This window comes from Typopeltis vanoorti, chromosome 4 (assembly GCF_054136105.1).
Source record: "Typopeltis vanoorti isolate ZY-2024b chromosome 4, IOZ_Tvanoo_1.0, whole genome shotgun sequence".
Lineage (NCBI taxonomy): Eukaryota > Metazoa > Arthropoda > Arachnida > Uropygi > Thelyphonidae > Typopeltis > Typopeltis vanoorti.
Genome location: NC_143552.1, coordinates 127,175,001 through 128,260,000, shown reverse-complemented (window position 1 = coordinate 128,260,000; position 1,085,000 = coordinate 127,175,001). Strand labels below are relative to the sequence as shown.

The window sequence follows — 1,085,000 nt, the reverse complement described above, 5'->3', positions numbered from 1 at the left end:
CAGTGAATCAAAACATCCTTACTTCTACATGCCAGTGTTTTCCACATCATTCCCATAATCCGCTGTGTCGTCCTCACAATTTTGGCAAAATGTCCACGAAATTTCAAGTCTATATCCACCACAAGCGCCAAATATTTCATCTCCTCCACCTCCTCCAAATATCGCCACCAGTTCTATACTCTGCATCCCATCTAATATACTTGGCGAAATAATGGAAAGACCCGAAGTTAGCCTTTCCCCGGGCTCATAACATCCTTCATTATTTGCGTATAGAACTTTTTCTCCTTATCATTGATAAGGAGAATTATTTTCATACAATTATATGAAAAATTTGCTTGCTTTGTAATATATTCGGATTCCGAAGATAGCTTTCTAGGGCGCTATCGGTTCTTCAAACACGTACTATCAAGTAGAGAAAGGAGGACCTATGAGAGAGAGAGAGAGAGAGAGAGAGAGAGAGAGAGAGAGAGAGAGAGATCCTGGAATCGGAAAGCATGTCACAAAAAAAAATTTTTTTTGGCAATATCCTTTAATATATTTTACATCTTCGCGTTCCACGTTAAAAAAAAAGTTGGACACACGACAGTTAAAAAATAGTCTAAAAGCAGTCACGCATATGATTTAAAATATGTCAGACGATTATTTTATTACTTTAATTTTATTTCATTTTTGGAAGTATTTCATTCGTCGTTATGCTTATTAAAAGCTCTACGTGAACAATGTAACGCAGTAAACTGGAAGATAATCAGCGCAATCTATCTTGATCTGTATATTAAAATCAGCGGTGCTCTGGAGCCGACTCTTGAGAGCCGGTTGTTAAACCGACAATGGCTATAAACTAGAGCTGGCACTTCAAACCACAATGGCTAGCGGAACTTGGACGATAGGCTTGTATATAAGGTGACATGGTAAAGCCAACAAAGCACGGGCTTATTTTGGCACCCTTTGTGCTTCTTTCCTCTACCCCTTCCCTACGTGGCAGTTGGTGTAGAGATTATCTCCTCTAGCAATTTTACAGGAATATTATTTTTCAACGAAAACGGCTTAATTTTGCCTGGGCCGCTTCTTCTTGAGGTAAAAATTTTCAGAATTGTCGTGAACCTAATAAGGTCAATACCCTAAGAAGAAGCGGCTCAGGTAAAATTAAGGCGTTAATATTGATAATAAAATTCATTTATACATTCAGGAGCTTGTAATTCTCACAAGGGGAAAACCCGCCGTGTTTAAAAAAAAAAAAAAAAAAAAAAAAAAGAAATAGCGAGCCTCTTGTTAAAAATTTACTAGCACACCCCCCTGGTTATAGGAGACGCGTTTCAGCTACACCTTGCAACACAGAAGATGACAGCGTTTACGAGGGTGGTCTGAAAAGTTCTCGGCTAACAATGAAAAAACGAATTCATAATTTCAAAATTATTTTTATTTTTCCATATAATCTCCCTTAAGACTAATCAAGAGGTGCTCCACGCCATTATCCCGTCCTATGCACTGGTTCTCAGTAAGATCTGCAAAATACCCCTCTGCATCTGCAATCACCTCTTGATTCGAAGAAAAACGCTGACCAGCGAGAAAGAGTTTTAGTTTTGGGAAGAGATAAAAGTCAGAGGGAGCTAAATCTCGAGAATAAGGTGGATGTTCCAACAATTCATAGTGCAGATCCCTTAATTTTCCCATTGCTAAAACACTTTTGTGAGCAGGTGCATTGTCCTGATGAAAGATAATTTTTTTCTTCTGCAAACCGAGTCTTTTCTCAAATTTTTTGGTCTAGTCTGGTTAAAAGATCGGAATAATATTCCGCGGTTATTATTTTTACCCAGAAGAGAAAATGCCTTTAGCATACCAAAACATCGATTCCATGACCTTTCCTGCTTATGGAACCGACTTTGTCTTTTTTGGCGCTGAACAACGGCTAGAGGAACTTGGACGATAGGCTTGTATATGGTGACATGGTAAAGACATTGTATTTGACATGAGTCAAATGTCCATTCATTTGACTGCTGTTTCGATTCTGGTGTCGATTCTGAATCCAAGTCTCATCCATAGTAATAAATCGACGCCAAACTCAGTTTTATTCTTGTTAAAACGCTCCAAGCACTGTTCAGGGATTTTCATGCGAGTGCGTTTTTGATCTGCTGTGAGCAAGACCAGCACCCATCTTGCGCAAAGCTTTTTCGTATGCAATTCTTCATGCAAAATATATCCAGTACACTCTTTTGAAATGCCTATAGTCAGCAATTTCACGAACTTTGACCTGCTGGTCATCCAATACCATATCGTGCACCTGATCAATGATTTGTGGTTTTGTTACACTTTTTGGACGTCCTTCACGTGGATTATCTTCAAGGCTGGTATGGTCACATTTGAACTCGGGAGCCCATTTCTTAATTGTCGAAAACGAAGGAGAAAAGTGCCCATAAACTTTTATGAACTTCGAATGAAGTACTTTTGACGTTAAACCTTCTTTTACAAAGAATTTTGTAAAATACTTAATTTTATCCATTTCAAGGGATACAGACAACATTTTGCTTCAGACAGCTGTATAAAACAAACTACTTGATAGAATGATTTGCAATTTCACATGTATGCTTACGACAGATGTACCAACTTTAGAAAAAAAAAAATCTTGCTGATAGTGCCACCATCTATGGTGGAGGTCGAGAACTTTTCAGACCGCCCTCGTACTGAATCCTAAGCATTGGCGGCTCGTGGCTTGAAATCGTGGGGGTGCTGCAGCTTTCGAAATATACATACACACTGTAAGTACAGTGTATACGTGTTTGGATAAAATATCAAAATTATGGTAAAAATTAAAAAAAAAATTAAACATGAAAAAATATTGTCTATTATCTATAAAATTATACAGTTTGGTATAATTCAAAATTACTTAAAAATAAAATATATTCTTGTTTTGCTTCATGAAAAAAATATTGTTTATTATCGATAAAATTATACAGTTTAGTATAATTCAAAATTATTTAAAATAAAATCCATTCCTTGAATTGTAATTAAAGGAATGGATTTACAATTTTTAGACATTACAATTAAATCCTTTAATTATAATGTCCAAATATTTGAAGAGACGGAGTAAACACGATAAGCACTACGAACACTCTACTACTGGAGCAAACTGGATATAAACAACAGTGGAACTTCGCGACGGACAGTGCCGCATTACGCTAATAACTCGCATCTCACTATGCCGTCATATGCTTGCGCGCGTAGCAATATGACACTGTGGTAAATACAGTGCTGCTAGCGTCCTTCGCCCTCCTAAGTGCTACAAGATGGATTTTTACTATTTTTTATATAAAATAAGAGAATTGTATAGGATTGTTGATGATAAAATTAAATATTACCAGCAAATATAAATAAATTAATAAATAGATTTATATATCGAGAAAAATTGTGGGTGCTGCAGTTCCGTAGTTCCTATGCACGAGTCGCCCCTGATCCTAAGAATCTCCTTGAAAAAAGCTTGTTGTTGATAGAGTTTCCACGCCACCTTTTTTGATAATAATATCATCAGTGAGCTTCGGTAGGAATACTCGAGTTATGTTTTATTTGTTACCAATTATTCAGTTACGAGGTCATGATCTAATTTATTATTTCGGACCAGAGATTATGCTGAAATATTTGGCTTCGACATGACTTATTGTCTCATAATTTTACGCAGGCTTCTGTAGCTCAGCAGGCAACGACAACGCTCCTTCATTGAAAAGATGTGGAATACTGGGAAGAATCTTTATAAAGGCCTTTCAACTGAAAGTTATTTAATCCCTGCAACAGGCGCAAGTTTTTTTGTTTTTTTTCTCTCTTCTCCTCTCTACCAGAAACAGTTTTTTTTTTTTTCATCTCCCAAAATAGACAACCGGGCTGAAAGCATACGCAGTGAACAGATATAATACAATGACAATGTTTCACACGAAACAACCTTACATTTTTTTTTTAGCACTCGTTCTGTAGTCTCTAATAACTGTTCAAATCTGCTTTGTAAATAGCAATTAATTGAGTCTAATATGTTCATATTATTTTTTCTCATATCATTATCAAGAGTCGTCGAGACATTGAAATTTTAGATAGATAGATAGAGAGAGAGAGAGAGAGAGAGAGAGAGAGAGAGAGAGAGAGAGAGAGAGAGAGAGAGAGAGAGAGAGAGTCTAGGAGGGGGGGGGGGGGATGATTACACATACGACGCGTAGTGGCCCGAAAATCTGTCTCCAGCGCTCTATCCTACCTCAGATCGACTCGTGTATCAAGAAGAATAAATGTCCATGCTTTGGACCCAAGCAAATAGAAGAGGATGTGTTCAGCATGGACTTTAGCAAAACTTGTTTATTTACAAAGCGCTATACAGTAATGTAATAGAGAGAAGATTAGACCTTAGTCAAAATATTTACATTTACTTCTTTGATTTAGAGAAAGCGTTTGATACAGTAAACCAGCAAATACTCCTAAATTGTCTAACTAATATCGCATAGATTTGAGGGATAGGAAAATAATTTATCAAATTTATCAAAATAATTTATCAAAATGGACGGATTAAAATCAATGATAAGGAGAAAATAATAAATATCAGGAGTGGAGTAAGACAAGGATGTATACTTTCACCACTTTTATTTAATTTATATATTGAAAAGGCCATTCAGGAAACTAAAGATAAAATAAATAGTGCAATAAAGATAAATGGTGAGCAAATCATGTGTATAATATTTGCTGATGACATAGCCCTTGTAGCAGAAAACAGAAGAACGTTAAAAACAATGCTAGAATTACTAAATAATAACCTTGAAAAATATAAAATGAAAGTCAACACAGATAAGACTCAAATAATTGTTACAGGCAAAATCCCTATCAATATAGAGCATATAGACATCAGCGGGGAACAAATAAAACAAGTGATAAGCTTTAAATATTTAGGAAGCCTAATAACAGAAGATGGCAGAACAAGAGAAGACATAAGATCAAGAATAAACAACGCAAAAGCCCAATTCTCTAAGATGAAAAGCATTTTAACAGGAAATCTCAACTTACAATTGAAAAAAAAAAATTAGTAAAGACATTGATATGGAGCATTGTACTGTATGGATGTGAAACCTGGATTCTAGACAGAGAAGATGTAAGAAGATTGGAGGCTTTTGAAATGTGGTGCTGGCGCCGCATGAGCAAAATAAAATGGACAGAAAAAAATCAAACGAACAAGTCCTGAGAGAGATAAACGAAAGAAGAACTCTAATAAAATCGATCAAAATGAGAAGGGATAGGTGGTTTGGACATATACTTCGACATGATGGACTTGTGAAAAGAATAACTGAAGGCAAAATAGAGGGGAAAAGAAGAAGAGGCGGACCAGGGAAAAGCTTTCTCGACCAAGTCAAAGACAGCACGGGCTTGAGGAGTTACCAGGAGAAGAAAGCCAATGATAGAGCGGAATAGAGGAAATTGCTGCTGAGCTACCAGTCCCAAGACTGATGCAACTGATGATGATGATGATGATGATGATACAGTAATGCATGCAATGGTCAAGTTACTGGAAATCTGTATACTTTTAGTGACTATTATTAACTGTGTTGCTAATAAACAGTATTGGTGTGTGTGTGTGTGTGTGTGTGTGTGTGTGTGTGTGTGTGTGTGTGTGTGTGTGTGTGTGTGTGTGTGTGTGTGTGTGTGTGTGTGTGTGTGTGTGTGTGTGTGTGTGTGTGTGTAAAAAACATCTCATCTGATACCCCCCCCCTTCTGTGTGTGTGTGTGTGTGTGTGTGTGTGTGTGTGTGTGTGTGTGTGTGTGTGTAAAAAACATCTCATCTGATACCCCCCCCCTTCTCCTGTCCTTACAGCTCGCTATGTTCCAAATATAGGGCAAATCTGCGAAGAACGCGAATTCTCCTCCGTTTTTGTCCGGTAAGGATGAAATTCTCATAGAAGCATAAGGGTGTAAGAAATAATTCTAATCCAAATTTGAACGAAATTGGTTGAACAAATAGAGGAACAGAAGAGGGAAAACTTCTTATTGTGCTATCTTCTATCAAAGGTCAGCGACCATCTTGGCGAACAAACTGCGCTCTTGTGCTAATCTGAGCAGTTGTGCACTGCTCTTTCCTGTCCATGTCTTGATGTTGTCAAACCATAATATTCTTTTTCTTCCTCTAGTTCCTTTGCCACCAATTCTTCCTACCAAAATAGTTTGTAGAAGTTGGTATTTGCTGTTTCTCATGATGTGGCCAAGATATGATGTTTTTCGTTTCTTGATTATTTGTACAAGATGTTTAGCTTTGCCAATGGATTTTAAGACATCTTCATTGGTAATTTTTTCTGTCCATGATATCTTTAGCATTCTTCTGTATAGCCACATCTCAAAGGCTTCGATTTTCTTGATGGTTGTCGCCTTCAATGTCCATGTTTCAACTCCATAGAGCAGAATAGACCATACGTAGCATTTCAGCATTCGGCATCTGACTTCCATGTTTAGGTCTTTATTGCAGAATAGTGTTCTCATTTTCATGAAGGACTGCCGTGCAACTTCAATCCTTGTTTTTATATCTATTTCTGGATCCCACCGTTCATTAAGCCAGCAACCAAGATATTTATATCTTGACACTTGATCAATATTTTTCCCATTGAGTATCAGTTTCATTGATGAAGCTGGATGTTTGCTGATGATCATGTATTTTGTCTTGTTGATGTTTATATTTATTCCCATTGAGGGAAAACTATGTTTTCAAAATTTCAAAGTGCTTTTTAATTTATTTTATTTTATTTATTTTTATGAATTGGATATTCCAAATTTGGTAAGTTGTGTCATGTTCAATATCTCTGTCTTGTTGTGAGCAATTCAGCTCACTCTCTGGGGACAGTTGTATTGGGAGTAGAATAGCCTTCGGTATTTTATATTCGTAGTAATCTGTTTCATTGTAATTGACAGCTTGTGCGATCAGTAGGTTTGAATGTGAACTTGACTTGAGGAAGAATTTTTCTGCGAGATCTTGGAGAAGGGAGGAAATGTATGGAATGCCGGTTTCGCGATGAATCTGTGAATTTCTGATAAACAATGGACGTCCAGGATCATCCTCAGGCATTTATTTTGGATTCTTTGTAGTTTTGAAATGTTTGATCATGAGGTGTGACTATGCTGGTGAGGCGTAGGCAATGGCTGGGCGTATGGCCATATGGTAAAGTAGTAATTTATTTTGTAAGTTCAGTTTACTCTTGCGGTTGATCTTTGGGTAGAGCTGAGCAATGACTTTAAAAATCTTGGAGCAAATGAGATTGATGTGTTCAGTAGCGGATTACCCATTAAGGCAATGAGTCACGTGCCTAGGGGCCCCAGGCTTTGGGTAACCCCCAAGACAAGACATTTCCCTAAAATAGATTAATGTTTTCAGTAAACATCATAAAAACCTTGATTATTTTAAGCGAAAAATTTTTTCAAAACAATTATTATTTTAATACGTATTTTGAACAGCACGCACTATCTACGCTTTAAATAATGCTGCAATACCAATGTCGGCGCTAGTTGACAAGCTTCGTATTTTGTATTTTGAACAGTGCGCGCTATCTACGCTTTAAATTAAACCGCATTACCAATGTCGGCACATGGCGCTGTTGACGGCTTCGAGGTCACGAAAACTGATTGCATTGCCGAGATAGGAAATTTCGCCTGGTTGCTCCTTAACTTTATTTGTTATTGAATCATGTAAGAGTGAGGTGTTTGTTTCAAAAATAACTTTTTAGTGTGACTTTTCGTGTTTTCATTATTTGAGTGTAGTGCAAATAAAAAAAAACTTTGTAAACTTGTAAAAGAAACTGATAAACAATCAGGTTAAAGATTTTTTTGGGCCCCAAATATAATTTGCCTAGGGGCCTCCCCAACTATCCTTAATCTGCCACTGGATGTGTTTGCTAAAAAGGAGTTTCTTGTCCAGTAATACCCCAAGGTATTTGGTCTCTGATTGCCATGGAATATTTTTACCAGAAAGCAAGGTGTCTTCTTTAATGCGGGCCTTTCTTCTAGAGAACATCATAGCTGAGCTTTTGATGGGGTTACCCTGAATCCTCCAGTTGGTGAACCAGCTTTCTAGCGCATTGATACTTCCTTGGGGTCCAGCGATTGCTAGGCGAGGGCTGAACGACCTTGCTAGAATAGCGGTGTCGTCGGCATAAAGGGCCGTAATGGTTGTTTTTGAGTTAATAAGGATGTCTGATAGGTAAGTTGTGAAAAGTATTGTGGCTAGGAGAGAACCCTGGGGTACTCCAGCTAGGATTTTTTGCCCTGAATTTAAAATTGAATATTTTAAAATGTTAACGTTTTAAAATATTTATCTTAACTGAATTTTAAATAGCGGTAAGTTCAAATCATTTAGGTAAGGAACAAAAAAGAACCAAGAGTTAAATAGTAAAATAGTGTGATGTGTGAGGGATAAATCAAAAGAATCGATACCTAAATCATATATCACTATTTCATTTTGATATTTTGGTAAAGTATGAATAGAGTATTGAAGTTTTGCGCCCCTTCATGGCTTACACTCTAGGCGGTTGCCTAATTTGCCTAACTGGTAGCTCAAGCCCTGGTTGCACAATAATACAATACAATACCCAGAAATTGAAATGTAGATAGTGTTTATTTGAATTCTTTCACTTTTAAATCGCTAGATGGCAGCATCATCTGCAACATCTGATATAGGATCAATGAATGTTCGCGGTGGCAATTTAAGTTTTATGTTTGCTGTCTGGTGTGATGTTTTTGGACTTCTGGTTTTAAAGAGAAATATCAGGTGTTGTCTGTCACTCAAAATTAGTAATTTGTTCTTGCATTCGACAAAATTTCGAGTCCCTTCCAAAGTAAATGCATTTTAATGATAAGCTACTCATTAAACCTTTCTCCTTCTGTTTATTATTAAATACGACAAATGTATGGAGACACCACACCAATTATTATTATTCGACACCTCCAGTCCAAAGACTCATCGAGGGAGAGTGTGCCAACAGCATAACGATAAAATCTCTTCCAACTACTAACCGCGCTCAAACTTGCTTAACTTTTTTGCCTGAGCCATTATTAGCAAAGGCTCTACCAATCGTATATTTTATTTTCTCAAAAGCATCTATGTACATTCTGACGAACTATTTACACATATACAATAAATACATAGCATGCTTACTTCAGTTAACAGTTTTCATTTACAACATGATAATATATATAATAAAATAATACAATATACAATAACATATATACAATAAGTACATGGCATGGTTATTTCAGTTAACAATTTTTATTTACAACATGATAACATGCCCAATATCTATTTTCACCTAGAATCCTATGCAATCTTTTGGGCAGTTATTTTCCATTTAACATCCATTGAAATTTTACAATATTTTTACCTTATCTGAATATTATAAGACATATACTTCCTCTTATGCAAATAGATATATTCATTACTATACAATATTTCTACACTTATATATACATGTTTATATTATGTGTTTAGTTTTCTATTCCATTATTTTTCCCTTCAGAGTGAATTGTATTGCCTTGTTTTCATGTTTTTTCTTTATGGTTGGTCTTTTATTTCCATTATTTGTACATTTTCTTCATATTCTTCAGAGATAAGGCCTATCTTCTGCCATTGGTGTTTTGTTATCTTTTTTCTGTTTATTGTGTCTGTTATGATTTCATTTAGTTGTTTGTTGAGTTTTTGCATTATATCTGGGCCTGTATCTCTTCCATAAATTCTGACACATCTGTATGTCCAGATGAAGTACATTGTTGTTGTTATAATTGCTTCGGTTATTGTTATGTTTCCGTCCTTTAGCCAGAATAGTGTGTGTTCTGTGACCGGTTCTTTGTGTTTTATGAATTTCTGAACAGTGTTCCATATTTGAGAGGTATGGGGGCAGTATAACATTATGTGATATAGTGTTTCTGGTTCTGGGCAGAAGTAGCATTTGGCTGGGGCTTGGAGTGGAATACCTTTGTATGTGCACCATAATCTGGTGGGTAAGCAAGTGTGGTGAACCTTGTAATAAAATGTTTTTAATTTAGGGTGTATAGGTAATCCGAATGTCTTTTTAAGTACATTGGATAATTTACATTGATTTTATTTTGAGTAAATCTTTTATTGCTATATGATTATTAATGAGTTTGTACCCCTCTGCAACCTCAATGAAAATTTTTGGTATTTTGCCATTCGATTGCAGAAGGGAACAGATTATTTGGTGGGGCATCATTCTTTGCATGTAGTGTATGATATATGCACTCCATGCTTTGTGTTCTGAGTAAGCTCTCTCTCTATGATTTTTGCTCTTGCACTTAGAGTTTTTAAATGTACATTTATTAAACCAAGTCCTCCAGCTTCTATATCATGAAATATTGTACACCTTCATCAACCAACCTTTGCTGGCAATACTACCTAATTCACCCACTTTTATTCCATCTATTAAGAATATTTTCGCCTATGTTATTGTGTTTTCTACTGCCACTTTGCTTGATTTAAAAAAAAAAAAAAAAAAAAAAAAAATTGGTAACAGATTTGGTAGACACAGGCTACCAACATTTTGCTTCTACACAATATCACTTATTGTTTTATCTGTTTAACCCATAGGTAAACTGTTATAATGAACAAATGCTGTTTTTTAATGCAATATGCACAATTTAAGACAATACATTATTTAAGAAAAAAAGAACAGCGACTTTTTTGTCCAGTTTTTAAATTTGTCTTTAAATCAAGGCATTAGTGGCATGTTGTATATAATAAATTATACAAAGTCATTATACAGTAAAGTTATATAATCAAATCAAATAAGTGGTTCAAATCAAAATGAAGTGGTTAAACCCATTATTCCAATTCATTTGAATCTGTGACCTTATTATTATTTGACACTTTTGAGGAATCCAATCATTTTACAGTTATTCAACATTTACTTACAATTTCTTAAAAGTCATGTTCACAGATGTTTGTTATCCTCCAGTTCAGTGGCTTAGAATGATATTCATTATGTTTAAAAATTATGTGATGCCTCCAAGGATTCATCAAGGGCAGGCTTTCAGCATTGCATAATTCACTACCTGCATTATGTCGTTTACAGTCCACTAATTTACCACTAACCATGCCATTTATGTAAATGTTTACATTTATAGTCCACTAATTCACTACCTGCACTATGCCATTTACAGTCCATTAAATAACCAGGCCCTTGACCTGGTTATTTAATGAAAGTCTTGCAGTGGGTAGGGTTCCTAAGGAGTGGAAAGAAGGCAAAATAGTACCACTCCACAAGTATGGTTCTAAGACAGAAGTCTCCAACTATAGGCCAGTCTCTATAGCTGCAGTTGTGGTCAAGGTTTTGGAGAGATTGGTAAGGAATAGAATACAGAATTTCATTGATGAATATAGCATTCTTTATGATGGTCAGAATGGATTTGTAAAGGGTATGTCATATTTTAGTAATTTACTTGCATTCTATGATAAGGTGACAAGTGTGGATAAGGGAGGATCATATGCAGTGATATTCTTGCTTTGCGAAAGCATTTGATTGATTACCACATGATAAGTTGATGAACAAGCTGCAGAGGATGGAAATAGATAGAATATTGGTTAGATGGATCAGAGCTTGGCTCTCTGAACGATACCAACAGGTTGTATATGATGGAGCAGTGTCTCAAAAAGAAGGGTAACCACTGGTTTGCCTCAGGGTTCTGTTCTTGGGTCCTTGCTATTTAACTTGTTTGTAAATGATATATCCTGTGGACTGAATGGGGATCTTCATTTATTTGCTGATGATGCAAAGTTGGGAAGAATTATAAGTAGCACTGCTGATGTCGAATTCCTTCAGGAAGATTTGAATAGGCTTTTTATTTGAACAAAAGAGTGGGATTGTAGTTTTAATATCAATAAGTGCAAGATGGTGCATTTTGGAATGCAGAATTATAAGACTGTGTACTATATCGATAGTGCCATGCTGCAGGAAGTGGATGAGATTAGAGATTTAGTAGTGATGGTTGACAGTAGACTGAAGTTTAGAGGGCATATTGCTAGGATTGCAGGTTGCACATCATAGTGCTGCCATGATAAGAAGTACTCTAATATGCAAGGATAAAGAAGTGGTTGTGCCACTGTATAAGGCACTGGTTAGATTGTGCTCAGATCTGGTCACCTGGATTTCAGTGTGATGTGGAGACATTGGAGAGGGTCAGAGACGAGTGACTAAGACAATGTCAGGACTTTGGAATGCTGGCTATGGAAAGAGGTTGAGGAAATGTGGATTGCAGAGTTTGGTGGATAGTAGGAGAGATGATATGATAGAGACATTTAAGCGAGTGAGAGGATTTTATCAGATTAATCCAGAGGGATTATAAAAAAAAGTAGAAGGTGAGAGGGGAAGAACCAGAGGTCATTCCTGGAGGTTATGTAAAAGTGTGGTGAAGAAGGATGTGGGGAGTAGATTTTTTTCATGCAGAATTGTCAATGAATGGAATGCATTGCCAGGATGTGTTGTTAATGCAAGGAGTGTTAAGGATTTTAAGATTGTATATGATAAATATGTTGTCAGTTGAATGAACCTCCCATGATGAGTCTGTCAACTCCATGGAGAGTGTAATAATAATAATAATATATTACATAAACCACAAAACAGTATACTGTCAACTGTCTGCAAATGCACTACATAATTCACACACATTATGCCATCCGTTGTCCACTGATGCACTACGTAATCCATGATTCACAACACCATGCCATCTCTATAATAAATTTAGTTTAGTTTGCTTACACTTGGACAAAGGATTAAACTAAATTTATTATAGTCTAACCAAGAGGGGAAATAAAACAAAAAAACTTCAAACATCTTTCTCTAAATCCAAAGTAATTTAATAATAAAGTGAGACACCTTTTGGCAACTCGTATAAGTAAATATGACTTCTCCATTACTTCCACCTTAGTATCACCACCTCTGGGTCTGGCTCCCCACTGATGAGACCTCAATAAAGGTCGAAACCAGTCAGGGTAGTGGTCCCTCCCTTAATGCACAGCATTATACATGTCTGCAAGGAGATGTGCTTTGCATTATGGGAGATACTGAAACAAGTGATGAGAGCATAGTCCACCTTTACCACGAGTTGCCTCAGTCCTGATGATTCTTCAGGTGCAAACTTTGTTTACTTACACTTGGATAAAGGATTAAACTAAATTTATTATAGTCTAACCAAGTGGGGGGGAGGAACTTCGACCATGCCATCTCCTTCCCACTAATAGGGTTTTTGTCTGTTAATTGTGTGTATGTTCTCTGGCAGATTTGCCTGTATGCAGGATGAAATATGGCAAATATCTCACAGAAATCATTCAAAAGAAACATGTTAACATAGACTACTCATCTGTGAGATGGCATACTAAATTCTTTGATTGTTGATTCTAAGCTAAATTGTAATGAGATATCACAAGTGATCATAAACAGTATGGTCTGACATCATTTGAGGTATTCAGAAATAGCTCCTCTGGAATAAACAGTAAGGAGAGGTAGCATAAACATGTCAGTTTTATAGAAATTGATTCCACAAGGCATAAATATATGATTAGGTTTTAGAACATCTGAATATTCGATAATGGTTAAAAGATTTCCATGTTATGTACATTTTGTTGTTTATTTTTTGCAAAATACATGAAAATAATCTTTATCTTATATTTATTGTGAAATTATTTTCTATTAAATTTTCTGTTTGCTTTCATTGATGTAGTCTATATAACCTTGATCTTAGAGAGTTCCTGTTTCTGGGATAGGCACTCTTAAAGTTCAAGGGAGGAGTAAACTTAGGCACGTATACTGTACTTTTTGGGTAATATGGAAAAATGTTATCAGCATTGTACAGCCAAACTTCGGATTTGTAAGTGTTCATTGTAGAAATTAGGTAGATGATTTTTCATTTGAATGTGTTCATTGTAAAAATTAGATTGTAGAGATATGGCCTTACATTGAGGAGTCTTGTATGTACGTATTTATGCGCTGCAATTCAGTTTGTTTTACACCTTTTCTAGTCCTGTTCATTGCAGAGATATGGGAGTGTACAATTATGACCTAATTCTTGGACACTTTGTATTTTTAAAGTGTCCTTCAAGTACTTTGAAAAAAATAAAAATTAAGGTTCTGAGGTTCTTGAATATAGGATATTTAAGAACCTCAGGAATATAGGTTCTTAAATAGTGAATATTTAGTCAAAACTAAATAAAAATATAGTTTTGAATATAGAACTATTTGCACCATTGCAGAATGGTACTTTTGGGAAGATTTTTTTGAATAGCTCTAATTTGATGATGGTGAAATGATAACCCATTTTTATGCACTAAGAAGGGTTGGGCCTAATATAATTTATTTATTTTTTAGCTCGCAGTGAAAAATGTTCATGTGAAGTAATTGTAGGTTTTCTTGATTAGGTGCAGATTTTTAAAGATGTCGAAAAGGTCTTTTTCTCACGATAAAGGTAAGGCAGCACTTTATTTCACTAAAAACTATCTTTATAAAATTCACCATATTCATTAGTTTTAATAAATTCATAAAAATAATCTGAACATGATTTAAATCAGATATGGCAATAAATCAAGTTATATGCATTTCCTAGTTGCAAATTTCAGAAGTTTCAGTATATTATTATTATGGGCAACTCCAAGGAGTCCTTAGACTCATTGAGCGAGACCCAAAACATCATGTCCATCACAACTATTCGACATTCACACAGTATCTATCATACTTTGCCTTGAACTCATTCACCGTCATAGCACCCACAACAGACTCTGGCGGCTTATTCCACTCATTCACCACTCTAAAAGTAAAAAACCCAGCTCTAACACCCTTACTAACCACACTCTTGTCCAGCTTCCTTGGATGTCCCCTAGTCCTTCCATGACCAGTACTGTTCTCAAAAATATCCTCTGAATTAATCCTATAGAAACCCTTCAGCAATTTGAATGGCTCAATCATAGCTACCCTTTTCTGCCTATCAACCAATTTCTGCAATCCGCAAATCCTCAACCTGTTTTCATAAGGTTCATTCCATAGACCTGCTATCATCTTGGTAACTCGCCTATGGATCCTCTCAATCTCCTCCCCATCAAGAAGAAACCAAATCTGGGCACAGTAGTCAAGATGGGGGTCTTATCAAGGCTCGATACAGAGGAACAATAATTTGCTTATCTCTGCTCGTCAAAGTATTCTTCAGTATCCAAGTGATTTGATGAGCTGATTTAGCCAATTTTTGCAATGTGCCCCCCTAAACTTGAACTCCCTATCCACCAACACTCCCAAATCCCTGGCCTCATCAATCTCCTGGAGTACAGTTCCACCAATGTGATATACTGCTGCTAATCTTTTCATCCCAAAATGCATAACCTTACATTTTGCTACATTAAATTGACATCCATTCTCCTTAGCCCTGACCTCCATCTATCCAAAAATCTATCCAAATCATCCTGCAAAATTTTGACATTTTCTGCATTCACTATTTCCCTACCTAACTTTGCATCATCAGTGAATAAATGAACCGTTCCTCTCAGATCCTTCCCTATATCGTTAATGAACAAATTAAACAGCAATGGTCCAAGAACAGAACCCTGCGGCATATCACTAGTCACAGGCCATCTTTTGCACTCTATTCCTGAGTAAACTATTCTCTGGTATCTCACCATCAGCCACCCTCCTATCCATCTCAACAACCCTATATCTATTCCCATATATTGCAGGAATGGATTGATGAAAATGAGATACTGTATAGGGGACATGAAGGGCAGATCATGCCTCAGTAACTTGCTCACGTTTCATAACATAGTGACGGCTGAGCTGGATAAGGGTGAAGGGTTTACAGTGATACTGCTGGACCTAGCTAAGGCCTTTGACAGGATACTACATGGAATTCTAATCCGTAAACTATTTTCCCCTCTTTCCACCCCTTTGGGACTAAACTAGACTCGAGACTTAGATTAAACAATATGGTCAAGGGCACTGACAATTCTTTAGCCGTTTCACGTAAGACCCCTTGCTGGTATACCATCCAATCCCATAGATGTATTCACATTATGGTTCTGTTATAGACTATTCACCTCCACTTCATTCACCACAATTCCCATAGAAACTAATGGTTCCTTCATTCTTTCAATGTCACCATCTGGATGATATACTCTTGCAAAGTGCTCACTCAGTAATTCTGCTGTATCGACTGATTCAGTGACCTCCCTACCATCAGCATTCTTTAAAATCATTCTGCCATATACAGTTTTTCTGTTAATTGCAGCATATTGAAAGAACTGTTTGGGATTCTCTTTAGCTTGCATGGCTAATTTCCTTTCATAATCTGCTTTTGCTTTTCCTACCACACTCATTACCCTTCTAACTTGCGCTTTATACTGTTAGTGTGCCTGCAGGTCACCATTCTCCTTAAATTCCCTCCACAGTTGTTTCTTTTTTTGCAACTCAAGTTTAATGGTGTTATTCATCCATTTAACCCCTACTTGATTTACTATTTGGACTCTAGGTATACAGTCAGCCATAACCTTCAGCAAATGCTCCTTGACCACTTCCCATGCCCTATCAACATCCAACTGTTGCAGTTTTACATGCCATGGCAACTGAACCAAGCAATCTCCTAAGCTTGTCATACTTGCCAGCATGGTAATTCCACATGTACTCTGTTTTAATCGAAAATTTCACACATTTAGCCACCTCCCAGGTCAAGATCCTGTGATCACTCTCACCAATATGGGGCAACATGGTCATATTCATTACAGTCAAATTCTCAGATGCTATTACTAGGGCAAGCACTCTTGAACCCCTAGTATTTTCCATTACATGTTTTCTCACATAATTAGTAACTGAATAAAATCCAGTTCCTTCCTCACATGTGGCCTCTCCCCCTTCCAATCAGTGTTACCATAGTTGAAATCCCCCATAATAATTACCCTCGTTCCACTCATTTCATCTATTTGCTTATGCATACTATCTCCACCATCTATTCAATCACCTGGTCTATGGCAGCACCCAACTGTAGATTTTGTTCCATTAGTCTCAATCTCACACCAAATAGCCTTAAATGAGCTCTTTTCACTATTCTGCAATACAACTTCTATTCTACTTGGCTGCAGTTCATCAGCTATCATCAATAACACTCCTTCCTCCATTTTATTCTCTCTGTCCCTCCTTTTTTACACTTTTCAGGGGACTGATGGAAAAAAGTGTAAATAGCAGGAAATGTAAAAAAAAAAAAACATTTAAAAAAAGGCTAAAAGATGACTTACTGCTAGTATGTGAGTCTACATACTCAATTACAAAATTTAATAACTGAAAATAAATGAATTTAGAATTACTTACATTTATCTATTTAAAAAAATCTTTAATTGTTGATTGTTTTTGCTGTTCGTTTTTTTTTTTTTTTTTTTGACATAGCGCCAGATTGCTTTGCATTGAGTTCAATGCTTGACATGTTTTCTACTATCGTGTTCAAAGTGGACATGGAAAGTCCAAGATCTTTTGCTAAATGCGCATGTGTTCTGGCATGCCAATCTACATGTCACAGAATTGCCATCTTTTCTTCTACCAAAATACATTTTCTGTCTTTTTTCTCCATGTTACTAACATGGATAAAAAACCACAACTTGAAAGCAACTTTCACATGCTAAATTACGTAGCAGAAATTCTGCAATATCAGTTCGTACTGTGATTGAAAAATCACAGTATCGCTCATCACTACATTACTGCTTCAAGCGTGCAAGTCACTGTGATAGTGGAAATGAAACTTACAGCCAAAAGCAACACCATCTGGGAACAGAAATGCGCATATTTCTGCAGAAATTGATTCAAAAATCAGTATTGCCGCCCGAGAAAAAAAATGCAAATCACGGGAAACAACGTCCACATCAAGTTGTTAATGGCGGGAAAACAATATATCATAAGAATAGGCCTTACGACGGGACCAACGGAAAATGACATATATGGCAAGAAAATGTAAATTGCGGGAATATAAAAATGGGGGTTTTACTGTATATCATCTTCTGTCAGCCGTGTTTCGCTTATGCCAATAACCTGTGGCCAGGAAGAGCCAACCAAGGCCAAACATCCTTCCTTCTTATTCCTAATACTCCTCGCATTAGTATACATGAAATGCAGAGGTCCATTTGTTCCACTCCTATCTTGATGCATTATACTAACTATCCCATTCTGATTTCTTATCCTTCATACTGGCTTGGGCACATTATATACATTCTTACACTCAACTGCCTCACTGATGTCTGCATATCCACTTTCTACCCTCCATTCTCATTCTCACTTCCCTCAGCAACACTTTTTCAAGTCTTCGCACACCAAATCTATTCAAATGTAAGCCATCCGTCTTGTATAAATCCTTTCGCCCATCAAACTCACTCCATACGTCCACAAACTCCACACCACACCATCTGCATAACTTGCGCATAAAGTCATTTGCGATTATGCAAATTCTAAACTCTTCTCTAAACTTCTTCTAAACTCTTCTCTGTCATACCATGGCAACACACTCACTATCCTAACTCTGTCACTCTTTTTTTTCGCTACCTCTAATAATTTCTTCAAGTCCTCTCTCATATCAAATTTATCTCCTATCATTCGTTCCTGCTATGACCATCATTTCTTTCACCCTCTGCTTTTGCACTCTAATACTCTCACTTACATTCTTAATTTTCGCACCTGGTAAGTATGATTCAGTCAAACTCTCATCTATCACACCTCTTACTAATGAGTAGTCACCATACAACACTCTCTTTCCTTTATTTCAGTGTAAAATATGTGTAAAACATATTGCTGTTATGACACACAGTCTTCAAAATGTTCTATAATTTGAAATTACCATAGGTTAAGCAAGACCTAGTGGACAGATTCTAGGAAATATCTTTCTACTGGTTTTGAAAACTGGTTCTTGGAAAATTTTCCTTAAATCCACTGTGTACTAAAATCTACTTTGATGGATATAAGCTTCTAATGCACGGTCATTAAAGCTGTTTTTATGGTATTTACTATTGCATATTATATAATCTTTATATTCTTTTTTTTTTTTTATTATTGTTAGATTTTCTTAATTAGACACTGATACAAAATTTTGTAATTTTTAGGAGGAATTTGAGTGGTTATAGCATATCTTTTTTTTTATTATTATTACTTTATTACTATTATCAGATTTCTGCACTCACCACACACCTTTCAGGCAATGCATTCCACTCACCATCCACTCTCTCTCTCTCTCTCTCTCTCTCTCCATGCCAAGAATCTACTCTTCATTCCCTTGCTCACATCTCTCCTTATACAGCTTCTAAGGAAGGCCTCTTATGAAAAATCTCCTTCATAGGTGCAAATTTCAGAAGTTTCAGTAAATGTGTAAAACATATTGCTGGTTCACATTAATCTGGTAGCAATCCCTCACGAATTTATATGTCTCATCTCTGTGTACAGTAGTTCATTTATGGTCTGACCAAGGGAACCATAGCCTCTCTGTTTCTATGTCAAGGTTCTTCTCATCGTTGCCATAATCCATGGTGATATTCTTATAATTCTAGAAGTGGGATCCGTAAATTTCAAGTCTTAAATTCCTGGACATGTACCCTCAGGGGGGTATACAGCATATTATGTTCATACCACATGAAAAAGTTGCATCATCACTAATTTCCTATCAACAATTTTCCTCCAACGTAATCTGTTATATGCCAATATTATCATATCTTATATTTCTGTCTTCTAACACACTTCTTATAGAATCAGTTTACCTAGCTCTTCCTCTAGGTATTTTTCAGCCATCCTGGAAAAGAAAAGAAAACTTGTTTTTGCTAGCCCACCCTCTTCCATTCTGTTTAAGTGACCATATCACCTGAGATTAGCTCTGCTGACACATTTCTGAATGCTGACAATGTCAAGTTCTTTTCTAATGTCCTCATTTTTAATATGATGTCTTCTCTTCACTCCCTTAGTTTATCTCAGAACTCTCATATTTGTGGTCTCAAGTCTTTGATCAAGTGTTTTATTCTTAACCCAGCTCTCAGATTCATAAGTTAAAATTGGTTTGAACATTGTCTTGTATACAGCTAGTTTAGTGTTTTGACTAATTTCTTTCTTATTCAATATAAATTTATTCACTTGACTGCCTATCATATCAGTTTTGCTAATTCTGTTGTCTATTTGCCATCTTCATTAAAAATTGTGCCTAAGTAGTTGAATCTTTAATTTTTGTGATTTAATTCACAATACAAACACAAATAAGAAAATAAATATGTATTTAATTATTTCACTGGTTCTAGCTTCTTCAGAATGCAAACAGTTTGTCACAACATGCAAACAGCAGCAATTAGTGAATAACAGTGGGAATGGTTTAAAATTGCAGCACACAATGCTATCACCTATTGTTGGATAAAGAGAAGTTTACAAGTACTCAGTCCAGTTTAAATTGACTGTCTCCCAGATTTTTGGCAAATTGAAGTAGCCATATTTGTTGAGATTTGGGTGACTGTTTCATAGCTTCAGCTGATTCCAAAAAGCAGAAGTTTCTTCAACTTCTAATGATGTGCAGCACTTTTTTTTTTTCCCTTCATCTAATCCTGTGTGGAGGGATGTCAAAAAATGTTGTATCACCATATTATTAAAATACTTTGGATCAGAGAAAGTTGTAGGAAGTTTTTTTATTTGGTTATCCGTTGTTTTCACCAGGGAACCAAATACTTAACATTTGGCTATTATATTTGACAGGAAATTATATTCTTGTTTTAATCTTAATAATATGGCAACACAACATTCTTCTATTTGTATATGGAAAATATATGACTTCTGCATTGATTCAACTTTTAGTATCTTCCTGTTTGGTTCCCAATGGTGAGACTTCAATAAAGGTCAAAATTGGTCTGAGTTAATACATATCCAGTAATGCACAGCCATATACATGTGTGAAAGGAAGTGTGCTTTGCATTATGGAAAACTGAGGTAATTGATTCAAAGTCAGCAACTTCTACTTATATGTAGAGGGGTGCTTAAGGGTCAAAGTTGTATTACAGAGAGGAGACCTCCACTTAGCCTTTAAAGGAATGCAGAGAACCGACCAGGGCTTCTGACCTAATGTCCAATCCTCACCTTCTCATGGTGCACCCTGTTGGGTATCTACTTGGATACTGAACGGACGAGGATGGGCTGGCAATTTGGGATTTAGCCAACCAAATTGTATTCTTATTGGTTAAACCAAAATATAGAATGATGGTACAACATGACAAAATTTCATACCGGCTGGAGCGTCGCCCGGTTAAACAAGGCCCCCGTTGTTTTCACCAGGGAACCAGGCCGAGCAGCAAAAAGTCAGCTACTGGAACAAATCTGAAAATAAACCCCAACTCAACATCACCAGTGTTAAAGATCAGTAGGATCAACGTAAACTAGTATGGTGAGGAAGGGAAAACTGGAATATGAGAAGAGATTGGCAGTAGGATCCAAAGAAAATCCTAGGGAATTTTTTAGTTATGTGGCCAGTAGGAAGAGAAATGATTGTGGAAGAATGACATTGCGGGATAAAAATGGGAATAGAGTGACTGATGCAGAAAATAATTATGGAGTTATTCAATGAGCAAGTATTTCGTCCTGGAGAAGGTTTTAATACTAGAGGGATAGGGCAGGGTTCATGGTTTAGAGGTGCAAGAGGAGAGAGTTCCAGATACTGAGTACTCTGGATGTCTTTATCCAGTCCCAGACTGGATAGTTTTTCACCACGGGTTTTGAGAGAATGTGCTAAAGAACTATCAGCTCCACTGACCACATCAATAACAGTTTGTCTATGGGAAAGGTACTCGAGGAATGGAAGGAAGGTAAGATAGTTCCATTGCATAAGGATGGTAGCAGACTGGAAGTGTATAATTATAGGCCAATTTGTGTGTCATCAGTAGTTGTTAAGGCCTTGGAAAAATTAGTGAGGGACTATATACAGTATTGGGAAGACAAGGGTAATGTTATCTGTGAGAATCAACATGGATTTGTTAAGGGGCACTCTTGCTTTAGTAATATGATCGCCTTTTATAATAAGGTAACAAGAGCGGTTGATGAGGGAAAGGCATATACTGCCATTTTTTTTTAGATTTTGCAAAGGCATTTGACAGGGTGCCACATCATAAGCTGATATTTAAGTTGCAGCACATGGGTTTAAATGTCAGGTTGGTCAACTGGATTCAGGATTGGCTGTCTGATAGGTATCTGAGAGTTGTGTATGGTGGGGCAATATCAACGAAGTAGAAGGTGACACTGGGGAATTCTTTTGCTTGGTTGAACAGCAGGAAGGAGTCATGACAATTGGCCATCCTTGGAAGTTATGAAAAGAGTCTGTGAGCAGGAGGGTGAGGAGTGGTTTCTCTGCATGGAGGGTGGTTGAACCATGGAATGCACTGCCTAATAGAGTGGTGAGAGAGCGAGAATGGTCAACGAGTTTAAGGAGTGGTATCATAGACATTGTGTTTCCTAGGAGGGACCTCCCACGATGAGTCTTGATAGACTTTGTGTTTCTTAGGAAGGACCTTCCATGATGAGTCTTTTGACTCCATGGAGGTCTGAATAATAATAATAATCTAATTTTCTCACAAATTTGTGTACCATAGCTTTTTTAGCCCTAATTAGGTGGAAACCTTTGGAGTACACCCTCTGTCCAAAAAGAAACTGAACTTTTGATAGAAAATAAAACACAGGCCAATTATAATTATTCAAATCATTTATTTCAATCAATATACTCTCACTCAGCTTCGATACAGCATTTGGCACAGTCAATTAATTCGTTAAATGAGTTTTTATATTGGTTTTTTTGGATACTGCTGAGGGTCATAGTTACTGCCGCTTGAACATTTTCAATGATGTCGTTACCACTTTCCTTTAATTGGCAAATGAAGTTGGGGGGAAGAGAAAGAAGTCACAGGGTGCTAAATCAGATGAATATGGCGAATGATCCAACACACAAACTTCGTTTTTGCTCAAAAACTGTCTCACAATGTTCGAACGATGAGATGGTGCATTATCGTGCAAAAGTGACCAGCTGCCTGCATCACAATATTCGTGCTGTATGTGACAAATTCTCACTATCAATTGCTTCAAAACTTCTAGATAAAACTCTGCATTGACCATTTGGCCAGGCGAAATGAATTCTTTGTGGATAATGCCTTTGGAATCGTAGAAATAAATCAGATTGTCTTTACTTTTGACTTCTCCAAGCGACTTTTTCCGATGCCCCTCTTCTGGTGGTCTCCACTCAGCACTCTGGCATTTTGGGCTCATACTCAAAACACCACGTTTCATCACCATTAACGATTTTCAAGGAAGTTTGAGTCCTTACAAGCAGTTTTAATGAGGTCCTTGCAGTGTTCAATTCAATACATTTTTTAGTCGTCAGTCCACTTGTGGGGAACAAATTGCAAATTCAATTTACGAAGGCCCAAACTCTCGGTCAAAATGTTGTGCACGGTTGATTTTGGAATCCCCAATCATCTTCAATCAATCGCATGGACGATTTCGGGTTGTCTTTGATAAAATCACGCACTTTTTTGATGTTAACTTCTCTCAGTCCAGTTTTTGGACGGCCCGGCTTTTCGGCGTCCTCAAGCATGTCACGACTACTTTGAAATCACTTAAACCACTCATAAACTTGAGTATGGGATAAGCATTCATCATTGTATGCTTTTTGAAGCATTTGATGCATTTCGGTAAAAGTTTTATGAAGTTTAACACAAAGTCAATCATAGCTCTCTGTTTGAAACTCATTTTTCGACCGTTCGTCAAAACACACCGTCACTCTTGGTACTATAAGTCGGCTTCTAATGAAACAGATGTCATAAACAGTTGACGTAAAACTCATGAAGGTTGCTGCTTTCAAAAACAAAAGGATACAACAGGTGGCACCACTGGTTTCTTCTATTTTGAAAAGGTCAGTTTCTTTTTGGACAGAGGGTGTATGTGCCAGAATGGATGATGATGACGATAATATTAGTTGTAGTCTTAATCCAAGTTGTCCTATTTTGATCTCACACTATTGCATCCGTGGTTTTCTACTCCTCTCTTCATTTATTTTATATTTCTATAGTAATTTTGGTAGATTGTTATTGTTAATTTCATTCAGATATTTTGTTTATCCATTTTTGTTTATATTTACATTATTGTCATAATCAAATTTCTGATATGTTCCCTTGGAAGTATACAGAATATTATTTTTGATAGTACTACATGACATTTTTACATAATTACCAATCGACAATTTTCCTACAAATTAATCTGTTATATTTGAGTTTTTTGTAATGGTTGCTAATATTTCACATTAGGATTAGTCTTGGATTAGTCTGCAAATAAAATTGTAATAGACAACACAGAACTAAAGTTCTTTGTGATAGAGAGGGAGAGAGAGAGAATAACAAGTATCAATTTGATCTTAAAATATCTTCCAAATTTTTGGTAAATCGCTACAGCTGTACTTGTTGAGGTTCAGGGAATTTTTAAAGCTCCTGTCAATTCCAATATCACATTCTCTTTAATATTTGTAATGACTTTTGTGTAGCACTTTGGTTTTCGTCCATGTAATCCTATGTGAAAGGTATTCAAGGTATGGTCTGCTGGTCTTGACTTTCAGACCATACTTTCTTTCTCTTTCATATTATGAAGAGAAATATTAAAATTCATGAAAACAACAAAAAAGTTGGTAGCACTCTCTGTGGAACCAGACTCACTTTTGATACACATGTTGACTTGTCTTTGCAAGATGATTTTTTTTTTTTAAATAACAGTATTAAAAAGCCTTTTCATTTTGTAAAATGTTTAAGTATTTAATTACACTAAGCTAATTCTTGTTATGAGTTGTGAAAATAATCTTTGAATAATACTATAATTTAATTGTGAACCTACTTAAATGTACTAAATGAATAACATGTATAGTTGTACTACAGCATTTAATCAAATCATGCCAATTTTAAATTTTGTGTTTATAATTACCAGCTTCTTTTGTTAATGAAATTATATTGTGAGAAAGGCATAATTATTATTATTAGTTTAAAATAAGAGATTGTTTGTTATTACATATGTCAGCATACTGTGTATAAATTTGTAAGTTAATATTGAACTGAATGTGAATGGATTGATTTGATTATAAATTTTATAATCAAATAAAATTTGGAAATTTCCAATAAATCAAATTTATTGGAAATGATCACTGTGATTTAATTTAAATGTATTAATGATATGAAAACCATACTTGTTTTGCTTGGTGTTTGCGATTTACTATTTCCAAGTAAAGCGCTGTAATGATAACACATAATAGTGTCTCATATTTCTTGTTTCGTGACTGAAATGAAAACTGAAAGTATGACGTGTAGTGGAGCCTGTGTGAAGTGAGAAGAACACTGTATAATACTTTATTTATTTATTTATTTGGGGTTTTCCACCATCCCTTAGGACTGCTTGAGTCCTCCTAATGAGGAATTAAGTATGTATTTCATGACACTGTAGATCCGTGTGTGTTCACAGGCCAGCTTGCCTATTCTGAGGGATGAAAAACCTGAGTTTCTGGATGTAAAAACTCTCTGCCTCCGTATAAGACAAGCTAACTCATATTTACTCGAAAGAGACCAGGTAAAGGTTCCTCATGTCATGGACTAGAATCGAACCCAGGTCTTTCTGACCAAAGGGCTTCATCTATACTGAGTGAGCTACAGAGGCTCTGTATAGTACTGATGTTATAAAAATGAGGAGGATTTTTGGAACTCGATTGCAGATATTTATGAAGTTTTTCATATAGAAAGAAAAACATTTAAAAGTGTTATATTACGACAGTCAAGATTTGGACAGCTTAAACGTTTGGGAAAGAAAATATGGCTGGTTGAGTTTTTAATGACTGCTTATTTTTTGTAATCTTTCATGTAGTAAGAAAAATAGAGTTCGGAATCTTAAAGGAGCTATAAGGACAGAAAAAAGTGAAGATGATTGGTCTTTATTATGGCTTTTAGAGAAAACTGACAACTAAAATTGCAAGCGTTTTTGTGATTCTTTATAATCTATGCTGTTTAGTAATACTGAAAGAAAGGTTTGAACTTTTTAGATTAAAAAGATAAAAAAAAAGTTTTTTTATTGCAGTACCTCAATTTGCCTTTACACGTGATAGCATAACATATAAAATGCAACAGAGTCAGATTTAGCTTTCAAAAATTGAGCCTTGTTTAAAGTGTGGTCATTTTCCAATTTGACATTGTGAATTTTTCTTTTTATCATGTTTTTGCTTGTTTTAATATTGCTAGGAGAAAGGACATTTGAAGTGATACTATAGGAAGTGATGTAGGCTGTTCAAGCATCAATGAATGAAAAGGTGGCTGGCCCTGGTGGAATGGTAATAGATTTTCAAGTATGAGTGTAGTAAAGTATTACAGATTCTAACAGTGATATTCAACAAAGTAATTGTGGGTGAGGTTATCTCTTATGAGTGGAACTTGTCATATATATAATCTATCTATAAGAAGGACATTCAGAAAGACCCTAAGAATTATAGGAAAAATATCCCAAAAAACTTGAATTTCATATTGAAAAGAAGAGTGTGTAAGAAAGTTTTATTATTATTATTTTGGTAATCTTCATGGAGTCAACAGCAACATGTCTATTTTTTCTGTATTAATCTGACAGAATCCCTTAAAGTAATTTGAGGGTCTCTGTTATATCTCTTCTTTTCCTCATATCCGCCAACCTCTGTAATCCACATTGTCTCAAATGCTCTTCATAACCACAGTCCTGATATCACTTTGGTTATTTGTCTTTGGACTCTCTAGTGTTTCCACGTCACAGTGAAAACTAGGTGACCAAATCTGAACACAATGGTCTATAGTCTGATAAATGACTTATATAGAGACACCAACACCTCCTTATCTCTACATGTTAATGTACTTTTTCTCATAGCAGTAATACGATGTGCATTCTTTAAAACTCTTGTGATGTGCCCCCGGATATTCAGTATACTGTCTGCCATACTCCAAGATCCTGAAACTCACCACTTCCTGAAGTACAGCTCCACCAGTACAGTATGTAACCTTATATCTTTGTATCCCAAAGTGTAACACCTTGAATGCATTTATTATTAAAACTTCAACCCCCACTCATTTCCAAGCTAAGAGTCTATTCAAATCTTCTTGTAGAGAATTAACACCAGCACTATTCCTGATAATTCTACCAAACTTTGCATCATCAGCTAACATTTGAAGATCTCCAGTCAATCCACATGAAATATCATTAACAAATAAGTTAAACAGTTTGTCCAAAGTCCAAGAATATCACTTTATATGATTCTCCCCCCTCCCCTTATCTAACACATTCATCAACTTATCATAAAACATAAGTGGATTGCTAAAGCAAGACCTGCCCATCACAAACCCATGCCATCCATCATAGAGAATCTTATGTCCATCAACTCAATCCTGTATTCCATTTCTAACCAATTTTTCCAAACACTTTGATCACAACTGCAGATATACAGACTGGTTTATAATTGAAACTTCTGTTCTCAAAAACCATGCTTGTGAAGAGTTATTATTTTGCCTTCTTTCCACTCCTTAGGAAACTTTCCCACTGCAAGACTTTCATTAAATAACCAGAACAAGGGTATGCTGATTAACTCTTTTGCACATTCTTTAAAAATATGTGGTGATATGTCATCCATTTCCACAGCCTTATTAACATCTAACCCAAGCAACACTTGATACACCTCTGATTCTTTCACCTTTAATTCTCCTAATTCTTGTCTTCCTTTTACATGTTGCACAGCATCATTCCCACTACTGTGATACACAGTGATGAAGTGTTCATTAAATAATTCCACTATATCATTTGCTATAGTTACTCTGCTACCATAACTATCTATCAGTATTAACCAGTCATAGTTATTTTTGCTCTTGCTTGCCACATAGCAGAAAAATTCCCTTGGATTAGATTTGACCTGACTGGCCAATCTCCTCTCATATTTGACTTTTTCTTTTTTAACCATGTTTGTCACTTTTCTGGCCTTCATCTTATATTCTTCATGCATCTGTTCACTTCAAGCTGTCTTGTACTTCCTCCATAACTTCTTTTTAACCATGCTTGCTTGATTTCACCATTCATCCATCCATGTCATTCCTACTCTATTTATTCACCTAACTCTTGGTATGCAGTTATGCATTAAATACTGCCTTATAATTTCCCATGCACTGTCAACATCTTTTCGACACAATTCATCAACCCAAAGTAGCTAGTTGACTATGGAGCTTCTCATAATCACCCAACTTATAGTTCCACATATAGAGTTTCTTGATAACAACTTTTTCCTGTTTTGACTACCTTCCAAACCAATACCTCATGATCACTTTCACCAACAGGTGGAAGTGTTGAGACCCCATTCAATACCACATCCTGTGAGGATATCAACAAATCTAACACTGACAAACCTCATGTTGTTTCCATCACATGCTGCTTTAGATAGTTATCTCATAGAAACTCAACAATTTCCCTCTCCTTGTTACTATATGCTATCTCTTCTTTCTAATCCACGTTCCTATAATTAAAATCTCTCATTAGGATAATCTTTCTTTTACTTGCTCAACTAATTTGTCTAAATATTTAACAATCAATATTCTTCACATTCTCTGGCCTATAACAGCCGGCCTGGTTGGTCGAGTGCTTAGCATATCCATAACTGTAGAGTTCGAATTCTGCCATGGACATGGATGTTTGTGATTGTGAAAATACTAGTAGTAGTGGTGGGCAATAGATGGTATTGGTGTAGATGATGATGGTAGTTGCAGTTTGCTGTAGTTGGTGGATGGAGTGGTGGAGACAGAGAATTGTAGAGGGTGTCCTCCCTCGATGAGTCTTTGGATTCCTTGGAGTTGTCACGTAATAATAGTAATAACACCATCCTATTAGATATACTATTCTATTCTATTGATCTCAACTTCATACCAAACAGCTTTAAAATCTTTACATGTACTACTATTTTCCATTTCGACTCTTGAAGGACACAATTCCTATGCTTCCATTAACAGTACTCTCCCTTCCTCACTTCGTCTTCCTATCCTTTCGGAAAATTCTATAACCTACCATTTCAAGTCCTGATAGTATATCATCTTTAGTCAACCAAGTTTCACTTACACCAATTATCTTTGGACGTACTGATTCAATCAGTGCTGCAAACTCAGCCCCTTTATTTCTGATATTCTGTGCGTTAGTGTACAAGCATAACAATTATCCACTCTTTGAGGCCATTCCATCAACACAATCACTCTATTCTCTCTGCTATAGTGCACTTTTCTATTCATCCTGACCATTCCCATTTCCCTGATCCTGACTCTGATTTTCATTCATATTCTTATCACCCCCACCATTTTGCACTGCATCATTTTGTTCTGCTACAATCACTTCCTCACCTTTGTATCCATCCTCTTCCTGTCCTTCCACAACTTCAACCTCTCTCTGACTCTTAGTGATACTAATTTCATTGGAAGTTTTTTTTTTTTTTCACTTGGTTAGACTATAATTATATATTTAGTTTAATCCTTTATCCAAGTGTAAGCAAACAAAGTTAGCGCTTGAAGTATCTTCAGGCCTGGGGCAACTCATGGCAAAGATGGACCGAGTTCTCATCACTTTCCTTGGTATCCCATAATGCAAAGCACATCTGCTTGTAGACATGTATAAATCTATGTATTACGGGAAGGGGTCACTACCTAAACCAGTTTCGACCTTTGTTGACGTCTCTTCAGTGGGAGTCAGACCCAGAGGTGACACCAACGTTGAAGCAATGCAGAAGTCATATTTCCATATGCCAGTTGCCAAAAGGATACCAAGGAAAGTGAGAGAACTCAGTCCACCTTTGCTACAAGTTGCTCCAGTCCTGAAGATACTTCAGGTGCAAACTTTGTTTTCTTACACTTGGATATAGGATTAAACTAAATATTTAATTTATACTAATTTCGTATGGACCCTGTGTACTCTTAGTAAACAACAATCCATGCAAATGACCAACACCAAACCACATTCAAATACATTCCATCACCTTTGAACTATTCTAACTTCTCTTTGAATTCATTCCATACATTCACAAATTGAACACGCTCACTATCCCCCTGACACAATTCAGCCATCTTGTCATTCAGTATCATTGCTCTCTTTCCAGTTCACTATTGTCATAACATAAATATTCCTAACCACTTTCCCAACAACACTACTATCCATCACTTGCAAATCCCTTTCTACATTCTTTGCCTCACTATCCAAGTAGTTTGTGCCCACTACTACCACTAATTATGGCACCTGTTCCTTCTATGCAAAGCATCTGATATTGTACCATCTGTGAAACGTATCTTGTGTACTTTATTTTTTACCACACCTTTAACGATTGAGTCACCATATAAAGCAACTCTATCATTTTTAGATACTTGCTTCTTCTTATTAACCTCCTTGTCATTTACATTAGTTATTCTCTTTTTCTTCTTCTTCTTCTTCCTTTCCAGTAATAGGCTTAGTGGCCTGTTATGGTCTCTCTTCCCATCTTTTCAAAGGCCGTCTTCTATTCCTTCTCCCTTGAGGTCGATATCTCTGTATCTCTCTGGGGAATCTTCTTTCACTCATTCTTTCTGTATGTTGTCTCCATCTCTCTTTCTCTATAAAGATCGATGTAATCTAAGAGATATCACCTCAAGTTCCTTTAAGATATTGCTATTTCTTTTGAAGTCTATTACATCTCATTATATCTATTTGAAGTCTATACAGGAATCTCATTTCAGAGCTTAGCAGTCTTTTTCTATCAGCTTGAGTTATGGTCTAGGTCTGAACCATATGTTAGGATAGGATAGATATTGAGCTATGGATTCTTATTCCTGTTTATCAAATTTGGATTGAATATCTGATTAATAGTTTTTGTTATTTATTTTATGTTGCATGTCTTTCTTTCATAAGATAAGTGGTAGTCTAGATGTATTATCCTGTTCTATAATATCATCATAGATGCAAATTTTGCTTCTAATTGGGTCTTGATCTTGACCTTTAAATGCCATGACTTTGGTTTTTTGAAGTGGAGATTTCTGTATTGTATGTTTTTTGTTATTTCATAATGAAAAGGCTGCTTGCTGTAGTGAATCTTGGTTATCTTCAATTAGAACCCGATCATCGGCAAATAATATTGTATCAGTGTTGGTGAAAATTTATTTGAATGCCAAAACTGGTTGTTTCCCTCCACTCTCTTATAATATTGTTAATGTAGAAATTAAAGAGGAGTGACGATAGACTACATTCTTGTTGGACACCTGCATTTATGTTCTGTAATTCAGATTTTTGTGTAGCTATTTTTATTTTAATTTGGTTATTGTTATATATATTGAAAATTGCTGTGATCTCTTAAAATTTCAATAGCTCTTCTTTCCAGTGGCTCCTCTTATTCTCTTCTTTAAATGTTCAGTTTCCTCCTCCATACATTTAACCTGACTCTTCATTTTCATTAACTCTTGCCTATGCTCTTCCACGTCACTTCTGTTATTACATTTTTCTATTCATTTTCTGATCATTCCTGGTAACATCATTCTCATTTTTGGAACGTCCTAACCTTTCATCGCAATTCTCACATACTATAATATGTTCCTTTCTATTGTTCAATCTAATACTACATAAATCTTTAATGTTTCTGGATGCATACATAAAGCAATTGTTGCATCCTATTCACTGCAAAAAGCCCAGAGAAAAACTTGATCTCCAAGTTGAGACCTTCGGCACTGCTGGTGTATGCTTTTTTTGCTGCCACTGCAGCGATTTTTATAATGTTAACTAGCACTTCCATGTTAATCAAATTAACAGCTGAAGCAAACAAGCACTTTTAGAACCACAGTAGCACAGTACAGTAATTATATCCAGTCTGGCTATCACACAAAAGCACTATTATAAAAATGTATAGGATATAATTAAGGAGAAAACAACAACAAAAAAAAACATTTTTTATAACACCGTTCAAATACACTGCTATGTCCCTAAGTTTTAAAACAAATCATAGTTGAGTAGCTTTCGGATGTGAACTAAAATACACAACCCTCATTGAAGAAAAAATGAAAAGGTTTGAAAACAAGAACCAAACTTTGGAGATTTAGTGGCAAACCTTGGAGAAAACATTGATTCAGCTAGAGAGGCATGTGGTGAGATTGTCTGTAAGGATAGAAAAATCAGAATATCATGGTGGACTCAGGAAGTTAAAGAGGAGTCAAGGAAAAGAAGAAAGCATATGGAAAGTTCTTAGCAAGTAAGTCATCTTGTGCTCTTACTCTTAGAATACAGAGAAAAATGTAAGAAAGCGAAGCACCGTGTAAAACTAGCTAAACAAATGTCATGGGAAGACTTTGGTAAGAACATAGAAAATAAATCTCAGTAAGGTGACAAAATATTCTGGACGCTATTGAAAAAGTTTAGAAATGGAGGAAAAAGTACTGTAAAAGAAATCAGAGATAATAAAGGTGACATGAAAAACCGAAGATAAAGATATTCTAGATGTTTGGAGTAATTAATTTGAAAGACTGCTAAATGAAACAAGCAGTGTCAGCACAGTGGTAGAAAACTCCTAACAGGAATGCAGTGAGGAATACAAATCCATATGTAAAGTAGGAAAAACTCATCACAAACATGAATGTGGAAAGATAGCTGGTAAGATTTATACAAGTATATTTGAGAAACAAGAAATAGTTAAGAACAATTGTGGAAGGGAAGCTTAAGCTTGGTGAAGAACAAGCTGGATTCAATCCAATAGAGGTTGTCAGAATCAGATTTTCTCTTTAAGACAAATAGTTGAGAAATCTTGGGAATATAACAAGGATTTGTATTTAAGTTTCGTACATATGGAAAACGAATATGACAAGGTGCCAAGAGGAAATTCTTCAAAATGGTCTGGTTATATGGTGTAAATGGGATATTACATTGGATAATACATAGTCTCTATTTAATCTGTAAGTCAGCAGTTAGAATTCAAGGAATTACAGGAAGATGATTTGATGTTAATCAGACGTGACGTTCATGAAATCAGAGACTCATCCTGGGGATACACACTATTTCACACAATGATCATCCAACTGTCCCTTAAAATGATTCAATGAGTCTAAATTCACAACACACGTAGTCAATGCATTTCACTTACCAACCACTTTCCATACATAGAACCTTCTCCTCACACCCTCTTTATACAGTTTCCAGCGATGGTCTCTTGTTCTACTTCCCCTCTCCTATTTTATGAAAAATCTCATCCATGTCAACCTGATAACCCCGGACTAGCTTATATGTCTCAATGATATCCTCCGCCCCTTCCTCCTGTTCATGAGGCTTTGTGATTTACATTCTCTCAATCTGTCCTCATACGCCACATTCCAGAGACTACTGACAACTTTTGTGAATCTTCTCTGGACCCTTTCCAGTGTCCTCATCACCATGAAAACCCAGTGCACAATAATACACAATAATACAATCTTGAACCTGATCAAGGCCTTATACAATGTCATTATTTTATGACAGGATCCTCCACATCATTGCCATTATCCAATGTGATGTCTTCACAACTTGTGCAATATGGCCCCTGAATTTCAGCTTCTTGTCCACCACCACCAATCAAAGATCTCTCATTGAGAAAATAAGAAATCTGGGAGTGGTGTACCTCCTTTAAAGTTTCCCCCACCAAGTGTATACTTTACATCCCATTGTTGCTTACCAAATTTCAAAACCTTATAATTTGCAACATTGAACTGATAGTTCCACTTACCTGCCCATTCATGAGTCTATTCAAGTCCTTCTGCAAAGCCATAATTTCTGCTTGATTCTGCATTTCTCCTCCCAATTTTGCATAGTCTGCAAACAGCTGCATATCACTAATTAACCCATCCCAATATAATTAATATACAAATTGAACAACAATGGTCCCAAAACTCACACCTGCATTACACCACTAGTGACCTTCCTTTTATAGGATACTGCACTTCCATATACATTCACACATTGATGCTGTTATGTATTTCTTTGTCAGTTCCCAAAGCAGCATTTATTTCCTTACCGCTCAACTCCTCATTCCATGCTATAGCTTCAAGCTGTCTCCTAAGCTTTTCATATAAGTCAGCAGCCTTATAATTCCACATATATCCTTTCCTCACAGAAATCAGCATATGGCTAGCCACAACATAGGTGATCATTTCATGTTCATTCTCACCAACTGGAGGAAAGTGTGAAACCCCACTCACAATTACATCCCCTGATGATATCACCAGATCTAAAACTCTTGATCCTCACATGCCCTTCCTCCTTTATATGCTGACTGCGATAGTTTTCTCTCAAGAAATTCATTTTCCTTATTCCCAAATGCTGTTTTTTCATTCCAATCTATACTGCCATAATTAAAATTGCCCATAACAATTACCCTTCTTTGGTTCATTAATCCAAGTTGTTTATTCATTTCATCACCACCACCCTCCACATTCCCTGGTCTGTAATTTGCAACATCCAACTAAATATGTCTTCCTGTCAACTTCCATGTTACACCACACTGCCTGATAACCAGTGCCACTATTTTTCTCTTTCATGTCTACATTATGTGAACTTATTCTCTTGCTATCATCAGCAGCACACTTCCACTGCCTTTCTATCCTCTCAAAAAATACTGTATCCTTCCATTTCTATTCCTGTTAGAACATCATCTTCAATTCATTCATCCATGTTTCACTTATTCCAAAAGATTCTTGGACAAATAAACTCAGTCACTGAAAGCATTTCATCCACCTGATACTTCTGGTGTTTGTAAATAAATACAGCAGTTCACTTTTAGGTTTATAACCAGTGCTATCCAAGCCACTTGTTGGTTATGATTTCCCCACCATACCTGCTCTTGCCCAATCACCTTTTTCACCGTTTACCACATATATCTGCTCAGTCTCAACTTTCCCACCCACATTGCGATATATTCCATTTCTATATACACATTCTGTGCTACTTTCAGCATCCACTCTTCCTATGCCATGTCTCCCTGTTTCTCTTGCATTCCTGTTCTCTTTTCATCTCTCATACTATGACTGTTTCCACTTCCAAGCACTTCTGTCTCTTCACTACCACTCTCCTTTTCTTTCACTTCCTCTATTACTTTTGATCTCTTGCATGCAGCATATACCTCCATCTAGCAACACTTTCTCCAGTATATTCTCACTCTATAGCCATTTAAATGCAACCCATCACACCAGTATAATTCTATAATTCTCTCAAACGCATGCCATACATCCACAAACTGTACTCCTTTCTCTTCACACAGCTCTGCTAGTCAAATGCGAAGGCATTTGACAGAGTGCCACATGGTAAGCTGATATTTAAGTTGCAGCACATGGGTCTGGATGTCAGATTGGTCAACTGGATTCAGGATTGGCTGTCCAATAGGTATCAGAGAGTTCTGTATGGTGGGGCAGAGGATTACAAGTGGGGTCCCACAGGGCTCAGTACTGGGACCTATATTGTTTAACCTTTATATCAGTGACTTTGTCAGTGGATTGCAAGGGGATATTCAGTTGTTTGTGGATGATGTGAAGCTGGGAAGGATTATTAGTAATAGTGCAGATGTGGTAGCCTTGCAAGAGGATTTGAATAAGCTAGATAGATGGGCAAATGAATGGGGTTTTCAGTTTAATGCAGCAAAATGTAAGGTCTTGAGGTTTGGGACACATCGATGGGACACTGCATACTCTATGGGAGGAGTTAAACTGGAGGAAGTAGGGGGAGACAAGAGATCTGGGGTTGATGATTGATAGAAACCTGAAATTTAGGGGACATATTGCAAAGGTTGTGAAGGTAACACAGAGGATTGCTGTAATAATGAGAAGGACACTGACCTGCAGAGATAAAAGGGTTATCATTCCATTGTATAAGACTCTGATCAGACCACACTTAGACTATTGTTCTCAGATTTGGTCCCCAGGATTTGAAGGGGATAAATTAACTGTGGAAAGTGTGCAAAGGCGGGATAACAAAGATGGTGTCGGTACTATACAATGTTAGTTATGAGGATCGGTTGAGGGAATGTGGACTGCAGAGTTTGGTGGATAGAAGAAGGAGAGGTGATATGATTGAGACTTTTAAACTGTTGAAAGGTGGTTACAGGGTTGACACTGGGGAGTTCTTTCATTTGGTTGAACATCGGGAAGGAGTGATGACAAGGGGCCATCCCTGGAAGTTACGAAAGGAATCTGTGAGCAAGAGGTGAGGAGTGGTTTTTTTGCATGGAGGGTGGTTGAACCATGGAATGCATTGCCTGATGGAGTGGTAAGAGCGAAAACGGTCAATGGTTTAAGGAGTGGTATGATAGACTTTGTATTTCTTAGGAAGGACCTCCCATGATGAGTCTTTTGACTCCATGGAGGCCTGAATAATAATAATAATAATATTATTATTATTCCTCATTTCACTTTTCGTTTTCAATAACTGTTTCATCATATTTTGCATTCTGACAATTTCACTCTGTCACTCCTGTAGCCTTATTCCCAAATGCTATTTCTTCATTTCAGTCTATACCACCATAATTAAAATTGCCCATAATAATTACCCTTCCTTTGTTCATTCATTTCCTCATTCAGGCTTTCTTTCACTCCCTTATCACTAACTTTTCTCTTCTACATTCTTACATTCACTAACTTTTGCTATTCTTACTTTTGCTTCTACATTCTTGCTTTTGCTAACTTTCTCTTCTACATTCTTGCATTCTTTTAGTCATCAGTTTCAGTAGCTTTTGTTTCATTTCCGTTTCTTTCATTTATTCCATCTTTTATCTTTCATTTTGTTTCGCATTGATGTGCCTTGTCTCTTGTCCATTCTCTCCACAAAAACATTCCTTATACTCTGCCATGCATACATATTACACTCACAACATCGATCAATTTTAAAAAGTGTATGTCGTTAATGTCACTTGATTTTCGCGGCCCTCACCTAGTCGCACCAGTCAATACCCGTGTGATTGACCTTTTAAGTACTGCCATTGTGTTCTGTTTAATAAATAATAAATCTAACAATTTAATAAATCATGCAGACACACTTCGTTCTCAAAAATAAATAGTACAACACTGAAAAATTCAAGAAATATTGCAGATTATTACTCAAATTACACTTATCTTTTTCGGAGCTCCTTTCCAACACTACACATCTTGCCTAAGGATAGCAAATTAAATATGGAAATAGACAACAACATAAGTACAGCTGGTCTAGTAGGAAGTCTGCTGAATAAATTTATAAGAAATAATAATGAAATTAGTCAAAACACTAATTATACAAGACAGTGTTCGAACCAATTTTCACTTATGAATCTGAGAGCTGGGTTAGAAATAAAGCACTTGATAGAGGTCTCCAATCTCTGATATCAAAGATTGGAGACCTCTGATATGAGACTTCCGAGAAAGATTAGTTGAATGAACAGATGCCATCAATAGCAGTATCACATTAAAAATGAGGATATTAGGAAAGAACCTGCCATTGTTAGCATTCCGGAATGTGTTAGTAGGGATAATCTCAGATGGTATGGGCACTTAAACAGAAAGAGATGAAAGATTAAAAAACAAGTGTTCTTTGCCAGGTTGTAAGGAAAAAGACCCAGAGGAAGTTGTAGATAGATTGAAACAGTAAAAAGTGCCTTAAAAGACATTAATATAACATCTGATTATTATTATTATTATTATTCAGGTCTTCATGGAGTCAAAAGACTCATCGTGGGAGGTCCTTTCTAAGAAACACAAGTCTATCAAGACTAATCGAGGGAGGTCCTCCTAGGAAACACAAAGTCTATCATACCACTCCTTAAACGCATTGACCGTTCTTGCTCTCACCACTCCATCAGGCAATGCATTCCATGGTTCAACCACCCTCCATGCAAAGAAACTACTCCTCACTCTCTTTCGCACAGGTTCCTTTCGTAACTTGCAGGGATGGCCCTTTGTCATGACTCCTTTCCGCTGTTCAACCAAGCGAAAGAACTCCCCAGTGTTAACCCTGTAACCACCTCTCAACAGTTTAAAAGTCTCAATCATATCACCTCTCCTTCTTCTATCCACCAAACTCTGCAGTCCACATTCCCTCAGCCGATCCTCATAACTAACATTGTACAGTACCTACACCATCTTTGTTATCCGCCTTTGTACACTTTCCACAGTTAATTTATCCCTTTCAAATCCTGGGGACTAAATCTGAGAACAATAGTTTAAGTGTGGTCTGATCAGAGTCTTATACAACGGAATGATAACCCTTTTATCTCTGCAGGTCAGTGTCCTTCTCATTATTACAGCAATCCTCTGTGTTACCTTCACAACCTTTGCAATATGTCCCCTAAATTTCAGGTTTCTATCAATCATCAACCCCAGATCTCTTGTCTCCCCTACTTCCTCCAGTTTAACTCCTCCCATAGAGTATGCAGTGTCTCATCGATGTGTCCCAAACCTCAAGACCTTACATTTTGCTGCATTAAACTGAAAACCCCATTCATTTGCCCATCTATCTAGCTTATTCAAATCCTCTTGCAAGGCTACCACATCTGCACTATTACTAATAATCCTTCCCAGCTTCGCATCATCCGCAAACAACTGAATATCCCCTTGCAATCCACTGACAAAGTCACTGATATAAAGGTTAAACAATATAGGTCCCAGTACTGAGCCCTGTGGGAACCCACTTCTAACCCTCTGCTTCCTTGAAACTGCCCCACCACACAGAACTCTCTGATACCTATTGGACAGCCAATCCTGAATCCAATTGACCAATCTGACATCCAGACCCATGTGCTGCAACTTGAATATCAGCTTATCATGTGGTATTTGACAGGGTACCACATTGTAAGGGAAAAGCATATACTGCCATTTTCCTAGACTTAGCACAGGCATTGGCTGAATATGTCTTTCCCTCATCTAATGCTCTTGTAACTTTATCATAAAAGGCTAACATATTGCTAAAACAAGAGCACCCCTTCACAAATCCATGTTGACTCTCAATGATAACATTACCCTCATCTGCCCAATGCTCTATATGATCCCTCACTACTTTCTCCAAGATCTTACTAACTACTGATAACACACAAACTGGCCTATAATTAGAAACTTCCAGTCTGCTACTGCCCTTATGCAATGGCACTATCTTACCTTTCTTCCATTCCATGGGCACCTTTCCCACAGCAAGACTTTCATTGAAAAGTCAGGTCAAGGGCACTGTCAGTTCCTTAGCACATTCTCTCAAAACTCGTGGTGAAATACCATCCAGTCCCACAGCTTTACTGACATCCAGAGTAGTCAGTGTGTGGAACACATTCTCCTCCTGCACCTCTGAATCTCTAACCTGGTCTATCCCTCTGGTATTCAAATTGACTCCTCCAAGATGAAATACTCCAATAAAGTGTTCATTGAACAAGTCCAGTATGTCCTCTACATCAGTCACTCTATTCCCATTTTTATCCCACAATGTCATTCTTCCACAGTCATTTCTCCTCCTACTGGCCACATAGCTAAAAAATTCCCTAGGATTTTCCTTGGCTCTAAGGGCCAATCTTTTCTCATATTCCAGTTTTGCCTTCTTTACATACTAGTCACTCTTTTGGCCTGTGTCTTATATTCTTCATGCATCTTCTCTTCACCTGTCTCCTTATATCTCTTCCATAGCCTCTTTTTTGCATGTAACTCCTGTTTAATATTGTTTGTCATCCACTTTACTCCAAATTGTGTCCTCCTCTTCACTCTTGGAATACAGCTTACCATTGCTGCTAATATTCCTTCACAATTTCCCAAGCACTAATGATATCCTGGCCTTCCAATTCCTCCCTCCATGAAACTTCCCCAAGTTGACATCTAAGACTATTATAATCACCTGCTTTATAATTCCACATACGTTCTCGTCTCTTTGATACTCCCGCATGTCTATTCATATTCCAAGTCAAAACCATATGGCCACTCTCTCCAACTAGTGGGAGAGATGTCATCCCAGTTATTATGAGCTCTTCTTATGCTATAACCAAATCCAAAGCTCTTGAATCTCTTGTTCCCTCTGTTGCATGTTGCCTAAGACATTTGTCCCTCAAGAATTCTAGAAATTCCATTTCCTTATTGCTACATGCATCTTCCTTTCCCCGATCTATACTGCTGTAGTTAAAATCTCCCATAACAATCTTTCTTCTTACACTTGCCATGCTCAACTGTCTCAACATCTCCTGGGCCCCACCCTCTGTGCTCCTTGGTCTGTAGCAACACCCCACTAAATATCCTGTCTTGCCCACCTCCACCTGAACCATATGCTTTCAAAATCATTAGTGTCACAGCCTTCCAAAGCCTTGACTCTTAGAGGACATAGGTCGTCACTTATCATAAGCAGTACTCCACCACCACGCTTTCCCTTCCTATCCTGCCGAAAAATGCTGTACCCAGCAACTTCTATTCCTGTTATTATATCCTCTTCTGTCAACCACGTCTCTGTGATCCCAATAATCTTTGGCCAGGCTGATGCTATCAGTGCCACCAATTCCTCTCCCTTATTCTGAATACTCCTGGCATTGGTATAAAGCATAAAAATGCCATTGTTTCTATACCCAGCATTATCCCCTCTAGACTCCACTGGGGTCAGCATTACCTGATGTCATTCCCCTTCTCCCAAGTACCCATTCCCACAAGAGGCCACCCCTGCTACCATCCACACTGGGACACACTGACTTATTCAGAACAGCAATCTCTCCAGATGCCTACATCCTTCCTCATTCAAATGCAGGCGTCTCTTGCATACAATTCCTCTCTGCTCTCAAACGCACTCCAAGCATCCACATATTCATGTTGCAGTTTTGACAGATAATGGATTAATTTGGAGGAAAATTGTTGATTGGAAGTAATGGTGTAGTACTATCATAATTATCCTGTACATCCCCTGAGGGTCATATCAGATATTTGATAATGATGATTATGATGATATTGGAAAAAAATGGTTGCTAAGAATAAAGAATTTTATTTGATTTTCATGGATCTGGAGAAAGCTTATGATACTATCCCAAGAAAGACAAATTGGCAAGCATTTGAAGAGAGCAAGAAGGAACAGTCAGTTGCAGTAGATGTACCAGGGATCTTGGTCTGATATAAAGATAACCTTTCAGAGGAATTTAATACTAGCAAGTGGCTCAAGCTAGATGCTGGATTTCACCAACATTAAGATGTACTTAGATGCAGCTTTGAAGGATTGGAATAGGCAATGCCTTGGAATGGCTGCATCCATAGTAGTACAAATCTTACATTCTATTCTTTTTTTGCTTATGATCAGGACAAGAAGGATATGAGAAACCAGTTGGATACATGTAAGTTAATCTGTTAAAAACCAATCTCTTAATAGTTCACGGTGTAGTACATCAGATTCGGAGTTAGAGGATTTTATCCTCTAACTCCGTAAAATCTGTGGGTGCCTTCAAGTATCTGGGCTTCTTGATGGATAAGTCTGGCCGATGTGAAGTGGACATAGTATTTTGACCTGAACAGGCATGAACATTTATTAGAACCATGAATGATATTTTATGGAAGAGCTCAACAAATGTTTGTCTACTTGCACAGATCAAGTAGATTTTGACAGCTGGTAAGAAACTGCCGACTGGACAAAATAGAACATTTTTTATTTAATAAAAAATAACTTTTAAACAAAATATTTTTAATTTAAGGAATCACAGATGCAGGACTACTAATCACTTGGTGTCCTGTTGCCATATTGGGATGTATCATTAAAAAAAAAATGCAGGTTCTTGGGCAAGTACATTTTTTACATGGCAAGTAGTGTTTCACATAATTAGTTGAACCATGTTTTATGGAGTTATACGATTTCAAGGAAATCTAAGAAGCTGAATCATGAGAGGATTATGATGACCTGTGTATGTGAGTGTTCAACTCCCCACAGCATCTATTTGCTTGCTTTGACTGTTAGTAAGGGTATATCACTCACATCAAGGGAATATAATAACTTATGGATGTATGTGTTAGACCCTCGTTAACAGCCAAATGAAGCAAGTAGAAGTTGCAGGGATGGATTACTTCAGATAAAGTATGAGAGTCACCCATATGGATTTTCTGAGGATTGTATATATTTGAACAGCGATGGAAGTTGAATGGCTTGTCATAGAGAGGATGAATGCACATGCTTAGAAATGGTATGCACACATCCAGAGAATGATGGCCATTGAGAATTATAAACTGGTCACCTTCCCTGGAAGGAGGAAAAGAGAAAGACCAAGGCTACATGGAGAGGAATAATTGTGAGAGCTATGGAGAAAAGAGGTTTACAGGATGAGGAATGGAAAAATCGTTGAGAATGAAATCTGAAAACAGGCAGCTGTTGCGGTACAAGTGTTAAAGCTTATGAAAAGTAAGCAAGCCTGTTTTAATTAATATTAATTTTTTTTTTTTTTTGGCTTGATAAAAGTAATCATATTTGACTTTCAAAACATAGGAGTCGTAAAAAGTTATCAGTATAGACAAATCCCTTTGGTCAGAAAGACCTGGGTTTGATTCCCATCTGTGATGTGAGGAACCTTTATCTGGTCTCTTTCGACAACAGGTGAGTTAGCCAGTCTCATATGGAGGTAGGTTTTTTTTTTTTTTTTCACCTAGAAACTAGCTTTTTTGTCACCTAGAACAGGCAAACTGGCCCTGTAAACCATACATGGATTACAGTCAGGAATACACAAGACCCAGCCATGGTGCTGATTCATCAGCCATGCTGATCCTGAGCTTGGATAAAATTAGACGGGATTGGGATGTGCCTTACCTCCCCGTAAAATGGGAGGCTCACAGCTTCTAAATATTTCTGATCTCATTTAGAAGCGAACAGTTTGTGCACAAAAGTGAAGACCTAATTATTCATGATCTAATTATTATTATTATTGCTTTTTTTACCTTGTGTATTAGACTTATTTTTAAATGCATAATAAATGAGCTTTTAGAGACACTTGTAACATAGCCAAACGTATCTTGAAACATACATACACAAGAAGTTTATTAATTATAAAATCCGATATTTTGATCCGAAATTTACAGATCATATTCAATGAACTAACAATTCCAAAAGGTAGAATAATAACAATGGATTTCAGAAGATATGAGCTGCATGCAAGAATAAAACAGTGCAGTAGATAAATAATAATAATTAAAAAAAGAAGTTTAATGTTTTTGGGTTGGTAAGGATCTGACTTTCCTAAATTTTAGCTGAATAAACAGTCATTCTAGTTTAAATTAGGGTAATGTAATAGCACTTGAGTGCTTTCTTTGAATAATTTGAAACAATAATAATGTAAAGATGAGTCCTAGAAGAAAAATTTTTAATTATTATTATTATTATCTGAGACCTCCAGGGAGTCAAGGACTCATTAAATTCATTCACACTAGATGCACTCACTACCCCTAAAGGCAAACTATTCCACTCACTCACTCACTGCTTTGTAAGAGAAAAACCTAGCTCTTATCCCTTTCTTGACTGTGAACAAACTTAACTTCCATAGATGCCCCATGTTCTCTCCCCACCTTCTATATAATGAAAAATTTCATTATGTCACCCCTCTTTCTCCTGTTAACCAGAGTCTGTAATCCATATACTTGCAATCTGTCCTCATAATATAAATCCCATAATCGGGATATAATCTTTGTTACTTTTCTTTGCACCCTTTCCACAGCTTCTTTATTCCCTTGGAATCTGGAAGACTGAATCTGCACACAATAATCAAGGTGTGATCTTATCAAAGCCTTATAAAGAGGCAAAAATGACTTCCTTATCTTACATGTCAAGGTTCACTTCAACATCACAGTTATCCTCTGAGCTGTATTTACAAATTTTGCCCTGTGATCTTTGAATTTCAAATTCCTATTCACCAATATGCCAAGATCCCTTGCCGTCTCAGTTTCTTGTGTATAGACATAATAAATTACCAACTAGCCTAATTCTTATAATTAGATATGCAGTCTCTTTGGCCTTGTTGTAGAACTTTCTCTTTTCCCTTTCCAAACATATTTAAAAGGTCTAAACCCAAAGTATATTTTTCCACCCCTTTGCCACATACATAACCATGTTCGAAGACATTCATATCTTTATCACATTTGCTTACCATAGCTGAACTTTCACACACAATTTTTCGATTCCTCCCTTGATGATTTAGTTTACCTGACTCTCTGCAATAGGTCTCATACCAATAAGTAATTTTTCCAGGCTCCTGATGCCAAAGGAATTCAATTGCAGGCCATCCCTCTTATACAAGTCTTTTCTGCGATCAAACTCACTCCGCACATCTAAAAACTCGCCCCCATTTCTTCTACACAGCCATTCTACCATATATCTACCATTACTTTTCACTCTGGCATATGGTTTGCATCTTTTGAAATCCATTGTTGTTATTCTATTTTTTATTTTTTTTTTGAATTGTCATTTCACTGAAAATAATCTTTAAATTTTGCATCAAAATATCTGAATTTATAAATAAACTTCTTGTGTCTATATGTTCAAAGATATTTTTTAAATAAATACATGAGTATCGTAATACTCTGTTTTTATAATAGCATAAAGAATTACAAAAATTTTGCTAAAAACATGCATCGAGATTAAAAAAAAATCATAATTAAAATTTTTTAATAATAAAAAAGAATATTACTTGTTAAATTAGGTCAAAGGCAGCAGGAGGAACATTCAAAGATAAAGTCACGCCATCCTCCCCATTTAAAAGGTAGAGAAATTGGGTTGTTTTATGCTCAGCGGAGTAAAGCACGTGCCAAAAGAGAGGAACAGGCTCCCATTGGAATGCCTTTTGTAGGTTTGAATTATATGTTTCTGATGACTTACTTATTGAAGAAAAATTATCCTATTTTAGTTAAATGTTTATTTTCATTTTGATTCAGAAAATCCACCTGATTTATTTTTATTATTCCTAGTATATGATTTAATTTGGTGATATTCACAGGAGAGTCATGAAATTTTTATGAATAAAATAGAAGAATGAAAAACTCATCTTCTGCAGATGTTTATTTGTAAAATTTTTGTCTCTGTTATAGTTAAACGATAAGAAAATTCTAAAAAAAGCACCACTTTATTAGCTAATGTAAGATAACAAAAAACAGTCAATATTTTCCTAACTAAAAAATCAAATTCCTGACATATACCTTCAAGGGGGTTCTACAGGATATAATGATAGTACTACATGAAAAACTTAAAATAAAAAATAAAAATGTAATTATATATAATTAAAAGTTACAAAAGATTATCAGATTGAAGAAGGTACTTGCTACCATAAAGTAGATAAATTCATAGAGGAAGTAGATAGACTTAAAGTAACATCTATATTAATCTAAACACTTACATTTTAAAGAAAAATTTAAGAAAATAAGTACAAAAATTAAACTCAAACTTTACCTAATAATTTATATGTGCTCCTTTGTTCCTAATAAATTCATTAATTCACTTAGGCATTGACTCTACCAATGTAGAACACATTTTTCTTATTTCTACATCTCAAAACCATATTTTTATAATGGATCGTATTAAGTTATTCTTTGTATCACAGTTTAATTTTCCAAGTCTATTTTTCATGGCCCACAAATTTTTTATTGGGTGAATGTCAGAAGAGTTACCTGGCCACTGAAAGTAATTGGATGTGATTTTTGAGAAACTTTTTCACTTTTTTTGAAGTGTGGCATGGAGCAAGATCCTGTTGGAAGATGAGCTCTTTGTCTTTCTTGATCTGTGAGACCACTCTTTTCTCTAATTTTTTTATGTATTGGTCACTTTTCATCATACCATCAACAAGTACAAGTGACGCTGGACCATCTTGTGTAAAACAACCCCAGAACATCATTTTAACTGGGTGTTTAGGAGCTTGTTGAAGGTGGGTGGGAGAGGTCTTCTCAGCTGCTTTGTGAACACAGGGTACTATTTCTCCTTGAACAAAGAAATGGCTCCCACCTGAGAATATGAACTTCTCGACAGTCCCATTTTTGTACACTTTTGCCCACTAGCCTCTTTTTCTGCATAGCCTTCATCTTTTTTCGTCTGTGAGCAGTTCTCCCTACTTCCAACAATATTTGATGGACTGTCATGTCAGAAACATTAATCCCACTAGCTGCCAAGTTTCTATTTAAGCCTACAGCAGACAATCTTGGATACATTTTTCTTTTCCTAACTAGTAAATGATCTTGAGTAAGTGTAGTTTTTTCTTTTTTGCCCAAAATTACCTTTTCTGGCAGGAGAAAAGGTACCTGTCTACCTAAAGCCGTTTAAAATTATATTAACAGTACCCAAATCAACACAAGGTACAGAACAGTGTTAGAAGAGAAACTTAAAAGTGTGTAGAAAGAAAAAAAACTTGAATTTAAGAGTGAAAAGAGTAATGAAGGCAATAGAAGATGCAGTTGAAGAAACAGTACCAGAAGAAGAGAAGATCAAGAAGAAATGGATTACACAAGAAACACTGAAGTTAGTACAGGAGAAAAAAATGTTGAAGATAAGAAGGGATACATCAGAACAAATAGAAGAGCAACATAGAAGAAAGTGTAATGAGGTGAAAAAAGCAGTCAGAATGGATAAGATGAAATGGTTAGAAGCCCAATGCAACAATATAGACCAGCACTATGGAGAGCACAAAACAAGGGAGGTATACAAAATGATCAGAACCGTTAATAGAAAGTGGCAACCAAAACAGACCACTAATTAATTAAAGATGAAAAAGGCAAAGTATTGATGAATAAAGAAAAAATTGTACAGCGGTAGACAAGATACTGTAGTGAGTTATATGAAGAAAAACTAGATTCAGATAGCATTGGGAAACTGACTGAAGAATTGAAGCAAATATCACCACCAGGTAATGAGCATGATATGGACTTTTTAAGAGGAGAGGTAGAGAAAGCAATAGGACAGCTAAAACACAACAAGAGTCCTGGTAACGATAACATTACTGGAGAAATGATTAAATATGGTGGTGAAAGTATGGTTACAGAAATGCACCAACTATGTAATATGGTATGGAAAGAAGGGAAAATGCCAGAGGAGTGGGTGAAATCAATATTAGTAACATTATACAAGAAAGGAAATAAGCTAGAATGTAAAAATTATAGAACAATTGCCTTGATAAGTCTACTTGGTAACGTGATGATGATCATATTGACAGAAAGATACCCTGCAGACGAGCAAGTAGGATTTAGGAAGGATAGAACTACAATTCAACAGATTTTGACAGTGAGGTTAATAGCAGAGAAAGCTAAGAGAAAAAACAAAAACATATTGACAGTATTGACCAGAAAGTGACATTAGCAGTTCTGGAATCCTATGGAATTGATAAAAAAAACTAATAGCTATATTAAAAGATGTTTATCAGAATGCAGTTGCAGTAGTTAGAATAGGTGATGATTTGGGGAAATGGTTTAAAACAAGCAGAGGTACTAGACAGGGAGACCCAATATCACCAAGCATTTTCATTGCACATTTAGAAAGAGCAATGGACAAACTGAAGGAAGATGGCAAAGAAATATCTGTACACAGAATGAGAATTAACAATCTGAGATTTGCAGATGACATTGTTATTATTGAAGAAGATGAAAGAGAACTACAAAAAACACTGAAACTGTTAAATGAGGAAGGGAAGAGATTTGGACTTGTTATGAACTTGGAAAAAACAAAGACAATGGTATTTGGTGAGAAGAACATGAAACAAAAGATACAAGTGGATGGAACTGATATAGAAAATGTAGAACAATTCACATATTTGGGAAGTAAACTGACATATGACTTGGATTGTAAAAAAAAAAAAGAAAGATCAGGATTGCAAAGGGAAGAACAAATCTGAAGGCCATGGATAACATCTGGAAAAGTAAAGTGATCAGCCTGCAAACAAAACTAAGAGTACTGGAAACATGCATCTTCAGCAGTGTACTGTATGGATCTGAAACGTGGGTAAGAAATAAGGAATCAAGAAAAAAATTTTGGCATTTGAAAGAACTTACAGGAAGATTCTAAGAATAGGATGGGTACAGAAAATCACCAATGAAGAGCTCTATCGGAAGATACAACCAAAACAGAATCTAATGCAGAAGGTTATAAAACAGAAGCTGCAATTATTTGGACACATCTGTAGAATGAGTGAGGACTGAAAGATAAAGATATTTATGTTTGGTATTTTGGATGGTTTAAACAGAAGAGGTAAACCATACAGAGAATGGATAGACGATATAAAAGACTGGTGTGGAATGGGTGTACAAAAACTGCGACACTCTGCACTGGACAAAGAAAGGTGGAAGAAGATAGTGAAGCAGGCATTGGACATCAACGGGCAATGAGCCTATGGTTCGTTATGATGATGAAATTAACACCACACTCATTGGCAGTTTGTCTTGGATTCATAGATGTGTTAAGAAAGACTTCATATTTTTGAACGCTTTCTTGGAGATGTAACAATTTTATAGCCACACAAAATGAATAAAACACTACGAATATCATCTTGTTTGCACCATTAAAAAATGCACAACCCTATTAACAAACATCGTGGAGACAGTTAAACCACACAGAACTCAATCAAAATATTGAATGGAAACCAGAACCAAAATTATTGTGAACTGAAACAAACACTAAACCAAAACCAATAACTTGAAGAATATTTGGCTTGTTCGAATTATTTTGTTCAGTACTGTATATTACAGTAGTACTGTATATAGCAGAAAACAGAGAAGAAAGAGGAAGCTTGATAATATTAGAAAAGTCTGTAGATTGTATGTTTAGGAACTGTATATTAAAGGTGAGGGAGTGTTTCAAAAGTCAGCAGTAGAAGGAATAAATGAAGACTAAGAAAGATTGTCCTCTGAGCTTGAAGAAACTGAATAAACAGCTAAATAAAATCGACAAAGGATGGATGAACATTTCAAAAGATCACTCTATGCATGAGAGATGGCTTGTTACTGTAAATCTTAACTGGTGATTTAGAGGAGAATAGGAAAATTAGTGATGCATTTCTGATAAATAGTAACCATGGAAAAAATCTAAAAAAATGTATGCATCCGGAACTGAATTGTTGTTTGAAAGAGATTGAATCAGTCACTAAAAGAATCATTATTGATGGAAATAATTTCTTTCTTCTGCTGTATCAAAGATATGGGAATTATGTGCCGTGAGTGGATAGATTTGTATAAAGTAAATAATTATCTAGATGTAAATGTGCATGTTTGGTCGCCTGGTTTTCAAGAAGGAGATAAGTTAGAGATGGTGTACTAAGTCGGTGTCAGGTGAGGACATTGAGGGAATGCAGCTTACAGAGTCTTGTGAATAGGAGGAGAGGAGATATTATTAAGATGTATAAGTTTGTGAAGGGTTGTTACCAAATTAATGTGGAGAAGATTTTTCCATAGGGAAGAGGGGAAACAAGGATAGAACATGAGGCCATCCCCTAAAAACTATATAAGGATGGGTGTGAGCAGTGGAATGAGAAGAAAACTGTTTGCATAAAGAGTGGAATACATTGCTTGAAAGTGTGACAAGTGCAGTTTGATGATTTTTTGCATGATAGTATGTGGACCTTCTCTGATGAAACTTTTGTCCATGGAGGTCTAATTTTAATAATGATAATAAAGTGGACTTGAACTGAAAGAGAAAGTGGTTTCTGGAGAAAATATAAGGAGGGTGTGAGCAAGTGCGTGATGACAAGGTTTTTGTGTGAAGAGTGGTTGGTGAGTGGAATGTATTATCTGAAAGTGTGGTAAGTACAGATACTGTGAATGAATTTAAGACACAGTTTGATATTTTTCAGACCTCCATGGAGTCAAAAGACTCATCACAGGAGGTGCAATGTTAATAATATTGATGATGATAATAATAAAGTGGACTTGAACTGGAAAAGAAAGTAGTTTCTTAGAAAGGAAGACATTCAAAACCTAGAAATTTTGTTCATTTTGTGAAATGCAAGATTTGTTAAATAAAAAAGAGGAATTTATTGTGCCATCATTGCTAACACTTTGAAATGGTGATCCCATCTAACTTGAGAGAGAAAGCTGCTTGCTCAGGTGACAAAACAAGCAAGTTATTGATTGACAATAGCAGAATCAGATTTTTTTCCCCCCAAAAGAACTTTTTTAGCAGTGTGCTATTACTGTAATACAAACTTGGATTTTTAATGTCAGTGAGTGTGCTGTTTTTAATTTTTTTGTAGTATATTTTTAATGAAATTAAAATCCCAGTTTTTATTATTAACATTAATACTAGTGATTATTTCGTTAGTTGACTTTAATGTTCATTACCTTAGAATAGTGCTTCCTAATGATATACTGGGGTACATCAAAAGTCTTTAGGGAGTATGTGGCACAGCTCTTTTTTTTTTAAATTTTAATTACCATTTTTTTTTTTTTTTTTTTTTTTTTTTTTACTTTTATATTTTTATTACTAATGTGTATTGTCACATGTAAGTAAGTGCAGGTCAATTCTATAATTAATTTACAATAACTAAAAAAAACTAAAGGAATTTTAAAACTAAATATGTCTCTTGGCATGCATTGACTGACCTGTTTTAGTGCACATCTGGTTAACAGCTTGATCTCATTCCAACTGTATGGTTCAAAATCTCTCTGCTGTATGTATGTATGTATGTATGTTCAATTTGTATAACTTAATATGTATTTAATAAATAAAAAATGTTTCACATGATTGTCATTTATTGTAATGCAAATGTTTAAAAATAAATACCTTTATAATTATTTATGTATGAATGAAATGTTATTTTAACTTCTCCCAAATGGCCTTTACCTGAGAGATAATATGCAGTACTTGCATATCCCTTTTAAAATTTTAAGAGGGGGGGGTATGCAGGTACTGCAAATTTGGGATACATTGCCTTCAAGTTAAAGTGACATTAATAAACTTTAATTTGATGGCACAGTGTGCTGATGGAAAAATATGACATGCCTTCCTAACTGTTGATGTAATAATAAAAATAGTATTTCATCGTTGAATTTTTAGGTATTGTGGCAGTATGAGTAGATTTAAAAACTGCAGCTCTGGTGGTTGCATCCCCATGGTAAACACATGATAAACATTACCCAGAAGTTTTACATAACTCAGCCAGGTGAATTGTCATGTGCTGTAGTCAGTATTAAGAATTATGATACATATGTATGTACTGCAGTGATAGGTATCATGCATGAATAAATATCCCATTGTTGAAATGAGATATTCATGTATACTACTGCAAATTGTAAGAGTCATCATTGATTGTGTTTATTAAAACACAGTTGATGCTGTCAGAAAATTGAATAATATATGCAAAACATCCAAATATTATAATACAACTAAAATAAAGATCTTCAATATCAATGTTAAGGTCATATTATATGGATCAGAGACATGGAAACTGACCAAAAAACAGGAAGCTAAATTAAATAGTTTTCAAACAAAATGTCTGCATAAAATATTAAAAATAATTTGGCCCCAACATTTAACACAGCTGAATTCTGCACAGCTGACTGTGCAAAAAAAAAGTATCACTGATGAAATAAAAAAATGCAGATGGAAATGGATTGGAGATGTACTGTAATTAGACAGCAGTGAGATTTCAAGAATAGCTTTGATACGGATCCTAGAAGGAAAAGGGGAAGGCCTAAATTATCTTGGCAGAGAATGACAAAAAGAATGGCTAGCAGCGAGAGAAGCTGAATTGGCTCAAGATAGGTATCTGGAAGAAATGGATCTCAGCCTTATGTGTCATGTGGCACAAAGATGATAAGATGACTAAGATGTGGAATGCTTATTCCCACAATTATTTAAGAGAAGTAAGGACACTGGTTTCATGTTTTTAGTTACCTTAAAAAAATGGGTGTTGGGCTGTATACATAATAGTTTACTTGGTTGAGTTACACATAACTAATATTGTTGGCCATGTGCTTACCATAAGGTAAGCACGTGGAACAGCAATTTCCAAACTGTTTTGTGCTCCCTTTATTCTACACAAGTGGCATCAGGCACTCTTTTCTTCTTATACTGCTTTAAAGTGTTTATAGCGGTTCTCTTCTAGAAAAATGAATAACAGAAAGCATGAGGCCTCGTGGTGCTGTATACTCGTGTTTCTTTTGGCCATCAGTTCTTGCTGAACTGTCCATCAAATCAGTTCAGGAAGTAACAAAGGCATTTAAAAAATATTCTTATGGGCATGTATAATGCCATGCATTATGGAAAGGCTACTATCCAAATCAGTTTGACCTTTACTGAGATCTCATCAGTAGAAGCCAGACCCAGAATATGTGCTTTGCATTATGGGATACTAAGGCAATTGATGAGAAGTCATTAGCTTCTATATCCAAGTAGTGAAAGTCGTGAAAGTTTTTTTTCACTTGGTTATACTATAAATTGTCAAAACACTAAATTAACTGTATACAACACGGTGTTCAAGCCAATTTTAACTTATGGATCTGAGAGCTGGGTTAGAAATAAGACACTTGACCGAAGACTAGACTTAGAGACCACAGATATGAGAGTTCTGAGAAAGACTAGGGGTGTGAACAGATGGTCAATGGCAATATCATATTAAAAACAAGGATATTAGGAAAGAACTTGACACTGTTAGCATCCAGGAATGTGTTAGCAGAGCTAATCTCAGGTGGTATGGTCACTTGAACAGAATGGAAGAGGAAAGATTAGCAAAACAAGTGTTCACTGCCAGGTTGGCAGGAAAATGACCCAGAGGAAGACCAGGATATAGGTGGATTGATAAAAAGTGCCTTAGAAGACAGAAAAATAAGATCTGATAATGTCGGAGTCTTGACAGGTAACAGATTGTTTTGGAGGAAAATTGTAGAGAGGAAGTTAGTAATGATGTAAGTTTTTCATGTAGTACTATCATATCCTGTACACCCCTTGAGGATACATGTTAGCAATTTGATGATGATGATGATGATGATTTGATAATAAAGATTTCACTCTTCTTAAGACTAGGTATCAACTAATTTTGAAGCTGTAGTAGAATAGGAGAATATAAAAGTGGGATTAAACAGTTATCAATAGTAAAAACCTCCAGAACAGTTAGAGAAATTCCATCAATAATAGAAAACCTTTTGGTATGCAGACTGGACAAGATTCTTCTGAATCCATACTGCACTGGAAGATTTGGCTTTCTCTGCACCAACTGCATCACTGCACACAGTGATGTTGAACCATCCAGACTATCAAAAAAAAAAAAAAAAGTAGACAGAGGTTTGGACCAGTGTTATGTTCTGCACCCTTGAAGGACTGCGATTTTCATTTTTCATATGGTCATAATTCATATTTATTGTTTTTTAATCGTTTCAAAATTAGTTTTCAGTGTGTTGATGATTTGTTTGCAGCTGTTGAGTTTTACTGCAACCCAGAAAAGAAAGATAAAAAGTTGAATAAAAGCAGAGTGTGATGTGCTTTATTTTTATCTTGGAGAACCTTTCACATTTCATTGAAAACCAAGTTTTGATGGTTTAGGAAGGGATGGGAAATAAATGTTTGGATCATAAGACTGTAAGCCATAGTTCAACACCAAGTATATGGCAAATTAAAACCACAAAATGCATCAAGATAATTTTTATAATACCAGATAATGTGAGGTCAAGTATGGAATTGGCTATATGAGTAATACTTTGTGTGAGAGGAATACTTGATTATAATATTAGATCTATCTTCTTTCACTATGCCTTATCCCATGTTAAACGGGGTCGGCACACCGATCTTTAACCTTCCTCTTCCAAGTTCTCTGGTCCAGGACGTCCTTCGGACTCCATCCTTTCTCCTTAAGATCCTCTGTCACCTTATCCCTCCACCTGAGCTTGGGCCTGCCTTTTTTCCTCCTTCCCTCCAACTCCATATACTCCACTCGTTTACCAACATACTCCTCACCCTTCCTCTCTACATGTCCGAACCACCTCAGCCTACTTTCCTGTATCTTCTTGCCAATTGGTCCCACCTTAACCGTCCCTGTGATGTAGTCATTCCTTATCCTGTCCTTCTTTGTCACACCACTCATCCATCTCAACATCCGCATCTCTGCTACCTCCATCTTCCTCTCCTGTGCCTTTGTTATAGGCCACGTCTCCGCACCATGGAGCATCGCCGGCCTCACCACCATCTTATACAGCTTTCCTCTTACAACTCATGCCCTTGTCGCACAGGACCCCTGCTCATCTTCCTCCAATTCATCCAACCACATGTTATTCGGTGCTGTATTTCCTCATCCAAGTCACCGTTCCTCTCGACAACTGACCCAAGGTACTTGAATTTCTTCCCTGAAATTAGCCTTTCACCCTGGAGTCGTATGGCCATATCCTTGTCACTCCCCGTTGACATATATTCAGTCTTCACCCGGTTAATTCTCATTCCTCTCTCCTCTGCCTTTCTCCACTCTTCTAGGGTATTTCAAGCTTCTCTCGGGATGATTCGCATAGAACAATGTCGTCGGCAAACAGCATGCTCCATGGTGCCTCCTTCTTGACATCCTCCACTAGTACATCCATGACCAGGTCAAAGAGGTAGGGGCTCAGAGCTGACCCTTGGTGGAGCCCTACGACAATGGGGACCCCTTCTGTCATGCCGACACCGGACCTGACCTGAGTTTCTGTTCCCTCATACATCTCCTTCACCAACCTCACGTACTTCTCTGACACCCCACCCCCTTCTTCCTCATACACCTCCAAACCTCCTGCCTGGCCACTCTGTTATATGCCTTCTCCAGGTCTATAAACTCCATGTGCAGATCCACTTGCATCTCTCTATATTTCTCCATCAATCGCCTTAGCGCAAATATCGCATCCATTGTCCCTCTTCCTGGCATAAATCCAAACTGCTCCTCACCAATTTTCGTTTCCTGCCGTATCCTTCCTTCAATTACTCTTTCCCATATCTTCAATGTGTGTGACATCAGCTTGATCCCTCTATAGTTGCCACAGTCTTGAACATCTCCTCTTCCTTTGTAGATTGGGACGAGAATACTTTTCCTCCATTCCTCTGGTATCTTTTCCTGTTGGGCTATTTTCCTCATCAGATCCCATAACATATCCACGCCCTCACTGCCCAAACTTTTCCACACTTCCCCAGGTATCTGGTCTGCCCCCACACCTTTTCCATTCTTCATTTTTCTTAGTACCCAATCCACTTCCTCTCTACTTATGTTTTGCACTGGTCTCTCGTTTGCCTCTGCATCCTCACACCTCTCTCTCTCTCTCTCGGATTCTCCTCATTTAGTAGTTTACAGAAATATTCTTTCCATCTTCTTCTAATTTTGTTGTCCTCTTGTAATACTACTCCTGAGGCATCCTTTATCTGCTTGACTGATGTTATGTCTTTTGAGGCCTTATCTCTGGCTTTCGCTATTCTCAACAACTGAGCTTCACCAGTTCTCTCCAGTTCTTCATAAACCTCATCATTGATGAGGTTTATGAATGCCCTCGCTTTCACCCTTGCCACAGCTCTCTTTGCATTTTTCTTCGCTAATCTATATGCCTCCTTGTCGGCTCTAGTTCCAGTCATGTCCCATTTTTTCTTTGCTTCTTTCTTTTCCTTGATCTCCAACTGCACCTCCTCATTCCACCACCATGCCTCCTTATCCTCAGGCGGTCCCTTTCCTGATGTTATACCAAGCACCTCTTCTCCAATTTTTCTAATATTCCGACTATTAATGTCCCACCATTCTTCCACATCCTCTGGTAACTTCATTTCTTTCAATACCTTTTTAAACTTATTCCTTGGGCCTTCCTCTTCCAATTTCCACCACTTTATTTTCCTCTGTATCTGCCACTTCTGTCTATTTTTCTTTTCCCCTTTTATATCACAGTCTACCACAACCAACCTGTGCTGTGCCGCTACACTTTCTCCATTAATCACTTTACAGTTTTTCACCTCCTTCAGATGTTTCCTATGGCACATAATATAGTCAATCTGACTCATTCTATCTCTGCTCTTATAGGTTATCAGATGCCCAACTCTCTTCTTGAACCACATGTTAGCTATAGCCAGATCAAAGGCCACAGCATATTCTATGATTCTTTTACCTTCTTCATTTCTTTCACCACTACTCCAACCCCCATGTACCCTTTCTTCACCGCTTTGTCACCTTCCTCCATGCCCATTCAGATCTGCTCCGATGATCGCTCTCTCACCATCAGGGATTCCCATTACTACTTGGTCAAGTTCTCTCCTGAATGTCTCTTTCTCCTCTTCATCACAACCTACTTGTGGGGCGTAGCCACACACTATAGTAGCCACACTTCCTCCCATCTCAAGCTTAACGCTCATAATCCGATCATTCTTCTGGCACACCTCACAGACTCCACCTTCAGCTCCTTATCGATGATAATTCCAACTCCGTTTCTTCCCTTCTCATTCACACCACTATAAAACAGTTTATTTATATCCCTCCGCCAGCTCCTTTGCTTTATTGCCCTTCCACCTTGTCTCCTGCATGCACAAGATCTTCAGCTTCCTTCTTCTCATCATGTCCACTATCTCCCTGCTCTTCTCATTCATCGTACCCACATCATTCAGTGACCCGATTCTTACTTTACACACACTCTCTTTCTGTTGGACTCGCTTCTTTAGCCAAACCTGTCCTTGGTTCAGTAGCCCTATCCCACTTCTCACAGTCCTCGGGTGCCAGAACTGTGCGCTTACGGGGGACGCCGTAGCCGTGATCCTTTCTCTGTTATTCAACATTTCATCCTTGGTTTTGGCATGGTTTTTTTTATGGCCGGATGTCCTTCCTGATGCCAGCACTCCATTTATCTGGACTTAGGACCGCACTGAGAAGACTAATTTGCCCTCCCCAGTGGCTAGGTTACAATATTAGATCTATATGTTTAGTTAATTCATTGGGAATTCTTAAATATATTATATACTTAAAAAAAAAATGATTTAAATACACCTTTAATAACAGTGAAATCAGACTAAGTATGTGTAAAGTGCAGCAGTTATAAAATATAATTGCCTACTTGATTAACTTTCAGAGAAGTTTGAAATTATTGTTATTCCAAGAAAGGAAAATCTATTTTTAATGCAAACCAGGATGGTATTAAAAGTAAGAACAAATGGAAGGAATTCTTTATGTGAATTATTATTATTTTTTTTTAAGTTTTTAATTTTTTATTTTTTATATTTTGTGATTATGTAGCTCCCACTCATGAAACGTTTTTTCTAAACCTCTAGTACATTCATATTTGGGGTGAACAAAGGGTTTTTTTCCCCTAGTTTTTAAAATTAATTTTATACTTTTTTATTTTATTTATATTTATTTTTTACATAGTCTAGAAACTCTGCTATAGAGAAAACCTGGAACTTTTTCAAGCCACTTTAGGCCTCCAGTAAGCAGGGCTATGGTCCTACACTGAGTGATGAAATTCATCTCCCACTTAAAGACAATCACAAACATAGAGAGTGGATATGCTAACCATTTGGCCAACTAGGCTGGCCAAAAGAATAAGAAGAATGACAAGAGTTTTGGAAGTTATTCAACTAGATTATCATTATTTTTCTTCATCAGAAAAAATAGGACCTAACTGAGAGTTTAGATTTTAGATATTCTTGAGATATTGTATCTTTGTACATTACAGAATTTTTGAAATGAGTAGTGAAATGTGTTATATAATTTTGCATATTTCGTATATAGTTAAGTATATAATTTCTTGGTATCTTTAATTTATAGTATAGCAAGTGGAAAAACTTCCAACAATTATCTCTAAGGTAATCATCTAGAGCAGGGCTGCCCAATCTTAGGTAATCCAAGGGCTGCATTAAAAAAAAAACATTTATCCAAGGGCCGCATCCAGAATAATAAATGCAGTACATATATTACATACGTTGGAACAAAACAGTGCAAGAACACTTTTTGACATACCTAATATTTGTAAAACACGTGGGTATATAGTGATGTAAAAACAGCAAATAAAATTACCAACATCGAGATTATTGATTAGTGATAGAATTAAAATATCTAATATAGATTCATTTCAAATTGTTATTTTATTTTTTTGCCTGTGAAAATCAAAACCCACAGGCTGGCTGCACAAAATAGCACCATGGGCTGCATCCGGCCTGCAGGCTGTGGTTTGGAGAGCACTGATCTAGAGTACACACACAAAGAGACAAGTTGTTGCATTACAATACATATGATATGCTGAAGGGCTTAACAAATACACTTCTCTATTTGTATGTGATTAGCAGATTTTACATGTTCTAAAGACTGAATGAAAGAGAATTTTTCTTATTTAATAATAAAAAAAAAAATCCTGAACAAAATAATTTTAACTTTCTTAATTATTTTAATTACATGTCCCTTACTTGGACATTATTTTAAAAGAAGGGTATGTGAGGGATGGATCTTGTGCAAGTATTTACATGCTGAATAGAGTTTTGCATAATTTGTCAAGCCCTGCCAAAGTATCACTAATTGGGTTTCTGTGTTTCAAGATTGGAATCCCGTGAATAGGAATATGAAGAATAAACTTTAAAAGACAGAAAAATTCACCTGGGAAAAAACTTGATGTTTATTAGTAAAACGTTTGCCTATGTTTTACAGCGGGGGTGTTGAACCCGTCGATCGCGAAGCGATTTTTGGTCGATCTCTTGTGTTTCTTGAGATTCCTCTTTACTTACAAATTTAATTAAAACTGAAAACATAATATTTTATTTATCATTATTTTGTATTATTTTTAATTCGCTTTAAGTGTATTGCTATTGTTTATTTATTTTCGTTAAAATTGTCAAATCAGTAATTTTCTTATAAATCTGAGTATGAATTAATTTGGATCAGTGGAAGTCAAACAGCGAGCCGAGTGAATACAATTATAAGCAAAGTGTAAAAACTCGATTGTAGATTAAACATTAATTCCAAAGCACATTACATCGATTTTTTACTTTGGTTAAGTCCCATGTGAATATTGTAAAAAAATAAACTTTGTTAGTCTCGGTATAGTTTGTATTAGATGTTTTTGTAAATAACTCTTTTGAAGCTAACTGTATGTACTGCTTTAATAAGAATATGTTAGAGTGTTAAAAACAAAGGCAATGTTTTTGTCGCCGAAGCTGTACATGGCGGCATTAGAAAGATTGTTATTGAAACTTGTATGTATGAGAAAGGCTTGCAGGCTCTAAGTGTAAACATCTCCGAAGTCAGTCAGAAAGAGTTCAAACAACTTTCCGATGGCTGGCAGCTTACAATCAAAAGAAAGCGGAGGAGAACAAAAGGTGTACAGAACTTGAAACTTAAGATGAAAGACTCATACCGATTCTTTGGGGAGTTGCCAAACTTCATGCGAGGTCTCAGAGGAGGCCTAATAAAAAGAGTCTGAAGCAAGCAGAAGGGGTCTCAGTTCCAGAATTGTTGTCAGAGAGGAGGCCGCCCAGTCCAGAGTCGCAGTTAGAGAGACTGTCTGGATCCACGTTGCTTGAGAGAGGAGTTTCCCGCTTCCAGAAAGGAGCTTCTCGGTTCGAGATGTCGCTATAGAGAGACTACTTTTAGGCCGCAGACAAGGTTTCAAATTGCCGAAAGGAAGAGTCCCTTGCTGGAGAAAAGTTTCCAGTCCAGGTTAATGTCAGACATTCACCAGTGTGTTGCGTTTTCATTACAATTTGATGAATCAAACGACTTCACTGAGATTGTTCAGTTAATGGTATTTATTCGCATGGTATTTCAAGATTATTCAAGTAAAGAAGAACTTTTGAAAATTATAGCATTATTGGGAAGGACTAGGGGAGAAGACATTTTTTCACCATTTGATGAATTTGTGAAACAACACAAACTTCCGCTTTTTAAACTTGTGTCTATTACTACTGATGGTGCTACTGCAGTGATAGGTAATAAATCAGGCTTCATTTCATCGTGTAAAAACGATGACAAATATCCAGATTTTTTAACGTACCACTGTATTATTCACCAACAAGTACTGTGTAGTAAAAGATTAAACACAAAAGATGTTTTGGATATTACATTTAAAATTGTAAATTCTGTTCGAGGAAAAGCCCTGTAATAGCGGTTATTTAAATTACAGGCAGATGATGATATGGAACTTTGTTGTACAATAAAGTTTGATGGCTCAGCAGAAGTCAATTTTTAGAAAGATTTCTTGTATTAATTAACAATATAATTCACAATTGAGTGATAAAAGATAGTTGTTACACTTATAATTTTTAGTAGATTTCTGTATGAAATTAAGCAATTTAAATTTAGAGTTACAAGGTAGAGATAAAAATTTAATTGACATGTTAAGTTCAATAAAAAATTTCCAACAATACTTATTTTTATTAAAGAAAAATATAAATGACTGCCAATTTAGACATCTCCTATATTTATTAAAATTTGAACAAAATCAAGAAATGCTTCGCTATGATTTAAAATAATTTATTCCTGAAATAAAATAAGTTGAGGAAGAAATAAATTTAAGATTTAAAGATTTTAATAAAACTGAAATGATTGCATCTTTTATGAATAATCCATTTCAAGAAAACTTGAACATCACAGAAATTTGAAATAAAATTAGTGGGCTGTTTGATATAAACCAAGCTGAAGTAGAACTTGAGATAATAAACATTCAGAATAGTTTACATTTAAAATCAATAAACAATGAAGTAATATGGAAGTATACACATGACAAAATCCCAATATTAACTGATATTGCGTGAAAAATTCTATCGTGTTTCGGATCGACATACTTGTCAGAATTCACTTTTTCAAATATGACCGTCATAATAAATTAATTAAGAAACCAAATTACAAATGATCATTTGGATGATTGTCTGCGATTTGCCACTTCTTCATATCAACTTGACTATGAAAATATTGCGAGGTCCAAACAATGCCAAATTTCACGTTAACTTTTTTTTTTTTTTTTTAATCAACCAGCATTTCCTGTAACTTGTGAGTTTCTAATCAATATATTTTCTATTGTTTTTTCTAACTTTGGTTTTCCAAAATAGAGAAATAAATATTTTATTCCAATATATATATATTTTTTCTTGTTTTACAATATTTGTCGTATTAAAATAATTAAAAGTGATAAATAAATTTTTCAATACACAAATAAAGTATTTAGTTGTGTATTTTTTTTAGTTGTTTATTTTTAGTTGTTTATTTGTGCATAATCAGATATCAGGTTGGGGGAACGTTATCTATATAAGAGAGTAGATCGACAAATGACTTTTTATAGAAAAGTAGCTCACGTAGTAAAAAAAAATCGAACACCACTGTTTTACAGGCATCTTATTATTATTATTACCCAAGACCCCATGGAGTCAAAGACTCATCTAGGAGGTCCTTCTATCATACACAGCTCATCATACCATGCTTTAAACACACTCGAATTCTCTGCAGACACCACACTCTCAGGCAAGGCATTCCAATCATTCACAACTCTGCATGAAAAAAAACTTGCTTCTCACTGCCCTACTCACACCCTCTTTATGCACTTTCCAGGGATGACCTCTGGTTCTCCCCTGATCTCACACTATTTTCTGTAGAACCTCTCCAGCATTGATCCTATAACAATGCCTTAATGACTTTATCATATCTCCCCTCTTCCTCCTGTCCACCAGACTCTGCAAGTTGCATCTTCTCAATCTTTTCTCATACTCGACATTCCAGAGGTTAGAAACTACCTTAGTCAGTCGCCTCTGGACTCTTTCCAACATCTCTTCATCCTTCTGAAAACTAGGTGACCAAATCTGGGAACAATAGTCGATGTGGCTTAATTAAAGTCTTATATAATGGAACAAGAATCTCCCTACTTCTACAAGTCAGTGTCCTCTGCATCATTCCCAGAAGCCTTTGTGTTATCTTCACAATTTTGGCTATGTGTCCCCTAAATTTCAGATCCTTATCCGCTATCACCCCTAGATTCTCTTATTTCTTCCACCTCCGACAATATATCTTCACCAAGCATAAATTCTGCATCCCATTTTTGTTTTCCAAATTTGAAAACCTTACATTTGCAACTCACATTCCCATTCCGTGCCCAATTACTCAATTTATTCAAGTCTTCTTGTAAGGCCACAACATCTTCTCCACTCTTCATCTGTAAAGAACTGAATATCCAAATCTTCACCAATATCATTAATATACAAGTTAAACAGCAATGGCCCTAAAACAGACCTCTGAGGCACACCACTAGTAACTTTCCTTTTCCTGGATATCGCTCCCCCCATACACAACTTGTTGATACCTATCAGATAGCCAGTCTCCAATCCAATGCACCAATCTAATATCCAATCCCATCCACTCTAGTTTGACTATCAATGCGGTAATCTATCAAAAGCCTTTGTGAAATCTAAGTATATTACTGTGTATCCTTCTCCTCTGTCCATGGAAGCAGTCACCTTATTGTAATAAGTAAGTAGATTACTAAAACATGACCTCCCTTTAGTAAATCCATGCTATCTCCATCAAAGATAATACCATTGTTGTCAACCCATTTCTGGATCCTAGTTCCCACAAGCTTCTCCAACAACTTAACTACAACACCTGACACACAAATAGGCCTATAGTGTGATGCTTGAGTTCTATCACCTCCTTTATGTAGTGGCACAATCTTGCCCTCCTTCCACTCCTTAGGAATTTGACCCAGTGCAAGACTTGTATTAAAAAAAATATGTCAAGGCCGGTGTCAACTCCCTGCCACATTCCTTCAGAATACGTGGTGATATATTATCAAGTCCCACAGCCTTATTAACATCTAGTTTTGTCAACTCCCCATACACCTCTTGCTCACTTACAGTCAGTCTCTCTTCCCCCATCATCAACTGCTCTCAATCTCTCCATGAAGTCACATTCACAAGATTGAAAGACCTTTATGAACCTCATTAAGTATCTCAACCACACCTTCTGCAACAGCTGTCTTTATACCATTTTATCCAATCAAAGTGATCCTTCCATAATCTTTTTTTTGCTGGCTACATATCGAAAGAACTCCTTAGGATTCTTTTTGGTTTCATTAGCTAAATGCTGCTCATGCTTCTCTTTAGCTACCCTTCACCAACCAAGTCACCCACCTTGCCTGTTCTTTGTAGTTCTCATAGAATTGGTTATTTCCACTTCTCTTATGCTACCTCCATAATGCCCCTTTTCTCTGTATCGCATGCTTAATCTCTTTATTCATCCATTTCAAACCTACTTTATTTAACCTTCTCACCTTTGGAATACGTTTAGACATTGCATCTACTAGATTGTTTTTGAAAATACCCCAAGCTGTATTGATCTCTTTTCCAGCTAACTCCTCATAACAGCTAATTCCAGCTAGCTACTCCTGAGTGCTTCATAATCCCCCCCCCCCATCTTTGTACTTCCACATATACCCTTTTCTTACAGAGGTCCTCACACTGCTGGCAACCACCCAGGTAATCACCTCATGGTCACTCTCACCAATTGGTGAGTGATTTGACACTTCATCTTCTGATGAGATGACCAAATCCAACACATCTTCAGTACAAAAATGGAATAGCAATTAAACAATAACAAAAATTCAATAAAGTGCCACTTACTAGTGTAAGATAAGAAAAAATGGTCAGTATTTTCCTAACAAAAAAAAAAAAATTAATTTTCTTCTTCTTCTGATTTACAACCCTTTTATAGGTTTTGGCTTGCTTCACAATATTTTTCCATTCTACTCTGTTCAATGAAGTACTTTTCCAATTCTTAGTTTAAGAATTCCTCATCTAACCATCTCATTTTAGGTCTTTCTCTTCTTCTTTGTCCAATTATTTTCCATTTATATATATATTTTTAACTCCTCTACTTTTTTCCATCCTTTTTAAGTGGCCTATCCATGCTATTCTTTGTGCCTTAATAAATCTAACAATATCTTTTCCATTAATTCATTAATTTCACTATTTGTTCTTATTCTCGAATTGTCATTCTTTTCTTTAATTGGTCCATAAATTTTTCTCATTATTTTCCTTTCAAAAATCCTTAACCTATTCTCTTCTTTTTGGGGTCCATGATTCACATCCATATGTTATTACTGGTCTAATAATCAATTTTTAAATTTTTAGTTTAAAATTCTTATTTACAACTTTACTACCCAATAATCCTTTATTTTCAAGTGCATGTGGTAAATTTCAAATAAATGCATGTGATAGCATTTATTTCCAGCTATTATTTATTTCTTCTGCTGTGTTATTTGTTATTGTTATTAGGGATCTTAAATATTTAAATTGATTTACTGATTTAAAATTATAGCCATCTATACTATATTTAGAGGATATTCTATTTCCATTTTTTCCATATTGCATATATTTAGTTTTTGTTCATTAATATGTTAAACCAACTTCTTCGAAATCAACATAATCTAACACTTTTTTGGTATGACTAATTATTGCAATATCATCTGCAAATGGACAAATCTGTACAGATTTATTATTAATATAGTCTCTTATATTGAGTCTTCTTATTATATATTCAAGTGTCAGCAGTGGCGGCCGGTGGAAATTTTAAGTGGGGGTGCTGCATATACAAAATAAAAAAAAATATATTATTTTTCCAATCAGTAACCAATTTATTAATAAATAAATTTACATATTAAAAAATTGCTTTATTAAAAATATTTCACCTTCACCACGAACACACACTAATAATAAAAGTTTTATATCTCACAGAAATAACGCGCACATGCATACAATTTATCTGTAGTGACACTGCTCAAACGAGCAGTGTCAGATTCACTTGTTGCGTGCAATGACAAGTGCAAATGAATATCGGCAAGTCTAGCTGCAATTGGCCGAACCCGATAATTCTGACACTGCGTGAGATCGCAGTGCATTTGTTTCGTGTAACAATAATTGAAAAAATATAATTCTTTTCATATTTTCAACAGTGACACTCATCATAATTCAGCCTTGTATCTTTAATAAATAAATCATATATTATTTTAACAGAATAAAATAACATTTACAAAAAATAGTTCACTCTCACCACGAATACACACCAATAATAAAAGTTTCATGTCTCACAGAAATAACGCACGCAAGCATACACTTTATCTGTAGCGACACTGCTCAAACGAGCAGTGTCAGATTCACTTGGTACTTGCAATGACAAGTGCAAATGAATATCGGTGAGTTGAGCTGCAATTGGCCGAACATGATAATTCCAACACTACGTTAGATCGCAGTGCATTTGTTTCATAATCTAACATGTTAACCGAACAATTCCAATTATTAACTATTCAATCAATGTTGAAACATAAGTTGTAACCTTTAACATGTATTGCATTTATATAATGTTGTAAGCATTGTCATTATTTATAAATGCAAACAAAATTTAATTTTTACATTTTTTCCTTGGGAGGGGGGGGGGGTTTGCTGCAGTGTTGCAGTGCTTATGTACAAGCTGCTACTGAGTGTCAGATTAAACAAACTTGCAGACAGCGCATCTCTTTGTCTCACTCCAGAACTTATTTTGAATGCTTCTGTTAACTCACCTTGTATTTTAACCCTTGCATTAGATCCTTCTAGTGTTATTTCAATCATTCTAAACCAATTTTTGTGGGATATCCACAACAATCTTTTAAGACTATTAATAATTTTTTGTCTGTTTATTTTATCAGAAGCCTGTTTAAAATCAATGTATGAATTACATAATTCTATATTATATTCCATACATTTTTCATGTATATTCCTTAACATAAATATATTATCGGTGGTAGATTTCTTTGGTTTAAAACCAAATTGTTAATCCCCTAAAATTTCTTCAGTATATGGTTCTAATCCACTATTCATTAAACTTGATAAAATTTTATATCTTACATTTAGCAATGTGACTCCTGTATAATTACTACAACTTCTTCATTCCATATTTCAATTATTAATTGTCAAATTTTTCCCCATAATGGTTTCCCAGCATTCTTGATAAGATCCTCTGTTATTCCATCTATACTCGGTGCTTTAAAGTTTCTTATTTGTTTTATAATTTTATAAAACAAATAATTTTATAAAACACTAATCCAAATGAATTCATTTACCTGGACTTATAGGAAAATTACTGATTTGACAATTTTAACAAAAAATAAATAAACAATAGCAATACACTTAAAGCGAATTAAAAATAATACAAAATAATGATAAATAAAATATTATGTTTTCAGTTTTAATTAAATTTGTAAGGAGGAGTATACAAGAGATCGACCAAAAATCGCTCCGTGATCGACAGGTTGAACACCCCTGACCTATGTCCTCTAAGAGTGGAGGCTTTGGAAGGCTGTGACACTAATGATTTTGAAAGCGTGTGGGGTGGAGGTGGGCCAGACAGGATGTTTAGTGGGGTGTTGCTGCAGACTTAAGAACACAGAGAGTGGGGACCAGGAGATGTTGAGACAGTTGAGCTTGGCAAGTGCAAGAAGAATGATTGTTATGGGAGATTTTAACTACAGCTGTATAAATTGGGGAGACAAAGATGCATGTAGCAATAAGGGAATGGAATTTCAAGAATTCTTGAGGAACAAATGTCTTCGGCAACATGTAACAGAGGGAGCAAGAGGTTCAAGAGTTTTGGATTTGTTTATAGCATAAGAAGAGCTGATAATAACTGAGATAACATCTCTCACACCAGTTGGAGAGAGTGACCATATGGTTTTGACTTGGAAAATGAATAGACATGCAGGAGTATCTAAGAGAAGGGAACGTATGTGGAATTATATAATTTAATAGTCTCTTTATTTATGAAAGTTTCAGTATTCCATTTCTTCTCAATTCTCTGTGATTTCCCTCTATTTATTATTGATATTGCCTGATAGAGTGGTGAGAGCGAGAACGGTTAATGAGTTTAAGTGGTATGATAGACTTTGTGTTTCCTAGGACGGACCTCCCTTGAAGTGTTCCTCTAGTACCTTGCACAATTGACTGCTCTTTCTGTGCAAGATGTAAGAAGGTCCTCTTTGGTGCAAGGTGATTGAAGTGGGGGACAGGAAAGGTGTTCCATGGACTGGGTTGTCCCACACTCACAGTTATCAGGTCCATTGAAGAAGCTCCATTTGATGATTGATTGTGACATTCTATCATTCGTAGTCTGTTGAGGCTTTTCCTGGTGTTCCAGTCCAAGTGGGCACTAGGTGGAAGATGTTTGGCTATTGGAATACCAGTTTTATTCTCAGGGTACAGTGTATAACCATTGTTGAAGCCTTGTGTCTTGAGGGTTTTTGGGTGGTTCAACAATTGCTAGAAAGCTATGTCGAGATCTTAGTCTTTGGGGCACTGGAATCTGGCCAAATAGTGGGTGGTGTACATCATTCTTCTTCTTCTTTCGTCAACTAATAAAGCAATAGGACTTGATGACATATCATTTTTGTCTTAAGGGAATGTATATCTGGCTTTGCAGTCAAGGTATTGGAGGGTTGGTGAGAGACCGGATACAAAAGTGTTGATAAGAATGATATTCTTTGTGCTTGTCAGCATGGGTTTGTTAAATGGAGTAGTGTTTTAAACTTGCTTATATACTATAATAAGGTGACAAATGTATTGGACAAAGGAGATGCATATACAGTAGTATAACTTAGATTTTGCAAAGGCTTCTGATAGATTGCCACATCACAAGTTGGTAACTTTAAATAAATTATAATACCGGAATGAAACTCACATAATATATTCTTTTATTAACGTAAAATTTTTGTCTAAGTGTCAAAGGCATCTTCTGTACAAGAATGCTTAATGGTAATCAAACATTAACAGATAATTCCAAAAAGATGCCACCTAAGTAGCTAATGTAAGATAACTAAAAAAAGATCATTAAATTTCCTAACTTATTAACAAAATTATACAATTAGTTAAAATAAAGTTAGGAAAGATTAGCTGATTTAAAAAGTACTATCTCCCACAAAGGGGATAGATGTAGACCGACCATTGGATCTGTTTAAGTTAGGAGAGTGAAGTAAAGTTTCACACCTTTTTTTATAAAGCCATTCATGAGGAACCAACTTTTGAAGGACTCATTTTTTTCCAATGAACTGTATCTAGTGGTGATAGCATGCTCTGCGAGTTCAGCCTCAAGGTATTGAATATAAGATTTATTCTTCTAGCCGAATAAAAGCAGATCTCCCTGTTTGTCTGAAATAAGATAACCCACTAGAGCAAGGAATCTGGATAATTGAGATGTAGAAGCTTGTCATTCTGTTCATTCTTTAAAAGAGAATCAATAGAATACAGCTTATGCACATGTTGAACTAAAGTTTGAATCTCATCATATTTTTGACAAGGGTGATGATGAGAAGCAGCATTAATATATTTACCAGTATGAGTTGGTTTCCTGTGTACTGAGAACTGTAGACTACCATTAGGTTGATACTGAATAAGAACGTCCAGAAAGTGGAGACAATTGTTATCTTCTTCAAGTGTAAATTCAATTCTTGAGTTTACTGAATTAATTTTCTTAAGAAATTCATGAATTGTGGACAAGGAAGAGTTCCATACAACAAAAGCATCATCAACATATACCAAATAGATGACTTAGGAGAAAAAAATGTTAAGAATATATTGTTCAAATCATCCCATTTGGTAATTTATGTGTTTTTTTATAAAGTTTGCTTTATGACAACAAAAGAAACTTGAAGTTTGACAGTTGTTTGAGAGTTCATAGGTCAGACAGCCTATGCAATTCATAATAGGTCTTAACAGAACTTATATTCTTGGTTTCATCCTTTATTCAAGTGTAAGCAAACAAAGTTTGCATATGAAGTCACTTCACAACTGGGCTACTTATATATAGAGGCAAATGATTTCACATCAATTCTGATGTAAAACAAAAGTCCTGATGGTGCTCCCAAGCAGGCACCATCAGGACTTTTAGGAGAACAATAGCTTCCTCACTTCATTCTCAGTTACTGTGTTGTAGTGCCTACATGCACGTGTCTTTTTTGTAAGTTCCTTTTGAAGATGGCAACGTGAGGTTGCCGAAATATCGGAAATATTTATTAAAGTGTAATTTTATTTATATTCTTATATACGTTGTCAATTCCTTAAGTGACTTAGTAATGAATAACCTATTAGTATGGAACAGTTGCTGTTACACTATGTTGAAGGGACATGCTAACCACTTGGCCAGCCAGCCTGGCTGGTCGAGTGGTTAGCGTGTCCGCTCTCCAGTCAAGAGGCTGCGAGTTTGAATCCTGCCATGGGCATGGATGTTTGTGATTGTCTGTGGAAATACTACTGGTGGTGGCCGGTGGTAGATGGCGTTGGTGTAGTTGTGGTCTGTTGGTGGATTGTGAGTGGTGGAAGCAGAGTTGTGGATGCCCTCCCTCGATGAGTCTTTGGACTCCCTGCAGGTGACAAATAATAATAATAATATTATGTACAACTTAAGTAATCAGTATTGTAATGTGTGACAATGATGTATTTTCTGAGAGAAAAAATAACTGATGTACATCGGTTATTTTTTCTCTTGGAAACTCGGGTTTTTCATCCCGCATACAGACAAATCGGCCCTTTAGAACACGCGCAATTTACAGACAAAAATACTAGCTGTGGTGGTGGTTGTGGGAAGTAGATGGCGTTGATGTAGGTGATTAGTAGTAGAGGTTTGGTGTAGTAGTGAAGACGGAATGCTGTATAGGTAAGTGTCCTCCCGTGATGGGTCTTCGGACTCTTTGGAGGTGTCACGAATAATAATAATAATAATAACAGGATGACAGAAATCATGTTATATGATCAGTGAGAAAGGCCATATAAATTTAGTAACAGATCAGTGGCAATCATAAAATGTGTATTTTGCATAATGTAATTGGATGCCATTCATTGGATTCACATGGATGCTATTCATTATTGCAACGTGAACCTAGAGCCATTTGCAGTTTACTGTAACATATAATTTTTATCATTTTGAAATATTTTGCTCTTAAAAATGGCAGATTTAAACCAAAATCTAACCTTATGGCCAGATGTTTGTTTAAATCACCCAAATAACTTGACAAATTTTAGTAGAGATCCTAATTTAATTTAAGTTTTATCCAGATAAATCATTAAAAAAGATGTCAAGAAATTATTTTCTTGGTTTAATCACTTCTTCTTGGTGAAGTCACTTCACTTCACGACTGTGCTACTTGTATATAGAAGCCAAAGATTTCAAATCAGTTGTCTTGTTTCCCATAATGGAATGTACATATCCTTATGGACATGTATAATGCTATACATTATGGGCAGGGCCACTACCTAGACTGCTTTCAACCTTTATTGAGGTCTCAACAGCAGGATCTGGACCCAGAAGTGATAACAAGGTTGAAGTAATATAATACAGAAGTTATAAAGTCAGAAGGATTAAACTATGAATATAATTTCTTAGCATCTTTAATATATTGTATAACCAAGTGAAAAAACATTCAACATCTATCTTTCATCCAGAGTATTTTAGTAATAAGGTGTGACACCTTTTGACTACTTATATATAGAAATATGACTTGCATTACTTCAACCTTGGTGTCACTTCTGGGTCTGGCTGCCACTAATGAGACCTCAATAAAGGCCAAAATTGGTCTGGTAGTGGCCCTTCCCATAAAGCATAGTATTATACATGTCTGTAAGAATATGTGCATTGCATTATGGGATACTGAGGCAATTGATGTGAAGTTATTAGCCTCTATATAAAAGTAGCTCAGTTTTGAAGTGACTTCACATGCATACTTTCTTTGCTTTCATGTGGATAAAGGGTTATGCCAATAATATAATTTCTTGGCATCTTTAATTTATAGTATAACCAAGTGAAAAAACTTTCAACTTTTAAATCATTGTTATTACTTTGTATTGTTTTGCCCTTTTTTTGTCCCTGCAGGTGATCTGATTTGAAAAAAGGGAAATTAGTAGCATTTCTCAATATCAAATTTTATTAAATTCCATTCAGTTAGTATGGAGTTATTACTTTCTGTAATTTTAAAACATTTTGGCTCTTGCCAGTGGTCCAGCTTAAATCCAAATTACAATGGTTTGACAAACTTTGTAAATCCTGAATATCAAATTTATATTACATTCAATAAAATCTATGCATTCAGATTGGTGTTATTCTGTGTACAGACAAAATACACAAAAACGAATCTAATAAAGTGCTTGAATTATGTGAAGTATTCCTAAAACCCAGTAATATGAGTTTGCTATCTGTTGTTTCGATCACAAACATTTTCATTTGTTTGGCATGTCATTGGTCAAACTTTATGACCAATCCACAGCATGAACCTGTTTTTGTTCAAAGTGTGGTCAGTTTCTCACCAAATGAATTTCAGGTAGTTGTGCATTATTTCAGGATCCATAAAGAACATCCATGATTACTCATTTTTAGACTTACCTGCCTTCACATAGATTTGTGCAATATCTTTCTCTTACTGCTTCAACAGTAAGTAGTCTTCACTTTACAAAAAACGCTAACTAGCTCTAGTATAAATTAAGGTTGCAGTGCAGATGCCATACTAAAATGTTGTCTTCTAATATTGGTATACATTTTAATATTCTACATGGTTTGCTGCCGACAATGAAACATAAACTGTGACTACTCTGCCACATGATTATATTCAAGAAGACTTGCAGTGTAGATGTGGGAACATCCATCACATCTGTCTTAATTAAAACTGTTTTTCATATAGCACGCCATGTAGACATCATGGAATATTTATTACAAAAATCAAATATGCCATTTTTCTCATTGGTTATAAAAAATGTTTTGAAATCAGAAAAACTTGAAAGTTTTGTTTCGTAATTGATTTTCTTTGATATTGTTCTTTTTAGACACGTGTAGTTATGGATGATAATAAGGAACACGAAATCAAAAATCTTCTTCAGAGAATAAAAAACGGTTCATTCGAATCTTTTGTACAATTGAAAGATCATTCAGAAATGGAATATAATCAATCAAGTATTACTGGAACCAGTTTTTCAAAAGAATATATGTTTCATTTAAATGAAAGTTTTCTGTTAGAGAAAGGTTGCATGAACTATGATTATAAAGATCATAATTTAAAACAGATACCTGAATTAGATGCTGAGCTACAAAAAGAACAACAAATGAAAATTAGTAATCCAGAATATGAAAAAATGCTCGAATTCAGAAAAAAGTTACCAATTTTTTCTATGCAAAAGGTAGGACTTATTTGAAGTTTTCATTTTCTTAGTACTCTTAAAATTTGATATGATAGTAGTTTATCATAGTAATTCTTAATAGCTACTGTTAATTTTGATAGGAATAATACTATTGCTATCATTATAATTTTAAAGTTCTCATTATAATGAACATTATAACGAGAATTTAATTATTGTTATAACTATAGAAATAATTAAATATTTTGTCAAATAAGGCTCAGCTACCCTTTGTGGAGGAGTAGATAATTTTTCTGCATTTTCCCATTTCAAAGTCTAATTTATATTGCCCGATGATCTTTTTGCAGCTGTCGTGAGTGTGAATCTGGAGTTTTGGTCTCTTCCCCCCCCCCCCCCCCCGAAAATTTTTTCTTGTTTACTTTGCATGCGTCTTAAAAGAAAAATCTACGTCACTTTAAACTCTATGGTTTAAAGTGACATAGAGTTTTCAAAGGAATAGGGAATGAAGGCTTTCATTCAAGTTAGAATTGTTTTTGTTCAGAGCAGGTGTTTTTGGATCAGAAGAGCAAAAATCAGAATCAGTCCAAGGAAAGGAGGAGCAGAAGCATGGTTCATCCAGTGATATTGCATTATCTTCTTTCAAGATGTAGGCTAAAACCTGTTTTGGCATCCTAAGGACTATGTTTTCATTCTCTTTCTAGGTCTTCCTATGTCTCTTTTTCCCTTTGGTATATATTCTATTACATTTTTGGTAGCCTTCTCTCCATTCTTTGTATATGTTCTCTCTAATTTGTTTGGTGTTCTTTTATTTTATAATTTATTGCTTGTATTTGAAATTCCTTCCTGATTTTATCATTTCATATTATATTCATTCTTGTACAGCTTTTAACTGTTCTAAGAAATATCATTTCAGCTGCTTGTATTCTACTTTCATCTTTTTTTCTCTCTATCCAACTTTCTGACCCATATAGTATTGTTGGTACTGCTGTGATTTTATAAAATTTCGTGTTTCCTTCCTTGTTTTGCCTTTTGTTGTTCATCTTATAGATTGCTTGAAAATGGTGTAACTTATTGTCTATATTATCTATATCAAATGTTGTTATGTCACATCCAAATATTGAAAATGTGCTACTTGTTCTGGTGAGTTTGGTTTTCAGTTACTGTTTTAGTTCATATGGAATATTTACCCTAGAGTGCCATAATTTTAGTTTTCTTTAACGAGATTTTTGTAAATTGTATTCACTAGTTAATTGCTATAAATAGTGAATGAATCTCTGTAGATTGTTTTCTGATTTTTTGTATAATTACTTGATGATCTGCAAAAAATGTATTGTGTTTACTATTGCATGTTGATTGATGTTTATTCCTGAGTATACTACAGATTCCACTTTCTTATTTAATCATCTATATTTATCTATATCTATACACAGGATGTCCCAGAATTAACTATTTCACTGAAATGGGATGAATTTTTTAAAAACTCTTGTTTATTGATGTTTATCATGTTTAATATGTGTTATAAATGAAAAAAAATTTTAATTATTTCATAATTTTATTTTCAGCTCCTTTCAGAACCCTAATAATGAATACACAAGAATGCATCTTTGTTATAACATCCCGTATCAAAGGAGTGTGATGTAATGAACTTGGAGAAAGATTTACAAGCAAATTTCAAAGAAATGGTCCTACACACAAAGTGATTCGTGAACTTGTGAACAAATTTAAAAGAACTGGATCCATACATGATGAGGTGGGAAGAGGATGCTCAAGGACAGCACATAACAGTATCAAAGGATTACGACAATTGTTCGAGGATGAACCAACAACATTGGCTAGGGAAGCCAGTTGAAGACTCAACATATCCAAGACAATGTTCATAGAATCTTGCATTCGACACTGATGAAAAAAAGGCTTATCACATTCAGGTACTGCATACCCTAAATGAAGAGGATTATCCAAATCAAGCAGCAAGATGTTATCCAATATGTTATCCAATCAGTGTCAGTGATGGGGCAACTTTCCACACATGTGGAAAACTTCCGTTTTTCAATTTTGGATAATCCTCTTCATTTAGGGCATGCAGTACCTGAATGTTATAAGCCTTTTTCATCGGTGTCGAACACAAGATTCTATGGTCTTGGATATGTTGAGTCTTTGACTGGCTTCCCTAGCCGACGTTGTTTGTTCATCCTTGAACAATTGTCGTACACCTTCAATACTGTTGCATGCTGTTCTTGAGTGTCTTCTTCCCACCTCATTGTACGGATCCAGTTCTTTTAAATTTGTTCACAAGTTCACAGATCACTTTATCTGTGGGACCGGTTCTGTGAAATTTCCTTGTAAATCTTTCTCTGATTTTCATTACATCACACTCCTTTGATATGGGATGTTACAACAAAGATGCATTCTTGTGTATTCGTTATTAAAGTTAGGGTTCTGAAAGGAGATGAAAATAAAATTATGAATTAGTTTAGAAATTTTTTCATTTATAACACATATTAAACATGCTAAACATCAATAAACATGAGGTTTTAAAAAATTCATCCCATTTTACTGAAATAGATAGTTAATTCTGGGACACCCTGTGTATATATATATATATATGTATACTAGGAGGCTCTTACCCCCCCCCCCCCTCCCCGGCACCTACGGCGTCAAAATTCCCGAGTTCTGGGCTGGTAAGCCAGTTCTCCATCATTTTGAAATGTCCAACAAATTGTTGTCTCATGTGGGGGGGGGGGGGGTGGGGGGGGGGGGGGGTGGGGGGGGGGGGGGGTGGGGGGGGGGGGGGGTGGGGGGGGGGGGGGGTGGGGGGGGGGGGGGGTGGGGGGGGGGGGGGGTGGGGGGGGGGGGGGGTGGGGGGGGGGGGGGGTGGGGGGGGGGGGGGGTGGGGGGGGGGGGGGGTGGGGGGGGGGGGGGGTGGGGGGGGGGGGGGGTGGGGGGGGGGGGGGGTGGGGGGGGGGGGGGGTGGGGGGGGGGGGGGGTGGGGGGGGGGGGGGGTGGGGGGGGGGGGGGGTGGGGGGGGGGGGGGGTGGGGGGGGGGGGGGGTGGGGGGGGGGGGGGGTGGGGGGGGGGGGGGGTGGGGGGGGGGGGGGGTGGGGGGGGGGGGGGGTGGGGGGGGGGGGGGGTGGGGGGGGGGGGGGGTGGGGGGGGGGGGGGGTGGGGGGGGGGGGGGGTGGGGGGGGGGGGGGGTGGGGGGGGGGGGGGGTGGGGGGGGGGGGGGGTGGGGGAAAGTCTTTCCGATCAACTGGCACACTAAAAATATCCTATCACATACCGTATTTCAGATGCTGAGGATTTGTCTACTTATCGCTAATCCGCCAATAAATAGGTGAAAGTATATTTTCGAAATCTTTTATAGCTCCGGGAATAGTCAACTATTTATTGGCATGATTTCGATCAATGTATAGGTTCCAATAAAGTGACAAGTCGGTGTATGATAAAATGTGATTTTTATGCCTTCTCGGAGATTCCTTCTTTAACAATATGCAGTCACGGATACCGTGGAGATTCTCCAGGAAAAAATTTGTACGTTCTGCCTTCCGGAGAGCTTTTTTACACAGTCACAAATGTGGCGGTTTTATATAATCGACAAGAGAATCACCAGCGGCACTATCTGGGACACACGGAGGAAATTTCCTGGTAAGCTTATAGCACTCACGCGTGTGCGATTTTTTGAATGCTAACACCCGTGGTAAATGATTTTAATTATGGCTGTAACCTTCATGAGTGTAAATGACAAAATACATGTATCATTGTAATAGTTTAAAAAATACGAGAAATTAATTAAACTTTCGAAGCAAGAAATTTTATTTCTCAAAGCGTTTTTTTTTTTTACATTAATTATTTTTGTTTTATCTTTGCTAAGGTTTAATAGCAGCAGACGATGTAAAACCAAATTGACAATTTAATAACGGTTTTCTCAGATATTTCATTTCTCAGATAGTTCTTGGAAGTAAAATATCGCCTGCAGCTAGAAATCTAAAATTATCATTTGTAACTAGAAATTTAGAAATGTCTTGAGTTTTCTTAAACTTAAACGCAAATTAATTATCGGAACGAATAATTTTTCATATTCTTGCTTTTCTATTTCATAATGGTTTTTATAACTTTTCTTACTAATAGTAACACAATTTTTAAATATTTAAAAAAAATTTTTTATTAGTAATTCATTTTAAAAAAGTATTTGCATTTTATCCTCTAAATGCAACAAGAGTTTTTAGTTGTTTAGTAATAAAATATAAGAAGAATTGTCTTTCTTCTTATATTTGATGGTTTCATACCCACATATGTTTTCTTAACACTGAATTTTATGGATAAAAAGAAAAAAGTATGAAAAATGAGTTATTAAGAAATTTATACGAAAATTGGCTCACGTTTAGCACTAAAATAATATTCATCTAATAAATGTAGAGGAAATTAAAAATATGAACAAAAATAAACAATTTAATTGAATGTAAAAATTGTATAAACTAATAAGGAAACTTAAATATAAATTAATTGTATGCAGTTTCGTAATGAACTTTGCTGTATCTTTTTTTTTTTTTTTGAGCCAAAAGATCATGCGATGAAGAGCCAAAAGATCATGTTTTATGCATGTCTAGAATTTAAATAATACAGAAGATCGTTTTTCCTCTTGCTAAAACCGAATAAAATCTTTTTAAAGTATATAATAGGCCTGGAAACCTTGATTTGTATCTTACCTAATTTTAATCATGCATATTTCTAATTAAATGATTTTTATTTTTCATGCTAGCGTTAGTTTCCATCCGAAAGAATTAATTGTGGCCACAGGACAAGAGGCTGGACCCTCTGAGAAATCCCAGGTAAGTGCTAATTTTTTCAATAAACTGAAAACCTCAGCAGATTTCCTTTGGGAAAGGGCCTTCGTTCTAAAGTTTATGAGGAATAGTAGAACATCACTTTTATACACATAAAAATAACCAAATACAATAAAATAAATTAAAATCGTACAGGTATGCTTCTTGTATACTCTCTGAAAAAAAAAACATGCGGAGTCAATGAACATCTAAGACATGGTAAAATTCTTGAGAATTCCGTTATATTGATCTCATAAATGAAGTTTGTTGTATTTATTTATTTTTGTCTCAGAATTAATTACGTGTTGTCAATATACGGGATCTCTCAAGAATACCCACTCAATACATTCTAAAACAATATAATCCGCGACTTTGCTGAAATACGTCAGCAACGACCGACTATATAAAAAATAATAATCAATCTGGCTTATTTTCAAATTCGCATTGTGTTCATCGTCATAATCGCAAAAATTTATTAGAAATATCCAATAAATAGCGTCTTGATTTTTTTTTTTTTATAAAGAAAAATATTTTGTACTAAGGATTGTATTATTTAATAAATTCCAAGGGATTTAATCTAAGGAATGTATTATTTAATAAATTCAGTTATTAAAATGAATTAATATTTTTTGAGTTTTATGAAAATCATTTCGCAGTTTAATGTAAATTTATGACAGTATCAGTTAATAACACGAAATGGCACTCAAAAATTAAAAACAAATCAAATTTTAAACATTGCCCATTAGCAATGTTTAAAATATTATCTATCCAAGGTAAGAAAATATAGTCATTTTGGATAAGTTGGAAATATTCACTTTTTAGTCCAAGACTTTTCTAGAAATTTAGACAAACTAGATGACAACACACACACACACACACACACACATAAAACACCATTTCCAGATTAACAGAGTATATATTTCGTATATATACTCTGTTAAAACACTTACATTATGCTCATTCATTCAAAATGATTTTATTTGATCTTAATATAAGATTACTGTTTCGGTGATCGAACAAAAGTCCTGTATAAAGAAACAAAGAAAGTGTTTAAATTAATAAAAACTCGTTAATAAAAGTAATGATTTACTTTATTGTCGATACACCGTTTGTATGCAGTATATTCAACGTAGGTATTAATTACCTTCTTAAAGAATTACGCAAACAATATATCTTCTAAAAGCAATTATAAGTACTTATTTTTCTGCACTTTGTCCTAAAAGGCAGCAGCGAATCTCAATTCTTCGTTGTTTAAACATTTGCCATAAGGGCGTGTTACGTCTGTCCATCACATGTGTACTAAGCGGGAGTAAAAACCCGAGTTTCCGGGGGAAAAACCCTGCACTAGCACAATGTGAGGATGACTAACGATCGGTTGAAACAACGTAGAAAGAGTTCTCGTTATTCATATTCTTGATGGAACTTGAACTAAGATCTTCTAACCAAGGGATGCTAGGGATATCAGCTGTTCCGCAGAGGTTCTCTTTGTCGTAGAACATCTTTAGGCACTTTTGGTGAAACTTCTTCAGATCGGCCGATGACATCAGTAATGTGGTACCAACAAGCTTCTTCCATCCTTTCTTCTTCTGAATCTCCAGTCTTCTTTAAGTATCCTTTCCTTGCTGCGGGCCAACCTAAGGGGAGAAAAGAAATTCCGGTTATTCAACCGGATCCCTTAGATGGAGATTACCCATCCGGAAGGACATCAGTACGACACAGTCAGTGCACCGTTTCCTCCCCCTCCTAACGGGCAAATATCTGCTGCACTCATGTCCCCATCTCACATCCTCGGGATCCAGTTATTCTGCCTCATTTTGCCCGCCCGCCCGCCATGAAATTTCTTACATCATCACTCCACCCGTGATGAGCTTCCTTTTCTTAAATCACAACACCTTTGATGAGCTTCCTGTGTGATGGATGCGTCAGGTTTCAACTACGCAACCACCCTGTGTAAGAATAATGGCGTACTTCCTCCAAATCCTCCTCGCATCCATTACCCTGTACGTCAGTGTGCCGCTCAGTTAAAATCCAACGCGTGCATCTCTCATCGCTCTTTCTAAAATACTTACGTGACCAACACTGATGAAAAAAAAAAAAAATCATCTCTCATCGCTCTTTCTAAAATACTTACGTGACCAACACTCATGAAAAAAAAAAAAAAATTCATCCTGGCTTAGTTAAATCAAAATTCTCTTTATTCCGTGTTGTCCTTTTCCAATGCAGTCACCTTGGCAATCGTAGATGGATATTCGACTATGATTAAAAATTAATTTTAGTGAACAAACATTTCTGTAGCTAGTAGAATTCGATGAGTGTGCTTGTATTAAGAGTCACTCTTGTATTGCAGTTTCACTTGGAGGAGATTAAACTGAATAAAGCAACAATCAGGAAGATACGAACAGTGAATAGTGATTCAACTGTAGCAACAATCGGTTGACAACTTCAGTAATTTTGCATTCAACAATACAACAATATGCTTTGTTTACGGAAACATTCTCGAAGCAGGCTATGGAGATCTTTATTGGGTATATATTAGTCTTAACTGGAGACGAGGTTTCCTTCTGTTCTTTTTCATACCACATGAAGTTAGCTCACTTTAGTACCCTACACTTTGTTTTGTGACTTTTTTTCATACGTACATAACAGACAAGCGCGTCTTTGATCAATTCTGTGTTTTAGTAGACTGTTTCCGTGTGCTTCTGAATGAAAAAGCTAGTTGAATTTGGTACCTGTCTTATCCCTGGTTTAGTGTTCTTTTTAATAGTGACTAAGCTACTCCCACCCTCTCATAATCCTGAAAAATGTGTAACTGATTTTATGCTGTATCTCTCTCTCCCGAATACGATCTAATGAGATTGTATCGATTGTTCAGCCACCCTCTTAACTAACAATAGCCCTGTGAGCAAAGTATAGTTGCTGTAGCAATGGGCAGCAGTCACCACCACCGCAGCAAGGTGATCAGACAGATCGCATACAGTTGTCTCTATAGACTTTCTTATAATTAGCAAATCCCACAAAAACTTATTTTTGAAGCTGACTGTAGACGATATTTATGGAAATGGATATGAATAATGCAATCGATACAATACTTTTGCAGAACGAACTCATTGCGTGGATGCAATGAATACACAAAAACGTATTCATTCATTCATGTATCGTCCCTAATCCACAGATTGGTACCTCCCTCGATTTTCCAATTATATTTGTGATGTGCATTCTCTAAAAATGTAGATGGTTACTTTTGCCTATTCGAATGTTCCATGTCCTTCAGTTGGTGATGTCTTGTTCACCTTCTTCATCTTTTCCTTGTAGTTTTCCTATGATGAACATTTATTTATTTCTTCTACATGAGATACTTGCTTGTTGATCCTATGGACAATAATCTTGAAAACTGATGCTAAAAACCCTTGGAAAATTTGTCAGTGCACTGACTACGATATTATTTTGAGATGTTTTGATTATAATAAGTTTTACCACCGTGTCACATGATTTGCAAGATCCAAACTAGTTCATCAAAAAGAGTCTATTGTGAATTGGAGTCCTGGCGCAATCCTAACGAATATACCAAAGCGGAAAATGAAGTCGAATGAAAGCACTTGACTTTAAAAAAAAATAAAAAAATGAACTATAAATCTTTAACTCAATAAAGACAGTAATTAATTTAATAGAAATCATAAACAGGAGAAAGGCCTGTGGAGCTCAGTGGAAGTGGCGCTCGCATCCTCTGCGTCAAACCGCCCGAAGGTAGACTTAAGTTGAAGTCTAATCGCCGATCTTCGACCGGTTCCCGAGTTAGTCGATCTCTGTCGCGTTCAAGCGGGTTTTTTCTCCTGGAAAGGAACTTTGAGGACTCGGTACTTATTAAAGTTACTTTATTTATTTTTAATATATGTAGCTTCCACTCGCTAAAGTTTATGTGAAAAATTACAGCGCATTTGTACCGTGAATGGGCTAAGGGATTTTTCTATCTTCCTAAAGTTTATATTTTTTTAAGTTTTTTTTTTTTACATAGTTCAGAATCCTGCTCGAGAGATCCAATATGATACTACTTCATGGCACTTCAAGCATCGAATAAATGGGGAGGTGGTTTCATACCAGCTAATGGAATCCATTTCCCACCTAAGAACAATGACAAGCATTGATGCCCAAGGCGGGATTCAAACCAACAGTTTGTTGCTAGGAGAACGGATACGCTAACTACCTCGGCCAACAAGGCACACAGTTGTGAAATCAAAATTTTGCTACCACCGTGTATCTAGTTCAACAAAGCGCCATAAGTACCAGTTGGTAAAATTGGGCACCATCATGGCTTGACTCTATTTGGTTGCTTCTAATACATGCATCATCGTCATCACTTCAGAAGACGAGTGGCCAGTATGAAAACAAAGATTTATCTAAAAGTATTATTAAAAAAATTATTTCAGTTTGTCATAAGGATTGATTTCCAATCGATGGTAACATATACTAAATGAAATAAAGCACGAAATTTTAAACGTATAAGCAGTCGAGTAACATAGTTAATAAAGTCAATCATCCATACGTGTAAACCATAAAAATAATAAAATAAAATACATATAAATGGTAATTAAATTCATGCACTGCTGCATGCAGATAATGAAGTCACCTCTTACTATTGGAAAGCAAACAGAAACACAGATATTTGTCTGAAGAAAAGTTCGGCAAGTCATTACTGTTGATTTAATGTATTTTTTATGACGTCAAAGCAAGAAATTTACTTAACTGTTCAATCTGTGCTTAAAATAAAACCAATACAAGAAATGAACAGCAAAGTTCTTGCGACGACTGGGAATCGAACCCGGGTCAACTGCTTGCAAGGTAGCTACTATACCACCGTGGCACACACATCCCAACTCGTATTAAACCAACTTTTTTTTAGTGGCACACTACCTTTCGGTGACATAAAGTTGAATGATCTTTGCCGTCATACCTACTAGAATTTGATAATAAGAAGTGATTGGAGTGATTCAACGAAATACATCCGGGTGACAATTCCGGATTTTTGAAATACATCAAGCTTAGAGATTCATGATTAAGACTTTGAAACAAAACTAACCAGTCACAGAATGAAAAAATATATATTAATTAATTAATTAATAATCTACGTAATCATTCGAACATTAAGAATAAATTATCGGTTTTATTATTGCAGAGAAGAAATGCGAGAAAAAGATGATTGAAAGAGGAATTTATTATAAGAATAACATACTTCACGCCAAACGAATTTTAACCACAAAATTTTTGAAATCAAACAACTGTTTGATAGAATTTTGCAGAAGAACTTAAGGTGAAATTTGTCAGTCCTGTATTGATTTATTATTTATTATTTTTATTTATACTGGATGTCAATATCGCAATGAAAGAAAGAAAGAAGATTTTAGCATATTTATGTTAATACGATGAAGTTGACTTTATGGGAATACTTAAATCTCAATTTACGAGATATGATGATGTTTTTATGCTGAAATAAAATATCGTCTATTTTTTTCTTCGTCACCCTTTTTTTTTTCAATTCAAAGTACAACTCGACTTTGTCATATAAAACATTCGAAAGTAATATCTCGAATCACAGGGCTGACAACGCTCATTGACAATGAAACATACAGTATGTTGACTGCTGTACCAGATAAGCAGAGCCTTTCGTTGCCATGGAAACATTGCATAAAGGCGATGTATGAAACTATTACAGAGCAGGTGCTCTCCAACATTTTTTTTTTTTTTTAATCACTGTACAGTATTCTTTTTGGGAAGTCTCACGACACACTGAACGTTTAAATTGGCAATACTACAGAAGAGTCGGGAGACTCACGTATGTTCAGGTCCCTTTCAATAAACGCAGACGTATTTTTGTTGCATTCATTGTGGGTTCAAATCTGACTTGTTTGGAGGTTAGTCCGTACGTACAATAAGCAACTTTTGTTTAGTTTTCTTTGTTCAATAAAATTTTAACTTTAACTTATTTAATTTAATAAATTTTAATTATGAATACGTTTTTTTAATAAACTCAAAAAGGTGAATGATGAGTCCTAACAAAAGTCAGAACAAATCGATCGCAAGTATAAATGACACACAATCCTGTAGATACTTCATATGGTATGTAGTCTATGGGTCGTATTTCGCGCAGACCTACACATTTTACCTCGTAAGCTTCCGTAAGCGATAATCCTGCGGAATAGGTTGGTTGCTCCTTATTCCCGGTAGTATCCCATGTCTGTCGAAGCGTGTGTTCACGGGGAGAGGGGGGGGGGCTTGCGGGATGAAAACCCCCCCAGATAAACTAGGGGGAAACCCTGCTGTCCACGCCCAAGACCGGCTAACTTGGCTATGGCCGAGGTCTTTAGCTCCTTTACTTAGACAGGAATCTAATCTAAGACACTCCTTCCCAGGCATATGGTTGCAAAGCCACTAGGTTAACTGCGTGGACAGTCCATGAGTACTGTAAAATGATATAAGAAAATATATTTTATTATTTTATCATAAAATTTTTTATGAAGTGCTGGAAATGTTCGACAGAGACTCTTGATCGCAATCTGCACTATTACCTGAGACTAAACTGCGATGGATCCCTATTGCTAGCAGCTTGCTCCACTTTATTTCATAGAAGCTTAGTTGAATTGACATACGATGAGTGAGCTTGGTAAGTCACTCTCATTAATCCATGATCCTCTAGTAGTTGAAATTAAAAATAAAAATAAATAAAAACTGCAAGCGAATTTATCCCCCCTCCTACATAAGGACAAGACAATAAGTAGTTGATACACCCATTGATTAAATCGACAGGTGTCAACGTAAACTGTTGTCACTATTACACGCACACTCACACACTCACACTATCAGAAGTCTCAATATCTTCCATAAGCAATGTCTTAAGCTGTGATTTCTTTGCTATTCATGAGTGAAGGGGACAGAATTGTGCAATTTAATGCTATCAAACGCAGTGCTATTTATTCCTTGAAAGAAATATATCACTTCACCTCTCCTTACTCGATCATATGAAGACCTTCAAACAGGGTCAGATTTCTCTTCTGATTTATGCTTTTATCTTTTCCTAAAACATCTCAACCACAGCTTCTTTAGCCTCCAAAATCTAGGTGCACTTTTCTGCAACTAGATTTTGGAGGTGCAGAAAAGGTGCTTTTCACCTCAACCATTGTTAATAAATTCCAAATCCGCTGAACATTACTCACACAATTGTTACGTTACACCCAATACTTCACGAACGTGATGCTAGTAAAGGGAACAAGAAAGAATTAAGATCATCTTCAACAAGGAAAGAAATGAAGAAAAATGATCTTGCGCCGTAAAATAAAATGAATTGAATGGCCGGGAATCGAACCTGGGTTAACTGTGTGGAAGGAGGTTAACCACTATACCACCCTCGCGTGATACTATATTTTCCTCTGATCTAATTTCGTTAAGAAATCTCCAACATTTGACAGAATAAGAATGATTTAGAAAATTTTGTAGGAAACAAGCTGAACAGACCTAGCACGAAGAACAGCGATACTTGAGTAACTTTATTAGCAGGTTAGTTTTGAAGAGGACCAATAAGGAAGGTGAATTCCCATTTTTGAGGTGATGATCTCAAGGATTTGCATTGGGCAATGGAAAGAAATATTTGGCCTTACTGTAATATTTAATGGCGTTCGTTTGCCATTTGTAGCTCATCCCTTAAATGATGTCACACATGATTCAGGAGCACCTGAAATGTGTGTGCGAGGGGAGAAAGAGATCTACAACAATGTCAAGCCACAAAGTTATAGAATTTCGTCAGAAAAGTTTGAATTATTTCAGATTACAAACAAAGCGGCTTACGTATGTTAAATATCTTTAAATATCATTTAAAATGTCTTAAGCAGATGCTTGAATGCGGGGAAAAAAAAAAGCTGCAAATGAAAATGAAATGATTTCAAAATATATTAGTGTACAATTATTATTATTATGATTACGTAATTATAATAGTTATAATAGTGCAGTTAAAAATTAATCAGAAAATTTTAAACACAGCAATGTATGCATATATGTGCGTGCGTGTGTGTGTGTTTCTTGCATTTGTGACGTGTACAAAGTAGTTTGAAGGAAATATCAACTTGGTGCTTATGCAATACTTTGTACTACGATTAAAACGATAACTAAAATCAACCGTATTATTTCAAACATTGATTATATTACATAAATTAACATAGGCGTTTTATTTTGAATAATATTGCATGTTTCGCTACACTTAACTAAATACCCACACCCACACAATAAATTAGCACGCCAAATACTCTGCTTAAAAACTCAATTTGCTATTCTCGACACGGTAAGGTAATGTATATGTCACCATATCGAGCATTCGCCTAATTGCATTAGCACCGAACAACTTGTTATTGTAAGTATTTATATAAGTACCATTTCGAAAGTAATATTTATGTCGGAAGAAGTCAATATTTTTAGAATGCCCTTAGGAGCATCATCTCCGCGATATTTGAAAGGTAAAGGTAAAGCACTTTAAGCGAAAGAGGAAAAGTTTTTTTTTTTTTTTTTTTTTGGATACTGAGAAAGGAATATTTGTTGCATATTTATGCCAAGAGAGTTAATACCAAGATGAGAAATCTCTTGTCAAGAAATTTTGGGTGTTATGAAATGTAGAGCTGGAAGAAAACAGTTTAATTTTTTGTTAGAAATAAAGCAGGATTGAGTTTTATAGCCATTGAAATAGAGCACCTGATTTATCATTTTGACCATAATCTACTGTCGGTTTCTTCTCCATGGGAACAGAAATCTCTAGATTGTGGTCTAAATTGCAAATTCAGATGAAAGTTAGAAGAGTCAGACAATTAGGAGTACTTATAAAGAGGATCAAAATGTTTGAAGAATGGTTAGGGTGATTTACTATTCTGGTAAGCATGTCAACGATTTATGTAAAATCATTCGTGATAATGTTTCAGAATCTTTAATTGTTTGATCTGTGTAATTAGAAAAGGAAAAACAGATGGAGTTACAATAAAATCTCCAAAAAAAGATGATGTCACTATTAGGACAGTTCGATAGGAGAAACTCAACATTTAAAGAAGCAAATAAAAGTTTCAAAAGGCTTGGTAGAAGTAGGAGAGCAATAGAGACAACCAATGGATCTGATAGGACTAGATGTTTAGACAAAGGAGATCAAGAAGAGGACATTCTAAGTTGGTAACCGTCTGACATTGCATATCCGAGCGAATATTTGCATAGATGCCCCTTTGAGATGAACACAATCAAAGAGAGAGAAATATAATTGAGAAACGTAAGGTGAGTGTGTCCGAGTGGTTATGCGATTCGCAACCATATGCCTGGGGAAGGAGTGTCCTGGGTTCGATTCCCGCCAACGGTTAGGGTTAGGGTGAGGAGCTTAAGGATCTTCCTCAGCCATAGCCAAGTTAGTTGGTCTTGGGCGTGGACAGTAGGGTTCCCTCCCACCCACACTTTATCTGGGGGTTTTCATCCCACAAGCAGGCAAATTAGCCCCCTGAGCACACACAGGCTACAATCATAGGATATCTCCAGGAATAAGGAGTAACCAACCTATTCCATAGGATTTCGGTTGCGAATGTCTACACGGTAAAAAGTGTAGGTCTACGCGTGAACGTAAATTGGGACAGGAAGGTGAGTGTACATATGAGGGAAGTAATCCTGTAACAACTAAAACTTTTTATTGATTTCCATAATCAATATTTTGAAATTTGAGCTATCTGTAGCAAGTAAATATTGGGAAAGCTTTTTTCTTAGTGTCACGTGCTTGCAGTTTACTTAAGTGCAAGCACTGCGGAGGTTCGTCAAGATTGTAGCAGTTTGGACACATCATATCGGACTCGATCCGTGCACTCGTTTTAACTTTGGATTCCTTAGAACAATTAGTGGTTTCCTTTACAATATCACGTGGGTTGAGAAAGCAATGGCAAATTCTCCAAGGGAATTTAACATCTCTTTTCATGAGTTTTGCCCTTAAAGTTGAATAAACTTCAATAATTAAGTTTCTCCTGCAAATTTTTTGCTTATTTTGTCATCATCAATTTTTGTGTAATCTTTGAATCCCGAGCAACGAGATCTTCGTTTTGCTTTGTCCATATAGATTTCTAGGAATATCGAAAAAAAAAAGTAAATAAAATTGCAAATCGATTCGCTTTTCATGGAAACGGTGTGTGTGTGTGTGTGTCTGTGAGGGTGGGGGATAATTTGTCTGCTGACCGTTTAATAGTAATCCTTTGCCGAAAGAGTATTGCTAGATAAGAGGGGGAGGGGTGGCTGAACAACCTCTACAATCTTACTGGATCGTATTCGTGCCAGGAAAACGGCATAAAATCACTTCTGCATTTTTAGAATTATGAGAACGAGAAGTAAATAACTTAGTGCTAGAAAGAACACTAAACACCAATCAGTTGATAATATTAAGATTATCTAGATTTCTCACCCCCCCTACTAAAAATGGGACCACATCAGAGATTGTGTGCATGTGCATGCGTGTGTTTGAAAGTCACTTGTTTTTGACTTTGCAAAAGTCACAAAACAGAGCACAGCGACTCAGCTAACTTCACAATGTGGAACGAAAAGAGTATACAAATGAAAATCTCGTTCACAGTTAAGACTAATGTATGCTCAATAAAGATCTCCATAGCCTGCTTCGAGAATGTTTCCGTAAACAAAGTATATTGTTGTATTTTTGAATGCAAAATTACTGAAGTTGTCAACCGATTGTTGCTACAGTTGAATCACTATTCACTGTTCGTATCTTCCTGATTGTTGCTTTATTCAGTTTAATCTCCTCCAAGTGAAACTGCAATACAAGAGTGGCTCTTAATACAAGCACACTCATCGAATTCTACTAGCTACAGAAATGTTTGATCACTAAAATTAATTTTTAATCATAGTCGAATATCCATCTACGATTGCCAAGGTGACTGCATTGGAAAAGGACAACACGGAATAAAGAGAATTTTGATTTAACTAAGCCAGGATGAATTTTTTTTTTTCCCCATGAGTGTTGGTCACGTAAGTATTTTAGAAAGAGTGATGAGAGATGATTTTTTTTTTTTTTCATCAGTGTTGGTCACATAAGTATTTTAGAAAGAGCGATGAGAGATGCACGCGTTGGATTTTAACTGAGCGGCACACTGAGGTAGAGGGTAATGGATGCGAGGAGGATTTGGAGGAAGTACGCCATTATTCCTACACAGGGTGGTTGCGTAGTTGAAACCTGACGCATCCATCACACAGGAAGCTCATCAAAGGTGTTGTGATTTAAGAAAAGGAAGCTCATCACGGGTGGAGTGATGATGTAAGAAAATTCATGGCGGGTGGGCGGGCAAAATGAGGCAGAATAACTGGATCCCGAGGATGTGAGATGGGGACATGAGTGCAGCAGATATTTGCCCGTTAGGAGGGGGAGGAAACGGTGCACTGACTGTGTCGTACTGATGTCCTTCCGGATGGGTAATCTCCATCTAAGGGATCCGGTTGAATAACCGGAATTTCTTTTCTCCCCTTAGGTTGGCCCGTAGCAAGGAAAGGATACTTAAAGAAGACTGGAGATTCAGAAGAAGAAAGGATGGAAGAAGCTTGTTGGTACCCTAAAAGTGCCTAAAGATGTTCTACGACAAAGAGAACCTCTGCGGAACAGCTGATATCCCTAGCATCCCTTGGTTAGAAGATCTTAGTTCAAGTTCCATCAAGAATGGGAATAACGAGAACTCTTTCTACGTTGTTTCAACTGATCGTTAGTCATCCTCACATTGTGCTAGTGCAGGGTTTTTCCCCCGGAAACTCGGGTTTTTACTCCCGCTTAGTACACATGTGATGGACAGACGTAACACGCCCTTATGGGGAATGGTTAAACAACGAAGAACTGAGATTCGTTGCTGCCTTTTAGGACAAAGTGCAGAAAAAGAAGTACTTATAATTGCTTTTAGAAGATATATTGATTGCTTGATTCTTTCAGATGGATAATAGACAGCTATGTAGATGTTCATCATTGAATATACTGCACACAAATGGTGTGTTGACAATAAAGTAAATCATTACTATTTTAACGAGTTTTTATTAATTAAAAATAAATATATTTCAGTGTGTTTTATATTCGCGAAGTTGGGTGTGAAAGGAGAATGGACGAATGATAGGAGAGGTGTGGTGTGATGCTAATTATATTGGATAATTTGAAACAGGTTGGGTATAAATCCTGCTTACAATATTTATAACAATTTTGCATGTGGCAGTGAGCTTGAAGCTATCGGGAGCAACGTAGATTCTAACAAGATCAAATACATAACGGAGTACTGCTCCTGCGGGAGTAATTGCTGGTGAAGATGAAATGCATCGCTAGATTAGCCTGATGGGTGTCAAACGAGTAATTATTATGGTACACTTTAATTATCCGAACATTGATCGTGTAGTGTTGACATGTTATGATAAGAAAGAAGTCGGATTTAATACGATGTGGTGAGACATCTTCCTCGAGCAGTGTGTGTGTGTGTGTATGTGGCAAAGGGAACGTGAGGTTTGGACACCTGATTACAGTGTCAGATGGTTTTTCAGTCAAAGACATCACTGTTCTGCCACCAGGTGGTAGCAGTGATGATGCCGTGTTATAATTCTACAGAAGCTGGGAAGTTACTAAGTGTATGGATGTGGTTAGAAAAGGTTACACAGAGAAAGTTAAATATACGTAACCAGGGATAAATTTATTGTCATAAGAAAAATATAATTTAAGTATAAGGATGGTGTTCTATAGATAATATTGGTTAAGGTAATGGTGACGTGGTTGTTAATTGTGATAATAGTATTACGGTATGGGTTTATAATCCTTCCATCTTTGAAACTACTTCAAGAGCTTGTGAAATATTATTATTACCGCTACTATTTTTATAATATTTACAATACAATACAATAAGTTTATTATCGTTCGCATATACAGTGTATTTATAAATATACAGTTCAGATTCAACACAAAATGCTAAGTAACTATTTTTGTAAATGATATTAATCATGCTGCATTTTGCAATTTTTACGAATGTATTTACAATATCGTATTTATAGTAGGTAAAATCTTTTTTTATGTTAATTGAAACATATGTAGATCCGATTATTAAAAATTTTAAAAATATCACTTATTGTAAAAATATTTACAATATATTTTACAATAAGTGATATCTTTTTAATAATGTTCGTTCTACAGATGAGGTGTAATGCAACTGTGAACATCCTCGAAGCTTGTGTAAGCTTATCTGAGGATGACATTCATTAACTATTGGATATTAATTTGTTGCATTACTGACACTAGTTCAGATATATACCCACACACACGATACCCAGGAATTTGATGGTGCATCAGTGAACTGGAGGCCAGTTAGTACGAATATAATGCTTTACTGTAGTTGTCAAGGTTTCTCTTTTCAAATAGCACTTTGTTTAGCATATCTGGAATATAACAATTTTCTGAGTGCTTTTGTTGTATTTATATGTAGTTAGTTGTCTGAGACCTTATTATACGGTATGCGGTTCCATTATATTATTCTATAGTTAGCATCAAAGTAATGCTTTAGCATGAGTGCATCGTGGAGTAGGTATTTAGCTGTTCATTATTTTATGTGATGTCATTGTCATTGCAGTGCACATAAAGTTGATATCATGTCTTTGCTCCCAGAAGATCAGCTTTATCATTTTGTACTGCAGAGATATTAATCTGTTTATTTTATATGGCACAGAATGCATATGTTATTATTGTATATCTTAAAACATTTTCACATAATAGCATGCATATAAGTGCTTTTATGTACGTCAGAGCTCAATCTTTCAGTATGTAGCTTGCCTGCTATTATCTGGAGTTTACTTTGTAGGTGTTCCATGTGGCTCTTCCAGTTCAACTGTGCATCGAGGTAACTGCCAAGGTATCGTATTGTTTCGACCTATATAACGGTGGTTGCTTTACTTATGCATTACTCCTACTTTGTATGTAGGAGGGAGAATATTGGATTGCTATGTATTTATTGTCAAATGGCCAGTGGAATGGATTTCTGAAAATTATAGATTTTATCTTGCCAGAATTTAGGTGAGTGGAGTTTATGGTGCGCCATCTGGTGACTAGACTGATGTCGTATTGATGAATGATCTTGCTTTTGAGAGAGAGAGAGAGAGAGAGAGAGAGATGATTGATATCGTGCATATACATAGAGAAAAGGAGAGCGAACAATTCTCTGTTATTGATAACTCTCTCCTTTCTTCTTCAACTTCTCTATGCACGTTAGCAAGTAAAATTCTCTCCACAATTTGTTGATAACTAGCATAATAATAATAATAATAATAATAATAATAATAATAATAATAACTCGAGATACCCAAGCTAGACCTGATCTTACTTCGTACAATATACACATGGTATATCATATCTGGAGACTGGTCTTCTACTATTCTTTCCCTCTACTCTCTTACTTCTTATTCCCCCCCCCCAGTGCTATTAAAGCAATTCGAGGGCGAGAGAGCGACTCTTTCCTCTCAAACTGTAGTTTCCACTATCTACTAAAAAAGTCAAGCCTAGTTGTCTTAAGGTAGCAGCCCCACCACTAGGATACCTATCGTCATGTCAGTCACTTGACATAGGGAAACACATAATACTTTCAAGTCTCAACGAAAACCAAACCGGACAGAAAACATGGGAAACGACTGCAAACTGAAAAAGGTTAAGAAACTTTGGAAAAAGAAAAACATGGTGAAATATGCTACGTGGAACATTAGAAGCTTAGCACATAAAGAAGAAGAATTAGATAAAATTTTATCTATTTTCGTCATTAAGAAAATATAGAAATTGCAATTCTTACAGAAAAAAAATAGAAACTTAAAGGAACAAAAGAAACACTAACTACAATAACATATATATTGTAATATATTAATTACAATACAATATATATGATATTGTAATGTGATATCATATACAGTATATTGTTTGTCCACTCCACATACGTACATATATAGTGGAGTGGACAAAAACAAATACATGCAAAAGCTGGTGTAATGATTTAAATCCGTAAATTAATTAAAGCAAAAATAACTCATTATACATACTGGAATGAAAGAATAATAGAAGTGCGATTAAAATTAAATAAAGAAAATTTAACAGTTGTTGGAGTGTATGCCCTGAAGAAGGAAAAGAAGAAAATTGATTACTTTTACAAAGAGTTACAAGGAATATATGAAAAAGTAAATAAAACAGACCATATAATTATAGCCGGAGATCTTAATGCCAGAATAGGAATGAAAAAAATTAACAATAATATACAAAAAAATTCGGAGAACTAACAGTAAACAAAAATGGAAAGATTATACAATATATAATAATTTAAAAATAAACATAAAAATATACATAAATATACGTGGTGTGCAAGAGGACAAAAATCAATAATAGACTACTTGATAGCAAATGAAAAAGCAGCAAGCCTCTTCCTAGACGTTAAAGTTAGAAGAGGGCTAGAAATTGACACACATCACTATTTAGTACAGGCAAAACTAAGATTTCCATCAAACTTGCTACAAAAAGTACAAAAAATAAATAAAATAAAATAAAAATAAACAAAATAGAGAAACAAAATCTAATTACAAAGTAAGACTACTAAATGATTCAAGTATAAGAAATTTATACCAACAGAGGATTAATAACTACTTACAAAATATACAAGAAAATGAAGACATTGAGAAAGAATGGAATAATATAAAAGAAATTATCGCATCGGCAGCATATGAAAGTCTTAGGAACACACAAAAAATATCATAAAAATAAAAAATTACATATATGGAACAATGAAATAAAAACAATAATTGAAAATAAAAAGCTGGCTTTTAAAAGATGGTTAAGTAGCAAAAAACAAGAAGATGAAATTGAATATAAAAAAAGACAAGCAATAGCCAAAAGAGAAATCAGAAAGAGACACAGAGAAAGCTGAGAAAAATTTGTATCATATCTAGAAAATGACATACAAAATAAGACCCAGTGTGTGGAAAATACTAAAACACGTGAATGCAGATATAAAAGAAACTGCAAATATAATTTGTGAAATAGATGTAAAAGAATTCTTGGATTACTTTACGTATCTTTGGACGGATAATACTGGCATCAAAAATAATTACACCAGAAACTTACAAAATACCTTAAATGATATGATAACAATGAAAGAATTAAAGGACAACCTAAATAAAATAAAAAATGGCAAATCAGCAGGAGAAGATGGGATAAACTCCGAACCGTATAAATTTGATGGAAAAAATTTCATCAAAGATTACTAAACTTTTTAAATAAAATATATGCAAATGGACAAATACCAATATAATGGAATACAAGCATAGTAATACGTATATTTAAAAAAGGGGATAAAACAAAACCTGCTAACTACAGAGGTATTAGTTTATTGAATACGTGCTACAAAATATATAGCAGAATACTTAATCAAAAACTAAAAATATGCAGTGAAAAAATATTATTAGAATGTCAAAATGAATTTAGAAAAGGACGCTCTACAATGGATGCAGCTTTCTGTTTAAAACTATTTATAGAAAAAGGAACAGAATTTAATTTGAAAACTCATCTTTTTTTATAGATTACGAAAAAGCATTTTACAAAGTAAAAAAATATACACTGTTTGATATATTACAAAGAATAAATATACCTAATATTTTACTACATGCAATATTGAATATATATAATGATAATGAAATAAAAATAAATGAAAAGTGTCTGAAAAACAATCTATAAACCAAGGAGTAAGACTGGGATGCCCTCTATATCCAACACTTTTCAATATTTACATTAATGAAATATTTATACAGTGGAACACCTTAAACAATCAAGGTATAGAAATTTCCCGGAATAACAAAATAAATACGCTATTATTTGCAGATGATCAGGTAATAATATCAGATAAGGAAGACAATTTACAAAGAGCAATATATAATTTAAACATTATTAGAACACTCAATCCAAATGTAGTACAAAAAGAAACACGCTTTAAAATATACAATACTTTAGGAGTGCCAACATTATTATATGGCAGTGAATTTTGGGCAGTAAACAAACAAAATAAACAAAGAATAAAAACAGGTGAAATGAGATTTCTGAGAAGAACTGCAAAATACAATTATTAGATCAAAAAAGGAATGATGACATTTTAAAAGAACTAAAAACAAAATCAATAGAAGAAAAACTAAACAATTATGAACAAAAATGGATTGCACATGTCCGAATGGCGAACACCCGACATCCTAAACAAATAATAAAATATAAGAGTAATCCAATATCCTCAAAAAAGGATATTGGATTACTAATTATATGAAGAGCCAAAGGCTTCAATTCGGCGACGTGAAATTATTTAAGTTAAGGAATATTACATCCCACATTGTTTCATAGCCGAATAAGAAACTCAAAGAGTTTCATGCCGAATATAGAAACTATATAAAGTTCGGCGAGTCCAAGCGTAAGCAAATACCTGGTATATTGCAACACATAGTTCCTCTGGTAGTGCAACACTGAGGCAACTCGTAGCAAGGGTGGAGCAAGCTTCGATCACTGTTCTTCGTATTTACCCATAATATGTAACCATAACATTACCAACACAAGTTACCATAAGGTAAGGTCAAAGCACCTTATGGTAACTTGTGTTGGTAAAATATTTATACGCTCTGTATTACTTAAAACTTAGTATTTCTTAGCCTGGCTCCCACTGATGAAACTTCAATAAAGGTCTAAACCGGTCTGGGTAGTGGCCCCTTGCCTTTAATACATAGCATCACACATCTCCTCCAGGAGATGTGCTTTGCATTAAGGGTAAATAAATATTAAGAATAGTGATCAGAGCTTATACTCTCTTTACCACGAGTTGCCTTGGACTTGCACTACGTGCAGGGTCAGCTAGACTTGCAACACTTGCAGGCGCAAACTTGACTGACTTGTCTGTTTGCTTACTTGGGAAATGGAGTAAAAAACCAGGTTTATATTTAAAATAACTTGGTATCTTTAACATATATATATATATATATATATATATGATCTCGCAGTTAGCATATTTTCAGTGAGTGTGGTGTTATTTAATTATGGATTTCTTGTGTGAAAAAAAATTTATAAGAACTGGTAAACTTGGAATTTAATATGTAATTCCGTTTTTGGTATGATGGCTTTAAATGCATTCTTGGAGTTTGGATGCGCATTGGAATACATCGATGTGATTTAATTTCAGTTTCAATCGGTTTCCCCCATCTCGAAAAATAATTCGAATTGATTTAACAATTATGCGGTTCACTTGATACGCCCATTGAATTCAAAATCCATATTAAAATTTGGTTCGACTATTTGACTACAAGTAGTTCGACTATTTGTAGTCAAAAAATTAGGGAAAATGAAATTATATACTCACCGTACGCAAACTAGAAATGAAAAACTCATGGAGTTTTTACAAAAGTACCATGATTAGTTAGTTCTCGCTATTATCCACGATGAAGATGTCGATAATCTAAAACGGACTTGTGAATAGTTTCAAATATTATATATCAAAGCATATGCCAAATGAGCTATCCCTAATGCTCATTTAGCATATTCTGTAGGATGGTGCTTTTCTATTGTTTTCAAAATTGCATCATTAAATTTTTTTTTCATTATAATTAGCTTTTTTTTTAAAGCAAAATGATGATAATAACACTTATAATAACATTACGACTTCCCATAAAATGTGTAGTGAGGTAACAAAAACAATCGGAATGAAATGTTTATCAAAACGGTCAACGGAGTGAAATTAAAAAAAATTCTTATGATGGCTGGGAATCGAACCCCACTCAACTGCTTGGAAGGCAAATATTGATCCAAAGCATCTATATACATTCAGATAAAATATATATACAACTATTTACAGATATTATACAATATATACATAGCATGTTATATCAATGTAAAACGTTTCATTTGAAAATGAAACGTTTTACATTGATATTTCATTTTCATGTTCAACACTATAACATGCTCAGAGAATATTTCCGCCTAAAGTCCTTTACAATACTTTGAGCAGTCATTTCTATTTATACAAGATAAGTTACATATTGATTTGATAGAATGCTATTATTTATTTTTAGAAATAAGTTGCTATATATATATATATATATATATATATATATATATACACTTTTTCATTAAGCTGTATAACCAATTGTACATTGATTGCTTTATACTATAATTAGTTGATTTTTGTGCAGAATATTGGTCAACTATAGAAGTTGTAGTTTAGTTTTATGTATCAAAAATATCAATGACAGTCTATATGGTGGAAGAGTGTGACGACACTCTACTAATCCGCTGGGTAATCTCAACTCTCTCCCAAAATGTAACCCTCTCTTTTATGTTAAAGCAACACTGCATATGTATGTACAGAGTTGCAATCCAAGATAGATAATAATGGCGGAATAAACCATGTAATGATGTACTGCAAAAAACAAACTTTAAGTAATTATATGTAAAGAATATGTATGATATGTAAAGTAATTACCCAAAGAATGGTGAAGTAGGCTAGATGGAAATAGACACTGAGCCTGTTATAGTGTTGTATATGAAAATAAAATATCAATATAAAACCATTGTATATAGAAACAAACATCATATGTATGTAAATAGCAATTTATTTCCTTAGATAAGATAATGGTATTGTATCAAATCAATATGTAACTTATGCTGTATAAAGAGAAAGCTCAGAGTCTATTTCCACCTAAATTCCTTTTCATTTCTTTGAGCAGTCATTTCTCTTTATACAGCATAAGTTACATATTGATTTGATACAATACCATTATCTTATCTAAGGAAATAAATTGCTATTTACATACATATGATGTTTGTTTCTGTATACAATGGTTTTATATTGATATTTTATTTTCATATACAACACTATAACATGCTCAGTGTCTATTTCCATCTAGCCTACTTCACCATTCTTTGGGTAATTACTTTACATATCATACATATTCTTTACATATAATTACTTAAAGTTTGTTTTTTGCAGTACATCATTACATGGTTTATTCCGCCATTATTATCTATCTTGGATTGCAACTCTGTACATACATATGCAGTGTTGCTTTAACATAAAAGAGAGGGTTACATTTTGGGAGAGAGTTGAGATTACCCAGCGGATTAGTAGAGTGTCGTCACACTCTTCCACTATATAGACTGTCACTGATATTTTTGATACATAAAACTAAACTACAACTTCTATAGTTGACCAATATTCTGCACAAAAATACAACTAATTATAGTATAAAGCAATCAATGTACAATTGGTTATACAGCTTAATGAAAAAGTGTACAATATGTTTTTTATTCGTTTATGTATATTATTTTATCCTTTCGCATTCTACAAAAGGTTGTGTATGGGTTTGTTTATGTATTTACTCGTATTTATGGTGGGTCTTTTATTTCTATGATTTGCAGTTGTTCTTCGAATTCTGAAATGAGACCTATTTTCTTTTCCGCCATTGGTGTTTTGTTATTTTGTTTCTGTTTATGGTATCTGTGATTGTTTCTTTTAATATGTTGTTTATTTTACTGAGTATGTCTGGTCCTGTTTCCCTTCCGTAGATTTTTGTCGCATCTGTATGTCCAAATCGAGTACATTGTTGTTGTGATAATGATTGCTTTAGTTGTGCTAATGTTACCTTCGTTTAACCAGTATAATGTGTGTTCTGTTAAGGGTTCTTTGTGTTTTATGAATGTTTGAACCGTGTTCCATATTTGGGAGGTGTGAGAGCAGTACATCATTAAGTGGTAAAGTGTTTCTGGTTGGGGGAAAAAATGACATCTGGCGGTGCCTTGAAGTGTCCCTTGAAAGGGACGCTTCAAGATTATAGAGTTGCAATCCACTTTTTTTGAGGTCCCTTTCGCTGTGCACCATATTTTTGTGAGCAAACAAGCGTGGTGTACTTTGTAGTAGAAGGTTTTTAATTTGGGGTTTATGGGCAGATTGAAAGCTTTTTTAAGTACGTTTGATAGTCTTAATATTCCTCTTTTAATCTCCCGGTGTTGTGGTGGGGGTATAACTGTGCGCGTGAGTTTGATGTGCGCAGCTTTAGGTCTCATCTTCAAAAATTCGTTTATTCCTATGTATTTATTAATAAAGTTGTAACCTTCCGCGATCTCGTGGAACATTTTTGGTGTTTTACCACTCGAATGCGGAATGGAACATATTACTTTGTCGGGCATTATCTTCTGCATATAGTATAGTATATATGCGCTCCACGCTTTTTCCTCTGTGTAAACTCTCTCCATGATTTTCGGTCTCGCACTTGAGTTTTTAGGTGGACGTTTATTAAGCCGAGTCCTCCAGCCTCAATGTCGTGGAATATTGTGGATCTTCTGATGGGCTCGTATCGGGATTCCCAGATGAATTTTGCGCACTCTCTGTGTATTCTGTCTACTTCTTTACCGTTGTAGTTGATGCTGTTTATGAGGTACCATATTTTTGAGAGTAAGTATTGATTGCAAATTTTAGCTTTCCTTCGTAGTGATACTTGTTTATGTCTCATCTGTTTTTATTGGTTATTTTTGTATTTGCAAGCTCCCATTTGTGTGCTGTGTTGGATTTGTTCCCCTATGATGATCCCCAGAAGTGGTAAGTGGTCGTTTATTTTTATGCCGTTCGGCAAGGGTGGCGTGTTTGCCCACCTGCCGACGAACATCGCATGGCATTTTTGCAAGTTTACTTTAAGTGCTGGCGCTGTTCAAATTTTTTAAGTATGTTGTAAGCGAGTGTGAAGGACTCGGAGGTAGTTACGGTTAGTGTCACATCGTCGGCGTAAGCGAGCACTTTTGTTTTTCCTTCACCTCCTATGTGAGCGCCCGCTATGCCAGGATGTTTTGAAATTTCTTGTAAAACCGGTTCTAAGACGAGGCCAAAGAAAATTATGGAGAGGCTGTCTCCTTGTCTGACCGAGCATTTATGTTTGACCAGTGCAGACAGTTTCTTGTTTATGATCAGGCGTGACTCTGCTGTGGTATAGATATTTGAGATCAGATTTTGAAATTTTTTTTCCCAAACCCTGCGGCTTTGATGACTTCATTTAAGTACTGATGATTTACTGAGTCAAAGGCCTTTTCAATGTCGAGACCTACCAGTAGGCCTGGCTGTTGTGTTGCCTGGTAGTGCTCGTATGTACATCGAATTTGTAGGATAGTATCCTCTATTTTTCGGTCTTTTATTCCGCAGGTTTGGGATTTGGATATGATCTTGTGTATGTGTCTCTGTACTCTTTCAGAAATAAGTTTAGTTAAACTTTTTTGGTCCGTATTGAGGAGTGTGATTCCTCTCCATTGTGTCTCTTCGTTGCTTGTTGTGTTTTTCTTTTTTGGTATTAATGCTATGTAGCCGAGGTTGAAATATCCTGGGATGCTCTCTACACAGGTTCCTAAAATGAGATTCATAAATAATGACGATGGAACTGAATATTTGAAAGTAGAAACAAAAATAAAAAGGAAAATGACCATTTTACGATTGATGACCTGAAATTTAAAAATGCCACTTCATTCAACTATCTTGAAACACTGATTGGTATATTTATCAAAATTAGAAGTTAAAATTGGAACAGACTCTAAGCTAGAATGAATGTGTCCAATAAATATTATCATGCACTACATTTAGGTATGTACCAAAATTCTTTTAAGCAGAATAAACAAATTCACAAGATCATTTGTAGATTTTTGAAAATAAAACATTATTTTATTTTCAAGTATATGTGGATATTTGTAGATGTGTAGAACTTTATAGTTATTTACAAAATCCTGAAATCTTTTGGATTAGAGATGGTGAAGTGAATGGAGAAGATATAATCATAAAATTTACTAACTTTCTAGAGATCCTCGTTATTAAGTGATGAAATTGGAGATTGCAGATTGAGATGGTCTGGACACGTGAGAAGAATCGGTGCGGAGAGAATTGTAAATCGTACGGAATGAGACCTAAAATAAATCGGCCCGGAGGACGACCAGAGTAACGTTTCACACATAACGCTCAAAAACTTTCTAGAGATGGTAATCCTGGACTGGACTGGAAAGCTCAGAACCCAAAAGATTAGAAGTTGGTACAGTCAGCAAAGGACCTTACAGTTTCAATAAACTAGAGCAGAAGGCATTAATGACAAAATGATAATATGTGGGTTCTTATTGTGTGTCCTGAATGATCTGAGAGAGCAGTAAGTTAGTTGTTTACGTATTATGCCAATTAGTGAATAGTCAAAAGGAAGAATTGAAATAATTCATGTGATTTGATAAAATAAGACATTTAAAAAGAATTTTTATTAACCATGGATAAAAATTCGCCGTGTTAATATTTTGCACCAACTGTTGTCAAAATATTCCACAAATCACAAAAAACAAAAAAAAACAAAAATGGTATACTGCAAAAACGTGGCCGGTAGAATGATTATAGAAGGATACCGTTGAATGAAAGAAAATGAGATATAATTGCTGCTGAAGATATAGTTCAGGTCTTTATTGATCATTTCATAAAGATATTTTATTCTTACGAATGTTACATCATACAGAACTAGAATTCAGTGAGAATGAGATGAACAACTGTTCGTAAACGAGCAGGAGGTACATGTGGAATTCAATAAAGCCAATCATGATTTGAGGGAATTATAGGACAATGTGTGTGTGTGTGTGTGTGTGTGTGTGTGTGTGTGTGTGTGTGTGTGTGTGTGTGTGTGTGTGTGTGTGTGTGTGTGTGTGTGTGTGTGTGTGTGTGTGTGTGTGTGTGTGTCTAGAGTTGTGGTTAAACTACCATAGAGGTTAGTAAGGAACAATATTCACATTGAGTTGACAACAGCAATATACTCATTGATGGTCAGCTAGAGTTTGTTAAATGAAGATCGTGTTTTTGAAGTGTGTTTACTTATTATAACAGGGTAAGAAATGCATTGGATAAGGGTGATGCATACACAGTGGTATATTTATATTTTGCAAAGGTATTTGATAAATTGCCACATGGCAAGCTAGTAATTACACTGGATGGATGGATTTAGATAGTTGCTTAGTACAGTGGATTAGAGATTGACTGTCTGATAGATATCAGCGAATTTGCTTTTTTGGGGCGATATCGAAGAAGAGGAAAGCCACTAATAGTATATTGCAAATAACCCAAGAGCCTGTTTTGCAACCGTTGTTGTTAAACTTATATGCGAATGATATTAGGAGAGGTCTGAATGTGATATGCAGTTGTTTGAATATGACACAAAGTTGGAATCAACTGTGAGAGTAAAGCGGACGCTGTGACTTTGCAACAGGACTTGAATTCATGGGAAATGGGCAGGGGTTATCAGTTCAATGTTGCAAGTGTTTGCAACTTGGGAAGCAAAGATGGAATGTAGAGCACACAATTAGTGGAATTTTCTTGGAGGAAGTAGAGCGGGGGAGGGGGGGGTCTTCGAAGCATGTCCCGCAGAGCTCTTTGCCGTGGCCAGCCGGCCATTTTGAAAAAAAAAATAACTACTTAACATTAAAACGTGATTAAATAAAAAAATACTTTCAATGAAGTCCATAGGCCGCTAAGCTATACTGCAGTATTTAGAATTGTAAGATGCTTTCCAGATTCACAAGGAACGCTGTGCATTTGATCCTTTACATAAAATTCTATAAAAATAAATATTAAATAGACATGCTTCTTCAGCCATCTACCAGTGCCAAGTGGTACTTAAGTACTAGTACTAACGTCTCAGGTAGATGGCTGAAGCAGTAGTTCGTTCGAGTGCGCTGTCTAGTGCTTTCCAGATACATCTCGAAGGCTCTCGATACTTCATTATTTTTATTTTCAATACAAGAGGATCAGAGCCTGTAGCTCAGTGGATGTGGCGTTTGCACACCATGGCGTTTAACCGCACGAAGAAAGACTTCTTGGTTTCGGATCTAGTCTCGACTACAGGAAATTTTTCTAAACCTTTTTTCGGCCGATTCCCGAGTTAGTCGATCTCTGGCATGGGCAAGCGGGTTTTTTCTCACTGAAACTCGGGTTTTTCGTCCCGTAAACTCAAGAAAATCTACCGTAGAACCCACATTAGGGACCACGAGATGGTGGCACTTGTTGAGCCGTCTCTCTTCGCTGCCTGTTAATTAGTGATAGCCTTGGGCAAGCTATCTCTGATTGGGTACCAGTGGAGATTGAACTGCCCACTCAGTCTCCAAAAGTTAGATAGGGCTAAACGACCTCGCCTACTCCCTATATACGGGAATAAAAAAAAGGCTTTAGCTAAGCTGATTACAAGAGGATCTCATGCCCAGTCAGTCAGTCAGTCAGTCGTGAACAGTGTGATATTCGTGTATAAGCGCACTCAGGTTCGTCGTGTTTGCCTAAGCCTATTGTGGTTTTATATTGCCAGACTTTTTTAATTAGTGTGATGCATATTCAGTGGATAATTACCGTTACACAGCCATTTTGGATCATTTTTTGGGTTCACCTCCATCACTATGGCGCAGTTGCGTAGCTAGGGGGGTGCAGAGGGGGAGGTCCCCCCCAGGCTGCACTTCGAACCTTTTAGAACTTTTACAGTTAATTCTAAAATACAGTCTCGAGAACTCATTTCCAAATATTGTAATACTAATGTGAATTTCCTCACAATTGCTGTAAATGTTGCTAGTTGTGAGAGGAGTTTTTCTAAATAAAATTTGATTAAGAATTACCTACATTACTATGAAATAGATTTCGCCAATGTCATCCACGATTTTGCTAACAGAAAAGCAAGAAAAATAACATTTTAGAATGTTGAAATTAAAGTTTTACTTCAAAACTAAACATACTGTTTTAATTTATTTCCTATGCGTCGTTTTGACTTTTGTAATATTTTTGGTGTGTATGTATTGAGAGGGGCGGCAAACTCAGGAACCGCCCCGGGCGGCAACAGCTCTAGCTACGCCACTGCTATGGCATCTACGAGTAAAAAGCGTAAATCAAGTTATTCTTCGGGTTTTTAATGAAAAGTGCACCAATTTGTACTTTTTTGTGCCGATCGACGATAAGCCAGTGTGTTTAATTTGTCGTGAGTCAGTGTCAGTATCAGGAACAGCTCGTGCATAGGCACTGCGTAACTGCACCAACCCCAATTTTTCTCGATATAGAAATATATTTATTAATTTATTTATATTTGCTTGTAATATTTAATTTTATCATCAACAATCCTATACCATTCTCTTATTTTGTATAAAAAATAATAAAACTCCATCTTGTAGCACTTAGGAGGGCTATGGACGCTAGCAGCACTGTGTTTACCACAATGTAATATTTCTACGCGCTCAAGCATATTCACGTCGTAGTGAGATACGAGCTATTAGCATAATGCGGCACTGTTCGTCGTGCAGTTCCACTGTTATTTATATGCAGTTTGTGGCAGTAGTAGTACAGTGTCATAGTGCTTATTGTGTTTACTTCGTCTCTTTAAATATTTGGACATTACAATTAAAGACAATAATATTTGTTATAGTTTTTATTTTAGAGCATTATTGGGGTTATTGATAATTATGACTCAGAATTTTTAAGTAATTTTGAATTATACCAAACTGTATAATTTTATCGATAATAAACAATATTTTTTCATGTTTAATTTTTTTTTTAATTTTTACCATAATTTTGATATTTTATCCAAACACGAATACACTGTGTATGTGTATGTATATTTCGAAAGTTGCAGCACCCCCACGATTTCAAGTCATGAGCCGCCACAGGTCAATATCAAAAGAATACAATATAAAACGACACTATGAGACAAAGCATGCGTCCAATTTCGATCACCTTCAAGGGCCGCTTCGTGTGGACAAAGTGAACCGTCTCCAAATTGATTTTAAATGTCTCCAGGGTACGTTTAAAAGGTAGAGGGAAGAGAGCGAATCCTGCGTCAAAGTAAGTTATGTAATAGCTGAAAAAAATGCTAAAAAAAGTCAAAAGCCTTCTTGGACGACGAATTTGTGAAAGAGTGTCTCATCGCTGTTGTGGATATTCTGTGCCCAAATAATAAGGAAGTGTTTAATAAACCGAGTTTGTCAGGGGTAACTGTAGCACGACGTGTCGAAGAACTTGCCAATGACATTGAAGGAACTTTAAAAAAACGGTCGTCCGAATTTACGTCATATTCATTTGCTATAGATGAGAGCACAGATGTGAAGGATACAGCACAACTGGCTATTTTTGTCCGTGGTAATGATCAACAATTCAATGTGACAGAAGAACTGCTAGCTCTCGTGCCTATGAAGCGAACGACGAAAGGCACTGATATACTTGAAGACGCCAAGAAAACTCTCCAGCGTTTCGACCTCAGTTTAACCAACCTCAAGGGTGTGGTAACTGATGGTACCCCTGCTATGGTGGGAAAGAACGAAGGGTTGCGCTGCTACGGAAAGAACCGGAACTAGAAGGAAAAGATTTTGTCCATTACCGCTGTTTAATCCACCAGGAGAATTTGTGCGCGAACACTATTGGATTTGAGAATGTCATGAAAGTTATTGTGACTGTCGTCAACATTATTAGGGTAAGAGGATTGAATCATGGTCAATTCCAAGAGTTTTTGACGCAAGAGTGAGAAGAAGCAGATCAAGGCAATGTTGTTTATTATAGTGATGTGTGTTGGTTGATCAGAGGGAAGGTTCTTAAAAGAGTCTTTGCCTTAAGGGGGCGAAATACAGCAGTTCATGCAAACCAAGGGGAATTTAACAATCCGAAGTGGATGACAGACTTCGCCTTTGCGACCGATTTCGTTGCCGGTCACAAAGGCAAACAGAGTGTGCACCAGATCAAACTGGTGCACACTCTGTTTGATCACATCAAAGCTTTTGTGGCCAAGCTCAAACTTTGGGAGACACAACTCGCACAAAAAGACAACTCATTTTCAGTTCTCTCTGAGTCCAACTGTTCGTCTCTTGATGAATACGCCACAAAAGTGAGTTCTAAGAGAGATTTAGTGATTTTCGTAACCAACAGCCTTCTTTAGATTTGTTTTCAATGCCATTCAGTGTCACTGCTGCCGAAATGCCAGGCTCAGTACAAATGGAGCTGCTTGAACTCCAAAACAACTCTTCAATGAGAGAAAAATTATTCAATGTGCCCTTACAAAGACTACATTTTAGAGGACACATTCCCTAATCTTCGCCTGCATGCTTTGAAGATGTGCGCTTTGTTAGGAAGCACATACTTATGTGAGCAGTTCTTCTCCAGAATGAAGCATGTGAAGTCCAAGACAAGAAATCAGATTTCGGACCAACATCCCGAGAATACTCTGCGCATAGCGACTTCCAACATTGATGCCAACATCGACAAGCCTGTCAAGGAAACACATTGCCAAGTTGCCCATTGACATTGTAAAAAATTAATGTTTTCTTCATTAAATTATATTTTTTCAAATATTAATTGTATTTACTTGTCATAAACCCGACTCCTACATAAGCTCTTAAAGCTGAGTTTGTTTATTTTTATAGGATTTTATGTAAAGTATCAAATGCATAGCGTTCCTTGTGAATCTGGAAAGCATCTTCCAATTCTAAATACCGCAGTATAGCCTAATGGCCCGCGGGCTTCATTAAAATTTTTAATGCAGCCCGCACTGAAAGGTTGAAGACCTCTGAAGTAGAGAATATGACAGATATGGAAGTGATTATGGACAACTACCTAAAAGTTTGGGGACGTATTACTAAAATTGTGAGAAAAACACAGTGGATAATGGGAATGATGCGGAGGGCACTGACTTGTAGAAATAAGAATATTATGTGGATTATTGTGCACATATTTCGTCACCTGGTTTTCAAGAACATGAATATGTATTGAAAAGGGTCCAGAGACGACTGAGTAAGGTGGTTTCTGGAAAGTTCGGTATGATGACAGATTGAGGAAATGCAATTTGAAGAATGTGGTATATATAGGAGGAGGGAAATACGATTGATACATATAAGTTGATAAGGGATTATTACCAGATTCATGTGGAGTACGTTTTGCATAGAATGGGGAAAGACGGGTGAGAACACCAGGTCATCCCTAAAAGCTGTATAAGGAGGGCAAGAGGCAGGATTTTTTTATAAAGAACTTTTATTAATTTCGATCCCAAAACTTGTTATGACAGTACTAGGTATGTTGCAGAGCTTTTCAATTTTTAAAATTTTTAAAAGATCTGATAGATTTGACATCAAATATGAGTCTTACTGACAATGAACTTGAATTACTTTCTCATACCACATTAGCATTACAACCACAAAAATTACTATATAAGCATTACTGTATTATTGTTGCAAAAATGCAAATTTATATATACAATGCACTGCACACACATGTGCTAGGTGTGCGGTGCACATATATGGAATATCAATATCACCGATATTATATTTTTGCATTTATTCAGTTTAAATACCCCCCTAATTGTTTCCTGGCTTCGCGTGATTCTTTCCTAATATTAAACACCATATACTAATGCTTCATGAAGAGGTCGACGCGTAAATATTTCATCACATTCCGGTGTGCGTTTAAAATACATATCCCTTTGAGCTTTTTGATCAGACGTATAGATGGCGCAGTGGGTCAAATTCTTAGCGTTCCACTGATTTTAAACTGCCAACAAAGCGGGACAAGGTGAGCGTTGAGACAATAGCACCTAGAAATCAGTGGCTGTTGATTGGTTATTGTGTAGGCTAACCATACGTACCGTTTTGATTGGGACATTACATTTTTTTTTTCATATTCCCAACCGGCTTGTTTTAATAAAAATGTCAATTTTGTCCCGTTTTTAATAGAACCCATAAATATACTTTAATATTGGTCAATCATAAATTATTATTCCTAATCGTATATTAATATCATGGATACCAGTAATTTGTATAACCATGGAGTCGCATTATTCGATACTAAATATCGATATCAGTGATTTATTCAGAGAAAATAAAAACATGCATGTTGACAACACTTGCGGATCTCAGACGCGGCGTCTGTTCTGCTGTAGCGTTAGTTTTTGTTTTGCCTGTATGCTAGCCGGTGGCTTTGTTATTCAATTCTGGTGGTTTAAATTTCATATTTTTTATCGTTTTAAGTCTTATTTTTAAAGCTTTAAGTCTATTCTTGCAATGTCAAAGGAACAAAAATGCAAGTTTTAATGACGATATCCAGAAAGAATTCAAATTTATTAAACAACAAGCTGTGTAGTGATGGAACAAAATGGTATGCCAACATTGTGATGTTCATTTTTCTGTTGTTCATGGGAACACGAGTGACATCAACCAACATCTATTTAGCCAGAAACATAAGGATCCTGAAAAGACTCTGGCTTCAGTTAAAAACATCAGCTCGTTTATGGTGAGACGTGATGGTAATAGTGAAAGCGATAAAATTGCAGCAAGTGAAATTCTTGTTGCTTATCATACTATGCATCGCGGCCAAAGTTTTCACGCAAATGACTGCTTGTTGACATTGATAAATACAATTCATGAACCATAATTTTCTTCAGCAGGCACCAAATCAAAAGCAGTAATTACCAACGTTTTATCGGTATGCATATTAGGCAAAGTAAAACTTTTTATCATCTTGCTTTTTCATGAATACAGACTATTACATAAGCCCATCTTGTTTTTGCCATCCCAATGTCCTATTTTTGTCTCAAGGAAATATGGTTAGCATATTATTGTGTTGACCAATTCAACTGAACATTGTCATGAATTTCTGTTTTTGTTATCTGAGTTTAATCTGATTTGTGAGTTGACATGGTAGGCAAGTTTTATCAGCTAAAAAAATCACCTAACGCCTTTTTTTTTATTCCCGTATAGGGAGTGGCGAGGCCGTTTAGCCCTATCTAACTTTTGGAGACTGAGTGGGCATTTCAATTTCCAGTGGTACCCAATCAAAGACAGCTGGCCCCTGGCTATCACTAATTAAGTGGCATGCAGTGAAGAGAGACGGTTCAACAAGTGGCGCTATCTCGTGGTCCCTAATCCTAACACAATATATTTAATCTCTGAAATATTGTGGGTTCTACGATCGAATTTCTTGAGTTTATGGGACGAAAAACCCGAATTTCCGGGAGAAAAAAACCGTTTGTCCGTACCAGAGATCGACTAACTCGGGAACCAAGTCGAAAAAAGGCTTAGAAAAATTGCGGTCAAGCGCCGTGGTGTGCAAACGCCACATCCACTGAGCTACACAGGCTCTGGTAAGTTTTATGTATGAAATATACAAGTTTTCTTCTTATTATTATTATTCCTTCCCTCCTCTTTTACCTTGTGGTGTTGTGGATTTTGTTTTCTATATTTAACCACTACTGTATCGAGAATAAGGTGGTACGCCCTATACCTCCCACTGCAGCCTATGTCTGTAGATGCGTGTGTTCACGGGCCGATTTGCCTGTTCTAAGGGAAGAAAAACCCGAGTTTCCGGGTGAATAAACCCGCTACCTCCGTATGAGACCGGCTAACCCACCTTTAGTCAAAAGAGACGAGATACAGGTTCCTTACGTCAGTGACCGGAATCGAACCAGATCTTTCCGACCAAAGGGCTTCGTCTATGCTGACTGAGGCTCCAGACAAGTTTTTAATATATAATTTTCCATAAATTTATACTTTTTTTTGCCCTTATTTATAGTGGGAAACAATGATGACAATGTAATGAATGTCCCGTTTTCTGCCAGAACCTTTGGCAATTGTACGATTGTAGTCGAAGAAGGTAAGCCTCGTTCTCCTCTTCCAAATTTACTGAGCAAGAGCACGAAGATGCAAAAACTGAGTACATGAGACACTTCTCTATTTCACAATGCAATGCACTAGAATGGTTAACTGGATGTGAAGTACGGTCAAGACTTTTTTTTTTTTTTGCCTATTATTCGTCTATTATTTGCCTAAATTCCGTCTATTATTCTCCAGAGAGAAAGGCTTTTGGAATAAGCATGGATATTCCGAGTTTAATCTTTTAACAGCAGTAATGCAAAAATGTGAGTGCTCCCAATCACATGTTCAATCATTTTTAAATCTCAAGACGTTTGGAAAACAAATAAGTAACATTGTCATTGACAAACAAAGAATAAATGAAGTTACCTGTCTATAAAGAACAGGTAAAGAAAAATAGAGACATTAAAAAAAAAAAGATTAATTAATGCTATTTGACTAAGCAAAAGCTTCCTTTGAGAGGTTATGATGAGTTTGAAGATTCAGCGAATCGAGGAAATTATATAGAATTTTTAAATGTGCTCCATGAGTATGATCCTCTTTTAGACAGCAATTTAATTAAAGGATTCGACGGTATTTCGAGGAACTTCTTCCGCATTTCAAAATGATATCATTAGCACTAATTATGGTCAGCGATGTTATACGGCATGTCAGTACATCCCTTCGATAGAATTGTGCTTTTTAATAAATTGAGAGCATTCTGTGTCCAATGCCTGTGTTACAAACAGCTATTAACACATATTTTCTGGAACTGAAAATTTGAAAGTGGACGTTAGGACAAATGTGTTTATTTAGCTGCTTTGTTGCTACAATAAATCTGTTCTCTTTGCATGCACAGCATAGTCTGCAGGTGTGGTGGTTTTCCATTAAATGTGTCGTTTCGAGTTGTCTCTAATTACACTAATTGTTCCTAAATATAGTGCACAGATGTTAAATGTCTGTTTACTGTATTTAGTGACAAAGCAAGTTGACTCCTTTTCTTGCTTATTCATCATGTGTTGAGGTTGAAAATTTTTTTTAACAGTATAGGGACATTTTTATTCTAGTCTTTGGAAACAACAGACGTAGTAAAATTTATCTCTTCTTGAATAAAAATGAATACTTCTCTATATTATAAGAAGTTGCTGATCTACAACAAAATGGCTTGTGTGAGATATCTGTTATTGATAAGAGAGAAGAGCCGCTCACACTAAATAAATATTATAAATAAATAACACTAATGAATGTAGGAATTGTTCTACAATCCCGAAAGTGTGGATAATTCCGAAAATAATGGTATTATTGTGTAAAATGTATACTGAGTCTCAGTAAATAAAAGAAAATTCTTAGAAAACGAAGCGAAATATACCTGAACCAGAGAACTACACATAACATGCGCAACAAATTTATGAGATGATTTGCTGCTAAATCAAACCACGTGTATATCCTGCCACGCCTAAATGAATCACCTGATCAACATTATTCGTTCATTGGATTAGCCTCTCCCGATAGTTTTCAAATAAACTACTAAATGTATATAGTGGCACTTTGCTATTGGTTAATTATTCTTTGCAAACAAATATCTTTCCCTCTCCTCGCAAGTTTTTATTTATTTATTTATGCCATCATAAGTTCACTTATTCATGTCCAGCTTTACAGGATCGCATGCTATTCGCTCTACCCAGAAACTTATAGAACACACATATCACAAATGTTAATTATTTATAGCTCTTTTGTTATTAATGAAGGTATTTCTATTCACACTTCTTCTTTCCTTGACATTTCCCATTCTCACAAGGCTTATAAATTATGGTTCACATACAAGGGTGGTCTGAAAAGTTCTCGGCCTAACAATAAATAAAACGAATTCATAATTTCATAATAATTTTTATTTTTCAACATAATCTCCCTTAAGACTAATACATTTATTCCAGCGATGCTCCAACGCCATTTTCCCGATCCTGTAGTGGTTCTCAGTAAGATCTGCGAAATACCCCCCACCCCTCTCTACAGCTGCAATCACCTCTTGATTCGAAAAAAACGTTGACCAGTGAGGAAGAGATAGAAGTCAGAGGGGGCCAAATCTGGGGAATAGGGTGGATGTTCCAACAATTCATAGTGCAGATCCCTTAATTTTCCCATTGCCAAAACACCTTTGTGGGCAGGTGCATTGTCCTGATGAAAGATGATTTCTTTTTATTCTTCAAACCGGGTCTTTTCTCTGTCCACAACAATATTCCAGGATCTGATCATATGCCTGCAAGAAGAATGGCCCAAAATTACGATTGATCGGTATCGTTCGTATCGATCAATGGGAATTTTGACGCAGCAATCCTACATAGCATAAGGAGGTCCTACATCTCATTACGGAGGGTGGGATAGCTATTTGTTCCGCACATTGTCCATTGACTTCTTTCCAGGGGCTGCTTGTGCATAGGCACTGCAGAACTGCAGCACCTCCCAATTTTTCTAGCTATATAAATATATTTATTAATTTATTTATATTTGCTTGTAATATTTAATTTTATCATCAACAATCCTATACAATTCTCTTATTTTGTATAAAAAATAATAAAAATCCATCTTGTAGCACTTAGGAGGGCGAAGGACGCTATCAGTACTGTGTTTACCACAGTGTCATATTGCTAAGCGAGCTAGCATATTCACGTCATAGTGAGATGCGAGCTATTAGTGTAATGCGGCACTATCCGTCGCGCAGATCCACTGTGTTGCAGTTTGCGCCAGTAGTAGAGTGTTCGTAGTGCTTATCGTGTTTACTCCGCCCCCTTTAAATATTTGGACATTACAATTAAAGGATTTAATTGTAATGTCCAAAAATTGTAAATCCATTCCTTCAATTACAATTAAAGGAATGGATTTTATATTTAAGTAATTTTAAATTTTACTAAACTGTATAATTTTATCGATAATAAACAATATTTTTTCATAAAACAAAACAAGAGGAATATATTTTATTTTTAAGTAATTTTGAATTATGCCAAACTGTATAATTTTATCGATAAAAAAAAATATTTTTTCATGTTTAATTTTTACCATAATTTTGATGTTTTATCCAAACACGTGTCCTCACGGTTAGCCGAGTGGTTGTGCGCTTCGCAACCATATGCTCGGGAAATGAGTGTCCTGTGTTTTGATTCCCGTCGCTGACGTGAGGAACTAAGAATCTTTCTCAGACATAGCCAAGTTAACCGGTGTTGGGCGTGGACCGCAAGGTTTTTCTCCCCAGTTTATCTGTTTTTTTTTCTCCCGCACACAGGCAAACCGGCCCCTTGAACACACACACATCTTCAGACATTGAATACCTCCAGGAATAAGGAGTAACCAACCTATTCCGTAGAATTCAGTTCCGCATGCCTACACGGTAAAAAGTGTAGGTCTAAGCGTGAGCGTAAATCAGGAAGATCCAAACACGTATACTACAGTGTGTATGCATATTTCGAAAGTTGTAGCACCCTCCCCTCACGATTTCAAGCCACGAGCCGCCATCAAGCAGTGTATTGTTCTGAAATATGGACTAGTAAAAAGAGGAAGAGATAAAAGTAAAATACGGTCACCAGAAAGGAAATTTTAAAAATCTGTTAAAACATGCTCCATATTAGGCCATATAAAAAGAAGAGACTAGAAGGAAGCTAGTTATTTACAGAAGAAATGAACAGATCGAATATACAGTGAAATAGAAAGAACATGTATTTCGGAGAGAAAGATATTGGCTACGAAATTATTATTAAGAGACACCCTCCAGGGTAGTCAGAGACTGATCGAGGGAGCCCACATACATACTATACATACTACACGGACCAGCTATCATACTTACTCTTGAATTCATTCATACCAGATCCAATGGCAATCCAGACCAATCATGCACCACACTATGAGAGAAAAATCTAATCTTCACGAATCTTCTTCTGAATTCATTCTCAGATTCCAAGGATTCCCTCTTGTTCTTTACCTATCCTCCATAAAATAAAAAATTCTATCAATTGAAATCCTGTATGATCCTATCAGAAGTTTGTATTCTCAGTCTTATCACCCCTATTTCTCCTGTTTGCTACTATCTGGAGGGTACAAATTCTCAATCTGTGTTCATAATCAGTATTCCACAATCGTGATATCATTTTATTTTTCTCCTTTGCACTCTCTCTGCACTGTATCAGAATCATATCTGGACACAGTAATCCAAGTGAGGTCTTATCTAAGCCTTCTGAAGAGGTAACATAACATCCTTAACTTTACCTGTTAAGTTCGTTTCAGCATTGCAATTATCTTTTAAGTTGTATTCGCAATTTTTGCTACATAGATCCTAAATTTCAACTTGCTATCTACAAGACGCTAGACTCCAAGACCCTAGCCTCATCAGTTTCTCCTAGCATACTCCCAGAAATATAATACGATATTGCAGGGGTGGCCAACTATGCGGGGTGGCCAAATGATTCCTGTAAGACTTAGAAGAGCAGCAACCTCGGACCGATGCGAATTTATGGGAGTGAGTATGCGAATGGTGAGGTTGTAACGAACTTGTAAGAACTGCTTTGACCAATTACACACCTAATTTTAAGGAGCTTTACTAAGAAGAGGGATACAATGAAGGCCTCTACTAGTAAATAAGCAAATAAAATTATTGTGTTTCGACTTTATTCTAATTTTTCAAATTAGAATTATTCTAAATGTGGAAAGTAAACTTCATTTAATGTGTTTTGAATTAAACGTTTGTATTGCAAATATTTTTATTAACTCTGGTTTTCTCTCTCTCCCTCTCTCTCTCTCTCTCTCTCTCTCTCTTCCTTCTCTCTCTTCTCTCTTTTTTGTTGTCTCCTTCTCTCTTTTTTTTTATGTTTTCCTGGTAGATCGTGAAGAGCCGCGTGGACGCGAGCCACATTGTGGCCACCCGTCCGATATTAGATATCTAATCAAGCCAAAGATTAGATATCCAAATTTGATAAGATATTGGATTACATTTATTGACATTGAAGAGAAATCCATTTTCTTGTGCCCACAATTACATCATATTCAAATCATTCTGCAAATACTGCATATCGGTAGCATTTCTGATTACCCCAGCTATCTCTGCATCATCAGCAAATAGCTGTATGCCGCTTGTCAAATCCTTTCCAATATCATTAATGTACAGATTGAGTAACAGTGGACGAAGGACTGATCCTTGTTGAATACCACTGGTTACCTTAAATCTTGAAAACTCGAATATACCGCATACTACTTTTTGATATCTGTCAATTAGCCATCCTCTTAACCACGCTAATATTTTATAATCCAATCCAATATTCTCCAATTTATGCAACAGTTTTCTGTGCTGTATTCTTTCAAAAGCCTTAGTAAAATCTAAAAAGTGTGATGATGTATCCATTGACTAGTTCAATGGTAACATTATTATAGAATGTGAACAAGTTGCTAAAACATGATCTTTCTTTCCATGCTGTTCATTGCAAAGTAGAATTTCACTGTCAACTCATTTCTGAATGCGAGCTCTAACCCATTTTCCCAAAATCTTCACCAACACTCCTGAGATACTAATTGGTCAATCCCTGGATACATTGGTCTTTGCACCACCATTGTGCAATAGAATTACCGTACATTCTTTCTATTCTTGCAGAATCTTCACTGTTCTGAGACTCAAATTATATAGCCTGGGCAAAGGAATAGGCAGTTTAGCTGAACATTCCTTCAGCACACGTGCTGATATCTCATCTGTCCTTACTGCTGAATTCTTATTCCGTTTGTGCAACAGCTCTAACACACACTTGAGTTTCTTCAAAAGGTGGTAGATGTGAAATGAATGTTTCATACACCAGTTTCATAATTTTTAACATAATGGGCACTCATTAGTTGAACAACCTCTTCTGCAACTGTCACCCATCACATCATCTGAATTCAGAAGAGTTATTCTTTCATATTCATTCTTTCTTTTATTTGCAGCATATCGATAGAATTCTTTGGGATTATGATTAGCTTCCAGAGCCAGTTACTTTTCATACTGAGACTTCGGTTTCCGTACAACAGTTATGACTCTTCTGGCCTGTGCTTTAAATTTTCATAACGGACATCATCCTTATGCAGGCGGTATTCCTTCCACATCATCCGTTTCTTACGCATCTCTTTCTTTATAAGATTACACATCCATTTGACTCTTACCCTATTTGTTCTTCGAATTATCAGGATATATTTTGACATTGCATGCTTTAAGTATTTTTTAAAAGATTCCCATACACTGTCGTTATTCTTCCAGTTCATTCCACTGAACTCAGTATACTCATCACTTGGTCATAATTACCTGCTTTGTAGTTCAGCATGTAACCTTTTCTGAATAGAACATTCATAGACTTAGTCACTTCCCAAGCGCGTACTTCATGATTACTGTCACCAACAGGAGGCAAAATAGTTATGTCTTTAAGTGAAACACCTTTTGACACTATAATCAAGTCTAACAGTCTTTTACCTCGAGTTCCTTCTGTCACATGCTGCTTGAGGAAGTTGTCCAGCAACAGCTCAATAAATTCAGTTTCATTTCATCAAATTTTATTTCTACCCAATCAATATTTGGATCATTAAAGTCTCCCATTATGATTACTCTTTTCGGGCCCATTGTCTCTATTTGATGATGCATTTCTTCATCGCTAGCAACCGATCCACTGGTCTGTAACAACACCCCACTATGTAATTGATCTTGTTTGATTCCGCTTCTCATCAGATAGCTTCAAACTACTGCCACTTGAAATACTATTATTAGTACTACAATCATAGATTTCACTACTAACTGGATTCAAGTCTCTGATATCAGCAGAGCTCCCGCCCATACGCATATCCTGTCTATCCTTCCTAAAATATTGTGTCCTTTACATTCGAACAAGATGTCGCTAATGCCTATAATCTGAGGTTTCAAAATAGTGACCAAGGCAGCACTGTACACCTTTGTTTCTGATCCTCCTAGCATTCTTATATAGACATAGCAAGCTACTTGCGCGTTCTTTTGTATGCTCTTGTCTTCAGTCTGCATGACACAGTTGGACAACTTGTAGATTTCTATTCTTCTGTAGTGCCTTATACATGTGGACATCGTTGCAAATATTGGTTGGGTCCGAATCAGACGAACACAAAGTCGAAATTATTCTCTCCTCATAATCATTTCAATGTTAATCCCTATTCCGGTCATTAACACAATTATACAGCATTGTCACTGTTACACTCAACCTCTTGTTTTCATGTTCTCACCATCCCTCCCATTATAGTTTAGTTTCCCTGACTTTCTGTGTTATGTCTCATATTAGTTATTAGTTTTTCAAGACTTCTGATCCCAAACGCATTCAGTTATAGATTGCCCTTCTTATACAAATAAAATCTTCCCTCCAAATCACTCCACAGATTCAAAAACTCGCATCCATTCCTACTACACAGCCTACTCATGGAACCGTTTGCCATCATAGCCCTTCGTATTAATTCATTTTTATCATATAGAGGTAATATACTAACTATTTTCACTTTCTCACTCTTCGCTCTCTCGGCTCTTTCAACAAACTTTTCGCTTCATCTCTCGTACTGCACGAACGTTCTGGTTTGCTTTTATTATTATTATTACGGGACAGCTTCAGAAGTTCTGCGACGAGTCCAAGGGTTCATCGCGGAAGGGAAATATACTCTACTTCGCTACATACATCTCACCGTCTCTACTACTATTTAATCCTCCTACTACTACCATCGATGCCATCTACCGCACATCATCATCACCAACAAAAGTAATTTTTGTCTGTAAATTGCGTGTATTCTGGAGACTGATTTTTTCTTTCCGCTGGATGAAAATACGAGTTTCCGGGAGAACCCCCCCCCCCCTTGCTATCCCGGTATGAGATGGACTAAGTCCCCTGCAGCTGATAAAGCTCATACGAGTATAAGGATTTCTCTCGTCACGACGAGAATCGAACCAAGGTCTTTTCCAATCCAACGGCGCAGTGCTCCGCTGCTCATGAAACCGGTTTTATGATAGGATAAGAGAGGAAGGCAGCTGCAAGATGGAAAGATCAGTGAAACCAGAACAGAGAAATGCCTAATCCTTGATGAAAAGAAGAGAGTTTAATTTGTGCGAAATCAATCGTAATTATTACTGCTATATGTATATACGATTTGGACTTACTAGTGTGAATATATGTATGAAGGAAAGGTGTGTGAATTTTTTGAAAAAGTTCCACTAACACCTTTAAGACGAATGAAGAGTTCTGTCTGTCAGAAAAAGATGAAAGGAAAGGAATGAGAATTTACAGGAGTTTACTTCAATTCAAACTGCCCAAGTCGATCATCTATTATTATTATTATTATTATTATTATTACCACGGGCTACTCCAGGAGTCCTTAGACTCATCGAGGGAGGCCCTAAACATCATGTTCACACAGCTGTTCAACATTCTCACAGTATCTATCATACCTTGCCTTGAACTCGCTCACTGTCATAGCACCCACAACAGACTCTGGCAGCTTATTCCACTCATTTACCACTCTAAAAGTAAAGAACCCAGCTCTAACACCCCTGCTAACCACGCTCTTGCCCAGCTTCCATGGGTGTCCCCTAGTTCTCCCACCACCAGTCCTGATCTCAAAAATATCATCTGAATTAATCCTATAGAATCCTTTTAGCAATTTGAATGTCTCAATCATATCTCCCCTTTTTCGCCTATCAACTAGTTTCTGCAACCCACAAATCTTCAACCTGTTCTCATATGGTGCATTCCATAGACCTGCTATCATCTTAGTCACTCGCCTCTGGATCCTCTCAACCTCCTCCCCATCAAGAAGGAACCGAGGTGACCAAATCTGGGCACAGTAGTCGAGATGAGGTCTTATCAGGGCTCGGTACAGAGGTACAATAACTTGTTTTTCTCTGCTCGTCAAGGTATTTTTCAACAACCAAGTGAGTTGATGAGCTGATTTAGCTACTTTCGCAATGTGCCCCCTAAACTTCATCTCCCTATCCACCAACACTCCCAAGTCCCTGGCCTCATCAATCTCTTGGAGTACAGTTCCACCAATGTGGTATACTGCTGCTAATCTTTTCACTCCGAAATGCATAACCTTACATTTTGTCACATTAAATTGACATCCATTCTCCTTAGTCCAGAACTCTAATCTATCTAAGTCATCTTGCAAGACTTTGACATCTTCTGCATTCACTATCGCCCTACCCAACTTTGCATCATCAGCGAACAAATGAACTGTCCCACTTAGACCATTCCCTATATCGTTAATGAACAGATTGAACAGCAGCGGTCCAAGAACAGAACCCTGTGGCACACCACTAGTCACAGGCCGTTTTTTGGACTCTACTCCTGAATAAACTACTCTTTGATATCTCTCCATCAACCACCCAGCTATCCATCTCACCAACCCTATATCCATTCCCATATGTTGTAGTTTACGGATTAGAATTCCATGTGGTATCCTGTCAAATGCCTTTGCCAGGTCCAGCAGTATCACTGTAAACCCATTTCCCTTATCCAGTTCAGCCGTCACCCTGTTATAAAACTTGAGCAAGTTACTGAGGCATGATCTACCCTTCACAAAGCCATGCTGTGAAGGGTCTAGATCAGGACTGTCCATTCTTAGGTAATCCGAGGCGCCACATTAAAAAAAAAAAGATTTATCCGAGGGCCGCATCACAATGAGTATCTAGTAATTTGGTGAGCAGCAGCGACACAACCTCGATAGCTGAATAAACGAACACCAGTAATTGCGCGCTAACGTTCCCTGGGAGCGCCAGGAGCATGCGCGTTGGAACAAAACAGTGTAAGAACGCTTCTTTGACACATCTAATATTTGAAAAACGCGTGGGTACATAGTGATGTAAAAACACCAAATAAAATTACCAACATTGAGATTATCGATTAGTGATAGAATTAAAATATCTAATACGCATTCGATTCAAACTGTTATTTTATTTTTTCGCTCGTGAAAATCAATACTCACTGGCGGGCTGCACAAAATCTCCCCACCAGCCCCACCGGATGTCGAAAACACTGCCCGCGGGCAGTGTTTTGGACAGCCCTGATCTAGATTGCTAAGCTGGAAGAATGTTTTTATTTGTTAAAATAAAGAGCCAAAAGGTTTCATTTCGCCGATGCAAAATTATATAAATTAGAAGGATATTAAATCCAACATCACTTCAAAGCCGAATACTGAAACTATAAAAGTTTCGTGCGAAAATTTACCAGAGATTTCGCGGGAATGCACTGCCGCCATATTACTAGTTGCCTTAGCCGAACCTTATAGGACGTGACGAACGTTCAAAGCGCCCATATATTCGCCTGCTATTGGTTCATTTTGATAAGGTTTCACTAGTTTGACAGCTGTTTCAAACTCATTGGTTTTCGCCAGAGACACCGTTTAAGAAAGGTCTCTCTAAAAATTAGGCGATCTCCCGGACCACTCCCTACAAGTGACCGAAAGATCGTCCAACTCAGCGTTGGTTTCACTGAGTGACAGGCTCACCTTACAGCCGAGCAGAACCACTCACATTCCAGGGAAAAGCATCCACCGACAAAGTCCAACACGAGCCATAGGGGAAAACACTCTCCCCAGAGACTCAAAATGCTCTCTCAGGAAGAAACCTAAGAGAGCAAGAACTCTCAATATTAAGGAACGGGTGAAGCAAAATGCTTTTCATACTCCCCGCTATCTGATAGGGAAACAGTGAATGGAAAAATTTGTGAGCCAATTGTTCGCCCTGAGTGGGCTTGAATATTAAACATTAGAATTGTAGTTTAAGATGATTTTGGTCTTTTATGTTTGAAGTAATCTGTTGCTTCGTAATTTGCAGCTAGTTCAACCAATATGTTGGGGTGTACAGATACTTTTGAAAAGAACTTTGTTGCTATAGTTTGCAGGAAAGTGTAAATATAGGGGACATCTGTGTCTCGACGGAGTTGCACATTTCTTATGAACCATGCTGCGTTTAGGATCATTCGTAGACACTTATTTTGCCCTCGTTGTGACTTGAGAATATTAGTATCAGCGGTATGGCTCCAAGTGAGTATAGGACGAACCATCAGTTTGTAGATACGTAGTTTGATTCTGGTGTTCAGTTTATTGTTCCTGTGATTAGAGAATAGAGTTGAGCAATGGCTTTCGATGCCTTTACACAGAGAGCCTTGATATGGCAGCTGAAAGTTAACCTTTTGTCCAGTAGTATACTAAGGTATTTGACTTGTGTTTGCCACGGGATTTTTGTGTTAAACGGGAAGATAAGATGTCCCTTTAGGAAGCAACAGTCTTCTGGTGAATAGCATGGCTACGCTTTTCTGGGGACTCAGCTGCAGTCTTCACTTGGAGAACCATTTTCAATCAGTAGTAGGTTTTCCTGTAGTTTTTTGATGCTAATATGCGGCTGTAGAGATCTGGCTAATATTGCTGTATCATCTGTGTAGAGGGCCATGATAGATGACATTGTGATATCCCACACAATGGATTGTGTGAGATATCACACATGTATATGAACAACAGAATCGGTGCCAGTAAGGATCCTTGTGGGACTCCAGCCAAGATATGATTCTGTGCCGAAACCGCACCGTTGATCTTCATTTGCATGCACCTGTCAAAAAGGTATGATTTAATTAGGTGAACCATTTGCAATGGTATTCACGTTGAGATCAGTTTATGCAACAATCCGAAATGCCAAATTTTTTCAAATGCACTGGCTATGTCAAGAAAAACAGCCTCAGTGCATTGATGCCAATTGTATCCAATTGAGATGTATTCGACTAGTCTATGTATCTGTTGGGTGGTACTATGGAATTGACGGAACCCAAACTGCTCTTTATGAAGAATATTTAACTCGTGTACGGAGGCTTGGAGCCTGATAAGAATAACTTTCTCTGCAATTTTACCCAAATTTGGGATGAGGTTGATTGGCCGATAATTTTGAGGTAAGTGCTGATCTTTTCTGGTCTTACGGATTGGAATTATATCCGCCACCTTCCAACAGGAGGGGAAATGTTTTAAACGGTGGATGGAATTAATTATATTGGTCAGATGTACAATGGCTATGCGAGGCAGCAGCTTTATCAACTTGTTGGTGATGCAGTCAGGCCCAGGAGCCTTTTTGTTTCTTAATTTCTTGATTATCATATATTTCTGCTGGTGATGTGGGTGCAGTTTGATAGGAGCAGGTTACAGAAGATTTTATTGAACATCTGACATGTCGATGGATATTGTAGATGTGATTGAAGTCTAGTTGTTCATATGAGGGTTTACATTGCTTGTCTAAATTTTCTGCTATTGCTTTGGCCTTATCTGCATCAGTGTGGATGAGGCCTAGATCTATTTGGAGAGGGGGGAAGAGATTTTTTTTTGTTTTTGATCTTTCTAATTAGATTCCAAATGAGTGATTATCAGGAGAGATAGAAGACAATCTTTCTTCCCAAAGTTGACTTCTATGTGTTTTAAGGGCATCTCTCTCTCTCTCTCTCTCTCTCTCTCTCTGCAGACTTGAGCCTATTCAGGATTCATTTGTCTTGCGGTGCAAAAGTATTGTGAATCCTTTTTCTAGCCTTATTTTCTCATTAATCAGGCTCATGATATCTTCTGGCAAGTGATTTGGCCTGAGGGCAGTTGTGGAAGTAGTGACTGCTGTAAGGGCGGTGTTAATTCGTTGGGTCAGGTCTTTAACAGCTGTTTCAATTTTTTCTTTGGATTTTATTTGCAAAACAGGACCAATATATTTTGGTCCTGTTTCGCAAATTGGTCAACCTTTTTCATATCATGGGGGGGGGACAGTTTTTCTAGGTTCCCGAACTGAAGCAGTATTGGATTGTGATCACATGAAAGATCATTTAGTGTCATTAAACTGTACTGGAGTCTCACATTCTGTAGTATGACTATGTCCAAGGCATCAGCCGTGTCATACGTATTATGATGGGTAGGTTCAGTGGGACCTGCCACAACTACGTTGTTGGATCCTGCATGGTTAGCAAGCATGCAGTTCGACTGTTCCAGGCGGGATGCTTGGCATTTAAGTCACCAACAATGATGACAGGCTCTCTAATGCCCAAGATGGCGTCCAAATCCGAGGACAGTAATGACTTTAATGGGGGATTATATGCTGAATAGATTTTTAGTCTACCAGCCGAGCTAATGAGAAGCTCTACACCTGTATCGTCTAGATTAGCAGTAGGTGGGACATTTACAGAGTGATGACTAATGTAATTCTTGATTAAAATGGCAGTGCCGCCGCCTCTGTGAGTCACCCTGTCAGTTCTGTACAGATGATATTCCCTAATTTTGGGGTTGTCCGATAGTATCATATGCGTTTCAATTATCAAAAATACATCTAGCTGATGTCTTCGGGTGAACTCTTTGAGCTTCAAGACCTTATTTCTGAGACCGTTTGCGTTCCACGCGATAATCTGTAGTGAGTCTGGATTTAGTTTATTCCTGTTCATGAGTGAGGGCTGTGAGGATGGTCTGTGTATCCTTTAGGAATCTTTTAGCAGAGGATGACGTTGCGGTGCATCTGCTGAAGTCTAGCAGCATATTTGCTAGGAAGAGGTGATGATAGCTGTCAGGCTTGTGTGTGGTACTAGCTGATCCTGTTCCTGAGTTATCTGTTTAGAATGGACTAATTCCGCATATGTTCTTGTCTGTCGTTGCTGAGTTGTTCTTTTAAAGGCTCTAACTGCGGCAGATTGGCTTCTGCTGACAAATTTTGCTGGTCTTTGAGAGGCTGTGAAGCTGAGGCCGCTGATGTGGATCTTCTGGAGGAGGAAGAGTGTCTGTCACCGAGTTTCTGTTTTTTGGGTTTTTTAATGCATCCCCTGTAGTTGGCTGTGTGTGAGCCACCACATTTGGCACATTTAACCGGGGTGGTTTTCGGCTTCTGGACAGCCACCCAACCAATATGTTCCCATATTGGTTGGGTGGCTGTCCCCACATTTTAGACATTTAAACTCAGCTTTACATATTTTCTGGCAGTGGCCAAATTTTTGACATCTGTGGCACTGACTTGTTGAAGTCCCTTTCCTTAAGGATTCTGGGATGATTCTCAGTCCACAGATGAACGTCAGGTCAAATATATATTTGAGATATTGGTTGATCTCAACTAATACTAGCGGCATCGGAGTCTTGTCTTTTTATTGGTTATTCTGCTGACCTTGATGGGTAGTAGATCCTGATGGTGTAGATCAGCAGCCACTTCTTCTGTCGGTACGTCTTCAGACACTCCTCTGAGCACTACCTGCAGATTTTTCTCTAAACCAAGTGAGAAGGTGTGATACTGAATGCCTCTGGCATTAATTTCTCCTGTGAGTATTCGGTAATCCATCACTGTGATGGACTGAATATTGATGCCGTCAGTGACATTTTTTGCGTACTTATAACAGATCTGTAGATTGGACATGGTAGCCCTTAGAAACATCCATATTTGTTTTTCGCGCAGTATAATCGGAGGTATCTTTTCTTTAGTGGAGGCAGAGGAGTCCGAAACCGGACCGTCTTCTTCCATTCCATCCTCTTTTGGTGTTTCGGAGGGCGTGGTTTTGCGCTTCATGTGCGCGCGGACCTCCTTGAAGTCTGACGGGGCAGAGATCACCAAGATCCGCTCATCTGCTGGAGCATTGTCGTCGTTCTCGTCGCCATCCCACGACACAGAGTACAAATTAAGTTCGAATTTTTTTAGAATCTTTTTCAGTATATTTATGGCTAGTCCTCTGTCCAAAGACTCTACAGGGCGTCAGTGTCAATCCCACTCATACCGAGAGAACAAGATGGAAGATCACTGTTTAAGATTCTGGGTCCTTCAGTCCACGTAGATGTCCCGTAGAGCCAATTAGTAGTCTATCCTCAAAGAGAATCCCGCAGCTGCAAAAGACTGCTAACAAAACCAAGCGTTGCAAAAACGCGTAAAGTAACGGCAATTTTTAGTTTTATAGTACCCTAGAAAATGGGGAAAGGAGTGTCAAGAACTCACTTGGCCACAGAGTGAAAATCTACCTCTCTAAAATACCATAAATCCACCACCGGTCCTCGTTTCGGATGGGACCTACACGGCCATCAAACCTCGTGCATTTTTCATGCAGAGGGGGGAAGACAGCATGAATCATACTGTGTTAGAGCCAGTGCAATGTGAGATTCCTGTAAAATCTTGTAAGAAATCTAATCAGGCTCAGTCTAAAATAATACGTCCGTTCTTGTCAAAATTCAAAAGCAAAATCCTTTGTCAATCCAGTACTAAGGAAATTGAAGCGTCGGAGAGGTGCATTTTCCGTAAGCGAAATCTCAGTCGGTGCGTAAAGTATTTACTAAAATAAAGAGACAAAAAGGCTTGATTTCGGCGATGCAAAATTATAAAAATTAGATGGATATTAAATCCAATATCATTTCAAAGCCAAATACAGAAACTATAAAAGTATTCAGGGCTTGGAAAGAGAGATGAAGGAAGCAATAGTGGTAAATATTCTTACCTGCCGTTATAGCCGATGTGTTCTTTTGGGAGTGCTTTTTATTATTATGTTTATTTTATGTTATTTTATTATTATGTTTATTTTATGTTATTTTATTATTATGTTTATTTTATGTTATTTTATTATTATGTTTATTTTATGTAATTTTATTATTATGTTTATTTTGTTATTTTATTTTTATTTTTTATTTTTTTATTTTTGAGAGAGAGAGAGAGAGAGAGAGAGAGAGAGAGTCAAAATCATTTAACAAGATAATTTTTGGAACACTATGGATTATGAATGAAATTTAAAAACTCAAAAAGTGTAATCAAAATGGTGTGCAAAAACGATTAAACATTTATATTATTACAAATATTAAAAAAAATGGAATAAGTGTGAAAGCTGAATGTAACGAAGCATGTACTTATTGTTATGTAACTGTTTCAGGAATAAGCATGCACAAAACTAAAGTGCGTCACATACTGTATGTAATTAATATCACTCTTAAATATAAATTAATGTAAAGAATTCACAAACGATAGAGAACTGAAATTAGGAGTGAACTCACATATAAACCAAGACGGTTATTAAGACTATAGAATTAGAGAGGCTGTATGGAAAACACCCCATACTCCCATTGTTAATGGCCATGACAAGTAATTTCATAAAATTAAATAGTTGCAACCAGGCGGAAGCGTCTGTATATAGGCTAAACATCACTTACTACGATCTGTATACTAATTGTTCGTTTAACTTAATATCGTTTAACAAAATACTTTCTGATTCAATATCGTTTAACAAAATACTTTCTGAGGAAATAGCATTAGTATCCATAGTGCAAGGCAGGCAAGAACGTTGGGTCATGGTTCAACACTAGTAGGTTATTGTTGGATATTTCCAAAGCCTTTATGCAGCCTGTTTCCGAGTTAATCGATCTCTGTTTTTCCTCCAAGAAACTCTGTTTTTACTCGGTCAACTTACGAAGAAAATGGACCCTAGACCACGAAATGGCGGTACTTGTCTGCAATACTCCTGCAGGATGCCAATTTAAATGATTATATTCTTGGACCAGATTCTATGATTGGTTAAGGGTGGATTTATTTGCCCACTTTATTCAAAAGTTAGAACAAAATAATCTCGCCTGCTCCCTTTGGGGAATAAAAGGACTTAGCGGATTTATTTAATCTATTTAGTTTTATTGTTTATATTAGATTTTATGGTCAGCAAGAGGATCGAAATTTATTATAGACTATGCAATAGCAAATAATCAAATTGGTTGATTCATTCTTGATGTTAGAGTCTTCCGAGGTTTTGAAATTGAATTAGATCATTATTTATATATGACATCAATATGGTTCCCCCCCCCCCCCAAGATGGATAATGTACCAGAATCCATTAGAAAACAGAGAACTTAGGTTCAAACTGAGCTCATTATCTGACTCTGATAAAAGAAAACAATATCACCAATAAATAAATGAAAAATCATAGCAACTACCTTCAGATGATTCTATTAGTGAAGAGTGGAATCATCTCTGCAATACTTTAGGGGATTCAACCCAATAAATCTTGGGAATGAAAAAACAATGGGAAATAAAAATAGGACTTCGTAACTGCGACCCAGAAATCAAGAAAATCATAGACAAAAAAAAAAAGGAAGGCCTATAAAAATGGTTAAGCTCAAATAAAATAGAGAATGAAATTGAATATAAACACAAAAGAGCAATAGCAAAAAGAGAAACACGTAAAAGAGATAAAGTTCAATGAAACAATTTCGTTACCAATTTAGAAAACAATATTGATAAACCTCAAATACAAAACCATTAAAGTTTTAAACATTAAACCTCAAACATTTATAAGGCATATGAATAGTAACTTTACAGAATCGATTTAGAGTCAACACTTAAATAATGCAAGAACCATAGCCCAGGAGAAGATGGTATGGATTCTAGAGACAACCTCCGATACAGGCTACTAGAATGTAAGAATAAAATCCTAAATGGCCAATTACTGCTAGAAAACTGGCAAAATGCAATGATCGCCCATCTTCAGAAAAGGAAATATAATAATAATAATAATAATAATAATAATAATAATAATAATAATAATAATAATAATAATAATAATAATAATAATCGTTTTTATTGATTTCTGAAATATATACAATAATTTACACAATTACAATAATCATCTTGAGTGACATTCCAACTTATAATTTTACAAAATTCAGCATTCAGTGCTGCATATTATGGTTCATTTTCTACACTGGATTTCAATTAAAAATATTAATAATACTGTTTTGCCTCTATATTATGTATTTACAACATATGTTCTTCTAATATTACCAATAAAGATTATACTGAATTTTTGGTATAATGAATAATTAATAATAATTTTAATAATAATAATAATAATAATAATAATAATAATAATAATAATAATAATAATAATAATAATAATAATAATAATAATTTTTTTTACTGTAATAACATTTTATTTATCATCATTATTTACACATATAAAATAAAGTATACTATTTCTGTTCAGTACAAAATGTAGAGTACAGTGATTTTTTTAAATATAAATGTACATAATTTTTTTTTAATATCAAACATCATAGCCTCCCCCTCCATATGTAAATACAGCCTATTTACATATACACAATTTTTTTTTTTTAAATATCAGTACAGTGGTACCTTGGTTTGCGAGCATAATTCGTTCCGGAAACGTGCTCGTAATCCAAAGCACTTGTATATCAAAGCGAATTTCCCCATAAGAAATAATAGAAAATCAGATGATTCGTTCCAAAACTCAGAAATATTCATATAAAAATGATTAATACAAAATACATAAAGTAATCGAATTTATTACTTACATTACAATTACATATTACAGTAATTGTATTGGGTAGGACGACTTTCATTGTCACTAACGCAATCACTGCTATCTGTTGACTCTTTTTCTTTTTGTGCGACTTTAACGAGGAACCTATCCAATGACACTTGCGGCGGCCACTTGCATACCTTGTTCGTGTTTCTCGATGATTTCCTTCTTAACTTCTACCGTAATCATCTCCTTCTTACCGCCTTCCTTTTCAACCCTTTTCTTCATTGGGGCTATTGTCGTAGTACAGTTAATAAAGAACAGTCACTACATTTGGACACAAAATAAAAAAAATGCTTTACGCGCACGCACGCACGCACGCACACACACACGCACACACACACACACACACACACACACACACACACACACACACACACACACACACACACCCGTGGTCACAACGCTAGCACGAATGTTGACTATACGAATGAGGTATGCCGACTGAGACCGCGCATGCGAGACGATTACCCACAATCCCGAGCTGCTTGTGATCACGTGACGCTCGGCAGACAAAGCCTATAGGTAATACAGTACTCGTATTGCAAGACGTCGCTCGTTTATCAAGTTAAAATTTATTAAAAAATTTTGCTCGTCTTGCGAAACACTCGCAGACCAAGTTACTCGCAGTCCAAGGTACCACTGTATCTTCATTATTGTTATACACCTTACTGACTGTTTTGTTACATGATCTGCATTCTTTGATTATGAGGATCATTGGCGCACCCAGGGAGGGGGACAAGGGGTCTTTCCCCTCCCCCAAAAAAGGGAAAAAAGACTAGAAAAATTTTCAACAAGTCATTTCCTAATTAATTTTTATTTATTTTTTTAATTTATGTTGTGTCTTCTATTTCTATACTATTTATGACTGCTAATTCATAAGGTGTGAATACCCTCTGGCTCTCGGGAAGCACAGCCATTGTGAACGCAAAGCGAACGAAGTAGTGCTCGGGCGATACTTTGTTTGCCCTAGCCAGGTCAGAGATCACAGGTATCATGTATTGGCGATCACTGCAGATGCTCAGTCACAGGTCATATGCAATGCATAGTGTGTATTCTCAAACCGTCTACTCAACCAAGATTAAAACATGAGTGCTCGTCCCCCCCCCCCGCCCAAGATTAAATCTTCAGTACGGTCAATTAATCCCACCTACTTCGAAGCTTGGGTTAGCTTTATGAAGAGAGTGGGATTAGAATTGACTATTTATGTCGTTGTTAATGTTTATGTATGGGATGTTGGCATCGGATGCTGGTGATTTGTGATGTGTATATTAGTGTTAATGGTATATTAACTTTGTTGGTATATTTTCCAGAGTTCGTGTTTTAATGTTCTGTAGTTATCTATGTGTTTTAAATTTCTTGGTAGGTTGTTGAGTAGGGTGGGTATCTGATGTGATCTCACAAAAGAACCGTATGAATTGTTGAAGGGTGTAGAGATGTAGAGAGTTGTTGTAGGTTGTGTTTTACGATATGTGTCTCTGTTGTTTCGATAGGTGATGTTGAAGTAATTCCTTATTAATGTTATGTAGTGTTTCAGGGTTTTAATGTTCAGGATTCTGTGTGTCACCATGTGCTTGTTGGATATTGGTTATTGCGTGTAAGGTGTCCAAATCACTGTTGACACAATTTTCCTATGCAATATTTCTAATTTTGTTAGGTGGCTGTTTGATGTGTTTGCATATATCGTATCTGAGTAGGGATTCGCAGATACCCTGATATAGAAGTTTTTTTTATGTTGGATGGAATAATATCTTTTACTTGGAAGAGTTTTGCTGCGATGATCCGGAGTTTGGTATGTAGGTATTCTATACGTTTTGTCGATTATGTCATGTTCAAGTGTATCAAATGCTTTGGTTAAGTCAAGCAGTATAAGGACGGCGTAGTTGCTTTTGTCGAGAGTTTTGTTTCTTGCGTCGGCGATGTCTTCTAATAAAGTGATGCTGCTTTTTGTTTTCTGAAAGCCGTATTGGTTTTGAGAGATGATGTCGTACTTCTGTAAATAGTTGTGTACTGTGGGTTATTTTTTCTAGAATTTTTGAAATGACTGGTAGGATAGCTATTGGTCTTTAGTTCTGAGTATCGTTTCTTTTACAATGTTTGTAAATTGGCATAATTAGTGCAGTTTTTAGCTGTTGTGGAATAATGCCAGAATCGAATATTATGTTCACGAGTCTCAAAAGTATTGGATTTATTTGTTCGAAGTGTGTTATAAGGTCTGTGAGTCTTATTTTGTCTATTCCTGAAGTGGACTTTGGTTTTAGTTGTTAGAGTGATTCGTTCAGTTCCTGTTTTGTTATGGTGGAAAATACATGATTTGTTGTTGACTTTGTGTAGGTTTTTGTTGATCGTTGGTAAAAAAAAAAAAATCATCTAACGCCATTTTATTCCCGTATACGGGAGTAGGCAAGGCCATCGTTGGTAGATTGTCTTTTTTGAGTTGTGTGATATTGTTTGTGAAGGCGTGGTTGAATGAGTTTGCTAGTTCCTCTTGTTTTGTGTCCTGACCAAAGCTTTTGGCAATAAAATCTTGTGCTGAAGTTTTCTTTTTTCGAGTTACCAGTTCATTTAGTGCAGCCCATATTAGCTTCATGTTGTCGTTATATTCCATGAATTTTTGGAAGTAGTAGTGTCTTTTTGCCCTACGAATTTTTGTTAGTTAATTTCTTGTGTTTTTGTATAAGGTTTCTAAATGTGTTTACTGGGTGACTTTTTGAGTTTTTTCCATAGAGTTTCTTTTACAATAATATTATTTAGTATATCGCCATTTATCCATGGATTATTGTCTGTTTGTCGCCTTGTTTGTGTAGGCTTTGTTGCATTTTTGTATATTTCTGTGAAGTTTAGTTGAAAATTGTCACATAATGTTACAGGATCATTTATTTTAAGTAGGCAATTCCAGTTTGTATTTTTTATATGGTTATAGACAATACTGTTTACTTATACGATTGAGTTTTGTTGACTTTTGTGGTGGTGGCAGGGGGGAGGTAGCTAACGTAATAAAACGAAGTTGAGACAAAGTAGTGATCGGCAATTTTCACATTAATTACTGATGATGTATATGTATGCATGGGAGCTCGTATGTTGATATGATCAATGCATGATTGTATTAATGAATTGTTGAGTAATTCTTCTCTTGTTGGTGAGTTAATGGTAAGCCTTGATATGCGCCGTTGCTTTTGTTTTGTGTCTGTTCTTTGTTCTTCATTTTATCACGGCATTGTAGACAGCGCCACTCGGTTCGTTTCGCAGCTCCTTTTGCTTTCCACGTGCTTTCTGAGATCTCTGAACATTGGAAGTGTTGTCTTTAGTCACATCCAGAACAATGCGGCCCCTCACTTGTTACAGCTCATTGTGCTTGACCTTCACTGTCTCGGTGACCTTTAGACTTTCTTCCCGTTAGTAACTGTATTGCGACTTTTAAAATGGCGATGTCCTTTGTTCTTTGTTAGTTGGTGACAGTAGTTCACTCTGTTACTTTCAGCACCGAAAATTTGGACATTATTTAGCCAATTTTGATGATTTAAACGTCCCTGTGTTCAGCGTGACTAGAGGAATTAAGTAGCAGCTCCTTCAATTAAACACATGAGTTAAAAACACTTTAAACCTATAAAAATAATCATAATAATAATTCCCCGAAGGAACATGGCATTTGTCGTGGTTGTGGGGATTATGTGCTTCAGTGATGCCGAGAGCTATTCTGGAGGTAGCATAGCTGCCAGCAGGGCCACCCTTCTCAGACAGGTCTCAACTGTGGAGCCAGACTAACAGTGTTCCATCCCCCATCTTAATGGTGAAAAGTAAAAAGAGATCCATACAGGATCAGTCGACGCCGAGTTCATCAAGGACTGCATCAGATGTTTGGGGATCCTGGGCATCAGGGGGCTACAGGACCCAGCTCTCCTTGCTGGGCAAACAGGGCAGTAGACTGAAAAGTGAATGGAAGAAACCAAACGTAAAAAATGGACTGTAAAAGAAAACAGAGAAGTAATGAAATGTTTTTACAGTAGAAAAACAGCACCAGAAAACGAGTTTCGGAAAGCATATGCATTTAATTTGGAAACAAAAATTCCCAGAATCTGTAATGACAGAATAAAGACTTATGGACCAAAAGAATTTCATTTTCCGCAACAAAATATTTACTGAACTTGAGTTGCAAGAGTTACATAACAAACCAACAACTCCAGTAACAGCAAATAGGTAGCTATATTAAACTTTGGAATTTAACTCAATAAACATCAAGCTGACGACATACCTCAGAAAGTTTTGACAGAAGGGCAGTGTAAAATGAAGTCAGGGATATTGAAACATATAAACTCCATAAACGACCGTATAAGACTACCACCATTAAAAGCTTTACAACAATCTAAGCTAAAACAGCTCTTCTTAGACGCAAATGCTGTAATTGAAACCATCACAACCAACAGTATAAAGGAAACAAATCAGCTCCTATACAGTACAGCCTATATCATTTCAGTGAAGCTTGGTTGCAAACCGAAAGAGCAAAAACCGAGGATGAAACCATCTGCACCATGGAAAATCCGGTTAGAACGAAAGGTCAACAGTCGTCGAGCTGATCTAAGCAACTTAAAGAGTTTTAAAGGACAGTTGAAAAATAATAACATCAAAAACAAACTGATTAACACGTATAATTTGGCCAACAAAACAATTGCTGAAGTTACCGAAGAGCTAAAACAAAGAATTACAGCGACTGCACAGAAAATTAAAAGATATGAAGCAAGAATAAACCAATATGTGCAAAATATGCAATTTCAACAGAACCAATTCAGTTCTTTCAGTCTCTCCAGAGAAATACAAATGCAAACAACTTCACCAGAAAAAGAAGAAACACTCAAATTTTGGAAGTCAATCTGGGATAATACTATTGAACACAATAAAGATGTCTCATGGATTAAGGAAATAGAATCAGAAATGAAAGAAAATCAAATAGAAAATGTCATTATCATTAAAGAAATGGTCAGTGCACAAGCTAGAAATAAAAAAAAACTGGAGTGCACCTGGCAAAGACGAACTACATGGATTTTGGTTAAAGCATCTAATCAGTCTACATGATTGAATGGCAGAACAATTTAATTATTTGTTGCACTTAGGCTCAGTGGAAGATTGGATGATATCAGGCCGCAGTTTTGTCCTCATGAAAGATAAGAATAAGGGTGCAGACCCGAGAAATAACAGAATAACTATAGTCCAATAGCATGCTTAAGCTGTTCTCTGCAATCATAGCGAACTCTATATAACATTACTAATCAGATAATCAGATTTATCCGATTGAACAAAAAGTCAATTTTCAAAAATCTAGAGGAACAAAAGATCAGATCCTTATTAATAAAATGCTTCTCAGAAATTCAAAAAGAAGAAAAACTAATTTAAACATGGCATGGATAGACTACAAGAAAGCATTCGGTTCCCTCCAGTAAAATTAGGACTTGTGATGAGTGGTAAAGCTGGTGAAAGTCTTGATCATTACGCAGAATGAATGCTCGCTTATACGTATACTTTTAGAACACATTCATACGCATTTCACTGATGTAACTCTAGTGATGTTATTTATTTCTGAAAAACTTGACACAAACTTGCTTTACAAGATTCTTGAAACTACAAAAACATTATAATTTGCCTTCAAACACTAATGTTGTACTTATTCTTTCACTTCGGGCACATTTAAAAAAAATGGATACCACACACAGCGGAAACTTTGCTAATCAAGTCCTAAGCGTCGTCTGCTTCTGTCACGACTGCAGCGCCTCCTCGCCAAAGTACACAGTTTTAAAGAGAATTCGCAAGTCTTTGTGACAAAAATCTTTACAGCTCCCTTTGGGGGAAGCACATCCGTCACAGGAGTGTCGATGTTGCATCTAAAAAAAAAACTCAGGCGAGTAATTGACTCTAAAATACAAGAAATGAGGTGAGAGCTTTATGGTGCGATGCAGCTCCCACACACACAAAAAAAAAACTATATAATTATCATTAACTAAACATCAAGAAAATATATAATCATTATTAAGAAACAAGCCAATAGCATTAATTAATTATATCAGTTTTTAATCTGGAAAGGGCATCAGCGTTACCGTGACGACTACCCTTTCTATATGTAACAGTCAGATTATAACGTTGTAGGGCTAAAGCCCATCGGGACAACTTGGCACCATGAGGGGCACTTTTAGTTAGATAGGTCAGAGGGTTATGATCTGAAATTACCTGTATTTCAGCACCAAATACCCATGTGTCAAACTTTTTCAACGCCTCCAAGACGCAAAAAGCTTCCCTTTCAATGGTTGACCATTTCATTTGACAGGAATTTAGTTTCTTACTGAAGAAAGCAATGGGCAATTCTTTTCCTTGTTCGTTGTTTTGAGCTAAACATGCGCCAATTGCTGTTGCTGATGCATCCGTATACAACTGGAACGGCTTGTCGAGATCTGGAGTATGCAAAGAAGGCATTTTTATAAGCTCTTCCTTGAGTTTCGTAAAAGCTTCATCAGCATCAGTAGTCCAAGGAATGTTGTTTGGGACACTTTTCTTAGTCAGATTTGTCAGTGGTAATACAATTTGGGAGAATCGTGGTATGTAGTCACGGTAGTAGCTAGCCAGTCCAAGTAGACTTCTTACTTCCTTCTTTGTTGCTGGTGTCGCTAAACCTTTTATAACCTCGACCTTCTCTGGGTCTGGAGAATGTTGACCGGATCCAATCAAATGACCTAGGAACTTCACTTGATTTTTCCCGAATTCGCATTTTTCTAGGTTTACTGTTAAACCCACCTCTCTTAATGTTTTGAAGACTTCATCTATGTGGGTGAGATGTTCAGACCATGTTTTAGAAAATATAGCCAAATCGTCGATATAAGATCGGCAGTATGCCTTATGAGGAGCTAGTGCTTTATCTAATGATTTCTGGAATGTGCTTCCAGCGTTCTTCATTCCAAACGGTAAGACATTCCATTGATAGTGACCAGAATGCGTCACGAATGCGGTGAAGGGCTTTGCTTCCTTTTCCATAGGGATTTGCCAATATCCCTTGGTGAGGTCAACTACAGTGATAAATCTTGCTTGTCCTACCTCAAATAATAAATCTCTAGCTATTTTCATTGGATAAGCATCTGGAATAGTAAAACTATTCAGCAATCTAAAGTCAATGCATAGTCTGACACTTCCATTTTTCTTAGCCACACAAACAACGGGATGAGCCCATTCACTGACACTTGGCTCAATGAGACCCATATCTAACAGTTCTTTGACTTGTCGATCTACTTCCTTTTGTAGAGTGATTGGCACCCTATAGGGTTTGAGTCTCTTAGGGGAACAGTTCTCTGTAACTTTGATGGAGTGTCCATCAACTTTGGCATGACCAGGTTTGGAACTAAAAACATCTGCATATTTCCGGAGGATGTCAAAAAGTTCTTGTTTTTGTTCTTCCGTCAAGAGAGCTTTCATATCCTCAAGGTGTTTCCTAATATCTTCAACTGATTTATTCATCTTGTCAGCAGGTGCATAGTGGAGTGTTCCGAAATCTTCATCTAGTTCGAAAACTAGACCGACATGATTAATTCTTTGAATATATGGTCGAAGCTTATTTATGTGGAGCTCCCTGATACTTCCATCCTTCATCTCAACCTTCGCAGAATGTGGTCTAGTAAGTTGGACGACTGTAGCAGGTCCTGTCCAAGTATTTAGAAGCTTATGAGAGGATGAAGGTAACAATACTAAAACCTTTTCACCAACCATGAAGGATTTTTCTTTGGAACGAAGATTATATCTGGAGGAGTATTGTTCTTGAGACCCTTTGGCATTCTCGGATGCAATTTCATGAGCTTTTCTTAGATTTTCAAGAAGCTCTTGTAAATAATTTTCAACCGAGCGAGAGGCAGCAGTTGGGATGACTCGTCCACCAGTCCAAATTTCTTTTAACAAAGATAAGGGGCCTGGAGGTAATCATCCATATACCAACTGGAAAGGTGATAACCCAGTAGTGCTATGTGGTACTTCTCGGTATGCGAATAGAAGATAGGGAAGATGTAAATCCCAGTTTCTTCCATGTTCCTGTATATTCTTATTCATCATCTCTTTTAAAGTTCTGTTCCAACGTTCAACAGCGCCCATACTCTCAGGATGTCCTGGAGTGGAAAAACGTGGAGCTATGCCTAGCAGATCTTCAAAAGCTTGAGTGACTTTAGATGTGAAATTCGTACCTTGGTCGGTACAGACCATTTTAGGAAATCCAGTCTGAGTAAATATCCTCATTAGAACGTTACATGTAGTTTTAGCACTTATTTCCTTGACAGGTATGGCTTCGGCCCATCTAGTGCATAAATCAACAGCACATATTATGAATCGATGTCCTCTTCCCGATGGGGGTTCTAACGGTCCGATACAATCCACGCTCCATACCTCAAACGGAGCTTCTGGTCTGACGATAGGTCGTATGGGGATTCTATCTCTATATGTAGCAGTCCTTCTCATTTGACATTCCTTGCAGCTTTCGCAATATTTTTTCACGTCTTGTTTAATGGTAGGCCAAAAGAATGAGTACTTGATTCGCTGACGGGTTTTCTTTTCGCCGAGATGGCCAGCAAGAGGGATTTCATGTGCCATCTTTAAGACATTCTCTCGTTTCACACGCGGTAGCACTACTTGTCTAATATTCTCGCCACAAATATGTTCATTATGAAGCAGAACCCCATTGTCAAACGCATAGGAATTTTTCTGTCTTTTTGCCCATTCAAAACACCTTCGAAGCGTCTCATCATCCTTTTGAAGTTTGCCGAATTCGAATTTTGTTTTTTCTGGTATACACTCATTTTCTTCACCTGGTGGGGACTCTATCGTACTTACTGCCAATGCTGTACTGGTTATTTTCGAAGGCATGTCTTCATCTTCATCATCTTCTGACCGTTTATCGCTTAAATCTTTTGATTTCAGAACCGGTGTCTCCCAATGATGACTACTCTCATGTAGCTCGACGCTTTCGACCAGCATTTCATAGGCAGAGGAGCTCAGTAGCAGATCGGTAACCAGTTTTCTTGAGACAGCACATGTGACTGGAACATTACCATGTAAATTATCATCAATTTTCATTTCAAAAATCCTTAAGGGTGTTATTTCATTTTCTCCGAAAGCAGAAGATATTTCTATCTTACTTTCTCCATCATGGGGCGTATCTGCCACTAAATCTTCGCGCACTACCGATATTTGCGCTCCCGTATCTATTATTCCATTTAAAACCCTACTTCCACATTTGATTTTGACCACCTTCAAATCATCTACATTTCGATCAATGTCCACTGATTTGGATACTGGAATGGAAATTTTGGCAGTCAACACACCTGATTTATCGTCATTCCCAGTGGTAGACGTTTGAACTAGGTTACTGTGTGCTGTAGTAGGAGTACCTTTTGATTGACTATTTTTCATACAAAACTTGGCAATATGACCTTCCCTTCTACAAGTAAAACAAGTTGGTTTGTAGTGAGGCTTGTATGAATCATCATTTCGCCACGGCTGGTACCATCTCGGTGGACTTTGAGAGGGAGATAACTTATTTTTGAATGTTCGCTCAGCAGGTGGAGTATAAGGTCTAAACTTTTCAGTAACCTTGTCCTTCGGAATAGCTCCGATGGGCTTCCTTGATGTACTACGAACACTGTCGTATTCGTCCAATCTGTCAGCTAACTTGGTTGGAGAAACGAATTTTGTCCAGTCGTCTAAGAGATGTTCTCTCACTTCATGTGGTACTTTCTTCTTCAGTTGATCCGTAATAATTAGATCTTTTAACCCTTCAAAATCCTTGATATCAAGGCCACCAATCCACTCTTCGAAATAATTAGTTATTTCATAACAGAAATCCCTCCAAGATTTTTCAGCAACCTTTTGGTGCATCACAAACTTTTTTCTGAAACTTTCAGGATTCAGTCTAAATCTCTTTAGTAGAATTGTTTTAATATATTCATAATCTTCGCAATTTTCTTCTGACTCTCTACCAATTAATTGGACAATCTCAAATGGTAACAAAGTCAAGAGACATGATATCCAGTCTTTAACATCTATTTTTGTTCTCTTAGCTTTTCTTTCAAACAGGGATAGGTATATCACAATGTCATCCTCTTGTAATCTAAACCTAGGCATTAGCTTAATTAGTTCAAGACAATATGGTTTATTGTCACTGGATACTGGAGTTGAGGTTGGTTGAACACGCGCTTCAATTTCCAGTTTCTTCAACTCGAACTCCATTTGTTCTCTTTTCTGTTGGGCCCCCAATTCATCTTTCCGGCATTGGGCTTCTAGTTCTTCCTTCCGCCGTTGAGCTTCTAATTCTTTCTTCATCAGTTCTTCCTCGAGTCTGGTACTAATAATCGTCTCCAACATCCCTTTAACAAATTCTTCTTCATAAAATTTACTTCCCGTAATAATCATTTTAAGATCTATCACTTTCATTTCAACAGTTGGCTTCTCTCCCAATTCTTCAGCCAATTTACGTAAATCTTCCTTTCTACCTTTGGTTAAATAAGTCATGGTGCTAAACAATAACTCTCTTTACTGATAAAAAAAAAATCACCCTTAAAAAAAGAATCAATTGCACTTTTTTTTTTTCTTTTTTTTTTTTTTTTAAAAGCCCAAAAAGAGATGTATACATTTGGCGATTATGGGACTCATAATTAAATTCAACATATCATTTGTAAACATAGATAAATCTTACAATATTATCAGATAAAAACTTCAACTACACAATTTACTACACTTTCAAATACACAAATATATATATATATATATATATATATGTGGATATATAAAAACAAAACAAAAAAAAAGTTCCGATTTTACACCTCTACTATATAATAACTGAAATCTCGAAACAGAACTATCAAAACAGTATGCAAAAATTAACTATGATAACACTGTCGTGTTCTTTCTCTGGCGAGAAATCACAAGTTCTGACTGTTCCAAGATGGAACTAACATGCAAAACAGGACAAATCGGTAACTGCAGAACAAAATAAATTTAAAATGAAAAAAAAAAAACAACTATTCTGAACTATCTGGGACGAAAATATAGCTTGAACACTGGCGTGTTTTTCATTTATCCAAACTGTTGTACTACTGTTCCAGGATGGAACAAAATTTGAATACTGACGTATTCTTTCTCTGGCGAGAAATCAAAACTACTACTGTTCCAGGATGGAACAAACTACGAACACTATTTTTTTTTTTTTTTTTTGTATTAAAACAGACTTTCGCCCAAATAATCAAAATAGAACTCTAAAACATGGGAGCATGCATTTACATAACGAATTGCTCTCACCTTGTAGGTCCTATCGACTGCGCCAGTAAAATTCGGACTTGTGATGAGTGGTAAAGCTGGTGAAAGTCTTGATCATTACGCAGAATGAATGCTCGCTTATACGTATACTTTTAGAACACATTCATACGCATTTCACTGATGTAACTCTAGTGATGTTATTTATTTCTGAAAAACTTGACACAAACTTGCTTTACAAGATTCTTGAAACTACAAAAACATTATAATTTGCCTTCAAACACTAATGTTGTACTTATTCTTTCACTTCGGGCACATTTAAAAAAAATGGATACCACACACAGCGGAAACTTTGCTAATCAAGTCCTAAGCGTCGTCTGCTTCTGTCACGACTGCAGCGCCTCCTCGCCAAAGTACACAGTTTTAAAGAGAATTCGCAAGTCTTTGTGACAAAAATCTTTACACCTCCCACATTCCTGGATCCTAAAATCACTACAAATATTTGGAATTAGCAAAAACATATGTTCGTTTCTGGCTGCTGCTACGATATCATGGAAAACAACTTTAATAGTGAATAATCAATGATTCGGAGATATTAGCATTAAACGTTGAATTTTCCAAGGTGATTCTGAAGAAAACAAAACTTGGATATGAAATTCCTAAATGTAATATTAAAATTTCCCATCTGTTGTATATAGACGACTTGAAGTTATATGGAAAATCGACCCAGCAAATAGACTCTTTATTGAACAGTTCGTATTTTAAGTAAGGACATCAAAATGGAATATAAATGTCCTTACTGAAAGATGTCCTTAGTTTAGATAAATGCGCAATTTTATCTATTAAACGAGGAAAAATTAATGACACTAGCAATTTTAATTTTGATCAAGTGAAATATATAAAAGCAATTTCAACTGACGAACACTATAAATACCTAGGTATATTAGAAGTCAATGATATTCTCCACTCGAGAGTTAAACAACAGGGAGTATCAGAATACATCAAAAGAATTAGAAATGTTCTTAAAAAAAAACACTAAATGGAGTAAACACAATTAGAGCAATGAATTACTGGGCAATTCCAATGATCCGATAACAGCTGACATAATAGACTGGAAAAAGAAGACCTGGACAAACTGGACCGGAAACCTAGAAGAGTAATGAATATATACAATTGATTACATCCACGAAGTGATGTTGATCGGTTGTACCTACCAAGGGGAATAGGTGGACGGGGTCTCCTGCAAGTGTGACAGACTGTGGAAGAAGAAGAATTAAGTTTAAGAAGTTACATCGACAATAACACTGAGCCAGTACCTCAAGCAATTACACAGAAGGTCTTTAAGAAGGCCTTCTAAAAGCAACAGGAAACAAATCCGATTACAAAAAGGAACAACAAAATAACCTATATGTACTGGAAAAATAAACTCTTGCATGAGCAATTTCTTCGAGATACTGAGGACAAAATTGACGTGAACATGACATTGCAATGGCTACAATATGGATATATTAAAAGAGAAACAGAAGGATTTATTCTAGCAGCTGAAGAACAGGCATTACAAACTGATGCAATGAAAGCAAAAATTTTGAACATGAATAATAACAGAAATGCTGCTTATGCGATCAGAAAGATGAGACTGTAGAACATCTAATCAGTGCCTGCAGCAAAATAACTCAAACTGACTATAAATACTGCCATGATCAAGTGGCCAAAATTTATTCTAGCAGCTGAAGAACAGGCATTACAAACTAATGCAATGAAAGCAAAAATTTTAAACATCAATAACAGAAATGCAGATTATGCGATCAGAAAGATGAGACTGTAAAACATCTAATCAGTGCCTGCAGCAAAATAACTCAAACTGACTATAAATACCGCCATGATCAGTGCCCAAAATAATTCATTGGCATGTATGCAAAAAATATGGCTTTCCTACTTCTGATAACGAGTGGCAGCGTAAAGTAGAGATAGCGCTGGAAAACGAAACAGTAAAATTTCTCTGGGACTTTAGAATACAAACTGATCGGCATTTGGAACATAATAGACCTGACATCACAATTATCGAACATCGACAGGTTTGGATTATTGATCAAGTAATAACAACATTAACAACAAAGAACTGAAAAAAAAATTTAATATCGAGATCTGGCAATCGAAGTTGGCCGGCTGTGGCTAAAAAACACACCAAATTCATCCCAATAGTTTTCGGCATTAGGTGCAACTTCAAAGAAGCTCTCCAACTATTTACAGCAATGAAACATCAGCGAACTGACCCTGTAAACGGTGGGGGGAAGGGTCTATTTATTTATTTATCTTATGTCTCTATTTTATCTCTGCGTCCACTCTCTATATATACTTTAATGCAATAATTATTATGTACTTCTAATTATTCTTCCTTATCACTCTTTGGTATCTCTTTATCTCTTTAATATCTCTTTATGGATCTCTTTATGCTATACTGCTTTCCACACTTGCCTTCTTATTCTTTGAACACCAGAAAATTTATTTAAAAAAAAAAGCTGCGCCACTGATGTCCGTTTACTAGTAAAAAGAAGTGTTAAATGCGTCCAGTAGTTTTCCCATTACATTCAAATTATCCCTGATTAATTAATATCTGCAGTCGTGATCTACTATCCTTTGCTATCCCCTTTCCTAGGTTACCGCTAATAGGCTCTAATTTTTTAGGAACAGTGCAACAAAGAATTAAATATCAGGCAACACTCTATTAAATTTAAACAACACATTTAATTACCATAAAACAATTTACACTATTTTTGCATAAGGAAAAAATTTGCTTAATTCAACTCTACATAAAACAATTAGTTTAAAATGCCCTTTCAATTCATGAAAATTATGTCACATAAATAACCACTCTCTTCCAAATACAAGTTACTACCCTAAACAATGGTATCTATTAATAAACTGTTACTTCTTGATTGTTATGCACATAAAAAATATATCATTACACACAAAAGCTCTTTCCTTCTGATACTAAGAATAATTCTATAGGCAAAATGCACCATTGACAAACATTTACTCTCTGAATGTTACACATATAAATTTCTATTAATTATTAAACATCTAGTTTTCAACCATTAACTGTTAATGGTGAAAAGGAAGAAGAGATCCATACCGGATCAGTCGACGCCTGGGTCATCAGGGACTGCGTTAGATGTTGGAGATCCTGGGTATCAGGCGACAAGTGGGCTACAGGACCCAGCTCTCCTTGCTGGGCAATCAGGGCTGGACGCTGAAAAGCGACTGGAAGAAACCAGATATAAAATATGGACTGTAGAAGAAAACAGAGAAATTATGAAATCTTTTTACAGATCAACACCAGAAAAACGAGGTTTCATAAAGCGTATGCATTTAATTTGGAAATAAAAATTCCCAGCATCTGCAATAACAGAACAAAGACTTATGGACCAAAAGAATTTCATTTTCCACAACAAAATATTTACTGAACTTGAGCTGCTAGAGTTACGTAAGAAACCAACAACTCCAGTAACAGAAAATCATCAGGAGGTAGTTATATCAAACTTTGGAATTCAACTCAGTAAACATCAAGCTGACGACATACCTCAGAATGTTTTGACAGAAAGCAGTATAAAATGAAGTCAGGGATATTGGAACATATAAATTCCATAAATCACCGTATAAGACTACCACCATTAAAAGCTTTACAACAATCTAAGCTAAACCAGCTCTTCTTAGACGCAAATGCTGTAATTGAAACCATCACAACCAATAGTATAAAGGAAACACATCAGCTCCTATACAGCACAGCCTATATCATATCATTGCAAACCGAAAGAGCAAAAGCCGAGGATGAAACAATCTGCACCGTGGAAAATCCGGTTTGAACGAAAGGTCAACAGTTGTCGAGCTACCTAAGCAACTTAAAGAGTTTTAAAGAAGGACAGTTGAAAAATAATAACATCAAAAACAAACTGATTAACACATATAATTTGGCCAACAAAACAATTGCTGAAGTTACCGAAGAGCTAAAACAAAGAATTACAGCGACTGCACAGAAAATTAAAAGATATGAAGAAAGAATAAAGAGACTGGAAGAACAGAACAAACGTCAGTTCTTCCAGTCTCTCCAGAGAAATACAAATGCAAACCATCATTCACCCGGAAAAGAAGAAACACTCAAATTTTGGAAGTCAATCTAGGATAATCCTATTTAACACAATAAAGATGCTTCATGGATTAATGAAATAGAATCAGAAATGAAACAAAAACAAATGCAAAATGTCATTATCACTAAAGAAATGGTCAGTTCTCAAGCTTGAAATCTAAAAAAACTGGAGTTCACCTGGCAAAGACGATCTACATGGATTTTGGTTAAAACATCTAACCAGTCTACATGATCGAATGGCAGAACACTTTAATTATTTGTTGCAGTCTGGCTCAGTAGAAGACTGGATGATATCTGTGTGCAGTTTTGTCTTCATGAAAAATAAGAATAAGGACGCAGACTCAAGTAACTATCGTCCAATAACATGCCTACCAACTATGCTTAAGCTGTTCACTGCAATCATAACAAATTCCACATACCACTACTTATCAGATAATCAGATTTATCCGATTGAACGAAAAGGCAATTTTCAAAAATCTAAAGGAACAAAAGACCAGATCCTTATTAATAAAATGATTCTCAGAAACTCAAAAAGATGAAAAACTAATTTAAACATGGCATGGATAGATTACAAGAAAGCATTCGATTCCTTCCCACACTTGTGGATCCTAAATTCACTAAAAATATTTGGAATTAGCAAAAACATATGTTCGTTTCTGGCTACTGCTATGAAATCATGGAAAACAACATTAATAGTGAATAATGAAGGATTTGGAGATATCACCATTAAATGTGGAATTTTCCAAGGTGATTCCTTGTCACCATTGCTCTTCAACATTTCTTTGATACCTTTGTATACGATTCTGAAGAAAACAAAACTTGGATATGAAATTCCTAAATGTAATATTAAAATTTACTAAATTTCCTAAAAAATCTGTTGTGTATGAATGATTTGAAGTTATATGGAAAATCCTCCCAGCAAATAGATTCTTTGTTGATTATAGTTCGTATTTTCAGTCAGGACATCAAAATGGAATTTCGTTTAGATAAATGCGCAATTTTATCAATCAAACGAGGAAAAATTATTGACACTAGCAATTTTAATTTTGATCAAGAGAAATATATAAAAGCAATTTCAGCTGATGAACACTATAAATACCTAGGAATATTAGAAGCCAATGATATTCTCCACTCGAAAGTTAAACAACAGGCAGCATCAGAATACATCAAAAGAGTTAGAAATATTCTGAAAACAAAACTAAATGGATTAAACACAGTTAGAGCAATGAATTCTTGGGCTATACCAGTGATCCGATACACAACTGGAATAATAAATTGGAAAAAAGATGACCTGGACAAAGTAGTCAGCAAAACTAGAAAACTAATGACTATGCATCATGCATTACACCCACGAAGTGATGTTGACCGGTTGTACCTACCGAGGAGATTAGGTGGACGGGGTCTGCTGCAAATGAGACATACTGTGGAAGAAGAAGAAATTGGTTTAAAAATTACATCGACAATAGCTCTGAGCCAATGTTTCAAGCAATTACAGAAGAGGGCCTTCTAAAAGCAACAGGAAACAAATCCGATTACAAAAAGAAATAACAAAATATCCGATATGTGCGCTGGAAAAATAAACCCTTGCATAGCCAATTTCTTCGAGATACTGAGGACTAAATTGACGTGAACAAGACATGGCAATGGCTTTAACATGGATACATTAAAAAAGAAACAGAAGGATTTATTCTAGCAGCTCAAGAACAGGCATTACAAACTAATGCAATGAAAGCAAAAATTTTGAACATGAATAATAACAGCAAATGCAGATTATGCGATTATAAAGATGAGACTGTAGAACATTTAATCAGTGCCTACAGCACAATAGCTCAAACTGACTATAAATACCGTCGTTATCAATTGGCCAAAATAGTTCATTGGCATATATGCAAAAAATATGGCTTTCCTACTTCTGATAACTGGTGGCAGCATAAAATAGAGAGTGTACTGGAAAACGAAACAGCAAAAATTTTCTGGGACTTTGGAATACATACTGATTGGCATTTGGAACACAATAGATCTGACATCACAATTATCGAACTTCGACAGGTTTGGATTATCGATATTGCTGTACCCAGTGATAACAACATCAACAACAAAGAACTGGAAAAAATTACTAAATATCAAGATCTGGCAATCGAAGTTGGCCGGCTGTGGCTTAAACACATCAAAGTCATCCCAGTATTTATCAGTGCACTTGGTGAAACTAAAGAAGCTATCCTACTATCTACAGCAATTAAACATCAACGAAGTGACCCCATATAACCTACAAAAAACAGCATTACTTGGAAGAGTCTAATTTACGACGCTACCTGACGGACTATTCTTAGATGCTTGGGTAGAATTTGAATTATTCTGAATCACCATTCATATTTTTATTTATATTATATCTTCTTTTGACTGTGTATCAATTATGTGAATAAAATAATAATAATAAGCTAACGCCTTTTATTCCATTATAGGTAGTTAGTGAGGCATTTAAACCCTATGTAGCTTTTGGAAACTGAGTGGGCAGTTCAATTTCCACATGTAGCCAATCAGAGATAGCTGGCCTATTAAAAAAAACAGTTAACATTTTTTATTGCGTTATAGACAGTTGGCGAATACTTTACATTCTATCTTGCTTTTGGAGACTGACTGGGCAGTTCAATCTCCACCTGTAGCCAATCAAAGATAGCTCGTCCATGTCTCACTAATTTTTGGCGGCTACTGATGAAGAGACTAACCAACAAGTGCTGCCGTCTCTACCTAACCCTAGCAATATACTGTATGTTACTGTTTCAGACAGTAACATACAGTAAAATTTTAAATTTTACTGTATGTTACCGGTGAAAAGTGAAACGTCTGGGATGCTGCCTATACAAAGAAATAAAAAATAAATACATTAAATACAAAAATAAAAATAAGAATAAAAATAAAAATAAGAATAAAAATAAAAATAAAAATTCTAATCAGTAACGAATTTTTTAATAAATAGATTTACATATTAAAAATTGCTTCTCACCACGAACCAACGCCAATAATAAAAGTTTCGTATCAATGGCAATGGCAAGCGCAAACTAATATCGGCATTAGATCGCAGTGCATTTGTTTCGAACGATAATTGAAAAAATATAATTATTTTCATATTTTCAACAGTGACATTCATCATAATTCAGCCTTGTATCTATAATAAATAATTATATGTTATTTTACCAAAATAAAATAATATTGACAAAAAATAGTTCACCACGCACATGCACCAATAATAAATGTTCCATATCTCTTTAATACTATTATATACTTCATATTACTATTTTATATTATTTTGAAATTTTATATAACTTGAAAAAAATTGTATAAGCAGGACTAATCCGTAGGTATCATTATACTGTAAAGCGATTTTAATTTGTTTTTAATTTCCTGTTAATTTTATTCATACTTCATTCAAAAAAAACTTTTTTGGAAAGGCGCCCACCATTAATCGCACACACACACAAGAAAAATACTATGCGCTGGTCCTGGTCATGGCCAGCTATCTCTGATTGTCTACAGGAGGAGATAGAACTACACACACACACATATATGTGTGTGTGTGTGTGTGTGTGTGTGTGTGTGTGTGTGTGTGTGTGTGTGTGTGTGTGTGTGTGTGTGTGTGTGTGTGTGTGTGTGTGTGTGTGTGTGTGTGTGTGTGTGTGTGAAGATTGAATGACTAGAACTGAGAGAGAGAGAGAAAAATGAAAATAAAATTTATTAGTACTACAGAACTAGTTTCAACTTGTATCAGCCTTCGTCAGGTGCACATTAAATAAGAAGAAATAACCAGTGAAAACACATGGAGAAAATAACTGCAATCAACACGGAAAATTAATGTATACTGTAGACTCTCGACTATCCGGCCTAATGTGGGGGAAAGGCAGGCCGGATAACACAAAAGTCAGCTAGGCCGAAGTTCTAGGCCTACCTTTTCACACAAATGTGAAAAGGTAGGCCTAAGATGAAAGAGTCAAAACAGTTTTTAGTTGAAAAAGTTCTTGATAGATGACTGCTTCACCCTTTTAGCCCTCTTCCGCGACGCAATGTTCCTCCACTTACGCAAGCAGATGATATCAGCTGGCGTCGCTTCCTCCTGCTCACTCACATACTGCAGCGCTGCCTCAATCGTCTTGAACCCTTCCGAATGTGGGATGAGATTTTTCCTGTCATCTAAGGATGCCGCTTCCTCCACCTCTTCTTCTTCCCCCTGTGTTACCATTTCCACAATATCGTTGTCAGTTATTTCATCAACTTCGTCGTTTGACATCCATTTTGTAATGTCCTCTGCATTGACATCGTCACAGCTCGGTACATGTTTGAGCAACGAAACAAGTTTATCATTTTCATCTTCCACTTCGGTTTCACACACGGGTTCAAGGTTGAAATGTCCACCTTAATGGTCCAAAAGAATTTTCCAAGACTTTACAAGTGATATGTTTCGAATCTCTTTACTAACAATTTACTAACGTAACCAGGAACAGTGGCAAATGTATTCCTCACTCGTGGACATCCGATACACAACTGACGAAGCGGGGAAATCCGCACTTTGCATGTCTCAACTTGTGTTATGCACACGGCACGTAGGAGGATTGTAGCAGAAACCCGCTTGCAACGCCTTGGCAAAGTAAATTACATTACGTATTCCTCATTTCATCACGGAGAATTACTGTATTATTATAATTCTCCGTGATAAAATCCGGGCTCCGGATAGTAGGGAGGCCGGATAGTCGCGAGCCGGATAGTCGAGTCTACTGTATATATTTCACAGTTGTGAAATATATACAGTAGACTCTCGTAAAACCTAGGATATTTAAGATTATGATGTCTAGGTTTCGGATGGCTCACAAGGGAGCGAATTTTAGGAACAGGAATGAATAAAGTTCTTATGTTGTAATTTCTAAGAGCCTTGGCTAATTTGGGTGAGACAAAGCTTATGTATGGAATAGAAATATTACCTTTTTCACTAATGGTTTCTTCATTACGGCGACCGGGAGGATTAAATAGAAATTTATCAGTAGTTTTTTGAAAATAACCATTTAGTTGAAAAGTAGATTTGAGAAAATTGAGTTCTTCATTAAGTTCTATCTCATCATCAAGAAGAGAGCGAGCACAATGTCCTGGAGTAGAAATGGTTCCAACCTTCTGAGGAGGATAATGATGGGAATGACCGCGGCGATATCTGTTAGTGTGTGTGGGTTTTCTGTAAATCGAGATTTTAAGTTTTTCTGAGGATTGGGTCAAATTGACATTCAAAAAAGGAAGAGAACCATTAGCTTCAAACTCAGCTGTAAATTTTATGTTTTGGTGTTGACTATTTAGATGTTCAAGGAAGGTCAGGAGAGAATCCCAGCCATGGCTCCAAATAATATTATTAGTACTACACAACTAGTTTCAGCTTGTATCAGCCTTCGTCTAAACATGACTAAAAAAGCCAGTGCTTTGTCTAGTGATGGCCAGTCTATTCTCGGCCAATTCTAATGAAGAAAACCCTAGCCATACAGTCCTATGGGACAAGTCTAATAACATTTTCCGTTGCCATGATGAAGTAGAAAGGAAGATAATAGAATCAAATGAAATCATTCTCAACCCCCTACATCTCAACAACAACAACCGGAGTTAGAAGCTTTCAGACTGTCACTGTGCTGTGATCAAATACTGGCGTTCACGAGATGCTATACGCATGCATAGGCCCAACAATGAAGCCAACGAGGGAACAATTTTGAATCCGCAGACTTCAACGTTTCAACGTTGAAATATATATATACACCAATTTTTCGTGTTGTTTAGAGTTATTTCCTCCATGTGTTTGTACTGGTTATATCTTCTTTTTTAATGTGCACCTGACGAAGGCTGATACACAGCTGAAACTAGTTGTGCAGAACTAATAAAACTAATAAACTTTGTTTTCATTTCTCTCGGTTCTAGTCATTCAATCATTTTATGAAAATGTACAACAACCGAGTAATTCAAGCTTCATATATATATATATATATATATATATATATATATATATATATATATATATATATATATATATATATATATATATATATATATATATATATATATATATATATATATATATATATATATATATATATATGAAGCTTGAACTGGCTGGTACTTTTCGCTGACATGGTGAGGCTCTTCTGCTGAATATGTTCATCACATTCAGGATAGGCTGACCATACGTACCGTTTTTTTTATATATTTTCCGGCCGTCCCATCGTTGTAATGAAAATGTCAGTTTTCATTAAAACGTTTTAATAAAAACTATAAATATGCTTTAATATTGGTCAATCATAAATTATTTTTCCAAACCGATAATTGTATATAAGTATTATGGATACTAGTAATTTGTATAACCATGGAATCGCATTGTTTCATACTAAATATCGATATCTGCAGTGGCTTATTCAGAGAAAATAAAAAATACATGTTGGCAACGCCTAAGCGTCTCAGACGCGGCGTCTGTTCTGCTGTAGCGTTAGTTTTTGTTTTGCTCGTATGCTAACCGGTGGCATTGTTATTCAATGCCGGTGGTTTAAATTTCGTATTTTTTTAAACTTTTAAGTGTTATTTTTTAAAGCTTTAAGTCTATGCTTGCAATGACAAAGAGGCGAAACTGCTGTTTTAATGATGATCTCCAGAAAGAATTGAAATTTATTAAAACTGGACAAGCTGTGTAGTGATATGCCACGAAAGTGGTATGCCAAAATTGTATTATCCATTTTTCCGTTGATCATGGAGGCAGAAGCGACATCAACCAACATCTACATAGCCAGAAACATAACGATGCGGAAAAGACTCAGGCTTCAGTTAAAAACATCAACTCGTTTAGGGTGAGATGTGATGGTGATAGCAAAAGGGATAAAATTGTAGCAAGTGGAGCTCTTGTTGCTTATCATACTCTGGGTCACTGCCAAATTTTTCGTGCAAATGATTGCTTGTCGACATTGATCAATAAAATTCATGAACCAAAATTTTCTTCAGTATGTACCAATTATCACGATAGATATTGGGCAAAGTAAAACTTTTTTTTTTATAATCTTACTTTTTCATGAATACAGAATATTACATAACCCATCCCGTTTTTGTCTCATGGAAATATGGTCAGCCTAATTCAGGAGCAATAATAAACATGAAAGAATTACAGTTAATAGGCATTAATGTTCAAAGTTGATCACGTAATTTAACCCTTGCTTTATGAAAATGTAACTCAGACTATTTTCTTGTCACAGTAGCCTCACCATGTTTGCTAAGCATGAAAGGTTTTGATTTTATATCGTTTGTCGTACATGTGTCCTCCATCTGCACAAAATAATACAATAAAATTGACGATGGATAATGTTTTATCTTCAGCTAACGCCTATGTTGTTCCCGTATAGGGAGTAGGCGGGGCCGTTTACCCTATCTAACTTATGGAGACTGAGTGGGCAGTTCCATCTCCACTAGTAGCCAATCAGAGAGATAGCTGGCCCAATGCTATCACTGATTCATCGGTACCCAGTGAAGAAGGCGGCAAGCTAATGCCACCATCTCGTGGTCTCTAACCCTAACACAATATTTTTAATGTCTGAAAATAGTGTGGGTTCTACGGTCGATTTTCTTGAGTTTACGAGACGAAAACCCCGAGTTTCCGGGAGAAAAAACCCGCTAGCCCGTGCCAGAGATCGACTAACTCAGGAATCGGCCGAAAAAAGGCTTAGAAAAATTTCCTCTAGTCGGCGACTAGATTTGAACCACCAAATCCTTTCTTCGTGCGGTCAAACGCTGTCTTGTGATGTCTAATACTGATATATTTTCTACGATGTCAGTCATAATTACTTTAATCGCATAACAGCTAGAATCTCCGTGGCTCAGTCAATATAGATGAAGCCTTTTAGTGGGAAAGACTCGGGTTCGATTCCCATCTATGACGTGAGAAACCTTTATCTGGTCTCTTTCGTCTAAAGGTGAGTTAGTCGGTCTTACATGGGGAAGAGGGTTTTTTCATCTGGAAACTCGAGTTTTTCGTTTCTCAGAACAGGTATACCGGCCTCGTGAACACACACGGATTTACAGTAATAAAATATATATTTACCTAATCCCACATTCGGAGGGCTCACCCAATCTCCCAAAGGGGTGGGGAGATTGGGGGGAACCTCATACGAATAAAGAAATTGTATAACAGCAGGTGACTATTCAGAATATTATGCCAGTTCTACAGTACCTATGTCTGATGGATAAAGAATTATCAAGATTGGAGCAAAAAGGAAGTTTAAGCCAGCCTAGCGTCTTCTTTTTTTATTTATGATGCACCTGTAGAATACGCGAGATAGTGGTGTATATAGTAGGACAGCGGTCTCAATGATACTTTTACTGCTTCTGGCTTGCACAATAATCTCCTATTCAAATTCACCCATTTCACGAATTAGAGCACTGCATACCCTAAGGTAACTCCTGCCTATTTTATACTACATTCCTGATATTAGTTGCGTGTTGTAGTAGATTACATTTAGCATGAATGTTTCTAATATTTTGGCCATTGATTGTACAATGTAGGATGTACTAATATATAGTGTTCAAAATCCTCGCTGAAATCGTCACCTGTTATTCTGTTTTTGCTACAATACACTGCTCAAAACAATTAAGGGATATTTTAGTTTCTCTCGATAATTATAAATTTCTGCAGATAATTATAACTATTGGGTACTTTATAAATGAATAAATATTTCTTACTTATGGATGGGGTGTAATTGATGAGATTTTTTTAAATAATCGATATTTATGACAAATTTAACAAACTATACATTTTAGCATGAAATAATTTTAACAAGAATAACAACAAGAATAGCCAAAAACGCTTTTGTTAATTTTTAATAGGGTGTATGGTCTGCATGAACAGCCAAAACAATGGTACATCTTGATTGCATGGACCAGATAAGATGATCAAAAGTTCTTGTAGGATATTGCAGGTTAGAATCCCACCTTGGACATGGGTGTTTGTGAGTGTCTGGAAAATACCAGTGGCGGTGATGATGGGCGGAAGATGGCGTTGGTGTAGATGATGATGGTAGTTGCGGTTCGTTGTAGTTGGTGGATTGAGTGGTGGACACAGATTTGTAGAGTAGGCACCCTCCCTCGATGAGTCTTTGGACTCCCTGGAGGTGTTACATAATAATAATAATAATAATAACAATAATAATATTTCCCCAGTCTTCTGTGAGAGCAATTTCGAACTCTTGAAGCGATCATGGCGGCACCAGTCGAGCAGAAACGCACCTTACCTAAAGCATCCCAGGTATGTTCGATTGGATTACAATCCGGTGAACAGGTAGGCCATTCCACTCGTTCAATATTTTTCCTCAAACCTCTCTTGAACCAAATTTGCGCGGTTTGGACGAGTATTGTCGTTCATAAATATGAATTCTTGGCCAATTTCAGCACCATATGGTAGAAACTATAGGTTCCAAAATCTCATCGCAATACCTTTGGGCTGTTAAGGAACCGTTTCTGATAAAATAGAGACCAATATGGCCACCTATACTTATTCTAGCCCATACCATCAATCTCCCATCTTGATGTTGGGGTCATTCACGAACAAACAGTAGATTATTTCTTGTTCCACTTTCACGCCTTATCAAGATACGTCGGTCATCTGGTTGCAGACTGTACCCGAACTCTTCACTAAAGAGTACAAATCCAATCTTCATTTGTCCAATTGCGGTGTTCCTGTGCCCAAATTCTTCGGGCCGTTTTGTGATTTGCAGTACGTGGAATGTAAACTATTGGTCATCGAGCATATAAACCTATGACATGAAGACAATTTCGAACATTTTCCGTCTCCAAAAAGCGATTCCAAAGTCTTGAAATTACGCTTTGAGATACACGACACGCTTGAGCGAAAAATTGCTGCGCTTGTCCAGCTTCTAATCGACCAATGGCTCTCCAAGCCATGGATTCCGGATATCAGGTTTCTCGCCATTTTTAACAAAATAATGGGTGGTAGGTGGGACAAGTTTACAACTGAAGTGATAATTATGTACTGTGGAAGTGAGCGCAACAAGCCACATGCTAATATGGCTATGACAGATATTAAACTATTATCTACTTGACTAGCATTCAGAATTAAGTCTTTAATTTATTAATACTAGTTTATTAATACAAGAAATAATTTAATTTATTAATACAAGAAAAAGGTCATAAAATGACTAAGACACGTTTCGACAAGTGTTAACATGATTTTGTACGCAGTTGAGTGTTCTATACTGTTGTATATTAAGAATATTTTAAAATAAATGTGTTACATTTGTAAATTAATTTTATAACTTTATAATTTATAAGAAAACCAAAATATCCCTTATATGTTGTCTTACACTTCGGACAAATTCTCTTTTTACTCATTAAACACATCTAAATCTTTCTCATTTCTCTCGAGTAATTTTTACATGTTTTGTATATACCATGTAGATATACCTAGTGCTATCGAGTGTTTCCTTTCTCTGATCGTATAGCTAGTTACTGCAACTATTGTGCCCTTTTTTCTTTCTTTTTTTTAAATTTTTGTCGGAATGCTTGAAACTAGTAATCGTTAAATTGTTGTCTCGATATTTCATATATAATATTTTTATTTATTATCGTCATTATCATCATTTTATTTATTTATTTTATTTTTTGAATGTTGTGATTGGTTTAAAAAATTAATTCTTTTGTGGTTTAAGAGAGAGAAAGTATGAAAAACGCTAATTGGTTTGGAAAATTTTACTAGCTCATGGTCGTTTTATTTCCTAAATACAACTTTAAAGAATCTTAGTTAAAAAAAGAATAAAAAAAAAAAGAGAGAGATAATTTGCAGGAGAATTTTTCTACTGTGGGCACTAGCTGCTGCTTACTGGGTGATTGCATCATTTTGTTGATACTCAGTTATCTTCTTGAGGTGTTTCAGTAACGCTCTGTATAATTAATAGATGAAATATGCATTGTTAACCATACGATTTTTTTTTTTTAAGAAATGAAATCTTATACAGCAGATAAATTAAACACAGTATAAGTAGTTTTATTTTTTTTAAAATAAACTTTCCTAAATGTTGTGTTTCTGAGTAAATGTGATTGGCCTCGGAACGTATAGTACCTTCTGGACAACAGAAAATGCCGGGACTTTTAATTATTCTTACTCGTATTTTGGAAACTTCAACGTTAAATGGCCATTTAATTGGTATTTGGAAAGCTCTAAAACGTGTTATGTGATGAAAGTATATATTTATTTTTATGAAAAACACTATATCTTTGCGGTCACAAGAAACGTCATATATTCTACATAAATATCCTCATCCACTGTTCATATAAACTGAAGTAATTTATGCTATTGCATTTTTAATTAATTTGTTAACAATGATTTGGAGTGGCGCTTCCTTGCGTTTACTGATTAGAACGATTTTAAGGTTAGTCCTCTTATTTCTTAGGAAAATGTTTGTAAAATATGTAGACTATGAGTGTATTTTTCAGGTTTTAAAAATGCTCCGAAGTTATTCATAATATATGTGTATGTTCTACGGCATTACTGCTCTTGGTTATGTCACATTATGTTCAACGTATGATTTTGAGTTTAATGTACATAGTTATTCTAGTATTAGTTTTAGTCACTTCCCCCCTTTTCCCCTTGGAACTGGCATATATGTGTGGTCATTTCCTGGGTCTTTTTTTAACCCGACTTTTAGATTTAAATATTGAAATTAGTTTGAACACTGTTGTGTACTGTCATGTTCCATATGGATTTCCCTACTGATTTTTTATCATACAAACCTACCTATTCAGTAATCTATTTCTATTCTTTCTATACTATTCTGTTATTGAGCAGTATGCATTATTTATGCTGTAGCTGTATACTAATGCCAGAAAGAAATTATATTTTGCAAGAATTATACACTTACCTTAATCCTTAAGCCAAATGTGAATAAAGAAAAAAGTTTACACATGAAGTATCTTCAGGACTAGACTATTTCTACATAGAGGATATTGACCTCACATCAGTTTCCTCATTATCTCATAATGTACAAAGAAATACACAATCTTTTGGAATGTGTATTTGCTGCCTATTATGTGAAGGGGTCACTATCCATAATAAATTTAGTTTAATCCTTTATCCAAGTGTAAGCAAACAAAGTTTGTGCCTGAAATATCTTCAGAACTGAGGCAACTCGTGGTAAAGATGGACCAAGTTCTCATCACTCCTTGGCTTAGTATCTCCCATAATGCAAAGCACATCTCCTTGCAGACATGTATAATGCTATGCATTATGGGAAGGGCCACTACCCACACCAGTTTCGACCTTTATCGAGGTCTTGTCAGTGGGAGCCAGACCCAGAGGTGGTAATACTAAGGTGGAAGCAATGGAGAAGTCATACACTAGTGGCCAAAAGTGTGGAAACCTTTTGGAAAAAGTGTATTTCTGAGGTTTGATGGCTCATAACACCACTTTTTTTTTTGAGTAATACCATAAAATTATATATCAATGGAAAGATTTAATCAAGAATGTAATGCAATAACTTTTATGAAGGATTTTTTTTATTAGAATAGCAGTTATAAAGAAGAAAAGTGAAACACAGAAAAAATGAGATATACAAAAATTCTCACAATGTGAGTTAATACTTAGTTGGGTGACCTTGAGTATTAATTACAGCCTTACAATGCCTTCCCATGAAATGAACCAAGTTTTTTAGTTCTGCAGCTGTTATAATGTGAAACCAAGATTGAATTATTGCTTCTATTAATTGGGTTTTATTGGTGGGTTGCTTCTGACTAACAAGTTTCTTTAGTCGGTTCCATAGATTTTCGATTGGGTTAAGGTCTGGGCTATTCCCAGGACATTCCAGCAGTGGAATATGATTATCCTGAAACCACTTTTTGCACACAGCAGCAACATGACATGGAACTGAATTCTGTTGAAATATAAGTGCTTCATTACCTTGGAAAAGATCATGTGCAGAAGGCTTCAGTTTGGGCTCAAGTATTTCATTTATGTATTTTTGGACATTTATATTCCCATTAATCACGCAAATTCTGCCCACACCTTTTGATGTCATACTACCCCAGATCATAACACTAAGTGGGTGTTTCATGGTAGGTGTAATGTAATCAGGATGCAAATCTCCAATTCTTCTCCTTACATATTTTATGCCATCACTACTAAACAGGGAGATTTTGGTCTCATCACTCCAAATAACACTGTCCCATTGTTCTGCTGTCCAGTTAACATTGGTTTTAGCCCAGTTTAATCTTTTCCACCTTTGTTTAAGAAATAAAAATGGATTTTTTCGTGGAATTCTAGCATTTAGACCAAATTCCTGCAGTCTGCACCGAACAGTCCTTGCACTCAACTTCACATTGTATTGCACCATTTCATCTTGTATGCACCCAGATGATTTTCTTCTGTCACGTAGGCACAGTCTCTCAATTCTTCTATCATCACTTGCTGTTGTGCACCCTTTCCTGCTTTTACCAGTCTGGTTTTGTGGTGACTGAGTCTCCTTATACCTCTTCAAAAATTTAGAAATGCCACCTTTGGTTAAGTTTCCACCAATTTTTCTTCTAATTTCTTCATAACTGTAGCCTTGTTCACTTAATAGTACTATTTTACATCACTTTCTGGGTGACCGGTCAACTCTTTGCACCATTTCTTTAATTTTATTATGTTTTACAAGCTCACTAAATGAAAGAACACAAAAAAAACCAACCAACTTGATAGCAGTCAAATAATACACTGACAAATGTCCTCCTCTCAGCTCCAATACATGACATCAATACTGTGACCTTATTGGTTCATTGCCAAAACAAGATGACATCTGATTGGCTCTCTAAACACTCATGCTCATTGGCTTCATTCAAATGAAGGAAAGCTACTTCATGTCAACCTAAGCAAGTTGTGCTTCTTTTTTCTGGTTATTTGAGTATAACCAGAAACCAAAGGTTTCTGGTTATACCCAAATGTTTGTTCCAATGAAAAATATCAAATGAAATTCTTTGTTCACATAACTGAACAAACTTTGTTGCATTACATTCTTGATTAAATTTCTTTCCATTGATATATAATTTTATGGTATTACACGAAAGAAAGTGGTGTTATGAGCCATCAAACCTCAAAAATACACTTTTTCCATAATTTTGGCCACTAGTGTATTTGAATGAAGAAAATACAAGGACTCACAGAGAAGATGGGGAGCCTAATGAGGGGATGGTGCAGAACATTAGTAGAGTGGAAGTGAAGGAAGCTGTAAAGAGGATGAAGAATGGAAAATCGGTAGGCCCTGACAGGATCCCAGTGGAGGCATGGAAGGCACTAGGGGAAGAGGGAATTGACCTGCTGTGGGACCTGTTAATAAATATTTGTCAACAGGATAATATACCTGAGGAATGGAAGGAAAGTACTCTTGTCCCCATCTACAAGATTAAAGAGGATGCCCAAGACTGTAAGAATTACAGAGGAATAAAGTTGATGTCCCACACAATGAAGATCCTAGAGAGGGTTCTTGATGGAAGACTGAGGAAGCAGGTGGAGATTGCAAAGGAGCAATTTGGCTTCATGCCTGGTCGATCGACGACAGATGCTATCTTTGGGTTACGACAGATAATGGAAAAGTTTCGAGAGAAGCAATAGGAGCTACATCTGGTTTTTATTGATCTGGAAAAAGCTTATGATAGAGTGCCAAGGCAAGAAGTCTGGAGGTATTTAAGGGAGAAGAAGTTACCGGAGAAATATGTCAGATTGGTGCAGGAGATGTACAGAAATGTGAAAACAAGCATTTGAACCTGCCTGGGAGAGACAGAAAGTTTTCCAGTGACAGTTGGCTTGCATCAAGGGTCAGCATTAAGTCTGTTCCTGTTTAATATTGTGATGGAGGAGGTGAGAGAAGATGCATCTTGGACTATGTTGTGTGCAGATGACATTATGCTGTGTGCAGAATCAAGAGAAGAAGTGGCTGCTAAACTGGAAAGTTGGAGGAAAGTACTGGTAAAGAGAGGTATGAGACTGAGCAGAGGTAAGACTGAGTATATGTGTTGCAAAGTGGATGGCAGCCAGGAGACAGATCTAGAGCTGGAAGGAAATGTCATCAGAAAGGTCAGTGACTTTAGATACTTAGGTTCAACAATGAAAGAGGATGGTGAGGATGAGAAGGAAGTGGGATGCAGGATGGAGGAACTGGAGAGAGAGAGAGAGAGAGAGATGGCTGGAGTGCTATGTGATAAGAGACTACAGATCAATCTCAAAGGCAAAATCTACAGGACAGTAGTGAGACCAGCTATGACGTATTCTATGGAAACTGTGGCCCTGAGGAAAAATAACATCAGCAGGATGGAGGTAGCAGAGATGAGAATGCTTAGGTGAATGTGTAGTGTGACCAGAAAGGATCGTCTGAGAAATGATTATGTAAGAGGAACGGTAAAAGTTACGAACTTAGGAGCAAAGATACAGGAGGCAAGGTTGAGATGGTTTGGTCATGTGATGAGGAGGGAAGAAGAGTATGTGGGAAGAAAGGTCATGCAGATGGATGTGTAGGGGAAGAGGAAGCACGGACGGTCAAAGGAGAGATGGAGGGAGATGGTGGAGGAGGACTTGAGGATGAAGAACTTGGATGTGGCTGCAGCCCAAGACAGGAGGTTGTGGAGGAGACTCATCACAAACAGCAAACAGCGATCCTGCTTAAGTGGGAATAGCTGCAGAAGAAGAAGTGTATTTACCTATATGAGTTGCCAAAAGGTGTTTCACCTTATTATTAAATTACTCTGGATTTAGAGAAAGATGTTGGAAGTTTCTTTCCACTTAGTTAGACTAATACATTTAGTTTAATCCTTTATCCAAGTGTGAGCAAACAAAGTTTGCACCTGCTTTATTGCAGTCTCACCAGTAGGAGCTAGACCTATGGCAATACTGATTTTTATTTTTTTTATAATGTGATCCTCACTGAAAAGTCATATAATGCATTAGTACCTTGGTAAAGTAAGGATTTTTTAAAATTATTTATTTATTTACTTAAACTCTAACCCATGACTGAATGAGTTCAAAGCAAAGTATGTTAGATACTGCACAAATGTTGGATAGTTCTTGACATGATGCTTAGGGCCTCCCTTGATGGGTCTAAGGACTCCTAGGAGTTGCTGTAATAATAATAAGAATAAAATGGATGAATTGCATCATTAAGCAGGACCTGTAAAAAAAGAAACAGTACTGGTGGAAATATAAGAAGTGATCAACACATTTATGAAAAGCACAGGCAAGAATAGTGAATATCATGGTAAGGAAGTCAAAATCAGATTATGAGAGGGAATGGCCTCTCATAATCTGATTTGAGATTATTGAGAGGTCACATAGTGAAAAAAATTTTTCACTATGTGACAAATAAAAGAAGAAATGTTTATGGAAGGATAATGAATACAGATTGTAAGAACATGATAGAAGCAGTAGTACTGAGAGATCATATTGTGAGTGTACATATTATTATTATTATTGACTACTCAGTATTGTTCAGTTTTGGGAACCCGAGCATCGATCCGCAATGCGAGACGACTGGGTGCCAGGTGGAGCTTGAGAGCCTGTGTAATTCAGTGGTTGTGGCATTTGCACATCACAGCGCTTGTCTGCACGAAGGAAGACTTGCTTTCGAATCTAGTCGGCAACCAGAAGAAATTTTTCTAATCCTTTTTTCGACTGGTTCCTGAGTTAGTCAATCTCTGGCACGGGTAAGCTTTTTTTTTTTTTTTTTCTCCTAGAAACTCGGGTTTTCGTTCCATAAAATGAAGAAAATTGACCATAGAACCCATATTATTTCAGACATTAAATATATTGTGTTAGGGACGATGAGATGGCGGCACTTGTTGAGCCATCTCTCTTCACTGCATGCCGCTTAATCAGAGATAGTTGGCCTAGGGCCAACTATCTCTGATTGTGTACCAGTGGAGATTGAATTCCCCACTCAGTCTCCAAAAGTTAGATAGGGCTAAAACGGTCTCGCCTACTCCCTATATGGGAATAAAAAGGCATTAGCTGATATATTTTTGACTGACTCCACGGAGTCTGTAGACCCATCAATGGAGGTCCAAAACATCATGCCAAGCACTATCCAACATTCATGCAGTATCTATCATACTTTGCTTTGAATTCATTCACAGTCAAGACACCTACAACAGATTCTGGTAGCCTCTTCCACTTATTTACCACTCTTCAAGCAAAACATCTGGTCCTGACATCCCTACTAACTACACTATTGCTCAATTTCTAAGGATGGTCTCTAGTTCTCCTACCACCAAACCTGTTCTAAAATATTGTATATAATTTTTCAGAACAGGTGTATAACGAGAATTACCAAGGGAATTATCATCTCCTCTGACCAAGCTGTTTAATTTATTATTATTATTCGTGACACCTCCAAGGTGTCTGAAGACTCATCGCAGGACACCTACTGTACTGTACAACTTGCACTACTACACAGAACCTCTACTACCAGTTGCCTACAGCAATGCCATCTACTGCCCACAACGACCACCGCTAGTATTTTTTGCCTGTAAATTGCGTGTGTTCTGAAGGGCCGATTTGTCTGTATGCGGGATGAAAAACCAAAGTTTCCGGGAGAAAAAACCCTGCTACCTCCGTATGAGATTGGCTAACTCACCTTTAATTGAAAAAGTCCATATAAAGATTCCTTCCGGCATGATGAGAATCAAACTTAGATCTTTTCTAATTGAAAGGCACAACGTACCGTCGTTCTTCCAATTGCGCTACAGAGGCGCTTAAGCCTCATTATGGGAAAGTTGTATCTCAGGAGTAGTAGTTAAGGTATTGGAGAAATCGTTGAAAGACAGAATATAGTAGGTGAATAGGAATATGATACTCTACATGGTACAACAAGGTTTTGTGAAGGTAGGTCTGGCTTTAGTAATGTAGTTAATTTTCATAGTAAAGTGACAATGGAGATGCATAAGTGAAATGGGTACTCAGTAGTATTGCTACACTTTGCAAAAAAATTTGACAAGATTCCACATAGACTTCTATTGCATAAATTGGAGAAAATGGCAATCGAGATATGAATCTGAGGATCTGGATTAGAGAGTTGCTGATGGACAGTTATTATTATTAAGAGAGACCTACAGAGAGTCAAGGACTTATCAAGGGAGGCCATATGCTATGCACACCAGCTATCATACTTATTCTTGAATTCATTCACACTGTTTGCACTCACAACATCCAATGGCAATCCATTCCAATCATACACCACCCTATGAGAGAAAAATCTAGTACCCACCCTCTTCTTAGCAGCATTCATTCTCAACTTCCAAGGATGCCCTCTTGTCCTTCTGCCACCCTCCATAAATTGAAAAATTCCATCAGTTGAAATCCTGTATGACTTTCAGAAGTTTGTAAGTCTGAATCATATCACCTCTCTTTCTACTGTTTGCTAGTGTCTGCAGTCTACAAATTCTCAATCTGCCTTCATAATCAATATTCTGCAATCCTGATATCATTTTTAATACTCTCCTTTGCACTCTCTCTCTCTCTCTCTCTCTCCACTATATCAGAATCACATCAGAAACCAGGAGACTAGACCTGTGTACAATAGTCCAAATGAGGTCTTATCAAGGCCTTGTAAAGAGGCAAAATGACATGTGAAGGTTCATTTCAGCATTACAATTATCTTTTGAGTTGTATTTGCAATCTTTGCTATATGGCCCCTGAACTTCCTGTCTACTAACACTCCAAGATCCCTAGCCTCATCAGTTTCTTCTAGCATAATTCCACGAGTATAATACGACACTGGATATCTAATCATGCTGAAGTGAATGACTTTACATTTACTGATATTGAACTGACATTCATTTTACCATGCCCACAGTTCTAGCCCATTCCGATAATTTTGCAAGTACTGCATATCAGCAGAATTCCTGATTACCCTACCTATCTTTACATCATCAGCAAATAGCTGTATCTCACTTGTCAAATCCTTCCCAGTATTAATGTACAGATTAAACAGCACTGATCCTTTAGTACACCACTGGTTACCTTAAATTTTCCAGACTTGCATCCGCCATATACCACTTTTTTATATCTGTCAGTTAGCCATCCTCTTAACTATGCTAATATTTTATAATCCAATCCCATATTCTCCAATTTATGCAATAATCTACCATGCTGCATTCTGTCAAAAGCCTTAGCAAAATCCAAACTGTTTCGCTTGTCTTGTTCAATGGTTTATAGAATGTGAGCAACTTGCTAAAATATGACCTTCACCCTTAGTAAATCCGTGTTGCTCATTGCAAAGTAGAGATTCACTGTCAACCCATTTCTAAATGCAGCTGTAACCCATTTTTCCAACATCTTCACAACCACTCATGATACTGATTGGTCAGTCCCTGGATATGTTGGTCTTTGCACAACCCTTGTGCAAAGGAATTACTATGCATTCTTTCCATTCCTGCAGAATTTTCCCTGTTCCAACTTGCATTAAACAGCCTGAGCAAAATAATAGCCAGTTAGCTGAACACTCTTCTAGGACACGTACTGATATCCCATCAGTCCCTGTTGTTTGTGCAATAGGCTCTAATACCTCATCCTCATACACCTGAGTTTCTTCATCCAGTGAAGAGGTAGCAGTGAGCTCAGTGTTGCATACTCCAGGTTGATAGCTTTAACAAAATGGGCACTCATTAGTTGAACAGTCTCTTCTGCATCTGCAACCCTCATGCCGTCTGCATTTAGAAGAGTTATTCTTTCATATTCATTCTTTCTTTCTTTTTTACTTGCAGCATATTGATAGGATTCTTGTAGGTTGTTGTTAGCATGCAGAGGAAATTTCTTTTCATACTCTTACTTTGCTTTCCGTACAACAGTTTTGACTATTCTAGCCAGCTTCTTATAATTTTTATAACCAACATCATCCTTATTCAAGCTGTATTCCTCCCACATCATCCTTTTCCTACAAATCTCTTGCTTAATAAGATTACACATCCATATGATTCCTATCCTATTTATTCTTCGAGCTCTCGGGACACATTCTGATATTACATCATTTAAGTATTGTTTAAATGCTTCCTATGCACTGTCAATATTCTTCCCATCCAGCAACTGATTCCATTCCACTGAACTCAGTATACTCCTCAGTTTTTCATAATTTCTTGCTTTGTAGTTCAGTATGTAACATTTTCTGAATGAAACATTTATGAACTTAGTCACATCCCAAGTGAGTACCTCATGATCACTGTCGCCAACTGGAGGTAGAATAGTTATGTCTAAACGTTTGACCTTGAGTTCCTTCTGTCGCATGCTGCTTGAGGAAATTGCCTTGCAACAGCTCAGTAAATGCATTTTCATTCTTCTCCTGAGATTCTACTGCTACCCAATCAATATTTGGATAATTCAAGTCTCCTGTTATGATTACTCTTTTCATACTCATCTTTTCTATTTGGTGATGCATTTCTTCATCACTAGCAACTAATCCTCCAGGTATCTAACAACACCACACTGTTTTCCACCTCACACCAGATAGCTTCAAACTCATTGCCACTTGAGTTAGTAGTAGTATTACAATCATAAGTCTGAACTCTAAATGTATTCAAGCCATCCCATATCATTAGCAGCATGCCCCCTCCTCTCCTATTCTCTCTATCTCTATTCCTCCTAAAAATACTGTACCCTTATACTCAATAAAAGTTAGTATGTCTGATTCTGATAGCTAAGTCTCACCAATGCCTACTATCTGAGGTCCAAACATATTGACTAAGGCATCAAACTGTACCCCTTTGTTTCTGATACTCCTAGCATTCGTGTACAGACATAACAATCCACCTGCATTTTCTTTTGTATACTCGTGTCTGCAGTCTGCATGACACAGTTGGACAACTTGTAGATCTCTATTCTTCTCTAGTGCCTTATGCAAGTAGACATCTTTGCACACATTTGATTGGTCCGAACCAGATGAACACAAAGTCTAAATTGTTCTTTCCTTGTCCTCATTTCCATGACAAAGCTCATTCCCTTCATTAACAGAGTTATACAACATTGTCGCTCTCACACTCACATTGTCACCATTTCTCTCTTTATAATTTAATTTCCCTGATTTTCTGTGTTAGAGATCTCATACCAGTTATTAGTTTTTCTAGGCTCCTGATACCAAACACATTCAAGTGTAGGCCATCCCTCTTATACAAATTAATCTTCCCTCAAACTCACTCCACACATCCAAAAACTCACAACCATTCCTTCTATGCAGTCTACGTATCGAATCATTGTCCTTCTTAATTTATTTTTATCATATCGAGGTTGATGATTCTCACTTTCTTCCCTCTTCACTCTCACCTCTTCCAACAACCCTTTCATGTCCTCGCTCATACTGAACTTATCGCTAGTTAAGTTTAGTACCTGTTACAATTACAATCTCATTTACTTTTCTTTTCTGTTTTTGAATTGCTTTCTCTATATTGTTAATTTAATTATTATTATTGTTGTTGGCTACTTCATGGAGTCCTTAGACTCATCAAGAGAGGTCCTAAACATCATGTTAAACACTGTCCAACATTCAAGCAGTATCTATCATATTTTGCTTTGAACTTATTCACAGTCATGGCACCCACCACAGACTCTTGCAACCTATCCACTTATTTATCACTCTCCAAGCAAAAAATCTAGTCCTGACAATAATAATATGCACACTCACACCCTGTTAGCTACCTCTTGGTCAGTTTCCAAGGATGACTTCTAGTTCTTCCACAACCAAACGTTTTCTGAAAAATTATGTCTGTATTATTCTTGTAAAAACCTTTCAGTCATTTGTTTGTCTCAATTATATCACCTCTTTTTTTGCCATATCATCCAAGTTGAGATAATGTAACGAGACTGGTGAATATGACACGGGTGTATGCTTCAAGAGTCTGGTGTGACATTGACTGATGTGGGAGTAATAATACGTGAACCAGAGGTGCTTAACATGTTGCAAAATTTTGATGACGATATAATTTTTGGATTACATTCAAGAGACCATTAAATTAAATGGCCAGTATTGAAATTTAAATGAACTGGTTCTAAGATAGGAGAAAGAAGGCAAAATAGTTCCTCTACAATTCGAAGATAGCAGTAGCAATGGGCTTACTATTCATTCTTTCTACTCCTGTGAAATCTTCCATGTTCTCAGACTCTAATTATATGTCCTAATCAAACAATAGCCAGTTCAGCTGAACACACTTTTAGCATCAATGCTGATATTTCATCAGTCTGTATTGCTGAATTCTTATTAAGTATGTAGCTCTAATAACTCCTCCTCACACTTGAGTTTCTTCATTCAGCAAAGAGGTAGCAGTGAGTGCAATGTAGCATACATCAGGTTGATAGCTTTTAGCAAAATGAGCACTCAGTTGTTGAACAACCTCTTCTGTATCTGTCACCCTCACACCATATGAATATAAAAGAATAACTAATAATAGTTATTCTTTTATATTCATTGTTTTTTTTACTTGCAGCATAACGATAGAATACTTTGGGGTTGTTCCTTAGCTTGCAGAGCCAGTGTGTTTTCATACTCAGATTTAGCTTTTCATACAACAGTTGTGACTCTTCTCGCTTGCTGCTTTTACTTTTCATAATGAACATCATCCTTATGCTCATGGTATTTCTTCCACATCATTTTGTGGAAGAAATACCATGATATTGCATCATTTAAGTATTATTAAACACTGCCCATGCACTATTAATATCCTTCCCATCCAACAACTTTACCATATTGCAGAATCCAGCACACTCCTCAGTCATAATTTCTTGCTATGTAGATATTTCTTGCATGTAATCATTTCTAAATGGAATATCCATAAACTTAGCTGCTTCCCAAGTGAGTATTGCACAATCACTGTTACCAACTAATGGCAGAATAGTCATGCCTTTAACTGAAGACCCCTCTGACCTATAATCAAATCTAACACTGTTTGACCTTGAGTTCCTTCTGTCACTTGCTGATTGAGGAAGTTATCTTGCAACAATTCAAATTCATTCTTCTCATGAGATTTTACTGCTACCCAATCATTGTTTGGATAATTAAAGTCCTCCATTACAAGTACTCTTTTTGCACCCATTATCTTTATTTGGTGAAGCATTTCTTCGTTACTAGCAACCATTCCACCACTAAGTCTGCAACTACAGTCTACTACGTATTTGACCTTGTTAACCTCCACCTCACACCAGATGGCTTTAAACTCACTGTCAGATGAAAAACTGTTACTAGTATTACAGTCATAGGTCTCAACAATAACTGGATTCAAGTCATTCAGTATCATTAATAACATGTGCCTTCTCTCCTATCCTGTTTATTCTTCCTAAAAATGCGCTACCCTTTACCTTTTATACAAGTTATTATGGCTACTTCTGATAGGCAGGTTTTGCAAATGCATATTGACCAAGGCATCATCTCTACCCCTTTGTTTCTGATACTCCTAACATTTGTGTACATATATAATAAGGTAAATGCATGCTTTTTTTTGTATACTCTTGTCTGTAGTCTGTGTGATACCACTGGACAACTTGCAGATCTCTGTTCTTATCTAGTATCTCATTTATGCAGACATCTTTGCACATGCTTGATGGTTCCAAACAGGCTAACACAAAATTGAATTTGTTTTCTCCTCGTAATCTTTTCCATGATAATGCACATTTCCATTATTAACACACACAGAATCTCACCATTCCTCCCATTATAATTTAGTTTTCATGACGCATTTTGTTAGGTCTCATACCAGTTATTAGTTTTTCAAGACTCCTGATAGTGTATTCAAGTGTAGGCTGTGTGAAGAAGGGCTATGATGGCAAATTGTTTGCCATCATAGCCCTTCTTCTTAATTCATTTTTGTCATATTTATCATGATGTTTAGGGCCTCCCTCGATGAGTCTAAGGACTCCTTGGAGTTGCCTGTAATAATAATAATATTTAGGTAATAAGCTTACGATTTTCATTTTCTCACTCTTACTCCTTCCAACAACTCTTTCATAATCCTCTCTCATATTGAACTTATTCTCTCTCATATTGAACTGGTTTTGATCGCTTTTACTTTTCATTTCTGTTTTTCAATTGCATCTGCCTAATTTTTAATTTTTGCTCCAGGAAACCTTGAAGTTATAACCCGTTCAGCAATAGCATATTTTATGGTGGAGTCCACGTACCAAATAATATCTATTTTTAAAATCAATGCTACTTACTTCCCTGATTCTGAGCTTTGTTGTTTCTTATTTTGCAGCTTAATTTTTTTATCCTCCCTATGTTCATTTAAATGCTGCTTGACTTTCTATAATTTTGGCATTGTCTGCTTTAAGTTCACAATTTTGGAAGTTAACCCATTTTCAGTATCCTCCTCAGTATCGTCAATAACTTATTTAGTGGTTCAAGTGTTCTTGTTCTTGATTTCACTTTTCTTAGCGTTATGTTTCTTGTGCATTTTTGGTGCCATTTAAAAGTATATTTAATATTGCAATATCTCAATACTCTAAAAACATGGAAGTCTACACTAATATACTATAAAACACAAATTTTCTAAGGGAAAAACTCAATGCAACAAATAAAAATCACCAATTTACAAGAGCGCGAAGTACACTGATCACTCGCAATGTAGTCTTAAACCCATATGCTCATGCATTTTATATAAAAATGCTTTTTCATTATTAACAAGATAACAATCTTCTGTTTGGCCAGCTTCTAAGTGGATCAGTCTTTCCCAACAGTACTAGGTCTAAAGAGGGTTATCTTGCTTATGCATTTTGGGGAGACCATGTGTGTTTGGGAAGACAGTTGGAGAGAATGATGTGGTTTAATTTTTTTTTTACACTGATGTGTGTAACTTTCTCAAGGATTAAGTCTTATTTCATTGGATATTCGAATACAAAGATTTCATATGCAAATGAATGAGATTATTGATGTAGGATAGAGATTTCTTGGGGAGGGGGGGTAGAGAGAAAAGAATGAGGCAGGAGTGTTATTGATGATAGCTGATGAACTGCAATCAAAGAGAGTAGAAGTTCAGCAGGCCACTGAAAATAGCATATTTGAGGCTATCTGGTGTGAGATAGAGGACAGCATAACAAAATATCCAGTTGGATGCTTCTATAGACCAAGGGATGCAAAAGATGATGAGAATAGTATGTATCGGCAAATAGCTATTTGCCGATACAAATACTAAATTAGCTGTATACAAGACAGTTTTCAAACCAGTTTTACTTATGGATCTGAGAGCTGGGTCAGAAGTAAAACACTTGACCAAAGACTAGAGACTACAGATATGAGCGTCCTGAGAAAGATTATAGGCATGAACAGATGGCATCAATGGCAATATCATATTAAAAACGAGGATATTAGGAAAGAACTTGACATTGTCAGCATCCAGGAATGCGTTAGCAGAGCTAATCTCAGGTGGTATGGTCACTTAAGCAGAATGGGCGAGGAAAGATTAGCAAAACAAGTGTTCTGCCAGGTTGGCAGCAAAACGACCCAGAGGAAGACCAAGATATAGGTGGATTGATAGGGTACAAAGTACCTTAGACGATAGAAATATAAGATCTGATAATGTTTGAGTCTTGACAAGTAACAGACTGATTTGGAGGAAAATTGTAGATAGGAAATTAATAATGATGTAATTTTTTTCATGTAGTACTATCATATCCTGTACACCCCTTGAGGGTACATGGCAGGTATTTGATGATGATGAGTCTTCATTTACATCTTTACTATAATATTTTACAAAATCCCTTGAGCAGTTTTCTAGTTCATTTTTTTCTAATGTTTTCATATCAGTGATTAATTTAAAATAAGAAATAACATTGGGTATATTTTTAAATCTCTCATCTATTTGTACAATAACAGTAGCAATCAACGTTGAAAAAGTGACATCTAAATTCCTCTACCATGTTTAGTAAAAACTTCATCTTCTGCTAGTTTGGAAAATAATCCTTTTCTTTTTCGAATTCTTTTTTCAGTGAAGTCTTCGGAAATATTCAAGTTTCGTGCCATCATTTTTGTGTTGTCTAAAAATGTGTTAAATTTTGATCTTAAATTTTGGATTTCGTTTTTAATTTTATTCACTAAATTAAAAGCAGAGTCATGAACAATTGTTTTTGCTTGAAATAGTTTGTTGATACTATTAATTTTTGACAATATTGTAAGCCACACCGATAAGCTTAAAATAAATGGCATTTCTTGTAATGAATCTAGTAGACTTTTAGCTTTGGATATTGCTGTTATCGTTAATTGCACCAATAAATTCTTCTAAGGCATTATAAGTTTGTTCAAACTGTGTATACATTGCTTTGACTGTGTCTACTTTGGCTTCCCATCGAGTATCACACAATGGTTTAAGCGTAATATTTAAATGCTTTTGTATAATTTCCCACCTTTTTGTAGATGCAGAAACTACGCAATATAAACGTTGCAATATTCCAAACATTTTTTTATAATATATACTACTGGAAGCAGCATCACAAATTATCAAATTAAAAGAATGTGATAAGCAAGGTACATAAATTGCATGAGGGTTTAAACTAATTATTCTAGATTTTACGCCTTTATATGTTCCCTTCATATTGCTACCGCTATCGTATGCTTGCTCTCTACAGTTCACAATATCTAAATCAAGCTCACCTATTCTTTTTAAAAGCGAATTTGCTAGTCCTTCACCAGTCACATTAGTTACTTCAATAAATCCTATAAATGACTCATTTATAATTAATTTTTTGTCTACAAAATTTACATATCTAATAATTATTAAAGTTTGTTCCTTGTGAGAAATATCAGAAGTACAATCCATTTGGATGCTGTAATATATGGCTGCTTTTATATCGTCTTTAATTTTATTAAGGACTTCATTACCTAATGCAGCAATAATTTCCTCTTGAAATCTATGCGCCAAATGATACACAATTCTTTTTTTCGTATTTTTAATTCTGTTTACATGATCCATTAGCACAGAATCATATTTACTTAATAATTCTATTAAACTTAAAAAATTTCCGTTGTTCGGCGTTCCTATTGTTTCATGGGATCCTCGAAATGACAGATTATTACTTGCTAAAAATAGAATTACATCTACAATTCTTTGGAATAGTAATTTTAGATGTTCCATTTCTTTATTTATATTAATTTGATTTGTTCTGTCAGCAGTCGAACATAAATTAAGCCTTTTTTAATAATTCTTGCTAAGCAATAAAAGAATTAAAGTGACCAACAGAAAGCTCATGATCTCGAATTACAGATGACAGTTTTCACCATTTAATAAAACCATATAAAATCGTGTTGATTGATATTTTCCTCTTCTTTTGGAAAATAATACACAACAAAAGCAAAATACTGACTCTTGAGCTTTTGAGTAAACTAACTAGCTGCGAAGCTGAGTTTCACGATTTGGCATTTTTTTTTTTAAATAGTACGATGTGGAAAATGACCTACCTTCAACATTCTTATCGAATGCATCTTGATGATGTTGTTTAGGTCCGGTTTTAACACAAAATAATCTAAAATTATCAGTTATAATATTTGGCCACAAACCTGGATCATTTATATTCACTTGATCACCATCATTATTATAGTTTTCATCATTATTTGCTGTATCCAAAACGTTTGTATAATCAGACGCATCTTTTTCGATGAATTCCGCAGTTTCTACGTTTTCGTTGAAAAGTTGTGTAGCTTGCTTGGAGTTTTCTTCTTCATTGAAGTTTGAATCGCAATTGCTGAAGTTGTAGCAATTTCATTGTCAGATTTATTTTGTAGCCATGAAAAAAATCTACTTGTGATTTTTTGAGATTTTGCTTTTCTTCTTTTTTCTTTTCTACTGATTTCCTTTTTTGACACCCAGAGGGATTCTTTCTTGGCATGGACATTATTGGGTTAGGCTTTGCCTGTCAAATAAGTAAATAATATTAAATATTTTTATCCCATGAATTAACAAAAAGTTAAATATGTACATACTTTTTACAATATTACAAAATTTTAGAAACACTCAAGGAATGTCTTTATTTTTTTCGTTTGTTTACTTCAGTACATCAGTTTCACCCTTATCTATCACTATTAACTGAGTTGAAATGAATGTAGTTGAGATCTAATCGCATGCAGACAACACTTCATAATCCTGAATATTGATCATACATTTCACATAGCTTTAAAAATAACTTACCGTATTTACTGGAATATAACTGATCCTTGCGTATAACTCGCATCCCTGATTTTACTTTGCAAAAAAAAAAGAAATCGAAAAGTTTCGCGTAACCTCGCACAGAAAAAAAAAAGCTTAATCACGTTCACCTCATGGCAATAGTGACTTGCTTCCTGTGGCAAACCACGCGCCCTCCATACTAGCCAGAACGTCTGCAGACGCAAATAAAAGCAGGTCGTTTTATTGTATCACTGAATAAGGTACAAACATTTGCAGTCTGTGTAATATATTTCTCAACAAATAGTGCAATTAGAGACAGCTGGGATAAAAATGGCACTAACTAATGAATCGCATGTCCCTTTCCCAAAAAACTATGCTATTTAGCCGCAAGCAAAACCATATGCTGCCCTGGCAAACACTAAAAACTAGATGGAAGGCGCCCCCTCCCCCCAGCTCAAATGCAGAGCAACAATAAAAATCAACAGAAAACGTTAAAATTCGTAAACGTGTTAAAGCTAGGAAATATATAGTGAATATTGTTATGGCACTTTCAGATATTGAATTTGGTTGAAGGGAATTAGCATTTCAATTCAAAAATTGTCTGCTGACTTTTATCTTTGACTCGTACGATCTTTTGTTAATACCGCACCAATCATATGCACATATCTTTACTAGCCTAGTAACATGGCTGTCTGTTCATTAGTCATTCGTGAAGGATTGTTCATTAAGTAACTCAAGTCTTGTAAATTACTGCTAATTTTTGCTTGAAATAATGGGAAAGCAGATGGTGCTGTTGGATAGGATGCACACAAGGAAACTGCTCTCTAGGCAGGAAATAGCAATTGCAATATATGCAGGGATTTTATGAAAAAAACAGAAAACTTTAGTTTCCGAAAATCAATGTAAAGGAAATTTGCTTTTATATCTAATAAGTTAAACATATTAATTGACATTAAATACTTCCAATCCATCTTTTAATGACTTACGATGTAATAAAATCCAAATCCAAATACACTTTAGAAAACAGATACGTTCTTTACGAAACATGAAAAGATATATCAAATGATGGTAAAGGAGTCATGCCACGTCTGAATGCCTGACGAATAATGCAACACCTGAACTGGACAAAACTTGTACATCAGTATATCGCGGAGATATATCAGTGGCTTGGAAATAGGATGTTTGCTTCTAATTTTCTTATTACTTATTATTATGAAACAGTTGGTAGAGAGTTTAATTAATTATTGCATTTTTATTTGGTATAGCTGTACTTAATAAAATTGTATTATATTAAGTTAAACTATGTGTCAGCGAAGATGTTTGAAATGTATTTTTTTTATTTAATTATTTTTTAAGATGAGCCCTGGGTTGCGTGCCAGAATAAAGTCATTGGCGTGTTACGTTTGGCAGGCATGTTAAGGGTTGTCCACCCCTACTCTAGACTAACGATATATAAAGAATATAATAAATATTTTTTCAACGGTTTCGATAACAAGCTAAATGATATAAATGTGTAACAGATTAGAAAAAACTTATGATGAATCAGACATTTTAGGGTAAAAACAAAATCATGTTTGTTAATTTTTATACACTGCATATGCGCATCAAAAGGGTTAAGCCAAAACCCTAACATAATACAGAAACACAGAGATATTATTATTATTACCGGGGACCCTAAAATCCTGTCGATGAAATCCCTTTAGTTATAAGCAAAATTAGAAGAAGAAAAAAAAAAACGTTTCCACAAATGTGTACCGACTGTGCCCACTCGATTGTGGGGCCTGGGTGCATTGCACCCATCGCATCCCCAAGATGGCCGGCCCTATGTCCCAGCATAAGGAATAGCAATGGAGGATTTGTATGTGTTTCCTCAGATTATTGTGGGGGTCACAGAAAAGTATCTTATGGATCAGATTTTTTGGATAACCATTGTATCAAGGTTTTTGATATATGAGATAATTAATCTTTGAGATCTTTTTTTTTTTGTGATGCGAGTAGTCCTATTTTTGAGCATGTGTACGATGCTCAGTTTTTTAGAAATGTGGTGCGAAGATGTAAAGTGCAAATATCAACTTGTGTTGATTGTTTTGTGATAAACTGCAAGGCTGATATGTCCATCCATTTGGTTTTTAATTAAGGCATCTAGAAATGACAATTGTTTATACTTCTCAAGTTCCAAGGTGAACTTTGTTTTGTGATGGAAGGAGTTTATCTTGGTTAAAAAATCTCAAAGATCTTTTTTTGTGTTTTTCCATATAATGAAAATGTCATTCACGTACCTCCACCACACTGTGGGTTTAGGGTCTAATTGAGACAATGTAATTTCCCAGTTTCTCCATAAAGAGATCTGCACAAGGCGGGGGGGAGAGGCTGTTCATTGTTAATTGTTCATAAAGCGTCCCATTCCATAAGAAAAAATTAAATTTTAGGCAATGAATGATGAGAGAAGCAATATCTTTAGGGAATAGGTTGTTCAAAATGCTGATTACTTCTTTTACTGGAATGTTAGTAAACAAGAATACCACATCCAGGCTGCAAGAATGTCTGAGATCGAGATGTGCTTCAATTTATCAATGAAATATTATGAATTCCTTATCCGAATTACGGATGTGTGCCTTTAGGAGACTGGCAAGGTGTTTCGACAATAAGTGGGAGAATCAATTCTGTCCACTATGGGTCATAGACGTATTCCATTTTTGTGCACTTTAGGAGAGCCATATAGTCGTGGCGTTAGTAGATGTAACGACTTTAATCTCTGTTTTAGGTCTGTTGGCCAGCTGTCCATATTACGTAACAAGTTGTTGGCTTAATTATGTTTTTTTCCCTGTGAGTTTGAATATAATGCACGATAGGTAGATGTGTCAGAGAGTAAGTCTGTGATCTTTTTCTTATAATCTTTGGTGTTAAGGATAATTGTAGAGTTACCTTTATCAGCTTTTAAGATAATAATTTCCATGTTTTTCTTCAAACTAGACATAGCTCTTGTTTCTAAAGATGTGATATTTTTGTTTGGAGCTCTGGAAGATGAGAGAATAATGGTGCATTTCAATCTGAGATCATTGGCAATGGATTCAGGTAATGACAAAACTGTCTTTTCTATGTTACATATGATGTCCACTTTAGGAATGTGGTCTGGAGCAATAGAAAAATTAAAGCCTTTTTTTAGTATACTGACTTCTGGTTTAGATAAAATGTGGTCAGAGAAGTTAAACTATCTTGTTATCTGGCAGTTAGGGCTTGACTTATAACTGTTTTCATAAAGAGTGTTGAATTTTTTGATTTGACTTTTTTTGCTGATTGAAAAGGCCTTATTAAAACTATTATTTATCATTTTGTCTAAAAGAGACCATAGGTTTGGGTCTATATTGTTGGAGATATCTTCATATATTCGATAGCATGTCATATCTACCTTACTTAATTCAAACCTAACATGTTGTATTTTCTCATGCAATAGTGCCAAGGATGTTTTGAAATATATTCGTTTAGCCCTTCTTGAGTGGAACTGTTCTTTCATAATTAGAAACTTAGGAATGATGTTTTAGTTCATGCACCTTTTTAAGAACGTAAGTTAGTTAATAAGTCTCGCATTTTTACATTTAAGTTGCTTGAATCTACGTACCTGGTGTCTCATTTCCCCCATGCAGTCTATTCATAGCAATTCTATATTATTTCCAACCATCAATTGAATGCAAGAAATGTTGTTTACTAACGTTCCAGTAGAAGAAGTAATCAGCATTTTGAACAACCTATTCCCTAAAGATATTGCTTCTCTTTTCATTCATTTCCTAAAATTTAATTTTTTCTTATGGAATGGGACAATTTATGAATAATTAATAATGAGCAGCCTCTTCCCCCCCCCCCCTTGTGCAGATCTCTTTATGGAGAAACTGGAAAATGACATTGTCTCAATTAGACCCTAAATCCACAATGTGGTGGAGGTATGTGAATGACATCTTCATTGTATGGAAAAACACAAAAAAAGATCTTTGAGCTTTTTTAACCAAGATAAACTCCTTTCATCACAAAACAAAGTTCACCTTGGAACTTGAGAAGTATAAACAATTGTCATTTCTAGATACTTTAATTAAAAACCAAATGGATGGACATATCAGCCTTGCAGTTTATCACAAAACAACCAACACAGGTTGATATTTGCACTTCACATCTTCGCACCACATTTCTAAAAAACTGAGCATCGTACACATGCTCAAAAATAGGACTACTCGCATCACAACAGAAGAAAAAGATCTCAAAGATTAATTATCTCATATATCAAAAACCTTGATAGACAATGGTTATCCAAAAAATCTGATCCATAAGATACTTTTCTGGGACTCCCCACAACAATCTGAGGAAACACATACAAATCCTCCATTGCTATTCCTTATGCTGGGACAGTTTCAAAAAAACATTGTTACACTCCTCAAACCATATGAAATACAAGTGACTTTCAAACCTATAAAGACTATCCGCCACTTTTTAAGATCTCCGAAAGACAGTAATGCCTTCTTCAAATACGTTGGTGTCTATAACATCCCATGTTCGTGTGGATTAAACTACATTGGTCAGACCTCAAGAAGTTTGGAAATAAGGAAAAGAGAACACGTCGGAGATGTAAACAACAACAGAGAAGACAGCTCTTGGTTAGCCCTTCATTTCTCAAATGTATGAACCATACCATCGAATGGGACAAAATCTCCATGCCCCTATCTAGAGGAAGACTTCCACTCCCGAAACATCAAAGAAGCTATAGTAGTCATCCGTTCTAAACACAGCCTCAATAGAAATCAAGGATTAAACTGATATTTGGAAGATCTACGTAAGATCACTAAGTACACCAGAGTTTAATTTCGCTGCTAATTACAGAACGTTCCTGTATAACAACAGTTGATATCATACACGCTCCATGCGTTTGATCTATGCGTTCTTTTGAGTTTGTAAAAAAATACATTTGTATTCGGTTTATTCCATCACAAACAGTTTAAGTTGTTTTGTATTACTTTTATACGTCCTGATGAAGCCAAACAGCCAAGTTGGCGAAACCTGTTGGTGTTTTTTACTTTATTTCCGTTATTAAAATTCTTCAGTTAATATACAACCCAGGTTATGTTCATTTCTTGCACATACTAGGGGTTTGATAGTGCTTGATCTGATAATTGCATCTGAGAATTTGCCTATAAACAATATGACCATGTTGCTGCAAACTGGTGTGAGAGACCATATAGTCTTGACCTGGGAGGTGACTAAATGTGTGGAATTTTCATTTAAGAAGTGAAGCCATCCTGCTGGCCAAGTGGCTAGCATATCCGCTATCTAGCCAAAAGGCTGTGGGTTCGAATCCCGCCGTGGGCATGGATATTTGTGATTGTCTTTGGAAATACTAGTGGTGGTGGTTGGTGGTAGATGGCGTTGGTGTGGTTGCAGTCAGTTGGTGGATTGAGCAGCGGAGGCAGAGTTGTGGATCAGGTGCCCTCCCTCGATGAGGCTTTGGACTCCCTCGAGGTGTCTAATAATAATAATGATAATAATAATATATGTGGAATTACAGGGCTGGTAAGTATGACAAGCTTAGGACATTGCTTGGATCTGTGCCATGGCATGTGAAATTGCAAGGGTTAAATGTTGATAGCTCATTAGAAGTAGTAAAGGAATGTTTGAGGGGAGTAATGGCAGACTGCATACCTAGAGTGAGGATAATAAATTTAGTGGGAGTTAAATAGATGAATACCATTATTAAGTTGGAGCTATAAAAAAGAAAAAACTGTAGAAGGAATTTGCCTTTTTCTTGAATTCCTTCTACAATTTTACTACCAGTGTAGTAGAAAAGGTAAAAGCAGAGTATGGAAGAAAGTTAGCAGTACAGATCAAAGATAATCCACAAAGTGTTTTTTTCAGTATATTGCAAGTAAAAGAAATGGCAGAATGATTTTAATGAATGCTGACGGTAGAGAAGTAACTGAATCAGGTGAAATAGAATTACTAAGTGAACGCTTTGCAACAGTATATCATCTAGGTGGAGATATTGCAGTAACAACAGAGTCAAAGGCTTATTATGAAAACTGAGGTAGATGAACTGGAGGTGCATAGCATATTACAGAATGTTGATGTGAATATAGGTATGGGATTAGATGGTATACCAGCTTGTGTTTTACATGAAGGTGCTAGGGAATTATCAGTGACTTTGACCACATTGTTTAATCTAAGTTTGAGCTCTGGGTCAGTCCCAAGTGGGGCAGCAGAAGGAGAATAAAAATAGTTCAGTTGCATAAAGGAGGCTCTAAGACTGATATAGCAAATTACTGACCGATCAGCATATCAGGAGTTGTTATCAAGGTACTGGAGAAGTTGGTCATAAATACAGGAGATAGACGGAAATGGGATACTGTATGGGGGGAGAGCAACATGGTTTTGTGAAGGGTAGGTTGTGCTGTTGAATTTTGAATGAATAAAATTCATTAGGAATTTATTCAATCACAATTTAACAAGTTAAACCCTGAAAGGATATGCTTGCATCCTAGTATATATTATATATATATCTTGACAGATATAGGATACAGTGATTAAGAAGAAAAATTGTGAATATTTCAGTGTTAAAAAATTTCTACTAGATAGTATATTTGATAGTAAAGTTTGGTAAATTTTATATTACTTGTTAAGATTGATACACAATGAATTGCTGTATAAATTACATGCAACAAAGTGAGAACACAAGGCCATAGTACACGGGCAAACCATCGGATTAAGAAGTTTCCCCAAGTGGTCTCGCGCGCATACGGCATGTGGAGACCTAAGCTGTTCGGAGAAGACACTACGGAAGCGAGACCCAAGTGTACAAATAAAAACGTGACGGGTGAACAACTTAGTTTACAGAGAGTACCGGTAGGGGGTTAGTATAAAAGAGTAATGTGGTTTTCTCTTCTCGATCATCTGGAAGCATAGTTCATGGGAAGTTCTGCTCTCACTCCCGGTAGTAGCAGTCAGAGATGCTGCATAGTAGTTGGAACAGTTGCAGGTCTCAAGCCCTATGATGAATGGATAGACATTTTACACAGATAGTAGGCAACTCATGGGAAAGATCAGCGACTCGGTAGTGTGCTATGCGAATGCAGAATCACCTTTTGCCAAGAATGTTCTTGACATAGGCTCGATATACTAGCAACGTGTGGACCAGCCAACGATCGCAGGAATCCCAGCCATAAAACCGACGGAAAGGAAATAGTTTGGAAGAAAAGAATCAAGAATCGAAGGGACAAGTATAAAGGATCATCGAGTACGGTATTGTAACCTTTTTGTCAAGTAATGTGTGTGAGGAAGAGAAATTAACTGTAATTTAAGAATTAAGGACTCTGATTAGAATAAGACAGGACTATAGTGCTTTGATAACAGTTATGCTAAAGGAAAAGGAATGTTCTTTACATGTGCTGATTGACAATTATGTCTTAAGAGGTATTGAAGTGTCTTTATTTGAGTATTTAGTCAAATTCTGAAGTCTCAATTTTGTTTTATGATCTAAGAATGCTAGATTATGATTATTTTAGAGAAGTGTTTCTATGATATTCATATTTGTTTAAAATGTATGTAAGTTCTTTTGTTTAACATTCTAATAGTAATGATTTATTATTCTTTACACTGTATGACAACAAATATGATAAATAAACCTTTTGCTATTTTTAATTTGATTGCCTGTGTCTAAGAATCCGATGCACCACTCATAAATTATTCGAATCTAGGCGGGAGGGAAGAAACGATAGTTAAGGTCACGACTGCAAACAAAGGTTGATAGTGGGTACATCTGCAAGTTCGCTTCTTGATTGAGAAACTCTTTTCTTAATCTAAGGATTCTGGGTGGCGCAGCAATAAAAAAACAAATTTTCCCAGAACTTTAAGAGAGGCAAATTTCAGAGGCTTTGTCACCTAGGAATTGGCTTGACCGTGAGGTAATTCTTTTGTGTTCTCAATAGTACCATGTGACATCCAAGGAGAGGTATAATATACAACATATAGATATATAATAAGAAAATTAGGACATAACATTGTCATGTTTTATAATACGATGACAGCTGACTTGTATAAAGGTAATGGGCTGACACCGATACTGCTGGACTTTGAAAATTTGATAGTGCCGGATGTATTTTTTATGTTCACATAAAATTTGATAGTGCCGGATGTCACATGGTACTATTGAGAACACAAAGGAATTGCCTCAGGGTCAAGGCAATTCCTAGGTGACAAAGCCTCTGAAATTTGCCTCTCTTAAAGTTCTGGGGAAATTTGTTTTTTATTGCTGCACCACCCAGAATCCTTAACATAAAAGATACATCTGGCACTATCGCTATGGCAAGTCGGGCCTAGCAGACCATGCTTTGGATACCCCTGCACACAGGATCAACTGGAAGAAAACAAAAGTACTGCACAGAAGTTTTTACAAGTCAGAGAGATTATTCTTAGAAGCAACAGAAGCCATGAAACATGCCCAAAATCTTAACATATATTATGACTGTATAAATTTGCCTAAGATTTGGGAGACTGTCATCTTAAGACATAAGTAGTACCTGCTTTCTCTCTGTTTTTTTTTTTTTTTTAAACATAGAGGGCTCCTAATTAGGACTTTAGTCTTTGTGTTGTTGCTACAATTTTCCAAACTAGTCCCATTATTACACGATGTAATAATGGGACTAGTTTATGTCACGTACTGTGACAAATTTGTTTTGTGCACTGAAAATGCTGGTTATAACACCAGTGAAATATCAGCAATAAGTCAATAAATAATTATTTACTTATCTTTCTATGTTCTGATATATTATCATCAAAATTAGTCAACATGTGCTACGAACACATAAGCTTTTCTACATGTTTGTGTTTTATTAATTAGTACAAATAGGTTTTAACAAAATTTAATTAATTTAGAATGTGGGCAATTTTCACCCAATTCGATAATTTTTGTTCACCTAAGGATTCGCTTCATCTAGAATCAAAAATACTATGACCCTGAGTGCTAGTTCCTTGTATGCAAAGTGCTTTAGGACTCCCTGCATTTAAAAAAAATCTGTTGAACCATTTATACCTTTTAGCAAAATTGGCCATATATTTCTCAAAGGTAAGCTAACTCCTAAGCAAGGCTGTGTCATGTCTGGAATGCTTTTCATCATTGTCATAATCATTGTTATTGGATTATGCAGCACACCCTGAAAAATCTGAAAACCGGAATAAGATGGAACATTGACACCACATTAGAAGATTTGGACTATGCTGATGACATTGTACTAATATCATCTAGATTTCAAGACATGAAAATTAAGACAGCAAAGCTGTAGTAAACTGCTAAACAAATAGGCTTATACATCAATGAGAAGAAAACCAAATTATTAAAAATCAACAGAAAAAGAATGACCCAATCTTTATAAATGGAAATCAAGTAGAAATGAAAAATGCTTTTAATTACCTCAGAGCAGCTGTCAGCACAGAAGGTGGTACCAATGAAGACATTACAATAAGAATAAAGGGAAAAAAATCTTTCTATGCATTTAAAACTTTACAGAAAATTTGGAAATCATCAAATATAAAAATAAACTTAAGGTGCAAATTTTTAATTCAACTGTTAAATCTGTACTACTTTATGGAAGAGAATCATGGAAATTAACCAAACAACAAGAAAATAAAATTGATGCCTTCCAAACAAAATTTCTTTGCAGCATTCTCAAAAGTTACTGGCCAAATAAAATTTCAAATATTGAAATATACAACAAAACAAAAACCAAACCCATCACAATAGAGTTAAAGAAATGCAGATGGACATGGATAGGCCATGTATTGAGAATGCCAAATCAGAACACACAAGAACAGCACTAACATGGACACCTGATGGTAAAAGGAAGAGGGGAAGACCAAGAATGACATAGTACCAGATGGTAATTGAAGAACGAAACAAACTAGGATGGTCGAACTGGGGAGAGCAAGAGAAGCAGCACTGGACCAAAGAGGATGCCATGCTAAACTCTTGGCCTCATGCACCTCATAGGTGTAAAGAGCAATTCGTAAGCAAGCTAACACCACCAGAGGAATCCCTCTAGTGAAATATCAAGTTGCTACACAGAATTCATTACAAACCTTTATTATACAGCTAAATCTTAACTACTCTGACAGTGGCTTCCAATACCCAAAATCTAGGAAAGCTGCAATATTAAATTGTATGATGCAGATGTACTGGTGCTTCAGAGCAATTTGAATAAAGTTGCTATGTGAGCAGACAAGTGGGATGTTAATTTAACACCAGTAAATGTAGGGTTTTGCCCTTTGGATCTCAAGAAAGTAAAGCTGCATATCATATTGGAGGTCTATTACAAGAGGTTGAAGGAGTGTGTTATTTCAGGATATTTGTGGATAAAGAATTGAAGTTCAAGGTTACATATTGCAAAAATAATAAAAACAGCAAAAAGAAATGCCAGTATAGTAAGAAGAATACTGACAAGTAGAGATAAGGATGTGTGGTTATTCCGCTGTACAAGGCTTTGATTAGACCACATCTGGACCGATTTGGCCATCTGTGTTCCTAAGTGAGAAGCAAGCTCTGGAAAAAGTTCAGAGGCAAATAACAAAAGCAATATTGGGATTGTGGAATACTGACTATGAAGACAGGTTGAGAGAATGTAAATTACAGATGCTAGTCAATAGGTGGAAGAGGGGGGGGCAACATGATTGAGACATAAAAATTGATAAGGGGTACTTATCAAATAGATATATGGATATTTTTCAAAGGTTGAAGGAGGGAAGGGTTAGAGACAAGAGGTCATTCTTGAAAGTTGTATAAAGGTGTGGTGTGTAAGAGAGTGCGGCATGACATTTTTGCATGGAGAGTAGTTGGCGAGTGGAATTTATTTCCAAATGAGATGGTGAGTGTGCAAACATTGAACCAACTTAAGATGAAGTGTGATAAACATTATCTCTGTTACAATTCATCTTACTATTGCCTTCCCTAATGAGTCTTTCTTGACTCCAGGAGGTGTTTGTACAATGATGATAATAATATATAATTTTTATAAGTATTTCTAAGTCTCTCTCTCTGTCACTTTTCAAATCAAGCTAAGTTACTCTCAAAAACAAAGTTTACAGGCAGAAAAACCTTGCTACAAGGTTTTTCTGCCTGTAAACTTTGTTTTTTTTTTCATCCCATAAAAACAGGCAAACCAATCAGATAGCACATGAATGTAACGGACAGAATATATATTGGCCTAATTGCTTTGGCAGTAATTCTAAACAGTGTTTTTTGTTTTCTTTTTCTCTCTCTCTCTCTGTGTGTGTGTGTGTGTGTGTGTGTGTGTGTGTGTGTGTGTGTGTGTGTGTGTGTGTGTGTGTGTGTGTGTGCATGTGCGCATGCATGATTTGTGTGTGTGTACATGTAAACTACAAAAGGTGTCATGAGTTAGTCTGGACCAACAAGACAAAATAACATTCTGGAGGTCAGCAGCCAAGCGAGGCACCAGCATTGACCTGCAGATGCTATATTTCACATGATCCCCAAAATGTTTAATGGGATTCAAATCAGTAGGATTAGGGAGCACATGGAATGCTTGGATATGCTCTTTGAACCATGCTTGCACAATGCAAGCCTTGTGATATTGAGTGTTGTTACATGTAGAGTAATACCTGGTTTGAAACAATCCCCAGGTAAGAATTAGTGGTCAAGGTGTGTGTTCAGTGGGAATGAGAGGACTTATACTCTTTTTCAGGTTATCTTGGAAGTAACAAAATAAGCTACATTTCCAGGCTTTTCTTACTATTCGTACTATAGGTTTACTCTGTATAAAATAGTTCCTTAAATATTTTACGTTATCACATCATGTGGTACTTTGTATATAATTATTTTTCTGCTTCCTTACTAGCCAATGCTGGAATTATGTTTCATACCATTAAATTGTTACAGGGAACTTATTTTTGGAAAATGTAATTATCTATCACGTGGTCTCCGATATGGTTGCCATAATAACAGCAAACTAATATCCCTCCATCTTTGGAAGCAGTGTGGCCCGTAGTATATTTCTTTACTTCCAAGATAACCTGAAAAAGAGTATAGTGATATTCATGAGAACAATCCCTGTATTAAGGTACTACCTCCACCAGTCTGTTTCCAGTCAGGTTGGTCAGAAACAGACTGAATAGTCACAATGTTTTGGCTCTCTCTCTCTCTCTCTCTCTCTCTCTCTCTCTCTGTGTGTGTGTGTGTGTGTGTGTGTGTGTGTGTGTGTGTGTGTGTGTGTGTGTGTGTGTGTGTGTGTGTGTGTGTGTGTGTGTGTGCTTGAAATAAAATTTTGTTAATTGTTTGAGTGAAATGCACACCTTTTGGCAACTCCTATAGGTAAAGATGACCTAGCTATTGCTTCTGCCTGGTATCTCCACCTCTGGGCCTGGCTCCCACTGAAGAGACCACAATAAAGGTCGAAACAAGTCTGGGTAGTGGCCAATCCCTTAATGCATAATATTATACATACCCACAAGGAGATGTGTTTTGCATTATGGGAGATACTGGGATAGGAGTGTTGTTAGCTTGGTCCACCTTTGCTACGAGTTGCCCAGTGTTGTACTACCGTACTGCAGTAAGGTAGTACAACACCAGGTACTACCGGTGTACAACCGGGTTGTACTGCCTTACCACAGTAAGGTAGTACAACACCGTATTCAGTCCTGAAGATATTTTCAGGCGCAAACTTTGTTTGCTCACACTTGGATAAAGGATTAAACTAAATTTATTATGTTTGAGTGAATGGTGCAGTTGTTCTATGATATCATTTCCAGTACATTCTAGACTATTTTTTTTTTCAACATTTGATATAAACTAAAATAAATAAACAGTTAAGTGTATGTTTATATCTTTTAAACATACATAGCATGTGCCCTTACCTGTGTTAAGTTAATTATCTAATAGTGTGTTGTTTTAGCTCCTAGATGATTGCTGTTGTTTGCATGCTGTTCTATTCAGTAATTTTTCAGTATTTACTTCCTGGGTTTTATTTACACACTAGTGAGGATAAATTAGACACATAATGCAGAATTGTTCATTTTTGCTATTATACTAATTTACCTTTAAATGTCACTATCACACACAGAAGCTTGTAAACCAGTAGTGTATTTTAGACTGTCATTGGACTTAAGGATTGGATAATTTCCAGAAACTCTGCTCTTGACTTCAAACATGGAGCCTTTCAATATTTCAGGCCTTTAGTAAGTAGCATACTAGTATCATATTGACCAATGAGAAAATCTATATGTATATAAAAATAAAGTTTTAGTACTTTTGTGTTTTCTTCTTGAGTATAATGCTTGCTGACAGATCTGTGAACATTTTTGTCATTATTTAAAATCATTATTTACTTCCTGGGTTTTTATATATATATATATATATATATATATATATATATATATATTAGTGCATTGGATTGAAGGCTGGCTGGCTGATAGGTATAAGCAGGCTATGTATGGGAGAGCAATATTCTACAAGAGGAAAGTCACTAGTGATGTGCCCCTGGGATATGTTTTGGAACCATTGTGGTTTAATTTATATGTAAATGACATTGGAAGGGACTTAAATGGTTATATACAGTTGTTTGTAGATGATTTGAATGGGCGAGTGTTTGGGGATGTAAGTTCAACATAGCAAAGTCTAAGGTTTTAAAATTTGGGAAGCAAAATATGATGCAGAGAATAAAATTGGTGGAATATCTTAGAGGAGGAGGGAATGAAAGATCTTATAGTAATGGTAGATTGGGACTTGAAATTTCAGGGACATTTTACTAAAATTTTGAGGACAGCCAGTGCATTATGGCAAAGATGCTGAGAATATTCACATATAGAAGTAAGGATGTTATGATTCCATTCTACAAGGCTTTGATATGGATTACTGTGCATAGATTTGGTTGTCTAGTTTTCAAAAGAATGATGTGTTGTTGGAGAGGGTTCAAAGACAATTGACTGAGTTGGTCTCTGGATGTGAAGTATGAAGACAGATTGAGAGAATGCAAATTGCAGAACCTTGCAAGCCAGTTGGATTCCTGGCAGTGGAATCCAACTGGTACCCTGTTTTTGATTGCTGATAACGATACACTTGATCTGAAAGATAAGTAAAAGTGATACCGAATTGTAATGTTCTTTTACTAAAAAGACAAATCCTGTCTATCACACAAATTCTGTCTAGCACACTTTATTCCCAGAATACTGTGCCCCTTTCTGGGAATGAAGTGTGCACGCTAACATCATAGATACCTAGCTAAACTCTACCAAGCACACAATTAGTGGAACATTAAGAAGCACACCCCCTCTCCCCTGGCTGCCTGTCCTATCCAACATTGCTCTGCCAAATATACCGAGAAGACAAGCCTCAATTAAGGAATTTAATAATGTAATGAGCTAGCCCCCCCCTGCACCAGACTCTTAAAAATCCATCTAGTCTTTGCCTAAAATCAAGAAACCACTTTCTAGTCTACGGACAAACTCTCTTCAGCTGCCTTACCATCAACATCTGACACATGGCGAGAACACTGGTCCAATCTCCCAACAAATAGCTTCCTGTTTGAAGATCCCTATGCTCTGCAGCCTGGTTTTGCTCTTCTTAGGAAGATTTGGTAATCTCTCAACATGATCAGAATTAACCAGGGCAGATGTTGCTACCTACTACACAAATGGAATCTGTCTGGCCACCCTTATTGTGACTGTTCCCCCATAGCTCAGACAATCACTCAGATTGTGAACAACTGCCCAAGGTGGCAATTTCATGGTAACCTTCAAGACACCACAAGGTGATGGATGAGGCCCTGGATTGGCTTTCTGGACTAGACATTGACCTATAGCTGCATTGTATTCTTTTTGCCATTAGAATAAATAAATAAATTAATAAACCAGATTAATGTGGATGAGATTTTTTATAGAATGATGGGGGAGAACAAAAGACCATCCCTGGAAGCTCTGTAAAGAGAGTGGGGGAGTAAATTTTATACATAGAGAGTGGTGGGTGATCAGAATGCATTGCCTGAAAGTGGCAAGTGCAGAGACAATGGATGCATTTAAATCATGGTGTGTGTGTGTGTGTGTGTGTGTGTGCGCGTGTGTGTGTGTGTGTGTGTGTGTGTGTGTGTGTGCGTGTGTGTGTGTGTGTGAGAGAGAGAGAGAGAGAGAGAGAGGGAACTTCTGATCATAATAATATATTTTATTATATGACTTCATCTAAATATATAAAAAAACACTCATTACTTATCCTTTGGCTTATGGAATTAACTGTATTTAAATTTTAATGTTTTAAGTTTATTGTTTTGTTTACTAAATTAGGACAAGACATCTTTGTAATGGCTATGCTTTGTAATGTTTTTATATATTTGTGTTTTGAGTGATTTATAAATCATAAACTCAACATTTCCTGTTGATCCCAACTGTTCAGCTTAGGATCATTTAGAATATTAACTTAATCATTACTTTTTATTATTATTATTAATAGATCTGGATGTCCAGAGTTAGTTTGGAAAAGAGTTTCTCTTGAAGGTATAGTTTATTTTAAATTAAATAATCAAAATACAATAATGTTTGTTGTGTTTTTGTGAGTGGCTTAAATTCATTTCTTTTTTTACATCCTTTTTACCCAGTTGCATCAAATTCCTGCCGTGTACTACTCAAGAGTTGTACATACAGGATACCGTTTTAGTACTAAATAAGTAAATTTACACTATTGATTAAAAAGATGGATGCATCTTCCAAATTAATCTTTTATTTGTCACAACTGAAATGCTGTCAAATACCTTAACTGCAGGATTAAAATATCTCACACCAATAACTATCAATTTATCCTGGTTTTGACTTTCTCTGACTCTTTTTTTTTTTTTTTTTGCCAACTTGGCATAATACCAGTTTTGCTAAACTATTTTTCTTCTCCCATTCTGTTCCCACACCATCTTAGATTATCTCCACTCATTGGGCTACTAATGGGCAGGAATGCACAATATACAGCCTCTCCCTGATAAGTCAACCGTACCTTCCCATGGTGTGGCTTGTTTCTACAAAAGGGACTTGGGGTCCTGCTGCAAAAGGATATCTTCTCAGTTGGTGGGAATGTAAACTAGACCACTAGGTGGTAGATGACCTTCATTGCCTGGTGAAACATCACCCTGCTCATTGAGAGCGTGAAGTAGTGAATTCTAACTTTGCCTTCCAGAGCATGGTTTCCTCCCCATCCCTTCTCTATGCAGTTTGTGATACCTTTCAAGGGCATGACTAACATACATTAGAGAACTAGACCCTCCTCTTTTTTGAGGGTGCAGCAGTTAAAATGGTGGTAACACAGGCTGGCTGCCAGATAGTATATGGGCCCGAAATGGTCAGTAACAAGTCAGGGAGGCTTTCCGGTCAACTGGTGCATAATCCTGTTGCTTTCCCAAGTCATGCTTGGTAAGCGAATCCGAGTTAGTGGTATGTGTGGGAGTCACTGTCAAGGCCACGGAATGCCAAGGACACTGGTTGCTCTCTGTATAGGTGTAATGTTCATGAGTCTCAAGGGTTGGAAAGAGGACAAAATAATTCCTTAGTAGAAAGGATATTCTAAGACTGCAGTAGCAAATTATAGACCAATCAGTATCTCAGCAGTGGTGGTAAAAATACTGGAAAAATTGTCAAAAAAGAGAATTCAAGAATGGGTGGATAAGAATATGATACTCAATTAGGGGCAACATGGTTTTTTGGAGGATCAGTCTTGACTTAGCAATTAACTAACTTTTTATAATAGAGTGACAGTTGAGTTAGATAAAAGGAAATGGCTACAAAATGATTCTGCTAGATTTTGCAAAGGCATTTGACTGAATACCACATTGAACACTGTTACACAAATTAGAACAAATAGGGATGGATATGATACTAGTTATGTGGATAAGAGGGTTGCTGCTGTACAGATATCAAAGTGGTATATGGAGGAGCAAAATCCAGGAGAAAGCAGGTGACTAGTGGTGTGTGATGCTAGGACCACTTGGTACATAAATGATATAGGAAATAATCGGAAAGGAAAATATTCTGTTGTTTGCTGATGATGCAAAATTTGGTAGAGTAATAGTTAATGAAGACAGTGTGGATAGTTTGAAGTATGATTTAAATTTATTATTTAAATATAAATATACCACTTCTTCATGTCAGTGAATCCAATTTCACCCTTGGTATGTTCATCCTTATCCCTCTCATCTACAAAGCTGCACATGCCACCCAGTTTTAAGTGGGATCTTCCATATAAATCGAAGTGTGTCAAACCAGATTCCGACATAGAGTGGTGGCTATGGCATAACATATTGCCAACGCCTACTAAGCTCTACAAATTTCAGCTTAGAGAATCGGATCTGTGTCTCTTTTGCGAAGTTTCAGGTACCTTGGAACACACACACACATATAACCTGTCCTGCAAACAAAGTGATGTTTGTTTGCAGGACAAACATTTCAATTCACCCTATGCTCTGAATACTGCCTCTGGCACTTGTAATTGCACACACAGCCAAGAAGACTACTGGAATTTAGTCCATACAGAAGATAACAGACACAGAATATGCAATTTCCTCTTCATCTGTGCTAAGGCCGTCATCTACAGCTTCTACCTTAAGCACACAAGAGATAAACAGCACCTATCCATTGCCGAATTGGAACAAACTCTCATGTGTGGCCTACATCAGAAACTACAAAGCAAGCTTTCACCTGAACTTAATTATTACAAAGAAACAAGAGCTATCGCAAAATTCATAGAGGAGTGAAATCCAACTGGTACTCTGTTCTGGATGGCCAACTACGATACACTTGAGCTGAAAGATAACTAAAAGTTTACTTAACTGTAATTTTGACGCTTACTAAATAGATGAATCCTGTCTACCACTCATATATCTTTTGCCTCCTTTCTATTGTATATCCAAAAGGAAAATCTTTTTTCCCCCCCCTCTGTAATATATATATTCTTATAATGTGTATATAGTCCTTTTTGTTGTCTATCTTCCAATGTATATTTTTTCCCTTTGGAAAAGAAATACCAGGTAGAAAACTGCATCTCTGCTATTAGACTTCAAGATAGCAGCATCACAGAAGATCCAAATAAAATCACTTTTGAAATCCTATAATACTACAAGAATGCATATAGCTCTACAGCATAGGTTGCCAAACTTTTTCGGGCCACTGCTCACTTTGCAAGACATAAATTTTGTAATCCCCCCCCGCATTATAACAGTTTGAATAAAACCATATTTCAAATATTTGAGACTGAATAAAACCATATTTCAAATATTTGAGACTGAATAAAACCATATTTCAAATATTTGAGACTGAATAAAACCATATTTCAAATACTCAATACTGTACTGTCGACATTTCTTCTTATATTCAGACATAATGAAGTAATAAAATTTGCAAAAATATTCACAAAATAAAAGATTTAATTTACACTTTGTATTACTCCACTTATCTATCACACTTTCGACTGATGATTGTTGGCAAAGCACACAAAAAATAATGAAACTTATTCCTAAACCACTGGTATTTATAGATTTGAAATCTAGCCCGAATTGACTTGAATAAATTGACTTATTTGCAATACCGTCGTACTCGTGCTTTGAACAAGTCACTGCAAGTACCCATATTCCTGTCAAAACATGCTGAATTGAGTGAATTACCTACTTAATAGTTGACCGACACACTACTAGTTAAGACTCGTCTGCTGCATGGATAGACTAAAGCCTGTATGGCACAATCAATTTTTACAATACCAAAAAATGAATACATTTTTTAAGTATATAAAAAATAGAAGTTAAAATATCCTGTATGACACGTTCAATTTTCTCATTGACATAGAAAATTGACATCTATTTCTATCTGACATGGTAAATTTTCAAATGATTAAATAATTGAAATAGAAAATTGATTAAAAAAATTGATCGTGTAAGATGGGCATAAGATGAATTAAAATTCAATATTTAAATTTTAAATGATTATCTAATCGCAAAATCACGAAAATAATTAATTTTTAAATATATATTATTAATTTCTTCTATAAAGAGCAACCGACCCCTAGACCGCCTGAACGTCCCCAAATGCTTCTGATCCCACTATAGCTCCCCTAGAAGGCTTCACTGCCCACTTTGGGAACCTATGCTCTACAGGAACATCCCTTCATGCCATTCATGAAATACTGTAAGATACTAAAAGAATCTCTGCAACATATCAGAACCACTTAGAAAACCCAATCACTCTAGATGAACTGAAAACTGCATACATATCCTTGGCAAAAAAACAAATCTCCCTTCCTTGATGGTCTCACAACAGAGTTTTTCCAAGCCTTCTGGAATCAACTCAGACCACTTCTTCCTAAAACACTGCACGAAGTCTACATTAATGGACTTCCACAATCTGTCATGACCTCAGCAGCACGATTGATACCAAAGAAGAGAGACCACACAGACAAGCAAAACTGGCAGCCAATCTCCCTAATCAATACAGATTGCAAAATTATTTCCAAAGTTATTGCAAACCAACTAAAGCCAACACTGCCTGAAGTTATTTGCCAACATCAAACTTATTATGTTCCAGGAAGATCAATAATCTCCATTTCATAGGAGATCTCATCCACATCACAAACAGCCAAAATGAAAACCTAGCACTCATCAGCCTTGATTAGGAGAAGGCTTTTGACAGAGTAGAGCATGAGTACTTTTATAAAGTCCTAAAGGCATTCAGCTGTGGTCCTCTCATTATTGAAACAGTCCAATTACTATACAGAGATGCACTCTTCTGTTTAAAAATCAACAACGGACTCACCGGCACTTTGCCATACTCTCGAGGGATTAAGCAAGGATGTCCTCTCTCCAAGGATGGACAATTATACATGCTGGCCATAGAACCTTTCTTAAAAAGAGTACACGATACCATGATGTTCAAACTAACTAGCAGAACAGAATCACATCTAAAAATAAGCCTATCAGTATATGCTGATGACATCACCATAATAATCCATAATGATGAAGAAATGACAGTAACTGATATGAAACACATAGATTATATGCACAAGCCTCAGGGGCCAAATTAAACTCCGTGAAAACCACTGGCTCATGGTCAGGCAGATGGAAGGCTAGAACTGATTCTTCGATTGAATGTACCTGGTCAAATGAAGGACAAGCATACTTTGCAACACAAAAATATATAATACACTGAACTGGACAGAGCTGCACAACCTATTTAAACAGGTGCTAGGAAAGTTTCACTTAGAGGAAGAGTCCTAATAATCAACCAGATAGCCATGAGTGTGCTGTGGCATATCCTCAAAGTACTGCCCCCCCCCCCCCCCCCCAAAGACTTTCTTTATCACATTCAAAAGGTAGGCAAACATTTCCTCAAACAATACAAACTGGACAACATACTCTGAACTCTGAAAGAACTAATTTCCCTTGAAAACAAGATTAGATCTTTCAGGATAATCTTTCTCCTAAAGACACTTCGGTCCAATCATACTTATACAGCCACCTTCGATTACATCATGAAATCATCCACCAGAGGACTTACACTTTCCACAATTCTCTAAATGGCCAGTTCTGTGCATTACTACCTAAACTACCCCATTTTTACAGATGCTCTACAGCGGTGGAAAATTACAGAACTTCATTATACACTGACCGGATCAACAGAGTCAGCTGTACTTACAGAACCACTGTTTTTGAACTGAAACATAACAAATCTCACAACTGGCTAGCCCTTTCTTTTCCTTGCATGGAACTGGGCAGGAATAAGAATCCTAGGGGATCTCATGACCCAGACCCTAAAATCAGTTCTTTTGCTTTATGTGGACAATGTTATACTTCTAACATCGTCCGCAACAAATAAATCCGCTACAAGTCTGCAAGATTCCCTGACTAAGTTGAATAACTGTTGTAATAGATATGGTATGAATGTCAGCAATAAAAAGACAAGAACAATGAAAATAGGCAGAATTGTGAACAGAGTACCTGTGGAACAAGTAAAACATTTCAGCTACTTAGGCACGGTTTTTAGTGAAGATGGTAAATTAAATATGGAAATAGACAACAGAATCAACAAAGCTGGTATGGTAGGAAGTCAATTGGATAAATTAATATGGAATAAGGGAGAAATTAGTCTGAACACTAAATTAGCTGTATACAAGACAGTGTTGTAACCAGTTTTAACTTATGGATCTGAGAGCTGGGTCAGAATTAAAGCACCTAACCAAAGACTAGAGACTGCAGATATGAGAATCCTGAGAAAGATTAGAGGCGTGAACAGATGGCATCAATGGGAATATCATATTAAAAACGAGGATATTAGGAAAGAACTTGACATTGTCAGCATCCAGGAATGCGTTAGCAGAGCTAATCTCAGGTGGTATGGTCACTTAAACAGAATGGGCGAGGAAAGATTAGCAAAACAAGTGTTCTCCACCAGGTTGGCAGGTAAACGACCCAGAGGAAGACCAATATATAGATGAATTCATACGGTACAAAGTACCTCAGACGATTGAAATATAAGATCTGATAATGTTGGAGTCTTGACAAGTAACAGACTGATTCAGAGGAAAATTGTAGATAGGAAGTTAGTAATGATGTAAATTTTTCATGTAGTAGTATCATATCCTGTACACACCTCTTGAGGGGTACATGGCAGGAATTTGATGATGATGATTATACTTTTTTTACACATTGCGTTTTTGATATGCTTGAACTTAAAAGTTCTTGAATTAGGTGAATTTGGTCATTTATTAAAACAGATCATTTAAGCATTAAATATAAATGTTTTATATCATAGGGGGGGCTACCCCTTTGATATAAAATTAAAACTTTGATACAAATTAAAACCATTTAACTCCATACCCCCCCCCCCCTGTATTTATGGACTCCCAATAATACATAAAGAAAATGTGCCATTACGTCCCACAGTGGATGGCATTGATTCCCCCACATACAAACTAGCCTAAACATTTGACCAAAGCTCTCTCATACTATACTGGCAACACACCTTCCACATAAAAAAACTCCACCCACTTCAAAGCCAGCATAGAAAACCTCCCACTCAAACACTAACATAATGGTCAGTTTTGATGTCTCCTCCTTATTCACAAATGTCCTACTCAAAGAATCTTTAGAGCTAATCCAAGCCAAATTTCCTCCCAATATCACAGCCCTATTTCAGTTCACAATGAACTCAGGCTATTTTGTTTGGTAAGGAAAATTCTACAAACAAAGAGATGGGACAGCCATGGGTTCTCCACTCTCCCCACCCTTGGCCAACTTTTATATGAAGACTTTTGAAGAGAAAGCCTTAAACTCTGACAAAAACCAACCATTTGGCTTTGCTATGTTGATGATGTGTTTGCTATTTGGCCACATGGCTCCGATGCACTCCTCTCCTTCCTAACACACTTAAACAACTACCACCCCAGAATCAAATTCACCCCGGAAGAAGAAAAAAACAACTGCCTTCCTTTCTTAGACACACTAGTCACCCGCCAGCCTGATGGAACCTTGGTTTTCTCAGTCTATAGAAAACCCACCCATACAGGCAGACACTTTCACCAACAATCCCACCATCCCTCCTTGCAACAATATGGAGTCATTAAGACACTACACAATAGGGCTAAACTTATCTGTTCAAATGACAATGCCCTAACCACAGAACTAAACCACATTCTCAACACTTTCTCAGCTAATGGCTCCCCCCCCCCAAAAAAAAAAAAACAATCCAAAAAATATTGAAACCAGTAAACCAACTCCCCCCCTCACAACAAGGATTACTCTAAATCCATCACCATACCCTATATCCCAGGCACCTTGGAAAAAATTACAAAAATCCTAAATAAATGACTTAACTTCTTGTTACAGACCATATAAAAAATTGGCATCCCTTATCCGCTCTACTAAAGACCAACCTCCCCCCACCCCGACCTACCTGGTGTATACCAGGTCCCTTGCAGCTGTAAGCTCTCCTACTTTGGCCAAACAGGCAGGACAGCAAATATCAGAATTTCAGAACACAAGGACTACATCCAGTTTCACCAATACAGCCACTCTGGTCTTGCTGACCATGCGCTGGATACCTGCCATAGAATACGGTGGAAGAAAGCCACGATAATACACCATAGTAAATACAAATATGAAAGGCTTTTCATGAAATCAGCTTCAGCCCTAAGGAACAATCCAAGCCTCAACAAATTTGGCTGCATGAGACTGCCTCAAATTTGGGAAACCTACATCAGAAGACCTTCAGTCCAATTGCCCAAGAATACCAACGTTGCCCGCTAGGGGGGAACCATCAGGACTTTAGGAAAAATAATAGCTTCCTGCTTTTTCCTCACTTACTCTTTGTTGTGCCTGCTTGCACGTGTCTTGTTCTTAAGTTTCTTGAAAATGGCAACGTGACGTTGCCGAAATATTGAAGTATATTAAAATTTATTTTAATGTATATCCTAGTTGACGTTGTAATTTCCTTAAATTATTTAGTAAAAAATGAATAAACATTCTTTCTTATAGATAGTTTTCTTTCAGTAACAATGATGTCCTATTTTTAGCATTACAGTTGTTATTTTTGATTTATGATCCTGAATTATCTACAGTCCTGTTTATAATTACTCTTGGAGAGGATGGTTCTGTGGGTCGAATATGTGCCTTCCATATGTTTGGGATTTTTAGACCATCATTATTGTTCAGATTGGGGTGGTTGATAATAATCTCACAGGCTTCCTTCAATTTGCATTCATACCATGTTTTGGTGTAATGTAGACAACTAGTGCTTTTCTAGTCAATTCTATGTAAGGTGTTCAGGGCACGATCAGAAAGGCCAGCTTCACCATAATTATTATATTTAATATGTCGTTTATGTTCTTTTTGTCTGATAGGAATTGTGCATCCTGTTTCCCTTATATATGGTATGTTACAGGTGCAATAAATATGGTATACTCTTTAATTTTAATGTACATGACAGTGTGATATATCATATCATACAGTAAAAATTAAATTATAGATGTAAATTCTTAAAACTTTCCTTCAGCCGTGTCCAAAACTTTACTTCACCAGTTTGGACATTAGTAATATGATGTTGATATTATGATGATATGATGTAATATAAATATCTGTATGTGTTTAATTATTTTTTTTTGTAATTTAATTTTTTTTATTAGGCTATCTTCAGCATGGGATACTTTTGGAGTTGAAAATATTTTTGGGAAATGTATGTGACAAGAATATTAGGCTCTTAAGTAGGGCAACACGTTCTAAGGGGGAGAAGCATCAGGTATTTTATTAAAAAAAAAAAAAAAACCTTAAGCCAAACAGTGCATCATGAATTTTATTTATCGTGAAATCTTGAAATGTTTGCTTAAGCATTGCAATATGTTCAGTAATATATTTTTCTGTATAAGTTGATTTTCGCATAAAGAATATTACTAACATCATTATTATTATAATTACGGCTATTTTGCCTGCTTCAGTTTAGGAGTGTCCCCGTTTAAATGTCATTGGCTATTTACTGATGGATTCTTAGGGCATTGTAGATGTAAGTTTACCAAAACATATATGTAACATAAGGAAGAGAAATTTACACATACCTTTTTCTGGGCGTTGCGGCTTTTCTTCTTTATGCGATGTCCGAAAACTATTGAGTGTGTGGAGAGGGGGTAGGCAATTTGGGAGAATTAAATTAGAAAAACCTGGGTTTTTTCCGTAATATATATATAAACATATATATTATATTATGTAAGGTGGGGGAAAGGTGAAAGGGTTGATTATTTATATAGGGGAAAGGGGGTTGACGGGGTGCGGTCCGTTTCGACTATTCTCGGTCGTCATCTGAACACATTGGGAAAAGTCTGTGAGTAAATAGCCAATGACATTTAAATGGGAGCACTCCTAAACTGAAGCAGGCAAAATAGCCGTAATTATAATAGTTTATTAAGAGGAGTAACATGGGAGTTTTCCCAGAAATAATATACATAATTTACTAACATCATTTTAAAAAGAAAGATAAATTTTAAATCAAGCCATTGTTTAGTTGAGCTGTTTGTTTTGAAATCATATTTTTATGTTTTTTTTTCAGGTGATCACCAGATTTGTCCTACAAAATTTATGTATGTATTCGATGTTAATTTCAGCACTCATGATAAAGTTTTTGACCTTATACTACTGCTTTTATCTGAGATAGAATTTTTACTGTTGATATAAATTGTTATCTATTAGTGGCTATTTTCTTGTGAATTCCCATTGTGTTATTTGCCTGGGAATGCCATTTGTGTTCAGTCCTGCCTGCAGTAGGGGAAATTTTGTAGACCATTTTCAGGATAGGCTAGGCTTATCCATCTTAGACAGAGATGGAAGATTTTTGCCTCTCATAAACTTGAATTTTACTTCTATTGTAGTGGTAAATACTACTAGAACCATTCTTTTAATAATGATAAACTTTTGAGGCCAACTGCCTTTTTCAAAGTTAGGCTTCAGAATTTTCTCGGCTGTTATAACAGACTACTAGCCCTGAATATGGTGGAGGGGTACTTAAGGGTCAAAGCTGTATAACTGAGAGGAGACCTCCACATAGCCTTTAAAGGAATGTGGAGAACCGAGCAGGGTTTCTGACCTAATGTCTAATCCTCACCTTCTCGTGGTGCAGCCTGTTGGGTATCTACCTGGATACTGAATGAATGAGGATGGGCTGACAATTTGGGATTTAGCCGACCAAATTGTATTCTTATTGGCTTAAACCAAAATACAAAATGATGGTACAACATGACAAAATTTCATGCCAGCTGGGGTGTCGCCAGTTAAACAAGGCCCTCGTTGTTTTCGCCAGGGAACCAGGGTGAACAGCAAAAGTCAGCTACTGGAATAAACCTTAAAACACACCCCCAACTCAATATCACCAGAGTTGAAGATCGGTACTACCAACATAAGAAACCTGAATAGCAAAGAAATGAAGCTAACTGTGGAATTAGATAAGTACTAGATCAATATAATAGGGGTGACTGAAACAAAAAAAGACAAATATTGGTGAGATCTTTCTGAGCAATAAATAGAAAATGTTATATTCAGGCAATGACAATCAAGGAAAAGTAGGAGTAGCCATAATATTCAACACTAAATACGAGGCTAATCTTCTTGAATGGTAGACAGTCTCAAGTAGAGTGATGTGGGCAAGTATCAGAATGGGGAACTGGACAATGAGACTTATTTGAGCCTATGGTCCCACAAAAGGTTCTACTAAGGTAGAAGTGAAAGAATTTTTTGTGGCTCTAGAGCAGGGGTCAGGAACTTTTTTGAACCAAAGAGCCATTCCACCAAAAAAATTAATTAAAACAAAATTTTGGGAGCCGCAACTTCAGTTTGATTTTTCCTGGTGACTCAAAGTTGCAGCTAGTTTAATCTTAGGTAAATTTCTTTTTAATTCAGTACTTCTAGATATCGAATACCACTTTTATGTTTGCATATAAATTTTTATATGTTCAATAAATAAAACAACATTATGTTTGATTAAGTTTTTAATCACAAAACATGTTTAAGTTCAGTGAATATTGCAAAAAAAGTCAGAATTTGTATTGCAAAAAGAATTAGTCCGAACAAAAATACAATATTATGGATTTTAATAGATGGTAATACTGTTATTTTTGACCACATGAACTATAGGATAGTGAAACTATTGGTGAAACTAGTTGGTATAACTTTGTTTTAAAATAAATTTGACCAAAAAAAACCCCCCAAATAGTAGTCATTCATTCTCTCCTATATTATAATAGATATTTGATTGTTGTAATTTAAAATTCACTAATGAGACTTTTGATTTTGCATCTTCTCAGCCAATTTTACTTAAATCTGGATTGTATGTTGTGCACTTTAATAGTAATTTGGCTTTCAAACTTTCATCAATCAATTTGTTTCTATACTTATTTTTAATGTAATTCATTGAAGAGAAAAATTGTTCGTAATTGTACGTTGAACCGAAAAGAGTCAAAACCCCAAAAGCAAGTTGCCTGGCATTTAAATAATTAGTTGGAAAAGAATTCCAACATTTAAATATAATTTCCTGTGGTGTTTCTTCCATAGTTTCCTCATTTTCTTCAATTTGTGCTACCATTTCCTGAAGTTTTTGTATCCAGATGCTTTTATTCTGAATTTCCAAAAGCTCCATCTGTAGTTCTGCAATTGATATTCCGGGAAAAGCTTTAATATCTATTAATTTAAAATTGCAATTTAACGGATGTAATATAAATTTCATCATCTCCTTTTTTTTGTGTTTTTTAAAATCCTGAAATCTGCTTGTAAATGAATCTAAAATTACAGTAATCATTTCAGCGAATATTTTGCAATCAACTTTTTCTTGATTTAAATTCAATCTATAATTTTTTAGATTTTCAAAATATATAAATTTTTCTTCAGTATCATTTTCGAAAAACACTCTTATTTTCTGTTTAAAGGTAAGGACTTCCTCTAGTAATTGTAAGGCTGTGTTTCCCTTCCCTTGCAACTTCAAATTTAGCTTATTAAAATGTTCTGTCATATCAAGCAAAAAACAAAACATTTGTATCCATTCGGGATTACTGAGAAGTTCCACATGATTTACGTTATAATTTTTAGTGGTGAAGAAAACTATTACTTCTTTTAAGCACTGAAAAAAACGTTTTAATGCTTTTCCTCTTGATAACCATTGTACAGATATAAATGATCTGTACTAGTTCCTCTAAAAATGTGTCAAAAAGTCTGTGATTCAACGTCTGAAATCGGATGAAATTGATCACTTGCACAACAACATCTATCACTCTTTTTAGTTGTGGTAATAATCCCAAAGAATTTGCAACCAAAGCGTCTTGATGCAAAATGAAATGAAATAACTCCATGTGGAATATGAATGGAGAATAATTTAACAAAACCGCTTATTTTTCGCAGTCATAGAAGGTGCGCCATCAGTTGCAATGCATACTATATTATTAATATTTATATTTTTATTCTTTAAACTTCTTAGAAGGTTTTCTGAAATATCTTGACTTGTAGTGTATCCTTTAAGTGTTAGCAGATCAAGAAGTTCTTCTCGAATACCAGAAGATGTGATATATTTAACCATCACACAGCATTGTGCCATATCGGAAATATCATTTGATTCATCAACCGCAATAGATATAAAATTCGCAGAGTTAATATCCATAATTTGCATATTTGAACTTCTGCAGAAATTGTTACGATCCGTTCCTTGACAGTTCTAGCCGAAAGAGGTAAATCTTTAATTTTTTTACGTATCTCATCCTTATTTTTCATATCCTCCTTAAATAGAATTTCAGAGACATTATACATACAATTTTTTAGAAATTCACCAACGGTAAAAGGTTTTCCCGCTTATTTCAAGGGATAACAAAAAACTTGCTTCAGTAGTATTCAACGAAGATTGCGCCCAAGTTGACAAATTTCTTTGCTGAAGCAATGTTTTCTTTTGTAATTCTTCAATAGCTTTTTTCTATTATCACCCTCAGGATATTTTTTACTGAAGTCTAAATGTTTTCCACGAAAATATCATTCGACATTACTTGATTTGTTATTTTGAAGTCGTAGATGGCAAATTAAACATTGCAGATTTTCATTTACTTCTATAAATGCAAATTTCTTTATCCACATTTTATTGAATCCTCTGTTTTCTTCGATTATTTTTCTTTTTCTTGAACTCATATTAGGAGGGTTATTATCACAAATTTACCTACAAGTAAAAACACAAATTCAACATAATAACATAATAAAATTAATTTGTGCATAACATTACCTGATACTAAATTAAACACCAGTTTAGTACCACAATAATAAGTTTTAACTAACAGAATATTTATTTTGACAGTTAAAATCCGTATGTATCTTAAAAACAGTGGTATTTGACAGGATAGCTGATCAATTAGTTCAAATTTTCGGTGTTCCGCTACTTACCTTAGGTAACTAGCGCAATTTAAATTTCATGCGTAACACATGTCACATGCATAGTATCTAGCACCACAAATAGGCCGTATCAAAAAACAATATTTATTTTTTTGTATTAATTATGTATCTTTTAATTCTATATAAAAGAGACGCCGGTTCCTGATCCCTGCTCTAGAGAAAGCTACTGATACAATGAAAACGGAAAAGTTGATCCTTGTTGGGGATCTAAATAGCTGAGTAGGAATTGATTGTAAGACATACAAAAATATTTTGGGAAAATTTGGAGAAAAGAGCAAAGCTAATAATAATGGCAAATGCCTGTTGGATTTCTGCTCAGGACATGAACTGGTTATTACTAACACCATGTTACAACATAAAAATGTGCACAAATTCACATTGAAAGAAGAGGCAAGAAATAAGAAAAGTCTCATTGACTATGTTATTGTTGATAGTGATGTTTTCTCCCTGGTGCAGGACACCAGAGTGTACAGAGGATTTGAAATTGGAAGTGATCACTATTTAGTCCTGAACAGGATAAAATTGAGTTTCATATTGAAAAGAATAACATGTAAGAAAGATTTAAAGCGAATGAAAGTTGAACAGCTCTCAGATGTGAACTGTAGACTAAAATACACAAAGATTATTGAAGAAAAAGTGAATGAGTTTGATAACAGGACCAAAACTTGGAGATTCATTGGCAAACCTTGAAGGAAAACACTGATTGATTCAGTCAGAGAGGCATGTGGTGAGGTTGTCTGCAAGGATAGAAAAATCAGAACTAAATGGTGGACACAGGAAGTAAAAGAAGCAGTGAAGGAAAAGAAGAAAGAATATCAAAAGTTTCTGGCAAATAAGTCAGCCTGTGCTCTTAGAGAATACAGAAACAAATGTAAGAAAGCTAAACACTGTGTAAAACTAGCTAAACAAAAGTCATGGGAGGACTTTGGCAAGGACAAGAAAATAAATATCAAGAAGGTGGCAAAATATTCTGGAGGTTGTTGAAGAAGTTCAGAAATGGAGGAAAGAGTACTGTAAAAGGAGTTAGAGATGATAAAGGTGACATGAAAACAGGAGAAAAAGATATCCTTGAAGTATGGAGTAATTACTTCGAAAAATTGCTAAATGAAACAAGCAGTGATAGCACAGTGGTAAAAAACACTCAACAGGCATACAGTCAGGAATACATATCCACACTTGAAGTAGAAAAAGTCATCAAAGGCTTGAAATGCGGAAAAACAGCAGGAGTAGATGATATTCGACCAGAAATGCTTAAGTATGGTGGTATAAAAGTTTACAGTGGCTGCACTGCATAGTTCAGAAGGCGTGAACGGAGGGACAAATTCTCGATGATTGGAGTAGAGCTCTCATAGTATCCATTTATAAAAAGGGAAATAAAACTGAATGTGAGAATTACAGAGGTATTTCCCTACTGAATGTTCTGGGCAAGATTTATGCCAGTATACTTGAGAAACGGTTGAGAAGAATTGTGGAAGAAAAGCTTGGTGAAGAATAAGCTGGATTCAGGTCAAATAGATGCTGCCTGGATCAGATCTTCACTTTATGACAAATAATTGTGAAACATGGGAATACAACAAAGATCTGTATTTAAGTTTTGTCGATCTGGAAAAGGCATATGAGAAGGTGCTAAGAGAGAAGCTATTCAAAACACTACAGTTATATGGTATCAATGAGGTATTATATCAAGCAATACTTAGTCTTTATTTGAGTTGTAAGTCAGCAGTTAGAATTGAAGGAAGTACAGGAAGATGGTTTAACGTTAAATCTGGTGTGAGACAAGGATGTACATTATCCCATCTGTTATTCATTATCTAAATGGATCATATTATGAAGGAAAGTGGTATTAAACCTGATATCAAAATTGGAGATGTTAATGTCAGCTCTTTGCTTTATGCAGATGATGTTATGCTTCTAAATAAATCTGTTACAAGTCTGCAAGATTCCCTGACTAAATTGAATAACTGTTGTAATAGATATCATATGAAGGTCAGCATTAAAATGACAAAGACAATGAAAATAGGTAGAATCGTTGAAAATGTCAACTGTGTTGTGAACGGGAAACCTGTTTAACAAGTAAAACATTTCAGCTACTTAGGCACAGTTTTTAGTGAAGATGGTAAATTAAATATGGAAATAAACAACATAATCAATAAAGCTGGTATGGTAGGAAGTCAGTTGAATAAATTCGTATGGAATAAGAGAGAAATTAGTCAGAACACTAAATTAGCTGTATACAAGATGGTGTTCAAACCAGTTTTAACTTATGGATCTGAGAGCTGGGTCAGAATTAAAGCACTTAACCAAAGAATAGAAACTGCAGATATGAGAGTCCTGAGAAAGATTAGAGGCGTGAACAGATGGCATCAATGGGAATATCATATTAAAAACGAAGATATTAGGAAAGAACTTGGCATTGTCAGCATCCAGGAATTCATTAGTAGAGCTAATCTCAGGTGGTATGGTCACTTAAACAGAATGGGCAAGGAAAGATTAGCAAAACAAATGTTCTCCACCAGGTTGGCAGGAAAACAACCCAGAGGAAGACCAATATATAGATGGATTGATACGGTACGAAATACCTTAGACGATTGAAATATAAGATCTGATAATGTTGGAGTCTTGACAAGTAACAGACTGATTTGGAGAAAAATTGTAGATAGGAAGTTAGTAATGATGTAAATTTTTTATGTAGTACTGTCATTTCCAGTACACCCCTTGAGGTACATGTCAGGAATTTGATGATGATGATGAATATGGTGGATAGGAGGAAAATAGTTGATATTATAGAGAACATTTAAGTTATTGAGGGAATTTTATCGGATTAATCCAGAGGGGATTATAAAAAGAGTAGAAGGCGAGATTGGAAGAACCAGAGATCATCCTTGGAAGTTGTATAAGAGTGTGGTGAAGAGGAAAGTTTGGAGTAGATTTTTTACATGGAGAATTTTCAGTGAATGGAATTCATTACTGTAATATGTTGTTAATGCCGGGAGTGATAAGGACTTTAAGATTCAGTATGATAGATATGTTGGTAGTTGAATAAACCTTCCATGGTGAGTTTGCTGACTCCATGGAAAGATGCAATAATAATGTTGTTCAGATATCACTCTGGAGATGATGATGATGTCTATTTGAAAAATTAGATATTATTTAATATATATTTATAGGAAATGTTAAGGCAGCTGAGCTTTGCAAGCTCAAAAAATATGATCATTATGGAAGATTTTAACCACAGCAGTGTAAATTGGGAAAAGGAAACTGCATGTAGTAAGTAAGGAAATGGAATTCTTGAGGGGAAAAATGCTTTAGGCAACATGCAGTGGGAGGAACACAAGGTTCAAGAATTCAGGATTTGGTCATAGCATGAGAGAAACTGATAGCAACTGAGATGATATCTCTCTTCCTAGTTGAAGAGAGAGAGAGAGAGGGAGTGACCATGTGGTTTTGACTTGGAGGATGAATAGACATGCAGGAGTATCAAAGAGAAAGGAATGTATGTGGAATTATAAGGCAGGTGATTATAATCTTAGAAATATAGCTTGGGAAAGTTCCATGGATGGAGGAATTGGAAGGGCAATATATCAGAAGTGCATGGGAACTGGTGAAATAATATTTATTAGTAGCAATGGCAAGTTGTATACCATGAGTGAAAGAGAGAACATAATTTGATGTAAGGTGGATGACAAACAATATTAAACCGGAACTGCAGGTGAAAAAGAAGTTATGAAGAAATATAAGGAGAGGGATGGAGAGTAGATGCAGGAAGAATTTAAGCCTCAGGCCAGGAGAGTGACTAGTGTGGTAAGGAAGGTAAAACTGTAATATGAGAAGAGATTGACCCCCAAGCTTCAAAGAAAATCCTAAGGAATTCTTTTGTTATGTGGCCAGTATGAGGAGGAATGATTGTGGAAGAATGACACTGTTAGATAAAAATGGGAGTAGACTGACTGATGCGAAAGACAGTGGTATTGTTCAATGAAAGCTTTATTGGGATATTCCATCCTGGAGAAGTAAGTTTTTATACTATAGGGATGGGACAGGTTCGAGATTTAGAATTACAAAAAAGAGAGTGTTTCAAATACTGAATACTGTGTATGTCAATAAGGTAATGAGACTGTGTATGAATTTGAGAGAATGCAATGAGAGAGAGAGAGAGAGAGAGAGAAAGATATGCTTTCTAGTTATAGTGTAACATGGTACAACTAGTCATGAAACAGAATACAGGTAACCCTCGCATAACATGGTAGTAATGTTCCTATAAAATGTCTTATAGTGCAAAACTGTGTTATTTGGGACTAAGATTTTTAGAGCGAGGAAAGTGAGCATCATGTGAATGAGAATATAAAAGTAGGGAGTGTTTGAAAGATAGTGTAGTCTTGGAAGATGGTTGATTGGGAGGAGGAATGTCAAGCACAAGTAGGTAGCTTGCAGAGGGAAAGATGTGTTGAACGAAGAAGTGGAATGCATCAGGAACAAGTTGAGAAATGTGAAAGAAGAGATTTGGAAACTGGAAACAACGAATGCAAACCAAATCTGAGTAGAAGTGAGAGAGAGTTATGGGAATGATAGAAGGGGAGAGAATATGAGAACCAGTGAAATAGAGGGAATGAGAGAAAAGTAAGACAGTGTAGGAACCAGGGATGAAGAGATGACAGGATGGCTGGTAAATGGAAAATGTCAGAGGAGAGAGAGAGAATGAGGGATGCAGGTGAGCAAGTAAGAAACAGAGTGGTAAGAGAGGTGTGATGTATGGAGACTTGATCCATGGTGTGCAAGATAGCATGCCAGAGTAGTGTCTGCCTAGAGGAACAATTGATAGTGTGACCATGGCCATTGAGTGAAGTGGATGAGATGATTCTGATGGCAAGTATGAATGACTTGAGAGGCAGTGTGAATTGGGTGGCGAAAGATCTGAGGTTCATGTTTGAGGTTGTATGGAAGGACAGTGAGTGTATTGCCCAGTTATGCAGAGCATGTTGCCTAGGTATGATTATTCAGAGCTGTGGAAAAGAGTGTCAATAATGAATAGCATGATAGCCAGAATGTGTCGAAAGAGAGATTGATGATTTGATTTTGATTTTTTTTATGGTGCAAAGACATCAATGGTCATTCTGTGCCAGGACAAGGTCACAGCAGTACATGTGGTAATTGGTTAGGTAGGACAATCACAAACATCCATGTTTGTGATTGGCAGGATTCAAACCCACAGCCTCTTGGCTGGAGAGAGGAGACACTAACCACTCGGCCAACCTCAAATGCCCTCCATGAATCCTTGGATTACATGGATTCATAGAGGGCATTTGAGGATAGAAAGGAAATGTATGTGAGTGATGGTTTACATTTGAACAAGGAGGGATGTAGGCATCTGGAGAAATGTTGTTCTCCAGACCAGTCAGTGTTAGTGCAGGGAAACGAATTATCAGGGTATAGTATTACACTGTGTGTTCCCCCCCCCTTCTCCCAAGCAACTGGGTATAGTTGCTTGGGAGAAGGGGGGGGGGGAACACACAGTGTAATACTAAATCCAGTGGAGACTGGAGGGGGTAATGATAGTTATAAATTAATTATAGATAATTTATTTATAATTTACATCCATATATCTGCTATTTATGGATATAAATAGCAGATATATGGATGTAATGATTATAGATAAATTAAATAATTGAATTTTTAATACCCAAATTAAATACCACCTGATTTAGGTGATAGATTTCACTGCACAGTGTGAGATCATCACTCTTCATACTGTAGGTCTGAAGTAGCATAATAAAATTTCATATTTGGTCTCTAGAACAAAGTTCCTAGATCATCTAAATCATATTTCATCCATTTCAGTTTTTATTTATATTTATTTATATTTATATTTTATTAATATTTATAAAGTGATATCCAACCCTCATGAGTAGGATATAACTGACCTTATAACAGTTTCTACAGATGCTGTTGATTGGCTGTTTAATTACATTCAATTTTAATTTTATGTTTATTTGTATATTTTTATATGTATATATGACTATAGTGTCACCTTAAAATTAATAACTTAACACGTATAAAACCAACAGTAATAACTTTAATGAATTAAAGGTACAAATATTTCATACGGAAAGTAACAGTACATGATTAGTGTAGAACAAACAGTTAAAGGAATGGAATACAAAGTACAGAACAGTCGGTGGATTACCCATTAAATTGTTGCCGTGTGCCAGAAGATTAATATTAATAAAATATTATTAAATAATTCTTAAAAACTATTTCATTGATGGTTGCATAAGATGAGAATCTCTCAAACTTTTGGGAGAGAGAGAGAGACAGTCATTTCAATTCAAATTCGGCTGATGTAAAAGGGCTTCGCAAAGGCGTTCATATTTAAACCTGCATCTGTGGAGAAGACAAGCTTTATCCCACTGGATATTATGTTTAGTGTCAATGCTATGTTGTGCTAGACCAGACTTATGAGGTTTCATGTATTCGATATAATACTGATGTTCCTTTTCTTTTTTCTTTCTTTTTTTCCACAGAACGGCCTGTTTGTCCAAAGTATGATAAATTACATTCACATGGTATCTGGTAAACACTAGCTAATGACAGAGGTGCCAGTTTGTCTTTTGTAGATGGCAACAAGTGAGAAATTTTGTTGATAGAAAAATATGTAGAAATAAGATACTTCTTTAAAATTTTGCCAATAGGTTCTGAGATGCCTGAAATATAAGGGATTGGAATCTGCGGTCTGTTGAAGAATCCTGAGGTGTTGGAACATAGGAGTCAATTATCTGCTGGATTTGATTAGGGTTGTAACCATTAGATTCTATTAACTTTTTTTTTATAGTGAAAAGTTCTTGTTGTAAGCTTAATGGGGAGGAGCACACTTTATGTGCTCTATTAATTAAAGATTTGATAATGCTGATCTTTTGAGAAGTGTGATGAGCAGATGTTTGATGAATGTATCTGCTAGTAAAGGTAGGTTTTTGATAGACACTTGATGACAAAGTACCAGAAGATGCAGTTTTACATGGATGCTTATGACAGATGTACCAATTTAGAAAAACAAATTTTGCCGATAGTGTTGCCATCTACGGTCGAGGCCGAGAACTTTTCAGACCACCCTCATATTCTTCTTAGCCAAACAGTATCATATGCATAAAAAATATATGAAGAAATGATACTATCAAAAAGTGATGTTAAAACATCACTGTTTTGATAGTATCATTAACTTATCATTATTAGAAAAAATATTATTATTATTATTATTATTATTATTATTATTGTTCCGGGAAACTCCAAGGAGTCGACAGACTCATCGAGGGAGGCCCTAACATCATGTCAAGAACAACTATTCAACATTCACACAGTATCTATCATACCTTGCCTTGAACTCATTCACGGTCGTAGCACCCACAACAGACTCTGGAAGCTTATTCCACTCATTCACCACTCTCCAAGTAAAGAACCTAGCTCTAACACCCTTGTCAACCACGCTCTTGCCCAGCTTCCATGCATGGCCCCTAGTCCTCCCACCACCAGTCATATTTTCAAAAATATCTTCTGGATCAATCTTATAAAAACCCTTCAGTAATTTGAATGTCTCAATCATATCACCCCTCCTTCGCCTATCGTCCAATTTCTGCAACCCACAAATCTTTAACCTATTCTCATAAGGTTCATTCCACAGACCTGCTAGTAACTCTTAATAATAATAATAATCCATGGAATAATCCACTTACACACCTTAAGGCCCACAGCCTACCTTGATTGACTTTTATTAGCATGATTTTAGGATAAGATTGGTTAGGCTTATTCCTAAATATGTATTCTTGTGTATATATTGCACGTGTTCTCCTGTCTGGTTTCCTAGTTGTGGGATGAAAAACACTGCAACCTCTTTATGAGACTGGTTAACTCGCTTTTAGTTGAAAATAATAATCAATTCTGAGAGGTAATTTTTTTCTTTCCTCTTATGGTGGTTTGTAGCCAACATAGTGTCAAGTACTAGCCACATTACTACTGTTCATCATTATTTTATTGTTTTGGTTAATTCCACTTATGTTCAATTTAAGTTTGTACAACTGGCACCTGCCACTTTACCAGCCTTTCTAATTCTGTTATCTATTTCCAGTTTTATTTATCCTTTTCCCCCAAAAATTGTGTCTAAATAATTAAAATGCTTTACATGCTTTGATATGAAGATGCAGTTGATATGTAATTTCATAGCTTTCGAAAGTTTTTTTTTTTCAATTTAGTGTTTCGAAAACTTGCAGATTTTTATTTAAGAGTGAACACAAATAAGCTTATTATCTGAAATTGAGATTAATATCTCTAATTTCAATGTCAGATCATTATCACTTTCATTCATAATTTGATCTATGTACAGTAGATTTCTGTTTAATTTGAAACTCAAGTGACCAAAAAGTATCAGTTTTCAATTAAACACATTCAAATTATATGAATGTTTCCCTACAGTTTGCACATGCCATCATCTCTTTCCTAAGGTAGTTATGCTGAGGTGTCCCATATACATTAAACTGAAGTTAACTACTAAATAATTATGTATAATGAACAAACCACTTTTATTCTTAGTGCCACTGGAATAAGGGGCTGATTATTTTACTTGTTGTGTTTATATATCATAATGTATATCTGATGTCCACTATTGATTATATATCACATTCCATGGAATGGTTGTAAAAATATCTCAGGGTGAAAGAAATACATTACATCATCATCATCATCATCATCAAATTTCTGCCATGTACCCTCAAGGGGTGTACAGGATATGACAGTACTACATGAAAAAATTACATCATTACTAACTTCCTATTTACAATTTTCCTCAAAATCAGTCTGTTACTTGTCAAGACTCCAACATTATCAGATCTTATATTTCTATCGTCTAAGGCACTTTGTACCGTATCAATCCACCTATATCTTGGTCTTCCTCTGGGTCGTTTTCCTGCATACTTGGCAGAGAACACTTGTTTTGCTAATCTTTCCTCTCCCATTCTATTTAAGTGACCATACCACCTGAGATTAGCTCTGCTAATGCATTCCTGGATGCTGACAATGTCAAGTTCTTTCCTAATATCCTCATTTTTAATATGATATTGCCATTGATGCCATCTGTTCACGCCTTGAATCTTTCTCAGGGCTCTCATATCTGTAGTCTCTAGTCTTTGGTCAAGTGTTTTACTTCTGACCCAGCTCTCAGATCCATAAGTTAAAACTGGTTTGAACACTGTCTTGTATACAGCTAATTTAGTGTTCCGACTAATTTCTCTCTTATTCCATATGAATTTATTCAATTGACTTCCCACCATACCAGCTTTGCTGATTCTGTTGTCATCATCATCATCATCATCATCAAATTCCTGCCATGTACCCTCAAGGGGTGTACAGGATATGATAGTACTACATGAAAAAAATTACATCATTATTAATTTCCTATCTACAATTTTCCTCCAAATCAGTCTGTTACTTGTCAACACTCCAATATTATCAGATCTTATATTTCTATCGTCTAAAACACTTTGTACCGTATCAATCCACCTATATCTTGGTCTTCCTCTCGGTCGTTTTCCCGCCAACCTGGCAGAGAACACTTGTTTTGCTAATCTTTCCTCGCCCATTCTGTTTAAGTGACCATACCACCTGAGATTAGCTCTGCTAACGCATTCCTGGATGCTGACAATGTCAAGTTCTTTCCTAATATCCTCGTTTTTAATATGATATTGCCATTGATGCCATCTGTTCACGCCTTGAATCTTTCTCAGGGCTCTCATATCTGCGGTCTCTAGTCTTTGGTCAAGTGTTTTACTTCTGACCCAGCTCTCAGATCCATAAGTTAAAACTGGTTTGAACACTGTCTTGTATACAGCTAATTTAGTGTTCCGACTAATTTCTCTCTTATTCCATATGAATTTATTCAATTGACTTCCCACCATACCAGCTTTGCTGATTCTGTTGTCTATTTCTATATTTAATTTACCATCTTCAGTAAAAATCGTGCCTAAATAGCTGAAATGTTTTACTTGTTCCACAGGTTCTCCATTCACAACACAGTTGACATTTTCAATGATTCTGCCTATTTTCATTGTCTTTGTCTTTTTATTGCTGACCTTCATACCATATCTATTACAAGAGCAATTCAATTTAGTCAGAGAATCTTGCAGACTTGTAGCGGATTTATTTAGAAGTATAACATCATCCGCATAAAGCAAAGAGCTGACATTAACATCTCCAATTTTGATATCATGTTTAATACCACTTTCCTTCATAATGTGATCCATATAGATAATGAATAACAGAGGGGATAATGTACATCCTTGTCTCACACCAGATTTAACATTAAACCATCTTCCTGTACTTCCTTCAATTCTAACTGCTGACTTACAACTCAAATAAAGACTCAAATAAAGTATTGCTTGATATAATGTCCCATTGACACCATATAACTGCAGCGTATTGAATAGCTTGGCACCTTGTCATATGCCTTTTCCAGATCGACAAAACTTAAATACAGATCTTTGTTATATTCCCATGCTTTCTCGACTATTTGTCGTAAAGTGAAGATCTGATCCTGACAGCCTCTATTTGTCCTGAATCCAGCTTGTTCTTCACCAAGCTTTTCTTCCACTATTTTTCTCAACCGTTTCTCAAGTATACTTGCATAGATCTTGCCAGGAACACTCAGTAGGGAAATACCTGTGTAATTCTCACATGCAGTTTTATTTCCCTTTTTATATATGGGTACTATGAGAGCTCTACTCCAATCATCGGGAATTCGTCCCTCTGTCCAAGCTTTCTGAACTATGCAGTGCAGCCACTGTAAGACTCTTATACCACCATACTTCAGCATTTCTGGTCGAATATCATCTACTCCTGCTGCCTTTCCACATTTCAAGCCTTTGATGGCTTTTTCTACTTCAAGTATGGATATGTATTCCTGACTGCATGCCTGGTCAGTGTTTTTTACCACTGTGCTGTCATCACTGCTTGTTTCATTTAGCAGTTTTTCCAAGTAATTACTCCATACTTCAAGGATATCTTTTTCTCCCGTTTTCATGTCACCTTTATCATCTCTAATTCCTTTTATAGCACTCTTTCCTGCATTCCTAAGCTTCTTCAACAACCTCCAGAATATTTTGCCACCTTCTTGATATTTATTTTCTATGTTCTTGCCAAAATGCTCCCATGACTTTTGTTTAGCTAGTTTCACACACTGTTTAGCTGTCTGACATTTGTCTCTGTTACATGTTCTGTATTCTCTAAGAGCACAAGCTGACTTATTTGACAGGAACTTTTGGTATGCTTTCTTCTTTTCCTTCACTGCCTCTTTAACCTCCTGTGTCCACCAGGGAGTTCTGATTTTTTGTATCCTTACAAACAACCTCACCACATGCCTCTCTGGCAGAATCAATCAATGTTTTCTTCAGAGTTTGCCACTGAATCTCCAAGGTTTGATTCCTGTTCTCAAACTCTTTCATTTTTTCTTCAATAATCTTTGTGTATTTTAGTCTACAGCTCACATCTGAGAGCAGCTCAACTTTTATTCGCTTTAAAACTTTCTTACATGTTATTCTTTTCAATATGAAATTCAATTTTATCCTGCTCAAGACTAAATAGTGATCACTTCCAATTTTAAATCCTCTGTACACTCTGGTGTCCTGCACCAGGGAGAAAACATCACTATCAACAATAACATAGTCAATGAGACTTTTCTTATTCCTAGCCTCTTCTCTCCATGTGAATTTGTGCACATTTTTATGTTGGAACATGGTGTTAGTAATAACCAGTCCATGTCCTGAGCAGAAATCCAACAGATATTTGCCATTATTATTAGCTTTGCTCTTTTCTCCAAATTTTCCCAAAATATTTTTGTATGTCTCACAATCATTTCCTACTCTGCTGTTTAGATCCCCAACAAGGACAAACTTTTCATTTTTCATTGTGTCAGTTGCTGTTTCTAAAGCCTCAAAAAATTCCTCCACTTCTACCTTAGTAGAACCTTCTGTGGGACCATAGGCACAAATAAGTCTCATTGTCCAGTTCCCCATTCTCATATTTGCCCACATTACTCTACTTGAGACTGACTGCCATTCAAGAAGATTAGCCTCGTATTTTGTGTTGAATACTATGGCTACTCCTTCTTTTCCTTGATTGTCATTGCCTGAATATAACATTTTGTATTTATTGCTCAGAAAGATCTCACCAGTTTTGGTCTTTTTTTGTTTCAGTCACCCCTATTATGTCGATCTGGTACTTATCTAATTCTTCAGCTAGCTCCATTTCTTTGCCATTCAGGCTTCTTACGTTGATAGTACCGATCTTTAACTCTGGTGATGTTGAGTTGGGGTTTATTTTCAGATTTGTTCCAGTAGCTGACTTTTCGCTGTTCGCCCTGGTTTCCTGGCGAAAACAACGGGGGCCTTGTTTAACCGGGCGACGCCCCAGCCGGCATGAAATTTTGTCATGTTGTACCATCATTCTATATTTTGGTTTAACCAATAAGAATACAATTTGGTAGGCTAAATCCCAGATTGCCAGCCCATCCTCGTCCGTTCAGTATCCAAGTAGATACCCAACAGGGTGCACCACGAGAAGGTGAGGATTGGACATTAGGTCAGAAGCCCTGGTCGGTTCTCCGCATTCCTCTAAAGGCTATGTGGAGGTCTCCTCTCAGTTATACAGCTTTGACCCTTAAGCACCCCTGACCCTTACATTACTAATATTAAAAATTGAAAACAAGTTGAAACAAGCTCCATGCTTGTTCTGTGGAGATAGCGAGATGTATTTAGCAAAGTAGAGCAGAGTGCCCTCCCCCAACGAGCCCTTGAACTCCCTGTAGGTTGTCGCGTAGTAATAATAATAATATTTCCATGGATGATAACAGTACATAATGTAAACAGTTCTTTGTACATTCCTTAATTAAATGATTAAAGTGTTAATTTAATTTTTAAGAATCCAACCAAAAGTCTACATTCTTAAAATTTCAAATTGAATTTAGAGCATTCATGTTGATAATGTATTTTTCTTTCCCTCTTTCTCTCTCTCATAGCCTAGTAATGTGGGTTAGATACCAAAGCTGACAGGTTTAAAATATTGTTTACATGTTTCTTTTATGATGGAAAGGTCTTTTGCAACATTCTTCTTAATATTTTTACAGTTTCTGTTGACTGCACACTGTTCACATTTCTGTGTCTATTAGATTTCATAGACTACCATAAATGAATAAATAATCACAATAATGATTTATTCTCTATAATAAGTAGGTGAGGCCATTTTATTCCTAAGTGATCATTGATAGCTTTCAGATGATCCAAAAGCATCTGGGAAGGAGAGAACAACAATGCTGCCATCTCATGTTCCCAAACACTATATATATGCGTCATTATCTGAAATACCAGGAAATCTACACTTGATATTCTTAAGTTATGAAATTAAAAACCCAAGTTTCCATGAGGGCTAAACCCTGCTTCCTGTGCTTGACTAACTTGGGATCTGGCTAAAAGCAGACATAGAAACCTCTAGTCAGTAACTAGAGAAATTTTAAGCATCTCCGTAGCACAATTGGAAGAACGACAGTACATTGCGCCTTCGATTGGAATGGGCCTAAGTTCGATTCTCGTCACGAAGGGAGGAATCTTTATGTGGATGATTTTCAATCGAAGGTGAGTTAGCCGATCTCATACGGAGGTAGCAGGGTTTTTTCTTATAGAAACTCGGGTTTTTCATCCCACATACAGACAAATCGGCCCTTCAGAACACATGAAATTTACAGAAAAAATACTAGTTGTGCTGGTGGTGGAGGTGGGTGGTAGATGGCGTTGATTGATAATAGAGGTTCGGTGTAATGGGAGTAAAGGAGAGAACAACAATGCTGCCATCTCATGTTCCCAGACACTATATATATATGTCATTGTCTGAAATACCAGGAATTCTACACTTGATATTCTTAAGTTATGAAATTAAAAACCCAAGTTTCCATGAGGGCTAAACCCTGCTTCCTGTGCTTGACTAACTTGGGATCTGGCTAAAAGCAGACATAGAAACATTCCTCTAGTCAGTAACTAGAGAAATTTTAAGCATCTCCATAGCACAATTGGAAGAACGACAGTACATTGCGCCCTTCGATTGGAATAGGCCTAAGTTCGATTCTCGTCACGAAGGGAGGAATCTTTATGTGGATGATTTTCAATCGAAGGTGAGTTAGCCGATCTCATACGGAGGTAGCAGGGTTTTTTCTTACAGAAACTCGGGTTTTTCATCCCACATACAGACAAATCGGCCCTTCAGAACACATGCAATTTACAGAAAAAATACTAGTTGTGCTGGTGGTGGAGGTGGGTGGTAGATGGCGTTGATTGATAATAGAGGTTCGGTGTAATGGTGGAGACAGTTGTATAGTGGGTGTCCTCCCGCGATGAGTCTTCGGACTCCTTGGAGGTGTCACGAATAATAATAATAATAATAATTGAAGTTAACATTCTTTAAGTTTTCATGGTGTGAGTTATCCATTATGGCTTATCTGATGGGAACCACGAATAAAACACATTAAGAAAAAAAAAGTGTGATAAAAATTGTTTAATCAACCAGTTTCCTCTGACTTATCATGTACAACTTCAGGATAAAATTTTAAATGAAAAAAAAAAGCTTGTATTAACATTGATTTCTAAAGTAACAACTATCATACATAGAATGAATTTGAAATAGATGGTGAACATGGCATCGAGATGTCAGATGTGTAGCTCATTGTGGTGTTGTGCCGTATAATTACCATCATAACCTAATTCAGAGCTATACAAGTTTTTGATGTATGCTAATCAGAGTTAATTTAAAATGAGACATTGCTTTTTGTTACAATGGGTTAGACAACATAGCATTTTATGGTATCTTTGAATCTGTGCACATAGTTGTTGAATTTAATATATATCATTCTTGTGATCTGCCAGAGTACCTGATACTTTTTTGTGCTAGCATGAAATGCTAATTTTGTATGCCAAATGTTTTTCCACATTTCTGACATGTTCTTTTATACAGATATCTCCTGATCATATCTGTCTGATCTAGCAGATACTGCATGTATACAGAAAATTTTAATTTATTCATGGAGATTTTTTTGCTTAGGTTTGAAGGCAGCTTTTAAGTCATACTGTTTAAGCACTTCCACTTTGCTGAAACTGCACTTTCGTAGCTATCTTTTTCTTATATATTCATTGGATTAACATATGGCCTTTGTAAAATATGATGGATTAGGATTGTAGCTGTTCTTTAGGAGCACCTCCCTGAGATTTTTTTTTTTCCCCTTTTGTAGTTATAATTGGATATTGTGATAACAGTATTCATTGAATAAACACGGGATATTGCTTTTTTTGAGTGTTTAATGATACTTGCTTTTTGGCCAGATGAAGGTGTATATATACACCTTCATCTGGCATGCAAGCATCTTCCAGTGTGGAAGATACTTGCATACTATTGTCCACTACTGAAAGAACATACAAAAAAAAAGCAGTGTTCTATTTCCGTCAACTTCCACTGTGAATTGGATTGTGTGGTTTAAGCTATTGAAAAAGTCAGAGAAATTGTAAAGGGATTCTTTAGAGTCTGGCCAGATGATTATATTGTTTACATACCTAAGCCAAATTCTGGGTTCTGTATGGAATCTATTGAGGACTGTCTTTTCAAATGATTTCAGCATTCCAAGAAGAGATACTGTACTGTTATTTAGAAGGTCGAGATAATTCTTAAACATTCTTTAAGTTTGAATATCTTTACTATGACCAGCAGAAGGCCTAGCCACGAAGTGTTCACTGTCCCTGCTTTTAGTGAATGTGTTTATGGAATCATTTGAAAAGGCAGCCATCAGTAGATATCATACAAAAACCCAGAATTTGGCTTGGGTACATAGATGGTATAATTGTCATCTGGCTAGACTGTGAAGATTCCCTGTACAATTTCACCACCTTTCTCAATAGCTTAAACCACAAAATCCAATTCACAGTAAAAGTTGAAAGAATTGGAAGTTGAAAGAATCACTAAAAATCGTGCCTAATAATTCATCAGTGGAAGGTGATGAATTATTAAAGGTTCAGCTTGCTAAATTTTTTTAACATTTTGTATTATGTAAAATAAATAAAAAAATATTTCAAATGAAAAAAGATGCTATATCAGTAAAATTTATACAATTCTTTAATTTATATTTTATAGGTACCATTCCTGATAATGGATGAAAGGAAGGAACAAGAGATCAGTGATCTTCTTTGTAAAATAAGAAACAGTTCCTTAGATCCTTTTGGGAAATCAGAAGAACACTCAGGGTCAGAGCCTTTACCCGAAGTTGCCAATGTTTCAGAGGAATATATAACTCATTTAGAGGAAAGCATTCAAAAAGAAAAAGGCTGTGTGAACTATTATGATCCTGATGAGCAAGGTTTAAGGCAGATATCATCGCTAGATGCTCGACTGAAGAGAGAGTTAAATTCAAAAATTCATAACACAGCATATAAAAAAATGCTGAATTTTAGATATCGGTTGCCTGCATTTTCTATGCAAAAGGTTAATTTATATAATTTTACTGTTTTGAAATTTAAAAAAATGCCATATTTAATGTAACATGACACCCCATGAATGTTGTTTGCATGTCTTTCACAGATTGTTTAAATGCAAAAATTAATTTTAAATGATAATCATGTCATGTACTTACACTATATCTAGGCAAGCTATCACATAAATACTAGTGTGTTTTTTTAATGTAAATCACATCCATGAATGGATATAAACCTAAAATCAGTACCATGGGTGAGCTGAGGATTGGAAAATCTGGAAACTTGGTTCTAGAAAATAAACATGGTACTTTTTAAAGCCACTTCAGGCTTCTAACATGTAGTGATGGTCTCACATAGGGTTTCCAAATTCCTGACATTTTTTAATCTTTGGGAATCCAGAACAGGAAATGGTGATTCCTGAAAATTCCTCAAAATTTCATTTATCTAATATTTAATTAAATCACAGTTTCTCTTAAATAAGATTTTTTTTTTTTCATTCTGCTGATAAAACACTAATAATGAAATGTACATTTTAGTATATAGGAAAAAGTAAATTTTTATTAATATTAGATAATTAGAGGGGAAAAAATCCATTAAAAAATTGGTACAGGGTACAGACATAACAGTGCACACCCGAGAGGCCTCCCAAAGAAAAAAGAAAAAAAAAAACACTAGAAAAATTTTCAAAAATCTTTTCCTAATTAAAATTAATTTTTTTATTTATGTTGTGTTGTGTCTTCTCTTTCTATATGAGTTACGAATTAGCGGTCACATAAGGTGAAAATATCCTATAGCACTCGGGAATCATGGCTGCTGTGAACACAAGGCGAACGAAGTAGTTCTTGGGCGGACCAAGTGCTACTTTGTTTGTTTGAGCTGGACCAGAGGAGATCACAGGTATCATGTATTGGCGATCATTGCAGATGCTCAGTCATAGGTCATGTGCGATGTGTAGTGTGTATTCTCAAATCATCTATTCAACCCCCCTCCCCAACAAAATTAAATCCTGAGTGCACCACTGAGACATAATATATATTTGTTGAAAAACACTGAGTTTGAGATTAATGTAAAAAAAATTTTAAGTATATTCTAATGCTGGGAGAAAGATTAATATCGACATTTACATTTATTAAGTTTTAAAAGAGGTAAACCGTGAGTAGACATAACTATACATAATAAATAACGGAAAAACTCACGTAGAAATATTATTTAATAGTATAATTTTCGCCTGTGTGTCACAGGCATCTTCAGTACAATTAGGCACAAAAATTAAACACTAACTGACAATTCCAAAAATTATGTTATTTCGGACAAACGGGAAGATCTGCCTCCATTCGGCTAGAAGAACACCAATCTTATATTGAATACTTTAAACCTGAAAAGTCTGGACTTTCAGAACATGCCATTTTCACTAGACACAGAGTTCATTGGAGAAAGACAAGAGTTCTTCACAAAAGTCAGTTTCTCATGGAACGCCTTTATAAAGAAGCATGTGAAACTCTACTTCATTCTCCTAACTTAACCTTTTTAGTTATCTTACACCTTAGGTGGCGCTTTTTGGAATTGTCAGTTAGTGTTTAATTTTTGTGCCTAATTGTACTGAAGATGCCTGTGACACACAGGCGAAAATTATACTATTAAATAATATTTCTACGTGAGTTTTTCCGTTATTTATTATGTATATTTACATTTATTGTTAAAATAGAATTTTTAAAAATACAAAGCCTTAGTTACTCTGTTGAAAACTTTGGATTTTTGGTTAGTTAGAAATCAGCCTGAAGTAGAAATTTCTTTCATTTTAGGTTAATATAAGCAATTGTTAATAGTGCATCTAAGAGAATTTTTCAGATCACTGTCAGTATATATGTTGCTTTATATAAATTCATTTCACTTTTTAATGATGACGATACTTTGATTGAACTGGATTTGATTTTGTCTTCAAAATTAATATTTCCCTCCCTATCTCTCTTTTTAAATCCATTTCTAATTCTCCAAGATCATAATTTTCCATTCCTTTATATTATTTTCTGTTTCACACTTCTACTGAAATACACTTTTCTTTGAAAATTTTGTTTCGTTATATGCCATAATAGAAAATAATCATTAACCTCGTTTAAACAATAAGTGTTACTGAAACTTTACATTTAAAAAAGCTGCTGTTTAGTTTCTTTTTAAAGCTTCTTACTCAAAACAGAATTTTGTTTTTCAAAATTACAAAAGAGAAATCTAAAAATTCTTTTACCTGTTATAGATTTGAATTATGATTGCAACAAATGTCTTACAGGTTTTAAACAAGCAAATATATTTTCAGCAATTTTTAATACTTGTCCTTCCATAAATAAGAGAGTTTTCTTTAAAAAATAAATCAGTCATACTTTCTAATGTATTACAACGTGTTTTGCAGTCCAAAATAACTATTTTTTTTTCACTCTTTATTTTTTCTTGTTAGAGAATATTTAAACAGTTGAACAATTTTTCTCATACTTATCATCATCATCAAATTACTGACATGTACTATCAAGTGGTATACAGGATGTCACATTACTACATGAAACTTACATCATTATTAACTTCCTGTCTACAATTTTCCTCCAAATTAATCTGTTACCTGTCAAGAACTCTAACATTATCAGATCTTATATTTCTATCTTCTGAGGCACTTTTTACACTATCAATCCAGCTATATCTTGGTCTTTCTCTGGATCTTTATCCTGTCAACCTGGCAGAGAACACTTGCTTTGCTAATCTTTCCTCTCCCATTCTGTTTAAGTGACCATATCACCTGAGATTACTTCTGCTAACACATTCCTGTATGCTAACAATGTCAAGTTCTTTCCTAATATCCTTGTTTTTAATATGATATTGCCATTAATGTCATCTGTTCATGCCGCTAATCTTTCTCAGGACTCTCATATCTGTGGTCTCTAGTCTTTAGTCAAGTGTTTTATTTTTAACATAGCTCTCAGATCCAGAAGTTAAAATTGGTTTCAACACTGTCTTGTATACAACTAATTTAGTGTTCCGACTAATTTCTTTCTTATTCTTATAAATTTATTCAGTTGACTTCCTACCATACCAGTTTTGTTGATTCTGTTGTCTATTTCCATATTTAATATACCATCTTCACTAAAAATCGTCCTAAGTAGCTGAAATGTTTTACTTGTTCCACAGGTTCTCCATTCATCATGTGCAGTTGATATTTTCAGTGCTTCTGCCTATTTTCATTGTCATTGTCTTGTTATTGCTGACCTTTATATCATATTTATTACAACAGTTATTCAATTTACTCAGAGAATCTTGCAGACTTGTGGGGGATTTATTTAAAAGTATAACATCATCCACATAAAGCAAAGAGTATTATACCACATAAAGTGGTATAAAACCTGATATCAAAATTGGAGATTAACATCTCCAATTTTGATATCAGGTTTAATACCACTTTCCTTCATAATGTGATCCATATAGATAATGAATAACAGAAGGATAATGCACCAGATTTAATATTAAACCATCTTCCTGTACTTTCTTTAAGTATTGCTCGATATAATGTCCTATTGAAACTATACAACTGTAGCGTCTTGAACAGGCTCTCTCTCTTGGCACATTGTTATATGCCCTTTCCAGATCTAGAAAACTTAGATACAGATCTTTGTTATATTCCCATGATTTCTCAACTATTTGTTGTAAAGTGAAAATCTGATCCTGACAGCCTCTATTTGGCCTGAATCCAGCCTGTTCTTCACCAAGCATCCCTTCCACAATCCTTCTCAACCATTTCTCAACTATACTTGCATAAATCTTACCAGGAACATTCAGTAGAGAAATACCTCTAATTCTCACATTCAGTTTTATTTCCCCTTTTTATATGTGGGTACTATGAGAGTTCTACTCCAATCATCTGGAATTCGTACCTCTCCAGGTCTTCTGAACTATGCAGTGTAGCCACTGTAAGACTTTTATACATCCATGCTTGAGCATTTCTGGTTGAATATCATCTACTCCAGCTCTCTTTCAACATTTCAGGATTTTGTTGGCTTTTTTACTTCAAGGATGGATATGCATTCTTGATTGTATTTCTAATCAGTGTTTTTATCACTGTGCTTTCACTGATTGTTTCATTTAGCAATTTTTTGAAGTAATTACTGCATACATCAAGGATATCTTTTTCTCCTATTTTCATGTCATCTTTATCATCTCTGATTCCTTTTACATCACTCTTTCCTCTATTTCTGAGCTTCTTCAACAACCTCCAGAATATCTTGCCACCTTCTTGATATTTATTTTCTATGTTCTTACCAAAGTCTTCCCATGAATTTTGTTTAGCTAGTTGCTGTTCGGCTTTCTTACATTTGTCTCTGTATTGTCTAAGAGCACAAGCAGACTTGTTTGTCAGGAACTTTTGATATGCTTTGTTCTTTTCCTTCATTGCCTCTTTAACCTTCCTGTCCACCATGGAGTTCTGATTTTTCTATCCTTGCAGACAACCTCACAACATGCCTCTCTTTCTGAATCAATCAATATTTTCTTCAGAGCTTACCACTGAATCTCCAAGGTTTGCTTCCTCTCACTGAACTCTCATTTTTTCTTGAATAATATTTGTGTATTTTAGTCTACAGTTCACATCTGAGAGCTGCTCAACTTTTATTCGCTTTAAAACTTTTTTACATGTTCTTCTTTTCAGTAAGAAATTCAATTTTATCCTGCTTAAGACTAAATGGTGATCACTTCCAATTTCAAATCATCTATACACTCCAGTGTCATCGACCAGAGAAGAAACATCACTATCAACAATAACATAGTCAATTTGACTTTCCTTATTTCTTGCTTCTTGTCTTCATGTGAATTTGTGCATTTTTATTTTGGAACATGGGGTTAGTAATAACCTGTCTATGACCTGAGCAGAAATCCAACAATTCTAATCTAATATCCAACCCCATCCTCTCTAGTTATTATTAGCTTTGCTCTTTTCTTCAAATTTTTCCAAAATAATTTTGTATGTTTGATCCCCAACAGGGACCAACTTTTCATTTTTCATTATGTCAGTTGCTTTCTCTTAAGCCTCAAAAAATTCCTCCACTTCTACCTTAGTAGAACCTTCTGTGTGACCATAGGTACAAATAAGTCTCATTGTCTAGGTCCTCATTCTGATATTTGCCCACATCACTACTTGATATGGCCTGCCATTATACTACATAATTAAATGAAACATCATCCTGTAAAGCTTATTCTACATTATCTGAATCATTCATTGTCTTATTTTGTGATTTTCTATACAACATCGCCACCATTTTGCTTTTGTTGCTATTATTACTATTGCTATGTTTAAATTTTTTTTTTGTCATAAAATACTTCTTTCACAGCACGAAGAAATATGTGATTTGCAACATAAATGTTGAAAGACTGGTGATAAAGTTCTGAATAATTTTATAACTACAGTGGCATCACTAGCAGTTGCAATTATCATCATCACCAACAAATTCCTGACATATACTCTCAAGGGGTGTACAGGATATGATACTACTACATGAAAAATTTACATCATTACTAACTTCCTATCTACAGTTTTCCTCCAAATCAGTCTGTTACTTATGAGGACCCCAACATTATCAGATCTTATATTTCTATCGTCTAAGGCACTTTGCATTATATCTTGGTCTTCCTCTGGATCGTTTTCCTGCTAACCTGGCAGAGAACACTTCTTTTGCTAATCTTTCCACTCCCATTCTGTTTAAGTGACCATACCACCTCAGATTAGCTCTGCTAACACATTCCTGGATGCTGACAATGTCAAGTTCTTTCCTAATATCCTCGTTTTTGATATGATATTGCCATTGATGCCATCTGTTCACGCCTCTAATCTTTCTCAGGACTCTCATATCTGTGGTGTCTAGTCTTTGGTCAAGTGTTTTACTTCTGATCCGCTCTCAGATGCATAAGTTAAAACTGGTTTGAACACTGTCTTGTATACAGCTAATTTAGTGTTCCGACTAATATCTCTCTTATTTTATATGAATTTATTCAATTGATTTCCTACCATACCAGCTTTGTTGATATCTGTTGTCTATTTTCATATTTAATTTACCATCTTCACTAAAAATCGTGCCTAAGTAGCTGAAATGTTTTACTTGTTCCACAGGTTCTCCATTCACAACGCAGTTGAAATTTTCAACGATTCTACCTATTTTCATTGTCTTTGTCTTTTTATTGCTGACCTTCATACCATATCTATTACAACAGTTATTCAAATTAGTCAGGGAATCTTGCAAACTTGCAGCATATTTATTCAGAAGTATAACATAGTCTGCATAAAGCAATGAGCTGACATTAACATCACCACTTTTGATATCATGTTTAATACCACTTTCCTTCATAATGTGATCCATATAGATAATGAATAACAGAGGCGATAATGCATATCCTTGTCTCACACTAGATTTAACATTAAACCCTCTTCCTGTACATCCTTCAATTCTAACTGCTGACTTACAACTCAAATACAGACTAAGTATTGCTTGATATAATGCCCCATTGACACCATATAACTGCAGCGTATTGAATAGCTTCTCTCTTGGTACCTTGTCATATGCCTTTTCCAGATCGTCAAAACTTAAATACAGATCTTTGTTATATTGCTATGATTTCTCAACTATTTGTCATAAAGTGAATATCTGATTCTGACAGCCTCTATTTGTCCTGAATCCAGCTTGTTCTTCACCAAGCTTTTCTTCCACAATTCTTCTCAAACGTTTCTCAAGTATCTTGCCAGGAGCATTCAGTAGGGAAATACCTCTGTAATTCTCAGATTTAGTTTTATTTCTCTTTTTATATATAGGTACTTTGAGAGCTCTACTCCAATCATCAGGAATTCATCCCCCTGTCCAGGCCTTCTGAACTATGCAGTGCAGCCACTGTAAGACTTTTATGCCACCATGCTTCAGCATTTCTGGTCGAATATCATCTACTCCTGCCTGTTACCTTTCCACATTTCAAGCCTTTGATGGCTTTTTCTACTTCAAATATGGATCTGTATTCCTGACTGTAAGCCTGTTGAGTGTTTTTTACCACTGTGCTATCACTGCTTGTTTCATTTAGCAATTTTTCGAAGTAATTACTCCATACTTCCAGGATATCTTTTTCTCCCGTTTTATGTCACTTTATCATCTCTAACTCCTGTTATAGCCCTCTTTCCTCCATTTCTAAGCTTCTTCAACAACCTCCAGAATATCTTGCCACTTGATATTTATGTCTTTGCCAAAGTCCTTGACTTTTGTTTAGCTAGTTTTACACAGTGTTTAGCTTTCTTACATTTCTTTGTGTATTCTCTAAGAGCACAAGCTGACTTATTTGTCAAGAACTTTTGGTATGCTTTCTTCTTTTCCTTCACTGCTTTAACTTCTTGTGTCCACCATGGAGTTCTGATTTTTCTATCCTTGCAGCCATCCTCACCACATGCCTCTCTCTTGCTGAATCAATCTGGGTTTTCTTCAAGGCTTGCTACTGAATCTCCAAGGTTTGGTTCCTGCTCTCAAACTCTTTCATTTTTTCTTCGATGATCTTTGTGTATTTTAGTCTACAGTTCACATTTTAAAGTGCTCGACTTTTATTTGCTTTAAAACTTTCTTACATGTTATGAAATTCAATTTTATCCTGCTCAAGACTAAATAGTGATCACTTCCAATTTCAAATCCTCTGTACACTCTGGTGTCCTGCACCAGGGAGAAAACATCACTATCAACAATAACATAATCAATGAGACTTTTCTTATTCCTTGCCTCTTCTCTCCATGTGAATTTGTGCACATTTTTAATTGAGGAACATGGTGTTAGTAATAACCAGTCGATGTCCTGAACAGAAATCCATCAGGTATTTGCCATTATTATTGACTTTGCATTTTTCTCCAAATTTTCACAATATATTTTTGCATGTCTGATAATCATTTTCTACCCTGCTATTTAGATCTCCAACTTTTCCTTTTTCATTGTGTCAGTTGCTTTCTCTAAAGCAACTGACACAATTACGCAAACGAGGATGGGCAAAATTGCAGGCCCATCCTCATTTGTTCAGTATCCAGGTAGATACCCAACAGGGTGCACCATCAGAAGGTGAGGATTGGACATTAGGTCAGAAGCCCTGGGCAGTTCTCTGCATTTCTTTAAAGGCTATTTGGAGGTCTCCTCTCAGCATATCCCCTATCCTTCCCACATGACACACACACACAAGATCATAACATAACTATAGCCTTTAAAGGAATGCGGAGAACTGACCAAGGCTTCTGACCTAATGTCCAATCCTCACCTTCTCATGGTGCACCATGTTGGGTATCTGCCTGGATACTGAACGAACGAGGATGGGCTGGCAATTTGGGATTTAGCCGACCAAATTGTATTCTTATTGGTTAAAGCAAAATAAAAAATGATGGTACAACATGATAAAATTTCATGCTGGCATGAGCGTCGCCTGGTTAAACAAGGCCCCGTTGTTTTCGCCAGTGAACCAGGACAAGCAGCGAAAGCATACCCCAACTCAGCATCACCAGAGTTAAATATTGGTACTATCACCATAAGAAGACTGAATGGCAAAGAAATGGAGCTAGCTGAGGAATTAGATAAGTACCAAATCGACATAATAGGGGTGATTGAAACAAAAAAGACAAAAACTGGTGAGATCTTTCTGAGCAATAAATACAAAATGTTATATTCAGGCAATGACAATCAAGGAAAAGAAGGAGTAGCCATAGTATTCAACACAAAATATGAAGCTAATCTTGAATGGCAGACAGTCTCAAGTAGAGTGATATGGGCAAATATCAGAATGGGGAATTGGACAATGAGACTTATTTGTGCCTATGGTCCCACAGAAAGTTCTACTAAGGTAGAAGTGGAGGAATTTTTTGATGCTTTAGAGAAAGCAACTGATACAATGAAAAAGGAAAAGTTGGTCCTTGTTGGGGATCTAAATAGCAGAGTATAAAATGATTGTCAGACATACAAAAATATTTTGGGAAAATTTGGAGAAAAGAGCAAAGCAAATAATAATGGCAAATACCTGTTGGATTTCTTCTCAGGAGATGGATTGGTTATTACTAACACCATGTTCCAACATAAAAATGTGCACAAATTCACATGGAGAGAAGAGGCAAGGAATAAGAAAAGTCTCATTGACTATGTTATTGTTGATAGTGATGTTTTCTCCCTGGTGCAGGACACCACAGTGTACAGAGGATTTGAAATTGGAAGTGATCACTATTTAGTCCTGCACAGGATAAAATTGAATTTCATATTGAAAAGAATAACATGTAAGAAAATTATAAAGCGAATAAAAGTTGAGCAGCTCTCAGATGTGAACTGTAGACTAAAATACACAAAGATTATTCAAGAAAAAATGAAAGAGTTTGAGAACAGGAACCAAATCTTGGAGATGCAGTGGCAAATCCTGAAGAAAACATTGATTGATTCAGCCAGATGAAGCATTCTGGTGAGGTTGTCTGCAAGGATAGAAAGATCAGGACTCCATGGTTGACATCGGAAGTTAAAGAGGCAGTGAAGGAAAAGAAGAAAGCATATCAAAAGTTCCTGGCAAATAAGCCAGCTTGTGCTCTTAGAAGAAAATATGTCCTTACAGTTTACAGAGACAAATGTAAGAAATCTAAACACTGTGTATCAAACATATCTTGATGGTCATTATTGCTTTAACTAAATAATAGACCTTTGTTGCTGAACAAAGGTCTCTTCTCGTTATTCTTAATGGGGAACTGCAGCCTCTTTTAGAGAAACTTTCTGTAATAAAATCACTCTTTACAATAGTATTGATAAAAATTGCATCTACCGTTTTAAGTTTAACAACTAATTGATCTACTTCTGGCATCAATCATCCTTATGGCTTTTCTATCTTTTCATTTTCATGCCATTAATATGTTTGATGATGACAATGAAGTCTACTTTTTGATGATGTAGGTGGAATGTTTTAGCATACATTTGATAACAGCCATCTGATTTTTTCCATTTTTTTTTTTTTTACCTCAACCATTCCTAGCACATTTTACTCAATGTTAGTGGTAATAAAGTAGGTGAAATGAGTGTTTATTCAATAATAATAATTATTATTATTATTACCTAATATTCCATGGAGTCAAAGACTCATCTAGTAGGTTCTTATGTCATACACACAGCTCACCACACCATGCCTTAAACACACATAAATTCTCTGAAGACACTACCCTCTCAGGCAACAAGGCATTCCAATCATTCACAACTCTGCATGCAAAAAAACCTGCTTCTCACTTTCCTGCTCACACCCTCATTATATAGCTTCCAGGGATGGCGTCTGGGTCTTCCCCTGATCTCCCACTATTTTCTGTAAAACCTATTCAACATTGATCCTCTAACAACCCCTTACTAACATGTAGGTCTCTATCATATCACCCCTCTTCCTCCTTTCCACTAGATAGACTCTGTAAGTTGCATCTTCTCAACCTTTTCTCATATTTGACATTCCAGAGATCAGAAACTACCTTAGTCAGTTGCCTCTGGACCATTTCCAACATCTCTTCATCCTTTTGAAAATCAGGTGACCAAATCCGTACACAGTAGTCCATGTGAAGAATCTCGTTATTTCTACAAGTCAGTGTCTTTCACATCATTCCCAGAATTCCTAAAACTGTGAGGATAACACAATAAGATAGGTGTGAAATGGTGTTATAGGTGTGAATTATTGTGTTTTCCTCACAGTTTTCGCAATGTGGCCCCTAAATTTCAGATCCTTATCCACCATCACCCCAAGATCTCTTATTTTCTCTGCTTCCTACAATATATCACCACCAAAATAAATTCTACATCCCATCTTTGTTTCCCAACTTTTAAAACCTTACATTTTGCAACATTGAACTGGCATCCCTATTCCCATGTGCATTCACTCAGTTTATTCAATTCTTGTAAGGTCACAACGTCTTGTCTACTCTTCATAGTTCATCCTAACTTTGCATCATCTGCAAACAACTGAATATTCCCATCCATATCTTTGCCAATATCATTAACATACAGGGTTAAACAGTAGTGGCTCTAAAACAGACCCCTTAGGATGTCACTAGTGGCTTTCCTCTTCTGGAATATTGTCCCCCCCCCCCCTTCCCATACACAACTTGCTGATACCTATCAGATAGCCATTCTCTGATCCAATGCACTAATCTAATATCCAACCCCATCCTCTCTAGTTTGATTATCAACTTATCATGTGGTAATCTATCAAAAGAAAAGCCTTTGCAAAATCTAAGTATACTACTTAGATTTTACTCATTTTAGCTTATATTACTTGGATTATACTACTTAGTATTATCTAGGTATACTACTTAGATAATACTTACTTATTGTAATAAATAAGTAGATTACTAAAACATGACCTCCCTTTAGCAAATCCATACTCTCCATCAAAAATAATACCATTGTTGTCAACCCACTTTCAAATTCTAGTTCTCACCAGCTTCTCTTACACCTTAAACACAACATCTGACACTCAGATAGGCCTATAATTTGATGCTTGAATTCTATTTATTAAGCAGCACAATCTTGTCTTCCTTCCATTCCTTTGGAACTTGACCCATTCCAAGACTCATATTAAAAAAAATATGTCAAGGCAGATGCCAACTCCCTGGTACATTATTTCAAAATACGTGGTGCTATATTATCAAGTCCCACAGCCTTATTAATTGAGCAAACTTGATGTTAATCAAGTTTGCTCAATTCTCCATATAACTCTTGCTCACTTATAGTCAGCCTCTTCTCCTCGTCATCATCAACTGCTCTCAAACTCTGCATGATATCACATTCACAAGAATGAAAGCTCTTTATGAACTGTTCATTAATTATCTCCACTATATCTTCCACAGCAGTTGTTCTTAGACCCTTTTCTCCAATCAGCGTGATCCTTCCATAATCATTAACTGCATGGAGAGGCTTATGTGTTCATCGCTCAAGCTCCCACTAACTCTCAAAAGAATAAGGTGTGCAAATTACTGAACAAAGTCACTTCCTGGCCAAAAGAAACAGTCAGAAAACTCAAGCCCTTCCACATTAAAACACCCAGGATATATGGAGCTCCAAAAATTCACAAACAAGTACACCTTTATGCCCTATTGTAGATAGTATAAACAGTCCCACATAAACTTGCTAAACATTTAGCCAAACTACTGGCCACTTGCACTAACAATTCTCCCTCTTTTGTTAAAAATTCTACCCACCTAAAAAGTCTTAGAAAACCACACCTTAAAAAGTTCAGACTTAATGGTAAGTTTTGATATCACCTCATTATTCACTAGTGTACCATTAACTGAAACCCTTAACTTACTAAATTCACAATTTCCCCCTGATATATTTCAACTATTTAAATTCACAGTACAGGCCAGTTATCTTACATGGAAAGGGAAAATATACAAACAATTAAATGGGACAGCTATGGGATCCTCCCCTTTCTTCCCCCCTTAGCCAACGTCTACATAGAACATCTGGAAAAGCTAGCTATCAACACAGCCACTCTCAAACCTAGTCTCTGCTACGCTATGTTGATGATGTTTTTACTATTTGGCCACATGGCCCAGACACATTGAATACATTTCAGTGCATCTAAATAGCCAACACCTTAAAATCCACTTTACAATGGAACTAGAAGCCAATAACTGTCTGCCCTTCCTGGACACACTAATCACACATCTTCCAGAAGGTTCCTTATCGTTCTCGGTTTATAGAAAACCTACACATAAAGGGAGATATTTACACAGACAATCACACCATCACCCCTTCTCAACAATATGGTATCTTAAAAACACTAACCCATAGAGCTACAGCAATCTGTTCCAATGACATTGCTCTCACTGCTCACCTGCATCACATCTTCCTAACCAATGGCTATAATCCCCATAAGATAAATAAAACACTAAATGCTCCCCAAAAATCCCCCCCCCCCCCCTGCACTGTGTACCACAGAAGACTACAACAAAACTATCGCCATCCAATACATTAAAGGCACATCGAAAAGATATCTAGGATGCTTAACAAACACCACTATACACCTTATTTAAACATTATGTGAAATTGGCAACTTTCATCTGTTTACCTAAGGACAGATTCTCTCCTTTATCACATCCAGGAGTCTATGAAGTGCCCTGTTCATGTCATTGAGCCTACTGTGGACATCCGCCTCAGTGAACACAAAAAATATATCTGGCACTTTCGCTATGGCCAGACCCAACTTGCCATAGCGAAAGTGCCAGACTTTCGCTATGGCAAGTTGTAAATATCTCCCAGTCTCCCAGATTTGGGAGACAGTCATCCTAAGACCAAATTAATATCTGTTTTCTCTCTCTCTTTTTTTTTTTTAAACTTAGATGACACCTAATTAGGACTTTAGTCTTTGTGTTGCACGCTACAATTACTCATACTAGTCCCACTGTTACACCGGATTGCGGTTGTCTTGCTACTGTACAAACTTTAACTGGTAATTAGTTTACGGAATTAACAACGCATATAAAGTATATTAATTAAAGGTAACTTTAATGAATAACTTCTATATTTCGGCAATGTCACATTGCCATCTTCAGGAACATAAAGATATGGTATGTGCACTCAGGAACTAACACAAAGCAAATGAGGAAAAAAGCAAGAAACTAATATTGTTCCTAAAGTCCTAATGGTGCCCTCTTGCGGGCTAATTTGATAGTCTTGGCAGTTGGGCTGAAGTTCTCATAATGAAAGTCTCCCAAATTTGGGGCAGTTTCATGCACCCAAATTTGTTGAGGTTAGGAATGTTTTTTAGAGCTGCTGAAGATTCTTTGAATAATCTTTCGTATTTAAACTTGCTGCGATGGATTATTTTTGTTTTCTTCCAACGAATTTTATGGTGGGTATCTAAGGCATGGTCTGCCAGCCCAGAGCGACTGTACTGGTGAAACCGGATGTAGTCTTGGTGTTCTGAAATCCTGATATTTGTTGTTCTGCCTGTTTGGCCAAAGTAGGACAATTTGCAGCTGCAAGGGACCTGGTATACACCAGGTAGGTCTAGGGGAAGTGGTTGGTCTTTGGTAGAGCGGATAAGGGATGCCAACTTTTTATATGGTCTGTAACAGGAAGTAAGGTCATATTTTTTGAGGATATTGGTTATTTTTTCAGAGGTTTCAGAGGTATTAATAAATAGTTATTTTCTTATCAATCTGTGTTCGCATCTATACTGTTAAAATCCAGTCAACATGTTCTATAATCATTATTTTTTTTTGCTGGCTACATATTGAAAGAACTCCCAAGGATTCTTTCTGGCTTCAAGCCAGAAATCTTCAGCAGCTCTAAAAAACATTCCTAACCTCAACAAATTTGGGTGCATGAAACTGCCCCAAATTTGGGAGACTTTCATTATGAGAACTTCAGCCCAACTGCCAAGACTACCAAATTAGCCCTCAAGAGGGCACCATTAGGACTTTAGGAACAATATTAGTTTCTTGCGTTCTTCCTCATTTGCTTTGTGTTAGTTCCTGAGTGCACATACCATATCTTTATGTTCCTGAAGATGGCAATGTGACATTGCCGAAATATAGAAGTTATTCATTAAAGTTACCTTTAATTAATATACTTTATATGGTTGTTAATTCCGTAAACTAATTATCAGTTATGTCTAACCAACGTATAAGTCTTACTACTAGAATTATGTACAAACTTTGTTTATGTGCTCTGAAGATGCTGGATATAATACCAGCGAAATACTAGCAATTAAGTTAATAAATAGTTATTTTCTTATCAATCTGTGTTCACATCTATACTGTTAAAATCCAGTCAACATGTTCTATAATCATTATTTTTTTTGCTGGCTACATATTGAAAGAACTCCCAAGGATTCTTTCTGGCTTCAAGCCAGAAAGCCAAGTCACCCTCCTTGCCTGGTCTTTGTAATCCTCATGGAATTGGTTATTACCACTTCTCTTATGCTGCCTCCATAATGCTTTTTTCCTCTGTGTTGCATGCTTAATCTCTTCATTCATCCATTTCACACCTACCTTATTTAGCCTTCTGATCCTTGAAATATATTTAGACATAGGTATTATTTCTGGGAAAACTCTCAAGTTACTCCTCTTAAAAACTATTATTTTTACAGCTATTTTGCATGCTTTTGTTTAGGAGTGCCCCTGTTTTAATGTCATTGGCTTTTTACTCAAGAATTCTTAGGGCATTGCAGATGTATTTTAGAGACAAATATGTAGCATAATAGAAGAAAATTCGCATATACCTTTTCTTGGATGTTGTTGCCTGTCTTCTTTCTGTGGTGTGCATACTTTTGCTGTTGTGGTGTTGAAAGGGGAGTGGGGGGGGGGCTTAGGCAATGTGGGAGAATTAATTTGAAAAAATTGAAAAAAAGCTGTTTTTTTTTTTGTATAATATATACATATTATTTTTAAGGGTGGGCAGAGCGTTTTTTGTAGGGTGGGAAAAAGATGAAAAAGGGGGCTGAAAATAGCAACTGTTCTTTTTTAGAGGAAGGGGAAGGGTTTATGGGGAGAGGGGTTGATGGGGTGCGAGCCGTTTCGACCGTGTGGGTCATCATCCTGAACCATGGAGAAAGTGGATGCTATGGCATGTTGGCTTGGTGTTTCTGCCTTAGAAGCGTTTGTGTTATCTCCTATTGGTCGGAGTTGTGACCTAATTTTTATGTTGTGAAGCGTCCAACACTCGGAGATTATGTAGGATCGGTGGATGTTGATCGAGTTCTGATCACATTTTATGGCTATCGTTTCTGATATTCTAAGCATTGTTTCGTTGTCTTGTCTGTCTATTACGATGCCTTGTCGATTTGCGGAGTATGTTCAAGGGCATGAACTGCTATTTCTGCTTTCCCTGTACTTTGTATTCTATTTTTATTTTTAATGTTGCGTTTTTTTAGTGTTTAAATGTTCTGGAATAGGAATGTTGCGGAAGTGTTCTTGTAGTCTTGCCCATAAAGACCTGATGGTAGAACCTGTGTAGGTGATATCGCAATCTTTTTGGCAGGGAAATTTGTAGACTACGTTGTGGTGTTCTAATGTTTCTTTGTGTGTGAAAGATTTAGTGGGTTTTAGAAGATTTGCCAGTTTTTGGTTTGTGGTGAATACCAGTTTGCAGTCAGTATGTTTGAAGATGTATTTGTAGGCTTTGTGTGTGTGTGTTTCTGGATATATGGCAGTTTGATAACTTTTTGAGTTGGGAAGTTTGTTTTGGTTGTTGGGTTGTTTTGATGGGTTTTTGCTGTCCTATTTGCATAATTTATTAGTTGTGTGGGATAGTTGCGATTTTTGAAAATCTGTGTTAGTTTTTTTATTTCTGTGTTGAGATAATTATGATTAGTTGAAAACTTGTAAGCATTTATGAATTGTGATAGGATGACTGATTTTTTAACAGAATATGGATAGTATGAGTAGAAATAGATTTCCAATATGCGTGGGTTTGTGGTATATTTTCGTGGCTATTTTGTTGTTTTTTCTGATTAATGTCAAGTTTAAGAAATTGATTATTATCAATTTGATCAATCAATTTGAAAAATGAAATTGATAACAGAACAAATCCATCAACAGACTAAAATTCACCATAGAAACCGAACAGAACAAATCCATCAATTTCTTAAACTTGACATTAATCAGAAAAAACAACAAAATAGCCACGAAAATATACCACAAACCCATGCATATCGGAAACTACCTCCATTCGAAATCTATTATTTTTCCAGATTTCAAAAGGATACAACAATTCATGATACATATAAATATATATATATATATATATATATATATATATATATATATGCATTTATTTGTCTATATTTATATATATTATTATATATATCCTGTTCTCTGTAGCCTATATTTATATTTTATATCTATCTATATATATTTAATTATTTTTAAAAAATATCTTGTGGCTTCAAATATCTGAAAAATGTCCTATGTGGCTCTTGGGCCTAGGAAACTTTGCCACCCCTGATATATTGCATTTGACAAGAAATTATTCCTTTTTGTTCTTGTCCATATTTTATCGAAGCATAGTATATACCCACGCTGGCCAAACTGCGGCTCGGAGCCACATGTGGCTCTTCTTAAGTTTTATTGCAGCTCAACTAACAAATAAAAAATATTTATAATTTTTCTTAATTTTCTAGCAGACATGGGGCAATCACCTAATAAAGTTTTTCTGAATGCTGAATGATGATAATAATTTAAAAAAACTCGAGGCAAAGCCAAAAAAAAGGGAAAAAAATCGATGGTTTCTCTAAAAATCAGAAATAAAAATTTCAGAAATAAACGTGGATTTATTATCAAAATTAGAAAACGATATAAAAGATTGTGTAGCATTTAGTTTGGTGCTTGACGAATCAACTGACATTACAGACAACCACATATTTTTAGCAATTTTTATTCGTTTCATTCTTGAGGACGGAGTGACGCGAGAATAATTATTAGATTTCATCATCAACAACCATGGGCCCAGTGCCCGTAGGTGTCTGCTGCCATCTTGATATGATTCTTCCATTGCATTCTATTTTGTGCACGATGACTCAGTTTGTCTATAGAGTTTCTGCATTTGACGATGTCGTCGTCCCATTCTCTGTTTGGTCTTCCTCTTTTGTTCTTTCCTTCAATCATTCAATCATTCCAAACAGCAACGTTTTTAATTTTCTCTCATCATTCATTCTACATATATGGTCAAATAGACGTAGTTTCCTTTTGATTATTTTCTGGATCAGGTTTTCTTTTGGTTGTATTCATCTGTAGATTTCCTCATTGTTCACTTTCTGTATCCAGCTTATTCTCAAGATCTTTCTATAGCACTTCCTCTCAAATGCCAATATCCTCCTTTCAGATTCTCTTAGGAGTACCCAGGCTTCACATCCATAGAGCATGCTGCTGGAGATACAGGTTTCTACAATGCGCAGTTTAGTTTGCATCTTTATAGCTCAGCTCTTCCATATTTTGTCCATGGCTTTTAAAATAGTTGTTGCGCTGACTATTCTAATTTTTATCTCTTTTTTGGGGTCCAAGTCATGCGTCATGTGGCATCCAAGATATGTGAAGTGTTCCACATTTTCCAGTTGAAATCTGTCTATCGTAACTCTGTTCAGTAACTCCTGTTGTCCAAATATCATTGTTTTAGTTTTTTCAAAGTTGACATTTAGTCCATATCTTTTTCCTTCTGTGTATAGTGTTTGCAATGTCTGTCCAGCCTTGCTGCGTCTTCTTCAATCAGGATGATGTCATCTGCAAAGCAGAGGTAGTTTATTCTTTTGTCATTTATTGAAATGCCTCCACCTTCTTCTTTAATCTTATCTAGTGTTCTTCCCAGATGTGTGATGATGATGATTGGTGATATTGGGTTCACTTGTCTTGTGCTTTGACTTGTGGCAAACCAATCTCCAGTCTCAAATTATAAAGATATAAACAGCCAAGCACAAGCAAAAATCAGAATAGCAGGTGCTTGGCTCTTTATATCTTTCAGCAGGCAGATCAATTTATTATCCACACCATAGGATTCCGAGACAGCCCATGTTATATTTTGGTCAATATTATCAAATGCTTTTTGGAAGTCCACGAAACAGCAATATATCTTTTTGTTCTTTCTTCGAGCTTTCTCTGCTATTAGTCTTAGTGCGAGTATTTGTTGCACTGCATTTAATAAAAAGGTGTGCCACCTTTTTATTAAATTACTCTTCCCACTGAAGAGACCTCAATAAAGGTCGAAACTAGTCTGGGTAGTGGCCCTTCCCTTAATGCATAACATTATACATATCCGCAAAGAAATATGTTTTGCATTATGGGAGATACTGAGATAGGAGTGTTGGTAGCTTCCTCCACCTTTGCAAGGAGTCGCCCGGTGTTGTACCACTTTACCCCAGTCCTGAAGATACTTTCAGGTGCAAACTTTGTTTGCATGCACTTGGATAAAGGATTAAACTAAATTTATTAAAGTATGATCATATAATTTATTTAGGAAGAGTGTCAGTTAAGTGCATGTTGAATGGGCTCTTATTAACCAGTATGTGTAAGATGTTGTTGGTGACTACCAGTCACTCCTTTTCCTTTTTATTTTCTAAATGTAGAATGATTAATTTTTATTTGCAGTTTCACAGTGCAATAAAACTCCCCCCCCCCCATACATATGATGTGAATTAATTCCCTTCCACACACACACACACTACCACTGCACTCCACACGTGCAATCAAAACTGTGAAATGCAGCGTTTCTCAACCTTTCTAAGCCCAGGGACCAGTAAAATGCCTGAAACAATTCTTCGGACCACTAAGTTATGTAATTAAAAAAAAAAAAGAAACCTATGTGGAGATTTTTACCAACATTTGGAAAAAACTGTGCCATTTATAACATAATAAATGTAAAAGCATGTTTTGAATACATAATAGAATAATAATTAATTAAATCGGAAGTAAACGATTAAAAGTGTATAATCATTGAACAGAGTTTTAATTTTTATTAAACAAATAAATAATATGATATAATTATGTTACTACTTAATTTTAATGAGATGATTGAGGAGAGTTGCTGGATATCTGGCTCAATATTGGCCAACTTCAACTTCAGTCGAAGATCAGCACACGCATTAAGACGATGTCTGTATTTTGTTTTTATTTGAAGGAGTGATGAAAATCCTTTCTCACAAAGATCGGTTGTAGATTTTCAGTGCTTCTTCTGACTGAAGTCAAGATCCAGAATCGAGCCGAATCCAGATCACGGAATTGCATTTTAAGCCCACTGTCACTTCAAAGCTCAGTTAACTGTTCTTTTTTCAATAATGAACGGTCGTTCTCATGACTAAGCCTGAAATAGATAGCAAACTCACAGAAATTTCTTATAAAAGTTATTCAGAAAATGTTTCAAAATTCTGTTTCAGAGTTTTGAGGTGGTCACAAACCCTTTCCAGAAACTCAGAAATATCATTTTCCACTAAAAAGGATTCCAATGTTGGAAAAGGTGCAAATTGTCTATCTTTTGCATAACTAATCCATAACACCACTTTTTTCTCGAATGCCTTTATTTTGTCGTAAGCATCAAGAACGGTTGAAGAATTTCCCTGAAGGGAGAGATTTAGATAATCTAATTTCGAAAAAATGTCTGAAGGATAGGATAGTATTGATAACCATGCTTCTTCAACAAGGAGTGATGCAAAATCAGAATTATGTTCATTTACAAATAATTAAACTTTGTGCCTTAATTGAAATAACCTTCTTAGTACTTTGCCCATGGAAAGCCAGCGAGTTTCAGAATGAAGCAAAATTTGTATATATTCACTGTCCATTTCATCGCAGAGTACTAAAAATAACCTGTTATTTAATGGTTGACCCTTAATAAAATTAACTAGTTTTACAGCGTTGTATATCACAGTTTTAAATTCTGGTGGCATTCCTTTGGAAGATAACGCCTCCCTATGTATGAAACAATGTACCCAATTCATATCCAGAGCTACTTCCTTGATCTTAGAAACAACCCCACTATGCCTGCCTGTAAAGATGCAAGCTCCATCTGAACAGAAGCGCATACATTTTTCACACTGGATCCCTTCGTGTATTATGTAATTATTGAGAGTGTAAAATATTTCTTCTCCAGTTGTTCGGGATGACAAAATTCTACAAAACAGAATATTGTCATGAATGTTTATGCATTCATGCGCATATCTTATGTAGCATATTAATTGCTCATCTTTTGTAACATCAGTAATCTCGTCTATTTGTAACTCATAATAAGGGCTCTTCTTAACTCTTTCAATTAACTGAGATTCTTCACCACCTGCCATATCATTAATTCTGCCAATCCGACAATGTTATTTGAAAGAGGAATCAAATCAACATCTTTTAGTAACTTGTTGCCAAACATAGTTTTTATCACATCTTTTATAGTTGGAGTAGTAAATTTTCCCCAATAGAATGAGGTTTGTCTGTTTTCGCTATGCGCAAATTTAACAATAGGACTTCCAATGCCTTGCTATTAATGGAATCCATGGCCGAAACTATATCTTTCCCATGATTTAATGTCCCTAAGTGTTGCTGAAAAAATTCAATTGGCTTATTTTTCATATTGCAATCTTTAGTTTCTAAATGTCGTCAGTGTTTCGCAGGTTTCATTCACTCGTTCGACAACACAAAACACATTGAAGTTTCTGTTCGTTTTCATCTCCACAACAAGTAAACCGAATTCCAAATAGGAACTGTTATATTTCCTACTGTATTTTTTCTTTGAACTGCTTGTTTCTTCTACTTGAATACTATCAGATTTACTCACAGATTTACAACACATGTATCATAATTAGGGTTAGCATCACCTGCTTCATTTGCTTTTCTTTTCAAAGTCGTGGTTCTGAACTACTTTTTCATTATTAAAAAACATTTCCAAAAAATATATAAATACTGGGGGGTTAATTCACAATACACTTTGTCCAAGTATCACTTAACACTTCTGAAGATATACTGAGCCTTGGTTGAAGGAGGGAAACCTTTAATAATAAAAATCAATAAACAACAAGTAATTGGTTGAAATGTGGATAACACACATTTACTTCAAATCTGACAAAATAGCAAGGGAAGGCAGAAGCAATAAAACATTTTGTTATTCACTTCAACTCTCTTTTATTACTCATTATTCTGCTGCTATTTGTTGGTTTTTTTTAAAGTATCCATTTTATTTCAATCATTTTTTACTTATTCAATTTTAATTTCTTTTGTTTGGATAATTAAAAAATATATATTTATTTACTTAATTTAAGTCTACCTGTGGACCACCTGTCTCATCATCACAGACAACAGGTTGAGAAACACTGGTATAATGCATTACTTAGCAGGGAATACAGCAAAATAACTTAAAAACCTGTTTTGGAGTGATAGATAATCGAAATTTGAATTTCTATAATCTATCTGAATTTGAATTTGCTTTGAATTTTTCATGATCTCACATCTTTTCCTTCTGTTCTTTAACCCCAAGAAAGAAAAAGTCTTTAGTTTATGGAGTTTATTTCCAAGAAAAAAAGCCTGGCTAATTTTTAAAGATTAGCAAAGCTTACCTTGTTTTTGGAAATCACCTGAGGAATAAAGAATTCTGAAGCATCATGCGAAATCTACATTTCCAAACTTGAAGTATCAGAGATTTGACTTGAGACTGAAATAAGAAAAATAGCATATCGGATGATTTTTTTAAATTTTATTTTCAAAATTATACAAAATGGTAAGTAGCTTACTATATATTATTATATATATTATTACTATAGTAAGGGCTTATTACATATTATTATTATTATTACAGGCAACTCCAAAGAGTCCTTAGACTCATCGAGGGAGGCCCTAAACATCATGGCAAGAACTATTCAGCATTTGCACAGTATCTATCATACTTTGCTTTGAACTCATTCACAGTCATGACACCCACAACAGACTCTGGTAGTTTATTCACTCATTCATCACTCTCCAAGTAAAAAACCTAGTTCTAACACCCTTGCTAACTACACTCTTGCTCAGTTTCCATGGATGGCCCTTAGTTCTCCCACCACCAGACCTGTTCTGAAAAATTTCTTCTAAATTAATCTTGAAAAACCGCTCAGTAATTTGAATGTCTCAGTCATATCACCCTTTTTCCGCCTATCAACCAATTTCTGTAACCCACAAATCCTCAACCTGTTCTCGTAAGGTTCATTCCATAACCCAGCTACCATCTTGGTCACTTTCCTTTGGATCCTCCCCATCAAGAAGAAAACCAGGGGCCCAAATCTGGGTACAGTAGTCAAGATGGTCTTTCAAGGCTCGATAAAGAGGAACAATAACCTGCTTGTCTCTGCTCGTCAAAGTATTCTTCGGTAACCAAGTGATCCGATGAGCTGATTTAGCTACTTTTGCTATGTGTTCCCCTATACTTTTGCTATGTGTTCCCCTAAACTTCAACTCCCTATCCGCCAACACTCTCAAATCTCTGGCTTCGTCAATTTCCTGGAATACAGTTCCACCAATGTGGCATACTACTGCTAATCTTTTCACCCCAAAATGCATAACCTTACACTTTGCCACATTAAACTGACATCCATTTTCCTTAGTTCAGTCTGCCAGTCTATCCAAATCATCCTGCAAAATTTTGACATCATGTGCATTCACTATTGCTCTATCCAACTTTGCATCATCGGCAAATAAATGAACAGCTCTTCTCAGATCCTTTCCTATATCATTAATGAAACAAATTAAATAGCAGTGGTCCAAGAACAGAACCTCGTAGCACACCACTAGTCACAGGCCTTCTTTTGGACTCTACTCCTGAATAAACTATCTCTGATATCTCTCCATCAACCACCCTTCTATCCATCCCCATGTGTGCTGCAATTTACTGATTAGAATTCGATGTGGTATCCTGTCAAAGGCCTTAGCAAAGTCCAGCAGTATCACTGTAAACCCATTACTCTTATCCAGTTCATCCGTCACTGTATTATAAAATGTGAGCAAGTTATTGAGGCATGATCTACTCTTCATCAAACCATGCTGTCCCCCTCTATACGTATCCCATTTCCATCTATCCATTCTTGTATTTTGCTCTTGACTAATTTCTCCAGTACCTTGACAACTCCTGATATGCTGATCGGTTGGAAATTTGCAACAGCAGTCTTGGAGCCACCTTTATGCAATGGAACTATTTTCCCCTCTTTCCATCCCCCTCAGGACTAACCCAGAAGCTGAGACTTAAATTAAACAATATGATCAATGGCAATGACAATTCCTTTGCCTCTTCACGTAAGACTTGAGCAGGTATACCATCCAGCTTGTGCCTCTTCTGTGGATACTTTCATGGACAGTGCTCTAATATATAACAGGATTTTATTCCTTTTCTTTATTCTCAGTTCTTTCAGGTCCAAAATTTGTGTAAGTCATCTTTTTTTGATGTTTATTTAATTTTATTTATTTATTTATTTATTTTTTTTTGCCATTGGTTTTATGTTTATCATTTATCCGAATATATTTTCTTCACTCAGTTGTTGGTATCTTGTGCTCATCACTTTTAATTGTATACCATATCGGATCTCATTGTCTTGTTTCTGGCAAATTTTTACTATCTTTACCTTCAAATTTTTACACAGGCATGTAAATTAATATCCTTAAAACTTCATTTGGAAGAAAAAGCTAAGCTATTTTTTGACAGTGGAGCAGATATGTAAACAACTAGATATGTAAATTAATATTCTTTAATTAAAACCTCATTTAATTTTAACATTTTTAGCCTAGTCATTACAAAGGTACTGCTCCATTGCCAAAAAAATTGCTTAGCTTTTTCTTTCCTACTTGGAACAATTTTAGCAGCATCGATACTTTTTCAGAAATTTTACAGTTTCTAATATTTTTATTAGAAAGGGTGTGCTTAAGGGTCAAAGCTGTATAACTGAGAGGAGACCTCCACATAGCCTTTAAAGGAATGTGGAGAACTGACTTAATGTCCAATCCTCACCTTCTAGTGGTGCACCCTGTTGGGTATCTACCTGGATACTGAACAAATGAGGATGGGCTGGCAATTTGGGATTTAGCTGACCAAATTGTATTCTTATTGGCTTAAACCAATATACAAAATAATGGTACAACATGACAAACTTTCATGCCGGCTGGGGCTTCGCCTTGTTACACAAGGCCCCCGTTGTTTTTGCCAGGGAACCAGGGCAAACAGCGAAAAGTCAGCTACTGGAACAAATCTAAAAGCACATCCCAACTCAACATCACCAGAGTTAAAGATTGGTACCATCAACATAAGAAGCCTGATAACAATTTTAGGAGCATCGTTACTTTTGGCAAAGAAATGGAGCTAGCTGAGGAATTAGATAAGTACCAGATCGACATAATAGGAGTGACTGAAACAAAAAAAGACAAAAACTGGTGTGATCTTTCTGAGCAATAAATACAAAATGTTATATTCAGGCAATAACAATCAAGGAAAAGAAGGAGTAGCCATAGTATTCAACACAAAATACGAGGCTAATCTTCTTGAATGGCAAGCAATCGCAAGTAGAGTGATGTGGGCAAATATCAGAATGGGGAATTGGACAATGAGACTTAATACTTGTTGGATTTCTGCTCAGGACATGAACTGGTTATTACTAACGCTATGTTCCAACATAAAAATGTGCACAAATTCACATGGAGAGAAGAGACAAGGAATAAGAAAAGTCTCATTGACTATGTTATTGTTGATAGTGATGTTTTCTCCCTGGTTCAGGTCACCAGAGTGTACAGAGGATTTGAAATTGGAAGTGGTCACTATTTAGTCTTGAGCAGGATAAAACTGAATTTCATATTGAAAAGAATAACATGTAAGAAAGTTTTATAGCGAATAAAAGTTGAGCAGATCTCAGATGTGAACTGTACACTAAAATACACAAAGTTATTGAAGAAAAAATGAAAGAGTTTGAGAATAGGAACCGAACCTTGGATATTCATTAGCAAGCCTTGAAGAAAACCCTGATTGATTCAGCCAGAGAGGCATGTGGTGAGCTTGTCTACAAGGTTAGAAAAATCAGAACTCCATTGTGGACACAGGAAGTTAAAGAGGCAGTGAAGGAAAAAAAGAAAGCATATCAAAAGTTCCTGGCAGGTAAGTCAGCTTGTGCTCTTAGAGAATACAGAGACAAATCTAAGAAAGCTAAACACTGTGCAAAACTAGCTAAAAAAAGTCATGGGAGTATTTTGGCAAGAACATAGAAAATAAATATCAAGAAGCTGGCAAAATATTCTGGACGTTGTTGAAGAAGTTTAGAAATGGAGGAAAGAGTAAAAGGAGTTAGAGATGATAAAGGTGACATGAAAATGTTAGAAAAAGATATCCTTGAAGTGTGGAATAATTACTTTGAAAAATTGCTAAATGAAACAAGCAGTGATAGCACAGTGGTAAAAAACACTCAACAGACATACAGTCAGGAATACATATCCATACTTGAAATAGAAAAAGCCATCAAATGCTTGAAATGTGGAAAGGCAGCAGGAGTAGATGATATTCGACCAGAAATGCTGAAGTATGGTAGTATAAAAGTCTTACAGTGGCTGCATTGCATAATTCAAAAGGCCTGGACAAAGGGACGAATTCCCGATGATTGAAGTAGAGCTCTAATAGTGCCCATATATAAAAAGGGAAATAAAACTGAATGTGAGAGTTACAGAGGTATTTCCCTACTGAGTGTTCCTGGCAAGATTTATGCAAGTATACTTGAGAAACGGTTGAGAATAATTGTGGAAGAAAAGCTTGGTGAAGAATAAGCTGGATTCAGGCCAAATAGATGCTGTCAGGATCAGATCTTCACTTTATGACAAATAATTGTGAAACATGGGAATATAACAAAGATCTGTATTTAAGTTTTTCGATCTGGAAAAGGCATATGAGAAGGTGGCAAAAGAGAAAGTATTCAATATGCTACAGTTATATGGTGTCAGTGAATAATTATATCAAGCAATACCAAGTTTTTATTTGAGTTGAAAGTCAACAGTTAGAATTGAAGTACAGGAAGATGGTTTAATGTTAAATCTGGTGTGAGATAAGCATGTATGTTATCCCCTCTGTTATTCATTATCTATATGGATCACATTATGAAGGACAGTGGTATTAAACATGATATCAGATTTGGAGATGTTAATGTCAGCTGTTTGCTTTATGCAGACGATGTTATACTTCTAAATAAATCCACTACAAGTTTGCAAGATTTCCTGACTAAATTGAATAACTGTTGTAATAGATATGGTATGAAGGTCAGCAATAAAAAGACAAAGACAATGAAAATAAGTAGAATTGTTGAAAATGTCAACTGCGTTGTGAACAGAGAACCTGTGATCAAGTAAAAGATTTCAGCTACTTAGGCACTATTTTTAGTGAAGATGGTAAATTAAATATGGAAATAGACAACAGAATCAACAAAGCTGGTATGGTAGGAAGTCAATTGGATAAATTAATATGGAATAAGGGAGAAATTAGTCTGAACACTAAATTAGTTGTATACAAGACAGTGTTGTAACCAGCATTAACTTATGGATCGGAGAGCTGCCTCAGAAGTAAAACACTTGACCAAAGACTAGAGACCGGAAATATGAGAGTCCTGAGAAAGATTAGAGGCATGAACAGATGACATCAATCGCAATATCATATTAAAAATGAGGATATTAGGAAAGAACTTGACATTGTCAGCATCCAGGAATGTGTTAGCAGAGCTAATCTGAGGTGGTATGGTCACTTAAACAGAATGGGTGAGGAAAGATTAGCAAAACAAGTCTTCTCTGCCAGAGAAGACTTGTTTTGCAGGAAAATGACCCAGAGGAATACCAAGATATAGGTGGATTGATATGGTACAAAGTGCCTTACACGATAGAAATATGAGATCTGGTAATGTTGAAGTCTTGACAAGTAACAGACTGATTTGGAGGAAAATTGTAGATACGAAATTAGTAATGATGTAAATTTTTCATGTAGTACTCTCATATCCTGTACACCCATTGAGGGTACATGTCAGGAATTTGATGATGATGATATTTTTATGAAAGGAACAGTTACTGTGGTTTTATAAAATTTTCAGTTTATTTCTAATGACTATGTCATTAGGAAATAAGAATAAGAACTATGTTTAATAAACAGTAATATTGAGCACTAGAATGTAAATTAAATTGAAGTGCAACTCTATATTTCTATAGATGAGGAAGTGGGGAAAATACTGGTTGCAATGATTATCTTTCATTTCTCTCTTTCTTTTTTTTTTTCTATTTTTGCAGATAACTACCCTGCTGGCAAGTATGACAGGATTAGGGCATTGCTTGGATCAGTTCCATGGCATGTACATCTGCAAGGGCTGGATGTCGATAGAGCATGGGAAGTGGTCAAGGAGCATTTACAGGAGATTATGGCCGATTGTATACCTAACGTCTGAATAGTAAAACAAGTAGGGATTAAATGGATGAATAACACCATTAAGCTTGAGCTGCAAAAAAAGAAACAACTGTAGAGGGAATTTAAAGAAAGAAGTTACCTGCAGGCACACACGAACAGTATAAAGTGCAGGCCAGAAGGGTAATGCAAGCTATAGAGAATCCCAAACAGTTCTTTCAATATGCTGCAAGCAAGGAAAAAACTGTACACCGCAAAATGATTTTAAGGAATGACTATGGTAAGGAGGTCACTGAATCAGTCGAAATAATGGAGTTACTGAGTGAGCACTTTGCAAAAGTATATCATCCAGGTGGTGACATTGAAAAAAATGAAGGAACCATTAGTTTATACGGGAATTGTGATGAATGAAGTGGAGGTGGATAGTCTATTACAGAATCTTAATGTGAATACATCTGTGGGATTGGATGGTATACCGGCACGGGTCTTGAGTGAAGCGGCTAAAGAATTATCAGTGCCCTTGACCATGTTGTTTATTCTGAGTCTTGGGTCTGGTTTAGTCCCGAAGGTGTGGGAAGAGGGGAAAATAGTTCCACTGCATAAAGGAGGATCCAAGACTACGGTTGCAAATTACCGACCGATCAGCATATCAGGAGTCGTCAAGGTCTTGGAGAAAGTAGTCAAGGGAAAAATACAGGAATGGATTGATGAAAATGAGATACCTTACGGGGGACAGCATGGCTTTGTGAAGGGTAGATCATGCCTCAGTAACTTGCTCAAGTTTTATAACACAGTGACGGCTCAACTGGATAAGGGTAATGGGTTTACAGTGATATCGCTGGACCTGGCTAAGGGCATATGACAGGATACCACATGGAATTCTAATCTGTAAACTACAACATATGGGAATGAATATAGGGTTGGTGAGATGGATGGGTGGGTGGTTGATTGAGAGATATCAAAGAGTAGTTTATTCAGGAGTAGAGTCCAAAAGACGGCCTGTGACTAGTGGTGTGCCGCAGGGTTCTGTTCTTGGACCACTGCTGTTTAATTTGTTCATTAATGATATAGGGAAGGATCTAAGAGGAACAGTTCATTTGTTTGCTGATGATGCAAAGTTGGGTAGGGCAGTTGTGAATGCAGAAGATGTCAAAATCTTGCAGGACGACTTGGATAGATTGGAGTTCTTGGCTAAGGAGAATGGATGTCAATTTAATGTGACAAAATGTAAGATTATGCATTTTGGGGTGAAAAGATTAGCAGCAGTATACCACATTGGTGGAACTGTACTCCAGGAGATTGATGAGGCCAGGGACTTGGGAGTGTTGGTAGATAGGGAGATGAAGTTTAGGGGGCAGATTGCAAAAGTAGCTAAATCAGCTCATTAACTCACTTGGTTGTTGAAAAATACTTTGATGAGTAGAGACAAGCAAGTTATTGTACATCTGTACCGAGCCTTGATAATCCCTCATCTCGACTACTGTGCCCATATTTGGTCACCTAGGTTCCTTCTTGATGGGGAGGAGGTGGAGAGGATCCAGAGGCGAGTAACTAAGATGATAGCAGGTCTATGGAGTGAACCATATGAGAACAGGTTGAAGATTTGTGGTTGCAGAAATTAGTTGATAGGCAGAAAAGGGGAGATATGATTGAGACATTCAAATTGCCAAAGGGTTTCTATAGGATTAATTCAGAGGATATTTTTGAGATCAGGACTGGTGGTGGGAGAATTAGGTGACACCTATGGAAGCTGGGCAAGAGTGTGGTTAGCAGAGATGTTAGAGCTGGGTTCTTTACTTTTAGAGTGGTAAATGAGTGGAATAAGCTGCCAGAGTCTGTTGTGGGTGCTAGACAGTGAGTGAGTTCGAATGTCATATAGTTGTGTGGACATGATGTTTAGAGCCTCCCTCGATGAATCTTAGGACTTTGTGGAGTCGCCTGTAATAATAGTAATAACTATAAACTAGAAATATCACTACACACACACACACACACACACACATATACATGCATACTTGTTGCAAAAACTGATCCATTTATATCATGCATAATTTTTTTGAAATAAATCTTATCTCTAAACTCGAAATAAGAAGACATCATGTTTGAGATATTTTCTGTACTATGAAGAAAGTTCAGGAATATAAAGGAAAATCTATCTGAAAGTTTACCAAAAAAACAAACAAAAAAAACTTGAAATTGGCTTGTCATATATGGGTGTGGGGGGAATGAAAAGGTCTGATAAACACCTAAACAAAAATGACTGGTTTGTGCAACAAGGGAAAGACTTTTTTCTCAGAGATTTGCAAATGATGCAGCAATCAGTGTTGTAACAAGTGTATAACATTCTTAAGGAATATGTAGAATAATGTGTAAGTTACATTGTTCTACCTCGATTCTTTCATAGTGATTATGACAACTCTCCAGCCTCTCTCCTTCCCTGCATGTTGCCGAATGTATAAAAATGTGCTTGCTCTCCCAGAGTGGAATGCATATGTTACAATTAACCTGTCGCCAGGTGCACAATAAATACAAAGCATAGTCCAGCATGAAGATATGTTAAACATCCCAAACAAGATCTTCACCAATTCCCTAAACACTGATATCCAATACATCTTCCAATAGTGTTATCTTCAGTGCTTCTAAAATGCAGTTTTATCTTCTTTTTTTTTCTTGCAAAAAAAGACCTAAATGATTCTTTCTTTACCTCTAATGATCCTTAGCCAACATTAATATATCACTTCTAATAACATTCTAAGAATCTGAAAAACTTGGTATCATTTAGCACTTAAGATGATAATTTTCATCTTTCAGCTGCTTAATCCATATAAATCCTTTAGGATCTCTCTTGCAGACTCTTTACAGCCTATGTCTTACAGTCAGCTTCTGCATTATGTGTTTTTTTTTACAGATGCTACCACAAGTGCTGTTTATCATTCATCACCTTCTCCCCCCCCCAATTTCTGTTAAATCTACAGTAACACAAGCAACAGTTGCCCATCATGCATGTTTTCAGTTCAGCTACTAACACACCGAAACTGCTACTTGCACTCATCTTTCATGCTATTTACTTCTATTCTCTGGAAGAGCCTTCCTGATTCATTATTCCCCAAAGACCACAATCTCTAGCTCATCAAAAAGAATTGGAACCGATTCCTTCTCTCTTAACCTCACACAACATCAATTTGTTATAAGTTCTGCAAGCAAGACAACAGATTTGAACAGGCTTATAGCTGGAGGCTGTGTTGCATTTAAAGAAAATAAAGGCCTATCATTAACTAATCCTCATACTGTATGGCCTTTCTAGGACTTATAAGCCAGACTTTCTGTTAAGGCCAACAGCTCACTGCATTGTTATTCCAGCTACAAATACTAGTAACTTGCTTTTCATCTGTCTGCCTATTTGCCGTTTTGACAAAGCCATAAACAACTACAGGATTTCTTCATCTTCTAAAAAATGAATTCATGCATATACGCATTCCTGATAAAGATATATCTAAATGTATTGCAAATATACTACTTAGTATTTAGGTAGCTTTTGGTTCTGTCATAAGATTTCATTCTTAGTTTACTGAAGAGCAGACTTTTCAAGATCTGCATGAGGCATTTTACTTAGAATACAACAGAGTAAGTAGGCATAATTCTAGAAATTAAAGAATGGACATGTTATGTTAAATAAACTAATTGTAAATTTTTTCACCTAAGTATAAAAAGTATCTCCTGTACAAGGTAAAAAATGGAATAGCATGTTCAATTAAATAGAATGATTCTAAAAAGTATCCCAACAGCATTAACAAGGTAATAGGCATTTACACTGTTAAAGAGGGGGAGGGGATGAATTTCAATGCCCAATGTGAGATCATTCCTTCACTTGTTGGAAGACTGGAGTGACTTGAAAAAGTTCAGTGTTTGGTCTCTAGAGTAGGGTTTCTGGATTATGTAATAAATATATGAAAGTACAAAAAAATTTTCATGGGTGATAGTTATATAAAAAAAAAGTCAACAAATTCCTAATTAAAAAAAATAGGCACGATTAGAACACAGTTAAAAAAAATACTAATACTATCTCCCAGAAATGAACATAGGCCATCAGATCTGTTTAAGTTTGTACAGTGTTGATGGCTTTTCATAAGTTCCTTTATAAAGACATTCCATGAGGAATCTGATCTTATATGAACTTTTAGTCTTATTCTGCAGGACTCTATCTTATCATAGATGGCATGTTCAGCAAGGCCAGATTGTTCAGGTTCAAGAAACTTGATTCTTGGAACTTGTTCAAGGATCTGGTAGATGCCTGGAAAACTAAGTAGAGGAAGCTTGTATTTTGGTGAAGAAAGAAAAAAAAAAAGATTTTCTTGACAGGACAAAAAATGCCATATAAATGTTGATACTTCTCAATATCTAGAGTGCCAGAAAAATCCTTTCAGATTTACCAAATTTTTCATTACTTAGGCTTTTGTTGTTGTTGTAGCAAATTCTGTGGTTGGTGTCCAGATATGATTGTTTAGGTGTGACTGATAACTGGTGACATATACATTGTATTTTCTATGATCATGATGGATTGTAGTTTGTTCATAGTAGGTGTAAATTTCACAGAATGAAGATAACCCGTAGAAGTTCAAGAATTTATGTAGCATATAGTTAATGTTTATTTGAATGTTGCTTGGCTAAGCATTGAACAGAAAAATTCTTACCCAAGTTGTTGAACAGAACATAAAGTTTAAACATTCTTGAGATCAAATATAACTCAAGTAGTACTTGTTGGAAGTTTTTCCAATTGGTTATACTATAAATTAAAGATACCAATAAATTATATACTTGGTTTCATCATTTATCCAAGTGTACCCATATCCCATAGTGCAAAGCACATATCCTTGCAGACATGTATAATGCTGTGCATTATGGGAAGGGTCACTGCACAGACCGATTTTGACCTTCATTGAGGTCTCATCAGTGGAAGCCAGACCCAGAGTGATACTAAGGTTGAAGTAATGCAGAAGTAATATTTTCATATAAAGTAGCTAAAAAGTGTCACACCTTATTATTAAAATACTCTGCATTAGAGATTAGAGATAGTTATTGGAAGTTTTTCCAACAACTATCTCTTAGTTATACTATAAATTAAAGACACCAACAAATTATATACTTGGTTTTATCCTTTATCCAAGTGTAAGAATTTCTTATAATTTCTTGGTATCTTTAATTTATAGTATAATTAAGTGGAAAACTTCCAACAACCATCTGTTATCCAGAGTATTTTAATAAGATACCTTTTTGGCTACTCGTATATGAAAATATGACTTCTGCATTATTTCAACCTTAGTATCATATCTGGGTTTGACTCCCACTGAAGAGACCTCAATAAAGGTTGAAACCGGTCTGGGCAGTGACCCTTCCCATAATGCATAGCATTATACATGTCCACAAGGATATGTGCTTTGCATTATGGGATACTAAGGATGTGATGGGATACAAGTGATGTGAAGTCATTAGCTTCTATATACAAGTTGCCTCAGTCCTGAAAATATTTCAGGTGCAAATTTTGTTTGTTTACACTTGGATAAAGGATTAAACCAAGTATATAATTTATTGGTATCTTTAATACAAGTAGTTGTTATATTCATGCTTTCAATCTATGTTCATTATCCCTGATAAGTACAAGAAAGAACATTAAAATTGGTAAATTATCTCCTAGTCATGAAATGATCTCTTGTGACTTCATTCAGTATGCTAGTTCATAGTATGGTAGATAGCCAGTTCAACATATTTTTAAATATTAGCCTTCAATTTATATGAAGTCTGCTCAGTTTTTTTTTTTCTTTTTTTTTTTTCACTGTAGAAATTATTAGAGGAAATAAACAGCAGACAGATCACAGTTATTAGTGGAGAGACTGGGTGTGGCAAAACAACCCAAGTAAGTGAAAATAAATTTTAACCACGTACCTGGCTTTAATTTAAATGCTAGCAGTTCTTATTTTTATTTGTTTAATTAAAATAAGATAAAAATAAAGATAAAAAAATAAAATAAGATTAAAATAAAGTAATTTTGATATATATTTAAAGTGCAACATAGTTTTATTATGCTCACTTGGCTGACAGAGCAAGGGTCTCTGACTTGTTCATAAGTGAGCCTAGTAGTCAATTTCTTTGATTAATTTTAAATAAATTAATATTAATAAATTTAAATAACCCCTGAAATTTATATCAACACAGAATATTACTAAAAATAGTATAAAATATATAGTACATATTTTAGTATTCAGTACAAAATTTTATTTCTGTTTTCATTCATATCATACTCTAATGAAAACAGATGAGTTTTTAATTGCATTTATGACATTATTATTATTAAGAGAGACCTCCAGGGAATCAGAGACTCATCGGAGGAGGCCACATACTACAGGTACCAGCTATCATACTTATTCTTGAATTCATTCAAACTGCTTGCACTCACAACATTCCAATCATGCACCATATGTGGTGCATGATTGGAATGAAACAGTGGCATTCATTCATAGCTTCCAAGGATGCCCTCTTGTCATTTCCCCACCCTCCAGTACTGAAATATCATCACACACAAACATCCCTGAAATTGATGAAGTTACGATCATTATTGATTTCCAAGTAAATGAAACTAAATTACTTTGCTCCAGTCTCTATCAGTTAGAACCAATCAGGATACTATAAACATAAAAAAGCCTTATCTAATTTCTCTCCCTCTTGGCAATTAAATGGAATAAATTACTCCCCCTTTATCTCAAAACCAAATAAATTCTTAATACCTAATCATAAACCATTAGGCAACTCAGTCCATTTTGTGCTGTTCATCATCTGACAATGATTCTTACAAAATGTTCAGCACTACTATCACATTGTGGTCTTGTAGATATTTATCTAATTTTTGTTCCCTTTTGGTGTGAAAATTTTTCAGTTTTTATTTTTATTTTCAAAATTTTTAGTTTTTATATTTTTCTTTTTTAGTTTTTTTCTGTAGTCCATTTGATTCATCATTTTCCTTGTTTATTCATTGTACTTGCACTTCATTAAAAACACCATCCTCTTTTTGCATGTTCTTATTAGGTAATGGAGCTATCCTGTATCTCCAACCTCTGGTTGGAGATACGGGATAGCTCCATTACCTAATAAGCTTTGCTATTTTTTTTTAATCTACATTTAATTATATTTCTAGTCTAGTCAGTCAGTGACTTTAAACATGATTTATGTAAACAGTGTGTAATTTTCCACTTATGTTCAAGTATAAGATTACTGTCTCTTGTATATTTTAGGTACCTCAGTTTATCTTGGATGATTATATTGAAGCTAATAATGGGTCTATCTGTAGAATCATTTGCACACAACCAAGAAGAATTAGTGCAATCACTGTAAGTAATTAAGATGGTATATTTTAAGTTTAAATGTCAAACATTTTAATGGTGTGTGTGTGTGTGTGTGTGTGTGTGTTGCCAACTGTATGAATTTCATTTCCTTCTTTCCTGTGACCATTACTCCCAGTCTGTTTCCATACTTAAAATCCCCCATAATTATTACTCAGCCTGCACTCATTGTGCTAATTTGCCAATACATACCATCTATATTCTCCCTTATACCCAATGGGCAATAGCAGAAACCAACTATATTATTATTATCATCACCATTTGACCTCCATGGAGTCAGAGACTCATCATGGGGGAGGTACTCACTATTACATACAATGCATCATATATAGTTAGCCTCTATCTCACGCCAGATGGCTTCAAATGAAACTCTTGGCATCCTTGTCCTCCTGATGTACTTCTACTCTTTGTGGCTTTGGTTCTTCTTCTTCTGTCATTAGCAAAACTCCTCCTCCAATTCTCTTCCCTCTATCCTCTCTGAAAATCCATGGCATTATATTCCTGTATTTTCCTTGATAAACCAAGTCCCACTAATGCCTATAATCTTTGGCCAAGTTGAGCTAATCAATACCAAACACTCCTCTCCCTTATTCCAAATACTTCTAGCATTAGCCTACATAAACTACAATATCCTTCATCACACTAAAGCTACATTTAGCATCATGTGATTACTTGCTCCCCTTTGAACATTGTAGTTTCACTGAATCTATCCTTTCACTGATTTTGTCCTGTAGATGACATGAAGAGTTATACACATTTTTAATAGACTATTTAAGACATTTTATATTGCTTGTGCTGTGCACTTGTTAAACCTGGTAATGAGCAATGCAGTAAAAATCTTTTAATACCACTGAATTTTTTTTTATATCGTTCAAGAACTTTACAGCTTTGGACCTCAAAGAAACACTGAAGTGTATTTAAAGTATGTTTACCAAACAAATTTCAAACCTACAACTCAGTTTTCCTATCATATATTTTATATCCTGTACTAAAAACTCAGTTAAAAATGGTGTGTAATGCTCTTTTAGAAACTGTTGATTTTATTAATAAAGATACAGATTTCAGAATACAAGCCAAAGGATCCACTTTAAATTTATTAGCTCAATACAAGTTTGGCATAATGTTTTAAATAAAATAAATGTGACAAATTTTGCCCTTGAAACAATAAAGGGAATGAAGAATATGAAGAGATAATGTATACAAGAAATATATTATTGATGCTAAACAAATTGCAGAGTTTCTTAATATTGACACGAACTTCTCTGATGTAGAAAATTTTAGGAAAATGGAGAGGTTGACTGCAAATCCCATGATCAGCCTAAGTGATGATCCAAAATGAAATTCCAAAATCAGTTTTTTTTTAAATTAAAATTTTTGAATTTATTTTATTTTTATGTTGATTACAACTTCATCTTTAAAAGAAAGATATACAACACTGAAAGATGTTGAAAGTTTATTTTTCACTTGGTTAGAGTATCATAAATTTAGTTTAATCCTTTATCCAAGTGTGAGCAAACAAAGTTTGCGCCTGAAAGTATCTTCAGGACTGGGGTAAGGTGATACAACACCAGGGCAACTCGTTGCAAAGGTGTAGCAAGCTACCAACACTCCTGTCTCAGTATCTCCTTTAATGCAAAACACATCTCCTTGCGGATATGTCTAATGTTATGTATTAAGGGAAGGGCCACTACCCAGACTAGTTTCGATCTTTATTGAGGTCTCTTCAGTGGGAGCCAGGCCCAAGCTGAGATACCAGGCAGAAGCATTCGCAAGTCATCTCTACCTATAGGAGTTGCCAAATGGTGTGCCACCCTTTTTTAATAAATTACTCTGGATTTAGAGAAAGATGTTGAAAGTTTATTTTTCACTTGGTTAGAGTATCATAAATTTAGTTTAATCCTTTATCCAAGTGTGAGCAAACAAAGTTTGCGCCTGAAAGTATCTTCAGGACTTGGATAAAGGATTAAACTAAATTTATGATATAACACTGAAAGAATATCAAGGCTTTTTCAATCTTCTAGAAGACACATGTCATTTGAGGAATTATGACGAATGTGAACTATTGCAACTTTGTGAAAATTTACAGTTGCCTTTGATGGCAATTGTAAATTTTACAATGATATCTACAGAGACGTAGATATCAGCTACATCTCTGTTGGTTTTAATCTTACACCTAACAGCTGCGTTATGAATTAATTAATCCATAAAGTGTTTTGTTGGTTTATTTTATTTTTATGTTGCTCCCACCCACAAATGGTTATTTGCAGAAATATAGTACATTTTGTACTATGGATGGGCTAAGAATTTTTTTTTATATCTTTATCAACTTTATACATATACATGTTATGGTTAAAGTGATAAATTCGATTATTATTAATAATTACCAGTTAAAGTGAATAATTTACGAGAATTAATCACTTTAACTGGTTAAAGTGAATAATTCCTAGAGGAGTGTGGTAAATGTAATAAATATGTAATATAGTAAATGTAATATATGTTTTATATATAGGTTTCCATTCTCAGTAGAAATTATAACAGCTTAGGTTAGATTAGGTTAGTTTATAATGAAAAAAGTAAGGAAAGTACTTCTTTTGCACACAATGAAATCAGAAATCATTATAAACTAACCTAACCTAACCTTTATCAGTTGGAAATCATTATAAACTAACCTAACCTAAATTAACCTACCCTTTATTGGTTAGGTTAGTTTATAATGAAAAAAGTAAGGAAATTATTCTTTTGCACTCAATGAAAGCAGAAGTCATTATAAACTAACCTAACCTAAACTAACCTGGAAGTCCCATGTCGAACCAGAGTGGAGTCGTAGTTTGTTGTGGGCAGATTAATGGGATGAAAGATAAACGTTGTTGTGGGTCGAGCTTAATAATTGCGGACAGAATAAATGGGGATAACAAATAAAAGTTGTGGGTAGATGAATGGGGATAATAGATAAATCAGAGAGGAACTGATCAGTGGTTTTCTCTATTGATGAGGAAAGAGATACAGCAACGACGTTTATCTATTATCCCCATTCATCTGCCCACAAGAACTTTTATTTGTAATCCCCATTTATCCGCCCACAATCATTAAGCTTGGCCCACAACAATGTTTATCTTTCATCCCCATTAATCTGTTCACGACAAACTACGACTACGCTCTGGTTCGACATGTGACATCCAGGTTAGTTTATAATGATTTCTGATTTCATTGTTGCAAAAGAAGTACTTTCCTTATAAACTAACCTAAACCTAACCTAAGCTGTTATAATTTCTGTTGAGAATGAAAACCTATAAACATGTTTTTATTACATTTACCAGACTCCACTAGGAATTATTCATTTTAACCGGTTAAAGTGATTAATTCTAATTATTCACTTTAACTGGTAATTATTAATAATAACCGGATTTATCACTTTAACTGTAACATATATATATATATATATATATATGAGGGTGGTCTGAAAAGTTCTCGGCCAAACAATAAAAAAACGAATTTATAACTTCAAAATTATTTTATTTTTCAACATAATCTGCCTTAAGACTAATACATTTATTCCAGCGATGCTCCAGCACCATTATCCCATTCCTGTAGTTGGTTCTCAGTAAGATCTGCAAAATGCCCCTCTACAGCTGCAATCACCTCTTGATTCAAAGAAAAACGCTGACCAGCGAGGAAGAGTTTTAGTTTTGGGAAGAGATAGAAGTCAGAGGAAGCCAGATCTCAGGAACAGGGTGAATGTTCCAACAATTTATATTGCAGATCCCTTAATTTTCCCATTGCCAAAACATCTTTGTGGGCAAGTGCATTGTCCTCATGAAAGATGATTTTTTTTTCTTCTGCAAACTGGGTCTTTTCTCAAGAATTTTTTTTGTCTACTCTGATTAAAAGATCGGAATAATATTCTCCAGTTATTGTTTTACCCTTTTCAAGATAATTAATAAACAAAATGCCTTTAGCATCCCAAAACACTGATGCCATGACCTTTCCTGCTGATGAAACGAACTTTGTCTTCTTTGGTGTCGAACAACTGGCTTCTGTCCACTGTTTTGACTACTGTTTGGATTCTGGTGTGTAATGGTGAATCCAAGTCTCATCCATAGTAATAAATCAACGCATAAAATCAGTTTTGTTCTTGTTAAAATGCTCCAAGCACTGTTCAGAGATTTTCATGCAAGTGCGTTTTTGATCTGCTTTGAGCAAGCACGGCCCATCTTGCGCAGAGCTTTTTCGTATACAATTATCATGCAAAATATATCCTACATGTTCTTTTGAAATGCTTACTTTCAGCAATTTCATGCACTTTGACTCGCTGGTCATCCATTATCATATTGTGCACTTGATCAATGATTTTTGGTGTTGTTACACTTTTTGGATGTCCTTCACGTGGATCATCTTGAAGGATCACCATCTTAATGTACTTCCTCCAGTTCTAACTGCTGACTTACAACACAAATAAAGACTAAATATTGCTTGATAAAATGCTCCATTGACACCATATAACTGTAGCATTTTGAATAGCTTTTCTCTTGGCACCTTGTCATATGCCTTTTCTAGAGCCACAAAAACTTAAATACAGTAATATCTCGCTATCCGAACTGCTTTAGTCCGAACCCTCCAGTAATCCGAACTGCGGTTTGAAAGAAAAAAAAAGTTTTATTTATTACGTATTATTATTTTGTGTGCTATTATTTTTAGATTTAATAATTATTATTTTAACTATTATTATTTATTTTATTATTATTACAGTACAGTATATATATTTTTTCATACTGTCGATTGTATGGTTACACTGTAGGCCTATTTTGATTTATTGTGTGTTCACGTTTGCTTTTTCATACTGTACAGTACATACTGTATTGTCGGCATGAATCACCGCTGTCGAGCATCATGGAAAAAACTGTGGCCTTCTAGAATTTACGAAGATAACTAGAGTGATATACAAAAAACGGAAAAAAACTGTGGCCTTCTAGAATTTACGAAGATAACTAGAGTGATATACAAAAAACGGAAAAAAACTGTGGCCTTCTAGAATTTACGAAGATAACTAGAGTGATAGACAAAAAGCAGATATTCAAAACGGGCATAATTTGGTTAAAAATATAAATCCAGATGTTGAAATTTCACAAACAGATTGTACGGAATGGATTACAGGCAGAACCGAAAGTGAATTCGAAATCAAATCAGATGCTTAAATTATAAATATGACGCTACAGAATGAATTAGCAGATGATGATGATGATAAAGAACTCTAAGAAAAAAAAGTAAAACACGAAGAAGCAGTTGACAGTTTTAATATGTGTATAGAATGGGCTAAGCAGAATGATACGCCATTCCACAAAATTTTATTGCTAATGCAGCTCCGAGAAGAAGCATTCGAAAAAAGTTTAGCTTCCAAGAAGCAAAAGAAAATCAGTAACTTTTTTAAAAAGAAATTAAAAAAAAAAACTTCTTTCTGTTATTTTGTGAAACTTTTTTTGTGTGTTGTGTACAAGAAAGTGATATTTTTTACACAAATTAAGTTATTACTGAACTATGCAATTTTATTAAATCAGAATCCTCAACAATACAGGTAAATACAAACTAAATATTTTACTAAAATTAACTTGCGTACTGTATTATTTTTTTAAGTTTTATATTACAGTACAGTAGCATTTTTTCTATCAGTTAATTCATTTATTTACAGAATTAAATTGATGTACCATTAGAATCTGATTATTTTTGTCTTAAATGCTAGTTATTGTTGCCTCTTGGGGGGAAAATTTGCTAATCCAAACTTTTCGCTAATCTGAACGAGTGCAGTTTTTATTAGCTCGGATTAACGAGATACCACTGTACAGATCTTTATATTCCCACGACTTCTCAACTAATTGGTGTAAAGTGAAAATCTGACCCTGACAGCTCTATTTTGCCTGAATCCAGCTTGTTCTTCACCAAGCTTCCCTACAATCCTTCTCCAACATTTCTCAAGTATACTTGCATATATCTTACCAGGAACACTCAGTAGAGAAATATCGCTGTAATTCTCACATTCAGTTTTCTTTCCCTTTTTAATTTATGGGTACTATGAGAGCTCTGCTAGAATCATCTGGAATTTGCCCCTCTGTCCAGGCCTTCTGAACTATGCAGTGCAGCCACTGCAAGACTTTTATACCTCCATACTTGAGCATTTTTGGTCGAATATCATCTACTTCAGCTGTCTTTCCACATTTCAGGCTTTTAATGGCTTTTTCTACTTCAAGTATGGATATGCATTCCTGGTCAGTGGTTTCTACCACTGTGCTGTCACTGATTGTTTCGTTTAGCAATTTTTTGAAGTAATTACTCCATGCTTCAAGAATAACTTTTTCTCCTATTTTCATGTCACTTTATCATCTCTAATTCCTTTTACTGTACTCTTTCCTCCATTTCTGAGATTTTTCAACAGAGTATTTTGGCACCTTCTTGATATTTATTTTCTATGTTCTTACCCAAGTCTTCCTATGACTTTTGTTTGGCTAGTTTAGCTTTCTTACATTTATCTCTGTGCTCTCTAAGAGCACAAGCTGACTTATTTACCAGGAAATTTTGATATGTTTTTTTTTTTTTCCTTCACTGCCTCTTCAACTTCCCATGTCAACCATGGAGTCCTGATCTTTCTATCCTTGCAGACAATCTCACCAGAATGCTTCTCTGGCTGAATCAATCAATGTTTTCTTCAGGATTTGCCACTGAATCTCCAAGGTTTGGTTTCTGTTCTCAAACTCTTTCATTTTTTCTTGAATAATGTATGTGTATTTTAGTCTACAGTTTACACCTGAGAGCTACTCAACTTTTATTTGCTTTAAAACTTTCTTACATGTTCTTCTTTTCAGTTGTAAGTTCAATTTTATCCTGCTGAAGACTAAATGGTGATCAGTTTCAATTTCAATTCCTCTGTACACTCTAGTGTCCTGTGCCAGTGAAAAAACATCAGTATCAGCAATAACATAGTCAATGAATCTTTTCTTATTTTTTGCCTCTTCTCTCCATGTGAATTTGTTTGCATTTTTATGTTGAAACATTGTGTTGATAATAACTAGTCCATGTCCTGAGCAGAAATCCAACAGGTATTTGCTGTTATTATTAGCTTTTGGTCTTTTCTCCAAATTTTCACAAAATATTTTTGTATGTCTGACAATCAATTCCTACTCTGCTATTTAGATCCCTAACAAGGACCAACTTTTCATTTTTCATTGTGTCAGTTACTTTCTCTAAAGCCTCAAAAAATTCCTCCACTTCTACCTTAGTAGAACCTTCTTTGGAACATAGGCACAAATAAGTCTCATTGTCCGGTTTCCCATTCTTATATTTGTCCATATCACTCTACATGATATTGCTTGCCATTCAAGAAGATTAGCCTCGTATTTTGTGTTCAATACTATAGCTGCACCTTCTTTTCCCTGATTGTCATTGCCTGAATATAACATTTTGTATTTATTTTCTCAGAAAAATCTCATCAGATTTTGTCTTTTTATGTTTCCATCTCATCTATTATGTCAATCTGGTACTTATCCAATTACTCAGGTAGCTCCATTTCTTTGCCATTCATTCTTCTTATGTCGATAGTACCGATCTCGAACTCTGACGATGTTGAGTTAGGGTGTGTTTCAGGATTTGTTCCAAAAACTGACTTTCCTCTGTTCACGCTGTTTCCCTGGCGAAAACAATGGGGGCCCTGTTTAACCAGGCAACATCCCAGATGGCATGAACTTCTGTCATGTTATACCATAATTTTATATTTTGGTTTTAGTCAATAAGTTCATTCAGTATCTAGGTAGATACCTAACAGGGTGCACCACGAGAAGGTAAGGATTGGACATTGGACCAGAACCCCTGGTCGGTTCTCTGCATTCCTTTAAAGGCTATGTGGAGGTCTCCTCTCATGATACAGCTTTGACCCTTAAGCACCCCCCCCCCCCCCTTCTTTTCATTGCATTAATCTTACCTGGAACACTCAGAGAAATACCTCTTAATTCTCACATTCAGTTTTATTCTTTTTTTTTTTTATAGTTGGGTGCTATGAGAGCTCTACTCCAATCATTAGGAATTTGACCATCTTACCAGTTCTCTAAATTATGCAGTGTAGATACTCCAGAACTTTCATACTTGCATACTTCAGCATTTCTGGTAGAATATCATCTACTCCAGCTGCCTTTCCACATTTGAAGTTTTTGATTGCTTTTTCTACCACAAGTATTGATGTCTATTCCTCTTTGCAATACCCTTGAAAATTTTCTAGTACGGTTTTCTGTCACTGTTTGTTTCATTTAACAAACAGTGACAGTCTTTCAAAGTAATTACTCCAGACATCTAGGATATTCTTATCTTTAGTTTTCATGTCATCTTTATTATCTTTGATTCCTTTTCCTCTTACTCTTTCCTCCATTTCTAAGCTTCTTCAATAGCCTCCAGAATAGTTTGCCAAACCTTACTGATATTTATTTTCCATACTTTTACCAAAGTCTTCCCATGACTTTTGTTTAGCTGCTTTTACACACGTCTTACACTTGCTTACATTTTTCTCTGTGTTCTTTGTGTCTGCTGACTTATTTGCTAGAAACACTTCTTATTCTTTCTTTTTTTTTTCTTGGATTGCTTTTTTAACTTCTTCTGTCTGCCATGGTGTTCTTACTGTTCTATCCGTGCATAAAATTTCACCACTTATCTCCCTAGCTGAATTGATCAGTGCCTTCTTCAGAGTTTGTCGCTGAGACTCCAAGGTTTGGTTCTTGTTTTCAAACTGCTTCAAATTTTCTTTAATAATGTTTGCGTAGTTGAGTCTACAATTTTCCTGTAAAATCTGCTCAACTTTAATTCTTTTTAAAACTTTCTTATATACTGTTCTTTTCAATGTGATATTCATTTTTATTCTGCGTACTAAGTAATGGTCACTTCCGATTTCAAATCCTCTTCAATTCACTATCAACAATTACACAGTCAATCATGGTTTTCTTATTTCTTGTGTCTTCTCTCCATGTGAACTTGTGCTCATCTTTATGTTGAAACACGTTATTAGTGATGACTAGTCAGTGTCCTGAGAAGAAGTCGTCCAGCTAATACCTACCATTATATTTGCTTTGTCCTTTTTCTCCGAATTTTTCAAAAATGCCCCTATGCCTTGTGAGATTCATTTCCTACTCTGCTGTTCAGGTTTCCAACAAGAACTGCTTTTTTCCATTTTTCTTTGTCAGCTGCTGTTCCAATGACTCAAAAAACTTCTCCACATCTTCCTTAGAAGAACCTTCTGTGGGACCATGGGCACAAATAAGTTCATTGTCCATTTCCCCATTTTGAAGTTTGCCTACTTGAAACTGCTTTCCCATCAAAAAGTTTATCTTCATGTTCGGTGTTGAATTCTCTCACTACTTGTTCCTTTCCTTGATCATTATTCCCTGAAAATAGCATCCTATACTTATTATTTAGTACTGTCTCATCTGTTTTTTTGTCTTCTTTGTCTCAGTAATTTTAATTATGTCCATGTGTCGCACATGGACATCACTGGATGGTGCCCCAGCTGGCATGAAATTTCATCATGTTGTACCATCATTTGTTGTTTAAGCCGATAAAAGTGCAATTTGGTCCTGTCCCAAATTGCCAGCCCATCCTTGTTCGTTCAGTACCCAGTAGATACCTACTAATGGGGCACACCATGTGAAGGTGACAATTGGTCATTAGGTCAGATGCCTCAGTCAGAGTGCGTGTGTATGAGATCTTGAGCATGCCAGTATTGAATAGTAGAGCTGTGAGAAAGTCTGGTAGGCTATAGCTTAGATTGTTGTTAATATGGATGGGGTTAAGTATTATTTCCTTAGATTCTATAATTTTTTTCTCTATCTCGTCACAACTGCACTGAATATTGTCAGTTCTATCTCAGAGTATCTGATGTTGAATATTTTCTTCATTTGAATTAGCTGAAAATAGAACATGGTTGGACAAGGCACTGGCACAAGTTCTGCTGCAGTTGATGCCTCATTGATGTTCTTCTAAATGTAGTTCTACCGATTTCTCTGTCTGTCTGAAGTACGGTTTACTGCAGTCACAGAGAATCTTATAAACACCAGGATATCCTGGTGTTTATAGAATCTAAGGAAATAATACTCAACCCCATCCATATTAACAACAATCTAAGCTATAGCCTACTGGACTCTCACAACTCTACTATTCAATACTGGCATTCTCAAGATCTCATACTCATGCATGCGCAAAACAATATAACCAGAGTTTGTTCTTCTTTTTGAAACTGTAAGCTGTAATCTCTACAGTTTGTTTGTTATGTCTCTAAGCTTGGTTTTTTAAAATGCTGTTTCCTTTCCAGTTTTGGATGGTATTTATCAGTTGTGCACCTGAAGAAGTCTAGTCTTAGATGAAACTAATTGTGCAGATTTTTATTTTAACCTCGGTTCAGGTCATTCAATATTATAGAATATGTTATCAAACCGAGTAAATCTCCAAATGAACATATATATACACAGGTATCCCTTGCTTAATGCGGGATTTGATTAACGCGGCGAAATTAATTGCTGCAATCTCTTGATATACGCATCAAGAGTTTTGATTAATGCATCTTTAAATTTACCAAAATTCCATCAAATACGACTTCAACACAACGTCATCAGTGCTACAAACCATGGACATGGGCATCATTGCAACTTTCAAAGCCTATTTTAGAAGACATTCTCAAAGGCAGTAGAAACAACAATGGGAGAAAATGCGATTAGGCTCCAAGAAGTTTGTAAATATTTTAACATTAAACACGCAATTGAAAACATTCATGATTCGTGGAGCAAGTGTCTTCTAGCTACATGAGAGCTGTTTGGAAAAACCTTTTGCAGAATGCGTTAATGACTTAGGTGGTTTTCAAAATCCTGTGAACAACGTGGTTGAAGAAATCGTTGCAGTTGGAGACCTTGTTTTGATATGTTGATGCAGAAGATGTTAAAGAATTATTGGATTCAAATTCAAAAGATTTCAGTGACAATGACCTTCTTGAAACTGAACAACAATGTGCATATGAAGACAACGAACAAATGGAATGTGAAGATGAGGTTCCAAAGGAGATAACAATCGAAGAGCTGGATGGAATATTTTGCAGTTTAGAATCGCTTAAGCAACAAGTAATGGATATGGATCCAGATGTTAATGAAAGAATGCTTGTTTGCCAAGGTCTAGAGAGTCATTTTGCTTGTTATCGTAGAATTTATGCTGATAAGAAAAAAAATTAAAACTGTTCAAACGACTCTTGGTAACTATTTTTTTGATAAAAATTGCTGTAACTGATGTAGGTACAAGCATTTATTAAACATTTATTTTGCATTCATTTTTTTATCTTTTCTAAAGGAATACCATATAAAACTAATCATTAATACAGTAATTGATCATGGACGAATGAATTATAATTTTTGCCATTGATTATTATATTTGAATGATGCAATTTTGATATATGCGGTAACATCGAGGGATTAATTAATTGCGTTAATCAAGGGATACTTGCACGCTCTCATGTGTGTGTATAGTTCCAGAAATATCACTTAGAGTTACTGGTCACAAAAAAGATTTACTTGCTGATAGTATGAATTGGTAAAAGGAATATACATGCCTTGGTATATTTGTACACACACACACACACACACACACACACACATAAACACCACAGTTTCAGTTTTGGCAAAAAGTGGAACATAAGAACATAAGTTACATGCTACTTTTGTTCCACTTGCCTGTTAACTAACTACTAGTCTTCCATAACAAGAACTTGTTCATTTTACTCTCTCATCTATCAAAGCAGTTGAGTTTGTGAGGGATTATGTAAAAAAAAATGCTTATTCCAATTTTTATGCATGCTTCTATAATGTATGACTTTCTCTTCATTTGAAATATCTAAATAATAAGCATTTGAAATAATAAGCATCCACGAGAAGTTTCACTAATGGAGGCTTTGATTTCCTTAAATAAGTTTTGTTTATCTACATCAGCAGTAATTGACACAAATTCTGTACATTTCGTGTCTTTTTTTGATACTGTTCTGCTACTGGATGTATTAAGTTTTTGGGAATTCAGTAAATGGATGGTTTATTGAATTTAGCATACTAATATAGCATTGAATATAACATGCTACCAGTTTAGTAGTATGTTACCCAGGAAATTTCTGACCAAGTTTATATCATAGCACTTTTTTGTGTAAATTGAAGTCACATGAAACCTAAACATCTCCACTTTAAGAAAGGCCTTGAAAACTTTGTAGTAACATGAGTTTCTGCCAACAGATGTTTTTTTATACATTACAGAATGAAACTTCGTCTTCATAGCCTAAGCACTTAAATTCCTTGAATTACTATTATTACGGGCAACTCCAGGGAGTCATTGGACTCATCGAGGGAGGCCCCAAATCATATTCATCACAACTATTTGACATTCATACAGTATCTATCATACCTCGCCTTAAACTCATTCACTGTCACAGCATCCACCACAGACTCAGGGAGCGCATTCCACTCATTCACTACTCTAAAAGTAAAGAACCCAGCTCTAACACCTTTACTAACCACACTTTTGCCCAGTTTCCATGGATGTCCCCTAGTCCTCCCACAACCAGCCCTGTTCTCAAAAATATCTTCTGAATCAATTTTATAGAAACCCTTCAGTAATTTGAATGTCTCAATCATATCTCCCCTCCTCCGCCTATCAACCAATTTTTGCAACCCACAAATCCTCAACCTGTTCTCATACGGTTCATTCCACAGACCTGCTATCATCTTGGTCACTCGCCTCTGGATCCTCTCCACCTCCTCCCCATCAAGAAGAAACCTAGGTGACCAAATCTGAGCACAGTAGTCTAGATGGGGTCTTATCAAGGCTCGATACAGAGGAACAATAACCTGCTTGTCTCTGCTTGTCATCGTATTCTTCAGCAACCAAGTGAATGCATTCTAATCAGTGGTGTGTTGGTAAATTTTTAACAACCGGCTTGCTTTATGTGACCCAGGGCCGGTGCAGAGGTAGAGGGGCCACATACTGGCAAAGCAAGTTGAGGGGCATCGCTATTCTATTTTACACAGGGCCCTGCAAAGTATAGAACCAAGGCTGATGTGACCAGAGAAAAAATGTGGGGAAAGAGGGACAAGTCGGTGTAGAATATTTTGCAATCATGTTTTTAAGTTTTTTCACATACTTATCTGTAAGCCTCTTATAGACCAGGGCAATATTCATGAGAAATGACACTATAACGGCAAATTACAATGAAAATTTAAAGCTATTTAATTAATGACTATTTCGCGTCGGTCTGTGGATACATAGGAATGTTTTCAAATCCTTTCATGAAACAAATTGTGATAATAACAAAACTAAACAATAATTCAATATTTATTTTTATTGAAAATATTTTTCCAAAATTTTTATAATAATTTCCAAACAGACATTTGATTTTCACTAAAATTTTTCTCTTTTTCTGTTGTGTCTGTGGTCAATCTGTGAATTTTATTTATCCATGAATTTACGAAAGGTGTAGTGTCCCATTCTTTTAATTCTTTGCCCAGTAAATTAATCGTCATGAAATCAGAAATATGTTCAACTATTAAACTGTTTCTAAGTTTTGAACATATCACGTTCGTTAAACTAAAACCCTCTTTCTGCTTCTGTGCTACTGACTGCTATAGTGTTAATTATTTTTCTAGCTGTTTTAATTGTTGTAGGAACTGATTCATTTCCCTTTATGTTGTCATCCACAAAATCTCGAAAATCATTTTTATTTATCTGATATTTCAAAACTTCGATTAATTGATCTAATTTTCTTTCACCTTCCATCCAAGGTGAAGTTAATTTTTCATAGGACCATGTGGATTCATCTAGTAAATCGAATAGTTCTAAGATAGCTTTATCCTTTGCTGAGTAAAAGTCACAAATTCATAAAATAAATAATTTTGTCAAGCAATTTTTCTTTGGGAAGTGACATTATTTTTGTGTAGTTATAAAATGGAATATCTTTATATTTGTCAGATTCCATTAACTCATTAATTTGTTGCTCATGCTTTACGTGATTGTTTTTAAGAAGTTCAAAAGCACGTATTGTATGCTTTATTAATGTTTGAGCTTTGGTTAAATTTGTTTTTCGGGATTGAAGGCCGATTGAAAGTACAGAAAATTCTTCGAGAATATCTATCATTAGAGCCAGATCTTTAAAAAAATTTATATTTGTTAATCTTTTTGCCATACCAGTATAAACTGCAGACTGAGCAAAATGCTGATACAAAGTAGGATTATGCTCGCCATACTGCTTTAGCAGATCGCAAACTACATGCGGCCCAAGAACTCGCCCATTTTAATAATCTCTATATAAAGTTCTTTTGCTATAGCTGCAAGTTCTATTTGATTTTTATTTGATTGGTGATAAATTGAATAAATTTTATCTGAAAATATTTTAAAATGATTTGTTTATTTTATATCAGTAAATACTTGACAATTCAATATTTTTATTCAATTGTCAAGTGCTAGCTGAAGCCTATGATTTAAACAATGGCAAACAATTATTTTTGGAAATTTTTCCATTAATTTGGTAGCCACTCCAGACTTCTTCCCTAGCATTGTACTGGCACTGTCAGAACAAAAAGCTATTAATCCTTTCTTTTAGGCTTACACGGTGATCCGAATGCATTTTTGAAAATTATGGAGACAACTACCATGTTTGAATAAAAACTTTAGTTTAATATAACTAAAATCTACATTCGACGTTTTGTCCTTTATGTCAAGGTCATCTTCTGGAGCATACAACTATACACAGGAAACAAGCTATACTAAACAAGAGGACACCTCACAGGTGTCCTCTTCTCTTCCAATAAATGTTACCATAGTTGAAATCCCCCATAATAATTACCCTCCGTCCACTCATTTCATAAATTTGTTTATGCATATTATTTCCACCATCTATTCCATCACCTGGTCTATAGCAACACCCAACTGTATATTTTGTTCTGCCAGTCTCAATCTCACACCAAATACCCCCAAATGAGCTCTTTTCACTATCCTGCGATACAACTTCAATTCTTCTTGGCTCCAGTTCATCAGCTATCATCAGTAACACTCCTCCCCTCCATTTTATTCTCACTGTCCCTCCTAAACACACCATAACCTACACATTATATCTCACTAACTATATCATCTTCTGTCTGTCATGTTTCACTAATGCCAATAACCTGTGGCCAGGAAGAGTCAATGAAGGCCAAAAATTCTTCCTTCTTGTTCCTAATACTCCTGGTATTAGTATACATGAAATACAGAGGTCCCTTTGTCCCACCCGTATCTTGATGTGTTATTCTAACTATCCCATTCTGATTGCTCGTCCTTAGAATAGCTCGGGTACATTATATACATTCTTACACTCAACTGTCTCACTGATGTCCACATATCAACCCCCCCCCCCCCCTCCTTGGTAGTTCTAGTTTCCCCTGGTTCTGCACATCCATTTTCACTTCATTCAGCAAGATTTTTTCCAGTCTCTGCACACCAAATCCATTCAAATGCAGGCCATCCATCTTGTATAAATCCTTTCACCTGTCAAACTCATTCCACACGTCCACGAATTCCCCACCACACCGTCTTCATAACCTGTGCATAATGTCATTTGCGATAATGGCCCTCCTTCTAAACTCCTCTCTGTCATACCGAGGCAACAAACTCACCATTCTAACTCTGTTACTCTTTTCTTTCGCTACCTTCAACAATACTTTCAAGTCCTCTCTCATAAAAAATTTATCACCTTTCAATTCATTCCCGCCACAACTAACAATTCTTTCACCCTCTGTTTTTGCACTCTAATACTCTCACTTACATCCTTAAACTTCACACCCGGTAAGTACGATTTATTTAAACTCCCATCTATCACTCCTCTTAATAACGAGTCACCATACAACACTCTTTCCTTCATTTCAGAAACTCTCCTACTCTTACTCTTATTTTTCCTTTCAAACACTTGTTTATTTCCGTTAGCCGAGGCACTCTGGAAAAAGTTTTGCAGGTGCCCTAATTGCCGCTGCACATTTTGTATCACTGTGTGCAAGCTAGCGATCTCACTCCTTACAAATCCTCATTTTTTTCATCATTTAAACCATTTTCTCTCTCTGTATAGTTGCTTTCACTCTCTCTTTGATCACTGCTCTCATTGCCATCTTGTACAACATCACAATTCCCTATCAAGCCATTATTTTCACTCACATTCTGGCTTTCTTCAACCATAACTATCTCATACTTCAATTCCTCACTTTGCTTACACTTTCTGCACATTCTCCCACCACTATCACTTTCCATCAAAACTCTAGCCTCATTCGAGAATGCATACATCCCATACACATCGCATTGAACAAACTCCTTCACATTACAGTTTTTGAACACAGGCGTCGTATTTATGGACGGCATTATCTTACGTCACATTGCCGTTATGTGCTATACTATGAAATGTATCTTTAAAATACTAAATTAAATAAAACGGGATTCACACCAAAATCACACATACACAACAAGCTATCAAAATTAGACAATATTACGTTATGATTGTAACCAATATTCCAATTTTCACTCAAAATTATACTTACCTTTTAGGAGCGCTCTGAAAATACTACACACCATGTAGCCCTCTAGCGGCCAAATATCCATACTTGAAGTAGAAAAAGCTATAAAAGGCTTGAAATGTAGAAAGGCAACAGGAGTAGATGATATTCAATCAGAAATGCTGAAGTATGGTGGTATAAAAGTTGGCTGCACTGCCTAGTTCAGAAGGCCTGGACAGAGGAACGAATTCCTGATGATTGGAGTAGAGCTGTAATAGTACCCATATATAAAATGAGAAATAAAACTGAATATGAGAATTACCGTATTGAATGTTCTGGGCAAGATTTATGCCAATATACTTGAGAAACGGTTGAGAAGAATTGTGGAAGAACAAGCTGGTTTCAGGCCAAATAGAGGCTATCAGGATCAGATCTTCACTTTACGACAAATAGTTGAGAAAGCATGGGAATTTAACAAAGATCTCTATTTAAATTTTCTCGATCTGGAAAAGGCATACGACAAGGTGCCAAGATAGAAGCTATTCAATACACTACAGTTATATGGTGTCAGTGGGACATTATATCAAGCAATGCTTAGTCTTTATTTGAGTTGTAAGTCAGCAGTTATTGAAGGAAGTACAGGAAGATGGTTTAATGTTAAATCTGGTGTGAGACAAGGATGTGCATTATCCCCCTCTGTTATTCATTATCTATATGGATCACATTATGAAGGAAAGTGGTGTTAAACATGATATCAGAATTGGAGATATTAATGTCAGCTCTTGTCAGATCAAAAAATGATCAATCACCAGGAATTGACAGTATAAAATCTGATGAATTAAAAATTGGTGGACAAATACTCTTTAAAGCTTTAGCAGAAAGGTTTACCTGATATATACAATTAAGGAAAATACCTACTGAATGGAAAACATCAAAGACCATAATTCTGCATAAAAAAAGGTAATAAAGAAGACATCAGTAACTATATACCCATCTGTCTATTAGCACACACATATAAAATATTCGCTAGAGTCATCCTAAGCCGAATACAAACCTCCATCAACGAAAATAGCTGCAAAGAACAGGCTGGTTTCAAAAAAGGCTTTTCAACAATAGATCACATTCAAACTATTACTTAGCTAACAGAAAGATGCAGGGAATACCAGATCTCACTTTGTCTTCTTTTTATAGATTTTAAAAAGGCATTTGACACTGTTGAGCATAACCCAGTTTTCCAAGCTTTAATAGAACAAGGCGTAGAAAAAGCATACATCCAACTCATAAAAGATATCTACAAAGAAGGCACAACAAATATCACCCTTTTCAATCACCCAATTAAAATTAACTTGAGTACGTCTTATGACCTAATCTCTTTACATCTACTTTGGACAGCATCATTCGAAAAATTGTCATGAAAGATGGAATAAACATTGATGGTGAAATCTTAAATATCCTATTATTCTCTGATGATGTGGTATTAATATCTCACTCACTGAAACTCTTAGAATTAGTGCTGAATAACATAAGCCAGAACTGCCAAATAATTGGATTGGAAATACACCTGGACAAAACAAGATGGATGAAAAACAAATACTGTAAAGATCATACAATCGCTCTAGAATCTCACACCATTGAAAAAGTTGAAGAATACGCTCGTTGCAAAGGTTGAGCAAGCTAACATCACTCCTATCTCAGTATCTCCCATAATGCAGAACACATTTCCTTGCGGATATGTATAATGTTATGCATTAAGGGAAGGGCCACTACCCAGACTAGTTTCGACCTTTATTGGGAAATATTATGGGAGATACTGAGATAGGAGTGATGTTAGCTTGCTCCACCTTTGCAACAAGTTGCCCAGTGTTGTACCACCTTACCTCAGTCCTGAAGATACTTTCAGGTGCAAACTTTGTTTGCTTACACTTGGATAAAGGATTAAACTAAATTTATTATAGTCTAACCCCAGTCTTGAAGATAATTTCAGGCGCAAACTTTGTTTGCTCACACTTGGATAAAGGATTAAACTCAATTTATTAATGTACACTTGGGTTTATTCAGTTTATTTCATTTGAGCCAGAACCTGTATTATACAGGGTGGTTCAAAATTCCATGTAAAAACTTTGAGGGGAGGTAATGAACATCAAAATCAACCATATTCACACAGGAAAGCATGACTGGAAACACCACCCAAAAGTGATAGGTGGCGCTGTTCACCAGCGCTCCAGATGAGCAGTTGGGGTTTTCTCATTCAAGCTTTCGGCGACGTACGAAGAACATGCATCGTTTTATGAATGCTGAGATGGCAGACATGCATCTCGTTTACAGGTTAGCTGACGGTAATGGACGAACTGCTGCACGGATGTATTGCGAAAGGTACCCAAACAGATGGGTACTGCATCACCAAATGTTTGTGCATTTGCATCAGAATTTGTGTGACTATGGATCATTCAGGGATCGCAGGCATGATAGTGAGTGGCCATGATCGATGCAAAATCCTGCCATGGATGAAGAGGTGTTGCATGCGATGGACAATAATCCAGAGACAAGCACATGTGCCGTTGCCTCTGCTATAGGAGTATCTCGATTCAGTGTATTGCGCATTTTGCACTCTGAGTCCTTGCATCCATTTCATCTGCAATGGGTCCATTTACTGATAGCCGAAGATTAACCTCTACGTGGAATTCGCTCAGTGGTTTCTGCAGAAAAGTGTCATAGACCCAGATTTTCCAACTTGTGTTTTGTTCACTGATGAAGCTTCATTTACCTGCAAGGGGGGGGGGGTCTTCAATCACCACAATGCTCATGTGTGAGCCCATGAGAACCCACATGCTGTGCGATCACATGCTGCACAATAATGCTTCGCCATCAATGAATGGGCAGGTATCGTCGCTGACTGTTTAGTCGGCCCATATACCTGTTACCACCCTGACAGGACTCCCAGTGACTGTGCATCGGCAGATGTGGTTCCAACACGGCGGGGCTCCAGCCCATTTTGACATTTCTGTGCATCAGTATTTGGACAGGTCCTTTGGGGCCCGATGGATTGGGCATGGTGGACCCGTTGCATGGCCCCACGCTTACCTGATTTATCGATCATTGATTTTTTTCTGTGTGGGGACCCTTAAAGCCATGGTGTGCGAAATGACTGTTGCCTCTGACATGTGCCTCGTGGCAAGAATTGCCATCGCCACTGCTAATATCTGGAAAACTCCAGGTATTTTCTAAAATGTACAGCAATCAATGTGTCGTCTGTGTCAGGCATGCATCACTTCTAATGGTCGTAACTTTGAGCACCTGATGTGAAACCATATTATGTATCAAACTACTATTGAACTGTTCAGTTACGCCTAATAAAGTTTTTTACACTACTTACTGCCTTGTGTTATTTCTGTATCCGTGTCCCTGTTAGTACCTTCCGGTGGCATTTCCAGTCATTCTTTCCTATGTGAATATTGTTGATTTTGATGTTCTCTACCTTTCCTCAAAGTTTGTATGTGGAATTTTGAACCACCCTGTATATGCTTATTGTTCTTTTACACCTATGTGGTGTATGAGGCAATGAGTTTAGTGTACCATCCTCTTTGGTCCAGTGCTGTTTCTCTTGCTCTCCCCCAGCTCACCCATTCTAATTTTTTTTCGTTCTTTGATTACTATCTGGCGCCATGTCTATTTTGGGTCTTCCCTTCTTCCTTTTATCAGGCACCTATGTCAATGTTGTTCAGATGTTGGCATTCTCAATACATGATCTATCCATGTGCATCTGCATTTCTTTAACTCTGTTGTGATGGGTTTGGTTTTTGTTTTGTATATTTCAATATTTGAAATTTTATTTGGCCTTTAAATTTTGAGAATTCTGCAAAGACATTTTGTTTGGAAGGTATCAATTTTATTTTCTTGTTGGTTGGTAAATTTCCATGATTCACTTCCATAAAGTAGTACAGATTTAACAACTGAATTAAAAATTTGCACCTTGAGGTTTATTTTTATATTTGATGATTTCCAAATTTTCTGTATAGTTTTAAATGCATAGCAAGCTTTTTTTATTCTTATTCGTTTGTACCACCTTCCATGTTGACAGTTGCTCTGAGGTAATTAAAAGTGTTTGTCACTTCTACTTGATTTCCACTTGTAAAGATTGGATCATTCTTTTAACTGTTGATTTTTAATATCATTGGTTTTCTTCTCAATGATGTATAAACCTAATTGTTTAGCAGTTTCATCTAGCTTTGTTGTCTTAATTTTCCTATCTTGAAATCTAGATGATATTTAGTACAATGTCGTCAGCATAGTCCAAATCTTCCATCTTTTTCAGGTTTTCAGCATGTGTACCGCATTACCCAGTCTGTGATAATGATGAAATTCCAGACATGACACAGCCTTGCTTAACACCAGTTTTGATGTCAAAACTTTTGGAGGTTCTTCTGTTTACTAGGATTTGACTCTTACTTTCATCATGCAAATATTTTTTGATATTTATTATTTTTTCACCCTGTACACCCCTTGAGGGTGGGTACATGGCAGGAATTTAATGATGATGATTATTTTTTCAGAGAATCCATACATTTTTAAGATTTTCTATAGACATTCTCTGTCTATGCTGTCAAATGCTTAATTAAAATCAATGAAGTTTAGATATATAGTTGAATTTTGTTCCACACTCTGTTCCATTATGTTTCTAAGAATAAAAATTTGATTCATTGTGCTTCTTTCATTTCTGAAACCTGCTTGTTCTATTCTCAGTGTTTTCTCTGTACTATCTTTTGTTCTATTTATTATAATTCTAGTGAAGATTTTTGATGGTACTGACAATAGGCTGATTCTTCTCCAGTTGGTGCAGCCTGTAAGATAAATTTTTTTTTTTTTTTTTTTGAATTTTGACTTTTTTATGATTCTTTCCAAGTACTCGGAACCTTCTCAGATGCCCAGATGAAATTAAACAGGTTATACAGTATAGTTGCTAATGTTTTTAGGCTAGCTTTGAACAATTCCGTACTAATGTTATCATTTCCACTTGCTTTTCTATTCTTTTGGATCTTGATTGCTCCCATGATTTCTTGCACTGTGATTTCTTTCATGTTTACATCAAGTTTGAAATCATTGGTATCGAAAGGGGATTCAATATTTGGATTTATAGAATCATATTTAACATTTAATAGTTCTTCAAAATACTCTTTCCATCTTTATTGACTTCTTGCTCTTGAGTTAAAAGTTGACTGTTTTTATCTTTAACTCCACATTCATTCTTCTGATAGATTCCACCAAATTGCCTTATAATTTTATAAACTTCTCCAAGATTTTCAGTATCATTTGCTCTCTGAGTATAATCAGTCAACAGCTGATAGTAGTTTCTCCTGTCATTTCTGGTGGAGGACGCTTCACCATTTTATGTACTTCTCAGTATTGCTCCTGATATTCTCTGCATAATCTTTCTGACTTTGAGTTTTATTTTTTCTTTTATCTTTTTCCTTTCTTCAATTAGTTTTAATGTATTTTCTGTAATCCATTCTTTATGTGACTTCCTACTTGCCACTCCTAAAATATCTTCTGCAGTTTTGTTAAAGGTTTCTTTACACTTTTCCCAGTTGACTTCAATCTTATTTTCCTCATCATTACCATTCGATTCTTCCAAAACTGAGAATCTGTTCTTCAGTTCATCGGTGAATTTCTCTTTTGTTTTCTTTTCCTTCAGTTTATCAATGTTATATATAATTTTCTTATTCTTTCTCAGTTTTGAATTTCTTGCTAGCTTTAGTTTGATTACCACAATTAGCAGAAAATGGCCTGAAGTTACATCAGCTTCTCTTTTGACCCTTACATCTTGTAGTGTTCTCTTGAAAGTGTTACATATAGCAAATTGAGCAATCTGATTTTTTATTTTTCCATCAGGGGAAATCCATGTTATTTTTTGAATTTCTTTATGTTTAAACATAGTACCTCCTATGATGAAGTTATTTAATTTGCAGAAGGATGTAAAAAGTTCTCCATTTTCAGTTTGTTCACCACTCGCTTCGTTCCCTATAGCACATTCATCATTCTTCTTTCTTTTTTCCTACTTTTAGCATTCATGTCTTCCATCACAATTACTAGGTCATGTTTAGGAACTTTGTCAATCACTTTTTGAAGCTGATCATAGAATTTTCCGTTCTCCATTTCTTCAGTATTATTTGTGGGTGCATATGCCTGTACTGGTCAATTTTGTGAACCTGGCGAAAAATCTAGCTTTAATTATTTGATTATTTACTGGGTTTCAATCCATCAGACTTTTCCTCGCTTTCTCACTTACAGTCATCGCAACTCTTTTTTCATGTCTTGCATCATCAAACTACATAGGCTAACCACTCACATCATCATCTAACCACATATGCTTACCACTCAGCCAGCGAGGCTAGCCGAGTGGTTATCATATCCGCTCTCCAGCCAAAAGGCTGCGGGTCCGAATCCCGCTGTGGGCATGGATGTTTGTGATTGTCTGTGGTAATACTAGTGGTTGTGGTGGTCGGCGGTAGATGGCATTGGCGTAGTTAGTGGATTGAGTGGTGCTGACAGAGTTGTAAAGCAGGTGCCCTCCCTTAATGAGTTTTTGGACTCTCTGGAGGTATCAAATAATAATAATCTTCAGCCTGTCTGTCTTGTTTCAGCAATTCCTAAGATATCAATACCATATTTATTCATTTTGTTGACTATCTGCCTGGTTTTTCCGATTTGATACATTGTGTGGACATTCCATGTTCTGATTTTAAGTTTAATTTTAGGGTGAGTGATTGACCTCATCTGCAAGTGAGATTCCATAAGGCTTGGCCCCCCACTTGCATCATAGATGTTGGCTCCTCTCCAAAGTCCTGCAAGTAGTCATCTGTCAGGGAACTACAGGTCGTAGCACTCTGCCCCCAAGAGATTTCTTGCTTCACTAATGGTTTCTGTAATCAGCACTTTTTTATGAGGATGGGATGTGCGATTAGCCCATCGCTCAACCTTCTTCTTTTACCCAGGCTTAGGACTAGCATAGGAACGAGCCTAAGTTTCACCTATTGCAGAGTTGCATTATATATACTACTTTACAAATATTTTCATGACCACTGTCATCAAAATTGGCATCCATAATTCACTTGCTCACCTCTAAATCTGTTTAAACACGTGCAGAAACTATTCCACACTCCTTTGTAATTTAACTCCAAACTCACAGAACAAATATTTCAGAATTGCCTAATATACTGTACACAGTCTTGCCATAAATACTGCTACAACTTCCACACACCCCCTGTGTTGCCCACAGAATTATACAAGCCCGGTTCCATTAGTGGTGCTGTGTGAAGCCAAGAGAGAGTGTTGTCTAGATGTACAGGTTAACATGGAGTGGGGAGATTATGAGAACCATGTTGCTGTAATATCACTTTGCAAGGTTGGAATGCAGCCACCAGTTATTTTCAACACACTAAAAACATTCAGGATCAATAGGATGTTTGTGTATTGGACGGTTAACCATTATAACAATACAGAAGACATAACTAACAAAGAACAGGTTGACCACACTGCATTAGGATGTAACAGCTTGTGAGGACTGTGAAGGCATGCCTCTGCTGTAATCCTGTGTGAATGCAAAAAGTGATGTTGCTAGAAACGAATGTTTTACAGAGAACAATGTCATGTGTACTAACACTGATGAACTGGGGATATGAGCCTTGTTCTACTGGATGCTTCCTAACATCACAAATTATGTAATGGTGACAAAATCCATGGTACTTCTCTGGTGGTATGTGAACAACAGACACAGAGGTATATTCTTCACAGATGAGAAGATTTTCACTATTGAAGAGATGTTTAACTACCAAAATGATTGGGTATATGCCATCCTGGAATCCTGGGTGTTATGGCACATGTTGTGCAACCCCAGAGCATATACCATATCACCCAGGATTCCAAGTGTTCACCACTCCATGTTAGTGATAGTTTGGTGTGTGTGTGTGTAGGGGGAGGGATGTAATGTTATTACAAATGTGCCATTATCTTAACTGTGTACATTCTCAAAAGATTATGAATATAGTGTATTCTGTATCTGCAAGCCTTTTAGTAACCATTATAATTTCTAAATGCATTTTGATTTTTGAGAATTTTCATTAGCAGTATGTATACATTAGGTTTAGGAAGTGCATAATATTCCAATATTGACATTCCATCAGCATCACAGTTTTGGTTTTCTTAAAATAAAATGCATTTGAATATGCAGTATCTAAATATAAAGAATTTTCATTCTGCTGTGTGATGATGCACTTTTTTATTTTTTTAACAAAAAAAAAAAAACATTTTTAGTGGAATTTGAATCATACTAACAAACATTGAAATTGAATTAAAATTAAATGTTGCTATTATTGGTTTATTTCAAAGTATCGATTTGCAGTCTGTATAGTTTTAACAAATTTTAATAGGTTGCAGAACGAGTTGCACAGGAACGAGCTGAAAGTTGTGGATCAAGTGTTGGCTATGAAATCAGGCTAGAAAGGTAGAGAATCATATATATTAACAAAATATATAACCAGGAAGTAATTTAAGTGGAATAGTCATTATATATAAAAAATAACTGCATTTCTTGTTAAAGCCATATAGCCAAATACTTTAAATGGAACTATAGCAACTTTCTGCATGGGAAAGTTTGACACGCTAGTCTCGTTTAAACTATTTGGCTATTTACTCTTTATGGTGAACCCACAGAAATTTCAAAAAAAAAAAAAGTTTGTTATAGAGTAAGGTTTGCTGTAGCAAATTTTTCTTTAAAATGGTATTGGTGTTTTTAGAGCTTTGTCTAGGACTTATTGCTAGGTTGTCAATGAGTGAGGTTGCTATAATGGTGTTTATTAATAAAACACATAAAGACCACAGTAATAACTTTTAATTAATAACGGTACAAATATTTTGTACTGAAATTAACAGTGCATCTTTAGTGTCTTACAAACAGTTAAAAGAATGGAATTCAAAGTAAAGAACAGCCGTGGATCACCAATTAACATTATTGCCGTGTGCTAGGAGATTAATTACTAAATATTAGTAAATAATCCTTTAAAGATAATTAATTTTTATGGTTGCATAAAATAAAAGTCTCCCAGATTTTTAAGAGAGAGAGACAGTCATTTCGATTTAGATTCGGCCAATGTAAAATAGCTTCACAACTTTCTTTAAAGAGGCGTTCATATTTGAACCTGCATCTATGGAGGAGAAGAGCTTTATCCCACTTGATATTATGAGTAGTGTCAATGCTGTATTGTGCTTGACCAGACTTATGAGGTTTCATAATTCTGGTACAGCATGTGAATGCAATGTATCTTATATTGGATAAACAGGCCATTCTGTGGAAAAAACTGGAAAAAATCTGTGGGAAACTTTTATTTTATGCACCCATAAAAATTAATTATCTTTAAAGGATTATTTAATAATATTTAGTAATTAATCTCGCCAATTAACATTGTTGTGGCAACAATGTTAATTGGTGATCCACTGACTGTTCTTTACTTTGTATTCCATTCTTTTAACTGTTTGTATGACACTGAAGATGTACTGTTTATTTCAGTACGAAATATTTGTACCTTTATTAATTAAAAGGTATTACTGTGGTCTTTATGTGTTTTATTATTAAATATACTATGCCACAAGTACCTCTAAAGATTATAATGGAAATGGTATTTACCATTGTGAGAATCGACTGTGAACTTTTTTTTTTCATCTCCGTCCCTTATCATTATAGTTATAAATCTTGATGGAAACATTTTCACTTGGCTATGCTACCAATTATATATTTGGTTTAATCCTTTATTCAAGTGTAAGCAAACAAAGTTTGCATCTGAAATATTTTCAGGACTGGGGCTACTCGTGGTAAAGGTGGTATAAGTTCTCATCACTTGCCTTAGTATCTCCCATAATGCAAAGTACATCTCCTTGTGGACATGTATAATGGTATGCATTAAGGGAAGGGTCACTACCCAGACCGGTTTCAACCTTTATTGTGGTCTCATCAGTGGGAGCCAGACCCAGAGGTGGTGATACTAAGGTGGAAGTAATTGAAAAGTTATATTTTTATATACGAGTTGCCAAAAGTTGCCACACCTTATTATTGAAATTCTTTGGATTAGAGATAAGTTGATGGAAGTTTTTTCACTTGGATATGCTAACAATTATATATTTGGTTTAATCCTTTTTTATAAATCTTATTTAAGTTATAAATCTTATTTAAAACCCTTATTTTTATAAATATCCTTTGTGTTTATTATGTATGATCTCACCATCATGTCTTATTATATCTCAACTGGTGATTAGGAGGGAAAAATCTTTATATGAAGAAATATCTCTTTTTAATCCTTCTCATATAATCAATTCATGCTATATCATTCTTAGCTCTCAACCTGATAAGTGTTTTTTTTTTTTTCTTCTTAAATTGTGATTTTAAAAGTGTTTGCTTTGGTTGTTGTTTTGATTAACCTTGAAGTGCTAGTTAATGTTACGAAAATGGAGGCAGTGGTGAAACACACACACACCAGCAATGTTGAAGATTTCATCTCGGACATAAAGTTTTTCTCTGGACTTTTTGCAGTGGATAGCTGCAACAGTTGTTTAATCCTTTTTTATACAATACCATGTAAGTGCCAAAAAATGTTAATGGTTTATGAGTTAAAAAAAAATGTTAATGGTTAATGATGAAAGGTCAGTTCGAAAAATGAGAATAGTATCACCAGGAGTAATCAGAAAATGGTTGGACGTGCTGGCAATGATAAAAATAGAAGTGACATGGAAGAGCTTAGGCAAGAGTTAATGAAAATGAAGAGTCAGATTAAATTTATAGAGGAGGAAATTGAACATTTACATGCTCACTTTCCTCCTCCAAGAAGAAGAGACTGAGAGAAGGATTTTAATATGAAGAAGTAAATGAGAAGGATTTTAATACAAAGAATCAAGTATCTAAAGACAATAGGATGGTTTTATATGGTGATTCGATCATTAAAGGTGTGATAAATAGTAAGGTACATAATACATGTTTCCCAGGTAGTACATTGAAACAAATATCAGATGCGTTGCATAGAAGGAAGGAATGGGTGTCATATAAGTGGTGGACATAAATGACTTAGATAGTAAGATAAAGAATGTGAAAAGGGATTTGAAGAAGTTGTTGCAGAAGGTCTTGCAGGAATGTTCCAGGAAGTTAACAACAGCTTTAACTTATCTCTTTAACTTGAGATTTCCCAAGTTCCAAAGGAGTGGAAGAGGGCAAAATTGTTCTGCTTCATAAAGGGTATGATAAGACAGATAAGGATATATCGTACGACTGTAAATCCACTTGTGTTCTATCTCCGTATGAGACCGACTAACACACCTTTAGTCGAAAGAGACCAGATAAAGGTTCCTCACATCATGGATGGGAATAGAACCCATGTCTTTCTGACCAAAGGGCTTCTTCTGTACTGATTAAGCTATGGAGACTCTAGAAATAGAATAACTTGCAGTTACAAGAAATTTCATAGACTCTACATAGCAATAGTGGTGGTTGTATTTTATCTTTCAGAGAAAGTAAAAGAATTTAATTTCATTGATAGGTTTGTATGTTACTGAGAGATGGAATTTTTTTCAGGATATGAGTAACTTAACTTCATTCAGAAGTTCCTTGAATATATGGAATCAGTATCATATGAGAGTCATCTTTTCTTATAAAATTGGAAAAAAATGTTTGGAATTGTAGCAATTTAGAGAAGAGGTTTACTTGATACTAATGATTTGATAATAAAATATTTATGTTCAGGATGATGAGTTGATTTGTAATTGATACAGCAGCCAGAGGAAGTTGTTTGCAGTAAACAGAAGTTATGACTGAACCATTTTCTTCTCATTTATAAAGATATCAAGAAAAGATAAGGTTTTTTTTGTTTGATTCCATTTCCAAGGTGAATTTGATTCTAGGGTGTAAGTTATTAATTTTTTGAAGGAAGACTTCTGGTTCTTGATGTAAATTATAATAGATGAGAAGTACCAAGGCAGTTGATGTAAAGTCAACAACCTCTCTACATAAGTAGTCTAATCTTGAAAATATTTCATGCACAAACTTTGTTTGCTTACATTTGAGTATTCTTGTGTATTATAATTTACTTGGAAGTCAAGTAAAAAAAATCCAAAAAGCATTTTGCCTTACTATCTTAATCGGTTGGTCTAGCACCCACTGATGAGGCTTCAATGCAGATTAAAACTGCTCTGGATAGTGACCCTTCTCATAATATATAGCAGTATACAAATCGAAAAAAAAAAAAGGGTCCTTGCATTATGGTATATACAGGAGTTGGACAAAATAATGTGAACACCATGTTATAGGAGTTAATGTGATTAGTGTATGCTACACCGTAAAAAAATACAGATATCGTTTGTTGGTTTTTTTTTCTTCGCTTGTATTCTCTAGGTTATATGCTAATGTAGTACAAGTTGTGTTCAGCAGTGGTTAGTCTAGGCTGTCGGTAAAATGGGTCACTTGTCAGACTTACAAAGAGGACAAATCTTGGGAGCCCGTTTAGCAGGAGTGTCTGTAACCAGAACAGCCCAGTTGGTTGGTGTGTCAATAGCAACAGTCTTAATAATAAAATGACTGCATACACAAAGCATGGCAAGACTTCATTGGCAAAGAAGAATAGTGGCCAAAAAAACAAAATTGAATGATGGAGACCGTTGAATAACAAGGATTGTGTCCAAACAACACAGAACTACTGCAGCAAAAGTGACAGCTGAACTCAATATCCACCTTGGATACTTATTTTCACAATGACCATTTACAGAGAACTTCACAAAGCCAACATCCATGGACAATCTGTAATTTCTAAACCTTTAATCACAAAATCCAGTGCGAAACTGTCAAACATATGGTGTCAGGAACACAAAACCTGGACAGCTGATGACTAGAGATAAATGATATGGTCCGATGAGTCATCATTTACTTTATTCACATCCACAGGTCAGGTTTATATATGGAGAGCCTCCCAAGGAATTGGGCAATTCAGACTGTCTGGTTCCACTTGTCAAGCATGGGGATAATCCTAAATGGTTGCGTTACTGCCAGAATGTACATGGACATTCTGGCTGATCTGGTGCATCCTATGGTCCAAATGTTGTTTTCCAATAATCATGCCATTTTTCAAGATGATAATGTACCCATACATACAGCTAGAACAGTTCAGTCTTGTTTTAAAGAGCATTGAGAAGAACTTCAACATCTGACTGATTATCATCGAACCACTCTGGACAATTTTGGAGTGCAGAGTGAGAAGTAGATTTCCTCCTCCAACATCTCTCAAGCAACTGGCAGATATTCTGATCGACAAATGGTACAACATTCCACTGGAGACTATTAAAAAGTTTTATGAATCTATTCCATGATGGTTGGCAACTGTATTGAAGACAAATGGTAGTTTCACACGTTATTAATAAAGACACATCACCTATTTCCCATTATTAGTTCACATTATTTTGTCCAACCCTACTATACTGAAGCAATTCATGTTTAGTTAACAGCCATTATATACCCAGATGTAAAGATTCTTCATGTGTAAACTTTGTTCACACTTCAGTGAAGGATTAAAACAGGAATATAATTTCTTGTCTGTTATAACTTGCATGGTAACTAAGTGAAGAAAAGCTTTCCACATATCTTGATGCGAGTTCATTACTTTATAGCAAAAATATCATCCACTTATTATTATTATGGACACCTACATGGAGTTTGTAGACCCATCATGGGAAGTTCACTAACATTCTATTAACATAAATTAAAGATACCAAGAAAGATGCCTTGTAAGCAAACAGAGTTTGCACCTGAAGTATTTTCAGGACTAGGGCAACTCATATAAGGAAGCTAAGACTTCACATCACTTGCCGTAGTATCCCATAATGCAAAGCACATCTCCTTGCAGACTTGAAGGGTCACTACCCAGACCGGTTTCGACCTTTATTGAGGTCTCGTCAGTGGGAGTTAGACCCAGAGGTGATACTAAGGTTGAAGTAATGCAGAAGTCTTATTTTCATATATTCAAATATATGAAATTTCATATATCCAAAAAGGTGTTCACAGCTTTATTAAATTACTCTGGATTAGAGAAAGATGTTAGAAGTTTTTTCATTGCCCTGGTCCTGAAAATACTTCAGGTGCAAACTTTGTTTGCTTGCACTTGGATAAAGGATTAAACTAAGTATTAAAGAACCCTTGGTATCTTTAATTTATAGTATAACCAAGTGAAAAATCTTTTAACATTCTATAAACTAACCATCATCTGCACAATACCTGTCATACTTCACTTTGAATTTATTCACTGACACAGCATTTCACAAATGACCCTGGAAACCCATTCCACTGATTCACTGCTTTCTATGCAAAAAAAATATAGTCCTCATGCCATTGCTAACTAAACTTTTTTTTTTTTTAAATTTCTAGGGATAATCCCCAGCTCTCCCCCACATTACTCATGCACTGAAAAATTTCCTCCATGTAAATCCCACAACAACCTTTAAGTTACTTATATTTCTCTCTCATAGCCCTACCACCCTTTTCTCCTATGCCAATTTCTATAACTAGCAAATCATTCTGTTCTTATAAGGAACATCCCATAGACCTGCCACCATCTTGTTAACTCACTTCTGGATTTTTTCCACTTCATCTCCAAAGAACCCAGGTGATCAGATCTGTGGAATATAGTCCAGACAGAACTGTATCAAGGCCTTATAAAGAGGCACGGTGACCTCCTTACATGCTTGTTAGCATGTTCTTTGATAATCAGGTAATCCTGTGAGCTATTTTAGTCACTTTTGCCACATTTTCTTTGAATGCCAAATTAGGGCCCACTAGATCTTGAAATCCTTAGCTACATTAATTTATTGCAGTTCAGTTCTATCGCTGTAGTGCACTGCTAACAGTCTTTTCATTTCAAAATGAATAACATTGCACTTTCTACATTAAACCAATAGCCATATTTATTGCCCATATTGTTTATATAAAACTTCTTTCAAGATCTCCATATCATCTTAACTATTGCTCAACTCAATTTTACATCATCATCAGCAAATAACCGAATATTTCTCCTCAAATCATTTTCGATATAATTAATGTATAAGTTAAATAGCAGTAGCTCAAGTACAGAACCTTGTCACATGCCTTCTACTAGCCTTAACTCCAACAATTTTCTGATATCTGTCCATTAGTCACCCCTTTCATCCACCTCACCAGCTTCATATTATCATCACCACACCCTTCATTGGGATCATCAGACTTGTCATGGTAGGTTCGCTCAACTGACAACTTTTATTTATCATATCGAATCTAAAAACTTTTAACACTTCCTGCATTCACAACATATTCTGGTATTGCATTCCATTCATCCACAGTTCTCCATGTAAAAAAATCTACTCCTCACACCCTTCACCATGCTCTTACATAAGTGAGATGGATAGGTGGGTGGTTGATGGAGAGATATCAAAGAGTAGTTTATTCAGGAGTAGAGTCCAAAAGACGGCCTGTGACTAGTGGTGTGCCGCAGGGTTCTGTTCTTGGACCACTGCTGTTTAATCTGTTCATTAACGATATAGGGAAGGATCTAAGTGGAACAGTTCATTTGTTCACTGATGATGCAAAGTTGGGTAGGGCGATAGTGAATGCAGAAGATGTCAAAGTCTTGAAGGATTACTTAGATAGATTGGAGTTCTGGGCTAAGGAGAATGGATGTCAATTTAATGTGACAAAACGTAAGGTTATGCATTTTGGGGTGAAAAGATTGGCAGCTGTATACCACATTGGTGGAACTGTACTCCAAGAGATTGATGAGGCCAGGGACTTGGGAGTGTTGGTGGATAGGAAGATGAAGTTTAGGGGGCAGATTGCAAAAGTAGCTAAATCAGCTCATCAACTCACTTGGTTGTTGAAAAATACCTTGACGAGCAGAGACAAGCAAGTTATTGTACCTCTGTACCGAGCCCTGATAAGACCTCATCTCGAATACTGTGTCCAGATTTGGTCACCTCGGTTCCTTCTTGATGGGGAGGAGGTGGAGGAGAGGATCCAGAGGCGAGTGACTAAGATGATAGCAGGTCTATGGAATGAACCATATGAGAACAGGTTGAAGATTTGTGGGTTGCAGAAACTAGTTGATAGGCAGAAAAGGTGAGATATGATTGAGACATTCAAATTGCTAAAAGGATTCTATAGGATTAATTCAGAGGATATTTTTGAGAATAGGACTGGTGGTGGGAGAACTAGGGGACACCTATGGAAGCTGGGCAAGAGTGTGGTTAGCAGAGGTGTTAGAGCTGGGTTCTTTACTTTTAGAGTGGTAAATGAGTGGAATAAGCTGCCAGAGTCTATTGTGGGTGCTATGACAATGAGCGAGTTCAAGGCAAGGTATGATAGATATTGTGAGAATGTCGAATAGTTGTGTGGACATGACGTTTAGGGCCTCCCTCGATGAGTCTAAGGACTCCCTGGAGTGCCCGAAATAATAATAATAATAATAATAATAATAACTTCCAGGAATAGCCTTTGGTTCTTCCTCTGTCACCTTCTACTCTTTGTATAATCCCCTCTGGATTTTAATGTTATAAAATCCCCTCACTAACTTAAACATATTTATCATATCATCTCTTCTCCTCCGGTCCACCAAACTCTGCAATACACATTTCTTCAACCTCTTTCTATAGCCAGCATTCTAGAGTCCTGATATTGCCTTAGTCACTAATTTCTAGACCTTCTCCAATGTTTCCACATCACTCTAGGTGACTAAATTTGAGCACAGGAGTCCAAGTGTAGTCTGACCAGTGCTTTTATATAATTGTTGGAAGTTTTTTCCCATTTGGTTAGACTATAATAAATTTAGTTTAATCCTTTATCCAAGTGTAAGCAAACACCTGAAGTATCTTCAGGACTGAGGCAACTCGTGGTAAAGGTGGACCAAACTCTCATCACTCCTTGTCTTAGTATCTCACATAATGCAAAGCACATCTCCTTGCAGACATGTGTAATGCATTAACGGAAGGGCCACTACCCAGACCGGTTTCGACCTTTATTGAGGTCTTATTAGTGGGAGCCAGACCCAGAGGTGGGGATACTAAGGTGGAAGCAATGGAGAAGTCATATTTACTTATACGTCATAGATACTTTTGGATGCTGAAGAATACTTTGACGAGCAGAGATAAGCAAGTTATTGTTCCTCTGTATCGAGCCTCGATAAGACCCCATCTTGATTACTGTGCCCAGATCTGGTCACCCAGGTTTCTTCTTGATGGGGAGGAGGTTGAGAGGATCCAGAGGCGAGTGACCAAGATGATAGCAGGTCTATGGAATGAACCTTATGAAAACAGGTTGAAGATTTGTGGGTTGCAGAAATTGGTTGATAGGCAGAAAAGGGGAAATATGATTGAGACATTCAAATTGCTGAAGGGTTTCTATAGGATTAATTCAGAGGATATTTTTGAGAACAGGACTGGTGGTGGGAGGACTAGGGGACATTCATGAAAGCTGGGCAAGAGTGTAGTTAGTAAGGGTGTTAGAGCTGGGTTTTTTTACTTTTAGAGTGGTGAATGAGTTGAATAAGCTGCCTGAGTCTGTTGTGGGTACTATAACAGTGAATAAGTTCAAGCCAAAGTATGATAGATACTGTGTGAATGTTGAATATATTTGTTGGTCACAATAGCCCCCTTCTTATATAATTTTTTTTCAAATCTTTGGATAATTTGCAGCCACCTACTTATCGGCACTTACAGCTTCGCCTGTGATTAGAACATTATGTCGGCTATTTTTCAAACAACCCAGCGTTAACATGGAATTCTTCTTTACCATCATTGATAGCCTTTTCTTTCAAAGGTGCAAAGAAGAAACTTAATGCTTTTGATTTAATAAGGTCAGTTCTTAGCAGGATCCATTTTTGGTTACAATCTTTGATCCGTGTACAAAGAAGTCTCTCTAATTCAGTCATTATAATACTTTGTATTCAGCAGTGTTGCTTAAAATTGCTGTTATAGTTGATTCACCCATTTTTGTGTTCTTGTCTTATCTTTTCTGTGGACTCGCTTTGTTCACTTTCTTTATTATTTCAAGTTTTTCTTCCATTGAGATTACTTTTTAAATCATTTTCACACGTTCACTTTTTTGCTCACTAATTCTTTTACTCATGATGAAAGGTTGGGAAAATACTTTAAAATAAAAAAAAAATGTGAGGAAAATAACTGCAAAGGAGGTATGAGATATGATCAGGAAAATGCTATGTAATTAGCAGACGACATAAATTTTGGCAGTAAAAATTTGGAACATAGTATACATAGCATACATGGAAGAAGTGTAGTATGCCATTAAAAATAACTTTGTAAAATGTTTTAAATCAGTAACTAAATTATTTCATTCTGGTTGGTGAGGGATTTTTTAAAATAGTTAGCCATAAAAAATGTATAGATAGAAAATTTTTAAAATCTGTAACATTTATTTTTAAGATGTATATAGGCACACTAATCAAATTTTAGAGGCGCACTAATCAAATTTGAGTATCGAAATAAAATGACACGCTAATCGAAAACACACTAATCGGGGGTGCATTAATCGAGGGATTACTGTATATAAGAATAGGAATTGCTGGTAAGTAGAGTCGAGGTTGGAAAGGAACATGGAAATTTTGTGTGCATGACTTACTGTTGAGTAAGCAATTCATTTGAGCGGGATATCTAGATTTATGTAGTTTGCATGTTCATAAGTTTATGAACAGTCTCTGGATGAAGAGAGAGAGAGAGATGACATTATCTAATAGATTTTGAAAGTTTATTTTCCACTTGGTTAGAGTATAATAAATTTAGTTTAATCCTTTATCCAAGTGTGAGCAAACAAAGTTTGCGCCTGAAAGTATCTTCAGGACTGGGTTAAGGTGGTACACACCAGGGCAACTCGTTGCAAAGGTGGAGCAAGCTACCAACACTCCTATCCTAGTATCTCCTATAATGCAAAACACATCTCCTTGCGGATATGTCTATTGTTATGCATTAAGGGAAGGGCCACTACCCAGACCGGTTTCGACCTTTATTGAGGTCTCTTCAGTGGGAGCCAGGCCCAAGTCGAGATATCAGGCAGAAGCATTTGCAGGTCATCTCCACCTATAGGAATTGCCAATTGGTGTGCCACCCTTTTTTAATAAATTACTCTGGATTTAGAGAAAGATGTTGAAAGTTTATTTTCCACTTGGTTAGAGTATAATAAATTTAGTTTAATCCTTTATCCAAGTGTGAGCAAACAAAGTTTGCGCCTGAAAGTATCTTCAGGACTGGGTTAAGGTGGTACACACCAGGGCAACTCGTTGCAAAGGTGGAGCAAGCTACCAACACTCCTATCCTAGTATCTCCTATAATGCAAAACACATCTCCTTGCAGATATGTCTATTGTTATGCATTAAGGGAAGGGCCACTACCCAGACCGGTTTCGACCTTTATTGAGGTCTCTTCAGTGGGAGCCAGGCCCAAGTCGAGATATCAGGCAGAAGCATTTGCAGGTCATCTCCACCTATAGGAATTGCCAATTGGTGTGCCACCCTTTTTTAATAAATTACTCTGGATTTAGAGAAAGATGTTGAAAGTTTATTTTCCACTTGGTTAGAGTATAATAAATTTAGTTTAATCCTTTATCCAAGTGTGAGCAAACAAAGTTTGCGCCTGAAAGTATCTTCAGGACTGCAAATGACCTGCAAATGCTTCTGCCTGATATCTCAACTTGGGCCTGGCTCCCACTGAAGAGACCTCAATAAAGGTCGAAACCGGTCTGGGTAGTGGCCCTTCCCTTAATGCATAACAATAGACATATCCGCAAGGAGATGTGTTTTGCATTATAGGAGATACTAGGATAGGAGTGTTGGTAGCTTGCTCCACCTTTGCAACGAGTTGCCCTGGTGTGTACCACCTTAACCCAGTCCTGAAGATACTTTCAGGCGCAAACTTTGTTTGCTCACACTTGGATAAAGGATTAAACTAAATTTATTATATCTAATAGATTATTTAATTTATTAAGTTGATTTTTGGTGATAATTCCTTTCAAAGGCAGCATAGGTATTATAATTACAGAAGACACCAGTTTTATGTTAGTAAGTAATAGTAGAGTAAAGAATTATTATGACATATCCTTCATCTGCTTTTTCTCACAGGTTTGGAATTCCAATTATAAAAAAATTTGTTTTAAGCAAATATGTTTAAGCAATATGTTGAACTCTGGAGTTCATCTACTCTTCTTGCTATGATTATTCCGATTAAATTCTAAAGTTTATTTCTATCTTCATAGGAAAGGCAAGAGATATTGTGATTATTATGTAAAAAATCTAAGTAAGGGAAATGTTTTGATACTGTTGCTAATTATGTCATCAGGCTAAAACATTCATTTCATCTTGTATTAGATGTCAATTTGATATATTGACAACCCAATTAAGTTACTGGGCATAATTCTCTGAAAGGATGATGACCATCCATTGAAAGATGGAATGACCATTCCATTTCATCACCATTCCTTGATGATGAAAAGATGATCATTTCATCTTAAAATGGCCACTAGAGTGTCCTAAGTTGTGTAGTGTTGGAAAAAGCTCCAGAAAGATAAGTGCTATGTTGAGTAATAATTGGCAGTATTTCATGAATTTTAGTGTTGTACTATTTACTGTTGTGTTGTACTATTTTTGATAACGAAGAAATAAATCACATAGTACCCACAAATAAATCACATAATTTCTGTGTGATTTATTACCTGCCTTCTTTAAATATAACACAATGGCAGTACTGATGGGATCAACCACACGGTCATTGACTGGTGCGAAAATCTAGTGACATTAACGACATAGACTTTTCAAAAATGATTTGATGTTGTGAGTGTAATAATATGCATGGTGGAGTGTGAGAGAGGTGTTTGTGGAGGGAGAGAGAGAGAGAGAGAGAGAGAGAGAGTGAGTGTGATTGGGAGACGAGAGAAAGTATGGCTTTGTAGGAAATGTGATATATTATTAGACCACCAGGCAATGAATGCAAAACAGACTGAAAAGATAAAAGATGCCATGAATGAAAGCAATGGAAATGAAATGAAAGCTAGTGAAACTGAGAGAGTGAAAGAATGTGAGAATGTGGAAGTGAAAGTTAGCAATAAGGGAGCAAAAGAATGTATGAATGAGGATATGTGTGAATGTATTCTGAATGCCAAAAGGCTGAATAAGATAGGTGTAAAATGGATGAATGAGGCGCTTAAGCATGAAATCTAGAAGAATAAGGTACTTTGTAAGTGGCGATAATCAATTATACGAAGAGTATAAAGAACAAGCCACGAGAGTGACTTAGTAAGGAAAACAAAAGTGGAGTATGAGGAAATTGGCAAATCAGGTGGAAAAAACCCTAGAGTTCTTTTTTTTATTTTAGATATGTGGTAATTAGAAGACAGAATGATCATGGTAAGATGATGTTAATAGATGAAAATGATAGAATGGTATAAATGTCTTCTGCTGTAGAAGATATTGTTGAGGTATTCAGTGATCAATTTATAAGGGTGTTTCATCCTGATCAGGATGAAATTATAAGGGACTTAAGTGTAGAGGACATAGGAGAGGATGGCTTAATTGTGAGTGAGAAGGAGGTATCTGAGGAAATAAATAACCTTAATGTCAATAAGGCGAGAGGATTTGATGACATATCACCATGCATCTTAAGGGAATATTCCAGGAAATTGCCAATAGCATTGATATGCCAGTTTATTGAGTCTTACAACAGCACAGGTGCCAAGAGAGTGGAAGGAGGGTAAAATTATTCCACTGCATAAAGGTGGTGATAAAGATGTAGCTTCAAATTATAGGCCAATCTATATATCTGGAGTTGTGGTGAAGGTACTGGAGAGATTGGTGAGAAGTAGGATACAGAAATGGGTTGATAACAGCAGTATTCTCTGTGGTTATCAACATGGGTTTATTAAAGGGAGATCATGTTTTACTAACTTGTACTATAACAAGGTGATAAATACCTTGGACAGGGAAGATGCATATACAGCGGTGTACTTGGATTTTACAAAACCTTTTGATAGACTTCCACACGACAAACTGTTAAATAAATTGAAACAGATGTGATTGGATAACAGACTTTTGAGTTGGATCAGTGACTGGCTGTCAGATAGGTATCAAAAAAGTTGTATGTCGCGGTGCAGTATCCTGAAAGAGAAAAGGTCACTAGTGGTGTACTGCAGGGGTTAGTTTTGGGATCATTGTTGTTCAGTTTGTATGTTAATAATATTGGGATGGGTTTAACTAGGTGATATGCAGCTATTTGCAGATGATGCAAAAGTAGGGAGAGTAATGTAGAGTCAAATAGATGTTATGGCCTTACAAGAGGCCTTGACAAGATTTTATGAATGGGCAGGTAAGTGGAATTGTCACTTCACTGTTGTGAAGTGTAAGGTTTTGAGATTTGTAAGCAACGATGGGATGTGAAGTATACACTTGGTGGGAAAAATTTAAAGGAATTAGAGGAGATGAGAGATCTAGGAATGATGGTGGACAAGGACCTGAAATTCAGGGACCATATTGCATAAGTTGTGAAGAAATCACATCGAATAATGGCAATGATACAGAGGACCCTGACATGCTGAAATAGAGAGGTTATGATGCCATTGTACAAGGTCTTGATCAGGCCTCATATAGATTACTGTGCACAGATTTGGTCGACAGGTTTTCTTGATGATGAGGATATGTTGGAATGATTTAAGAGAAGATTCGCAAAGGTGGTCAGTGGTGTTTGAAATGTGGAGTGCAAGGATAGAGTGAGAGAATATAAGATGCAGAGCCTTGTGAATAGGAGGAAGAAGGAGGGGATGAAATATGATTGAGACATATAAGCTAGTCAGGGTTGATATGGAAGAGATTTTTCATAGAATGGGAGGGGGGGGTAGAACAATAGGCCATTGCTAGAAACTATAAAGAGGGTGTGAGCAGAGAAGTGACGAGGTTCTTTGCATGTGAGTGTATTGTGAATGTAGACACGTTGCCAGCCTGGCCAGCCGAGTGGTTAGCGTATCCACTCTCCAGCCAAAAGACTGCGGGTTCAAATCCTGCTGTGGGCATGGATGTTTGTGATTGTCCTTGGAAATACTAGTGGTGGTGGTGAGCAGCGGTAGATGGTGTTGGTGTAGTTGAGGTCAGTTGGTGGATTGAGTGGCGGCGACAGAGTTGTACAGCAAGTGCTCTCCCTCGATGAGTCTTTGGACTCCCTGGAGGTGTCTAATAATAATAATAATAATAATCGGTTTAAGGCACAGTTGCATGAGCATTGTATGCAATAGAATGTACTTCCCACGATAAGTTTCTGACTCCATGGAGGTCTGACGATGATAATAATAACCTTTTCCTTCGTTGTCTCTGATGTTAATGTTCTTTAATTTCATGGTATCAAAGTATTATCTTTTTGTTGTCTTGAACTGTTTAGTCTTTCAATTTGATCAAACTCCTTCTTTCAGTATTTGCATATTTTGCTCAGTACTGAGTCTATTTTATTTCCTTACATATTTCTGTGCTTCTTTTTTTTTTTTTTTGGCCGAGAGAGTATAACCTACCATCCTTCATGGGAATTTCATTTCATTTCCTTTTTTTTTCTTCTTTTTTTTTTTGCATAAGCTTTTTAAACTCTTAATCTTGTGTGGCTTTTAACTTGGTTAGGTTGAAAATATTATCAATCATCACAGTTATATTTAGGAAGTTTGAAATTGATATCATTGCCTGCTTCTTTTGTATATGATATAGTGCATTGAAGATACTTGAAGTAATTATTTTATTTCAATCATAATTTTGCTTCTGACTGCAGATGGGCCGTTTAAAGGCTATCATTGTTTTGTCAGTTGATATTTGCATTCCAATTTTTTTTTTTTTCAGCAGTTATGTTTAAGGAATATATTGATCTCCAGAGTTCACCCTCACTTCTTGCTATGATTATTTGTTCATCTGCAAGCAAAAAGTTTTAACTATAGTTTCTTGATCCAGTTTAAATTTTGGTTTTATATTTTTCTTCCATTTCTTTACCATTTCATACATAATAAATAAGTGTGGTGATGTTGGATATCCTTTGACTTTATTGTTTATTGATTTCCTTTCTGTAACTTTTTCATTGATTATTAGAGCTGTTTGGTTATTTTGATATATATTAGCTATTGCTGCAAGTAGCTAATTTGGAATGTTTAACTTCTTGAGTATGATCCACAGTTTTTCCTTAAGAGTTTGTCAGAAGCTTTCTGGTAATCTACAAATGCTATATAAGTTTCCCTGTTGAATTCACAGTGCTTTCCCATTAGAAATTTTTTTAAGAACAAAATGGCTTCCAGAAAGGATCCTATGATTTTTAATGTAAAAACTGATGATTTCAAATTATCAAAAAGAAGAGTCAAGAGGATCCATTTTGCTGATTAAAATGAATAGAAATAGGGGATATTAAAGATCCATCCTTATTTCATATCTGAATCAATATAGAAACTTTTAAAGTATTGAAAAATGACCAGAAAGCTGATGATAATACAATCCTTAGCAATGGATTTGCCTTAGCTTGCACTTCTTAAAAGACAGAGATGTTGCTTGAGCATCTGTATGTCTGTCTTTTATGAGTGCTTTTGTTTAAGGTTTAATTGCCTAACTGCTGTTTTTGAACTAGTTATTTCTCTACAGAGACTAGACAGAAACCTTAAGAGAGCAAAAACTTTTATTCAGTACCAAAGCAGTCCATTGCCAGAGAGTTGTATTTTTCATAAGTGAATTCTCGGTTTCATAAGTGAAGTCAGTGTATAATTATAAAAGAGTGGGCATCCATGTGTGTATGTGACTCTGTGGTGGGTGTGGAGCTTGGTGCTGAATCGAACTCCTCCTCCTGAGAATGAATTATTTTTCATGCTCTTGTATATCAGGAGGCCTTCAGCAAGCCCCAACCATGTCCAGAAACCATACAAACTTGAAATGAAAACAACAAAATAAAGAAGCAAAAACATCAGAGGTAGCAATAAACATGTAGAATTTTTTTTTTAAATACTTCCCCTCCTACCACAAAACTTTGAATATTCTCAAGGAGTCATTTTAGAGTGGAATTTCCTCAGTGTGGCAGACAAGGATATCTGCTCTGATATGAAAGACAAAAGAGTAACAAGAAATACAGCATGGTCATCTCATTTCCACCAGGAATATCATCCTTGCTTTCAGCATGCCTAGTGGCTTCATGCACCTTATAGGTGTAAAGAGCAATAAGTCAAATAAGTCAAGTTTCAGCATGCCTAAACCACCAACATCCACCTGGATCTAGTATATATATATACTCATGTTCATAGAAACGGCATCACCTGCTGTAACCATGTTTTTTTGGTAATTAAATTTGAATGCCTATTTGAAAAGGATGACAATAATTTTCACAAATAATAAAGAAGGTAATAGATAACATTTTTATTTTTGATTAATATTTGACTCTTTTTAGTACAAGATGCGCGACATAATTAGGAAATGACAACAAACTTGACAAATATGCAAATATTTCAAAATGGAGTGGAGAGTGATATTTTCACTGGAAAAACAAAATTTATCAAAATTTAGTTCAACTACATAGTTTAACTAACACTCAAAGCTAAATATTCACTTTTTGATGTTTAGTACTTTGTGGGTACTTTAGTAATCTTGCCTTTATTACAGCTTGGCATCAGTGGGACATTGACAAAATCAATTTCCTGATGGATGCAACTGTCAATTGATGGTTACATACTCTTATAATGGCTTCTTGCAGCTCCCAAAATGTTTCCTTGTATATTTCAGTCTCCATTTGGCATCACAAATTCTTAATGGGGTTGAGACATGGGCTTTTTGCTGGCCACAGTAGTCATTGAATCGAATGTTCATTGAGGCACTTGTTAACCTGTAACAAAAATTAAAGCCTTTTAAAGTACTAAACTCAATTTGTATGGTACATTTTAGATAATAGCATTACTCACACTTTTTGCCCTATGACAAGGAACAGAGTCATCCTGAAAGATGCAGTTCATTTTTACGATAAAGTGGTCTCTCATAGTAGGCAGCAATTCTAAAATTTCTGGTACACTTGTGCATTCACTGAACCTTTTGTGAAATGCAAGCAACCAACACCATGATATGACATGCAGCTGCAGATCATCTGATTGGCTGAGAATTTGACTGTTGACACCAGACAGTTGGTTGAATTTTTTCCCTGATCGTCTTTGAACTATCTGTCTGTCTGCTATCAGCATCCCTGCCAAGCTTTTTCTTGTTTGGAAAAATTACTTTCTTCCACTTATCAGGAGTCCATTTGGCATGCTCTTTGCACCAATCTAATCAAGCCAATCTCATTTTTTTTGCTTAACAAAGGCTTCTTTTTTTAGAGCTCCTGGCTGTCAGTCTCTGTTGAATGAGTCTTCTCCTGACAGTTACAGTTTGCCACAACTCCCGTTTTTGTTCTTTCCAGTCCTGTTTCAGTTCTCCAGATTATGCACAGCAATTTTTGAGGCAGAGCCACTTTACAACTTGATCTTCACATGGTGTAGACAGTGGCTTTCTCCTTCTTCCTTTCAGCAGATCAGGTTTTCTTCATTTTCAACAACAGCTGTACCACACTAGATGGACCTATAGGACACCCTTTTAGCTATTTCATGAGAGAAATATCCTTCTCTATTCAAGCTTGAATCACATTTTTTCTGTGTGATGTTAACTGCACGTAACCAGCCATGTCGATCTCAGCACGAAATGTGAAAACTAGCTCTTGCTGTCTATTTATATCATAAAAAAAAATTCTGATACAATAGCAGCAACTATTATACTATACAGGAACCCATGGGAATGAGAGGTGATGCAGTTCAATGACAGCAGCTGCTCTGATAAACCAATGAAAATGACGATTTAACTACTCAAAACTGTATTTATATAAGGCAATGCATTTCTCTGAACATGAGTGTATCTTCTATAACAGGATCAAAGAGCAAAGAAATATCTAATAAAATCCAGAAAATGAAAGGCAAATACACCATCCACCAGCTCACTGTCCCCCCCCTCCTCTAGTTCCTTGTCAAAAAATGCAAAATAGAAAAATAACAAATTCTGTTTTCTTCAAATGGTACTGAAGAATACAGGCCATACACAAAAAAAGAATGAAACCTGCTTTGCTTAAATATTTGCCCAATTGCTGTTGGAGCAGATAAGATCCATCATGAGATGGTGAACCAGCCATGGATCAAGTTGTACACCTTTCATCAAGTTTTTTGTGAGAACACATTTCTGGATACCTGGCAAATGGCTATGATTGTTAAATTGCTTTGACTGCTGCTTGTGGAAGATTCTAGAAAAAATAGTAAATAGTAAACAACTCTTGTCTATTATGCTTTCTGAAGAGAAACTACCTTTTTTTTTTTTTTTTTTTTTTTAACCATAACATAATCTGGCTTTTGCAAATATCATTCTACGACTCATCAAGTCTAGCTGGAAGCATCCATTAGAGATGTCTTCCTAAAATGTCGGCACTTAAGTATTGGTTTTCTTTTATATGGAAAAGCATACAACACTGCTTGGAGATTTGGAATATTGAAAGACCTACAGGGTGTTCGGGATAAATTTGACAGTTTCGTAAGGAAAAAGAAAATCTTCTTTGTATCTATTAAATTTAATGAATTGACAAAAAAACATTACAGGCAGAGTTAATTACAATACTATCAACAAGATTTACTCAAAATAACCACCATTAGCATCGATCACAGCTTCAATTCTGCTTCGGAACCTCGAACAAGCTGATGCTACAGTCTCCCTGGGAAGGGCCGCAAAAACTGTTTTAATTTTATCCATTAACTGGGCTTTTGTATTACTGGAAGTGCGATTGGTGTCTTTTTCAACTGCGCCCCATACAAAATAATCCATGGGGTTAAGGTCTGGGGAGTTTGGAGGCCAAACATTTGGACTGGTGAAGTCGTAGAAATTTTCAGACAACCATTTTTGACTTTTCCCAGAGGTGTGGCAAGGGGCCGAATCCTGCTGCCATACATACGGCCTACCATTGGCTACCCTTGTTATCCAGGGCTTGACTACAGTTAGCAACTCTACGAACAAAGCCCGAATTCCAATGCCAGGGTTCTTCAACACCTGTTCCTGCAGATTTGCGAGGAATTCTGCTGTACGAACGCAATCAGATCGTCTGCTAGGGATCTTTCTTCTTGCTACATCCTCATAGTCACCATTGCAAGTCTCTAGTTCATGCCTGATTGTTTTTACTGTATTCAGGGAGCATTGGGCAGCAGTCGTAATATCCTTATTTTGATGGCGGGCACGAATCATCATGATACAAGTTATTCTCTTCCATGATTCAGGTGAGTTCCAGCTATCCATCCTTTCTGACATCTTGTATATGAATGAAGAAGGGTCCAAACTTTTAAATGAAGAGAAGTGTGTGTTAATACATGTAACTTACGGAAAAATATAATTAATTATAAATATGTCAAATTTATCCCGAACACCCTGTATATATAATAATATAATATAATAAGGATATTGGAGTAGATAACATAGCATCATCATCAACCGTTCTCATTCTACTGCTGAATAAAGGTCTTTCCAAGATTTTTCCACTTGGTCTTGCCCTGGGTTGCTTGTAGCCACTCCATTTGTTTCCTGAATTCATCCCTCCATTGGCTATATGGTAGTCCAGAGACCGTTAAAGTCTCTGGAAGTCCAGTTTATTATTTCTGTAGTCCATTGCTAAAGTCAGATCTTTAGCAGTGTGGCTTGCCCATTTCCATTTTAGAGTAGTTTTTCATATGGATAATGATGTTTTCCACTTTTGTCATTCCTCTTATCCATGTATTCCATTTCTTGTAATTCTCAAAATGTATCTCTCCATGCTTCTCTGAGTGGTCTCCAGCCTTTGGATGTCTCTCTCTGGGTAAAGGTCCAAGTCTCTGATCCATAGGTAATAATTGGTAGGATGCACTGGTTAAACACCTTTCTCCTCGACCATAAGGGTAGGGTGCTCCTAAAGATATTGTGGTTTTTACCAAATGTATTCCATGCCAGTTTCATACAACTGTATATTTCTCTCTGCATTCTACCTTCATTTGTAATCTTTTGACCTAGGTAGATGTAGTTATTCTCATTTTCTAGCATTACATCCTCAACATATATATCTGATTTATCTGTGAAGTTGTTGTACATTACTTGAGTCTTCTCTATGTTCATGATCAGTCCATTCAGCACACAAAAGTAAAGAAGTGCTAATTCCTGAATCATGTTTTGTAATTCAGGTGGAGTATTGGCAAAAATAAATGTCATTAGCAAAATGTAGATGGGTAAGATGGTCCCCCCATTGATTTTGATTCCTTTTTCCTATGAAAGGAAAAGGAATTAAAATTGCTAGAAAAACGCTCTGCAGTGTTGCATTAAACATCTTTGATGATAAGATGTCACTTTGGCATACTCCTTTTCCAATTTTGACAGGCTTTGTCTCTTCAAAAAGCCTGAATATTTCTGTTGCATTCTCATAGATGTTGGCAATAATTCTAATGTAGTTGCCATCTATGGAGCAAGACTGCCAATGTTTTTATGAAATTAAATGCTTTCTCATTGTCAATGAATGCCAAGCAGAATGGAAGTCTATATTTGTTTCTATTATTTCTAATTATACTTGTATGTGATCTATGGTGCTGAAACTACTTCACAAACTTTCTTGTTTATGTGGCTGAGCAAAAGATAGCACTTTCATTCCTCCGGGTAGTGTGATAGCGCTATGTGTACACTTTGTAAATTACAGGTAAGAGGCTATTAGGTCTGTAGTTTTCAGGGCTTCTCTTTCCCCCATTTTTTATGTAAAAGAATCACTATAGCATTGTTCCACTCCATGGGAATTTGGCCTTGATTGAGATATTTTGTCTCCATTTCTGGACTAACAGCTTTTAAGATGTCAGTGGTAGTACCTTCTTTTCTTGGACTTTTCCTCAGCTCATTTGCTTGATAGCATGGGTAACTTCCTCTCGCAGGACTGGTGGTGCTTTTCCTACTGTATCATTATCATCTTTGCTATAAAGTTTTGCATAGAATTCTTCTACAAACCTCAAAATGTCCTTTTTTGCTTTTAGCAATTTCACCATAATTTTAAGGGCAATATTTGCTTCCTTCCATTTCCTGGTTGATGCCACATGTGCAGACTGTGGTATTCTAATTGTTTTCTGAATAAACAGACAGTTGTGCTTTCTTATGTCCTCTGTAATACACATCTGTACAGTCTTGCAGAGTTTAGCATACTCTACTTCAGATGATTGATTTTCTTTGTTGAGGGTTTTTAACTTTTTACAAAGAATGAATTTGTATAAATGTATCTGCTAATCAATGCCTTTTTTTAATACATATATACAATATTAACTTTTTTATTTAATTTTCTTGTATCTGACATATTATTTACTTATTTAGCCTTTCTCAGTTTGAAGGAACTCATTATGGAGATAACTGGTGGCTTACACTTATCCATGTTGCTTCAAATTTGTCATTATGCTACTTATTAATTTTTTATGAAATGTGTAAAGTTGCTGCAAGAATTCTTATAAATATTCTTTTTGTATTGTTTTTTTAAAATCGTACTTACAGAGTGCGAAATTTAAGGATGTAAGTGAGAGTATTAGAGCACAAAAACAGAGGGTGAAAGAATTGATAGTTGTGGCAGGTACGAATGAATTGAAAGGAGATAAATTTTTTATGAGAGAGGACTTGAAAGTATTGTTAAAGGTAGCGAAAGAAAAGAGTAACAGAGTTAGAATGGTGAGTTTGTTGCCGCGGTATGACAGAGAGGAGTTTAGAAGGAGGGCCATAATCGCAAATGACATTATGCACAGGTTATGCAGACGGTGTGGTGGGGAATTCGTGGACGTGTGGAATGAGTTTGATGGGCGAAAGGATTTGTACAAGATGGATGACCTACATTTGAATGAATTTGGTGTGCTGAGACTGGAAAAGGTGTTGCTGAATGAAGTGAAAATGGATGTGCAGAAACAGGGAAACTAGAACTACCAAGGAGGGGGGGGTGGATATGCGGACATCAGTGAGACAGTTGAGTGTAAGAATGTATATAATGTACCCGAGCTAGTACTAAGGATGCGAAATCAGAATGGGAGTGTTAGAATAACGCATCAAGATAGGGGTGGGACAAAGGGACCGCTGCATTTCATGTATACTAATGCCAGGAGTATTAGGAACAAGAAGGAAGAATTTTCGGCCTTGATTGTCTTTTCCTGGCCACAGGTTATTGGCATTAGTGAAACATGGCTGATGGAAGATGATATAGTTAGTGGGATAGAATATGTAGGTTATAGTGTATTTAGGATGGACAGAGAGAATAAAATGGGGAGAGGAGTGTTATTGATGATAGCTGATGAACTGCAGCCAAGGAGAATTGAAGTTGTATCGCAGGATAGTGAAAAGAGCTCATTTGAGGCTATTTGGTGTGAGATTGAGACTGGCAGAATAAAATATACAGTTGGGTGCTGCTATAGACCAGGTGATGGAATAGAGGGTGGAGATAGTATGCATAAACAAATTGATGAAATGAGTGGAAGGAGAGTAATTATTATGGGGGATTTCAACTATGGTAACATTGATTGGAAGGAGGAGAGGACACATGTGAGGAAGGAAATGGATTTTATTCAATTATTAAGGGATAACTATCTGAGACAGCATGTAATTGAAAATACTAGGGGTTTGAGAGTGCTTGACCTCGTAATCGCATCTGAGAATTTGACTGTAATGAATAGGACCATGTTGCCACCTATTGGTGAGAGTGATCATAAGGTCTTGACCTGAGAGGTGGCTTAAATTTGTGGAATTTTCGATTAAGACAGGGTATATGTGGAATTACCGTGCTGGCAAGTATGACAAGCTTAGGAAATTGCTTGGATCAGTGCCATGGCATGTACAACTGCAAGTGCTGGATGTCGATAGAGCATGGGAAGTGGTCAGGAGCATTTACAGGAGGTTATGGCTGATTGTATACCTAGGGTCTGTATAGTAAAACAAGTAGGAGTTAAATGGATGAATAACACCATTAAGCTTGAGCTGCAAAAAAAGAAACAACTGTGGAGGGAATTTAAAGAAAGAGGTGACCTGCAGGCACACGAACAGTATAAAGTGCAGGCCAGAAGGGTAAGGTGAAAAGTGTGGTAAAAAAAAGCAAAAGAGGATTATGAAACTAGCTATGCAAGCTAAAGAGAATCCCAAACAGTTCTTTCAATATGCTGCAAGCAAAAAAAAAAAAACTGTACACGGCAAAATAATTTTAAGGAATGATGATGGTAAGGAGGTCACTGAATCAGTCGATATAGTGGAGTTACTGAGCGAGCACTTTGTAAGAGTATATCATCCAGGTGGTGACATTGAAAAAATGAAGGAATCATTAGTTTATACGGGAATTGTGATGAATGAAGTGGAGGTAAATAGTCTATTGCAGAATCTTAATGTGAATACATCTGTGGGATTGGATGGTATACCGGTACGGGTCTTGAGCGAAGCGGCTAAAGAATTATCAGTGCCCTTGACCATGTTGTTTATTCTGAGTCTTGGGTCTGGTTTAGTCCTGAAGGTGTGGAAAGAGGGGAAAATAGTTCCACTGCATGAAGGAGGATCCAAGACTACGGTTGCAAATTACCGACCGATCAGCATATCAGGAGTCGTCAAGGTCTTGGAGAAAGTAGTCAAGGGAAAAATACAGGAATGGATTGATGAAAATGAGATACTGTACGGGGGGACAGCATGGCTTTGTGAAGGGTAGATCATGCCTCAGTAACTTGCTCAAGTTTTATAACACAGTGACGGCTGAACTGGATAAGGGTAATGGGTTTACAGTGATACTGCTGGACCTGGCTAAGGCATTTGACAGGATATTACATGGAATTCTAATCTGTAAACTACAACATATGGGAATGGATATAGGTTTGGTGAGATGGATAGGGGGGGGGGTGGTTGATGGAGAGATATCAAAGAGTTTATTCAGGAGTAGACTCTAAAAGACGGCCTGTGACTAGTGGTGTGCCGCAGGGTTCTGTTCTTGGACCACTGCTGTTTAATTTGTTCATTAACGATATAGGGAAGGATCTAAGAGGAACAGTTCATTTGTTAGCTCATGATGCAAAGTTGGGTAGGGCAATAGTGAATGCAGAAGATGTCAAAATCTTGCAGGACGACTTGGATAGATTGGAGTTCTTGGCTAAGGAGAATGGATGTCAATTTAATGTGACAAAATGTAAGGTTATACATTTTGGGGTGAAAAGATTAGCAGCAGTATACCACATTGGTGGAACTGTACTCCAGGAGATTAATGAGGCCAGGGACTTGGGAGTGTTGGTGGATAGGGAGATGAAGTTTAGGGGGAAGATTGCAAAAGTAGCTAAATCAGCTCATCAACTCACTTGGTGTTGAAAAATACCTTGATGAGCAGAGACAAGCAAGTTATTGTACCTCTGTACCGAGCCTTGATAAGACCCCATCTCTACTACTGTGCCCATATTTGGTCACCTAGGTTCCTTCTTGATGGGGAGGAGGTGGAGAGGATCCAGAGGCGAGTGACTAAGATGATAGCAGGTCTACAGAATGAACCATATGAGAACAGGTTGAAGATTTGTGGGTTGCAGAAATTAGTTGATAGGCGGAAAAGGGGAGATATGATTGAGACATTCAGATTGCTAAAGGGTTTCTATAGGATTAATTCAGAGGATATTTTTGAGATCAGGACTGGTGGCGAGACAACTAGGGGACACTATGGAAGCTGGGCAAGACTGTGGTTTGCAGGGGTGTTAGAGCTGGGTTCTTTACTTTTAGAGTGGTAAATGAGTGGAATAAGCTGCCAGAGTCTGTTGTGAGTGCTATGACTGTGAGTGAGTTCAAGGCAAGGTATGATAGATACTGTGAGAATGTCGTATAGTTGTGTGGACATGATGTTTTGGGCCTCCCTCGATGAGTCTAAGGACTCCCTGGAGTCGCCCGTAGTAATAGTAAAACATTACAAATTTTATGGCTTTATTCAGCTTAACAGATTCAGCTGTATTTTAATTGGTACTATTATCAGAATGATTAAAAAAAAAAAAAAAACTGATCCATAAAGTAATTCAAGCAACAGTCATGTGAAGTACATAACTCTACTTAGAATACCAGCAAAGCAATAAAAATAAATGAAATATCTTTGATCTCCATGGAGGTCTGCTGTGTTAATAATGATAAAATAAATAGATCATTTTCATAAATAATCTTCTGGAAGTGGCTCAAGTTCTAGAACAGATTCAGAAGGAAATGCCACTTCATAAATCAATCTTACTTGCGATAATGAATTTTCGTTTCAGTCTTAATTTAATTATTTGAAATAACATCCTTTGAGAAATTGAGTGAACAATGAAATTCAGAAAGAAGACCTAAGCTTTGAACCAAAGCTTGCAAAGCATGGCATGTTCTCAAGAATTGGATGCAAAAGACAAAACAGTTCCTACAAGAATGGAATTGGAAGTTCTCGAGAACCAAGTTCATGAGTAAAAAGAGGAGTTTCAGGAATTGTTTCCAAGCTAGAATGCTGTCACCTGAACAGCTTTTCAAGCGACTCACCAATTTTGTTTTTGACCTATCTTATCCTATCCTAATCCTTATCATCCATCCCTTAGGATGGGTTCCGTCCACCCAGTGTGAGCAGCTTACAAAGAATTAATGCAGCTGGCTCATCACTTCTGCATCCTCTAGTGGCAAGTATTCATGACTGTAGATCCATGTGTGTTGTTCATGGGGCCATTTTGCCTATTCTGGGGGCTGGTTACTGATGGGAATTGAACCTAGGTCTTTCTGACCAAAGGACTTAGTCTATACCGGCCGAGCTATGGAGGCTCCTGTTTTTGACCACATAGTTATAAAAATTGAAACTAGAGTAGAAAGTAGAATCCTGAACACAGGGCTGGCTTTAGGGGTTTTGGCGTCCCAATGCAGTTTTATGTTGAGCACCCTTACTTTTTTTTTAAAATGTACTTAAAACTTTAAAGGTTAGAAAAATCAAAACACATAGTTTTATGTAAAATTGTGTACTTTGAAAAATACATATATTAATCTCACAACTGGCCAAGAATGTTTATATATGTCTAGCAAAAAAATGAGCTGGATAAGATACATGGAACATCGATAAGAAGTGCAGTTTGGCTGTCATGTCCATTAGAAATGGCATCATGTCCATTAAGGTGCGATAATCCTTCACACTGAAGGGAACACCTAACCATAATAAAATTAGTTTAATCCTTTATCCAAGTGTGAGCAAACAAAGTTTGCGCCTGAAAGTATCTTCAGGACTGGGGTAAGGTGGTACAACACCAGGGCAACTCGTTGCAAAGGTGGAGCAAGCTACCAACACTCCTATCTCAGTATCTCCTATATCTCCTATAATGCAAAACACATCTCCTTGCGGATATGTCTAATGTTATGCATTAAGGGAAGGGCCACTACCCAGACTAGTTTCGACCTTTATTGAGGTCTCTTCATTGGGAGCCAGGCCCAAGTGGAGATACCAGGCAGAAGCATTAGCAGGTCATCTCTACCTATAGGAGTTGCCAAATGGTGTGCCACCCTTTTTTAATAAATTACTCTGGATTTAGAGAAAGATGTTGAAAGTTTATTTTTCACTTGGTTAGAGTATAATAAAATTAGTTTAATCCTTTATCCAAGTGTGAGCAAACAAAGTTTGCACCTGAAAGTATCTTCAGGACTGGGGTAAGGTGGTACAACACCAGGGCAACTCGTTGCAAAGGTGGAGCAAGAGACCAACACTCTAATCAAGTGTTATTATACTCTTATTATACAAGTTATTATATAAGTTATCATACAAGTTATTATACTCTAACCAAGTGAAAAATAAACTTTCAACACTTAACCATATTATCTTGCGATCATAGCTGCCTATAACAAGAAATGCAGTTCCTTGTTCTGTGCTGTGTAACTGGACTTTTAGTTATATTGGATAGACTAAAAATATAGAAATAATTTTTATTTTTGTTTTCTCCTTTTATTGTACAATTTTTAATGTCAGGACAAAATAAGAGATCCTTGCATATTTTCTTCACTTAAACATTGTATTACCTTGGAGAACCAATGTCATTTTTAATTTTTTGAGCTAATTTTGTCTAATCGCCTAGTCGACAATACATTTTATTTATTCTTGAAGAACTTAATTTAAGATGATTATTTGAGATATTTTGGAGAAATAAAAAACAGGCTGTCAACGTTCCCAATTATGTTATTTTTATTTTTGTTCAAAATCAAATTTCGTAGAATACTTCACAGATTGCCTGAAGTATGCTCTTTGATGATTTTGCTTTATAGATAATAATGTGAAAATCTTTAATTGTATCAAATGTGAAGTGTATGAAATACAAAATTAGAAGAAAGTAGATATTTATAATACAGTTGCTTTGAGTGGTTGTGGTAGCGGGAGGGGAGGATTAGAATACAGGTAGTCCTCGGCTTATGACGATTCGTGCTTACGACGGCCAAAAATTATTATTAAAAATTCTCTAATTTAACTTTGCCGCCAGCATATGCATACATATATCACATTGCTTTTTTCTACGCATCGCAGCATTTGACAATTTTTAGGAAACAACAACAAGAAGATAAATACAGCAAGCATACATTTAACGTGAGTAAAGGCTGGGTTTATCGATTCAAAAGCCGATTTAACTTACATATCTTACAAATAATGGGAGACTGCTAGTTCCGATTTTGAAACTGCCGAAATTTTCAAGAAAAATCTGAAAGAGATGATAAAAGATTAAGACTATTTGCCAGAGCAGATTTTTAATAGTAGATGACACTGGACTGTTCTGGAAAAGAATGCCAGAAGGAACTTACATTCACAGAGAGGCTACATCGGCGCCTGGTTTTAAGGCATTTAAAGATAGGATTATGCTTCTTCTTGGAGGAAATGCTACTGGTTTTAAATTAAAACCATTTCTTGTTTGTCATTCACAAAACCCCAGAGCTTTGAAAAACATTGACAAGAATAAGTTACCAGTTTACTACTGGAGTAATCCTAAGGCTTTGGATGACAGTGGTTTTATTCGAAGACTGGTTCTTAAATTGTTTTATTCCAGAAGTACGTGCCTTTTAAAATTCTATTGCTGCCTGACAATGCTCCAGGACATCCTCATCACATCAGCGATTTGAATGAAAATATGAATGTGATGTATCTACCGTCCAATAGAGCAGCTATGATTCAACGTTCGATCAAGGTTCGATTACTACTTTCAAGACATATTATTCAAGACATATCTGAAAACTACATTTTCTCAAGCAGTAACAGCAATGGACAACGATGCTATAACATTATGCGATTTTTGGAAAAATTATGATATTAACCAATGTATCCAGAACGTTGGAACTTCAAGGAGGGAAGTATCAGAACAATGTATGCAAGGAATTTGAAGAAGTTACTACAGCAGGAGACACTCGAAGAGTACCGTACAATGAGTATAGTATGTTAGAACAAACTGATGAAGAAATCGTTGAAATTGCAAGAAAACTGGATTTAGAAATCAATATTACCAATATAGAAGAATTAGCAGATCACAAAGAAGGTGAACTAATTGATCAAGACTTTCCAAAATGAAGGAGTTGTAGAAGAAGAAAGGAATAATGAGGAAGATGAAGAAGAGAAATCAGTAAAACATTTACTGTAAAAGGATTAGTTGAAGTATTTTCCAAACTAAATGAAGTACTTCAGCTACTCGAAAATATGGATCAAGACACTGATCGCTTCGCCAAAGTCGAAAAGCAAATTCGAGAAGCAGTCAGATGTTATCACAGTGATGTAGCTAGAGCTTTTGTCGCCCCTCTCAATACAGACCAAAAATACTATAAAAAGTCAAAATGACGTATAGGGAAATAAATTAAAACAGTATGTTTATTTTTGAAGTAAAACTTTAATTTCAACATTCTAAAATGTTATTTTTCTGCTTTTCTGTTAAGAAAATCATCGATGATATTGGCGAAGTCTATTTCATAATGTAGGTAATTCTTAATCAATTTTTTTTAGAAAAACTCTTCTCACAACTAGCAACACTTTCAGCAATTGTGAGGGAAATTCGCAGTAGTATTACAATATTTGGAAATGAGTTTTCGAGATTGTATTTTAGAAATAACTGCAAAAGTTCAAAAAGGTTCAAAATGCCGCCCAGGGCAGACCGCCCACTCTACCCCCCCCCCCCCCCCAGCTATGCCTCTGTGTTGTCGCGAAATATATGAAGAAGAAAAGAAAAGGAAAAAAAACCAATAGACAGCATTCACCAATTTTCTGATTAAAAAAGCTACTCCTGATTGCGAGAAATAACCATGTCGTCCAAATGAGTGACAATTACTCACCTGTTTAATTAAATACACCGTTAATAAGTTTTTTGTTTATGTTTATGTTAACTAATATTTAAAGGAATTTCAAATTAAAATAAGTGCACCATTTTTGATATGTGTTTATGTATTTTTTTCTTAAATTTTTCTTTCTTAATTTTGTATTTATATGTACATGTGCTAATAAATAATTTATAAACATTTATGTAGGTTTATATATTTTTAACCGTTTAAAGTTAAATAGAAACGAATTTATGAAAATATAACAGAAATCAAACAAATCAAGAAGTTAAAATCTTTGGACTCCCTGGAGGTGTCAAATAATAATAATAATAAAAGTACTCGATAAAAGTAATAATAATAATAAAAGTAATAATAATAAAAGTACACAATATAACACAACGACAGAGACGTTGTGTTATATTGTGACAATTTGTGCCATTTTCATGTCTTTCGTCTGTCATATTGTTATGTATTGACATTTATTTAATTTATAATTTAAATTGTGTTGTGGTCCTCTTCTTATATCTCTTATATCATTTATCTTTTTTACAGTTATATCCACACAATTTGGCCGATTCTTAGAATGATTATGTATATTAAATAAATTGACAAAGGATTGACTTCTGAATAGCGTCTGATCCTCAGCAATAACGGTCTGGAGTTACCTCCTAATTGGGTTCTGGCAATATTTATTTGTTCAAGCTGCGCCAGCCAGATCCCTAGGTTAGAAATTCCCTTTAACCAAGAAGTAACCCTCAGAAAATATACAAAGTAAATCAATCTATTAATTACTCCTTATATCAATTTTATCTATCTCTCTTAAAACACCTTTAGATTGCAGTTGTGGTCTCTGTCATATATTTCTCTCCCGCTCAGATTCAAATATTAGCAAGCGGTGCATTGGATTCAAATTATGGCACAAAACAGGTTAAGATAATCAAGATACATTTATTAGATTCAAAAGATTAACCATTACAATAAAAAAACTCAATAGGAATAGAGTTATCCCAAGTTATAAGGTTAGACATATCAACTGCAATTCACATATCATATCTAAGAATAGGCTCATTTCACTACACACCCTTAAATATCTTTACTATCTTACACATATTCTTAAAACATTCACATCGATAATTTGCCATAAGTAATGATCTATAGATCATTACTTATGGCATTAACTACTACTCATTCAGACAAATATTAAAGAAACAGCTATCTGGTTCTAAACACTGGTATCTAAAATCTCACTATAGTCCTTCATACAAGTTTAGAGTTATATAACCTAACATCTCGTTTCTTCCATGACAAATCATTCCATTCTTTGTTAAAGGAATTATAAAGGGTTTTACATTACTACGTTCCTGTAACTTATTCCGTCTATTCTTTATATTTCTTTATATTTTCCCTCCGAATGTTTGATCTCGTCCTTGGTGATTATCTTGCACGGCTAGGTTTGGCCTCCTTTGTTCTGTCCTTTCATCACTTTCTCGACAGGAAACAGCATGGATTGAATCGATCCACATGGATGTATGTGCCGGCCAGTTTCTTCAGGCTTACTCGGAAAAGTACCTAATATTTCTTCGTCTATTCCTTTCGCCCGACATTGCGAAACGACAGCAGAGAATAGCTGTCTGCTATCGACTAGACCTCGAACTGGAACTCTTCCTGACTCCACTGGAACTTCTCCAGCAACTCCAGATGAAAATCCTAAAAAGCCTTGAACGGGGGGGGGGGGGGACAAACCTGTTTTATACTCCGTATCTCTAGCGCTCTCTTTCACTCAAAACTTTCTGCCTGACTCCAGTTTAATTCCTATCTTCCTGGAATCTTCCGTACGATTGCCGCGTCTTCCTGGAAAAAAAAACACTGTGCACGTGCCGTTCGCACGTAAGCAAATTGCCATGGGCTACAATTTATCCGAGGTTGTCGTTAATGGACTTTGATCCTTCGTTATTATGCTCTAACATATATTTTTATAGAGAAACTTCTTACATTATAATCTTTTTACAGAAAAATTACATCTTTCACCTTTAATTAATATTACAAAGTTTGTATTAGTACAATTCTTTAAACAAAAATTGGTATCTTCACTTATTTACAAGCATTTCCCCTTTTAGTTTTTTTTCTATTTCTTGTTAAATTCTGAATGAGATATTTCTTAGAATAAATATTTTCATTCAAAATTCAACAGTTGGAACGGAACCCCGTCGTAAGTCAAGGACTACCTGTACTTCAAAACATACATAAAATTTTAATCAATTCCGTATAGGCCATGTCTCAGATAATTTTGTCACATTTATATATACAGGTAACCCTCGTATAACACGGATGTTAGGTTCCATAGAAATGCCACGTTATATAAATCGCGTTATATGAGATGGATCACATAGAAAAATTAGGGTTAGGTTCTGAAATCGTTTTTTTTTTAATTATATAAACAACAATGACATATCCAACAAAAACAATATTTTTGTCGAAAGTTTATTTTTCACTTGGTTAGACTATAATAAATTTAGTTTAATCCTTTATCCAAGTGTGAGCAAACAAAGTTTGTGCCTGAAAGTATCTTCAGGAGTGGGGTAAGGTGGTACAACACCAGGAAACTCGTTGCAAAGGTGAAGCAAGCTAACATCACTCCTATCTCAGTATCTCCCATAATGCAAAACACATCTCCTTGCAGATATGTAAAATGTTATGCATTAAGGAAAGGGCCACTACCCAGACTAGTTTCGACCTTTATTGAGGTCTCTTCAGTGGGAGCCAGGCCCAAGTGGAGATACCAGGCAGAAGCATTAGCGGGATCATCTCTACCTATAGGAATTGCCAAACGGTGTGCCATCTTTTTATTAAATTACTCTGGATTTAGAGAAAGATGTTGAAAGTTTATTTTTCACTTGGTTAGACTATAATAAATTTAATTTAATCCTTTATTCAAGTGTGAGCAAACAAAGTTTGTGCCTGAAAGTATCTTCAGGATTGGGGTAAGGGGGTACAACACCAGGCAACTCATTGCAAAGGTGGAGCAAGCTAACATCACTCCTATCTCAGTATCTCCCATATTAAATTACTCTGGATTTAGAGAAAGATGTCGAAAGTTTATTTTTCACTTGGTTAGACTATAATTTATAAAAAGGTGGCACACGGTTTGGCAACTCCTATAGGTAAAGATGACCTTGCTAATACTTCTGCCTGGTATCTCCACTTGGGCCTGGCTCCCACTGAAGAGACCTCAATAAAGGTCGAAACTATTCTGGGTAGTGGCCCTTCCTTTAATGCATAACATTTTACATATCTGCAAGGAGATGTGTTTTGCATTATGGGAGATACTGAGATAGGAGTGATGTTAGCTTGCTCCACCTTTGCAACGAGTTGCCTGGTGATGTACCACCTTACCCCAGTCCTGAAGATATTTTCAGGCGCAAACTTTGTTTGCTCACACTTGGATAAAGGATTAAACTAAATTTATTATAGTCTGACCAAGTGAAAATTAAACTTTTGACATCTTTCTCTAAATCCAGTGTAATTTAATAAAAAGGTGGCACACCATTTGGCAACTCCTATAGGTAGAGATGACCTTGCTAATGTTTCTGCCTGGTATCTCCACTTGTGGGGGTGGGGGGGGGGGGGGGTGGGGGGGGGGGGGGGTGGGGGGGGGGGGGGGTGGGGGGGGGGGGGGGTGGGGGGGGGGGGGGGTGGGGGGGGGGGGGGGTGGGGGGGGGGGGGGGTGGGGGGGGGGGGGGGTGGGGGGGGGGGGGGGTGGGGGGGGGGGGGGGTGGGGGGGGGGGGGGGTGGGGGGGGGGGGGGGTGGGGGGGGGGGGGGGTGGGGGGGGGGGGGGGTGGGGGGGGGGGGGGGTGGGGGGGGGGGGGGGTGGGGGGGGGGGGGGGTGGGGGGGGGGGGGGGTGGGGGGGGGGGGGGGTGGGGGGGGGGGGGGGTGGGGGGGGGGGGGGGTGGGGGGGGGGGGGGGTGGGGGGGGGGGGGGGTGGGGGGGGGGGGGGGTGGGGGGGGGGGGGGGTGGGGGGGGGGGGGGGTGGGGGGGGGGGGGGGTGGGGGGGGGGGGGGGTGGGGGGGGGGGGGGGTGGGGGGGGGGGGGGGTGGGGGGGGGGGGGAATAAAAGCAGAAAGAGTTGTTCTCAAACAGCAACAGTTTATCTAATCTAAATTTCTAAGCATAACAATGTGATATGCATATTTCCATACCTTGTAGCAAGGTAAAATAAAAAGTAATCTTCAAACCTTATTGCAATAAATTTTGCTTGATGGCATTTTTTTAGAATATTTTAAAACAATTATTATTATTACATGACACCTCCAGGGAGTCCAAAGACTCATAGACGGAGGGCACCCACTCTACCATGTTCCATCTCCACCAACCACAACTACTATCATCTACACCAATGCCATCTGCCACACACCACCACGACTAGTATTTTCACAGACAATCATAAACATCCATGCCCACGGCAGGACTCTAACCCACAGTCCTTCAACTGGAAAGTGGATATGCTAACCACTCAGCCAACCAGGCTGGCAATTGTTTAATTCAAGCTTGGAAATTAGCATGAAAATAATTTGCACAATATTTTCTGTAACACATCTTCCAAAGTGAATATATATACACTTAATATATCTCAGAAACAACCAAAATGCTGACTTGGAATCTCCTAATGGAAGAAACTCCAGGTAACACAGGTTCACTCTTCTAAGTCAAGAGGTCATAAATGTTACAAATCTGTTAGAGTTAGTCATTCTCATTATTTCTGATGTTCAGTTGACAAAAATAGCAAGAAAAGAATCACATGCAGTTTCTTTTCAAAAAACACACAAAGAAAGTACATTATGAATCACACTTCATTCTGAAATCTCCACTCAATGAAAAAGAAAATACTGCATATTTTCTTATTATTATTATGCTTATGGTCATCATTATCTGGCATTTTCTTTTAGTACAAAGAAGAAATCACTGCATATTCGAAAAGACATTTCCTGCTAGTTTAGATAGGTGGCAGAGTAGCTATATTTACTAAGTTTTACACTAAAAAAATGTATGAGTATGCTCCTCAAGTGATTTACTTTTGTAACAGTTGTCTTGCTAACGATTTTGAAAATAAATTATTTCAAACATCAGCAGGATGAATAGGTAGGTCCTCCCCCCATACACAAAAAAAGCTGAACACTTACTCAGCACATGCAGCTTCTTTTTAAAATTCAAATATTTCTTTCTTTCTTAAATAACTGCATTGAATTAATTTTTTGATAATAGAAGTGAAATTGTGATTATTATAAATTAAGAAATTATTTTGACATAAATATTGTATGAGACGTAAAAGAAATCTCAGTATTTCTATTTAGGATATAATTGAAAACAAAACAAGACATTGCTGATGTATTATGCACTACTGCTTGAGGCTCTTTAGTGTCACTTCTAAAGAAGTGGTCTTTCTTTCATAGTAGCATTGAGAGTATTCTAAGCTTTTAGCCTTTATCTCCAGCTGAGAAGATTATTGTTAAGACAAAAATTATTTCTAGCAGCAGTAAAAGTCATATTTGGAATTTTTTTAAGAAAAAAAAAAAACTGACACCAATGATCATTTGCAAAATGCAAACAGTCAGTATGCAAAACCGTTTGCATACATGTAAACGATTTTTATATGGTGAAAATATAGAACAGAATTTCTAAAACTTAGAATAATGTCAACAGACAGTTGAATAAATGATTGTAGATTACAAAGAAATAGTTCGGAATTAGAAGTATCTGCTTCTGTGGATACAACAATATTATTGGCTTACTTCTTTTATCCAAGTAAAATAAAGTAATAGATATTGAATACTGTCTGTGAAAACCTTCAAACCAGTAGAAAATTAGGTTTATAACCTAACTTCTAGGAGTTAAATTTTTCTTTGTTTTGTAAAGCCCTAGGTTAAATTTTGAATCTACTTACCTCAGTGTGAATTAACTACACATTCACTGTGTGTTTAGCAATCAACAATTTGATGATTTACAAATGTAGATCATCAAATTGTCAAATACATCACATCCTAACTGGTGAATGCATGCTGCATGTAAAAAGAAAAAAAACAAAAACGAAAGTCGGTAGTGTAAGGCCATCCCCTGTAATGTAATGCCCAGGGTGAATGCCTGGCTTCTAGTGCTTCCATCAGCTCTATACTACACATAGTGAAAAACAACTTGAAGTTTTTGCTAAATGTTATTGAAAGTCACAGTATTTATTACAATATATTTAGTGTATATCCACATAATAAACACTAATATTAAAATGTGTTTTTATTTTATTTTTTCCACTCACTTCAGCGCTCCTCGAAGAAATCATCCCATTGTTCACCTGCTTACCGTGTTAAGCCCTGCCTGAACATAAACTTTACATTTCTTAATTGGTCCAAAATAATAAAAATAACAATTCAGTATTTAGAAAAACACTGAATAGATTTAGTATGAAAATGGGTTCAAGACCTAAAATGTAGTAAATTTCTGTCAAGAACTTATTTTTCAATAGAAAGCTCCACTTGTATTTTGCAGGATGAATGATAATAATAAATTTAGTTTAATCCTTTATCCAAGTGAGCAAAAAAAAGGTGGCATACCGTTTGGCAACTCCTATAGGTAGAGATGACTTTGCTAATGCTTCTGCCTGGTATCTCCACTTGGGCCTGGCTCCCACTGAAGAGACCTCAATAAAGGTCGAAACTAGTCTGGGTAGTGGCCCTTCCCTTAATGCATAACATTAGACATATCCGCAAGGAGATGTCTTTTGCATTATGGGAGATACTGAGATAGGAGTGATGTTAGCTTGCTCTACCTTTGCAACGAGTTGCCTGGTGTTGTACCACATTACCCAAGTCCTGAAGATACTTTCAGGTGCAAACTTTGTTTGCTTGCACTTGGATAAAGGATTAAACCAAATTTATTATAGTCTAACCAAGTGAAAAATAAACTTTCAACAGGATGAAAGAGTCTATTCATTCAGAAGTAATTTCTATTGACTGCAGCAAATCCAAAATGTATCCATAAGAATGATTTGCATCACTGAAAGCTGTATTAGGAGGGTGTGAGATCATTGGAGTGAGAAGGTTTTTTGCATGGAGAGTGGTAAATGATTGAAATGCATGAGTCTTGACTCCATGGATCTGATGATGATAATTATAATAAAGTATGATCAAATAATAGATTTATTCACCAAGCAGAAATCTTGCAAAGTAAAATTGCGAAGAGATTTTTTTGATATTTTGCTAATTTGTAGTTTTGCAATTTTTGTCAAATAAAAAATGAAATTTATATATTAATTTCTTATTTTTAATATTTAATATATTTATAAATTATAAATTTATATTATTTCTTACATATTTTTCTTTACCCAAAATTAAATCATTTTTGCTTTTAATTTATATATATATATATATATATATATATTTTGTTTTAAATTGTTTTTCTAATTATTTCTAAATTCAATATAATCTGATTCTAAAAACACCTAATTCAAACTCTGGATTTTAATGCTTGCATTTAAAAACTTCCTGTTTGGCATATTAACATACAAGGGATGGATTCTCGATTAAAATTCTCTTCCATGCCAGATTTATCTACTAAAAACCATCTATTTTTACCAATATTATTTCTTTCTAAGATGAGAGATAGATGTTCAAAATTTCCACTTCATTACTGTACTTAACAAAAAATATATTATTGTTTTAGTTTTATTAATCCTCTATCCTAGCATAAGCATTATAACTTCAAAGTCGGCTACTTGTACACCCTCTATCCAAAAAGAAGCCGAACTTTTCGAAAATAGAAGAAACCAGTGGCTCCACCTGTTGTATCTTTTTGTTGTCGAAAGTGGCAACCTTCATTAGTGTTCTGTCAACTGTTTATGACATTTGTTTCATTAGAAGCCGAGTTATAGTGCCAAGAGTGACCGTGTGTTTTGACAAAGGGTCGGAAAATGAGTTTCAAACAGAGAGCTGTGATTGACTTTTGTGTTAAACTTGGTAAAAGTTTTATCAAAACACATCAAATGCTTCAAAAAGCATATGGTGATGAATGCTTATCCCGTACTCAAGTTTACGAGTGGTTTAAGCGATTTCAAAGTGGTTGTGAGACACTTGAGGACGATGAAATGCAGAGCCACGCAAAAACTGAACTGATCGAAGTTAACATCCAAAAAGTACGTGATTTTATCAAAGAAAATCCGAAATTGTCCGTGAGATTGATTGAAGATGAATTAGGGATTCCAAAATCAACTATGCACAATATTTTGACTGAGAGTTTGGGCCTTAGTAAATTGAATTCATGATTTGTTCCTAATTTTGTTCCTAACCTCACAAGTTGACTGACGACCAAAAAATGTATCAAATTGAACACCGCAAAGACCTCATTAAAACTGCTCGTAAGGACTCAAACTTCCTTGAAACGATCGTTACATGACAAAATGTGGTGTTTTGAGTATGAGCCCGAAACAAAGCGCCAGAGTGCTGAATGGAGATCACCAGAAGAGGGGCATCCAAAAAAAAAAAAAAGTCATTTGGAGAAGTCAAAAGTAAAGACAATGCTGATTTGTTTCTACGATTCCAAGGGCAATCCACAAAGAATTCTTTCCGCCTGGCCAACGGTCAATGGTGAGTTTTATCTCGAAGTTTTGAAGCGATTGATAGTAAGAATTCATCACGTACGGCATGAATATCGTGATGCAGGCAGCTGGTCACTTTTGGACGATAATGCACCACCACATTGTTCGAACATTGTGAGTCAGTTTTTGAGCAAAAACCAAGTTTGTGTGTTGGATCACTCGGCATATGTTTAGCACCCTGAGACTTCTTTCTCTTCCCCCAACTTCATTCACCAATGAAAGAAAAGCGATACGACACCATTGAAAATATTCAAGTGGCAGTAACGCTGTAAGCGTTGCTGCCATTAAACTCATTTAACAAATTAATTGACCGTGCCAAATGCTGTATTGAAGCTGAGGGAGAGTATATTGATTGAAATAAATAATTTGAATAATTATAATTGGCCTGTGTTTTATTTTCTATCAAAATTTCGGTTTCTTTTTGTACAGAGAGTATATATAGAAGGAAAATGATTCTTCCCCTAATATTTTGCATTATGGGGTACTAAGCAGGTGATGTGATGAAGTCATCATCCTTCATATACAAGTAGACTAATCATAATGTATTTCATCATCATCAAATTCCTGATATATACCCTCAAGGGGTGTACAGGATATGATAGTACTACATGAAAAATTTACATCATTACCAACTTCCTACCTACAATTTTCCTCCAAATCAATCTATTACCTGTCAAGGCTTCAACACTCTCAGATCTTATATTTCTGTCTTCTAAGGCACTTTTTACTGTATCAATCCACCTATATTTTGGTCTTCCTCTGGGGTCTTTTTTCCTGCCAACCTGGCAGAGAACACTTGTTTTGCTAATCTGTCCTTGCCCATTCTGTTTAAGTGACCATACCACCTGAGATAAGCTCTGCTAATGCATTCCTGGATGCTGACAATGTCAAGTTCTTTCCTAATATCTTTGTTTATATGATATTGCCACTGATGTCATTCCAAAGGTGAGAAGGTTAAATAAGGTAGGTGTGAGACGGATGAATAAAGAGATTAAGCATGTGATGCAGAGAAAGAGGTCATTGTGGAGGCAGCATAAGAGAAGTGGAAATAACCAATTCCATGACTTCTACAAAGACCAGGCAAGGAGGGTGACTTATTTGGTGAGGGTAGCTAAAGAGAGGAATGAACAGCAGTTAGCTAATGAAGCCAAAAAGAATCCTAAGGAGTCTTTCGATATGTAGCCAGCAAAAGAAAGAATGATTATGGAAGGATGACATTGATAGGAGAAAATGGTATAAAGATAGCTGTTGCAGAATGTGTATGGTGGAGATACTTAATAAGCAGTTCATAAAGGTCTTTCAATCTTGTGAATGTGACTACATTTAGAGATTGAGAGCAGTAGATGGTGGGGAGGAGAGACTGACTGTAAGTGAGCAAGAGGTGTATGGGAAGTTGAGTAAATTAGATGTTAATAAGGCTGACTTGATAATATATCACCACGTATTCTGAAGGAATGTGCCAGGGAGTTGACACCTGCCTTGACATATTTTTTTAATATGAGTCTTGCACCCAGTTGAGTTCCTAAAGAGTGGAAGTAGGGCAAGATTGTGCCACTTCATAAAGGAATTGATCGAACTCAAGCATCAAATTATAGGCCTATTTGTGTCAGGTGTTGTGGTTAAGTTGTTGGAGAAGCTTGTGAGAACTAGGATCCAGAGTTGGGTTGACAGCAATGGTATTATCTTTGATGGACAGCATGGATTTGCTAAAGGGAGGTCATGTTTTACTAATCTAATTACTTATTACAATGAAGTGACTACTTCCTTGGACAGAGGAGAAGGATACATAGTAATATAATTAGATTTCGTAAGGCCTTTGATAGAGTACCTCATGATAAATTGATAGTCAAACTAGAGCAGATGGGGTTGGATATTAGATTCGTGCATTGGATTGGAGACTTGCTATCTGATGGGTATCAAGAAGTTGTGTATGGGGGAGCGATATCCAGGAAAAGGAAAGTCACTAGTGGAGTGTCTCAGGGGTCTGTTTTAACTTTTATATTAATGATATAGGTGAAGATTTGGATGGAGATATTCAGTTGTTTGCAGATGATGCAAAGTTGGGATGAACCATGAAGAATAGTGAAGATGTTGTGGCCTTGCAAGAAGAATTGAATAAATTGAGTGATTGGGCATGGAAATGGGGGATGTGAGTTCACTGTTGCAAAATGTAAGGTTTTAAAATTTGGAAAACAAAGATGGGTTGCAGAATTTATGCTTGGTGAGGATATATTGTTGGAGGTGGAAGAAATAAGAGATCTGGGGGTGATAGTGGATAAGGATCTGAAATTTAGGGGGCACAGCCAAAATTGTGAAGACAACACAAAAGCTTCTGGGAATGATGCGGAGGAACTGACGTGTAGAAGTAGGGAGATTCTTGTCCCTTTGATTAGGCCACACATGGATTATTGTGCCCAGATTTGTTCACCTGGTTTTCAGAAGGATGAAGAGATGTTGGGAAAGGGTCCAAAGGCGACTGACCAAGGTAGTTTCTGACTTCTGGAATGTTGAGTATGAGGAAAGATTGAGAAGATGTGATTTGGAGAGAGTGGTGGACAGGAGGAAGAGGGGGGGAGATATGATAGAGACCTACACGTTGGTTTGTTATAGGATCAATGCTGGAGAAGTTCTACAGAAAATAGTGAGAGATCGGGGGAGAACCAGAGGTCATCCCTGGAAACTGTATAAAGAAGGTGTGAGTAGGGTAGTGAGAGGCACGTTTTTTTTTGTGCAGAGTTGTAAATGATTGGAATGTCTTGCCTGAGAGTGTAGTGTCTGCAAGGAGTTTGAATGTGTTCAAGGCATGGTATGATGAGCTGTGTGTGTGAAAGAAGGACCTCCAGATGAGTCTTTGACTCCATGAGGTCTTGGGGTTAAGGGACATCAACAGGTTAAGAATAACCTGTTGATGCCCCTAATCTTTCTCAGGATTCTCATATCTGCAGTCTCTAGTCTTTGGTCAAGTGTTTTATTTCTAACCAGCTCTCATATCCATAAGTTGAAATTGGTTTGAACACTGTCTTGTATACAACTAATTTAGTGTTTTGGCTTATTTCTTTCTTATTCCATATAAATTTATTCAGTTGACTTCCTACCATACCAGCTTTGTTGATTCTGTTGTCTATTTCCATATTTAACTTACCATCATCACTAAAAATCGTGCCTAAGTAGCTGAAATGTTTTCTTGTTCTATGGTTTCTCCATACACCATGCAGTTGATATTTTCAATACTTCTGCCTGTTTTCATTGTCTTTGGCTTTTTAGTATTGACCTTCATATCATATCTATTACAACAGTTATTCAATTTAGTCAAGGAATCTTGCAGACTTGTAATGGATTTATTTAGAAGTAATAACATCATCTGCATAAAGAAAAGAAAATTGAGATTAACATCTCCAATTTTGATATCAGGTTTAATACCACTTTCCATCATAATGTGATCCATATGGATAATGAATAACATTGGGGATAATGTACATCCTTTTCTGACACCAGATTTAACATTAAATCACCTTCCTGTATTTCCTTTAATTCTAACTGCTGACTTACAACTCAAATAAAGATTAAGTATTGCTTGATATAATATCCCATTAACACCATATAACTGTAGCGTTTTAAATAACTTCTCTCTTGGCACCTTGTCATATGCCTTTTCCGGATCGACATAACTTAAATACAGATCCTTGCTATATATTCCCATGATTTTTCAACTATCTGTCGTAAAGTGAAAATCTGATCCTGACAGCCTCTATTTGGCCTGAATCCAGCTTGTTCTTCACCAAGCTTCTCTTCTACAATCCTTCTCAACCGTTTCTCAAGTATACTTGCATATATCTTACCAGGAACACTCAGTAGGGAAATACCTCTGTAATTCTCACATTCAGTTTTATTTCCCTTTTTATGTATGGGTATCATGAGAGCTCTACTCCAATCATCAGGAATTCACTGATGATCAGAAGCCACTGTAAGACATTTATACCTCCATACATTATGCATTTCTGGTTGAATATCGTCTACTCCAGCTGCCTTTCTACATTTCAGGCTTTTGATGGGTTTTTCCACTTCAAGTATGGATATGTATTCCTGACTGCAAGCTAGGTCAGTGTTTTTTACCACTGTGCTGTCATCACTGCTTGTTGCATTTAGCAATTTTTTGAAGTAATTACTTTATACTTCAAGGATATCTTTCTTTCCTGGTTTCATGTCACCTTTATAATCTCTAATTCCTTTTACAGCACTCTTTCCTCCATTTCTGAGCTTCTTCAACAATCTCCAGAATATTTTGTTGATATTTATCTTATCAACAAAATTCTTGTTGAATAGATAAATATCAACTAAATAACCTTCTTGATATTTATCTTCTATATTCTTACCAAAGTCTTCCCATGACTTTTGTTTAGCTAGTTTTACACAGTGTTTAGCTTTCTTACATTTTTTTCTGTATTCTCTGAGAGCACAAGCTGACTTATTTGCCAGGAACTTTTGATATGCTTTCTTCTTTTCCTTCACTGCCTCTTTAACTTCCTGTGTCCACCATGGAGTTCTGATTTTTCCATCCCTGCAGATAACCTCACCACATGCCTTTCTTGCTGAATCAATCAATATTTTCTTTGGAACTTGCCACTGAATCTCCAAGGTATGGTTACTGTTACCAAACTCTTAAATTTTTTCTTCAGTAATGTTTGTGTGTTTTAGTCTACAGTTCATATCTGAGAGCTGCTCAACTTTTATTCCCTTTAAAACTTTCTTTCGTGTTATTCTTTTCAATATGAAATTCAATTTTATCCTGCGCAGGACTAAATAGTGATCACTTCCAATTTCAAATCCTCTGTACACTCTGGTGTCCTGCATCAGGGAGAAAACATCACTATCAACAATAACATAGTCAATGAGACTTTTCTTATTCCTAGCCTCTTCTCTCCATGTGAATTTGTGCACCTTTTTATGTTGGAACATGGTGTTAGTAATGACCAGTCCATGTCCTGAGCAGAAATCCAACAGATATTTGCCATTATTATTAGCTTTGCTCTTTTCTCCAAATTTTCCCAAAATATTTTTATATGTCTGACAATCATTTCCTACTCTGCTATTTAGATCCCCAACAAGGACCAACTTTTTCTTTTTCATTGTGTCAGTTGCTTTCTCTAAAGCCCCAAAAAATTCTCCCACTTCTACCTTAGTAGAGCATTATGTGGGACCATATGCTCAAATAAGTCTCATTTTCCACTTTCCCATTCTCATATTTGACTACATCACTCTACTTGAGACTGTTTACTATTCAAGAAGATTAGCCTCGTATTTAGTGTTGAATACTATGGCTACTTCTTTTCTTTTCTTTAATTGTCATTGCCTGAATATAACATTTTGTATTTATTGCTCAGAAAGATCTCACCAGTTTTTGCCTTTTTTGTTTCAGTCACCCCTATTATGTCGATCTGGTACTTCTCCAATTCCTCAGCTAGCTCCATTTCTCTGCAGCTTCTTATGTTGATAGTGGTGATGTTGAGTTGGGATGAATTTTAGGATTTTTAGGATTTGTTCCAGTAGCTGACTTTTTGCTGTTTGCCCTGTTTCCCTGGAGAAAATAACAAGTGGCCTTGATTAACCAGGCGACGCCCCAGCCGACATGAAATTCTGTCATGTTGTACCATCAATTGAAATTTTGGTTTAAGCCAATAAGAATACAATTTGGTCGGCTAAATCCCCAATTATCAGCTAATCCTCGTCCATTTAGTATCCAGATAGATAACAGTGGTGCTCCACGAGAAGGTGAGGATTGGACATTAGGTCAGAAGCCCACATTGGTTTTCCGCATTCTTTTAAAGGCTATTTGGAGGTCGTTTCCTCTCAGTTATATAGCTTTGACCCTTAAGCACCCCATGTTATTTCATTCCTATGCTTATTCTTAGGTATAGGATTAATATAATAATGTATAATTTATTGTCAAGTATAATCCATCTATCTTCAATTTGTTGTTTTTCTATGTCAGAACACTTATCATCTACTAAATCATTTTTTACTGAAGTTGTCAGTTCTCTAGTTGACACAGTCACTGTTTCTCTTCACAACAGAAGATTAATAATAATAATAATAATGATAATTTTTGTGAAGGTGGGGGGGGAGATTTCTTCACTGAAACCAGTTGTCATATTTAAATGATTTTCTATTAATTAATCTGATAACTGAATTGAAACTTAATAGTCAACTGCAATGCAATTTGTATTCAAAGAAAAAAATCAGGCACATTTTAAGATGAACAAATTGAAAATTGTATAATGCTTTATTCTTAGGAAAATAGGATCCATTGTGGATTAAAGAGTAAGTCAAATTATCAGAGATAAATTTAAATGAAAGTTTACTGCATTAACTCTCAGAATGTTTTATAATTTTCATTCAATGGAAATATTTTTAAAACAGTTCCTGTATAAATAATCCTTCTTTATCAATTATTTAAATTTAGCAACACACAAAATAACTTAAATTTCATCTGAAGTTGTGTGTTAATTTTATAGAAGACCTTCAAGATCACATGGCTCAATTCTGTTTTGTACTACAGGAATTGTTCTTCAGTATCTGCAGTCAAATCCGTAAGTATTATTTCAAATTAATGAAAAATAAATTAAGAAAAATGAAATAAAATTAATATCATCATATCATACTCCATGGTATGCTGATATCAGCATATCGATGCATATGCTACATGGAATCTAAAAGGTATTTAAATAATTTAGCACAATTAAGATTTCATTGCCAGCATTTTATCAGCAATTGCTTCCAAATTGGATTGTTTTTCATTAGTTCTTTAAGTTGATTAACTAATATTTTTGATTCGTAAAGCCAGAACTTTTTTTTCCCATTCTGTGTGGGACCATCTGTCCCACACAGAATTGATTTGCTGTGTTGAGATTCCATGGTTAAGAGATCAAGAAGGTCTAAGTAAATAAGGCAGAATGGAAATGTCTGTAGGAAAGTGATTAGAGTTAGTCTATGAGGGATGGATGAATCTAACTGAATTGCTTTTTCTCATAGCATGAAACATTTTTAGGAAGGATTTTGTTGCACTCTCTCTAAATGTTCAAATAGTATTTGGCAGAGTAGATTTGGGATTTATATATACATATGAATATACAGGGTTCCAGAATCCACTCACCTGCTTGCAATGGGTAAGTAAACTGAGACAAGTGGCAAGCGAATTTTTGATCTTGTTCTAAATCTTCTTCTTCTGCAGCTTTTCCCACTTAAGTGGGGTCACTGTTGATGATGAGTCTCCTCCACATCCTCCTGTCTTGGGCTGTCACCACATCCAAGTTCTTCATCCTCAAGTCCTCTTCTACCAGCTCCCTCCATCTCTTCTTTGGCTGCCCACGCTTCCTCCTTCCTTGCACATCCATCTGCATGACCCTTCTTCCAACATATTCGTCCTCCCTCCTCATCACATGACCAAACCATCTCAACCTTGCCTCCTGTATCTTTGCTCCTGAGTTTGTAACTTTCACTGTTCCCCTCACATAGTCATTTCTCAGACGATCCTTTCTGGTCACACTGCACATCCACCTAAGCATTCTCATCTCTGCTACTTCCATCCTGCTGATGTTATTTTTCCTCAGGGCCACAGTTTCTATAGCATATGTCATAGCTGGCCTCACTACTGTCCTATAGATTTTGCCTTTCAGATTGATCGGCACCCTCTTATTGCATAACACTCCAGCCATCTCTCTCCAGTTCCTCCAACCCGCTTGTATCCTGCATCCCACTTCCTTCTCAGTTCCTCCATCTTCTTCCACTGTTGAACCTAAGTATCTAAAGTCTCTCACCTTCCTGATGACATTTCCTTCCAGCTCCAGATCTGTCTCCTGGCTGCCGCCCACAGTGCAACACATATACTCTGTCTTACTTCTGCTCAGTCTCATACCTCTCTCTTCCGGTACTTTTCTCCATCTTTCCAGTTTAGTTCCCGCTTCTTCTCTTGAATCTGCACACAGCAAGATGTCATCTGCATACAACATTGTCCAAGGCACATCTTCTCTCACCTCCTCTGTCACCACCTCCATAACAATGTTAAACAGAGACGGACTTAATGCTGACCCTTGATGCAAGCCAACTGTTAGTTGAAAACTTTCTTTTCTTGAAAAAATGTGAAGACAGGTCTGAACACTTGTCTTCACATTTCTGTACATCTCCCGCACCAACCTGACATATTTCTCCGGAACCTTCTTCTCCCTCAGACACCTCCAGACATCTTGCCTTGGCACTCTGTCATATGCTTTCTCCAGATCAATAAATGCCAGATGTAGCTCCTGTTGTTGCTCTATTTACACTCCTAAATTTAAGAACTTTATTTTTTGTTTCTATATCAAAGGCTATTTGCTTTTTCAGAGTAATTGAAAATGCAATTTACTGTATCTCCCCCCCCCCCCCAAATTGTTCTGTCATCATTGCCATAACATAACAATGGATAACTTTTAAACGTTTTTCTTTCAATATGAAAGCTTTCATAAATATCCTGTTTTGAGTCCAAAAATCTCGTTTCTCTCACAGCAATATTATAGGGTTCTTTGCACTCGATGTATGGTCCACTATGCAACACACTTATAGTTTACATTTCAATCATGAAGCAATAAAAATGAGCTGAGCAGCCTTTACATGTTATAAGCACTTTACTTGAAAACAGAAAATGTAAGTTTTTTATATCATGTATGCATTTAAATTAAATTGCAGTTAATCATTTCCAATAAATAAATTTTTAATCAAATTAATGATTCATTTAGTTCAATATTAACCTTAAACATATTACAGTATAAATAAATATACAGGTTGCATGCCATATGTAATAGACAATCTGTTCTTAAAAAAAAAAAAAATGTATTTTACTTACAATGTAATTTCATCAACAAAATAAACCGATAATTATACAAAAATTAAAATGCATAATCTAATTAAAGACTGAAGTACATCTGTATATCGTATTCTTCAAATACCTTTACCTTAAGTATCTGCGCAATTGTAATATAGTATTGTATTGTGCTGATTTTCACAGCTCACAACATGAATTAGCTTAGTGTAATTAAATGCTTGAAACTTTTATGACACAGATTCTTTTTAATACTGTTATTTAAAAAATACAATTAACTATAAAATAACACATATACTATAGTAGATAACTTCTTAATATGTAAATATTAGTCTTTCGTATCATAATACATCACCAGTACAGTTATCAAACGACAATAGAAACTAAATTCAAAAAAAAAAAAAAAGTGCGCATGCTTAATTTAGTTCCTATTGTTGTTTGATAATTGTACTGACGATGTCTTATGATACGTAAGATGAAATATTTATATATTAAAAAGTTATCTACTGTGGCATACACATACATGTTATTTTATAGTTATAAATATTCCACAGGTTTCATTATAAAAAAAAAATACAATTATCTTGCAAAGACTGAATAACGTGATTGAGTGCATTGTGAAAAGTGAGTCTGGCTCCACATCAAGTGCTACCTACTTTCTTGCTTTTGTGAAATTTATATTTGTCTTTCCTGTTAAAAGATTGTTCATTAATAATTTATATAAATTCACCCTTCATTATGACCAATAAATAAAAGAAAACACAGTTTGAGTTGTGATGAGCTGTGTTGTGGCATACATCTTAAATCCACCTTAAAGGAAAGCCTATTTCTATATAATTACGTGTAATGTATAATAAGAATTGAAAAAAGTGGTTGCAAATCATGATTAAGATGGTACAGTTAAAAGGCTGAATTCTAGATTATTGAGAGTTCTCATAATCCCTATCTATTAAAAAGGAAATATAAGTGAATGTGAAATTACAGAGAATTACAGAGAATAAGGTTTATGCAAGCATGCTTGAGAAGAGACTAAGTGAAATTTTGAAAAAAACAAACTAGGTTCAGGATAAAACAGGAGATGTTAGGATCAGATTTTCATTTTAAGATAGCTAGTTGAGAAATCATGGGAATATATGAGTTGGGCGAGGGGGATCCTGGAAAGGTCTATGATAAACACCTAGAACAAAAATAATATTTTTGAAAATATTTTTGTTTAAGAAAGAAAAAGAACAAATTATTACAATTTGATGAAACATGGGAGTTAAAAGGTTTTAACCCCCATGTTTCATCAAATGTGATATTAAAGCAACCGATGTGGTAATATCACTTTTGTTCTAGTTGTTTATCACATCTTTCCAGAACCCCCCCCCCCCCCTCGTAACAAGATCTGTATTTAAGTGTTGTAGATCTAGAGAAGGCATATGACACAATACCAAAAGAAACACTATTAAGAATACTACAAATATTTATATGGTGTAAATGGGACATTGTAATATATTTGAGTTGTGGCAGTAGTTAGAATTGAAGGAAGTACAAGAAGATGGTTTAATGTAAAATCAGGTGTGAGACTGATGTTCATTATCTGTACTGTTATTCATCATATGGTATGGGTCACGTTACGAAAGAAATTTTCATTAAACCTAGTCTGAAAATGGGAAATTTATGCAGTTGATACTATTCTCTTAAAGAAAGCAAGTAGAAGTTTGCAGAATTAATTAACTTACTTGGATAAGTGCTGTAAACAAATATGGTATGCAAATGAGCAGTAAAAAGACCATGTTGAAGTTTTCTATGTTCCTGCATAGTTCTATATTCATGGTGTGAATGTAGAACCATAGAACAAATAAAGCATTTCAGCTATTAAGGCACAATTTTTTAGTGAAGATGGTAAATTAAATATGAAAGTAGACCACAGAATTAATAAATCAGGTATGGTGGGGGAAGTCAACTGAATAAATTTATATGGAATAACAGAAAAATTTGTCAGATTGCTAAACTAGCAGTTTACTAGACAGTGTTCAAGTCATGTCCAACTGATGGAACTGAAGACTGTTTATCTTTGGAAGATGGAAACCATGCTAATAATTTGTTGATAGGAAGAAAAGTAGCCGCTAAATTGTATTTCTTAAGAATTCTGGAAATGTGTTCTGAGATGCCAAAAATGTAAGGGATTGGAAACTTGACACACTGTTTCCATAAACTTGACATGCTTGTTATTTGAGCTGGGATTATAGAAATTAATGAATTAGTTATATGAAGTCACTGAGTTTCATATATCGTTTGACATTTAAGAGTTCCTGCTGTAAGTTTTTTATTTTAATAGGTAATAATTAATTTTGCAATATTCCTTCTGTTATACCATTGTGTTTTATGTACAACATCACCAGCTGTTCCTTTTTCATATCAATCCATTGTTTGCATTATATTTCGTAATTAACTGTTATCGCCACTGATAATGGCTGTAATATTCAGGCTAAAATATATGGCTTTAAATAAATAATATTACTTATTCCTTGTGTTTTTTCATGTTAATTAAAATAAACCTCTCATAGCACAAATATCTTTTAAAGAACAATTAATAATCCTTTAAAGAGAAGAAATAACCAAGAAGACCCGTAAACTTGGAAAATTATCTGTGTCACAAGGTGAGGTGCAAGCAAGGATTTCATTTCTTAAAAAATGCTGTGATCTCAACATTGTTCCAAACTTTGCAAGCTGAAGAAAACTGTCTCCCAGTGCTCATAATATCTATTTCAATGCAGACCTATCACTCATCCACAATCAACTTTGAGCTAGCTATTGATATGTCTTATTTCTGATCTCCGAAATTATATTATCTCAACTGTAGACCTTCAACTTTTCAATATAGTTCTCATTGTGACTAAATGCTCTTGGCTTCATCATTCATTTAATAAACACAACCAACATTTCAGTCATAAATTCAATGCTCTTATTGCTAAGCAAAGTGCACCTCATACTGTTCCAGAAAATTGGGTAGTAAACATCTCAGGATGCCCTTTAACTGAAAGTGAAATCCATATTCTTTCAAAAGGACATGATTTCTCCATAGTTCCTAAAAAGATACTTTACTTGATTTCACTTTCAACATTGAACAGAACATATTCACTCTATCTAGTGTGTGAGGATACTTATAAACCTTGTTTGGAAGTTTTATCCATCCTAGTGAAATCCAAACTTACACTTACAAACATCTCTAGCTGAAATGAAACTGTTACAATCCTTAAGACACAACAGTCATCTCATTATTAAGTCTGACAAGGGGAGAGCTACAGTTGTTATGGGTTCTACTAATTATAAAAGGAAGATCACTTTTACTACAGGATTGTTCAACGTACCAAAAATTGGATTAGAACTCCACTAACAGTCAACACAGAAAACTGAATTCATTACTAGATGAAGTTGTAAGCCTCAATGGAAACACTATGGAAAAAACTTAAAACTTATTTTACTAGAACTTTTAGGTTCTACGGTTTAACTAAGATACATAAGAAAGACATTCCTCTTCATCTAATTGTTGACTGCATAGATTCATCTACATATCAAATAGCCAAATTTTAGCATACCTATTGAAAGCTCAGACTGGTAACTCCCACTCATTTCATAAAAAATTCTTCCAGTTTTCTAGATAAAGTGAAAATATTTCCCTACAGCCCTCTGATATAATGGTTAGCTTTGATATAGAATCTCTCTTCACTAATATTCCTCTTGAGGATACACTACATCTACTTTCAGAAGCATTTCCATGGATATAGTGAAATTATTTGACTTTCTTATACACTTCAGATATTTTATTTGTCAAAATAAGTTTTAAAGTCAAGTTGAAGGAACTGCAATGGGAAGTCCACTCCCCCCCCCCACTTGCTAACTTTTATTTAGAACATTTAGAAGACATCCTTTTCTCATCCCGTACAACCTCAGCCTTCATTTTGGGTTTGTTATAAAGACAACATTTTTGCTTTTTGGCCTTTTAATGAAGAAACATTGCCTACATTTTTATTTAATACTAGGGGGCTCTTCCCCTGGCGCCCCCCCCCCGTGTTCTGGACTGGTAGGCCGGTTCTCCTTGAATTCTGATGACTCAAAATTTGAAAACTCGAAAGGGGGGTTCCCCCTGGCGCCTACCCCCCCAGTTCTTGATTGGTATGCCAGTTCTCCTTGAATTCTGATGACTCGAAAGGGGCGGTCCCCCCTTTCGACATCTTTCTCTAAATCCAGAGTAATTTAATATGGGAGATACTGAGACAAGGAATGATGAGAGCTTGCTCCACCTTTGCAACTAGTTGCCTGGTGTTGTACCACCTTACCCCCAGGCCTGAAGATACTTCAGGTGCAAATTTTGTTTGCTTACACTTGGAAAAAGGATTAAACTAAATATATAATTCTTTTTGAGCTGTAGTATGCAAATGATAGAAATCAGCTTTATGTATTAATGAAATTAATTGCTGAAATTAGAAGTCTTTCAGAACAGAATGACAAATAACCAAATTTTTAATGCATAACAACAAAGCTTGTAGTGTGATATTTCATAATATAATATAGTGCACGGGAATGACAGAAATAGACCATGCATATAAATGCTTATAATTATTGCTTTTGCTTTAGTATAGGAAATGGATGAATGAATCTTGTGACAGAATCATGAAACAGTTGTTTAAGTATTAATGTGATTCAACATACAAAAAATTTATGCAGAATTAATTCATCCTTGGTATCTCTTCTGGGTATGGTTTCCATTCATGAGAGCTCAGTGAAGAGTTTGAAACTGGTCTGGATAATGACCTTCCTCATATTGTGTAGCAACATACATTTCTGAAAGGAAGTGTGCTGTGGAGAGGGTCTAGCCTAGTCATGAAGATACCTCATGCTCAAGCTTTGTTTGCTTACACTTGAATAAAGGATTAAACAAGAATATAATTTCTTAGTAAGTTTAATTTAAAGGTGATAGATCTTAAATTATTCCACTCCTTACTTTGTAATATATAAAAATGCTAATCCTGATATATTTCAGTGTATATTCTATGGCATTTAAAAATATGAATTTGGAAATGCAATTAATGAATAGTTGTCAAAATATTATGCTTGATCAAATACCTGTAGAATATTAAGCTGAGTCAAAAAGTGTTTTGACTATTTTTTTTTTTATAGATAAGTTTTTTTAGCAATTATGCTTTTGTATTTCAAGGAGTGTAATTCAAATATTGCTCAAAATACACTCAAAAATGTGAATTGAATAGAAAAATTTTGCTGTATGTTTTTTTATATAAGTGCTGTATCTGACATTTATTTGACTAACTTATTTTTATAAACAGATTTCCTCTTCCTTCACCATTGCCAACACACTCCTGGTCTGCTCTTTATACTACACTCTTCTTATGATATTAGATTCACAACATTCTCTTTTTATGCAGATTCTATTTTAATGTATTATTCAACAGTTTAAATTCTGTGTGATTTATTTTCCTAAATCTTTGGGGATACAGTCAAATATTGCTTTTCTCAGGCATCCTCCTCTACTTGCTTTGCATTCTTGGTTCATCTGCCATATGACTCATTCAAGGGCATTGCCTTAAACTGTCTTTTCGGTTTATGATGATGATTGTCTTCTTTATATTTCCACATTTGCTCCCCTTCTGGGTCAAAGCTTTCATGTGCTACTTTCCAAGTCAAAACTTCATGATGGTCCTCACTAGTTGGAGACATAATGGTTACACCATTCATAAGTACTCAGATTCTGAAATATTCTTACTGGATCCAGTGTCCATTGCTTGCTTTCTTCACCTATAAATGATAGCCCTTCTTGTTTCTCTAAGATGTATCTGCAGGGCTTGAAAAATTTTGTGCTAGCTCACCAGTCAGCAAATATGTCACTAGTCAGATTGCAACCTGAGTCACCCAGTATGTTATATTCTAATTTCCATTAATTAAGGAACAAAAAGAAAAAACATTATAGCTTGGGGGGGGGGGGGCATACGAAAGTTAGGTACATTATGTAAAAAGTGATGCTGAGTCTGGCTATGTGTACAAATAAATGCTGCTGCCAGCATAAAAGCAAGTATTTTCCATTTTGTGTCTGGAGTGAGAACAAGACATCTCATGATAGCAAAATTCTTAGATATGGTTGCAAGACATCATTTAACCAATGAATTCAGGTGGTGAGCTATCGTAAGGCTAGAGGTCAGCGAAAATCAGGTTGAGGTGTCCAGATGGTTACATGTGAGTCATTCTTTAGTTCACAAACTGTGAACCAATACAACAGTCACAAACAGCATTCTGGAGATATAGTGAAAGAAGGCTACAGTGGGTGACCAATATCTCCAATTATCTGTTTTTATCTGTTTGCAGAACAGGAGTACTACCTTGAATCAGCTATGATCTGACCTTCTGCCAGCTACAGGAACATTGGCATCTACTCCACTGTGCACAGAAAGCTTCGCAAAGGCATTGTATATGCTAGACGACTGGTAGTTCTGTATGTCCCTGCCCTTACACTACAGAAGAAAATGTTTGAAATGGGCCAGGCTCCATGTCAACTGGATCCAAGACCATTGGGGGTTAGTATTATTTACAGATGGATCCCAGTTTCCTCTACAAAGTGATATCAGGCATGTTCTGATCTGGAGAAAACCAGAGCCACGTTATTATCCATCTAAAATCCATGAAAGTGACACTTGTGGTGGTGGTTGTGGTGTGGGATGGCATCTTTTGGCTGGATGCACTGACCTGTATATGGTTCCTAGTGAAACCATGAATGCTGCATATAGAGACAAAGTCCTGGATTCCTATGTTCATTCATATGTGTGTGCATTGGGAGACATTTATCCCATAAGATGATAGTGTTCATCCTCATTGAATGAAGTTCATAGACCAATATCTTCAAGAACAAACTATTGTATATATATGGACTGGTCAGCCATATCTCCTGACCTTAATCCTACTGAGCATATCTGAGATAATCTGGGTAGATGTGCTGCTGCTGCTCTCTAACCCCCTCCACCCCCCTCCCTCTGCATCCCCAAACCTTGAAGAACTAAGGAGAGCTCTATAAATAATATGTGAGCACTGTATTGCTGTGAGGAGTGACTGCATTCTTTACTGAGGCACTGTTGATAATCTTGTTCTGACCGTATGTTTTTGACCATTGTCTACATGTTCCCATTACTGAATTAAACTATAGGAATACCTCGATTATCGCGGTTTCAATTATTGCAATTCTCGATTTATCGCAGTTTATAATTTGATACCAAAATTCAAATTATCGCGGCTGCAAGATGTAGCCCACTACATATGCAACCAGTTAGAGTCGCCACTCTCCGGGTATCGCTCTCTTGTAGCGCTTCGTTTTTATTCGACAGCACCTGCTCACCAATCACCAGTAACTGCCCGCCTTTGCCTGAAGTACATGTGGATATTTATTTCTCTTGTTATTTACCCCTACAATGAATGCTAAAAGAAACAAGGATGATATCAAGTCTACAGCTATCAAGAAGAAACGTAGAGTGATCAGCTTAGAAGATAAGTTGCATATGATAAATAAGTATGAAGCAGGCATAACCAAAGCCAAAATTGCAAGAGAGTATGGTCTAAATGAATCAACTTCGCCATATTTTAGACCATGCTGCAAGCTATAAGCAACTAGGACAAAGTGCATCGATCTCGTCTGGGTCCCAAACTACGAGAAACAGAAGCCATCTTATGATTGAAATGGAAATGCTATTTTCAGTGTGGATAGAAGATTGTAACCTAAAGAGAATTCCTCTTAGTCATATGACTATAAAAACAAAAGCATTGAATTTGTTTGAACTTTAAAAAGAAAACAATTAGAAAGCGAAAATGATTCGGCATCAGTAGTGGAAGAAACTTTCTTGCAAGTTCAGGATGGTTTGATCAGCTCAAAAAGCGATCAAGCATTCATAGTGTATGTGTACAAGGTGAAATTGCAAGTGTTGCTGAAAAAGCAGCAGCTAGTTTTCCTGGTGAATTGCAACAGATCATTGAAGAAGGAAATTATACCGATGATCAGATATTTAATGCTGACGAAACAGGCTTATTATGGAAAAAAATGCCCACTAAAAGATTTTTAGCAAAAAATGAAAAATCACAGCCTGGCTACAAGATTTCGAAGGAGCATGTAACACTTTTACTATGTGGCAATGCTTCTGGAGATAACAAGATGAAGCCTCTCTTTATTTATCGTTCACAAATTCCTCGCCTGCTTAGAAGTTTAGATAACAATTTTCTTCCTATTCATTGGAGATTCAATAGAAAAGCTTGGATGACAAAAACTATTTTCGAGGATTGGTTTAAAAACTGTTTTTGTCCTGAAGCTGAAAGGTACTGCAAGTTATTAAATCTTGATTTTAAAATCTTGTTGATATTAGATAATGCACCTAGTCATCCAACAGCACTGAATAATTTGTGCAAAAATGTAAAAGTTATTTATTTACTACCTAATACCACTTCCATCATCCAGCCAATGGATCAAGGTGTAATCACATCCTTTAAGGCATATTACCTACGAAGAACTTTTTCACAAGCAATAGAAAAGACTACAGGAGATGAAACTATAATTCTGGAAGGCATTTACTATCAAAAATTGCATTGAGAATGTCAAGGAAGCATGGAGTGAAGTATTGTCTAGCAACCCGAGAGCGGCGTGGCAAAAGATTATTCCTCATTGTGCAAATGATTTTAAAGGATTTGAAAATGAAGTAACCCATGTTATCAATGAAATAACTAAGCTTGGCTTCGATCTAGGACTAAAAGAAATTTAAAAAGGTTATGTTCAGGACCTGCTTCAGTCACATGATGAGGAGCTGGATGGCGAAGACCTAATTAACCTCGAGAGAGAATGTGCTTACGATGCTCAAATCGACGATAATGACGAACAAATTGACATCGTACCGAAGGAATTTACCCTGAAAGAAATGGATGAAATGTTTAGAATTGCTGAAAATTTTAAAGAAAAAATCTTGAATGGCAATCCTGATCTCGAGTGATCAATGAAAGTTCGTCAGGAAATTGAAAATTCCATCCGTTGCTACCAATTTTTATACGAAGAAAAAATTCTACCAGACAACTCTATACCAATTTTTATCCAAGAAAGAATAATTGTATGTACTGTATGTACTCCTTATATATAAATAAAGATTAAAGACTAATCTTGTTTTTCTAAATGAACCTTCATTTTTACTTATCATGTTTAACACATTTCTTTTTTACTTCATATATAAAATTTAATTAATAGAGTTGAAAAATCCTTAGCAATGATCATCCATTTTACATGCATTATTTATCCCGATTATCATGGATTCGATTATTGTGATATTTTTCATGGCAACAATAACCGCGATGATCGAGGTATTCCTGTATTTATTTACAATTTTTTGTGGCTGTTTCTTTCACATCTTATATCATATTGTTTTTCACCAGATAACAACTTTATCATGCAGTTTTTGAGTTATCGTGTTATTTCTCTTGTTCCTTAATTTATATAAGCCAATGTATTTGGTGTAAATAAAAGATACCAAGCAATTATATTCATGGTTTAAGTGAAACCAAGTAAAAAAAAAATTCAGCAATGTATTAGTGTGTTTATCAATCTGAGGCATGAAAAAAAAATGTACATTTTATTGTTGTGTTACCAAATGACCATTTATTTATTTATTAATGATACCTAACCATTCATTTATCACACATTTTCAGTTGTAACATTTATAGGCATGTCGTCAATCAGGAGAAAAAGCCAAAATTTCTTCCATGCCATTCATTATAAACAAATATTGAGTGGAAAACATTCAAAATCAAAATAAAAACAATCAATAAAATAAAACTCTTAAGTCAACTTACATACACACAAATATATATATTAAAAAAAAATTACCACTTCTTTCTCATCTTTACATCAATGTCCAAAAATGGAGCCCAAGGGGGTATTCAGATTACTATGACAGCACTACATGATTAAGCTTACATTATTAAATCTCCTACCAACAATTTTCTTCCAAATGTCTGTTACTTGTGAGAACTCCAATATTATCATATCTAACTTTTTGACTTCTAAGGCACTTATGACTGAATCAATTCACCTAGACTTTTGTCTTCCTCTGGGTCACTTTCTTGCCATCAGACAGCACTAACCTTTCCTCACCCATTCTATTTAAGTGGCTGTGCCACCTTATATTAGCTCTGCTGACACATTCTTGAATGCCAATAATGTCAAGTTCCTTTTTAATATCTTCATTTTTAATATGATTCTCCCATTGATGCCATCAGTTCACTCCCCTACTTTTTCTCAAAACTCTCATAATTGTGGTCTCTAGTCTTTGATCAAGTGCTTTATTTCTAACTAAGCTCTGAGATCCATAACTTAAAATTGGTTTAGACACTGTAATGTTCTTTTTGACCACTGATAACAAAACACATATAAACAAGGTTTAACTGGTCAGAGGATTTTTTTTATTAATTGTAAATACCTACTAGTTTTGCCGACCTGACTGTTGGCTTCATCTAGGCATACAAGGTGACAAAAGCTTAAAAAAAGATCAAAACACAAACCTAAGAATATCAAGTTAAGATAAACAAATGTTAAGTATTATCTAAATTCAAATAAAACACTACATCTAACTCATGGAGCATGTATGTTATCAGTCATTGTTATACATGTATGACCTATAATTGGCAGCAAATTTGAACTCCAATGTGTTGAGTGATCTTATGAGACTTTTCCATATGTCACCAAGGATCATCCCTTGGTTTTTGTTTAGGTTGCCTCTTGAAATGATAACTACTGCACCTTTTTTGATGTTGCAGGAACAAAAAAACCTTCTTCCAAGTATGACATAGTACTTTTATCCCATTCGATGTTATGATTGGTATTAGAAAAATGGAGCGCCAAGCCAGAATTATCTTCTCTGCTGTTAATTAACGTCCCTGATATGTTCATTTTTTCTTATCTCTAGACCTAGAAGATTGTCCTATATAATTTACACCACAAGAGCAGGGGATGTTCTAAACTCCTGGATGTTTATAGAAAGCATTTTTGTCCCTAGGTGATCTTAACAAGTTGCGGGTTGTCTTTATTGGTTTGAAAGCCACTCGGATCTCATGAGGTTTGAGCATTTTAGCAATTTTCTGTGAAACAGACCCAGCAAAAGGAATGGAAATTGAAGAGCTGTAGTTGGTATCTTGCGTTTGTTGTTGGGAGGGGTTGGAGAAAAGAATCTTATTTATGAATTTTTTGATAGTCATTGTTTGTTAGAGTTTCGAAGATTGAGGTCTAATTCATCTTTTAAATTACCAAATAACTTAAGGAATTGACAACGTACATAAGAATATATATTCAATTATACTTTAATAAATATTTCCGATATTTTGACAACATCACGTTGCCATCTTCAAAGGAACTTACAAAAAAGGTATGTACACATAGCCACTACAACACAGTAACTGAGAATGAAGTGAGGAAGCTATTGTTCTCCTAAAAGTCCTGATGGTGCCCCCTAGCAGGCTATGTAGGCATTCTTGGCTGTTGGGCTGAAGGTCTGCTGATGTAAGCCTCCCAAATTTGGGGCGGTCTCATACAACCAAATTTGTTGAGGTTTGGAGAATTTCTTAGGGCTGAGGCTGATTCCATGAATAGTCAAGTTCGAATTTGAACTTGATTTTATTAAAGTATAATTTAATATATATTCTTATGTACGTTGTTAATTCCTTAAGTTATTTAATAATGCAAAACCAACGTATAAGCTTGTCTACAAGAATTACCATCATCCACGGAGATTCCATTGCACGGAAGGCCCGCAGAACCGGTAAAATGAAGTTGAAGTTATCAAGACAACTAAATCATCTGACTTTCCTAAAACGCTGCCACGATAATCAGGCAATCCCAAAATGTGTAAAATTCAAGCACTGTTTCATTTCACAAAAAGCTCTCCGTATCTATGACCGCACCAGCTACGCTTTGCTATGGGAACAAATCGCTGCCACACGGTTTCTCTTAGCTGACGTTAACAAAGCTATTCGTGCACTTTAAATCATGAGCTTTGGTCAACTTGAAGTGATGTCTCATGTACCGCAGCAGACAAAGAATTTGAGAAAATACGGGGTCGACATATCAGAAAATTCGAAAAATTAAAAAAGAACTCTACCTTCAATCCAAAACTTCCTTTCAACACCGTAATCAACCTTTCTTCAGTCACTCTGAAGCCTGAAGCACTCAATGCGCTTTCACATGGCCACGACTTTGACATTGCTCCCAGAAAAATACCTACTGAGGATATTATGATCCAGATCGAACGCGGAATCTGCCACCTTCCGAATTAAATCGCAACAGTGTAAGACTGGATGTAGCTTGTGTCCTCTCCACAGCAAGACCACCAAAAACCAACATATCCAATAAGGAATATAAAGCTCTGCAGGAAATGAGGAATAATAAAGAAATAGTTATCACCAAAGCGAATAAGGTAAATGCAACTGTAGTACTTAACCAAACGGACTACACAGGTAAGCTTAATGCTATTAGATCGAGCTACTTACCTCCCTATCGAATACAATCCCACCAACTCACAAATCAGAAAACTTCACAGGCTCCTTAAGAAGGTCACTTCTTGGCCTGTAGAAGTTACTAACAGATTAAAACCGTTTAAACTCTATCCCCCCCCCCCCCCCATGTTTATGGACTCCCAAAAATACATAAGGAAAATGTGCCATTACATCCCATAGTGGATGCCATTGATTCCTCCACATACAAATTAGCCAAACATTTGGCTGAAGCGCTCACATACTATACTGGCAACACACCGTCACACATAAAAAACTCAGCCCACTTCAAAGCCAGCATAGAAAACCTTACATTCCAACATATGACATAATGGTCAGCTTTGATGTATTCACAAATCAATTCACAATTCACAAATGTCCCACTCAGAGAAACTTTAGAGCTAATCCAAGCTAAATTTCCTCTTGATATCTCAGCCCTATTTCAGTTCACAATGAACTCAGGCTATTTCATTTGGCAGGAAAAATTCTACAAACAAATAGAAGGGACAGCCATGGGGGTTCACCACTCTCCCCACCCTTGGCCAATTTCTTTATGGAGCCCTTTGAAGAAAAAGCCTTAGCCTCTGCCCCACAAAAACCAACCATATGGCTTTGCTGCATTGATGATGTGTTTGCTATTTGGCCACATGCCTCTGATATACACTCTTCTCCTTCTTAACACACTTAAACAACCAACACCCCCAGAATCACTCTGGGTAAAAGAGGAAAACAACAGCCTCCCTTTCCTAGACACACTAGTCACCTGCCAGCCTGATGGAACCTTGGTTTTCTCAGTTTGTAGAAAACCAACCCATACAGGCAGGTACATTCACCAGCACCCCCCCCCCCCCCCTCACAACAACAACAACATGGAGTGTTGAAGACACTACACAACAGGGCTAAACTAATCTGTTCAAACGCAAGGCCTTAAACACTGAACTAAATCACATCCTCAACACTTTCACAGCCAATGGCTCCCCCCCCCCATAAAATCCAAAAAATATTGAAACCAATAAACCACAACCCGCTTCTCCCCTTCACAGCAAGGATTACTCTAAATCCATCACCATTCCCTACATCCGAGGAACCTCGTAAAAAAATTACCAAAAGCTTAAAAAACATGACTTGACTTCCTGTTCCAGACCATACAGAAAATTGGCATCCCTTATCCGCTCCACTAAAGACCAACGACTTCCCCTAGACCTACCTGGTGTATATATACTAGGTCCCTTGCAGCTTTAAACTGTCTTACTTCGGCCAAACAGGCAGGACAGTGAATATCAGAATTTCGGAACATAAGGACTACATTCGATTTCACAAGTACAGCCACTTGGGTCTTGCAGACCATGCTATAGATACATGCCGCAGAATGCGGTGGAAGAAAGCTACAATAATACACCATAGCAAGTTCAAATTTGAAAGACTATTCATGGAATCGCCCTCAGCCCTAAGAAACTCTCTGAACCTCAACAAATTTGGTTGCATGAGACTGCCCCAAATTTGGGAGGCTTATATCAGCAGACTTTTAACCCAACGGCCAAGAATACCTACATAGCCTGCTAGGGGGGCACCTTCAGGACTTTTAGGAGAACAATAGCTTCCTCACTTCATTCTCAGTTACTGTGTTGTAGTGCCTATGTGCACATACCTTTTTTGTAAGTTCCTTCAAAGATGGCAACGTGACGTTGCCGAAATATCGGAAATATTTATTAAAGTATAATTGAATATATATTCTTATGTATGTTGTCAATTCTTTAAGTTTTTTAGTAATGCAGAACCAACGTATAAGCTTGTCTACGAGAATTGCCTTCATCTTTTAAAGTTTTGTAATCTCTTGTGATGCAAGATGCTCTCTTTTTCACCATGTGTGAAATACTCAACTTTTGTGAAATGTGATGTGATGAAGAAAAATGCAGGTGTATGTGTCGGTCATTTGTGGTAAACCTTTAGGTCAATATTGCCATCCATTTGTTTTGTGATTAAGATGTCTAGAAACGGTAATTTTTCTTCTCTTTCAAGTTCTAAGATAAACTTGATATTTTGATGAAATGAGTTCATTTTAGTTGGGAATTGAAGTAGTTCTGCTTCTGTATGTTTCCATCTGATGAAAATATCATTGACGTATCTCCACCATACTGATGGTTTTGGGTCTAATTCTGACAAGATGTCTGTCAGTGAGACAATGTCTATAAAGATGAGTAATATCTTGGGGAAATAGATTGTCTATGATGGTTATGACTTCATCTACTGGGACATTGGTGAACGAGGACACAACATCAAGGCTAGCAAGAATATCTGTTTCTGAAATGGAGATTTTACACAGTGTTTTAATGAAACTTTGTGCATTTCTAATATATGTGTCCCTATTACGAATATGTGCTTTCAAAAGATAAGCTAGGTGTTTTGATAGTAAGTAGGTAGGTAGGTAGGAGAGTTAATTCCATCTACTATTGGACGAAGAGGTATTCCGGTCTTGTAAACTTTCGGTGAACCATATAATGATGGTGTCAGTGGATGTAATGATTTTATTTCCTTTTGAGATCTATCGGCCAGTTGTCCATATTGTGTAGTAGGTTGTTTGTTTCTGTATAGTTCATCCAGGTGGGATCTGAATCTAATTCACGATAAGTGGATATGTCTGATAGCAACTCTGAGATCTTAGATTTAGAATCTCTGCTGTTGAAAATTACAGTGGAGTTTCCTTTCTCTGCCTGGATAATTATTCCATTGATTTTCTTTAAAGTTTGTAATGTTCATTGAAATGTTCTTTTCGACCACTGATTATATACAAAACACACATTAACTGGGTTTAACTGGTTGGATTTTTTTTTTTTTTTTTTTTTTGATTTGAGCAGCTTAAATTCAAAAAAGCTAAATTACTAAATCAACTGATGTTTTTGAAAAGATGTAGAAACAACAACATTATTCCCAAGTTTCTACTTGTGAGAGAACTGTTACATTCTAGAAGAGCTAAACAGATATATTTAAAAACATCGTTAGTGTTATTACGAGAAAGGATACAACATACTAAATTTGTTGTATATTTGTCTTGTTTTGATTTCTACGATGTCCTTTCTAATAATAATACAGAAGCGAGTGTATGGTCTCGTTTAGATAACATGATGATCGATAGTTTGAATAGGACTTTTCTAATTAGCAAGAATAGACAGATCAAAAAATTCAGCACCTTATACAAAAAAAAAACTGTAATTCAAGACATGCACTCCCAGAAAACAAAGTTATCTTTAACTTCTCGAACCACAACTTAACACCTACAGAAGTCAGCATCCTTAAGAAAGGTTTTAACCATGCTGTTGCTCCAGAATGTATTCCAAAAGTTGATATTACGTGCACTGTAGAGAAGGCACTTCTTTCTCTACCTGAACCAGTTGCTAATGACTTGAGATTGAAGACCGCTATCATCTTCACTACCGCTGAAAAGAAACATCACCCCTTCCGAGAAAAGAGCACTAACAACTTTAAAGAAAAACAATGGAATAATTATTCTTAAGGCAGACAAGGGAAACTCCACCGTAATTTTAAACACCAGAGATTATAAGTTGAAGATCTCAGAGTTGCTCTCAGACCTATCCTCTTATCGTGAATTAGATTCAGACCCCACCTGGACGAACTACACAGAAACAAACAACCTACTATGTAATATGGACAATTGGCCAATAGATCTCAAAAGGAAATTAAAGTCATTACATCTGCTGACACCACGATTATATGGTTCACTGAAAGTTCACAAGACCGGAATACCTCTTCTTTCAATAGTAGATGGAATTAACTCTCCTACCTACCTACCTACTTACTATCAAAACACCTAGCTTATCTTTTGAAAGCACATATTCGTAATAGGGACACATATATTAGAAATACACAACATTTCATTAAAATGCTGAGTAACATCTCCATTTCAGAAACAGATATTCTTGCTAGCCTGGATGTTGTGTCCTTGTTCACCAATGTCCCAGTAGATGAAGTCATAACCATCATAGACAATCTATTACCTGAAGATATTACTCATCTTTATAGACATTGTCTCACTTCAAATTACTTCAAATGGAATGGAAGGATTTATAAACAACTATCGCGTCTTGCCATGAGCAGCCCTCTATTTCCCCCATATGCTGATTTGTTTATGGAGAAGTTTGACATTTTGTCACAATTAGACCACAAACCATCAGTATGGTGGAGATACGGCGATGATATTTTCATCATATGGAAATATAGAAGCAGAACTACTTCAATTCCTAACTAAAATAAACTCATTTCATCAGAATATCAAGTTTACCTTGGAACTTGAAAGACAAGGAAAATTACTGTTTCTAGACATCTTGATCACAAAACAAATGGATGGCAATATTGACCTAAAGGTTTACTGCAAACCGACTCCCCACACACACACCTGCATTTTTCATCACATCACATTTCACACAAGTTGAGTATTTTACATGTTGAAAAAGAGGGCATCTTGTGTCACAGGAGATGACAAAACTTTAGAAGATGAATTAGACCTCATCTTCGAAACTCTAACAAAGAATGGCTATCCAAAAAATTTCATAAATAAGATTCTTTTCCTTCAACCCCTCCCAACAACAAATGCAAGATACCAACTACAGCTCTTCAATTTCCATTCCTTTTGCTGGGTCTGTTTCACAGAAAATTGCTAAAATGCTCAAACCTTATGAGATCCGAGTGGCTTTCAAACCAATAAAGACAACCCGCAACTTGTTAAGATCACCTAGGGATAAAAATGCTTTCTATAAACATCCAGGAGTTTACAACATCCCCTGCTCTTGTGGTGTAAATTATATAGGACAATCTTCTAGGTCTAGAGATAAGAAAAAATGAACATATCAGGGACGTGAATTAACAGCAGAGAAGATAATTCTGGCTTGGCGCTCCATTTTTCTAATACCAATCATAACATCGAATGGGACAAAAGTACTGTGCCATACTTGGAAGAAGGTTTTTTTGTTCCTGCAACATCAAAAAAGGTGCAGTAGTTATCCTTTCAAGAGGCAACCTAAACAAAAACCAAGGGATGATCCTTGGTGACATATGGAAAAGTCTCATAAGATCACTCAACACATTGGAGTTCAAATTTGCTGCCAATTATAGGTCATACATGTATAACAATGACTGATAACATACACGCTCCATGAGTTAGATGTAGCGTTTTAAATTTAGATAATATTTAACATTTATTTATGTTAACCTTAATATTCTTAGGTTTGTTTTTGATCTTTTTTAAGCTTTTGTCACCTTGTATGCCCAGATGAAGCCAACAGTCAAGTCGGCAAAACTAGTAGGCATTTACTTTACAATTAATAAAAAAAAAATAGAAACCCCTGTTCAGTTAAATCCAGTTTATATTTCTCTTATACCATATAAATTTATTCATCTAGTTACCCACCATACCAGTTTGATTTATTCTGTTGTCTATTTCCAGATTTAACCTGCCACCATCACTAAAAACTTTCCTAAATCTCATCTTTATACATACACACATCTTCAAGGCCCACCTTTCCTAATTGGGTTGTGGGTGCAGCAGCTGCAAGAGGAACTTCCACTGGTCACGATCCTCTGCCACCAAGCTCAAGTGTTTTGGCGGGACTCCCAGACGTGTCTACCCAAGGTTTTGGATATAACTATCTAGCGAGTCCCTGGCCTTCCACGTGGCTTCCCACCTTCTGGCTTGACAAAGAGGGCCTGCTGGGGGAGCCTTTCTTGTGGCATTCTGACCAGGTACCCGTACCAAGCGTAACTGTGATCTCTCAACACAGAGAAGCAACGGTTGAGTATTGAGTTTTTCCCGAATTGCAGAGCTTCTGACTCTGTCGAGTCTTGTCAGCCCTGCAACCCCTCAAAGGAACCTCATTTCAACTGCTTGGATTCGTGTTTTCATTCTTTCAGTCATTACCCCACTCTCATGACTATAGGTGAGGATGGGAACATAGACTGTATTGAAGACAGCCAGCTTTGCCTTCTGGCTTAACTCCCACTTCAATACTATCGAATGGCCAAGCTCCAGCAATATTGCGCTTGCTGAACCAATCCGAGTATCTAGCTCTACGTCCCACTTTCCATCACTCGTGAATATGGACCCAAGGTATTTAAACTTCTCCACCTGCCTCAGTGGGACTCCACTCACATGTAGAGTGCACTGGGATGGTTGCCTTGAGAACACAAATGTTTCAGTTTTGGCCACACTAATCTTCATTCCAGCTTCTGCACAAACAGCTACAAACCTATCCAGAGTCCACTGGAGGTCATCTGTGGAAGAACTAAGGAGAACTTGTTCATCTGCAAAAAGCAGATGTCCAATGCTACATCTTCCAATTTTGACACACTCACTGCCTCAGCTGTGCCTATCAATCCAGTCCACAAATATTATGAAAAGGAGGGGGTGACAGAACACACTCTTGGCAGAGGCCAGCAAGACTGTGAAAGGTTCAGACTTTGTGCTGTTTACCCTGACACAAAACTCTGGGCATTCATACAGGGACTTGATGGCAGCTAATAGTTGGCCATCCACTCCATACTCCTGTACTACTGAGTTCTCCTGAGGAACCCGGTCATATGTCTTTCCAAGTCCACAAAACACGTGTAGACATTCTTGGCATATTCCCAAGATTTCTTGATGACTTGCCTTAAAGTGAAGATTTGGTCAATTATGCTTCTACCAGGACGAAAGCCACATTGTTCTTCCTGTAATTTTTACTCAACTATGCTCCTGCACCTTCTTTCCAAGCACCTAGCATATACTTTCCCAGGCAGGCTGAGCAGAGAGAGAGATGCCATGATAGTTGCTGCAATCTCTCTGGTCTTCCTTCTTGAAGACTGGTATTATTATGCCTGTCTGCCATTGCTTTAGTGCTCACCCAGATATCCAAGCAGCCTGACACACTTGAGTCAGCCAAAGAATGGCGTCTTGATTTAAGGCTTTTAGCATTTCAGGCTGAATTTCATCATCACCAGCAGGCTTGCTTGATTTTAGCGATTTTATTGCTAAATGGATCTCTTCTTCTGTGAGACTAGTCATCACCCCGTTCTGCACCTCTTGGATGTTCACAACTGCTGGGCTGCCTGGGTTAAGAAGGTTCTCAAAGTATTCCCTCCATCTGTGGAGGATATCCGTCTCGGTTGTTAAAAGTGCACCATCAGAGGCCTTAATTGCCCTTGCTGTGCACGATTTCCTCCCTCGAAGGCAGCAGATGGTCTGCCAGAATACTTTGTTTGCATTTGCATAGGATGAATCTAATCTTTCTCCAAAGGATTCCCAAGCTTTCTGCTTTGCTATCTTTACTGCCTCAGCAGCAGCTTTTCGTGCCTCAGTGTACCAGAAACACATCCCAGGTGACCTGACCCTAAGCCATGTTAGGTAGACTCCTTCTTTGCCTGGACAGCTTTTTGAACCTCTTGGTTCCACCAAAGTGTCCTTTTCTCACTGGCCATCGCCATGCTGAGCCGCTTCCTGCCACAGCATGAGAGTGCAAAGGCAGTGACAGCAGTTCTGAACAGCTCCCACTCCTCCTCAACATCTGTAGTATGCTTGGGAATCTCTTTGAACTTGGAGGAAATGTCATCTGCAAAATTCTTCCTCAAGGGCTCATTTTTCAATGCCTCCCATTTCAAGCGGTATAGCTGCTTATGCCTACCAGCGTTGATGGTAGCATCAGGTTTCTGAAGCTGTAGAGTGCAGACAGCAAGGTGGTGGTTAGTTCTTCACACGAACGTCCAGCACTGAGGAAAATAGGTCTGCTGAGACTATAAATAAGTCAGAGACCTTTGTCCAAGTGTATCCCTGTACCAGGTATTATTATTATTATTATTATTAAACAAGACCTCATGGAGTCAAAGACTCATCTAGGAGGTCCTTTTATCTCACACACATCTCATCATACCGGATCTTAAACACATTCAAACTCCTTGCAGACACCACACTCTCAGGCAAGGCATTCCAATCATTCACAACTCTGCACGAAAAAAACCTGCCTCTCACTCCCCTACTCACACCCTCTTTATACAGTTTCCAGGGATGACCTCTGGTTCTCCCCTGATCTCCCACTATTCGCTGTAGAACTTCTCCACCATTGATCCTATAGCAACCCCTTACCAACTTGTAGGTCTCTATCATATCTCCCCTCTTCCTTCTCTCCACTAGTCTCTGCAAATTACATCTTTTCAATCTTTCCTCATACTCGACATTCCAGAGGTCAGAAACTACCTTAGTCAGTCGCCTTTGGACCCTTTCCAACATCTCTTCATCCTTCTGAAAACCAGGTGACCAAATCTGGGCACAATAGTCCATGTGTGGCCTAATCAAAGCCTTATACAATGGAACAAGAATCTCCCTACTTCTACACGTCAGTGTCCTCCTCATCATTCCCAGAAGTCTTTGTGTTGTCTTCACAATTTTGGCGATGTGACCCCTAAATTTTAGATCCTTATCCACTATCACTCCCAGATCTCTTATTTCCTCTACTTCCAACAATATATTCTCACCAAGCATAAATTCTGCATCCCATCTTTGTTTTCCAAATTTTAAAACCTTACATTTTGCAACATTGAACTCACATCCCCATTTGCTTGCCCAATCACTCAATTTATTCAAGTCTTCTTGCAAGGCCACAACATCTTCACTACTCTTTATGGTTCGTCCCAACTTTGCATCATCTGCAAACAACTGAATATCTCCATCCAAATCTTCGCCAATATCATTAATATACAAGTTAAATAGTAATGGCCCTAAAACAGATCCCTGAGGCACTCCACTAGTGACTTTCCTTTTCCTGGATATTGCACCCCCATACACAACTTGTTGATACCTATCAGATAGCCAGTCTCCAATCCAATGCACTAATCTAATATCCAACCCCATCTGCTCTAGTTTGACTGTCAACTTATCATGAGGTACTCTATCAAAAGCTTTTGCGAAATCCAAGTATATTACTGTGTATCCTTCTCCTCTGTCCAAGGAAGCAGTCACTTTATTGTAATAAGTAAGTAGATTACTAAAACACGACCTCCCTTTAGCAAATCCATGCTGTCCATCAAAGATTATACCATTGTTGTCAACCCAACTCTGGATCCTAGTTCTCACAAGCTTCTCCAACAACTTAACCACAACACCTGACACACAGATAGGACTATAGTTTGATGCTTGAGTTCGATCACCCCAGGTATACTTATGGACTTCTCGATGCTGGAAGAAGATATTCATTATGGACAAGCTGTTAGTACAGCAGAAGTCCAATAATTTCAACCCATTCACGTTAAGGTCAGGATCTTCGTTCCTCCCAACCACAACCCCTCTACGTCTGGTCATCTGTTCCAACATGTGCATTGAAGTCTCCCATTAGCAGGACAGATTCTATGTCTTTCATCCTGTCAAAAGCAGCATCCACTTCCTCTAGAAAGGCAGAGTATTCTGACTCCAGATTAGGTGCATATGCTTGCACTACAACCAAGTCATGGTTTTTCATCTGGAGCCTTAACACACATACCCGTTCCCTCAATAGGATCCACTTAGCAACACGGTCTGACAGCCAGGGGCTTGTGAGTATCCCACACCTGCCTGAGCAGACATTGTCGGGCTCACACCAGAGTAGTAGAGCTTCCACCCCTCATCCAGGTCAACAGTTCCATAGCCTCTCCTCTTGGTCGAAGAAAGCCTGACTAAATCTAATTGGTAGCGCTTGGCTTCCTCGACCAGTTCCTTCTCCTTTCCTGTCAGAGAGAAGATGTTCCAGTTGCCTAAAGCCATGGTCTGGTGCCGTTGTTGTTGCCATTTCCTTCCTTTTGCAGAACCATTTCTTTGTGCTGTCCCTAAACACTGTTGTGTCCTGAATAAACTTAGAAAGGTTTTAACATGAATTATTCAGGACACAACTTTAGTTAAACATAGACAGAGAATGTGGTGTGTTGGCTATATACCGGAAAGGTAATTTTATGTATATAACTCTCTAGATTAGGAGCAAGAAATTGTATAACAAATGAAAGAAAAATTGTAAGACCTAACCTGTAATGCATGTGGGCGAGATAAAGAAATTAATTGAAGCTGTTAAATTTATTTAAGAACCTCATTTCATGTGTTAATAAGGTAGCAAAGCCTGTAAGCCAGAGTGCAAGGGTCACCTTTAACCGTCCTGTGTTACGTATACTGGGGGGGGGAAGCAGTTATAGGAAAAAGAAACTAGAGCGCTTTCCAAGAAAAACACAACAAGCGCACGTGCGATGTGATAGAGGGAGCCGGACGCCATGACGTAAACCCACGTGACCGTGTTGGTGGGCATCGCGATAGCCGAGAAACGCCAAGAAACGTGTGAAATAGGCATAGCTATTTCCTAAGACTAGGAAAGCTGAGCGATGTCGTGCAACGGAAGAACCAAGTAGATGCCGTCCATTGTGGCTATGCTCCTGAGCTATATCGCCCTTCCCACCGAGAATCTGGCCGGATAGTTTGTCGAAGGTGATCAGAAGAAAAGCAGATTGTAGAAGTCTTGATGCCCAGACAAGGCAAGAAGAAAGACAGAGTATCAATTCGGGGACAGTAAAATAGACTTTTGTGTTATATTTTCCAGTTAAGAAAGTGTGTGTTTCCCTAAGAACATTAGTGTAGAGGACTCATTTTATGGAACTTTAGGAACTGTCTACAACTTGGCACAGACCCATTTTGTTTGAGAATTGTCTGCCTAGCAAGGCCATGTTTATTCTGTATGAATTAGTAGTAATGTGTAAAATGATATAACTAATGACCACGTGAATGTAGAAAGTGTGATAAGTGTTAATGAGATAATATTAAGTTGCATATAAAGGTGGTCTAAGCAAGTTTGTTTATATTTTTTGTATAATAGTATTGAACCAAGGATCTTACTTGAGAATAATTCAGATTAATTAGTAGTAATGCTTACTTGTATGATTTCTCTATTTAATAAACATGTTTCTTAGTACCTGCCTGATCTGTTTTAGTATATGAATTCAAACAGCCACTCATAAAAATATTAACGAACTTAGCGGGAAGAACCCACGTGTATGATTAAACAAAGCGGGCCACGACTGCATATAAGAATTTGGTGGACAGAGATTACATTTTATTATAGTTTAATTATTGTGTATCATTCTGAGAGAGCCATCCTGGGTAAGAGTCCCATCTATCCTCGGTATTGGCTGGTGAAGTTATAATATAAATTTGTCAATGCTTATCAGGTGGACTGTCTCAGATGATGTGTTAATAGTCACGTTCCACACAAGGACAAAGCCCTAGATACTAAGTAACCTAGACGTGGTTAAACTATAGGGAGGCCAATAGGACTGCATATTTAAAAAGGGGAGATTTAAATAAAGAACGGAATTAGTATAGGATGTTTTAGAAGGGAAGGATATACTAGAATAAGAGATAAGATTAAATAAGAAATAAAGAAATAATAAAACATAGAATATAACAATACCTCCCCAAAAAATTGATGGGGTTTCCTCTAACAGAGTGCTGAGGAGTAGTGTCTAAGGGAGACTGTAACATATTTTTCGAAAACGGGTCGCTCTGCCTAAAACCTGAACGCATCCCTTGGTAACCCGCATGACGGACGATGCAGTATGACCAATGTTTGATGACCTGACCATGTTACAGTGTTTGGTAATGCTCTGATAGCACTACTCTGTTTGCATAAGATGAAATAACACAGCAAAATAGGAAAGATTCACCCCTAGCCCTCGAATACCCTAATAGCACTCGTAGGAAGGAGCAAGAAGGGAAAAAAGAATGAAGCAAGGTAGGAAGAGGAGGGACCAGTCTACAGATAATATAACAGATGTATATTACATGAAGTAAGGCATGGTCCAGCATCAGGTACCTCTGGTTTGCCACGCCTGTACTCACTAAAATGAGCCCCTGAGGCAGGTTTAATATTTGTTGTTAATGGCTCAGAATTTGCATGTCCCATCATTGTGCACAAAATAAATCAGTTGCTTCTGTTGATATTGTTACTGCAAAAATAGGTAAATAATTCAAACGAAATTATTCTCTTCTAAAATAAAACATGCTATTATGTTTTTTTTTTGATCATTTGGGTACTTTGCATTATGCTTGAATACCCTTTAAATATAAAAAAATCATGATGCCTGCGATCTCTATCCTCTGTTGATCGTTTTCCATTACAAAAAAATCAGTCATCATTGAAAATGAAGTTGTAATGAGAAGCATGTCTTATTAGGTGTAATAAATGACCTAAAAATAGAAAATATTTCAAATAAAATATGCCACTGAATTGGCATTCTGTAGGTAAAACTGACAGTTCAACTCTACTTCTGATTTTTTTTTACTCATGAACTAAAAATTCTCAGTAGTCACAGGCAAGTAGGCAAGCACATTTTCCAAGCCCTGTTTATCTTTCTGTGCAGTTCATACTTCTGCAATTACTTAAATAATCCTTTCTTAAATACAAGTTCTCCTCCTTAAATTATGCCAAGCTGATTACATTCATATTATAATTTCACTTTATGCCAATATTTGGTCTGACTTCATTTATCAATCTTTTTTTCTCTATTCTCCTTTTCCCCGAAGCTTCCGATATTAATGGCTTACACACGATAGCCAACCACCAGGCTGATGAGTATTTAGATATCTTAACACGTTCGCTGTCACGCTACTCGGGCATAGTTTGTTACCGTATAGCAAGCAATTTCACCTCTTCAAGGTCAGTACGGGTAATCTCGTTGGCCGTGGTAATTGACATACGAGTATATTCGTAGTTGGCTTGTGAGGCTCATATACCATCTGTGAGTATACACACTTTCACTGCTAGCTCCGCACGCCAAGCATTTTCACTTCTTCAAGGTCAGTACAGGTAATCTCGTTGCCGGCGGTAAGCGTCATACGAGTATATTCATAGTTGGCTTGTGATGCTCATATACCAACTACAAGTATACTCGTAGTTGGCAGCAAACGTGTTAAACCATGATCAGGAGTTAATATGCATTAATTGTTAATTAGCATTTGTAAATATTAAATAAGAAATCAGTCACCTTGTAGAGCAACACCAAACTTTATTCCGATATTATTATTTTTAATCTTTGTTTACCTTACAATTTTTAATATATTTAAATAATATAATTTTTTAGCTATTTTTCTGGAATAAGCCACATAATTATAGATGAAATACATGAGAGAGATTTAGATACAGACTTTCTGATGATTATCCTAAAAGATCTTTTGAAGCAGAGGCATGATCTCAAGCTAATACTGATGAGTGCTACTGTGAATGCTCAACAATTTGTTGATTATTTTGGTAAGTATTTCAAATTTCCAAACAATTGCTGACCACGTTTTTATGTAATTTTGTATCTAAAATAATATCTTAAGAACTACCTGTCAATTATTTTTTCTCTCTCTATTTAGGCTGAACCAATGCTTTTGTGCATGTGTCATTTTGTCTCTTTTGGGTGTGAATTTTTTGAGAAGGCTATATATTATTGATTTAAATTGCACTTTTGTCTTCTTTCCCATCATCAAATTCCTGATATGTACCCTCAAGGGACGTGTACAGGATATGATAGTACTACATGAAAAATTAACATCATTACTAACTTCCTATCCACAAATTTCCTCCAAATCAGTCTGTTACGTGTCAAGACTCCAACATTATCAGATCTTATATTTCTATCGTCTAAGGCACTTTGTACCGTATCAATCCACTTATATCTTGGTCTTCCTCTGGGTCATTTTCCTACCAACCTGGCAGAGAACACTTGTTTTGCTAATCTTTCCTCTCCCATTCTGTTTAAGTGACCATATCACCTGAGATTAGCTCTGCTAACACATTCCTGGATGCTGACAATGTCTAGTTCTTTCCTAATATCCTCATTTTTAATATGATATTGCCATTGATGCCATCTATTCACACCTCTAATCTTTCTCAAAACTCTCATATGATATCAATGGCAATATCATATTAAAAATGAGGATATTAGGAAAGAACTTGACATTGTCAGCATCCAGGAATGCGTTAGCACAGCTAATCTCAGATGATATGGTCACTTAAATAGACTGGGAGAGGAAAGATTAGCAAAACAAGTGTTCTCTGCCAGGTTGGCAGGAAAACGACCCAGAGGAAGACCAAGATATAGGTGGATTGATACGGTACAAAGTGCCTTAGACGATAGAAATATAAGATCTGATAATGTTGGAGTTTTGACAAGTAACAGACTGATTTGGAGGAAAATTGTAGATAGGAAGTTAGTAATGATGTAATTTTTCATGTAGTACTGTCATATCCTGTACACCCCTTGAGGGTACATGGCAGGAATTTGATGATGATGATGATAATGAATAACAGTGTGGATAATGTACATCCTTATCTCACACCAGATTTAACATTAAACCATCTTCCTGTACTTCCTTCAATTCTAACTGCTGACTTACAACTCAAATAAAGACTAAGCATTGCTTGATATAATGCCCCATTGACACCATATAACTGCAGCGTATTGAATAGCTTCTCTCTTGGCACCTTGTCATATGCCTTTTCCAGATCGACAAAATTCATTATTATTATTATTATTACGGGCGACTCCAGGAAGTCTTTAGACTCATCGAGGGAGGCCCTAAACATAATGTCCACACAACTATACGACATTCTCACAGTATCTATCATACCTTGCCTTGAACTCACTCACCATCATAGCACCCACAACAGATTCTGGCAGTGTATTCCACTCATTTACCACTCTAAAAGTAAAGAACCCTACTCTAACACCCCTGCTAACCACACTCTTGCCCAGCTTCCATAGGTGTCCCCTAGTTCTCTCACCAACAGTCCTGTTCTCAAAAATATCCTCTGAATTAATCCTATAGAAACCCTTTAGCAATTTGTATGTCTCAATCATATCTCCCTTTTCTGCCTATCAACTAATTTCTGCAACCCACAAATCTTCAACCTGTTCTCTTAAGGTTCATTCCATAGACCTGCTATCATCTTGGTCACTCGCCTCTGGATCCTCTCCACCTCCTCTCCATCAAGAAGAAACCTCGATGACCAAATCTGGGCACAGTAGTCGAGATGAGGGCTTATCAAGGCTCGGTACAGAGGAACAATAACGTGTTATCTCTGCTTTAAAGTGTTTTTCAGCAACCAGGTGATTTGATGAGCTGATTTTGCTACTTTTACGATGTGTCCTCCTAAACTTCAACTCCCTATTCACCAACACTCCCAAATCCCTGGCCTCACCAATCTCCTGGAGTACAGTTCCACCAATATGATATACTGCTGCTAATCTTTTCACCCCAAAATGCAAAATCTTACATTTTTCCACATTAAATTGACATCCATTCTCCTTAGTCCAGTCCTCCAAACTATCCAAATTATCCTGCAAAATTTTGACATCTGGAGCATTCACTATTGCTCTACCTAACTTTTCATCATCCGCAAACAGATGCGCTGATCCTCTCAGATCCTTTCCTATATCGTTAAGGAACAAGTTAAACAGTATTAGTCCAAGAATAGAACCCTACGGCACACCACTAGTCACGGGCCGTTTTTTGGACTCTACTCCTGAATAAACTTATCTCTGATATCTCTCCATCAACCACCCACCTATCCATCTCACGAACCCTATATCCATTCCCATTATGTCGTAGTTTACAGATTAGAATTCCATGTGGTATCCTGTCAAAGGCCTTAGCCAGGTCCAGCAGTATCCCTGTAAACCCATTACCCTTATCCAGTTCAGCCATCACTGTGTTATAAAACTTGAGTAAGTTACTGAGGCTTGATCTACTCTTCACAAAGCCATGCTGTCCCCCTGTACTGTATCTCATTTTCATCAATCCATTCCTGTATTTTCCCCTTGACTACTTTCTCCAAGACCTTGTCAACGACTCCTGATATGCTGATCGGTCGGTAATTTGCAACAGTAGTCTTGGATCCTCCTTTATGCAGTGGAACTATTTTCCCCTCTTTCCACATGTTCGGGACTAAACCAGACCCGAGACTCAGATTTAACAACATGGTCAAGGTACTGATAATTCTTTAGCCGCTTCATGTAAGACCTGTGCTGGTATACCATCCAATCCCACAGATCCTCCTTACCATCGTCATTGCTTAAAATCAATTTGCCATGTACAGTTTTTTTTTTTTTTTGCTTGCAGCATATTGAAAGAACTGTTTGGGATTCTCTTTAGCTTGCATAGCTAGTTTCCTTTCATAATCCGCTTTTGCTTTTTTTTACCACGCTTTTCACCTTACCCTTCTGGCCTGCACTTTATACCGTTCATGTGCTTGCAGGTCACCTCTTTCTTTAAATTCCCTCCACAGTTGTTTCTTTTTTTGCGCCTCAAGCTTAATGGTGTTATTCATCCATTTAACCCCTACTTGTTTTACTATTCGGACCCTAGGCATACAATCAGCCATAACCTCCTGTAAATGCTCCTTGACCACTTCCCATGCTCTATCGACATCCAGCACTTGCAGTTGTACATGCCATGGCACTGTCTCCTAAGCTTGTCATACTTGCCAGCACGGTAATTCCACATATACCCTGTCTTAATCGAAAATTCCACACCTTTAAGCCACCTCTCAGGTCAAGACCTTATGATCACTCTCACCAATAGGTGGCAACATGGTCATATTCATTACAGTCAAATTGTGAGATGCTATTACCAGGTCAAGCACTCTCACACACCTAGTATTTTCAATTACATGCTGTCTCAGATAGTTATCCCTTGATAATTGAATAAAATCCATTTCCTTCCTCACATGTGTCCTCTCCTCCTTCCAATCAATGTTACCATAGTTGAAATCCCCAATAATAATTACGCTCCTTCCACTCATTTCATCAATTTGTTTATGCATACTATCTTCACCCTCTATTCCATCACCTGGTCTATAGCAGCACCCAACTGTATATTTTATTCTGCCAGTCTCAATCTCACACCAAATAGCCTCAAATGAGCTCTTTTCACTATCCTGCGATACAACTTCAATTCTCCTTGGCTGCAGTTCATCAGCTATCATCAATAACACTCCTCCCCCCATTTTATTCTCTCTATCCCTCCTAAACCTACTGTAACCAATACATTCTATCCCACTAACTATATCATCTTCTGTCAGCCATGTTTCACTAATGCCAATAACCTGTGTACAGGAAGAGCCAGTCAAGGCCAAAAATTCTTCCTTCTTGTTCCTAATACTCCTGGCATTAGTATACATGAAATGCAGAGGTCCCTTTGTCCCACCCCTATCTTGATGCATTATTCTAACTATCCCATTCTGATTTCTTGTCCTTAGTACTGGCTCAGGGTACATTATATACATTCTTACACTCAACTGTCTCGCTGATATCCACATATCCACGTCCCCCCCCCCCCCCCTTGGTAGTTCTAGTTTTCCTGGTTCTGCACGTCCATTTTCACTTCATTCAGCAACACCTTTTCCAGTCTCAGCACACCAAATCCATTCAAATGCAGGCCATCCATCTTGTATAAACCCTTTTGCCCATGAAACTCCTTCCAGACGTCCATGAATTCCACACCACACCATCTGCATAACCTGTGCATAAAGTCATTTGTGATTATGGGCTTCCTTCTAAACTCCTCTCTGTCATACCGCGGCAACAGACTCACCATCCTAACTCCGTCATTCTTTTCTTTCGCTACCTTTAACAATACTTTCAAGTCCTCTCTCAAAAATTTTATCTCCTTTCAATTCATTCATACCCGCCACAACTATCAATTCTTTCACCCTCTGTTTTTGCGCTCTAATACTCTCACTTACATCCTTAAACTTCACACCTGTTAAGTACGATTTAGTTAAACTCCCATCTATCACTCCTCTTAATAACGAGTCACCATACAACATTCTTTCCTTCATTTCAGAAACTCTCCCACTCTTACACTTATTTTTCCTTTCAAATACTTGTGTATTTCCGTTAGCCAAGGCACTCTGGAAAGAGTTTTTCAGGTGCTCTAATTGCCGCTGCGCATTTTGTATCACTCCCTACAAATTATTCCTCATTTTTTTCATCATTTAAATCATTTTCTCTCTCTGTATAGTTGCTTTCTCTCTCTCGTTGATCACTGCTCTCATGGCCATCTTGTACAACATCACAATTCCCCATCAAAAACACTCATGCAATGAGTATGCAAGAAATGCTAAAAAAAATTTAAATATTCACAAATATTTTTGTGGAAATCATTTTATCTTTTTACTTTCATCCATTTGGATATATTTTCAGTCTCTTCCTTATTTATTGTATATGTTAGAAGGCTTTTCATCATCCTACAGCAAAAGTGCATTTAAGCTTGTTTTGTGAAAGAGTCAACAGAAAAGTGTGAAACATGGCTCAAGAACTTCATTTATTTCTCTAAAAAAAGGCTGTCTGTTTGTCTCTTGGGTCTTTTTCTTTCTAACAACTGAAATTTTCTCACCTGCAGATATTTCCTAACAAAATCTTAACCACCCACATGGATCAAATATAGGGGAAGGAGGGATACGAGTGTTTCATAGATTAATTACAAGGATATAGGAGATGGGAATCATGACTTGGAGATCAGAAGAAGTCAATCTTCATACCATTGTACCAGAAGGGAGATATGTAGGATTGCAAGCACTATGGAACTATTAGTTTAATCTCTCATGCAGACAAGATTTTATTAATGATCATCCGAAATAGTATCGAGTCCAAAGTTGAGACAGAGATGCCTGAGGAACAAGCAAATTTAGGAAAGGAAAGGGTACCAGATATCGGAACCTTTGCTTTATACAGATCATTGATGAAAAGTATAAAGAATTTAGACTACCTCTGGTAATGTTTCATAGACTACTTGAAAGCTTTTGACTGCATTCAGCACATGAAATTGTGGGAAGGAATAAAATGAATGGGTTTTCTTCAACACATTATCAGATTGATAGTACTTGTACAGTGAGCAGGAAGCCACTGCAAGTAAGAACAGATGTTGGATTAATGGATTGGCTTCAAGTCAGCAAGGGAGTTAGCCATGGATGTCTGCTTTCTCCTCACTTGTTTAGTATCTATGCTGAGGACACCATGTGTGAAGTATTGGATGAGCTTAATACAGGAATTCGTATAGGTGGCAGATTGATCATTAATATGAGGTATACTGATGAACAGTACTCCTTTATAATGACAAGAAGAACTAGAACGAATCCTTAACAAAGCTAATAATGCAGAAAGAATTGAAGAAGTCAGCAAGTTTGAATACCTGGGATTCATTATTAATGTGAAGAATTGCTGTTCAGAAGACATCAGAAGAACACTAGGAATGACTAAAACAACAGTTAGAGACTTCTCTAAAATATGGAAGGATAGATCTATCTCCACATGAACAAAGTTGAAATTTTTGGATTCTGGTTGCAGCTGTTTTTCAACAGCAACTTATGAATATGAGATTCAGAACCCAAAGAAGTCTGACAGGGAAAGGATAGTTGCTTTTGAGATGTGTTGTTACAGAAGGCTGCTGTGGATATCATATACTGAAAAGCAGTCGAATGGATAGGTACTAGAAAAGATTGGCAGAACTTTAAGGCTCCTTAAATATATTGACAGAAGAAGGCTGAAATACCTTGGACACATTGAACGGATGGAAGGAGGACTTCTCAAAACAGTAATAGAAGGTAAAGTTCCTGGAAAAAGAGGAAGGGTAGACCTTCAACATCCTGAAGTCTGAGATGTCTGGAGTGACTGATCTTCAGGATGTTGGCATCTTCAGAAAGGCATTCGACAGGACCACCTGGTGAGGAATGGTGCAGAACATCACCAAGGAAAAGTGACCATACATCTTCTGATGATGTTCAGTGAGCTGATGGATAAATGGATTAATTCTAATTCCTTTGTTGTTATGCTTCTTAAATTCCATTTGGCTACTTTTAAAATGTCTGAGATTCATAATAATTTACTTTTATCCTTTCTTGGTCATAGTCCATTGTTTCTGTGCATCTGAGCTGTATAGATTTTTACTTGGTAAGGTAACCAACCTTATGCAGAATCCCCTATTTAGTCTCTCTGTTAGTCTAGCCCATAGGTTCCCAAACTTTTTCTGGCCACCGCCCACTTTGCAAGACATAAATTTTGTAATGCGCCCCCCCCATTATAACAGTTTTCCGCGTTCAAGCCATTTGATATTTTTGATGTAAATAGCAACTAATGATACGTTACTGCTTATGCCGTTAAATTTTTAAAAAGAAGTGGCCAATATGTGCTTCATCTTGAACACAGTTATTGCTATACCAATTTTGGTGAAACGTAGCTCATATATAAAGATTGTAAAATGTATGCTCGAATAATATTATGCACAGTTTCATACAATGGTTTAAATATGAAAATGTGGAATACAATTAAGAGATTGCATTGTATTAGTAAGTATCTTATTGTAATAATTAAAACACCGTTAAATATATTACAAAATTGTTTATTTCTAACTTATAAAGTAAAAATACAAAGCAAAAATAACAAATTAATGTGAAGTTTCATACAATGGTTTAAATATGAAAATCGGAATACATATTAAGAGATTGCATTACATTAGTAAGAATCTTATTGTAATAATTAAAACACCATCAAATGTATTAGATGGTTTATTTCAAACTTACAAAGTAAAAATACAAAGAAAAAATAACAAATTAATGTGAAGGATGAGCCTGGTGCATTTTTAAAAGTTTGTTAATATCGGGTTCAACTTTCGTTAAAAACAGTTGTAAATCGCCACGCTCCGTTATATGCAATCGGTTCCTTTTCTTAGATAGTAAATTCACTACAGCACTAAACCTACACTCAGCCAAATAAGAAGATGGAAATGCAATTAGAAATTTCTGCACTATTTCCCATAATCCAGGGTACAGTGTCGGTATTGATTTTTGAAGGCAGAACTCGTGGTATCCAGTTTTGAATTTTATTTTTAGTTCTTCATTTGTTGTGAGTTCTATGAGTTCCACTTCTAAATTTGATGATCTTGCTGTGCTTACATGTGAGAAAGGATCTAGAACCCAATTTGGTATATTCGTATTTAGAATATCCTTGAATCGCTCATTGAAATCAGCATGGAGAACCTCCAAGTGTTGGCAGTATGTAAGTAAATCTTCCTTTTTGAGAGACACTGCTGATAAATTTGAAAAGTGGCTATATTCCCCTCAGTCCATATTCCGCTTGAACAGAAGAAGTTTCCCTACAAAAGCGGCAGTAATGTTTTTTGTTTTAATTCAATTCAATTCATCACCTTGTAGTTGTAGATTGACTTCATTAAATATTTTATAGAGGTCTGTCAAATAAGCGATGTCATTTTTGGATGTAATCAGGTTGGCCTGCAATCCGTCGTCTCTGTTTTCTAGGAACTCTAGTACTGAATCAAACAAATTGTAAAATCGATTCAGACAAATACCTTTTGAAAGCCAGCAAACTTTTGTATGAAGCAGCAAACGATTGAAATCTTCATCGTTTTCACTACAAAGTTGGTTAAACAATCTGTCATTCAATGAATTGCTTCTTATCTTGTTGACTACTCTAATAACGTAATGGAGCGACGTGTGCAGGCGTGCACTTAAATTTTTCACAACCAAATGTTGACAATGAAGAACACAATGTATAGCGAGTACATTTGGTACTGCTTGTTTCAAATGCGCTATGAAACCCTTGTGGTGCCCTGTCATTGCTGGAGCACCATCAGTAGCAGCAGACAAAATATTACAAATAGGAATGTCTTTCTCTTGAAAAAACGTATTCATGATATTAAACATAGATTCTCCCTTTGTATCCGCTTCCAAGTTTTTAGCAAATAATAATTCTTGACAAACTTTTTCTTCTTTTATGAATTGTACGTATGATAAGAGTAGTGGTTCATTATTTGGGAGAATTGATTCATCGAGTTGAATGGAAAATTGGCATGTCTTCAAATAATCGCCCAATGATTTTTCAACGTCTTCAGCCATTTCATCGATTCTTCTTTGCACTGAATTATTGCTCAAAGGAATTTTCCTGATGATATCTGATGCTGGCTTATGAAGCACAGTGTTTACTTCTTTTACTGCTGGCAAGATTAATTCCTCATCAATTGTGTATGGTTTTTCTGCTTTTGCAATTAATAATGAAATATTATAAGAAGCTTGTAATCCGTCATTATCTTGTTTAGTGGACGACGTAAAATGTTTTGATATAGTTAGACGTTTAAAATATTTTTCTTCTAGTACTTGAAAATAGGACAAATCTTTATCCTTTTGTCAGCATGCATTCTAGGCTACAAGAGCATTTGACTAAAATGCATGCTGACAAAAAGGATAAAGATTTGTCCTATTTTCAAGTACTAGAAGAAAAATAAGAAAAAGCACATGGGTAATAATTGGTTCGTAGGAGACTGAATAAAACCATATTTCAAATACTCAATACTGTACTGTCAACATTTCTTATATTCAGACATAATGAAGTAATAAAATTTGCAAAAATATTCACAAAATAAAAGATTTAATTTACACTTTGTATTACTCCACTTATCTATCACACTTTCGACTGATGATTGTTGGCAAAGCACACAAAAAATAATGAAACTTATTCCTAAACCACTGGTATTTATAGATTTGAAATCTAGCCCGAATCGACTTGCATGCATTGACTTGTTTGCGATACCATCGTACTCGTGCTTTGAACAAGTCACTGCAAGCACCCATATTCCTGTCAAAACATGCTGAATTGAGTGAATTACCTATGTAATAGTTGACCGACATAGTAGTTAAGACTCGTCTGCTGCATGGATAGACTAACGCCTGTATGGCATGATCAATTTTTACAATAGCAAAAAATGAATAAATTATTTAAGTATATAAAAAATAGAAGTTAAAATATCCTGTATGACACGTTCAATTTTTTATTTTGCATGCAAGCACATTTTGTTCATCCGACCACGACATTGTCCGAATAATTATAAATAATAATTAATAAATAAAATAATTACACAAGATATAAACAACAAACCTACAAAACATAACCACAGAAAACAGTATAATAAGTTTCGAATAATATTTGATTTGTTTTTTTGCTCTAGTTAGCAATATAAGTTAGTACTAACTAGGCTAACTAAAATTTATGATTTTATTTCTTTCTTGCTATTATTATTTTTACTCATAATATTAAATTATATAAAATTGGGTTTATTTTTGTACAAATCAATTAGAAAAGTGGTTTTATACATTTTATATATATTTTGAAATGAAATATAATGAATATATTTGCTACTGTAAACATAACCTATTATACACACATATATTACATGCTCTATTTTCTCATTGACATAGAAAATTGACATCTATTTCTATCTGACATGGTAAATTTTCAAACGATTAAATAATTGAAATAGAAAATTGATTGTGTCAGATGGGCATAAGATGAATTAAAATGCAGTTTTTAAATTTTAATTGATTATCTAATCGCAAAATCACGAAAATAATTAATTTTTAAATATATATTATTAATTTCTTCTATAAAGAGCTACCGACCCCTAGACTGCCTGAACGCCCCCAAATGCTTCTGATCCCACTATAGCCCCCTAAAAGGCTTCAGTGCCCACTGAGGGGGGGGATGGTACCGCCCACTTTGGGAACTTATGGTCTAGCATATAACCTCTCAACCTTTCCATATATAATGCAGAAACATATATAGGGAGGCCCTACTAGTAGCATAGCTACTGCTGGCATAGTTCTTTGGGTCATTGGTGCATGCAAGCCTCCTTACCTTGTCAAGGTGGGGATACCGTTAAGGAGGGGGAAAAATTTCTTATTTTAATCCAATATTATGCATACTGTAACTGTAAATAAAATACAGAATTCAGCTATAAATGAAACTCAACTACAAATATTACTACATACATTTAATAAAGAAGCAAAATTATATAATATGAAGATAACAAAAAAAAAAAAAATGACAATTTGCATCTATGTATCAAGAACCACATAGATGCAAATTAGAATTGGAGGGTACTATTATTGAACAAGTAACAAATTACAACTATTTAGTTATACAACTGAACTGGGAAGGAAGGCCACATCTAGAAGTCAGAGAACAAGTTGCAAAAGCTGCAAGAATATCAGGATGCTTGAATGAAACAATATGGAAAAATAAACATCTTAGAGTAGAGACAAAAACCAGAATTTATAAAACAGTAATCAGACCTATTATGACATATAATGCAGAAACAAGACCAGACACTGTAAAAACAAATGTTAAACACAGGTGAAATGAATATATTAAGAAAAATATAAATAAAACTAGACTAGATAAAATAAAAATACAGATATAAGAAAGCAATGTGAAATATAAGCAATAAACAATTGAGTATCAACCAGAAGAATAACATGGATTGAACATGTGGAGAGAAGTGAAGATAGAATAATAAAACACGTCTATAGTTGGACACCAAAGAATAAAAGAAGAAGAGGAAGATCTTGAAAAAGACTAAAAGATACTATTAAAGAAGATGAAGTCTTGGTTGCAACAGATATTACATATAATGCGTGAAGAAGAAAACAGAATTCAAATGATTATTCAAATATTTTGATTACATCTTCTAGATACAGTCAAAGGTAACCTGTTTGATGATTTAAAAAGAAGATGACAGTCTAATATTTGTTTTGATTACAAATGTTCTATAAAAGTAATCCAGATTCTGTAAAACTGATTCCCAGAATAATCTATCACTTTTGAAGCAATGTCTTTTCATGGTAACAATTTTTATCCATCTAAGTGCATGTAGGATGTTGAATACAGTATATGGTTTTCTAATCCACTTTGTGTCTGTATTAGTTTATAATTGTATAAGTTTGGTGTTCTTTTCTCCATTTAATTGTAGATCTTCCAGACTGTCCATCATAAGGATATTATATTCTCTGGCCCCATAGTCAGTAAGAGATATCCCTACCTATAATTATCAAAATATTTAGCACAGACATTATTAATATAGCATTTAGGGTATACATCAGCATATGTTAAAAATTCAGTCCATTTCAAATCATTACCAAAAAAAGAAATAATATTTTGTAATGCAATTTAGGATATTTTCAATGTGGAGGGAAAAAAAGAAGAAAGTAGCTTCAATCAGGAGCATGGCTGCAGTTTCTCTACTTTCTCACCCTCACTTGCAAATTTTTCCTTGGAAACTTTTGAAGAAAAAAGCACTAAGCTTCATCTCACAAAACCACCTTCCTCTGGCTGTGTTGTGTGTATGATGTGTTAATTATTTGGCTTTGTGGTCACATTAGATGTAGTTTAGCATCAGATTTAGTTTTGGTTCACAAAAATAACCAAAAAAACCATAGAAAAAAATTGACTTTTGAAATTGAAAACAACCAATTTTTACTACTTTTGGATATTGGAAGTTTATTTTGCACTTGGTTAGATTATAATAAATTTAGTTTAATCCTTTATCTAAGTGGATGCAAACAAAGTTTGCGCCTGAAACTATCTTCAGGACTGAGGTAAGGTGGTGAAACTCGGAGCAAAAGTGGACCAAGCTCTCATCACTCCTTGTCTCAGTATCTCCCATAATGCAAAGCACATCGCCTTGCGGGCATGTATAATGCTATGCATTAAGGTAATGGCCACTACCCAGACCGGGTAGTGGCCATTACCTTAATGCATTTATTATCCCCTTTATTGTGGTCTCGTCAGTGGGAGGCAGACCCAGAAGTGGTGATGGCAGAAACAATAGGAGAGGTCATATTTACCTATACGAGTTGCCAACAGGTGTACCACCTTATTATTCTATTACTCTGGATTAAGAGAACGATGTTGGAAGTTTATTTTGCACTTAGTTAGACTATTGTTGACAACTCGTATAGATAAATATGACCTCTCCTATTGCTTCTGCGTTGGTATCACCACTTCTGGGTCTGCCTCCCACTGACGAGACCTCAATAAAGGTCGAAACCGGTCTGGGTAGTGGCCCTTACCTTAATGCATAGCATTATACATGTCTGCAAGGGGATGTGCTTTGCATTATGGGAGATACTGAGACAAGGAATGATGAGATCTTGGTCCACCTTTGCTCTGAGTTGCCTAAGTGTTGCACCACCTTACCTCAGTCCTGAAGATATTTTCAGGCACAAACTTTGTTTGCATACACTTGGATAAAGGATTAAACTAAATTTATTATAACTACTTTTGGATATTTTGCATCATATATCCAGATCAGGGTCTCTCTCTATTGCATTTACAGAAAACTCTCACATACTAACATGTATCTGAACATTAACTCACATCACCATCCTGCACAAATGTATGGCATAATGAAAACATTTGCACACAAAGCTAGCAATTTACTCAAATCAAAATAGACTAAAAAAAACTGCAGTGTATTTTTAATAGTGTCACTAATACAATAAAGAGCCAAAAGGCTTTTTTTTTAATATTAAGGACAGTGATCGGAGCTTGCTCCGAGTTGCCCTAATGTACCACCAGTCGTTGACTTATGCTTGGACTTGCTGAACGTCCTTCGGCATGAAACTCTTAGCTTTTGATCTTAGAGTTTCTTATTCGGCTTTGAAATAATGAGGGATTTATTATTCCCTTAATTCAAGTGTCACTAATAATAGATATGGTAACCCCACCATTTCTATATTCAACCTTTTATGTTAATACTTGGTCATGGAGAGTAATTAGCTGTATTTATATACAGTTTTATTTAATTTAAATGTATTATATATAATATAAATCCATTAACATCTTATATTCCCATAGGGAATAGGCAAGTTCATTTTTAACCCTGTCTAACATTTGGTCAGACAGACTCCAATGGGCAATTTGGCCAATTTCCTTGAGTTAATGGGATGAAAAACCTGAGTTTCTGGGAAAAATAAATCTGCTTACCCATGTCAGAGAATGATTAACTCAGGAACTAGTTAGTCAATTGAGAATTGATTCTAGTTGGCAACTAGAACTGAACCTAGAGCATCTTGCTTTGGGCAGCCTACTGCTATGGATGCAAACATCACTTCCACAGGACTACACAAGAAAAATTATATATAATTTTATTTACATTTATATATTATTATTATTATTTGGTAACCTCCATGGAGTTAACAGGCTCATTGTGGGAGGCACTCAACCAGCAACATGTCTATCATTAGTGAAATTTCATTAGTGAATGAATTTCATTGACTAATGAAATGCATTGCCCATTTCATTTTACACTACATAAAAAATCTACTCCTCACACCTTTCTTCAACTTCCCGGGATGGCCTCTCATTCTTTCCATCTTAACATCTACTCTTTTTATAATTTTGTCTGTATTAATATGTAGAATCCCTTAACTAGCTTGAGGGTCTCTATCATATCTCCTCTTTTCTTTCTATCCACCAGCCTCTTGTAATCCACATTCTCACAAACACTCTTCATAACCAACACTCCAGAGTCCTTATATCACTTTGGTTATATCAGGACTTTTCACCAAAGCCTTATATAGAGGCATCACTGTCTCCTTATCCCTTCGTGTCAACATACTTTTTATCATAGCAGTAATAAAATGTGCTTGCAACATGTGCAATGTGCCTCCAGAACTTCAGTCCACTGTCTACCATTACTCCAAGATTCCAAATCTCACCCACTTCCTAAAATACAACTCCACCAATACAGTATACAGCCTTATATCTCTATATCCCCAAGCATAACACCTTGCATTTATTAATATTAAAACTGTAATTCCACTTACTCATTTGTAAGCTAAAAGTATATTCAAATCTTGTAAAGAATTACGAGGTGGTCTGAAAAGTTCTCTGCCTAAAATGAAAAAACGAATTTATAATTTCAAAATTATTTTTATTTTTCAACATAATCTCCCTTAAGACTAATATATTTATTCCAGCGATGCTCCAACGCCATTATCCCATCCTTGTAGTGGTTCTCAGTAAGATCTTCAAAATACCTCTCTACAGCTGCAATCATCTCTTGATTCGAAGAAAAACGCTAACCAGCGAGGAAGAGATAGAAGTCAGAGGGAGCCAAATCTGGGGAATAGGGTGGATGTTCTAACAATTCATAGTGCAGAACCCTTAATTTTCCCATTGCCAAGACACCTTTGTAGACAAGTGCATTGTCCTGATGAAAGATTTTTTTTTTCTTCTGCAAACGGGTCTTTACTCATGAATTTTTTTTTCTAGTCTGGTTAAAAGATCGGAATAATATTCCCTAGTTATTGTTTTACCCTTTTCAGGATAATTAATAAACACAATGCCTTTAGCATCCCAAAACACTGATGCCATGACCTTTCCTGCTGAGCAATGGTCATGGAACTGATTTTGTCTTCTTTGGCGTTGAACAACCAGCTTCTGTCCACTGTTTTGACTGCTGTTTGGATTTTGGTGTGTAATGGTGAATCCAAGTCTCATCTATAGTAAAAAATTGACACACAAAATCAGTTTTATTCTTGTTAAAATGCTCCAAGCACTATTCAGCGATTTTCATGCGAGTGCATTTTTGATCTGCTGTGAGCAAGCGCAGCACCTCTTGCACAAAGCTTTTCCATTTGCAATTCTTCGTGCAAAATGTATCCTATTGAAATGCCTATAGTCTCAGCAATTTCGTGCACTTTGACTCGGTGGTCATCCAATACCACATCATGCACTTGATCAATGATTTCTGGTGTCGTTACACTTTTTTTTGAACATCCTTCACATGGATCTTCTTCAAGGCTGGTATGGCCATGTTTAAACTCAGCAACCCATTTCTTAAATATCGAAAACAAAGGAGAAGAGTTCCCATAAACTTTTATGAACTTTGAATGAATTAAACCTTCTTTTACAAAGAATTTTATAACCGCGTGTTACTGAATTTTATTGATTTCAAGGGATACAGAACAACACTTTTGCTTCACACAGCTGTATAAAACAAACTACTTGATAGAATGTCATAAGCATCCATGTGAAATCCCCAATTTCACATGGATGCTTATAACAGATGTACTAACTTAGAAAAAAAAATCTTGCCAATAGAGTTGCCATCTATGATCGAGGCCAAGACCTTTTCAGACCGCCCTCATAACATCAGCACTACCTAATTCTACCTAACTTTGCATCAATGGCAAACATTTGAAGATTCCTAGTAACTCCACATGAAATATCATTAACAAATAAGTTAAACAGTAGGGGCCTAAGAACAGAATCTTGAGGCACACCACTGGTCACAGTTCCATCCTACACAACTTACTGGGTATCATTTGGAGTGCTAATCTTCGATCCATCTAACCAATATACTATCTATTCCTATCCTTCTCAGCTTGTACACTAACTTATCATGTAATCTATCCAATGCTTTTGCGAAAGTCCAACATCTTCAGTATCTCTTAACACAGACAAAGTGTTCAGAAAGATTTTTGCCTTCTTTTACCAACTTATTTCTAAGGATTGGAAGTTTTTCCACTTGGTTATACTATAAATTAAGTATACCAAGAAATTATGTACTTGGTTTAATCCTTTATCCAAGTTGTAAGCAAACAAAGCTAGCACTTGAAATATAATCAGGACAGGGCAACTCGTATGTAGAAGCTAATGACTTCACATCACTTGCCTTAGTATCCCATCAAGGCAAGTGATGTGAAGTCATTAGGATCTATATACAATTTGCTCTGTCCTGATTATATTTCAGGCACAAACTTTGTGCTTACACTTGGATAAAGAATTAAACCATATATATAATTTCTTGGTATCCTTAATTTATAGTATAACCAAGTGATAAAACTTCCAACAACTATCTCTAATCCAGAGTATTTTAATAATAATTTGTGACACCTTTTGGCAATTCATATATGAAAATGACTTCTGCATTACTTCAATCTTGGTATCACTTCTGGGTCTGGTTCCCACTGATGAGACCTCAATCAAAGTTTTCCCAATACAGTTATTATATGCATGAAAAGAAAATAACTAGCTTCCACATCAAAAATTATAGCCATGAAATTGAAGTAATGGAAAGCAACTGTAAAAAACTGGAAAACAGTTTACAAGAAGCAGGTTACGGAATTACTTCTTCACAGATTGAAGACCTCATCGGATTCATACAAAATTTAGAAGTTAAAGACTTACCAGTAACACTTCAATATTCATAGCGTCTCCTTTCTGCATTGTCTCATTAAATGTACAAGGATTCCATAGGCAAATTGAACACAAAACTATACAGAAACTTATGCATGCCATAATATCAGGTTTTTGTTTCTGCAAGAAACATACTTCTGCAGATATAAAACTATAAAAAGTTTAACAGATAGATATCCATTTCTTTCTTATTGGAGCTTTGGAAGATTTAACAGGGCTGGAGTAGGAGTTGTTATTCTTGCCCCCCCCCCCCTCCCTTGGGTCATTCTGTAATATCCAAAGGGATGTAGAAGGGAGAATCTTGACAATAGATTGGAAATACCGTGGATGTGTAATAAGGTTTATAAATGTTTATGCTCCATCCAATGGAATAGTTAGATGAAAATTCTTCCAGGAATTGGAGCTATATTTATATGGCACCCACTACATCATAGCAGTTGGAGACTGGAATTGTATTGAAAACCCCACTTTAGGCAAAATAGGAGGACACTCCAGGAGTGGAAAAGTGGGATATGCGCAGTTAAAAACATATCTTGACAATGCTCTACTAGTAGACATATGGAGGATTCGCAATCCTAATCTCCAGGCATACACATACATGAATCAAGGTATTGGTACTCGTATTGATCGAATTTATATCTCTTCTTCCCTTATAAATAGGATAATTCAGATAAAACATCTTGACATCAACATGTCAGATCATAATCCAGTTATACTTAAGTTCCACTGCATGGAAAAAGTAGAGATCTCTTCTGGACCATGGAGACTTCCACCAAATTTTCCGTTGATCTTTTCGAATAAATTCCAGGCCATCTGTTTGAATTGGAATAATGTTACCTGGAATTGAGATATGTGGTTAAAATTCAAACAAGCAGTAAAGCAGAATATGAGAATGGGGAAAGGAACAAGCTTTCCTCAAAAGGAAAAAGTTGAAAGATCTGTATAAAGAGAGAAGCTGGTTTGTAACAAACTAACAGAATAGTATAGAATGTAGTAACATCATTAGAAACATTAACACAGAGATAGAACTGGAAAGGCAGAAACAAATAGAAGAAATAAATTTTAAGATAAGAATATAACAGCACTTAGCAGATAGCCCTTCAGCTGCATTCTTCAATAGACAATTTACAAAATTTCGCAAAGAAAGGACTATCACTCAAATCTGTGTTGATGGAGAAGACATGTCCACCACTAACGACATCCTTGACTCCTTTCAAAAACTCTACAAAAATCTGTTTGAAGACAATAGTACTGTTGGAAATTATAACTCTTGGAACATTAATGGCTTTCCTGTTCATATCCAAGATGGGCTTGACAGCCCCATTACGCATCTGAAGTTACCACAGCTTATAAAGAATGCTAGACAAGAAAATCCCCAGGACCTGATGGTCTAGGGATAGAACTTTATCGTGAAGCCTGGAATTTTATTCTTCCCATTCTAGTTACACTATTTAATTCCTTTTTCTCATCAGGACACATATCAAGTGAATTTGTAGCAAGCCATACTGTCCTCATTCCTAAACCTAATATAGATCACACCTTAATCAGCAGCTGGAGACCTATTTCTCTATCTAATACTGACTACAAGATATTTTTCCACATCATCAATAACAGTCTCAAAATGGGAATAAAATATATAATTAAAAGCACATAGGTGTGTGGAATACCAGGTCAAGCAGTAGAATTTAATTTATTTCTGCTACGTCGATCTAATCGACTTAGTTAACACGAAAAAGCAGTCAATGGACGTTACTCAAGCATTCAATAATGTCTAGCATCCCTTTCTATTCCACATCCTCCAGCAAATTGGTGTAGGTAAAAAACTGTTATCTGTTATCAAAGAAGCCTATGCCAATTCAACCACCTGCCTCCTAGTTAATGGGTTCCTGTCAGACCCAGTAAAAATTCAAAAAGGAGTCAAGCAAGGCTGCCCTCTCAGTCCACTGCTCTTTGCATTGGTTCTTGAACCTTTCTTACAACAAGTCAACAGTACACATGCTGTGCTAGGAATAACAGTTCCTTCAACTAAAAAGGAAAATAAGGTATTAGCATATGCTGATATGTAGTTCACACTTTCAAAGATAATGAATTCCATATATATATATTTTTTGGTATTTTGCAAAAATTCAGCAAAAGCAGCAGATTAATTATTAATGCAGACAAGACAAAATTAAAAGTTTGTGGAAAGTGGGATCTTGGAGGCATTCCTTTTGGACTAACTCCAAAGAGAGAAGCCCTCATTATACTTGGAATTCTCTTCTTCACTTACCCAATATTATTTATATACAAGAACTTATATACAGGAACTTGGAAATGTTAGAAGACTAGAAAATAGGGCCGCTCTCCTTTTCTTCTAAAGCCATAGTACTCAAAACCATAATCTTTCCTGCTCAGTTGTACATAATAAATATTACAGACATCACAGAAGCTGAAGAATGAAGCATGGAGGATTTGGACTTCCAGTCTTAAAATTTTGCTATTTAAGCAATACAGCTTCAGAAATCCATAACATATTGCAAACTAATTACACATGTGCAAATCTTCTCCGGTACTACTTGGGTTTCATCTTGCCCTGTTTGGAGTTAATGATTATAAAATCCAAAAGCTGAGATTGTTCCTGAATACTACAACACTCTGTGCTTTACTCTAAGACTGCTAAAACACTCTGGAATTGACATTCTTTCCATTAAAAAAAGTAAAATTTGGTATAAAGGAATCTTTAATCTCTTTCGCTGCGAAGTCCCACAGTTGGGTACTGACAACAATATTTTGTTTCATAACTTGATAAAGTTATGAAACAATCTGTGACCAATTGGAAACAGTAGAACATGCATTCTACAGTTGCCCTCTTTCTCTGTGTATTTGGAACAGATTATGTAATGTGTTGGGCATGCCACTATTTACAACAGAACAGGTTATTTTTTTACAATACTTGCCACCTATCAGCAATGAGAGAGAATTTTGATTTTTATAATTAATGAATTAAAATACCATTTATGGAAGGTTAGAAAAAAACATGAATTTGAAAGCCAGCAATATGACATCCAAATGCTTTATAATTTTGTATTGTGCAAATTTTATTGTTCAGTCAGACGTTTTTTGTATTTAGAAAGAAGCATTCTAGGAGATCTCAAATTCATCACTAGATGGTGTAGACCACCCACATTATGCAATATTCACCAGGGGGGGGGGGATAAAATTCTGTCTATTCTTGCTATGAGAGATTTTTTAAATAGTTCTATCCTCTTAATTCAATGTAGTCATATAATCAATTGCAGGGATGACTGGAGAGCAATCCTAGGCAGAGAAGGCCAACTCAAGGCAGTTAACCCAGATGGGGGATAACCACCTGGGTATCAGTGATCTTTGCACTTTAGTTTCAATTGGTCTTTTGTTGTTCATCTATATGAGATTGGTGAAAATGGAAAACTGATACCCTTTGGCTATATGATGATATAAAAGAGCTGAGGCCTTTTCTCTCTCTTTCATGCTATCTATCTGTCTTTTTCTTCTCCTTATACTATCAGGCTCTCTCTCTTGCACCCCTATACTAACTACTCTAGGCCTATGATGAATAACTCTTTACTTTTTTACCTCAATAAAGGTTGTAATCTGTTTAGGTAGTGATCCTTCCCATAATGCATAGCATTATACATACCCATAAGGATGTGTGCTTTGCATTATGGGGTACTAAGGCAAGTGATATGAAGTCATTAGCTTCTATATACGAGTTGCCCTGTCCTGATTATATTTCAGGTGCAAACTTTGTTTGCTTACACTTGGATCAAGGATTAAACCAAGTATATAATTTCTTGGTATCTTTAATTTATTTCTAAGGATAATTAACAAATGAAATTCTAACACTATTATCCTAATCCTATTTCTTTTATTAAATTTTATTTATTTTATATCTTATTTTATTAAAAATGATATATATAATATATAAATATAAATATAATATATAAGCCTTAATACAACATATAGTGAAGTCAAAACTAATCCTGTAAGTTGACTGCACTAGTTATGCTACCTCTCACCTTGTCTATACCCAGCCTTTAACCATGCTACCGGCCAAGACGTCAAGTTTATCATGGATACGAAGTGCATATTAAAATTGTAATACCATTGATATTACATTGAAATATATGATGGATACAAAGCATATGAGGATGCGTATTTGATCCATAATGGCCGGTGAAGTGGTTAATAGTGAATTGTGGAGAACAAGTAACTGTATTTATGTACAGTTTTACTTTGGTTAGTTAGAATGTTTCAGATTCATACCTGTGATGGTGCATTGACTTCAAAATTGTGATGTTTTTCAAAAAATGAAGCTCAAGTATAAAAAAATTATTTACTGTAACAATTATATATGCATAATAGATACAATTATGTATATTTAGTAATTCTATTTATCTCTCTGAAGAGATCTGACAGTTATAATAGCCTCTATATATAAGTAGCTCACACATGAATATATTTTACGTGTAGAACATTGTTTTTGTTTCCTTGGATAAAGGATTAAAACCAAGTATATGGCATCTTTAATGTAGAGTTACAGTTAGTAATATTCTAATATTATAAATTGTAGTAATGATTTCTAATATTCTATATATCTTTCTAACTTTATAAATTCTTATTTAATTAGTGAATTGAGGAGAGTAATTAACTATCTTTATGTACAGTTTTACTTTGGTTGGTTGGAATTTTTTTGATGCAAGGGGGGGGGGGGCTAATAGACAAACATCAGAGGATGGTGTATGGTGGAGTGGAATCGAGGCAAATGAGGGTAGCTAGTAGAATGCCCACTCTTTAATTTGTACATTAATGATATAGTGGAAGATTGGAGGGGGAGATATTCAGTTGCTTGCTGGTGATGCAAAACTGGGAATGGCAATAGTAGATATAGATGACTTTCAGGATGATTTAAATAAACTGGAAAGCATGGGCAAAGGACAGTGGTTGTTGATTTAATGTTGTAAAATGTAAGATGATGCACTTTGGGTGATAAGATGATTATTATTTTTATTATTATTATTATTATTACATGACACCTCCAGAGAGTCCAAAGACTTATCGAGGAAGGGCGCTCACTCTACAACTCTGTCTCCACCACTCAATTCACCAACTACAACGAACTGCAACTACACCAACACCATCTACCACCCATCACCCCCACTAGTATTTTCACAGACATCCATGCCCACGACGGGATTAGAAACCCCAGCCTTTTTGCTGGAGAGTAGATACGCTAACCACTCAGCCAACAAGATTGTCAAGACAAGATTACATACTTTGTATCATGTTGATGGAACTAGATTATAGGAAATTGATGAGGCTAGGGATCTGCGAGTAATAGTGATAATTCAGAGGACATATTGGAAGAGTTGGATGTTGATGAACACATTGACAAGTAATGATAGGACGATTATTATTCCTCTTTATAATGCCATTATTTGGCTACATGTTGACTGCTGTGCCTAGATTTGGTCACTTGCATTTCTAAGGGACTAGGAGGATTCAGAGATAAGTGACTGAGTTCATGACAGGTCTGTGGAATGTACCCTATGAGAATAGAATGAAGATGTGTAGGTTGCAGAATTTAGTTAACAGGAGAGGAGATATTATTATTGTTATTATTAACATCTGACCTCCATAGAGTCATAGACTCATTGTGGGAAGTACACACTATTGCACACAATGCTCATCCAACAAGACATTTTTCAGTATGGGGGGAACTATGGGGGTCACACTTTGAAGTTGTCTAAGAGTGTGCAGACCAGGTTCTTTACTTGGAGAGTGGTGAATGAGTGGAATGGATTGCCACAGGTGGTTATGAGCACCCCACAGTGAATTAGTTTAACCAGATGTATGATAGATATTGTGCTAATGAATAGCTTGGGTCTCCCACAGTGGATATTTTAACTCCATGGAGTATCCATATAAATAATAATAATAATATTTAATACAGAGGGTAACTATATGGCCATTCTAGAATTTACTTGATATGAGCTCAAAGAAAACATTATCTCTCACTCTCTGATTCTTACAGTTAAATTTGATTCCAAGGGATAACATCAAATACTGTACAAAACAATTTGAACATAGCATTCAGCTGAAAGTTGACTGTTTTATAGTGTCACTTGACTGCATGTGAACTCCCTTTCCAGCATTTATTTTATCACTGTCCTCATTATCTTCCTTTGTTTTATTTTACTTTTTTATTGTTTCTAGTCATTCATTTGGTTTATCTTACCTCTCAGATACCTTAGATCACCATAAAAGAAATAGATTTCACTTAGCTATACTTGCATATATCTTTTAGCAAGTAAGTTTCATGAAAATTATCTTTCTGACAACAGATGAATATGATAGGAATGGTACTGAACATGGGTTTGAAACTTTTGATTGTATTAGGGGAAAAGAAAAGAGAAAGTTGTCCAATGGGATCAAGCAGACTGTAGATCTAAGTATAAGAAAAAGCCAGGTAGTGATTTGTTATGTCTATACAAATTCCAGGAGCATCAGAAATAAAGATGTTAAGTTTGTTCCTTTATAGAATACATTGTGGCCTAAGATTGTTGGCATTAGTGAAACCTGGCTATCAGAGACTGATGTTGTAACTGAGATTGAGTGTAAAGGGTATAGTATTTTTAGGAATGACAAGAAGAGATAGGATGGGTGCACAAAGTGTGATGTGTGACTAGTGGGAGTTTCATAAAGGTACAAAGAATTGGGTCTATAAAGAATTGTATAATTCTTTGTTTTAATGTTTTCAACTATTGAACACAGTATCTGATTCTGTGTCTAACATTTCAGAAATATTGTCTTGATATATGTCTATTTTTCAAAAAATGAACAGCAATCTCAGAATCCTTAAAATCAGTAATAAATTAGTTTTAAAAGACTTTTAAATGTTTTATTTTGTATGTGAGCTAAGAAGGAAGTGCTTATAGAACTATACTCTTGATTCACTCAATTTGGAAACTTATAATAATTTTTTTTTTTTTTCTCAAAAAAAAATCTTAATTGAAGACCAAACTAGCTACAAAAAAAAGTTATCCAGAGCATGCATCATGCCTTATACTGGATTTATATCTCCAATCTTTGTGGTAAACAAGCATTATCATAAGCTGCTAAGATACTATATCTGGGTTGTCATTCATTATTATTATTATTCAGCCTCCATGGAGTCAAAAGACTCATCGTGGGAGGTCCTTCCTAAGAACATAAAGTCTGTCAAGACTCATCAAGGGGAGGCCCCCCCCCCCCTAAGAAACACAAAGTCTATCATACCACTCCTTAAACCCATTGACTGTTCTCGCTCTCACCACTCCATCAGGCAATGCATTCCATGGTTTGACCACCCTCCATGCAAAGAAACCACTCCTCACCCTCTCGCTCACAGTTTCCTTTCGTAACTTCCAGGGATGGCCTCTTGTCATTACGCCTTCTGCTGTTCAACAAAGCGAAAGAACTCCTCAGTGTCAACCCTGTAACCACCTCTCAACAGTTTAAAAGTCTCAATCATATCACCTCTCCTTCTATCCACCAAACTCTGCAGTCCACATTCCTTCAGCTGATCCTCATAACCAAAATTGCACAGTCCTGAAACCATTGTAAAAATAATCATAATTAAAATTCTGAATATTTTTACGAATTGTTTATGTTAAAATTTTATTAGTTTTAGTTTCATAACACGCATTGTCAGCACTTGCGATGTGTCCGTTATTGAAATTGTTTTGTCAAAAATGATATGTAAAGAAGTTAAAAAATTGATGTACTTACTGGATTTGATATTTGTATTACTTACAGGAATTTTATTGTAATTTAAAATATTAAGTTTTGTGTTTTTATGAAGACATTCTCTCTTGTCGCTAACAGAGACAACACGTCAGCCATTTTACCTAGTTTCTTGCTTACCAGTTTCATGGAGTGCGCATGCTCGCCGAGAAGTTTGATGTGTGATTGACAGTTGACAAGTTCGGTATCGAGGCAACGGGTATAAACAAGATAGCGTTCGGAAGGAATTGAGAGCACAGGCCGGCAGATATTTAGATTCAGAGGAACTTGAGTTTTTTTATGTGACAGTTAGAGAAAATTAATAGTATGTTCCGAAAAAGGAATCGTGGAACTATTAAGTTTTAATGTGGAATAAGTATTGATACATAAAAGGGAAAAATTGCTATAGATCGTTTTAAAAGGAATATTGGAGGAAGTGCTAATTGGAAGATTTATAGTAGCTTCTGAAAAGGGAATCGTACAACTGTAAGTTTTTTTTTTTTTTTTTTGGAAGAGTTAAGACTGTCAATAATCATTTAGTGAATAAAAGAAGAATTTGCTATTTACGTTCTAAAGGAATGTTCGAGAAAACTCTGATTAGGAAGTTTCATCTGTATTAAGGACGCCGGATTTGACTATTATTTCTACTGAAGAAAAGAGATAGAATTAAGTTCGGAAGAATCGATGTGTGCTACATAAGTGATGAGAAAGGATCCTGTAAAAATGAAGAATAGAGTCATATATCTTCGAAAATGGCCCTGACAGAGAAAGAAACTGGCTATGAACATTTTGTGATTGTGCAAACAAAGTGTTTAGTCTAGTCTTAAGTGTAAGTTTATTTTTAAAAGGCCTTGGATGCAATTAATTTTGTAGTTAGTTATGTAAAGTTGTTTGAAGTGTATATATATATTGTTCTTGTTTTATTAAATTTTATTAAATTCATTTAGTCATTTATATACCGGCCTGGTTGGCCGAGTGGTTAGCGTATCCGCTCTCCAGCCATAAAGGCTGCAGGTTCAAATCCTGCCGCAGGCTTGGATATTTGTGATTGTCTGTGAAAATACTAGTGGTGGTGGTGGTGGGCAGTAGATGGCGTTGGTGTAGTTGTGGTTTGTACTCTGTCTATTAACCACTGATTATTTAACATACCATATATATACTTCATTTTATATTCCTTCAGAATGTATACTTTTTTCCATTACAGATTGTGATTCATTTTTTCATATACCTGGATTTACATATCCTGTCGAAGAATTCTACTTAGAAGATGTGTTGGAAATGACAGGGTATGTAGTATTTAACTTAAGATTCACTGTTTATTGTTAAAAGCAGGGGGGGAGGTCCTTCAACCTTTCAGACAGTGCGGGCCGCATTAAAAATTTCAGTGAAGCCCGCAGGCCACTAAGCTATACTGCAGTATTTAGAATTCTAAGATGCTTTACAGATTCACAAGAATGCTGTACATTTGATACTTTACATAAAATCCTATAAAAATAAACAAACTTAGCTTTAAGAGCGTAGGTAGCAGTCGGATTCATGATAAGTAAATACAATCACTACTTGAAAAAAGATAATTTAATAAAGTAAACATTCATTTTTTACAATGTCAATGGGCAACTTGGCAATGCTTTTCCTTGACCGGCATGTCAATGTTGACATCAATGTTGGAAGTCGCTATGCGCAGAGTATTCTCGAGATGTTGGTCCATAATCTGAGTTCTTGTCTTGGACTTCACATGCTTCATTCTGGAGAAGAACTGCTCACATAAAAAGTGTATGTGCTTCCTAAAAAAGCGCACATCTTCAAAGCTTGCCGGCGAACATTAGGGAATGCATCCTCAGAAATGTAGTCTTTGTAAAATGTCAGCAAGTGCACATTGAATAATTTTTCTCTCAAAGAAGAGTTGTTTTGGAATTCAAGCAGCTCCATTTGTCTGAGCCTGGCATTTCGGCAGCATTGACACTGAATGACATTGAAAATAAATCTAAATAAGACTGTTGGTTACAAAAATCACTAAATCTCTCTTCGAACTCACTTCGCAACATGGCTAATTTTGTAGCGTATTCATCAAGAGGCGAGCAGTTGGACTCAGCGAGAAGGTGAAAATTAGTTAAGTCTTTTTTTGCGAATTGTGTCTCCGAAAGTTTGAGCTTGGCCACAAAAACTTTGATACGATCAAATCGAGTGTGCACCAGTTGATCTTTGGATTGTAACCCTGTATTTAGGTCATTCATGTGCAACGAGATGTTGGTCACAAAGACAAAGTCTGTCGTCCACTTCGGGTCATTAAATTCCACAATTGGATTCCCATTGGTTTGCATGAACTGCTGTATTTAAATCCTTAAGTCAAATACTCTTTTAAGAACCTTCCATCTGCTCAACCAACACACATCACTATAATAAACCACATTGCTGTGATCCACTTTGCACTCTTGGGTCAAAAACTCTTGGAATTGACGATGATTCAATCCTCTTGTCTTAATAATGTTGATGACAGTCACATTCTCAAATCCAATAGTTTTCTCGCACAAATTCTTCTGGTGGATTAAACAGTGGTAATGGATGAAATCTTTTCCTTCTAGTTCCAGTTTTTTCCGTAGCATCTTAACAAACTGTTCGTTCTTTCCCATGATAGCAGGGGCACCATCAATTACCACACCCTCAAGGTTGGTTAAGCTGAAGTCGAAACGCTGGAGCATTTTCTTGGCAGCTTCAAGACTATCAGCGCCTTTCGTCATTCTCTTCATAGGTATGAGCAGTAGCAGTTCTTCTGTCACATTGAATTGTTGATCAATGTCATGGACAAAGATAGCCAGTTGTGCTGTATCCTTCACATCTGTGTGTACTCATCTAAAGCAAGTGAATGTGATGTAAATTCGGATGACCGTTTTTTTTTTTTAGAGGTCCTTCAATGTCATTGGCAAGTTCTTCGACACGTTGTGCTACAGTTACTCCAGACAAACTTGGTTTTTTAAAACACTTCCTTATTATTTTGGCACAGAATTTCCCCAGCAGTGATGAGACACTCTTTCACAAATTCGGCATCCAAGAAGGCAATAAAATTTTTTAGTAGTTTTTTTCTGCTATTACATAACTTACTTTGATGCATATGCATGCTTTGCTCTCTTCCCTCTGCCTTTTAAACGTAACCTGCTGGTATTTTAAATCAATTTGGAGACAGCTCACTTTGTCCACATGATGCTGCCCTTTGAAGGTGATTGAAATTGGACGCATGCTTTGTCTCATAGTGTCGATTTATATTATTCTTTTGATACTGACACTGACTCACGACAAATTAAACACACTGGCTTATCGTTGATCAGCACAAAAAAGTACAAATTGGTCCACTTTTCATTAAAATCCCGAAAAGGATCACTTGATTTGCCCTTTTTTACTCGTAGACACCATAGTGATGGAAGGTGAATCCAAAAAATGATCCAAAATGGCTGTGTAATGGTTATTATTCACTGAATATGTCTCACACTAATGAAAAAAGTCTGGCAACATAAAATCACAATAGGCTATGGCTGACACGACGAACCTGCGTGCTCGTATCCAAAAATATCACACTGTTCATGACTGACTGACTGACTATGGATGAGATCCTCTTGTATTTAGAAGACTACTGCTTCAGCCATCTACCTGTGACGTTAGTACTAGTACGTTAGTACTAGTACTTTAGTACTGCTTGGTGCTGGTACATGACTGAATAAGCATGTCTATGTAATATTTATTTTTATAGTATTTTATGTAAAGTATCAAATGCACAGTGTTCCTTGTGAATCTGGAAAGCATCTTACAATTCTAAATACCACAGTATAGCTTAGTGGCCTGCGTGCTTAATTGAAATTATTTTTTATTTAATCACGCTTTAATGTTAAGTAGTTATTTTTTCAAAATGGCCAGTGGGCAACAGTTAGCCCACGGGCCATGCATTGAAGACCCCTGGTTTAAAGTGTGTGTGTATGCTATCATGAGAGAGAGAATATATTTTAAATATTCACTTAGACATGAACAGTGTTATGTGCTATATATAGCAGTTAAATACTTTGCGTATTTTAGTATTTTAATATAGTTAATTGTGTATTAAAATGAACAAAAAGAATATATACAGTAAAAAAGAAGACACACACCGCCACAAAGAAACAAACAAAATGAGCGACTAGTTTATTGGGTACACTTACCAAATAGTGAGTGGTATCTTCTTAACTCTCAGAATTGTCGCCATTTTTCCCTCTTGCATGTATAGCTTATGTAGATATAATTCCCTTTATTGTCATTAGTAGAATCCCCCCCCCCCTCTTGTCCTTTCTATCTCCCCCCCCCCCCAAAAAAAAAACCTTCCCTTTTTATTCTTGTTAAAATATCATCCTGATTGAACCGTGCTTCACTTATTCCAACAGCTTTTGAACAAACTTAATCAGTGAAACAATTTCATCTCCCTTATTTCTAATGCCTCTAGCATTTGTAAATAAACACAGTGATTCACTTTTGGGTCTGTAATCAGTCCTACCTAAGCCACTTATTGGTTGTGATTTCTCCACCACATCTGTCCTTTCCCAATCACCTTTATCACCACTTACCCATATATCTACTCTGTTTCTACTACTCCCTCTGATATTCCAAGCCATTTCACTCCTGTGTTGATCATTTTCATTAACAAGCACTTCATTTTTGTCTGATCTCTTGCTCACATCACCCACTGCACTTCCTTCTATCAACAGGCAATTCATTTATACAAATGCCATTCAAATGCACTCTATCCATTCTACCCTTTAATGTACACTGCACATCTAAAAACTGCAGTTCCTTCTCCTCACACAGCTCTACAAGCACATCAGTCATAATTCACTTTCTCCGTCTCAACTCATTATTCATTCCTTGGCAATACATCATCATCATCATCAAATTCCTGCCATGTACCCTCAAGGGGTGTACAGGATATGATAGTACTACATGAAAAAAATTACATCATTATTAATTTCCTATCTACAATTTTCCTCCAAATCAGTCTGTTACTTGTCAAGACTCCAACATTATCAGATCTTATATTTCTATTGTCTAAAGCACTTTGTACCGTTTCAATCCACCTATATCTTGGCCTTCCTCTGGGTCGTTTTGCTGCCACCCTGGCAGAGAACACTTGTTTTGCTAATCTTTCCTCTCCCATTCTATTTAAGTGACCATACCATCTGAGATTAGCTCTGCTAACGCATTCCTGGATGCTGACAATGTCAAGTTCTTTCCTAATATCCTCGTTTTAAATATGATATTGCCATTGATGCCATCTGTTCATGCCTATAATCTTTCTCAGGACTCTCATATCTGTGGTCTCTAGTGTTTGGTCAAGTGTTTTACTTCTGACCCAGCTCTCAGATCCATAAGTTAAAACTGGTTTGAACACTGTCTTGTATACAGCTAATTTAGTGTTCCAACTAATTTCTCTCTTATCCCATATGAATTTATTCAATTGACTTCCCACCATACCAGCTTTGCTGATTCTGTTGTCTATTTCTATATTTAATTTACCATCTTCAGTAAAAATCGTGCCTAAATAGCTGAAATGTTTTACTTGTTCCACAGGTTCTCCATTCACAACACAGTTGACATTTTCAATGATTCTGCCTATTTTCATAGTCTTTGTCTTTATATTGCTGACCTTCATACCATATCTATTACAACAGCTATTCAATTTAGTCAGAGAATCTTGCAGACTTGTAGCAGATTTATTTAGAAGTATAACATCATCCGCATAAAGCAAAGAGCTGACATTAACATCTCCAATTTTGATATCATGTTTAATATCACTTTCCTTCATAATGTGATCCATATAGATAATGAATAACAGAGGGGATAATGTACATCCTTGTCTCACACCAGATTTAACATTAAACCATCTTCCTGTACTTCCTTCAATTCTAACTGCTGACTTACAACTCAAATAAAGACTAAGTATTGCTTGGTATAATGCCCCATTCACACCATATAACTGCAGCGTATTGAATAGCTTCTCTCTTGGCACCTTGTCATATGCCTTTTCCAGATCGACAAAACTTAAATACAGATCTTTGTTATATTCCCATGCTTTCTCGACTATTTGTCGTAAAGTGAAGATCTGATCCTGACAGCCTCTATTTGGCCTGAATCCAGCTTGTTCTTCACCAAGCTTTTCTTCCACAATTCTTCTCAACCGTTTCTCAAGTATACTTGCATAGATCTTGCCAGGAACACTCAGTAGGGAAATACCTCTGTAATTCTCACATTCAGTTTTATTTCCCTTTTTATATATGGGTACTATGAGAGCTCTACTCCAACCATCGGGAATTCGTCCCTCTGTCCAGGCTTTCTGAACTATGCAGTGCAGCCACTGTAAGACTCTTATACCACCATACTTCAGCATTTCTGGTCGAATATCATCTACTCCTGCTGCCTTTCCACATTTTAAGCCTTTGATGGCTTTTTCTACTTCAAGTATGGATATGTATTCCTGACTGCATGCCTGGTCAGTGTTTTTTACCACTGTGCTGTCATCACTGCTTGTTTCATTTAGCAGTTTTTCAAAGTAATTACTCCATACTTCAAGGATATCTTTTTCTCCTGTTTTCATGTCACCTTTATCATCTCTAATTCCTTTTACAGCACTCTTTCCTCCATTCTTAAGTTTCTTCAACAACCTCCAGAATATTTTGCCACCTTCTTGATATTTATTTTCTATATTCTTGCGAAAGTCCTCCCATGACTTTTGTTTAGCTAGTTTTACACAGTGTTTAGCATTCTTGCATTTGTCTCTATATTCTCTAAGAGCACAAGCTGACTTATTTGCCAGGAACTTTTGGTATGCTTTCTTCTTTTCCTTCACTGCCTCTTTAACTTCCTGTGTCCACCAGGGAGTTCTGATTTTTTTATCCTTACAAACAACCTCACCACATGCCTCTCTGGCAGAATCAATCAATGTTTTCTTCAGAGTTTGCCACTGAATCTCCAAGGTTTGATTCCTGTTCTCAAACTCTTTCATTTTTTCTTCAATAATCTTTGTGTATTTTAGTCTACAGTTCACATCTGAGAGGCTACTCAACTTTTATTCGCTTTAAAACTTTCTTACATGTTATTCTTTTCAATATGAAATTCAATTTTATCCTGCTGAAGACTAAATAGTGATCACTTCCAATTTCAAATCCTCTGTACACTCTGGTGTCCTGCACCAGGGAGAAAACATCACTATCAACAATAACATAGTCAATGAGACTTTTCTTATTCCTAGCCTCTTCTCTCCATGTGAATTTGTGCACATTTTTATGTTGGAACATGGTGTTAGTAATGACCAGTCCATGTCCTGAGCAGAAATCCAACAGATATTTGCCATTATTATTAGCTTTGCTCTTTTCTCCAAATTTTCCCAAAATATTTTTATATGTCTCACAATCATTTCCTACTCTGCTATTTAGATCCCCAACAAGGACCAACTTTTCCTTTTTCATTGTGTCAGTTGCTTTTTCTAAAGCCTCAAAAAATTCCTCCACTTCTACCTTAGTAGAACCTTCTGTGGGACCATAGGCACAAATAAGTCTCATTGTCCAGTTCCCCATTCTCATATTTGCCCACATTACTCTACTTGAGACTGCCTGCCATTCAAGAAGATTTGCCTCTTATTTTGTGTTGAATACTATGGCTACTCCTTCTTTTCCTTGATTGTCATTGCCTGAATATAACATTTTGTATTTATTGCTCAGAAAGAGCTCACCAGTTTTGGTCTTTTTTGTTTCAGTCACCCCTATTATGTCGATCTGATACTTATCTAATTCCTCAGCTAGCTCCATTTCTTTGCCATTCAGGCTTCTTACGTTGATAGTATCGATCTTTAACTCTGGTGATGTTGAGTTGGGGTTTATTTTCAGATTTGTTCCAGTAGCTGACTTTTCGCTGTTCGCCCTGGTTCCCTGGCGAAAACAACAGGGGCCTTGTTTAACCGGGCGACGCCCCAGCCGGCATGAAATTTTGTCATGTTGTCCCATCATTCTATATTTTGGTTTAACCAATAAGAATACAATTTGGTCGGCTAAATCCCAAATTGCCAGCCCATCCTCTTCCGTTCAGTATCCAAGTAGATACCCAACAGGGTGCACCACGAGAAGGTGAGGATTGGACATTAGGTCAGAAGCCCTGGTCGGTTCTCCGAATTCCTTTAAAGGCTATGTGGAGGTCTCCTCTCAGTTATACAGCTTTGACCCTTAAGCACCCCAATACATATATATATATATTCCTATATACATATATTACTCAATACATATATTCCTCAATAACCTCCTGGTATCCATCCTATATTCACTTTATGTCCCAACAAATAATTTCTTCCTATAACCAATACTAGGGGATGTTTAATGGTCAAAGCTGTATAACTGAGAGGAGACCTCCACATAGTCTTTAAAGGAATGCAGAGAACTGACCAGGGCTTCTGATGTAATGCCCAATCCTCACCTTCTCATGGTGCACCCTGTTAGGTATCTACTAGGATACTGAAGGAACGAGGAAGGGCTGGCAATTTGGGATTTAGCCAACCAAATTGTATTCTTATTGGCTTAAACCAAAATATAAAATGATAGTAAAAATGACAGAATTCCATGCTGGTTTTGGCAACTCCTGGTCAAACAACGAAAAGTCAGCTACTGGAACAAATCTTAAAACACACCCCAATTCAACATCACCAGAGTTAAAGATCAGTACTATCAACAGAAGAAGCCTGGAATAGCAAAGAAATGGAGCTAGCTGAGGAATTGGATACGTACCAGATCGACATAATAGGGGTGACTGAAACAAAAAAGATAAAAACTGGTGAGATCTTTCTGAGCAATAAATAAAAATGTTATATTCAGGCAATGACAATCAAGGAAAAGAAGGTGTAGCCATAGTATTCAACACTAAATACAAGGCTAATCTTCTTGAATGGCAGGCAGTCTCATGTAGAATGATGTAGGCAAATATCAGAATGGGGAACTGCACAATAAGACTCATTTGTGGCAGAAGGTTCTACTAAAGTAGAAGTGGAAGAATTTTTTGAGGCTTTAGAAAAAGCAACTGACACACACACACACACACACAAAAAAGAAAAGGTCCTTGTTAGGAATCTAAATAGCAGAGTAGGAAATGATTATCAGACATACAAAAAAATATTTTGGGAAAATTATCTGGAGAAAAGAGCAAACCTAATAATAATGGCAAATACCTGTTGAATTTCTGCTCGGGACATGGACTGGTTATTACTAACACCATGTTCCAATATAAAAATGTGCACAAATTCACATGGAGAGAAGAGGCAAGGAATAAGAAAAGTCTCATTGACTATGTTATTGTTGATAGCGATGTTTTCTGCATGGTTCAGGTCACCAGAGTGTACAGTGGATTTGAAATCGGAATCGATCACTACTTGCTCTTCAGCAGGATAAAATTGAATTTCATATTGAAAAGAAGAACATATAAGAAAGTTTTAAAGTGAATAAAAGTTGAGTGGCTCTCAAGTATGAACTGTATACACAAACATTATTCAAGAAAAAATGAAAGAGTTCTAGAACAGGAATGCAGTCAGGGATACATATCCATACTCGAAGTAGAAAAAGCCATCAAAAGCCTGAAATGTGGAAATGATATTCAACCAGAGATGCTCCAGTATGGAAGTATAAAAGTCTTGCACTGGTTGCACTACATATTTCAGAAGGCCTGGCCAGAGGGACGAATTCCAGATGATTGGAGTAGTGCTCTCATAGTACCCATATATAAAAAGTGAAATAAAACTGAATGTGAGAATTACAGAGGTATCTCTCTCTACTGAATGTAAGATGTGAAGAACAATCTGAATCCAAATAGAAACTGTCATGATTCAATCTTCACTTTACGACAAATAGTTGAGAAATCATGGGATATAACAAAGATCCGTTTTTATGTTTTGTGGATCTGGAAAATGCACAGGGGCCAAGAGAAAAGCTATTCAATATGCTACAGTTATATGGTGGCAGTGGGGCATTATATGAAGCAATACTTTGTCTTTATTTGAGTTGTATGTCAGCAGTTAAAATTGAAGGAAGTACAGGAAGATGGTTTAATGTTAAATCTGTTGTCAGACAAGGATGTACATTATCCCCACTGTTATTCATTACCTATATTGATCACATTATGAAGGAAAGTGGTATTAAACCTGATATCAAAATTGGAGATGTTAATGTCAGCTCTTTGCTTTATGCAGATGATGTTATACTTCAAAATAAAACAAGGATATCAGCAAAGAACTTGACATTGTCAGCATCCAGGAATGCATTATCAGAGCTAATCTCAGATGGTATGGTCACTTAAACAGAATGGGTAAGAAAAGATTAGCAAAACAAGTGTTCTCTGCCAGGTTGGCAGGAAAAGGTGGATTGATGCAGTAAAAAAAAATGTACCTTAGAAGATAGAAATATAAGATCTGATAATGTCTTGACAGGTAACATACTTATTTGGAGGAAAATTGTAGATCTGAAGTTAGTAAAGATAGACATTTTTCATGTAGTACTATCATATCCTGTACACCCTTTGAAGGTACATGGTAGGAATTTGATAATGATGAACCACTACTAACTCTCCTGGATGATTTTTTTTTTCATATCCAAAGCATGATTTTCTTGCTCATTCTCGTTTGCAGAAAGCTGACTTTATGGTCTCTCATTGACCACACCTCTAATAATAGAATCTCCATACGTAGCTATTCTCAAGTCATACGTCACCTCATTTTGTCTATTTTCCTTTATTCTTTCTTTTATTTTGCACTCTTTTATTTTTTTTCCACCAAACATTTAATATCACTTCATACATTCCTCATTGAACAACTTGTTCTTCAAATCTTATGTTTCAGCATTTTCGCTCTGTCACTCTTGTTGTCTTGATCCCTCTCATTCTGCCATATCTTTCTTCCATTTCCTCATTCCTGCTTTCGCATCACTTTCTTTCTTTCATTCCCTCATTCATGCATTCTTTGGCTCTCCCGGTCTCACTCGCTTTCATTCTGTTATTCACAACAGTCTTTTGTATGCATGCTCACACTAATTTTCTTTCTTTCAGTCTGTTTTGGATTTGCTGATAATTTGTAGTGTAACAAAATATTATACTTGCACTCAACATATCCCTACCTTCTCTTGTTTCCTGTTCAGTCCCTGTACAAAGATATCTTTCACATTTTCCACACATATATGTTGCATTTATGACATCGAACCATTCTCAAAAGTGCTATATCACTAATAGCATTTGATCGTTGTGCTGCAGGGCATGCAGATGTCATTTGTACTACTGTATTGTTTCATTCAAGGCAAGATTCAAAATTCAGTAAAAAAAAAAAAAGAGTCATTAACGAATTCACAAAACCTAATAATCATGCATTTATACTAATCTAAATAAACTAAACAATATTCTATTAAAATGCAAGCAGTATTGCCAGTTATTTCACAAAATAGCACTTTCTTTTCTGGAACTCTTTACCAACAGCCAGATACATGAACTGAAAGTTTTTGGGTTGCAAAGTTTAGCTAATAGATCAATAAAAGGGGATAAAATAAAAGCATATAACTTATTAAATAGGTTTCATGAAATTTCTTGAGATTGCCCATGAGTATTGTTTTATTATTATTATTATGCGACACCACCAGGGAGTCCAAAGACTCATCGAGGGAGGGCTTACTCCACAACTCTGTCTCTACCACTCAATCCACCAACTCCAACGAACCAGAACTACACCTATGCCATCTACCGCCCGCCACTAGTATTTTCACAGACAATCACAAACAGCCATGCCCACAGCGGGATTCGAACCCTAAGCCTTTTGGTTGGAGAGCGGATACGCTAACCACTCGGCCAGCTAGGTCGGCAGTTTAGCAGGGTTTCCGTATTTGATTTTTTGGTGAGAAGTGAGTGACTGGAATTGACAGAGGGTGTTCTTCTTGAATGCTTAGTTAGTGATTGTGCTAAAGGAGATTTGTAATAGGCATTGTGTGAATAAAGTTAGCGCAGAACTCCCACAGTGAATCTTTGGACTCCACAGAGAATGTGCATTACAGTAATAATAATAATAATTAACTAAGGAATTCATTCATATCATTATGCCATATTGGAATAACAGACAACCTTGCTTTGGGCACCATTCACATGGGATTAGATGGTATAATTTTGTTAGTTTTTTTGTAAAGGTAGGGAAAGGTTTTTTTTCTTTTTTTATTTATGAATACTGCCCAAGAAAGTATAAAACTTGTGATTATTCACTTTTGATAAAACTTTTGATTTCAATATGATTACATCTGTATACTGCGAACAAGCTAAGGGTTAGATAATCTAGAAATCCTCATCTACAGACTAAGCATTTTACTGTTTCAAACTCTTACAGGCCTCCAAGTAATGGTGATGTGATCTTATATCGAGCAGTGAAAATCATAGCCTGCCTAAATCATAGCAGGATTCAAACCCATTGCCTGTTGATTGGAGAGTGAATGCACTATCCACTCAGCTTGCTTTGAGGCCTTTTCCTAATTGCAACAAATGTGGGTACACCAGTTTAACCAAAATTGATCTAATCACGTCAGTTTTGGTTAAACTGATGTGGCTGACTGTTCAAGCTTGACTATTGATTAGATATATATATATATAGTGCTACACTGTCTAACCAGTTGGTTGTGATTTCAGATCCTGCTTTGACATTTTTGTGAATGTCTTTTTGTTTTGTTTCCAAATGCCAGATCATTACTCTGCAGTATGGAGGCCTTACATGGCTTGAAAAAAAAAGTCTTCATCTTTGGTCTCTAGTTTTCTGGATTGTCTAATTCTTAATCCATGCTAAATTTTAGTCATGCTGAAATGTTCAATATGTTTGCAACCTTTTGTGTCATTGGATATTTGTATTAAAAAAAATATTTATTAAAGGGAATTCTAGCAGACACATGTTTTTAAGCATATGTCTGCTACAATTCTGTTTGAATCCAGTGAAATATCAGCATAACTCAGTTAATTTTGGCTTGATATGGTGTTGTAAATTGATGCTTTTAATGTTGAAAAAAAAAAAAATAAAAGACATGAATAATTAACCAACAGCTGATCCTTGTAACATTAATATTTGGATTTTTATTTATTCATTTCCACCACATCACCTCACATAAATATAGTTCTTAGTTTTTAGTACTTAAATGGTTATTTTCATTGGTTTATCATTAGATATTTCATTGTATTGCATCATCATTCTCACTGGTTTCTGTGTAATGTAATAGCATAAAAAATCAGAATTTTTTATGCTATAAATGGACAGCAAGAGCTAGTTTTAACTAGCTCTTGAACTCTAAACAATACATTGCACAATAACCACAGTAATTAATTGGTAAACCGGTTGTATTTTGTTCTTTGATTTGCTTGTTTCTGCACACTGATCGTCTTTTATTTAAATAAAATAAGAAAATAAAAGTACATCACACTAATGTACTTTTATTTTCAGTACAAAATATCTATACTTTCATTAAAGTTAATTACTGTGGTATCATGTAATTTGTTGTTTATATATATTTGGCATTCCTTTACTCTCTTGCTGGTATTTCAAATTAGGTAGACAATGAAAAGGAAGACATGAATTAAAACCATGAATTCAGAAAATGCTGCAGTAGGGAATTAACATATTATTGGTTTAAAATGATTATTTCTTCTTCTTCTATAGGCTCTTTCCATACATTGCTGGATGCAGGCCCTCCACTTAACTTTCCAGTTCTATCTATCTTTAGCCATCTTGTTCTTTGGTGACCTTCTCTGGGTATCCTGTCAGAGCTTAATTTTGTCTCTCTCTTTTACATTTGGCAATCTACTAATATGGCCAGCTCATCTTCATTTACGTACTTCACAATGTTACTTAAATTACTCCATAATGTTTTCTACTCTGATTATTTATTAAGAGATAACATCATTGATTTTTCACTTTTATTTAATGAAGGTATTCAACATAACACTGTCTGTTTGAAATATTAAATCTGATTAAAATCTGAGAACTAGAACACTGAAAAAAAAAGTCACTTTTTTTAATACATTTTTCTTGTGAATGTATATATAGCCTTGTTAATAGTAGGAAGAGAGGGGATATGATTGTGACATTTAAGTTGGTGAACGGTTTTTACCAGATTAATGTGGAAGAAATTTTTCATATACTGGGGGAAAGGGGGGTAGAACAAGGGGACATACCTAGAAGTTGCACGAGGAGGGTGTGAACATGGGTATAAGGAGTAGGTTCTTAGCATGGAGAATGGCTCATCAGTGGAATGCTTTGCCTGACATTGTGAATGCAAATACATTGGAGTTTAAAGCATGGTTTGATGGACTTTATTGTGTAACAGTGTTTGCCTCCTTGTGAGTCTTTTGACTCCATGGAGGACTGGTGTAAATAATAATAATATATTCTCCTCACAGGTATGATTTATAATCATATATCATTCCTTCACTTAATTTTGGCAAGAATGAAATATAATGTTGCTTAAGCTGTTCCTCCTTCCTTCATTTCAGTTAAATGAAGGGAGGGGGGGTGAGGGGGGAACAGGCAAGAGTGGTTTCTTCTGCAGATGCTGCTGTCAATGGATTTCAATCAAATTTGAAACATAAGCTGTTACTTTGTTACTCAATGTCATTTATGCTCTCAGAATTTCAGCCCAATTGGACAAAAATGAGAGGACATAAACGGACATATTAACATGAATAGTTTTCTTTCAGCTTAGAACGAAAACTATTCATAGTTCACTATCAAGATTTAATTTCTAGTTTTTGATGTTTTAAAGATTATAAATTAAATCTTGATATATTATTTTAGATGATTGTATTTTGTTGCAAATCTCCTTGAAGGTACATTGAAGTTCAATTAGGATAATGCTAATTGAACTTTTGTAATAAAAAAAGTTACTCTTTTTTTAAACTTGCCTTCTGTAGTGTACTTAATAATAACAACAGCATCCTTAGTTAAACCTGGGTTTTCATATTGTGTCTAGAGCATGAAAAACATTTCAACTGAAGGTAAGTTAGATCAAGAGGTCTGAAAGCTGATTAATTACCTGGTCTGAGCATTTAGACTTAACTTGTAAAAGAAGATGGATAATGAGTTTTCTATTTTCTTATTATTACCAGTTATGAGATTTAATTATAACATCTCATAATCAAGATTGTTGGTAGTGGAGAAATTGAATGTACCGCACAAAATGAATTGTGGAAGTTAAATGTTGAATTTTTTTTATGCATGGTATTTTGTATTAGGCTAGATCTTATGAAAATCAATGAACTCGTGTATATGGTATAACAATAACAGCATTGCATGTCCTTGCTATGGAGAAAAGAAATTGAATGTACTGCACTGAGTGGTGAGAGCTGAAATGTGATCATTTTAAGCAGTCTACCTTAAATCATTTTAAGGCAAACTTTGGCAACAAAAATGTTGGATTAGTCTAGATCTTTCACCAAAATTATTATACTCTTAGGTAGTGTGTGTGTGTAATCATAAATTCAGAAAAGGGAAAATTAAAAAGCTGAAAACCTCATTGCTCTTTGAAGTTATTATGCTGTTATACTTAACTGTTTTAATTTTTTTTCTCTGGTAGATATTTTCCACCACATAAAAAATCAAAACAGAGGAATGTTCAGGATGAATCTGAAGAAATGCTGGCTGACTATAAATTAATGGAAGAATTTCGTCTTTCTCTGGATGAAAGAAAGTAAATTGCTATTTAACATTTCAATAAAGTTATTCCACTATACATCATTATAGTAAAAATATATTATACATATATACGTCATTATAGTTATCATTTTAAATGTATTAAAAAAAAAAGTTTCCTGCATTCAGCATCAGCAGACCTATGTTTGGGGATAGTTATTAATACATTCATGCCAGGTCAGGATGAAACTTCGTGAACTGTCCTTGTGTCAAGATGCAAGATATGCTTCTTGTTTTTCCTGTTTAAGTATCAGTGGACACACACACACAGATTATGATTGATTCTTTAGTTGAAACCAAAACTGTGGTGATGGGGAGAGAATGTGCTTGTTTCAGGATATATTAGAAACTAGTAATTTTAAATTAGTGTATAGTGTAGCCTTGTTATCACAAGTTGTGCTGCATTTTTTTCCATTTGGATACACGTTTTCTTCAGTAGTGTTGTAATTTGGAATATTTTGTTGTTCAAGTTGTGTTTTGTACTTGTTTGTTCGTACAGCTTCTGCTTCTGAAAATGGCATCCATAAATAAATGCACATTGGCAGCATGTAACACTTCAGCACTAAGATCTAACTCTGCCTTGGATTTTTCACATTGAATGTGTTGCGAAAATTGTTATATGTATACACCAAAAAATGTGAAAGATTTGTGGGCTGTTTGGGTAAACAAGAAAAAGAAAAGCATTAACATATGTGAAAAGTTTTTATTGTACAATGAAACCTGTGGAGAATTCATGACTAAACAAACACATGTAATAACCACAGTAATAAGTTTTAATAAGTAAATATTTCATCCTAAGTATCTTAGAACATCGTCAGTACAGTTAATTCGAACAATACTAGGAATAACATACAGTTAGGGCACATGATTACAATGGTTAGAGCGTGTTAATTCTATAACACGCAGGAGCGTGTTATAGAATTAACACGCTCCTGCAAGCATATTGGGATTCCATTGTAATCATGCGCCCTAACGGTATGTTATTCCTAGTATTGTTCGAATTAACTGTACTGACGATGTTCTAAGATACTTAGGATGAAATATTTACTTATTAAAACTTATTACTGTGGTTATTACATGTGTTTGTTTAGATATGTGAAAAATGTCTTGGTAGATTAGAGCAATTAGAAATGGGAACAAGAGTCTGGACCATAGTAGAAGAGCTTAAACAAGAGTTAGTGAAATGAAAAATGAAACAAAACATCTGGAAGAGGATATGAAACATCTAAAGAAGAGATTGGCTGATGAGAACGAGGAGGAGGAAGTTAGTAGTATGAAGAAAGAATCAAATGATGGTTGTATATTGTTGTGTGGGGATCCAATCATTAGAGGTGTGATGACTAATAAAGTGCACAAAACATGCTTTCCTGGTGGAACAATGAAGCAAATAACTGATGCATTGCAGAAAAGGAAAAACCAGGTGTCAACATTTTGATATGTTGATAGAGGAAATTATTGTGGCAGATAAAGAATAATAGTGTCGTTTGAAAAGTCATAGTCATGTTGCCCAGATAGTCAATTGAGAAGGAGAGCAGAGATAATGAATAGTAAGATGACTGAGTTGTGTTGAGGCAAAGGGGGATTCAGTTTGTAAATCTGTATAGTGAATTTGAAGGAAAGTTGGAATGGTTTAAAATTGATGGATCATTTGAATGGGTTTGGTGTTAGGCATTTAGGAAGTCTATTGTTTTCTGAGAAGGCACAGAGTCGAGAAGTTAATGTATAAATGATCAGAATACAAATGTACAGGATAGCACAACTGAACAGATTGTGCAACAGGAGGAAGATGTGGTTGCAGCAGCACAAGGTGATGGGAATGCGTAAAGGGGAGGATGAGACACGAAATCAGTGTCAGTATCAGGGAAACGGGGAGTCATTAGACCGAAGGAAGGCATGATATAACAGCTAGAATAAAGAATGTTAGTACTGGTAGAATGGCCTCAAACATACAGGGATTGTTACATTTGTACACAAATGTAAAGAGTGTTCGAAACAAGAGAGCTGAGTTTGTTGCATTGATTGAGTCCAAAGATAATTCTTTGGACTCAATCAATGTTTGTTGCATTGATTGAGTCCAAAGAATATGCCCAAAGATAATTCTAATAAGTGAAATTTGGCTATCTGAGGAGGATGTAATGTTGGAGGTAGAAATGAAAGGAAATAAAATTTTCTGGAGGGATGGAAATGTTAAAAGAGGACAGGGGAGTGCTGTTGCTAATTGCAGAGGAATTGTGTCCACCTAGTGTGGAAGTTGATACTGCATGCACAGATTTTGAATCTGTGTGGTGTGAAGTTGAAATTAACAGGCTAGTATATCTGATAGCATGCTGTTATAGGTCTGGGAATGTAGAGAATACTGATTATGAAATGTTTAAGCAAATTGGTTGGGCATGTAAAAAGAATGTGATCCTGATGGGAGAGTTTAATTACAGGAATATAGAATCAAAGGAGAAAATAGTGTATTGGAAGAATGAGAGTGAATTTGTTGAATTTCTGAGTAATACATATCTTAAGCAGCATGTGACCGAAGCAACTAGAAGTATTAATGTTTTGGATTTGGTGATAACTTCACAAGATGTAGTTGTTAATGAGGTATTGACACTGCTGCTGGTTGGTGAGAGTGATCATGAGGTACTTGTTTGGGAAGTGATGAAACAAGAAAAGGTTACTGCGAAAAATGGATTTATGTGGAAGTATAAAGTGGATGGTTATAGGAAGCTTTGCAGTTAGTTAGCATCAGTATATGGGTAGATGAGCTGAGCAAAAGGATGTTGACAATGCATGGAAATTCTCAAGGCAGTGTCTGACACAAGCGATGTATAACTGCATATGAAGGGTTGAGTGAGTAAATAGAGTAGGAGTGAAATTGATGAGCAGTGAAATCAAGCAAGCTGTACTGTAAAAGAAAAGAGACCGTGGAAGAGGTACAAGACAGTTGGTGATGATCATATTCATGAAGAGTGTAAAGTACAGGCTAGAAAGGTGATAAGCATGGTAAAGAAAGAAAAGGTGCAGTATGAGGAAATTGGCTGCTCAGGTCAAGATTAACTCGAGGGAATTTTTCACCTATATTGCAAGCAATAGAAAGAATAATTATGGTAGGTTGACACTTGTAGATAGTCATGGCAGCAGAATAACAGTTGCAAAGGTTATAGCAGAGTTATTGAATGAGCACATTATCAGCGTATATCATACTGGTGTAAATGATGTGGTGCAATATATAGAAGGGAGGCGAGTATCGAGTATTAGGAGAATTGGAAGTGAAAGAATCAGAGGTGTATCAGATGTTAATTGGGTTAGATGTTAATAAGGCTGTGGGAATGGATGACATATCACTAGGCATTCTTACGGAAGGTGCACAACAGTTGGCTGTGCCCTTGACTGGTTATTTAATGAAAGTCTTGCAGTGGGTCGTGTTCCTAAGGAATGGAAAGAAGGTAAAATAGTACCACTCCACAAACATGGTTCTAAGACAGAAGTCTTCAGCTATAGACCAGTCTGTATAACTGCAGTTGTGGTCAAGGTGTTGGAGAGATTGGTAAGGAATGGAGTACATGATTGGGTTGATGGACATAGAATTCTTTATGATTGTCAGCATGGATTTGTAAAGGGTAGGTCCTGTTTTAGCAATTTACTTGCATTCTATGATAGGTTAACGGATGTGTTAGATCAGGGGTCGGCAACCTTTTCAGACTCGCTGGCTGACAGCATTTAATTAATAGAAAATAGGGAGTGAAAAAAATACTTAAGTTATCAATTTTTATTATATCAATCTTAAAAGTGCAGAAATATTTAAGGTACGAGATATGAAACAACCATGAAAATTAAACTCAATGAAAAATTATTATCACGTAAAAACAAATTAATATAGTTTATGCATTACAATACATGTGTCTCCCTGCTTAATATGGCCTTTGTGATTGTTCTCCCTTAGCCAGATTACTTATATCCATTTTATAACCTGAGGTGGAAATTCGAATCGAAGCATGCAAATGTTCATCAGTCTGTTGAGAAGAAAATTTATTTTTTCTAAAACTCTTGGCGGAAAAGGCTTGTTTGCAAATGTATGTGCTTTGAAATGCGACTATCATCTTCTTTGCGAAACTGATTAATCCTTCAAATTTTTTTTGAAAGCATCAATAAAATTTTTGGATATTTTCTAATGAAAATGCGTTCTTTAATGTTTCATTGTGTTGTCATTCCAAAACTTTCATCTGTAGTTGGTTCGGTATGTTATCAATGTCAACATTAAAAGGGTGCAAAAATAATCGCATTTGATGATATTTTTGTGAAAATCCACATATCTTATTGAAAATTCTTGTAAATCTTCAATAATACCAACAGAAGTTTCCTTTTGTGTTTGCCATCCAACTGTAGATGCAGATTTGCAACATATATAATGATGTAGATTTTCTTCCATCATATATTTCTTCAACAGACATAGTTTGCCTTCAAAAGCTTTTATGTCAGAAAACAGTTCTGCTAGTAATTTATCTTGGCTGTCCAGGTTCAGATTAAGTTCATTAAGGTAGTTGTAATGTGTACCATAAATGCAAGAGACATAATCCATTTTTTATCTGATAGTTGGGACAGTATTTTCATGTTCTGTCATGAAAATATCTATTTCTTCATGTAAATTAAAAAATCTTTTTAACAAAGCACCTCTACTTAACCATCTAACACTTGAGTAGATAATGTCTTTTCTTGATGATAAAATTTTACTGGCCACATGCCATGTAAGCATGGTCAACCTTTTATGGTCTGCCAGTTGCTGACCCCTGTGTTAGATAATGAAGAATCATATACAGTGATATTCCTGGACTTTGCAAAAACGTTTGATAGATTACCACATGATAAGTTGGTGTACAAGCTGCAGAGGATAGGAATAGATACAATGTTGTTAGATGGATTGGAATTTCCCTCTCTGAACGATACCAGCAGGCTGTTTATGATTTAGTGTTTCAAAAAAAGGAGGGTAACCAGTAGTGGTGTGCCTCAGAGTTCTGTTCTTGTGCCCCTGCTGTTTAACTTGGTTGTAAATGATATATATTATGTGGATTGACTGGGGATCTTTAGTTGGTTGCTCATGATGCAAAGTTAGGGAGAATTATAAGTAGCACTGCTGATGTTGATTCCCTTCAGGAAGATTTGAATAGACTTTTGACTTGGACAAAGGAGTGGGGTTGTAGTTTTAATATAAATAAGTGCAAGGTGTTGCATTTTGAAGTGCAGAAATATAAGGCTTTGTACTATATCATTGTTGGCATACTGGGAAGTGGATGAGATTCAAGATTTAGGAGTGATGGTTGACAGGTAGACTGAAGTTCAGAGGGCATGTTGCTACTCTTGCAAAGACTGCACATCATAGTGCTGCTATGATAGGCAATATGCTAACATATAGGGATAAGGAAGTGGTTGTGTCACTGTATAATATGAAACTTGGCCAGATGAAACTTGGACTATTGTACTCAAATCTGTGTACCTGGTTTTCAGCATGATGTGGAAACATTGGAGAGGGTCCAGAGATGAGTGACAAAGACATATCAGGACTTTGGAATAGAGGCAAATGAATTACTAATAATTTACAGTTGTGTTATATGTTCAGTGAGTTACTGGGGTTGAGCAAATTACTGTAATTTCTATATCTATATTGATCCTGTAATTTCTATATATGCATGTTCACATTTATATTGATGCATAATTTTAAAAATTAAAATTAAATTAAATTAAAAGAAAAAAACTAAACAGGAGAGATAAAGGGATTTGCAAAATAACTAACCGATAATAAGCAGTGCGTGTATACATTGGTAGCTTAGTAATGGCTAAATGTAGGGTCTTATCCATTGAAATAATAAAGCCAACCAGATGATTCATCTAGTCATGGCATGAATAGGTGTTTGATAGTCTTGAGCAAACATATAGTTTTATACAAATTGTTGTGCTTGTATGTACATTTATTTCTATTTTTTGTGTATTTCACTTTGTTTTCTAAGAAGAATTTTCCTTGATTCAGTAATGATTATGATCAATGTTTACTTCTATTACATAGTAATATATGCATAAATAATTTCCATTTTTATGGAAAATGGAAATATTTTTTAAAAAATTCCATTTAACAAAAATCAGAATTATTTGATTAATTAACAAGTTTAACAAGTTGTGAACAATGCTATATCGATGATATATTGGTTAGAGATCACTAGATGCCACCTTATCTTATAAAACATAGAAGAATTATTTTTTATTCTCAAGAATATATGGATTTTTGCTCAGTATGTCTATCCTTTTGGTGGAATGAAAGTGTTTCTGTATAGTGAAAAAAACATTCCACACCCTACCAAACACCATGCTGCAGATAATTAGAGACAGCTGAAATGACCCTTCATGATAAAAAAACATCCCCCAACCTTCCAAACACAATACTTCAAATAGGCAAGCAAATCAATGTTCTGTAGTACCAAACACAGTATGTAATTAAATGCATTGTTTTAACAACCTATATCTAATTTCCAGTTGCAGAAAATACATGTTAATAATTAGATCATTTGGTCAGAAACCAACCAATTAGCGTAAAGCAAATTTCAAACAAAGAGAAAAATCATGATAACTGAACTGTATGTTGAATTTTTATTAGTAGAGTTTGTTGCCTTGGTCAATATGTTGGGACCTCAGATTGTAGGCATTAGTGAGACCTGACTATCAGAATCGGACATACTAACTGGTATCAAGTGTAAAAGGTATACTATTTTTTGGTACATTATTTTGAGTCATGTTTAATACCACTTTACTTCATAATGTGATCCATATAGATAATGAATAACAGAGGGGATAATGTACATCCTTGTCTCACCAGATTTAACATTAAACCATCTTCCTGTACTTCCTTCAATTCTAACTGCTGACTTACAACTCAAATAAAGACTAAGTATTGCTTGATATAATGCCCCATTCACACCATATAACTGTAGCATATTGAATAGCTTCTCTCTTGGCACCTTGTCATATGCCTTTTCCAAATCGATAAAACTTAAATACGGATCTTTGCTATATTCCTATGCTTTCTCGACAATTTGTCGTAAAGTGAAGATCTGATCCTGACAGCCTCTATTTGGCTGGAATCCAGCTTGTTCTTCACCCAGCTTTTCTTCCACAATTCTTCTCAATCGTTTCTCAAGTATACTTGCATACATCTTGCCAGGAACGCTTAGTAGGGAAATACCTCTGTAATTCTCACATTCAGTTTTATTTCCCGTTTTATATATGGGTACTATGAGAGCTCTACTCCAATCATCGGGAATTCGTCCCTCTATCCAGGCTTTCTGAACAATGCAGTGCAGCCACTGTAAGACTTTTATACCACCATGCCTCAGCATTTCTGGCCGAATATCATCTACTCTTGCTGCCTTTCCACATTTTAAACCTTTGATGGCTTTTCTACTTCAAGTACAGATATGTATTTCTGACTGCATGCCTGGTCAGTGTTTTTTACCACTGTGCTGTCATCACTGCTTGTTTCATTTAGCAGTTTTTCCAAGTAATTACTCCATACTTCAAGGATATCTTTTTCTTCTGTTTTCATGTCACCTTTATCATCTCTAACTCCTTTTATAGCACTCTTTCCTCCATTCCTAAGCTTCTTCAACAACCTCCAGAATATTTTGCCACATTCTTGATATTTATTTTCTATATTCTTGCGAAAGTCCTCCCATGACTTTTGTTTAGCTAGTTTTACGCAGTGTTTAGCTTTCTTACATTTGGCTCTGTATTCTCTAAGAGAACAAGCTGACTTATTTGCCAGGAACTTTTGATATGCTTTCTTCTTTTCCTTCACTGCCTCTTTTACTTCTTGTGTCCACCATGGAGTTCTGATTTTTCTATTCTTAGACAACCTCACCACATGCCTCTCTGGCTGAATCAATCAGGGCTTTCTTCAAAGCTTGCCACTGAATCTCCAAGGTTTGATTCCTGTTCTCAAACTCTTTCATTTTTTCTTCAATAATCTTTATGTATTTTAGTCTACAGTTCACATCTGAGAGCTGCTGAACTTTTATTCGCTTTAAAACTTTCTTACATGTTATTCTTTTCAATATGAAATTCAATTTTATCCTGCTCAAGACTAAATAGTGATCACTTCCAATTTCAAATCCTCTGTACACTCTGGTGTCCTGCACCAGGGAGAAAACATCACTATTAACAATAACATAGTCAGTGAGACTTTTCTTATTCCTAGCCTCTTCTCTCCATGTGAATTTGTGCACATTTTTATGTTGGAACATGGTGTTAGTAATAACCAGTCCATGTCCTGAGCAGAAATCCAACAGATATTTGCCATTATTATTAGCTTTGCGCTTTTCTCCAAATTTTCCCAAAATATTTTTGTATGTCTCACAATCATTTCCTACTCTGCTATTTAGATCCCCAACAAGGACCAACTTTTCCTTTTTCATTGTGTCAGTTGCTTTTTCTAAAGCCTCAAAAAATTCCTCCACTTCTACCTTAGTAGAACCTTCTGTGGGACCATAGGCACAAATAAGTCTCATTGTCCAGTTCCCCATTCTCATATTTGCCCACATTACTCTACTTGAGACTGCCTGCCATTCAAGAAGATTTGCCTCTTATTTTGTGTTTAATACTATGGCTACTCCTTATTTTCCTTGATTGTCATTGCCTGAATATAACATTTTGTATTTATTGCTCAGAAAGATCTCACCAGTTTTTGTCTTTTTTGTTTCAGTCACCCCTATTATGTCGATCTGGTATACTTATCTAATTCCTCAGCTAGCTCCATTTCTTTGCCATTCAGGCTTCTTATGTTGATAGTACCGATCTTTAACTCTGGTGATGTTGAGTTGGGGTGTGTTTTCAGATTTGTTCCAGTAGCTGACTTTTCGCTGTTCGCCCTGGTTCCCTGGCGAAAACAACGGGGGCCTAGTTTAACCGGGCGACGCCCCAGCCGGCATGAAATTTTGTCATGTTGTACCATCATTTTTTATTTTGGTTTAACCAATAGAATACAATTGGGTGGGCTAAGTCCCAAATTGCCAGCCCATCCTCATTCATTCAGTATCCAAGTAGATATCCAACAGGGTGCACCATGAGAAGGTGAGGATTGGACATTAGGTCAGAAGCCCTGGTCGGTTCTCCTCATTCCTTTAAAGGAATGCATTCAAAATTGGAGATATTAATGTCAGCTCTTTGCTTTAAGCGGATGATGTTATACTTCTAAATAAATCCGCTACAAGTCTGCAAGATTCTCTGACTAAATTGAATAACTGTTATAATAGATATGGTATGAAGATCAGCAATAAAAAGACAAAGACATTGAAAATAGGCAGAATCATTGAAAATGTCAGCTGTGTTGTGAATGGAGAACCTGTGGAACAAGTAAAACATTTCAGCTACTTAGGCACGATTTTTAGTGAAGATGGTAAATTAAATATAGAAATAGACACCAGAATCAGCAAAGCTGGTATGGTGGGAAGTCAATTGAATAAATTCATATAGAATAAGAGAGAAATTAGTCAGAACACTAAATTAGCTATATACAAGACAGTGTTCAAACCAGTTTTAACTTACGGATCTGAGAGCTGGGTCAGAAGTAAAACACTTGATCTGCAGACTAGAGACTGCAGATATGACAGTCCTGAGAAAGATTAGAAACATGAACAGATGGCATCAATGGCAATATCATATTAAAAACGAGAATATTAGGAAAGAACTTGACATTGTCAGCATCCAGGAATGTGTTAGCAGAGCTAATCTCAGGTGGTATGGTCACTTAAACAGAATGGGCGAGGAAAGATTAGCAAAACTAGTGTTCTCTGCCAAGTTGGCAGGAAAACGACCCAGAGGAAGACCAAGATATAGGTGGATTGATACAGTTCAAAGTGCCTTAGACAATAGAAATATAAGATCTGATAATGTTGTAGTCTTGACAAGTAACAGACTTATTTGGAGGAATATTAGATAGGAAGTTAGTAATGATGTAATTTTATCATGTGGTACTATCATATCCTGTACACACCCCTTGAGGGTACATGGCAGGAATTTGATGATGATGATTATTTTGAGTCTCGGGTCTGGGTTAGTCCCGAGGGGATGGAAAGATGGGAAAATAGTTCCACTGCATAAAGGGGGTTCCAAGACTGCTGTTGTAAATTACCGACCGATTAGCATATCAGAATTCATTGTCAAGGGCTTGGAGAAATTAGTCAAGAGAAGAATACAGGATTGGATAGATAAAATGGGATATAGTATGGGGGACAACATGATGTTAGATCTGAAATAGGCAACCTCAATTTTGTATGATGTCACCATTCCAGAATCTAACATTAAAATAAAATAAATATGCATACTTATCTTTTAGCACAATATATCTATGTTTTTTTTTTGTAAACAACATCTTGTATATTAAACCTTGAATTATGTGAATTAAAATTAATGTATCTGTATGTCAAGCATGAATGTAACTCAGAAAAAAGGGGCAGTTATAAGAGAAATAATTAGTGATTTTCTACAAGTGAAAGAATGCAAGTTATTCAGCAACATAGGGCAAAGATCGCCCTACCGCTACAAGAGCAGCGAAAGGGCCCCGGGCATCATCACATTTGAGAAAATATCACGATGCATACATTCTCGGAAATAGAAAGTCCCATACGTTGATCGGTGATGTCACCCAGTCAGAGACCAATAGGTGAGACGATAAGAGAAATTTAAACTCGGAAAGGTGGCGCTCTTGGGAGCGTATAAAAACCGGCAATACGGAATTGAATACCCCCGTTTTCTTGTTTCTGCATTTCTCTCCGTGTTCTACAAGTGTTCATTGCAGTTCAGCTCTTATTTTTAAGAGCTGACTCTCGAGATGCTCCAGCATGGCACTGCAGCAGAGTTCACCAAGATCTAGCGTAGCCGTCAAATGAGAAGGTCATTGACGTAAAACCTTAGCAGAGAGATAGTGCCCGGCTCAGGAGAGCTCACGTGTATCCCACATGGCGAAAGAATCGAGATAGCCTGATTCGTAACAAAGAAGGAAGGACGGAAAGAAACCGATAAAGAGTAGATAAGTACTTTCACTTGTTCTAGCCCCTTTTGAGAATTGGCTAATAGTGTGAAGAGAGTGTATCTTAAGTTTGTAATAGAAGGAAGTGTGAAGAACTAAGATTTTGTAAATGACTCTATGCCTTTTGAAATGAACTTTAAGAACTTTCAGTTTGATAGAGATTTTATCATGATTCATTTGAGAGAGAGATTATCAATGTGCTAAATGCCTGAATGTCCAATAGAGTTGTAGATAAGAATGTCAAATATGTTGAAATATTTAATTTGCTAAAATTTAGAAATCAATGCATAATTATTTAAGGGTGAGAGAAAAGTATGAAGTTTAATTTAGAATTAATAATTATTTTGTTTTGTATTGCATTGCATGATGAGTTCATTAAAATTATTTGATACTTTACATATCTGTGTTTCTGATCATGCTGACTGACCCTTCATAAAATACGAACCTATTATGATTGTATGTGTGCACGGGGATATCCCAATTAAGAGTAGTAGGGCATGACTGCAATAAACCAGAAAACCTAAGGCTTTTGAATTTTAGTTAAGATTATTAGTAGCACCTGATATCCTATGACTATTCTTAGGCTGAGTTTATCTCTACCCTTAAGGCCCAGGCTGGCACAGTAAATAAATTTGACTGAGTGAATAGGATAGCTCATAGTATTCAGGGAACAGGTAATTTCTGGTGGCCCTTAGAAGGTTAAAATTACGTAAGGAAAAGTATAAAGGGGAACATAACGATAAAATTAAAACAAAGAGGAGGTTACATAACAATGGCGCAACCTATATAACAAAGGGTACAAGTGGTAGGAATTTGATAGAAGAGGTTAAAGTAAGAAAGGATAAAGATATAAATATAATAAATAGCAAAATAAAAAGAAAACACCAAGAGACGTAACAATGGTTTTGTGAATGGTAGATCTTGCCTCAGTAACTTGCTCACGTTTTATAACACAGTGATGGCTGAACTGGATAAGGGTAATGGGTTTACAGTGATTCTACTGGATCTTGCCAAAGCCTTTGACAGGATACCACATGGAACTTTAATCAGTAAACTGGAGCAGATGGGAATGGATATTGGGTTGGTGAGATGGATAGGAGGGTGGTTGATGGAGAGATACCAGAGAGTGGTTTATTCGGGAGTGGAGTCCAAAAGACGGCTTGTGACTAGTGGTGTGCCGCAAGGCTCTGTTCTTGGACCACTACTTTTCAATTTGTTCATTAACGATACAGGAAAGGATCTGAGAGGAAGTGTTCACTTGTTTGCTGATGATGCAAAGTTGGGTAGAGCAATTGTGAGTGCACAGGATGTCAAAATTTTGCAGGATGATTTGGATAGTTTGAAGGATTGGGCTATGGAAAATGGATGTCAATTTAATGTGGCAAAATGTAAGGTTATGCATTTTGGAGTGAAAAGATTAGCAGCAGTATATCACATTGGTGGAACCGTACTCCAGGAGATTGATGAGGCCAGGGATTTGGGAGTGTTGGTGGATAGGGAGTTTAAGTTTAGGGGGGCACATTGCAAAAGTGGCTAAATCAGCTCATCAAATCACTTGGTTCCTGAAAATTACTTTAACAAGCAGAGACAAACAAGTTATTGTTCCTCTATATCGAGCCTTGATAAGACCCCATCTAGACTACTGTGCCCAGATATGGGTGCCAGGGTTTCTTCTTGATGGGGAGGAGGTGGAGAGGATCCAGAGACGAGTGACCAAGATGATAGCAGGTCTGTGAAATGAACCTTATGAGAACAGGTTGAAGATTTGTGGGTTGCAAAAACTAGTTGATAGGCAGAAAAGGTGAGATATGATTGAGACATTCAAATTGCTAAAAGGATTCTATAGGATTAATTCAGAGGATATTTTTGAGAATAGGACTGGTGGTGGGAGGACTAGGGGCTATACATGGAAGCTGGGCAAGAATGTGGTTAGCAGGGTGGTGTTAGAGCTAGGTTTTTTACTCAGAGAGTGGTGAACGAGTGGAATAAGCTGCCAGAGTCTGTTGTGGGTGCTATGACCGTGAATGAGTTCAAGGCAAGGTATGATAGATACTGTGTGAATGTCGAATAGTTGTTCTTGAAATGATGTTAGGGCCTCCCTCGATGAGTCTGTCGACTCCTTGGAGTTGCCTGAAATAATAATAATAATAATAATAATATTTTTAGGATAGGATTTTTAGGAAAGACAGAGAGGATAGGAGAGGAGGTGGGGGCATCCTGCTAATGATATTGAATGACTTGAATCCAGTTACAGTTGAGACCTATATTGAAGCCATCTGCTGTGAGGTGGAATCTAACAAGATAAATTATTATTATTATTATTACAGGAGACTCCAGGGTGTCCTTAGACTCATCAAGGGAGGCCCTAAACATCATGTCCACACAACTATACGACATTCTCACAGTATCTATCATACCTTGCCTTGAACTCACTCACCGTCATTGCACCCACAACAAAACCTGGCAGCTTATTCCACTCATTGACCCCTCTAAAAGTAAAGAACCCAGCTCTTGCTAGGTTCACCCTTGCTAACCACACTCTTGCCCAGCTTCCATAGGTGTCCCCCTAGTTCTCTCACCACCAGTCCTGATCTCAAAAATATCCTCTGAATTAATCCTGTAGAAATCCTTTAGCAATTTGTATGTCTCAATCATATCTACCCTTTTCCGCTATCAACTAATTTCTGCAACCCACAAATCTTCAACCTGTTCTCATAAGGTTCATTCCATAGACCTGCTATCATCTTGGTCACTCGCCTCTGGATCCTCTCCACCTCCTTCCCATTAAGAAGAAACCTAGGTGACCAAATCTAGGCACAAGTAGTCGAGATGAGGTCTTATCAAGGCTCGGTACAGAAGTACAATAACTTGCTTGTGTTTGCTCGTCAAAGTATTTTTCAACAACTAAGTGAGTTGATGAGCTGATTTAGCCACTTTTGCAATGTTCCTCCTAAACTTCATCTCCCTATCCACCAATGTGGTATACTGCTGCTAATCTTTTCACCCCAAAATGCATAACCTTACATTTTGTCACATTAAATTGACATCCATTCTCCTTAGCCCAGAACTCCAATCTATCCAAGTCATCCTGCAAGATTTTGACATCTTCTGCATTCACTATTGCCCTACCCAACTTTGCATCATGAGCTAACAAATGAACTGTTCCTCTTAGATACTTCGCTATATCGTTAATGAACAAATTAAACAGCAGTGGTCCAAGAACAGACCCCTGCGGCACACCACTAGTCACAGGCTGTCTTTTGGACTCTACTCCTGAATAAACTACTCTCTGATATCTCTCCATCAACCACCCACCTATCCATCTCACCAATCCTATATCCATTCCCATATGTTGTAGTTTACGGATTAGAATTCCATGTGGTATCCTCTCAAATGCCTTAGCCAGGTCAAGCAGTATCACTGTAAACCCATTACCCCTTATCCAGTTCAGCCGTTACTGTGTTATAAAACTTGAACAAGTTGCTGAGGCATGATCTACTGTACAGTATCTCATTTAATTATATAGTGGGGTGGTGTTACAGACATAGTAGATCAGTTGCTATTGATGAAGAAATGAACCACCAGATAGACAAGATGAGTGCAAAAAGATTAGTCATAATGAGAGACTTTAATTATCCAATTATTGATTTGGTAGCAGCAGAATCTCAAGAGAAGAATTAAAATGCATTTATTGAGCTGTTGCGGGACAACAGCTCAATTCCTCAAGCAGCATGTGACAGAAGGAACTCGAGGTTAAAGAGTGTTAGATTTGATTATAATGTCAGAGGGTGTTTTAGTTAAAGATGTAACTATTTTGCCTCTGGTTGGTGACAGTGATCATGCGGTACTCACTTGGGATGTGACTAAGTTTTATGAATGTTCCTTCAGAAAAGGTTACATGGTGAACTATAAAGCAGGAAATTATGACCAACTGAGGAGTATTCTGAGTTCTGTGGAATAGGATCAGTTGCTGGATGGGAAGAATATTGACAGTGTATGGGAAACATTTAAACAATACTTAATGATGCGATATCAGAATGTGTCCCGACAGTTCGAAGAATAAATAGGGTAGAAGTGAAATGGATGTGTAATCTTAAGTAAGATATTCATAAGAAAAGGATGATGTGGAAGGAATACCCTGTGCATAAGAATGATGTTCATTATGAAAATTATAAGCAGCAGGCTGGAATAGTCGCAACTGTTGTACGGAAAGCAAAGTCTGAGTATAATAAGAAACTTGCTCTGCATGCTAAAGACAGCCCATAAGAATTCTATTGATATGCTGGAAATAAAAGGAAGAATGAATATGAAAGGATAACTCTTCTAAATGCAGATGGTGTAAGGGTTACAGATGCCAAAGAGGTTGTTCAACTAATGAGTGCCCATTTTGTTAAAAGCTATCAACCTGGTGTACACAACATTGAGCTCACTGCTACCTCTTCACTGAATGAAGAAACATAGGTGTGTGAGGATGAGGTATTAGAGCTGTTACACAAACTGAATAAGCATTCAGCAATAGGAACTGATGGGATATCAGCATATGTGCTAAAAGAGTGTTTAACTGAACTGACTATTCCTTTGATCAGGTTGTTTAATATGAGTCAGAACAGGAAATATCCCACAGGAATGGAAAGAATGTATGGCAATTCCATTGCACTAGGGTGGGGCAAAGACCGATGTATCTGACTATCGACCAATTAGTATCAGAGGAGTGGTGGTGAAGATTTTGGAAAACTTGGTTAAGACTCACATTCAGAAATGGGTTGACAATGAATCTCTGCTTTTCAATAAGCAACAATGGATTACTAAGGGAAGGTCATTTTTTAGCAACTTGCTCACATTCTATAATAAGGTTACCATTGAACTAGACAAGGGAATGGATACACCATGATACTTTTGGATTTTGCTAAGGCTTTTGACAGAATACAGCATTGGAGAATATGGGTTTGGATTATAGAATATTAGCATGGATAAGAGGATGCATGACTGACTGACAGATATCAAAAAATGGTATATGGGAGATGTGAGTCCGTAAGATTTAATACCACCATACCTACATGCTTTAAGAACTATCTTCATTCCGAAGAAAGAAACTTCAAGCTGTGCATCAGACTTTAGACCTATTACCATCTCCCCTGTGATACTTACTCTATCGTAAAATCTTAGTTAAATGACTTCAGCCACATATACAGCATGATTACAGACAGAGAGCTTTTGTCCCTTCGGACAGCTGTGCGGAGAATATATATCTTCTTTCTTCTCTTCTCTCTCTGATTCCCGCCGCTGCCTTAAGCCTCTCTATATGGCGTTGCTGGACCTCCAAAAGGCCTTTGATAGCATCTCCTCTATCTCCCATTTTCTTTTACTGCATCATAGATGAGTTTCTTCACTCTCTTCTTAGCCATGTAGGCTACTCTCTAGGCGCTTCTTCCTTTAATGCTATGGCCTTTGCGGATGATCTTATTCTGGTAGCCTCTACTAAGGTAGGCTTGCAGGAACTCCTTGACCTGCTCTTTAGCTCTTGTCACCTCTGGTTGTGACAAGAAGCTTAAGGTCGAGACTATAGAGTTTTCCCTGCACCGGAGGCTGTTGCATGCTTTGACCATCCTGGAAGAGTGGAGATACCTTGGTATCATGTTCACCCCAAAGGGAAGGTCTTCTGTTCCTTCTATCCTAGAAGCTGGGATCGCTTCTTTGAGGAAAGCTCCTTTCAAGCCCCAGCAGAGACCGTTTCTCCTTTCCCACTATCTCCTACCTCGCTTTTACCACAAGTTGGTGCTTGGTAGGACATATATCTGGGTACTATCCTGAATGGACAGGGCTATCTGTTCAGCCGTGAGATTATGGTTCCAACTTCTGCCTGACACCCCTACTGCATATTTTCATGCGAGGGTGAAGGATGGTGGGCTTGGGGTTCCATCACTTAGATGGCTGATCCCACGCCTGTGGCTGTCCAGAATCGCGAAGTTAGAACTATCTTCTTCCCCTATCTGCAGAAAGGCTTTCTATAGCCGATTAATACAAGAAGACTTTGGGTGGGCTAAAGGCTGGTCCCATTTTCAAGGTACCTTAATTGTGGGTGCTGACTCATTTAAGGTACCTTAATTGAGTCAGCACCCACAGAACACGAGGTGGGCATCTCTGCTGCACTGTTCTGTAGATGGTGCTCCTTTAAAAGAGTCATATCTGGTGCCTCCCCGGCATGATTGGGTAAGGGATGGCATCAGGACGAGGATCAATTCCCTGCCCACTCGAGCCCGCACAGCTCGATGGGGTAGTGATGACTCAAACTGTAGGGCTGGCTGCCACTACAGCCAGACATTGTCTCATATAGCCCAGTGTTGTTTCTGCACCCATGGGCACCCACCTACAGAGGCATGACATCGTGGTCTCCATTCTGAACAACCGCTTTAAGAACAAAGGTTGGGAGACCGCGGTGAAACCACATTATAGGACCTCCGCGGGTTTGCGTCAGCCAGGCTTAGTGATTAAAAGAGATGGTGACGTTTGGGTAGTTGATGTCCAGGTGCTGGGAACAGAGTGCACACTAGCCTATAGTCATAATAATAAAGTGAACTATTATAAAAATAACCAAGATCTAGTTAGTAAGATACAGGAGGAGCATGAGGCAATTCCGAGATTTACCAGCGCCACCATCTCTTTACATGGCGTATGGAGCGCAGATAGTTATAAAGACTTAAAACAGCTTGGGCTTACACCAAGGATATAAAAGTGCTTTCCTTGAGGGCCCTACAGGGCACACTGATAGCATTGTAGTCATTCTCTGGTGGCATTGCCACCAGAGAATGACTACAATGGACACTGCTTAGTCCACTGCTATTCAATCTATACATTAATGATATTGGGAAGGATTCGATAAGCAACATACATCTATTTGCTGATAATGCAAAGATAGGTTGGGTAATCAGGAATGCTGCTGATATGCAGTACTTGCAGAATGATTCGAATAGGCTGCAATTATGTGCATGAGAAAATGGATGTCAGTGTAATTCAGTAAATGTAAAGTCATCACTTCAGCATAATTAGATATCCAATGTCATATTATATTGGTGGGATTATGCTTGAAGAAACTGACGAGGCTAGGGATCTTGGAGTGTCAGTAGATAGTAAGTTGAAGTTCAGTGGCCATGTAGCAAAGATTGCAAATACAACTCAAAAGATAATTGCAATGCTGAAATGAACATTCACACGTAAAAATAAGGATATCGTTTTGCCTCTTTACAAGGCCATGATAAGGCCTCACTTGGACTAGTGTGTGCAGATCTGGTCTCCTGGTTTTTGTTGCGATTCTGATATGCTGGAAAGAGTACAAAGGAGAGTGTTAAAAAAATATCAGGATTGTGGAATACTGATTTTGAAGTCAGATTGAGAATTTGTAGACTGCGCACACTAGCAAACAGGAGAAAGAGTACTGATATGATTGAGACTTACAAACTTCTGAAAGGGTCATACAGGATTTCAATTGATGGAATTTTTCAATTTATAAAGGGTGGCGAAAGGACAAGAGAACATCCTTGGAAGCTAAGAATGAATGCTGCTAAGAAGGGTTGAGGGCTAGATTTTTCTCTTATAGGGTAGTGCGCGATTGGAATGGTTTGCAATTGGATGTTGTGAGTGCAAGCAGTGTTGAATGAATTCAAGAATAAGTATGATAGCTGGTGCGTGTAGTATATGTCTCCCTCAATGAGTCCTTGACTCCTTGGAGGTCTCTCTTAATAATAATAATAAATGAGATGTGAAAGAAACATCCACAAATATTGTAAATAAATATTTCAATTCAGTAACATATGGATAAATGAAGAAAATGGTCAAATACATGAGATTGTCAAAATCTTTCAATAAGGAATGTGGTCATCCCTCACAGCAATACATTGCTCGTAATGATGTTTCATACTGTTTATAAAAATAGTGTCCAGAAGCTCATTGGTAATAACCATTTGCTCCTAACACTTTCCTAAGTCCCTCAAGGTTTTGGGGATAAGGGTGGGTGAGTTGAGATTAGCAACATGTTTACTCAGAGCATCCCAGATATGCTTATTAGGAATAAGGTCAGAGCCCTAGCCAGTTTAGTTTCTTCTTGAAGATTGGGTCACGAACTTCGCTCAGTGAGGACGAGCATTGTCATATAGGCACCCATATATGAATGAACTTAGGAGTTCAGGACCTCTATAATGCAGCTTCATGGTTTCTACAGGAAGCACATACAGGTCAGTGTATCAACCTAACAAGATAACTCCTCAAACCATCACACTACCTTCACCATAAGTGTCAGTTTCCCAGATATTAGAGGAAAGATAATGTGTTCTCCCCAGATCAGAGTATGACTGGTATCACTTTGTAGATCAAATTGGGACTTGTTCTATAAGTCATACTGATCCCCATTGCTCTTGGGTCCAGTCGACATGGAGTTTTACCCATTTCAAACATTTTTTCCTGTGACATGAGGACAGGAGCATTCAGACTGCTATCACCTAGCATGCAAGACCACCTGAAGCCTTCTGCAACCAGTGGAAGAAGATACCAATGTTCCTGTAGCTGATGCAAGGTCATATCATAGCTTATTTGGGGTAGTATTCCTTAAAGTGCCACTGACACTTTCTTATTTTTTTATAGCGATATCCTCATGTTTATTTATAATACAAGATTATACAGAGGATTTGTAATTGGAAATATTCATCACTTCGTTTTACTTAGGATAATAATGAATGTCACATTCAAAACAACACTATGTGAAAACTTTTTAAAATAATTAAAGTTGAGTAGCTTTTACAGATAAACTGTAGACTGAACTATACAAACATTCAAGAATAAATTAAACAGTTTGAAAACAAGAACCAAACCTTGAAGTCTCAGTGCAAACTCCAAAGGAAACCTAGTTAAATGACTGAACTAAGGAGGCATGGGGTAAAATTGTCTACAAGGATAGAAAAATAAAAACACCACCATGGTAAATACATGAAGTTAAAAAGCAGTCCTGGAAAAGAAGAAAGTATACTGGAAATTTATAGCAGATCAGTTGGCAGATGCCCTGAAAGAAAAACTGAGAAAAATGTAAGAGAACTTATGTGTAAAATTAGCTAAAAAAAGCGTGGGAAGACTATAGGTATATTCCTTCTAATACAAAAGATAAATATCAGGAAGGTGGCAAAATGTTTTAGAAGCTATTAAAAAAACTTGTTTTAAAAGGAATCAAAGATCACAAAGATGACATGAAACTCAAGATCAGGATATTCTAGATGCTTGTAGTAATTACTTTGAAAGACTGTTAAATGAAACAAGCAATGATAGAACAGTAGTAGAAAATATTCACGAGCTAGCAAACAGGATAGGTGTAAATACTTGAGGTAGAAAAAAAAACCGAAATGCAGAAAGGAGCTAGAGTAGATGAAATTTGAGCAGAAATGCTCAGATATGGAGGTATGAAAATTTTGCAGTGGCTACACTGCATACTGAGAACAGACTGCATCTTTGAGAATAGAGAGACCTCAGAAGAATTCCCAGTTCAGAAAAGTGTGAGACAAGGCTGTATCTTGTCTCCGATTCTCTTTAACCTGTACACAGAAGAAATATTTAATAAAATTAGTAACCTCAAATGAATCACTGTAGGGTAGCACTTTCCAAACTGTGGGTTGCAGACCCCTTGGGGGGGCCGTAGGTTTTGTTATTTTTTTATATTTTAATGAAAAAAAAATCACACATTGGTGTGGGTTCACAAATTTTGCTTCCTCCATATTTCGGCACGTAATGAATATTAGTAAATATATGCTTATTCATATAAGTTTCATTTCAAAGCAGAAATCTAAGAATTGCAGTTTCAAATATTTCACCTGATATTGACTTTTGGTGTAGCAGTATTGAAACACATCCATCATATTAAATTGCTATTAAACTTCTTTCGTGTTTTTAATTCTTTCTTTATTACTAATCATTTTACATTTCATGTGCTTGTGCTGCAAATGTACAATAACAATATATCTATCTATATAAAAATATGAGATAATGTGCCATGTCAAATGTATATGTAAGATGCTAAAAATGTAATATTTGCATTTGATTTTTGCAATAATCGCTGCATATGTTTTGTATTGAATATAAATACAATAAATATTATAATAATATATGTCTATATTATGATTTCTTTTCCGAGGGGGGGATGCGTAAAATATTTTAATTTTTCCAAAGGAGGCCCTGACCAGAAGTTTCGGAAGCACTGCTGTAGGGGACAGAAATATTAATAAATTAAGATATGCAGATGACACGGTTCTAACTGAAAAAAATTTTTGTTTGAGAGAGAGGAGCGAGTAAGATTACCTTGGGACTCTGGAATGTTGAGAGTGGGAGAACACATTAAGGGTATGTGCTCTGCAGAGCTTAGTATATATAGGAGCAGGCAGTGGTGAAGTTAGAGATTTTGCCACCCCTCTCAATAGACACCAAAAATACTACAAAAAGTCAAAACGACTATAGGGAAATAAATTAAAACCCTATATTTATTTTTGAAGCAAAATTTTAATTTCAACATTCTAAAATGTTATTTTTTTTGCTTTTCTGTAGCAAAATCGTCAATGACATTGCCGAAGTCTATTTCATAGTAATCTAGGTAATTCTTAATCAATTTTATATAGAAAAACTCCTCTCACAACTAGCAACAGTTACAACAATTGTGAGGAAAATTTGCAGTAGTATTACAATATTTGGAAATGAGTTCTCGAGACTATATTTTAGCATTAACTGCAAAAGCTCAAAAAGGTTCAAAGTACCACTCGGGGTAGACCGCCCCCCCCCCCCCCCTAGCTACTCCTCTGGGAGGAGGTGATATAACTGAGACATACAAATTAGTGAGAGGAGTCGATCAGATAGATTTAGGGGAAATATTGCAGGATAATACATGGTTGGAGAACTAGAGGTCCCAGGGAACCATAAGAGGTAATGTAGAGAGAGATGAGATTTTTTGCATGGTGAATGAGTAGAGAGAGAGAGAGAGTGTGTGCGCGTGTGTGTGTGCATGCGTGCTGCTATAGTAAGTGATCAATGCTCCAACACTGAATATTTCAAAGAAAGGTATGATCTGTATAGTGGATGAAAGAATTTGACCTCCCATGATAAATCCTCTTTAATTCCCACATTATTACTGTATTAACATTAAAACCTATCCTTGTTAATAATCAGCTGACTAAACATGTACTGCACCTCTCATTCTTTCACACCAAATCCTTCTCACATGTATCTCTCTTTTAGATGTTACACAGGATTATTCACGCCAATATGACATTATGCGACAAAGTGTTCGTTATATAATCCATCACATCCTTTACCACATTCTTTCTGCCATAAGTGTTTCCTTTTCATAGTTCATTTCCCTCTTGCATACTGCATAGAAGATGGATTTTTAAATCCATCTTCTATGCAGTATTTTCTTTGACTTGACTTGCCAATCTCCTGTTATATTGAAATTTCTCCAGCTTTACCATGCTATCACCATTTATTCGCAAAACTCTTCACTCTTGGTGAATAAACGGAGTTCCCATTCTTTGTCAACCTCTTTCTCCCACAGCTTATCTTCCCATTTTATCAATAGTTGACTAAGGAATTTCCCATAGTCATCCACCTTATACTTCCATATATAAAGGCAGTAATCCTTTCCTAATTGACCACTCCTTCTCAATATCTCATGATTACCCTCACCAACTGCCAGAAGTGTTAATGCCTCATTTACAAATACACCAGAACTTCAATAGCTGCATTGATTTTCACAACCACACTTTGGTTGGAATTTACTCCCATTTACTACCAGGATTGGTTTAAGGAATTCAGCTTTTCTGCATGATGTTAATAATTTGCTGCCTTTTTTTTATATATGGAAGAATATACTGTGCAGCCTTCAACTAATGCTTTTTTTTTTACTCCTTCCAGATATTCCAAATTTACTATAGAAGGTCTTAAGAACTATAATGAAAATGAAATAGACTTTGACTTGATTGTATCTTTACTAAAGTATATATCTAAAACATATAAGGTAAGTTAGTATTTTTTTAGAATTATTTTTTGTTCTTCATATACAGGATGCCTTAGGAAGAATTTGCCAAACTACACAGGTTTATTCTTCACTGTGTGTTTGTGCGTGTAGGTGGGGGGGACATTATTTCATGATTTGGCTGCTGGTAACAGCAGTGCTGCCTGATTGTACATGCATCATAGTTGAGTTCTTGCAGGTGTTCTTGGAGCCTATAAATAGTTCTCTGTTCTGTTTTTTATTGTTTTCACTGTGTGCTTTCATTGAAAATATAGTGGTTAAGTTTTCAAAGGAGGAGTTTGCTGCTATATGCTTCATTTTCATGTGAGGGCTGCTGTTGAAGATTACTGCAATTTCCTGACTATATTCTCTTAATAGTTTTTATTTATGCACATCATCTGCAAGAAACCTGATCATTTGGTGTCGTATTTGAAGTGATTTAATCAACAAGTACAAAAAATAATAGAGCAGTTTTTGGAGCAGCATGAAGCATTCTAGGACAAGCCATGATAAATATTCACATTCCTTGAAGTTCTTGAAGTGGTTGTGTGGAGAATACTAAGTAAACTCATTTTGGAAAATTATGCAGACAACCACCGTGTTTGAGTAAAATTTTAGTTTAATATAAACCGAAATCAACACTCAATGGTTTTACGAAATGCATTCTGATCACCGCATAAGCCTAAAAGAAAGAACTAAGTAAATTCATTTACATCTGTGCTGCTAGATGCATAAACAAAATCTGTCTCTTAAATTTTCTAACCTTAGAAAGACAGGTTTTGTCTGCCTCTTTAAGGTGTTGTACTTCTTGCAAACTTTTGCTTTCATGTGCTTGCAAATCGTGATGTGCAAAGACACTTTATTTGGCCATGAAATAACATCTACTCTGGATTGAGTGAGTAATATATTTCAACTACTGCATGAGAAAAATCTTCATGCAGTAGTTGAAATGAATTTCTTCCATTATACAGAAATAATTTGCCTTAAACTGCCTCACTTTACGATGATGCACTCATATATGACGTTTTTTAGTTATGACTAATGCCCATTCATACAATGCTGCATTCTCTCATACAACGCTTTTCAGTTATTTATCAATGTCTGTTTATGTGGTGTTACATTAATTTTATCATCATCATCAAATTCCTGACATGTACCCTCAAGGGGTGTACAGGATATGATAGTACTACATGAAAAATTTACGTCATTACTAACTCCCTATCTACAATTTTCCTCCAAATCAGTCTGTTACTTGTCAAGACTCCAACATTATCAGATCTTATATTTCTATCGTCTAAGGCACTTTGTACCGTATTATCAAACCACCTATATCTTGGTCTTCCTCTGGGTCATTTTGCTGCCAACTTGGTGTAGAACACTTGTTTTGCTAATCTTTCTTCGTCCATTCTGTTTAAGTGACCATACCATCTGAGATTAGCTCTTCTAACGCACTCCTGGATGCTGACAATGTCAAGTTCTTTCCTAATATCCATGTTTTTAATATGATATTGTCATTGATGCCATCTGTTCATGCCTTTAATCTTTCTCAGAACTCTCATATCTGCAGTCTCTAGTCTTTGGTCAAGTGTTTTACTTCTGACCTAGCTCTCAGATCCATAAGTTAAAACTGGTTTGAGCACTGTCTTGTATACAGCTAATTTAGTGTTTTGGCTAATTTCTCTCTTATTCCATATGAATTTATTCAATTGACTTCCCACCATACCAGCTTTGCTGATTCTGTTGTCTATTTTTATATTTAATTTACCATCTTCAGTAAAAATCGTGCCTAAGTAACTGAAATGTTTTACTTGTTCCACAGGTTCTCCATTCACAACACAGTTGACATTTTCAATGATTCTGCCTATTTTCATTGTCTTTGTCTTTTTATTGCTGACCTTCATACCATATCTATTACAACAGTTATTCAATTTAGTCAGGGAATCTTGCAGACTTGTAGCGAATTTATTTTGAAGTATAATATCGTCCGCATAAAGCAAAGAGCTGACATTAACATCTCTATTTTTGATATCATGTTTAATACCACTTTACTTCATAATGTGATCCATATAGATAATGAATAACAGAGGGGATAATGTACATCCTTGTCTCACACCAGATTTAATATTAAACCATCTTCCTTCAATTCTAACTGCTGATTTACAACTCAAATAAAGACTTAGTATTGCTTGATATAATGCCTCATTGATACCATATAACTGTAGTGTTTTGAATAGCTTCTCTCTTGGCACCATGTCGTATGCCTCTTCCAGATCGACAAAACTTAAATACAAATCTTTGTTATATTCCCATGCTCTCTCAACTATTTGTCGTAAAGTGAAGATCTGATCCTGACAGCCTCTATTTGGCCTGAATCAAGCTTGTTCTTCAATCTTTTCTTCAACAATTCTTCTCAACCGTTTCTCAAGTATACTTGCATAGATCTTGCCAGGAACACTCAGTAGGGAAATACCTCTGTAATTCTCACATTCAGTTTTATTTCCTTTTTATATATTGGAACTATTAGAGCTCTACTCCAATCATCAGGGATTTGTCCCTCTGTCCAGGCCTTCTGAACTATGCAGTGCAGCCACTGTAAGACTTTTATACCACCACCACCATACTTCAGCGTTTCTGGTAGAATATCATCTACCACTTCTGCATTTCCACATTTCAAGCCTTTGATGGCTTTTTCTATTTCAGGTATGGATATGTATTCCTGATTGTGCCTGGTCAGTGTTTTTTACCACTGTGCTATGACTGCTTGTTTCATTTAGCAATTTTTCGAAGTAATTACTCCTTACTTCAAGGATATTTTTTATCTCCCATTTTTATGTCACCTTTATCATCTCTAACTGCTTTTACAGTACTCTTTCCTCCATTTCTAAGCTTCTTCAGTAACCTCCAGGATATCTTACCACCTTCTTGATATTTATTTTCTATGTTCTTGCCAAAGTCCTCCCATGACTTTTGTTTAGCAAGTTTTACACAGTGTTTAGCTTTCTTACATTTGTCTCTATATTCTCTAAGAGCACAAGCTGACTTATTTGCCAGGAACTTTTGATATGCTTTCTTCTTTTCCTTCATTGCCTCTTTAACTTCCTGTGTCCACTATGGAGTTCTGATTTTTCTATTCTTAGACAACCTCACCACATGCCTCTCTGGCTAAATCAAGCAGTGTTTTCTTCGAGGCTTGCCACTGAATCTGCAAGGTTTGGTTGCTGTTCTCAAACTCCTTCATTTCTTCTTGAATAATGTTTGTGTATTTTGGTCTACAGTTCACATCTGAGAGCTGCTCAACTTTTATTCTCTTTAAAATTTTCTTACATATTATTCTTTTCGATATGAAATTCAATTTTATTCTGCTCAATACTAAATAGTGATCACTTTTAATTTCAAATCCTCTGTACAATCTGGTGTCCTGCACCAGGGAGAAAACATAACTATCAACAATAACATAGTCAATGAGACTTTTCTTATTCCTAGCCTCTTCTCTCCATGTGAATTTGTGCACATTTTTATGTTGGATCATGGTGTTAGTAATAACCAGTCCATCTCCTGAGAAGAAATCCAACAGGTATTTGCCATTATTATTTGCTTTGCTCTTTTCTCCAAATTTTCCCAAAATATTTTTGTATGTCTGACAATCATTTTATACTCTGCTATTTAGATCCCCAACAAGGACCAACTTTTCCTTTTTCATTGTGTCAGTTGCTTTTTCTAAAGCATCAAAAAAATTCCTCCACTTCTACCTTAGTAGAACCTTCTGTGGGACCATAGGCACAAATAAGTCTCATTTGTCCTATTCCCCATTCTGATATTTGCCCACATCACTCTACTTGAGACTGTCTGCCATTCAAGAAGATTAGCTTCGTATTTTGTGTTGAATACTACGGCTACTCCTTCTTTTCCTTGATTATCATTGCCTGAATATAACATTTTATATTTATTGCTCAGAAAGATGTCACCATTTTTTGTCTTTTTTGTTTCAGTCACCCCTATTATGTCGATCTGGTACTTATCTAATTCCTCAGCTAGTTCCATTTCTTTGCCATTCAGGCTTCTTAAATGTAGCTTGCACTGTCCAAAATATTCTGATGCTGCAGTTACTCATCATTAGCCTTTTGTGCATACTGCCTTCATGTGATTCCAGATGAAATAGTCTGAGGTAGCATTTCCCAAATTTTACATTGCCAATGCCCAATTTTCAGTATAATTTCTGTATTATTTATTACATGTCCTGCAGATATGACTTCAGCCTTTATCTTTTCTATTTTCCATCTTTGTTATTGAAGTGTGCCTGCATGCGCTTGTCTAACACAAGTGTATTCCCTGAAGATACCAATTTAATTTCAGTGAAATATAGGAAATAATAAGTAAATATTTTTATTTATTAACAGATACGTTCTTAATTTCCTTAAACAATTGATGATACTCACTGCTTGTATTTTATTTATTATTATTACGTGACATCTCCAAGGAGTCCAGTGACTCATTGAGGTAGGGTACCTACTCTACAACTCTCCATCTTTACCACTAAATCCACCAACTACAGTGAAGCACACCATCTCCGCCAATGCCATCTATTGCCCACCACCACCACTAGTATTTTCACAGACACTCACAAACATCCATGCCCACAGCAGGATTCGAATCCGCAGCCTTTTGGCTGGAGATTAGATACTCTAACTCTCAACCAATCAGGCCAGCCATAAAATTAACTCTCCCCAGCAGAGAATTGGACCTCAGTCTCTCGCATGACAAGCAGGGACACTATACTACCAAGGAAGTATAGTGTCCCCGCTTGTCATGCGAGAGACTGAGGTCCAATTCTGCTAGGGAGAGTTAATTTTATGGCTGGCCTGATTGGTTGAGTGGTTAGAGTATCTACTCTCCAGCCAAAAGGCTGTGAATTCGAATTCAAATGCCACAACTTTTTTTGATATTAGTCAGTCAGCCATCCTCTTATCCATGCCAGTAATCCATAATCCAATCCCATATTCTCCAAATGTATGCAACTGTCTTCCATGCTGTATTCTTTCAAGAGCCTTAGCAAAATCCAAAAGTATCATGATGTATCCATTCTCCTTGCCCAACTCAGTAGTAAGATTATTATAGAATGGGGACAAGTTGCTAAAACATGACTCTCCCTTAATAAACCCATGCTGTTGTTGCAAAGTAGAGATTCTCTGTCAACTGATTTCTGACTGCAAGCCCTAACTTTTCCATAATCTTCACTAACATTCCTGAGATACTGATTGGTCAATTGTTGCAAAGTAGAGATTCTCTGTCAACTGATTTCTGACTGCAAGCCCTAACTTTTCCATAATCTTCACTAACATTCCTGAGCTACTGATTGGTCAATAGTAGAATACAACAGTCTTTGCATACATTCTTTCCACTCTTGTGGAACCTTCTCTGTTCTGAGACTCAAATTATATAGCCTGATCGAAGGAATAGCCAGTCAACTGAACACTCTTTTTGCATTCATGCTGATATCCCATCAGTTCCTATTTCAGAATTCTTATTTAGTTTGTTCAACAGCTCTAGTACTTCCTCCTCATACACATCAGTTTCTTCTTACAGTGAAGAGATAGAAGTGAGTTCAATGTTTGCATATATCAGGTCGATAGCTTTTAGCAAAACAACTTCTCATTAGTTGAACAATCACTTCTGCATCAGTCACCTACATACTATCGACATTCAGTAGAGTTATTCTTTCAAATTCATTCTTTCTTTTACCTGCAGCATAATGATAGAATTCTTTTGGGTTGTCTTTAACTTGCAGAGCCAGTTTCTGTTCATAACCAGACTTAGCTTTCTATACAACACTTGTGACTCTTCTGGCCTGCTGTTATAATTATCATAGCTGACATCATCATTATGCACATGGTATTCCTTTCACATCAGCATTTTCTTATGCATCTCTTGCTTAATTAGATTACACATCCATTTCACTCCTACTCTATTTGTCTTCAAACTCTAGGGATACATTGTGATATCGCATCATTTAAGTATTTTTAAACACTTCCCATGTGCTGTCAATATCCTTCCCATCCAGCAACTGATCCTATTTTTCTGAACTCAGTATACTCCTCAGTTGGTCATAATTTCCTCCTTTGTAGTTCAGCATGTAACTTTTTTCAGAATTGAACATTCATGAACTTAGCCACTTTTCAAGTGAGTACCACATGATCACTGTCACCAACTGGAAGCAGAATAGTTACATCTTTAACTGAAACTTCCTCTGACACTATAATTAGATCTAACATTCTTTGACCACATGTTCCTTCTGTCACATGTTGCTTGAGGAAGTTTCTTGCGACAGCTCAATAAATTCAGTTTCATTCTTCTCGTGCAATTTTACAGCTATCTAATCAATTTTCAGATAATTGAAGTTCTCCATTATGATTAATCTTTTTGCACCCATCATATTTATTTGGTGATGCATTTCTTTCTCCCTAGCAACTGATCCACCAAGTCTGTAACAACACCCCACTATGTTAGACTTCACCTCATACGAGATGGCTTCAAACTCACTACCTCATAAAAAACTGTTACTATTATTGAAGTCATAAGCCTCAACTCTAACTGGATTCAAGTCATCTGATATCATTAGCAGCATAGCCCCGCCCTCCTCTCTTATCCTGTCTATCCTTCCTAAAAATACTGTATTCTTGCACTCAATCCCAGTTAGTATGTCCATTTCTGAGAGCCAAGTCTAATGCCTACAATATGAGGTCTCAATATATTAACCATATGAACAAATTCTACTCCGTTGTTTCTGATACTCCTAGCATTTGTGTGTACAGACGTAATAAGTTACTTGCATGCTCTTTTGTATACTCTTGTCTGTGGTCTACATGGCACAGTTCAACAACTTGCAGATCTCTGTTCTTATCTAGTTCCTTACTTATGCAGACATCTTTATGCATTATTATATAAGCAAAGTGGATATTAGATCCAGCATTATTTCAAAGCTGAATATAGAAACTATGAAATTTTCATAGTTTCTCATGTGACCCAAACATTTACGCACTGAACGAGAGTTTTTGCTCTTTTAAGGTTTCTGGCTGGTCTCTAAAGAGAACCAACCAGTTTGAAACAGCTGTCAGGCCAGTGAAATCTTATCAAAATGGACTAATAAAAGGTGAATATATAGACGATTAAGTTGAACTTAAGTTAGAACTGGCTTAAGTAGTCTCACTAAGGCAACTCGTGAATGCCTGGGATTGTATTCCCGTAAGCTGTCTGGTCAACTTACCTTACAAAACTTCCATCTACATACTGCTTTGAAATAATGCTGGATCTAATATACTATGCATATAAATTTTGCATCACCAAACTGAAGCCTTTTGGCCCTTTATTTTGGTACTAAATCTTATGTATGCTTGATAGGTCTGAATCGGGCAAACACAGAATCGTTCTCTCTTCATAATCATTTCCATAATAAGAACTATTCCCATCATTAGCACAGTTACCTAACATTGTTGCTCTTACACACAGATTCTCATCAGAATTCAGTTTCTCTAACTCTCTGTGTTAGATCTCATATCGGTTAATAATTTTTTTATCAACTAATGATTTTTCAAGTCTCTTGATTCCAAACACATTCAAGTGTATTATACAAATCCAGTGTTCCTCAAAGTCACTCCACACATCCAAAAACTCATATCCATTCCTTCTACACCTAATCATTGATTCATAATTCATTTCCATCATAATCTATATAATATACTAATGATTTTTACCTTCTCATGTTTCATTTTTGCTTTACTAGAAATATTAATTTCAAAATAAACAAATACATACATAGATATCAAATATTTGCATATATCCCTGAACAGTGTATTGTCTGCATTCACTAAATACACTTCTATTGAATGCTTATGTTCATCATCTTAATGTATTCTTTTGATCACGGCGATCATGCTTGATTGGGCTGCCACAGAAAATTAAGTTTAGTTAGCAGTTTTCCCTCCTTTTAAGATCGGAAGGTGTGGACACTGTTTTGGTAGGGTTTGACTTTAGTTGCCACTGCTTGAAATATTTCTCAAGGATCTTCAAATCTGTATTCAGGGCAACTCCAGGGAATCGAAAGAAGGTAATTGGTGGAATATTGCCATGTCATCTGTGTACGTAATGCTTGATTTTGTTGAGGGAATGTCCGAGATATAGATGTCAAAAAGAGTTGGAGCCAAAACAGAGCCCTGGGGTAAGCCATTCTGAAGGAATCTGAGTCTGCTTTTCCTTCCTCCAATATGGACCCGAAATTTTCTGTTTGTGAGCATAGATTCTAGGGAGTGTAAAGTTGTGGATCCATGCAGTTGGCCAATCATTCTCTGTTAAGGTCACCAGATTGGTAGCCCCCATGTGGAGTGGTGGGAGTTGAAATCGCCTGCATAGATAACTGAATGTGTGTGTGGGGGGGCGGCTTAACATCTGATTTGGTCATGGCTGAGATGGAGGCAAACTATGAATGGGATGGAACCTCTGGGCCACTAAAATGAGGCCAGGGATCTTAAGTCTATTTGGGGTGGTGTCAAGTATGTGAGTCTCTTGAAGTAGCAGGACATCGATTCTCTTATTTTGGGATATTTTTCAATGATGTTGATTTTGTGTCTTGAGGGGCCTTCAATGTTCAAGGAGAATATCCTGAGGTTTTGTTGATGTGGAGACTGTAGTACACTTTTTGTGATCTGTCCTACTCCAGAGCAGGCCACACGATCCTTGTTGTTCCAGGTGAAAAGTAAATGCTGAGTAAAAAGAAGTCCAGGAGGGATGATACCCTTTTGACACTAGGTTGGAGGCCATTAAATTCATGTGCAACCTGAGATCAGGGGCACACTCTGATGGAGAGGGGGCAGGAAGGATGTCTTCCCCATTCCTGAATGAACAACACACATTAAATTGTTTTCACATTTACTATTTGTCTGGTATCTGTCCTACTACTGCGTATGGGAACAAGCCTGTATTCAGTCATCCTTTAGATTAAAGTCAACCATCAGTTTCTCATTTCCCTCACTTCACCTCAAAAAAAATAAGATTATCATTCATAGTCAACTTCTTCATGATCTTTAAATTCAATAACTTGAATTTTTATGCTCTCAATCAACAGCAGATGTCCTAGGAAATGTTATATGCCTTTGGACACAAGCCTTTGAAAGGCTGGAATGAACACATGTAGTCACTCAACATTTTCAAGTCATCTGGCATACTTACCAAATTATCATTTCATTATTATTACTATTCTTAAAAGAGATCGCAGGGAGTCAGGGGCTCATCAAGGGTGATCACATACTACATGCACTAGCTATCATATTATTCTTGAATTCATTCACACTGCTTGCACATACCACATGCAATGGCAATCCATTCCAATCATGCACCACCCTGTGAGAGAAAAATCTAGCCACCACATCATTCTTATCAGAATTCATTCTCAGCTTCCAAGGATGCATTCTTATCCTTTCCCAATCCTCCATAAAATGAAAAATTCCATCAACTGAAATCCTGTATGACCCTTTCAGAGATTTGTATATCTCTATCATATCACCCCCCCCTCTTTCTTCTGTTTGCTAGTATCTGCAGTCTGAAAATTCTCAATCTGTCTTCATAATTAGCATTCCACAATCCTGATATCATTTTTACCTCTCTCTCTTTTGTACTCTCTCCATTGTATCTGAACCACAACGGAAATCAAGAGACCAGACCTGCACACAATAGTCCAAGTAAGGTCTTATCAAGGTCTTGTAGAGAGCAAAATGACTTCTTTATTTTTACATGTCACAGTTTATTTCAACATTGCAATTATTCAGTTATATTTATAATTTTTGCTATATGACCCTTTAACTTTTCAACTTCCTGTCTACTAAAACTCCAAGATCCCTAGCATGATCAGTTTCTTCTAGCATAATCCCACCAATATAATACAGCATTGGATATCTATTCACTCCAAAGTGCATGATTTTATATTTACTGACATTGAACTGATATCCATTTTCCAATGCCCTCAATTGCAGGCTGTTCAAATCATTCTGCAAGTATTGCATATGAGCAGCATTCCTGATTACCCTACCTATCTTTGCATCATCAGCAAATAGCTGTATGTCACCTGTAAAATCCTTCCTAAGGTCATTAATGTATAGATTGAATAATAGTGGATCAAGGACTGATCAAATTTATGCAACAGTCTTCCATGTTGTATTCTGTCAAAAGCCTTAGCAAAATAAAAAAAGTATCATGGTGTATCCATTCCCCTTGTCTAGTTCAATGATAACATTATTATAGAATGTGAGCACATTGCTAAAACATGACCTTCTCTTAGTAAACTCATGCTGTTCATTGCAAAGTAGAGATTATCCATCAACCCATTTCTGAATGCAGGCCCAAATTTTTCCAAAATCTTCACCACCACTCTTGAGATATTGATTGGTTAATATTTGGATACATCAGTCTTTGTACCACCCTTGTGCAGTGGGATTACTATACAGTCTTTCCATTCCTGCAGAATCTTCCATGTTCTGAGACTCAAATTATATTGCCTGGTCAAAGGAACAGCTAGTTCAGCTGAACACTCTTTTAGCACCTGTGCTGATATCCCATCAGTCCCTATTGCTGAATTCTTATTCAGTTTCTGGAATAACTCTAATACCTCTCCTTCATACACCTGAGTTTCTTCAGAAGAGGTATCAGTGACTGCAATGTTCCATACACCAGGTTGATATCTTTTAGCAAAATAGGCACTCATTAGTTGAACAACCAGGGTCTGCATCTGTCACCCTCACACTATCTGCATTCAGAAGAGTTATTCTTTCATATTCATTCTTTCTTTTACTTGCAGCATATTGATAGAATTCTCATGGGTTATCTTAGCTTGCAGAACCAGATGATTCATAAACTTAGCTTTCTGTACAACAGTTGTGACTCTTCTGGCCTTCTGCTTATAATTTTCATAAAGGACATCATCCTTATGCAAACTGTATTCCTTCCACATTATCCATTTCTTATGAATCTCTTGCTTAATAGGTTTATGCATCCATTTGGCTCTTACATATTTATTCTTTGAACTCTTGGGACACATTCTGATATTGCATCATTTAAGTCTTTTTGAAATGCTTCCCATGCACTGTCGATATCCTTCACATCCAGCAAACGATACCATTCTGCTGAACTTTGTATACACCTCAGTTGGTGATAATTTCCTGCTTTTGTAGTTTAGCATGTAACGTTTTCTGAAGGAACATTCATAAACTTAGTCACTTCCCAAGTGAGTAATGCATGATCACACTAACCAACTGGATTCAGAATAGTTATGTCTTTAACTGAAACACCCTCTGACACTATTATCAAATCTTATGCTCTTTGACTTCAAGTTCCTTCTGTCACATGCTGCTTGAGGAAGTTGTCTTGAAACAGCTCAATAAATTGAGTTTCATTCTTTTCATAAGATTTTACTGCTACCCAATCAATATTTGGATAATTAAAGTTTCCCATTATGATTACTCTTTTCATGTCCATTGTCTCTATTTGGTGATGCATTTCTTCATCACTAGCAACCGATCCACCAGGTCTGTAACAACACCCCACTATATAATTGATCTTGTTAGATTCCACCTGACACCAGATGACTTCAAATTCGTCGTCACATGAAATACTCTTTCTAGTACCACATTCATAGTTACCAGCACTAACTGGATTCAAGTTATCCAATATCATTAGTAGCATGGTCTCTCCTCTGCTATTCTGTTTATCCTTCCTAAAAATGCTGTACCATTTGCACTCAATACCAGTTAGTATGTCTGCTTCTGATAGTCAGGTCTCACTAATGCCTATAATCTGAAGTCCCAACATATTGACCAAGGCAACAAACTCTATCCCTTTGTTTCTAATATTCCTAGCATTCGTATATAGACATTATATGTATGTTCTTTTGTATACTCTTCTCTGCTGTCTGCATGACACTGTTCAACAACTTGCAGATCTCTGTTCTTATCTAGTTCCTTACTTATACAGACATCTTTGCACATCTTTGATGGGTCCAAACCGGAAATACAAAGTTGAAATTGTTCCCTCCTCATATCATTTCCATGATAATGCCCATTTCTGTCATTGACACAGTTACCATAGATTACTGCTCTTACACTCATATTCTCTTCATTCCTTCCATTATAATTTAGTTTCTCCTGACTGTCCATGTTAGGCTTCATACCAGTTATTATTTTTTCATGACTCCCCCTATACCAAAAGCATTCAGATGTATGCCATTCCTCTTATACAAATCTAATCTTCCCTCGGACTCACCCCACATGTCCAAAAACTCGTATCTATTCCTTCTACACAGCCTATGCTCGAATTGTTTGCCATCATAGCACTTCTTAATTAATTTTTTGATATCGAGGTGATATACTTACTATTTTCGCTTTCTCACTCTTCACTCTTGCCTCTTCCCTTTCATGCCTCTTCATGCCATTTTGCCTCTTCCTTTTCACAACTTCTCTCATACTGAACTGATCACTAGTTAAGTCATTAGTATCTACCACAATTATGATCTCATTTACTTTTCTTTTCTTTTTTTGAATTGCATGTGCTATATTTTTAATTTTAGCTCTTGGAAACTTGACGTTATAACCTGCTCATCAACATATTTTATGATAGTTGCCATACCAAATAAAAAGAACATCCTTCTTTTTAGAAACAGTGATATTTACCTGATTTTCAATTTCTGACTCATCTGATTCTGTGTTTTGTTGTTTCTTATTTTGCTGCTTAATTTTCTTTTCCTCCCTATGTTCATTCAAATGCCTCTCAAATTTCTGGAATTTTCTGGTTTCCCTTTCTTTTTATTGAATCTTCAGATGCTTCTCTCTAGTTATTTACTACTTATGGCAAATGGTTTCCTCTCCAGAGTTCCATCCATTTTCAAAACATCTAAGGCTCTGTACTTCCATGTGTGCTTTCTTTCTCTTATACACTCTGAAGACCCATTGAATTAGGGATTGCTACCTAGTAACATGTTGGAACCCTTCTGGCCCTGATTATGGTCACCACATGACAAGACGAACTCCACAAGCTTGCAGAAATGTTTCATAGGTATGACGACCCATGCATCCTCCAGAGCTGTCCACAATTCGCTCAAGTTCTATTTGACAGTGATGGGACACAGGGGTCCCCTGAATACCTTGCTTGATGGTATCCCAAAGATTTTCAATGGGATTTAAATCAAGGCTTCTAGATGGCCACTTCATTATTTCAAAGACAAGGAAATGCTACTGGAACCAAGCAGTAGCCTTCCTGGACCCATTACATGAACAGTTGACTTGCTGGTAGATATCATCTCTATTAACTGGGTATAAATGGTTGATCATGAGGTCCACATATCAGTATACATTGAGAGTCATTGGTACACTTACCAAAGGCACCCAACCAGACACTTCAGGCCATCACCAAGCCACCACCAACTTGTGCAATTCTGACCTGACCTGCAGGATCCATGGCTTCATGGGGGTTGCCGCCATATCCTCAGTTTTCCCATATGAAGATTTATGATTCATCACTCCAGTCTACATGTCACCAATTTTCAGTCGTCCACTTTCAAGCCCACGCTAGGCTGTCATACCATTAGAAGTGAGATTCTCGTAGGTTGGTGGCTCCCAAAACTGAGACAGTGAAGTGAACATTGCACGGTCTTTGCACTGACTTTCCAGCTACATTACATCGATGATATTTGCATCATTTGGTTAGGAATGACAAATGAGTTGATTGCTTTCAAAGATTATCTGAACAACTTGCATCCCAATATAAAATTCACTCTTGAACTAGAACAGCACAAAAAATTACCATTCCTTGATGTCCTTCTCGAAGTAAATGAAGAGGAAAAATGTTATCCTTTTCCATATGCAGAAAACCTACCACAATGGGAAGATTTTTAAATACCTCTTCACACCACCATCCATTACAAAAGATAGGCATAATTAAAACTTTACGAGACAATGCATACAAAATATCAAGTATGTCATCAATTAAAAGGAATGAATAATCCACTACCTGAAACAGAACTTCACACTTGATGGTTATGAGCCCAAGACTATCAGAAAAATTCTCAATACATCTCCTTTAACTACCTTACTTAAACAAAATTTCAAGAATGTCACAGAGAAAATTGTACTGATTTCTCCATGAGTACAACATAAAAGTAGCCTTTTCACCTTTACAAAAATTATCAAGATTCTTACATCCATCAAAATCTCCAACCCTGTAAAAAAACAAGGCATCTATGAGATTCATTGCTCTTGTGGCATTTGTTATGTAGGCCAGACAGCAAGGGAAGGAGAGAGATCTGCATGTCTGAACACATAAAAGATGCCAAAAAAAAAAAAAAAAAAAGAGCATAAATTAGGCCTGGCATTCTACACAACCACTACTGGCCATCAAGTACTTTGGCAGCAAACAAAAATGTCATATATTGATCATAACTGTTTTATAAGAAAATTTAAAGAAGCCTCACAGATGCCTAGGATCTTTACAATAAAATAAAAATCAAAGCTTCATTTTACATCGCATATGGTCTGCTTTCATCGAAAAATTTAACAGCAACGGACCTAGGATATAAAATGTGTGATACCACAGAATGTGATAGCAACAACTAGCAATGTGCCAACATGCATACAATAACAAATTTATCATATGTATTCTGATTTATCAATTATATGTAACAGATGTGAAGTTATCAAAAACATCTAATGTGTTTGTTGTGTAAAACTTTTATGTATGGTATCCCTGAAAACTTCCCAATGAAGTTTTCAGTATTGTGTTTCACTCTAAGTGAAATATAATTCGGCTTTCGGAATGGTTTTGGTACTAGAGAGGCCCTTTTCTGTACCCAAATATTGATACAAAAATGCATAGAAAAACAGAAATCTGTCTTTATGTGTTTCATAGATTTTGAAAAAGCATTCAACAAAGTCAGACACACTAACTTAATAGAAGTCCTTCAACAAATAAGGCTAGACGAACAAGCCATAAGACTAATAACAAATCTGTATTGGAATCAGTCAGCTACCGTTCATTAGACAACATTACCACCAGTGATATTAACATCAAAAGAGGAGTGAGACAAGGATGTGTGCTCTCACCACTCCTGTTCAACATATATGCAGAGGTAATCTTTAAAAAAGCATTGGAAGAATGTTCAGAGGGAATCACAATAAATGGAAAGATTGTTAACAACCTTCGATATGCAGATGACACCGTGCTAATTGCAGATAATATTATGGATCTCCAAAAACTCATTGACAGAGTATACATAGAAAGCCAAAGAATGGGAATAAATATAAACATCAACAAGACAAAATACATGATCATCAGCAAACATCCAGCCTCATCAATGAAACTGACACTCAATGGAAAAATATTGATCAAGTGTCAAGATATAAATATCTTGGTTGCTGGCTTAATGAACGGTGGGATCCAGAAATAGATATAAAGACAAGGATTGAAGTTGCACGGCAGTCCTTCATGAAAATGAGAACATTATTCTGCAATAAAGACCTAAACATGGAAGTCAGATGCCGAATGCTGAAATGCTACGTGTGGTCTATTCTGCTCTATGGAGTTGAAACATGGACATTGAAGGCGACAACCATCAAGAAAATCGAAGCCTTTGAGATGTGGCTATACAGAAGAATGCTAAAGATATCATGGACAGAAAAAATTACCAATGAAGTTGTCTTAAAATCTATTGGCAAAGCTAAACATCTTGTACAAATAATCAAGAAACGAAAAACATCATATCTTGGCCACATCATGAGAAACAGCAAATACCAACTTCTACAAACTATTTTGATAGGAAGAATTGGTGGCAAAGGAACTAGAGGAAGAAAAAGAATATCATGGTTTGACAGCATCAAGACGTGGACAGGAAAGAGCAGTGCACAACTGCTCAGATTAGCACAAGAGCACAGTTTGTTCACCAAGATGGTCGCTGACCTTCGATAGAAGATAGCACAATAAGAAGAAGAAGAATAGTTAGTAGGGGCATGAGGACTAGATTTTTCACTTAGAGAGGCTTGGAGAGCTAGGTAAATTACAGACTATTTGTCCTTTGGAAATTGTAATTTCTGATAACTTTGTAACAAGATTTAATGTTTGCAGTTATGGTGCAGTTACTTTTTTTTTTCCAGATGCTCTACCTCTGGCATTTTTTGATATATTGATAGCTACATCTAATAAGTCCAACTGTAATGAATTTTCATGGAAAGGCTTAGACGTTGGTTATGCATTTTTTACTAAATGATTTAAGGAAATTACAATGTCAACTAGGATATATTTTAAAATAAATTTTAATATACTTCAGTATTTCGGCAACGTCACGTTGCCATTTTCAAGAAACTTAAGAACAAGACACGTGCATGCCGGCACAACAAACAGTAAGTGAGGAAGAAGCAGGAAGCTATTATTTCTCCTAAAGTCCTAATGGTGCCCCTAGCAGGCAATGTTGGTATGGCGATTGGGCTGAGGTCTTCTGATGGTAGGTTTCCCAAATTTGAGGCTGGATACCTGCCATAGAATATGGTGGAAGAAAGTCACGATAATACACCATAGTAAATACAAATATGAAAGGCTTTTCGTGGAATCAGCTTCAGCCCTAAGAAACAATCCAAACCTCAACAAATTTGACTGCATGAGACTGCCTCAAATTTGGGAAACCTACATCAGAAGACCTCAGCCCAATCGCCCAAGAATACCAACATTGCCCGCTAGGGGACACCATTAGGACTTTAGGAGAAATAATAGTTTCCTGCTTCTTCCTCAGTTACTGTTTGTTGTGCCTGCGTGCACGTGTCTTGTTCTTAAGTTTCTTGAAAATGGCAACGTGATGTTGCCGAAATATTGAAGTAGATTAAAATTTATTTTAAAATATATCCTAGTTGACGTTGTAATTTCCTTAAATCATTTAGTAAAAAATGTAATGAATTTGACAGATCAGCTTCTGAGTCAGTTGTTTTGATAAAGTCCCTTTTAGAAAAAACTTGTAACCGATTAACAATATGAGAATGGCTAGCTTTATGGTAAATTGTGTTAGCCCCTGGTGATTTAATAACTTCATTAATCCTGTCAAATAGGTAGTAATTTATCATGTTCGCAGTTCTTTAAAACTGAGATTCTCACAAGTATCCTGTCCTTTTTTAAATGCAGTTTTCCTAGCATACTGTTGTTTTTTGTTGTAGACTTCTCCATGAAGGAAGGAAAAAAGTTGTCTTCTTCTTCCTTTTCAGTCTAAAGAGTGGGCCTTTCATATTTATACCTAATACATATGCCACAATGAAATAGTCATTATTTATTAATACAAATATTTCGGTTTATGTAAAACATCATTCTGTTTATTGTAAAACATCATCAGTGTGAGTTGAAAAACAATTGAAATTTCATTACAAAAGAACTAAAAAATAAAGCTTGTTATAATAGCATCCTAAACAAACAGTTATATAATCATCATCAGTTGCATCAGTCTTGGGACTGGTAGCTCAGCAGCAATTTTCTCCATTCCGCTCTGTTATTGGCTTTCTTCTTAACCTCCTGGTAACTCCTCAAACCCGTGCTGTCTTTGACTTGGTCAAGAAAGCTTTTCCTTGGTCTGCCTCTTCTTCTTTTCCCCTCTATTTTGCCTTCAGTTATTCTTTTCACAAGTCCATCATGTCGAAGTATATGTCCAAACCACCTATCCCTTCTAATTTTGATCGATTTTATTAGAGTTCTTGTTTTGTTTCTCTCTCTCAGGACTTGTTGGTTTGATTTTTTTTCTGTCCATTTTATTTTGTTCATGCGATGCCAGCACCACATTTCAAAAGCCTCCAATCTTCTTACATCTTCTCTGCCTAGAATCCAGGTTTCACATCCATAAAGTGCAATGCTCCATATCAGTCTTTACTAATTTTTTTTTTAATTGTAGGTTGAGGTTTCCTGTTAAAATGCTTTTCATCTTAGAGAATTGGGCTTTTGAGTTGTTTATTCTTGATCTTGTCTTCTCTTGTTCTGCCATCTTCTGTTATTAGGCTACCTAAATATTTAAAGCTTTTCACTTGTTTTATTTGTTTTCCGCTGATGTCTATATGCTTTGTATTGATAGGGATTTTGCCTGTAACAATTATTTTAGTCTTATCTGTGTTGATTTTCATTTTATATTTTTCAAGGTTATTATTTAGTAATTCTAGCATTGTTTTTAACGTTCTTCTGTTTTCTGCTACAAGGGCTATGTCATCATCAAATCTTATACACATGACTTGCTCACCATTTATCTTTATGCCACTATTTATTTTATCTTTAGTTTCCTGAATGGCCTTTTCAATATATAAATTAAATAAAAGTGGTGAAAGTATACATCCTTGTCTTACTCCACTCCTGATATTTATTATTTTCTCCTTATCATTGATTTTAATCCGTCCATTTTGATTTTTGTAAATTTGATAAATTATTTTCCTATTCCTCAAATCTATGCCGATATTAGTTAGACAATTTAGGAGTATTTGCTGGTTTACTTTATCAAACGCTTTCTCTAAATCAAGGAAGCAAATGTAAGTATTTTGATTAAGGTCTAATCTTCTCTCTATTATTGTTCTTAAACAGAGTATTGCCTCTCTTGTTCCTTTATTCTTTCTGAATCCAAATTGGTCTTTATCCAATAGACAATCTATTTTTGAATAAATTCTATTTTGAATAATTTTTAGCAGAATTTTGCTAACATGTGGGATTAAAGCTATTGTTCTAAATTGGCTGCATTTGTTTCCATTATTCTTTTTTGGTATTGGTATTATGGTTATTTCATAAACTCCTTTGGTATTTCTCCTCTATCATAGATTTGGGCTATTAATTGATAGAATAAGGTTTTTGTCTCATCACCTAGATTTTGTAGCAGTTCTATAGGAATATTGTCTACACCTGGACTTTTTCCCTTACTCATTTCGGATAGTGCTTTATCAAATTCTTCTCGCATTATTGGAGGTCCTAGATTATCTTCATTTTGATTTTCTATGCTGATATCAATATCAAGTTCGTCGCCATTATAGAGTTTTTCAAGATAATTCTTCTATTCCATTAATATATCCTCAGATTCTATTAGTAATTTTCCATTTTCATCTTTGATAGCATTGTTTTTGCTGTTCTTATTAAATTCGAAAGTCAGTTTGTTAATTTCTTTATAGGCTTTCTCTATGTTTTCTTTTTTAAATAATTAATTCATCTATGTTATTACACTGTTCTTCCAGGTATTCTTTTTTGGCTTGTCTACATTTTCTTATAATTTGATTTTTAAGATATTTGTATTTGGCCACATATTCTTCTTTAACAGCATTTTTATATTTTCTTCTTTCATCCATAAGGCCAAGTATTTCATCTGTTATCCAATGTTTTCTTTTTTCTTTTTCTGCATTTTTCAATAATTGATTTGATGAATTTGTAATTAACTCTTTAATCATCATCCATTGGTTTTCAATATTATTCTGACTATTTATGTTTTCTGGAATGTTATGATCAGTTGCCTCTTGGTATCCTCTCTTTACTTCTTTACTCTTTAATTTTTCCAGGTTCCATCTTATTGGTTTGTATCTTTGGATTTGTTTCCTATCTTTCAGTTCTGTTTTCATTAAGACAAGATTATGGACTAATGTCGGCACCTGGATAGCTTTTGCAATTTTTTTATTTGGTTTCTGTATCTTTTCTTGACCAATATATAATCTATTTGATATCTATTTGAATCCCCAGGCACTTTCCAGGTGTATCTTCTTCTTCTTTTTTGGAACGTGAAATAGTGTATTTGCTATAACTAACTGTTTTTGTGTACAAAATTCTATTAATTGCTTTCCTCTTTCATTCCTACGTCCAAGACCAAATCTTCCTGAAACATTATCATTGCTCTCTTCTCCCACTATAGCATTCCAGTCTCCCATTATTATTGTATTGTCTCTGTCTTTAAAGCTGCTCCAGATTTCTTCTATTTGTTCATAAATTTCTTCTATTTCTTCATCACTATGTTGTGATGTTGGCATGTAGACCATTATAATATTGAGGTTTACTGGTTCATTTTGAATGCTTATCGCCATGATTCTGTCACTATAGTTAATTATTGTAGTGATTAACTTTCCAACTTTTTTATGAAGCATTATTGCCACACCTGACTCGCCCTTCTTTTGTCCTGAATATATTATCCGAAATTCTCCACTCCAGAAATCACCCTGTCCCTCCCATCTCATCTCACTAATGCCCAGAATGTCTATTTCAAGTCTTTCCATTTCTTTTTTCACATTTTCTATTTTACCTGGTTCTAGCAGTGTTCTTGCATTCCATGTTCCAATATTCAGCTTATTTCTTGTCTTCATTTTTGAATAAATACCAGGATTTCGTTGGCTGTCGACCTGAGAAGCCCGGTTACTTCTCCTGCCGGGCATGACTCCTTCAGTGAAGACTCCATCGCCCCTTGCCTTCCACATTGCAGTATTGTAACATGTATGCTACAGGAGGTTAATACAAGTAGTGCTGCTGCCCACTACTATAACTATTAGTGGTTAGTTGAAAGAGGAGGAAACACCCCTAGCCCTCGAGTACTCTAATATCTTCAGGGAAAATGGAGGACCTCCTCCTGAGGTTAGTAAACAAGAAAAGAGACAGACAGAAAGATTTAAGTAAAGAATCCTCATTAGGAAGAATGTTAGTATGAGGGTAGAAGCAGGAAGTGGAAGAGTTAGAGAAAAGTATAACCAAAAGCTTTGAAATGGATCATACTTAGCTCTGGGACCCCGGGTTAGCCATGCCCGTGCCTGCAAGTCGCAAGCCCCATGGGGATAGATAAACATTGTTTAAATATGTTTGTGTGTGTGTGTGTGTGTGTGTGTGTGTGTGTGTATCAGTGGCATTGCATGTCCATTTAGGTGGGGTATGCTATTGTGTGGCTTATGCAACCCCCACGCTACAAAATTCACATCAGTTTGACCATATGATGCGTTTTTAATCATGCTATTAACTGTATGATAACTTTGAGTGCTTTACTTTATCAATTAATATAATTTTAAATATGGAAAGCATAAAGGTCAAATGAAGAACAGCTATGCTTCATGTGTGGCATTTATGTGAGATGCACAGACAGTTTATGCTTCATGGTGAGTTAGATTATCATTGACAAATTCTAAAGAGAGATACACATAATTTGAATTTTGATATGATTTTTAAATACAGCCATATAATATGCACAGAAATCGGAAAGAATAATCAATGTGTTGAATCAAAGAAAGGCGGAATTAACTTGTTTTTCTTACTTATTATACATAGACTCCAACTTCATTCGAGTATAATCATACAGCTGTGAAAGCTCTGGCATAAAATGGGAAATTCAGTACATTGTCAACACTGTTTCTCATTGTAAATATGGATGAAAAGAGATTATTATTTATAGAAATTATAAGTATATATTAAAAACTTGTCGGTGTCATAAACATATCAATTCATACTTCACGCAAGTAAAACAGAGGAAACTCAGAAAACGAAAGCAGCAACTTATGACATTTGATTGTATTGCTTCAGGCAATAACCATTCACAGCCACTAATGACTTCTGGGTGCTATTGTCTAAGCGCACATACTGCATCACCTTCTGAGCTGTTTAAAAACACTGGAATTCTAAGAATTTGACACATTGCACAATTTGCAAATTTGTTTAAATCATTCAAAGGTGCCAGTATTTGTGACCGCACACCCGGGCGATTAACATGAATATTATACAATGTTGATGTGTCAAAAAGTGTCCTCTTCATTAAGCATTAGTATATTTTGTTTAGTTTTAGAAATCACACGAAACCAGGAAACAATTATGGGGAGTCGTTAACAGTAATAAATGCGAAAATATAATATCAATGATATTGCTAATTAGTGGGTGTGGACCGCACACTTAGCATGCCAGAATATTCGCCCCTGATATATATATATATATATATATATATATATATTAATTTTTCTAAATTAACTGACTTAAAACCCAAGAATTATAACACAATGACATTTATTTGTAAAAATGCAACATGTTTCGTCAAGAATGACTTCATCAGGCGATAAGAACATAGAAAGATATTAAAAGACACGAAATTAACATTGACACACTCTAAAGCTATACAATTATAAAGCCATAATATTCGACTGTAAATTACAGTTATTATGAGCTTGAACTACAGTCCGAGTTAAAGTTCTATTGTTGTACACATGTGCGTGTGTGGAATCACGCGATCTCCAGTATCTAATAGTAGAGTTGAAAGAGTCAGCCAAATTATAGCTAAGATTGTTATTCATGTGAAAAGGGTCCAAGATGATTTCTTTTGACCCGACAATGTGGCGCTCTACTTCATCATGGGAGATGTGTAGGTTTGAAGTTGATGGCCAGTTTATTTCATGTTGGTGGCTTTCGTTGTTCGTGTTTATTGAAAACAGGACATGGCTTGACAGAGCAGTTGCTCTGGTTCTCTTATAAGCAATGTCTCGCTGGTGCTCTTCGAGAGGTAGTAAGATAGATTTCTCTGTCTGCCCATAGTAAGGCTTTCTGCATTCACAAGTGACCTTGTATACACCTGGGAATTGTAGAAGGTTGTGAGGTTGTTTATAGTTGTTGAAGCGTGATCTTATTTTTGGCATAGTCGAGAAGCACGTTTTTATGTTAAACTTCTTTAGAATTCTACTCAGCTTTTTGGATAGTGTGCTGATATATGGCAAGACGATATGACCTTTGGAGTCGTCCTGTGTCTCTACGTTGCTACGTTGACGGTGGGATAATTGGTTGTTAATATTTTTTAGAGAGACGACTCCAAAGGTCATATCGTCTTGCCATATATCAGCACACTATCCAAAAAGCTGAGTAGAATTCTAAAGAAGTTTAACATAAAAACATGCTTCTCGACTATGCCAAAAATAAGATCACGCTTCAACAACTATAAACAACCTCACAACCTTCTACAATTTCCAGGTGTATACAAGGTCACTTGTGAATGCGGAAAGCCTTACTATGGGCAGACAGAGAAATCTATCTTACTACCTCTCGAAGAGCACCAGCGAGACATTGCTTATAAGAGAACCAGAGCAACTGCTCTGTCAAGCCATGTCCTGTTTTCAATAAACACGAACAATGAAAGCCACCAACATGAAATAAACTGGCCATCAACTTCAAACCTACACATCTCCCATGATGAAGTAGAGCGCCGCATTGTCGAGTCAAAAGAAATCATCTTGGACCCTTTTCACATGAATAACAATCTTAGCTATAATTTGGCTGACTCTTTCAACTCTACTATTAGATACTGGAGATCGCGTGATTCCACACACGCACAGGTGTACAACAATAGAACTTTAACTCGGACTGTAGTTCAAGCTCATAATAACTGTAATTTACAGTCGAATATTATGGCTTTATAATTGTATAGCTTTAGAGTGTGTCAATGTTAATTTTGTGTCTTTTAATATCTTTCTATGTTCTTATCACCTGATGAAGTCATTCTTGACGAAACATGTTGCGTTTTTACAAATAAATGTCATTGTGTTATAATTCTCGGGTTTTAAGTCAGTTAATTTAGAAAAATGAACATATCTCAACCCCGAGTTAATAGTACTAATCATCATATATATATATATATATATATATGTTTTGTCATTCAATTCTTTTTAAAAAAATATATAAATAATATATTTACCTTCTTACATTCATCATCAAATTCCTGACGTATACCCCTTAATGTGTGTACAGGATATGATAGTACTACATGAAAAATTTATATCATTACTAACTTCCTATCTATAATTTTCCTCTAAATCAATCTGTTACCTGTCAAGACTCCAACATTGTCAGATCTTATATTCCTATCTTCTAAGGCAGGGGTCGGGACGTTTTCAAACTCGCAGACCACATTCAAATTTTATTTTTAATAATTGGGCCGCAAGCATTTAATTAAGCGAAAATAGTGAGTGAAAAAATTATCAATTTTTATTATATCAATCTTAAAAAACACAGAAAACACGGTTGACTCGTACCAAGTTGCACAGCGATATCACGAAGTATAGATATAAATTTATTTTTAACTTATTGTTCATATTATAAAATATATTATTTAAATAATTCAACATACGAGCCACATGCCATGTAAGTATGGTCAACCTTTTATGGGCTGCCAAAAATGTACGTTTGGGCCACATGTGGGCCGCAGGTTGCTGACTCCTTTTCTAAGGTACTTTTTACGATATCAATTCACCTATATCTCGGTCTTCCTCTAGGTGTTTTTCCTGCCAACCTGGCAGAGAAAACTTGTTTTGCTAATCTTTCCTCTCCCATTCTGTTTAAGTCACCATACCAGCTGAGATTAGCTCTGCTAACACATTCCTGGATGCTAACAATGCCAAGTTCTTTCCTAATATCCTCATTTTTAATATCATTATTGCCATTTATGCCATCTGTTCATGCCCATAATCTTTCTCAGGACTCTCATATCTGCGGTTTCGAGTCTTTAGTGAAGTCGTTTAATTTCAATGGTATATATCAGAACACAGAATTATAAGTAAATAATTATTTATTGACTTATTGCTGATATTTCGCTGGTGTTATAACCAGCATCTTCAAAGCACAATAACACAGTTTGTCACAGTACATGAGACTACAACAACGTAATGTAACAGAGGAACTAGTTTAACAAAATTGTAGCAACAACACAAAGACTAAAGACCTAATTAGGTGCCCTCTATCTAAAAATAAAAAAATACATAAAAATGAGAGAGAAAGCAGGTACTAATTATGTCTTAAGATTACTGTCTCCCAAATCTTAGGCAAATTTATACAGCCATATTTGTTGACATTCAGAGTATGTTTCAGGGCTTCTGTTGCTTCTAAGAACAATCTCTCTGACTTGTAAAAGCTTCTGTGCAGTACTTTTGTTTTCTTCCAGTTGATCCTGTGTGCAGGGATATCCAAAGCATGGTCTGCTAGGCCCAACTTACCATAGTGATAGTGCCGGATGTATCTTTTATGTTCACTAATGTGAAGTACTCTGATCTTGTGATCAAGCTTACTATGGTCATACAGGAAGAACTGTGGACATCTGCATCAGTGAACATAAAAGATACATACATACATAATTATTTACTTATAATTTTGTGATCTGATATATATAGTCAAAATTAAACAACATGAGCGACGAATACATTAGCCTTTCTACACATCTTTGGTCAATTGTTTTACTTCTAACCCAGCTCTCATATCCATAAGTTAAAATTGGTTTTAACTTATGGATATGATATGCAGTTAATTTAGTGTTTTGACTAATTTCTCTCTTATTCCATATAAATTTATTCAGTTGACTTCCTACCATACCAGCTTTGTTGATTTTGTTGTCTATTTCCATATTTAATTACCGTATTTGCCAGTGTATAAGAACCACTTATTTTCTTTGAAAATAGGTCTGAAAAACAGGATCATACACCGATATTCAGTTTTTTATTACTTTCATTTCTGGAAATTTTCTCTGTTCCGAGTTACGCGATTTCTTTCTTGCTTCCTTGCGGTGGAGCATTCCAATTACGTAGAGTTCAGTGGATGCCCATAAGCTGTCATAGACGATCGCAGCTGTGTTCCTGTGTGTTTAAACTTTCCAATTGTTGTCACGGTTGTTGTGGACGGTGATAAATTTCTGCCGTTAAATTTTCTCTAAATTTCTTGGAAAATTATGGCTGAAAAACATCGGCATTGCTACTGTATTGCATACAAGCTACGCGTGATTGCGTATGCTAAAGAACATGGAAACAGGACTGCAGAGAGGCATTTCGGGCTACCCCCAACTGAGAAAATGATAAGAACTTGACGGAATCAGGAAGAGGATCTAAAAGAAAAGCAACTCACAATAAACATAACCTACGAAATGGAACTGCAAAATGGCCAGAACTTGAGGCAAAACTGAATACTTGGATTTTAGAACCACAGAAAAGCGGGACTTTCAGTGTCTACAAATTGAATTTCATTGATTCGTCATTAATGCAAGGAAACGAGAAATTTTTGAACTTGCGCAAATAGGAAACATGGACAAGGTTCCGCTGACTTTTGATGTGCCCTCAAACAAAGCTGAAGATTCCAAGGGCACAAAAAGTGATACTGTTAAAACTTCTGGGCACGATAAAACTCACTACATGGTTGTTTTATCCTGCTGTGCTGATGGGACAAAATTGACGCCACTATTGATTTTTAAAAGGGAGACGAAACCCAAAGAAAAAACTGCTTAAAGGAGTGTTCTGGAAATTTTCTCTGTTCCGAGTTGTGCGATTTCTTTCTTGCTTCCTTGTGGTGTGTGAGAGCATTCCAATTACGTAGAGTTCAGTGGATGCCCATGAGCTGTCATAGACGATCACAGCTGTGTTCCTGTTCATTTAAACTTTCCAATTGTTGTTGCGGTTGTTGTGAATGGTGATAAATTTCTGCCGTTAAATTTTCTCTAAATTTCTTGGCAAATTATGGCTGAAAGCAGTTCACGCAAAAGGCTGGATGGATGGAGGAGGAATGAAGTTATGGATAGATAAAATTTGGTCTAGGCACCCTGTAGGACTGTTGAAGAAGCCTGCCCTGTTAGTATGGGTTCAGTTTCGTTCTCACAGAACAGAAGATGTTAAAAACTCAGTTAGCTGTAATTCCAGGAGATCTAACTAGTCAGCTTCAACCTTTAGATGTCTGTATTAATAAACCATAATTTGCTTTGTTATGGAATTAAGAATACGATATAAGAAATTAAACAAAGGTAAAAGCAAGAAAAGGTGGAACCTAGAAAAACTCAAAGGAGATGCAGGTAGGAAATTCAGAGAAGAACTGAAAAATAAATAAGGAACAAAGAGAATATATCTGAAGAAACTATGGATGTTAATGCAAAATGGAATCAACTGAAAAACTTGATATATGAAACAGCTGCTGAAGAGATAGGTTTTTTGGAAGGGAAAAGAATTAAAAAGCCATGGATTACAAATGAAATGATAAGAAAAATGGAAGAAAGAAGAAGATGGAAAAATGTAAACACTGAAGAGGGAAGAAGAAAATACAAAGTATTAAATAATGAACTGAGAAGAGAAACTGATAAAGCAAGAGAGGAATGGTTAAAAACAGAATGTAAAGAAATTGAAGAAATGGAAAAAAGGGGACGATATGATAAAATGTTTGAAAAAGCAAAAGAAATTACAAATATTAAAAAAAGCATAAGAAATCTGCCATTAGAAGATAAGCAAGGAAAACTGCTTTTAATTTGTAAATATTGAAATACAGGATGAAAGATGGAAGGAATACATCGAAGAACTTTACGCAAAAAGTGAAAGACCAACAAAAATTGAATTGGAAGAGCAAAATGAAATCAGAAACACAACAGAAGAAAGAGGTCCTGAAATACTAAAGAGAGAAGTAGAAATTGCAATTAAGGAATTAAAAAGTGGAAAGATGGAAGGAGTGGATGGAATACCTAGTGAAATCCTAAAACAACTGGAGAACAAAGGTATAACAGAAACACAGAAACTTTGCAACCTCATTTACAAAACAGGAGTATGGCCTTAAGATTTCACAGAGAGTATTCTTATACCAATTGAAAAAAAAAAAGCAATCTTGCTAAGTGCAGTGACTACAGAACTATAAGTATACTCTCACATGCCTCCAAAGTACTGCTAAGAATATTAAATCAAAGATTGTATAATAGAGTGGAGTATTTTCTGGGGGGGATGATCAATTTGGATTTAGAAAAGACAGAGGAACCAGCGATGCAATTGGAGTAATGAGGACCATGTGCAAAAGGAATATGAAAGGAAATAAAGAAGTTTATATTTGTTTCATCGACCTTGAAAAAGCATTTGATATGGCGAAATGGGAAAATCTGATGGAAATATTACACAAAATAGGTTTAGATTGGAGAGACTGAAGGTTAATAGCTGAATTATATATGAACCAGATGGCCATAATAAAGACAAAAGTAGGAAAAACTAAAAAATGTGTGATTGGCAGAGGTGTAAGACATGGATGCTGCCTGTCGCCGATGCTCTTCAATATATTTACAGAAGAAATGATAAAAGAAGCATTTTATGAAGATGAATCACTATTGGAGGAAGAACAATACAAAATATTAGATTTGCAAATGATCAAGCAATATTAGCTAATACCGAAGATGAACTACAGCACCTAATGCAAAAATTTGAAAATATATGCAAGAAATATGGTATGAAAATTAATGCAAAGAAAACAAAAGTGATGAGAGTCTCCAGGAAACCAGGAAGTATCAAGGTGATGATGAATGGAGAAAGTGTAGAGCAAGTGAAACAATACAAATACCTTGGTAGTATAATACAAGAAAATGGAAAATGTGACATGGATATATAAGAAAGAATTAAAGGAAAATATGCATTTTATACCAAGAAAAATTTGTTTATTAATAAAATGAATAAAAATCTAAAGAAAAGGCTTATTAAGTGCTATATTTGGAGTATGACCTTATATGGGTCAGAAACATGGACAATTAGGAAGAAAGAAGCTAAAATGTTGGAGGCATTTGAAATGTGGTTATGGAGAAAATAAAGTAGACTGAAAAAATCACCAATGAAGAAGTATTACAAAGAGTTGAAGAAGAAAGGAATTTACTAAAGACCATAAGAAGAAGAAAGCATAACATGTATTAAGAGGAGACTGCCTACTGAAAAGAATGATAGAAGGGAAAATTGAAGGAAAGCGACCAAGAGGAAGAAGACGACTAACGATGCTTGATGATATAATGGGAACAAGAAGATATCAGGAAATGAAGGAGGAAGCAAGAGACAGAGGAAATTGGGGGAAGAGAATCTGCTGAGTTATACCATTGGACCTGTCAAGAGACAGAACACTAATGATGATGATGATGATTAATAAGCCATTTAAGGGATTTATGAAGAGGAAGTGGAACAGCTGAATGCAGTCTTCAGATTTTGAGGTCACGCCATCAGGAAGAGGCCTAGCATTTCGCAAGTTTGTGAATGGGTCAAAGCTTCATGGGATGCTGTGAAAACTGAGACGGTGGTTAAATCATTTAAGTGTGGCATTAATAATGCACTGGATGGTACAGAGGACAATTTGTTGTATGAGGACTCAGATTCTGATTTAGAAGCAATCTCAAGTGTCTCTTCATTTAGCTCTGGAGATGAATTTCTGGGTTTTCATGAAGATTAAAAAATGGGACTGTTTCCTAGTTAGATTAGGTATTTTTGAAAGTAGACCTACTTATTACTTTATATTTGAAATACTGTAAATTCATTATAATATTCAGTGATAAAGTTTTTTTCCTAAAAAATGTGTACAAAAAAGGGGGTGCGTCTTATATGCCGACAAATATGGTAATTTACCATCTTCACTAAAACTCATGCCTAAGTAGCTGAAATGTTTTACTTCTTCTATAGGCTTTCCATTCACAGTGCAGTTGATATTTCCAGTGCTTCTGCCTATTTTCATTGTCTTTGTCTTGTTATTGCTGATCTTCATATCATATCTATTACAACAGTTATTCAATTTAGTCAGGGAATCTTGCAGAATTGTAGTGGATTTATTTAGAAGTATAACATCATCCGCATAAAGCAAAGAGCTGACATTGACATCTACAATTTTGATATCAGGTTTAACCATCTTACCTGCCATTATGGGTCAAATACACATCCTCATATGCTTTGTATCATCATATATTTCAATGTAATATCAATGGTATTACAATTTTAATATGCACTTCGCGACCATGATAACCTTGACATCTATAGACGTCTTGGCCGGTAGCGTGGTTAATACCCCCTTTCCTTCATAATGTTATCCATATAGATATTGAATAACAAAGGGGGATAATGTACATCCTTGTCTGATACCAGATTTAACATTAAACCATCCTCCTGTCTTCCTTCAATTCTAACTGCTGACTTACAACATAAATAAAGACTAAGTATTGCTTGATATAATGCTTCACTGGCACCATACAACTGTAGTGTTTTGAAACACATATAGTATTAGTGGAGAAGCATACACCCGTAGCATTTTGAATAGCTTCTCTCTTGGCACTTTGTCATATGCTTTTTCCAGATTTACAAAACTTAAATACAGATCTTTGTTATATTCCCGTGACTTCTCAAGTATTTGTTGTAAAGTGAAAATCTGTTCCTGATAGCCTGAATCCAGCTTGTTCTTCACCAAGCTTCTCTTCCACAATCCTTCGCAAAAGTTTCTCAAGTATACTGACATAAATCTTACCAGGAAGACTCAGTAGAGAGATACTTCTGTAATTCTCACATTCAGTTTTATTTCCCTTTTTTATATATGGATACTATGAGAGCTCTACTCCAATCATTTGGAATTCGTCCCTCTGTCCAAGCCTTCTGAACTATGCAGTGCAGCCAATGTAAGACTTTTATACCTCCATGCTTGAGCATTTCTGGTTGAATATCATCTACTCCAGCTGCCTTTCCACATTTCAGGCTTCTGATGGCTTTTTCTATTTCAGGATATGCACTCCTGATTGTATTCTTGATCAGTGTTTTTTACCACTGTGCTCTCACTAATTGTTTCATTTAGCAATTTTTTAAAGTAATTACTCCATACATCAAGGATATCTTTTTCTCCTGTTTTCATGTCACCTTTATCATCTATAATTCCTTTTCAGCTCTCTTTCCTCCATTTCTGAGCAACCTCCAGAATATTTTGCCACCATCTTGATATTTATTTTCTATATTCTTACCAAAGTCTTCCTATGACTTTTGTTTAGCTAGTTTTACACGGTGTTTAGCTTTCATACAGTTGTCTCTGCATTGTCTAAGAACACAAGCTGACTTACTTGCTAGGAACTTTTGTTATGATTTCTTCTTTTTCTTCACTGCCTATTTAACTTCCTGTGTCCAACATGGAGTTTTGATTTTTCTATCCTTGCAGACAACCTCACCACATGCCTCCCTGGCTGAATCACTCAGTGCTTTCTTCAGGGCTTGCCACTGAATCTGCAAGGTTTGGTTCCAGTTCACAAACTCTTTCATTTTTTGTTGAATAACCTTTGTGTATTTTAGTCTGTAGTTCGCATCTGAGAGCTGCTCAACTTTTATATGCTTTAAATTTTTCTTACATGTCCTTCTTTTCGATATGAAATTCAATTTTATCCTGCTCAAGACTAAATGGTGATCACTTCCAATTTCAATTTCAATTCTCTGTACACTCTAGTGTTCTGCACCAGAGAGAAAACATCACTATCAACAAAACATATATTCCTTGCATCTGTACATTTTTTATGTTGGAAAATGGTGTTAGTAATAACCTGTCTGTGTCTTGAGCTGAAATCCAACAGGTATTTGCCATTATTATTAGCTTTGCTATTTTCTCCAAATTTTCCCATAATATTTTTGTGTGTCTTACAATCATTTCCTACTCTGCTATTTAGATTCCCAACAAGGACCAACTTTTTCATTTTCATTGTGTCAACTGCTTTCTCTAAAGCCTCAAAAAATTCACCCACGTCTATCTTAGTAGAACCTTCTATGGGATCATAGGCACAAATAAATCTTATTGTCCAGTTCCCCATTTTGATATTTGCCCACATCACTCTACTTGAAATTGCTTGCCATTAAAGAAGATTAGCCTCATATTTAGTGTTGAATACTATACCTACTCCTTCTTTTCCTTAATTGAGTATACCATCTTGTATTTATTTCTCAGAAGGATCTCACCAGTTTCTGTCTTTTTTTATTTCAGCCACTCCTATTATGTCGATCTGGTACGTATCCAATTCCTCAGCTAGCTCCATTTCTTTGCTATTCCAGGCTGTTTCTGTTGATAGTACCGATCTTGAACTCTGTTGATGTTGATTTGTGGTGTGTTTTCAGATTTGTTCCAATAGCTGACTTTTCACTGTTAATCCTGGTTCCCTGGTGAAAACAATGGGGGCCTGTGTTTAACTGGGCGACGTCTCCAGCTGGCATGAAATTTTGTCATGTTGTATCATCATTGAATATTGTGGTTTAAGTCAATAAGAATACAATTTGGTCAGCTAAATCCCAAATTGCCAGTCCATTCTCGTTTGTTCAGTATTCAGGTAAATACCTAATATTGTGCACTACGAGAAGGTGAGTGTTGAATATTAGGTCAGAAGCCTTGGTCGGTTCACAGCATTCCTTTTAAGGCTATGTAGAGGTCTCCTCTCAGTTATACAGTATTGAGCCATCTGTTTTTAGTAATAGTATCATAGTATTATTTTTAGTCCTCCATTGAGACAGAAAAATCATCAAGAAATGTCCAATTCTTACAGACTGCAATGTATATTGTGTAACCTTGAAAAGGTTACACGATATACATTGCAGTCTAGCAGTAAGTTATACATTGCAGACCTAATATACATCTACTCTAGCAGTAAGTTACTCTCCTTCACCACTTGTCATGCAAAAATTCTCATTGAAGTGACATCCCACTCATCTAACCAAAGTATATACAGTATTGAGCCATCTGTTTTTAGTAATAGTATCATAGTATTATTTTTAGTCCCCCATTGAGACAGAAAAATCATCAAGAAATGTCCAATTCTTACAGACTGCAATGTATATCGTGTAACCTTGAAAACACATTCAGATTTGGACATTCATCTACTCTAGCAGTAAGTTACTCTCCTTCACCACTTGTCATGCAAAAATTCTCATTGAAGTGACATCCCACTCATCTAACCAAAGTGCTATTCTATTCAAATCCACTTGTAACAATCATATAACTTCCTGGAATTGCTTTTCCCAGTTTAAAATCATTTGCAAACCACTAAGTATCCTCCTTCAAACCTTAAACTATATTATATATGTAGATTAAAAAATGGAGGTCACAGAATTGAACACAACCCTCTGGTACTTCCACTTTTCATGTTTCCTTTCAAGACAGTGTAGTCCCCATACACAACTTGATTATCTCAATCATCCAACCATCCTTATAACCAGGCTGCCAAATGACTAGATTTCAGCAGAAAATCTAGTCCAATTACTGTTTAAGCCTCTCCTTCTGACCATCAAGCACCCAATTATAAAATGTAACTTGGTTACTGAAACAAGTCCTCTGTGTATCAGATCCATGCTACTCTTTAGAAAGATGGTTATTTTCATCAATCCAAGTTTTTATTCTGTCTCGAAACCAGGCTCTCTGTCACTTTCACTATTACACACGATACACAAACTGGCATATAGTTTGACACCATTGACTTGGATTCTCCCTTATGTAGTAGCAAAACTTTTCCTTCTTTCCACTCTTCTATTGTCACTGCAAGACTTTTGATGAATAATGCACTGTCATCTCCTTTGCACATCTCCTTAATATACCAGATGATATTCCATATAGACCTACAACCTTATTAACATCAAGTTTATTTAAAATTTCATATTCCTATACTGCTGTGATCTCCCTTCTTCATTGTCAACGTGGGGGTTGGTATTGTTACTCAACATTATTCTCCCTCAATTTGAATACATTCTTACATTATGTATTCTTATCGTCTCCAAAAGATAAACTGTTGCCATTGCTACTTTGGTGTTTACCAATTTCTGTATTTATTTAATGGATTAAGGGAAGATCAGTGTTGGTAATAGTCAGTTGGATGAAGAATACAAAGAGCAGGCTAAGAAGGTGGCTTGGATGATAAAGATAGCAAAAGTGCAGTTGAAAAGAAATTAACTAATCAAGCTAAGAAAATGTCATAGTAAGTTCTTTCAATATGTTGCTAGTAGAACAGAAAATGAGTATGGCAGAATGATGCTAGTTAATAATACTGGCAGATTGGGAACAATGCAGAGGACATAGTTGAAGTATTCAATGAGCAGTGTATCATTATTATTCATCCTTATGAAAGGAACATCATGAGAAGCTGGAGTGTAGGAGGGAATGGTAGATGAAGGACTTATGGCAAGTGAGCAGGAAGTATATGAGGAATTAAGTAAACTTGATGTTAATAAGTCAGTAGAACTTGACAATATATATATACAGGGTGTTCGGGATAAATTTGACAGTTTCGTAAGGAAAAAGAAAATCTTCTTTGTATCTATTAAATTTAATGAATTGACAAAAAAACATTACAGGCAGAGTTAATTACAATACTATCAACAAGATTTACTCAAAATAACCACCATTAGCATCGATCACAGCTTCAATTCTGCTTCGGAACCTCGAACAAGCTGATGCTACAATCTCCCTGGGAAGGGCCGCAAAAACTGTTTTAATTTTATCCATTAACTGGGCTTTTGTATTACTGGAAGTGCGATTGGTGTCTTTTTCAACTGCGCCCCATACAAAATAATCCATGGGGTTAAGGTCTGGGGAGTTTGGAGGCCAAACATTTGGACTGGTGAAGTCGTAGAAATTTTCAGACAACCATTTTTGACTTTTCCCAGAGGTATGGCAAGGGGCCGAATCCTGCTGCCATACATACAGCCTACCATTGGCTACCCTTGTTATCCAGGGCTTGACTACAGTTAGCAACTCCACGAACAAAGCCCGAATTCCAATGCCAGGGTTCTTCAACACCTGTTCCTGCAGATTTGCGAGGAATTCTGCTGTACGAACGCAATCAGATCGTCTGCTAGGGATCTTTCTTCTTGCTACATCCTCGTAGTCACCATTGCAAGTCTCTAGTTCATGCCTGATTGTTTTTACTGTATTCAGGGAGCATTGGGCAGCAGTCGTAATATCCTTATTTTGATGGTGGGCACGAATCATCATGATACAAGTTATTCTCTTCCATGATTCAGGTGGGTTCCAGCTATCCATCCTTTCTGACATCTTGTATATGAATGAAGAAGGGTCCAAACTTTTAAATGAAGAGAAGTGTGTGTTAATACATGTAACTTACGGAAAAATATAATTAATTATAAATATGTCAAATTTATCCCGAACACCCTGTATATATATATATATATCATTGTGTGTCTTTAAGAAATGCACTAGGGAATTAAGAGCACTCTTGATAGACCCATTTAACAAAAGTCTTGCAACAGGATGAGTCCCAGAGGTGTATCACTTCCGAGTTTCGACCTCAATAAAGGTCGAAACCAGTCTGGGTAATGACCTTTCCCATAATGCTTAGCATTATACATATCTGTAAGGATATGTGCATTGCATTATGGGATACTAAGGCAACTGATGTGAAGTCATTAGCCTCTATATACAAGTAGCCCAGTCATGAAGTTACTTCACATGCAAACTTTGTTTGTTTAAACTTGGATAAAGGATTAAACCTAGAATATAATTTCTTGGCATCTTTAATTTATTGATGCAAACTTAGGAAGAACTATGAGAAATAGAGCAGATGGTGTGTCCTTGCAGGAGGATTTCCATAAACTATGTGAGTGGGAAAGTGAGTGCTGTTATTGTTGCAAGGTGCAGGGTTTGAAATTTGGTAGGCAAGGTTCAGATGCAGCATATATAGTTAATGAGAAAATTTTGAAGTAGGTGGAAAAAGAGAGATATGGGACTGATGGACAGAGACTTTAAATTTATGGATCGCAGTGTTAAAATTGTAAAATATCACAGTGGATTATAGCAGTAATGAAGAGGCAATTAACATGCAGAAGCAGAGAGATTATGATTCTCTTCTATAATGCTTTGATCAGGCCATATATGGATAGCAAAATTTGGTGATATAATTTTGGTCACCTGGTTCAAGGGAATGAAGATATATTGTAGAAGGTCCAGAGAAGATTTGCTATGTCAGTGTTAAGTCTATGGAATGTCAGGTATGAGGAGAGAGAGAGAGAGAGAGAGAAAAATTGAGGGAATGCAACTTGCAGAGACTTGTGCATGCAGGTATATCCCAATAATATTTTATTGCAGCTACTACTTGGGTACATGTTTACAAGGATTCTGTTATAGCTCACAATTTTCTGTTCTTTCGTATTGAGACTTCTATTTTTGTTCTTCACCTAATATGCATATTATTTTACAATATGTAAAATGAAATATTTTGATTGATAAATAAAAATTATTTCATTGTTGTTTATGTGTTTATAAATATACACCAGTTAGCATCTGTGGTGTTTGGTTTTATCAAGGTATTGAAAATGTTTGTTAGGAATTGCATGCAAAGATGAGTAGTCAGTGCTATATGGGACAGCATGATTTTGTTAAAAGTGAATATTGCTTTAGCAATTTGTTCATGTTTCTCTAATAGAATGATAGCTGAGTTGAATAAGGGGAAGTACTTTACACACATTACTTTTGGATTTTTGCAATACATTTGACAGGATTTTATGGGTTTCAATATAAACTTGTAATATGTATTGGAACATGATTCATTTACAGTTATCAAAAAGTTTGTATAGTGGTGCTAAGCCTGTGAGGATTGACACTAGTGGTGTACCATAGTATTCTGTACTTGGAGATATCATAGCCACATACAGATTACTACGTTTATCTTTAGATACAAATGATACTTTATGGCATATGAATGGTAGCAGTAGAATTTCAGGGGTTCATCTTTAGAGATAGGGTTTAGGTCCTGTTTCTTCTCATAGCATGTGTATGGAAAGGGCTAAACAGTGTGTGATTGCATCTTCAGTAAATGTATTTAAGGAGTAGTGTTTCTGTTTTGGGCTAGTACATAACGGTATGCATACTAGCACCACCTTGGTATTGTTTTACAAAAAAAGCACACTTTTAATATGAAAATAATACATAAAAAAATTATATATATATATATATATATAATAATGCTATTGTGAGGTCTTGAGTGTGATATCCAGTATTTGCTAATGATGATAAGTTAGGGAGAGAGTGACAAGGAATATAATGTTACCGAATCATGTAGATTGAGATTTAAACATATTAGTTGTTTGGACAAATGACAGTTAATGTGTGTTCAGTGTTTTTAAGCTTAGGCATATTGGAGTTTACTGCAGATAGAGTATTACATGAATAAGAATTTGTCAGTGAAGCTTAAAGTAGTCAGTGAAGCTTAAAGACATGGAGGTTATTGTGAATAATGAGTTATTGTTTAGAGTGACATTGCTAAGGTGTTTGTCAATAAATCATATAACAGCACTGTTAAAGCAAACATAAACTTGTAGGAATAAAGAAGTTAATCTTCCACTTTATGAGATTTTGATAAGACCATATCTTGACTCCTGTGCACAGATGTAATCACCTGGGTTTCAAGAGATGGGAAGACAGTTGAAAGAATTCTGCAGATTAATGAAAAAAAAATGATGTTGGAATATGGTCTTCAGTGTTTGAGGAATAGATAGAGGAGAGGGGATATGATACTGCTTACAGATTAGTAAGTTGATTTTACAGTTTACTTTATGGCTTATGAACGGTAGAATTTCAAGGGTTCATCTTTAGAGATGAGGTTTAGATCTTGTTTCTTCTCATGGCATGTAGCATATGTATGGAAAGGACTAAACAGCATGTGATTGCATCTTTCGTAAATGTATTTATGGAGTAGTGTTTCTTTTTTGTGATAGTACATTATGATATGCATACTGGCGCACCACCTTGGTATTGTTTTACGAAAGAAGCACTGTTAAGGAGTAATCACCACCTTGGTATTGTTTTACGAAAGAAGCACTGTTAAGGAGTAATAGGTTAGGTATTTAAGTATTAGTGTCTAAATGGGTGCTCTGTCGATGACTCCTTGGAAGAGCATTCATAATGTTTTTTTTGTTTTTTTTACATTTTTATTTATATATAAATATGATTGATGAATTTTAATAAACTAATATATAACATTTGACATTTTGCCACAGATCCAGCATTATCACACCACTAATACAAGTAGAGTTTACCATAGGAGAGCATGTACTGTTTTTAAGTGGGATTTTCTCCTTTTTCAGCCAATGATCCTATTATCCCAAGAAGCTGCAAATATGATGGCAAATATCTAATTTTTCTTATTTTTCCTCTATTTTGTAAACTCTAACCCAACTATAACTATGTAATTTGTTACATATTAGCAAAGAGGTTTATGCTATTTCAATAGATGGCATTATAATCCATTCAGTTATGATTCAGATGACTTTCACTTGTTTTCCACAGATAGCATTATAATACACACACACACAAGTCAACTTTTTTTATTACTATTACTATTATTACGGGCAACTCCAGGGAGTCATTGGACTCATCTAGGGAGGCCCCAAATCATATTCATCACAACTATTTGACATTCATACAGTATCTATCATACCTCGCCTTAAACTCATTCACTGTCACAGCATCCACCACAGACTCAGGGAGCGCATTCCACTCATTCACTACTCTAAAAGTAAAGAACCCAGCTCTAACACCTTTACTAACCACACTTTTGCCCAGTTTCCATGGATGTCCCCTTTTGTGCATAACATGGCCAACGTAATAGACATGAAAAAATTCTAGTATTTTCTTCAGCATGTTTTGAAGTATTGATGTGTTTTTCATGGTTTAAACTCTATAACATTATTTGAAACATTGAGTAATTATAAAGTCAATTTGATGAAAATAGATTGTGAGATGTCCAAGCAAAAGTATAGTTTCATGGTCACGTTGAAACAAGAATTCTCTTCCTAACTGAAAGTAATAATGCTAATGGTAAAGTTTTATGCACTGCATGTACCACTGGATCTTCTGTTGAACATGGTGGTTATTTTAAGTATTACACAGCACGCTGCCAAAAAGAAGCGTAAAGAAGCAGTTGCCACAAAAAGTGCAAGCCATTAACTAACATCTTTCATGACAAAACGAGATGGTAGTTTTATCATGAAAGAGTGTAAATGTTTTGTAATGGAAAAGCCTTACTGCACAAGAAGGATTGCTAGTTTTCCATAGTATCATGCATAATCATTTGTTTAGATCAGTGGATTGCACACCTTCCATCATAAGAAATTTATTCTCAAAAAAATATTCACATGTGCAAGAATGAAATGTGAAAGTATAGTTTGGAATGTACTGGCTCCGTTTGCCTTTTTAGAGTGATAAGTGGCTTATGTGAGGCAAAATATCTATCTGTTATGGTATATTCATCCAATCACTCAAGCCTAAAGTTGTTCCCAGTTGTGGTGAGGTATTTTATATCTATGAAAGGAATAAGAGTAAAATTGTTGGAATTCCAAAATCTCATAGGAGAAGTATCTGAGAGATATTAGTGGATCACATTCTGTCCAATATTGGAGAAATATAAATTAACTGACAAGATAATATCATTTTGTGGTGATGCAACACCATCTTTGGTGGCATTGTGAGAAAAGGCAACAACAGTATCTTTCACGAGTTAAGAAAGAACATGAAAATGAACATCTTGGGAATAGGCTGTGCTGCACTTATCATGAATAACACTTTGCAAACCGGTGTGAATATGTAGCCAGTTGATATGGAATCAATTATTATTATTATATGACACCTCCAGGGAGTCCAAAGACTCATCAAAGGAGAGTGTGGCAACAGCATAGAACGATTGAACCCCTTCCAACTACTAACCTTGCTCAAATTTGCTTAACTTTTTGCGTGAACCATTAGTAGCAGAGGCTCTACCAATCGACCAACCTTTGCTGGCAAAAAAAGTACTTCCCATGCTGGGAATCGAACCCAGGCCTCCTGGGTGAAAGCCAGGTATCCTAACTAGACCACATGGGAGACAGTTTCATGTTTTCATTATTAGAGTTGCGCAGAAATCCTTTTGCAATTTAGTTGAAGTGGAATACAAGCAAATTTTAGTAAGTGTGAAGACAAGATAGCTTTTCATGCAATCTACTGTGGAAAGAACGATCAAAATGTTTAATGATCTCAAGTCATATTTTTTATCACAAGATAAAAGCTACAAACACTTGAGAGATTTTTTTAATAATCACATTCCCTTTTCTAGTTCAAGTTCATTCACAGCCAACTTAAAAATGTGGTTTTGAAGTTGTAAAGTTTACCATCATTTCAGATTCAAAAAATTATGTGCTTATGAGTGTCGAATTTTTTTTATGTGAATCTGACCCATGAAAAAACTGTTAGCCTAGAACGGGGTGGCCACAATGTGGCTTGCGAGCCGCATGCTGCTCGTGTCCACACATCACGCAGCTCTTCACGATCTACCATTTAATGAAGGAAACATTAAATGAAGTTTACGATCTACCATTAAATGAAGGAAACACATTAAATGAAGTTCACGATCTACCATTAAATGAAGGAAACACATTAAATGAAGTTTACTTTGAACAATTAGAATAATTTTAAAGTTCAAACACAGTAATTTTAGTTACTTATTTACTAGTAGAGGCCTTCTTTGTATCCATTTTCATAGTAAGTACCTTAAAATTATGTGTGTAATTAGTCAAAGCAGTTCTTACAAGCTCATTGCAACCTCACAATGCCACACTCACTTACTCCCATACCATGTCGTGGCTCTTCTCATTCTTGCCAGAATTATTTTGGCTCCAAAAGGACGCATAGTTGGCTACCCCTGGCCTAGAATATATTAGTATTAGTACCATAGATAGGCTAAGTATTATTTAGGAATCCTGCTGTAGAGATCAGATGTGCAAATGTTTTCAATCCACTTCAGGTCTCTCGTACTCAGAGTGCTTTTTCTCACAGTATCTTTGGGATTTGAATTGGGATCTTTGTTAGTAGCTTAATTTTTTTCTCCTTAATAAAAAAATTATCAATGTTGATTTGAGCTAGTCCGTGTTCTTCATACTTGATATATCCTTCCATTAAGTATAGTTTCTGGGAAAATTCCCATGTTACTCCTCTTAAACACTATTAATATAATTATAGCTATTATAGCCTGTTTTTGTTTAGGAGTGTCCCTTATTTTAATACATTGGCTAACATTACTCAAAAAAGGGGTGTATATATATATATATATATTTTAGGGCATTATGGGTGAGTATAGAAGGCAATATGGCAGAATAAAAGAGGTGGAAAAAATTTTGTACATACCTTGTTTTTGGTTCTATGATGCCTTCCAATTCCAAGATCTTGCTGAAGGTTGTTTATAAACGGGGGGACATGGGGGGGTGTTTTGATGCGGGGAAATAAGATTGGAAACCTGGGTTACTATTAATAATATATATATATATATTATTTTGTTTAGGGCCGCATTTTTTGTGGGGGGAGGGGGAAAACGAAGGGGAAGAATATCCTTATGTGGAAACTGGGACAGGGGTTAACAGGGGTGCGGACCGTTTCGATCGGAACCTTGTGAGAATGAGTGTAGGGCTATGTCAAGGCTGCAAGTTGCATCTGCAAAATTAGGGCATTTGTGGTCGCTACATGGCCGGAGGCATGGCTTAATTTGTAAGTTCTGGATCGTCCAACATTCGGAAATTAGGTAGGGGTGGTGGACGTTGATAGAATTTTCATCGCATTTTATGGCAATAGTTTCGGATATTCTTAGCATTGTTTCGTTGTCTTGTTTGTCTATGATTATGGCCTTGTCGATTTGGGGGGTATGTTTTAGTTCAAGGGCATGAGCTGCAATTTCTGTCTTCCCTGTATTCTGTGTTTTGTTTTTCTTTTTGATGTTGTGATGTTTTTTTGTGTTCAGATATTCCGGAATGGGAATATTGCAATCCCTGAAGTGCTCTTGTAATCTAGTCCACAAGGACCTAATTGTAGAGCCAGTGTCGGTGATGTCACAGTCTTTTTGACAAGGAAATTTGTAGACTACGTTGTGGTGTTCGAATATTTCTTTGTGAGTGAGAGATTTAGTAGGTTTTAGGAGAGTTGCTAATTTTTGGTTCGTGGTGAATACTAGCTTATAGTCCGTGTTTTTGAAAATGTATTTGTAGGCTTTGTATGTGTTTTGGATGTACGGCAATTTGATGACCATATGTGTCGGGAAGTCTGTTTTGGTTGTATTATTGTTAAGACGGGATTTTGCCTTATTGTTCGCGTAATTTATTAGATGTGTGGGGTAGTTGCGATTTTTAAAAACCTGTGTTAAATACTTTAGTTCCGTGTTAAGATAATTGCTGTTGGTTGAGAATTTGTAAGCATTGATAAATTGTGATAGGATGATTGATTTTTTAACGGAATATGGGTGGTATGAATTGAAATGGAGGTAGTTTCCGATATGTGTGGGTTTGTGGAATATCTTTGTAGCTATCCTGTTATGGCTTCTGATTAAAGTCAGGTTTAAGAAATTGATGGATTTGTTCTGTTTCCATGGTGAATTGTAGTCTGTTGCTATAATCGTTGAGGGATGTTTGTAAGGCAGAGATGTGTGAGGGTTTGCCAATGCATAGAATATCGTCTACGTATCTGCCATAAAAGGTGATGCCGGGGGGGGGGGGGGGAGGAGAAGAGGGACAGGTAGAGTAGAAGTGATTCAATGTGTGCCAGGAATAATTCTGCTAGATGTCCACTGATGTTTTGGCCCATTGGGAGACCGAAAATTTGAACATATAAGGAGTTGATGAATTTAAAGAAGTTGGCGGATATTGTGAGTTTGATCAAGCTAATGATGTCATTTGGTGTTAATTTTGTGTGTGTGTGTGTGTGTGTGTGTGTGTGTGTGTGTGTGTGTGTGTGTGTGTGTGTGTGTGGTCCTCAGTGAGAAGTGTGTGTACGATGTCTAATGTTCTGGGGACATCCACGTTGGTGTATAATGAAGTTGCATCTAGTGAGGTGAGTGAGGACACCTTAGGACACTTATGGTGTGAAGTAGACGTGGGCAGGACAGGAAATTTAGTTGGGTGTTGCTACAAGCCAGGGAGCATAAAGAATGAAGATCAGGAGATGTTTAGGCAGTTGAGCTTGGCAAGTGCAAGAAGAATGATTGTTATGGGAGATTTTAACTACAGCAGTATAAATTGGGAAAAGGAAACTGCATGTAGTAGTAAGAGAATGGAATGAGGGACAAATGTCTTAGACAACATGTAGTCGATAGGAACTCAAGGTTCAAGAGTTTTGGATTTGGTCATGGCATCAGAAGATCTGATTATAACTGAGATGTCATCTCTGTCCTCAGTTGGAGAACAGTGACCATGTGGTTTTTACTTAGAAGATGAGTAAACATGCAGCATATCAAAGAGAAAGGAATGCATGTGGGAATTATAAGGCAGGTGGTTATAATAAATAGTCCTGGATATCAACTTGGGTGGTTCCATGGAGGAAGGAATTGGAAGGGTAAGATATTATCAGTGCTTGGGATCTTGTGCAAGAATATTTATTAGCAGCAATAGCAAATTGTGTACCATGAGTGAAGAAGAGAACACAATTTTATGTAAAGTGGATGGCAAACAATATCAAATAGGAACTGTAGGTAAAAAAGAGGTTATGAAAGAGATATAAGGAGAATGGTGGAGAGCAGATGCATGATGAATATAAGATTCAGGCAGAAGAGTGACTAGTATGGTAAGGAAGGCAAAACTGGAATATGAGAAGAGATTGGTCCTGAGATGCAAAGAAAATCTTAAGGAATTTTTTCATTATTTGGCCAGTAGGAAAAGAAATGACCATGGAAGAATAACATTGTTGGATAAAAATGGGAATAGAATGACTGATATAAAAGAGTTGTTCAATGAGCACTTTATTGGTATATTTCATCCTGGAGGAGTAGGTTTTAATACTAGAGGGATAGGGCAGATTAGAGATTTAGAAGTGCAAGAAGAGAGTGTGTGTTTCATATACTAAGTACTCTGAATGTTAATAAAGCAGAGGGACTGAATGGAATTTCACCACAGACTTTGAGAGAATGTGCTAAAGAACTGACAACTCCTTTGACCTGGCTTTTCAATGAAAGTCTGGCCACGGAGAAAGGTGCCCAAAGAGTGGAAGGAGGGTAAGATAGTGCCATTGCATTAGGGTGATAGCAGACTGGAAGTGTCAAACTATAGACCAGTTTATATTTCATCAGTAGTTGTTAAAATTTTGGAGAAATTAGTGAGAGATCATTTACAGCATTGGACAGATGAGGGTAATGTTATCTGTGAGAGTCAGCATGATTTGTTAAGGGATGCTCTTCTTTCAGTAATAGGATTGCCTTTTATAATAAAGTGACAAGAGTTGTTGATGAGGGTAAGGCATATTCTGCCATCTTTTTTTTATTATTTTTTTTTTAAATTTTATAATGGCATTTCACAGGGTACCACATAATAAGCTGATATTTAAGGTGCAGCACATGGGTTTAGATGTCAGGTTAGTGAACTGGATTCAGCATTGTCTATCTGATAGGTATCAGAGTTGTGTGTGGAGGAACATTATGAAGGAGGCAGAAAGTTACAAATGTGGTCCCACAGGGCTCAGTACTGGGACCTGCATTGCTTAACCTTTATATAAAATGACATTGTCAGTGGATTGCCTGGAGATATTCAGTTGTGTTTGCAGATGATGTGAAGGGCTACCAGATGTGGTAGCCCACATCTCTTGTAGGTACCCCACAATTCTCTTGTAGGGCTACCAGATGTGGTAGCCCTACAAGAGAATTTGAATAAACTGGACAAATGGACAAATGAATGGGGGTTTAATGCAGCTAAATGTAAAGTCTTCAAGTTTGCAATACATTGATGGGAGACTGCATACTCTGTTGAAGGAACTGTACTGGAGGAAGTGAGGATTGCAAGGGATCTTGGGGGGGGGGATGATTGATGGGAACATATTGCAAAGATGGTGAATGTAACCCAAAGGATTGATACAATACTGAGAAGGATGCTGACCTGCAGAGATAAGAGTTGCATTCCATTGTGTAATGCACTGATCAGACCACACCTGGACTATTTGCTCAAATTTAGTCCTCAGGATATGAAGGGGATAAATTAAATGTGGAAAGAGTGCAGAGGCAAATAACAAAGATGGTATCAGGACTATGTAATGTTAGTTATGAAGATAAGCTGAGGGAATGTGGAATGCAGAGTTTGATAGATAGAAAGAGAGATGATATGATTGAGATTTTTAAACTGTTAAGAAGTAGTTATAAGGTTGACACTGGGGCTTTCTTTTGTTTGGTGGAACTGGGGAAAGGAGCAAGCAGCCTTCCCCTGGAAGTTATGAAAGGAAGTTGTGAGCAAGAGAGTAAGGAATGATTTTTTTACATGGAGGATAGTTGAACCTTGAAATGCATTGCCTAATAGAGTGGTGAGACCACAAATGGTCAGTGAGTTCAAGGAGCGGTATGATAGACTTTGTGTTTTCTAGGGTGGGTCTCCCACAGTGAGTCTTGTGACTCCATGGAGGCCTGAATCATAATAATAATAATTAGAAGTAGAAAAGAACAGAAAATTACCATTCTAGACATCCTTGTCAAGAAAAACATCACTGTAGGATTATCATAGAAGTTTCTATGAAAGAATCCCACATAGCATCACCTCAACATAAATTAAGTATAATCAAAACCTCAAAAAGTAGAACTTGAAAACATACTAAAAAATGATAAAATTAAACAAAAACATGAACTTGAAATGCGGTTTAATCATTTCCTCCAAAATTGCTACTCAAAAAAAGTACTTAAGAAAGTTTTATTTCTAATGAACCATCAAGTGATAACTCAGAAATTAATGACAAAGACACAGTATCTGTAATATAGGATGGCAATGCATCAAGAAAAATAGCCCAAATATTAGACAGTCAACATCAGAACAGCCTTCAAACCAGTACCTTACAAAGCTTTCTATATTCCCCTAAAGACCACGTTTCATTTCATAAATATCCAGGAGTACACAAGATTTCATGTCCTTGTAGAAAGATGTACATAGGTCACTCTGGGAGAAGCTTTGAAATTTGCAACAAAGAACATATGTGAAAGATTCCGGTAATTGGACCACATCTTTATTACGATAAATAACAATAAAAAACAAACCCGACAGGTTTCGTAGTCATATGACTTACATCTTTAGGGGGTCAAAGGTAACTAAAAGTTTAAACACACGAAATGAGAAATTACTCAAAATAGTTCATTTTATGCAGTTGTCTAATCTAACTGTTCATTAAATTGAATATCTGAATGTAGATTCAGTGCAATGCTAAGTTTGAACAATGCTAGATACTGTCACGTTGTGTTGTTCACTTTCACATTGCCCGAGGTCTGACTTGGGTATATTTTTTATCAATGCTGACCAAACTTGGTGTAGAATTAGGCCCTGATTCTTGTTGCATTGCGTTGGAATTCTAAGCATGTTTGCAGGCTTCTTTAAATTTCCTTATGAAACAATTTTTTGGGGATGCTTAAGAGTCAAAGCTATATAACTGAGAGGAGACCTCCACATAGCCTTTAAAGAAATGCGGAGAACCGACCAGGGCTTCTGACCTAATGTCCAATCCTCACCTTCTTGTAGTGCACCCTGTTGGGTATCTACCTGGATACTGAACGAACGAGGATGGGCTGGCAATTTGGGATTTAGCCGACCAAATTGTATTCTTATTGGCTTAAACCAAAATACAAAATGATGGTACATGACAAAATTTCATGCCAGCTAGGGCTTCGCCGGTTAAACAAGGCCCCCGTTGTTTTCGCCAGGGAACCAGGGTGAACAGCGAAAAGTCAGCTACTGGAACAAATCTGAAAACACACCCCAACTCAACATCACCCGAGTTAAAGATCGGTACTATCAACATAAGAAGCCTGAATGGCAAAGAAATGGAACTAGCTGAGGAATTAGATAAGTACCAGATCGACATAATAGGGATAACTGAAGAAGCAAAAAAGACAAAAACTGGGAGATCTTTCTGAGCAATAAATACAAAATGTTATATTCAGGCAATGACAATCAAGGAAAAGAAGGAGTAGCCATAGTATTCAACACTAAATACGAGGCTAATATTTTTGAATGGCAGGCAGTCTCAAGTAGAGTATGTGGGCAAATATGAGAATGGGGAACTGTACAATGAAACTTATTTGTGCCTATGGTCCCACAGAAGTTCTACAAAGGTAGAAGTGGAGGAATTTTTTGATGCTTTAGAAAAAGCAACTGGCACAATGAAAAAGGAAAAGTTGGTCCTTGTTGGGGATCTAAATAGCAGAGAAGGAAATGATTGTCAGACATACAAAAATATTTTGGGAAAATTTGGAGAAAAGAGCAAAGTTAATAATAATGGCAAATACCTGTTGGATTTCGTCTCAGGAGATGGACTGGTTATTACTAACACCATGTTCCAACATAAAAATGTGCACAAATTCACATGGAGAGAAGAGGCAAGGAATAAGAAAAGTCTCATTGACTATGTTATATCTCATTGACTGATGTTTTCTCCCTGGTGCAGGACACCAGAGTGTACAGAGGATTTGAAATTAAAAGTGATCACTATTTAGTATAGAGCAGGATAAAATTGAATTTCATATTGAAAAGAATAACATGTAAGAAAGTTTTAAAGCGAATAAAAGTTGAGTAGCTCTCAGATGTGAACTGTGGACTAAAATACACAAGCATTATTCAAGAAAAAATGAAAGAGTTTGAGAACAGCAACCAAACCTTGGAGATTCAGTGGCAAGCCTTGAAGAAAACACTGCTTGATTCATCCAGAGAGGCATGTGGTTGAGGTTGTCTAAGAATAGAAAAATCAGAACTCCATGGTGGACACAAGAAGTAAAAGAGCCAGTGAAGGAAAAGAAGAAAGCATATCAAAAGTTCCTGGCAAATAAGTCAGCTTGTTCTCTTAGAGAATACAGAGACAAATGTAAGAAAGCTAAACACTGTGTAAAACTAGCTAAACAAAAATCATGGGAGGACTTTGGCAAGAATATAGAAAATGAATATCAAAAATGTGGTAAGATATTCTGGAGGTTGTTGAAGAAGCTTAGAAATGGAGGAAAGTGTACTGTAAAAGGAGTTAGAGATGATAAAGGTGACATGAAAACAGGAGAAAAAGATATCCTTGAAGTATGGAGTAATTACTTCGAAAAATTGCTAAAAAGTGATAACACAGTGTTAAAAAACACTCAACAGGCATACAGTGAGGAATACATATCCATACTTGAAGTAGAAAAAGCCATCAAAGGCTTGAAATGTGGAAATGCAGAAGGAGTAGATGATATTCGACCAGAAATGCTGAAGTGTGGTGGTATAAAAGTCTTACGGTGGCTGCACTGCATAGTTCAGAAAGCCTGGACAGAGGGATGAATTCCCGATGATTGGAGTGGAGCTGTCATAGCACCCATATATAAAAAGAGAAATAAAACTGAATGTGAGAATTACAGAGGTATTTCCTTACTGAGTGTTCCTGGCAAGATTTATGCAAATATACTTGAGAAATGGTTGAGAAGAATTGTGGAAGAAAAGCTTGGTGAAGAACAAGCTGGATTCAGGCCAAATAGAGGCTGTCAGGATCAGATCTTCCCTTTACGACAAATTGTTGAGAAAGCATGGGAATATAACAAGCATCTATATTTAAGTTTTGTCGATCTGGAAAATGCATATGACAAGGTACCAAGAGAGAAGCTATTCAATAAACTACAGTTATATGGTGTTAATGGGACATTATATCATGCAATACTTAGTCTTTATTTGAGTTGTAAGTAAGTGGTTTGAATTGAAAGAAGTACAGGAAGATGGTTTAATATTAAACCTGGTGTGAGACAAGGATGTACATTATTCCCTCTGTTATTATCTATATAGATCACATTATGAAGGAAAATGATATTAAATATTATATCAAAATTGGAGATGTTAATATCAACTCTTTGCTTTATGCTGACGATGTTATATTTCTAAATAAATCCGCTACAAGTCTGCAAGATTCCCTGACTAAATTGAATAACTGTTGTAATAGATATGGTATGAAGATCAGCAATAAAAAGACAATGAAAATAAGCAGAATCGTTGAAAATGTTAACTGCGTTGTGAATGAAGAATCTGTGGAACAAGTAAAAAAATTTAACTACTTAGGCACGATTTTTAGTGAAGATGGTAAATTAAATATGGAAATAGACAACAGAATCAACAAAGTTGGTATGGTAGGAAGTCAATTGAAGAAATTCATATGGAATAAGAGAGAAATTAGTTGGAACACTAAATTAGCTGTATACAAGACAGTGTTCAAAACCAATTTTAACTTATGGATCTGAGAGCTGGGTCAGAAGTAAAACACTTGACCAAAGACTAGAGACTGCAGATATGAGGGTCCTGAGAAATATTAGAGGCTTGAACAGATGGCATCAATGGTAATATTATATTAAAAATGAGGATATTAGGAAAGAACTTGATATTGTCAGCATCCAGCAATGCATTAGCAGAGCTAATCTAAGGTGGTATGGTCACTTAAACAGAATGGGCGAGGAAAGATTAGCAAAACAAATGTTCTCTGCCAGGTTGGCTGGAAAACGACCCAGAGGAATACCAAGATATAGGTGGATTGATACTGTACAAAGTTCCTTAGAGGATAGAAATATAAGATTTGATAATGTTGGTGTCTTAACAACAGACAAATTTGGAGAAAATTGTAGATACAAAGTTAGTAATAATGTAAATTTTTCATGTAGTACTATCATATCCTGTACACCCCTTGAGGTACATGGCAGAAATTTGATGATGATGATGATGATGAACAATTTTTTTCAATGTAAGACATGTTTGTTTTTTGCCAGAGTACATTATGGCCAGTGGAAGTTGTATGGTATGCTAAGCCTGATTTTTAGAATGTTGCAAACAAAATAACCAAATTACTAAACAAACATAACATCAAAGTGGCTTTTCTACCTTTGGAAAAATTTCAAGATCTCTACATCCTCCAAAACCTCCACATCATCCTTTAAAAAAACCAGGTGTATATTATATTCATTGTTCCTATTGCATCTGCTATGTAGGCCAGACGGAATGATCAGGGGAAATTCGCATGAACGAACACCAAAAAGACATGCAAAAAAGAAGAGAACAGAAATCAGGCTTAGCATACCATACAACTTCCACCGGCCATAATGTACTCTGGCAAAAAACAAACATGTCATCATCATCATCATCAAATTCCTGCCATGTACCCTCAAGGGGTGTATAGGATATGACAGTACTACGTGCAAAAATTACATCATTACTAACTTCCTATCTACAATTTTCGTCCAAATCAGTCTGTTACTTGTTAAGACACCAACATTATCAAATCTTATATTTCTGTCCTCTAAGGAACTTTGTACAGTATCAATCCACGTATATCTTGGTATTCCTCTGGGTCGTTTTCCAGCCAACCTGGCAGAGAACATTTGTTTTGCTAATCTTTCCTCTCCCATTCTATTTAAGTGACCATACCACCTGCGATTAGCTCTGCTGACGCATTCCTGGATGCTGACAATGTCAAGTTCTTTCCTAATATCCTCATTTTTAATATGATATTGCCATTGATGCCATCTGTTCACGCCTCTAATCTTTCTCAGGACTCTCATATCTGCGGTCTCTAGTCTTTGGTGAAGTGTTTTACTTCTGACCCAGCTCTCAGATCCATGTCTTACATTGAAAAGAATTGTTTCATAAGGAAATTTAAAGAAGCTTCAAACATGCTTAGAATTCCAACGCAATGCAACAAAAACCAGGGCCTAATTCTACACCAAGTTTGGTCAGCATTGATATAAAATATACTCAAGTCAGACCTCGGACAATGTGAACGCGAACAACACAACGTGACAGCATCCAGCATTGTTCAAACTTAGCATTGCACTGAATTTACATTCGGATATTCTATTTAATGAACAGTTAGTCAACTGCATAAAATGAACTGTTTTGAATAATATCTCGTTTCGCATGTTTAAACTTTTAGTTACCTTTGACCCCTGAAGATGTAAGTTTTACGACTACGAAACTTGTCGGGTTTATTTTTTATTGTTATTTATCGTAATAAACATGTGGTCCAATTACAGGAATCTTTCTTAAACAACATATGGGCTATGCTGAAAAAAAAAGAGAAGAAAAAAGTAATCTCGTTGCACTCATCCTGAAAGAACATCACACGGTAAGTTGGCAAGCATTCTCCATGCCCTACTTAAAAGAGAATTTCTTCGACAGGTTGTTCAGGGAATCTTCTGAGGTCATTCACTCAAAAGGAACACTAAATAGAAACCAAGGAATGATCATTCCTTGGTTTCTATTGACACTTGGAAGTCATTAATTAATATATGTGTAACATTCAAGATCTCTCCTATGTCACAATCATATACAGAGTTTACAAAATGATGTAAAGGCTGTATGTAACATACTTAATGATACTCATGATTAAACAATCATTCCAGTCTTTTCAATTTATAGATATTAGCAGCTATTGAAAAATTATTTTTTTTGTCAGTTTTTTAACTTATGTTAAGCAATTTCCTGAAGATGCAGTAAAACGCATTAAGGAAATGCATCTAGTATAAATAAAAAAAAACCATATTATTATTATTATTATTATTTGACACCTCCAGGGAGTCCAAAGACTCATCGAGGGAGAATGTGCCAACAGCATCGAACGATTAGTCCCCTTCCAACTACTAACCGTGCTCAAACTTACTTAACTGAGCCATTATTAGCATAGGCTCTACTAATCGACCAACCATATACAAGTTAAAACCTGATATTTATTACTCATGCAAATCTACTCATAGTAAATTGCATGCAAACAATTGTTCATTAGTGGAACAAGAATATCCCTTCTTCAGAATAAGGTGTAATTTAGTGAAATATTGTTTTGTTATATTTTTTTGATCTGAGTTGATATCACAGGGCTAGCTTCATGAAGTTCAAGTTAATCTTGCAAAGCTGAATTAACTTTATTTATATGCTTTAATGTAAAAAATCTCTCTTTTAACTTTAAAACATGTACAACAAAAAAAATGTTCTTAGTTATGTTGAATATGCTGTGGATGTTATACATATATTTTTCTTTCATACATTTTTAGGGTGAAGCAGTATTAATATTTCTTCCTGGATGGGAAGAAATCAGTAGACTTCACAGTATGTTAATTAGTGATTCATTTTTTAATCCATGTAAGTAAGGTGTTATAGTAACAGTTGAAATGTTTTCGAATGAAATGTGTATATTTCACTTAATTGTATAATAATCTGCTTTGCTGTACTTTAGTTATTTTAAATTTCTTTGGCTAACAGACAGCTAGCACAATTATGCAAATTTACACAAATATGAGTATGATAAATTAATATTGAGAGTGTCCTGTTTACGAGGGTGGTCTGAAAAGTTCTTGGCCTTGGCCATAGATGACAACACTAGCGGCAAGATTTTTTTTTTTTTTTTTTTTCCTAAGTTGGTACATCTGTCATAAGCATCCATGGGAAATTGCAAGTCCTTCTGTCAAGTAGTTTGTTTTATACAGCTGTCTGAAGCAAGAGTGTTGTCTGTATCCCTTGAAATGGATAAAATTGAGTATTGTGTGGTTATAAAATTCTTTGTAAAATAAAGTTTTAATGCCAAAAGGAATTCATTTGAAGTTCATAAAAGTTTATGGGCACTCTTCTCCTTTGTTTGACAAATAATAAACGGGCTGCCGAGTTTAAAGATCCACATGAAGGATGTCCAAAAAGTGTAACAACACTAGAAATCATTGATCAAGTGCACAATATTGTATTGGATGACCAGCAAGTCAGAGTGCATGAAATTTCTGAGACTATAGGCATTTCAAAAGAATGTAGGATTTATTTTATAATAAATTTAGTTTAATCCTTTATATCCTAGTCTTGACCTAGTATCTCCTTAATAGGAGATACTAGGATAGGAGTGTTGGTAGCTTGCTCCACCTTTGCAACGAGTTGCCCTGGTTGTGTACCACCTTAACCCAGTCCTGAAGATACTTTCAGGCGCAAACTTTGTTTGCTCACACTTGGATAAAGGATTAAACTAAATTTATTATACTCTAACCAAGTGGAAAATAAACTTTCAACAGGATTTATTTTGTATGAAGAATTGCAAATGAAAAAGCTTTGCACAAGATGGGTGCTGCACTTGCTCACAGCAGATTAAAAAGCACTCGCATGAAAATCTCTGAACAGTGCTTGGAGTGTTTTAACAATAAAACTGATTTTGTGTGTCGATTTATTACTATATATGAGACTTGGATTCACCATTACATACCAGAATCCAAACAGCAGTCAAAACAGTGAACATAAGCAGGTTGTTCAGCGCCAAAGAAGACAATGTCGGTTGCATCAGCAGGAAAGGTCATGGCATCGGTGTTTTAGGATGCTAAAGGCATTTTGTTTATTAATTATCTTGGAAAGGGTAAAACAATAACCGGGAAATATTATTCCGATCTTTTAACCAGACTAGACGGAAAAATTTCTGAGAAAAGACCTGGTTTGCAAAAGAAAAAAATCATCTTTCATCAGGACAATGCACCTGCCCACAAAAGTGTTTTGGCAATGGAAAAATTAAGGGATCTGCACTATGAATTATTTGAACATGCACCCTATTCCTCAGATCAGGCTTCCTCTGACTTCTATCTCTTCCCAAAACTAAAACTCTTCCTTGCTGGTCAGCGTTTTTCTTCGAATCAAGAGGTGATTGCAGCTGCAGAGGGGTATTTTGCAGATCTTACTGAGAACCACTACAGGGATGGGATAATGGCACTGGAGCATTGCTGGAATAAATGTATTAGTCTTAAGGGAGATTATGTTGAAAAATAAAAATAATTTTTAAATTATAAATCCATTTTTTCATTGTTAGTTTGGCCGAGAACTTTTCAGACTATCCTCATGTTTTTTGGTAGAGGTGGGACTTAATTAGATTTAAATTTATATTTAATATATTTCTTTGGTATGTGAGTAAACATAAAATATACAGAGTGCACAATTCATGCACAATCAAGTAAAATCACCTCTTTCTTCAAGAAACACTGAATAAACTTTTTTCATTTTGCTGGGCATGCTTTTTTGATGGTAAGCTTTAATACTTATTGCAATATATTGTATATGTTGTCATCATTATATTGAGAGAAGTTACAGAAAAATATCTTGCTACTCTCAGACATCACATTCATGAAATAACTCAGCTGAATGGATAATATAAACAAGTTTTCTTGCAGAAGGGTTGTAACAGAATCCACACTGACAGAGACTATTTGAGTAGTATTTTAATACTGAAAAACTGAATATTAATGAACCTATACATCATCACAGTAATCATCAATTTCCTGATAAGTACACTCAAGTTCTGTCAGGCTAATATGGCAGTTCTATAACATGATTAAGTTTACACTAGTATTAATCTCCTAGCAACAGTTTTCCTCCATATTAATCTATTACTTTGTCAGCACTTCAATATTGTCATATATAATATTTCATTCTTCAGGCACTTCTGACTGAATCATTCCACCTAGATCTTTGTCTTGCTGTGGGTCTTTTTCCTGCCATCATGACATCAAACGCCTGTTTTGCTAACCTTTCCTCTTGCGTTCTGTTAAATACATATATATATGTGTGTGTGTGTGTGTGTGTGTGTGTGTGTGTGTGTGTGTGTGTGTGTAGAAAAAAAAAAAGGTTTATATTTAAAATAACTTGGTATCTTTAACATATATATATATATATATATATATATATATATATATATATATATATATATATAGTGAAATCTGTGGGGTATCCATAACTATACAATAACCTGTATGCCACAGTGAATAACTTTTTAATTATGTAAATATTTTATCTTATGCATCATAAGACATCAGTACAACTAATAAACAATAGAAATTGAATTCAAAAAACAGTAAGTGTGCATGCTTAAGTTGGAATCCTCTGTACATATACAGATTATAAAATACTGGACTGAAATTAAAATTAATTAAATTAAAATATAGCAAATAAATACAATTGAAGATAATTTTTCAAACTTTTGGAATAGTGAGACAGTCATTTCGATTAATATTAGGTCTGTGAAGTAAGGCTTCAGCACATTCTTTATATAACCATTCATGTTTATATGAGGATCTGTGTAGTAACTTGTCATTTGGCCATTGGATCCTGTGGCCAGCATTTTCGATTCCATGTTGTGCAAGGCTAAATTTGTGAGGTATAATAAGGTGGATGTGGTCTTGATGTTCAGAGATATGTTTATTTATTGATTTTCCTATTTGTCCATAGTTAGAAAGAGGTACTTGTTATATGCCAGTTTGCATCATTGGTGAGAGTTTGTCTTTTAGAGAAGGTAGCAAGTTGTGAATTTGGTTGATGGGTTTATAGGTAGCAATAAGTTGATATTTTTTCATAATTTTTGCCACACCTTCAGATATGCTTTTATACATATAGGTGTCCTGTGGGCTTCTTCTTGTCTGGGTTGATTTGTAGGAGAGTGTTTAATTATTTTTTGGGTTGTTATTGGATAATATCCATTTAGTAAGGCCGTTTCTTTGATAATTTCCAATTCTTGTTTTAGTGATTCTTCAGAACAACAAATCTTATGTGCTCTGGATACTAAAGATTTTATGTTGTCATATTTTTGAGATGGATGGTGATTTGTATTATTGATATAGTGACCTAAAAAAAGTTGGTTTTCGGTGGATGGAAATGGATTTATCTTGTTTCGGCTGAATGTGTACATTAAGAAAGGAAGTACCTGTTGTTGATTCCTTTTCTAGTGTGAACTTAATACAAGTATGCAGGGTCTTGATTTGTCAGAACCTGAACTCTACTGATTTCTAAATGAACAGTGGGAACTAAAACAAGTTTTAGAAATTATCAAATAAACAGCCTTACTAAATGGATATAATCCAATGACAACCCAAAAATTAATTAACACTCTCTGGCCTTGCACAACATGGAATCGAAAATGCTAACCACAGGATCCATGGCCAAATGACAAGTTACTACATAGATCCACATATAAACACGAACAGTTATATAAAGAATATGCTGAAGCCTTACTTCACAGACCTAATCTTAATCGAAATGACTGTCTCACTATTCCAAAATTTTGGAAAATTATCCTCAATTGTATATTCAATCATTTATTTGCTATAAATTTTAGTCAGCAAAATTTGGTCGATTGGTAGAGCCGCTGCAACTAATGGCTTGCAAAAAGTTAAGCAAATTTGAGCGTGGTTAGTAATTGGAAGGAGCCCAATCGTTCGATGCTGTTGGCACACTCTCCCTCGATGAGTCTTTGGACTCCCTGGAGGTGTCACATAATAATAATATTTTAATTTTATTTAAGTAATTTTAATTGCAGCCCAGTAATTTTTAAAATTACTTAAATTAAAATTAAACACGCGACAGTATACATAGAGGGATTCCAACTTAAGCATGCACACTACTGTTTTCTGAATTTAATTCCTATTGTTGTTTGTTAGTTGTACTGATGATGTCTTATTATTATTATTATTATTATTATTATTATTAAACAAGACCTCATGGAGTCAAAGACTCATCTAGGAGGTCCTTTTATCTTACACACATCTCATCATACCGTGTCTTAAACACATTCAAACTACTTGCAGACACCACGCTCTCAGGCAAGGCATTCCAATCACTCACAACTCTGCACGAAAAAAACCTGCCTCTCACTCCCTTACTCACACCCTCCTTATACAGTTTCCAGGGATGACCTCTGGTTCTCCCCTGATCTCCCACTATTCTCTGTAGAACTTCTCCACCATTGATCCTATAACAACCCCTTACCAACTTGTAGGTCTCTATCATATCTCCCCTCTTCCTTCTCTCCACGAGACTCTGCAAATTACATCTTTTCAATCTTTCCTCATACTCAACATTCCAGAGGTCAGAAACTACCTTAGTCAGTCGCCTTTGGACCCTTTCCAACATCTCTTCATCCTTCTGAAAACCCGGTGACCAAATCTGGGCACAATAGTCCAAGTGTGGCCTAATCAAAGCCTTATACATTGGAACAAGTATCTCCCTACTTCTACATGTCAGTGTCCTCCGCATCATTCCCAGAAGTCTTTGTGTTGTCTTCACAATTTTGGCGATGTGTCCCCTAAATTTTAGATCCTTATCCACTATCACCCCCAGATCTCTTATTTCCTCTACTTCCAACAATATATTCTCACCAAGCATGAATTCTGCATCCCATCTTTGTTTTCCAAATTTTAAAACTTTACATTTTGCAACATTGAACTCACATCCCCATTTGCTTGCCCAATCACTCAATTTATTCAAGTCTTCTTGCAAGGCCACAACATCTTCACTACTCTTTATGGTTCGTCCCAACTTTGCATCATCTGCAAACAACTGAATATCTCCATCCAAATCTTCACCAATATCATTAATATATAAGTTAAATAGTAATGGCCCTAAAACAGACCCCTGAGGCACTCCACTAGTGACTTTCCTTTTCCTGGATATTGCACCCCCATACACAACTTGTTGTGTATGGGGGTGCAATATCTTATGATACAAAAGACGAAATATTTACATAATAAAAAAATTATTTGCTGTGGCATACATGTTATTCTATAGTTCTGTTTAAGTGACCATATCACCCTAGATTAGCCCTGCTCACATATTATTAAACACAAACAATGTCAATTTCCTTTCTAATATATTGATTTATAATATGATTCTGTTATTGATAGTATCTGTTCAGGTCCCTGATTGCTCCTGAACTCTCATATCTATAATCTCTAATCTTTAAGTGTTGTATTTCTAACCCAACTCTTAGATCCATAACTTAAAATTGGTTTGAACACCGTCTTGTATACTGCTAGTTTAGTATTTTGGCTAATTTCTGTCTTAATTCACATAAATTTATTCATTTGACTTCTACGATACCAGCTTTGCTAATTCTGTTGTCTACTTCCAAATTTAATTTGCCATCTTCACTAAAACTGTGCCTAAATAGCTGAAATATTTTACTTGTTCTATAGGATTCTCCATTGAGAATATAGCTGCCTGTTTTCATAGTTTTGATCTTATTGCAGATTTTCATATCAAATTCGTTATGATGTTATTCAATTTATAGGTATTATTTCTGGGAAATTCTCATGTTACTCCTCTAAAATAAACTATTATTTTTTATGGCTATATAGCCTATTTTTGTTTAGGAGTGCCCCTTTTTTACATTGTCATTGGCTCTTTACTCAAATCTTAGGGCATTACACGATGTGTTATAAAACTAATATATGAAAAATAATATAGGAGGAGATTTGGACATACTTTTGGATGTTGTTGGCTGTCTTCTTATCCAGGCAATATGCATTCATCTGCTGTTAAGCCATTAAAGGGAGCGGGTTTGGGAAAAGCATGGGCGAAGCAGTGTGGGGGAATTATTTGAATAATTTGAAAAAGAAAAGAGTTTTTTTTTATGTATAAAATTATTATTATTAAGGGTGGGTGGGTAGAGAGCGCTTCTGGGGTGGTGAGAGAATCTGAAAATAGAAATTATTTTTTGGGGAAGAGGAAGGATTGATGGGAAAAGGTCAGGGATGGAAGTAAAGGAGTGTTAGCCATTTCGACTGTGCGTCATCTTCGGAACTCGTGGGAGAAGTGGAGGCTATGTCATGTTGGCTTGGTGTTTCTATCTCTGGTGTGCTTGTGTTATCTCCTAAACATCAAACCATCTTCATGTATTTCCTTCAGTTCTAACTGCCAACTTACAACTTAAATATAGACTATGTGTTGTTCTGTATAATGTTTCCAAGGTGTTTTTGCCTCTTCAGATCTATAAAACTTGAGTATGCAAATCCTTGTCTTATTTCAACGATTTCTTTTATTTGTTATTAAAATAAAATTCTAATCTTGACAACTTCTGTTTGGTCTGAATCTGGCTTGATCTTCTTGAAGCTTCTATTCCACAATTTTTCTCAGCCTGTTTTCAAGTTGGCTTGCGTAAGTCTTACCTGGAACAGTTATTAGAGAAAATCCTCTGTAATTGCAGGAGAATAATTTCTCTGTAATTTTTTTTATACAAGAAAACTATGAGAGCTATGCTCTAATCATCTAGAATTTGGCTTTCTGACCAGGCCCCTCAGAATTATATAGTGTAGCCACTGCAAAACTTTTATACCTCCATATTTGAGAATTTCTAGTCGAATATCATCTATTCCAGTTATCTTTCCACATTATAAGTTTTGACAGCTTTTTCTACCTCAAATATTGATATGTACTCCTGTTGTCATTTATCTTGAAAATTTTCTACTATTGTTCCATCATTACTTGTTTCATTTAACACTCTTTCAAAGTATTTACTCTAGGCATCAAGGATATCTTTCTTTATCTTCAGTTTTCATGTTACTTCTATCAACCTTTGATTCATTTTACAGTACTCTTTCTTCTATTTCTAAGCTTTTTCAATAGCATCCAGAACGTTTTGCTACCTTCCTGATATTTACATTCTATATTCTTACCAAAGTCTTTCCACAACTTTTGTTTAGCTATTTTACACATAGCTTAGCTATCTTACTTTTTTCTCTGTATTATTTTAGCACATCTGCTGACTTCTTTGTTAGGAACTTTCAGTATACTTTTTTCTTTTCCACGACTGCTTCTTTAACTTTTTTTGTCTACTATGGTGTTCTTATTTTTCTATCCTTGAAGACAACTTCATTGTGTGTAGTTGTCTTCAAGCCGAAGACAACTTAGTCTCCCTTAGCCGAATCACTCAATGTTTTCTTCCGAGTTTGCTACTGTGACTCCAAGGTTTGGTTCTTGTTTTTGAATTTTTTCATTCTTTATTCAATCATGTTTGTATAATGGAGTCTACAGTGTACCTTTAAAAGCTGCTCAACTTTGATTCTTTTTAAAACTTTTTTATATAGTGTTCCTTTTGATGTGAAATTCAGTTTTATCCTACTTAAAACTAAGTGATGATCACTTCCAATTACAAGTCCTCACTACACTTTTGTATCCTGAACTATCATCAATAACATAGTCAATGGGCTTTTTTTCTTTTAGTGTTGCATGGTGATTAGCATTCATTTTAGAAATTATGAACGTTACAACTTTGTTATAAATAACTCTTTTAATTTCCCGACATTTCAACCTTCATATTAAGGTCATCATCATCTGGAATATATTTTTAGTATAGTATATTTCAAAAAAAAAAAAAAATCAGCTAACACTTTTTTTTATTCCCGTAAATAGGGAGTAGACGAGGCCATTTTAGCTCTATCTAACTTTTGGAGACTGAGTGGGCAGTTCAATCTCCACTGGTACCCAATCAGAGGTAGCTGGCCCAAGGCTATTACTAATTAAGTGGCACGCAGTGAAGAGAGAGACGGCTCAACAAGTGCCACCATCTCGTGGTCCCTAATCCTAACACTCGTATTTAATATCTGAAATAATGTGAGTTCTAGTTGATTTTCTTGAGTTTACGGGATGAAAAACCTGAGTTTCTGGGAGAAAAAACTCGCTTGCCCATGCCAGAGATCAACTAACTCGGGAACCAGTCGAAAAAAGGCTTAGAAAAATTTCTTCTAGTTGCCAACTAGATTCGAAACCAAGAAGTCTACCTTCATGCGGTGAAGCGCCGTGGTGTGCAAACGCCACATCCACTGAGCTACACAGGCTCTATAGTATATTTATATACATATTTGTAATAATCAATGGGCTTTTCTTATTTCTTCTGTCTTCTCTCCACATGAACTTGTGCACATCTTTATGTTGGAACATGGTGGTAGTAATTACTAATCGATATCCTGAGCAGAAATCCAACAGATACCATTATTACTAGTCTGCCTTTTCTCTAAATTTTCCCAAAACATTTCTCTGTGCCTTTAGAATTCACTTCCTGCTGTGTTTTTAGATTCTCCATCAAGTATCACTTTTTCCATTTGCTTTATATCTGCTGACTGTTCTACTAACTCAAAATTCCTCCACGTATTTCTTAGGATAACGTTCTGTGGTTAAATTTTATTTTCCATTTGTCCATTTTGAAGTTTTTCCACATTAAACTACTTGATACTACCTTCTAATTAAGAAGTTTGTCTTCACATTAGGTGTTGAATGCAATTACTGCTCCTTCCTTTCCTTGATTATTATTGTCCAAATATAGCATCCTATACTTATTGTTTAGTAACATCCTACCTGTTTTTTTCTTTGTTTCAATGATGCCAATTATGTCCTCATGGTACTTTTTCAGTTCTTCTGCAAGCTCCTTTCCATTAATACTCCTTATATTGATGGTTGCAATGTTCATTTCTTTTGACATTGGATTTGTACTTCTATTGAGCTCGAGTCTGTGCCTGTAGCTGACTTTTCACTGCTTTCCCTGATGAAAACAGTATGGAGTCTTGTATAACCAGGCGATGCCTTAGCCTGCATGAAATCTCATCTTTTTACACCATTGGATTATTTGTGGTTTAAGACAATAGAGAGTACGATTTGGTTTGCTAAGTCCCAAATTGCCAGCCTATCCTCGTTCGTTCAGTCTCCAGTGGATACCTACTAATGGGGCACACCACTTGAAGGTGAGGCTTGTAGATTATGTCAGAAGCCCCAGTTGATTAAAGGCATTGTGGAGGTCTTCTCCCAGTTATTTAGCTTTGACCCTTAAGCAGCCAGTTTGACCTTTTGTCTTCTTCCATATAAATTTATTCTACTGTTCATTTTCATGCTTCCATTCTCCACACAGAGAGTACATTGTGTAGAAGAAACGGTATGCAGTATGCAGTATGTTGATGTATGAAAAGATTTTGATGGTTAAAATGATTTTTACTTATACTTGCAGGATGGGTTACTTATGAATGGGTTTTGGTGTTGGTACTAGAAGGAATTGTTATTCAGTGAAAGAAAATGTGAGTAGTCATGGAAACAAGATGTTCTTGGATGGGTGTGCATGAGAGCATTGATGCATGCATTAAATTAAGAGGTCATAATTATGAGTGTAATGACATACAGTTGAGAGAATGATAGCAAGTTAGGGAAGACTCAAGGAATGACAGAGTCGTTATTCAAGAAAGAAAGAAAAACAACTAAAAATTATAGAAATGTAGTGGGGAATTTGATGCCAGCATTATCTTCAGTTACCTATGTTAACTGGTTGTATTTTAAGAGCTACCATAATACTCATCAGCCAGGAGGTTTACTATCATGCATACACACTAATATAGGAAGCATCAGGAATAAAGATCTAACCAGAGTAGAGGCAATCTTAGCATTGGCATGTACTGTGAGACCAAAAATTATCTTCATTAGTAAGACCTGACTCAGAGATGGAAATAAAATTATAGAAATAAGAAATAGAACATGATGTGTTTAATATTCAAGAAGGGCAGAAAAGATAGGAGGACGCAGGAGTGTTACTGATGATTGTAGAGGATTCAAATTTAACCAGAGTAGAAAACTTCAATGGTGCTTATAGCATTAGTGGTACAAGCACTGTTTTACTCTATTTCAAACAGTGAGATAGAGGTTCAAAAGCCAGTGCTCCTACAAACTAGGATCATCTGAAGAGGACTGTGAACTATATAGGTACAAGTGCATGCATTATGGATTTTGCCAACTATGTTGATATAGACTGGAAGGAAGAGAATGCAAGAAGAGAGGAAAAAAGTTACTTTTTTTCCTCTCTTCTTGAGAGAAAAAAAAGAGTTACAGAATTAATGAGGAATAATTTTATTTCATTGTACCATCAAAAAGATGTCTCAGTTAAGGATGGGACTGTTTCACCACAGTTTGTGAAAGTGATCATGTTCTACTGATTTTGAAAGGCTAAGTATATGGATGTTTCCTCTTAAGAAAGGTTACATGTTAAACTACAAAGCTCAAAATTATGGCAGCCTCAGTTGAATATTATTTTCAGCCCCTTAGTATCGTTTACTGAATGAGAAGGATATCAGCTGTGCAATGGGAGCTTTGTAAAAGATGTGTAAGTTCCAAGTCCTTCAAGTTCTATGATCAAATAATATAGGATCGAAATGGATGTATGACTTTAGTAAGCAAAAAAATCCACAAGAGATGATTATATGGAAGGAATCTCATGAGAATAAGGATGAGAGTTGCATGTATGAAAAGTATTAAGCAGAGTATGGAAAGAAATTGGCTGTGCAGGCTAAAGGTAACCCAAAAAAGAATTTTATCATTATGCAGCAAGTAAAAGAAAGAGTGAGTGTGTAAGAATTACTTTACTGGATGCAGATGATACCCTTGTGTCAGAAGCAGATTGGATTGATCACATAATAAGTGCTCACCTGGCTGAATCTATGAGCCTGGTATAGACAATGTGATGTACAGTGCTACCACTAGATTGGATGAAGAGATAGAAGATCATGGGAATGAGGTTGAGTTGCTACATAAGCTGGAAAAGAATTTGACAATAGGGACATGGTATATATAAGCATGTATTCCAAAGGAATGTTCAGAGGAATTATGCCCTCAGCATGGTTGAGACCCTAATTTGAGTTTCAGCTCAGAAAAGATCCCACAGGAATGGAAAGAACATATGCTACTTCCAGTGCACATGAGTAGTACAAATACTGATGTATCTAACTGCCAGCATGTCATTATCTGTGAAATAGTGGTGAAGATTTTAGAGAAGTTAGTAAGAACTCACACACAGCAGTAGTACTGGGTTGACAAACAAGCTATACTTTGTAATAGCATGGGTTTACTAAAAGGAGGTCATGTCTGAGCAATTTGCTCATATTATAATGTTATGGCTGAGTTGGATAACAGGAATAGATACTTTACGATACTGTTGAGCTTTACTAAGGCTTTTGATAGGGTACTACATGAAAGGCTGTTTAAAAAAATTTGAGGATATGGGATTGGAATATAAACTAATGACTTGGATAAGTGGGTTCTCAAATAGCTAGAAATACATATTATTGGCATGTTTCATTTATTTTAGTTTTAATTTATAACAAGAATAATAAGAAAATAATTAATATTGATTTAAATTATTTGCTCATATTTTGCAGGTGTTATACCAAGCATCTTTAGAGCACAAAGAATAGTTTGTCACAGTATGCAACTGTGAGACTAGGTTAAAAATTGCAACAGTAAGCACAAGGAACTAAATTAAAGATATTCAGGACAGGGCAGTTGCCCTGTCCTTGATTATATTTCAGACACAAACTTTGTTTGCTTACACTTGGATAAAGGATTAAACCAAGTATATAATTTCTTGGTATCTTTAATTTATAGTATAACCAAGTGGAAAAACTTCCAACAAGGAAAAGTCCTAATTGGCACCATCTGTTGTTGGATTAGGAGAGAGAGTTAACAAGTATTAATTTGATCTTAAAATGACTGTCTCCCACGTTTTTGGTAAATTGATACAGTCCTACTTGTTGAGGTTTGGGGAATGTTTTAACACGGCATTAGTAAGGTGGGGGGGTGTCACAGACCCCCAAAGATTTTAAATTGACTATAACTTTTTAACAACACATGGCAGTGTATCATGCCTTGTTTTAGCTTCCCCCTCCGTAACCCACTACTCGATGCCATAGATGACAGGCTGTTGCGCGCAAGCAAGTTTAGTGTGCTAGGTGTAAAGTGTGCTGGGGGGGGAGGAGGATCCACCAGACCCCATCTTACCAAAAGTGTGACTATATTTACTTCTGAAACATAAGTTGTTTTCATGCATCTAAAATATTATCATTACTGCTGTGTCCTCTTTATTTTTATATACCAACTAAAAGCAAATATGTTTTTTGTAAATATTCAGAGGTATTTTGAGAATTATGTTTTTTTTTACCAGATGAGATACGAGCAGAAAGAACAGAGGTTACATCAACTTATAGATGATGTTTTGACAGAGAGGACATACATCTCTGCTAAATGACAGAGCCATTTAGCGAGATGTCTGTCCTCATCTGTCAAAGCGTCATCTATAAATGGCTCTGTCATTTAGCGGAGATGTCTGTCCTCGTCAGTAACCATGAGTCTGAAATAGAACAAGACTGCAAGGAAGAATCTTCAGAGGAAGAATCCACAGAGAATCCACTAATATTGATTAAAAAGATATGGATTTCTATAATATACTACATTATTTGTGTGAGTCTGTGGGATCCCCACCTTATCGCTTTTGTTACATTTTCCTACCTCACCAGTGCCGTAAAGCCACGCTGATTCCAGAAACATTTTGAAGGAATCAGCAGTGCAGTGGAAGTTGTCCAAAGATGTGTGAATGAAGCTATATCTAGCTGCATCCCCAGAGTCAGAACAACAAATGGCATTGATAAATTAAATGGATAAATAAATCAGATCTGACTTGTAGAAGTGAGGAGATTCTTGTTACATTATGGTAAGGGCCTTGATTAGGCCAGATATGGTCTACTGTGCAGATTTGGTCACCTAGTTTTCAAAAGGATGAAGAGATGTTGGTGAGGGTCCAGAGGCGATTGACCAAAATAATTTCTGATCTCTAGAATGTTGAATATGAAGAAAGGTTGAGAAAATGCAATTTACAGAAGGAGGAAGAGGGATGATATGATAGAGACCTACAAGCTAGTAAGGAGTTATTATAGGATCAACATTGACGAGGTTTTTCATAAAATGGTGGGAGATCAGGGGAAGAGCAAGAAGTCATCCCTGGAAGCTGTATAAGGAGGGTGTGAGCAAGGGAGTGAGAAGCAGCTTTTTTTTGCATGGAGAGTGCAATTGTGAATGATTGGAATGCATTGCCTTAGAGGGTGGTGTCTGCAGAGAATTTGAGTGTATTTAAAGCAAGTTATGATGAGCTGTGTGTATGGCAAAGGGTCTCCTAGATGAGTCTTTAACTGCATGGGATCTTTTGATAATAATAATAAATAATAAAATAACACTTTAAAGCAGTATCTGCATAATAACAGAATATTGTGAAACCAATATCATGAGAACAGTGATGACGACACTAAGGAGTGATATCAAGAGCAGGCGATGAAAGTGGTTTCACTACTCTGTTGAGGAAGCACAATTGGATTATGAAAAGAATTTAACTGAACAGGCCAGAGAAATTTATCACTGTGTAGCAATTAAAAGAAAGAATTTCTCTTAAAAAAAAAGGGGATCCCAGCTCACCTTCCCTTATCCTCAGTACACAAATCACTTAATAGAATCAGATCTCTCTCTCTCCCTTGGAGTGCCATTTACTCCATTCTCTCCTGGCATAAACATCACATCACTAGCTTCTCAAGTCTTTAAAGAAATGAGGCATTCTTTTCCATTTAAGATGCTATTTTTCACCCACCTACTAACTCTATACTAATCCCAAATCTACTCATCCTTAGATTACTGTTCACATTTAAAGTAGTGCACATAAAATCTCCATAATAATTCTCAATGCTGTACAGAGAAGAGAAATTTTGCTTAATCACAGATGCATTTTTTCAGCTCTGTCTTCTCTCTCTTCTACAGGTACTTCCATTGTTACTACTCCAGTAAACTGGCAATCATTATTCTATAACTTTCTTTGGTCCTGTAGGTAAACACCATCCCTTTAAGTACAGCAGACACATTGCATTTATTTTACAAACCTGCTTCCTCTCCTCCTCCTCATTTATTCCAACTAATCATCGGTCAGCTCTGTCCTCTGGAATAGCCTTCTTCATCAAGTATTTCCCAAACTACCACCCCAATTCTTCAAGAAAAAAACCAGTAACTCTCTTTTTTCTTGAATCCTCACCTGTATCTCAGGCACATTACTGATGTGTTATAGAGTTTTCTGCCTCTCATGTATGAGATAAATAAAAAAAATTTTTAAAAATGGAGGTGCAATTGTCACTCATTTCCAGAAAGATTCTCAGATGCTATTAGTTTCCCTTCGACCACATGCTCCTTTTCTCTGAGTATCTGAGTAATAAACTCATTTTCTCCTGCATGCTTTCTCCATCCTGTAGTCTGTATCTCAATAGTTGAAATCACTATAATAAATGGCATAGACAGATGAATCTTGTATCCACAAGATTTATCTGTTCTATGCCATTCACAGTTTTTTCTTTCCTCATGGGACACCTATTCTTGGTGGAGGGGGGGGGGAACCTCAAAGTGAGGATACCTATGTGCATTTATATATTCTTCCTATTTTCTTTACTTTTCTTCCAGTATTATTCACTCTACTTCTCCTCAGTGTTTTTTTGCTATCCTGTCTTCCAGACTTCCATCACTAAGATCCAATGCCCTGTTATCATATTTACTATATAGTGTGACCCATAGACATCTGGAAAGAGGATCCTGGTAGGCATGAACTACTTTGACCTGTGCTTCTGCAAGATGGCTGGTCCTGGATGGCTCAGCCAGGATCAGTCAGCTAGTGGGCTTGCCTGCAAGGGTCAGTGGTATTGCAGTAAGTCTCATCCCCCATGGTCCAGTGACAGGACCCAAGGTGGTGCCAGTATAACATCCAGGGGTAGCCCTGACATTCCACTCCCGAGTGTAGTCATTTCTTGCTGGTGAATGGGCATTCATGTGACTCTGTGATGGGTGGGGAACTCACAAATAGAAAATGCTGAGCAGAATCCATGAATTATTTATTCTTAAAATTTTCAAGGTCCCTCACAGGGTTCCATCAAAGTATTAATAATGTAGATACATCACTTGATAACATCAGTAAGAAACAAAAGACGATGTGACACCGATATAAATATACCACTGTTTCTCATTATCCATGTAATAGGATGATGCATGCCGGTAGCAAAAACTCACCTTTCCTTGTTTAGGACTGGCAGAATCTCTAAAAACAAACTATTTTGCACTGCTACATCAAGTGATCTATCAGTGCATCATAACAACCTTCAAATGTCATCAATGGGTGGAATATCAATTACATTAATAACCTCTTAAATTGCTAAACTCTTCTAGAGGAGCGATATCAGAATGGATTCTCCTACAGGAGTGATATCAGAAAGGTTGCCATCACTGGCCTAGAACATGTGATAATGCACGTGACTCAGTATTCTGCATATATGCTGCATAAATGATATTTACATACTGTACATCTGCATAACGGTTTCTAATTCAGTGGCCAGTATGTTTAAGTGACCAATTAATGACTTTTTTCTTGCTGAGTTCTAATGGATAAGTCTGAAATTGAAGGTAGGTACTTTGTGCACTTCAAGCGCAAGCAAGCAGCACTAACTTCATCTGTCAGTTGGTTTCTTTTGTCCATTTTAATGTTGTTTAATGCCGAGAATAAGGTCTTGCAAGAGTATGTAGAGGGAGAAATTGTGAGTAAAGCCATAGCTAGATTTTTAAGGGTACTAAAAGTTTCAGGTATTCAGTTCCAAGCATCAAAATTTCTTGTTCATAATGACACTCTTCATTCTGCATCTGATTTCTTTCCAGATCCTCAAGTTGAAACCTCAGGTCGACAAACACGTGAGTCCAGATGCTAGCCTGGAACTCTGCTAACTGCATCTCTAATCCTTCAATTTGTAGCCATTGGAAATCATTTAATTCCATAGTAGTGTATACTACTACACCCAGATACGTAATCATTTTAATTGTCTGTTCTAAACTTCTAAACTGATTAAAAAAAAATTAAAAATACCAAGAAATTATATTCTTGGTTTCATCCTTGATCAAAGTGTTTGATCAAGGATGAAACCAGAGTTTCATCCTTCATGTGCAAGCAGAGTTTGCACATGAAGTCACTTCACGACTGGGTTACTTGTATATATAGAGGCTGATGACCTTCACATCAATTGCCTTGGTATTCCATAATGCACTGCACATATCCTTACAGACATGTATAATGCTGTGCATTATGGGAAGGGCCACTACCCAGACTGGTTTTGACCTTTATCGAGGTCTCATTAGTGGGACCCAGAAATGATACCAAGGTTGAAGTAATGAAAAAATAATATTTCCATATACAAGTAGTCAAAAGGTGTGTCACCTTTTGACTACTTGTATATGGAAATATTACTTCAACCTTGGTATAACTTCTGATTCTATATAGTGGCCCTTCCCATAATGCATAGCATTATACCTGTCTGTAAGAATATCTCCATTGCATTATGGAATACCAAGGCAATTGATGTGAAGTCATCAGCCTCTATATACAAGTAGCCCAGTCTTGAAGTGACTTCACTCACAAACTTTGTTTGCTTACACTTGGATAAAGGATGAAACCAAGAATATAATTTCTTGTCATCTTTAATTTATAGCATCAGTTCCCAACTGGTGATACGCATACCCCGGGGGTATGTGCTGGGCCATTCAGGGATACACGAAAAATAATCAGTAATGGTGGAAAAACAAGTAAAGTAAACAAAATGCAAAACATTAGTTATGGAACAATAAATGTTAAGTTGAATCACTGCTATTTTAAAAACAAGGGATACAGTTTATAGAAATGGGTTTAAAAAGGGCACAGAAGTGGAAAAAGGTTGGGAACCACTGATTTATAGTATAATCAAGTGAAATGACTTTCAACAAAAATTGATTAAATTAAATTAAATCTTCTGCCAAATTGATCATTTATTGAAATTTATGGGTGTTGTTGCCCAGTGTTGGTGAATGCTATTGTGTCACTCAAAACATTGTGGCATGTCACCATTGGCATGCATGTCATAGGTTTGCCATCAGTGTTCTAGGCAAGTATTTATTATTATTATTACATGACACCTCCAGGTAGTCCAAAGACTCATTGAGGGAGGGTACCTGCTCTACAATTGTCTGTCTTCACCACTCAATCCACCAACTACAGCAAATCACAACTACCTTCATCATCATCATTATCTACACCAACACCACCGCCCACTACTACTACTACTAGTATTTTCACAGACAATCCCAAACATCCATGCCCATGCCAGGATTCGAACCCACAGCCTTTTGGCTGGAGAGCAGATACACTAACCACTCAGCCAATCAGGCTGGCAAGGTCAGTAATCATCAGTAGTGTTGATCGTAATGGGAAAAACAAAATATCTTTCGGAGTTCGATAAAGGGCTTATTGCAGATGGCCATCTGACTGGAGCCATGATTTTGAAAACAGCAGAGTTGACTAGTTTCTCAAAAGGTGAGATTGGTTAATGAGTATTGAAATAACCTACATTGCTTGTCTGAGAGGCATAGCTTAAGACTGTCTTAGACAGTCTTAGGATGATATAGTGGAACTGTTTGTTGGTTTTTTTATGGATGATATCAGGGTTCTGCTGCAGAAAGACAAACCATTTCTGTTTGTCTGCTGGAAACTTATTTAAAAACCCATTGAGAACCCAAACTTAATTCATTTTACTGATGTTTATAAGAACAGAACACAGAGATGGTCCTATTCATAGTGCAGTAGCTATTAACTCTTTTGATTAACTGAGATTCTACCTCGTTTGCTGCATCACTAATTGTGCAACTGACAATGTCATTTGAAAGAGAAATCAGATTAACATCTTTTAGTAATTTGTTGCCACTTGTTGAGAAACACAAAGTTTTTACCACATCTTTTATAGCTGAAAGTAGTAAATTTTCCCCAATAGAATGAGGTTTCCCTGCTTTGCGCAAACTTAAGAGATAGGATGCTTCCCAGTGCCTTGCTATTAATCAAACCCATGGCCAAAACTATATCTTTCCCATGATTTAATGTCCCTAAGTGTCACTGAAAAAAATTCAATTGGCTTATTTTTCACATCACAATGCTTAGTTTCCAAATGTTGTCAGAGTTTCTCAGTTTTCATGCACTCTTTCAACAGCACTTCATAACACAAAACACATTGAGGTTTCTGTTCACTTTCATCTCCACACCAAGTAAACCCAAATTCCAAATATGAACTGTTATATTTCTTACTGTATTTTTTCTTTGAACTACTTTAGTAGTATCATATTTACTTGCCGTTACAACATGTGTGTCACAATTAGGGTTAGCATCACCTGTTTCATTTGCTTTTCTTTTCAAAGTCCTGGTTCTGAACCATTTTTCCATTATTAAAAAACATTTCCAAAAAATATATAAATACTGGGGTTAACTCACGACTCACTTTGTCCAAGTATCACTTAGCACTTCTGAAGATATACTGAGCCTTGGTTGAAGGAGGAAAACCTTCAATAATAAAAATCAATAAACAACAGGCAATTGGTTGAAATGTGGATAACACATGTTTACTTCAAATCTGACAAAACAGCATGGGAAGGCAGAAGCAATAAAACCGTATTGTTGTTCACTTCACCCCTCTTTTATTACTCGTCATTCTGTCGCTATTTTTTGTTTTTTTTAAGTATCCATTTTATTTCAATAATTTTTACTTATTCAGTTTTAATTTGTTTTGTTTGGATAATTAAAATATATATATATATATATATTTATTTATTTAATTTAAATCTGCCTGCGGACCACCTGTCCTATTGTCTTGGACCACAGGTTGAGAAACACTATCTAGATGATATCTTTAAGACATTACAAGGTATCCAAGTTTGCAACTTTATTTGTTTACAAAAAGAATTTCTTTCAAACACAATTCGCTTAGCACATCCTTTTGCCCTGTTGAGTGCTACCATGCGACTGCTTTGCGTGCATTTCGAAAAATTTAATGTGTGCCCACTTTCTACTCGAAATTTGACCATTTTGATTTGAAAGATACAAATTACCACAAACTGTTTTGTCTGAATTTTTGGTTGTAAACTTTAGAAATAGTGTTTTTCCTTAGTTTTTTGGAAATCAATTAAAAAAAAAAAGTTAGAAAATTACTAAGACAGTACTTTTTTCCCTATAGAGTATCATATTCCTATCATCTAGTCCTGAATTCTGCATTTTGTCGATATCTCTAATACTTTAACTACCAACCAAGAGATGCTGATTAGTCTATAATTTGATTCCTCTGCCTCAGAGCCTCCTTTTTTTGTGGTGGAGCTTAGTCCACCACAAAATTGTCCACCACACCTTAGATTGAGGCTTAGTATTAAACAGCTTGGTCAGAGAAGCTGTCAATTATGAGAAATTGCACATTCCTTTTACTCACCACAAAGCGAAAGAACCTTTTGAGATTTCCTTTAGTCCACTGAGTTAACTACTTCTCATAATTAGCTTCCTTACCATATATCACCTTTCTTGCTTTCTTGCCTTGCCTTTTCATTATACTGCTCATGAGCTTGCTGATAACTTTCTCTTTATCCTCCTCTTCTTGCGTATTCTGCAATTGAGCAGGTTCTTCTCTTAGTAGCAAAGATTTTCCTTCCACTCTCTTCTGTTCTGAGCCTTCTCTTTCAAGGTTGTGTACCTATCTCCATTCAGCATGTTATCTAGTATTGTTTTCCTTACTCTTCCTCTGAGTCTTTTTCCATCTATTTTTCCTTCAATGGCATCTCTGATGATTCCATTCCCTCTCAGAATATGTCTGATCCAATTTCCCTTTCTTCTTTTTATCCTCCTTAACAGACTTCTTTCTTCTTCTAATCTTTTTAAGACCTCTTCATTAGTTATTTTATATGTCCATTTGATTTTTTCCATCCTTAAATCCACATCTAAGAGCTTTCCAAAATCTTAATTTCTTCACTGTCCAAGTTTCAGCTGCATAGAGGACAACACTCCACGCATAACATTTTATTAGCCTTTACTTTAAGTTTCTATCCATTTTACTTCTGAATAAATTCCATTTTCTATTAAAGGCATCTCTTCCCATTGCTATTCTTGCCTTTATGTCACTTTTACATCTTCCATCACTGCTAATCACACTTCTTAGATATTTAAATGTCTTTACTTGATTCAATTTTTCCCCATTTATTCTGATATCCATATTTGCCTCTTTCTCTTTATATACTCTCCATAACTTTTTCTGAACCTTCTGGTTAACGATGCTACTCATCCATCTTTCTCCTGATTTATCGTGACTCTTGAGTAAGCAGTATGATACTACTTTCTCTAAATGATCTTTGACCATTTCCCATGCACTGCTCTAAGCTAGCTCCTCAGTTTGTCATAACTGCCTTTGTAATTCAACATACCCTTCTAAGTTGAGTATTCTGCATGTCTGACAGTCTCTGAGGTCAAGACCACAATTGTTTCCTCAGTTGGTGGCACCAAATACAGTAATTGCATTTTAATTGTCTCTTAGCAGCTGTATAAATTCAATTTCCTTCCCTCCTTGTGGCTATTGCTTCTTCTGATCTGTGTTTCACCATAGTTGAAGTCTTCTTCATAATGATTACTCAACCTACATTCATTTTGCTAATTTGCTTATGCCTGCCATTCACATTTCTCCTCTCTATCCACTGACCTATGGTAACAACCATCTATATATATTTCATCCTTTATCTCACACCAAATAGCCTCAATTGGACTGCTCTCTTGATGTACTTGTATTCCTACTGTTTTTTTACTTCATTTCTTCTGCTTTCATTAGCAAAAGCCTTCTGCCTATTCTCTGTCAATCTAGTTTCACTGATGCATATAACTTTTACCTAAGCTTGATTAACCAATATCAAAAACTACCTCCTCTCTTATTCTGAATACTTCTGCCAGCCATTAATATGCATAAACTGTAACCCCCCCCCTCTCCTATCCCATACCACAAGCTCCTTCACACCTTGTGTTGATTATTCCACACACACACACACATATACATGTTCAAGTTCAGTACCTGAGGAGCAAATTCAGCATCATGTGATCATTCTCCTACACTCATTCAGTTCTAGGATGACTGCACCTGCATTCCCTTAAATAATCTAGTTTCCCTGACTCTGCTATTTCAAACTCTCACTAAATAATACTTTTCTAGACACCTAACTCCAGATCCTTTAAAATCCCTTCTGTTGACTGAATTTCCTCCACCTTTTAAATGAAGTTTCAATGGTTTTAAGATGCTAAAATTAATAAATAGGGGTTTCAATTTGTAGGAGAGCAATGCACCTTCTTAAATTTTTTTTTCATTTATTTCTTTTAATTTAGTTCTAAATTTAGTATACTATTATAAGTAGCATAAACAGTTTGTTTTTTTTAGTAATAATTGAAAAATATAATTTATTATTTAAAATAGATGTAATAATTACATAGCGATCATTCTGATTTGTATGTCTTTTTTAATAGCCCAATTTATCATTATTCCTCTTCATTCCATGATGCCAACATTAAACCAAAGGGAAGTATTCAGTTCTCCACCAACAGGAATGCAGAAAGTGGTTATTGCAACAAATATTGCTGAATCAAGGTAGTGCTATATACATTCATGCATACACGTTGACTTAAAATTAGAAACATCTGCCTCAATATCTATTAGGCACCTTTATTGTCCTACTAATAAAATTTGTTGTGGCATGTACTCTGCTGTAGTAATTTGAAGTTATGCCTGTTAGCAGTAATGTTTTGGAGCCTTCTTTACTAAGGTCAATGGACTTTCATATATTTGGATGAATTCTTAATTTTTGTGGCATGATAATGTTCATTAGACTCCTGTATTCACAAGAACATAGTAATTTTATTTCTGCAAATGTTTTGACCAGGAGGGAGCTAACTGGTCATCATATCCCATCAGTCACTATTACTGAAATCTTATTCAGTTTGTGGAAAAGCTCTAATACATCTCCTTCATACTCCTGAGTTTTTTCAGAAGAGGTAGCAGTGACCTCAGTGTTGCATACACCAGGTTGATAGCTTTTAGCAAAACAGGCACCCATAAGTTGAACAACCTCCTCTGCATCTGTAACTCTCACTCCATCTGTATTTAGAAGAGTTATTCTTTTATATTCATTCTTTCTTTTACTTGCAGCATTTCGATAGAATTCTTGTGGGTTGTTTTTAGCATGCAGAGCCAGTTTCTTTTCATTTTCAGACTTTGCTTTCTGTACAACAGTTGTGACTATTCTTGCTTGCTGCTTATAATTTTCATAACGGACATCATCCTTATGCACACAGTATTCCTTCCACATTGTCCTGTTCTTGCAAATCTCTTGCTTAATAAGATTACACATCCATTTGACTCCTACCCTATTTATTCTTCGAACTCTCGGGACATATTCTGATATCACATCATTTATATATTGTTTAAATACTTCCCATGCACTGTCGATATTATTCCCATCCAGCAACTAATCTCATTTTACCGAACTGAATATACTCCTCAGTTGGTCATAATTTCCTACTTTCTAGTTCAGCATGTAACCTTTTCTGAATGGAAGATTCATAAACTTAGTAACTTCATGTTGGAGGCTTAATGAATTGTATACAGCACTCAGAAAGGATTTAAACAGAATTTAATACCTCCTATATTTCATCTCAGTCACTGAGACATCTTCAGGGATTACAAAAAAATTAATGTAACATATATACAAATAACACACAATTCTAAGCCCAACCACGTGTGTGACACTAAAGTCCTATCTAGTGGAGCGCCCTCTAAGGGCAGTTGTAGGTGACCTGGAATGTAAAGTGGGACCTCTGGTGATAAGTGTTTCCCAAATCTTAGGAAGCTTAATGCAACCGTATTTATTAAGATTTGGTTGATTTCTGAGAGCTGTTGCTGATTTTAAGAATAGTCCCTCTTTTTTGAATTTGCTGTGGTGGAGCATGGTGGTTTTTTTTTATATGAGATCCTGTGGGTTGTATTGAAGACATGGTCAGCCAGAATTGGCTGACCATAGTCATGGTTGCAGATGTATGACATGTTCCTCCAGGCAGATGGTTGCTGATCTGCCTGTCTGTCCAAAGTGTGCCAGTTTACAATAACAGGGTACTTTATAAACTCCAGGCACTGAGAGAGGAGGGAGCTGATCTTTTGTAGAGCAGATAAGGGTAGCAAGTTTGTGGTGGGGCTTAAATGCTGTGTGTAGGTTGTACTTTTTTAAAATGTTGGCTTTTTTTCGGATGTGCCACGGATGTAGGATATGGTGATGGCATTTCTAAACTCTTTCTGAAGAGAAGACTGGGGAATGGGGGAAGAACTGATTATTTTTTTAATACTGTGATTGCTGTAGCCATTGGAAAGGAAAGTGTTGTGTATGTGGTCAAGCTCAGTTGAAAGGGCAGGTCCACTGGAACAAAGATTATTGGCTCTCTTTGTAAGAGTTATAATAATGCCATATTGTTGAGTGGGGGTGGGGGTGGGAGAGTTTGTGAATGTATCTGCCTGTGTGTATGGGTTTTCTATATACAGTGAAGGAAAGTGTACCGTTAGGAAGGCGTGTAACTAAGGTGTCTAGGAAGGGTAAACAATTGTTCTTTTCCTTTTCCATTGTAAACCTTTTCCATCAAAAAAAAAAAAGATTCCATCGTGGATTCTTGGATTGGATGTAGGCTGTTGAGGTGACTGAGGAAGGAGTCTAATGAGTCTGGGCCATGAGGCCAAATAGAGAACACATCATCTACATATCTTAGCCAGATAGAAGGTTTGAGAGGGGCTGAGTCTATGGCTCGTTTTTCAAATTCTTCCATATAAAAAATTGACAAGAGTGGTGAGAGGGGGGGGGAACCCATGGTGGTTCCCTCTATCTGCTTGTAGATTTTGTTCTTCCAAGAAACCAGAATTGATGGCAAAGGAAAAGAGATCTAAGATGTCAGAAGGAGAAACATTTTTTATGAGTGTTAAGGTATCAATTAAGGGAATTGATACCTTAACAGTGAGGCAATGAGGAGATGTCAAAACTTACCAATATGTCTGTGTTATTTAAGGTTAAATTTTCTATCAGGGTTTTAAAATGGGTAGAGTTTTTTATATAGGATGTGGAAAGTCCAGTGAGGGGGGGTCAGAGAGTTGGCCAGCTGTTTCGACAGTTTGTAGCAAGGTGCGTTAGTGGCATCTACTATAGGTCTTAGTGGGGAATTGGGTTTGTGGATTTTTGGTGAACCGTATATTCGGGGGTGGGGGGGACAACAAAAAGGTTTGAGTTTTTTCGTGATGTCCGGGGGCCACGAAGATTATTAAGATACTTTTTAAGTAAGTTTTTTTAATTTTTTTAACTTGTGTTTTTGTGGGGTCGTGTTCTAGCGGGATGTAGGTAGAGTGATCTTCAAGGATAATCTCCATTTTTCGATTGTATTCAGTAGCATTAAGAACGACTGTGGCATTACCCAAAAACCACCATGCTCCACCACAGCAAATTCAAAAAAAAAGAGACTATTCTTTGAATTAGTAGCAGCTCTCAGAAATCAACCAAATCTTAATAAATATGGTTGCATCAAGCTTCCTAAGATTTGGGAAACACTTATCACCAGAGGTCCCACTTTACATTCCAGGCCACCTTCAACTGCCCTTAGAGGGCGCTCCACCTAGATAGAACTTTAGTGTCACCCACGTGGTTGGGCTTAGTATTGTGTGTTATTTGTATATATGTTACATTAATTTTTTTGTAATCCCTGAAGATGTCTCAGTGACTGAAACGAAATATAGGAAGTATTAAATTCCGTTTTAAACTTTCCAAGTGATTACTGCATGATCACTGTCACCAACCAGAAGCAAAATAGTTACGTCGTTAACTGAAATGCCTTCTGACATTATAATCCAATCTAACACTCTTTGACCTGGAGTTCCTTCTGTCATCACATGCTGCTTGAGGAAGTTGTCCCACAACAGATCAATAAATGCATTTCATGCTTCTCATGAGATTCTGCTGCTACCAAATCGATATTTGAATAATTATAGTCTGCCATTATGAGTACTCTTTTTGCACTCCTCTTTTCTATTTGGCGATGTATTTCTTCATTACTAGCAACTAATCCACCAGGTCTATAGCAACACCCCACTATATAATTGATCTTGGTAGATTCCACCTCACACTAGATGGCTTCAAACTCACTGCCACATGAAACATTGCAGCTGTTATTCAATTTAGTTAGTGAATCCCTAATATTTGTACTAGATGTGTTTAGGAGTACAGCATTATCTGCATAAAGCAAAGAGCTAAGTTTGACATCTCTAATTCTATTATTAGGCCTAGTGCCACTTTCTTTCATAATGTGATCCATATAAATGATGAATAAGAGCAGAGATAATGTGCTTCCTTGTCTTAGGCCTAATTTTACATCAAAACCATCTTCCTGTATTTCCTTCAATTCTAACTGCTGACTGAAAACTTAAATATAGACTGCGTATTGTTCTATGTAATGTTACATTCATCCCACATAATTGTGGTGTTTTGAAAAGCTTTTCTGTGAGCAACCTCGTCGTATGTCTTTTCCAGATCTATAAAACTTAAATACAGATCCTTTTTATATTCCCATGATTTCTCAACAATTTGTCTTAAAATGAATATCTGATCTTCATGACCTCTATTTGGCCTGAATCCAGCTTGTTCTTCTCCAAAGTTTCTCTTCTGTAATCTTTCTCAGCCTTTAAAATAAAGAGTCAAAGGGCTTCAGTACAAGTTATCTGATTCGATTCCAAAGCTCTCTACCAACAAGTCTCAAGCACCATCCAGTGCATTTTGAACTCTTACAAGCCCATTGTCAAAAACCCTGAACTAAATTTTGGAATACAGTATACATAGTGTATGGAAGTAGTGTAGTAGGCCATTAAAAATAACTTTGTAAAATGTTTTAAATAGGTAACTAAATTATTTCATTCTAGTGAGTGATTTTTTAAAATAGTTTGCCATAAAAATGTATAGATAGAAAATTTTTAAAATCTGTAACATTTATTTTTAAGATGTATATAGGCACACTAATCGAATTTGGGTATTGGAAAAAAATGATGCACTAATCGGGGGTGCACTAATCGAGGGATTACTGTGTATATATATATATATATAATTAAATTAATATATAGAAATAATTAAGTGTGTGTGTTTATTTTATTTTTCCCCCCCCTCTTGGTTGTTTATACCATAAAGTACTATTATGAATAACAAACAACATCTAATCCTTTCTGTACATGTAAGAAAAGTCTCATTGACTGTATTATCTTCACAGTGATACTGGACCTAAGAGTATACAGAAGATCTGAAATAGAAAATGCTGACCATTTTGCTTTGACTAGGATAATAATGAATTTCATATTAAATATATATATACTGTGTGTGTGTGTATTAAAAAGGTCAAGAGCAGGTTTCAAAGATGAATTGTAGACTAAAATGTAGAAATATTATTATCAGTGACAGATCTGGAAGAAAACTTTACTGATTTAAATAGGAGGTATGTGGTAAAGATGTTTGCAAGGATATAACAATGTGTGTCCATGATGGACACAAGAAGTTAATGAATCAGTTACAGAAAAGAACAAACTATATTGAAAGTTCCTAGCAAGTAAGACACTATGTGCTCTGAGAGAATACAGATCATAATATAAGACAGCAAAGCAATTTGTGAACTTAGCTAAATAAATGTCAAGTAGGCAGAATGTTAGTGTCTACACTGCACACTTTTTAAGGCCTGGTTAGAAGACCAAATTTCAGGGTTTTTTTTGCTTTTTTTTATATAATGTTGGGCCCATATACAAGAGGTTGGCTGGTCAACCTATAGTACTTTAGTACTGTAAATGGGTAGTGGGATGGGAAAGGAGAAACTTGTTGACATTCAATTTAAAAGCCTGTATATTGTATTCCTTGGGAAATACATCAGGGAGAAGACTGTTCTACAGTACAGCAGTAGCAGGGATGAAGGAGAAGGAAAGGAAACTTGTTCTGTGGGTTTCAAGGTGTACTATGAAAGGATGTTGGGCAGTGGCTGTATGTTCTAGTGGGCTTAGTACAGAGTGGGAGAATTATTGATGTTGTTTCAGATGAACATTTTCCATGAAAATATTTATAGAATATACAAATTGCAGAGACTAAACATCTATGTGAAAATGGGGGAGTGAGTCTGTAAGAGATGGATCATTTATCAAGCTAATTGCTCTCCTCTGTATTGAGTCAAGCATTTTGAGGGAGCTTTTAGGAGCTCCACTCCAAATGTGAGAAGAGTATTCAATAGCTGGCAGATTTGTGATTTGTTTAAGGTTAACAGCTGTTTTGAGGTGAAATAACGTCTTGAGTGAAAGAGAAAGCCTAGTTTTTTGGAAACTGAGGATGCAATGGTTGTGATGTGTTTATGCTAGGAAAAGCCTGATGTCAAGGTAATTCTGAGAAGAGAAATTTCATCTTGTCTGGGAATTTGAGTGTTATCAAAAATAATACTGGGGGAAAATGGTTCTTTTTTGTGGGAAATAAGACAGAACTGGTTTTTACTAGCGTTGAGGTTGACAAAGTTATCTGAGCCTCATTGGAGGATGGCTTGGAGGTCCAAATTAAGGGAAGTTGTGGTTGATGTTCTGTGGGTTGAAATTAGTTGTGTAGGGGGAAGGTTTATCAAATGAAAGGAAGGAGTGCAATGTGCAAATCTTCAAAACTGTGTATTTGTTTGGAGGTCAACTGAAGTAGGTCATTGATATACAAAAGGAAGAGGGTCGGTGAGAGAACTGAACCTTGTGGGACCCCAGCATTAGTTGGATGGTGGGAGGATAGAGAGCCATCTACCATCACACATAGTGTGCATCCAGACAGAAAGTTGGCAGTCCATCTGCAGAAGTCCTGAGACAGTCCAAATGATAGAAGTTTGCTTAGTAAGCCTTTGTGCCAAACCCTGGTCAAAGGCTGTAGAGATAACAAGTGCAACTACTTAGGATTTTCCAAACTTTTCCATGGCATATGTCCAGAGGTCTGCAACGTCAGCCGAATGGTTATGCACTTCACAAGCATATGCCTTGGAAAGGAGTGTCCTGTGTTCGATTCCCATCGCTGACGCAAGGAGCTTAGGATTTTTCTCAGACATAGCCAAGTTAGCCAGTCTTGGGCATGGACCACAGGGTTTTTCTCACCAGTTTATCTGAAGTTTTTCCTCCCGCAAGCAGACAAACCAGCCCCGTGAACACACGCTTCTACAGACATAGGATACCTCCAGGAATAAGGAGTAACCAACCTATTCTATAGGATTCGATTCCGAATGCCTACAGGGTAAAAAGTGTAGGTCTATGTGTGAGCGTAAATCAGGAATCAGGAATGTCCAGAGATGGGTGTGTTGGATTCTGAACAAAGAGAAATGAAAATTGTTAATATATCATTCAGAGTCCAACAATCTACCATTCCCTGAGCAACATTTGTTTTTTTTTTAAAACTAATAGTCTCATGCTCATAATTTGCTATTTGTGTAATTTCTTCAAGTTACGTTAATCAATATTTATTTAATTATATATGTTTGGGATAAATTACAGTTATGAAAAGCTGTGTATTAAAATATCATTAATTTTGTGAATTTTATTCCTTTAATATAATGTTAGAAACTGTAATATGTGTAATTTTGATATATCCAGAAGATTCTTTGTGATATCACTTGATTGGTTGCTATGAGAAATTATGTTATTTTTAGTTAGCGTGTGTTTACTCTATACTATGCACAAGGCAAAGTTGATGTGAACTAAACTGGTGAGAACCAGTTTTTGGCGGAAAAAAGGAAGGCATTATGTTAGGCGTAGATACAAAAACGTAAGTAAAATCAGAATCGAGTAGGGAAGTATAGAGAACAGTAGCTGGAGACTGGAGGGGAATTTTGACGTGCCATAAATGGTGTTTAAAGGACCGGAATCGCTTGGTATTTTAACTTACCTTTTTCTGAGTTGGATTTTTACCAAAACTTCCTAATGCCTAGCAGTGAAATAGTGCAAGAAATAGGATAATATGTATATGAAAAAGAAGAAATAGGTAGATAATTTAAACCAAGTGCATAAAGGTTATATTCTCCCGAGTCTATAAATCAGTTGCGGAAATGGAAGATTCTTTTAAGTTTGTGCTACTACATAGTAAAAGTCAGTAAGGACTTAAAATTTGTTGTTTGATCTACTTATGATGTGTTGAAGCTATATCCTGGTAAGATTACCTTTACTATACTTAGCGAGATGTAACAAAAATTAATTCCTCCGAAAGTTAATCGTTCCTAGTTGCAGTATTCAGCGAGTCAAAGATTTAATATGTGATGTGCTAAGACTTTTCCCTCTTCAAATGATAAATGCTATATTATTGAATTAAGTGTTCATTAATGAATGAGAATACTCTGAAGCCTATTTGCTGATTTAGCAATCTCAAACTTACATGAACTAAAATTGATTAACTGAGCCTAGAGAATTACAAATTGAATGTCTGAATGTTCATGAGTTGTATTCTTCTGAATATCTTGAACTGATTTGATATTTAAAATTGTTTTGAAATGTAACCTTAATCAGAGTAGAGTTGTGATATAAGTCCTTTGTAATAAGAAGAATAAAATCTGTATAATATAATCTTTAATCATTAAGTTTAAGCTCAACTTAGTAGTATACTAGTGACTTAATGAGAACTTTATATTCGTTCAATCATAATGTCCCTGTTAGAATATTGTGTTATGATGTAATTTATGTGTCCACTGCATTAAATAATTTTGTTTGAATTAAATCTTGTATTTGCCTGATTGTTTCATTGCACCGCTCATTAAAATAATTCGAATCTTAGCGGGAACCCTATACAATAAAGAGAACCTCGGCCTAAAATCAGCTTTATAATAACCTAGTACAATTGATGGTTGATTTATCAAAGTTGCTCATGCAATTCAGAACATGGGGTGGTGCAGTATAATATAAATTATCTTCATTTTCGGATGATATATCAGCCTACAACTAATTGAATTTATAACAAGAGATAATAATAAAAAGATAAAACATAATTGAGAAGTACGATCCAACAGGTGATATATGAAAGAAAAAAAGGTCTCCTGTTGATCGGCATCGACGGAATCTGTACTGGCTTTCACTTAATAGCTGAGTACCTTCAAGGTAGAGTAGGAGTTGAGAATTGGTGGTTTTCTCCATCACTTTAGATAGGATTGAGGTAAGTGAGATAAGGCAGTAGTTAGATGGCAGCGATTTGTCACTCTTTTAAGGAATGGGTTGAATATAGGCCAATTTCCAGGCTTTGGGATATATACCAGTGGAGTTTGAAGAAGAACTCTCATAGTGCTCATCTATAAAAAGAAAAATAAAGCTAAATGTGAGAATTACAAGGAAATTATCCTCCTGAATATTCCTGATATGATTTATGCAAACATAAGAAAATTATGGAAGGGTAAACTTGGAATAGAACAAGCAGGACTTACTACAGATAAAGATTGTCAGAATCAGATTTTCATTTTAAGATGAATAGGTTTAGATATCATAGGAATATAACAAGAATCTCTATTTAAGTTTTGTAGATCTGTTAAAGGCATTGTGACAAGGTGACAAGAGAAAAGCTGTTTGAATTATATGGTATAAATGGTACATTATATCGAGCAGTACATAGTCTGTATTTGATTTTTAATGCAGCAGTTAGAATTAAAGAAGATACAAAAAAGATGGTTTGAGAAATCAGGCATGAGGCAAATTTGTACACTGTTATTTATCATCTATATTGATGATCATATTAGGAAGAAAGTGGCTTTAAGCCTGATATCAAAATTGAAGATGTTCATCTCAGCGCTTTACTTTATACTGATGATGTTATACTGTGAAATAAATTCAATACAAATCTGCTGGATCGAGTTCTTAAGAACTGAATAACTGCTGTAACATATTTGGTATGAAACTCACTAATAAAAAGATAGATTATTGATTGGCAGGAACATGGAAAGTATTCCATTTATTTAAGCATAATTTTTAGTGAAGATGCAACAATTAAATATGGAAATAGACAATAGAATAAGGAAAGCTGTCATGGTAGGAATCACCTGAATAAATTTATATGGGATAAGAGAGAAATTATTCCAAACACTAAAGTAGTTGTATGCAAGAACAGTAAATATTGGAGTTAGTTTAACTTATGATGTGAGAGTTGGGTTAGAAATAGAATGGTTTATCATAGACTAGATGTGACATTTCTTATAAAATTGAAACATTGAAAAGATGACATAAGAGGCAGAATCATATTAAAAAAAAAATGAAGACATCAGAAAGAAACTCAAAACACTGTTAGCAGTAGGAAATGTGTGAACAGAGGTTATCTAATATGATATGGTTGCTTAAACAGATTGGGAAAGGAAATATTAGCAAAATGGTTATTTGATTCCGTGATGATATGGCTGATGCAGTTACAAGTGTTAGATGACCAAAATATTAAGTTTGACAATATTGGAGTCCTGATCAATGAGCGACTAATTTAGAGGGTGATTGTCGATAGGAAGTGTTCCTATTTTACGTGAAGTATAAGATAGGAAGTAATAACATAAATTTATTATGTAGTGTTGTCATAATATTCTCTCAATCCCTCGAGGGTTAAGGGTTTCATCATAGTACATAGTTTATATAAAAATATGCTTATAAAACAACTCATGAAAGTTAAGTTCATTAAATGAAGGTGCCAATTTGTTTTCTGTTATGTGCCAACTGGTAAATGATGAATAAATCGCATCTTCAAAAAGCACTTTGCTTATGTATTTCAAAAATCACTTTTTTTTTTTTTTTTTGTGGCCTTCCTCTTCTTCCTTCATTTATTTTCTTTGGAGAGTTTCTTGAAACAACGAATTGTTTGAAAAGGAATCATTACTTTTGTGTGATGGTTCCTACATGTTCTGTTTTTTAGTTATGTAATGGCTCGCATTTACTTATCCCCTTTGTTGTGTTAGGTTTATTGTTCTTCCTAACCCAGAAGAAGCCACTAGCATATGTCACAAAACTAGTCTGTATAATCATTTGTACTATTACTACCTAATAAAGCCCAGTGTTAGTTATATTACATCATAAATATTAATTCATGAAACAGCAATGAGGAGTATTAATTTGAATGACTTTCCAAAATTGGGAAACTTTCAGACAACCATTTTTGTTGAGGTTCAGTTTGTGAATGTGGCCTTCCCAACTTTCCTTATATAATCTTTCATGTAAAAATAGCTTCTATGCAGGACTTCAGTTTTTATTCCAGTGAATTCTATTTCTAGTAGATAAGGTGTGGCTGGCCCAACCAGATTTATCGGACTCATGAAATAGAATATAATCTTGATGCTCTTCTAGATGAATCTGAGCTGAATGACTTGTCTACCCATAATAACAAAGGTCACATGGTCTTCTGAAGATAAATAAATAAAATGTTCCTTCAATATTCAGTTGTGTAGGTTGTCCAGCCTAGTAACTCAAAACATCTGTCCAAGCTTCTCTCCACATTTACAGGAAATTCTTCCTTCATTAAAAGTAGAGCATTTTAAAAATAAAATATCAGGATTATCTTTACAACCTACAGTTCTTTTACTTTGCTATGATGCAGTTTCACTTTTTGTAAACTTCCTGCTTGCTAGTATAACAGAATTATCGCACAGTGACTTTCCACCTAATATTGTGAAACTATTTAAATTTGTCATAAATTCAGGTTACTTTTCTGGTCAAAATGAACTTTATAAACAGATAGAAATAACTACAACGGAGTCTCTTATTTCCCCAATTCTAGCAAATCATTATATTGAACAATTTGAATAACATATTCTTAATATTTTTTCTTCTAAGCTATCTATTTGGCAGGGCCTGCAGAAGCGGGCATGCAGAGCATGCGGGCGCTGCTACGAAGGAGGTGTCGGGGCACAGGTCATAAGTTCATTTGTAAGAAACAAAATTTTTATCATAAAAACAAAAAATTCTTAGAATGATCAATATTAAAATAAATAAAGCCGGATACACCGAATAAAAATTTTTAAAAAATTGTATATTGCCAGCTGTTTACAATTTTGCAGCAGTGAGAGCAGGCTAAATGCTTGCTTCCAGAATCTAAAGTGAAACGGTGAATGGTTTTTATGTGCAGAAACGAATTTTCGTACAAAACATTTGTGCTACGTAACCAGTCATATGGTACTGTAAAAACTCGATTGTAGCTTAAATATTCCAAAGCACATTACATTCAATTGTTTACTTAGGTTAAGTCCCATGTGAATATTGTAAAAATAAACTTTGTTTGTCTCTGTATAGTTTGTTTTAGATGTTATTGTAAATAACACTCTGGAAGTTAACTGTATATACTGCTTTAATAAGAATATGTTAGAGTGTTAAAAACAAAGGCAATGTTTATATCACCGAAGCAGCATGTAATAGAGATCTACATGGCGGCATTAGAAAGATTATTATTAAAATTTGTTTGTATGAGAAAGGCTTGCAGGCTCTAAGTGTAAACATCTGCTAAGTCAGTCAGAGAGGTTCAAACAACTTTCCGATGGCCAGCAACTTACAATTAAAAGAAAGCAGAGGAGAACAAAAGGCGTGCCAAACTTGAAACTTAAGATGAAAGAATCATACTAATTCTTTGGGGGTTGCCAAACTTCATGCAAGAGCTCAGAGAAGGTATAATAAAAAGGGATTGAAGCAAACAGAAGGGGCTGCAAGGATCCAGAGATTGCTGCAGAAGTAGAGGGGGCCCAGTTATAGAGACGTCCACAGAGAGACAGGAGAGGCTGCCCTATTCCAGACGCTGTTAAAGAGGAGGTAGCTCGGTTCCAGACATTGCTAAAGCTGCCTGGTCCCAGACGTTGCCGAAGAGAGACAGAGCTGCTCGGTTCCAGACATCATCAGAGAGCAGCCCAGATCCAGACGTTGGTTGAGAGAGGAGTTTCCACTTTCAGAAAGGAGCTTCTCGGTTCGAGACGTCGCTAGAGAGTAACGACTTCTAGGCCACAGACAGGGCTTTCAAATTGCCGAAAGGAGAAGTACCAAACGCCATAGAAGAGAAAAGTTTCCGGTCCAGAGGGATCCTGATTGACAGTCGACAACAGTTTCATTTTTCTTGGAGGCGGCATTTTCAGTTTCTTAGAGAGGCAGCAATTCAAGCTACTTGAGATGGCAGTCGTCCAGGCAATTTTGGCAAGCCCAAGTAGAGGAGAAAAGGCGAGGCAAATTTCCCAAAGTACCTTCACTCGTAAGTTTTTCTTTTCACCGTGGAAGAATAACATTTTTCCGGAACTGTACGAGTCCCGCTACATTCCCAATTGATATAGCCGAAGCCAAAATTCCAGATGAAGATCTGAGATGAAAGAATTGCCATAGAACTTTTAGTGAAAAACTCTTGACTAATTGTGAGATACAGAGCCTTTGTAAGTTCAAATCTTTTATATAATTCCTCTTATAGTTGTATTAGAAAGACTTTTAAGATATATGTTTAATGTTTAATAAGGTTAAGAAGCGTCCCTAAGAGAATCAATTCTAGGCCACAGACAGGGGATTGATTCTAGACCACAGACCACAGTCTGTGGTCTAGAATCAATTCTAGACCACAGACCTCGCCTTTTCTCCTCTACCCAAGTAGAGGAGAAAAGGCGAGGTTAGAAGCATATTAGAAGTTGATATCAATTTGTAATGATAACGTAACAGAGAAATTTAGGTAACCTCTTTGCGAGTAAGCTTGAAGTTTAATAAGTAAAATTTGTAAACTGAGAGTAGATAACGTTTTGTGTTAAAGAAAGTATTTTAAAGTTGAAGAAAAAAGGTTCTAAATTTTGCTAAAGAGTTTTTATATAAGGATAGAGAAAGCAATCTCCCTAATGTTTAAATTCGTGTACATTTCATAGTAATGTAAATAAATGTTATTTGACTTTCTTGTAAACATAGCATGTAATAATATAAACAAGAGAGATTCTGAGAGAGAGAAAGTGTGCACAGCTACATTAGAATAATGGAGAATAAAATATAAAGTAAAGAAAAAAGACATCACAAGTAATTAATAGAAATTACAAGTATACAAAGTTAAAATAATAATAAAATTTTACAATGTCGCAGTAATGACAGGATAGCAACAATAGATTTATAACAGTACACATCTCAATAGGCTACTGACAGTAGTGCAGTGCGGACTGTTGTTTCGTCTCTGTGTCGTGTTGTGTAATAATTTCTTGTGGGTATAAAATAGAAATGGAATCAAAAATTAAAAAAAAAAGTTATCTGGTGCACAAAATCTGGTGCAGTGCGGACTATTGTTTCGTCTCTGTGTTGTGTTGTGTAATAATTTCTTGTGGGTATAAAATAGAAATGGAATCAAAAATTAAAAAAAAGTTATCTAGTGCACAAAATCATAAGCATCATGCTGCGAAAGAAGCAGATATTAAGAAACAAACTGGGGATCTTAATAAATTTATTAAAATATTAAAATATTCTGATGCAGATTGTCACCAACTCGATACATCAGAAATCAGAGTTCACGAACTGTGCACATCATCCAGTTTGAATGAAAGTACTATTACAACTGTTGAACAAGATAACGACGCAGGATTTAAGTGAAAAACAGTTAGTAGAAGATTTAGTTGTAGTTGACCATGAAACTAACACATTGTTAGGCTCTGTAAATTTAGAAGATTCAGGTGAATGTGGAAATATTGATGAAAAATTACGAGTTGTTTTAATTGAAATGGGGCCTGTTCAAAAGAAAAATATAATATATCCCAGAGATACATATGGTCGTAAATTTGGCGGCACGTATTATAATACAAAAATGGAAAAAGGGTAGCTCATGCCAAAAACATGGCTCATTTATTCCGAAACTTTAAATTCTGTTTTTTGCTTTTGTTGCAAACTTTTTGGACCTACTCAGTCAAGTAGTCTTGTAGAAGGTTATAACGATTGGAGAAATGTAAGTACAACTTTGCATAGACATGAGACTACTTTAATTCACATGAAAAATTTCTTAAAATGGAAGGAACTGATAAAAATTTAAAAAACAAAACTACTATTGATTGCCAGACTCAAAGCATGTGTGAAATGGTAAAGAAACATTGGACGAGTGTTTTAGAACCCTTGATTGAAATTATAAAATACACTCTCCCTCGATGAGTCTTTGGACTCCCTGGAGGTGTCAAATAATAATAATAATAATATTATTATTATTCTTTATTATTCTATCATTCGATCGTAGATGTGTAGTGTTCGTGCAAGCTCCTGATAAGATAAGTATTATTTTCAGTTATCGTTGATAAAATTACTTAATATAGCGTAGTTTTGTTTGCCTTGCGTATTTTAGTGCGTCTGTTTGTGTGTTTTTGGTGTGTTATAACTTATTATTTGATAAAACACGTTGCAAATAATTATGGCACCTGTACGAAGGAAAATGGCGGCCAGTAATGATGGTTCGCCATCTTTATCAAAGGACGGTAGTATAAAAGAAATGAGTCAGTGTACTAGCTGTGAAATGTATGCTTTGCGGAGTGCGGTCGGAGTGTGGATAGATGATAAAGGATTGAATGTGTGTAGAAAATGTAGGGAGAATGAGGAATTGAAGTGTATTTCGGATCGTGAGTGTGATATTTTTGTCAAACTTCAGAATGAAGAAAATAGCGATATGACAAGAAACAGCAAGGTTGTACATGAGAATTATGAGAGTGTGAATGTAGAAATTGTGAATGATAGTATTAATGGTTTCTCAGAGAATAAAAACGATGAGATAGATGCATTGAGTGAGACTGCGTTGTTGAATGGTGCGATAGAAAGGGCAAAACAGCAGCTAGAGTGCATGAACAAAAGTCGACTGAATGAACCAACCAATAATAAAAGGTATGACAGGAAAAATAGACGTATGAATGTGAACATGAACAAAATGAAGGATAGAGTGCTGTATGGAGACTCATTAGTACGAGGTAAGTTAGTAGAGGATTTGACAAAATCGTACCAACCTGGTGCGACCATAAAGGATGTAACTGAGTCTATTAGAGAGCAAAAGGAAAGGGTGAAAGAAATGATTGTTGTGGCAGGTACGAATGATTTGAAAGGAGATAAAATGGAAATGATAGAAGACCTGAATGAATTGTTTGAGGTAGCAAAAGAAAAGAGTGAGAGAGTTAGAATGATTAGTCTTTTGCCACGGTATGACAGTGAAATGTTTAAAAGGAGGGCCATAATTGCGAATGACTTTATGCGTGGGTTATGTACGATGAGTGGTGTGGAATTTGTGGACATGTGGAGCGAGTTTGATGGGCGAAAGGATCTATATAAGATGGATGGCTTGCATTTGAATGGTTACGGTGTAAGAAGACTTGAGAAAGTGTTGCTGAATGTAGTGGATGTGCAAATTCAGGGAAACTAGATTTGTTGAGGGGGGGGGGGAGTAGATATACAGTCCTTAGGGAGGCAGTTGAATGTAAGAATGAATATAATATGTTAGAGCAAATAAGGACAACAAACCAGAGTGGGATAGTTAATATAAGGTATCAAGGTAGGGTTGGGGGCTAATGGGGGTCTTAAATTCATGTACACTAATACTAGGAGTATTAGGAACAAGAAGGAAGAGTTTTTGGCCATGGTTGGCACTTCCAGACCACAGGTTATTGGTATTAGTGAAACATGACTGACTGTAGATGATATAGCTAGTGGGATTGAATGTGATGAGTATAGTGTGTTCAGGAATGACAGAGAGAATAAAATGGGGGGAGGAGTATTGTTGATGATAGCTGATGAGCTACAGCCAAGGAGAATAGAAGTTGAATTGCAGGATAGAGAAAAGAGCACATTTGAGGCCATTTGGTGTGAGATTGTGGCTAGCAGAATTAAATATACAATTGGGTGCTGCTATAGACCAGGTGATGGAAAAGATGGTGGTGACAGTATGCACAAGCAAATAGAAGAAATGAGTGGAAGGAGGGTGATTATTATGGGAGATTTCAATTATGGTCGCATTGATTGGAGTGAGGAGAGGACACACGGGAGGAAGGAATTGGATTTTATGCAGTTATTAAGGAATAACTATCTGCGACAGCATGTAATGGAAAATACTAGGGGTCAGAGAGTGCTTGACTTAATAATTACATCTGAGGATTTGGCTGTAACAAATATGACCACATTGCCACCAATTGGTGAGAGTGATCATAGGGTCTTGACTTGGGAGGTGGCTAAAGGTGTAGAATTTTCAATTAAGACAGGGTACATGTGGAATTATCGGGCTGGAAAGTATGACAAGCTTAGGAGTTTGATTGGCTCAGTGCCATGGCATGTACAACTGCAAGGACTAGAAGTTGATAGTGCATGGGAGGTAGTTAAGAAATGTGCTTGCATGAAGCAATGGCTGACTGTATACCTAGAATCCGAATAATAAATCAAGTAGGGGTTAAATGGATGAATAACACCATTAAGCTTGAGCTGCAAAAAAAGAAACAACTATGGAGGGAATTTAAGGAGAAAGGTGACCTGCAGGCACATGAATGGTATAAAGCGCAGGCCAGAAGGGTGACGAGTGTGGTAAGAAAAGCAAAAAAGGATTATGAAAGAACATTGGCCATGCAGGCTAAAGAGAATCCTAAACAGTTTTTTAGATATGTAGCAAGTAAAAGGAAAAATGTACATGGCAGAATGATATTAAAGAATGCCGATGGAAGGGAGGTAACTGAATCAGTTGAGATAGCTGAGTTACTGAGTGAGCACTTTGCAAGAATATATCATCCAGGTGGTGACATTGCAGAAACGAATAAACCAGTAGATTATACGGGAATTGTGGTGAATGAAGTGGAGGTTAGTAGCCTATTGCATAACCTCAATGTCAATACATCTGTGGGATTGGATGGTATACCAGCTCGTGTAGTACGAGAAGCAGCTAAAGAATTGTCAGTACCCCTGACCATTTTGTCTAATTTGAGTCTTGGGTCTGGGTTAGTCCCGAGCAGGTGGAAGGAGGGGAAAATAGTTCCACTGCATAAAGGTGGTTCCAAGACTGCTGTTGTAAATTACCGATCGATTAGCATATCAGGAATCATTGTCAAGGTCTTGGAGAAATTAGTCAAGAAAAGAATACAGGATTGGATAGATGAAAATGGGATATTGTATGGGGGACAACATGGTTTTGTGAAGGATAGATCATGCCTCAGTAACTTGCTCACGTTTTATAACACAGTGACGGCTGAACTGGATAGGGGTAGTGGGTTTACAGTGATACTACTGGACCTTGCCAAGGCCTTTGATAGGATACCACATGGAACTCTAATCAGTAAACTGGAGCAGATGGGGATGGATATAGGTTTGGTGAGATGGATAGGAGGGTGGTTGAAGGAGAGATACCAGAGAGTGGTTTATTCAGGAGTGGAGTCAAAAAAGACGTCTTGTGACTAGTGGAGTGCCGCAGGGCTCTGTTCTTGGACCACTGCTTTTCAATTTGTTCATCAATGATATTGGAAAGGTTTTGAGAGGAAGTGTTCACTTGTTTGCTGATGATGCAAAGTTGGGTAGAGCAATTGTGAGTGCACAGGATGTCAAAATTTTACAGGATGATTTGGATAGTTTGGAGGACTTGGCTAGGAAAAATGGATGTCAGTTTAATGTGGCAAAGTGTAAGGTTATGCACTTTGTGGTGAAAAGAATAGCAGCAGTATATCGCATTAGTGGAACCGTACTCCAGGAGATTGATGAGGCCCGGGATTTGAGAGTGTTGGTGGATAGGGAGTTGAAGTTTAGGGGGCACATTGCAAAAGTGACTAAAACAGCTCAACAAATCACTTGGCTTCTGAAAAATAATTTAACATGCAGAGACAAACAAGTTGTTGTTCCTCTGTTTCGAGCCTTGATAAGACCCCATCTGGACTTCTGTGCCCAGTTATGGGCACCAGGGGTTCTTCGTGATGGGGAAGAAGTGGAGAGGGTCCAGAGACGAGTGACCAAGATGATAGCAGGTCTGTGGAATGAACCTTATGAGAATAGGTTGAAGATTTGTGGGTTGCAGAAATTGGACGATAGGCGAAGGAGGGGTGATATGATTGAGACATTCAAATTACTGAAGGGTTTTTATAAGATTGATCCAGAAGATATTTTTGAAAATATGACTGGTGGTGGGAGGACTAGGGGCCATGCATGGAAGCTGGGCAAGAGCGTGGCTCACAAGGGTGTTAGAGCTAGGTTTTTTACTTGGAGAGTGGTGAATGAGTGGAATAAGCTTCCAGAGTCTGTTGTGGGTGCTACGACCGTGAATGAGTTCAAGGCAAGATATGATAGATACTGTGTGAATGTTGAATCGTTGTTCCATACATGAAGTTAGGGCCTCCCTCGATGAGTCTGTCGACTCCTTGGAGTTTCCCGGAACAATAATAATAATAATAATTATTATCGTAAAAGAACCACACACGCCTGGATCGTTACAGGGGCGCTTAGATAGACATTGCATGCAGGCGGCAAAGACCCTAGCGCCGGCTCTGCTATTTGGTATAGATATGTTCATGATGTTTTTGTTCTCTGGAACTCTTCCTTGTCAAAACTTCCTGAATTTCTTGAGAAAATTAATTCAATAAACCCTAAAAAAAAAAAAAAAAGTGCCGGCCTGGTTGGCCTAGTGGTTAGCACAACCTCTCTCCACCCAAAAGGCTGCAGGTTCGAATCTTGCCATGCGCATGGATGTTTGTGATTGTCTCTGAAAATACTAGTGGTGATAGTGGGCAGTAGATGGCGTTGGTGGAGTGATGGAGAGAGAGAGAGTGTTGTAGAATAGGTACCCTCTCTTGATGAATCTTTGGACTCTCTGAAGGTATAACATAATAATAATAATAATAATAATAATAATGAATTTAATCTTGGAGTAGAAGTAAACAATTATCTTCTTTTTTCTAGGTATTTTGATTTCATCAAGCTAATTTGTTATACCCTGATAAGCTTAGAATGTCATGATTCTACTTATCATTGTATAACAGAGTATAAACTATATACAATGCTTACTGAAAATACTTGTTATCTGGGTAATAGTAATGTGTACTTTAATATCAAGTGTATTAACAAGAAAAAGAAAGGAAGAAATTGTACATTATTTAAAGGAAGTGTTATGTACTAGTGTAAAAGGAAAAACTTGTTTACTTTAAGAAAAGGAAAGAATATTTAAGAAAGTATGCTAACGTTTTAAGTGATAGTAATACTTAAAATCTGGTCAAATTGTTTTATTATTTATAAAACAACATAAAGAAAATTAATCAAGAAAATTCTATGCTTATGTATACTCCAAGAGAAGAAAGGGGGAAAGCAAACCGTTACCCCATACTGTCCTATGCTAGCAGAAAGTAGTGGGAGAATCGGATGTTGTGACGTCACAAGCATGTTCATGCCTCGGGTGAACGGCCAAGTTTAGGTAGTGACCAATAGGAGAGTGGTATAAAAGGGTGGAATCCCCCCCCCCTCGAGGTTTTTTGGTCTTCTAGTCTTAGTCCTGAGGTGTGCCCCTGAGATTCTCGTGGATGTCCCGGGTTTTTTTTACCTCGTGGTTGGCCGCGAATCTAGGTGCCGATTCCTTCGCTAGCATGCGGAAGGAACGGTTTGTCGGCGAAGATCCTGATTCCAAACTTCCACCAAATAGTAGCAGGCTATACAGCATGAAGTGCCTGAGAATGTTCGTACTTGGAGTGCTAAGAAATTAGAGGTCCATAAAGAAGATCACATTAGCATATCATCGATCGGAGGGAAAGAAAACAAAGCATATAGATAAGTAAGATTTTTGTTCTCTGATGTATGTGTGTGAAAGCAGAATCTAAGAATTATAAAGGAATTAATGAGCGAGGAACTCTAAGAATAGTTAAAAATAAGGACTGTAGGAAAGTGAATAATTTGATTTAAAGAAAGTATTAAATGAATAGGCACTGTGTGGTTAAAAATTGTTAAACTTGTCCAAGAATATTATAATAGAAATTTGAGAAATTATAATAGAAACTTAGGCGTGAATGCTTAAAGAAAAAAATTGTTAATTCTAAAATTAGTAGTGTATAAAGGATAATTTGTATGGAATAACTAAGGTTAATTGAATGGTGGCTGTATGATCCTTTGTGATTAAGAGTATTTTCCTATAGCATATGTATGAATTAAGAGCTTAATCTCACATAGAATTATTGTAACAAAGAACCCAGAGGCAATTATTATGAGGACTTTAGGACAAAGGGAAACAAATGTGTGGAATATTATGAGTAATCTGATGAAATGTGTATTAGATTAATGTCTGCTTATAAAAGGAATTATAAGATTGTGTCTAGAGTGAGGATATAAAATTAGGGATTGTTTAATTAAGGTTCATAGTGTTAAATAGTTGTATCAGGAGAGATATATAAGGCTTATTGAAACTTAGTGTGAATTTCATTTGAGTGACTTAATACTGTTAGACTTGATTTAATTCTTAACCCTTATTGGATGAAAAACTTTCTTTGTGTAAATAGTATTGTATGTCTTATGTTAAATAAATGTTTGCTATTCTTTAACTAAATCCTGTGTCTGTTTGTAATTTAATGCACCTGTGAAATAATACAGATCTAAATGGGGAACTCATTCAGTGTAAATTTTCGGTTACGATTACAATTATTTGTGATACTTTGGGGAAGCTCTCTACCAACCTCTTGATTAATATTGCAATTAATCTAAGGGTCCTAAGTAGCGTAGTAAAAAAATAAATATTCTTAGGCTTGACGAGAGGTTGGTTAGGAAGAATCATCCACATAGGTTTTGGCTCGACCCTCGGGCTATTCCTTTGTGAACCAGAGATATCACGTGTCACACGTAAGAGATCCCTTTGAGGTTAAATAACTAATATATATATATGGAAGTAGGGGACATAACAAATTGCAGTATACAGAAAAACAACTTATACTGGTAAATTATTCTCCTCCTCCTTGAGTTTATAGAATCCTGTGCTCATATGGCTTTTGTTATTATTGGCAGATGATTCAGCTCAGATTCATCTAGAAGAACGTCAAGATTATATTCTGCTTCATCAGTCTGATAAGTCTTGTTTCTTGATGGAAGTTTTTTCACTTGGCTGTGCTACCAATTATATATTTGGTTTAATCCTTTATCCAAGTGTAAGCAAACAAAGTTTGCGCCTGAAGTATTTTCAGGACTGGGGAAACTCGTGTTTTCACCTTAAGGTGGTATAAGTTCTCATCACTTGCCTTAGTATCTCCCATAATGCAAAGCACATCTCCTTGTGGACATGTATAATGCTATGCATTAAGGTAAGGGTCACTACCCAGACCAGTTTTGACCTTTATTGAGGTCTCATCAGCGGGAGCCAGACCCAGAGGTGGTGATACTAAGGTGGAAGTAATGGAGAAGTCATGTTTACCTATACCAGTTGCCAAAAGGTGTCACACCTTATTAAAATTCTCTATATTAGAGATAAGTTGATGGAAGTTTTTTCACTTGGCTATGCTACCAATTATATATTTGGTTTAATCCTTTATCCAAGTGTAAGCAAACAAAGTTTGCGCCTGAAGTATTTGACTTCTCCATTACTTCCACCTTAGTATCACCACCTCTGGGACTGGCTCCCACTGATGAGACCTCAATAAAGGTCAAAACTGGTCTGGGTAGTGGCCCTTCCCTCAATGCATAGCATTATACATATCTGCAAGGATATGTGCTTTGCATTATGGGAGATACTAAGGCAAATGATGAGAACTTATACCACCTTTACCACTAGTTGCCCCAGTCCTGAAAAATACTTCAAGTGCAAACTTTGTTTGCTTACACTTGAATAAAGAATTGAACCAAATATATAATTGGTAGCATAACCAAGTGAAAAAACTCCCATCAACTTATCTCTAATCCAGAGAATTTTAATAATAAGGTGTGACACCTTTTGGCAACTGGTATTGGCAAATATGACTTCTCCATTACTTCCACCTTAGTATCACCACCTCTGGGTCTGGCTCCCACTGATGAGACCTCAATAAAGGTGAAAACTGGTTTGGTTAGTGGCCCTTCCCTTAATGCATAGCATTATACATGTTCACAAGGAGATGTGGACATGTTTATGCATGTGCCTCCATAGTTTAGCGTCATCCTAGACAGATGATGATGATGATCTGTCTAGGATGACGAACCTTTTGTAACGACTTTGAACTGAAAATGAGTTAGCCAGTCTCATACATAGGTGGCATGGTTTTATTCTCCCAGAGTCTGTTTTTTATTAAATACAGAAATCAGCCAAAGTAAGCATGCACATTGATAAAACTACCAGCACTATGTAGATAGGATTAAATGTTCTTCATTATGACATTAACTAGGTTTGTATGAAGCAATGTTATTTTGCTGTGATAGACTATGCAATTGAACACTTTAATGCAGTGTTTCCCAAATGGTAGGTCACAACCCAGCACTGGGTCACGAAGCTAAATGCTGGGTCGCCTAAAAAAAACTCTCAAAAACCTAGGTGTTTCTTTTTTGGCTTTTCTTTTTTTCACGAAACTCTAAAACACAAGTAAATAGCATTTAATCGGGACTAATGAATAAATAATTTAATTAATAGAGACGAAAAACGCGCTCCGTCCCTGTCACCATTTCATAGTCTTTTTGTTCAGGGTAAAGCAGCTCACTAATGGTGAAGCTGCACGGCAGCAACTGCGCTACCAGCTGAATTCATTTGGCGGTCTGGCATTTGTTTTACTCTTCCGCCACGTACTCACTGCTTGTTCAGTTTGAGTTAAACATCGAGAGAGAGAGAGAGCATATTTTTTTGTATTTACTGATTATGTGTACCTTGCCCAGTGGGTTTGGCTGAACAACCGTAATTATTATAATTGTCTCTAAATAATTTATTTCATTCTTTCATCTCGCTTGCCATTACCCATTTAACGATGGATAAATGGGTAATAAAACAACAAACAAACAATGTGCCAGTTGCATACTTTTCAATTAGCACCAATGAACAATAGAGTGACGTGCAGCCGAGCTCGAGTTCTGAGAACAGCACTATCAAACGGCCGTATGATGTGTTGTACTACTCTTACAAAAAAAGATGATGATGATGTACTGAGCCCGACAGTATTCTGAGGATTACTTACATTCTTTATATTTTTGTAAGAGTAAATGCTTCATTATAATAATAATAATAAATGAAAACTCTATGAACATTCAAATCTGTTTTATTTTACCTATTGGCCATAAAAATTTTAGTGGGTCACAAAGATGAAGTATTAAAATAACCAGGCCATGGAAAAAAAAAATTTGAGAAATCTTGCTTTAATGGAAAGGAGAGTGTAAGTTGCTACATATTTTTACAGCAAATGCACAGTATTACATAAAATGAACTGTCTAAATTAAACAATACAAAATACAGACATTCAGTTAAAAAAAAAAAGAAAATTAGATCCAAAGTTATCTGGTATATACTTTATTATTTATTTTATATATATACTGATTTATTTACAGTGTGGTCATAATTAAAGAGGTATTCATCCTGTAGCAAAAAATATTTTGGACAAAATCCAATCAAAAATTCAACCTTGTTGTAAGTACACTCTGGAACATAGAATTTTTATTTACAGAAGATAAAAAATTGTACAAAATTCTGCCATCCACCAGGCAACATTTGGTGCTATGAGCACGTGGATTGGTATTAATTAAATGGTAATGGCTAGAAGAGACACAATGAATCAATTTTCATGTTCATATAACTTACAGATGTGGTTCAATATGTCCTCCTTTCAGGTATTCTAAGAACTGCATTCTATGAGTGACATTTCTACAGCACAAAACAACAGATCTGCATTGATTTGCCTCACACGCTGCATTATTCTGTCTTTCAAGGTTTCTAAATCTGGAACATGTCCTTTGTACACCACGCATTTAAGATGGCCCCACAACCAAAAGTCACAGGTGTTGAAATCAGGCAAACAAGGTGGCCATGCTATGGGAAATGCACGACTATTCACTCTGTGATTAGTCGTGCATTTCCCACGGTGAATTTTTGTAACATCCACTGTACTAGCAATCTGATTTGAGGTGGTGCTCTATCTTTCTTGAATATGGTAGAGTCAAGACAGAGTTTGTTGATACAGTTGTGTCACAAAGTTGTACACCATCTCTTGATATTTAACAGCAAAGACTATACAAGTCACTGGTCCTGTCTGGTGAAGTTCTTCAAAAAAGTATGGACTGATAATAAATGATTCAGTGAAACCACACACACGCACACACACACACACACACACACTCTGACTTTCAGTGAGTGTAAAGGGGTCTGATGGAACACACAAGGGTTATTTGCAGCAATGCACCAATTGTGTGAGTTAATCATACTATTCAGATTAAAATGTGCCTCGTCACTTCACAAGGTCTTTCGCGGACATGCATCATCCACCTTCATTCCAGCTAATAATGTCATGGCAAACTGCAGTCGAGTTTCCATATCACCATGAAGCAAAGCTTGAGTATGGGAGATCTTGTAGGGCAAAAACCTCAGCATTTGATGCAGGATTTTTCACACAGTTGAGTATGGCATGTCTAGTTGCCTTGATATCACCCAAGCATTGCTGGACCTTTGTCCATTATTCATTCTGTGTTCCATGATGGCAGTTGCAACTTTGTCAATTTGTTGAGGAATAATCTGTTTGACCCCTCATCCTGGCTCACTGCTAAAGATCTGCTATTTTCAAATCATAAAATCATTTTTCTATAACAATATTTCTAAGATTTGTTATTATCATTGGACCTTTCTCCTATCCTTCAAATGCCGGAATTCTTGAAGCGAGGCATTTATGTTACCACATTGTTGATAGTAAAGCTTGATCAACACAGCACATTCCGGTAAGATGAGATCCATTGCACTTTAGTCTTATTGGAATGACATGAAAATCTGTTTCAGTCTTCCTTATATCCACCAACTCATCAGTAGAAACAGTGAGATTATGCAAATATCACATGATTCTAGTGAGAATTGTCCACTGATGGCAGAATTTTGTAATTTTTTTTTTTTTAATCTTTCTGTAAATCAAAATCCCGTGTTCCAGAGTGTACTTACACCAAGTTTTGGTTGAATTTCATTCAATACATTTTTCACTACACAGCTCTGAACACCTACTCTTTAATTATGGCTATCCTATATTTATTTATGTTTATTTTATTTATTTTTTCAACTGGATTAAATTTCAGCATAACAATAGATGATGTTGTTTATGTCATTGATGCTGGAAAGATCAAGATAAGCAATTTTGATGAGGAAACAAATCTTTCCACATTGCAACCAGAGTGGGTTTCTCTAGCCAATGCCCGACAACGTAAGGGACGTGCTGGAAGGTAAGACTTTTCTTATACTGTACTTTTTAAATAAATATTTGATATTATTATTTTTACATTCTATAAGCTTGTTATAAAATTTAGTTTAGTACTTGAAAGAAACTGCAGCTATGTAAGTTATGCTTGGGTGTCTGTCGACTGATTCATTTTAAAACTTTCTTATATACTTATCTTTTCAGTATAATATTCATTTTTACCTTCTCAAAACTAAATTGTGATTACCTCCTCTTTGAAATCCTGTATATATACAATCAATGGAAAAAACATTAGTGATGCCTACTAATAGCATGTCGGTCCTCCTCTAGTGCACAGACTGTACTCTTCAAGTCATTGACTCCACCAGATGCTGGAGGTAAATCCAGCCGTGCCTGTTGCAGCATTGTCTACAACTGTGCCTTAGACGTTGGTCCGATACATGAATCTGATGTCTTGCTTTATGGCATCCTAGAGAGGTTTAATTGAATTTAAATCTTGGGACTTTGGGAGCCACTGGATGGTCCCAAACTCAGATGAGTGTTACTTGAGCTATGCTTGCTGTGTGGTTGCAGTCCAGTGGAGCAGTGCATTGTCCTGAAACAGACCATCTGCTGCAAAATGCACAAAAACCAAGAACGTGTGTAGGTGATCAGCTAGTACATTCTGGTAGCTCACAGCATATAAGGACTTCTCTAGACACACCAAGGGACCTAATATGTCACATGAGAAGGCTCCCAAAACTTTCACTGAGCCACCACTTCCTTAAACAGAGCAGACCTGGTATGATTGGGCTATGGCCTCATGCTGTTGATGCCCTACCTGCATCCTTCCATCATCTCAGTACAACTGATTACAGGATTCATCAGACCACACAATTCTGGTCCACTCTGCAGAGGTCTAGTTTTGATGGTCACAACACCAGGCGAGACACAATGCCCAATGATGAGCTGTCAACAGCGGTGCACGATTAGAGCATCAGCTCCTGTAGCCCATGGTATGCAAGGTACAGTATACTGTTCACTTACTGACCCTGCTTGATGTTCCAACATTGAAACTGGATGTGATTTGTGCTGACTTTGCCCTGCTGTTGGTCTGTATGAGCCTGGACAATGTACGTCAACCCTGGTCATAGATGGTGTGTATTCAGCCACTGCTTGATCTTTGGACACTGGTACATCCATTGATGGTATACATGCGGTAGACCATGCAGTTGCCCTCAAGAACTGTAGGTTTCTTACCACTTAGAATGACCTATCTGTCTCGCATCGATAATACATCCATGATCAAAGTTGCTAAGATCACTACATTTACCCATGTTCGTTGATTGTGATACACTGTTGGGAAGTCTCGATGCCTACCTATTTACTGTTTGCGTTTGGTTACGTTTCACTCTGCATGGGGGAAATGCCAGGGTCAACTTCCCACCATCCCTATCTCTAGTGTTTTGTCTATTGATTGTATTCTTGTATGCTGAACCAGCATGAAGATGTCACTATCAACATTTGGCATCAAGAAAACATTTATTCAAATAGCAGTAATGTTTGTATTAGAACAGTTGGATGCACAAATACAGAAATGTATTAATTTCTGTTTAATAAGAGTAACTGTGGAGAATGATGTGAATGAAAGCTTGCTTAAAAAAAAAAAATTAATAAAAAAAATTTTAAAAGTATTGTTTAGAGGATTGCAAGGAAATTATATCTGCTAGAAAAAACCATATATATTTTTTAATATACTTTCTAAAGATAAGTTGTGATTTTTATCTCAAGTAGCAGTGCTATGAGGCAAACAAAGAGCTTAAAATAAAAAAAATAATAAAATAAAAAAACAGAGGAGCAGGCATACATTAAAAACAAAAAAATATATTCATTTACTGAGATGAAACATATTTTATAAATAAATTTTTTAATATATCTACTGCTTTGATATGTATTTATATGCTTTACCTTATGTCTTTATTATTTAAGTAATGCTTTATACAATTTCTGGAAAAATTGCATTTTTATATATCAATACTAAAAATTTCATTTATTTAGGGTTCAACCAGGAATTTGCTATCATTTATTTACGAGAGCTAGAGAATCACGTTTGATAGAATTTCCACTTCCAGCAATACTTAGAACAAGACTAGAAAGCCTCTGTCTTCGAATAAAAGTATGGTTTTGTATTTGATATATATCAAAATGATTATTTTCTAATATATTTTTTTCTTTTGTTGAATTACATGACATTGAAATGATTGAAACTCTTAACACTTGTTTCGCGAGAGCCATTAAGATTAAAAATCATCGTTTTGATTGCAAATTTGCAAGAATCATACTAATTAAGAGAAAGTCATCATACAACAGTTTATGGCCTATTTATTCTTCCAAGTGTTATTAAGAAATCGCTTGTAAGACTAAGATTTTAAGACATAAAATTAGTAATTTTGATTTCATGAGAGAAATATACTGTAATTTCAGCAATGACTTTGAGAATGGTTATATTTAGCAGAGTGAATAAAAAAATAATTGGCATCAAAAAATCATATTTAGAAAGACAACCAGGAATCGGATGATTTGGAATTCAGTAATTCCAGGGATTTTAGGATCCTTATTATTTAATATGTTTAGCAGCGATTTAGGTTCATATATAAAGATACAAATCTCTCTCTCTTGTTGCTCCCCTTTCCCCTGTGCTGATGACATGAAATTGAGTAGCATGGCCAATTGTTTAGACATCCTCAGTTTTCTTCTGGATATCTTGAGAGTTTGCTATAGTGGATGTGGAATAAGATCAATTTAGATGGATAGAAATTGAATGAAAACAATTACTGAGACTGAGCATGTGAGTATTTTGGTTGATACCATTTTTAAGTTCAAGACTGTTTTTGTGAATAATGAATATTGCATTCATACTGCCAGCCTGGGTGGCCGAGTGGTTAGCGTATCTGCTCTCTCCAGCCAAAAGGCTGTGGGTTCGAATCCCGCTGTGAGCATGGATGTTTGTGATTGTCTGTAGAAGTGGTAGTGGTTAGCAGTAGATGGTGTTGGTGTAGTTGCGGTCAGTTGGTGGAGACTGAGTTGTAGAGTAGGTGCCCTCTCTTGATGAGTCTTTGGACTCATTGGAGGTAACAAATAATAATAATAATAATAATAATACTGAGCTCTTAGGCTAAGAGTTATCTGGAACCCTGCCTGACCAAGCATGGAATTTTTTCAAGCCACTTCAGGCCTCTGGTAAGCAGGATAGAAGTAATATGAAATTTATCTACCGCACAAAGACATGGCATAGCTGTTTTCACTTGGTCTGGCTCCCACTGATGAGACCTTAATAAAGAGCGAAACCGGTCTGTGGCCCTTCCAATAATGCATAGCATTATACATGTCCATAAGAATATGTGCATTGCATTATGGGATACTAAGGCAATTTATTGATGTGACATCTCTATATACAAGTAGCCTAGCCATGAGGTTCATTCATGCACAAACTTTGTTTGCTTACACTTGGATTAATGGTGAAACCAAGACTATAATTTCTTGGCATCTTTAATTTACATAGCATAGTTCCTGGATTCAAACCCCAGCCTGTTGATTGGAGAAGAGAATCACTATCCACTATGCTGTATATGAGGTAATTATTATTGAAAGGAAACAGAAGACTGTTGGAATCCTATCTAGTATATGAGGAACATTTAAGTGCTTTTAAACTGCATTGGTCAGCTTGATATGGAAGTTGCAGAATTCTCCTTCATGGAAATTGTGGTTTCTCCTTCAAAACAGACATTAGTAGAGAACACAACCAGAAAGTTAATTTTCAAAATATATAAGATTAATAGCTGAATTCTGTTGCTTTTGGGTGAGTGGAGACCTGCTAAGGGAATGAAGATGGCAGGTGAATTGCATTGCCTAGCACTGACCCCAGATTATTATCCAATTAGCATTGTTTACAGTAGGAGTGTCAAACTCAATTGGACCTCAAGCCATTTGCCATAAAAGTGCATCTCAAGTGGGGTGCAAACAAATTTTTGACTAAAAAAAGCTGCACTAATTAGAATTGAAGGGAAGTGAAAGAATGAGTATAAATAAGCTTTTTATTATATTTTTTTATATTAATATTTTTTATTATATTAATATTTACAGTATATAGCATTTAAACCAAATTAAACTGAAATTAAAATATTTCAACAAATCAAATATTTATACAGTCTAAAAAAGTATAAAATCTCATTAATAATCATCACAAAAATTTACAGAGCCTCTTATTAGTTTGAAATTTTTTCTATTTGTGTTGAAATAAAATACTTCTGTTTTTTTGGGGGAAAATGTATATTTTGAGGAATTTTTTAAATGTCAATGATAATATTTTGGGGTACAAAAATATATACTTGCATAATATAATTATAGTAATTTTAAGTAATTTAATTGTAGTATTTTATTTTTTTACTGACATTTGACAACGTTTATTGTTAACCAGCTTGCCAAAATTAGGACTCAAAGATTGAGAGCATTGACCTTCATTAAGACAGAAGGATTGACAATGGTTAATCTTGATCTGTGGGCTGTTTTTTTACCTTTTCATACATGAGAATAATTGTTTGCATAAATAGGTGCTTCCAAAATAACGTAGAATATTTGCTGCAAACCTTTTTATTTCTGGATATTTTTGACCTAAATAAGTGTATATTTTTGGAACACTGACTTCTTGGTATCTCTCTTTTAGAATGGAATCACTTTGGAAATCAGTAAGTTCCATTCGAATACAAATTGGAGCATTTTTTTTTTTTAATTAAAGGAAAAAGGACCTGTAAAAAGTGAAAAAAAGCTTCTTCTTGCTCCTTAAAATCTTTAAATTATCTATCAAACTCTTCTTTAATCTTTTCTAGTTTGGGACAATATTAAGAAAAGGTAAAACATTGATTCTTACTGTTCACACATAGGAAAGTAATTTAGCATATCCTGTTTAAATGATTTTGAAACAAAACCATTTACATCTAAAACTTGCCAGTGCATCATACATGTGTGTTATTAGCTGATATTTCCCTGAAATTTGACATTTAAATCATTCAAATGTACTGTAATATCAACTAAGAATGCTAGATCTTGAACTCTTGTCTGACTGTTAAAAATGCAACATCATGATTTTTCATTTCTAGGAACAATTTTATCTCCTCTAAATGTAAAAAAAAAGCTTTTTATAACCTTATGACAAGATAACTAATGAATCTCTGTGTAATAATTCATGACTTATTTTTCACAGTATTAACAACACCACAAACACTTTTATCAAGAAAGATGTTTTATTAACGCTTATTAAGAGCAAAGCTAATAATAATGGCAAATATCTGTTGGATTTCTGCTCAGGACATGGACTGGTTATTACTAACACCATGTTCCAACATAAAAATGTGCACAAATTCACGTGGAGAGAAGAGGCTAGGAATAAGAAAAGTCTCATTGACTATGTTATTGTTGATAGTGATGTTTTCTCCCTGGTGCAGGACACCAGAGTGTACAGAGGATTTGAAATTGGAAGTGATCACTATTTAGTCTTGAGCAGAATAAAATTGAATTTCATATTGAAAAGAATAACATGTAAGAAAGTTTTAAAGCGAATAAAAGTTGAGCAGCTCTCAGATGTAAACTGTAGACTAAAATACAGAAATATTATTGAAAAGAAAATGAAAGAGTTTGAGAACAGGAATCAAACCTTGGAGATTCAGTGGCAAACTCTGAAGGAAACATTGATTGATTCTGCCAGAGAGGCATGTGGTGAGGTTGTGTGCAAATATAAAAAAAATCAGAACTCCCTGGTGGACACAGGAAGTTAAAGAGGCAGTGAAGGAAAAGAAGAAAGCATATCAAAAGTTCCTGGCAAATAAGTCAGCTTTTACTCTTACAGAATACAGAGACAAATGTAAGAAAGCTAAACAGTGTGTAAAACTAGCTAAACAAAAGTCATGGGAGGACTTTGGCAAGAATATAGAAAATAAATATCAAGAAGGTGGCAAAATATTCTGGAGGTTGTTGAAGAAGCTTAGGAATGGAGGAAAGAGTGCTGTAAAAGGAATTAGAGATGATAAAGGTGAAATGAAAACAGGAGAAAAAGATATCCTTGAAGTATGGAGTAATTACTTTGAAAAACTGCTAAATGAAACAAGCAGTGATGACAGCACAGTGATAAAAAACACTGACCAGGCATGCAGTCAGGAATACATATCTATACTTGAAGTAGAAAAAGCCATCAAAGGCTTGAAATGTGGAAAGGCAGCAGGAGTAGATGATATTCGACCAGAAATGCTGAAGTATGGTGGTATAAGAGTCTTACAGTGGTTGCACTGCATAGTTCAGAAAGCCTGGACAGAGGGACGAATTCCCGATGATTGGAGTAGAGCTCTCATAGTACCCATATATAAAAAGGGAAATAAAACTGAATGTGAGAATTACAGAGGTATTTCCCTACTGAGTGTTCCTGGCAAGATCTATGCAAGTATACTTGAGAAACGGTTGAGAAGAATTGTGGAAGAAAAGCTTGGTGAAGAACAAGCTGGATTCAGGCCAAATAGAGGCTGCCAGGATCAGATCTTCACTTTACGACAAATAGTTGAGAAAGCATGGGAATATAACAAAGATCTGTATTTAAGTTTTGTCGATTTGGAAAAGGCATATGACAAGGTGCCAAGAGAGAATCTATTCAATACGCTGCAGTTATATGGTGTCAATGGGGCATTATATCAAGCAATACTTAGTCTTTATTTGAGTTGTGAGTCAGCAGTTAGAATTGAAGGAAGTACAGGAAGATGGTTTAATGTTAAATCTGGTGTGAGACAAGGATGTACATTATCCCCTCTGTTATTCATTATCTATATGGATCACATTATGAAGGAATGTGGTATTAAACCTGATATCAAAATTGGAGATGTTAATGTCAGCTCTTTGCTTTATGCGGATGATGTTATACTTCTAAATAAATCCGCTACAAGTCTGCAAGATTCTCTGACTAAATTGAATAGCTGTTGTAATAGATATGGTATGAAGGTCAGCAATAAAAAGACAAAGACAATGAAAATAGGCAGAATCATTGAAAATGTCAACTGTGTTGTGAATGGAGAACCTGTGGAACAAGTAAAACATTTCAGCTACTTAGGCACAATTTTTACTGAAGATGGTAAACTAAATATAGAAATAGACAACAGAATCAGCAAAGCTGGTATCGTGGGAAGTCAATTGAATAAATTCATATGGAATAAGAAAGAAATTAGTCGGAACACTAAATTAGCTGTATACAAGACTGTGTTCAAACCAATTTTAACTTATGGATCTGAGAGCTGGGTCAGAAGTAAAACACTTGACCAAAGACTAGACACCGCAGATATGAGAGTCCTGAGAAAGATTAGAGGCGTGAACAGATGGCATCAATGGCAATATCATATTAAAAATGAGGATATTAGGAAAGAACTTGACATTGTCAGCATCCAGGAATGCGTTAGCAGAGCTAATCTCAGATGGTATGGTCACTTAAATAGAATGGGAGAGGAAAGATTAGCAAAACAAGTGTTCTCTAGCAGGTTGGCAGGAAAACGACCCAGAGGAAGACCAAGATATAGGTGGATTGATACGGTACAAAGTGCCTTAGACGATAGAAATATAAGATCTGATAATGTTGGAGTCTTGACAAGTAACAGACTGATTTGGAGGAAAATTGTAGATAGGAAGTTAGTAATGATGTAATTTTTTCATGTAGTACTGTCATATCCTGTACACCCCTTGAGGGTACATGGCAGGAATTTGATGATGATGATGATGATGATGATAATTCATGACTTATTTTTCACAGTATTAACAACACCACAAACACTTTTATCAAGAAAGATGTTTTATTAACGCTTATATTTCCGATATTATTCCATCTTTTCTGAAATTCAAAGAAAAGTTGCAATCGGCAAAGGCACATTGTATTTATCGACGGGCAAGTTTAGCGCTTCTTCGAGAACAAATCGCCTCTACTCGCATAGAGCTTAGTAAGCTAAACAGCTCTATCACAGCTCTACAACAAGAACTAATAAACGTGTTAAATCCTGAAATATGGACGGTCCTACAGCACATCTCCGAAGTTGCAGCAAAAAAAGAATTCACAAAAGTAAAAAGCAAACACCTAAAGAAATTTGAACTTCTACAACAGCGCCAACATACGAAGTCCCGACTGCAACTTCGACGAGACCACGTGGTTGTAAACTTATCGTCTGAAACACTCACTGAAGAAGCCAAGAACGCTCTCAGTTTAGGACATAACTTTGCCGTCATGCCCAAACAAATTCCTAAACTAGAAATTATGATGAAAGTAGAACGGGGTATCCACCATCTTCCGCCAGCAATGGCCAATAACGTGCGACTAGATATAGCAAGTATTATAAACAAGACTAAGCCTCCAAAAAGCAATATGCCACGTAAGCAAATAACTGCCCTAAAAAAGTTATATAATAATAAAAATATTATTATTACAAAAGCCGATATAGGAAATGCAACAGTCATCATGAATAAAGAAGAGTATAACAGAAAAATGCAAGATCTCATATGTGACAGTTCCACATATCAAATTATACATCAAGACCCTACGATGTCGCAAAAGAAAAAAGTCCGAAAATTACTGAAAAAAGTGACATCATGGCCCAAAGAAATCATCAGGAAAATAAAACCAATTCATGTTAAAACACCCCGTATTTATGGATTACCAAAAATCCACAAAACTAATATTCCCCTACGCCCCATAGTTGATAGCATAGATAGGCCCACATATAAACTGGCCCGTCATTTTGCTATGTCGCTTGCCCCTCTTACTGGCAACTCCTCTACTTTTGTAAAAAATTCAATTCATTTCAAAACACTGGTTAAAAATCTAATCCTAAAAGATTCAGACATAATGGTTAGTTTCGATGTCACCTCCTTATTTACCAATGTACCACTTATAGACTCTTGATTTAATCAAGTCTAAATTTCCCCCAGATATTTTTGAATTATTTCAATTTACCATGAATGCAGGTTACTTTACATGGTGGGGGGGGGGGAATTCTACAAACAGATTAATGGTACTGCTATGGGTTCCCCCTCTCTCCCCCGTTAGCAAATTTTTATATGGAACACTTTGAAAACAAAGTACTTACCGCCGCTACATACAAGCCACAAGTGTGGTTGCACTATGTAGGTGATGTGTTTGTCATCTGGCCCCATGGACAAGACACTTTGGATGCTTTTGTCACCTACCTAAACAGCCAACACCCCAAAATTCACTTCACAGTAGAAAAAGAATCAAATAACTGTTTACCATTTCTCGACACATTAGTCACCCGCCTTTCAGATGGATCACTATGTTTTTCTATTTACAGAAAGCCTACACACACACAGGAAGATACCTTCATAAACAAATCACATCATCATCCAGTCCAAAAGTACGGCATTTTAAAAACACTTACACACAGAGCCAGAGCCATTTGTTCGAACGATACAGCTCTGGCCACTGAACTCCAGTACCTGCGCCATACATTCTTAGCCAACGGCTACAATCCCTATAAAATAGATAAAATACTACATAGGCCCATTACTCTGCCCTCCCCTAATACACAAGAATACAACATGACCATTTCTATTCCCTATATCAGAGGTACATCGGAAAAGATAGCCAAAGTATTGTTGAAACATGGCCTTCGCACCACCTTCAAACCTCATGTCAAGCTGGCAACTCTGATCCGCTCGCCTAAGGATAAACTTCACCCTTTAGCACACCCAGGAGTGTATGAAGTTCCATGTGACTGTGACTTGGCCTATTATGGACAAACAGGAAGATCAGTGAACATTCGCCTGGAAGAACATGAAAGATACATTCGCTACTATTACTATGGCAAGTCGGGACTGGCAGACCACGCTTTGGACACTCTTTCACATAGGATTAGATGGAGGAAAACGAATGTGCTATTTAGGAGTCGTTATAGATCTGAAAGATTATTTTTTGAGTCAGCAATGGCTTTGAAGAATTCTCCCAACCTTAACAAATATGGTTGCATTAATTTGCCAAAAATTTGGGAGACGGTTATCCTAAGAAAAACTCCTGGATAACTGCTTTTTTTTTTTTTTTTTTTTCGTTAAAGGGTGCCAAAAATAGGACTTTAGATCTTTTGTCTTTTGCAGTATTGTTGTTTCACTCACTCACTGTCGCGTTTACATGTGTGTTGTGCTCTGATGATGCTGAGTTGAAAATCAGCGAAATATAAGCGTTAATAAAACATCTTTGTTGATAAAAGTGTTTGTGGTGTTGTTAATACCGTGAAAAATAAATCATGAATAACCATCAACACCTAAGCTTATCTGTTTGAACTTTGTGTAATAAGGTAGTCCTTCAAATTCACTCTCAAGTCTTTAAGAAATTGTGCCAACTGACGGTGATTGAAGCCTCTGGATCAGATGAAGTTCACAGTATTTGTCACAGCCTTGAGTACACGGCTCATTTCCAGTACTTTGGAGCACAGCACCTTCTGATGAATAATGCAGTGGAAAAATTGCAGTTTTGGAATGTCTGGATAATTTCCTTTAACTTTGCTGCAAGTCTTGGTACAAAACCTCTATTTTTTGCCTTTCATTGCTGGAGCATTATCAGTTATCACAGCTATGAGCCTGTTCAGAGGAAGTTGGTATTTTTCCAAACATGGCATCAAAAATGTCTTCCACTGTAGTGGTTTTATGGATGGGAATCATTTCCAAAAACTTTTCAGTAATATTCATATTGTCATTGCAAGCCCAAAGAAACAGAGCAACTTGAGCCACATCTTGAATATTGAAACTGTCATCAAGTGCAATTGAAAAACACTGTATGGTTGTGGATATTTCTTGCAACTGGTCACACAGATTATTATCTGCCATTTCGATTATTCTTTTGATCACAGTATTTATGGAACAAAGAATTATCATGAAATACTTGCACATTTTTGGGACAGATGTTTTTGGCTGCTTTTATCATACACTCCTTAACCAAAGTAACCCTCACTAAAAGGTTTGGAATGTTTTGCCAGATTTCATAACTGGCTCTCACTGCTGATTCATTGTCTTTCGTACATTTTGAAAATAGTTGTTGACTTTGAAGTGAATTCTTCACACTTTAAAATTTTTCTTCTCTCAATTTACCCCTCAGAGCGTGAATATTGTTCTTCGTGAATTTATCGTAGTGCCTTTTTACATTATATTCTTTGGTGACACTTATTGTTTTGTTTTGTTACAAATAATGCACATAGTTTTGTCCTTTATTTCAGTGCAGAAGTAATTGAATTCCCATTTTTCTTGGAATTTTCTCCCCTCATCAGCAATTTTTCTTTTTCTTGTTGTCTTAGAAAGTGACATCGTCTGAGTAAATAAATATATTATTAATAACAATTTTTATAAATATGTATTTATATAATTACTTACATTATTAAAACTAAATTTAAACTCATAAAACTATAGATCAGTGCACGATACTTTTGCAAATAAAAAATAATAATAAAAAGGATTACTTCATAGCTAGATTACTTTGGTCGTGTTGTTGGATCATGTTAGGTGCACTGACGTGCTTTAGATATTGCTGATTGACTGTAGTAGGCAATTATAAACTTGCACAGCCTGAATTCACATGGGCGCTTTTGCTGTGTGTCACTTTGGTCACGTGAACAGCTGCAAGCCAATTTTTTCAGCGTGCTATAAATCAAGGAAAGCATAAGTATAGTTTATGATTGATTAGGATTGGATCTAACATTGAAATTGCAATATAAATTTTTATTATTGCAATTATATTATAGCAGGTCATTGCATCCATATTATAATTATAAATCTATGAAAACAAATAAATCTAATGTTTAAATCTATATTTCTGTTTTATTATAAAAAGCAACCATCCTATTTTTGTATCTTTCCTTGAGGCATTGCGAGCCACCAGTTTGACACCCCCTGGTTTACAGGTTTACTTAAGGATCTATTTAACCACAAGGATACACGCTATAGCTTTCAAGGAATGCAGAGAACTGACTGGGATTTTCACCTAATACCCATTCCCAGTGGGATGCTTACTAATTGGAAAGGCACAAGGCAAAGATGTCCCAATTAGTAAGCATCTCAAGACAATTGATGAATGAGGTTGTGCTGGAAATTTGGACCTAAGTTGACCAAATTGTATTCTGTACTCGGTTAAATCAAAGAAGAAAAAAAAAGTGATAGTGCAATTCATAGAATAGAATATCATACCAGCTGAATTATTGCCAGGATAATCAAGACCCTTTCAGGTTTTGTCCAAGTATGCAATGAAAAGTCAGCAAAAGTAGAACGAACTCAACATTCACAGCAGAATTGAAAATATGCGCCATTGATACAAGGAGTATCAATGAAAAAAAAGTGGAACTAGCTAAATAATTAAAAGAACTTCATTAGCATAATTGGTGTTATTATGAAATAGAATAAAGCTGGTGAGTTTCTTCTAAATAATAGCTGTAAATTGTTATTGAAACACTGGTGATCAGGGAAGGGAAGATTAACTGTACAATTTAACACAGACACAAAGATGAATTTCTTGAATGGCAAGCAATTCAAGTAGAATGATGTGGAGAAATTTTAAAATGGGGAATTGGAAAATGAGACTTATTTGAATCAGAGGTCCTTCCGAAGGATCTGTTAAGGAAAAAATAAAAGGATTTTCATATTATTAGAGAAAGCAGCAGCTGAAATAAAGAAAGAAAGAAAATATGGGATATAAATAGCAGAGTAGGAAATGAATGCTAGATATCTAGAATTGTTTTGAAAACATTTGGAGAAAAGAACAAAGCTAATAATAATAATAATTATTATTATTATTATTATATAGGCACCTCCATGGAGTCCCAAGACTCGTTGCAGAGATCAAATCTATCTACACAATTTATCATACCTCTCCTTGAACTCATTAACAGAAAAAGCACTCTCAGCTGACTGTGGCAACCCATTCCACTCATTCACCACTCTCACCTTTATTCAACTTCCAGGAATGAACCCTTGTTCTGGTCCCTCTAGCCAAGTGCAGAAACATTTCCTCTGCATCTATCCTATAAAATCCTTTATGCAACTTAAATCTCTCTATCATATTCCCTCTTTTTCTCCTATCAACCAGCTTCTACAATCCACACACTTCAGCGAAGCAGTAAAGAAGATTCAGAGGTGAATGACCGAGATGGTGAGTGGTCTGCGGAATGTGAACTATGAGGATAGATCACATTCCACAGGCCACTCACCATTTTGGTCATTCGTCTCTGAATCCTATAATAAATTTAGTTTAATCCTTTATCCAAGTGTGAGCAAACAAAGTTTGCACCTGAAAGTATCTTCAGGACTGAGGTAAGGTGGCACAACACCGGGCAACTTGTTGCAAAGGTGGAGCAAGCTAACATCACTCCTATCTCAGTATCTCCCATAATGCAAAACACATCTCCTTGCGGATATGTCTAATGTTATGCATTAAGGGAAGGGCCACTACCCAGACTAGTTTCGACCTTTATTGAGATCTCTTCAGTGGGAGCCAGGCCCAAGTGGAGATACCAGGCAGAAGCATTAGCAAGGTCATCTCAAGGTCATCTCTACCTACATTAGCTTGCTCTACCTTTGCAACGAGTTACCCAGTGTTGTACCACCTTACCCCAGTCCTGAAGATACTTTCAGGTGCAAACTTTGTTTGCTCACACTTGGATAAAGGATTAAACTAAATTTATTGTAGTCTAACCAAGTGAAAAATAAACTTTCAACATCTTTCTCTAAATCCAGAGTAATTTATTAAAAAGGTGGCACACCATTTGGCAACTCCTATAGGTAGAGATGACCTCGTTAATGCTTCTGCCTGGTATCTTCACTTGGGCCTGGCTCCCACCGAAGAGACCTCAATAAAGGTAGAAACTAGTCTGGGTAGTGGCCCTTCCCTTAATGCATAACATTAGACATATCCGCAAGGAGATGTCTTTTGCATTATGGGAGATACTGAGATAGGAGTGATGTTAGCTTGCTCCACCTTTGCAACGAGTTGCCCGGTGTTGTACCACCTTATTCCAGTCCTGAAGATACTTTCAGAGCCAAACTTTGTTTGCTCTCACACTTGGATAAAGGATTAAACTAAATTTATTATAGTCTAACCAAGTGAAAAATAAACTTTCAACATCTTTCTCTAAATCCAGAGTAAACCTGGTATCTCCACTTGGGCCTGGCTCCCACTGAAGAGACCTCAATAAAGGTCGAAACTAGTCTGGATAGTGGGTATGGGATGGTACTGAGATAGGAGTGATGTTAGCTTGCTCCACCTTTGCAACAAGTGCCCGGTGTTGTACCACCCTACCCCAGTCCTGAAGATACTTTCAGGTGCACACTTTGTTTGCTCACACTTGGATAAAGGATTAAACTAAATTTATTATAGTCTAACCAAGTGAAAAATAAACTTTCAACATCTTCCTCTAAATCCAGAGTAATTTATTAAAAAGGTGGCACACTGTTTGGCAATTCCTATAGGTAGAGATGACCTTGCTAATGCTTCTGCCTGGTATCTTCACTTGGGCCTGGCTCCCACTGAAGAGATCCCAATAAAGGTCGAAACTAGTCTGGGTAGTGGCTCTTCCCTTAATGCATAACATTAGACATATCTGCAAGGAGATGTCATTTGCATTATGGGAGATACTGAGATAGGAGTGATGTTAGCTTGCTCCACCTTTGCAAAGAGTTGCCTGGTGTTGTACCACCTTACCCCAGTCCTGAAGATATTTTTAGGTGCAAACTTTGTTTGCTCACACTTGGATAAAGGATTAAACTAAATTTATTATAGTCTAACCAAGTGAAAAATAAACTTTCAACAGCCTCTAAATCCTATTAACTGCTTCCACATCCCCAAGAAACCCAGGGGACCAGACTTTAGCACAGTAATCCAGATGTGGACATATCGAGGCCTTATAAAGAGGAATTGCAACTTCCTTATCTCTACTTTTAATATGTTCTTCACTAGTAAAGTAATCTTATATGCTACCTTAGCAATATGCCCTCTAAACTTTAACTCTCTCTGTCTACCACCACCCCTAAATCTCTAGGTTCATCTATTTCCTGGAGTACAGTGCCACCAATGTGATACATGGCTTATAATCTATTTATCCGAAAGTGCATAACTTTACATTTCTCAACATTAAACTGACACTCATTAACTTTTGCTCATACTGACAGCCTATTTAAATCATCCTGCAAGCTCCACATCATCTTGATTGACTATTACTCTACCTAATTTTGCCTCATCAGCAAACAACTGAATATTTCCTTTCAGATTATTTCCTATATCATTTAAGTACAAATTAAACAGCAACGGTCCCAGCACTGGACTTGTGGCACACCACTAGTTGCCTGTGTTCACCCTGATTCTGCCCCTCCATATATACCACTTTTTGATATCTGTCTAACAGCCATCCTCTTATCCACTTAACCAGTATCATATCCATCTCCATTTGTTCTAATTTGCATAACAGTGTTCCATGTGGTATTCTGTCAAATTCCTTTGCAAAATCTAGCAAAATCATGTAAATATTTCCTTTATCCAACTCAGCTGTTACTCTATTATAAAAAGTTAGTAAATTGCTAAGGCATGACCGACCCTTCACAAAGCCATGTTGACTCTCGTACATTATCATATTTTTATCTACCCATTCTTGAGTTCTCTTTTTTTACCAATATTTCTAATATTTTACCACCACACCTGAGATACTGATTGGTCTATAATTTGCTGCTGTTGTCTTAGAATCTCCCTTATGCAAAGGAATAATTTTGCCCTCTTTTCACTTCCTTGGAACTCTACCAGAGCTGAGACTTAAAGAGCCTAGTCAAAGCCATTCCCAGTTCTCTTGCACATTCTCACAAAACCCTAGCTGATATCCCATTTAATACCACATCAACATTGAGATTCTCAATATCCTAAGAACCTCCAACTTATCCACCTCTGTTCACACGTTAGTGTCTGCTACATAGGTTAAAGCAGACCTCACTAAGATGACATACCCTTGCAAAGTGGTCACTGAGTAACTCAACTATTTTATCTGCTTCTGTCTCCTTGTGGCCATCGTTACTCATTAAATTTAATCTTCCATAGTAATTATTCCTCTTACTTGCCACCTAAGGATAGAACTCTTTTGTGATTTCCTGTGGCCTTTTTGGCTAGGTTCTTCTCATAATCTGATTTTGCCTTCCTTCCTTCCCATGCTCGTCATCTTTTTTACCTGAGCCTTGTGCTATTCACGAGCTTGCAGTCCCCTTTCTCTTTATAAATCCTCTACACATTTTCTTCTTCTGCAGCTCGTGCTCGTGCCTAGGTATACAGTTTAAATTGATGGAATATTCCTCATGTTTTACAATTTCCCAAGTCACTTTCACCAATTGGAAGCAATGCTATCAACTTGGATATGGATAGCTCTTCTGATCCTCTGACCAGGTCCAGTACTCCTCCCCCAGTCCCCTCCATCACATGCTGCCTTAAGTAATTATCTCTCAGCAGGTGTATAAATCCTATTTTCTTTCTGCCATGTGATCTTTTTTCTTTCCAGTCTATATCTCCATAGTTGAAGTCCCCCCATAATAATCACTCAACCTGTACTCATTGTACTAATTTGGTGTTGCATGTCTTCCAGATCATCTGTGGAAGTCCCTGGCCTATAGCAACAACCAACTGTATAGTTTGTCTTACTGGTCTGAATCTCACACCAAATTGCTTCAAATGAACAACCACCCTCCTGCCTGTCTCCTATTCTTTTTTGGTTGCAATTCATCTGCTGTTATCAACAGTACTCCTCCCCATCCTATCTTCCCTGAAAATAATAAACCCTTCTCATTCATTCCCTGTAACAACATCATCTGCTGTTATCCAAGGCTTACTAATACCTGTAACTTTTGGTGAGGTTGCACTAATCATTGCCAAAAACTCTTCCCCTCTTGTTCCTGAAATTACAAAGATTTCCTGCTGGATTTCTTTTCCAAACATTACTGTTCATTAGTAATACTAAGTTTCGGAAAAAATATACAAATTCACAAGAAGAGAAGATAAAAGAAATAAGAAGCCTTATTTACTATTATTAAATCCAAAACTTAAGTTCAAGTTATTAAGTCCAAAACTTACAATATTTACTATTATTGTTCATAATAATATCTTCATGTGGATTCAGGATACAAGAATGTATGGTAATTTGAAATAATAGGTGAATACCATTTAATTTTGAGAAGATAAAGTAATATCTTACAACTAAAGAAAAATATATACAAAAGTTTTTAAAATAAGAAAATCAGTCTGAAGTATTTATCCAAGATTAAATGAAAGAGTTTGTAAATAAGAACTAAACCTTGGAGACTCAGCAGCAAACTGAAGAAAACTTAGATTGATTTAGCCAGAAAGAGATGTGGTGAAGTTCTTTACAAGGATAGAGAAATCAGAACATAGATAATTCAAGAAATTAAGTGACAGTCATTGAAAAGGAAGAAAACATAAGAAGTAAGTCAGTGATGGTCTGAAATAATATAGAAAAATATAAGAAAGCTGTTTTAGGGACAGTTTTTAGTTAAGATTGCAAATTAAATCTGGAGTTAGACTACACAATATGGTATGGAATGGTAAAAAGTCAGCTAAATATTTATATGGAATAAGAGAGAAATTAGTCAAAACACTAAACTAGCAGTTTACAGTAGTGTGCATACCAGTTTTAAGATATGGATCTGAGAGTTAGGTTAGAAATAAAGCACTTAAACAAAGATTAGAGATCACAGATATTAGAGTTCTTAGAAAAATTAGTGGCCTGAACAGATAATTCAATATGGCATCAATGGCAATTCATATTAAAAATGAAGATATTAGGAAGGAATTTGACGTTGTAAGCATTCAAGAATCTGTGAGCAGTTCAGATTTAAGGTGCTCTTGTCACTTAAACAGAAATGGGAAAGTTTAGCAAAACAGGTGTTTGATGCCAAGTTGGCTGAAAAAGACCCAGAAGAAGACCAAGATCTAGGTGGATTGACTTGATCAGAAATACCCTAGAAGACTGAAATGTTAGATCATGCATGCTGACAAGTAATATTTATGGGGAATGCACTCAGGAGTTATATCGATCCTTGTGTTAGAGAAAACAGCAGAAACCTGAAATATGGAGTAAATGATATTAGATCTGAAATGTCTTCTATAAACCTTTTATACAATTTCTGATATGAATGGTTTTTAATGCTACACTGCATAATTCAGAAAGTCTAGTCATAAGGTTGAATTCCAGATGATTGGAGTTGAGTTGTAATCATACCCACTTGGACAAAAAAAATCAAAGAAACCTAAATGTGTGAATTACACAATTCACACATTTAGGTTTCTTTGATTTTTTTTGTCCAAGTGGGTATGTTAATTTCCCTACTGAGTGTTTCAGGTAAGATGTATGTAAGCATACTTGAGAAGAGGCTAAAGGATATTGTGGAATTGTAACTTGTGGAAGAACATGCTAGTTTCATGTCAAATAGACATTGTCAAGATCAGATTTTTACTTTAAGACAAATAATCGAAAAATCCTTGAAATATAACAAGGATCTGTATTTAACGGTTGTAGATCTGGAAAAGATACATTTTGAATTCCATGTAAATTCAAAATCCTTTCAAATTACATTGGCTAAATGATGGTATACTCTGAATTAAATGAAAAGAAGTCTTCACGATCCATTAGTAAAAAAAAAAAAATGGCATGAATCAGCAATAAAGAGAGAAACTGGGAGATTTAGAGAACATGAAAAACATCAGCTGTATTCTCAATACAGAATCTATAGGACAAATTAATGTTTCAACTGTTTAGGTGCAGTTTTTAGTGAAGATATCAAATTAAATATTGGAATAGATAAAAAAATAAGCAAAACTGGCCTGATGGGTTGTCAATTGAATAAATTTATATAGAATAAGAGAGAAATTACCTAAAACACTGGACTGTCACTATATGTGATTTTAACTTATATCTTATAGTTGGGTTAGAAATAAAAAAGTTGTTCAATGACTGGAGACAGACTGGAGATATGACAGTTCCGAAAAACTTTTCTGTGCTTAGCTGTCATTAGTGGTAGAATTATATTAAAAATGAAGATATAGAAAGGAACTTAACATAATTAGCATTCAAAAATGTGAGAGCAGAGACAATATAAGGTAATATGATCACTTAGGCAGTGTGTGAGAATTGGATTAAAGCAGTTAAAGCTGTGATGTATGATAGAAGTTTGAAATGTTGGACAGTACTGAATAAAGACTGCTGACAAATAATAGATTGATATCAAAAACATTATTGATAGAAAGTTTGGTAAAAAAAAATGTAAACCTGATTATGCAGTGCAGTCATAGTATCCTGCACATCCCATTGATATATACAATACACTGATTTATATGATAACTGGATGAACAGGATACTTTGAGGACACACATTGAGGGTTTGAGAGTGTTGGATCTGGTAATAAGCATCAGAAGATTTATCTATAACTGCAGTAGCAACTTGACCTCTGATCAGGGAAATTGACCATATAGTCCTGTCCTGGGAGATTGCTCAACATGTGGAAATTTCAGTCAAGAAAGAATTTATGCAGAACTGCAAAGATTGCAATTATGACAAACTTAGGAGGTAACTTGGAGCAGTGAAACAACAGAAACAACATGGAACGAATGTCACTAGGCAAGGGAAGTGGTCAAAAATTGTTTCAGTGAGGTAATATCAGAGTGCCTAGCATGTAAACCCTAGCATCAACTGTTGGAATACATCATAAACATAGCCAACCGAACATGTAAACATGAATGTGTAAGCACACATAGTATGCTCAACAATGCAAGACATAATTCGAAATATTTTTAAAATCATCAGGTTCTGTTATAGTTATATAATGTTACCTTGTTAATCTTTTACTGTTTCTTTGTTCACTCCTCAAGCAGTCCTATGTAAGGATTCTTGAGGATGAAATTAGGATCATTGTTAATATTTATTAACATAATTAATATCTTATTATGGTTTATTGCCTTATGAACTCTTATTTATATATATATATATAATTAAGCTACAACGAAATTAAGCTACAACATAACTTCTTTGTTAACTATTTAGAAGAGGAGCAAAATTTAAATAAAAAAAAAAAAAGTGTGTATTTTTTTAAAATAGTATTGATGATGATGACGACGTATTAAGTGAGTGAAACTACATCATTTTCTGCTAATTAAGTTCTTAAAATTTTGTTATTTTTAGGTTTTGTTTATTGTTTATTGATCAAGTTTTCTTGGGTTTGGTGCTTTTTGGAGTTCTTCCATCTTGTTTTTCTGTTGTTCTATACTAAGCTGCTATATAGGCTGCAAAATGATTTTTCCAGACTCTTGGAATTGTTAATCCATCTTTTTTGTTGAGATGGAGATGATGAATCAGCATCTCACATGTACTCATCTTGAATTTTCTTTCATGCCAAATTTTGGTATGAAATACTGGCCTGATTGGCTGAGTGGTTAGCATATCTGCTCTCCAGGCTGCAGGTTCGAATTCCACTGTGGACATGGATGTGTGTGTGTTTATTTGTGAGAAACTAGTGGTAGTGGTGAGCAATAGATGGTGTAGATGATGCAGTTCTCTGTAGTGGAGACAGACTTTGTAGAGTAGGTGCCTCATCATGACACCTCTTGGGAGTCCAAGGACCCATTGAGGGTCCTTGGACTCCCTAGAGGTGTCACATAATAATAAAAAGTAAGCACTGGATGCTTTTCCAATCAATTCTGTGGCCCATTTGAAGTGCATGATGACAAATCAGAAAAGCCTGTTTTTCCATAATAAAGGAACTTAATGAATCATTTATGTTCTTCTTTTCTTATTGGAATTGTATGGCCTGTCTTCCCATCTAGGGTAAATTACAAGTACATTGGATTTTATATAACCCTGGGTGAGGAAGGATCTTTAGAGGAGCTGAGTAGGCAGGCCATATGGTAAAAGCCCTGTTGAGAGACCAAATGTGGATCACTTTGGCTGAAGTGAATTTTAGCTTGATGCAGTTAGATATAACATTGTTGTCTCTATATCATTTTAACTTCATATATTATTAAATTCATATATGATATATATTAATGTATCATATGATATTATATGATACATCTTGCCCACCGTCGATTTTGGGTGATGCAGTCTTTTGCTAATGTCACGAACAGCTAGCCCATTGGTATTGCATTCTATGATTATATCTTTCATAATATGCAATATATTTAGCAAGATATTATATTGCTAAATAAGGCGTTTGCCTTATTTAGCAATATAGACCAAGTATATCAGCAGGAAGTCTACACATAAGTCTATATGATATCTCCCCAGGGGCTCCTGTCTTGGGAGTACATGGTTAGTGGCCACGGGGTCCCGAGCTGAGCCTGACATTGCTTCCACTTGTGTCAGGTTCCTTCTATATTCTTTCCTATATGGCCTCACTTGGCCGACTCTTGCTTATTTCGACCCCGAGGGTATTGAAGTGCTCAAGGCCCAAGGGTGTCTATCCTTTTCCCAACTTCTACTCTAGCTGGTAGAGGGCAGCTGCTCTACTAGTACTTGCTGGAGCACTGAGGTGAAAAAGGCAATGGGAAACCACTCCACTAATATCCCTAGAAAATTTTAGTAGCAACGAATAGAACTTATAAGGGGACAGCTACCAGCCTGGCAAACCAAGGTGGTGTCTCTTGGCACAGAGAGGAAAAGAAGGTGCATGTTGGAATGGATAGGGAAATATCGGAAATAAGGATGCTTCAAGGGCTGATGTTCCTCCCACTGAAACCTCTAAAAGTGACTTAAAACAAACTGAAAATGAAAGATCGTCAGATAATCAAATTTGCAACATGGAATGTGAGAACAATGAACAGATGTGGAAAATTAGAAAATCTCAAACAAGAAATGGACAAAGGAAAAATTTATATCATAGGGCTCTGTGAAGTCAGATGTGAAGGAATAGGTGATTTTTATAGTGACGAAGTAAGAGTAATTTAGTCAGGTGGAGATAAAAAGGAAAAAGAAGTTGCACTTGTTTTTAATAAAAGAACAGCAAAGAGCATCATTAGCATAAACTGTCTGAATGATAGGATTATGGTGGTAAAATTGAAGGCTGAACCGGTGGACATAATAATAATGCAGGTATATATGCCAACAAATGATTGGATGGAGTTGTAGAAGAAGAAGAGGATGGGAGTGTAGTAGGAAGATCCGGACTAGGTAATAGAAATGAGAGAGGGGAAAGGGTAGTGGAATTCTGTAAAGAAAATAAGCTAATAATTACAAATACTTGGTTTAAAAAATCTAAGACTATATACATGGAAAAAGCCAGGAGATATGGAAAGGTATTAAATTGGTTACATTATAGTAAAGCAAAGATACAAGAATAGTGTAAAAATGCATGCACATATCCTGGAGCTGATATTTACTCTGACCACAACCTACTATTCATAGAAATAAATGTGAAACTAAAGAAAATAAAAGAAGCCATGAAAAGGAAAAAATGAAACTTAGAGAAATTAAAAAATACCAAGGAATGTGGAAATACATTGGAGAAAGAATTAGAGGAAACAAGTTTTGTCAAAACTTAAGATCCAGAAAAGAAATGGGAACAAGTTAAAGAGAAAATAAAGAAGATTGCAGAAGAAGAAATTGGATATAGAGCTAAAAGAATAAAAAAAAAACCTTGGATAACTAATGAGATGATTTCTCTAATGTAAGAAAGAAGAAAATGGAAAAAATAAAGATACCCCAGAAGGGAAAATACAATATAGAACCCTGAATGACAAATTGAGAAGGGAAACAGAAAGAAGTAGAGAAGATTGGCTTAAAAAACAATGTGAAGAAATGGAAAATTATGAGAGAGTGTGAAGGTATGATCTTTTATATGAAAAAGCAAGAAGCATGAATCACAAGAGAAATGGAATTCAAGCTAGAGGCATAGAAAATAAGAATGGAGAAATCCTAATGAGATGGAAAGAATACATTGAAGATCTATACGACAAGGAAAATAGACCAAATGAGTTGCCATTAGAAGATATAAAGAAGGTAAATGAAGATGATCTAGGCCCAGAGATTTTGAAGACAGAAGTAGAAATGGCTATTAAAGAACTAAAATGTGGAAAGGCAGAAGGAATAAATGAAATACCTAGAAGGAATAAATGAAAAAGATTTTATGACCTTAATATTTATACCTATACCAAAGAAAAGTAATGCAGTGAGCTGGAAGGATTTTAGAACAATAAGCCTCATTTCCCATACATCAAAAATACTTATGAGAATCTTAACATGAAGAATTGCATCTAAAGTGGAAGAATTTCTTGGAGAAGATCAGTTTGGTTTCAGGAAGGGAAGGGGAACACAAGATGCGATCAGACTGTTAAGAATAGTAAGTGAAAGAAGTGTGGAAGTGAATAAAGAAGTTAATATCTGTTATATAGATTTTGAAAAAGCTTTGACTTTGTAAAATGGAATAAGATGGTGGAAGTAATGGAAAAGATTGGTATAGATTGGAAAGACAGAAAGCTAATTATTTCACTATATATAGGACAAATTGCCATGGTGAGAGACATATATGGTACAACAGAACCAGGTATCATTGGACGAGGAGTAAGACAAGGCTGTTCTCTGTTATCAATTTTGTTTAACATGTGTTCTGAAGCAATGTTTAATGTCTATAATATACCTATACCAAACTGGAGAATTCTGAAGAAGGAATAAAGATTGGAGGTAGACAGATATTTGCAATAAGATACGCAGATGACAAGGCATTATTATTAAATACTGAAACAGGACTACAACATCTGTTGAACAGATTACTGGAATCCTGTATCAATTATGGAATGAAAATTAACATCAGAAAAACAAAGGTAATGAAAATAGCAAGGAAAGGGGTAAATATGGATATCAGAATAAATGGGAAAAAATTGAATCAAGTAAAGACATTTAAATATCTAGGAAGTGTTATTAGCAGTGATGGAAGATGTGACATAAAAGCAAGAATAGCAATGGGAAGAGATGCCTTTAATAGAAAATGGAATTTAATCAGAAGTAAAATGGATAGAAACCTAAAGAAAAGACTAATTAAATGTTATGTGTGGAGTGTTGCCCTCTATGCTGCTGAAACTTGGACATTGAAGAAAGAAGAAATTAAGATTTTGGAAAGCTTTGAGATGTGGATTTGGAGAAGGATGGAAAAAATCAAATGGACAGATAAAATAACCAATGAAGAGGTCTTAAAAAGTGTAGAAGAAGAAAGAAGTCTGTTAAAGAGGATAAAAAGAAGCAAGGGAGACTGGATTGCACATATTCTGAGAGGGAATGGAATCATCAGAGATGCCATCAAAGGAAAAATAGATGGAAAAAGACCCAGAGGAAGAGTAAGGAAAACAATGCTAGATGACGTGCTGAATGGAGATAGGTACACAACCTTGAAAGAGAAGGCTCAGAACAGAAGAGAGTGGAAGGAAAGTTTCTGCTACTAAAAGAAGAACCTGCTCAATTGCAGAATACTCAAGAAGAAGAATATATGATATATTAATATATATCATAAATATAAAGAGCTAATAAGCTCTTTATATTTATGATATATAAATATCATATATATCATAACGCTAGTGTCGCCGATACTTTATAGTTTTCTATATCGGCATGAAACTCTCTGATTCCAATCTTTGAGTTTCTTATTCGGTTTTAAAACAATGTGGGATTTAATATCCCCTTAATTTAAATAATGTTTATATCGCTGAAATGAAGCTTATTAGCTCTTTATATTTAAGTAACTTAATGGTTGCACCTGTTTGGAAACTCGTACAGCAGAGTTTATAAGTTCTTTTCGCTTATACACTTTGGTATCAATTTGGTCTAGCTACTCACTGATGAAGCCTCAAAAAAGGCTGAAACCAGTCTGGGTGGTGACCTCCCACCATAATGTAATAACAGCATACATTTCCTAGGAAATGTGTTTTTACATTATGGAAAATACCTAAGAATAACGATCAGAACTTCACCACCTTTGCTACGAGTTGTCCGGTATTGTACTACGTACTAGGGTCACTTGCATTGGCTAACGCTAGTGTCGCCGATACTTTATAGTTTTCTATATATCGGCATGAAACTCTCTGATTCCAATCTTTGAGTTTCTTATTCGGTTTTAAAACAATGTGGGATTTAATATCCCCTTAATTTAAATAATTAATATATATATCATATATTATATTATATTCATCTAATATCCAAATAAGTACAACACTACAAAAATGCACTATTATGATATTCAAACCATCCATACAATTAAAAAGCCTACTCAGCTCCTCTAAAGATCCCCCTTTCTCTTTGCCCACCCAGAGGTATACAAAATCCAGTGCATCTGTAATTTACCTTAGACTGAGGAAATAGGACAAACAATTCCAATAAGAAAAGAGGAACATAAATGATGCATTAAATGTCTTCATTGTGGAATATGAAATAAACAGGTTTTTCTGATACCTGATTTAATATAGATACATAAGTTAACATACTTAGAAAAACTAAAGACAGAAACTTAACTTATGTGAAATAAATTTGTTAACGGTAAAATTTTCATCTTTATCATAGCCATCCTCAGTTCATTAATAATGGAGCACAATATAAAATTACAATAAAAGAATCATTTCCCAAAAGCACTATTATGGCATTAATAGGACAACAGATGGTTTAGTAAAATTCCCAATTATTAAAAAAAATTACATTACAATAATATAATAATCAGGAATGTGCATAAAAATGATAGGGCCATTATTAGATTGTATTTTTTTTTTTTTTTTTTTTTTAATAATTGGGAATTTTACTGATCATTTGCTGTCCTATTAATGCTATAATAGTGCTTTTTGAAAATGCAAAAGAAATGGATGGCAGAACTCAAAAATACCTCTGAACAGAAGAAAACCTTGTCAGTGAACAATACAAAGAACCTAAAAAAACAGGACTATACAGAATCTTAACTAGTAGCAGTTGATGTAGTTTCATTCAATTCATCATCATCAACAGCTTTCTTCAGTCTACTGGTGGATGAATGCCTCTCTGTGCTTCTTAACCAGTCTTGTGCATCTCTCCACCATAAATGTCCATAACACCTTGATGTTATCTCATCATCCCATCTTACCACTGGTCTGCTGGTTTCTGATAACCAGTTCTGGGTGTCCATTCTGTTGTCAGACATTCTCATCACATGTCCTGCTGGGCAGGACATGTGATGAGAATGTCTTTTAAATGTTGATGAGAATGAGCTTTTAAATATCTCTTTATAATGGTTAAAAATTTCACTCACTTCATATTGTTTTTTATTTTCTTGCCTATAATTTAAAAAAAAAATTAAATATAGCTTTCTGTCTTTCCCTCACCAACAGTAATGGTAAGGTAAATCGTTAACAGAACAGTTATGTTGTAACTTACTAAAGGGTTTTTTTTTTTTTTTTTTTTTAATCCCTTGGTATTATTACACCTGATCATAGAAGTCAAATTCATGTATTTTATACAGTACCTTTTCTGGGTTGTTATAAAGTTCACATTTGGAAATATTCATAATTTAGTAAATGCATTGCCGATGCTTCTTCGATGTTACAGATTTTGCAGATGAGGAAGACTTTTATGCTATTGCTAAACTTGATTGGTCTTGTGTGGCCAGTCTTGAGGCGAGAGATCATGGTAGTGGCACAGCGATTAAACTTGGAGTTGATGCTAGCTCCTGGTTTTTCTGCTGAATACCAGTGGTGAGTCATGTCCTGGAGAATCATTCTTTTTATGTTTTTTTTTTTAGTGGTTTTAAAAAGATTGAAATCTGTGGTATCACTTGATGTTGCAGCCATTTATGCTACTTCATCTGCAGTTTCATTTCCCTTTAATCCTACATTGAATGGGATCCATTGGAAAATCATTTCGGAATCCTTATGTAGTTTATGTTTTTTACCGTGTCTCTAAGTATTTCTTGATGGCTAGTGTAGCAGTTCTTAATAGCTTGAAGGGCTGCTAAGGAATCTGAAAAATATAAATTCCTTTGTGTTTTGTTTATCCAAATGTTGCATTGCTACGGCTATTAATTCTGCATGGTATGAATTGCATCCAATACTGTTATATTTTGAGAGCCATAGATGAGTACGCCACTTCCAGAATTGCCATTTGGATTTTTGGAGCCATCTGTGCAGATCTTTATTGAGTCAGGTCCATATTCCATTATTTTTGAAAGAGTTAATGATCTCAAGATTTCAGGGTTTTTTAGGCTTTTTTTCTCATGTTTCCCTATTTCAAAGTTGATAACTATATTTTTCCTGTCTTGATTTGGAGGAAATGCTGGATAGTTGGCTATTTTATTTGGACAATCCAAGGGAATTTTATTTTCCATGATTTCATGCATTGTTGATTTTTTCTTTATTCTGTTTGTGGTTGCCAATTTTTAAAAAAGTTCACTTGTTTTGTGATGTGCAAGGTTGGCTCTTTTTTCTACATATTTAGTAAGATTTTCTTGCCACCTAATTTTTAAAAGAACAAGGTTGGATTCGAATGCTGCTATTTTTCTAGGAGTTGTACTCCTTAGTCCACATATGATTCTAGCTGCATTTTTCTGAATTTTTATAAGCTTGTCTAAACTAGTTTGTGATGTTTGCTCCAGATAGACAAAGCATATTCCATTATGGGTTGGATAAGGTTTTAGCATCGGCACCCCACTCTTTACCTGAGATACTTTTCATGATATTTAGTCTTCTTTTTGCTCTGACTGCAACATTGTTGATATATGCTTATTGAAGCTTAGTGATGGATTTAGAGTAACTCCAAGGTATTTGGGGTTTTCATTAAAGGTAATTAGTTGACGGTTTAACTTAATCTTAGGTCTCCACTTTCTGAGGTGGTTATTAGTGATAAATACACAAATTTCTGATTTAGTAGGATTAATTTTGATTTTTTGATTTTCACAGTATGTAGATAAACTTTCAATGGCTTTGTTTAAGTGACCTTCTGCTCTTTCTAGGTTGTTGTGAGCTGAGAATAGGATCAAATCATCATCAAACATAGCTATCTTTGTTTCTTTATTTATATTTTTATCTAAGTCGTTTAAGTAGATGGGAAAAGGAAGTGGGCTCAGAATGCTGCCTTGACAGAGTCCCGACTTATTTTCACTTTTTTAGAAAAGGTATTATTTATTCTAACTCAAATTGTTCTATTTCTTAGAAAGTCATAAATCCAGTTTAAAACTTTCTGTTCTATTCCAATATGACAAAGTTTGGAAAAGAGTTTCTGCCTCCACACCTTGTCAAAGGCATTGCTAAAATCTGTAAAAGCTGCAATGGTGGATTTGGTAGGTTTGCTATGGAAGTTATCTTGAATTGTCTGGGTTAATTAGAAAAGTTGATCAGTTGTTGAGTGATTTCTTCTAAAGGCAGCCTGAAAATGTGATAGTATACTATTTTTGTTTAGATAGTAATTCAACCATCAGAGTATCATTTTTTCCATCAATTTGCCTGGAATTGAAGTTAGTGAAATTGGTCTATAACTTCCTGGTTGGTCTTGAGGTTTGTTAGGCTTTAAGATTGGTATGATTGTGGCTGTCTTTCAGTCTTTTGAAGCTTTTCCTTATTTTAGGCTATTGTTGTATAGGAGAAGTAGCCAATCTAGGGCTAGGGAAGGAAGATGTTTGATCATAATCCTTTCTTTTAAGCTTACACGGTGATCCGAATGCATTTTTGAAATGCATTCTGATAAATGATTATGATCACAAAATGTTTGATCATAATTCCTTGTGTTATCTGGTCTACATGATTTATTTATATCTAGTCTCTCTCTCTAAGGCATCTCTCAATTCAGAGATTGTAAATGGATCCCAGAATAATTTCTTTTTATATTTTGGGGAATTTGCAGCGTTTTTCTCCTGTCGAGCCTGTTTTGTTATTTGATGGTCTTTCCTAGTATTCATCTCTAGTTTGCTTATATTTTGAAAATGAAAAGCCAATGTATTTGCAATCTCCTTGTCTCCTATTTTGATATTTCCATCTGGATCTTTTAGCGTATTAGTCTCACTTGCTTTGGTAGGTCTCTTTGTAAATTAGCAGTCATTTTCCAAAGTTTGGTATCTGAAGTGCTTGGATTTAAACTGTGACAAAATTCTTGCCACTTAGTTCTTTGTAATATATTATATTTTTGTTTAATTTCAGCATTTATCTTGTTGTGCTCGATCCTGGTTTCTGGAGAGCTTCCAATTTTTAAGATGTTAAATAATTAATTTCGTTTAGTTATTTTACCAAGTTGGTGGTGAACGTTTGTGTAGTTTGAAATAACTTTTCTCCTCTTTGGGATACTTTTCTTTGCTGCATTTAGGATAATAGTATTCTTCCAAGTTATGTACAGTAATCCCTCGATTAGTGCATCATTTTTTTTCGATACCCAAATTCCATTTGTGTGCCTCTAAAATTCAATTAGTGCACCTATGTACATCTTAAAAATAAATGTTACAGATTTTAAAAATTTTCTATCTATACATTTTTATGGACTATTTTAAAAAATCACTTGCTAGAATGAAATAATTTAGTTACCTATTTAAAACATTTTACAAAGTTATTTTTAATGGCCTACTACACTGCTTCCATGCGCACTATGCATACTATGTTCCAAAATTTACTGCCAATATTTATGTCATCTGCTATAGTATGCCCACAGATTCGAGACACTTCGACACTTCTGCACATGTCACAAAAAGAGAATCCGTTTTAATAATAGGGTAATCAATCTGTCTTCTGGGATGAGTTGTTTATTATTACAAGTCGGAAAATTAACTTCTCTTTTATGATCATTGTAGTTTTTAAAGTGGTAATTATTTTGCTTGTATAACATTTGGTAAATTTTATCTATAAAGCACGTGATTTCATGTGTTGGCGACCGATTCGTGCGTCCTTTATTTCTTTCTCCCCTTCAGCATGAATCGACTATTCTTGGCACCAAGACAAGCGAAGCTGTACAAAAGTGTGGGTGTTCTATAATCCCATAGCGTTTTAATGGTCGTATCTCATGCTTCCTTTGCAATGTTATACGAGTGTGTTTTCCTTACTTTTTTTAAAATTTAAAGTATTTTCCCAAGCTGTAATCATGAGTAAAAGAATTAGTGAGCAAAAAAGTGGATGTGTGAAAAAGATTCGATGATGAAGAGAGAAGCAGTAAAATTTGCAGAAGAGTAGAAGAGGCAATAGGGCCATACTGTCGGTTGTATGAAAAAAAGAAACAAATTGCCTGCCAAACTACATTATCTCAATTCTTTGTTAAGAAGTAGAATAATAAAATTTATATTCTGAATGTGTTTTATTGTTTTTCTGCTTCATGGTTTTTCCTTTAACTAGGCCCTGAGACATACCTTAATTCTTTTATAAAAAAAATTAAGGTTCAAAAAAGAAATTTGAGGAATGAATTATACTGTTTTCCATAGGTTATTATGTAATATATATATATGCGATTAGTGCATTTTTGATTAATGCACCTGTTTTAAAGAACGCATTAGGCGCACTAATTGAGGGATTGCTGTAGTCTTTGTCTAAGTCATCATGGTATGTGTGATCTTTCAGCATTTTACTTAATCCTTGTATTTCTCCCAATTTGCCTTCTGGAAGTTCCAATGATATTTTCTTTTTTGGGTAGGTCTAGTCATTTTTTCAGATTGATTAATATTGCGGTATGATCACTTCCTACTGGTTCCAAAACATACCAAATAGCTTTGTTGTGAAGATCTGGAGACACTGCATATCTAGGGCATCTTTTGTACTATAAGAATGAGACAGATAAGTGGGTTCTCCACTGTTGAGAGTTATTAGTCCTGTTTCATCTAAGAAATTACCCTTTCTGAGGAAATAAACCCAAAAAATTGGGTTTATTTCCTCAGAACCCCATAACAGGTGTTTGCTATTCATGTCTCCTAAGATATTTGGATTCCTAGTATTTCAGTTCCTTCTGCTACTATGTCTAGGTCAACAACTTTATATGACAAGTTTCGGATTAGTGTCAGAAGCCCTCCTCCATTTTGGTCTGTAGGCCTATCTTGTCATATGATATCATGGTTTTTAATGTTTAGTCTGCTGGTTTGTCGAAGTTTGGTTTCTTGGATGCAGATAATATCAGCATCATGTTTGTCAGCTAGTAATAATAGTTCATTTAGTTTTTCTTTGCTTGCTGGAGTAATGATAAAAAATATTAATATCATCCAATTAAATTACATTGGATGATATTAATATTTTTTGTAATGGGTGGAATGATTTGCTCTTTTCTCAACTCTGACATCATTTCCAAATCAAGAGTCGCGTCGGCTGCCCCGTATGCAGTAGCATAGATATAATCACTGAAATTTATCTCCATGATGGGAATAAAATAAATGCTGCTGTCGTTAGATCATCCAGAGAGCACCACGAGGAGGTGACAGTCAGACTTTTCCCTCCTGTGTAATGTGATCTAGCTTGTGTTTTAGTGTGTGTGTGTGTGTGTGTATTCCTAATGATGTGTATTCCTGGTGACAGTCAGACTTTGCCCTCCTGTGTAATGTGATGTAGCGTGTGTTTTCGTGTGTGTATTCCTGATGATGATCTGCATTTAAAAGTCGAAACATGAAGGTTATTTTATCTTAGTTTTAAGTAAAGTAATTGCTCTAACAGGTGTTTGTTCCATAATTTCAGCAGACTGAATGCTCCCCACCATGTAGCCATGGAAGAAAGAATAACATCAAGATTGCATAATTTCTCATATACCACTTGCTCACTCACTTGCAGGCAATCCTCCATCATACCCTCTACACTAGGCATGGGCAACCTTTCCTAGTTCCGGGGCCAAATTATCATTCTGTTTCCGCGTCAAGGGCCGGACGAAATTATTAAATAAAATAAATTAACATTAAATCAATTAAAACAAGTTGCTACTTCATATTTCATTTATTTATAATATAATGCTTTGGTATAAAGCGCTACATAAATTTTATAATATAATGAACGACATAACAATTTAATGTGAAGATTGGCCTTGTACTTCAACTACGAGACTATCAATATTGACATTAATATTACTTAAGGATAATCGCATAGAATTTTCGAGATTTTCGTCCGTTATTCTTGTCTGAATTTTTAATTTATTGTATTTCATCTTCGAAAAAAACTGTTTCCACATATATGTGCTGCTGAAAAGACAAATGATTTTTCTTCAAAAGGCACGTAAATTTGTATATTTTTCTTCCACCAAATAAAATTTATAAAAATCCGTCAAAGCAATGTTGTTAAATTGTGATTTTAGCACTAAATCTGCCTGAAGCTCAATAAGTTCCATCTGTAAGTTTTCTGGCACATTATTTACATCAGTATCCAATGGATGCTGATGTAAATAATTGTCTCAGATCATAAAATAGTTTTAACATTTTACCTTTACTCAACCACCTCACTTCACAATAATAAGACACATCTTCATAATCCGAAAATAGGTCTGCCAAATACTCCTTAAATTGGCGGTGATTAAGTGCACATGACTTAATAAAGTTAATACTGGCTACTACAACTTCCATAACGTTTGTGAATTTAATCAGTTTTGCACACAGATTTTGTTGGTGGATAATGCAGTGAAAATTTGTTAAATTTTCTGGATGGATCTGTAGTTCTATTGCTCTTTCATGAACTATTCTAATAAATCTCTTCTTGTGCATCAACCATTGCAGGGGCTCCATCAGTGCATATACCAGATAGTGAACTCCATTTAAGCTCAAATCTCTCAAAGACTGTGTTGACTGTTTCAAATATATCTTCACCGGTAGTTGTTCCTTTTACGACCGACGCACCAATAATTCTTTTGTGATGTTGAAATCTGCATCAACTCCTCGAATAAATATTGCTAGTTGTGCTGTATCGGAGGCATCGGTGCTGTCATCCAAAGCAATTGAAAATGCTTCAATTTTGATATCATCAGCCATAATTTTAATCCGTCAGACAACAGTACGTCTCGACAAACGAATATTCTCAAAGTCTTTTTTCTTTTCAGGACATATTATACTTGCAACATCCAGCAGACATTCTTTGATAAATTCTCCTTCACCAAATGACTTAGAATGCTTAGTGATTTTTTTGCTTACCACAAAGCTAGCTTTGATAGTGCTGTGGTGCTGCATTCTTTTCTTGTTGAACATTTGCTGCTGGGTATCCAAGTTCTTCTTCAACTTCTATATTTCATTTTGTCGTAGTTGTCCATCAATTTTTGGGCGATCTGCATTTCTCGAAGTAAAGTGTCTCTTCAAGCTGTATTCTTTGTTGACGGATACGGATTCATTGCACAGCAAGCATACAGGCAAACCTTTATTCAGAATAAATTAATAATCCTCCGTCCAGTTGTCTTGAAATTGATGATTCTCTGCATCTACTTTTCTTTTTTTTTTTGCAATAACCCCTGACATTCTCCCAAATTTATAAGCGATATTCAGAACTTCTACTCCGCAGGCACTGAACAGAACACAACATCAATGCAGGCACCGAACAGAACACAACATCAATGCAGGCACCGAACAGAACAGAACATCAATGCAGGCACTGAACAAAGCACAACACCAATGCAAGTACCGAACTGACATGTTGTAACACGTTCGCACATGCCGCTAGTCAAAGTGAGAAAGAGACCTTGGTTTGAGAAAACATAGTGTTATTTGCGCAAGTCATATGATGTCAGCTTAATGTGAGTTAGTAGAACACACCATGTTTTCTCCCACCATGAATCAGACAAACTTCGCTGAAATAGATTAGGGCCAGATCAAAAGAAGTAAAGGGCCGGATCTGGCCCGCAGGCCGGGGGGGGATGCCCATATGCGCTCTACAGTCAAGCTCTTCATGCATGTGACATTCATGAAGATTAAATACTGTGATAAATTGGTCATTGCATATTATTCTTTCATCCCTATATCCTTTTCGTGCAGTTATCATTCTGCCAATTCTATCCACTAACATTATTCTACCATAATCATCCTTTCTTCTATATGCTACGTGTCTATAAAATGTGTCTAGGATTTTGCTTAGCTTGGTCAGCTAATTTCTGGTCACACTGCACTTTTGATGTCCTTGCCAACTGATTTGTTTTCCTGCTTGCTCTTTGTACTCCTCATACAACTGATCATTACCATTTTCTTGTGCTTCTTCCATAAAGCCTTCTTTTTCCAGATTGCATTTCCACTCTTCAGTTTAATGGCCATGGATGGGGTTCAGATCCCACTATAGGTTTATGTCTGTGAATGGGTTTAAGTGATCACACTGGGAGATGAAAATCTCCGTCTTCTTATTAGATACCTAAAATGGCTTAAAAAGAGAACCTATTTCAGTCTGTAGAGCAAGGTTTCTGTATTATTTAACCCTTAGCCCAGTGGTTCCCAAACTTTTTCGGTTCACTGTGCCCTTACTGTATCAGGATTTTTCCACAGTGCCCAAAGTCAGAACATAGGCCTACCTAACAGTTGTAGTGCACAGTTAATTTCTGGGGTGCGGTTAGGTTGGTTAACCTAACCGCACCCCAGAAAGACACCCCACCTTACTAAGGTGTTAGTAAGGTGGGGTGTCACAGACCCCAAAGATTTTAAATTGATTATAACTGTGACACCCCACCTTACTAACGCCAGATTTTTTTAACAAAAAAAAAAATGAAACACGTATTTCAAATTCACAAACAATTTATGTAAAAAGTATTTAATAAGTACATATTTTGAACAATCGAATAAATAAATTGAAATTAGTGGGTGTGCCTGTTGTTCACTGCACATCTCAAATCTTGGAATCAAATTTGTACAGTGCCCGGTAGATGTCCTTCCTATCATCGCATCAATGGTCCGATTCTAAAACCACATGGGATAAGTGTCACTTCAGTGAAAATACTGCAATATATCATGCCACAGCACACAATTTGGGAACCACTGTCTTAGCCCATCCATGATACTAGCATAGGGTTGCCAGATTTTGGGAAACTTAAATACGGGACATGGGTGACCAAAATAATGGTGAGGCTTTATGCCATGAACTGCCATAGTTATTTCGACAGCAATAACTTTTATTTCATTGCTGGTATTTGATTTTACAAAATAAGTATCATTACTTTTGGAACTGGAACTCGAAATGCTCAATTTGTGTTTGTGAGTGTTAATGTGTTATGTAATATTTGATTATCCCTCATGTGCAATACTAAACGGTTGTCTACAGATTTTGTATTCAATTTCGTCATTATGTTTTCCTTTTGCAATAAAGTTCCATTATTTTGAATAATGCACTTTCATTTCGGCATTGTTAAGAGCTTAAGGAAAGAAACAAAATTTAATTTACCTTTGTATAATTAATAAAGAAAATTAATTTACCTTTAATTATATATTTTATGTATTAACCAAATATTGCATATTCGAAAAAGGGAAGATATTTTTTAATAATTATTGAAATAACATCCACGTACTGTACTGATACCACACCACACAATGTCCAAGTAAGAACTGTTTGAAAATAAGCAAATGCAATATATCTGTACAGAATTATAAATAAAATTCTTATACTAAATAAAAAGCGACCAATGAAAAGAACTGTCAATGCCATGCCATAAACTGTAAACAGAATTAATTTTCTCGAATTGTCACTTTTTATGGCTTACAAATCAATTCAAGTTGGATTATTTGAAAAGAATATTGAAAATTATAATTGCTTAACATAACATTTATAATTTTATCTTTTCATTAAAATATGGGACATTAGTCTGCCCCTACAAGTACAATATGGGACAGCAAAATTTAATGTAAAATACGGGACATCTGGCAAGCCTATACTAGCATACTATAGGTTCAACCTTTCTTAAATGGGATTCATGTTTCAAAAATTATCCACTCCACTGTCTAGTAAATCTAGTAATGCCTTTTTTCCCTTTATTTTCTCCTCATTATTGCTAATGAATCAATGAGAAAATTATACAGGAGGAATGGTGCACACTTCATAGATATATGGAGTGAATTTGTTGAGCAAAAGGACTTGTATGTGCCTGACTGAATTTGAATGCCATTGGGAGTTAAATGTTTGGAGGAAATGTTGTTCAATGAGTGATTGGAAGTGCAAAATCAAGGAAACTAGATTAGACAAGGGAGCTAGTATTAGGTGGAGATGTAGTCAAGCATGTGTGTAGCCATCCCTGGAACAAATTAATGTGAGTGTAGAAATGAAACTCTTCAGCCAAGTAGAATTTCACAATTTTCAAATCAGAATTGGTTGGTAATGACATTATGCAATAAATTATTAGCCCAAGTGGATGTTTAAATGCATGTACGTGAATGCCCGAAATATCAGAAATAAAAGATAAAAGTTTCTGGCATTGGTCAGCTTGAATCAGCATCAGCGAGATCTTTTTGACAGTAATGATATAATTACAGGAATATAATATAAGGGATATTGTATTTTTAGAGAAGATAGAGGGACAGAAGGAGGGAATATTACTGATGATAGTCAAAGAACTTCAACAAAAAATAGAAGTTAAGGAGGATTTCTTGTGTGAGGGAGATGGTATTTTTAAGCCTATCTGGTGTGAGATAGAGGCCAATTGGAAATACATTGTTAGTTGTTCCTGCTATAGACCAAGGTCTATAATTGAAGGAGAGGTGCAATAGATATTGCACCTCTCCTTCTGAATCCATGGAGATACCCATACAATAATAATAATTATAATAGTAACAACTTACTTGGGATATGTCTGCTTGAAATGGATCCCAAAGCAGACACGTCTCTTGCATAGAAAGATTTTTGATAAAAAAAAATCCTTATATACCGATTTTACTGGAAAACGAAAATCCATACTAAATAATTGTGATTAATCAACGATTTTTTCTAGTTATGTAATATGGAAGGAGAATTCTTTACTTAAGAGGATTAATTGTATTTCCAAACAATATAATTCAACAGAAATTGTATTTCTGTTGAATTATAGAGCCTGAATTAACTTGTAATTTTAGTATTAATCCTTTTGTACATCATTAAGTGTTAATAAATTGTTTTCTTTGTCAAATAATTTGCCTGATTACTGCATACCAGTGCACTGCTCATAAAAATCAAATCTGTGTGACCTAGAGTGTTAAGCCACGACTGAAAATTAGTAATTTTGCGTTGCTAGATTTAGTAATAAGTAAGAGAGGAAACTTCTGTGTTTTGCTGAGTGTTTTTCTTTGGAAGGATATTCAACTCCTATCTACGAATTTTGATGGCGCAGCCGGAAATCAAATAAATTTTCAAAATTCAATTTAGAAAAACGCCAGTTGCTCAGACAAAGAGATTGGCTCCAGCCAGAGACACCTTCTTAGTTCTGAAAGTTTAGCGCACATGAAGAAGCATAATTACGACCTTGAGACAAGGTGTGTGTGTGGGCCGGGGGGGGGGGTTAAAGTTGAATGTGAGGATTAAAAATAAGAGACTAAATTAGGCACCGTATTAAGAGTTGGAATGCGATTGTTAAAGTTAAGACAAGTAAAGTTAAATATTGAGAATAAGTTTGAATAAATGAAACAATTGTCATAAAATTTTACAACAGCACAGACAACAAAGATAAATAAAGATTAATATAATATAATTTAATATAACAACGAAAAATTAACAATGACGCAGTCAACAGGATTTAATTCACATAATTAATTGATCACAAATTGTGAATTAAAGTGAGCAAGTTTTGATATAGAATCAGGCAGTTATAAATTTGAAAAAAGAAAAAAAAATTTCTTGAGTTTTTAAAATAGTTAAGAGTTAAATGGAAGGTGAAATCACAAGTATGGATCAATCTAGTAGTTCAACTATGGATATCGTTGAGTTCTTTAGAACTATAAATCCTGAACTTGTTATTCCGCAATTTTCTGGGGAAGAAAGTGACGATGTATTAGCTTTTTTTTTTTTTTTCAGCTTCGTCGAAGAGCTTAGAAAAGTTGGAAGGTGTCAGACTTCCAACTACGTATCTTACTAAGGAGCAAACTGGTCGGAAAGGCCAAGAGTTTCTTGTATTCATCCCCAATACTGAAGGATACCTTAGAATACTCGAAATTCAAGGAAACCTTGATTTCCCAGTTCTCCAGAGTAAGAAGTTTAGGCCCTAATATTTAGAAATTACAGAAATGTGCTCAAAAGGAAAAGGAGAATGTGACTGAGTACTATAATAAGTTGCTTACATTTGCCAACAAGTTTAAGCGTCTCTAATGTCGATAAACTTCACCTCGACTTGACAGTATTTCACCAGTTTAGGATAGGGATAAAACAAGAATTAAAAGAGACTGCCTATAAGAAGAAAATCACGAATCTTGACAAATGTTTCCTCGCTGTGAAAGAGATGCTTGGAGACATTCTTCCTGCATCTACTAACAGCAATATTAACGTGATTAAAGAGGCGAATAATTCTGCTTGCGAAATCAAGACTGAAAGGGAATCAAGCAAATGTAAGGGCAAGACTACTAAAGATCAAAAAGATAGTGAGGGATCAGTCAACACTAATCAAGTGACGGACAGTAAAACGAACATCCCAAAACAAGTAAGGCTAACAAATATGGAGGAAGTATGCACTTTAATTAGACAGGAGGTTGAATGGCTACAACAGCCCTTGATGCTGTACTGAAGCAGCTGGCAGCAGTAACAGAAAAGATCTCTGAATCAACTCCACCTCAATCAGAGAGCAATAATGAAAAAAATGACAGGAGGGAGCCTCCCAGATGTTTTAGTTGCAATAAGATTGGGCACATAGCTTGAAACTGTTTAAAAAACAAAAGACCCTCCAACAGAAACATGAGATATGAGTCAAAATTTGGGCCGCCCTTCATGCTGTACTGAAGCAGCTGGCAGCAGTAACAGAAAAGACCTCTGAATCAACTCCACCTCAATCAGAGAGCAATAATGAAAAAAATGACAGGAGGGAGCTTCCCAGATGTTTTAGTTGCAATAAGATTGGGCACATAGCTTGAAACTGTTTAAAAAACAAAAGACCCTCCAACAGAAACATGAGATATGAGTCAAAATTTGGGCACCCTTCCTCATAATTATACAAACAAACCATGGAGAGGAGAGAACAGGAATCAAGGACACCTATCGAAGTCTAAAATGTTCATAGAGGGGAAGGTACAAGGATCGTATTGTGACATATTATTAGATACTGGTTCCTACGTCTCTATCATAACTGGAGATTATTTTCAAGGAATAAAATCCAGGATATGGAGAGGTATTACTAAGCTGAAGAGACCGATTGGATTATTGGGACTTTCAACTTCTGTGTTTTATGAAACCAAGAAGGTTAAGGTAAAATATACTTGCCAGAATTTAATTTGTGTGTTTGACAAGAGCTGTTGGTCCTTCCTGGAACACCTCACACGAGTGCACAGATTATTTTAGGAACTAACTTTCTGGAGAGGTAGAAGCGACTTCTATAGAAATGAGATATTCCTAATGGGTAATAAATGGTCCAGAAGAGGGAACCATAATTTTAGAGACAGAGTTGAGAAATCTCGTGAAAGAATACCACAGAATAAAACTAAGATCAGGCCGACTGAACGAATTGAGATAGGTAATGAAGAATATTGGAATAACCAGATTGATTCTGCAATAGCTTCAACTTCCGAAGTGAATGATTGATCTGACTTATCACATATCTAGCGTTAAACTAGTAGATAATCAAGACAAAGCGGAAAAAAAATTAGGGAAGAGCAGTCAGAGAACAATCGGAGTAAACATCATTGAGAAAATTAATAGATCTAGAAGTTCCTATAGCAAATAGAGGTGGAACAAGCACAGAAATGTTGGTGTTGATGTACAAACCCAGCGGCAGTTTAATTATGCCAACTTTCTCTGTTTTCTTTTTATGCTTAGAAAAACTATAAATGGATTGTTAGTATGGAATTTAGCTATTGCTAAAGGCTGCACACCTAACTGATTGTGCAAGTTTTGTGAATAAGTCTAACGGTGAATTAATTGAGTGCAAGGCTTTAAAAGATGGCAAGGAAAATAAGTATAATCATATGAATAGAGTAAAGAGTGAAACAAAGTACAATTTAGGACCACGAGAAAAACAAAAGGAAAGGAATAAACAAAGTTGTAGTCACATTCTCTCCAGAAAGTTATGCAGTTTGAGAAAGTATGAGGTTTAAAAATTTTTTCTTGAAAAATTTTTTGGGGGGAGAAAAATCTATGTAAAATCTTGTATAGAGGGATTTTTTCAAAAAATCCTTATATACTGATTTTACTGGAAAACAAAAATCCATACAATGTACTTGTGGTTAATCGGCAAATTTTCTATAGTTATGTAATATGGAATTATTTTAAAGTGAATTGTTAAATAATGTAACTGCCAAATTAATGTAAAGAACAAAAAAGGTTAAGTGAAAATCAAATTGTAACAAAAGAAAATTCCAGACAAAGAAATATTCCCGACAGATTAACTTATGACCTAAGGCAATCATTATCGCGAAGGTCGAGTATGTACGGAGTTTTCCTGCCTTAACGCAACGACGAAAAGGTGGTGGGTCCAAACCCAGGAAATACCTAAGGGGATAGAAATGTAGCAGAACCCAAGGTCGATGGAGAGATATAAAAGGTGGTTAGAACACGACGGAAGGATGACGTAAGTAACGAAGTAATTACTCAGGGACGTAAACGAGCTCAGAGGCCACGTAGAAGGGGAGGCCGTAATCGATGTTCGTAGAAGAATAAGTTCGTCTTCGTCTGTTCTGGCTCCAGGTCCAGGAAAGTTACACCAATTCAAGGTCGGAGTACTACGTTCCAGCCAACAGATACCAGCAGTGCATGATAACTCGTTTGAGTTGTTTTTGAAGAAAGTTACTTCCGGATTTCATGCTGCCCAGTTTCCTGACGTTTGAAAAAAAAAAAAAATAGGAAGGATTTCAAGAATCTATTAGAGTTGACTATTACAAAGTAAGATTTAATATATTGTTTTGCTAGAGACAGAATTTTTGACGATGATTTGTCCAAGGTTTTTTTGTGTTAATAGTACTTGAGGACAGTAGGCATTAAGCTAATCATTGAACTGTCTTGTTCAGTTGTGTGAGAGAAAAATTAGCATTAGTTTAAGGTGAAATATTATGTGCTTAATATTGTTTTCTTTTAACTAAGCCTGCCTTTTGTTTAGCATGTGTAAATTTGCTCTGTGTATGACTAAGTGATAGCTATAGTAATTCCATAGACAAGTTGTTTAGCAGAGAATTCTTTACTTAAGAGGATTAATTGTATTTCTAAACAATACTTTCTTTTGAAGTATGGAGCCTGAATTAACTTGTAATTTTAGTATTAACCCTTTTGTACATTCATTAAGTGTGAATAAATTGTTTTATAATAAATTTAGTTTAATCCTTTATCCAAGTGTGAGCAAACAAAGTTTGCACCTGAAAGTATCTTCAGGACTGGGCTAAGGTGGTACAACACCAGGGAAACTCCTTGAAAAGGTGGAGCAAGCTACCATCACTCTTATCTCAGTATCTCCCATAATGTCTCCCATAATGCAAAACACATCTCCTTGCAGATATGTCTATCTCAGTATCTCCCATAATGTCTCCCATAATGCAAAACACATCTCCTTGCAGATATGTCTATCTCAGTATCTCCCATAATGTCTCCCATAATGCAAAACACATCTCCTTGCAGATATGTCTAATGTTATGCATTAAGCGAAGGGCCCAGACTAATTTCGACCTTTATATTTAGGTCTCTTCAGTGGGAGCCAGGCCCAAGTGAAGACAATTGAAGATACCAGGCAGAAGCATTAGCATGATCATCTCTACCTGTAGGAGTTGCCAAATGGTGTGCCACTCTTTTTTAATAAATTACTCTGGATTTAGAGAAAGATGTTGAAAGTTTATTTTTCACTTGGTTAGAGTATAATAAATTTAGTTTAATCCTTTATCCATGCATTATTAATGCATAACATTATACATATCTGCAAGGAGATGTGTTTTGCATTATGGGAGATACTGAGATAGGAGTAATGTTAGCTTGCTCCACCTTTGCAACGAGTTGCCTGGTGTTGTACCACCTTACCCCAGTCCTGAAGATACTTTCAGGTGCAAACTTAGTTTGCTCACACTTGGATAAAGGATTAAACTAAATTTATTATACTCTAACCAAGTGAAAAATAAACTTTCAACATCTTTCAATAAATTGTTTTCTTTGTCAAATAATTTGCCTGATCCCTGCATGCCAATGCACTGCTCATAAAAATCGAATCTGTGTGAACTAGAGTGTTAAGTAGCTGCAACTAAAAATAAGTAATTTTGCATTGCTAGATTTAGTATTTATAAATAAATTTTAAAAATTCAATTTAGAAAAATGCCAGTTGTTCAGACAAAGAGATTAGCACTTTCTTAGTTCTGAAAGTTTAGCGCACGTGAAGAAGCATAATTACAGCTTTGAGACAAAGGAGGAGATTAAAGTTGAATGTGAGGATTAAAAATAAGAGACTAAATCAGGCAGCGTATTAAGAGCTCAAAATACGACTGTTAAAGTTAAGACAAGAATTGAGAATAAGTTTGAATAAATGAAACAATTGTCATAAAATTTTACAACAGTACACGCAACAAAGATTTAATAATAAAAGATTATATGTAAGCACATAAAATTTAACAGTATAAATGTATTTCAGTGGGAGTTGTGGTTGAAAAGTTAGCCACTGTTGGTCGAATATACTATCTCTCCTTCTTATTTTATACTAAGATATCAAAAAATGCGCTGATTTGAAAATCGTGAATACTGAAAGTACTTATTATTTGTTCTTAACTTCAGACTGTCCTCCTTGACTTATGTCATTTGCAACTTACAACCACTCATACTTACAAAAGCACAATTCCATTATGATAATCCATTATATTATTTTCAATTACCAACATCCAGTTGTAAAGTCTAATGATAACCACTCTATTCGCAGTACCTGACTTCGCCGTGCATGTGAACATAAGCAGCCATGTTTGTTACTGCTTGTGTCTCAGTTACTAAACACATTTTTACTACTTCATTCACATACGAAATATGACATTTTCTTATTGGCATTCCTTTGTGAAAATGATCAGCAAGCAAAAATGTGATTTTTCTAGTGATGTGAAAGGGAAAGAGTTTATTTTAAAGAGTTAATACGACAGTATGAATATTCAAAAGTTGTTGTACCACATGACATTATACTTACTATTGTATATAATGATTTCCAACTTATGACCATATCTCAACTTACTGTGGGATTGTTAGAACTGAACCCCCATTTTAAGTCGAGGACAACCTATACATATATTTGTATATGTACAATATTTATAAATTTTGACTTTGACTGTTAAGTATATTTCTTTTAGATACTAAAGCTTGGAAAAGTAGAAGAATTTCTTCAGAAAGCTATGCAACCTCCTTCACCTACCACTCTCCAGTTATCTATTGATTTCTTACGCACACTGGTACGTATATTCAATACATTTACCAAGAGAATACTGGTCTTTGACTACTACTTATTTAAAATTATTTTATTGTATTTCTGTGACTACTGTTGAATATTAACATATTTTAAATTTAAATCTGAATTAATTGTTTTGGTTAATGAAATTTATCCAACTTAAGTACTACAATGAACTGTGTATTATCCGAATCACAAATAACCAATAAATTATATATTTAGTTGAATCCTTTATCCAAATGTAAGCAAACAAAGTTTGCACCTGAAGTATCTTCAAGACTAAGGCAATTCGTGGCAAAGGTGGACTAAGCATCACTTTCCTTAGTATCCCATAATGCAAAGCACATCTCCTTGCGGACAAGTATAATGCTATACATTATGGGAAGGGTCACTACCCAGACTGGTTTCCACCTTTATTGAGGTCTCTTCAGTGGGAGCCAGACTCAGAGGTGAAGATATTCCAGTCACAGACTTTGTTTGCTTACACTTGGATAAAGGATTAAACTAAATATATAATTTATAGTTTAACCAAGTGAAAAAAAAACTTCCAACATCTTTCTCTAATCCAGAGTAATTTAATAATAAGGTTGTGAAACCTTTTTGGCAACTGGCATATGAAAATATGAGTTCTGCATTGCTTCAACCTTGGTATCACCGCTGGATCTGGTTCCACTGAAGAGACCGCAATAAAGGTCAAAACTGGTCTGGGTAGTGACCCTTCCCATAATGCATAGCATTATACATGTCCTCAAGGAGATGTGCTTTGCATTATGGGATACTAAGGAAAGTGATGAAAGCTTAGTCCACCTTGGCCATGAGTTGCCCCAGTCCTGAAGATACTTCAGGTGCAAACTTTGTTTGCTTACACTTGGATAAAGGATTAAACTAAATATAATTTATAGTCTAACCAAGCAAATAAACTTCCAACACAAATAACCAAGTTTGTAGCATTAACAAATTACAAATTGCAGAGCCACCTAGCTCCATGCTTAGCCACCAGAGGTGATTTTATTATTATTATTATTATCTGATCTCCATGGAGTGAAAGGACTCATCATGAGAGATCTATACTCCCTCGTGCGAGAAGAACATCAAACCATATCTTGAACCCATTCATGGTTTCCACACTTTCAGACAATGCATTCCACTCACCAATCACTCTCCATACAAAGAATCTGATTCACACTCTCCTGCCCACATCCTCCTTATATAGCTTCCATGGATGGCCTCTAGTTCTACTGTTGTCACCCTCTGCTATATGAAATATCTTCTCCACATTAATCTGGTAACAACCCCCATCACAATCCTATACGTCTCAATCATATTCTGTCTTCTTCTTTTTACAAGTCTCTGTAACTTGCATTCCCTCATATCTGGCATTCCATAGACCAAATACTAATTCACTGAACCTTCTCCAATACATCCTCATTATCCTGAAAACCAGATGACCAAATCTGTACACAGTAGTCCATATGCAGCCTAATCAAAGCCTTATACAAGGGAACCATAACATTTTTGCCTCTGCATGTCAGTGTCCTCCTCATTATTGCCATAATCCTTTGGGATGTTCTTACAATTTTAGCAATGACCCCAAAACTTCAAGTCTCTATCCGTCATCACTCCCAGATCTTTTATCTCCTTCACCTCTTTCAAAATTTCTCTCTTAATTATATACCATGCATCCCGACCTTGCCCACCAAATTTTAAGACCTTGCACTTTGCTACATTAAACTGGGGGCTCCAGCCATTTGCTCACTCACATAGTCTATTCAGATCTTCCTGCAAGGTCACAACATCTGCTCCACTCTCATAGCCCTTCCCAATGTCGTTAATATAAGTTAAACAATAATGGTCCCAAAATGGATCCCTGTGGCACTCCACTTTGTGACTTGCATTCCCTCAATTTCTTCTCATATCTGATATTCCATAGGCCCAATACGAACTTAGTAAACCTCCTGAGAAGGTTTAATTACTAAGGTTTATCTAATCCTATCTGTTTCAGTTTAGCTACCTGCTTGTCATGTGGCAGTCTCTCAAAGGCCTCTGAAAAATCCAAGTACACCACTATATTCATCTCCTTTATCGAGTGAGTTTGTTACCTTGTAACACGTAAGCAGATTGCTGAAATGTGACCCTCCCAACTCATGCTGACCATCATAAAGAATACTGCTATTATCAATGCACTTCTGAATCCTAATTCTCACCAACTTCTCTAATACCTTAACAATGTCATGTTAAGGTATTAGAGCCTGAGATGTGCTGGAGATAATACCTTATCTCCAGCACATGTATTGCCCTATAATTTGTAGCCTTAGTCTTATTCCCTTGTAAAAACTCGATTGTAGATTAAATATTCCAAAGCACATTACATCGATTTTTTACTTAGGTCAAGTCCCATGAGAATGTTGTAAAAATAACTTGTTTGTTTCTGTATATTTTATACCAGATATTTTTGTAAATAACCCTTTGGAAGTTAACTGTATATACTCCTTTAATAAGAATATGTTAGAGTGTTAAAAACAAAGGAAATGTTTTTGCTGCCGAAGCTGTATGTAATAGATCTACATGGCGTCATAAGAAAGGTTGTTTATAAACTTTGTGTGTATGAGAAAGGCTTACAAGCTCTACACATAAACACCTCCAAAGTCAGTCAGAAAGGTTCAAGCAACTTCCCATCAACAGAAAGCTCGGAAGAGAACAAAGAACTGACCGAACTTGAAACTTAAGATGAAAGAGTCATGCCAAGTTCTTTGGGAGTTACAAACTTCGTGCGAGGTCTCAGAGAAGGCATAATAAAAAGGGACAGAGCCAAGCATATGGGGCTTCCCGGATCCAAAAGTCACTAGAGAAAAGAGCTGCCCGGTTCGAGATATCACTAGAGAGAGAGAGAGAGAGAGAGAGATGACTTCTAGGCCGCAGATACGGCTTCAAATTGCCAATAGGAAAAGTTCCAATTGCCGGAGAAAAGTTTCCAGTCCAGAGAAAGGGATCCTGGTGAGACAGTTGGTGGCAGTTCGAGTTAGTGGAAGTGGCAATTCAAGCTATTTTGAGACGGCAGACAAAAGCGGGAGTCGTCCAGGCATTTTCGGCGAGCCCAAGCAGAGGAGAAAAGGTGAGGCAAATTACCCTAAGCAGCTTTGCTTGGAAGTTTTTCTTTTCACCGTGGGAGAACAACATTTTGCTGGAGCTTATGAGTGCCACAGGTCGCTGTTTACAACCCGCTATTTTTCCGATGAGATGCTACTGAAGCCAAATTTCCAGAAGGAAAATCGAGATCTGAGATGAAAGAATTGCCATAGAACTTTTAGTGAAAGACTTTTGACTGAATGTGCGATACAGAGCCTTTGTAAGTTACACACTTTTGTATATTCCCTCTTATAGTTGTTATAGAAGGACGTTTAAGATTTTTGTTTAATAGTGATAAGAAATGTCCTTAAGAGAGTCAATTGGCATGTTGGAAATTAATATCAAACTTGTAAAAATAACTCTAACCTCTTTGCAAGTAAACTAGGAGTTTAATAAGTTGAATTTGTAAGCAGAGAGTTAATAGGTTTTTGAGTTAAAGAGATTAATTAATGTTGAAATAAAAAGGTTCTAATTTATGCTAAAGATTTTATAGATGGATAGAGAAAGCAATCTCCCTATTGTTTAATTCATGTATATTTCATAGTAATGTAAATAAAATGTGTTTTGATTTTTTTGTTAAAGCAGTGCTGCCTGATTGTTTATTTTTACAACTGCACTGTTCCTAAATAAATCGGACTTGTGAGCAGGAAACTAAGTGAGATAGCCAAAGCATGAAGTTAAATAAAAGAATAGACCACGACTGTTTGTGTAAAGTTTTATTGAAGGAATTTGTGTTAGAGAAAGAGAAATCTGCTGGCCGTATTATTGAGTTTTATGCTAATTAAATGATATTAGTGGCACAGTCTAAATTAAATAAATTTTCTAGTATCTTAGGCAAAAGACTCGTATTGCGAAGGGTAGATAAACATAGTACGTAATAATATGAGCAAGAAAGATTCAGAGAGAGAGAGAAAGCATGCACAGCTAATTAGAATAAGGATAAAAAGATATTACTAATATAGGCAGAATAAGAAAGGAAAATATATATAGAAAAAACGTGTAGAACAGTAAAGATAATAAAATAATGTATTAAAGATTGAAGAAGATATTACCCCCTCCCCCTTTGTGATGTAGAACAATTTTTCCCACCTTCCATTTCTTTGTGACTTGCCCTTTTGCAAGACTTATGTTAAATAGTTGTGCCAAATGTGTCATTAATTGCATAGGGCATTCACTCAGAATACATGCCAATATAGTGTCAAATCCTACTGCCTTATTATCATTAAGTTTACATTAACATAAACTTATTAACATTAAGCTTATTTCATCATCCTCCCATGGAATAGGAGGATGATGAAAGAACTCATCAAAGGGTGATATCTACTGATATTGTTTGTGATTGATTTCTTTTGCATATATGCTAAAGTTAATAAATTTAGTTTAATCCTTTATCCAAGTGTGAGCAAACAAAGTTTGCACCTGAAAGTATCTTCAGGACTAGGGTAAGGTAGTACAAGACCAGGCAACTCGTTGCAAAGGTGGAGCAAGCTAACATCACTCCTATCTCAATATCTCCCATATAATGCAAAACATATCTCCTTGCAGATATCTCAATATCTCCCATATAATGCAAAACACATCTCCTTGCGGATATGTATAATGTTATGCATTAAGGGAAGGGCCACTACCCAGACTAGTTTCGACCTTTATTGAGGTCTCTTCAGTGGGAGCCAGGCCCAAGTGGAGATACCAGGCAGAAGCATTAGCAAGGTCATCTCCAGCTATAGGCGTTGCCAAACGGTGTGCCACCTTTTTATTAAATTACTCTGGATTTAGAGAAAGATGTTGAAAGTTTATTTTTCACTTGGTTAGACTATAATAAATTTAGTTTAATCCTTTATCCAAGTGTGAGCAAACAAAGTTTGTGCCTGAAAGTATCTTCAGGACTGGGGGTAAGGTAGTATAGAAACTAGTCTGGGTAGTGGCCCTTCCCTTAATGCATAACATTATACATATCTGCAAGGAGATGTGTTTTGCATTATGGGAGATACTGAGATAGGAGTAATGTTAGCTTGCTCCACCTTTGCAACGAGTTGCCTGGTGTTGTACTACCTTACCCCAGTCCTGAAGATACTTTCAGGCGCAAACTTTGTTTGCTCACACTTGGATAAAGGATAAAACTAAATTTATTATAGTCTAACCAAGTGAAAAATAAACTTTCAATGCTAAAGTTAAAGCTAGTAAGAAATTATATTCTTAGTTTCATCCTTTATCCAAGCATAAGCAAACAAAGTTTGCATGTGAAGTAACTTCATGACTGGGCCACTTGTATCTTAGAGGCTAATGACTTCACATCAGTTGCCTTAGTATCCCATAATGCAAGCACATATCCTTACATACATGTATAATCTTGGTATCTTTAACTTATAGTATAACCAAGTGAAAAAACTTTCAACAACTAGCTCTAATCCAGACTATTTTACTGCTGATGATGTGATAAAACTCAGTTACACACACACATTGGAACAAATGGGGATGAATATTAAACTGGTGATATGAATACAAGGGTGATTGATGGGCAGGTGCTAAGGAGTAGTATATTAAGCAGGAGAACTCTGGATTAAGCAGGTACCTACAGAGCTCATAGCTCTCTGTGCTCAAACCCACTGTGGTTTAATTTTTTTCCTAAATGATATTGGAAATGATTTTAAGGGAAATAGTCAGTTGTTTGCTTATTTATTTATTTATTTTATGTAGGTTCCCCCTTTCCTCCCCATCCCTTAGGATGGGTTGAGCCTTGCTAACGAGGGATTAAGTATGTATTTTATGGCTGTAGATCCATGTGTGCTTTCACGGGACCAGTTTGTTTGTTCTGAGGGGAAAAAACTAGTTTCTCAGTGAAAAAACCCTTTACCTCTGTATGAGACTGGCTAACTCACCTTTAGCCAAAAGAGGCCAGATAAAGGTTCCTCATACCATGGATGGGAATCGAACCCAAGTCTTTCTGACCAAAGGGCTTCATCTATACCAACTGAGCTACGGAGGCCATAATTGTTGGCTGGTGATGCAGAATTGAGGGGTTATGTAAAGAGTTTGCAATGATATAAATAGGCCAACTGTTTTGAAATGGGCAAAAGATATGGTATTGGATGACCAGCAAGTCAAAGTGTGTGAAATTGCCAATACTATAGGCATTTCAATAGAACCTGTAGGATATATTTTGCATGAAGAATTGCAAATGAAAAACTTTGAGCAAGATGGGTGCCGCGCTTGCTCACAGCAGATCAAAAACACACTCGCATGAAAATCTCTGAACCGTACTTGGAGCATTTTAATGAAAATAAAACTGATTTTTGTGCATTGATTTATTACTATAGATGAGACTTGGATTCACAATTGCACACCATAATCAAAACAGTGGGCAGAAGCCGGTCGTTCAGCTCCAAAGAAGACAAAGTTGGTTCCATCAGCAGGAAAGGTCATCTCATCAGTGTTTTGGGATGCTAAAGGCATTTTGTTTATTAATTATCTTGAAAAGGGTAAAGCAATAACTGCAGAATATTATTCCGATCTTTTAACCAGACTAGACGAAAAAAGTTGTGAGAAAAGACCTGGTTTGCAGAAGAAATAAATCATTTTTCATCAGGACAATGAACCTGTCCACAAAAGTGTTTTGGCAATGGGAAAAATTAAGAGATCTGCACTATGAATTGTTGGAACATCCACCCTATTCCCCAGATTTGGCTCCCTCTGACTTCTATCTCTTCCCAAAACTAAAACTCTAACTCGCTGGTTAGCGTTTTTCTTTGAATCAAGAGGTGATTGCAGCTGTAGAGGGGTATTTTGCAGATCTTACTGAGAACCACTACAGGGACGGGATAATGGCGCTGTAGATTGCTGGAATAAATGTATTAGTCTTAAGGCAGATTATGTTGAAATATAAAAATAATTTGAAATTATAAATTTGTTTTTTCATTGTTAGGCGTAGAACTTTTCAGTCCACCCTCGTACTAATAGGATTTTATGGGATTGATATAGACCTAATATTTCAATATGTGTCTAGAAAGGGCAGAATTGGAAATTGAGTAAGAGGGAAGTTTTTTTATGTAGTTACCACCCACAAAAGGTTATTACTAAACTTATAGTTCGTTTGTACCATGGATGGGCTATTTTTAATTTTTTTTTCATTTTCATCCGTTTTATATATTTTTTTGTAATTAATTTATTTTTACAGGGACCAGAAGCCCTGCTCTAGAGACCAAATATGGAACTTTTGTCAGCCAATACGCAGTGTAGTGGTGGTTTCACGCTGGACGATGAAATTCATCTTCCACCTAAAGACAACCACAAACATCCATACCCACAATGGGATTTGAATCTGCAACCTGTTGGTTGGAGAGGTATGCTAACCACTTAGCCTTAGCCAACCAGGCTGGCTAAGGCCATTTAGCAAGGATGTGATGACTAAATTTTTTGTTTGATAATGGTGAATAAGTGGAATGGGTTACCAGAGTCTTGTGCATGCTTTGTCAGTTAGTCAGTGCATTCAAAGAGAGTTATGATAAATATTGTGTGGATGGTGTGTGTGTGTGTGGGTTTGTGGGTGTGGGTGCATCTCTTTCGATGTCTTTGTACTCCTTGGAGTTTTCTGTGCAATAATAATAATAAATATAATAATAATAATAATATGGTTGAATATTGAACATCTGTGCTAGCTTAATTTTTAAACTTCACCTATTAGTTTAAAGAAATGATAAACCCCTCAAATCATGTTTTCATGACACAATTTCCTTACTATTTCTCTTTACGTTATGGCCAACCTTTATTACCTCCTCCCCATCGGTTACAGTACATAACTATCTTTTGCTTTCTTTTCCAGTTTTTAAATATTTTACTTTATTTACTTTACCCTTCTCATTGTTACGTGAATACTCAGAATCTTTCTTTTCATAACTAGCTGCTCTTCCTAGTGAAATGATTATATACATTAAGAAATCCACAATCCTAGTACATGGTGTACTGGTGTAATTAAATTGCTGCCATTACACAAACCACATTCTTCATTAGCAAATCTAGATATGAAACTTATGAAAATTTATTTTATCAGCTGTTGATTTTGCAACTGAAATGAGTTCTGAAAAAAATGTTCCTCCAATTTCTTAAATAATCATACTTTTAAGCCATTTGTTCTAAGTTGTTGAATACATTTAGTTCCCAATTTTACAAGTTAATTTATTCTTAGCAAGCACTTGTAAAGCAGGAATTTATTTCCCATAAACACAATATTAAAAATAGGGGGTTGTGTTCTCAACAATGAAATTTGATCATAGTAATGTTAAATAAAGATCAACAAAACAATAGTTTATGCTTAAACAATGATTATTTATTCAAAGAAATGAAAATATAGCCCTTAAAATCAAGCATATTGTTAACTTCTTCCTTTAAATATGGTTCTGTATCCTTTAAAATTATGCACATATTTGAAGTACTTATGCAATATTTCTCACAAAATTGTTTAACCCATTCAGGCTGCACGTTTGCTTATAATCTCATACATATACTGTTAATTGAATTACAAAAGTTTATTTAATAGTGTGTTGGACCTCCTTTAGCAACTGCCAATTCTGATCCGCTTCATTTCCTGCCCTAGTTTGGTGAGATATGGGTATTTTGCAACTGACTTAAGCGTTTAATGAAAGCTGTTCTTAGGAACAGCCTTCATTAAATGCTTCAGTCAGTTGCTGCACATAAGAAGTACTGTTTTTGCCTATATAAGTCTTCTCAGACAACGATTGTCATAGGACCACAGTTATGTCTCTTAGACAAGCAATGTGGGTTATTTTTCCACCAATTAAACACCTGGTGTATTTCACCTTTTGAGAACCCATCAGCTCTGCTGTTTTCAAAATTGTGGCTGGAGCCACAATTTGGAAATGCCATGCACTCACAATAAGCCCTTTATCGAAGTCTGAAAGTTTTTTCCATTGTAATCAACACTGTTGACAATTAATGACCAGCAGCATTCTTAAGTAGTTACCTAGAACATGTAGTAATGCATGTGATCAGGTATTTTGCATACATTATGGATAAGTGATGTTTATGTACATATGCATATATATACATACATTTTTATTAACATCACTCACCATAGTATTACTTTGTTTTGGCATATTGTACAGTATTAATAATGGAGATAAATACAAAATAAGAAAAGACAGCAAAAATGAAGCTCGACACAATCACTTCTTTATAATGTCAGCATGGTAACTGCTTTATGCTATGGAATCAGTGAGACAGATGCTCACTGACTCCATAGTATTGTATTGCATTTTATAGCTGTGCACCTGGTTTGTAAAGCCAGATTTATGAATGTTCAGCATCTCTTTATTGCATTTTCAAATTCCTTGATACCTGAAAAAAAGAAAAAAAAAAAAAATGTAAATCCCAGAACCCTTAAAGCATTATCACCATTCACATCCTTTGCACCACGCAATCATATTCAAGTATGATCAGTTCTGCTTAATACAGTACATTCTCACTATAGCAAACACTACTATAACAAACTCTCTTACTATTAACAGGCTATTGAAAAGTTCCAATCAGACCACTGTATCTATGGGACTCTAAAAGGAATTTACTGTGATAAACTATACACTTAACAAACTATTCCAATGGTACTTTTCACCTTCCCACACAATTTAATCTCCACAGATTATTGCTTCTGCTTTTTGATAATCATTGTCAGAATCTAATTCTAATAATCATTTATTAGAATCTGTCTGCACAGTTTGCCTTGTGGCTTTGTGCTTCGCAACCATATACCTGGAGAAGGAGTGTCCTAGGTTCGATTCCCATTAATGACAAGAGGAGCTTAAGGATCTTCCTCAGCCATACCCAAGTTAGCCAGTCTTGGGTGTGGACAGCAGCGTTTTCCCCCCAGTTTATCTGGGGGTTTTCATCCTGCAAGCAGGCAAACTGGCCCTGTACACATGGATTACAGTCATGAATATCACCCTTAGGGGATGCAGCAAAGGAGTGGTGAACCGGATGCATTAATACGCCAGTAACCCCTCATTAGGAGGGGACTCAACCTGTCCTAGATGGATGAGAAGGATAGGATAGGTTAGAATCCACATCATTGCAAAACAATTCTGTTAGACTATCATGTCTCTCTCTCTCTCTGGTTTACTCCTTCAAAATCCACCTGTTGATAAAATCAAATTTTAGTAAGCTTTTCTTCTTTAAATTCTGAGGATTTTTGCCTCTCCAAGTTGTAGATTTCTTTTTTCATATGGAGTGTCTTCTTCAACATGATATTCATCAGATTTGCTTTCTCCATTTCTCCACACCTGATTTGCTTTCTCCAAAGTTTACAGATCCTGTACCATTCAGCACAAAACTTCTTGTTTAACATTGGTACAATTTGCTATCATTTTTTAATTTCTGTGCACTGCTTATAGCAGAGTCCTCAGTACATTCACTATACAGTGTGCCTCTTAGCCAATGAGACAGATTTTTTTTTTTTTACGGGAAATAGAGTTAGATAAAATAGTATATTATTTTAACAGTTAGAATGTGCTCTTTCCATTGAGCATGTGTACTGTGATATTTTTATTATTAGTGCTCATGTAGATGGTGAGATGGTGTTAATGCCTCATGTCAAAAATTCAAAAATGAAACAACCAGTGACAAAAGTTTATTTTAAATTGGACAAATCGGTCTCAGAAACCTTTAAGGATCTTAAATTTTGGAGATGATGATGTCTCCAAGCTGCAGAAGTCTCAAGTCAAAATAACATTCATGAATGTTCATAAGGAAATTGTTCATGAGGGCTAAACATTTAATAGTCATTACTATCTCGGTGTCATGCAACAAAGATGAGTGGGAGAGGAGCATTACCTAACAAACAGCTGGCAGTTGATGAAAAACAATGCACCTGAACATTGTACATTAAACAGGAAACAATTTCCCTCTGGCAACAGAGGACTTTTTCCAAACTTAATACACTAGTTTGACTCAGTGGAGGTCATCCCAGAAGCATGTGATACCACGCTCAGTGCTAGATTTCAAAAATTTATATGAATAATGTAAACATTATATTAAGGAAAAGAAAAATAATATTGAAAAAGAAATTAATCTTGCTGCATTTATCCTTTATTTTTATATGAATTTTGTCTCGTTATTTAAAGGATAGATACCTTTTGTACTTCCAGTTCATGTGACAGTTATTATACATAATTATTCCCTCCTGCTCAGTCTCTCAAAACCTTCAGAACAACTTTCATGCACTTTTTTTCTCTTAATCTTTCTACTCATACTTAATAATAATAGTTGAATAGAAAATGTTTATTTTAATCTATTTTATTTACTGCCTACTTCTATGTTACTGTGAAAAGTAGCACTGTCAATTATAGCAATTCATAGTAATGGAAAAAATTCCAGAAAGTTCTGATATGATTGTTACAAGTGGATTTGAATAGAATGGCACTTTGGCTAGATGATTGGGATGTCACTTCAATAAAAACTTTTACATGACAAGTGGTGAAGGAGAGTAACTTATTGCTAGAGCAGATGAACATTTCAATCTGTATGTTTACAAAATTACATGATATACATTGCAGTATGTGAGAATTGGACATTTCTTGATGATTTTTCTGGCTCCATGGAGGCATAAAAATAATACTGTGATACTATTACTAAAAAAAAAAGATGGGTCAAAGCTGTATAACTGAGAGGAGACCTCCACATAGCCTTTAAATGAATGCAGAGAACAGGCCAATGCTTCTGACCTAATGTCCAATCCTCACCTTCTTGTGGTGCACAATGTTAGATATTTACCTGAATACTGAACGAACAAGGATGGGCCAGCAATTTGGGATTTAGCTGACCAAATTGTATTCTTATTGGCTTAAACCACAATATTAAATGATGGTACAACATGACAGAATTTCATGCCAGCCAGGGCATTGCCCAGTTAAACAAGGCCCCCCATTGTTTTCACCAGAGAACCAGGATGAACAGTGAAAAGTCAGCTATTTCTAAATCCTGAAACACACCGCAACTCAACATCATCAGAATTCAAGGTTGGTACTATCAACATAAGAAGCTTGAATGGCAAAGAAATGGAGCTAGCCAAGGAATTGGATACGTACCTGATTGACACAATAGCGGTGATTGAAACAAAAAAGATAAAAACTAGTGAGATGTTTCTGAGCAATAAATACAAAATGTTATATTCAGGCAATGACAATTAAGGAAAAGAAGGAGTAGCCATATTCATCACTAAATACAAGGCTAATCTTGAATGGCAAGCAATCTCAAGAAGAGTGATGTGAGCAAATATCAGAATGGGTAACTGGACAATGAGACTTATTTGTGCCTAATGTCCCACAGAAGGTTCTACTAAGGTAGAACCTTCTGTTGAGGAATTTGGATGAGGAATTTTTTGAGGCTTCAGAGAAAGCAACTGACACAATGAAAAATGAAAACTTGGTCCTTGTTGCAGATCTAAGTGCAGAGTAGGAAATGATTGTCAGACATACAAAAATATTTTGGGAAAATTTGGAGAAATGAGCAAAGCTAATAATAATGGCAAATATCTGTTGGATTTCTGGTCAGGACATGGACTGGTTATTACTAACACCATGTTCCAACATAAAAATATACACAAATTTACATGGAGAGAAGAGGGAAGAAATAAGAAAAGTCTCATTGACTATGTTATTGTTGATAGTGATGTTTTCTCCCTGGTGCAGGACACCAGAGTGTACAAAGGATTTGAAATTGAAAGTGTCACCATTTAGTCTTGAGCAGGATAAAATTGAATTTCATATTGAAAAGAAGAACATGTAAGAAAGTTTTAAAGCATATAAAGGTTGAGCGGCTCTCAGATGTGAATTGTAGACTAAAATACACAAACATTATTCAAAAAAAAATAAAAGAGTTTGCACAGGAATCAAACCTTGGAGATTCGGTGGAAGCCGTGAAAAAAACATTGATTGATTCAGCCAGAGAGAGGCATGTGGTGTGGTTGTCTGCAAGGATAGAAAAATCAGATCTCCATGGTGGACACAGGAAGTTAAATGGGTAGTGAAGGAAAAGAAGAAAGCATATTAAAAGTTCCTAACAAATAAATCAGCTTGTGCTCTTAGAGAATACAGAGACAAATATATGAAAGCTAAACACTGCATAAAACTAGGTAAACAAAAGTCATGGGAAGACTTTGGTAAGAACATAGAAAATAAATATCAAGAACGTGGCAAGATATTCTGGAAGTTGTTAAAGAAGCTCAGAAATGGAGGAAAGAGTGCTGTAAAAGGAATTAGACATGATAAAGGTGTCATAAAAACTAGAGAAAAAGATATCCTTGAAGTATGGAATAATTACTTCAAAAAATTGCTGAATGAAACAAGCAGTGATAGCACTGTGGTAAAAAGCATACAGCAGACATGCAGTCAGGAATACATATCCACACTTGAAGTAGAAAAAGTCATCATAAGCCTGAATATGGAAAGGCAACAGAAATAGATGATATTCGACCAGAAATGCTGAAGTATGGTGGTATAAAAGTCTTACAGTGGCTGCACTGCATAGTTCAGAAAGCCAGGACAAAGGGACGAATTCCCGATGATTGGAGTAGAGCTCTAATAGTACCCATATATAAAAAGGGAAATAAAACTGAATGTGAGAATTACAGAGGTATTTCCCTACTAAGTGTTCCTGGCAAAGATAAAGATATACTTGAGAAACGGTTGAGAAGAATTGTGGAAGAAAAGCTTGGTGAAAAACAAGCTGGATTCAGGCCAAATAGAGCCTGTCAGGATCAGATCTTCACTTTATGACAAATAGTTGAGAAAGCATGGGAATATAACAAAGATCTGTATTTAAGTTTTGTAGATCTGGAAAAGGCATATTACAAGGTGCCAAGAGAGAAGTATTCAAAACACTACAGTTGTATGTAGCCCTACTGACACCATACACCATTCTAAACCCTACAGTTATATGGTGTCAATGTGGCATTATATCAAGCAATACTTAGCTTTATTTGCATTGTAAGTCAGCAGTTAGAATTGAAGGACATACAGGAAGATGGGTTAATGCTAAATCTGGTGTCAGACAAGGATGTGCATAATCCCCCCCCCTCTGTTATTCATTATCTATATGGATCACATTATGAAGGAAAGTGGTATTAAACCTCATATCAAAATTGGAGATGTTAATGTCAGCCCTTGCTTAAATCGGGTGATTTTATTCCCTGACTAAATTGAATAACTGTTGTAATAGATATGGTATGAAGGTCAGCAATAACAAGAAAAAGACAATGAAAATGCGTAGAAACATTGAAAATATCAGCTGCATTGTGAATGGAGAACCTATCTATCAAGTAATACATTTCAGGTACCTAGGCACAATTTTTAATGAAGATAGTAAATTAAATATGGAAATAGACAACTGAATCAACAAAGCTGGTATAGTAGGAAGTCAACTGAATAAATTTATATCGAATAGGAGAGAAATTAGTCAAAACACTAAATTTTCTATAGAAGACAGTGTCAAACCGATTTTAATTTATGGATCTGAGAGCTGGTTAGAAATAAAACACTTGACCAAAGACTAGAGACAACAGATATGAGAGTTCTGAGAATGATTAGGTGCATAAACCAATCACTTGACCAAAGACTAGAGACAACAGATATGAGAGTTCTGAGAAAGATTAGGGGCATGAACCGATGGCATCAATGGCAATGTCATATTAAAAATGAGGATATTAGGAAAGAACCTGACATTGTTAGCATCCAGGAATGTGTTAGTAGAGCTAATGTCAGGTGGTATGGTCACTTAAACAGAATATGAGAGGAAAGATTAGCAAAACAAGTGTTCTGTGCCAGATTGGCAGGAAAAAGAACCCACAGGTAGACCAAGATATAGGTGGATTGATATAGTAAAAATGTCTTAGAAGACAGAAATATAAGATCTAATAATGTTAGAGTCCATATCAGTCTGTTATCTCGACAGATAACAGATTGATATGGAGGAAAATTGTTGATAGGAAGTTAGTAATGTTGTAAATTTTTCATTTACTACTATCGTAATATCCTGTACACCCCCCCCCCTTGAGGGTACATGTCAGAATTTGATGATGATTATGACAAAAAAATTAATTACGAATTAAGGAATACATGGATAGTAAATATATTAGTCAGCACAACTTCCCAAAACGGAGAAAGTTTTATGCAATAGTTTTTGTTCAGGTTTTGGTTGAGAATGTGTGCTTCACAACTTTCCTTGTGGAGTCTTTCCAGAATATAATGTGGTGCTGGTGTTGCATGTGAACATAGCAATAGTTTTGAGATGTGCTAAAAAAAAAAAAAAAAAAAGTGCTTTTAATTAGTATATAGTGTGGCCTTTTGTTGTGAATTGTGCTGCATTTTTTTTTTTTCAGTTTGGATACAAGTGTCATTCGGTGGTGGTGTTGAAATTTTTTGTTTTTTATATTGTGTTTTGCTACTTGTTTATCGTACTACTTCAGCTTCTAAAGATCGCGTCCATAAAGAAACATACTTCAGCAGTACAGAAGGCTACTGTATGAAAGTCTGGTTTTGTCTTGTATTTTTTGCAGTGGATGCATTGCAAAAACTGCTATATGTATGCACTGAAAAATGTGAAAGATCTGTGGACTGTTTGGGTAAATGAGAAGAAGGAAATCCTTAATATATGTGAAAAGTGTCTAAAAAGATTAGAGCGATTAGAAATGGGAGCAAACGTGACCGTAGTAGAAGAGCTTCGGCAGCAGTTAGTGAAAAATTAAAAGTAAAATGTCCTTGACCTGGTTATTTAATGAAAGTCTTGCAGTGGGTAGGCTTCCTAAAGAGTGGAAAGAAGGCAAAATAATACCACTCCACAAGCATGGTTTTAAGACAGAAGTCTCCAACTATCGGCCAGTCAGTATAACTGCGGTTGTGATCAAGGTGTTGGAGAGATTGGTTAAGGATGGTAAGGAATAGAATACAGAATTGGTTTGATGGTCAGCATAATTTGTAAAGGGTAGGTGCTGTGTAGCAATTTACTTGCATTTTATGATAACGTGATGAGTGTGTTAGATGAGGGAAAATCATATACAGTGATATTCTTAGACTTTGCAAAAGCATTTGATAGATTACCACATTATAAGTTGGTGAACAAGCTGCAGAGAATGGGAATAGATAGTATGTTGGTTAGGTGGATCAGAGATTGGCCCTCTCTTAATGATACCAGCAGGTTGTGTATGGTGGAGCAGTGTCTCAAAAAAAAGAAGGGTAACCAGCTGTGTGCCCCAGGGTTCTGTTCTTGGACCATACTGTTTAACTTGTTTGTAAATGATATGTCATGTGGACTGACTGGGGCTCTTCAGTTATTTGCTGATGCAAAGTTTGGAAGAATTATAAGTAGCACTGCTGATGCTGAATCCTTCAGGAAGATTTGAATAGTTTTTTTTTTACTTGGACAAAAGAGTGGGGTTGTAGTTTTTATATCAATAACCACAAGGTGTTGCATTTTGGAGTGCAGAAATATAAAGCTGTGTACTATATCAATGGTGAAATACTGCAGGAAGTGGATTAGATTAGAGATTTGGGATTGATGATTGACAGTAGACTGAAGTTTAGAGGGCATATTGCTAGTGTTGCAAACGTTGCACATCATAGTGCTACTATGATAAGAAGGAATGTATTGTGCAAGGATAAGGAACTAGTTGCCACTGTATAAGGCACTCGTCAGACCACACTTGGACTATATTGTGCTCAGATCTGGTCACCTGGTTTTCAATGTTATGTGGAGACATTGGAGAGGGTCCAGAGACAAGTGACTAAGACAATATCAGGAGTTTGGAATGCTGGCTATGGAGAGATTGAAGAAATGTGGATTGCGGAAATTAAAGATACCAAGAAATTATTATACTCGGTTTAATCCTTTATCCACGTGTAAGCAAACAAGTTTGCGCCTGAACTATTTTCAGGACTGGGGCAACTCGTATATAGAACCATACTTGTCTTAATATCCCATAGCATAGCAAAATACATACCAGTAAGGATGTTTTACATTATGGGATACTAAGGCAAGTGATATGAAGTCATAAGCTTTTATATGCGAGTTGCCCCAGTCCTATAAATAGTTCAGGCAAACTTGTTTGCTTACACTTGGATAAGGGATTAAACCAAGTATATAATTTCTTAGTATCTTTAATTTATTGAACGTTTATTTTTCACTTGGTTAGATATAATAAATTTAGTTTAATCCTTTATCCAAGTGTGGGCAAACAAAGTTTGCGCCTGAAAATATCTTCAGGACTGGGGTAAGGTGGTACAACACCAAGCAACTCGTTGCAAAGGTGGAGCAAGCTAACATCACTCCTATCTCAGTATCTTCCATAATGCAAACCACATCTCCTTACAGATATGTATAATATTATGCATTAAGGGAAGGGCCACTACCCAGACTAGTTTTGACCTTTATTGAGGTCTCTTCAGTGGGAGCCAGACCCAAGTGGAGATACCAGGCAGAAACATTAGCAAGGTCATCATCAAGGAAAACATCAAAGTAGACACAGAAGAGGAAGGAATGGAGATCTCTGCAGTCGCCGCTACAGAATTTTCGGCACAGAAAAACAAGAAAAAAAAAGAAGTGTAATAACTGGGAATCTAAAAAAAAAGGAAGAAGATGCAGAGGAAATGAAGGCTACTAATGCCACAGAAAGGTGTCCCATAAGCCCAGAGGAAGAAGATGAAAAGAACCCAAAAACAGATAACATAACCCCATCAGACGAACTTAATGAAGAATCCGACCCTCATAAAGACAGGCATATAAATGGAGGTATAATATTAAGAAGATATAGGGGATCCATAGAAGCTGCAGAAAACTTGTTCATAATAATGCACCACACAGGAATGCAGCCAGCGTTCACCCTTCGGCAAGATAAAATAAGTTTCAACTGGTTAGACATCTTCATTGACAACATCAACAGAGCCACACTAGATGAAGTAAAGGGTCATCTGAAGAAACTAAACGAGGAAAGAAAAACTCAGCTATGTCACACCTTGAACGGATTGAACAAAGATGATATCCTGGAAGACAGTGCATGGATCCTCAAGAAATTTAGTAGAAGGCTTTGAGGCAATAACTAACAATACTACATGGATTTGCCTCTTCGTTCTAATCGTTTTATATCTAGTTCACACAGGAGGTGGTCGGCCTGATAAAACCCAAGCTGCGAAGGCTTATATCGAGGTGGTGCAGCCCCTGGCAGGCTGCATCACTCGGGACAGGCCCTTCCCCCAATTTTCACAGTCCACTTGTTTCTTATTTTTCCCAAAAAATTATACCAGTTCTCCTTCTGATTTACTCCAGAATTTATTTGTCTCACTTTTTGATTGTGTTTTTTTTTTTTTGTTGTTTGTGTAAGATTCTGTTTTTCATCTGTCAAACATCGTAAAAGATGTTGACAGATGAAAGCAGTAAGAACAGACGTCAGGAGATGATATCGGCAGATCTATTTGGCCACAACCTCTAATAGGTTATTTAGTTAAACAGATCGACTGAGGCCTCTTTATTACCTACCACTATCTCACTCTACCTTTATTTCTTCCCCTCTCACTACCTGCTGACCCTCAGCATATCTTTATACTCCATAGGCTGATGATGAAAGACATGAACTCCCATTCTACCTACTGACTGATGAGACCTCAAAAAGGGTTGAAACCGGTCTGGGTAGTGACCTCTTCTCATAATGTAAAACAGTATATATACATCTCTTAGGAGCTGTGTTTTACATTATGAGAGAATATTAAGGTTAGTGACGGAGCTTGCTCCATCTTTGCTTGGAGTTGCCCTGATGTTGTACTACCCAAGTGATCACTTACACTTGGGCTCGCCGATAGTTTTTTTGGCATGAAATTCGATGGATTTTGATCCGAGTTTCGTACCCAGCTATAAAATAAAACGGGATTTACCCTCTCACTTTAACTTAATGTTCAACACTACTTTGTGCAGAATGACCAGTTTGTTCATAACAACATAAGCTGCTAGAGCAGGAGATTCTCTTAACTTCAGGATAAGAAAGCAGAGGATATTTGTCTTTAGGCGAGATAAGGAAGGTATTAAGTTTGCAAACTGGACAGAAAGAATATAATAAATTTAGTTTAATCCTTTATCCAAGTGTGAGCAAACAAAGTTTGCACCTGAAAGTATCTTCAGGACTGGGTTAAGGTGGTACAACACCAGGGCAACTCGTTGTGTTGGTAGCTTGCTCCACCTTTGCAATGAGTTGCCCTGGTGTTGTACCACCTTAACCCAGTCCTGAAGATACTTTCAGGCTGAAACTTTGTTTGCTCACACTTGGATAAAGGATTAAACTAAATTTATTATACTCTAACCAAGTGAAAAATAAACTTTCAACATGGACAGAAAGAAATTTGTAAGTTAATCTGTCGAAGTAGTAGTCTTGCTATTTTTTCTGAAAGTTCTTTAATGTATGGATTACAAATTCTGGTAATTACTTCTTGAGGCGGGTTATGATGGCCACAATTATTGACTATTTTTTCAATAGTTTTTGCATTATAACCATTAGAGATAAAAGTAGTTCTGATAATAAACAGGTTCTTTGTTTAGAAGAGAATCTGTAGAACTTATGAGTTCTGTCAACTAAAAATTTGATTAGTCAATAGAGCTCATGAAATATGTTCTACAGATTCTCTTCTAAACAAAGAACTTATTATCATAACTACCTTTATCTCTAATGGTTATAATGCATTTATGATGAATTCTTCCTCTTACCTCTTGATTTTTAGAAAAATTCTGTTATTTTCTGCTCTTTCTTTCATGACACTGAGTTTTAAGCTTAATAGCTTTCATATTAAACATGCATATAGTTCAACATTCTCTCTGTCTAACTTAATAACACAACACATTTCTTAGTAAATGAGCTTGCATTTGTTCAAGAAGGAAGTTTGAAATTTTGATGAAAACAAACTTTGTGAAATTTTTTGCGTAGTTTTTTTTTTTTTTTTTTGCACATATAGTTTTATGTGTATGTTTAAATAATTAAATAATTTAAATAATTAAATATAAATTTTGTTAAAGAGTATGTTGGTATTCTAATTGAATTATTATTATTTTTTCAATTATTTGATGTGCAAGTATTTCTTTCTCTTCTAGAATGCTCTTGATGAGGATGAGAATCTGACTCCCTTAGGTTTTCACCTGGCAAGATTGCCATTAGAACCGCTTATTGGTAAAATGGTATTGTTTGGAGCCATATTTTCATGTTTAGATCCAGTTCTTACTGTTGCTGCAAGTCTAAGCTACCGAAATGCATTTGTTTCTCCTTTAGTAAGGCATTTTTTTGTCAGAAAAAAAAATCTTAATCATTTGTTTTAAACTTATTTTATGAGCATTAATTACCAGAAAAAAATTTAAATACATTCTGTATTTAAAATTTTTACATTAAAAATGAAAAATCAGGCTTCATACGAAAAATAGGTTATTATATGACCTTCTATTTTCTTAACTGTATGTTTTGTTTGATTTGTGTATATAACATTTATTTGTATGTAAAAATAAAGGCCTAAGCTTTTTAGACAAGGAGCTGACCACTTGACTTACCTATATGCTTACAAATTAATTAACACTATTGATTAAATATCGTCATTAAAAAGAATATCGATTTCATAAATGTGTCTAAATGTGCTTAAACAGAAAAATTGTCACCATATATGTTTCACTTTTATTAAGCGTTAACATGAAGGATTTTTTTTATTTTAATTCATTTAGTACTGAATTCAGTAACGAGGCTGAGATAGTATTAGATTGAAAATGCAGAACCAGTACATGTACAAGAATTTAAAACAGTAAACAACACAGAGAATGCAGTTATACATTGATTGTGTCAGAAACTGCCTAATGAATTTCAATGCACTGTTTGCTTCTTTTCTGCACAGCTCATCTACCCAGTGAGTGCATGCTAATTGACTACAGAACTTCCCATAATGATTCACCTTATACTTCTACATGTATCCATTTTTTTGGCAATAACTTTTTCTTGTTTTGCCACTTCCCAAACAAGTACCTCATGATCACTCTCACAAACTAGCTGCAGTGTTGATACCTCATTACTAATAATAATGAGGTATTAACACTGTATTAATGAAGATATTAATAGAAATGAGGTATTTATAATACCTCATTTCTAATACTAACTACATCTTGTGAAGTTATCACCAAATCCAAAACATTAAAGCTTCTAGTTGCTTCAGTCACATGCTGCTTAAGATATTTATCTTTCATAAATTCAACAAACTCACTCTCCTTGTTCCCATACAGTATCTCCTCCTTCCATTTTGTATTCTTGCAATTAAACTCTCCCATCAGGAGCACTATCTTTTTCCACAACCAATTTGCCTAAACATTTCACAATCAGTATTCTCTATATTCCCTGGCATATAACAGCATCCTATCAGGTATACTAGCCTTTTGTTTTCAACTTCACACCACACAGATTCAAAATCTGTGAATGTACTATCAACTTCCACACTTTGTGGACACAGTCCCCCTGCAATCATTAACAGCAATCCCCCCCACCTCCTCTGTTTCTTCCTATCCTTCTAGAAAATTTTATTTTCTTCCATTTCCATTCTTGACATCACATCCACCTTGACAACCAAGTTTCACTTATACTAATTATTTTTGGCATACTGACTCAGTATGCCAAAAATAATTAGTATAAGTGAGCTGTCCTATTTCAAATTCAGCTGTCCTATTTCAAATACTCATTACATTTGTTTACAAACATAACAATCCTTGTGTCTTTGAAGCCATTTTACTAGCATCAACATTCTCTATTCTAGCTGCTATATCACCTCTCTCTTTCTCTCTCTCCTTGGTCTAACCACTCCCATTTTCCTGATCCTGACTCTGATTTCCATTCATACCTGTTTTATCCTCACCTTTATGCATTCTATCACTTTATGCTTCTGCATTCACATCTTCAGCCTCATATCCACTCTTCCTCCTGTTGTACAATCCATTTAGCTGTGCTATCCTGCTTCACAAGTAGATGCTGATCATTTGTTACATTAATTTCTTGATTCTGTGTGTTCTCAGAAAACAGTAGCCTTTGTAAATGCCCAACACGAAACCCATTCAAATGCATTCCATCACCTTTAAAACATTCCAACTTTCCTTCAAATTCTCTCCATAGATTTACAAACTTGAATTTCCCCCTCCCCCTTGCCTCACACCACTCAGCCATCTTGCTATTCATTATCTCCACTCTCCTTCTCATTTCACTGTTATCACATCTGGGCAACACACTAACAACTTTTCCAACAATACTATTAGCCTTTACCTGCTGCAACAACTTCCTCAAGTCTCTATCAACACTTTTTTTTTCACCAGTTAATTCATTTGTGCCAACAACTACCACTAATTTTGATGTCTGCTCTTTCCTTTTTTGCAATGCATCAGTTATTTGCTTCATCATTCCACCAAGAAAGCATGGTTTGTACAGTCATCGCATTTTTTATTTATTAGTTTATATTTATTAGTCATCGCACCTCTAATAATCAAGTCCCCATACAACGATTATCCTTTGATTCTTTCTTTATAATATTGACTTCCTCATTCTCATCAAAGGCAGAACTCGATCTTTGTGCTGAAGCTTTTCATGCCACTGACATGCACTTCTTTATGGATGTCTTCAGAAACAGAAACAGCAAGAACAAACAAGTAGCAAAACACGATATAAACAAACAAATTATAATAAACGCTACTGAAGAATACTTATATCCAGATCGAAAAAAATGTAGCACAATTTTTGATAACAAGCACACTATACATATTTAAAAACACTTTTTTTTTTAGCACAGCTCAAATCTCCCTCTGCATTCACTCACGACATTAAGACAGTGGGCAAAAGACAGAACAGGCGATCATGAGTGTAAGTATGGAAACAAACCACCAGAGTAATAGTAAGATAGTATGTGAGACTGACGGCAAGATGGGTTGAATGACAGATAACAGGTAATGAAAGGCAGTGAGAAAGAGAGTGTGATGGGCAAGGTAATGAGCACAGATAGCATCGAGAAAGAGATTCAAGATGTGAAATTGGAGTTAGTGAAGATGAGGCAACGGATGAAGCATACAAGGATTGAATGAAGAGAATTTATAGATATACATGGAAGAGTGAGTAAAAATGAAATGAAATATTGCTATGCGAAAGAGGTAAAAAATAATTTGAGACTTCTGACGATTCAGTTAATTAGAGGTGTGGTAAATCAAAAAGTAAAGAAAGTTTGTTTTCTTGGAATTTAAAACCCAGGTTTTAAATTTCACATACCTTATATCTGACCCGCAATTCTCCCACATCTCTCTCTACTCCACATTTTCATCCCCCCCCCCACTTCCTTTCCGTCATACTTCAGGAACATCATGTTGAAAGTTATATTTAGTCTTTATTAACTATAATTAACATAAAACAGATATTTGGACTATAAGACCATTTTGTTGTCTAACCGATGTAAACCATTACTGTAGTCCTTTGTTTTTTTGCATTTATTAGTTCTTTTTCACCGTTTAGTCTTGACAAAGAGCGAGTCAGTTTTGCTAGCGAAACTAGTCGATGAATTTGTGCATAATTCATCGACTAGTTTAAACCTATGGTCTTATAATCCAAATATCTGTTTTGGGTTAACCAGAAACATTCTACAAAGATATTTCCAAAATTATTCCTTCCTTATATTCTTCATATATCTATATCTTTAAAACATCAATAATGCCCTGAAAATTGAGTAAAAAGCCAATGACATCACAAAAAGAGGTACTCCTAAACAAAAATAGGCAAAATAGCTATAAAAATTAATAATTACTGAAAAAAGTTGAAATTTAACAATCTGAACTTTTCATGTTTAAATCATCTCAGATTAAGAGAGCCTTCCAAATTCACAAATGTATTACCACTTCTTCTCAAAAAATTTAGCAGTTAATCATACAGAAAATCATACTTAAAAAATTTCAAACTACTTACAAATATGCATTTAGCAAAATCAATTGCTCCTGCAAAAGTAGTTACCTCACCTTTATCCAAAATAAACCATTCACTTCAAAACTATGTTGAAAACTGCTCTCTGAAAATTTAGACATCATGATTAGTTTTGATATGACAGATCTGTTTATTATTGATTCTCTGAAAGATAGTGCTTCATTTCAGTCTTTCAAATTTACCTACCATATGTGATAGTTATTTTATCTGGAAATGAAAAATGTACAAACAACAAAATAGGATTAATGGATTTTACCCAGATCAAATTTCTATCTATAATTTTATATGTATATAGTTTTTTTTTTTTTTTAATGTTGCTTCCACCCACAAAATGTTATTTGCAAACCTATAGTACATTTTGTACCATGGGTGGACTAAGGATATTTTTTTCCCTATTGTTCAATTTTATATATATATATTTTCGTATTTTTTAAAATTTATTTTTTACATAGTCCAGAAACTCTGCTTTAGAGACCGAACGTGGAACTTTTTTTAATCTGCTTCAAGCCTCCAATAAGCAGGATGGTGGTCTCACACTGATTGATGAAGTTCATCTCCCATAAAGACAATCACATATATCCATACCCACAGCAAGATTTGAACCCAAAACGTGTTGGTTGGAGAGCAAGTATGCTAACCACTTGGCCAACAGGCCAGCAAAAGAAGACTAAAAAGTGTTAAAGAAATGCTTATGAACTCTCACTCTAAGTCTTTTTGACATCTAATAAGAATGAATTTATAAAGAATACTTCTCTTTCATTCAATGAAATTTGAGGGGAATCAACCAACAAAAAGACCATGGAAAAGGTGTAGAGACTAGGTAAGAGTTGATTCTACATCAAACCATCTTCCTGCATTTCCTTCAGTTCTAACTACAGACTGATAATCTTAAGTACAGACTATGTATTAAAGCAAAAAAAAAATATAAATAAATAAATAAAAATGTGGTTTCCCATAGCCTTCCTTGCCATACTGTAAGTATTTATGACTGTAGCTAGAATTGAATTAAATACAGGAAAATGGTTTGATGTAGAATCAGGAGTAAGCATGTTATCTTCACTCTTATTTATTATCTATATGAATCACATTATGAAAGAAAGTGGCCATCAGGCCTGATATTAGAATTGGAGATATCAAACAGCTCTTTGCTTTATGCAGATGATGTTGTACTCCTAAACATATCTAGTGCAAATTTCCAGGATTCTCTAACTAAATTGAACAACTGTAACAAATTTGGCATGAAAATCAGTAATAAAAAGACCAAAACTATGAAAATAAGCAGGAATATAGAAAACTTCAGCTGCATTCTGAATGGAAATCCTATAGAACAAGTAAAATTCATCTATTTAGGCACAATTTATATTGAAAATGGCAGTTAAATCTGGAAATAGACAACAGAATAAGCAAAGCTGGTATTGTGGATTGCCAGCTGAATAAATTTATATGAGAGAAATTAATCAAAACACCAAACTAGCAGTATAGAAGACAGTGTTCAAATCAGTTTTAAGTTATAGATCTGAGAGTTGGGTTAGAAATAAAGCACTTGATCAAAGACCAGAGACCACAGATACAAGGGTGGTTCCATAAGTTTCCTTCCTGACTAACTTTTAGAGACAATAGAAAGAAAACAACTGTGTCACTTTTCAACATAATCTCCCTTTACTTCAACACACTTTTCACATCTTTGAGTTAACATTTCTATTCTGTTGAAAAAAAAAAATAGTATGTACTTTTGTCTGCAAAATGGCCTAAAACTGCATCTTTCACCTCATTGTCATCTGCAAATTTTCTTCCTCAAAGGTCTTTCTTCAGTTTCAAGAAGAGGAAGTAGTCACTGGGTGCTAGATCTTGGCTGTAGGGTTGGTGTTCAATCTCCTGGAAGCCACAGTCCTTCACTGCAGCCTTCGCAACAATAGCCATATGGACTGGCGCATTGTCATGAAGCAGGTGAAAACCATGACTCAGCATTCATCTTCTCCTTTATGGCATCACACAGTTTGTGCAGGAGAGAAGCACAATTCTAAAATTCTAAAAACTTGCAGGAACAGGTCACATGATGCTCCTGAATTGAAGAGAGAAGTCGAGGCACCCACCATGCACTGACCTTTGTCATGCGAAGCTTCTTGTGAATGATGCAAATGATGGTTGTTATAGAAAGCCCCAAATTTGCTGAGATTTCTTTGCGCTTCAGCTATCTGTCAGTGAGCAGTTCCTCCTCAACAAGAGAGATTTTCCTCAGCTATCACTTCCACAGGCCGACCATCATGAGGATTATCTTCGATGTGCTCTCTTTCCTAGGAAACTGTTTAGCCTGTTCTTTCATGGTGGAATATGAAGGAGAAGCTCCCCCATAAATACCATCCAATCACTATTTGATAGCACTTGGAGAAAGCTCTTCTTTGGTGAAAAACTTCATCACAGTGCAGTACTCAATTTTTAATGTTGTAGCCACTTAGCATGCCTCCAACTGAATGACTCAAGTAGAGATTTGAAACTGGTACACTAACCTCCCCATAGATGGTGCTATCTGCCATGCATAGTGTTTTAAAATTGACATGAATTTTATATGTCAGGCCAGAAACTTTTGGAACCTACCTCGTATGAGGGGTCTGAGAAAAATTAGGGAAGTGCACTACTGCCATCAATGGCACAATCATATTAAAAATGAAGATATTAGAAAGGAATTTGACATTATTAGCATTCAAGAATATGTCAGCAGAGCTAACCTAAGGTGGCATGGCCACTTAAATAGAATGGGCAAGGAACAGTTAGTAAAACAGGTGTTTGAAAAGCGGGAAAGAGACTTAGAGAAAGACCAAGGTCTAGATGGATTGATTCAGTTAGAAGTGTCTTGGTAGCTCAAAAAATTAGATATGACAATATTGGTGTGCTTGCAAGTAATAGATTGATTTGGAAGAAAATAGTTGATAGGAGATTAATAATAATGTAACTTTAATCATGTAATTCTGTCATAGTAACCTGAACATCCCTTGAGAGTATATCAGGAAATTGATGGTGATAATGATGAGTAAACTGAATGGAGTGTGTGTCATCAGCAAATGGATAGGAGTTGAGGTTAATGAGAAGAAGAAGAATATGGGTGATTGCACAGGTGCCTGGTGTACCCAACTTTGAAAAGAAATCTAATCAGAGGAAACCACCACCTTGACACTGTGACACATGCACACTTGGCCTCATTTCCATGGAAGAATCACTGCTTCTGCTCTTCTGATCCTAGTACCTGCTGTAATCTGATAACAGAAATTATTCTGACTGGTATGAGGATTTTTTTACTTATTCCATTCAAAAACCTTCACCCTTATCCAAATTCTGATTCTCCAACAAGTGTGCTAAAACAGCCCAAGCCAGAAATTCAGCAAATATCCAGTGTCTCCAGTTAAAAACTCAGCTTCTCGTGTAGCGTGTATAATGCAGGTCATGATAACTGCAAAAAAAAAAAAAAAAAATCCAAAGCAAACTCTGTAAAGGCCAAATGCATTAAGCTTGTCTCCTGTCCAAATGTCAGCTAGGCCTTCTTGTTTCTTTTCCAAGGCTGTAGAACACAACTTCTGTCCTTCCATGTTTCAACTTCTGTTATGTCCTGATAGTACAATGGCAATAGGTAACAACTTCAGAAGATAAGAAAGACCTTATGGCATCAGTTTTTTCCCTCCAACTCTTGTATAGATGACCAACACATCTCCTCTGAAATTCTGCCAGAAAGAGTATCAAAAAATACTTGGTAGCCTTGATATCAGTAAATCTCCTGAACAAAAGCTTCTGCCATGCTTGTCTTGAATATGTCCAATTGTTGGAAGCAAGCATTTATCTAGCCTGTTCTCTAAAAAGGGAGATAAAAGTCAGCATCAAACTAAACATCCTATTGCTCTGACCTCAGTATTCTGAAAACTAATGGAAAAGTCATCATCAACCAACCGCTTTACTACTTAGAGACTGAGCAATTACTTCATGATTACTAGTGTGGATTCTGCCGTTCTCATTCCATGAAGGATTTCCTTGCCGACTTCACCCACCTTTGTAGGCAGGACATGGAAAAGTTTGGAGAAACTCAATTGGTCACTCATGATATTTCCAAGACATTTGACTGAGTTTGACATTGTGGCTTTCCTTCTCTGTGAACTGACTGCCAATGTCCTCTCTGCTCACTTGTTACCAGTCATGATGGATGGTTTCCTTTCACCAGATTCTTCATTCAATGCTAGTATATCCCAGGGCTCTTGTGCTTTCACCTACACTCATCCTCCTATACATTAATGATCTCTCTCTCTCTCTCTCTCATATATTCAATCCTATTCATCCTTCTCTCTCTCTCTTTCATTTTCAAAACCTTGTAGTAATTCACACTTCATGATCATTAACCAATTTCTTAAACATTGATCTCCATGCTGTTCTCAAGTGGGGGTTAGGATTATCTGGTGAATTTTAATATCACCAAAACACAATCCTGTTTTAATTCTAGGAAGAAAGACCCAGCCTCACTCTCCCACACTATTGACAATATTCTGTTTGTCAACAAAATCAATTTTCTCATCTTGGGTTAACTCTCATGTCTGATCTATCTTGAAATAAACACATCAGATCCATGTTCTTGTTAGGTTCCAAAAGCCTGATATTCTCCTTTATTTCAAATGGCACTCTCTCATGCTCAACTCCTGACACTATATATAAAGCTCAAGTCTGCCTGAACTTAGAATACTGTTTCCATATTTGGGGTGGTGCACCTTAGACCTCTGTGATACTTGATTGCACTAAAGACTTCAGAATACTTGACTGTATGCAGAAGAAAGTAATTTGCTTAATTGATGACCCCTTCCTCATTGACTTTTGGCACCTTTTCATAGATGTTCTGTTACTGTATTATGTATTTTCTGTAGATATATTTCCATGGATACTGCTTCACTGAGCTGCCTGCTACCATCCCTGCACTTCTCTGATCATGTGTGAATCATGAGTAGCTGCTGGTCAACATTCATATGCAGTTCAACTCCAAACTATCAAACCAATTTCTCATCCTATGCCCTCACTCCTTACATCTCTGCTCTTTAGAATAGTCTTTTCTGTACTGTTTTCCTCAATGATTACAATCTTCAAGGCTTCAACAAACACATCAGCAAATTCCTTTCTTCTTTCTGATCACCTGCCAACACATGCCACTGCCATATCATTGGTCTTCTTAGACTTGCCTTGTATGGATATATGAGACTAATAAAAAAAAAATTAATAAAATAAAAAAACTTTTCCATGTCTTGTGTCCAAAGATGGGTATGATTTACATAGGAGGTCTACTATAGAACAAAAATGGTGGAATTCTTTAAATGCATGCACCTCTAGGCATTGAAGATGTCCATTAATGACCTTTTCCTCTTCCTTTCAAGAATATTGAAGTTTGAGTAACAGAACAATAATATGATGGTTGACCTTTCCCATTTTGTGGAAAGGCTGGATAAAGGCTTACTTTCATGCTGTGGTAGATTCCAGATGAGTGTAACAGTATAAGCCATGCAAGATGGATTTTAATTTTGGATCACAAGTTTTTGGCACAGTTGGAAGGATAATACCATATGGGCCATGGGATTTATTAGTATCAAAACTGTTGAAGATTTTTCTGATGTCCTTCTGCCATGAGCAGTTTGCATGTCTTTTCCTCCAGGAAGTGTTGGAGGAAAAGACAGATATCAGAAAGTCTTCTTCTTTATCTTTAGGTGATATCACCATGGTACCATCAGGATCAGGATGTGAGACATGTGGAAACAATGAGCATAGAAGTTATATTCAACAGCCTTAGTGATGGACAAAGAGGCATCAGCTGCCATTTGAGGAGGAGTCACTCCTTTTGCATTTCATTCTTATGAAGTCGGGTTCTTATGATGGCGGGTACGAATGAATTGAAAGGTGATAAATTTTTTATGAGAGAGGACTTGAAAGTATTGTTAAAGGTAGCGAAAGAAAAGAGTGACAGAGTTAGAATGGTGAGTCTGTTACCGCGGTATGACAGAGAGGAGTTTAGAAGGAGGGCCATAATCGCAAATGACATTATGCGCAGGTTATGCGGACGGTGTGGTGTGGAATTCGTGGACGTGTGGAATGAGTTTGATGGGCAAAAGGACTTATACAAGATGGATGGCCTGCATTTGAATGGACTTGGTGTGCGGAGACTGGAAAAAGTGTTGCTGAATGAAGTGAAAATGGATGTGCAGAACCAGGGAAACTAGAACTACCAAGGAGGGGGGGAAGTGGATATCCAGACATCAGTGAGATAGTTGAGTGTAAAAATGTATATAATGTACCTGAGCCAGCACTAAGGACAAAAAATGGGAATGGGACATTTAGAATAACGCATCAAGATAGGGGTGGGACAAAGGGATCACTGCAATTCATGTATACTAATGCCAGGAGTATTAGGAACAAGAAGGAAGAATTTTTGGCCTTGATTGGCTCTTCCTGGCCACAGGTTATTGGCATTAGTGAAACATGGCTGACGGAAGATGATATAGTTAGTGGGATAGAATGTGTAGGTTATAGTATGTTTAGGAGGGACAGAGAGAATAAAATTGGGGGAGGGGTGTTATTGATGATAGCTGATGAACTGAAGCCAAGGAGAATTGAAGTATTGCAGGATAGTGAAAGGAGCTCATTTGAGGCTATTTGGTGTGAGATTGACACTGGCAGAATAAAATATACAGTTGGGTGCTGCTATAGACCAGGTGATGGAATAGATGGTGGAGATGGTATGCATAAACAAATTGATGAAATAAGTGGAAGGAGGGTAATTATTATGGGGGATTTCAACTATGGTAACATTGATTGGAAGGAGGAGAGGACACATGTGAGGAAGGAAATGGATTTTATTCAATTATTAAGGGATAACTATCTGAAACAGCATGTAATTGAAAATACTAGGGGTGTGAGAGTGCTTGACCTGGTAATTGCATCTCAAAATTTGACTGTAATGAATATGACCATGTTGCCACCTAGTGGTGAGAGTGATCATAAGGTCTTGACCTGGGAGGTGGCTAAAGGTGTGCAATTTGTGATTAAGACAGGGTATATGTGGAATTACCGTGCTGGCAAGTATGACGAGCTTAGGAGATTGCTTGGAGCAGTGCCATGGGATGTACAACTGCAAGGGCTGAACGTCGATAGAGCATGGGAAGTGGTCAAAGAGCATTTACAGGAGGTTATGGCTGATTGTATACCTAAAGTCCGAATAGTGAAACAAGTATGGGTTAAATGGATGAATAACACCATTAAGCTTGAGCTGCAAAAAAAGAAACAACTATGGAGGGAATTTAAAGAAAGGGGTGACCTGCAGGCACACGAACGGTATAAAGTGCAGGCCAGAAGGGTAACGAGTGTGGTAAAAACAGCAAAAGCCGATTATGAAAGGAAACTAGCTATGCAAGCAAAAGAGAATCCCAAGCAGTTCTTTCAATATGCTGCAAGCAAGAAAAAAACTGTACATGGCAAAATGATTTTAAGGAATGACGATGGTAAAGAGTTCACTGAACCAGTCGATATAGTGAAGTTACTGAGCGCGCACGTTGCAAAAGTATATCATCCAAGTGGTGACGTTGAAAAAATGATGGAACCATTAGTTTATACGGGAATTGTGATGAATGAAGTGGAGGTGAATAGTCTATTACAGAACCTTAATGTGAATACATCTGTGGGATTGGATGGTATACCGGCACAGGTCTTGCATGAAGCGGCTAAGGAATTATCAGTGCCCTTGACCATGTTGTTTAATCTGAGTCTCGGGTCTGGCTTAGTCCCGAAGGCGTGGAAAGAGGGGAAAATAGTTTCACTGCATAAAGGAGGATCCAAGACTATGGTTGCAAATTACCGACCAATCAGCATATCAGGAGTCGTTGTCAAGGTCTTGGAGAAAGTAGTCAAGGGAAAAATACAGGAATGGATTGATGAAAATGAGATACTGTACAGAGGACAGCATGGCTTTGTGAAGGGTAGCTCATGCCTCAGTAACTTGCTCAAGTTTTATAACAAGGTGACGGCTGAACTGGATAAGGGAAATGGGTTTACAGTGATACTGCTGGACCTGGTGTCGTGACGACTCTTTTCTGTCGTGTTCTAATTCTATCTAGTTTCAAGTCACTTTTATGAATAATACAACTAGTTACGAAATGATCACCGATCCAAAAGCAGGGAAATTTATATTTATACTGCGCCACCCTATTCTTAGATTAGTCTATATAAATAGTAGGATCAGTTCTAAATTAAGTTAACAGTCATCTCATTAGGCCGAATCATCTATTATCATTTTTACTTGGGGTTCCCGCAAGATTCGAATATTTATGAACGGTGCAATAATAAGGAATTCAGGCAAACACAATATTTAGATCAACAAAATAAAACATTTAATATATGATATGGTCAACAAATACAAGAACTCTATTTTAAAATGGAACTATACAATTAACTTAACACATCTTCTTAGGTCACTGATGCTAATTCAATGTTCTAACTTTCATATACTATTCACAGTCTCAAAAAACACAAATCTTCTTATCTCAAGTTAATATAACAATTTCACATCTTATTCAGTCTTCACAAATCTATCAGCTCAATGTTTATATTCACAGCAGGCAATAAACTACGTAAGCTATATTCCAAGCAAATATATTCCTGGACCTTGAGCATCGGAGGTATATTACAGTTAATGCTAGAATAGAGAAACTTATACAATTACTCTTACCAGACAAATTCTTCAATACATCAAATTATTGAGAGAGCACTTATGAATTAACTTAATTAACATTAGCGGAACACACATAACAAATATTCTCCATAGTTTAAACTGTATTACTGTAAGTCGCACTTCACTATTCCAAACAACAGTAATTAGGTACTAATATCTTTTCCTGTTCACTTTTCTCCAAGTAACTAATATAACTTTTTCCTAGGGCAACATAGAATTTAATCGTAATCCAGATTAACTAGAACTAATCAGAATTTTCGCATTGACTGTCCAGTTTCCTTTTATCTGATTATGGTATCAACCTTTCTTCATAACAACAGCAGATTTCGCTTATAACATTAAACTTTATGTTTCACTACTTATAGGTTCACTTTCGAACACTATACTCATAAATCTCTGCCCTGAGGATTATATAATCTTGGTTCCGCAAAACTCTCTCCTCACTCTTAATAATAATTCTTCTCTATCCTTTTTTTTCTATGACCTTCCCTCTTCTCTATATATCTCTCTCTCCTATCTATGACCTTCACTCCCACCTTACGTTCGAACGCCACGCTCTACTCGACTCGTGGTTGTTTACGCGTGCGTCTCCATGACAACAGACTGCACGTAAACATTTCGCTAATGTAATGTATGGTCTAATATTATTCATGAGTGATTACATAAGATTAAATATTTCACAAATAAAACAACAGAATATTTAAGCTACTTCTTTAACTTTTTGATTACGTATACAGTTAAATATAAATTAACACTTTATGTTACACCACATATATTTAGTTATACAAAATTCTAAACATATTATTATTTTATAAACTAATAATAGGTCAAGTTTTGAATAAATATTTAATTAGTAATTCTTATTTAAGGAATAATAAACAATTTTATATAAATCATGATTAATATTTAATAAGCCATGTTAAATGTGAATGAAAAATAATAAATTACATAACATGGCTTCATTCACAATTTAACACTGGCAAAGGCGTTTGACAGGATACCACATGGAATTCTAATCCGTAAACTACAACATATGGGAATGGATATAGGGTTGGTGAGATGGATAGCTGGGTGGTTGATGGAGAGATATCAAAGAGTAGTTTATTCAGGAGTAGAGTCCAAAAGACGGCCTGTGATTAGTGGTGTGCCACAGGGTTCTGTTCTTGGACCACTGCTGTTTAATCTGTTCATTAACGATATAGGGAAGGGTCTAAGTGGGACAGTTCATTTTTTCGCTGATGATGCAAAGTTGGGTAGGGCGATAGTGAATGCAGAAGATGTCAAAGTCTTGCAAGATGACTTAGATCGATTGGAGTTCTGGACTAAGGAGAATGGATGTCAATTTAATGTGACAAAATGTAAGGTTACATTTTGGAGTGAAAAGATTAGCAGCAGTATACCACATTGGTGGAACTGTACTCCAAGAGATTGATGAGGCCAGGGACTTGGGAGTGTTGGTGGATAGGGAGATGAAGTTTAGGGGGCACATTGCAAAAGTAGCTAAATCAGCTCATCAACTGACTTGGTTGTTGAAAAATACCTTGACGAGCAGAGACAAGCAAGTTATTGTACCTCTGTACCGAGCCCTGATAAGACCTCATCTCGACTACTGTGCCCAGATTTGGTCACCTCGGTTCCTTCTTGATGAGGATGAGGTGGAGAGGATCCAGAGGCGAGTGACTAAGATGATAGCAGGTCTATGGAATGAACCATATGAGAACAGGTTGAAGATTTGTGGGTTGCAGAAACTAGTTGATTGGCGGAAAAGGGGAGATATGATTGCGACATTCAAATTGCTAAAAGGATTCTATAGGATTAATTCAGAGGATATTTTTGAGATCAGGACTGGTGGTGGGAGAACTAGGGGACACCCATGGAAGCTGGGCAAGAGTGTGGTTTTGCAGGGGTGTTAGAGCTGGGTTCTTTACTTTTAGAGTGGTAAATGAGTGGAATAAGCTGCCAGAGTCTGTTGTGGGTGCCATGACAGTGAGCGAGTTCAAGGCAAGGTATGATAGATACTGTGAGAATGTTGAACAGTTGTGTGAACATGATGTTTAGGGCCTCCCTCGATGAGTCTAAGGACTCCCTGGAGTAGCCCGTAGTAATAATAATAATAATAATAATAATAATAAAGTCTATTTTGTATTTATTTGATGATTTTTCTTAAGAGTTAATTCTTCAGGCTGATTAAGAAGGGTTTTTTGACTTGATTTAGTGATTGTACTCTGAATTTTTATCTTGAACTGCTTTGATTCATTTGTTAGAGAACTAGAGTTTGGTTAGAAGGTTTGGAATAGAGTAGGGAATAAAGGTCCTCTTTCCACAAAGATTATTTCAATTATTTGGTCAGAGCTGGTATTTGGATTGCAGGAGTCACTATAAGCAGACGATGGGAAAAGAAGTGTAGTGATCCTTGAGGTCATTCCATTTGGCATTGTTGTAGTGCCATATTATATAAGGTTAGGATTGGCTTGGAAAGGTCAATCTGTAAAAAATGAAACATGGATATGAATTACATTTTGGAAAATTATGGAGACAACTACCGTATTTGAGTAAAACTTTAGTTTAATATAAACTAAAATCAACACGATGTTTCGACCTTCATATCAAGGTCATCTTCTGGAGCATATACATTATATACAGAGAAACAAGCTGCACTACAATATACATGGTTTGCTAAAGTTACTGACCAACCATTACAACAATTATTGGCCTGACCTCTGGTGAAAAAAAAAAACAAAAAAACTTGACTACATTACTGCTAGAGTCCTATTATTATTATAATCTATTGGTTACAAGATTACATTGGGCTGGAGAGCAACATGTTTATATATATATATATATATATATATATATATATATATACGAAAGAATGATCATTAACTCGGTTAACATACATATTTTTATGAAGAATTGAATGACTAGAACCGAGATTTAAGTAAAAAGGTTTTAATATAAAAACACGACTAGTTTCGGCCTGTAACAGCCTTCATCAGGTGACATTATAAAAGAAAGAAAAAATAAAAAACACTAAACACTGAAGGTTAAAAGACTATGAACAAAACATAGAGAGCCTCTATGCATAATTAGCATGAAAACGTTGTAGTTGTATTTAAAGCTGTTCTTTCGTTTGTTGCATTGTTGGGAGAGTGCGTGCTTGCAGCATCACGTGAACGCCAGTACATGATTACAGCTGAATGACTATCTGGGAGGTTGTAGCTCAAGTTATTATTTAGATGAACAGGATTGAAGATGATTTCTCTAGATTCCACGATTTTTCTCTTTGGTTCATCATTGCAATGGAAGATGTTAGTAGATTTTTTCTAGCAGACTTTGTGACTTTGGTTTTCATCATTAGGATTAGCCGAGAAAAGGATATGACTTGATAATGCACTGGCTCGCTGTCTCTTGTAAGTAATGTCCCTCATGTGTTCTTCCATACGCAATTCGACAGATTTGTCTGTCTGCCCTGAAAACTTCTTTTGAAGTTAATGGATATTCCAAGAGAATCGTTGAAAATTTCCTTCTTAATCCTCCTAGACATCACTCAGAAGAATCAAATAGATTCAAAGGCAATATATCTATTCCTTACATAAGTACAGTTTCACATAAATTAGCAAAAGTTCTAAGAAAATACAATATCACTCCACTTCCAAAGATCCGTTTCTTAATAAGCCACCCAAAACCTTGTCATCATCAACTCAAATACCCTGGTGTATATAAAATATTGTGTGATTGTGATATTCTTTATTTTGGGCAGACAGACAAATATGTCGAATTGCTTATGGAAGAACACATGAGGGACATTACTTACAAGAGACAGCGAGCCAGTGCATTATCAAGTCATGTCCTTTTCTCGGCTAATCCTAATGATGAAAACCAAAGTCACAAAGTCTGCTGGGAAAATTCTACCAACATCTTCCGTTGCAATGATGAACTAGAGAGAAAAATCATGGAATCTAGAGAAATCATCTTCAATCCTGTTCATCTAAATAATAACTTGAGCTACAACCTCCCAGATAGTCATTCAGCTGTAATCATGTACTGGTGTTCACGTGATGCTGCAAGCACGCACTCTCCCAACAATGCAACAAATGAAAGAACAGCTTTAAATACAACTACAACGTTTTCATGCTAATTATGTATAGAGACTCTCTATGTTGTTCATAGTCTTTTAACCTTCAGTGTTTAGTGTTTTTTCTTTCTTTTATAATGTCACCTGATGAAGGCTGTTACAGGGTGAAACTAGTCGTGTTTTTATATTAAAACCTTTTTACTTAAATCTCGGTTCTAGTCATTCAATTCTTCATAAATATATATATATATATATATATTAAAAACATGATTATACATATAAATTTCAACCAATTGGTATGGAATAGTTTGCAATACTAGCTGAAGGTTGCTTGAAGTCCTAAAGTATGCTGGATACTAAGTATTAAGTAGGCTGAATATGTGCCATCCAGATTCTTGGAATTTTCATGCCTCCATTATTGTTGATATTAGGGTGGTTAATCAGAAAATCGCAGGCTTCTTTAATTTTTTTTTTCATATCAGGTTTTGTATGGTGTAAAGAGTGGATACTTTTTCAATCTATTTGCTGTAAGGTGTTGAGAGCATGATCTGAGAGACCTGCTTCACCAAAATTGTTATATTTAAAGTGTCTTTTGTGTTCTTTTTTCCTTATAGGGATTGTATGTCCAGTTTCACCAATATAAGGTAAGTTACAGGTGCAGTAGATTCAATAAACTCCAGAATGTGCCAATGGGAGAAGAGGATCCTTAGAGGAGTTGAATATGTTTTTTTAATTTTGTAGGTGGTTTAAAGATGGCATTGAGATTATAATGGTGTAGGATTCTGTTGATTTTTTCTGATAACCCTTTAATGTATGGGATGGCTAAGATTTTACTGTAATCTAAATTCTTTTTTGATGAATATGCTTTGATGGATATGCTCCGGAAGATGACCTTGATATGACGGCCGAAACGTCAAGTGTTGATTTTGGTTTATATTAAACTAAAGTTTTACTCAAACACAGTAGTTGTCTCCATAATTTTCCAAAATGTATTCTGATCACTGTGTAAGCCTAAAAGAAAGCTGAATTACATTTCACACAGTATGCTAAAGCGACAATGATTTGATCAATGGTTATTCTACTGGCATGACGTTTAAGTGAAAATATAATTAAAAAAATAATAAATAAAAATAAAATTAAATAAATAAAAAATACAGATAAAAGATAATTAATTACTTATTTCAAAACTACATCAAAGCTATATTCTATTTAAGATAGCATCAAAGAAACATTCTTTCATATAGATAGTTTTCTTACAGTGACAGTGATGTCCTAATTTAACATGATAATTGTTATATTAGATTTAAGATTCTGGATTACTTATGGTCGTATAATAATTAACTCTTAGGGAGAAAGGTTAAGTGGGTAGAATATGTGCCTTCCATATGCTTGGAACTTTTAGACCATCATTATTGTAAAAGTTCGGGTGGTTGATAAGAATCTCACAGGCTTCCTTACATTTATGTTCATACCATGTTTTGGTGTGATGTAAACAAAGTATTCAGGACATGATCAGAAAGGCCAGCTTCACCATAGTTATTATATTTAATGTGTCGTTTATGTTCCTTTTGTCTGATGGGAATTATATAAAATAATTATATAATTAAATAAAACAATTATATAAAATAATAATTTTATATAATTGTTTTATATTTTTTTGCTTGTTTTTTACATTAAAAAGAAAACCTTATATGCAAATAAGCTTATCTAATTTACTGGACAAATTTAGGAAAAAAACAAACTGGAAATTTTATATTTGTACAGATGAATGCATAAAATTTACATGTAAAGCATTATTTAATTAAATGTTACCATCTCTAATGAAGTTATTGTTTTGGAAATATTTTAGGGGCAGGAGCACCTTGCTCGAAAAAAACGAGAACAATATGCCTGTAACACTCGAAGTGATCATCTTATGTTAGTTCATGCATTTCAGGTTTGGTTATATTTTTTATATTTCTTCATAAGGTTGATTAATTGAAACTTATTTAATATGTAGTGACTTAATATACCTGTATATATGATGAATAAGAAAACACACAAAAAAAAGCTAACCATTCATCATTATCATTAAATTCCATATACACAGTGCGCCCGTTAAGTTTCAAAGCCAAGTTTTTGTTAAGACAACAATTATTATATCAAAACAAAGAACTATATTTGGAATTATCAATTACACAGATTCAAAATAATCTCCCTTCAACTCCACAAAACATTTACATCTATCATACAGATGTTTGAAGCACAGTGGAAGTCCTGAATGGGAAACCTACTTCACTGTCTGTGTCGCACCATATTGGATGTCCTCAATGTTGCTGAGGTGCCCCCTATCAAGGCACTTCATCTTTGGGAAGAGGAAAAAGTCTTCAGGAGCCAGATCTGATGAATGGGGGGATGTTCAATCACACAGATCAACTTCAAAACCAGAAACTGCTTCACAGGCAGCTCACAGTGCATGGGCTTGTTCTCATGTGACAGAATCCAATTGTTGTTGTGGAACAGTTCTTTCCTGACACATCGCATGTGGGCATACAGACATTGCATTACTCCTGAATAATACTGACCATTCACTGTGGCGCTCTCAGGAACAAATCTGCAGTGGATAATTCCAGTAACGTCGAAAAAACAATGCCCATTGTCTTTACACATGATTTTGCAACCTGACTTACTTCTGCCAGGGAAAAGACGTTTCATGCTCTGGTGTTTCGTTTCCAGATCAAACTGAAAACACCAACTTTCATCACCCATGACAATTCTTTACAACATGTTATGATCTTGATCAACTGAATGGATGAAATTTTGACAACATGCAACCCTATCCTTCTCTCTGTTCTTGTATCAATGTTTGTTGCACTCGAACAAACCTTCCTCTTCTGCAGATCTCTTTCTAAGATTAATATCTTGCCATTTCCTAACCAACACCAAGCTGTACATTGAATAGACAGGTATCCTAGTGGTTATTTGCCTCTGATGGACAACAATTTCCGTAGCTTTCACCACATTTATTTTCATTGTCTTTGCAGAAACTGACCATTCATAGAATGGTTCATCCTCCAGGGACTCCCTCCCTCCCCTCTTTAAACCTTGAAAACCTGCAAAACACCTAGTCATCACCATAAACTTTTTTTAGGTCTTAGTACACTTCTGTAGCAGTTTTTCCTAATTTACGGTAAAATTTTATCACAGCATTTTGCTCCGTGATGTAACTTCTGACACACTCCACTCACCCACTCTTACATCAATGGTGCCACGCGAAAACTGATGTGTCACCCAACTCAAAAGTTGCACCTGCGATTACAACACACTAGCAACCAAAACTATAAATACATTTGTTACTTTTATTCAACGGGCTGTCCTGTAAAAAATGAATCTCTCAAGAAGGTATACAGGATACTACAACAGTACTACATAGAAATTTTATATTTATTACTAAGTTCCTATCAACAATTTTTTCTCCAAAAAACTATATCTTGGAATACAGTTTTTGTATCCCAAGACACTTCTAACTGCATCAGTCCATCTAGTTCTTGGTCTTCGCTGGGTATCTTTCATTATCAAACACCTGTTTTGTCAGTCTTTCCTCTCCCATTCTGTAAAGGATAGTATCACATGAGATTAGCTCTGTTTAGTTCTCTGTCTCTCTGCATGCTAGCAATATCAAGTTCTTTTCTATTATTGTTTTTAATATTATTACTATTATTAAGAGAGTCACAGGAGGCTGCATATCACCTGTACCACTGCCTTATGTTTTCTGGAATTTATTAACACTATTTGCACTCACAACCTCCAAAGGGAGTCCATTCCAATCATACACTACTCTATGAGAGAAAAATCTAGCTCTCATCTCTTTCTTCACTGAATTAATTTTCATCTTCCATGGTTGTCCTCTTCTCAACTTCCATAAAATTAGACCTTTCACCTACTGATATCCTGTATGACACAATCTCAATCATAAGTGTCACAAGTAAGTCTCAATCATATCTCCTGTTTACTAGTGTGTCTGCAATCTACAAATTCCAATCTGTGTTCAATAATCAGTATTCCACAATCCTGATATCATTTTCAACAGTCCTTTGCATCTCACTCTCTTTCTCCATTGTATCACCATGGAAACCATGAGACCTGTGTGCAGTAGTCCAAGTGAGGTCTTATCAAGGCCTTTATAGGCAAAGTGAACTTCTTTATCTTTACATGTCAAGGTTCATTTTAGCATTGCAGTTATTATCTGAGTTGTATTGCTATATTTGCTATATGATCCTTGAACTTCAAGTTCTCATCTACTAAAACTCCAAAATCCCTTAGACTGTTAACTTTCTTTAAGCATAATCCTGCCAATATAATATGACATTGGATAACTTAGTTCATGCATTACAAAGGACATAACTTTACATTTACTACCATTGAATTGAAACTGTTATCACAGTTTCAATGGTTGAAACTGTTATCACAGTTTCAATGGTTGAAACTGTTCAAAATTATTTGAAAACCATTTGAAACTATTCAAAATTATTCTGCAAGTACTGCATATCACCTGCATTCCTTATTATTCTGCATATCTTTGTATCATCAGCAGACAGCTGTAAGCCACCTGTCAAATCTTTCTCAATGGCATTAATGTATAGATTGAATAATAATTGTTTAGAAGTGTTTCCATTTGGTTAGAACAGTGGTCTTCCCAACCTTTTTCCACTTGTGTATCCCTTTTGAACCCATTTCTATGAATTGTACCCCCTTGTTTTTAAAATAGCAGTGATTCAAACTTAACATTTATTGTTCCATAACTAGCGTTTTGCATTTTGTTTACTTTACTTGTTTTTCCGCCATTACTGATTATTTTTCGTGTACCCCTGAATGGCCCAGCACATACCCCTGTGGGGTATGTGTACTACTGGTTAGGAACCGATGGGTTAGACTATAAATTAAAGTTGCCAAGAAATTATATTCTTAGTTTAATCCTTTATCCAAAAGTGAGCAAACAAAGTTTTCGCCTGAAGTAATTTCAGGCGACTGACTTCACATCACTTGCCTTAGTATCCCATAATGCAAAGCACTTATCCTTACAGACATGTATGATGTTATGCATTATGTCAGTCCAGTCCTGAAATTATTTCAGGTGCAAACTTTGTTTGCTTACACTTGGATAAAGGATTAAACCAAGAATATAATTTCTTAGAATCTGTAATTTTACTTAAACCAAGTGGAAAACTTCCAACATCTATCTCTAATCTAGGGTATTTTAGTAATAAGGTGTGACACCTTTTGGATACTCATATATGGAAATATGACTTCTGCATTACTTCAACCTTGGTATCACCTGTGGGTCTGGCTCCCACTGATGTGACTTCAATAAAGGTTGTAATCTATCTGGGTAGTGACCCGTCCCATAATACATAGCATCATATGTGTAAGGATATGTGCTTTGCATTATTTTGCAAAGTCTTTAGTTTATATATACGAGTTGTCCTGTCCTGAAATTACTTCAGGCACAAACTTTGTTTACTTACACTTGGATAAAGGATTAAACTAAGAATATAATTTCTTGGCATCTTTAATTTATAGATTGAATAATAATGGACCAAGAATTGATCCCTGTGGTATGCCACTGATTACATAGAATCTTATAGACTCACAACTCCCATATACTACACTTTCTGATATCTGATCATTAGCCATCCTTTTATCCACAAAAATATTTTAGAATCCAATCCCATATTCTCTATTTTATGCAGTAGTCTTCCATGCTGTATTTTTTCAAAAGCTTTATCAAAGTCCAAAAGTATCATGGTATATCTGTATCTATTCTCCCTTTGTCTGATTCATTGGTAACATCATGATAAAATGTGAACAAGCTTGCTCCAACATGGCCTTCCCATAAACTCATGCTTTCATTGCAAGGGTTTATATTAGATTCATTAGATTACATTAATTCACTGTCAACCCATTTCTGTATATGATCTCTTACTAACTTTTTCAGAATCTTCACTACCCCTCCAAAGATGCTGAAAGGTCAGTATCTTTACGCCGCCCTTGCACAAAGATGGATGTATACAGCCTTGTGCAGTGGGATTATCATTTATTGTTTCCATTCCTGTGGAATCTTTCCTGTACTGAAGCTCAAATTATATAGCCTGGTTAAAGGAACAGTCAGTTCATCTGAACAATGTTTTAGCATACATGTTGATATCCCATCAACCCTATTGCCAAATTCTTTTTCAGATTGTTAGCAGAATTCTTGGGATGTCTTTATTTTCATTCCCAGACTTAGCTTTCCTTACAGTGTAACTCTTGCCTGCTCCTTATAATTTTCAAAACTGACATCAACCTTATACACATGGCATTCCTTCCTCATGATCTTTTTCTTTAACAATCTCTTGCTTAATTATTTTGGTGTGTTATAACGTATAATTTGACAAAACACGTTACAGATACGTATGGCACCTGTGCGAAGGAAAATGGCTGCCAGTAATGAAGGTTCGCCATCGTTATCAAAGAACGGTAGCATAAAAGAAATGAGTCAGTGTACTAGCTGTGAAATGTACGCTTTGCGGAGTGCGGTCGGAGTGTGGTTAGATGATAATAAAGGATTGAATGTGTGTAGAAAATGTAGGGAGAATGCAGAATTGAAGTGTATTTCGGATCGTGAGTGTGATATTTTTGTCAACCTTCAGAATGAAGGAAATAGGGATATGACAAGAAACGGCAAGGTTGTACATGAAAATTGTGAGAGTGTGAATGTAGAAAGTGTGAATGATAGTATAAATGGTTTCTCAGAGAACAAAAAAGATGAGATAGATGCATTGAGTGAGATCGCGTTGTTGAATAGTGCGATAGAAAGAGCAAAACAGCAGCTAGAGTGCATGAACAAAAGTAGACTGAATGAGCCAACCAATAATAAAAGGTATGACAGGAAAAATAGACGTATGAATGTGAACATGAACAAAATGAAGGATAGAGTGCTGTATGGAGACTCGTTAGTACGAGGTGTGTTAGTAGAGGATTTGACAAAATCGTACCAACCTGGTGTGACCATAAAGGACGTAACTGCATCTATTAGAGAGCAAAAGGAAAGGGTGAAAGAAATGATTATTGTGGCAGGTACGAATGATTTGAAAGGAGATAAAATGGAAATGATAGAAGACCTGAATGAATTGTTTGAGGTAGCAAAAGAAAAGAGTGAGAGAGTTAGAATGATTAGTCTTTTGCCACGGTATGACAGTGAAATGTTTAAAAGGAGGGCTATAATTGCAAATGACTTTATGCGTGGGTTATGTATGACGAGTGGTGTGGAATTTGTGGATGTGTGGAGTGAGTTTGATGGGCGAAAGGATCTATATAAGATGGATGGCTTGCATTTGAATGGTTACGGTGTAAGAAGACTTGAGAAAATGTTGCTGAATGTAGTGGATGTGCAAATTCAGGGAAACTAGATATGTTAGGGGGGGGGGAGTAGAGATACAGTCCTTATGGAGGCAGTTGAATGTAAGAATGAATATAATATGCCAGAGCAAATAAGGACAACAAATCTGAGTGGGATAGTTAATATAAGGCATCAAGGTAGGGTGGGGGCTAATGGGGGTCTTAAATTCATGTACACTAATACTAGGAGTATTAGGAACAAGAAGGAAGAGTTTTTGGCCATGGTTGGCACTTCCAGACCACAGGTTATAGGTATTATGAAACATGGCTGACTGTAGATGATATAACTAGTGGGATTGAATGTGATGGGTATAGTGTGTTCAGGAATGACAGAGAGAATAAAATGGGGGGAGGAGTATTGTTGATGATAGCTGATGAGCTCCAGCCAAGGAGAATAGAAGTTGAATTGCAGGATAGAGAAAAGAGCACATTTGAGGCCATTTGGTGTGAGATTGTGGCTAGCAGAACTAAATATACAATTGGGTGCTGCTATAGACCAGGTGATGGAAAAGATGGTGGTGACAGTATGCACAAGCAAATAGAAGAAATGGGTGGAAGGAGGGTGATTATTATGGGAGATTTCAACTATGGTCGCATTGATTGGAGTGAGGAGAGGACTCACGGGAGGAAGGAACTGGATTTTATGCGGTTATTGAGGGATAACTATCTGCGACAGCATGTAATGGAAAATACTATGGGTCAGAGAGTGCTTGACCTAGTAATTACATCTGAGGATTTGGCTGTAACAAATATGACCACATTGCCACCAATCGGTGAGAGTGATCATAGGGTCTTAACTTGGGAGGTGGCTAAAGGTGTAGAATTTTCAATTAAGACAGGGTACATGTGGAATTATCGGGCTGGAAAGTATGACAAGCTTAGGAGTTTGATTGGTTCAGTGCCATGGCATGTACAACTACTATGGGTCAGAGAGTGCTTGACCTAGTAATTACATCTGAGGATTTGGCTGTAACAAATATGACCACATTGCCACCAATCGGTGAGAGTGATCATAGGGTCTTAACTTGGGAGGTGGCTAAAGGTGTAGAATTTTCAATTAAGACAGGGTACATGTGGAATTATCGGGCTGGAAAGTATGACAAGCTTAGGAGTTTGATTGGTTCAGTGCCATGGCATGTACAACTGCAAGGACTAGAAGTTGATAGTGCATGGGAGGTAGTTAAGAAGTGCTTGCATGAAGCAATGGCTGACTGTATACCTAGAGTCCGAATAATAAATCAAGTAGGGGTTAAATGGATGAATAACACCATTAAGCTTGAGTTGCAAAAAAAGAAAAAACTATGGAGGGAATTTAAGGAGAAGGGTGACCGGCAGGCACATGAACGGTATAAAGCGCAGGCCAGAAGGGTGACGAGGGTGGTAAGAAAAGCAAAAAAGGATTACGAAAGAACGTTGGCCATGCAGGCTAAAGAGAACCCTAAACAGTTTTTTAGATATGTAGCAAGTAAAAGGAAAAATTTACATGGCAGATTGATTTTAAAGAATGCCGATGGTAGGGAGGTAACTGAATCAGTTGAGATAGTTGAGTTACTGAGTGAGCACTTTGCAAAAGTATATCATCCAGGTGGTGACATTGCAGAAACGAATAAACCAGTAGATTATACGGGAATTGTGGTTAATGAAGTGGATGTGAGTAGTCTATTGCATAACCTCAATGTCAATACATCTGTGGGATTGGATGGTATACCAGCTCGTGTTGTACGAGAAGCAGCTCGTACAACATACGAGCTGCTTCTCGTACAATACGTGCTTCTCGGGTCTGCTTCCCAGACCCGAGACTCGAATTGTCAGTACCCTTGACCATTTTGTTTAATTTGAGTCTCGGGTCTGGGTTAGTCCCGAGCGGGTGGAAAGAGGGGAAAATAGTTCCACTGCATAAAGGTGGTTCCAAGACTGCTGTTGTAAATTACCGACCGATTAGCATATCAGGAATCATTGTCAAGGTCTTAGAGAAAATAGTCAAGAGGAAAATACAAGATTGGATAGAAGAAAATGGGATACTGTATCAGGGACAGCATGGTTTTGTGAAGGGTAGGTCATGCCTCAGTCACTTGCTCACGTATTATAACACAGTGACGGCTGAACTGGATAAGGGTAATGGGTTTACGGTGATTCTACTGGACCTTGCCAAGGCCTTTAACAGGATTCCACATGGAATTCTAATCAGTAAATTGCAGCATATGGGAATGGACATAGGGTTGGTGAGATGGATAGGAGGGTGGTTGACGGATAGATATCAGAGAGTAGTTTACTCGGGAGTAGAGTCCACAAGACGGCCTGTGACTAGTGGTATGCCACAAGGATCTGTTCTTGGACCACTGCTGTTTAATTTGTTCATAAATGATATAGGAAATGATCTGAGAGGAACAGTTCATTTGTTTGCGGATGATGCGAAGTTGGGTAGGGCAATAGTGAATGCAGATGACGTCAAAATTTTGCAGGATGATTTGGATAGATTGGAGGTCTGGGCTAAGGAGAATGGATGTCAGTTTAATGTGGCAAAATGTAAGGTTATGCATTTTGGGGTGAAAAGATTGGCGGAAGTTTACTGCATTGGTGGAACCGTGCTCCAGGAAATTGATGAGGCACGAGATTTAGGAGTGTTGGTAGATAAGGAATTGAAATCTAGGGACACATTGCAAAAGTGACCAAAACAGCTCATCAAATCACTTGGTTGCTGAAGAATACGTTGACAAGCAGAGACAAGCAGGTTATTGTTCCTCTGTATCGAGCCTTGATAAGACCCCATCTAGACTACTGTGCTCAGATTTGGTCACCTAGGTTTCTTCTTGATGGGGAGCAGGTGGAGAGGATCCAGAGGCAAGTGACCAAGATGATAGCAGGTCTGTGGAATGAACCGTATGAGAACAGGTTGAGGATTTGTGGGTTGCAAAAATTGGTTGATAGGCGGAGGAGGGGAGATATGATTGAGACATTCAAATTACTGAAGGGTTTCTATAAAATTAATTCAGAAGATATTTTTGAGAACAGGGCTGGTTGTGGGAGGACTAGGGGACATCCATGGAAACTGGGCAAAAGTGTGGTTAGTAAAGGTGTTAGAGCTGGGTTCTTTACTTTTAGAGTAGTGAATGAGTGGAATGCGCTCCCTGAGTCTGTGGTGGATGCTGTGACAGTGAATGAGTTTAAGGCGAGGTATGATAGATACTGTATGAATGGCAAATAGTTGTGATGAATATGATTTGGGGCCTCCCTCGATGAGTCTAATGACTCCCTGGAGTTGCCCGTAATAATAGTAATAATAGTAATTAATAAGATTATTCACCCATTTTATTCCTATTCTATTTATTCTTCGAACCGTAAAGATACTTTCTGATATTGCATCATTTAAGTATTTTTTGAATGTCTCCCATGCATTGCTGATATCCTGCCTATCTAGCAAATGATACCATGTGACAGAACATTCTCCTCAGTTGGTCATAATTTCCTGCTTTGCAGGTGAAAATGTAACCTTTACTAAATGAAACACTTATAAACTTAGCCAGTTCCCAAGTTAGTATAGCATGATCACTGTCATAAACCAGAGCAGAACGGTCATGTCTTTTAACTAAAACCCTCTCTGACACTATAAAGGGATCTACCACTCTTTGGCCTTGCATTCCTTCTTTCACATGCTGTTTGAGAAAGTTGTCTTGTAACAGCTCAATAAATTCATTTTCTTTCTTCTCTTGAGATTTCACCACTACCCAATCAATGGTTGGAATTAAAATCATCCATGATGATTACTCATTTTTAACCTATCATGTTTATTTGGTAATGCATTTCATCATTACTAGCAATGGATTTACTACATCTGTAACAACACCATGCTATATATTTGATCTTATTAGACTTTCCCTCGCATCAAATGGCTTCAAACTCATTGCCACATAGAAAATTATTAGTAGTATTACAGTCATAGATTTCTACCCTAGCTGGGTTAAAATCATCCAATATCATTATTAGCACACCCCCTCTCTCCTATCTATTATTCCTAAAAGTATACCCTTTATTCGGGACACCAATTAGTAGATCTGTCTCTGATATTCAGGTCTCACTAATGTCTGAAATCTGAGGCCCAACATATTCATCAATGCAATAAACTCTACCCCTTTGTTCTGATACTCCTGTCATTCATGTACAGACATGAGTTATCTGCATGGATTTTTGTATACTCACTTCCATAGTCTGCATGACCCAGTTCTAATGCCTTACTTATGCTGACATATTTGCACATTCTTAATATGTCTAAACCTGATGAGCACACAATAATTTTTTCCTTATAATCATATCTCTGATGATGATGCACAGATTCTCACCATTATAATCTGTCCTTGACTCTCATACCAGTTAATAAATTCTCCAGACATCTGCTACCAAATGCATTCAAGTGTAAGCTATACCTCATATACAAATCCATTCTTCCTGCAAACTCACTCCACACATCCAAATACTTGCAACCATTCTTTCTACACAGCCTACTCATTGAATCATTTGCAATTGCAACCCTTCTTAATTCTGTGTTATCATCTCTAGGTAATAATTTTCAGTTTCTCACTCTTGCTTCTTGAAATAGTTCCTTTCATATCCTGTCTTATACTGTGATATATCACCAGACAAATCATCTGTTCCTATTAATACTGCAATCTTTTCTTTTCTGCTTTTCAGTTATATTTGTTAAATTTTTAATTTTATCACCCAGTTTTAAAACTTGAAGTAGATATGTCATTAGTTGCATGCTTTATGGTTGAATCTCCATACTATGTAATATCCTTCTTTTTATAATCAATTTTACCAACCTCATTATCTTTACATGAAATCTTACTTGATTCAGGGCTATTTTGTTCCTCCTTTAGCTGCATACTCTTCCTGTCCTACTGACTCTCTAATTGCTTTTCAATTTTTTTTTTCTAGTTCCCTCATTTGTCTGATAACTTGCATTAGCCTAGATATTTCCAAAGTTAATTCATAGTCAATATCCTTGTTAGCTTCTGAAATGGAATCATTCTATTTATTGGGACAAGACCTTGCTAACAATTTCACTAGCATTCCTAAAAAAATTTCACTAAAACCTCACGAGAACAATACAGCACTGCTCTATTGTTCTTGTGAGGTTTTAGTACCATTTTATGTTTCTTTAATATTAAGAGTATTCCAACAAAATATCAGGAAATACATTAAATATTAATAAATTCATCGAAATCAGCAGTAATATTACTATAAAAAACTAATTAACACGTTCACTGCCAACTACGAGTATACTCGTAGTGGCTAAACCTCCTTCACAAGCCAGCTACGAGTATACTCGTAGGACGCTTACCGCCGGGAACGAGATTATTGTAGTGACCTTGAAGAAGAGAAAATCCTTGGCTTGTGGGGCTAGCATCAACACTGTGTATTCTCATAGAACGTATATGCTCTGTACAAGCCAACTACGAGTATACTCGTAGGACGTTTACCTCCGGTAACGAGATTATCGTACTGATCTTGAAGAAGTAAAACTGCTCGGCGTAGGGGAACAGACCATGCCAAAGTAGCTTGGCAGCGAACGTGTTAATCCAAAAAATAATACAGTAAAACATAAAAATTGATAATTTCACAGGAGCATTAAACACACTGACTTTTTGCTATATAACCTTAGACCAGTTATCAAAAACAAATGATTCTACCTTTGATGACAACCATTAACCCCCCATATTTTTTCGCAGAACTCTCACATACGTAGTATTTGATCACATGTATTAATTTTATCCAGCTCTCATATTCATACATCTGGTTTAAACATATCTTGTTTGCTCATTCAGTATACAAGAATGTACAGAGGATTTGAAATTGGAAGTGACCATTACTTAATATTAAGTAAGATAAAAATGGATATCACATTGAAAAGAACAGTATATAAGAAAGCTTTAAAAAGAATTAAAGTTCAACAGCTTTTGCAAGTAAATTGTAGATGCTACTATACAAAAATTATTGAATAAAAAATGAAACAAATTGAAAACAAGAATGAAACCTTGGAGTCTCAGTGACAAACTCTGAAGAAGACATTGATTGATTCAACTTGAGAGGTATGTGGTGAAGTTGTCTGCAAGGATAGAAAAATGTTCTTATTCTTCTATCCTTGCAGAAAGCTTCACCAAAAATGTGGAAAGGCAGCTGGAGTAGATGATATTCAACCAGAAATGCTTAAATATGGAGATGTAAAAGTTTTGCAGTGGCTACACTACATAATTCAGAGAGCCTGGTCAGAGGTTTGAATTCCCAATGATCGATGTGTTGCTCTCTCATAGTACTCATCTAGAAAAAAGGGAATACAACTGAATGTCGAACACTTACAGAGAAATTCTCTAATAAGTGTTCTCCAGGTAATATTGATTCAAGCATACTTGAAAAAAAATTGTGGAAGAGAAACTTGGAGAAGAACAAGCTGGGTTCAGTCCAAATAGAGGGTGTCAAGATCAGATTTTCACTTTAAGACAAATAGCTGAGAAATCATGGGAATATGATAAGGATCTGTACTTAAGTTTTGTAGATATCGAAAAGGCATACGACAAGGTATCCACAGAAAAGCTTTTCAAAACACTACTATTATGTAGGGTAAATGGAACATTATACAGAGAGATACATAGTGTATATTTAAGTTGTCAGTCAGTAGTTACAATTGAAGAAAATACAGTAAGATGGCTTGATGTAAAATCAGGTGTAAGACAAGGATGCACATTATTTCTGCTCTTATTTATCATCTATATGGATCACATTATTAAAGAAAATGGCATGAAGCCTGATATTAGAATTGGAGATGTCAAACTTTGCTTTATGCAGATGATGTTGTACTCCTAAACACATCTAGTCTCCAGGATTCACTAACTAAATTGAATAACAGCTGTAACAAATTTGGCATGAAGTGGATATGCTGACATAAGTGAGGCAGTTGAGTGTAAAAATGCATATAAAATAGAATACCTGAAATATCTAAGTTAGTACCACTGGTAATAAACGAGAATGGAATAGTGGCAGGATAGTAGTGGACATAAACGGCTTTTGCCCTTTATGTGCACTAATGCCAGAAGCATTTGGAATGGGGGGGGGGATTTTTGTGTTGGTTAGTTCATTCTGGCCAAAGGTTATTGGCATTACTGAAACATGGCTGACAGAAGATGATACAGTTATTGGGATGGAATGTGAAGAGTATAGTGTGTTCAGGAAGGATAGAGCAAAAATAATGGGGGGAGGGGTATTGATGATAGCCACTGAACTGGAACCAAAGAGATTAGAAGTTCAACTGCAGGCCAGTGAAAATAGCACATTTGAGCCTATCTAGTGTGAGATAGAGGCCAGCAGAACACAACATACACGGTGTGGCTATTAAATAATGAGACTGGTTGAAAAAATGTGGTTTATTATTACAATTGTACAACTTAATTGTTATCCCCTTCAGCATACTCCCTTTCTCTCTATATACACCGTTGCATACAAATTTTCCATTGTTGGAAGCAGTGCTGCAAGTTATCAGGTGTTATCTGCTTCAGTAGCATTGCCATTTTCTCCTTTACCTCATCCACTGACTGAAAATGGTGCCCTTCAATGCGGATTTCAACTTTGGAAAAAAGTAAAAGTCGCATGGAGCTAAGTCCAGAAACAAAGAGACAATTGATGCACTAGAAAACTCCCATGTCACCTAGAATGAAAAATGCAAGAATGAGCAAGTCAAAACTGAAGGCAATGCTGATCGATTTTTTTTTTTATATCAATGATAGTGGTTGAATGGGTATCAGAGGGTCAGACAGTTAACCAATATTATTACCTTGAGGGTCTGGCCAAGCTAAGAGAACGATTGAGGAAGAAGAGACCCGATCTGTGGAAGAACAATGCTTGGATTCTCCATCAGGACAACACCCCAGCCCACAGTGCACTGTCTATAAAGCAGCATCTGGCTGATAAGATCCTAGTGTTGGACCATCCACCTGACTTAGCACCATGCGACTTTTACCTTTTCCCAAAGAAGTTGAAATCTGCATTGAAGGGCACCCATTTTCAGTCAGTGGATGAGGTAAAGAAGAAAACAGCTGTGCTACTGAAGCAGATAACACCTGATTGCAGTACTGCTTCCAACAATGGAAAATTCATATGCAACGGTGTATAGATAGAGGAGGGGAAGTACGTTGAAGGGGATAACAGTGAAGTTGTACAATTATAATGAATAAACTACATTTTTCCAACCAATCTTGTTATTTAATAGCCATCTAATAATTTAGATGCTGCTATAATCCATAATTCATCATCTATAATGAGATCCATGTATATGATGAATAAAATTGGAGTGTGAGTTTTTGGATGTGTTAGGTAAATTTGAAGGAAGAAAGGATTTATATATGAAGATGTATGTCTGAGAGCCTCCATAGCTTATTTGGCATAGTCAAGCCTTGGTTGAAAAATCCCAGGTTTGAATCCCTTCTGCAGTATTAGGAACCTTTATCAGAGCTTTTTATTCAGTCTCACCATATGAAACTGAATAGTTAGCCAGTCTCATATGGTGGTGGAGGGTTTTTCTTCCAGAAACTCAGGTTTTTTGTCCCTCAGAATAGGCAAACTGTCTCCTTGAACACACAGTTTTAGAGAGACAAAATACTTACAATTATTTTGGAAACTTACAAAATACCCCCCCCCCCACCTAGTGAGATGCAATAGAGCAGCGTTTCCCAAATGGTGGGTCACGCCCTGGCACTGGGTCATGAAAGCTAAATGCCGGGTCGCCTAAAAAAACTCCCGAATACCTAGGTGTTACGTTTTTGGGTTTTCTTTTTTTTCACGAAACTAAAATAGAAGTAAATAGCATTTAATTGGGACTAATGAATAAATTATTTAATTAATAGAGATGAAAAATGCCCTCCGTCCATGTCGCCATTTTACAGTCTCTTTGTTCGCAGTAAAGTAATGAACTATGAACATTCAAATTTGTTTTATTTTACCTATTGGCCATAAAAATTTTAGTGGGTCACGAAGATGAAGTGTTAAAATAACTGGGCCATGGAAAAAAAAAGTTGGGAACCTTGCAGTAGAGGAATGGAAAACTGGCTGCATTAATTTGCCTAAAGTCCCTAATCTGGGGACTCACCCCCATCTTGGACAAATGAGAAATGGATGGATGGATGGGATCAGATATATGTGCTACACTTGAATGTGCAGCACATACATCCCATCGATATGAAGAATCTGCAGAAATTATTTATTGGCATGAGACTTAATAATGCAGATAAATAGGGAAAGTAGATTATGAGGAGGAATGGTAATAATAAGTGCATAAGAATGTCTTTATGCAATTATATTAATGATACAAATGCACTTAGTAATGAAAAATTGATTGTGTGTGTTGATCTGGTTTGGACTTATGGGTAAAGATATCTGTATAAGTGAAACATTAGATCTGAAGAGATTAAAACTTATTTTCCTACCCAGGATGACAATATGTCTGTGTGCTGGCAGTTACACATGATATGGAAATCTTGAGCCTGTTGTTTATGATTGTGGTTAGTGACTTACATTTGTTGTTATCAAGGAGAATAGATGCAACTTCCAATGATCATAGAATCTCTTTCTTTTTTTTGGTATGAATATAGTGTAGCTTCTTCAAAATTCTGGAGGGGTAGACTCCATCTTCAGTAGTATTGACAATACAGATTTCCACATTAATTTGAAAATTCTCTTGTAAGACTGTCTGGTTTGGGAATTTTTTTTAGTTTTTATGCTGTTTAATGGCTTGTAATATGCTTTTGTTTTATAACATCTTGTTGGTGATGCAATAGCAAGGTTGGAATGAATCATATTCCAATTTCATTCCAATGAATTGGAATGAATCATATTCCAAGTTAAAAGGATACATGTTTTTGTTTAAAGCCTCTTTGCTTGGAAAACACATTTAATATGTCTGGTCTTTCCTATCATATTTTCATTTGTGATGATTCTGTTCATAGTTCTTTTTAAATAAATATTTCTGTTTTGTTTGTGTAAATAAATACTGTATATTTGTGTGTGTGTGTGTGTGTGTGTGTGTGTGTGTGTGTGTGTGTGTGTGTGTGTGTGTGTGTGTGTGTGTGTGTGTGAAATGCTGTTACCAGCATTTGAAACAAAATTAAATGCCAAATATAACATCCTGTATTTATTATTTTAGGAGTATATTACTTCTCGTGGAAAGGCTTAGACGTTGGTTATACATTCTTACTAAATAGCTGAAGGAAATTACAACGTACAATAGAATAAACATTAAAATAAATTTTAATGCACTTCCAATATTTCGGGCAACGTCACATTGCCATTATCACAGGAACTTAAATACAAGACATGTGCACGCAACACAAGACACAGTAAATGAGGAATGAAGCAGGAAGCTGTTCTTTCTCCTAAAAGTCCTGATGGTGCCCCCTAGCGGGCAATGTTGGTATTCTTGGCCGATTGGGCTGAAGGTCTTCTTGATGTAGGTTTCCCAAATTTGGGGCAGTCTCATGCAACCAAATTTGTTTAGGTTTGGATTGTTTCTTAGGACTGAGGCTGATTCCATGAATAGACTTTCGTATTTGAATTTACTACGGTGTATTACGTGGCTTTCTTCCACCGTATTCTATGGCGGGAATCCAGCGCATGGTCTGCAAGACCAGAGTGGCTGTATTGGTGAAACCGGATGTAGTCCTTGTGTTCTGAAATTCTGATATTAGCTGTCCTGCCTGTTTGGCCAAAGTAGGACAGCTTACAACTGCAAGGGACTTGGTATATACCAGGTAGTTCTGGGGGGGGGGGGGGGGGGGTCTTTGAGTGGAGCGGATAAGGGATGCCAATTTTTTATAAGGTCTGTAACAAGAAGTTAAGTCATGTTTTTTTAGGATTTTTGTAATTTTTTCCAAGGTGCCTCGGATATAGAGAATGGTGATGGAATTAGAGTAATCCTTGTTGCAAAGGGGGGGGGTATTGGTTTCAGTATGTTTTGGATTTTTTTGGTAGGGGTAGCCGTTGGCTAAAAAAGTGTTGAGAATGTGGTTTAATTCTGTGGTTAAGGCATTGTCATTTGAACAGATAAGTTTAGCTCTGTTGTGTAGTCTCTTAATGACTCCATATTGTTGTGGGGAGGGGGTGAATGTATCTGCCTGTGTGGGTGAGTTTTCTATAAACTGAGAAAACCAAGGTTCTATCAGGCTGGGCAGGTGACTAGTGTATCTAAGAAAGGAAGGCAGTTGTTTTTTTCTTCTTCCAGGGTGAACTTGATTCTGGGGTGTTGGTTGTTTAAGTGCATTAGGAAGGAGAGGAGTGCATCGGAGCCATGTGGCTAAATAGCGAACACATCACAAACATAGCGTAAGAAGGTCACTTCTTGGCATGTAGAAGTCACTAACAAATGAAAACTGTTTAACTCCGTACACCCCCCCCGTATATATGGACTCCCAAAAATACATAAAGAAAATGTGCCATTACGTCCCATAGTGGATGGCATTGATTCCCTCACATACAAACTAGCTAAACATTTGGCCAAAGCCCTCACACACTATACTGGCAACACACCTTCACACATAAAAAATTCAGCCCACTTCAAAGCCAGCATAGAAAACCTTACACTCAAACACACTGATGTAATGATCAGTTTTGATGTCTCCTCCCTATTCACAAATGTCCCACTCAAAGAATCCTTAGAGCTAAGCCAAGCTAAATTTCCTCCCGATATCACAGACCTATTTCAGTTTACAATGAACTCAGGCTATTTTGTTTGGCAAGGAAAATTCTACAAACAAATAGAGGGGACAGCCATGGGTTCTCCACTCTCCCCACCTTTGGCCAACTTTTATATGGAGACTTTTGAAGCCTTAAACTCTGCCCCACAAAAACCAACCATATGGCTTCGCTATGTTGATGATGTGTTCGCTATTTGGCCACATGGGTCCGATGCACTCTTCTCCTTCCTAACACACTTAAACAACCAACACCCCAGAATCAAGTTCACCCTGGAAGAAGAAAAAAACAGCTGCTTTCCTTTCTTAGACACACTAGTCACCCGCCAGCCTGATGGAACCTTGGTTTTCTTAGTTTATAGAAAACCCATCCACACAGGCAGATACATTCACCAACAATCCCCCCCCCCCCCCCACACACACACACAACAATATGGAGTCATTAAGACTCTACACAACAGGGCTAAACTTCTCTGTTCAAATGACAATGCCCTAACAACAGAACTAAACCACATTCTCAACACTTTCTTAGCCAATGGCTACCCCCCCCCCCCAAAAAAAAATAAAAAAATCCAAAACATATTGAAACCAATAAACAACAAACCTACCCCCTTCACAACAAGGATTACTCTAAATCCATCACCATTCCCTATAACGAGGCACCTTGGAAAAAATTACAAAAATCCTAAAAAAACATGACTTAACTTCTTGTTACAGAACTTATAAAAAATTGGCATCCCTTATCCGCTCCACTAAAGACCCCCCAGACCTACCTGGTGTATATCAAGTCCCTTGAAGCTGTAAGCTGTCCTACTTTGGCCAAACAGGCAGGATAGCTAATATCAGAATTTCAGAACATAAGGACTACATCCGGTTTCACCAATACAGCCACTCTGGTCTTGCAGACCATGCGTTGGATTCCCGCCATAGAATACGGTGGAAGAAAGCCACGATAATACACCGTAGTAAATTCAAATACGAAAGTCTATTCATGGAATCAGCCTCAGCCCTAAGAAACAATCCAAACCTAAACAAATTTGGTTGCAAATCGGCCAGGAATACCAACATTGCCCCCTAAGGGGTATCATCAGGAATTTTAGGAGAAAGAATAGCTTCCTGCTTCGTTCCTCATTTACTGTATGTTGTGCTTGCCTGCACGTGTCTTGTATTTAAGTTTCTGTGATAATGGACGTGACGTTGCTGAAATATTGGAAGTGTATTAAAATTTATTTTAATGTATATTCTATTGTACGTTGTAATTTCCTTAAGCTATTTATTAAGAGTATATTACTTGTTTTAATAATTTTTATCCTGGCAACAGTTGTTGTATTCACTTGGTAGTTCTCTATTTATTCTTCCAGTTTGGTTTCGTTTCTGTTCATACTCCTTGTGTTGATGGTGCCTGTCTTCAATTCTTCTGGTGTATTGCTTGTTTCAGTAGCTTTCTTTTTGCTATTTATCCTGGTTGCCTGAAGAAAGCAGAAGTCTTGTTTAACCAGGCAACACCCAGTCAGCCAGCCAATACAAAATTGCCATGTTGTACTATCATGTTTGTTTTTGGTTTAAGCTGATAAAGAATCTAGTTTGGTCAGCTAAATCTCTGATAGCCAGCCCATTCTCAGTGGATACTTACGAGGCATACCACATGAACATGAGGATTGAATGTTAAGTCAGAATCCCAGTCCTCCACATTCCTTAAAATCTGTATGGAAATCTCCTCACATTTATCTGCCTCTGATGCTTTAGCAACCCTGAAGGGAGTGATATCCTTCTGTACTTTTCACATTCAGTTATTTTTGATTCCTTCTTTATGCATTCATATGAAGCGAGTCTTTCCATTCTGCCATGTCTCTTCACTTTTCCATAGTATATTTATTGGATTTGATGAATTTGTCTAATTCTATCAGTACCCGGTGTTGTGTTCTTTAAGTTGATTTATACTTTCTTCTACTTCATCTAATTAGTGATTGTCTTAAGTATTGCTAGGTGACTGATAAGTTTTGGTTTCTATCCTTTTCTATTTCCTTGCTCCTAGTATATATTGTCATCAGAGCCATACTGCCTTGTGAGAAAAGAAACTCAAAATAACTGCTGGAAGCACTCTTCTAGAAGTATAAGATGGTTCAAAAATCAGCTGGGGAGCTTGTCATATCTTGCTCTTGAAGATAAGAGTGATCTTCCCCCCCTCCCCCCCAATCACTTTGTTATATGTAAATTTGTGTGCAGTTGAAGCTTTTTTTTTTACCTATAAAGTTCTACCTACAAAGATCAGAAACTTGTAACATATTTCTTACTATGGATAATGGGCTAACAGGTTAGATAATCAGGAACCCTACTTTCAGGACTATGTGGTACTTTTCTTCTTTTTTTTCAATAAGCATAGTAATCACATAAAAACACTCAGACATCCATGCACTGTAGGATTCAAACCCAAAGCATTTTGGGTGGCATGGTGATGTGCACTCATTCAATCAGGCTGGTATATGACCCTACTTCAAACAAACCAGAAAGACAGGTCAGAGCCACTGAACATTCAGAATATGTTAAAAATTACCAGTCTTCAAAGTTAGGCCTCCCTTATCATACTATGAAAGAGGACTATCACGTCTGATGGGAAACCACCAACCTGATCCATAGCATAAGATGAAGACAAGAATGAGTGTTAATCGAGAAATGAAAACAGTCATTCTTGTCTTCATCAGCCATCAGGAGGAATGCATCATCAGATGTCTGATGATTCATTTCTCCTGATGTTTCAGGGTTTCAGACTGGTGATTACTTCTCTTTCTCCTTGATGTGAACTTTTAGATGCAAATGTACAACTATTATTTGTATATTTGCATCTAAAAGACCCATCCTTAGAGACAGAATCTGAAGAAAACATTAATGGATTGACTCTGCCTGAGAAGCATGTGATGATCTGCAAGGATTGACAAATAAATTAAAAAACTAGTTTATGAAAATGAAAGGAATAAGGCAGTAAGGTGCTTGTTCCTTATGTGTTTTTGGAGAATATAGAGTGAAATGTCGAGGTGTGTAAAAGTATTACTTAGACATAATACTTTTAATTAAATAATTCATGTGACAAATTTGGTATGAAAATCAAAAATGGAAAGACATGAAAATGAGCAGGAAAACAGATGACATATCATTAATGCTTCATTGGCTTTCCATTAATTGAAAGAAGCACTCTGCATATATAGCTCATGGCTAATTATTATAATAATTAGCCATGATAATAAATAATTATAAGTTTATTTTGTATGTTTCAGGATAGTATATTTCATATATTTTACTGATATCTTTCACTCCTTTGTTTTTGACATGAAAGTCAAAACAAGCAAATAAAATACATAGACTGTGTGCAAAATTAAATATGGAAATAGATAACAGAATATTAACACTGGCTTGGTGTGGGTTTGGTTTAAATAGATTTGCATGGAACATGAGGGAATCCTACCAACACCAATCTAGCATATACAAGAAAGTATTAAAGCAGTTGACCAAAGATCTCTGACATGAAATCCAAAGGAAAATTGGGGGAGAATATGTGGAATGGTATGGTCACTTAAACACAATGGGAGATGGTATTGGCTAAATATGTGTTTGAAGCTTAAAATAACTGAAAAAAAAAATCCAGAAAATTAGTTATTGATGCATTATGAGTGCTACAAAAGATCAAAATTTAAGAGTTGATTACATCTGAGACCTGATAAAAACCATTTGAAAGAAAAAGGATTGATAGGAAATCAGTCATAAAATCCGTGCAGTTAGCCTAGTGGCTATGCGCTTCACAACCATATGCCTGGGGAAGGAGTGTCCTAGGTTCGATTCCCGTCGACAACGTGAGGAGCTTAAGGATCTTCCTCAGCCATAGCCAAGTTAGCCAGTCTTAGGCGTGGACAGCAGGGTTTTTTCCACCTGGGTTTTTTCATCCTGCAAGCAGGCAAACCGGTCCAGTGAACACACACACACACACACACACATGGATTGCAGTCAGGAATACTGACCCAACTATAGGTCTGATTCGTCAGCTATGCCGGTTCCAGAGACCGGATAAAATTTTTTTTTTTTTTTTTGGGGGGGGGGGGGGCTGAGATGGTGCTGTACCTCCCCGTAAAGGGGACTCACGGCCGTGTATCATCATACGATTATTATTATTATTATTAGTCATAAAATATTAGTTAAGTTGGACTCATAATTCCTGGTATATCTTGTCCTGATTTGACCATGTGGAGAGCATCTCTGCTTCCTAACCAAAAGTTCCATGGGTTAATATCCTATTATGGCATGGATGTTTGTAAATACTCTTAAGTGGTAGATGATTTGCAGTGCCTAGTGTGAGATCACTACCCAAGTAATTGAATACTTGTAAAAAAAGTTCCTTATTTGGTTTTAAACAGGGTTCTTGGATTTAATTCTCCAATACACAGTGCTAATAAAATGTACTATAGTTTCCAACATATTGGACATGGGATTGACATAAATATGAGGATCTGCTATCTGAAGTAAAGTCATTAAAAATCAGATGTGATGCAACACGTACAGCCATTGGTTAATATTTGCAGTTTCTCTTTATTCTTCAAAAACTAGCACAGTCATAATTTTAGAGGCTAACTACTAGCAGTTAAGTTGCAACAAACATGAATATTTAAAAATGCACTTGTAAAGTGTAGCAAAAATATCAAGAAAGTTGTAAAGAACATATTTAAATGCATTTTAACTTACCTTCAGAATAAGAGATATTTCACTGCTAAATGTTTCCTTTTGTTCTAACAGGAAAATACTTTAAATTATATACGTTTTTCATTTTATTTAATTGCTAGAAATCATCGATTTACTTCTTTGGGGGATAAAAAATCAATAAAGTGTTTTATTTTTCTAAACAAAAATTGCCAATATCTGCAGGGCTGGGAAGAGGCGGAACAGGATGGAAATGGACGTAGTTACTGTGCAGAAAACTTCCTTTCTTGGAATACTTTAAAGGTAAGTAATTATCAGTATAATTATCTATGATGGGAACATAATCTTGCTTTCAAATCTTAGTATGAAATTTATACTTTCTGTGGATGCCTAAATAGAAAGTTTCTTTTAGAATCTTTTTTAAAGTAATGCTGCAATTATAGTGTTGAGATTAAAGATTCACTCTCATGGTCACCCATCCATACACCAGAGATCAGATTGAATTTTAAAGTATTTCCCAGTCTTACAAAGATTGTTTTTCTGGAATTTTGTGTGATACAACTGGTATTCTAGAGTTAGTATTCATTAACTACTTGAAGAAACAAATCATATCTTGAGATGTTCCATCACCCTGTCCCAGAGTTGCATAAAACCATATTTGGTTTTCAGAACAGGATTTTGGAATCCATGAATCTAACTGGAGTGAACTGCAGAAATCTTAACTATTTGTCCATTATCAATTCTGCTTATTTTTTTTTTTATTAACAGGTTCCTCTGTGCCTTAGCTAAATAGACTTCTTGTGAACTGAATTTTGGTGTTGATAAGATAGTCATTCTTCCTCCAGAATCTGCTATGCCAATGAATGCTAGTTTTCTTGCTGGTTTTCTTGTTTTGCAGGAGGAAATACATTTCCAGTTAGTTTCTCTGGCATATAAAATTTCTCTGTCATTTCAGTCCATAAAAATGCAAACATTTATATGGACTGAAGAGTCCACATAAATGTTTTAGATTCAAGGCAGATTCAAACTTGGGTTTTTCAAATGGGTTGATTCTTATTAGCCACTGTACTAGTTTACCAAAAATATTATTATTACATGGATATATCCATGGAGTCACTGCAATCACTAAATTTATGCAAAACTCATGCAATCACTAAATTTTGTTAAAGGGAAGGTATGTACAGGCAACTGTGTTGCCTGTTACTGTTTAAGTAAAGCAACCACTATAGTGTGGACAACGTTCATACTTTTTTCAGTTTTAATAATGCCCTTTGGTTCTAAAGATCTGTGTTTGAATCCCATCTAGAACACGAAGACCCTTTATCAGGATTTTTCAAGTAAAGATGGCTTAGCTGGTCTCATATAGTGGTGTTAGGTATTTCCTCCTGGAAACTCTGGTTTTTCATACTGCATATAGCAAATTGGCCAGGAAAATGCACACACAATTTACATACAACATATAGTTATAGGCATAGGGCATTTCATATATTTTACTGATATCTTTCACTCCTTTGTTTTTGACATGAAAGTCAAAACAAGCAAATAAAATACATAGACTATGTCATCTGATAGACATTGAGCAGATGCAATTAAAGAGAATCCTTTCTTTTGCATTCTTATTAGTGAACCTATACAGCAGCTAACAAATATTGGTTATTTAGGTGCCATGGTTGGTGAAGGTGCAAAATTAAATATGGAAATAGATAACAGAATATTAACACTGGCTTGGTGTGGGTTTGGTTTAAATAGATTTGCATGGAACATGAGGGAATCCTACCAACACCAATCTAGCATATACAAGAAAGTATTAAAGCAGGTTGGTGAACAATCATCAAGAGTGATTAACATATCCACTCTCCAGCCAAAAGGCTGCAGGTTCAAATCCTAGCATGGGTTATGGATGTTTGTGATTGTATGTGGAAATACTGGTGGTGGGCGGTAGATGGCGTTGGTGTAGATTATTATTATTATTATTATTCAGGCCTCCATGGAGTCAAAAGACTCATCGTGGGAGGTCCTTCCTAAGAAACACAAAGTCTATCAAGACTCATCGAGGGAGGTTCCCCCCCCCCCCCAAAAAAAAACACAAAGTCTATCATACCACTCCTTGAACTCATTGACCATTCTCGCTCTCACCACTCCATCAGGCAATGTATTCCGTGGTTCAACCACCCTTCATGCAAAGAAACCACTCCTCACCCTCTTGCTCACAGTTTCCTTTTGTAACTTCCAGGGATGACCTCTTGTCATCATTCCTTCCCGCTGTTCAACCAAGCAAAAGAACTCCCCAGTGTCAACCCTGTAACCACCTCTCAACAGTTTAAAAGTCTCAATCATATCACCTCTCCTTCTTCTATCCACCAAACTCTGCAGTCCACATTCCCTCAGCCGATCCTCATAACTATCATTGTACAGTCCTGAAACCATATTTATTATCCGCCTTTGTACCCTTTCCAGAGTTAATTTATCCCCTTCAAATCCTGGGGACCAAATCTGAGAACAGTAGTCCAAGTGTGGTCTGATCAAGGTCTTATACAACGGAATGATAACTGTTTTATCTCTGCAGGTCAGTGTCCTTCTCATCATTGCAGCGATCCTCTGCGTTACCTACACTACTTTGCAATATGTCCCCTGAATTTCAGGTTTCTATCAATCATCAAACCCCAGATCTCTTGTCTCCCCTACTTCCTGCAGTTTAACTCCTCCCATAGAGTATGCAGCATCCCATCAATGTGTCCCAAACCTCAAGACCTTACATTTTGCTGCATTAAACTGAAAACCACATTCATTTGCCCATTTATCTGGCTTATTCAAATCCTCTTGCAGGGCTTCCGCATCTGCACTATTACTAATAATCCTTCCCAGCTTCGCATCAGTACTGGGACCTATATTATTTAAAGTCTAAGAAAATGGCAGTATATGCCTTGCCCTCATCTAATGCTCTTGTAACTTTATCATAAAAAGCTAGCATATTGCTAAAACAAGAGCGCCCCTTCACAAATCCGTATTGACTCTCACAGATAACATTACCCTCATCTGCCCAATGTTATATACAGTCCTTTACTACTTTCTCCAAGATCTTACTAACTACTGATGACACACAAACTGGTCTATAATTAGACACTTCCAGCCTGCTACCGTGCTTATGCAATGGCACTATCTTACCTTCCTTCCATTCCATAGTCACCTTTCCAGTAGCCAGACTTTCATTGAAAAGCCAGGTCAAAGGCACTGTCAGTTCTCCAGCACATTCTCTCAAAACTCGTGGTTAAATACCATTCAGTCCCACAGCTTTACTGACATCCAGAGTACTCAGTATTTGAAACACACTCTCCTCCTGTACCTCTAAACCTTGAACCTGCCCTATCCCTCTAGCATTAAAACTGACTCCTCCAGGATGAAATACTCCAATAAAGTGGTCATTGAACAATTCTATGCAGAATTGTTCAATTCTGCATAGAATAGAGTGACTGATGCAGTCCTCTGCATCAGTCACTCTATTCCCATTTTTATCCCACAGTCATTTCTCCTCCTACTGGCCACATATCTAAAAAATTCCCTAGGTTTTTCTTTGGATCTTAGGGCTAATCTCCTCTCATATTCCAGTTTCGTCTTCCTTACCATACTAGTCACTCTTCTGGCCTGTGTCTTATACTCTTCGTGCATCTTCTCTTTTTCTGTTTCCTTATATCTCTTTGACAGCCTCTTTTTTGCATGCAATTCTTGTTTAATATTGTTTGTTATCCACTTTACTCCAAATTGTGTCCTCTTGTTCACTCATGATATACAACTTAACATTGCTGCTAACAAATATTCTTTCATAACTGGCCTTCCAATTCCTCCCTCCATGCAACGTCCCCAAGTTGACGTCTTAGACTATTATAATTGCCTGCCATATAATTCCACATAAGTTCCCGTCTCTTTGATACTCCTGCATGTCTATTCGTTTTCCAAGTCAAAACCATATAGTCACTCTCTTCAGATGGTGGGAGAGATGTCATCTCAGTTATTATCAACTCTTCTGATGCTATAACCAAATCCAAAACTCTTGTTCTCTCTATTACATGTTGCCTAAGACATTTGTCCCTCAAGAATTCTAGAAATTCCATTCCCTTATTGCTATGTGATGATTAGTGTTCGTTGGAGAATTCAGTGGAGACAGAGTAGGTGCATTCCCTTGATGAGTCTTTGGACTCCCCGGAGGTGTCAAGTAATAATAATAATCAAATTCCTGCCATGTACCCTCAAGGGGTGTACAGGATATGATAGTACTACATGACAAATTTACATCATTACTAACTTCCTATCTACAGATCTTATTTTTCTTTCTTCTAAGACACTTTTTTACTCCATCAATCCATCTATATCTTGGTCTTCCTCTGGGTCTTTTTCCTGCCAACCTGGCAAAGAACACTTGTTTTGCTAATCTGTCCTCTCTCATTCTGTTTAAGTGATCATACCTTGAGATTAACTCTGCTAACGCATTCCTAGATGCTGACAATGTCAAGTTCTTTCCTAATATCCTCGTTATTAATATGATTGCCATTAATGCCGTCTGTTCATGCCACTAATTTTTCTCAGGACTGTCATATCTGCAGTCTCTAGTCTTTGTTCAAGTAGTGTACTTTTGACCCAGTTCTCAGATTCATAATTTAAAATTGGTTTAAATACTGTCTTGTATACAGCTAATTTAGTGTTTTGACTAATTTCTCTCTTATTCCTTATAAATTTATTCAGTTGACTTCTTGCCTTACCAACTTTGTTGATTTTGTTGTCTATTTCCATATTTAATTTACCATCTTCACTAAAAATAGTGCCTAAGTAGCTGAAATGTTTTACTTGTTCTATAGGTTCTGCATTAACAATGCAGTTGATATTTTTGATGCATCTGCCTGTTTTCTTTGTCTTTTTATTGCTAACCTTTATACCATATCTATTACAACAGTTATTCAATTTTGTCAGGGAATCTTGCAGACTTGTAGTGGATTTATTTAAAAGTATAACATCGTCCGCATAAAGCAAAGAGCTGACATTAACATCTCCAACTTTGATATCAGGTTTAATACTACTTTCCTTCACAATGTGATCCATATAGATAATAAATAAGAAAGAGAGGATAATGTACATCCTTGTCTGACACCAGATTTAACATTAAACCATCTTCCTGTACTTCCTTCAATTCTAACTGCTGACTTAAAACTCAAATAAAGAGTAAGTATTTCTTGATATAATGCCCCATTGACACCATATGACTGTAGCATTTTGAATAGCTTCTCTCTTGGCACCTTGTGATATGCCTTTTCCATATCTCATCATCATCATCATCATCATCATCAAATTCCTGCCATGTACCCTCAAGGGGTGTACAGGATATGACAGTACTACATGAAAAAACTACATCATTACTAACTTCCTATCTACAATTTTCCTCCAAATCAGTCTGTTACTTGTCAAGACTCCAACATTATCAGATCTTATATTTCTATCGTCTAAGGCACTTTGTACTGTATCAATCCACCTATATCTTGGTCTTCCTCTGGGTCGTTTTCCTGCCAACTTGGCAGAGAACACTTGTTTTGCTAATCTTTCCTCTCCCATTCTATTTAAGTGACCATATCATCTGAGATTAGCTCTGCTAACGCATTCCTGGATGCTGACAATGTCAAGTTCTTTCCTAATATCCTCGTTTTTAATATGATATTGCCATTGATGCCATCTATTCACGCCTCTAATCTTTCTCAGGACTCTCATATTTGCAGTCTCTAGTCTTTGGTCAAGTGTTTTACTTCTGACCCAGCTCTCAGATCCATAAGTTAAAATTGGTTTGAACACAGTCTTGTATACAGCTAATTTAGTGTTCCGACTAATTTCTTTCTTATTCCATATGAATTTATTCATTTGACTTCCCACGATACCAGCTTTGCTGATTCTGTTGTCTATTTCTATATTTAGTTTACCATCTTCAGTAAAAATTGTGCCTAAGTAGCTGAAATGTTTTACTTGTTCCACAGGTTCTCCATTCACAACACAGTTGACATTTTCAACGATTCTGCCTATTTTCATTGTCTTTGTCTTTTTATTGCTGACCTTCATACCATATCTATTACAACAGCTATTCAATTTAGTCAGAGAATCTTGCAGATTTGTAGCGGATTTATTTAGAAGTATAACATCATCCGCATAAAGCAAAGAGCTGACATTAACATCTCCAATTTTGATATCAGGTTTAATACCGCATTCCTTCATAATGTGATCCATATAGATAATGAATAACAGAGGGGATAATGTACATCCTTGTCTCACACCAGATTTAACATTAAACCATCTTCCTGTACTTCCTTCAATTCTAACTGCTGACTCACAACTCAAATAAAGACTACGTGTTGCTTGATATAATGCCCCATTGACACCATATAACTGCAGCGTATTGAATAGCTTCTCTCTTGGCACCTTGTCATATGCCTTTTCCAAATCGACAAAACTTAAATACCGATCTTTGTTATATTCCCATGCTTTCTCGACTATTTGTCGTAAAGTGAAGATCTGATCCTGACAGCCTCTATTTGGCCTGAATCCAGCTTGTTCTTCACCAAGCTTTTCTTCCACAATTCTTCTCAACCGTTTCTCAAGTATACTTGCATAGATCTTGCCAGGAACACTCAGTAGGGAAATACCTCTGTAATTCTCACATTCAGTTTTATTTCCCTTTTTATATATGGGTACTATGAGAGCTGTACTCCAATCATCGGGAATTCGTCCCTCTGTCCAGGCTTTCTGAACTATGCAGTGCAGCCACTGTAAGACTCTTATACCACCATACTTCAGCATTTCTGGTTGAATATCATCTACTCCTGCTGCCTTTCCACATTTCAAGCCTTTGACGGCTTTTTCTACTTCAAGTATGGATATGTATTCCTGACTGCATGCCTGGTCAGTGTTTTTTATCACTGTGCTGTCATCACTGCTTGTTTCATTTAGCAGTTTTTCAAAGTAATTACTCCATACTTCAAGGATATCTTTTTCTCCTGTTTTCATGTCACCTTTATCATCTCTAATTCCTTTTACAGCACTATTTCCTCCATTCTTAAGTTTCTTCAACAACCTCCAGAATATTTTGCCACCTTCTTGATATTTATTTTCTATATTCTTGCCAAAGTCCTCCCATGACTTTTGTTTAGCTAGTTTTACACACTGTTTAGCTTTCTTACATTTGTCTCTGTATTCTGTAAGAGTAAAAGCTGACTTATTTGCCAGGAACTTTTGATATGCTTTCTTCTTTTCCTTCACTGCCTCTTTAACTTCCTGTGTCCACCAGGGAGTTCTGATTTTTTTATCCTTGCACACAACCTCACCACATGCCTCTCTGGCAGAATCAATCAATGTTTCCTTCAGAGTTTGCCACTGAATCTCCAAGGTTTGATTCCTGTTCTCAAACTCTTTCATTTTCTTTTCAATAATATTTCTGTATTTTAGTCTACAGTTCACATCTGAGAGCTGCTCAACTTTTATTCGCTTTAAAACTTTCTTACATGTTATTCTTTTCAATATGAAATTCAATTTTATCCTGCTCAAGACTAAATAGTGATCACTTCCAATTTCAAATCCTCTGTACACTCTGGTGTCCTGCACCAGGGAGAAAACATCACTTTCAACAATAACATAGTCAATGAGACTTTTCTTATTCCTAGCCTCTTCTCTCCATGTGAATTTGTGCACATTTTTATGTTGGAACATGGTGTTAGTAATAACCAGTCCATGTCCTGAGCAGAAATCCAACAGATATTTGCCATTATTATTAGCTTTGCTCTTTTCTCCAAATTTTCCCAAAATATTTTTGTATGTCTCACAATCATTTCCTACTCTACTATTTAGATCCCCAACAAGGACCAACTTTTCCTTTTTCATTGTGTCAGTTGCTTTTTCTAAAGCCTCAAAAAATTCCTCCACTTCTACCTTAGTAGAACCTTCTGTGGGACCATAGGCACAAATAAGTCTCATTGTCCAGTTCCCCATTCTCATATTTGCCCACATTACTCTACTTGAGACTGACTGCCATTCAAGAAGATTAGGCTCGTATTTTGTGTTGAATACTATGGCTACTCCTTCTTTTCCTTGATTGTTATTGCCTGAATATAACATTTTGTATTTATTGCTCAGAAAGATCTCACCAGTTTTGGTCTTTTTTGTTTCAGTCACCCCTATTATGTCGATCTGGTACTTATCTAATTCCTCAGCTAGCTCCATTTCTTTGCCATTCAGGCTTCTTACGTTGATAGTACCGATCTTTAACTCTGGTGATGTTGAGTTGGGGTTTGTTTTCAGATTTGTTCCAGTAGCTGACTTTTCGCTGTTCGCCCTGGTTCCCTGGCGAAAACAACGGGGGCCTTGTTTAACCGGGCGACGCCCCAGCCGGCATGAAATTTTGTCATGTTGTACCATCATTTTTTATTTTGGTTTAACCAATAAGAATACAATTTGGTCGGCTAAATCCCAAATTGCCAGCCCATCCTCGTTCGTTCAGTATCAAAGTAGATACCCAACAGGGTGCACCACGAGAAGGCGAGGATTGGACATTAGGTCAGAAGCCCTGGTCGGTTCTCCGCATTCCTTTAAAGGCTATGTGGAGGTCTCCTCTCAGTTATACAACTTTGACCCTTAAGCACCCCTTTTCCATATCTACAAAATCTTTTCCATATCTACAAAAGTTAAATACAGATCTTTGTTTTATTCCCATGATTTCTCAACTGTTTGTCGTAAAGTGAAAATCTGATCCTGACAGCCTCTGTTTGGCCTGAATCCAGCTTGTACTTCACCACACTTTTCTTCCACAGTCCTTCTTAAGTATACTTAAATAAATTTTACTAGGTAAATTTACCAGGTACAGAGGTATTTTTCAGTAGAGAAATACTCTGTATTTCTCACATTCAGTTTTATTTCCCTTTTTATGTATGGGTACAATGAGAGCTCTGCTCCAATCATCCAAAATTCGTCCTTCTGTCCAGACCTGCTGAACTATGCAGTGCAGCCACTGTAAGACTTTTATACCACCATACTTTACCATTTCTGGTCAAATATCATCTATTCCTGCTGCCTTTCCACATTTCAAGCCTTTGATTGCTTTTTCTACTTCATGTATGGATATGTATTCCTGACTACGTGCCTGTTGAGTTTTTTTTCCACAATGATATCACTGCTTGTTTCATTTAGCAATTTTTCGAAGTAATTACTCCATGCTTCAAGGATATCTTTTCTCCAGTTTTCATGTCACCTTTATCATCTCTAATTCCTTTTACAGCACTCTTTCCTCCTTTCTCAGCTGCTTCAACAACCTCCAGAATATCTTGCTACCTTCTTGATATTTATTTTCTGTATTCTTGCCAAAGTCCTCCCATGACTTTTGTTTAGCTAGTTTTACACGTTTATCTTTCTTACATTTGTCTCTGTATTGTCTAATAGCACAAGCTGACTTATTTGCTAGGTACTTTTGATATGCTTTCTTCTTTTCCTTCTCTGTCTCTTTAACAGCCAGCCTGGTTGGCCGAGTGGTTAGCGTGTCCACTGTGTGCATGATGTTTGTGATTGTCCTGCAAACTTTGTTTGGAAAGGGAATCTTCGATCCTACCACTTATTCTAGCAGAAGACATCATTGCCAAAACCATGTGAGGTACGGCCGTGACCATACGGCATCTACGGATTTCAAATGTGAAAAATGGAGAAAAAAAAAGCGTCTCTAACTTCCTGTGTCCACCATGGAGTTCTGATTTTTATATGCTTGCAGACAACCTCACCACATGCCTCTCTGGCTGAATCAGTCAGGTTTTTTCTGCAAGGCTTGCCACTGAATCTGCAAGGTTTGATTCCTGTTCTCAAACTCTTTCAATTTTTCTTCAATAATCTTTGTGTATTTTAGTCTACAGTTCATATCTGAGAGCTGCTTAACTTTTATTCGCTTTAAAACTTTCTTACATGTTATTCTTTTCAATGTGAAAATCTTTATCCTGCTCAAGACTAAATAGTGATCACTTCCAATTTCAAATCCTCTGTACACTCTGGTGCCCTGCACCAGGGAGAAAACATCACTATCAACAATAACATAGTCAATGAGACATTTCTTTAAGAGGAGAAAAGTCTCATTGAATTTGTGGACATTTTTATGTTGTTACATTGTGTTAGTAATAACCAGTCCATGTCCTGACCAGAAATCCAACAGATATTTTGCCATTATTATTAGCTTTGCTCATTTCTCCAAATTTTCCCAAAATATTTTTGTATGTGTGACAAGCATTTCCAACTCTGCTATTTAGATTATTTAGAGCTATTTAGCCCAACAAGGCTCATCTTTTCATTTTTCATTGTGTCAGTTGCTTTCTCTAAAGCCTCAAAATATTCCTCCACTTCTATCTTATTAGATCCTTCTGTGGGACCATAGGCACAAATCAGTCTCATCGTCTAGTTCCCCATTCTGACATTTGCCTAATCACTCTACTTGAGACTGCCTGCCATTCAACAAGATTAGCCTCGTATTGAGTATTGAATACTATGGCTACTCCTTCTTTTTCTTATTCTCATTTCCTGAATATAACATTTTGTATTTATTGCTCAGAAAGATCCCACCAGTTTTTGTCTTTTTTGTTTCAGTCACCCCTATTATGTCGATCTGGTACATATCCAATTCCTCACCTAGCTCCATTTCTTTGCCATTCAGGCTTCTTATGTTATTGGTACCGATCTTGAACTCTGATGATGTTGATTTGCTATGTGTTTCAGGATTTGTTCCAATAGCTAACTTTTTGCTGTTCACCCTATTTCCCTGGTGAAAACCACAGGGGGCCTTGTTTAACCGGGCAGTGCCCCAGCCAGCATGAAATTCTCTCATGTTGTACCATCATTTAATATTGTGGTTTAAGCCAATAAGATTACAATTTGGTTGGCTAAATCCCAAATTGCTGGCCCATCCTCGTTCATTCAGTATTCAGGTAAATACTTAACATGGTGCTCCACGAGAAGGTGAGGATTGAACATTAGGTCAGAAGCCTTGGTGAGTTCTCTGCATTCCTTTAAAGCCTATGTGGAGGTCTCCTCTCAGTTATACAGCTTTGACACTTAATCACCCTCCCCTAATAATAATAATTAAGAACTGTAAAAGAAGAACCTTTACAATGTAAGACCTAACAGGAGCTTTTTGCAGAGTAAGTGATGAATAATATTGTGTTCTTGCACCTGTTGTTATTATTATTACATGACACCTCCAGGGAGTTCATGGACTCATTGAAGGAGGGCAGTTGCTCTAGAACTCTGTCTTCATCTGCAACCATCAACACCATTGCCATCTATCACCTATCACCACTAGTATTTTCACAGACAATCACAAACATCCATGCCCATGGCGGGATTCGAATCCCCAGCCTTTTGACTGGAGAGTGGATGCGCTAACCACTCAAGTGAGTAGTGCATAGAAGTATGTATTTCATCACTAGAAGAAGGATGCCATTTTTTTTTTTTTTTTATGATTCCATTTTTCATTTTGGCTCCGTTATTTAAGAACATTGGAAGACATTTTCCCAGTTGCTGAGATAGGGCCTGATAATTTTTTGATATATTTTCTTTTCACTTTTATGTTTACGGAGGTATTTTTTAAAAATTCTTTTATGTGCTTGATCAGTTTCATTTTGATCTTTTAATAAATATTAAAATCTAACATATTTGTTAGTCATTCTTGCATGATTCTAGGAATGGAAAATTCAAAGTTATATGTTGATTATAGTAATGTATAATCTTGAGCCAAAAAGATGGTGATTTCTTATGATCCTCTTCTTTCAGCTGACATACGACCCATCTAAGAAGGGGATGATATAAGGTTTAATAGATATGGAAAGATTTGGTTAGCTGAGCATGCATTGGTCTCTGTATAGAGTGTAGTGGGTTCAATACATTAACACTACTTTTAAAACAGAAGCAAATTTAATGTAGGTACTGTTTTCTGAGAATTGACCTTGGTTATATAGTATACTCCAAATGTTAGTAAATATTCTGTTTCAGGAGATAAGAAAATTATTGTTTTATGTCCTAAAAATATTTGAACTTCCTTAAATGCCATCCAAAGAGCATTTAATAGGAATTTGGTTAAACAGCATGTTTATTTTATTGCTATTGCTGTGCCTATTTTTGCTTTTTTTAATGTTAATGTAACTTTTTTTTCCCTGAGGATGTCCAAGAGACTATGGAAAAATAGTGATTATCAAAATTTTTTATATCCATGATGTTTATTGGCTTATATGATAACACAGAATGATATATGTTTTATAAGGCAGAATATTAATTTAAGAAACTGGAATACTATATACTTTGAAAGGAAGGTATAACATCTGGTGTGTGATATGTGATCGACTCCTTGGAGGGTTTCTTATAATAATAATTTTATTGAATTCAGAAATTCAATAAAAACAAACAAAAACTTTTATTTTAGGTGTTACGTAATTTGAAGAGACAGTTTGCCCGGTATCTACAGCAACTGCAGTTCCTTGATGATTCAGATCCAAAAAAGAAAGCCTTCAATATTCACTCAGGTAATTTGTTAATATGAATGTTAATATTTGTTAATTTGAACTCCCAGTAGAGTGCTGTTACATAGTGTTGTCAGTAAGAGCTATGGAAAAGATAAGTGCTATTTTGTGTTATAACTTATAATATTGTTTATTTTTGATGGCTGACTTTTTATTTTATTGAATTTTTGAATCTTGCCTTGAACAGAACACAATGGCTCTACAAATGACATCTGCATGTCATGTGGCATGAAAATCAAAAGCTATTAAAAAAAAAGGTTCAATGTCGTGAATGCAACATGCATCCATAGCGAAGTGTGAAAGATTTGTTTGTGGAAAGCTGAACAGGAAGCGAGAGGTTTAGATTTGTATAAGTGTGATATTTTGTTAGACTACAAGTTATCTGTAAATGCGAAACAAACCGAAATAATAAAAGTTAGTGTAAATGTTGGTGCAAAAAAACTGTTTGAATAGCTGAGACTGATGGAGAGAAAGAACATACAAATGAATAAACAAAAATAAGTGAAATGGGAGTGAAAGGAAGTGGGAATGAAGAAATAGAAGAAAGTTACGGCAGAGTGAGAGGGAATGAGAATGGAGACAACAAAGAGTAAAATTGCTGGAATGCAGAATTTGAAGAAAAAGTTGTTCAAAATGAAAAATGAAATTAGAAATATGCAGAGTGATATTAGACATTTTGTGAAAACAAATGAAAGGGAGCAAAAAGAAAAGAAGTAACAAATGATTCGAGAATAGCAGTGTATGGAGATTCCATTATTAGAGGATTGATTAATGAGAGAGTCCACAACGTCTGCTTTCCAGGAGGGAGGATAAACAAGATACTTTATGCTTTGGATATGGGAAGGAAATAAGCAACAGTAGTGGTGGTTGTGAGAACAAATGATTTGGCCAAGAGGCTGTGGGTTCGAATCCTGCCATGGGCATGGATGTTTGTGATTGTCTGTGAAAATACTGGTGGTGATGGTTGGTGATAGATGGTGATGGTGTAGATCAATGGTTCCCAATGTTTTTCCACTTGTGTACCCCTTTTAACCCATTTCTATAAATTGTATCCCTTGTTTTTAAAATAGTTATTTTTAAATACTGACACTTTTGTTCAGTAAAATAGTGGAAATGAGGTTTTTCCACCATTACTGATTATTTTTCATGTTCCCCTGAATGGCTCAGCACGTACCCCTGGGGGGGGGGTACATCTACCACTGGTTGGGAGCCGATGGTGTAGATGATGAAGGTAGCTGCGGTTCATTGTAGTTGGTGGATTGAGTTGTGGAGACAGAGTGCTGTAGAGTGGGTGCCCTCTCTCGATGATTCTTTGGATTCCCTGGAGGTGTCGCGTAATAATAATAATAATTTTTGTGGATGTAAGGAAAATGCAGGGGCAGATATCAGGTGGTTATTGAGGAGAATGAAAGACAACAGTATAGTGGAAAAAGTTATCGGAGTGTTGCTGAGGTATGAGAATGATGAGTTGAGACGGAGAGCGAGAATTATGAATGGTATGCTGGCAAAGCTATGTGAATAGAAGGGAGGGCAGTTTGTAGATGTGTGGCATATATTTGAGGGAAGAATGGAATTATATAAAAGTAATGGATTGCACTTGAATGAATTTGGAGTGACTGAACTGAAAAAGCTGTTCCTGGGAGGAAGTGCTGTGTGTGTGTGTGTGTGTGTGTGTGTGTGTGTGTGTGTGTGTGTGTGTGTGTGTGTGTGTGTGTGTGATACAAGCTGAGAAAATGTAAGAAGTGAAATGAAAGATCAGGAGATTGGATTGAAAGAAACTGAAGTGTTTGGCAATGGAAGTAGTAGTAGTCATAGTAGATAGTGTGAGAGGTGAAGAGAGAACAGGAATGCAAATGGAACAGGGAAACGGAGGAGGCTGGATGGACAAGGAGACAGCATAGGGAGAGTGGATGTTGGAAGTAGCAGTGATTGTATGTATAAGGGATGATCAACATATCCATGGAATGGATCGAGATGTGGGGAGGGGTTAGTTGAGTATGCAGTAATAAAAGTGATTGGACAAGGACATGTGGCTGAATAGGACTGATTATAGACCTAAAAGTGAACTGCTGTGTTTATTAAATTCCAGGCGTATCAGAAATGAATTCATAACCTGTCAGCAGTAGTGGCATTCCAAGATTGTACCATTGTCTAATAATTTATTTAATTTATTGATTTGACGTTTTATTGGATCTCTGTTGATTACACTGTAGGTTGACCTACCTCTCAATAAGATATTAACTTTACGATTCATCTTGCTGGTATTCTTGACAACAGTGGTATTACCTTGATCAGTGTTTGTGATGACAGTATTGCTGTTTTGAGAAGGGTATATTTAAAGTAGGTGGTTTTGCTTTGTATAGAGTTTGGGCAATCTCAAAATTTCAAAATTCTCAAACATCTCTTATCATTGTTTTTCCTCACATTTACCAGAATTTCTAAATAAGATATATATCAAAGAGACAAAGCTTGACAAACCATTTAATTCATCATTTGTTAATGGTTTATTGGTTGAATATTGTGGTGGTTTCTTCCTTCTGATATTTTAAACTTTGAGTTAATCTACATTTATGAATGACATAAATGTGCTCACCACACTCATGAATCATTTCAATATTAAGATCTGGGTAATAAATAACATCAATACGGCAGTTCCCAATGTTATCCTTAACTGGATATATTGTAAACGAGTATTTAGGCTTAGGTGCTAGTTTACATTCATGTTTCACTTTTCTTCTTCTTCTTAGTATTATTATCATCATCAACATCCATGGAGTCATGAGATTAATCATGGGAGATCCCACTCTCATAAACATAGCTCATCATACCTCAACTTAAATGCATTCACTGTCCCTGCACTCACCACACTCTCAGGCAATGCATTCCAATCACCCACCACTCTCGATGCAAAAAATCTACTTCTCTACCTAAATCTACCTAATTACTCCTTACCAACCTATATGTCTCGATGTCTCCCCTTTTCCTTCTATCCAATAGGTTCTGTAATTTGCATTCTCTCAATCTGTCCTCATATTCCACATTCCAGAGACCAGAAACTTAGTCAACCAACTTAGTCAGTCGTCTCTAGCCCTATCCAACATCTCATCATCCTTTTGAAAACCTGGTGACCATATCTGTGACCTGGTGATCAGGCTGCATATGGAATTAATGGAATCAAAAAAATTCTTACTTTTTACACATTAGTGTTTCTTTGCATCATTCCTATAATCTGCTATGTCGTCCTCACAGTTTTAGCAAACTGCCCACAAAATTTCAAGTCCCTATCCACCATCACCCCAGATCTTTCATTTACTCCACCTCATCTAAAATATTCTCACCAATCTTATACTCTGCATCTCATCTTTCCTTCCCAAATTTCAAAACTTTACACATTGCAACATTAAACTGATATTTGCACACACACTTTCCCATTCAGACAGTCTATTTAGGTCCTCTTGCAAAGCTACAACATTTGCTCTACTTCTCACAACTCTCCCCAATTTTGCGTCATCTGGAAACAACTGTATATCACCATTTATGCCCTTTCCAATATCATTTACATACAAATGAAACTACAATGGCTCCAAAACATCCCTGGGGCATACCACCAGTGACTTTCCTCCTTTTGGGATATCACTTCCCCATACACAAGCTATTGATACCTATCAGACAGCCAGTCTCCAATCCAGTGCACTAATCTGCCATTCAACCCCATCTGTTCCACTTTCACTATGTTTGTCATGTGGCAATCTATCAAAAGACTTTGTAAAATCTAAATATACTACTGTATATGCATCCCTTGTCCTTTTAGGTCTTTTTGTATATACTTATTCACTTAATGCTCACTTGCTTATTTTTCACCTTGTTATAATAAGAAAGCAGATTTCTAAAACCTGATCTTCCTTTAGCAAACCCATGCTGTCCATTAAAGAGAATTCTACTGTGTCAACACAGTTCTGAATCCCTCTCTTCACTAGCTTCTCCAATACCTCGACGACAACTCCAGATAAGCAAATTAGCCTATAATTCAAAGCCTTAGTCTTATCACTGCCTTTATGAAGCAGAACAATTTTGCCATTTTTTCCACTCCTTTGGAACCTGAATTAATCAAATACTCATGTTAGAAATGTAAGTTGAGGCTGTTGTTAACTCCCTACAACATTCCCTCAAAACAAAGGTGGTATGCCATCAAGTACTGTGGCCTTGTTGACATCATGTTTACTCAATTCCTCACATTACCTCTGGCTCACTCACCATCATTGGTTCTTACCCAATTTCCACTGCTTTCAAGTTTTGCATTATGTTACAATCACAAGGATGAAATACTTTAATGTACTGCTCATTAAACACCTCTACTATATCCTTCAAAGTGTTTATCATTCTCTCATTATGACTGACCAAGATCATACTCCCATAATCATTCTTCCTTCTACTGGCCATATGTCAAAAAAACTCTAAGATTTATTTTAGTGTCATTTGCTAACTGCTGCTCCCCTTACTAAGTGAGTCACCTTCCTTGGTTGCTCTTTGTACTCCTCACGTAACTGATTACCTCCACTCATCTTGTACTGCCTCGTCAATGCCTTTTCTTCAAGATTGCTTACTTCACCTCTGCAGTCATCCATTTTGCAAATACCTTATTTAATCTCCTGTCTGACCTTTGGAATACATCATTGGAATAAGTCATTGCCTCTGCCAGATATTTCCTGATTAGAGACCAAGCAGCATTGATTTCCTTCCCACAATTCCTCATTCCATGATATCACTGCAAGCCACCTCCTGAGCTTGCCATAATCACCTACCATATAGTTCCACGTATAACTCTTTCTCACAAAAGTCATAATATGGCTGGCCACCACCTATGTGATCACTTCATGGTCACTTTCACCAACTGGAGGAAGATTTCATACCTCATTACAACAGTATCTTCTGATGAGATAATCAAATCCATGACTCTCGATCCATGTGTGTATTCTGCTACATACTTCATGTAGTTATTCCTTAAAAACTCAAGAAATTCATTCTCTTTAGTTCCTAATAGTGTCTCTTCATTCCAGTGTACTGGGTGATTATAAAATAACGTCGAGTGTTCAGAGCCCTCTAGCGAGTAATGTATTGGACGAAACACACCAATATTTGGTAGATGTACACAGTGGAACATGGGGATTCGATTTAATGGGAAAAAAAGTACCAAAATTCGCCAGCAGGGGAAATTTTGGCGCTTTTTCCAAGTAAAATGCATTAATTTGCATTATCACGTTTCTTGGGAGTGATCATGCACTAAAAGGAAAGCCTGTGAGATTTCTTATCATTCGTAGACGAACTGCTTTTCGATGCCTCTTATCTTACGTGAGCGTGCTTTGTTAGTCAAACTCTATTATCAGTGGAACAATAATGCCAGCGCTTGTCTTTGTGATTTTCAGCGTATGAAAAATTTACGAAAAGGACCGATTAGCGTAACAAACTTACGAAAACTGATTCGCCGATTTGAAACTACTGCAACTCTAGCAGTGCAGGTAGGCAGGGGATGCAAACCAATCAATCACCAACAAGTTGAACAAGTTGCAACTGCTATTGTGGCACAGGAGATGACGAATGTGCTGGGTACCAGCAGTGCACGAGCACTATCCCGGAAAACGGATATCATATACACAATGGTGTGGAAAATCCTACATCAGATGTTGAAGTTTTACCCCTATAAAATCAGTCATGTTCAAGAATTGCACCCTGGTGATGTGACCACATGAATCGACTTATCTTTGAGATTCTTAGCGCATGGAAGTGGATGATGCATGGCCGTGGCAGATTTCATGGAGTGACGAAGCGCACTTTTATTTGAATGGCGATATTAACACACACAACTGTCGCATTTGGGCTGCAACTAATCCACACGTGTGTCTGCAGATGCCTATCCGCTCGCCCAAAGTCATAGTGAGGTGCGGATTTATGGCGTCTTTTATCATTGGTCCATATTTTTACAAGGAAAATCATCAAAATGGACCAGTGACCTGTTCCGTCAATGCTAACAGGTATGCCAATATGCTACAGAACTTTGTGGTTCCACAACTGCAGCAAAGAGGATGTCTCGATTCGACCATTTCATGCAGGATGGTGCACCACCCCACATCGTATTTCAGGTACAGTGTATTTTGCGACAACATTTCTCTGACAGAAGAATCATTAGTCATGCATTTCTCACGCCATGGCCACCGAGATCGCCTGATCTCAATCCTTGTGACTTTTGGCTGTGGGGATTTCTTAAAAGCATTGTGTATCAAGGACATGTACCCGATATTCCAACTTTGAAAGATTGAATAACGTTACACGTGAGACAAATCGATTCCGATATGTTGCGAGCCACTGTGGAAAATGTCGTGCACCATATGCAGTTCCTGGAACATCAGAATGGTGGTCATATTGAACTTCATTTGTGATTAACAATAAACGTCATGAAATTGATGTGTGCTGTCTCTCATTTGCCATTTAGTCATTCATAGTCACACCTACTAAAATTAATTTGACAGTGCCAAAATTTCCCCTGTTGGCATCTTTTGGTACTATTTTGTTTTTCATTAAATCGAATGCCCATGTTCCACTGTGTACGTCTACCGAATATTGGTGTGTTTCGTCCAATACATTACTCGCTAGAGGGCTCTGAACACTTGACGTTATTTTATAATCACCCATAATGATCATCCTTTTCTTATTAGCAAGACCAATTTCTCTAAACATTTCCTTCTCACTTCTTCAACTTCCACATTACCACGTCTATAGCAACACACACCCTACTAAGCATTTCATCCTGTTCATCTCTGCTGCTTCACACCATATTGCTTCAAAACCACTGTCAGTATTTGCTCCTGCATCTCTAATCTAGATGGGTACAACTCCTCTGCCATCATCAGTAACATTCCTCCTCACTTTTTGCTTTGCCTCTTCATGAAAGACTATATATTCCTCTATCTCTATTCCTCTCAGAACGTCATCCATGTTCAACCATGACTCACTTATACTAACAATTTGAGGCAAATGAACTTTATCAATGCTACAATATCTTCTCCTTCTTTTGAATACTTCTAGCATTTGTAAGCATACAAAATAGCTAATTTTGGTTTCTATAACAACTTCCACTGATCTCACTTCTCAGATATGAGTCCTCCACACTCCCTGCTGTCCAATTCCTGTCTATCATCACTGATATTAAATCTCTCCCTAGACCTGAATGTCATCCTCACATCCCTGACCATCTTAATCTTTGCTTGTGCACTCACACATCTATTCCTGAACCCATCATATAAACTTTTCATATAGTGTCCCCCTGTCCACCCTGACGTTTCATTTTTCCCTGTCCACTTTGTGTTCCTTCTCTCTTATTCTCTCAACCTGTGTCACTCACCTCTCCATTCACAAATTTGCCTACCTTACTCTCCTTCTCTTTCACAACATCCTCTTGCTTCCTTATGTCTTACTTGACTTCACTCGTTTTTCTCTCTCTTGCAGCCACAGTTTCTCCGACTAACTCGCACCAAATCCATTCAAATGTAGCTAATCTCTTTTATACAGCTCTATCTGTTCCTCAACCTTATCCCACACATTCACAAAATGAACTCATTTATCCTCACACAATTCTGCTGCCATACCATTCATAATCTTTGCTCACCTTCTCAACCCATCATAATCACACCTGGGCAACATACTGACTACCTAACCTACCACACTGTTATTTTTCACTCTTCTTAACAGCCCTATGGCATCCCTCTTTACATTGTTCTTGTTACTAGTCAAATCATTCGTACCAACTACCACTACCAACTCTATTGCATATGTACTCCTCTTATCCAATGCTTCAACCACCCTACTTATTCTGTCTTCTGGAAAACAGACCTTGTGCACCTTTTCATTCACCACACCTCTTATCATCGAATATCTGTATACTGCCACTCTCAAATCATTCAACATTTCTTTCAAATCTTTCATCATATTCTTTCTCACATTCCCATGCAAATCTATAATTCTCCTCAGTTCATTCCTCATACATTTAATCTCTTGCCTCATCTTTACCAACTCTGCTTTCATATCTTCAGTTAGTTTTTCAGTGCCATTTATGCAAATTGAATTTTCACTATCTTGCACATCTGCTGTCTTACTACTGATAACTCACTGCTCTCTACACATGCTGTCTTACCAATTAACATCCCTAACTCCATTCCACTTTCACCTACTGTCTTAATGCTAAGTTGAGAGTACAGCTCTCAGCTGTACTCTCAATTTTGCTTTCTCCCATAGCTATATCCATGATCTTTTGCTTGCTACCACTTACATTCAGTGATATCTCATAATCCAAAAGTATGCTACACTTCTTATACACTCAAACTTTCTCATCTCTCCTATTAATCCTGTCCGCATAAATATCTTCAATCTCTCCTCAAGTACTTACTGGATTCACAACATCTCACAATTCTCAAAAAATCCATGCCACTTGCATTTGTCTTTCACGCCATCTTACATTTCACCACCATTTTGCTCACTCTGAAAGCTGTACACAAGAATTACAAAGAAATTTAATAAATACAGAATTTGCCAACTGATTACAACTATCATACAACAATATTTAAAAAAAACTAATTATTTCTATTGCTACACACAATTTTAAAATTTAAACTTATCTTTTCACAGTAATCTTGACAAATGCATCTCTCTTCTCTCCACCTAGCAGCCACACTCAGTGGCCACTAATGCAATTAATAGAATGACTTACAACAAAGAGAAATAATTAAACTATAGATTTAATTGATTTCACTATTTCCTTTCAGTCACAAGAGACATTATCAGGAATACAATGTTAAAATTGTAATAACATACACAAAAACACACAAGAAACAGTAAGTGGAAGAAATTAGATAGAATAAATAAAGATTAAAGTCCTATGAGCAGCACTTTATATGCACTGTTGGCTAGCCTTCGATGTTCGGTGGGAGACCTAAGAATTAGGTTCCCATATTTTGGGAACTTTAATACAACCATATTTATTAAGATTAGGCTGTTTTTTTAAGTCTGCTGCAGTTTATGAAAAGAGTCTTTCAAGTTTGTATTTGCTGCGATAGAGCATGGTGGTTTTCTTCCATCTGATTCTGTGTAAGGTATCCAAGGCATGGTCTCCTAGATCTGATTGACCATAGTTGTAGTAGCAGATGTATTTTTTGTGTTCTTCTAGGTTGATGATAGCAGATCTCCCAGTCTGATCATAATATGATAATTACAAGGAACCTTGTAAACACATGAGGGAAGGAAGCAGAATGCTGCACTGCTTTCAAACTTCATTTGAAAGCAGTGCAGCAATTATATTTCTTCAAAGTTCTGGCTATTTTTCTGAAGCACTCCCATATATATGGAATAGTAATGGCATTACTGTAATCCTTCTGTTGAGAGGGATCTGAGAAGGTTTTAAGAGAGATAATTTGTAGATATTTTTGCCATTGTAGCAATTGGACAGAAAGATTTGGCAAATTTTTGATATTGCTTCTGCTCTGCTGTAAGGGAAGCTTGGGTGAAACACAGATTGGAGGCTCTGTTGATGGGAAAGTTTATATATGTATCTTCCTGTGTGGGTGGGTTTTCTGTAAACTGAAAAAGGAAGGGTACTATTGGACAGATGTGTGATTAGCATATCTAAAAAAGGCGAGCTGTTGTTTTTTTCTTTTTCAATAGTGAACTGGATTCTATTGTGTCGACTGTTGAGGTGGAGGAGGAAAGAGTCTAATGTGTCTGAGCCATGTTGCCAAATAGAGAACACATCTTCAATATATCTTTACCAAATAGAAGTTTGAGACTGGTAGTATCAAGAGCATTTTTTATAAAATGTTCCATATAGAAATTAGCTAGCGGGAGCAAGAGGGGAGACAGCCCAATGGAGTATCTTCTAGGAGAAGTAACCAGTATGGATAGCAAAATTAAAAAGGTCAATAATGTCAGAGATGAAAGCATTTTTCAGTAAATTTAGAGTGTCAAAAAGGGGGGAAATATTTGTTAATAAGGAGGCAATATCAAAGCTAATCATGATATCATTATTCTTTAAAAATAAATTCTGGATTAAAAATTGGAAATTCGTGGAATGTTTTATAATGGAATTAAAGATTTTGTTAACTGTTTGGCTAGTTTAAAGGGAGCGCCAATAGCATCTACAATGGGATGAAGAGAGTAGTTGGGTTTATGAATTTTTGGTGATCATATATTGGGGGGGGGTAAGGTTTTTAACAACTTCAGGAAACCAAGATATGAAATTTGTAGAAGCCTTTTTCATGCTTTTCTTTGAGATTTCAACACCTCAGAATCCAGTTCACCGTTGAAAAAGAAAAAAGAAAAAAACAACACCTTACCTTTTTATACTCTAATCACATGTATCTGCCCTTTCTTTCTCAGTTTACAGATAACTTTCCCACCATCCCCTCCTCTTCTCAACAATTTGGGTCATCAAAACCTATGTTAGCAGAGCTTCCAACCTCTGTTCTAAGCTTCCCTTACAGCAGAACTTGCTTTTATTTGCCAAGCCTTCTTGTTCAATGGTCCTGTGCCAAAAAAATTACAAATCATATGTCCCTTCCACATATTAATGGAATTAATGAAATAAAGGATGTTTTTAAAGGAATACTACTTCAGGATTCAGACAAAGAACAACCCCATAAAATTATAGCATAGCCCTGCCCCTCAAAAAATAAACATGGTTTATTGCAAAATTATATTATATTTAGTATCATTTTAATATTAAATAAATATGTAAATGTTTGCTATTTTTGCTTGAACTTATTATCTTCATCATGAAATATTATAGACCAGCAGAGATTTTTTGCTTAGTTTAATATTTTGCCAACTATGCATTAGATTATTGATTTTTATTTATTTATTTATTTATTTTAGGGAATGAAGTGTTGCTGAAAGCTGTTATATGTGCTGGTTTATATCCAAATGTTGCCAAATTGCGAGATTCGGTGCTAGATGGTGATAAACATAAACTTCCTAAGTAATAATTGTTTTACATTATTTATAACTATTGTAAACAATAAATATAAGAGTTGTTCAAGTAAAAATTACCATTTTTTATAGTAAGAGCAGGCTATTTTTCTGTAATATGCATATTGTTATTGACAAGGAAATAAAATTATGTTCTCACTTCTGAGCAGAGCTAATTATATCTTTCTGAACTGGAGGGATTCAACTCTCTTAACAGATCTCAAAACCAAATATTAAATTAAAGTTGCCAAGAAATTATATTATTTAATTCATTATCCAAGTGTGAGTAAACAAAGTTTGTGAGTGAAGTATCCTCACGACTAGGCTTCGTGTATACAAAGACTAATGACTTTACATTAATTGCCTTAGCATCCTTTTTTCTACTTATATATGGGGAAATATATGACATCTGCATTACTTTATCCTTGTTATCTCTTTGGATCTGGCTCTGACTGATGAGACCTCAATAAAGGTTGAAACCAGTTTAGGTAGTGTCCATTTCCATAATGCATAGCATTATACATATCCAAAAGGGGATTTGTACTTTATAAAGGAAACTAAGGCAATTAATGTGAAGTCATTAGCCTCTATATACAAGTGGCCAAGTTGTGAAGATACTATAACTAATAATTGACTAAATAAATTTAGTTAATTATTAGTTTTAGTTTCATCAACATCCAAGCATCCATACCAGATTAGCAAATCAAGGTCATTGTGAGTGAAATACAGACCAAGAAAGAGTTGGTAGTATGATAAATGCAGGCCTTTACAATTTATGCATTGTTTATAAAGCAAAATATAAATTATAATTTATTGTTTAAATTCTTTATCCAAGCTTAAGTAAACCAAAGTTTGCACATGACATTTGCACTTCACAACTAGGCTATTTATATTCAGGGTGTGCTAGGTGTGCAGAGCACACCCACATAATAACAATATCACAGATATTATATTTTTGCATTTATTTCTGTTAAAGACTCCCCAATGTATATGACGCATTTATGTTAATACAAGGGTGGTCTGAAAAGTTCTCGGTCTAGACCATAGATGGCAACACTATAGGCAAGATTTTTTTTTTTTTTTTTCAAAGTTGATATATCTGTCATAAGCATCCCTGTGAAATTACAAGTCATTCTATCAAGTAGTTTGTTTTATACAGCTGTCTGAAGCAAAAGTGTTGTCTGTATCCCTTGAAATGGATAAAATTGCATATCATGCGATTATAAAATTCTTTGTAAAAGAAGGTTTAATGCCATGTAAATGTAAAGTCTCTGGTGCGGGACACCAGTGTGTGTACAGAGGATTTGAAATTGGAAGTGATCACCATTTAGTCTTGAGCAGGATAAAATTGATTTTCATACTGAAAACAAGAGCATGTAAGAAATTTTTAAAGCGAATAAAAGTTGAGCAGTTCTTAGATGTGAACTGTAGACTAAAATACACAAACATTATTAAAGAAAAAATGAAAGAGTTTGAGAACAGGAACCAAACCTTGGAGATTCAGTGGCAAGCCCTGAAGAAAACACTGATTGATTCAGCCAGAAAGACGTGGTGAGGTTGTCTGTAAGGATAGAAAAATCAGATGGACACAGGAAGTTAAAGAGGCAGTGAAAGAAAAGAAGAAATCATATCAAACATTCCTGACAAATAAGTCAGCTTGTGCTGTTAGAGAATACAGAGACAAATGTAAGAAAGCTAAAACTAACTAAACAAAGTCATGGGAGGACTTTGGTAAGAGCATAAAAAATAAATATCAACAAGGTGGCAAGATATTCTGGAGGTTATTGAAGAAGCTCGGAAGTGGAGAAAAGAAATTCTTTCCTCCACTTCTAAGCTTCTCAAAGGAAAGAAATGCTGTAAAAGGAATTAGAGATGATAAAGGTGACATGAAAACTGGAGAAAAAGATATCCTTGAAGTATGGAGTAATTACTTCAAAAATTGCTAAATGAAACAAGCAGGGATGACATCACAATGGTAAAAAACACTGAACAGGAATGCAGTCAGGAATACATATCCATACTTGAAGTACAAAAAACCATCAAAAGCATGAAATGTGGAAAGACAGCAGGAGTAGATGATATTCGACCAGAAATGCTCAAGTATGGAGGTATAAAAGTCTTACAGTGGCTACTTCATAGTTCAGAAGTCCTGGACAGAGGGATGAATTTCAGATGATTGGAGTAGAGCTCTCATCGTACCCATATATAAAAAGAGAAATAAAACTGAATGTGAGAATTACATTGATGTTTGTCTACTGAGCATTCCTGGTGAGATATATGCAAGTATACTTGAGAAAAGGTTGAGAAGGATTGTGGAATAGAAGCTTGATGAAGAATAGTCTGGATTCAGGCCAGATAGAGGCTGTCAGGATCAGATTTTCACTTTATGACAAATACTGGAGAAGTCATGAAAATCTCTGAACAGTGCTTGGAGCATTTTAACATGAATAAAACTGATTTTGTGTGTCGATTTATTACTATGGATGAGACTTGGATTCACCATTACATACCAGAATCCAAACAGCAGTCAAAACAGTGGGCAGAAGCCAGTTGTTCAGTGCCAAAGAAGACAAAGTCAGTTCCATCAGCAGGAAAGGTCATGGCATCGCTGCTTTGGGATGATAAAGGCATTTTTTTTATTAATTATCTTGAAAAGGATAAAACAATAACCAGGGAATATTATTCCAATCTTTTAACCAGACTAGACGAAAAAAATTTGTGAGAAAAGACCCGGTTTGCAGAAGAGAAAAATCATCTTTCATCAGGACAATGCACCTGCCCACAAAGGTGTTTTGGCAATGGGAAAATTAAGGGATCTGTACTATGAATTGTTGGAAGATCCACCCTATTCCCCAGATTTGGCTCCCTCTGACTTTTATCTCTTCCCAAAACTAAAACTCTTCCTCGCTAGTCAGCGCTTTTCTTCGAATCAAGGGTGATTGCAGCTGTAGAGTGGTATTTTGAAGATATTACTATGGGATAATGGCACTGGGGCATCACTGGAATAAATGTATTAGTCTTAAGGGAAATTATGTTGAAAAATAAAAATAATTTTGAAATTATAAATTCGTTTTTCCACTGTTAGGCTGAGAACTTTTCAAACTACTATCGTAGCTCGGGTGTGTGTGGTCACAAATACACACCACTGAGCAGACATAAAGATAGTGCAGTCGATCAAATTCTTAGCATTCCAGTGGTTTTAAAGTACCCAGAAGGCAAAGCGGGTTGTGTGCTAAGAATAGCACCCAGATATCAGTGGCTATGATTGTTATTGTGTCAGCCAATCCAAGCGAACATTGTCATTTGTAATGAGTTGCTGTTTTTTGTTTTCTAAGTTTCATCTGTTCAGCCACCCTTGAGACAAATGAGTATGTATACAATTTTTTTTTTATGTTGCTCCCACTCACAAAATTTGTAAGTCTATAGTACCTTTCATACCGTGGGCAGGCTAGAATTTTTTTTTTTCCTTTCTATTTTTCTAACCAACAATGGTTGGTCCCAGCACTGAACCTTGCAGCACACCACTAGTCACCTGTTTTCACCCTGAATTCTGCTCCTCCTCCATATACCAACCTAAACCCTAGTTGATATTCCATCCAATCCCACAGTTGTATTTACATTGAGATTGATATTTAAAATGATATTAATTGATAAATTAAAGTATTCAAAAGTTATTCTGCAATTAATTGCATTGGACTAATTAAGATGAGCACTGATGTGCTATGCACTCTTAAAACTTTCATACACCAATAAAAATGCAATCATATGGTCAAATTTATCAAGTTTACGTGAATTTTGTAGCGTGGGTTGCATAAGCTACATGACAGTGCATCCAACCTAAACGGGCACTCGAGGCCACTGATTTCAACCCACTTCAGACCTTCAATAATGGGGCAATGAAATTCATCTCCCACCTAAAGGCAATCGCAAACATCCATGTCTACTGTTGGATTCACAAGCATGTGTTGGTTGGAGAGCAGATATCCCTATTACTAACTGGGCTCAGGTTCACATAACTTCAGTGATCAGATGAGAACTGATGCTTTCATTTAGTATTTAGTGGGATGCTGCTATAGACCAGGAAATACAGATGGTAATGAGCAGGAAATAATGTTAAGGAAAATTAGTTTGAAAAGTGTAGTATAAACTGTGCAGAGAGAGTAGCATACAAGGGAACAACTATCTAGTCTTGGCTAGCATGTGATGGAGGGAATACAAAGATCAAAAGTTTGGACTTCATCGTAGCATCAGACGATCTGATTTTGATTCATATTTCATACTTACCTTAAGCTAATTACAGTGACCATGTAGACCTGACTTGGAGGATGAATAGGCATGTTTTTAAAAGTATCAATGTAGAAGGAATTTATGTAGCATTAAAAGTAGATAACTATAATAGACTTAGAAACGAGCTTGCAACAGCACATTGAATGAAACATTGTGAAGGATGAGAAGTCAGTAGTACATGAAGATGCTTAATTAAGAATTGTCGACAGCAATATAGATCATTTTTTTTTTAAATAACGAAACCTGTGGTGCGATCATAATTAAAACAAACACATGTATAAACCACAGTGAAAATTATTTAATTGTAAATATTTCATCCTAAGTATCTTAGGACATCATTAGTACAGTATTTAAACAAAAATTAGGAATAACATACAGTTAGGGCCCTAACTGTATGTTATTCCTAATTTTTGTTTAAATACTGTACTAATGATGTCCTAAGATACTTAGGATGAAATATTTACAATTAAATAATTTTCACTGTGGTTTATACGTGTGTTTGTTTTAAATATAGATCATATCTCTCAAGTGAAAAAGATAAATTGATTTAGAGTCAAATGAATTACTAGATAAATTAAGCAGGTATTGCGAAGAAGGCATATAAAGAGAGAGAGGTGGAAATCAGTTGCATGTGAAATATAAGGCTTATGCTAGGAAAGTGACTAGTATAGTAAGGAGAGAAAATTAGAATACAAGAGGAGACTAGGGCTGCAGTAGAAGGAAAATACCAAGGAGTTTTTTTTTTTCCTGCATGGACCTTAGAAAGCAAAATTGTGGATGGATGGTTACAAGTATGGATTATAAGTGCAGTTCCTCAGGGTTCAGTACTGGGACTGTTACTGTTCAATCTTTATATCAGTGATAGTATTGTCACTGGACTACAGGGAGTTTCAGTTATTTGCAGATAATGTGAAGCTAGAGAATTTTATTAGTAATAGTGCTGATGTTTTGGGCTCTTCAAGAGATGCTTGGAAAGGTGGGAAAATGAATGGGGATATCAATTTAATGCAACTATATGTACTACATGTACTATTATGAAATTTGGGATCCATAGATGCGATCATACTTGCTTTGTTAGAGTTATACTGGAAGAAATGGAGGAAGCAAGGGATCTTGGAATGATTGTAGATAGAAATTTCATTGGACATATATCAAAGGTTGTAAAGACAACTCGGAGAATTTCTGCAATTTTGAGAAGGATACTGACTACTAGAGATAAAATTTTGGTGGTCCCATTGATCACACTTTGATGACGATATCTGGATTTCTGTGCTCAGTTCTGGTCACTGGAGAGAATGCAGAGGAGGAGGATAAAATTATATCAGGACTGGATAATGATTATGAAGATATGCAAACTAAAATGAGTTTAGTTGATAGAAGCTGATGGAGGAGAATATGATTGAGACATTAAGCTATTGATAGGTTATTATCAAGATTGTCACTGGGATGATTTTTCACATACTAGAACAGTGGAAAGGACCAAGGACAAAGGGGACTTGGAAGTTGTAAAAGGAAGTAGTCAGTAAGAGGGGAAAAAGTAAGTTTTTTTGCATGGAGAGTAGTAATAGAATAAAGCACATTACCTGACGGTGGATGAGTTGTTAAGGAATATGGCTCTCCCACAATGCGTCTTAGGATTCCATTGTTTAAGATCAGAAATAATAATAATGCTGAAGAATAAGTAATTTTCTCTCACATTGTTGTTTTTTCTAATAGTACTGTTGTGTCCCATTTTATGATTATTATCCTATCTAGTGAAATTCTGCTTATCTATGTTCAACTATTATCTATGCACGAGATATCACCCAAAATTACAAATATTTAAGTTATTTCTCCCCTTAGTGTCCCTAATATTTATATTATACTGTGCCTTTTGGGACATTTAGTTTGATTAAAAACAAGGAGCAATTACTAAAATATGTCTGAATGTGAAACAATATTGCAGTCGTGACACTTTATCTCGTTTTTTTTTTTAACACATTAATTTCCCGCGTGATTAGGTTCGTACGTTTTCAAGTGGTGCATTGGGCAGCAATTTCAGACAACTGTTTTATCAATGAACAAAGGTTTATTAAACTCATTAGCATGGTACAATTCAATTTCTAATATAATTCAATTCAATACTAAGAAAATATTTACAAAATAGCATTAGCTTATCACAAGTATTTTGGCTAAGATCCTATATGAGTATTACGATCATGCCGCCATAACAAATTCAACACATAAAATCATATGTATAATCCCAGATCTAATTAACACCTTAGTTAACCCTATATTACTCGGAATATATGCTATATGCTGTAGCACATGGATATGTGTGATCAATTCCCTCTATTTAACTATCCAAAACTATGTAGATTAACTTATCCTTTCACTGTACTAACACATAACTTTGACATTTAAACTTTCCTATACGTTACAATACACATGCATAATTCTCAGGACACATAATTACTTATATAATATTAATATTAACAAGTATACTCTCATTATAATCAGTCATGTACTAAAGTCCTAGTATAATTTTCTTTAGTCTCTTCAACAGTTCAGTAATAGAATAATGAGTACAATTACAGATGATTTTCAGTTAACACAAGATTTTTACAGTACCTTTTTCTCTTGAGTTTTCTATATTGGCCTCTACCTTTTTCCGATTGTACTATCCTGGTATGATCTCTCCTATAATCTGCCACTCCTAAGTTCTGTTGGCAATAAACTGTGCTTACGCGATCTTAACCTTTCGTACATGAATTAAGGACACTTTTAGAATCATCTATACAATGGCTGTGAAACTCACCACGTGGACACAGACTTCTTTACAGATTTCCTTTTTTCGTAGTTGTCACTGGATTATGAAACACATAGATAATACCTTCTTTCTTTTAGCTAAATGGCATTCCTCGTTTCTTACCATAGGAAATACGGAATCGAAATCCCGCTCACTACTTGTTCCCTTGTTGTGACGACGGAGATTTAACTCCAATCTCGCCACTCAGGAAAAACCGCGTGAAAACCTCTACGAAGGAGCTCGTGAAGAAACTATCCGGGAAAAAAAGCCTTTTGTGGGGGGGTTTCTAACCCTTTTATACCTTGACCCCCTAACGGCACCTCATTAATTTCTTTTCTCCGCCCCTTACTTGATTCGACTTCACCAACCAATTAGGGTGGCGTTTTTCTGCCAAACATCCTTTGGTCGGCGAGCCGTGACGATGTCTCAAATCTGGGAATTGACCCTGAGCGATAGTCTATTGTTTTTTATTTTTGCTAGCCTCTAAAGTAATCCCCCTTCCAAATTTTTAAGAATTTACTTAATATTTTAATCTCTAGCCTCTCACATACAATTTCTTATGACTAATCCTTTCTGTCTTACTTAGCTAATATATTTTTTTTCACAACACTAAAATATTCCTTCTTTTATTAGTTAGTTCAACAAACACTTTTTTGTTATATATTTTACTTGGATGCAAGAATACTTTTTCTTTCTTTTAAATAATTCATCTATTAGCTTTTATACAGGGGTTTTATTTTATTTTCTCTTCATGTTACACCATGATAGCTGGGAATTCTACATTCTTAAGGTATCAGGGTGTAACAGTACATCATATTCTAGTAATAAAAGCATTATTTTCTTTTAATAGCATAATAGTAACTAGGAAAGAATTATTATTTTCAGACAAAAGGAATGCATAATTCTTCTTATTATTATTATTATGTTATACAGGTATCTCCATGGAGTCAGAAGACTCATCAATGGGAGACCCATTATTCACAGTGAACAAGTTTAAGGAGAGCATGATAGGTATATCATACCTCTCTTTAAACTTGTTCACTGACGAAACACTCACTACTACTTCTGGCAACCCATTCCATCCACTCACCACTCTCCAAGCAAAAGATATCCTCCTTAACACATTTGCTAACTATTTGCTTACATAATTTCCACCAGTTCACCCTTCATTCTCCCCCCCCCCTTCCTGCCATGTACTGAAAAAAAAGTCATTAGTGTTAATCCTATAAATCCCTTTAACAACTTATATGTTGATATCGTATCTTCTTTTTTTCACTTATCAGCTATTTTTGAAGCCCACAGACTGTCAGCCTGTTTAAGGAGCATTCCATAAAGCTAGTGAGTTTGTCTGAAGGCATAATGAAGCGAATGAGTGTGAGAATTACCAAGTGAGGAATCTGGTCTCTCGAGCAAAAATATTGAATAAGGTAGTCAATTAAGGAAGTAAAGGTGGGTGTGGGCCTAAAGGAATGCTGCAGTTTCTATACACTAATGCCAGAAGTATCAGAGGAACAAGAGGGAGGAGTTTTTGGCATTGCTTAGTGCAACCTCAGCAAAAGTTATAGGCATTAGTGATACTTTGCTAACAGCAGATAATGTAGTTGCAGGAATAGACTGTGAAGGGTTTAGTATGTTCATGGGAGGAGTGGTACTGATCATGATAGCGAATGAATTGCAGCCAAAAAAAAATATGATATAGGCAGGAGGACGACTGTCAATTTGAAGCAGTCTTGTCTGAGATTAAAGCCAGTAAGACAAAACATATAGTTGGTTGTTGCTATAGGCCAGGGAGTTCCACAGATGATATGGATGACATGCATTACCAAATTAGTACAATGAGTACAGGTTGAGTGATTATTATGGGGGAACTTCAACTATGGAGATACAGACTGGAAGGAAGAAAGATCACATTGCAGAAAAGAAATAGAATTTATACACCTACTAAGGGATAATTACTTAGGCAGCATGTGATGGAAGGGACTAGGGGGTGGAAGAGTATTGGACCAGAGCTTAGGATCAGAAGAGCTATCCATAACCATAGTGACAACATTGCCTTTGATTGGTGAAAGTGATCATGTGGTCTTGACTTAGGAGATTGCAAAACATAAGGAATATTCTGTCAAGAAGGAGCATATGTGGATCTAAAAGGCAAGTGATTATAACAAGCTTAGGAAGAAACTTTAATCTATGCCATGGCATAAAACACTGCAGGGTAAGGATGTTAGTAGTGCATGGAATGTAATTAAGGGGCATCTAGAGGAAGCAATATTAAATTGTATACCTAAGGTAAGGAGGGTTAATCAGATGAGTTAGATGGATGAATAATATCATTAAGCATGAGCTACAGAAGAAGAAGAAAATGCTATGGAGGGTATATAAAGAGAACAGCAAACAGTACACATGAACAGTTCAGGCTAGAAAAGCAAAATCAGATTATGAGAAGAATCTCTCTGAGCATGCCAAAGGAAATCCCAAAGAGTTCTTTTGTTACATGGCAAGTAAGAGGAAGAATGACTATGGAAAATTAACCTTAAGGAGTGATGATGTTCATGAGGAAACAGAACCAGATATCATAGTCGAGTTACTGAGTGACCACTCTGCAAAGGTATATCATCCTATTGAAGTTACTGCATTAACATATATAACAGACACTGATGTGAAAATAGAGGTGGATGAAATGGAGGTTCTTAGGATATTGCAGAATATCAATGTAAATACAGCTGCGGGATTAGATGGGATATCAGCTAGGGTTTTGCAAGAATGTGCAAGTGTTGTGTCGTTATTTATGCAAATTCACTTAAATCGTATCTTTCAAACTTACTATGTAGTTGCCCTAAGTACTGGCCTGGATTTTTGGTCCTATCTCCTTTTCAGGCATAAACACATTTATATTTTTTAATGACTGCACCAGTCTTTGCCCTATAATAATAAAATGCGCTATTCAGGGAGACAATTCCAATAACCCAATTATATAAATACCTGCTAACTCCTTCAGACAGTCGTGGCAAAACCTCTCAACTTAACTTTACCCTCCCGTGACAAGTTTGTAATTTTAGAGTGGTGAGTTGACGCTCTTAGTCAGTCAAGACTCAGTTTGGGGTAAAAATACATTTTTATTTTACAACTTTAAATACACTATACAATTATATAAGTTCACTCTTGATAAGATTGCAATCATACATAAAAGCTAAGTTAGGAAACTTGATTCTTTCAAGTGCTGCTTAATGCATGCAATATTTGATATCTAGTAAATTGCTAAACTTAATCTTCGTTAGCACAATTCACACATCTAACAATTCTCCCTATAAATTTGGGGAACACTAAGTTAAACTATCATTAATTTATGGCTCATAATTCCTCTCTCTACAATTCTGTAAAACTCACTTAAATAATCTCGATATCTGGTTATAGCCTACTGGAACAATCACTTAAGAGTTCACTAGTTAATATTGTTCTGACATTTCATACTTCTTGCATCTAAATCTCTTCATATAAACAGGCTCCCAAAACATAAATAACAAACATTTACATTACCTTCACTCGATTATGGAATGGGTCTGCTGGTTAATACTGTTGTGAAAGTACCCGAGGCTCGATTCCTTATATGGATCACTCGCGGCGTTAAATTCTTGCTAAGTGGCTATCCTCTATCTGCTCAATGGCTATCTTTGTCATCTGAGGACTTTACTGGAACATCTACAACATAGCACCCGCTTGTAATGAAAGCGTTAGCTGCGTCGCGCTGGAACTCCATCCGTAGTTTCATGGACCGCCCGATTCGAACTTCCCGCTGCCACGCATTCTCGCCCGCTGTTCTGCCTGAAAACCGCTACCTTGATTGGACCTCCTCACGACCTCGAATCCTGGGAAAAAAAAGCCTTGTTCCTCCTCCTGCAATCACTTATATTATTCATCACATAACACCCCCCCCCCCCCTCTCCTCCTGAAACCCCTGTGCCACGCAATGCTAGTCTCGATCTCCGATGATGTCAGCACTTTTTCTGTGGTAGGAATCATGGAACTGTTATTACGCACACCTGTTCCTAGTATAACATAGCCTCAGGTGCTTACACTAACATGTACCAAACCTTTGGACCCATTCTTACACTTTGTTCAGTGGAATATTCAAGTTAATTTCAGCTGCACTGTATAATACTAAATTTTGATTTATAATTCATAAAAAAAAATCTAAATAACACAATATAATTCCAATCTGTAATACTTCTTTACAATTTTATAAACTGATACATTCTTAGTGTTATATTTCATTATCTTATAATTTCACACCTTTGACACAATATTATTTGATCTTGACTAAATGCAAGTACTTCCTACTATTAAATATTCAGTTTGCTGAGTTGTGCTTGTTGAAGTCTGAATGATTTGCTGATACAAAGTAACAAGACCATTCAGAGTTCAACACAAGGGCCTGTGACTAGTCCCTTTAAGTCTCAGCTCTGGTAGAGTTCCAAAGGAGTGGCAAGAGGGCAGAATAATTCCCCTGGATAAGGGCAGTTTTAAGACTACAAGTGTCACAATCTTAGTGCTAAGACCCGGCATTTGACAGAATAACTGATTCTGTTATGCAAATTAGAACAAATGGGGATCAATATGAGACTGGTTAAGTGGATAAGAGGGTGGCTGCTGGACAGATATCAAAAAGTGGTGTATATGAATGGGCAGAATCGAGGCAAAAACAGGCGACTAGTGGTGTGCTGCAAATTTCAGTGCTTGGTTAATTGCTGCTTAATTTGTACATAAATGATAGGAAATAACCTGAAAGGAAATATTCAGTTGTTTGCTGATGATGCAAAATTAGGTAGAGTAATAGTTAATGAAGGTGATCTGTAGACCTTGCAGGACGATTTAAATAGGCTGTCGGTATGGGCAAAAAGATAATGGGTGTCAGTTTAATGTGGAGAAATGTAAAGTAATGCATTTTGGGGAAAATAGATTACAAGCCTTGTATCACATTGATATCACAATACTCCAGGAAATAGACAAAGCTAAGGATTTAGGGATGGTGGCAGACTCCACGGTGTTCTTGAGATAATAATAATAATCTGTAAAGAGTGAAGAATCAGTAAAAAGTGAGGAATGACTATTCCACAGAATAGAGGCAGTTTTCACAGTGAGTTTGAAGCTCGACTGAACTTTTGCTGTTTCATGGAGTCAAAGACTCATCGTGGGAGGTTCCCTTTTCATACACACGGTTCATCATACTATGTCTTAAATACATTCAGATTCTTTCCAGACACCACACTCTCAGTTAATGCAAAAAAACTGCTTCTTCCCCTCTCTTTTTCCATACCCTTCTTATACAGCTCCTACGGAAAACTTCTTGTTCTCCCAACCTCTCCTACCATTTTATTATTATTATGCAGGCATATCAAGTCTGTATAATAATCCGGAGTCTGAAGACTAATCATGGGAGACCCAATTTATCCACACAATCTATCATACCTCTCTGACAACCCATTCCACTCATTCACAACTCTCCCAAGCAAAAAACCTAGTCCTCACACCCCTAATAACCACACTTTTATTCAACTTCCAAGGATGAACCTTTGTTCTGGTCCCTCTAGCCAAGTGCTGAAACGTTTCCCCTGCATCATTCATATAAAACCCTTTAAGCAACTTAATTGTTTCTATCATATCCCTTATTTTTCTCTATCAACCAACTTCTGCAAGCCACACACAATCTATCCTCATAGGGAACATTCTGAAGGCCGCTCATCAGTAGCTTGTTGAAACCCTTTGTGTTGTGTTAGTGGTATTTGCTAAAGCATATCCTTATTATGAACATCATTTGCTTCCATTACTATGAATGGAGTACTACCAGAAGAACATGGTTTGTCTGTTGTATAAGTTTGAAATTACAGATGTGTTTCTCAGTCCATAATGCTCATAAATCATTTAGATTTTATGTTTCCAATAATTAAAGTAAACGAGAGTCAATCCATAAAATTAAATTTTATATATCAGTCACATATCAGCTATATTCTTTCACCTGAAATACTTAATAAAGTTATTATAGTTTGCTAAAATTATTTTCAGACATTATACAAGTATTTTAGTTAAATTAATTGTGTAAAGTAAATTTATTTCTTTTCATTGTTAGATTCTATACCAATTCAGATGGAAGAGTTTTCCTAAGTCATAAATCAGCAATTAGTAAAGAAACTGAATTTAAAACTGAATGGCTGGTATACTCCAGAAAGGTAAAGAGTGAAAAAGTAAGTGTCATCCTCTCCTCGGATTCAATCTATCCATAATTATATTGCATTAATAGAATGAAAATAGATTTGTTTAGCTGACTTAGTGTTATGGAGCCATATTATAATGATAGCATGATAGGAATGTTAGTTGTGAGAATAGCTGGAAGGGATTCAAAGTTATAGAGTTCAGTGAGAATATAACATAGTATAAAAGACTATATGAGTTATTTTATAATACACTTGTGAGAGTTCAAAAAGATTTTTGTCATCTCCAAAAGTTGAGTAAGGTTATGATAAGAAATAGCTTGGGTGGCAAGCAGACAAGTTTTCTTATTTGTTTTGCCTGATTTTGTACTTAGGTTATAGAAATCAATTATTATTATTATTATTAAGTGAGACCTCCAGGTTATAGAAGTCAATTATTATTATTATTATTAAGTGAGACCTCCAGGGAGTCAGGAACTCATTGAGGGAGACCATATTATTTGCACCAGCTGTCATACCTGTTCTTGAATTAATTCCCAATTAATTCACACTGCTTGCATGCACAACATCTGATGGCAATCCATTTCAGTTATGCACCACCTAAAGAGAAAAATCGAGCCCTAACCCATTCTTGACAACATTCATTCTCAGCTTCCAAGGATGCCCTCATGTCCTTTTCCCACCCTCCATAAAATGAAAACTTCCATCAACTGAAATCCTGTATGACCTATTCAGAAGTTTGTAAGTCACAATCATATTATCCCTCTTTCTCCTGTTTGCTAGTATCTGCAGTCTACAAATTCTCAATCTGGCTTCTTGATCAGTATTCCACAATCCTGATATCATTTTTGATAGTCTCAAAAAAGTAGTTTTTTTCTATTCTTTCTCTCCACTGTATCAGAATCACCATGGAAACCAGGAGACCAGACCTGCTTGCAATAGTCCAAGTGAGGTCTTATCAAGGCCTTGTAAATAGGCAAAATGACAACCTTATCTTTACATTTGAACGTTTGTTTCAGCATTACAATTATCTTTTGAGTTGGTAGGATAATGAAGCTATATGCAATCTTTGCTATATTGCCCCTGAATTTCAACTTCCTATCTACTAACACTCCAAGATCCCTAGTCCCATCAGTTTATTCTAGCATAATCCCACCTATATAATACAACACTGGATATCTAATCATGCTGAATGAATGACCTTATATTTATTAACATTGAACCGATTACCATTTTGACATGACCATTCCAGCCTATTCAAATCATTCTGCATATCTGCAACACTCTTCATTACCCTAGCTATCTTTGTATCATCAGCAAATAGCTGTATGTCACATGTCGAATCCTTCTCAATGTCATTTATGTACACATTAAATAACAATGGACCAAGGACTGATCCTTGAGGCACACCGTTTGGTTACCTTGAATCTTGCAGATTCACCCCACCCGTCCCCCATATGCAACTTTTTGATATCTGGCAGTCAGCCATACTCTTATTAATAATAATATAATTAATTGTTTATAATTCAATCCATATTCTCCAGTTTATGCAGGTCTTTCATGCTGTATTCTAACAAAAGCCTTAGCAAAATCCAAAAGTATTATGGTGTATCCATTCTCCTTGTCTAACTTAGTGGTAATATAGAATGTCAACAAGTTGCTAAATGGGTTGATAGAGATTCTCTGTCAACCCATTTCTGAATGCTAGCCCTAACCAACTTTTCCAAAATCTTACCACCACTCCTGAGATACTGATTGGTCGATAGTTGGATACATCAGTCTTTACAACACCCTTGTGCAATGGGATTACCATACATTCTTTCCTGTTCTGAGACTTGAATTATATATCCTTTTCAAAGGAATAGCCAGTTCAACTGAATACTCTTTTAGCATCTATGCTGATATCCTATCAGTTCCTATTCCAGAATTCTTATTCAGTTTGTGTAACAGCCCTAGTAGTTCGTCTTCATACACGGGAGTTTCCTCATACAGTGAAGAGGTAACAGTGAGTTCAATGTTGCATATGCCAGATTGATAACTTTTAGCAAAATGGCTACTCATTAGTTGAACAATCACTTCTGCATCAATCACTAGCATACCATCTGTATTCAATACAGTTATTCTTTCAAATTCAGCTCATCTATATTTAAATATATTTAAAATGTTGTAAAATGATTCCCCCTTCCCCCCTTTTTATAGTAATTCCATTCAAGATAAATATTGAAATTCCTATTAAATTACTGCTGGTAGTAACTGGGAAATGATAATGAAGAATGACCATTCCACAGAATAGTAGTTTTCACAGTGTGTTTAAAGCTAGACTGATGATGGTTGTTGCCAAGTGTTTGCAAGTTTTGAAGACTGAAACCAAAATGATTTACTCACTATTAGATAGCATATAACATTTATAAAATGGGACTTTCTTCAGAATTGGGAAAAATATCCATTGCTGAAGAGATTTGGGACTTGTGGAATATAAGCAATTGGTCAGGTAAGAATTAACATCTGAAGCAGAAAAATGCCTTATTTTTTTATGCTGAAACTGAAACAGCTATGGATATGAATGTTATGCTAAGGAGAAGTTTGCAGTTTTTATTATCCAAGAAGCTGAGACATGGGTGATATCAGTCAAATGGAATTGTAGTTGATTATACATACTTTTGAAATTTTATTGGTTTTTGCAGTGAAAAATATGAGGGAAGGAAGAGTGTAGTGTACTGTCTTCAATAACACTATCAATTAGATTTTTATTTGGTGGAAGAAGCTCTTTGATGTACAAAAGAAAGAGTATGTGACTGTAGAGCAATTCCAGATAAGTTGAGAGATAAAAATCCATCATCTTGATATGAACTAAGTAACCAGAGAAGAAATTGAAGACATTTATATGAGGGGGGTGACCTAGAACCAAAATGATATATTTGAAAATATAATTTTTGTTCAAGAAAGAAAAAGAACAAATTATTACAATTTGATGAAACATGGGGGTTAAAGGGCTTTAAGATATGTTCTAGGTGTTTATCAGAATTTTTCAGACCTCCCCCCCCCCCCCCCCCCCCATAAAATGTATCATAGGATTGGAATTTGCTCATTTGGCCTTTCTGCCATTTTGAAATACGAAATAAGTGATTATGCAATTGTCGAGGTTGGTGTTATAAGCGGTATAAGTATGAATGAATTGATGGAAAATGAAGAGAATAAACCAGATGGTAATGGAAAAGATAGTGAACTTATGTGGAGTTCTCCACAGAACAAAATGTGAATGGTTGAAGAAATGCCTGACATATGATATGACACAGAAGCAAAAGAAGGGGGAGATGCAAGGGAGAGAAAGCAGGCTATGAATGAACGAAAGCATGAGAATAAGAATTGAATTTCGTATGGTGATTCACTGATAAGAGGAATGCTTGAGGAGAGTGTAACAAGATCCTGGTACAGGATTAATGATGCTGTAAGGATCCAGAGAGTGAAAATGAAAGAGATGTTTATTTTGGCTGGTACAAATGATTTAGCAGGTGCGAGAAGATATGAAAGAGTTGCTGGTGCATGCATAAAAGAAGAGTGAGAAAGTAAAACTTGTATGTTGCCATGCTATGATAGAGGCAAGCTGAGACAAAGAGCAATGATTGTAGATGAGTCACTGTGCAGATGAATGGTATAGAGTTTGATAGTATGAAAGATTTATACAAAGTGGCTTGCATTGGAATTGATTTGGGGTCAGTAGTCTTGAGAAAGTGTTGTTCAGTGAGAATTTGGATGTGCAGAGTTAGAAAAACTAGAATTTTTTTTTTTTGTTGTTGTTGTGGTGGTGGTGGTGGGAGGGGGATGCAATTGAGCATAGGTCCAGGCAACCTAGAAGTTGGTGAGTAATAGAATGATCACATGATGCTAAATGTAGCACTCGAGATTCTTAACTTGAGTGGGCTAAGCAACATAAGGTGTAAGGGAGGTTGTGGGATGAAGGGAGTTATTGCAGTTTATATATACTAATACCAGAAGTATTGAAAATAAGGGTGAGAAGTTTTTGGCATTCATTAGCTCAACTTGGATAAAAGTTATAGGAATTAATGAAACTTGGTTGACCAAGAATGATATAGTCATAGGAATATAATGCAAAGGATATAGTATCTTCAGAGAGGACAGAAGGAGCAGGATAGGGGGAAGGATTTTACTAATGATACAAAACGAAGCCAAAAAGAGTAGAAGCACAAGGAATGCAGAGATCAGTTCATTTGAGGCTATGCGGTGTGAGATAAAGACCAACAGGATGAAATATGTAATTTGTTGCTGCTATATTGAACGTATGGAAGAACGTATATAACATATACTGGCAAATTAGTTCAGTGGATGCAGGTCAACTATGGGGATATAGATTGGGAGGAGGAATGGTCACAGGTATGGAATTTATATACCTGAGAGATAATTACTTGAAGTATCGTGTAAGTGAGGGGACACGAGGTTTGAGAGTGCTAGATCTGATTATAGCATCAGAGAACTTAATAATAGTCATCAGTGTCTAGTTATGCTGCCTCCACTTGTGGGAAGTGGTCATGTGTCTTGACCTAGAAGATTGCCAGACATTACTATTACTATTATTACGGGCAACTCCAGGGAGTCATTAGACTCATCGAGGGAGGCCCCAAATCATATTCATCACAACTATTTGACATTCATACAGTATCTATCATACCTCGCCTTAAACTCATTCACTGTCACAGCATCCACCACAGACTCAGGGAGCGCATTCCACTCGTTCACTACTCTAAAAGTAAAGAACCCAGCTCTAACACCTTTACTAACCACACTTTTGCCCAGTTTCCATGGATGTCCCCTAGTCCTCCCACAACCAGCCCTGTTCTCAAAAATATCTTCTGAATTAATTTTATAGAAACCCTTCAGTAATTTGAATGTCTCAATCATATCTCCCCTCCTCTGCCTATCAACCAATTTTTGCAACCCATAAATCCTCAACCTGTTCTCATATGGTTCATTCCACAGACCTGCTATCATCTTGGTCACTCGCCTCTGGATCCTCTCCACCTCCTCCCCATCAAGAAGAAACCTAGGTGACCAAATCTGAGCACAGTAGTCTACATGGGGTCTTATCAAGGCTCGATACAGAGGAACAATAACCTGCTTTTCTCTGCTTGTCAACGTATTCTTCAGCAACCAAGTGATTTGATGAGCTGATTTGGCCACTTTTGCAATGTGTCCCCTTTTTTTTTTTTCAATTCCTGGAGCACGGTTCCACCAATGCAGTAAACTGCCGCCAATCTTTTCACCCCAAAATGCATAACCTTATATTTTGCCACATTAAATTGACATCCATTCTCCTTAGCCCAGACCTCCAATCTATCCAAATCATCCTGCAAAATTTTGACGTCATCTGCATTCACTATTGCCCCACCCAACTTCGCATCATCCGCAAACAAATGAACTGTTCCTCTCAGATCCTTTCCTATATCATTTATGAACAAATTAAACAGCAGTGGTCCAAGAACAGATCCTTGTGGCATACCACTAGTCACAGGCCGTCTTGTGGACTCTATTCCTGAGTAAACCACTCTCTGATATCTCTCCGTCAACCACCCTCCTATCCATCTCACCAACCCTATGTCCATTCCCATATGCTGCAATTTACTGATTAGAATTCCATGTGGTATCCTGTCAAAGGCCTTAGCAAGGTCCAGTAGAATCACTGTAAACCCATTACCCTTATCCAGTTCAGCCGTCACTGTGTTATAATACGTGAGCAAGTTACTGAGGCATGACCTACCCTTCACAAAACCATGCTGTCCCCGATACAGTATCCCATTTTCTTCTATCCAATCTTGTATTTTCCTCTTGACTATTTTCTCTAAGACCTTGATAATGATTCCTGTTATGCTGATTGGCCAGTAATTTTCAACAGCAGCCTTGGAACCACCTTTGTGCAGTGGAACTATTTTCCCCTCTTTCCACCCCCTTGGGACTGACCCAGTCCTGGGGCTCAAATTAAACAAAATGGTCAAGGGCACTGACAATTCTTTGGCCGCTTCACTTACGACACAAGCTTGGATACCATCCAATCCCACAGATGTATTGACATTGAGACTCTGTAATAGATTAGTTACCTCTACTTCATTCATCACAATTCCAGTATAAGCTGTTGGTTCTTCCATTCCTGCAAAGTCACCACCTGGATGATATACTCTTGCAAAGTGCTCGCTCAGTAATTCCACAATATCGACTGATTCGGTTACCTCCCTACCCTCAGCATTTTTTAAGATCATTCTACCATGAGCATTTTTCCTTTTACTTGCAGCATATTGAAAAAACTGTTTGGGATTCTCTTTAGCCTGCGTGGCCAATTTCCTTTCGTAATCTGCTTTTGCTTTTCTTACCACCCTTGTTACCATCCTGGCCTGAGCTTTATACTGTTCCTGCGCCTGATGGTCACCCTTCTCCTTAAATTCCCTCCACAATTGTTTCTTTTTTTGCAGCTCAAGCTTAATAGTGTTATTTATCCATTTAACCCCTACTTGATTTATTATTCAGACTCTTGGTATACAGTCAACCATTGCCTCCTGCAAACAGTTCTTAACCACCTCCCATGCACTATCAACATCCAGCCCTTGCAATTTTACATGCCATGGCATTGAGCCAAGCACACACCTAAGCTTGTCATACTTACCAGCCCGGTAATTCCACATGTACCCTGTCTTAATTGTAAATTCGACTCCTTTAGCCACCTCCCAAGTCATGACCTTATGGTCACTCTCACCAATTGGTGGCAACATGGCCCTCTTCGTTACAGCCACATTCTCGGTTGCAATTACTAGGTCCAGCACTCTCTACCCCCTGGTATTTTCCAATACATGTTGCCGTAGATAGTTGTCCCTTAATAACCGCATAAAATCCAATTCCTTCCTCCCATGTGCCCTCTCCTCTTTCCAGTCAATGTTACAATAATAGAAATCACCCATAATAATTACCCTCCTTCCACTCATTTCTTCTATTTGCTTATGCATACTATCCCCACCATCCACTCCATCACCCGGTCTATAGCAGCACCCAATTGTATATTTTGTTCTGCTAGATTCTATCTCACACCAAACAGCCTCAAATGTGCTTTTTTCCCCATCATGCAGTTCAACTTCTATACTCCTTGGCTGAAGCTCATCAGCTATCATCAATAACACTCCTCCCCCCTTTTTATTCACCCTGTCACTCCTGAACAAGCTATATACCCGTCGCATTCAATCCCACTAGCTTTATCATCTTCTGTCAGCCATGTTTCACTAATACCGACAACCTATGGCCTGGAAGTGCCAACCATGGCCAAAAACTCTTCCTTCTTGTTCCTAATACTCCTGGCATTAATGTACATGAATCGCAGAAGCCCATTTGTCCCATCCCTACTTTGATGCCTTATACTAACTATCCCATTCTGATTTGTTGTCCGTCGTACTCGCACGGGCATAATATACTCATTCATACACTTAACTGTCCCCCTGTAAAGTCTGCATATCTACTCCCCCGCCCTCTTAATAAATCTAGTTTCCCTGAGTCTGTACATCCACTTCCACATCATTCATCAACACTCTTTCAAGTCTCCGTACACCTACTCCATTCAAATGCAACCCATCCATCTTATATATGTCCTTTCGCCCATCGAACTCATTCCACACATCCACAAATTCCACACCACTCTCCATGCATAACCCATGCATAAAGTCATTGGCAATTATGGCCCTCCTTCTAAACACTTCGCTGTCATACCGCGGTAAGATACTCACCATCCTAACTCTCTCACTCTTCTCTTTTGCTACCTCAAACAACTCCCTCACATCCTCTATCATTTCCATTTTGTCCTCTTTCAAATCATTCGTTCTTGCCACGATTATCATCTCTTTCACCCTCTGTTTTTGCAGTCAAATAGATTCGCTGACGTCCTTTTTGTTCGCACCCAGCTGGTACGACTTCGTTAAACTCTCAATTATTACGCCTCTTAATAGTGAATCCCCATACAGCACTCGCTCCTTCATTTTATTGACGTTTGCAAACATTCTATTATTTGCCATCACAGACTTCCACCGGTTATTTGTCGGTACGTTCAACACACGTTTTTCCATACGCTCCAGTTGTCTTTTAGCTCTGTGTATCGCACCATTCAAACGGGCAATTTCGCTACTCGCATTTATCTCACATTTTCATTATCGATCAAATCATCCATTTTTCTGTGTTTCTACCTTCATTTACATTTTCGGCGACGCACTCACACCTATCTGGCACTACCACGCAATTCTCTAGCACACCGCCATTTTCTACATTCTGACTATCGTTAACGATATCACTCTCGACACACGAAACACGCTTGAAGTCCTCATTCTCTTTACACTTTTTACACATATTAACTCCACTATCACTTTCTAACCAGACTCCCACCGCTCTTCGCAAGGCATACATCTCACAGACAGCACATTGCATAAATTCGTTTACATCAAAACTCTTAAACAAACATGGCGACCTGGCCGCCATTTTTTTCTTTATCGGTGCCATGTGTACGCTATCTTTTCTTAAAAATAATAATTAAAATAACAGAAAACACGCAAAAATTGCACAGACACACCAAGAAACAAAAAGCAAACAATACTACTTAAAATTCTAGTAAAATATCTAATGTTAACACAAAATACTACTAATCTTTTCAGGAGCTCTCGACAAGCCGACGATCTAATCAGTGCGACACCAAGCCACTTACTTACGTGCAAAACTTTCTGTTAAGATGAGATATATGTGGAATTACAAAGCAACTGATTATGATATGCTGAGGAGTCAGCATTTAGCAGTGCCATGTCTTAAGAAAATGTTGGTAGTGCTTGGGAAGTGATCAAGGAGTTTCGAAGAAAGCAATGGCGCACCCAGGGAAGGGGGGGGGGGGCAAGGAGCACTGCCCCCCCCCCCAAAAAAAAAAAAAAAAAAAAAAAAAGGAAAAAAGAAAATAAACACTAGAAAATTTTCCAAAAATCTTTTCCTAATTAAAATTTTTTTTTTTAATTTATATTGCGTCGTGTCTTCTATTTCTATACTACTTATGAATTAGTGGTCACATAAGATGGGAATGCCCTAGAGCTCTCGAGAATCACGGCCACTGTTGAATGCGAGGTGAAGTGTTGCTCCGTTGGACCAACCACTACTTCATTTGTCTGAGCCAGGCCAAAGGAGATCATTGGTATCACGTATTGGCGATCACTGCAGATGCTCAGTCATAGGTCATATGCAATGCGTAGTGTGTATTCTCAAATCGTATACTTAACCTGCCTCCCCAAGATTAAATCTGAGTGCCCCCCCCCCCCCCCCCAAAAAAAAAAAAAAAGATTAGATCCTGAGAGTTTGAAGAAATGGAGGTGCTTAAAATATTGCAGAATCTCAGTGCTGACACAACTGTAGGATTAGAGGGCATATCAGCCAGTGTATTACAAGAATGTTCAAGGAAATTATCAGCTCCTCTGACAGCTGTTCCAAGAAGGTGGAACAGCTGTCAGAGACTATAATAAATAAATGATAGGCCAATCAGCATATCAGAAATTGTGGTTAAGGCGAAAGACGAAATCAAGACTGGGTGGTTAGTAATATGATATTCTATAACGGACAACATGGTTTTGTGAAAGGTAAGTCTTGGCTTATTATTTTGCTTACTTTTTATAATAAAGTGACAATGGAGTTGAACAAGTGAAGTGACTACTCAGTGATATTCCTAGACTTTGCAAAGGCATTTGACAGGATTCCACATAGAACTCTGTTGCATAAATTAGAGCAAATCGGGATAGATATGAATCTGATGATTTGGATTAGAGGATGGTTTATGGAGGAGTTGAGTCTAGGAGAATGCAGGTGACCAGTGGTGTACCATAGGAGGGCTCAATATTTAGTCCTCTGTTGTTTAATTTGTACATCAATGATATAGGAAATGATTTGACAGGAAATATTCAGTTTCTGATGATGCCAAACTGAGAAGAACAATGGTAAATGAAGGTGAAGAACGTATCCTGCAGGAAGACTTAGTAGTGTGGGCAAAGGTAAATGGCTGCCAGTTTTATGTGACCGAGTGTGTAAGGTGATGCACTTTGGGAAAAAAAAGAGATCACTAACATAGTATACAGCTGTGTACTATGTTGATGGAACTGAACTGCAGAAAACTGACGTGGCCAGCAACTTGGGTGTGATTTTGGACAAGGATTTGAAGTTCATCATCATCATCACATGTACCCTCAAGGGGTGTACAGGATATGATAGTACTACATGAAAAATTTACATCATTACTAATTTCCTATCTACAATTTTCCTCCAAATCAGTCTGTTACTTGTCAAGACTCCAACATTATCAGATCTTATATTTTGTATCGTCTAAGGCACTTTGTACCGTATCAATCCACCTATATCTTGGTCTTCCTCTGGGTCGTTTTCCTGCCAACCTGGCAGAGAACACTTGTTTTGCTAATCTTTCCTCACCCATTCTGTTTAAGTGACCATACCACCTGAGATTAGCTCTGCTAACACATTCCTGGATGCTGACAATGTCAAGTTCTTTCCTAATATCCTCATTTTTAAAATGATATTGCCATTGATGCCATCTGTTCACGCCTCTAATCTTTCTCAGGACTCTCATATCTGCGGTCTCTAGTCTTTGGTCAAGTGTTTTACTTCTGACCCAGCTCTCAGATCCATAAGTTAAAACTGGTTTAAACACTGTCTTGTATACAGCTAATTTAGTGTTCCAACTAATTTCTCTCTTATTCCATATGAATTTATTCAATTGACTTCCTACTATACCGGCTTTATTGATTCTGTTGTCTATTTCTATACTGAATGTACCATCTTCAGTAAAAATCGTGCCTAAGTAGGTGAAATGTTTTACTTGTTCCACAGGTTCTCCATTCACAACACAGTTGACATTTTCAATGATTCTGCCTATTTTCCTTGTCTTTGTCTTTTTAATGCTGACCTTCATACCATATCTATTACAACAGTTATTCAATTTAGTCAGGGAATCTTGCAAATTTGCAGTGGATTTATTTAGCAGTATAACATCGTTCGCATAAAGCAAAGAGCTGACATTAACATCTCCAATTCTGATATCATGTTTATTACCACTTTCCTTCATAATGTGATCCATATAGATAATGAATAACAGAGGGGATAATGTACATCCTTGTCTCACACCAGATTTAACATTAAACCATCTTCCTGTACTTCCTTCAATTCTAACTGCTGACTTACAACTCAAATAAAGACTAAGTATTGCTTGCTATAATTTCCCATTGACACCATATAATTGTAATGTATTGAATAGCTTCTCTCTTGGCACCTTGTCATATGCCTTTTCCAGATCGACAAAACTTAAATACAGATCTTTGTTATATTCCCATGCTTTTTTTTATATTCATGTCATATGCCTTTTCCAGATCGACAAAACTTAAATACAGATCTTTGTTATATTCCCATGCTTTATATTCCAATTTACTTTGTCTTAAAGTGAAGATCTGATCCTGACAGCCTCTATTTGGCCTGAATCCAGCTTGTTCTTCACCAAGCTTTTCTTCCACAGTTCTTCTCAACCGTTTCTCAAGTATACTTGCATAGATCTTGCCAGGAACACTCAGTAGGGAAATACCTCTGTAATTCTCACATTCAGTTTTATTTCCCTTTTTATATATGGGTACTATTAGAGCTCTACTCCAATCATCGGGAATTCTTCCCTCTGTAAAGGCTTTCTGAACTATGCAGTGCAGCCACTGTAAGACTTTTATACTGAATGAACAAGGATGGGCTGGCAATTTGAGATTTAGCTAACCAAATTATATTCTTATTGGCTTAAACCAATATAGAAAATAATGGTACAACATGACAAAATTTCATGCCGGCTTTGGTGTCGCACGGTTAAACAAGGCCCCCGTTGTTTTTGCCAGGGAACCAGGGTGAACAGTGAAAAGTCAGCTATTGGAACAAATCTGAAAGCACACCCCAACTCAACATCACCAGAGTTAAAGATCAGTACTATCAACATAAGAAGCCTGAATGGCAAAGAAATGGAGCTAGCTGAAGAATTAGATAAGTACCAGATCGACATAATTGGGGTAACTGAAACAAAAACTTGTGAGATCTTTCTGAGCAATAAATATTTCAGCATTTCTGGTCGAATATCATCTACTCCTGCTGCCTTTCCACATTTCAAGCCTTTGATGGCTTTTTCTACTTCAAGTGTGGATATGTATTTATTCCTGACTGTATGCCTGTTGAGTGTTTTTTTAACACTGTGCTATCACTACTTGTTTTATTTAGCAATTTTCCGAAGTAATTACTCCATACTTCCAGGATATCTTTTTCTCCTGTTTTCATGTCACCTTTATCATCTCTAACTCCTTTTACAGCAGCACTCTTTCCTCCATTTCAAAGCTTCTTCAACAACCTCCACAATATCTTACCACCTTCTTGATATTTATTTTCTATGCTCTTGCCAAAGTCCTCCCATGACTTTTGTTTAGCTAGTTTTACACAGTGTTTCGCTTTCTTACATTTGTCTCTGTATTCTCTAAGAGAAAATGCTTAATGACTTATTTGTCAGGAATGTTTGATATGCTTTCTTCTTTTCCTTCACTGCCTCATTAACTTCCTGTGTCCACCATGGAGTTCTGATTTTTCTATCCTTGCAGACAACCTCACCACGTCTTTCTTGCTGAATCAATCAGGGTTTTCTTCAAGGCTTGCCACTGAATCTCCAAGGTTTGGTTCCTGTTCTCAAACTCTTTAATTTTTTCTTCAATAATCTTTGTGTATTTTAGTCTACAGTTCACATCTGAGAGCTGCTCAACTTTTATTCGCTTTAAAACTTTCCTACATGTTATTCATTTCAATATGAAATTCAATTTTATCCTGCTCAAGACTAAGTAGTGATCGCTTCCAATTTCAAATCCTCTGTACACTTTGGTGTCCTGCACCAGGGAGAAAACATCACTGTCAACAATAACATAGTCAATGAGACTTTTCTTATTCCAAGCCTCTTCTCTCCATGTGAATTTGTGCACATTTTTATGTTGGAACATGGTGTTGGTAATAACCAGTCCATGTCCTGAGCAGAAATCCAACAGGTATTTGCCATTATTATTAACTTTGCTCTTTTCTATAAATTTTCCCAAAATATTTTTGTATGTCTGACAATCATTTCCTACTCTGCTATTTAGGTCCCCAACAAGGACCAACTTTTCCTTTTTCATTGTGTCAGTTGCTTTTTCTAAAGTATCAAAATATTCCTGTCTCATTTCCAATTCCACATTCTGATATTTCCCCACATCACTCTACTTGAGACTGTCTGCCATTCAAGAAGATTAGCCTCATATTTTGTGTTGAATACTATGGCTGCTCCTTCTTTTCCTTGATTGTTATTTCCTGAGTATAACATTTTGTATTTATTGCTCAGAAAGATCTCACAAGTTTTTGTTTCAGTTATCCCTATTATGTCGATCTGGTACTTATCTAATTCTTCAGCTAGCTCCATTTCTTTGCCATTCAGGCTTCTTATGTTGATAGTACCGATCTTTAACTCTGGTGATGTTGAGTTGGGGTGTGCTTTCAGATTTGTTCCAATAGCTGACTTTTCAGTGTTCACCCTGGTTCCCTGGCGAAAACAACAGGGGCCTTGTTTAACCGTGCGACACCCCAGCAGGCATGAAATTTTGTCATGTTGTACCATCATTTTCTATATTGGTTTAAGCCAATAAGAATACAATTTGGTTAGCTAAATCTCAAATTGCCAGCCCATCCTCGTTCATTCAGTATCCAGGTAGATATCCAACAGGGTGCACCATGAGAAGGTGAGGATTGGACATTAGGTCAGAAGCCCTGGTCGGCTCTCCGAATTCCTTTAAAGGCTATGTGGAGTTCTCCTCTCAGTTATACAGCTTTGACCCTTAAGCACCCCAGATTTGAAGTTTAGAGGGCTTATTTCAAAGGCGGCATAAACAGCACATCAGATGATGTGGTTGTTGAAGAACGCACTAACAAGCAGGGATAGAGAAGTTATTATATATATATATATATATATATATATATACCCCACAGGTATCACTATATATAGTGATACCTGTGGGGTATCAATAACTATAGAATAACATGTATGCTATACTAAATAACTTTTTTATTATGTGTATATTTTGTCTTATGTATAACGAACAATAATAGGAATTGAATTCAAAAAACAGTAGCACACGTGCTTAAATTGGAATCCCCCTACATATATGGTCGTGTCTTCATGGATTAAAAACTACTGGGCTGAAATTAAATTACTCAAATTAAAATATAGTAGATAAATTATTGAATACAATTGAGGATAACAATTTCCCAAACTTTTAGAATAGCGAGGCAGTCATTTTGATTAAGATTAGGTCTATGAAGTAAGGCTTCAGCACTTTCTTTATGTAAAAGTTCATGTTTATATGTGGATCTATGTAGTAACTTGGCATTTTGCCATTGGATCTTGTTGTTTGTTAGTTGTACTGATGATGTCTTATGATACATAAGATGAAATATTTACATAATAAAAAAATTATTTGCTGTGGCGTATGTGTTATTCTATAGTTAGAGAGGTTATTGTTCCATTATATAAGGCTCTTATAAGGCTACATTATTCACATCTGGAATACATCTGGACTACTGTGCACAGATCTCGATATCAGATCACTTGGGGATGAAGTGGTGGAGAGGATTCAGAGGTGAGTCACAAAGGCTGTTGCAGATGTATGGCATGCTCTCTATGAGAATAGATTGACAGTCTGTGGACAATCTGATAGGTGAAAAAAAAGGGAGACATTATATAGACATGTAAAACGTTTAAGGGAATATGTAGGATTGACACTGATGACTTTTTCAGTACATGCTGGAAGGGAAGAAAGAGTGGTCACCCGTGGAAATTGTTTAAGTGCGTGGTTAGCAAATGTGTTAAATAGTGGATATTTTGCTTGGAAGGTAAAGGAGAGGTATGATAGATAGTAATAATAATAGTAATGATACCAGACTAGAACCTGACATAAAGATCTCATGGCTTGGAAATCACCAACATAGTATACAGCTGTGTACTATGTTGATGGAACTGAACTGCAGAAAACTGATGTGGCCAGCAACTTGGGTATGATTGTGGACAGGAATTTGAAGTTTAGAGTATTCAGGAAGTGCATTCCATTCATTCATTCACCACTCTCCAAGTGAAAAATCTAGTCCTCATGCCCTTACTAACCACACTCTTACTCAACTTCCAGTGATGACCACTTGTTCTGCCCCCTCTAGCTAAGGGCTGAAACATTTCCCTCTGTATCAATTCTATAAAAGCCTTTAAGTAACTTAAATGTTTCTATCATAGTCTCCCCACCTTAGCAGCAACCTGGATTTCTTCAAGCATTTCCACCATACACTGATAACCAAGTAAGATTGCCTGTAGGATGGCTTTGTAGAATCCATACAAAGCATGTCTGATTAAGTAGATGATTTTCAAGTGAAGAAGTTTGCTATGGTACAGCTTTCAAAGGTGTAACTGCTATTTGGAAAAAATTTTCATTGATTGGTTAAAGTTTCCAAGTGATCTGAGATTTAGTATACATTCTGAAACTAAGTGAGTGAACTTGTTTTCAACAGGGTGCTAGTGGTAAAAGCTCTTAAAAATCACTGAAAATGTGGGACAAGTATTAGTCTTACTGTAAGCAAAAATGACTAATTTATGCCAGCAAAGGTTGATCGTTTGGTAGAGCCTCTGCTACTAATGGCTCACACAAAAAGTTAAGCAAGTTTGAGCACATTTAGTAGTTAGAAGGAGAGCAATCATTAGATGCTGTTGGCACACTCTCTCTCTCGATGAGTCTTTGGCCTCCCTGGAGGTGTCACATAATAATAATAATAATGCCAATGTCACATAATAATAATAATAGTGCCAATTTTTAAATACATTTATATATACTTGCTAAAATTTTCTCCACATTAACAAATGTTTTTGATGAAACAAAAAAATAGGATTTTATCTGCATATAATATATGTTAACACTATACACTATCTACCAATAATTGTTCAGATACCCTTTGCTACTATCTACCAATAATTGTTCAGATGCCAGTAACACCATGGTGAGCACTAATACTGTTATTTGAAATTATGGAACATTCCAGGTTTGTTAATAGCATAAAAACCAGTGTACAGATAGTAGAAAGCAGTATTTCATTGTAGCAGTTGAATAAAGGTGGTATGGCAACACAAAGTAAACTCAGTGATTTTGAGAGAGGTGTCATCGTGGGCTGTCACATTGGTGGTATGTCTATACATGCCATTGCCACTCAGTTGGAGCATCCAAAATCAATGGTTAGTGATGTGATCAACAAATGGAGATATTCTGGCATCACTAGAACAGGAAAACACCCAGGGTGGCCACCAAAAATGACTGACAGGGACAGCAGGAGGTTGTTGAAACAGGTGGTATGCAAAAACCAGTTACAGACCATCCATGATGAGTTCCGGAGCACCAGTAACACCATGGTGAGCACTAATACTGTATGAAAAGAACTCCATTTACTGGATTTTCATGGAAAAGCAGTGACACACAAACCGAACGTCACAACAACAACAAACAAGGTGGCTCGTCTGGCCTGGCGCATGGACAATTGATCAGTGGAAAACGGTACTCTGGGGCAATGAATCAAAGTTCACCTGTTTCCAGTCTGGTGGCAGGGTGTAGTGGATGTGGAGGAGTCTTTCCTCTGTCAAGTACTGAAAAACTTCTTCTGCATGAAGCCTATAAAATCCTTTCAGTAACTTATACATCTCTAACATATCTCTTACTCTTCCACCTATTAGCCAACTTCTGCATCCCACTCACAATCTTTTTCAACACTCTCTTCTGAATACTCTCACCTCTTCCTCATCATCAAGAAATCCAGGTGACCACATCTGTTCACAGTAACCCAGATTTGGCCATATTAGTTTTTATAAAGAGGAATAGTGTGTTCATCAGTAACAAATTAATCCTGTTGGTTACTTTGGCTTCTTTTGCAATATGTCCTCTGAACTTGAACTTCTTATCCACCAACACTCCCAAATCTCTGACTTCTTCAGTTCCTGGAGTACATTTCTGTCACGGTATTGCACAGTTACAACCTTTTCATCTGAAAATGCATTTTTTACTTCTTCACATTAATTAAACTTGCATCCCTTATCCTTTCCTAACTTTCAGCCTATTGAAATTTCTATAGCCTCTCTACATCTAAAAAGTACCACGTTAGTAGCTAATGTAAGATAACTAAAAATGGTCAGTAATTTCTTAACTAAACAAAAAAAAAAAAAAAAAAAAAAAAAAAAATATATATATATATATATATATATGTTAAAGATACCAAGCTATTTTAAACCTGGTTTTTACTCCATTTCCCAAGTAAGCAAACAGATGGAGTAAAACCAGGTTTAAAATAGCTTGGTATCTTTAACATATATTATACCCGAGGTAAAAAACTTTCTATATCTATCTCTCATCCTGAGATTTTTATTTAATAAGGTCAAAGCACCTTTGGGAAACTTGTTTTGGTTAAATACTTATAAGCTCTGTATTACTTAACCTTGGTATTTCTAAGCCTGGCTCCCACTGATGAGACCTCAATAAAGATCGAAGCCTGTCTGGGTAGTGGCCCTTGCCTTTAATGCATAGCATCATACATCTCCTCAAGGAGATAGGCTTTGCATTAAGGGTAAATATTAAGAATAGTGATCAGAGCTTATTCCAACTTTACCATGAGTTGCCTAGACTTGTACTACTTTACGGGTCACTTAGACTTGCATTACGTGCAGGTGCAAACTTGACTTTTTTGTCTGTTGGCTTACTTGGGAAATGGAGTAAAAACCAGGTTTAAAATAGCTTGGTATCTTTAACATATATTATACCCAAGGTAAAAAACTTTCTACATATATATATATATATATATATGTATATAGTTAGGAATGATCAGCAGATTTAAAAAGTAGTATCTCCCATGAAGAGAGATAGTAAACCATCAGATCTGTTTAAGTTAAGACAGTGAAGTAATGTTTCACATGTTTCTTTATAATGATGTTCTGTGAGGAAATGACCTTTGTGAAGGACTCTTATTCATGTTTCAGCGAATTATGCAGATAGCATGATCAGCAAGACTTAATATAAGAATTTTGTTCTTTAAGACAAATAAAAGCAGATCTAGTTTGCGAAAAAATACGATAAGCCAAAGAGTAAGGAATCTGATAGAAGCCTAGAATAATATTAAGAATTCTTCTCTTAAGAATAATATTCCATCCTTACGTGGAATACTATTCATAAGAGAAGCGAAAAAGGTGAAGGTTTTTTTGATGAGGCAAAAAAAGCAACAAAAATGTTCATTGGTTTTAAAATTTTTGATATGCATTCAGAAATGCATTGCATATAGGAATGTGAGCTATTTCTCCTGTATTAGAAGAGGCAGAGATTCCATAACTTTTTTTTTTTTTTTTTTTTTGATGAAAGAATCATTAAAACCACATGATGATAAGATGGTGGATTTAAGGTGTTGTAATATTTTTCTCTGAAAATTTCTCAGAAGAACATAAAGAATAAGTATGACGCCACAACGTCTTAATAGTTCCAACCTTTTAACTAGTATTGTGGTGAGATTCAGCATGGATATAATGGCCTGTATGAGTCATCTCCCTAAAAACTGAAAATTGTAAGCTTCCATCTGGTGGATAAAAAATGATTATGGTCATCTTTTTCTTTTTCTAAGGTGAATTGGAATCGTGGGATGAAGTTAATTTAATTTAAGAAGAAACTGCTGTAACTCAGAGGAAGAGCCATTCCAAATTGAGAAATATCATCCACATATCTGTACCAATGTGTAGGTCTAGGTGAAATATTATCAAAGTGATGTTATTCAAAGTATTCCATGAAGTTGGCAATGGTTGGAGAAATAGGACTCGCTGTGGCTGTTCCTTCAGTCTGTTGATATAATTTGTTTTGAAAGATGAAATAACCAGAGTGTATAACAAAATCAAATACTTTCCAGGGTATGAGATCAGGAGCACATAATGCTCCTGATCTCATACCCTGGAAAGCCAATAGCGACACCATTATTATTTTCCTTAAATCTTTTCATGTCTTGTATCCAATAGATACCATGGGTTATGTTGATTAGGCAATTGACTGTGAATCAAATGTGGCATGATCCATGTTGATGGTCACTGATTATTAGTGGTTGTGAAGATAAAGGGAGAGTAGTTTGAGAGCTGACTTTTTTATTTCCCTTTTTTTTTTGGAATGGACTTGAATATAGGCTTGCCTCCATGCTGTGCTGTGGGGGTAGATTCCAGACAAATGTGAACGGTTATAGAGATCATATAGGTGAATGCTTATTATGGATCATAAGTTTTATGCATAATTGAGGCATAACATCATGGCCAGAAGACTTTCTAGTATCAAGCTCTTCAAGATTCTTCTGATGTCTTTCTGGAAAAAGACCAGAGAAGGCATGTAGCATGCTGTTCTTGATGTAGGAAATCATTTGGCTTATTCATGTATATATGATTTGGAGAAATAATGCCAGAAAGCCAGCTTTATCTTTAGGTGATGTTATGAGGGTACAATTTGGCAGTTATATCTTCTGTCCAAGACAATGAGAGAGAGACCAGAAAGAGTGATTTGCTGTTTCAGCTGAAGACAAATTTTATTGCAGTGTAAAAAATATTTGGGGACAAAAACCAGTGTCCCTATTTTGGAAGCTTGTGGTCTCCAAAATGATTAGGGCCTGAAATGATTAGGTAATAGTTTCTTCATGCAAGCACTTAATACAAAGAGATGTTTCACAGGATAAGGAAAGACCTGTATCACTAAGACTTCTGCCTGACATAGACAGCTTTTCTTTTGTAAAAGAAAAGATGCCCATGCTAATCAGAAAGCTTCCTTTTGAATCTTTTTACTACTGCTGCTCCCACTAATAATAATGTAGGATTGTCTTGACTGCAATAGGCTGTATATTGAGCATCATAAGCCCATTAGTGCCCCACGGTTTAGGCTGACTCTTCTACATCTTGTTAAATATGACACCATGGAGATTTCACATAATTGTAACCCAGTAATTTGTTTTATAATGACTTTTATAATCATAATTTTAAAAATATCTTCAATTTCCTAATATGTACCCCCAAGGGATGAACAGGCTACTCCTCAACACTACATGATTAAGTTTATGTTATTAACCATCTCCTATCAACAGTTTTCCTCCAAATTAGCCTATTACTTGTCAGCACTTCGATATTATTGTATTATCTTTGACATTTCATTCTTCTAAGATATTTCTGACTGATTCAATCCACCTAGACCTTGGATCTTTTTCCTACCATCTTGGCATCAAATAGCTTTTTTGCTAACCTTTCCTCTCCCATTCTATTTAAGTGACCATACCATCTTAGATTAGCTCTGCTCATACATAAATGCAAACAATGTCAAGTTCCTTCCTAATGTCTTCATTTTTAATATGATTCTACCATTGATGCCATCTGTTCAGGCCTCTAATTTTCTAAGAACTCTCATATCTGTAGTCTCTAATCTTTGATTAAGTGAATTTTTATAATCCAAATTTCAGAGACATAACTTAAAACTGGTTTAAACACTATCTTATATGCTGCTAGTGTAGTGTTTTGGCTAATTTCTCTCTTATTCTGTATAAATTTATTCAGCTGACTATCCACCACACTGGCTTTGCTTATTCTGTTATCTACTTACATATTTTGCTTGCCATCTTTACTAAAAATTGTGCCTAAATAGCTGAAATATTTTACTTGTTCTATAGACTCAGCATTCCATTCAGAATGCAGCTAAAGTTTTCTATGTTCCTGCTTATTTTCATAGGTTTGGTCTTTTTATTGCTGACTTTTATGCCAAATTTGTTGCAGCTGTTATTCAGATTAGTTAGAGAATCCTGCAGATTTGCACTGTATAAGATCATCTGCCTAAAACAAAAAGCTGAGTTTGATCTTTTCTTCTAATTCTGATATCAGACTTAATGCCACTTTCTTTCATAATGTGATCCATATAAATGATGAATAAGAGTGAAGATAAAATGCATCCTTGTCTTACACCTGATTTTACATCAAACCGTTTTCCTATATTCCTTTCAGTTCTTAACTGCTGACTTCAATTTCCTAATATGTACCCCCAAGGGATGAACAGGCTACTCCTCAACACTACATGATTAAGTTTATGTTATTAACCATCTCCTATCAACAGTTTTCCTCCAAATTAGCCTATTACTTGTCAGCACTTCAATATTATTGTATTATCTTTGACATTTCATTCTTCATATTTTTAACTTAAATATAGACTATGTATAGTACACCTACAGTTGAGAGACCCTTAGCTGGCACAGTGCCAAGAAGAGTCAATTTGTGTTGAAGAGGAGAAAAAAATAAGGCAATGTATATTCATCACCAACACACGAGAATACATGCTTTATACATAAAATTTTCCAACTGTTATACAAGCAAAATAGATTCCACTTTAAAAACTAGAATGTAGATAAAAGAAAAGCTAATTTTTTGACATGTAATAATGAACAACTCATCCCACAAGACTGATTGATTACCCTATTTTTGGAATGGATTATCCTCCTCCTGCCATCCGCAGAAGTGCAGAATCAATACTGTTCGACCACAGATGTGAGAAGGGTCTCACATCTGTGGTCGAACAGTATTGCTCTGCATAATGTTCCATTTTCTTCATATAATTATAGTGTTTTGAAAAGCTTTTCCATGGGCCTCTTATCACATACCTTACCAAATCCACAAAACTTAAGTACAGATCCTTGACATATCCCTATGATTTCTCAATTATTTGTTATAAAATAAAATTCTGATCCTGACCCTCTCTTTGGCCTGAATCCAGTTTGTTGTTCTCCCAGTTTCTCTTCCACAATTTTTCTATTTTTCTTTTCAAGTATGCTTGCATAAATTTTACATGGAACACTTAGTAGAGAAATTCTTATGTAATTCTTGTATTCAGTTTTGTTCCTTTTTTTTTTTTATAGATAGAACTATGAAAGCACTATGCCAATCATTTGGAAATCAAGTTATGCATTGTAGCCATTGCAAAATTTCATATCTCCATATTTGACCATTTCTGATTGAATATTATCTACTCCTGCTGTCTTTCCACATTTCAAGTTTTGACAGCTTTTTCTACCTCAAGTATTGATGTGTACTCATGTCTGCATTTCTGTTGAAATTTTCAACTATGGTTCTGTCACTGCTTGTTTCATTTAACAGTCCTTCAAAATAATTATTCCAGACATCTAGGATAACATTATCTTCAATTTTCTTGTCACTTGTATCATCTTAGATTCCTTTTACAATACTTTTTCCACCATTTCTAAACTTTTCAGTAGTCTCCAAGAAAATTTTGCCACCTACCTTTTTAATATTTATTTATTTTCTATATTCTTACTGAAGTCTTTCCATGACTTTTGTTTAGCTGCTTTCACACATAGCTTAGCTCTCTTACATTTTTCTCTGCATTCATTTAGGGAAATCTGCCATCTTATTTGCCAGGCATTTTCATTATACTTTCTACTTTCATCTTTTCCACTGTGGCATTCTTATTTTTCTTTCCTTACAGACAACTTCACCACATGCCTGCCTAGCCGAATCAGTCACTGTATTCTTCAGAGTTTGCCACTGGGACTCTGAGGTTTTGTACTTGTTTTAGAACTGTTTCATTCTCTCTCCAGTAATGTTTGTATAGTTGAGTCTGAAGTTTACTATAAAAGCTGCTCAACTTTAATTCTTTTTAAAGCCTTTTTACATATTGTTATTTTCAATGATATTCAATTTTATCCTGCTTAAAACTAAGCGATGATCACTTCCAGTTTCAGATCTTCTGTATACTCTTTTATTTTGAACCAGCATAAAGATATCACTATCGACAGTATCATAGTCAGTGAGGCTTTTCTTATTTCTTGTGTGTTCTCTCCATATGAACTTGTGCATATCTGTTTTGTTCGAACTTAGTGTTAGTAATGACTAGTCTGTATCTTGAGCAGAAATCCAGCAAATACCATTATTATTAGCCTTACCCTTTTCTCCAAATTTTCCCAAAACATTTTTCTATGCCTGGTGGGATTCACTTCCTACTCTGCTGTTTAGATCTCTAACAAATATCACTTTTTGTCATTTTCTTTATGTCAATTGCCTGTTGTAGTAACTCAAAAAATTCCCTCTAGGGTCATAGGCACAAATAAGTTTTATTGTCCGTTTCCCCATTTTGAAGTCTGCTCACATAACTTTATATGAAACTGCCTTCCAATCAAGAAGTTTATCTTCATGTTTAGTGTTGAATGCTATCGCTATTCCTTCCTTTCCTTGATCATTATTGCCCCAATTTAACATTCTGTACTTATTTTTTAGTAATATCTCACCTGTTTTTGTCTTCTTTGTTTTAGTGATGCCAGTTATTCTATGTGGTACTTTTCCAGTTATGCAAGCTAGATTTCCTTTCCATTAATACTCCTTATATTGATGGATGAACAAACCCAATATCAGCTCTTCTGACATTGGGTTTGTTTTTCTTGTAGATGTTGAGGATGAGTCGGTTTCAGTAGAGCTGATATTTCACTGCTCTCCCTGGTTCTCTGACGAAAACAGTGGGGACCTTGTTTATCTGGACAACTCTTTGGCATGAAACCTCATCTTGTTGCCCCATCATATTATTTGTGATTTAAACCAAAAGTCCCAAAATACCAGACCATCCTCATTTGCTAAGTACACAGTGGATATCGATTAATCCCCAAAAAGGTTTTTGTAAAACTCTGGGTGAGCTAAGAATTTTTTGTCTATTATTTTTTTTATGTAATTAATTTTATATATACTTTTGTATTTTAATTCATATTTTTTTACATAGTCTACAAATGTGCTCTAAAGACCAAACATGGAATTTTTTCCAAGCCACATTTAGGCCTCTAGTAAGTGTGAATGGGAGGGTTCTCACACCAAGTGATGAAATTCATCTCCCACCTGAAGACAATCACAAACATTGCTTATAGTAACAATCATTTCAAGGAAGCTTGAGTCCTTACGAGCGGTCCTTGCAGTGTTCAATTCGATACATTTTTTGGATATCGGTCAACTTGTGGGGAACAAATCGCGAATTCAATTTGCGAAGGCCCAAACTCTCGGTCAAAATGTTGTGCACAGTTGATTTTGGAATTCCCAGTTCATCTTCAATTAATCTCACAGACGATTTCGGGTTTTCTTTGATGAAATCACACACTTTTTGGATGTTAACTTCACTCAATCCAGTTTTTTGACTGCTCGGCTTTTCGTCATCCTCAAGCGTCCCACTTTGAAATCGCTTAAACCACTCATAAACTTGAGTATGGGATAAGCATTCATCACCATATGCTTTTTGAAGCATTTGATGCGTTTTGGTAAAACTTTTACAAAGTTTTACACAAAAGTCAATTGCAGCTCTCTGTTTGAAATTCATTTTCCGACCGCTCATCAAAACACACTGTCACTCTTGGCACTATAACCTGGCTTCTAATGAAACAAATGGCATAAACAGTTGGTACAGCACTAATGAAGGTTGCCGCTTTCAACAACAAAAAGATAAAACAGGTGGCCCCACTAGTTTCTTCTATTTTCGAAAAGTTTGGTTTCTTTTTTGGACAAAGGGTATATATAAATTAGAATATGCATATTTTGTTGAAATATTGATGTATATTGTTTTGGTTCACTGTTTGTTTTGCTTAGCAAAGTTAAAAAAAATTAAGCATTCAAAATTGAGAACTGTGAAATGGGAACAGTACTTCTGTAAATTTAGGAATATGAATAATCTTGCATGTTTATTCAGCAGAACATATTTTTCAATCTTTGAATTAATGATATTTTTTATTCATTAGATTATCATTCATGACACTACAATGGTAAATCCATACCCATTATTGTTTTTTGGAAACAAGCTTGATATTAGAAGTGATTCTTCTTCAGAAATTGTAACTTTAGATGATTGGATTGTCTTTCGCTTTCCTGGCAGAAAAGCTAATATCATTAAGGTATATTTTAATTTAATATTTCTACAAATTTTAACATTTATATAATAGTTAAGTTCTGTTCTCAGGAATTAGCAGTACAGGTTTTTAAATAGCCTAAATTGCCAGTATGTTGTCTGGCTTTTTTTTTTATATGAGAAAGCATCTTTTAATTCATGCTCTCATCGGCTCAATAAAAATGAATAAAAAATCATTCTTCAGAATGATTTTTTTATTCATTATCATAATGAATAAAAAAAATGTGACACCTACAAGGATTCTAGGAACTCATTGCAAGAAGGGAAGGAACTCCACTTCATATAACTTGCTGAAAGTTTATTTTTCACTTGGTCAGACTATAATAAATTTAGTTTAATCCTTTATCCAAGTGTGTGCAAACAAAGTTTGCACCTGAAAGTATCTTCAGGACTGGGGTAAAGTGGTACAACACCGGGCAACTCCTTGCAAAGGTGGAGCAAGATACCAACTCTCCTATCTCAGTATCTCCCATAATGCAAAACAGATCTCCTTGCGGATATGTATAATGTTATGCATTAAGGGAAGGGTCACTACCCAGACTAGTTTTGACCTTTATTGAGGTCTCTTCAGTGGGAGCCAGGCCCAAGTGGAGACACCAAGGCAGAAGCATTAGCAAGGTCATCTCCTCCTATAGGAGCCACCAAACGGTGTGCCACCTTTTTATTAAATTACTCTGAATTTAGAGAAAGATGTTGAAAGTTTATATTTCACTTGGTCAGACTATAATAAATTTAGTTTAATCCTTTACCCAAGTGTGTGCAAACAAAGTTTGTGCCTGAAAGTATCTTCAGGACTGGGGTAAAGTGGTACAGCACCAGGCAACTCCTTGCAAAGGTGGAGCAAGCTACCAACACTCCTATCTCAGTATCTCCCATAATGCAAAACATATCTCCTTGCAGATATGTATAATGTTATGCATTAAGGGAATGGCCACTACCCAGACTAGTTTCGACCTTTATTGAGGTCTCTTCAGTGGGAGCCAGGCCCAAGTAGAGATACTAAGGCAGAAGCATTAGCAAGGTCATCTCCTCCTATAGGAGCCGCCAAACGGTGTGCCACCTTTTTATTAAATTACTCTGGATTTAGAGAAAGATGTTGAAAGTTTATTTTTCACTTGGTCAAACTATAATAGTGACCAAGTGAAAAATTTGGTCACTTGGTTCCATGTGATTCTGTTCGTGATTCAATTTGTTCATCATTATCATCGATTTGAGCATCGTAAGCACGTTTTCTCTCGAGGTTAATTAGGTCTTCATCATTCAGCTTCTTATCATGTGACTGAAGCAGGTCCTGAACATCACCTTTTTCAATTTCTTTTAGTCCTAGATCAAAGCCAAGCTTATTATGTTATTGATAACACGGGTTACTTCATTTTCAAATCTTTTAAAAACATTTGCACAGTGAGGAATAATCTTTTGCCATGCCGCTCTCAGGTTGCTAGATGTTACTTCACTCCATGCTTCCTTGACATTCTCAATGCAATTTTTGATATTGAATGCCTTCCAGAATTCTGTCAAAGTCATAGCTTCATCTCCTGTAGTCTTTTCTATTGCTTGTGAAAAAGTTTTAAAAGAGTATACCGTGAGTAGACATATTGATACAAAATTAATAACGGAAAAAACTCACATACAAAGATTATTTAATAGTATAATTTTCGCCTGTGTGTCACAGGCATCTTCAGTACATTAAGCTCAAATTAAACAATAACTGACAATTCCAAAAAGCGACACCTAAGTAGCTGGTGTAAGATAACTAAAAAGGTCAATAACTTTCCTAAAAATTAAAAATAAAAATAAAAGATAATAAAATAAATAAAAAAATAAAAAGCAAAATAAAAAAATAAAAATCAATACAATAAAAAGTTAGGAAAGATTAGCTGATTTGGAAAGTACTATCTCCCATAAAGGGGATAGACGTAAGCCATCGGATCTGTTTAAGTTAGGAGAACAAAGTAGAGTTTCACATGTTTCTTTATAAAGGCGTTCCATGAGAAACTGACTTTGTGAAGAACTCTTGTCTTTCTCCAATGAACTCTGTGTCTAGTGAAGATGTTCTGCAAGTCCAGACTTTTCAGGTTTAAAGTATTCAATATAAGATTGGTGTTCTTCTAGCCGAATAGAATTTCTAGGCCAAAATTATACTATTAAATAATCTTTGTACCTGAGTTTTTTCCGTTATTAATTTTGTATCGATGTGAAAAAGTTCTTCATAGGTAATATGCTTTAAAGGATGCGATTACACCTTGATCCATTGGCTAGATGATGGAAGTGGTATTAGGTAGTAAATAAATAACTTTTACATTTTTGCACAAATCATTCAGTGCTGTTGGATGACTAAGTGCATTATCTAATATCAACAAGATTTTAAAATCAAGATTTAATCAAAGCAGTACCTACCATTCAATCTTTTCTATTTTGTAGATCTGGAAAAGGCATATGATAAGGTGCCAAGAGAGAAGCTATTCAATACGCTACAGTTATATGGTGTCAATTTGTCTTTATTTGAGTTGTAAGTCAGCAGTTAGAATTGATGGAAGTACAAGAAGATGGTTTAATGTTAAGTTTGGTGTGAGACAAGGATGTACATTTCCCCTCTGTTATTCATTATCTATATGGATCACATTATGAAGGAAAGTGGTATTAAACATGATATCAAAATTGGAGATGTTAATGTCACCTTTATGCAGATGATGTTATACTTTTAAATAAATCTGCTACAAGTCTGCAAGATTCTCTGACTAAATTGAATAACTGTTGTAATAGATATGGTATGAATGTCAGCAATAAAAAAGACAAAGACAATGAAAATAGGCAGAATCATTGAAAATGTCAATTGTGTTGTGAATGGAGAACCTGTGGAACAAGTAAAACATTTCACCTACTTAGGCACGATTTTTAGTGAAGATGGTAAATTCAGTATAGAAATAGACAACAGAATCAACAAAGCTGGTATGGTAGGAAGTCAATTGAATAAATTCATATGGAATAAGAGAGAAATTAGTCGGAACACTAAATTAGCTATACAAGACAGTGTTCAAACCAGTTTTAACTTATGGATCTGAGAGCTGGGTCAGAAGTAAAACACTTGACCAAAGACTAGAGACCACAGATATGAGAGTCCTGAGAAAGATTAGAGGCGTGAACAGATGGCATCAATGGCAATATTATATTAAAAATGAGAATAGTAGGAAAGAACTTGATGTTGTCAGCATCCAGGAATGTGTTAGCAGAGCTAATCTCAGGTGGTACGGTCACTTAGACAGAATGGGGGAGGAAAGATTAACAAAACAAGTGTTCTCTGCCAGGTTGGCAGGAAAACGACCCAGATGAAGACCAAGATATAGATGGATTGATACGGTATAAAGTGCCTTAGACGATAGAAATATAAGATCTGATAATGTTGGAGTCTTGACAAGTAACAGACTGATTTGGAGGAAAATTGTAGATAGGAAGTTAGTAATGATGTAATTTTTTCATGTAGTACTATCATATCCTGTACACCCCTTGAGGGTACATGGCAGGAATTTGATGATGATATTTTGTATTTATTAAATTACCCCATAATGAGTGAAAAGTCAAGTCAGAAAACCACACCACTCTGAAGTTATTTTAAGAAAGCTGAAACCGATAAGCATAGTAGCAAAGACACAAAACCAACAACAGAATCGTCAATTTTGGCAGAGTCTTTCAAATATAAAATGTGCATCTAAACACCATTTACCAAGTATTAACAGTGAGTGATTTAAAAAATTCCATTGGCTAGTGGTGAAAGCTAATGGAATGATGTGTTCTGTATGAAATACGGAAAGAGATGACCCACAAACAAGGAAGTGACTTGGGTAACTATGGCATGCACGAGACTTCGAAACGTAATCTTGGTTGACCATGAACAAAGCAAGTTACACACTGATTCTTGTTCAGATATAATTGAAAAACGTAAATGTATACTGTAAGAAACTGGAATAGGGCAAATTGAAAAATCAATTTTGAAGAACTTGAAGAGAGATGCTTTTCTGGAAGCTTTAAGATCTATGTATTGGTTAGTAAAAAATGAGTTAACACATACTACATTACTTGCAAAATTGCTTGAGCATTGCAAGGCTTTGGGCTGTTCCTACTTGGAACATCTTAATGTTGGCAAAAATGCATTATATCATTATATGCATGATATAAATGGCATTATTTCTTAGAAAGAATAATGCATGAGTTGATTGATATTTGAGCATCAGAAATTAGATCTGAAATACTGAAAAATATACATTCTGCAGATTATTTCAGTGTTTTATGTTGTGATGAAACTACAGACATTTAAGTTTTAAAACAGTTGATTGTGCACATTAAATATGTTTGTCAACTTAGAAAAGAGGTCAGGGTTAGTTGTGTATCAACTTGCAATATCATTGATGGCAAAGCCGAAACTATAACTAACATAGTAATTGAAACCATTGACAGTCTAGGCTTAAAAACTTGTAATCTGGTGGCCCTAGGATTTGATGGAGCAGCTGTCATGATTGGAAAGCAAAAAGGGAGTTGCAAAACTGCTCAAAGAATAAACAGATGGACTCATAGTCAACTGTCATTGTGTAAACCACCGACTGTCTCTTGCTAGTGCCCAAGCAGCTGCTGAAGTGCCTTATTTAGTCATGTTTAATGATATCTTAAGGCAATTGTTTTTCTTCTTCCAAAATTTCTCAGTCTAGATGGCTGGTTAACCCAAATCCAAAATATATTGAACAGTCCTCAGATTAAACTTAAAGCCATCTAGTGTCACTAGCCATTTAAAATGGATAGTGACACTAGATGGCTGTCTCATGATTCTGCAATACAGTCTCCAAGAGAATGCATGGTGAGTGTTATACCTGCATTGGAAAGAAAGGCCACCGAGCAAAAAGATATCACAGCTGAAGGTTTAAGTAAATATATCAGAACATACAATTTCGTAGCTTCACTAATGATTCTTTCAGATATGTTACCGCATTTATCTAACTCATCTAGATCATGGCAAAGGCAAGATGTTGACTTAACTGAAATAGAGCTAGTCTTAGAAGCCAAAGTACAGCCCATAGCTGCAATTAGAGTTTTAGTTTTGGAAGAGATAGAAATCAGAAGAAGCCAAATCTGGGGAATAGGGTGGATGTTCCAAAACTATCCATCATGGAATTGAAAGACATGAAAGTTGGCAGTCATTTTCAAAATCTTCATCATCTTTCAGGTTAATGGCCAAACCTTCACATTGATTATTCAGATTCTAATGACTACAATATATGATAAATACGTAGGCACAGTTATTAAATACCTCGAAGCAAGATTTCCAGATATGCCAATCATTTCCTGCTTTTCAATGCAGAAAGTCATGATCAACGTGAAGCTTCTGAGATTCTTTTTGATTATTATTCTAGTAATGTAAGTCCTGTAGTTTTAAACTATGAAGGTACTAAACTAGAATGGGCAGTTACATCAGAAATGATTAATGGACAGTCATACAAAAATCTAGATCCAAGATAAATACTGCTGAAATTAGCAACAACATCTGAGCTCAAAGAGTCTTTTCCAAATTTAGCAAAACTAGCTGCTGTTGGACTGGCCATACCTGTGAACACAGCTGAATGGGAAAGGGGTTTCTCTGCATTAAAAAGGATAAAAACTTGTATGAGGAGTCGCATCAGTCACAACACACTAAATAATCTGATGCTGATTTCACTGGAGGGACCAGATCCAACAGATTTTAATTACAAAAAAGCTGCTGACAACTGGGCTTCTAAGAAGAAGAGAATTTTACAGGGTTTTTCATTACTTAATGAGAAAATAAGAAAAATCCTAGTCTTGTTTGTTATATATACTATATAAAATATTATCCTTGTCTGAAGTTATTTCTGATAAAATTATTATTTTAATTTCTTATGAAAAAAAGGCCTTTCTTAACTCATTCAAAATTTTGGTATGCCCGGCTAATGCTTCATTCCATTCAGCTGGTAAAAATTTCTGGAGAGAACACTAGAATAGTATCATTAACCTGAGAATTTGACTATAAAGTATATGACCATGATGCCACCTGCTGGTGAGCATGATCATAAGGTCTTGACCTGGGAGGTGGCTAAAGGTGTGGAATTTTCGATTAAGACAGGGTATATGTGGAATTACTGTGCTGGCAAGTATGACAAGCTTAGGAGATTGCTTGGTTCAGTGCCATGGCATGTAAAACTGCAAGGGCTGAATATCGATAGAGCATGGGAAGTGGTCAAGGAGCATTTACAGGAGGTTATGGCTGATTGTATACCTAGGGTACGAATAGTAAAACAAGAATGGGTTAAATGTATAAATAATACCATTAAGCTTCAGCTGCAAAAAAAAAAAAAAACAACTGTGGACGGAATTTAAAGAGAAAGGTGACCTGCAGGCACATGAATGGTATAAAGTGCAGGCTAGAAGGGTAACGAGTGTGGTGAGAAAAGCAAAAGCAGATTATGAAAGGAAATTAGTCATGCAAGCTAAAGAGAATCCCAAACAGTTCTTTTAATATGCTGCAAGCAAAAAAAAAAACTGTACACGGCAGAATGATTTTAAGGAATGCAGATGGTAAGGAGGTCACTGAATCAGTCGATATAGTGGAATTACTGAGTGAGCACTTTGCAAGAGTATATCATCCAGGTGGTGACATTGAAAGAATGAAGGAACCATTAGTTTATACAGGAATTATGATGAATGAAGTGGAGGTGAATAGTCTATTACAGAACCTTAATGTGAATACATCTGTAGGATTGGATGGTATACCGGCACGGATCTTATGTGAAGCGGCTAAAGAATTATCAGTGCCCTTGACCATGTTGTTTAATCTGAGTCTCGGTTTAATCTTAGATCCTCCTTTATGCAGTTCTACTGCATAAAGGAGGATCCAAGACTACTGTTGCAAATTACCGACCGATCAGCATATCAGGAGTCGTTGTCAAGGTCTTGGAGAAAGTAGTCAATGGAAAAATACAGGAATGGATTGATGAAAAGGAGATACTGTATGGGAGACAGCATAGCTTTGTGAAGGGTAAATCATACCTCAGTAACTTGCTCAAGTTTTATAACACAGTGACGGCTGAACTGGATAAGGGTAATAAGTTTACAGATAATAAGATAATTACAGGTAATAAGATACTGCTGGACCTGGCTAAGGCCTTTGACAGGATATCACATGGAATTCTAATCCGTAAACTGCAACATATGAGAATGGATATAGGGTTGGTGAGTTGGATAGGTAGGTGGTTGATGGAGAGATATCAGAGAGTAGTTTATTCAGGAGTAGAATCCAAAAGACAGCCTGTGACTAGTGGTGTGCCACAGGGTTCTTTTTTTGGACTACTGCTCTTTAATTGTTCATTAACGATCTAGGGAAGGATCTGAGAGGAACTGTTCATTTGTTCGTGGATGATGCAAAGTTGGGTAGGGCAATAGTGAATGCAGAAGATGTCAAAATCTTGCAATTTGATTTGGATAGATTGGAGTTCTGGGCTAAGGAGAATGGATGTCTATTTATTTTGACAAAATGTAAGGTTATGCATTTTGGGGTGAAAAGATTAGCAGTAGTATACCACATTGGTTGAACTGTACTCCAGGAGATTGATGAGGCCAGGGACATGGGAGTGTTGGTGGATAGGGAGATGAAATTTAGGGGACACATTGCAAAAGTGGCTAAATCAGCTCATCAAATCACTTGGTTGCGGAAAAATACTTTGACGAGCAAAGACAAGCAAGTCATTGTTCCTCTGTACTTAGCCTTGATAAGACCTCATCTCGACTACTGTGCCCAGATTTGGTCATCTAGGTTTCTTCTTGATGGGGAGGAGGTGGAGAGGATCCAGAGGCGAGTGACCAAGATGATAAAGGGTCTATGGAATGAACCTTATGAGAACAGGTTGAAGATTTGTGGGTTGCAGAAATTGATCGATAGGCAGAAAAGGGGAGATATGATTGAGACATTCAAATTGCTGAAGGGTTTCTATAGGATTAATTCAGAGGATATTTTTGAGATCAGGACTGGTGGTGTGAGAACTAGGAGACATCTATGGAAGCTGGGCAAGGGTGTTAGAGCTAGGTTCTTTACTTTTAGAGTGGAAAATGAGTGGAATAAGCTGCCAGAGTCTGTTGTGGGTGCTATGACAGTGAATGAGTTCAAGGCAAGGTATGATAGATACTGTGAAAACGTCAAATAGTTGTGTGGACATGATGTTTAGGGCCTCCTCGATGAGTCTAAGGACTCCCTGGAGTCGCCTGTAATAATAATAATAATAATTACTCATGAGCTGCAAAAAAAATAAAATGTTATTTTATTTTATATTTTGTTTTAATAAATGTTCAAGATAGGATGCGTGAGGAGTGTTTGCCAGGAGGAATGACAGAAAGAGTGGCTATGGCAATTAAAAGAGGTGAAAGGGTGAATGAGATGATTGTCATGGTAGGAACAAATGACTTGAGTGGTAATGTAAGTCAGGCAGTGACAGATATGAGATTTTTGCTTGAGGTGGTACAGAAGAAGACAAAGAGAGGAAAGATAGTGTGTGTGTTGCCTAGGTATGATAATGATGAACTGAGCAGAAGAGCGGTAATATTGAATGACATAATAGCTAAATGTGTGATAAGAGAGGACTGGAATATTTGGATGCTTGGAGTGCATTTGAGGACAGAGAGGAATTGTATGCAAGAGACCATTTACATTTGAATGAGGAAGGACATAGGCATCTGGAGAGATTGCTGTTCTGAACGAGTCAGTGTGTCCCAGAGACGATGGTAGCAGGGGGTGGCCTCTTGTGGGAATGGGTACTTGGGAGAAGGGGGACAACATCAGGTAACAATGAGCCCAGTGGAGTCTAGAGGGGAAAATGCTGGGTATAGAAATAATGGCATTTATATGCATTATACTAATGCATTTAAATTAATCTTCCTTATTCCGGATACTCCGGAATAAGGAAGATTAATTGGTGGTACAGATAGCATCAGCCTGGCCAAATATTATTGAGATCACTGAGACGTAGTTGACAGAAGAGGATATAATAACAGGAATAGAAGTCGCTGGGTACAACATTTTTCGGCAGGATAGGAAGGGAAAGCGTGGTGGTGGAGTTCTGCTTATGATAAGTGACGACCTGTGTCCTCTAAGAGTGAAGGCTTGGGAAGGCAGTGACACTAATGATTTTGAAAGCATATGGAGTGAGGTAGAGGTGCGCAAGACAGGATATTTAGTGTGGTGTTGCTACAGACCCAGGAGCACAGAGGGTGGGGACCAGGAGATCTTTCGACAATTGAGTTTGGCAAGTGCAAGAAGAATGATTGTTATGAGAGATTTTAACACGTTCGCTGCCACGCTACTTTGGCATGGTCTGTTCTCCTACGCCGAGCAGTTTTACTTCTTCAAGGTCAGTACGATAATCTCGTTACCGGAGGTAAACGACCTACGAGTATACTCATAGTTGGCTTGTACAGAGCATATACGGTCTATGAGAATACACAGTTTTGAAGCTAGCCCCACAAGCCAAGCATTTTCACTTCTTCAAGGTCACTACAATAATCTCGTTCCCGGTGGTAAGCGTCCTACGAGTATACTCGTAGCTGGCTTGTGAAGCAGGTTTACCACTACGAGTATACTCGTAGTTGGCAGCGAACGTGTTAACTACAGTAGTATAAATTGGGGAGAGGAAGATGCATGTAGCAATAAGGAAATAGAATTTCTAGAATTCTTGAGGGACAAATGTCTTAGGCAACATGTAATAGAGGGAACAAGAGTTTTGGATTTGGTTATAGCATCAGAAGAGTTGATAATAACTGAGATCACATCTCTCCCGCCAGTTGGAGAGTGACCATATGGTTTTGACTTGGAAAATGAATAGATATGCAGGAGTATCAAAGAGACGGGAACTTATGTGGAATTATAAGGCAGGTGATTATAATAGTCTAAAAGTCAACTTGGAGAAGTTTCATGGAGGTAGGAATTGGAAGGCCAGGATATCATTAGTGCGTGGGAAATCGTGAAAGAATATTTGTTAGCAGCAATGGTAAGTTGTATACCTCAAGTGAAGAAGAAGAGGACACAATTTGGAGTAAAGTGGATGACAAACAATGTTAAGCAGGAATTGCATGCAAAAAGGAGGCTATGGAAGAGATATAAGGAGACAGGTGAAGAGAACATGCATGAAGACTATAAGACACAACCCAGAAGAGTGACTAGTGTGGTAAGGAAAGCTAAACTGGAATATGATAGGAGATTAGCCCTAAGATCCAAAGAAAATCCTAGGGTATTTTTTAGCTATGTGGCCAGTAGGAGGAGAAATGACTGTGGAAGAATGATATTGTGGGATAAAAATGGGAATAGAGTGACTGATGCAGAGGACATAGTGGAATTGTTCAATGAACACTTTATTCGAGTATTTCATCCTGGAGGAGTCAGTTTTTATACTAGAGGGATAGGGCAGGTTCGAGGTTTAGAGGTACAGGAGGAAAGTGTGTTTCAAATACTGATTACTCTGGATGTCAGTAAAGCTGTGGGACTAGATGGTATTTCACCACGAATTTTGAGAGAATGTGCTAGGGAACTGACAGTGATTTTGACCTGGCTTTTCAATGAAAGGTGCCCATGGAATAAAAGGAAGGTAAGATAGTGCCATTGCATAAGGGTGGTAGCAGACTGGAAGTGTCTAATTATAGGACAGTTTGTGTGTCATCAGTAGTTGTTAAGATCTTGGAGAAAGTAGTAAGGGACCGTATACAGTCTTGGGCAGATGAGGGGTGGTGTTATCCGTGAGAGTCAACATGGATTTATGAAGGGCGCTCTTGTTTTAGCAATATGCTAGCCTTTTATAATAAAGTTAAAAGAGCATTAGATGAGGGAAAGGCATATACTTCCATTTTCTTAGACTTAGCAAAAGCATTTGACAGGGTGCCACATGATAAGCTGATATTTAAGTTGCAGCACATGGGCCTGGATGTCAGATTGGTCAACTGGATTCAGGATTGGCTGTCTAGGTATCAGAGAGTTGTGTATGATGGGACAGTTTCAAGGAGGCAGAGGGTTACAAGTTGGGTCCCACAGGGCTCAGTACTGATACCTATATTGTTTAACCTTTATATCAGTGACATTGTCAGTGGATTGCAAGGGGATATTCAGTTGTTTGTGGATGATGTGAAGCTAGGAAGGATTATTAGTAATAGTGCAGATGTGGTAGCCCTTCATGAGGATTTGAGTAAGCTAGATAGATGGGCAAGTGACTGGAGGTGTCGGTTTAATGCAGCAAAATGTAAGGTTTAGGTTTGGGAAACATCGATGGGACGTTGCATACTCTATGGGAGAAGTTATACTGGAGGAAGTAGGAGAGATAAGAGATCTGGGGTTGATGATTGATAGAAACCTGATATTTAGGGGACATATTGCAAAGTTGGTGAAGGTAATACAGAGGATTGCTGCAGTAATGAGAAGGACACTGACTTGCAGAGATAAAAGGGTTATCATTCCGTTGTATAAGTCTCTGATTAGACCACATTTAGACTATTGTTCTCAGATTTGGTCCCCAGGATGTGACGGGGATAAATTAACTATGGAAAGGTTACAAAGGCGGATAACAAAGATGGTTTCAGGACTGTACCATGTTAGTTATGAGGATCGGCTGAGGGAATGTGGACTACAGAGTTTGGTAGATAGAAGAAGGAGAGGTGATATGATTGAGACTTTTAAACTGTTGAGAGGTGGTTACAGGGTTGACACTGGGGAGTTCTTTCGCTTGGTTGAACAGCATGAAGGAGTGATGACAAGAGGCCATCGCTGGAAGTTACGAAAGGAAACTGTTTGCAAGAGGGTGAGGAGTGGTTTCTTTGCATGGCGGGTGGTTGAACCATGGAATGCATTGCCTGATGGAGTGGGGAGAGCGAGAACGGTCAATGAGTTTAAGGAGTGGTATGATAGGATTGTGTTTCCCAGGGGGACCTCCCCCCTCGATGAGTCTTTTGACTACATGGAAGCCTGAATAATAATAATAATAATAATTATAGAGGGTATATAAAAACAAACATGACCAGCTAACTCATGAACAGAATAAGCATTTCGCAGGAAAGGTGACCACTATGGTAAGGAATTCAAAACCAGATTATGAGAAGAAATTAACCAAACAAGTGAAAGGAAATTCCAAAGAGTTTCCTCATTATGGGAAGTAGGAGGATGAATGGCCACGGAAGGATAACTTTAATGGTCAGATGGTAGAGAGGTAACAGATGCAGATGAAATTATTGAGCTACTGAGTGCTCATTTTGCAAGGGTGTATCATCCAAGTGAAGATATTGTTATGAGATGTGAGAACAGAGGTTGAAGAACTGGAGGTATGAGGGTCGTCTGAAAAGTTCTCAGCCTAACAACGAAAAAACAAATTTATAATTTCAAAATTCTTTTTATTTTTCAACATAATCTCCCTTAAGACTAATACATTTATTCCAGCGATGCTTCAGTGCCATTATCCCTTCCCTGTAGTGGTTCCCAGTAAGATCTGTAAAATACCCCTCTACAGCTGTAAATACCTCTTGATTCGAAGAAAAAACTGACCAGCGTGGAAGAGTTTTAGTTTTGGGAGGAGATAGAAATCAGAGGGAGCCAAATCTGGGGAATAGGGCAGATGTTCCAACAATTCATAGTGCAGATCCCTTAATTTTTCCATTGCCAAAACACCTTTGTGGGTAGGTGCATTGTCCTGATTAAAGATGATTTTTTTCTTCTGCAAACCGGGTCTTTTCTCAGAAATTTTTTCGTCTAATCTAGTTAAAAGATTGGAATAATATTCCCCAGTTATTGTTTTGCCCTTTCCAAGATAATTAATAAACAATCCCAAAACACAGATGCCATGACTTTTCCTGCTGATGGAACTGACTGTCTTCTTTGTGCGAACAACCGACTTCTGTTCATTGTTTTGACTGCTGTTTGAATTCTGGTATGTAATGGTGAATCTATGTCTCATCCATAGAAATCGACGCACAAAATCAGTTTTATTCTTGTTAAAATGCTCTAAGCTCTGTTCAGAGGTTTCATGCGAGTGCATTTTTGATCTGCTGTGAGCAAGCGCGGCACCCATCTTGCACAAAGTGTTTTCATTTGCAGTTCTTAATGCAAAATATATGCTACACGTTCTTTTGAAATGCCTACAGTCTTGCCAATTTCACACACTTTGACTTGCCATTCATCCAATACCATATCATGCACTTCATCAATGATTTCTGGTGTCATTACACTTTTTGGACTTCCTTCACGTGGATCTTCTTCAAGGCTGATACGACCATGTTTAAATTCAGCAACCCATTTCTTAATTGTAAAAAATAAAGGAGAAGAGTGTTAAATTTTTTTTATTATCGTTATATATATATATATATATATATATATATATATATATGTGTGTGTGTGTATCGTAGTTATTGTAAATTGTTAGATAGCCAAACCTTACTTGTTGAACTAGTTAAGTGATTATACTTAATACTTAATATGTTTTCTCGAGCTTGTTTCTACCTTTGCTATCTATATCAGTTCCAATAAACTTCTAACTACTTTGTGGCCATGACTATAATTGCTTGCATGTGCAAACTCAGTAGACAAAGAAATTGCTTCAAGCTAGAGCCCAAATTCTTTGTTACAATTCTGGAATTAAATCCGTATCAGAATTTGGAAAAATTTATTTGTTGAAGCTGCGCCATCCAAATTCCTAGACAAGAGAAGCTTCTTTGCCAGGGAGTTAATTCTCAGAATGACACACTTATCGACAATGAAGCAATTAATATTTCCAATTACAAACTTTATATGTATAAATTTTCCCTTAGTGCAGTCGCAGCTATTCCCAACTATTGATTCGCTCAGGTTCTATTTTAATGAGTGGTGCATTGAGATTTCAGATCAGGCAATTTATTAGGTAAAAAAAAAAAAAAAAGGTTTATTCATCACACTAATACAATACACAATTGCTGAAGGTTACTTAATTAAGCTAAATCTCTCCTACAAGTTAAATGGGTTAAACAGACATAACCTTAATATTCCTAATCTTTCTCAACATTAGACAATATTTGCATCTAATTTAAATTACTAACTCCTTCCTACAACATTTGACAATCCTATACAACCATTTACCTTATTTAATTTCAAGATATACTAAGCTATGACATACATTAGTACATTAATTCTACACTATACAATATCTCATTCTCAGACATGACACAATTTACAGGTTTATTAGATTCTAAAGTCCTGTTTCAGTTCATGTAAGTCTAATCACCGAGCATATCCGCACATTATTGCTTTCTAACTCTTTCTAGTATACAAAGGAATTGAAAAGTTCCTATATTACCGAGTAACTGGATCTCTCTGGTCCTTTCTCTCGATCTTTCATTAAATTCACACAGCTTGTTACCTTCTCCTACGGTTTGCTGTCTTCAGAACAAACTGGCGATTACAATCACGAATCACCTTCTCTGATGTGGGCAAAGCTGCTCTGCTGGGATCAGTCCATGTGGATTCTGCATGTTGTTTCAGTCTGCGCTGACTTTTCCGCCGTACTGATGATTATGCTTGCACTGGATCGCTATCTGCCCACGTAGCTGCCACTGGGTATCGTTCTTCTCTACCGCGCTCGCGTATTCCTCCTCCAGAAACGACTGGAACAGGAATCCAATGGAGAAAAAAGCAGAAAAGCCTCAAGTTTGTGTCGCCAAGCTCTATATACATCCTTCCTGAGCTGTTCTCCCTACTACGTCACCTTTTTTGCCTGGCACCTAAATCTCTTGCACTCGGTACCATTCTCTCCTCGCTGAGTTCTCCACGGGGACTTCCCACATGCAACGTAGTCTTCGAGTACGTGACTGCCTCGGGTCATATTTATAAGCCGATTATCTCGTTGTATATGTCGATCTAACTTCCTCATGCTAACATATTTTTCACTAAATTTCAATCCTTGTCGGTTTTACAAGGACACATAACAGTATAATACATAGGAGAATTTACAATTAACAGATTATTTCGGTTTTTTTCATTAAATTTCACTTATACCTATATACAAGTATTCTTCCGGAAATTTTGTTCCTTGTTAAATCTGAATGAAATATTTTTACAATAAATTAAACCTTTCATGCAAGATTTAACAAGAGTTCCCATAAACTTTTATGAACTTCAAATGAATTTCTTTTGGAATTAAACCTTCTTTTACAAAGAATTTTATAACTGCACAATACTCAATTTTATCCATTTCAAGGGATACAGACAACTCTTTTGCTTCAGACAGCTGTATAAAACAAACTACTTGATAGAATGACTTGCAATTTTCACATGGATGCTTATGACAGATGTAACCATCATAAGGAGAGGGAAAAAATCTTGCCGATAGTGTTGCTATCTATGGTTGAGGCCGAGAACTTTTCAGACCACCCTCGTACTTAATATATTGCAGAATTTGAATGCAAATACAGCTGTCAGATTGGATGGGATATTGGCTTGCATTTTACAAGAATGTGTGTTGGTGTCTCTGCTAAGAATGTGCATTGGTGTCTCAGTTAAGTCTCAGCTCTGACAAATTCCCAAGAGAGTGGAAGGAGGGCAAAATAATTCCTTTTCATAAAGGAAGATTCTAATTCTGGGGGTAGCAAATTATAGTATCTGAGGAATGGTAGTATCAATCAGTATCTAATGAATGGTAGTAAAGTACTGAAAAAGTTGGTCAAAAAGAGAATTCAGGAATGGGTGGATAAGAATATGATACTATATGAGGGGTAGCATCGCTTTGTGAAGGATAGGTTATGCTTTAGTAATATGTTAACTTTTTATAAAAGGGTGACAACTGAGGTGAATAAAGGGAATAGCTACATGGTGATATTGCTGAATTTTGCAAAGGTATTCAACAGGATACCACATGGAACTCTATTACACAAACTGCAACAAATTGGGATGGATATGAAACTCATAATATGGATAAAAGTGTGACCGATGAACAGATACTAAAAAGTAGTATATGCAGGAGCAGAATCCAGAGAAGGCAGGTGACTAATGGTGTTCTGCAGGGCTCTGTGTTTGAATGACTGCTATTTAATTTGTACATAAATTATATAGGAAATATTATGAGGATATAAAAATAATTTTAAGGGAGATATTCCATTGTTTGATGGTGATACAAAGTTAGGTAGGATAATAGGTAATCAAGGTGACAAATAGAGAGCTTACAGGATGATTTGAATAGGCTTACATAATGGATATTAATTTAATATGGAAAAGTGTAAAGTTATGCATTTTGGGATACAAAAATTACAAGCTGGTACCACATTGAGGGAACTGTACTTCACTCCAGTAAATGGATGAAGGCAGGGATATCAGGGTAGTAGTAGATAGAGAGTTGAAGTTTAGAAGGCATATTGCTGAAATAGCCAGAGTAGCTCACAGAATTACTTAGTTATTAAAGAACACTAACAAGCACAGACAAGGGAGTTATCTCTGCTTGTTAGTGTGTTCTCTTCATAAAACTCATACAACCACATCTGGATTACTCTGTTCGGGTCTGGTCACCTAGATTTCTTGGAGATGAAGAAGTGGTAGAGAGGATCCAGAAGCTAGCAACCAACATGGTGAATGGTCTGTGGAGCATTCTCTATGAGAATAGATTGAGGATGTATGGACTGCAGAAGTTGGGTGATAGGTGAAAAAGAGGGTATATGATAGAAACATTTAAGTTAAATGATGGCTTTCAAAGGAGAAAACCCAATAAGAAGTAAAATAGTGATAGATAATAAAATATCAGAACAAGTAAATACCTTCAAATATCTGGGATGTGACTTATATGAAGATGAAAAAGATATAGACATTAAAATATCAAATTTTGTTAAAATAAATGGTATAATAAACCATATATTTAAGTCATCCATGGTGGTACAAAAACACATCAGAATCAGACTATATAACATCCTCTCAAAACCCAGCTTTATTATATTGAAGTGAAACATGTACTATGAAAAATGAATTGAAACAGCAGTAATTAAATTTCTCAGAAAAACAGCTGGATAAACCAAGTGGGACCATAAAACAAATGAAGAAATTTTACAATCTCTGAATATAAAACCAATTAATTACTTTAATAAGTAAATATAAACAAGAATTCTTCATCATCATCAAATTCCTGCCATGTACCCTCAGGGGATGTACAGGATACGATAGTATTACATGAAAAATTTACATCATCATTACTAATTTCCTATCTACAATTTTCCTGTGGGTCTTTTAACACGTTCGCTGCCAACTATGAGTATACTCGTAGTTAGTATATGAGCTACACAAGCCAGCTACGAGTATACTCATATGACGCTTACCTCGGGCAACAAGATTACCATACTGACTTTGAAGAAGTGAAAACACTTGGCTGGGTGGAGCTAGCAGCAAAACTGTGTATACTCATAGATGGTATATGCTCTGCACAAGCCAACTACGAGTATACTCATATGACACTTACCGCTGGCAATGAGATTACCGTACTGACCTTGAAGAAGTGAAATTGCTCACGTACGGGAACAGACTATGATGAAGTAGCATGGCAGCGAACGTGTTAACTGCCAAACTGGCAGAGAACGCCTGTTTTACTAATCTTTCCTCTCCCATACCACCTGACATTAGCTCTGCTAATGCATTCCTGGATGCTGACAATGTCAAATTCTTTCCTAATATCCTTGTTTTTAATATGATATTGCCATTGATGCCATCTGTTCATGTTTCTAATCTTTCTCAGGACTGTCATATCTGCAGTCTCTAGTCTGTAGATCAAGTGTTTGGTCAAGTGTTTTACTTCTGACCCAGCTGTCAGAGCCATAAATTAAAATTGGTTTGAACACTGTCTTATGTACAGCTGATTTAGTGTTTTGACTAATTTCTCTCTTATTCCATATACATTTATTCAGTTAGCTTCCTACCATACCAGCTTTGTTGATTCTGTTGTCTATTTCCATATTTAATTTACCATCTTCACTAAAAATCGTGCCTAAGTAGCTGAAATGTTTTACTTGTACTATATGGTCTGCATAGTTGATATTTTCAATGCATCTGCCTATTTTCTTTGTCTTTTTATTGCTGACCTTCATACCATATCTATTACAACAGTTATTCAATTTTGTCAGGGAATCTTGCAGACTTGTAGTGGATTTATTTAGAAGTACAACATCGTCCACATAAAGCAAAAAGCTGAGATTAATACCTCCATTTTTGATATCATGTTTAATACCACTTTCCTTCACAATGTGATCCATATAGATAATAAATAAGAAAGAGAGGATAATGTACATCCTTGTCTGACACCAGATTTAACATTAAACCATCTTCCTGTACTTCCTTCAATTCTAACTGCTGACTTACAACTCAAATAAAGACTAAGTATTGCTTGATATAATGCCCCATTGACACCATATAACTGTGACATTTTGAATAGCTTCTCTCTTTTGGCAACTTGTCATATGCCTTTTCCAGATCTAAAAAAAAAAAAAAAAAATTCACATTTGATGTCCATAGAAGCAGTATGGTCACTGCCGTATGATGTCCTCTGCTAGAATAAGTAGTAGGGTCGCAGATTCCCTTTCCACACAAAGTTTGTAGGACAATCGCAAACATCCATGCCCATGGCTGTATTCAAACCCACAGCCTCTTGGCTGGAGAGCAGACATCAACCGTTGGTCATAAAGTGAAAATCTGATCCTGACAGCTTCTATTTGGCCTGAATCCAGCTTTTTTTCCACAATCCTCAACCGTTTCTCAAGTATATCCATAAATCTTACCAGGAACACTCAGTAGAGAAATACCTTTGTAATTCTCACATTCAGTTTTATTTCCCTTTTAATATATGGGTACTGGGGTGCTTAATGGTCAAAGCTGTATAACTGAGAGGAGACCTCCACATAGCCTTTAAAGGAATGCGGAGAACCGACCAGGGCTTCTGACCTAATGTCCAATCCTCACCTTCTCGTGGTGCATCCTGTTGGGTATCTACTTTGATACTGAACGAACGAGGATGGGCTGGCAATTTGGGATTTAGCCGACCAAATTGTATTCTTATTGGTTAAACCAAAATAAAAAATGATGGTACAACATGACAAAATTTCATGCCGGCTGGGGCGTCGCCCGGTTAAACAAGGCCCCCGTTGTTTTCGCCAGGGAACCAGGGCGAACAGCGAAAAGTCAGCTACTGGAACAAATCTGAAAACAAACCCCAACTCAACATCACCAGAGTTAAAGATCGGTACTATCAACGTAAGAAGCCTGAATGGCAAAGAAATGGAACTAGCTGAGGAATTAGATAAGTACCAGATCGACATAATAGGGGTGACTGAAACAAAAAAGACCAAAACTGGTGAGATCTTTCTGAGCAATAAATACAAAATGTTATATTCAGGCAATAACAATCAAGGAAAAGAAGGAGTAGCCATAGTATTCAACACAAAATAAGAGGCTAATCTTCTTGAATGGCAGGCAGTCTCAAGTAGAGTAATGTGGGCAAATATGAGAATGGGGAACTGGACAATGAGACTTATTTGTGCCTATGGTCCCACAGAAGGTTCTACTAAGGTAGAAGTGGAGGAATTTTTTGAGGCTTTAGAAAAAGCAACTGACACAATGAAAAAGGAAAAGTTGGTCCTTGTTGGGGATCTAAATAGTAGAGTAGGAAATGATTGTGAGACATACAAAAATATTTTGGGAAAATTTGGAGAAAAGAGCAAAGCTAATAATAATGGCAAATATCTGTTGGATTTCTGCTCAGGACATGGACTGGTTATTACTAACACCATGTTCCAACATAAAAATGTGCACAAATTCACATGGAGAGAAGAGGCTAGGAATAAGAAAAGTCTCATTGACTATGTTATTGTTGATAGTGATGTTTTCTCCCTGGTGCAGGACACCAAAGTGTACAGAGGATTTGAAATTGGAAGTGATCACTATTTAGTCTTGAGCAGGATAAAATTGAATTTCATATTGAAAAGAATAACATGTAAGAAAGTTTTAAAGCGAATAAAAGTTGAGCAACTCTCAGATGTAAACTGTAGACTAAAATACAGAAAGATTATTGAAAAGAAAATGAAAGAGTTTGAGAACAGGAATCAAACCTTGGAGATTCAGTGGCAAACTCTGAAGGAAACATTGATTGATTCTGCCAGAGAGGCATGTGGTGAGGTTGTGTGCAAAGATAAAAAAATCAGAACTCCCTGGTGGACACAGGAAGTTAAAGAGGCAGTGAAGGAAAAGAAGAAAGCATATCAAAAGTTCCTGGCAAATAAGTCAGCTTTTACTCTCACAGAATACAGAGACAAATGTAAGAAAGCTAAACAGTGTGTAAAACTAGCTAAACAAAAGTCATGGGAGGACTTTGGCAAGAATATAGAAAATAAATATCAAGAAGGTGGCAAAATATTCTGGAGGTTGTTGAAGAAGCTTAGGAATGGAGGAAAGAATGCTGTAAAAGGAATTAGAGATGATAAAGGTGAAATGAAAACAGGAGAAAAAGATATCCTTGAAGTATGGAGTAATTACTTTGAAAAACTGCTAAATGAAACAAGCAGTGATGATAGCACAGTGATAAAAAACACTGACCAGGCATGCAGTCAGGAATACATATCCATACTTGAAGTAGAAAAAGCCATCAAAGGCTTGAAATGTGGAAAGGCAGCAGGAGTAGATGATATTCGACCAGAAATGCTGAAGTATGGTGGTATAAGAGTCTTACAGTGGCTGCACTGCATAGTTCAGAAAGCCTGGACAGAGGGACGAATTCCCGATGATTGGAGTAGAGCTCTCATAGTACCCATATATAAAAAGGGAAATAAAACTGAATGTGAGAATTACAGAGGTATTTCCCTACTGAGTGTTCCTGGCAAGAACTATGCAAGTATACTTGAGAAACGGTTGAGAAGAATTGTGGAAGAAAAGCTTGGTGAAGAACAAGCTGGATTTAGGCCAAATAGAGGCTGTCAGGATCAGATCTTCACTTTACGACAAATAGTCGAGAAAGCATGGGAATATAACAAAGATCTGTATTTAAGTTTTGTCGATTTGGAAAAGGCGTATGACAAGGTGCCAAGAGAGAAGCTATTCAATATGCTGCAGTTATATGGTGTCAATGGGGCATTATATCAAGCAATACTTAGTCTTTATTTGAGTTGTGAGTCAGCAGTTAGAATTGAAGGAAGTACAGGAAGATGGTTTAATGTTAAATCTGGTGTGAGACAAGGATGTACATTATCCCCTCTGTTATTCATTATCTATATGGATCACATTATGAAGGAATGTGGTATTAAACCTGATATCAAAATTGGAGATGTTAATGTCAGCTCTTTGCTTTATGCGGATGATGTTATACTTCTAAATAAATCCACTACAAGTCTGCAAGATTCTCTGACTAAATTGAATAGCTGTTGTAATAGATATGGTATGAAGGTCAGCAATAAAAAGACAAAGACAATGAAAATAGGCAGAATCATTGAAAATGTCAACTGTGTTGTGAATGGAGAACCTGTGGAACAAGTAAAACATTTCAGCTACTTAGGCACAATTTTTACTGAAGATGGTAAACTAAATATAGAAATAGACAACAGAATCAGCAAAGCTGGTATCGTGGGAAGTCAATTGAATAAATTCATATGGAATAAGAAAGAAATTAGTCGCAACACTAAATTAGCTGTATACAAGACTGTGTTCAAACCAATTTTAACTTATGGATCTGAGAGCTGGGTCAGAAGTAAAACACTTGACCAAAGACTAGAGACCGCAGATATGAGAGTCCTGAGAAAGATTAGAGGCGTGAACAGATGGCATCAATGGCAATATCATATTAAAAATGAGGATATTAGGAAAGAACTTGACATTGTCAGCATCCAGGAATGCGTTAGCAGAGCTAATCTCAGATGGTATGGTCACTTAAATAGAATGGGAGAGGAAAGATTAGCAAAACAAGTGTTCTCTGCCAGGTTGGCAGGAAAACGACCCAGAGGAAGACCAAGATATAGGTGGATTGATACGGTACAAAGTGCCTTAGACGATAGAAATATAAGATCTGATAATGTTGGAGTCTTGACAAGTAACAGACTGATTTGGAGGAAAATTGTAGATAGGAAGTTAGTAATGATGTAATTTTTTCATGTAGTACTGTCATATCCTGTACACCCCTTGAGGGTACATGGCAGGAATTTGATGATGATGATATATGGGTACTATGAGAGCTCTACTCCAATCATCCAGAATTCGTTCCTCTGTCCAGGTCTTGCTATGCAGTGCAGCCACTGTAAGACTTTTATACCTCCATACTTCAGCATTTCTGGTCAAATATCATCTACTCCTGTTGCCTTTCCATATTTCAAGCCTTTGATATATTTTTCTACTTTAAGTATGGATATATATTCCTGACTGTATGCCTGTTGAGTGTTTTTTTACCACTGTTCTATCACTGCTTGTTTCATGTAGCAATTTTTTAAAGTAATTACTCCATACTCAAGGATATCTCTTTCTCCAGTTTTCATGTCACCTTTATCATCTCTAATTCCTTTTACAGCACTCTTTCCTCCATTTTGAGCTTCTTCAACAACCTCCAGAATATCTTGCCACCTTCTTGATATTTATTTTCTATGTTCTTATCAAAGTCTTCCCATAACTTTTGTTTAGCTACTTTTACAGTATAATAAATTTAGTTTAATCCTTTATCCAAGTGTGAGCAAACAAAGTTTGCGCCTGAAAGTATCTTCAGGACTGGGGTAAGGTGGTACAACACCAAGGCAACTCATTGCAAAGGTGGAGCAAGCTACCAACACTCCTGTCTCAGTATCTCCTATAATGCAAAACACATCTCCTTGCGGATATGTCTAATGTTATGCATTAAGGGAAGGGCCACTACCCAGACTAGTTTCGACCTTTATTGAGGTCTCTTCAGTGGGAGCCAGGCCCAAGTTGAGATACCAGGCAGAAGCATTAGCAGGTCATCTCTATCTATAGGAGTTGGCAAATGGTGTGCCACCCTTTTTTAATAAATTACTCTGGATTTAGAGAAAGATGTTGAAAGTTTATTTTTTCACTTGGTTAGAGTATAATAAATTTAGTTTAATCCTTTATCCAAGTGGGAGCAAACAAAGTTTGTGCCTGAAAGTATCTTCAGGACTGGGGTAAGGTGGTACAACACCAGGGCAACTCGTTGCAAAGGTGGAGCAAACTACCAACACTCCTGTCTCAGTATCCCGTATAATGCAAAACACGTCTCCTTGCAGATATGTCTAATGTTATGCATTAAGGGAAGGGCCACTACCCAGACTAGTTTCGACCTTTATTGAGGTCTCTTCAGTGGGAGCTGGTGTTGTACCACCTTACCCCAGTCCTGAAGATACTTTCAGGCGCAAACTTTGTTTGCTCACACTTGGATAAAGGATTAAACTAAATTTATCATACTCTAACCAAGTGAAAAAATAAATTTTCAACATCTTTCTCTAAATCCAGAGTAATTTATTAAAAAAGGGTGGCACACCATTTGGCAACTCCTATAGGTAGAGATGACCTGCTAATGCTTCTGCCTGGTATCTCAACTTGGGCCTGGCTCCCACTGAAGAGACCTCAATAACTAGGTCTGGCTACTCACTGATGAGACCTTTCCGCCAAGACGTCAAAGAGAGCTCCAGTTCGAAGAAGAAAGAACCTGTGCCTACCAGTCCAAAAGAGGATCCAGTTCCTGCGGCCCGAAGAGAGAGCTCCATGCTCAGATTCCTCTGTAGAACCCAAGCTTTGGTAAGACCTTTCTTTTTTTTTTTCTCTCCTTATCTGTTGTTTTGCCCACATTTTCTGGTCTCGTTTTGTTTGCCGCGAGGAACGCCCTGCGTTCCTCGACTTTGCCCTCCCTTACATCCCCTCTCTACAATTGTAGTCAGGAATTTCTGTAACTATGTCGCATTTTTTGTCAAGAACTAAGACGCTCGGTATTGAGCTCACGAAGCCTGTAGATCAGCGGACGTTAGCGGGAGCTCTAATCCAGACAGTAGGGGCTGAAAATATATACGGATTCATACCATATGGGAACAATAGATTTCAAGTAGTGGTCAAAAACGACCAAACAAAAAAGAAATTACTAGAAGGTTTTATTTGTTGTGGACAAACAATCAGACCATTCCTCGTAGGAAGCCTACGCAAAACGCTAAAAATAACTAGGTTTCCTCTAGAATACCTAGAGAATGAACCTGAAGTCAAGAAATTCTTCAGTCAATGGGGGGAAATCCATGAGATTAAAGCACTTGAGCACGCCGACTATAAGGGATGGAAAACAGGAGACGTTGAAATCCTGATTGACATGAAAAAAGAAGTCCCCAATTTTGTTTTTTTGGGGGGAACGAGGGTAATGGTGAACTACCCAGGTGTGAAAAAAAGGTGCTTTAGATGCAATTCGGAGGAACACCTTGGGGCAGATTGCCCTCGAATACAATGCAGAAATTGCAAATCGTCAAAGCATAAAATGGAAAGCTGTACAGAACCCTGTATTAAGTGTGGGGCTCTGACCCACAAATTGGACACATGTCCGAACAAGACACACTCAGAAGCAATAGGAGGGACCATAACACCGATTAGGGCAACGCCCATCGGGAACCCTGAGAAAATATCAAGGAGCGATTTTCCGGAGCTCGGCCAGCAGGCTGAAAAGGAAGCAGCAACGGAAACGAAAACCCCAAAGATACCCAAGGCAAGTCGCCACACACAGAACATCACCAGCATCAATGTGGCAAACCATGAAGCTTGCAGGAAAGAGGAAGAGGTCACACCCAGCGCTCCAACAAAGCGTGCAAGAGAAACGGAATCACAGGAAAAGAAAAAAGCGAAACAAAGCAGCATGATGTCATCGGAGGACGAAACAGAGTACACAGAGACCACAGGTCAACGTCGAATAATAGGCGAAAAGCCCCTCGACAATGACGTTACAATGTTAGAGAGCCTACCCCCAGTAATGGATCAAGTGGCACAACCCCAAGTCCACGAAATGGACTCTGACGAAGACAGGGACTCTACAGACAGGCTCATCATTGTCTCGGATGCTCAAAGTGCAACCAGCTCCGACGAGGAACCAGAACCGGCTTTCATAAAACAAACACCAGATAACGCCCCCCCCCCTCATTCTAACACCACCATGGAAGTTAAAATCGCAACTTTAAACACTAACGGACTACGCAACCCCTTTGCGCAAAGCGCTGTCTGGAGGCTAATGTTAACACACAAAATTAATATCCTCCTGATACAAGAAACCCATTTCTATAAGCATTGGGACGTGGAGAACTTCTCAAGAAGCTATCCGGTCACCAGCTACTGGTGCTTCGGGGACGCTCACTCGCGAGGGGTGGGGATACTAATTCGCCCCCCAATCGCGGGGGGGTTCTTCAACGTCCAAAAAGACGCCGCAGGACGCCTAGTAACAGTGGACTGGAAGTACGGTGGCTGTACCATCCGACTTGCTGCAGTTTACGCCCCGAACAATCCATACCACAGAAGTGGTTTCTTCTCTGCCCTTGAAAACTATCTCCTGGGAGTAGAACACCTAATAGTTGCAGGAGACTGGAACTGTGTGGAAGACACACGTCTAGACAAAGTAGGCGGGAACGCAAACAACGGAACTGGCGGCATTGCCGCTTTAAATCGATGCTGTATAAATTTTGACCTCGTCGATATCTGGAGGCGGAATAACCCCGCCAAAGTAGAAACTACGTGGGGCCGCGGCCAGATATCGACAAGACTAGACAGGGTGTACGTGTCCCAAAACCTGGAACAATATGTTCAGAGGATACGTCACACCGCAGTGCATAACTTGACAACCGACCACAAGATGGTCATTCTAAAAATCACGCTCCCAGAGGTGATGGAAACAGCCAGAGGTCCTTGGAGGCTCCCTCCCACCTTCCCCAGTCTTTTCAGCGACCAGCTACAGAACCTCTGTGACAGATGGACAAACACCAACTGGGACTGGGAAAACTGGCTGACCTTCAAGAGGCAGGCTAGGGAACTGTTCCAAAAATGTGGACGCGAAAGGGCCTACCAAAAACGCAAACGGCTGAGGGATCTCTACAGGGAACTCGGCTGGTACCAGACAAACGAACGGAGCGGAGTTCCCTGCGGAGATCTCATCAGACAAGTAGAAATAGAACTGCAGCAAGAGCGGCAGAGTAGAGTCGAGGACCTCGACTTTCGAACGAGACTCTATCTCAGACATTTGGAAACACCTTCCGCCGCATTCTACAACCAACAATGGGTGGCGGCTAATGATGAGAAAACGATTCACCAGATCGAGGAGAAGGGCCAGATTTTACGCTCAACCCACGAAATACTCCGTCACTTTCATCAGCAGTATATCGGTATCTTCTCTGACCGGCAGGGCACGGATGACTTCAGTGAGTGGGACGCAACACGTTTTCCCGATCATCTTAGTGCCCTGCAGGACAGGCCGATAACTGCAGCCGAATTAAAGGCCACGTGCAGAATGATGAAAACAAAGAAGACCCCAGGGCCAGACGGACTGGGGATAGAATTCTATAGATCTATTTGGGAATTTGCATTGGCAGCGTTAATAAACATCTTTAACGAATTCCTCACTTCGGGAAACATCCCCGAGGAATTCGTTAAGAGCCACACCATCTTAATCCCCAAGAAAGACCGAGATCGGACTTTGTCGAACAACTGGCGTCCAATCTCCCTAACCAACGTAGACTACAAGATTTTTGCAAAAATTATCTGTACGCGCCTTAAGGGCGGTATCGAAAAAATAATAACAAGCTCACAGGTCTACGGGATCCCTGGTAGATCTATGGAATTCAATCTCTTTTTGTTAAGAGACTTGATCAAACTGGCCAAAGAGAAAAAATATCCTCTGGCACTTCTCTCCACCGACCTGGAGAAAGCGTTTGACAGCGTCAACCACAGGTACTTGCAGAACATCCTACAAAAAACAGGCGTGGGCTCGAGACTTCGGCGTACAATTAAAAACATGTATGCGGAAGCCACGACCCAACTATCTATTAATGGGTTTCTAACAGAATCAATCCGCATAAATAGAGGGGTTAGGCAAGGCTGCCCGCTAAGCCCCCTCCTCTTCTCCCTAGTATTAGAACCCCTAATCAAAAGAATTGATAACACCCCCGCAATTAACGGTATTCCACTTCCCCAAGGCTCCAGACAATGCAAAATAGTGGCATATGCAGACGATGTAGTGGCTACACTCAGAGACTCTGAGTCCATCTATATCTATCTGCACACGCTGCAAAAATTCAGCATAGTCAGTGGTCTTCGCGTTAACGCACAAAAAACCAAAATCAAAAGTTTCGGAAATTTCCATAGCACTGGACTTCCCTACGGTTTAATGCTACAGACACAGCCTCTAACTATACTAGGCGTGCCCTTTTCAGACACCCTAGCACTACCAATCCAAAAATTGCAGGAGACAAGCAGGGAAAGGATAAGGCTGTTCAAACCAACCTTCTTCTCCTTTTATGGCAGAGCGACAGTAATAAAAACAATCGTCACCCCAATGCTGATGCACACTGTCAATATCACAGGCATCACACTGGCACAAGAAAATAAATTAACCAAAGAACTCCTGGATTTCTTCTGGAATGGGAGAAAACGCGAAGTAAAGAAAGAATACCTACAACTCAAACAGGAAGAAGGGGGTTATGCTCTGCCCGATCACAGAAGCTTGCTACAAGCAAACACGTTCAAAACCGTACGGAAGGCCTTAAACTCCAACCACATTTCTGGCCTACTAATTAGATATTTTATAGGACTTTTCCTCCCCCTCTTTGGGATCACGGACTATGCTGGACCCCGCGCAAGGGGGGTGCCCAAGTGGTACCGTACAGTAGTGAAATCGATCACAACACTCAGAGACAGAGGAATAGCAATCCTCACTCACAAACCCAAAGCAGTATACTGGGATTTCTTCCAACTTTCCAGGCGTGATACACCCAATCTTAGTACAAACAATGAAATTCTCTTCAGAAACATCAAAAATAGCTGGGGACAGCCTTTTCATCGGGATCTAGCCTGGAGAATAGCCTACGGGCGGCTCCCGGTGAAACTGGTGAAATCCCGGCATGTACCTAACCCGTGCGACCCATTCTGCGATGTCTGCCGGGACGTGGAAACGGTGGACCACTTCTTTTATTTTTGCCCACCAGCCCAACGCATCTGGCGGAGACTCAGCATAGCATTGGGAATCCCCATGCTGACAGTAGAAGAGGTCGTACGACTACAATTCCCGCCACCAGTCCAAAAAACCCAAAAGTTCACTATCTTCCTAATCAATGTACTAAAATATCACATCTGGAAAGTACGGAAAAAATCCCAGGTACGAGACGCAAATTTAATGTATGCAAGAATAAGAAAAGGTTTCTTTTTCTACTTACCCAAATTTCTTGCACAAGAAAGGCACTTACTAGGAGACTTTAAATTTGTGAATCAATACTGCAAACCACCGACAATATGCTTTCTTATACAGGGACGCATCAGGCCCTGTATATCTCTTTAGAACCCAAAAAAACCCACCACCACCCCCCCACCCCAGGAAAAAGATTAACCACTCTGTCTCCCCTAGCCACAAAGCTTTCGCTGGCACGGTCTCTTTACTCCAAACAAGGGGGGGAGAGCTGAGAACCCGGGCGGCGAAGGCTTACTGCGAGGCGGTGCAGCTCCTCGTGAGCGGCATCTCCCGGGCCAGTCTCTTCCCCATTCTAAGTCCCAGTGGTACCAGGTATACAAGTTCCTCAAAAAGTTCCTATTCACTCCTACTTACCGGACCTTAAGTCCTGTTATTTTAGATTTAAAATAAATATTTAAATAAGTACTATTATTTACATCTTGTCTTAAAAAAAAAAAAAAAAAAAAAAAAAAAAAAAAAAAAAAAATTACCTGGAATAAAAATAAGGATATTATATCTAGTAACATAAAAAGAACCTCCATTAACACTGGAGTAAATCATTACTTTAGATAAAATAATATGTGAACTATAGACAAAAGTCTATCTTTAACCTTTTTTCTGAACAGATAAATTGAGTTATGTGTTACAGACCAATTAGCCATTAAGGCTAAACAGGTTGACTGAGGCCTCTTTTTACCTCCTACTATCCTACTCTATCTTATATCATACTCCTCTTTTACTGTCTGCTGATCCTCAGCATGCTTTATTCTCCAAAGGCCAATGATGAGAGACATGAACTCCCATTCTACCTCAATAAAGGTCAAAACTAGTCTGGGTAGTGGACCTTCCCTTAATGCATAACATTAGACGTATCCGCAAGGAGATGTGTTTTGCATTATAGGAGATACTGAGACAGGAGTGTTGGTAGCTTGCTCCACCTTTGCAACGAGTTGCCCTGATGTTGTACCACCTTACCCCAGTCCTGAAGATACTTACAGGCACAAACTTTGTTTGCTCCCACTTGGATAAAGGATTAAACTAAATTTATTATACTCTAACCAAGTGAAAAAATAAACTTTCAACATCTTTCTCTAAATCCAGAGTAATTTATTAAAAAAGGGTGGCACACCATTTGCCAACTCCTATAGATAGAGATGACCTGCTAATGCTTCTGCCTGGTATCTCAACTTGGGCCTGGCTCCCACTGAAGAGACCTCAATAAAGGTCGAAACTAGTCTGGGTAGTGGCCCTTCCCTTAATGCATAACATTAGACATATCCGCAAGGAGATGTGTTTTGCATTATAGGAGATACTGAGACAGGAGTGTTGGTAGCTTGCTCCACCTTTGCAACGAGTTGCCCTGATGTTGTACCACCTTACCCCAGTCCTGAAGATACTTTCAGGCGCAAACTTTGTTTGCTCACACTTGGATAAAGGATTAAACTAAATTTATTATACTCTAACCAAGCGAAAAAATAAACTTTCAATACTTTTACAGTGTTTAGCTTTCTTACATTTGTCTCTGTATTCTCTAAGAGCACAATCTGACTTATTTGCCAGGAACCTTTGATATGCTTTCTTCTTTTCTTCACTGCCTCTTTAACTTCCTGTGTTCACCATGGAGTTCTGATTTTTCTATTCTTGCAGACAACCTCACCACATTTCCACAATTCTGGCTGAATCAGTCAGTGTTTTCTTGAGGATTTACAATTGAGTCTCCAAGGTTTGGATCCTGTTTTCAAACTCTTTCATTTTTTCTGAGAGCTGCTCAACTTTTATTTGCTTTCAAACTTTCTTATATATTCCTGTTTTCAATATGAAATTCAATTTTATCCTGCTCAAGACTAAATAGTGATCACTTCCAATTTCAAATCCTTTGTACACTCTGGTGTCCTGACCAGGAAGAAAACATCACTATCAACAATAACATAGTCAGTGAGACCTTTCTTATTCCTAGCCTCTTCTCTCCAAGTGAATTTGTGTATATTTTTATGTTGGAACATTGTGTTAATAATAATCACTCCAAGTCCTGAGCAGAAATCCAACAGATATTTGCCATTATTATTAGCTTTGCTATTTTCTCCAAATTTTCCCAAAATATTTTTGTATGTCTGACAGTCATCTCCTACTCTGCTCTTTTTTCATTGTGTCACTTGCTTTCTCTAAAGCTTCAAAAATTCCTCCACTTCTACCGTATTAGAACTTTCTGTGGGATCATAGGCACAAATAAGTCTTATTGTCCAGTTCCCCATTCTCATATTTGCCCACATCACTCTACTTGAGACTGTCTGCCAATCAAGAAGATTAGCCTCGTATTTAGTGTTGAAGACTATGGCTACACCTTTGTTTCCTCGATTGTCATTGCCTGAATATAAATTTTGTATTTATTGCACAGAAAGATTCACCAGTTTTGTCTTTTTGTTTCAGTCACCCCTATTATGTTGATCTGGTACTTATCTAATTCCTCAGATAGCTCCATTTCTTTGCCATTCAGTCTTCTTATGTTGATAGTACCGATCTTGAACTCTGGTGAGTTTGAGTGTGTTTTAAGATTTGTTCCAATAACTGACTTTTCACTGTTTGCCCTGGTTCCCTATTGAAAACAACGGGGGGGGGGGGTCTTGTTTAACTGGGTGATGCCCCAGCTGGCATGAAATTTTGTCATGTTGTACCATTATTTTATATTTTGGTTTAAGCCAACAACAATACAATTTGTTTCTAATTCCCAAATTGCCAGCCCATCCTGATTCGGTCAGTATCCAGGTAAATACCTAACAGGTTGCACCATGAAAAGGTGACGATTGGACATTAGATCGGAAGCCCTGGGTGGTTCTCTGCATTCCTTTTAAAGGCTACATGGAGGTCTCCTCTCAGTTATACAGCTTTGACTGTTAAGCACCCCGCAAGGATACTTAGAACATCTAAATCGAATGGATAGTAACCAACTGCCAAAAATACTATACAGATATAAAATAAATGAAAAAAGAAGAACTGCATTAAGAAGAAAGTAAATGAGACTGGAACAAGCCACTTAGCCTAAAAGCCATGATGGAAAAAAGAAGAAGATATTAGAAAGAGTTCAGCATTCAGAAATGTGTGAGCAGATCTGATCTCAGGTAGTATGATCACTTTAATAAATTAGGAATTAAAGGCTACCACAACAGGTGGAAGAAGTCAGTTTTCATACCACTACATAAGAAAGGTGATATGAAGTGTGCTAGAATTATAGAACTATTAGTTTGATATCTCATGTAAGCAAGATTTCATTGAAGATCATGCTAAATAGGATTGAGGCCAAAGTTGAGGCAGAGATGCCTGAGGAAAAAGCAAGTTTTAGGAAAGGTGAGGGCACCAGATATCAGATCCTTTGCCTTAGACAGATCATAGAAAAATATAAAGAATTCAGACTCCCTCTGGTAATGTGTTTCTTAGACTACTCTAAAGCTTTTGACTGTGTTTTGCATGTGAAACTGTGGGAAGTAATGAAAAGAATGGGTTTTCCTCAACACACTATCAGGTTGATAGCCAACTTGTATAAGGGGCAAGAAGCCACAATAATAACAGGTTTTGGATTGACTGACTGGCTTCAAGTTGGAAAAGGAGTTAGGCAAGGATGTTTACTTTCTCCTCACTTGTTTAGTATATATATGCAGAGGACATCATGCGTGAAGCATTGGATGAGCTCAGGACAGGAATTAGGATAGGAGGTAGATTGATCAGTAATCTGAGGTATGCTAATGATACAGTACTCCTTTGTAATGACATGGAAGAACCAGGACTAATTCTTTGAAGTTAATGATCAGTAATAACAGAGGACTTCAACTCAATCCTAGCAAGACAAAGATTATGGTTCTCAAAGGAAATACAAACAGAGAAGCTCTTGAGAAACAAGTGTACCTTAATGGAGATAGAATTGAGGAAGTCAGCAAGTTTGAGTACCTGGGATCCATTATTAATGTGAAGAATTGCTGTTCAGAAGACATCAGAAAAAGGTTAGAAATGGCTAAAACAAGTCAGAGACCTGTCTAAAATTTGGAAGGATGGATCTATCTCCATGGGAACAAAGTTAAGGATTTTGGATGCAGTTGTTTTTCCAACAGTGACTTATAGATGTGAGACTTGGAACCTAAAGAAGTCAGATAAGAAACGGATATCTACTTTTGAGATGTGGTGTTACAGAAGGCTGTTCAGGATATACTGAAAGGCATACAAATGAATATGAATAGGTGTTAGAAAAGATCAGTAGAACTTTAAGGCTCCTTAAGGATATTAAATGAAGAAAGTTAAAATATTTTGGACACGCGGACTTATCAGAAGAGTAATAGAAGGTAAAGTTCCTGGAAAAAGAGGAAGGGGTAGACCATCAGTGAGATGGATGGTGTGTGTATGTGTGACTGATCTTCAGAGAGTTGAGGCAGCCAGAAAAGCAAACAACAGGACTACATGGTGAAGCCTGGTGTGGCACGTCACCGAGCATCGGAGTGAACATAGTAGTAGAACAGGTGCTTGATGTAAGGATGGCAGGAAGAAGACCCATCATATTCAATTAGAATTCATGATATTTCATCAGCAGCAAATGACCTAATGTTAATTATTAGACTAAATTAAGTGAATTAATTAAAATTAATTCACTTATTTTTTTTAAATATTTCTGTGTTTAACAACTGCTCTCTCCCATAGCTATTAATTAGAAATATAATTATCTCATAGTTTCTTAAAGATTTGTCCATTAAGGAATACTTTGCAAGACTCCTCAACAGTCTCTCAAATCTGAAAAAATATGATCTATAAGTGTGATTGACTAGTCTAACTTTCCCAATATATGTAATCCATATGCTATTCCATTTTTATTTCAGTAGTTTGTCCAGTAATACTTCAGGCTGTCAAAAACAAAAAAGCCTCTAAACTATTTAGAGACTTCATGGATGAATTCAATCTATAAGTGTAGTTAGGTTAGAGTATTTTTTGTTCCAAAATACAATGAACACATTTAAAACATGTAAACAACAACACATTTAATGTTGTCCTCATCGCTATCATTTCTTATCATAGGTATTCTGTATACTTAGAGATGTATAATATAATTATACACAGTTAAGTTTACATTATTGAGTTTTGTATCCAATATTATCTTCTAAATTTATCTTTTATTTGCCAAATCTTGTCAGCTTTTAGTCTCTAAGGTATTCTAACTGAATCAATCCATCTCAATTTTATCCTTCATCTGGATCTTTTGGCACTTTTTACTAGCTTTAAATACTTCTGTTTTTTTTTGTTAACTTTTCTTCCAGCATTTTGTTTAAGCAATATCACCTCAGATTAATTCTGCTCACACATTCTTGAATACTATAATAGTAATATCAAGTTTCTTTGTAATATTCCTTTTGCCATTGATGCTGACAGTTCATTTCTCTAATTTACTCTCATTGGACTCTAGGTGGCTTTGATCAACTGTTCTATTTTTTTTTTTTTACTCAACTTTCAGATCCTTAAGTTAAAACTGGTTTGAACAGTGAGCTCTATGCTGCTAGTTTGGCTAATTTACCTTTAATTCCATTTTTAATTTATCATCTTGTAGATGTATGGGATAAATTTAAAGGTAGGAGAGAGAGAGAGAGAGAGCTATTTACTGCAGATGGCCTACATTTAAGTGCGGGAGAGGTGCTGTGAAGCTCGGTAGATTATTTATGAGAGGAAGAGAATATGTAGCCAGTCAGGAAATCAAAAACTGGATGGTGGGACTGTGAGTGTAAGATACCAGAATTGGTATCAGATAATAGACAAAGGAAGATAAGATAGGGATGGCCTCAATAAGAGCAGCAGAGTAAAAGGACTAGAATGATGGGGGTAAGGAATTGTGGGAAGGAAAGGGCAACCAAGGGAAAGCTACTGCTTGTGCAAGGAGTATTAAGGATAAGGGTACAAAGTTTGTGATCATGGTATAGTTAGTCAGTCCACAAAAAATCGGTGTCAGTGAGACGTGGTTAATTGATGTCAATGATGATTTACTTGCAGGAATAGAATGTGATGGTTATAGAAAAGATAAAAGAGGAGGTGGAGGTATTACTTATAATTTCAGAAGAGTTGTGTCCTCTCAGTATGAATTGAAGAAAGCAGTAATGATAATGGCTTTGAGATCATTTGTTATGAAGTTGAGGTTAGCACAGGTTTTTAGATATTTAGTGAGATAGATGCTATATGCCAGAGAATGTGGAGGGTGATAATAATGGTTGACTATCTTATGTAGCATGTAGTTGAAGCAACACATGGGACTCAAGCATTATATTTAATAATATCATCTCATGCAGGGATAATAGAAGATGCACCATGATGCCACCATTTGGGAGAGTGGACATGTGATTTTGACATAGGGAATGGCTTGACAGGTACAAGCTTTGTGGAAACACACTGGGGATGTGCAGGGCATAGCAGTTGAAGGGAAGATAAATCAGCACTGCCTGGGACTTGGTCCAGAATAAGTTACTTATAACAATGTCAGATTGTATTGGTAAAGTTCAGAGGATAAATAAAAGAGGAGTGAACTGAATGAAGCAGGAGCTCCTGAGAAAAAGGACATTATGGAGGAGATATAAATAAGAAGGTATCCCTCAGCAGCATGAGGAGGAAGGTAAGATAAGAATATGATTGTGAATATGAATATGATTAAGAATAAGAATTGAATATTTTGTTAGTATATTTCATGTAGGGAGTTAAGTTAGTGTTGAACAGCAATAAAAAGGAGGACAGAAGACTGACATTTCAAGAATAGGAAGTGGTTAAAATATTAAGTAACCTTGATGTTAATAAGGCTGTGGAACTAGATGGTATATCATCACATATATTACAGGAATGTGCAAAAGAGTTGACAGTGCCTTTGACTTGATTGTTCAACAGAAGTCTAGCAGCAAGAACAGCCCTAGAAGAGTGGAAAGATGGAAAAATAGTACAACTGCATGAGAGAGAATCCAAGTCAGTAGTCTCAAACTATAGACCAGTGCATGTATATCAAGTGTAGTGGTGAAAGTGTTAGAGACAGAAGACAAACCTGGATTAATGAGAATGGAAATCTTTCAAAAGAGCAGCATGGATTTGTTATGCAAAGGTCATGCTTTAGTTTCTTGTTTACATTTTAGAATAGTATGACTAGTGTAAAGGAAATGCTTATACCATGATTTATCAAATAATTTTGCTAAATCATTTGATTGAATACTACATGATGAACTGATGCTGAAATTGAGCAGGATGAATAATCATCAGGTAGTTTGGTTACAGAGATGCTTGACTGAAAGGTGCAGTGTCCCAAAAAAAGGAAGATGATGAATGGCACCACAGGGTCCTGTTCTGGGACCACTGTTGTTTACCTTATATATCAGTGATATAGTTCACAGTATGAAAGGAGATCATTTTGCTTGCTAGTGATGATGATGATTCTAAATTAAGAACAATATCAAGAAGTTCTGATGTGGTACTACTAGAAGATTTGAATAGGTTGGTGCTTTGGAAAGACAAACCTAGGCTGAAGAATGGGGATGTCATTTCAGTGTTGCTAAGTGTAAAGTTATGTACTTTAGCTAGAGAAGATGGAATGAGGTTTATCATATTGGAGGAACTTTCATTTGGGAGGTGAAAGCAAGGCATCTGGGAGCACATCATGCTGCTGTTGTAAGGGTTTACCCAGAAAATTGCTGCTATAATGCAGAGAACATTGACATGTCTAGATAAAGCGATAGTTCCACTGTATATAAAGCACTAATTAGGCTTCATTTGGATTTCTATGTACATATCTGGTCACCTGGCTGTGTTAGTGATAAGGAAACATTGGAGAGAGTGTGCAGAGGCAAATAACAGACTGTCTTAGGACTCTGGAATATCAGAATGGAAGGACAGATGGAGGGGGAATGTGATCTTCAGAGCTTGGCAGATAGGAGGCAGAGGAAGGAGTGATATTAACTTAGAGATATATAAGTTAATGAGAGGAGCCTAATCAACATAGCATAACAGGTGACTTGAGAATGAGAAATCATTCCTGGAAACAGTATAAAGAGTAATGAAATGTGAGTATGGGAAAGAAATGAAACAGAAATAAAATCATGTGATAAGGAAATGAAAAGGAGTTTTTTGCTTGGTGGGTCATGAATGAGTGGAATGCATTGTCAGAGTGGGTGGTGAGTATTCCAACATCGAATATATTCAAGGCAAGGCATGATAGTTATTATAATCTGTCAGTATTCGGCCTTCTACATGAGCCTTTGATTTCCAAGGAGGAGGCTTGAAAGTAATATTGTCTTTACTAAAAACTGTGCCTAAATAAGCAGATATGTTTTTCTTTATGTCCTCTACATATGATGTGTGCTATTTTCTTGCCTATTTTACTTTCCTTCTTGCCTTTTTACTTTTTATTTTTTTTATGACAATCCCATAAACGAATGGTCACAGGACCTATAACACTACATTGCCATGTGTGAGTAAGTGATAACTAGTAATTAAGGAATTGACAGCATACACTAGAAATATAAATTAAATAAACTTTAATATATATTTTCCGATATTTCGGCAAAAACGTCACGTTGCCATCTTCTTGGGAACTTAATACAAAGACAAGTGCACACAAGTACTACATAACAGCAAATGAGAACTGCAGCTAGGAAGCTAACGTTTTCCTAAAGTCCTACTTTAAAAAAATTGTCCTACTTTGGCCAAACAGGCAGGACAGCAGATATCAGAATCTTGGAACACAAGGATTACATCCGATTTCACCAGTACAGCCACTCTGGGCTTGCAGACCACGCTCTGGATACTCGCCACAGAATAAGATGGAAGAAAGCCACAGTAATACACCGTAGCAAGCTCAAATATGAAAGACTATTCATGGAATCAGCCTCAGACCTTAGGAACATGCCAAACCTCAACAAATTTGGATGCATGAGACTGCCCCAAATTTGGGAAACATTCATCAGAAGAACTTCAGTCCAAAGGCCAAGAACTACCAATATAGCCCGCCAGGGGGCACCATCAGGACTTTAGGAAAATGTTAGCTTCCTAGCTTCGGTTCTCATTTGCTGTTATGTAGTACTTGTGTGCACTTGTCTTTGTATTAAGTTCCCAAGAAGATGGCAACGTGATGTTTGCCGAAATATTGGAAAGTATATATTAAAGTTTATTTAATTTATATTTCTAGTGTACGCTGTCAATTCCTTAATTATCATGTTTAACCAGCGTATAAGCCTCTCTACAAGAAGTGTGAGTAAGTGATTAAGGGAAAAGAAGTAGCCTGTTGATATGTTTCTTAAAGAGTTGGAGGTTGTAGTCAGTTGGAAGAACAATATGGAGGAGATTGTTCCAAAGCATAGAGGTGGATGGAATGAAGGAAAATGATGAGAAGTTTATTTGCAATGTTGGACAATGTATGGATGTTGGTCAATGGCTTCCACTTTCTTCTCACATGGTTAGAAGAAAGTTGAGGAATGCAAGTACACAATTCAGAGGAACAATGCCCATGGAAGTATCTATAGAAAAGACACACTGCAAAAAAAAAACAGCCTCTGGGAAAGTGACTGAACTGATTAAGCAGATTGCCCTCTTCTGCATATCATCAAGAATTCTTAAGGAGAATTTGGGTGCACTACTCGAAGTGTGGGAACAATATTCCAAGGTTGGTCTTATCTGAGACATAAAGTGTTAATAGAAGAAAAATTATGTTTTGAAGGGAAATGAATACCAAACTTTTTAGAGGCTGAGGAGGATGTATATATGTAATATGTTTGTGCCACTAGATGTGTCAGTCAGCCTAAGAAGGAAAAACTGATCTTGAACGGAAATTTGGAACATCATGAAAAAACGGGGGGGGGGGGGGGTACAAAAAGTAGGATGTTTCTTATGGATTATTAAGGCAGGCCTGAGTTTTTATAGCACTGAAATTTACTAAGGTGTTTTCACCTCGTTTGAGAATGTTGAGGAAATCATTGGTCATGTAAGATCCTGAGGTTTCTATCATTTGAGCACTACTGAGTTTCTCAAATAAGGAAGAGTACTACCATTGGCAAAACTGTGAATAGGATTTTGAAGTCGCAGAGAAAAGGTCATTGATGTAAAGGAGGAAGAGCGTGGGTGAGAGCACAGAACCATGGGGGGGGGGGTACTCCAGCATTGATAGAGAAATCCAATGAGAGGAAACCAGCAATCTAATCATGGAGTGCACAAGGGAGGCCTCAAGATGGCAGCTTGGTCCAGGAGTCCTTCTTTCTAACACAATGCCTTGAAATATCAAGAGTGACAACATGGACCTCTCCAAATCCTTCCATGGTTTTGTCCAAAGATGGATGAAATTAGCAAGGAGATCAGCTATAGAACAAGAATGGTGGAATCCATATTGGAAAATTTTTCTGCTAAAATTTTTACTACTTATTTTCATATCATAGATGTTATAGCAATCATCAATCTAGTTAAAAGACTTTTAGTGGATTTAATCGAGAGTATGATTCTGCATGAAGTAGTATTCAGCAGAGTTTAAAATCTCACTTATAAAAGCATTTTAATGCCATTTTCTTTTGTAATGTGATCCATGTAGATGATGAATAACAGGTGATTATGTGTGCACCCTGGGCTAACACCTGATTTTGTTTGCATCAGACTAGATTCCTGTACTTAAATTCCTGTACTTATACTTAAATCACTGATTTAAGTATAAGCATGCTTTGAATGATGTTTTATTTCTCTTGTTATCTAATCATATGTCTTTTCCATATCTATAAACCTTGATTTTGAATTCTTCTTCTTTTATTATTATCTGAGACCTTCAAGGAGTCAGGAACTCATCAAGGGAGGCCATACATCACCCACATGTATGGATGATGTATGGCCTCTCAGTGATGTATGAAGAGTTATATAGATTATATCAGGATTATCAAAAGTAGATTATCAGGAGAGACTGAAAGTACATCACCTACACCAGCTGACAGCTGGTGTGAGTGATGTATGAAGAGTTATATAGACTATATCAGGATTATCAAAAGTAGATTATTAGGAGAGACTGAAAGTACATCACCTACACCAGCTGACAGCTGGTGTGAGTGATGTATGAAGAATTATATAGATTATATCAGGATTATCAAAAGTAGATTATTAGGAGAGACTGAAAGTACATCACCTACACCAGCTGACAGCTGGTGTAGGTGATGTGTGGCCTCCCCCTCTAGATCATTCACTCTAGATACATTCACCACTTCAACAGGAAAACTGTTCCACTTACTTGGTGTTCTATAAGGGAAAAAAATATAGCTCAAACCTCTTTCTTAACCTTTTCATAATGAAAAATTTCATCAGAAGTGACCTGTGTCATATCACCCCCCCTTTCTCTTGTTTACTGGGGTCTGCAGTTCATACACACACACTCAGTCTCTCCTCATAATCTACATTCCATAATCCAGATATAATCTATATAACTCTTCATTGCATCCTTTCCACAATTTATTTATCCCCCTCTGAACCCAGGAGACCAAACCTGTGCATAGTAGTCTAGGTGCAGTCTTATCAGGACCTTGTAATATGATTTCCTTATCTTTACTTGTCAATGTTTCTTTCAACATCAATTATTCTCTGAATTTTATTTGGTGTTCTAATTTTTGCTATGTTTAAACTTTAAATTCCTATCCACTGTAACTCCAGATTCCTAACCATATTTCTTCTAGCATAATCCTGCCAATATAATATCATCATCATGCATATCAAGGATTTAGGCCTAGCATGGCCTGTTCCAGCCTTAGAAGTCATCGTTGAATCTTTTAAGAGGACGTCCTGGTTTTCTTTTTCCTAATGGCTTGTACTTTAAGGCTTGTTTTGGTAATCTTTCTATTTTCATTCTTTGAACATATTCCATCCATTTATGTTTATATTTTTAAATTTTTTTCTATTACTGATTTTGGTTTAATTCTTTCATAACTTCATTTCTTTTGTGATCAAATAGGATATACTTTGCAGTTTTTCTCATAAACTTCATTTCTGCTGTTATTAATCTTTGTTTGTCTTTTTGTTTTATTGTCCAGATTTCACTTCCATACAATAAGACTGGTATGGCTAATGTATTGTATACTTTTAGTCTGGTTTGTTTTTGAACTAGGTTTGGTTTAAATATAGAGTTAATTACACCTGTTATTTTTAAATATTTTGCAGTTTTTACGTTTATATCTTTATCATTTTCATATGTGATCATACATCCTAGGTAGTTAAATGAGTTCACCTGTTCTAAGATCTTGTTATCTATTACTATCTTAGTTCTTGCTGGATCTTGTCCTTTAAAGGCCATGATTTTTCTGTTGATATTATCATACCATAATCTTTGGCTATCTCATTTAAATCTAAAATAGCTTTCTGTAAGTTATCTTCAGAATTTGTAATTATTATTTGGCCATTGGCAAAAAGGAGAATGTTTAAGTTCACAGTAGGAGAAAGTTTAATACCTTGATGGAAATTTTTATTCCATTTTATTATTATTTCATTTACATAAATATTAAAAAGAGTTGCTGAGAGGGGACATCCCTATCAGACCCGTTGGTTTATCTCTCTCATCTATGATAGCTCATGATTTAATTTTATTTGTATTTGATTATTTTCATATATACTTATGATAGCTTTTAGGATATTATTTGGTATTTGTCTTTCTTTTAATATGTTAAATAAAATGCTTCTTTTAACTTTGTTAAATGATTTTTCAAAATCAATAAAAGCAATATGTGTTTCTAAATTGTATTCTCTTCTTTTCTCTATTATTAATTTTAGGCAAAAGGCTGGGTCTATACATGATCGTCCTTTTCTCAATCCATTCTGTACTTCTAAAATCAAGTTTTTGGAATATTTCATTAGTTTGCTATTTAAAATTCTGCTATATATTTTGTTACAGGAATTTAGTATACTTATACCTCTATAGTTTTTAGGGTCATCTCTACTACTTTTTTTTTAAAAGATAGGAATCACAATTGCTTTTTCCATTCTATTGGTGGGTTACCAGTTGCATAAATTTTATTTAAAAATAATAGGAGTCTTTCTTTGAATTTTGTTCCTGCATATTTATATAGTTCTGGACCTAGCTTATCTTCTCCAGGTGATTTTCCGTTTCTTGTTTCTTTCAGGCTGATTTCTAATTCTTCTTTAGTTATTTCCTTTTCATTTTCATTAATTGTTTGCCAGTTGTCTTCTTTAAAATATTTATCTGTCCACAATTCTGTGTAGAAATTTAGAAATTCTTCTAATTTCAATTCAGTGTTTAATTTTATGTTTTCTTTAGTATCTGCATTTAAGTGTTTCAAAATCTTATATGCATTGGGTCTTATTTTATATAAATCATGTTCTAAATTAGAAACAAATTTGTTCCATGATTCTCTGTCTTTTTCTGACTTCTCTTTTAGCTATGGCTCTTATTCTTTTATATTCTATTTCATCTTCTAATCTTTTACTGCTTAACCATTTATGATAGGTTTCTTTTTTTATTTTGATTATTTTTTTGATTGTATCATCCCATATCTTCAGTTTTTTCCTTTTATTGAATTTTTTGGTCTTTCCTAAGCTTTTATTTGCTGCTGCATTTAGTATCATTTTTATATTAAGCCATTCTATTTCTATTTCTTCATTTTTGTTTTATTTTATGTAGATATTGGTTAATTCTTTGTTCATATAGCCATTGTATATTTGTGTCATTTAATAATCTAGTTTTATAAACAAATGTTTTAAATTTTCTTTCTGTTCTTGTTACTTGTAGCCATTTTGGTGGTAATCTTAATTATATTTTAACGAGGAAGTGGTCACTGCTTATTTCATATCCTCTGTGAACTCTAGCATCTAACGAAAACTTTGATGTCTTTTCATTTAAGATAAAATAATCTAATATTGATTTCCATCCTCTTGCTGCCCAAGTATATTTATGTATGTCTTTATAGAAAGAATTCATTATTTTTAGGTTATTATAAACTACAAAGTCAATCAATTTTTTACCATTCCTGTTTAGAGTATGCTTTCTATATATTCCTATAATATCATTAATTGCCAATATAATATGCTATTGGAAATCTCATAATGCCAAAATTCATAATTTTACACTTACTAACACTGAATTGATAGCTATTATCATTTGTCCACATTTCCAGCTTGTTCAAATCATTCTGTGGGTTCTTGATATCATTAGCATCTCTTATTTCCTTGCCTGCCTTTGCATCATCAGCAGAAAATTGAACATCCCTTTGAGATCCTTCCCAATATCATCATATTGGCTTCTTATTCATCATTCATGTACAGATCGAATAACAATCATCCGAGCACTGATCCGTGGGGGTACACCACTGGTCACCTTAATCAAGGAGGCCATAATCCGACAGATTCATATTCTCTGTATACCACTTTGATACCTGTCTGTCAACCATCCACGTATCCAAGCAAAGGCATGCCAATCCCAGTTTATGCAACAGCATAAACTGAAGCATTCTTCTGCATTCAAAGTCTAACAGTATCGTAGAGTATCCATTCCCATTATTCAACTCAGCCATATATTATAACATCGTTATAAAATATGAGCAAATATGCTAAAACATGATTTCCGTTTAATAAAACCATGCTGTTCCTTGCAGAATATAGTTTATCTCTGAACCCATTTCTATATGTAAGTTCATACCAACTTCTTTAAAATCTTCACCACCATTCCAGAGATACTGATAGGTCAGTTAGTTATACATTAATTTTCATACCACCCTTGCACAACAGAACTAACGTACATCCTTTTCATTTCTGTGATATCTTTCTTGAGCTGAGACTTGTGTTATACAAACACGTCAATGGCCCAACCAATTTGGCTAAATGTTCTTTTAGCATACATGCTGATATTCCATCTGTCCCCATTGTCAAATTCTTATCCAGTTTATGCAACAGCCATTTCAGCTCATTGTCATGTACCTCTATCCCTTCATCCAGTGTGATAGCACTGTGCTTCCCATTACATACACCTGGTTCATATATCTTAGCAAAGTAAGTACTCATTAATTGAATAGTCCCATCAGCTTCTTATATACTGCTCAAAACAATTAGGGGATATTTTGGTTTTCTTTAAATTATAAAGTTATAAAAATAATTTACAAATGTAACACAATTTGTAATAAATATCGATTATTTAAACCAGAGTTTCTCAAACTTTTTCTGTGACGGAACACTTCGCAAATCCTGAAATTTTCACGGAACACCTTGGTTATTTTGTAATGTATTAATTAATAATTAATTGGTAGTTTAGCTGATTTGTATTATTAATTAATAATTAATTAAACATCAGTTAAACCATCATTAAATTAATTTGTGCTGATTTTCATTGACATATCCTATTCTAATCCCAAAAATTTATATTATAAGTACTTACGAGTGAATGCAGACTTTTTCTCCTGTGTGCTGGAACAAACACCTTCAATAAGAGATTTCTTACACCAAAATTAAACAAAATGCCTTGTCTCTTATTCATATTAGAATTTAAATCTGTATTCCTATTACTTTTAAAAAAATCACGGTACTCCGGTTTCAGAACAAGCACTTACACACTGCAATACGAACTTGCGAAGAACGTATTCAGTATTAATAGAGTTGAGAACCAGATACAGACTACCTTGATCTTCAATTTCAGTGGAAAAATTTTCTTTATACTTCCTTGCTGATTGGTCACTGACATTTGCAACATAGATGTTATTTTGTTCAGTTTTGAGAACAGAGGATACGCTGCCCAGTGTTGTAATTGGCTTGCAGGCAATTTTTATGATCGGTCATAAATGGTGGTATTCTCTTTCTCGATTGTTGAAAGAGTTCAATCTGTGAAAATTAATGATAATTCATGAATATTTCCATGTTTAAAAATATGCTGCTTGGTTATTGACATTTGCTACACAGATGTCATTTCCTTCAGTTTTGAGAACAGAGGATATGCCACTCATTGTTATAATTCGCTTGCAGGTAATTTTTATGACCGGTCATAAACAGCGGTATTCCCTTTCCCAAATGTTGAAAGGTTTCGATGTGTTTATTTATTTTGTATCCAAACACAAGTAGTACAGTAGTAAGTAAGTGATACAACATGATTTACAACAAATTAGGATACATTACAATGAGATCAGCTTAGATTTGGTAGGTGAATTATACAGGAAATAATAATTGAATATGAAAAAAAGGAAACTATACATAACTTACATACAATAAACATGGTCAGATGTTCCTCCAGTATCTTGCACAATCAACTGCTCTTTCTGTGCAGGATATAAGGTCCTCTTTTGCACAAGGCAATGGAAGAAAGGGACAAGAAAGGTGTTCCATGGACTCGGTTGTCCCACACTCACAATTGTCTGGGCCAATGAGGTAGTCCCATGTATTATTTTCAGGATATAGTGCAAGCCATTGTTGAAGTTTTGTCTCTGGGAGGTTTTTAGATGGTTCAACAGTTGTCGGGAAGCTATGTCGGGATCTTCGTCTTTGGGGCACTGCAGTCTGGCCGAACAGTGGGTGGCGTTCATCATTCATTTGTCTGCTTCTTTCATCAACTGAGAATGCAGATCTTTGAATTGAAGAGGGTGCAATACCAGCCAAAGTATACAGGTCTTTTAGTAGTGTTGGTTTCAGGCATCCTGTAATTAAGCGGTAGCTTTCATTCAATGCTGGATCAAGTTTTTCAGCATAGCAGGATCTGGACCATACTGGGCAGGCATATTCAGCAGAAGAATAGCAAAGGGCCAAGGCAGAAGATCTCAGTGTGCTAGGGTCTGCACCCCATTTGGAGGAGGTAAGCTTCCTTAGTATGTTGTTTCTTGCATTCACTTTTGCCTTTGTTTTTTCAATGTGGGTTTTATATGATAGGGTGCGATCGAGAGTCACACCGAGGTAGATTGGTTTCCAGGAATGTTCTATATTAGAGCCTTCCCAAGAAATCTGTAGCTTCCTGTTGGCTTCCTTATTGTTAAGGTGGAAAAGGCCAGTCTGGGTTTTCAAGGGGTTTGGTTTTAGTTGATTGCTGGTAGAGTATGTGGTTAGACTATTTAAGGCAAGTGATAGAGTAGTTTCAATGGACTTGAAATTTTTTGACTGAGTAGCTATGGCAAGGTCATCAGCATAGATAAAATTTCTAGTTCCTGGAAAGATGGGGAGATCATTGATGTAGATGTTGAAAAGTAATGGTGATAACACACTTCCCTGGGGGAGGCCATTTTTTTGGTGGTGCCAGCGGCTCTTCCTACCCCCAAGGTCCACGTAAAAGCGTCTGTTTTCCAAGAGTGATTGGATCAGGAGGATAAGGCAATAGTCTCTAGTTATTCTGTATATTTTATTTCTGAGTGTGAGATGGTTTATGGTATCATATGCTGCAGTTAGGTCTACAAAGACTACTCCTGTAGCTAGTTTTTGCTACAGGAGTAGTCTAATTTTGAATAGGCTACAACCCCTAATCGAACCCCATTTCCTATATATGCATTGATGTGCAGGATTTGCCTGGTCTAAAGCCAGCCTGCTCAGCAATAAGATGGGGTTCGATTAGGGGTTGTAGCCTATTCAAAATTAATCGTTCATAGAGTTTAAAGAGATTGCTGAGTAGTGATATAGGTCTGTAATTTTTTGCTTCAGTTGGGGTTTTCCCTGGTTTCAGAAAGGCCACCACTTTGGCATGCCTCCAGATAGTTGGTATCCTTAGGGTTCTGAGGCAAGAGTTGTATAGGTTTAATAACCACTCTTTAGTCCTAGTTCCAAAATGTTTAATCTGTTCATTACAGACATCATCAAGGCTGCAGATTTTCTAGGTTTTGATAGGTTTATCGCAGCATTGAGTTCAGTGATGGTGAAATCTGAGTTAATCATATTTTGTTCCTCACTTGGAGTTCTCTTATTTTTTTTTCGATGTGTGAAAATTAACAATACACAGATGTTATTAGGTGTTCTGGGTCTGAGCTTTTCGACATATTCACAAATATTATTCTCCTCAGAATATTTCCACTATAAAATATTTATTCATGAAAAATGCTTAGAAAACTAAAATGACAAAATCCAGAATTTCTCGCAGAACACCTATTCACCTTCCGCAGAACACAGTTTGATAAACCCTGCTTTAAACAATATCTCATTGATTACACCCTATCCATAAGTAAGAAATATTTATTCATATATAGTACCTGAGGCAAATAAGGCCCACCTTATTTAAAATTTGAATAAGTTAGACAATTGTTTAGATTAATTGAAACAACAGTGTTCATATTAAAGTTTGTATTATTACTAATTAAAAAAAACACAAATAAGAACAATTCTTGCAGTAATTTATATTTTAACCAAGTCTTTAAAAAACACCTTGAGTAGGCCTTATTAAACCATAGTAGTTTAATCAAGCCCTTGAACAAAATTAAATATTTAAAAAAGAATATAACAATTATTTTTAATTATTATTAATTGTAATCATAATTATTATCTTAAGAACAGTCATAAGGGCATACAAATACGCCACATTCTTCTTTGGTGAGACCAACACACTCTTCATGATACCATTTAAGACACTGTGTGCATTGCCTCATATCAGCAACCTTTTCTTCTCTGCATCCATGGCAATACCACCCCTCTTTTGACACTCTTTGTTCCTTTATTTTTTTTTGGTTCTTCCTGTTTTTTAGTGGCAGCCTTCTCTTTCTTACTATCCTTTTCTTTGAAAAGATCTTTGGTTCCCCTCTGGCCCTTATAGTTTAAAAGCTTTTCTTCGTGGTGTTGCCTTTACAACTACATAATTTGGAATTGGCATTAACTCCTGAAACAATGACTTCAAAGAGTTCTTTGTTTTTAGATTTGCTAATGGAATCTCATCATTGGAGTTATCTGAATCACAAGATGGAGGATTAGGACATGTTCTTACAACTCAAGCAAGATTCAAAAATTGAACTTTACATTTAGAAATTGTTGGGTTTCTCTTTAAAAATAACTTCAACCAATCTTTTCCTGAAAGGCCACTTTCTTTATTGAAGTTATTCCTAATTTCATTTTGTTCGCAAAATATAAAAGTTTGCCTGCATATAGATTTTGATGTTAAAGGGACACCAATTGAAGCAAACTTTGCTATCTTTCTACCAAGTTCTTCTCTTGTTTTTTTTGTTAGCACAGTATTTCTTCCTAATCTTTTTATCATCTTCTCTGTTTTTAAATGGTTCCTCAATGTTCTTCTAGGTAATCCATAGTGTTCTGATGCTGCACGTTGTGATAGTTGTCTTCTTTGCACAGCTTTCATAGCTGCTTCTAGTCTTTCATCAGTCCTAAGACCCCGTTTCTTCTTAACTTCTGACATTTTAGGAGGCCTTTAGCAATAAAATAAGTAACTATTATGAGCAGTCACCAAAAAATAAAATCATAAATTATAGCAGTTTAATAAGGCCCATCAACAAATTTACTGGGCCTTATTAACCGCCGCAAACTAGATTAGATAACATCTATTTTCACGTAAAATAGGAATTCAAATCAATTAAAACATTTTTTATCATAAAGCTGAATGTTGAAAGAACAATTTAAATATAAAAACAATGTGAAAAGAACAATATTTTTAATTAAAACTTATTAATTATTGCAGCGTAATATTATTAAACTGGAAGACACAACCATCTCCCACAAAGGTCTAGGTCAAACTGACACAATACAGTCGCTAGATAATATGCCGCCACTAATTTGCCATTGTGTTGCATCCTCTGTGTGTGTGTGTGCGTGCGCGCGTGCGTGTGTGTGTGTGTGTGTGTGTGTGTGTGTGTGTGTGTGTGTGTGTGTGTGTGTGTGTGTGTGTGTGTGTGTGTGTGTGTAAGAAACCAAACCAGTGCAACTTACCGTAAATATGATTTTTTTTTTTTAACGGGCCTCAGGTACCTTATGAAGTATCCAATAGTTATAATTATTTGCAGAAATTTATAATTATCTGATAGAAACTAAAATATCCCCTAATTGTTTTGAGCAGTGTACAAGAGTACCATCTGCATTCAGTAAAGGTATTCTTCTGCATTAATTATTTTGGATTGTCTTTAACCTGCACAGCCCATTTCTTTTCATACTCCAGTTTAACATTCTGTCCCACCTCATAACTTTTCTGACCTGTAGTTTATATATTTCATAAACTCTCACAGTATTCCTTCTACATTATCTTCTTCTTATGGAATAATAAGGTTGCATATCCATTTCGCTCCCATCCTATTCATTCTTTGAACTCAGATATTGCTTAGTTTATCACTTTTTCAAAGATTTTAATGCATTACTGATATCTTTCACAGGAGAATACTACCTTTGATACCATAATATCAGTTTCTGAATTGGTCATAATTTAATCTTTCATCTGTAAATTAAAAATGCCCAAAAATTATATTCTTGCTTTTATCCTAGTATAATAAGGTGTAACACCTTTTGACTACTTGTATATTGGAAATACATCCAATTCTCCATTTACATGGTAGATTGGTTCCAGAAAAAAACTGTATAAATGAAAACCATCTAAAAAAGAATACAGTGCATATGAAAAACTAGAAGAATGCTTCCAGATGTGAAAACTCGATATGAACAATAAGTTATTTGCAAACAAAACATATGAAAATCATTGAATAAAACTCTATTTAATTTTAATGGAATATTTTTTATTTTAAGTACTTATTTAAAGTATATACATACATATCTTTCTTAAAGAAAATAGTGTGTCACTAATGAAACAGAAATTTGAAAAGACCCAAATACATGCCTGCATATGATTATTAGTTAAATTTTTATTTGTTATCACTTTCTGACAGTAGCTGCATTCTTTTGGCTGAGATGAGACTGGAATTTAATCACTTCCATTACTTGAAACGCATTGGCTGTCCTGTTCATACTGCAATGGCAAAATGTTTTCTTCAGTAAAAGGAACTAAATTAGCACCGATTTCCAATAATTCTGAAAGTTGATTTTTTTTTTAAACTGCAAACTCTGAAATTAATTGTTGAGATCCTGTTTTGACTAGAACTTTGTATAATTCTTCATATCGCATCATACATGACTTCAGTTCATGTTTAAATTGTTCAGCTCGTTCAGTATTTGGCTTATGTGTAAGAAAATGACTTTGCAATTTACTAGCCATTTGAAGCCCTTCTTTAATTAATCTTGCAGTGAGTGGAATCTCTTCATCATCATCGTTTTTTCTTTTTCACACATTCTGGCCAAGAGCTTTCCAGCATGCATTTAAAGTTGATGGTTTCAATTCTGATAATACCAATTTAGCAAGTTTGATGCAATCCAAAATAGAAAATTTCTTCCACACATCAATAACTGTCAGTAAATCATCCTTATCTGGTTTATCCAAAATGTATTGGAATGTTCTTCTTTATGTAGTAAGTTTTGAAGTTAGTGATCATACCCTGGTCTATTTAAAGTATATTCATATGTATCATTCTTATTAAGGATGTTGTATTAGGTGGCAGAAAACAAAATTCCACATTAGGGTGTTCTAAAACAGGATGGCCAGGCACATTGTCTATAATCAATAAAACTTTAAAATCCAGATTTTTTTCCCATCAAATAGCGTTTAACTTCTGGAACAAAACATTGATGGAACAATTCATTAAAAATTTCTTTTGTAACCCAACCTTTTTTGTTTGCCTACAAAATTTACACCTTTCATTACCTGCAGTCTTAGGGATCGATTAATGAGTAATGGTTTTAATATACGATCTCCTGAAGCATTGCTACAAAATAATAGAGTCTCATGATCCTTAGCTGCTTTAAAACTACCAACACTTTTTTGTGATTTCACCTTATAAGTTCTACATGGCATTTTCATCTGGCGGTCTCATCTGCGTTCCAAACTTGATCAGGAGTGTAACCACCATTTTCAATCATTTTGGACAGTTTTGAAAGAAATTCCCTACCTGCCGGCTCATCTGCAGGTGTGGCTTCTCCTTTTATTTTTAAATTATGAAGCACATATCTTTTGTAAGCCAACCTGTGCTTGCAGAAAAATCACAATTGTTGTTTGATGTTGTTGGCTCCTTTTTCCTGAATCTGTTTGTACAACTATAATGCTTTCTGTTGATGGCATTTCCATCTAAAGGTATTCCTTTAGATGGAAATGTCAGCTTCACTTTTATAATGTCTCTCGTATACAATGACGACTTGGTACCTAATTTTGTTCCATAAAGAACAGATTTTCTAATGGCTTCTTCATTTTTTGTTATCATTCTCATGGTAGCTTCATTCAATCCAAAATATTTCCCTAAGGATGTTGAACCTTCTCCAGCTGCTAAACGATCTAAAATTTGGATCTTAGTTTCTAAAGAAATAGCTTTTCTTTTCTTCTTCTGTCTAACTGAATTATCTGACATCATAATTAATGGGGGTAATGTTACGAAAATATCGGAAAATAATCAATAACTAATTTTACTAATTTGATATTACACGCACAAAACTTACATGAAAAAAACACAAGACGTAAACATTTCAAATTTTAAACAATAAATTATTGTTTAGCAAACAGCTTAACTCCTTCCAAGCAGCTTTATATAGGCGAGTCTACCGTAACGGACCAACTTAACTTTGAGGAATCAGCATAGCATCCTTCTGCTTCCAGGAACCAACGGCAAGGGAATATAACAGATCATCTGTTGGCGTAACTTCAGAAAATCATAATTACAAACTTGATTTTTTTGTTGTCGCCAACAATTGTCTACATTCTGTGGCGTAGAGTAATCCCTGATATTGAAAATATTGAAGGGGGGGGAATTCCCCAAAATTCAAGCTTAAGTACATATGTACCATTCTAGGATATGATAATTATAATGAAAATACCCTTTTTAACAGAACTGAATTCAAACAGAAATTTTAAAAATAAGTGCCATTTGAACCGTGTTAAATTAAAACATGCCATGTAAAAATAAAATTGCTTTTGTTTTCTAAACTGTGTTATTTAGAAATCATGTAAAAAAAAAAAAAGCGTGTAAAAAAAGAATTAGTTGTAGATGATTTCTGCATTACTTCAACCTTGGTATCTCTTCTGGGTCTGGCTCCCACTGATGAGATCTCAATAAAGGTTGAAACGGTCTGGGTAGTGACCCTTTCCATAATGCATAGCATTATACATATCCATAAGGATATGTGTCTTGCATTATGGGATACTAAGGAAATTGATGTGAAGTCATTAGCCCCGATATATAAGTAGCGCAGTCGTGAAGATACTTCACATCCACACTTTCTTTGCTGATAAAGGATGAAACCAAGAATATAATTTTTTGGCATCTTTAATTTATAAATATAACCAAGTGAAAAAACTTGCAACATTTATTTTCATCTTTGTAGTTTGGCATCCTAATTGGAACCAGGGGCACACCGGCCATATGTGCAATGTGTGCAATGCACACAGGCACCAAAGATTTGGTATGATATTTTAAATAAAGTGAATTTTGTCAGCAAAATACTGCAGTCTTCATCTATGAATCTCCAACTTACTTTAGATGCATTGAATGATCTAAAGCAATTTTTGGGGTAGTGTGAGAAAGATCGTATCGAAGCTAAATTCCGATATTAGCATGTCATGCAATTTGTTACCTTTCAGTGAGAATAGTGCAACTTACTAAAATTAGGGCTCATTTCAGGTTTTGAAATTAATCCATTTCGAATATCGGACTCTTTCCTTTCAAATGGCTGGTTCTTTAACATGGTAGCCTATGGGAGACCGCAGCGGACGCATTAATGCGTGAGCGGGTACCTCGTCTTCGTTCGCTACCGGAAATGACGTCACCGGAAGGGGGATGAAGCGGAAGTTACATCAGATTGACGTCATGGTGACGCTCGTATCTCTCTCTCTCCGTCGCCGGCTAGCATAGCGGCCGTGGTCTCCCTATGTGGCTGTGGTTACGATCAGTCGCTTGCGTGCATATGCAGCCGAGCACACCCGGCATGTTTGCTTTTTACGGTATATGTCACCAAAATTGGCAAAAAGTATGAAGAAATTTAACATTAGAATGTACTTCACTACCCTACCAAAACTTCATTCTTTCCTGAGTCAACCCAAGCCAAAACATAACCAACTTCAGTTCCCAGGAGTTTATAAAATCATCTGCAGTTGCGGAAAACCATATTATGGGCAAACTGATAAGTCAGTCTCACTACATCTCGAAGAGCATCAACGTGATATCTCTTATAACAGAACCCGTGCAAGTGCCCTCTCCAGTCATGTCCTTTTCTCTTTCAACTCTAATTTAGAAGAGCGTCAATACCAGATAGACTGGAATTTTACTACTAATATCAATAAATGTGCTGACAAACTAGAAAGACTCATCTTAGAATCAAAAGAAATAGTTCTGGACTCCTCACACATGAACAGAAATTTAAGTTATTGCGGGTCTAATTGACAATAAATGTATCATTTTTCAAAATTCCAAAATGCAACTGCAGATGATTTTATAAACTCCTGGGAACTGAAGTTGGTTATGTTTTGGCTTGGGTTGACTCAGGAAAGAATGAAGTTTTGGTAGGGTAGTGAAGTACATTCTAATGTTAAATTTCTTCATACTTTTTGCCAATTTTGGTGATAGAGAACTTACGTATGGAAATTGAATGTGTGCAATAGGATTGAAGTTATCTTCTTGTCGAGTTGGCATGTGTGGGTCTAGATGGTTTGCAATGCTTTGAGGTGGGTAGCCATTCTTTAGGAAGGTGCTTTTGAGGTGGTTAAATTCTATTTGAAGATCTTCTTCTTCTGAAATTAGAGATCTCGCCCGATGGGCCAAAATGGAAATAATACCGAGTTTCTGCAGAGGGGAAGTGATGAGAGGTGACATGTATGTATCTATCTGTGTGAGTTGTTTTTTTTTGAAAAATCGAGACAATCAGGCATTCTAGTGATCTTTAAATCTAAAAATGCGAGGACGCCGTTCACCTTGAGGTTCCAGTGTGAATTTGATGTTTTGGTGTGATTGTTCAGATGATCTAAGAAGGTTTGTAAGTTCTCTTGACTATATTCCCAGGTGAGGAAGATATCATCCATGTATCACAGCCAAAGTTTGGGTTTTAATGTAGTGCTTGAAATACCTCTTTCTTCAAAGTCTTCGAGAAATATGTTGGCTAACACTGGAGATAACGGGCTGCCCCATAGCTAAGCCGCTAGTTTGTTTATAGATTTTTCCTTCAAATGAGAAATAGCCAGACTTCACGCAATGCATTAATAGGGTGAAACATTTTTTGGAGACTTTGTGTTTTAGTAGATTGAGGACTTCTTCTGTGGGAACATTTGCAAAGAGAGAGAGAGAGACAATATCAAAACTAACCATTCTGTCAGATTCCTTGAGTTCTTGAGTTGTAAATTTTTTACCTTAGTTCAGAGTTTTTGATATATGAGGAGGAATTACCAGTGAAATGTTTTAAGGAAGAGGCAAGGTGTTTGGATAGGTTGTAAGCAGGCGAGTCGATGCCTTCAACTATCAGTCTTAAAGGTGTGTCTTTAAGACACACCTTTGTGGCTATGATACATGGATGATATCTTCCTCACCTGGGGGGTCAAGAGAACTTACAAACCTTCTTAAATCATTTGAACAATCACCACCAAAACATCAAATTCACATCGGAACTCGTGGTGAATGGCGTCCTTGCCTTTTTAGATTTAAAGATCACTAGGATGCCTGATTGTCTCGATTTTTCGAAAAACAACTCACACAGATAGATACTTACATGCCTCCTCTCATCACTTCCCTCTGCAGAAACTCGGCATTATTTCCACTCTGGCCCATAGGGCATGATCTCTAATTTCAGAAGAAGATGATCTTCAAATAGAATTTAACCACCTCAAAATTGTTGATGAACATTTGTCATGAAAATATTTTTAGAACATATTGCAGAATCCATGCACTTTCACACAAATGTTTAGCCTGTGTGAAATTGGGTGGAGCGAGTTGGTAAGAGATGGGTTATTAATCAATCTGATTACCATCTTCTGTATTGAGTCAAGCATTTTTAAGGAGCTCTTAGGGGCCTCACCCCAACCGTTGAAGTAGTATGCAACAGTTGGACAGATTTGTGATTTATATAAGATTAACAGCTGTTCTGAAGTGAAGTAACACCTTGAGCAAAAGAGAAATCCTAGTTTTTACGAGAAGTTTGTACAAGCTGAGGAGGTAATGGTTGTAATGTTTATGCCAGGGAAGCTTGATGTTAGGGTGATTCTAAGAAAGAAATCTCATCTTGTTTAGAGATCTGAGTGTTGTTGAGGATAATACTGAAAGAAAATAGGATTGGGGGGGGGGGGGAAATAAGGCAGAACTGGATTTTTCTGGTGAAATTAATGAGGTTATCTGAACTCCATTGGAGGATTGCTGGAGATCAGAATTGAGAGCCATGGAGTTGATGTTCTGTTAGTTGAGGTGATTTGCATAAAGTAAGATTTTCAAAAAAGGGGATGTTGATGATGTACAGAAGGAAGATAGTTAGTGAGAGAACATAACCTTGTGGATCCCCAATGTTAGTTGAATAGTGAGAGTATAAGGAACCATCCACTATCACACATAAGTATGCACCTGTATCCAGTCAGAAAGCTAGCATTCCAATTGCAGAAGTCATGGGACAGGCCAAATGATGGAAGTTTGTTTTCTGTTTGTTGTATTTTAATTTGTATTTGGTGGACTGTTATAATTGGATGAACATCTGCTGTTAAGAAGAGTGTGATTATCACTCTGCTTACCAGCATTGAGATTTCAACTTTGTTGACAATGATTTTGAAAGAGTATAAAGAATAAGCAAAAGTCAGTCTCTTTTGAGTTATTATTATTATTATTATTCAGGCCTCCATGGAGTCAAAAGACTCTTCGTGGGAGGTCCTTCTTGAGAAACACAGTCTATCAAGACTCATCGAGGGAGGTCTCCTCCCAAAAAAACAAAGTCTATCATACCACTCCTTGAACTCATTGACTGTTCTCACTCTCACCATTCCATCAGGCAATGTATTTCATGGTTCAACCACCCTCCATGCAAAGAAACCACTCCTCACCCTCTTGCTCACAGTTTCCTTTCATAACTTCCAGGGATGGCCTTTTGTCATCACTCCTTCTTGCTGTTCAACCAAGCGAAAGAACTCCCCAGTGTCAACCCTGTAACCACCTCTCAACAGTTAAAAAGTATCAATCATATCACCTCTCCTCCTTCTATCCACCAAACTCTGCAGTCCACATTTCCTCAGCCGATCCTCATAACTAACACTGTACAGTCCTGAAAACCATCTTTGTTATCTGCCTTTGTGCCCTTTGCACAGTTAATATATCCCCTTCAAATCCTGGGGACCAGATCTGAGAACAATAGTCTTAGTGTTGTCTGATCAGAGTCTTATACAATGGAATGATAACCCTTTTATCTCGGCAGGTCAGTATCCATCTCATTATTGCAGCAATCCTCTATGTTACCTTCACCACCTTCACAAAATGTTCCCTAAATTTCAGGTGTCTATCAATCATCAACCCCAGATCTCTTGTCTCCTCTACTTCCTCCAGTTCCCATAGAGTATGCAGCATCCCATCGATGTGTCCCAAACCTCAAGACCTTACATTTTGCTGCATTAAACTGAACCCCCTCCCCCATTCATTTGCCCATCTATCTAGCCTGTTCAAATCCTCTTGCAGGGCTACCACATCTGCACTATTACTAATAACTCTTCCCAGCTTCGCATCATCTGCAAACAACTGAATATCCCCTTGCAATCCATGGACAATGTCATTGATATAAAGTTTAAACTCACGGAAAGGCTTAGATGTTGGTTATGCATTTTTTACTAAATAATTTAAGGAAATTACAACGTCAACTAGGATATACATTAAAATAAATTTTAATATACTTCAATATTTCAGCAATGTCATGTTGCCATTTTCAAGAAACTTAAGAACAAGACACATGCACGTAGGCACAACAAACATTAACTGAGGAAGAAGCAGGAAGCTATTATTTCTCCTAAAGTCCTGATGGTGCCCCCTAGCGGCCAATGTTGGTATTCTTGGGCGATTGGGCTGAAGGTCTTCTGATGTAAGTTTCCCAAATTTGAGGCAGTCTCATGCAGCCAAATTTGTTGAGGTTTGAATTGTTTCTTAGGGCTGAACCTGATTCCATGAAAAGCCTTTCATATTTGTATTTACTACGGTGTATTATCTTGGCTTTCTTCCACCGTATTCTATGGCAGGTATCCAGCGCATGGTCAGCAAGACCAGAGTGGCTGTATACAGCCACTCTGGTCTTGCTGACCATGCCTGTTTGGCCAAAGTAAGGTATTTGGTGTTCTGCCTGTTTGGCCAAAGTAGGGTATTTGGTGTTCTGCCTGTTTGGCCAAAGTAGGGCAGCTTACAGCTGCATGGGACCTGGTATACACCAGGTAGGGCTAGGGGGGAGGTTGGTCTTTAGTAGAGCGGATGAGGGATGCCAATTTTTTATACGGACTGTAACAAGAAGTTAAGTCATGTTTTTTTAGAATTTTTGTAATTTTTTCCGAGGTGGTGCCTCGGATATAGGTATATAGGTATGGTGATGGATTTAAAGTAATCCTTGTTGTGTGTGTGTGGGGGGGGGTTACTGGTTTCAATATTTTTTGGATTTTTTTTGGGGGGGGGGAGCCATTGGCTGAGAAAGTGTTCTGTGGTTGTCATTTGAACAGATAAGTTTAGCCCTGTTGTGTAGTGTCTTAATGACTCCATATTGTTGTGAGGAGGGGTGGTGGGATTGTTGGTGAATGTATCTGCCTGTATGGGTGGGTTTTCTATAAACTGAGAAAACCAAGGTTCCATCAGGCTGGCAGGCAACTAGTGTGTCTAAGAAAGGAAGGCAGTTGTTTTTTTCTTCTTCCAGGGTGAATTTGATTCTGGGGTGTTGGTTGTTTAAGTGTGTTAGGAAGGAGAGGAGTGCATCGGAGCCATGTGGCCAAATAGCGAACACATCATCAACATAGCGAAGCCAAATGGTTGGTTTTTGTGGGGCAGAGTTTAAGGCTTCCTCTTCAAAAGTCTCCATATAAAGTTGGCCAAAGGTGGGGAGAGTGGAGAACCCATGGCTGTCCCCTCTATTTGTTTGTAGAATTTTCCTTGCCAAACAAAATAGCCTGAGTTCATAGTGAACTGAAATAGGGCTGTGATAGTGGGAGGAAATTTAGTTTGGATTAGCTCTAAAGATTCTTTGAGTGGGACATTTGTGAATAAGGAGGAGACATCAAAACTGACCATTATGTCAGTGTGTTTGAGTGTAAGATTTTCTATGCTGGCTTTGAAGTGAGCTGAGTTTTTTGTGTGTGAAGGTGTGTTGTCAGTATAGTGTGAGAGAGCTTTGGCCAAATGTTTAGCTAGTTTGTATTAGAAAACTCCACAGGCTCCATAAGAAGGTCACTTCTTGGCCTGTGGTAATCACTAACAAATTAAAACCATTTAACTCCTTAACCCCCCCCCCCCCATATTTATGGACTTCCAAAAATACATAAGGAAAATGTGCCACTACGTCCCATAGTGGATGGCATTGATTCCCCCACATACAAACTAGCTTGGATTAGCTCTAAAGAATCTTTAGAGCTAATCCAAGCTAAATTTCCTCTCAATATCACAGCCCTATTTCAGTTCACTATGAACTCGGGCTATTTTGTTTGGCAAGGAAAATTCTACGAACAAATAGAGGGAACACCCATGGGTTATCCACTCTCCCCACCCTTGGCCAACTTTTATATGGAGACTTTTGAAGAGGAAGCCTTAAACTCTGCCCCACAAAAACCAACCATTTGGCTTCGCTATGTTGATGATGTGTTCGCTATTTGGCCACATGGCTCCGATGCACTCCTCTCCTTCCTAACACACTTAAACAACAAACACCCCAGAATCAAATTCACCCTGGAAGAAGAAAAAACAACTGCCTTCCTTTCTTAGACACACTAGTCACCCGTCAACCTGATGGAACTTTGGTTTTCTCAGTTTATAGAAAACCCACCCATACAGGCAGATACATTCACCAACAATCCCACCACCCCTCCTCGCAACAATATGGAGTCATTAAGACACTACACAACAGGGCTAAACTTATCTGTTCGAATGACAATGCGCTAACACACAATGAACTAAACGACATTCTCAACACTTTCTCAGCCAATTGCTTCCTCCCTCCCTCCCCCCCCCCTCCCCCCAAAAAATCCAAAAAATATTGAAACCAGTAAACCCCCCCCCCACACACACACACACACAACAAGGATTACTCTAAATCCATCACCATACCCTATATCCGAGGCACCTCGAAAAAATTACAAAAATCCTAAAAAAACATGACTTCTTGTTACAGACTATATAAAAAATTGGCATCCCTTATCTGCTCTACTAAAGACCAACTTCCCCCCCTAGACCTACCTGGTGTATACCAGGTCCCTTGCAGCTGTAAGCTGTCCTACTTTGGCCAAACAGGCAGCACAGCAAATATCAGAATTTCAGAACACAAGGACTACATCCGGTTTCACCAATACAGCCACTCTGGTCTTGCTGACCATGTGCTGGATACCTGCCATAGAATACGGTGGAAGAAAGCCAAGATAATACACCGTAGTAAATACAAATATGAAAGGCTTTTCATGGAATCAGGTTCAGCCCTAAGAAACAATCCAAACCTCAACAAATTTGGCTGCATGAGACTGCCTCAAATTTGGGAAACCTACATCAGAAGACCTTCAGCCCAATCACCCAAGAATACCAACATTGCCCGCTAGGGGGCACCATCAGGACTTTAGGAGAAATAATAGCTTCCTGCTTCTTCCTCAGTTACTGTTTGTTGTGCCTGCGTGCATGTGTCTTGTTCTGAAGTTTCCTGAAAATGGCAATGTGACGTTGCCAAAATATTGAAGTATATTAATATTTATTTTAATGTATATCCTAGTTGACGTTATAATTTCCTTAAATTATTTAGTAAAAAAAAAAAATAATAATAAAAAAATAAAGGTTAAACAATATAGGTCCCAGTACTGAGCCCTGTGGAACCCCACTTGTAACCTTCTGCCTCCTTGAAACTGTTCCACCATACACAGCTCTCTGATACCTTTTTTTTAAATTTATTTATTTTTTTATGATAATCCCAATCCAACCCATAAAAAGTTGTAAACTTATAATATATTATTATTAACATCTCACCTCCATGGAGTTAGAGGGAGGTACACACTATTCCACACAATGCTCATCCAACTGTGCCTTAAACTGATTCAATGTGTCTATATTCACAACACACACTCTGCCAATGCATTCCACTCTCCAATGCAAAGAACCTTCTCCTCATTCCTCTACTCACACCCTCCTTATATTTTTCAGCAATGGCCTCTTGTTCTACTCCCCTCTCCATGTCAATCTGATAACAATACCTGACTAGCTTTTATGTCTCAATCATATCCCCCCCCCTCTTCCTTCTGTTCACAAGGCTTTGTAACTAACAAACTGTCCTCATATTCGATATTCCAAAGACCACAGCAGACAACCTTTGTGAATCTTCTCTGGACTCTTTCCAACATATCCTCATCACCATTAAAACCTCGCGACCAAATCTGTGCACAATAATCCATGAGTCCTGATCAAGGCCTTATACAATGGCATCATAATTTCTTTATTTCTGCATGTCAGGATCCTCCGCATCATTGCCATTATCCGATATGATGTCTTCACAACTTCTGCAATGTGGTCCCTGAATTTCAGGTCCTTGTCAACCAACATGCCAAATATTAAAACCTTACACTTTGCAACATTGAACTAACAGTTCCACTTACCAGCCCATTCATACAATCTATTCAAGTTCTCCTGTTAGGCCATAACATCCACTTGACTTAGCATTGCTCTCCCCAATTTTGCATCATCTGCAAACAGTTGCATATCACTAGCTGCATACCAATATCATTAACATACAAAATGAATAACAATGATCACAAAACTGACCCCTGCAGTACACCACTAGTAACCTTCCTCTTTCAGGATACAACACCCCCATATACAACTTTCTGATACCTATTTGACAGCCAGTCACAGATCCAACTCAGAAATCTGTTATTCAATTCCATCTGTTTCAATTTATTTAAGAACTTTAGTGTGACAGTCTATAAAAAGATTTTGCAAAATTCAAGCACACCACTGTACATGCATCTCCCTTGTCCGAGGTATTTGTCACCCTGTTATAGTACATAAGTAAGTTAGTAAAACAGTCGCCCTTGAACAAACCCATGTTGATAACCACAGAGAATACTGCTGTTATCAACCCATTTCTGTGTCCTACTTCTCAGCAATCTCTCTAATACTTTTATCGGAACTTCAGATATACAGATTAGCTTATAATTTGAAGCCACAGCCTTATCACCATCTTTATGCAGTGGAACAATTTTACCCTCCTTCCACTCCCTTGGAACCAGTGCTGTTGTAAGATCCTTATTAAACTGACATGTCAATGCTAGTGCCAATACCCTTAAGATGCATGGTGATATGTCATTAATCCTATTCCTTATTTGACATCATGATTATTTATTTCCTCAAATACCTCCTGCTCACTCACAATTGTGTCATCTACACTTAAGTTCTTCATGATTCCACCCTGATGAGGATGAAATGCCCTTATAAATTGATCACTGAATACCTCAGCAATGTCTTCTGCAGCAGGTACCCTTCTACCATTTTCGTTCACTAACATCATCTTACCATGATCATTCTTTCTTCTACTTGCTACATATCTTAAAAAAAAAACTCTAGGGTTTTTCTTCACTTGATTTGCCAATTTCTGCTCATAGTGCACTTTTGTTTTCCTTATTAACTGAGTCACTCTTCTTGCTTGTTCTTTATACTCTTTATGTAACTGATTATTACCAGTATTCATCTTGTACTGCCTAAAAAAGTACCCTTCTTCTTCCAGATTTCATGCTTAAGCCACCTATTCATCCATTTTACACCTTATTCAGCTTTTTTGTCCTTCATAATACATTCACACATTTATGCTGTTATATATTCTTTGTCAGTTCCCAAGCAGCATCTATTTTCTTACCACTCAGTTCCTCATTTCATGCTACAGCTCCAGGCTGTCTCCTAAGCTTGTTGTAATCACCAGCATTATAATTCCACACATATATCCATTCCTCACAGAAGTCTGTATATGGCTATCCACAACCCAGGTGATGACTTCATGACCACTCTCACCAACTAGAGGAAAGTGTGAAACCCCACTCAGAATTACATCCTCTAATGAAATGATCAGATCTAAAGAACTCAAGAAATTCATTTTCCTTATTTTCTAATGCTATCTCTTCATTCCAATTTATACTGCCATAATTAAAGTCACCCATATTAATTACTCGTCCTTTGTTCACTATTGTTCAATAATCCAAGTTTTTTATACATTTCTTCATCACCATCCTCCCCATTCCTGGGCCTATAGCAACATCCAACTAAATTTGTCTTCCAGTTAACCTCTACATTATACCACACCTCAATGCCTCATAACTATTGCCACTATTTCCCCTCTTTCTTGTCTACTTTATGTGGGCATAATTCCCCTGATATCATCGGTAGCACTCCCCCTCCCTTCTTGTTGTTTCTATCCTTGCAAAAAAGGATAGAAACTTACAGCCTTTCTCACTTCACTGTTATCTTTCACTCTTCTCAATAATTTCTTGATATTCATCCTCACATGCTCCTTATGTTCACTTAGATTATTTGTCCTCACAACTGCCACTAACTCTCTCTCTTGCTTGTTTCTTCCTCATGTCTAATGCCTAATTATCCTACTCATTCTACCTTCTGGATAGCAGGCCTTATGGACTCTCTCATTAACTAATCCTCTAACTATGGAATCTTCATATACTGCTATCTTAGAATCACTCGTCACCTCTTTTACTCTTTTTTGTTCATTCTATTCTTTTGCACACTTTCATTAGTTTCCACTAAAGATCTAATATCACTCTGCATATTCCTCATTATTAGCTTTACCCTTTTCTCCACATTTTTCCAAAACATATCTAACATTTATATCCTACTAATGAAAACTCAAACCGTGAAAATTAACTTAAACATGGAAAGCATTAACTCCATTCTCAGTGGAAAACCTATAAACAGATAAAGTATTTCAGCTACATTCAACTTGTAGGGCTCATGGGAATAGTTTTATAGAGGATGGTTTGCTGTAGTTAATTTCCTTTCAGTTTATTATTACTCCAAGGAGTCCAAGGACTCATCGAGGGAGAGAACCTGCTCTACAACTCTCCACTTGCATCGCTCAATCCACCAACTACAATTACTTTCATCATCTACCACTGACCATCACCACTAATATTTTCACAGACAATCACAAACATCCATGCCCATGGCAGGATTCGAGCCCGCAGCCTTTCAGCTGGAGAGCGGATATGCTAACCACTCGGCCAACCAGGCCGGCAAGTTTCTGTGTACCTATGGCCTTGATAATATTTGTTGCAGCAAAAATTCCATGTGGCAAATTAAATATGGAAATAAATAATAGTTCAAGCAAAGCTGATATAGTAGAGAGCCAGTTGAATAAGTTTTTTAAGATGAGTGAGAAATTAGTCAAAATATCAAACTGATATTATTGATTAAACTGACAGCACGTGTGTGTGTGTGTGTGTGTGTAGCTGACCTGGTTTGCCGAGTGGTTAGCGTATCTGCTCTCCAGCCAAAAGGCTGCAGGTTCGAATCCCACCATGGGTATGGATGTTTGTGATTGTCTGTGAAAGTACTAGTCGTGGTGGTGGTGGTGGTCGGCAGTAGATGGTGTTGGTGCAGATGATGAAGGTGGTTTGCAGAAATGGAGAGTTGTAGAGGATGCCCTCCCTCTCTGTCTTTGGACTCCCTGGAGATGTTACATAATAATAATATATATATATATGAAAATATTCAAATTAATTTTGACTTATGGATCTCATGGTTTTGTTAGAAATAAAAGAGTTGTCAAAGTCTAAAACTTAGATAAAAGAATTCTAAGCAGAATTATGAAAGTGAACACATAATACAATGGTGAAATCATATTAAAAATAAAGATATTGTGTTAACATAGTATTATAATGTATGGCCACTTTATGTTAGCAAAAAACAGGTATTTGATGCTAGAGAGGAAAAAAAGACCATGAGAAAGTTAATGTAAATGTATTGATGCAGTTAGTAGTACCTTAAAAACAGATATGTGAAGGGTGGGTTGGTCTGACAATTTTAAACAAAATTATTGATGGTAATCTAGTAATAATGTAAACCTAATAGTGTATAGTACTCTCAGTATTCTGTGTATCTTTTGGGATACATTATCAGAAAATGATGATGATGATAGATAGATAGTAATTTCCTTTTTCAGGAATTAAGGCAGGAATTAAACAATCTATTGAAGCATAAGGTTAGTAATCCTGGCATAACTACTTGGGATACATCAACAGCTGAAGGGGCTTTGCTGCAAGCTGTTGTAGAACTAATAACTGCCGAGGATATACCCTCAGAGAGTCCTCAGAAGTTAGTTGTATAAGAGTTGTATATAATGCAGAAATTTCATTGTATCATATTACACTTCATATCTCTTTGAATCTGTTTTTCTAAATATGATTCTGTGATGTTTTATTTTTGCTTCCTTGATACAAGTGGAAAATTGTGTATATTTAAATATTATTTTTCAAATTAAAATGTTTTTGAGAACAGGAAAATGAGAACTCACAATTGTTTTAATCTAAATAAGATGTAATTAAATGCATTGAAATCAAATGCTCTGGAAATTAGTGAAAAGTACAGTATCATTGTATGTTTAAATATTGCTTTTCAAACTAAATATTAACTAAATAAATAAATGAATAAGAAAAATATGAGTCTTGCATTTTATTTCTTTTAAGCTTACTCCCTTAAAACCAGTCTCTCATATTTCTGAATTTGCATATTTTTCAGCATTTAAAAAAATACAAAGTCACAGTTAAAAAAATTTTTAAAAAATCGCAATCTGCCAGCCTGGTTGGCTGAGTGGTTAACATATTCACCCTCCAACCAGCAGGCTGCAGATTTGAATCCTGCTATACACATGGATATATCTGATTGTCTTTAATTGGCAGTTGAATTTCATTACTTGGTGTGAGACCATTTTCCCCTCTTATTTGGAGGCATAAACAAGTTTCATGCTTGGTCTCTAGAGCAGGGTTTCCAGACTAGGTAAAAAAAATAAAATAAAATAAAAAAAAAAAGTTATAACAATTAATAAAAAATAGAATTTTCTAACTCAACTCTCAGATCTCTAATAATTCTGATAATTTCTATAATTTTCTAGAGAAAGCACTCCCTAAGGGGCTTTGGTTGGGACTTTTCAGTAGTTTATAACAGCTTACAGCATTTGCTGTATTGAGAGCCAGTTGTGTAAACACAAATTCACCAACCTATCATGCCTTTAAACATGATATTGATGTTGCTTGTTTGTTTTCCATGAGATTGTTTTTTCTTTATATTATTTTGACATATAATGTTTGTAAAAATAAATGTTGTGGCATTAAGAGAGGTGGGGGGGGGGTCTGTCAGCCTTAATAAACAAACAAAAAAAAAAATGAAAATTGTGATTATTAAAAACGACATTCATGACAGCTAAAGTCATCATGGCTGGTTAAGGATTGTTAAACTACTTAGAAAATAACTTTGATTTAAAAAGATTATATATTAAATTAAATTATAACCAGTTTAACATGCATATTGGTGTCTTAAATAATGCTGGAGGTTGCATTAGTTGCATTGTTCTCTGTTAGAGAATTTTCTATTAGCCATTCCATAATTTAGCACATTTATATCCAGAGGAAGCAATTGCAGTTTTTGAGATTTGGCAACTGAAAGTTTAAGAAGTTTAGCAGTTGTGTCCTCTAAAGCTGAAACAGTTTATAATTTAAACTCAGAAAGAAAAAAAGAAATTGACTCATAAGAATGTCAGATTACAGAAAGTTAAACATTAGAAAGAGGGAAAAAAATAGTAAAGAAATTCAGTATAATGAGTATAATTAAAACAGAGACAACAAATTTATTACTATTCTGAATTAAACAAATGACAAATACACCAGTATTTAAAAATAGGTTTTGAATTAAGCAGTCCATAAAGAAACAGAGTAAATTTACATGCAGACAATGATACCTTTTAGACCAAGAACTCATTAGGATACAAGGAAAACTTAAACAGCTTTTCAACTGGGGCTGAGTTAGCTGGTCTCTTACAAAGGTAGAAAAGTTTTTCCTCTTCTACAATGTGTTAGATGATCTAACACTTATTCAGTAGCAATAAATTTTTGGCACTGATTTTTTTTCCTCCAGTGCACTCTTTTCTACAAATATCAGCCTTGTCTGGTGTGGATGAATTAGCGAGTCTTATGGAATATTGCAAGGAATTCCCTTTTACACAATAAAAATCTGCAACACATGATTAATTGACCTTATCTGCAACCTTCAATCATTCCCATTTACAGGTTCACTTGCTATACACTTATCATTAGCAGCCCTATATCATTAGCAGCAGCAGCAGTTTCCTGATATGTACCCTCAAGGGATGTACAGGCTTCTATTGAGGTACTACATGATGTGATTATACTATAATAAATTTAGTTTAATCCTTTATCCAAGTGTGAGCAAACAATCTTTGCACCTGAAAGTATCTTCAGGACTGGGGTAAGGTGGTACAACACCTTTGCAACGAGTTGCAAAGGTGGAGCAAGACACATCACTCCTATCTCAGTATCTCCCATAATGCAAAACACATCTCCTTGCGGGTATGTATAATGTTATGCATTAAGGGAAAATCCAGAGTAATTTAATAAAAAGGTGGCACACCATTTGGCAACTCCTATAGGTGGAGATGACCTTGCTAATGCTTCTGCCTGGTATCTCCACTTGGGCTTGGCTCTCACTGAAGAGACCTCAATAAAGGTCGGGCCCTTCCCTTAATGCATAATATTATACATATCCGCAAGGAGATGTGTTTTGCATTGTGGGAGATACTGAGATAGGACTACAACACCTTTGCAACGAGTTGCTCGGTGTTGTACCACCTTAACCCAGTCCTGAAGATACTTTCTGGAACAAACTTTGTTTGCTCACACTTGGATAAAGGATTAAACTGAATTTATTATAGTCTAACCAAGTGAAAAATAAACTTTCAGATGTGATTATACGTTTACATTACTACTAAACCCCCCCCCCCCCATCAACAATATTGCTGTATCTAATGTTTTGTTCTTCAATTGCAGTAAGTCTCATACCTCATGGTCTGGGACAGGTCCCAAGACTTGTTGTGGTGGGCATATATCATCTGGGTAACCCTGGCATTCCACTTCCAATCACAGTCATTGCTTACCAGAGAATGGACTTCCTTTCGTGGTTCCATGGTGTATGAGGAGCTCTGATTCCACACTAATTCCTCCTGAAAATGAATACTTCATCCTCTTCTTTATCTCAACAAGCCTCAGCCATATCATGAAACTTAGAAATACCAACAGAAAATCAGAATAGGAAACAGAAAACATCAGAAACCACAATCAATACATCACTTTTCTTGCTAATATGTTCAACATGGGAACATTCTCCTGGAAAAATGTCACCCTTTTTCATCCAAAAGGATTAACAGGATTTTCAAAGTGTCTAAAGAAGCTCCATTCAGGAGATACACTTATTGAAACATCAGCCAAGACGTGATCAGAAAAGTTACTTTGTACAACATCTATTAGAGAAATACCAAAACTTTTCAAGAAGCAATATATCAAAATATAATACCTCAACGACTCCCAACCATGTCATGGAACTATAAACATTAAGAGAAAATTGGAATAAAAAACAGCTTTCTTGAAAAAATATTCAACAGGGGAACATCCTCTTAGAGAAATCTCATCCAGAAGGATTTACAGATTTTCAAAGTCAGTAGCTCATTCAGGAGATATACTTTCCAAGACACAATCAGAAACATTACTTCATGCAATATCTATCAGAGAAATACAAATTACGATTATCCTCTACAAATCTAAACTTTTACAAAGATGAAAGATCAGGGAGTGACAGCCATGAGCTTAGGGATGAGCACATGGTTCTCAACAGAAACATCATCTTTACATTCAACACACTAAAACCACCACCACCATCTGTCAAAGCAGGCTTCTTTACTGCTCACTAAGGATCTTCATCATGTTGGAGACTTAATGGAATGTATACAGCACTCGAAAGAATTAAAACTGATTTTAATACTTCCAATATTTCGTTTCAGTCACTGAGACATCTTTAGGGATTACAAAATATCTAATGTAACATGCATACAAATACAACACAATACACAAGCTAAGCACGTTGCCCAAATTTTTGGAAGTTTAATGCAATCATGTGTATTTTGATTTGGTTGATTTCTGAGTGCTGCTGCAGATTCCAAAAATAGTCTTTCTTTTTTGAATTTACTGTGGTGGAGCATGTGTTTTTTTTCCAGGAGATCCTATGGGTTGTATCCTAAACATTGTCTGCCAGGCCAGACTGACCATAGTCTTGTTTGCAGGTGTATGATTTGTGTTCTTCCAGACAGATGGTTGCTGATCTACCTGTCTGTCCAAAGTATGCCTTTAAAGGCATACTTTGGACAGACAGGTAAATATACTTACTTTATATGGTAGATATGCTTACCTATATGCATAGATAGGTAGATATGTATGCCTTAAATGTCATGCGTGGTAATTCTTAACCTGCCTGTCATGGCTTTGGAAAATGTTCCGACTGTTGCATGAAAACAAAGATTGCAAGAGCAAAATATCCCAACTTTGAGGGAGACAGAACAGAACAACTTCTTCCAACAGTAAGTAATGTCCTCTATGTGGATGACTTCACTATCTTCTGTCATTCGTGTAATATGAGGATCATAGAAAGAGAGCTGCAGCAAGCCATTGACCATCTCACAAAATGGGCACTTGTGAATGGGTTTAGATTTTCACAGCAGAAGACAGTTTGTTTGCACTTTTACCGGCATATTCATCCTGACCTAGAACTCTGACTAGGACAAACAGCGCTGGTGTAGATGATGACAGAGACGGAGAGATGTAGAGTAGGTGCCCTCCCTCAATGAGTCTTAGGACTCCCTGGAGATGTCGTGTAATAGTAATAATAATAATTAATCCCTGTTTGTACAGAAGACAAGATCTTAGGATCATATTTGACAACAAACTCGGGTTCCTCCCTCATATGCATCAGTTATGAGAAGTGCTGTAAATCAATGAACATTCAATGCACCTTAATAAATTTAGTTTAATCCTTTATCCAAGTGTAAGCAAACAAAGTTTGCGCCTGAAAAATATCTTCAGGACTGAGGCATCTCATAGTAAAGGTGGACTAAGCTCTCATCACTCCTTGTCTCAGTATCTCCCATAATGCAAAGCACATCTCCTTGTGGACATATATAATGCTATGCATTGAGGGAAGAGCCACTACCCAGACCGGTTTCAACCTTTATTGAGGTCTCGTCGGTGGGAGGCAGGCCCAGAAGTGGTGATACTAAGGCAGAAGCAATAGAGAGGTCATATTTAACTATACGAGTTGCCTCGGTCCTGAAGATATTTTCAGGTGCAAACTTTGTTTGCTTACACTTGGATAAAGGATTAAACTAAATTTATTATAGTCTAACCAAGTGCAAAATAAACTTCCAATATTCAATGCACCTTATCTTCCACCTTTTGGGGTGTTCTTTGCTTCATTTCTACAGGCATTGATAAGATCAAAGCTTGATTATGGGTCCCAAGTTACCAGGAAAAGTACCCTGCAAAGGCTAGATCCTATTCACCATCAACCTATCAGAACTGGAACCTGAGCTTTTGGCATGTTCACCTGTTCCTTGTCTGTACGTTGAGGCAAATGAACCACCTTTGTCACTTTGACATCAACAGCTGTCTGTTATATGAATAGAAAATGAAATCACTGCCATAAAACTATTTGATTTATGAATAAAATTTCTCCTACATGCCCTAAATTGTAGTAGGCGACATAGCTCAGACACTGCCAAACATTTTTACCATGGCACTCATACATTCCAGCATAAAGCTTTTCTTTCAGTAGACTACCAAAATTTTCCACCCCCTCCTGTCTACCTGCAGCTTTCCGAAGTTGGTAGAATTGAATATTCTGATTTTGTGCCCGTCTACACAGATGGTTCAAAATCGGAGGACCTAGTTAGATTTTCTACAGTCTTTCTAGGCGGCATTATATCTGCACAAATCCTACTAGAGTGTAACAACTTTACAGCTGAAATGCATGCAACGAAGCTTGTGTTAAAATACATCAGATTGCATTGCTACCAAAGGTGCATAATATATTCTGACTATCAATATAGTCAGAATATTGATAGTTCTGATATAGTTCTGACTATACACACAGTACTCCATACACAGCCTGATCGAGGTCTTATGAGGAAACCATAATGTATTTACTATCGCATATCAAGATCCTTTCTCGTTATTGCCATGATCCGTTATGGTTTTCAGATGAGGACTTACAGAAGGGTCTTTTCAGATCCTTAACAGATTATGAATCTGTTAAGGATCTGAAAAGACCCTTTTGTTAGTCCACATCTGTTCTCATAGTTCTTCCCACCTTTGCATCATTTGCACATCTCCAGTTAAGCCTGTCCTAATATCATTAACACAGATAAAACAATAATGGTCTAAAAACAGCCTTCGCACTGGTAACTTTTTTTTTGCATTATGCCTCCCAGTATATTAATCACTGATACCTGTAGAAAGCCGATAACCTATGCAACGCAATATTCTTTCAGCTAGTCTTATGATAACTACGAGAACCAGGATCAAAAATAAATAATATAATATGGGATAAGGTTCGTAGATTTACTTACAAAACAGATGAAATTGGAAATGTTTTCACTATATAATTAGCTGAAATATTATTTCAGCTAATTATATAGCAGTATCATCGTGAATAACAGTAGAGAACATACAAAAGGATCCGAAATTTAGAAACATTTTTAATGAAACAATTGATGATATAATAGCTCATCCTCTTCCTGTATAGCTCGTTAAAATAATAATAATACTCCTGTCTGGTTCAGTGAATATGACAAGTGCTTCCACTGCACTAGGCCGCTTTTTTTTTTTTTTTTTTTTTTTTTTTTTTTTTTTTTTTTATGTTGGGCCCATATAGGAGAGGTTGGCTGGTCAACCTTTAGTACCTATATGGGTAGTGGGATGGGAAAGGATGAACTTGTTAACATTCCATTTAAATGCCTGTATATTGTATTCCTTGGGAAATACCTCATGGGGAAGACTGTTCCACAGTACAGCAGTAGCAGGGATGAAGGAGAAGGAAAAACTTGTTCTGTGGGTTTCAAGGTGTACTGTGAAGGGATGTTGAGAGGTGGCTGTGTGTGTACTAATGGGTTTAGCACAGAGTGGGGGAATTATTGATGTTGTTTCAGATGAGCATTTTCCATGAAAATATTTGTAGAATATACAAATTGCAGAGACTAAACGTCTATGTGAAAGTGGGCGGGGGGAGCGAGTCGGTAAGAGATGGATCGTTTATTAGTCTAATTGCTCTCCTCTGTATTGAATCAAGCATTTTGGGAGCTTTTAGGAGCCCCACTCCAAATGTGAGAACAGTATTTGATGGCTGGGCAGATTTGCGATTTGTATAGGGTTAACAGCTGTTTTGAAGTGAAGTAACGCCTTAAGCAAAAGAGAAAGCCTAGTTTTTTGGAAGCTGAGGATGCAATGGTTGTGATGTGTTTATGCCAGGAGAGGCCTGATGTCATGGTAATTCCGAGGAGTGAAATTTCATCTTGTCTGGGAATTTGAGTGTTATCAAAAATAATACTGGGGGAAAATGATTATTTTTTGTGGGAAATAACACACAACTGGGTTTTACTAGCGTTTGACAAGGTTATCTGAGTCCCGTCGGAGGATGTTTTGGAGGTCTGCGTTAAGGGAAGTTGTGGTTGATGTTCTGTGGGTTGAAGTGAGTTGTGTAGGAGAAGGTTTATCAAATGAAAGGGAGGAGTGCAATGTGCTGTCATCTGCAAAACTGTGTATTGGGTTGGAGATCAACTGAAGTAGGTCATTGATCTATAAAAGGAAGTGGGTCGGTGAGAGAACCTTGTGGACCCCAGCATTAGTTGGATAATGGGAGGATAGGGAGCCATCTACCATTACACATAGTGTGCGTCCAGACAGGAAGCTGGCAATCCATCTGCAGAAGTCCTGAGACAGTCCAAATGATGGTAGTTTGCTTAGTAAGCCTTTGTGCCAGACCTGGTCAAAGGCTTTAAAGATATCAAGTGCAACTACTTGGGATTCGTCAAATTTTTCCATGGCATATGTCCAGAGATGGCTGATATATGAGAGCAGGTTACCTGTTGATCGGCATCAACAGACTCCGTACTGGTGGTTGCTTAATAGCTGGGTACCTTCAAGGTAGAGTAGGAAATGAGAATTGATGGTTTTCTCCATCACTTTAGATAGGATTAAGGTGAGTGAGATACGGCGGTAGTTTGATGGCAGCGATTTGTCACCCTTTTTAATGGATTGAATATAGGCCAATTTCCAGGCCTTGGGATATATATATATACCAGTGGAGTAAGAGAGGGTACAGATGGCATAGGATAGAAGTCAGGTCTGCTGCACAGACCTTCAGGACAATTGGAGGAATGCCATCAGGGCCAGGGCTTTTTTGTGTCTAATTTTTACAACAGGTTTATGATCTCTTTCTGGCAAAAGGATACAGGGGGACATTGTATGTTGGGCAGTTGGAATGATGGGGGGGGGGGGGGGGGGAAAGATTTGCCATTGTCAGTTATGCGTGCATTGGAGGCAAAGTGTGAAGCCAGGAGATTAGCTTTTTCTGTGGGTGATGTTGCAGTTGAGCCATCTGGCTATGAGATAGGGGTAGGAGTGGTGTAGGGAAAAAGTTGCAACCAATTGCTTTGACAAGAAACCAAAAGGCATGGCTGCTGCTAGGACCACGTTTCCTGCTTTTTGCCCATTCAAATTCTGTTTTGGAATCATTGATAATTCTTTTGCATCTGTTTCGGGCTTCAGTATAGGCACTGAAGGAGGATGGAGTTCTTAATTTGAGCCAGTTGTGGTATACCTGATTTTTCATTTGTACAGCCTTGGCACATCTTTTGGAGAACCAGGGTTTGGATAGGGGGATTACTTTGGCGATGTGTTCGGTGCATATGTTTTGATTGTAAGACTGCAAACAATAGTCCAGCCGTCGGAATGAAGCATAGTAGTCTCGGAGGTTGTCCCATTTGGCACTGTTATAATGCCAAACCACTCTTGTGCCAGTGTGACTGTGTAAGCGTTGTTGCATGGGGCAGGAGATAAGCACTAGGTTGTGGTCAGAATTACCCAGAGGGCTCAAGGAAGATATCTAGGGTATTTGGGGAGTGATTTGGATTATCTGGTATTCTGGTCGGCTTGTGAACAATTTGTGTAAGGTCATTGGTGATGGCAAATATTTCACCATCTCTGCCTGCAGGATCTGTACAACTGGAAGAGGAAAGCCGGTTCGTGTTATGGACATTAAAATCACCTAGGAGGAGGATTTCACTATTAGGACAGTGGGACTGGAGGAAATCAACTTTTGAGGAGAGGAAATTAAAGAACTCAGAGTGGTTGGTGGTATTGGGAGAGTGATAGACAGCAGATGAATTTGATTGAGTTGGGGAGGGATATATTTAGCCAAAGAAGGTCAAAGTTGGGTGATTCTAATTTAGGTGCTCTCTGGCTGGGTATGTCAGAGCAGATATATGCACACGCACACACCACCCTTGGGTCGAAAGGAGTTAAATAGTGAATAGTTTGGATGGTGCTGGGGAAGGTGAAATTTGAGTTTCTGTTAAGAAGAGTAGGTGAGGTTTGGTTGACTGCAGATGATAGTGAACTCTATTAAGGTTGGAGTTGAGACCACAGATGTTGGTGTAGTGGATATGCAAGGGTGACAATTCTAGTCGCCAACTAGAGGAACTTTTTCTAATTGTTTTTCCGAGTGGTTCCCGACTTAATCGATCTCTGGCACGGCAAGGGTTTTACTCCCGGAAAGTTTTTTTTCGTACCGTATACTCAATCGACCCTATCACCCACACTGCTTCAGACAGTAAATATAGTGTTAAGATTAGGGACCACATAGAGATAGCACATGTCTGGCTGCCTCTTATGCTCTGTATAATATAATTTGTGAGATAGTCTTGGGCCAGCTATCTCTGATTAGCTACTGGTGGAGATTGACTACCCTCTCAATCTCCAAAAAGTTAGATAGGGCTAAAACGGCCTCCTTTACTCCTTGTAGGGAGATGGGGAATAAAGGCGTTAGCATTTATACACACACACACACACACACACACATTAGGGTGGTCTGAAAAGTTCTTGGCCTAACAATGAAAAGACGAATTTATAATTTCAAAATTATTTTTATTTTTCAGCATAATCTCCCTTAAAACTACTACATTTATTCCAGCGATTCTCCAGCCCCGTTATCCTGTCCCTATAGTGGTTCTCAGTAAGATCTGCAAAATACCCCTCTACCATACCCAGCTGCAATCACCTCTTGATTCGAAGAAAAACGCTGACCAGCAAGGAAGAGGTTTAGTTTTGGGAAGAGACAGAAGTGAGAGAGAGCCAAATCTCGGGAATAGGGTGGATGTTCCAACAATTCATAGTACAGATCCCTTAATTTTCCCATTGCTTAAATACCTTTGTGGGTAGTGCATTTTCCTGATGAAAGATGATTTTTTTCTTCTGCAAACTGGGTCTTTTCTCACGAATTTTTTCGTCGAATCTAGTTAAAAGATCGGAATAATATTCCCGGTTATTGTTTTACCATTTTCAAGATAATAAACAAAATGCCTTTAGCATCCCAAAACACCACTGCCATGACCTTTGCTGATGGAACCAACTTTGGCATTGAACAGCCGGCTTCTGTCCACTGTTTTGACTGCTGTTTGGATTCTGGTGTGTAATGGTGAATCCAAGTCTCACCCATAGTAATAAATTGATGCACAAAATCAGTTTTATTCTTGTTAAAACGCTCCAAGCACTATTCAGAGATTTTCATGCGAGTGTGTTTTTCATCTGCTTTGAGCAAGCTCGGCACCCATCTTGCACAAAGCTTTTTCATTTGCAATTCTTTATGCAAAATATAATCTACACATTCTTTTGAAATGCTTATAGTCTCAGCAATTTCATGCACTTTGACTAGCCGCTCATCCAATATCATATTGGATGAGAATACCATATCGTGCACTTAATCAATAATTTCTGGTGTTGTTACACTTTTTGGACGTTCTTCACGTGGATCATCTTCAAGGCTGGTACATCACGTTTAAATTCGGCAGCCCATTTTTTAATTGTCGAAAACGAAGGAGAAGAGTGCCCATAAACTTTTATGAACTTTGAATGAATTTCTTTTGGCGTTAAACCTCTTACAAAGAATTTTATAACCGCATGATATTCAGTTTTATCCATTTCAAGAAATACAGACCAAACTTTTGCTTCAGATAGCTGTATAAAACAAACTACTTGATAGAATGACTTGCAATGTCATGGATGCTTATGACAGATGTAGTAACTTAGAATAAAAATATTGCCGATGGTGTTGGCATCTATAGTCGAGGCCAAGAACTTTTCAGAGCACCATCGTATATAGCACATCGACTGGTGTCATGAGATACATGATGCAGTCTGTGTACTGTTACATCAAGGATGTATAGTTATTGGCATAATTATACAGATCTTTCATTCAAACTGCATTTTTGCCTATTCTTCTTCTTGTACTTCTTTCTAGATATAGGCTAAAAGTCTGTTTCTGCATCTTAAAGATTATATTTACATTCTCTTTCTATGTCTCTTTTTCTCTTCGGTTTATACTTTAATTTTGGTAGCCTTCCCTCCTCTGTTCATTGTATATATTCTATTTAATTTGTTTGTTGTTCTTTTATTTTATCATTTATTTCCTGTATTTGTAATTCCTTCCTGATTTCATTTCAGCTGTTTGTATTCTACTTTCATCTCTCTCTCTCTCTCTCTCTATCCAAATTCCTGACCCATATAGTATTGTTGGTAGTGCCATGGCTTTATAAAGATTTAATTGCGTTTCCTTCCTTGTTTTGCCTTCTGTTGTTCGTCTTATGGTACCGCAGATTACTTGAAAATGGTGTGAATTATTGTCTATATCATTACCGATATCAAATGTTATGTCACATCCTGAACTTTGAAAATGTGTTACTTGTTCTGGAGTTTGGGTTTCAATTACTATTTTTGTTTGTATGGGATATTTACCCAAGAATGCCCTGGGTTTAGTTTTCTTTAATGATATAGACAATAACTTACACTGTAAATTGCATTCCTTAGTTAATTGCAACCGGATCTCTGTATATCATCTTCTGATTTTCGTATAATTACTTGATCATCTACAAAAAGTATTGTTTACTGTTGTATGTTGACTGATGTTTATTCCTGGGTTTATTACAGACTTCCTTATTAGGAAGTCTGTAATAAACATACGATAGGGATGGGGGATGGAAAGTTCTGATAAACACCTAGAACAAAAATGATATTAAAGCAACTGATATAATCACAAGAAAAAACATATCTTAAAACCCTTTGACCCACATATTTCATCAGATTGTAATAATTTGTTCTTTTCTTTCTTGAACAAAAATTTGTTTTAGGTGTTTATGAGAACTTTCCAGTAGGAGAAAAGCTACATCCTTGGTGGACTCCTTGATTGGTTTCTATGTATTCATTGATATTTATGATTGCATTTGTATTGTTATATAGAGCTTTAATGGCATTTAATTACTCTTTTGAATAGTTTCATTCTTCTTTTATATTTCAGTTTTTTTTTTTTTGACGTGAATACGTCTTTAAATTCAGAACAGTATAGAATGCCCACAGATACGAGAGACCCTTCGACACTTCTGGGCATGTCAAAAGAAGAATCCATTGCGATAATAGGGTAATCAATCGGTATCGGAGATGAGTGTGCAGAAAATTAACTTATCTTTTATGATCGTTGTAGTTCTTAAAGTGGTAACTATTTTGCTTGTATAACAGTTGGAAAATTTTACTTATAAAGCATGTAATTTCGCGTGTTGGTGACCAATTCGTACATTGCCTTACTTCTTTCTTCCCTTCAACATGAATTGACTTTTCTTGGCAGTCTGCCAACAATAGCTCTCGCTTATGCGGTTGGACTATACTAGGGAATACTGGACGAAAAGTTGAGTGTAACGAAATCATCCGATAAGGCTTGGCTTAATAATTTCTAAAGTATTAAAGGTAGCCAAACCAAACATATCATTCGATAGCTGAGGGAATAAAAATTCGTCAGTGACCTTGAGATAGCACGCAACATCCCGCTGGTGGCAGTGAGGGCTTTGCCATTTTGCGTACGATCCGCTCGGAAACTTCAACTCAGTATAACTTCACACTCTCTATGATACGACGTTCGTTTTAGTGTCAATCAACAGCTCTCATCGAGATCTATCGATTTAACGCATAATTCTTAAATTTGAATACAGTGTTGGTGAAGAAAATGTGGATTGAAGTTGAAAAATTTTAGAAATTTCACAATTCCACCTATACTCACTGGAAAGCCAGCCAAAACTATACCGAACGCATACGATGGGAAAGAGCAGCTCGTCAGCTTCCCATTAATATCCCAATATCTGGGTCGGAACGAATAAGGAAGTATCAGAAGCAAAAGAAATCAGCCCCGTGCTGCGGCGGCGCACGAACCGCCCCCGCCAGATGTAAATGACGTAAGAGACTATGCCACCACTTCGGAAGATGGATTAAATGAAATGGATATGGATTTTGGAAGATCAGTGACAATGTAAGAGCATTGGAGGTCGGCGAGCCCGCTTGTGCCATGACGATTCACAAATCGCAAGGAGGCAGTTTCGATCGAGTCATCTTTCAGTACGACAAGTCTCAGCAAAATCAACTGGTGTACGTTGAACTGAGCAGAGTCACTTCTATCAATGGGCTGTATTTGACTAACGAGAGATACTGTTATAAATTTTATCACAGTTATGTATCTCCCTGACAGTGGGTAATGCGCGATGAATACAAGAGAATGAAGACCAACCACTTGCCGATGCTGGTTAAGCGAGTTGACAGTTTCTGTGGTCGACGATCGTCAACTGCTGCGATCACAGAGGAGGTCCAAATATTAAACATACATGATGATGATCGTGACAACGGCGAAAATTCACAGTGGGGAGTCGTACTTATCTCGGCGATCAACGCACAGAGTTCGGTGGAGCACGCCGAAGGTGTCGAAACTGAGTCCATTATGAACAGATCTGACTATTTGGTCATCAGTGAAACTTGGATGGATGATGTCACACCTGTGAATGTATCTGGTTTCGAACTTAAAGCATGTAAGAATACAGCCATAGAAAGATGACGCAATCAACCGTCAACTTCGTCGTCATCGTCCAAACGCACCGCCGATGGAGTTGCCATATACAGGAACCTCAACAGCTTCACCGATTGTCAATGTATTGTTACCATTGATGTCAGTCGTAAGCTTAGAGTTGAAGAACCATCAGTGAGTTCCTATATGCCTGGACGACGTAACGATCAACGGTATATCTAAATTTGTCCTCGGTGCTGTGTACATTCATCCGAACACTTCATCGTCAGCGATAGAATGTTGTATCTATCGATCCCTGCTGCAATACTTGAAAAGCATAAAGAAAATAATCCCCAGCATCAAACCAGACCTGCATATGCCCATCATCATTATTGGCATTAGTGAAACATGGCTGACAATAGATGATATAGTTAGTGAGATAGAATGTGTAGGGCATAGTGTGTTCAAGAGGGACAGAGAGAATAAAATGGGGGGAGGAGTGTTATTGATGATAGCTGATGAACTGCAACCAAGGAGAATAGAAGTTGTATTGCAGGATAGTGAAAAGAGCTCATTTGAGGCTATTTGGTATGAGATTGAGACTAACCGAACAAAACATACAGTTTGGTGCTGCTATAGATCAGGTGATGGAATAGATGGTGGAGATAGTATGCATAGGCAAATTGATGAAATGAGTGGAAGGAGGGTAATTATTAGGAGTTAAACAGATGAATAGCACCATTAAACTTGAGTTGCAAAAAAAGAAACAACTGTGGAAGGAATTTAAGGAGAAAGGTGACCTGCAGGCACATGAATGGTATAAAGTGCAGGCTAGAAGGGTAACGAGTGTGGTGAGAAAAGCAAAAACGGACTATGCCATGCAAGCTAAAGAGAATCCCAAACAGTTCTTTCAATATGCTGCTAGTAAAAGAAAAACTGTACATGGCAGAATGATTTTAAGGAATGCCGATGGTAGGGAGGTCACTGAATCAGTCGATATAGTGGAATTACTGAGCGAGCACTTTGCAAGAATATATCATCCAGGTGGTGACATTGAAGGAATGAAGTAACCATTAGTTTATGTGGGAATTATGGTGAATGAAGTGGAGGTGAATAGTCTATTAGAACCTTAATGTGAATATCTGTGGGATTGGATGGTATATCAGCATGGGTCTTACATGAAACGGCTAAAGAATTGGCAGTACCCTTGACCTTATTGTTTAATCTGAGTCTCAGGTCTGGTTTAGTCCCGAAGGGGTGGAAAGAGGGGAAAAATAGTTACACTGCATAAAGGAGGATCCAAGACTACTGTTGCAAATTACCGACCGATCAGCATATCAGGAGTCATTGTCAAGGTCTTGGAGAAAGTAATCAAGTGAAAAATACAGGAATGGATTGATGAAAATGAGATACTGTATGGGGGACAGCATGGTTTTGTGACGGTAACATGCCTCAGTAACTTGCTCAGGTTTTATAACACAGTGACGGCTGAACTGGATAAGGGTAATTACAGTGATACACTGAACCTGGCTAAGGCCTTTGACAGGATACTACATGGAAGTCTAATTCGTAAACTGCAATATATGGGAATGCATATAGGGTTGGTGAGATGAATAGGAGGGTGATTGATGGAGAGATACCAGAGAGTAGTTTACTCAGGAGTAGCATCCAAAAGACGGCCTGTGACTAGTGGTATGCCGCAGGGTTCTGTTCTTGGACCACTGCTGTTGAATTTGTTCATTAACGATATAGGGAAGGATCCGAGAGGAGCGGTTCATTTGTTCACTGATGATGCAAAGTTGGGTAGGGCAATAGTGAATGCAGAAGTCAAAATTTTGCAGGATGATTTGGATAGATTGGAGATCTGGGCTAAGGAGAATGGATGTCAATTTAAAGTGGCAAAATGTAAGGTTATGCATTTTGGGGTGAAAAGATTAGCAGCAGTATATCACGATGGTGGAACTGTACTCCAAGAGATTGATGAGGCCAGGGACTTGGGAGTGTTGGTGGATAGGGAGTTGAAGTTTAGGGGGGGGCACATCGCAAAAGTGGCTAAATCAGCTCATCAAATCACTTGGATGCTGAAGAATACTTTGACGAGCAGAGATAAGCAAGTTATTGTTCCTTTGTATCGAGCCTTGATAAGACCCAATCTTGATTACTGTGCCCAGATCTGGTCACCTAGGTTTCCTCTTGATGGGGAGGAGGTTGAGAGGATCCAGAGACGAGTGACCAAGATGATAGCAGGTCTATGGAATGAACCTTATGAAAACAGGTTGAAGATTTGTGGGTTGCAGAAATTGGTTGATAGGCGGAATAGGGGAGATATGATTGAGACATTCAAATTGCTGAAGGGTTTCTATAGGATTAATTCAGAAGATATTTTTGAGAACAGGACTGGTGGTGGGAGGACTAGGGGATATCCATGGAAGCTGGGCAAGAGTGTGGTTTGCAGGGGTGCTAGAGCTGGTTTTTTTACTTTTAGAGTGGTGAATGAGTGGAATAACCTGCCGGAGTCTGTTGAGGGTGCTATGACAGTGAATAAGTTCAAGGCAAAGTATGATAGATACTGTGTGAATGTCAAATAATTGTGATGGACGTGATGTTTATGGCCTCACTCGATGAGTCTAAGGACTCCTTGGAGTTGCCTGTAAAAATAATAATTACTTGGGAAAAGGGATTAAAACCAAGTATAAAATTTCTTGGTATCCTTAACGTATATTACACCCAAGGTAAAAAACTTTCTACATCTTTCTCTCATTCAGAGATTTTTATTAAGGTCAAGCACCTTTTGTCTACTTGTTTATCAGATATATACAGTGGTGAGCTATGGAAATTTTAAAAAAGGGCTCGCATCGTCGAGAAAAAAAAAAAAAACATATTTTACACAAAACATTTATTAATACAGCTTGTGTACAAATTCCAATCAAAAAGTATAAGAGAACAATCAACCTCTAAAGGCTATCATTTTTAAACAAATATTTCATGATCTAAAGATGAAATATTTGCACACAATCAACTGTGTTGATTGTGTGCAAATTTATCTTACATAAGAAAAACATTTTTTAACAAAATATAATAAGAATGAAATGTTTTATAATCTTTTATAAAACATTTTGTTGGCTACTGGTTTCACCAGACGATTGGCTACCAGAATGAACAGGGTAAAGATAGCGCATGCGCTTATTTTATTTTCAAACTTGGGCGCATTCATTTTAGAGGAGTTGAAACAATAATTCCAAATAATCTATACACTGCCGAATAGATTTTTGTTAGGTTACCATATGAGTTTGTCGCTTAATATGTTTCAAAAAAAAAATTTTTTTTTTTTGAAAAAATAAAAAAGTAAACAAAAAGAACAAGGGACTCGCAAATTTGAGAAAATATTAACAAAGGGCTCGCTCAAGCTCCTTATAGCTCACCACTGGATATATATGACTTCTACATTACTTCAACCTTGGTATCTCTCCCAGGTCTGGCTCCCACTGAAGAGATAAATGTAGAAACCGGTCTGGGTAGTATCTGGCTCGCACTGACAAGACCTCAATAAAGGTCAAACCGGTTGGAAGCTTGGATGATGAATGCCCATGAAATTTTAACTGAGGCTCGGCTGTTGCTGTCACCCAGGTCCTGGGTGTGTGTGTGGGGGGGGGGGGGGGATAAGGAATGGCAGTGCTGTAGCCTGTGCAGTTAACTGAGAAATGGCTCTTGCTGTTATCCCTTGGATGAGATATGAGCGAATGAGCGGCTCTGCTCAGTGGTGGTGGTGGGGTGGGGCTGAGCCTTCCACGGTGTAGAGCCAACCAGTTCTGAGTGTTCTCAGCAGCAGGGTGAGCCTGTTACTGAGGGTAACAACGCTGAGTTTTTGGAGTTTGACCTGTACTTGAACATTCAATAAAGGTAGAAACCGATCTGGGTAGTGGTCCTTCTGGATTTTATACACGCCTGAAAGGGGTGTGTTTTGCATTATGGAATACACAGTAAGGCAAGTGATATGAAATCATTAGCCTCTATATACAAGTAGCTCAGAAGTGAATATATTTCACGTACAAAACTTTGTTTTGCTTACTTGGGAAAAGGATTAAAACCAAGTATAAAATTTCTTGGTATCTTTAACATATATTACGCCCAAGGTAAAAAACTTTCTACACACACACACACATATATATAGGCAACAGAATAAAGCCCTTGAGTATCCTGCATTGCCAGTTTGGTGTCTATAGTTTGCTGAACAGGCTTCCATACCAGACTCATTGAAATGCCTGAGAAATATCAACAGGAACTGCATGAGTTTCTCTAAACATGTTTAGGGGTCAGTCATGTAGGCTAGGAGATCTGCTGTGGATGTAGAGTGGCCGAAATCTTATTAATGGGCATTAATTAATTAATATCATATAGTGATGAATTTGAATAATTATTATTAACTTTCTGATAATTGTTATCTGTCTTCATTCTATATATCTCACTTCCAAAGAACGGAGGCATATGGAAAGAAAAAGGAAAACAACTTCCTTATATTGTTTTCTCCAATGATTACAACCCTCAACTTTTCAAAACATGCATCTACAAATTTCCTTTTATCTTCAACCACTTGTCAAAACATGGAACTGTCATGTCATAGGTCTTGTGTGTGGAGCATAAAAAAAAAAAATGATAAATAAATAAAAATTCTGAAGGGGAAATGAAAAAAAAAAAGGTAGAAAAAGAAATTAAATTAAAATATCAAACCCATTTAGACACCTACCTCCAGGAATCTAATGCTGATATAAACTGAGAAAGGGCCTGATTTTTCCATTTCAGAAATAAGGAATACTTTAAACACTAGAATGAATTATGGAACAGGAGAGAATCTTTTTGGTGAATGGCTGAGGGTAACTAATTTTTGGTAAGACTTTAAGGACATCTGAATATTATATCTTTTGAGAACAAATAAAATTTTTCTGAGGTGTTCTGGATAGAAAGGATAACAATGGATTATTTATGATCTGGGTTTTGGGGAAGGTTAGAGTTGTGAGTAGAAAGTAAACTTTTGTTGATTTTTTTAGATGGGGCGGAGAGCCATTGGCTAAAAAAAAGTGTGATGGAAGCTACCTTTATCTATTCTCCAAAAGGTCCTCCATCACCTATCCATAAGTGTCTGCAGTATTCCTTGCTCTACAAACTGAAATATTTTGGTCAAACTAGAAGACAAGGTAATAGTCGGCTGGACGAATATATATGTTCAATATCTACATTACAGCTGCTCTGGAGTTGTGGGCAATACCATTGACACAGAACTTTGGATCTAATGGGGGGGGGGGTTAAACACTCCAGGATCTAGCTTACCTTTTCTAAGGTAAGCTAGATCCTGGAGTGTTGATTGTTTTTGGATGTATTAAGAAATGTGAAAATGTTGAGTGCATCTAGGCCATGTGATCAAATGGAGAATACAACAATCTCCTAACCTGAATAAATATGGAAAACATCAATAAATATAAATACCTGAAAAAATCTGAGAGACTCATCATGAGACCATCAGTGGAACAATCAAGTTCAATTTACCACATCATTCATAGAGTCATGCATTTTGATGTCTTTACCTTGATGTTTTGTCTCACTGTATGCACATTCATATTTCATATCCTTGTAACTATTATTTTTCAGAAAAGAATAACATACACTAAATATTAATTACAATAATAAATTTAGTTTAATTGTTTATCCAAGTGTAAGCAAACTTTGTTTGCTTACACTTTGATAAAGGATTAAACTAAATTTATTATAGTCTGACCAAGCAGAAAAACAACTTCCAAATTAATTATAACTTTCATACTCTCCTATATTTCACAACATTATATTGCCATCATCAGGGATCACCAAAACAATGATATGTGCATGTAGGATACTAAAACTGGGCAAATGAGATTGAAGAAAGGCAACTAAAGTCAGACCTAGAGTCCTAAATGCCGCTCCTAGTGGACTATATTGGGTAGTCTTGGCTGTTGGACTGAAGATCTGAGAATGAGTGCTTCTCAAATTTAGGGCACTCTCATGCACCCAAATTTGTTGAGGCTTGAAAGGTTCAGGAATGAGACAGATTCAAGGAATAACTGCTCATATTTGTATTTGCTGCAGTGTAATAAAGTGGCCTTCTTCCAGTGTATCCTGTGATGTGCCCAAAACATGGTCAGCAAGTTCTGAGTGGTTGTAATGGTGGAACCAGATGTAGTCCTTTGTATTCAGAAATTCTGATATTGGCTGTCCTGCGTGTTTGGGCATAGTAGGACAGTTTGCAACTGCAAGGGACCTGGTAGACACTTGGTTGGTCTAGGGAATATGGCAGTCTTTGGTAGAGCAGATAAAGGATGCCAATTTTTTATGTTTTTCTGTAAGTGGTCATAAGGTTGTATTTCCTTACGATTTTTGTTAATTTTTCAGATGTTTTGTCCTGGATATATGGAATTATTATTATTATTATTATTATTATTATTATTATTATTCAGGCCTCCATGGAGTCAAAAGACTCATTCGTGGGAGGTCTTTCCTAAGAAACACAAAATCTATCAAGACTCATCGAGGGGAGGTCCCACCCTAAGAAACACAAAGTCTATCATACCACTCATTGACCGTTCTCGCTCTCACCACTCCATCAGGCAATGCATTCCATGGTTCAACCTCCAATCCCTCCAATGCAAAGAAACCACTCCTCACCCTCTTGCTCACAGTTTCCTTTCGTAACTTCCAGGGATGGCCTCTTGTCATCACTCCTTCCCGTTGTTCAACCAAGCGAAAGAACTCCCCAGTGTCAACTCCTGTAACCACCTGTCAACAGTTTAAAAGTCTCAGTCATATCACCTCTCCTTCTATCCACCAAACTCTGCAGTCCACATTCCCTCAGCCAATCCTCATAACTATCATTGTACAGTCCTGAAACCATCTATGTTATCTGCCTTTGTACCCTTTCCACAGTTAATTTATCCCCTTCAAATCCTGATAATGGTGATAGATTTTGAGTAGTTAGGGAAACTGCTATCAGAACTGATTACTTTTGACCTGTTATATTATAAGAATAGCAGCAGTATACCACATTGATGGAACTGTACTCCAGGAGATTGACGAGGCCAGGGATTTGGAAGTGTGTGTTGGTGGACAGAGAGTTGAAGTTTAGGGGGCACATTGCAAAAGTGGCTAAATCAGCTCATTAGATCACTTGGTTACTGAAGAATACTTTGACGAGCAGAGACAAGCAAGTTATTGTTCCTCTTGATACTTGATAAGATGCCATCTTGACTACTGTCCCCAGATCTCGGTGCCAGGGTTTCTTCTTGATGGGGAGGAGGTAGAGAGGATCCATAGGCAAGTGACCAAAATGATAGCTGGTCTATGGAATGAACCTTATGAGAACAGGTTGAAGATCTGTGGGTTGCAGAAATTGGCTGATAGGTGGAAAAGGGTTGATATAATTGAGACATTCAAATTACTGAAGGGTTTTTACAAGATTACTTCAGAGGAAATTTTTCAGAACAGGTCTGGTGGTGGGAGAACTAGGGGCCATCCATGGAAACTGGGCAAGAGTGTGGTTAGCAAGGGTGTTAGAACTAGGTTTTTTTGCTTGGTAAGTGGTGAATGCATGGAATAAGCTGCCAATGTCTGTTGTGGGTGCCATGACTGTAAATGAGTTCAAGGCAAAGTATGATAGATACTGTGTGGATGCTGAATAGTTGTTCTGGACATGATGTTTAGGGCCTCCCTTGATAAGTTTAAGGACTCCTTGGAGTTGCCCGTAATAATAATAATAATAATTATATAGAGTTTTTATAATCTCATATTGTTGGGAGGTAGTGTGGCTGCTGGTGAATGTGTCTACCTGTATGTGTGGGTTTTCTGTAAATGGAGAATGCCAATCAGGTTGGTATGTAATCATGTGTCTAGTCATGTTGGCATGTGTCTAGGAATGGGAGATTAATGTTGTTTTATTTTTCTAAGGTAACTAGATCCTGGAGTGTTGATTGTTTAGATGTACACCCTCGGTCCAAAAAGAAACCAAACTTTTCGAAAATAGAAGAAACTAGTAGTGCCACCTGTTGTATCTTTTTGTTGTTGAAAGCGGCAACCTTCATTGGTGTTGTGTGAACTGTTTATGACATTTGTTTCATTAGAAGCCGAGTTAAAGTGCCATGCTAAGAGTAACGGTGTGTTTTGATGAACGGTCAGAAAATGAGTTTCAAACAGAGAGCTGCGATTGACTTTTGTGTTAGACTTGGTAAAAGTTTTTACTAAACGGTGATTCATGTAAGCATTCATATGGTGATGAATGCTTATCCCGTACTCAAGTTTACAAGTGGTTTAAGCGATTTCAAAGTGGTCGTGAGATGCTTGAGGACGACGAAAAGCTGGGCAGTCCAAAAACTGGACTGAGTGAAGTTAACATATCCAAAAAGTGTGTGATTTCATTAAAGAAAACCCTAAATCGTCCATGAGATTGATTGTAGATAAACTGGGGATTCCAAAATGAACCGTGTACAACATTTTGACCGAGAGTTTTGGCCTTCGTAAATTGAATTCGCAATTTGTTCCCCACAAGTTGACTGACCACCAAAAAATATATTGAATTGAACACTGCTAGGACCTCATTAAAACTGCTCGTAAGGACTCAAACTTCCTTGAAACGATCGTTACCGGTGACGAAATGTGGTGTTTTGAGTATGAGCCTAAAACAAAGCACCAGAGTGCTGAGTGGAGACCACCAGAAGAGGGGCATCCTAAAAAAGTCGCTTGGATAAGTCAAAAGTAAAGACAATGCTGATTTGTGTAGAAAGTTTTTAACGTGGGTATATTATGTATTCAAGATACCAAGTAATTTTATATAAACTTGGTTTTTAATCCTATTTCCCAAGTAAGCAAACAGACAAGTATGTCAAGTTTGCACCTGCACATAGTGCAAGACTGAGGCAACTCCTGCAGGTATTACAGGACCAGGCAACTCGTGGTAAAGATGGATTAAGTTCTGATCACTTTCCTTAGTATTTTTTCCCCTAATGATCCCCTTGCGGAGATGTATGATACTATGCATTAAAGGCAGGAGTCACTACCCAGACCGGTTTCGACCTTTATTGAGGTCTTGTCAGTGGGAGCCAGACCTGAAATACAAAGGTTGAAGTGATGCAGAGCTTATATGAATTTTACCTAAACAAGTTGCCACAAGGTGCTTTGACCTTATTAAATAAAATCTCAGGATGAGAGATAGATGTAGAAAGTTTTTAACTTGGGTATATTATGCATTCAAGATACCAAGTAATTTTATACAAACTTGTTTTTAATCCTATTTCCCAAGTAAGCAAACAGACAAGTATGTCAAGTTTGCACCTGCATGTAGTGCAAGACTGAGGCAACTCCTGCAGATAGTGCAGGACCTGGCAACTCGTGGTAAAGGTGGATTAGGCCTCAGTCTTGCACTACGTGCAGGCGCAAACTTGACATACTTGTCTGTTTGCTTACTTGTGAAATAGGATTAAAAACCAAGTTTATATAAAATGACTTGGTATCTTGAATACAATGCTGATTTGTTTGTACGATTCCAAGGGCATTATCCACAAAGAATTCATTCTGCCTGGCCAAATGGCTAGGAGGAACGTTTTGAAGCGATTAATAGCAAGAATTCGTCGCGTACGGCATGAATATCGTGATGCAGGCAGCTGGTTACTTTTGCACAATAATGCACTATCTCATTGTTTGAACATTGTGGGACAGCTTGTGTGTTGGATCCCGTATTCACCTGATTTAGCACTCTGTGACTTCTTTCTCTTCCCACAACTTCATTTGCCAATGAAAGGAAAACGTTCAAGCGGCAGTAACCACGACCCTCAACAGTATCCCAAAAACCGATATAAAAAACTCATTTAACGAATTAATTGACCATCCAAACACTGTATCGAAGCTGAGGGAGAGTATATTGAATTGAAATAAATGATTTGAATAATTATAATTGGCCTGTATTTTATTTTCTATCAAAAGTTTGGTTTCTTTTGGACAGGGGAGGGGGGGGTGTATTAAGAAAATGTTGAGTGTATCAAGGCGATGTGACCAAATGGAGAATACATCATCATCATCTACATAGCATAGCCATACAGTGGGTTTATGTGGGGCAGAGTTTAAGGCCTTTTCTTCAAAGATCTCCATGAAGAAGTTGACTAGAGTGGAGAACCCACTGCTGTCCCCTATGTCTGTTTGTAGAATTTTTCTTGCCCAAAAAAATCGGCAACAAGAAAAATGGCAAAAAAAAAAATTGGCTTCCCTTGTCTGCTCCAACAAAGATCTGCCACATTCTCCAGACCTAAGATGTCCCTTGCAGTTGCAATCTGTTCTACTACAGTCAAACAGGCAGGTCAGTCAATATCAGACTGAACACTAAAACTATATCTGATTCTGCCATTAAATCTCCTCTGGACTTGCTGACCATGATTTGAGAGATCTTTAATTTTGTGGAGTGCTTTCTGTGGTTGTGTTCTTGTGAGGTTGAATTGAATTTATCTATGCTAGTGCCTCCGTAGCACAATTGGAAGAACCACGGTATGTTGTGCTCTTCAATTTAAAAAGGTTTATGTTTGACTCTCATCGTGATGGGAGGAATCTTTATATGGACTTTTTCAATTGAAGGTGACTTAGCTGATCTCATATGGAGGTAGCAGGATTTTTTCTCCCAGAAACTTGGATTTTTCATTCCGCATACAGACAAATTGGCCCTTCAGAACATGCAATTTACAGACAAAAAATACTAGTTGTGGTGGTGGTGGACAGTAGATGGTTGATAGTAGAGTTCTGTGTAGTGGTGGTGGAGACGGAGAGTTGTACAGTAGTTGTCCTCCTGTGATGAGTCTTCGGACTCCTTGGAGATGTCATGAATAATAATAATAATGATGATTTGGGCATTCACCACAGGATATGCTGGATTTTCTGCAAAATAAGCTACCACTGTATTTAGAGGATGCATCACTTTCAATACAATGCAATGCCAGATGTGGATACAGCAGAGTGGAGCATCACCACACATGGTGGCAGCATTCTATGGTGTTGTACCACCTTACCCCAGTCCTGAAGATACTTTCAGGCACAAACTTTGTTTGCTCACACTTGGATAAAGGATTAAACTAAATTTATTATACTCTAACCAAGTGAAAAATAAACTTTCAACATCTTTCTCTAAATCCAGAGTAATTTATTAAAAAAGGGTGGCACACCATTTGGCAACTCCTATAGGTAGAGATGACCTGCTAATGCTTCTGCCTGGTATCTCCACTTGGGCCTGGCTCCCACTGAAGAGAACTCAATAAAGGTTGAAACTAGTCTGGGTTGTGGCCCTTCCCTTAATGCATAACATTAGACATATCCACAAGGAGATCTGTTTTGCATTATGGGAGATGCTGAGATAGGAGTGTTGGTAGCTCGCTCCACCTTTGCAAGGAGTGCCCTGGTGTTGTACCACCTTACCCCAGTCCTGAAGATACTTTCAGGCGCAAACTTTGTTTGCTCACACTTGGATAAAGGATTAAACTAAATTTAGTATACTCTAACCAAGTGAAAAATAAACTTTCAACAAAAAAAAACAGCAGTTGACACAGGTAAAACCAATAATGATTGATATGAAAAAATGAGCTGGTCCATGCTTTGGGAATAATCAGTGGAGAACCATGTAGTGATATGCTTCCAGACAAAGAGTGCCCAATTTGAAAAGTTTGTGTGAAAGCAATGTCATTGTAATCATTGAAAGTTACTAAATCAGTGTAATTAATTGGATACTGTATTATAATAAAATTACAATATCACATCATATTTGGACATATTAATTTGTGTACAGTAACATGATCACATAACACAATAATAGAGTTTAACTGAACTGTAGAGTATACTGTTTTATCTACCATTCTCTGCTATTGTCTATGTTTAATTTGTATATTAATGATATTCTTATTATTGTATGGGCACTTCCATGGAGTCCAAAGATTCATCATAGGAGACCCAAACTATCCACACAGTATCTATCATACTTCTCCTTAAACCCACTGACAGAAACAGCACTCAACTGTCTGTGGCAACCCATTTTATTCATTCATCAGTCTCCAAGCAAAAAATCTAGTTTTTAGATCCCTATTCGAGGAATGACCTCTTGGTCTGCTCCCTGTAACCAACCACTAAAACACATTCCCACAAACCCTCAATTCATCCTCATAGGAAAGCATTCTACAGACCACTCACCATCTTGGTCACTTGCCTCTGGATCCTCTTTACTGCTTCCTCATCTGCCAAGAAATCCAATTGACCAGACCTGAGCACAGTAATTCAGGTGTGGAGGTATCAAGGCCTTGAAAAGAGGAATAACAACTTCCTTGTCTCTAATTGTTGGTGTAGTCTTCAATAGCCAAGTAATCCTATGAGCTGCCTTAGCAATATGCCCTCTAAACTTCAACTCTCTATTTACTATTACTCCCAAATCCGAAATTTCATCTATTTCCTGGAGTATCTTTCTATCAATGTGATACACAGCTTGCAATCTTTGTATCCCAAAATGCATAACTTTACATTTCTCCACATTAAACTGGCACCATTATCTTTTTCCTATACTGACAGCCTATTTAAATTATTCTGCAAACTCTCCACATCATCTTGATTAATATTACTTTGCAAGGTTTGCATCATCAGCAAACAACTGAATGTTTCCTTTCAGATTATTTCCTGTATCATTTTATGTACAAATTAAACAGTAATTGCTGTAGCACAGAAGCTTGCAGCACACCACTAATTACCTGCATTCTCCTCCATATCACTTTTTGATATCTGTCCATCAGTCATCCTCATATACATATAACCATTAACATTAATAATGTAATATCCATTCCTATTTGTTCTAAATTGCATAAAAGAGTTCTATATGGTATTCTGTCAAGGGGTAGTATTTGTTTGTTTGCTAATGATGCAAAACTGGGAAAAGCAATAGTTTTGAGATGGCAATAAGGATGATGTATAGATCCTTCAGGATGGGTTCAATAAATAGACAAATGATAACAGTTGTCAGTTTAACGTGGTAAAGTATAGGGTTATGCATTTTGGGATGAAAATATTACATACTGCATACGTATTACTGGTAATGGATTGCAGGAAATTGATGAGGGTGAAGATTTGGGGATGATGGTAGATAGAGAAAAGTTCAGATTATATTATTATTATATTGGAAAAAGTTTGCCAAACAGCTGAAAGGATTACTTGGATATTGAAGAAAATATTGATAAGTAGATATAGGGAAGTTATTATCCCTCTTTATAAGATGTAATTACCTGACTTCTTAGTGATGAGAAAGTGGTGGAGAGGATCCAGAAATGAGTAACCAACATTGTAGCAGGCCTGTGGAATGCTCTCTCAATGATGATATATTTAAGATGTGTGGACCGCAAAGTTTATTGACAGACGGAAAAGAGGAGAACGTAATAAAAGCTTATAAATTACTAAAGCGATCTTATAACACTGATACAAAAGAAATTTTTCAATACATAATAAGTAGGAAGAAAACTAGAGTCACTCCTGAAGTTGTGTAAGAATATGGCTGGTAAGGTTTTACAGGTGTCGTTTTGCTTGGAAAGTGGTAAGTGGCAATGGAGTGGATTGTCGGAGGTGATTGTGAGTGCCTTGACAGTGAATGAGTTTAAGGAGAGGATAGGTATTATGTAAATAATGGTCAGTATGGGCTTCCTGCAATGAGTCTTCTGGCTTCACGGAAGTGTCTGGAATAATGATATGGTGAAATTTTCTGTTTAAAGTGACCTCTAGAACATGCTTGAAGATAGTTGCATCACAGACCACTACCCTGTATATATGTATCTTATGAAAGAGAGAAAGACATGCAACATAAAATACCCATTTATATATGAATAACAAAAACTATCAATCAGATATTCAATCCAAATTTAATAAGCAAGGAAATACGAATCCATAACTCAATAGCAAGACCTAGCCTAACATATAGTTCAGAAGCTTAGACCATAACTCAAGCAGATAGAAAAAGACTGATAAGCTCTGAAATGAGATTCATGTGCAAAACAGCTGGATATAATGATATAATAGACTAGACTTCAAAAAAAATGGTGATATCTTAAAGGAACTTGAGGTTATATCTGTTTTAGACTACACCAATCTTTATACAGTAAGATGGAGACAACATACAGAAAGAATGAGTGAAGGAAAGACTCCCCAGAGAGAGAGATATCGACCTCAAGGTCGATACCTCTCTTAGAAGGAATAAAGGACAGTCTTTGAAAAGATGGAAAGAGACTGTAACAGGCCACTAAGCCTATTACTGGAAAGGAAGTATGTATGTATACATGCACTATAGTAGGGAGGAGGTACAAAATGATGAAACAAGACAATGTTTTAAGGCTTTAGATTTTTATTCAATGTGAAGTACATGTGAAGAATAGGCAAGAATAACTAACTTTTTAAACAGTCCAATAATGTTATTTTGTCAGGTTTTGAAGATTAGCATTCTGATGTGATTTTAAAAAAAAAAAAAAAACATAAATGAAAAAAAAAAGTGTATTTAAAATTTAATTTATCACAGTATATCCATCTGTATATCACAAATTATATTTAAATTAGAAATACTCCGAAATTACAGCTGCACTGAGTTTTGATAACATATGTAACTTATTATTATTACAACAAAATAATGAATACAGTGCCCATCTACTCAGGAGTGATGCAGTTATCTTTCATAGTAGGAAAAATAGGCAAAACAGTAAAGACCTAATATGATCAATCCAACTTGAATCATTAGGTCTGATTAAAAAATATATATATATGCAAAATGAAAAACATTATTAGAAGTTTTAGAAAAACAAGGATTAGAGGTATAAAAAAAATATTGGTGGTAAGAGCTAAATACTTCAAAAAGGTACATACATATGTTATACATGTATAAAGCCATTTGCTTTTTCTGTTTAAGTAATAGCACTTGGGAAAACATAATATGCCTGAGAGACAAAAGCTAAGGCTTTTTAGATGTGCATTGGTCCTCCTGCACATTAGAAATAAAAATGTATGATTTACAGTATAAAATACTACCAAGGCACTTTTGAGGTTGCATTATAAATATCATTACAACCTTGTTATTTGGAGCTTCTTGAATTAATGAATATCATCATCATCGTCATCATCCTATATTCTCATTTTTGTAGTTATATATAGAATTATAAAAGATACTTAGAAATTTTAATTTTTACAATCAAATAGATTCTCAACTTAGCTTGTCATCTCTGGCAGTTTTATCATTTTATTTTATTTTATTATTTTGTTTATATAACATTCAAGTTCAAATGATGAAGTACATCTTCAGTACTCAAACAGTCTGTGGCATAATTGTTTTAAGCCTAAAATGCATTTGCTAATCACAAGCATGAATACAAACAGGAGCCATTTATGTCATTCTCATGAACATATAACTATAAAAAACATTAACATTTTAAAAGTGCAGAATGCTAAAGAATTTTGTACTATCACAGATAGAAAAATTAACAACATTAAAGATTCCAAATGAAAACTGGATTTCTTTTTGAAGTTTATAACATTATATACGTGAATAAATGAATGAGATAAACTTGAAACAAATGAGTATACATTGTTAAGTAAGAAATGTGCATACCATGAACATTAACTACAGAAAGAATGAAACATGCTTTATCTTAAAACTGAGCATAAAATATAATTCTTTATTGAGGATAAATCTACATGCAGATAGTTATTCCTTTAATTTGTAAAGCTCTCTCTCTGTTTTTTTTTTTCCTTTTTTTACATATCCTGGCACACGGAGACTTGTGCCAGGATATGTAAAAACCCAACCCATATCTTCATTGTCTATTATCTTAGATGCTTTTGACTAGTCTGTTTTAGCTATTATTTAATGTAACCACTTATGGGTCAAGCTGACAGTTGCACCTGGTATTATACTGTAGATTGTGAGCATTTCTCAGATCATCAGATCGGGGTGTGTATCCCAGAAAGAAAAACTTGCTCTGCACTTATGACCTCCTGATACAATCTCCTGTATAACCTACTGTTCTCATATATTTAATTTCTGCTATTGTTTCTTTTCTTATATCCTTCTCTTATTATCCATGTTTTACTTGCATATAATAATATTGGTTGTGATATGTTCAATTCAATCTATTCAGTATTTCTTCTCAATTCATATTAATACTTTTCTCTGCCTGCCTACAAAAGTGACATGGCTCCAATGACCAGCAGTATAATCAATCAAAAGAACAAGAGTTTCTTTCTATATATCATTTTCTAAAAGTGTTTTTTTTTTTAATACCTGAGCTGGATTAGATTTAGATTATTGTAAAAAGTATATGTTGCTCAAAACTTCGATATAACCAGTACTACATTTGGGTTACTTCATGTTGGCAAAATAATTTTTATCTAAAAAAAAGAAAATACAGCCATGGACTTGCCACTATTCCTCCCTCCCTTCCTCCCCACTGCTTTTATATGGTAGCTTTTGAGCAATATGTTCTAGATTCCTTTATTTTAAAATCTACAGTTTGGCTTAGATGTGTTGATGATGTTTTTGTCATCTGGCCACACGGCAGCCAAACTTTTAAACACCTTCCTTAGCCACCTGAACAAACAGCATAAACACATACAGTTTACAATTGAAATTGAAAATTAAAACTCACTTTCTTTCCTGGATACACTTGTCATACATCTTCCTTCAGGCAGCCTATCCTTTACAGTCTGGTGCAAGCCCACACATACCAGCTTTACATCCTAACTCTTACCACCACTCTTCACAAAAACTTGGAGTCATTAACACTCTCAAAAACAGAGCTATAACAATTTGCTCTAATGAGCAAGCTCTTAAGCAAGAATTACAAATTATTAGCAATACATTTATAAACAATAGCTATAGCAAAAATACCATCAATAATATTCTTCATAAAACTACACCTACAAATTACAGTAAAAGATTACAGTAAAACCATAGCTATTCCATATATTAAAGGGTTATTAGGTAAAATAAATAGAATGCTACACTATTACAAACTTAATGTGCTTTTAAATCACCTAGAAAATTAAAAAAACATATTCAACTCCACCCAGGATCTCTCTTCTTTCCCCCTTGGCTTACCCTAGGGTATATTGAAGCTATTACACCTGTAACTTAACTTATATTGGTGAAACTGGATGCACAATTCTAATCTGTAAAAAAAAAAAAAACACAAAAACGCAAACATTTAACAATTTTGGTGAATAGAGCCTCTCAGATCATGCTCTTAACACCATACACCAAATTGATTGGTGTATGGTGTTAAGAGCCTCTGTGTTACCTTCACCACCTGTGCAATATGTCTCCTAAATTTCAGGTTTCTATCAATCATCAACCCCAAATCTCTTGTCTCCCTTACTTCCTCCAGTATAGCTCCTCCAATAGAGTATGCAGCATCCCATCGATGTGTCCCAAACCAAAATCTTACATTTTGCTACATTAAATCGACATCCCCATTCATCATATCAAAACCTGGTATGAATGCAAATTTGAGGAACGCTGTGAAATTTTGATCAACCATCCTAATCTACACAGTAAAGGTGAGCTAAAAATCTCAATATGGAACATATTCAGCCTACATAACTTCTTTTCAGGTACTCTAGCAAACTTTCACTTTAGACTGTAAGCAATAATTTCACTTCTCATTCTATATGTTGGCCACCATCAATACTATTTTTGTTCTAATTTAACTGTGAGTAATTATTTATCTGTTAGTAATTTCTAGCTAACAGATAATAGGATTCTAACTTTGATGGAGTAATTCCACTCCCCCCCCCTTACCAGAGGTCATACCAGCAGTGTTAACAGTTGACCAAATTAGTATTTAGTGTAAATTTAGCATGCTATGTGTATTGTAATATAGCTTGTTTTATTATATACTCCAGATGATCTTGATATGTTGGGTGATTATTTTTTTATAGTAAACTGAAATTATTACTATAACATGATAGATTATTATTATTATTATTAGATTAGATAGATTAGATTATTATTATTCAGGCCTCCATGGAGTCAAAGGATTCATCGCGGGAGGGCCTTCCTAAGAAACACAAAGTCTATCAATACTCATCATGGGAGGTCCCTCCTAGGAAACACAAAGCCTATCATACCACTCCTTAAACTCATTGACTGTTCTCAATCTTACCACTCCATCAGGCAATGCATTTCATGGTTCAACCACCCTCCATGCAAAGAAACCACTTCTCACCCTCTTGCTCACAGTTTCCTTTCGTAACTTGCAGGGATGGCCCTTGTCATCACTCCTTCCTACTGTTCAACCAAACGAAAGAACTCCCCATGTCAACCCTGTAACCACCTCTCAACAGTTTAAAAGTCTCAATCATATCACCTCTCCTTCTTCTATCCACCAAACTCTGCAGTCCACATTCCCTCAGTCGATTCTCATAACTAACATTGTACAGTCCTGAAACTATCTTTGTTATCTGCCTTTGTACCCTTTCCACAGTTAATTTATCCCCTTCAAATCCTGGGGACGAAATCTGAGAACAATAGTCTAAGTGTGGTCTGATCAGAGTCTTATACAACAGAATGATAACTCTTTTATCTCTGCAGGTCAGCGTCCTTCTCATTATTGCAGCAATCCTCTGTGTTACCTTCATCACCTGTGCAATATGTCTCCTAAATTTCAGGTTTCTATCAATCATCAACCCCAAATCTCTTGTTCCCCTTACTTCCTCCAGTATAGCTCCTCCAATAGTGTATGCAGCATCCCATCGATGTGTCCCATACCAAAACCTTACATTTTGCTGCATTAAACCGATATCTCCATTTATTTGCCCATCTGTCTAGCTTATTCAAAGATGTCTCCATAATTTATTAAAATGATCGTAAAAAATAGCCAAGACTGTTATTATTGTTATTATTATTATGCTGGCATCTACATGGCACTGAAGACTCCTCATTGGAGATCTGCATTAACCTTTATTCACACAATACCAATCATGACATCTTGAATTCATTCACTGCCAAGCACTCATGACTGGTTCCAGCAACATATTCCAGTCATTCACCATTTTACAAGCAAAAATCTAGTTTTTACACTCTTGCTGATCACATTCTCCCAGAGATGACTCATTTCTTGTCATGTATTGAAAAATTTCCTCTACATCAATCCTATAAAACCATTTTAGCAACTTATGTTTCTATCATATTCCCTCATTTCTACCTATCACCTAACCTTTTTAAACCATGGGGAAAATTCCATAGATTTGTCACCATCTTCTGAATCCTTTCTGCTGCTTCCTTATCTCCAAGAATCCTAGGCAACCAAATCAGTGCACTGTAGTCTAGAATGTGGCTATATCAAAGCCTTCTAAAAAGGGGATAATAACTAACTGGAATACAATCTGGTCATGTTATCCTTTTTCCTAAATTTAATTTTAATTCCTGCAGGATGATTTAAACAGATTGATAATTAAAAAACTAGATATTTTCCCACAATTATCATTGATATACAAATTAGGGTTCCAAATACAAAGCCCTGTGGCATACCACTGGTCACCCATCTTCTGGATTCTACTCCTGGATATTTTTAAAATTCCTAGATATTCTCCATATACTGTAAACTATTCCATGTATTACACTTTGATGTCTATACATCAGTCACTATTCTCTTATCCATATTGCCACCATCATATTCTTCCCCATTTGCTCCACGCTATGATGCTTCTTTGCTATAAGTGGTATAAATGTCATGTAGGTGTGTGATAATTGGATTCAAATCCAAATTTTTTGTCTGCTCATTATAAAAGAAAACTAATGTAAACTTTCTTTAATAGTATATTGCATTTTACACTTGTTACTAACCACAGATTATGTGTTTCATCAGACAAGAGAGAGAGAGAGAGATACTTTGCAGTCAAAGAGTGTTTGTCTTTAAACTATTTCAGTTTCAAAAGGGACTTTGCAGCATGAGTTGCCTTGTTTCACAGAATAAGTCCTTGGACCACTTGGTAGTGGCATGTGATGATAATAATAATAATAATTGTGTTACTTAAAAGTTACATATACAGCTGTAAAAAGATAGCTTTTATAGTTTCTGTGTTTGTTCATTGATCGGAGACAAAATGGCAGTGAGAACAAAATTGGTCGGAAAGACAAATAGCATGAGTGGTGTGGATTTTTATTTTATTTAATTTTATTTTTTTGAGAATGGTACAGTGCCATGAATGTAAACATGTATGCATGGGAAAATATTCAGGATGTCTATGTGCTGTGTGGAGAGGTTGAATGTGAAAGAAGTGAATTGAGTTTGGGTATGCAGGAAGTGTGACATGCTTATAGACTACAAGGCTTCTTTGAATATAAGCAGAGACAAAAGGGAAAATGAGAGACCATGAGTATAGGACATGGAAAGAAAAAGGACTGATGGCAAGAAAGAGAGTGAGACTGATGATGATAGTAGGCGTGAATTCAGTGAGAAAGACAGCGTGACTGATGGAAAAGTAGTGAGTGTGAATGACAGTGAGAAAGTGATTCAAAAGATGTGAAAGCAGAATTAGTAAAAAATGAGCAAGAAATTAAGTGTGTTCAGAGTGAAATGAGGAGAATTGCAAATATGCTAGAAGAGTTAGAAAGAATGGAAGAAAGAAGTAATAAATGAATCTAGAATGCCTCTGTATGGGGATTTGGTTATTAGAGAAGGTTTGCTCATTCTGAAGGCAGAATGAACATAATGATTGAGGAATTTGATATGAGGAGTAAGCAAGCAAAGGAGTTGGTATTGGTGGTAGGATGGAATGATTCAGTTGAGAATAAGGAGAATGTGAGAATGGATATCAGGCAGATGTTGAGGAGAGTAAAATATAACAATATGGTATGGTCGGTTGGCCTGATTGGCTGAGTGGTTAGCATATCCACTCTCCAGCCAAAAGGCTGTGAGTTCGAATCCTGATATGGGCATGGACTTTTGTGATTGTCTGTAAAAATACTAATGGTGGTGGCCAGTAGATGGCATTGGTGTAGATGATGATGGTAGTTGTGGTTTGCTGTTGGTGGATTGAATGGTGGAGATGGAGAGTTGTGGAGCCTGTTTCACCGAAGAATATTAACTTGCAATACATGGAATTGAATAGACTCTGGGTAGCATCAAAGGTTGCGCTCTATCCTTAGCAGAAGGCAAAAAAGAACTGGTTTGATTAATAGGTTTAAATGTAGTTGACAGATGAAATTTCCTAAGGATACAAGAAACATATTCAGAAGTACCTTTGATATAAGGGATGGAGAGTCTATTGAGGTCATCTCTTCTTCTGAAACTAGAAGAAAAATGGATGATGATCTGAAGACAATTTGAATGTATTTAAAGCATGGTATGAGAAGCTGTGTGTGTGTATGACAGAGAGACTTCCCACAATGAATCTTTGACTTCATGGAGATCTGAGGATAATAATAATTTCTGGGTCATAACCATTGAGATAGGTGGTTTGTTTGATGACTGAAATTTCTTTCTGAAGCAATTCAGATGAAGAACAGACAACATGGGTTCTTGATGGTAGGCATTTAATAATACCATATTTCTGTAAGAGGTGATGAAAGAACATTCTGTTTATCTCCATTTTCCATTTCCAAACATTCTCCATTTCTCTTTTTTAAAAAGACATCAAGAAAGGATGTAATTCCATTCTGTTCTATTTCAAAGCTAAATTTGATTTTATCATGAAGGCTGTATATTTTTTGAAGGATGACATCTAATTCTTGACATGATTTATTCCAGATTGGAAGCATGTCATCCATATAAAAAAGCCAAAGTGAAGGAAGTTATTATAAATGGGATGTCAAATCTTCTCTATTTGGAGAGCATGACCATGAAGTAATCACGCAGGTGGTGGCTAGCCATATGAGTACCTGTGAGAAATTGATATATGTGAAAATGTAAGGCTGGTAATTATGGCAAATAGATACAGTTAAGGAGCTGCTATATTATGGATTAGGATTATGAATTAGATGGAAAGGCAATCAGTGCTGCTTCAGCTCTAGTCAAGAATAATCTTGTAGAGGAAATTTCTGGATGTTTTCCAAGAGGTTAACAAGGTGAAGAGGATGAATTAAGAGGTGAGACATGTAGTCTGGAAAAAGAATGCATTATGGAGACAGTACAAGATGAATAATAATCAGTTGTAATAATCTGGTAATAATCAGTTGCACAGGAGTACAAATAACACGAAGGCAACTTGCTTGTAGTATGAGTAGCAGTTAACTGATGAGACCAAAAAAAAAATCCCAACGTGTTCTTTTGATATATTGCCAGTAGAAGAAAAATCATTATGGAAATATGATATTGGGTGGTGAAAATGACAGCATGATAATCACTGAAGAGGATATAGTTAAGATATTATACGAGGAATTCATAAAAGTATTTCATCCTCACGAATGTGACAGCATGCAGAAATTGAGGACAGTGGATATATGGGGAATTGATAAATTTTTATTATTATTGTTGTTGTTGTTGTTGTACAGGCATCTCCATGGAGTCCAAAGACTCGTCATGGGAGACCCAAACTATCCACACAGTCTATCATTCCTCTCCTTAAACCCATTAACAGACAAAATGCTCACAACTGACACTGGAAACCCATTCCATTCATTCACCACTCTTCAAGTGAAAAAATCCCGTCCTCACACCTCTAATAACCACACCTTTATTCAATTTCCAGGGATGACTTCTTGTTCTGCATCCTCTAGCCAAGTTCTAAAACATTTTCCCTGCATCAATCCTATAAAACCTTTTAAAGAACTTAAATGTTTCTATTATATCCCTTCTTTTTTGCCTATCAACCAACTTCTGCAATCCACCGTCTTGGTCACTCAACTCAGAATCCTCTCCACCATTTCCACATTCCCAAGGAATCCAGCAGACTGAACCTGAGCACAGTAATCTAGGTGTGGACATATAAAAGCCTTTATAAAGAGGAATAACAAACTCCTTATCTATACTTGTTAGAGCTATTGTAGCAACATGCCAACATGCCCTCTAAAGTTCAACTCTATGTCCACCACCACCCCTAAATCCCTAGTTTCATCTATTTCCTGGAATACAGTTCTCTCAATGTGGTACACAGCTTGTAATCTATTTATCTCAAAATGCATAACTTTACATTTTTCCACATTAAACTGACACCTATTATCTTGGCCCAAACTGACAACCTATTTAAGTCTCTCCACATCTTGTCTTGATTAACTATTACCCTACCTAATTTTGCATCATCGGCAAACAACTGAATATTTCCTTTCAGATTATTTACTATATCATTTATGTACAAATTAAACAAAAGTGGTCCAAGCACAGAACCTTGTAGCACACTACTAGTTACCTGTCTTCTCCTGGATTCTGCTTCTCCATATACCACATGTGGTTTTCTGTCAAATGCCTTACACAATCCAGCTGAATCATTATGTAGCCATTTCCTTTATCCAACTGAATTGCTCTGTTATAGAAAGTTAATAAATTACTAAGGCATGACCAACCCTTCACAAAAACCATGTTGTCCCTCAGAGTATCATATTCTTATCCACTCATTCTTGAATTCTCTCTTTGACCACACCACTCCTAAGATACTGATTGGTCTATAATTTGCTGCTGAAGTCTTAGAACCTCCTTATATCAAAGGAATTATTTAGAATACCATTCATCATCACAATGAATAGCAATCAAGAAAATATTTTCCTTGTTGCAATCAATTTTTAAGTGTAAACCACTCTAAACTACCAAATTTTTGTCTTCACACAGCTCTTAGACTTAGCATTCATATCCTTCATTGCGACTATTTCTTCCTTTTCTATGATTATCTTTTTCAAATGTTCCCCTGTTGAACTCAATCAAGAGTTTTTTTGTTTTTTTTCCAAATCAAAAAATGCCATAAATTGGTCTTTTCCAAATTCCTAGTGTTTTTCCATCATTTCTTTATAGCAAAAATCAGATCAACAGTTGATTGCCTTTTCTAAACCACACTGCTCTTCTCTTAGATCTTCTATTTTATCTCTTATTCTTGTTGCCGTTATTATCATTATCATTATTATTAGTAGTAGTAGTATGATTCAGGCCTTGGAGTCACAAGATTCATCGTTGGAGGCCCACACTATAAAACACAGTCTATCATATCATACCATACCACTCCTTGAACCCATTGATCATTCGTGCTCTCACCACTCTATCAGGCAATGAATTCCATGGTTCAACCACCCTCAAAGAAATCACTCCTTACCCTCTTGCTCGCAACTTCCTTTCATAACTTCCAGGGATGGACCTTGTCCTCGCTCCTCTCCCCCTGTTCCACTAAACGAAAGAACACCTCACCAGTGTCAACCCTATAACTACCTCTCAAAAGTTTAAAAGTTTCAGTCATATCACTGTTCTTTCATCTAACTACCAAACTCTGCAGTCCACATTCCCTCAGCCTATCCTCATAACTAACATTTCACAGTCCTGATAACATCTTTGTTATCCACCTCTGCACTGTTTCCTTGATTAATTTATTCCCTTCAAATCAGTGGCATAGCTGGGGGGGGGGATGCAGAGGGGCGATCCGCCCAGGGCAGCACTTTTCACGAGACACAATTTTATTTTTCGACAATTCTTTTAATTATATTAACTTAGTAATTTTATTACTTAATTAATAATTAGTTTTTAACAACTATACTTACAACTAAAATAAACATAAACATAGTGTTTTAATTTATTTCCCTATGTCGTTTTGACTTTGCGTAGTATATTTGCTGTGTATATTGAGAGGGGCAGCAAACTCAGGAACTGCCTTGGGCGACAAAAGCTCTAGCTGCACCACTGCTTCAAATCCTGAGGACCAAATTTGAGCACAATAGTCCAGGTGCGGTCTTATCAGGGTGCTTTAACAATGGAATGACAACATTTTATCTCTGCCGGTCAACATCATTCTCAGTATTGCAGCAATCCTCTGGGTTATCTTCACCACCTTTGCAATATGTTCCCTGAATTTAAGGTTTCCATCAATCATCACCCCCAGATCCCTTGCCTCCACCACTTCCTACCAGTACAGTTCCTCCAACAGAGTATGCAGCCTCCTATCGATGTATCCCAAACTTTATAACTTTACATTTAGTTGAATTAAACTGATTCTCCCATTCATTTGCCCAACTTATTCAAATCCTCTTGAAGGGGCTACTACATCTGCACTTACATTGAAAGCCATGTCAACTGAGCTGTCAGTTCTTTAACACATTCTCTCGAAGCCTGTGGTGAAATCTCATCCAGTCCCATTGCTTTATTGACATCTAGAGTACTCAGTATTTGAAACACACACTCTCTCCCTCTCTCTCTCTCTATCTCTCTCTCTGACATTTCTAAACATTGAACGTGCTCTATCCCTCTAGTATCAAAACGTACTTCTCCAGGATGAAATACCCCAATAAAGTGTTCATTGAATAACTCCACTATGTCCTCTGCATCAGTCACTCTATTCCCATTTTTATCCAACAATGTCACCACAATCATTTCTCCTCCTACTAGCCACATAATGAAAGAATCCCTTAAGATTTTCTTTGGATTTTAGAGCCAGTCTCTTCTCATATTCGAGTTTGGCCTTCCTTACCATACTAGTCACTCTCCTGGCCTGAGTTTTATATTTTTCATGTATCTGCTCTCCGCCCTCCCCTTATATACTTTCATAAATCTTTGCACAGTGGCACAATAATGTTATTCCTCTATAGTCACTACTTATGTTAATTTATGTTAATACGGCTCTAGGATGTGATGATATATCACTGCATGTTTTGAGAGAATGATACAGAGAGTTAAAAATAGCTTTGGTATACTCATTTACCATAAGTCATACACTGGGCTAAGTTCCAAAGGAGTGAAAACTGCTCTGCTTCATAAGGGAGACAAGGACTTTTTCTGTTTCTTCAAATGTGTGATCTTCAAATTGAACCGCTTTGTCCTTCATTTATCACCCCTTCCACACTATATTCTGAGACTCTATTCTAGCAGAAAGCTTCACTCTCAAACCCTAATGAGGTTCAGGAGTGATCATACAGCATCAAAATGACGTCACATATGAATAACTAACACTATATTCTAGATAACCATAAACCATCTAGTTAGGATTCTTTCTTAACAGAAAAAATTATATTTAATGTACTTGTATTTGTGAAAATGCTTGGTGCTCATATACATTTACAGATTATTAATTACATGATCCAGTTTGCTATTATAATATGTCTATAAAAATTTATAAATTACATATTTACAGTTTTATTCTATAATATCCATATCATTATGAAACTCTTGACAGGTCAACAATTACCTAGTTCTCATTTATTCTTTAATTTTTTTTCTTTCTAAATATGCTCTTGGATGTTTGGAATTTTATCCTAAGTTGAAAGGGGGGGGGGAAAGGAACTACAGGGAGTTCTTGCTTTAAGTTCCTGATTTGCAAGTTTTTTTTTTTCACTTTTCATTTTTTTTTCTAACATCAGGTATCAACAAAATTAAAATTATGTAATTTAATTGCAATAAACGAATGTTAAACATTCATAAATATAGCATTTCAAACCACATGCATACCTATTCAATACAGTACTACTGTGTGCGCATTTACTTGTCCAGGCAAGAGCATCACACTTACTGAACATCACATAAAACAATTACCATGGTGATGTTTTGTATATAAAGTGGTTGTGTTGCTCATCATTTTTGCTGTCTTGTCTTATTTGGAAATTATATCTCTTATTAATACTATAAGTATGCCAAAATGAAGTAACAGAGAGAGAGAGAGAGAGAGAGAGAGAGAGTGATGTTAATAAAAATAAACAGTGAAGAGGAATAACATTGGAAACAAAATATGAGATCATCAGCAAACATGCAGCTGATGATCTCATATTTTGTGTCTATTGTTATTCCCAACTAAAGCACTTCAATTGTGTTTAGTATTGTACATATTTAAACTATACTTTAACTCCTATTGGTTCGTTGACCTTTATTTAACAATACTATGGTCAGATTCTATGGTCAAGTACATAACCTCTGTTTTTAATATTACATCTATGGGAATAAATTCCCACTTTACAAGCTTATGCATTACTAGTGCAACCTAGGAACGAATTAACTTGTAAATTCAGGAACTACCTGTACTCATTAGAAATATCAAGAGAAGAGACAGAGTAGAGTTGTCTTATATTCATGCACTGATTCACATTTGATCAGTTATTTCATAAGACTATATTTTTATTTTTAAAACATAATTTAAGTACAAAAAATGTTCCAACTGTAATGCAAAAATAAGGTAATTTTTTTTCATGTTTCATATATCATGTGAACGTATAACATCAATGGCTCAAATTTGCTTAATTAAGTAACATTGTTGTAGATTAGGATAGATTAATATCTTGGCTGGCTAACCAAAGTGTCTTTCAAAAGTCAAGACCTACATAATAGTTCAGAATGTTATGCATAGTTTGGTGCAGTAATAAATAACAAATTTATATATATTTTTATATATTTTTACAGAATATTTACAGTCTTGCATATATGCATCATTATGTAACTGCTTCAATAAGCATAAGATACCATTTTCATATATTTTAATAAGATTCGAAAGATGCCATCTATGAAAAGTAGTATGCTATCAACTATTATTCTAATAAGAGTGAAAGCTTCTATTTGCTGAAAACACTTCCTAATATCATTATTACATAATCTTATTCTGAATATTTGAAGTATTTTTAAATTGAATAAAAAGAAAGAATAGTCATCTAAATATGTGTTAATTTTAATTTACCATATCAAAAGGTATAACATTAAAAACTGAGTGCTCTCCTTGCAGTTTTTATTATATAGAAGATATTGAAAAATGGCCATTTTTCAGATATTCATAATAGTGTAATTTAAAATTAAAATCACTGTTGATTTGGATAAGTGATATCTGTCATAAATAGGATACTCAATATAGTGAAAAGTTGTGCTATTTTTTTCATATGTTTATTTTTTTTTGGCTCAGCTGAGCTGTGCTCTTAAGAAATTACTATAGGTGGCAGTATTTCATCCATTTTTGTGCTTTTAGTGCATTCCACTTTATTTATAAATACTAAAGGTTATTCCATAACAATTGTGAACTGTCAATGAATGACAGAGAAGGAATGTGAGTTCAGTCAAAGCCTTTTCATACAATAAGGGTAGATTTTTATATGAAACACACACACACAAAAGGTTTTTAATCTGTCGTACATGAAACCACTTCTAACCTCCAATCAGCATTTCAATATTCACTTAATAATAATAAGAATAATAAAAACAGGATGGTGTTTTTACAGTGAGCTACAAAAATTATCTGCTACCTAATGATTTTCCTAAACATTCATGCTGCAATGGGATCTTGAATTCACAGTCTGTTTTTTGAAGAGTGGAGTGCTATCCATTTGGCCAACAAGGAAAAAAATAAGTGGTTTTTCCACTGCATTTAGATCATGCATAAATTTGTGCATCTGTATACTACATTACACATATAATATTACATAAAACATACATAACCTAAGGTAACTTTTTTTTTTCCATAGTTATGGTAATGAGCTTAAAGCTGAACTCAGAATAATATAAATGGTCTTAAGCATGAATATAGTATTGTGCTTTCTTAAAGATTGCTGGCTGTATTTGCTGTTAATAAAAAATAACCCTTACAAAATATTTTAATGTAGCTACTGAGTTTAGCACACCATTTAAATATGCAGTAAAATATAGGAAGTTCTTCATTTCATTACAAAGTACATAATACTAGACAAGAAATTATATTCTTGTCTTAATCTTTTAACAGTTATCTTTTATCAAAAGTATTTTAATAATACTAGCTCCCACCGATGAGACCTCAGTAAAGGTAGTGACCCTTTCCCTAATGCACAGAAATACGCACGTCAAAGGGAGGTGTGTGCCATGCATTGCAGTATCCAATGTCCAAGATGAAATGTTTTCATGTAACATTTATAAAACAGACAACTGTGTACTGTTGCAGAAATAAAAAGTATTATTATATTCTGATACCTCGTAAGTCATATATGGATTTATTTCTGTTATCAAAATGTTAGGCTTTTTTCCTTTTCTTTCCAATAGTTTTCTAACACTTTCATATTCAACAAATTAAACTTCTACTCAGCATAAAAAAATTAACTTGCCCAAAACATTGGTGACTGAATTGTGGAGATGAAGTTGTAGAGCAGGTGCCCTCCCTCGATGAGTTTTGAAGCCAGCCTGCTGGCCGAGTGGTTAGCGTATCCGCTCTCTAGCCAAAAGGCTGCGGGTTTGAATCCCGCCGTGGGCATGGATGTTTGTGATTGTCTTTGGAAATACTAGTAGTGTTGGTCGGCGATAGATGGCATTGGTGTAGTTGCGGTCAGTTAGTGGATTGAGCGCAGAGGCAGAGTTGTGGAGCAGTGCCCTCCCTCGATGAGTCTTTGGACTCCCTGGAGGTGTCTAATAATAATAATAATAATTAAAGTACTTCAACAAATACACAGCATTTCATCTTTTGAGAATATGAAAACCATTATTGACCATTTAACCATGTCGAATTTGCCATTTATTATGGAGCAAGAGAAAAAATTAATTGCATATCTACACAGTAAAATCACTGATAATTATAAAAACCTATTTCTTTTGAAAAGTATATGTTTCAGCTACAACAGCAAAATCCCAAGCAATAGAAACTGCTGGGATGGGTGAATTTTGAGGTACTTGTTATGTGTGTTAATTTAAATTATTTCACTTTCTTATTATTAAAAAAATTAATGTCAACATAATTTTCAGCTTTATTTACTATTTATCAATTTTTACTTATTATTACATAATTAGTTTCTACAAACACACAATTACTCTACATTAAAATACTGGGAAAACAAGGGTTCCTTAAATACCTAATTTTGTTCCAATTTGCATTAACAGGTCTTCGGACTCCTTCGGAGGTGTCAGGAATAATAATAATTAACAATTTTTGTAGTCAAAATAATAAATTTTAAGTTGAAAATTTAAAAAACAATTTTTGAGGAATTCTCAACCCACCCTCTCATTTGATGTCTCCCTTTTTTTAAAATTATGGACACCCTACATTATGGAATACTGAGGCAGTTGAGTGGAGTAGAGTGCTTTCCCATGATGAGTCCTTGGAGGTGTCACATAATATAGTATATATAGTAAAAGTCCAATGTAACTACTATTATTTATAATAAGTCTCTTTTTATGAATAATAATTGATGTGAAGTCAACAGCTTTTATATACAAGTAGCCATGGTGATCAAAATACTTCACATACAAACTTCTTTGCTAACACTTAGGTAAAGGATTAAAACAATAATATAATTTCTTGTTTCTATCTATCCTTCTTGTCCGTCCTAGGATGGGTTGAGTCCCCTCCTAATTAGGGGTTATTTATTTCTTGTTTAGTGTTATTTATTTATAAAAATACAGCAACAGCATCCCAAAAAGTTGGGATATGATAATATGCTACTCACTGAATGAGTCTTCCATAAGTCTATTGACTCCATGAAAATTTGTTATAATAATAATAAAGTCTTTTTATAGTAATCGCACACTTATCAGATCATGATTATGCTAGGAAATCACATGGATGGTCAGTTAATTGATAGTTCAGTTATTTGAGAGATCACTGTAATTATTATTTTTTCTTGCTGCAAGGTAATGTCAATAGGTAAGTCCATGATATTCAAGTACCGAGGTTCAACTATCTCATAATTTGTCCAGTGCGGTGAAATTTAATCGATGCTGTGAGATGCACGTAATTCACACCTGTCATGAGACTAGAAGTAAATGGGAATTTTTGAGAACCAGCTGTAATTTGATAAACACAATTTCTTAAGAAATGCAAAATTTAACAATAAAGATTCTTATTTTTAATAGCTATAATCTAATAAATGAAAGCTATTTGTCAAATTGTTCTATTTCACCTACACAATTTATAGACATCCTATACATGTCAAATAGTGCATTTAAAGTTAATAGTATAAAGGATTTTTTCTAATTTTTTGAGAATTTATAAAAATAATCTAGCTAAACAGAGTTATTTAAAAAAATGCCATTTATAACCTCTCTCTCTAGCTTTTAAGATTCTATAGCTGTAAAATGATATCTGTACTCATTCTAACATACCATTACTTTGAGGGAGTTAGATAAGGAAAATAATTTATAGAAATAAAGTATCTGTTAAACTTGTTTATCAGTACAGCTTCTAAGACCTACACTTTCATATCTATAAATAAATATGTGTATACTGAATATGTTTCATCTCATGTAATAAACATTCAAAACACGTAATTCTTTTTCTTGTTTTTTCAAATTCAAGTTAAACATAGTAAAAGTCCAATGTAACTAGTATTATCTATAATAAGAAGTCTCTTTTTATGAATACTTTTCAATCTATTGTGAATGTAATAGTGTTAAATAAACACACAGAAGGAAGTGAATGCATATGGATAATGCATGATAATTGTCTACCAATTCACTTATTTGACAGCTGCAGCACAGATTAACTAACTGCAAATTAAATCTGACATGCAACAGTGTACTTTATCCTTCTGTAATCCCCCCTCCTCTCCATCCCATTAATCACATTTATGGCAATTCATAATTCAGTAAATTATATTATATTTATTTAAACTATTTAGCCAGTTTTATTCTTTTCATGTGCAATCCTAAACTGATGAATTAACATTCAATAAATTATACTTTTCAAGAAATTATATTATTATTATTATTATTATTAACCTCCATGGAGTCAGCAGACTCATTGTGGGAGATCCACTTAATTACCAACATATCTACCTTATTGAACCCTTGAAATCATTTACATTTCCCGCATTCACAATGCATTCTGACAATGTGTTCCACTCACTAACACTCCTAACAATGTGTTCCACTCCTAAACTAATGAATTAACATTCAATAAATTATACTTTTCAAGAAATTATATTATTATTATTATTATTATTATTATTATTATTATTATTAACTTCCATGGAGTCAGCAGACTCATTGTGGGATGCCCACTTATTACCAACATATCTACCTTATTGAACCCTTGAAATCATTTACATTTTCCGCATTCACAATGCATTCTGACAATGTGTTCCACTCACTAACAACTCTCCATGTAAAAAAATCTGCATCGCACTTTTCTTCACCATCTTTACACAACTTCCAGGGATAGCCTCTCATTCTTCCCATTTCACCCTCCACTCTTTTTATAATCTCTTCTGTATTAATCTAGTAAAATCCCTTCACTAGATTAAAATTTGAAGGTCTGTATCATATCACCACTTTTCCTCTCTACCACCAAACTTTGCAATCTACATTGTCTCAACCACACTCTGCATAACCAACATTCCAGAGTCTGATATTTGGTCATTCTTCTCTAGATCCTCTAGTGTTTCCTCATCACAATGAAAACTGGGTGATTAAATCTGAGCCAATGCCTTATACAGAGGCACTACTTCCTTACCCCCCCCACAGTATTTATCCTAGTAGAAATATGATGTCTCTATTTTTTATCCTAGTAGAAATATGATGTCTCTATTTTTTATCCTAGTAGAAATATGATGTGCAGTCTTCACAACATACTTGCAGTGTGCCCTCAGAACTTTAGTCCACTATCAGCCATCATCCCAAAATCTTATTTGCTTTCTGAAGCATAGCTTCATCAACACAATGCAGAAGCTTATATCTCTGTACTCCAAAGTGCAGTACCTTGCATTTATTAATATTAAACCACAATCTCACTAATTTGTCCAAGCTAAAAAGACTATTCAAATCTTCCTGTGGGGAATTAACAGCAGCAGCAATACTCCTGATAATTCAACCTAACTTTGCATCATCATCAGCAAACATTTGATCTCCACACAAAATATTATTATTATTATTTATATGAGTACTCCATGGAGTCAAAAAACTCATCATGGATAGAGTGGAGACCCACTCTATCCATTAACTCAATACCTATCATACTTCTCTTTAACACCCCAACCAGCCAGGACGCATATATACGTCCAGATAAATCTGGATATGATTCTGTAACACCTATTGAATAACATGGATAAGAAGTGCAAGTTGGTCTCACTATTTCATCCACCTCGGCCAGTAGAGAGGTTAAACTTATTCACTGTTAGAGCACTCACAGCCACCTCTGGCAATTCATTCCACTCATTTACCACTCTCCAAATAAAGAACCTAGTCTGCACACCCTTACTAATTACACTCTTAGACAGCTTCCAAATGTGACCCCTTGTTTTCCCCTTAACTCGTCATGTATTAAAAATTTCTTCTGCATCAATCTTATAGAATCCCTTTAGTAACTTATAAGTTTCTATCACATCCCCTCTCCTCTGCCTGTCAGCTAAACTCTGCAACCCACATACCTAGAACTCACCTGCCTTCATATACAAGTAGCATAGTCATGAAGTTACTTCATTCACATACAGACTTTTGTTTACTCACAATTGGGTAAAGGATAGACAAAGTTAAGAATATAATTTCTTATCAGCATAATTTACTTTCAACAACAAAATTTGCTATAATTTTTGATAGTCATTATTTACAGCAAACTGATTTTTCATTCCTCTTACAAAGAATGGAAAATTACCTATAATGATTTTTTTGTTATGACTTTTTCTTCTGAAAATACAAACTTATTATAATAAACTTTTTTATTGTACTTGAATGTCAACTTTATACTATATTTCAGTATGATTTATCATTTATATCACATGTGAATATGCAGTTTGGATTGCAAAGAAAGCTCAACTTCCGAAATTATAAATACTGTTATATCGTGAGTAGGTTGCAAAATACTAGATAAATTATAAATAGCAGGATTTTATTTTTTCATATTACTTTGTAAATGCATTTTTAGCAGAGAAGAATGTTAATCAAATACAGAAAAAAATTGCAACAGATGCACATTTCAGATCATAACAGAGAATTGAAATGCACACAAAAGAATAAAGAACAATATTGATAACAATAAGACTATACATATATAGATATATGTTGTCACCATTGGTCTGACAAAATCAAAAATTTTGTATCTTTCATATGAATTTTAATTTCTTTATATATATATATATATATATATATATATATTTTTTTTTTTTTTTAATAAACTAATTATATGATTAACAACTAAACATCAGTTCTAAAATTTCATTCTTGTTCAGATGAATACTTCAAATGCTGTTTCAGTGAATTATACATTAAGAATATCATATACCAAGGGATTTGACATCACCATACCATTGCAAGATGCACTATACAGGTACACTACTGATTCTGGCACCCTTAGTTCCAGAGTCATGCTGGATTAGCTGTTTTGCTAGACCAACCAAGGTCATGTAATAATAATTTATTAGTACACTTTCACTCACTGTACCCATGTCTCTAAAGTACTATGGATGACTAGAAACTTAAATATTAAATGATACAGTTCAAATGGATATGGACTTATGCTTGACACCACTGTGAACTAGCCCATGCACACATGCAATGGCATCTGTGGCAGTCTAGTTAACTAGTCCAATGGGCACATAATTTCAAGTGCACTCTCATAAATTTGTCCAGATTAAAGGAGGTGATGGACATCCATTGCTTAAAAAAATCAGGAGTGTACCTGTATATATATATTATTTGTCAGAAGCAAAATGCAAATAACAAATATCCAGAATTTCAAAATGAATACTCAAACTTAAACTTGTTTATATTGATGAATGTCTTATTTGTGAAGTTTTTTAATGAGAATTATCCAAGAATAAGGATTCAAACATAGAAAAAAAATTTTTTTTCTAGGAGATGGGGGGAATGGAACTATCCATTTGTGGTTTTCAAATTATTTTGGTCCAAGAAATGGGTTTCTAGTCTTGGAAGGTTGTTGACCATTCTTATTATACCACACCAGAATTTGCAAGCTGGGTAAATAAAAGACATTCTCAAATCAACAATGGTTTATCATTCTGATAGAACTTAGAACTAGACTTGTTTATTCACAGACAAGAATTGTGATAAAGTAAATAATAATTTGTAACTCAGTATAATAATAATAATTCATGATTTTCAAGGATAAGATGATATGTGTGTGAAACCATTTCAACTTGAGCTTCATTACATTATAATCAATTTTTTCCATTAATTATTGAATAACGCAAGCATTCAAAAAAGTGTCAAGCACTCCACCTCCTCTAACAGGACTCTCACCAACTCTAGTGTGACTCTCTTCATCTCTAGGTACAAGGGTATCATCTTCTATTGCACCAGGACTTCTGGAATCCCAGGTATCCTGGTTAGGTATTAGTCACCTTTGCAATCGCATTGGTTTATTGTCCAAAATTTTCTCAATTTCACTAAGCAGAGTGCTGGTTAACTTAGGGACAATCTGAAAAAAAATAAAAAATAAATAAATAAATATATATGTGTGTGTGTGTGTGTGTCTAATTTTATCATTATTATCATCATTCCTTCATGGAGTCAGCAAACTAATCATGAAAGGTTCATTCAACTGACAACATATTTATCATACTGAATCTTAAAATCCTTAACACTCCCTTCATTAACAACATATTCTGGTAATGTGTTTTGACCCCCATTCACCCACAATTCTCCATGTAAAAATCTACTCTTCACCACACTGTTTCACAGCCTCCAGGAATAGCCTCTGGTTCAATCCCTCTCATTTTCTATTCTTTTTTTATAATTCACTCTGTATTAATCTAATAAAATCCCCCCCCCCCAACTAACTTAAATGTCTCTATCATATCACCTCTTTTTTTTCTATCCACCAAACTGTAATCCACAGCCTTTTAACCCCCCTCTCTCTCTCTCTCTCTCTCTCCATAGGCAACATTTCAGAGTCCTGATATTGTCTTAATCACTCGTCTCTGGACCCTCTGCAATGTTTCCACATCATGGTAAAAACCAGGTGACCAAATCTGAGTACAATTGTCCAAGTGTGGTCTGACCAGTGCTTTATATCACGGCACAACCACCTCCTTATCCTTATATATTAGTGTACTTCTTATCATAGTGGCAATATGATGTGCATTCTTGGCAACACTTGCAATATGTCCTCTAAACTTTAGTCTACTGTCAACTATCACTACCAGATCTTGAATCTCATCCACTTCCTGCAATATAGTTCCATCAATATCATACACAGCCTTATATCGTTGTACTCCAAAATGCAACACTTTGTACTTATTAATATTAAAACTATAAACCCCACACATTTGTCCAGTTTGATCAGACTTTTAGCTTGGCAGTGCTTCTTATAATTCTCCCAGCTTTGCACCATCAGCAAGCAACTGAAGATCCCTAGTCAATCTACATGAAAACAAGTCAAACAAGTTAAACTGCAGGGACCCAAAAGAGCAGAACCATGGAGCACATCACTGGTTACCCTCATTTTTTTTTAGATATTGCTCTGCCATATACAACTTGCTGGTATAGTTCAGAAAGCCAATCTCCAATATACTATCCATTCCCATCATCTGCATTGTACATCAACTTATCATTAGGTAATCTATCAAACACAAAGTATAAAAATATCACTGCCAAATTGATGAGTTGTGTTCATAAATCTCACTAATCCAATACACTCATTATCTTATCATAAAATGCAAGTAAATTGCTAAAACAAGACCTACTTTAAAAATCCATGCTGACCATCATAAAGAATCCTATGTTCATCAACTCAATACTATATTTGCTCCTAATCAATCTCCCTAACACCTTGACCACAACTGCAGTTATACATACTGGTCTATAATTGGAAACTTATATCTTAGATTTATTTAATTTAATTTATATTTTTAAATTATATTTAATTTGATAGCCATGGCATGATAATGAGAATGTGCCAAAGGAGAGGATTGGATTACATTGGTGCTTGAAGTGCATTTCAAGATAGAAAAGAGTTGTATGTGAGGAATGGACTGCATTTGAGCAAGGAAGGACTAGGTATTTGGAGAAAATGTTGTTCTCGAGGCAAGTAATATTATTAGTGCAAGGAAACTGGAGTTGCTAAGGTGGATGGAAGCAGGGTGGCCTGTTAGAGAATAGACACTCAAGAAATGGGGGAATACTTGGTGTTATGCAGAGGCCAATGGAGATTGGAGGGAATAATAATAAGTATAGAAATACTGATAATTCATAGATGTTTCTTTATACAAGTGCCAGGAGAATCAGGAATAAAGAAAATGAATTATTGGCACTGATAGCTTCAGTTGCTTTAAAGATTATTGGGATCAGTGAAACATGGTTGATGGAAGATGATATATTGACAGAAATAGAAGTACAATGGTAAAGCATATTTCAGCATGACAGGAAGGGCAAGTGCGGTGTCGGAGTATTGCTTATGATAAGTGATGAGTTGTGTCCTCTCAGTAGAGGAGTTGGAGGAAAATGGCATTAATGGTTTTGAGAGTATATAGTGAGAGGTGGGATGGGCAGTACAGGATATTTAGTGGGATGCTGCTATGGGTATGGAATCCAGAGTTTAAGGAGCAGGAAATGTGTAGACAGTTGAGTTTGGTAAGTGTAAAATGAGTGATCATAATGAGAGATTTTAACAACAGCAGTATAAATTAGGAAGAGGAAACAGCATGTAATTGTAGTAAGGGAATGGAATTTCTGGAATTCTTGAGATACAAATGCTTCAGGCAACATGTAGGTAGAGGAAGCAAGAGACTCAAGAGTTTTGGATTTGGTCTTGGATCTAATTGTAACTGAAATGTCATCCCTGTCCCCAGTTGGAGAGAATGACCATGTGGTCTTCACTTGAGGATGAGTAGACATGCAGAGGTGTCAAGAAGAAAGGAATTTATGTGGAATTATAAAGCAGGTGATTAAAATAATTTTAGAAATCAGCTTGGTTGCAGTTCCATAAGAGGAAGATATGGAAGAGAGAGATATCACCAGTGCATGGGATCTAGTGAAGAGATATTTATTAGCAGCAATGACATGTTGTATGACTAGTGAAAAAGAGAATAAGATGTGATGTAAAGTGGATAACTAATGATATCAAACAGAAACAGATGAAAAGTATATGGAAAAAGTATAAGAGAGCAGTTGCATGAGGAATATACGACTCAGACTAGAACAGTGACTAGCATGGTAAGGAAAGCAAATCTTGAATATGAGAAGAGATTAGTCCTGAAGGAAAATCCAAAGGAATTCTTTCATTATGTGGTGCAGTAAGTACAAGGGGAAATGACTGTGGAAGAATGGCAGATGAAAATGGGAGTAGAGTGACTGATGCAGAAGATGTAGTGGAGTTGTTTAATTATCATTTTATTGAGGCATTTCATCCTCAAAAAAAGGTTTTATTACTGGAGGGATGGGGAGAGTTCTAGGTTTGCAAGTGCAAGAGGAGAGTTTGTTAAAATTACTAAGTTCTCTGGATGTCAATAAGGCAATGGGACTGGTTGGGATTTCATCATGTTTTTTAAGAAAATGTGTTAAGGAACTGACAGTTCCTTTGACTTGGCTTTTCATTGAGAGTCTGGCTATGGTAAGGTGATCAAGGAGTGGAAGGAGAGTAAGATTGTTTCATTGCATAAGGGCATTGGTAGAATAGAAGTGTCAAACTATAGGCCAGTTTGTATTTCTTCTGTAGTTGTTAAGATTTTTGGAGAAATTAATTAGAGATTGTACACAGAATAGGGAAAATGAGGATAATATCTATGAGGGTCAGTATGAATTTGTTAAGGGGTGCCCTTGTTTAAGTAATCTAATTGCCTTTTATAACAAAGTGACAAGAGCGGTTGATGAGGGAAAGGCATATACTGCCTTTTTTTTTATATTATAAGAGTTTGAAGAATGGCACACGATAAGCAGATTATTAAGCTACAGTATATGGGTTTGGATATCAGGTTAATGAATTGGATTGGGGATTGGTTGTTTGATAGATATCAGAGTTGTATTTGGGGGGGGGGGGTAGTATCAAGGAGATAGAAGGTTACAAGTGGAGTCCTCATCATTGGGGGCCTATAACATTTAATCTTCATATCAATGGCATTGTCAATGGATTGCAAGGAGATATTCAGATGTTTGCATATGATATGAAACTGGAAAGGGTTATTCATAATAGTGCCAATGTGGTAGCCCTTCAGGATGATTTGAATAAGCTGGACAAAGAAGCTGCATACTCTGTTGGAGAAAATGGAAGAAACAAGGGACCTTGGGGGTGATGATTGATAGAAACTTGAGTTCAAGGGACATATTGTAAAAGTGGTGAAGTCAGTCCAGAGAACTGCTGCAATATTAAGGACACAGACCAGAAGAGATAGAAGAGTTATGATTCCATTGTATAGATCCCTGATCAGCCCACACCTGGACTATTATGCTCAGATTTGGTCCCCAAGATTTGAAGGGGATAAAATAATCCTAGAAAGCATACTGAAGCAGATAACAAAAATTAAACCAGGACTGTACACTGTTAGCTATTAGGATAGACTTGAAGTCATGCAGACTGCAGAGTTTGTTTGGTAGTTAGAAGAAGGGGAGATGATATGATTAAATAATGAAATACAAACTGATAGGTAGTAAGAGCACAAACAGTGAATGAGTTTAAAAATGGTATGATATACTTTGTGTAGTTTAAGATGGACCTCCCACAATTCTAAGAACTCCATGGAGCTCCTAAATAATAATAATAATGATGATTTATTTTATTGATATTTGTATTTTGTTTATATTTACAAAAATATTAATTCTAATGTTAATAATAAATAACACATGATAAATAAAATAGTAACAATAAATATAAATTTTATTAATAATAATAATTATTATTATGTTTTGAAAAGTCCTTTAATATTATTATTATTATTATGTAACACCTCCAAGGAGTCCAAAGATTCATCGAGGGAGGGCACCTACTCTACAACTCTATCTCCGCCAATCAACCCACCAACTAACGAACTGCAATTACACCAACAACCAACGCCATCTACCGCCTGCCATCATGACTAGTATTTTCACAGACACTCGCAAACATCCATGCCCACAGCAGGATTTGAACCCACAGCCTTTTGGCTGGAGAGCAGATACGCTAACCACTTGGCCAACAAGGCCGGCTAAAGACTCATCGATGGAGGGCACTTACTCCACAACTCTCCATCTCCACCACTCAATCCACCAACTACAACAAACCGCAACTACTTTCATCATCCACACCAATGCCATCTACTGCCGATCATCACCACCACTGGTATTTTCACAGACAATCACAAACATCCATACCCAAGGTGGGATTCAAATCCACAGCCTTTTGGCTGGAGAACAGATACGCTTAACCACTCAGCCATCCAGGCCGGCTGGCCGAGTAATAGCATGTCACATGTCAAGATGGTAATTAAACTAGAACGAATGGGACTGGATAGTAGATTAGTGCAGTGTATTGGAGATTGGCTGTCTTATGTCATTGATGATCCAGGGGAGCTGTCTGATAGGTATGAGGGGAACAATATTCCAGAAGAGGAAATTCACTGGAGTGTGCTCAAAGGGTCTGTATTGGGGCCATTGCTCTTTAACTTGTATTCTAGTGATATTTGGAATTGTTTGAATAGTGATATGCAGTTCTTTGCAGATGATGCAAAGTTGGGAAGAACCATGAGGAGTGGAGAACACATTGTGGCTTTGCAGGAGAACTTGAATACAGTGGGTGAATGGATGTGAGTGGGGATTGCCAGTTCTGTGTGGGGAAAGTGTATGGTTTAAAAATTTGGAAAGCAAAGATGCGATGCAACGTATATTATTTTTATGATATCTTAGAGGAAATGAGGGATCTGGGAGCAATGGTGAATAAGGATGCAGTATCCTCTGTGACCATTATGGCAATGATGCAGAGGACACTGATTTGCAGATGTAAGGATGTTTTCATTCCATTGTATAAAGTTTTAGATTAATGTTCATGGTTTACCTAGTTTTCAAAAGGATGAAGAGATATTGAAAAGGATCCAGAGATGAATGACTAAAGTGGTTTCTGGTGTCTGAAATGTTGAGTAAATTCAATTTGCAGTCTATTAGAGAGGAAGAGAAGGAGGGGTATAGCACTGAAACATAAATTACTAGGGATTATTATCAGATTAATATGAATGAGGTATATCATAGAATTGGGAGCTGTAGCCAAGTAATCAATGCAGAAGATTAAATTATTGAATTAGAAATTGATTAAGGTATATCATACTGGTGAGTGATGTAATACACAACTTGAGTGAGAATGGAATGGTGGAAGTGGGACAAAAGTAAGCAAGTAGGAGGTATATGAAGAAACTATTTGTTAATAAGGTGACAGGACTTTGTGATATATCATTACATGTTTAAGGGAATGTTCCATGGAGTTCCTTGACATACTTGTTTAACAAGTCTTGAGAAAGGGAGAGTTCCATTATGGAAATAAGATTTAGGGTTTCAAATTACAGGCTGGTCTGTGTATCTGGTGTAGTAGTTATGATGTTCAAGAGATCTCCAGGGCTAGGATCTCTAGGCATGAGTTCTAATAGAAGAATAGTTTTGGGGTTGGATATGAAGAGATTGAGTTTTAGCAATTTAGTTATACTTCACAACAGGATAACAAATGAATGTAGCAAACAAGGGAACACGTGTGAAATTATAAGGCAGGTGACTATAATAGTCTTAGATATCAACTTGGGGCAGTTCCATAGAGGATGGAATTGAAAGGCCAGGATATCATCAGCGCTTGGGAAATTGTGAAGGAATATTTGTAAGTAGCAATAGTAAGCTGAATTCCAAGAGTGAAGAGGACACAATTTGGTGTAAAGTGGATGACAAACAATATCAAACAGGAACTGCGGGTGAAAAAGAGGTTATGAAAGAGATATAAGGAGATGGGTGGAGAGAAGATGTATGAAGAATATAAGACTCCAGGCAGGAGAGTGACTAGTATGGTAAGAAAGGCAAAACTGGAATATGAGAAGAGATTGGCACTAAGATCCAAAGAAAATCCTAGGGAATTTTTTAGCTATGTGGCCAGTAGGAGGAGAAATGATTGTGGAAGAATGACATTGTGGGATAAAAATGGGAATAGAGTGACTGATGCAGAGGACATAGTGAAATTGTTCAATGAACACTTTATTGGAGTATTTTATCCTGGAGAAGTAAGTTTTAATACTAGAGGGATAAGGATTTAGAGGTGAAAGAGGAGAGTATGTTCCAAATACTGAGTACTCTGGATGTCAGTAAAGCTGTGGGACTGGATGGTAATTTCACTACTTGATTTGAGAGAATGTGCTAAACAACTTACAGCTCCAATAAATTTAGTTTAATCCTTTATCCCAGTGAGAGCAAACAAAGTTTGTGCCTGAAAATCTTCAGGACTGAATATAGTGTTGTACTATCTTACCTGGGTAAGTAGTACAACACCAAGGCGACTCGTAGCAAAGGTGGAGCAAGCTACCAACACTCCTATCCCAGTATCTCCCATAATGCAAAACACATCTCCTTGTGGATATATATACTGTTATGCATTAAGGGATTGGCCACTACCCAGACTAGTTTCGACCTTTATTGAGGTCTCTTCAGTGGGAGCCAGGCCCAGAGATTTTAGAATTTAGTTTAATCCTTTATCCCAGTGAGAGCAAACAAAGTTTGCGCCTGAAAATATCTTCAGGACTGAACATATCTGATCAGGGTCTTATAGAATGGAACGATAACTCTTTTATCTCTGCAGGTCAGTGTCCTTCTTAGTATTGCAGCAATCCATTGGACTACCTTCACCACCTTTGCAATATGTTCCCTGAATTTCAGTTTTCTATCAATCATCACCCCTAGATCTTTTGTCTCCCCTACTTCCTCCAGTACAGCTGCTCCAATCAAGTATGCAGCATCCCATTGATGTATCCCAAACTTCAAGACTTTACATTTTGCTGCATTAAACTGATATCCACATTCATTTGCCCTATCTGTCTAGTTCATTCAAATCCTCTTGCAGGGCTGCCACATCTGCACTATTACTAATAACCCTTCCCAGGTTCACATCATCTGCAAATAACTAAATATGTTATTTAGTTATTTGCAGTTAGACTATTAGTTCTCGAATTTGGTCACCAGGATTTGAATGGGATAAATTAACTGTGGAAAGGGTACAGAGGTGGATAACAAAGATAGTTTGAGGACTGTACAGGATTGGCTGAGGGAATGTGGACTGCATAATTTGGTAGATAGAAGAAGGAGATTTGATATGATTGAGAGTTTTAAACTGTTGAGAGGTAGTTACAGGGTTGACACTGGAGAGATCTTTCACTTGGTGGAACAGTGGGAAGGAGTGATGACAAGTGGCCATCACTGGAAGTTACGAAAGTGAGATGTGAGCAAGAGGGTGAGGAGTGGTTTCTTTGCATGGAGGGTGGTCGAACCGTGGAATGCATTGTCTGATAGAGTGGTGAGATCAAGAACATTCAATGAGTTCAACGAATGGTATGATAGACTTTGTGTTTCCTAGGAAGGACCTTCCATGATGAGTCTTTTGACTCTGGAGGCCTGATTAATAATAATAAAGATAGAGTGAAGTTATTCTGTTACATGGGAAATATCTATACTCAGTTTACAACTTGAGAAAACAAGATATGCAATTACAAATATGAATCATCTTTAACTACATAAAAATTGTTAAAAAGCAACTGAATTCTAAATTCATTATTGATTAAAATGTAACATTACCTGCATTGCTTGAAGATGGTCATAAAGTTGGTCTACAGATAATGCACCTATTAAAACACATTGAACTTGTTCACTCTTTAAACACCATGCTGCAATATTAAAAATAAGTTGGTTATTAACAGCATGTTAACAGTAAACTGGTTCTAAGTTAATAAGCTACATAGCATCCAACTTCAATTTTTTTTAATGTTATATAATGCATTTATAAAAAAAAAGAGGCAGGAGAAAAAAAGAAATGTATTTTTTTTTCCTTTTTTTTTTTAACTAATTTGACTCATAAGTTGAGTTAGTCCTCAACTTATGGCAGCGTTCTGTTTTGATGATCTCATCACTGGGTGAAAAGGTTGCAAGTTGAAAATTATTATATGAATCTTAAAACATATGCTAAAAATTAACATTCCCGAATGCTAAAATGTGTAGGTCTGTTTTTTTTTTTTTTAACTAATTTTACTGTTTGTTTATAATGAAATAATACAATGTACAAATTATAACATAGAATTACTTGATACTCTACTTTAGAAATAATGAAACTTGAGTGTACAGTGCTTCCTTGAGCTTACTAATAAGATAATCAGCTGAAAATGTATAGAGTAATTCTCCAAAACTGTTGCTTTATTGATTGGATAATTTATTGGAGGAGGCAGGAAAAGCTACATTACTACCAACAGATGCTTCAGGAATTGCAACAAAGCATTCTGAGGATGATTCACCAGATGCATAACTTGTGGTAGGTCTAGGCTCATCTTCAGGCAGTGAGGTAACAGCAGGAGTGGGCTTTTTTTAAATATTTCTACACTATATCCAAATTAATCTGCACAGTTTGCTTTTTCTTTTCTACATAAATTTCTCTGTAGCAAGCAATTATAGCTTGCATTGTTCTGTCTACTTTGCTAAATCATTTCAATTTCTTCACACAACTGAATTACCTCATTAACAGAGGCAAATCTTTTTCCACTGTAAACACTTTTAAACGTCTTGATTTCTCTCCCCCCCCTCTCTTCTTCTTTTTCTTATGCAACATCTGTGCTTCTAGCTCTATAAGGTCTTCATTTGAGAGTTTTTCCACAGTTTCCACCAACTGCTCTGTCTTCATCTTCATTGCCAATTTTGACCTCTTTTACCCAGCAGCATTATCTTGTTGCCAATCTCTTGCAGGGCTTTGTCTTTGTGAAATCCTGTGAATATATGAACATACATTTTCAGCAGCTTCTTCCAAACATCATTCACATAACCTTCTGTCACCTGACTTCATGTTGTATCTACAAGTATTACATTCTTTCCAAAAGTCTCTTAGGATTTTCTCATCCTCAGTAGCAACATTAGCTTGAGCAAAAGTATTTATTAAATAATATTCCTTGAAGACAGCAATAACATCCTGTTCCATGGTTTGCAGGAGTGAGTTGGTATTCAGTGAACATGTTAATGAGATGGCTAAACAAAATTCCACCTAAGAAAATTCCTGCAGAAGAAATAATGATACAAGCAGGTGAGGTGTCCTTGGCCTTCCCACCCATATTACCAACAACATCAGACTGTATGTAGTAGCCAGTGTTTTTACCCGTGCAAACCGCTAAAAAGCAACAACTTCTCAGAGAAGGAATATGAAGCTCTACAAGCAATTAAAACAACAATAAAATAGTAATTACCTAAGCAGATAAGGGGTAATTCTACGGTGGTTTTAAACCAAGAAAGATTACATAAGTAAGCTTGCCTCCTTACTTCAAAATCACTCTCCCTACCTACCTTCCTTTAGAATATAATCCTACATTTCCTTAAAAAGGTCAACTCTAGACCTGTGGAAATCACCAATAAACCAAACCCGTTTAACTCTAGACACCCCCAGATATATGGCCTAACAAAAATCCATAAACAAAATGTACCATTACATCCCATTGTGGATGGCATTGATTCTCCTACATGCAAATTAGCCAAAGTGCTCTCACAATATACTGGCAACACTCCTTCACACATAAAAAAGTCAGCCCACTTTAAAGCCATTATAGCAAATTTCACATTCCAACAAACTGACATAATGGTCAGTTTCGATGTGTCCTTTCTATTCATAAATGTCACTCAAAGACACCCTTGACCTTATCCAAGTCATATGTCCTATCTCAGCCCTGTTTCAGTTCATCATGAACTCTGTCTATCTTGTTTGGCAAGGAAAATTAATTTGAATAAAGTCTAGGGCATCTTTGAGTGAGACATTCATGAATATCTCATTCAAACAGATAGAGAAGGGGCAGCCATGAGTTCTCCACGCTCTACTCCTGGCCAACTTCATTGAGATCTTTGAAGTAAAAGCCTTAAATTCTGCCTCACATAAACCCACTGTTTGGCTATGCTACATAGATGATGTTGGAAGAAGTTTTTTCACTTGGTTATACTATAAATTAAGGATACCAAGAAATTATATACTTGGTTTAATCCTTTATCTAAGTGTAAGGAAACAAATTTGCACCTAAAGTATTTTCAGGACTGGGACAACTCGTATATAGAAGCTGATGAATTCACAGCACTTGCCTTAGTATCCCATAATGCAAAGCACATGTCCTTACAGGTATGTATAATGCTATTATGGGAATACTTTAGGTGCAAACTTTATTTGCTTACACTTGGATAAAGGATTAAATGAAGTATATAATGAAGTATATAATGTCTTGGTATGTTTAATTTATAGTATAACCAAGTGAAAAAACTTTCAACAACTTTCTCTAATCCAGAGTAATTTAATAATAAGGTGAGACACCTTTTGGCAACTCATATATGAAAATATGACTTCTGCATTACTTCAACCTTAGTATCACCTTTGGGTCTAGCTCCCACTGAAGTGCTTTTGTGCAGAAGTGTTTGTGGCACAGCTGTAGCCAATGAAGTTTTAACTGATGCTCAGCTATTGATGTTTCTGGATCTGGCTCTCAAGGATGTGCTTTGCACAGAAGGGGTCTTTCCTGAGATATGAGCAGCTCTGCTTGGGGGGGGGGGGCTTTGCCTGCCTCTGGGGTGGGGCCACTGCTGAGATTATGGCTCTGGTTGGTGGTGGGGGGAGGTGAGTTAATGATCACTCAGGTCGCTGGCTGATCATACGAGTTTTTGGAGAGGTAATCCGGAACTTAAACAGGTCTGGGTAGTACCTTGTCAAACACTTTCTTAACACATCTAAACAATCAACACTCCAGGATTGAGTTTACCTTAGAAAAAGAAAACAACAACAATCTCCCATTGCTAGACACTGATTACATGCCAGCCTGATGGATCCCTGGTATTCTCCATTTACAGAAAACCTACACATATACAGGTAGATACATTCACCAGTAGCCACATCACCCTGTCCTCCCAACAATATGAGATTATAAAAACCCTATATAACAGGGCAAATTAACCATTCCTGATAGCAGTGCCCTAACTACTGAACTTGACTACATTCTCAACACTTTCTTAGCCAATGGCTAGAACCTCCACATAATCTATAAAATATTAAAACCTTGTAACCACAACCTTCCTTCTCCCACTCTTTTAGAGCAAAGATTTCAAAAATCTATCACCATTCCATATATCTGAGGCATATCCGAAAAATCCTAAAGAAATACAACCCAACAACCACTTACAAACATAAAAATATTGGCATCCCTTATCTGCCTCAACAAAGACCAGACACATTCTCTAGACCTACCAGGTCCCTTGCAGTTGTAAACTGTCCTACTATGGCCAAACGGGCAGGACAGCCAATATCAGAATTTCTGAACACAAGGACTACATCCATTTCCACCATTACAGCCACTTAGGACTTGCTGATCATACTTTGGGCACTCATCTCAGGATATGCTGGAAGAAGGCCACTCTTTTGCACTGCAGCAAATACAAATATGAGGGGCTGCTCCTGGAATCTGAGAAACTTTCCAAACCACAACAAATTTAGGTGCATTTTTTGCACTTGTCCCAAATTTGGGAAGCACTCATCTTCAGTCCTACAGCAAAAACCATCCAATCTAGCCCACTAGAGGGGGGGGGTTCCGTTTAGGATTCTAGGCCCTCACCTTGGTTGCTTTCCTTGTCTCATTTGCCCACCGCATATACATATCATTGCTGTTATGATCCCTGATGATCGCAATGTAACATTGCCAAAATATAGGAAGTATTAATTAAAGTTATTATAATTAATATTTAGCATATGTTGTAATTTCTTGAAAAAATAATAGTTATGAATAGCCAATGTATAAGCCTTTCAACCAGGAGTTGGCTGCAGTAAGCAGTGGCACACCCAGAAGGCGGGGGAGGATTTTGGGGCTCTGGCTCCCCAAATAAAAGGAAAAATAAAAACACTAGAAAATTTTCCAAAAATCTTTTCCTGATTAAAATTCATTTTTTTAAATTTATGTTGTGTCGTGTCTTCTATTTCTATACTACTTATGAATTAGCAATCATTGCAGATACTCAGTTATAGGTCGTATGCGATGTGTAGTATGCATTCTCAAATTGTCTACTCAACTTGGGCCCCCCTTTTCCCCAAGATTAAATCTTGAGTGCGCTGCTGGCAGTAAGTATGGTTGGTCATAAGTCACATACATTGTTAAGTCAAAGACTGACTATATATATATATATATATATATATATATATATATATATATATATAAATGGCTTTGCTGGGCATCCTCAACAGACTGTTATTAATGAATTAGGGAGCAAGCACATCCTCCATTTGAGGGTACAGCTGTAAAGCTGTTCCCACAGGCTGGCACCAGATAGTACATGGGACTGAACCCAATGGTAACCTGTCTGCTGCAGGCTTCCTGATCAGCTTGGGAATAATCTTGCTACTGCTTGAGTAGCAAGAGTCCTTCCTCTCTTCAGCCACTTTCCCCATAGAAAATCAGTTTCTGCATTGTATCTCTTCTACAGATATTTCCATGGGCATTGTTCAGCAGAACTAGCATCTATTACACCTCTCATTTCTGCATTGCTTCTATGGGAACTCATGCTGCAGATTCTCAACATCCTTTTACAGTTGAACTGCATACTTGAACCTGATACTTCCAGTCATCTTTCATTCCTTCCACCTCAATTCAGTGGAACAGCTTCCCCCATGAAGATTATCAACAGATTACTCTTCCTGATCCTGCTCACATGCAAGACATCTGTTTGCTATAGGCCCTTCTGCATTTTGTGTGTGGGAGGGGAAAAAAAAGATGCAAGGGAAAATACAGTAATCCCTCAATTAATGCAACCCTGATTAGTGCGTTTTCGATTAGTGTGTCATTTTTTTTGATACCCAAATTCGATTAGTGCACCTCTAAAATTCGATTAGTGTGCCTATATATATCTTAAAAATAAATTTTACAGATTTTAAAAGTTTTCTATCTATAAATTTTTTATGGCCAACTATTTTAAAAAAATCACTCACCAGAATGAAATAATTTAGTTACTGATTTAAAACATTTTACAAAGTTATTTTTAATGGCATACTACACTACACTACATGTATGCCATGTATGCTATGTTCCAAATTTTTATTGCCAAAAATTTATGTGTATGCAGGCACTAACAACAATTCTAATGCTCATTGTTAGTGCCTGCATGCATATATCATAGTTTTATGTTCCCAGAAGATGGCAATGTAACATAACTGAAATTGGAAGGTATTGATTAGAGTTTTTTAATTAATATTTTAGTATACATTGTCATTTCCTGAAAAATTTAAAGTCATGTGTAACAAATGTATAAGTTTATCTACAAGAATTAAGGTATGAGGAGCTATGTGTATGTATGGACAGACTTATGTGTTCGTCGAACATGTTGTTTATTATTTTAATGGTATAATAGAACACAGAAACTAAGTAAATAATTAATTTATTAACTTGATGCTGATATTTCGCTGGTATTATAACCAGCATCTTCAGAGCACAAAAACACTGTTTGTCACAATACGCGAGACTAAAACAACATGGTGTACTTAAACAAAATTGTAGCAGCAACACAAAGACTAGAGTCCTGATTTTGGCACCCTCTATCTGAAAAAAAAAAAAAAAAAAAAAAGCTATCATATATTACTAGAGTCCTAGAAAAGTGTTAGTTTTTTCTTAATATGACTGTCTCCCAGATCTTCAGCAATTTAATACAGCCATATTTGTTGAGATTTTCAGTGTGTTTTAGGGCTTCTGTCGCCTCTAAGAACAATCTCTCTGATTTATACGGGTTTCTGTGTAGTACTTTTGTGTTTTTCCAGTTGATCCTGTGTGCAGGTGTATCCAGTGCATGGTCTGCTAGGCCCGACTTCCCATAATGATAATTCCGGACGTATCTTTTATGTTCGCTGATGCAGATGTTCACAGTTCTTCCCGTTTGACCGTAGTAGGCTTGATTGCATGAGCAGGGTACTTGGTAGACTCCTGGATGTGATAAAGGAGGAATGCTATCCTTGGGTGAGCGGATGAGGGTGGCTAATTTGCTACATGGTCTGAATGTAGTGCGTAGTTTATGTTTATTGAGAATTCTTGAGATCTTTTCGGATGTGCCTTTAATGTAAGGGATGGTGACTGTTTTGTTGTAGTTCTCTGTGGTGGATGGTGGGAGGGGTTTCTTAGGAGTGTTTAATATTTTGTTTATTTTATGTGGATTGTAGCCGTTGGCCAAGAAGGTGTAGCATAAGTGAGTCACTTCAACAGTCAGAGCCTTGTCATTGGAGCAGATTGCTCTCGCTCTATGGGTTAGCGTTTTTAATATGCCATATTGTTGAGAAGGATGATGGTGTGATTGTTTGTGTAAGTATCTGCCTGTATGTGTGGGTTTTCTAAAAACTGAAAATGATAAGGAACCATCTGGGAGACGTGTGATGAGTGTATCCACGAAGGGCAGACAGTTGTTGATTTCCAGTTCCATAGTAAAGTGGATTTTTGGATGTTGGCTATTTAAATGTGCTAAGAATGTTTTCAATGTCTCAGGGCCATGTGGCCAAATAGCAAGCACATCATCAACATACCTTAGCCAAAGTGTTGGTTTGAGAGTGGCTGTATTGATTGCTTGTTTTTCCAGGTGTTCTATGTAAAAGTTGGCTGGGGGGGGGGGGAGCCCATGGCTGTCCCATCAATTTGTTTGTATATTTTCCCTTTCCATGTGAAATATCCTGCATGTATTGTGAATTTGAATAGTTCAAATATATCAGGGGGGAAGTGTGACTTCAGTAGATTGAGGGTTTCTATTAGTGGTACATTTGTGAATAGTGAAGTGATGTCAAAGCTTACTATTAAGTCTGAGCTTTTTAGGGTAAGGTGTTGTAAGATGCTTTTTAGGTGTGCTGAATTTTTGACAAAGGAGGGAGAATTGTTTGTGAGAGTGGCTAGTAGCTTAGCTAAATGTCAAGCCAGTTTGTATGTGGGACTATTTATACTGTCCACAATTGGGCATAGGGGTGTGCCTTGTTTTGTGAATTTGAGATCCTCAGTGTTTTAAAATGAAGGGTTTGAGTTTGTTAACTGTGTCTTTGGGCCAGGAATTGACTTTTTTCAGTAATTTTCGTGCCTTATTCTTTTGTGTGTTGGTGGGATTGCGATCTATAATTTTGTATGTTGACTGATCTTGTAATAGTGTGTGCATTTTGTTTTCATATTCAGTTGTGTCCATCAACACGGTTGCATTTCCTTTGTCTGCTTTTGTTATGGTAATCTGGCTGTTGTTGTGTAGCTCTTTTATAGCAATGAATTCCTTATGTGGGATATTATTTTTGGGAGGCTTGGACTTGATTAGGATGTTGGCCACATCTAAACGTATGTTGTTAGCTATTGTTGGAGGCAGGTCGTATATTCCTCTTTCGATGGACGCCATTATTTCGGCTTTTGGAACTTGCTTGGGGGTTATGGCACAGTTGTGCCCTCAACTTAAAGCAGTCGTGGCTGCTTTGCTTCAGGTGAGTGACAGATTCACGACGACGAGGTCTTGTTGTAATTGCGGTCGTTGTATGGTGTTCTGTTGTTGGAGATTTTTGAACTTATTTTGGTGCCGGTTTTTGACTGTCGAATTCTTTTTTTTGCCATTGCGTTGGTGATATTCTCTAAGATCTGCCAAAGTTCCGTATTTAGAATATTATGCAGTGATTCTCGTAATGCGCTGATGGTTGCATTTGCTTTTGTTAATTCCAGGCGAGTGGTGCTAATTTGTTCACGTAAACAGTGCTACACTCGCTTGTTTATAGATGCGTTGGGCTTTGGCCGAGTGGAACTTGTTTTTGATTTTAAAACAGTTCGGTATTAATTTGGTATCTCGGCACCTCTTTAAGAAGGCTAGCCTGTTTAGTTGCTGCGCCAATTTCAACTTCCACTTACCATATTGTCGTGTCTTGCGTACGATATCGTCTCCGTGAAGAATCCTTAAACGTGTGGACAGACTTATGTGTTCGTCTAACATGTTGTTTATTATTTTAACGGTATAATAGAACACAGAAACTAAGTAAATAATTAATTTATTAACTTGATGCTGATATTTCGCTGGTGTTATAACCAGCATCTTCAGAGCACAAAAACACTGTTTGTCACAATACGCGAGACTAAAACAACATGGTGTACTTAAACAAAATTATTAATTTTGTTTAAGTACACCAACAATAGCTAACAATATACGTTTAGATGTGGCCAACATCCTAATCAAGTCCAAGCCTCCCAAAAATAATATCCCACATAAGGAATTCATTGCTATAAAAGAGCTACACAACAACAGCCAGATTACCATAACAAAAGCAGACAAAGGAAATGCAACCGTGGTGATGGACACAACTGAATATGAAAACAAAATGCACACACTATTACAAGATCAGTCAACATACAAAATTATAGATCGCAATCCCACCAACACACAAAAGAATAAGGCACGATAATTACTGAAAAAAGTCACTTCCTGGCCCAAAGACACAGTTAACAAACTCAAACCCTTCCATGTTAAAACACCGAGGATCTATGGAGCACCAAAAATTCACAAACAAGGCACACCCCTATGCCCAATTGTGGACAGTATAAATGGTCCCACATACAAACTGGCTAGACATTTAGCTAAGCTACTAGCCACTCTCACAAACAATTCTCCCTCCTTTGTCAAAAATTCAGCACACCTAAAAAGCATCTTACAACACCTTACCCTAAAAAGCTCAGACTTAATAGTAAACTTTGACATCACTTCACTATTCACAAATGTACCACTAATAGAAACCCTCAATCTACTGAAGTCACACTTCCCCCCTGATATATTTGAACTATTCAAATTCACAATACATGCAGGATATTTCACATGGAAAGGGAAAATATACAAACAAATTGATGGGACAGCCATGGGCTCCCCCCCCCAGCCAACTTTTACATAGAACACCTGGAAAAACAAGCAATCAATACAGCCACTCTCAAACCAACACTTTGGCTAAGGTATGTTGATGATGTGCTTGCTATTTGGCCACATGGCCCTGAGACATTGAAAACATTCTTAGCACATTTAAATAGCCAACATCCAAAAATCCACTTTACTATGGAACTGGAAACCAACAACTGTCTTCCCTTCGTGGATACACTCATCACACGTCTCCCAGATGGTTCCTTATCATTTTCAGTTTTTAGAAAACTCACACATACAGGCAGATACTTACACAAACAATCATACCATCATCCTTCTCAACAATATGGCATATTAAAAATGCTAACCCATAGAGCGAGAGCAATCTGTTCCAATGACAAGGCTCTGACTGCTGAACTGACTCACTTATGCCACACCTTCTTGGCCAACGGCTACAATCCACATAAAATAAACAAAATACTAAACACTCCTAAGAAACCCCTCCCACCATCCACCACAGAGAACTACAACAAAACAGTCACCATCCCTTACATTAAAGGCACATCCGAAAAGATCTCAAGAATTCTCAATAAACATAAACTACGCACTACATTCAGACCATGTAGCAAATTAGCCACCCTCATCTGCTCACCCAAGGATAGCATTCCTCCTTTATCACATCCAGGAGTCTACCAAGTACCCTGCTCATGCAATCAAGCCTACTACGGTCAAACAGGAAGAACTGTGAACATCCGCATCAGCGAACATAAAAGATACGTCCGGAATTATCATTATGGGAAGTCGGGCCTAGCAGACCATGCACTGGATACCCCTGCACACAGGATCAACTGGAAAAACACAAAAGTACTACACAGAAACCCGTATAAATCAGAGAGATTGTTCTTAGAGGCGACAGAAGCCCTAAAACACACTCAAAATCTCAACAAATATGGTTGTATTAACTTGCCGAAGATCTGGGAGACAGTCATATTAAGAAAAAACTAACACTTTTCTAGGACTCTAGTAATATATGATAGTGTTTTTTTTTTTTCCAGATAGAGGGCGCCAAAATCAGGACTCTAGTCTTTGTGTTGCTGCTACAATTTTTTTTAATTACACCATGTTGTTTTAGTCTCGCGTATTGTGACAAACAGTGTTTTTGTGCTCTGAAGATGCTGGTTATAATACCAGCGAAATATCAGCATCAAGTTAATAAATTAATTATTTACTTAGTTTCTGTGTTCTATTATACCGTTAAAATAATAAACAACATGTGTGTATGTATATGACAAAAGGGACCTCCTAAATGAGTCTTTGACTACATGAGTCTCAGGATAATAATAATAATAATATATCTTAATTTTTTACATAATACTGAACACAATCTTTCTGGTCTTTCAAGTGAAAATGCTAACAAACTGCATTTTGAAATTGCTGCATTACTCTTTAAAATCAAACTACCTCCATGTATGTTGATTGGATTTTAACGGTATAGATGCAACACAGATTGATAAGAAAATAACTATTTATTGACTTAATTGCTAATATTTCGCTGGTATTCTATCCAGCATCTTCAGAGCACACAAACAAAGTTTGTTACAGTTTACAGTAGCGAGACAATCGCAATCCAGTGTAACAGTGGGACTAGTATGAGTAATTGTAGCGTGCAACACAAAGACTAAAGTCCTAATTAGACGCCATCTAAGTTGGAAAAAAAAAAAAAACTGGCAGAGACAAAGCAGGTATTAATTTGGTCTTAGGATGACTGTCTCTTCCAAATCTTTGGTAGATTTATACAGCCATACTTTTTGAGGTTTGGGATATGTTTCAAGGCCTTCTGCTGATTCCATGAACAACCTCTCTGACTTTAAAAGCTTCTGCGCAGCACTTTTGTTTTTTCCAATTGATCCTGTGTGCAGGGGTATCCAAAGCATGGTCTGCCAGACCCGACTTGCCATAGCGAAAGTGCTGGATATATTTTTTGTGTTCACTGTGGCAGATGTCCACAGTTCTTCCTGTCTGTCCATAGTAGGCTCGGTGACATGAACAGAGCACTTCGTAGACTCCAGGATGTGATAAAGGAGAGAATCTGTCCTTTGGTGAACAATTTTGCTGTTACTCCTAAAGAAGTTCCAAAAGCCAAAATATTGGCTTCCGTTCAATGTGGGATATATGACCTGCTCCAGAGCCAATAATATTTGGTTAGACGTAGTCAATGTCCTAGTCCATTCTAAGCCTCCCAAAAATAATATCCCACATAAAGAAATCATGGCTCTAAAAGAGCTACACAATAATAACCACATTACCATAACCAAATCAGACAAAGGAAACGCAACTGTGGGGATGAATACAACAAAATATGAAAGCAAAATGCAAGCACTTCTCCAAGACCAGTCAACATACCAAATTATAGATCGAGATCCCACCAACTCACAAAAGAATAAGGTGCACAAATTATTGAAAAAAGTCATTTTCTGGCCTAAAGAAACAGTCAACAAGCTCAAGCCCTTCCACGTTAAAACGCCCAGAATATGTGGAGCTCCAAAAATTCACAAACAAGGTACACCTTTATGCCCTATTGTAGATAGTATAAATAGTCCTACATATAAACTTGCTAAATATTTAGCCAAACTACTAGCCACTTTCACAAAAAAATTCTCCCTCTTTCATTAAAAATTCTACCCACCTAAAAAGTATTTTATAAAACCACACCTTAAAAAGTTCAGACTTAATGGTGAGTTCTGATATCACCTCACTATTCACGAATGTATTAACTGAAACCCTTAATTTACTAAATTCACAATTTCCCCCTGATATATTTCAGCTATTTAAATTCACAGTACAGGCAGATTATTTTACATGGAAAGGGAAAATATACAAACAATTAAATGGGAGCTATTATTATTATTATTATCCCCAAGACCTCATAGAGTCAAAGACTCATCTGGGAGGTCCCTTTATCACACACACACACAGCTCATCATAGTCTTAAACACACTCAAACTCCTTGCAGACACCACACTCTCAGGCAAGGCATTCCAATCATTTACAACTTTGCACGAAAAAAACCTGCCTCTCACTCTCCTACTCACACCCTCTTTATACAGTTTCCAGGGATGACCTCTGGTTCTCCCCTGATTTCCCACTATTTTCTGTAGAACTACTCCAACATTGATCCTATAACAACCCCCCCTTACCAACTTGTAGGTCTCCTGTCCACCAGACTCTGAAAAGTACATCTTCTCAATCTTTCCTCATACTCGGGATGTATGATGAGGTATTTGCAAATAGCAAATACATCATCAAACCTAGTCTCTATCTACGCTATGTTGATGATGTATTTGCTATTTGGCTGCATGGCCCTGACACATTGAATACATTTTTAGTGCATCTAAATAGCAGGTCTAAAATGAAAATCATGATTGTCATCTTTTTTTGATAGCCATTGCATTGTCCACTGTTGAGAATTTGTACCTCCTGGAGTGACTGTCAATCAAATTTATTACAAAGAAATCCTTAAACAGTTGCAAATCATATCTTATGGGTGAGTCCAGAGATTGCAGATAAACAATCAAAGAGTCACAACAGGGGGCCATAAATAAGCTAATAGCACTGGAGGACTTCCAGTTCTGTTATACTGCATGGAAGAAATGTTGGACTTCGTGTTTTTTGTGCAGGGAAAGTTACTTTGAAGGTGACCACTATGTATCAGACAATTAATTGAATACATGATTTTATACAAATTTTATCTCATTACTTCACTGCTATTCCTTATATTTCTAGCATCTCTGAACCTATTGGTAGAATTTTGAAGCAGTTTCACTTTAATCTCACATAATATATGTGGGATTAAGGTGAAATCTGTGAGCAACATAGATCTGTTAAGGGGTACTCTTGCTTAAGTAATATGGTTGCCTTTTATAATAAAGTGACAAGAGCAGTTGATGAGGGAAAGGCATACGCTGCCATTTTTTTTTTTTTTTTTTGGATTTTGCAAAGGCAGACAGGGTACCACATGATAAGCTGATATTTAAGTTACAGCACATGGGTTTAGATGTCAATTTAGTGAACTGGATTCAGGATTGGCAAATCACAACATACACACCTCTCTGATAGGTATCAGAGATATGGTGGGGCAATATCAAGGAAGCAGAAGGTTACAAGTGGTGGGTTCTACAGGTCTCAGTACTGGGACCTGTATTGTTTATCCTTTATATCAATAACATTGTCAATGATTGCAATGGGATATTCAGTTGTTTGCAGATGATGTAAAGCTGAGAAGAGTTATTAGTAATAGTACAGATGTGGCAGCCCTGCAAGAGGATTTGAATAAACTACACAGATGGACAAATGAATGTGGATATCAGTTTAATGCAGCAAAATGTAAAGTCTTGAAGTTTGGGATACATCGATGAAAGGCTACATACTCAATTGAAGGAGCTGTACTGGAGGAAGTCGGGGAGACAAAAGATCTGGGGATGGTGATCAATAGAAAACTGAAATTCAGGTGGCATATTGCAAAGGTGGTGAAGATAACCCAGAGGATTGCTGCAATACTGAGAAGGATGCAGACCTGCAGAGATAGAAGAGTTATCATTCTGTTGTATAAGACCCTGATCAGACCACACTTAGTATTGTTCTCAAATTTGGTCCCCAGGATTTGAAGGGAATAAATTAACCATGGAGGGTGCAGAGGAGAGGTGGATAACAAAGATGGTTTCAGGACTGTACAGGATTGGCTGAGGGAATGTGGACTGCATAGTTTGGTAGATAGAAGGAGAGGTGATATGATTGAGACTTTTAAACTGTTGAGAGGTAGTTACAGGGTTGACACTGGAGAGATCTTTCACTTGGTGGAACAGTGGGAAGGAGTGATGACAAGTGGCCATCACTGGAAGTTACAAAAGAAAGCTGTGAGCAAGATGATGAGGAGGGTTTCTTTACGTGGAGAATAGTTGAACTATGGAATCCTGATGGAGCGGTAAGCGCAAGAATGGTCAATGAGTTCAACGAGTGGTATGATTGACTTTGTGTTTCCTAGGAAGGACCTCCCATGATGAGTCTCTTGACTCCATGGAGGTCTGGATAATAATAATAAATGTCACTTCTATTTTTATTTGGTGTTTACCAGATCCCTTGTGAATATAATAATAATAATAATACAGCGTTATGCTGAATACCTGAAACCTCAAAAGTTTGCTCTGGCACAATAAAGTATTAATATCGATCCTACAGGATACTGTGTGATGGAGCTCATCTTCTCTATTGTGGCAGTTTTTAATATGAATGCCTTTTTGAAGAAAGTTGTGAAGCCCTTTCATGCCAGCCTAACCTGAATTGGAATGATTATCTCTGTCATTCAAAAGTTTGGAAGATTCTCATCCTATGTAAACATCAAAAATAGTTTTAAAAACAAAAATTACTTCTACCAAGTGTGTTTGTGTGTTTTGGTAAACTGATTGTTATATTTACTTAATATTCCTATTATTTGAATTGCTTGTTGTTTCCACACACTGATGATGTACTCTTAATTTCTGTACAAAATAAAATGTTATTTTCATTGTTCGAATAGGGGATATAATCTGGTAACAGTCCCTCATGAACACATAAGTTCATGAGGGACTGTTATCAGATTAATGTGTTGTAGATTTTTCATAGAGCATAGGGAGACAAGGGGTAGAACAAAAGGCCATCTCTGGAAGCTGTATAAGGAAAATATGAGCATGGATGTGAGAAGTAGATTTTTTCATGGATGGAATGCATTGTCTGAGAGTGAGTAAGTGTGAAAACTGAATGGATTTAAGGTATACTGTAATTTTTTTTGAATGAGATTATGGATCTTTGGCAATGAATATTTTGATTCCACTGAAATCTGATAATATGGAGGAGTGGATAAAAATAGCTGATTTGATGTAGGATTTAAAAGTTATTTGGAGGTTATGTTTCTTTAAGTCCTAAAATAATAATAATTGCTTCACTTATCATTAACTGGATACATGCTGACTACTTTCCAGACTGCAACTTCAAACTATCACAACTACTTAAAAGATTCTTTACAACATTTTTTCCCCTTATTTTCAAGTCACTGGTGCCTGCAGCCACCACCAGCTCTGATATCCATTCCTTCCTTTCATATAAAGAGCTCTGTTTTTTTCATCATTGTACAATATCATCCACCATACCTCTCTTACAATTGAATCTCTCTACAGTGTCATCATAACATAGCATCTTTTCTTTATAAAATTTCACTCTCCTTTTTATATAAAATTACTTCTTGAATTGTCCAATTTCATCCTCATTAGGTCTCATATCACTTTCATTTTTTTTAATGTACACAAACTAATATCTTATTCCGGCCTGGTTGGCCAAGTGGTTAATGTATCTGCTCTCCAGCCAAAAGGCTACGGGTTCGAATCCCGCTGTAGGCATGGATGTTTGTGATTGCCTGTGAAAATACTAGTGGAGGTGGTGGGCAGTAGATGCCATTGGTGTAGATGGTGATGGTAGTTGCAATTCGTTGTAGTTGGTGGATTGAGTGGTGGAGACAGAGAGTTGTAGAGTAGGTGTCCTCCCTCAATGGGTCCCTTGGACTCCCTGGAGGTGTCACGTAATAATAATAATAATCATTTCATCCAACCTATGCTCATTACTGACAGACATTCTCACTCACACTTTGTTCACCAATTCTAGCTGCATCCTTCTCTCTATGTATCATATCTATATATTCAATCATTGAACTTCTTGCATAATCATAATCTGAATACTCTCTTCCTCATCATTCTGCCTTAAATTCCATGTTCATTTTCCTTCTTGAAACAAACATAGCAATTATTGCACTGTAAAAAATTTACTCCATGAGCTCTATGACTAATAACAGATTAGTCACAATAATGCTTATCACTGATTTTTGAAAGATGATAAGCATTATTGTGACTTAATCTGTTATTACAAAGAATAATACAAAAAGATTTTAAAAGTAACAAATATTTTAACATGTATCAACAATAGAACTATTCCTAGTACTAAAATTGATAGGTGAAACTCAAGTATTATTATTATTATTTTTTTTTTTTTGATTGAAGTATAATAAATAAAAAAATAACATTAAAAAATTATCATTAACAGCACAAGTTTAAAATACTTCCATTCATCGTCATGACCAATAAGTTTTTACAGATAATGTATTTATCACTTACCAATGGTAAACTGTGTAGGAGTACAGCCCAGTTTTTCTGCAATATGATTTAGTTCCTGCATTTTTGATTGATTTCTTGGAGTACGGCCTTCTTCAGTGTTCATCCTGTCTTGCATGGCAGAAAAACTCTAAATTTTGTTTAAATATAACAAAAAATTCACCTTTTCATTATAATGATCATCCTTCATGCTTGTAATATTGTATAACCAGTTTTGTATTTCGGTCTGTTTATATTTTTCCACTGTTAGATCTTTTATCTAAGAGTGAAAACATTTTCTGCTGCTTCTCCACAAAAAAAGAAGATAATTAAAAAATCTTCAGAGACTTAAAATTAGCTAGTGTTTTTATTTCAGTGGTACTTTCAAGCTAGCATTAGTTAAAATATGCCTTTTAAGTGTATAAGTTAGTCACAACAGACAGCAGTACTAAAACGGTATCATTCTGGGCTTTATTTATTTATTCATAATGGGATTCCTTCCCTCTTTCTCCTCCTGTCCCTTTGGGAAGGGGTGGGTTGAGCCCTCTTAATGAGGGATTAAGTATATTTATCTTATGATTGTAAGTTCGCGTGTGTTCACGGAGTCGGTTTGCCTGTTCTGAGGGACGAAAAACCCGAGTTTCCAGGTGAAAAAACCCTCTACCTCCTTGTGAGGCTATCTAACTCACCTTTTTCTTCAAAAGAGACCAGATAAAGTTCTTCACGTCATTGACAGGAATCAAACTTAGGTCTTTCCGGCCAAAGGGCTTCATCTATACCGACTGAGCTACGAAGTCTCCTGGGTTTTGATAGTGTCACAAGACTCATTGCAGGAGATCTTCATGCACTTAACAGACTACATATGACACCTTGCTTCAAAAAGATTCAGCACCTGGGCACTAACCACCCATTCCAGCAACTGATTGCCATTTCCACTTTCCATGCAAGATACCTTGTTTATACATTCTCCCATCACTACTGCTTGAAGATCATCTATAGTACAATGATCTGCAAGCAGTAGTGATTGGAAAACAGCCAGAGGATGGAAAGATCTGGTTGAAAGATCCTTTCTAGATGTGAAGAATTTTACATGGGCTTTCAGCTGAAGGTGAATCCGCCAGTCTCATCAGAGATGGTAAAGGTTTTGGTCTCTTAGAAATTCAGGTTTTTTATCTAGTAAAACAGCCAAACAGGCCAGAAAACATAGGCAATAATGGATATAATGTACTGGACTCATAACATTAATTGCTTCAACAATAATTTTAACCAATCTAACTGAACTGCTCTGCTGTGCTATATATCTACATCTACCAATGTGTATATGATGGGCCCCTCTCACCAATGTGTTAAGGCTTAAGTGCTGAGAAAAACTCATGCTAAAAGTTAAACGGAGTGAAATAATACTAGGAAAGAATTAAAAATAAGATTTAATTATTCCACTATTTCATCTCAGTTATGGACATTGTCAGAGAGTACAATATGAGATTTGTCACACACACACACACACACACACACACACACACACATACACACACACACACACTCACAAACACACAAGGCAGCACAAAACTAAGCGAAACACATGGATCAAACAATTAGAGTCCTAACTAAGTGGGGCAGCCTCTATGGATATCTGTTGTTGGCCTAGGATGTAAACTGGAATCTTGAAGTATGGTGTCATTAAAATACTAACCCATATAGTTTTTAACCTTAGGCCTCTCTTGCAGCAGCGCTCAATCATATGCACCACACTTTTTTTTATCTAATGGTTTAAAGTTCCCACAGCATCAAAAAATAATAATCAATCCTTCCCCCAATCCACGAAAGATTTTAGTAATGCTATCACCTTCCCCTATGTCTGAGGTACATAAAAAAAAAATAGCCAGAATCTTAAAGAAATACTTGCACCACTTTCAAGCCCACTTAAAACTAGTCAATGATAATTGACTAGTTTTAAGTTATTAATTTAAAATTTAATAATTTTAAATTAGTTGTAATTTATAATAAAAATAAGCCAAAATTTAGAAATATAAAAAAAAAATTAAAAACAGTAAAAGAACACATACTTTGTTATATCTGACTGACTAGAAGATGTCCAACCATTTGGCTGGAAAAAACCAGCCATTTGGCTTCGCTATGTTGATAATGTGTTCGCTATTTGGCCACATGGCTCCAATGCACTCCTCTCCTTCCTAACACACTTAAACAACCAACACCCCAGAATCAAATTCACCCTGGAAGAGGAAAAAAACAACTGCCTTCCTTTCTTAGACACACTAGTTACCCACCAGTCTGATGGAACCTTGGTTTTCTCAGTCTATAGAAAACCCACCCATACAGGCAGATACATTCACCAACAATCCCACCATCCCTCCTCGCAACAATATGGAGTCATTAAGACACTACACAACAATGCCCTAACCACAGAACTAAACCACATTCTCAACACTTTCTCAGCCAATGGCTACCCCCCTCCAAAAAAAAATCCAAAAAATATTGAAACCAGTACCCCCCCCCCCCACTCACAACAAGGATTACTCTAAATCCATCACCATACCCTATTTCTGAGGCACCTCGGAAAAAATTACAAAAATCCTTAAAAAAAAACATGACTTAACTTCTTGTTACAGACCATATAAAAAATTGGCTTCCCTTATCCGCTCTACTAAAGACCAACCTCCCCCCCCCCCTAGACCTACCTGGTGTATACCAGGTCCTTTGCAGCTGTAAGCTGTCCTATTTTGGCCAAACAGGTAGGACAGCAAATATCAGAATTTCAGAACACAAGGACTGCATCCAGTTTCACCAATACAGCCACTCTGGTCTTGTGGACCATGCACTGGATACCCGCCATAGAATACGGTGGAAGAAAGCCACGATAATACACCGCAGTAAATACAAATATGAAAGGCTTTTCATGGAATCAGCTTCAGCCCTAAGAAACAATCCAAACCTCAACAAATTTGGCTGCATGAGACTGCCTCAAATTTGGGAAACCTACATCAGAAGACCTTGAGCCCAATCACCCAAGAATACCAACATTGCTCACTAGGGGACACCATCAGGACTTTAAGAGAAAGAATAGCTTCCTGCTTCTTCCTCGCTTACTGTTTGTTTTTTGCCTGCGTGCATGTGTCTTGTTCTTAAGTTCCTTGAAAATGCCAACGTGACATTGCTGAAATATTGGAAGTATATTATAATTTATTTTGTATATCCTAGTTTATGTTGTAATTTCCTTAAATTATTTAGTAAAAATGCATAACCAACGTCTAAGCCTTTCCACAAGAATTAGAAGATGAAACAGTGATTTTTTTTTTCATCTTCAGATAGCTGTAGATAAATGTATGACTTATTCTCTGCTATGAAACTTCAAAAAGTGTAAGATAGAGTTAAACATATATATAAATATATTGCATGAAAAAATATAGAGGGACATCAAGAGGGTAGGAAGTAAGAAAGAGTTGAAGTCTAATCCTTCCCCTTCACCCAAAAAAAAGGGGAAAGGGAAAGAATCTAGTTAAACATAATGTGAGAAAATATTAAAATATACATATACGAGGAAATAAGAATCAAATTTAAAAAAAAATATTGATTTTTATTGTTCAGTTTTAACATGAAGATTAATGTAAATTGCTAAATATATCTGTATATTTAGCTATATCTTCCCAACTGCTGGGTAAAGGACTCTTCCATTACAGGAGGCTTGGGTCTACTTCTCCCATGGTCACCCACTCCATCTTGGAAGAGTGTATAGATAGTTGTATGAATAATGTGTATGAAGGTGAAAGACAATCACAAACATCCATGCCCACTACATGATTCAAACCTTAGCATTAAATATATATATATATATATATATATATTTATGCTAACCACTTGGCACTATATATATATGTGTGTGTGTGTGTGTATATTCAAGGCTCAAATATATCGAACAAAAGTACTCACCAAGACCTCTATTTTTTTAATTATATGTCTCAGTAAGTCAGTGAAAATTCCATAAACTGACCACTTGTGCTGTAATTGTGTTTTTTAAAGTTAAAACACTTAATTAAAAAGTTATTTTTTATTAAATAAAAATATTTTTTTGTTTGATCTGCAAGTTACTCACCATAGTTACTCACCATGAGGAAGATATTTGTCAAGCTGAGTGTGTGTGTGTATATATATAAAATTAAATATATATATATATATATTATACTATATGTAATAAATTTTTTACCTTGGGGATATTGAATGTTAGGATAACCAAGTTTATAAAATAACTTGGTTATCCTATTATACTATATACAGGGTGTTCGGGATAAATTTGACAGTTTCGTAAGGAAAAAGAAAATCTTCTTTGTATCTATTAAATTTAATGAATTGACAAAAAAACATTACAGGCAGAGTTAATTACAATACTATCAACAAGATTTACTCAAAATAACCACCATTAGCATCGATCACAGCTTCAATTCTGCTTCGGAACCTCGAACAAGCTGATGCTACAGTCTCCCTGGGAAGGGCCGCAAAAACTGTTTTAATTTTATCCATTAACTGGGCTTTTGTATTACTGGAAGTGCGATTGGTGTCTTTTTCAACTGCGCCCCATACAAAATAATCCATGGGGTTAAGGTCTGGGGAGTTTGGAGGCCAAACATTTGGACTGGTGAAGTCGTAGAAATTTTCAGACAACCATTTTTGACTTTTCCCAGAGGTGTGGCAAGGGGCCGAATCCTGCTGCCATACATACGGCCTACCATTGGCTACCCTTGTTATCCAGGGCTTGACTACAGTTAGCAACTCCACGAACAAAGCCCGAATTCCAATGCCAGGGTTCTTCAACACCTGTTCCTGCAGATTTGCGAGGAATTCTGCTGTACGAACGCAATCAGATCGTCTGCTAGGGATCTTTCTTCTTGCTACATCCTCGTAGTCACCATTGCAAGTCTCTAGTTCATGCCTGATTGTTTTTACTGTATTCAGGGAGCATTGGGCAGCAGTCGTAATATCCTTATTTTGATGGCGGGCACGAATCATCATGATACAAGTTATTCTCTTCCATGATTCAGGTGGGTTCCAGCTATCCATCCTTTCTGACATCTTGTATATGAATGAAGAAGGGTCCAAACTTTTAAATGAAGAGAAGTGTGTGTTAATACATGTAACTTACGGAAAAATATAATTAATTATAAATATGTCAAATTTATCCCGAACACCCTGTATATATATATATATTATTTTAGCTTCTGTTATTCGTTCATTCCATAACTTATAATGTTTTAACTGTTCTGAAAGGGAATTATAATCCAAATCATAACACCTGCTTGAGCTCTTCGGTCTCTGTCAACTCCACTATATATTACATTAAAATTTTCAGTTCTATGGTTGCTTTTAACTTCTTTTTTGTTTCAGTGATTGCTACTATTTGAAAATTTCTTTCACTTAATATTTGATCTAATTTTATTTATTTATATGCTATTTCTCTTATCTTCCAGTTTGCTATATGTATTATTATTATTATTATTATTTAGGCCTCCTAGGAGTCAAAAGACTCAGTGCAGGAGGTCCTTCCCAGGAAACACAAAGTCTATCAAGACTTATTGAGAGAAGTCCCTCCTAGGAAACACAAAGTCTATCATACCACTCCTTACACTCATCGACCTTTCTCGCTCTCACCACTCTATCAGGCAATGCATTCCACAGTTCAACCACCCTCCAGGCAAAGAAACCACTCCTCACCCTGTTGCTCACAGTTTCCTTTCGTAACTTCCAGAGATGGCCCCTTGTCATCACTTCTGTCTGCTGTTTCACCAAGCAAAAGAACTCCCTAGTGTCGACCCTGTAAGCACCTCTCAACAGTTTAAAAGTCTCAATCATATCACCTCTCCTCCTTCTATCCACCAAACTCTGCAGTCCACACTTCCTCAGCCGAACCTCATAACTAACACTGTACAGTCCTGAAACCGTCTTTGTTATCCACCTTTGTACTCTTTCCACAGTTAATTTATCCCCTTCAAATCCTGGAGGACCAAAATCTGAGAACAATAGTCTAAGTGTGGTCTGATCAGGGTCTTATACAATGGAATGATAACTGTTTTATCTCTGCAGGTCAGCGTCCTTCTCATTATTGCAGCAATCCTCTGTGTTACCTTCACCACCTTTGCAATATGCCCCTTGAATTTCAGTTTTCTATTGATCATCATCCCCAGATCTCTTGTTCATCTGTTTAGTTTATTCAGATCCTCTTGCAGGGCTGCCACATCTGTACTATTACTACCAAGCTCATATCACTAATTGTCTCAGTATCTCCCATAATGCAAAGTACATCTCCTTGCAGACATGTATAATGCTATGCATTAAGGGGAGGGCCACTACCCAGACTGGTTTCGACCTTTATTGAGGTCTCATCAGTAGGAGCCAGACCCAGAATTGGTGATACTAAGGCAGAAGCAATGGAGAGGTCATATTTACCTATACAAATTGCTAAAAGGTTACCACCTTATTATTAAGTAACTCTGGATTAGAGAAAGATGTTGGAAGTTTATTTTCCACTTGGTTAGACTATAATAAATTTAGTTTAATCCTTTATCCGAGTGTAAGCGAACAAAGTTTGCACCTGAAGTATCTTCAGGACTGAGGCAACTCACGGTACAGGTGGATTAAGCTCTCATCACTCCTTGTCTCAGTATTTCCCATACTGAGCTTAGTCCACCTTTACCATGAGTTGCCTCAGTCCTGAAGATACTTCAGGAGCAAACTTTGTTTGCTTACACTCGGATAACGGATTAAACTAAATTTATGTAGTCTAACCAAGTGGAAAATAAACTTCCAACATCTTTCTCTAAATCCAGAGTAACTTAATAATAAGGTGGTACACCTTTTAGCAATTTGTATAGGTAAATATGACCTCTCCATTGCTTCTGCCTTAGTATCACCACTTCTGGGTCTACCTCCCACTGATGAGACTTCGAAACCGGTTGGAAGCTTGGGTGATGAATGGCAATGCTGTAGCCCATGAAGTTTTAACTGAGGCTCGGCTGTTGCTGTCACCCAGGTCCTGGGTGGGGTAATGAATGGCAATGCTGTAGCCCATGAATTTAACTGAGGCATGGCTGTTGCTGTTACCCCTCGGATGAGATATGAGCAAATGAGCAGCTCTGCTCGGTGGTGGGGGTGAGCCTGCCACAGTGTAGAGCAAACCTGTTCTGAGAGTTCTTCTCAGTATCAGGGTGAGCTTGTTACTGAGGGAACAACACTGATTTTTTGGAGGTTGACCTTGACTTGAACATTCAATAAAGGTCGAAACTGGTCTGGATAGTGGCCCTTCCCTTACTGCATAGCATTATACATGTCAGCAAGGAGATGTGCTTTGCATTATGGGAGATACTGGGACATGGAGTGATAAGAGCTTGGTCCACCTTTACCACGAGTTGCCTCAGTCCTGAAAATACTTCAGGTGCAAACTTTGTTTGCTTACACTTGGATAAAGGATTAAACTAAATTTATTATAGTCTAACCAAGTGGAAAATAAACTTACAAAATCTTTCTCTAAATCCATCCAGAGTAACTTAATAATAAGGTGGTACACCTTTTAGCAATTTGTATAGGTAAATATGACCTCTCCGTTGCTTCTGCCATAGTATCACCACTTCTGGGTCTGGCTCCTACTGACGAGACCTCAATAAAGGTCGAAACCGGTCTGGGCAGTGGCCCTTCCCTTAATGCATAGCATTATACATGTCTGCAAGGAGATGTGCTTTGCATTATGGGAGATACTGAAACCAGGAGTGATTAGAGCTTGGTCCACCTTTACCATGAATTGCCTCAGTCCTGACAATACTTCAGGCGCAAACTTTGTTTGCTTACACTTGGATAAAGGATTAAACTAAATTTATTATAGTCTAACCAAGTGGAAAATAAACTTCCAACAACACATGAAAAGGTTTTCATTTTCATTTTACCTTTTTCATTTGAGGATTGTTTTCTATAGATTCATTACAATTACTTTTGGCTTAAAAGTAGCTGAATGTTCTCCGTGTCAGGTGACTAACCTGGCAATGGATAGTCCAATGGTAGGGCTGCTGCCTTCTGGACCAGCCTTCTTCCAAATTTAAACATATAGGAGGAATAGAGTATTTGAAGGGGAAAGAGTAAATTTTAGCGGGAACATAGATATGGGCCAAAAATGTAAAGACCCTATAGCCCTTAAGTACTCTAATAGCATAAGGGTCATAAAATAAAAAGCATTGGCTGATAAGGCCTTATAGGAAAGATTAAAGTGAGTGGATCTTCCTCAAAGTAGAGGAAATAGAGGACAGATCTAATTAGGGGGACCGTGGGAGTGTCACTTCCCTTACAATCAAGATGACCTCCTATAGTCCTTATTCAATATTAATGCGAGTCCTTATTCAATATTAATCATTATCATCATCATCATCAAATTCCTGCCATGTACCCTCAAGGGGTGTACAGGATGTGATAGTACTACATGAAAAATTTACATCATTAGTAACTTCTTATCTACAATTTTCCTCCAAATCAGTCTGTTACTTGTCAAGACTCCAACATTATCAGATCTTATATTTCTATTGTCAAAGGCACTTTCTACCATATCAATCCACCTATATCTTGGTCTTCCTCTGGGTTATTTTCCTACCAACCTGGTAGAGAACACTTGTTTTGCTAATCTTATCTTGCCCATTCTGTTTAAGTGACCATACCACCTGAGATTACTCTGCCAACACCCTGGATGCTGACAATGTCAAGTTCTTTCCTAATATCCTTGTTTTTAATATGATATTGCTAATGATGCCATCTGTTCACACCTCTAATCTTTCTCAGGATTCTCATATCTGCGGTCTCTAGTCTTTGGTCAAGTGTTTTACTTCTGACTCGAACTGGTTTGAACACTGTCTTATATACAGCTAATTTAGTATTCCAACTAATTTCTCTCTTATTCCATATGAATTTATTCAATTGACTTCCTACCATACCGCTTTGTTGATTCTGTTTCTATTTCCATATTTAATTTACCATCTTCACTAAAAATCATACCCAAGTAGCTGAAATCTTTTACTTGTTCCACAGGTTCTCTGTTCACAATGCAGTTGACATTTTCAACAATTCTGCCTATTTTCATTGTCTTTGTCTTTTTATTGCTGACCTTCATACCATATCTATTACAACAGGTATTCAATTTAGTCAGGGAATCTTGCAGAGTTGTAGCCGATTTATTTAGAAGTATAATATCGTCCGCATAAAGCAAAGAGCTGACATTAACATCTCCAATTTTGATATCATGTTTAATACCACTTTCCTTCATAATGTGATCCATATAGATAATAAATAAGAAAGAGAGGATAATGTACATCCTTGTCTCACACCAGATTTAACATTAAACCATCTTGCTATACTTCATTCAATTCTAAATGCTGACTTTCAACTCAAATAAAGACTAAGTATTGCTTGATATAATGCCCGATTGACACAATATAACTGTAGCGTATTGAATAGCTTCTCTCCTGGCACCTTGTCATATGCCTTTTCCATGACAAAATTTAAATACAGATCTTTGTTATGTTCCCATGATTTCTCAACTAGTTGTCGTAAAGTGAAGATCTGATCCTGACAGCCTTTATTTGGCCTGAATCCAGCTTGTTCTTCACCAAGCTTTTCTTCCACAATTCTTCTCAACCATTTCTCAAGTATACTTGTATAAATCTTACCAGGAACACTCAGTAGGGAAATACCTCTGTAATTCTCACATTCAGTTTTATTTCCCTTTTCATATATGGATAGTATGAGAGCTCTTCTCTCATACTACCCATAGGTAGTATGAGAGTAGAGAAAGGTCTGGACAGAGGGAAAAATTCCCTCTGTCCAGTAGGACCTTCTGAACTATGCAGTGCAGCCACTGTAAGACTTTTATACCACCATACTTGAGCATTTCTGGTCGAATATCATCTATTCCTGCTGCCTTTCCACATTTCAAGCCTTTGATGGCTTTTTCTACTTCAAGTATGGATATGTATTCCTGACTGTATGCCTGTTGAGTGTTTTTTACCACTGAGCTATCACTACTTGTTTCATTTAGCAATTTTTCGAAGTAATTACTCCATACTTCAAGGATATCTTTTTCTCTTGTTTTCATGTCACCTTTATCATCTCTAACTCCTTTTACAGCACTCTTTCCTCCATTTCTACAAGCTTCAACAACCTCCAGAATATTTTGCCACCTTCTTGATATTTATTTTCTATGTTCTTGCCAAAGTCCTCCCATGACTTTTGTTTAGCTAGTTTTATACAGTGTTTAGCTTTCTTACATTTGTCTCTGTATTCTCTAAGAGCACAAGCTGACTTATTTGCCAAGTACTTTTGATATGCTTTCTTCTTTTCCTTCACTGCCTCTTTAACTTCCTGTGTCCACCATGGAATGATTTTTCTATCTTTGCAGACAACCTCACCACATGCCATTCTGGCTGAATCAATCTGTGTTTTTCTTCAGGGCTTGCCACTGAATCTCCAAAGTTTGGTTCCTGTTTTCAAACTCTTTCATTTTTTCTTCAATAATCTTTGTGTATTTTAGTCTACAGTTCACATCTGAGAGCTGCTCAACTTTTATTCGCTTTAAAACTTTCTTACTTGTTCATCTTTTCAATATGAAATTCAATTTTATCCTGCTCAAGACTAAATAGTGATCACTTCTAATTTCAAATACTCTGTACACTCTGGTGTCCTGCACCAGGGAGAAAACATCACTATCAACAATAACCTAGTCAATGAGACTTTTCTTATTCCTTGCCTCTTCTCTTCATGTGAATTTGTGCACAATTTATGTTGGAACATGCCATTAGTAATAACCAGTCCATGTCCTGAACAGAAATCCAACAGGTATTTGCCATTGTTATTAGCTTTGCTCTTTTCTTCAAATTTTCCCAAAATATTTTTATATGTCTGACAATCATTTCCTACTCTGCTATTTAGATCCCCAACAAGGACCAACTTTTCCTTTTTCATTGTGTCAGTTGTTTTCTCTAAAACCTCAAACAATTCCTTCACTTCTACCTTATTAGAATCAGAATCTTCTATCTCTAGTTCCCGCATTCTGATATTTGCCCACATCACTCTACTTGAGACTGCCTACCATTCAAGATGATTAACCTCGTATTTAGTGTTGAATACTATGGCTACTCCTTCTTTTCTTTGATTGTCATTGCCTGAATATAACATATTTCCATTTCTTTGCCATTCAGGCTTCTTATGTTGATAGTACTGATCTTTAATTCTGGTGATGTTGAGTTGGGATGTGTTCAGATTTGTTCCAGTAGCTGACTTTTCACTGTTCGCTCTGGTTCCCTGGAAAAAACAGTGGGAGCCTTGTTTAACCAGGTGATGCTCCAGATGGCATGAAATTTTGTCATGTTGTACCATCATTTTGTATTTTGGTTTAAGCCAATAAGAATAGAATTTGGTCGGCTAAATTCCAAATTGCCAGCCCATCCTCGTTCATTCAGTATCCAGGAAGCAACCCAACAGGGTGCACCACGAGAAGGTGAGAATGGGACATTAGGTCAGAAGCCCTGGTCAGTTCTTTGCATTTCTTTAAAGGCTATGTGGAGGTCTCCTCTCAGTTATACAGCTTTGACTCTTAAGCACTCCATTCAATATTAATTCAATATTTTCAATATTCAATTCAAGATTCAATATTAATAATAGTTGAAATGAAGTTTATGAGAAAAACTACAAAATATACTCTATTCAATCACAAAAGAAATTAAGAAATTATGAATGAATTAAATCAGGAATCAGTAATAGAAAAAATGTAAAATATAAACATAAATGGATGGAACACATTAAAAGAATGAAAACAGAAAGATTACCAAAACAAGACTTAAATTACAAACCACAAAAAAAAGAAAACCAGAACGTCCTCTAAAAAGATTCAATGATGACTTCTAAGCTGGAACAGACCACTTTAGGCCTAAATCTTTGGTAAGCATGATGATGATGATATATATATATATTTATTTATTTATTAGGAAATAACAAAGTTATTTATAAGGAAATAACAAAGAGAAATTAATATGTCTGTTGAAAATAAATATTTTATTAAACAGTCGTTCCATTGTCTGCAAAAGGAAGATATAGATGGTGTGCATTAGCAGATTAACTCAAAGATACACAGAAACTATTTATTATTATTATTATTATTATTATTATTATTCAGGCCCCCATGGAGTCATGAGATTCATTGCAGGACGACCTTCCTAAGGAACACAAAGCTTATTATACAACTCCTCAAACTTATTGACCATTCTTCCTCTCACCACTCTATCAGGCAATGCATTCCATGGTTCAACCACCCTCCATGCAAAGAAACCACTCCTCACTCTCTAGCTCACAGCTTCCTTTCGTAACTTCCAGGGATGGCCCCTTGTCATCTCTCCTTTCTGCTGTTCCACCAAGTGAAAGAACTCCCCAGTGTCCAGCCTGTAACTGCCTCTCAACAGTTTAAAAGTCTCAATCATATCACCTCTCCTTCTATCCACCAAACTCTGTAGTCCACATTCCTTCACCAATCCTCATAACTAACATTGTACAGTCCTGAAACCATCTCTTTTATCTGCTTCTCTACTACCCTTTCCACAGATATATACCTTATATCTTATACACAGGAATGATAACTCTTTTATCTCTGCAGGTCAGCGTCCTTCTCAGTACTACAGCAATCCTCTGGGTTACTTTCACTACCTTTGCAACATGTTCCCTGAATTTCAGTTTTCTATCAATCATCACCCCCCAGATCTCTTGTCTCCCTTACTTCCTTCAGTCCAGCTCAGCCAATTGAGTATGCAGCCTTTCATCGATGTCTCCCAAACTTCAAGACTTTACATTTTGCTGCATTAAACTGACACCTCCCATTCATTTGTCCACCTGTCCAATTTATTCAAATCCTCTTGCAGGTCTACCACATCTGCACTATTAGTAATAACCCTTCCCAGCTTCACATCATCTGCAAACAATTGAATATTCCCTTGCAATCCATTGACAATGTCATTGATGTAAAGGTTAAACAATACAGGTCCCAGTACTGAACCCTGTGGAACCCCCCCACACACACACTTGAAACCTTCTGCCTCTTTGATATTGCCCCACCATACACAACTCTCTGATACCTATCAGACAGCCAATCCTGAATTCAGTTGACTAACCTGACATCTAACCCATGTGCTGCAACTTAAGTATCAGCTTATCATGTGGTACCCTATCAAATGCCTTTGCAAAATCCAAAAAAATGGCAGTATATGCCTTTCCCTCATCAATCTTGTCACTTTATTATAAAAGGCAATCAAATTACTAAAGCAAGAGTGCCCCTTGACAAATCCATGTTGAATCTCACAGATGACTACCCTCATCTGCCCAGTGCCCATATGGTCCCACACTAATTTCTCCAAGACCTTAACAACTACTGATGATGCACAACCTGGCCTATAATGAGACACTTCCAGTCTGCTACCGCCCTTATGCAGTAGCAGACTATCCTACCTTTCTTCCATTCCCTGGGTACTTTTCCCATAGCCAGACATTCATTGAAAAGCCAGGTCAACGGATCTGTCAGTTCTTTAGCACATTATCTGACAATCCCAATTGTGTTGAAATACTCCAGTCCCACAGCTTTACTGACATCCAGAGTAGTACTCAGTATTTGGAACACGCTCTCCTCTTGCATCTCTAACTCTAAACATGCCCTATCCCTCCAGTATTAAAACCTATTTCTCTAGGATGAAATAATCCAATATAGTGCTCACTGAACAACTCCACTATGTCCTCTGAATCAGTCACTCTATTCCCAGTTTTATGCTACAATGTCATTCTTCCACAATCACTTCTCCTCCTACTGGCCACATAGCTAAAAAATTCCCTAGGATTTTATTTGGATCTTAATGCCAATCTCTTCTCGTATTCCAGTTTTGCCTTCCTCACCATACTAGTCACTCTCCTGGCCTGAATCATATATATTCTTCAAGTATCTGCTCTCCATCCCTCTCCTTATATCTCTTCCATAATCTCTTTTTCACTGTTTGATATTGTTTGTCATCCACTTTGCACCAAATTGTGTTCTCTTCTTCACTCGTGGAATACAGCTTACTATTGCTGCAAACAAATATTCCTTCACATTTTCACAAGCACTAATGATATCTTGCCCTTCTAATTCCTCCCTCCTTCACGCAAGAAGTAATTTTGATAGAAAACACAGGTTTTTAATTAAAAATTGTAATTTCTTATTGATTCATATAGTATACAGTATAGAGTTATGCATGGAATAGTATATCGGGTAAATGGCCTCCCCGGCTTTGCTGGCACATACGCATTCTTTTGTCAAAATTTTCCATGACCGTTTTGCATAAATGTGGCTGAATTTCGTTGATACAGTGCTCAATTTCCTCCTTCAAGGTGTGGGTGGTCGTGAGCTTGTTGGCATAAACCTTAGACTTCAAAAAACTCCAAAGAAAAAAGTCCAACGGCATTAAGTCATATGATCTGGGCAGCCAATTCTGATCACCAAAACAGGAAATTACACGACCAGGAAATGACTCATGCAGTAATTGAATTGTTTCTCGGGTTGTATGGCATGTGGCACCGTCTTGTTGAAACCACATGTCGTCCACATCCATATCTTGCAATTTAGGCACAAAAAACTGGATTATCATGTCACGATAGCGAGCACCGTTAACTGTTATTGCCTTACCAGCCGCATTTTCGAAGAAGAATGGACCGATGATGCCTCCAGCCCAAAATCCGCACCAAACAGTGACAAGTTGTGGATGCATTTGTTTCTCAACAATCACTCGTGGATTTTCTGAACCTCAAATGCGACAATTTTGTCGATTAACGAAGCCATCAAGATGAAAATGAACCTCATCGCTGAAGATGATTTTGTTCGAAAAATAAGCATCCAATTGTTGTTGTTCCATAATCCATTCAATGAATTCTCTTCACTGTGTGTGGTCAATTCTTGAGTCAATTGAACTTTGTAAGCATAAAGATGCAAATCTTTCATGAGAATACGCTGTAGAGAGCTTCTCGAAATGCCCAATTCAAGACCACGGTGCCGAATTGATGTTCCTGAACTCTCAGCAACACTCTCACGAACTACTTCGATGTTTTCTGTTGAACGACTTGTTGAAGGACGGCCAGAGTGTATAAGATCACTAATTGATCCAGTTTCCTTGAATTTTTTAATTAATCTTTTCACAGTTGATGAAGTTAAATCACTATTCCGACCATATTTTGCACGAAAATTGTGAACTGTAGCTACCAAACCTTCATTATTTTTAAAATATTGCTCAACAATGAAAATGCGTTGTTCTTTCGTGTAGCGCTCCATTTTTAATAACCCTGAACTGTCAGTTGTCACGCTGTCTTTTTTTTCTCGTTGGCAACACTTTACCGCACAAATGGTGCTAAATTTAAATCTTGCATGAATTTTGGGACACTTTATAATCACCTGTCTTGTAATTCCACATACGTTCCCTTTTCTTTGATACTCCTGCATGTCTATTCATCTTCCAAGTCAACCACATGGTCACTCTCTCCAACTGGGGGGGGGAGATGTCATCTCAGCTATTATCAGCTCTTCTGATGCTATGACCAAATCCAAAACTCTTGAACCCCCTTGTTCCCTCTATTACATGTTGACTAAGACATTTGTCCCTCAAGAATTCTAGAAATTCCATTCCCTTATTACTACATGCATTTCCCTCTTCCCAGTTTATACTGCTATAGTTAAAATCTCCCATAACAATCATTCTTCTTGCACTTTCCAAGCTCAACTGCCTAAACATCTCCTGCTCCCCAACCTCTGTGCTCCTTGGCTTGAAGCATCACCCCACTAAATATCCTGTCATCCACCTCTACCTCACACCATATGCTTTCTAAACCATTAGTGTCGCTGCATTCCAAAAGCCTTCACTCTTAGTGGATAAGTCATCACTTATCATAAGGAGTACTCCACCGCCACGTTTTCCCTTATAAGAGACTAATAACAAATCTTGGAGGGAAAGAATTTATGCATTTACTGAAAGATAATTACTTAAAACAGCATGCAATGAAGTAAACCAAGAGTTTGAGAGTGGTCAATCTGGTGATAAATCACGTTTTGCCTCCAACATGAGAGTGATCATTCAGTCTTGTCCTGAGAGATAAGCATTTGCAGTTTTAGTTAAGTATATGTGGAAATATAGTCAGCAATTATGAACATCTTGTAAAATGCCCATGTATATAAAGCTGAATGTGAGAATTGCAGAGGAATTTTTCTACTAATTGTTCCAGGTAAGATTTATGCAAGCATACTTGAAAAGAGGTTGAGAAAGATTGTGGAAGAGAAACTTGGAGAAGAACAAGCCAGATAGAGGTTGTGAAGATCAGATTTTCACTTTAAGACAAATAGTTGAGAAATTGCAGGAATGTGACAATGATCTGTACTTTAGTTTTGTAGATCTGGAAGAGGAATATGAAAAGGTAGACAGAGAAAAGATTTTCAAAATACTACAATTATATAGGGTGAATGGGACATTATACAGAGTAACACATGGTCTATTTAAGTTGGTAGTCTGCAGTTAGAATTTAAGGGAAATACAGGAAGATGGTTTGATGTAAAATCAGAGGATAAGATCTGTATGAATCACATTATGAAAGAAAGTGGCATTGGGCTTGATATTAGAATTGGAGATTTCAAACTTAGCTCTTTGCTTTATGCAGGTGATGATGATGATGTACTCCTAAATACATCTAATGCAAGTCTCCAGGATTCTCCAACTAAATTGAATAACAGCTGTTACAAATTTGGGATGAAAATTAGGACTAAAAAGACCAAAACTATGAACATAGGGAGGAGCATAGAAATCTTCAGTTGCAATATGAATGGAGATTCTATAGAACAAGTAAAATATTTCAGCTAATTAGGCACACTTTTTAGTGAAGAGGGCAGGTTAAATCTAGAAATAGACAACAGAATAAGCAAAGCTGGTATGTTAGGTAACCAGCTGAATAAACGTATACTGAATAAGAGAGAAATTAGCCAAAACACCAAACTAGCAGTATACAAGATAGTTTTCAAACCAGTTTAAGTTATGGATCTGAGAGTTGGGTTAGAAATAAAGCACTTGATCAAAGATTAGAGACTACGGATATGAGGGTCCTGAAAATTAAGGGAGTGAATCAATGGCAGAATCATATTAAAAATGGAGATATTAGAAAGGAACTTGACATTATTAGCATTCAAGAAGGTGTCAGCAGAGCTACTCTAAGGTGGTATGGCCGCTTGAATGGGTAAGGAAAGGTTAGCAAAACAGGTGTTTGGTGCCAAAATGGCAGGAAAGAGACCCAGAGGAAGAAGATCAAGGTCTAGGTGGATTGATTCAGTCAGAAGTGTCTTAGTAGCTCGAAATGTTAGATATGACAATATTGGAGTGCTCACAAGTAAGAGATTGATTTTTAGAGCAAAATTGTTGATAGGAGATTAATAATGATGTAAACTTAATCATGTAGTTCTGTCATAGTAACCTGAACATCCTTTGAAGATATGTATCAGGAAATTGATGATGATAATAATTATTATTATTATAAAGTAGCATAGAAGGATATAGTGATGAATGGAAATTCAATAGTTGGGAAGCAGCAGCAACATCATACTGCATACATAGTCATTAACAGTAAATTCCTGATATATGCTCCAAGGAATATATATGATTCTATGATGATACTATATTGTTAGTTTGGTTGGAGTGGTTAGTGTATCTGATCTCCAACCAACAGGGCGCATGTTTAAATCCTGCTATGGACATGGATGTTTGTGGGTATCTTTAGGTGGAAGATGAATTTCATTTTGTGGAAATTCATTGTGTGTGTGTGTGTGTGTGTGTGTGTGACCACTGCTCTGCTTATTAGAGGCCTAAACTGGCTTGGAGAAGTTCCATGTTTGGGAGTGGGTTTTCAGATTATGCAAAAAATAAAATTAAAAAAATATAAAAATATCCCTAGCCTACCCACCTTGCCAATATATTGTAAGTTTACAACCTCTTGTACTTAGGAGTCACATAAAAAGAGAACAGTAATTTTTCTCCAAATTAGTCTATCAGGATTCCAATATTATCAGATTTCAGCTGTTTATTTCATATTTCACCATCATGAGTCTTGTGTGTTAAGATGATGAGTCTTTGACTCCAGAGATCTGAAGATAACAATAATAATGTTATATTTAAGTTTTCTAAGGCAATTCTAACTACCTGGATCTGGTTTTCCTGTGAATATTTCTTCTGGCTTAGTAGCATCAAACATCTGTTTTGATAATCTTCCCTTGCCCATTCTTTAAGTTATTATATCACCTGAGATTAGCTCTGTTTTACACATTTCTGAGTATCAATGTCAAATTCCTTCCTAATATCTTCATTTTTTATACAATACTGCCACTGATACCATCTGTCCACTCATATAATTTTTCTCAGAATTCTCATATTTGTGGTATCCATTCTTTAATCAACTGTTTTATTTCTAATCCAGCTTTCACATCCATAAGTTGAAATTGGTTTGAACAGTTCTTGTATATGGCTACTTCAGTGTGCAAAGGAAGAGGTGATGTGTTTTCATAAATGAACCTCTTGACCAGTGGGAAAATCATATTCATTGAAGAAGAGAAAAGTCAATCCTTCTTTTCTTCAATAATTATAATTGCAGTAGAATAATAAGAAATATAATACACATCAAGCTTCTCTTGATATGCCAGTCACATCAACCTTTCATCTCTTATTTACCAACTTCTGTAATTAAAACTTTCTTTATCTGTCCTCATAACTTAGATTACAGCCATGAAATACACTTAATTATCATCCCCCCCACTTTTATTTCGAGATATACACTAAAAATCTTTTTTCAGCGTCTAAAGGACTATACTTTCATTCTCTTCCTAGGCTGGATTATTAAAAAATAAAATAAAATAAATATTAAAAAAAACTAATAAAAATAGAAACAAATACTTTCCTTTTTTTTAAACCACATTAACTAAATTATCTCAGTTATCTACCCTTTTTTTTTATTATTTTAATGGATGGAACTCACGTTGGAAGCTTAATGGAGTAAAACATCAATGAGAAAGGAATAAAAACACTATTTAATTCTTCCAATAAAACTACAACCCCTCATAGAAGTAGAAATAAACCAATATAAGGAAAGCATTCCTCTAGTTATCCTGCAAGTCAAGAAATAATGGATGACTGGTCACAACCCTCAAAAAACCATACAATAGATTGTATAAAAGTAAGGAACACAGACGAGGGAGTCTGAATACATCCACAGATGGTAGTCAACTACTAAGCACTCATTAAGATGACAAAAATGTCCAGGATCATGTTCACTTTAAAAAAAAAAAAAAAAAAAAAACACTTCAAGATGGTTTGTTGTTGTTATGTGCCATCCAGTTGTTTTCAACTATTGGTGATCTTGTGCACAAAGGCTCTCCATCCCACTCAACCTCTTGTCCTTTCTTTCAGCAACTGTAAGTTCAAGTTGATAAGTTATTATTATTATTATTATTATTATTATTCGGGCCTCCATGGAGTCAAAACATTCATCGTGGGAGGTCCTTCCTACGAAACACAAAGTCTATCAAGACTCATCGAGGGGAGGTCCCCCCCCCCTAAGAAACACAAAGTATATTATACCACTCCTTGAACTCATTGACAGTTCTCGCTCTCACCACTCCATCAGGCAATGCATTCCATGGTTCAACCACCCTCATGCAAAGAAACCACTCCTCACCCTCTTGCTCACAGTTTCCTTTCGTAACTTCCAGGGATGGCCTCTTGTCATCACTCCTTACCGCTGTTCAACCAAGCAAAAGAACTCCCCAGTGTCAACCCTGTAACCACCTCTCAACAGTTTAAAAGTCTCAATCATATCACCTCTCCTTCTTCTACCCACCAAACTCTGCAGTCCACATTCCCTCAGCCGATCCTCATAACTATCATTGTACAGTCCTGAAACCATCTTTGTTATCCGCCTTTGTACCCTTTCCACAGTTAATTTAACCCCTTCAAATCCTGGGGACCAAATCGGAGAACAATAGTCCAAGTGTGGTCTGATCAGGGTCTTATATAACGGAATGATAACCCTTTTATCTCTGCAGGTCAGTGTCCTTCTCATTTTTGCAGCAATCCTCTGTGTTACCTTCACCACCTTTGCAATATGTCCCCTAAATTTCAGGTTTCTATCAACCATCAACCCCAGATCTCTTGTCTCCTCTACTTCCTCCAGCATAACTCCTCCCATAGAGTATGCTGCATCCCATCGATCTTTCCCAAACCTCAACACCTTACATTTTGCTGCATTAAACTGATATCTCCATTCATTTGCCCATCTATCTAGCTTATTCAAATCCTCTTGCAGGTCTACCACATCTGCACTATTACTAATAATCCTTCCTAGCTTCGCATCATCCGCAAACAACTGAACATTCCCCTGCAATCCACTGACAATGTTATTGATATAAAGGTTAAACAATATAGGTCCCAGCACTGAGCCTTGTGGACCCCATTTGTAACCCTCTGCTTCCTTGAAATTGCCCCACCATACACAACTCTCTGATACCTATCGGACAGCCAATCCTGAATCCAGTTAACAAATCTGACATCCAGACCCATGTGCTGCAACTTAAATATCAGCTTATCATGTGGCACCCTGTCAAATGCCTTCGTCTAAGAAAATGGCAGTATATGCCTTTCCCTCATCTAATGCTCTTGTAACTTTATCATAAAAGGCTAGCATATTGCTAAAACAAGAGCATCCCTTCACAAATCCATGTTGACTCTCACAGATAACATTATCCTCATCTGCCCAATGCTGTATACGGTCCTTCACTACTTTCTCCAAGATCTTACTAATTGCTGATGACACACAAACTGGTCTATAATTAGACACTTCCACTCTGCTACCACCTTTATGCAATGGCACTATCTTACCTTCCTTCCCTTCCATGGGCACCTTTGCCAAAGCCAGACTTTCATTGAAAAGCCACGTTAAAGGCACTGTCAGTTCCCTAGCACATTCTCTCAAAACTCATGGTGAAATACCATCCAATTCCACAGCTTTACTGACATTCAGAGTAGTCAGTATTCGAAGCACACTCTCCTCCTGTACCTCTAAACCTTGAACCTGCCCTATCCCTCTAGTATTAAAACTGACTCCTCCAGGATGAAATACTCCAATAAAGTGTTCATTGAACAATTCCACTATGTCCTCTGCATCAGTCACTCTATTCCCATTTTTATCCCACAATATCATTTCTCCTCCTACTGGCCACATAGCTAAAAAATTCCCTAGGATTTTCTTTGGATCTTAGGGCCAATCTCCTCTCATATTCCAGTTGTTTAGCTTTCCTTACCACACCAGTCACTCTTCTGGCCTGTGTCTTATATTCTTCATGCATCTTCTCTTCACCTGTCTCCTTATGTCTCTTCCACAGCCGCTTTTTCGCATGCAGTTCCTGTTTAATATTGTTTGTCATCCACTTTACTCCAAATTGTGTCCTCTTCTTCACTCGTGGTATACAACTTACCATTGCTGCTAACAAATATTCTTTCACAATTTCCCACGCACTAATGATATCCCGGCCTTCCAATTCCTCCCTCCATGAAACTTCCCCAAGTTGACATCTTAGACTGTTATATTCATCTGCCTTATAATTCTACATAAGTTCCCATCTCTTTGATACTCCTGCATATCTATTCATTTTCCAAGTCAAAACCATATGGTCACTCTCCAACTGGCGGGAAAGATGTCATCTCAGTTATTATCAACTCTTCTGATGCTATAACCAAATCCAAAACTGTTGACCCTCTTGTTCTCTCTATTACATGTTGCCTAAGACATTTGTCCCTCAAGAATTCTAGAAATTCCATTCCCTTATTGCTACATGCATCTTCCTCTCCCCAATTTATACTACTGTAGTTAAAATCTCCATAACAATCATTCTTCTTGCACTTGCCACACTCAACTGTCCAAACATTTCCTGGTCCCCACCCTCTGTACTCCTGGGTCTGTAGCAACACCCCACTAAATATCCTGTCTTTTCCACCTCTACCTCACACCATATGCTTTCAAAATCATTAGTGTTACTGCCTTCCAAAGTCTCCACTCTTAGAGGACATAGGTCGTCATTTATCATAAGTAGTACTCCACCACCACGCTTTCCCTTACTATCCTGCCGAAAAATGCTATACCCAGCGACTTCTATTCCTGTTATTATATCCTCTTCTGTCAACCACGTCTCAGTGATCCCAATAATTTTTGGCCAGGCTGATGCTATCTGCGCCACCAATTCCTCTCCCTTATTCTGGATACTCCTGGCATTAGTATATAGCATATAAATGCCGTTGTTTCTATACCCAGCAACCTCTCTAGACTCCACTGAGCTCAGTGTTACCTGATGTCGTCTCCCTTCTCCCAAGTACCCATTCCCACAAGAGGCCACCCCTGCTACCATCCTCCCTGAGACACACTGACTTTTTCAGAACAGCAATCTCTCCAGATGCCTACGTCCTTCCTCATTCAAATGTAAGTTGGTCTCTTGCATACAATTCCTCTCTGTCCTCAAACACACTCCAAGCATCCACATATTCCAGTCATCTCTTATCACACATTCTAGCTATTATGTCATTCAATATTACCGCTCTTCTGCTCAGTTTGTCATTATCATACCTAGGCAACATACACACACTATCTTTCCTCTCTGTGTCTTCTTTCGTACCACCTCAAGCAAGAATCTCATATCTCTCGCTGCCCTATTTACACCACCACTCAAGTCATTTGTTCCCACCATCAACAATCATCTCATCCACCCTTTCACCTCTCTTAACTGCCAAAGCCACCCTTTCTATCGTTCCTCCAGACAAACACTCCTCACGCATCCTATCTTGAACACCACGGATCATTGAGTCCCCCATACATTATACCTCTTACCATTCCCTTTCTCCTATTGTTTGCATTTTATTCTCTTCTTTCATTCCCATACCTCTCTCTCATTCCCTCTCTCCTACTGTTTTCATTTTCTCCTCTTCTAGCACTAGTTCGTTTATGTTGTCCATCCAACTCTTTTTTAGACTTCCTCTTCTTCTCAATCTTCATCAATATAATTGTCTTTTCTAATTATTCATCAGCTCACATAATATGTCCAAAGTACATCAACTTCTGTGTAGTAATCATCACCTCCAAGGAGCATTCTGTCTTTATTATTATTATTATTATTATTATTATTAAGAGAGAACTCCAGGGAGTTAGGGACTCATCAAGGGAGACCAAATACTACACGCACCAGCTATCATACTTATTCTAGAATTCATTCATACTGCTTGCGCTCACAACATCCAATGGCAATCCATTCCAATCATGCACCACCCTATGAGAGAAAATTCTAGCCCTCACTCCCTTCTTAGCAGCATTCATTCTCAACTTCCAAGGATGCCCTCTTGTCCTTTTCCCACCCTCCATAAAATGAAAAATTCCATCAACTGAAATCCTGTATGATCCTTTCAGAAGTTTGTAAGGCTCAATAATATTACCCCTCTTTCTCCTGTTTGCTAGTGTCTGCAGTCTACAAATTCTCAATCTATCTTCAAAATCATTATTCCACAATTCTGATATCATTTTAATACTCTCCTTTGCACGTGATCCCACTGTATCATCACAAGAGAAACCAGGAGACCAGACTTGTGCAGAATAATCCAAGTGAGGTCTTATCAAGGCCTTGCAATGAGGCAAAATAACATCCTTATCTTTACATGTGAAGGTTCGTTTCAGCATTGCAATTATCTTTTGAGTTGTATTTGCAATCTTTGCTACATGGCCCCTGGCCTTCAGCTTTCTATCTACTAACATTCCAAGATCCCTAGTCTGAGCAGTTCTAGCATAAACCCACCAATATAATACAACATTGAATATCTAATCATGCCAAAGTGCATAACTTTACATTTACTGACATTGAACTGACATCCATTTTTCCTTCCAGTTAGTCCAAATCATTCTGCAAGTACTGCATATCAGCAGCATTCCTGATTACCCTACCTATCTTTTGCATCATCAGCAAATAGCTGTATATCAAATATCATACAGCTTCCCAATATCATTAATGTAGAGATTGAATAACAGTGGACCAAGGACTGATCCTTGTGGTACAGCACTAGTTACTTTATATCTTGCAGACTCAACAGTGGACCAAAGACTGACACTAGTTACCTTAAATCTTGCAGACTCACTTCTCCCGTATGCCACTTTTTGATATCTGTCAGTCGGCCATCATCTTATCCATGCTAATATATTGTTTCATACTAATGTTTTATACTAATGCTTATACTAATGCTAATGTTTTATACTAATGCCAGGAGTATCCAGAATAAGGGAGAGGAATTGGTGGCGCAGATAGCATCAGCCTGGCCAAAAATTATTGGGTAATGTTATCTGTGAGAGTCACCATGGATTTCTGAAAGGGTGCTCTTGTTTTAGCAATATGCTAGCCTTTTATCATAAAGTTACAAGAACATTAGATGAGGGAAAGGCATATACTGCAATTTTCTTAGACTTAGCAAAGGCATTTGACAGGGTGCCACATGATAAGCTGATATTTAAGTTGCAGCACATTGGTCTGGATGTCAGATTGGTCAACTAGATTCAGGATTGGCTGTCTGATAGGTATCAGAGAGTTGTGTATGGTGGAGCAGTTTCAAGGAGGCAGAAGGTTACCAGTGGGGTCCCACAGGGCTCAGTACTAGGACCTATATTGTTTAACCTTTATATCAATGACATTGCCAGTGGATTGCAAGGGGATATTCAGTTGTTTGCGGATGATGCGAAGCTAGGAAGGATTATTAGTAATAGTGCAGATGTGGTAGACCTGCAAGAGGATTTGAATAAGCTAGATAGATGGGCAAATGAATGGAGATATCAGTTTAATGCAGCAAAATGTAAGGTGTTGAGGTTTGGGAAAGATCGATGGGATGCAGCATACTCTATGGGACGAGTTATGCTGGAGGAAGTAGAGGAGACAAGAGATCTGGGGGTTGATGGTTGATAGAAACCTGAAATTTAGGGGACATATTGCAAAGGTGGTGAAGGTAACACAGAGGATTGCTGCAAAAATGAGAAGGACACTGACCTGCAGAGATAAAAGGGTTATCATTCCATTGTATAAGTCTCTGATCAGACCACACTTGGACTATTGTTCTCAGATTTGGTCCCCAGGAATTGAAGGCGTTAAATTAACTGTGGAAAGGATACAAAGACGGATAACAAAGATGGTTTCAGGACTGTGCAATGATAGTTACGAGGATCGGCTGAGGGAATGTGGGCTGCAGAGTTTGGTGGATAGAAGAAGGAGAGGTGATATGATTGAGACTTTTAAACTGTTGAGAGGTGGTTACAGGGTTGACACTGGGGAGTTCTTTCTCTTGGTTGAACAGCAGGAAGGAGTGATGACAAGAGGCCATCCCTGGAAGTTACGAAAGGAAACTGTGAGCAAGAGGGTGAGGAGTGGTTTCTTTGCATGGAGGGTGGTTGAACCGTGAAATGCATTGCCTGATGGAGTGGTGAGAGCGAGAACGGTTAATGAGTTTAGGGAGTGGTATGATAGACTTTGTGTTTCTTAGGGGGGGGGGATCTCTCCTCGATGAGTCTTGACAGACTTTATGTTCTGAGGAAGGACCTCCCACAATGAGTCTTTCGACTCCATGGAGGCCTGAATAATAATAATAATAATAATAATAATAATAATAATAATAATAATAATATTCAAACATAATCAAAATTCATATTCTCCAATTTATGCATCACTCTTCATTGCTGTATTCTGTGAAAAGCCTTAGGAAAATCCAAAAGTATCATGGTCTATCCATTCTCTTATTTAGTTCAATGGTAACATTATTATAGAATGTGAGCAAGTTGCTAAAATATGACCTTCCCTTAGTAAACCCATGCTGTTCATTGCAAAGTAGAGATTCTCTGTCAACCCATTTCTGAATGCGAGCCCTAACTATTTTTCCAATATCTTCACCAACACTCCTGAGATACTGATTGTGCAATGGGATTAGCATACATTCTTTTCATTCCTGCAGAATAGTCCCTGTTCAGAGATTCAAATTATATAGCGTGGGTTAAAAGAATAGCCAGTTCAGATGAACACTCTTTTAGCATCCGTGCTGATATCTCCTCAGTCACTATTGCTGAATTCTTATTCAGCAATAGTGTAACAGTTTGTGTAACAGCTCTAATACCTCTTCTTCATACATCTGAGGTTCTTCATTTAGTGAAGAGGTAGCAGTGAATTCAATGTTGCATACACCAGGTTGATAGCTTTTAACAAAATGGGCACCCATTAGTTGAACAACCTTCTGCATCTGTCACCCTCAAACCATCTGCATTCAAAAGAGTTATTCTTTCATATTCATTCTTTTACTTGCAGCATATCGATAGAATTCTTGTGGGTTGTCATTAGCTTGCAGTGCCAGTTTCTTTTCATATTCAGACTTAGCTTTCCATACAATGGTGTGACTATTCTAGCCTGCTGCTTATAATTTTCATAACAGATCTCATCACATGGTATGCTTCCATATCATCCATTTCTTACAAATCTCTTGCTTAATAAGATTACACATCCATTCGAGTCCTACTCTATTTATTCTTCAAACTCTTTGGACACATTCTGATATTGCATCATTTAAGTATTTTTTAAAATGCTACCTATGCACTGTTGATATTCTGTCCATCCAGCAACTGATACCATTCCACTGAACTCAATATGCTTCTCAGTTGGTCACAATTTTCAGCTTTGTAGTTCGGCATGTAATCTTTTCTAAATGGAACATTCTTAAACTTAGTCACTTCCCAAGTGAGTACCGTATGATCACTGTCGTCAACTGGTGGCAGAATAGTTACATTTTTATCTGAGACAACCTCTGACAATATAATCAAATCTAACACTCTTTGACTTGAGTTTCTCTGTCTCATGCTGCTTGAGGAAGTTGTCTCACAAAAGCTCAATAAATTGAACTTCATTCTTCTCGTGAGATTTTACTCCCACCCAATCAATATTTGGATAATTAGAGTCTCCAATTATGATTACTCTTTTTTTTGCACCCATCATCTCTATTTGATGATGCATTTCTTCATCACTAGCAACCAATCCATCAGGTCTGTAACAACACCCACTATGTAATTTATCTTGTTAGATTCCACCTCACACCAGATGGCTTTCTAAAACCTTCTTATTGGTCATTCTTGCAGTTAATGGAATTCTTAATAGTCTCCTCCACATCCATAATTCAAATGAATCAATTCACCTTCTGGCTTTCTTCTTAATAATCCAGCTTTCACATCCATACATCACTACTGAAAATACCACTGCTTTGACAATTCTAACTTTTGTGGTCTTACTCGCTCCTCTATTTTTAATAATTTTTGTCAGATTTAACATAGTTTTTTTTCCCAGTGACTATCCTTCTTTTATTTTAATCTTCACATTTACTATCATTTCTGATGGTAAATGTGAATTATCAAGTATCAAGGTGGTATTGTGCAGTAATAACAGAATCCGAAGCCATAACCACTCAGGAAGTCACAAGATACCTCCAAAACTGAGGACTAAGGCCTGTTAAAGATAACTGTATGCTGTCAGCAGATAAATGGCCGATGCCTCTTGTCCTAGTGGAAATCACCAAACAATACTGAGAGATCTACAACCTAAAAATTCAGTGACCTAACTATGAAACCAGAACCATTATGACGCATGGTATTAATTGGACAGTGCCACCATTGTCAAAAATTCAACCACTTGCATTGCTGCTTGCAAAAGCAATTCACTGTGTTAAATTGCAGAAAAAAAATACACAGTGGCTTTCTGCATCATCATCATCAAATTCTAGACATATATACTAAGGGGGGGGGGGGGTGTATGGGATCTTATGATAGTACTACATGAAAAGTTACTTCATTACTAACTTCCTGTCAGCAATTTTCCTTCACATTACCCTGTTATCTGTTAACATTCCAACATTATCGGATCTTATATTTCTGTCTTTTGAACACTGTCTTGTATACAGCTAATTTCATGTTTTGACTAATTTCTCTCTTATTCCATATAAATTTATTCAGTTGATTTCCTACCATACCATACCAGATTTGCTAATTATGCTGTCTATTTTCCAAATTTAATTTTCCATCTTCACCAAAAATTATGCCTAAATAGCTGAAATGTTTTACATATTCTATAGGTTCTCAGCTGGCCTCATTGGCCAAGTGGTTAGTGTATCCGCTCTCCAGCCAAGAGGCTGCGGGTTCGAATACTACGTAGGCATGGATGTTTGTGATTGTTTTCCACCTTCATACATTAATTCATCCAAGTATAGATACATTCTCCAATATGGAGAATGTATTTGGAGATTTACTACTCCCATGGTGACTGTGTCACCATGGGAGTAGTAGATCCAAACCTCTCTCAATGGGAGAGGCCTTCATCCTGCAGTGAGTAGAAAATAGGCTGTTCATCATCATAGGTTCTCCATTGAGGATGCAGTTGATGTTTTCAATGTTTCTGTCTATTTTCATTGTCTCTGTTTTTATTTAATGCTGATTTTCATACCAAATTTATTATAGCAGTTATTCAATTTGGTCAGGGAATCCTGCAGATTTGTCCTAGATTTATTTAGGAGTATAACATCATCTGCATAAAGTAAAGAGCTGAGACCAACATCTCCAATCTTGATATCATGTTTAATACCACATTCCTTCATAATGTGATCCATATAGATGATGTATAACAGTGTAAGTAATGTACACCCTTGTTGCACACCTGACTCAACATCAAACCATCTTCTTGTACCTCCTTCAATTCTAACTGCTGATTTACAACTCAAATAGAGACTATCTTTTGCTTGATATAATGTTCCATATACACCATATAACTGGAGCGTTTTGAACAGCTTTTCTTGTCATATGCCTTTTCCAGATCTACAAAACTTATATACATATCCTTGTTATATTCCCGTGATTTCTTAACTATTTGTCTTAAAGTGAAAATCTGATCCTGACAACCTTTGTTTGGCTTGAACCCAGCTTGTTCTTCTCCAAGCTTCTCCTCCACAATTTTTCTTGGCCATTTCTGAAGAACACTTGCATAAATCTTACCAGAAACACTCGGTAGAAAAATTCCTTTGTAATTCTCACATTCATCATCTGGAATTCGACTCACTGACAAGGCCTTCTGAATTATGCAGTATGACTTCCATATTTCAGCATTTCTGGTCGAATATCATACCCTTCAGCCACCTTTCCACACTTCAGGTTTGTGACAGCTTTTTCTACTTCAAGTACATAGATATATTCCAGGTGGTATTACTGTCGAGTGTTTTCTGCAACCATGCTGTCACTGCTTATTTTATTAGAAATCTTTTAAATAACAATAACAATAATAATAATAATAATAATTATGATTATTATTATTATTAACATCTGACCTCCATGGAGTCAGAGACTCATCGTGGGGAGTGCACAATTCTCATCTAACTGTGCTTAAACTGATTCGATGTGCCTACATTCACAACACACTCAGGCAATGGATTCCACTCACCAACCACTCTCCATGCAATGAACCCTCTCCTCACTCCTCTGCTCATGTCCTCGTACACTTTCCAGTGATGGACTCTTGTTTAACCCCCTTTCCCATTCTATGAAAAATCTCTTCCATATCAACCTAATAACAATCCCTGACCACCTTATATGTCTCAATCATATCTACCTCTTCCTCCTCCTATTCATGCAATACTCCTCATTCAAAAGACCACTGGCCACCTTTGTGAATCTTCTTTTGACCCTTTCTAACATATCCTTGTCACTATGAAAACTCAGTGACTAAATCTGTGCACAATAATTCATATGAGGACTGACCATGGGCTTATACAATGGCATCATAACCTTCTTATTTCTGCATGTCATCTTCCACATCATTGCCATTATTTGATGTGACATCTACATAACTTGTGCAATGTGGCCCCTGAATTTCAGGTCCTTGTTCATCACCACTCCCAGATTTTTCATCTCCTCTACCTCCTTGAAAGTTTCTCCACCAAGTGTATACTTTGCATCCCAGCATTGCTTACCAAATTTCAAAACCTTATACTTTGCAACATCGGACTGAATGTTCCTCTTATCTGCTCTTGCAATCTATTCATGTCCTTCTGTAAGGCCATAAAATCTGCTTGACTCTGCATTGCTTTTCCCAATTTTGCATCATCTGCAAATAGCTGCATATCACTAGTTAAATCCATCCCAATATCATTAATATACAAACTGAACAACAATGGTCCAAAAACTGACCCTTGCGGCACACCACTAGTGACCTTTCTCGTTTGGAATACTGCGCCCAAATTTTTAACTTTCTGATACCTATCTGACAGCAGTCACTGATCCAACTTGGAAGTCTGTTATCCAATCCCATCCATCTCAACTTATTTAACAGCTTGTCATGTGGCAGTCAGTCAAAAGCTTTTGCAAAATCTAAGTACACCACTATACAGGGTGTTCGGGATAAATTTGACATATTTATAATTAATTATATTTTTCCGTAAGTTACATGTATTAACACACACTTCTCTTCATTTAAAAGTTTGGACCCTTCTTCATTCACATACAAGATGTCAGAAAGGATGGATAGCTGGAACCCACCTGAATCATGGAAGAGAATAACTTGTATCATGATGATTCGTGCCCGCCATCAAAATAAGGATATTACGACTGCTGCCCAATGCTCCCTGAATACAGTAAAAACAATCAGGCATGAACTAGAGACTTGCAATGGTGACTACGAGGATGTAGCAAGAAGAAAGATCCCTAGCAGACGATCTGATTGCGTTCGTACAGCAGAATTCCTCGCAAATCTGCAGGAACAGGTGTTGAAGAACCCTGGCATTGGAATTCGGGCTTTGTTCGTGGAGTTGCTAACTGTAGTCAAGCCCTGGATAACAAGGGTAGGCAATGGTAGGCCGTATGTATGGCAGCAGGATTCGGCCCCTTGCCACACCTCTGGGAAAAGTCAAAAATGGTTGTCTGAAAATTTCTACGACTTCACCAGTCCAAGTGTTTGGCCTCCAAACTCCCCAGACCTTAACCCCATGGATTATTTTGTATGGGGCGCAGTTGAAACAGACACCAATCGCACTTCCAGTAATACAAAAGCCCAGTTAATGGATAAAATTAAAACAGTTTTTGCGGCCCTTCCCAGGGAGACTGTAGCATCAGCTTGTTCGAGGTTCCGAAGCAGAATTGAAGCTGTAATCGATGCTAATGGTGGTTATTTTGAGTAAATCTTGTTGATAGTATTGTAATTAACTCTGCCTGTAATGTTTTTTTGTCAATTCATTAAATTTAATAGATACAAAGAAGATTTTCTTTTTCCTTACGAAACTGTCAAATTTATCCCGAACACCCTGTATATGCATCTCCTCTGTCCAAGGTATTTGTCACCTTGTTATAGTACATAAGTTATTAAAACATGATCATCTCCTTTTAACAAACCCATGCTGTTATCAACCCATTTCTGTATCCTACTTCTCAGCAATCTCTTCAGTACTTTCACCACAACTCCAGATATACAGATTAGCCTATAATTTGAAGCCACAGCTTTAGCACCACTCCCTTGGAACCCATGCTGTTGCAAGACCCTTATTAAACAGGCATACCAATGCTAGTGCCAATACTCTTAAGATGCATGATGATATGTCATTAATTCTATCACCTTATTGACATCAAGGTTATTTATTTCCTCAAATACTTCCTGCTCATTCATAATTAATACATCCTCTCCTATGTCCTCTACACTTAAGTTCTTCATGATTCCCCCTGATGAAGATGAAATGCCCTTATAAATTGATCACTGAATAACTCAGCAATGTCTTCTGCAGCAGTTAACATTCTACCATTTTCATTCACTAACATCATCTTACCATGATCATTCTTTCTTCTACTTGCCACATATCTAAAAAAAAACTCTCTAGGGTTTTTTCTTCACTTGATTTGCTAATTTCTGCTCATAGTTCACTTTTGTTTTCCTTATTAACTGAGTCACTCTTCTTGCTTGTTCTTTATACTCTTCGTGTAACTGACTATTACCATTATTCATTTTGTACTGCCTAAAAATCCACATTTCATGCTTAAGCCACCCATTCATCCATTTTATACCAACCTTATTCAGCCTTTGTCCTTCGGAATACATTCACGCATTGATGCTATTATGTATTCTTTGTCAGTTCCCAAGCAGCATCTATATTCTTATCACTCAACTCCTCATTCCATGCTATAGCTCCAAGCTGTCTCCTAAGCTTGTCAAAGTCAAAAGCCTTATAATTCCACATACAGCAATCCCTTGATTAGTGCGCCTAATGCGTTCTTTAAAACAGGCGCATTAATTGAAAACGCACGAATCGAACATATATATTACATAATAACCTATGGGAAACAGTACAATTTGTTCCTCAAATTTCTTTTTTGAACCTTAATTTTTTTATAAAAGAATTAAGAAGGAAAACCATGAAGCTGAAAAGACAATAAAACATATTCAGAATATAAATTTTATTATTCTACTTCTTAACAAAGAATTGAGCTAACATAGTTTGGTGGGCATTTTGTTTCTTTTTTTCATACAACCGACGGTATGGCCCTATTGGATCTTCTACTCTTCTGCAAATTTTACTGCTTCTCTCTTCATCATCCAATCTTTTTCACACATCTACTTTTTTGCTCACCAATTCTTTTACTCATGATTAAAGCTTGGGAAAATACTTTAAAATAAAAAAAAGTAAGGAAAACACACTCATATAACATTGCAAAGGAGGCACAAGATAAGACCATCAAAGCACTATGTAATTATAGTACACCTACACTTTTGCAGAGCTTCGCTTGTCTTGGTGCCAAGAATAGTCGATTCATGCTGAAGGGGTGAAGGATGTACGAATTGGTCGCCAACATGTGAAATCACGTACTTTATAGATAAAATTTCCCAACTGTTATACAAGCAAAATAGTTATCACTTTAAAAACTACAATGATCATAAAAGAATAGTTAATTTTCTGACATGTAATAATAAACAACTCATCCCAGAAGATGGATTGATTACCCTATTATTGGAATGGATTCTCCTTTTTGTGACATGTGCAAAAGTGTCGAAGGGTCTCACATCTGTGGGTGTACTATAGCAGATGACATAAATATTGGCGGTAAATTTTGGAACATAGTATACATAGTGTACATGGAAGTAGTGTGGTAGGCCATTAAAAATAACTTTGTAAAATGTTTTAAATAGGTAACTAAATTATTTCATTCCAGCGAGTGATTTTTTAAAATAGTTAGCCATAAAAATGTATAGATAGAAAATTTTAAAAATCTGTAATATTTATTTTTAAGATGTATATAGGCACACTAATCAAATTTGGGTATCAAAAAAAAAATGACGCACTAATCGAGGGATTACTGTATATCCATTCCTCACAGAAGTCTGCATATGGCTAGCCACAACCCAGGTGATCACTTCATGACCACTCTCACCAACTGGAGGAAAGTGCAAAAAGCCCACTCAGAATTACATGCTGCCTGAGATAGTTATCTTTCGAGAAATTCATTTTCCTTATTCCCAAATGCCACTTCCTCATTCCAATTTATACCACCATAATTAAAGTCACCAGTAACAATTACCCTTCCTTTGTTCACTAATCGCAGTTTTTTATACATTTCTTCATCACTACCCTTCCCATTCCTGGGCCTATAGCAACATCCAACTAAATTTGTCTTCCTGTCAACTTCCACAGTACACCACACCTCACTGTCTCATAACTATTGTCACTATTTCCCCTCTTTCTTGTCTACTTTATGTGGACATAATTCCCCTGCTATCATCAGCAGTACTCCCTTGTCATTTTTTTCCTTGCAAAAAATACTGTATTCTTCCATTTATATTCCAGGCATCAATGCCACAGGATGCTCAACACAGCTACGAAGGAAGTTCTACATGTGTTTAAAAACTATTGAAACAACAGTGGGAGACAAAATTTTAGTCCTCAAACATAGAGACCCAGACACTCTGGAAAATGATAAAAGCTTTATGCACAGACTGTAAACCCCTCCAACCAATCCATGGTAATGTAGTCTAGTTTACCATGATGTAGACAAAGTTGAAGCTTTTGCCAACATTCTAGAGAAGCAGGGTAATCCAAACTCCAAACTACACCCATATGGATCTAGACTTCATCAGTAAAGTATGCACCTGGGCATGTTCCATGTTAAAATGTAGACTACGTAAACCCCCCTCAAACCAACATCTCCTGCTGAGGTACATGAAATCACCAACTAACTTAAGAATAGCAACAGGCCTAAATGGGATTTCTAACAAAATCATTAAACCCCTCAGAGCACAATGTAAAGTAACTGATGTAATCTGAATCGCAAAACTAGGAAAAGTAGCACACCTTCCCTAAATGTGTTCAGTCAGCCTGCTTTCCCACCTATGAAAATAGCCAAGAAGGTAATACTAATAAGACTGCGGAAAGTCACTGAAGAATTAAATCTTATCTCCATTGCGAAATTTGGATTCCAGGAGAACCACTCCACCAAACAAGTTCTCAGACATGGAAGATATCAGTGTAGGGTTCAATTGGAAGCAATACACAGTGGCGATTTTCCTGGATATCACCAAAGTATTCAACAAAATATGGCACAATGGGCTTCTTTTCAAACACCCACAGGTTGAACTGGTTATACTTACAAAATCATCAATGATCACAAACTCCGAGTGAAGCTTCAGGGAATTAGATCATCTGAATCCAGAATCATAGCAGGTGTGCCCTAGAGCTCCCTGCTCTCAGCTCTGCTCTTTGGCATCTATATGGCTGACATCCCCCCACAACACACACACACACACACACACAGTTGCCACTAATACACAGACAATGGTGCAATAATGGTTCTGCTCCCTGTGAGATTAGCAACTAAAAAACTGAAAAATAATCTTGGAACTAGAAAGCAATGGTTCAAAAAATGGAAAATTGATGTCAGTGCTACTCACAAGAGCACAGTGCTACTCACAAGAAGACATCCCCAGGGAATAAAGTGATCATTTTTGGCACCCACCCCCCATTCCATGGCAACCAGTAGCTATATACTTATGGATATAACTAGATAAAGGGCATTGCTTTACGACTCATGTCAATCATCCTAATACTGGTGTCCCTCAGGGTTCTGTTATTTCACCCTCTTCCTGATTTATATAAATAACCTGCTCTCACTGACTGCAAACCTTATTCAGAGTTTTGCTAATGATAGCACACTCTACTCGTCCAAATCATATGACAAGTCTTACAGTGCTCAAACATCAAAGATTCAAGATCATCTGTAATAAGTGCCCTGAATACTGATCGTCACAATATCTTTGATTAGGATGAAAACAACCTAGTCAACTTTAATACTTCCAAAACACAGTTTTGCTTGTTTTTCTTGCAAAAAAGGCCTCAGATCCTCTCCAGTTACTTTTGATAATACTCAGCTAAATAGCCAAACCAAATCTTTCTTCTCAGACTTATCTTACTCTAAAGCTTTCCAGGCATGATCATATCACTTATAGAGCATCATTAGCTTCTAAAAAACTTGGCATCCTTTTCTGCTCAAGATGATACTTCTCTTCTGAACAGTTACTTACTCTGTATAAATCCCAAATCCAACCAACATTGGAATAATGCTCTGATTTATGGGACGTGCACCTAAGACAGTTCTAAAAATTCTAGCTGCTGTTCAGCAAAGAGCAGTCTGGTTGATAAATGACATTTCTGTTACATATTCTCTTCAATCACTTTTCCATAGCAGATCAGTTTCTGCACTGTCTCTCTTCTACAAATATTTTCATGGCCACTGTTCAGCAGAACTTGCTTCCATTATGCTACTCCTCCCTGCCAGATCTATAGGAACTCAGGTGCCACAGAAGAATAACTTTACTGAATGCAGATGGTACCCTAGTGTTAGAAGCTAATGAGATTGTTCAATTAATGAGTGCTCACTTTGCTGAGATATATCAACCAGGTGTGTGTAACATGGTGCACAGTGCTACCACCACTACTACATTGGTTGAAGAGTTAGAGATACATGAAGATGAGGTTGGAAAGCTGTTGCATAACCTGGATAAGAATTTGGCAACAGGGACAGATGGAATATCAGCCTGTTTGCTAAAGGAATGTTCAGCAGAACTGGCTAGGCCTTTCACAGGTTTGTGTAACTTGGGTCTCTTGAATGAATGAATGATACTACAGGAATGCATGACAGTTCCATTGTACAAAGATGATGCAAAAACTGATGTGTCTAATTACTGATACCTATAATACCTATAAGTATCTCTGGTGTGTTGGTGAAGATGTTAGAGAGATGTTGGCAAAAACATACAGAAATGGGTAGTCAGACAAGCTATACTCTGCAAAGAACAACCTGGGTTTATTAAAGGAAGGTCATGTTTCAGTAATTTTCTCATATTTTATAACAATGTTATGGTCAAGTTGGATAAAGGGTATGGATACACTATGATAATGTTGGATTCTGCTATGAGGCATTTGATATTTGATAGGATACCACATGAAAGGCTGTTGCATAAACTGGTGAATATGGGATTGGAATATAAACTTTTAACTTGGATAAGTAGATTGGTTGATAGATAGATATCAAAAAAGTGTTATACGGCAGATGTGAATCTGTCAGATTTAAGGTGACCGGTGGTCTACCTCAGGGTTCAGTCCTTGGGCCATTGTTGTTCGATCTATACATTAATGACATTAGGAAGGGTCTAACAGGAGATATGTAATTGTTTGCCAATGATGAAAAGATAGACAGAGTAATCAGGAATGCTGCTGATATTCAACACTTACAGAATGATTTGAATCGGATGGAAATTTGGGTAAACGAAAATGGCTGTCAGATATTAAGTATAGTAATGCACTTTGGCATGATGAGATTTCAAGCAGCATATTATTTCAGTGGAATTATGCTACAAGAAACTGATGAGACTAGGGATCTTGGCATAATCACAGGCAGGAATTGAAGTTCAAAGGTCACATAAGAAAAATGCAAATACAACTCAGAGGATAATAGTTAAAGCGAACTTTGACATGTAAGGATAAGGAAGTCAATTTTGCCTTTTTATAAGGTCTTGATAAGATTACACCTGGATTTTTGTGTGCGGATTTGGTCTCCAGGGTTCCAAGAGGATAAAGAAGCTGTGGAAAGAGTGCAAAGAAGTTACAAAGATTATATCCAGATCATGAGATTTACATGAGGATAGATTTGGAGCATGTGAATTACAGTTGCATTTTAACAGGAGAAAGAGGGGTGATATGATAAAGGTCTATAAACTTCTGAATGTGTGTTATAGGATATCATCTAATGAAATTTTTCATTATATGCAAGTGGTGAGAGAGAGAGAAAAAGAACATGAGGGAATCCATGGAAGTTAAGTTCGTTCACAGTCAAGAAAGGATTAAGAGCTAGAGTTTTCTCTCACAGAACAGTGAGCGAGTGGAATAATTTGCCTTCAGGGGTAGTGCATCTAGTGTGAATGAATTTAAGTTAAGGCATTACATCTGGTTTGGGTGATTTATAGCCTTCCTTGATGAATCCTTAACACCCTGGAGGTATCAGATAATAATAATAATAATAATTTATTTTCCTGTTACAATGTCATCTTCAGTCCACCATGTTTCACCACCAATAATTTTTGCGCAAATAGAATCTGCTCAAATTTGTTCCCCTTCTTGTCAGAATGCGTTGTGAATGCTAGAAGTATGAATAAGTGTAAGGGTAAATATAATTATGATAGGTATGTTGCTCCAAGCGAGATCTCCTTCTGAATGAGTGTATATGTGTCAATTGCATGATGGTTTTTTATCATAACAATACTAATGCCATAAATGTGTTCCTCTTATTGTCAGAATGTGTTGTGAATGCTAGAAGTATAAATAAGCTTAAAAGTCAATATAATTATGACAGGTATGTTGCTTTGAGTGAGACCTCCTGCTGAACAAGTATGTTAATTATATGATGGTTTATTATAATAATCATACTTCTGGCATTTTTGTATTAACAAATAAGTGCATTCCATGAATACTTATTACACATATGTCTATTGCTGTTCTCAGTTTTGACCAACCCTGCCACATTCTATAAAATGTTCATCCCCTTCTAACTATCATCACTACTATTATTATTATTATTATCTCAAGACATGAAGTCAAAGACTCATCTAGGAGGTCCTTTTGTCATACACAGCTCATCATACCATGCCTTAAACACACTCAAATTTTCTGCAGACTCCACACTCTCAGGCAAGGCATTCCAATCATTCATAACTCGGCATGCAAAAAAACTGCTTCTCACTCCCTCTTTATACAGCTTCCAGGGATGACTTCTGGCTCTCCCCTGATCTCCCACTGTTTTCTGTAAAACCTCTCCAACGTTGATCCTATAACAACCCCTTACTAACTTGTAGGTCTCCATCATATTACCCCTCTTCCTCCTTACCACTAGACCATGTAAATTGAATCTAATCAACCTTTCCTCGTATTCAACATTCCGGAGATCAGAAACTACCTTAGTCAATTGCCTCTGGACCCTTTCCCACATCTCTTCATCCTTTTGAAAACCAGGTAACCAAATCTGTGCACAGAAGTCCATGTGTGGCTTAATCAGAGCTTTATACAATGGAATAAGAATTTCCTTACTTCTACAAGTCACTGTCTTCCACATCATTCCCAGAATTCTTTCTATTATCCTCACAATTTTGGCAATGTGTCCCCTAAATTTCAGATCCTTATCCGCTATCACACCAAGATCTCTTATTTCCTCCACCTCCAACAATATATTCCCACCAAGCATAAATTCTACATCCCATCTTGGGTTTCCAAATTTTAAAACTTTACATTTTGCAACATTGAATTCGTATTCCCATGCCCATTCACTCAATTTATTCAAGTCTTCTTGTAAGATGACCACAACATCTTCTCTACTCTTCATAGTTTATCCCAACTTTGCATTATCTGCAAACAACTGAATATCCCCATCCCAATCTTTGTCAATATCATTAGCATCCAGGTTAAACAGCAAAGGCCTTAAAACAGGCCCCTGAGGCACACCACTAGTTACTTTCCTCTTCCTGGATATTGCTCCCCCATATACAACTTGCTGATACCTATCAGATTGCTAGTCTCTGATTCAATGCACTAATCTAATATCCAACCCCATCCACTTTAGTTTGAATATCAACCTATCATGCAGTAATCTATCAAAAGCCTTTGCGAAATCTAACTATACTACTGTATATCCTTCTCCTCTGTCCAAGGAAGCAGTCACTTTATTGTAATAACTAAGTAGATTATTAAAACATGACCTCCCATTAGCAAATCCATGCTGTCCGTCAAAGATAATACCATTGTTATCAACCCACTTCTGGATCCTAGTTCTCACCAGCTTCTCCAACAACTTAACCACAACAAGAATTTCTTACTTCTACAAGTAAGGAAATTCTTGTTGATAGACCTATAATTTGATGGCCGAGTTCTATTACTTCCCTTATGAAGCAGCACAATCTTGCCCTCCTTCCACTCCTTTGGAACTTGACCCAGTGGAAGAATCATATTAAAAAGACATGTCAAGGCAGATGTCAACTCCCTGGCACATTTTTTCAGAATAAGTCCAAGTGGGACTTGATGATATATTATCAAGTCCCACAGCCTTATTAGCATCAAGTTTGCTCAATTCCCCCCATACACCTCTCACACTTACAGTCAGTCTCTCCTCCTCATCATCAACTGCTCTCAATCTCTCCATGATGTCACTATTGGATGCTATTCTTACTGTCTTTCCCTAAAAAACTTAAAAAAAAAAGAACAAAACATACTGCTGTGAATAGAATTTGTAGTCCTATTCTATGGAGGGTTCATATTCACTTTATTGCTGTACTATTTGCCTACTTCCTACAAAATCTTTGTGGATATTTATTATTCTTGCTTTTAATATAAAAGTGAACATCATACATACATACTTTAATTGAGCCTTTTGATAACAAGTGAATTCCTTCATCAAATTTTCCTGTGAGTATTCCAAAAGCTTGAGGAGACCAGGTTATCGTCCCTGTTCCTGAAAATAAATTACATTATTATTATTATTATTATTATTAACAAACTGCTATCAGACCCATCACTAAAAGTCTCATTAATTAGCAACATATATTATTAATAAAAAACATATTTAACATATATTATTCATATATTCATACTGAACATTAAACTCATTCATGTAGCATTCACAATATACTCTGATAATGCATTCCAATCATCCAGCATATTCCATATGATAGGTGATTTGAATTGTTTATAGATGATGAGTTGCATGGTGTTGAATGCCTCCTTGCCCATTATGAGTCCTTCAACTCCATGGAGGTGTCACCTAATAATGATAACAGTGATGTCTGGCATGTTATGTTCCAGATGTCTATCTGTCTGAATTTTAAAATCCCATAACATCTTTGCATATACAATATACAATCTTGCTGCAAGAAATAATTAGATGGTCCACTGTCTCCTCTTTTTCTATTCATAGTTGGCATTTATTATTGTTATTGATCCTTTCAATATTTGTCTTGATTATATTCATTTTGTAATGCTTGTTCTTGAGTAGCAAGTATCAGACTCTCTGTCTCTTTCTTGATGATGCCTTCTTGATCTTTGACAAGTTAAACAACTGCCAACTTTACCTTATATATCCTTCAAATGTTGTCCATGGAATGTTTTTCCAACCTTCTGATCTTTTTGCCATTTCTTTATCCTTGTATTGCTTTTTTTTAATCTACTACATTCACTACTTTTTCTTCGTAATCTTCACTTAGCATCTTTTTTATATTTATCTTGATGTCATCATTCAATGCACACCTTTCCTCTTCTTCTTCTACTGTTTGCTTAACTTGTAAAAGACCATGTCCTCCACTTTTGCTTTCTATGTATAACTGATCAACATCACTTATCCCTGCTGTGTATCTGATTACAAGAATGGTGCTCATATATTGATTGCTGTTACAGTGTTGCCTCCATTCAGTTTAGACTATGGAACTTTTCTGACTGATTTTGTTTGAAGATGAATAAGGAGAAAAAAAAAATGGAAAGTTAAACATGGAGAAGTCACATCAAATAAGTGGTATCAGTGGAACTACCTATGGATCCAGGAATAAGCTGTTGTGTTTGTATACAAATACTAGAAGTGTAAGAAACAAGGCAAATGAAATGGTTGCAGTAATTGAGTCTGTTCACCAAAAATTGTTGAAATAAGTGAAACATGGTTGGATGAGGACAACATTCTGACAGGAGTAGAGATGAAAGGGTATGATGTGTTTCGTGAAGATAGAAAGGGTAAAAGGGAGGTGGAGTACTATTGTTGATAGAGAAAGAGTTATGTCTATACAAAGTAGAGATGCAAGAGGAAAATAGTACCAGTGGTTTTTGAGGCAGTATGGTGTGAGATAGAGGTGAATAGAATGAAATATGTAGTTGGATGTTGTTATAGACCTGATAATGTGGATGGTAGTGACTATAAAATGTATAATCAAATTACCAAGCGAATAAGAAAAGTGTGATTATTATGGGTGATTTTAACTAATTTTAACTATGGCAATATAGACTGGGATGATGAGATAACTGGAAGTAAAGAAAATGAGTTTCTGAGGGACAACTACCTCAGGAAGTATGTAACAGAGGGCACATGAGGATTAAGGGTGACGGATTTGATCATCTCATCAAAGGATGTTATTATAAATGAGGTTTCAAATCACTCTTCAGTTGTTGAGAGTGACCATGAGGTGGTTGCAGCAGTGTGAGGACCTCTATGAGAAAAGGGTATATGTGAAACAACAAGGCTGGATTAGGAAGAGCTCAGGAGACAGCTTGCAGGAGTAACATGGAATGAGGAGTTAGCTGGAGAAGTGATCAATGAAGCTTGGGGGATATTTAAGAAGTATCTAGCAGAAGCAATGTCTAAATGTATTCCAAAGGTCAGAAGGTTAAATAAGGTAGGTGTGAAATGGATGAATGAAGAGATTAAGCATGTGATACCAAGAAAAAAGGCATTATGGAGGCAGCAGAGAAGTGGTAATAACCAATTCCATGAGGATTACAAAGACCAGGCAAGGAGGATGACTTGGTTGGTAAGGAAGCAGCAGTTAGCTAATGAAGCCAAAAAGAATCCTCGGGAGTTCTTTCGATATGTAGCCAGCAAAAAAAAAGAATGATTATGGAAAGATGACATTGATTGGAGAAAATGGTATAAGGACAACTACTGTGGAAGATACAGCAGAGATACTTAATGAGCAGTTCATAAAGGTCTTTCATTCTTGTGAATGTGACATCATGGAGAGATTGAGAGCAGTTGATGATGAGAAGGAGGAGAGACTGACTATAAGTGTGCAAGAGGTGTATGGGGGAATTGAACAAACTTGATGTTAATAAAGCTGTGGCAATTGAGAATATATCACCATGTATTCTGAAGGAATGTGCCAGGGAGTTTGACATCTGCCTTGACATATCTTTTTAATATGAGTCTTGCACTGGGTCAAGTTTCAAAGGAGTAGAAGAGGGGAAGATTGTGCCGCTTCATAAGGGAGGTGATAGAACTCAGCCATCAAATTATAGGTCTATCCAGTGGTGAGCTATAAGGGGCTCATGCGAGCCCTTTATTAAATTTTTCTCAAATTTGCGAGCCCCTTGATCTTCTTGTTTACTTTTTTATTTTTCCAAAAAAAATTTTTTTTGAAACATATTAAGCGACAAACTCATAAGGTAACCTGACAAAAATGAGTCTATTTGGCAGTGTATAGATTATTTGGAATTATTCTTTCAACTCCTCTATAATGCATCCAATTTTGAAAATGAAATAAGTGCATGCGCTATTTTTACCTTTCTCTCTTCTAGTAGCCAATCATATGGTAAAAACCAGTAGCCAATTAAATGTTTTATAAATGATTATAAAAGATTTCATTCTTATTATATTCGATAGTTAAAAAATGTTTTTCTTATGTAAGATAAATTAACACAATTGATTTTGTGCAAATATTTCATGTTTAGATCATGAAATATTTGTCTAAAAATGATAGCCTTTAGACGTTGATTGTCCTCTCATACCTTTTGATTGGAATTTGTACACAAGCTGTATTAATAAAAGTTTTTGTGTGAAATACGGCTTTTTTTTTTTCTCAATGATGCGAGCCCTTTGTTAAAATTTCCATAGCTCACCACTGGGTCTATCTGTGTGTCAGGTGTTGTGGTTAAGTTGTTGGAGAAGCTGGTGAGAATTAGGATCCAGAAGGATCCTAATTTTCACCAGCAATGGGTTGACAACAATGGTACAGCAATCCCTCGATTAATGCGCCCCCGATTAGTGCATTTTCAATTAGTGTGTAATTTTTTTCAATACCCAAATTCGATTAGTGCACCTCTAAAATTCGATTAGTGCACCTATATACATCTTAAAAATAAATATTACAGATTTTAAAAATTTTTGATCTATACATTTTTTATGGCTAACTATTTAAAAAATCCCTCACCAGGATGAAATAATTTAGTCACCAATTTGAAACATTTTACAAAGTTATTTTTTAATGTCATACTACACTATTTCAATGTACACTATGTTCCAAATTTACCACCAAAATTTATGCCGTGTGCTTTGCATAGCAATTTGCTGACCATATCATGTGCAATTGTTTACCTTACTTTTTTATTTTAAATTATTTTCCTAACATTTAATTATGAGTAAAACAATTAGTGAGCAAAAAATAGAAGTGTGAAAATGATTCAAAAAGTAATCTCATTAGAAGAAAAACTTGAAATAATAAAGAAAAATGAACAAGGCAAGTCTGGAGCAGAGATAGGACAAGAACACAAAAATGGGTGAATCAACTGTTGAATACAAAGAGAAAGGTAACACTGCTTCAAGTTCATCATGCATGCACTCTAAATCAAAGTATTATAATGATTGAATTAGAGAGACTTTTTTTTTTTACATGGATCAAAGATTGTAACCAAAAACGGATCCTGCTAAACACTGGCCTTGTTAAATCAAAAGCACTGTCTCTTTGTAACCTGGAAAGAAAGGGCTATCAATGATGGAAAAGAAGAATAATTCCACTTTAGTGCTGAGTGATTTGAGCGTTTCAAAAAGAGAAATCGCCTACATAATGTTCTAATCACAGGAGAAGCTACAAGTGTAGATAAGGAGATATCCAGAGATTTTGAAGAAAATCGTGTAAGAAGGACTGATCAACAAACATTTAATGTCAATGAAACAGGCTTTTTTTGCAAGCAAATGCCTTCCACGACTTTTCTAGCCAAATCAGAGAAATCTCAGCCTGGTTATAAAGTCGCAAAGTCAAATGAAATTACTGCTAGCAACATGCGAACCGTTTGGAAGCACATTCTTCCACATTGTGCAAATGATTTTAGAGGCTTTTCAAATGAATCTAAGTTAATTAAATCTCATTTTGAGAAGTTAAGTGATTCCAACCTGCTAAATTTAGATACACAGCAGGAAGATCCTGAAGAATATGAAGAAAATTTAATCACTGACAAGCCCCAAAAAGGTTTCACAGAAACAATTTAAAAATAGTTTTTGTACAATCGAAATTTTTAAGCAGAATTCTTAGAAACTGACCCTGGTGAAGAAAGAACCAGTAAAATTTACAGAAGAAGCAATATGGCCATACCGTCAGTTGTACGAAAAAAAGAAACAGAATGCCCACCAAACTACGTTAGCTCAATTCTTTGTTAAGAAGTAGAATAATAAATTTATATTCTGAATATGTTTTATTATCTTTCAGCTTCATGGTTTTCCTTTAACTAAGCCCTGAGACATACCCTAATTCTTTTATAAAAAAAATTAAGGGTCAAAAAAGAAATCTGAGGAACTAATTATACATTTTCCCATTGGTTATTATATTTGATTAGTGCTTTTTCGATTAATGTGCCTGTTTTAAAGGCACACTAATCGAGGGATTGCTGTATTATCTTTGATAGACAGCATGGATTTGCTAATGGGAGGTCTTGTTTTAGAATCTACTTACTTATTACAATAAGATGATGGCTTCCTTGGACAGAGGAGAGGGATACACAGTAGTAAAGTTAGATTTCGGAAAGGCATTTGATAGATTACTGCATGATAGGTTGATATTCAAACTAGAGTGGATGGGGTTGGATATTAGATTAGTGCATTGGATTGGAGACTAGCTATCTGATAGGTATCAGTAAGTTGTATATGGGGGGAGCATTATCCAGGAAGAGGAAAGTAACTAGTAGAAGAGATGTTGGAAAGGGTCCAGAGGCAACTGACTAAAGTAGTTTCTGATCTCTGCAATATCGAATATGAGGGAAGGTCGATTAGATTCATTTACAGAATCTAGTGGTTAGGAACAAGAGGGTGATATGATGGAGATCTACAAGTTAGTAAGGGAATGTTATAGGATCAACGTTGGAGAGGTTTTACAGCAAATGGTGGAAGATCAGGGGAGAACCAGAGGACATCCCTGGAAGCTGTACAAGGTGGGTGTGAGCAGGGGAGTGAGAAGCAGGTTTTTTGCATGTAGAGTTGTGAATGATTGTAATGCCTTGCCTGAGTGTGTAGTGTCTGGAGAAAATTTGAGTGTGTTTAAGGCATGGTATGATGAGCTGTGTGTATGACAAAAGGACCTCCTAAATGAGTCTTTGACTCCATGGGGGTCTTGGGGGTAATAATAATAATAATAATAATATCATCTGCCTCAAAAATTCCTAGGTATGTGTAGAATTCATTCTGGGACAAGTTTTTAATTTTCCTTGTCTTTTATTTTTTCTTGAACTATGCAGAGTTTTGTGCATTTGTCAAGTCTAAATTCCATATAAATGTCTTCACTTAAGATTCAGAGTGTATTGAGCAGTGTCTCAATTTCTATGAATGATTTTCCATACAGACTGAAGCTAGTTTTCTTTAGAATTAATGTTAGAGGAATCCATGCTAGGATGAACAATAGTGATAGTTAATCACCTTGGAATATTCCTGTCGTGATATTCACTGTACCCAGATTATCTCTATTGACTATTGGTTGAGTTTTCCAAATGGTCTTGACAGCTGCTAGGAATTTTTTGATGTTTTTAGTCACTCAAAACATTTCTAGACACCATCATCATCATCATCAAATTCCTGTCATGTACCCTCAAGGGATGTATAGGATATGATAGTACTATATGAAAAAAATTACATCATTACTAACTTCCTATCTACAATTTTCCTCCAAATCAGTCTGTTACTTGTCAAGACTCCGACATTATCAGATCTTATATTTCTATCGTCTAAGGCACTTTGTACAGTATCAATCCACCTATATCTTGGTCTTCCTCTGGCTCGTTTTGCTGCCAACCTGGCAGAGAACACTTGGTTTGCTAATCTTTCTTCGCTCATTCTGTTTAACCTCCCAACTGGCTGGTGTGGATGATATAGTCAGCTCTCCCCCTAGCTTTTTTTCATGGATCAAAACTTCGTCAGCATTCTGCCTTTTATCATGCCATTACCTTCCTCCGCCGTTAATCTCGTTACGGCTATTCTATAGCCATTAGTGGATTAACTGTTGCTGAGTGACCTTTGTGTCCCAAACGCTAAACACTATAGCCACCTGAATAAACAACACGAACACATACAATTTACCATCGAAATCGAAAATCAAAATTCGCTCCCATTCCTAGACACACTAGTCACACGTCTTCCTTCAGGCAGTCTATCCTTCACAATCTACTGAAAACTGACACACACTGGCCAATACATACATGCTAATTCATACCACCACCCATCACAAAAATATGGAGTCATTAACACCCTTAAAAACAGAGCTACAACAATTTGCTCTAACCAACAAGCCCTGAAACAAGAACTAAAAATCATCAGCGACACATTCATAAATAATGGCTATAACAAAAATACTATTAATAAAATACTCCATAAAACAACAACAAAAACGAATCTAGATTACAGTAAAACCATAACCATCCCATACATTAAAGGGTTATCAGAAAAAATCAACAGAATCCTACAACATTATAACCTCAATGCCACCTTTAAACCACCCACTAAACTTAAAACCATATTCAACTCCTCTAAGGATCCTCTCCTCCCATTAGCACATCCTGGAGTCTATAGACAAATGACGTTATAATTTGTCTATCTCATAAACTAAACATATTCACTACCCTGTAACTTACCGTACATTGGTGAAACAGGACGGACAATCCCTATACGCAAGAAAGAACATGTTAGACACATTAAATATAACCATTATGGTGAAGCAGGCCTCTCAGACCACGTGCTCAACACCTTACACCAAATCAACTGGAAAAGCACCCACTCTTTACACCACACAAAAACCTGGTATGAAAGGAAATTTAAGGAAGGCTGCAAAATCCTGATAAACCACCCAAATATCAACAACAAAGATGGCATGAAAATTCCAAGGATCTGGATGGCACACATTCAGCCTACCTAATATATAAAACCCAGCATAAGTCAGGACTCTAGCCAATCATCAGCTAGTTTTAGAAATCATTCCATACCAACTGGCTGGAATGTACAAATATAATCATGATGTTAATATATGTATGTAGATAGATACTTGTTGTTGCGCCCAATGTATTTCTACAACCAACAGATAACACTAATAATAGGACTCTAGCGTTGATGTATATATATATATATATATATATTTTTCACTAGAGGTCAGGCCAACAATTGTTGTAGCGATTGGTCAGTATTCTTAACAAACCAGTTTGATTGTAGTGTAGCTTGTTTTCTGTGTATAGTTGTATGCTCCAGATGATGACCTTGACATAAAGGTCGAAATGTCGAATGTAGATTTTAGTTATATTAAACTAAAGTTTTTATTCAAACACAGTAGTTGTCTCCATAATTTTCAAAAAATGCATTCGGATCACTGTAAAGAAAGATAAAAAGCACTTGCTTTGCCTGCTGTGCCATAATAAGACATTATTACTATTATTATTATTATTGCTCCCCTTCTGGGGTTAGCAGACTTATCGTGGGAGGTTCATTGAACTGACAACATATCTTTCAAATTGAATGTGGAAAATGGTGTTAGAAATGTCGAACGTGGGCCGTGGAAATAGAGGAGACCCCTGAGTTAACAACATATTCTGGTAATGCATTCCATTCACTGATAATTCTCCATTTAAAAAATCTATTCCTCAACCCCCCCCCCCCCTTTGTCATAATCTTATACAACTTCCAGGGATGGTTTCTGGTTCTTCCCCTCTGGATTAATCTAATAAAATACCCACACTAACTTAAACATCTCTATCATATCACCTCTTTTCCTCCCATCCACCAAACTCTGCAATCCACATTTCTTCAACCTCTCTCTCTCTCTCTCTCTCGTCTTATAATATTATTATATTATAATAATATTCGAATATCTTAGTCACTCTTCTCTGGATCCTCTCCAATGTTTCCACATCACACTGAAATTCAGGTAACCAAATCCAAGCACAGTAGTCCAAGTGTAGTCTGACTAATGCTTTATACAGTGACACAACCACCTCCTTATCCCCTACATGTTAAAGTACTTTGTATCATTGTGGCATTATGATGTGCACTCTTTGCAACACTTGCAATATGCCTTTTAAACTTCAGTCTGCTGTAAACCATCACTCCCAAATCTTAAATCTCATCCACTTCTTGCAGTATAGCACTGTCAATATAGTATACAGATTTATATTTCTGCACTCAAAAATGCAACACTAATATTAAAATTACAACCCTACTCCATTGTCCAAGTCAAAAGTCTATTCAGATCTTACTAAAAGGGAATTAATATCAGCAGTGCTACTTATAATTCTCCCCAACTTTGCATCATCAGCAAACTGAAAATCCCCAGTCAGATGATGTATAATTTACAAACAAGTTTAACAGCAGGGCCCAAGAACAGATCTCTGGAGCATGCCACTGGTTAGCCCCCCTTTTTTTGAGACACTGCTATATCATACACAACTTGCTGGTATCATTCAGAAAGCAATCTCTGATCAATCTAACCAATATATATATATACTATCTATTCCCATTGTGTGCAGCATGTACATTAACTTATCATATGGTAATCTATCAAACACTTTTGCAAAGTCCAAGAATATCACTGTATATGATTCTCCCTTATCAACACACTTTTCACCCTGTCATAAAATGGAAGTAATTTGCTAAAACAAGACCTACTCTTTACAAATCCATCTTGACCATCATATAGAATACTACGTCCATCAACTAAATCTTGTATTCTATTCCTAAACAATCTTTCCAACACCTTAGCTACATCTGCAGTTATGCAGACTTGTCTTCAATTGGAAACTTCTGTCCATGCTTGTGGAGTGGTACTATTTTGTTTTCTTTCCACTCCTTAGGAACCTTAACCATTGCAAGATTTTCATTAAATAACCAGGTCAAGGGCATAACTAACTGTTGTGTACATTCCTTAAGAATACGTAGTGATATATATCATCTACTCCCACAACCTTATTAGCATCTAACCCAACCAACACCTGATACACCTCTGATTCTTTCACTTCTAATTTTCTTGCCTCCCTTCTATATATATTGCACTGCATCATTTACACCAGTATGACATACACTGATAAAGTGCTCATTCAATAATTCCACTATATCCTTTGCAACAGTTATTCTGCTGCCATGACTATTCACCAGTGTCAACTTGCCATAATTATTCTTTCTCTTGCTTGCCATATAATGGAAGAAGTCCTTGGAATTAATCTTGGCCTGACCATCCGATCTCTTCTCATACTGCATCTTTTCTTTCTTTATCAGCTTGCACTTTATACTCTTCATGGATCCAAATGCCACCAATGTCTTATACCTCCTCCATCACAACACATATATCTAAATAACTTTCTTCACTTAACAGTTCAACTAATCAGTGAGCACAACATGGATTTTAACATATATCATCTAAAAAGGTAATTAAGTTTGTTATCATAATGAAAAAATAATAAAAGTATAATCAACAGTTTTGCCTCCTAAATATCTGGCATAATATTTCAGCATTACAGAATTAAAAAAAAAGTTACAAAAAAACAATAAAGACTGATGTGAGATATATCAAAAGAAGTGTTTACAGTACAAAAATATGCAAATATTTGCTATGCTTTCTTTCATTACCTTTCTGTGATTTTTAAGAATAAATGAGGCTTCAAATTGATGAAGATGGTTGATATGAATAGCTTGAAAAGTAGTGTGAATCTCATGGTGATAGATAAGAGGATGATGTTAGAGACTGTGCAGAAAAGTGTGAGAGGAGGAAAGACAGTGAATGTATTGTCCAGATGTGATAATGCAGAGCTGAAGAGAAGATTGGCAATAATGAATGACATGATAATGAGATGTGTCAATCAAAACAGAGGTCTAAAATACATTGATGCTTGTAGAGCATTTGATGCTAGAAGAGAGCTGTATGCTAAAGATGGGCTACATTTGAATATGGCATCTGAAAAGATTGTTTTTCTCTGGGCAAGTAAGAGTCTTAAGGGAGGGAAACTAGGGTGAATGGTAACAAAGATAGCCTCTTATGAAAATATTTATTTGGGAAATCAGCAAAAATATCAGCAATAAAGGGAATGAATTAATGGCATTGATATTCTCAGTATGTCCAAAGATTATTTGTGGATTTCATGTGAACAAATAACTTCACTAGATTACTTGAAATGATATTCTCTCTCTCTCTCTCTCTTTTACTTTCTTCTCTTTTATATGATGTGTTTCGTGGGATACAAAGGGTAAAAAGAGAATGGGAGTGCTATTGATGATAGAGAAAGAGTTATGTCCATACAAACTAGAGGTGCAAGAGGGAAATAGTGCCAGTGGTTTTGAGGCATTCTGGTGTGAGATAGAGGTGAATGGAATGAAATACTTGGTTGGATGTTGTTATATTCCTGGTAATGTGGATGACAGTGACTATCAAATGTATAATCAAATTACCAAGCGAATAAGAAAAGTATGATTATTATGGGTAATTTTAACTATGGCAATATAGACTGGGATGATGAGATAACAACTGGAAGTAAAGAAAATGAGTTTCTGAGGGATAACTACCTCAAGAAGTATGTAACAGAGGGCAACATGAGGATTGAGGGTGATGGATTTGATCATCTCATCACAGGATGTTATTATAAATGCGGTTCGAATCACCCTCCAGTTGGTGAGAGTGACCATGAGGTAATTATCTGGGTGGTTGCCAGCAGTGTAAGGACCTCTGTGAGAAAAGGGTATGTGAAACAACAAGGCTGGATTAGGAAGAGCTCAGGAGACAGCTTGCAGGTGTAGCATGGAATGACGAGTTAGCTGGAAAAGAAATCAATGGAGCTTGGGGATATTCAAGAAGTATCTAGTAGAAGCAATGTCTAAATGAATTCCAAGGGTGAGAAGGTTAAATAAGGTTAGGTGTGAAATGGATGAATAAAGATATTAAGCATCCGATATGAAAAAAAGGGCATGATGGAGGCAGCAAAAGAGGTGAAAATAACCAATTCCATGAGGACTATAAAGACCAGGCAGGGCAGGTGACTTCGTTGGTGAGGGTAGCTAAAGAGTGGTATGAACAGCAGTTAGAAGAATCCTAAGAAGTTCTTTCAATATGTAGCCAGCAAAAGAAAAAATGATTATGGAAGGATAACATTGATTGGAGAAAATGGTATAATGACAGCTGTTGCAGAAGGTGTGGTGGAGATACTTAATGAGCAGTTCATAAATGTCTTTCAATCTTGTGAATGTGACTTCATGCAGATATTGAGAACAGTTGATGATGGAGAAGAGAGACTGACTGTAAGTAAGCAAGAGGTGTATGGGGAGTTGAGCAAATAGATGTAAATAAGGCTGTGGAACTTGATAATATATCACCATGTATTCTGAAGGAATGTGGCAGGGAGTTGATGCCGGCCTTGATATATTTTTTTTAATATGAGTCTTGCACTGGGTCAAGTTCCTAAGGAGTGGAAGGAGGGCAAGATTGTGCCACTTCATAAAGGAGGTGATAGAATTCAAGCATCAAACTATAATCCTATCTGTGTATCAGGTGTTGTAGTTAAGTTGTTGGAGAAGCTTGTGAGAGCTAGGATTCAGAATTGGGTTGACAACAATGGTATTATCTTTCATAGACAGCATGGATTTACTAAAGGGAAGTCATATTTTAGTAATCTACTTACTTATTACAATAAGGTGACTGCTCCCATGGAAAGAGGAGAAGGATACACAGTAATATACTTAGATTTTGCTAAGATAATGATAAGATAAGATAATTTTGCTTAGATAATGGTATTACCTTTTATGGATAGCATGGATTTACTAAAGGGAGGTCATGTTTTAATAATCTACTTACTTATTACAATAAGGTGACTGCTTCCATGAACAGAGGAGAAGGATACACAGGAATATACTTAGATTTTGCAAAGTCTGTTGATAAATTACTGCATGATAAGTTGATAGTCAAACTGGAGTGGATGGGGTTGGATATTAGATTGGTGCATTGGATTGGAGACTGGCTATCTGATAGGTATCAACAAGCTGTGTATGGGGGAACGATATCCACAAAAGGAAAGTTACTAGTGGTGTGCCCCAGGAGTCTGTTTTAGGGCCATTGCTGTTTAACTTGTATATTAATGATATTGGTGAAGATTTGGGTGGTGATATTCAGTTGTTTGCAGATGATGCAAAGTTGGGACGAACCATGAAGAGTAGAGAAGATGTTTTGGCCTTACAACAAGACTTGAATAAATTGAGTGATTGGGCACAGGAATGTGAGTTCAATTTTGCAAAATGTAAGGTTTTAAAATTTGGAAAACAAAAATGGGATGCAGAATTTATGCTTGGTGAGGATATATTGTCAGAGGTCGAGAAAATAAGAGATCTGGGGGTGATAGTGGAAAAGGATCTGAAATTTAGGGACACATAGCCAAAATTGTGAAGACAACACAAAGGCTTCTGGGAATGATGCAGAGGACAGTGACTTGTAGAAGTAGGGAGAGTTTTGTTCCATTGTATAAGGCTTTGATTAGGCCACATATCGACTATTGTACCCAGATTTGGTCACCTGGTTTTCAGAAGGATGAAGAGATGTTGGAAAAGTGTCCAGAGGTGACTGACTAAGGTAGTTTCTAACCTCTGGAATGTCAAGTATGAGGAAAGATTGAGAAAATGCAATTTGCAGCGTCTGGACAGGAGGAAAAGGGAAGATATGATATAGATCTACAAGCTATTAAGAGGTTGTTATAGGATCAATGCTGGAGAGGTTCTACAGAAAATAGTGGGAGATCAGGGGAGAACCAAAGGTTATCCCTGGAAACTGTATAAAGAGGGTGTGATTAGGGGAGTGAGAAGCAGGTTTTTTCCATGCAGAGTTGTGAATGATTGGAATGCCTTGCCTGAGAGTGTGGTGTCTGCAGAGAATTTGAGTGTGTTTAAAGCATGATAAAAGAATCTCCTAGATGAGTCTTTGACTCCATGGGGGTCTTGGGTAATAATAATAATAATAATAATATCAATGACTTCCTGTCATTGGCTTCAAATTCTGTCGAAAGTTGTGCTAATGATGGTATTCCCCCATTCCTCCTTATTACTCGATCATATTTGGGAAATGTTGATCAAGTATCTGAGAAAAAACTATTTTAATACCAACTAGTTTCACCAACTTGAGTTGTTGGCATCTTCAGGGTACAGGACTGATGATAGGAACTAAAGCTAACAAAACATGTTACAGTTGGTACTAAAGTTACGTAGGGAGAGCCTTTAATAAGGTTGCTAAATTCCTCAAACCACATAGAATAAGAGTGACCTTTAAACCTAAAGATACAATTCGAAAGCTCTTAAGATCTCCAAAAGACTTCCATCCTTTCTTTAAATATGCTGAAGTTTATAATATCCCATGCTTGTGCAGTTTAAGTTACATTGGCCAAACTTCAAGAAGCCTTGAGATAAGACAGAAAGAACACATTGGATATGTCAAAAACAACAGACAAGATATATTGGGCTTATCTTCCCATTCCTCCACAACCAAGCATGTCATTGAGTGGGATAAAAGTTGTATTCCTTACATAGAAGAGGATTACCGCTCTCGTATTTTCAAAGAAGCCACAACAGTCGCCCATTCTGTAGAAAATCTTAATAGGAACCAAGGTTTAATCTTATCCAATAATCTGGAAGCCCCTAATTAGATCTCTAAACACACAAGAAATGAACTTTAGTACCAACTATAAAACGTTCCTAAACAACAACAAGTGAAATCATGTATGTGCCACACGTGTATTGTACACGTTCAGTGTTGTTTTGTAATTTATAATTAGAATTCTGTTAATGTCAAGTCTCTAACATGTTTTGTTAGCTTTAGTTCCTATCATCAGTCCTGTACCCTGAAGATGCCAACAGTTCAAGTTGGTGAAACTAGTTGGTATTAAAATAGTTTTTTCTCAGATACTTGATCAACATTTCCCAAATAGTCAATTTACATAGCTTCTGTGATTAAGAAAAAATATCGTTTAATATAATTGATGATATTTTTGATAATTACTGGTTGTAGTATCCATGTGTATGACTGTGTGATTGAGTGTTTTTTTTTATATATTTATAATGTGTAATACATACATAAATACTGTTATTCATGGTGCTGATGATAATGAGAACAATGGTGGGCAAGACATCATTATTCAGAGGGTTCGACATGGGAGATTTTGTAAAATGTAGTGTGTGTGTGTGTGTGTGTGTGCTATGTATTTGTTGCCAACAGAAAATGGATTGTGTTGTGAAATAGATGTACAGTGTGTCATAGGTGTCGTATGTGAAGCTTGATAGAAGCAGGAAAATGAAGTCAATGGGAAGTCAATGCTGAAAGCTGTGAAAGTGAAAGTGACATAGTGAATGAAATTACAGGAGAAAAATATAGTGCAAGGAACATGAAAGTGAGTATAAATGAGGTAGTTGAAAGTAGCAGTAAAGTAGCAATGCAAAGGTTAGACCAGTGGACTGATAGCAAGCATGGCAGGTGGCAAGGATGAAAGTACAACCAACTGAATAGAGATAGTAAAGAACAGCAAGAAAGTAATTCAGGATATGAAAGCAGAGTTGGTGAAGATGAGACAAGAGATAAAATAATTGCAGAGGGAAATGAGGAGAATAACAAGCATGTATAGAAGAGAGAGGAAAAATTCAATTTACCACAAAATGAATTTTAAGTCATCTCTGACAGAGGATTAAAATTGTTCCACCTCATAAAAGGTATGATAAGACTATGGGTTCGAATTACAAGCCAACTTCTTTGTCTGGTAAAGGAGTTGGAGAAGCTAGTGATGATCAGGTTTCAGAACTGAGATGACAACAACAACATTCCTTTTGATGGACAGCATTGGTTTGCTAAAGGAAGATCATTTGTTAGCATTCTTACTTACTATAACAAGGTGACAGATGCACTGGAACAAAGGGGAATGCACACACACACTGGTAGGTTTAGATTTTGTTAAAGCCTTTGATAGACTGCCATATGATAAGCTGGTAATTAAACTGGGACAGATGGGAGTTTAGTGCAATGGATTGGAAATTGGCTCTGACAGGTATCAGCAAGGATGTAATGAAGGAGAGCCCAAGAAGAGGAAAGTCACAAGTCATGTGCTCCAGGGGTCTTTTTTGGATGAAGCAAGTGCTATTTAATTTGTATGAAAATGATATTGTGAAGGGCTTGAATGGGGATATACAGTTGTTTACAATGAGGAGCAGAACAGATGTTTTTGCCTTCCAAGTAGACGTGAATGGATGTTTTGAATGGATTAACAAATGGGGCAGCCAGTTTAACATAGCAAAGTGTAATGTTTCAAGTTCAGGAATACATACAAATCGGCCCTTCAGAACACATGTAATTTACAGACAAAAATTACTAGTTGTGGTGGTGTTGGAGGTGGGCGGTAGATGCCGTTGATGGAGATGATTCGTAGTAGAGGTTAGGTGTAGAGACAGTTGTTGGTGTCCTCCCGCGATGAGTCTTCGGACTCCTTGGAGGTATCAGGAATAATAATAATAATAATAACAGATGGGATGCAGAGTATAAGATTAATGGTGATATCTTGGAGGTGATAAGAGATCTTGGGGTGTTGGTGTACCTAACAAGGACCTAAACTTTCTGAGACATTTTGTTAAAATTGTGAGGACAGCACATTGTGGCAATGATGTGGAGAACACTGACATATAGGAGTAAGGATGTTATAATTCCATTGTATAACTCTGATCAGACCACATATGGATTACTGCACTTGTTTTCAAAACAATGAAGAGATGTTGGAAAGGATTCAGAGATGATTGTTTAAGGTGGTTTCTAGTCTCTGGAATATTGAGTATGAAGACAGATTGAGGGAATGCAAACTGCAGAGTCTAGTTGGTAGAAGGAAGAGTGGGGTGATATAAGTTGGTCAGTGGTTATTACCAGGTTAATGAGGATCAGATTTTTCATAGACTGAATGGAGACAGGGAGAAGAATAGGCTATCCCTAGAAGCTGTATAAAAAGCATGTGAGCAAGGAGAAGAGGAGTAGGATTTTTGTGTGAAGAGTTATGGGTGCTTGGAATACATTGCCTGGAAGTGTCATGGGTGGAGATAGTGAATGCATTCAAGTCACAGTATGATCAGCTGTGTGTGATAGATGACATCTCGTAATGAGTCGTTTTAGTCTACGGAGGTCTGATGATAATGTTTTTTTTTTCTCAGTACTATTATCCTGAGCATCTGTTCATATCATGCAAATTCCAATTGGCCTAACATGAGAATACTGTTTCCACATTTAAAGTGGAAAACAAAATCCTCTCTAAAACTTCTTGACTCTATCTGTAGAAGAACGCACATTGGTTTTGTAACAATATTGAATTTTAAGTCATCTCTGAGCAAACACATATCATAGGGTTGAAACTAATCTTCTTCCTATTTATAGCACTTTTATCCAGCTTGGTGTTATGATTATGTGACTGTGGGAAACCTCAACCGACTTGTCACAGTGTGTGTTCACGGGGCTGGTTTGCCTGTTCTGGGGGACAAAAAAACCCGAGTTTCTGAGTGAACTCCCCTCCCCCCTCCGTATGAGACCAGCTAACTCACTTTTAGTCAAAAGAGACCGGATAAAGGTTCCTCATATCTAGGACAGCAATCAAACCCAGGTCTTTCTGACTAAAGGGCTTCATCTGTACCGACTGAGCTACAGAGGCTCTAGGGATGAAAATAATATTAATATAAAAGAAAAGAGTAGTCTGAGTAACAACCTGTCTCCTATTAATATAATGTACTCTCTTTCTGTCTTATGCCTTTTTCTGTCAGTAATCTTCACAGCTGCTATTCAGTGGAAATGGCATCCATAGAGCCTCTGCGGATGCCATTTCCCACTGAATAAAAAGCAGCAGCTACAGAAGAAGAAAATGAATATATCTTTTATTTTTTATTATTATATTATACTGTATATATTATTATTATATTATATATATTATTATTATAGTTTGTATACGAGTTATACACTTCATTTTTTATTCTTTGATAAAAAATGAAGTGCGATATCTGCAGGTTATAGTTTAGGACTATAACCTGCAGATATCGTATTAGAGAAAAAAAATTCACTAAGCATATTAAGATTCTTAAGTAGACATAATGTTACTTTTCACTTACCAATTTTATGAAATAATTCAGGTAAGTGCATTTCTACCTTTTCTCTCTGAAACATATGGTATTCTGTTTGCTCCACTGTAGGAGGTATCATTTGGCATTGACGAGCAACTGTATAAGCTTCCTACAAAAAAAAAAAAAAAAAAAAAAAATCACTTACTACTTTGAAATTAAGATTCTATTGTAATTGCAATTTCAAAAAAAAATATTACGAATATCATGACATTCAGAATATTCCTTCATAAAAAATAATAATCATCATATGCTATCAGCAAGTCTTAACACTTCTGCACCACAGGCCCCTTCCATTGCATATCGAGATGTAATTATCCCTCAATAACTTTTCAAACCCCCAATATCCATATCCAAAGAAATTACAATTCCTGTTCTCTCATTCACAGACAGTGGGTATCCTGAATTAGAAAAACAGCAGGAGAAAAAAGCAGATGTGATAAACTAACGTCACATCCATTAAATACTATCCACATGGTGTCTCCAGAATTATCATCACTGCATATCGGAACTGCCTAGTATCACAGTATGATAAAATAGGAAAGAGCTCTGCATTGGCAACATTTACATTAGAGAGCTTAAAATTTTCTGCAAGTTGGATCTAATGGACAACTTATGAAGAAGGAAAAACCACAATGTTAAGGGAATTACTTGGATTATTCCAGTTGCACAATCTCACCATATCTACTAGTACTAGTCTACCAAGTGATGTTAACCACATTCTCCACATTTAACTCAAGAAACTAACATCTTGAACCATAAGCTTGTCTTACTTAACCATAACATTAAGGATGAGGTATAAATCAGCTCAGGACCCTTGAGAATGCCAAGAAACAGCTAACTTTCTTGAACTATTCTTGATAACCTATGCACAACTGGAAATGAGAAAAGTGGCTCTCCTTCAAACCAAAAATCCAGCAATACCTTATCCAATGAGGGAAGAACATGGCCTATCAAGACAACACTGGCAAGAATTTCAAAGGACTGCATGGATTTATCAATTCACACAAAAGTAGAAGTAACTGTAAGGACATCATTGTTAGGGAAATTATTGCTGAAATTGAAGCAGAGCAGAAAAGAAGGGTTAAAGGATATGATTTCAAAATTAGGCTTCTTTTTTTAAAAATATATATTTGACTTACACAAGACCTATAACAGATAAGTGCCATGTGTAGACAAGAGGATAAGAAGAAAGGAGGAATCTGTTTACTTCTTTTTGAACAACTGAAGATTGTATTCTGCAGAAGAGTGGTGAGACTGTTACAAAGAACAGAAGTAGATGGAATGAAAGAGGGGGGCACTGAAATTGGTTTGGAGAGTTTCAAGATGGACTATAAAAGGGTATTGGTGAGCAGTAGCTCTTGTTCTACTGATTTGGAGGAAAGTGGAGGAATAATACTGGCCAATGCAGCAGAAAATTTTCCATCAAAATATCTGTAGAAGAGACAAAAAGCAGAAACTGGATATGTTTGTGTGTGTGTGTATGTGTGTGTGTGTGTGTGTGCGAGAGAGAGAGAGACAGACATACAGAGAAAGAGGGATCATTAATTAACCAAATTGTCCTCTTCTGGATAGAACCAAGCAGTCTTACAGACAATTTTGGTACATCACCCCAAATACGGGTGCAGTGCAATATTCCGTGGTTGGACAGATTTGGGATTTGTATAGAGTTAACAGCTGTGAAGTAGTGTCTCATGTGAAAAAGCACCTAGTTTTTTGGCAACTGCAAAAGCTGTGATTGAAATGGCTTTGTGCCATTTCAATGGAAAGGTTGCAGGTATAGGTCAGTCCAAGAGGAGATATCTGATTGTGTTCTAATATCTGAGTATTACTGAAAGTTAGGGAGAGAGATGTGAGCTCTTTCTTGCGATAGATTAGACAGAACTTAGTTTTGGTACCATTGAAGTCTACAAGGTTGTCCTAGCCCCACTGAGACATAGCTAGGAGATTGGGTTCAGGACAATTGTTGTGATTGATCTTGAGGATTTTAATATATGAGCACTACAAGGTTTGGCAAATGAAAAGGAGGAATGGAGTGTACCGTCATTAGCAAAGTTATGGATAGGATTGGAAGTCTGTGAGAGCAGGTCATTTATATACAAGAGAGTGGGTGAAATAATGGAACCTTGGGGTATTCCTGCATTAGTGGAGAAATATGAGGAGAGGAAACTGTCCATAATGACACACAGTGAGTGATGGTGAGAAAGTTAGTGATCCAGTCGCAGTGTAGAACACAGACCAAAGGATGACAGTTTGCTAAGTAGGCCCTTATACTAAACCAGATCACATGCCTTTGAAATGTCAAAGGCAACAATGCGAGTTTCTCCAAATTTTTCCATGGTTGAGTTCAGAGGTGGGTTGTGAAAGCTAGAGGATCAGCTGTAGATTGTGAGTGGTGAAATCCATATTGCTGGTGATTAGTTGGTAGGTCTTAGACTAGCTGGTAGGTGGTTCAAGAGTTGGTTGTTGATGACCTTCTCCATAATTTTAGAAAGAGAACAGAGGGGAGAACAATTGGATGACAGTTCGTTGCTTGACACTTATCACTTTTCTTTGGGATGAGCTGAACGTGAACTTATTTCTATGCTGTAGGATAGATGTCAGTTGAATATGATAAACTGAAATGGCAATATAGTCTAGGTGTTAGTTCTGGGGTATTTTTAACACAAGTGGGATACCATCAGGACCAGATGCCTTGTTTGTGTTCGGATTATTAAGGATTCTTTGGATTTCTTTCTCGTGGAAGACTATGACAAGGAGAGAGCAGTTCGTGGTGAAGTAGAGAGAATTTTGTCTGGGTCATCAATGCAGGAATTAGAAGAAAAGAGTGATGCTAGTAAGTCAGCCTTGTCTTTAGGTGAGGTGACTACAGTACCATCAGGATGTGGGGGTGGTGGTAACTTGTGTGGGCAAAAGTTGCACCTAATGCAGGTAAGTATGCAGCTTTTGACCCTTTGAAATTCTGATTTAAATTTGGTGATGATTATTTTACAGCTGTTGTAAGCTGCAGTATAGGTGAGTTAGCAGTTGGAGTTTAGGTCTTGAGCCATTTGTGGTATTATTCTTATTATTATTATAGACTCATCGCAGGAGACTCAATCTATCCACCAATTTTTCATACCTCTCCTTGACACCATTAACAGTAAAGGTATGATGTGTTTCGGGAGGATAGAAGGGGTAAAAAGGGAGGGGGAGTGGCTGTTGATGATAGAGAAAGAGTTATGTCCATACAAGGTAGAGATGCAAGAGGGAAATAGGGCCAGTGGTTTTGAGGCAGTATGGTGTGAGATAGAGGTGAATAGAATCAAATACTTGGTGGGATTTTGTTATAGACCTGGTAATGTGGATGGTGGTGATAGTGAAATGTATAGTCAAATAAGCCAAGCAAATAAGAAAAAGGTGATCATTATGGGTGATTTTAATTATGGCAATATAGACTGGAATGAAGAGATAGCAACTGAAAGTAAAGAAAATGAGTTTCTTGAGTTTTTGAGGGATAACTACCTCAGACAGTATGTAACAGAGGGCACACGAGGATTAAGGGTCTTGGATTTGGTCATCTCATCGGAGGATGTAATTATCAATGAGGTGTCAAATCATCCACCAGTTGGTGAAAGTGACCATGAAGTGATTACCTGGGTGGTTGCCAGCAGTGCAAGGACCCCTGTGAAAAAAAGGGTATATGTGGAACTACAAGGGGGGTGATTATGAAGAGCTCAGGAGACAGCTTGCAGGTGTAGCATGGAATGAGGAGTTAGCTGGAAAAGAGATCAATGCAGGTTGGGGGATTTTCAAAAATTACTTAGTAGATGCAATGTCTAAATGTATACCATGGGTGAGAAGGTTAAATAAGGTAGGTGTGAGATGGATGAATAAAGAGATTAAGCATGCATTACAGAGAAAAAGGGCATTGTGGAGGCAGCATAAGAGAAGTGGAAGTAACCAATTTCATGAGGTCTACAAAGACCAGGCAAGGAGGGTGACTTGGTTGGTGAGCGTAGCTAAAGAGAAGTATGAACAGCAGTTAGCTAATGAAGCCAAAAAGAATCCTAGGGAGTTCTTTCAATATATAGCCAGCAAAAGAAAGAATTATTATGGAAGGATGACATTGACATTGGAGGAAATGGTATAAAGACAGCTGTTGCAGAATGTGTGGTGGAGATACTTAATGAGCAGTTCATAAAGATCTTTCAATCTTGTGAATGTGACTTCATGGAGAGATTAAGGGCAGTTGATGATGGGGAGGAGACTGACTGTAAGTGAGCAAGAGGTGTTTGGGGAGTTGAGTAAACTAGATCTAAATAAGGCTGTGGGACTTGATAATATATCACCACGTATTCTGAAGGAATGTGCCAGAGAGTTGACACCTGCCTTGACATATTTTTTTAATACGAGTCTTGCACCTAAAGAGTGGAAGGAGGGCAAGATTGTGCCACTTCATAAAGGAGGTGATCGAACTCAAGCATCAAACTATAGGCCTATCTGTGTGTTAGGTGTTGTGGTTAAGTTGTTGGAGAAGCTTGTGAGAACTAGGATCCAGAGTTGGGTTGACAACAATGGTATAATCTTTGATGGACAGCATGGATTTACTAAAGGAAGGTCATGTTTTAGTAATCTACTTACTTATTACAATAGAGTGACTGCTTCCTTGGATAGAGGAGAAGGATACACAGTAATATACTTGGATTTTGCAAAAGCTTTTGATAGAGTACCTCATGATAAGTTGACAGTCAAACTAGAGCAGATGGGGTTGGATATTAGATTAGTGCATTGGATTAGAGACTGGCTATCTGATAGGTATCAACAAGTTGTGTATGGGGGTGCAATATCCAGGAAAAGGAAAGTCACTAGTGGAGTGCCTCAGGGGTCTGTTTTAGGGCCATTACTATTTAACTTGTATATTAATGATATTGCCGAAGATTTGGATGGAGATATTCAGTTGTTTGCAGATGATGCAAAGTTGGGACGAACCACAAAGAGTAGTGAAGATGTTGTGGCCTTGCAAGAAGACTTGAATAAATTGAGTGATTGGGCAAGCAAATGGGGATGTGAGTTCAATGTTGCAAAATGTAAGGTTTTAAAATTTGGAAAACAAAGATGGGATGCAGAATTTATGCTTGGTGAGAATATATTGTTGGAAGTAGAGGAAATAAGAGATCTGGGGGTGATAGTGGATAAGGATCTAAAATTTAGGGGACACATTGCCAAAATTTTGAAGACAACACAAAGACTTCTGGGAATGATGCGGAGGACACTGACATGTAGAAGTAGGGAGATTCTTGTTCCATTGTATAAGGCTTTGGTTAGGCCACACATGGACTATTGTACCCAGAATTGGTCACCTGGTTTTCAGAAGGATGAAGAGATGTTGGAAAGGGTCCAAAGGCGACTGACTAAGGTAGTTTCTGACCTCTGGAATGTCGAGTATGAGGAAAGATTGAAAAGATGTAATTTGCAGAGTCTAGTGGAGAGAAGGAAGAGGGGGAGATATGATAGAGACCTACAAGTTGGTAAGGGGTTGTTATAAGATCAATGGTGGAGAAGTTCTACAGAGAATAGTGGGAGATCAGGGGAGAACCAGAGGTCATCCCTGGAAACTGTATAAAGAGGGTGTGAGTAGGGGAGTGAGAGGCAAATTTTTTTCGTGCAGAGTTGTGAGTGATTGGAATGCCTTGCCTGAGAGTGTGGTGTCTGCAAGGAGTTTGAATGTGTTTAAGACATGGTATGATGAGACGTGTGTGAGATAAAAGGACCTCCTAGATGAGTCTTTGACTCCATGAGGTCTTGTTTAATAATAATAATAATAATAACAGACAAAGCATTCACAACCGACTCTGGCAACAACCCATTCCACTCATTCACAACTCTCCAAGCAAAAACTCTAGTCCTTACACCTACTAACCACACTTTATTCAACTTCCAGGGATGACCCCTTGTTCTGGTCCCTCTATCCAAGTGCTGAAACATATCCAAACACAAAAAAGAGGGGGGTATCAATCATATCCCCCTCTTTTTCTCCTATCAACCAACTTCTGCAAACCACACTCCCTCAGTCTATCCTCATAGGGAACATTTCACAGGCCACTCATATATTATTCAAAATAAACTTCCAACATCTTTCTCTAAATCCAGAGTAATTCAATAATAAGGTGGTACACTTGTTGACAACTCGTATAGGTAAATATGACCTCTCCTATTGCTTCTGCCTTAGTATCTCCACGTTTGGGTCTGCCTCCTACTGACGAGACCTCAATAAAGGTCAAAACCGGTCTTGGTAGTGGCCCTCCGTTAATGCATAGCAGTATACATATCTGCAAGGAGATGTGCTTTGCATTATGAGAGATACTGAGACAAGGAGTGAGGAGAGCTTGGTCCACGTTTGCTCGGAGTTGCCTGGTGTTGCACCACCTTACCTCAGTCCTGAAGATATTTTCAGGCGCAAACTTTGTTTGCTTACACTAGGATAAAGGATTAAATTAAATTTATTATAGTCTAACCAAGTACAAAATAAACTTCTGGTTTCCTAAAAAATAAATACAACGAGAATACGTTATCATCATTTTGGCTACAAATACGGAATGAATTTCCTGAATTAACAGATAAAGCTCTAAGGTTCATTTTTCCATTGCCAAGTTCATATCTGTGCAAAGTTGAATTTCGGCCCTTGTAGATATTGAGACGAAGAAGAGGAGCTGCATTATAGATGTCAAACTGCATCTCAGATTGAAATTAGCAACTATAAAGCCAATTTTGCTGAAATTTTATTCCACCATAAGCAATTTCACTCCTCTCACTGATGATAAATCATTTAAAATAAGTAAAAATGTACAGTATCTTTATAAATATTTTTCCATTAGAAATAAATTATATTTTTTTGTTTACATGTACTGTACATCTATATTCAAATAAGATAGACATTTAATGAAATATACTTATTTATTTATTATCTAGTATTATTATTTTGATAAGGGGGTACTTGTAATAATGAAAATTTAAGAGGGGTACACCTGAAGTTTGAGAAACACTGCACTAAAGGTTTGAGAGAGCTCAATCTAGTAATTGCATCTGAGAATTTGTCTATAATGAATATGACCACCTTGCCAGAAATTGGTGAGAGGAATCATATGGTCTTAACCTGGGCAGTAGCTAAATGTGTGAAATTTTCAGTTAAGACGAGATATAGAATTACAAAGCTGGTAAGTATGACAAGCTTAGGAGATTGCTTGAATTGGTGTCATAGCATGTAAAACTGCAAGGGCTGGATGTTGATAATGCATGGGAAGTATTTAAGGATTACTTAAATTAAGGGGATATTAAATCCCACATAGTTTTAAAACCAAATAAGAAACTCAAAGAGTTTCTGGCTAACGCTAGTATCGCCGATACTTTATAGTTTACTATATTCGGCAAGAAACTCTCTGATTCTAATCTTTGAGTTTCTTATTCGGTTTTAAAACTATGTGGGATTTAATATCCCCTTAATTTAAGTAATGTTTTCATTGCCGAAATGAAGCTTATTAGCTCTTTATACTTAAGTAACTTAATGGTTGCACCTGTTTGGAAAACTCGTTCGCAGAGTATATAAGTTCTTTTCGCTATACACTTTGGTATTAGGTCTAGCTACTCACTGATGAAGCCTCAAAAAAGGCTGAAACCGGTCTGGGTAGTGACCTCCCTCCATAATGTAATAACAGCATACATTTCCTAGGAAATGTGTTTTTACATTATGGAAAATACCTAAGAATAGTGATCTGAACTTCCCCCACCTTTGCAATGAGTCGTCCGATATTGTACTACGTACTAGGATCACTTGCATTGGCTAACGCTAGTGTCGCCGATTACTTTATAGTTTATTATATTCGGCAAGAAACTTTCTGATTCTAATCTTTGAGTTTCTTATTCGGTTTTAAAACTGTGTGGGATTTAATATCCCCTTAATTTAAGTAATGTTTTTTCATTGCCGAAATGAAGCTTATTAGCTCTTTATACTTAAGTATTTAAGGAGTGTTTGAGAGAGGTAATGGTCCACCTGACTGCATACCTAGAGTCAAGAGAATAAATCAAGTGAGAGTTAAATGGATGAATATCATCATTAAGCTGGCGCTGCAAAAAAAGAAACAATTGCAGAGGGAATTTAAGGAGAAAGGCGACCTCCAGGCACATCGACAGGACAAGGCACAGGCCAGAAGGGTAACTAGTGTAGTAAGAAAGGCAAAAGCAGATTATGAAAGGAAGTTAGCAATACAGACTAAAGAGAATCCAAAACAGTGCTTTCGATATGCTACAAGTGAAGGAATGTATATGGCAGAATGATTTTAATGAATGATGGTAGGGAGGTAACTGAATCAGTTGAAATAGTAGAATTACTAAGTAAATACTTTGCAAGAGTATATCATCCCGGTGGTGATATTGCAGGAACCAGAAAACCAAAGGCTTATAAGGGAACTGAGGTAAATAAATAAATTCCGTGTGATGATACAGCGTTCTCCCTTTTTACGGGAGTTCACAGTACCATCTAGTCCCCCCCAAATTTTATCCAGCTCCGGAACCGGCATAGACTGATGAATCAGACCTATGGCTGGGTCAGTATTCCTGACTGTAATCCGTGTGTGTCCTTGGACCAGTTTTCCTGCTTGCGGGATGAAAAACACCAGACAAACTGGTGGGAAAAAACTTGCTGTCCATGCCAAGACCAGCTAACTTGGCTATGGCTGAGGAAGATCCTTGAGCTCTTCACATCATTGATGGGAATCAAACCTGGGACACTCCTTCCCCAGTCATATGGTTGCGAAGCGCAAAGCCACTAGGCTAACCGTGCGGACACTAAAGTATATCAAATGGAGGTACATAGCATATTACAGAACCTTAATGTGAATACAGGTGTGAGATTGGATGGTATTTCAGCTTGAGTTTTACATGAAGTGGCAATGGAATTGTCAATCCCCTTGACCATATTGTTTAGTTAAGTCTCAGCTCTGGGTTAGTCCTGAGGGGGGAAATAATTCCAATGAATAAAGGATACTTCATGACTGATGTAGCAAGTACAGGAATGGATAGATGGACATGGGATACTGTATGAAGGGCAGCATGATTTTGTGCAAGGTAGGTCCTGCCTCAGTAACTTACTCATGTTTTATAATACAGTGACAGCTGAGATAGATTGGTGGATTGATACAGTAAAAAGTGCCTTAGAAGATAGAAATATAGGATCTGATAATGTTGGAATCTTGACAGGTAACAGATTGATTTGGAGGAAAATTCTAGATAGGAAGTTAGTAATGATGTGAGTTTTTTATGTAGTACTATCATATCCTGTACACCCCTTGAGGGTACATGTCAGGAATTTGATGATGATGATGATGATGAGAAATTATATTCTTGGCTTCATTCTTTATCCAAGTGTAAGCAAGTGGAGTTTATGCTTGACGTAACTTCACAATTGGGCTATTTGTATATAGAGGCTAATGACTTCACATCACTTGCCTCAGTATCTCACATAATGCAATGCACATATCTTTACAGACATGTATAATTACATGTATAGTCCTCTAGCGTCCGCAAGAGGGCTACATAGTATGTAGTGTTTGCAGAGAGATCCTGAAAAGATAAGTATTATTTTGAGTAAAAATTGGCAATATTGATTTAATCTTAGCGTGGTATTGTTTGTTTTTGGTAGCTTGGTGTGTCTGTGTGATTTTTGGTGTGATTTCCACTTTATATAAACTAGTATTTTAAAGATACGATTGATAGTGTAGCACACGGCACCAATGCGACGAAAAACAATGGTGTCCAAAACTTTGCCGTCTTTGTTCAAAAACTTTAATGTAAGGGAGTTCAAAGATGAAAATGGTCAAGTATTGATGGACAAGACAGAAATCATACATAGATGGACAAGATATTGCAGCAAACCATATAAAAATCAACTAAATGATACTGCAACAGAAGTAATCAAAGAACTAAAATCAATCTCTCCAACAGCAGAGAGATCTTTGAAAATGACATCTTGGAAGAGGAGGTGAATAAGGCTATAAAACATCTCAAGAACAACAAGAGTCCTGGAGATGACAACATAATAGGCGAGATGCTAAAATACGGGGGAGAATCAGTTGTAAAAGAAATGCATAAGCTGTGTAATGAAATATGGAGATCAGGGTATGCTCCCGAAGAGTGGAAAAAATCGGTCTTGGTTGTTCTTCATAAGAAAGGCAGTGCTTTAGAATGCACCAATTACAGAACTATCGCATTAATGAGTCATCTTGGCAAAGTGCTGATGAAAATATTAACAGAACGCCTGAAGGGGCATATGGATACACATCTTCCGGATGAGCAAGCTGGATTTCGACAAGATCGAAGTACAGTGCTACAAATACTCACACTAAGACTAATAGCAGAGAAAGCTCAAAGAAAGACCAAAACAATATATTGCTGTTTTGTGGACTTCCAAACAGCGTTTGATAATATTGACCAAAATATAACATGGGCTGTCTTGGAATCCTATGGAGTGGACAATAAATTGATCCACCTGCTGAAAGATATAAACAGCCAAGCACAAGCAAAAATCAGGATAGCAGGTGAGACTGGAGATTGGTTTGCCACTAGTCAAGGCACAAGACAAGGGGACCCAATATCACCAATCATCTTCATCACACATCTGGGAAGAACACTAGATAAGATTAAAGAAGAAGGTGGAGGCATTTCAATAAATGGCATGAGAATAAACTACCTCTGTTTTGCAGATGACATCATCCTGATTGAAGAAGACATTGCAAACACTATACACAGAAGGAAAAAGATATGGATTAAATGTCAACTTTGAAAAAACTAAAACAATGATATTTGGACAACAGGAGTTACTGAACAGAGTTACGATAGACAGATTTCAACTGGAAAATGTGAAACACTTCACATATCTTGGATGCCACATGATGCATGACTTGGACCCCCCCCAAAAAAGAGATAAAAATTAGAATAGCCAGAGCAACAACTATTTTAAAAGCCATGGATAAAATATGGAAGAGCCGAGCTATAAAGATGCAAACTAAACTGCGCATTGTAGAAACCTGTATCTTCAGCAGCATGCTCTATGGATGCAAGGCCTGGGTACTCCTGAGAGAATCTGAAAGGAGGATATTGGCATTTGAGAGGAAGTGCTATGGAAAGATCTTGAGAATAAGCTGGATACAGAAAATGAACAATGAGGAAATCTACAGACGAATACAACCAAAAGAAAACTTGATCCACAAAATAATCAAAAGGAAACTACATCTATTTGGCCATATTTGTAGAATGAATGATGAGAGAAAACCAAAGACGTTGCTGTTTGGAATAATTGAAGGAAAGGACAAAAGAGGAAGACCAAACAGAGAACGGGGTGATGACATCGTCAAATGGTGCAGAAACTCTATACACAAACTGAGTCATCTTGAACAAAATAGAATGCATTGGAAGAATCATATCAAGATGGCCGCAGACACCTATGGGCATTGGACCCATGGTTGTTGATGATGATGATGAAGGGAGTTCGTTCAGTGTAACATGTGTGGGATGTATGCTTTCCCGAAAGAGGCTGGAGTTTGGATAGATAATGATAGTGGTGGGAGACTGTGCCGAAAGTGTAAAGAAAGTGAGGAATTGAAGTGTGTGTCAGGACATGAGATTGTTATTGTAGAAGGAAGCCAGAATGTGATAAAAAATAGTGGTTTAATAGGAAATTGCGATGTTGTACATGATAGCAATGAGAGAGTGGTGATGAAAGTAATTATACAGAGAGAGAAAATGGTTTGAATGATGAAAAAAATGAGGAATTAGTTGTACTGAGTGAGATCGCATGGTTACGTGGAGTAATACATAGGATGAAGCGGCAGTTGGAGTGACTGCAAAACTCTTTCCCGAGCGCCTTGGCTAACGAAAATAAGCAAGTGTATGAAAGGAAAAATAAGCGTATGATTGGGAGTGTTTCAGACATGAAGGAAAGAGTGTTGTACGGTGACTTGTTAGTAAGAGGTGTGATAGATGAGAGTCTAACTAAATCTTACTTACCGGGTGCAAAAATTAAGGATGTAAGTGAGAGTATTAGAGCGCAAAAGCAGAGGGTGAAAGAAATGATAGTCATGGCAGGAACAAATGATTTGAAAGGAGATAAATTTGATATGAGACAGGACCTGAAGGAATTATTAGAGGTAGTAAAAGAAAAGAGTGACAGAGTTAGGATAGTGAGTCTGTTGCTGTGGTATGACAGAGAAGAGTTTAGAAGGAGGGCCATAATCGCAAATGACTTTATGCACAGGTTATGCAGACGGTGTGGTGTGGAGTTTGTGGATGTTAGGAGTGAGTTTGATGGGCAAAAGGATTTGTACAAGATGGATGGCTTGCATTTGAATGGATTTAGTGTGCGAAGACTGGAAAAAGTTTTGCTGAATGAAGTGAAAGCGGATGTGCAAAATCAGGGAAACTAGAACTATTAAGGAGGGGGGGTTGAGTGGATAGGCAGACATCAGTGAGGCAGTTGAGTATAAGAATGTATATAATGTGCCCGAGCCAGTACAAAGGACAAGAAATTAGAATGGGATAGTTAGTACAATGCATCAAGATAGGGGTGGGACAAATGGACCTCTGCATTTCATGTATATTAATGCCAGGAGTACTAGGAACAAGAAGGAAGAACTTTTGGCCTTGGTCAGCTCTTCCTGGCCACAAGTTATTGGCATTAGTGAAACATGGCTTACAGAAGATGATATAGTTAGTGGGGTAGAATGTGTAGGGCACAGTGTGTGTTCAGGAGGGACAGAGAGAATAAAATGGCGGGAAGAGTGTTATTGATGATAGCTGATGAACTGCAGCCAAGGAGAATTGAAGTTGTATTGCACGATAGTGAAAAGAGCTCATTTGAGGCTATTTGGTGTAAGATTGAGCCTAGCAGAATAAAATATACAGTTGGGTGCTGCTATAGACAGGTGATAGAATAGATGGTGGAGATAGTATGCATAAACAAATTTATGAAATGAGCAGAAGGAGGGTAATTATTATGGGGGATTTCAAATGGTAACATCGATTGGAAGGAGGACAGGACACATGTGAGGAAGGAACTGGATTTTATTCAGTTATTAAGGGATAACTATCTGAGACAGCATGTAATGGAAAATACTAGGGGTTCCAGAATGCTTGACCTAGTAATAGCATCTGAAAATTTGACTGTAATGAATATGACCATGTTGCCACCTATTGGTGAGAGTGATCATAAGTGACCACCTGGGAGGTGGCTAATTGTGTGAAATTTTTGATTAAGACAGGGTATATGTGGAATTGCCGTGCTGGCAAGTATGACAAGCTTAAGAGATTGCTTGGTTCAGTGCCATGGCATGTAAAACTGCAAGGGCTGGATGTTGATAGCGCATGGGAAGTGGTCAAGGAGCATTTGCAGGAGGTTATGGCTGATTGTATACCTAGAGTCCGAATAGTAAATTAAGTAGGAGTTAATGGGTGAATAACACCATTAAGCTTCAGTTGCAAAAAAAGAAACAACTGTGGAGGGAATTTAAGGAGAAAGGTGACCTACATGAACAGTATAAAGTGCAGGCCAGAAGGGTAACGAGTGTAGTAAGAAAAGCAAAAACGGTTTATGAAAGGAAATTATCCATGCAAGCTAAAGAGAATCCCAAACAGTTCTTTCAATATGCTGCAAGTAAAAGAAAACTTGTACACGGCAGAATGATTTTAAGGAATGGCGATGGTAGGGAGGTCACTAAATCAGTCGATATAGCGAAATTACTGAGTGAGCACTTTGCAGGAGTATATCATCCAGGTGGTGACATTGAAGGAATGTAGGAACCATTAGTTTATATGGGAATTGTGGTGAATGAAATGGAGGTGAATAGTCTATTACAGAACCTTAATGTCAATACATCTGTGGGATTGGATGGTATATCAGCATGGGTCTTATGTAAAGCGGCTAAAGAATTGTCAGTGCCCTTCACCATTTTGTTTAATCGGAGTCTCGAGTCTGGTTTAGTCCCAAAGGGGTGGAAAGAGGGGTAAATAGTTCCACTGCATAAAGGAGGATCCAAGACTACTGTTACAAATTACCAACTGACCAGCATATCAGGAGTCATTGTCAAGGTCTTGGAGAAAGTAGTCAAGGGAAAAATACAGGAATGGATTGATGAAAATGAGATACTGTATTGGGGGAAGTCCACATTGCAACATGGGAATGGATATAGGGTTGGTGAAATGGACAGGAGGGTGGTTGATGGAGAGATATCAGAGAGTAGTTTACTCAGGAGTAGAGTTCAAAACACGGCCTGTGACTAGTGGTGTACCGCAGGGTTCTGTTCTTGGACCACTGCTGTTGAATTTGTTCATTAACGATATAGGGAAGGATCTGAGAGGAACGGTTCATTTGTTCGCTGATGATGCAAAGTTGGGTACGGCAATAGTGAATGCAGAAGTCAAAATTTTGCAGGATGATTTGGATAGATTGCAGTTCTGGACTAAGGAGAATGGATGTCGATTTAATGTGGCAAAATGTAAGGTTATGCATTTTAGAGTGAAAAGATTAGCAGCAGTATATCACATTGGTGGAATTGTACTCCATGAGATTGATGAGGCCAGCGACGTGGGAGTGTTGGTGGATAGGGAGTTGAAGTTTAGGGGGGGGCACATCGCAAAAGTGGCTAAATCAGCTCATCAAATCACTTGGATGCTGAAGAATACTTTGACGAGCAGAGATAAGCAAGTTATTGTTCCTTTGTATCGAGCCTTGATAAGACCCAATCTTGATTACTGTGCCCAGATCTGGTCACCTAGGTTTCCTCTTGATGGGGAGGAGGTTGAGAGGATCCAGAGACGAGTGACCAAGATGATAGCAGGTCTATGGAATGAACCTTATGAAAACAGGTTGAAGATTTGTGGGTTGCAGAAATTGGTTGATAGGCGGAATAGGGGAGATATGATTGAGACATTCAAATTGCTGAAGGGTTTCTATAGGATTAATTCAGAAGATATTTTTGAGAACAGGACTGGTGGTGGGAGGACTAGGGGATATCCATGGAAGCTGGGCAAGAGTGTGGTTTGCAGGGGTGCTAGAGCTGGTTTTTTTACTTTTAGAGTGGTGAATGAGTGGAATAACCTGCCAGAGTCTGTTGTGGGTGCTATGACAGGGAATGAGTTGAAAGCAAAGTATGATAGATACTGTGTGAATGTCGAATAGTTGTGATGGACATGATGTTTAGGGCCTCCCTCGATGAGTCTAAGAACTCCTTGGAGTCGCCCATAATAATAATGCTATGCATTAGGGGAAGGGCCACTACCCAGAGCAGTTTCGATCCTTATTGAGGTCTCATCAGTGGAAGCCAGACCCAGACGTGGTACCAAGGTTGAAGTAATTCAGAAGTTATATATCCATATATAATTTATATGCATATCCTCAAAAGGTGTCTCAGATTCTTCAGTTGAGTTCTTTTTGGATAGTTTTCAATCATTTTGGTAGTCTTTAAGGAAAGCGGGAGAAACTCAACATGCCTGATGTTAAAAGGAAAAAAGAATGTAATGATTACTGAATGAATTACCTGGATACTGAGGTAGAATGAGGCCTATGATGTCATAACTTAACTAATGAAAGCCTTCATAAAGGTTGAAACAAGTCTGAGTAGTGATCCTTCTCATTCTTGTTCTTCTTTTCAGCCATTTTCTGTCCATTGCTGGACAAAGGCTTCCTCCAGTTACTTCCACCTTTCTCTGTTCTTGGCAATGGTTGACCAATTTTTCCCAACAAAATTTGACAATTCATCACTCCACCTTCTTTTAGGACATCCTCAGCCTCATATCCCTTCTTTTGGAATCCAGATTGTTAGTATGGTGGTCCATTGTTCATCTTCTCTTCTGGATAGATGTCCAGCCCATTTCCATTTTAGTCGCTTGTGGTGAAGAATGATGTCAGTGATACAAGTCTGGCTTCTTATCCAGGTATTTTGCTTTTTATCTTTTAATGTGATGCCTAGCATCAGCCTCTCGATTTTTCTTTGAGTTGTTGCTAGTTTATTTGTCAGTGCTTTGGTTAGAAACCAAGTTTCACAACCATATGTGATGACTGGAAGTATACACTGGTTAAATGTCTTCCTTTTTAAACAGAGTGTATAGTTTACATAGAGTTTACATAGTGTATAGGCTAGGCTACCCCAAAGCAACTGCATCGATTGCACTTGGCTACCGTAAAGCAATCACATTGCTTCTTCTTTGTTATCAATGCATGAATCGTTATACCTGTAAATAAATATGAATAATTTCTTTTCACATTATCATATACTCCTTTCTCTCTTAGCAGTAAGGTATTGAGAATGGCAATAGTCTCTGTTAGATGGAAGTTCGTGAGGATTATTTCAATTCATAAGGGAGGTTCATCATCCATATAAAATGGTAAAATATAGTCAATATTAAGCAAAGCCTATAATAACATGTCATCTGCTGGTTATTCATTGTGACTTTTCTCAAAACTAAATAGTGCTTGCTTCCTATTTAAAATCCCATGTATACTTATGTCCTGAACTAGTCTGAATACATCACTATTAACAATAACACAGTCAATACGACTTATTTCTTGTGTGTTCTCTCCATGTGAATATATGCATATCCTAATTTGGAATGTGGTGTGATAATGACAACTAGTCATTATCATACCAGTCCTGAAAGAAATCCAACAGATATATTCCATTATTCTTAACCTTGTTTATTCTATTTTCCAGATTTTTCTAAGACATTTTTATATGTGTGAGATTTATTTTGTACTCTACAATTAATTCATCTACAAGAACCAGTCTTTCTGTTTTTTTTTTTTTTTTGGGGGGGGGGTATGGAAACTTTAGAGAAACCATAGGCACAAATAAATTTTACTGTCCAATTTTCTATTTTGAAATTTGTTTGTTTGCATTACCTTCTTGAACTTTCCTACCATTCAGGGAAAGTCTGAATGGTAGGAATTTGCATTTATATGCATATCCTCATTTTGGAACATGGTATTGATAATGACTAGGTTATATCCTGAACAAAAATCCAACAGTTTAACAGATATATTCCATTATTGCTTGGAGAGTTGTGAATGAGTGGAATGGGTTGCCAGAGTTAGTTGTGAGTGCTTTATTTGTTAATGGGCTCAAGGAGAGGTATTGTGTGAATAGTTTGAGTCTCCTGCAATGAGTTATGGAAGTGCCTGTACAATAATAATAATAATCTTTGTTATAGCTACTCCTTCCCTTTCCTGATCATTATTGTTTTAATATATCACTTTTTATCACCTCATTATTTAGAAGTATCTCACTTGTTTTAGTCTTTTTCTCGGTAATACTAGGCTCTTATGTCAACATGGTGTTTCTGTAATTCCTCTGCTAGTTCCACCTGTTTATCTATCTATCTATCTATATATATATATCTATATATATATATATATATATATATATATATATATATATATCTTAATTATCACCCATTCTCCTAAATATCAGCTTCTACAGTTTACACTCCCTCAATCTACTCTGATAATCTAAATTTCATATCCCTTTCCTACAGTATTATATAAGGAAACAGACACCTCTTTGTCCATAATTGTTAACATTCTGCTCACCACAGCTGCTTCCCTATTAATCAGTTGAATATCAATATTTGGAGATGTTTTATTAATTAATAATTTCTATAAATAAATAAAAATTTAATTATTAAAAATATTAAAAATGACTGATATTGATTTTATAATTTTATAATTATTAAAATATATTATTTTAATTCTATAGTTTACACTCCCTCAATTTACTCTAATAATCTAAATTCCATATCCCTTTCCTACAGTATTATATAAGGAAACAGACACCTCTTTGTCCATAATTGTTAACATTCTTAATTTGGTATTCATAAGAATGAACAGCTAGGAATCCTCATGTTCTGAGGCTAAAAGTCCAATAAATGAGAAGAGTTATTTACCATAATTTCAGCAGTAGTCCACCTTGAAGTTCCCCAATACATTACCATTCCTTGGTTAATACAGTATGTGCATGCTCGAACAACCTCTAGGAATAGATAAGAATGCAATTAAATAAATTATATTTGTGATGTACAAAAAAGCAATAAAAATGATACAGAGTTGTGCCTAAATGTGTAATATTATACAACAGTCTATCATTCCTATGACAGTACTATCTAAACTGCTAATTCAATACTAGTCCATTATGGGGCTCTGAAATAAATTCCAAGTTTTAAATTACTTTCTAATCATAGTTAAATTTATTCATTACCCATTTATAAATGATATATGAAATGTTTATATATATATATATATATATATATATATATATATATATATATATATATATATATATATACACTCTATAATATAAAATGATAAGCATTTTTTGTAACGGTTTTGTGTCATTTTTTGTCAAGTTATTTGAAATTCTTTGAAACTCAGGGACTATCCTGAGTGTCGAGTCTTCAAAATTCGAGTCATCGGAATTCATGGAGAACTGTCCTACCAGTCCAGAACTCGGGGGGGGGTGCCATAGGCGCCAGGGGGGGACCCCTTTCAAGCCTTTAAAATTTGAGTCATCAGAATTCAAGGAGAAACGGCCTACCAGTCCGGAACTAGGGGGAGGCATAGTCGGGGGGGATCCCCCGTTTCGAGTCATCAGAATTCAAGGAGAACTGGCCTACCAGTCCGGAACCTCAGGGAGAGGCGCCAGAGGGGGTGGGGGAGAAAACCCCTTTCGAGTCTTCAAAATTCGAGTCATCAGAATTCAAGTAGAACCAACCTACCAGTCCAGAACTCGAGGGATGGGGGGACGCCAGGGAGTGGAGCCCCCTTAGTGTATATATATATATATATATATATATATAAACAAAAAAGTTAAAAAAGAAACTGAGTACTAATGTGATTATAATCACATGTGAAAAAAAAAGGCAGCTTGAAGTAATGCCAACAAGAGAAATTGCATGGCAGAGGAATCAATAGCGCATGGGAAATAGTCCAAGGATGTCACTAAGAAGCTATATCAGAGTGCAACTCTAGAATTAAGGAAATAAACTGCTTCGAGTTAAATGGATGAATAAAACTTAACTGAAAAGTTAAATTGAAAGCAAGAACTGCATAAAATATACACACAGTGTGCCTGTTAAGTAATGAGACAAGTTACATCTGTCATACAGGTGTTTGAAGGCACAGCAAAAGTTCTGAACAGCAACCTCCTTCAGTATCTGGGTCACACCGAGTTGAATGTCCTCAATGTTGCTAAAGCGCTCCCTTTTGAGGTACACTTCATCTCATCTTCTTTTTCCCTCTTTTAGCTTGCAGAGTCAAGGGTTTATTACTCATCGGACCTCAAACTGTTCACAGGATAAGGTGGTCAGCCCTATGCCCTGGTGTATCCTATGTCCATAGCGTTGAGTTCTCAAGGCTGGTTTGCCTGCTTTGCAGGATGGAAAACCCCAGGATAAACTGAGTAAAAAACTCTGCTGTCCACACCCAAGACCGGCTAACTTGGCTATGGCTGAGGAAGATCCTTCAGCTCCTCACATCACTGATGGGAATTGAACCTAGGACACTCCTTCCCCAGGCATATGTCACCAGGCTAACTACATGGACAGGCACACTTCAAAAAAGTTAAAAGAAACTGAGTACTAATGTGATTATAATCACATGGGAAAAAAAAAACATCTTTGAGAAGAGGAAAAAGTCTGCATTAGCCAAATCTGCAAAATAGGAGATGTTCAATCTCACAGACTGACTTTGCAGCCAGAAATAGCTTTACAAGTAGTGCACACAGTGCACTGGTGCACTGTTGTGACAGAAACCAATTATTGTTGTTATTGTTGTTGTGGAACAGTTCTTTCTTGACACATCGCATGCGGGCATATAGATGTTGCATTACTCCTAAATAATCCTGACTGTTCACTGTGGTGCTCTCAGGAAGAAATTTGCGCTGGAAAGTCATCATCATCATCAAATTCCTGTCACGTACTCTCAAGGGGTGTACAGGATACGATAGTACTACATGAAAAATTTACATCATTACTAACTTCCTATCTACAATTTTCATCCAAATCAATCTGTTACTTGTCAAGAACATTATCAAATCTTATATTGCTATCATCTAAGGCACTTTATACCATATCAATCCACCTATATCTTGGTCTTCCTCTGGGTTGTTTTCCTGCCAACCTGGCAGAGAACACTTGTTTTGCTAATCTTTCCTTGCCCATTCTGTTTAAGTGACCATACCACCTGAGATTAGCTCTGCTAACGCATTCCTGCATGCTGACAATGTCAAGTTCTTTCCTAATATCCTCGTTTTTAATATGATATTGCCATTGATGCCATCTGTTCACATCTCTAATTTTCTCAGGACTCTCATATCTGCGGTCTCTAGTCTTTGGTCATGTGTTGTTTTACTTCTGACCCAGCTCTCAGATCCATAAGTTAAAACTAGTTTGAACACTGTCTTGTTATTATTATTATTATTATTATTACGGGTATCTCCATGGAGTCAGTAGACTCATCGCGGGAGACCCAAACTAGCAAAACAATATCTGTCATATCTCTTCTTGAATTCATTTACAGACGAAGAGCTCACAACTAAGTCAGGCAATGAATTCCACTCATTCACCACCCTCCAGGCAAAAAACCTTGTTCTGACACCTTTGTTAACCACACTCTTCTTTAATTTCCAGAGATGACCTCTTGTTCTTCCATCACTATCACACAGCTGAAACATTTCCCCTGCATCAATCCTATAAAAACCTTTTAGTAATTTGAATGTTTCTATCATATCCCCTCTTCTTCGCCTATCAACCAATCTCTGCAATCCACAAGCTCTCAATCTATCAATGTAGGGAGTATTTTTTATATCACTCACCAACTTGGTCACTCTTCTCTGAACCCTCTCCACAGCCTCCTGATCTCCAAGGAATCCAGGTGACCTGGGGGTGGGGGGGGGGGGGGGTGGGGGGGGGGGGGGGTGGGGGGGGGGGGGGGTGGGGGGGGGGGGGGGTGGGGGGGGGGGGGGGTGGGGGGGGGGGGGGGTGGGGGGGGGGGGGGGTGGGGGGGGGGGGGGGTGGGGGGGGGGGGGGGTGGGGGGGGGGGGGGGTGGGGGGGGGGGGGGGTGGGGGGGGGGGGGGGTGGGGGGGGGGGGGGGTGGGGGGGGGGGGGGGTGGGGGGGGGGGGGGGTGGGGGGGGGGGGGGGTGGGGGGGGGGGGGGGTGGGGGGGGGGGGGGGTGGGGGGGGGGGGGGGTGGGGGGGGGGGGGGGTGGGGGGGGGGGGGGGTGGGGGGGGGGGGGGGTGGGGGGGGGGGGGGGTGGGGGGGGGGGGGGGTGGGGGGGGGGGGGGGTGGGGGGGGGGGGGGGTGGGGGGGGGGGGGGGTGGGGGGGGGGGGGGGTGGGGGGGGGGGGGGGTGGGGGGGGGGGGGGGTGGGGGGGGGGGGGATGAAAGGTTTGTTTACGCTTGGATCTGCTAAAACATTTATAGTTTCTATATTTGGCACAAAACTCTTGTAGTCTCTCTATTCGGCTTTGAAAATGTTGGAATATAAAAAGAGAGCCTTTTGGCTCTCTTTTTATATTCTTGGTTCCTTTTGTGATGTGACACCTTTTTTGGCAACTCGTATGGTAAAGTATAAGTTCAGCATCACTTCAGCCTGAGTATTTACATCTGAGTCTGGCTCCCACTGACGAGACATCAACAAAGGTCGAAACCGGTTGGAAGCTTGGGTGATGAATGGCAATGCTGTAGCCCATGAAGTGGTAACTGAGGCTCGGCTGTTGCTGTCACCCAGGTTCTGGGTGGGGAGGGGGGGTAATGAATGGCAATGCTGTAGCCCCATGAAGTTAACTGAAGCACGGCGGTTGCTGTTACCCCTCAGATGAGATATGAGCGGCTCTGCTCGGTGGTGGGGTGAGCTTGCCACAGTGTAGAGCCAACTGGTTCTGAGAGTTCTCAGAGGCAGGGTGAGCCTGTTACTGGGGGGGAGACAATGCTGAGTTTTTTTTGAGTTTGACCTGTACTTGAACATTCAACAAAGGTCGAAACCAGTCTTTGTAGTGACCCCCCTCCCGATAATGTATAACATCATACATGTCCGCTAGGAGATGTGTTTTACATTATGGGAAATACTAAGGATAGTGATCAGAGCTTACTCCACCTTTACTACGAGTTGTCATAAAAGGTTTGCTTATGCTTGGATTCGCCGAAACATTTATAGTCTCTATATTCGGCACAAAACTTTTGTGGTTTCTCTATTCGGCTTTGAAATAATGTTGGATTCAATATCCACTTAATTTGAATAATTTTGCATCGCTAAAGTGAAGCCTTTTGGCTCTCTTTTTTTCAGTAATTCTTGGTGCCTTTTGTGATGTGACACCTTTTTTGGCAACTCGTATGGTAAAGTATAAGTTCTGCATCACTTCAACCTGAGTATTTACATCTGGGACTGGCTCCTACTGATGAGACCTCAATAAAGGTCGAAACCGGTTGGAAGCTTGGGTGATGAATGGTAATGCTGTAGCCCATGAAGTTAACTGAGCCATGACTGTTGCTGTTACGCCTCAGAGTGATGAGATATGAGCAAATGAACAGCTCTGCTCGGTGGTGGGGTGAGCCTGCCACGGTGTAGAGCCAACCAGTTCTGAGAGTTCTTCTCAGTGACAGGGTGAGCCTGTTACTGAGGGGAACAACACTGACTTTTTGGAGTTTGACCTGTACTTGAACACTCAATAAAGATCAAAACCAGTCTGGGTAGTGACCCCCCCCCCTCAATAATGTATAACATCATACATGTCCACTAGGAGATGTATTTTACATTATGGGAAATACTAAGGATAGTGATCAGAGCTTACTCCACCTTTACTATGAGTTGTCCCTGTCATGAAAGGTTTGCTTACTCTTGGATCCACTGAAACATTTATAGTTTCTATATTCGGTATGAAACTCTTGTAGTTTCTCTATTCGGCTGTGAAATAATGTTGGATTCAATATCCACTTAATTTGAATAATGTATAAGAATGTATAAAAGAAAAAAAATTCTAAAAATCTATTAAAAATTAAACCAAATGTAATCATATTATATAACACCTTTTCTGCTCAAAAATCAAACAGATTTCTTGAAGAACAGGAGTACAATTGAAGGATAACCACTACCTTACAAGGTTAATAGAAGGTCAACAGGTAAAAGCTTTCTTTTAGTCTTGAATTTCATAGATTTCTCCAAAGATTTGATTTGATTAATCAAATTAAAGAAATAGAAATACAGTAGTACCTTGGTTAACGACGGTAATCCTGGAACGGATTACCGTCGTTAACCAAAACCGTCGTTATCCAAGGCGTGATTCCTCATAAGATTTAATTGAAAATCGATTAATTTGTTCTGGCTCCTCCCCTCAACCATAGTACATATTAAAAATGCGGATAAAACCCATTTAACATGTCATAAAAATATGGTAAATATCATTTATTTATTACACAGTATATGTTTTTGCTACAAAAAAATTAACATTAATAAAATGAATTGTTCATAAAAACAGTTTTTAATTATTGATCTTCACCAGAAGGACAATTGGGCTCACTTCGGAGTTTTTTGACAAATGGACCTGTAAAAAACATGTCTAGGGTTGTTTGCTTTTGCCTCTTTTTTAAAATGTTTCTGAAAAACTGCATGGACTTTTCATTGAGAAGTGTCTTTGTTTCTTTTGTGATAAATGTCCTGTAGGGCATTTTCTTCCAAAATAACCGAGTCTCATCACAATTGAAGACTTGCTGAGGTAGGTATTCTCCTTCTTCTATAATTCTTGTAAAGCTATTGACAAATTTATCTGCTGTTGCTTTGTCAGCATTAGCTGCCTCTCCATGTCTGACTACACTATAAATTCCTGTTATTTTTTTAAAGTTGTCAAACCAACCTCTGCTGCCTTTGAAATAATCATCATCTACCTCAGAACTTGATCCCGAAGTCTTCTTTTTCAAATCTTGATAAATCTGTTTAGTTTTCTGACAGAATGCATGTAGTATCACCCACCATTTCTCTTTCTTTGATCCAAATTAGTAATAGATTTTCCATTTGCTCAAAAAGAAGCCCTCTGACACTCAACCTTAAAGTTCCCTTAGCAACCATAAGTTCTTCTTTCTTAGCCAAAATGGTTGATATTGTAGAATAACTGATTTTATATATTCGAGCTAGCTGCATAACTTTTACACCTTCATGATGTTTTGCTATTATTTCTTTCTTCTGTTCAATAGAGAAAATTTTTCTGGTTTTTTTTTTTCCCCCTCACTAGCTTTCTTTTTGAGACCCATTTTGTCACACGGTAAAAAAATTCACTCTATAAAAAAAAGAAAAAAGATACGCAAAATACGGTATTATTGCAAATTGTACAACATTAAGACAAGGGATACAAAGAACATGTCGTCACCTGAAAATAAAAGTAAAAGTTAAAAATAAAAAAATTTTTTGAAATAAACGTTAACAGTTAAATTCGAAACCTGCAATTTTTTCCTTAGTGCATTTTGCTTGTAAGGTGACGATATTAGATACAGCACTTACAGTAACATACACTGATTAGCAGCTTATAGATACAACAATTATTATACAGATGAGATTTGATTTTGCCTTTTGATGGGGAACGAAGAGTGACACGTACCTGCCGATTTATTGTCTATATGAATCAACACATAAAAAATAAATGCTTAAATACTCATTTTCATCATAAAATGCATTTATAACCACAAATTTTAAAATAAAGCACAGTACACTGCAAGAAAATAAACAATAAACGGAAAACGTAAACAGCTGGCTATGATGGGTCAAACATATCTGAGCTTCACAGCTATGCTGCGTGGCTGTTCTCTATTCGACAATGTCTTCCCGTGCATGGCTGAGTGCGATTGGAAAATTCCAGTTTTTTAGATCGGATAGAGGTTCACATAATCGACAGTCGTTAACCAAAGCCTGTTTCATTAACCAAGAGACTTTTTCTTACAGCCACTTGTTGTTAATCAAGTACGTCGTTATCTGAGGCCATTGTTAACCAAGGTACCACTGTAATTTATAATTAAAGCAATAACAGTACCATATCAGAACCACCAAGCAAGAGTAAAGATCAATGGAGAGATGACTCAGAGTTTTTCTATTTCCAATGAATTCTTCAAGGAGACTCTTTGGCACCAAATCTCTTTATTATTACCCTCAAATATGTTTTCAGACTTACAGGAAATAGATACAGAATAACTCCTGAAAATTATGCTATTCTGTTTAATCATCTGTTTTGCAGATGTTGTAGTACTAATCAACTCCATCATTCAGATTGTCCAAACCACATAGATAGTTTGTATAAAAATGCAGCATTAATAATGTGAATGGTCAATACTAGTAAACCAAAAATTAAAAAAAAAAAATTAACATAGAAGGAAACATTAAGCAAAATTACTACATCTTGAAGAAGTAGATTTTCAGTACATCCCTGGAAGCTGTATAAGAAGGGCATAAGCAAGGGAGTGAGAAGCAGGTGTTTTGCATGGAGAGTTGTGAATGATTGGAATGCACTGCCTGAGAGGGTGGTGTCTGCAGAGAATTTGAATGTGTTTAAGGCATGATATGATGGGCTATGTGTATGACAAAAGGGACCTCCTAAATGAGTCTTTGACTACAAGGGGTCTTAGGATATACCATAGTTTCCCCCCCCCCCCTTATCTGCAGGTTCACTATCTGTGATTTCAGTTACCTGCAGTCAAGCCCGGTTCAAAAATATTAGGAAAATTCCAGAAATAAACAATTTATAATTACATCAGCAAAGTGGATATTAGATCCAACATTATTTCAAAGCTGAATTTGTAGATACTATGAAAGTATCATAAGTTTATCTAAGAGTTTACAAGAATACAATCCTTGGCATCCCCAAGTTTCCTTAGCTTGCACTACTTGACTTAAGTAGTTAAGGCAACTCGGGGATGGCAAGGATTGTATTCTCATAAGCAGTGGCGGATTACCCATTAAAGCAATGAGGCACGTGCCTAGGGGCCACAGGCTTTCGGAGCCCACAGCCAAGACATTTTCCTAAAATAGATTAATGTTTTCAGTAAACATAAAAATCTTGATTATTTTAAGCGAAAATTTTTTCACAACAATTATTACGTTTTAATACGTATTTTGAACAGCACACACTATCTACACTTTAAATAATGGCACAATACCAATGTCAGTGCTAGTTGACAAGCTTCGTATTTTGTAGTTTGAACAGCACATGCTATCTACGCTTTAAATTAAACCGCATTACCAATGCTGACACACGGCGCTGTTGACAGCTTCAAGGTCACGAAAACTGATTGCATTGCCGAGATAGGAAGTTTCGCCTTTTTTTATTTATTTATCATCCTTTAACCCTTTAACAGGCAGAAAAAAGCAGAAGTTCAAAAAATTCAAAAGTACAAAATTTCATTTATTTGCCACCTAACTTTTATTATTTTTTTTTTATTATTATTTTTTTTTGGGGGGGGGGGGGGCAAATATAATTTGCCTAGGGGCCCCAACTATCCTTAATCCGTCACTGCTCATAAGCTATCAGGTCAGCTTACAAAACTTTCACAGTATCTACAAACATTTGGCTTTGAAATAATGTTGATCTTATATCCACTTTGCCGATATAATTTTACATCACCAAAATGAAGTCGTATGACTCTTTTTTTTTTAGTAATAGACAATTCATAAGTTCTAAATTGAATGCCGTTCTGAGTAGTTCTCGGTTATCAGATCGACTGTCATGGTATCGTAGTGCTTGTGTTCAATTAACCCTTATTTTACTTAATAATGGCCCCAAAGTGCAAGAGTAGTGATGCTGGCAATTCTGATATGCCATAGAGAAGCTGTATAGTGCTTCCTTTTAAGTGAAAAAGGTGAAAGTTCTCAACTTCATAAAATAATAAATAAATATAAAAAAAAAACATATGCTGAGTTTGCTAAGATTCCATTCTCATTCATATTCAGACAACTTTTATTACAGTATGTTGTTATAATTTTTCTATTTTATTATTAGTTATTGTTGGTAATCTCATACTGTACCTAATTTATAAATTAAACTATCATAGGTATTGTTTAACTAATAATTAAGGAATTGGCAGCGTACACTAGAAATATAAATTAAATAAACTTTAATATATACTTTCCGATATTTCGGCAAACGTCACGTTGCCATCTTCTTGGGAACTTAATACAAAAACAAGTGCATGCAAGTACTACATAACAGCAAATGAGAACAGAAGCTAGGAAGTCAATGTTTTCCTAAAGTCTTGATGATGCCCCCTGGTGGGCTATATTGGTAGTTCTTGGCCTTTGGGCTGAAGTTCTTCTGATAAATGTTTCCCAAATTTGGGGCAGTCTCATGCATCCAAATTTGTTGAGGTTTGGCATGTTCCTAAGGGCTGAGGCTGATTCCATGAATAGTCTTTCATATTTGAACTTGCTGCGGTGTATTACTGTGGCTTTCTTCCATCTTATTCTGTGGTGAGTATCCAGAGCATGGTCTGCAAGCCCAGAGTGGCTGTACTGGTGAAATCGGATGTAATCCTTGAGATTCTGATATTTGCTGTCCTGCCTGTTTGGCCAAAGTAGGACAATTTACAGCTGCAAGGGACCTGGTATACACCAGGTAGGTCTAGGGGAAGTGGTTGGTCTTTAGTGGAGCAGATAAGGGATGCCAATTTTCTAAATGGTCTGTAACAAGTGGTCAAGTCATGTATTTTTAAGATTTTGTTGATTTTTTCCGAGGTGCCTCAGATGTAGGGAATGGTGATGGATTTAGAGTAATCTTTTTTGTGAAAGGGGGGAGGGGGAGGTGGGTTGTGGATAACTGGTTTAAGTATTTTTTTGGATTTGGGGGGGGGGGCATTGGCTGAGAAAGTGTCACGGATGTGATTTATTTCAGTGGTTAGGGCTTGATCATTTGAACAGATTATTTTTGCCCTGTTGAATAGTGTCTTAATAATTCCATACTGTTGTGAGGGGGGGGGGGTGATGCAATTGTTGGTGAATGTATCTGCCTGTATGGGTGGGTTTTCTATAAATTGAGAAAACCAAGGTTCCATCAGATTGGCAGATGACTAGTGTGTCTAGGAAGGGGAGGTTATTGTTTTTCTCTTTTTCCAGGGTGAACTTGATTCTAGGGTGTTGGTTGTTTAAGTGTGTTAGGAAGGAGAGGAGTGAATCCGGGCCATGTGGCCAAATAGCGAACACATCATCAACGTAGCAAAACCATATGGTAGGTTTTTGTGGGGCTGAGTTTAAGGCTTTCTTTTCAAAAGTCTCCATAAAGAAGTTGGCCAAGGGTGGGGAAAGTGGTGAACCCATGGCTGTCCCCTCTATCTGTTTGTAGAATTTTTCCTGCCAAACGAAATAGCCTGAGTTCATTGTAAACTGAAATAGGGCTGAGATATCGGGAGGAAATTTAGCTTAGATTAGCTTTAAAGATTCTTTGAGGGGGGACATTTATGAATAAGGAGGAGACATTAAAACTGACCATTATGTCCTTATGTTGGAGTGTAAGGTTTTTCTATACTGGCTTTGAAGTGTGATGAGTTTTTTATGTGTGATGGTGTGTTGCCAGTATAATAGTGTGAGAGTGCTTTGGCTAAATGCTTGGCTAGTTTGTAAGTGGGGGAATCAATGCCATCCACTATGGGACATAATGGCACATTTTCTTTATGTATTTTTGGGAGTCCATATATGCGGGGGGGGGGGGTCTAGAATTATATGGTTTTAGTCTGTTGGTAATCTCCACAGGCCAAGAAGTGACCTTCTTAAAAAAAAACCATCATGATGAAAAACCCAAACTTCCAGTAGAAAACCCTTGCTACTTGTGTATGAGATCAGCTAACTCACCATCATTTGAAAAAGCATATATAGGGATTCCTCTCATCATGACAAGAATCGAATGCAGGTCTTTACCAACCAAAGGTCGCAATCTTCTGCTGTTCTTCCAATTGCACTATGGAGGCTACACTTTTCTATCTAATGACCACATTTCCTACAAAACACTTAATCCTTCCCCAATCCTTGACCCTTTCTTCAGAAAGTTTGTAATAATGCTATCACCATTCCCCACATCTGGAACACATATGAAAAAATAAGCAGAATTTAAAAAAAAATGCGCCTTTGCATTGCTTTCAAGCCTCGTTTGAAACTAGCTACCCTTGTCTATTGCCCCAAGGCTCAACTCCTCTCAGTTCCTGGTGTGTATAAAGTTCCTTGTTCCTGCAAGTTGGCCTACTAAGACAGACTGGAAGATATCAGCCCCATCTACATGGAAGAATATAAAAAATATATCTGTAATCATGACTATGGTCAGCCAAGTCTAGTGGATCATGCTTTAGATACTACATCCATAACCAAATGGAAAAAGAATCCACCATGCACCATCACAGAAAATTTAAAATGAAATACTTTTTTTTAGATCAGCAGCTGTCCTCAAATATCAATCTAATCTAAATAAATATGGATGATTTAAACTTCCCAAAATATGGGAAATATTAATTCACAAAGATCCCTTATTACAACCAATGCCTCCAACTGGCATCCAAAGAGGACACCTTGTCTAGTTAGAAGTCTAAGCTTTTGTCTACCCAGTTTCATTTAGCTTTGTGCTGCCTGTGTGTGTGTGTGTGTGTGTGTGTGTGTGTGTGTGTGTGTGTGTGTGTGTGTGTGTGTGTGTGTGTGTGTGTGTGTGTGTGTGTGTGTGTGTGTGTGTGTGAGAGAGAGAGAGAGAGAGAGAGAGTTAAATTTTATATCATACTCCCTGAAAATGTTTCGTGACTGTGATAAAATATCTGAAGAATTAAACATTGATTTTAATTGTTGGAAGTTTTTCCAGTTGGTTATACTATAAATTAAAGATACCAAGAAATTATATACTTGGGCTTAATCCTTTATCCAAGTGTAAGCAAACAAATTTGCACCTGAACTATTTTCAGGACTGGGGCAACTTGTTTTATACAAGTTGCTAATGATTTCACATCACTTGCCTTAGTATCCCATAATGCAAAGCACATCTCCTTGCAGACATGTATAATGCTATGCATTATGGGAAGGGTCACTACCCAGACTGGTTTTGACCTTTATTTAGGTCTCATCAGTGAGAGCCAGACCCAGAGGTAATACTAAGGTTGAAGTAATTAATTGTTGAGAGGTGGTTACAGGGTTGACACTGGGGAGTTCTTTCGCTTGGTTGAACAGCGGGAAGGAGTGATTACAAGAGGCCATCCCTGGAAGTTACGCAAGGAAACTGTGAGCAAGAGGGTGAGGAGTGGTTTCTTTGTGTGGAGGGTGGTTGAACCGTGGAATGCATTGCCTGATGGAGTGGTGAGAGCAAGAACAGTCAATGAGTTTAAGGAGTGGTATGATAGACTTTGTGTTTCTTAAGGGGGACCTCCCCTCGATGAATTTTGACAGACTTTATGTTCTTAGGAAGGACCTCCCACGATGAGTCTTTTGACTCCATGGAGGCCTGAATAATAATAATAATAATAATGCAGAAGTCATACTCTGGATTAGAGATGCCTTTTGGCAACTCGTATATGAAAATATGACTTCTGCATTAGTTCAACCTTATTATCACCTCTGGGTCTGGCTCCCACTGATGAGACCTAAATAAAGGTCGAAACCAGTCTGAGTAGTGACCTTCCCATAATGTATAGCATTATACATGTCTGCAAGGAGATGTGCTTTGTGTGCTTTGCATTATGGGATACTAAGGCAAGTGATGTGAAGTCATTAGCTTCTTTATATGAGTTGATCCAGTCCTGAAAATAGTTCAGGTGCAAACTTGTTTGCTTACACTTGGATAAAGGATTAAACCAAGTATATAATTTCTTGGTATCTTTAATTTACTGGTTTTAATCCTTGTAAGCCTAAATATGCAGCTTTTAACCATAATTAAAAATAGCCCAAGTCCACATTAAAAATACAATAACAAAGTGAAAAAATGGATTATATGAAAGACTTAGATCTGCATATTCCATAGTAAAGAAACCAAGGAACATCTTTTGATATATGTCTACACCTTGAATTTATCTTGTAGGATCAGTGTTTATGCTGGGTGTATGGTTGTGTAAAGTTCAGGTCAAATGCATAAGTAAGTTTGATAATTCATATTGCTTCCTATAAATTACTGCATTATTTTTATTATTATTATTATTGCTGTTCATTGTATATTGTGCCCTTTTATACTATGACTTGCCTACTTGGAATGTTGGTTTATGCATTCTTTTATAAATAAATATGGAATAAAATAAATTAGGTTAAATCGGGGTGAATAGATTGCTTTGCATTATGGTGTATTTAACAGATTTAGTGCCTAATGCATATTGACCCCCCCCCTTGCTGAATTCTTGTCAGAAGAAATGAATCTGTTGAAAAATTAGAGCTGTCTAAATTCTGTGTCCTAAAAATATTTTAATTCAATTTAAATCAGGATGTCACAAAAAAATATATATTGTGCATTTCATAAAATATGTCAAAAATGATGGTGAAAATTGTTTACCACAACTTGCCTTCAAGTATGAATTTCCTAGAAAGGCCTCTCTCAGAATCAGCTCTGTAAATTTAAAAAAAAAAAAAAAAAAAAAGAAAAAAAAAAGTAAACTTTTGTCTATCAAATAAATATTTCAATAGTTATGTGTGGAACTAGAAAAGAATAACTCCTTCTTCTAATGGCTAAATATGCTACAATATGTGTTCAAATAAGTATGAAAACAATTAAGATTTAATATATAAATTTTAATTAATATTATAGTTATACATAATGTTATAATTATTAAAAACTGTACTTTATACTTTAAAATTATTATTATCATTATTACATGACACTTTCAGGGAGTCCAAGGACTCATCACTCTACTTCACTAAATACATCTCACCCTCTCCACTACTACTGAATTCTCCTTCTATGACAGTACTTCCATCAACACCATCTACCATCCATCATCACCAAAAACAGTATTTTTTGTCTGTAAATTGCATGTGTTCTGTAGGCCCATTTATCTATATGTAAGATGAAAAACTCAAGATTCCAGGATGAAAACCCTGCTACTTCCGTATGAGATTGGCTAACTCCTTCAATTAAAAAATAGTGTTTTTATCTTTATAAATTACAACTGAAAAACATCACTATTTCTATGGTAGCAGTTCAATTTCTCAAATCTGCAAAGTCATGCATGCAGAAGTGAGCCATCAGTTGAAACAATAATCGAGTGCATGTGTGGGAGTGGTTGTGTGTGGGAAAAGCACCTTTTCTAACTTTTTTTTTTTTGTTTTCACCCAAAATAGTGTTTTATCGTTTGGCATTGTCTTGCTCAAAGAGCACCTAAATTCAATTCCCACATCAAAGCAAATCAACCAGATTTGCCTGTCTGTAGGGACATATGCAAATAACAGACAAAAATACTATTAATGCATAGTAGATGGCATGATGTGTGGATGGCAGACAGTTGCATGGGGCATGGACAGTGTGTCATGTTATGTGGAGTGTCCCTCTGCATTGGATCATTGAACTTCTTGGAGGTCTTACATAACAACAACAGTAATAATAATAATAATAATAACAATAACAATGAATATGTTTAAGCTTGGATTGATGTTGTAAAGAGAAACCAGAACACCTAAAGGAAAATCAACCTCCATTTTCTCACATTATTATTTCACACACACCTCATTGAGTCTTCTTACAGCATAGTAGACAGCAATACCTATCATACCACATATTAAATTCTTTAATAGTCTTTGTGCTCACAGTCTTTGTGTCTGCAATGCATTTTCAATAACTCACAAATTCTTCATGAAAAAAAAAAATCCCCATATCCCTATTCACCACACCCTTATACAATTTTCATAGATAGCCTCTCATTCATATTAATAACTTATACAGCTTAACTCTTTCTTCTCTCTTTCACCAGCCTCTGCAATTTTGCTCCCTCAATTTATCCTCATAACATACATTCCACAGTCCTGAAATTGGCAATTTTCATATCACCAAGAAAACTAGGCAAGGAAGTGACTGTTCCCTTATACAAGAGAACAATCATCCCCTTGTCTCTACTTTTTTAATTTTCTCTTCACCATACAAACAATACTCTTGATTGTCTTCATCTTTTTTGCAAAATCAAGACTAAAACACCTTCACACTCAGCCTACACTAAAGTTCAGAATACCTATAAGAAACCCATCAACAAATCCAAATCTGATTTTGAAAGGACCATATGTAGAAAAATTGTCTCCTGTTCAAATGGCCATGGTCACTGAGCCTACTGCTTGCTTGCATGACCAATGGATGCAACATCTGCCCTTCCATGTTTCATCTAAAAAGCCATCATAGCATCATCCCAAAAAAAGCAAACTTCTTTTTTATATTCTTCTCCAACTGCTAACTGATTATGATAACAAATTGCTCTCCTACATTATTAAGAATAGCTCACTCCATGTCTCCTCTTAGTCCTTTGTTGGAAGTCAGAAAAATCCTGAATATGTTGGATGCTAATAATGATTCCACTCTCGGTAGTATACCTCTAGCTGTGTTCAAAATTTTTGCTTCAGAATACCTGCACTTCCTAAAGTCCCACCAGCTAATTAGTGATGAGCAATATAAAGTTGGCCATTCATAATTCCCAACAGCTCTCCTAGCCATTGCCAACTTCTTGACACAAATCATGGAATGGTTTGGAGAAAATGATGTAGTTGCTCTTGATATTTCTATGGCATGTTAAGTTCTGGTACAGAGGCCTGATGACTAAACTACCATCCAATGATTTGCATTCTACCTTTTGCAACTTTGTCATCAGTTTCTTCTTAGGTTATTCACTATATGACATGATAGATAACTTCTCCTCAGATCATCCACTCTCCTCCTCCTATATATAAATAACCTTTCAATTGACACGATTCCAATCCATAATGTTGCTGTTGACAATGTACGTTCTATCACTTTTTTCATTTGTGAACATCGACAACCATTGTAGTACAAATTCATTCAAGCTTCAAAGTCTTCAGCATTCAATGCCTCTGATGTTCTTGTCTTTCTCAGTGAGGCAAGGATAACCTTGTAAAATTCAATACTGTCAAAATGCCATATTTCTGACAAAAAAGATCACACTTTACTTCATTTTGCTATTGTATGGGCACCATCATGGAGTTCAAATACTCATTGTGGGAGACCCAAACCATCCACACAATATCCACTGTATCTCTCCTTGCACCAATTAATAAATAAAGCACTCACAACTGATTCTGGCAACCTATTCCTTTCATTTACTACTCTCCAAGTGCAACATCTAGTCCTCACACAGCTACTAACTACACTCTTACTCATCTTCCATGGATGACCTCTTGTTCTGCCCCCTCCAGCCAAGTGCTGAACACTTCCCCTGCATCAATCCTATAAAACCCTTTAAGTAACTTAAATATTTCTATCATATACATCACTTTTTTGCTATCGACCAATTTTTGCAACCCACAAACCCTCAATCTATCCTCATAGAGAATATTCCACAGACCACTCACCAACTTCTTCCTCACTTGTATCTAAATCCTCTCCCTTACTTCCTCATCCCCAAGAAACCCAGGTGATCAAACCTGAGCACAGTAATTCAGATGTAGACATATCTCCACATTGTCCTTGATTAATCATTACTCTACCCAATTTTGCATCAGCAACAAATAACAGAATATTTCCATTCAGATTATTTCGTATATCATTTATATTCTTCAATAGCCAAGTAATCCTATGAGCTACCTTGACAACTTTATAGGATTATTCTGAATTTCAGTGCTCTCACTCACTGCTAACATCCCCAAATCTCTAGCTTCATCTATTGCTGGAGTACACTTCCATCAATGTGGAACACAGCCTGTAATCTATTTATCCCAAATGCACAACTTTACATTTCTCTGTGTCATACTGATACCCATTATATTTTGCCCATACTGACAGCCTATTCACATAATCCTGCAAACTCTCCACATTGCCTTTGATTAATTATTACTCTACCCAATTTTGCATTAGCAACAAATAACAGAATATTTCCATTCAGATTATTTCATATATCATTTATGTACAAATTAAACAATAGTGGTCCTAGCACAGAACCTTGTGGCACACTACTAGTCACCTGCCTTCTCCTGGATTCTGCTTCTCTATATACCATTTTTTGATATTTGTTCAGCAGCCACCCTCTTATTCACATAAACAGTGTCATATCTATCCCAATTTGTTCTAATTTGCGTAACAGAGTTCTATATGGTATTCTTAAATGTCTTTACAAAATTTAACAGAATCATTGTGCAGAAAGAATGATGTTGGGTTTGTAGACCATAGGCAATTGATTCAATTGCCATCGACGCCCTCCACCCGAATTCACCTCTATCATATCATGGCAGGAGACTTGCAATTTTCACCTCCTTGCTCTTCTTTTTTGCTTTGTGCAACAACTTCTTCATCATAGAATACCTTTCAGGTCATTATTGCCAATAAAGATAGTTTTTTCACCTTATATTAATCTATAAAATGCCTTTTTAAAGTTCAAGAATATCACTGTATATGACTTTCTTTTATCTAACAAATTCATCACCTTATCATAAAATGTAAGCATATTGATAAAATAAGAAAAACCCTTCACAAACCATTGCTGGGCATCATAAAATCCTATATGCTCATCAGCACAATCTTGTCTTCTATTCCTAACCAGTTTTCCAATACCTTGACTATAGCCACAGATATACAGACTGGTCTATAACTCACCATCCTGTTGCCAGGAATAATAGCCAAGTTACAATTATTATTATTATGTGACACCTCCATGGAGTCCAAAGACTCATCAAGGGAGGCACTTACTCCACAGCGCTCTGTCTCACCACTGAATCCACCAACTACAATGAACTGCAACTACCTTCATCATCTACACCAACGCTATCTACCGCCGACCACCACCACTAGTATTTTCACAGACAATCACGAGTATCCATGCCTACGGCAGGATTCGAACCCACAGCCTTTTGGCTGGAGAGTAGATACGCTAACCACTCGGCCAACCAGGCTGGCAATACTTGCTTATTCTTTAAGTGTGCAGATAAAATAGAGAGCTGAGTTTGTTGCATTGACTGAGTCAGTATGCCCAATGATAATTGTAATAAGTAAAACTTGGTTATCTGAGGAGGATGGCATGTCAGGAATAGAAATTGAAGGATATATATAGTTTCCCAGAAGGATAGAAATGTGAAAAGAGAAGGGAGAGTGCTTTTAATGATTGCATAGGAATTGTGTCCACAAAGCGTGGAAGTTGATAGTACATGCACAGATTTTGAGTCTGTGAGGTGTGAAGTTGCAATTAACAGGCTAGTATATCTGATAGGATGCTGTTATAGACCATGGAATGTAGAGAATACTGATTGTGAAATATTTAGGAAAATTAGTTGGGCATGTAAAAAGAAGGTGATCCCGATGGGAGACTTTAATTACAGGAATATAGAATGGTAGGAGATAGTGAACGGGAACAAGAAGAGTGAGTTTGTTGAATTTCTGAGAGATAAATATCTTAAGCAGCATGTGACTGAAGCAACCAGAGGCTTTAATGTTTTGGATTTGGTGATAACTTCACAAGTTGTAGTTGTTAATGAGGTTGACACTGGTGCCAGTTAATGAGAGTGATCATGAGTAAGGAAAGGCTACTGCCAAAAATGGATATATGTGGAAGTATAAAGTGGGGGATTATAGGCAGCTCTGTAGTCAGTCAGCATCAGTACATTGGGTAGATGTGCTGAGCAGAAAAGATGTTGACAATGCATGGAAACTCACAAGGCAATATCTGACAAAAGCAATGCATGACTGCATACCAAGGGTTAAGCGAGTAAATAGAGTAGGAGTGAAATGGATGAACAGTGAAATCAAGCAAGCTGTTCAAAAATGCTATGGAGAAGGTACAAGATAATTGGTGGTGATCAGATCCATGAAGAGCATAAAGTGCAGGCTAGGAAGGTGATGAGCAGTGTAAAGAAAGAAAAGGTGGAGTATGAGAGGAGATTGGTTGGTAAGGACAAGGTTAACAGCTCAAGGGAATTTTTCCACTATGTGTAAAAAAAGCAAGGGAAAGAATAATTATGGTAGGTTGACACTGGTGGTCATGACAGCAGAATAATAGTTGCCAAGGGTATAGTGAAATTATTGAACAAGCACTTTATTAGTGTATGTCATACTGGTGTAAATGATGCTGTGTGATTTAGAAGAGAAGATTAGAAGAGAGGCAAGTATTAGGAGAATTGGAAGTGAAATAATCAGAGCTGTATCAGATGTTGGCTGGTTAGATGTTAATAGGGCTGCAGAAATGTGGATGACATAATCACCACGTATTCTTAAAGGAATGTGCACTACAGTTGACTATGCCCTTGACCTGGTTATTTAATGAAAGTCTTGCAGTGGGTAGGGCTCCTAAGGCATGGAAAGAAGGCAAAATAGTACCACTCCACAAGCATGGTTCTAAGGCAAAAGTCTCCAACTATAGACCAGTCTGTAAAACTGCAGTTGTGGTCAAAGTGTTGGAGAGATTGGTAAGGAATAGAATACATGATTGGGTTGATGGACATAGCATTCTTTATGATGATCGGCACAGATTTGTAAAGGGTAGGTCCTGTTTTAACAATTTACTTGCATTTTATGATAGGGTAACGAGTGTGTTAAATAAGGGAGAATCATATACAGTGATATTCTTGTACGTTGCAAAAGTGTTTGATAGATTACTGCAAAATGACACAAAATTCAGGCCTCCATGGAGTCAAGAGACTCATCATAGGAGCTCCTCCTAGGAAACACAAAGTCTATCATATAATATAAGTTGGTGTACAAGCCAGAGGAAATAGGAAATATGGAAATAGGTAGTATATTCGTTAGATGGATCGGAGTAGCAGGTTGTGTGTATGATGGAGCAGTATCTGTGGTGTGCCCAGGGTTCTGTTCTTGGCCCCCTGCTGTTTAACTTGTTTGTAAATGATATGTCATGTGGACTGAATGGGGATCTTCAGCATGTTACCAATAAGTTGTATGATGGATTGCCATGGTATGACTTGTATCAGCTTGTATAGCATCCTCCCCGCTTTCCATACCGTGTCGTATGCAGCAGTAAGGTCAACAAACACAACAGAGGTTTTCAAACATCTCTGGAAGCCTGCTTTATATGGGTAGTAAGGCTTAGTACTTGGTCCGTACTAAGATTGATATCTGTTCTAAGATTGATATCGTAAAGATAGATATCCCTGTTCAACAAGCAGGCTTTAGGGCTCAACTATGTTGAGCCCTAAAGCCTGCTTGCTCAACAGGGATAACTTCAGATATTTTTGGCCCAATTCTGTTAAGGAGGAGACTGTCAAGGAGCTTATAACAGCAACTGAGGAGCGCAATTGGGTGATAGCTCTCTGCTTGATCTTGAGGCTTGTTGGGTTTTAATATGGCTATTATTTTGGCTCTCTTAAAGGCTGTTGGAAGGTTTCTCATCCTTAAAATGTGAGAAAAGAATCTTGTTAGCCATTGATGAGGATTTTTTCCACAGTTTACCAAGAATTCAGGGTGAACACTATCAAAGCCTGATGCTTTGCCAGTTTTCACCTCCTTTAAGGCCTCAGTTATTTCATCTGTGGTAAATTCTCTTGAAAATTGGGAACTGCCATCTGCACTTTGTCGTAAATTTCTGAGTGTTCGTTTAATCTCCTGTGTGTGTGTGTGTGTGTGTGTGTGTGTGTGTTGATGATCTCGAGGGGCTCTAGACATAAAGTCTAAGTCCTCTGTAGTTTTTATCCATTTTTCTCTGCGCTCATTATCAAGCTTCTGGAATAATTCGTCAGCTATGTCACAGTCGCCAGATTCTAAGTACACTTGGTATAGCTCTTCACAGTCTTTATTCCAGCCAGGTATGCATTCCTTTCACAAACCCTTTGGAATATACTTCTTTACTGTTGATGTGACTGCTCCAATGAATCTGTTGTAGTTTTCAGTCACAGGAGGTATCTATCTTACTATTTTATCCAGTTTTTGTGAAAAATCCTGCCAGTTCGCTTTTCTAAAATTCCATCTTGGTCGTGGAATGGACCGTATTATTGGTATTTGTATTCCTATTTCTATCAATACTGGATGATGTTGGTTGTGTGGGAAGTCTATAAGAACTTGTCTTGTTATGTTTATCAGCTGATTTTGCAAATTTTGGGTAACAAAGCAGAGGTCTGGGTTGTATTCCCTCTTCCATGCTGCAACCTTAAAGGTTCCTTTGTCCTTTGCATCAAATATTAAGCTAAGATTGTTTTGCTCAGCCCAGTTTGTTAATGCTTCACCAATTCCATCATTATTATTGTAATTCCACATGGTGTGATGGCTGTTAAAATCTCCTATGTAAATAGTAGGATGTGAAAATATGAGAATTACTTCAGGTGGCCATTCTACCAGGAGAGGCTTATAGATGTTAACCATTGTGAGATCTTCAATTTTGGCTATGATAGTGTGTATATTCTGATTAATATGTACTGATATTAAGTGGGCATTCTCTATATTATAGTGTACGTAAGTTGCACAGCCATGAGTTTGATAATGTGTAGCTCCTAGTATATTGTACCCTGCAATTTTTCCTCTAGATTTCAATTGTTGTTCATTATCTATGTGCATCTCTTGAATGACAGCTATGTCATTTTCTCGAAGGATTTCGAGAGATACTGACTTTTAGCAAAGCTGATTCCTTCAATGTTGAGTTGGCAAATTCAGAAATTAGCACCTAGTTTTCTTTTCTTGTGGTCCTGAAAAGGACCATTTGGTGATTGTATAGCTTGTAATTTCATGTGCCTATAGCCAGGAGATCGTTAAGATAGGTCTGGCTGCCAGCAGTCGCTCTAGCTCATTTAGCATTACCCAGGGTGCAGCACGTAGAGGCGAGCTAGGAATACCCCCCCCCCTAATGTACAACCTATGCAGTCACATGTGACCCCTTACTCATTTACAGAACATAAATTTTAAAATATTCATGAATTCTGTTGTATTAAATTAGGTAATTTTTTTGTACAAAGCAAACATGCAGGCATTTTTAAATTGAGAGATTTCTGCAATGGTGGTTATGGTCATTGGGGTTAGAGTAACACAACAATTAAGATATAATAAGAGATTGGATTAGTATCAGTGTTTCCATCCACCAGGCATTTGTCTAAAACTGCTTTATATGGGTATATTCTTGTGAAAAATTATTTCTGATCTTGCATTTCTCAAGTAATATATTAACTGACTTTGCCAAAAAATGAGTAAGATTGTATAAAACTATTTAAATTAACTCTGTTCAAGTTATAACATACAAAAGATATAATAAATATATATTTTACATCTATAAAATCTAGAAAATTTGGGATTTAGCCGGCCAAATTGCATTCTTATTGGCTTAAAGCAAAATAAAAATGATGGTACAACACGGCAGAATTTCTTGCCAGCTGGGGAGTCGCCCAGTTAAACAAGAGTTGTTTTTCCCTGTTTCCTGGGAACCAGGCAAACAGGGAAAAGTCAGCTACTGTAACAAATCCTAAAACCCACCCCATCTCAACATCACCAGAGTTCAAGATCGTTACTATCAACATAAGAAGCCTGAATGACAAAGAAATGGAGCTAGCTGAGGAATTGGATAAGTACCAGATCAACATAATAGGGGTGACTGAAATAAAAAAGGCAAAAAATGGTGAGATCTTTCTGAGCAATAAATACAAAATGTTATATTCAGGCAATAACAATCAAGGAAAAGAAGGAGTAGCCATAGTATTCAATACTAAATACAAGGCTAATCTTCTTGAATTACAGGCAGTCTCAAGTAGAGTAATGTGGCAAATATCAGAATGGGGAAACTGCACAATGAGACTTATTTGTGCCTATGGTCCCACAGAAGGTTCTACTAAGGTAGAAGTGGAGGAATTATATGGGGCTTCAGAGAAAGCAACTGACACAATGAAAAAAAAGTCGGTCCTTGTTGGGGATCTAAATAGCAGAGTAAGAAATGATTGTCAGACATACAAAAATATTTTGGGAAAATTTGGAGAAAAGAGCTAAGCTAATAATAATGGCAAATACCTGTTGGATTTCTGCTCAGGACATGGACCGGTTATTACTAACACCATGTTCCAACATAAAAATGTGCACAAATTCACATGGAGAGAAGAGGCAAGGAATAAGAAAAGTCTCATTGACTATGTTATTGTCGATAGTGATGGTTTCTCTCTGGTGCAGGACACCAGAGGTACAGATGATTTGAAATTGGAAGTGATCACTATTTAGTCTTGAGCAGGATAAAATTGAATTTCATATTGAAAAGAATAACATGTAAGAAAGTTTTAAGGCAAATAAAAGTTGAACAGCTCTCAGATGTGAACTGTAGACTAAAATACACAAAGATTATTGAAGATAAAATAAAAGAGTTTGAAAACTGCAACCAAACCTTGGAGATTCAGTGGCAAGCCTTGAAGAAAACACAGATTGATTCAGCCAGAGAGGCATGTGGTGAGGTTGTATGAAAGGGTAGAAAAATCAAAACTACATGGTGGACAAAGGAAGTTAAAGAGGCAGTGAAAGAAAAGTAGAGAGCAAATCAAAAGTTCCTTGCAAATAAGTCAGATTGTGTTCTTAGAGAATACAGAGATAAATGTAAGAAAGCTAAACACTGTGTAAAACTAGTTAAACAAAAGTCATGGGATCCTGCTATCATCTTGGTCACTCGTCTCTGGATCCTCTCCACCTCCTCCCCATCAAGAAGAAACCCTGGCGCCCATTTCTGGGCACAGTAGTCTAGATGGGGTCTTATCAAGGCTCAATACAGAGGAACAATAACTTGTTTGTCTCTGCTTGTTAAAGTATTTATAAGAACATAGAAAATAAATATCAAGAAGGTGGCAAGATATTCTGGAGGTTGTTGAAGAAGCTCAGAAATGGAGGAAAGAGTTCTGAAAAAATAATTAGAGATGATAAAGGTGACATGAAAACAGGAGAAAAAGATATCCTTGAAGTATGGAGTAATTACTTTGAAAAATTGCTAAATGAAACAAGGGCAGTGATGACAGCACAGTGGTAAAAAACACTGACCAGACATGCAGTCAGGAATTCATATCCATACTTGAAGTAGAAAAAGCCACGAAAAACCTGAAATGTGGAAAGGCAGCATGACTAGATGATATTCGACCAGAAATGCTCAAGTATTATTATTATTATTATTATTATTACGGGCAACTCCAAGCAGTTGACAGACTCATCGAGGGAGAACCTAACATCATGTCAAGAACAACTATTCGACAATCACACAGTATCTATCATACCTCGCCTTGAACTCATTCATGGTCATAGCACCCACAACAGACTCTGGGTGCTATGACCATGTTATTCCACTCATTCACCACTCTCCAAGTAAAAAAAACTAGTTCTAACACCCCTGCTAACCACATTCTTGCCCAGCTTCCATGTATGGCCCCTAGTCCTCCCACCACTAGTCCTGTTCTCAAAAATATCTTGTGGATTAATCTTATAGAAACCCCTCAGTAATTTGAATGTCTCAATCATATCATCCCCTTTTCCACCTATCGACCAATTTTTGCAACCCACAAATCTTAAACCTGTTCTCATTAGGTTCATTCCACAGACCTGCTATCGTCTTGGTCACTCGTCTCTGGATCCTCTACATCTCCTCCCCATCAAGAAGAAACCCTGGCACCCATTTCTGGGCACAGTAGTCTAGATGGGGTCTTATCAAGGCTCAATACAGAGGAACAATAAATTGTTTGTCTCTGCTTGTTAAAGTATTTCTCCAGAAGCCAAGTGATTTGATGAGCTGATTTAGCCACTTTTGCAATGTGCCCCCTAAACTTCAATTCCCTATCCACCAACACCCCCAAATTCCTGGCCTCATCAATCTCCTGGAGTACGGTTCCACCAATGTGATATACTGCTGCTAATCTTTTCACCCCAAAATGCATAACCTTCCACTTTGCCATATTAAATTGACAACCATTTTCCCTAGCCCAGTCCTCCAAACTATCCAAATCATCCTGCAAATTGACATTCTGTGCACTCACAATTGCTCTACCCAACTTTGCATCATCAGCAAACAAGTGAACACTTCCTCTCAGATCCTTTCCTATATCATTGATGAACAAATTGAAAAATAATGGTCCAAGAACAGAGCCCTGCTGCACACCACTAGTCACAAGCCGTCTTTTGGACTCAACTCCTGAATAAACCATTCTGATATCTCTCCATCAACCACTCTCCTATCCATCTCACCAACCCTATATACATCATCATCTGCTCCAGTTTACTGATTAGAGTTCCATGTGGTATCCTGTCAAAGGTCTTGGCAAGGTCCAGTAGATTCACTGTAAATCCATTACCCTTATCCAGTTCAGCCGTCACTGTGTTATAAAACGTGAGCTAGTTACGGAGGCATGATCTACCCTTCACAAAACCATGTTGTCCACCATTCAATATCCCATTTTCATCTATCCAATCCTGTATTCTTTTCTTGACTAATTTCTGCAAGACCTTGACAACGATTCCTGATATGCTAATCGGTCGGTAATTTATAACAGCAGTCTTGTAACCTCCTTTATGCAGTGGAACTATTTTCCCCTCCTTCCACCCACTCGGGACTAACCCAGACCGAGACTCAAATTAAACAAAATGGTCAAGGGTACTGACAATTCTTTAGCCGCTTCACGTGCGACACGAGCTGGTATACCATCCAATCCCACAGATGTATTGACATTGAGGTTTTGCAATAGACTACTCCTCACCTCCACTTCATTCACCACAATTCCCGTATAATCTATTGGTTCATTCATTTCTGCAATGTCACCACCTCGATGATATACTCTTGCAAAGTGCTCGCTCAGTAATTCCACTATATCGACTGATTCAGTTACCCCATACCCTCAGCATTTTTTTAAATCATTCTGCCATGAACATTTTTCCTCTCACTTGCAACATATTGAAAAAACTGTTTGGGATTCTCTTTAGCCTGCATGGCCAATTTTTTTTCATAATCCGCTTTTGCTTTTATCTTACCACCCTTGTTACCATTCTGGCCTGAGCTTTATACTTTTGATGCGCCTGCTGGTCACCTTTTTTCTTAAATTCCCTCCAAAATTGTTTCTTTTTTTGCAGCTGAAGCTTAATAGTGTTATTCATCCATTTAACCCCTACTTGATTTATTATTCGGATGCTTGGTATACAGTCAACCATTGCCTCCTGCAAACACTTCTTAACCACCTCCCATGCACTATCAACATCCAGCCCTTGCAGTTTTACATGCCATGGCACTGAGCCAAGCACACCTCCTAAGCTTGTCATACTTACCAGTCCAGTAATTCCACATGTACCCTGTCTTAATTGTAAATTCCACTTCTTTAGCTACCCCCCCCCCCAAAGTCATGACCTTATGATCACTCTCACCAATTGGTGGCAACATGGTCATGTTCGTTACAGCCACATTCTCAGATGCAATTACTAGGTCAAGCACTCTCTTCCCCTTAGTATTTTCTACTACATGCTGTCGCAGATAGTTGTCCCTTAATAACTGCATAAAATCCAATTCCTTCCTCCCACGTGCCCTCTCCTCTTTCCAGTCAATGTTACCATAATTGAAATCACCCATAATAATTACCCTCCTTCCACTCATTTCTTCTATTTGCCTATGCATACTATCCCCACCATCTATTCCATCACCTGGTCTATAGCAGCACCCAGCTGTATATTTAGTTCTGCTAATTTCAATTTCACACCAAATAGCCTCAAATGTGCTCTTTTCTCTATCCTGCAGTTCCACTTCTATTTGTCTTGGCTGTAGCTCATCAGCTATCATCAATAACACCCCTCCCCCCATTTTATTCTACCTGTCACTCCCGAACACGCTATACCCATCACATTCAATCACACTAGCTTTATCATCTTCTGTCAGCCATGTTTCACTAATACCAACAACCTGTGGCCTGGAAGTGCCAACCAAGGCCAAAAACTCTTCCTTCTTGTTCCTAATACTCCTGGCATTAGTGTACATGAATTGCAGAAGTCCATTAGTCCCATCCTTACTTTGATGCCTTATACTAACTATCCCATTCTGATTTGTTGTCCTTTGTACTCGCTCGGGCATATTATACTCATTCATACACTCAACTGCCTCCCTAAAGTCTGCATATCTACTCCCCCCCCCCTTAATAAATCTAGTTTCTCTGAGTCTGTACATCCACTTCCACTTCATTCATCAACACTTTTTCAATCCTCCATACACCAAATCCATTCAAATATAACCCATCCATCTTATATAAATCCTTTCGCCCATCGAACTCACTCCACACATCCACAAATTCCACACCACTCTCCATGCATAACCCATGCATAAAGTCATTGGCAATTATGGTCCTTCTAAAGACTTCGCTATCATACCGCGGTAAAATACTCACCATCCTAACTCTCTCACTCTTCTCTTTTGGTACCTTAAGTAATTCCCTCACATCCTCTATCATTTCCATTTTGTCTTCTTTCAAATCATTTGTTCCTGCCACAATTATCATCTCTTTCAGCCTCTGTTTTTGCACTCGAATAGATTCGCTGACGTCCTTTATGTTCGCACCTGGCTGGTATGATTTCGTCAAACTCTCAACTAACACACCTCTTAATAGCAAATCTCCATACAACACTCGCTCCTTCATTTTATTGACGTTTACGAACATTCTATTATTTACCGTAACAGACTTTCACCATTTATTAGTTGGTACTTTCAGCACACATTTTTCCATATGCTCCAGTTGCCTTTTTGCTCTGTGTATCGCTCCGCTCAACCTTGTGATTTCGCTACTTGCATCAATCTCACCATTTTCATTATCAATTAAATCATCCATTCGTTCTGTATTTCTACCTTCGTTTACACTTTCAACGACGCGCTCACACCTATCTGGTACTATCTCGCAATTCCTTATCACATTGCTATTTTTTATATTTTGACTATCGTTAATGATATCACTCTCGCCACCCGGAACACACTTGAGATCCTCATTCTCCTTACACTTTCTGCATATATTAACTCCACTATCACCATCTAACCAGACTCCCACCACTCTTCGCAAAGCATACATCTCACAGATAGCACACTGCATAAACTCTTTGATATCAAAACTCTTAAACAAACATGGCGACCTGGCTGCCTTTTTTTTTTATTGATGCCATATGTACACTATCTTATCTTAAAAATAATAATTAAAATAACACAGAAAAGATTATCATTAAGATTATAATTTAAAAAAAAAAGAGAGAAATATATATGCAAGTATACTTGAGAAACAGTTGAGAAGGATTGTGGAAGAGAAGCTTGGTGAAGAACAGGCTGGATTCAGGCCAAATAGAGGCTGTCAGGATTAGATTTTCATTTTACGACAGATAGTTGAGAAATTATGGGAATATAATAAAGATCTGTATTTAAGTTTTGTAGACCTGGAAAAGGCATATGACAAGGTGCCAAGAGAGAAGCTATTCAAATTGCTACAGTTATATGTGTGAATGGGGTATTATATCAAGCGATACTTAGTCTTTATTTTAGTTGTAAGTCAGCCGTTAGAATTGAGGGAAGTACGGGAAGGTGGTTTAATGTTAAATCTGGTGTCAGACAAGGATGTATATTATCCCCCTCTGTTATTCATTATCCATATGGATCACTTTATTAAGGAAAGTGGTATTAAACCTGATATCAAAATTGGAGATGTTAATCTCAGCTCTTTGCATTATGAGGATGATCTTATACTTCTAAATAAATCCGCTACAAGTCTACAAGATTCCCTGACTGAAGTGAATAAATGTTGTAAAAAATATGGTATGAAGGGGTCAGCATTAAAAAGACAAAGACAATGAAACTAGGCAGAAACATTTAAAATATCAACTGCATTGTGAATGGAGAACCTATTGAACAAGTAAAACATTTCAGCTACTTACGCACGATTTTTAGTGAAGATGGTAAATAAAAAATCGAAATAGACAATAGAATCAACAAAGATAGTATGGTAGGAAGTAAACTGAATAAATTTATATGGAATAAGAGAGAAATTAGCCAAAACACTAAATTAGCTGTATACAAAACAGTATTCAAGCTAATTTTAACTTATGGGTCTGAGAGCTGGGTCAGAAGTAAAACACTTGACCAAAGACTAGAGAATGCAGATATGAGAATCCTGAGAAAGATTAGAGGTGTGAACAGATGGCATCATTGGCAATATCATATTAAAAACAAGGATATTAGGAAAGAACTTGACATTGTCAGCATCCAGGAATGTGTTGGCAGAGTAATCTCATGTAGTATGATCGCTTAAACAGAATGGGCAAGATAAGATTAGCAAAACAAGTGTTCTCTACCAGGTTGGCAAGAAAACAACCCAGAGGAAGACCAAGATATAGGTGGATTGATATGGTACAAAGTGCCTTAGACGATAGAAATATAAGATCTGATAATGTTGGAGTCTTGACAAGTAACAGACTGATTTGGAAGAAAATTGTAGATAAGAAATTAATGATGATGTAATTTTTCATGTAGTACTATCATATGCTATACACCCCTTAAGGGTATATATCAGGAATTTGGTGATGATGATGATAAAATCTAGACTGTATGTACACTTAGAAGAAAATGTGAAATTTTTTGGTTCACAAAATTTCTAAGCACTTTTTTTTTCCCAAGCAATTTGGGATCCCATTCATAACTTCCACGGGGTTCTGTAATATATGCAGCTGGTTCTGTATATCCCATCAACTGTATACTTTACCTATCATCTTTGTTGTTTGCTTCCTGAATTTTAAAACCTGAGGGTTTGCAAATACCATTGTTCAAATTCCATCTATGACATAAGAAGCATATATCTGAGGTTTCCAATCAAATGGTGAGTTAGCCAGCTCATACAGAGGTTTTTTTTTTTTTTTTCATTAACACTCAAATTTTTCATCCCTCAAAACACGCAAACTAGTCAGAAGAATACATGCAATATACAGACATAGAACACTTCAGGAATAAGGATTAACCAACCTATTCCTTCAAATTTGATTTCAAATACCTGCACAATGAAGTATGGGAATACATGCAAGTGTAAATCAGGAAGGAAAGAATGTTTGCAACACTGAACTTAGTCCCATTTGCTTGCTCATCCAGTCTATTCAAGTCCTTTTGTAATACATCTGCTCTGCTTCTCATAGTTCTTCCCAATGTTATATTGTATGCATACAATTGTATATCCTGTTGAAAGTTTATTTTTCACTTGGTTAGAGCATAATAAAATTAGTTTAATCCTTTATCCAAGTGTGAGCAAACAAAGTTTGTGCCTGAAAGTATCTTCAGGACTGAGGTAAGGTGGTACAACACCAGGGCAACTCGTTGTAAAGGTGGAGCAAGCTACCAACACTCCTATCTCAGTATCTCCTATAATGCAAAACACATCTCCTTGCAGATATGTCTAATGTTATGCATTAAGGGAAGGGCCACTACCCAGACTAGTTTCGACCTTTATTGAGGTCTCTTCAGTGGGAGCCAGGTCCAAGTGGAGATACCAGGCAGAAGCATTAGCAGGTCTGAAGAGACCTCAATAAAGGTCAAAACTAGTCTGGGTAGTGGCCCTTCCCTTAATGCATAACATCAGGCATATCCGCAAGGAGATGTGTTTTGCATTATAGGAGATACTGAGATGGGTGTGTTCGTAGCTTGCTCCACCTTTGCAACGAGTTGTCCTGGTGTTGTACCACCTTACCTCAGTCTTGAAGATACTTTCAGGTGCAAACTTTGTTTTCTCACACTTGGATAAAGGATTAAACTAATTTTATTATATTAATTGTATATCCATTCAAACCTTTCCTAATATTGTTAACATACACAGGTAAACAGCAGTCCCCCTCCCCCAAAAGCAAACCCTTGAGGCATACCAATACTGACTTTCTTCTTCTGGAATATTGCTTCCCATACACAACTTGTTCATACCTATCAGTCAGCTAATCAAGGATGCACCTTCCTTGTCCAATGCATTTGTTATCTTGTTGTAATAAGTAGATGACTAATAATAAACTATGCTGCCCATCAAAAAAGAATACTACTACTACTGCAGACCATACGGTGACCTCGCTGCAAAGAGGTTTATCTTGGACAAATTCAGGTCTTGAGAAACCAAGAAACCTGTAGGTTCGTCTGTTTACATGACCACTTAGATGAAAATGTGCTTCATATGAGAACCAGACATTATGGAGGAAGGATGGATCTTCATAGACATCGGCCAGTATGCATGCACACCATGCAGTTTAACAGCAATGGATTTCGTTGCTGTTAAACACTGCCCCACCTGAATGATGTATAAAAAAGCACCTAAACCTTTCCAATGCTTTAAGCACAACTTCACACACACACACACACATTGGTTCATAATTTGAAGCCTTATTCTTTTTTTGCCCCCTTATGAAAAGAGATCAGCTTTGCCCTCTTTTCTTGGGAACTTGGCCCATTGTAAAACTCATGTAAAATAAATCAATGCAGTTGCTAACTTCCTGGACTATTCCCTCAAAACATGTGGTGATATATCATCAAACTTCTTCTTCTTCTGCAGCTTCTCCCACTTAAGTGGGGTCACTGTTGATGATGAGTCTCCTCCACATCCTCCTGTCTTGGGCTGTCACCACCTCCAAGTTCTTCATCCTCAAGTCCTCTTCTACCAGCTCCCTCCATCTCTTCTTTGGCCACCCTCGCTTCCTCTTTCCTTGCACATTCATCTGCATGACCCTTCTTCTCACATATTCGTCCTCTCTCCTCATCACATGACCAAATCATCTCAGCTTTGCCTCCTGTATCTTTGCTCCTAAGTTCATAACTTTCACTGTTCCCCTCACATAGTCATTTCTCAGACGATCCTTTCTGGTCACACCACACATCCACCTAAGCATTCTCATCTCTGCTGCTTCCATCCTGCTGATGTTATTTTTCCTCAGGGCCACAGTTTCTATAGCATACGTCATACTGGCCTCACTACTGTCCTATAGATTTTGCTTTTCAGATTGATCGGCACCCTCTTATTGCATACCACTCCAGCCATCTCCCTCCAGTTCCTCCAACCCACTTGTACCCTGCATCCCACTTCCTTCTCAGCTCCTCCATCTTCTTCCACTGTTGAACCTAAGTATCTAAAGTCCCTCACCTTCCTGATGACATTTCCTTCCAGCTCCAGGTCTGTCTCCTGTCCGCCGCCCACTGTGCAACACATATACTCTGTCTTACTTCTGCTCAGTCTCATACCTCTTTTCCAGTACTTTTCTCCATCTTTCCAGTTTAGTTCCCACTTTTGCTCTTGAATCTGCACACAGAAAGATGCCATCTGTATACAACATTGTCCAAGGCGCATCTTCTCTCACCCCCTCCATCACCACCTCCATCACAATGTTAAACAGAAACGGACTTAATGTTGACCCTTGATGAAAGCCAACTGTTACTTGAAAACTTTCTGTTTGTCCCAGACAGGTCCGAACACTTATCTTCACATTTCTGTACATCTCCCGTACCAACCTGACATATTTCTCCGGAACCTTCTTCTCCCTCAGACACCTCCAGACTTCTTGCCTTGGCACTCTATTGTATGCTTTCTCCAGATCAATAAATTCCAGATGTAGCTCCCATTGTTTCTCTCGAAACTTTTCCATCATCTGCTGTAACTCAAAGATAGCATCTGTTGTTGATCTACCAGGCATGAAGCCAAATTGTTCCTTTGCAATCTCTATCTCCTTCCTCAATCTTCCATCAAGAACCCTTTCTAGGATTTTCATTGTGTGGGACATCAACTTTATTCCTCTGTAATTTTTACAGTCTTGTGCATCCCCTTTACCCTTGTAGATGGGGACAAGAGTACTCTCCCTCCATTCCTGGGGTATATTTTCCTGTTGGCAAACTTTCATGAACAGGTCCCACGGCAGGTCAATTCCCTCTTCCCACAGTGCCTTCATGCCTCCACTGGAATTCTGTCAGGCCCATCAATTTTCCATTCCTCATCCTCTTCATGGCCTCCGTCACTTCCACTCTACTGATGTTCTGCACCATGCCCTCATAAGGCTGCCCGTCTTCTCTGTGAGTCCTTGCATTTTCCTCATTCAAAGACCCTCAAAGTATATTCTCAATCTGTTTCTTATGTCCACATCCCTCCATAATACTCTTCCTTCTGCATCTTTGATCTGCCTCACATGTAAGATGTCCTTTGCTGCTTTATTTCTACATTTCGTTAGTTGGTAAATTTTTCTCTGTCCTTCCTTTGTTTCTAATTGATCATACAGATCTTGATATGCCATGGCCTTTGCCTGTGCCACAACTCTCTTGGCTTCTTGCTTTCTCTTTCTCTATACACCTCTCTGTCCTCTTCAACTCTTGACTAATCCCACTTCTGCTTTGCCTTCCTCTTAGCTGTCGCTGCCACTCGTACATTATTATTCCACCACCAACCCTCCTTCTGCTCTCTAATCTTTCCAGATGTCTCACCAAGCACCTCGATTGCACAGCTCAGGATTACTTTTGAATTATGTTTCCACCAATCTTGTACACTTTCCAGTCCATCCGAAATCCTCTCTAACACCCTCTCCTTAAAACAATTCCTCACACTCTCTTCTTTTAAGTGAAACCACTTAATTGTCTTCATCCCATGGCTTCCAGAGGTTCTTATCTTCGATCTTATTTTAAAGTCTGCGCACAGCAGTCGGTGTTGCTGTGCCACTTGATCTGTTGGAATTACTTTACAATTTGTCACAACCTTAAGATGTTTTCTTCTAGTCAAAATGTAGTCAATTTGTGAACTGTTGTTACCACTCCTAAATGTTATTAAATGTTCTTCCCTCTTGTAGAAAAACGAGTTCACAATTGCCAGATCAAATGCTACTGCAAAGTCCACAACCCTCTCTCCTTCCTGGTTCATCATTCCCACTCCGTAGCCACCATGCACCCTTTCACAGTCTCTATTCTGTTTCCCCATGTGTCCGTTCAAGTCTCCTCTGACAATCACCATCTCATTTTCTTCCAGTTCCCTCATTTCTTCATCTAACACGTTCCAGAACTCATCTTTCTCCTCTGCTGCACAGCCAACTTCTAGGGCATATACACATAATACGACCACCCGCTCTTCTCCAAGACCCAATTTCATTTGCATGATCCTGTCATTCCTTCTACCCACTTCCAGTACTTCGCCCTTCATTCTGCCACACACCACAATTTCTTCCCTCGTTATTTGCTCCAGAGTAGAACAATTTATATCCATCTCCCAGTTCCTTTGCCTTTCCCCCTTTCCACCTTGTCTCCTGCACACATGAAATGCCCAACTTCCTCTTCCTCATCATGTCTGCCACCGCTCTTCCCCTTCGAGTCATGCTTCCAACATTCAGTGTTCCCACTCGCAACATCCTCTCCACCTGCTGGGCTCGCCTCTTTAACTGCACCCGCCCTTGATGCGGTAGCCCTCGTCCACTTCTCGCAGCTGTAGGGTGATGTAGCCACACGTCGCTTAAGGGGTATGCCCTAGCCCTTATATCATTTTCTCTTTAATAAATTTAGTTTAATCCTTTATCCCAGTGAGAGCAAACAAAGTTTGCACCTGAAAATATCTTCAGGACTGAATATAGTGTTGTACTATCTTACCTGGGTAAGAAGTGCAACACCAGGGCAACTCGTAGCAAAGGTGGAGCAAGCTACCAACACTCCTATCCCAGTATCTCCCATAATGCAAAACACATCTCCTTGTGGATATGTATACTGTTATGCATTAAGGGATTGGCCACTACCCAGACTAGTTTCAACCTTTATTGAGGTCTCTTGAGTGGGAGCCAGGCCCAGAGTTGGAGATACCAGGCAGAAGCAGTAGCAAGGTCATCTTTACCTATAGAAGTTGCCAAAAGGTTTACCACCTTTTTTATTAAATTACTCTGGATTTAGAGAACGATGTCGAAAGTTTATTTTTCACTAGGTTAGACTATAATAAATTTAGTTTAATCCTTTATCCCAGTGAGAGCAAACAAAGTTTGCACCTGAAAATATCTTCAGGACTGAATATAGTGTTGTACTATCTTACCTGGGTAAGTAGCGCAACACCAGGGCAACACTATATTCAGTCCTGAAGATATTTTCAGGTGCAAACTTTGTTTGCTCTCACTGGGATAAAGGATTAAATTAAATTTATTATAGTCTAACCTAGTGAAAAATAAACTTTCAACATTTTCTCTTTGAGTCATATCATAGCTAGAGCTGGCAGTGAAGTTTTATGACTGGATGCCTTTCCTGACATCAACCCTCGCCATTTATCCGGGCTTGGGACTGGCACCTATTGAGCTAGCTTGCCTCCTTCGATGGCTGCATAAGACGAAATGACTTAGCAAGATAGGAAAGATTTACCCCTAGCCCTCGAATACTCTAATAGCATTAGGGGGAAGGAGCAAGGAGAGGAGAAAGAAGCAAAGAAAGAAGTGGAGGGATCAGTCTACAGAATAATATAACAGATGTATATTACATGAATAATATAACAGATGTATATTACATGGCTGCATAAGACGAAATGACTTAGCAAGATAGGAAAGATTTACCCCTAGCCCTCGAATACTCTAATAGCATTAGGGGGAAGGAGCAAGGAGAGGAGAAAGAAGCAAAGAAAGAAGGGGAGCGATCAGTCTACAGAATAATATAACAGATGTATATTACATGAAGTAAGGCATGGTCCAGCATCTGGTACCTCGGGTTTGCCATGCCTGTACTCACAAAAGTGAGCCCTTGAGGAAATATCATCAAACTATCCCATTTATTTAAACCTCACACCAACCAGCCACAATTTCTCTATGATCAGTACTTTTCTCACTTCACCTCATCTTTTTTTATCTTCTTATTCTCCAAGAAGACTCTGTATCCTTTCAATCCCATTTCTTCCTGTATATATCATCATTTGGTAAACTGACTTAATCAATGTACCCAAACAATCAATACCTCAAACTCTGTTCCCTTATTTCTGATACTTCTTACATGTAACAAAACAGTCCACGTTATGAAAAGCTACAGGAAAAAAAATCACAAAACTACAACAGTATACTTACTTTCCTCCCCAAATAAGTTTTGTTCCAACTATATAACTTGATCGTCTGCAGAAATGACAATTAAAAGAGAAATGTCAAATTCCTCTAAATCCAAAAATGATAATATAAAATGTTTGTTAGTCTTGTTACAAATAAAAGTTACATATTTTTATTTTGTAATCTTTCTTAAAATATTTATAAAAGTCCAAATATAAATAAAACATGAAGCAGGTATAATTTACACATTATAATACAGTGATGTCTCAGTTATTCAACCTTTAAATAAACAAACAATGATTTAACCTTTAACCCCCTTGAATGGTTAGTGTGCCAGCCAACTTTTAGTACTAATTATCCAACTTGCAAATTGCTCCTGTTGTGGTTATTTAATTGAGGGATTATTGTTAAATAAATTGTATTAACATGTATAAGAAGGTATTATTAGCATTATTTTTTAGACCTCTGTAAAGCTGCAGATTCACTGCAGAAGCCCACACTAATGATCACATCTCTCTTATTTCTCTTGAACTATTCATATCATTGCACTCGTCAATATCCTGGCTCACTGACAATGTTTTTTTTTTATTTATTTATTTATTTTATTTTTTTTTAAAGACAAGCCCTATAAACTCAAGAAGCTAAACAAGCTTGTCCAGAGCAGGCTTTTACAAACATCCATACACATGGTAGGATTCAAATCCACATCCTGTTGGTTGGAGAGTATGATGCTACCCACTCGGCCAACCAGGTTGACTTTCTCCTCATTTTCTCTCTCTGCCATCTTGCATAAGTAATCTGCACAAGAAAAAAAAAAAAACTTCCTGTAGCTCCAAGAATGATCTCTTCTAAACTCTCAACCCTGTCGTGTGTTTATTATTCATATTTTTCAAACCTTTTCAGTTTACATTCTCACAGTCAAGTGTTCTCTGCCAGGTTGGCAGGAAAACGACCCAGAGGAAGACCAAGATATAGGTGGATTGATACGGTACAAACCGCCTTAGACGATAGAAATATAAGATCTAATAATGTTGGAGTTTTGACAAGTGACTGATTTGGAGGAAATTGTAGACACGAAGTTAGTAATGATGTAAATTTTTCGTGTAATACTATCATATCCTCAAGGGGTGTACATGACAAGAATTTGATGATGATTCTTGCCATCTCTCCTCAATGCCAACATTCCATATTCCTGATAATACCTAATCTTCAATAAATGAAGCAGAGAACTCTGAATATGTGACTCATAGTATGACTACTATTCAATGCATCTTCCTGTGATTGATTGTTCTATATTGATAAGGGTGACATAGTTGTTGTTCATATATTGTTCAACATATCTTGTTATCATAGCCAGTTATCATATCATCAAGTTCATCGTGACCTAGTATGGCACCATTGAAAGATTGTATTTTGAACAACTTGCTACAGAATCTCATCACATGCATGCTTCTCATCTGCTAACAATATTATTATAATCTTCGAACCTCCATGGTGTTCCATGCCTTAAAACACATTCACATTCTCTGCAGCCACTACGCTTTCAAGTAATGCATTCTGATTCACCTCTCTCCATGTAAAAATCCTAATTCTCATTTCTTTTCTCACATTAAAATACTGCAAAGGTTGATTAATAAAACTACCTATGCACTTATCTAACATTCGACACCCCATCCATTCTAGTTTAATTATCAACTTATCATGTGGCAATCTAACAAAATCATTTGTAAAATCTAAGAATACTACTGTGAATCTATCTCCCTTCTCCAATGAACCTACCAACTTATTGCAATAAGTAAACAAATTATTAAAACACTACCTTCCTTTAGCAAATTTGTGCTGCCCATCAAAAGAGAGTACTTTTATCAACTAAATTCTGGATCTTGGTTCTCACTAATCTCTCCAACACTTTTATCAGAACATCTGACACTCAGACTGGCATATAATTTTAAATTTGAGTCTTATCATTTTGGTCATGAAGTGGTACAATCTTGCCTTAAATCCGCTCCTTTGGAACTTGTCTCATTGTAAGAAATATGTAAACAATAATAAATTTAGATTAATCCTTTATCCAACTGTGAGCAAACAAAGCTTGTGCCTGATAATATCTTCAGGACTGAGGTAAGGTAGTACAACATCGTAGTAAAGGTGGACCAAGCTAACATCACTCCTATCTCAGTATCTCCCATAATGCAAAACACATCTCCTTGCGGATATGTATAATGTTATGCATTAAGGGAAGGGAAGGGCTACTACCCAGACTAGCTTCGACCTTTATTGAGGTCTCTTCAGCGGGAGCCAGGCCCAGAAGTGGAGATACCAGGCAGAAGCAATGGCGAGGTCATCTTTACCTATAGGAGTTGCCAAACGGTGTGCCACCTTTTTATTAAATGACTCTGGATTTAGAGAAAGATGTTGATAGTTTATTTTTCACTTGGTTAGACTATAATAAATTTAGTTTAATCCTTTATCCAAGTGTCAGCAAACCAAGTTTATGCCTGAAAATATCTTCAGGATTGGGGTAAAGTAGTACAACACTACCTTACTAAATTTATTAAACTAAATTTATTATAGTCTAATCAAGTGAAAAATAAACTTTCAACATCTTTCTCTAAATCCAGAGTAATTTAATAAAAAGGTGGCACACCGTTTGGCAACTCCTATAGGTAAAGATGACCTCGCCATTGCTTCTGCCTGATATCTCCGCTTCTCCCACTGAAGAGACCTCAATAAAGATTGAAACTAGTCTGGTTAGTGGCCCTTCCCTTAATGCATAACATTATAGATATCTGCAAGGAGATGTGTTTTGCATTATGGGAGATACTAAGATAGGAGTGATGTTAGCTTGGTCCACCTTTGCTACGAGTTGCCCGGTGTTGTACTACCTTACTCCAGTTCTGAAGATATTTTCAGGTGCAAAGAATGCTGGTGAGCATATTTTATCAGATTAATCCAGAAGGGATTATGAAAATAGTAGATGGTGAGAGGGGAAAAACCAGAAGTCATCCTTGGAAGTTGTGTAAAAGTGTGCTAAAGAAGGGTAGAAGGAGTAGATTTTTTACATGGAGAATTGTCAGTGAATGGAACACATTACCAAAATGTTTAACAACACATTTTGGTAATGGGAGTGGTAAGAACTTTAAGATTCTTAACACTCCTTGCATTAACAACACATTTTGTTAGTGCATTCCATTCACTCTTAATACTCCTTGCAATAACAACACATTTTGGTAATGCGTTCCATTCACTGACAGTTATGATAAATATGTTGTAAATTTAATGAACCTCCCACAACGAATCTGCCAACTGCATGGAGAGAGTGTAATAATAATAATAATAATAATTCTTTCTTCTGCTGGCTACTAATTGAAAGAACTCCCTAGAATAATAATAAATTTAATTTAATCCTTTATCCAGCTCACACTTGGATAAAGGATTAAACTAAAAATTTATTATAGTCTAACCAAGTGAAAATTAAACTTTGACCTCCCTAGAGTTTTTTTTAAATTTTTTTTATGGCTTTATCAGCTAACTGTACTCATTTTGCACTTTTAATCACCAGTAATTACCAAGCAACTCACCTTCCTTGTCTGTTCTGTGTATTCCTCATGCAACTGGTTCTCCTCTTATGCTGCCTCTATAATGCCCTCTTCTTCCTGATTGCATGATAAATCTCTTCATTCATTCATCCATTTCACACCACTTAAGGCAATTCTATATACAAGTAACCAATTCATGATGTTATTTCATGCACAAGCTTTGTTTTCTTATACTTGGATAAAGGATGAAACCAAGTATATAATTCCTTGGCATCTTTAATTTATAGTATAACCAAGTGAAAAAAACTTTCGACAGCTCTAATCCACAATATTTTAGTAATGAAGTGTGACACCTTTTGACTAGTTGTATATATGGAAATATGACTTCTGCTGCCTTACTTCAACCTTGATATCACTTCTAAGCCAGGCTCCTACTGATGAGACCTCAATAAAAGTCGAAACTGGTCTGGATACTGCCTCTTTCCATAAAGCATAGCATTATACCCATAAGGATGTGTGTGTGTGTGTGTGTGTGTGTGTGTGTGTGTGTGTGTGTGTGTGTGTGTGTGTGTGTGTGTGTGTGTGTGTGTGTGTGTGTGTGTGTGTGTGTGTGTGTGTGTGCACGCACGCATGCACACGTGCGCTGCATTATGGGATACTAAGGCAACTGATGTGAAATCATTAGCCTCTATATACAAGTAGCCTGTCGAGAAGTGTTACTTCATTTGAAGTTACTTCACGTGCAAACTTTGTGCATGTGAAGTAACTTCTATTCTATTCTATCTTGGATAACAGTTCTTGAATAGAGAAGCCACCCAAGCTACACTGATCTCATTTCTACTCCAACTCCTCATTCCATGATATAGCTGTAGCTCCTTATAATCACCTGCACTTCAGTTCAACATATATAATTTCCTCAGAGACCTTGTCATATAGTTGGCCGCTACCCAGATAATCACATGATGATCACTCTCACTAACCAGAAGTAGATTCAACACATCATTTATAATGACATCCAATGATAAGATGATCAAATCCAAGAACTTTGATCTTTGAATGTTCTCTGTTACATGAGACTAAGTGGTTGCATTTCAAATACTTGAGAAATTAATTTTCTTTACTTCTGAATGCAATTTCATTATTATTATCATTCCAAGATCTCATGGAATCAAAGACTCATCTAGGAGGTCCTTTTTTCACACACAGCTCATCATACCCTGCCTTAAACACATTTAAATTCTCTCCAGACACCACACTCTCTGGCAAGGCATTCCAATCATTCACAATGATGCATGCAAAAAAACCTGCTTATCACTACCTTGTTCACACCCTCCTTATACAGTCTCCAGGAATGACCTCTTGTTTTCCCCTGATCTCCCACCATTCCACATTGACATTATAACAATCCCTTACAAACTTGTATATCTCTATCATATCACCCCTCTTCCTCCTGTCCAATCGACTCAGTAAATTTCATCTTCTCAATCTGTCCTGATATTCAACATTCCGGAAATCAGAAACTACCTTAGTCAATTGCCTGTGCACCCTTTCAAACATCTCTTCATTCTTCTGAAAACCTAGTGACCAAATTTGTGCACAGTAGTCCATATGTAGTCTAATCAAGCCCTCATACAATATAAGAAGAATCTCCTTACTTTTACAAGTCAGTGGTCTCCACATCATTCCCAGAATTTGTTATGTTGTCCTCACAATTTTGGCAAAGTGTTCTCTAAATTTTAGATACAGAGTGTTTCAAAAAGAATGTCCCGATTTGAAAATTGTTGTCCGATGTTGTCCATGCAGCAGGTGGAGGGCACATTGAGCAGGTCATTCTTTTTGAAACACCCTGTATTTATCCACTATCACCTAAAGATCTTTTATTTCTGCCACCTCCAACAATTCCTCCTCACCAAGTGTAAATTCCATCCCATCTTTGTTTCCCAAATTTTAAAACCTTACATTTGGTAACATTGAACTAGAATTTCCACTCAGCCAACCAGCTGGCCTGGCTGGCCAAGTGGTTAGCATATCTGCTCTCCAGCCAAAAGGCTGCAGGTTCGAATCCCGCTGTGGGCTTGGATGTTTGTGATTGTCTGTGAAAATACTAGTGGTGGTGGCGGTGGTGGGCAGTAGATGCGGTTCGTTGTAGTTGGTGGATTGAGTGGTGGTGACAGAGTTGTGCAATAAGCCCTCCCTCTATGAGTTTTGGACTCCCTGGAGGTGTCATGTAATAATAACAATAATAATTTCCACTCCTGTGCCTATTCACTCATTCTATTCAAGTCATCTTGTAAGGCTAGAACATCTGCTCTACTTCTCATAATTCATCCTAACTTTGCATCATCTGCAAACAATTGAATATCCCCATCCAAATCTTCCCCAATATCATTAACATACAGGTTAAACAGCAATGGCACTAAAACAGACCCCTGAGGCACACCACTAGTAACTTTTCTCTTCCGGAATATTGTTCTCCCATACACAATTTGCTAATACCTATCAGATAGCCAATCTCCAATCTAATGTACTAGTCTAATATTCAATTCCATCTGCTTTAGTATGACTAACAACTTGTCATGTGGTAATCTATCAAAAGCCTTTGATAATACCAACAATGGTATTATCAAAAGATAATACCATTGTTGTCAACCCAATTTTGGATCCTAGCTCTCACCAGCCTCTCCAACATTTCAATCACAAAAACTGACACACAGAAATGCCTATAATTTCATGCTTGAGTTCTGTCGCCTCCCTTCGACTTGAATTCCTTCGACGCCTTTGGAACTTGACCCAGTGCAAGACTTAACATAAATATGTCAAGGAAGATGCCAACTCTCTGGCACACTCCTTCAAAATATGTGGTGATATATTATCAAGTTCCACAACCTTATTAACATCAAGTTCGTTCGATTCTCCATATGCCACTTGCTCATTTACAGTCAGTTTCTCCTCCTCATCATCAAATGCTCTCAAACTCACCATGATGTTCACATTCACAAGAATATAAAGACTTTTGTGAATTCCTCATTAAATATCTCGACTATATCCTCTGCAACAGTTGTTCTTATTCCATTTTCTCCAATCAATGTCATCCTTCCATAATTATTCTTTTTTTTTTTTTGCTGGATTTTTATCAAAAGAACTCCCTAAGATTTTTTTTGCTTCATTAGTTAACTTCTGCTCGTACTTCACTTTTGCTAACCTTAACAACCAAGTTACCCTCCTTTCCTGTTCTTTGTAATCCTCATGGAATTGATTATTACCACTCCTCTTATGTTGCCTCTATAATGCCTTTTTCCTTTCACACCTACCTTATTTAACCTTCTGACCCTTGGAATGCATTTAGACATGGCTTCTACTAGATAGTTCTTGAATATCTGCCAAGCAACAGCGATCTCCTTTCCAGCCTACTCTTCATTTCATGCTACATCTGCAAGCTGTCTCCTGAGCATCTCATAATCACCAGCCCTGTACTTCTGCATTCCTCACAGAGGTTCTCACACTTCTGAAGTAACAACTTCATAATCACGTTTACCAACTGGAGGGTAATTTGACACCTCATTTATAATGACATCTTCTTATGAGATAATCAAATCCACCTTCAATCCTCATGTGCCCTCTGTTACATACTTTCTGAGGTAGTTATCTCTCGAAAACTCAAGAAAGTCATTTTTTTTACTTTCAGTTGCTATCTTGTCATCCCAATCCATACTGCCATAATTAAATCACCCATAATGTTCACCCTTCTCTCCCATTTGTACTTTGTATAGACATTACTTTTTTCTATCATCAATAGCACTTCACCTTCCATTTTATCCTTTCTATCCTTTCTTTACATTTTTTGTTATCCTTTATATCTTCACAAAATACATCACAACCTTCCATCTCTATTCTTGTGCGGATGTCATCCTCATCCAACCATGTCTCACTTATTCCAACAATTTTTCATGAAGGAATTCAATGAATGCACCTATTTTGCTTCCCTTGTTTCTGATATTTCTAGCATTCATATATTGGGTTGTTGCAAATGAAATGGCCGATTTTAAGGATGATTGAAAAAGAGAATAAAAAGAATAGGACTACCTGTTTAATTAAAGTAATCTCCAGCCGCATCAATGCATTGTTGCCAACATGTGGCAAGATCATTTATACCACATTTGCAAAAATCAGTGTCTCTGGAAGTGATGAAGTCCTCCACTGACAGATAAATTGATGCATCGTTGGCAAAGCATTTCTTGGACAAAAAATGGCTCAAGTGTCGGAAAAAATAATAATTTGTTGGGGAAATGTCAATTTTGTATCCCAAATTGTTGATTTGCTGTATGGTTGACACTGCCATATGTGGTCGGGCGTTATCCTGAAGCAATAGGACTCCATGTCTATTCACAAGTGCTGGTTGCGTAAGGCAAAATTTGTCATGCATTTGCAACATATCTGTACAATATCGAACTGCATTTATCGTTTCACCTCGTGGAAGGAATGAGTAGTGAATAACACAGCAGAAGACCATCATACAGTAAACATCTTCATTGGATGCAGAGGTGCCTTTGGAGTTCTTCCTGGAGCGTCTTTCAATCCCAACCACTGCGACAAATGTGTACGATTGTCGTAGAATATCCACTTCTCATCCACAGTCACAATTCATTGCAGGAACCTTTCTTCTTTACTTAAGAGAGAAGAGCACACTTCCAAACACCGTGCTTCGTTTTCATCAGTGAGTTCGTGAGGCACCCACTTGTTGAGCTTCCTTACTTTTCCTATTATTGCCAAGTGCTGTGAAACAGTTGAGAAGTGTACATTTAGTGTCTGGGCGATCTCTCGTACAGTTTGTCGTGGATCTGATTCGATTAAATCCTTTAATTCACTCAAACAATGGAGGAAGGACAATGGCCATGGGGTACATTTTATAGCCTCAAATCTCCTGAGCGAAATTTTGCAAACCAACAGCGAGTGGATCTCTCATTAGTTGTTCCTCCACCGAATGCTTTATTGATGTTTTTTGCAGCAGCAGCTGCAGAATTTCCCAATTTGAACTTGTAAAGGTATAGCAACCTTAATTGACTGGGTTCTATCAATGACTTGATGTCGGTAATATTCAATATTTATTGCTCGTTGAACGAAACAAATACTACAATTGCATCACCCACGTGTGATGCTGTCACATGACATAAAAAATCTGCATATACCTTAGTGCTTGCTTTCTTCAGTAAACAGTAGAAACCTGACAGTCATTCAACGGCCATTTGATTTGCAACAACCCAATACAATCGTAACAGCTCATACCTGAATTTATAACAAGTTTCACTGATACCACTTATTAGATGTGACTTCTCCATACTTTCCTCGAACCATTTCTTTTTCTCCTTACTTATCTCAGAACATTCTTCAAATCCAAATGTTTTTTCCTACATCCCAGGTCACCCCCTTCCCTTTTTGTCAACACATGCATTCAGATCCTCTTAGAGCATCAACCTTTCTCACTCTGTGTTCCCCTGTCTACCGTAAGTCTCCCCATTTCCCTGTTTGTCCTGCACACTTGTTCTCTCATTCTCTACACTCATGCTACCCACTTCTTCATTCATAAGCACCACTTCAGTTTCTCCTTCCTTACTCTCCTGCTCTTTCACTTCACTTCTTATTTGCTCAGATTCATTCTCCGCACTCATTACTTTCCCTTCCAGCAGCAGCAGTCTCTCCAACTGACTCACACCAAAACCATTCAAATGCAGTCCATCACTCTTATATAGCTCAATTCTTCCTTCAATCTTGCTCCACACATTGACAAACTGCATTCCTTTCTCTTCACACATTTCTGTCAATATATCATTCATAATTCTTGCTCTCCAGCTCATCTTGTCATTTAGTCTTACATGTTCCTTGTTCCCAGTAAAGTCATTTGTCCTTATTACAGCTACCAACTCTTTTGCTTGCCTACTCCTCATATCCAACGCCTCAATCACTCTATTCATTTTACCTCCAGGAAAATAAACCTTGTGCATTTTCTCATTTACCACACTTCTAATAATCGAATTCTCATACAATGCCACTCGTGGGTCTTTCATTACCTTTTTCATACAGACATCATTCATTTTCATCTTCTTCACTCTTCCATACATATGTCCAATTTTCTTGATTTCACTGCATCTGTTTGATATCTTGCCTCATCTTAACCAAGTCAGCTTTCAAATCTTACATTACTTTTTTGCTCTCATACACTCTCTTAATTTTATCGCCAGCCATACATGCTGGTTTGCCATCAACACTGCTCACTACCTTACTCTTTTTAATTGCACTCTGTTTTTCAACTTCCTCTACATTCATATTGCTTTCATCACTCTTACCATCAATTTTTAAGTTCATTAGATTGCTCATTCTCTAAAAAACAGAACGAGCAATTTCTTTCTTTCCAATTTTTTGCTGCTCTTTTACACTATCCCTCTTTGCTATCAGGTGAGCACTCATCCTTTTTGTGGCATTCTCGCTACTAACATTTTCATTTACCACTCATGAAGTCCTCATTCAGATCACACTTGACACACACCCTCTTTCCTTAAATATCCATAATTTATGTACATAATCAAACGAATATATAGCACATATGCGTGGTTAGCTTAGTGGCTGTGCACTTTGCAACATATGCCTGGGGAAGGAGTGTCCTAGGTTTGATTCCCATCGGTGACGCGAGGAGCCGAAGGATCTTCCTCAGCCATAGCTAAGTTAGCCGGTCTTGGGCACGGACAGTAGAGTTTTTTCCCCAGTTTATCCTGGGGTTTTTCATCCCGCAAAGCAGACAAACTGGCCTTGAGAACTCAACACTACGGACATAGGATAGACTGGGGCTTAGGGCTGACCGCCTTATCCTGTGAACAGTTTGAGGTCTGATGATTAATAAACCCTCCACACCGCAAGGTAAAAGAGGGAAAAGGAAGATGAGATGAGATATATAGTACACCACACATTTCACAAAACGACTAAAATCAAAATTAAACTCCTACAGAGACAAAGCTGCCACCATGTTTCCTTTACTGGTTACTATCTCCGCTCTAAGTTAAACAATTTTGTAATCAAACTTGAAGAAACAGAGGCCTGCGCACTAGAAACACTGTAAGTGCACAACTTTTACTGCAACTCTTACTCATAAACAAGGATGCCATCTTTGAAGAGAACTTGAAGAAAAATGCCAAAATGGAGACACCAGTTGGATGATCAATTACAAACAAGTTAAATTAGTGCAAAAATCAAGTGACACCACTAATAGCCGCCATGGAAACCAGTATACAGGCACTGCATAGGAAATGTGCAAGATCCTTTGTGGTCAAATATATGCCTCACAGAACCATGCATATCCACTTCATCAACATCCGTGGCCTAAACTCCAATCTTAATAGCGTCCACTACCACCTTCAATCTACCAAACCCCACCTATTCTCTCTGGCAGAAAGAATAGGTGGGGTTTGGTAGTGCAAACCCCACCTATGGAGTGCCTGCATACTGGTTTCCATGGTGGTTACTAGTGGTGTCACTTGATTTTTGCACTAATTTAACTTGTTTGTAGTTGATCATCCAACTGGTGTCTCCATTTTGGCATTTTTCTTCAAGTTCTCTTAAAAAGTTGTAAAAGTTGTGCACTTACAGTGATTCTAGTGTGCAGGTCCCTGTTTCTTCAAGTTTGATTACGAAATTGTTTAACTTAGAGCGGAGATAGTAACCAGTAAAGGAAACATGGCGGCAGCTTTGTCTCTGTAGGAGTTTAATTTTGATTTTAGTCATTTCGTGAAATGTGTGGTGTACTATATATCTCATCTCATCTTCCTTTTCCCTCTTTTATCTTGCGGTGTGGAGGGTTTATTAATCATCGGACCTCAAATTAATCGAATTGATTAATCAGTCCTCAAACTGTTCACAGGATAAGGTGGTCAGCCCTAAGCCCCGGTCTATCCTATGTCCATAGTGTTGAGTTCTCAAGGCTGGTTTGCCTGCTTTGCGGGATGAAAAAACCCCCAGGATAAACTGGGGGAAAAACCCTACTGTCCGTGCCCAAGACCGGCTAACTTGGCTATGGCTGAGGAAGATCCTTCGGCTCCTCACATCACTGATGGGAATCAAACCTAGGACACTCCTTCCCCAGGCATATGTTGCAAAGTGCACAGCCACTAAGCTAACCATGCATATGTGCTATATATTCGTTTGATTATGTACATAAATTATGGATATTTAAGGAAAGAGGATGTGTGTCGAGTGTGATCTGAATGAGGACTTCATGAGTGGTAAATGAAAATGTTAGTAGCGAGAATGCCACAAAAAGGATGAGTGCTCACCTGATAGCAAAGAGGGATAGTGTAAAAGAGCAGCAAAAAATTGGAAAGAAAGAAATTGCTCGTTCTGTTTTTTAGAGAATGAGCAATCTAATGAACTTAAAAATTGATGGTAAGAGTGATGAAAGCAATATGAATGTAGAGGAAGTTGAAAAACAGAGTGCAATTAAAAAGAGTAAGGTAGTGAGCAGTGTTGATGGCAAACCAGCATGTATGGCTGGCGATAAAATTAAGAGAGTGTATGAGAGCAAAAAAGTAATGTAAGATTTGAAAGCTGACTTGGTTAAGATGAGGCAAGATATCAAACAGATGCAGTGAAATCAAGAAAATTGGACATATGTATGGAAGAGTAAAGAAGATGAAAATGAATGATGTCTGTATGAAAAAGGTAATGAAAGACCCACGAGTGGCATTGTATGAGAATTCGATTATTAGAAGTGTGGTAAATGAGAAAATGCACAAGGTTTATTTTCCTGGAGGTAAAACGAATAGAGTGATTGAGGCGTTGGATATGAGGAGTAGGCAAGCAAAAGAAATCTTACCTTCCCCAGCAACTTTCTCCTTTCAACCCAAGTGGGGTATCTGCGCATATGTCTGCTCTGACATACCTTGCCAGAGAGCACACAACCTTGAATCGCCCAACTTTGACCTTCTTTAGTTTAAAATACCTCTTCCTCACTCAGTCAAATTCATATGCTGTCTCTGTCGCTCCCTCAATGCAACCAACTACTCTAAACTCTTTAATTTTCTTTCATTAAAAATTATTTTCTCCAGTGCCACTTTCCCAACAGCAAAATCATCCTCCTAGGAGATTTTAATGTGCACAACACCAACTGGCTTTCCTCCTCCAGTTGTACAAATCTTGCAGTTAGAGATGTTAAAACATTTGCCGTCAATAACGACCTTATACAACTTCTTCAGATGCCCACCAGAATACCAAATAACTCGAACCACTCCCCAAACACCCTAGACCTCTTCCTCACCAATGACCCTTTCAAATACACAGTGAAAGCAGTGCCCTTCCCCCCCCCAGGTAATTCTGACCCCAATCTAGTACTCATCTCCTCCCCAATGCAAAAATGCTTACACAGCCACTCCTACACAAGACTAGTTTGGCATTATAACAGTGCCAAGTGGGACGGTCTCCACAACTTCTGTGCCATGTTTCCATGGTTGGACTATTGCTTCCGGTCTTCCAACCCAAACATATGCACTGAACTTATCACCAAAGTAATCCTCACCTGCATGGAAACATACATTCCCTACACTACACTGAACTGCCATTCAATAAGTAAATCCTGGTTATCAAAAAGACATGCCAAGGCTGTGCAAATGAAAAACCAAACATACCATAACTGGCTCAAATCAAGATCTCCATCCTCCTTTATAGCTTATACTGAAACCTGAAATAGATGCAAAAAAAACAAAAAAACAATCAATGCTTCCAGTTTTGAAAGAGCAACAAGCAGGAAACTAGTAGCCTGTCCAAAGTGCAGCTGAGCTTTTTGGTCTCTCACCAAAGCAATTGGCCATAATTTCTGCCCAATACTATCATACCCAGATGGCTCTATTGCATCATCACCCACAGAAAAAGCCAATCTTCTGGATTCACACTTTGCTTCCAATGTATGCATAACTGACAATGGCAAATAAAAATACAAAATTAATAACGGAAAAACTCACGTAAAAAGATTATTTAATAGTATAATTTTCGCCTGCACGTCACAGGCATCTTCAGTACATTTTAAGCTAAAATTAAACAATAACTGACAATTCCAAAAAGTGCCACCTAAGTAGCTAATGTAAGATAACTAAAAAGGTCAATAAATTTCCTAACTTAAAAAAAAAAATAATAATAATAATATATACATTAAAAAGTTACGAAAGATTAGCTGATTTATAAAGTACTATCTCCCATAAAGGGGGATAGACGTAAATCATCGGATCTGTTTAAGTTAGGAGACTGAAGTAAAGTTTCACATGTTTCTTTATAAAGCCGTTCCATGAGGAACCAACTTTTGTGAAGGATTCCTGTCTTCTTCCAATGAACTCTATGTCTAGTGATGATGGCATGTTCTGCAAGTCTAGACTGTTCAGGTTCAAGGTATTGAATATAAGACTAGTGTTCTTCTAGATGAATGGAAGCAGATCTTCCAGTTTGTCCGAAATAAGATAATCCACAAGAGCAAGGAATCTGGTAGACACCTGGATAATTAAGATGTGGAAGCCTGTCCTTAGGAGAAGTGAGAAAGGTAGAGATTTTTCTCAATGGTCGAAAGGCAAAAATATTCAGTGGTTTTAAAACTTTTGCTAAACGTTCACTAATGTCTTGTACATAAGGGATAGGAATGTGCATTATTTCTTTTGTATTTGATGATGAAGACATATTAAAACTACTCAAATCTCTTTTGATGAAGGAATTCTTATATCCATTAGATAGAAAGGAAGAAATAATATACTGCAGTTCTTTCTGTAATACATCATCTGAAGAACAAAAGGAGTGGGCCTGATGAACCAGTGTTTTAACGCACATTCCTATCCCTTATGTACAAGGAATTAGTAAATGTATAGCAAAAGTTTTAAAACCACTGAATATTTTTGTTGCCTTTCGACCGTTCAGAAAAATCTCCACCATTCTCACTTCTCCTAAGGAGAGGCTTCCACATCTTAATTATCCAGGTGTCTACCAGATTCCTTGCTCTTGTGGATTATCTTATTTCGGACAAACAGGAAGATCTGCCTCCATTCGACCAGAAGAACACCAGTCTTATATTCAATACCTTGAACCTGAATGGATTTGCAGAACATGCCATCATCACTAGACATAGAGTTCATTGGAAGAAGACAAGAGTCCTTCACAAAAGTCGGTTCCTCATGGAATGGCTTTATCAGAAACATGTGAAACTTGAAACTTTACTTCCCTCTCCTAACTTAAACAGATCCAATAGTTTACGTCTATAAAATTCCCCTTTATGGGAGATAGTACTTTATAAATCAGCTAATCTTTCATAACTTTTTATTGTGTGTATGTATATATATATATATATTTTTTTTTTTTAAGATAGGAAATTTGTTGACCTTTTTAGTTATCTTACATTAGCTCACTTTTTGGAATTGTCAGTTATTGTTTAATTTTAGCTTAAAATATACTGAAGATGCCTGTGACATGCAGGCAAAAATTATACTATTAAATAATCTTTTTACGAGAGTTTTTCCGTCATTAATTTTGTATTTATATGTCTACTAACAGTATTCCCTTATTAAAACTTACAATGCCAAATGCCCCAACCTCACCATTCTAGATGCTCAACATACAATGCCCCCATATATCCTTTTGCCAGAAAGAGATCAGAAAATTACTGTGCAAATTAGACACAAAAAAGTCTCCAGGACCTGATGGCATTCCTCAATTGTCCTGAAAGTTTGTGCACCACAACTGATGCCTATCCTATGTTGCCTGTATATACTCTCTTATTCCAATGGTACTATTATTATTATTACAGGCAGCTCCAAGGAGTCCTTAGACTGATCAAGGGAGGTCCAACATCATGTCAAGAACAACTATTCAACATTCATACAGTATCCATCACACTTAACCTTCAACTCATTTACAGTCATGGCACCCACAACAGACTCTGGCAGCTTATTCCACTCATTTACCACTCTCCAAGTAAAAAACCTAGCTCTAATACCCTTGCTAACCACACTCTTACCAAGCTTCTATTGATGGGCCCTAGTCCTCCGACTACCAGTCCTATTCTCAAAAATATCTTCTGAATTAATCTTATAGAAACCCTTCAGTAATTTGAATGTCTCAATCATATCACCCCTTTTCTGCCTATCAACCAATTTCTGCAGCCCACAAATCTTCAACCTGTTCATATAAGGATCATTCCATAGTCCTGCTATTATCTTTGTCACTCGTCTCTGGATCCTCTCCACCTTTTCCCCATCGAAAAGAAACCCTGGCACGCATATCTGGGCACAGTAGTCTAGATGGGGTCTTTCAAGGCTCGATACAGAGGAACAATAACCCGTTTATTTCTGCTTGTTAAAGTGTTTTTCAGCAACCAAGTGATTTGATGAGCTGATTTTGCCACTTTTGCGATGTGTCCCCTAAACTTCAACTCCCTATTCACCAACACTCCCAAATCCCTGGCCTCACCAATCTCCTGGAGTACAGTTCCACCAATGTGATATACTGCTGCTAATCTTTTCACCCCAAAATGCAAAACCTTACATTTTTACACATTAAATTCACATCCATTCTCCTTAGTCCAGTCCTCCAAACTATCCAAATCATCCTGCAAAATTTTGACATCCTGAGCATTCACTATTGCTCTACCTAACTTTGCATCATCCGCAAACAGATGCACAGTTCCTCTCAGATCCTTTCCTATATCGTTAAGGAACAAGTTAAACAGTAGTGGTCCAAGAACAGAATCCTGCGGCACACCACTAATCACAGGCTGTATTTTGGACTCTACTCCTGAATAAACCACTCTCTGATATCTCTCCATCAACCACCCTCCTATTCATCTCACCAACCCCATATCCATTCCCATATGCTGCAGTTTACTGATTAGAATTCCATGTGGTATCCTATGAAAGGCTTTAGCAAGGTCCAGTAGAATCACTGCAAACCCATTACCCTTATCCAGTTCAGCTGTCACTGTGTTACAAAATGTGAGCAAGTTACTGAGGCATTATCTACCCTTCACAAAACCATGCTGTCCCCCATACAGTATCCCATTTTCATCTATCTAATCTTGTATTTTCCTCTTGACTATTTTCTCCAAGACCTTGACAACAATTCCTCATATGATGATCGGCCGGTAATTTTCAACAGCAGTCTTGGAACCTCCTTTATGCAGTGGAACTATTTTCCCCTCTTTCCACCCCCTTGGGACTAACCCAGACTCGAGAGTCAAATTAAACAAAATGGTCAAAGGGACTGACAATTCTTTAGCCGCTTCTTGTACGACACGAGCTGGTATACCATCCAATCCCGCAGGTGAATTGACATTGAGGTTTTGCAATAGACTATTCACCTCCACTTCATTCACCAAATTCCCGTATAAGCTGTTCTTCCATTTCTGCAATGTCACCACCTGGATATTATACTCTTGCAAAGTGCTCACTCACTAATTCTACTATATCAACTGATTCGGTTACCTCCCTACCATCGGCACTCTTTAAAATCAATCTGCCGTATCCATTTTTTCTTTTACTTGCAATATCGAAAAAACTGTTTGGGATTCTCTTTAGGCTGCATGGCTAATGTTCTTTCATAATCCACTTTTGCTTTTCTTACCACACTTGTTACCTTTCTGGCCTGGGCTTCATACCGTTCATGTGCCTGCAGTTCACCTTTCTCCTTAAATTCCCTCCACAGTTGTTTCTTTTCTTGCAGCTCAAGCTTAATGGTGTTATTCATCCATTTAATCCATACTTGATTTATTATTCGGACTCTAGGTATACAGTCAGCCATTGCCTCCTGCAAACACTTCTTAACTGCCTCCCATGCACTATCAACATTCGGCCCTTACAGTTTTACATGCCATGGCACTGAACCAATCAAACTCCTAAGCTTGTCATACTTACCAGCCCGATAATTCCACATATACCCTGTCTTAATTGTAAATTCCACACCTTTAGCCACCTCCCAAGTCAAGACCCTATGATCACTTTCACCAATTGGTGGCAATGTGGTCATATTCGTTACAGCCAAATTCTCAGATGCAGTTACTAGTTCAAGCACTCTCTGACCCCTAGTATTTTCCATTACATGCTGTCGCAGATAGTTATCCCTTAATAACTGCATAAAATCCAATTCCTTCCTCCCATGTGTCCTCTCCTCCCTCCAATCAATGCTACCATAGTTGAAATTTACCATAATAATTACCCTCCTTCCACTCATTTCTTCTATTTGCTTATGCATACTATCTCCACCATCTTTTCCATTACCTGGTCTATAGCAGCACCCAATTGTATATTTTGTTCTGCTAGCCTCGATCTCACACCAAATGGCCTCAAATGTGCTCTTTTCTCTATCCTGCAATTCAACTTCTATTCTCCTTGGCTGCAGCTCATCAGCCATCATCAATAGTACTTTCACCCTACCCATTTTATTCTCCCTGTCATTCCTGAACACACTATATCCCTCACATTCAATCCCACTAGCTATATCATCTTCAGCCAGTGTTTCACTAATGCCAATAACCTGTGGTCTGGAAGTGCCGACCAAGACCAAAAATTCTTCCTTCTTGTTCCTAATACTCCTAGCATTAGTATACATGAATTGCAGACCCCCGTTAGCCCCATCCCTACCTTGATGCCTTATACTAACTATCCATCTACTTCCCCCCTATTAATAAATCTAGTTTCCCTGATTCTGCACATCCACTTCATTCAACAACACTTTTTCAAGTCTCCTTACACCGAATCCATTCAAATGCAAACCATCCACATCTATCCCACAACCTGGAAATTGGCCTATATTCAACCCATTCCCAAGAATGGTGACTAGTCACTGTCATACAATTACTGCCCTATCTCACATACCTCAGTCCTGTCTAAAGTAATGGAAAAAATTATCAATTCCCAACTCCAACACTACCTTGAAGGCATCCACCTAATATGTGATCGCTAATATGGATTCCATCACTGCCAATCAACAGGAGATCTGCTCACATATGTCACCTATCTCTGAAGAAATGCCATGGAGAAGTTTGGCAAATCTCAAGTGGTTACACTTGATATCTCCAAACCTTTTGACCAGTTCTGGCACAAAGGCTTACTAAGCGCACTACTATCATTGGGTCTGTCTCAGGACTTCTGTAGTTGGATTGCCAGCTTTCTGTCTGGACACACTGTGTGTGATGGTGGATGGTTACTTATCCTCTCACCATCCAACTAATACTGGGGGTCCCGCCAGGTTCAGTTCTCTCACCAACCCTCTTCCTTCTGTAGATCAATGACTTACTTCAGTTGACCTCCAACCCAATATACAGTTTTGCAGACGACAGCACATTGCACTCCTCCCTTTCATTTGACAAATACTATTCTACACAACTCACCTCAACCTACAGAACATCAACCACCACTACCACCCTCAATTCTGATCTCCAAGTCATCCTCCAATGGGGTATAGATAACCTCATCAATTTCAATGCTAATAAAACCCAGTTCCATCTTATTTTTCATAAAAAAGAACTATTTTTTTCCCAGTATTACTTTTTATAATACCCAAATTTCCAGATAATTTGAGATTTCTCTTCTTGGAATTACCCTGACATAAAATCTATCCTGGCATAAACACATCACAACCATTACATCCTCAGCTTCAAAAAAACTAGGATTTCTCTTTTGCTCAAGATGTTACTTCACCCGTGAATAGTGTTAACATTACACAAATCACAAATCTTCCCAGCATTTGAATACTGCTCTCACATTTGGAGTGGGCTCCTAAAAGCTCCCTCAAAATGCTTGACTCAATAGAGGAGAGCAATTAGACTGATAAATGGCCCATCTCTTACCAACTTGCTCCCCTCACTCTCACATAGATGTTTGGTCTCTGCAATTCATATATTCTATAAATATTTCCATGGGAAATTAACGTTCATCTGAAATAACATTGGAACATGTACAGCTGCTGTTCAACAACCCTTCACAGTGCACCTTGAAACCAACAGAACAAGTTTCTTTACCTCCTCCTTCATCCCTGCTACTGCTGTACTGGAACAGTCTTCCCCCTGATGTATTTCCCAAGGAATACAACATACAGGCTTTTAAATCAAATGTAAACAAGTTTTTCCTTTCCCAACCCACTACTCATATACGGTAATAATATACTATAGGTTGATCAACCAACCTCTCATGTATGGGCTCAACATAAAAAAATAAACAAATACACACTTATTTACAATTAATTATTTCAAAAACCTTATCTGAAACAGGAGCCTTCCAGCAAAATACCACCTGGTGATAATCTCAATCTATATTGCCATAATTTAAATCACCTTTTCCTATTTGCATATAGATTTTATTGTTACCATTCTCCACTATTTCCCTCTTGCATCTTTACCTTGCATGGGCACAACTTTCTTTCTATCATCAACACCTCCTTGCATTTTCTGCCTTCATAAAAAAACATCATATCCTGCCCCCCCCCTTCCATCTCTATTTCTCTATGAATGTTATCCTCATCTAACCACTTCTCAATTATTTCAATAATTTTTGGGGGAATGAATGTAATTAATGCAATGATTTTATTCTCCTTATTTCTGATATTTCTGGCATTCATATGCAAACATAACAGTTCATTTCTGTGTCTATAACAAGTTTCACTGATAGGACCTCTCAGATATGAATCTTCTGTTCCTTTCTCCTGACATTCTTCTCTCTCATTACCTAAAATCTTAATAGTTCCCCCCACACACACACACACATACACACATACAAACCTCAGGCCATTCCATTCCTTTCTTGTATACTCACACATTCACTTCTCCTCCCAGTATTAACCTTTCTCATGCTGTTTCCCCTGACTCCACCCATTTTATTTAGCACTCCTGTTCTCTCATTCTCCTCACCCATGCTACTCACTCTCCATTCATTAGCATTCCTTTAATACTTCCTACCTTACTCTTCCTTCCATATCACTTTTTGCTTTGCTTCCATATCGCTTTTTGCTCAAATCCATTCTCTGCAGTCATTGATCTCCCTTCCAACAACAGACTCTTCAAATAACTGACACCAAAACCACTAAAATGTAGTCCATCACTCTTATACAATTCAATTTGCCCCTCAAAATCATCCCATGTGTGGAATGATTTTGAGGGAGTAACCACATATTCATAAACTGCATTCTTTTCTCTTCACACATTTCTGACTAACATACCATTCATGAGCTTTGCTCTCCACCTCAACTCATCACTGTCATACCTGGGAAACACACTGACTACCATTCCTAGTAACTAGTAACATTACTGGCTTAACAGGTGAAGCAAAAGCTTTTCATATTCCCGGCTATCTTAACAGAGACTGTGAGTGGAAAGAGTTTATGAGCTATATTGCTCGCCCTGATTGGGCTAGGAGATTAATCCTCAGTGAGGGGATTTAGGATGGCTTTAGGTCTTTTGTGCTTAGAATAGTCCATTGCATCATAGTCAGCGGCCAGTTTGATCAGTCTGTTAGGATGCACACTTGCCTTTGAAAAGAATTTGGTTGCTATAGTCTGCATGAAGGTGTAAATATAGGGAACCTCTGTGTCGCGGTGCAGTTGGACAGTTCGGATGAACCATGGAGCGCCCAGGATCATTCTAAGACACTTGTTCTGAATGCGTTGTAATTTAATGATATTTGAGTTTGAAGTATGGCTCCAAGCCGGTGAGGCATAGGTGAGTATTGGACGAACCATCAGTTTGTATATGAGAAGTTTGATTCTGGTGTTCAGTTTACTGTTTCTGTTTATTAGCGGATAGAGCTGGGCTATGGTTTTGGATGTGTTTGCACAGAGAGTCTTGATATGGGAGTTGAAAGTCAGTTTACTGTCCATTACTACACCGAGATACTTGATCTCTGTTTTCCACTGAATTTTTGTGTTAAAGAGGAGAATATCTTCTTTGGGAAGCACTGATCTTCTAGAGAATAAGACGGCTATGCTCTTCTGAGGATTCACCTGGAGTCGCCATTTAGCAAAATATTGTTCTATTTGCAGTAGGTTTTCTTGGAGTTTCTTGATGGCTAAGTGGGGCTTTAATGATCTGGCCAATATCGCTGTGTCATCAGCGTAAAGAGCTTTAATTGAAGATAATGGGTTGTGTGGTATATCATGCAGGTATAAGGAGAATAGGATTGGTGCTAGTGTACTTGGTCCAGCCAAGTACACATCTTGGCTGGAGTTCCACAAGGGTGGAACTCCAGCCAAGATGTGTTTCTGTGAGGACACCACTCCACTTAGTCTCACTTGCATGCGCCTATCACAGAGGTACGTCTTTAAGAGTTGAATGATTCCGATTGGGATACCGGATGATATAAGCTTGTATAGTAAACCATAATGCCAAACCTTGTCGAATGCACTGGCTAAGTCTAGGAAAACAGCCCCAGTGCATTGGCGCCAGTTAAAACCTGTGATGATATGTTCCACCAATCTGTGTATTTGTTGTGTGGTACTATGCAACTGTCTGAAACCAAACTGCTCCTCAGGCAGGATGTTTAACAGGAGTACAGAATCTTGAAGCCTAGTAAGAATTACCTTTTCAGCTATTTTTCCGAGATTAGAAATGAGACTGATTGGTCTGTAATTCTGTGGCAGAGTGGGATCCTTTCCAGGTTTATGAATTGGAACAATGTGCTCCAATTTCCAGTAGGAAGGGAAATACTTGTAGTGAAGTATGGAGTTGATTATGTTTACCAAATGAACAATAGCTTTGCGAGGTAGAAGTTTTATAACTTTGTTGGAGATGCCGTCGGGTCCAGGAGCCTTTTTATTTTTGAATTTCTGAATAATAGCATATATTTCAGCAGGTGAGGTGGGTGTGATTTGAGTAGAATGTGTGGGAGCAGACTTGAGTGAATATCTGACATTACGGTGTATCTTGTAGATATGACTAATGTCAAGGTGACCGTATGCAGGTTTGCATTGATTTTCAAGATGATTCGCTATTGCCTCAGCTTTATCAGCATCGGTGTGGATGAGACCTGAATCTATTTGCAGAGGGGGAAGAGGTTTATTTTTGTTCTTGATCTTTCGGATAAGATTCCATACAGAGTAACTGTCAGCAGAGATGGAGGTCAGTTTTTCTTCCCAGAGTTGAGTTCTATGAGCTGCGAGTGCATCTCTCACTGCAGAATTTAACCTATTTAAGATCCGTTTATCTTGTGGCGCCCTAGTGTTATGGTATCTTTTTCTAGCCTTATTTTTTTCCCTAATCAGATTCATAGTATCTTCAGGCAGGTGGTTGGACTTGTGGGTGGTTGCAGGGGTAGTAACTGCTGTACAGGCTGCTGTAATCTGTTCTGTTAGATTTTTGACAGCTATGTCAATTTCCTCTTTTGATTTAATGATGGGAACAGGTCCAATATATTTCGGGAGCATCTTGGAGAGCCTTTCCCAAGGAATAAATGAGTGAGGGGGTGGGAATGATTTTTCAAGATTTCCTAATTTTAACCTTATTGGATTATGATCTGATGATAAATCATTGATTGTTATTAGATTGTATTGGAGTCTGATGTGCTGCAGTATGGCTATGTCCAATACATCGGCCCTACCATAGGTGTTGTGATGGGTGGGATCAGCAGGGCCTATTACATGAAGGTTGTTGAAATCAGCATAGTTCTGTAGTATCTGTCCATTTTTGTTAGTGGAGTGGCTATTCCAGGTAGAATGCTTGGCATTTAAATCACCTGCCACAATGGTAGGCTCTCCAGTGTCAAATATGGCGTTCAAATCAGAAGGTAGTAGTGCTTTTGGTGGTGGATGGTATGCTGCAAAAATTTTTAATTTGCCTACTGAGCTCGTGAGAATCTCGATGCCAGTGATCTCAAGATTGGAGGTAGTAGGAATGTTTATGGAGTGATGAGAGATAAAATTTTTGATGAAAATTGCCGTGCCTCCACCTCTGTGGGTTGATCTGTCAGTTCTATACGACTGATATCCATAGATTTTGGGATTGTCTGCTGGTCTTAGATGCGTTTCATTTATTAGTAGAAGATCTGGCCGATGTCTGTGGGCAAAATTTTGGAGTTCTAGGATCTTATTTCTTAAGCCGTTTGCATTCCAGGCTATTATCTCTAGGGCTTCTGGTTTTAATTTTTTACCGTTCATTAGTGAGCGCTGAAATTATGACTTGAGTATCTTTTAGAAATCTGTTAGTAGAACTTTGTGAAGGATTAGATCTGCTGAAATCTAATAGCATATTTGCCAGGGACGCAGTAATGATAGCAACTACCATTCCTACCATGATATTATCTTTTATTCTCCTTAATGACCTCATGATATCTATTCTTACATTCTCCTTGATTCCAACCAATTCATTCTTCCCTACCACCAACTCTTTTGCTCACTTACTCCTTACATCCAATGCTTCAATCACTCTGCTTATTCTTTTAGATTCAGATGGTGAGTGGGGTGAAAAGTGTCACCAGAACCTGGTGTGACAGTTATTGTATCAATAGATTTAGTGTAAGCCTTCCTTCATGAGTCTTCAGGCTCCTTGTAGATGTCTGTGCAATAAAAAATAAATAAATAAATAAAAAATAATAATAATAATAATAACAATAATATACTAATGATTACTACTACACTGCATTTTTGACAATGGTTATTTAACATATAGAAAAAAATATTTATCTTACCTCCATTCTTTTTTTTTCAGTATTTTTCCTAACATTATTTCTGCCCTGTAAAAGCAAATATGAATATGTACAGTTACATGGTAATCACCATCTGCATGCAAACTGCATTCTATTTTAGTTTGTTTGCATTATAGCAAATATGTATATACTTAAAGATCTTCTAATTTTAAACAATAATACTAAATAAAAGATAGGACATATTATTATAACAGATTTCCATGGGTTAAAATGCTTATTATGGGAAGTGCACCTTAACTATGGAGGTGGTCAAGGAGTGTTTGAAGAAAGCAGTATTAGATTGTATACCCAGAGTCAGAAAGATAAATCAGGTAGGAGTTAGGTGGATGAATGGCATCATTCATCCACCTAACATTAATAAAGTGCTGATGGTGAGGAGATAACTTATTCAAACCAAATAGCTAAACTACTGAGTGATCATTTTGCAAGGAGATACCATCTAGGTGGTGATGTTGCATCAGATGTAACATTTACTGATGGGAGAATAGAGGTTGAAGAAATGGAGGTGCTTAGAATATTGAAGAACCTCAATATGAACACACCCATGGGATTAGATGCATATTGATCCTTGCATTACAAGAATGTGCAAGGAAATTATCAGCTTCTCTGACCGAACTGTTTAATTTAATCTTCAGTACTGGTAAGGTTTCAAGTATCAATGTAGAGGAAGGAAGGGGAAATAGACCCACTGCATAAAGATGGCTTCAAGACAGAAGTAGCAAATTACAGGCCAATCTGCATCTCAGGTGTTTAAGGTATTGAAGAAACTGGTAAAAGACAGAATTCAGGAGCATGGATTAAAGTATACTTTATAAGGGACAGCATGGTTTTGCAAAAGGTAGGTGTTGTCTTAATAATTTATAAAGTGACACTGGAAATGGATAAGGAAATGCCTACTTACTGATACTGTTGGACTTTGCAAAGGCATTTGACAAGATTCCACAAAAAACTCTGTTGTATAAATTAGAGCAAATGGGAATGGATATGAATCTGGTGATTTTGATTAGACGGCAGCTGATGGAGAGATATCAAAGAGTGCAGGAGAAGGCAGGTAACTATTAGTGTACCAAGTTCAGCACTTGGTCCTCTGTTGTTTGATTTGTACATCAATAATACAGGGTGTCTGGGCTAGAGGTATCCAAAATTACACACATATATCTCAGCATCTATTTTTTGTTATTATACAGAGTAACTTACCAAGTTTTATGAAGGTTAATAAAGTTCAATGTAGGCACCTTTTGTGGCTTGACAGATGTCAAAATGATACTTAAACTCTTGCCAAGTGTTTTTCAGCATCTGAAGCATTATTAGAGCAACTGCTTCAAATTGTCCAAATCTTAAACTTTTCTTTGCTACAAGCAGCCCTAAGCAAAAAAAGTGCATTGGAATCATATCTGGAGATCTAGGTGGCCAGGCATTTAGGCCTCCTCTTCCAATCCAATGTCCAGAAAATATCTGTTCTTATGCTGTTTTTGTGCATGCATGACTACACATGCACACTAGTAACCTTGAAAGCCTGACAAAACAAATCTTGGAGAGATTTCCTATATATAATGAATGGTTCTTACATTATAAGCTGTTATTTTTGGATACCTCCAGGCCAGGCACCCTATACAGGAAATGATATGATAGGAAATATTCAATCTTTTGCTAATAATGTAAAACCAGGAAGGGCGATATTAAATGAAGGTGATGTAAAGATCTGCAGGATCATTTAAAAGACTAGCAGTTTGGGGAAAGGTAAATGGCTGCCATTTTAATGTGACCAAGAGTAAGGTGATGCACTTTGGGAAGAAGAGATCACAAGTTGTGTACTATATTGATGGAACTGAGCTACAGGAAATTGATGAGGCCAGGGACTTCTGAAGTCCCTGGATTCACCCTGTCCAATAATGGACAGGGTGAATGCATGGATAGAGAACTTATTGTCCACTTTTTTAAGCCGTTTTAATAAGAGCATATCTGGACTACTGCATGCAGATCTGGTCATTAGTACATGGTGGGAAGGCAGAGAACTAGAGATAACATATGGACATTGTGTATGAATGTGCTTAACAAGGATGTTAGTACTAGACTTTTTGCTTGGAGGGTGATGAATGGATGCAATGGGTTACCATGGTTGAGTGCTTCATCAGTAAATGAGTTTAAGTTTATCAAGACATATGATAGGTCTTGTGCAAAAATGGCTAGTATGTGAATAATGGATATCAGGTTTTATTAACTACATTTCATTAATGCCAATAATCTTTGGACAACCTGAATTATCAGAGCCATAAAAATCATCTCCCATGACTTCTAATACTTGAGAAATCATGAGAGATAATAGCAATCATATAGAGACAAACCAGTGTAATGCCAATATTCCGATTAGTCCTGCTCCCATCTGTACCCAGGCTATAGTCTGCACGAGGCTTTTCCTGCTACCTTTCTACTCTGAGAATTCCAGTTTCTCCTTACTTAACACACATATTTCTCTATAATCCTTCCCAAATTAGCATCATCTACAAATAAATGACTCCCTATTTGTAGATTATGCTTTGATTTCCCTTCAAAAAAACTGGATGTATTGTGATATAGTTAAAATACCAGTGGTTAATGCACAACTTTGAGCCATTTACCTGTCACCACTACTCTTTCCAGATATCCCTCACAATTTATTGAAGATATCAATCCACCAATCCCTTATTAAAATTGCCAGTCCGTTATCCATTTTCACAAAATGCTATTAAAAATGAAGATATCACAAAAGAACTTGACATGATTATCATTCAAGAATGTATCAGATGTCTGAAAAATAACTCTAGGGTTTCTAACACAAGTATTTTCTATTTGAAAACCACATGATGGTGTTTTGAGCATATTCATGAAGCAACAACCAGATAGCAGCACTGACAAACGTTGACACAGATAGCTGTACAAATGTACCATACTGCAGTATGGCATCACTACAAGAGAAAGCACCGCACTTGTTATGGTTCACAGAAACAAAGTCAGTGACAATTGTCCAAAGGAATTTCAGGGGGAGTGTGATAGGAATGCTCTGAGTGACAAAAGATTTCATAAGTGGCATCAACAGTTCTTGGAAACAGGAAGTGTTTTAAACAGACACTCACCAGGCCACTCTGGAAAGAGTGGCCTGAAACATTCAGTTTGTAGTGTGAGTCATCAATTAAACATTCCTAAAAGCACAGTGCATGACATTGTTCACAACAGATTGAAACTTCATTCTTATAAACTGCATCTTGTTTGTCACATTCAGCCTACTGATAGGCCACAAAGAGTTCAGTTTGTGACCACCATGTTAGACCTCATTGCTGAACATGACAACTACCTCCAGAACATTTAATTTCTGATGAGGCAATGTTTCATGTGCATGGAGTTGTGAATCACCTTAATTGTTGGGTAATGGGGTCAGAAAATCCACATGAAGTGGTGCAGTTCATCCATAACAGTCTGAAAGTCAATGTCTGGTGCAGCATTCTGCATGATTGCATTCTTGAGCCATTTGTTTTCCATAAGGAGACAGTTATGAGAGTAGCATACCTGGATATGGTAGAGAACTTTGTGTTTTCCCAGACTGAGAATGTGGAGGACCTCATTTTCCAATAGGATTCAGCCCACCACCATATTATGCACTGATTGTGTGGTATGTGCTCAACAACCGATTCCCAGGAAAATGGATAGGCAGAGGTGGTCCCATTGCTTGGCCAAAGTGCAGTTGTGATATGACTCCAATGGATTTCTTCTTTTGAGGCCACATAAAAGACATTGTGTATTAAGAAAAAATGCACCTGAAACCACAGAATAACAGCATACAAGCAATTCCTATGGATATTGTGATATTGTACTTTGATCAGTACCATCGACAGAGTGTAGCATAGAGGCAGCCTGCTTCATGGTATGGCTTAATAAGGGCACTCATTCAGCCATATTGCAATAGGTGTTGTTGCTACTCTAACAATTCCTCTTAGCATAGCAAGTGTGGAAAGAAGTTTTTCCAAGCTTAAACTGATTAAAAATGATTTGTAAACAGCAATGACCCAAGAAAGGTTGGTTGGTCTAACAACTTATCGATAGAAGCAGACATAGCTTATAATTTAAATTTAGAAGAGCAGTTTTATTGTGCAATATCCCCGTAGAGCAAACATTTAATTAATATTATTATGTAATCATTTTGCATTAATGTTTCTCTTGTGATAAAAACAAAATAGCAATTGGAGATTTTCTTATATTTTTTTCTTATAATCCATCAGGGGCAATATTTAATTGTTTGCCTCTGGGTGCAATCTAATCTGATTCAAAATGTCATAAAAGAAAATTTCATTGAAAATCCCAGAGTTTCAGACACCTTATATAAGCATCTATATTTGAATCTATTGAAGAAAGAAGAATCATTATCTACATGGATTAATGCATTTAAGAGTAGCTTAGAAAAAAGGATTGGCTTTATTGGAGAGCTGACTATTTTAGAGAGCTGAAAAATAATTAACCACTTTGAAAGAAAAATACTAATAGGAAACTAATAATGAAATCTTAATGGTGCTGGGCTACCATAGTATCCTGTAAATCCCGTAATACTTGTCAGAAAATGTTAAAGAATTCGCATTTCTTTTGTAACTTTAAGTGCAAATTATCTCTGTGGTATAATTGAATGAATAATAATAATAATAATTATTATTATTATTATTATTATTATATAGGAACCTCCATGGAGTCCAAAGAACTCATCGCAGGAGACTCAATCTATCTTTCCACTCCTTGAAATCATTAACAGACAGAAAGCATTTACAACTGATTCTGGCAACCCATTCCACTCATTCACCACTCTCCAAGCAAAAAATCTAGTCCTCACACAACTACTGACCACACTTTTATTCAACTTCCAGGAATGATCCCTTGTTTTGGTCCCTCTAGCTAAGTGCTGAAACATTTTTCCTGCATCTATCCTATAAAACCCTTTTTATAGGATATATAAAACCCTATAAAACACTATTTCCAATGGAGTATATTAATAATTTACTACCCTTTAAGCAGAAATATATATTCCAATTTATATTATTATTATTATTATTATTATTATTATTATTATTATTGTGTGGGAACCTCCATGGAGTCCAATGACTCATCGCAGGAGACCCATACTATCTACGCTATCAATGATACATCTTCTTGAACCCATTAACAGGTGAATGAATGGAATGGCAACCCATTCCATTTATTCACCACACTCCAAGTGAAAAATCTAGTCCTCACATCCCTACTAACCACACCTTTATTCAACTACTAGAGATGACCCTTGTTCTGGCCCCTCCAGCCTAGTGCTGAAACATTTTCCCTGCATCTATCCTATAAAGCCCTTAAAGCAACTTAAATGTTTCTATCTTCTTCTTCTTAACTATTCTGCAAATGAGCAGGTTCTTCTCTTAGTAACAAAAACTTTCCTTCCACTCTCTTCTGTTCTGAGTCTTCTCTTTCAAGGTTGTGTACCTGTCTCCATTCAGCATGTCATCTATCATATCCCCTCTTTTTCTCCTATCAACAAACTTCGGTAATTCACACACCTTCAATCTATCCTCATAGGGAACATTCCACAAGCCACTCACCTCTGACTCTTCACCACTTCCTCATCCTCAAGGAACCCCAGGATACAAGACTTCACCACAGTAATCCAGATGTGGACATATCTAGGCCTTATAAAGAGGAATCACAACTTCCTTATCTCTACTTGTTAATGTGTTCTTCAAAAGCCAAGCAATCTTATGGGCTACCTTAGCAATATGTCCTCTAAACTTTTAACTCGTCTACCACCATGCTAAACTCTAGCTTCATATATTTCCTGGAGTACAGTGCCATCAATGTGATACACAGCTTGTAATCTGTTTATCCCAAAATGCATAACTTGCCATTTCTTGACATCAAACTGACATCCATTAACTTTTGCCCTGACAGCCTATTTAAATCTTCCTGCAAGCTCTCCACATCATCTTGATTAACTATTACTCTTCCTAATTTTGCATCATCAGCAAACAATTGAATATTTCCTTTCAGGTTATTTCCTATATCATTTATGTACAAATTAAACAGCAATGGTCCTAGTACTGAACCTTATTGTGGCACACCACTAGTCACCTGTTTTTGCCTTGATTCTGCCCCTCCATATACCACCTTTTGATATCTGTCCAGCAGCTACCCTCTTATCCACTTAACCAGTGTCATATCCATCCCCATTTGTTCTAATTTGCATAACAGTGTTCCATGTGGTATTCTGTCAAATGCCTTTGCAAAATTCAGCAAAATCATTGTGTAGCCATTTCCTTTATCCAACAGCTGTTACTCTATTATAAAAAAGTTAATAATTTACTAACACATGACTGACTCTTCACAAAGCCATGTTGACCCTCATACAGTATCATATTTTTTTCTACCCACTCTTTTTTACCAATTTTTCTAGTACGTTTACCACCACGCCTGAGATACTGATTGGTTATAATTTGCTACTGTAGTCTTAGAACCTCCCTTATGCAAAGGAATAATTTTGCTCTCTTTCCACTCTCTTGGAACTCTACCAGAGATGAGACTTAAATTAAACAACTTAGTCAAAGGAATTGCCTAAGTTCCCTTGCACATTCTTGCAAAACCCTAGCTGATATCCCATCTAATCCCACAGCTGTATTTACATTGAGATTCTGCAATATCCTAAGACCTTCCAATTCATCCACCTTTGTTCCCACATTAGTTTCTGTCACATATGTGACAGACACTAATGTGGGAACAGAAGTGGATGAATACATGCATGCAAAGTGGTCACTCAGTAAATCAACTATTTTATCTGCTTCTGTTTCCTCATGACCATCATCACTCATTAAGGTTAATCTTCTATAGTTATTCTTCCTCTTACTTGCCACATAACGAAATAACTCTTTGGGATTTCCTTTGGCCTGCTCAACTACATTCTTCTCATAATCTGATTTTGCCTTCCTTGCCATGCAGTTCATGTTTCTTGCCTGAGCCTTGTACTGTTCATGAATTTGCTGGTCACCTTTCTCTTAATATACCCTCCACAGCAGTTTTTAATTTTGCAGCTCGTGCGTAATGATATTATTCATCCATCTAACTCCTACCCAATTAGCCCTCCTTACCTCTAGATGACCCTTAATAATGAACTGAAGTATTATTATTATTAGTAGTAGTATTGCATGACACCTCCAAAGAATACTTGGATTCATCATGGGGGGGGGGGCACACTACTCCCCTATACACCTCACCGTCTCTTCTGCTTAATTCCCCAGCTACACACTACAACTACCATCAACACACACACACACACACACACACATAGTGCTATCTACTGCCCACCACCACCAACAACAGTATATTTTGTCTGTAAATTGCATGAGTCCTGTTGGCTGATTCGCCTGTATGTGGAATGAGAAACCTGAGTTTCCAGGAGAAGAAAACCTGTTATCTTCATATCAGATTGACTAACTCACCTTCAATTGAAAAAAGTCCATATAAAGATTCCTCTCATCACAATGATGATTGAACTCAGGTCTTTTCTAATTGAAGAGTGCCATGTCCTATTGTTCTTCCAATTATACTATGGAAAGATGTATGATAATGAATTGAGCAGAGTGGGTAAGGGAGGAGGATTAACAGTTCAATGTTGCAAAATGTAAGATTTTAAAATGGTAAGCAAAGATTGAATGCTGAGTATACAATAGATGAGAATAGCTTAGAGGAGATGGACAAGATAATGGGTCTGAAGGTGATAGCAGATAAGGACCTAAAGTTTAGAAGACACGTTGTTAAAATTGTGAGGACAGCACATTGGATCAGGGCAATGATACAGAGCACACAGACATGCAAAAGTAAGGAGATTGTGCTTCTACAAATATAAAGCTTGATGAGACCACATAAATTACTATGCAAAGACTTGATCACCTGGATTTTGGATGAATGAGGAGATATTGGAAAGGGTTTAGAGATGATTGACTAAGGTGATTTCTGGTCTCTGAAATGTTGAGCTTGAAGCAAGATTGAGGAAATGCAATCCCTAGAAGCTGTATAAGGAGGGTTTAAGCAAGGGGTATGAAAAGTAGGTTTTTTTGGATGGAGAGTAGTGGGTGATTGGAATGCATTATCTCAGAGCATGGTGAGTGCAGAGATGGTGAATGAGTTTAAAGGCACAGTTCGATGAGTTAGGTGTGTGACAGTAGGACTGCTCATACTGAGTCTTTTAACTCCATAGGGCATTTTGATTATGATAATAATAATAATAATTGAAGCAACCATATTTGACTTACTTTCCATCAGCATATGCATCTCCTGTATCAAAAACATTAATTCCATTTTCGTATGCTGCCTCTAACAGTTCTTCAGCTGCCTGTTAAAGAAATAAACATGAGATATTAAAAATTATTTCACAGAGAAAAAAAATTAGTATTTTAAATAAATAAATAAATAAAATTTTATTATTCCTGCCAGTTCCATGCAACTACCAAAATCATTTGAATGGATTTGGTGTTAAATGCTTACAGAAAATATTATTCAGTGTGAGATGCAAAGTCAGCGAAAACAAAACCATTTAGGGTGGCAAACAAGCTGACCACATGTACAAGGTGTTCGGGATAAATTTGACATATTTATAATTAATTATATTTTTCCGTAAGTTACATGTATTAACACACACTTCTCTTCATTTAAAAGTTTGGACCCTTCTTCATTCATATACAAGATGTCAGAAAGGATGGATAGCTGGAACCCACCTGAATCATGGAAGAGAATAACTTGTATCATGATGATTCGTGCCTGTCATCAAAATAAGGATATTACGACTGCTGCCCAATGCTCCCTGAATACAGTAAAAACAATCAGGCATGAACTAGAGACTTGCAATGGTGACTACGAGGATGTAGCAAGAAGAAAGATCCCTAGCAGACGATCTGATTGCTTTCGTACAGCAGAATTCCTTGCAAATCTGCAGGAACAGGTGTTGAAGAACCCTGGCATTGGAATTCGGGCTTTGTTCATGGAGTTGCTAACTGTAGTCAAGCCCTGGATAACAAGGGTAGCCAATGGTAGGCCGTATGTATGGCAGCAGGATTCAGCCCCTTGCCACACCTCTGGGAAAAGTCAAAAATGGTTGTCTGAAAATTTCTACGACTTCACCAGTCCAAATGTTTGGCCTCCAAACTCCCCAGACCTTAACCCCATGGATTATTTTGTATGGGGCGCAGTTGAAAAAGACACCAATCGCACTTCCAGTAATACAAAAGCCCAGTTAATGGATAAAATTAAAACAGTTTTTGCGGCCCTTCCCAGGGAGATTGTAGCATCAGCTTGTTCGAGGTTCTGAAGCAGAATTGAAGCTGTGATCGATGCTAATGGTGGTTATTTTGAGTAAATCTTGTTGATAGTATTGTAATTAACTCTGCCTGTAATGTTTTTTTGTCAATTCATTAAATTTAATAGATACAAAGAAGATTTTCTTTTTCTTTACGAAACTGTCAAATTTATCCCGAACACTCTGTATATAGGTGAGAAAGGGATTGTAATGAACATTTGAGAAACCAAGAAAATGAATGCGTTCAAGAGATAACCCCAAAAACCGAAGAATTAGATGCATGAAAAGTAATGACAGAAAGGTGTGGAGAGGGAGAAGCTAAGAAATCATCAGTAGTTTATTACACATTGGTTTATTACAGATGGCAGGATAAGGACATATCAGAAAAAAAATAGATAGAACACTACATAAATACAATATTCAGGCAACTTTCAAACTTCATGCAAAATTAAGAAATTTACTAAGCTCATCCAAAGATCCTCTTCCATACTTGCACAACAAGGGGGTTTACAAAATTCAGTGCACTTGCAACCTTCCATAGGGGAAACAGGGTGCACCATCCCAATAAGAAAAGATGAACAGAAATGCTGCGTTAAATTCTTCCACTATGGTAAAACAGGCCTGTCAGACCATGCACTTCAAACATGTCACAGAATCAACTGGAAAGGCACCAAGTCCCTACACTACACCAAAACCTGGTTTGAAGAAAGTTCAAAGAAACCTGTGAAATGCTGAAACATGATGGATCCCAAGAATTTGGAAGATCAATCTTCAATCCATATAATCCATCCAGAAAATCCAGAAAAAACCTTAATATGAGAGGACTTTAGAAAATTGTTTAACATTGTTCCACTATGAAACTTGTTTTTCATCTGTATATTATTATACTGATATGTATAAGAAGTTTATTTTATTTTGTGAATTAATTTTTAATTTTGTATATATTTTATTTTGTAATATTTTTATTTTATCTTTATTTAAAGGTTTTTATTTCACTAGAGATCAGGCTAGAGTAAACGATTAACAAAGCATTTAGATTTATCTTATTTTGTGTAGTGTCATGTAGCGTTTGTCCTGTATACAGAGGTGAAAACGTCTAATATTATTTTCTTAATTATAAGAAAAGTACTTATTCCAGCATGTGTGCTTTTGTCTCCATAAATTCTTTACTATGAATGCTGACCACCGTGTAATGTTAAAAGAAAAAAGAAAAGAAACTGATCTTTGTGAGCAGAATGTTATCAAAAAATGATGGAGAGTGAGACAGTCTTTCTTTCAGGAAATAGGAGAGTATTGCGTTTTGGTCACATTAAAATTTACTAGATCATCTTCATTCAATTTGAGAATGGCAAGAAGGTCAGTGTTTAAGCCCCTGGCCATAGAAGATCTTGAGCAAGAGTCATCTGGGCACTCTACTATGACAAACAGGAACAGAGTATATTGTCACCAGCAAGCTATTAATAGGACTGAATAATAGTGAAAGAAGATAATTATTGTATAGGAAGTACAGCGTATGTAACAGCGCAGAGGCTTAGGATCACATTGATGGAAAAATTATATTATTATTATTATTAACACTAGACCCTCTGTGGAGTCTAAAGACTCATCGGGGGAGTCAAATACTGTTACAGAGAAAACCCATCAAACCATGCTTTAAATAATTTAATGTTCACCACAACATCAGTCAACATATCCCACTGATCACCTACTCTCCATGCAAAGAACCTATTCCTTATGTTCTGCCTCACACTCTTCTTATACAACTTCCAGGCTTGTCCCCTTGTTCTTCCCCAATTCTACAAAAAAATTCTTTCACATTAACCTGGTAACAACCCTTTACCAACTGAAATATCTCAGTCATATCCCCCCCCCCTCTCTTCCTCCTATTCACAAAGCTTTGCAAACTGCATTCCCTCAATTTGCTCTCCTACCTTATCCCACATTCCAAAGACCAATTACGACTGGTCTCTGGAACATATCTAGGGAACCAAAATCTGTGCAAATAATACATATGGGGCTTGATCAAGGTCTTATATAATGGAACCAGAACCTCTTTATTTCTACAAGTTAAGGTCTCTGCATCATTGCCATAATCTCATGTGATGTCTTTGAAACTTGTGCTATGTGACCTCTGAATTTCAGATCCTTGTCCACTACCACTCCAAGGTATCCTCAACTTCCCTCAAAATTTCCCTGTGAAGTGTATACTTTACATCCCATTGTTTCCTACCAAATTTCGGAACCTTACACTTGGTAACACTGAATTGACAGTTCTATACTTTTGCCCACTCATACAGTCCATTCAAGTCATCCTGTAAGGCCACAACATCTGCTTGATTCCTCATCACTCTTCCCAGTTTTGCATCATCTGCAAACAGCTATATATATCACCATTTAAACTTATCCCAATATCATTAATATAGAGATTAAATAACAATGGTCACAAAACTGACCCTTGAAGCACACCACTATTCACTTCCCTTTTTTTGAGGTAGTGCCCCTGCATACAGAACTTGCTGATAACTATCCAACAGCCATTCAACTATCCAACTCACCAGTCTCTCATCCAATCCCATCTGCTTCAGTTTAGTGACCAACTTGTGGTGTGGCAATCTATCAAAAGCCTTTGCAAAATCTAGGTATACCACTGTATGTGCATCTCCCTTCTCTGATACATTTATCACCTTGTAATTGTCAGTATAGATCTGTTAAAGGGAGGTCATGTTTTACAAACTTGCTTATTTACTATAAGCAAGTTTGTAAAACTTGCTCATAGTACATAAGCAACCCACTACAATCCACTTTTGTATCCTATATATATATATACTTCCTAGTTTCATTCAGATGTCCGTGCAGTTAGCCTGATGGCTGTGCACTTCGCAACCATATGCCTGGGGAAGGAACGTCCTAGGTTCGATTCCCGTTAGAGATGTGAGGAACTCAAGGATCTTCCTCAGCCATAGCCAAGTTAGCCGGTCTTGGGTGTGGGAAGTACGGTCCCCCCCCCCCCAGTTTTTTAGTTGGGGTTTTTTCATCCCACAAGCAGGGTCAAACCAGCCCCGTGAACACACATGGACTACAGTCATGAATACCTCCAATAGGGATGCAGCCACTCCTCTGCTGCATTAATTATTTCACCGTGACTTCTCATTAGGAGGAGACCCAACCCATCTGAAGCAGATGGAAGGAAGAGATAGACAGATCATTCAGATTCCTACAAGTCTGTGGGGCACAATATCCCAGAAAAGGAGGATAATTAGTGCTGTTCTGACATGGATTATCTTGTTGATACTCCTAATCTTGAACTTATTTGTTAATGATATGCCATGTGCATTTATATTCTGTTGTTTGCCGATGCTAAAATGTTAAAGAGAGTTATATGGAATGATGCTGATGTCATGTCCTTCAAGAAGATTCAAATCAATTATCTTCAACAAATGAGTGTGGGAGGGTGAAGAGTTATAGTGCTAATAAGTGCAAAGAGTTGTGCTTTGGTTTACAAAACTATAGAGCAGTGTACTCTACTGGCAGAATTGTGCTTCAGGATATATATGTAATTTGAGATCTGGGAGCAATCAGCAACAGTGGTCTGAAGTTCAAAGGATGAATTACAAGCTTTGTGAAGATCAGGATAAGGAGCACATAGATAAGTAGATATGTATCACATACAGACTACTCTGTGCTATTTGGTTACATAGCGTCTATTCTGATGTAAGAAATTCAGGAGAAGATCTGGATATAAATTACTATGGCAATATCAGTACTTTGGAATGTTGGTTATGTTGGTTAATTATAAGAGGACTTGAATAGTGCCGCTAGGGTCGCTGAAGCACGCGGCAGGTGATTTGAGTGGTGGTAGGGAAAAGTGTTTTTCAAACGGTGTATAGTGTGAATTCTTTTGTGAATTGTGCTGCATTTTTTTCACAGTAACACAAGTATTATTTAGTGGTTCTGCTTTTGTAGTTTCGTTTTTTTATATATTGTGTTATTTTTGGGTTACTGAGAAGGTGAGGGTCACAGTCGGCAACATTTGCCGTGGAAGGGAAGATAAGTTTTCGCTATCTAGTATAGTTGAATATGTTATATTTATATATATACATATATATATATATATATGTTTAGATTTAGCATTTATTTATATATATATATATGTTTATATCTAGCATTTATTTATATATATATTTATATATCTGTGATACAGTGTTCATTTATATTTTTAGTGGTTAGTTTAGTAGTTACTTGGCAGAAAGGAATGATGGTGGATGCAGCTGCAATCACAAATGGCATGTCACCAAGCCCTCCGCCATTTAAGAACTCTATTATATGCAACATAATAAAGGACTTTGTGGCATGCGGTGTTTGCGGCATGTATGCTTCCCAGGAGTTGGATATGTGGCAGGTAAGAGAAGGGGGAGTGCGTATATGGGCAAAATGCAGACAGCGGGAGGAAATCAATGAATTAGATATTTTGATAACCGACCTAGTTGCTTCATGGATGGGAAATGGATGTCGGGAGACAAGTAATGTGATAGGAGAAAATGATGAGCGGGAGATGAGTAGTGTGATAGGAGAGAATGACAAGCGAAGTATGAATGAGAAAATAAGAGTCGGGAGTGTGGAAGGCTTGAATGACTGTGAAGTTTATGGAGATGGTTTTGATTGGGTAAATGGTGGCGAGTAAGAGTGACTAACTTGCAGAGAGGGATAGATGAGCTGAAAGAGGAGGTGGAATGTCTTGTTAACGAGATGAGAAGTATGAAAGATGAGATTAGGAGAATGGAAGAGATATATGCGAGGCGAATCAAAGTAGGAGTGAGCGAAAGTTTTGGAAATGATAGAAGAGGAGAGAATAGAAGCAGTAGGAGAGAGGGAATGAGAGAGAGTTATGTGAACGATAGAAGAGAAGAGAATAGGATAAGTGGAAGAGAGGGAATGAGAGAGAGTTATGGGAATGATAGAAGAGGAAAGAATGGAAACAGTAGGAGAGAGGGAATGGCAAGAGGTTTAATGTATGGTGACTCAATGATCTGTGGTGTGCAGAGAGGATGCATGAGGAGTGTTTGCCTTGAGGAATGACAGAAAGTGTGGCTATAGTAATTAAGAGGGGTGAAAGGGTGGATAAGATGATTGTGATGGTAGGAACAAATGACTTGAGAGGTAATGTAAATTGGGTAGCGACATATATGAGATTCTTTCTTCAGGTAGTATGAAAGAAGATTCAGAGAGGGAAGGATAGTGTATGTGTTGCCTAGATATGATAGTGACGAGCTGAGCAGAAGAGCAGTAATATCGAATAACATAACAGCTAGAATGTGTCAGAAGAGAGGATTGGAATATGTGGATGCTTGGAGTGCATTTGAGGACAGAGAGGAATTGTATGCGAAAGGCCACTTGCATTTGAATGAGGAAGGACATAGGTATCTGGAGAGATTGCTGTTCTGAACGAGTCAGTCTGTCAATGCAGGGAAACTAGAATGCCCAAAGTAGCAGGGGTGGCCTCTTGTGAGAAAGGGTACTTGGGAGAAGAGGGGGACAACATCAGGTAATGCTGAGCTAGAGGAGATAATGCTGGGTATAGAAATAGTGGCATTTTTATGCTTTATACCAGGGGTGTCAAACTGGCGGCCTGCAGGCCGTGTACCCCCAAAGCAATTTCTTGTGGCCCCTGATGCCTCAAGGAAAGATTAAAAAAAAGGATGGTTGCTTTTTATAAAAAAGCAGAAATACCATATTTACTCGAATATAACTCGCCCTCGCATATGACTCACACCCCTGTACCCTGATTTTACTTTATGAAAAAAGAAATTAAAAGGTTTTGCATGTACATCGCACATGAAAATAAAGTTTAACCACTTTCACGTCGGGATGATAACTCGCTCCCAGCAGTAAACAACATGCCTTCCCCAACTGCCACTATACTGCAGATGCAAGAAAAACAAGTAGTTTTATTGTACCACTGAATAAAGTACAGAGACATTTGCTGTCTGTGTAATATATTTCTCAACACGTGTAATATATTTCTTTAGTGCGATTAGAGACAATTGGTATAAAAAAATGACACTAACTAATGAATCACATGTCCCCTGCCACATTAACCATGCTGTTTAGACTCAAGCAAAACCATATGTTGCACTGGCAAAGACAGTATCTAACTAAAATCTAGTGTTTTTAGTTAGATGTGTGTGAGTGCACTCACTAACTCAAACACAAAGCTGCAATAAAATTCGTAAACGTGTTAAAACTAAGACATATAGAGTGAATGTTGTTATGACAGTTTCAGATATTATGGAATTTGGTTGAAGAGAATTAGCGTTTTGAGCTCAAAAATGTCGGCTTGACTTTGTGTTTTGGTAACACGATCTTTTGTTAATACCGCACCAATCATATCCACATCTTCATAGTTGTTCTAACTCTTTTGGCCTACCATTGCTGTCTACTTCACGTTCTGCTTTCACTTCTCAGACATTCATGAAGGGTGTTCATTACGTATCTAAAATCTGATAAATTACTTGTAATTTTTACTTGGAATAATGGGAAAGAAGATGACGTTATTTGGATAGATGACTTTGACAATGCACACAAGGAAATCGCTCTCAAGGCTAGAAGTAGCTATAACGAAGAGGAGATTCTTGGTAAGTCATTTCCATTTTCAGTTTTTTTTTCCTGAAAACTTTAGTTTCTAAAAATCCCTACATATACCTCACACCATGATTTTTTAGCTTTAATTTTGGGGATAAAAAGTGTGAGTTATATTCGAGTAAATACGGTATTGATTTATTCGGTTTCATACAACATTTATAGTTACAATATGGATGCACCCACCTGCTATAATATAATTGCTGTAATAAAAATTTATATCACAATTTTAATGTTAGATCCGATCCTAATCAATGGTAAACTATATAGTTACAATATGGATGCAACAATCTGCTATAATATAATTGCAATAATAAAAATTTATGTCGCAATTTTAATGTTAGAGCCGATCCTAATCAATCGTAAACTATATTTATGCTTTCATTGTTAATTTATAGCCACATTGCTGTTAGCATGCTGAAAAAGTTGAATTCTATTGGCTACCAGCTGTTCACATGACGCGCAGCATACACACTCATGTGAATCCAACTATGAGTTTATAATTGCCTGCTACAGTCAATCAGTGATCTCTGAAGTCAGTGTGCTGAACACGATTCAACGACAACCTGGCAGCGAGAGAATTCCTTTTATTATTATTTTTTATTTGCAATAGTATCCTGCACTGGTTTACAGTTTTGTGCATTTTTATTCAAACATTTTTATAAAAATTTTTAATAATATTAATAATATATTTATTCACCTAGGCAATGTCGCTTTCCAAGCCAACAAGAAAAAGAAAAATTAAACTGCTAACGAGGGGAGAAAATTTCAAGAAAAATGGGAATTTAATTACTTCTGCACTGAAACAAAGGACAACATTGTGTGCATTATTTGTAACGAAACAATTAGCGTCGCCAAAGAATATAATATAAAAAGGCACTACAATAAAATTCACAAAAAACAATATTCACGCTTTGAGGGTAAACCGAGAGAAGAAAAATTAAAAAGTATGAAGAATTCACTTCAAAGTCAACAATAAGTATTTTCAAAAATTATGAAAGATAATGAATCAGAAGTGAGAGCCAGTTATGAAATCAGCTATTTATTGGCGAAACATTCCAAACCTTTTAGTGACAGTTCCTTGGTTAAGGAGTGTATGATAAAAGCAGCCGAAAACGTATGTCCCAAAAATGTGCAAGTGTTTCGTGATATTTCTTTGTCCAGAAATACTGTGATCGAAAAAATAACCGAAATGACAGATAATCGGCATGACCAGTTGCAAGAAATATCCGCAGACGTAGAGTGCTTTTCAACTGCACTTGACGAAAGTTTCGATAGTCACGACGTGGCTCAAGTTGCTTTGTTTCTTCGGGCTTGCAACGACAATATGAATATTACTGAAGAGTTCTTGGAAATGATTCCCATCCATGGAACCACTACAGGGGAAGACATTTTTGACGCCGTGTGGGACATTTTGGAAAAATACCAACTTCCTCTGAACGGGCTAGTAGCAGTGACAACTGATGGTGCTCCAGCAATGACAGACAAAATTAAAGGTTTTGTGTCAAGACTTGCAGCAGAGGTAAAGGAAATGTATCCAGACATTCTAAAACTGCAATCTTTCCACTGCATTATTCATCAGCAGGTCCTGTGAAGTATTGGAAATGAGCAGCATACTCAAGCCTGTGACAAATACTGTGAACTTCATCCAATCCAGAGGTCTCAATCACAGCCAGTTTGCACAATTTCTAAAAGACTTGGAGAGTGAATTTGAAGGGCTACCTTATTACACAGAGATTCGTTGGTTAGCTTGTCATAAGGTTCTAAAAAAGCTTTTTTTTACTTTTAGAGGAAATCAAATTGTTCCTAGAAATGAAAAATCACGATGTTGCATTTCTTAATGATCAGATATGGGTTACAAGATCTAGCATTCTTAGTTGATATTACAGAACATTTGAATGATTTAAATGTCAAACTCAGGGGAAAGATCAGTTAATAACACACATGTATATTATACATCTCCAAGGAGTTCAAGACTCATTGAGGGAGGGCACATACTCTACAACTCTCCATCTCCACCATAACCACCAACCGTATCATCTACACCAACGCCATCTACTGTCCACCACCACTAGTATTTTCCAAGATCTCACAAACATCCATGCCCATGGCAGGATTCAAACCCACAGCCTTTTGGCTGGAGAGCGGATAAGTTAACACTTGGACAACCAGGCTAGCAAAAAATAAAGCTTTTGTTGCTGTATGGCATTTATTTCATTCTTTATTATTATTATTATTATTATTATGTGACACCTCCAAAGACTTCACAAGGGAGGGCACCTGCTCTACAACTCTGTCTCCACCACTACCAAGAACTGCAACTACACCACCACCACCCTCTACCACCCACCAACAACACTAATATTTTGACAGACAATCACAAACATCCATGCTCATGGCAGGATTTGAACCCATAGTCTATTGGCTGGAGAGCAAATACGCTAACCATTCGGCCAACCAGGCCGGCGATATGGATTCCATCACTCTGGTTCTACAGCACGCATATGAGGACATTTGTAAGAAAGAAATATATGTGAAACTATAAGGCCTGTGATTATAGCAACATCAGGAGACAGTGTGCAGCTATATCATGGAATGAGTAATTGAATATAAGGGAGATCAGTGCTGCTTTGGCCAGACACAAGAACTCTCTATTTGTTAATGTATTCTTCAATAGCCAGGTAATCTTATGAGCTACCTTAGTAATATAACCTCTAAACTTCAACTCTCTTTTCTCCACCACCACCACCACCACCAACAACAACAACAACAACCCTAAATCCCTAGCTTCATCTATTTCCTGGGATACAGTTCCATTAATGTGATACACAGCTTGTAATATTTTATTCCAAGATGCATAACTTTATACTTTCCATATTAAACTGACAACAGTTATCTTTTGCCCATGGTGATATTCTATTTAAATCATCCTGCAAGCTTTCCACATTGCCTTGATTCACTATCACTCTACCTAATTTTGCATCATCAGCAAACAACTGAATATTTCCTTTCAGAATTATGTACAAATTAAACAGTAATGGTCCTAGCACTGAACCATGCAGCACACCACTAGTTACCAGCTTTTGCCTGGATTCTGCTCTCCTCTGTATACCACCTTTTGATATCTGTCCAGCAACCACCCTCTTATCCACATACTGTTTAATTTGTATACCAATGCTAGAAGTATAAGAAACAAAGCAGATGACATGATTGCACTAATTGCATCTGTTCACCCAAAGATTGTCGGAATAAGTGAGACATGGTTATTCCGATGCCAGGAATAGAGATGGAAGGGTATGATGTGTTTCATGAGGATAGAAGGGGTAAAAAGGGAGGGGAAGGGAGTGCTATTGATGATAGAGAAAGAGTTATGTCCATACAAAGTAGAGATGCAAGACGGAAATAATGCCAGTGGTTTTGAGGCGGTATGGTGTGAGATAGAAGTGAATGGAATCAAATACTTGGTGAGATGTTGTTATAGACCAGGTAATGTGGATGGTGGTGATAGTGAAATGTATAGTCAAATTAGCCAAGCAAATAAGAAAAGGGTGATCATTATGGGTGATTTTAATTATGGCAATATAGACTGGAATGATGAGATAGTAACTGGAAGTAAAAAAAATGAGTTTCTTGAATTTTTGAGGGATAACTATCTCAGACAATATGTAACAGAGGGCACATGAGGATTAAGGGTCTTGGATTTGGTCATCTCATCAGAGGATGTAATTATAAATGAGGTGTCAAATCATCCACCAATTGGTGAGAGTGACCATGAGGTGATTACCTGGGTGGTTGCCAGCAGTGCGAGGACCCCTGTGAGAAAAGGGTATATGTGGAACTACAAGGGGGGTGATTATGAAGAGCTCAGGAGACAGCTTGCAGGTGTAGCATGGAATGAGGAGTTAGCTGGAAAAGAGATCAATGCGGCTTGGGGAATTTTCAAAAACTATCTAGCAGATGCAATGTCTAAATGTATTCCAAGGTTGAGAAGGTTAAATGAGGTAGGTGTGAGATGGATGAATAAAGAGATTAAGCATGCGATACAGAGAAAAAGGGCATTGTGGAGGCAGCATAAGAGAAGTGGAAATAACCAATTTCATGAGGTCTACAAAGACCAGGCAAGGAGGGTGACTTGGTTGGTGAGAGTAGCTAAAGAGAGGTATGAACAGCAGTTAGCTAATGAAGCCAAAAAGAATCCTAGGGAGTTCTTTCAATATGTAGCCAGCAAAAGAAAGAATGATTATGGAAGGATGACACTGATTGGAGAAAATGGTATAAATACAGCTGTAGCAGAATGTGTGATGGAGATACTTAATGAGCAGTTCATAAAGATCTTTCAATCTTGTGAATATGACTTCATGGAGAGATTGAGAGCAGTTGTTGATGGGGAGGAGAGACTGACTGTAAGTGAGCAAGAGGTGTTTGGGGAGTTGAATAAACTAGATGTAAATAAGGCTGTGGGACTTGATAATATATCACTGCGTATTCTGAAGGAATGTGCCAGAGAGTTGACACCTGCCTTGACATATTTTTTTAATACGAGTCTTGCACTTGGTCAAGTCCCTAAAGAGTGGAAGGAGGGCAAGATTGTGCCACTTCATAAAGGAGGTGATCGAACTCAAGCATCAAACTATAGGCCTATCTGTATGTCAGGTGTTGTGGTTAAGTTGTTGGAGAAGCTTGTGAGAACTAGGATCCATAGTTGGGTAGACAACAATGGTATAATCTTTGATGGACAACATGGATTTGCTAAAGGGAGGTCATGTTTTAATAATCTACTTACTTATTACAATAAAGTGACTGCTTCCTTGGACAGAGGAGAAGGATACACAGTAATATACTTGGATTTCGCAAAAGCTTTTGATAGAGTACCTCATGATAAGGTGACAGTCAAACTAGAGCAGATGGGGTTGGATATTAGATTAGTGCATTGGATTGGAGACTGGCTATCTGATAGGTATCAACAAGTTGTGTATGGGGGGTGCAATATCCAGAAAAAGGAAAGTCACTAGTGGAGTGCCTCAGGGGTCTGTTTTAGGGCCATTACTATTTAACTCATATATTAATGATATCGGCGAAGATTTGGATGGAGATATTCAGTTGTTTGCAGATGATGCAAAGTTGGGACGAACCACAAAGAGTAGTGAAGATGTTGTGGCCTTGCAAGAAGACTTGAATGAATTGAGTGATTGGGCAAGCAAATGGGGATGTGAGTTCAATGTTGCAAAATGTAAGGTTTTAAAATTTGGAAAACAAAGATGGGATGCAGAATTTATGCTTGGTGAGAATATATTGTTGGAAGTAGAGGAAATAAGAGATCTGGGGGTGATAGTGGATAAGGATCTAAAATTTAGGGGACACATTGCCAAAATTGTGAAGACAACACAAAGGCTTCTGGGAATGATGCGGAGGACACTGACGTGTAGAAGTAGAGAGATTCTTGTTCTGTTGTATAAGGCTGTGATTAGGCCACACATGGACTATTGTGCCCAGATTTGGTCACCGGGTTTTCAGAAGGATGAAGAGATGTTGGAAAGGGTCCAAAGGTGACTGACTAAGGTAGTTTCTGACCTCTGGAATGTTGAGTATGATGAAAGATTGAGAAGATGTAATTTGCAGTCTAGTGGAGAGGAGGAAGAGGGGGGATATGATAGAGACCTACAAGTTGGTAAGGGGTTGTTATAAGATCAATGGTGAAGAAGTTCTACAGAGAATAGTGGGAGATCAGGGGAGAACCAGAGGTCATCCCTGGAAACTGTATAAAGAGGGTGTGAGTAGGGGAGTGAGAGGCAGGTTTTTTCATGCAGAGTTGTGAATGATTGGAATGCATTGCCTGAGAGTGTGGTGTCTGCAAGGAGTTTGAGTGTGTTTAAGGCTCGGTATGATGAGATGTGTGTGTGATAAAAGGACCTCCCAGATGAGTCTTTGACTCCATGAGGTCTTGGGGTAATAATAACAATAATAATAACCAGTGTCATATCCATCCCCATTTGTTCTAATTTGCATAATAGGGTTCCATGTTCAGTGAAATGGCTTTGCAAAATAAAGCAGAATCATCTTGTAGACATTTCCCATATCCAACTCAGCTGTCACTCCATTATAAAAAGTTAGTAAATTGCTAAGGCATGACCGATTCTTCACAAAGCCATGTTGTCCCTCATAGAGTATCAAATTCCAATACCCATTCCTGAATTCTCTTTTTGACCAATTTTTCCAGTCTACTTTTACCAGCATCCTAAGAACTGATTGGTCTATAATTTGCTACTGTAGGAGGGAATCATTCCCTTGCACAAGGGAGGTTTTATGACAATAAAACCTCCCTCATGCAAGCGAATGATTTTGCCTCTTTCCACTCCCTTTGAACTCTACCAGAGCTGAGACTTAAATTAAAAAGTCTAGTCAGAGGCATTGCCAGTTCCCTTGCACATTCCCTCATAAGGTGAGCTGATATTCCATCTAATCGAACATCTGTCTGAGATTCTGTAATATCCCAAGAACCTTCAATTCATCAACCTCTATTCCCACATATGAGCCTGTCACATATGTCACAGAAGTGAACTCATTTGTATGATATACCCTTGGTCAATCAATAACTGAGCTATTTTATCTGCTTCTGTCACCTTGTGACCATCAGCCTCATTAAAGTTATTCTTCGATAGTCATTCTTCCTCTTACTTGCCACATAGCAAAAGAACTCTTTGATATTTCCCTTAGCCTGCTCAGCTAGTTTCTTCTCATAATCTGATTTTGCCTTCCTTACCATACTGGTCACCCTTTTTGCCTGACCCGTGTACTGTTCATGAGGTTGCTGGTCACCATCCTGAAGCTCATGCTTAATGATATTAGTATATATTTTAATATAGCTTCCTCGAGATGTTTTTTTAAGTAGCTCCCATGCTCTACTAGCATCCTTTCCTTGCAGGGTTTTATGCCATGGCACAATCACCTGCTTGTAATTTCACGTATATCTCTTCTTGACTGAATATTCCTAATTTTTTACAAACTCCCAAGTGAAGATTTCATGATGAATTTCCCCAATCAGAGGCAATGTGGTCATCTTAGTTATGGATAACTCATCTCCTCCTATAACCAGGTCAAATACTTTTGCACATCAAATCCCCTCCCATCACATGCTGCCTCAAGTAATTATCTCTCCATAGGTATATAAATTCCATTATTTAAATTAAGGGGATATTAAATCCCACATTGTTTTAAAACCGAATAAGAAACTCAAAGATTGGAATCAGAGAGTTCATGCCGATATAGAAAACTATAAAGTATCGGCGACACTAGCGTTAGCTAAAGCAAGTGACCCTAGTACGTAGTACAATATACCGGACAACTCGTAGCAAAGGTGGTAAAGTTCTGATCGCTATTCTTAGGTATTTTCCATAATGTAAAAACACATTTCCTAGGAAATGTATGCTGTTATTACATTATAGTGGGAGGTCACCACCCAGACTGGTTTCAGCCCTTTTTGAGGCTTCATCAGTAAGTAGCTAGACCAAATTGATACCAAAGTGTATAGCGTAAAGAACTTATATACTCTGCTGTACGAGTTTCCAAACAGGTGCAACCATTAAGTTACTTAAATATAAAGAGCTAATAAGCTTCATTTCGGTGATATAAACATTATTTAAATTAAGGGGATATTAAATCCCACATTGTTTTAAAACTGAATAAGAAACTCAAAGATTTGAATCAGAGAGTTTCATGCCGATATAGAAAACTGAAAAGTATCCGAGACACTAGCGTTAGCTAAAGCAAGTGATCCTAGTACGTAGTACAATACCGGACAACTCGTAGCAAAGGTGGTAAAGTTCTGATGTGTTTTTACATTATGGAAAATACCTAAGAATAGCGATCAGAACTTTACCACCTTTGCTACAAGTTGTCCAGTATTGTACTACGTACTAGGGTCACTTGCTTTAGCTAACGCTAGTGTCGCCGATACTTTATAGTTTTCTATATCGGCATGAAACTCTCTGATTCAAATCTTTGAGTTTCTTATTCAGTTTTAAAACAATGTGGGATTTAATATCCCCTTAATTTAAATAATGTTTATATCACCGAAATGAAGCTTATTAGCTCTTTATATTTAAGTAACTTAATGGTTGCACCTGTTTGGAAACTCGTACAGCAGAGTATATAAGTTCTTTACACTATACACTTTGGTATCAATTTGGTCTAGCTACTTACTGATGAAGCCTCAAAAAAGGCTGAAACCAGTCTGGGTGGTGACCTCCCACTATAATGTAATAACAGCATACATTTCCTAGGAAATGTGTTTTTACATTATGGAAAATACCTAAGAATAGCGATCAGAACTTTACCACCTTTGCTACGAGTTGTCCGGTATATTGTACTACGTACTAGGGTCACTTGCTTTAGCTAACGCTAGTGTCGCCGATACTTTATAGTTTTCTATATCGGCATGAACTCTCTGATTCCAATCTTTGAGTTTCTTATTTGGTTTTAAAACAATGTGGGATTTAATATCCCCTTAATTTAAATAATGTTTATATCGCCGAAATGAAGCTTATTAGCTCTTTATATTTAAGTATATAAATTCCATTTTCTTCCTGCCATGTGCTTCCTTTTCCTTCCAATCTGTAATTCCATAGTTGAAGTCCCCCATAATAATCACTCAACCTGAACTCATTGTACTAATTTATTGATGCATGTCTTCCAGATCACCCCTGGATCATCCCAGATCAGCCTATAGCAGCAACCAACTGTATATTTTGTCATATTGGCCTTGATCTCCCACCAGACTGCTTCAAATGAACAGCTGCCCTCCTGCCTATCTCCTATTCTTTTTGGCTGCAATTCATCTGCTTTCATTAGCAGTACCCATTCCCACATCCTATGTTCGCTATCTTCTCTGAAAATAGTAAACTCTTCAGATTCTATCAATAATTTGAACATTTTCTGTGTATACAATATGATGAACAACTTAACTGGTTACATCATCTGCATCATAATATTAAGGCTATTCAACAATGGCTGTACATTATACATTTCTACACCCAGAGAATGGTTGATTGGTTTTAACTTCTGTTACAATTCTAAACTGTTTCCACTTCTATTACAATTTTGAACTGTTTCTCCTATATACTTTGTTGTAGTACCTCACATTTCTAACAATTCCTTTTGTGCTCCAAGGAGGACTTGGAGTTTGAATCCAGTGAAATAACATCAGCCTTAAATAAGTTATAGTTTATTTTAACACAATATGATGTGAGTTAATGTTAACGAATTGCCATGAATTATAACTAACACCAGCAAAGTAATTAGGATTTTAGTCTCACACCAAGTCATTCAATTTATCCACCGCTATAGATATTCAGACAACACATCTTCCTGCATATAAATTTAATCACTTGGTGCGCAACTAACATCCTGATTACTTTGCCTGAAGTGATTTGAAAAAGTTCCATGTTTGGTCTTTAGAGCAGAGTGTGTAGAAGATTATCATTTTAGCACATCTACAGTACTAATGTATGATAGGCTTACATTACAAAAAAAAAAAAAAAAGAAAAAAAAAAGTCACTGAAAAGTTACATGATGTCAATCAAAAATGGAAATAATGTAAATATAATAGAAAAAATATTAATATACAGTATATACAACAGAAGTAATGCAAATACACAAATTTTTAATGACAATTAATAATGGTTGATGAATCTCCAATATACAAATATATCCAAAGTTTTAAATATAAAAATTAAATGGCAAATAGTGTAAATATTACCTACATAATAAAGAATATTGAATTAAGATTCACCTACCTCTTCTGTTAAGTATGATCCAAATGTTACCCATGTCCCTGTATGAAATACAGAAATGTATTAAAAAAAAATAGCATTAAAACTAGCTTTTTTAATATAATAGTTGAAATAATGCATATGAGTAAGAGTTGTTTTGAACAACTTAACTGGCTAAAGTATTTCCATTTATATATTCATAACATTGCTTTGTATATGTTCATCATGTTGTATAAACATAAAATGTCCAAGTTATTGATACACATGCTAATTAAAAAATAAATAAATAAGGTGTTCATAATTTGTATTTCCAAAAATTGATAATATTAATATTTAATATTAATGTGTGGAATTTACATAATATTAAATAATATCTTGTACTAAACCAATCAGAAATCAATTCACTTCACTACTGATGTAACATAACAATATATGAAACTGCATTACATTTAATGAATTATTTGAAGAGAGAGTTAGGATGGTGAGTCTGTTGCTGTGGTATGACAGTGAAGAGTATAGAAGGAGGGCCATAATTGCTAATGATGCGTGTATTATGCAGGAGGAGTGGTGTAGAATTTGTAAATGTGTGGAGTGAGTTCGATGGGCGAAAGGATTTATATAAGATGGATGGTTTGCATTTGAATGGATTTGGTGTATGGAGACATGAAAAGGTGTTGATGAATGAAGTGGAAGAGGATGTGCAAAATCAGGCAAACTAGAGTTATTAACAGGGGGGAGGGAGTAGATATGCAGACTTTAGGAAGATAGTTGAGTGTGTGATATGCCCAAGCGAGTAGGAAGGACAACAAATCAGAATGGGATAGTTAGTATAAGGCATCAAAATAGGGATGGTGCAAATGGGCTTCTGCAATTCATGTACACTAATGCCAGAAATATTAGGAACAAGAAGGAAGAATTGTTGGCCTTGGTTGGCACTTCCAGGTCACAGGTTATTGGCATTAGTGAAACATGGCTGACAGAAGATGATATAGCTAGTGGGATTGAATGTGAGGGGTATGGTATGTTCAGGAGTGACAGGGACAATAAAATGGGGGGGAGGAGTGTTATTGATGATAGCTGATGAGCTACAGCCAAGGAGAATAGAAGTTGAACTACAGGATAGAGAAAAGAGCACATTTGAGGCTATTTGGTGTGAGATTGAGACTAGCAGAACAAAATATACAATTGGGTGCTGCTATATACCAGGTGATGGAATAGATGGTGGAGATAGTATGCATAAGCAAATAGAAGAAATGAGTGAAAGGAGGGTAATTATTATGGGAGATTTCAACTATGGTAGCATTGATTGGAGGGAGGAGAGGACACATGGGAGGAAGGAATTTGATTTTATGCGGTTATTAAGGGATAACTATCTGCAACAGCATGTAATGGAAAATACTAGGGGTCAGAGAGTGCTTGACCTAGCAATTGCATCTGAGATTTGGCTGTAACGAATATGACGACATTGCCAGTTCGTGAGAGTGATCATGGGGTCTTGACTTGGGAGGTGGCTAAAGGTGTGGAAATTACAATTAAGATAGGGTACATATTGAATTATCGGGCTGGTAAGTATGACAAGCTTAGGAGTATGCTTGGTTCAGTGCCATAGCATGTAAAACTGTAAGGGCTGGACATCGATTGAGCATGGGAGGCAGATAAGAAGTGTGTGTACAGGAGGCAATGGCTTACCGTATACCTAGAGTCCGAATAATAAATCAAGTATGGGTTAAATGGATGAATAACACCATTAAGTTTGAGCTGCAAAAAAAACAACAACTGTGGAGAGAATTTAAGGAGAAAGGTGACCGGCAGGCACATGAACAATATAAAGTGAAGGCCAAAAGGGTAACGAGTGTGGTGAGAAAAGCAAAAGCAGATTAGGAAAGAAACATTAGCCATTCAGGCTAAGGACAATCCCAAACAGTTTTTTCGATATGTTGCAAGTAAAAGAAAAAATGTATACGGCAGAATGATTTTAAAGAATTCCAATGGTAGGGAGGTAACCGAATCAGTTGATATAGTGTAATTACTGAACGAGCACTTTGCAAGAGTATATCATCCAGGTGGTGACATTGCAGGAATGAAAGAATCAACAGCTTATACGGAAATTGTGGTGAATGAAGTGGAGGTGAATAGTCTATTACAAAACCTCAATATCAATACATCTGCAGGATTGGATGGTATACCAGCTCGTGCTGTACGTGAAGCGGCTAAAGAATTGTCAGTGCCCTTGACCATTTTGTTTAATTTGAGTCTCATGTCTGGGTTAGCCCCAAGGGGTGGAAAAAGGGGAAAATATTTCCACTGGGAGGATCCAAGACTGCTGTTGTAAATTATCGACCAATCAGCATATCAGGAATCATTGTGAAGGTCTTGGAGAAAATAGTCAAGAGGAAAATACAAGATTAGATAGATGAAAATGGGATACTGTATGGGGGACAGCATGGTTTTGTGAAGGGTAGATAATGCCTCAGTAACTTGTTCACGTTTTATAACACAGTGACAGCTGAACTGGATAAGGGTAATGGGTTTACAGTGATCCTACTGGACCATGCTAAGGCCTTTGACAGGATATCACATGGAATTCTAATCAGTAAACTGCAGCATATGGGAATGGATATAGGGTTGGTGAGATGGATAGGAGAGTGGTTGATAGAGAGATATCAGAAAGTGGTTTATTCAGGAGTAGAGTCCAAAAGAAGGCCTATGACTAGTGGTGTGCCACAGGGTTCTGTTCTTGGAACACTACTGTTCAATTTGTTCATTATCGATATAGGAAAGGATCTGATAGGAACTGTTCATTTGTTTGCTGATGATGCAAAGTTGGGTAGAGCAATAGTGAGTGCACAGGATGTCAAAATTTTGCAGGATGATTTGGATAGTTTGGAGGACTGTGCTAAAGAGAATGGATATCAATTTAGTGTGGCAGAATGTAAGGTTATGCATTTTGGGGTGAAAAGATTAGCAGCAGTATATCACATTGGTGGAACTGTAATCCAGGAGATTGATGAGGCCAAGGATTTGGGAGAGTGGATAGGGAGTTGATTTTAGGGGCACATCTCAAAAGTGGCTAAATCAGCTCATCATCAAATCACTTGGTTGCTGAAAAATACTTTAACAAGCAGAGACAAACAGGTTATTGTTCCTCTGTATTGAGCCTTGATAAGGCCCCATCTGGACTACTGTGCCCATATATGGGCGCCAGGGTTTCTTATGGATGGCAAGGAGGTGGAGAGATTCCAGAGACAGTGACCAAGATGATATCAGGTCTATGGAATGAACCTTATGAGAACAAGTTGAAGATTTGTGGGTTGCAGAAATTGGTTGATAGGCGGAAAAGGGGTGATATGATTCAGATATTCAAATTACTGAAGGGTTTCTATAAGATTAATTCAGAAGATATTTTTGAGAATAGGATTGGTGGTGGGAGGACTAGACACCATACATGGAAGCTGGGCAAGAGTGTGGTTAGCAGGGGTGCTAGAGCTAGGTTTTTTACTTGGAGAGTGATGAATGAGTGGAATAAGCAGCCAGAGTCTGTTGTGGGTGCTATGACTGTAAATGAGTTCAAGGTGAGGTATGATAGATACTGTGTGAATGTCGAATAGTTGTTCTTGACATGATGTTAGGGCTCCCTCATTGAGTCTATGGACTCCTTAGAGTTGCCTGTAGTAATAATAATAATAATAATAATTATTATTATTATTATTATTATTATTAAATGAGAATCTCCAGAAGTTCATTAACTCATTAAGAAGTGTGCTCTGCTAAAATGTTTATCACACCTCTCCTCAAATTCATTCACAGATGATCATCACTTCCATTGACAACCTATTTCACTATGCACTACTAGCTAATAAAAAATGTAGTTTCACATTTTTGCTAACCACACTCCTACTGAATTTCCAAGGATGACCTATTGTTTCTTTCCCTTCCCACTACATCCTTCCTTCCATAATTTCACTTCCTTCCTTTCTCCATTCTGAACAATTTCATCCCCTTTCTGCATTCTCTTTTAACCACGTCACCATCAATATGGATAAAATACATCACTCCTCTACAATTCGTATCCATCATATATTTCAATGTAATATCAATGGTATTACAATTTTAATATGCACTTTGCATCCATGGTAACCTGGACATATATATATATATATACATAAGGTTGCACATGAAATATCTTAATGACTAGACCACTTTTATATAGAGGCTAATGACTTCATATCAATTGCCTTAGTATTCCATAATGCAAAGCACACACACCTTTCCAGATTGTATAATGCTATGCATTATGGGTAGTGAAAAGGTGTATCACCTTATTATTAAAATAATCTGGATCAGAGATTGTTGTTTTACAAACTGTCTCTGATCCAGAGTATTTCAATAATAAGGTGACACACCTTTTTCACTAATTGTATATGGGAAATATATGACTTCTGCATTAATTCAACCTTTATATCTCTTCTGGGTTTGGCTCCCACTGATGGTAGTTTACTTCTTGAGGAGTAGAGAAGTTCTGCTCAATGGCTGCTCTTTGCCTGTCACTGAGTGAAGACACTGCTGAGCTTCCTATCCTGCAGCATCAGGATAGGAAGGTAAAAGTAAAAAAGTAAAAGTATATATGCAAAAGAATAAAATTTTTACCTTAATATATTAATATAAAATAAAAAATAATTAATAATATTGGTGGTAAAGGAGGCTCCAAGGCAGAGGTAGCAAATTATTATTATTATTATTTGACACCTCCAGGGAGTCCAAGACTCATCAAGGGAGGGCACCTACTCTACAACTCTCCGTCTCCATCACTCAACCTCATCCACCCATCATCCACCAAACGCATCATCTACACCAACATCATCTACTGTCCACCACTAGTATTTTCACAGACATTCAAGAACATCCATGCCCATGGCAGGATTCGAACCCACAGCCTTTTGGCTGGAGAGCGGATATGCTAACCACTTGGCCAACCAGGCCGGAAAAATAAGTCACCCGAACAGCTTCCATGGCTAGCAGAGATATGGAGGCCCGCTCTCCATGTAAAAAGTCTACTTTGTATGCCCTTCTTCACCATATCTTTACACAACTTCCATGGATGGCCTCACTCTCACTCCTCTCCACTCTTTTTATAATCTTTCTGTATTAATCTGGCAAAATCTCTTCGCTAAGATGAAAGTCTCTGTCGTGCCATCTCATTTCCTCCTATTCACCAAGCTCGGCATAACCAATATTTCAGAGTCCTGATATAACTTAGGTCATTCATTTCTGAATTCTATCCAGTTTCCACATCAGAATAAAAACTAGGTGACCAAATTTGAGCACAATAGTGTTGTCTGACCAATGCCTTATACAGTGGCGCCACAACCTCTTTATCTGTACTTGTAAATGTACTTCTTATCATAGCAAAAATACAATGTATATTTCTTTATCCTCAGAACTTTAGCTCATTTTTCAACCATTACCCCAAGATTCTGACCCTCATCCACCTCCTGAAGCACAGCTCTGTCAATATAGTATATAACCTTTTATCTTTGCATTCCAAACTGCAGTATCTTGCATTTATTAATATTAAATGTGCAATCCCATTCATTTGTAGAAGTTAAAAGTCTATTCAAATCTTCCTGTAGGAAATTAACATCAGCAACAGTCCTTAAATTCTATCTAATTTTGCATCATCAGTCAATCCATATGAAATATCATTAACAAATAAGTTACACTTTATAGGTTATACTAGAAGTAATTTAGAAGTGGTAATTAAGGTACTGAAAAAGCTGGTTAAAAGCAGAACTCAGGAATGGATGGATAAGAATATGATACTCTACATAGGAATCACAGATTTGTTAAGAGTAGGTCTTACTTTAGTAATTTACTTCACTTTTTATCAATAAAGGGACAGCTAGGTTAAATAAAGCTACACTATATACCGATGGATTTTGCAAAAGCATCTGCTAGGATACTACATGGGGTCTTATGTAAAGTGAGAAATTGGAGATAGATATGAAGGTGGGAGATAAATAAGAGGATAACTGATAGAAAGACATCAAAGAGTAGTAGATGGCAAAGAAGAATCCAAGAGAAGGCAGGTGACCAGTATTGTGCTACAGAGCTCTGTATTTGGGTGGCCATTATTTAATTTGTACATTAATGATATAGGGAATGATTTTAGGAAGAACATCCAGTTACTGATGATGCAAAAGAGGAAAATAATAGCTAATTACAGTGATGTAGGCAAAGGATAATGGTTGTCAATTCAAGCTATGTGTTATATTGACAAAAGTGAATGGCAATAAATTGATGAGTGTAGGTGTTTGGGGAATATAGTTGGATAGAGAGTTGAAGTTCAGGGTGCATGTTGCAGAATAGTTTAATGGGGGGGGGGGGGGAATTACCTGTATATTGAAGAACACGTTAAGAAGTAGAAATATGAAAGCTGTTATGGCCACATAATAACCTTCTTATCTTTACTTTCACTTTTAATACTGCCATGTCTTCACTACTGTCCACAGATTTGGTCACACACATTTCTTGGTTATGATGAAGTAGTGGAGGAAATCCACAGGTAAGTGACCAAGAAGTTAAAGGCTGTGGAATGCTCTCCATAAGGATAGATTGAAGATATGTGAGTTACAAAGTTTAGTAAAAAAAAAAAGGAGGGGGAGATATGATAGAAACACATGAAGGATTTTTATAGGATTGATACAGAAGAAATTGTTTAATACATGACAAGAAGGAATCTCTAGATATCTAGTTGACCAGATCTGTGCACATAAATCCACATGTGGCTACATTATCACCTCCTTATCTCTACTTGTTGATGTTCTTTACACTGACAAGATCTAAAATTTAGAGGTCACAATTGCCAAAATTGTGAGAACAATGCAATGGATTCTGGGAATGATGAAGAGAACACTGACTTGTAGAAGTAAGGAGATTCTGTTTCCATTGTATAAGACCTTAATTAGACCACATATGGACTGCTGTTCACAGATTTGGTCCCCTGGTTTTCAAAAATATGAAGAAATGTTGGAAAAGGTCCAGAGGCAACTGACTAAGGTTCTGATCTCTGGAATGCTGAATATAAAGAAAGGTTGAGAAGATGCAATTTATAGAGTCTAGTGGATAAGAGGAATAGCAACAATATGATAGAGATGTACAAGTTGGTAAGGGGATATTATAGGATTAACATTGAAAAGGTTTTTCATAGAATGGTGGGAGATCAGAGGAAGAACAAGGGGTCATCCCTGGAAGCAAGGAAGTGAGAAGCAAATTTTTTGCATAGAGAGTTGCAAATGATTGGAATGCACTGCCTGAGAGTGTGGTGTCTGCAGAGAATTTGAATGTGTTTAAGGCAAGGTCCCTTTGTCATAGACAGATGAGTTGTGTCTATGACAAAGGGACTTCCTAGATGAGTCTTTGATTCCATGTGTCTGAGGATAATAATAATAATAATAATAATACATCAGCAGCATGAAAGTTTCAGCTCAAAGAATAAGTTTTGTGTTGGATTTACCCATGGTTTGTGAAAACAGGTTTATGTATGCATCAAAAACTGCAAAAGATTTATGAAGACTTTTCAATAATCCTAGATTATTGAAAAGTTTAATGTTATTAAGTACAGTGAGAAGTGTGATGATAAACTGTAGCATTTAAGAAAAACAAAATAAAAAGAGAATATCATGACAAAAAGTAACCAAAAAGTGAATGAAATGTTAGTAATAAGTGTAATGAAGGCAGACAAAAGAACTTAGGAAAAGTGGTGAAAATGAAGAGTCAAATGAAGGGTATGGAGGAGGAGGATAGCACTAGAAATATTAAAAAGCAACTGAATGAGAGGGAGAAAGTTAATAGGATGAAACTAGAATTAAAGAATGATCATGTGGCATTGCATCAGGATTCAATCACTGGCACTGTAGTCCATAAAACATTTTACTGATATAATTCATAAGACTGAGAGAGAGTCAATGAAATAAGGAACAAGGAAATAAGAATGATCAAAGTGGGGACTTTGTTGTAGTATAGCAACTAGAGTGAAGAGAGTTAGTGCTGGTGAGATGGCCACAAAGAGAGTGTTGGATGTTTGTATTCTAATGCAAAGAGTATCAGCAATAAGAGAGTAGTGTTTGTGACATGAGTTGGTATATCTTGAATATAATTTAAATAACTCTTACTTATTAAATGAGAATGATATGCAGGCAGGAATAGAAATGGAGAGATAAAGAATCTTCCAAAAGGACAGGAAAGATTAAAGAAGGGAAGGCACATTGTTTATGATTACAGAAGAATGGGCTCAGTTCTATAGCTTAATTCCAACACCAAAGGAACAAAATAAATAAGATAATTATTTATTTCACTATTAATATTTTTCTGGTTTTTGATCCAGCACAAAACACAAATAATTTGCAAGAATTAACAATTAGTTTTTAATGAGAAAACAATTTAAAATTGTAATGAACAAACATAAAAAACAAAAATTCTTTTAGTACCCTCTGCTATTGAATAAAAAGAAGTTTATAAGTTTTAAGTTGGAGTTTGTTTGTTTATTTAGCAAATGATTATACATCTGCCGGGACACCCACATGGGTATCTGGCATCATGTTATGAAAACAACATACTACTATTGGTTCTAATGTATTTTTGTCAGTAAATTGTGTGTGCTACTGGCTGGTTTGCCTGTTTTGCAGGATGAAACACCAGGTTTCAGAGAGAAAAAAACCTGCCACATCCATACGAGAGATCCTAGATGGATTCAAACCTGTCAGATCTGTCCAACCAAATAGCTTTATCTATACTGACTGGGCTATTGAGGCTGATTGGAGTTTATCATAAAACTGACTCTTTCTAAGAGCTTTGGTAAATTAATATAGCTATACTTGTTGAGATTTGGGGAATGTTTCTTTGGTGCTGTTGACCATAAAAATAGTTTCTCTGACTTTTAACAACTTCCATATAGCAGTTTAGTTTTCTTCTATTTAATCCTGTGTGAAGGGGTATATAAAGAATGGTCTGCCAGTCCCAACTTGCCATAAATCTGTTGCTGTTATAAATTAGATGTCAGTTGATTGTTTTGTCTATTCATAGTAAAACCAGTTCACTGATAAAAGGTACTTCATTCACTTCTGGATTTGATAAGGAATTGAGTTTGTTCTTAGGCAAGTGGATAAGAGTGATAGTTTAATATCTGGTTTGAATGTAGTGTTGAGCTTATTTATAATTATAATAATTATAATTACATGACACCTCCAGGAGTCCAAAGACTCATTAAGGGAGGGCATCTACTCTACAACTCTCTGTCTCCACCACTTATTCCAACCACAACTAAACACAACTACACAAATACCATCTACTGCCTACCACCACTAGTATTTCCACAGACAATCACAAACATCCATGTCCACGACAGGATTCGAATCCCCAGCCTTTTGGCTGGAGAGCAGATACATTAACCACTCGACCAACCAAGCTGGCATATTTATTTATTAAGTTTATTAAATTTATTTATTAATATTTATTAAGCACTCTGGCTATATGGAATAGTGATAGTTTTTATGGTCTTATGTACAACGGGAAAGGGGAATTTAGTATTTTGTCTATTTGATGTGGGTTATAGCCATTTACTAAAAATGAGGCGAGATAGGTGAGTTGACAGCTCTGGCTCTGTGTGTTAGTATTTATAGGATACCATATTGTTAGACTGGATGATGGTGTAATTACTTGTGTACATGAGTTTTTAATGGTACTTGTGACATAATAACGATAATTAGAAAATGTAGGCACAAGAATTAACGATAATTTATTACTGCAGATATTTTGGCCTGAAAGTTTGTCCATGAATTTGCTTATGCACTGATGATAGATTGCTAATTTCAAGCTGAAATATCTGCAATAATAAATTCTTATTATTAATTCTTGCACTTAAGTGTTTCTAATAATTGCACGTGAAAATATTTCCAGTGTTGTGTGTGTGCATATGGTGTGTGTGAGACTAATATTATTTAGGAAGGGCAGACAATTAGCTGATTATTTTTCTATAGCGAACTGTATTTTAGAATGCTAGCTGTATAAATGCACAAAATATGTACATAATATGTCTGAATTGTATACCAAATTACAATGACCATCTATCTACCTAATGGAACCAGACCGCTGGTTTGAGGGTAGCTGTGCTGAATGCTTACTTCTCAAAGCATGCTATGTAGAAATTGCCTGGGAGAAAAATCTGTTGCTGTTCTATCCAGCTGTTTGAATATTTTTTCCTTTCATGTGAAATAAAATAACCAGTGTGTGTACAGGAAGATTGAATGATTCAAATATGTCTAAGAGGGAGAGATGGAGATGACGAGACTTTATCAAATAAAGAGTCTCTCTCAGCAGTGCATTAGTAAGTTGCAAAGTAATATTAATGCCAACATGATGTATCAATTTTTAAGAATATACTTTTTATTTAATATAGTTTTAAATGACTCCTTTTTTTTTTTTTTACAAAGGTAGAGATTACTGTCCCTTAAACACATTCAATCTGCAGATACCACATTCTCAGACAATGGATTCCAATCATTCACAACTCTCCATGCAAAAAACCTACTTTTCACTCCCTTGCTCATCCTCACTTATACAGCTTCCAAGGAAGACCTCCTCTTCTTCTTCTTCACCGAATCTCCTATCATTTTATGAAAAACCTGTTCAACATTAATCCTATAGTAGCCCCCGTATCCAGTAAATTGCATCTTCTCAACCTTTCTTCATATTCAACATTCGATAGATCAGAAACTACCTTAGTCAACCACCTCTAGACCCCTTCCAACATCTCTTTGTCCTTTTGAAAACCAAGTGACCAAATCTGTCCACAGTAGACAATATGTGGCTTTAATCAATGGAACCAGAATCTCCTTACTTCTACAAGTCAGTGTCCTCTGCATCATTCCCAGAATTCATTGTGTTCTCTTCACAATTTTGGCAATGTGTCCTCTTAATTTTAGATCCTTATCCACAATCACCCCAAGATCTCTTATTTCCTTGACCTGCAACAATATACCCCCACCAAGTGTAAATTCTACATCCCATCTTTCTTTCCAAAATTTTAACGCCTTACATTTCACAACATTGAACTGCCATGCCCACTCCCATTGTTCTACTCCTCATAGTTTGCATCAAATTTGAATCATCTGCAAACAACTGTATATGAGGTGGTATCAAAAAGTTTCGAGACTAGGTTTGTAACATGCCAACAGATGGCAGCACAAGGCTGCATGCACAGTCACAGGGAGCACCTACCTTCATAAGTCAGTTTGCCAAAAGACATCATCCAGTGTATATCAGGAGCTACGCAACTGATCCTATTCTGACCACCTGCATTACCACATCTGCGATTTCATCATGGACAGCAAGTTAGAACAAAGAGCAAACGTGAAATTCTGCATGAAACTGGGCAAATCTGCCTCAGAGACGTTTGACATGATTCGGCAAGTTTACGCCGATGAGTCATTCGAGGTGTTTTGAGTGTAACGTGCGCTTCAATAGCGGAAGAACATCACTGGAAGACGATGAGAGATCAGGAAGACCTAAAATATTGTTGTTGTCATTGTTGTTATTATTATTGCAGTATATGCGCTGTTCATCAAGGATCCGAGTTGCATACAAATCCAACCTAAAAACGTTCTCAGGAATGTATCTTTTAACCCAGAGACTGCCTTTATTCTGATGATGAAAGGACATAAATATGTGAATATAGAGCTTACCTTTCATTTTTCATTAATTTTATATAAAAATATAAATATCTGATCATTATGTTCAGAATATGTGAACACTCATGAAATACCATACTGAAATCTTCAAGGAGTTATATTAATACTCACCAAGTCCAAGATTAGAAATTTTTAATCCAGATTTTCCTAAATTTCTGAAAGACAAAATAATAACAGTGATACAAATTAAAAAGTCACAATTCTACTTTTAAGAGAAACCTGCCATAGTACTATACAATATATACACGAAAACACAAGGTAAAAATATTATTTACTAAATATACTGCCATATATTTCAGTCTGAAATTAACAGACTGCTGTCAGCAGCTCATTAAAAACAGTTTTTTACAAGGTAGAATGCTAACAATTGATTTATTCAAATAGAATGAGCAGTGATGTTAAATCACCAATAGCATTATGCTTTCACTGAAGAAAAGGTTAATCATTAAAGTGTAAAATAAATTGCATATATATATATATATATTTATTTATTTATTTATTTATTTACAGAGTAATTGACTCGGTTAAATGACATGTTTAAAATTATTAACTGACTTAAACAAAGAGAAAAAATACAAGAGATTTAATAAGGTTTCACTACTAGTTTCATCAGAAATGCCGACTTCGTCAGGTGAATACAGTACCATGGAGAAAAACAACAGCTTAAAAATATATTGTACTTTAGACAAAATAGAGTTTAGAACAAGTAGTAGTTCTGTTTGAAATCGAGTCCAAGTGCTAGTTCTGGTGTGAAGCACTATGCGTGTGAATGATATCATGAGTGCGCCAAAATTGGATTACAGTACTATGTGAATCAGGCAGGCTATAACTGAGATTGCTGCTTAGATGGAAAGGGTCAAGAGCTATTTCTTTGGATTCCAACATATGTCTTTCTAATTCATCGGAGCATTTATGGATGTTTGAAGTTGAGTTCCAGCCTATTTTATGTTGTCATACTTCAACATCGGTATTGGCCGAGAATAAAAGTATTGGCTGGATAGAGCACTAGCATGGACTCTATTATAAGAAATGTCACATTGGTATTCTTCTAGGTGGAGAGAGAGATGGACTTTTCTGTCTGGCCATAATATGGTTTGTCACAACTGTAAATGATTTTGTATACTCCAGGGAACTGAAGAAGGTTGTGTTTTACTTTAGGTTGACTGAGGTAAGATCAGAGTTTTGGAAAGGTGGAGAAATATGTTTTAACATTAAATTTCTTCAAGATTTTTGCTAGTTTAGGAGAAAGAGAACTTATATACGGTAAGGAGATGTAGGCTGTTGGGTTTGAGTTATCTTTATTACTATGTTGATTATGTACACTAAGACATTATAGATATTTTTAGGAGAGTAACTGTTATTTAAGAAAGTCCTTTTGAGATAACTAAGTTCTTGTTGAAGTTCCTCTTCTTCTGACAACAAGGATCTCACGTGATGAGCTAGTGTGGAAATAATTCCTAATTTCTGAGGGGGGGGGTAGTTTCCTAATTTCTGAGGTCAGACAAAGCATGTAGGTATCTATTGGTGTGTTGGCTTTCTAAAGATAGAAATCTTGAGATCATCCATTGTTCTAGTAAGTTTTATATCTAGAAAAGCTAAAACACCATTAACTGCTGGTTCGGATGTGAAGTTTATATTTTGATGAAAATTTTTAAATGGTCCAGAAAGGTTTGTAAGTTTTCTCTCTGCAACTCCTGCTTAATGAAGCTATTCATCCATCTAACTCCTACTTGATTTATTATTATTATTATTATTATTATTATCCAGGCCTTCATGGAGTCAAAAGACTCATTGTAGGAGGTCATTTTTAGGAAACACAAAAGTTTATCATACCATTCCTTGAACCCATTGACTATTCCTGCTCTAACCACTCTCTCAGGCAATGCATACCACGGTTCAACCACCCTCCATGCAAAGAAGCCACTCTTCACCCTCTTGCTCACAGCCTCCTTTCATAATTTCCAGGGATGCCCCCCCCTCCCCTTGTCATCACTCCTTCCTGCTGTTCGACTAAGCGAAAGACCCCCCCAATGTCTGCCCCGTAATTGCCTCTCAACAGTTTAAAAGTCTCGATCATATCACCTCTCCTTCTTCTATCCACTAAACTCTGTAGTCCACATTCCCTCAGTCGATCCTCGTAAGTGGCATTGTACAGTCCTGAGACCATCTTTGTTATCTGCCTCTGTACCCTTTCCAGAGTTAATTTATCCCCTTCAAATTCTGGGGACCAAACCTGAGAACAATAGTCTAAGTTTGGACTGATCAGGGTCTTATACAACGAAATGATAACTCTTTTATCTCTGCAGGTGGGCGTCCTTCTCAGTATTGCAGCAATACTCTCTGGTTACCTTCGCCATCTTTGCAATATGCTCCCTGAATTTCAGTTTTCTATTAATCATCACTCCCCCCTCCCCAGATCTCTTGTCTCCCCTACTTTCTCCAGTATAGCTTCTCCAATCGAGTATGCATCCTCTCATCGATGGTTTCCAAACTTCAAGACTTTACATTTTGCTGCATTGAACTGATACCCCAATTCATTTGCCCATCTGTCTAGTTTATTCAAATCCTCTTGCCTGCTTTTCTCACTTATCCTTCTCACTCTGGGTATACAGCCTGATACTGTTTTCTTCAAACATCCCTTGACCACTCCCATGCACCAACAACTCTCTCTTCCCTACAAATTTTTATGCCATGGCACTGCTGAAAGTTGATTCCTGCTTATCATAATTACCTGCTTTGTTATTCCATATTTACTCCTTAACAGAAAATTCGATAGACTAGATAGACTTAAATGAACTGTCCCCTGTATCCGTGTACTCCAGATGCATTCTACTCTTTTTGGCTTCAATTCTTCTACTATCATTAGCAAAATGTCCTCTCTGAAGATACTATATCCTTTGCATTCTATCCATATGAATAAATCATCCTCAGTCAACCAAGTCTCACTAATGCTAGTTTGATTACTGCAAAGTTTTCTGATGCTATAAGCAGATCCAGCAATCCTGAACCTTGTGTCCCCTCCATTACTTGCTGTCTTAGGTAATTATTTCTTAGCAGCTGTATAAATTCCATTTCCTTTCATCCATGCTGTGACCATTCCTCCTCCTCCTAATCTATATCCCCATAGTTGAAATCCTGCATAATAATTACTCAAACTGTACCCATCACACGCTAATTTACCAATACATGCTATTTACATTTGTTCTTATATTTCCTGGATTATAGCAGCAACCAATTATATATTTCATCTTATTGGACTCTATCTCACACTAGATAGACTTAAATGAACTGCCCCTGTATCTGTGTACTCCAGATGCATTCTACTCTTTTTGGCTTCAATTCTTCTACTACTATCATTAGTAAAATCCATTCCTCCCAATGCTATTCCTTCTGTCCTCTCTGAAGATACTATATCCTTTGCATTCTATCCTTATGAATAGATCATCTTCAGTCAACCAAGTTTCACTAATGCCTACAACTTTTGGCCAAACTGTGCTAACCAATGACAAAACTCCTCAGTTTTATTCCAAATACTTCTGCCATTAGTATACACAAACTACAATACTCTCTTCATCCCACAACCTCCTTTAAACCTTGTGTTGCTTAAACTACTAAAATAAGAACCTCAGAAGCTACAATCAGCATCATGTGATCACTTTCTCCCTTACTAACCTCTAGGTTTCCTGGGCCGACCCTCACCTGCACCCCCCCCCCAAACATTCTCATTTCCATGATTTTGCACTACTGAACTATCCCTGATCAAAAACACTTTCTCAAGACTTTTGATACCAAATCTATTCTAATGCAAGCCAGCCACCTTATATAAATCTTTCCTTCCATCAAACTCACTCTGCACATCCATAAACATCCATCATCATTTCCTTGCACAATCTGTGCACTGACTCATTCGAGATCATAGCTCACTGTAACAGCTCGCCTCAATCCTACTGTGGTAAAAGACTTGCAAGTTTTACTTTCTCACTCTAAGTTATTCCTGTATCAATTATACAGGATATAGTAGAAGTATTTAATGGGTAACTGATTTGAGTGAGGATCAAAGGTTGCAGGGGTCTAGAAAAAAGGATCAGGAGTTACATGACATATAATGTGTTTAGTGAAGTGGAGTATAGTGCCCTCCCATGATGAGTCCTTGGATCATCTGGAGATGTCATGTAATAATAGTAATAATTATCCCTGCTGGCCTGGTTGGCTGAGTGGTTAGCGTACCTGCTCTCCAGCCAAAAGGCTGTGGGTTCGAATCCCACTGTGGGCATCGATGTTTGTGATTATCTGTGAAAATACTGTTGCTGGTGGTGGGAGGTAGATGGCATTGGTGTGGTTGGTGGATTGAGTGGTGTACTCATGTTAATTTGCTGATGCATAGTCTTCCACATCATCCTTTGCACCTCCGACCTATTGTATCAACTAAATGAACTGTCATTCATGCGCCTGTTTTCCAATCTCCTACTTTTTGAGTTGAACTGATCTGCTGCCATTATTACTTCCCTTCCCCAATTTGAATTTCTCAACCTTTCCTGAAAATACTATACTTCCCTCACAATCTATCCCTGACTACATCATTTGCTGTCAGCCAAGTCTAATGCCTATAACTTTTAATAAAGTTGCACCAATCCATGCCAAAATTCCTCCTCTTATTTCTGATACATCTAGCATTAGCGAACATAAATTGTAGAATTCCCTTTGGCCCACAACCCCTTTACACTTTATATTCATTATGCAAATTAGAACAAACGAGAATGGATAGGACACTGGTTAAGTGGATAAGAGGGCGTCTGCTGGACAGATATCAAAAAAGCTGTATATGGAGGGGCAGAACTACAGCAAAAACAGGTGACTAGTGGCGTTCTGCAAGATTCAGTACTTCCTATATCATTTATGTACAAATTAAACAACAATGGGACCATTGTTGTTTAATTTGTACATAAATGATATATATTCAGTTGTTTGCTGATGATGTAAAATTAGTTAGAGTAATAGTTAATTAAGGTGATATGGAGAGCTTGCAGGATGATTTAAATAGGCTGTCAGTATGGGCAAAATATAATGGGTGACAGTTCAGGATAACTGTCATTTTGGGATAACTAGATTACAAGCTGTGTATCACATTAATAATAATAATCATATAAATCTAAATATATATTTCTGCTTAATGGGTAGTAAATTAGTAATATACTCCATTGGAAAAAGTGTTTGTCACATCCATATCGAATAAAAAGAGAATGGAAGATGTAGTTTGATGTGATGATAACAAAAGCAACAACAATAATTGTATACAGATTTTTAAAACTAACATTATACCTATATCGAATGCCTGCTGAAGTTGAGACTGACACTTGTCGACTTGGTGGCTGTGTCATGGAGCCGTCACTGGTCACTGTACTTTCATCTATACATTCCAAACTGGCAATTGGAGCACGGCTGTTAAAATTTCAAAATTTTTATATCTGATAAAAAATGAACTCTATTAAATTATTATAAAATAGTTTTAAATTCTGAAGATAATATAATTCAAAATGAGAATATTTGAACTAATCAAAATGCATTTCAAATACACACAGTATAAAAATTTATTCCTATTAACAGACCCTTACCTTAAACTGTATAATGCTAACAGGTATTAATAATAAGCAACAGCAACTTTCACTATCAAACAACTACCAAAATAGTTTACAATGTTTTATAATTTAAATAATATGTTTAAAAAAAGTAAGGAATTTTTTGTGAAAACCTGTTCATTACAGAAAAGGACAGAACAAAAAATTTTTCACTTAAAGGCCCAAATGTTAAAAAAAAAATAATAATACATATAAGAAATTGTAGCTGATCCAACTTTTACTGTTAAGAATTGAACATCTAAATGCATTAGAAGTAAGTAAAATATTATCCTAACATTTTTATTACTTCAACACACCAGATTATGGCAATGATGCAGATGTCCCTGACATGCAGAAATAAAGAGGTTATAGTTCCATGTTATAAGATCTCACATGGTTTACTATGTACCAATTTGGTCACCTGGTTTTCATAGTAGTAGGGATACATTAGAACAGTTCCAGTGAAGATTGAACTAAGGTGGTAACTAGTATTTGGAACTTTAAATTCTGTTATTTGCTTTTGTTGCAAACTTTTCGCACCTACTGAATCAAGTAGTCTTGTAGAAGGTTATAACGACTGGAGAAATGTAAGTACAACTTTACATAGACATGAGACTAGTTTAACTCATATGAAAAATTTCTTAAAATGGAAGGAACTTGATAAAAATTTAAAACACAAAACTACTATTGATTACCAGACTCAAAGCATGTATGAAATGGAAAAGAAATATTGGACCAGTGTTTTAGAACGCTTGATTGGAATTATAAAAGTCCTTGGTAGCCGAAATTTAGCTTTTCGCAGATCATCTGATAAATTATATGAAAGAAATAATAGCAATTTTTTAAAATTAGTCGAACTGTTTGGGAAGTTTGATCCCGTTATGGAAAATCATGTTGAACAAAGAAACAATAGAGAGTATACTATTTGAGTAAAGACAGTCAAAATGAAATATTGGAAACTTTAAGTAAGGGATACAATTTTATTATCAATTCTAAAATCTAAATATTATTCCATAATTTTAGACTGCACACCTGATGCAAGTAAAACAGAACAAATGACCAATATCATTCGCTTTGTTTCCTGTGACAATGGAATTGTCAAGATCAGGGAAAACGTTTTAGGTTTTGCAGATATATCAGATTCCACAGGACATGGTTTATGTGCGACAATAATGGAACATTCCCATTGAAGACATGCGAGGTCAAGGGTATGACAATGGGGCAAATATGGGCTCCAAAATTTGCTTTTGAACAAAAATCTTCTAGCTTTTTACGTGCCATGTGCTGCTCATACTCTAAATTTAATCATTAACGATGCAGCCAAAGTGAATGCAGATACAATTAGTTTCTTTGCAATTATTCAAGAAATATACAATTCTTTTCATTCTCTTACAAACATTGGGCAATCCTTTTAAAGTTCGTAAAAAAAAAAAATTAACATTGAAACAGCCACCCGAAACATGATGGGAAAGTAAAATTAATGCAATCTGTCCTCTACAATATCAGTTAGGAGAAATTTATGATGCACTTTTTGAAATTTTAAATAATGAAAATTTTAATAAAGAAACTCAGCATGAAGCACAAACATTATGTGCTAAAATAAAGGACTACAAATTTATTTGGTCTATTATAACTTGGTATGATTTACTTAACAGAATAAACCATTTTTATGAGTAAAATGCTTCAAGACAAAAATATGAACATTACACTTGCTTTAGAATCTATCGAAAACTGAAAAATATTCTTACAAGAGTATCGATCATATACAAATTTTAAAGAAGTTCTAAAAATGGCAAATAACTGAGTGAAGAGGTGGATGGAGAACAAGAATTTAAAACTGGTACGGAAGTTCGACGACGACAGAAGACACGACTATTTGACTACGAGCTTCATGACGAAACGCCACAATCGCCAGAAGATAAATTTAGAGTGAATGTGTTTTATACACTTGTAGACATTGCAATGTGTTCGTTAATAGAACTTTTTTTTAATAGAATTAATAGAATTAATTCTATTAATTCTATTAATTAATAAAAAGTTAATAGAATTTACTTTTGAACAACTAAAACATAGTATGATAATTTCAATTTCTTGTATAGATTACTACAAATTAATAACGAAGATTTACGAAAAATTTGTGACGATTTAGAGATTCTTTTGAAGGAATGCGACAATAAAAACGTAAATGCAATAGAACTGTATGACGAGTTATGTGCTTTCCGGGATATTTTTCGGATGGATAATTTAAATATTCTAAAGCCCTTTCGATATTCTTAATTTTATTGTGTCCAATAATTTATCTTTCCCTAACTTTTCAATTGCTTTAAAAACACTATTAACCTTAACTGTTAGTGTAGCGAGCGGTGAACGTTCCTTTTCCAAGTTGAAATTGATTAAAACCTACTTAAGAACAAGTATGTCACAAAAAAAGGCTTGTTATTTTGGCGTTAATAGCTATTGAAAATTATATATGTGCGGAATTAGACGTTAAGACCATTATTTCTAATTTTGTGAATATGAAATCAAAAACCTTAAAATTTTAATTAAAAAAATTTCAAGTATATTTATGTAATTTAATTTATTTTCTGTTATTCTATAAAGATATTATTTTTTGAATACTTATATTAAATGTTCTAGTTATTTCTGAATTCTTTTATTATTTTCTCATCTATCTTGAGTTTCTTTTAATTTCCTAAAAGATAGTTCCACTTATAAAAATTATTACAAGTTACTAAGAATTTAGTAACTTGTAAAATGTAAGAATTTTTTAAACTTTAGTTCAAATAAATTTTAACTTTAATTAAAATTCATTTTCATTTTGTTAGCGATTCGGGTCTTTGAGAAGGCTATAATCCCTGTATCATTATATTCAACGATTAAAATGAAATGGCTTTATCAAAATTTGCTTTAACTTTTGAGAATTTTTTGAATATATGGATTTTTAACGATTATCATGCCTAATCAACACTCCCGGTTCGTTATATTTAGCGAACCAACGTGTGGCTGTTCTGTCAAAATTTATTTAAGAAATTTCAAATAATTTAAATTTTTATTATCGTAAAAGAACCACACACTCCCGGATCATTACAGAGGCGCTTAGATAGAAATTGCATGCGGGCTTCAAAAACCCTAGCGCCGGCTCTGATTACAATGTTGTCATACCACTTTTGTTCCATCACTACACAGCTTGTCCAGTTTAATAAATCTGATTTCTTTCTGGAGATCGTCACTGAAACTGCAGTTTCGCCTCTTTGACACGCAAGGATAGACTTAAAGGTTTAAAAAACAAAACTTAAAACTTTAAAAATTATGAAATTTAAAACACCAGCATTTAATAACAAAGTCACCGGTTAGCATACAGGCAAAACAGACGCCGCGACTGAGACGCAAGTGTTGCCAAAATGTATTTCTTATTTTCTCTGAATAAATCAATACAGATATTGATATTCAGTATCGAACAAAGCGACTCCATGGTTATACAAATTATTGGTATCCATGATATTGATATACGATTATAGGTTATGAATAATAATTTATGATTGACCAATATTAAAGTATATTTATAGGTTTTATTAAAAACGGGACAAAATTGAAATTTTTATTAAGACGACGGGACGACCGGGAATTGTGAAAAAAAAAAACGGTACTGTCCCGTTCAAAACGGTACGTATCAGCCTACCCCTAATGTATAGGGGTAGGCTGATACGTACACATATGCAAAGCACACATATCCTTTTGGACATTATGCATGTCCAAAAGGATATGTGTGCTTTGCATTATGGGATAATGCTGTGGCAATTGATGTGAAGTCATCAGCCTCCATATACAAGTAGCTTAGTAGGAAGGATACTTCACATGCAGACTTTGTTTGCTTATACTTGGTTACAGGATTAAACAAGAATATAATTTATTCGTAAGTGTAGTTTACTCCTATAGGTTCAGTGTCATGAATCTAGACTACGTTCTTGAAAATAAAATTGTTGACTTCCGAAAATTTAACTACTAATAGCCAACTGTTGACCGGAACCCTTACTGATAATATAAAAGTCGATTAACACATATTTTGTATGGTATGTATGTATGTATATATACTATATTCTTACAGTAAAGAATATATACTATATTCTTACAGTAAAGAATATATACTATATTCTTATAGTAAAGTTATTATAATGGTGTCTCCATGGAGTCAAAAGACTCACTGCGAGAGACCCTACATTGACACACTAACCATTATTCACAATACCTATCACACTTCTTCTTAAATTCATTCACAGACGAAGTATTCACAACCACCTCTGGCAACTCATTCCACCCATTCACAACCCTCTAAGCAAAAAATCTAGTCTAAACATCCTTGTTAACCACATTCTTACACAATCTCCAGTGATGGCCCCTCGTTCTCTCCCTTCCTGCACTGGTCTTAAAAAAGTCATCAGTATTAATCCTATAAAATCCCTTTAATAATTTATATGCCTCTATCATATCTCCTCTCCTACGTCTATCAGCCAATTTTTGGAGCCCACAGATCTTCAATATATCCTCGTAGGGAACATCCCATGGATACCAAATTGTTGGTATCCATGATATTGTTATACGATTATAGGTTATGAATCACCTGCAGCAATCTTTTTGACTCGCCTCTGAATCCTCTCCGCCATTTCTTCCTCACCAATAAACCCAGGTGACCATATCTGTGTGCAATAGTTCAATGCGGTCTTATTAATGCCTTATAAAGTGGAACAATAACTTCCTTATCCCTGCTTGTCAGTGTGTTCTTCAACACCCATCATGTAATTTGATGTGATGTTTTGGCAACCTTTGCAATATGCCCTTTAAACTTAAGTTCTCTGTCCACAATAACTCCCAAGTCCCTTGCCTCGTCAACTTCTTGCAGTTCAGTTCCATTAATATAGTAAACAGCATGTAATCTCATCCTCCTAAAGTGCATCACCTTACACTTAGTCACGTTAAACTGACAGCCATTTACCTTAGCCCATACCGTCAGCCTATTTAAATCATCCTGCAAGATATCTATATCATCTGAATTTACTATCACTCTTCCTAATTTTGAATCATCAGCAAACAAGTGGATATCTCTTTTCAAATTATTTACAATATCATTAATGCACAAATTAAATAGAGGACCAAGCACTGAGCCCTGAGGTACACCACTAGTCACCTGCCTTCTCTTGGACTCAGCTCCTCCATAAACCACTCTTTGATAACTATCCACTAACCACCCTCTAATCCAAATCACCAGCTTAGGATCCATACCCATTTGCTCTAAATTATGCAACAGAGTGCCGCGTGGAATCCTGTCAAATGGCTTTGCAAAATCCAGCAGTATCACTGAGTAAGGATTTCCTTTATCTAACTCCACTGTTACTTTATTATAGAAAGTAAGCAAGTTACTGAGGCAAGACCTACCGTTCACAAAACAATGTTGCCCCTTATAAAGTATCATATTGCTGTCCACCCAGTCCTGAATTCTAATTTTTACCAATTTCTCCAAAACCTTAACCACCACTCCAGATATATTGATTGGTCTATAATTTGCAACCTCTGTGTTGGAGCCTCCCTTATGTAGTGGAATTATTTTCCCCTCTTTGCACTCTATTGGAACTTTACCAGAACTGAGGCTTAAATTAAACAGTCTGGTTAGAGGAGGTGCTAATTCTCTTGCACATTCTCGTAACACAGTGTTTCTCAAAGTGTTGTATGCGTACTCCCGGGGGGTAAGCGAAAGGTCTTCAGGGAGTACATGGCAATTTTCGGCTATGCATCATTAATGCATACAATCATTATATTTCTCACCAAATAGTGCAATTAGAGAAAACTGGGATAAAAATGGCACTAACTAATGAATCACATCTCCCCCTAAAATAGAAGCTGCTCTATAAACTCAAGAAAAACCATATTTTCCCGGTGCAACATATGGTTTTGCTTGACACCACCCCCATCATGAACGTGTTAAAACTAAGAAATATATGGTGAATGTGTTTCAGATATTATGGAATTCGGTTGAAGAGAATTAACATTTCATCTCAACTGTTAAAATGCTAATTTGTCTTTGGTTCGCGCGATCCTTTGTTAATACTGCACCAATCATATGCACTTCTTCATAGCTGCTCTACGTATCTCAAATCTTGTAAATTACTGGTAATTTTTGCTTGAAATAATGGGAAAGGACATGAAGCTATTTGGGTGGATGACTTTGACGATGTGCACAAGGAAACTGTTCTTTCTCGATGCCAAAAGTAGCGATAGCGAGTAAGAGCTTCTTGGTAAGTCACACCATTTTCAGTTTTTTTCTGAAAACTTTAGTTTCCGAAAATCCCCGCATATATCTCGCACCACGATTTTTTAGCTTCAATTTTGGGAAAAAAAAGTGCGACTTATATTCGAGTAAATACGCTAATTTTTTTTAGCTTTCAAATTCTTAAGTATAGATCACTGGTTACAGATTGGATATTTATAACCCCCCCCCCCCCCACCCACACACACACACACTGATGCTTGTTTTCGTCTCTGATCTTCTCTCACATTCTTTTGTATATCGCTCAGCAGTTTCCGTGTATGTGTTTCTGCACTATTTATTCCATGCACACACTTAATCCGTTACTAAATAATTCGTCATTCTCATTCCTTGTAATTCTTAATCCCCCCCCCCATACTTTCTATTCCATAAAAAAACATTAGAACATACTGGAATGCTACAAGATAGACTATACAATTTGGTCAGAAGAAAATCATAAAATATATTACAGTAATTTAAAAACGTCAGTTCCTTTGTCTCGTGAGAACTTGCACAACACAATTTACTCCATTTCTACCTTTTACCAGTTATATTGAGGTATGGCTGTATAAAAAAGGCATGTTTCCTATGAGATTGATGGCACCTAACTGTGAAGTCTTGATGATCACTTAAACTTGGGACACTAGACAAACCAGATGTATCATCATATATTACACTAAAACTTTATACATGTCAATTAATACAGGCAAAACAGTTAACATTAGTAGATGTGAAATGGACTACATAATCTTTCGTTTCTACCTTGACATCAGATTCAAGAGGTGATACCATAGATACACAGGATGATAAAGATGTCATCAAGTAATCTGGATTGACATCCCTAGTAACTACAGAAGAAATGGTTGACTCAGATGACACATCAAAACTAGAAAATAAAGGATTGCTATCATCGCTACCCAAAATTTTGATTGGCAGGTGAGAATTAGCTGTAGCATCAGAAACTGAAAGGGACAATACACTGGTATGCACACATTCATCTGACAGTTGACCTTCAGCAACAAGGTCAAGGCCGCTTGAAAGTTGATTTAGATGACCATACTCATTAGGCAAGCCTGACTCCTTATCCTTTAATGATACCAAGTCATCTATAACACTGTGACTTGAGTTGACAAATGTTGTTTTTAAATATTTACACCGTTTAATTTTACTAAGTGGGATAGAAACCAACGTTTCAAGATGCTTAACCTCTGACAACGTTTGCCTTACATTACCTATATCAGGCTTTTTTGGCCATTTTATTCTTTGTAACGTTGAGATCTAAGTCCATCACAGATCTTTTTGACGATTCATTCCCCTTGTTGACTCTTACTTATCTGTGTTTCCTTCGCTGACTGCTGTTTTCTTTGGCCAGACACAATATGACTATGCATGCTCAATTTCCCTGCCTCCTGATGATCATTACCTGAAGCTCCCTGCTGTGTGCCTTCCACAGAACCAAAGCACTTACTGGCAACTTCCAAAAAATCTTTAATTTTTAGCAACTCCGCTGGTACATATATTGAACCATCAATCTTAAGTCATTAAACTTCATATCACTAAATGCTACAACAGGATGATTAATTGAGTTCTCTAAAAATACGCTGTATAGATGAGAGCTGCTTGCAGATAGAACTACTTTGTGAGCTGTAAGGGTCATTCCTTCATACGACAACTTTACATCCACCAAACTTTCACTAGCAAGTAATTTATCAAAAGCAGTTAATATACAGTATTAGGTTGTGATTGTGCTCTTTCAAGCAAATTTCTGTGATCTTGATTGAGTTCTAAAATACACATATTAGGATTCTTTAACCTACCATGTCCCTAACTACTTAAAAAACTGCAGGAATTGCCAAAATGCTTCATCAAACACATCATTACACAGACTAAACAATAAAAATACCTAACAAAATGTACATAAATTGCTTCAAATAATCATCTCAGTATTATACACTTATAATCAATAGTTTTCAATTTAACACCCAGTACGCATGCTCTGAGAATGGCAAGATTAGGCTTAACAACATCACTACTACAATAGTAAGATTAGACTTAACGGCAACAATCCTATACTCATACAATCTTATATCAAATACAAACCAATTGTACCAAATAAAAATACCCAACACAAAAATAAAACACTTCAAAGAAACATCTAACTGAGAATCTGCAAATATTGCAGCTACTATAGTCTCGCTTTTCACCATATTGTCTTATATGATACAAAACTTTATAGATGTTATTACTAACACTGGACATCAAAAATGAAAAGATAATGTGAAAAATAAATTATTCATATTTATTTACAGGTATAACAATTCATGCAATGATAACGAAGCAGCAGCAATATCATTGCTTTATTGTAGCCGAGTTCAATTGATACAGTTGCTTTGGGATAACCAGGTAAATAAACTGATGAATGAATAGTTATAAAATTTTTATTTTATGCTAATTAATTAATTTACCTAAATAATTAATGACAGTGAATTTATTTATGTTAATTTTATGCAGTTATGATTTACCACTGCATCTTTACGTTTGTTTACATTTCTCTAGACCTCAAATGGCCATGTACTGTCTGTAAGTGCTTGTGTGCTAAGTTTTGATAAATTTTAACTTTTAATAATAGATTTCTGTATACTTTATGGTAGAAAATGATAAAATAGACAAGTACTGTGCGACCACAGATGCGAGATCGCTTGACACTTCTGCGTATGGCAAAAGGCGAATCCATACCGATAATAGGGTAATTAATGCGTTTCGTCGGATGAGTGTTTATTATTATACGTCATTTAACATTAACATTAACATTTCTGGCTAGATGGGTGAAGCAAAATTGCTTTTCATATTCCCCTTTGTCTTGTAATGGAAGAACTTTGAATGGAGTGTTTGTGAGCTATATGCTCGCCCATTGAGGGCAGTGAAGTTAGTTGCGTTCAGCTGAACTTAAAATAGATTTTGGTATTTTAAATTTGTAGATTTCTTCTTCATTATATTCCGAGGCTTCCTTGATTAACGGGTTTGGATGGTTACTTGTCTTGGTAAAGAACTTCTCAGCTAGATTTATGAGAAAGGAAGAGAGATATAAGGGATATTAACTTCTCTATGGATCTGGGTGTTTCTTATGAACCAGGGGCATCCAGAATCATCCTCAGGCACTTATTCTGTAATCTCTGAAGTTTTAGAATGTTAGAATTTGCGGTGTGGCCCCAAGCTGGGGATGCGTAAGTGATAACCGGTCTAATTACCATCTTGTAAATTGTTAATTTTGTTTGCATGTCCAGTTTACTTTGTCTGTTGATCATAGGGTAGAGCTGTGCTAAGACGTTGGATGTCTTTGAGGAAATGTAACTAATATGTTTGCTGAATAGGAGTTTACTATCAAGAATCACTCCAAGATATTTAACTTCAGTCTGCCATGGAATCTTTACTCCCAATAAATAAATATCCTCCATGGTATGGATTTTCTTTCTAGTAAACAGTATGGCTGAGCTTTTCTGGGGGTTAACTTGGATCCTCCAGTCTACCATCCACTTTTCTAAAGTGTGTATGCTATTTTGTAGTCTTTTAGTTGCCAGTTTTGGGCTTAGTGATCTTGACATCAGTGCAGTATCATCTGCATATAATGCAGTGAATGTTGTTCTTGGGTTCAGAGGGATGTCTGCTACATAGATTGAAAACAGTAGAGGTGCCACAAGAGATCCTTGAGGTACGTCTGCCGAGATCCTGCGTCTGGTCGAAACCGTTTCGCCTACCCTGACCTGCATGTATCTGTCTTTCAGATAAGAATGTATTACCTTTATTAGTCTGACTGGGAAATTAAATTTTATCAGTTTGTAGAGAACTTGATGCCATACTTTATCAAACGCCTTCTCTTCGTCGATGAAGATGGCAGCTGTATTGAGTTTCCAGTTGAAACCTTTAGTAATGATTTCTACCAGCCGGTGCACTTGTTGGGCTGTACTATGGGCCCTACGGAAGCCGAACTGTTCGTTAGGCAAAATTCCTAACTTATCTGTTTCTGTTGTTTTAAGGATACTTGCGACATAAGACTGAATGATATAATCACGTAATATTTGGTTAAATAAATATCTTTCTTGTGATTACGTGATTATATCATTTATCTGTTTCTGCTTGGAATCTTGAGAGGATCACTTTCTCTGTTACCTTTCCGAGGCTGGATAATAGGCTTATGGGTCTGTAGCTTTCAGGAAGGTGAGCAAATTTTCCTGGCTTCTTCAGTGGTATGATTGTGGCTGTTTTCCATGTAGAAGGGAAATGGTGGAATCTAAAGATAGCATTTGTAATGTTGACGAGATGGACTATGGCCTTTCTTGGAAGTAGTTTTACTATTCTGTTAGTTATGCCATCCAGTCCTGGAGCTTTTCTATTGTTTAGATGGGAGATGATATTTATCATTTCTGTTGGATTTGTAGGAGTGATATGTTCTGAGTTTACAATGTTCTGTCTTAAGGTTGACCTAACATGATGATGAATCTTGTACATAAGGTTGATATTTAAATTAGTATACGATGGGTTGTACTGAGATTCTAGGTTATCTACTAGTGCTTCGGCTTTCTCTTCATCTTTGTGAACTGTCCCTTTCTTGGTTTGGATAGGGGGTATGAGTTGCTTTTTGGTGCGGATTGCTCTTAAGAATTTCCATACAGAATGATCTTCAGTATTGATGTTAGCCAATTTGGTTTCCCATTGATGGTTTCTGTGTTTTTGAAGAGCTTCTCGGACCTGCCTGTTTAGATTGTTCAATACTTTTTATCTTGTGGGGCTCTGGTATTGTGGTATCTCTTCCTGGCTCTATTTTTTGCTCTGATTAGGTCCATGATTTCTTCAGGGATACGGTTAGTTGGGTTGAAGACAGTTGATTGTCTGACTGATTCAATTGCTTTCTGAATTTGTATGGTTAAGTTATTTATTGCTGTGTCAATCTCTTCCTTTTTACTGATATTGGGTACCAGACCAATATGATTGAGAAGAACCTTGGCTAACTTGTCCCATGGTATGAATGTGTGCAGAGGAGAGAATTGATCTGATGAACCTAGATTGAGCGCTATGGGACTGTGGTCAGAAGATAATTCGTTGGCTGATTCCAATTTGAACTGGTATCTTAAATTTTTAAAAATGACAATGTCCAGCACATCTGAGCCACCCGAAGGGCTGAAATGGGTGGGCTCAGTAGGGCCGGCCACTACAACAGAGTTGAGCATTGCATAGTTGAAAAGTGTGTGGCCTTTGGTGTTAGTAGATTATACGTCAGAAAATTAGCTTTTCTTTTATGAAAATTCTAGTTTTTAACACGTTCATTGCCAATCTCGCGATATCGCGCGATGCGTGTTCTCACCAAACGGCCGATCACGCGTTATCGCGTTGACGTCGCTAACTAAATAAAAAAATAAAAAAAATTTGGTCACCACACGAAATTCCAATTTTCAGCTTGGCAATGAACGATATCGCGCGATCACGCGATGCGAGTTCTCACCAAACGGCTGATCACGCGTTATCGCGTTGACGTCGCTAACTAAATAAAATAATAAAAAAAATTTGCCCACCACACGAAATTCCAATTTTCAGCTTGGCAAGTGTTAAAGTGGTAACCATTTTGCTTGTACAACATTAGAAAATTTTACGCATAAAGCATGATTTCATGTTGGTGACGAATTCATACATCGACTTATTTCTTCAACAAGAATTGACTCTACTTGGCACATTGCCAGCTGAGTTCTCGTATCTGTGGTCGGATAGTACTTACATATATTTTATGTATTCGTGACATACCTAACTTTATCTTAATTTTTTCCGTATTTCTAAGCTAGTTCGTCTGCGAGTTTTTTTTTTTCGAAATTGTCGCAAATCTCTAAAAATTTTCCCAATATACTGTATTTATTCATAAAAAACTGCGTATAAGTGGATCCTCGCAACGCGTTCTAGGGTCAACTATATATATAGATATATATCATACAAAAAATACCAGGCAGACTATGTTGCATATGTTTTTCTTTCTCAGCAGTATCATCATTAACCGGTATTCTGAAAATTTCTTTACAGTGGGGGTCCAAACCTGCCATCGTCGGTCCCGGGAATTGCGGCAGAAGCAATGTGGTTCCAAGGCTAAATATGCTGTCTGTTAATTACGTATTCTAGTTGGCCAGTTTTTCTTGCTCTAACGGATAACAAAACTAGTTTCCAGAGGAAAAAAGGCTTCCACTTCTTCATGAAGCTAGCTAACATAATCTTCAGCTGAAAAACCTCATAAAGGTTCCTCGTATCCTCGACAGGAATTTCAAACTCAAGTCTTTCAGCCGAAGGACAAGGTCTTTCAAAATGCCAGACCATTACATAATTAAATTTTTAATTTGTGTTAACAGCTTTTGCTGTATAAAACAGCGAATGGCCAGTCTCATCTCTGAATACGAGTAGCAACAGGTCCAGCTCTACCGACGGTGCAAGACATGCATTTGCACGGGGCGGCAAGGTTTTTTGGGGCGCAAAATTGGCATAAACTATACGAAAAATAAGGGGGAAGGGGCGGCAAAATATGCTACTGCACGGGGACCTGAGTAGCAATATAAACGTTCTGTCATAGAGTAGCATTAGGTAGAGCGTCTTTCTCGCCCTTCTCTTTATTTCTGGTCAGTGCTCAGTGGCAAAGGTTACCACGTGGAATGTAAGTATAATAACAAAGGAAATGAAATTAATAAAACAACTAAGACCCAACAATAATAATATAGATGTGGAAATAATATATATTGGCACAAATATATATATATATGGCTGCTGCAGTAACTACATGGTTTGTAGACACGAATGTCACCACACTTGACTAGCCTCCACAAAGCCCTCATCTCAACCCGAATGAACATCTGTGGGATGAATTCGAGTCATTTGAGGTCAAGCGATGTCCACCCCACAACAGTTCAGGACATCATTACATGCCTACAGAAAGAATGGTCCAAAATTCCCACTGATCGCTATCATACGCTTGTGGATAGTGTGCCCGGTAGGATTCCTGCATTCATCACAGCGAATGGAGGTCCTACATCTTATTAAGGTGAGCGCCATGGCTTTTTGTTCCTCACACTATGGTGTCTGTTGGCTTCTTTCCAAGAATTTGTAAGATAGAACACCTGAATAAGATGATAACATTTAATTTAATTGACAACATAACGTTTCATTGCAATTGTACAGGATTTCTTCTGGTGTAAATATACAAGCTAGTAGACAAAACAGTAAGGAATAACAAAGGTAACAACTGTTATGCAATTATAGAAGAGATTGATGTTATTTTAAAATATTTCTAATGGTTCAGAACTTTGTGCTTGTTTACGCATTCATATGAACGTGTTGCCTAATGAAGCCTAGGATGCACTCAGACAAGTTGATACTTGGGTTAATATTTAGATGTTTATGATCTGATGCCATTTCTAAAGACTCCCAGAATTTTTCTCCTTTGGATCATATCAGCAGTGTAATAGTTCCGATTTATTCCAACAAAATTGATGTCTCATTTGCGATGTGTCTTGTGGGTCACCGTTCCTATGATACAATGGAGACAAAAATCTGGGAGTCTTTAGAAATGGCATCAGATCCTAAACATCTAAATATTAACCCAAGTATCAACTTGTCTGAGTACATTCTAGGCTTCATTAGCCAAACACGTTCACGTGAATGCGTAAACAAGCACAAAGTTCTGAACGATTAGAAATATATTAAAATAACATCAGTCTCTTCTATAATTGCGCAACAGTTGTCACCTTTGTTAGTCCTTACTATTTTGTCTACTAGTTTACTGGTTTGTATGTTTGCACCTGAAGAAGTTCTGTGCAATTAAGATGAAACGTCATGTTGTCAATTAAAATAAATGTTATCATCTTATTAAGGTGTTCTGTCTTATAAACTCCTAGTTACTTATCATGAACCGGCAAAGTCTACACACACACACACACACACACACACACACACACACACACACACACACACACACACATATATATATATATATATATATATATATATATATATATATATATATATATATATATATATATATATATATATATATATATATATATATATATACCAGGGGCGAATATTCCGGGTGTGCTAGGTGTGCGGTGCTCATCCACGAAATATCAGTATCACCGATATTATATTTTTGCATTTATTCCCGTTAAAGACTCCCCTAATTGTTTGCAGACTTTGCGTGATTCCTAAAATTAAACACAATATACTAATGCTTCATTGTCCTCTTCACGAGGATAATGAAGCATTAGTGCTTCATGAAGAAGACACTTTTCGACGCGTAAACATTGCGTCACATTCGTGTTAATAGCCCGGGTGTGCTTTCAAAATGCATACACCTTTGCGCTCTTCGAAAATTGACGCGAAATTTGTAGCGCAGGTTGCATAACCCACACAACAGCATACACAACCGAAAAGTGCACGCGACACCACTGATATATACGTCTATTTAATATAAAATTATAAAAATATAGAAAATAACAATAAAAGAAGTTGCCGTGTAACCAGAAGAACATTAATACAATGCTGTATGCACATTAACGAGAGAATGAACCCGACTTTCGAAAATTAGTTCAGGAATTAAATAATTTACATAAGTATAAAGTGAGTAATATTTCCAAACCATATTTACCATATTTAAATACAAAAGAAATCCACATATTGTACTTTGTCGTTCATTTTATTGCATCTAAATATGGTGATTCTCAGAGTAAGCTACTAAAACATGCAGTGGATTTAGAGTATAAATGAGTAATGGGCTATATGTGAGAGAAGAACACTGTTATAAAAACAAACATAGATATGATGTTTTTTTGTTTTTTTTTGAAGTTGTATTGTGCACCTCCTTTATTTCGTCACAGTTAATGCTTGTGTTAAAAATATTTCGTGACCGTCTTGAGGTTCTTTCGACCACTCAAAAAGATTAAAATACCGTAAGAGATATTGGAACTTGATCTGGCTGTGTAAACGTATATTTTAGAGGATTTTGATGCCTTCCTGTCTAAGAAACATTTCGTAAAAGCGTAAGTGCGCTGAGTGCTAGTAAAGAAAAAATGTGACAATAGATTTTTAAAGTACTAGAAAGTTGATATTAAAGTTGTTTTCCGATATAGAAAAATCTTAGTATTAAAGTTGAGGTATTTTCGAAAGTATCGGTTTTGGAATCATTCTCAAAAACAGAATCTTATATATAGTTATAACTAGCAGACTTCTTACTCAGCTGTAATTCTTCTACTAAGTAAAAAAAGATCTTGGAGTCGAGCTCGACAAGATAGCATGGCATTTTAAAAATATGAAAATTATAATCCTTTCTTGTAGTAATGACAGTGGTTATATTTACAATTTTAATATTTGCATTTCTCTGAATCTTTTCATCATCACATCATCATCATCGCCGTTTTCACTCCACCAGGTATGGTAAACATAATTAATATTTCATGACTAATTTTACGATCAACAACTCTTTTTCCAAATTGGTCTATTCTTTATCAGGTCTCCACTTTTATCAATTCTTACAATTCATCCAAAAGCACTGCTAACTGCATCACATTATCTATATCTTAGTGTTCTGATTTTGTGTGTGTGTGGGGGGGATGCGTGTTAATTTTTATTTATTCATTTTCTATCATTTTTGCCTCAAATTTCTTTTGTTAATCTTTTATCCCTCATTTTATCTAAAAGACCATACCATCTTAATATGAATAATGTCAAATTTTTTTTTCTTCTGATATTTTCATTTTTAATATGGTTCTACCATGAATGACATCTACTCACTCCATTAATTCTTCTAAGAAATCTCATATTGTGGTCTGTAGTCTTTGATGAAATGTTTTATTTCAAACTCAACTCTGAAATCCATGAGTTAAAACTGGTTTGAACAGTCATCTAAACTGCAAGTATAGTTTTTTTGGTTAATATTTCTCTTAATCCGTAAAAATGTATTCATATGACTATCCGTCATACTAATTCTGCTCATTCTATAATCTATATACTGTATATATATTTTTAATTTTTCATCCTCATTAAAAGCTGTGTCTAAATAATAGAAATGCTACACTTCTATAGGTTCCCCAATGACGTTTATATTGTTCTTGCCTATTTTCATATTTGTAGTTCTTTTATTGCTGATTTTCATATGAAATTTATAACAATAAGTATTTATGATTTTCATATCAAATTTATAACAATAATTATTTAATTTCATTTAAACATTCTTTGACCCAGCGGATGTATTTAAGATCACATTATGGTTATGCGCTAAAGGACACGGTTTAATTTCTATAAACACACTTTTCCGCTTTAATATCTCCTATTTGAATATCGGGCTTCATATCACCTTCCTTAATGATATCGCTCATTAAATTATAAATAGTAAAGATAGCGTCTAACCCTTTCATCATATTTAACAATAGCCCATCTTCTTTTCTATCATTCAATTATTTTAACCAACGATTTGCATCTTATGTATAGGATTCCATTTAGTGTTTCGAATGGTGTTCTTCAGTATCTTGTCATATCTTTTTCAAGATCAATAACGTTTAAAAAAATAACTTACTATATACCATGATTTTTCATGTTTATTTCTCGCAAGGTAAAAATCTGGTTTAGTCCACTAAATTTATTTGGGTCAAATGAGCTCATCTTGCCAAAATCCAACCTGTTCATTACCAATTTCTCCTTTGATAATTCGTGTTGGACTTTTATCAAATTTGTTTGCATAAATATTTCTAAACACTTAATAAGAACTGTCTTCTTAATACGGAAATAATGTCACTGAATAAAGAAATTCTCACAATCGGTTTTCTTTTGCTGCTTATAAGTTGACTAAATAACATCCACATCAGCTGACCAAATAACCAACTTCTAAAAATCAAAGTGTATTCTTCCGTTCAACACTACTTCTCGCCTGAACTTGCGCAGAGATATGCTACAGCTAGTTTGAGAATATACCAGTAGTATGATTTGTGAGGGCTCGCCGAACTGGTACTTCATTTTTATGATAGGTCACGGAATCAACCGGTGCCGCCACCTACTGAGATTTACGTGTCCGAAATACCAATAAGCTCATGAACGTACGTCAAAAATGCGAAGTTTGGATTTTACCAGCACACCATTGGAGTAACTCCTAACATTTTATAAATTCCAAATCTGCTGATCTTAGAATGCTATTCTCACATTTGGGGTGGTGCGCCAAAACGCTCTCTAAGATGCCTCGATGCTATCTAGGAAGAGGGGATTCCGCTTAATAGATGATCCCTCCCTTCATCTCTCACAACTCCCTCCAATTGTCTTTATTCTGGAATCTATTTCTACATTATGTCTCTCGTGGGCGACATATGCTCTACCGATCTGAAGACTACCATTTCTTCAATTTTTTTTAGTCCATACAAACACGAGCAGATGTTGATTGGTAATTCAGCTTCTTAGCCTTCAGGCTTGCTAATTTTTTTTAAACTTTGCAAGGACAGCTTCTAATTATTCAATACATCACAAGTTTTTCTCCTTAACCACTTCCACATGTTGTAGCTCAGTATATGTTATGCGTTATATGTTCACTAACGAATCTTCAAGACACTGTAAAAAATAATTTATCACTTCAGTGCAGTAGAGCACTCAGGATTTCATTGGGGGGGGGGGGGGGGGAGTTGAGTAGACGATTTGAGAATACACACTACGCATCGCATACGACCTATGACTACTGAGCATCTGCAATGATTGCTAATTTATAAGTAGTATAGAAATAGAAGACTCGACAAAACATAAATTTTAAAAAAATGAATTTTAATTAGGAAAAGATTTTTTGGAAAATTTTCTAGTGTTTTTTTTCCTTTTTCTTTGGGGGGAGAGCCAGCTCCCCCCCCCCTTGGGTGCGCCACTGCTTCAGTGTCAATGTGCGGTTCGGTATTCTCCACGATCAAGTTGATTGGTCCATTTATTTTCGAAAGTCTTCTTACACGTGGTATTTACGTTCATTGTCTATAAAACAAATTGCAGTTACTGTTAAATGATATACTTTGGCTACACGACGTCAAATGTAACTCTTCCACTTTTCTATGAACCAATGCGGGATTCATGTGTTATATAACAGACGGCTGCACTGAATATTGAGACTGAGTGTGGTATTTTTTAGGAGCCTATAATATACACGAATTGTAACTTCTTGGATATACACCATGTACGCTTCTTCTTTTTTTTTTTTTTTTTTTCATTGAAGAACTATTGTTTTATTCAAACCAGCCATAGTTCTTGTAATCATTCGGTATCAGACCTAAGTTTATATAACATTTTCTATCCAAAAGGACCTCTGTATAAGCTCAAAAAACTATCTATAAATCTCACGATTCATCTTACACATGCAGACTTTGTCGGAGTAAAAAATAAATAATAAATAAATCAGCTAACTCCTTTTATTTCCTTATAGGGAGTAGGCGAGATTTGTCGGAGTACAGACATAAAAAATAGTTTTATTTGACTAAAGCCGAAAGGAAACATCATCAGAATATATTGATATGTGTTTTTATATAAACATGAGAAGTTATCACGAACGGCTTCTTCGGGTGAACAAAATCCTCTCAAACCACCTCCACATCACAACAACAACAAAAAAAAAAAAAATAAAAAATAAAAAATCAGGCGATCAAATCTGAACACAACAGTCTAGAGGTTCACGGACAATTCATCGAGGGAAAATTCATCACTAAATCCCTAAATATGGTGCCCCTTCTCCCTAACTATCATATCCCGGTTTTGTAAAAATTAATATTCCACCTACAGAGCCTGTAGTAAGAAAGAATATTAATAACTTTATACGGAATAAAAAATTTCAGAAAGCTAAATATAATCGAAAGAAATAATATAATCTCTTCTTTGGTGCATCAAATAAGCCTTTTTTTTTTTACCGGTTCCCGAGTTAGTCGATCTCTGGCACGGGCAAGCGGGTTTTTCCTCCCGGAAACTCGGGTTTTTCGTCCCGTAAACTCAAGAAAATCGACCGTAGAACCCACATTGTTTCAGACATTAAATATATTGTGTTAAGGTTAGGGACCACGAGATGGCGGCACATGTGAGCCGTCTCTCTTCACTGTGTACCACTTAATTAGTGATAGCCTTGGGCCATCTATCTCTGATTGGTACCACTGGAGATTGAACTATCCACTCAGTCTCCAAAAGTTAGATAGGGCTAAATGGCCTCGCCTACTCCCCGTATACGGGAATAAAAAGGCGTTAACTGATTTTTTTTTTTTTTGGTGCATCAATCAGAAAATTGGTAAATAGAGCCGCACATCACAACATCCTGTCTTGTGACTTCCTTTTTATCTCTTCATAACTCTTAGCGCCAGTTAGCATCATTATGTTATTTATATATGAAATTCTTGGTCTGCCTCGTGGCCTCTTTTCCTTCTACAGTCCCCTCCATTATTTCTGTAATCAGTCCCCCATGCCTCAAATGGTGTCCAATTAGGCTTTTTCTTCTCTTATTGATGTGTTTCATTAATGACCGCTTTTCATGAACTATATTCAGAACTTCTTCATTACTTTTCTTTTCTGTCCAACTAATTTTCATCATCTTTCTCCAGCACCAAACTTCAAATGCCTCCAACATTTTCATGTCTTGTTTTGTTAGAGTCCATGCCTCAAAACCATATAATGCAATGCTCCATATGTATGTTTTCACTAGCCTTTTTTTGAGCCGGATGCTAAGTTCTTTACTGGTAAAAATGTTTTTTCTGTTATATAATGCTTTTTTGGCTAGGATTATTTGTGCTTTAATATCTGATTGGTTTCTTCTATCTTCTGTGATAAGACTTCCAAGATATTTAAAAGAGGATACCTGTTGTAGTAGGTTATTATTTATTTCCAGGTTTATTTTCATTGGATTTGCTTTATTTGTAATAAATAATTTTGTTTTCTTATAATTAATTTTTAGGCTGTACTGTGTGAAGATTTCTTTCATTTTTGTTAGGATGGCTTTCAGTTTGTTTTCGTTATCAGCTAAAACTGCTATATCATCCGCAAACCGTAGCCAGTTAACATAATTTCCATTTATCTTAATTCCGGTTTCTATTAGTTCTTTCAGTTTATTTATTGCATCTTCAATGTACAGATTAAACAATATGGGTGAAAGAGAGCACCCCTGTCTTACACCTCTACGTAATTTTGCTATTGCGGTTTTTGTTGTATTTTGTGGCTGCTTCTATTAGCTTCTTGATGCTTGTAAAGATTAAATATGAACCTTCTATCTCTCCAATCTACCTTTATTGTTTTTAGGAGGTGAAACATTTGATTCCAGTCAATACTATCGAAGGCTTTCTCCAAGTCAAGATAGACTATCAGAGTATTTTGATTCTTCTCCAATCTTCTTTCTTTCATCGAATAAATAATGAAATAATCGAATAAATAATGCATGAAATGTTCCTTTTTTTTTCATATATGGGAATGACATGACAATAAAATTTCAAATTTTCTCGCAATGAATCGTCCGGACACAGAGTCCACATGGAGCAGTATCAGAGACTTATGAATCATCTCATTATCTCTTTTATTAAGTCTTGAAAATAGGTTACACCAATCTTGGCTGAGGAAATTACAGCGGTTTTTTTTCTTCTTTTTTTTTATCTGTGAAAACTCCGATTTATCTTTTTGTGAACAACAAAAGAAAAGAAGCATAAGAACACATGTAACTGAAAAAGAATACATGGATACGCTTCCTTAACATAAGAGTTTTTGGAGCTAATCCAATCAAATACAATATATGTCACGGGATTGGATGTACATGTTATGGGCAGTAGTTTTCGGAATTTTTTTGTTACTGAAATTATGTTTTCAATGGGCAGATTCGCTATTATTTTTATTTTTATTTTTCTTTTCTTTCCATAAAAATATAATGACAATGCACATATGGAAAAGTAACGAGAAATCATTCCCAGAATGATTTAAAATATTTTAAATATTTTAAAAACAATATGAAATTACACTATCCTGCAGAAGGAGCAGCTGAGTAAAATGAGTAACGGACTAAGCTTTAAACTAAAGACAATTTAAGAGATTATTTAATAATGCCAAGCTATACTTTAAATTCAGAGCGATCGTTGTTAAAGTGCTATAAATTTGCCTCACAAAATGCATTAAGCATATTAAAAGGGGAAGAGAAACACGAAACACGGGCGAAATTACAAAACATATCTAACTTTTAAAAAATGTCAGAAACTTCCATTAAGGGTAACTGAACCGAATGTAATGTACAGATGTATTAAAAAACAGCGAAGAACCGTAAAATGAACGGGACGAGGGGGAAAGAAAACGAAAAAAGAAAGAAATTTGCAGAGAACTGAGTAGACCGAACTGTGAGCCGCAGAATGTTGAAATCAAAGAAACCTTAATAATGATAATAAATGGATAAAACTACAATAATAAAACATATCTCTAAACAAGAAAACTGAAAGTTTGAATAAAATACGCACATAAAAAATGTTTTTGAGTATTCAGAGAGGAAGCGAAAAAAACGTCTATGATATATAACATAATTAAAATTTATACAAATTATTTGATCCTTGACAAAACCAACATGTTTATATTACATCATGTAAAAGCGTTATGCAATTCAACAATTTGTTTTCTTTTTTCTTTGTGTGTGTGTATGTGTGTGTGTGTGTGTGTTAAGTGGATCAAACTTTGCGAAAGAGAGATTTAATCCGTTCATTTAATATACTTATTATTTTCAAAATTTTCCTATAATATATCCTGAAATGGAAAATAACATATATTAGCACGAAATATATTTAAGCATTTTACCAGTGTTGAACTCATAAATGAAACCATTCTTATCTTCTAGCAAACAAAGGTTACAGAATTAGCGTTAGCCTTGTAGAATATTTCCATTATTTGCAATCACATAATTAATTACACACAATGATACAAATACAGGAAAACCTCGCTTAGCGCGATTAATTAATCCATCAATTAATGCGCGCTAAGCGAATATGATAAATAATAGGAATCATTATAATTCATCCATCAGTTAGCGTAAATTTGGAAAAAAAATACACTATAAGTTATTTTAGAGGATAAAATCATCAAAGTTAATAAAATCAATTGCTTAAATTTATTTAATATCTAAACATTTGATTGAGCTACTTTTTTAGAAAAAAAAATTAAGTAATGATATGTGACTCGTGCTTGACTTTTTCATCTTGTCATGCAATTTGCGATAGCTGGTGATCGCTTTATCAAGATTTCGGTGGACTTCGAAGCTTCATTCCATATCAGGATCAGAATCAAACAAAATTTCCTTAGCATGCTCATTGTGATTGAAAACTAGCTCAAGTTCTTTGGTAGTTAGCTTCTTAGTCGTAACATTCTCTTTTTGTTTGCGCTCCTTATCTTCTTCTTCTTCTTCTTCATATGAACGTTTTTCTTCTAGTTAAAGAAGATCATTATCGCTTAACTGTTCTGAATGGAGGATCGAGCAAGTTTCTCACACCTTCATTATCCAGTTCATTAAATCCAAGGTTTTTTTTTTCCCAATTGTGTTGATTTCTTCAGTAATGCTAGATCTTGGATTTTGCGCATGATAAACTAACATAGGCTTCAGTTTAAAGTCGCCTTCTGCATTGCCTCCTAATAAACGCATAAGACGATCTTTAGATAGTTTGTTTCCTGGTGGAGATGCTTCGCTTTTAGCTAGGAAAGTTTTTGTTGGCATACCCTTCTAAAAAGAGACCAATTTCTCAACGTTGAATACTTGCCGATCGTCATAATTACCCTACTGAATTATCCTTGGCAATTCTTCAGCAAACTTGGCCGCAGAATCTTTATCAGCACTAGCAGATTCCCCATTATGCAGTCCAGTTCGATTTTTAAAACTGTCAAAACATCCTAAACTTGCAGTAAAGCTTTCACATTTTTCTTGAAATTTGGTTTCTCTTTCAATGAGGTAAAAATATTGAGAGCTCTTGTCCGAATATTCCCTGTACTAAGAGGCATTCTTTTTTGGTTATAATCCTGAATCCAGAGTGATAGAAGACTCTCCATCTCGATCATTAAATGGCTTCTATTTAGGATGATCTGCACGCTTAAAGAAGGAGTAGCAACTTTCCTTGTTCTTTCTATTTTTTGCTCTTATATAATAAAGTCCAAACTGTAAACTTGCTGTGTCCTAGATCTCGCACAATCATTGTATTACTAGTGTCACTTGCATCTCTCTTAATGACTTCCAGCTTTTCTGTTCGCTACAGATTGGCAACAAAAAATTTCGCGTAACGTAAAATTTCGCACAACGTAAAAAATAGCGTTAACTGATTAATCAGTCGCTTAAAGCGGAAAATAGTATCATTTCACTCAATCGCGCATATCGAATTCGTGTTAAGCGAGGTTTTCCTGTATTGTGTTTAATTTACTTGTATATCTTAAAAAGTATGCATAAGTTACCGAAAACATTTTCTTTAGTGTAAGTTTGTAAGCGTTATAACATGAATGTAATATTCTTATCAGCTGGAAGTCGGTTGGCAAGCATATAAAAAGTTCAGCTAAGTGATTTTTATATGTGCAGTATAGTTGAAAGAAAAGATTTTTATTCTTCGATTCTTATAACGTAAAATAAACAGTTTAAAATTTCTCGCTGCCATTCGCTACATTAGTCATTCATTAAAAAATACAACAAAACAACATATAAAAATTGGGTTAGTAACCAAAAGAACACAGGGTTAAACACAAGAGACAACACAGTGTTCACAGGACGCCTAAGACGAATAACTTTACCTGATGCAGAATTCTGGCGAACTGAAACAGCAGGCTCAAAGCCACTACATAAACAAAAGATATATGTAAGAGGGTTCAGTTAAAAAAACATGATTAAAAGAGAATAATTGGGTAAAATAAAAATGGGTGAAATTAATATTAACATAAACCAAATTTCGAAGATAAACAAAATCTGCAAATAAATTAAAAATTCTCAACAATGTTCTTTTAAGCTGTAAACAATTTTCAGTTCATTACTTATTGAAAAATTACAATTAAATATACATATAATCACACCAGCATTATGTGCATGAATGTTTTAAAAGAAATTAACGGAACAGATTTAAAATGAGTAATGTCAATAAACGGTTTCGTGATTGTACAATAAATAAATATAAATATACAGAAAGAAATAATAAATATAGAGAAACATTTGGATGTAATACTTGCTGTGTATTTGCTTTTCGAACTAAAAACGATTGCCCCTGTTAAAACTGAGTTCTCATATAATAACCATCTCCTAAGCCCCTAAATATAAATTAGGAGCCTAGGACAGTAATATGACTGAGCAAATTAAAATTTATTTAAAAAATAAACGTATATTGGTCTGAAGTAGCTACAAAGGATTTATTCATGTTGAACTCATAACTACCTTTATTAATTCATAACTACCGTTATTATTTCTGTTTGTTATTTTTATATTTTAATGGAAAAAATCACATATTGGTGTTGGTTCACAGATGTTGCTTCCTGCGTATTTCGGCACTTAATGAAATTAGTAAATATATGCTTGTTCGTGTAAGCTTCATTTCAAAGGTATTGATAAGAAGCACAAAAAAGTTACAAACGCAAAATCTTGAATACAAATTATATTGAATATAAATACAATAAATATTATAATAATATATGTCTGTATTACGATTTTTGTTTCGATGGGGGGGCATGAAATATTTTAATTTTTCCAAAGGGGGCCTTTACATCCATAAGTTTGGGAAGCACTGGGATAGATCGGTGCGTCAAAATATATGTTGAATTACTGTGAAGTACATGAGCCGCTTCTAGGAACAGCCTCTGTCATTTAAACCAGGACGTATGTAGTAGATTTGCTTTTTTCCACATGATGAAATGGTCTTTATCTAAGGCATGTTGCGCTAGCCCACTTTCTGATTGTCTATATAGAATATGTTTTTTTATGTTATTTTCTTCTGGTAATGATGGTCTGTCCTGTTTGTCAAAAATACTGGATCCCACATTGATAGGAGGTACTGTAGACATTCGGGAAGGAGAGAGGATTCTGGTTGTCCTTAATTTGTCTGAGGAAATTGGACTTGGATATAAGGTAAGGATATGGTGTACATATAACATCAGGTTTGGGGCATAGGAGTTTGTTCTTTTTCAGAAGTTTAATGAGGGGGTTTCTGTTGTAACTATTCTGTTCAAAAAGTATAGGTAGCGCTTCTTTTTCCAGATGCATTGCCCGTCCCGAGGCGAATTTAGCTCTGCCTTGGAGGCTAAAGTTTTAAATATTTCAATTTTCTGGACAGGATGGTGATGTGAAGTGCCATGTAGGCATCTGCCTGTGTGTGGGGATATTGTCGACGCCTGGGGCTTCCAATAGACTGAACACGTGAGGAATCTATCAGGTTGCATTGTAACTAAACTATCCAAGAAGGATAGAGGATCTTTTTTTCTCTTAGACAGTAAAAGTGATTCTGGGAGGGTCACCGTTGAGGAATTGTAAAAAAATTTAGAAAGAGCTTGTGGGACATGTGGCCAAATGGCAAAGATATCGATTATGCACCGCTTGGAAAGAAGTCAACGGACACTTCATGGGAAAGGTGCATCGTGCCGTGTAACAAATCATGTGTTTGTAGCCGGTATAAATTGGAGGAATATGATGCTCCCAAGTCAGTGCAACTGTGTCCTGGTGAAAGGGCTGTGAGAAAGAAACTGAAGGAGTTGGAAAGAGGCATTGTGATAGAATGCCATGTTGCAGACTTATCTGTTCGGCAAATTGTTGACAAATTGGGCCATCCAAAATCAGCAATCAGTGCAGCCGTAAATGCGTGGTTTGTGGACATGAACGTCACCACACTTGACTGGCCTATACAAAGCTCTATCTCCCTGCTGAACATCTATGAGATGAGCTGGAGCGTTTGTGGAAGTCAAGGGACAGTCCCCCCCCCCCCACACACACACAACAGCTGAAATACCTGATTTAAGGCAGTGCTTAAAGAGTATACAAATATTAGGGGAATATTTTGGAAAGCGCTTTAGTGTATCATCCATTAGGACGTTAGTGAAAAGAGATGACACATCAAAACTTACTAAGCGACCTTTTCCTCTAATTGTTCTTATTGTTGTTGTTGTTGTTGTAGTCACAGTTTCCTTTGTCTGCTTTTTCTATAACTATGTTATTGTGTGGTTTTAGATTTCTCAAGGCTGTCTTTTCTCTGTTGGATATGTTGCTTTTTGAAGCGCTTGCGTTTTTCTGTTTCTTTTTCTTTCTTTTCTTTATAGCAAGTTTGAGGTTTTGTGGCTCACAGTCCTAACCGCCTATCAGCAATAACCACGAAACATCATCATAGAGAACGCCACTATCGCCCTCCATACGAGTGACTGTCATTTTTCTGGAAGTTATTGTAACTCTAGTATCCATTTAGTGTATATCTTAAAAAAAGGCCTTTCATAATGCTAGCTTGAGCTAGTGAACGTCAGGTTGCATATATTTAATTTAGTTATTTCATTCCTATATCTACGTAGTTTATTCCAGACATTTTCAACATGAAAAAATGCTACTACGGAAATCTCAATATGGAAATGAACCGGAGATTAGATAAAGAAAACTCTGATTTAGAGACCAAATACATCTCCAGCAAGGTGATCTCAAACTAACCAATGAAAATCATCTACTACCTACAATGGCTACAATGGAATTCGAATCAATAGCCAGGCAGAGGTTAGTATTTAATATTCTTTTTATCTTTTTATTTAGAAAATGAAATGCTGCATGTTCCCCCCCCCCCCCTCTCTTTTCGGTCGGCATGGTTAGCCGAGTGGTTAGCGTATCCGCTCTCCAGCTATGAGGTTCCGGGTTCGAATCATGCCAAGGACATGGATATTTGTGATTGTCCTATTAACCGTTTACCATATGTGCTGCCATAACCTGTGTCCTGGCGCAGTATGACCTTTGATGTCTTTGTGCCATCAAAATCAAATCAAACGTCTCTCAGGGGTACATGATATTTTCAGTTTATAATATTTTTCCTACTCTCTTCTAACATGTCTATATGTTCAAAGTACGGTCTGTTAATCTGCAGCGTAAGTTGGACTCTAACGCTAAACGTTTGGGCATAATGGCGAGTATCTCATCTGCGTAAGGATAGCTGAACCGAGGATAAGCAGAATTTCTTGATGTCAGAGAAACATGGAAGTGTTTCACCAGATCTAGTAACTCAGTCAGTAAACGAAACTACTTTATTATATATACTGAAGGTTTACAGTTGCGTATTAAGTTGCTCACATTCAGTTGCGGATTAAGCCGGCTGGGAGACCCCTGGCGGTAAAATTTACGGGATCCCTAAAATAAGGATTTATATGTACTGTATATGCTACAAAGAGAACTAGGGCTTCGCTATTAACAAAAAATTAAACACACATAATACGTGATATAATATTTTTATTTCAAAACGTTGCAATAAATTTTTCTTTATAATAACATCAGGATCGGGGCCCCTGGCGGCTGCGAGGTCCCATATCCGCTTGATCCGCCTCTGCTCACATCCTTGTATCCCCATGTTGCAAAGTGAAAACATATCTAACTGGACCTTAAACTGACCTACCAAACTCCCGAGTATCAATGCTACTTCTTAATATTATTATTGCATGCATCCTATATTATTATTGAGCTAAAAAGGCCAATATATAGAGAACTTTAACGACACGAAAAATTAGAGGGAAATTATTCCAAATACTTGAATAATTAATAACGTTCTCTTAGATACCAACACAAAGACAAACCGCCCCATGATATTGCTCTCACTCATGGAGACAAAGGTAAAAAAAAAGTGCAGTGCAACAGTGGGGGAGAAGGGAAAGTCTGAAATAATTTTTAGACCTTACCTAGCAAAACAGATTAAGCCCTCTCAATAACTGAATTAATCCAGAATTACAAATCTAATTTTGTTAATAACTATGCAACATTTAAGTGCTGCACTGTTGTTGTTTTTTTATTCCGTTGTAAGTATGAAATGACCAGGACACATACTGTACATATTAAATAATCAGTAACAAATATTGATGTAAAAGTATTATTATTATTATTATTATTATTATTATTATTATTATTATTATTATTATTATTATTATTTGGTGTTGTTGTTGTTTTACTTTTGAAAACTTTTTCTTCGTGAAGATTTTTTATTTGATATGTGCGTTATTCTGCTTTTAATACACTTGGTAATATAGTATTGAAATGTGTACATAGCTATATTTTTTTTCGTGTGTATTAACAACTGTTTTCAGTCATCCGATTGATAATGTTGATAATTCGCTATCGTTAAAATCAATAACGAAATTCAACAAAAGCAATTATGTATTTTTACAAGTTAACAGCTTTACTCTGTGGCATATCATAAAGTACAGTACTGCGAACCTCCGTATGTAGCAAAGAGGAAGCTGAGGCGCGAAAGCATGGTGCGGAGTAAGGGGGGGGGGGAGGAAGAGCCAGAAATAGTAATTAGGGTAATTTCAAAGGCAGACTTTTTTTTTTTTGACTAATTTAGAGTATTTCGTCTCAGTTGTTTATATTATTATTATTATTATTACATATGTCATTTGTTTCTATCTGCAATACATGAAATTTCTCACAATATTCTTATCAATTAGTGTCGCGTAGGCTTTCTGAGTCTCGGCTGTGTTTCTGTTCCTGGGACTCGAGACATTTATTTTTTCTCCCAAGTCCCGGGAATCCCAGTACTATACAGTTTCTCTGGTGAAAATTATTTTTTGAAAAGCGCGGTTAGCCTAGTGACTGTGCGCTTCGCTAACCATATGCTTGGGAAAGGAGTGTCCTAGGTTCGATTCCCCTCGACGACGTGAGGAACTTAAGGATTTTCCTCAGCCATAGCCAAGTTAGCTGGTCTTGGGCGTGGACAGTAGGGTTTCTTCCCCAGTTTATACTGGGGTTTTTCATCCCAAAAAGCAGGCAAACCGGCCTTAAGAACTCAACACTACAGGACATAGGATCAGTGGCGCACCCAGAGGGGGGGGGGGGGCAAGGGGCCCGGGCACTCCCCAAAGAAAAGAAAAAAACACTAGAAAAATTTCCAAAAATCTTTTCCTAATTAAAATTAATTTTTTTTTATTTATGTTGTGTGCTACTTATGAATTAGCGATCACTGCAGATGCTCAGTTATAGGTCGTATGCGATGTGTAGTGTGTATTCGCAAAACGTCTACTGAACTCGGCCCCCCCCCCCCAAGGTTAAATCCTGAGCGCTCGGCCCCCTCCAAGATTAAATCCTGAGTGCGCCACTGCATAGGATACACAGGGGCGTAGGGCTGACCACCTTATCCTGTGAATGGTTGGAGGGCCGATGATTAATAAACTCTCGACATCGCAAGGTAAAAGAAGGTATAAAGAAGATGAAATGATGAATTTATTATTTACTATATTTTTAAAAATGCTTCAACAATTGCATGATTAAGACAGAGTAAATTTTCAACTGAGCTTTCACGTCCAAATTTCTTTCGCTTCATATGTCGTTATAGCCAAGATATGGTTTTCAAAACTATTCCACATTCCGGATTTGTAAATCCATAATATTTTAAATATCAACTGACGAACATTTTCCGCGTATATACGAACTAATCCTAAAGTATTTATTTATGTGCGTCATCTGATTGAACAATAATAATGAAATATCTTTTATTTCCAATATTGTCACGCTCATCCAAAGTAAGACTAAAACAGTGATTCGATTCTATTAACTTTTTAATTTTTGATAATTGCCCTTCTTTTTTTATATTCACAGAAGTCTAAAAATTAGCTTTAAGATACCTGACTGGTTCTTCGGCAATACATAATTCTACTTTGAAATTGATTTGCGTATAAAAGAACTATTGGCAATTTTTCGAACTGAGATTCCTTCGGTGGCTAACACAATCGCACTTAATTTGCATGTTTTACAAACGTTTAAAATTCGCTGATCAGCTTTAATTTTCTTGAGCTATTTGAAGGTTTCGTATTTTTCCTTATCCTTGTTTTAAAAAATGTGATTCATGCATACATTCTAAATATCTTATCAATCCCATAATGTTTAATTCCTTGCACGAAATCTGCTTTGGATAATAATTGCACTGAACTACTTATTTTTACAATTCTTAAAGTGTTTCTTTAAGAATTTATTTTGAAGCAAAGGTGAAAATATCCATTTTCAGAAAATTCAGAAAAATTAAAATTATAAAATAATAAATTTATCTTGCCAGCAAGTTATCAAATGCGATCCAAATTTAAAACTAAAAGTGAAAAATAATAACGTTACCATACATTACAGCAAAAAGTCTGTTTGCTACTGGTAATGATTTTTCATATTCATTTAACTAATGAACTAACTGATAAGAGAAGTGAAGCTGAGGACGAACCGACCCGGAGAATCTAAGCGCAGTAAAAATGTCTATTACGGGAGGTTGTTTCGTTGCAATTGATTTATAGTAATTTAGTCATACAATGATATTACTGCATTATATTTAAAAGAAACGCAGATGGATAGTATATAAAATAACAAATAACATTATTTATTGCAGTCGTTAAATAATTGCATTAATTCGTAATAAAATTTTAATCATTGTCTACAATCTATGTGATACAACAATTATGTTATTAAAAGTAAAAAATAGAAAAATTAGAATAAACTTTTATGTTTCAGATTTGTAAATCTAAATTTGTGACAGGTCTTCAGTCTCGAGTTGTTTATCCCGAAACTCGAGACAAGAAAGATTGGAAAATTTCTCGGGAAAAGTTTTATTCTTTACACTTGACACTTTATTCTTCTTTCGGTATCTAACAAAGTCAATTTAGGCAGAAACTGAATGGGGTCAATATTTTATTTTATTTTATTTATTTATTTTTTTGTAATCCATTAATACCATATTTTATAGAAATAGATCATAGGTACAAGAGTGCGAAAGCATTTACTGTAAAATTTTAAGTCTCGAGTAACTTTTAGCCATTTATTAAAAATACTAAAGCCTCTAAAATCATGGGCAGATTAACGTCCTCACACAGCGTTAATCCTGAGTTTTGCAACATTTTATAAATAGTAACGAAGAAGCAATGAGGCTATTTTTTAATACTTTTTTTCTTTCTGCCTACAACATGCACTCTCTTCTTCATCTCAACAATGATTTTAGGAATTACAACGATTTTTCTACTCTAGAAAGTCTCACCATCTTTAGATTATTATTCTCTTTTTTTTCGACTAGAAATACTTGCAAATTTTCTACGATCTCAAAGAAGACACCTGCAGTAAAGACGGTCAAAATAGTGTATGGGTTGGTGCCCTCGTATTTATAGTACTGACTAACTTTAGTTCCTATGGCAAAGAAATATGATCTAGCTGTTTCACAAGGTAGGATGTCTTCAGCTCACTTGCCATTTTTTTATTATTACTGCCATCGCTGTTGATATCTGTCTAGACTTTTCTATGCTTAACGGTTTTTAAAGAAAAATGAATTTATTTTTATCAGATTTGGCTCTTAAAACTGTGTTCTAATGACTGTTTATCTATATAAACATAATTGAACTTTCAAATGACAAAAAGAGGGGGGGATGTGTCTTTAAGTTATAGCGATTACACTATTCTCTTAAAAAATAAACCGATTTCTAAAAACTGGATGCACTTTAGGCAAGTAACACATCCTATCTTGAACGTTTAAATGGCAAACTTACTAAAATAACTTTTTCTTATATTTGCCAGCCAACTTGGTTGGCCGAGTGGCTAGCGTATCCGCTCTCTAACCAACAGACTACAGCTTCGAAGCCGGCATGGATGTTTGTGATTGCTCCGCTAACTCTTTGTCGAAAGGGCATCTTTAACCCTATAAACTAAACTATCATCCTCTCCTACCAAACGACTTCACTCCCAAAATCTAATGAAGTACGGGCGTGCCCATACGGAGTCAAAATGACGTTACATGTGAAACTAAGTAATATTTTTCATCTTCCAACTTAAGATGATAAATCTCATCAATAATACCTATTAATCATATCTTCTACAAATAATTGCCACAGTTTATATTTAAATAGTAGGAAAAGCCGCTTTTTTCGTGTTTTTTTTTTTTCTATTAGCAACTTCTTTCTTATTTCTTAAAAAAATGAGTGTCTAATGTGATTTAAAAATTGTTATAAAAAATTCAACTTTTATCATCCCAATTTCAATAAATTAGACAAATGCTTTTATTATCAATATATTTTAAGAACCTTTTCTTTAGAAATTTGGAAGTAATTAGGCATTCACTGCAAATGCAAAATTAGTTGTAAATTATTTCAGGATAAAAAATTATTGTTATTATCAGACTTACAGGGAGTCTCGAGGATCATCATTATCACCCTATTCCAGCCTTCTCTATGGTTATCACGCCTTTCTATAAATTCATCGAGCGTCGATGCACTCACAGCCCACCATACTGTCTGTTCGTTCACTAGTCTCAATGATAAAATCAAATCTACTTAACTCTCTTATTGACCTCGCTCTTGCATAATTCCTATCCCCAGGAACGGTCAAATTCTCCCCTTTTATACCACGAAAAACCCTTCTTCTTTGAGTTTATTTTATATAATTCCCTCTCCAACTTAAATATCTTTATCATACTGTACTTCTTCTCCTATCAACCAAATTCCACAACCCATTTTCCCCTCACCCTATCCTCATAGTCACTATTTCATGATCTGTATGCTGTCTCGGTTACCAGTGTCAGCGTTTTCTCCGAGTATCTAATTCGATCAGAAATCCAGAAAGATAGTTGTGCACAGTAATCCAAGTGAGAATTCAGCAAAGCCTTGGAAAAGTTTACCAGTTTTTTTAAGTGTCCTTTAACTTTCTTCCCTGTCCACAGTCACTCTAACATCCGTAATGGTGAGATTGCACTACGTGATGTGAAGAGAACAAATCTCACCAATATTGTACTTGACATGCCAACTCTCTGTTTCGAAATATAAGTATTAAACTTTACAGGGGCTTTTTTTAATTTACATTTTTAGAACATGCTTTCAATGTGCAGAATGCCTTAACATATAAAAAACAAACATTAACAACAGACTACAATCAATAAATAAGAGAAAATCTTATGGTGTGGTGTGGAATGAGTTTGATGGGCGAAAGGATTTATACAAGATGGTTGGACTGCATTTGAATGGATTTGGTGTGCGGAGACTAGAAAAAGTGTTGCTGAATGAAGTGAAAATGGATGTGCAGAACCAGGGAAACTAGAACTACCAAGGGGGGGGGGGAGTGGATATGCGGACATCAGTGAAACAGTTGAGTGTAAGAATGTATATAATGTACCCGAGCCAGTACCAAGGACAAGACATCGGAATGGGATAGTTAGAATAACGCATCAAGATAGGGGTGGGACAAAGGGACCTCTGCATTTCATGTATACTAACGCCAGGAGTATTAGGAACAGAAGGAAGAATTTTTTGGGCTTGATTGGCTCTTCCTGGCCACAGGTTATTGGCATTAGTGAAGCTGTGATATAGTTAGTGGGATAGAATTTGTAGGTTATAGTGTGTTTATCATCAATAACAGATGAACTGAACTGCAGCCAAGGAGAATTGAATTTGTATTGCAGGATAGTGAAAAGAGCTCACATGAAACTATTTGGTGTGAGATTGAGACTGGCAGAACAAAATATGCAGTTGGGTGCTGCTATAGACCAGATGATGGAATAGATGGTGGAGATAGTATGCATAAACAAATTGATGAAATGAGTGGAAGGAGGGTAATTCTTATGGGGGATTTCAACTATGATAACACTGATTAGAAGGTGGAGAGGACACGTGTGAGGAAGGAAATGGATTTTATTCAATTATAAGGGATAACTATCTGAGACAGCATGTAATTGAAAATACTAGGGGTTTGAAAGTGCTTGACCTCGTAATAGCATCTGAGAATTTGACTGTAATGAATAGGACCATATTGCCTATTGGTGAGAATGATCATAAGGTCTTGACCTGGTAGGTGGCTAAAGGTGTGGCATTTTCGATTAAGACAGGGTATATGTGGAATTGCCGTGCTGGCAAGTATGACAAGCTTAGGAGATTGCTTGGTTCAGTGCCATGGCATGTAAAACTGCAAGGGCTGGATGTCGATAGAGCATGGGAAGTGGTCAAGGAGCATTTACTGGAGGAGGGCTGGATGTCGATAGAGCATGGGAAGTGGTCAAGGAGCATTTATTGGAGGTTATGGCTGATTGTATACCTAGGGTCCGAATAGTAAAACAAGTAGGGTTAAATGGATGAATAACACCATTAAGCTTGAGCTGCAAAAAAAGAAACAACTGTGGAGGGAATTTAAAGAGAAAGGTGACCTGCAGGCACACGAACGGTATAAAGCGCAGGCCAGAAGGGTAACGAGTGTGGTAAAAAAAGCAAAAGCGGATTATGAAAGGAAACTAGCTATGCAAGCTAAAGAGAATCCCAAGCAGTTCTTTCAATATGCTGCAAGCAAAAAAAAAAAAACTATACACGGCATAATGATTTTAAGGAATGACGATGGTAAGGAGGTCACTGAATCAGTCGATATAGTGGAATTACTGAGTGAGCACTTTGCAAGAGTATATCATCCAGGTGGTGACATTGAAAAAATGAAGGAACCATTAGTTTATACGGGAATTGTGATGAATGAAGTGGAGGTGAATAGTCTACTACAGAACCTTAATGTGAATACATCTGTGGGATTGGATGGTATGCCGGCACGGGTCTTACGTGAAGCAGCTAAAGAATTATCAGTGTCCTTGACCATGTTGTTTAATCTGAGTCTCGGGTCTAGTTTAGTCCCGAAGGTGTGGAAAGAGGGGAAAATAGTTCCACTGCATAAAGGAGGATCCAAGACTACTGTTGCAAATTACCGACCGATCATCATATCAGGAGTCGTTGTCAAGGTCTCGGAGAAAGTAGTCAAGGGAAAAATACAGGAATGGATTGATGAAAATGAGATATTGTACGGGGGACAGCATGGTTTTGTGAAGGGTAGATCATGCCTCAGTAACTTGCTGAAGTTTTATAACACACTGACGGCTGAACTATATAAGGGTAATGGGTTTACAGTGATACTGCTGGACCTGGCTTAGGCATTTGACAAGATACCACACGGAATTCTAATCCGTAAACTATAACATATGGGAATGGATATACGGTTGGTGAGATGGATAGGTGGATGGTTGATGGAGAGATAACAGAGAGTAGTTTATTCAGGAGTAGAATCCAAAAGATGGCCTGTGACTAGTGGTGTGCCACAGGGTTCTGTTCTTGGACCACTGCTGTTTAATTTGTTCATTAACGATATAGGGAAGGATCTAAGAGGAACAGTTCATTTGTTCGCTGATGATGCAAAGTTGGGTAGGGCAATAGTGAATGCAGAAGATATCAAAATCTTGCAGGACGACTTGGATAGATTGGAGTTCTGGGCTAAGGAGGATGGATGTCAATTTAATGTGACAAAATGTAAGGTTATGCATTTTGGGGTGAAAAGATTAGCAGCAGTATACCACATTGGTGGAACTGTACTCCAAGAGATTGATGAGGCCAGGGACTTGGGAGTGTTAGTGGATAGGGAGATGAAGTTTGGGGGGGGGGCACATCGCAAAAGTGGCTATATCAGCTCATCAACTCACTTGGTTGTTGAAAAATACTTTGACGAGCAGAGACAAGCAAGTTATTGTACCTCTGTACCGAGCCTTGATAAGACCTCATCTCGACTGCTGTGCCCAGATTTGGTCACCTAGGTTTCTTCTTGATGGGGAGGAGGTGAAGAGGATGCAGAGGCGAGTGACCAAGATGATAGCAGGTCTATGGAATGAACCTTATGAGAACAGGTTGAAGATTTGTGGGTTGCAGAAATTAGTTGATAGGCGGAAAAGGGGAGATATGATTGAGACACTCAAATTGCTAAAGGGTTTCTATAGGATTAATTCAGAGGATATTTTTGAGATCAGGACTGGTGGTGGGAGAACTAGGGGACAAGAGTGTGATTAGCAAGGGTATTAGAGCTGGGTTCTTTACTTTTAGAGTGGTAAATGAGTGGAATAAGCTGCCAGAGAGTCTGTTGTGGGTGCTATGACGGTGAGTGAGTTCAAGGCAAGGTATTATAGATACTGTGAGAATGTCGTATAGTTGTGTGGACATGATGTTTAGGGTCTCCCTCGATGAGTCTAAGGACTCCCTGGAGTCGCCCGTAATAATAATAATAATAATTATAATAAAAATAATAATAATAATGATAATGCTATTTACTATAAAGTTTAGTAATGTATAATGCTTTGCCGTGCACTTGCCGAAGTAACATTGGGTTGGAGCAACGCGAACTTTGAGAACATCCTCGATATGATAAAAATCAACTCCACAAAGTATCTTATCCAAGAAAGATATGATGAATTCCTGCATTTTCATCAGATTTGCTAAGAGCAAATTCCTGCAACAAATATCTCGTTTTCACATTCCAAACTTTATGGAAATTGTTACTCAAGAGGCCAATGCATTAAGAAATCATTGCCATATTCATGTAACTACTTCAGGACAACACGCGCTGTGTATGACGCATTTTCCTGTTGGAAGCTCTATCATGTAAAGGTCAACATAAGTGGCGTACCTTTCAGCACCTTAGTCCTTGATCTATTGATAATGATTTACAGAGTGCTAGGAAAGACCTCAAACCATCAATATGAAGACATCGCATGTCTTAATATTGTTGATGTCGTGCACTTCCATCAATATAAAATAAAAGGAACTGGGAGTAATCATTCCATGCAATCTTCTAATGTCAAATGCTGCTGCTGCTGGCTCAGCACGACTTTAGTAATAATACCACCTATAATATGTTTTTAAACCTATAATATGTTGTTACTACTGATTTAGCACTATGGATGAATGGCTATAAATGCGATAATGCAGAACCCTTCTCTAGAGACCAAAGAGAATACTTTTTAAGGTCTTCAGGCTTTCAATGAGCAGGATGACTGCTTAAGGCCAATGAAGATATTCATCTCTATCACTTAAAGACGTTCACAGATTTCTGCCACAGTGGGATATGAATTCACAGCCAGCGGAATGTCTCTCTGTTCAACAAGACGCAAACTGCTACTTGCTTTTGTTGAACAGGCATGATATCTTCAGTGATCATCGGGGTTCCTTCCATAAGATTTTTATGATTCACGACTCTTCGTATGCCTTTCCCATTGATCTACTCTTTCCAGCCACATATTAACTGGAATTTTGCTGTTTGTTACACTATACTAGATATTCCAAAAACACATGGGTATCACAACAGGGAAACAGTTTCCAAATACTCTTACCAGTCCGCATGGATTCCACTGCATGTCATGCTCGATTCATTTAGGTCTCGACTTTTGCACTCTATCATACACTTGAATGCCAATACTGTCGTATAGAGACTGTGCGCTGCTTATTTATAGCATGCACCTTTCAAGTGTTGTTAGTTGCTTATTACTGGGGGATTCAGTTTTGCCCTCTTTACCACCTTCATAACTTAATCCAAAGAATGTCACTAGCACTTTGAATTCTATTTTGACCAAAAACATTTTTCAGTAGAAACTATTTCAGACCTTTCCATCCCTGTCTGGGATGAAAGCAAGTGCAGGTTATTTGCCTTAAAACGATTGTATGATTCTGATTAACATACAAATGGTAAATATATTTAGATAATTCGTGAGTTTAGGTTGTTACTACCCTAAATTGTATTTCAGTTCTATTGGAAGGCCGAATAATAGTAATTATACTTGCCTGATAGCTTTGTTCTCATATGAATAGTTTAGAAAAGTTTTAGCTTATTTTCATTATAGACTTTTCATATCATCCCATATGTTCTTCTATTTTTTCTCTTTGTCTTAATTATTTTTAAATCTGGAAATCTATCTTTTTGAACATGTATGAATAATGATGCCTCGAGCGTCGTCTTTTAATGTTTTTAAACGAACATGAGAACAACCTTTGCAAATATATTATTATTATTATTATATTACAAAAATTATTATTATTATTATTATTATTATTATTATTATTATTATTATTATTATTATTATTATTATTATTATTATTAAATCTCTCATGGAGCCACAAGAATCATTGTGAGAATATAAAAATAACCGAAACTAAGCTCCGAAAATTGTCACAATAAAAATGTTGCCTTCGTGACAAGGGCTGTGGATCCGAATATCATATGTAGGACACAAGAAACTTATATAAGGGCTTTTCAACTAAAGCTGAGGTAGTTTTAGACGCAACATGGGCATATGTTGCGTCTAAAACTACCTCAAGACGGTGCCTAAGAGTTTTACGGAGAAGGGATTTCGAGATTCTGCGACGTAGCTATCTGCATTTTTCGATAAAACTCTAATTTCTCAGCTCATAAAAGCAGAAAACTGGCTCAACTACGCACCAATTGTTAAATAGAATAGACGCGTCTCATAATTACTTCCGCAGAATTCTTAATAACAGTAGCACTTTTCAAATAAGCCTCGAAACTGAGATTTGACCAGGTAAGTTTCTGATTTTATCAATCGCACTTATATTTATCTAGAGGTTTTCCCCCCTTCGAGTGTTGTTATATTCATATTTTTATAACTTTAAAACTGTCAAGAGGTTATCATTAAAATTCGGTTTGCAGTAGTGAGGGGATGAAATTTCGAAACATTTTCCAAATGTAGTGAAAATGTAACCCTTTAAAATGCAGAACCAATCCTTTTCCAGAAAGTTCAAGAAACCTGCTTGGTTATATCAGGAAAAAGTTAGCATTCCTATCTTTTCTGACGAAAAGGAATATGACATATAACGGTCGCGAGATAAGAATAGTGGTTTAAGTAAATCTACATCCTCCAATTCCTTAAGAAAGATGAATTACAGCATGCTAAAATTCAGCACACTTATATTGCGATTTATCTTGCTACTGATCTATTATTTTAGTGACTTTCGTCATGACATTGAACATGACACTGAAATTGTGTCATGTTCAATATCATGACGAAAGTCACTAAGATATTGAACATGACAGCTCTGGTTTTAGATACCTTAATCAGATATCTAAAACCAGAAAAACAGAGCTTTATAGTTAAGTATTGTTTTTAAATCATTAAGAAGACAAAAAACTCTGTATCGGCCATCATAGGCAGATACGGAAGTTAGCAGTCGAAGAGCATAACAACAGTACATTTAAATAATATTTATTTGAGGTTATTTAAAGAAACAGTAATTTTTCTTAATCATTCTTAATAAAAACACAGAAATAAGTAAGATAAGATTTAAAAAAGCTTAGAATGGATGATATAAGTAGTCACATACCTGTTTTGAATCAGCGTGCCGTTTTTGTTTGAATCAATTTCGGTATTCATGAAGAAATCTTAGTAGTTACAAGAAATTATCAGAAAAGTCATATACACACACCCAGATGCGAGGTTCAGTGACGGGGAACTACACGTCTAGCCTTTATCTGAAAAAAAATATTAAAAAAAAAATCTCAAGTATTTGGAGAAAGTATACCCAATAACTTCTCAACAGGAACTTAAATACCGAATATTTATTGAAATAACATATAAACATTTTTGCCAAAATTAAACTTTGCAGAATATTTGCTGATAGTATTAACTTTATCCGCAGGATATTGTTCTCACAGTAGGGAAGATGTTCCTGCTTCTCTAAAATTATTCTTGACTCTGTCTGAAGATATATTACATGTTAACAAGCGTCAACCAAGATTATAGTGAACCGCTGTTATCTCCAATTTCCCACTTCAGCACAAAAGAAAAAGACGCATTTTTATTGTATGTTTTTCTTTCTTTCTTTCTTCTTTTAAAATTAATTTTAAGATATATTTCCACAGCCAATGTTTTTTGTATTAGTATTTATAATTCTTTCTCTTTCTTCGAACAGCATTCAGTCACTAACTACTCACAATGCATCTCCCAACTCCTTGTAAACTATAGATATTCAAATCCAACACTAATAAGTTTCTTCTTTCCTTAAAAGCTTCTTTTACAATTTAGTATACTATAAACTGAAGAAATTTTCATATTTATACAAAATCACTATGATGTAAAATCAAAATAAAGAAATAAATATGCTATTGATTTCTAAAAAGAGTGGTTTATAAAACAATTACTACTTAACTTATAGACCAATCTGATACTGTTGCCGAAGATTTTAGCTCCCATTAAACAGGCAAATCATGTAATTAAAAAACATACTGGCTTCACATTATTAGACCGTAATTACGACCTAAAGAAGTTTAACTTTGGAACGTCCAATGAGAGTATAATATTTCTCCACTTCAGAATTGAAGTATTCGAAATATCGCAATTGCTGTTTTCTGTTAACTGATTTAACTAATTACAACAGTAGCAATGATCAATTTTAACAAAGATTTATAATACAACGTTGTAATGGATTATATTATGTTAATTCATATCATGGAGTCTTGGGTAACATACTTGTCTGTCATAGGTAGGTAAAAAAGAGCTGATGCATTGCTTGTAGCTAATCTGCTCACGTCAAGCGCTGACATTTTTGTTTGTTTGTTTGTTTCAGTTATTGTCAAACTCAATGATTTACTATGCATCCTTATAATTCACATGAATTGCCTCAAAGTGGGAATATCGAAATTTGAGACGAGCATTTGTGACAGTGCAGTTGTCAAATTCCTTCAACTAATATCGGTATTATGTAATTTATGGAAAGGTCTTGAGATAGAACTGAACTCAGGCGACTTCTGACTGTATTAGAGGAAACACTGAAGAACCTATCCATCTCTGACAGAAGGCGTTGTGACTTTTCCTTTTTTATTGAAATAAAAGAAACTCTGAGTGTAAAATTTTAAGTACAAGCAAAACACCTTGAGCTCTATACTTGGAAACTTTCAAGATATTCAAATATCTCTCTCTCTCTCTCTCTCTCTCTCCAGGTGAAATTTCACAGTTATTGCGCGCTCTTGGGGGAAAACGTTCGAGAAACTTATTATTATTTTTTTTTTGATGCGAATCCTACCCACGCCGGTGGCAGAACCTCATCCTACTAATAAGTAGGATGAAGCGTGGGTAGGATTCGCATAAAAAAAATAAGAAGGAAAAGAAAAATCTTGTTGCATGATAAATGTTTATCTAGTCGTCTTATATTAGTAAAGCAGAAATAACTTTAAATGTTGTTGACTTTTTTTATTTAAATTCATACAATAAGAATGAATATGAATATACCATACAGGACTTGTGAATCCTTTGTAGTCCCAGGCTTTCTTGCACTGTGGAAAAGATCTTGGAGTTCGTTCTAACATCATACCAAACTACTGTCAATGGTCAATAAACAGTCGACCCAAAAATGCTCGTACACATTCCAGTGATAAGGAGGAAGGTCAATAAAAAACAAAAAAAAATCTTTACTGTCACACATCTTCGCGAATAGCAAAGCCAGTGGCGGTACTCAAAGAAAGTTGACTCTTACTTGTTGCTTTGTGACCAAAATAAAACGGTCTGTGAACATCGCGGAGCTGATGCCAACGACATTTTATCGACCAAGTACCAGATCAAAAAAGAAATTAAAAAAATCCAGGTCAGTTATGTACTACCTTTACAGCCTAATATAAGAATGAATATTTATCTTATCATTAAATGCAAATGAAACTATGTTTAAAAGTTGGAAATTATCTACCAAGCAATTTTTTTAGATTACTCGTTATATTAGGCTGCGAAGCTACTCAGTTTTGTGATACCAAATAGTGACAAGTGTTATCTCGAAAATTTAATGATGGTCTATTTGCTTCATCGGACTATTACTAATAAAATTTGCATTTTCATGCGTCTCGTAGGAATTCCTTTGGCGACACAACTAAGTTCATTTTATATCAGCATTCCAGGGAATCTATGACATTTTAGTTAGCACGAAACATTCTGCGGTATCCGGAACAGACATTTATAGCATTCCAGAATGCCGTATTCGAAACCGTTGCTGCATTTACAGTTCGATTAGCCTAAATAATTTATCTCTTAATACTTTCCTGTCAATATCTCTGCGAAATGGTCTTCAAGGAGAACTGGCCAAAATTTCAAACGATTTTTTAATTATCCAATTCTTCTTATGTTTGTTTCATTTTCTGCTTGTTTATCAAATCAGAATAATCATGGCTTTAGAAGAAATTAAAAAAAAGTTCAGAATGATTGTGAAAGTTCAGAATGATTGTATACATTTTTAGGATGATTATTTAATAATCATCCTAAAAATAGCGAAAAATAGATGTCCAACATTCCTAAGCTAAAGATTGTTGCATTCATCATGTGTACAGCTACTCTTCTCCAGAGCTTCAAATTCTTCCGTATTTTGGAGGAAACAATTTTAAAAACATTTTTTTTAAAGCTTATTTGTGCAATTCTCCTAGTGTGCTGATCTTCAGTGCGGGAAGTTTTCCAGGAAATAATATTAGTCGTATACTTCTTAGTCAGAGAATGTTGTTTACGTTATTCCTTTTTCATCCTTTTCCAGTAATAAATGAACGAAATCATACCGAAAAGTTTAATTTATCTTTTCCGAGCAATTGCATTCTTGACTGCATATTCTCGAATGTCATTAATTTTCGTGTATTTGGTGACTCATTCAATACCTTCATTTATATTATAAAGTAGATTATGTCGTTGCCTCTCTTAAATAGTTAATATACGCAAAAATGTTGAACAGACAGAGAAAGAAATGTAATTTACCGACTTCATGTGGTACTCTCATCAGGAATTTAGTGTGTGGAAGAAGAAAATAATTTCTACTAAAAAATTCGCTTTATCTTTGCATAAAGTAGGATAATGAAATTATCTTTTCAACGAAATTAAATTATTCTGGATTTTATTTCCTGCTGCTGTTGTATTTTTCCCACTCAAAAGTTATAACTTGTCATTCCGTGCGATATTCGCTTTATAAAACTGACAACCACTGCTGTCTTCAATAGTTTTGTCATCCACAACGTTCCTTCGAGAAAATATTGGACATAAATGTTGTATTTCGAATCCCGCACTCTACACCACATCAGTTATAGTCGGTTTCCTTTTCAAGTTTGTCCATTAGAGAGAGAGAGAGAGAGCATTACATTAGTATTACTTCATTTAAAGTGTTACAACCCTGGTAGTTATAAAATGTATTTACTAGTGATATACATTCTTCTTCTTCTTCTTCTTCTTCTTCCTTTTTACGTATTAGGCCTTCCAAACCATACCGGTCCCGAGGATAAGGTGGTTAACCCTATGCCTCCCGGTGTGTTCTATGTCTGTAGATGTGTATGTTCACATCTACAGACCGGTTTGCCTGTTCTGCGGGACGAAAAACCCGATTTTACGCGTGAAAAACCCTCTTACTCCGTATGAGACCGGCTAACTCACCTTTCGTCGAAAGAGACCAGATAAAGGTTCCTCACATCACTGACTGGAATCGAACCCAAGTCTTTCCGACCGGGCTTCGTCTATACCGACTGAGCTACGGAGGCTCGCGATATACATTAAAATGTAAAAAAAAAAAAAAAAGATGTAATATGCATACCATTCTTTGTACAGGACGAGTCGCTCATCATTGAATATATTAAGTGGTAAACGAATTTCGTTTCCTGTGTAAGACCACCACCAGTCTGCTTAATAAAAGCCTGGAGTGGAAAACGTTGCATGTTTGATTATCACAGGTGGATTTTCTGGATTATCTAACTCTCAGCTCATCCATGATGCTAATGTGCAATAAGATCACGATACAACCTATCGTGGTTGAGATTCACAGAAAATAATATTCAAAGACATGGTTAATAGGTCCTCTTCTTCCTCTAAACCTCTCCCTGAATGAAGGTTAAGACCCTCTTCCAAGAAATGAAGCTCTATCCGAAGAAGTTACGGTTCATTCATGTTATCATTATTATAGTTACCCCTCCACTCACACATACCAAAGATAAATTCCTGGACATATCGGTTTTGGCATACCTATAATATAGTGGTACTTGTATGCATAAAAACATCATATTCATACTAGAAAATCCGTGCATGACCAGAAACATTTTTGTGTCAATAGGTATAGCATCGGTTAAAACTGGGGAAAGAAATTTAAGCTATTTGATGCTAGTAGGCTGTTCCTTTTATCTTCGGCAGCTCAACCAGATAAATAACATATCCAAGAAATGGATTTCAACACATGCATACCCCATCCATCACTAACATAACACTGTTTGAAATTCGTGAGTATGACGTCATTCATGCAATCACCGCTAGAAGCTGCTTCTTTTCCCACTGTTTCTAAATATAAGATGCTAGCGACCGCAGGTGCAATGGTCACACGCACCTCAGACCATTAGAGAGAGAGAGAGAGAGAGAGAGAGAGAGAGGTTCATTCGCAATGACCTGAAAACAGGTTACACAGCAATCAATCATACAAAAAGATAAGTGCTACTTCATTTACTGCAACAGTTTATTTTTTTAAAGTATTTTAAATTTATTAAAATGTTTTATAATTTTCGTTTTAGAGTTTTCTATTATACTTCAGCATTCAGGAGAGAACTACTCTTAACTGATATCAAATGCCCACTAATTTGCAGGGTTCATGGAAATATTGTGTTCCTATTTAATATCTGCAGAGCGCATGGCACTAATAAGCACTTACAGTGTCATGAAGAGGGAAAAAAAGGCAAAGGAAGTTGCGAATATGACGTTTATTACTATTTCGTATTTTACGACGTAATTTACTTGTAATGTCAAGTATATTTCACTTACTCGTTTCATGTAAGCACGATATCGCATCTTTCTCTCTCTCAACAAAAACAGCACTGCTTTTTTTTTTAGATATGCTTGTATTTTTTAATAACCTAATTAAGCCTTAATAAAAATTTTAAGCCACAATAGAGCGTTACACCCTTTGATAATGTGGCCGCCCAGTCCGAACCCCGTCGGTAGCAAAATATCGTGGCCCACTTTTTTGTTTATTTTCGAATGTATTTGCGCATTTCAAACTAAAGCACACGTTAAATGATATTATGTTCCTCGCACTGTCTTCTGCCTGATCCAATTAGAAGCTAACATTTAAATATTACGCGAATTTAACGCACGTTATGTATTGGCTGCACGGGATTGTGGCCATAACTATTGAACAGAGCTACTATGGCTTTATTAGTGATTAACGTAGAAGAAGAACGATTATTTGTTTACTTAACATGCTTTAAAGGAGATGTAATCGATTTTTAATTTTGACTTTATCAATAAAATATATCTTCACGATCACTTTCATTGATCAAGAAATAGATGTTCATAAAAAAGCAATAAATAAATAAACAAATAAATAAATAGAAGACAACTTTCCTTTACTGTTCTAATTGCGAATACCGTTTTAGAAGGAATGACTGATGTTTTCAAGCTGTTTACAAGAATAGCTTGAACATTGAAGAAGTTCTGTAGATGACCGGTATAATGGAACGAATAAAGAACATATAGAAAGAAAGAAAAATATCATATATAGGTAATATTGTGAGACATGAAAATCTTCAAACAAATTTATTAGAGGGAAGAATTGAAGATAAGCGAAAGAAAGGAAGACAGCCAACCTCCTGAATGGCGATCACACAGACAACACTTGACACAACCGCTTTAGTAGTGTTTAATGGCTTTTATTTCTGTTATTTTAATATGTTTGAAATACTGTTTAATTTTTAATTCGTTTATTTTATCAGAACATCGCATATCACGTGTGCTCTTCGTTCAATACTGCCAAATCGTTTTACCACTTCAGTTTTTAGGTAGCTTATAATTCGTTTTCTCCAGAAGAATATGACACAATGTTTCCACAAAAATAGGTTTTGCTGATAGTAGTGGTTCAGTGATAAGAGGCGTAATAAACCACAGCATCCACACTTTAAACCACGCCCTAAATATTTCTTTTAAATTTATTTTAGGGCGATGAATGCACTAAGAACTTGTCGTAAATAAAATAAACGCGCCGTAATAACTATTAACTTTCATTGCATGATTTTTTTATGTTGATCTTTCAAGGAGAGGTTGGTACAGTATGTTAGTACAGTGGATGAGTAGAGAGTTGTTGACCTTTGATTTGAAGACGTGCATTGTACTCCTTGAGATAGAGGATTAGGGGAAGGCTGAGGAAGAGGGAGAGTGTTCCAAAATACAGCAGTAGAAGGAAAGAAGAGGAAGGGAAACTTGTTCTGTGAGTTTAGAGTTGAACTGTGAAGTTGAACTGTTATTGGATGGAAGTTGCACACGTTTCGATGGATTTAGTAGAAAATAGAAGAACTATTATGCTTCAGTTTCCATGGAAGTATTTATAAAAGATGCATGCTGCGAAAAAAAAAAAACGCTTGTGTGAAAGCGGATGAAGTGAATTAGTAAGAAACGGGTCATTACACTTAACATCAACTTAACTTCTCTCTTCTGTATTTAATCAACTATTTTTAAGGAGCGCTTAGGGGACACCACCCCAAATGTCACAATAATATTCGATAGTTGGGCGGATTTGCGATTTATATAAGGTTAATAGCTGTTCAGAGGTAAAGTACCGTCTTGAATGACAGAGATTTTTGGATGTCAAGGTGGAAATAGTTGCAGTGTATTTATGTCAAGAGAGGCTTGAAGTCAGGATAATGCTAAGAAGATATTCATCTTGTCTGGAGATTTGAGTGTTGACAAGGTCATACTAGAAGAAAACGACTCTTTTTTTTTTGGAAAATAAGGCAGAACTGTGTTTTACTAGCTTGAAATAGACAAAGTTATCTGTGTCTCATTGAAGAATGGCTTGAAGAGATCGGAATTTAATGTAGTAGAAGGTGTTAATCTGCAAAGGTTTGTCAAATGAAAACGAGGAGTGTACTGTCATCAGCGAAACTGTATTGACTTGTAGGTTAATCGTAGTAGGTCATTGATGTACAGAAGAAAGAGTGAGTGAGAGAACACAACCTTGTGGAACTCCAGCATTAGTTACATAGCCAAAGTATAAGAAGTCATCTGCCATTGCAAGTAGCGAGAGTTCAGTCAGAAAAGCTTGCAACCCAGTTGCAGAAGATGTGGAACAGACCAAATAATGGGATATTACTTTACAAGCTATTGTGCCAGACCCGGTCAAAAGACTTGGAGATGTCAAATGCAAACTTCTGATTCACAAACTTTTCCATAGTATTAGTCCAGGGATGAGGGATATATGTAAGTAGATCCCCCATTGATCGGTAGTAGGGGAATTACCTGTCATCATTTATTAACTAGGTGCATAATTAATTCTTTGGAGAAGACTGGGATGAGAAAGATTGGGCGGTAGTTTGATGGTAAGGATTTGTCCCTGTTCTTGGGAATGGGTTGAATATACAGTAGGTCATTTCCAGGCTGTAGGATAGATGCCAGTAGAATAAAAGAGTGACATAAGACATGGGTCAGTTCTGGAGCACAAACCTTCAGGACAATCGGAGAAATGCCATCGGAACTAAAAGACTTTTAGGTGTTTAATTTGGGCAAGATTCTTCTGATCTTGTTTGTGAAAGAACAGAAATGGCATTGAGTTCTGAGAATTTGGAGAGTTGGGGGATATTTCTGTGAATGATATCACAAATAAAGCTATTTTGGTGCAACAGGCATGAGAGAAGTGTTGGACAAAAATGACGACCAATTGCTTTAGCAAGAGACCAGAAGGCTTGACTGCTATTTAAATACTGTGCAAGTTCCTGTTATTTTGGGTTCTTTTTAAATCGATTTTGGATGTGTTGATATTCTTCTTGCAGCTATTTCGAGCTTTGGTATAAGCAGTAAAGGAAGATGGAGTTCTTGAAGAAAGCCAAATGCAGTATGCTGGATTCGTTGCTTGTACAGCCTTGGTACACTTTTTTTTCCCTTGCAGAACCAAGGCTTAATTCGAAGATAGCAATTCAGACTGAAGTGGGGAATATATATTTCCATAACTATAAGAATTACTTAGATGATGCATTCAAGTGCATAATGTTTGAGTTGAAAGGCTAAAAACAATAGTTCAACCAAGGGAATAAGTCATAGAAGTTACAAAGGTCATCCCACTTTATACTATTATAATGCCAAACAACTCAATTGAGAGTGGCTGTATAAGCATTGTTCCATAGGAGAAGAGATGATTGTGTATAAATTACCTAGTGGACATAAAACATTCGCAGTATGCTTGGGTCACTAGTCAGGAAGAGATCTAGGGTGCTAGGAGAGTGATTAAGGTTATATTGCATATTCTCTCATTACTTATTTTCCTCTTCTTTTCTTCCAGTCTTTATATTTTAATTCTTTTATTATTATTATTATTATTATTATTATTATTATTATTATTATTATTATTATTATTATTATTATTACATCAATTCTCCTCATCGAATGATGAGTAAATAAGTAATAAGTAAATATTTTATTATTTTGTAATATAAATTATTTTAAAGTTTTATTTTTATTATTTATTATTTTTAATTTCACATACACATTTATACACAAACACATAACAATTCCGACATGTTGAATATTGCTAAGTTGATTAATCATTAAATAGTTTTCATAAATTAAACATTTTTGAAACAAAAATGTCTTCGTAAAATATTAAAAATAATTTGGTCCCAAGTATAACAAATGATGACTTATGTAAGCTGATTTGTGCAAAAAGCATCACAGATGAAATAAAAAACGCAGATTGGACACAAACTGAGAATGGTCAGCAGAGAAATTCCTAGAGTGGCTTTGACATGGATCTCAGAAGGAAACCAGAAAAAAGGAGAAGGTCTAAATTAACTTGGCAGAGAATAACAGAATAGGAAAGAAGACTGGCTGGCTGTTGGAAAAGCTGGAGAAAAGGCAGAATTGGTGGCTCGGGACAGAGATATCTGGAAGAAACGGATCTGGGCCTTATGTGCCATGACGCACGAAGATGATAAAAAAAAATCAGCTAACGCCTTTTTATTCCCGTATACGGGAGTAGGCGAGGCCATTTAGCCCTATCTAACTTTTGGAGACTGAGTGGGCAGTTCAATCTCCACTGGAACCAATCAGAGATAGATGGCCCAAGGCTATCTCTAATTAAGCGGTACGCAGTGAAGAGAGACGGCTCAAATGTGCCGCCATCTCGTGGTCCCTGATCCTAACACAATATATTTAATGTCTGAAATAATGTGGGTTCTACGGTCGATTTTCTCGAGTTTACAGGACGAAAAACCCGCTTGCCTGTGCCAGAGATCGACTAACTCGGGAACCGGTCGAAAAAAGGCTTAGAAAAATTTCCTCTAGTCGCCGACTAGACTCGAAACGAAGTCTTCCTTCGTGCGGCCAAGCGCCGTGGTGTGCAAACGCCACATCCACTGAGCTACACAGGCTCCGAAGATGGTAAATAAGTAGGTAATCTTTATACATAAAATTTAATTATAATCTATCCTACAACCATAATATTTATCTAATTCTTGCTTAATTATTATGCAACATGAAATAATTGAAATATTAACATTTCAGTTATTAGATTATGTGGTTGCCTTTAATTAATAGTAAAATACTTGCAAAATTATAATGATTAGACATATAAAATCACTTTTTTCAACTTTTGTTCCTGAAAAAAATATAAACTCATCATTAAAAACTCTTGCGAGATCGTAGTGACCTAAAATGCCCTCCGGTGTCCTAACGACTGGGTTCGAATTCCGTCAAGGACACGACAAATCTTTATAAGAGGCTTTTCGAAAGGCGAGTAGTAAGTTTCGCTTTTTTCTTCAATGCTTTCTCGACTACAAGCATGTAAATTTCGCTACAGGTCTAATTCGCACTATGATAGCGATTACGCAATTTTTTAGAAAAGTATTCAATGATCCAGAATATGAAGGAGGGAAGTAAATATAACTAAAAGAAACGAAAAGGAATGGATGACAACCCTCCCCCCCCCACACACACTTTAATTTCTAATCGCTCAGCGATCAAAATTAGCACCTAGAAATACAAAGACCGCGTGAACTACAATCTTGATAAGGCTTTGCCGTTTATTTTAAAAATTCAAGTATTTTAATTACGAGTAATATATTTTTTGCTCTCTTATTTTAATCTAATTACATGTTTGATAAATTTTCTCAATATTTTCTACTATAATTTTGACATAAACAGAAACGTCTATATATTTTGGAGCTCAATTTTAATAAATTCTAGAATATTTAACTTTAAAGCACTAGAGTATTATTGTACAAAAATTCTACTTGAAAGGAATATGAAACTATGGGTTGCGCATTCATATTTTAGTGTAACATATTCAGCAGGTTACATATTATAGTTTATTTTACAAAAGCTTCAGTTAAAGGCTCATTGAATTTATCTGCATTTTATGTCTAATATACACATATTGTTGCTAAAGGTCGCTCTTTTAACTAGACTGCAGAGGTGGCTCCGTAGCGAAGATGAATTCTAATATCAACAAGAGCGCCAGAAACATTTATTACTTTTAAACAGAACGCAGATTAGTCGCTCTCATACAGATGTGACTGGACTTCATCCTATGTGGTTTTGGCCTTACGAAAAAACACAGCTGGATAATGAATGCAAACGATAGACACTTTTTGTATTTCATCTTACACATATATATATATTTTTTTTTTTTTTTTTTCTAGATGTATTTTCTAGATATGTTTTTTCTTTTTCTCTTTCCGCTCTATAAGAATATGACAAAAATATTGTCTAATATTATCAATATTTTCAGACATATTCCATAACCTATACTTGACATTCGGGACTGTACGTTTTAAACCAACAGCAAAAATCGAAAGGTGAGGAATAATTTATCTTTAAATTCCCCTCGTATTTTATTTATATGCGAAATAAAACTCTGGCCACTGCCGACTTGCGTCGTATGAAATGAGATTCTTTCTCTATTGTTTATTTTATGAACTGTAGCTCTGTCAACAATAAATTTATACAAAGGAGATAACTGCAATAAAAGAAATGCACGTTTCGTACGGGTATTTATTTTCTTTAGTTATTTTTTCAAGAACAAAAAAGAATATCTAGTCGTAATTGCTATGACACAAATAAACGAGCGAGGCAAGGAGAATATATATGTCATCATCACATTATTATTGTTGTTCTTGAAGTCCATTCAGATTATAATAATAGCAATATGATTTGTTATTTTATTATTCAGATTAAAGTAATTTAATTCACTGCGTAAGGACGAAAGTGAGCGAACATGTTAAATAAATGTTTTATAAAACTCAGGAGCATTTCATCCAACACTCTGTCCTATTTTGCAAGCACAAACGCACAATCAAATCAGGTCAGATAATAAAAATTTCCTTCCTTGCCGGTAATACACAAAATTCTCCGTCACGGTATTAGTAGGCAAAAATTTTAATTTTAACTTTTTCGTCATTGTGGCTCATTCTTCATTTTATCAAGGCAAGTTTTGACCATCATTACTCATCTACGCTGTGATATATTCCGTAAACTGTGACTTAAAAGTCTAACAGATCTCCAGAGCGTATACTACTCTTCAGCAGATTTCTTTATGGTGTTAGCTGCAAAAAATTAATTACCATCTTTAAAGCCCCCTTGGACTATTTACAGTTTATGAAATTAACAAAAATATGCATATAATATCCATCAAAATGTCCTCATTTTTTATCAAAAAAAAATCAATATCACAGTGCCTTGGAATATACTACTGAAAGAAATGTGCCTTTAAAAGCCCCTCATCTTAATCCTTCCCCATTAAGTCGAGTCCTGATTTTGATTTTCATTAAAGAAAATAATTACTTGCTTACTTCCAGAAAGGGTACGCAAATAATCAAGCTTGCAGATTATAAAATGTGTAGATGTTGTAAGATTATCAAAGTTAATCTCTAAAATTTAAAATAACTTGTCCAAATAAAACACGAAAAAATTACGTTAGATAACAAGCTTGAAGGAAATGCGAATAAGTTGTAAATAATTCGAAAGCAACAACAAAATGAAATGGTTGAAAACACGGATTAATTGGCAACATTAATTAATCTTAACATAATGACCTTCTTACATGTGATGGTAATCTTTCATTGGAATCATTATCTAAAACCATCGGACGTGAAAGGTAACCTTCAAGATAAGAAATGTTTTTAGTATTCGGTGTTTATGGCGTATAAATCGGTGTTTATGGCTCAAAAGAATTAGGGGATATTTTGGTTTTCTTGTAAATTATAAAGTTATAAAAATAATTTACAAATGTAACACAATTTGTAATAAATATCGATTATTTAAACAATATCATTTGACACCTCCAGGGAGTCTAAAGGCTCATCGAGGGAGAGTGTGCCAACAGCATCAAACGATTGACCACTTCCAACTACTAATCGCGCTCAAACTTGCTTAACTTTTTGCGTGAACCATTAGTAGCAGAGGTTCTACCAATCGACCAACCTTTGCTGGCGCTCATGAATTACACCCTATCAATAAGTAAGAAATATTTATTCATGTATAACGTACCCAATAGTTATAATTTGCAGAAATTTATAATTAACCGACAGAAACTAAAATATCTCCTAATTGTTTTGAGCAGTGTAAATATACGAGTATATATATATATATATATAAACATCCCTCGACTTATCCGTTCGGAGATAAGTCCGTGATCCTATAATGGAATAAATAACATTTTTGACAATACTTTCGAACAAGACGCAAGCGAGCGTAAAGTAAAAAGTTTTTATTTAGCAACAATGCATTGTTGCTAAGTTGATTTTGTGTTTGAAAAATAGGTTACTTGTGTATTTATCATTAAATATCTCGCGATATTTTGTACAACATAGCCCCTACATGCCCAATTAAAAAACTTAGTGAAGGATCACAGAAAAAGAGGCGAGCAATTGATCTTGAAACGAAGTTGCAAGTTCAACGATAGTGACGAAGCAACAACAAGGTCCTATCGGCAATTGGAAAAGGTACTTCCATCATGCACAGAGGACCTGAATCAAAAGCACATACCTCTTAGCACTATGACCATAATCGCTAAGGCACTAAGTCTCTTCAATGTGTTGAAGGAGAAAATAGGACCCGATTACGACTACGAATTCAACTTCTTCCGGTTGGTTCATGAGATTCAAGCAGCGTTTTGCACTGTATAATGTGAAAATGTATCTGCAAGTTCCGACGAGAAGGCTGCCAAGATATTTGTGGATAAAATTGGATAAAATTATTACGAAGGAAAATAATTTGTCACAGCAAATATTTAATATGGATGAGACCTCCTTGTTTCGGAATAAAATACCCGAGCGGACAATTCATCCACAAAAAAGCTATATGCCTGGTTTCAAAGATCATAAAAACCGTATTACGATTCTGTTAGGGGTAATGTGGCTAGATATAAATTGAAAACCATTTGTGATATGGCACAGTGAGAATCCACGAGCTTCAAAAACATTATGAAGCATACTCTTCCAGTTCATTAGCGGAGATATAAGGAGTCGTGAATGACTGAAAAATTGTTTGCCTTAACCAACTGTTATGCGAGCGAAATGGAAAGCTATCGTGTGAAACAAAATGTAGAATTTAAAATTTTATTAATTCTAAATAATGGCCCAGGTTATCCACCTTACATCAATGATCTTCACACCCCAAGATCAAAGTCATGTTTCTCCCTCCAAACACTACTTCATTGATCCAACCGATGGACCAGGGAGTTCTTGTAGTGTTTAAGGTTTATTATCTACGGAGAACTTTCTCACAAGCTATTTCTACTATTGAAGGAAACGACCAGACTCTCATGCAATTCTGGAAAACATTCAATATTGATCATGCTATTAAAAATATTGCTAGTTTGGGACGAAGTGATCTCTCAATGTATGAATGGCATATAGAAAGAGACAATAAAAAGGTTTGTTCACGATTTTGGAAGTTTTGAAAAAAATGAAGACCTCTGTAAATTGAGTGAAGAAATAGTGGACCTAGCAAACAATCTGTTTCTCGAAGTGAATGATGACGACATAGTTCAACTCATAGAAAGTGCCCCTGAAGAGTTGACCCACGAAGAATTGGTCGAACTGGAGGAATAACGTGTTGCAGAAGAGGAAGAACGAGAAAAGGAAGAGGAAAAAGAGAAAAAAGGAGAGGTAGTTGAACAATTCACAGTGAAGGGTCTTGCAGAAATGTTCTTTGCAGTTAGTGATGTTCTCAAAATGGCTGAAGACATGGACTCCAATGTTGAACGCTACTTATTAGTAGAAAGGAAAGTACATAATGCATTTGCTTGCTATAAACAAATTTATGATGAAAAGAAAAAGGTGAAAATGTCCAAAGCATGTTGGACATTTTCACCAAAAAAACAAAGATTATACCAGAATAGCCGCAGCCTGGTCTTTCACATAGGGAAGGTAATGAAGATGTGATTGTGGAGGAAGATTTGGGTGATTATCTCCTGTTTTATAGTGGCAACAACGCACAGTACAGTTTTATAATAAGCTTTAAAAATTAAAATGACAGTATACTTATTACTGTTAAGTCCCTAACCCTTATAACTATGTTGATTTAAATCGACATCCGTCCTACCGGATGGAACGGAAAGCCGACGTAAGTCGAGGGATGACTGTATATATGTATACTCGTATATTTCGTATATTGATCTCATACGGCCGAAGGACCTATAGGTACATCAGTGCCGTGTGGTGGTACAGATGAGATAGGAACTGAGATAGAAGTTAATTGATATTTTTGTTTTGTTTGTTTGTTTTGAAGAGTTGCAGGTTGCAGTTGTTTGGGAATACTTCTTGAGGAAGGCTGTTTCAGAGGACAGAGGATAATGGAATAAAAGATGATGAATAGAAGGTTCGGTGTGTTTGCAGTTGCACAGTAAAGGGACTGGGCAACTGCAACTCTTGTATTAACAGGTGCAACAGAAAGTGGAGGATTTTGGAGTGAATAGATCTGATCTTGTCTGGTGATTTATGTATTATTGAGGGTAAGGATAGGTGAGCTGGAATCTCATTTGCGCGAGAGAAGGCAAGACTGTGTTTTGGTGACATTGGGCATAACCAAGTTTTCCTCGCCCCATTGGAAGATAATATGTAGATCAATGTTTAAGGCACTGGTTGTAGATCATGTAGCCTGGGATGTCAAAGTATTGCATGGTTTGTCAAATGAGTCGGATGAATAGAGAGTACTATCATCTGCAAAGCTGTGGATGGGATTAGTGGTTACTGCACAGGTTAGTTTACAGGAGAAAGAGCATAGGTGATAGGACAGAGTCTCGAGGCACTCCAGCATTTGTGATGAAGCTCGAAGAGGGGGGGGGGGAACCATCTACCATGACTTGCAGAGAACGACCAGAAAGAAAGCTGGCAGGGAGAATGAAGGATGGCAAGTTGTGTAGTAGGCGTCGATGCCACACACAGTCATGAGCTTCGGAAATGTCAAGGGTGGCAGTACAAGTTTCTCCAAACATTTCTACAGTACTTGTCCAGGTCCACTAATTAATCAGCGACCGCCGGTATGGATTCCTGGAAGTGAAGTGAAACGTAGCTGAACGTTTCACTTCACGAAATGTCTACTTTCAATTATCCACTTTTAATTACTTTGATAAATTACCTTTACATCACTTACTTAATTTTTAACCGCATGGTTAACCAAACAATTAGTAACTGGCTAAAGAGAAATTCTTTGCCTAGAGCGATCATCTGAATAACTGGTATTTCAAGAAAACAATACTTTAACTGACAGAAAACACCTTTGAACTACTCGGACGATGTCAGTTTACTGTATTTCTGAGATCTCTGTGGCTTGCATGCATGCATGTTAATCTAAGAACATTACAACACTGGTGGCCTAGTGTTGCAATGCATATCACATCCGAGATTCGCATATGGAGATTTTTGATGAAATATGACTAAACTTCATATGTCATCATTACCATGATGAAATATGAAGTGCGATAATGGTAATTCTTTGCTTTCTGTTCTGTTTCTTAACATTTGGAAGACTTCTCGAATGTTCTAAAGTTTTAGTTGATATAAGTTATTACTGTACGTTGCCAAAGAACCAGATGAATTTCTTTCTGTTGCAAAACGCTAGTTCAGATTTATGATATTTTTTCATGTCTTTGATATGTTCCAACATATGCATCTCACCTTGAACTTCCTACAAGAGCAAAGGATTTTATATACTCGGATGTGTATATAAAATCCTTTGTTTTGGAGGAGAATGAAGACTTAAGACTAACTTAATGGATGAATGCTATATTTATTCATTTTTCTTAGCATCATTGAAAGAAATTTCTAGAGACCATGTTTGGTCTCTAGAACGGGATTTTCCGGATTATATAAACGTCAAACAAAATAAAATAAAGATTGCAAAAAGAACTCTCCTAATCATCTACAATACTAATGTCCTATAGGGCTACAACCCCTTTCATGGGTGGGAGCCACATATATTTCATGGCCATTTCCGCTTCTGAAAGTAGATCAAAGAAAACGCCCCGAACATTCAATGTCCAAGCCGTATTTTCTCGGACATTTCAAATTTGACTTAATTTTAAACTAATGAAGGCCTCTATAGCGCAGTCACAAAGAAATGTCACTTCGAGGACGAAGTGGTATTTGTCCCTAGACCGCAAAGATCTGGATTTAAATCCTATCTAGGATGCGGGAAACCTTTATATGAGTTTTTCAACCGAAACTGATAGTCGGTCTCATACAGAGGTTGAAGGTAATTTCCCTATCGCAAACTTGGATATTTCATCTTGCAAAAAAAAAAAAAAAAAAAAAGAAAGAAATGCCAATGGACAAGACGTACAAATTACAGGCATAATACATTAGCCCTCTAGAGTTAGTAGCTTGTGATATAATTCCATTCATCACTGAATAAAATCAGCTTCTGTTAATATTCCTGACATCAGTGAAATTTCATTTATGTCAGACTGATTTTTTATGTAAAATGAATATACCACTTACTCAGGGTAATTTTCAGACCGCTTTGCAACAAGATATTTATGAACCTTTTCGATGCTTTCATGAAACTGCTAAACTCTTTTGCGTCCTTCATCCTCGCACTGCAGAAATATTTCAATGTCGATAAAGTCGATGTCGATTTTTCAAACTCGAAAAATACAGTTATGCCTAGTGCCAGTAGAATTTTATTATGTTCTTGAATGAGCGACTGCTCAGTTTTCTTCCCCACCCTCGTCTCATAAATATTTAATTACATTTATAGATAATTTGATCAACAGCCTTATTCAAATGATTCTTAATTCTCATTTGAATTTCTTGAAACAAAATTTTACTTGCGAATATGAAGAGAGTAACCCACTATAAGCATTCTATATTCTTTCATGATATCGTCTTTTAACCATTCCCTACTTTTATCAAAATGTTTGTCGCTGTTACAGTTTATTAAACCCACCTATAAATATTTTGACGCCTAAATTCTCTTCTGTCTGTTATTAGAATTACTTGGTTTTATTTGGAATTACCTGTGATGAGAATTTTTGCATCATATCTAGCCTGTACTCTTTTCTTGTTTCCCCAGAACAATAGTGTGATTATTAATATGTGGAGTATCTAAATATGATAAAATGTATGTTGTTAATCATACAGTACCAAGACTTATTCAATTAATATAAATAACAATAGCCTAAAATTAAGAGCAGTGCAGTGCAGACACATATTCAATTTCCCACAAATTGTATATTAGCTTCCAATATTAGAAAATTTAAACAGTACACCATCTATTATAACGAGATATTTTTTTTTGCTTTCTGAAGAATAACAAAATAATAAATAGACATTCAAAATGCATCAGGATAAGCAGTGACGCAAGGTAGAAATTGTATATTTTTGGAGGAAACGTTGGCCTTAAAAAAATAAAATCGAATAAATGTTCGTTCCAAAAAAAAAAAAAAAGGACAATACGAGAAAAGTATGAGAACTTAAAAGAATGGAAACGTTACACATTGAGCAAAAAGTGCGGGAAAACTTATTTATATGTATGTATTCTCATAATTGATGACTTCAGCAAGAAAATGCTAAAACAAAATCGAAATATTATTATTATTATTTATTTTATTATTATTATTATTATTTTATTATTATTTTTTTTTGCACATGAACGAATTTTTATTTATATAAAACAGTGGATAAAGTATGAATCGCATTTGTGAGGTGAAAAAATAAACCAACAAAACTAAGGTTAAAGTAAGATAGAAAACACATGAAAATGGATTTGAAGGACGAAAATAAAAGAGAAATAAAAGTAATGGAGCAAACTAGGATATAAGAAATAGACGAGAAAAGACACTAAACACACACACAAACATACACATACACACGCACACGAGTGAGAAAGAGAGAGAATAAATCAGGAGCGATAGAAGAAGGATACAAGGTAAGAAAAACATAAAGAAAAAAATGGGACATTAAAAGAGAAAAGATGAAACTAATTAGAAAAAAGAGAAAGTAAGGACAAAATGCGAAACGATGGTGGGGAGATATCTTCAAAGGTCATAATTATCAACAATTATGGAGAAGAGTGCATAATTAAAGAAGGTACCAATCAGAAGTACTACAAAAATGAAAATGGATAAAAATTAAAACTTTTATCCACTTCCCAAACTCCACCGAGAATAAAGTACAGAGAATTGTTATGGGGAAGCAGGACAGTTAATATAGCACGGAAGTGTGAAGAAAATAATAACATCAGGTGACAGCGCCAGAAATCATATCAGCTTCACCGGGCAAAAAAAAAAAAAAAAAAGAAAGAAAAGAAACATGCGCAAGAAATTTTTTTTTAATGCCACGCATTTATTTGTATCACACATGAAAGGTTCTTGTGTAAACCTATAGTACTCGTACATTAGTATCTTTGGTGGGCTAAAAATGTTCTCATTTTTTATTAATCACATATATATATGTTACTCATTTTTACATCGTCCAGAAAGCCTGCTTCTAGAGATCAAACATGGAACTTCTTTTTCACTTCAGGCCCCTAATAAATATGCAGAAGATTGAGATAAATTATTTTATTTGCTATATAAGATATATGAAACCTTTATTTTTGATTATTCATCCTAGAAGTCAAATGGGGATTCGAGAAATTTTCAATCAATCGGAGAATTGTTGACAAGTCACTCTCAAAACAAGATTATCCATTATGTATAGATAACACAAGTGAAAACCATTTCATGTTCACTTACTTTTGTATTGATAATGCAATATACTGAAATATTCGAGCCATTGCTACAATAGTAAGAATACCCAAAGAAAAATATATTCGAGCCAGAAATGCAATTAGTAAGTGTACGCAATGGGAGAGTTTGGATGCTGTTCCCGTCCTCCGTTCTCACCCCCATGTTTGGATCAATTTCACCTTTCGGCGCTCAATTATACGAGCATGTCTTGTAAAAAATAAATGAAAAACTACAAATATACTTTCAGGACTATAATAAAGTATAATACAATTTCCATGTAATATTAAATGGAGGCCATTCTCATTTCTTTCACGAATCACACAAGACAGAAACCAGGAGGAAGATGAGGTAAAAATAGCAAAGTACAATGCAAATATTACATTGGTTTACCTAACTAAGTTATATTATATATATATATATTATTATATATATATATATATATAGTATTATATATATATTATTATATATTAAGTATTAAGAAAAGATGCAACTGTTATCTTAAATATAAAAAAAGAAAAGAAAATGATTTTCAGCCACAGCTCATATTATGAATTATACGTCCAATTTCCTTAATTTATTTTATAAATTAACGTTAGTCATCTGTGTATGTTTGCGGTAGCACTCTTTCATTCATAACGCTAGACCCACCGAAGAAAGACCATTCGAGTTCGTTTCCAGTCATCGACTATGGCAATTTTTTTTAGTAGTTTTCTTCAGGCTTGTTTCTGAGTTATTCGATCTTTGGTGGCTGTAGGTGCACATCATTTATTCCTACCGAAAACATGGGTTTTTAACCTCGCAACTCAGAACCAGTTATGATATAGAATGACGAGATGCCAGCAGTTGCCTGCAGCTCCCCTCCCCCCCATCTCTCTCAAAGCGTAATGGTAAAGCTACTGTCCAATATCGTTGACAGAATGTGAATGACGAGGAAAGTACATTATTCAAATAGAACAGTCCACGTGCTAGTAGCTGCGAAGAAGAAGGATTTCCAACCTCCTCCATGAGTCTCACTGGAAAATCCAGAAAAATTACTAGATCGACAACTCATTTATTGTACTCTACAATACCCAGCGAAGTCAAGTTAATGGACATTTGACAGTTCGAATCTTCTAATTTAATGAATATTCTTGCTTGCACTGTCACATTTCTTTAGCCGAGGCATATAATTTATTACAACAATCTACAAAGGAAGAACTGGAAAAAAATTCTACTGTTGAAATTCTACAGTAATTTCAACTGTTGAAACAGTTGAAATTACTGTTTGAAGCACTTTACATCATTTTTTTATAATCCTATGCCGTGCTACAACTGGTGATGATATTGAACCGTATATCTCGCAGCGTCTGACAAGTAATATTTACTTGTGACATTTGTAAAATGAACTGCCACCTTCTTAGAGAACGTTCTTCTGTAAAAGTGATAGAGATAAAGCTATATCCTATATTTTGCCAGAAACGTGATGCAGTATTTAAATGAGCAATTCCTTGACCAACAGATAGAGAGAGAGAGAGAGAGAGAGAGAGAGAGAGAGAGAGAGAGAGAGAGAGAGAGAGAGAGAGAGAGAGAGAGAGAGAGAGAGAAAGACTGCTATCTCCAGGATAAACCACCGTCAAGCAGGAACGTCACACAGTTTCACGGTAGGAAAACTCTTGCTACCCGCTTATAAAACCCGCTAACTTATTTTCAGTAGAAAAGCCGTTAATAAAGTTTCCTGGGTCAAGGGATTTCTTCCAACTGAAGGAGAAATGTGATAACATTTTCGCGACTGCGCTAATAGTTAATAAAAAAGAAACCCCATGTCTTTAGTTGTCTCAAATTCTAGACAATAAGGGCGTGAGGTCTTTGGAGTAAATTCGAGCATCCATAATTTCTAATTGATGTAATTTGTTCCATATTCATGTGCCAGTTCTGACTGGGAATGAGCTTCAAAAATAAGATTTCGAAGTATCAACATAACATCACCAGCTGTCCTAACAGAGAAGGCCCAATAGTTAGTATTATGTTATCAAACAACATAACTAAGTCAAAGAAGGGAATTAAAAATATAACCGAAAACAAGTGAGGAATGGAAAGTTCTTGTACAAGAAGTATACAAGTATTTTCATATCAATAACTAATAAAAAATTATTTATTACCTATAACATAATAAATTTCTTCAAAATCCAACTACAAAGAAGTACATAAGTAAGAAGTATTATGACGATGATCAAATGGATGATCAAAACGACTCCAACAGGTATTTGCAAGTGCATATTAGTTGTTTCCTATGAAAGCGAAAAGAGGAAAAGGATCTACAGAACTTGATTTTTATAAGAGTAACCAACATTCGAGCACAATGAGAAAATCCACCAAAATGACAGAAATGTATAGAAAAGTATGGATGGCAAGTGCTCCCTTATCTTCCGTACAGCCCTGATATGAGCACTCCAGACTTCGATCTGTTTCCCAGTTGAAAAGAACAACTCAGTTTCACCACCATTGATAAGGGTTTTGCTGAAATGATCCAACATATCAAACGCATCATCAAAACAAAGTTTATTGACACGAAGAATTACCCATTGGGCAACAGCAAGAGGTAGAATGGAGATTATATTATATGTCTATAAATGTATTTTGTTAAATACAATTAACAATACAATTATCCTAATACATAGATTTTCTGATGACAGCACATACTACACTCCTTATTCGACAGTATGTCCTACACAACTCGCTCCAACTTCCAGGCCAATAACATTTACTACCCAAATTCTGATCTTCAAAACCATTCTTGGATTACTTTCGGAACAAATTGTCAGTTTCGATGTAACAAAACACAGTTCTGCCTTATCTATCACTTTATATCCCTACCGACCAAATCTCTATAGAAGATGAGATCTCTCTCTCTCTCTCTCTCTCTTTGGGATTACTCTATCATCAAATCTCGCATGGCATACACTGATTTCAACTACTGCTTCTTCAGCATTTAAAAATTAAGATTCTTTCATTTGAAGGCATTAATTTACCTCTGAACAGCTATTAACCCATTACAAACCACAAACCAACTATTGAACATCTGAGGTAGTGCTTTATATGAGCTCCCAAAAATATTTGATTCAATACAAAAGAGAGTTTAGACTGATTAATGACCCATCTCTCACTAATTCACACCATCTGTTTACATCTTCTACAAATACTTTCACGGACAATGTTCATCTCGAGTAGCATTCTTGTACACTGTCAAATTCATTGAAATATGTGCAGCAACTACTCATTGCCACTTGATATTTCAACTCCAGAAACCACAGAACAAATTTCTTCTCCTCTTCCTACTCGTTTATTCCTTCTACTACCCTCTATAACAGTCATCTTTTGTGTTTCCCAGGGAATGCAATCCACAGCTATTCAAACTAAATATAAAGTTCCTTCTTGTTCTCATCCACATTACTAACGAAGTGTAGGTTGCCCTACCTCTCGTGTATGGGGAATCCACCATATATTCTCATTTATGAATAATGAGAATGTATGGTGGATTCAAAAATTCTCACTTTCTCCTCATATTGTTGTTAAACCAAATATTTATTTACATGACGTTTTTATGATAATCCCCATACACAAGAGGTAGGACAACCTACACTGCGTTAGTAATGTGTGGATGAGGACAAGAAGGAACTTTATATTAAATCCAACGACTGTTTTAACCTAATCACTATTTTTATATGCATTTGCATTTTAATTTTTGTTCTAAAAACTACGCTTTCAAAATTTTCCGAAAATGAAAACATTTTAATAAATCAGGAATAACATAGTCCCTTCCCATTTTAGTGTTTCATTTGAATATATCATGTTGAAGAATCATTTTATTCTCAAAAATAAGGGTAATTTTGTAATTCCAACGTCTCATGCAACAAAGGTAACGTTGTCTGCTGGGAATGGAGCCCATTCTAATGAACTATGTCCTTCAAAGTAATTCCTAATATACTTATGGCAGCGTTTCTCGCTTGAAACACCCATGGTAGCACTGTTTCGAAACTGTCATTAGCATCTTTGTCATTCTTGTAATAACTAAGGAACGAAATGTCAGCAAATCTATTTCTCTTAACAGAAAGTTGTACTTTAGAGAGAGAGAGAGGGAGAGAGAGACTTAAAGTCAAATCAGGTGAACGTGATAGATGATCAACAACTGCTCTTGTGTACTTTGTCAGAAAACGTCACAAGGGAATTGTACTATGAAAAGTCGCAGTGTCACGGTGCGTTTAATTTTAAATTTAAAATAAGATAAATTGCTACAAGCAATGTTTAGTTTGTGAAAGGTCCATTGAAGTCAAAATGTTAAATGAATTCACTCAAATGTCTAAGTTTTATCAAATTTGTTGAATATGGTAATCAACAGAGTAAATATGTTTAGAAGCGAATAATATTTCATCTTCTTCTCTCTTTCTAAGTATAGGAATAGGTGGCGGAAACGAAAACAATCTCGTGACCTCTTCATAAATAGGAAAAAAAAAATATAGCGTTTAGTTTTGTCATTAAGGATTACACAGATTTTAAATCCTATTAAAATAAGTATATTTGTATTCCACAATATATTCCACAAGGCAAAAAAATTAAATATTTTTTTATTTTTTTGAAGTTTTAACTTTTTAAAACAATGATGAGAGGCATTTATGAAAAATGGCCACTTTTCGTTTTAATTTTCATATTTTCATTTCAGTGTTTATTAATAAACCCAATAGTAACACTTGAAAAATTCATGCTTACTAAAACCACAACACTGACGTTTCTATTCTATAATGACTTATTTAGAAAGAATTCTTTCTATGGATTTTACCCAAACACTGTAGAGGATATTCAAAACTAGTAGAGACTAAACAGTATATTACAAAACTGTTAGAAATACCGTTTCTTTGGTAGGATATAATTAAGTAAAAAAAAAGCAATAAATAAATTAATTAATTAAATTAATCGCAGCAGCAACAAAGTTTGCAAAAAAAAATGCTGTTTAATTTTATTAAAATAATCTCTCAAAGAAAACGTATTAATGTATAAATATGAAGTTTCATGGATGCACTTCGTTGCCTTTCTCTAATTCCTGCACGTAAAATCCCCAGCTGACAATTTTATCAGCAGATGTTTACTTGGATATGACTTTTAAAACTTTAGAAAGCATAATTATAAGTACCAAATATTTCAAACACATTCTGGATGATGCAGGACTGGTTTTAATTTGGTCTATATTCAATTTTGTTATTATGTGTAGGCAGTGGAATAGTTCGAGTTCTCGTAAGAACAAAAAGCTCTTAAGGGAAGAGTTAAGAAAAAAGTCCCTATCTTCATCATTATGGGGAAGATAAGGACTTTTCTTTTGAAAAGACAAATGCTAAGTAATAACCTTGACATTTTTAAAACATTGCTTTTTTTTTCATGTATTTATCCCTTGACAAAATATACCTAGCCGGAACAATACTAAGGACTTTAGTCCGCGCTTATCTATCTATCTATCTGTATAAATAAAATAGTGTTGTTCGCTCTTCACTAAAAAAAAAGTGCTTGCCTGACTGTTACGAAACTTTCGGCTGTGCGTGAAAATGTAATAATGGAGCGGCTGTATACAGGGAAGTGTACACAATACGTACGAACATTTTAACGAGAAACAATGCCTAGTAACGTATGCATGTATCCCAACACCACACGGCAAGTAATTGTAACTTAAAAAGTAGGCTGTATGGCAAAATAAAAGTCATTTTTTTCAATCAAAGAGAGAGAAAAAACTTGAAATGATATGTCACTCGAAGTTGCATGCTCAAAAATGCTTTATCGTACTATACTGTAGTACCAGTGGGCAAATTAAAAAGTCTAAAACCTTTTCAGAAGTATCACAAGCAACGAAAACTATTTATACCAATCACGCTTCTGTTTTTTTTTTCTATTCTTTTCTGGTGGTGATTGAATAAACACCTTTTTTTTTTTTTTATTAAAACAGATAGAGCCTGAACTGAACTAATAAGATTTTTGTATGTTACAGTTGGATGCATTTCTTCAAGAGGCGTGCGAACAAGAGGAACCATTCAAATCCCAAGGTTATTTAGCATGCCTCCATAAAACAAATAGTGGACTTGGGCCCTTATCACCTTTTGAATAATGAAAATATATCTCTAATCTTCGATCATAGTCTCGTTTCTTACTAATTATGAAATAATATTCAAGTATCATTATCATGTAAATTTACTGCGGATGAAAATAAACGACATAATTCTTTATATGAAAGCAGAATTGCAATGGAAAACAGTAATAAATATTAGCTCTAAGTAGCATTTGTTGGGAAAGTGATAGCTAAAGATCATAATACTCCTATTAAATATTCACGTTTAATTCCAGTAAGATAGTATGTATGAGAGAAGATGAACCAAAACTAAGTAAATAAAAGATATCTACTTTACTCTGCATTCATATGATAAATCATGTAAATGGAACATAAAAGAGTGGAAATGCTATATAAAGAACATCCGAATGCTGCATGAGGCAAGCCATAGGAAAATAACGTAGAAGTATTTGGTAAATTATTCTTTCTTGTTTGATTGTAGTGAGATAAGACAGAACATCTATAAAATAATAGTTTTTAATGAAATACACGATGGTTTAGTGACATAAAAAATAAATTGGAGTTGCAATCACACCATACTGAACATGAATGAAAAGAGGAAAAACCAAAAATAAAAAAATGTTTCATTACGATTGAATTGTTTAAATTTAAGGTTGAGGTATCTAACTAAAGCAGGATGTACTATAATCTCTTCAGCTGGGTTCTTTAGTCTGGCCTATTTATCTTTTTTTTTTTATCTTCGTTCACGTTCTTGGTTCATGCAACTTTCTTTGCTTCTAGCTCTATAAGGTCTTTATTTGAGAGCTCTTCCTCACAGCTTTCTCAGACTGCTCCACTTCTTCATTGTCAACCTCCAACGGTTTAGATCGCAGTACTATCTTGTCCGCGATCTCTTGTAACTTTTGTCTTTGTCGCATATATGAGTATATACAGTATTTTCAGTAGTTTCTTCCAAACACCATTCATACTCTCTGCTGTCAAAAGCCTCCGAAAGAGGAAGATTTATTCCGATAGCAAGAAGCAGCTATAATTTCATCATGTTTGTCAGTTATCCTAATAAAAAACAACTCTAGATCGTTTTTGTTGTCGTTATTATTATTATTATGATAATCCTCCCATAAAAATTTGTAAATCAACAGGATTTAGTAGAATGCTTTGGTTGAAGGTTATATAATTCGGTTCTACTGGTCGAAAAAGGAAATTCTTTCGAGCCACTTAAGCCTCTAACAAGCAGATCACACACACTACAATGAAATTTCATTTACCACCGAAAGACATTCACACACATCCACAAGACAGACAGTGTGATTTTAACCCAAAGCTAGTTGCTTGGGTTGGGGAAGGAATACATCATCCACCCGGTCAATAGACCTGTTAATTAATAAAAACAATAATCGATTCTGACAAAACTCAAGACAGTACAGTTTGGAGAAATTGTTGACAATTTTAGTTTTGTTAAAATTAGACAATAATAATCGTTATCTACATGACGTTCAGAATAAGTATTTGGGGATGGGGAAATCGTCATCTCGCGTTACTTTACTGATATTATGAAGTGACACGAATAACATCAACGTGAAAGTGATTTACTGCAGCTTCTTCTGGATATTGATCGCATCCACTGAATGTAATCTCGGACTAATCTTCTTGCCTTTTGTGTATTAAGTGCCAGTCATTAAGCAGCATGTTTTATAATATTGCAAAGGTGCCTGCAATCTTACATTGCATGTACATTTCCCAAATTGTTTCTTTGGGTATTGATGACATAATGACATAATGATAACAAGCTTAGCGGTTTTTTCTTGAACAGCAGTCGTAATTTTGCATTGTCATTAGTGTTTTGTCGAAGAATATTCGCAGAAAGGATCGTGATCATCACACTCGGTGCTTGGCACAGAAAACGCTATTTTCCACTAAGGAGGGGAATAACATTTTTTTAGAGGAGGGAGAGGAACAAACGTCTTTAAAATCCAAAGAACGCTACACTAATAAAATAATACCAAAAAAGAAAAAACGAAATGTCTTTTAAGGACAAGATAATGCTCTGGTTTTGATAGGCGGGTACTTGGAGTGCAGAATCAAAGGTGGAGGGCGGGAGAATCCTGGTTTAAGATATAAGAAAAATTTAAAATCGTAAGTACATGTGTCTGTATAAAATTTACATTCACGGCTTTTTTATTTATTATTTTTTATCTTTACGAACTGGGAGTCCGATGCGGTGTATCAACTGCTTTACCTTGATAGGCGGCTCTGCTGACGGTTTTAAGAATGGGTTATGATAGAAAGAAGTAGTGATATTTATTTTTCTCTCTGCCATAATCAAACTCCTGTAGGACATTATTAAACCTTAATTTTATAGGCAATTTAACCATCGAAAATGGATATCCGAAAAGGCGTTTTTCACAATTGAGATCAATCTTTCTTTCTGTTTCGAGAATCTTAAATATCTGGGCCTTTTCTGTTAACGTGAAACTTTTTTTTACAAGTGCTTGTTTATCGCAGTTGCATACTGATTCCGTTATTGTTTTGTAAAATGTTCTTTCTTGTACCATCCATCGGATGAGATCAAATAATATCACGTATGTTAAGAAAAACTCGGCCTTCAGTGAAACATGCTCATCGCTGTAGTTTCTTTCAATTGACGACCGATTTAGCAGTCTCTCACTCTCTCTCTTTCTCGCTCTCTCTACCTTTATTTTCTTCAATAAAGAGTATTTGTTTTGTGTTTTTGCATGATTAAATCTAAATATCCTTTACAAGTATGCATTCTGACACTTACTGGCTTTGCCAGTGCGAATTAAATTGGTTAGATCAATAATAATAACAAGCACGATTCACTTATTTTCTCATAAGACAGTGCAATAAGTAATAACAATTTGCAATAATGTTCAGTTAGAAAAAGTCGATAACTTTCGTAGTTACCGATGAACTAATTCTTTCAGTTATAATGTAGCATTTAGAAATTAACTCCTGCGCTAAGTATTCTTCTACACATATGTTACCTCTAGTGGCACATTTTTTCATTAAGCCACATTACCCAAATAACAAATAAAACACGGTTTAAACTTGGAAAGCCTCATGATGAAGCATCATTTACTTAATTCTCTTCTCCAATAAATAAAACGTTGAGTGAATAATTTCTATACTTGTTATGTATAGATTTAAAACTTTGCATAAAACCTTAATAAATATCAAGACACATTCTTAAATGGTTTGTTTGTTTTTGATTTACGGCCGAAGTAACTAAGGCTAACTATTATGTCTGCAAATTGCGTGGGTTCTTCTGGTCGGTTTGCCTTCGCGTCTTCTAGACGGATTCCAACCCCAGTCTTTCCACCAAAAGGGCATCGTCGATATCTACTAGCATATGGAGGCTCCGTTCAACAAGCGAAGATATATTAAGCTAACAAGGAATGGGAAGGATAAGGCGTATCTTTAGAAATCTCGATTAATAACCCATAAAATATGTTTAACCCTCATCTTCTGAAATTCTGTTTTAATTAGCAAACGTACTATAACTCTATCCCCCTAAACAGCTAAAAATCCGAGAGAACTAGTTCACGACAGTGAATAAAAATATCATGAATGACCTTTCGGTAAGCCCAAGTATGAAGAAGTGGGAAGACTTCAGTAAACATAGTCTCCAAGATAAATTGAAGATAAACTTCAGTAAATTGATTATTGAAGTTTATTTGCCTTTGTAAGACATAAATACCAGTTGGACATTCAAGTACAGAAATGAATTGTGCTCCATATTTTTCTATACAAGCAAAGTAATATTCGATCATAAGCTATTTTAGGAAAGCAAAGATACGATCATATTGTTATCGTTTCATAATACTGAAATACGAGGGTAATTTCCAAAGATCTGCTCGCTTAACTCCTGTTTGTTATAGTAATATTTATTTAAGAATACATTTACAGGCCTTCAGTATACAGTTCTGACTTATAAATTCTGCCCAACATTTGAGTAAGTCTTATATTTCTATAAAATATTTTTTCGGCAATTTTTTTTTATTGATTTATTGAGTGAGTCGGGTCACTTCAGCAAAAACCTCGTCAATGGTAGTGAAGCATTTCCCACGGAATGGGTAACTTCGCATTGTCATTCAGAATGAAATGTGTCATATAAAGTTACCAACATCAGAATCTTGACTACTTTGAATATTATGAAAATGAATCACAATATTATCAAACGATGAATAAAAAAAATCGCTTCCAGTTGGTGATATTTTCTATCTTTTAAATATTCATCCCCCCCCCTTATATTAGAATCCCTACATTCAAAACATGGAAAAGAAATCCATTCATGAATGTTACAATGCAACTGTTTCTCTTTTCTGTATTTTAGCAAAGTGCAACAACGTACGATACCGTCGCCATATAAATTACGTTTTAGCTTCGTTTTATCTTTCCATCAGTTTCGTAATTGCACAGCTGCTTCAAGAGAATGCAAATATTCGTCGACCATTTCCATTAAATAACACCTAGAATCTTTAGAATAAATGAAAATCCCTCTCTCAATGCTGCTATTAATATCTTAGTGATATTATCGCGCTTAAACAACACAAAAGATTGCCGACTGCTTTATTTTTCTTCTTACCTAGACTGAGCTCAGAATTCCAAGAACAAATCTCATAACGCTGCTGGAGTTGTAGTCACATAACTCACATTATATAGATTAAACCAGCCGGATATCGTGCGGAGGAACTCGAACTATCTATCACTCCATTATAGAAATGCTGGAAACACACCATTACACTGCAGCCACCCAACGAATAAGAACGACATCATAAGACTATAAAGCGTACCTAAGATGTAGTTGAAGTGCCGAAGACTTCCCAGTGTTATGTGAGTGATATGTTTAATAGCAAGACGCGTGCTCTTAGCTCGTGGCTTGAGTTCGTTTACACTAGTCTAATTTTTAAGCCTTTCATGCCATTCTACTAATGATATTTTGATTGTTAATAATTTCATTTTAGTTTTAGACAATGATCTAATAAACCATATATTTTACAACGGTGAAGTCGATTTAGAATTACATCAACATTAAGAATAAGTATTTTTAAAATAATTTTATAATAAAATTAGAATAAAAATAAGTATAAACATTTAGAATGAAACGAATTAAATTAAGAATCTGTAGAAATATTTTAATATATTATTAATTATTATGTTTTATATTAAGTTGTTTATATTAAGCCGTTTTATATTAAACAGTTTATAGTAAGCTATTAATTTACATCAACGGCTTAATAATCCATTAATGTAAATTATGCGCATTTGGCATATTAGGTATTTTATTTTATTTTTAAATGCAAAAATCCATGGAAATCGAGGGCTTGAATCAAATTCAGTACTGAGGCATCAGCTGCTTGTTCGATTGGATTGTGTGATCGAGTCTGCATCCCGCTAGCCACAAATAATGAGCAAGCATCCGAAATCTCTGGTTCATAGTGACCATTATAAAGACGAATATCTGTCCAGGACACATAAGCGAATTGCGGGTCAATAATTAATCTCTGTTTGTTTATTAAGTATAACAGTAAGTTTGGTTTTATAAATCCAATAAACTTAATTCACGTTAGAAGCGTAGCTGTATCCTGTTTACTTATGATTCATTCTCCCGGGCTTCTGTTTTTTGAGTAAAGAAAAATATTAGTTGGCACACCAAAACTACAAATTTGGGATAGATATAGATGTTGTAGCAAGGAACTAGTTTGACGTCACGACAAAATTCTAAATCGCCAGTCTAGCTTTAAGTATGTATTATTTTTTGTGACATTGCAGTAAAATTATAATTTGCAAATTATATTTACAATAACATATTACCATTGCAATCATGAATAGCACGATATCTTAATTTTAAATTACAAAGAGTACTATATTTATATGTGACTCCCGGATAATACAATTGCAACTCTCACTCGCTGTAAATTCATAATTCGCTTGTAATAATATATATCGCATTTATTCGCTGAAAATGCGGCTCTGTTAATTTCATCCATTAGCGTCAAAACACATGCATATTTTATAACTATGAACCACTGTCACAATCGGAAAGAAAGGTATTCCCGCGTTTTTTTCCTAACACTGTGTACCAGTGGCAAGGTATAAAAGTTATATTTTTTCTTTTTTGAAAATTCCACTCATTAATTGGTGTAACTAAGATATAATATAAAACCTAAGCACATTCACAAACATTAATGTTCACGGTGGTTGCTCTATCCTGTTGAGTATATCAACATGTTAAAGCACATGATACTGTAAAGGTTTGTGGCAACATAGTTTGAGGCAATGATAGTAGAAAGGTTAGAATGTGTCTGCACTTTATAGAATACCCTTCAGAAGAGTTAGAACGCTGATTGAGGATAAGACTAACACATCCAACTACACCAGAAGACATTATTGCCATATGGGTGGAGAAATAGGCTAAAATACGTTAGTCCGTTTATCAACATTTAGTAAAGTGTTTATCCAAGACGAATAATATCGACAATTACAGCCAAAGGAATATTACGAGTTGAAAAAATAAACGGTTTTTGAAATACTCAGATATCCTAATAATTTATGCCACGGAGCGTATATAGCCTAAGATATACTGTAATATATAACTGTTTAAAATGTTTGTAGTTGCAATTTCATACACGTAATAAGATTTTCTAATGAATTTCCTTTATTACTATAGCTTGTATAAAAGACTGTAGTGTTTGAAGCATTAACACAATTATGACCGAATTTAGCGAAAGATATGCAAAAAAAAAAAAATTGTGCGAAAGAGAGAGAGAGAGAGAGAGAGTGGGACTACAAGCAAGATACAACAAAACATCATCTTTCAACGTTCTTCTGGCCAATATATATGATTATCGATCTAGCCATTATTCCTACAAAAGAACTTGAAGCTGCTTTCGATGAATTGATAATCATACGCTAAGTGAATTGAATCCTGCTAAGTGAATTGAATTGTAGAATTTTTATCTAGGCCGTCCAAATCGTTGAGAAATTCCTGAGCCAACTATCTTCCTTCCACAGACGTGATCCATCAACATGAGAACGATGAGCAGAAATGATCGAACAACAACAACAAAAAAAAAAAAAAAAAATCACGTTGATGCAACACTGTCGAATGCAGAGAGTATTTAGAGAACTTTATAAACAGAAAGTAGTTAGGTAGAGTCAACATTATGAGTAATTTGTACATGGAGAATAGTCATCAAAAAATGAAAGAGATATGCCAAGACAAAAATTTGAATATAAAAAAACTGAATAAATACAGTATTTGAGCCGGTCAGCGTGTAAATTCTGTTATATTACATTGATGCAGACAGTTTGCTTTCAGACCATTTCGTTCAGTCTATTTTTATGTTTATTTGTTTTAGTCTACTTGTATTTATTCCTCTTTTGAATTGTCAAATGAACTCTTGTATAAACAACTAGAACAAAAATAATATTAAAGTAACTGATATAATCACAAGAAAGAACATACAAGGATTTAAGAATTCATAACTCTACTACTAGTATGTTCTTTCTTGTGGTTATATCAGTTGCATTAATGTCATTTTTGTCCTAGGTGTTTATCAGAACTTTCCAGATCCCCCCCCCCCTCTCGTATAAATGCATAGTCTTGCAATTTTCATGATAAACAATAGATGAATCACTGCAAACGCACTTCTAAACCACTGCTAGGATGTTAGAGTAAGCAAAAACCAAAATCAAAAAATAGTGATTGATATGTATATTTTTGGCTTGACGCCAAATCAATTTGCCATCAAGTCCAAACATTGTTTGACACAACTGATTTTGCTTCAAAACGCATTTGTTTTGAGGCCGAATTCATGTACAGTTTGAAAAGCCCTAAAATGTACTACAGTTCCTAAACTCGAACCAGGGTCTTTCCGCTCTAATTCATCTACATTTGAAAAAATCTCACGTCCCAGACTCGAATCTTGGTCTTTCAACTCAAAGAATGTGTCGCTTGTACAACTATACTATCCCTACAAGCTTTAATACAGGTAAGTGTATAATACCACAAAAAAGGCAAACGACAAAAAATCCAAACAGTGCTAAAATTTTGCCGAATAGCTCTGATTCTTTATATTCTACGCAACTTAAATTATGGTATCAGCCAACTGTGAAAGAACATCAGCGTCAGTATGAAAAACTCATAATAATTAAATAATTTCTGCTCTATATAATCGCTCAAAAGGTTAAGTAACGTATAATTTTTTTTCATTTCATCAAGGAAGCTTTATTTTTATTTATCAATCGTGATAGGATTACCTAATTTTAAGATCTAGTTTACCTAATTTAGCATAAAAAGGGATGAAAATCTGAAAATTGACGTACACAAATTATAGTGAAGGATAAAAATATGTGATCATATTCCCACGATATTTTACGCAGATTAACATAAACTGGAAAATATTATTGAAAAAAAAAAGGAAATTACTGGCTGAATATTTTCAGCAGAGATAATTTTCAAGATCATTTTTAAAAATTACATGCTATAATTTGAGCTTACGTAATCGTCCTCCTTTTAAAAAAACGAAAAAAATTCTCCTATCGTTCTTTTCCAGAAAACAAAATTGGTAACAATAACTCTGATGGGACAAGCTACGTTTCTATGTTTACGAAACAATGTAAGGTCTTTAAAGTTTCTATTTCAAATTAAGCATAGTACTAATGCCTATTGAAACTATTTTCAGTCCCAAATAAATTTTAATGAAAATTCAAATGACTAAATCATCTAGAATGGCTTTCTTGGAAATCGATAACTTTTAATATGATCTAATAAATTCGTCTACATTTCAAAGAGACGTTTTAACTGTGCATATCCAAATTATGTCTGCAGTTGAAACAGCTTAACGACTGCGGCCTGGATCCAATTTTCCAACAGCTGTATTCGGCATTGTGGGCAAGTTTGGCAGAATATCAAAAACTCGTAGTGGACGGATGATGGGCGTTGCCTTGCCAAGTCGAGCAATCCACTAAGTAGTAGTAGTGCGTGCTTCGCAAACATAAAAAAATTCTCTTTCCAGTTTCTAGTTGGAAAGATCCGATTTTTGATTAGAGTGAGTAGCATTAACTTAATGCAGCTAAATAATTAAACTCCAAAATAAATAAAAAAAAATAGAAAAAAAATGGTTCAAGTCGGAAACATTTGCCAACACTGAATAGTCGAAATTCCAAAGGACTATTTGTTTGTTACTGAGTATACTGAGTTCATCTTAGTTCACGGTTACCAGATTTTTCTTCAATATACATTTCGTTCAATGCATATATAAATTTATTTAATTGAAATACCCGAAAGAAATTATTCGGAGAGCCTTTTTATTATTACTAATTTTCTTTCTCTTCAAAGAGATTTAGCTCTTGTTTTCTTTGGTCTGTCACTTGACCATAATAAAACTCGAGATTCCTGGCGCAAAACTCCGCTCTCTCCATATTAGATTGGTTAACTCGCCTTTACTTTGAAAGAGATATAAATGTTCCTTTCAAATTACGACAAGGAATCGAACCCGGTCCTTTCCAACGCAAGAGTGTCAATACTACCAAGACATATTTAACTTAAAAAAGAAATATGCTGAAGAAAAATCTACTGCATTTCTGAAATTAAAATAAGCTTCATTTTCGAGTCGGTCACCGTAAGATGGGTTGAAACATTTTCTTTTTCCTTCTCAAAATTCATTTTTAATGATTAAATGACTGGAACCCTGGCTTGATGGAATTTAATTAAATTCCATGAAGCTAGGATAATTACTATTATAATTCTAAATATTATAAATTTAGAATTACATTCGAATCCCGTCTAGGACGCAAAGAACTTTTATCAGGCCTTTCCAATTTAAGGTGGATAACCCACCTTAAATTGGAAAGGCCATGCAATACAAAGGCCATATAATGATAAAGGCAGGGTTTTTCATCGTGCACTCGGGCAAACTGGTCAGGAGAACACCCGCAATTTACATGCAAAGTATACTTATAGACACAAGGCTAACTACCTTATTTTAGAATTATGGTTATGAATTCCAAGGAGCTTAAGAGTCTGTTATGATGATTTAGATTCACTATTATGTTTATACATTCAACTGTACCATCCGTTATAATTGCAAACTTAGGCAAAACAAAATTACTCCAACAGTGCTTAAGCCAGAAACTTTCAATTGTTTGTTATTTCAAATTGCGAAACGTTTCTTCATAATTGTATGCAATCATTTCCTTACTTGTATTGTTTGATTTCGTTAGAATATCTTCGTTTATTTTTCCTTGTGTCTGATTAAGATATTCTGGGAATCTTGGATGCATCCCGCAAGGTGAGACCAGGAGACGCAATGATAAAATTCAATATAAGTGGCATTGCAACCATTGCGACAATAAAAAAAGTGGATTATCTCGTATATATGAATACGTATACGAATGATATGTAAAAACATAATACAAAAGAAGTACAACAATAATACTACACAACCATGCCCAAAATTCAGAAACTTCCTGAATGAAAAATTCGTCAGTGGTAGTAGTTCTTGGAATTTATAGCAATTACTATGATATTACCTTTATTTTTGAATTTTCTGCAATGCAAATTTGCCAGGAAAGGGGAAATTATCCGCTTACAAAATGAAGATAGCTATTACAGGTCACTACAATCTTGTGGTCTATGGCAATCGTTGATTAGATAGTTACTGCCAATTATACCTGCAAAATTCCCCTTGGCGTCATCGGTCTGATGTAGTCTCACCAAAAACCTTTTAAGCCATCATGACTAATTCAATAGTTAGCTCTGCGCTACCACACGCGGAAACGCTGCCTGCCGAGTGGAGAGAAATTAGGTCACATGCATGCTAAGTCTACACTTTCCATTTAATTATCATTAAAAATTATTATTTCGATCAATGGCATGGCGCATTAAGTTAAAGGGCAGTACAAAGCAACATGAAGATACGTTATCTTTCTCACGATTAAGTGAAATACCAAGAAGAAAAAGGTCAACTATTCATATAGTGATGTCCACATACAACTGGATTATGTATTTGTACATATGATATAAATATATAATACGTAATACACTGCTTGGAAAGAAGTTAACGAACACCCCCCCCCCATAAGAAGGTCATCAGGAAATGTAACGAGTCACGTGTTTGTATTCAGTATAAATTAGAGGATTATGGTGCTCCCGAGCCATTGCAACTGATTCCGGGTGAAATGGCTATGAGAAGGGAATTTACGAATTTTAAAAGAAGCATTGTGATAGGATGCCATATTGCAGGCCTATCTGTTTGACAAATTCTTGAAAATTGGGCCATCCCCAGTCAACAATCAGTAATACCATACTGAGATTGAAGCACACGGAGTCAACTGCAAGTGCTAACCGGAGTAGACGACTTATCACACTCAAGAAACATGACCATAGGGTGCTACGAAGGATAATATGTAAAAATACACCATTCATCGGTGGCTAATACATTGAATGCAGAGTTCAAAGTATCAACTAGATCACAAATCAGCACAAAAACATTCAGAAAACCAAGGCTAGTGGGTTTCAATGGTAGGACTGCAATATGCAGGTCCGACATTACCCTAAACAACATGCAGCATCGCCTTCAGTGGTGCAAAGAGCGTGTGCAATGGGACGTGGAAGCATGGAAAGCTTCCACGTCCCATGTTATGGAATGACGAATCACGCTACACCCTCTACTAAGCAGATGTTCAGGTGGCGATTCCCAGTGAGCATCTCTTACCAGATTGAGTGACCCCAACTGTGAAAATCGGAGGTGACGGTGTTATAGTATGATCCTATTTTTCCTGGTTTGGCCTCGGACTTCTGTTTGTAGTGCACGAACATTGAACTCCAAAACGTATCTGAACATTCTGGACAATTCAATGCTTCCTACTTTCTGGCATTTCTACAGAACTGAACAATGCCAAGTTCAGCAACACAAGCACTGTAGAATATGGCTGCTGCTGTCTGCGTGCTTCGTGGACATGAACGTTACCCCACTTGACTAGCCTCCGCAGAGCCCTGATCTCAACCCTATTGAACATCTGTGGGATGAAATGGAGCGTTCGGGAGAGGCCAATAGACGTCCTCTCCACAACAGTCCAGGACCTCGCTACATGCCTACAGGAAGAATGGTCCAAAATTCCCATTGATCGCTATCGTACACTTGTGGAAAGTATGCCCTGTAGGATTGCTGCAGTAGTCGTAGCAAAAGGAGGTCCTACATATTATTAAGCTCGGCGCCATATATATATATATATATATATATATATATATATATATATACAGGGTGTTCGGGATAAATTTGACATATTTATAATTAATTATATTTTTCCGTAAGTTACATGTATTAACACACACTTCTCTTCATTTAAAAAGTTTGGACCCTTCTTCATTCATATACAAGATGTCAGAAAGGATGGATAGCTGGAACCCACCTGAATCATGGAAGAGAATAACTTGTATCATGATGATTCGTGCCCGCCATCAAAATAAGGATATTACGACTGCTGCCCAATGCTCCCTGAATACAGTAAAAACAATCAGGCATGAACTAGAGACTTGCAATGGTGACTACGAGGATGTAGCAAGAAGAAAGATCCCTAGCAGACGATCTGATTGCGTTCGTACAGCAGAATTCCTCGCAAATCTGCAGGAACAGGTGTTGAAGAACCCTGGCATTGGAATCCGGGGTTTGTTCGTGGAGTTGCTAACTGTAGTCAAGCCCTGGATAACAAGGGTAGCCAATGGTAGGCCGTATGTATGGCAGCAGGATTCGGCCCCTTGCCACACCTCTGGGAAAAGTCAAAAATGGTTGTCTGAAAATTTCTACGACTTCACCAGTCCAAATGTTTGGCCTCCAAAATCCCCAGACCTTAACCCCATGGATTATTTTGTATGGGGCGCAGTTGAAAAAGACACCAATCGCACTTCCAGTAATACAAAAGCCCAGTTAATGGATAAAATTAAAACAGTTTTTGCGGCCCTTCCCAGGGAGACTGTAGCATCAGCTTGTTCGAGGTTCCGAAGCAGAATTGAAGCTGTGATCGATGCTAATGGTGGTTATTTTGAGTAAATCTTGTTGATAGTATTGTAATTAACTCTGCCTGTAATGTTTTTTTGTCAATTCATTAAATTTAATAGATACAAAGAAGATTTTCTTTTTCCTTACGAAACTGTCAAATTTATCCCGAACACCCTGTATATATATATATATATATATATATATAGTACACAGCAGAAAATCTGACATACATAATGCGAATATTTGTGACTCCCACCAACGAAACGTTTATATAAACCTTGGCATTATGGATTGGGATAAGGATTTTTTAAAATATTTTTATAAATTTTATATATTTTTGTATTTTCATTTATTGTTTCATATAATCTAGAAACTCTGCTCTAGACACAAAACACGGAACTTTTTCATGTCATTTCAGACCTCCAGAATGTGGAGCGGTAATCCCACACCGGGAGATGAAATTCATCTCCAACCTGAAGACAATCACAAACATCCCTGCCCACGAAAGGATTCAAAACTGTAGATTGTTGGTTGAAGATATGCTAACCACTCGGTCAACAAGGCCGGCGATATGGAATATCTGAAAAATCTAAGTTTATTCTGTTTACAGGAGATTATAGAATCGTTGTATGATTCGGTTAGATCGTTTCGAATTATGGATGAAGCAGCTAAATCTACGAGGCAGGAAAAACATTTTTATTATGTCTGTTAACTGCGTGTGTTTTTTTTACTGGCGGTTGGTCTGTTTTCAGGATAAAAGAACCTCAGTTTCCAGGCGGATCAGAGTAGTAAAACATAACTGAAACCATGGAGTCTCCATGTTTCTTCACTGCAATCCAGCTGTTGGCAATGATCTGCTGGTTGAGAGATGAGAGAAGGTTCTTCTCTAATCATCACCATCATCGTCCTGAAAAGATGAGTGAACGCTACAAAAATATTGTTACTACCCAGCTATATCTACATCTTTTCATTGAGGGATTGCTTTAGAAAGATAATGCTACTGTTCCCAGACTCCATGCTAAATTAGAAGCATCGGATAATACATATTCATAGACTCCACTACTAGAGTGGGGACGTGTTGGGTTATATGTACTCATTTTCAGAGGTTAGCTCATTCCTAAGATTTAAATCTCGCTGATCACTTGTGGGATCATCTGTGAATATGTCCATTACAGAGAAGTATTCAAACAGGATTTATGCACGATATTGCTTGATAAATCCCTGCAGATGTTTGTTCTTATCTTGTGGATTCGATGCCTTTAAGTGCGACAATTGCAGCAAAAAAAAAAAAAAAAACAGAAATACACCGATAATGAAATGAAGCAGCGAACAGTGACACCTGGAGGGCATATTTTTATGTGAGGCGTTACTTATGTAATAATATCAAAAAACGTTTTTTTTTTCCGAAATCGGCAATAGTTATTATCACGCTAAGCAAAGCAACTGAAACTTTGGTAATCGAGAGTAACTGATAGATAATACGATCTGCGTTACTTATAGCAAACGATTAGCGTTGATAAACATTTCAAATATGAAAATCAAGAACATAATAATAATTATAAGCTGTTACGTTTTGAGAACATCTTGAGTACTCCATCATCACACTTCACTTGGTTTAAGAATACATTTCGCATTATTAATAAAAAATACATATTTACAGTAATAACATCACGAACTAACTGGGCAACAAACATTAACATAGTTAATACAATTTATAATTAATTAATTTGTTAATGTTTCAAACATCCATGTCTATTTTTTCTTTCTATATGCGATCAAAAATATATAGTCCTACATCTGAATATTTACATACTATCAATTGTGCTGTTAATTATAAAGCCTTTTCAGAAGTTAATTATAAAAGTTTCTCTCTTTCTATGATACTTTGATATTCAGGACTATAATTACAATACAGACCAGATTATACGAGGTAAATGTGCCAAGGATATCCTTCACCATAACGAAATACTCTGGTGGATACCGAATGCTCTATTTTTAGCCTCAGTTCTTGCTGAAAAATAGAAACTTGGTGATTTTTTATTGTATAATAGCGACAAAAGAAGTCGATAAAGAATGCGCACCCAGTAAGTAAATACCGAGTTTATAATTAGAAAAAAAGCGACATTTTAGGATAATCGTCAAGGCCGTAATGCACTGTACTCTGTAATTCAATTCACAGTCTACTCGAGTGCATCGATATAAGACTTCTTAGGTTAGAATTATGTGCTACAACAGTCAACTCTGATCAATGCAATTATGGCTAAATGTCAGAGTGTTATTTTAAAAATAAGCATATAAACTGAAGACTGAATGTCAAATGAAGATTTTATTTTCTGCATTTCTTCAAGATGGACAAATTTACAATTGAATTTCGTTTGATAATTTCATTATATGATTTGATTTTAAAGAATGAAAATCACTCAAATTTAGCTAGCTAAAGTTTGCTTCGAATTCAAGTCTTTATCACAGTGAAATTTTATTTCAAAGAATGTAAATGCGCATAAAGAAGGTTGCTTTTATGGATTTTGAAATATTCTTAGTTATGAAATAATTCTTGGCACTTTAAAAGTAAGTTGCAAAAACTTTAATAGTTTGTGTTTAAAATAATTTAATAGTTTGTGGTTAAATTATTTTTTAAATTAATTCATTTGTATTTTGCTTATTTTAGACTGCTATATATTTTTCAACTAAAAGAAACACATAATCTAGAATGCATTTAGAATTGCAGTGAAGACATTAGACAAATCTACCTTCTCCCCACCTTTCTCTTCTTCACAATTCTTCTGTTGTGGTCCAGTTTTATGACACCGAAATATGTTACCTGGCATCGTACACTCAACATTAAATGTTAAAACTAGTGCGGCCATAAAAAGAAACAGAGTAATTCAATATTTATCGGACATTAACGCAATGAACAGACACTAACTTCAATAAAAAATGAGAACTGTGTTGGGTTTAAACGATTTTTTGCAGCACTGTTACTGTTACCCACACAGATTAAACGTCAATGGATGAAATTTTCAAAGTTTATAGCTGCAAGAGAGTTTATTAGAAAGATAGTCGCACATTATTGTAATTACTCTGTCAGATTATTATTATTTCTGAAATTTATGCCCATATTACTATAAAATTTATGTATTGAACTTAGCAGACGATTTTATAAAATGACAAAAGTAATCAAAAGTTAAATGTAATTAAGTAGCCTTAATATTCAGACTTCTTCACAAGGACTCGTTCCTTATAAAAGGGCCTTAAAAATATCTTGAAACAAGTGTCTGAAGATAGATGACTGTATTATTGGTAGCCTCACTGGGTTACGATGATGTATCACTAACTTGAAATAGGTCTTTCCTTGTCGCAATGACGTCAGTTAATGTGTTTCCAACGCCTAAAAAATTGGCAGTGATCCAACAGCTGATCTATTGGGAGATGCATGGCCAGTTTCCTGTTACAGCTTTGCAGTTATTGTATGTTAACTCTGCAGGGGCAGTTTATTGGTATTTACTTGGTACTATGGACTTTCTCTTTAATTCACAATTCTAAGTATTTTTAGCAAGTGATCCAATTGATTTTCATAAACTAAAAATAAAAAGATAAAAGAAATAAATCATCGGTTGTTATTTAAGTTACACGTAAATGCATTATTCTTTTCTCTAAATGCATTAAACAACCGCATTTGTTAATTATAAGATTATAATTACGTGTACAAAGGTCGCAGTAATTTAAAAGAACTACAGACTGTGGAAATGTACAGGCTACGCTAAAGACACATTATCCTACTACATCTACAGGGTTCAACATTATAAACGAAAAATTAGCTTTGATAGATCATTTTCACTTCCTTCTTCAGGAGTCTTCTCCAGATATCCAAGTATTCAAAAAATCAGGCAAAATGTGATTCACTGAACGATTTTTTGTTTGATTTTGAGAATATAAAGAAATCAGAAAGAGCTAGTTCCCTTGAGTATAGTAGGCGTCGTCTTCCTGGATTTTTAGCGAAATATCAGCATAAGTTTTTCTTTGTCACTTTTTTTTTTTTTTTTTTTTAGCTCTTCAGTGAGTTTTTTTTTTTTTTTTTTTTGTTACTAGCATTATTCAAAATCCTGAGTTCTGAACATCACATCAGCTTTATAAACTGTTTTCGCTAAAGATACCGATACCGATTTGATACCCATTCTCTGTTTCAAATGTTTAAAACTTATTTATACCACGAACCAATCAAAATACTACCGCAATAAAATCAACGCCGGTCTCGATACTATTGAACTTTACTATAGCAACTTTCCTTCTGAACAGAATGCAGACGTGTTGGAACACATCTTAAGCACCAAGCATCAATCCATTGTTGATAAGTGATCTGCAATAAATAAATAAATAACCAGTCTTGTTACTTAACTGTTGTACTTCACATTGAAGACCAGTTCCAGCCATTAGACACGCACTGTATCACCTTATTCTTTGCAGAAAATTGGAATAATTAATGTCTATAATAAAAAAAAATTAAATAATGGAGAAATCATGACCTCTTTAAAACACCCTTCTGTAAAACGGAACTAGATATACATACAAACTACTTGCCGTTTATTTTTACAGACCTTATAGAGTTGATGAGAAATATTTCGTAAACATTATTTCATTATAAATTATCAGTCAGCAACTGTAAACAAATAAGCACAAGAAGATAAACAATAAAATCGATAATAATAGTATTTTCAAAGAAATGTGCACTGCAATACGTATGTTCATCAGCATTCCATTGGCATATTGGCCTAAATTCACAAGAAAATGATCGTTATTAAAATAACAATAAAAACGAATAATGTATGTCCCTATTTCTAAATGTTTACTATACGTTTAAACCAGGAAAGTAGCCGACCTGTGATCTGCATGCCAGATCATGGCTGCTTCGATTGATTGCAAATGTACGCCTAAGAATGAATGAATGAATGAATGAAAGAGGAAAATTAAAAATTTAGAATAACAAATGATATAAATTCAGAATGAAGAACGACTCACGACCATTGATTGGAAACAACATTCCCGAGATCTGTTCAATCTAGGCTGAGGGTTATCTCAGACAAAAGATTTTTATCAAAATTTGAGATTTTTTTTTCTGTACAAAACAGGCAAATATGAGATTGCATGGGTGGCAAATTTCGCTGCATCTTCGCTAATGCTAAATGTTACAATATACATTTAGAAAGCGATCATCATGGTCATAATAAGATATTTTAGCAATACAGAACATAAGTGAAGTCTGATAATTAATTTATTACTCATTTATACGACTATTTTCAACATGTATATTGGAAAATTTAAATATCAATAGCTTCAGCTATTCATAAAATCTGGTATATTCTGTGTGTGTGTGTGTGTGTGTGTGTGTGTGTGTGTGTGTGTGTGTGTGTGTGTGTGTGTGTGTGTTGGAGGGAGGAGAGACCACAGTAGCGCAGTCTCCGCAAAAAGAAATCGTGTGCATTAAATGGCTTTTAAAAACGATCGCATCTGGTTATAGATAAATATGAAAGTTTTATTTTATTATGAAAATTCGAAATATTCCATTCAATACATCCATATATATTTTACTGATTATTTGATCTGTACCCCTTCAGAGTACATATCAGGAAATTTATTATTATTATTATTATTATTATTATTATTATTATTATTTAGAACTGTATTAATGAATGGTTTGTTTCATTTCGGCTATAATTTTTTAGTATGATTATTTATTTAATTATATATTTTCTTACAGTGTTTTAATGAGGTGATTTAATTCATGTTTTATTTCTCAGTTTTATTTCATGTACAATAGGAAGGAATTAAGATTTGGAAAACATCCAACTTACGTTAACGTTAGAATGTGTCTTCTATTTCTTCTCATTTGGCACAATGATTCTACTGTGTGGCGCCGGAACTATTGCCCCTCACAAAATGTTTTCTTTTTTTATAGAGAATATATTACAAAAAAGGTTTTTCCACAGACGAATGAAAGAGGACAAAAATAAGAATAAAAAAAAAAAGCATCCTCTTTGTCTGATACAAATATAATCGAGTCCCTAAGCTAGTAATGTTTTTTTTTTTTGTTGTTGTTGTTATTTATTACTCACAGAAGTATTCTACTACCGTTCTTCACATTTCAGTTACTTCACAGTAACTGAAATGCTCACACTACAAAGCATTTCGTTTTAAGTGCTAAATAAAACAACAGTGTAAAATTTTTTTTAACGCGTCATTTATCGCAGACATGATTAGCAAACAAGAGACAATTTAAAATAAAAATAAAGTGCATACTGCTTAACAGAAGACAAGAAAATTACATTAAAATGAACTAGTAACAACAACTATAAATGTTTCGGAAACACTAATTTCATTCGTTGATGACTTCTATGGATTCTCTACGAAGCATTATGCGTTCTCTTAAAAAAGAAGTTGGATAAAATAATAAATATGAATCGTAAAAAGTGCGAGTCTAAACATTATGTAGTTAGTATTTTTATAGTGACGTACTAGACCTGCCACATAGGTATATTGTGTTGAGAAATTTGTGATTCACAACATTAAGTATTTCATACGAAAATCTGCACAAATCTGATTTGTGTTTTGAATCTATTTTGAATATTTATGATTTAATTTTTTTCATCATTCTCTTGATATTATATCGATTTTCCCATGAATGAATGAAAATGAATCTTTATGTTTTTATCACTTAAAACAAAGAAAATGTAACAAATAAACAAACAGGAAGCAGTTTTGATTTCCATAAATCTCCATGCGGACAATCTATAACTGCGTGTGGCAAGTAGGTGGTAGCAATGGCATAGTTTGCATCTATTATACTGCATAGCGACATTTTTGAACTGTGAACAGTAAAGATAGAGTAGAAAATTGCTGTTTATGTTCGTAAAAATGGATCAACGTTCATAAATCAAGACTGGAGACGCAAGGAGTTCTACCATGATAAAAATGCGCGCGTAATGAAGCCTGCGAACTGAAAGAATTGATATTCGGAGTTGGCACTTGATGATACGATGACAGATTTGCGAAATGGTAAGAACAGTGTGCATGATAATATTGTACGTAACCTTCATCTCGGCGTTAAAGAATGTAAGTGAAACTTCTCGCTTCCTAAATAGCATAGAAGAAGAAAATCAATTATCAAACCAAAAGTATAATTTACGCAAATGACTGGTTACTATAATTGTTTGTCTATAGTTTTCAGTAAAATGGTTCTAATCTTACAATGGGAAAACTAAATAACTCATATTTTTATGAACAGGAATATTTTAATTGTGCATTATCATCCAACTAGGGGGTTGATATTTCATCATTAGCTTGAGAAGGGAATTGTTCGTATGGACAACGTCATTTTTTTTGTTTTTTACTGTCAAAAGGGCAATTCTTGTATATCTCTAAACTAGAAAGTGACGTTCTTCTGTTTGTTTGTATCCCCCCCCCCCCAAAAAAAAAGATAAAAATCAAAGTCGCATCGTCCTGTCAAATGTCCCAAGCCTCTAAACTAGAAAGTGACGTTCTTCTGTTTGTTTGTATCCCCCCCCCCCCAAAAAAAAAGATAAAAATCAAAGTCGCATCGTCCTGTCAAATGCATCTTCCAACTGCTTCATTTGAAAAGAAAAATGTTTCCATGCTTCTTACACGGTTTGATCAAAGATGCGAACGAAATTATAGTGGCTTTTCAACTGAAGGTGAGTCAAGGAATCTCCACGTGCACTATAATTTCCTCTCTTCCGAAATTAATATGTAATTGTCAGTTATAATAAACTCGCTTCGTGGTCTTGGGATAATTCAAGTCCCAAGTCTCTACTTTTTAAGAAGCAATCCTGTCTTATATAATTATGGCCACTTCGTTGCAGGAATTATTTAAGCGTTTGCTATCATTAGTTATTCTGTGTTCATCTCTTGGTTTTGTTTTGCAATTTATTCTAAAACAATAGTTTCTCTTATGTTTTATCTTAAATTCTAATTATTTTCCTATTTTTTTAAAATCAAATATTGCTTAAAAATATTCGACGAGTATCCAAATTTGAAAATAGCGTTTCCTTCCGTTTGGAACCATAATATCATTACAAATTCTTACTTCTGCAGATGACATATCAAGACACGAAACTCGTACTTAGATAATTGTCATGATATTTCCTGTCTCTGTTTTATTTTAGTAAACATTCCCTACTTGCTTCGATTGGTAATCCCTAGTCTACAGTGTTAACTATTCCCGACTGACTCGCCACTCTGCTGATTGTCTCATGATGTATACTATGTAGATGTTTACTAATAATCATATTTAACAACAACAAAAAAAAGGTGATTGAAAAGTAATTCAATACTTACAGAAGGCGTTCTTGAAGTCCCAAAAATAATACCAGTAAAATATCAAAATTTAGCCAAGGCAACTTCGGAAAAAAATTAAAACGAGTTGCATGTGTTGCCGCTTCAGAAAGGTATATTTGTTACTGTAAAAATTAGATATATGGAAATAACTGAAAATTTGAGCAACTTCATATTTATGTAACTCAAAATATCATTGACATTGAGATTATATCCTGATCCACCAACACCTTCGTCATTATTTCTCAGTATATTGACATTCTATTATGATCAGTGAGTCACAAGTCATCTTCATAATGATGAAGTCTTCACTGAACTATTCGAAAATTCGAAACTCAATGTAAATGCAGATTTTATTTGATTTTATTTTCTAATTGATGACATTTGTAATAATCTTAGAATTTAGTATCACTATTCAGTGATAGTAGAATCCACTGGCACAAAAAATATTTGCGATCGTAAATTAGGAAATGCTACCTTCATTTACATTGAGTTTCGAACAGCTAAAGTATAACTGTAGGGAGTTATACTTTATCATAATTTCAGTCCTTTTACCTTCAATGCTAATTTTGATGCACGAAATTTTAAATAGTTTCAGAGTTTGCTTAATACCAAGGTTATTCATAAACATATTGAATTGCATATATGAGGCATTGTTGTTGTTGCAAAGCAAGGGCAATCAATGACGCCTTCTAGCTTATATGAATTGGTCATTACTTCCGATTGAAATTATCATTTTTCTTATGAAACAAATATTATAAACTAGATGTTAGATTAAAGTGCGAGGCTCTTTGTATTGTTTAGGAGACAATTCACAGAGAACTTAAATGAAGCCCTTTATCACCGCCGATCAATGTCCTTTCTACACAAACCAACTATTAAAATATATTAAATATATGTATTTTGAAAAAAAAAATCTATTTTTATTACATGACGGTTTTTTGAATTTTCTTAAGAATAGCGTTATAGGGTTAGTCGATGTACGACATTTGAAATTTTCATTCTCCATATAATCTCAGAGCAGTTTAGAAAGAGAGAGAGAGAGAGTTTATATTTCTAACTTAGTTGATTTAAATATAAAAGTTATAATGACAACAAAAGATCTGGGACAAAAGAAGAAAAAAGAATGCCGAAGAAAACTTGAACGTTACAACTACTCATGTGAATTTGATTTAAGTGGTTTTACGTATCATCAGAGAATATTTGAAATTAATCACTTAGCTTTACTTAGCAAGAGTTTACTCATCCTCTTCTCCCTGTTTAAAATCCTGATTCTTCATTAATTAATAATTCAAAGCTAACCTAACCTGCCTAAGTCATTAATAAATTTGTCTACTTAAGATTTAACGGTGGAGAAATACTTGAGAGGGAGCAGTGATGCATGTAACCTATTTATCATTAAGGATGAATGAAGGAAAAACTAAAAAATGAAGGCAATAATCCATTATTATTGTGCAATGGATGTGAAACAGCAAACACATTATTATTACACACACACACACACACACACACACACACACACACACACACACACACACACACACACACACACACACACACACACACACACACACACACACACACACACACACACACACACACACACACAACAGAGAGAGAGAGAGAGAGAGAGAGAGAGAGAGTAACTATATTATTATTATTATTATTCCAACACAGCAACCAAATTAATAATATATATATATAAATAACTAGTGTCATCCTCATATAAGCTAATTACAAAGCTTCGAGGTTGAGACATTACATCCCAATAGCAGTATTTATCTAACATTATTTGCTTAAAATTCTGTAATGAATACTTGTAGTAAACAGAAAATGTGATAGTAATACTTAAGTTATATATTTGTAAATAATTTGTGATGAGAATAATAAACTTTGCCATTGTAAAAAACAAATATATATATATATATATATATATATATATATTATTTTTTTTATGTGATAATATCATTAATATAACATTACTATTTAACATGGAAAAAATGCAATAAATATTGCTTATTATTAAAAATTATGTAAATAAT

The 1,085,000-nt window shown here is 36.4% G+C and overlaps 3 protein-coding genes across 6 annotated transcripts; 2 read left to right on the top strand and 1 right to left on the bottom strand.

The window, feature by feature from the left end:
- The first annotated feature begins 8,716 nt into the window (after positions 1-8,716).
- Positions 8,717-72,098, top strand: LOC150107667 (ATP-dependent DNA/RNA helicase DHX36-like). Its single transcript, XM_090392163.1, has 4 exons — positions 8,717-8,764; positions 14,417-14,463; positions 44,686-44,828; positions 71,733-72,098. The coding sequence occupies exons 2-4, from the start codon at positions 14,433-14,435 to the stop codon at positions 72,096-72,098; spliced, it is 540 nt and encodes a 179-aa protein (XP_090248289.1). The 5' UTR covers positions 8,717-8,764; positions 14,417-14,432.
- Positions 72,099-153,118: 81,020 nt separating this feature from the next.
- On the top strand, positions 153,119-742,906 carry LOC150107666 (ATP-dependent DNA/RNA helicase DHX36-like). 4 transcript variants are annotated; one of them, XM_090391451.1, is made up of 25 exons: positions 153,119-153,727; positions 185,923-185,966; positions 194,614-194,726; positions 215,588-215,935; positions 249,640-249,714; positions 251,087-251,182; positions 276,171-276,244; positions 321,298-321,372; positions 349,323-349,489; positions 375,265-375,346; positions 389,681-389,794; positions 412,790-412,892; positions 464,674-464,761; positions 486,612-486,732; positions 512,317-512,460; positions 514,473-514,590; positions 555,810-555,908; positions 576,158-576,331; positions 594,699-594,785; positions 616,903-616,980; positions 629,144-629,243; positions 640,155-640,257; positions 653,444-653,558; positions 678,483-678,635; positions 742,411-742,906. In XM_090391451.1, exons 1-25 carry the CDS (start codon positions 153,678-153,680, stop codon positions 742,573-742,575), a joined length of 2,886 nt encoding a protein of 961 aa, XP_090247577.1. In that variant the 5' UTR covers positions 153,119-153,677; the 3' UTR covers positions 742,576-742,906. The 4 variants fall into 4 exon arrangements, with proteins under 4 accessions (XP_090247577.1, XP_090247578.1, XP_090247579.1 ...); XM_090391452.1 differs by lacking the exon at positions 185,923-185,966; XM_090391453.1 differs by lacking the exons at positions 678,483-678,635; positions 742,411-742,906 and adding an exon at positions 677,125-677,187.
- A 48,943-nt stretch (positions 742,907-791,849) lies between these two features.
- LOC150107665 (voltage-gated potassium channel subunit beta-2-like) lies at positions 791,850-1,049,337 on the bottom strand. Its single transcript, XM_090392162.1, has 15 exons — positions 1,049,319-1,049,337; positions 1,020,133-1,020,166; positions 995,746-995,865; positions 990,538-990,581; positions 978,703-978,744; positions 961,240-961,315; positions 952,919-952,963; positions 928,729-928,773; positions 906,131-906,174; positions 892,540-892,625; positions 874,567-874,687; positions 856,850-856,944; positions 816,736-816,862; positions 800,234-800,322; positions 791,850-791,930 (listed from the first exon to the last, which is right to left on the bottom strand). The coding sequence occupies exons 1-15, from the start codon at positions 1,049,335-1,049,337 to the stop codon at positions 791,850-791,852; spliced, it is 1,068 nt and encodes a 355-aa protein (XP_090248288.1).
- Positions 1,049,338-1,085,000: the final 35,663 nt, after the last annotated feature.

Coding starts and splice junctions, on each gene's coding strand:
- LOC150107665 (XM_090392162.1), bottom strand. Junction 892,626..906,130: donor TAGGAAATTCATACTTGAAG/GCAAGTTGTGGT, acceptor ATCTATTCCTAG/AGGTTGTTCGAGCATGCACA. Junction 856,945..874,566: donor TGAATTATTTCATAAAATTG/GTAAGTGAAAAG, acceptor ATTTATTTTCAG/GAACAGGGACGATAACCTGG.
- LOC150107666 (XM_090391451.1), top strand. CDS start 153,678: ATGATTTGGAGTGGCGCTTCCTTGCGTTTACTGATTAGAACGATTTTA. Junction 375,347..389,680: donor GATGTGTTGGAAATGACAGG/GTATGTAGTATT, acceptor TTTCTCTGGTAG/ATATTTTCCACCACATAAAA. Junction 576,332..594,698: donor ATGCATTTGTTTCTCCTTTA/GTAAGGCATTTT, acceptor GAAATATTTTAG/GGGCAGGAGCACCTTGCTCG.
- LOC150107667 (XM_090392163.1), top strand. CDS start 14,433: ATGTCGAAAAGGTCTTTTTCTCACGATAAAG. Junction 14,464..44,685: donor GTCTTTTTCTCACGATAAAG/GTAAGGCAGCAC, acceptor TTGTTAAATTAG/GTCAAAGGCAGCAGGAGGAA. Junction 44,829..71,732: donor CTCCCATTGGAATGCCTTTT/GTAGGTTTGAAT, acceptor TGTTCTTTTTAG/ACACGTGTAGTTATGGATGA.